Consider the following 975,175-nt stretch of genomic DNA (forward strand, 5'->3'; position numbering starts at 1 on the left):
GTATTTTTAGCTGCTCAGGTTTTGTTAGATGTGTGTGAAAGGGGCATCATTCCTTTCCCTTTTATGTTGCCTATTTTCCTTGGCTATAGGCTGTTGGTAGATAGTGGATTGATTTTTGAGGATTATAACAACAGAGTCTTTTGGTGAGGACACACAACATGATCGCCATGTGGTAATTTGCACCAGGTTTTACTCTGTAGTAAATTTATTCTGTAATACAGAGACACAGAGACACATGACCTGCTCTCCTCAAGTCCGCTGTTCTAAGTAGGTGCTATTACACCATCTGACCTCTAAGATGCATAGAAAGCAAATGGGATGAAATGATTAGGGGAACACACAAACCGTTCCCTGAAGAAACTTTCTTGTGTAGTGAAGTTACACACATTTTTCAGGGTTCATCTTTACCCTGCATTTGATTGGCTTCCCCTATAGTAGGGCGGTGCATCGTGGCATCCACTCTTTATTGTACTGTAGTTCAACTATATTGAACGTGGGTTGGTGCATCTGTACCCTTTGAATAGCAGAGAGGTTGCTACCATTTGGGATGCCCTGGCTACTCTACTGTGATACTCTTTCATGGTCCCTCTCCAATTCAAAAGCCTACTGCTGCTATAAAAGCAGAACATTTTAGAAGGAACCCACAATAATTACTGCTGGGCCTGGATAAAAGTTGTCCATTGAAACCATTTACTAGCAATAAATTGTGTTTTCAATTAAACACACATAACCAATGAAAGTATCTGCCTTCCTCAAAAATATTCCACTTTGAACCAGTTGAACCAATTTCATTTTCCAATTTGAACCGGAAAATGAAAAACCAAATAAAGAAAAGAAAATGTTGGTTTTGGGATAAAAAAAAAATTAGGGAGGGTAGTTGTTGAAAAATGGAGGAAAAATCTGCTTTGGGTCTTGCAGCGAAAAGTCAACCTTTTCTCTTAGAATACAACTATTTTCAGACCAGTTGTAGTTGCTAACAACATTGTGGCTTGATTTATCGGCAGTGATTGCTAGCAAAAAACCCTCTTCCATCTTCAACATAGGCAATCAAGACCTTCTGAACAGTTACATTCTGTAATCAAACAACTATCTCAGCACAGATATCTCATGAGCAGAGGCTGCTGCCTGGATTCAGATGAAGAATCAGGCCTGGGATTTATAACTAGTTCGACGAGGTGTTGGTCACAACTGGGGTAAGAATTCAGAATAGATTCTATTCGTGGCAAGTGACCTTACTCCATATGAATGGACATGAAAGGCCAGTAAGGAATATTATGGTCATGTAGTATGACCTACGCATCAGGAGTTGTAGTCGAAAAAACCTTCAGCATTACCTCTGGCGTAGGACATATTTTAACCTGTTTCTTTGACACTTCCAGTGCATTGTGCTTCCTGTGGAGTAGCTGTCTGCAGCTCAGATAAGAGAAAAAGAGAAAAAGCTCCCTTGTGACAAGAGTCAAGGATGCTATATATTTTACTGAGGCTGCTGAGCACAAACAGAGAGCCTGTGGTTCTCTCTGGTTCCTTTGTTTCAAGAGTGAATACCACAAATAGTACTATGTATAGTATCCCTACATGGGCTCTCCCCAATGCCTTATGTAGGCTCCTGGACCCTAACTCCAGCAGTGGAAGGGCACCTACTTACACTACCGAAACACAAGAGGATTTAGGGTGAAAAGAATACGAAGTTTTAGATTTAACAGAAAATAAAAATCCCTGTTTCGCCATCCCCAGCAGCTCAACAGCTCAAACAGCACTTTGGTTTTCCCTGAATAACTCACTGAGTTTCCCAGGGTTTTATTTTTTTTCCATGAAAGCCGCCTATGAATACACCTGCTTGTTCTTGATTTTGTTAATGAATAATCCTGAATTATCCATGAAATGTGAAATGGCACCATGATCTCATCAGGCATTAACCAGGCATGAGACAAACTTAGCAACCAGGAAAAACACAGCAGCATAAGGCGGGGAACACTTCAAACAAAAACGGAGTTCCTGAATATTCAGCAAGTTGATACAAAAAGATCTTTCTTGGTGATAAAGATATAAACACCAGGAAAGATTAAAGCCTCTGGAATCAGAGCAGGGGCTCTTGAGATTCGACCCCAGCTCAACAAGTCCCTTTCTGGTTTATTGAATCTTATATCTCTTCTGTTTTTCCTCCTCTCCCCTGCTTTTAGTTACAGCTCCTTCCCCATTTCATGATGACCTGTTTACTAGGGTAGAAAAAAAAAATCACTAGAATGGGACAAACATCTCCATTCAAAATCATTTTTTTTCCATGGGGAACTGGGTTTTTCCTCAAAGGGAAAATGTTTTGTTTTGGTCCCCTCGTACATTTTTAGGTTTTCACTGAACACTAAAAACCCTTAACACCCCCCCCCCCCCCCCCCCCCCCCCCCCGCATCAAGAAACAAACAAAAAGAGTAAGGAAGACAAGACAAACCTGATTTTTAGGTACAGCATTTGGTTGCTGGAAATTAAACATAATCTGGTTTGGGGCTTTGGAGTTTTCAGCGACAGGATGAACATTTTCCACAAAATCCCCATTTTCCCTGATCGCCTTTAAAGATCACCAGTCTGTCCAACCTAGAGCATGTGGGAACAGGCCAGAACCTAGGTTCTCATCACAGAATCATAGAAAATGAGGGCTGGAAGGGACCTCAGGAGGTCATCTTGTCCAACCCCCTGCTCAACACAGGACCATCCACAACTAGATCATCCCAGCCAAGTTGGGTCTTTAAAAACCTCCAAGGATGGAGCTTCCACCACCTCTCTGGGTAACCTGTTCCAGTGCTTTACTACCCTTCTACTGAGAAAGTTCTTCCTAATATCTAACCTCAACTTCTCTTGCCGCAACTTGAGACTTACTCCTTGTTCTTTCATCTGCCACCACTGAGAACCGTCCAGCTCCATCCTCTTTGGAAACCCCTTCAGGGAGTTGAAGGCTGCTACTAAATCCCCCCTCGGGCTTCTCTTCTGCAGACTAAATAAGCCCAGTTCCCCTCACAAGTCATGTCCCCCAGGCCCCCAACCATTTTCACTGCCCTCCACTGGACTCTCTCCGATTTGTCCACATCCCTTCTGTGTGTGTGTGGGGGGGGGGAGCAAAACCAGACACCAGACTCCAGGTGTGGCCTCACCTGTGCCAAATAGAGGAGACTAATCACATCCGTGAATCTCTTGGTAACACTCCTACTAATGCACCCCAGTATGCTGTTAGCCTTCTTTGCAACAAGGGCACACTGTTGACTCTTATCTTGCTTCTTGTCCGCTACAACCCCAAGGTCCTTTTCTGCAGAGCTTAGCCAGTTGGTCCCAGGCCAGCTGGTTCTTGTTTTGGCCCAACATCCACTGAATCAGCTGACAAACTCTGCACAAGTTATTCCCCTAATAACGGACTGGGAGATAGTGTTGCTTCTGCTGCAGGCCTGAGGGAAGCCCTACACTGTGCCTCTACATCAACCACCCCGGGTAGATTTCTGCCGGGAGCAGTGTCACTAGGGCACACAGCAGCATCAGCCAGCATCTCTCCCCTGAGAGATGCCCTTTCTCCTCTAGCCCATTTTTTCTTCTTTCTGCTACTCCTCACCCCATCTTGGAATGAGTCCTGTGCTCAGGGCATGGTCAGCTCTAGGCCCGGGTCCATTCGATGCTGGTAGTACAGCCTGGGCCATAAGGTGATGCCTGCCCTACAGCCTCTGTCCACCAGCTGAAGTGGCATGATGAGGCCACAGTGCCATGACACATCTGGCTCCAGCGGGGGGTTGCCTGAGCAAAGGCCTCTGGACTGGACCCAGTAATTCCACACTTAAAATCCATTAGCTACTAAATCCTCTCCACACTTCTGGGAAGTAGGTAAGCACTTACAGATGGGGAAACTGAGCGACACAGAGGCTTAGGCCCACGGCCATGGAGTGAGTCAGTCCCGGGGCAGGGATTAGAATATAGGAGTTCCTGGCACCCACGCCTGTGCTGAGCCCTTTAGACCACCCTGCCTAGGGTTGCCAACCCCCAGGATTGCCCCTGAGTCTCCCAGACTTAGACATGAAATCTCCCGGAGACTGTTGAGTGTCACCCGGGAAATAAACGCTAGGAAATTCATTAAAATAAGTATGAAAGATTGAATCAGATTTATACAGTAGTCCAGTAGGTTCTTAAAATGTAATAGTAATGTGCATTTGCCATCCCGACATAAAGTCAGGAAGGCTTGCGTATGTCAACAGAAAACACCATAATCTGTAACTAATATACGCAAGCCCGCGGGCACATTTGTGTTGTGTGTCATAAGTATGTTGGCGAAACTCCTGGAATAGGTTCAAGCAGAGCTGGCAACCCTACCTGCTGCTCCAGACTCACATCTCCTCCCTGACAAAACTCTCAGTTTGGCAGTGGCCTCCCAAGTCTCCGCAGGGCATGAACACTTCTGGAGATCCTTAGGGCTGCAGAACAGTGCAGTGACCTGGACCCCCAATAATTGTCTAATGCAGCTAGAATAGGGGACAACAACAGCAGAAAGATGGCAGCAGTTCCAGCTGGAATCATGAGTTCTGTCTTTTAGGAGCAGAAGCTAAATCTAAACATTTCCAAAAGGTCTGGGCATTCTCAGTCCCAGCTGACTTCATGAGGAACTGGAGCCATATCAGGCCCTGTTTATATCTTAAGTCCTGACCCAGATCAGATTGTGCAAGGCACTGTACATGCATATACAAGAAGGAGTCTGTCCTGAAGAGCTCCTTGCTTAAATCAACATGGGAAGAATTATTATGGAGAAACAGAAGTGCAGTGATTAAGTGACTTGTCCAAGATCACAAAGAAGTCTTTGGCAAAAGCATGAATCTAAACCTAAAGGCCAGGTACAGACGTTACACTTTTACCAGTATAAGTGATCGGAAACCAGTTTCCACCTGTTACAGAAAAGAAGTCTGGCACACAAAACCATAGCTTCATAGTTGGTAGGGTCGGAAGGGACCTGAGCAGATCATCAAGCCCGACCCCCTGCCATGGGCAGGAAAGGATGCTGGGGTCAAACGACCCTGGCTAGGTGGCTGTCTAGCCTCCTTTTAAAAACCCCCAGGGTAGAAGCGAGCACCACTTCCCTTGGAAGTTGGTTCCAGCTCTTAGTCGCCCTGACAGTGAAGTAGCGCTTCCTGATGTCTAGCCTGGATCTACTCTCAGTCAACTTATGGCTGTTGTTCCTTGTTACTCCCAGTAGTGCTCGGGGAAACAGGGACTCTCTCATTGTCTGTTGGTCCCCCTTGGCAAGTTTATAAGCAGCCACCAGATCCCCTCGCAGCCTTCTCTTGTGGAGGCTGAACAGGTTCAGATCCCGTCGCCTCTCCTCGTAGGGCCTGCCTTGCTGCTCTCTGATCATGCGAGTGGCCCTCCTCTGGACCCTGCCCTTCTCTGGACCCTGCCAGTCAATACCCATAACAGAACATAAGTTCAGCACACACAGATTCGTGTAAAAATGGCAGCACCCAGTCTAAGTTTTGCCCCCACCCCCCACCAAAGGGTGAATGCGTGTTCTGTTCACTACCGATCTAAACTATATCACTAACAGAAAATCACGTCACTTAGATCAATTCCGGCTCAGGCTTTTTGAATGTCTGTACCTAACCAAATTGTTCAAGCCTTAGTATTTTATTCACAAAAGCATTCTTCCTCTCAACAAATCAACATCAGGACTCTGACCAGCCAGATTCCCATTCTGGACAAAACAAACATAAGCTAATCATTATCTCTGCAATCCCTAGAGTCTTTGAATCCTACCAGGAATCGAGTCAAAGTTGTTCTGTTCTAGGAAGTTCTTTTCGAATGTCTCTCTTCCTGCTTTATTGCGTGCCATGAAGCCTGCATGTCTCCAGTATTGGCCCAAGAGATGTTCCTGTATTTCAGGCCTGGATTCAGCAAAGCACTTAAGTCTGTTTTTATGTGCTAGGCTGGACAGGGGCCCTATTAGGGAAGGGAATGATATTGTTATATTTATATAGGCCCCAACCCTGATATCCTTCCTCCAAGCTCTCATGGCTTTAGCATTGACCCTACAGCTTACACAGCACTCTTGGATCCATGGGGATGGTCACTGTTCTAGTTAAGTGTGAAAACAATTTTGCAAGCTTTCTCACAAAGACAGAAATGCTAGGAAAGCAGGCTGCATTTTAAAAGACACTGGCTCACCCATTTGTAGGTTAGCACAATGAAGCAGCTCACTTTTACAAACAACTTGGTCTGTCTCTACCTACTGGGAATCCCAGTGTACAAGTGTGCTAATCAAAATCATTCCTGCATTTGAAAACATGATCTGTTTTTCTAGCTTAGACAGTCATTAGTGGCCATGTACATATAGGCACAAACACATACAGTCTAGCGCATGATGTACTCTAAGTTTCTAGCATTTCTGTGTTTACAATCCATCTTTCACACTCATACAATTTCTCCCCCTCCCCACCCTCTCTCTCTCTCACACACACACCCACCCACACCCTAATTCAAACGGCCATGTCCCTACTCTGGAGACTGTCAAATCCCATTGCACTTGCATAGAGTTGCCATCTCTCCCTCTCATACACATATACAAGTCCTTTTTCTGTCACATACATGCATGCACAGTCTCTTTGCCACGCAGTCACATGCACTCTCACATACACACACTTTGTGGACCTGAATCAAAAGCCTGTACTTCTATTCTGGGGCACTTCAGATCCATCCTTTCCATGTTGAACCCATGTCTATGTCCATAGTACTTAGAAACAGGGTCCCTTTCACTCCTTTTCTCACTCATACAAACACACCCACACCTACACCCACACATACACACAGGGCTCACCCCCCTTGTACATATGCACCCCATTCTTGCTACTTCCTTCACAGTTTTGACTTGTGCTTTCATTTCCAATCAATGTGATCTGGAGACACTGTGAGCACATGGGTTCCAAGCCAGGAATCCCATCTGTTCTGGTCATAATCACATGAGGAAGAGCTGCCCAAATCCAAAGGAGTGAAGCAGAGAGAAGTATCAGCTTCCAATTCATAATAGTTCTGATAAACACATGTCTGTGACTCACATTTATCTGCCCTGTCCATAGAGCCAAAGGTTATATTGTGCGTCACTCAGGGCCAACTCTGGAGGGGTGCTGAGCACTGTCAACTCCCACTGATTTGAACAGGCATCAAGAAGGCTCAACTACCCGCAGGATAAGTATGGAATAACCTTGCCCATCAGGGAAAGTCTAAGCAGATAAGTACTTTTAAAAATCTGGCCCTCACTGGTTACAGCTTAGTAATTTAGTAGCATAAGGGTTTATATTTCCTATATGTCCGCTATCCTGCCTAATGTGATTGGTCATAGGATCATAATATAAGGGGGGAAAAACCTCACAAAATCATCTAGTCCAGCTCCCTGCTCAGGGCAGGATCATCCCTGACTAAACCAGGTCTAACCTGCTCTTGAAAATTTCTGGGGATGGAGAATCCAAAATGTCTCTCGGTGGCCTCTTCCAATGCTTAACCACCCACAAGGTCAGAAAGTTTTTCCCAGTCTCCAACCTACATTTTTTTCTGCTGCAGTTTGAAGTCATGGCTTCTAGTCCCATCCCTTACAGTCACAAAGAAAAGTCCCTCCATTCTCTTTATAAGCAACTTGTAGCTATTTGAAGATTGTTAGGAAATCCCTTCAGTCCTCTCTTCGCCTGATTAAATAACTCTAGCTTTTCCAGCCTTTCCTCATATGTCATGCCTGCCAGGCCTCTAATCATTTTTGTCACTCTCTGCTGGGATCTTTCCAATATGTCCATGTCTTTCTTGCAGATTTAGAGAGAGATAATGTCAGTGGAGTCAGTCCTGATCAACACCAATGCAACTAAAAATTGCTTCCAGGAACCACTGGTAACACTTGACTCTAGATCATAATTCAGATTTCAAACACCTCAAAATGTGGAAGAAGGTCTTTGGTTTAGTCCCAGCTTCACCTGTTACTTTTTCCTCCCCTCTTGCCTGTTCCATAAGTTACACAAGCTATTTCCCCAGCATCTTTACCTACCACTATGGGGAACTTCTGGGAGGTGGGAAACTTTGAAATGTCACCAGGAACAACACTGGAAAAGCAGGGGAGGGTTATAACTTGAACCAGTTTTTACTAGCTCTGGCTTTTCTTTTTTTCTTCTTTAAACACTTTTAGGTTTGTAAGGCAGCCAAAGAGAATTATGAGCATGGGCTTGGTATCAACGCAAGAGCAGAAACGCTGAAGTCACCCTAGCAGGAATCCACGCTGGGTGGCATGTTGCCTATTTCAAGGCTATGCAGGGAGGGAGGAGTCCCCTTCAAAGAAGAAATGGCCCTTACATCAAGTTACTCCCGGCTGCAGCGGGAACTGGCACGCTAACGGGGCTGGAAATCACCTGTAACACAAGGCTAAGACTCCTTCCATTCTCTTAGCCTTGTAAAGGGTCCCGTCCAGCCACTGTGTTTCACCCTACTTGTACAATACGGTGCATAGTACAGCTCTCAGCTCTTCCGAGGCCCCCATCTGCTACTGTAATACAAATAACACGGAGCCACAGGGAGTAACATTATCTGACAGGGAATAAAGAGAGAAAAACAGTTCAGCTAGGGATGTCTCCCTCCCCTTCACTATCTATTTTGCCATTTCCTAGCTTTTCTGGAAGACTGACTGGCTCAGAGAAACGGTAATAGGATTAGTGTCTAATCCACAACTACCCAGAATTGGCAATACTGATGGGCTCCTCTCTAGCCCATGTTCACTTCTATCCCACTTGAGTGAAATGCTCTGAAGTCATTGGAGTAAGTTTCTTGGGACAATGGTGACCTTGGGAGGTTATTTTGCTTGTTAAAAGAGCTGTGATGCAAAACCCAGGGGGCCTGTAGGGCTTTGTGAGCGTCTGCAGGGCAGAGCAGAAGTGGCACATCTTTAGTGGCCGGAGCGTGACTCAGACCTTGTAAACATTACTTAACAGGGCAGAGACGTCTTTACAAACTCCTAGGGCAGAAACAGCTTCCACTCGCACACGATTAGCTCATCCCCATTTCAACCAGAAGAAGCTAAACTCATTTAACTCATCTCTACACAAATACGTTGTGCTGGCACAGCTATATCAGTGATTAAAATACCACTCTGGAAAAGGGTCTTGGTTGTTGTCTTAGCTTTAACCATTAATTTGCTATCATTTGTATATCATTTTACATCACTTCCCTGCAACTCAATTTATCCATCTGGAGAATTAGTCTAATAATAGTGATATATCATCAGAGTGGATTGTGTTCATTAGGTGTCTGGAAAGTGCTTTGGGATCCATTTAAGAAAAATGCTCTGGAAGTGCCAAAAGATTATTTCCCCCCCCTTTTTTCCTTTAAACCAACAGAAAAAATGGGGTGGGTGGGAGAGGGGACAGGATTGCAAGAATCAGGCTGGAAAATTCACCAAATACCTGCTGAAATGTGTGACAAAGCTTGCTGAATTTGCAAAATGAGGAGATGGCCTTGTCACATTTTGCTGGAACTAGCTGAAATAAGGCAGCAAGTGGAAAGCTTATCAAAATGCTTTGGGGTTTTTTTTTTTCTTCCAGCAGAAAATTATATTTTTGATTAAACAAATATTTTTAAAGAAATCTCCTGAAATATTGTATGTTTTTTGCAGGAAAGCCAAAACCCCAAAACTAAGACAGCCAAAATGTTTAGCCGAAATGTGAAACTTTTCTATTTTCAGCCAAAAAAACTTCAGCGATTATTTGAAAATGAAAAGCTTTGCAGGAACTGCCCCCATGTGCCAACAAGTTAAAGCAAAAAGCTTTTGTGAAAAAACTCACGGTATGTATTTCATTGTGGGAACTATCAAGGAAGCCAACTGCTCTGCTTACTGGACTAGGTTCACCTGTGACATAACTTTAAAGGCTTCAATAGTCATGTAGCAGGATTTGTCTTGTTCAAGGCAAGATGGAGGCTTTTGAATGTTTAAGCCACTATTTTATGGACAGATCCTATTCTCTCTTACCATCTTAATTTTGCTGATTTCCAGAAGTTCCTCCTGATTTAATTGACGGTGAGTGAAGGCAGAATCAGCTTCTCAGTGTCACAGTGGTGAATGCAATACCGCCTTGCTTTCAACAAACAGCCTCCCCAAAATGCACTGCATGTTTACAATGCCGCGGGGACAAAGTTGTGCTCCAAGTGAGAGCATTTAGGTAGAAGACGCAGAGGAACGATGCTACGCTCTGAAATTAAATGTAAAAATAGATGGAGAGTCAATGAGGTGCTAAGACACAGGCAGGCCATTCCAGATGGCAAACGCGAAGCTGTTTCTTGGTTTCAAGAGCAATGGGAGTGTTTGGTGGGAGGGGCAGCTAGGATAAGAAGACTGTAAGGAAAAGGGAGAGGAGCCAACAGGGAGAAAAGGGACAGAGTCAGAGGTGACATGTCCGAGGGAATGAGGGAGTGAGCTGGATACAAGGAGCATTGTTGGTCCACACTACATGCCTGGAGGCTGGGGGCGGGTATGATCTTTTATTCATTTTTTGCTTGGCCCAGATTCTTTGGCCCAGCTGAAGAGGGGTTGAACAAGAGAGGCTGGATCCTGCCACGAGTGGAGGCTCAGCTACAAAATGTCCCTGAACTGGGTTGATTGGTTGTTCCCTCTATCTGTTCCTTTCAGGAAGTCCTGAGGAATGGAGACGCGAGAGATCACCAGTAACCAGATGAACAAGAAGATGGTAGCAGTACCAAACGATGCTAGGAAAGACGAGGCTAATTACGTTCATGTGCTTGGGCTTTCCCTGTAGGTTGTCCTGAGATGTTTGCAGCCAAATCCTGGTATTTAGTGTATCTAAGAAATGTGTGCCCGTGCAATAGAGTTATTTTGCCACAGCTTTATCTTCATCCCCAGGGTCAGAACAACACTTGTTCTACTTCCCATGAGCAACATTGATTTTCCGGGGGTATCTGAAATCAGAACTAGTGCCCGATCCTGCAAGTACTCACTTCATTTAATATAAGCATTCGCATTGACTTCAAAAGGGCTCCAGACATGCTTAAGGCTTAAGCATGAGATAATTATTTTGCCAGACTGGGCTACCCCAGCTCCATTCAGGGAATTCCCACAGTGACCTGAAACAGAAGTGGGAGAGGCTGACGCGATGAGTCCTCGGCAGGTGCTGACCCACGTAGCTCAGGACCTGACACTGAACTGCAACACTGTGCAATTGTTTAGGACAGGAAGAGAGAGACAATCCTCTGTCCTTTGGGAGATGCAAGGAGATGAAAGAAGCCAGACTAGAAATGCTTCCTTTGGTAGGAAGACAGAAGGAATAAAATTCCCAGTCAACAATCCAGTGCATTGGGACAAATGATGACTGGAAAACCAGGACCTTGCTTTGACCCCCAAACCCTAGCCAGTATCAGCAGCAAACTAGGCCACCCCTGCCCTCTGAATCCTGAGCTATCCATGCCGACCACACGATAGAGCTCTTTCTACAGTATGCAGTGGAATTACCCGAGCCCCTCTGCCTGCAGCTTGGCCCCTGCGGAAAAACCCTTATATCCACCTGGATCAAACGGCAAGACTGTGGCCCTCCATGCAAACATTGCACCACAATGGATTGCACATTTTAGCTTGAAAGTAGGCTTTTCAGAGAAATACGCTGAATTCCAAAATATCCCATTCATGATATTGCCTTGGCTTAACGTTTTCAAATATGCATTTAATTTAAGCTTAATAAAGCTGTTATTGTCTAGTCGTTAATGGCCACTTATTAAAAACACATTTAAAGCACGTGGTGCTGAGAGATCTCTCAGAGAAAGCCCCAGGCTGAGATACCCACTTCTACCTCTTTAGTGTTTAATGAGAGATACATGTGTATGAGGCTGTTAATCTTGAACAAATATGTTTTGAATATCTACTTGTTATTCAGTTAAGGTACACTATGTGTTTATATATGTAGCTTATGAAATGTAAATGAAATGTGCATTTGGAAACCTTATTTTAATACAGTTTCTAGTTGTTTTGGGATGGAAAGAAGCACTGTTTAACATATCGTTGCCCAGTTTATGCCTTCCTATAATAATAGCTCCATAGATGTTAAGGTGTAGTGGCATGGTGAGTTGGTCAGTGGCACTGCCAACATTCAAATCCAGTCTCCAATTCCATCCCAGTCACTTCACTGTGTGAACCTGCGGGACCTCTTCACTGCAGATGTTTGTACAGCTAAAGCCAAGCTAAGAGGAGAATCTGGCTCTGTATGCATTTTTCTCTGCAGGTTCCTTGCCCTTTGGGACTCAGAGATGCAGCCAGACCCAGGGTAGAGGAAGCTCTACTCAAAACACTGAGCCTTTGTTTTCACACAGGTTTGTGCCAACATCTTCTGTGGCTTCAGCTCCACCCAACTTGGAGTTTGGGGTTTGAACACATCAAGAAACCAACAAATCCAGAAACCAAAAGTTAAGGGCTCTGAATGCGAGGCTCAGGGAGCTTAAATCCCACTGAAAAATACGTAGCTGTGAAGGAATTCTGCACCGTGAACTAAGCCCACGGACCTGCCTGAGTCTGCGGACGGTCTATGTAGGCAGTGCTGATAGAGCTGTGAACAGCCTTGATGACAGAGCATAGTGCTGAGTTTAATGCCAGCATTGTGAGCTGCACAGGAGAAGAAAGGATTGCATTATGAAGATTATGAACACAATTTACTGTAAGCAGACTCTTATTTTGGCACCTGAATTAAGCAGAGTCTGGGTGATGGGTGGGATCATTAATGGCTCTGATCCAGGTCAGTGGAGCTAGACAGGGGTCCAAATTCAGACCCTGATTGCTATGCAAAACCTATTAATCATCCCTGTCTTAAGCCATGGATGTGGCTTAGGGAGTAGGTATCAAATGATATGGCCAGTCAGGATCTGGCATGTCTGCTGAAGCTTCCCAACTTGGCCACCAATTAGTGTATATTGTGAAGAGGTCATTTGTCTGCTCTGATCCTATCTATTGATTTAACTTAAGCCATCATCAGATCATGATGACTTGGAGGCACAACCCAGATCCGAAACTGTGACCTACCGCTACAAAGCTGTGTGCGCCTCTCTCCCCATAGCCATTCTGTCCACCTGGACTAGATTTATTTGCTTAGCTTTATGGGGCTTGTTGTGTCTTCAAATGCTAAAGGGAGTTGAAAGAATTTCTGAGCTCTGATTTTTGGAGCATCTGAAAATGGCTCCCCCCTTTCTTTGCTTCTTTCTGTTTTGCTTTAAAACAACTTAGCCAATGGTTTGGGGGTGAGTGGGGAAAATAGTGCCAGAAATACTAATGCTGACCCTCTTTGGGGACTGGGTTTGCGCAGTCAGCTGTCCCTTGTAAACTAAACCTTGTGTGAGACTTTCCCCAAACTTTTTAATTCCCCCCTTCCCCTCTTGCTTTGCTCATGCTACAAATATGCAGAAATAAATACTTTGGTACAAGAATGTGCCTTTTGTGCTGCAGGAGGGATAGGGCAAGAGAGAAATAAAACAACCCGGGCCTGCAAAATGTGCGATAGGAGCCGGTGTCACCACAACCTATTACCCCAGGGGCTGGGCAGGGCGCTTTCTCTCCAACATTACGGTCCTTGTTCTAGCCACAGATTCCCCAGGCTGAGCCAATGACCTCTTGTTTGCCACCATGGCAACATCACAGTCAGGATCTGTAAGTGGAGTTGAAAGCAGGGAAAGTTTACAGCCAGATCACTTCCCTGTAACATGTGTGCTGGGGGTTTCGTTTCACATCTGCATCTGTAAGGTCAAGATTTGCAAAAGAACTCAGCAGTCGGCATTGCTCTGGAAGGCAAGGGTGGGGGGCAGAGGATAGGGCCTGGGGTATCCCCTTGGGCATGTGTCGGGGGTGAATTCCCTATTGCTCTCCATGCTCAAGGGGAGTCTGCGTTGTTCTCAGTTAGGGGCACTGTGGGGCTCTGACTGCGGCAATGGTGGGGTGATGTGGTCGAATCCCCCCCTCCTTCTAATGGTGCTGTGGTGGATGGGATGGGAGTTCTCTATTGCTCCCCTTGGACACTGATGTTTGCTGAACCCTATGGAAAAGTTGACCTGTAACTTTAGAAAATCTCCTGGTGTCTGGTTCGGACCCAGGGTAAAGGAAACGAATCCAGTCTGTTTCTCTGACTGCCTGTCACAGACTTTGACAACATAAAAAGAAGAACTCAAGATGGATGTCTGTGTCCGCTCAGCATACGGAAACTTGTGCTGTAAGACACATCTCTGGGCCCACCGGACATGAATTCTGTATACGGCCAGTGTGGAGAAGGAGGAACTGAACTCCATTAGTCAACTCAGGGGACTGAGATCATTTCCCCGCCTCTCTTTCCCTTCCTAAACTATTACTGGCACAATGTAGCTCAAGCAGATTGAAGAACTACAGCTCTTTGAATCAACAGGTGCCTCTCCCTGCTCCCAGCTGGACAACAGAGGAAAACGGGTCTCATTAAACGTTACTCAGGCAGTGCATTCAGCAAGACACCCTCCCCTTCCAAATGAGCTCAGGGAAAGCCCGGCTGTGGGATGCAGTCATAGGCCTGCTGGGCAGTGAGCTATCACGCTGCGCAATGGCCCCGCTCCTATCAAAGCAGGTGTGAGCCTGCATGCCGGGATCTCGCCGTCCTCCCAGCCCATTGCTGACATCTGGGTGATATACGAGCATCATTACTCTCTCGCTGGAGCTCACTCTATCCTGCCACTCCAGAGCTGCCTGGGCCTGAGCCCAAGAGTTTCACTCCTTGAGTTAATGGAAATATTATACACATGGAGCTGGCCCCTGCCCAAAGACACTCCTGTCATATGGAAGGAGCAGCTTTGTACTAGCAAACAGATCAGAGAAGGTGGAGGTAAGGAGCCCGGCCCCGGCCCTCAACAAGTTTGTGGAGTGGACTGGGGAGAAGGCGGCTGGCCACGTGTCCTCATTCCCCCCTTGGCGCACACAGAGGCTGTAAGTAGTGGTGGGGGTAAAATGGGCACTGGCCTGCATTTAAATGCTCAGATGAACTCTGTGGGAAATGGCTGGGAGCTGAGGGTCACTTGGGTTTATTTGCTGCTTCAAACAAGGGGCTTTGAGTCCCATTCACTGTACCAGGCTGCAAGACTGCAATGAGCCCCATCCTGTAAGGGCCCAGCATCATACATGTGCTGAACAGCTTCATCCTCCCTCTTTGCAGGATGGAGTTACACACTTGCTGATTAGGGAGGCTCGGTCTCTCTGCTTGCTCCAGGACCCTGTGTAACCCGAGGCAAATCGCTTCACTTCTCAGTGCCTCCTGCTCAGTAAACCAAAGATAACCACTCTCACTTGGTCTGTCTGCTCTGATTCATCTATAAGCTCCTGGGAACAGGGATTGCCTTGTGCTAAAGGCTTTTCTTGATTAACTCCGTCTGGACGCTCCTATTCCAGAATAAGACTGCTCGATTCCAAACGAGTGTAATCCCCACGTGCGCGTTCAGCACTATCGTAGCAGGACCCTGATCTTAGCTGGGGTCCCCAGGCACTACTGCAACACTTGGACTGACGATAATAATGAAGGACTAAGACCACTTTGCTTCTCTGCTAGTAATATTCTGAACTCCCTACCCAGTCAGCATTTGAATTATCCAGATTTGTGACTCAAGTGCTATTTTTATGGCTGCATACAATGTGGCTCAAAAGCAAAGGGACTTTTTTTGTGGGGAAATAAAATATGGCATTTTCACTACAAATACAAATCAGATCTTCCACTGTGCTGGTTTTCCCTACAAATATGTACCAGATCTCCACATTTACTGGTAAAGGATCCAAATCTGGGCTAATTCCATGACTCTTCAGACCAATTTGCAAACAAAGATCCCGTCACTGCCAACCCTCTCCATGGGAATGTGGTATTTCCCACACCACAGTAAGAGAGCTATTGATGTACAGGACTCCCTGGATGAGCCCAGCGGTTTCGTGACCTAAGCTAGTATTGCAGAATCACACAAGAGAGAGATGGCCAGTATTTCTTAGCAGTAGCCCCTAGTTACACTGAGTAGCTGAAATGAAGTCGAGAGAGACCCAAGATGACTCTCCAGTTTGGGTGCATGGGTGCAAGTTGGGCTTTTGGGAGGCCAGCACTCAGTCCCCTACTTTGCAGCAAACTTCCAGTGTGACCTTGATGTCACTTAATCTCTCTGTGCCTTACCAGCCCATCTGGAAAACAGAAATTGGGTGCATCTACACGAGACGCTTAATGCACAGTCGCTCAATACACTGTGCAGTAGAGTGTCATAGCACAGACAGTGCTAATATGCTACTGCGTAATATTATTAGGCTACTGCGCAGTAGCATCACTAAAAAGGCTTTTGCTACTGCCCAGTAACTCAGTTACTGCATATTTAGTTAGCACTTCATTAAGCAAGTACTAAATTAAATGCACAGGAACTACTGTGCATTAATGAACGTATTAGACACGCCCACTAACAACAGAATTTGTCCTATAACCTGTAGCTCTAAGAACTGAATTTAGGCCCGACAGTCTTGTTAATGGCTTCTGTGAGAAATCATGTTGCCTGATTCACTGCTCAGTAATACTGAATTCATACTGAACTTCCACTGAAGTCAATGAGCCAGCCCGTCGACTAGCATCAACACTGAAAATAATGAAGCCATGCTGAGCGACAGGACTGGAACATAGTGGGGAACCGTCTCAGCAGCTTTCTTACTTCCCAATTTGTAGCTGTTGCCTCAGTGTTTTGAAGATGCTGCTGTTATTCAGGAGGAAAGTCTGAAGACTTCTCTCCTTCCCTCCCCCACGTCTAATCTAATACCTGCAAATTTCCTGCAAATGTTATTAACCAAAGACTGTGACCTTCAGTTATTGAATCTAGCTCCTAAAAACATTCCATACTTGTTACCTCTGTGTATAAGGGAGTCACTGAGAGGATGGGCAGAGTTGCTGTATAGATCGAGATGTAATAGTCTGGACTCGCTCAGAGCTAATGAGATTGCAAGCTCTTTGCAGCAGGGACCATTTTTGGATCAGTGCCTGCACAGACCCGGCACAATGGAGCTCTTCTCCATTACTGAGGTTCCTATGCATCAGCAAAAGAAATACTAAGAGGCATGCACAGGGGAGCATCAAAGGGAGATGTGGTTTAAAAAGAGACAGGTGCAAGAGGTGGTGCTGTTTGAAAACGTATAGCTGAAGCATTTTTTGATAAATAAACTACTTTTTGATTTAAATCAGATTTTCATATATATGTGCATGTGTATGTGTGTGTGCGCTTGGTCAATATTTTTTAGTTTTTTAACAAATAAAATAATATTTTGGTTTTCATTCCCCCCTTTCCCTTTACCATATTTTCCCTTATGGAAAAACGTATGGAAATAGAGACTGAAATGACATGTCTCCAACAAAAAAAATTGACAAGCCCAAAGTGCAAATGTTCCAGTTATTGTTAACTGAGATATTCATAATTTTTAAACCAATATTTTTTGGTTTGGGTTTGGTTCATCCAAAACCCCCCTCAGTTAAATAATGATAAATATATATATACATTTTTGGAGATTTCACAGAAAATAAGTATTTCATTACCATCCCTTGCAAGCTTTCAAGCAACTACACTCCTCAGCAGAAAGTTAGGTCCTGTCGGGATGTATTCTTCAGGTGTCATCTTAATTAGTATGATATGGAAAAGCAGTTTTCAGACAGTGTCAACAGGGGTGGGTTGTGTATAACATGCGGTTGGATTGCCTTTTCCAGGAAACCCTACTGGAACCATGACTGCCTGCTACGATCCCACTCCTTATTCAGGCAAAATCCCCATTGAAGGTTATGAGCTTCATTCCCACAATCCTTAATCACGTGAATACCCCTAGAAATGTAAGAGCTCAGAGTGACCAGGTGCATATTAGCGAGATGGACAAAGTGTGCACTTTTTAATTTCAAAGGATATTTTTGACATCTCAATCTGTTGCCTGCTGGTTCAAAGGGGATGAAATGGGGAGTTTCAGTTAAAATTTTAATTGAAAATGTCATAAAATGTTTTCATTAAAAATGAAATACACTTCCATAAAAGAGTTGTTCTTGTTTCCCCCCCTGCTCTAGTTGATTACCTCTTTGTTTAAGGGCTCTTTGCAGGCACCACTGGGTATCTGACTCCTACTGCTCTGGAGAACATGCAGCTCTTCTATATCTCAGCCCTATAGTCCAGGAACTTTTTCTCTAGGTGCTATACAAATATGAACAGAAACTTGGACCCTCTAGGAAAGCACCTCTCTCTATCACCCATTTAGCAGGCACCCTAGGAAGGCATTGCGAGTGGGACACGAGCTTACATCACTAGCAGCTCCTTTGCTTTTCCATGTGCCAAGCTCTTCCAGCGCATGAGGGCAGCCAAGCGAGTGAGTCACTGGGAATGGAAACACTTGTGCTGCTAAATCCAAGTCCCGGCCTTGGCTTTTGTGAGTGACACCACCATTTTGGCACCTGCCCCTCACCCTTTCTTTAATCTATAGATCTATAGCGTGAGTCACTTTGCTCAGATGGTCCCTTGTAATGTCACGCAAAGCCCCCGGTCCCTCTCCCACCGCTGAACAAAACAGTTTGTGGAAAGATGAAGGAATAAAACCAAAAGTGTCTCTTGGAGCTGTGGGGGCCAGTCTTAAATCCTGACACTCTTCGGGGTGTGAAAAGCCTTGAGGGGGAAAGCAACTAACTGAAGGAAAGCAGTAAAAGTCTCATGCTTGTCAGAAAGGTAGCGGGGAACATAATTCCAGGCCTTGCGATTTACTGGCCTCAGGCAGCTCACAGCTGTATAATTGCCCGTTAGAAGAGTTACAAAAGACAGTGTATTTGAGGCAGCTAAGAGCAAAGGAAATGGGAAATATTACACATTCCTCAACAGAGGGTGATCTGTCCCGATGCCAGGAGGTGGGGGGGGGGGGTGGGCTCAGCATAACCTCTGCGAGGGGAACAGGGTGCTGCAGCGAAGGCAGGTGACAGCCCACAGCTGAAAGACAACGGCAGGTCGGAGAGGCACTGTGAGATCGTGGCTACAACAGGGTTTGTAACAGGGAGGATGAACCAGTGCTTGGGTTGGAGGTGGGAGCTCTGTCTCCTGCTCTGCTACAGACTTACCGTGTGACCTAGGGCAAGTCATTTAATCCAAGAGCCTCCTATTTTCATGGTAAATTGGCACGTAAATAGGACTTAGGCGCCTAACTACTCTTGGGGACCTGAGCGCCACGTGAGTCTCCCTGGATAGTATGTCAGTATGGACACATAAGTGCACCAGTGCATGCAGCAGGGTGGCTTTGGCCCTGAAAAGCAGCTGAATTAATAGATGTTTGTAAAGCTAGAGGCAGCTTATTGTCTAGATCAGTGGTTTTCAACCTTTTTTGGACCAGGACATATGTAAACATCAATGGTCAGTCCCAACCCAGTGCCCCTCACTCCCGACCCAGCCTGCTAGTGTGTGGGGCATAGGGGCCCCCATTAGGCCTTCGCAGGCTGGCTCTCTGCCAGCCTGCAAGGGAAACGTCACAGTTTCTCATGCTCTTCTCCTCTAAAGGAGAATCCATTTTTAAAGTTTATTGATCCATTTTTTAAGTTTGTTTGTGACCCTTTCATATATTTTTGTGATCTACTTTTGGGTCATGACCCAGGGGTTGAGAAACGCTGGTCTAGACTGACCTTCTCCACCACTCAGGCTATGACTCTGTGACAGTAAGGTCAGGGTGGATAAGATGACAGAAGCAGTGCACACCTATGCAACCAAATGCCAATGGCTGGAACTTTGCACAACAAAATGGAAACTCCCGAGAGTCCTGCAAAATTAGAGTATACATGCATGGGAGAGCATTAAAAATAACATACTTCCTGCATGCGCCTGAATCCCACATCACAGATTCTGTCTCCATGTAGGCACTTCATTGAATTTGTAAATATTTTCAGTGTACTTATTCCATTCTAATATCATGTGTGCTTGAAACCACAGAGTACTGATTTTTCATACACCTCTTCCCCTTTCCCTCCACTTTTTCTCTTTTAAATGTCATTTAAAAAAAATAAGCAAACCAAGGGAGCTGAACACAAACCACTGTTAACACAACACCCAATTTGAGTATTCAACTGCAGACAAAGCAGAATATTCCACACAACAGACCCAGCAGTAAATAGCAAGAAATACTATGGGATGAGAGTTGGAAGTAACAAAAGATTGATCTTTCTAATGAACTTCCCCTTTCCAAACTGGAATGCACAAATGCACATCTAAGTAAATCAAGACCAGGCCTCAAAGCTAATGGCTAAAGCACTCTTGAAACTATTATACCCGTTGCCCACCATAATGATGCAGGCCCCCTGGCATCATTGTGATCTTTCCCCACGCCATGAGAAAGGCACAGACCAAAGAAAACCACCACAAAAGCAACCTCTCCAGGAGGAGAGCACACACGAGCATCTCTTCTGCAACATGCTGTAGCCACTCTGAGAGCAAAATGCTGCCCACTAGCTCTGCTCGTGGGGAGAATGGGCAGAAATGTGCATGGGCAGTAGTACACAGTGAAAGAAAAGACATCAGTTGAAATCACAATTATTAATTCCATCACCCATGTGATGTAGACCAGATAACACTGGTGCTTCCATTTCCCAAAAGCATCCTCTCTCAGCACATCATCTGATAACATATGGGCCAAATAAAAGCCATACCTGTGTACAGTTTTACTTGTAAGCAGTAAATTGAGTTCAGTGGTTCTCAACCTTCTTAGACTTGAGGCACCTCTTGATATTTCAAGGCACCACTTGACAGACTTGGTGAACCCCTTGGAAAATGCCACTTCTTGGTTTTCATTCTTTGTTGACTGCAGAAAAATAAAAGAGCAATTCTTCTGTTGTCAAGAATTCAGAAAGCTCACAACAGGTCAACACTATGGATTACTATGTGAAAACTCTGAGTTTAACTTGGGAATTGCATCTGAACACCTAACAATGCTAACATTGTGTGGCACCCCATGGCACCCTTGAAAGGATCTCCAGGCCCCGCAGGGTGACAGCGTCCTGGCTGAGAAGCACTGTTTTAGTTCTTGCCCTGGTGGCTGCTTTCTACATGGAGTAAAGACAGCTGGGTGACTTGCACGGGTATCATTTTTCTCCTTTTCCTTCAAAAAAATGTGAAAACTATGATGCACACATACATAGTGAAGGCAGAGAGGGATGATTCCTACCAGCACGTTGGAAGAGTGCAATAGGCAGTGGGCCACGGTGTGCACGTGCCTGGGCGTTCCAAATCCGATTCTTATTTAGTCCGGCTGCGAAGATACCACCCACTGCGTCAGAGTTACATCACCTGCCTCTGACAACTTGGCAGCCCCGGGGAAGGTTTAGTTCTCTGGACACTTAATGAGAAGCAGGCAGCAAGGCAGACATAAACAGCTCTGTAGTTCCTGCTTGGAGAGGTGAGAGCCGAGGTGGGGGGTGGAAGGCAGAGACTTGAGGAAGAAGGAGGAGGAAGGGTGTGAAGAAGACTGCTTGATATTAACTTTTTCCACTTTTATGCACACATAAACCAGCCAAATAAGAGCTGTGCTGTGCTGAGGGCTAGTTTAAAGACAAGTGAAATGAAGTGAGATCTTTTTTTGGCCAGAGAGAACTCTTGGTCAAAGGTTGCAAAGGACCCAAGGGGCAAACTTTAAATCCAAATAGAAATCTAAATAGCCCTTCAAAAGCAACTTGGTTTGGCTCCTAATAAAGATGCATTTATGCCATTGCTATCCTGCTTTCTCAGTGCAATCCCGAATGACAGAAATGCATAGAGACTATGTCTCTGCCGGGGCACTGGCCAATGCCGAGGCTAAAGGAGGAGTTGGCCTGGGATGTGCTTTTAGGCTGAACAAACTCAAGAAGACAGTAAGTTCCTGAACTGCGGGTCTTTCAGAGAATACCTCAGGTCTAAACCCAACGAATAAGCATGGCTGCCTGTGGGATTCAGACCTGGGGACATTTCCCACCCTTTGGCCTTTCTACAAAATTATTTGGACCTGTGGTTTCAGCGCGAGTCCATCTCTGGTTAAGAATACAGGAGTCCCTGGTAATAGAAAAGACACAGGAGTCAAGCTGTTGCCATGAATATGCCTGCACAGGCAGGCTGTGCATTCTCCTGACCTGCAGTCAAACCCAGCCAGTACAGCCTATCTTCACTACAAAGGGGCTACCTGTACTGTGGCCTGGGCTCAGCAACCATGGAAGCAGGTTCTGCCTACACCACAAAGGGAAAGGACTGGAACAGACACAGGATGAGCTCTCAGGCATTTCTGGTTTTCAGTAAGGGCTAACTGCATGGACATACATGGAAATCTGCAGCTAAAGCACCTTGCAAGACTGTCTGTGCCCCCTTGTTCCTTATGTACCACTGCTACTTCACGATGAAATTCCTCAGTGCACAAGAGACCAGCACTGAGCTTATAGCTTACTCAGACGTTCCTAGCTCAGCCCTAGTTTGAGAGCTTAAGCAAGAGGCATCTTGCGGGTGTCTGACCCCTTTAAGCAAGAAGAAGCTTAAATCCCAGTGCTGTGCTTACCTACAAACTATCAGTCCTTCGATCACCAGGCTCTTTGTCTACTTGAGAACCAAATATGCAAAAAAGACAGTGGGGGGCATGGGAGGTGGAAATAAACATATTCTTTTTTTAAACCACGCAGTGCTTCAGTCTGAGTTATGGGGAAAGAAAATTGTTTGTACGGGCTCTTATTTTATCAAAACCATCCCACTTCCTATGTCAATAAAAGCCTGTTACCGGTTACATGATATTTCTGGCTTGTAGCTTGAAGTCTTGCCTATTTTTCTTTGCCTTGGAATCAAAAATGTCTTGTCTGTGAAGCACAGATTGAATAATTTGTGTGTTTTACAGTCGTTGGCAACTCTGAGTTTTTCTTCTTTTTCCCTTTAGAAATTTTCTTTTTTAAACTGATCAAAATGTCTCCCCTCGTTCATCTCTATTCTGCGGTTATGCCAAATCATCCCTCCCTGTAATAAATAACATACAGGGCCTGATGCCGTGTGCCTCATCTGGGCGTACCTGGCTCCTGCTGACTTCCATGGGACCCTTGCTTGAGCTAGGAACATGGCATTGAGCACAGTCTGTGAAATACTTTGTAGGACTGAGTTTACTTGAATCTAGTCCAAAGCCTGCTGAAATCACCGGAAAGACACCCATTGATTTCCACTGAGGCCCCTGAAAAGGAAATACCCTGGACCTGATCCTCCACTCAAACACCAAAGCAAATCTTGAGTAGCTCCAAGGAAACTGGGGGAGGCACTCCAATGTAAAAGCAGTCTGAATGTGAGCACAGTCAGGACCAGTGGGCAAAATCCCCTCTGTGTTGAGGCCTGGGCATCACCACAGCCCCACGAAAGTCATCTTGAGGATTTACACATCCTGTGGGGCCTGATGCTGGCCCCTCAGCAGAGGATGAAACATCAGTCACCCACATACACCCATGGTCAATGTAATGGGGACTGTAATGTCTTGCCGCAGTTACAGGACAATCTGGAGGAAAGAAGCACACTCCTCCCTGAAGCTTCAGAGTGAGCAATGTATTTCATCTCATGTACTCACCAGCTACCCTGGGTAGCAATGAAGAGATGGGCTAGAGCCCCACTTATGTCCTAATCATTTGTCTCTTTGTTAAGGGTGTGGTGTCATCTGTGGATTTCAATGGACTACTTGAGCAGTGAAGTCTGCCATACTTGAGCCCTTAGTAAATATAAAGGAGGAGGATGTCCCTGCACCCCAGAAATGAAACCCAAGGACATCTAGAGGGCAAGAAAAAATGCAGCATTTCTGAAAAAGCAGAATATGGAGTTAGAAGCCCAACTTTTCACTTGGACTTGGAAATCTTTGCTTATTGCAAAGCCTGTCCTGTGGAGGGAAACTCTCTCATGCCCCCTGTAGTGACTGCCCCATGAACCCCTGTAGTATGCTGACTATTGTGTTGAATAGGAGGAAACCACATGGATTCGGCTGGGTTCTTAACAAACATGTTTTCTGACTACACACCAACAAAAAAGGCCTAGTTTCCCATCTACTGCTAGGGGCAGAAGTTACACATAAATCAGTTTAAGTGATCAGAACCCGGTTTAAACCTGTAACAGAACAGAACCTATGTGCACATAAACCAGTTTCAAAATGGCTGAAACTGGTTTAAGATAAACCTGCTTGGATGCGGTATCAGACTTAACTGACTTGGGTCAAAATGGTTTATGAAACTTCTGTCCCAGACCCCTTCCTGGTTCAAGGTAAATCACTCTCACAGCATCCCAGCATGCTTTCCAGCCCTGGGCTGGGCTGGGCTAGGCTGTCTGCTCCTCTGCTCTCAAGCTGGAGCAGTGAGGGCTGGCTGACAAGGGGGGCCAAGCCCATTTGGGGATGCAGCTCAGTCTATGGGGAGGGGGTGGAGCTGGGGGGGGAGGGTTGGAAAGGGACTGCCCTCCCCAGGCAAACCCCAGCTGGGGTCTGGGGCTAGGGAGGGGGGTTAAATACCCTGTCCCCTGCTTGAACTTACTGCTGGCTGCAACTGTGGACTACAAATCCCAGAAGTCACGAGCAACCCTGCAGAGTCCTGCTGCTGTAATTCTGGACTGCAAATCCCAGAGACCTCGGGGGCATCAGGAAGAGGAAGTGAACACACAGCCAGAGAAATTTGCTCTAGCACTCCCCTGCTTCTGGCTTGAGCCCCTGCAGGGATGTGGCTGCATTTCCTGAATCAAAGCTAAATGTCTGTTGGCTTCTGTTTCAATTTAATCTGTAAATCTGAGACTAACCTGCAAAGGCTGAATCAGGCTTGGGCTTTTTGACTATCTGTACTTAGCCTTGGTGGCTTCAGCAACAAATGATACGATAGCCCACTAGCTGGTTTCCAAACTGTTTAAAAAGATGCTGCCCAATTCCTATATACTACGGCTACCTTTCTAGCTCTCTTAAGTTTTCCATGCTATAAATTCTATTGCCTAAGGGTTGATCTTCACAGCGTCTGAATGTTGTTAAGTTTGCAGGTCAGTGATACATTGGCTTTGTCAAGTTTTATTAATCGTGCTGTGGAATAGGCTCTGCATTAGCCTATCTCTTCCAAGTGATTTGTTGGTCCCTCACGAGATGCTGACAGTCTTTTTCTCTTGGGCTGTTTGATAACACCCTCTATCTGATTCTCATCATTCCCTCTTAGCTTTTGCCTGTTGTGCTTCACTTGGCTCACAGAATTCTCTTCCTCTGTGCACCAGCAGTGTAGAGGCCTCTGCTGCCTTTAAGTTGAAGCCAAAGTTGTCCTTGTCCAGCTGGGCCTGTTGGTAGTCTTGTTATTATTTTTGTGCTTGTCTGGATCCTGCGGATAGCAATGAGGCAGGCACTATTCACTGCAAGGGTTTAGGGCTTCATTAGACTCAGTCAGACCCTGTACTCCCCTCACTAGCTCAAGAAGCACCATAAACAGAGCTCAGCCACTTCAGTGTAAATCCAAAGAACTCCTTTGGAGTCACTAAGCCTTACTTTTATACCAGTGTGGGTGAGATCCTGGGAGCACATGAGCAATACTGGCCCAAGACAAGGTCAGAAAAGCAGAGCACATTCTTTCTACTAAACACATGGAATAGTTTGTGTTTCACTACACAGCTCCATGGGACCCCCCTGCTGGGGGCATGGTATCAAATAACAGGTTGCTCATAAACCTCAGCACTTGCTTGGGGGGACTCTTGCCTGGCCACTATAAAAGTCAGTCTCTTTGAAGCAGCATCTGATTGTGTGAGACTGAATTTACTAGTGAAGCTCTCTAGGGAAGCAAGTAAAGGGTGGTGGAATTTTGCATATGTAACAGAAAGCACTGGAGATGGCTTTTGGCTCTGCTATGCTAATAAATAAAGGACTAATTTTTGAAAGCATAAATCAGGCTGGTAGTAGATAAGAAAGGAATGCAGGTTCCCTCAGAGACTGGTCTAGAAGACAGTTATCCTCTGCGATCAGAGTAGTCATCATGTAATGAAGTACAAAGGCCAGCCACCAGTAATAAATCCAACCTTGAAGACCAGACCGTGAGCTTGGACAGCAAAGAGCACAGTCCCACCCAGTGCTCAACTGCAAATTCCAGGAGGCGGGCCAAGCTCTGCTTATGCAGCAAGAATTTGCTATGTGCAACACAGTCGGTATAAGCACCAGACTACATACTTTACATATGATGAGGCTGGGTTCCTTAGGCAAGGGAGAGGTGACCATCCCAGAAGACAGTGGGAGCTATTTCAACATTGCCATTACAGACTGGCTTCACTATAAGTGAAGGAAGAACCAAGCCTGTTCCACTTACGTAATCTCTACTGGCCCCGATTTGTCACCCTCCCTGGAATAAATGCTTCTTAAAAGTAAAAAAAAAAATTCAAGAAGATACATAATCTTCTGTGGGCTTTTAGTTTCAGAAACCAATACCAAAAAGGCAAGCAAACTAATTATGGATATCTTCACACAGGTGTCCCCAGTGGTTCTGTCTAGGTATCGGTAGCATTAGTATTGCCGTAACACCTAGAGGCCTCCAAGTTAAGCCATATACATGCCCATATAATATGTCAGCATTGCGTAGCTACATGCTGGCAGTACACACTAGCTAGCTTGTAGAAAGCTGCCTCAGCTGTGTCCACAGGGGCTAAGGTCAAAAAGACAGAGAACGGGCTTTCTGAAAAGCACTGACATGATTTTTGGTGGGATTTCTTGGTCCTAAATCACCCGCCCACTTTAAAACCCCTACATAGTGGCATAGAAAGGTGAGGTAAATAGCTCAAGGTCATACAGCAGAAGAGGACTCCGGTCTCCCAACATCCCACTAATGACTGTCGTCAACAGCAGACTGTCTCCAACGGGAGAGATCTTCCACCAGATTTCCAAGAGATGGATAGCCCCACTCAAAGAAAAAAACTCAGAGGGATGCAGTACCTACTGAACAGGGCAACGGGACCTTCCAAGGTGTCTTAGGGCCTGGCTCTGGTCTCTGTGGCACCAAGGTAAATCAATTATGGCTGCACTGAGTCCAGTGACATTTAACAAGTGTAATAGCAGCCCCCCACCCCGTGTCATCCAGTTCTGGCAACAGAGGACTGTTGCCTACCTTGTGTATTCTCTAGTACAGTGCTTATCAACCTTTTTTCATTTGCAGACATCTAAACAATTGCAAATGGAGGTGAGGAGGACCCCTAACATTTTTTTTGAATGGAGGTGCAGACCTCTTTGGAAACGGGATGCTTTTTCTGGGATCTGAACCTTTACTTTCATAGCCATCTTTTGTAGACCCCTTAGACCAGCGCTTCCCAAACTTTTTGTCAGCATGACCCCATTTATGACCCCATTTCCTCAGCATTGCCCCTCACTCCCAACCCAGAGCACCCCCCACCCCAGTAGTGCCTGAGCCCTAGCTGCCTCCCATGGGAGGTGGCAGCTGAAGTGGAGCGCAGAGCCTGGCTCCCACCCCCGGTTCCCCCTACCACAGGCGGCACAACTGAAGCAGAGCCCATGGCGAGGGGGAGGATGAGGGCTGCCCGTTGCAGGCTTGGGGCACCCTACCTTGCTGCCCTGCCCAGGGGACTCCATGGCCCAGCGGTCGGGACCTGACATGGGAGGGAGCGCCACACTACCACGATCGCCAAGGTGAGGTGCCCCCTGCCCACCCAGCCGAAGTGGGGGCACAACCCCACACCGCTGCTGCTGCCATGCCTCACCTTGGTTTCCGTGGTGGTGCGGTGCTCCCTCCTGCACCAGATCCTGCCCTCTGGGCCACGGGGTCGGCTCCTGCCTGGAGCTGGTCTGCCCTGCTGCAGCCCCGTGCCCCACTGAGTTGCCTGGGCCTCCTCACCCCACTCTGCTGTGTCACCTGTGCTCCCCTGTCCCCGTCACCTGTGCCCCACCAGCTCTCCCAACACATCTCTTGTGCCCCTTCCCCCCTGCCGCACCCTATAGACATACCTGGAAGGAGCTGCGGGAGCTACTCTCCCCACCCTGCTTGGCTTATACGTGCACACGCACATGCACGTGGCAACCCCTGTCTTTGATTGCCCTCCCCTGCTCCCCCCAGCCCCAAGCAGCCCCTTGCAGGCTGGAGCTCTGCCAGCCTGCCAAGGGAAACCTGCAGTTCCCCACATCTTTCTCACTCTGGAAAACCCGGATCCCTGTTTATCGCAGCCCCATCCACTGATGTTGTAACCCCAGTTGGGGTCGTGACCCACAGTTTGGGAACTGCTGCCTTAGGCATCGTCTGGAGGCCCCCAGGGGCCTGTGAACCACAGGTTGAAACTGCTCTTGTACTTTACCCAGCCCGGGCTTCAATGACTTAAATGATGAAGCTTTCCCCCATTTCCCTTGAGGAACTATTCTGTAGTCTAACAGACCTCAATGTTAAGGCATGTTTCCCTTTGCTCAGTTGCACTCCATTACTCTTAGTTATACCTTTGGATCAGCCTGACTAATCCTCCTCCATCTTGGATTTTACAATATTAAACTTCTGGTAGAATCTATCCCATTGTGGCCTGCAATTAGGTAACAACACACTGATGATATACTGCTCATGGTCTTGATCAGTTGTGGTCATTAAAAATCCCCTGACATTTCTTGGAGCAGTGGAGATTAATCCTGGGGTCCTGACATAATTGCAGTATTTTGCCTGCTTATATGTACCCCCTGTAGTTTTCACTGGACTGAGAGTCTTTTAGCATTACCTGTCCTAAACTATAGCGTAATGTTGGCGTGCACTGTTAAATGACTTCCTTGTTCCAGCCCGTTTCAGTGATGATGAGGTGATTCTTGTACAGCAGAATAAATTCTGCCCTGACTCACATCCTGTGCAATCCCATCAGAATTCACTGATTGTTGGAATCAAAGGATCTGCATGTTGGGTGGGGGTTATAAATCAGGACACAATTTATCCCGGTAGTTCCGATCCAGAACTATTTTCAGTTTCTAGCTGAATGCACAGAGAGCCACAAACCCAAACCTATGAGCCAAATAGCCACTAGCTTTAAGAGAGTTTAGCTTTTGATATGATACTTCCCCACCTTAATTTGGGAAAATTCCAATGTAGGCAGCTTAGCTTCTCTAGTTTTTAGTCGAGGGCTAAAGAATCAAATATTCAAGAATACCTAAGGTTATGTCTATACGGTGAAAGGCAGCACCATGCCGAGACATGTCATACCCACTCTGGAAATGGATGCAGTGCAGCTGCTTTATTGCAAAGTACCAGTCAGCGCTGCTCAGAGCCTTAACTGGCATGTTCACAGTGCCACACAAAGGCAGCTGCCCTGTTTTGGGGTGGAAGCTAGCATATAGAGCTGGCCTGGCACATGTCATCCCAATGCTACCTTGCACCATGAAGGCAATGCCCTAAGGAATGTAGGAGCTAAGTCTTATTTTGAAAAGTGGACTAGCCTCTTTGGAGTCTCAGTGCAAGTCAGTGAGACAGAGGGGCACATTTTTAAAGGTATTTAGGTGTCTAAAATGATGGAGATAAGTGCCATGTGGGATATTCAAAAGCGGCCACTGCTACTGCTTTTGCTTCTAGGCACCTAAGCACTTTTGCAAGTCTCCCAAGGCTCCTGGCTGCATCTTGAGATACCTTAATACTTCTTAAACATGGGCTTTATATTCTGAAAATCACTTGGCATCTTCTGAAAATTTCACCTACGTTTTCAGCAGCATCACCTAAACAGGAACTGCCACCTCCTCAGCCTGGGATCCGATACGATGCAGCAGAGCTGCATTTTCCAAATGGCACTGGCTTGGCATCTTCCACTCCAGGTTTTGTGTTAGCATTTTCCTGTGCAGCAGCATGAAGAAAGAAGGTCTCTTAGGGCCTAATCCAAAGCCTGCTGAAGTCAACAAGTGCCTTTCCACTCTCTCCTGTGCACTCTGGATCAAGTCCTTGGTGCACAGATGTTGGGTAAAGGAAGTTGGATTGGGCTAAAGTATTATCACATGATCAGAGACTAGAAGATGAACTTCATCGGCACCAGAAGCCCCTTCATGCTCCCTAAGAGGTGAACTCATGATATGGCCCACGATTCAAGATGTGCTGAATTATAAACTGTACCCGATCCACAGACGTAACAATACCAGTCGTTCTGCAGGATGTTTAAGTTCCCTCCTATCTGATTTTACTGAGGATGCAAATCCCAGTGCTTTTTCACGTGTCCCATATTCCTGATCTCCTGCGGCTCCATAAATATCTCCCTCTCCTTGTTTGTTGTGATGTTTCTTGGCAGCCAAGCCTTTGTTGCTGCAGAGAGAAGTCAGTTGACAAAAATTCCTCATTCAACCCGGTCTCTTGCTGCCTTTTAAACACGCTTGCTGGTTTTCAGTCTCTTGCAGCGCAGCGTCTCGTAATTTCACTGGAGCCAGGTGACATCACAGGCATAAGTTATGAGATACTCTTGCCTGCTGGCTAGTGGGTGATGAAAACAAGTATCCACATATACCAAAAATAAATGACATCCAACTGCAGTGGAGAGAGCTGCTTTCCTAGTGAAGACTTCTGGTATCCATATAAATCATGAAAGCTAATGGCGTCACCCGCACACCCTTCCTGCCCGCCTGCTGGACGGATGAAATCAACCTTAGAGTGGCTATACCTCCCCAAGTCTGCCCTCACAATTAAGTGGACTAGTAGAAAACACAGTGGCTTAACTGGAACTGTTCTTCTCTCTCAATATCTCCCACCTCCGTGTGTGGAAGCTCTGTCTCCCCTGCATCCCCAGATCTTGCACCATCCAGCCTGGTGGACTGTATACTGCCAGGATCTTAGCAGTGCCTTCCCAGCCTCTAACACAGAGATTTCCCTCCCAGAGGCTGTGTGAAAGACAGCAATTGCTGTAGGGAGATGGGCCTCCACTATAAGTGTCAGCCTCATAGTCAATCTTGCTTCAGTTTAATAAGGAAAGTTCGCTTTCAGGCAACACCTTTTCTCCTTTGAGATCAAAATCAAAACTGCCACAAGTCCTGGGCTTTAAACCCATGTTGTTGGGTGTCTTTGGGAAGTCATTGCCCACCTGTGCCTCAGTTTCCCTGTCAGAAAACCTATGCGGATAATGCTGCTTCATGGGCAGAAGGGGAGGTGTTAAGGGACAATGTCAGGCTCCTAGTATTCCTATCCCTGTTCTGAGAAGATGCTCAGAATAAAACCAGCAATATTCAGATTAAAGAGGTCTCACCAGAGGGATAGGAGCATGAAATTATTAGTCATGTTTTCGGTGTGAAGATGAGCAAAAGATAAGCCACTGAAAAAGCTGTTAACAGAGAATGGTTCTTGAGCACAACGGTATTAACAGTGTCAATATAGAAGGTTTCTGGTAAAGAAGAACATTGCCAATACAGAGCTCAACAGGTTTCCGTTGACATTTTTTTCACAGGCAAAAAAGGCCCAGACCAGAAACACCATTGTGGGTAAAGCTCCCAACTGCAACAGCAAACTGTGGCCCTGTTCCATCATGCCTGGAGCGCACAGCTGCCCTGGGAAAGGGAGATCATGCAGCACCAGGGAACAGCTGGGGGAGCTGAACTCCCTGCCAGGTCTCCCCTCTGCTGGAATGGGCTCCATTTTTGCAAATGATTTTCCTTAAGGGAGGCAGGGGCAGTGTTTGAACTATCAGATTGGCACTGGAATACGAGCTGTGTGCACCTGCTCTGGATTTATAGGGTATTGCAGTGGGAAAAAGACTAGGCAATAGAGTTTTAGAGAAGGTTGGGTGAGAAAATATGAGCTGAGTTATGGGAGGTAATAGCTTGTAATGGTGCATTAAAAAAATTCCTCTTCATTGAATCAAAGCTACATTACTGAAACCCTTTCAGACCAGTCAGCTCCCCTTCTATTCCTGTATATCCTGATCCATGCATCCTCTTTGACAGCCTCATGGAAAGATACAGGCTTTAAATAAATAACAAGATATTAAAAGGATAGCCTCTACCGATCCCGTGTCATATGAGACTTGCTTCAATTAATGTGCTTACTTGACTGAATGCAAGTAAGGATGGAGGGAGTATCCAGTGTATTACTACAGTGGATCATTGCAAGTGGTTGGAGCTGTAACTAGGGGCAGTTGTGAATACCAGACTGCCAAATACACCCTAACAAGTTGCATGATATGTGGAATCTCAGGCTTTGAAACGGGAAGCACAGAAGCAGACTCTGAAACAACTTGAGCTCCAGCTTTGTCTCCTTCGTTTACCAGAGACCTTGTGCTACAGCACACAGAGACACCTAGTGGCTGAACATTATACTGAATGGCAGCTTTAATAGGCCCAGCAGATACTCTCTGTTCTCATATGTATGCTCATTAGTCAGGGCCCAGCAGAAAATAGAGGTTTCCAAACAGACTCATCTGACATTAGGCATCTTCAGGAACCTCAGGTTTATGCCCTTATCATATGCACTGGATCCTATTTGCTATTGTGAAAGAGATGCCAAGGTGTGGCACAAGACTTCTTGCATTGGGGCTTCTATAAAAGAGCTTGCTCCCGTTAATACAAAACACCACATATTTTCAGAGTCGCAAGCAATCTTGGCATCCATACACACTACCAATGACTCTTTGTAGCAATCCACACTTATAGCAAGACAGGTGTAAGTCAAATGGGCCGTGATCAGCCTCATTCTGTGTACCACAATCTTCCAGCATGCCACAGCACAAGACCCCACCAAGAAGTACTTGATTCTCCTGTCCCTCATTTGATAAGGAAAGGGGACTTCTTAACATATATATACCTTTCTCAGATTATTGTCCACTAAAATCTTCTCCCTTCTACAGTTAATCCTGATTTCAATGGAGCTGAGCTAACGTAACAGGGAAGGGAATTTGGCATGTTACCTGTAATCCCAACACCTTCCAAGTCGATTTTTCCGAAGCCTCCCTCCCATCTGCCACCCCACTGTATGCAAGCAAACGCCCAATGTTAAAAATCTGCCGTTGAACTTGCTGGGGTTTGTAGCAGCAAACACTGGCCAGTACGGCAGAGACATCACCGAATAGCTATGTGGAGGGTTCTATTTTTAAACCTCTGACTTGGCTACCTATTAACTGCTTTTACTCCTGGGACGATGCACAGAGATTCCTCTACATTTGTACAATGCAACAGGCCTGATTCCTGCCTTTTAACCTTTACGATTTGTTTTCATCTCCAAGAGGGAGAATTGTACCCCCTGGACCATATTTCAGGGCCCAGCTATGTTAGTTTTGGACAAGCCTAGTGCTGTTTCATACTTTGCACTGGCATGGCCTTGTTATGCCAGCTGCTTAATAACAACACACCTGTATGCAAGCTGGGTCTGGGGGCTGTAAGGCAACTGGGCAGTGGTCCTAATTATTACAGGGTGACACAACAGCGCCGGCATGACCTCATGGGTTTACTTTAGCCGGATGATCTGACATGACGGAGAGCACATGTTTTCGCAGCTGTCCCAACCACGCTCCAGGAGGCCAAGCATACCTGTGTTCTTCCCCTCCAGGCTCAAAGATGGACACCTGTGTGATGGAATGGGAGGCATCCTCAGATCCTCAGCAAAGTCACTACTCTTCCCTTTTGATCCTTATACAGTTTTTCTCCTAGGGAAAAAAAAAAGAGAGAAAAGGGATTTAGTTTTTTTTAATTGATTTAAAGGTTCTTGATTGTTTTGGGGCTTTTTAACCCAAAGCTTCAGTGTGGTATATTAGAGTGGACCCGAGCCTGGCAGACTCTGTGGCCTTGCAAAAAGCAGATGCACTGGCAAAGGGGAAACATCTTTGTGACAAGCTGAAGTGCCATGCAGGAAAATCTTAGACACATTTATGTAATAATAATAACTCTCCCTCACACAGAACCTTTCAACAGAGGATTAAAAAGCACTTTGCAAATGTTACTGGCCACAGCACTTCTCTGAGGTAGGTACAATTTCCCTTGCTCTATAGAGGGAAACCAAGGCACAGAGAGGTTATTTTTAAGCCTGGATTTTCATATACAGCCTTTGCTTTGACTTCTTGACTCTGAATTAATAGCCTTTGATAGCTGGACTTTACAGAAGCATCGAACACCTGCTTTCCCCTCTGGCCATAGGTGGACTTGGGGGGTGGGGGGCAGGATTTTGCACTGTCAAACCAAAGTCCAAGGGGTCTTTAGTTGGGTGCCCAAGAGTTCAAGCAATGATCATTTTTGCAAATAAGTGTCAGCACTGGGATCAAAACCCAGACATTGTGACTCCCTATCTCCAGGTCTAACCCCAGTTGTCCAGTGAGCTGCAGTCACACTAGCTGGGGTAAGCATTACAAGGCCAATTAATTTTCATGTGTCAGAGAATACCAAACTAAGATCAGAAAGAAACTTGCCCACTCCCCTCCACTGTAGTTAGCATTGACCAATTGCCAGGAGTCTCACACTTTTAATTTTCCACTGTCCTGTGAGGCAGAAGACAGCAGCCAGGACCAGAGGCAGGGAAATAAAAATCTTTCCCATTCCAAAACTCTGTTGGTCACGAGCATGCTTAGATCAGCTATGTCTTTCCACCGCAATGCAGCATTGGGTTTAGTTCTTCAGCGCCTTGTCCTGTCACAGGTCAAAAAGTCATAAATGACAGAGCTTGCACTTCTCTCAGGGGACTGTTTCACAGCCTACTGGATCTCACCATTTGAATTTTGTCCCTGATGTCATCTACATTTCCCTTGGCTTATTTTCATTCCATGGTTCCTAATTATCTCCCCTTGTACCACCCTATAGAAGTCCCATCCTATCTCAGTGTTTAAACCTGTCAGTGCATATGGATGGTTGTAACCTCTTATTAGGCAAATTCATCAATGGAAGGCTCATATATTGCTTGTTCTGACTCGATAGAGGACTCTGATCTCTACAGCAAGGTGGTCTGTGATAAGGGGTCATGTCCCTTGTCCGGTGCAGTTATCTGGACACAGTTCCAATGCAGAGCATCTCCCTTCACAGCAATGGGCTGGGATCACTGTCTGCTAATCCACTTTTGTACTGACCCTCTAAACTCACTCCCATCCCTGCCTTCTTGCTTGGACACAGACTTCAGATAGTTCAACTCCCTGTGCCTCCCCCTTCCAGGAAAGATCCAAGATCATTTCTGTGGGCAGCGGGAGCATACTCATAGCTCAGCTGAATCAGAGCCTCTGGGACAGCCACGTTTACAGGGGTTTCTTCTGAGCCATGGACTCTGAAATTGGGATTTTCCAGAAAAACATTTTTTTTTTTTTGCCCTGGGGTGTCATTTGTTTTAAATAATTTACAGATCTTTGGTCACTGCACATCCACTGTGAACTGAGACTCGCCTCAGCTTCCATCCTGAGTGATGCCACCTAATGCACTGTTCAGCCATTGCAAGATAGGCATGAAGTAGATGCATCAGGAATGTGCTGCTTCTCTGCAACATTTTCCTTCCCAGTAAGAAGGGCATTTTATGAGATTCTTCCCTGTTTGGGAAGTAGTTCCACCCACCCTGCGTGCCTCTGTTTCCGGGAAATGTTTTCCAGTACGACTGTTGATCGTATCCATAGGGGCTCAGCTGGGAGGGAAGAGTTTGACATTGCTGTAATGACCCATGCAGACTTTGTGGAAGCAGAGGAAGTTCACATGGAAAGTAGGGATTGTATTGAGGGGGTCGCACTGACAGCCCTGCAGCGGGTTACTGAAGCAAGGGCTGCATGCCGTGGAGGTCATGAGGGCACCGCTAATGGAGGAGTGCTGCTGCCAGCAAGTGCATTGAGCTGCACAGTGTGAAGGGGGAGTAGGAGTGTGTACTGCATGCAAGTCATACTGAGCTGAGCTTGTGTCTTAACATTTCTGTCAGGTCGTGAAGCAGGCACTCATGTGCTTAAATCCTGTTGACTTCAATGGGATTAAAAATCCAAACCTGCTTTACACTAGGCCAGCGGTTCTCAATCTGTTTAGAAGCAGGGCTCAACAACTTTGTTTGAGTGCGGCAGCATCCTGGCTGAGAGCCACCGTGGTGCTGCCTCAACGTACCTCAGTGGTTCTCAACTGGGGTAATGGCCCACACACCTCTATTTCTGGCAAGAGTGTGGTGGAGGGTAGGGGTGAAGACTGGGAAGGGCTGCAGCATGAGCCAGGTCTCCTGCCTGCTTTACTGGTCAGAAAACCTAATGAGATCCCACGAGGTGCACACAGGGCACTCTTACTTGGTCATGGCAGCACCCACACTGTGACACCCCGAGGGGGTTGCATGGCATGCCAGGATGCCCCAGCACCTCCAGTGAGAGCCACTGCACTAGGCAAGCGGTTATGTGCTCTGCTGAATGGGGACCTGAATGAATAGGTTATGTCAGATTTGGCAGAAGTAAGATTTTAAGAGGAGCAAAGTGATTAGGCATCTGGCACCCTCAGCATCTCTCATGATCAGGGACCATGTTTTAATGGCTTCTTCCCAACGGGGCCCAGCGCTGAGGTTAATACGCCCTGCCCACTCATTCAGCGTGCGATCCAGCTTAGGAAGGCAGCACTGACAGCTAAAACAGCCAGACTTGGTCAGGCACCGGGTAGGAGTGGGCAGACACAGCTCATTTCCCTCAGTGGCAGGCCCGGTCCTGGCAGGGAAGCGGTACAGATGTACCTTGAGACTTCTCAATCACTCAAGCACTTTTGGAAACATCACCCTACATCTTTCTTCTATGCCATTTTAAACTGAGCTCGGTAACACCCCCAGCAGTGCATTCAAAGTAGCTTTAAAATGTGGTTGGGTTCAGAAAAAGAAACTGTATAAAAGTGACACCTCATTACCACAGACAGACATCTGCCCCACATGTTTCTGGTGAGTCATACCCGTTCACTTTATAGGACCAAAACACAAACACATGTTTTTACTCCTGTCAGCACTGCAAAGCCAGTGCAGCTTGGGCAAAGCAATCCAGAGTCTATGCTGCTTAATGTATCATCACAAGCCCCAGAAACAAGAGCATGTAGCTTTTCAAGGGCTCGTCTCACCGAAAGGAAGGGTAGTCATGTTATCACCATTTCACCAAGGAGGAAACAGAGGTACTGAAATATGGAAGGGTTTGTTTCAGGTCACTCAGCAGGTCAGTGAAAGAGTCGAGAGATTTTCCCCCGGCCCCAAGCCTTGATTTCTCAGCTATGGAGTTAGTCTGCCTCCAGCTTCTGGACCTGTGCGCAGCTGACATGGCTCAGCTTCCCATGCAAAAGTAGGTGCAAAAGTAAGACCTACTTTCTGTAGGTGCAAAAGTAAGACCATCCTTGATCGGAGGTAATCACTTTTCTGACCACAGCCCTAGTTTATTACTAACTACACCATAAACAATTTTTAGTGCTGCCAATTGCTCAATGAGTTAATTATTTTAGCCTTGCAAGTTAAGTATTAGTGCTGCCACTTAATATACAGGGGAAACTGAGTCACAAAGCGAGGTAGCAAAATCATGGGCTGTGCCAGCTTGAACTGAGCAGGAAGGCTTGGACATACTCAGCCTCTGCAGACTTGATGAGGAATACACAAGGTAAAAGAAACAACCAGGAAATGCAGTGTCCTGAATACACAAGGGCATAAGCAAGGGGCTAAGTGCTTTCAGGGGCTAAATGAGCGTGCCAGTATTTGGAAGCCATTTCCAGTATTCTTTAGTTGTTTGCACTGGCCAAAAAAGCCACTTGCCTGCAGTAAAATTCAATCTCATCTGCAGATTATCTTCTACCTGACTCACACAGCCTCCTTTAATCCTCCTCCAGGCCTGGCATTGGTTGCAGGGCAGAGTTAGCCCAGATCAGAGACTGTCTTTAACTCCTTCTTTACCAGAGAAAGCCCCATCGCAGTGCAGTTACGGTTAGTGGCACCACAAGCCAAATCCTGCCCTCGCTGAGTCTTAAAGGTTTGTGCTGGTGACACACAGAACATCTGGGCTCAGTGTGCTTAATCTCAGTGGGATCACACACCTGACCAGTAGCCTGCACTGATGTGATGGCAGATAGGGCAGCATGACCTGTTGTAAACTAGGAAAACACTTGGGGGATTTTCTGAGGAGTGTGATGGGGGCTGTCCCAAGGCCGGTCACAATATTGGCCCACCCACCTATCTAGGGCAGTCTGCCCACCTGGTTCGTCTGCCATGCCTTTGTTGGACCTTAATTGTTGTTTCTAGGTGGGAGGCTGCCCATTTAATGCCCCGATGCCAAGGGCTTATTACATGACTCCAACATCCTCTTTACCATGTCCCATGCCTCAAAGTAGACACTTACTTAGCCCTCTCCAGGGCCAAACTCTGCCCCTATGCTGGGCCTCTTTCACATGCCCCATAACTGCGTCTCACACTCATGCTACCCTTTTTACTAGGTTACACTCAATCTTGCCCCATCAAGGGCCACACACACTCTGCTCTACTCTTCATAGTCCTTCAGGACCACCCACGCTCCCTACTCTCTACGGCCCTTCAGGCTTCAACTCTTGCACTCTTGGTCCTGGCCCCTCACAGACCTTCAGGCCACTCAATTCAGGCCATACTCTATGACGGGGCATCAGGCCTACTGCCTCACACTCTGGGCTGACTCCAGCCCCTGGCATCTCAACTCGGCCTACAGCCCACTCAGGCCTCAGGTGTCTGTTGACATACCTGGGCCCTTAACTCAGCCTCTCATTAGACCTCGTTCTAATTCAGGACTCCCACTAAGCCTCAAGCCCTCCTGGCCCCTGTATTGTCGCCCAAGCCTCACTCTCACGCTTTGGGCCTCAAGTCCTCCTGGTCCCTGTGTTGTCACCCAAGCCTGGTGCTTTTCTCTCTGGATGTGCTCCTCTCGCTTTTCTCCTCTACAGGGTCACTCACAAGGCAGTAGGGGTCAAGGCTTTCCAGCGTCCCATACTCACCTTTCACTAGGGAGACATAGGTATGGCATTTCATGGAGATTGCCCTGCCACAGGCAGTCCCACTACACCATCCAAACCCAGCAGGTTGTAGTTTTAGGTCATGCCCCAGGACCACTGCAGGACAGGACTACCTGTCCTGGTGTCATACCTCCCTCCCTGGGCTCATTAATGTTCTTCCTGGGCAGCTCACTCCTATTCCAGCCTCTACCTTTTAACATATCCTTGGTTGCTGGCCCCAACTCTGTTTCAGACCCCTTACAGGATACTTCTCATCAGGTGGCTGAGCTTCAGCCTCCATCACTCCAGGCTGCTTGTTGGCTGACCTCCTGTCCTCGTCAGCAGTGGTCCCTGTTGATGGACCTTTGGCCTCTCTTAGGCCCTGGCCTCACTTCTAGGCCAACCAGGGTGCCAGGGCTCTCTGCTGTCCTGGCTTGTCCTTTGCGGTGGGCTTAATTGCCCTTCAGCCTGTTGGCCCTGGCCCCTTGCATTGGCCAGTCAAGACTCTAGGGATCAGTCTGGAAGCAGCTGATCTACTCGCTCAGCAGGGGTCCACCCTAAACCCCTTCATAAATTGGTCCTCTCACCTGGGCTTGCCTGGAGCCCCACAGATCCTATGCTAAGCAGCTCTTTATTTCACTGGCCTCATCTGAGCCCCTCCAGAGACCCCTCCAGGGTCAACTCCACTCCCGGGGTCTCCCCAGGCTTTTCCTCAGTAGCCCATGATAGCAACAGTTCTGATCGGGACCTTACCTAGCCTCTCTGTGGGCCCACACACCCTAAGCCCCTTCTGCTCAGGTGTCTTCATTGGGCTCTTATCTAGCTAGGATCTCTCAACAGGCCATCCTGGCCTCTCACTTGGGCTGCTGTCTGTACGGTCCCTTACTCTAGGGTGGCCACAGGCTTTCAGCCCCTTCCTCGGGGCATGGGACCCCACTGGGTCCTAGAACTTCCTGCTTCTCCATAGTTCCTTCCCTGATCTCCAGATCTTCTGGGAGCTGCAGTACACCGGTCAGGTGACGTTCATCCTTCAGCTCCCCATTTGCAACTGCCAGCTCTGCTCTCTGGGCCTGGTCTTATACCCAGGCTGCCCAGCTCTCCACCAATCAGGAGGCTTCTTGACTGCCATGTGACCACCTGATTGGGTCTACCCTATTTAAACCCTTAAAGTGGCAGGCACCCAAATTTGCTCTGCTACAAGGAGCTTAAGGCACTTAGGTACATCACAGTCCCATTAACTGCTAATAGGAGTTGGATACCTAATTCTCTCAGATGTCTTTGAAAATTTCCACATCAGAACTGCTGGGGATGAATTCAGACTGTGGACATCTAAACATGACAGCTCAGACCCGTGCCTAGAAGATATGCCAGTGACTGCCTACTGAGACAGTCCTGACAGCTGTTGGGGCTCCTGCATACTGACAAAATAGGCCAGTAACACCGAGATAGCAGCAGCTCTTTAATGCCTCTACACCTTATCACCTGTGGCTCTATGCAGGCCCTTATCACAGAAATGATTGCCTGTGAATAATGCAAAATATGCTATGACCCTAACCCAGTATATGTAACTACGTAGTGCATAGTGTCTTTTCAGCTGGCATGCATCTGCTACTATTCACCTGAGTGTGTGTACTTGGTTGTGGAGCTTTAGTCAATGCTGACTGATCCCTGGCTCCTGCATTAGTCAGGACTGAGTGTCACTGTAATAGGCTAAGAGTAGATCAAACTTTCCTGACTTTCCTCCAGACTTCTTGTGTTATCTACTATTCCTGCCTCATCATTTTTTATGCAAAAGACTTGTGGCAGGGCTCCAGCATTTTTAAAAAACATTTTAATAACCGCAAGGACTATAACATAACAAAGTCTTGACTCAGCATAACACCAAAGGACCTGCCTCTTAGTACACCTCAGTTCAGTAAGACTTAAACACACACAAGCATTTTGCTAACTCAGGGCCTAATTCTCTTTCTAAAACAAAACCAGACTTATTCCAGAAATGGACTTCTCTGACTTCTGTATCTCATCCTACGTGTGCTGGTCCATCTGCTCAGCCACTGGTATAATAACGGCCAGAGAGAAAGAACAGCTATTGCTGTAGAAGTATCTCAATGCACTTCCTGGCCTCTGGCCACAGTCACACTGGACATCCTAGAGCTGTTCTCAACAGGTCACAATCTAGAGTTGAACAATGACAGTTGTCAAAAGGAGATATTTCAAGATCAAAGAAACTATGGCAGTAATGCTTGGGGATCCCTGTGGTCTGCGCTTTCTGTCATGCATTTCCTGATCTGTCCCTTCTTAATTTTTATCTCCTTCCTCCACCTCTCCTCTCCCCTCCGCCCCCTGCCCCCCAAACACCATTCCTCCACAGCTGGTGGTCATGCAGTCTCAGACCCTTGATTCTTTCCAGAACCCAGACTAGATTACAATTTGGCGTCCACATACAATTAATTTCATCCCCAAATGGCATGCCGGGCATAATCTCTGATTTAGAAAAGTTGTTTTACAACAGAATGCAATTAAAGACCAGCTCTAGGATCGTGCCAAGAAGACTTTATTTAGGGTTTTCAAAACAAAACAAACATGTGATTCTTATTGCTGATGAAAAGTGCCATTTTGCCAGTCCTGGAGATTACAGTTAGTTCTATACCGATAGGGGAAATGGAAGTTGAGAATGGGAAGGGACTGATTTTCCCATCCAATGGCTATTCTCAAGATTTCAAAAAGCCCCCCCAAAAACCAACAAACTTTTCTGGTCCTGAATCAAGACAAAATGACAAAATTGCAAACTTTTTTTGTGAGCTGAAAACCCAGATCAGAGCAATACAGCTGTCCTATTTTGATGATTTTCACATATTTGGTTTGAGTTTGACCATTTGGTTTATTTGTGATTTTTTTTCTTTTTGCCCTTGAGTGCATTTAATTTTTAGATAGAAAAAAAGTCTGTTTTAAACCAAAAATCTGGAATATTTCACTTAGAAAATGTCAAACCAAAATGTTTCTGCAACTTTAAGTCTTTTCCCCAAACTTCTTTTGAGCAGAACAGTTAATCAAAACAACTGTTTTGCATGCGCGCGCACGCGCACACACGCAATTTCAATGAACCAGTATTTTCCCATAAAAAAGGGCTTCTCCAAAAGCATCCTAAGCAGCTGGGATTGGAAGACAGTAGGCACGTCTACACATGTGCTGTAATGTGCAGTAGCTTATTTTCCTGCACGTTAAGGAAGCGCGTAAAAAAGTGCTGTTATAGTAAACTGCAATAAAATAGGCTACCATGCATTAAACATCACTTAAGAAAGCATATGTTTGTGCCACTGCACGTTAGGGCATGCTAAGCTGCATTAATTTAGTACCTCACACTGGCGGTACTAAATTAAATACACATTAGGAAAAGCGCATTAATGCATGTGTAGACGAACCCATTCATAAATGTTGACACTACTGGTATCCACCTGCATTTAGAAAAACTTTTAGTATGTATTGTATATGTTAATTAATATGTGTATAGATCAGATGGCTAATAAAGGCACTACTATTGTGTTAACAATAAGGCAAAAGGACACATCGCAAAAGAATATAGGTCTTGGAAAAAGACGTAAACTTTGACAAATTCACAGAGAAAAAAATGTCTAATTTTTTAGTACCTCTGTGGTCCATCCTTCAGCACTTCTCGTGTTTGTCAACACATTAACTCAGCCCAAGCTCTAAGGAGCTTTTGAGTTCAAATCAAAAAACAAAGCTCAGGTCGGTTTGCTCTATCAAACAAAGTTCCTTCCATGATTTGTCTTGGCTGTCAAAGACCTGAGGTTTTTGATTAATTCTTGTTTAGGGAAGTGGTAGAAAGTTCCAAGGCTGCGGGGCTTTTACAGTGCATGAGAATGGGAAATTGTCATTGCACATAATGACAAACACTTCTTGGAAGTGTCCTTCAGAGATTTCCCTGGAACTGCTGAACCATATCCACTGCGCGGTTAATTGCACAGAAACTTAAAGCATCAACCAACAAAAGCCATGTTGCAAACGAAAGTGCTGGGAATGGGCTAGGTGGTTCTGGAATGCAGTTGTCCCAGGGGAACTGAGCGGAAACCACAGAATGACTCTGTAACTTGTGGACAAAAACAATCATTTTGGAAGTGGCCACAGCGAGTGCACACACTCATTTACACTCGGTTATTGCTGTGATATGTGTTATTCCTCGCTGGTGATGAAATCCATATGGCTGCTTTTCCCTTCGTTCCTTCTGCATTACTAGCTGGCGCTTTGATTTATTTTCTTGGCTTTCTTAATTGATTATTCAGAGTCGTATAGGAGGGAAAAACATGATACACAATCAAGAACCAAGCTACAGTCAAAGTCATAAGCAAAAACAAAGGGTAAAAAGAAGTGCTTTGCCAAGTATTGCACATCTGTAGTTCCTCTATTAAGAGAAGGAAATACATAGCTGTGCTAAAAAAAACCCCAACAGACAACTATTTATTACAAAAAGGCTAGTAAACTGAACTTCTTGGGCAAGGGTTAAGAAACCAAGGTCCCAATCTTAAAAACACCAAGGAACACATTTTACCTTGACATCAGTGAGACAACTCACATGAGTAAAGTTGTGAAGCATGTGTTTCCAGGTCATGTGGGCTAACGTTAAAATCATAAACATTTGGAAAACCTGGAGTAAAGGGAGCAAGTGACCAAGGATTAAAAATAACCTAAACAGAGAAAATTGGCCACAAAAAAATTGGCAGCTAAAATTAAAAGGAAAAATCATCAGTCAATTAAAATATTTTTTAAAATGTATTTGTAAAGGAGCCCCATGATAGTCATATGCCAGACTGAATAATAGCATGATCTAACTGCTGTGACCTTTGCAGTCCCTCACCCTCTTCTCATATCAGCTAGGGACAGACATTACTCATAAACTGGTTTAAGTGATCAGAAACTGGTTTAAACCTGTAACAGAACAGATGTTCAGTGCACATAAACTAATTTGAAAACGGCTGAAACCGGTTTGAGATATACCTAGTTGAATGTAGTATCAGACTTAACTGATTTGGCTCAAACCAGTTTATGCAATGTCTGCCCCAGACCCCTTAGTGGTTTATGTTAAACCAGAGTCCCCAGCATCCCGGCATGCTCTCTGGGCTGGGTGGGCCTCTCTGCTCCCCAGCAGAGCTGGCCCCTCCCCTCTGCTCCCTGGCTGGAGCTCAGCACAGACTTACAGACTTGCAGGCACAGCAGGGTCTCCTGGCTTCACCATGGTCCCCTCTCCCTTCCTCTCAGCACTCACTGCTTAAGCAGAGATCTCTTCCTCCTCTCTGCCACAGAAGGGACCGTAGCCAGCATGTGGTATGCTAGCAAATGCTGAGAGATGTCTGTGTATGTGTCTCTATCCAATTTCACTGGGACAGACAGAACAGGGACCGCTTTAGGACTTTTAGAGGTGATCAACAGGTCAGCCCGTAAGCTGTGTAAGAAGTTTGAAGTAATGTGGAGAGAGGCTATTGTTTTGCTAATCGTGTGATAAACACTATCAGCCCCTCTCCACCTTACTCCCACTGGCTTGCTCACCTGTCAGTTTGCTGCAGACAGTATGACAAAGCAGGGAGGGAGATTGAAAAGCTCTGTATCATCAACAGATGCATGCACTGCACACCCTTCCTTGCCTCAGAGTGCTGGCCAGGGACTGGGGGTGACAACACTCCTCACCCCATGAGCAGCCAGTGAGGAAAAACCTGGGACTGCAGGCAGCCATCCCTAATGAGAGATTCATGCCACCTGGCCACACCCACCTCAGCTCAGCTCCCTGCAGAAGGGAAGGGAGAGCTGCTCTAGCGCCACCCGACTTCCAGCCTGATCCACTGCAGGCGTGTGCCTGAATTTCCTCAGTCCAGAGAGAATGTCTGTCCAGTTTCAAACCAGTTCAGCCTAGTTAGGTTAGACAAACCTGCACAGCTTGAATCAATTCAGGCTCAGGCTTTTTGAATGTCTGTCCCTAGCCATCATGCCTAAAATGAGAGCTTTGTAAATACTGGCATGAATGAGTTGCCCCTTTTGTTCCCCTTTTGAGATTACCCACATGAGTAAAGCTAATGGTTTATTTATAGAGGTTGAAGTAGTTCATGGTAAAGACCTTATCTTTGCATGTATATTATCATTTCTATTACGATAGCACTTCCTGGCCCCACTGTGCTGGGTGCTGTACAATCAGAGTAACATATTCTCTATCATAGACACCTGAAATAGACTTTAATGAGCAACCTCACACTAGCTGCAATCTAGCCACAGCAAGAGAGTTCAGTCTAGGCTATTTGGCCTTATTGAGGGGTGCATTTTCATTTTCAAAATGGAAAATTTCCAGGGAAAAAACCATCTCTGTACCAAAATATTTCAGAAGGAAAGACAAAAGGTCTTGTTTTGGAGCTATGGACTTTTCCCCACTTCCTGACTGCTTTCCGACTCAGAGACCAAGCGAGAGAAAGCAATCAAAGGATGGGAAAGAAATATTCTCACATTTAGTTACTGTTTTTCCAATGAACATGGCACTTACGCTTTTAAGTGTCAGGCTAACACTAGAATATGCTGGGAAAAAAATACAAGTGTGGGAAAGGGAAGAAAATCCCCTTACTCACATTTTTTTTTAATTTCCCAGGGGAAAACTAGAATTTTTTGAGGAGAAAGTTTCAAAGGGGAATTTTTCCCACTAAATTTTTCTTTATGAGAAAAAGCTGGAGTTTCGAAGCTGATCCCTCCTTTTGGTTTGCCATCCTTGGGCTGGGAATCTAATAAAAGCCAGCTTCTTGTTACATGTCTGGGATTGTTAATAGGGCTTATTTGAAGAGCAGCACAAATGGTAACAAGAAGTTGCTGGAAGCTGGCAGGGAAAGATGCAGCAGTGCATGTGAAAAAATGTCTCTGTTTGGAGAGTGGTTTAGGTTTGCGTCTGCTGTCTCTTCTCTGAACCATTTCCCTTGCTGAAGCTCCCCTGGGGCTCAGGAAACAGAAAGAATTAACTGCTGCTGTTGGGTTGGGATGGCTTTTGTTGACATCTTTGTCTCTGCACCCCACACTGCTGCCTGAAGAGCTTAGCATAGAGAATCAGGCCTTGGGGGCAACCCTTGGCTTGGCCATTGCATGCCCCAAGCTTCTCAGCTGCGTACTCCTCGGGATGTCTCCCGTGGCTTGGCTATGCACACTGGCCAGCAAACACTCAGCTGTGGTATGTTCAGAAAACTGAGTCTGACATTTCTGAGCCCCTTCCCTGGGGAGGAGGTGGGAGTTGCTCACTGCATTCCTCCTGGCGGCAGGCACCGCTCTCCCTAAATCCTTCCTTGACTTGCTGCAGAACAAAGATATACCCCAATCTATTGCAACACAAATCAAGTGGGTGGAAGATGTGCAATGGCTCCCTTTGAAGTGAATGCGCTGGAGAGGCAGCATCTCTGCTGGTTCTTGCACAGCACCTGGGTTCTCAGCCTGCTCTTTCAGTGTCTCGCTCACTGATTTGGGGAAAATCACATGTTATTGTGATTTTCAAAGGATCTTAAGGGAATTCCTTAATCCCACTGAAATTATGTGTGGTTTGGGCATCTTTCTCTTTCAGGTGTTTTGGAAAATCTTGGGTGTAACCCCACTTTGTTGGAGTGTTGTATGGCTCGGCTCAGTTGTTCAGATTCTGTTCCTAAAGCTTTTAAGACACTGCATGGCTGGTTAAACATGGCAACTGTTTTTTGGAAAATATTTACAAAGGCATGAAAAGAAAACAACCTAGATTGAATTTTTGGAATATTTCATTTGTTCAGTGACCTAAAACGAATAACATGGGACTTCACCGTTTCAAAATTCGTAACTCAAAAAAGGAGGACTGAAGAAAGGGAAAAAAGAAGAGAAATAGAATTTAAAAAATGTGGTCAGCACTCCCGTTCCTTCCCCCTCTCCCTCCAAACAAGTCGGTTTTCCTTTTCTTGTCAAAATTCGGTAAAAGAAATGTATTTCTTGGATCAAAAAAAGCTATTTTTCATCATCCTGTGTATCAGTGAAATAATTTTGACCAGCTCTATCCCTTATGGGTTACAGCTCATTAAATGTGAACTTCTGTCTCATTGCAATATGCAGAACATATTTTCTTGAGAAATTGATTTCAGGACATTCATGCCAGCTTGCAAAAAGAAAAGTGTACTCAGATTGCCTGTCTTTTAAAGCCTTCCTTGACTTATCCCACTCCACCTCACTCCAACCACCTCTGCCAGGGGTCGTTAACTTTCCAGGAATCTCTCCCTCTTCTCCTTTGGACTGAAGTTGTGCCTCACCCTGAAGTTGAAAGGGATTCCTGATTTTCTGTGCCATGTTCCAAGGCAAGAATTGACAGGGCAATTAGAGAGCCCTGGTAATCCCATCTAGATGATCACCCGAGGTCTCTTCTAGTCCTACTTTTCTGCAATTCAGGAGTATACCTAGGATTCCTTTGTATTACATCTAGAAGTGCCACCACAAAGCACTTGCTCTAGCTCCACCTCTGCTAATTCTTGAAAATGCAACGTTAGACAGAATTAGACAATTCCTGAAAACTGGACAACTTTAAAGCCATGCCAAACATTTACCACGTGCCCAAGACAGTGAGTTGAGGAGCAGCACTGGGTACCTACTCAGTACTACTGTATGTAATGGGTCATCACCTCATTCTGGGGAGTTCGTGTGTGTGGAACAGGAGCCAACAAGAAGGGTGTGCTTCCTGATGGGGTCCTGAGTATGGTATGAAGGCTGTGTAAATATGCCTATGATGTCTTCATGAAGCATGTTGTTCACACTGTCTTGTGGCAAGAAAAACCTCATCAGTAATGGCAGGAAAACGCACTGAATTGCCCCAAGGCTGGGAAAATGTGATTAAAAAATAAAATCTTAACATTTTCTCCACTCGTAATCCAACGTGTTATGTTAAGTTCTTTCTCTTCAGCGAAATTAGCCCTTTGCCGGCCTTGATTGGCAACTACAGCTGGAAAGCGATGTCCCACCAGGCTTGGGGGAAGTGCCTGAAGACAGCCATACATGATCCAGACCTCAGTACTAAGGGGCACAGAGGCTACCTTGCTGTGTGATAAGACCCAGTGCCTGCCCTCTCAAAGGAAGAAAGAGCCTTAGGGACTTTTAAGAGTCAGTGAGAACTTACAGCTGGATGAGAGTGAGAGCACAGATGGAGCAGGTTAGGCCTGAAGAGGGCTTGCAACAGCAGCCTCAAGTCTCTACCTTTTGGAGATGGAGTCTGGGCCAAGAAGCGGTCAGCAAGGAGGGGCTGTGCAGCTCAATAAGGCTGATGCTTTCTGACAAGCTCAGAGCACTTGTTGAGTCATCTATAGCTAATAATTCATCCAGGAATTCCAACCCTTTCTTTCTAGTCACAATTTATTTGCGAACAAACCATCACTTTGGACAAATTTGTATTTTCTCATTGATAGGTTGTGTCAACAAATTTTGCCTCTGGATTGATTGCTCGCAAACTGCCTGCCATGGGAACGAAGTGATGTGTGATTTGCTAGTCACCCAGCAGTGACACCCAAATCTCATGGCAGTATTTCTGAGCTCTGATTAGATGATTGATACCAATGAAAAACAGGAATTTTTTTTTACCCTCTGTTCAGATTTGATTTGCAAAGGAGCTTGGGACATTTGCTTTCTGTTTAGGATGCCCCACTAACCTTAATTATCCCTGTTGGTAGCTGCAAATTTGTTCACCAGGTGCCTTAACTATAGCTACCACGCCCACAGTTGAGTCTGTTTTCTTGATTATTTACAGTGTTAGGTGGCTTATAAAGTTCAGAAAAGTTTTTAGCATTTCAAGACCAGAAATCTGACCTTTTGGGGGTTCTTGCTATGGCAATGGTGATTATTTGCATTACAGTAATATTGAGAAGTCCCAAACTGATATTGGCAGCCATTGTGCAGGGTACAACATACAGTAAGAGCCATACAACATACAATGATCCAGAGCTTGCAGTGTACAGAGACAAAGGATGCGAAGGGGGCAAGATACAGAGAAGTGAAGTAATTTGCCCAGTATCACATGCAGCAGGTTGTGGCAGAGCTGGAAATGGACCCAGACAGCCTAGGACACAACTGCCTGGGACTGCTGTTTATCTAGCCTACTCTATGACTTCTTGCTGTAACAAAATGATTGTGCTTAGAGCTGCGTGCTCTTCCTGGTGTGGATTAGCTGCCTCTGCACATTCCCAAACAAAGCATTACACCATGTGAAAAGAAGGCCTAAGCCCCACAAAGCCCATCCCGCTGGCTAAGACAGGAAATATCTCCCCATCATCTCAGCTAATCCTCCACCGATACAATGAGAAATGATGTCCAACAGCAGCCAAAAGATTATTAAGTAGAGAACAAAAATACTGCACCGCCCATTGTGCTGGAGCCAAAGGTAATAAAGGGGAAATATAAGTTGCAGACACTTGGGGAACACAGCGCAGCATGCAGTCCCTTCAGCAAAGCCCAAATCCTGAAGCACAGGTAGTCCAAGGGCAAGAAAAGAGCTCCCGAGGGAGACCCCATGACAGCTGTTTCTTCGTATCGCTCATAGGATAAGAGGAACTGGGAACACAGGCCAAATTATTGCGAAGGGACTAATGCTGCTGGACCGTAGATCTATTTTCATTTGAAACTGGGCTTGCAGTTCTGACAACTCGTCAAATATATGTGGCTCTCATTAGGGATGGGGAGTTGAGAAGAAAGGCTTAAACTGAGAGACTGAGGTACTGAGATAGACATAGAAGTGGGACCAGATATGAGCCTTCAGTCCTCCATAGGTTGTAAGGTTAGTCCAGGTGTGAGCCCTGGTTTGTCCCTGTGTTTACAGGGGTGTCCCAACTTCCTGCAAGACCTGTTAAAGTCCAACTTTGTGTAGCAATGACTGGAGTTGTGTCCGAGGCTGTGTGGGGGCATGAGGACAGTGCTGCCTCAGTCCTAGCTATCCTGATGCTAATACAGACTGTCACTGGGGCAAAGATGCACTGGTCAGAGGGATAAATGGTTTGATTTCTGAAGTCCCCCACACCTGGGGCAGTGTCCCAGCAACTGGGATCTTAGCTAGCAAAGTCCTAGCACCAGGAATCATTGCAAGCAGGTTCCTGGCACAGTCACAACAGCTTACAGAAATGAGTTATTTTCCCTTTTAGCAGCAAGTGTGATTAATATCTAGAATGGCTTTTATTAGAGCTGGTTGAATAATGAGAGCAGTGATGTGCAAATTGACTACATATGGTAAACTAGCTGTACTTTAAAATGTCAGAGCATGGATTTAAGCAGATCCTGGTTACCTGTAGTACAGTGTACAGGTGAGTGTCCGTGTCTCTGACTGCTTTTAAGAGATTGCCATTTGGACACGTGTGCAAAGATGCTAGTACTGGCAGCATCCTCATGCCTATAACATTCAGGAACATGTATTGAATGATGGTAGGCATCTGGATAGTTTGCATTGGGGGAGTTTGGTTTCAACTTGAATTTCTGGCTCCAAAAAGCATCTCCTAAGTTGTTGAATAACTTTGTCGTATTCACATGAGATGTTTCCTGATGAATGATTTTGTTTTTGAACAGCAAGGACACATACGAGATGGATTTAATGATGCATGGCAGAAGGCATGTGACTTGCCCTGTCCAGTCTTACTAGAGCGCAAAACTTGTAGTTGAATTCTCTGCTGTTGGAGCTGGCTGGATTTCCCCCCCCCCCCCCAAAAATCGCTTTTCCCATTGAAAAGTGTAGTTCAGAAAAGTCAGAATTTTCAGTAGGGAAAACGTTGATTTCACCTTGTCACGGCAGGGTCCTGCAGGAGGGCCGTGATCTCCTTGAGACCCCCTCTCCGTGCCTATTCGGCCCAAGGGCACCCTCTATTTCTCGCCCGCCACGTCTTTGATGTTTAGGTAAAGTTGGGAGGCTGCCTCACGTCTCCTTGGGCACGGTTAGTGGGGACCTCTGTCCCCGTGTTTTCCTGGACCCACTGGAGGTCTCCCTGTATGATGGGTGCTTCCCAGGCACCCTAGCCTCATGGGCTACGCATGGCTCCTACCAACCCCTATTACCACGCCCCAAGCCACGCAGATGTACTGGACGTTGGTCTGTCAAAATCAACTCGCCCGCTCTCCCAGGCCTTCTCTGTTGTACTGCCCCCTCCTGAGCTCTCCGAGTCCACTTGGGGCCTTCCCTGTGATGTCGCCCCTCTCTGGGGCCTTCCCTACAATGTCGCCCCCCTTCTTTAGGGTCTCCTCTAAAATAACTTAGCCCGCTCCAGGACTTGCTCCCGAGTCTCCGGTCCTCTAGGCCCACCGCACTGCTACCTTCTCTTATGCGGGCTCACCGCACTGCTATCCCCTTTTGCCAGGGACCACCGCAGCACCTTGTCCTGCTCCTGGGGTGCCGTACTGCTAACCCTTTTTGTCAGGGCCCACCGCAGCACCTTACCCCTGTCAGGTCTACCACTGTGCTAGCCTTCAACCGGGCTCGCTACACCCGTCTCGGGCTTCTCAATAAGGTGCTCCCCCTCTTTGGGGCTCGCTGTGCCTGCGCTGGGGCTTCTCAATAGTTCCCCCTTTCTCTGGGACTATATATGCCTGCACCGGGCTCCCCAATAATAATACCGCCCCCTCACTGGGGCTCATGGTGCCCATGCTGGGCTCCCTAATAGTGCCACCCCCTCTCTAGGGCTCGCAGTGCCCACGCTGGACTTCTCTAAAGTGCGCTCCCCCCTTCCTGGGGCTCACCATGCCCATGCTTGGGCTTCCTAGTAGTGCCCCCTCCTGGGGTTCATCGTGCCTAGGCTGGGGCTTCTCAAAACGCCCCTCTCTGGGGCTGAGGTCTAAGCACCCCGTAAGTTGCACCCTTACTGGCGCCGGGGTCCTCACACTCCCTTGTGAGTCCCCAATGAGGATACTGTGCCCTCCTCAGGAGCTGGGGCCCCCACCCCTCTGGGGGTCCCTATGAGGCCTCCTCCAACCCCTTATAGCCTCACCCTAGCCACCGGTATGATAAACAACAAAACAAAACCACAAGCCCCTAGGCTACAGCATAACTATAAGCCACCTGGTTAAACCATGGTGTTCAAACCTCTTCGAGCTGCCCTCCTTCACTCAGCTAGAGCGGTTCCTGCAGTGCTCACATCCAAACTCCTGCCCCTCTGGCTGCTGGCAGGGAACTGCTAGCCTGGCCTCAGCCCTGGGCTTTATAAGGGCCAGGCCCTGCCCCCTGCGGTCAGCTGACTTCCTGGTTGCCCCAGGCAACCCGCAGCTGTGCTCATTTCCTGCCAGGGCTCGCTCTCCCTGGCAGTTTCCCCTCTCTAGGAGCAGAGCACCTCTGTGACACACCCCATTTACCACTTTTCCCATTTCATATGGAAGTGAAAAATCCATTTTTTTTCCAATTTTTGAACTCCTATTTTGAAATTAAACAATCCACTTTCAAATGAGACTTCCAAATGAAACATTTGCTTGGGATTTTCAGGTTGTTTTGCTTTGATTGGAAGAAACCATGTTTGGTATTTTGATATTCCCAGTTTATACATGAGTTAAAACGTTTAGTTTGTACTTTTTGAAATTTTACTTCCGAATCAATGAAGAGTAATTAAAAAAAAATCTAGATTTACCCACTCTATCCATTGCTTTGTATCTTGTGCTGCCATTTATGCCTCTGCAGGGCAAGTTTCATGCACTAAGACCTTTGTATGTGAATTAGGAGTTCTCATCCGATAGGATGCTACACCCATTCTACACAGGTGTATATAATCACACAAGGTAACAAATGGTGGAAAACCAGGATCTTAGGCCTTGCTTTTTGTACTTGTACTGAAGTACATCAATAGGCAGCAGCCAGTATCAGAGATGCTTAATCAGGGAGACATTTGCAGGATACATCAGCAACTGAATGCAGCCTACTAAGTTGTGCTACCTAGTCTTACCTATTACAGTGACATCTAAAAACAAACAACTGTACATATACCCAAATTAATGCATCCCTGTCTCTTTTGGTCGACTTTCCTGTAGCAACTGGTGTAGTACACCACAGCCACCTCCTCATGTAGACGAAGAAAATTGTACGTTGCTGTAGTTTGGCCTGATGCAGCTGCACTGTCTGCCAGTTGTTGACTGTTGAAATCAGAATTAATCCCCTGTATAGACGAGGCCTTGGAAGCCAACGGGTTCTTTAAAGTTGTTGTTTGTTTGCTTACATTGTGGTTAATGGACATGGAGCTCCTTGTCCCTACTGAAATCATCTCTTTCCCAGCTGATTTTTTTCCCATTTATTTTGTTAATTCTGTGCAGTGTTGTTAACTAATCCATGCACTTCGGGACAATGTTTCTTTTGTTTTATTGCAGGCTGAGGCATTTTCTGGGTTCAGAGTGCTGAGGAATATTAACTTTCTTCAAAGGTTCAGGGACACCTTGGAGCAGGTTGCTCTTGTAAAAATTGGGTCAGAGATTGCTGAAAGGGTGAAACTCAGAGTAGGGCTTAAGTGATGTTCTGATTCCTCTGCTCAGCAATGAATTTCCGATGTAGGGATTTGAGATAGCTTCAGGGGTGTCTTTTATCAGACTATGTAGTGAGATGCTTCTCAGAGAGCTTGGTCTCACTAACCCTGTGGATTTCCACAACTACATTGTGGGCCTGAGTTTTCAGAGGTGCAGAAGAGCTCCCATTGATAAACTGGGCTTCTTAGCTCTCATGACATCTGAAAATAAGGCTCCACGGTCCCAATTCAGCAAGGTGCACCAGCACATGCTTAAATCCATAACCAGGGCTCCTGGGAATAACATACATTACAATAACAAAAAGGATGTTTCTATTGTAAAGAGTTTACAGCCTAAATGAACAAGGCAGACAAAGGTTTGGAGGATTATCCCAAGTTGCAGATTAAAGACCTGACCCAAAATGGGACAGGGGTTGACTTTAGGTGCAGAAGTACAAAATTTATGGGTCCCAAACCTCCCCCCTCTCCCCAGCAACACAAGCAACCTCAGGTGTGAAGAGCACTTTCCACCTCCTGTTGGATCTGGGCTGCTGCACTGCAAGAATGCAAGATTCATACAACTGGAAAGACTAAAAAAGTGATGCTATGACTATATAGCCTATTAGTTAAGATGTCTGTCTAGGAATGGGGAGTCCTGGATTACACCTTTTATGTCCTGTACTTTTTACATTGCACAGGCCTTGGTTTTAAAAGAAACAGAATCCCAAGAGGAGAGACTGAGATGCATGAATCGCCCCTCTCACCTGACTGCTAGTCTCTGGAGCCGTGCTCTTCCTTGCTTACTCTACTTCTGGCCTCTTCAAGCACAATTTTATGCTATGCAGCGGCACAGCTTCAATAGCAGAGTGCTCTCACCTAGACTAGTCTAGGACTTTGGGTTCAATTCCTTTCTCTGCCTGAGGATAATCAAACCCACATCCTCCACTGTGCAGCAGAACAAAGCCCCGCTTTGGATTCAGTTCCTTCCTCTGCCTGAGGGGTGTCCATCTTTATATACTAGTCTAGTAGTATAACCACTAGGCTAGTATATGGAGATGGGCATCACCACCTCCTACATGCTGCAGAATGTTTTCAAAGGAATGAGCTCTGCTCAGTTCTTCCCAGGACAACTTGTAGGGCCTTACTTCCAGGAGTGGCTCCAGGCTCTGGATCCCAAGTGGATGGGAACACCAGCCTTGAGTCCTGATTCAGGCACCTGAAGGGAGGGACAGGGTTTCAGGTGCACCCTGTGAATACCATTTCCCATGGGCTTTGGAATACCCTTTGGAGGGTTTAATTCTCCTCTTCTTTACTGCATGTGGAGCCTGCACACTGCATTGTAAGGCTCTAAGGGACTCCACTAGCAGGGCATGAGGCTAAAAGTAAGGTGTAACCACTCCAGGTCCTGACTTGTGGGTCACTTCGGGCTAGATCCAGTTCTATTGGATCTAGCCCTAAGTGACTTGCCTAATATCAAACAAGGAGTCTCTGGCAGAGTCAGAACTTGAGCCCAGCTTCCTAAGACCCTCTTCAGGACACTAAGAAGCAGACCATTTTCCCTCGGCCTTTCCATTGCGCTAGCATGCCTATTTAAACGCATGTCTTTTTTGGCATCTATTTGGGGCCTTATGCTTCAGAGATGAGTGCTATCTTATAAGAAACAATTATGCTGCTACTTATATCATTATCAAAACCCTGTTCAAATCCTCCAAAGATCTCCTCAAAAATGTTTCAGAAATACCTCAGGCAAGCTCAACATCGAGTCAAAACCTGGTTTATGATTCCCGGCTTGGTCTTTTACTAATATTTGCACACGGGATACTGCAAATTGTCCTGTAACACATCATTAAAATCCCATGGGAATCCTAAAATGATTACACTGAAATTGAAAAACTTTTAATGCCTTCCAGGAAATCTTAAAGATGTTTTCCTTAGGCATACTCGGCAAATCCTTTGCAATATATTGAGTGACCTATTCCATAATGTTTTGGTATTATATTCCCACCATGGACATGTTGCCAAATTCTTTCCATATGAGTAATACTAGCTAGGTGGCAGAGGAGAATCGAAGGCACTAGCCTTTCCTCTATTACTGGTTGGAGATGGGCAGTAGGCTCCAACCTGAGAAGCGAGGACATGGCTTGGATTGCCAACTTACTATTATTTGCTGTGAAGAATCTTATTGCTCTTTAACAAGACATGTATAACCTGGTCTATGTCTTGGTCATGGTGCGTTCGGTGGTAGTGGGTAGCCCTGTTCTTAGGGGCAGGCATATAAGCCTCAATTCTGTGCATCTTTGCTTACTGGCTGTGGTTGCTATTAAATTGAACTGCTTCCTCCCTCGGGTCTAAAATCAAGGGTGGCTTGTAGAGAAGGCTGCCCATATTAAATTGCATTACTAGCCCTTGTGGCTTGCAGTGGTTAAATGCAGGATAAATAAAGGGGTTTATTGAAAACCGAGTGAGAAAAGTGCAAATACAGCACAGCTTAGTTTATGAACCCTGTGACAGGCACTGACATGGCAAGAGAGTTGCTCCATTGAAGCTGTGTTGATTTTGAATAGCTCTGGATCAGATCCCTTACTTTTCAAAGGGCTCAGATTCTCCACTGCCTTCTAGCTTGTGTCACAGCTCACACCTGCACAGTGACTACCGAGTGGATGGAAGAGGCTCCCAGTCAGAACAGCAGAGGCTGATGCCCAGTTTGCACACAACAAACCTGCAGGGTAGTGGAGAACTGAGCCCTTTGTCTCCAAACCCTATATAATTTACAGCCTCACATTGCAATGCCATGCTGATACATAACTGCTTCCACCTCGCAAACTGAAAGCAGATTTTAGCCAGGTTGTCTAACCAATTAGAGTAAATGGGCATAGATGGTCCATTTTCTTTTTGTAGATATATTTGCTTACTTTGCACGTGCTGTGGTTTCCATTCATGGATCTGGGTTCAAGAACTTCTCCAGACGTTTGAAGACATCAGTCAGTTGGCAGTAGTGCCAGCTCTCTTCTGTCTGGTTTTATATCAAAGATCTCCTGGAGAGACTCTTTCCTGGGAATCCTCATTAGTCATTAGGATCACAACACTTAGCAGTGACTGTGCCAGTGTGGTCAACTCTTTATGATTTTATCATGGCCTTTGGTGTTTTCCTTGAATCCCTGGCTCCAAGATCACATAAGAACTCAACTTTTGTTGTAAAAAGTAAGTTCCAGCCTGGTGGTTGTAGAGGAAAACTTGGAACTGCGACCCATATACACTTTAGAGGCTCAGAAGATAAAGAAATAAACCAAAAATGTATTGTTACTTAAAGAAAACATTATGATTTTGCAGGACCCTGCCTCCTGGTTTTTTAACACCGGGGTTAGGACAGGTGCACTGCTAAGAGTGTGTTAAAACCTCGAGTCTTCACATTCCAAGAAGTCTCCTATAACCTCTTCCTCCATTTTCTCTGTGCGGCTTCAGCCTTCCCCACCCTCCAACGCACAGAAGTGCAGATCTTCTGGGTAAATGAAAAGCAGCAAGGGGCGTATGTGAACCAGTTCCTGCTCAGACTCATTGACATCAGTGCTAAGAGGAAGCCAAGCTTTAGGGCACTATGCTGTAGCAGAAGCCATGGTCTACACAGTACATCTCCAGGATGGGATAGGACTCAGGGTACAAGTTCTGGAGAAATGAAATACCTCCCATTATTTTAGCATTTCTTGGCTATTAACAGGGTTGACCTGAGAGTAAAATGAAGCAAGTCGCTCCATGGATTTTTGGTGGGGCTGCTTCTAATTCATACTAATTCAAGGGGAAGCAGAGCAAGTACCCATTGGTTCTTAATTATTTCAAAACCTGAACATGCACAGTTCATTTATTCCACTTGTGCCCTATAAAACAAATGTGGTTTTTATTTGTCTTTCTTTCTTTTCCCTCAGCTTTATATAAACATGGTTTCTTTCCATGCCTAGCTATACATTCCCACCTAGCTGGCTGCCTCTGTCCGACTCCCACAACGACTGCAGACTACTTTCTTTATACCACCCTCTGTGCTTCTTCATGATAGCACGGGAGACACAGATGAATAAGAAGACCCCTGTGTGGTGCAGAGGCTGTGTGCACACAGAAACTAATCTAATGTATTTATCATATCTCAGGTACCCATAGCCCTGGGGCTTTGCCGTTCCACCTGGCCTGCTGGAAAGCAATACCATTTTTACAGCAACTCAGTGTTAAAATCAATGGAATATATCTTGAATGGCAAGTGAAATACGAAACCTCCACGACTCTACTTAATTTAATTCTCTCAGGCGTATCTGTTTATCTAGGTTCCTTTGGGCCTCCCTTCCCCCCTCACCGTCCTAGCTGAGCACCACAAAACATTAATGCAATCATGCTCACAACGCTCTTAGGTAGGGAAATTAAAGAAAGACTAAACAACTGGCAGAAGGAGAATCTGTGGCAGAGCCAGGAATTTAATGCTGCCTCTTGCATCCCATGAAAATGCTTAACTGCAGATCCATCCTTCCTTTAGCCTTAAGGTCACTCCAGTCTTCCCATCTCGGTAGTCTATAATATGCTGATAATTGGTGCCAGACACAAAATTGAAAGCTGCAGTGAAGTGTGCCTAAAGAAGATGCATGTACGGTAAGCCTGTGCGAAGTGGCTAGTATTCGCTTTGGATTCGGATTCGGCCGATTCGGGGGACAATGATTTGATTCAGTGATTTGAATCGCTGTCCCGATTTGATTCGGTTGAATCTAATTTGGAGATTTGACTGCTGCCGAATCTCCGAATCAGCCAGGCCCATCCCCTGTCTGCCCACCCCAGCTCCTGGCACTTGGAAAAAAAAGAGCTCTGACTCAGCGGGTGCTGCCGGGAGTGGTGGCGAGAAGGTGATCCTTGCTGCTCCCCCCCCCCCCCCCCCCCCCCCATGGCTGCCCCACCCACTGTGGCTCCGGCCCTTTAAGGAAAAAAAAAAAACAAACCTGAGAAAAACCCTGGACTTACTGCTCCTGGCAGTGGGGGGGGGGGGGGCAAGCCCTGCTGCCCCACACCATGTGGGGGGCTTTTCCATGAGTGCCCCAAAACTGCTGCAGGAGCAGTGAGCCCCGGGGTTTTTCTTGTTATTTTTTTCTTAAAGGGTCGGGAGCTGGGGTGCACAGGGCACCCGTGGCAGGCTGGGGGAGCAGGCAGGGGATGGGGGCTGGCAGGGGTCCCTCCATGGTCCCCCTCTACAGCCCCTCTCTCCCCCAGCCCCCTACTTACCAGCTCCGAGTCTGGCTGCAGCTCCCTTCACCGGGGACTGCCCAAATCATCGAAGCTCTTTGAATCTTTTCAGAAGATTCAGAGAGCTTTGAATCAATTCAGACCTTTTAATCGGTCCCCTGATTTGATTTGGATTTGGAGATTCAGCCACCGAATCAGGCCAAATCTCCTCCGAATTGAATCAGCACCCAAAGCTTTTTGCAAAGCCCTAATGCATAGTGGGCCTTGTTCAAATATTCAACCATTGTTATGTAGTGGGCAACCATCGATCCTCGGGATCATGGTGTACATGTAAGAAGTCTGGTCAGATGTCTGATGAATCTGTTTGTGGCTGGCAAGCCCAATTCAAGAGCGACACAGCTTGTTACAAGTTTCACGGATCCGTATGCTGACTGAGTTGGAGTCCAAGTTTATAGCGCACCATTCTCTTTCTTCTCACTTTGCTTCTTCCATCCTCTGGATCAAAGCAGCTTCATGTTAAGTTGCACCCAGTGCCAAGTGTTCCCTCCAGATTGGATGGGATTTTGCGCACTACTCCCAGCTTTCCACATTGATGTTGAATGACTTCATATCATTTTTGTACATGTCGTGGTAGTGCCATAAAGGGTGACCCTGCTTTCTAGAGACACCTCGAATCTCATTATAATAAATATTCTTGGGGATACTGTTTCCTCCCATTCTCCTGACGTGGCTGATCCATTGCAACCTTTTCTTCTTGATAGTGGTTTCTAAGCGTGTCAGTTCTGCATGTTCCAGTACCTCTGTGTTTGGTATCTGCCAAACACAAAATTAAAAGCTGCAATGAAGTATATCTAAAAAAGATGCATGTACAGTGGTTTTTGTACAAGTACTCAACCATCGTTACATACGTATCCCTTTTTGTCCTGTCCAGGAGAACTGAATGCCAGGTTCACTGCAACCAATGCATTTGCACTAGAGAGGTATGTTTTACTTGGTAATATTTTTATTCTCCGTGCCCTGCAGGAGTGAATGTGAGGCAAGCAGTTAGCTCATAAAGCATGCCAATCCAAGAGGGCTTCTGGATTAATGGGAAACCACAAGAGTTTAAGGGGAAAATTCCCTTGCCTTGTACTGCAATGTGTTTGTTATTTGCAAGAAGATCAGACAATGATTCTCTTTGAAACGGGCTCTAATTACATTTCCTTTCCCAAAAGACTTTTTAAGTTGTGCCCCATACAGGGGGTGGTCCACGAAGTCTTATATATTCATTTACTACTGTCTTCTAATTCTTAACTGAAGCATGAAAGGGTTTGGCAGGTGAAGCTAAAACACTCTCTCTGAATATGTCTACACTGCAATCTGAAGGTGTGATTATGGAGATGTATCTGATGTAGAGCAGGTCCTCGTAGAACTGTAGCTGCACCAATATGGAGCTTCACCTGGGCTTGCCCCAAATATTCACCCAGTGTCCCAGGCAGATTTTACATCCCACATTGAACACTGTCCGGCTGAGACTTCACTAATATTGGCATATGGGTTAGATGGTTGAAGGCTAGCTCAGGCATATCTTCATGAGCTGCAGTCATGGCTCTATTGCTGCATGAACACTTTGAGTCTCCCTGATAGCTCCAGTCCCCATGTTAGTGCTAAGAGTCTGGACTCTAATGGAAAGAGGCTGAGGAGTGCTTCCCATTTTCCTTCTTAGCTTTGGAATATTTCAGGAAGAAAGGTGCCAGCATGGATATTTATTTGTCAGTGTAACAGTCTATCTAAATTAGCTTCACACTCTTGATGCAGACAACTATAGTTCATGATCTCTGTTGGAGTAGGACCTGGAGCCGTTATCTGAAATTGGGGTTCCAGCTTACTAAGCACAGAACAAATACTTTGCCCCAAAGGGTGAAAGAATTTAAGTACTATTGTCCCCATTTTATAGATGGCAAACTGAGGCACAAAGACATTAAACACTTTGCTTAAGGACTTCCAAGATGAGGAAGGTCAGGGACTGCATTAAGTTCTCCCAGCTTCAAGCCCCATACAAGATCTTGCTTCCTCATGTGCTACTTGCTACTGAGTGCCAAATACGAGTTTAGAGAACAGCTTTTGTTGCCATGACAGGCTGAACATTTGCAGGAACAATGGAGACCCTCACAATAATGACAGTTCAAAATTATCAGCACTGACACAGGCCAAAGCACCTATCTTAAATGGTGGTCACCTCCATGGTGAGGACTCGGACCTGCTAGAATGATGATGAAGAAGAGGAGGAGGAGGAGAATTTCCTTTCGTATTTTGGAAAGAACCAAAAGATGCATTTGTATTATATGTTGATGAAATATTTTCTATCCTAATAGGAACTAAGGAAGAAGTTTAAATTCACTGGGGAAAAAAAACAACAACAAACATTTCTACCTGAGCTGGTCTAGAGAACTTGCATTTGAGAGTTTTAAAAGACTTGGCCAGCGAATGTCCTGGACCATTAATGTTGTTTTTAAATAAATCTTAGAACACAAAGGACCAAAGGAAAGCTCCTGTTATGCCAATATTTAAAAAAGGATAAAACATATCGACTTGGCTAGTCATATTCCTGTGACCCAGATTTCCATCCCAGGTAAAAATAATGGGACAGCTAACATGGGTTCTGCTAATACAAAATTAAAGGTGGCTAATATAAATTAATGCCAATCAACATGTGTGTTTAGAAATCAGACCTTATCAAATTAACTTGAGGTATTATCAATGAGATTTCATAGAAGTTTGAGAAAGATGGAAACTTAAAGATGGATACGTAGGTGAAAAAACTCAGACCTTGAAAGACATTTGTCAGGCCTTAAAAACTCTGAATCTATGCATTTACCTTCCTAGATACTTCTATACTTCCCATCAGTGTATTATCTAAGGGATACCAACACACATGCTCGCAAGCCAGGAAATTCTGGGATAAGATGAATAGTCGATCCATTTACTCACTCCCTGGCTGTGGAAAAGTACAATAGAATGAGTAAAGGGAAAAGTAACACCCATTATTTGGAATTTCCCTGGTGTTATGTACAGCACACATCTAGTTGCCAGTTGCTAGCAGTTTCCCTGGCTCAGCATTCCCGGCAAGGAGACTTGTGTTTGTTTTTAATTATCTGTGTTCTTAAAGAAAAATCCCTGATGCTTGTGAAACCCTTTCTATACCTGAATATAAGTCTGCTCAGGTAGAAAGGTACTGAACATTGATGTTTCCAGGTATACAGGTGAAAAAGTATTGTCGATACTCCGATGCTGGGGGGTTCTGCTTTGGTTTGTTTTAGGAATAAAAATAAATCAGGAGCCTGCTGTAATTGTGAGGAAGACTAAATGATCATATGAGGACAACATCTGCTTGTCTTAATAGGCCAGCAAACACACAGTTTATTCAGCACAGGTTGCGCGCTCTGTGATTCCCTGCCCAAAACCTCCAAAAGAGAAGACATTACAGAAAACAGACTGTCGCTGTCCATATAATCAGCTGATATGAATCAATGGGCTGTGAACAGCCAAGGTTGCTTTCTAATCCTTTCATGCCCTGTATTTCATATCTGCCTAAGGCTAAAAGGCAGTCTCAGCCATGCCCTCTGTGACCCCTCTGCAAAGGTTAGCTAGGGTGTGGCTCCTATAAAAGGGTCACTTCCATAATATCTGGATCCCTAACCCTGTCATTTTCCTCTGGATTTATGGTTGTTATTAGTGAGTGCCTGCCAGCTCCAGGTGGACAGTCTAAGGGAATGGAGGCAGGTTGGGAGGCGGGGAGGAAACCATTATTCATTGTAAAATCATTAATGTGCAATTAACTGAACTCTGATATCACCTCCACCACACCAAGCAGCTGGGCTACACTGGGCATCGCCAGGATAGATGGATGGAGGGTCTGTGCTGAGTTTCAAAATTCCCTTGACAGTCATTGCCAGGCCTATATGACTTCATCTCTGTTAATGTTATTCTTTTAGAGTCAGGGATAACATTGAGTTTCCATATCTTGTGGTTTTCTGGAGGGTGTGAATAAATTCCCTCACTCTGACTTGTTGAGGTATCTGCAAACCCAACCCAGCAGTGGTGGAGACATTGAGCAATTCTGGAGAGAAAAGATCCACTCTAGGGAAGTGACAAGCTAAGACTCATCGTCAGGGTGATGCATCCAAATGCTCACGGTGGGTCAAACCAAAGCCACCAAAAGCCATTCCTGGAACTCACTAAGATGACCAGTGCAACGGAGACCCAGCAACCTAGGCTCAGGCATGTGGAGGACACACTTGCACAAAGTGAGTGCAGCCCTGGGGCAGAGACTCCACTAACTCATCACACACCCAAGAGACTCACCTGTAGACCAGTTAGTACGTGCAGCATTTGGGAAGGAGACAGGATCAGCTGGAGTGTTATGCCGATTTCATGGGAAGAGGATGGAAATAGCAATGTATGCAAAGTGTACTCATCCACAGCTTGAATAGCATCTTCAGGCTTCACGCTCCTTTTAGCTCACTTGGGTGAGCTTGCAAAAGATTGAAGAAGGGCTCAAACATTAAAATGACCATAGATTCCATGTGTAGAGACAGGGGATGGATGAACCTCAGGTTTAGAGAGCGAGTCCCTCAAGAGTCTGATTCTTCTCCGTGCCTCCTGGGCCTAGACAATCTGGCTAGAACAGTCCCTCTTGTTGTACATCATCTCTTTTGGATGGATGGGAAAGGCAGGATTGGAAGAAGACAGGACAGTGGAAAATAATGCTATAGTTGAGGCATTGCCTTGGGACCCCAAAGACCTAGGCTTGATTCCCTGCTTTGCCAGGACTTTCTGCATGATTTAGGCCACTCACTGCATTTTTCTGTGCCTCAGTTCACCATCATCAAAATGAGGATAATGATCATTCCTTTGTCCATCCAGTCCATCTCAGCTGTACCCTTTAGGACCAGGATCCATTCTGGGCTGTGTGTGAAGCAGAGTGCCTACTGAACAGGGCCTTCTCTCTGTTGGATGTTAGTGGTGACCCTGGCATGAAAATTAAAAGAACAATAAAGTTAAACTTTTTCAAAACTCCAGACTCTTTTTTTAATGGAGTTTGGGTTGCTTTGAGATTTTGAACAAAGGTTTGGTTCGTGTCTCATCTGGGCCATTCCACCCATCATTAGCTGGGAGTAATGATACCTATGGAGGGGCTTAGCTCTAGGAACTTGCCTGCTCAGTCTGCTACAGCACAGGCAGCTTCAGCTGACTCCAAAAAGCCAGGATGAAACTCCTTCCCCTTCTGAGGCTCCGGGACTCCAAAACAAACAAAGCAGCCCAGCCTGTTTCTGAGATTGTTACAGCCTTGCTTCCTTTCCTGCTCTGACATCAGCCAGTCTCTCACCACCTCTTAGTGTTCCCACTCAGAAAAGCACGGGCAAGGCATAAGCTCACGGACTAATTTCTTGTGGAGGAAGGGAAGTCAGCCGGTTCTAGGCACCGGTACTGCTCCTTGACATAGGTGATGGCAGGAGGCAGTATGTGTGGGCCTGCTGACTTTGGAAAAGGAAGAGACATGGAATAAATCCTGGCATTCTCGCTCAGCTCTACAGGACCCCAGGCTCCTTGTACACATGGAGGAGAAGGCTGGTCTAGTGGGCAAAATACTGTAGCTCATGTGGGTCCCATCTGTGGCTCTGGCATTGACTTGCAGGATGTGACCTGGAATCATGACTTAACCCCTGTGTGTCATCTCTTGAATGTGGAGGATAACCCCCTGCCCTACAGGGAGCTATTTCGGTTTAATTCATTAAGGACTGGCGCATTCTCAGATCTTCAATGCATAGCGCTATAGACGTATAATTGAAGTTGGGTAAATGAGAACTGGAACAGCAGGGCTGAGGCCAATGGTCAGTGGCGTGTTAGAGGGAGAGGAAGAAACAACTCCAGTTGATCGCTATCCAAACACTGCTGACAAGAGTTTGAGCAGCATTTCAGTTTGGAAAAGGGCGGGCCAGACCAGATCCCCTATCCAAAACTCAAAGCCAGTTTTGAAATACATATTTCTCTCTTCCTCTTTTTTCCCCCCTTGCCTCTGGCCTGGGTGGGAGTAAGAGTGCTTAAATACCATAAAAGAATCTGGGCTTGAATTTTTCCAGCCCATCCAGAAGCAAGTAGTTCTGGGACCCTTATGGAAGAAAGAGCCTGTTCTCATGCAGCTTGCACTGATTGATTATGCCTGAGTAGGCTGCAGCAGAGCCTGATAGAAAGGACAAGAAAAGCAAAACTATTGTTTCCTTTTCTTTGGTTAAAATGTCATTCTCATACTAGTGTTGCGACAAGGAAAACACATACTTCAGTGCAGTGCATGGACAGAGGAACTTAGAATTAAGGTTTCACAATGAAACTCAGCTGACACTGCCCCAGGTTGCCTAACCAAAGCCATGGCCATTCATTGGCTCTGGTGTCATTATCTGACCAAAAGGCTTGAAAACCTTGGTGTACTTTTTGCTAGTGAACCTAACCGTAAACTCCTGAGATTCTGTAAATCTGTGTAACCTGAGGCTTGGTTTTGGCTTTGGGTTTATTCAGCCTGTCTTGGCATTTCTCCTCATTTGGGACATTGGTTACACAAAGGCTGACAAAACTCAGATTCTCATGAGGTTCCCCAGACCACAAGCATTATAAGCAGGAAAACTTTTGACATGAACTACAGTATCTGAATGTTTCCCAGAAACAAAGGAGAACCCTAAACTCTTTAGAGATAGTCTTTACCCATCCTTACGCTGCCTTTCTAAGTAGCCCAGAAGGCTGCCTGCAGCGTCTTCTCTCTGTCAACATATTGCCAGGTATAAAGCCCATTAAAACTGATAAAAAACCATAATTTGATTCCAGTAGACTTTGGAATAGCTATCTAGAGGAACAAGTGTATGAAAAAAATGGGAGTGGGGCAGGGAGAGACCTAATTTAAGATTATACAAGGGGAAATTGCAAAAAAAAAAAAATTACCTAAACCTTTAGGAACATATTTATATTTTGATTTCATGTAATATTACTTCCTGGTTTCCAGTACATATTCCCTGGGCGTCCCCTATCAAATATCAGGCAGTATTAAATCACTGATCCCTGATCCCCGCAGCTCTCAGAAAAACATCTGTACTAATTTGTTGGTTTTCCTTAACATAAGGGCCAGATGAACTCCTCCAGGGCTCGGCCGTGCAAGATCGCTGACAGATGCAGAATAAAAGCGCAAAGATTTTTCCTTTATTAAAAATAAGGTTCCATAGACTCCAAGCCCTTCATTTGTAATTTGCTAGGGTGGTGACACGCTGCAGCCTTGGTCCAACACTGTTGTGGATACAGAAACAAGATCCTTACCTAATGCTAATCCACTACCAATGTTTTCTGACAACATTTCCAGATTGGCATGGGACTGACTGCATCTGATCACCAAATTCCTCATGCAAAACCTTTTGCTTGGGCATCACTGGAATGATTCAAAGTCATATATAGTAACTGAAGTGCAAAGATGTATGGGGACTGACCGACTGCTTGGACCTCTCAATGACTGGAGATACTTTCACACCCCCTTCCTTCTGGTCAAGTGTCCAGGTTGCCAAGATAAAAGACACCATTTTCTATTACCAACTACCTGAGCCTCTCAGACTCTTATATATGCACTGTGTTAAAAACAAAACAAAAAAAAACCCAAAAAGCTTCTGAGGCTTAAAACTATTTAAGTGGCAAAGAAATGCCAGCTTTAAGGCTGCCCCGGAAATCTTATTTTTGCTCCTTTATTAAAAGTGAATTGTATGTGGCAAAGGCCCTGTGGGAAAAAATTGTTATGCGATCATGTAATAAAAGACTGCATCATAATACAAGGGACAGAATTAAGGCTGCCTGAGCAACTGTAAATCTGGTACTTCCTGTTATTTGTAAGCTTGACTTTGCAATATTACATTATATTAACGTCCGTTCCTAAAAATGCAGCTTCCGATACTTTTAAAGAAAAAGATAAACCTATTCTGTGACACAGTCGTAGAGAAGCAGTGCTAGAAAGGACCTCAACAGGCCATCCAGTCGGACCCCTGCTCCAGGCAGGAGAGCCTAATCTCTCCCCTGCTCTCTTATCCAAGGGTGTAGCAGATGCTAGGCAGGAGTGTGTGGATCCCTCCGCCTGGTGCATGGAGCTGCCCATGCTGTGTGCTCCCTGACACTTACTCCAGGAGGTAAAGGATGCCCTGCTGCCCACTGCCCTCACCTCTATAATTAGGTCCTACACGAGGATCTGTCCCCACCCATCAGTATCCCCCAGCCCTCCGCAGCTAGTTGTGGGGCAGCTGCCTTGGCAGGGCCCCGTGGCACTCTCTGCCTGTAACAAAGGCCAGTCCTAGGGGTGGCTGTGACACCTCCTGGTGGCTACTCAGTCCTTGTTTTACCCTCATCTTCCCCTTCTCTTCACTAGCCACACCTTGATGTACTTATACATTTAAGAAAAGGGAGGCTGCCCCAGGGATTCCTGGCAAGCTCTCATCCACCCCTGGGACTGAGTGTGTTCTGGTTACATCCTTGAGCCCACCCCGACTCCCATCTCCACGCTGCTCCCAGGTACCTATTCCCCCCTGGGCACTAGGCCCTTCTGGTCCCCCCCCAGGCTCTGGACTTGTTCTGGTCCCTTCTCACTCTCCTCCCATGTACCTAGTTCCTCCTGGGCACCAGAGCCTCCTGCCCTCCGCCAGCAACAGACCTTCTCTGGTCCCATCTCCCCCTTCACCCAGGCTCTCACCCTGCTCCTGAGCCTCCTGGGACCTCCTCCTCCCACTTAGTGCCCCCATGAACCTCCAGATGTTACCACAGTCTGTAATCTCCTCGGTGTTATTCAGGAACTGCAGCCATCCTGCTTAGGAGCTGTTCTCTCAGCAGCCTCCAGGGCCAGACTACCTGCCCAGATCAGGCCTGAGCTTATACACTGCAAGCCGTGCCCTCCTTTGGGCCAGGTGGCTCCTGATTGTCTCCTGCCGCACCTGCCACCTGCTTCCTTTGCAGCCTGCCTGCTCTCAGCCTCTGCAGCCTGCCAGCACTCAGCCTCCTGCTACACTGCCCTCCCATACCATCTTTGCGGGCTGGGGGATAGCAAGCCGGTCCACCTCCAAACAGCCCACCACTGGCATCTCTGTATTAGGGCTGTGCGAAGCTTTGGGTGCTGATTCGATTCGGAGATTTGGCCAGATTCGGTGGCCGAATCTCTGAATCCAAATCAAATCAGGAGACCAATAAAAAAGTCTGAATTGATTCGAAGCTCTCTGAAGTGATTCGGAAAAGATTTGGAGAGCTTCGGTGATTTGGGCAGTCCTCAGTGGCTGCAGCAGGGAGCTGGAGCTGGATTCGGAGTTGGTAAGTAGGGGGCAGGGGAGGGGGGCTGAAAAAGTGGGGAGGAGATCATGGGGGGACCCCTGCTAGCCCCATCCCCCTCCCCCTGCTCACTCCACCAGCCCCCCCCATAGCTGCCCTGCCCGCCCCAGCTCCCAATGCTTTAAAAACAAGCCCCTGCTCACCAGCTGCTGCCCAGTGGGGGGGCAACCCTGCTGCCCCCCACTGCCCTACACTCCCCCTCCCTCCATGGCTGCCCCACCCGCCCCAGGTCCTGGCTCTTAAAAAAAAAAAAAAGCCCCCACTCATCGGCTGCTGAGCCCCCATGCAGCGTGGGGCAATGGGGATTGCCCCCCTGCCCGGCAGCACCCGTTCAGTCAGGGCTTTTTTTTCAAAGAGCCGGGACCTGGGCCGGGTGGGACAGCCATTGTCGGGGATGGGAGAGCGGGTGGGGGATGGGGCCGATTTGGAGATCTGGCCAATTTGGCGGTGGCCAAATCTCTGAATCACATTTGGCCGAATCGATTCGGGACAGTGATTCGAATCACCAAATTGAATCACTGTCCCCCAAATTGGCCGAATCCGAATCTGCATGCTACATGCATTCGCTTCAGATTCGGATTCGGCCGATTTGGGGAAGCATGTTATTTTGGGGAGCATGCTACATGCTCATGGCAATGGCTCTGTGAAGGAGCCATTAACTGAGGTCCGTGGTGGCTCGTGGGATCAAGGTGGGATACAGACTTGTCCACCAGGGCCCCTTGCCCCCACCCTCGCCTAGTGTGTCCCACCACTTGTTGTTGGGGTGGGACACGAGGATGGGATGATGGATTGTGTGGAGAATGAGCATATAGGGTAGGCCTGTGCTAGCCCTTACAGTTGGAAGAAAAAAATCTAAAGCCTAAACAGCCTACTGCTGGCACAGGGATATCTGAAACAACAGCTCTGACAACTGCAAGTTGCCCCACAGAGATCAGTAAGTTGTTAATGCAACTTCTGGTGATGGTAATTTCAGTGTCACTGTTAACTATTTCATTGCTCATTAAAGTATGGAAGGAAGGAGAGGGGTAACCTACTGTATTTGTACATCGAGCTTATTTAATGGATAAAGATAGCCATTCCCTCTCTTCCTTCTCCATTCAGACTCCAGGTAATACCAGTATAGCCCTCAAATGCAGGGAAAAATCAGCTCATGCAGAGCTCCACACTACAGTGGCTATCTTGCCTCTGGTACGTGACCTAGTTTGTTAGAGCTGGCTTGGGTACCTCTACAAGATACTTCATTTTTTTGTCTATACTATTTTGTTCTGCCCCCAGGACTGTCTTCTAGCCCAAACCCACAGACCACCAGTATTAAAAATCCCTTGGATCTCACCATCCCAGCCCCTAGAAAGCTCTCCAGACTGTTAGAGCCTGAGGCCAAACACCCTCCTGGTGCATCCCCCTAACTCCATGTCCTAATCTCACCCAAGTGCTGCAGGATCTAGCACAGGAAGTCGGGCAGCACCTGACTTATAGCCCTTTTGAATCCTCCTTCCTGTCCCTATCACTTCTATAATCAGAGACAAATACAAAAGGAGAGACAACTAGTAGCCAGACGAATCCTTAGAAAGTCTCTACTAGAATCGTCCTAGGGGTCAGTTTTCCCTGTACTTGCCCCTGTTTCAATATTTGGTACACAGCTGCACCAAGATAAGAGATAAACAGGGAAGCACAGTTTATATGGCTTGGGCTAGCTCAAGGCAACCTTCAGGACTGACCCTAAATAGCAGCACCGCCACTGTCTACTAGCTTCCCCATGTTCACACTTTCAGTGGCAGAAGCACCCAATGAATCCCACCAATCCACTAAGACCTTCATTGAAACGTCTCGTCCAGTTCCTGACTTGTTCTGACGTTGTTAAGCTTTGGGATGGCTGCATCAACAATAACACAAAGCGTGAGTTAAAAAAAAAAATCCATCTTAGCAAGTGATCTCCCTAGGAGGAATGATCAATTTTCCTAGGAAAGAGATCCTCACAAGTCCAGAAAACCCACCAGGGAAGGTGCTGTTCTCACATAAATAGCTCTTTAAACATATGACATGCCTTGAAAACATAAAGCAAGATATTTTTTTTTAAAGTTTGGCTATTGAATGATGGTTGATGTCTGCTCAGTTCACACATTAAAAACTCAGCCCCACAAAACCCTTCCCTAGCCTGTAATAGCTGAGAAATGTTGGCTGATGTCATCTTGAGTTTACCATAGCAACGTGAGTTCCAAGGGTGTTCTTCTCATGTCACCTCGGCGCTGAGCCTTTTTCAGACCAATCATTGCTGCTCCACGCACCTAAGTAAACACCCTTCTGTATGAACATAAGCCTCCTTCTGTTTGCTGGGGTTGTCACCAATGAGGAATTGGGCGAGTGACAAAGCAAACACTTTTGAGGTCTCCAAAGCATTCCTGATTATTATGGACTCAGCAGCATCTGATGAAGTAAGCTCTCTGCTTACGAAAGCCTGTGCTATATATCTTTGATTTAGCCTATAAAAGTGCAAAGCACTGCCTTGCCTGACTCCAGACTAACTACCTACCTATGGCTAGCTACCTTTCTCTAGTATGGACTCATCCATTTCATGAACTAATCAATGGCATATTCAAGCTGGCATTGGAGACTAGCAGAGCTAAGCCTCATCACCTGCAGCTGCATCCGTGGTCCTCTTAGCAAATGAGACTTGCCGCACCAAATTTGATTGACTACTGCTATGCTTCTGTCAGTGGCCGGGACCACAGGCTTCAGAGTTTATGCAATGGAATAACCTTCCCAGAAAGGTTCATAGCTGTCTAGAGCCCAATGTGTGCTCCTTCACCATTACCAGAGCATCTCAGCATCTCGCAACTGATGAAGAAGGAAAATGCCGATGCCCCTAATTTACAGACATGGGACAGAGGCACCAAGAGGGCATGTAATTTGCTTATGATAAGACAGGAAGTTTGCTGCAGACCTGGGAACTGAGCCAGGTCATTCGTGTCTTGAAATACGTCTGTAACCATCAGACTGTCCTTCTTACTGGCAATCAGAGGAGGGTGCGTATCCATCCCTAGTATATATTTTTTCTTATTTGTTGTAACTGTGGATATTGTCATTATCACACACACGTCAAATCCTTTCTTTTCAACCTGCTCAGCTCATGAGCTTACTCATTGAAATCATAGAAAAGAGGCCTAGAGAAGAGCTTGAAAAGTCATCTGGCCCACCCCTGTACCATAAGGCAGGATCAACTATAATGAAACCATTCCTGACAGATGTTTGTCTGACCTGTTCTTAAAAACCTTCAATGATGCAGATTCTGAAACCTCCGTCGGTGATCTCTTCCACTACTTAACTATCCTTGCAGCTACAGAGATTTTCCTAATGGCTAACCTGATTCTCCCTTGCTGCTACTTAAGCCCATTACTGCTTGCCCTACCCCCAGCAGACATGGAAAACAGTTTATACCCTATCTCTTTGCAGTAACCTTTTACTTATTTCAAGACTATTATCATGTCTCCCCTCCCTCCCCTTTTCTGTTCTCTAGACAAATGATATATATTGTAAGAAGTCCACAGGGATCTTAGGATATCAGGGTTGTATTTATGTAGCACACTGCAGCCACTCAGAACTGTGGTGACAGCAGGAATAAAACCCAGATTCCCATGCCCCACGAGAACGGTTGGTCTGCCAGAGCAGCTGCCTATAAAGACCCTAAGCCAGCCCGAGTTACTTTATCATGCACAGATTTCTACCACACTTAAATGACCACAGTATTCTTAATGCATATATCTTCACAAGCCCCCCTTTAATGTACTGTAAAGCTATTTTAATAGGTATACTGAGAAACAGGGACACTAAGGAACACACCCAAAGCCCAGTCCCTACAGTTTTAGGATCACAGAAAAATAGGGCTGGAAATGACCTCATGGGCCATTTAGTCCAGCTCCCTGTTCAAGGCAGGCTCATTCCTGGCTAAACCATACCAGCCAAGTGTCTGTCTAACCTGATCTCAACAGTTTCCCAGGATGGAAAATCTACAATTTTTCTAAGTAGCTTGTTCCAGTGCTTGACCACCCTCATAGAAAGTTTCTCCTAGTCTGTAATCTAAACTACTTCTGTTGCATCTTGAGGATATTGCTCCTAGTCCTGTCCCCTATGGGCACAGAGAAGAGTCCTTTCTCTTTGTAATCACTCATCAGGTATTTGAAGACTATTACCAAATTCCCCCTCAGCCTCCTATTGTCCGGACAAAATAACCCTAGTTCTTTCAGCCTTTTCTCATAAGTCATTCTTCCCATGCCCCTAGTCATTTTTCCTGAACTGGACTTTTCCCAATTTGTCCCCATCTTGCTTGAACTGTGGGGCCTAAAACTTGACACAGTATTCCAGGTGAGGCTAGTACTCTAAGCACTGGCTTAGCCTTCCTATCTGATAAGGAGACCTTGCATCTTTTTTTAAACACTGAATGTCCTTATTGTGAAATAGAAAAGTTGGCAAGGGGAGTTGAGCTAGAATGTCTCTGTGTAAACTTTTCAAGCCCTTTATGGAGTGGAAATGGAGACTATGTGAGATTCTAGCATTGAGTTCTACCTGTACAGTACAACCCTGGTGAAGTAAATACAACGCTGATAAAGTGTCTAGTTACTACCAAATCTCCCAGATTTTGTGAGGGGAATGCCCCTGCCGTGGGGAACAGCTTGAGTACATCATCTTGGACACCTAGGACAAATCAGGAGGTGACAACTTTTGGTTACTGATGCTCACACGTGTATTTTGTGCTCCTATTTTGATTGTAATGATCCTGTAAAAGTTATACAATTTTAAGGGGGGTTTGAATGAATTTGTAAAACTCAATGCTTAGAGTTCAGCATGTGTGTAAATCTTTTGAGTGATTGGGTCCTTCAAGAGCTCTAATAAGTAAAACTGAATCTGTTCATAGGACAGGTACTATAGGGGTAGATGTGACAGGTCCAGTTGCTGATGGGCCCTGGGTGTGCCCTGCATACCTGGTCATGATGTGCTTTGCCTTTTTCACTCACCATGACTTTGCTGTTTCTTCCAAATGAACCTTCACTTTTCAGTAACTGGTATCAGTGGTTCTCTGGTGGCCTTGGTGCAATCATGTTGGCATAGCTTCCATGGGCCCCTCCTCTCCTACACCCCACTTCTTTCCACTCAGGTGTTATTGCCGGACCCTGGTGATAAGCTGGGTGGCTATGTGATCTCTTCTTCTTCTTTAGGAATGCAACGAGACCTGGATCTGTGCACACCATGCCTGTGTGCCTCTGTTTCACGAATTATAACGAAACAGGTAAGGTAACAAAAATAGTTCACGCCTGTCAGCTGGGCAGGGCAACGATGCCTTGGTGTGCTGAACTACCCCTTTCCTGGGATGCAGGTTTAGTACAGTGCCTTAGGCACTACTTCAGACACCCCTGATTGGGCTTCCTATGCCTCCTCAAAGATTTCCCCTATCATGCAGACTCGTTCCCGGTGGGGCATATTGCGACCCTAAGTCAGCCCACGCCAAATCTGAGCAGGGCTTATTGTCTGGCCACCTGTCTGCTGGGGCACTTTTGACCCGCAGGCTTTCCTGCTGGTCCTGCCTCATTGGAGAGCTGCCTTGCTGTGGATCCTCTGTCTATTTTCCTGTCCAGCTCCTCTGAAATGCCCTCTCCCTTCCCTGTCTGAACTTGGTTGTTTGACATGGGGTCTCAGGTGAGGATCAAGTCCCCATGATGTCTGGTGCAGGGTGATCCTTGGCTCTGGAAAAAGGGAGAGCTCCAGGCTCCTTTCTGGGAGCTCCAGCAGCAGGCGAGATGTGCGTCTCCACTCCTGGAGTTCCAGCGCGTCCCCCATCTCTTCCTTCCAGTCTCTTCTTTAGCTCATTTCCTTCAGGCTGCAGGCCAATTGGTGCTTCTCTTCCAGCTGGTGCAGCACGGCGCAGTGCTGGCTGACCAGATTACAGCCTGGCCACTTGGGTCTGGCCATGTATGCATGCAGGCCCTCCAGCAGGCAGTCTCTGGGTCTTAAACCCATGCTGACCACCTGTAGCATGGTGAGTCAGTGGCTTGGGTGTGGCCCTGTCACAGTGAATTATACCCATCTTGTAAATTTTGTTGGTACAGGTTAGACATAACCCTTGGAAAAGCTTCCTAACACATACAGATCATAACACAGTATGGAAAAGCACAGGAAAAATAAATAAACTGGGAGATTGAGGATGCATTCCAGCCCGTGGCATCAATCAAGTCAATGACATGCAGTATCTGCTTTCAATAAAGCCAGTTTTTACAGTCTGTCAATGAGGCAAAGGCTAAGCAATAAAACTCATGTCATAAAAAAGAAAAATAGAAGAATTCTGAAATGACAGTGCCATTTTTTGTTGGTGGTGAGAACAGCAAGAAGGAACCAAGTTGGGGCCAAGAGTGTGAAATTTATTTGAAAATCAAGTTTTTAATTATAATAAGAATGTTCAGAGCCTTCTGCTGGGAAGGGCAGCCATCTTGAAAAGTGACTTCATGTTTAAAACTGGCCTGAATCCCAGCATCTGTGTTGTGCAAAGCAGGAAATCTTCAGAGAGCAAACTGGTTCTCAGCCTGCTATAGTTTTGTCTTAATCATCTTAAGTATGGCTTCTTTAAACCCCACCCTGCCAAAGGTTGGTGAAAGTTGTTTGGATGGATAGCCCCATGCTATTTTTTCATTGCTAAGAGGGGTGTGTTTTTTACAGTGAGATGGCTAGCTCCTGAAGCTTATGCTGATCATAGAAATCATAGAGAAGTATGGTTGAAAGGGATCTCCATAATCACCTAGTCCAACCCCCTGCCTGAGGCAGGATCATCCCTATCCAAACCATCCCATACAAATTCAGCATCTAACCTCTTAGAACAGCTATCATCAACCCTGAGACAAGACAAGACCTGCCAGAGGCAAAGCAAGGGGACCGTGGCATCCAACCTTCAGCTTCTGTAAAAGATTGTTAAGATATCCCAAGATATCCCAGGTAGAGGGCTCAAGAGATCCCAGGTAGACGGCCACACCCCCCACTATGGAAGAAGGCAAAAACACCTATACCAATCTGACCATGGGGTAAAATTCCTTCTTGCCCCCAAATAAAACCCTGGTGGAGACAAGGCACAAATATTATTTTATCTCAATGGCAAAGTTGAAACTATAACTGCCTTGGGGTTTACATCAAGTGTTGCATGGTTTAAGATCCAGTTCCTGGATTTAAAAGCCTTCTGCTCTGCCACAGACTTGCTACGTGACCTGGGGCAAGACATGTAAGCATCATCTATATTATAAAGTTCTGCCGACAGAACTGTATTGCTAGGAAAAGATGAAAAGATCACAGCTTGTAGACATGGTAGCTATGCTGGTAAACCCTATTGTGTGGGCTTAGCTCTGCCAGCAGAAGAGCTGCCATTCAGGAGAACTGGTGTATCTCTGGAGATAGATAATCTCCTGGGTCCATCTGCTATAGCATTGCTGCAATAGTCAAAGCGGCAACAGTATAATATAGATTAAGCAGAAGTGCAGTAAAATAGATTGAGCCTTAGTCTCTGGATTTCTTCATCAGTCAAGCAGGATACTAGAAATTCCCTACCTCACACTGATATTGTGAGAATAAACATTAGTAGGTGCTCAAATGTTTGGCTAATACAGGTTTTATGACTACTTAAGATGTATACAACCCAAGTCCTGAGAGAGCTAACACCTGTTCTTGTGAAGCTGTAGCCTGGGAGGATGGTAGTTTGTAACTTTGAAGATCCTGGGTGATCCTTTGAAGATTCCCTCCTGTGCTGGCTCCCACCTGCTGACCTGCGGAGGCGACTCCTGCCCCATGCCAGTCTGGCCAGGCTGCAGCTCCGTGCCCTTCTGTGGGTGCATAAATCGGGGGGGCATGTGCCCCCCATGTCTCCCCAGTGCGTTGACTATGGTGGCACCTATGCCCATACTCCCCTTTCCCCACACACCCACCCCCTGCCCCACAAATTGGGGAGCTGGGGCCTGGGAGCAGCTGGTTGGAAGTGAGGGGCACTGGCAGGGCCAGGGGGCTGTGGGTCAGGAGTGAGGGGTACTGGCAAGGCTGGGGTGGGCTGAGGGTCAGGAGTGAGGGGCACTGGCAAGGCTGGGGGAGCTGAGGGTCAGGAGTGAGGGGCACCAGCATGGGCAGGGCACCAGCATATCAGGGCTGCTCAATGCCACAAGCAGTGAGGGGCACAGCTGCAGCTGGACCCATGTCCTCATGAGCAAAGAGGGCAGGGGGAGCTCTGATTTTCCATGATAAAAAAAATCAAAATCAAACACCATAATATATAGGTATTTAGAAATGTATTATAATGATTGTGGCACTGGTAGAGTTTCAAATTGCTTTAAAATTGTAAATATATCAATAAAACATTGTGTTCAACTGATACCTATATATATATATATATATATATATATATATATATATATATATATATATATATATATATGTAGTGACGTTTAATTTTAATAATGGAAAAAACATGGATTTGAGGGGTTTTAATCAGAGAATTTTGGATTTTTTTTATCAGAGAAAACTAGGATCTCTGGTGATTAAACAAGACTTCTGTCATTTGGGCTAGACCTTCATAGAACAGCTTTTGAGGACCTCGCACCACATCAACTGAAACAAAATCCTAGGCCAAGAGCAGGCGGTAGGACTGGAAAAGACAGATCCTTCCTGTGACCTCTTTAGGTTTAACACCGTCTAGTCTGTCAGTCACCTTTGAGTTTAGCACAATTTGAATGCGCGGCTCTAAATCAAGGCATAAACATTGTGCCCCAGGGTATGTCTAAAGAGCAAGGGGAGGAATTCTCATGTGCATGGCGCAACAGCTGTGGCTCTAGACAGCTGTTCTCCACCAGAGCGCAGTGACTGATGGAGCCTCTCACTGAGACGTCAGATTTTGCTAGTGTTTTACAAAAGATAAGTCGCTAATGACTGTGGTTTAAATGATTTTGGCAGGAAGAAAACACAAAGGTCCTTTATAAAAAAAGTTGTTCTTTATCTGTTGGAATAGCAGAGCCAGTTGTTAAATTTTTTTTTATGCTATACTTATTCTCTTGGGTAGGTTGGGGGGACTATTTTCCAAGCAGGCTAGAACAGATCCTGCAGCCTCAGTGGCTGAGACATGATGGACTGGCTGCTAAAGCAACTTATATAACTATATCCTCTTACATCTTGCCTTTAATTTTTAAGTGCATTTAATTCTGGTGAAAGGGGCTGGATTGACAGAAATCATCAATTCATACACAGGGTGGTCACAGCAAAGGCAATAGCAGGGGAAGCTTCCTCCTTTCCCTGCCTATGTGCCTCAAAACCTAAACTGAGGAACCCTTTTGGGGTCTATGATTCATTTGCGCAGACTGCTCCAGTGCCAAAATGAGATGATGTGTTCGGGCATGTGGGCCCTGGCAAGAGTGACAACCTTGACTTGTTTCCTATATGCGACTGTAGGATGACGACTACAAGCAATCACCACGGTAGGATTTGAATTGAATGATCTGGAAATGGAACAATTTGTTGCTCATTACTTAAGCAGCCTCACAGTATCAGAGAATGATGAACTGGGTCTAGTGTTGTAACATGGTTCAGCAAACAGGCCCCTGGGAGTCAGGAGACTTGTGTTCTCTTCCTTGGTCTGCCCATGGCTGGGGGTAAGTCACTTCTACTCTGCTGTGAGTACCATGTAGCAAGTGTTGGTCCCAGGGGTGGCCGTGATGGCCCCTGGCAGCTGCTCGGCCCCTGCTTCTCAGGCTTGCTCCCCTTCACCTCACCAGCCATGCCTTGTTTTTAATAGATCCTTGGAAAGGGAAGCTGCCCCAGGGATCCTGATCCCATGCTGCCATTCAGGTGTCACTGCTCAGAGCCTTAAAGGCTTATTATAGATATTATCAATTAGCTCCTCTCCTAGGCCTATACTGGGAGGCAGTCTCTGCCACTGCGGGGACTTGCAGTCCCTGTGCCAACCTTCCCGCCCCGTGCCCACACCCAGGTACTTCGTCCATTCTGGCTACTCCCAGGTACCTAGTCCCTCGTGAACAACAGACCCTCCCGGTCCCTGGCCCCAGGCACTGGACCTCCTCTGGTCCAGTCTGCACTCTATTCCCAAGCTCTGGCCCTGGTCCCAGACCTGTTGAAACCACCACCACCGCTTGTCTCAACCCCTAAATCACCAGCCCCTAACTCAGCTCTAAGGCATGCCTTCTCTTATCCTCGGGAGTGCTCAGTCTCCCTCTGCCTGCTGCTTGCTCGGGAGCTCCTTCCAGGTCAGCAGCCACGCTGGGACTGCCTCCTGCAGCTCTGGCCCTGGGCTTATCTCTGGGTAGGCCCCGCCTCTTCTTGCTCAGGTGCTCCCCTGCCTGCTGACTCAGCTCCTTCCAGAGTCGTCTCCCTTCTTAAAGTAACAGGCATGCCCAGTGCCTGTTACGTACAGCGCCTAGCACTGCAGGACCTCAATCTATCATTATGTTGTAATAATAACAATAGAAACTCATGCAAAAGGGAGTGGTGCCAGCAGGCTCCTTCTGTAAGTGATCTGAGGCTCCAATTAAATTGACGGTGAAGGCCTCACAAAGAGAGTATAATATATTATGGTGGGAGCAGGAGAATAGGACTCCAGAGAATCAGGTCCTAATCCTAGCTTGGCCAGTCATTTGCTGTGTGGCCTTGGACAGATCACTCAATTCTGTGCCTCAGTTTCCCCCTCTGCTCAAAGGCAATATTGATGGTATCCCAGCAGAGTGGTGAGAATTGAACAGTGCCTGAAAAATGCTTTGAGAGACTCAGATGACAGGTCCTGTATAAATATAAAGCATGCTATATTATTATATCACTCTGTCATCTCCTTTGCCAAAAATCTGCCTTGGAAAGAGAAGATCCAGACACCAAATGGATTATTAATTGAAGATGCCTGACATTAGTTCAGTTCTGTAGAGATGTTAAATAATGTTCATGAAATAATAATACTTAGCATTTAGATGGTACTGTTCATCTTTTAAACAATTCACAAACGTTAGCTAATTACACTAAAACTCACTAGCAGCTGCCAGGAAGATCCAGGAGATATTTAAGAGGAATATTAGATGAACACATAAACGATATAAATCAGAATACAAAGGAGCCCATCCCAAATCATATAATTTAATATTTTTGTTCAGAATCCTGTCCCTTTCAATGACCAGAGGATTAAACGGAATAAAAATAAATGATATTTAGCATTTTCTCCACAGATCTCAAAACACTGGGCAAAGCTGTGTTGCTGTTGCCATGCTAAAGATAGGGAAACTGAGGCTCAGGGAAGCAAAGTGACTTGCCTCTGATCACACAGCAGGTCAGTAGCAGAGATAGGAGCAGCAACTGAGTCTGATTGCAGAGGCCTAAAATTAAGATAAATCATTTTCTATGTAATATTTTAATGGGTAAACTGGCTGGTAACCTCTCTCATTGTTTTGTTTGTCATGCAGCCAATACCCAGGACCCTCAGTCAGAGCCCAGGACCTATTATACGAGGTGCTGCAGAAAGACATCCAGTAATCCTTTTTGGAAACCTGCCAACATGCCTGCCTAATTAATATCTTGTAGCAGTAAGTTCCACAGGTAATTACGCAGCACATTAAAACAAAAAAAAGTATTTCCTTTTCTCCATTTCAAATGTGCTGCTTTTCAGTTTCATTACACATTTACCTTGTTTTTGTGTGAAGAGAAAACCAGTGCCTGCCTGACCTCTGGACTATGTTACATTATATGCCTCATTTATATCCCTCCAAGAGCCAAATAGATCATATGTGGTCAAAGTGTGATCTCTAGTGACTAGCAGGAATCCTGTCCCTATGTACTGTCCTGGTTAGAAAGAGATCACATCTTGGAAAGCCCCAGGGGAAAGGTATTGTTTCCACACTCAGTATTGGCTGACTTCTCACCACTGTTGCTGGTGCCTGGACTTCTTCTGGCTCGCGTGCAGCGTCTGCCCAGGCGGATGCCTGGAAAGACGTGAGCTGGAGCTGGCATCTGCGATAGCTATTAAGGTATAAAAGGTTGTTTGTTTGGAAAATGATGCAGCGTTCGTTCAAACCACACGGCTGAAACTGCCATATCCTGGAGTTCGTTGCTAACCCACTTTGAGGTTTGCCCAAGTTCTCTCTTGCTCCCAGATGCTGTCCCAGACGACGAAAGAGGTGAAAACTCAGAAGAAAACAAGTTCAGAGAAGCCCAAACTAACCAGCAAACTTCCCCCCACTCTGTATTTCTCCTTTTCTGGACAAGGGCATTTTTGCTCCTCCTGGGCATTTTACCCTCCTGACCCCCGGTTCTTTTGATCCCCCAAAGCGATGAAGTCTGTTCTCCATCCAGAACAACAAGCATGTCTTGGCACAGTTTTGTAACCATCGCTTGGGAATGGTATAAACAGGGGGGCAGTAGTTCATGGCTGATGTGCATTAGCACAGCTGTGGGGAGACAGGACTGGGAGAGTTGTAGGTCAGGACTGAGGTGTATTGACAGAGCCGAGTGGCAGTTTTGGATGGGAATTGCAGGAAGTGCTACAGGTCAGAATGGAGGTTTTCCAGCAGGCCCTTGCAGAGGTCTGGGAATAAAATAACAAGAGGTGGTAAAATTATGTGGAGGAAAAGGGGCATTGCAGGTCAGGACTGGGGGTGGCATTGGCAGGAACCACATGAGAATTTCATTGCAGGTGATAATTGCCATGACAGCTATCTTAGACAAACTGCACAAGCCCAGGATTGGGACAGCAAGAGGAGGTGGTGAAGTTCGAATACAAGGACAGTGGCAGATGCTTTTGCAGGACCCTAACTCTAGGAAATAAGAGCAGTCCCTTATGTCCAAGAGCGTTAAAGCTCACAACACTCTCCAGAGTTTTATTTTCCTTCTTTTCTAATGGCTGTGCACTGTATGCTGTGGATCATCCTCTAACACATCATCAGAAGCTCTGAGGAATCCCAAGGTGATTACATTTAAAATGAAACTTCCAGTACCATCCAGAAAAACATTAAGGATGACATGCTCAGCCAACCCTTTGTAATGTAGAAAGTGACCTATTTTAAAGCATTAGCCCTGGGTACCTTGCCAAATGCTTTGCACATGAAGTGAGGTGGCACTTAGCTCAACTGACACATGCATTTTTGAGTGTCACAAGGGCAGTGAGGTTAGTGGTCTCTTCCTGGGGTCTGGTGGGATGGGGAGACTCAGGGCTAGCAGCTGGTTCAATCACAACTAAGCCAGTTATTATTCATTCTGAGTTATTGCCCAAATGGTGCTATACCCTATACACACATATAGTCCCTGCCCCCAAAAGCAGGCTAATGTGTGCTACCTACTGTACAACAGCTACAGAGTATTTCTACTGGCAAGCATCAGACCAGTCTGGACTGAGGTGAGCTGAGAATGTGGTGTCAGCAACTCGTGACAGGATTAACAGGAAGGGCTTTGCAGAAAGGAAACACTCAAAGAAAATCCAAGGGCATGTCCACACCAGGGCAGCATAGTGCTCAGTAACATGACTCAGGAAATCCACCTTGCTCTCCTGCTTCCCCCACTAACACCAGGGATTAAGAGGCTCAGGACACCCAATCTGCCACTCTAGACCACACTGAAAACCCAGGTTCTGAGCACGGCACCTATACCTCCTCATTTCCAGGGAAGACCCACGTGGTGTTGGGGGGTAGGGGTAAAAGGAGTGGGCAGGCCTTATTTCCCAGGCAGCAATACTGAACACCTGGCTGTCACAGGTTAGACATAATCCAACTCATTGAAGAACCAAAATTCTGTTCACTTTCCAAGGGAAATAATATCCTAATTCACTTAGGTGCTTTTGAAAACCTTAACCAACGTGCTTGACCACACATAGAAGAGGACTGGAAGAGCAAGGGTGCTTGCTGCTGGTCAGATGGAGGTGCTTTGGTAGAGCTGTGGGGGAGTCCGGGGCTGAACCAGCATGCAAATATTGCTCCCAAAGATCAAAGGGCATCACTAGCACTGGGGTGGAGGAGCCCAGTAGGATTGTGCGAAGCTTTGGGTGGAGATTCGATTCGGAGGAGATTTGGCCCGATTCGGTGGCCGAATCTCTGAATCCGAATTGAATCAGGGGACCAATTTAAACGTCCAAATCGATTCAAAGCTCTCTGAATCTTCAGAAAAGATTTGGAGAGCTTTGATGATTTGGGCAGTCCCAGGTAGCTGAGGCAGGGAGCTGCAGCTGACTCCAAACTGGTAAGTACTAGGGGCAGAAGAGGGGGCTGGGGGAGGGGACCATGGGGGGACCCCTGCCAGCCCCTGACCCCCGCCAACTCCCCCAGCCCCCCCCCCCCCCAATGGCTGCCCCACCTGCCCCAGCTCAGTACTTTAAAGAAAAGCCCTGGTGCTCATTGGGTGCTGATGGGCGGGGGAGCGATCCCCAGTGAGTCGGGGCTTTTTTGTAACAAGTGCCAGGAGCTGGAGCAGGCAGGGCAGCCACTGCCAGGCTGGGCGGGGATGGGCCTGGCCAATTCAGAGATCCGGCGGTAGCCGAATCTCCGAATCAGATCCAGCCGAATCAAATCGGGGCAGCGATTCAAGTCACCAAATTGAATCACTGTCCCCCCAAATTGGCTGAATCTGAATCTGAAGCGAATACTAACCACTTTGCACAGGCCTAGAGCAGCCCAGACCTGGAATAGCAGGGGTGCTGCCAATCAGGATGGAGGTCTACTGGAAAAAGCTGTGGGAGGCATGAGCGGAAGAGCAAAGACTTGCTCCAAGTTAACACTAAAGTCCCATTGACAGAGCTGTGTGGGGGCTATTCCTGGAACATGAAAGAGTTTCCAGGTCAGGTGTGAGATCCAGTGATAGAGCTGCAGTAACAAGGAAATGGCAGGTTAAGGCCAAGGCATTCTGGCAGAGTGGCATGGGAGCCGAGGACTGCGATGCCTGGGGAAGAATGTCTGTGCACTGGTAAAGCTGGGGAGGTGGCGGGACCACACGGAGCACCTGCTCATGCTAGGCCTGGCTCTGGTCAGTGCTGTCAGCCTCTCACTTTAAGAAAATAAATAAAGTTTACCCTATCCAAGTCTCTCTTTTTCTTTTTTCCCCCCTCTGAGCTCATTTGTGGCTCAGGCTCCAGGACAGCTGCCTGGTTGCCAAGTCCCCCCGGCTCACTCTGCACTGAAGCACAGAGCAACATGATCAGGATGATAGCTGGGCCAGCTGTTAAAAATCATTTCGGGGCCGAAAACAATTAAAGTGAAGATGAAGAGAAAATAAAATAAAATAACTGAAAGCCCTTTGCTCCATTCCCTGGCCTGTTCATTGCGGTCTCACCACTACGATGATCCTCACACATCACCATGAAAACACAGGCAAAAATTACAGGTCATTAGAAATGACTTTGTAAAGAAAGTGAGAGAGGACTACAGGACTCAGGAGATAGGGACTGAACAACAAGAGATTCTCCCCCAGCCCATACCTAGACTATTGTTTTGAATGCAGCTCAGGTCAATAGTGATGAGCATGGTCCTCTGCCTGCAGACTACCTGGGAGTCCCAGAGCACGTCTATGTGACTGCAGCAAAGTGCTTGGGCATGTTACTGAGATAGTTAACCCTGCTTTCCTTCTCCCGCTCCAGATGCATCACACTTGGAAGTGAGGATGTCCTGGACCCATGTCAGCACCAGGCTCAAGATCTGGATTCCTGGCATGTGCCAAAGCAGTGGCTGACAACACCTTCAAGGTACTTCATCTCCTCAATTCTGGGACTGATGTGTGCGGAGCAGGAGTGAATGGGCAGGGCTTATTTACTCCATGATATCCCCGAGCAATCTCCCACTGCAGTGCAGACAGTGAAGCCTCTCTAAAAGTCCTGCTTCTCTATGAGGAAGAAGTCTGCCTGCAAGGGTCCTGCTGCTAGATCCACACATTGTCCTCATAACAGGTTTCTTTGTGCCCTCACAAATGCATAAAAATGGCCCGGTTCAGTAAACCCGTGAAACGTTGCAAGCTCAATTCCAAACCTAAATGGTTTCTCTTTGAGAAAGAGCTCTGTTTTACTCAAAACAACTCCCCCTGCAACAAAGTCCGTGCCATTGTTCATGTGAAAGCATGCTCAGAGCATCTGCACATTGCATCCCATGACAATGCAAGTTCCTGTGGGTTTGCCAGTGGCCTATTCTGCTATAATTTCTTGCAAAATGAAATAGATGGGCTCCCTAGCATCCCTAAGTGAAACAGAATTGCTTTAAGAGGATGCTCACAAAAATTCTTCTACTTTGTGTTTTGCACTGCATTGAAAGCTGCTCCTCATCTTATATGCACTGAGCTGTTGAGTTCTCATTCCAGTTCCCAATGGATGAGCTTCCACATCGTAAAAACCGCAACTGCATGTGGTGATTAGGAATGCTGCCTGGTTGGCATGTTTTGCCAAGGGGCCAAGGAGTGCATGGTCCTTGTAGGCTGATTCTCATTCTTCCCTGTTTCAGAGCCAGCTCTTTCAGGGCAAGGTTTAGGCACATGGAAGTGTGTCTTGTTATATCCTATGCTTCACCAGTAGATGGCTTCCTTCTCCAGGGCTGTCAATGCTGACACCTTTCATCACTGTTAATGTTGCACCAAAATTTACAAAGTTGATAATGATTTTAAGACTCTTGGGCCTGGACAGAGTATCTCTTCAGGCTTAATAATATCCTTCAGGCTTAACTCTTCAGGCTTAATAATATCCTTCTACTCTGCACTGCAGTGACATCTCCCACCTCAGATTGCTTCATTACCAGCATATTTGTTAAACCTCAATATATATAATGCATCAAGGTCAGAGGTAGGAACAGAACCAAAGACAGTTTATACTCAGTCTCCTTCTCTAACCTCTAGCTAGTTCTTTTATTCAAGCCAGCTGGAACACAGATACCAGGCACAGCACAAGAAAGGGCTTGTTGGGGGAAGAGGGAGAAGATAACCACTTCCTTTGCCCTCAAAATTTGTAGGCAGATCTAGCCAAGCAGGGATAGAATTAGTCTCGTTGCTATTCTGTGCATTTGTGTCAGGACATGGCAGCCTCCCATTGACTGATTTACCTGGGACACTGGGTAGGAGTGGTGGTTAACATGCCAGGTATAGCAGCAGCCTATGGTGGTCTCCGAAACGTTCTCCCCTCAGATCTCAGGGTAGAGAAGAATTGTGGAGGTAGAATAGAGCTGAACCAAACTCGGAGCCATTCGTTCAGCTGTCTCTCTCCCAGCTTTGGATGAGAGAGGACCTGACTGACCAGCCCTTGGCTTTCTATTCTGAAAAAAAACGTATAAGAAGCTTTGCAAAGCCCAGACAACTCCCGCTTGGCTGGCCTGCAGCGTAGACCTCCCTGCAGACTCTTATACTGTAGTGAACTCTGGTTCTGAACAAATGCAAGTTCGTGGCAACCCATTCTGTCAGTGTTGGACACAGGGATTTAACTCTCCGAGCTGGCTTGCTTCCTGCCCCTGCTGTAAATCCGAGCCGTTGCAAAGTCAGAGTTATGGTGGTGCAGGAGTGCTGAGAGAGCAGAACTGGACCTTTGACAAAGAACATAAGCCCCAGGGGAGGCTAAGGTCTGTCCCTGTGTGCCGTGTCAGGAGAGGGCTCTGGAGGTGCTATAAAAGCTGATGACAATGGCGTGGGATCGTGTGGGAAGCCAAGGAGAGCAGCAGCCCTCAGCAGGGTAAGAACTTAATTTCTTCTCAGGGTATCACCTTACCGCTGTTCCACAACATGAGGGCCGGGCCCTCCCACTCTCACAGCTCCTCCGTCTGCAGCGGGCCGCCCAAGGCAGAACTGGGCCTGCAGCTGATTTCAATTTAAACATATCATTGGGGGATAATATTATTGTTCCACTTACTCTTGTGCTCTGTTTTGTTTCCTTGCTGGATATTGCAAGGCCTGTTTCAATGCCAGTGCTACCCAGCTTGCCCTCGTCTCTGCTCCCCCAGTGCCCGTGTGCCACTGAAAGACTGGCAGAAATAAGCTGGCAGGGTTGGGGAGATGTGGGAAGGGGGTGGGTGTCCCTTCAACACCGATTGGGAGGAGTCCTAGGAACCTGCTGTGTATTTGGATGGGTGGATGCGTTACCTGCAAGAAGTGGGTGAAGATTTATATTTCTGAATCCCCTTATCTGTGAGATAAATGCTGACCCATAGATCCCAGTAACACTACATGTTCCCTGCTGTCAAACTACACACACAGGCCCCTATCCCCAAACTCCCTCCTCTGCTACTGAAGCAGCTCATCCTGGCTCACCCAGAGCCCCACCAAACCCTTGGCCTTGACTCCTTGGTCTCTGCTCCTCCTGTAAAATTATAAGCCTAGCCCCACCAGGCTCCCACCCTCTTACTTCTCTCATTCTCCTCAGTTCTTGATTTCCTGCGGGTCTCTTTCACCCTTTGCCAAGCCCTTTCTTTCTTTTTTCCCTTCTTTTCCCTTTGTGATGTAACTCAGCTCCTTCCCATCCCAGAAGAGGTGTCCTAAGTTTACTGGGGCTTTGGGGGGCAGCAGGGATCACCCCCCACCTGGCAGCACGCACTGCATCGGGGCTTTTTTCCCCAAGTGCCAGGAGCTGGGGCAGGTGGGGCAGCCATTGCTGGGCTGGGAGAGCGGGCGCGGGATGGGTTCTGGCTGATTCGGAGATTTGGCAGCAGCCGAATCTCCGAATCGGATTCAGCCAAATTGATTCGGGACAGTGATTCGAATCACCAAATCCAATCGCTGTCCCCTGAATTGGCTGAATCCAAAGTGAATACTAGCTGCTTCACACAGGCTTAATATTTATGGCTTGCTCAGATCTATCTCAGGCCCTTGGATAAAAAGTACTGCAAGAAGCAAAGGATAAACAGCTCTCCAAATTTGTCAAGTCCTTCCATAATATATTTTATTTCCAATGTTACCCAATGTGTATTTCCTTGGGAAAAGGGTGGCCTAATGGAAGGATAGTCTGGTAGTTAAGAGACTAGTTTCAGGTTTATGAAACCTGAGTTCAAGTAATCTGGGCCACAGATTCACTGCATGACTTCAAGGGCTCTACTTAGACAGGAGGAAACTGAGACATGGAGCCTACACTAGCATTTCCTTACCTCACAGAGGTACTGTAATACTGCACAACTCAGATATTCAGACACTGTGTAAGTAACATGACGAAATTATTAGGGACTTGCCTTAATCAATAGGCAAAAATAATAAGAAGGAACCTAAGCACCCTGCACTGGCTGAAGCCTCCTCCTTGCTTTCCTTTTCTTTCATTCATTTGTCTTCTCTCCATCTTTACTGTGTATGCAAGACATGGGACAGATGTGCAGGCTGATGTAGCACAGGGTACCCTGGGGGATGCTAATTATGGGATGAGGTAAGACAGAAGGAAGTGGGTGCTGCTCCAGGAGGAGGGGGAAGCACAGCTGTGTCTGCTCCCATGACTAGGGAGAATCCAGTCAACACATACCAGAATCCATGAGAAAGAAAAGCTGGGCACATGTAGCCGTTAAGGCCGAATGCTGGAGGGAGAGGTGCCCGTATTTCCCTTGTGCCCCTCCTTACAAAGTGCTTGATGTAGCTCTGGGGTGAAAGGGAGGCGGGATACCAGGAAACAGACCTTTATTTGTGGGCTTTGACATGCAATGGGCAGGTTTGGACTGCGCCTCCAGCAGGGGCTGCTTATTCTGTGCTGCACAAGTGGCAGTGGTGGGGGTTTTGTGTCTTTCTGATTTCAGGCCAGTGCCTCCACAGTAAGCTAGAGTAGCTACATTTATTCCAACCCATGGCATCCTCTAAAGAGCTTCCCTTCCCCCTAGAATCTCCATAGTGTATGTCAGGGGTAGGCAACAACGTTTTTTGGCTGGAGTGCCAAAAACCCCACAATGTGCTACTGGGTGGGGGGGGTGATCCCCACTGCCCCCCACTACCCCATGCTGCATGGGGGCCTCTGCCCTTTTTTCCTTAAAGGGCCGGAGCTGGGTTGGGCAGGGCAGCCGTGGGGGGGCTGGGACAGCTGGGGGGGGGGGTGCTGGGGGCTTGTGCAGAGCCCCCATGCACAGTGGGGCAGTAGGGAGCAGCAGGGATCACCCCCTGCCTGGCAGCACCCACTGAGTTGGGGCTTTTTTTTTTTAAAGTCCCGGGAGCTGGGGCAGGTGGGCAGCCATTGCCGGGCTGGGAGAGCAGGCAGGGAATGTGCCTGGCTGATTCAGAGATTCAGCAGCAGCTGAAACTCCTAATCAGATTTGGCCAAATCAATTTGGGACAGTGATATGAATCACCAAACTGAATCACTGTCCCCCGAATTGGCTGAATCTGAATACTAGCTGCTTCACACAGGCCTACTACCATGTATCTGGTCTAGCAGACCTCTATTCCTTCTCTTATGATGTCTTTATAGCTCTGGCATACTGCTAGGCTGGCACGTCTGTGGCCAAGCAGGGGAGAAGACCTTCCCAATGCTTTTGTACCTTGTCATACTTGTTTGTAGCTTTTCATTTGAAGCAAAAATTAATACCAAAAATCGCAAAAGGTGAGGGCTGTATGAAGCTTCGGTCCCTGATTTGATTCAGCGGAGATTCAGTGGCTGAATCTCCAAATCCTAATTGAATCAGAGGGCCCTTTAGTCTCTCTGAATTGATTCGCAGAGATTCTGACAGATTCGATGATTTGGGCGTAGATACGGCTTTAAATGTTTTTTCTACATACCTCTAGGTAGCAGGGGCTCTGAACAGTGATGCTGGGGCAGATGCAGCGTCCCACAGCAGTGTTGGGGGCTCCCCAGCACATTCAGGAGCAAACTTGGAAGTGGACCAGAAGCACTTTCTGATCTGTCGAGGAGTGTGCAGCGGGGGCCTCCTTGTGCCCCCCCGCCCCAGCTCGGTGACTAGTGCCTCTTGGGTCTAGGGGGAGGCACTTGAGGTCCCCCTGCAGCTGATCACCGAGCTGGGAGGGGCACGGGGGGCCCCCCAGCGCGCTCCCTGGTGGACCCGGGAGTGGACCAGAAGTAGTTCTGGTCCACTTCTGGGTTTGCTGCCGAGTACATGGGGAAGCCCCCCACGCTGCTGTGGGACACTCCATCCACCCCAACACTGCAGCGATCACGAGCCATGCTGGTACCTCAAGGTATGTAGAAGAAAACTTTTAAAGTTGTGCCTGTGTCTGAATCGCTGATTCTCTGAATCAGCATCGAATCTTCAGATTTGGATTCATCCAAATCAAATCAGGGACCGTGATCCGAATCAACAGATAGATTCGGGCCGAATCTGAATTGAATAGGGCCCGTTTTGCACAGCCCTAGTGAGCACTATATTTTCCACAGTTTAGCTGTTGTTGCAAATCCAGAGGAATATCCCAACTCCTGAGAACCGCGTACTATTGGTGTTTTCCCACAGAAATGCTGGTACCTCTGAGCCTAGCGTGTACCTAAGTGATGCAGAGTTAGCCTTAACAGAGCACAAGACACTGGGGAGTGGACAACAAGGAACAAGATCATGGATTCACCTGAGACCCAGAATTGCCTAAGGCGTGTTCCACGCAGCGCTGCCAACTCTCACAAGTCTTTCAATATTTGGTGTTTTTTTTAAAGGTTCAGGAGACATTTAGTTACATGGGAATCTTGTTCCTTAAGAAGTTAAGGTCCGAGTTCTTCAGTTCTCATAGATGTGAGCAAAAAAAATTAAAACATGACCCCTAAAGGCTCAAACACCAGAAGGAAAATAAGTAATTTTTTGTTTTAGTCTCATATTTTTTGGAGGCTTGGCATGATTTCTGAGCACTTGCCATTGACAGGACAGTGCATACAGTCAGTTCTACAACTATCACACTGCTTTCTGCTGAGCCCCGTGGAGCTGAGGTCAGGGATTTGGGTGAACCCACATTTCTTTTGCTCTTCCTTTAAAGAGCTAGAATTTCATCTGAAATCAGTTTGGTCCCTGCCAGTTGCTACAATGTGAGTTTACCCCAGTTTCCTCCTATGATCAGTTCCAGCAACTGAAGTCCTACCAATCCTTTCCCCTACCATCACCAAGCTATTGCTTGGTGGCCTGGGATGATTTGCCCTACAAAGGAAAGAGGGAAAAATGGGAACAGAAGAGAATGCTGCAGTTCTTAAAAGAAAGAGATATTGGCATTTGTTTAATAATCATCTATGCCACAAGTTTTCAGTTCTATTTCCCTATAAGTTTTCTTACCTTTGATCCAAGTCCAAAATTTCCTGTGAAGGCAGGCCCCAGCCTATGTCCAACCGTTCACCACATTTCCAAGTTATTTGCCTCTCTTCCTCCCTGAACAAAAAAATCACAAACATTAATTTTCTGTCCCCCGCCAAGGAAAGTAGTTGTGTGGCTCATACATGCCCAAGACTCCTTCAGTAGCTTCTAAGAGGACTGGTGAACTGGAATCAGCTGCTCAAATTTCTCTCTCCCCAACACAGGACAGGGATGCTTTACTCTGTCAATCTCCCGCTTCCCCATTTTGCCCAGATCAGTCATGGAGGTCTTGGAGAACTGTTCTTTGGTGTCATCCTGAGGCCTTTAAGGCTTAAGGGAGGCTCTGGTTTTGGGACAAGGAGGAATCGCTATATTTACCTTGTATTGAAAAGGTTTGTAGACCTATGAGACAAAATGGATTAAACTAAAATAAGGATCAGACGAAATAAGGATTCTTGCCCTGACTCACATTTGTGTGGCTTGAAACACTGAAAAACATGCATATCTGACAACAGGCGGGTGGAAACAGAGAGTCACATACACACACGTACATGTACACTCCGACAAACACACCCATGTGCACCAAGGCACGCTCACACACTCTGCAAAAATGTGTTCACCAATGGACTCTTTCTACAGATATAAACAAAACCTCACACACACACACACACACACTATGTGCACACACCCTTGTGTGCAAATTATCTATCTTACTTTTGTATTTGGTTTGGCTGAACAGCTTGCTCTCTCTGGACTCAGCCAATAGATATTTGGGCTAAGATAAACACTAGACAGCTGCTGGGAGCCAGAGATATTTTGGTGATTAACAGCTGTGTGGGACTATGCAGGAGAGACCCATTGACCCCATGCCCCTAGCCCCCCTAACACAATTTGTGTCATTTTAGATTTATATATTTTGGGCAACGACTGTGAATGATCAGGAGAGATTCTTTCTATAAGTCAGAGGTGGGAAAAATGATTGGAAGAACCCAACAACCCAGATCACATTCTTCTTGGAGGGGGGAACAGGAAAGGAGGGGGAACAATGTGTCTGTTAGCTCCTTTTACTGCTTATTTTACAACATTATGGCCAAGAATCTAAAAATGAGATTGCTTATCTCAAGGTATTTCAGACCCATGAAGAAGCAGGAAGTTTGGTCAAAAAACATACAAGAAAGCCTGTTTGCCAGGGATTTATTGCTCTCAGGTTTGAGGAGCTCTGATAAGGCTCTGAGAGGCATCTGAATGATGGGGTGCTTACTTGACCAAACTACTGAACCTTTTGAAGTTTTCTTATAACTACATTATATTCTGCTAATCTAAATCCCCCTTGTATGGCACTTGCAGGACTAGGTATTATGTACAGAACAGTAGAAACTAGTGGATCCATTTGAGACCAGGGCCCTGTTGTGTTCTACACGTACAAAAAGACTGTCCAAAGACTTTGTTTATATAGACAAGATAGAAACAAAAAGACTAATCTTATCCCCATCATACGGCTGGAAAACAGAGTTGTACAGAGTTTAGACCAGGCAATTTAAAAAGAGCCTAAGGAAAGTAAGACTTTTCAGTGGGAGCTGGAAGCCTGAAACCCTTCCTCAATATCCCAACCCAAAGGCTTACTCTTCAATCATATAGAGAGAACCATCTGCAGGCAAACCCAATCTCCTGAGCTCTTACCACACAACATTTTCCCTTTCAGTAATTTTCCTTCTAGAAAATCAGAACAAGGGATGTTGGCAGAGTGGTGGATGCTAACTCCTTGCTGGATTTCTACATTCACATTGCTAGAGCTAGTCCCTACCTAGAGTGCCAGGTCCAACACTGTTTTGTCCAAGTAAAGGAAGAAAAAAAGTAAGTTGCTCACAGAGTTATCATAAAAACTAAGTTTAGGAATTAGTTAATAATCTGTGGTCTGAGAAAACAAACACATCTACTTAGAGAGGAACTAGTTCAAATAAACTTGTGTTGCTTTTGTCATTAAGCCTCACCAGCTGTAAATCTGTTTTCCGCTGGGTGCAGTGTGAAGTTTAAAGGGACCACTGAGCAGAGAAACTATTTCCAAAGTTTCATCATTTGGGGGAGGGATGGAGGTCTTTGAAATCCAGATGTTGCTCTAAGATTTTGTGACTTGGACGCATCTCTATAGTACATTCTTATATAAAAGAAAACCATAGGCATCTGCACATCTGTAGCTTCTATGCATTATTCAGGAAGCCAAGCTAAATTATTATAAGAGTCTTTTCTGGCCTTCAGGTCTGAGAACCATAGATAGCCAAGCATCTTTGATCTATATGCAAATAACAGTCAAGGGCGTCTGAGAGCACGGGTGGGTCATGCAGTTTGGCTCTTTCCTTCCCTTTCTCTACTCCCCATCTCCCTGTCTGCAGTGCGAAAGGTGAAATGCCAGGACTGGATGAGTGGTGCTGTGACATGGCACTCAAGCCACAGGGTGCTGCGTGAAGGAGCAGAGCCTTCCCCTATGCATGCTGAAGGCTCTTTATGGGTCACACTTTCATGTCTAAGTTCAGCCCATTGAGAGCTGAAATCTGATAATGAAATGATTGAGGCTGGGAGCTCCCTCTGACAGCTTAACTAATGGCAGTAATTAGGGACTGGCCCACACAGTCTCCTAAGAGTGTGCAGAACAACATAGGCTCCATTGTGGCTATGTCGAGAGGCTAAGTGCTGAGTTCAAATAAAGGAATATGGCATGCTTAGGACTACAAAGATTCCCAGAATGCAAGGCAAAGGGCCTCAGGAATAAATATTACTGATAGGGAGCCCTCTTCCCTTTCCATGGATACTTAATGGCCTCCCAGAAGGTGCAGAGTCTCAGACTTTCTGTTCCCATTTCAGCACAGTTGAAATGACCTATTGAAGTGGGTATATATATGCTTGGGTGTATACTTTAAACACACAACACACACATTACATCTACCAAGGTGTTGGCGTGGAACTTTCCTTGATACTGTGAATGACAAAATGAACTGGATAGCAAATAAAACCATTGATTAGGCCTAAATCATCCCTAGATATTTTTTAGCAGTAGGCCCCCATTCTTCTCTCTCTCACTCTGGTGTAGATCTGGATTAGCTTCAGTCAACTGAATAGTTTCCCACCAGATACATCATTGATAGGAGAGCAGAACCTGACCTGCAGTGCCTTGCACTGGGGTATAAAGAAGATTAGGTCCACTGCAGTCAACAGCGCTCTAAGATGGGGGAAGGTAGGGGAATCGCTGTGTTTATGAGCAGTCATCACCTTAATCAAATAACACTCAGTGATACATAAAGAAATCTTTTCCAATGCAGTTTCCCAAGCCAAATAAAGGAGTTAATGGGATCTCTATCAAAAATCTTTAAAAAAAGTTGTGTGTTTTGAGTGCTAAAAATAGCCCTTCTTCCTGGGCAATTGCCAAGGCTCATGAGAAGTCAACACTTCAGCTGCAATGATTGGCCCATCAACCCAAACATCCTGCCTCCTCCTGCAGCCATAACTGGATGCTTTAGAAGCAGGTGAATCTCTATAATGCACCAGGGTCACTGTGTGATGCTGTACTTCTGAGGGAGGAAGAGGATGCCAGCCTGATCATTGTGGTAACCATTTGATGCCCCCTCCTCAGCATAAGAGCTCATCTCACTCAATGTGGCAGTGAGTAGCAGTGACCTAGAGTCATTTTCATATTGTACAAATGGAGAAGCCCCTCAAAACACCCCAAAACAATCTCTGGGTATATATTATGTAGAAATACATTCCAAAGAAGAGAAAAGAAACAGAGGTACATGTAGATAATCACTGCCCTAATCCCCTTTGACAATGAAAGATGCTCAACCAGCACGTTTTTAGGCCTGCAACTCAACCTGTAATTTAAACAGGAGGAAGTGGTGTCAAAAGGGGACTCGGGTTCCCATAAAAACCTCTCTACTTTAAGACCTGGGGCCCCCAAGCCAAAAAAACAGAGCCAGCTTCCAGACATAACATCTGAGAAGTGCAGGCCTCACAGAGGGACTTGCTAACCCCAGCTGGAGAGAAAAGCAACTAGGAAAATATCCAGAATAAAGGAGACCCTCAAGCCAGGAGGAAGCACTTGCCCCAGGGGAGATGCACACATTTCATCAGTGAGCTCTATGAGGCTGTGAAGTTGTGGCCCATGGGAACCAGACCAGACTGGACTAACCCCTAGAGAAGTCATTTGGCCCAAACCTGTTCTCTGTTCCCACTACGGAACCCCTTTGGACGTGATTTGTGCCAGAAGAAATTAGCCTCTTGTAGGAGGAGTAGCCTAGAGGCAGAGGAGGGTAGATGAAATGATCCAATATGTATTTTCAATCTCTAACTTGGGCAGCATAATTGTTTTGACTCCATCAGGAACAAGCAATGTGTTAGGTCTAGTTCTGAGATCTGACATGAACACCCGATCCCCAACAGCCTCCTTAAAAAAAAGCCAGAGGGAACCACCAGTGGTCTGTTAACGTAGTCAGCAGTGAGAGGCAGGTGGCCAGCCTCACAACTGCAAAGACTGCATTCCTACCAAAAGCAAGCCACATTGCTGGTGGGCTGTAGGGCACAGCTAGCTGCACGTACATTAGTTTGTACGTGTATGCAGGTGCCTGACTTCAGTGCCACATTTGAACCAAATAATTACATCACACAGATAATCAAGAGGGGCCAAATTCCACAGGATTGTTCTTGGAGCTAAGCAAGGACAGTCATGGGCCTCTAGCTTACCATGCAAAGAAAAGGATCCATGATATGGCATCACCTCTGCCAGTCAACAACCATCCAGTGGAGGCAGAAAGGAAATGTAGTTTCACGAAGTGTGCTTTTCATCAGTGACATAACTTGGGTTGGGCAAACAGAGTACCAGCCCTGGGCACCAGCTTAGTAGGGGTGCCAGAATCATCCCTCGCTTCTGTAGAGTCCAGTCCATGCCCCAGCAGGAGAAGCAGCCTCATGGCATTGATCTTGCAGCAGCAGCCAAGGCAGAGAGACCACACTGCATCACCAGCAAGTGACTGTTTTTGAGTACGTACTCACTCGTACGGAGGTACGACTATCGCTTGTCCCCCTCACCACCCTTGCTATTCCATGGGGTTTGCCCAGGCTGCAAACCCCACTCATTATACCTCTGTTTTTCATGTAAGAGTGGCCAATTTCACCTATATGTGGTTCAGCTGCTGCCACTCTGCAGCCTCTGAGTGCATAATGATAGCTCACCAAAGCCCAGTGCTGGCACCGCTCTTTGGGAGCAGTGCAGCTAGAAAGCTTGCAAAATGTAGTAGGGACACCTAACAGGTCAGCACTAGGCGCAGTCCAGCCCCTGATGGGAAAGCCCCAGAATACATATTACCAGCAGCAAAGACAAAAATCATATCACCTCTGACATTTTACACTTCTTGCCACACAAATTTTTTATTCCTGCAAGGGTGCTGGTTGTAGCTGTATTGGTCTAAGGACATAGGCAGACAAGGTTCTTTGGGTGAATCTTATATCTTTTATTAAACCAACTTAATAAAAGATATCAGATGCACCCAGAGAACCTTGCCTGCCTGATTCCTGCAAAGCTTTCCTGGTGAAACGCTACCAGGTCAGAGCTCATCAACAAAGATCCACGTTGCATCAGAAATCTCCCACATGAAGGGAACACATTATTGCATTAACGCCGCAGAGGGAATCCTGACAATATTACACCTGGCCTGTCACTTAAATGACTTTCAATCTCTCCTGGGGGAAAGGTGGGGGCTGCTCTTGTGTTTGCCCTGTGGTTCTGGTTAGGTACAGAGGATGACATAATGCAGCAGTAGCTGGGACTTGTCTTATTTCCATCCCAGCCCAGTCTCTGTGTCTCCTGCACTTGCTTTTACACAAGGGGAAGCAGGGGAGTGGATGAGACTGAGAGAGGAGTAGCGAGGCACTGAGTGTGGAAGTTTGTTAACTCTACCGCAGCACCAGATTTTATCACTGTGCTGTAATTGCATGTGTAGACGTGCCCAGTGAGACCTTTATATATAAAGCACCATCACAGGTCAGAGAGGGAGGTAAGGCATATATCATGTCACTTTAAAAAGCAGAGCGGTGGGATGCCCTGCTTTGCATCCTTCCGCACCCTGATGATGTCCCTTGCCATGGAGCCATTGGCCACTCTGACCTCATGTGCCCTTAGGCGCTCTTTGTGACAGACATCAAAAGTTTTAAATTTTGTCCTGATATACAGCTGGAAATGCGTTGTAATCTCAAAAAAAAAGAAAGAAAAAAAGGCCAGGGTAGCAGGAAGCAGCTCCCCACCTAGCTCTAGTTCCTATTTTGCTTTTGCTCTTCTAGATATTAGGAGTTAGGACAGCTCAGCCCACAAGATGCGGCTCACACTGTTCAGCCCTTTATCAAAGCGAGGTGCATCCAAGTCCATTCGGTCCAACCTGGGCGTTGCAATGGCTAAGGCAACATCGCCACCTCCTGACTTCAGCAGTCACGTCTTGAAGCTTTAAAGAGAAGACCAAAGGCTCCCTCTTGTGGTTTCTGCTGTGAGCAGGGAACGAAGCCAGGAGAACAAGCTTGAGGACAGGGTTCTTGGTTGTAGCCGTTTGGTCTAAGGACATAGGCAGACAAGGTTCTTCGGATAGAGGTGACATGTTTTATCAGAGCAACTAAATAGTTGGAAAAATTGTTCTTTGCAAGCTTTTGGGCACAAACACCCTTCTTCAGGCATAGAATCGTGAATTGAGGAAGGGGGTTTTCAGGAGAGCCTGTCACCAAGCTCCAGTGCTCTACCGGAGATTAAGAGCTGCAAAACTCCAGAACTCTTGGTTCAGAGATGATACCTTTCATGAGACCAACTAAGAAATGGCACAAAAATTATCTTTTTTTCTGCAAGCTTTCAGGCGCACACATCCTTCCTTAGGCTCAGGGAAAATTAAAGATGGTAAAAAGTCTCCATAGGTAGAAAATAAACATCATTTTTGCACAGAGGAAGATGAAGGTGGAAGTCTATTCCTCTGGGTCCATGAGGGTGTCTTTGTGAGTTGCTTTTTGATGTGCAGATAAGGCAGGATTCCTTCCCTGGGGGTGTCAGACGGCAGAAAGGCAGGGATGTGTAGAAATCTTTCTTGTTGTTCAGCAATGACGTTTAAATCCAAAATTGGCTAAAATTCGGCATCTTCCATGTTTCAGGGACGTATTTGATAGCCGTGTTGGTCTGAGATGAAAAGAAATGCAAAAATCTAGAACTCTTGGTTCAGACATGATACCTTTTATTAGACCAACTGAGAAATCACAAAAAAAACCCAAAACTTTTTCTGCAAGCCTCCTTAAAAATGAAGTTTATATTCTACTTATGGGGACTTTTCCCCATCTTTAATTTTCCTTGAGCCTGAGGAAGGGCACATGCACTTGAAAGCTTGCAGAAAAAAAGATTTCTTTTTTTGTGTGATTTCTACAGGAGATGATGCAGTCTGGTTTGAGATGTAACCAGTAAGCGTGTTGCTGCAAATCACACAGGGAACTAGTCCAGCTCTGGGAAGGTGAAGGTGAGATGTGCCACACTGGGGTGGAAGGTTTCTTGATGTCTTGTTTGGGAAGCTCTGGACTCATGTCTGTTTTGCTTCCTGGGAGCTAATGAAGCAGATCTATGCCAACGCATGTGGTGAATGAAAACGTTGCCTTTTGTTGCAGGAACTTAAAGATGGTTTAAGCTATTAAGTGCTCTTATGGCCAAAATATCACATGTGTAACAACAAGAGATTTCAAGAGCCCAGGGAGTTTTCCCCTGAAAGTGTCTTCGCTGAATGACCCTCTGCCATGCCATTGGGGCCTGTAAATAATAAGGTCATTTAGGATCATAGACTCATAGAAAATGAGGGTTGAAGGGACCTCAGGAGGTCACATCTAGCCCCACACCCTGCTCAAAGCAGGACCAGCCCCATCTACATCATCCCAGCCAGAGATGTGTTGAGCCAGGCCGTTAAAACCTCTGAGGATGGAGATTTCCACCACGTCGCAATTTCACCAGCTGCCTAGTGAGAAGGTTTTTCCTAATATCCAAGCTAAACTTCCCTTGCGTCAATGTGAGCCCATTGCTCCTTGTTCTGTCGTCTGCCACCGCTGAGAACAGCCCAGCTCCAACTTCTTTGGAAACCCCTTCAGGGAGTTGAAGGCTGCTGTTAAATCCCCCCTCGGTCTGCTCTTCTGCAGACTAAATAAGCCGGTTCCCTCAGCCTCTCCTCACACGTCACGTGCTCCAGCCCCCGAATCATTTTTGTCGGCCTCTACTGAACTTTCTCCAACTTGGCTGCATATTTCAGGAATATGTCTGTTGAATATGTTTCCTCACATAGCCTTGACATCTGCCACATGCTTTTTAATACACCTGTGCGAAGCAGCTAGCATTTGCTTCAGATTCGGATTCAGCCAATTAGGGGGACAGTGATTCGATTCGGTGATTCGAATCACTGCCCCGAATCGATTCGGCCGAATCTGAGTCAGAGATTTGGCTGCTGCCGAATCGGTCAGGCCCATCCCCCGCCCGCTCCCCCAGCCTGGCAATGGCTGCCCGTCTGCCCCAGCTCCTGGCTCTTCGGCAAAAAACCCCCAGACTCACCGTCTCCTGTCTGGTGGGGGGCGATTCCCACTGCCCCCCACTGCCGTGTGCTGTGTGGGGGGCTCTGCATGAGCCCCCTGAACCCCTGAGGTGGCTGCAGGAGACCTTAGTTGGGGGTTTGGGGTTTTTTTCCTTAAAGGGCTGGAGCCGGTTGAGGGCGGGGCAGCCATGGGGGGGTGGGGCTGTGACAGTGTGGGGGGGGGTTGGGGAGCTCATGCAGAGCCCCCCACGTGGCGTGGGGCAATGGGGGGCAGTGGAGATCGCCCCCCCCGCCAGGCAGCAGCCGGTGAGTGGGGGCTTTTTTTTAAAGGGCCAGGAGCTGGGGTGGGCAGGGCAGCCATGGGGGGGCTGGGGGAGTGGGTGGGGGATGGAGCATGGCAAGGGTGTCCCCGTGGTCCCCTCCCGCCTCCTCCAGCCCCCTATTTACTGGCATGGAGTCCGGCTCCAGCTCCCAGCTGCATCAGGCGGGGACTGCCCAAATCGCTGAAGCTCTCCAAATCTTTTCTGAAGATTCAGAGAGCTTCAGATCGATTCAGACCTTTTAATTGGTCCCATGATTCGATTCGGATTTGGAGATTTGGCCACCAAATCGGGCCAAATTTCCTCTGAGTCGAATCAGCACCCAAAGCTTCGCATAGCCCTACTTTTTAACACCTGCTGCTTTAGACCTAGGATGCCACACAGCCATGAATGCGCTTCCTGACCTGCACTGTAGTCTTGAATTGAGACGGGGAAGCACAGCCTATTGTTTTAAGTGGTAACCTATGACTTGCAGGCCTGGGTTCTCTGCCCCTGGCATCCTGTGTGATGTTAGGTAAGTCACTTAAGCTCTCCTGTCTTGGTTTCTCATCTACAAAATGGAAATGTCAGCCCTGCCTACCTCCTAACAGTACTGTAAGGATAATTACATGAAAGGTCCTGAGGTGCTCAGGTACATAGTAGTGGGGCCAATAAGTACCTGCACTAAAAAGCAGCTCAGCCTTTCCAGTCTTGCATCTCCACTCAGTTCTGTCCATGCATCTGGGTAGACCTGGTTTCTCCAGTCCCATTCCCATTCTCCTCTGAGATCTGTCAGTGCATTTCATCCTGATATAGGTAATTCCCATTGCCTTCTATAGAGAGTCAGATTCCAGTTGCTAATAACTTATTGTGACTTATACAGCATGGATGTTAAATGCATTTAGCAGAGGCCCTTACCACTCCAACCCTCTGTGTGCATTGCTGTTCTTTAATTCATATTGGATACTTTGCTATGTGAGGAAGTTCTCAATTCTGACAATTCTGCCAGACTGCTGACGCCCCTAGTGCTGCCTCCAGCAGAAACCTCCTAGCACTGCATCACCATTCAATGCTTATCATCTAATAAAGGCAACGACAGAGGATATACTCCTTTGTACTTGTTTTAGATCTGTAATCTGGCCAAAAGGCAGCTGAGCTGAGTTCCACATCACATGGCATCATTTATTCTCAGGGCATGGGAGGGAAATGCTGCCTTCATCCCTGTTCCCCTCCATCTATCCATCCATAAACATCTGTTTTCAGCTCTCAACCCCTCTGTTGCAAACTTGTCATCATGACTCTTCCTATCCCTCCATATCTACCTTCTCAGACTACCCTGGGACAGAGTCCTAGGCTGCCCTGCTTCTACCTGATATAGAAACTTGAATGAGGCTCACAGCCAGGACCTTATCACATGTGGTTTGCTAGCTCGAGTTAGCATGACTAGTTAAATCTCTGTTCTCACTTCCTTCACCAGGCAGCTTGAACTTTCCAGGGAATATCATACCTGGGGGCTTGCCAGCCCTGTTCACTATCTATGAGATAATGTCTTTTCATTTTGGGTCTGTGACATAGTAGCATTCAACCTCATTTTCTCGGTGCTAGCATTCCAACTTCAGGACAGAAATTACCGGAGAGAAATGTGAGAAGTTGGTGACATTCTTGGCTCCAAAATCATCAGCCCATCGTGGAAAGGAATGCGATCAGGAAGAGATACTGGTGGTGTTTATTTTAAAGTCCTTGATGTGTGATACACTTTAATACACCCTGTTCTGCTGAAGCTTTTCGGCTTCAGGTGAACCTTGCAGATGGGACATCAGTAAGTTATTTTTGTTGGAGGAATGTATCAGGTCATGTACAGGCCATAAAAGGACCACAGGATCTCATGCCTATATATACTCTGGATACAATATTCCACAAGACAGGAGAGTCAACTAATGGTGAGACATTGAATTCTTACTTTCAGACATAGGTGGTGGCAGAAAGACTCCCAAAACATTGCCAAATGAGATTAGCAAGTGTCTAAACGTTTAGATGCTCCATCATGGCAGCTTCCAAGATGCACGTGATTCCAGATTGGATATCTTTTCCTGAAGAAGGCAATTGTGTGGATTTGTGACTAGAGCATGTTGCACAAGTCATGCTTAGATAATTCACTAGAGCTCATTTCAAAAAGGGGGGAATGAGGCTTGTATGGCTTTGGCTTTAAAATGGACATAACGTATTTTGGTACAGAGTTGCAATGGGAATTTTTTCTTAGCCCTAGCACTGGACACAACTTGGTGCTCCCCATTTTGATGCCCAGGAGACAAACGTGAGGTGCAGATGAGCAATCCCTTTTGTGCCAGAATGTTTCAATTATCCCAGCAGCATCCCTTGATGGGGATCTTTTTTACTTTGAAGGCTACACCAAGGCCAAAGCAACCAAAAGTGCTTTGAATCAGACACAGCATATTGTGTTTTCCTTCTTTCTTGGTTGCCTTCAAAAAGTGTGTGTGTGTGTGTGTGTGTGTGTGTGTGTGTGTGTGTGTGTGTGTGTGAGAGAGAGAGAGAGAGGAATCCATCTTATCACTAATAAGACAAAAATGTTGACAAGATCTCTGAAGATTCAGGAGCATCCTCAATTAACACAAAGGAAGTCCTTAAGTAAGGCATAATATGCATGGTGTATACCAGCAAAGTAGCCAGTCACAAGCAGAAGGTCGCAAGGGATAAAGAAATTGTTCATGCTGTGGAAAGGTGTACCTGACCTGAGCTGTTATAATAGTCAAAAGCATGTGAGGAAGGGGATGCATGGCCAACGCTCAATGCAAAAGCATCTGGTGTGCCACTGCTTTGTGTGCCTCTGGCTGGAGGATAATTACAGGTGCTAGTAGGGTGACCACCATAGAGGACATTTCGGTTTTCTGCTACTCTGTCCTCTACTGATACAAAACCAGACACCTTTATGTCTGGGCGTTGGGTTTCATATCAATAGAGGACAGAGGACAACTGGACTGTCCTCTATGATGGCCACCTTACATGCTACCAATCCCTGTATTTCAGGGCATAAGCTAGGCACCATCTAGGGTCAGGAAGAAATTCCCATATTACATTTCATGGCTTCTCTGGAGGCCATGTGAGTGAAAGGACACTAGCTTGACCTGATGAATATTTCAGCTTACACTGAACCCCTTTATTTATTGGTGCTTAAATTGCGGTAGCACCCCAAGCTTTCCTTTAGCATCAGGTCCACATTGTATTATTGACTCTAGACACAAAGGCAGGCGCTGCTTCTACCTCGAAGAGCTCACAGCCCGACGCGAGACAGACGAGGGGAACCAAAATAGGAGGGAGCGAGCGAGGAGCGGATGGGGGGCCATGACCGCCGCTATCCCAAGTCAGTCGTCCGCGGGCCCCTGCCTCCTTGCTGAGAGCTGATGGGATTGCACCTCAAGGTGCGGAGGCAATGTGTGCATGTGTGTCAGTGACTCACAGTAATCAATTAACGCTATTAAATATCAAGTATTTCCCATGAAGCTGACATTTCTAATCCCCTTACCGCCTTCTCTTTTCACACATCAGTGACTGAGGCCTTTCCCCACTGAGAGAGGCTTTTTCCAATTTCTCCAGCCTTATTGCTCCCTCCCACTTCAAGAGACATAATAAAGGGCCCTTTAACCGGAGGGGGAAAAAAAAGCCGGCCCCTTGTTTGAGCCCAGGATTCATCTACCTCTCCCCGGGGAGATAAAGAGGCCCTTTCACCCCAGCAACCACAAGGTTCAAGCTGGATATGTGCTTACGAGATAGGTGGGAGCTGCCAGCCTGGGGCTTACTTGTGGTGACATTTTTACCTCCGATTAGACAGTACGTCTCAAAACGCATTAGAGCCAAAGCCTAACTGGTTGCTGGGGAGACAGACCCTTCATAAGGCTGCAAGTTTGAAGGAGAGCTGCTGTATCTATGAAACCAGGCCTCAGTGTGGCTTCAGTGCCTGCTTTTCTTCAGATTAAGGTTAATAACGACCATCTATGCCCACAGTCTTCTCACAGCGGAGGCCAGACCGAACCGAGGCGGGAGCCTCACGCTTCTAATATCCCCACCGGAGAGCCTGCTCCTAGCCTGCTTTTGTTCTCCACTTTTGCCGAGTGATTTTCATTACAAATATCCTCTTACAATGTGTGCATGGGGAGATAAGGAGGGGCGACTGGGCCCACACAAAGAGAAGGGAAAGGCCACTCGCCGGAGATCCAATAATGACGGCGCTCTGACTTTCCTCGCCAAAAAGCTGCAAGGATTCATATGGATTCGACATGGCCCCGTTTCACACGCACAGCCCCTCCAGGAGGGGCGAGTGCTTGTTTGGATTTCATTACCAGCGGCTGGGATACAAGGAGAACTTTTGCCCCCAAAAGACTGAGCTCGCAAACATGATTTTTTTTTAGTATCTATTTTTTGAAAGAAGCGTGGCCAACTTTGGCCCATGACCTGTTTTCCCAGAAGCCTTTGTGTTCTCTGGTTCTGGATGGGATGGAAAGACTAAAATGCTATGAATTGGGCTTGTTAGTGCTGGGGTGCAAACGAGGTGCTTCCAAAAACTTACATCTCTGGATGAAGATGCTTGTAGTCCAGTCCATCAAATGCTATGTGCCTGTAGGGGTCCCATGGCCACTGGACACGAGCACCTCCCAGTGTTGAATGTACTTAGCATCACAGCATTTGTGCAAGGTAGGGAAGTACGATGATCTCCAGTTTACTTATAAAAAAACCTGAGACAGAATGATTAACTGATCACACAGGTGGTCTATGGCAGACCTGGGAATTCAATCTACTTTCTGAGCCTCAACCTAGTCCTTAACGGTCGGTCCTTCTTCTCCTTCATGACTCTGGTCCTCCTACTCAGTTCATTGCTGGTGATAGGAAGGTACTGCTTTTAGTAAGTGTCTTGACTATGAGCTATGGGTCCAGACTATGCAAACAGCGGGGCATTTGAAGAGAAGCTCATAAAAGGTAGTATATCTTCATGGCTAGAGCCTGGAGGCTGGGCTCTGTCTCAAGAAAAATGTGCGGCTTTGCCAAGCCACTTTGCACTTGCGTGTTTCCATATTGTGCACGACAAAACAGGTGAGAGGAATGATCTAGCTCTGTAAAGCACTTTGAAATCTCAGAAGCCATAATAGCAGTGCAAGAAACGTATGATTATTACTCTAACACCACAGGAACCGCTCCTGCGGTTATAGCTTCACTGCAAGAGGGGGAGTTCTTGACCCTGAGCTCTCAGAAACTAAACACAAACACCCACAGCTATGCAAGGCTGTCTCCACTAGCCTTTGGCCTACTACACAGCTGTGAAGTTTGGATTGAGATCTCGTTCTGTGTCTCCAAGCTTCCCAACCTACCACTAAGCCAGTGCCAGAGGAGCTGATCTGGCTTAATATAAAGACAGGGCTGCTTACAACATTGAGATGCAGCTCTGGGGGTCAGTTTTCAAACACCCCAAAGCCTGGATGCCAGGGTCCCACTCTGGACCCATCTCAAATTTCCCATCACCTTTATTTCCTTCCTTTTTCCACCTGTTCATTTCCATGATCTTAATTTTCTGTGCCCTGAGACCTGCCTAGGTTGGCCTCTGCCTACGTGTGATCATGCACTGCCGTCCTTTCCTCTTCAGGGAAAGGTCAAAAGCAGAGGTTTAGTGCTCCAAGAAGAAAGGCAGGAGCAGAGAGACAGAGAGCGCTCACAAGGTTCTGGCTGTGAGCCTCTCTGAGAAAATGCCAGGTTGGGACGGCTATAATAGCCTTAAGCTGCAGTACAAGGGGATTAAAAGACCGTTCTCACAGGACAAAAAAAAAAAAAAAAAGAGAGCGAGAGAGAGAAAGGAGCAGAAGCGGAAGAAGCCGAACAAGGAGGGAATGGAGGCTGCAGAGGGAGAGAAAGGGGAAGTTAAAAACTCAGATATGAAGAGCATCAGGATTTAAAGAGCTCCATCCCTTGCTATAATAAATGTGAAGTGGCCGGCGTGGAAAAGAGGCCTTGCTTTTGCTTTTCACACTAAGCACACACACTTCAGCCGTCTTCAATCAAGGCAGCCTGTTATGTTTGGCTCTGTTGATTTTCAAAGGCAAAGGAGTGGGAGGGGGAACAGATCATTAATGAGTTTCTGCCAGACTCAGCACTCGAGAGCACTGGTGGGTATTATTTTTAAACACCGATTTATGGTCTTTGATCCTCACCACTTTTGTTCCCCCTCTGGAATGGCCATTAAGTGCCCAGCCGCACTTGAGTATGTTAGAAGAGGAAAGAGGCCTGGGAACAGGAAGGAAACAAGCTGTATTCTGGGAGAATCTGGTCAAGTGCTGCTTGAGCAGCCTTTTGACCAGCTCAGTGAGGCAAGGAGGTAAAGGGAGTGCTATTGAAAGGTAAAAGGAAAGAAGGGACTTTAAAGGCATTTGAAAAATCATTCATGGGTGAAGATGGAAAGGCTGGTGAGTCATAAATGTCATGAACAACCTGCACTCACTGGAGGCTGGGTGCTGAAAGGTGGCCAGGACCTTCACTTTATTACCATTTGTATTTTAGTTTCCTGACTTGTCTTCTTTGACAAGCTCAGGAAGCTTGTTGGCAAGGCCCTAAGGGACCATGACTTGAAGGGGAGGGAAGTTCAGGATGAGTGGTTGCTCCTCAAGGCATTCAACACTGAAAAATTCAAGGTATTCCACCTTGGGAAAAAAACCCTGCAGGACACTTATAGGCTTGGCAGTGCTATGCTTGCTAGCCAAAAGGGACTTGTGGGGCATGACTGACCACAAGATGAATATGAGACACCAATGCGATGTTGCAGCTAGTAAAGCGAGTAAAACTCTGGCTTGCATCGCATCCATAGATGCTTCTCAAGCAAATCCCAGGATGTCATCCTCCCGTTGTACTCAGCCTTGGTGAGGCCGTGGCTGGAGTACCGCATTCAGTTCTGGGTTTCACAATTTGAAAAACTTGAGAGAGTCCAGAGGGGAGCTATGCACATGATCCATGAGCCATGGGACTCTTCAGCCTGGAAAAGCGCAGGCTCAGGGGGGACCTGGTGGCTGCCTATAAGTATATAAGGGGTGTGCATCGGGGAATGCCTGTTCACCAGAGCGCCCCAAGTGATGACAAGGTCAAATGGCCATACACTCCTCCAAGACCGTTTCAGGCTGGACGTAAGGAATAACTTCTTTACTGTCCGAGCGCCCAAGGCCTGAAATAAACTGCCTCCAGAGGTGGTGCAAGCACCTACTCTGGACACTTTTAAGAAACATTTGGATGTTTTTCTTGCTGGGATCCTTTGACCCTAGCTAACTTCCTGCCCCTGGGGCAGGAGGCTGAACTTGATGATCTTCCAAGGTCTCTTCCAGCCCTAATGTCTATGAAATGTATGAAATCTTGGGATCAAGGTCCCTTCATGCTAGAGACAGGCATACATTAAATGTCTCTCTTCACAGTGCCCCATCCATTTGCTTATAGCACCTCTCAGCAAGAGGCTTCCCCATGCCTTTTCACTGCAGGAAGAAGTGGGTTATACAGGTTGGAAATGGGTTATACAAGATGTACAGAGCAGCCGATCTCAGAACACAATCATGGATGACATCTGTTGTCCTCCCTGCTGTGACTGGGACAGGTGCCTCTGCAGCCATTTCCATCCCCCAGGTCTTTGAGCTCAGCCTGTGCTGGTTAAACAAGATCTGTTTATGGATGCAGGAAAAAAAAATCCAGGACGCTGTCAAAAGTCACGCTGGCAGTTTGATGTTTCCTGGTAACACTATAGACATGTTTCAGTAGGAATTAGGGCAGCATGATCCAGCCAAGACCAGAAGATGGAGTAGTGCTAAGGCAGGAAGAACGTAATTACTAGAGCTGGATATTGCCCATATCAGAGTCATCACATCAGCTTCACTCCCAGTAGCCTTAAGTAATGACTGCAGTACTCGCTCCCAAACACTGACCTTGGCTCATTTGACTTCACTTACGAGCTCTGTTGATTGTTCACCATAACAGGCAGGTCCATAACTTATGGATTCCAGCAAGACTATGCCGGCATATATTGTACAGTAGGAAACTATGTCCTACTATTCATAATCCTCAGGTGTGCATTCAAATCACACTCAGTCAGAGCTACAGCTATAAGCAAGTCCTCTGGAGTGTAGCCCCTAGTTTGATCTGGTATTAATTATCCACTGTTCTACAGAGATAAGTACTTAATTCTAGGGCTGTTGACACTGGAAATGGACCAATCTACCCTGAGGTGGATATTATGGAAGGGAACTTGGCTCTACCAGCTAAGCCCACGTCATGTGCTGTGCAAATGTTCACTTACTTGTAGGTAATGGATTTCATAGACCATATGGGATCTTTCTGTGGCAAAGTTAATCTAGAATAATATATGACCCAAGCATTTAGTTGTATAAGGTTTCTCTCCTTTTTTTTAGTATAATGTGATCTTAATCCCTAACTGGAACTTTACTTTTCTTGCATTTTTCCTTCTTTTTGCTGGCCTTACCAGATTCCCTTCTCTGGGGTAAAATACCAAGGCAAACCTCTTTGGCAGTGACAATCCTAGGGGTTTTGAAGGTCTACGTGAAATAAGAAAGATGAGTCAGCATAGGTCCCTTCTGTCACTGGACACTATTTATATGCTTTCCTGTGTTTTTTTTTCACCCCCAACAGCTCTTCAAACTGTTCTGCCAGCTGTAGGGGGGCTCTGATCACTAGCAACCCTGAGATGTGGGGGCCAATAGATAGCAAATGAGAAGCAAAGCAATCGAAAAATGCATAGTACAACTAGAACGAAATGGTATGAACATGTGTGGCATCTCATATGCCCTCATTCCTGTCCAATCTAGAGAGGCTACAAAATCTACTGCAAACTTTACCTGACTCAGACGGCAGCTGGTCAGGCTTTTGGCTTTGGAGGTTCCCCAGTTCAAGTCTCAGATAAGCACAGATTAGGTGATGGTCTTCCACGTAACCAGTACACCAGGCACTGAACTACTAGCTGCTACCACTGCCCTTTTGTAGCAAGCACACGGCAAAGAGCAAGCACACCTGCAGTCCATCCTGCTTGTCAAGTTCTTTTACCTTCCATGCAAGTTGCAAGCAGCACTAATGTCATGCCGTGTTTTCCTGGTACTCTCACTGCAATGCTAGCTTGTTTGTTTGCAAAATAACTCAGTTTTGTCCTGAAGGAAGCCCTAGGGAAAAGCAGATTATATTAGGGCTAGTAAAGAAAAAGCATTTTATTGTAAGTCAACATTTTAAAAGAAAAGCAAATAACATTTGTTCTTAATGTTTTGGGGTTTTTTTTTGTTTTGGAGGTTTTGACAAACGTTTGGGGAGGGAAAGGTAGTTTTTTTCCAAGAAAACTTGAAAGTTTTTATCAAACCAGAAAGCCAGCTTTGGAAAAGAAATTCTTTGCCAGTAATTGTTTTTGGCCAGCTCCAACTATCATCACCGCATAAAGGTGCTTGAATTGGTGAACAGGGCAACATTTTCTCTCTCTGGTCCAAGCAGCCAATATCTGCATAACAAAGGCTGGTGGTTCTGTCCAACTCCAAACTATTGGGCTCTCCTCTCTGAAAAGATTTGCTTCCTAATGATTTTGCAATAAGAGCTATCAACAGCATCCTCCGTCACTTCTCACCCTTTTCTTGTCATCCCCCCACCCCACCCCTTTACTTCCTTCTGTCTTCATAGCAGGTGCTTTATAGGGACACTTGTTAGCCAGTATGCATTTTCAATCCAAGAGCAGAAATACATTTTAAGACAGGGTATTATTATATGCAGCCACAATGAGAACACAAGTCACAACTATTTGGTGCAGGATTTTATTTTACACAGCTCCTTAAGACAGCACTGTTCTACAGAAGGATTAGCTGCAGTACTTTTATACAAAATTAAGTGCACAAAGAGTTGACACAGACATTTTGTATGCGGGGATTTGGTGCACATGTTCTGTACTTAGTTAAGTGTGCAGCTGTCATTTTTCTGTACGTGAATGAGTGACTGACATGTTTCTGGGCGTAGGATTATTATTCACATTACAGTAGAGCCTAGAACCTCTAACCAACGTCAGAGCCTCATTGTACTAGGTGCTGCACGTACCAAGAAACCGAGCCCGCTTGTACCGAGCCTACAGTCTGAACAGAAGCACGGTAGGATTGGGAACACGCACAGTGGGGTAAAGTGATTTGCCTAAGGTCACCCAATGGGTTAGTGGCAGGGATAGGAACTGAATCCATCTCCTGGGTACAGCAATGTGTCCACTTGATCGCTTCCTCATGTGGGTCAAGCTGGACACCACTGCTTATTTTTTCGTTTCTTTTACATGATCAAGAGCTCATCGATAAAGCTCCTCTCAGGCATGGTCTGATGCCTGCCCCACCTGAGCTGTTCTCAGTTCCATACTCATATGACTTCACGCAGGGCTTTTGTCTACATATGACAAAACAGTGAAGGCTTTCCTTGCCGCACTCTAATTCCTACCACTGTCCCTTTTTAGCAGGCTTAAAAGTTTATTAGAGGCCTCTCAAGAACAGGAGGTTGACAGATATAGGAAGGAACAGTGTGGGTTAAAGCCTTTTAAAAAGTATTATTACAAAAGTATTATTTATGATTTTCAATCATAAATAAGAGAGATAAAATTTTCAGCTCAAGCCAGCTGACTCTAGGAAGCTGCTTTTCTCCATCTGGACTGCATTTGCAAAAGATGGGAACTTGAAGAGGACCTTTATCTTCTAACTGTGATTTGTGTTCCTTAAAGACAAAAATACAGATTGGGGCTGGCAAGGAGCGTCACAACCAGCTGAATTTGTAATTTTCACACAAAGGACAGAATATTTTGCGGTATCGTTGGTCTTCTGAAGGAGAGAAATAGGGGGTTGGAGGATTGAATCTAACAGTTAAGAGTAGAGGAATGGGATGGAAACTGTTTTGAGTTGTCCCTCTCAGAGAAAGGGGGTTATGTCTAATTGTTAAACCTGAGGCCTTGGGTTCAGGACTCCTGGAGTCTATTCCTGACTGCCACAAAATCACAAAGTGAATGTAAGCAAAGCACCTCTCTCTGCTTCAGCTCCTTCCCAAGCAAACGTAGAGATAATACTATCACTTTACCAGGCAGGCGAGCTCCAGAGCTGAATTCAAGTCCGCAAAGTGTTTTGAGATCCGTGGATGAAAGGCATAAGCACAGTGTAAAGACAAAGCAGCAATGCAATACAGCACTAGGTAGCTGACACTCTTCAGCTCTGCACATCACAGTTCACCAAAGGAAATCTGTTGCTATTTCTATTAGGAGGAATGAAAACGAATTCACTCAAGTTGTGCCACAGCTCAAGACAGGGATGTTAGAAGTTGAACCTCTCCCTCCCCTCCCCCTGCTGCCAGACGGGAAGCCCTGGCTCACACCCTCTGCTTCCCAATTCTATTTCTGGTAGCTTTGAGGAGGGCAAGTATTAGACCCTCTTCCATGTGTAGAGTGGCAGCCTGCTTTGCAGTTATTGCCTAGCTCAACCTTCCCTTCAAACAGCCTTTTTACAGAGTTTTCTCTGGCATGTGTTGGGTTATGACTGGATATTCAAAAACAGAGGTCACAGTGATGGAAATGAGCTCAAAGAAGCAGACCAGAAAAAACCAGGGAAGCCACTAGACTAAGGAGCACCAAGCCCAGCACTTTTGCATTGTGCCTTGGCTGATGGGCCCTTCTCCTCCAGCCTCTTGTTCACTCCACTCAGGCAAGTACGGTCAGGATAGGCTGCAAAACAAACTTATGGGCAAGAGAAGCAAAACCACCTGGTTTAGGAGTGAGGAGGAAGGGAGAGTGGGATAGTGAGGGTTAGTCCTGTACCCAATGACCAAGAGGAGAAACTAGAAACAAAAAGGGCTTATTAGCTATCACCTTCCATCCCATTCTTCTGCCCCTGTGGGATTGCCCTCCACAGCACCCGCTTTGCCCAAATCTCTCTTCAACAACTCAACTAAAGGGCCTTCACCCTTTCCAATTAAGAGGCCACTTTTCTCCCTAAAAGATGTTACTGATATTGCATATTCTCATAACCAGCCCCCAATCTGCTTGATCTCACAGGATTTCCCTTTAGTTTTGAGACTCATGTGAACCATCTCACAAGACTTCTCTCCCTCATTAGTATTTATACTTTTTTGGCATGTGTAAGCATTAATCCTATCCCTCTCAGCATTTACCCAGCAAGACAGACTGATACACAGACATACACAATAAATACACACACGAGATTAGATATACGTAGGGGAGATAGTGCCCATCAGTAGGGTTTGTGCCTTCAAGGATATGTGTGCTTGTCTTAAAGTGTCTCCCAGTTCAAAATTTCCTCCAGTGAAAATAATGTTGCATACTCAATTCTAAGCAGTTGTTTGAGGAGTAGTGGGCTGCTGTGACATGCCACTACAACCAAACCCCGCATGACATGCCAATGCATTTCCCTTTCAGCTCAGTTTCCCTGTTATACAGAAAACAAATGCACTGGGAGATCCTGTAACAGGGACTCCCAGCTGTGATCATCTCTAGACTTTTTTCTTGCTAGGTCTCGCCTGATAGCCACATTAAACTGCAGAGAATCACAGGCAGAAATAGCCTCTTGGATGAATAAATTTGTTGCTGTCCACACTGTGACCCATGCCCTAATTAAAGGTGGCTTGTGAGCTGGAGGAAGAACAATTGGCTTTGCTGTTGTTCATGGCACTAGCTCACCTGCTGTGACGTTAATTCACAGCTGGGCAGCAGCAAGCCCCCCGAAGCCTGTAGTGTATTGGCAGCAGACTCTACCAGGCAATACATAGGCAGTACCATCGTATGCTATTTCTATAGCATACCTGATCTCTAACCACTTTGAAAATAGTGCCTCTCTCAATTTTAGAGCAATAATTTACTCGTGGTCATGTAGCTGATCAGAGCTAGAGACAGAACCCTGGAGTCCTAATGCCCTTTGCTTGGTTCTTCCCCTTCACAACCAGCAAAATCTGTACAATATCCTCAACAATGCTCAAAGGAGTTTACGGCTCTTATGCTCAGAAGCTCATTTACTGACCCGTGTGCCTTATGGGTCAGTTCCTCTTCTGCACAAAGTGGCCTGTGTCTTCCAAGTGAGCAGCACCATAGATAACACGAATCAAAAGGAGAAATATGCTGGTGAAGGTCAGGGAAGGCCACTGCTCACCTGTCCTGTAACCCAGGAACACTTACAGGACACTGCAACCTCTTCCCTTGTCAGACTGGGCAGTGAGAGATGGTCTTTGAATGATGACTATGAAACCTCCCTTACCCCTAAGGCAAGCCAGGCACTTGTCATCACTTTTGAGCTCCCAGGGAGAGGTTTTTGGAGAGTCTGTGGTGTTGTTTGCTTATGGACACGGTTTGGGGCTATGCTCATTTCTCCAGTATCTCCATGTTGGATATTCCACTTCATTATCCAGGAGAGGGGAATATTTCTCTCTGAATCTCCTTTCTTCAGGCTAAGTGGGCAGATCAAAGCAAGAACTAAGCATGGAATGTGCTTGAAGACACTGAGAACAGCAGCTTAGGGAGGGAGTCTTTATAGCCAGGCTTCCTCCTCTCTCCTGTTAATTCAGCCATCTCACCTCTTCTGGGAGATGGGATGGGGAATTCCTTCATCTCGGACAACTTTCCTTCATAGGAAGAACTGAAGTAGGGTTCCACCTCTGTCCAGTGAAGAGCAAAATGGGGGATTTGGTCAGTAGTAACAAGTTTTATTTCTTCTCTTTACTCTCTGGTGGGAGTCAATGAGATCTCCGCACCAATGTGTCTGGTTGTCCATGCCAGATCCTCCAACCATGGAAGCAAAGTTCATGTGTCGCCCATCATTCCAGGTTAGGGCTGTTCAGACATGCAGGGCGTGGACCTACAACTAGCAATAGTGGCTGCTTAGCAGACTGCCCACCCCAACAGGAATTCAGCACCTTCCAGCAGAGAGCTCCTTACTCTCCATCATACATGTGATAGAACAAACAGTGCGTTGCACACCGACATCTCCACTCCGTTACGCTGGACCTAGTCACCTGGCCAGCAAGGAGAAGCCTGAAAGGAGCTCCACTTAGGACTGGCTGGAGAAGTCAATTAAGAAACTCCCAGATCTGTGCAGCAGACATGGAATGACAATCAGCTGATGCTTGTGGGTTCTTCTCACTTTACTACTGGCAACACCGAGCTTAGCTAGTGAGGTGAAATGCCTCCTCTCTCAAGAGGGCTAGAGACTGAGGGAGCTACGGCTGTGGTTTTGGGCTCATCACTGGAGTTGTCAAGGATCAAAACCTCCAGCAGGATATCTAAAAAGGAGAAAACCAGGTGCCTGAAACACACAAAGGAGAAAGAACAGACCCATCAGTTGAGTCTGGCAAGTCTTCCAGCACACAAAAGCAAGCCCTGAAACATGTGAGGTGTGCTCCCAGCTACAAAGTGTTTATTAGGAGCTACAGCATCCATCTGGGGTATGTACACACGGCAAATCCCACTCACGGGAAGAGGAAGAGAAAATGTTTCAATCGTAACTAATGTGTTTTCTCTTCAAAGTGCTGAGCATTGGACACCAAGTAGTTTGGAAAAGCAGAATAAATCTCAGAGAAGGATTAGTGGAGGAAAAACAGCAAGGGGGCTTGATGTACAAAACATGTGCTTGTCTCATTTCTACAGTGTATGATATGATTATTGCTCTCTGCTTGCATGGTGTGTGTGTTCATAGATGTCAAACACAATCATACATATATATACTTCCTTGGACAAAGGGACAACCCATGACTTAATCTGGTTTCCAATCAAGACACATGTGCATCAAGTCAGAAGATTCATTGAGAAAACTCTGATCGCACTGATTAGTTTGCTGTTTTGAAGTTGCGTGAGAAATCCTACTAGGTTGAAGGATTCTTCCAGTTTTCCCATCTCTGAAGTTTCATTTAAAACTTTCCAACTGCTGAGACATTAAAGGCACTCACCATGTAATGTACTGCCTCAGTACAGAGGAAGAAGCTAAGAGAGGCCCATGACCAACATTACCTGTTCATGATGGGTTGATGCAGAGACTCAAGTATCAAGTTCCAGCTCAGTTGACATTTGCTTGTCCCCAGGACTTCCAGGATTATGTCTGTTAACATCAGAGACAGACACAGGTTTTAAAGGTCAATATGCAATCCAGGGCAAACTTACCTCACATATGGACTTCTATGCAGTGGCTGCAAAAAGGACTTTGGTAACAGATTAATCAATTAGCCAAAGACACGGATTTGTCCTCTGATTGCAGAAGTGCCAAAAAAATAAACATGCCATAAGCTCAGCCTTAATATCAAAATGACATCCATTTCCAGAACGAAATGTGGGAGATGGCTTCCAGGCTGCTGTGAAAGCTGCTAGCTAGTAATAATAAACAACATATGCAGAAAATGCCCTTCCTCACAGAGACACAGAGGGCTCTTAGGCATTATGGTAATGCAAATAATAAATACTAATGATACAGTGTTGTATAAATTACTCACAGAGGGATTCCTCTGCAGCTGTTTTCAAGCATACAGAATCACAGTATGAGATGCTGGCAGATGGTAATGTGAGAGATGACCACCTGGCCAGGACACCAGGGCTTATGAGGTTGAGTGTGAAGGAAAAGTACCACCCCCCCCCCCCCCCCCCAAATTCTTAAAAGATAAACAGCAAAGACCTCTGTTTGCAGCCTCCTCTGAAGGATGGTACTTTTGCAGCACAGAATCCTGAGACACCAATTCATTAATGAGTAGCTCAGAGGGAAATGCATCACCTAGTAAATCACCAATACAGAGGGCACAAAACCAGACAGCTCATATCAAGGAGATGCCAGACTGGAGGCTCTCACATCACTGCTGCTTCCTGAGGAGCTAGTGCGAATTATCTGAGATGATTTGAGTCACTCAGGGCTAAGACTAACTGAGAATACCTCTGGCACTAGCAGCAGTTTCATACATGGGCCATTCAAAACATAATGCATATTTGCTGGGACATGAATTATAGCATGGTGGATAATGGTGTCAAAACTGCAGAGAGAGGTGCTATTTTTCAAATGGTTTAATGCCAAATGCACCTTTGCTGCGATGAGGGCAGGGCAGAGGAGAGGAGAGGGAAAGGGGTAGTCTCTGCCTGGGTCTGTTCCCAATGGTGGCCGTCAAGTCTTCAAAACTCTGGTTCATTTGGCTGTACCCTCATGCAGCGTGTAACCCCCCACACTGTGTACAGCACCCACAGTACAAAAGAGACTGGCTCCAGGCATCTCCTTTGCACCTGTTCTTTGAGTTAATAAAAGGGAGGCTTTAACAAGAGATGCAACAGATTCCTAAAACTAACCCTGCCTTATTCAAAAGAGGTTGTGGCTATTAACCTGATGCTGTGGCTAGAAGCCCTTGGTTATTTGTGCTGTGGCAAACTCACCAGGCAGTATTCCCATCAGGCTCTGCAAGGCCTGTTCTGCTGCTGCCTTCTTCTGCTCCTGGGTCCTGGCTGGCTTAGGCACCACCGGTAAGATTCCTCCTGGCCATATGGACTCCTGCAGCACCCGGAGGTACTGGACCCAGTGCTGAGTGCAGGTCAGATTGGCCACCTGCACTTCTAACCATCTATAGAGAGAGAGAGAGGCATCAAACAGGAGAAGAGCAGGCATTCCCCCATATACCTCCTACCAATCCAAGACTCCTAGACAGGGGAAACAGCTCAATAGGCTTCATAAGGTCCTGTGCTCTTTGCTTTGCTTTGCTTAGCATATCACAGCTGCTTCCTCAAGTGTTAATTAGCTCAGCCTCCTCACCCCTGCAATTCAGGCAGAATTTATTAATTCCATTTTACAGACAAGGAAACATAGGCAGAGCCAGTCACTTTTTAGCGATTTCTGTCTGAGGGAGCACGGGCTGTGCTTTTCATGTCATCAAATTAGATAAGCATAATGCCTGTGCTTGGAAAGCTGCAAGCAGCCCAGGTCCTGGGTTGTGGCAGGCAGGGAGAGAGTGTGTTCAGCGATCCGTCTGCCTGTGCCCAAGGCCAGCTCTCACTTGGGGTGGAGTGGGAAGAAAAGCCAAGGCAGGTTCAAGGGAAGGTGCTCAGGGGTGAAACTAGCTTGGAGACCCTAGGGAATTATTCAAGGTCCTTCTGGAGATCAAAGCCATAAACACCTAGGGCAGAGAGGTGTGAATGATGTGGTTCTTTTTATCCATCTCACTGGCCTGTTCCCCACCCCCTGCATCTCTTACAGTTCTGCTCAACTCCATCACCAGAAAGTCATGAAATCATTGCATCTCGCATCCAACACTCTGCGCTGCACATCCATTAAAAGCAAAGGATGAACCTGCCAATAACATGTCTTGCCGGCCCTCCTGCTGTGACAGGACTGCGCCCTTTATACGGTAACGACCTGCAAATCCTGAGGCTGTGCCCAGGGGAATGTCGCTCCACATAAGGGCTGAGAGGCATGTGCAGCTGCTGCAAAAGCAGCCATTGGCACCAGCCATGCTGGCCAGGAAATGTTACTAAATCAACTGCAGGTACCCAGCATCCAAGACATTAAACCACTCTCTCAAGTAACAGCAGTTACCACTGCTGTCAATCAGACAGGGACTTCCAAGCTCTCATTGCCTCTCAAAATGTTTCTGTAGTGTGTGATACACTACAGCTCTGGGGGAATTGAAAGCTGAACTCTGATACTACTGAAGTCAATGGCAAGACCTGCTGATTTCAAGGGAAACAGGTCTCAGCTCCACTGCATTGAAGAGAAGGACGTAGTACGGCTTGATCTGGGAAATTTGCAGCCCCATCTCTACTCTGTCCCTGCCTCTACAAAGAACAGTCGAGTGTTATCCGGGGTGGGAGAAGAAACTGCAGTTTCTCCAGTCCTTCAAGAGTCCCTGCAGACAGCAGCATCCGAAGACCCGGCCCACTTGGCAGCTCACGCTCATGCTTGCAATTCCGTCACCACTACGCCCCAGCGGCTCGTAGTACATCCAAGAACACAGGCTCTGCCAAGGCAAACTTTATTTAACCTGCACTCTGCCAGACTGTCTGCATTCCTCTCAGGCTGGGCATTCAAGCCAAGGCCTGCTTAGCCTGCTTCCCCATGCAAATGTACTCAGCAAGAGTGGCACGAATAGAAACACTGCAAGGTAAGAGAGCAGCAAGAACTACAGGTGCTACTAGTGGCTGTCAAGAATAAGGCTATAACTCAACTGTTTCCCACTGTACTTCTTCCTTACTGTTCTAAATAGTTTATCTGCCTGCCTATAAATTCCTAGGTACTTTTCAGTATGTGCACACGCACAGAGGAAACTGAGAAAATAAAAGATCAGTCGGGTGCTAGTGCTAAGAAGCAGGAAAGGTCTCTGGAACTTCTCTCAATACATCCACAGAGCAGCACAAAGATGCGACTGCAGTGCATGCTAGCTTACCTGTGTAGCTTAATAGCTAATCATGCTAAAGCCCCTGCTGACACATCTTCACTGCTATGAGTACCCATGTTAATGAGATTAAGCTAATGTGGATATGTGAATGTCTGCCACAACCCACACCTTCATTTGCTGTGGGACTGTATGCTCAGACAGAGCCTGTTTTTAGGACTCCTTTGGGCAAATAGGGTGGCTGGATGGCTGTCACTGATTTGACGGAGTAAGGATAGACAAACCTCTAGTAAGTAATGCTTTGGTTTGTATTGCAATAAAATCAGGGCTGTCATATGAGTATGTTCTTGGGACCAAAAGCCAGGTTTCTATCATCCTTACAAAGCAAGATAACATAAGCCCTGCCTAGACTAAATGATCCTGTTTGAAAACCTGTTGGCTTAAAGACAGGTCTGGCTGTAGCATCAGCATCGCCTTACCGTCTTTAAACTTGTGCTAGCTGGTCATGCTAAACTAACCACAATCAACACATGCACTTCTTATGGTGTTAAACTTTGCCTATTCTAAGGACAAGGCCATGTTTACAACCTATTAACTAACACATACATCCTAGCCCGGACATTATCTCAGTGTATGACAGAAGTTCACAGACGTAGGGTTAAAACTCAGTACACGTTACAAGAATATACTTAGAGGTACTAAATTGAATGTTTAGTCAGACTTAATTTTCTCTACTATACTCATGGACTGGTATGTGCTCATGGAAAGGCAAGCACAAATGAGCGTGGATTTATGCCCCAAATAGCTACTTTTTACGTAAATGTAAGAGAAATATGAATTTGGAGTTATAAGCATCAGCACCAGACTTTTCACTTTGAGAGGTGGGAGTATGTTTATGCTGAACAAAACGCATGTTTTTAACTTGGGTCAGCTAATCCAAGTTAACTGACTAAGTGACCTCATTAACGTGAAGGCGAGGTAACTTGGGTTTGCAATCTGAATTCAACCTCAGGCTTATTCTGTGGCTTGAACATACCCTGCAACCTCAAATTAAAAGTCAAGTTACCTTGTCTTCTCTGTTATTTTAACCTGAGTTAGCTACTTCAGTTTAGCCAACCTGAGTTAAGATCACAAGGGGTTTTTTTTTTTGAGCGCAGGCATACCTTTCATTCAGTCAGCAGACAGAAACATAATATGTGACTCCATCCAATTAAAGCAGCTTGAATTTCAAATACTGATTACTCTCACTGAACTGGCGGCACCCTGTAAGTATCCAAACAGCAAACTGGACATAACAGAGAGCACATTCATGAACGGTTTGAGAACAAAACAAGAAGGGAAAATCACTGGACTGTTCAGTGCAAATGACCTGGCTCATCCCTTTTTAGGACACAGTTCATTTATTGCTGTAACAACCCCATAATCAGGCAACAGTGCCTAAGTAACACTCATAAATCTCAGGCATACATTTATTTGTTTTGATCATGCAAATGGTTACAAGGCACAGCTCTTGTGACTGCATAAACACAGGCTTGAGGGGTTTTAATTCATTATAGTCTATCGCTGCTTTCCAACCTGGAGGCTGAATGCAGGGGCAGAGGAGACGAATGACCCAGATTCACTCCGCTCCCTCCGTGCCAAGGTGCCCCTTCAGCCGCAGAGAAAGCAGCAGACCGATCTCCAGAAGGTACCCAAACTTTACCCTTATCTGTGTTTTAGGAACAGCTCCTGTGTGCCTGCTGCCCCCATCTCTTTCCCATCTGAAAGACTGCACATGGCATTTGATGCTGAGTGGTTACCACCGCCTCAATGAACAGTCTTTGGGGGGAGCTGGGGAAAAGCAGGGAAGCCACAGGGAAAGGGGACACAAAGTGGAGGAGAGGAAGAAAATGAAAGTCAAATTGTATCAGTTCTGCTAAGAAGAGCCTTTTACTATCCCAGAATGAGCGGCTCCACTAAGGGTTGGGAAGAGCTGTCCAGCTGGACCACACCAGGACCCATCTAGCTCACTGCTCCATCTCAAAAGGGCCAGTACTGGGCGCTTCAGTGGAAGGCAAAGAAAACACCCAATAACTTACTCATGGGGGGAAGCATCTTCCCAATTCAGAGGTGGTACAGTCACCCACCCTGGCGATCTTCAAAAAGCATCTTGGTGCCCATCTTGCTGGGGTCATCTGACCCCAGCGGTCTTTTCCTACCCAAGTGCAGGGGGGCTGGACCCGATGATCTGTAAGGTCCCTTCCAGCCTCTAACAACTATGAAACTATGACATTCCCATTAGTAGCTGGACAATTGCTCTACCAACATGGGATCTCTGACCCAGTGTCTGCTGAAGTCAGCGAAGAACCTCTCATTCTCTGACAAGCACGCTGGTTTTTGCATACAATAATTTTACAGCAGAAACCTGAGAAGGTGGAAATTATATTTATCAACACTAAAAAGCCAGGAGCCAAATTACGTTGGCTTTGGCAATTTTATTTGGTGCTTGAGGCAAGACAAATCGATTCATAGAAAATCCCAGGCGATTCAAACCCAAACTGCTATGGTAAAATGACATTCCCATCAAGCAGAGTACTGCACTAAATATACAACCAATGCTACAAGATGGTTAAGAGTTAATTTTTCTTAGGAACAGATTTTATTGCACAAGGCTGCCAATGTGGCACCTGAATTCAGTTCACACATAATTTTTTTGTGCGGCTAGAGGACTAATATTTTAGGACAGACCCCCAGAGCAGACCAGACCAGACAAACACACATAGAGGAAACAAGGTAGAAATATATCCACTTAGAAATACAAACAGAGCTGGTTTTATTTTGGATGGCTGATAAGTTGCTATTTCCACTCTGGTATTTCATGCAGAAATAGCACCAAAAAGAAAGAAAAACAAGCCCATCACTGAACCATCTCCGCATGCTAGAGAGAAAAGCAGAAATAGATAGTAACTGCCCCCCAGGACTCAGATGTTAAAAAGCTTTGATGATGCCCGGGGCAGAAAGACAGACTGCAGAGGCAGTGGGTCCTGGCTTCTTGTCTGGAGGTGCATAACTTGTCCATGCCGTAAGGGTCCTCTGTTTGAAATAGCTGCCGATGGAGGAATGAACTGACTGCTAAAAAGAGCTGGTTTAATACCAGGGCTTAAGATGGAACTCCAAGGTCAGCTGAAGGGGCCCATCAAGATGAGAGGAGCATGAAAGCCCCGGAGATGAGGATCAGGTTGGATGGCACAAAAAGCAACAGGGGCTACTGGTGTGGGAAGGCAAGTGCCTTGCAATGAAAGCCCTGGACTAGGGGGAAGATTTGGATAGGTAATGGTGGACAGGTCCCAAGTTTGCCTGGTCCTTATGGACTGGATGGTCTGCTGAGACTAGTTTGGTGGATCACCTGTTGGATTCCTTGCAGGTGGAAAGGACCAAGCCAGATAAACGAGTCAAGCTTCCTTTCAACCTTGAAGGTGAATAACTAAGGCCTTGCCCACACACAAAGCTGCACAAGTGTAAGCCAATATAGTTAAGCCGGTGTAACCTCTGTATGGATACTCTCATTTCAATTAACAAGTCACATATTTATAGGTTAGCTTAGGGATGGTATCATTCAGTATCTTCATTAATAACATGGACGACGGAGGAGAGCGCACTGATCACATCTGTGGATGCTGTTAAGCCGAAGGAGTTTTGCGAGCACTTTGGAGGACAAGATTAGAAATCAAAATGATCTTGATAAAGCATAGAAATGGACTAAAACCTAATAAAGACAAGAGCAAAGCAGTACAACTCAGGAAGGAAAAATATCAACTGAACTAATACCAAATGAGGGACGACTGGCTTGGCAGCAGCTTTGTAGGAAAAGAGTGATGGATTACAGCAGACAACAAACTGAATACAAGTCGACAATGTGATGCTCCTGCGAAAAATACATCACTCTGGGAGGTATTCACAGGAGTGTCTTGTCAAAGACACAGGAGGTAATTATTTTGCTCTACTTGGCATTGATGAGACCTCAGCTGAAGGACTGTATCCAGATTTGGACATCACACTAATAAAGATGTAAACAGATTGGAGGGAGTCCAGAGGAGAGTAGGGAAAAGGATAAGAGGTTTAGAAATCGTGACCTATGAGAAAGGTCAAAAGAACTGAGTTTATTTAGTCTACAAAAGAGAGGACTAAAAGGACATGATGATGGTCTTTAAATATGTAAGAGGTGGTTATAGGGGTTGGTGATCAACTGTTGTCACGGTCACCAAGAGCAGGAGAAGTAGTAGTCATGAATCTGCAGAAAGTCAGGCTGCAATCAGAGATTACAAAAAATCTTTCTAACTTGAAGGATAGTTAAGTCCTGGAACAGGTTATTTCGGGAGATTGAAGAATTCCCCTCATGGGAGATTTTAAAGAATGGGCTAGACAAATATCCACCAGAGATGGTTTAGGAATAGCTGATCCCATCTCTGGAAAGGGAGATGGACTACAGGTCCCTCCAGCCTGAACAGTTCTGTGATCACACTTTGATTTAAACCACTGCAACCCTGCATGAGATAAGCCCCAAGATGACTGAGAGAATTGCATTTGTGATCTCAAGTGGGAGTCTAATCTAGGTCTGCAAGAGATAAAATGAAAGCTTTCGAACCCTAAAGCAAAACTTCATCCTTTCTTTCCATGAACAGTTACTGAGTACTCCGCCCAGAAGTGGAGACCTGAACCTCTTGGGACAATTTAAATACATTCCAGCCAATGGGAATTTAAAAAGGCAGATGGGTCCAAGGGATGTCCGACACATGGAGATGCAAGAGAGCCACAAGCATATCTATGCCTCCCAGGTAACGATGGCTCTGAAACATATTCCGAACGATATATAGATCATCTGTGAGGCCAGGATGGAGTCGTCTTTCCACCTGTGCAAAACCACTATATTCTTCAGTGTCAACCATCCACTGGAGCTAGAGGTGGGAAGTCAAGACTTCTACTTCTACCTGAAACTTTAAGGTTACACTAAACTCAGCATCACAAGTATAGTGCCAAGCCATTTAAATATAAAACACCTCAGCAGTCTTTCAGAAGTCTCTTGAGTGACTCTGAACAAGCACGACTTCTCTGTGCCTTATCAAACTTGACATGCTCCATTTCCTGCAAAACATCAGATAGGTGGAGTACTTCATTACAAGACATGACACCTAAAACTTGGCTGCGACCCATGTAGCTTTAAGTCCTTATACCATGTTAAGCCACTATGGTGTTTTATTATCTACAATAATATCTTTCCTTGTTCCATTCAAGGTTACCTAAAGCAAGGTGCCAGCCAAGATAAAATAGCAGACGCACACAATTTACTTAATCCCTTCTGTAGTGCACATGTATCCTATGATATTCCTTCAGCGTGCAATGGTCCATCTAGGCAGAACCTTGGCACAATGAAATCTTTTGAAGGACACCTTGCAGCATAGACTTCCCTTTAGTAGACACAGTATCCTAGTCAGGAGGGGATGCCTCTGTATTTAAATAAACCACCACATTGTCCAAGCACCCCCACATCCCTTAGCACATTTACCTACAGCTTAATGTAGTAGGAGTAGAGATTAAAACAACTTGCTGAGGCCCCAGCAATTTATTTAGATACAGCCTCCATCGCAATAGTAGTTGAGTCACTCAAAGTCTTTAATATGTTTAACCCACCTTCTGAGGTAGGGCAGTATAATTATCTCCATTTTATAGATGGGGAGATGAGGTTTAAAGAGATTGACTTGGCCAAGCTTACTTAGGGAATATGTGGCATAGTAACAATGAAAATTTAGGTCTTCCAAGGCCAGTGCTCCTGGGCCATCCTTCCTCTCTCAATGTCCATCTTCTTGTACCTTAAACCACAAACCCATCCTTACACAAGGGATCATCGAGAGCCGCGTTTCCCAACCTGCAGGTTGCAACCCAAAAGTGGGTTGCAAGAACATATGAAAAGGTCGTGAACCAACTTTAAGAATGGATCAACAAACTTTCAAAATGGATTCTCCTTTAAAGGAGAAATGTGGGAAACCATGGCTTTTCCCTTGCAGGCTGGCAGAGCTCCAGCCTGCAAGGGGCTGCTTGCCCCACTTCCCCTCCCGCCCCACACACTGAGGGGCTGGGGCCTGGCAGCAGGGGGCAGAGGGCTGGGAAATGAGGGGCACTGGGTTGGGACTACCCACTGATGTTTACCAATGGGTCCTGGTACAAAAAAAAGGCTGAGAACCACTGATTTAGAGCAGGGTGAGCAAAATACGGCCTGTGAACTGGATTTAGCCCTCCAACTGATTGTATCCAGCCTGGGCACAAAGTCACGGGATCTAGCCCGTCAGGAGCTGTGGCTCCAGCTGCTGGGTTGTGCCAGGCATGTCCTGGCCCCTTCTGCAGTTTACACCAGCTCCCACCCTGCACACCAGAAGTAGCACCGGGCAGGCAATGGCATCAGCTGTGGACACAGCTAGCAGGTTCAGGTAAGATGGGGGTATCCTCCCAGGTCCTCAGCTGACACTGCTGCATCAGCACATCACCTGTGGTCCTGGGCAGTCGTCCCAAGTCCTGCTAGGAACTTGCCAATAGTGTCCATAGCTGGCAGTATCCACAGCTGATGCTGCAGTGCCACTGAGTGCTGCTTCCAGCATGCAAGAGGACCTGTGTAAGCTGTGGAAGAGGCTGGGATGCTGTGAATCAGGGCAGGCTGTAGGTGCAGGGACAGGGCAGGAGAGAGAAAGAAAGAGATATTGGGGCATGCTGTAGTTGTGGGGACAGCTCAGGCTGGGTCCCAGGGCAGAGCTGCGATCCGCTCCCTGCCCACCTCTGCCTGCAGAAATGGTGCCCATCGTAGGGGCATGCGGGCAGTGGATCACGGCTCTGCTCTGCGCTTGGCTGGGATGGGGTCAGGACTGGGAGAGGTATCTGAGAGTGGGACAGGCAGGTGAGTGGGGCTGGGTTTGCAGGGCAGTGACAGCACGGGGCTGGGACCCTGCAATCCCAGCCCTGGCCCTGCTCCCTGTCCTGCTCCTGGATCCCAATCCCGACCCCATCCCAGCTGAGTAGGGGCAGAGCCATATTCTGCAGCCCACATGCCCCTGCAGCAGGTGCTGGTTCTGCGGGCAGGGGCACGTGGGGTGTGGATCACCACTCCGCAACCCCAGGGTCTCCATGAAACCAGCCGGGACCCACCTGGGCATTGTCCCGGCCTGGTGGACAGGATGGGGCTGCTTAGGAAGTTTTGGTGAGCTGTTGCATGAAGGAGGTGGGGAGCATTCTGCCCCAGCTCAAGACAGCTCACCAAAACTCCTGTGGCTCGTGGACCCAAATAATTGCCCACCCCTGATCTAGAGCAATAGGTCAAAACCACACTTCTGAAGCATTCAAAACTTTAATTGCAGAACGTTTTCGAGAGTAACTTGTACAGCCACGGAAACGACTGCTAGAAGAATGGAAAGTAAAAACAGAAAATATTTTTCACCCTTGGCCTCAGCTTTCAGCCCTGTTGATGCTTCAACTGCCTCAAACTTTGTGGTTGCCTTTTCTCTCATCTTGTCACACATTTCTGCTAACATTCAAAAGCTGGCTAACTTGGATCAGACACCTTTACACAAACTGTCCTCTGACCAGGTTATTGCTAAGTTGTTTGTAGAGGCAGGAAAAGGGGGGGGGGGGGGGGGAAAGAAACCTCTATAAATCACAGAATTTGAAGCATCCTGAGCCCTTTTAAAGTTCTGGCCAAGAAGAGGGGAAAAAGAAGTAAACCATCGCCTTGGCTTACTGGAAATGTTTCTCTTTCCCTGCCCCGTAAAAAGTTTACAATAGTATAAATTCTGAACAATGTGTTCTGTACCCCCAGCCCGAGCACATCCTGATGAAGTGTTCAGTCAGCTCAGCAGCAACCTCCACACTTTGATGTTGGGTGTTTTTCCCCTGAACAGCATGTCTTACCAATTTCACACCTGTTAAGCTAAATGCATAGGGACTCCGCTAAAATCAGTGGAGTGGCATTACGTCAATGCAAATGAGGCGAAGCAAGCCCTGGGAGGTTATTAAGATGTAGGTTAGATTTGATGCTTTCAAACCATGCCCTGTGTAGTGTTGGTTCTACCTGGGCAAACGGAGGCAGAGAAAGGCAGATTTTACTCGCACTTGGCTTTGTTGTATACATGGGACAGAGCAAAAGAGCATCAGCTTGCATTTTACTCCTCCTTTCTGACTGCAAGACCCTTGCTGACTGCTTTGTGGCATTCGCTATGGAGAGAGAGAAAGCGAGGGAGAGAGCGTACACATGCAGTGACTATATAGCTGGAAGAATTTCTTTCTCCCGGGCCCTAATCCAGCACCCTTCCCCAGCACTAATCTCAATCACAATACAATAAAACATTTTTTTTTCCAAATGATCAATAGCATCAGAGCTGAGACTAAAGTGCTCCCCACATCTATGCGGGCTCAGGAAAGCATGGAAAAGATACAATAAAACATTGTTCCTGGCCCTTGCTTTAATGAAGCCGAGAAGTTCCCCAGCTTTCGATAACATCTTCATCAAGTATTTATTGAGCCAATTAAAGCTCTGGCAGTGCCCTGGGGAGAGGTTGGTCTCTGTTAGCCAGGACCTGTTCAGAGTGGATTGCTTCATTAGCCTGAGTTCAGAAATAAAATACAGAAAATGCTGTTAACCCCTTGCAAGCCGGGGCAGGAGGACTTTTGAACCCAAGGGAAATATTATTTCCCCCAAAACCTTTTCTTCCTTGCCTTCCCAAATTACAGCCCATTCTCTTCTCCATATTGAAAAGTCAGTCAGTGCTTATTAAATCACTGCATCTTAAGTGCCAAACCAAAGACGGATATAGTTAAAACAATCCTGTAACTATAATCAAAGCATGGAGTTAGCTGCAGCATAGTGGCCAATGTTGGAAGCATGCTGTTTCTAGAGGAGAAATTGTTTCGGACAGTCACAAAGTCAGGATCCAAAATTCCCAGGTGTTTGGAGACAACTGGATTGGGCCAACAGCCAGCACTATTGTTAATTTATTTATTTTACACACACGCAGCCCTGAAGATTGCTTTTGCTGATGTGTGACAGAGCATGTGATTTCTACTGCTGGGAACCAGCTCCTTCTGGGTGACGAATATACACGGAGTCCAGATTCAGAGATAAGGGATGAGGTACTTTAAGGTTAACTCCCTCTTACAGAAATTTCATGACGCAACTTCAGATCAACTGACACTCTTGTGCCACCCCATGGCAGCCTGGTGGCCTGTCTACACTTACCAGGACTTACAGGTCAAACCATATTGCCCTAGAGAAGATGCAGATTTCTTGTGCTAGGGCAGCTTAAACAAGGTCCTAAGGAAGGTTAAATTATGATGGCAAGACCCCGGGCACAGCCATGCCAGTTACAAGGGTGGCTTTTTTCCATGCAGTGCTGTCGGCCAAGCGTGGGGTGGTGTAACCTATACGCAGGGTGCTTACAGCATCCTCTTAGTAGCTTTTTCAGTCTCCTGGTCTCTGAAAGCACAAGGGGTTTAGATGCACTTCAATTCTGGGTCCAATATAGAGCCGATGGATCAGTGGGTTACACAGACACAGGTAAATAGGAGAGAATCTCAGGACGTGTCTTGCCTGTGGGTATTTGCATTGGTGTCACCATGTGTGTCCATGAAACCTCCTCCCACCAGTGTAAGGGCACTATACCAGTATGGCTCGGCCCAGTTTCAAACTGATGCAAGCCCCTTCACTGGTGTTTTACAGATGAGGAGACTTGCCGCAGACTCCTCTAAATTCAAACTCAATGGACAGGTGGGCAAGAATGGAAGATGCCGAGGCCCAGAACAGCCTCCACCCAGTTAAACAAATGCACTGGGCAGAGATTGATCAGAGATGTGCCCAACAGTGGAGGTCCAAACTCTCACCCATTCCCCACTAGTCCATTGAGAAGAGAGAAGAGGGAAGATCTGGCTGGCCTCTAGTGAAGAGGTGGCCACACTGCAAAGAAAAAACCACAATCACAACTGTCCTCTCCTCTTGGTAACCTTGGCAGAAGCTAATGAATGGGTCAGGGAGCCATGAGTCCCTTCCTTGCCTCTAGGGGCAATCCCTTGGTGCCAGGTAGAAGCAATGACTAAATGCCCATACCACTCTGCCCCTCTGGTCCTGCTTTGAGGGTTTCAGGGCTGTCATTCAAGAGCCTTGCCCTGGTGCTAAAGTCAAGCAGAAGTTAATAAACTCACTTTCCTACCACAACACCAGCCCATCTATGGAGCACGGAAGCCATTCTGCCCCAGAAAACAGCACAGGCCTTTAGGATACAGAGTAAAGAACATCTCCAATCAAATCAAATGTGAGGGGGAAATTTAGGCAGGAAGAACATCAGTCACTTTATTAGCAATTTAGGGAGGAAACAAGAAGGAGCAGCCACCTCTAGAGGTGCCATGGGGCATTCAAGAGCCATAGCAGGGAAGCCTGTTGCTGTGCATCTCATCCAAAGCAAGATCTGTCATCCTGCCACTGGGCATTCAGTCCCTCCTGCCCCCATGCTCTGGAAGGTGAACACTGTTTTGCTGAATAACCTGCCTTGAGCCATTTGTCCGCGGCCTCCATGGATGTATAAGGAAGAGGTGCTGTGAGAGCTGGAGGCTAGCTGAGGCCTGGCAGGGAAAGCAGGCAGATCTGCACACTGATGGCTAAGAGGGTCAGGCAATGTTCCAGGTCTGTGGCACTTTATAATGTCAATAGGAGCAAGAAGGCTGCCAAGAGCCTTTGTTTTTGCCAGCTCTGTTGGCTTGAGGAGCAAACGAGACCCAGTGCCTGAAAAACAAAGCAAACCTCTGAAGTTATGATGAGCTCCTTGAATTGTGCTCGCCTTTTCCGAGATGCCTGTGACAGCTGGTCTGACATCAAACCATCCCAGTTTTGGCTGTCCAAATCCAGGGGACAGGGAGAAGATGCAGCCACCCCTACAGCACAGCAGGCTGAGTCCAGGGTGTTGCCTGTAGTCAACGCGGAAGCCCAGCGAAGTGGGACGCTGCATTCACAACAGAGCTCGCAGAGGGAGGCAGAGAGGCTCCAATATCAGAGTAACCTGGAGGGTCCTGTCCATACAAGTGGTGTGAACTTTAATGTCCCTGTTACTATAAGGCCACAGCTATGCTCACCACCCTCAGGACCAACTTACACTGCCATTTCCTGCTCCCCTCCTGAGCCCACACACCACTCCAGGGATGAGCATCACCCCTGAGCTGCACAGCTCCCTGCTATCCCAGCATGGGCTGGGTCCATCACTGCTGATGGGCAACCCCCTCCTACAGTGTGAATCTGAGCCTTGAGTGCTGGCTTTTCAGTGATGGGCAGCATTAGTTTCTAACCCTAATGGGTTGCAAGACGTCATCATCCTTTTTACCTTGGCCTACTGCAGTGCAGCATCCTCTGTCCGTTCCCCCTCACCCTACATTTACATGTGCTCATGTGAACAGCCGCCTGACCCTGTTCTCATTCGATAGGTACTGGGGTGCCAGCAGGCTGGCTTTCCCGACGCAGAGCCCCTGGGGGGAGGGCTAATTAAACTGGCTACAGAGCTGAGCTAAAGGAAAAAAAAAAATCCCATCTGAGACAAGGAGGTGGGGATGTGAAGCCTGACAGGGTGGAGAGATGGGGAAGGGGGTAGGGGGGGCTATGGTAATTTAATGGTTGTCCTGGAGACAGAGCCCATTGTTCACAGTGACTTTGCCTCAGTAGGAAGCGACCTCCATCGTGGCCAGTTTGGGCCTATCTGGGGGTTGGAGAAGAGAATGGAGCAGGGCCTTGCTAGAGTGAACAGCCCTGAAGCAGAGCCTCTTTGTATTCACCTAGGACTGCAGGTGTAATGAGCTCAAGGCATGGTCTGGACAGAGAATAGCTAAGGCTGGAATAACCTGGAGTCATGCATGGCTCCAAGATGCTAAAGCTACACCTGCCAGCCTGATGAACCTGTCCTAGAAATGAGTATTAGGCAGTTAGGAAAAGCCACATGGGGCAGGTCACTTTTTGTGTGTGCTGGGGGTAAAGATGCACCGCAACCCCTTAGGAAAACACAAGTGTCCAGTAGATTTAGGAGGGGGCTACCAGCATGGGGGGAAGAAGGGGTCATTTTGTAAGTCAAGGTCTATTAGAAAGACAGAACAATTGAGGGCAACACCCTCATTGCTGTGATCATCAATGGCTTTGGTGTAGGCAGACAAGGCCAGAACTCAGGACCCTTCACTTCTGACACACATGCCCTTACCGGCTGGCCAAAGAGGTGGCTAGCTACATTAGTCTGGAGTCAAGCAAAAGGCAGGGCAGGGTGGCACTGTAGAGACTTGGGGCCTTATTACACCGCAATTTTGGCTGGTTCCTAGAGCTCTTAACCCCTCGATTGTTCCTACACTAACACCTTAAAGTGGTTTTAAGCACTCGTTATGAGGCTCAAAGTTATGCAGGATCATCTCTGATTGATACTACCCAGCTCCTGCTCCAGATGTGTTGCCCAAGTTGGAAGTCCTCCAGTATCCCAGGACCTCTCACACCCCCACCCATACAGCAGGGACAGAAACCTGCCCTGGCTCATCAGCCCTCTGGTGGCAACTCACAGCTCCAGCTCCTAGTCCTGCCCCTACTCGCCAGGCCTTTAGTGGCAAGTCACAGCTGTGCAGGTGGGGGACAGTCAGAGATGGTTTTTAGCCTTAAAGTGTGACTGCTTCAAGCACTAACTCTGGATTTGTGAGGCTCACAGCATAAGATGTAACCAGGCCCTAACAGGTTCAGAGAGGCATGAGCTTTCATAGGCAACAGCCTACTGTGTCAGATGCTATGAACAGTGGAGTAGGCTGTTGCCTATCACAGCACCTGTCTTTCAACCAGTTGATCTCTAAAGTGCCACCCGGCCCTGCTGCCTTGTGCTCAGGTGGCCAAGGAGAGTTTCCACTAATGAGCTTAATGACAAGGCTTTTACCTTCTGTGAATCTCATGCCTTGAGCAATGATGTGGTTATACATACGTGCTGGTACTGTAGTCAGGAAAAGGCAAGGCTGAAATACCCTTGAGGCCTGGTTCTGCCTCTTTCATCCCTTCTTGAAGTCAATGTAAAGTAGATGGCCAGCAGGTAATAATCATACCTGTGAAGTGAACTTTGTCTCAGCCCTCTGCGGCAGCTGAACTGTGTACACTAGAGCTGGCATTTCTAACGCATCTACCCAGAAGGCATGGGCAGTGCCATATGAAGCACTGGAGTTTGGGTGGGCAGAAGGGTTGATTTATTGGTGGAATCGCAGTTCAGGAAATGTTCACAGAATAAGCAAAGACCTGGTAGATGTGGAGGCCAATGCTGTAGCTCCCATGCCATGCCTGAACCTCTGCCACTCAGGCATGGCAAAACCTTAAATACCTGAGGTTGGCAAAGAGGCCCATGTGGCTCTCCATACCAGGTCCCTCTGGCAGCCTCTTGGCTAACACACAGAAATAAATCCATCTCCACAAGTGGAGCTCAACAGCCAGAGTCTGTAACAGTGCACATTTTTTGTGGGCTGGGCAGAGAGGGAGACACACTAATGGGTTACTGGGAAGAGATGGGGGTCTACAGCAAGGGTAGGAAAACTTTAGGAAACACAGCCCATTGCTTGCAACCGGGGCACCTCATGAGCCACGAATCTCCTCCACACCTTATCTACAGTACTCCAGCTCTCCTTGCTCTGTGCTCTTCTCTTGCTCCCTCCCTGTGGTAGCTTGCACTTACCTTTGCCACTCAGTGCTACCAATTTCCACGGCAAACAGCAACGTGGAACAGCAAATTTGGTGGCAAAAGTAAGTGCGGCAGCTGGGTAAAGCAGACTGGGGAGCTGTCTGCTGGCTGTTCTGGAGGGGATCAGTGGTACTTGATACAGGAGCACGTGGCGCAAGACAGAGAAGGAAGGTGCCTTCCTTGCTGCCAATCCCCTCTGCCACCTGCTGCTGCAGGCCAGAGTCAATCCCTTCATGGACCAGATGCAACCCATGGCCCATAGTTTGCCAACTCCTGGCCTATGGTCATACAAAGGTGGAATCAGGAACAATTATACAAAACTCAGCCAGAGAATGACAAAAAGGTTTCTTGACAACCTAGAAAGAGGCTCGTTTCCTTTCCACAAAGGAAACAAGATGCATCTCGTCAGCTGAGACAATGCCAAAGAACAGACCATAGCTCCGGCCTTGTTAACAACAGGCTGCACTTCCCCAGCACCATCCCAGCCACATCTCGCACCTAGTGGCAAGACAAGTTCTTCGCTGTACAGCTCTTAAGTCCTGCAGCTCTTTAACCTACCGGACAGTCTTTGGCTGTCCAGCAGCTCCGCCTTGTGCCCACGCTGTGAAGTGCAATGGCATTGATGCCTGCAGTCAGCCAAGGCACGGGATGGTATTTAGAAAGCAAACCTGACTGCAGTAGCCCTAGCACAAGCCTGGTGCACAAACAGGTCGGCAACCTCCCTGCTGCACAGAGATTAAGCCAGCCTTAACTCAGAGAGCGAGGGAGAAATATTGCAATGTAATCACATCTCTCTCACACATATGATTTCACCTTGCAGCAAAGGGCAATGTGCCAGTGCTTTTCATCTATCCATACAAGAGGCAGCACCCACCACCAGCTTGCCTGGTTTGTAACATTTACACAGATCTAGATAGGCCAAACTGGCTGTGATCTGGGTTGAGACCTCTCACAAGGAGTATGCAAAAAGCCATCAGATAACAACACCTTTCTGCCATCATCAGCTTGGCCTGGAGTCAAACCACTGACATGGAGAAAGACTTGACAGCCTCAGCTGATCTTATAAGACCGGGCATAACAGGAGAAAGACCGTAATCCATCTGCTTCAGAACGTGGAAGCAGAAATATGGTCCCAATGGACTGCACACAATACGGGGACTCAGGACCCCTGGGCTCTGTTCCCTGCCCCAGCACTTCTCCCTTCTGCACCTGTTTCTCCCCTGTCCTTTATCTTCCCTATCGAGATGAAACCCTGTGCAGCACCTGGCACAGTGGGGCCCTCACTTCGCTTGGGGCCTCAATGCAGTCTTGTAACAAAACCAGAAGCCTGTCCTGGGATGGACACCCCTCAGCTCCCTGCACTGTCACTTGTTGGCTCTACAGACTTTTCAATTAAAGCCCTGAAGCACTCGAAGCTCCAGTTCTGAGGCAGTTAAAAACTACAGAGGCTCATACACAGCTTTGGCCGGCCTGGTACACTGCACACGCCAGAGAGTCCCCGAGACCCGCCATCCTCCCCACAAGCTCCCAGTGCTCCCCTATGCTACACCCCACTCTGCACCAGAGACTCCCAGAAACTCCCCCGCCACCCCACTCCAGAGACTCAAGAGTAGAAGTATTAGCCCCCAACCACCCTGAAGATTTGGTTAGAGGATGGATCCAAATCCACCAGGTCTCCAATTTTCTCATTCTGGCTCAGAGGCTGACAACATCTGAGGAGAACCAGAAACAGTCAAAATAACTGATTTTATGAGGCCTTCCAATGGCCAAGATGGCAGAGAGCTTAGGAGACCAGCTGGCATCCAGAGCATTGCTGGAATAGATCATGAAGCATCACTTCTACTTTTGCAGACCCGAGTCTCAATTCAGCCTTGGGCCTGAGCTCTAATCCTCAGTCTAACTCACACAGACCCAACCACCCCAGCTCAGCTACATCTTACTTTCCCCCTCTTTGCTGCCATGCTATGAACAAAGAGGGGACTCTTGATTAAACGGGGAGGATAGCATGGCGCCTTTGCATCCATTTCATTTTGTAAAGATGCTTAACAGAAGCGTCTGGAGGGGGAGACCTGGAAGGGCTGATGAGCATGACCGAATGAACAGGAGGCTAGGCATTGCCAAGTTCTTGTCCAAGGAAGGGATGCTTTGCATTTATTTTAACTCTTGCTCCAGCCTTGAGGAACCTGACACCATCACAGCTCACTGCACATACACACATTTCCCTTATATATACACACACACTTCCGAGCCGGGGCCTGGCGGGCGCGCTCGAGCCCTGCTCAGGTTACTGAACGCAGGCAGCCAGGATGTGATGAGATGCAATCTCTTTCTCTTTGGATTAGCAGTTTGGATAAAAAGCAACTCTTTCTGGTGATGCTCAGGACCCGGAGGGAGGGGGAAGAGAATTGGCTAGAAGAGCTTACTGCAAAAAGCCAGTGTGCGAGTGCAAGTGAGCCTGGGGGAAGTGTGTGGAGTTTGATCTAAAGCTGTCCCAAATCCAGGGGTATTTGGATCCAAAGTTCTGGTTTGGGCACAGCTCCAGGGTCTTATACTTGGAAGCAGACACACTGTGCAGGAGTGAACAATCACTATGTTAGCTCAGGATGGAACAAGAAAACAGCAGAGAGGAAAAACTAGGGGAAGAGGGTGGAATCTAAATGCATTCAGGTGTTATAATAAAGCATCACTGCAGCCGGGGCACTTGAGGGCAGCATGAGGAACTTTAGGAGACCCACTCAGGTGAGACAGTCTTCAAGCGGTTGTCTGCAAGGTCATGGGCAGGTTCCAAGAGGAACCAACCACAAAGCAGCCAAACGATGTGGCCAACTGACCTGGTCTCCTGACTCACCTGGTGCTCAGCAGATTTTGGCAGCTGGCCCCAGCAAGCAGCCTTGGGTCTGCTAGATCCTGTCATGGAGTGGCTGCTAGCTTTCCAGACTTTCTGGCTTCAACTGCCTCTACAGGTCTACAGCTTCTGCAACCACTTTGCTTCCCATGACCTTTGTAGGACCATGCAGCAAGCATTCTGCATGTATGAACTCAGCATGCCCTGGCTCCATGCATGTTGCTGAACAGATGGTACTGCATGCCTCATAGGAGGCATCCTTCCTGCAACCCTACCACTCCTGTGCTACAAACTATTGCCCTTTCTATCATCCCCATCACACCCCATTGCTTTTCTAATTGACCTAACACCCTGCGCTGACTGCACTGACCCTTGCGCCTATTGTCCTTTGTGCGTGCCAGCCCCACTGCACAGCGTCTCGCAGATGCGTGCCCCACACCCCATTCACTCAAGTGGCAGGCACTTGCTGCTGACACTTTCCATGCATTTACAGCCACTCACAGGTCTCAACACAGAGCCAGGGCAAATCACTGCAGCACTGCTGCGCTTGGCAGCCTCAGGGAGAAGTTGACAGAGCCTGAAGGCAGAGATTAGGGGCATCTGTGAAGGCAACACTGAAGTGTCAGGACAAAGAGGGACCCTAGTGAAGCAGGGAGCCTGGTCACCCAGCTAGAAGCAACTACAGGACACCTGCTCAGGGACTTGCAGGCAGGGGTGTTGTCTCTCTGGCTTACCACCACCAGGCACTCTGCAGACCTTCCCAGACTAGAACCCACCATCCTTTAAGTTCGCTGCTCCTTATAGACATCCAGGTTTACATGAACTACAGCACCCTCCTCACCCCACAGGTGCAGGGTGAGGGGCACTCTATGGCAGGGGAAGCATTCTTCACCCCATGACCAGCACTGTCTAATCCTATGACCAGCCGTAGTTTCTCCAAAGATGGGATCAGTCCCTTGGGAAGCTGGGCTGTGGGCAGGCTTTTCCAGGAAGTCTATTTTGGTGGTTCATGTCAGGGTATGCAGATCAGCCTCTCGTGGCAGCCAGGGTCAGGCTTTCTCCCCACCATGACCTGGTCCTCAAAGATTTCCACGAACCAGCGCCACATTCCTCTGGGATTTACAGCCCCCACCCCTAGCACTTGACTCTTGGGTTGTGGGATTGATTTGATTTTGCTTTCCTGGCATCAACAGGCTGCCCTGATCTGGATCCTCCTGCAAAGAGGACTGTTGAGCTCACATCACTTGGATCTAGTTTCCCAGACACTTGGTTCTGAGAGACCCAGTAGACGGGCACCAAGCACTTCTATGGTCTCTCCCACCCCTTTGATAATACCAGTCCAAACTGGTATCTCAAAAATGCTCCAGATACAGGCTGTCATACCGTGCCCATCACCACAGTACCTGTGCCCCTGGCCTTTTGACACAGTGATGACCACCGCCAATGAGGACAGATTCGGGGCACGGTGTGGGGTCGCAGCTACTGCCTGTTCCAAGCACCCGGCCTGAGCTTTTATTGCAGCACTGACTCACGGATTCAAAAAGGGACTTTGATTTTCTAAATGCTTCTAGTTCCTTTCCTCAACACTCTGGGACCCAAGAATAATCCACTTCGTCCCTTGCTCCTCTTTGCAAACAGGTTCCCAGATAACTCCCAGCAGCGAGGGGAAGAGAGCCCCGTTTCCTCTCCTTGGGGTTAGGCAATCTTATTCTGCAAACCAGGGAGGGCAAAGGCATTTTGCTAACCCGGGTGGTGTGGATTTGAAGCAGGTCTGTGGGTTTGTTTACAGACATGAGCCCAGGGAGCGGAGAGGCTGCTCAAGCTGGAATCTCTTCTTGGCTCAGGGCCATCTCCACTCCCAATGGCCCCCAGCTCCCCCATCCAGCTTCGCCCTTTGGCTCCAAAAAAGGATCCCTCCGTGTTACATAATTGGATGAGTGAGGCACAGACGTGGACATGCACACATGGCCTCCCTTTTACTTAACAATACCTTTTTCGGTCATCCAGTTTTTCTCCTTCAGCCTCTGGCTGCCACAAAACTGACAATCAGGGGAGATTTACAGCACCTGGCTCCCACTACAACTATTCCAGCCATAGAGAGAAGGGGAAAGAGGGCCGGAGCAGGATATTTCCTGGACAGACAGGGTTGGGGAAAGAGGGGGAAAGTCATGAGCGATTACCCACAACATGCAACACAAGTAAGAGCCGGGGGGATGCTACAGCCATTGGTACCAGCTACTAGAGCCAAGCATGATATGCAGGGAGTCGGTAAGAAATGAGGAACTGCAGCAAATCGGAGTGGGGGGTTGAACTCATTTCTCACAGAGTTTCATAGCTTTTGATACCATTGTGCCAGGCAGGAATCAGCCCCACTGCTTCCCACTCTGAGCTGTACGGCTTCTGCAAAGGGGGAATTTTGATGCTCACTGGAGACTAGCTGGAGCTCCCATGTAGTTGTGTGCATCAGGACACCAGGAACAGCACATTCCTCAACAAACAAGAGCAGGATGAGAAGCCTCCAGCCAACGCCTCCCTTTGCCATTGTGGTCCAAGTCCTCAACTGAAGCACAGCTGTCCACAGGCCGTACTCCTTGTTAACCACCACACTGTAGGGCCACCTTTCTCAACCACGGTGCCGCAGCACCCTGGAGCGCCTTGAAACCCTATTAAGGGTGCCATGTGGTGCTGCACAATGTTAGCACTGCTAGGTGTGAAAACATGATTCACAAGATATAAACCCAGAGATTTCAAATAAATCCGAGTCCTTTGCAATGGAGGTGGAGCCATTTTCTCCATCCTTGTTGGTTCCCGAGTTAGCACGAAGCCACTGGCTGGGTGCTTGGGAGAAAGCTCTCACCCCAGGCCTCTATGTCTAGCAACACACACCTCTGCTACTCGAGACAGAAGACTCATTCGGTTAGCCAAGGCTGCAGCAGGCTCTGCTCCCTGTATCTATGGCTCAGGCATAGCGCTGAGCAATGGGGCTCCCAGCAGTTTATTCTGGAGGAGTCTGGCACCACAGTGAATGCGGTTTATGCAGGCACACCTGAGCTAGCTCCGAATAAATAATGGGGACAGCTGCGGAGCATTTCCCTGCTTGCCAGGCAGGCTCCACAGCCTGCACTGAGCTGCACGGTGTTGCTAGCAGCACCCAAACCAGCTTGGGATGACTGCATGAGTCACCAAGCAATGTGGAGCAGCACTGACTTCCCACAGAATTAAAGAGCAGAGGTGGCAGCTCTCTCCCCCGGCTCTGGACAGTCCCAGAAACCAATGCAGCAGAGAAATGAGAAGTTACAGAGATTAACTGCTGCACTAGGCAGCAGATCAGCTGATCTGGTAGCAATTCCTTCTTCGAAGAGATCAGAAACACGGGCCCCTTCTCATTCTGAACCACACCTGGAACAAGAGCAGCAGCTGGTTTGGATCTGGGGGGTCTTGTCCAAGTACTTGCAGTCCTGAGTGGGAGGGGGACTGGATGAGAAGCTTTAATTCAGCTGGAGAGGAAATGGAGAGGAGCACACTGGCCTCAGCACCCAAATGGGCCTTGGGCATGGGGCAAAGCCCCACTCAGTCACCTCACGCTTTGCTTTGAGATGTCACGTGCACTTCAGCAGCAGCCTCCAAAGTAGGGCTGCAGGCCATGCTTCCTTTCTCACACACTGCCAGAGATCCTCAGCCTCGCTGGGAATCGCAGCGCTGCAGGTCAGGTGCTCAGTGTGTGACTGCTTCTCTAGTAGAAAATACCAAAGCCACGTGTCGGTGCTGCCGGCTCCCTGGACGACTGGGACGCGGCCTATTAGTAGGTGATGACGTTCAGCTTTAAGACCTCATGCCTCTGTGCTAACACAGAGATCAGGCTCCAGCTCATTTGCTGAGATACAAAAAGCCCATTTTGGAGAAGCTGAAGCAACACCTCCCCCCGCCCTTCCAAAGATGCCGACTTGCTAGTGGATGCCAACATCCCCCTGACCTCCGAGCTCTTTGGCAACCTTTGCTGAGGGCAACTCAAATTAGCGCCTTCACGAATGCGCTGCCCTGGATGTTCTGACGCTGCCCTTGGGGAATGTCTGTTGCAGGCATGTAAGTCTCAGACCTGCAGAAAGAGCTTTGCATTCCTTGGTCAGGGCCAGATTCTCAGCTGTCGCCTGGCAGGAAAGCTCTGTTGGCTTCAATGAAGTTACACCAACTTGCATGAGCTAAAGACCTAGCCCCGACATCTCCTGTTGAGATGGTGCAAACAGGAGACGAATCAAAACACAAACCCAAGAGAGCAGTCAAGGAATGACTCCCCATCTCCAGTGCCTGCTGCTTGAGCCACTCCTCAGCCTCCTAAGCACATAGGCCTGCAGACAGCACTGGAGCTTGAACTGAACAGTTACCAGGGCCCAGCAACACAGGGCAGTTGCACAGCTGGGAGGCACTAATTCACTACAGATGCCAGCTCAGGACCTGGCCTCCAAGTATAGCAGCATGGGGAAGGCTGGGAAAATAGGTGCATGTCATGGGAAATGGGATGCACGTATACACAAAACACTAACGCAGCACAACAGGTGGAGACTGACAAACACAGCCCCATCAGGGATGGTGCATGAATTCCTGTCTGGAACATCATGGAAGTCACAGCCATTCCCTTGGCCATTGCTGCTGACACACTAGTGAGACTTGGGGATTTGGGTTCTATTCCTAGCTGCACTGCATTGCTAAGTCACCCCCCAAACTCCCTCCTGTTCCTCATTTTCCCATTTCACAGAGCTAGAAAAATCAATCCTTGCCTCAGAGGGGCACTGGGAGACCAAACTCAATGCTGGAGGAGCCTAGCACTGATTCTCCTCCATGTAGCCTTACTCATATTCCACTCTTAGCTGCCCAAATGCATCCATGACCTGTTAAGCACTCCCACTGGGGACCCAGGAAGCAGCCTTCACTGGGCATGCTGTCCTTCCACTCCAGTTGGGGCTTGGCACTGGAAACTCAGTCCTGCCAATGTCTAGAGACGACCCTGGGCTATGTGCATATGCTTAATCCAGGTACCCTCTCCTCCTTGGGCACATGAAGCACTGGCCAGGCTTTACCTTTGGATCAGGGTGCTGAAGAGCAGGTGCAGCACCTTCTGCATGTTTTCTGTGCACAGCCAGCTCCAGTGATCTGTCATTAGCAGGCGCAGCAGGTCCAGGGCAATGTCTGCCAGAACTGTCTCCGAACCTGTCAAAAGAAAGGTATTGTGTGAGAAAGCCAGCTCTGCCTCAGCAAATGAGGGCATGAGATGGGGTCCAGCCCTATAGGCACAGCAGGAAGCCTAGCATAACAGGGGCACAAACTCTCCTCCCTGTGGACTCCCCCAGCAGCAGTAGGAGGGGTTGGCATGAGCTTAGCACAGTTCTTTCCCGAGTCAACTGCCTCAATATCCAATCCACACCTATCTCCTGTGACACCTGTGTTAGCTCCCAGTGCTGCCAATGTGGACAGCAAAGCATCCTTTGGCCTCATAGGATGTGGTCATGGTGGGATGGGACATGAGTAGGAGAGCCTTTCTCCCCATCACATTCCTTAGGGGAGACAGCAATTCACCCAGGTCCAGATCCCCAAGTGCTGTAACCTGGCATGAGCTCCACTAACTTCCCTGGCAGTTGCACATCCGGGACTCAGGCTGCCCTTTGCAACTGGTGTGTCCGGTTCTTGGCACAATGAAGCCCTCACCCGGGCTGAGCTCTAGATGCTGCCACAGCATGAAACAATAAGCATAGTTGGTATGAAACATGGCTGGGCAAGCAAACCTCTGATGTCTCATACATGTGCCCTTCATCAATGCAGTGCTACATCTCCTTCCAGCCCCTGGTACAAATGTGGTGCCTAAGGAGATGTAGACACACACCAAAGAGGGGCAGGAGGTCGGGAGCAGGAGAAGGGGAAGGACTGGAGTCAGAAAAGAGGAGAGAGGGCCACTGGCATACAGGACGGGGGAACAACTCCAGGTGGAGGGGGAAGCAGGGTAAAAGAGCACAAGGCTGAAGACAGGAGAGGAAAGAGGACAGAGAGGTGCTGAGGGACAGGGAAGCACAGGAAGAGTTGAAACAGAGGGAAGCTCACGTTTTGAAGCAGGAAGGCAGGCTCTGCAGCTAGAGCCATAGGCAAAGAGGGGAGGGGGTCTCTCTACAGTCCTTCCCCACTGCTCTCAGCCTGCCCTTCCCAGCTGGCCAGCTCTCCGGTGAGCGGTGCTGGGCTGCCATCTCGTGGCCGGCCCTGCTCCCAGCAAGGAGATGAATGCACCAGGGCAGAGGCAAGCATGCAAACACTCCCAGCAGGGCCTTGCTGCTGTGAAACGGTCTCTGTGCCCCAGGGTCCTCACAGCTGCAGCCTGTTAGCAATTAGCTGTAGTTCTCCCTCCTCTGTGGCTGGGCCCTGGAGCACAAGCATGTCTATTGTCACAGGTTGAACAGAGCACTGTGAGAGGGAGCAGGGCAGTGGGAACAGGGCCAGACTCCAGGGCACCTGGCTTCCCTTCCCCTGCTACATCCAGTGGACCCTGCACATCACCTGTAGGACATCTGCCCTGTTCCAGGCCCAGGCACTGATGCATCTCACTTATTAAGCAGGCTACTTCATTAAAGTGTTGCGACTAGGTCAGGAGCAGCCCCTTCACTGCAGGGCCCTCACTGCCAGAGCCTTCCCACCAGTTTCCTGCACCACTTTGCATCCATCTAGCTCTGCCAACATCACTGAATTCCCAGCCCTCGGCTCTCCTAGCTACCCCAGTCCCTCCTCCCTCATCTTCCAATGCAATGAGCATCCTATCTTGCCTGTGCAGGTCTTCCCAATACTGCTCATACTCATCTCCCATGCTAACTCAAAAGCATGAAGGACTTTTGCTTCCATTCCTCACTCTGGGACCTGCTCCCTCTGCCCCGTCAGGCTGGACACTGCTGCTTAGATTCTGTTCCATCCTATCAGGCAAATACATGGTGGGATTTAGATGTCTAAGTCTGCTCCTACTCTGCACTGAAAAACTGGTAAAAAAGTCTCTTTTTGTAAGTCTTCAGGCTAAGGTGGCAGCATAAGTCATGAACAGAGTTGAGGAGGGAGAGGACTCAGCCACCGTTGGCATAAAAGTCTCTCCAGGGGCAGAGTGGAACAGGATCATACTTGGATCTCTAATAACTGACAGAAGACAGGTGGGCTTTCAGCACTGCTGGCTTCTTTAACTCTGGACCTTGCAGGAATTGGGTCCTCTCACTTACTTCCATTCCCCTGGGACTTGCATTCACTCTACAGAAGGCTGTACAGGCTGCTTGGATTCACCCCAGGCAAGACTGCACTGCACAAAGGACTGTGCATTTGCATCTACTTTCTCCCCACCCTTCTCAGGCACCTGCTGGCCAGGCTTCCTCTGCTCCACGGTTGAGGGGTCACTTGGTCAGTAGATGCAGATTCCAGTTGCCTCTGACAAGCCATATCCCAGGTCATTCCCCTTATGCTCCTGGACCACCCTGCCCTGTCTCTGATAGGAGCTGTTGCAGCCCTGGAGGCATCACTTATGTAAGACTTCCATGAGAATTCGGCTACCTTGACCCCTTCTGTGTCTGTCTTCTTCTGCACTGCTGACTAGACACTGTGCCTGAGAGCACTATGTATTTGTATTAAAGCTTTAGGCACGGCTGGCAATGCTGCTTGTACTTAAGGATCACAGCACCTTCAATAACAAGACGATGTTAGTGCCACGCTTGAACCATTTAGCCTGACATTTTCCAGGATACCTGTCTATCTTAAAGGGTCCAGCTTTTGGAAACACGTCAGATGTGAGAGAGATCTGGAGGGAATTTATTTTGCCCAGGCTAAAAATATTCTTGCAACTGGGTTACTGGGAGGCTCAAGAGCTCAATACATTTTGGAGAAGGGGCCTGGCATAAATTGATCAGAGCAGCAGGAACGTGAGCTTTGCTTTCCAGTAAAGTCCATCCAAATTCAACTGTGTTATAAAGCTTCAAAAAGCGGTACGGTACCACAACACGAAGTTGCAGGAGGGGGGTATTGCCCAAATGTTGCTTTATTTTGCCATTTCCCAACTTCGGAGTGTTTCACTTTGCAACTTTAACAATCTTGGGAGGATAGTTCTTTTTTTTTATTTTAAATAACATTGAATCTAAAATCTCTCTCCTTGTCACTAGGAAACACATTTCAGCAGAGGACCCTCAAGCACTTTATAAATGTTACTCACATCTCTAACAGCCCAGCAGGGAAGTATTATTTCCTCATCTTGAAAATAAAAGGAGGGGGGACAGGGCACAGAGAGGCAAAATAACTTGCTTAATGTAGATCGGGAAAGTACCCAGGAGTCCCAACTCCCACAGTTGAACTATTAGACTAGCCCTTATTGATTTTTGTCTCTCTCTCTCTCTCACTTTCTTTCATGCAGAGAAACAGCACATACCTACTCAGAGTGGAGCTGCAAGGAGACAGGCTAATAAAGAGTATTTTAGGGCCAGCAGTGTTGCCAGTGCAGAGAACATTCAGCATTTCCACTGGTTTTTAGGATTGGGATATGCATATACCAAGGGCATGAAGTGAGTGCAATACAGAGAGACCATCGCACCCTCTGCAGCAGAGACCAGTGGTTCAGAGAGAGGCAGAATAGCAGTTGGGCAAAGTCATGTACAAGGAACTAGTCCCTCCTGTCTATTATGGCAATCATCTTGAAGCATGAGACTGGAGTCTTAGACCTGAGGGGGTCAGTCTCTGAATACCTGAAAGGTAGTTATGAAGAATATGAAGACCATCTAATCTCTCTGGCCATAAGCGGCAGGACTTGGTGCAACAGTCTCAAATTGCAGCAGGGGAAGCTGCAGTTGGAAATTAGGAAGAATTTTCTTGCTCTGAGGGGGGTTAAACATTGAAACAGATGATGAGAGGGGCTGTGAAATCTCCATCCTTGGAGGTTTAAGAGCAGGTTAGACAGGCACTTGAGTGGGATGGTTTAGTCAGGGGCAAACCTGCCCCGAGCAAGGAGTGGGAGAAGAGCTTACCGGGGTTGTCATCATCATCCTGGCACTCCAGCGGCTGAGGCTTACATGTGGAGGCATTGTGCACAGTGGGCTCCTTTGCCTCTCTGTCTCCTTCATTTTCAGGGGCCTTGCTGGGCATAGTCTCCAGGAGCTTCTCCTGCTTCTGAATGAAGGACTCCATCCCAGCCACAGACAGGGTGTCAGAGACCTGAGGAAGCAGCAGCATGTCAGTGCTACAGTGCTAGGGAGCAGATGGAAAGAGCTGACCTGTCCAGTTACCTAAGCAGCCTGCCCTCATCACGCAGGTGCCTAAAAGTGCCCGACTCTCACCCAGCCCCACTCAACCCATGGCACATACCAAGGCAGACTGTGATCTCTTAATACTTGAAGAATAACAGCTAGGTCACAGCAAGTTGCTGCTATTGCTATTTATTATCTAACTCAGCTTGCAACAGCTGATTCTGCTTCAAATGAAATGGCGACTCTCCCTGCCCTGCCAGTACATCTCACTTCTTAGTCACCCTTGCAATTCCAGGCCTCTGCCTCCCACAAAGCTTGGCCAGTTCATCTTTCTGCTCACAAGCTGATGATGTGTACTGAAGTTGCTCCTGGTGGCCAGCATCCCACTGTGCTAGGCACTGTAGAGCATATAACAGAGGCGGGCACCTGCTCCAAAGAACCTGCCTTACCCTACAGGCCTCATGTTGATCTGCTCTGTAGCTCTGAGAAAGCCCTTCCTCTCCTGGTTGCCCGAGGCCCTCCGTTGCTTGCACTGGACTTTTTTAGAGCCAGATGGGCAAACAGAAGTAGCTTCACATTGGCAGGACTACTAGACACGCACTGCTCGTGATCACATCCAGCTGTAGCAAGCAGTGAAGGTGCTGTGTGGGGTTCCCAGGGCATCCCTTGCCCTTTCCAGGGCAGCCATGAAACAAGGCTGAGATCAGCATCCTGCAGATCTGAAGCCCTGGCTATGTAAACTGCATCCTCCAGAGATCTGTACTTACAGCACTGCCTTCCCTCAGTGCATACAGGACCCGCTCGTTCACCTCAGGCACACTCAGCACCGGAGCAATTTTACTGGATGGGAACCTCAGCCGGGGCCTGGGGAAGAAAGATAGAGTCCAGGTGAATCCCCTGGTCTTAAATCTGATATGATGAGTTTCCAAGTCTTGGCTAAGGACATAATGAACATGACTGGAAAGGATGGCCTGGGTCATTAAGTCCAGTCATCTATTGCAGAGGTAGAAAGTTCATCTTGCTATAAAAGGAACCAACTCACTTCCCCTCTCCATGCCTCAGTTTCCCCCAGTGAAATTGGTATGACAATGCTTGCTTCAAGGGGAGCTGTGAGGTCTATCAACTACAGGCACTAGCTGTGCTTTGGGCTGAGCAGCAAAAAAGTGCCACAGGATTTTTGGATAAGGACAGGACAACAGCCCTGAGCCTTAGCTATCCTAAGAGTAAAAGCATCAAAACCCCAGGGGTGCATACACACACTCCTCTGCTTACACACTGGCTACCATACCCATGTGGGCAGTGGCTCTCAGCTGATACACAAATCAAAGATTTCAGCAATGATTTCTGGTCAGTACGAGCTGGTTAGTTATACAAGGGCACATAAGGTAACTTCACACGCGTTTACGAAAGCCTGAGAGGTGAAAGAAAAGTACCAAGTGGGATTGTGTAACCCAGTTATTTGCATATGTAAAGAGGACTGGAAGGGCTTTTTGGACAAATTAAGAGGGCCGTTTATTGCTGAGGAATGTGCTCTTCAGCCAAGAGGCTCCAAAATCTGTTTTTTGTTTTTTCCAGAAAAAATGTTTGGAGCAGCTTTTTGAAGAGAAGCATCTCTTTCCAGGAAATACACACACATTCCAGCCCCTCCTTTAAGCCAAGGCTTGCTAAGTGGCCTAATCCTTCCCGTCACCTTTAGCAACATAAAAAATTAAACACTTTTGTAGCAAAACACAGAGCCCTCGGTCTGGGCACTCCCAGTGTTGATTGGCTTTATAACTGGTCATTGTGTAGGACTCGCAGCAGAAGTTAAACAGCAAGTCTGGGCCAAGACATGCTGGGGAATTAAAATCATGCTCTATGCTCCAAAGCCTCTTTTGGTTTCATCTGGATTTGGGATTCTGTCCTAAAAAGTTGCGGACAGTTTCCACTTGTCATAATTGCGGTTAAAAAAGCAGCCATGTTCCACCCCAGAGGTGGGTGTACCTCAGTGGTGGCTCACCATAATGTGCTCTGGTTATGTATCTATTTGAGATCAGAAGACAACTCTTACAGTCTTTAGCATCTCCTCCCAAAGACAGCACTTCCAAGAGCTGGGAGCACCACATTGCGGTGCCATCCACTGACTCATCAACAAATCCTGGGTGCTCTTTGAAGGTCTCACATCCAATCACTGACCACACTAATCCCACACAGCTTGTGAAGCATAATGGAATCACAGCATCAACTACTTCTTCCTAACTATTTCAAAGCACTCTCCAGTAGGCTTGGTAGTTAGCACAGTGGTTATCTCAGTCAGCTCCTTTATAGGGTCAATGCTCAGCACCTAACTTGGGGTGAAACCTGAAAAAAGCCCTTACTTATTAGACTTCTTCCCATCTGGCTGGGATTTCCCATCCACTTCGGCTTCACTGAGGTCCTCCGTAGGGCTTTGAGGCTCCGACTTGGGGAACGCAGTCTTCAAGGTGTCCACAATGGCATTGACCATGATCTGTAGGTGTGGGAAAAGGTGCTTGAATGCTCATGAAGGAGGAAGGTATCCCATGCTGCAGAGGGGATGCTATCCAGCTTCCCCCACCCCCACACTGGCAGGCATTGAGGATCAGCCAGTATCTGCCTGTTGATCCCTACAGAAGAGGAGAATGCCCATGGCTGAGCCAAATTCTGCCTGTGCTTCTGGATCAAAAGGATGCAAAGAGCATGGGGTAACACATGAGAGACTCCTCAGTGCTCCAGGAGTAACTCCCATCGAAGTCAAGAAGACTGGGGCTTGGCTCACGATACAGTCATTGACTGTATCTCTCTGAACAGGATAGTTCTGGGGCAAAGGGAGAGTAAAGATGCAAAGAGAAATGGACAAAACTTGACGTGGAACTCAAGCCTCTGTAACCAAAGAGCAAGTACTACACCGTGCATGGCAGTAAGGGATGGTTCTTGCAGAGCTCAGGCCCCAAGAAGAGGTGTGGCAGAGGTCACAGCACAGTGCACAGCAAGGTGCTAAAGGGTCCAGCTAGAAACAACCCCTCCAAGATCACCAGTCTTTGTGCCCATTAGCAATGCCGGGCAATGGCACGAAGGAGTGGGAAAGCTATGGTCACGGACAGACTGTTCAGACTCAGGGTGAAGTGACCCATTACACTTAGACCACACCCGATCTGTGCAACGTTAAGCAGTATTAAGTTCCACCATACAAGCACCAGATGCTTGTATTTTAAGTGCCCTTTGTAAGGTCTAAGTGTAACATGTAACTTTGCCCAGAATAAGGGAGATCCAGGGGTTAAGGCAGAAGACAAGAACCTGGAGTGCACTCTGGAATCCTAGCAGGGCCGCTGACTCCCTGCATGATCCTCGGCGCATCATTTCCTTTGCCTCGGTTTCCTGGCATTCAAACCGAGGCTTACAATATGCCCTTCCTCCCACCCACATCCATCTGTCTAGTGAGATTCTGAGCTCTGTGGGGTAGGGCCAGTCTCTCCCCAGCTATGTGTGTAGCACATAGTAAAACTGGGCTTCTAGCTACTGTTGTAATACTGAGAAATAAGACAGAAAAAAGCCTAAGATCAAAGGGTGTAACCTAGTAGAAGGAGATTGTTCACACCAACAAAGATCAGTCAACAGCAACTCCCCTGGGCAGGGAGGTACCTTGTCAATTCTGGAGACCACAAAGGGCTTCTTGACAAATGCAATCCTCGCATCTGTGTTAAGGGCGAGAAACTCCTGCACCTCCTCACTGTTGGTGATCTCAGGAATAGCACACAGTTGCTGCAAGGGAAGATACATCACTAGGCCATCTCACATCCATGTCCCACATCACCCAGACAGATGAGATGGAGGAGACTTGGTGAGCCCTGCAGACCAGTACAGGATGGTGTCCCTATGCTACAGTCTCCAGGGCTTCAGATCCCTACACACCTGGGCTTCCATCACTTGCCTGAGGGCTCTTCCATGGGCTCACAGGGCTATTAGGACATTTGTTTTTCTATCCATCCTGAATTCTTCCCCTGCTCTGCACAACACAGTAGCATAAAGTCATCCCTCAAATGGCTCAGCTGGAGTCAGTGTGGGAAGAAGCAGGCCCAGAGGGAAAAAATCAGGGCCATTTCTAAAAGTTTTTTTGGGGGGAGGGGGTCACTTGGAGCCAAAACATGACACATCTGGCAGAGGTAGGATAAGAGCTCAGCAAGCCCAGTTTCAGGCCCTGTTCTAGCCAGTCAGTCACTGATGCAAATAGTCTTATTTATGCTTCTCTTTCATATCATCCAAATTCAGGAGTAGCTTTAAATTCAGTGGATTTCACCCATGTAAAAGGAGCCTTAGAGGATGGGCATGGTGGGGAAACTTCACAGGCAGGTCAGCTATGCAAGGAGGAGGCTCAAGAAAGTATCTTACCTTCAAGAATGACTCTAGGAGACTTTTTCGGGCCTCCACCCTATCACTGTCCATGTTTCCAAATGGGAGATCAGGAAAGAGCTTCTTTGGACCTTTGATATCTTGGAGAGGAAAAGCAGACAAGTAAAGAGTCATTAGTATCATTAATAAAGGGCTCAACGCTGCCTCACACAACACCTATAGATTGTGGCAGTCTAAGTCACTACTCAGTGAGACTTAGGGTGGCCAAAACTGTCCTCAAACATGTAAAATCCTGTTCACCCGAGTCTCTTGAAACTCAGGACTCTGCTGTGTCAAGGGAATAGGAGGGTGGATTAAGAGCCAAGACCATGTTGTAATTCCACTTACTGTAACAGTGCAATGCTCTGACATTATCCAAATGAAATGTGTCCAGTCCAAGCCATTATGAAATTTGTGTTCAACAATAAGCTTCACTTTTGTCCCAAGCTGGGATGACGACGGAGGTTTCAATTGTTGGAATTTCCCACCAAACTGAAATGACATTTGCCACCCAGCTCGCCCAGGGCTCCCCTTTGCTTTAGGATGTTAGCATCCCAAGGGCTGGGGACAGTCCAGCACCAACTTTGGCATTAAGGGGCCCCTACAGCAGTGAGAATGGCTGACACAAATGGGCTGGGATAGCAGCAAGGGGGGCAGTGGGTGACTCGGATAAAATTTGCAGGCCTGTCATCTCAAGGAGAAGTTGGAGTGTACCAGGCTCTCTCTACCCACCCAGGGATCCTGACTTCTTCATAGTATACCCACTACATCAGCCACGCAGAGCCACACTGGGGTACAGGGCAGCGGCAGGACGGGCAGTCGGGTGGGAAGGGGCTCTACAGAAAGCAGATGTCAGTGCTGACTTTTCAGGAATTTCCGCAGATCCGGCTTCTCCTCCAGCCTCGTCTGCAGGTTCAGGAACTCCCGGTAACGCCGGTTCACGGTGTGGTAGGCCACCTGCTGAAGGCTGCTGGCGGTCTCACTCTCCAGGGCTGTCTCATACTGAGAAGAGGTAAGGGGACCTGTCAGCTATGTGCTGACCCTTGCAGACCAGACCCACCTCTGACCCAACATGGCCTTTGCTGACCCACAGTCTTCATGCCACGTGGCAGCCCCCTCACCAAGGTAAATCCCTAACCCACCTACCAAATCAGCAGGCATTAAAGCAGCCAGCCACCCCCCCTCCAACAGGAACAGAGAAGCGAGGCTCTTACCTTCACCGTGTAGAGCGTGTAGGGATGGAAACCCGTCCCGCTGTGCTCTCGGGCCGTGATGGTGCCAGTTATCCGCAGGTTCTGGATGACAACCGGGCCATCGGGGCTGCTGAGCGGCTCAAAGCTGAAGGTGTTCAGGGGAGCCGTGGGGGAGGAGGAGAGCAGGGTGGGCGGCTGGCTGGGGTCCAGGGGGCTCTGTGCCTGGCTCTCCGAGGACACCAGCTCTTTCCCCAAGAAGGAAGGTCGCTGTGAGAAAGGCTTCTCTGGATCAGACAACAGCGCAGTGAGAGCAGCCAGGCTCTCCTCCTTCTCTACCACAGGGTCAATCTGAATGTCAGGACAAGGGCCCAGCATGGTGGTGAGCAGGCATGTCTTGGAGCTGGGGACAGTGCTGTCCTCCAGGTACCCATTCTTGCCTCCCACAGCATCCTCTTGGTCCAAGCCATCTGGCCCCTCCAGCTCTGCAAAGCTGTCTTGGAACGTGCCAGGAAGGAAGTCTGCGGTAGACAAGAGCACCACAGAGTCAGAGTCTTTGCCCAGGTCGGACATGGGGGACTCCAGCTCCAAGTCCTCGCAGGGGAAGAGAGAGCCCAGAGTGTCGGGCTGGAGGGAGTGCACAGGCGTGCTGCCGGCTTTCCTTCTGTCCACGTCCAAACTGGACTCTCCACCCATCGAGTCTCTCCCATCTTCCCTCTCCTGGTGGTTGCACTCCACACCATCCACCTCATCATATCTGGGGGGCTCGGAGGGCCTTGGAGATGGGTCTGCAACCTCTGGGGTGGCTTCCAACTGCTCCTTTAGCGGCAAGGAGCTCGGCACCGGGGCTGGGCAGGAAGGGGAGGGCGGAGGGGCCTCCTCTCCCTTCATTGCTCTCGCCACTTTGCTGCCCGTCTTGGAGAAAATCCCAACCAGCAGCAGATTGATCCAGTCGGGGTCAGCCATCTTATTGATCATGGGCAGGAGCACGTTGCAGGTGATCAGCTCCACCACCACGAAGCGCCCAGTCCTGGTTTCCAGGTGAGGCTTGGGTACCAGCTCCTGGAGCAACAGGTCCACAATGCCCCGGGTGTAGTTCACTTCCATGGCAGGACTCTGGACAGCTGGGTGCAGAGTTGTGCTTTGACTGTATGCTCGCCAGAGCTCAGCTGCCCACTGCTGTGGGTCCCCCGGTTTCCCTGCAACCCCCACAGTTTCCCTGGCTTTCATGTAGCTCTGCAGGTGGCAGCCACAAAGCAGGAGGACCTTCTGGGTCAGGGTTTGCTGGTCCACCAGCGCCATCCTCCTCTTGAGCTCCTTTGCCACCCCCGCCATGGCCTTCCGCAGCTCCTCTTCAAAGCCGCGCTCGCTGCTCACCGTCTGGTACCAGGAGGACACGAAGTCCCGGATGATCTTCTGGATCGTGCGGTCGATCTCGGCATCCAGCTGCCTCTCCGCCTCGGGGCTCTGGGGACAGGGCTCCAGCACGATGAACCTTTCCAGGTGGATGCATTTGCTGGTGCTGATGATGGCCTGGGACCCCAGCCATCCCCCCAGCACGGCCAGTAAGCCCGAGAGGATGAAAAGCAGCCAGACGTTCACAAGGAGGTGGACAATTAACAACCAGCCTAGCACGGCCCCGAGAGCGATCAGCTTCCTGGTCCCGATCAGGTCTCCGAGGCTCCCGCCGCCCTGCACTTTGAGCATCCTCTGGCTTTGCATCCCCAGAGGCAGCAGGGCAAGGTCTGGCCAGCAGCAATGCAAGCAGCTGTGCCCCGTGACATGGACAAGCAGAGCAGGGCTTTAATGGGACCCTGGGAAATACCCCGCACAGCCAGCCAGGACTGAGGACAGGCCAACTCTCTGCCGAGTCCAAACCCTAGCACCAGTGCACCCCCGTGCAGCTGCAAGCGCTGCCCAATTGCATCTGCTGAATTGCTCCCCCTTTTGCCACAGGGTCTAAGGCTAGCTGGTTCCCTTTAAAATCCCAAAATTATAAGAGTCCCTTTAAAAGCATCACTGTCCTGCTTTTTGGCCGACATCATTGGGCTGCCCCAGGCGCACAATCACACTAGCCCTTGCTCTTTTTTTCCCCCATGCATCTTCCTTATAAAGCCAGTGACAACCTCAAATCCTCCTGCAGCACACAGGGCTTCACCGGGCGCTCACGGTCCTACGTCACAGGGCTCTCTCCAGGCTGTGCTACAATGCATCGCTGGGCCTGGGCTCCTTTTCTTTCCCCCGGCCCTAATTAGCATCCGTGTCCAGCCCAGCACCTGCTCTTAGGCCTGGGTCTGGCCACCTCTCCGCTCAGGGGTGGGTGGGTTGGCTACCAGCTTCCTGATCTGCCTCTGCTGAGGAGCAGCTAGGAAAAGAGGACAACAGAGGATGCAAAGCAACACCGAGCAGGTTTTCTCAGTGCCATCTAGTGATAGGAGCCAGCAGCAACACACAGCGTGAAAAGCCGGAAGACAGCAATGCAAATTCCTGTGATCATGCAGCCACTAGCATGGCTGTGACATTTGGGTGCATTTTAGTAGCAAGTAATAGCCGCTACGACTGTAACATCAGGGAGGCGTGCTCTGCACGTGCTAATCCATGCAGCGCGCACAGATACGTACTCACAAAGCAACTGTTGCCTCAAAGACTACTTTCCAGCATCTCTGAGCCTATTCCCATTGCAGCCCTCATGCTCATTGCAGTAGTTTCAGTCTCCTTCATAACATTAATTAGCAACCCAGCTCTCATCTACCTACCCCTACTGGTATGGCTCAATTTTGCAGACAGGGAAAATCAGGAACAGAAAATGTGAAAGGACACAGCACCATGAGCAATAGAAACTAAGCACTTCCTAACTCCTCGCCCCTTGCTCCATCTACCACCAGTCTTTAGCCAGGTTGTACATCATCACAGAGAAGCCCTTGATCAGGAAGACAGGAACAAGTGTTTAGAAGTATTATAAACCCATGGGGTTAAAATTACCTAATGTAACTATTATGTTTGACTGAAATAATTACTGTGCAGCGCACCTGATGCAAAGACAGGTGAATGAGATTAGTAGATCTTAATTCCCCAGTTCAAATTGAAGAGACTAGCCTGAGTCACAGCAAACAGCTGAATCCAATCCTCAGACTCCAAACATCTTGGGCCTGGGGGGAAATTCAGGTTTTGAATCATAGGAGTTCAGCACTTCACAGCGTAGGGCCAATGTGAGTATTAAGAAACCCACCTTGATTATCTAGTATTTCCTGTATCCCAGGTACTGTTCTTATAATTGCAATAAAAACCATCTCTAACTCAGCCAGTTCACACTCCAAGATGATTTTAGATTAAGTCTGGGTGTTTTCAGGAGTTTGCCCAGCCTCCATTTTCATGATGTCTAGATATCCCCTATAGTCAGCTTATGCTCAGAACACCCCTCTGAAGAAAGGCAGTCTTGTCAGCAAATTTAGAGGTGAGGAAATGAACAGCATAGTCATTTCTTCTTTCTCTTCACCTATGAAAAAGTAGAATCCTTCTCCTGACTTTAGAGGGGTAACATGAGGCCAAATCCCTGTTTCTGAAGAGCCTAGGTGCTAGTGATAAGGCTCCTTGGGTGAATCTGATATCTTTTATTAGACCAACCCAAATAGCTAGTGAGGTCCTCATGAAGATGGCCTTTCACCATGAAAGTAGGAGGGAGGGGTGGTGCAGGTGTAAGGCATTTTCATAGGAGTGACCCTTAATCATGCTTGAATAAGTCCCTGCTGCACATGCAGCCTAACAGCTTTGCATCACTGTGAGTCTGAAAAGGGAGGAGGGCTTCCTGAAGAAGAAGTGTGAAAAGGCTTGAATTTCCAGAGCTCTGCAGTTCCTATTGTTGCACAGGTCTTGGCTTGGGGTAGGGCAACCACCTTCTCAAAATGGAAAGGTAGGACACATACCTGCCTCCTTCTCCACCACCTTTGCCAGCGGCACAGCTGGAGCAGCGCAGGGCAGAGGGAAGCAGAGCAGAGGCAGATGTGGGCTTTGGGCTCCCCACCCTGCTGCTCGTGGGAGCCCTGCATCACTTGCATGACCCTTGCCTGTCCAGCAGCAGCAGAGGGTACAACTCCATGGTGCCATCACGGCCTCCTCTGCTGCCAGGGCAGTTGGGCACATGGCTGGTACAGGGACCCACCCTCACCCCACCCAACGTCCCCTAGATGAGCCACCTGTGGCTCTGTCTTGCGCCCCATGTACTGCTGTGGCTGGGCAGTAGCTTCATCCCCTGTCCCACTCCATTCTTCGCTGTAGGGGCCTCTATGTGCCCCCTTCCCCAACCAGAGACTTACCTGCAGGGAGCTGCTCTTCACTCTGTCTGGCTGTATTCCTGGCCACGTGCATGTGCACGGGCATGCAGATGTATGTGGCACCCCCTGCATCCCACTCCCAGCAGCCCCTTGCAGGCTGGAGCCACTGCCAACCTGCAAGGGGAAACCTACCATTTCCAGATCCCTGCATGACGCTGCGAATCCAGGACAAATGCTGTTCCTGGAGTCGTGCAGCGTGGGACCCGGACTTGCTGATCCTGTTCCAGACTGTCCCACCCAGTTAGGAATGGGTGGTCACGCTAGCTTGGGGCATGCCTTTCACCGCTGTAAGTGAGGAGCCAGTATAGAATCAGGACTGACACATTGATCTGAGCCCAGGTAGCTCAGACAGTGCTGCAGGATGTTGTAGAGAGCCTAAACCAGTAGCTGCAGCAATAACCAGAGGCAGAAGGTGGGTCTGAGATGGAGATGAAAGGCATAATTTTCAATCTGTGCTTGTCAAGGGAGACCAGCAAACTCACTTTGCATAAGCTCAGCTATCCTCAGAGTGAACGGTGAGGGAACGACAGACACCGACTGTCTCACGTTGTATGTGGATCCTGGCTCTGTGCTGCACGAGGTGGATGGTCCTCACAGACTAAAGCCCTCAAATTACAGTGAGATGGAAAGGATCAGCTGTCCTGGAGCAAGGCAGAGTGTACCAGTCCAGTCCTGTACCAGACAAAACTGCAGGTTGGTTTCAAGGGGTGTCTCGAATGCAATGAGCTTTGTCATATAGCATGTGCAAAACCCACTTGGCTTTCTTCCTCTGTATTGGCACAAAAATGTTGTCAGAAAAGATGACAGTAAATAGACAGGCTCCTCTGGGAGGCTGGCAGAATCCCCTCTGGCCCTGTGGGTGTTGTCACTGCCAAGATACCCAGCCACCATACGAGTCCCACAGAGCAAAGGGGTGGGGAGGTGGGGAACCCAAAAGGGACTTTTGATAGGACTTCTAGTTTTTTAAACTTTTTTTTTTCACAATACATCTCTCCTGACAGTCCCAGTTCCCCCTAGCAGACAGGTAAGAATCATATGGAGGGATGGAGATCCAGGTAGACCCCTTCAGAGGGATTCACAGGAAAGGAGGAGGGAAGCATGGGAGTTAGGCTAGTCTCTCAGTGAACAGGTAATGCCAGCTTTTATTGGGATGCTGTCAGTTGTGCTTCACTAGAGAGAAGTTATTGCTTTGGGGGGTTTATAGAAGTGCTTGGGGGTTGGGGCACAATGACCTTTAATGCACAGCTTGAAGAGCCACACTAACTAAAAACACCCATAGCATCACATGCATCAGCATCCCCACACTGAAAAATGGCAGTGGGGTGCTTTGAACTCAAACTCATTGCATGAGCTTTGGTTTAAAGTTCCCCATGGCCATGTTTCAGCATGGGGAGGCTGATGCACATGAAGCTGGAGCAAGGTAATAATTACTATGCTCCAGCAGACTCGATTAATCGAGCCTGCTCTAACTTGCTCTAATTACAGCATGTTGAAGAGCCTCCCTGCATGTGTATAGGAGCCCGTGGTGTTTAATTTAGTCCTTCCATTTGGTTCTGCTTCTAATTAGGTTAAAACAAGAGGATGAGTTTGGTGAATTAGAAAGAGCTGCCACAGTTCTCAGGGAAAGACAGATCAGAAGCTGTTGATAAGGTCTATACTGAGGGTCCTGAGTTCAGTTTCTGCTGTCATCTGTGATACAGAGGCCACTTCTCTGGGTTTGGATCATCCAAAGAGTTCACTTAGCCTGAATGCTGGGAAGGTCTTTTTGAGCTGATGCTTGTAGCTGGTGTAAGGAGGGAGGCAGCAAGCATAACTGAAGGGGTTAAATTGACTAACCCTGAATTATTTCTGTAGGTTCTTAATTCCCTTTCCTAAATGACACATGAGAGATATATGCTGCTGATGGTGTCTGAAGGACAGGCAGGAGATAGCATGTTCCTGTCCACAGTGTTTTCTGTGGTCCTTGCCATAGTTTCTGTTCATTGCCATAGTAGCACATGAGGATGACATGCTCTCTCCTAGGGGCAGTAGTAGATAGAAAATCTTCTTCTATTTTGCTGACCATAATAATGTTAAGCAGCATCCAGCATAACTGGTGAGAGCACAGATAGATTAGCTGCCTGGGTTCTGCTTTCATTTGTACCAGACGGTCATGGATATATCCCTTGGGGATCTCTTGCTATCTGGGGATTCCTGGGGCATGATGTGCTCTAGCTGGGTCTCCTCCTAGCTCACTTTGATATAATCACTTCACCATGCACTTGGGCAGGAGCTGATGTGGCCTTCAGCTGTGATTGCTTCATTAGCCTGTAGAGAAGATGCTCAGCTTGCCCTTCCCTTTGTGCCACAGAGCAGCTCAGGGGAGATGCCCTGGAGCAGGCTTGGCAGGATCTTAGGGCCAGACTTCAATGCAAATGTCACTGGTGTAACCGTAGAAACCCCACTGACTTTAACAGAGATGCTGATGTTAAAACAGTTTTGGTGGAAGGAAGATTTGGCCCTTCAGTCAGCAGCATGGTCTCTCCATGAGCCTATCACATGGCTGCTAAATGATCCCATAACTACTTGTCATGTTTAAAAAACCTCTGAAAACTAAATGGGAACTGACAGAGAAGCTGGAAAAGTGGCTGTGAAGCAGGGGTGACACAATGAAGAAAATGAAACCAAGTGAGACTTGGAGCAGCAGACCATCAGGCTATGAGTGGCAGGCTGGGACAAGGGGGGCAGGTCTCCAAAGTGGGGAGTGAGTCTCAAAGAACACCCTAGCCTTTCCCATTAGCTTCAGAAATGCTGATCCCTGCTTTGGTGCAATGTTCAGACTGGAGGCTGCCATTCACCAAGGCTAGGGCCTGGATACTTGACTTGTGTGAACTGGCAGTGCTTCAGGAAGACAAATGGAGCAGTGATTTACACTAGCAGAGGGTAGGAATGGCAGTGTTCCCACAGCCACCAGGATGCCACACCTAGCTAATAAGGTGATAACAGCAGCACAGCTGCTAGTTTGACCACTTAGAACATATGCTAGATTTGAGGTCACTGAATTGCTCATTTAGTGTCTCTGAAAAGGATCAGCAATAACAGGGCATGGGGAGGGAGGAAGAAATGCCCTAAAGCAAATATCTTTTTTGCAGCTCTTTAAATGTACCCTCTCCCCATTAACCCACTGTGGGCCAACCGTGCCAAAATTCCCCCTGGCTTCCAAGAAGTGTTAATGCTACTCATGTTAGGAGTGTGAAGAGAGAGCATTGGTACTTGCTGAGAGACAGCACCATTTCCTGCGCCCTGTCAAGGAAGTGAGACATAAGACTAGCTGGAGACTTGGGCAGCTGAGGCTGGCATGGGGGGAATAAAAGGTAAGAAACTGGTGCTGTTCTCCACATGTAGGTATTTGAGAACAAGCTGGTTTGTATGAGCAGCAGCTGTTGCCTTGGCTAATACATCAGGGACCCCTACAGCTCAAAGGCAGAGTGGTTACAGCTGGAAGCTGTGCAGCCAGGTTCCCTGGCTGTATCTTTAACAGGTCATACATAGCTGTATAGTAATTCTCCCACATAGGTAGGCATGTCCAAGAAGCAGTGTGGCTGGGTCTGGCGGTGCTGCAGGTGGGCTAATCAGTTACTGATTAGTGCTGATTAGGCCACCTGCAGTGCTATGAGGACATGGCTGCACTGTGGGGCATTAGCCCCAGCCACAGACTTGGAGGAAGTTCAGGAATGGCAGCAATAACTGGGGGTGTGGGGCAGACAGTGACCTGCGGCAGCAGCTTCAGCCAGGCTCTTTGAGGTAAGATTAACCACACTGCTGATGGTCATCTCTTCCCTTGCCTGCTCTCTCCTCAGTCCTCCTGTGTGGAGCTGCATGGTATCCTTGAGGCTGCTGCTTCCAGGCATGATCATTTGACCAGACAGGTGTGGCCAGATGTGCATTTTCTCTCTGGTGGGTGACATGCACACATCTTCTTGCATGTGTGTGGGGTTGTATAGGCCTGCACATGTGCTGTTTCTCTTGTGTTTATTCTGCCTAGGCATATCTGGCTCTCTGCTGAGAAAACATAAGTGAGCAGAAGGCTTGATATATTTTGTACTGAGTTGTTTGGGAACAGAGGGTACAAAGTAAGTTCCCTGGGGGAATGCTAGAGCCTGTCATGTTGGTCGCTTGCTCCTTTCTGTTCCTTCTGAAAGTTTGACTTCACTATCTTCAGTCAAAGTCTCTGGTATGGATCCAAAACCTTTTGCGGGTTTTGGACCAAGAATCAAACTTTCTCCATAAACAAACACACTCCTTGGAACAGGAATGTTTTAATTGCAACCAAGTTTTTTCTACCAAAAAAAATAGTTTTGAAAGAAAATTGGTGACCTGCCCAAATAAGTGCCTATTTCTGTGAAAGCTATGGAGAATGGAAACACCAGCTATCGATTCTCACCCAGGGGGCATGATAGCATTGTGACATCAGTAGGCTCAGATGCACCCCCCCCCCCCCCATCAGCTTATGCCATTCGGTCATAATTCCCTGTTATGATGCTACAGCAGCCGCACAGGAGACAGCACCTTTCATTGTCCAGGTTCTCAGTACCATTTCAGAACAAGAGGCCTGCCGGTGCATCTGATCTCATACAGAAGTAAATCAGGAGTGACTCCACTGGAGTATATTCATTGTGAGTGCAGACATGGACAGTGTCCCTGACTGATGATGACACACCAGTTCTATACCCATGTTAAGTCAGTAGGGTCATTCCTGATGTATCCTATTGTAAGTGAGATCAGAGTCAAGCCCATCATTTGCCAAGTAAGAAAACCCCTGCTCATGAGACACGGCATTTGGGAGATGAGGGAAAGGTCTTGCTTCCTTTCCTGTTCCATGCTGGTATAAATAGGATGCAACTCTTCTGCAGTAGATGAGTCAGTTCAGTGTAGACCAGAGACGATGAGGTCTGTTCTTCTGGTGTTCAAAAATGATCAGGTTTCATCCCTGAGCTGGTGACGGGTGAGCACTAGATCTGGAAATCCTATATGGAAGGGGTAGAGTGCATTCTCACAAATCCGTGTTAACTTGATAACCGTATGTGTTCATGCCAGACACTATCCTCTGCTACTCTCTTGTGAAACCTGCAATGACCTCTATGAAGATTACTTGGAAGCAGAGCCTGTTAAATAATATAAAAGCAATATTTGTTGTTCATTCTCTCTTGTTATGAAATTCCTTAACTAAATTATTTAGGGCATGGTTCTACAGCCAGCATTTTTCCCAGTGATACCACCCAGATCAGAGAGTGGCTTTATCTGAAAGATTCCTCTCTGCAGCCCTTCTAGCAGCAAGTTGCACTTAACCTTGCAGGTTAAGTACCCCATTAACTTGATTGTTGCCGTCAACCCAGGTTTTATTAGCAGCATAGAAGTAGTTGGTCAGATCATGGTCTGTTTGGTCAGAGGCAAGGGAAAGATTCTCTTAGGATGTGAGAGATGTGAATTCACTGCCTGGCTTAGACACCAGCTCTCCCTGCTACCTGGAGCCAGGTTTCCAAATCTTTGTTTGTCAGGGTTGGGTTCTGGTGCTCCAAAGCTCAGTTTCCCCCCTGGCACCTAAAAACAGCAGCAGGATTTGCAAATGTGTTCAGACCCCAAGGTTTCCCATTGCTCTTCTCAAAACCATCATGTCTAAATGGGAGCTGCAGAGTACAGAACAATATTGAAAAACTCTGTGCCTTGGTTTCTCCATCTCTAACCTGACACAGAGGATACCACTTGCTACCTCTCTCAAGAGCATAATGAGGATAAATGAATGGCATGAGCCAGGATTCATGTTGCTCCTTACTCCGGTAGGTGCTTTATAAACGTGGGATCATCAATTCTTCCTTCCCCTCCCCCTGAAATAATCCAGTGAAATGACTCCAAAGCAACAAGCCATTAGTGGGAGTGAGCTTTGATGTGGACTCCAGTCTACAAGGAGTGAGAGAGGCAGTCTGCAGCTGTCTCCAATCTGCACTGTATCCATCTGGGGCAGGAGCCCTATCATTACTCTTCATTTTTCCTGATGCCGCATCCTGTCCAGGGCTTTAATTCCAGGGCTATTACCAGGCCTCAAAAGCCTTGGCCTCAAGGTGGGAAAAGGATGATGTTTCCAAGCCTGATTCCTACCTCCCTTACACCCATAGAAATGGGGAGTCAGTCTGTAGAAGTGAATGGACCCCTCCCAGGGCAGAAACCTAGGGAGAGAGAGCAGAATCAGAGGCGAAATGTTTACTGAAATGCTACTATAATTAAAGAAATGATAATGGATAGAGAGAACGGGAAAAGGGGTTGCAGCGCTCATGTTATCCATCTCTCAGAGTTTCTGACTGCATCAGAAACTGCTGAAGTGGATTAGTGCCCCACCAGAGACTCAAGATGGATTGACTGCCTGGGCCATCAACCCCTCCAAATGTACTTTTTTTTTTCTTTCTTCCAATATATCATGTGAAGTAGGGAAATTCTGCAAGTTTTCACATTGACTGAGCAGGCATTTCTTATGTTAAGTTATTTCAGTGGAAGAATGGTGCATTGTTGAAGTAAATGCCAGGAGGGCTGGAAATACACTTTGATCTTGACACCTGAACTGACAAATGACTTCATTCCCATGCAGAGCACAGAATTTTTATCACTAGATGGGAGGGGGTACAGTAGTGGTGTATGTTATCAGACTAACTTTTCTCGGTATTGTATAACAGAGTGGTGTAAAAGACCCACTGGGAGTCATAGTTCCTACCTTGTGAATGTTGGACTCAAAAGCAGGTCAATTAAAAGAGATGAATTTATAACCAGTACAAATCATGACTCTGACAGCTTATTATTAATGGATAAATGCAGGGTGCTTGGTGGAACCTGACTGTGCTGGGAGAGTAGCATCTGGTCGCTTTGAGCTGGAAGGACAGTGTGTGGCCTTCCTGCCCTTCAGCTCCTGGGCACCTGAATTCAGGCTGGTTTGATTGCCCAGGTTGGCATGTCAAATTGAGATGATGGGCCTTTTCAGAAGCTCATCCTAAAAGAGAATGTCCCTGGCAGGGACTACAATTAAGAAAAGCAGGGAGTTTGGGGAGTGGGGAAGAGAAGGGGAGACAAGCTCCTTGATGCAACATTATGAAGACTGCTAAGGCTACAATGCACCAACTCAGCCTGTGATAAAAGCCACCTGACATGTCCCCAGGTTCATCATGTAGTGAATGCGATCCGGTAGTGCAAATTGATCAGGGGAATTTTCTTGGAGTTCTTAAATATTTACTCCCAGCTTAGTTAAACAGGGCTTTGTTTGGAGGTTGGTAGGGCTGTGTTTTCTCAGAGTTTGTCACTTTTGCTAAGGTTACAGAAATTATTTTGCAAGTTATTAGCTGGCTGGCACTGTTAACTGTGGGGAGATTTCAATAAAGCAGGGAGAAGAATAAATAGATTCAGCCCTTGCCCTCCAGAAGCTCATTTTGAGGTGGTAAGGCTGCGTCTGGCTGCCCCTTCACCTTCTTTGCTGGCTCGTATGCTATGGTCTTGCTTGATGGAGAGGAGGGATGGTTCTGTGGCATTGATGGTAGGCTAGAATTAGGAAAGACTCCCCCAGCCTGCTTGACTCCCTGCTTTGACACAGATGTTTTATATGGCCCTTGACAGATGTGCAAGTAACAGTGCAATGGGATCTGACATTCAATTCCCACAATCACGCTTCTTGCCATGCCACATGTGTATGGCAGAGGTGTGATTGTGGGTCAAACATGAGATCCCATCGTGGCTTATTGTCAGTGCACAGGGAGCCTGGGGTCATGGGCCTGGGCTCCCCCCGCACTCCGGAAAGTAGCAAGTTCCTACAGCGGGGAGCCTGGACAGCTGATCTTTGCTCCCAGCTGCAGGGGTGCAGCAATCAATTGATGGGGCTCCAAGTCATGGGGTGGACCCCATAGCTGGAGCCTCAGTCTGGCCACACATTTAGTGAATGGTGTGATAGGAAGCAGCCACAAGGCTATTACACATCTGTATAATAATTTTGTAGCTTATTTCTTTTCACTGCGGCATTAATTCTTACATTACTGTGTGTCTGGGAAACAACTTAAGATGTGATTCACTGGCTGATTCTGAGAAAATCACTTGGTCCATTCTCCTTCTGCAAAATGGCCTAATTGTTGTATCACAGGGGTACTGTGAGCTGTTTGGATACTAATGGGGTGGACAGGTGGATCTGTTCCCTTTTCGAAGGGCAGAACTATGGGTGATTGCAGGCTATGATATTGCCCACTTCCCAAGTACTTTTCTGTGTGTTTGAGAGCTCCAGAGGAGGGAGCTGTTGTTATTGTGGTTAAGGCTGTAAGATTGAAATCAGTTCTCAGTCCCATTCCCTGCTCTGCCACTGACTCCCTGTACAGCCTTGGTCAAGTCAGAGATCCTCCCCACTCAAAGGTATTCAAGTGCCTAAAGATTCAGATGGAGGCTGGCATCTCTTTGTACTGAACCTCTGCTACCTGGAGCAGAGCACATCAAAGTCGCAGAGGTTATGCTTGTATCCTTTTGGGACGGTTTACTCTGATAAGCTGTTGCCTCTTAGGGGGTTTATCAGGGTATAGGTTGAAGCTGAATACAAAAGCTCTGCCTACCATGTAGTTTAAGGCGGGGGGGAGGTCCAAGCTGGCCTGTCTCTGGGGGCATTCCAGCAGCAAGAGCAGCCCTCTTCCCCAACTGCCCCAGCCATGCCAGGCAGGGGCGAGTGTCCAAGTGAAAGCATAGAGGCTTTCGGTGCCCATTCGTGCCACTCACCGCAGAAATCATTGGAAGGACCAGGCGGAGAACAAGCAGAAGCCCATACTCAGGGTGACTAATAGACTAATACTCTGATCTCCCGGCCACAAACATGAACAGTCACCTGTGGTCCCTGGGTAATCTATCATGGCTCGGAAGATGCCCCTTGATGCTGTAATAATTGCACCTGGATCTGCCTAACTTTAGGCACGTGGCCAGTCCCATTGCAGTCTGTGAGTGTTAAGTAGGTGCTTAAAATAGATGCCTGAGTGCATATGAGTGGGGTTATGTATGGGCTTAAAGTTAATCATGCACTTAAGCCCTCATTCAGCCAAGCACTTAAAGAAGGAAGTTACCAGTCTGAACAGATGCAGTAAATTTCTAGTATGTTAGAGCTGTTCCTCAATTAAGACTCTCCATACTGCTGCAAGCAAGGTGGCGTTATCTCCATCTTACAAATGTTTGCATTATCTTACACGGTGGTAAGGGGCTCTCCCAGGGCCACAGAGCAAGCCAGGAGCATTGCTGGCAACACAAGCCAAGACTCCTATGTTTTACAGTCTCTTGTTCTAGCCACTAAACATACTACCTCTAGTCGGGCATGTAGTTAACTGTTGCCTAAAAATCTACAGTCTCTGACTGGAAGGAAACATCCCAGCTGAATTCTGCACTATGCTTTATTAACATACTCCTGGCACATAAATCTAAGAAAGTGGAATTGGGAAAGAACTTTTCTGCCTCCAGTAAAACTTGCCTCTAAATTATTTAACGAGGTTCTTAAGCAACTCAGCCATTTTGCACTGAATTTGTCAGGACTACATCAGCTGTATACTGCACAATGTGACAGCCATACTTTTATTATGAGCAGTGTATTAATCTTGGAATAGTGCTATTTGTTTTCCTCTCTTGCTTTTATGGTGCTTAAAAGCATGTATCTTTCCCTGAAAATCAATAACTAAAGCTATGAATAATAAAAAACACTGCAGCGAATGGCTTATAGCGATCCTATGGATTGTGAGTTTCAGCCATAATGACTCTGTTTGCTATCCATTAACTATGTGAACTAAAAAGAATTATGCAGATTATAATAGCTGTATCAACATAAGTATGTTTTGCTGATAGACTTTCTTGATTGGATTTGCAGGATATAACACTGCTAATCCCCTATGAAGAAGAGCTGATTATATTAGTGTATTGTAGATGAAAATTTAAAAAACGATTAAAAAAAAATAATAAGGAGCAGCAACTAGACCTAGATTGTGGGATTTTCAGAAGTATGTTAATTGTTAGTCTAGCTGCTATAGAAATTAGGGGGAGTTTTGCTATTGACTTCTGAGACACTAACCCACAGTGGTTGAGGCTGACTTCTGTGCTGAAAAGCAGCCTTGCATCACAAAGCCTTTAACGTATGGGTAACACTCGATGCAAAGCCATGTCTGTCCTGTGTGAAGGGGTGAATTTCATGCAGTGTGTGGACAATTGCATGTCTAACTTGCCTGAGCCATTACTTCCATTGTAGCTATAACATGGGTAATTATGCATGCAAATAGCTAATTCTGTTCATTTGTGCCAGTTTGCATGCATAGGCCTGGTAATTGCATGTGAAAATTAGATGAGCAATTATGCACCCCCCCCCTTTTTTTTTATTGGGCCAGGAATCAAGCCACTAATTGACATACAACCTGATCTAATTAATGTGAAAAGACTTTTACTCTGCTCTGTCAATTTGAGGTGTCCATCATTATGGTATTTAGGTGCTATATAATTTCTGTTCACTTGATGTTTACCATCCATCATTCATAATCTTGCCTGACAATGCTGGGACCCGGGTGCAAACTTCCCCCAACAGTGAATCTGAAATACCGGCAATAGGCTTGTAATAACACTACCAACTTCTCCTGCAGAAAAACACGATATGGAAAATTATCAATAGCCCTACTTTACTTTTGGAAAGTCTGAGGCACAAGGCTGTGGAGATTTGTGCAAAATCACCCAGCAGATTAGTGGCCTGGCAAAGAAAAGAACACGCGTGTCCTCCATCTGATAGGCCACACTGCCTCCATGAAGTAACATAGTGGATAATCCAGTTTCCTTCAGTATTGGCAAGGGCATGTGTGTGTACCATTCAATGACATCTGAATGCTCCATGGATTCCATCTGTCTTCCATTATAAACCTGCTTAGCAAACTTTTTATTCTGGTTTGGACTTGTAAAATAATCATCTTCCAAGAGTGCCAGTTCCTCCTGGCATGTGCTGATCAGCATGACTTCATCCCAGTATCTGCATTGCAGATGGCAGTCACCCTGGCATTTGTGGTCTGGAGCTGCAAGGTGCTTCAATCAGTGGAAATCGGCATTAGATTTCATCCGGGGAAGATTCTTTACACCACCCCACAATGATACCTTGGGGCATTTGGGTGAAAAAATGGGGCTGCTTTATCTGAAAATAGAATTTTTGCATTTTGGGGGAAACTCATTTCACCAGGGACTATTTTTTCCCCCAGCTTGCTTTACTCAGGCACTCTGTCTGTGGTGCAAGAAAGCAGACTTCTGTTTCTGTCTTCAAGGTGTGCTCACCCTGCATTGCTCATTGCTGCTGTCATGGTTTGATCAGTCAGCTTAGTGCATGTCTCAGGAGGCCGAAGGCAACACTCCTTGCCACAGGGTAAAATTCAGATGGGGTACGAGGGGCTCTATTTCCACTACTTGGCCCAGGGGAGCAAATACTGGTCTTCCCGACTTGCCCCTTTTGCTCTTGTTTTGGCCGTAATTCTGCTTCCACCTTTTTTCTGATGCAATCAGAGCGGAGAGGGCAGGATGAGCAGGGTGTTGGCAAAGGGGAAAGCCAGCTATTATGCTCTAGGGGCAGAGAAAGTGATTCTACAGTGCTCCCAGGCCTGTTTGCGCTGCACCTGGGAATGTGGAGGTGAAACTGCCCTGTGGGAGCCCCCTCTCTTGGGCCATGAGAGCAGTGCTTGGGGTGGCTTTGCCAGTTCCTTTTCAGGTTCAGTGCCTGCAGAGTAGGAGCAGATGGGCTCGGCCTGCTTCTCGGGACCACCATGTAAGCAGATGTACTCTTAGTGGCTGGTCTGAATCCAGAGGAAGTTCATAACGTGCATGATTCGTTACTACCCCTTTAGTGCTGTTTGTGGAAAAGGTGCTTTCAGCCCATTTTCTAGGAGCCGGGGCACCCGCAGCAGTTGGCACTACCTGATCTTCCTACCGAAAGGCTGTGGACTGCGTGGGTCGTGGCGATAGCTCTCCTAGCATGGGCCATGCTGGCATTGGAGAAGCTTGTGTTGCTGCTGCAAATGTTCTGTGGTTAGAGGAGGAGACTAGCTCTCAGGGGGCTATTGATGTGTCAGGAGGAGAAATAGGTGGAGAACTGCTTAATGTCGGCCCCTCCTCTAAGGGTGGATGGAAATGAGGAAGCAGTAAAAATTCACCCCCCCATTAGCATTACATTCTCTAGCTTGGAAAGCTGTAGCCTGTCTCTGCAGCGCTAGGTTTCCCCACCCTGGCTACCATCTCATTAGCAAATAAATTTGTTATTTTCAGGGTAACGCTGTGAGCTGATGTGATGTGCATATCATGAAGCCTCAAATGTACGGCGCACAGGATGGGGAGAGCTGCAGTGATGAATGTGTCATGCAAAATTCCAAGGCACTAATTGAAGGTGATTTCAACAGAATATTCAATTAATGTTCTCTTCATTGCAGACAGTTTGAAAAAGGGGCTCTTGTCTCTTGAGGATGTGTGTTACCGTGCAACAAACAGATGAAAATGAACTGTTTTATGGCCCTCTAACTGAAAGTCGATGCACCAGTTTTAATAAAATCTTTGTGGTGGGGAACTTGATGCCTTGGGGCCCAGTAATGACCTGAGTTGCATCCCTCCATCCTCCATCCCCACCTGCATCCCGCCCACGAAGACAGACACTGAATGTTGCCATTTAAGGCTTCTCAGAGGGCCTCTTTGGAGTTAGTGGGTGATCTCAGCCTGGTTCTTGGGAGGCAGGAGTTCACTGCACTTCATTGTCATCCTCAGCAGAGATTCTGGGGCATTAATTTTCCATGGAGAATGAAGCAATGGGCTCTCCAGGCCAGAGCTGAGGCATGTGGGCAGAGCAGAAGAAGAAATGACTCCCTGTTCTTGGAGCCAAGTATGTATCTCATTGGAAGCTTTCACTGCCATAAAAGCCCCACATTTTTTCAAACAAGGTCTATGATGCATAGGAGAGTCCGTTGGTTTCCATCATCTTCCTTCATGTTAGTGCAGCCGTATCATGCTGGAGAACAGATGGCATTGGTCCCCTTTGGGAGGAAAGGATGGTAATCGTGAACTTTTTTGCTCATCTCAATTTTGTCTTTTCCTCGAACGTCTTTCCATGTAATGTCTGTGTGTGAATGCTATTGTATTGCTATAGCAGGCCAGATTTTGAATCACTAAGGGAAGCTGCACTCCTCTCAGGGTCTTGTTGCACATTAATTTTAGGTGGCTCCTGGAGCTCTTAACCCTTGGGTTGTCATGCCCATACATTAACACCTGAAACTAGTTTCAAGCACACTTTAGATGGCTTAGTTATGCCACTCCAGGGCAGGATTATCTGGGATCTGTTACTCAGCTTATGTTCCATTAATGCAGGGGCAGGCAAAAGATGGCCCATGGGCCACGTCTGGCCTGCCGGGCCATTTTGTCTGGCTCGTAGGGCACCTCAAAAAAACAATTATTACCAGCCTGCAGCTGCCCCTCTAAAAGGCAGTGGGAAGCAGGCTTTCAGAGGTCATGCACCATTGGACTGGACAGGCTCTGTGCCTCCATCTCCCTGGGGCTCCCATGCTGCAGCTGGGAGCCTTACATGGAGGCACCAAGCATGATGGGATGCAACTGGACAGCTGGTGAGTGCGGAGGGGAGCTACTGCTTCAGTTCCCAGAACCGCACGTGGCAGCATGGAGCCCTCCCGGCCTGATGGTGCATTTGGGTGTGGGGAGGGTGGATGAGCCCTCCCTGCCACGTGCCCCCACCCCATAGCGCACAACCCCAGTCATGAGCCCTTGCAGCACTCATGGCCTGTGGGAGGCAGAGCCCCCTGGCAGTGCGCCACTCCAGCTGAGTCCCAGGAGCTGCATGTGGTGGTACGGAGCCAGCTCAGTCTGACCCAGCCTGCTGGCACATGCCTTCACACCAAACTGGGCTGGCCTTGTACCAGCATGTGGGACTTCTGGCACTGCAGGTGGAAGCTGCATACCATTGAGCCAGACCAGCTCCATGCCTCCATGTGGGTCTTCCAGCACTCCCCTGGGGAGCTGCATGTGGAGGCATGGAGCTGGCCTGGCCCAGCCCAGTGGCGCATACTCCTGGCTCCAGTGGTGAGTGCCTCCTGTGCTGGCATAGAGCCAAACCAGCTGCCCCATGGGGCACAGCTCCAGGAAGGAGAGCCAAGAGCTGCATGTGGTGGTATGGAGCCCACCCGGTCTGATGGTGCATGGACTGGGAGCTGTGGGGAGTTGTATGTCATTGGGCTGGGATGGCTCCACCTCCATGTGAGGCTCCCTTCTGGAGTGCTGGAAGCCCCACATGAAGGCACAGAGCTGGCCTTATAGGTTCATAGACATTAAGGCTGGAAGGGACCTCAGAAGATCACCTGTCCAGCAGGATGGCAGGTGGCTCCCACCTGTAGTGCCGGGAGCCCCACATACTGGCATGGAACCAGCCTGGTTTGAAGGCTTATGCCAGTGGGCTGGGCTGGGTCAGCTCTGTGCCACCATGTGCAGCTCCTGGGACTTGGCTGGAGCCATGCATTGCCAGGGGGATCTGCCTGCCATGGGCCATGAGCGCCCTAAGTGCCCACTACCTGCTGCTGCCACTGGTGCAGGGGGCTGTGCGATATGGGCATGGGGGGGGCCACCACACACCCACAAACTATGCATCCACCCAGACACACTCGCACAACCCCCTCATCCAGCCACACCCCATATACAAGAATAAGACTTCATTTTGAGCTATTGTGCAATCACCTGTATATACAATAGGCAAACACACATCAAGCAAGACTAGTTTTTTAAAAATAAAATTAAAATATGTTATAGTAGATGTTTTGATTCTTAATATATGATTTGCTTTTTCCTGGGCAACCCCCATCCTAAAAGGAGTACTTCTGGGGGCAACAGGAGGGATGTCTGGTGGCAAAGGTCGGGGGTTAGAGGTGGGGCTTCTGGTCCCAAGATGGTGATCGGGGTTTGGGGCATCTGTCAAGTGACAGGGTTACCCTTGTGGCCCTTGACAGCTCACCAAAAATTGTTAAGCGGCCTTCTGGCTGAAATAATTGCCCACCCCTTCATTAAGGTATGGCCGTTCCCCACAGATAAGAGGCCCAAGTTGCAGTTCTCCAGCATCCTAGGATGCAGTGTCCCTTGTCTCACCCTCCCGTGAACTGGGGCTTCCTTCCTAGGGCAGGGGCAGAGCAGAGGCAGGGACAGTAGCTCCCTGAAAAGCACTTTTCCTCACTGCTCTCACTTCTCGGCCACCCCAGAAAGCATGACCAGTAGCTCCCACACCCCAATCCCTGTTTATTAAAATGTGAGACCTTTCATTTACTTCCACTTCATTTCTTTTTAAAGTCTTTTACATTTGCCTTTTATCCTTCAGTGGATGACTTCCTTCATTTCCCTGCCCTTTCCCCGATCCCCGTTTCCTTTTCAGGTCCCATGCCATTAACTCTCTGCCTCCCAGCTTCATGTTCCTGCCTGCCCCCATCTCTCATCCCCCCCCGCCGCACCCCATACACCCCCAGAGCAGGGACAGAAGCCCGTCCTGGCCCACCAGCCCTGCAGCTCCGAGTTCTGCCCCATTCACCAAGCCTCCAGTGGCAAGTCACAACTGTGCAGGTTGGGGATAGTCGGACAAGGCTTTTAGCCTTAAAGTGTGACTGCTTGAGATTTGAGCTGCTCAAATGTTGATTGGTGTCAGTGCTAGCTCAAAGTGCAACATATAACCTCATTCTCCCAAAGACCTATGGTCCTCTAAACCAAAATCTCGTTCTCCTGGTACTCTTATTTGGTATATGCTGAGGAAGTTCACATTTGCAGTGATAATCTATGGCGCTAAACCATACTAACTCCAAAGGTGGCAGTGTGCACCAATAGATCAGGAGTTTAGAAGACCTGAGTTCTAATACCATTATGGTGGTTTATTTATAGTGTGACCTCAGGCAACATATTTCCCTCCCCATTCATTGTCATTGTTGCCTATTTTAACTGTAAGACTTGGGGGAGGGTCTTTTGACTTGTAACGTATAGGTACAGTGGTCAGAAAGATAGGACCATCGCTTCAGTGTAGGCCTCCAGGTACTATTGTAATGTAAGTAACTGAAACAAGTGAAGGGACTTCCTGATGCAGAATTCAAATATCATAATTTAGACCTGGATGATGAATTGAACCTATTATGTAAACGTAAAGGGCGTACATGGCATTACCTAGTGAAGCACTAATTTACGCTCTTGCATCCAAGTATGATTTAGCAATTTTAAAGCATTATTTATGATAAGAGCTTAGTTCCATTTTGCAGTGGTGAAAGTGTTGTGATGATGGGAATTTACAGTTCTCTCTGACAAGCAACCATAAACCAACCGCCTGGATGTTTTTCTATTGCTACAGGCTTAATTTGTAACATAAAGCACTTAATAATTGTTATTAATGAACCCTCCATGGCTGGTATATAGACACAGCTGGAAATCACATCTGTTATCAGCTTTGTAGCAAACTCTTGCAAGTTGAATGAAAAACATACACTGTGGGGAGCTGATAGCTACAAAAGGAAATGACATCAGTTGCCAAAGGAAGTGCTTGAAGAACAGCTGGGATTATGTTTTAGACTAGGGGTGCGCAAAATGCGGCCCCGCGGGCCAGATGTGGCCAGCCAGGCCATTCTATCTGGCCCACAGGGCCCCTAAAAAAAACTTAGAAAATGAATATTTATCTGTCCCCAGCTGCCTGTCATGCGGCCCTCGATGGTTTGCCAAAACTCAGTCAGCGGCCCTCCACCCAAAATAATTGCCCGCCCCTGTTTTAGACCATGTAGTTTTGACATGGGTTCTTGCAAATCAGCTTCACCCTGTCGCAATGGAAATTTTTTTTGACTGCCATCACCATGATGAAGAGAAAATAATGTAAGGATATTCTGCTTCTGTATATTTGCCCCAGTTGGGTAAATCTAATTTTGCAAAGCAAAGTACAGTAACGATTGGGATTTAAGGGATAATGCTTAGGGATCGTGCAGCTTTCACAAAGTAAATGTTTGTGGATGACGTTCGACATATGTGTGGGTGAGACAGAGAGGTGGTTCATTTCCAATGGCCTGGATAACACGTGGAACACTAAAAATACCAGTCGTTGGAGAATTAGGTTGAGGTTCTTAAAGCAGCTCAAAGGATTTTACATAGATGTGTTCCATTTTTAAACGATTGGAAGGTATGGCCCATATTTTAGAAGGGAGTAGTCGTTCTTGGGATATCCAGTTTTAGATGCCCTATCAAAGATATAGGTGTTCATCCTGTTCTGAAATCAGGCCCTTTTGAATGTGTCTTAAGTCAAACATAAAAACAATTTGAGGCTTACAAAATTTATAGAAAATTAGGGTTTATTCATAGATGTTAGGGTCGGAAGGGACCTCAATAGATCATCGAGTCCGACCCCCTGCATAAGCAGGAAAGAGTGCTGGGTCTAGATGACCCCAGCTAGATACTCATCTAACCTCCTCTTGAAGACCCCCAGGGTAGGGGAGAGCACCACCTCCCTTGGGAGCCCGTTCCAGACCTTGGCCACTCGAACTGTGAAGAAGTTCTTCCTAATGTCCAATCTAAATCTGCTCTCTGCTAGCTTGTGGCCATTGTTTCTTGTAACCCCGGGGGCGCCTTGGTGAATAAATCCTCACCAATTCCCTTCTGTGCCCCCGTGATGAACTTAAAGGCAGCCACAAGGTTGCCTCTCAACCTTCTCTTCCGGAGGCTGAAAAGGTCCAGTTTCTCTAGTCTCTCCTCATAGGGCTTGGTCTGCAGGCCCTTGACCAAACGAGTTGCCCTTCTCTGGACCCTCTCCAGGTTTTCCGCATCCTTCTTGAAGTGAGGCACCCAGAATTGAATGCAGTACTCCAACTGCAGTCTGACCAGCGCCCGATAGAGGGGAAGTATCACCTCCCTGGACCTATTCGTCATGCATCTGCTGATGCATGATAAAGTGCCATTGGCTTTTCTAATGGCTTCGTCACACTGCCGGCTCATGTTCATCTTGGAGTCCACTAGGACTCCAAGATCCCTTTCCACCTCTGTGCCACCTAGCAGGTCATTCCCTAGGCTGTAGGTGTGCTGGACATTTTTCCTTCCTAGGTGCAGCACTTTGCATTTCTCCTTGTTGAACTGCATCCTGTTGTTTTCTGCCCACTTGTCCAACCTGTCCAGGTCTGCCTGCAGCTGTTCCCTGCCCTCCGGCGTGTCCACTTCTCCCCATAGCTTTGTGTCATCTGCAAACTTGGACAGACTACATTTGACTCCCTCATCCAAGTCACTGATGAAGACATTAAAGAGTATTGGTCCAAGGACCGAACCCTGTGGGACCCCACTGCCCACACCCTTCCAGGTCGAGCCTGACCCATCCACCACGACTCTCTGGGTGCGACCCTCTAGCCAATTCGCCACCCACCGGACTGTCTAGTCATCCACGTCACAGCCTCTTAACACGTTGGAAGGGACCTCTGGAGATCATCTAGTTCAACCCGCTGCTCAAAGCTGGGCCATTCACAACTCTGTCATCACAACCAAGGCTTTGCTTACCTGGGTCTTAAAAACCTCCAAGGATGGAGATTCTACATACAACCTCTCTGGGTCACCTGTTCTAGTGCTTTGCCTCCCTTCTCATGAGAGATTTCTTCCTAATATCTAACCTAAACTTTCCTTGCTGCAGCTTGAGACCATTGCTACTTGTTCTGTCATTTGCCACCACTGAGAACAGCCCAGCTCCATCCTCCCTGGAACTGCCCTTCAGGGAGTTGAAGGCTGCTATTGAATCCTCCCTCAGTCTTCTATTTTGCAGACTAAATAAGCCCCGTTCCCTCTGCTTTTCCTCAGAAGTCATGTTCCTCAGCCCCCAAACTATTTTTTTTGTTCCCCTCCACTGGACACTCTCTCTCCAATTTGTCCACATTCTTCTGTAGTGAGGGACCCAAAACTGGACACAGGACTTCAGATGTGGCCCCACCACTGATTAGAGGAGGATTCACTTTCCTTCATCTGCTGGCAACACTCCTACTAATGCAGCCCAGTGCCATTAGCCCTCTTTGCAACAAGGGCACTCTGTTGTCTCATATTCAGCATTTTGTTCACTGTAACCCCCAGGTTCTTTTTTGCAGATCTGCTGCTTAGCCAGTTAGTCCCCAGCCTGTCCTAGTGCATGGGATTGTTCCATCCTAAGTGCAGGACTTTGCATTTGTACTTATTGAACCTCATAAGATTTCTTTTGGTCTGATCCTCCAATTTATTGAGGTCTCTCTGAATCCTAGCCTTACTCTCCAGTATTTTTACTACTCCCCGCAGCTTGCTGTCATCTGTGACCTTGCCTGAGAGTGCACTCCATCCCGTATTCCAGATTGTTGATGAAGATATTGAACAGGACAGGCCCCAGGATTGAGCCCTGGGTGACTCCACATGATACCAGTTGCAAAGTAGACATCAAGCCATTGCTTACCCTTTGAGCCCAATGATCCAGCCAGTTTTCTATTCACCTCGCAGTCCATTCATCCAACCTATACATCCTTAGCTTGTTTGCAAGAATGCTGTGGGAGACCATATCAAAATCCTTGCTAAAGTCAAGGTATATTATGTGCATTGCTTTCCCACATCCACAGTTGCTAGGCCTGCGTGAAGTGGCTAGCATTTGCTTCAGATTCGGCCGATTTTTCAGGGGATAGTGCTTCGATTTGGTGATTCGAATCACTGTCCTGAATTGATTCAGCTGAATCTCTGATTCAGAGATTCAGTTGCTGCCGAATTTCTGAATCACCCAGGCCCATCCCCTGCCCACTCTCCCATGGCTGTCCCACCTGCCCTAGCTCCCATCTCTTTGGGGGCTGCTGAGCGGGGAGGCAATCCCAGCTGCCCTCTGCTGTCCCACACTGCATAGGGAGCTCTGTCATGAGCCCCCTGGCCCCTGCCCACTCTCCCAGCTCCCCCATGGCTGTCCTGCCCACCCCAGCTCCTGGCCCTTTAAGAAAAAGAAAAACAACGCCCCCCCATTCACCAGCTCCTGAAGTGGCCTCTGGGCTTCTGGGGGCTCGTGCAGAGCACCCCATGCAGTGCAGGGCAGTGGGGATCACCCCCCACTGGGCAACATCCAGTGAATTGGGGCTTTTTTTGCTTTTTGGGTTTTGGGTTTTTTTTTTCCTTAAAGGGCTGGAGCTGGGGTGGGTGGGACAGTGGGTGGGGGTCAAGGGCTCAAGGCAGAGCCCCCTACGTGGCATGGGGCAGTGGGGGGCAGCAGGGATTGCCCCCCCACCGGGCAGCAGCCAGTGAGTGGGGGCTTGCTTTTTAAACAACTGGGACCTGGGCCAGGTGGGGCAGCCATGGGGGGGGGGTCTGGGGGAGTGGGCAGGGGTCCGGGGGTGCTCAGGGGGGTTGGGGGAGCAGGCAAGGTATAGGGCCTGGCAGGGGTCCCCCCAAGGTCCCCTCCCCTACCAGTCCGGGTCCAGCTCCCAGCTGCAGTGGGCGGGGACTGCCCAAATCACTGAAGCTCTCCGAATCTTTTCTGAATCGATTTGGAGAGCTTTGAATCAATTCAGACCTTTTTCATTGGCCCCCTGATTCAATTTGGATTTGGAGATTCAGCCACCGAATTAGGCCGAATCTCCTCTGAATTGAATTGGCACCCAAAGCTTCACACAGGCCTAGCTCTTATACTCCTCCCCAGTCATTTGTCCCAGTTTCCACTTCTTGTAAGCTAAGCTGGTCTTTTGCCGTACATGTTAGTCTCCCTGTCCATAAGGATGGTTCACTCCTGGGCCCTCAGTAAGGTTTCTTTAAAATACAACCAGCTCTCCTGGACTCCTTTTCCCCTCAGGCAGCCTCCCAGGGGACCTGGCTATCAGTTCACTGTGGGAGTCACAGTCTGCTTTTCTGAAGTCCAGGGTCCTTACCTTAATTTTTAAAAGATTTTATTTTTTTTTATTAGCCTTTTAAAAAAAATCCTTGCCAAAATGTGTCCACATCTGTTAGACAGATTTTGAGACCTCAGTGTTTCTGTAGACAGATGGGTATGAAATACCTGATGAGGTGAGGCATAAGTATTTTATTGGTAGGAGTTTGGGATGATAATTTTACTCATGTATAGCAAAGCAAAATATAAAGAATGATCTTGGTTCATTCAAGCAAATGCCAATAAAACCTATTATACTACCCCATCCAGTGCTCAGCAAAGGACTATTTTATGTCTTTCCTCCTGGAAAGCTGTGAGTCTAGCAGTATAGTACCAGGCATCTGAGCTCTGCTGGAGGCAGCATTATGATACTTGGATACAGTGGTAATAAGCTGTGCATGTACCTGAAGTGATTGCTTATTGTTGGCCCAGTGCTGATTAACAAAGGTTCTGTTCTCATTTAGCTCAAACAGCAAAAGCAGCGTGCCTTTGAAACCAGTGGGTTTGAACTCCAGCCTTGTGGCACACACACAGCTCTTTGGAGCCACAGTATGAATATAGAGCCATCAAGGAGGGTTTTGCTGGGTGTCTCCAGCCTTCAGACTTGTCTTCTTGTGTATTTTATGAAGCAGGTTTAGCTTCTAGTGAGGGTGAGAGTGCAGTTCCTGGGACTCTTGAGAGCAGGCCTTTGGGCCACAGCAACTCTTCTTGTCTCTGTGCCCCCCACCAGTGAGTTCAGTTCTCAGCTCTGCCACAGACTAGTCTGGTGACCTCGGACAAGTCACTTCTTTTCCCAGTGGGAATGCAACTTTCTCCATGTAATATATCTATTCAAACTGTACTATGCAGAGTACCTAACACAGATGGGTCCCAATTTGGGTGGAAGTACTTGGCTACCTTCATACAAATGGGAACAAAAATAATTTTGTTCTAAAGCTGAGTATCCGCTGGCAAGTAGGGATATCAGTAGCTGGATGGTTATAGAGAAGGTCTAATCCTGCAAGAGACTGTGTATGTTGGGTAAAATTAGGGGGTCTCACTCTCACCCTGCACTTTGTCCATTGTACCTTGCTTTTATTTTTTTTTTTATTTTAGTTGAAACAAAACAACACTTTAAGGCTGCATGAACCCATCTCTACAAGCATCACAATTTGCATAACTGATCTCTGGAAAGGGCTAAAGTAGAGTTATGTGGCCAAGCGTTAATTTATGCCTGTTCTTCAGAGAATGAATTTGTTACATGAAATCGTAATTTATGATGCGTGCTTCTATCTATTGTGTGCTGTGATAATGGAGATATACAGTCAGCTCTGACAAGAAGCTGTAAAAGAAATGGGTGGATGTTTCACCATTGCTGTAAGCTGAAATTCTAATGTGAGATTCAGTGGTAATAGCTAGTGATGTGATCAGATAGTCAGTGGAAAAACAGATACTAGAGATGGTTGGAAAATTTTAATGGAACAGTTTTTTTTTTTTTTCTCCCTCCCAGGAGATGTTGTTTCTTTAATATAAAAATGTTTCAGGGCTGTGTGAATTTCAACAGATTTTCTAGGGGAAAATAGTTGAAATGATTTCAAATGAAGTAGTATTCTGTTTTGACTTCTTATAATTTTGATTCTTTTTTAGGATGATATACCGTGGTTTGGGTAACAGCATTTCTATGTGATCAGGTTGAAGCAACATTTTTGAATGAAAACTTTTTTGATGTTTTTAAGCCCGTTTCTTCGGAAATTCCATTCCACGAACAATATCAATTTTTCATCTTGAGTCAGAGCAGAATCCGATTACAAAATGTTGGAATTTTCCATAAGAGAGAAATTCCCTTTTCCATCCTGCTCTCCCAGACAAGAAAGTAATGGGGATTTTCATGCCCACTCATCCATGCTAGAGCTGATGTCAAAGATGTTGTAGAAGCTTTTTGTTTTGTGTGCGGTGCCTTGCACAATCGGATTCTTCTCCATGACTGGGCTCAAGTGCTATTGCAGTACGTAAGGTGCTGAAACAGAAGACAGCAAGCATATAGTACTGTAAAGAAGGCTTAGTCGCATCTGAAACAATAGGCACCTAATCTCATTGGGTGCATCTACATGATATGCGGTAATGTGCATTATAATAGTTTACTGTACAGTAAACGTGTGTCTACATGTGTGTGTACTTACTGCACAGTAAAAACCCTTAATCCTGTGCTGCCTGTGCCTGCCCACCTGACTTAGCATGGTCTCTGGGCACCTGTGCATACCTGACCTGCAATCTGAGGCCAGGCAGTTTGTGTCCCTGGTACAAAGCATCTTATTGGAGAAATATTGCAAATTCTCACAAACAGCTCTACAGGGCCCACAGCTGCACGCTGGGCAGAGGCTGCCCCTGGCAGCCAGGTTGCGGCCTCAGGGTCACTGCCAGCCACATCTGAGGTCTTGTGGATGCACTGGTTTCGCCAGAGGAGGTCCCAGGACAGGACCCTCTTTCTGAGGCAGCTGGTGGCAATGTTGTGGGACCAGCTGGAAGGCTCATGGGCCTGGGAGGAGGCATGGGACTCCGCAAGGAGGTGCAGAACAGGTTGGACTGGGAGTTCTGGGAAGGGGGCTCTGTTTGTTGAGGTGGGGAGGTAGGAGGGGGCTCTTTGCTGAGCAGGGCAGGGGGCTCTGGTTGCTGTGAGGGAAATAATGACTTGTTCTTCTGATGTGTCTGCAGTGAGCGTGGTGCAGGGGCTGGGCGGGAGGGGTTGGGGGTTGGTGGGTGGAGGCATAGGTGAAGGGAGAAAATATTATTTGGGAGGCGTGTGTGTGTGTACACACACACACACACACACACACACACACACACACACACACACGCCTCCCCCACCCAGCAGGTGCACATGCCCCTCCCTCTCCCCCTGGATTTGTGTGTGGGGCAGAGGCGGGTTGCTGCTGTGAGCTGGGCTCTGCACCCTGCTGCCACTGTCTTGGGAGCTGCGCATGATGCCATGTGCGTGCTGCCACTGGGCAGGCAGAGGATGCGGCTCAGTCAGCACACGGACGGCACATGGCATTGTGTGGCATCCAAGGCAGCAGCAGTGGGGTGCAGAGCCCAGCCAGCCTCCACTCTGTGCAGAAATCCGGGGGGTATGTGCCCTCTGTGCCTCCCCCAGAGTGTATGCAGGGGTGGGAGCCCTCCTGCTCCTGGACAAGCCGCCCAACCGTCTCACCACCTGCCCCAGGGCCCCATTCGCCCCAGCCTCTACCCCACTACCATGGGGGCCTTGATTTCCCCCCGCCCCCCCCCACCCCTTTCTCTTCACAGACTTGCCTGTTGTAGCGGGCAGTGCTCTGCACACCACTGGGCTGCGATCCTGGCTGCGTGCAGGCTGCAGCTCATGTTTGTGTCTGTGTCTGTGTGTACCCCTCCCCACCTGCAGCAGCTGCCCAGAGCCTGCACCCGAGCTGCCCTGCGGCCCCCTGCACTGCCACCTCTGCCCCTGTGTTTGTGGGGGGTGGCTAAGCCCCATTAACCCTGGCCTTCTACTGACTATGGGTGGTGGCACAGGTGACCTAGAGCAGGGAGTGCTGGAAGAGGTGGTCAGCCAGGGCTTCCCACACCCAGTGCCCTAGCCCCACTGGCAAGTGCCTGGCTCTCCTGGGGCCTGGGCAGGGGGGGCCTGCTTTGGCCAGCACCATTGCCAGCAGGAGTGCAAGGTGCTGTTCATCACTGCCAGGGGAAGGGGCTGGGGCTGAAGCAGCAATAGCAGAATGGCCAAGGAGAGAGGTGCCGTGTGCTGCGCTTGCACTGGGCATGCTGCTCTTGGGCAAGAAAGAGGCTGGCCAAAGAGCAGAGACCGGGGCTGGCTTCTAAGGATGGCTGCCAGTGCTGGCAGCTGCAGCCGAAGCCTGGAGCTCCCCCCGGTAGCAGCAGGGGCCCATTACAGGGCTGCAGGGAACTTTGTGCAAAGAGAAGCAAATCTGCTCTCTAATCCCCACATGTGTAGACATCTGTCCAAAAGCACTTACACCAGAGTATCTTAAACCAGAGTAAACTTAGGTCAGATCAAATGCATGTATAGTCACACACACTAAGTCAGTGATGAGGCACATCTGTCAATGATGGGCATGTCAGGCATAGTTTAGGAACAGCCAGACACACCCCATGGCTCTATTTGCAGACATGCTTGGTTATAAAAACATGCCACATCTCGCACTGTGTTGGTCATCAGGATTATGACGAATGCTCCAGAAGTATTTTACCTTCCTCTGAAAGTTAATTCTTGGCTGCTGCTAGGATTTATTGTGTGCTCTGGTGTTTAGCAGCACCTGCTTTTTCCATGATGAATTGTGCCCACATGTGTAACTCCATGGCACAGCATTGTAATCAGCAGTTCTTGTAGTCCTCAGATATGCTGCTTGGGGTCTGCCAGGTGGTGTCATTTCCAGTAGAAAGCATTGGCAATAGCTGTGCCCATGTCAGCATTACACAGAGCTGTGTGATGCCCAGCCAGGTGTCTGCTGACTCCCCAGGCCTCTGGTACCGCTGCATAGTTTACGGTAGTGCTGTGTGAACATGCTGAGGATGGGTGATATAAGCCCTGCTCTTTGCAGAAGATGCTGCCCTTGTCTGCTGCAGAACCTGACTCTGCAGTGCTCTCTTGCAGATGTTTACAGCTGTAAGCTGTACAGCGGGGGCTGCTGTAAAGCGGGGGCTGCAGAGAGACACCCATCTCCTGAAGCCTGCTTTAGCATGGATTTGAATTGGACATTGACTGTGTATGTCAGCAAGATCAGTCCTTGGCTTTGTCTCCCATGGGTGGCAGGGGTGGGGCAGGGACACTGCAATGCAGCAAAAAGGAAAAACAGGGAATGAGACACCATGATTTGGCTTGTTGCCTTAATCATTAGGGCCAGACAGGAACAAGGAGCAGATAAGGGGCACCCTTCTGAAGCACAGCCCCTCCCTCGCTGTAGGACCAGAGGGTGGGAGTTACTGCAGCCTTCGAAAAAAGCAGCCTATTTTCCCCATCACGCCTGGCTTCACAGTGAGGGAATTGGTGTGGTGCAGGGGCAGCACTGTGCATCAGACTGACCCAAGATCTAAGTAGGTCTTTCCTGGCGCAGTGAGGGGCAGGGTGTACAGCCCCATGTAGCCTGCTGGTCAATTGGTTGCACACCCCAGCCCAGCCCAGCCCCTAGTCAGCTCTGTCTGTGGCTCTGTGATTTTTAATACTGGCCTAAATGAGGCATCCTGGGGAGATTGCAGGGACAAATGAGCCTCCATTCCCTGGAGGCACTTGAGTGCATGGGCAGCAAGGAGGCTGGATGCCTGCTCCTTAGGAAAACACGATAGCCCAGATTACCTGTGCGCATCCTGAGTCAGAGAGGGGCACCAAAAATAGCATTACGTCCTTGTTCATGTCTGCCAAGCCCAGTTTAGTCCGAGGCAAGCACTGGGGTGTTAATGAGCCAAAGTGTTTATTGCTCTGGTTGGATGCTCTAGATGGAGGAGCTGGAAAATTAGGGGGCTAGCAGGGACCCTGGGTTTAACTCCCTGCTCTCCCCCAGGGGAGACCTTGGGCACATCACAGCTTTTCTGTGCATCAGTTCCTCACCAGTCCAATGGGGCTAATGGGGCAGCTCCAGCTCACTGGCGTGATGTGGGGTCTCATACCGCAAAGGCCATGAGGTGCCCAAGTACTCCATTGATGGGGACTTGTTGCGAGAGCGAGAAATTGCGCCCGTCTTGAATTCCAACTCGGTCCAATCCCACTTGTTCTACCTGAACTTCCCTTCCAGTTTGCACCTGGAGCTCCCAGCAAAGACCCCCGTGGTGGTTGCTCCGGGGAGGAGGAGGGTTGTCCTGATGTTTCCATGCCCCCTCCCCTTTCCTCCAGTTGAGCTGGATCTCCAAGGCGGCTCTGGCTTAGACAGGTGGCCCGTGCCTCTGTGCCTTGTGCTCCCCTCATGCTGTAATGCCAGCATCCCAGCTCTTCTCCGCAGCAGCTTGGAGAACAGATGCTGGGTGGGGCACCTGAGCTGCGGAAACGCGCTCTGCTCTGTGTGGAGCCAGTCACACTTCCAGTCAGTTTGGGGACCAGCTGGCAGGATCAAATCCTAGGGATGTGGCGGGCTTCCAAGTTCCTACTGCCTGTGGCTGCTAGCAAAGTAAAAAAAAAAAGAAAGGACCGACAGGCTTGTTGCATCTCGGGCCTGAATGAGCTGTCTTGTGACCGACTGACAGCTGTGACAGCCTGGAGGCAACCTCAGTGGCTACATAAGCTTGGATGCAACCTTGATCTTGGACTGAGTTTCAGCTTGACTAGACAACAAGGTTTCTAGAAAGGACCAGGTCCTGTCTACACTAGCAATCCTGCTGGGGGGCAGGGGGCAGATGTAAAGGCTAGAAGATTGGTGGGAGAATGCCAGAGCCTGGTGGTGCAGACAAGGGCTCTGCTTCAGTTTCCTCATTTAAAAACCTGGACAACTTTTTCCAACTCCCCAGTGAAACTGTGAGCTGCTCAGAGGACGGGGAGTGGGGCTGTGCATGTACGTGCTGAGTGTGCGAGAGGGAGGCATGGACCACAGAAGAGTTGACCAAGTAGAGTAGCTATGGTCCATCTGCCAGGGGCTGTAACTTGCCACGAGCTGATGGGCAGGGGCAGCACGTGCTCTTCCTTATGTGGCGTAGACATCTGTGCTGCAATGCCTGGAACAGAGTCCGAGGTTTAAATGTGGTCAGTAGTCACTGTGTCCTGTAAGTCGAAGGCGAGGGCGAAGCTAATCAAATACAGATGGGTTCTTCTTGGCCAGTGGATTCTGTAGCTGTGCCCCTTCTGCCCCACTCTCAGTGGATCCACAAAGACAGGCAAATATTTTGGATATGCCCATTTTTTTTTTTTTTTTTTTTTGGATTGAAAATGTAATCTGTGTACAAACCAAGAGGCCTCATGAGCCAACAGCTTGGGTTTTTCCAGCTGTGTCCCAGATCTGTCCATAAAGCCCAGTCCCAGATTTTCCCTGACTCAGAACAATAACAGTAAGTTTTTCAGCTGGGAGAGCGGTAGCAACAGCCAGCAATCTTGCACCCCCTTGAAGTCAGCACCTGGGCTGGTGTCCAGCTCCCCCACCTCTAGCTACCCCACTGCCCGGGTATGGAGCAGCAAATCACTGGGCTAAGGCTGGCAGGGGAGTGGAAACTGAGATTTCTTCACCCAATTTGGTTCCACATGGGAACAAAACCCCCACAATTTCAAACTTCTCTATGATGGGAAGTCTTTCAGAGGGAAAGCAATAGCTTTGTTTTTCAGTTTTGATGTTTCAAAAATATATATGCATATATATTCCATAGTCTAGAACAAAGCTACAAAGCTTCTACCCAAAAGTCATTTAAAAAAAATACAGTATTCAAGCAGTTTATTCTGAAAATGTGAAGACGGGCTGTCTCAACCTTGTCAAAACTCCTCCACCTTCCCTTTTTTTAATTTTTTTTCCCCCGCTCCAAATTTAAAAGTTTGGCAGAATGAGCCAGAGTTTGCTAAGTGGTTTAGTTTCGACAGAGCTGCACTCTCAGTGGAAAAGGCTTCCATCAGAGGTCTTCCAGTCAGCTCTGCGTTTAACCTTTCTGGGCCTGGGTTTTTGTTTTTTTTTTATCCTTTCGTTCTTCACTGGACCAGAGGCAGCTCTGAAGCACTTGGAAAGACATCAAAACAGCCTTTGGTGTTTCAAAGCCTAGCAATCACTGGGCAATAGCACCTGGGAGAGCTCCTGTGACATTTCGCCCCACATGAAACATCATGACCCCTTTCCAGGCTGGCTCTGCATCTTCTAACACTCTGGAAACGAGCCTCTGTAATTTGAACTCCACTTCAGGTTCAGTCTCATTCTGGTATGATTCCCGCAGTGAACAAGCAGGGGACTAAGGAAATATTCAAGAGGAAGTATGTGCCAGATTAAATGAAGAACAGAAAATGTGAGGCGAGCTGGGAACACACAGGCAGGCGTGACACATTCAGAAAATGGAAAGAATAAAGACTTTACTGCAAATAATAAAAGCAAATAGGAAACTATCACGGTGCACATAAAACTAACAATTTACCAATGGCTTCTTTGTAGTAAATCATATCTTAGCTGAATCTGAATATGAGCAGCATTGATGTAAGGGGCTGCACAGCTTCCTTTTGGCTGCATGGAGACCAAGGGACTTGATCAAATTAATGAGGACAAAATCAGAGGCACCTGGCTGGTGCAGTGTATGTTCAATGTCTTTGTGCATTTAAAGAAGGTATGTTTGGAGTTTGCTACGTGGCGAACGGGGCTGGCGATCCCAGTCAAATCTATCCCACAAATACCATGGGTCTGATTCTGGTATATACTTGCCACATAGGTGGTGTGGTCCAGGGAAAGGGGCACTATCCTGGGACTGGGGTGAACAGGACTAGAACCCAACTCTGTCATTGAACTGTACGCTGGTACTAAATCGAGAGAGACTGGACTGGACACTGGACTCTGCATCAAGAGACCTGGTTTCTAGTCCCAGTTCAGCAAATGAGACCCTGGTTGGTCCCTTTCCCTCCCATTGTTTACCTGCCTATTCTATTTAGACAGTAAAAGGTTTGAGATGGGACTAGTCTCTTGCTAGGACTACATACTGTGTCTACTGCAATATCCTCACTGTTTTATTGTACTGCAAGTAATACAATTGGGTATGTACTGTACAGTGTGAATGGTCCCCGTGGAGTTGAGGCTTGGATGGTCGCATGGGTGAGCAAGGATATCAGAATGTGGCCCCTTGGGATCTGTATTAGAGTTGACCAAAATATTTCACTGAAATAATTCCCTTCTTGCTCCCACACAGTGAATTTTCAGACTAAAGTGAAAAGTTTTGATGAAATCGAAAACTAAACTTACAGTATTTGCAAAATAAATAAATTAAAAAAATAAAAGTGTGTGTGTGTGTATATATATATATATTAGTGTGTGTGTGTTTTCTTTTGCTAAACAGTTTTGCGTATGTCCAAAAAGCAAAGTTTATTTCTAGTAATTTTTTTTCCTTCTGAAAAATTCTACTTTTGCAAAATAATTAGAAGAACAACTTTTTAGTTCAAATAGCCAGTTCAAAATTATTTCTCAAGCAGCTCTCTGTTTCTGTGCCCCAGGCCCCAGCAAATTCTGAAGAGATGCACCTCTCTGCACTGCCATTTTTCTATCTGTGGAAGAGACTGTGGTGGTTGAAGAACTACTCGTGTGAGCAAAGTTGCGCATGTGATGAAGCATTTGTGGCGATTATGGCAGTGGCCATAAGTGATGAAGAGATCTGTTGTGAGTCCTCAAATCTATCCCATAATTGACTGAATGGGCTTTTCACCATCACGTGAAAATATGTCCCATTTGCTCATTTCCAATCTTCATGTGCTACATAAAATGCACACAAAAAGTGAGGTAGCTTTGCTCATGAGCATGTTCAGCACTGAGAGCCTGAAAGCAGCAGGTAGGTATTAGGACAGAGGTGGGCAAAATGCGGCCCGCGGGCCAGATGAGGCCCACCAGGCCATTCTATCCAGCCCGCAGGGCCCCTAAAAAATGTAGAAAATTAATATTTATCTGCTCTTAGCTGCCTGCCATGTGGCCCTCGAGGGCTTGCCAAAACTCATTAAGCAGCTCTTCGCCCAAAATAATTGCCCGCCCCTGTATTAGGAGCAGGAACGTATTGGGAGCAGAAGCAAGCAGGCAAGGTTTTCAGGGGAGCTCTCACCAGCGCTTACCAACACAGTTCTACTTTTTTGATAGTCTCTTCTAGTGCTTTTCATTATGATTTTTCACTCCTTAAATCATATTTAAGAACAGTCTCCCTAAACTGCAAGCATTATTTAAAATAAAAATCTTTGATAATTACCATTATTAAGAAAAAGTAGGGGGAGGGGGTGGGAAGAAAATTCCCCGAAGGTCAAACCAGTCTCCTCTTTACATGGGTTGAAATAAATTGCTCATTTCAAGTCTATTCATAGAATGGGGAAGACCTTTTTAATGGAGAAATGATCATTATAGAAGTGCTGGGTCATTAATTACATTAGCTTCTTCTACTTGCTGCCATGAGTCATTTTTATAAAGAAGCCAAGATGATGTGGAGAGATAATGCAATAAAAACATCTGTGTTAAAATGCTCTGTGCTCATTTCTATCTATAGGCCAGAACCGCAGCTGATATGAATGTTTGTAGCTCCGTGAAAATCAATACCTTCAGACTGGCTGATGGTCTGGCTTCTATATATTTAGTCATTGGAGAGGTATTGGTAGCATTTTCCATGTTGAGCCTCATAAATTTTGAGCTTTAATTGACTCTGAAGGCCTGATTCTGCTGCTTGTCTTATTGGTGTAAATCAGGGACAACTCTACTGAAATCCATGCCATGATATTGGTGTGAGATCAGGATCTCCTCCTCTGAGCCTTATTTACTGCTCAAAGCCACCTGCGCCAAGAGATAAAGCAGCTGCTATCTCTCTCGCTTTAAACGTGACATTCAGCCAGTCATATTCCTGGTTTCCCCTCATCACGTTTAGATGCTTGTTGATTTTTATTTTATTTTTTTTCCTAAATGTCAAAAGAGTTTTTAAATTGCATTTGAATTCTCCTGCCAACCCTTCCTTCGCAGCTCTGTCACCTCTCTCCTCGCTCTCCAGCGAGCTCTGTCTGCCATGCGCTGGAGAAATGCTGTTGACACTCTGCCATCTATTAAACTGGGAAAGAATAAATCATCCCTCTGTTTTATTTACAAGAAGAGCTTTTGTCATTGTGATTTACCTCCCCAAAGAACATAGATTCTGTTCTGGATGCATCAGTGCTGCTTCAGAGGCACCAGTTTTACTCTTCTACTGTACTAGCCCCTCTTCCGTCAGGGGCAATCATGGGTGTCTTGATTTTTTCCTATATTTGAACCACATTGAAAGGTCCCATCAGGAGTGCTAACTCTCTTTATGTAGGCAGAGGAGAGGGGACTAGTTGGGACTTGGCACTCTTGAGTTTTTTCACTTGCCTACTGGGTGCAGGGCCGGACACATGCATGGGCAAACTGGGCAGCCACCTGGGGCCTGGACAGAAAGGGAACCCAAAAATGGTAATCTTTTTCCATTGTCCAATTATTATTATCATTATCTCTGAAGTGGGGCCCAATAATAAAAGCTTCCCCAGGGCCTCCAGAAGTCTAGGTATGGTGCTGACTGGGTGACCCTAACCACTCACTTCCCCATCCCACCTCATTGCCACTCACTTCCCCATCCCCACTCAGTCTTCTCTATTTAACACAGTGTGGCCTCAATTCTCATCTGTCTTTGAGAGTGAAAGGTCTGACCAGAGCCACTAGGTCCCTGGATCAGCTACTTGTCAAGTTAGGGGGACCTGGGCAGAAATCTGCCCATCGTGCAAGCTCTGTTGAAGCAGAAAAGGGTCAGTATGTGTGGGTGGCCTGGCCAACTGGGTGTTCAGAAGACCGTTGTCATTCAGGATGATGGGAGGAGCTCTGGACTTGTTCTGCGCCTTCCTCTTCCATTGTAACTCAGCATTTGGATAATAAATATTTGAGAAGGAAAGCCTCCTCCCTTTGCAAAATCCATTCAATCAGGTTAATGAGGGGAACTGCCTTCACCTTCAAGTCTGGCTGTGTTCCCTTTCCCCTGTCCTCGTGGTGACTGCATTGTGTGGAAGGGAGGCAGAAGGATTTACTTTCAAAGTTGGATCTTCCAGAGCAATCCCTACCAATGCCTGGATGAGCGGCAGGAGCTTTCTTTGAAGCTGTCTGAGATCCGCCTCTACCTGTTCTCTTTTTGGGTTAAGGGTCTCCTGTGGGATCCTGTGCAGGAATTGATAGTGTCAGAGCTAAGGAGGTTATGTGATTTCTTTCCCTCCCTCGTACTAGCCAGTGTAAGGAAGGGCGGTGATGCTGTTTCGGGTAGCCATGGAAGTGCACTGTCGGTTCATCTCTTCTTAAGAGCTGCAAGCTAAATTTATTCTAAGTTTTAACTTCCAAGGGTGGTTGCTAATGCCTATTCCAGGTGGGTCTGTCTAATCCATTGGTGGGCAAATGGCAGCCCACGAGCCAGATGTGTCCTGCCGGGCCATTCTATCTGGCCTGTGGGGCCCCTAAAATTTTTAGAAAATTAATACTTATCTGCCCCTGGCTATCTGTCATGCAGCCCTAAATGGGTTGCCAAAACCCAGTAAGTGGCCCTCCGCCCGAAATAATTGTCCACCCCTGATCTAATCTATCCAGTTCCTCCTTCTCCCAAAGGCTTCATGCAAAATCTGTTCCAAGATTTTTTTCTCCCAAAGATTTCTGCCTGGGACTCCTTTCAATAATCACAACACTCCACGTAGGTCTGGAGCTATGAGCAGACAGAGGAAGCCTTCTCCTTTTTATGGCAAGGCGAGGATATTTCAGTAGCAGGTGCTTGTCCGTTTGCCCATGATTGTACCCTGCTCCTAGGTTATAGGTTTGACAGTGATGGAGTCATTATGAGAGCTGTCTCTTTCCTTGAGGGGAAACCAATGGTTTGCTTAAGCCCGTGCTGACCACGATGAACCACACGCTCAGCTGGCATAAATCAGCATTACCCCATTAACTTCAAAGATGCTGCTCAGACTTGGATCAGCCAAGGATTTGTCCCAAAGGTTAGTAATGACATCCTACCCATCATCCACCCTTCTCAAAAACATAATGGTAAGAGGGGAGGCTGGTAGAGAGTCAGTGAGTGTATGTAAGGAGAAGAGGCACTAGAGATGTTGTGTTGGGGGACAGATGCCAAGCTGGAAGAACTTTGCTGGGAAGAAGGAAATCAAATGAAAGGACAATGGAAAGGGGTAATTGGGTTTTGTTAATCAGCATAACTTTGAATGCAGTGAGCTGGTGGTGCTGGGGGAGGCAAGGTCTGTAAAAAGGCAGCTGTGCCGGTGGACCCCAGTCCTATCTGGTGACAAAAGTATTAGTACTCCATCTCGGGGCTCTCTGCCTGGCTGACATGCCACCTCCTCACAGCTGGGTTCGGATCAAAATGGCTTGGCAGCTGGCATGCCAGGGTTTTGGTTCTAGTGGTCTTGCCAGCTTAGATTAAAAAATGTTTGCACTGGAAGGACTCCAGGTTATCGGGCCTGTGTGAAGCGGCTAGTATTCTCTTCAGATTCGGCTGATTCGGTGGACAGTGATTCGATTCAGAGGTTCGAATCACTGTCCTGATTCAATTCGGCCGAAGCTGATTCGGAGATTTGGCTGCTGCCGAATCTCTGAATGAGCCAGGCCCAGCCTGCCCCAGCTCCTGGCGCTGGGTGCTGCCAGGTCGGGGCCCCCACGGTCCCGCCCCAGTACCGGGGACTGCCTGATTCATCAAAGCTCTCCAAATCTTTTCCAATTGATTCTGACCTTTAAATTGGTCCCCTGAGTCGATTCAGCTTTGGAGATGCGGCCACCGAATCGGACCACATGTCCTCCGAATCAAATCACCACCCGAAGCCTCGCTCAGCCCTACAGGTTATCTGTGGTCACCACGTGATGCCAGAAGCTAGCGTTGGGGGCTGTTGTTATTTCATAGACTGTCCAGGATGATGGGCTGTATGCTTGGAGAGGCTGACGGCGGCAATGGCTTCTGGGATGGGAAGAGAATGACCTGAGTTTTCTTTCCATACTCGAAAGCCCCGGGGCTGGGTAGAGTACTCTGGCACTTTGGCAACAACTATAAACGTACTGTGTCTAATCACATGTGGAAAGACTTTGCTATCAAAACTTCAGCTCTTCACCGCATAATTACTGCTTGCCCGCTGCATCGGTTACAATGAGCAATGAAGATGTAATCGTTGCTGTTATTTGTGCCCCTCAGCTCCAGCTGTTAAAACAATTCCTTCTTCACAGACCTGCCAATTTCATGGCTCTAGCGAGTGCCCACTGCTCCCCGGCCCTCCCTCGCCTTCCAAATCCCGCGAATTAGAGCCGCGCGCCGGAATCCCCGTGAAAGCAGCCTATTTCCTGCATGACTCGTGTGAAATTGGGAAGATAATGTTTTCAGAGCTGCTGGTGCCGTGATTGCATGTTTGTTTGAAATGACAGTTAATGTTTTGTCTCTGTTTCATTAGGGAGCTTCGCTGATCTCTGCGTTATTAACTAACGGCAGCGCTCTCTGCATATAAACATTATTCCGCAGAGACACTCCAAGGAGCACTTGAAGGCACGGGAGGTGGGGAGAGGAGAGGGAAAGGGTGTTTTTCAATGGAAGGATGAGCTGGGAAAGATTCTCGCTAGATTAGGAACTCGGTGGAGAAATGCCTTTTTTATGTTGAGATCCATTAACGGCAAATGGGAAAACAGAGAGGCGGAAAGCTCTGGTACAGAGCATCAGGCAGTCCTGTAGTGCTCAAGCCAGGCACTGGAGCTCAAGGACCACCCCTGGGAAGCTGGTCTGGCACTAGAGAGGAGAGGATGAGGGGAAATCTGGGAGCTGTACGCTCCTGGGCATGGGAAGGAAGAGGTCTGACTTTGGTGCGCATCCTGAACTCGAGCCCCATATGCAGCTCGGGGAAGGAGATCCACGGCAGCGTCCAGTCTGAGTGCCATCCTTGCACCAGAGACTGTTGCTCTTGCCCTTTGCAGTATAGGATCACTCTTGACTCCCACGGTAAGGAGCTGATTCTCGGCTGCTGCCAGCTGCCATTGCTTCATTGGAGAATTATCCTTCGCTCTCCAGGGGCACCGTGTGTATTAATTTGTGCAGTGCTCAGTAAGGGCCATCACGCTCTCAACAATAGATGACTAACAAACCTGGGGCATGCATATTAGGAGGGCCAATATAATCAACCCACTATTCTCCCACCTACAGTTGTACACCACAGACTACCACAGCACAGGGGGTCTTGTCCTGTGTGCACGTGTGTGCACGAGGCCCATTCTAGGCTTGCAAGCTGGGTTCAGGTGTCCTCCCACTCCCCCTAATCATCTCCCAGGCAGCCCTGAATCTTGTGGAAGTTTGAAAATGGCTTCTCAGACAGGGGTGTGAGGAACACATGGATAAAAGGATCCTAAAATCAATGGGTGGGGAGGGGAGGATTAGCTTAAGGAAGTTAGAGACTTGGAGGAACAGGCAAAGAAAGTGAGCTGGACACCCGCCCCCAGCTCAGAAATCCCCTACTCTCTTTTGATGACCTGTTTCTGTTTCAGTGCTGGCTTTTCAATTAGCAGTAATTAGACAGAAAATTGTCACCAAGCTGTGGGGCTTACACTTCAGCTCATGCCAGGGGCATGTTCTCAATGCTGTGGCAGGTGGGATCACGGACAAATTTTCCTACAACTGCATTAAGCTGTCTAATTTCAGTAATACCATCTGAAGCAGGCCCTGTCTCCTTCTAATACCCCTCAAATCGCTCCATTAGTACTCTCATCTTAATTCCAGGTCATCGGTGTCCCACTGCCAGGGCTTCCTGAGGCCATGCTGCACCAGGGAAATGTTATTACTTAATTAAAGCACCGCTTCTCAGTGCATCTCAGCCAGTCATTAAATGAAACCTCACCAAGAGCCAAACGAAACCTCCTGTGATGGAAATGCGCTGCTCGGAGTCTGATAAGGAGGCAAATGTGGTCAAACCACCTGCACCAAGATGGGAATCAGCGTGGACTTACGATTGCAGCTTGTTGCTAGAGGGATGGTGAGAGTGGATGACAAATCTTAGCTTGCCTCTGCTCTTGGTTTTGTTGTGTTGCCCTTTGTGTCAGATGTTGGAAGCAAAACCCACAGCACTCTGGGGAAGGGGATGGAGCTGCAATGACAGTCTCACTAACTGCTCTGTGTGGCCTGCATGGACCTAATCCGAATGCATCCTCCAACTTGGTAATACCATCCCATCCCTGGTCAAGCGAAGGGAAACAATAATTGCTGCTAATTGTGAGAGAAAAAGTGGGAAGACACAGAGAAATAGTGCTAAAGAGCAGGAAGTGGGGGATCCCAAGGGGGAGAAAGGTTAAGGCTGAGAGGACAAATGTATTTTCCCTTGTGCTCTTGCACTCTGGCTCCCAGCTGAGACCAGAAGCAGAGCTGTCCATACATCATGCAGGGAGCCATTCTCCCTGTATTCCCAGTCTCACCATAATGGGGAGGACTGGGATGACATCCAGGAAGTCTGTCCTTGCCAAGTGTGCAGGGCTCTAGACAAGGAGGCATGCAGAGGTGGCTGACTCCAGCTCCTTCCCTACCTGCGATACCCCTGGATGAGCCAGATGGTACCACTCCTGGGAAACCGAGGCAGAACGCATCTGCCCAGGCCAAAGTGCTGCAGCTAGCCTGGGGCTTGGATGAGCATCTCAACCTCTGTGGCTGGAGTTTGGCCTGCCCATTGCTGCTCCCCGGCTTGGGTTTGATTTGCCTTCAGTGCTGCCTGGCATCGTTGCTGGCTGCATCTCTTTTGCTGTCTCTGAACTAGCTTGATTGAGCCTGGCTGAGGCACTAGATTGCACACATGGGCACGGGGAGCAGAAGGTCTTTTAATGACTTTTCGGCAGAGCCTCCCTGATCCAGTCTCCTGCTCCCAGTATTTAGCATATGCTTCGTTTTCACTCTGTCGACTGAAGGGCAAACATGTTCTGAGCACTGATGCTCGTGGGTTTACTCCAAAGCAGCTGAAGCATTGGGCTTCATGAATGGCACGTTCCTGCATGACCGAGTGCATTGACTTGGGGCTATAAGACGCTATCCATGGATGTTGCATGCTGATAGGCCCCTAGCAACCATGGCACTTCTGGAAGCATGACGGCAACAACGCAAATGGAGTCAGATGGATCAGGAGTTATAGCACCAGCCAAGGATACAGGCCATCTGGGCTTAAATCCTAGCTCCTCCATAGACGTCTTGTGCGACTGTGTGCAAGTCACTTAAAGCCCAGAACAACAAAGGTAGTTAAGCATCAAGGCCCATTGCCTTTGCTGCTAGTTAGGCACTAAATAGTATACCCGTGTAGCTCTGGGCCTTAGTCTTCTCTGGGTCAGATCCCTAAAGATATTTAGATCTTTAAGTCCCACCAGAATCAATAGCACTTCAAAATGCTGACTGTCTGTAAAATGTAGATAACTATTGCTGCCCTACTATGCAGTGGCGAGATGCTTGGATAAGGTAATAGGCACCTTACAGTTCCCCAGGGGAGTAGGCGCATTGCAATTACACTTACTGTCGCACTAAGGAGAAGTCAAAGAAGTGTTGGAAATGCTGAAAATCACCACTGCTGTCAGGTCTCCGTGTTGATGGCTGCTAGCATGAGGCCAAGGAAGTCCTGCAGCAGGGAAACAGAACCCCCTTTGTAACAAGGGGGCTGTCCCCTTAAGGGCCAAAGATGGGGAAGAAGGCCCATGCCATACATACAGCACTGATTTTGTCTCTGAAGGTGTGGGGTGTGCTTTAGTTTAGGCCTGAGGCATGCTGGTGGGAGGATATGGGTGAGCTTGGCCTGACATCTCTGGGCTCTCTCTGTGCTATGAATGAATGAGAGACTTTGCTGTCATGGAGCATGAATCTGACATTTTACACCAGCAGGAAACATTTGGCTCATGACAAAGGGAAGCAGCTCCTGCCTTGTAGGGAACCCAAATGGCTCCAAAATGTCTTCCGGGGAAATCTTTCCTGCCTTAGCACATGTGGGTCATTATAACAGAGCTGATAGCACCGCCCGGTCTTATGTGCTGATGTCTCCCATCATCAGATCCTGTGTGGAGTTGCTTTTATTTCTGCCAGACTTGAACTACTTGGTCCAAAACTTTCCAGCCTGGGCCTATTTTGGGGGAAGCTCTTAGATGAAAACTATTTCTGTGAATGAGAATGTGGAGCGAAAGAACCTGTTTTGCCCATGTGAAAGGGGGAAAAAGCACTTATAAGCTCAGTGCCTCTATGTCTGAAAAGTGCCAAATCTCAGCCCTGTGACATCCCAATGTTAAGGGCATGTAGGAGTCCATGTGTATGGGTGGCTGGGAGCGCTGGAGGTTGGTCTATATGGCTACTCACCCTATGGGAGCTGGTCGGTTGACACGATGACCTCCTTCCTCCCCCTCAGCCCTGTTTGCTTTTTAAAAACGCCCAGGTAATTACATGTGCAATGTGCTTCGAAGTAACTTGATGGTTGTAGAAGTTGGGGGAAGTGCCTGATCTCATGCTCCCTGCGCTTCTTAATTCAGGCTTCAGGTGCATCTGCATGATGATAGCACTTCAGTATCTGATCTCTTGTATGTTGACAGCGGGACCCTAGTTCGCCTGGCTGGAAGTGCTGTGTTTGGTTCAGCTTTAGCACAGACCTGGCCCTCTGTCCATCTGCATTTGTGTCAAGTGGCACGCGATGCAGCAAATGGCGCCAAGCAAAACTTCGGAAGGAAGCGCGCAGTCCAAAACGCATTAGCTAGTTCAGTAGCTGGAGAGCCAGAGAGCACCATGGAGTCTCCTGGTGTCCTGCAGCCTCAATAGAGAGTCCCTCCGGCAATCATCGCTACCATGTTGTTCCTCTTCTTCACCGGAAGAGAAACGCCAACGATGACAACACCACGGGGTTCTCCATCCATAAGGCAAGGCAATTAGCTGACTCCATCTGCAGCGGAGGAATGAAGTGTAAATGCCTTCTTCCTCGGTGTGTGTCGGCCAATTACAAAGTGGAAGAATGGTGAGAGAAAATGAAAATGGAAAGGAGCTGACAGCCCATGGAGAGGTATTTCAGTTCCAGCACAAAACATTTGGTGGTAATTATAGAATAACCCTCATTTAAATGCAAATAAGCCTGTAATTAAGATAAGGGCCCCGTCATTTGCCAGTGCCCCCCTCCCCCCTTTCCTTCTGCAATTATGGGTTCTGAGACATTCCCCATTTTTTTGATGAGCTGCCACTATGTTTGAGGACTGTAATGACAAGGAGAAAAATGTCTGCGTGTGAGGGAGGAGGGGAAATGGGCAGTTTGAGGGTTGCCAAGGAAGGAAATTGTCCTGCTGCACTTTCTGCTCTTCCCAGCCAAAAACCAGGCACCCCTTGGAAAGAGGCCAAGCAAGATCTGGATTTCTAATTTGACTTTAAGGGAGGCTGCAAGGTGGATCTGGGCTGTGCAGATTGGGCTGTATCTTGTCTGGATACTGTTATGAGATGAGACTCTCCCTGAAGCGGTCCATGCGGCACAGAGTTTGGAGTCTGTGCTTCATATAGAGGGACCAGAGGCAGAGCACTGCAGCAGACATCCCCAGGGGCAGGTTTAGGACCCAGCCTTCACTACTAGTTCCTGGTCCTCAAACCAGGTACTGGCATCCAGACACCCTGCTTCCAGGGAGTATGTGGACTTGAAGGCTGGAGGACCTTCTTCTGGCCATGTGGTACAGTAAGCAGTTCCTTTACCACATACCTCCTGGCAGGTTTTTCAAAGGGACCCAAGGCTTCACCTCTGCTACGGACAAAGAATTTGCTCTTCTTTGCATTAGCTCATGCCTGGAGCCTGCCAGGAGGTGTCCCAGCAAGAGTGAGGCAGCAAATATTTTTAACGTGATTTAACTCAGGGGTAGGCAACCCCCGGCACAGCTGCCAGTGTGGCACGCAAAGGTATTTTGCATGGCACATGCGCCTTGGAGCAGATGGCAGGGAAGGGGATGGGGTTGCACTGCCACAACTAGGGTTGGGTCCCTCATGGCTCCCCTGCTGCCCACCCCTGGCACGCCAACATCTTACAAATCGAGGTTGCGGGTGTTTTTGGCACTCTACCCAAAAACTTCGCTGACCCCCTATTTAACTGCCCAGGTAAATGGGAAAGGGAGCCTGTGAATGGGCATGCAACGAGGCAAGTTGGCCCTGCCTCGGGATTGGGGTGTGTTCTTAACTGGTCCACTCAGACTGGTGGCACTAGGGGATCGGGCTCTTTCTTATGATGGAGAGCCCTTGGCTCTGCTGTCGGTCAGGGCTAACAGCTGCAGTTATAAGTGTTGGGGCCACAGTTCTCCTCTGTGATATTCCTGGTCCCCACAAATGCCCTTGGAGCTAATATATATGTCTCATGTACTGTGAAATATAATTCTTCTCTCCGTTCAGACAGTAGTGGGTTCAGGTGACGGTCATGGGAAAGTCCCGCTAGATGCACTGATTTTCTAGGGTAAAAAAGTAGCAGGAAGTAATTTCGTGCCTTAATTTCCAGGGAGCACGTGTCTGTTTCCGGGAGCATGAGCATCTGTGCACATTGCTTGGCGTCACTGCGGCTACGCTCCTCCTCCTGTTTCCCCACAGTGGGCGCGGGGGACAAATCCAGAGCACAGCTTTGTGCTGTGCAGGAACAGCCACGACAGAAAAGGTTAGTCCACAACCTTTGCTTAAACCGCCTCCATCTGTACAAAATGTTATCTTATTGCCTGGCTAAGGGCATGCAAGTCAGGGCACGGAGTTGTTCCCTGATTATATTTATCTAGCACTTTGAAAGGGCATTGGAGGAATTAACTCGGGAGCAGGGGAAGCATTAATGGTCTGATAAGTAGGGAGTGCTGTGCCCCCACCTGTCTCGCTCTGTCTAGAACAGGACGTTCGGAGGCAGGCAGGGCCTGGTGAGCAGCAGATCAGCAGGCTTCATCTTGGAGCTAGAAGGACTCTAGCAAACACACTTCCCCACAACTGCTGGCTGGTTTGCTGCGCCTGACTGGCCGCTGCTCAATTGGTACCCTTCCCTGTGCTTGCGTCTCCCAGGTATTGGAGCAAGAGGCAGCCCACTGCAGGCAAACATGTAGAAATGGCTACTGTTCTTTATACCCAACTGATGGCAGAAGTGTTCAAAGCCCCGAGGAGACTTGAGCACTTGGTTCCCACTGAAATGAGTGGGACTTGATGGCAGAACTAACTTAGGGCACCACAGCCAGTAACGCTGAGCATTGCATCCTCAAAGAGTGTCCCCAGTGCTCTCCATGCACTGGACTCCAAGTGCCTGTCTGGAGCAGCCAGCATTTATCCTTGTCTTTCAGATGAGGACAGGGAAGCTGGGTAGATTCCTTCATCTTTCTGAGCTTCTCCAGGGGTAGATCAGGACATGGACCCCGGGCGCTCTGACTCCTGGGCTGGTGCCTGATTTTGCTGGAAAGTAAACTCTGAACAAAGAAAACGTGACTGTGAGTTGTTCCATCCACTTAGAGAGCAGAAATAATCCAGGGGACCAACAGATTCAATCAGAACAGCTCAGCAAGAAAAGATTTGCAACTACCTTGCTATCAGGAATTAATCATAAAAATTCAGCACATGGAGCTTAGAGAACTGTAAACTGTTCATGGGCCATTATCCTCCAGCCAGGATGGAGCAGAGATTTTTCTTTGGATGGTCTCTCAATAGTGCGGACCACAAGAAGCTTCAAGTTGTGAGCTGAGGCCAGCTGGTCCTCGCTGGAATGTAATCGTTCTTGCAAATGCCGTATCGCTTCTGCAGAAGACATGCCCTCTGCAGGAGACAGTATGTGCCTGAGGAAATGACAGGGCCTGAGTCTGGGAGCCTTACCAAAAGGGACCCTTTGGGCCTCCTTCATTTTGCATCCTGGTCCCGTTATGAGCAGTTCATAGCAGCCAAGTGCTGTCTCTTCTCTACCAGTTCTCTACTTGCTGCCTTTCATGGAGGACAGCAGAGGTGGCTGCAGAGAGGTGGGCCAAGGGTAAGATCTGAAGCCCTGTGTCCTCTTTCTTGGGCCCCGGAGAAAGCATTCCTCCTTCGTTCTGGTGAAAGAGGAATTTGGTGCAGTGTCTGGCCTCTGGCATCCACCCAGAACCCTTTTTTTCCTTGCCCTGGTGGCTCTTCCCTGCAATCCCCTGGTGGGATTTGAAGTTGCCATCTGGATCCGCAGCCTCAAAGCCTAGAGCAGGGGATATTCCAGTTGAACCAGCTTTCCTGAGCCAATCTGCATTACAGATTCCCATGGAAATGATGCTTAGTATATTCATGTATTCCCTCCCCTCTCCTCCCAACTTCTCTGGAGGCTTCTGCAGGTGTCAGGAGAAGTGGAAGGTGAATGCTAGTCTACTCAGGACCCGTCAGTGTAGAAATCCAGGATGCCCTAAACTGCCTGAGAGGGCATCTGTGAAGTTTTCATCTTAGAAGACCTCAGGGTTTGAATGCAGGCCTCCAGAGGTGAGAAGCCATGACTGTTTACAGGCACTGGACAAAGAGTTGTGCCAGTCTCCTCCCCAGTGAATGGGTTGGGAGCAGGGTGCCCAGTTCCTGGTGAGCAACTGGGGTTACATCTTGATGAGGCCCAGCTGCAATCTCACTTGCCCAGCTCAGTTCCCCTCCCCATGGGATGTGAACATGGTAGACCTCAAGGAGCTAAGGGTTAGGCACTAAGTTGCTAGGGCACAAAGTGAGTGCATGGGTCAGGGCAGAGTGGACTCTGATTAGGACATAACACAAAGGGGCTTCGTGGCTTGGTTCACTAGCCCCTGGGCTCCTTAAGAGCCTGTGCTGCCTAGAACCCAAAAGCTTGCTTAATAAATATTCTCCAACTATTTGGGTTGGTCTAATAAAAGATATCAAATTCACCCAAGGAACCTTGCCTACCTATGTGCTGCCTAGAGGCATTTCCAAGCCTCCCTGCCTCCTGGCCTGGGCTCAGTCTCCATGAAGGTGGGGAGGGGGGTTACCTCCAGCAACGCAGGTAGAACAGAGGGTGCCAGAGCTCCTTCTGCTCCCTGGAGGGCAAGGGCCAGAAGCTGACTCGCCCTGAGCAAAGCGAAGGGAGAACTGTGAAAATCAGGGAGTCTGTAACAGATCTCCATCACGAGAGAGCGCAGAGGAGTGTCAGAGGCCCAATTAAACAGCAAGACATATAGTCAGGCCCTGAGGCATCCCAGCAAACAGAGTCCAAAGAGAAGAGCAATTTACCAGTGAAAATGTTCTTGAATATACAAAGGATATGTCTATAACCCTGCTTTTTAATATTTGATGGTGGCCCATAAATAATGCATCCAAATGTGCAGCCAGCTGGTTAGACCTCTGAAACGATGCGGGTGCGCTGGGGAGCAGATCTCCTGCTGCTTTGGGATAAATGCCCTGTATTATTAAGTGGGACATATAAGCAGCGAGAGGATGCACAGGGGGAATAGTGGTGCCTGCCTGCCATTTGTCCCTGTGGCCACCAGATGGTAGCCTTTCCCCGTGCAAATCCCAGAGGTGGGACATCCATCTGCCAGGTCCTGCAAGCGCTGGGGCTGCTCCAGGTGAGTGGTGCCTTTTCCTGGGAAGAGGAAATGTCTTGCCTCGGAGAGGCCAGTCTGGCATTCAGAGGTGCAGAAGGTGCTGCTTTTGCTACTTCTGTTGTGCTGCCAGTGATGGGGACTTAATAAACCTGTTCTTGATGTTTTGGGATGGGAGCTTACAGCTGCGTCATCTGAACCTGGTGGCACTTAAAGAAAATGTGGGCAGGAGATGGGCCAAAGTCAAGAGAGGAGATCCAAAGTCAGGAAATACCTGTCTTATTTACCCCTCTGCATTGCCAGGGGAGGGGTGAAGGGGTGCTGGATTTGCCCCATGTCAGCTGCAGCTGGAGTACAGGCTGGGGGGTGGGGGTGTGATTTAGTTTTGTCAGTGTGTATCAATAACAGGCAGTTCAAAACTATCTAAACTCTCCAAATGTGGGTAGATCCAGCCTGGCCTGACCTCTGGTCTCACTCCTGTTACTTCCAGTGATTATATTTTGCACTTATGCACCCAACGTCTGTGTGTCCAGCAGAAGGGGCCACATGCAAATGGGCAGAGCTCTGTTCGAGGGTGCTAGCAGCAGAGACTGGTGAAATGAGGCATGTGAGCCCCATTTTCTGAGCTCTGCCATGGACTCCCCCCTCTGGCAGTGGAGGCCACATCCCAGGTGGTCTGTGTGCCTGCAGCCCCCACCAGCATCACTTGGTATTTCAGGCATGGGACAAATGAGTCTTGCCAGTCAGAGGTGCCCTTTTGCAAAACTTGACTGGACGCTGGGTCGGGGGCATCGGGTAGGGGGAAATGCTCTCTTCATATCCCTATCTGTACAATGGGCCCCTGTTCCACTCCTTGAGCTGATGTGAGCCAGCAGAGCAGTACCACCCAGGGGAGGCTTGCCAGCTGCACCCAGGGCTGGTCCCACCCTCATAAGCTGTCTGATCTCCTGCCCACACTGTGCAGAGGCATCCCAATGATGTCTCCATCACTGTCCCTTTGTGAAGTTGTCCCCCAGCTCCAACAAGTACAGAGGCTGCAGTTCGTACTGAATCTTTTTCTCAGCTGCTTTGAAGGCTTGTTTGTAATTTCCTTTGCATTATTATTTTTTTTTTTAAACTGAAGTTCAAAACACAGCGATGAAAAGAACCACCCACGCAGCCAGCAGGGACAGCGCACACAGCACGGCCTGCCGGCCCCACTCAAAGCCAGCTTCACACGCTCACCTGGGAAGGTATCCCAGCATGGCCATGGCAACCACAGCATCTCCCCCCTGGGCAAAAGCAGTGGGGGATGCTCTCGTGGTCCTGCCGTGAGCGCACGCCTGGCTCCTGCACTAACTAGGAAGAGTCTCTGCTAATAAACAGAGAGAGGCCAAATCTCCTCCGGCCACCTGTGCATGCAGAGGTGTCTGGCTGTTCGTGGGATGTAGAGGCAGGCTTGTGGTTAGGGCCCAGGGCTTCATACAAGCTGTGGGGGCAGCTGTGCAGTGGGTGGGATGTGTCAGCCAGCACAGCCCTTTCTGTGGGTGTATGCACGGCTTCTGCATCCCCTGCACACGGGTCTGTCCTGGGGTGCCCTGGGCCAAAGCAGCAGTCCCAGGGACTGATGGGTCTGGCCCGTTCTGTCCAGCAGAGGACAGTGCTACACCGCTCCGCTCGGTGCACTGCAGACTCCACTCCCAACACCTCCCTGGGCTCAGAGCGTCCGTGTGCTACAAACAGCCCCAATTACTGTATCGATCCCCCACTCCAGGAGCAGAGAGCAGAGCCCTTGCGAGGGTCAGCTGCACAGACGAGCTCTGTTAGCTGAACTTGGAGGCGGTCTTTGGGAGGTGATGGTGGGCTCTATCCCGAGCATCAGTGCCCAGCAGCAGAGGCTGGAAGCTGTGGGCTGGCAGTCTGTCGTGGCGAGCAGCCGCAGGCTGTGCCAGCTGCTCCTGCATGCCGGGTGGGCAGGGGGATTTGCCATCTGTGGCCTGCAACCCTCCCAGGCTGCTTAAGGCTGAGATGGGGGAGCAGCTCCCGCAAGTCTGACAGCAGATGGGACTTTAACGAGGACCCCCAGTGAGCCCAGTGCCAGCTTCTGCCATGCCAAGGTGACGACAAGCAGCCATGATAGGAATGCCACCCCTGAGATGGACGCTTTCCCTCTGGCTGGAGGTCTCTGCTCTCTCCAGCCTGGGTCAAGGGTGGGTAGGCCTTGAGGTGGGAAAACAAATATGCCAGGATGGTGGCTTCTGCTGTCCCCAAAGTATCAAATTCTCCTGCGGTTCCAGCTGGCAGTTTCCCAGGCCTCCATTCACAAACTGCAGGGAGGAGGAGATGGGCTCGGTGATGGCAGCACTCACCCAAGCAGCGGAGATCTGGGCTCAGCCCCTTCCCTCTCCCCAAGGGAGCTGAACCCTCATCTTTGGCTCCCCAGGAAGCCCCCCAGCCAGGTAGTTAGGTAGGATTCCCCCTCTTCCTCCTTCGTGTTGAAGCTTATCTGTTTTGCCCAGAATCCTTCAATTATTTGTTGAAAGCAAGACTGGCTCCTCGGCTGGGTGGACCGGATGCTTGCCTGAAAGATGCAAAAGCAGAGACCAGAGCCGAGAGGAGGGGCAGGGAGAAATCTGCCCGGGGATACTCGTCTGTCTGGGTGGGCACTTGCCTCGGTGGTGGGAGATGCTGGCTCAGACCCCTTGGGCAGAGGCAGGAGTGGATCCTTTCTGTGGGACCTTCTGGTGGCTGCCCAGGACCCCCAAGCTCCTGGGCAGAAGTTTGCTGCCACTTCAGAGGCTCTCACCTTTCCTATGCTTCCTTTCCCTGAAAATGAAATGGCTCATTTTGGACCCAACGAAATACTTGAGTCGTCACAAAACCAAACGTGTATTTTGTATTGGTTTCAGCAAGGGGAGGAAAAAACCGCAAACAATTTGTTTTGGTGCAATCCGGATCGGTTCTTTTTCTTTCTGTTTTTCAGTTCATCAGCCGAGTCCATTATTTGCACAGCTTTGGTGACAAGGCCACAACATCCAGTGTCTTCCTGGAGTGTGGGGAGGTGAGGGGCTTTCTCCTCCCCTCCTTTCTGCACGATCATAGAGCCTGCGTTGCAGCAGACTGTGTACAAATGCCTGGAAATACTATCAGCAACATAGATGGATCGAATCGTATCGAGGATGTATTGATGCATTTGGTGAGTATATTTCCTCAGCTCTATTATTAGCAGTGCTGCTCTATCACCTACAGAATCCATTCAGGGATCAGGATCTCGGGGCATTAGGCAGCAGGTACGTGTAAAAGGATATGATGGTCTCTCTCCCAACAGCTAAGCGTCTGTCTGACTCTTGGGGAGTATGCTCTTTAGCATATGTTGGGGGACGAGGGGGAGGTGTAAATCCAGTTATGTAATGGGCAATGTTTCACATTCCCTCCACTCAAACCATTCTTAAGTCTATATGGCCCATCAGTACGCCTGTCAGCAGGGTATCTGGGCCCTGGATTGCAAACTGCTAGAGAAAGGCAACATAAGCCACAAAGGCCTGTTTTGCAGCTACAGTGAACCCCCCTGGCTCCTCCTGGATGCATCGGAGGTTTGGGTGCTGTAGGAAATCAGGATGCTGGTGATCAGCCAGACTTCATCAGGTGCTACTTCAGGCTGTTCTCAGCAGTGTCTGCCTCTAGCTGTGACTCCTGATTTCCAATGCCACCTCCAGATCGACAGATACGTCTGGATTTCAGGAGAAGCACAAACATTGCTAAAGGTCACCAGCGCCATCAACTCAGGATGCTGGCTGGCATGAGTCTTTAATAATATCCTCCCTGGAAAGGTCAGATAAACCCTGCCCCAACCTTGTTTCCCAAGGAGCTACAGTTTTCAAACCTACGGCAACACTGAGTCCATCACAGTCAAGGAAGATACTCAGGAAGATGCGCCAAAAGCAATGGTTCTTCATCATTCGCCCAGCTCAGCTTAGTGTTGACGAAGAAAAGGTATTAGTGGATGGCTCGGTGGACGTGTGTGAAATGAGCTGGTGGGTTCTCAGCCCACCTTCCACTGAGGCAGATGCCAGAAGTGATTGAGACAGCATGAAAAGAGAGGCCAGAGACTGATTGGACTTTGCACGAGGAGACCCCGCTGTCTTCCTTAGAGGCAATCTCTACTGATGTTGGCATCCGAGTGACTTGTCGCATTGATAATGATAGTTGCTGCCTTCTGGCTGGGAGCAGAAGGCTGTGAGGTTTCATTGATCAGTGCTTACAAAGTGCCCAGCACAGAGGCTGCAGTAAAGAGAAGAATAATTAGCCTATGGCCCACAAAGTCATGTTCTGGCCTATTTTCATTTCTTCCCCACGCACATTATTATTTTGAAACACGGCAGCTCCCCAAGAGAGTGAACCCTGTGCTGGAAAAAGCTGCTAGTAAAGGCAGAAGAGGCTTGGCTTCTGTCTAAGCAGGGTGTTTTAACAATAAGGCTATGAATCATCGGACAGGATGGCTTTTTGATGGGGAGGTACTGGGGGTACTGGGATGAAAGGACTTTAATCCTATCTGCATTCTTCAAACACCTCAATTTGCAGCCAAATCACGAGAGTCTGATGCCGAGAGCAATCCATAGTTGCCATAACAACTAATAAACTGTAATTAGTCAAAAAAAGGTCCAGAGAACAAACGGGGGAAAATGGAGGGAGAGACTTTTTAATGGATATTGATACTGATCCTGAAGCCTGATAGAAACCATGATCGTGTGGAACAGGGAGGGGACTTCGGATGCTTCAGGGAAGGAGGAGGAAAGCGATAGCAAGCCCATCACACCTATAGGGACCTTGTTAGATTTGCTGTTGCTAGCACCATGAATTTGGCAACCTCAGCCACCTCCATCCTTGGAGGGCACATGCCTTAGTTCACTACTATGTGCTTGGAGATGTCGGCTCTGGGTGCAGGACAGGGTAGAGGTCCATTGGCAGAGTGGGGTGTTCTTCTGATTTGGATTAAGGTGTGTCCCCAAGCTGGGGGTATGTAGGGCATGAAGGGGCGGGGGGGCAAATCAGGATAGGAGCAGCAGAGATCAGTTGGAGTGGCTTGGCAGAGTACAAGGAGTCGGGGTGTCCTCCCAAGAGGTTAAGACTGAGCGTAGGTGGAAGTGCCTTCCTTCTGACCATAGAGCAAAAAATAATAGCTCTTCTGCTGTAAGGGATGGGGGAGCGGGGTGACCCAATAAAACACAACATAAGCCATAAGGATGCCAGGTGAGAGAGTCCAATGCCAGGAGAGTCCATCCAGCAGGACTTTTTCCAAGGGGAATATTGTTAACCCTTACCCTGCCTTTGTGCTTCATATCTTCCTGGGTTTTTTCCTTGGCCAGAAAAGACCTGAGATTGGGCCTGTGCACCATGGCAGGAGTGTCTGGATGGAGCTGCCTGCTGCTCCATTGCCTACCAGCATGGTCACTTAGTGGTGAGAGCCTTGTGCTTGCAATGTGGAGCTCTTCCTTTCTCCATTTGCTCATGCTGTTGGATTAATCCCTCTTATTGAAAACCAGTTGTTCTTTTTATTTCCCAGTTCTCCTTTCAGGGGCGTCCGAGCCAAATGCAGTGAGGCTGAGCCTTGCTCTTCTCTGCCTGTCTCTTCTCCATGACTTTTCCATCACCTTAATCCCTCTTTATCAGTGAGTGCTATGTGAAGGCTGGGGGTGCTTTTATGTTGTTTGCCAAGAGCTGCAGCGTCCCTTCTCTGCAGTGTCGGGTCCAGTGTGGATCTGGTTGTAAGCCCCTCCTGGTATTGGCAATTGCTTCCTTACAAAAGAGCAAGTTAAAAACAGAAGGGACAGGAGCTGATGTTTTACGTTAACAGAATGGAGCCCTGGCCATTGTAATGTGGGCTTCATTAGTGGAAATATTTATGGGTTAATGGGCTATGACTGCGCTGGGATTGAAGGACTCCTGGACTGCATTCTCCTCTTTGCCACTGATTCACTCTGTGACCTTCAGTAGGTCATGTCACTACTCCGTGCTTCAGTTGCCCTTTGTGGAAGTCTAGCCGCTACCACTAGCTATTGCCCAGGTGTGTTGTGGCTGATTAGTTCACTGAAGAGGCTGCCTGTTGTTATTTGAAACTCCCTGCTCTATCTTTTTTCACACGCCTCTTTTCGGGGGCGGTTGCCTCTCATTCTCGCAGAAGGAAGAGAGAGGAGAAGAGGTTGCAGGGAGCCAAACGTCATCTGCATGGAAAGAGGCATGTTAGCACAACAGCCTCCCCCCTCAACGTGCACAGACAATATAGAACAAAAAATATTATAATACTCCTGGAACACAATAGAAGCAAAATCTCCTGGCAGCAAACATTCATGCACTTGACTGCCAAGAAAAAAGGACCTTACAGAAGATGAGACATGAAAGGAATTTCTGCACAAAACTAAAGTCGAAACACAATGGTATATATTTCAGGCATATGAAAAGCAAGTGCGGCAGTAATACTAAGGAGACAAGATACTCTCATGGAACTGGGAGCGGGGGATAGAGCAGAAACTCAATCAATAGTCGCACAGCCCGCATGGAGAATGCAGCTTTTTGAACATATCGAGTCATTTATATATATATAAAAAAAAGATCCCTGTTTATATTTATTTTTTTTCACCATGAATTAATCTTTATCCAGTTTTCTTTGCTTGTAAGGGAACAAGGGAGCACATGAATAATACATTATCCAAGACCAAATGCTACAAGGGGTGTCTGCAGTGAGAGCTGACGGTATTGATAACGTGTAACGCCATATACAGGCTTCTGCAGGCAGTTTGCAGTGGTAACAAGGGGTGTGGAGGCCAAAAGGGAGCTGGAAGCTCAAATTAGAGGCAGGACAGCCTCCTTGAGGACCCCTGGGGGGGTGCTCAGAGACTGTCCCAATGGACAGTTTCAGCAGGGCAAGAAGCTCCAGTAAGGGGAAACCTACCACAGCACCAAAACCAGCCAGATTTCAGGGAGCAAAACATGTGACATAGTCCCAGACACCAGGAGGACTTCCATTCTGGCTATTGCAGGCGTCCTTGCATGGTATTGCAGACAGGCTAATTAGCTTGACCTCTTAATTGAGTTTATTAGTATAGCTGGGTTCACGTGGCCTGAGGGGCACAGCTCAGTAGCTGGCACAGTGCCCCATGAGGGTGGTTCAGGAGGTAGCTTGCAGGTACTTCTTCCCAAGCTGGAGGCACCATGGCCATGTTCCCATAGTGCCCTGAGTGCCCCGCAGCAGGACACTGGGTAGCCTTGAGCCCGGATCAAGTTTTCAAATTTGGGGTGAAAGATGCATTTTGCAGGCTCTTTGCAGGCACTAGGACCTAACCCTAAAATCATGAGTGTCCTGCAAAGCCCTGGCTGGCGGCTGTAGGGAGCAGCTCTGAGGCTTGGCTCCCACTCATGCCTCCTTGATATCAGTGGGGTGCTCTAGGGCAAGTTTCACTTTGAAATCCAACAGGTCCCTCTTGGTTTCCTCTTGCAGCATCTATCCATCAGGATTCCCGTGGCATCCTCTTCACCGAACTTGTAGATCTAGTCTTGTCACTCCAGCAAGAGCTCTTCTTCTTGAGCTTTTCCTTTGCCTCCTGGGTTTGAGCCTTCAGGGCTTGTGTTTTTGAGGGTTTTCTCTGCCATGAGAAGGGCTAGAAGTGTATTTTTTTTTAAAGCTTAAAGCGTGTCTCCAGGTGCTGGGTCTCTAAGGAATAACATCCACATAGACCAGGGCCTTCCTGACACAATCATGAAAGTTAGCCTCATCGTGTCTTTCTGCTTCTTCAGTAAGCGAGAGGTGTACAAGCTGATTTTCATTCTTAAATATTCAAATGCAGATGAAAGGCTGCGATCTTTCTGCTTTATCCCTGAAGGGGACAGGGGCTTGGGCAGAGGCCAGGGCTTTAAGCAACTTGCTGGTTCTGTAGAAGTGGGTAAATTATTTTTAATAGGATGTTCTTGCTGCCCACGATCAGAGAGCTCTCCTTGGCCCGCACAGCCCTGCTGACTGCAGTTCAAGCACGCAGCTTATTTTTAATGACGTCCTGTAAAAAGAAGCCTTGGGAATCCTGCCAATTATTTCTGGAGCCTCCAAAGGATCAGCTGCGAGATCTGGATTGAAACGTTGGAGTCCCCTGGGAAGAAACAAATTGCAACACCGAAGGCATCAGCGACAGGGACTTTCCAGTCTGAAAGCCAAGCCCTGCCACCACTGATGCTGTTCTCCTCCAGGTTTCACCAAGAGCAAGTGTTTGAAAAAGCAACAAGTATAGAGCTCTGGGGCTGAACAGCTAAATATAAGGGGGTGGGGGAATACAAACCCAGCCTTTGATAACTTGTGCCTTGCAAGAAGTGGCTGGTTTCTTAACAGGAGGATTTGGTATCAACCAAGTGCAATGTATTCTAAAGTACAGGAAAGATTTTAAAAGCCCAAGGTTGTTATTATCAGTGCAGGAGATTCTTCTAAGCCTAGAACTGAACACCAATGGCTCCTGTGCAAAAACATGTCAGGGGAATATCTTCTCATGAGCTGTGAAATATGAGCACTGGAGCTGTCAGAGGTCCCAGGGGAAGCCCAGCCCTGGTCTGCAGACCCAAGGGGAGGTTCAGATCCGGCACGAGAAGCATCTGGTCTCTGGAGGAAACCTCCAGGCATCCTTCCATCTTTAGCAGGTGCTCCACCAGCCTTCCTAGGAAGAAATGGAGGAGCTGGGAACTGGAAGGGGAGGGGGCAGTTGGTCTGTGTGGCTAATTTTTGTTTGCCTTTTGTAATGCTTTTATGGGACTGCCATAAAAACACTCATTAGGCAGTGTTGATTTTCATTAATGTTGATTCACCAAGAGCTTAATCAATCTTCTGTGACCAACAACCCCATTCCCAAGAGAGAACAAAGCTGTTTCACAAATTAGCCTTCCAGCTTGGAGGGAGCGCCTGCAGATGTGCAACAGCCTCCGGCACCGAAGCGGGAGGTGTATGGATTTGTGTAATGTGCACGGAGACAATGACACTAAATTGTCTCTCTGCAGTGTACACACACCTTCACTGAAGCTCATTCTCAGGGCAGTGCCGTCACCTTCCTGGCTCATTTCTTCCATGATCAGCCTCTGTCCTTTGCACGTGAAGGAGGGTAGACCTAGGTTGAGGCATAGGGCTCTGCCACTGACTCTTTGTGTGCCCTTGGTCTAGTTCCCTCACCTATCCATGCTTTGCTTTTCTTTGCATAAAATGGAGTTGGCTATGATACTTCCCTCCTCACAGGGGTTATGAGGGAAAACCCATTCATCTTTGGGCTGGGCCAGGGAACATAAAAGCAATAGTCTGTTCAGTCCTTTCTTCCAGGGGTGGAAATGGAGTGATCCTTGCAATTAATCCTGTTTTGCATGAGCTGTAATCTTCTCTGCTGCCCTGCAGAGATGTCACACATTCAGCCTGGGGAACCTATCTATCTAGCTGCCTGGCTACTGGAATTTGAGGGGCAGAATGCAGGGTCTTTCAGCCCCACTGACCACAGCCATTGGTGACAAGTATGGCTCGCCATCACAGCCACCCTCAAACCCTTGTTATTTCCCCACCCCCACCCTGCTTTCAGACTTGCCACTGCTAGACCCCCATCCCCAGACCCCTCGCGACCTCCAGACCCACTGCCGATGCAGTGACAAGGCAGCTGCCTCCATGTCCTGGGTTGGATCCAACCTGCGAGGAGCCGTGTGTTCTGGATTCAGCCCAGAGCTCCAGGTGGATTTCATACCCCTGGTTCAATACGCTAGCTGGCTGCAAGGAAAACAAGCAGGAAGGAAGAGGAATACCTTAAGATAAACCAGCCCTTTGAAAACACTTCTTTTAAAGAAAATTTTTCATGCCCCAAGTCAAATCAGCCAAATCAATTCCAAATTTATGAGTCATTCAAGAACCATATATGGCCCTGCTACTGGCAAGCATCCTTCACCCCAACCTGGGGCTTCAGATGCTTTCAAATCCTTTGACAGGCATCCTACGTGACATTGGCTCTGAGGTGTCTGGCTCGACCTCCCTCTAAATTGGGAGACTGGGGTCTGCCAGAAACAAATTGATTGTGGTGGGTAGAATGAAGTTCTCTCTTTCCAGACTGGAGAGTTTTTGGGGAGCTGCTTGGGAGAACCAAACCCAGACCAAAGCTCCTGCTTGGGGAGTCGTAAGTGTGTCATGCCTAGGATACCACCAGGGCGCAGTGACCTGGTCTGTAGCACAGATGTATGCAGATTGCTTAGTGCAGTGGTTCTCAGCCTTTTTGGACTTGAGGCGCCCCTCCATAACTTGGAATTGAGTAGCGCCCAATTTCAAAATGAATTTATACATTGCCATGCTTCCCTCCTTGTAGAGGGGCAGGCAGGTGGGGGATGGCTAGTCCAGGCAGGGCTAAGCATGAGCTTGTGCTTACATGCTTATCTCTTCCTACCTTGCTTATCTCCTCGTGCCTGGAGCCATCGTTTGAAGGATCTGGTGGCACTCTGCAGTTGAGAATCAGTGATTTATTGTTTAAACGTCCTTTTAGATTTACATCCTTTTTTTCCTATGATTCAAATGCACAGGTTTAGGAAGTCTGGTTGCTACATTCATTGCTGGTTAGAGACTCCCGTGAATGCCAAGCTCAGTCAGGCCTGCAGGGTAAGCCCTACTGATACACAAATAACTAGAACCGGGTCTAAGAATGGGAGAATTGTTGGGGTCGCATCCTGAAGAGGTAAAGGTAGGTCCTGATACATGGAGGGGTCTGTCTTGCATCCTGTCTGCACTGCTACCACGCTGCATCCCGGACCACCCCCAAGAATCCCTGGGTGTCTGCTCACCCCCTCTCCATGTGCACCAAGCCTAGAAATGAGTCCCATGAGAATGGCCCTGAGCCCACACCAATAAGCCTACCTGAAAGACTTGCTCTGGGCCTCCAGCTCCTATGTTGCCTTGTTTCTGAGAGCACAAGTGAGGCTTCCTGGTGGTGCTCCCGACTTGGGCCCAGAGGGAGTTTAGGCAGTTCAGAAAGGGTTTGAGATGAAGCTGCTTCTGGGGCCATGGCACGTGAGATCTGAATTGGATTCCCAAGGCTGTCAGCACCATGCAGCATCTCTCACTGTGGAAAAAGAGACGGGATTTGGTCGGTGAATTAAAAGGGGGATTCTGTAATGAGGCTGCTGAGTTCAGGCAGACCCTGCAGTTCCTTCTGCCTAGCGTCCCCATGTCCTGCTGCCCACCAGCTCCATTGTAGTACACCCACCACCTCCTTTCATGCAGCTGCAACACAGCCATCAGGTTAGTAATGACTTTCCCTCTTCAGCCCGGGCTGGCTCTGAGTGGCTGGTCCCAAGGTGAAAGGCCCCCGATCCCATTACCAATCCAATTTCCTGGACTTTTACGGGTTAGATAGGAATTGCTGGAGCGGAACAACCCAACAGTCTGTCGAGCCGGGTGTCTTCTGGCCAACTGTGGCCCAGGGTGGTCATGGAAATAACAGGCAGCCCAGGATTTGATTTGTAATGTAAGTGTGTGTCGCTATGTTCACGTCTTGTTCAGGAGAAAAAAAGCCTTGACATCTACAGGGCTGGAAGGGAGTCCAACGTGTGTGTGTGTGTGTGTGTTGGATCTTGCTCTGGATCTCCTAGCACTGTATTGTACAAGGGAGTAAATTAGGCCCCAGATCCATGGACAGGTGTAGGAGGGGTTGGGATGGAGCAGTGCAAGGGCAGGAGTAGGACAGATGCACCTGCGATCAGCAGGGTGACCTAACCCCCCTGCATGCATCGTCTGTGACTCTGCAAGCGGCGGATACTGCCCTAGTATCTCGCCAAGCCTCAGCCTCTGCATTGGCTTTCAGGGACGTTGTTTCGGCCCTTTATTATGGCAGTTGATGTCTGCAGAGCCCTTCCCCAGGTAGGTGCTCCCAGCACTTCGCAATGGCAAGAGGCAGAGCTGCTGTAAAGATGAGCCATGTGCCATTGCTAATGGCCACTGCCAGTGTCATTGTGCCACTGCTACCATTGAACTCCCAGGGCCATTAGGTGAGGTAAGGTGCCTCTTACTGCTCCCCAGAGAAACAGGGCTAGAGGCTCGGATATCCTTGCCGGCCCCTGACTAGGAGGGGATCCTGGGCAGGTGGGAAGGCACTCCTACCGTGGAAGACTTGGGAATGGCTGCCCTACAGCAATTATTTCAAGCTCCCAGGGAATTGGTACCAGTGGATTTCTTAGTCTTCTCACTAAAACATTCAGGAAGAAAAGCAATATGGGACATAATACCCATTCAGTGGTTCTAGTGAGTCCATTTCTTCTGCTGGGGTGAACTTCGCTCAATGCAAAGGGGGCGGCAAGATGCCCATGCTTTACCTAGACCCTCAAAGGAAGGCCTCAAGCCATAGACATGTCCCAGGAATCTCCTAGTTGCCCTGAAAATCTGCCCTCTCCCAGCTCCAGGGCAGGGCAGTTTCTCCCCAGGATGTGTGTATTTGCCTCAAGACAATTACCTGCAGGCTTGCACTGCCTGAGAGCTACTTTGTCATCCATGGCCATGCGACTTAAGTGGCACAGGGGCCTCTCAAGACCTTTCTGCCCAAAGCAGAGAGAAGAACTTTTTACATTACCTGTGTCTCCAGGGGACAGAAATCTCTGGCTTTGCTGCAGGGCTTGAAGCATAGGAAGTGCCTTTAATCATCCATAGCGGTAGGTTCCACCTCCTGCTTATGTTAATAAGAGAGAGCCTTTATTACAAGGCACATCCCTTATTTGGAGTCTAATGGTCCATGTCCACCCAGGGCTTGCTTTGTGCTGCACTGCAGTGAGAACTGCATGGAGGATTATAATTCGGGACTCAAAGAGATCCTGGCTGCTGCTCTCCTGTGTATGATTTCATGTGGGGGCATCAGGCAAGGCTGGCGGGGGCTGTTTCATACAGAGAGGCCCCTTCTGTATCCTTCATCCAGCGTGGCCTGTGTCTCATTGTAGTGTGGCCGGTCTTCCTAGCTGGAAGACCAAACCTTGAAGGAGTTTCACCTCATGTGGCATAAGTTTCAGGCAGTGTTGTAAAACCAGACCTTTATATCTTCAGAAGGACTGTATTTGAGTCTACCACCTTGTTCTGTATTTGAGTCTACTGCCTAGGCTGATTTTTTTTCCCCTTTGGTGCCATCTTCTCATGGAGCTGATACCTAGTACCTAGGCTCCCAGAGACTTTCATTTGTTCTTCTGCCTTAGCCAGGGCCCTGTTAGGGGAGCCGGTCTGAGAAGACTGATTAATTTGCCCACCTGAGCGATAGTCGCTCTCTAATTGACTGAACCTACAAGAAAACAAACCTGTGCCAATCAATAGAGAAATAATTTTGCAAATTGTGGGCATAAATCATTCTAGATTGGTATGTGTTTGTGTGTGTTGACGGACCCAAAGAGGTAAATCAATTTTCTTTATTAAAGCACAATTATTCCATCTATTACGACTTTAGGCAGGAGGGGCCACAGCTCTCTGCCTCACCCAGCACTTGCCTACTATTTCACTGAGACCTTCAAGCAGGGATTATGGGTCTGGAAACCTTTGCAGCAGTCCAGATCATAGCAACTCAGGGCAGTAGCAAGTGAGTCTCCTGTGCAGGTGTGGCCAGGCATGATGTGCACACGCGTGTGTTGTGAGTGCGTGGCGTGTGCTGCTCAGTGCCGGGAGGGGAGTTGCGTCATCTTTGCCTGCATGTGTAGGTGGAGAGATGCTGTTGTGTTTAAGTAACTCACGGTGCATGTGTGTAAATGCAAGTAAAGAGGGGAGGAGAAAGAAAGAGAAACTGGTTGTTTGCATTTGGAGCCTGCTGCGAGCGTGCGTCTTGTGCGGCGCCTGGGTGGGCTGCGTGCGGCCTGCTGTGTGTGCGATCATGGGAGCAGGGTGCGCTGTGAGCGTTGTGCGTGGGCGGGTGAGAAATGCTGGCTAAGCACAAACACACGGGGAGAGGGAAGCCTGCTCTTTTGGGAAACTACACAGCCAGGCAGCTTTCCCAGCAGCAAGGAGCGCTAAGGAGCATTGTTACTGTAGCCACATGGAAGGGAAAAGAAAATCTGGCCCTAGCACCTGTGTCTTCATGTTCAGTGATGACAATGCAGTGATAGCCCTGTGTCAAAGAGAAATTCAGGCTTCTGCATTTGGCCTTCAGGACCTGAGCCAGATGCAAGGAACAGTGTCAGTCCCACCTGCTGATGTCTTCCGCCTTCATACCCCCAGTATCTTGACTGGGGTCACCTACTCTAAGTGGTTCCTTCTCACTGCAGAACCTCTTGCTAACTTTAGTGCCCTAATGAACTGTGGAAAGCAATGGGGGGTAGGGTCAGGTAGGGGAGTGACTGGGGCACCGGACTGGCAGTTGTGTGATCACAGCTCTATTCCCTGCTATGACCTTGAATAAATTACTTCATCCCTGTATTCCTCCGTTTTTCTATCCGCATAATGCAAGCCGTGATAATGCCTTCCTTTTGTAGCCTTTTAGTGTAATAGGCTTATGGTTCATAAATGGGGGCTCTTGGGTGCTACTGCAGCACTAATATGCCTGCCAAGGAGTGGGCCAGTGTAATGGCAGTTTTGCCATGAATTTCCTTGGGAGCAGGATCAGGCCAGGTTTATTGGCCCTGCTCTGCAGCTGTTCTGCCAGGGAGGGGCTCTGTACTGTTGGGTGGCCACAGCCAGAGCTATATATGTGCCTATCTACGTCTGCAGGAGCTGAGCGAATGCCCACGAGTGTCTATTGAAAGAAAGAAATCTCGTCATTGATTCTGAATAGTTCAAATGAGAAAATAACAGTTTAACAATAAAAACAGGGAGATAAATAACCCTGCATTTGGCACGCTCAGCAGAACAGAGCTGAATAAAATGTACTGCGGATACACGCCCAGAGAAGGTCAAGTTTTTAAATCTAAAATGGAGCTAAGTAAAATATTGGATAACTAACTGGATTCCAAAGCTCATAAAATGTTGATAGCCCCGAATGTCGGCTGGAATATTTCTCGTCATCTTTTAGGAAGGAAGGTGCTGCAGCTGATGCCTCCCTTGATCTTTACTCGTTTCAGAAACATCTCTGCACTGGTTCAGAGGAGAGCTGAGAGGAGGAGGAGGAATTCACAGGTCAAGAGGTTTGTTTTATTTGGCGCTGGGATCAAGGGGCAAACGGTGCTTGGGGAAGCAGCAGTGAAGGGTCCACCATAGCAGTGTTTCAAGACCTCCTCCCCTCTCCCTTTTTAATTTAGTGGGCTAAGCAGCAGCTAAGCATTGCTACTGGTGGAAACCTGTGCTTCCTAGGGCTTCCAGCTGGCCCTGCATCAGATGCGTCGGGTGGGAAATGCAACCAGCCCAGAATGCTCTGCTTGCTTATATTGCCTGCTTTTCACTTGCATGGGTGCCAACAATGACACACCGTCGAGGGGGGTGAGGTACTTGGTGCACGGCAGCATGCAGACTTCACAAGCCCTGCCTCAACTTACCCCTTTGTACAATGGCTGCAGGGATGGCCTTGGGGTGAATGGTCTGAATGGTTACTCAGCTGATCTGGCTTTGATTCCCCATGCCCTGCAAGATCTCGAGTGAGTCATTCAAAGAGAGGGTCAAAGCTTTTAGAGGTCCTAGTTCCTGTTGAAATCCATAGGAAATAGGTGTCTTGGAGGTGTTCTGCCTTTATTGCTAGATGTTTCAAGTGCCCAGCAGCATTAGTTGAACAGTTTGGGAAACATGCCCTCAATTCTTAGGCATGAGCAGTGGAGGGGGTGGAGGTCTTCTGAAAAACCTACCTCTCCATGTCTCTGTGTCTCAGTTTCCCCACAGATAAGAAAAGCTAAAGCGGCGACCGAACTTAGATTAGCAATGGAAATCAAGGACAACAAGAAGTCCTTCTTTAGGTACACGGGGAACAGGAGGAAAACAAATGGGAGTGTGGGACTACTGCTCAGGAACTCAGGAGAGCTGGTTAACTGGCACCCAAGAGAAAGCTGAACTCCTGAATGACTACTTCACCTCGGTCTTTTACTGGACCAAGAGGAAAACAGCACCAGGTAGAGTACAGGTTGAGCATGGTAGGAATAATCATCTTCCTACTATTGCTGTAGAATTGGTGTATGACCAATTAAAACAATTAGACATATACAAGTCAGCAGGATCGAATGATCTTCATCTGAGAGTGCTGAAGGAGCTGGCCAAAGTCATTGTGGAGCCCCTGGCAAAACTCTTCCACAGCTCACGGCGCTCTGGAGAAGTCCCTGAGGACTGGAAGAGGGCCAATGTTGTGCCCATCCACAAGAAAGGCAGGAGGGAGGACCTGGGTAACTATGGACCAATTGGCCTAACTTCCATCCTAGGGAAAATCCTAGAAAAGTTCATCAAGGAGTCTATCTCTGATAAGCTTGCAGAAGGTAAGATCCTGAATGACAGCCAGGATGGCTTCGTCGCAGGCAGGGCTTGCCTTACCAACCTCGTCTCCTTTTATGACCAGGTAACTCGCCACCTGGACACAAGAGAGCCGGCTGACGTTGTATACACATTGACTTCCAAAAGGAATTTGATCTAGCATCCCACAATGTCCTTGTGAGGAAATTGGATGATTGTGGGTTCAACTCTGAGACAGTCAGGTGGGTGAGAAACTGGCTGCAGGATAGGACCCAGAGAGTTGTAGTGAAGGGATCTGTGTCATCCTGGTGAGAAGCAGCCAGTGGTGTCCCGCAGGGGTCAGTGCTTGGTCCAGTGCTTTTCAACATCTTTATTAATGATTTGGATGTGGGGGTGAAGCGCTCACTGGCCACGTTTGTGGATGACACCAAGCTATAGGGGAGCGTGGTCATGCTTGAAGACCGGCTACAGATACAGTTGGACCTAAACAGGCTGGCAAGTTGGGCAGATGGGAACCCGATGAAGTTCAACAGCAAGAAAAGTAAAGTGCTTCACCTCGGGATGAGCAACCCCCAACACACCTATAGGCTTGGCGGCACCAACCTGACTAGTACCAAAAATGAAAGGGACCTGGGGGTAATAATAGACCACAGTATGAATATGAGCCAGCAGTGTGATGCTGTAGCCAGTAGGGCAAATAATACTCTGGCATGCAACTACTGATTCATCTCCAGCAAAGCCAAGGAGGTGATTCTTCCGCTCTTCTCAGCACTGTTGAGACCGCAGCTGGAGTACTGCATCCTAGGGCTGTACAAACTTGGGGTGGTGATTCGATTTGGAGGAGATTCGACCCAATTCGGTGGCAGAATCTCTGAATCTGAATTGAATCAGAGGACCAATTTAAAGGTCCGAATTGGTTCAAAGCTCTCTGAAATTTCAGAAAAGATTCGGAGAGCTTTGATGATTTGGGCAGTCCCTGGTGGCTACAGCAGGGACCTGCAGCTAACTCAGAGCTGGTAAGTACTAGGGGTAGGGGCTGGGGGAGGGCACCATGAGCTCCCTCAACCCCCGCCCGCTCCCCCATCCCCCCCATGGTTTCCCCGCCTGCCCCAGCTCCCGGTGCTTTAAAGAAAAGCTCCGACTCACTGGGTGCTGCTGGGCGGGGGGTGATCCCCACTGCCCCATGCTGTGTAGGGGACTCTGCATGCAGCTGTGGAGGGGCCAGGGGAGTGAGGGTGGAAGTCGGGGGGCTTGTGCTAAAAAGCCGGGAGCTGGGGCAGGCGGGGCAGGAGGGGTAGCCATTGCCAGGCTGGGGGGATGGGCCTGGTTGATTCAGAGATTTGGAGATTCAGCAGCAGCTAAATCTCCGAATCAGATTTGGCCAAATCGATTCGGGACAGTGATTCGAATCCCTGAATCAAATCACTGCCCCCGAATTGGCCGAATCCAAAGCAAATACTAGCTGCTTTGCACAGGCCTAGTGATCGCACCACCTCTGGACACCCTAACTGTGAAGGAGTTTTTCCTAATGTTGAGCCTGAATTGGTCTTCCAGGAGTTTGTGGCCATTAGGGGTGTGCAAAGCAGGCTCTATTCGATTCGGATTCGGCCCGAATCGGGGATAGTGATTCAATTTGTTGATTTGGATCACTGTCCCTGATTCGATTCGGCCAAATCCAAATCGGAAGATTCAATGCTGAATCAGAGAATCAGCTCTATGGACACAGACACAGCTCTTTAAATGTTTTTTCTATATACCTCAAAGTAGCTGCACGGCTTGTGATGGCTGCGATGTTGAGGCGCTTGAAGTGTCCCACAGGAGTGCTCAGCGGTGAACCCAGAAGTGGACTGCAAGTACTTCTGGTCCACTTCTGGGTCTGCTGGGGAACGCGCTAGGGGGTGCCCCGTGTTCCCCTCCCGGCTCAGCGATCAGCTGCAGGGGGACCCCGGGTGCCTCCCAGACCCAGAAGGCACCAGTCGCTGAGCGCTCCCCGGCAGACCCAGAAGTAGACCCCACGATTCTGGTCCACTTCTGGGTCTGCTGCCGAGTGTACCAGGGACCCCCGTGTTTCTGTGGGACGCTCCATCCGCCCCAGCACCACAGCACTCATGAGCCACCTACTACCTTGAGGTATGTAGAAAACACATTTAAAGCTGCGTCTACATCCAAATCTCCGAATCTTTCTGAATCTCTCTAACTCGATTCGGAAGGTTCCAGTTTGATTTGGATTCAGAGATTTGGCCACTGAATCGGGTCAAATCTCCGCCGAATCAAATTGGGAACCAAAGCTTCACACAGCCCCAGTGATCACCTACCCTGGAAATCTTCAAGAGGAGGCTGGACAGTTCACCTGACCCCCAGTTATCTTTCCTGCTTGGTGCAGGGGGCCCGATGATCTTCCAAGGTCCTTTCCGGCCTTACAGTCTATGAATCTGTAAGCCTCCTTTCCTCCATTCTTCTCCTCATCAATTTAGACATCAAGATCTTCAGGCGAGAGCAGTGTCTCATGCTATATGTCTGCACTGTTCCTAGTACAATGGGGCCCAGTCTCTGTCAGGGTTTCGCTGTGTTACTGCAATATAAATAACAGCAGCACCTCCCATTCTGGAAGGAGGAGTGGGGCCCCTCTATCAATGTTCGTACATGCCTTTGATAACACAAAGGGCTTTGAAGTTGGGATTTGCAGCTTTTCTTTCCCTTTCTTTATCCCTTTGTTCCTTTCAAAGCCCAGAAAGGAGCATGGCTTAGCTGCATCCCTGTATCAAGAGACAAAGGGGAAGGGCAGTGACCCAGCTCACCAGGATCCACTCCTTCCTCCCAGACCTATTTGCCATGTCTGCAGCTGAACATGCAGATCTCAGATCAGCCTCATCAGTCATCTGCAGACTCACCAATGACTTCCCTATTTACTAGAAAAATATCATTCCCGTTTTGAGAGGCCTGCTGATGACGTATCAAGGTTCACTGGCCTCTTGCTCCTAGAATGTATTAAGTCCTGTATGGATCACAAAGCTTCTGGGTGTGTGCCCTGCTATTGTTAATCTCTGGCTGGCACATCGCTTCTGTAGCTCTGCCAACTAAATCGTGACCTATTTCAGATGCTCCACAAAGGTCAAGGCCAAGAGAGCTGTTGGATGTGTTGCCAGAGTAGTAAATGAGGCTGAAACTCAGGTGAGCATGAGTTCATCATTGGGATGGGAGTCAGGAAAATTCCTGTGATAAGGAAGATTCAGGGTTTTAAGTAATTCGTGTAGGTTACTGCCCAACTGCCATAGCAGCAGTGCATCCACAACCAAGACCTTTTACACAATCTAAGCAAAATCTGCTGGGTGACTGGCTAGTATTATGATGGGAATGAGCATCCTGTAGTTAAACTTAAGGGTTTTGTGACACCTCTATTCAATTCCTGTCCCTGCCACTGACTTCCTCTGTGACTCTGGGTAAGTCACTCCGTCTCCAGCATAAACGCTCATGGGAGTCAATGGGAGCTTTGCCGTTGACTCTATTTGACCCAAGATTTCCCCAGAAGTTTCTCTGTTCCCTGTCCCATTACCTTTCTTCCAGCCTCTGTCTATCCTGACTGATCTCTTTGGCTCAAGGAGTATCTTTTGCCATCTGTTCATCCCAGCCTGGCACAACAGGGCCCTGCTCTTGGTTGTGCTGCAAAGAACCTGCTAGGTCTTTTAAAACCTCTTAAACAGCTTTCCTGCTGGCCCTCCCTTCTGTGTGTTAATGATTCTAGTTGCTACTGCCTACCACAGAGAAGTGTCATAGACTTCTCAAAAATGAGTTTAGTGTTGACATCTCTGACTTCTTCATGAGCCTCCTGCTTGTGGGCTTTTCTCTTAAAGCCCTAGATCCTGGAGTCATGTGATTAGTGAGACCCGGCCTTATTTTAATTAAAAAGAGAGAGAGGCGTGTCTAGTTGTAGCAGGAGGCTCAGTACTCCTGCTACTTTAAGAGCAGGCAGGCTGCAGATGAAGCAGGTGGCAGGTGTGGCAGGAGGCAATCAGGAGCCAAATGACCCAGAAAAGAGCAGGGCTTGCAGTGTATAGCCCAGGTCTGACCTGGGCAGGCAGTCTGGCCTTGAGGGAGGCTGAGAGAACATCTTCTGGGTAGGCCTGTATGAAGCGGCTGGTATTCGCTTTGGATTCAGCCGATTCGGGGGACAGTGATTCGATTTGGTGATTCAAATCACTGTCCTGAATCGATTCAACCGAATCTGATTTGGAGATTCAGCTGCTGCCCCCGGTGGGGCAGCCATGGGGGCACTGGGGGAGACCCCCATGCAGTGTGGGGCAGTGGGGTGCAGCGTGGATCACCCCCACACCTGGCAGCACCCAGTGAGCACTGGGGCTTTTTTTTAAAGCACCAGGAGCTGGGGTGGGTGGGGCAGCCATGGGGTTGGGGCAGTGGGTGAGGGTCGGTGGGGCTGGAGGCTGGCAGGGGTCCCCCATGGTTTCCCTCCTCCAGTCCCCCCGCTGCCTACTTACCAGCTCCGAGTCCAGCTGCAGCTCCCTGCTGCAGCCACTGGGGACTGTCTATCACCAAAGTTCTCCAAATCTTTTCCAAAGATTCGGAGAGCTTAGAATCAATTCAGACCTCTTAATTTGTCCCCTGATTCAGTTTAGATTTGGAGATTCAGCCACCGAATTGGGCCAGATCTCCTTCAAATTGAATCAGCACCCAAAGCTTTGCACAGCCCTATTCCTGGGCAGGATGGCTGCAGCTTTTGAATAACAGTGTGGAAGGCCACTTGATGTGCCTGCCACCTGAAGAGGTCAGGCAGCCTGTGGAGCCACCAGCAGGTAAGGGCCAGGGCTAATTGCAGGATCAGCTGCCCCAGGGGGCTGGCAGGTGAGTCTAGGCCTGATAAAAGGAGTCACCTGATTGGAGGAGGGCTGGGTTTAGACAAGTTATAAGCCCAGACCCCGGGAGCAGAGCTGGCAGTAACATCTTGGCAGCTGGTGAAGGAACATCACCCAACAGGACGGCTGCCACTCCTGAGTACCAGCAAGGAAAACAACATCTGGAGGCTTAAGTAGGAACTAAGGGGATAGAGGAGGTTCCTGGAGGATCCACTGTGGGGCCCAGAGCCCTGAGAAGAGGTCTGAGTGCTTGGGGTTTATTGAGAGGCCAGATGAGCTCTAGGAGAGGGGCTGAGTGTCTGTGGGCCTATTGAATGGCCAGATAAGCCCTGGGAGTGAGGCTGAGCATTTGGGAGGGCTAGTGAAGGGTCAGGGTGAACCCCATGAATGGGGTTGTTGGCCTATTGAGTGAGTATGTTGGCCTATTGAGGGGTCCAGATGAGCCCAGAGAAGGAAGGGAAAGGCCTGGGAGGGCTCTGGGTGAGCTCAGAGAGCGGGAGTGATCTATGGAGGGGTCTAAGAGGGTGGACCCATGGGGGCTCAGGAGCTGACAGCAGGACTGACCTTGGGAATTTTAACTGGCCTGTGCGGGGCCAGGGGCCAGGGCCCAGGAGGGGCCAAAGGGTGAAATGGACCATGGCAGAGACTGCCAGAGCTGGGAGAGCCTGGAGTCCTTGACTGGGCTGAGCCAGGGCTAGGGCCTAGGAGAGGCCAAAGGTCCTTGTGTGGCCATAGCTGAGAGGAAGGGGCCAAGGGGCATGCAGCCGGGATGACGATGGCTGGTGCTAAGCCATCTGAGGAGGAGGGATCAAGTAAAAGGGTCTGAGTGTGAGCTGGGGGCCAGAGATGGAGGACTCAGAAGGGAGATGGAGCCACGGCCAAGGAACTTAGCAGCCCAGGAGGGGCGTAAGACATCTAGGGGGAGCCCAGACAGGGACAAGTAAGATCAGGAAGGCCTGAAGACCGGTCCTGGTTAAGACCTAAAACTGTACCCTACTGGGACTGGTTAGCATGGTGGGGCTGCCTGGGGTGGGGCCGCCTCTATGAAATGCACATGGGCCACTGCAGGCAAAGGTGAGGATGGGGTGCCAGAAAGCCTCAACTTCTACTGCTTTGTGGGTTACCCTGTGGAGGGAGAAGGCTAGGGAGCACACCCCAACAAAGAAGCATTTGGCAGGGGAGATTGGGACCACATAGGTCCAGAGGCCCAGGGAGGGGCCTCAGGCAAATAGTGGGGCCCAATGAGCATAGTGAGACCAGAGGAGTCCAGCAGCACAGCGAGGGGTCAGGAATATAGTGCAGGACCAGATGGGTCTGAGGGCCAAAACGGGCTGGCAGCCCAGAGAGGGGCCTGGTATCCCAGGGAGTGGTTGTGTGAGACCAAGATGCTGAGTGATCAGAGAGGGACTGACGGAGAGACCAAGGGGTCTGGCAACCTGTGTGGGGCTGAGAGGGAGACTGAGGGGTTTGGCAGCCCATGAAGGGGCTGTGCAGAGAAACTAAGAGGTCTGCAGGCCCTGAGTGGGACTGAGAGAGGCTGAGCGAAAGGTCCAGAGAGGGCCTGCATCAGCAATTGGTAAAAGGTCTGTAAAGATGTCATCTGTGAGGCATTGGGCATGGTGTAGGGAAGATATGGAGCCATGTAATTGGCCCATAAGGCCAGGACCACAATTTGGATGGTCATTATAATAAGACCAGGGCAGCCTCCTGCACTCTGTAGATCAAATAACATCAAGGTATGGCAGGAGAGAGCTGGCCAGACTGCCCATAGACCAGGGTATTTAAAAAAAAAATTGGTACCCTGTGACAAACAGCTAGGAAAATTCAGCCTGTGGTGGCCTCTGGAGGTCGGGGAGGGACTAAAGGAGGTTGCAACAGGCCAGGGAGCAGGTCCAGAGACCTGGGAGCAGGGCTAGAGCATGGGTGAAGCGAGGAGATGGGACTAGCACTCTGAAGTGTAACAGAGGTGGGACCAGAAAAGGTCCATTTTTTTTTTTTTAATGATTTTTTAAAGCTAATTTCATGATTTTGGGGACCCTCCTTGAGATATTTGAATGCTCGACTCTAGCAATGCCATAGTTTTCTATGCACATAAAGCAAGTTATTCGTTTAGTTCGAATGGCCTTATTCTTCAGAATGAAAGATAAAAAACCCAAGAAAGAGCAAAACAAATGTCTCCTTTAGAGAGCACGATGTGAGTTTGTTTGAACCTGCTTCTCTAACAATCTGCGCCAAATTGCTCACAAAATGGCTGCCTGTCTCAGACAGCGGCGAGCAGCGCACCTGCTGCATACAGGGAACAACAGCCCAAAAGTTGCACAGCACATCCTTTTCCATAAGGGGCTCCATGGCGTCAGGCTGTAAAGACCCTGATATTGAGAAGGGACAGGCCCTGGCACCTGTCATACTCTATCTGATGTGTCCTTCAGACAGAAGCTGTGTTTAAAATGCCAGAGACTGTCCAGCTCAGATCTCTCGAGTGCTGATTACCGACAGCTCTGGAATCCATCAGCGTGTGCTGGAGATGACAGGAGGGGAGTGATGGAGAGTTCTGGGGGAGCCAGCCGGTTCCAGCTGACAAGATAATGAACTGCCGAATAAAGAAAGGGAGAGAGAGGGAGAAAAAGAAAAATCCATGATAAATCCACCTTTCAAGCACTGAGGAGAGAGACAGATAAACTCACTCTCTTCCTCAGACAAGGGTTTTTTTTTCTCTCCAAGATCATTGAAGAAGACGTTGAGTTGGCTTTCTTTCTGCCTTTGCTCTTCATTGCCCTCTTCTGGTACCAGCATGCACATGCGAACACTACAGGCCACTACTAGAGCCCTAGGTACTAGGCAATAGAGTAGTCTGTACAGCCTCTAACTGAAGCTGATGCAGTTGAGGTATTCTGTTTGTGTCCTGTGTTCGTACAGCACTTGGCACAGTAACGTGAATGAGGCACTGATTGACAGTCACTCTTAAAGGAGGCCAAGAAGAAGAATTACCAAGGGGCTGGAGGTCACCAGTGTGGCACGTTATCAGGATATCATGAAGATCATAGGACCAGACTTGGATGGCAAGGGTACAGCAGGTCAGCAATGAAGAGCACTGGCAGAGCTGAGGCCAATGTGGTCCCCATTTTCAAAGAAGGGAGGAGGGAGGACCCAGGCAACTACAGGCCCGTTAGTCTTACTTTGTTCCTGGGGAAGCTTTTTGAAAAAATTATCCAGGAGCACATCTGGGAGGGACCGGCAGGGGGGAGGATGCTCAAGAGCAACCAGCATGGGTTCATTAAGGGCAGGTCCTGTCAGACCAACCTGGTGGCCTTCTATGATCAGGTCACAAAATCATTGGATGCAGGTGTCGTGGTGGACATTGTTTTTCTGGAGTTCTGTCTCCCACCCCATTCTCATTAAAAAGCTAGGTGACTGTGGCAGTGATGCCTACACAGTCAGATGGGTCACAAATAGGCTAGGGGGCCGCACCCAGAGAGTGGTGGTAGACAGGTCATATTCATATTCATAGTCTCCTTTTATGACCAGGTTACAAAACACCTGGATGCAGGAGTAGGGGTTGATGTCGTACACTTAGACTTCAGGAAGGCCTTCGATACGGTATCCCACCCCATACTGGTGAACAAGTTAAGAGGCTGTGACTTGGATGACTACACAGTCCGGTGGGTGGCGAATTGGCTAGAGGGTCGCACCCAGAGAGTCGTAGTGGATGGGTCGGTATCGACCTGGAAGGGTGTGGGCAGTGGGGTCCTGCAGGGCTCGGTCCTTGGACCAATACTCTTCAATATCTTCATCAGTGACTTGGATGAGGGAGTGAAGTGTACTCTGTCTGAGTTTGCGGATGACACAAAACTGTGGGGAGAAGTGGACACAGCTGAGGGCAGAGAACAACTACAAGCAGACCTGGACAGGTTGGACAGGTGGGCAGAAAACAACAGGATGCAGTTCAACAAGGAGAAATGCAAAGTGCTGCACTTAGGGAGGAAAAATGTCCAGCATACCTACTGCCTAGGAAATGACCTGCTTGGTGGCACGGAAGTGGAAAGGGATCTTGGAGTCCTAGTGGACTCCAAGATGAACATGAGTCGGCAGTGTGACGAAGTCATCAGAAAAGCTAATGGCATTTTATTGTGCATCAGCAGATGCATGACGAAAAGATCCAAGGAGGTGATGCTTCCCCTCTATCGGGCATGCAGTTTTGGGTGCCACACTTCAAGAGGGATGTGGATAACCTGGAGAGGGTCCAAAGAAGGGCAACTCGTATGGTCAAGGGCCTGCAGACCAAGCCCTATGAGGAGAGACTAGAGAAACTGGACCTTTTCAGCCTCCGCAAGAGAAGGTTGAGAGGCGACCTTGTGGCTGCCTTTAAGTTCATCACGGGGGCACAGAAGGGAATTGGTGAGGATTTATTCACCAAGGCGCCCCCGGGGGTTACAAGAAACAATGGCCACAAGCTGGCAGAGAGCAGATTTAGACTGGACATTAGGAAGAACTTCTTCACAGTTCGAGTGGCCAAGGTCTGGAACGGACTCCCAAGGGAGGTGGTGCTCTCCCCTACCCTGGGGGTCTTCAAGAGGAGGTTAGATGAGTATCTAGCTGGGGTCATCTAGACCCAGCACTCTTTCCTGCCTATGCAGGGGGTCGAACTCGATGATCTATTGAGGTTCCTTCTGACCCTAGCATCTATGAATCTATGAATCAACCTGGAGGGATGTGGGCAGTGGTGTCCCCCAGGGCTTGGTCCTTGGGCCCGCACTGTTCAATTTCTTTATCAGCGAGTTGGATGAGGGGGTGAAAAGCTCCTTGTTCAAATTTGCTGACAACACCAAGATTTGGGGTGAGGTGGGCATGCTAGAAGGGAGGAACAGGATACAACTGGACCTGGACAGGTTACAGGGGTGGGCAAAAGTGAATAGGATGGGATTCAATACTGACAAGTGCAAGGTGCTGCACCTGGGGAGGAAGAACCAGCAGCATACCTACAGGCTGGGGAACTCCCTTCTCATCAGCACAGTAACAGAAAGAGATCTTGGAGTCATTATCGATTCCAAAATAAACATGGGTCGCCAATGTGGGGACGTGGTCAGGAAGGCCAACCGCACCTCGTCATGAATCCACAGATGCATCACGAGCAGGTCCAAGGAGGTGATCCTCCCCCTCTATGCGACACTGGTCAGGCCGCAGTTGGAGTACTGCATCCAGGTCTGGGCGCTGCACTTCAGGAGGGATGTGGACAAAATGGAGAGGGTCCAGAGGAGGGCCACTTGCATGATCAGGGGGCAGCAGGGCAGGCCATACGAGGAGAGACTACAGGACCTGAACCAGCTCAGCCTCCACAAGAGAAGGCTGAGGGGGGATCTAGTGGCCATCTATAAACTTAGCAGGGGGGACCAGAGGGGATTGGGCGAGACCCTGTTCCCCTGAGCACCTCCTGGAGTAACAAGGAATAATGGCCACAAGTTGACTGAGAGTAGGTTCAGGCTAGACACCAGGAGGCACTACTTCACAGTCAGGGCGGCCAGGATCCGGAACCAGCTTCCAAGGGAAGTGGTGCTGGCTCCTACCTTGGGGGTCTTTAAAAGGAGGCTAGATAACTACCTAGCTGTGGTCATTTGAGCTTAAACTTAGTAGGGGTCATAATAGCCCTGTATTCATTGTTGCCCAGGGCAGGGGTCAGACTAGATGATCTGCTCAGGTCCCCTCTGACCCTACATCTATAAAACTATGAGTGTGATGACCAGGTCTGGAATCACAGAGCAGTGCTGCTGTTGGCCAGCAGAAGAACGGATGAGGAGCAAGCTCAGGACATGGGGTGCACATGAGAAAAAAATCCCTGCGTGGGCTGCAGACTGGAGTAACAAGGTCTGGATTAAGGTACTTTAGCAGAGGGGAATGGTTAGAGATGTTTTGTAGGACACAGCCAAGATGTACCACTTTGGCCAAGCCTGGGTCAGGCTGGCCTTCAGAGCTCCCCTGCCCTTACCTGGCAGCTTGGTGGAGGTCAGTCGTCCATCTTCAGTACATTAATCCTTTAAACTGGTTTCGATATCTGATTAATAAATCATGACGTTTCCCCAGTGCTCCTTCTGTCCCCACCCAAATACAAACATTCCCCATCACCACCACCTTGCAACTGGCAAAGCCGTTCCCTCTGACAATCAATTACCCTCCGGAGATGAAATTATTGTTTAATGGCTTTTGGAACAGGCTTCTGCTCTGACATTCATCACAATCAATAATGCATCAGCAGGGACAAAAGAAATTACCTGCCTCCTGCTAAGTGAAAGAGTCCATTTATATTCTGTGCAGCCCCTTCACGCCCACTGAGCCTGCGACTGCAGGTGGATTCCACCATCAGCGTGGGACAGGAGGTGTCCTATACTGATGGCAGCTCCAGGAAAGTTGAGTAAAACTTAGTCTTCCTCTTCCCGGGTACAGCCCTAAATGTCCAGGGGAAGGTGCATGTGCACAGAGGGATGACACGTGTGTGTGCATGTACATGTGCATAGGGAAGCACTCAGTGTGCATATGATGAGGAGGTAGGTCTGTGCACAAGGTGGGAGCAGGCAGCGAGGGCTTCTGAGTGTTCCTGGGAGTAGCACCATGAAGCCCATGTACCCCTTCACATATACCAGCTCTTGGAAACCAGGTATTTGAAGCCACCTGCACATGCATCAATCAGCTATGCCAGGGTGAACGCCCAAAGTGGCACAGGCAGCCTCTGTGTGTGGTGTGCGATAGATCAGGGAGGGGACAGGCAGCACAGCAGCAGATAGGGAAGGATGCAGAAGGCAGAACAGGAGATCAGACAAGGAGCACAGAGTACAGACCAGAAAGCAGAGCATGGGTTAGGGCAGGGAGCGCAGAGGAGCAAATTGGGTAGAAGGAGAGGATCAGAGGGGCACTTGGGGAAGGTGTGGGCCTGCCAAAAAGGTTTCTTTATGACAGTGCTCACTGGTGTGGGCCAGAGGGGTTGCAGACAGGTCCCCCATCTGTACATTTGCTTGTGCGTGGGGAGCGCTGGACACTTGTGCACCGGGGGGAGGGGGGGGTAGTGAACTAAGCCTAGAATAACTGCAGATCAGAGGCATGGCTCTTTGGAGGGTATGACAGCTGCAAGGCAGAAAGCGAGCACAGGTCTATGAGCACACATTGCACACCTTCACACTGTTAACACACCTAGAGCATCATTATGCTTTACACTTTTTTAGAGCCTGAGCCACCATAGCTTCTTGAAGTTAATGGAAGCCTTTCCCTAAAGCTCATGGGGTTTTGCATCAGACTCTTTCCCCCATTGCAAGCTGGACAGTCAGCAGATGCCTGGAGTGTGTGGCAGGACCCAGCATGGCTTGTGCTAACCTTTCCTTTAATCTACCATAAATCCACTAATGATGCTGGAGTTTCTCCTGATCTAACCAGGCTTAAAGCAAGCAGAATCAGGCCCATGACTCACACACTAGAGAGTCTCATTGTGATTATAGGATGTTGTCCTTTAAAGCTGTGTCCCGATTAGCAGTTAAGTGCTAAGCCTCATCAGCTCAGAGCTGGGAACAGCTCTTGCATTACAGCCACTTGATTGCTGCTGTTTGTTTTACCATCTCAGCTGCTTCTTTAACATGCACTAACGACGACTGCAGGAGCCCAGAATGAGACAGTGATAAATAAAGTGAGCGCAGGTGTGTTGGGCCGGCTGTGCAAAGAGACTCCAGTATCCCCCCAGCACCGCGCCACCCAGCCTGCGACCACTCGTCCAGAGCCACCCACGTGTGATGGGGGATGCTTGGAGGACTGAACTGTTGCAGGGAGTCGGCTTTGAGTGGGAAAGCAGCACCTGGGATGGGAATGCTCACCCCTCTCCTGTAGAGAGGAGGGCTCCAGCTGCCACATGGGGACTGGCATTTCCAACACCCTGCTTGAAAGGACTGAAGGCTGATTATGGAGTTGGAGCTTGTTGCAAAGAGCTGATGGCTGGGCTTACATTTCAGTCCACTGCCTGACTGGGGGATTTTTGCAGCTGGCTATTGGGGCAGGCAGGGAAGGGTACGCCTTCTCCTGAGGACTGCTGTGGGCTTGGCATCTCTGTGATGTGAGCAGCAGTGGGTCCCTATAGGGGCACGGAGCAGTTCGGTTAATGCCTAAGAGAACTGGGAGGGGTTTCTGCACATGCTGCGTTGGCTGAGCCGTAACATGGAGCACTTCTGCATGCCTGCCCCTCGGTCCTCTACATTCCTCTGGCCTTCTTTGCTTCCCACTGCTTGAAAAGAAACAGCTGCAATGAGGGCTGCGAAGGAACTTGCTAGAGGGCTTTTGAACTTGGCAGCCTTCCTGTCCACCCCAGGAAGTGGAGGTGATACACAAAGCGGTGCTGGAAGACGGCGCATGGCAGCATCTCAATTCCCTGGTGCATTCTGTTTTGGGAGCGTCTGATACTCTGCTAACCCCTCTGATTCACCCCATTCTTTCATGGGTAGCACTAATTGCCTCAAACAGGCATATCTTTCTTCCCCTGAATAAGAAGGACAAGGTCTCCAAACTATGTTTCCTTCACAGCTTATAAACTAAGCTGGGTCAGGCCTGGTCATGTTTTTGAGAAGAGGTGACCAGCCTTTCTAGCCCTGCTACTACAGCCCTTTTCAGGAACAGCCTCTCACAGTTACATGTCAATCCTTGTGCTCCCATGCTTTAGTCCTTTTAATTGGGAAAGGAAAGTCTAAGGCTGCAGCAGCTTGAGTCAAGGAAAATTCCTCCCATGACTTCAGACCTGAACCTGAAAATGAATCCTCCCTGCCTCGGGCCTGAATCTAGAAGGAAAACCAGCAGGGCTGTGTGAACCAGCAACCTTCTTTCTGCTTCGACTTCTGCTTTGATGTTTTGAGGGGACAGTGTTTCGTTTCGAGCTTCATTTAGTTTCAGAAGCGCTGTTCTGTTTCATTTTGTCGAAACGGTTTTGCTGTTTCGATGCTGTTTCAACGTTTTGCCCATAGGCTATAATAGGGAAGCACAAAACAGCCTATAACTTTATCATTTCTTGATCAATTCAGCCCTTTCTGAAGGCATGAAGTCTGCCAAGTTTCAAGGAGATAGGTGCAGACTCGGTCTCTAGAAAACTGCACTTCAAGCTGCTGACAAGCAGGAGCCGGGGAGCAGGAGCAGTGTCCTGTGATCTGGCAGGCAGTTCGGGGCCCGCACCCCCCGGAGGAGTCTGGCAGAGCCCTCGCAGCCCTCCAGAGGGTGCAGACAGGCCCCCAATCTGCCAGCTGGATGACAGGAGGCTGGTGCTGGTGGCTCAGGCCAGCGGCAGCACCGATCTTCCCGGCACAGGCTGTGCCTAGCACTGGTCCCAGCCAGTAGCACCAGCCTCCTGTCACCCAGCAGGCAGATTGGGGGCCTGTCTGCACCTTCGGGAGGACCTGTCTGCACCTGCTGGATGACAGGAGGCTGCTCCTGCTGCCTGGGGCCAGCAGCAGCACCAATCATCCCGGCGCTGGGTGCAGGCTGTGCCCACCACCGGTCCCAGGCAGCAGGAGCAGCGTCCTGTCATCTGGCAGGTAGATCAGGGCCCGCACCCCCAGGAGAAGTCCAGCAGAGCCCTGCAGCCTCCTGGGGGTGCAGGCGGGAGGCTGCCACTGCCACCTGGGACTGATGCTGGGTGCAGCCCGCACCCAGCATGGCTCTATGGAGCTGAGCCCAGTGGCAGGAGGTGTTTCCCCCTCACCGGGCTCAGTTTCCTAGGGCTGCAAGCTGCTGGGAGCTGAGCCCAAAGTGCCTCCCACCACTGAGCTTGCAGCCCCGTGGCACTCAGCCTGGGGGCAGGCGGTGGAGCGCAGCCCCAGCTCTGCCCACCTCCCACCACGGGGCTGAGCTCCATGGGGCTGGCGGGGCCAGCTGGAGCATAGCCCAGTGGCAGGAGGCTGCGCTCCCCACCTGACTGAGCCACATGGGGCTGCGGAGCCGCTCGGAGCTCAGCCCTGGCTGTCCCCTGCCTCCCGCCACCTGGCTGGCTGCTTCAAAATTTGAAACGTTTCGACTGGCCTCGTTTCGTTTCAAGGCTGTTTTGAAGCCTTTCGTTTTGTTTCGATTTTTCTGTTTTAAGCTCAAAATGAGTCAAAACAGCATCGAAACTAAACAGCTGGCGAAGCTTCTCCCAGGGACACAGTTCCTCCCAGTCTCCACAAAATTCAGAAAGGCCCTGATGGCAGGTGCCGGTTTTGGTCCCTCTTGTTTTCTCAGGGCATTTAGTGGCTTAATGGAGAATAGCTAATGAAGGGCCACTGCTTCCCAGTGGTCAGGTCCCCGGGTTGTGATTCCCAGGCAGCAGTAATGGTGTCTCAAGCTGAGGAGTGAGTAAATGCTGAGGCTGGAGCACAGAAAGGGAGGTGGAGAAGACAAGCAGGCAACTGGAATCCACACAGCCACCTTGTTTAGCTGTAATCTAACATGACTTTCCCCTCTGTTGGCAAAGGGGCGCACATGATGTTAACATTCATTATCATGTCATATTCGATTGACTGCCAGAATGTATTATGCTTTCTCCTGTAACACATTGAATACTGACAAAACCCATTCGCTCGTGCTGCAAAGGTCTGTGCCTCTGAATCTTCACAGCATAACAGGGAGGTGGAAGGCCATCAATACAAATGTAATGAGTGTCGGGAACAGGCAGAGGGCTCTGCGCGCCTCTGTGGCTCAGGGGAGGAAGGGGGGGAGGAGGAATTTTGATGCTTCTCATTTAGGAAATGTCTGTATTGTCATGTTGCAGAGAGTATGTCCTAAAAAAGACAGGGTTGATACGGAGATCCAGGAGAATGACACACATGGGGTGGAGGGGGAGAAGGGGGTGTACACATGATAATTGGATAAGAGCTGAGCACAGATGGAAAGCCCACAATGATGCAGATGGGTGATACGGAGCTGGGAACTTCTGAAGCTTGTAATCAGGAACAGAGATGAGGAAGCTCCAGGGTTTTGGTCCCACAGCTTCTCATTAGGGACAGTGGAGCATTATGGCAGCGCTGGGACCAGCGCCCTGGACCCTGGGCAATAGTTAGACACACATTTACTCCTTTTATGACAGGCTCCTGAGCTCTCCTTATTCATTCCTTGCTGAATTTAGACCTGGCTTTAGCGGGGCACAGGTCCCTGGAGTTCAGCATAGTCCTATTGCATAGATTGGAGTTCAAGTCATCTGTTTTGCATCTCACTGAGCAGAACTAATATGCAACATTTCTTTCTAGTGACTGGTCTGCATCAGAGACAATGCTCGACTGCTGGTAAAAGCTAGTGGGGTTATTGTTTTAGCTAAGTGGATATACTTTACATTTCTAGGTTGTAGGCTGAAACACCATACCATGGATCTCTAAGTCTGCTTCTCTGTCCTGCAATATGCCCTGAAAAAGTCCCCTCAGTGGTATTTGCTCTTGGGATGATGCTTCTCCAACATCATGAACTTCATTCAAACATACTATTAATTGACCAGTGATTAAACTATTGTACTTTTTCACCACTGTTATCATATTTTATTAATGTGTAGCCATCAGAGGATTTCCCAGGACCTTAAACAAGGATTTTTCTGCCTTTATATATGGCATTTTTACTCCTAATAATCAATATTGATTTTTCTGTAATTCCTTATATTTAGATGCCATGACTTGGTTGCTGTAAGATTAGGATCCAGATGTAGCTTATAAAATAAAGCCCAATTTTGCCTCATGCAGGCGCGCGCGCGCACACACACACACACACACACACACACACACACACAAAAGTATCTTGTTAAGATAATTATCTTGCTTCACTGGCAGAAAATTTCAATCATGTCCTGCAGACGCAAAAAAATATCGGCACTGGCCTCTTCCCATTTGCTTCAAGGTGACCCATCATTAACCCTAAGAGATGGAAATACTGCAGCCCGGGGTGCTGCCTGCAGCTAGGAAGGAGTTCAGGAAAACAGGTCTTATCGGCTTGCGTTCCTGCTGCCTTCCCACTCTAATCTCACCTTGTGACCTGAACAGTGTCCTGTGGGTATGATATTTGTCTGAGCAAAAGCCTCAGCCTGTATGGTGCTGAGTGCCTTCTGGAGGGCACTGTGCGATCGCCACTTCACTGATGCCGACAGGACTTGATGGTGCTCTTCATTCTCCAGTACAGAGATGAATTAGGCCAGGAATCTGCTGGAGTTGAGACTGTCAGGCTGAGATTGTTAAAGTTATGAAAAGTGCTGCTCATTCAGGTAGAGACTCTGGGGCTTGGGGGTTATTTTAAATTATTATTACTTATCATTAGAGCTGGTCAAACGTCATATTCTCCATCCTGCAGGATTTTCTGAGATTCTAATTGAATTTGAAGAGTGAAAAGCCTTGGTTGTTTTCCCAGAATGAGATAATGCCCAGAATATTTCGTTGCGCTCAGGTTGGAGTGCTCCGTGTCAGCTTTACTATTTTGACTGTTGATATCATCATTGAAACGGGGTGCTGATTTCCCGTGAAAGCTATGGTGAAATTCCTGGGAAACCTTTCAACGGCATTTTGGAGATACGTGGTTCCAGTGGTAGGCTTTCAGTCAGCCCAGTTCATCACCTTTGTCACGGCATATTGGCACGATATTCCCTGTGGACCAAGCAAGACTGGGGCCACGTTGTACTAAGCACTGTGCACACAAAGAAAGAAATGCGGTGCCTCAAGCAGTTTACAATCCAATGTGCTCCATATAGCACCATATACACCAGGGAAATAATACTTTCCATTCCTATAGCACCTTTCCTTTGAGGATTGCATAAGGCAATATTAATATTAATTACAACTTGCCACGTTGCTCTAAGGGAGAGGGGTAATAATACCCTTGTTTTCTAGATGGTGACACAGAGGCTCAAGTGACTTGGTGAGGGACCCACAGCAAGTCAGCGGCAGAGCGAAAACAGAATAGAAGCAAGATCTGGTTGTTGAAATGTGGTAACGGACAACTCCAAACACAACACGGGGCTTCACGGAAACAGTTCAGTGAGAAATATTGCATTTAACCCCCCCCCTTCCCCCCTCGTTTTTGCCTGGAAAAGTCTAAACAAAATGTTTCAGATCGACATTTTAAAGTGTCAAGAGCGCCAGCCTTTCAAAACAGAATGCTCTGCTCTGAACAAAAATGTTGAGATGCTTCATTTTGACATTTTCAGACTGAAATTTTTATTTTGGATAACTTTTGATTCTGCCAGCATGTTTGATGCATGTTGATTTTTTTGTCCCATTTCAGGGATGTGAGGAATGTGGGAGTTTTGTAATATTTTTTATAACAAAAATAAAATAACCTGCGACTATGTGATGGCTTAGCTCACTTGCTGCTGCTATCGGCTACGTGCAAAGCAGCTAGGTTCTCCTGCTGGGCAGTGGTGAAAGGATGTTGGCAAACAGACGTGCAGGGGTTGCTATGAATGAACCGTCAAGAATTTGTCTTGTGAATGGAGTGGCCTGCGGAGACAGTGGAAGAACTAAAGCTTTGAGCATCAACTTCGAGCACTTGGCAGCCGAGGAGGAGGGAGAGGGTTGGCAGGAGCTTGGGACAATCGTTGGCTGAATTGAGGAGGTTGGTTTTGTCCACGGGAAGCAAGAATTCCTGGAGAGCGGAAAATTCCCAGATCCCAGAGCGAAGAACTCCAGATGTGGAGGCTGGCATTTAAAGGAAGCCGAGGCTGCGTGGGTTCGCAGGAACACAGCTAGTTGGACCAGGAGAGGTGAGCATCAGGAGACGTTTGGAAAAGCGGGGCTGGTGCTTCTGCCAAACAGACTCTGAGGAGACTTCAGTTCTGTGCTCCAGTTGGCTTGTCTCGAAAAGCCTGCCCTGCTTGGCGGCATATTACTGCTGTTGGTATCATTCCCTAAATGGGCACTGCCCCTGCCAGGAGTCTACACTCAGTTGGACCCATTGAGGAGCCAGTGAGGCTGTGGCAGGAAAGCATCCATTGGCCTGATCCCATTGCTGTTGAAGACAATGACAAACCTCCCTGGAGATCACTGGTACAGGCTTGGGCCACATATAGCCTTACCAGTACAAACAGCCCCAAACAATAAGGATGCTCAACATCTGGACCAGAGGCCTTGATCAAGCCTGTCCCTATCAGTAATGTGCAGAGAGCACAAGGAAAGGCTGAAGGGCAGCACAGACCTTGCAGTCTGCCTTGGGCATCACAATCCCACTTAAACCAAATGCCTCCCAACATGTGCTCCTGCTGGAGAAGGGATGAGAGAAAACTGGTGGGGCTGGGCACGCAGGGATGGTGTGTGAGAGAGAGAGATGGGCATTTCAAGTGGCTTCTTCCTTATGCTGATGTGCAAAATCTAGATGCTGTATCAGGGCGGGCTGGAATAAAAAGAAATGCTCAAGAAATTCTCCTTGTCGTTCATCTGAATTTTGTGGGTTTTTGAAAGAGCCTCAAAAGGGGAATTTCTTTGAAACGGCTCAGGTTTTCAGCCTGCATAATCGTAATGTCTCCTCGTGGAGCGGTGTTTGAAGGAGCCGTTCTTTAAGGAAATGCAATAAATATTTGAGATTCCCCACAATTCCATTTGGAGCTTAAGTAGGATAATAAAGTAATTGCTGTTCTTTACACAAACAGTCGATACAGATGAGATGGAGGCAAGATCCTTTCAGTTCTCATTCCTTTCAGGTTTTGCGATTTCCAGGAAGTAGACTCTACGATGCTGATGACTCTGGAAGGGTCGCAAAGTGGGGGGAAGCAGAGGCAAGAGGCCTATAGCACTGATGGGAGGACTTGCATTTTAATGGTGTCTGTTCTGTCTTTTCCCTACAGCATGTGTGTGGCTGTGTCCCCCAGCCCCTTCCAGCAGCTGGTATGTGAATGCACATCAAAACTCTCCACTGAATGTGTGAGAGACTGTCCTGTGTATGTACTGCATCTGTGTGCCTCAGTCCCTCCAGGCAGCATGTGGGTACATAACTTATCAAGGCAATGTGTGCATGTATAGATCTGTGCATGCACCTCTGCTGCGTGTGTGCCTGTGAGCTGTCTGGTGCATTCAGAGCAGTGCGGGTTGCGTGTCAAGGGCTGGCAGGCTGCAAAACACACTCCGCAATGCTTTAATTTTTTTTAAGGAGCAAATGAAAATTTAAACATCAAAAAGAAATAAAAAGCCGCAAAAGACAAAGTGAAGTTTTGCTTCTTAAGCTTCTTTTGTGACTCTTGCTGCATATCCCGTTTGGATTGTCTGTCTACTGGGGGGCACGAAGGGGGAGTACAGCTGCTTTTTAGCTGAGCAAAGGATGCTTAATATGGTAATAACCCATCCTGAGAGTCCCCAAGCAGAGCACACATGAAAGTCCTGCCCCTGGCACTGCTGATTATACAGCCTCTAATTGTTTCCCATGCCTGTGCAGAACAGACGTCTCAAGAAAGAGAGAAACCTAGTTACTATTTGCTGAGCTAGACCAAGCCAGGCAAGTTTTTATTTTTGCAAGGAGGTATGGTTCTGCTTAGGGAAGAGAAAAGAAAGAACTTCACATCTCTTCTGCTTTCTTTCAGTGCACCTGAGGTCTGCACTAGGCATTGCCCCATGTGGGAGGAAGGGCACAGCAGGACGAAAGAACAGCTGTCCCACCATCATCGGCAGGACTTTGGATCTGCCAAAATGGAGCCAGCTCCCTCCCGGAGAGCGCAGCCCAGGTTTTACAGCTGGTCTGGTGCCCGCTGAGACAGGACACTGGAGGTGTGTTTAGATTAGTGCTGTTTAAAGCTTCAATCTGGCTTGGAGTGCTCAGTAAAGCTGCTAGTTCAATACCTTTTAATGCTAAGCCTCCATCTATTCCTTTAAGGCTTGCGGTGATCAAGGACATAAACACACACGAGCTCTCCTGCCTGGTTCCCATGCAAATGTTCCCTTGTTCCTCTACTGAAGGCTGAGCAAGGATGAATTTGTTTCTCTCCTTCCATCCTTTGCTGCTGAAGTGACATGCCGCTTTGCACAGGTTCCTTCTGAGCCCGCTCTGAACGATGCAGGGGGTTGGACTCGATGATCTATTGAGGTCCCTTCTGACCCTAACATCTATGAATCTATGATGCTAGGGGCAGTGGGATGGCCTATGAAAGAGGAGGTGTTAATCACTCCTGGTTTATTCGCTTTTGTGGGACTTTTAAGAGTATGAGCCTAGATACCCTGGCCAGGTCCCTACGTAGGTAATGCCGTCAGCCAGCAGGGTTCCTCATCACTTCCTGCCTTTAGTGCCTATGCGGTTTGATGCCTTAGCTTCAAAATCAGCAGCAGATGATGAGGCAAAGTAAACAGTGATGCAGCATTGCCCCATGCTACTAACCAGGTGCTGTATTCTACCCCAGAAGTGGCTGCATAGGGAGGGGAAAAGGAGCATCAATCGAATCTCACCTGCCATCCAGGTTTGTCACGATGCTTAAATAATGTTTGCAAAGTGTGATCTAAGGGTAAAAAGCCCCTGGAGCTCCTCCAAATAAGCAATTCAATTTGCAGCTTGATCCGGTGCATATGGTGGTGCCTGGAGGGCCTCGCTGACACCGAGACGTTGCTGCGTGAGGCGCTGTACAAACCACATGGAGAGAGACAGTTCCTGCCTTCTGGAGGTTATAGTATAAATGCACATGGCAGACAAAGGGGGAGAAGGGAAACTCCCTCACAAAGGGTGAAGTGACTTGCTTGAAATCACAGGAGCAGAAACAGAGACGCAGGTGTCCTGAGTCACAGCCCAGTACCCTGGTCACTGGCCCGCGATGTCCCCTCGCTTTCGAAGCATTGTCTCTCCTGCCTGTCCTTGTGCAGGGAAGCTCAGAGTCCACTTGCCAGCTCTCAGCTGCACATGACAAATATTTCAGGAGAGCGCTTCCCTCCCGGCCCAGGCGTTTTCAAAGGAGCAATTTATCAGTGCGATTTTTATCCTCATTAAGGCAAATTAAGCCCACAAAGCTGGCAACAGAGGGGGCGAAAAAAAATTGGCGTTCATGAAATATGTATTAAAAACAGCCATTGTAATAAATATTTGAAACCTGGTTATTAACGTTCAATCATCTCTGTGTCGAGGGCGCGTTCCACATCATCTGCTCTGCTAATTGGGTGCAGGGGTTGGGAGACCCCTCTCAGAGCATGGCACGGCGATGGGTACTCTGCTGCTGATAGTGTCAGCACGGGGAGGGGGCCGCTCCCTGAAAGCGGTGGATCTTCCCCTTCAGAAGAAGGAAGAACAGGGCTAGTGTTAAGGGGCAGAGATAACCCACCCCTCAAGGTCTGGCACTGGAAATCCAAATGCAACCGTATGTATGATCACCAGCAGCATGTAGCCCAGACCCCACGCTGCTCTCACTGCTGCTGCTTGAGCTGCAGGTCTATTTTTGTTAGCTAGTAATGGCAGAAGGCTGTTATCCTCCATGTGGGCCAACCAACCACCAGAAAAGGATGGCGCATATGGCAGGCGCAAGCATTATACACAATCTAGACTTCTGGGCAACATTCTGGATAATAGCAGAGCCAGGCTTCATGGGGGAACCCAGACCCCATTTCTTCTGGAGCACAAGGGAAGAGAACCAGGCTGGCTTCTGTGACTGATTCCTGGCACCTGCTGTTGATTAGCCACCGGTGCCCCTTCCAATCAGTCCCAGCTGGGCCCAGCTTCTGCTGGAAAGAGGCCATTTGCTTTACTACCTTCGAGTCCTTGTGAAGTCCGTGGTGAGAGAGGGGTTGTTGTTTCCCTGGGAGCTATACACAGGCTGACTCAGGTGTCTGCTAAGAGGCACAAGGACTTCTTCCCCATGCCAGCCTGTCAGCTATTCTGTCTTGGATCTCCTGGATTTGCAGATGTGACAACGTCAGGGAAATATAATAAGGAAAAGTCTTGTCTGCACCAGCATGAGGAAGCCAGGATGCAGTGGGGACCAGCTGGGAGAAGAGGTGAGTCCTTGCAATGTTTTACTCCAGGGAGGCTCCACAGATGAGACTATAATGGGAATATCTTATATCTACTCCCTTGTCCTCCCCCTCCCCCAGCTGGGCTTCCATTTTCAAGCCTTAGGCCTTGTTTCTGGAGAGAAGTAGGACTTCCACCTCTTCTGATTCCCCTGAGGGCTGTTCCTTTCCTACTGCAAAGCCCCAAGGGTTCATACAAAGCAGTTACATCTGAGATGGCCCAAACTATGAAAGCATCTGGGGGTCCTGGGACACAGGGTCAGGATAAACACTGCAGCCAGGTAGCAGACACCCACGTGTTGCTTCAGGCCGTGGAGTTCTCCCGCCACCGGGTACCCAGCCATCTCCACTGTGCTCTGTAATAATAAACCAAATGACTTGACTGTAGAGAGGTGGGGAGCGGGGAAGCCAATGATTATTTTTCAATATAATATAAGCATCATGATTTGCCAACAGTGCAAGATAATTATCCTGAGAAGGAATAAAGCAAGGGCTTGTGCTATAAACTACCATCTCCATGCAAAGCAAATCAAGAGAATAAATCTCAAAACCGGGATAATAACACAGGCAGTAAAATCAATATTGATTATTAGAAAAGGGAACCAGAAAGCAGTAAAACTCTCCAAGAGCCAAAGGTAAGATTATACTAAATGGCTGTTGTATAAGTGCCCAGTGACCATAGCATGGGAGCTGTGGAATAGGCCTTTTGGGGGGCGCTCTGCTCTCTTTATTCATTGTTGCTTCACGGTTAGACCAGGGAGGCCGGAGTCCTGGGTTGTGCTTCTGATTTGGACCAGCATCACCTTGGGAAAATCAGCTTCCCCATCCCTGCTACTCCCCATTTGTGAGAGATAATTCATACTTCCCTACCTGCTGCGCGGCATAATGTATGAACTTGCGGAGCGTTTCGAGGAAGTACAAGTAGGCTGATGACAATTGGCAGCGCAGGCTGTGTTCATCTGTCTGCAAAGTGGAACGGCAGAGGGAACCACCAGGTCTGTCTGCATTCAGAAACCTCCCTCTGTTTATCAAAGTCTTACCTCTCTCTCACAGGGGGATTTGCAAGAGTGCATTAGAAGGAAAAGATGCCACTCTCATGGCATAGTCAAAAGGGTATTTGAACCCAAGCTGGCAGTCCTAGGGCAAGGCTAAATGCTTTGATGTCGCATCTTAATGCTTGGAAAAACTTTTCAGGCTCAGTAAGAGAGGCAGATGTGATGCGCCCCAAACACCTTGAGACGCTGGGCATTTTGTTGTTTTTGCTGGAAACAACTGTGGACAAAAAATTCTGGAAGGCTTAAATATTCAGTCCCCCCGCAGCCTTTTCACGAGAAATGTGTCGGAGATGATGGCCTTTCTGCTCTTAAAGTTCTTCCAAATGTATTAAAACTATTCCAAGAGATGGAAAAAACCTGCAAAAGCTTGAAATAATAAGAAGAAAGGCATTGTTTGCTCCAAAACGATTCTTTTAAGAATTTTTTGGGGAGCTGCCAGCAATCCAGAAGAGAGCTCTAATCACAGTTTCCCCGAGGGATTGTGATGGGCAGAGGTTTGTAGCTTCATTACTGAACTTCCCAGCCTCCTCCTGCTGCTGAGTCATCACTGCTGGAGGCAGCATCTCATGTCAGGCACTGATAGGAAAGGCTGCCTCTGGAAGTGCTGACTCAGCAAGAAGGGGCTGGCTGGAGGCAGCGGAGGGAGCACCCGTCAGTGCTAGCAGTCTTTAGTAAAAGGCTGTGCAGGAAGCAGGGAAGGGAGGAAAGAAGAGGGCGTGGGTGGAGAGGTTTTGAGTTGACTCCTGGGAAGATGCAGGAGGCTGCTTCCTGGGGTCTTCGTGACTGATTCACGCCTAGCCTGCAAGTGGCTGAGTTGTCTTCAGGAGCCTATCTTAGCAGTGTTTTCAAGCATCCTGAAAGCAGTGCAAGACAACACACGAAGGATATGGCTAGGGCTTGCCTGGTGCTTTCCTGCCATGCTAGGGGAGGGATCGCTGGACTCTGAGTCCATGCAGGGAGACCTGGTGACTTGCCCCTTGCTCTGAGCAGGTGACCTGGGTATTTCTTGGCTGGAGGCAGGTAGAGCAGCATGTATGGGTTTCTTCTCCTTTGAGTGGATGTTTACTCTCTTGCTACGTAAGAACACAGGATTTGTTATATCAGATGACACACAGCTACTTGGAGGATGGCACGGGAGACCTCTAACCGTGGCTATTTACCCCATGATCTGAGTGCTGCTCCTTCTTTTAGGAGGCCAAGTGTTTTCCTCAATCCCAGTGGATTTAAGTCCAGATGGACAAAGCGGTCTGTGCACCTCACTGGAATGGTTCTCCACCCTGTCCTGTATGTAGCAAAGGGACAGGGTGATTATCTTTGCAATGTGCAGGCTGAGTCGACCTCTAGCAGCTGGTTCACTGGAGGATACCTGCGCTTACTACTTCAGCTAGCCAGTGGATTTGCTCCCTTGGCTCTACTGTATGGAAGTTGAGGACTGCCTGTCTGGGAAGGCAGGGTGATTGGAAAGGCACACAGTGCCTGGCTTTCTTGTACACTGTCGGTATGTGTGTGGGAGGGATCTATCCCCGTATCTGCACAGTGTTATGTCCTTCTAAAATGCACTTCTAGCATGGCAGCATCCAAGACCTAGGGCTGTGCAAAGCTTCGGGTGGCGATTCGATTTGGAGGAGATTTGGCCCGATTCGGTGGCCAAATCTCTGAATCGAATCAGGAGGCCAATTTAGAGGTCCAAATCGATTCAAAGCTCTCCAAATCTTTGGAAAAGATTTGGAGAGCTTCGATGATTCAGACAGTCCCCGGTGGCTGTTGGAGCCGGACTCCGTGCTGGTCAGCACTAGGGGCGGGGGAGGGGGAAGAGGACCATGGGGGGGGACCCCTGCCAGCCCCCGCCCAACACCTGCCCCCTCTCCCAGCCCCCACATGGCTGCCCCCACCCGCCCCAGCTCAGTACTTTAAAGAAAAGCCCCAGTGCTCCGGGGCGGGAGGCAATCCCTGTTGACCCCCAATGCCCCAAGCTGCATGGGGGGCTCTGCACAAGCCCCCTGACTCCCCTAGCCCCCCCCACAGGTGTCCCGCCTGGGCCAGTTCCAGCCCTTAAAGGAAAAAAAAAAATGAGAAAAGCCCCAGGACTCACTGCTCCTGCCGTGGCCTTGGGGCTTTGGGGGCTTGTGCAGAGTCCCCTTCATGGTGTGGGGCAGCAGGGATCACCCCCACTGGCAGGACTGGTGAGTCTGGGGTTTTTTTCAGGATTTTTTTTTCTTAAAGGGCCGGAGCTGGCCCAGGCAGGGCACCCATGGTGGGGAATGTCGGGGAGCTCATGCAGAGCCCCCCATGCAGCATGGGGCAGTGGGGGGCAGCAGGAATTGCCCCCCACCCAGCAGCACCCACTGAGTCAGGGCTTTTTTACCCCCCAAAGAGCCAGAAGCTGGGGGGGTGGGACAGCTATTGCTGGCCTTGTGGGGGATGAACCTGGCTGATTCAGGGATTTGGCAGCAGCCAAATCTCCGAATCAGATTTGGCTGAATCAGTTCGGGATAGTGATTCGAATCGCCGGATCTGAATCCAAAGCAAATACTAGCAGCTTTGCGCAGGCCTACCAAGACCCCCATCTTAGCTTAATGGCCCAATTATACTTTGCTCTTACCTGAAGCATGTGGGTTTTCATTGTATTCTAACGGTGGCAGGGAAGCGGGGCATGCCCAGTTGTTGCTGCTTTTGACACTGACTTTGGCCAAGTTGTATCCTTACCTTGTGCCTGAGTTTCCCCATTCATATGGCATGATTGGTGTTTCTTTGGCTGCTCTGAGACTTAATCCACAAGCCTGTTAAACTTTTGAAGAGCTGGTAGAGATGATCCTATGATCTCTGGCAATGTAACAGTACTAGTCACTTGGAGCTGGAGTGCGGGAGAGGTCTGTCTATGTGCAGCAGCCAATTCCCTCTATACCCACCACAGCACAGTCCTTTGCTGTGGGGGACGTGGCGGAAGGATAGAGCCCCAGGGATGCTGACAGAAGTGATGTTTTGTCATATAATCGGCCACTGGAAGTGCTTGACAGCCATGCCCTGACAGAAGTGCAAGGCTGCAGAGCACTCTAGGAAGTGCCCAATCGCATGATAAATGAACACTCATTACATGAAGGTTCAGATGAAGGCACTCCAAAGTGGAGCATTAACTTCTGTTAGTGCATGCCGGGAGCTGTAACCAATATTGATTGCAGCTGTTGGCTCGGGAGGGTGGGAGATCAAGCTTCACTTTGGAGTCAATCCAGCGAGAGAGGTCTGCAGCCTCTTTCCCCTACCCCTGTCCCCTCTCTTCCAGCTCTGGTGCTGTCTTCAGGATGGGATGGGGGGAAGGGAGAGGAGGGAGTTGTGTCTAGGGTTTGCCCAACCTGTGCTGGAGGGTGGGGTGTGTGGATTGGGGCCCCTCCGAGGTGGAGGGCTCCAATCCATCCGCTCCCCCACTCTAGCGCAGACTGGGCAAACCCCAGAATGGATCTCCCTCCCCTGCCTTCTCCTTCTTCTATCTTGAGACAGCACCAGAACTGGGAGAGAGGGGACAGGGGTAGGGGAGAGAGGCTGCAGACCTCTCTGGCTGGATTGGCTCCAAAGTGAAGCTCAATTTCTGGGCCCCCCCCAACAGGAAACATCTGTTGTCAGGAGGGTCAATCTAACTCACGGTGCTTTCTGTGAAGTGCCATGAATTAGACCAGGGAGCTGCTCGTCTCAGCGCCCCATGTGTCTGACCCCACTCGAGGGACAGCCTGTGATAGAATCTGCTTTGGAGAAACCAGGCTACCTCTGCCTGGCTGCCACCTTCCCAGCCCCCTTTTCAAGCCATGTTTAGAAAACCCATTTACCAACCTACCAATCTGAGTGATAGAGTCAGTATTTTTTCTTCGAAGCAAGCAAATAAATAAATGGTAATTTAGTCGGGGACCCGGCCCAGCCTCCCATAAAAGCTGGATGTAAACCAGATTTACAGCGTGGCGCCGAGATGCTTTTATGTGAAACAGAGCTTCAGAGGAGAAAACATCCATCAAGAGAGGAGCTGGAGTGAATGAGATTTAAAAGGCGGCTTCTTTTTGTTCTGTAATAGGTTGGACACTTCAGAGTAAAAGGGGGGAAGAAAATCAAAAAGGTGTTAAGAATGATATTTATAATGGCGACATTACACACCTATTTTGGTAATAGGCTTTAAACATTTAAGAAGGTGAATCCTCTTATTTCATGTGTTGTTTTCTCCCTTGTTGTAAATTTATCAGTCAGGGTTGACTCTGCTGAAAGCTGCTAGCAAACTGATGTGAAATGAGAGGCCCATGATCCTCGTTAGCTCAAGGAACCTGCAATTTCCCAGATCACAAATTTCCTCTAATAAATTGTTCTTAATTTCAGTTAGCTTTTTAAGCCTGTAATAGACATAATAATGAATGCCTCTAGAAATCTCTCTCTTCCTATGCTGTGCTCTGCATAGTGGATTAAAAGCCACTTGTGAGCTCAATGCTCTTCACAAATTTAAACCGAAACCCAGTTGATATGCAAGCAGTGGTCACAATGTTAAAATGCAGCTACTTCTGGGGTAGAACAAAATAGCTGTACAAAAGTGCACAGGAGTTTTAGAAAAGGATGCCTAAAAAAATGTTGTACTCAGCTGAAACTGCAAGAGTTTTGGGAAGCGGCATGCTGCTACTAAGTTGGCGTTAGATAAAGCCACAATGAGATCTGATATGGCCATAAATAGGCCATGCCTCCATTGCATGTTCTGAGCAAACAGCAGTAAGCGCAGCATTTTGTAACAATATCCTGGTGTCTTTAGATTCACAGTGATTCAAAGGAGGTGCTTTGCTTACTGAGCTGACGTCGTTCCCTCCCAGGCACCGTTTGGTCATCTCCCATCCAGGAGCTGCCTTTTGCTCCCAGCAAAATCTCCTCAATTTGCAGCAGCAAAAAAGGCAATTCCACCCCCACCCCACCTCTCCCTCCCTCCCTCAAAACTGGTTCTTGCTGCTTGGCAACTGGAATTATAAAAACAACCGCTTCATTTTTTTTATAGCGTCTTTTATTCTGATGGATTCCCCGTGTTCTTTATAGCCGGCTAATGTAGGCATCACTCAGTCATGCTGAATTGCAGCTAGCACTAGGGTGGAACACTGTAATCATTGAATGCCAGTAATACCGCAGAGTGGTGTCACGTGAGGGGAGGCACATAGTGAAACTAAAGGGGGAATTAATTTAGATGGGAAGAGGGTTGGCTTTTGGCTAGGATGCTGGGTTTAATAGCCCTGTCTGTGTGCAGAGTACCTCGGGTGGGATGATGCCATAGGGGCAGGGAGACTTGTATTCCAGGCTTCATCCAACATCCTCTGTCTCTGCTAGTTCAATGGGAGGGGGGACACTACTGGATGGCTTGAACTGTTCCCTACAGCATGGGAGTTTCCTTAGTCCTTTCAGACCTAAGCAGTTAGGGAGTCCTGAGTGATCACATCATAGACCCGAGTGGCTGTTCTGCAGTGAACACAAGTGAGTGAATAATATGTCTGCCAAATAAAGGGGGTCCTTGTAGCCAAAGGATGTGGCAGAGAGTGTGCAGGTTCTCAGGGTCACTATTGTGTCACCCATAACTGAGGTCTGGCCAGTTGCTGATGGGAGCCTTCTGCTGACTCCCATATCTGCTGAGATTTGTAGGAGAAAAAGAAGATGATTGGGGGTAACAACTAGTAAGACAGCACCTTTCTTCCTTGCCCCCTTCAGCCTAAAGCTTGAGCTGACGCTGAATCAAATCTATACACGCACCTGGAAACACTCAGTTAACTTGCAACCTATTGTATTTCCTTTCAACAGGTGCCTTAACTGTCCCGCATTTAATCAGAAACAAAAAAATTGCTCAAATCCTACAAGATTGGCATTTCCTGTTTTTTGGGATGTGCTGCACCTTCTTTCTAGGGGAAGGCTGTATGTTGGAGCGAGCAACAAATGGCCCTCAACACAGCTGGAGCTCTTTCCTTGCCTTCCTCATTTTCTGAGGACCAGGCTGTCTTTCAAACACTGTGCAGTAACAGAGGTGCCTCCTGCCTGAACAAGGAGCTGCAAGGAAACCTGTTGCAGCTGTAGTCCTTCCAGCCCACGTGGATGGAGGACGTCCCAAAGAATCTGATGAGTGAGTCTGTCCTCTTGGAGTCTGCAGCCCAAGGGTGCAGGCTTGAGAGGCCTGAAGGATTGATGAGCCTTGGACAAGCCTCTGAAAGTTGAGTATGAGTCTGGATCTGAGCCAAGCACTGAGTCTCTGCCCCTGGATCTATAAGCATAAGTTAAAAGACAGGGATGAGCAAGGAAGTTTGGATTTGAACGCCCTTCCCACTTCCACATGGTGCAGAGTGTTCCTATTCAGATTCTTGGCGTCGGGACGCATTTAAATTGGCTGAAATTATGCTAATTTAGATGGTTTCATTAGCAAAGATTGCTCTGGACTGTCATGTGGCAGCCTTTATGCTTGGATTTTGAAGGAGGCAACCACTGTGGTCTCCCTTCTAGAGGTGGGACAGCCAACTCCGGGGGTGGGCACTGCAGGGGAATGCCACTTTCCAGCAGTCCCTGCCACACCTGAGCTGGGACTTGAGGAGCTATGCCCCATTCCTGGTTCTGCAAACCACTTGAAAGCCAGGCTTTGAAAAGACAACAGCATCTCTCCTTGAATCAGACCTTGAATTTCTCTGCCTCAGTTCCCCTATTTATAAACTAGGAGACAGCAGTCATTACTTTCTCCTGCTCTTTGCATCCTGTCTCTTCCAGCTGTGAGCTCAGTAGGGTACTTTGTCAAGCACTCTGCACAGTGTCTCTCCTGACATGCGAGTAATGGCAACAGGTCTTTGGACCCTGTCCTCTGGGAGCCAGACAGAGCCAGCCCATCTGCATGCCACAGCATTGGTAGGATCTGCAATGGTTCACAACAAACCAAGGACAGCGCTTCGTCTCTGATTCCCAGTGTGACAGCAGGCCCGGCATCTGACAAAGTCCAGGAAACAATTTTATGCAGGGGCAGGCTGGAGGATGAGCAATTGCTCCCAGAACCTGCTATCATGCCACTTGGGACGCTGTTCACTTCTCTACCTGACAAGGCTGTGGTCCATGCTGGCCCTGGCTTTTGTGGGCTGCTTGCTCTGAAGCTTCTCCACCTTCCCATCAATGCAGTCCCCCGTCTGGTGTAGGGGTCTGACACTCCCAGTGGTGCCTGTCAGAGCCCTCAATGGTGCTCTTGGTCCTGTGCTTGCCCTATTTCTGTCAAGCCGATACAATGCATTGTTGATCTTTTGGAGGCAGCTGAGAGGGAGAGGTGGGCAAGGAGGCAATGATCTCCTTCGAGGGGGTGGTTGTGAGTTCCACCACTGACGCAGAGATTCTAGCTGCTGGCTTGACTGCTGGTGGTGTCGGTAGCATAGAAGATGCTTTGACTTGCTGGTGACTTTGCATCCCCTTTCTGTAGCCGACAGGGTCATGGAGCCATTTCCTGAAATGTCAGTGCCAGCGTCTGCACCAGAGCTCTGGGGAGCTGGCGCTGTGAGTGGGATGCAGGGTGAGGGAAAACGAGGACTGTCCATGCCCTTGAGCCAGGGCTTGTGCCGAGCTCATAATACTTGGAGGATAAAGCAGCCCCTACTTCACTTGGTGCACCCACCGTGGGAGCGGGCTGACATCCCCCTGGCCCCCAGGGGCTGGCTTCCTCAGCAGCCCTGTGGGTGAATCAGCATAGCCAGGTCGGGGGCCCATGCTCGGTTTCCAAGCTCATTGCATGAGGAGTATGAGGCCTGGCTGTGGACGGCAATTCTTCTTCTCCTGCAGCAGGCGTCCCCTTCCCCTTGTTCACGTAAAGATGATTTGTAATTTCATTTGCGTTTGCTATAGGCGTTCGGCTTTGGAACAGTACAGGCCGTACAGGCGGGCAGCTCTAGTCTGCCAGCATCTTGCAGCATAGAAATCATTAGTGTTAATCTTTACAAGGGAAAGAGGAGGTAGAGAGTGAGCAGAAAGGAGAAGGGGGGTAGTGGGGGTGGGGGGGAGCTAGATGGACAGAAGAACATGGCAGGGAGTTGAAATGCAGGATGTGGAATTGGGGAGAATTAGGAGAGAGGCCATGAAATGGGAGGTGAGAGTGGTGCAAAGGAACTGAGTGAAGCCTTGAAGCACGTTAGGGAACAAGAGGAAGAAGAATGAGGCAAGGCAGAGCTTGGGAATGGGTTGTGCCCCAAGCTGAGAGCCTGTGGGGACCTCTGTTTCCAAGCCACTGACTCACGGTGTGAGCTGCCCTCCTTTCCATGGGTGTCACCTGGAGTAGTCTGTAGGGCAAGCTCCAGAGTCAAGAACTTGGGCTGAGCATTGTGGGCCTAGCTCCCTGCCCCAGTGGTGCCGGAAACTCTCCATCATCCACGTCACATGGTTTGGAGCATGCTGCAGCAAGGCTATTTCACTGGGATGGGAGATACAATCTGGGCCTAGGGTCTTGACTGAAGGACAGGGTGGCCTCAGGGTGAAGGCACAGCAGTAAGATTCAGGAGATGTAGGCACTGTTCCTGTGTCTACCAGAGACTCCATGTGTGGCTGTAGGCATGTTATCTCTTCTCTGGCTCAGTTTCTTATCTAAAGAATGGAGGTGGTGATGCGTCTCATCTCTCCCCTCGCTTGGTAGTCTTCAGGTTGCAAGCTCTTGGGGCCAGAACTGTCTATTTGTACAGTGTCCAGACCAATTGGACCCTCAGGTGTTACTGTTAGGCCTCCTTCTTCTGGTGACCTATTCTTCCCCTAGCCAACACCGTGTCTGCTATTCTAGTGCTCCTGCTCCTCACCAAGCACCGACTGACACCCCGGAGGTGGTAACAGTACATGTACACCGAGAAGAGGAAACAAACCATTTCATTGCACATGATTCTTTCCAAGGAAGAGGGCAGAAGAACAGGCACACGACAGGTTAATTGTCATGCAGCTGGAATGGGCAAGCACTTCTGTGCTGTGTAGTACTAGAATGGGGCGGGCAATTATTTTGGGTGGAGGGCTGCTTACTGAGTTTTGGCAAGCCATCAAGGGCCGCATGACAGGCAGCCAGGGGCAGTTTAATATTAATTTTCTAAATTTTTTTAGGGGCTCCGTGGGCCAGATAGAGTGGCCTGGCAGGCCACATCTGGCCCGCAGGCTGCATTTTGCCCACCCCTGTATTAGAACCTCCATAGAAAATAGAGGCTCTTTTTTTGTAACAAGTAGATTCACCCCCCCAAAAAAATGCAGTTTTGGATGACAAAAATTATTTGCAAATTCAGGTCAACTTTGGGAATATTTTCATGTAACCATCCCTTCCCTCCCAACCCCCAAAGAACCTAAAAAGTTTAAATGTTTTGGCTTTTCATCCTGGAACAACCTTTTTTGTTTTGAAAAATCACTTGTTAGAGTTAAAAAAAATAAATAAAAATTCTGCTTTTGCTCTCTCTTTAATCACCTGGAAATGAAGCTCATTGTGGCAGGTTGACTGGAAACAATTTTTTTCCTAATACTTCTTCCTCCTGGTTTGGTCATTAACTGACAGGTTCATTATTTAGATGGTTCTAATTGGTGCCTGGTTTGGGACGTCTCCATTACAGGATCAGTTTCTTCCGAGGAGAAAGCAATTCTCAATTCAGCTCCGAGGCTCAGACCCTTGCAGCGTCTGGAATGAGCGCTGAACATTTTAAAGGATATGATTTCAACTATTATAATAACTCTCCTGTATTGCGTCTTCTAATAAAGACATCAATTTAAACCCCTTACAAGTGGCAATTACCTAATAAAATGCAGTAAGGATCTTCAAACTTGGCAGTAAAATTAGCATTACCAGGTTTTAATTAATAGCCCAAGCCTGAAAAGATATTCCAACTCCTGAGCAAGAGGAATGGCTGCATGATTGCACATGCAGACAGGACAAGATTAGGAAAGGGAAGTCAATTAGCTCTAGAGGCAGTGAGGGGTTCCCATTTGATGCCAGAGGTTTTGACCTGCTGATTGCATGCGCTGGTTCTAGCTTGCAGGATACGTGGGATGTTGCCTTATAGTCACCAAACCTGTGGAGGGTCATGCCATAGTGGGACTCCTCCACCCTAGAGGGGATGAACTAACATGCTTGAGGCCTGCATTGCTGTACCGTTGGAATTGCTAGACTCTGAGAGAGGTGAACTGCCAACCCTGTTGTCCTGCCTACTCAGAGAGCAGCATTACCAGCCTGGGCTGCCCTCTGCCTTGGCAAGACGGGAGAGGAAGGCTCTCCTGCTCTGGGCCACACTCCCCTGGTGCTGCTGGCTCACACTGCAGTGGTGACTGCAGTAGGCTAGAGCTGAAGAATAAGATCCTCTTGCCTACCCTTTTGTTTCACAGATGAGAATGAAGGTTTGTTTGATGCCATGGTGTCCCATTGCTATTGTCAGTCCTGCCCACATTCTTCTCTTAGTGGCTGAGAAAACTCTTGCTAAGGCAGTTTCTCACACCATGCACCTTCCTCCTTGCTGTCCTTTCTCTTGGCTACCCGGCCTGCGTTCCTCTGCAGATTCGCAGTTTGCGGCCTGCTGGCAAGCTGCCTCGGCAGCAGAGGAAGCAAGTGGGGGGCACTGTACTGGTGGAGACAAAGCCCCCCTAGAGCATTTCTCAGGAGGGTGGCTTCATCAGAGGCCTCCTGGAGGGAAAGCCAGGAGGGTCTGGAGAGCCTTGTTTTTATGAGGGGAGCACAGCCTGAGAGCAATTTGCATTTTAAAAAGGGAACAACAAAATGCCACATTCAGCAAGAGCCAATTTTTCTTGGGGGGGAGTGGGGGGGAGGATGCAGAGCAAATTGGCACTTCCAGAGGCAATTTTATTGACGAAATAATATAAAAAGTGCCTGGATGTGTCCATTTATTGTTTAAAAATATATTCTATGTACATATACTTCATATAATATAAAAGAAAGTCCTGTAGATTTCTATTCCCAGATGGAGCTGTCTGAGTAATGACAGGAATTCATAATACTAAGAGGACTTGCAGGAGGCTTCAGCTTTCTGCCGGTCCTTTTATTTATAGCAAGAAAGAGCATCGAGTTGGAGGCCTGGACTCCTGGGTTCAATTCTCAGCTCTGATGTTGACCTTCTGCACAGCCCTGAGCAAAATTTTTAACCTCCCTGAGCTCATCGCCCCAGCAGTAAAAGTGGATGTTTGCCTTATGGTCCTCGCTTAGTTTAGTGAGTGATTTAGGCATGGGAATGAGTTGGGGGTTCAGTTTTTTTCCTCTACCACAGCTTTCCTGTGACCGTTAACCAGTTACTTGGGGGAGGGATTGGCTTTCCAAGCACTCTGTACCCCAGATGTTGAAGCGGTACTCAAACTGACAGCACTCCCGGCACTTCGTGGTGTTCAGAGTCTGGCTGCTCGATGTGGATGACTGCCATGGGAGCTGAGCTCTCTGGAAAAGCTGGTCTTTAGTCTCCTGCTGCCCTGCTGGGGTCAACTGTCCCCCCTTTCAAGGATGCAGTGCAATATATTGAGTGTTCACTTACTATGGAGATACAGGCTGTGTATGCACCTCGTTAGGCAGCACTGAGATACAGGGACTAATTTCTTGCAGCAAGTGCATGGGTCACAGAGCCCAGGTGTTGTGAGTAGAGGATTGGGTCTGTGCCTCTCCACTTGACTAAGGTCTGCATGGTGCTTTTAATGTGTAAGGGTCTTATCAGTGTTCTTGTTATCGGATTGTAAGCTCCTAGGCAGGTTCAGCCCCTTTGTCCTGTGTTTGCCTGATGCATCTCTTCACGTCCCAGGTGCTTTTCCAGCCTGGCCCGCCGCTTCCATTTATCCCTCGGGCTGTTCCCCCTTTCTGGCACTGTGCTGCCAGATTAGGGAGTCGTAACTTCTGAGACAGTAAAGGGAAGCCAGAAGCCCTTCATAAAGTGTCACTGATGTGGAAATACAGGATCAAATGAGTAGCAATTCGTATGTCATCGCATGACAGAACAAAACCCTCTACCGAGGAATTAAAGCCATAAATATCCTACAGGGCCCCTTTCTGCTAACATGCTCCTGACATCTGGAATGGCAGCTCGCTGGAACCTATCTGCTGTCAAAGAGCTGTTGCAATTAAGTCGTGAATGCAAAGGGGAGAAGGGGGAAAACAATTTTTTAAATGACTTGGCAGGTGATGGAAAACCAAAATACCCTTTTCCATTAATGCTGGGAAATTTGCCTTAAAAGGACTGGGTTAGAGACTAAGTAAGTTAATTGCCAGAGTCAGTCAGTCGGTTCATATTCTCCTTGGGGCACTGCAGTAGTGATGGAGGTTCCATGCTTGGGTTCCCACCTTGCTCTCTGCTGAAAGTCCTGCCGCTCTGATATTTAACGCCTTATTGGGCCCTTCTTCACCCCAATGTACATGTCAATCGGCTCATGCAGCTCCAGCTGCAATACAGCCACCTCTGCAGGGCTGAGGAAGATGTTGGCATGGCCCAGCAGGGGTTTCTGCAGAGAGACAAGCATCCAGCTTGGTTATTTGCTCTGCATAGACCTGGCAAGGGCACGTTACGGGACTCTCTTCCTATGATAGAAGGATGAAAAATGAGGCAGGCCTACAGGATTTGTAGCTGTGGACCTAAGGCATCTTCTCCAGCAGGTACCAGAGGTGAAAGGACAGCAAGTTGATGACTTTAAACGTGGCTGTATTTTATAAAGCAGAAGAATCCCTCATGCTCCCATCGCATCTTCCATATGAGGTACTTAAACCTCACGGCCCCAAACTCTGACTGGATGCAACCACTGTCCTCACCCTGCATGCAGAGGCTTAAGGAAGAAGAATCACTTTCCTAGGTCCATGCGGGAGGCTGGGGCAGATGCAGGATTGTAGCTTGGCATGATGACCTCTCTGCTCCAGCTGACGTCTTCCTCTTCAAGTCACTTGCCATTCTTCACCGTTCACCCAGCCTGGGATCCTGGAGTACAGCTACCCCCAGCCAACTTTCCTCTCATTTCTAGCCTTCATCACAGCTCAAGAGAATGGCCTCTCACTGCATTTTGGCTGAGCAGCATATCTGTAAGGGCATGCAAAACCTTTCAAAATCCCACCAGGCCTGACGAGTGAGGTCCACTGAAAAATTCTGGGCTCCTGAACCAGCGAAAACCATGCATACGTGTTTCCTGCCTGGGAGGAGGAAAGGTGAGGCTCCAGGACTGTGCAGACTGCATGTCATGGCTGTATGGAGATGCTACAGCACCAATGTTGGCAAATGCTCATTTGCTTTCTGAATGGCAGCTCGGCACCACCAGGCTCCTGCTCATTCACTTCCTCCTTGCAGCGGTGATACAGGTATTGACGCGATTGGCATTTCTCATCTTTCTTGGAGGTGACTCTCATGCTTGGTTCAGGTTTTGTACGTTCCTGAGCAAATGCGCACTCATGCTGGGCTCAGATGGGGACTTTGTTTCATGTTTATTTGTGTTTCTTTCCTCCTTATCTAAATGAAGCGAGCTGGAATGAAAGTGTATAGCTGCTGTGTTTGCCTTTGGAAAGTCATGGGGGTTTTGTTTGAGCCATCTTCTATTTGCAGGCAACAATGGGGGTGGGAGGGTGTGCATGCCATTCGGTTTTCATTTTTTCCCCTTCTTTTTTTTATTTGGCAAAACAGAAACAGCACCCTGTGACTTCAGTGACCAATTGAATTCCAGGAAAAATAACAGCCAATAGTTGAACTTTTGGCTGATTTTAAAAACAAACAAACAACCCAACACTTTAGTAATTTTTTTTGCGGGGAGGGGGTTATGACTTGAGATGCCCTTAAAGAGGCCTGATTTTTGAGAGTGTGAGTACTCAGTGCTTTGTGAAAATCGGGTCTTTTTAAACTGTCAGGTATCCGTCCTCTTCCATCCACTCTTCCCCTAAACTCACAAGGCACTTTTGGCCATGTTTTTGGAGCAAATGGCTCATGATGAGCCTGCTGGCAGCAAATGCCTCATTCAAACCATTTGGTGAATCTGTATAATTTTCAAGAACATGCTACAGTGCATTAAATAATTTGCAGGAACTAATTGAAGCCCCTTTAATGTCTACAACCCAGCCCACATGCTATGTGTTCAGTATCTGCCCAAGCTTTTCTCCCAGTTCAGCATATTTTAGCTTTTAAAAGCTGTTTTTGCCCACCTGAGCGAGCAATGCTTGTTTGGCCATGAGCACAGCCAGAGGCCTGCCTGTCTGAAGACAGCCTCCCTTCTCATCCCCCTGCTGTGAACCGACAGCGTCATTCAAGGAGAACCAAGGAGACTCCTGGTGCGGAGATAAAGGCAGTAAAAGATGAGCAGTCATTTCTGGAGATGGAGATGGGCGTTTGGAGTCCAAGGGAACATCATTCAGCATAAGAAATCTCTTGCCAGTGGCTTTATGGGTTTCTTGCGGCCAAGATAAGCACAAGACCATCCTGGGAACAAATGAAGGGCTGCAGCATCGATCCAAGTAAAGCAACAGGAGGCTGAATTAATTTAGGCCTAGATCTTTCCATTCATTTGCAGGGGAGTGGGGGAGTAGAGATGCAGTTTGCCCTTGACTGGTCCCTCCAAGCCAACCCTTTAGCAATGGACAACTGGGACCAACAAGCTTGGGGAGTGGAGAGAGATGTCTGATCCACATGTTAGACTTTGCTCATCAGAAAAGTAATTTTCATTTTGGTGGCCTGCCCCCCTGCACAGAGAGCTACAGAAGATGCTGAAGCAAGATAGCCTTCGTGGAGGAAGTTAGTGGAGAAAGAGAAGTCCTCCCTGAGTTTCAGAAGCGCTTAGTGCTTCCCTTTTTGCAGGCTGGGAAATTGAAGCAGATCTGAGGCCAGAGGAAGGGAAGGACTAGGAACAGCCTTGCTAAATCTGAAAAGCAACAATATTCAAGTCTTGCTCAAGCTGTTTCAAGGATGGGACGACCACCAAGAATTGCCAGAGCTGTTCCTCTGCGTGTGTCCACGTGGCCCTGGCTGTTCCTTCTGCAAGGCCAGGCATGGAGCCCCTAGAAGAATGAGGCAGGACTCCCCACCTCTTCAAAGTTTCTCTTACAAAATGGTGGGTGCCAGCATCTGCTGTAGTTTGTTGATGGCAATTGTGTTATTTTATTTTGGGTAAATAGCATTTAGTTTCTCAGTCAGAGCTGTGGTCCCCCCCCAAGGATTTTATTTTTACCTGTAGCGGTGTGGTAGGAAATGTGCAGTTGAATTTCAGCCTTGGTCTACAGTAGGCCTGGCAAAAACATTCCTTAGCAAATAATTGATTTGCCAATTCATGCAGCTTTCAAGACTGTTGAAAGTATTTGCAAATTTGAGTCAAACTAGTCTCAGCTGGAAAATATTTAGTTGAAAGCCCTGGTGTTTTCAAAACACAACATCCTGAAATGATGTTCTGCCTGATATTTAGCTGGACACATTTTTTAAAAATAAAAGGGTGCAAACACCTGAAAACAAAATGTTTCATTAGTTCTTAAATTTGGCTTTGGCAAGGTATCCCTAGTCAACTCCAGGTTCATTCTCTTCCCCCCCCCGTTTCCTTGATGCAGCCACTAAACTGAAAAATCACTGATTTGCTAGCTTGACCCTTTAGCCAGCAGCTAGCAGGGAACTTCTGGGACCAAGGAGATTTTCCCACGGGGCTTGTAGGCCTGTGAGCAGCATCCTGGGGTGAGGTCTGAAGTCTGATCCATCCTGTGCTCCAAGATGGTGGCAAGGAGCCAGCATCTGGATTTAGCAGGGAAATCTCTGCTAACTTTCTAAATGAACAGAATGACCAGGTCCTTTCCTCAGTAAAGAGCTGGGATCCCTTCTAGTCTGGAACCAACTCCAGTCAGCTGCAGCCCATTGAGGGTCTGAAGCGCTGCTAAAAAAGATACTTCTGATATTGGTGCCTCTGAGCAAGGCATCCTGGTAGTCTGGGATGCAATATATACTGACCATCTCCTTCAATGTGCCAAATGATTCAGCTTGTGAGGCTGCTTGGCCTTCTCCCTAGAGTTTCCCATGCCCATGTTTTCAGTTTTATGCAAAACTTTGCTCAGGACCCCTGAGGTGGGTTGAGTCAGGATCCTGGAGCTTCAGTCTGGAGATACAGATTTCTCTGTGTGTGGTAAGAGCCCAAATGCATGCCGGTATCCTCCAAGCCCTTCTGGTCCACATTGTGGGGCCAGTACAGCAGATGGGGAACTGGCAGTCTCTGAGAAAGAAAGGACCTAGCAATGAAGAAGGTCAGGACGGAGGTAGCTTGGCAGAGTTTTCCAGACATGTTTATTGCACAGATCTTGGTTATTTATAGAGCGCTATAATTCTCTTGCCACACGTTACTAAATGTACCCAATGTTTTCTCTGAAAACTATGGTTCACAGGCAGGCCAGGACACTACAAACTACAGTCTGTAGCAGTGTCCAGGAGCATGGCTTCTCTGCCTGTCCTATCTAAACACCCACCTCTGTAGATGCAGAAGAGGACCTCTCTTTCTCCACAGGCATAATTTCTATGGACGTAGCAATACTGGATACCTTAGATGGGGCTCGGATGCATCTCGCCACCCTGACCTCTACCTCTTCTGCTGCAGCATTGAACCTTTCTATGCTGGGCATGAGATGCTAAATCCCAACACTCCTCCAAAGTGCTACTTTCAGTTGCAGGGTGGAGGGGGGCTGGTTTCTGTTAGCAGGAAGTTGGATGTAGTCTACAAACAATGTGATCCCCAGAGCTGTTGGTGAGGTATTGAGTCTAGGAACTCTGTCCCCCTGGATTTTAGCTTTGCATGCATGAGCAGCGTGTGCGTCTGTTTGGAGAGGGTTATGGGTGTCCTACAGCAAATAGGGTCCCCTGGGAAATGTGGCTATGCAGATGGAAGTGCTTTGTTTGAAAGAGCTGGAGCGCTGCGACAACAGTTCTGATTAAAAGAAGAACACATCATAGCTGGTTTTGTCTTATTTAATGCTGACGTCCTGAGGTCAAACTCTTCATCTCAGATGATTGCTCGGTAGCATTAGTCAAACACAGTGTCTTCTGCTTTGTAGTTTTGCTGCATGATTTATAAACCACCCAGGCAAAAGGAAGTTTTTCTCGCTAACTACTAGAGAATGTTTTAGACCTTTTAAGCTCCCTGCTATGCTCCCCTGCTGAATTTCACTTCAGTTTCCTTGTGAGCTTGGAAGTACTGAAGTTTCATCTTCTTGGTAGCAGAAGGGTTGACAGCTTTCTGAGCAGCACTTCTGTTCAGTGATGGGGCCACATCTGATAGCTAGCCACTGCCAGTACCATTATGCTCCATGTATCTGTAGCATGTTCCTCAGACACTACTTATTTGCAGGCTCTACAGTATTCCAGATAACAGGTGATTGCTGGTAAGTAAAGGGACCCCAGATGGACCTTGACTTTTGAAATCTGCTTGTGCCCTTCTGTTTTTCTTTAATGAGATGGACTGTGATCCTATGAATTGCTACAAATATGCAGTACTTTAGGGGGGGAAAAAGTGTTGGCAAGGGGCGGGGGAAAATGTCCATAATGTACGATAGGAGACCCAAACGTTACTAAATCCACATGGGAACCATCTTAGCCTAAAATGTGAAATTTCTTCCTTTCCCTGCTTCCTTTCACTGTCCACAGCTACAAATAGTATTAAAAAAGTGGGGTGTGCTGTCTAATTCAGGCATGGATGTTGGGCCCGCACCCTCAAAAGTGAGGTTCATTTGGTTTTAAGCTAGGTTCGACCATCTTAAGATGCTGAGCCTAACACAGATGTTCAAATCCTGATCAAGGTTTGAAATCCAATTCCTTTGCAAAGGAGATTGGCCCAAACTCAAAAGTTGCATCCACATAGCTGTTATATATAATAGCAATTTTCAAACTACTTAGCAAACCACCTTTGTGGCAGGGTGGACTTCTTCTTGGGGGAGCAGAGCAAGGCCCCCTCAAGCTCCTGCCCACCTGCTACGTGGCTGCAGAATCCCCTCTCTGATCACCCCGGCCACCCACTGCTGCTGTATTTGTGATCCCATGCCTTTGTGAGGTTTTATTGTCCTTGTTTGGGATGAAGCAGCCGAGCTGTCTCTGCTCCATTTAGCTCGTTTCAAAGTCTGACAGGACCATGGACAGCGGATCTCTTATCTACCAGTTGCATTAAGGAAGAGATTGGGTTTGTCCTTCGCTGCAGCGTGTAAAGGGCTTGATGGGGCTAGGACTGGTATTTGCACTGTTCTGCTGCTGCAGTTTGGAGCCCTACTCCCTCTTTAGCCACTTGTCACTGTATTGGATTAATGCAGACCTGCATAGACAGGTTTAGGAATAGCGCTGGAAACAATTAAACCCTGTTTTAGTGAAAATGAAACGTCAGCATTTTGAATCTTTAATTTAATTTCTTGTTTAATGATCCCACCTCCCTTCCTGCTGAAATAGTTATTCATGTAACCCTTGAAGCATTTCATTAAGTGAAAACTCAGGTTTGGCTAAATTAAACAAATCTATATTCATTTTAGGTTTCAGGGTGGGGAGACGGGGAATTCTTCTTTCGCAAACATTCAACGTGAATTCTTCTTGCACAAACATCCTGTGTAAAAGGGCCCCGGGTCTGGTGTGTGGTGCCGCCCCAAACCAAATGCGGAGTTCCAAAAATGGGGGTCCAAAAACTTGCCAATCATTTGTGACTGCAGGGTTATTTAGTGTTTGAGAGAATTACTAACAGGACTGGCCAGACATGGATAGTCAGGATGTGTGCTATGTTATTTTTCTCTCTACATCCTTGAGCCGCTGTCGTGTTCTTTAGTACTCCTCAATTGTCCATTCATCATAGACCCTCTCTCTGCCAAAATGACTCGGGCATGAACCACATTCTGTTGCATCCGTCCTGGGTTTCTTGCCCATTCCTGCCAGTGCACCTCAACTGCATTCATGCTGTGAATTTCTGACTGTAAAGCAGATTTTTGGTGATCTTGGGATGTTCATAGGTTTGGGAAGAAACCAGGCAAAATCCAGTATAGATTTGTGCTTTTGCTTTAATTTTTAATGGGGGTAAACATGGCTCCATCAGCTGCATGTCAGTTAAACATTGGGGTTGTTGTTGAACCCCAGTCATGGAGTGTGAACCTCCTGCAATTAAATGCTAAGAAAAGAGGTTCACACAAATGCCGGAGAAGTCAAATTGCTGAGTTTTGTCTGCTTCTAATCAACTGTTCAGTTGTTTCTCTTGGAAGAGGAGGAGCAGGTAAATCTCTCACTACTTAATCATTTTTTATCCCCTTCTGCTGCCTGACTCGAGTCCTTCAATGCGACAAAACTATTTATGATCCAAAATCAATCTCTCTTTAGAAGGTATTCTCTTCGATTTTTTTTTTTTCCCCTCATTTTTATGAGAGGCCTTTTCTGCTGTGGAAAAGTGGAGTGGAAAACAGATTTTAAAACTCAGAAATGTAACAATTACCTAGATTAATCAAACACTAGGCAGAGAACAGATGCAGAGAGTTCTGGTTCGAAACTCTCCTGAGCCTGAGGAGGGCTTGGATCTAGTCTTGCATCTCGACTTCAGATCCAGAGTGGGGTCTGAGCTGTGTGTGGGGACAGGCGGGGGTGCATTCATGTACCTTAGGATCTACGTTCACTTCAAGAATGCTTGTTTGCTTCCCTCCCCATTTGCATTTTCTTGAAACTTTCCTTGTACCATTGCACACGGATGCTTCCCTGAGATCAAGAGGAGTGCAGTGCAGTGCAGAACAGGTGCCCCTGGAGCTGCAGAGAGACATGAGCTGGAACGCTGCTCTAGAGTGGTATCAAAGGCAGCGCCTAGTCAACCCAGCTGCAAGCAGGTACTGGTCGTTTTGGGCTGGGGAGTCAAAGGTGGCCCAGTGCGATTCTGGTTGCATAATTCTCTTGGGTGCCATTGGCTACAGAAATGAGTGCATCTTAGACCTGTTAGCCCAGTAGTCCATTTGCCTTGAGTGGAGAGTGGAATGAAATCCGGGCCCCATCTCTTAAGCCTACGAAGTGCTTGTTTGAAGTGACATACGTCTATCAGATGAGATTCCATCGAGGCAAGATGCCCCCTTTGTAAAGACATATACATTTCTTTTGTTAAGTAAATGGGCAAGACCTGGCATAACCTCTTGACGAGTACAATAAGTGCCTTGCCTTAGCAGGCAGTTGTTGTTTAACTCTAGTGTAGATGAATCCAGGGGAGGAGGGAGGGCTTGTCTGCGTTATGGTACGGCTGCCACCACAGCTTTGTAGGCACAGCTATAGAGGCAGTGTCCCCTGATGGAGATGTGACAGGTGGTGACAGAAGTAGCTCTTTTGGCTACTCTACCTTTTGTCAGCATAGCTGTGTTAAGATGGGGAGGCGGGATATAGCTTTCAGATCCATGTTGGCTGGTGTATGATCTCTTCACACCCTAACTGACATAGATGTGCTGCCAAAGCATTATAGAGTAGACTAAGCCACAGCCCCTGTCTCGTAGAGCTGACAGACAAAACAGTGGGGAACTAAGATGGAGGGGGGGAGGGAGGAATTAAATGATTGGACCAATGTAGCAGGCCTCGGGGTCCTCCACCCTGGCACCTGATGCCCCCCCTGTGGTCCGACCTGCCTGCTGGCTACTTCCTGGGCCCACCTCACCTCTAGTCTCTTGCCTGCCATGACACTGATGTTATCTTGGTTTGTTGGGAGGCAGTCACTGGGGCCAGGGATAGCCTCACTGGATGCCTCCATGGTTGGCTCTGCCCCTCCTGGGGTCTGTGCTTCCACCCCCAACCTCAAGTGCTTTCTTTTTAAGGGAGTTCTCCTTCAGGCTTCTGAGCACCTGTCAGGACCTTGCGACCCTTTTTCTCTGGCTGTACCCTCAGCCTTGGGTTAGATAGTGGACTAAGACCTCAACTCCCAGGCATCGGCTCCTTCTGGGGCTATAGTTTCACCCCACCAGCCCCAGCCCTTCTGGCTTGGGGCTATCTTCTGTTGCTGACAGTGAGGCGTGCCACCCAGGACCCCCCATCCATGGTCTCCACCTCCCCTGTAGCCACAATCCAGTTCTCCAGTAGAAAAACTCTAACACAAAAGAGTGACCTAACTGGTCCTAACTTAAACTGCTTTGGGACTTGAGCCTGGCTTTTCAGGCTCACTCAACTTCTATTCCTCCAGCCCTTGAGTACCTGTCTCGCACCGGCTTGGCTCCTTGCTGCAGCCAGCTTTCTCTTGGGAGCTCCCTGTCCTCCCACAGCCAGAGCCAGACGGCTCTTTACGTGGTCAGAGGCTGGGCTTATGTGCTCAAGCCAAGACTTCTTCCAGTCGTGTGACCAGATCTCCTGCACCCAGGGCCACACGCAGTTAATTGAATCGCTAACCGCCTGGCCTTTTCAGTCCTTGGCTCAGTCCTACTACTGAACAGCTACTAGTGACTGCCCTGAGTTTCCTGCCACCTCCCTAGTAACAGGGGCAGAGATTGCCTATTATAACCAGGGTGCCTCAGTAGTTTGTGGCAAAGCCAGCAAAGGTGCTGAGATATAGTCCTGTCCTTCCTCCATGTCAATTGTGCTGGCTGCGAAGGAGTCTCTCCTGCCCCTTCTTAATGACATCCATAAATCCTGTCTTTCAGGGCTGCTTTTGTATCTCATCTACTGCGGGGTGGCTTTAATGACTATCAATTCCTGTTTTTTCTGGTGCCGTTTTTAATAATTGTGCAGCACCCAGAGCAGCTGGGGAGAGGGGAGCGTAATACCTTGTCTTAGTATCTGTTTCTATCCCTTCTTTGAGATGGTCTCAGATTAGTACACCCCACCCCGCCTTCTGAAACTCCATTTTTTACCCGTGACCCTTTTAAGGCTGTTGGCCACTTAAATCCAGATCCCTCTCTTTTTAATAGGCCCGATCAGCCAATTCCAACCATCCTAACCCTTTAATTTTCTTATTCGTAGCTGGCTCTGAATTCTAATGACGATGATTATCGGTGTTTCCATTCCCCCCTGCTTTTTAGCATTCATCCCCATTAAATGTCTCTTACACAGCTGACAATAAGGGTGGGGAACATCCGACAGGCACTTCCATTCCATAACATGATAATCAACCACCTCTCAGAGCAGGCTGTTTCCCACCATGGAGGGACCTGCTCTAGAAGCCCATGCACAGATGTGGCACATGGCAGAGCCACAGAGCCTGGCTGCAGGCACTGATACCCCTTACAGAGCCCTCTTGGTGGCCCACTCTGAGCAGTAAGCCCTGGCCAGTGATGGAGGAGGCCAGGTAGAGCTGGCCAGGAAATGGGTTTTGTGGTGGAGGGCAGCAAATGTTTTCACTGAATGGAAAAACACAGTTTTGTCGGTGAGGGAGTTCCACTGGAAATACTGGACCAGCCCCAGGGCTCAGGGAACGTATGTCCTCCATTTATGTTTGCAATGATGATGCAAGACCATCTGAAGATTTGCCATGAAGGCCTGAGAGTCAGGGTGCCAGTCTGAGCTCTCCAAACCCTTCAGGGTAAGTGGGGGACTGCATCTCTTGGCAGGTGTTGCCAATGGGGTGACCGGTCACAGAATCGTAGAAGACGAGGGTTGGAAGGGACCTCAGGAGGTTGCATTTAGTCCAACCCCCTGCTCAAAGCAGGACCAGCCCCAGCTAGATCATCCCAGCCAAGGCTTTGTGAAGCTGGGCCTTAAAAAACCTCCAAGGATGGAGCTTCCACCAGTTCTCTAGGTAACCTGTTCCAGTGTTTCACCATCCTCCTAGTGAGAGATCTTTTTTTCCTAATATCCAGTCTAAACCTACCTTGCAACTTGAGACCATTGCTCCTTGTTGTGTCATCTGCCACCACTAAGAACATCCAACTCCATCCATAGAGATGGCTTCATCCAAAAACCCATTGAAACTTGTAGAAAAATTTGCTCGAGGGCCTGTTCCAAAGCAAGATGAGAGCTGACCAGAAATTGGGCTGGGGCTTTCCAAATCCATTATAATCAACACTGGTCTGACAGTTGTTGCATTTAATGCTGACTGGCTCTCTGTCACTACTGGCCCCATCTGCTATATAGTGCCTCTGCAGCACTGAGCTTTCCATAACCCTGGGTTAATCCCTTTATAGCTCTTCTGTATTACCTTCCATATCTAACAATAGCTTGGGCTCTGCTCAGGAAGGCTTTCTGCCTAGTGGATGGTCACAAACAGTAATGTGAAGTTGTACACCAGGCAGACACGGTCTAGGTTTGCAGGGAGGCAAGGAAATGTGAACGGGCTTCAGAGCATCTCCCAGAGTGCATGACCTGACCAGTTGAGATATTGGACCAGGAACCAGACCAGCACTGGGCCAAGTGCTCAGGCTGCCTCGTGAGGAGATGGTTCTGTGTGTGGGAAGACTGGGCTTACTGGCCAGCAGGCTTGGCAGTTGGGGAGGACTGGGGAACTTAAAGGGAATAAAGACAGCGAGACTTCCAGTCCTGCTAGAAGGGATGCCAGGGAAAGAGGCCAGAAATCCAGGGAACAGGGCCAGGACAGGGTTATTATAATCCCTTGGAGGATTCATTTGCCAGCTACTAAAGCAAAAGAAAGCAGCACCCTGAAATGGAGACTAGCTATTTTGCAGCAATTAGCTGTCGCTGCCTGCTGCTGCTGTGGGAGGAAGCCAAGGCAGAGCAGAGGGGAGGGAGGATGAGTACCTAGGTTGCTTCAGGGCAGGGTTGCTTGCTTCTCCAGACATCACAGCTGGAGCCTCAGGAGGGCATGAGAGATTTCCTCAGTACTGATGCTACAAGACCAGCAAACCCTGTGGAGTAGCGGGCCTAGCTCTGAAGCATTTCATTGCACTAGTTGTGTTGGAGTTGTTTTCTACCTTCCTCTGAACTATCCACCATTGGCCAGTACTGGAGGCAGGATGTTGGAGATGCTGGATGAGTGAATGGGGCCCATAAGATTATACAAAGGAGCAGGAGATGTTCGTGTGCCCCCAAATCACGGGGTACCTGAAACTACCATGTGCAAGCTCTTCTGCAGCCAGCCAAGGAGGAGAGGTGGGCTGAACTCCCCGACACACCTGCAACATCCCCACTCCTGGGAGCTACAAAGCTCGTATCCACATGGGCAGGCCAAGCATGTAGGGTGTTTGGAAATAGGCATTTGAGTCTGACTCATCTCTAGTCCTGTCCCAGGCTTGTATAAAAACTGGGAGATCTTTTCTATTTGCCCTTTGCTTGTTCCAAAGTCCTGGGCAAGTACACAAAGGGTTCATCTATCCACAAGCACAATGGGGAGGGGAGAAAAGGCCCTTTTCTCAGGATGACACAGGGCTGAAGTATGGCTACCTGGCTTCCCTACACCACAAAACTGCAGAGCAGAAAGAGGCTTCCTGTGGGTTTTTTTGTTTTGTTTTTTTTGGCATCTCCCATCCTGAGTGGCTTTCCCCCTAATAAAATAGTCTCACCAGCAGGCAGAAACCACAGTGGGTGTGATGGCTCCATCCAGGAACGTCTGGCAATACGATGTGCACAGCTAGACTGAACTGCTTCCTACCCTTGTATGTCTGGGAGCACGATCTACCATGCATAGTGCAGATGGCACATCATCCTATGGCAGTGAAGCCCAGCCATGGCTTCCTGGGGGCACCCAAGTGTGGGAGTTTGCGTGTTTCTTCAATGCCATCTCCCTCCAAACAGCATTTGCCTTTGGGATTTGATGCTCCATCATTTCTACCCTCTCAGAGCAGGGCTTTTGGTCAACCCACAGTCGATGTGCTGCACGTGCATGTGTGGCCCATTGAAGTGCCTTACTGAACGGCATGTGTGTTTGTGCATTGCCAGGAACATACGTTTTCTCTGTATATGCCCCCCCTCACTTGGTGTGCATGCATATGTGCCTGTGCTGCCACACACAGGGGTGGCGGGGCCTGGCAGCCAGCAGGAGGGCCATCTGGAGTTGCTTCTTTTTACAGAAAGTGAAAAATCAATCCTTGACCTTTAGAGGAGTTTATGAATTCCTGGCTCTGGGATCGATGTGCATTGATTTCTGTGTGTCTGCACAGGCTCCTCATGTGTGCTCACAGGTGAAGGAGGCGGTGGTCTGCAGAGCTCAGGGCAGGTGCCATTTCCAGCCAGCTGCCAAGAGAGAAAAACGTTATTTTTCCTGGGTGCACCCTTGTTCCACTTTGCTCTGGCAGCTCTGAACCTGACCCAGCTGGAAAGCTGCCTGGGATCGAACGGGAATCAGCATACCGGGAATGTCTTTCTAAAGGGAAGGAGCTGGGTGTTGTCTGTGCATGGCACCAAGGAGAGTGCATCTCCACACAGTCCACCTGGGTCCTGGGAGGCCAGTCCAATCCCATCCAGTTGCTGGAGGGTCTGGGAGGGGAAACTGCTGGAATCTGCTGAAGAGAAGACACTAGTGAGTCACTTTGCGTGGGATGTATGTGAGCTAAGCCTGCTTTGCTGGGGGCTGTGGGTGCCAACCTCTGCTGTCACCAAAGGGGCATTGCAGCAGGGATAGAGATCTCTTGTTGGGGGAAGTTGTCCAGAAAAAGGATGCTGGGCAATGGCATGTCACTTTATCCCTCTGGGCCTTGGTTTTTGACAGTCTAGGGGTAACATTTCCCCTTCTCTCCTCTATTTATACCATGAGCCGCTCGGGATAGTAAAGTCTCTCACTATGCACAGATCCAGTTCCCAGCTTGACAGGGCCCAGATTGCAGCTGGGGCTTCTAGATGATGGGGGATCGGACTCAATGATCTATTGAGGTCCCTTCCGACCCTAACATCTATGAATCTACGATGCACACAGACCAGGCTCATGGCCTCATTTCTATTCCAGTTCATATCAGTGCAGGCGTAACTCCAGTGAAGTCAAGGGGGGTCGCTGACATCGGACTTATGCCCATTAAGAGAGAGAGGATCTTGTATGGGTGCCTTCATCCCCAAATGACCCCCACAACTCCCCTGACCAAGTCTTTCCAAAAACAGTGTGCTCAGGGCAGCCCCCTGCGTGTCAGCCACTGTTGAGCTGCTCTGTTCCTCCCAGACACGTCACGCAAGTGGAGCTAGCACATTGGTTGCAACAATCCCCTGCCCAGGGCATCCAACTGGCTTGATGCCTGCTGGCAGAGCAGTAGGTAAGGGAAGCTTTTGCAGTTGTCCTACCTGGACTGTGAACAAATAGAGGCGGTTGCCTTCCAAAGCATTTCAGCCGGTACTGGAGACCACTCACAAATAAAGCTATCGCCTGTGGCCTGACCTTGGCCATGTGACACTTCCCTTGGTGGCTGAGGAATAGAGCTGGAGAGAGTCCAGTTGATTATTCCTTCCCTCCTCTCCAGATCGGAGGCGTGTGAGCAGAAGCGAGGCCTCGTATGCTTATTTTCTTTATGCGCACTGTGGGTATCCCTGTGCACCTACTGCTTTCACGAGCAGGAGATCCTGTAGCTGACTGTTGTGGAATAGGCAAAGGGGCTGGAAATGTGGTGGGAAGAGAAACTTCGGATGATCAGAATCCAGCATAGCTGCTAATGGCTTGGGAAATCTGGAACAATAGCACAGGAATGCCTACACAACCAATTCTAAAAAAAGATAGAAAAAAGATATTGGACTCTGTCTACCCCAGACAGGGTCTTTGGAGATCCTGGTTTGGACTTACGCTGAGCTTTGGCCCAGCTGCTGAATTGTATATTTGGACTGGTAGGTAATGGGTTAAAATAGGATTTGGGGTCTCAAGGGTCTCTTAGGGTAGTACCAAGAGGCTCCAGACAAGATCCCAACTATCTAGTGTGAGATACTTGGACAAGCAGCTTCCAGGAGGGGCCTTTCCCTGACACGCTTTAGTCCAAACAGAACAGAAAACTGGTGGAGGAAGGGGAATGCTTTCCACAGCTGACCTGGCTCAAAAGCCATGTTTATGGCTTACACAACTTGGGGGGTGAGGGGAGGGCTTCTCTTCCTCTCCTAAATTCCCTGCAGTGTTGCTCTTTTGATCCTTCTTGGCACTGGAGGATCCAGGAGCTGTGCCTGCCCAGCACCTAATGGTGTCTGCATTTGCTGCGAGTCCAGATGGCAGCAATGTCCAGGGTTTCCTGTGTTTTGGCCCTGTACAGGTGCAGACACTCTGTATGTGAGTGGCAGTCAGGAATCCTGCCTGTGAATTAGGCCACCCAGCCAGGACATCTCTGCCACAATTTTCACTCAAGCAGATGCCACCTGGTGGGATGTCCACAACCTGGCTGATCCCAGGAGCAGGTTGAAACGGGCTGAGAAAAAAGGATGCACAGGAAAGCTGGAGGTTTTGCTGGCTTTCCAGCAGGCGCTGTACTGTGTGCTGGCTCCCCTCCCTCCCAGGGTCTTCCTAGCATCTCGCAGTAGAGGAGCAGACCTTAGCTGCAGTATGTTGCAAAGGGAGTCTGCTAAGCATGGCAAGATGGTGGGGTCCTCCTTTGCTTGTCCCCAAGCTCTGGGCTGCCCCGTTCCCTGCGGCCTCCTGCAGTTACAACAGGCTCTTCCTAAGCCCCACTCTACATTGCAAATGGCTTGTCAGCCTCCCTCTGCCTTGTCACCATACACCTGTGTGCTGGCTGCTGTGCTACCTCCTCAGTGCTATGGAAAAGCTGTAGGATTTCCAATGGCAGAGTAAGGCTGGTTGCGGGGGGAGACTAGGAGAGGAGCAGCAAGAGAGGCAGTGAAGGTTGGGGGCAGGGGAGAGGGTCCGAGAACAGTGCATTGCAAACTTGGGCCCGTAGGGAGGGAGGGAGCTATGGAGCCATCCCAAGGGTCCCAGGGACTCCATTGTTCTGGCAATTGGGAGCAACATCTGGATGGGATTATGAGCCTGATGGGGTGATGGCTGCAGTGATATATCCTCCGGAGGGGAGGAGGGAAGTGAACAAAAGCAACCAACCAGCCTGGTGCAAATTCTGACAGTTTTATTTAATCCAACAATTTATCCAGCCTCTCCCCACTGTCTCGCCTAATGTATTCGTATTTGTTTGATCTCCTACAAACTCCCCTTCTCTGATCTCCTGATGAAATAATAAATCTGGGGCCCTCGAAGACGCTTCACGGCAGGAGAGTCTAAACGAAAACCTTTTTAGTGTTTAGAATCCTTAAACATGACATCCCCCCCTCCTGCAAGGTACCGTATATCCTGTATTGTTCCCGGCTGCTCCCCATAAAATACCGGGCTGTGAAAGCCTGTAATTTATGAGACTGGAGCAGCTACCCTGTACATGGAAATATAGAATCTCCTGAAATGCTGCTTTACAATTGATGAACAGATGGAGAAGAGGCATTGCTTCACTACTGGAAACGTACATGCATATCCACAGTAATTCAGATGAATTTCGGCTGGGAGTATAATTTGGGAGATAGGGATGAGATGGGAAGGCTGGAAGAAGGTATTGCTGGGGTTTTGTTTTTTTGTTTTTAAACTGTCTGCTGTTTAAATGAAATAAGTTTTGTAGTGTCTGGCTGGTAAATGCTAGGGCAGAGTTTCATTTCCTGCCATTATGGACCCTGCAATCCTGCCCTCAATTGCACCAAGGTGCCACCCCATCACAGCTAGTGCAACTCCTGTACTAGAGCTGAACGTTGCCAGCCGCAGCAATCTGGGAATGTCCAGATTGGAGACCAGGGGCCTGCTTTTTTCATCTGCACCACTCTTCTAGCATAAGGGGTCTGAAAGCAGACGGAAATTACACTTCAAATCTCCTTTTCGTTCTGCCAGGGAGGTGAGAGAGGGCCGTGGCAGGAATGGAAATCAGGTTCTTCGCCTTGGCGGGAAGTTTTGCGTGTGCGGGGTGTGGGAGGAGGGAAGGGGATAATGCAGAAGAAGAGAAGAGGGGAAAGTTTCTGGCTGCAGCTTTCTGGGCTGTGTACAGGGTGATTAAGAGCACCTCTGCCCCGCATTTAAATAAAGTTCAAAGAGGACTGCAGCAAAGGCTGTTCTGTGCTGCTCCGTCATGGCTACCAGGCGGCGATCGTTAGAACCACAGAGAAGTGACCCTGGGCTTTGAGGCTGGCCTCGTCTCCCAGCCCGTGGGCAGTCAGGCTGTGACGGCTGCAGCAACCTGTCCAGAGCTCTCCTCGCAGCCCCCAGGGACCAGGGCCTCACCAGCCCCTCTGTTCATAAGGCAAGCTTCCCTCTCAAGCTGTTCCTAGCCACACAGCCCCACAGTGGCTTTTCCTTTGATTTAAAAGCACACCTTTTGGAGATCTGCACAGCACAATCCCACCCCTCCAGCATGCACAGCTGCTTTTTGAAGGAAACCAGCCATTTTCCCCAGGCTTTTTAATGGCAATTGATGCATTCCTCCTTCTGTTCCAAGGCCCGTTGAAGTCAGCAGACTTTGATTCAGTCCCTGGATGGAATTAAAAAAAAAAAATCACATTGCCATCTGCTGGCCATCCTAGCTGGGCTTCAGACAGAGCTGCACGATGGGTTTGCCATGAGACAGCCTCCGCTGAGGACTTGTAGGCAAGAACAGAACACAGGAGTCCTGGCTCCGTGCTGTGGTCTAATGACTGTGCTGTCCTTCTTGTCTCATTTCTTTCCAGTGAATATTGTTTCCATCCATTCGGTGTCCTTGAGCATTTCTGCCCTTTGTTCCTCTGGATCCTTCAATCCGCTGCCTGCAGTTAGTTCAACCCTTGAGAGTCCCCGGTTTGTATCTGCACTTTTAGATTCACTATAGATGTTGAGGTGGTCGAGTTCAAACAGCCAACAGGGAAAGTGCTGCTAATTTTGGATGAAGTCCCCTTGATTCTCCTGTGTGCATCTCTGTAATGTAGCACTGAGCAAAGTCACTGGATTTTGTGAAGGATTTTGCTGTTTCAGGTTTTGGCTCCATGTTGATTTCAGAAAAATATAAAAAAAACCCCAAACCCTGTGGGAAATCCCTACCGAAGGGAATGGGCCCCTCACAAGCTATGAACCCCAGAAGCCTTTAGTCTCCAGAGGGTGCAAATGGCTGCTAAGGAGCTGGGGGCAGACCAGCTAGCAGGAAATCAGGTGGGACTCAAAGCCAGGCAGCTCCCATTATGGGTTCGCCTCCTTAGACCTCTCCTGGCTTCTGTGAGAGCCGCAGAACCAAACCTCAGCAAAATGGCTCTGTTTCAGTGAGCTGACATATTCCTACTGACAGAATAAAGGGGGTTGAGGAGAGTTTCCAACTAGCTCCGCTTGCCTCTTATTAGTGATGATTAGTTCTTTGAGGGTGAAAATCCCCCTGCATGGAGAGTCAACAAAGACCAAGGCATCGTATTGGTCCTACAGTAGCTGTGACTTGTGTTTCCCTACTGCTTGGTGTGAACTTTGCTGAGATTGGATTTCTCACCCTCTAGGTGCTTTATGATGCAAAGGGATGCTGCAGATTATCCTCGGCATCTAATTAGCAATGGGTAACTGCACTGCTAGATGACAAAGGGGACTTGTGCCTTTCCAGTTCGGGAGTTATGATGCGTGTTTGCAGTCCCCAGGTTGCAGAGCAGAGTGGAGGATGTTTGCAGGGGGGGGAGTGTTTTGTTTTTTGGGGCTTCTGGGCTTCGTCACACGTGGGCAGGAAAGAATCATATTTTGCTTCCTGTTGCTACAGATGTCCAGGTTTGGGGGATTTTTTTTCACTTTCCTTAAAAGCATGGGGTGTCGGTGCTGCCAAGGCTGGGGATTTTAACTGAGGTGTGCCTGTAATCCAGAGGGGATTGAAAAGGTTCCTTGCTAGAGGGATTTGTTCCTTCACTCAGGATCAGCCTGATCACCTTATTTGGGACCAGGAAAAGATTTTCCCTACAAGTCAGATTGGCATGGACTGTGTGGGTGGTTCGTTTTTTGGGGGGGGGGGGGGGGTTTGCCTTCCTCTGTAGTGGTTGTGGTGGGGAAATGGCCCTTACCCTTGGGTCTTTCAGCTGTATTTTAACAAACTAGCTCTCCTCCTTGCAATGGCAGTATTTTAACAATGACCTCATCTCCTTGACTTTCCTGTGGCAGGTTCAGGTGTTTTTGGTGTTTTGAGGTTTTGTAATGAGTACTTGTGTACTAAGATTGTTCATATAGTTTCAGGAGTAGGTTAGGCAAACGTTTGTATGGGATGATTTACATAGGGATGATCCTGCCCTAAGCAGCGGGTTGGACTAGATTACCTCTTGTGGTCCCTCTTAGGCTGTGACTCTATCTGTTCCAGGGACATTGTCTCCAACACACTGCAGTGCACGTGCACCACCAGGAAAAAATGCATCACAACTAAAAATAAAAGTTTCCCATTGTACAATGTTGGGTAAGTCTGCATGATGCTAATTATACAGGAAAACAACCCAGGTGTTAGCATGGGGAGATGTTCCACCTCATCTGGTCAAGTGGCTCCATAGCCGGATATTGTGGTCACCCAGCTTAAAGCTTGGACACTAAACCCCAACTCTTGAGTCCAATGAGAATCTATCTTTGCTGATGACCTGAAACCTGCTGTCCTCCTTGTTTGATAGTTTCATAGTTGGTAGGGTCAGAAGGGTCCTAAGGAGATCATTGAGTCTGACCCCCTGACATGGGCAGGAAAGGATGCTGGGGTCAAACAACCCCAGCTAGGTGGCTGTCTAGCCTCCTTTTGAAGACCCCCCAGGGTAGGAGTGAGCACCACTTCCCTTGGAAGTTGGTTCCAGCTCCTAGCTGCCCTGACAGTGAAGTAGCGCTTCCTGATGTCTAGCCTGAATCTACTCTCAGTCAACTTATGGTCGTTGTTCCTTGTTACCCCTGGTAATGCTTGGGGGAACGGGGACTCTCTCATTGCCTGCTGGTCCCCCTTGGCAAATTTATAGACGGCCACCAGATTCCCCCTCCCCTGCAGCCTTCTCTTGTGGAGGCTGAACAGGTTCAGGTCCCGTAGCCTCTCCTCGTAGGGCCTGTCCTGCTGCCCCCGATCATGCGGGTGGCCCTCCTCTGGACCTTCTCCATGCTGTCCACATCCCTCCTGAAGTGTGGCGCCCAGACCTGGATGCAGTACTCCAACTGCGGCCTGACCAGTGTTGCACAGAGGGGGAGGATCACCTCCTTGGACCTGCTCGAGATGCATCTGTGGATGCATGTCAAGGTGTGGTTGGCCTTCCTGACCGTGTCCCCACATTGGAGTCCCATGTTCAACTTGGAGTCAGTAATGACTCCAAGATCCTTTTCTGCCTGTGCACTTTTGAGAAGGGAGCTCCCCAGCCTGTAGGTGTGCTGCTGGTACCTCTTCCCCAGGTGCAGTACCCTGCACTTGTCAGTGTTGAATCCCATCCTATTCTCATCTGCCCACCTCTATAACCTGTCTCTAGAGGGTGACATAAGCATGATGGATGTTTTGTGACCAAATGGCATCATGGGAATTGAGACCTGGATTCTGCTCATTATTTGGTGTGTGGCTTTGGGCAAGCCATTTCCCTTCCCAATGCCTGAGTTTCCCTATTTGAAAAAACAAAGGAAAAAATATTGCCACATGTTGCGTGCCTGTGTTTGTACCAGGGTTTGAGATCTTCAGATGTGAGCTGCTATAAAAATGCAAGGCAGCCTTGTCGTTTATATTCCAGTGGCATTGAGACCCAACGAGAGTTTAAGAGCTTGCACTAGGCCCTGTGCACACAGTAGGAGATGGTGGCTTGCCTGAAGAGCTTAGACTTCATATAGACAAAGAATGGCTGGTGAAGAGTAAGTGACTTTCCTGTGGTCATTGAGCAAGTCAGTGGCAGAGCTGGGAGAATGAACCAGGTTTCCTGGCAACTCCTAGGCATGGCTTCTAGTTTCTTCGTCCTCTTCATTTTTCCCTCTTTAAAATGTTGGCACCTGGTGCTTCTAGTCAAATTTAATCCCATTCGTTCAGGATGTTCAGCCAGTCAAATACCCTGATTGGCTAAACATCCTTAAGTGATTTTAAAATGAGGGGAAAAACATGAGCTAGGAAGAAAATAATGAAGTTTGTGGTTCAGAATCTTAAGCAGCTGTTTTGGTTGGGGCTGTGTGGTTTACATAGATTAACTCACCCCTTTGAATGCTTGCCAGCCAATTGGAGGGCTCCCTCAAGCCAAGCCATTTTATAATTAAGTGATAATTGTTTTTGCTGGGGAGCACACAAGAAAGATAAACAGCTTGAGGAATCAATAAGCATCAAGGTCATAGGCTGAGTTATTTACTGAATCATCTGCAATTTATCTCCCAACTTTTCTGTACAAAGGAAAACAGTGTTCGTTTCGCAAAAGATTTAGAAGCACCTGGGGTTAACATCACTTCTTTTAAAAAAAAAAAAAAAAAAGAAAAGAAAAAAAAAGTCACAGATTGGGTAGTTTCCTTCAAGAAACAAACAAAAACCTTTTCAGAAGTAGCCAGAGAGGATGCGGAGGCAGCCAGCCAAGATGTAATGGAATTATCTATCCGTGTCCCCATACTTGCACTGGCTTAACTAAATCGATGTAAAGCCCTATGTGGACACTTATCTCTCTTCAGTGTACATCTCTTCCTAATTGATTTATGCTGAACCACAGTGCGCTGATTGAAACTAAACCAAGAGCACCCATGCAGCATCTTGCCTCGGTTTAATTGAATCAATTTAAATTTGCTGGTTCTGTTGAATTGGCCCAAACCTATATATATCCAACTCCTCCAAAACAAAGTTTCTGTTGAGGGCTGCCTGACGTGGGACGTCAGCTGGGGAACAGAGCTCTTCCTGTTGCAAGATCCTGCAGATCTTAGTGGAGCTTTTCTGGGGGTGGGCCCTGAGCCAAATTTTCAGAGATCCAGTGGAGTCCTTGGTGCTCATTGCAGTCTCTGTTGCATGTATATGGGACCACATTAATTTAACTGTGGCCCTTTGAAGAAGTTCTTCCTAGACCGATCCAACCATAGGCTTGGGACTGACAAGCAAGCTAGGCTGAAAAATGGGAGGAAGGCTGCTTTCCAGAATAACTCACTGGTGGGTCTTGAGAGACCTGGATCCGATGCCTGTTGCAGGGCCCTGTCGCAGGCTCCGTGTGTAATCCTAAGCAAGTCCTTCAAGCTACTCTGTGTCTCTACCTGACCTGTAACAAGAGGGTTACCAGTGCAGTTAGAGTAAAGGCACTAATGCGGTGGAGACACTTGCACTGATTATTAGATTGCATTACCAGACCAATGCTGTTCTAATTGTGGTATTAGGCTTAGGCTTACTGAGCTCCCCAAGGTGATGTTCATAACTTTCCTGGAAGGCCTGTGCAACGGCCTGGCAGATCTCACTCCCAGGGATCCCTCCAGGCAGCCCTCACCTTAGCATGAACTGCATTCCCCTTTATGTTGCACGTGATGGGTGGGAACCCGGTTGTAGCAGTGGTGATGGAAGGTGGATTCTCCCTCTCTGCAGTTACAAACATCACGAGTGTTCATCCCAGCCTTCAAGCCACTCTTGTCTGGCAGCACTTAGAGTTCCCTTCCTCTGCCCTTTCTCCCTTGTGCTCCAAATCCAGCCTTTCCTGCACCAGCGATGGTTTGCCAGCTGAGTTCTGAGTGAATTCCTCTGTGTTGGCAAGTCCCCTTCTCGGCTGGCAGGGTCACACCACCTCTCCCAATGGCTTCTGTGGTCACCTGGTGCAGCTAGACTCTCTCATGTCTTCTGCCTTGAGCAGCTGATGCTTTCCCAGGGTGTACTTTGCTCTGGCTGTACAGCAGCTCCCAGAGCAGTGTGGAAGTGTGGCTTGGTGGTAACTTTCTCCCACTAGAACTTATGCTGGGATAAACTGGTAAGGGTAGACAAGGCCTTAACTTGTGTCTGATGCAGAGCTCCCCAAAACAGCATCCCTCATTGTGTGCTGTAGGCATTCTTCAGGTCACACACGGTCAGTGACAATCTTGTGGAAGGTGCTTTAGTCTAATGGGAACTTGCCAGGTTTCTGTGGTGCTTCCTTTGCTGGCAATAACCAAAAGTCATTGCTACTCCGCAGGCGCAGCTTAGAGAAATTGGCAGGTTCATTTGGGCTGCCAATAGATGGGCATCCACATAAGAAAAGCTACTGCTAGGCCTCAGCTGAAGGATTGACAGAGCTCTATATTGATGTTTATGTATCAATATGGGGACCTGAACTGGAAGCCAATGTGTCCTACACCCCCCCTAATGCAAGGTCTTTGCCCCATCCACTGAACTATCTGCTGCTGCCCCCTCTCAGAGACAGGGGACTAGATTCAATCTGGGGTCTAATCCAGTAGCTTCTTGTCTTAGAGTGTCCAAAATAATAAGATGTCACTTGCCCATAGTGATTTGGCACAAGATCACAAAGTCCCCTGCACAGGTGGTCAGCATCATCAGTCCTGTTCTACAGAGGTTTACTCTGGGTTATGCAGCAAAGCAGTGCCAGAGTTGGGACCTGAATCCCTGTCTCCTAAGTCCCCATCCAGTGCAATATCCACAAGGCCATGCTGCCTCCCAAAATGGTTTATAAGTCCTCTGCACAGGATATAAACCTGGCTGGCTTGGATGAAGCATGGGAAGCCATGTAATAGCTGGGGGCTATAGTATCCTGTCACTTGTAGACTGCATTCCTCAAGGCACCTGTCTGGAAGAAACCTGCTATAGCCCTGTTCATACCATGTTTGCTCTGTATGTGAATAAAGGCTTTTGTTCTTTAGCATTGTCAGCTGGCATTGTTCGTGAGAAGGAACCATCTTTCTCCATGCCCATTCAGCCTCGCCAATGAGCCTTGTCCCTGATTTATGGCTGGCACCTCAAGGCATGAGATACATTTGTTTCTTCTGCAAGCCCTTATATATATATGGAATGGGTTTGCAGAAGAAACGTGTGCGCGTGTGTATATGTGTGTGCATGTGTGTATATATATATATGTGTGTGTGTGTGTGTGTGTGTGTGTGTATATAAATAGACAATAAATCTATTTATTATAATAAATATATAATAAATATAAAAATAATATATATACATATAATAAATCTTCTTGCATCAAATCTTTAAAGGCTCACAGAGCCAGTTCCTCAACTGGTGTGAATCAATGTAATGCCAGACTTCAATGGAGCTGCATCAATTTATCTCGGCAAGAGATCAGGCAGCTTGCATCCCAATAATGATAGGCCACCTGCCTTATGACTGATCACTTAATAAAAAGCCCCAAACTGAGACCCAAGGCTAAAAGCCCTGGAAATCCAGAGTGTGGAGGGGCTCGGGTCTGGAAGGGAAGGAAAGCTCTGGTTAAAAGGTTCTCTTTTCTCCTCGCTTAGATCTTGGAGGAATGCATTAATGTGCTGCTTCTCCGGAGCTGGTGTTGGAGCCACCTGTGAGCCCAAATTACAATTAGCGGGATCAGGATCAATCTGTCAGCTCTCCTGATGGCGCAGAAAGGCTCGAGCCAATCTTGTAAGCACCAGTGGCTCGGCGGCCACAGTAATCTCTTCATGCCGCACTCCATCTCTGTGCATCTCTGTGTATTGATTAAGTAATGTCACTGCTAGGCTTGTTTTTAGATAAAGTAGCTTTATAGAAAGCAAAGTGCCAGGTATATATACACACTTCTGGCTATTATTGTGTTATCCTCGCAGAAGCGGGAGAGCAGCTTAAATTGCACAAGATGAGGTCTCCTTTCTTCACTGCGGTAGACCGGGCCAGACACCTCAGCCCTCACGCAGCCATGCACCGCACAGACTTCATAGGCTTCATAGGCATTAGGGCTGGAAGGGACCTCGGAAGATCATCGAGTCCAGCCCCCCGCCCAAAGGGCAGGACATCAGCTGGGGTCATAGGATCCCAGCAAGATAAGCATCCAGTTTCATCTTGAAGGTGTTCAATGAAGGCGCTTGAACAACCTCCGGCGGCAGGCTGTTCCAGACCTTGGGGGCTCGGACAGTAAAGAAATTCTTCCTTATGTCCAGCCTGAAACGATCTTGTAGTAGTTTGTGACCATTCGACCTCGTCATCCCTTGGGGCGCTCTGGTGAACAAACGTTCCCCCAGATACTGGTGGTCACCCCTGATAAACTTGTAGGTGGCCATCAGATCACCCCTGAGTCTGCGCTTTTCCAGGCTAAAGAGCCCCAGGGCTCTCAGCCTGTCATCGTAGGGTCTGCTTCCCTGACCCCTGATCATGCGCGTGGCTCTTCTCTGGACTCTCTCAAGCTTCTCCACATCCTTTTTGAATTGTGGAGCCCAAAACTGGACGCGGTACTCCAGCTGCGGCCTCACTAAGGCCGAGTACAGGGGGAGAGCGACGTCCCGGGATTTGCTTGAGAAGCATCTATGGATGCAAGCCAGCGTTTTGGTCGCTTTACTAGCTGCAGCATCGCATTGCAGGCTCATGTTCATCTTGTGGTCAATGATGACCCCCAAGTCTCTTTCTTCCATAGTGCTAACCAACATAGCACTGCTGAGCCTATAAGGATGCTGCAGGGTTTTTTTCCCCAAGGTGGAGAACCTTGCATTTATTGGCGTTGAACACCATCAGATTCTCGTCCGCCCACTTGCTGAGCCTGTCCAGGTCAGCCTGGATCATCCGCCTGTCTTCTGGTGTGGATGCTTTGCCCCAAAGTTTGGTGTCATTGGCGAACTTGGCCAGTCCGCTTCTGACTCCAGTGTCCACATCATTAATGTGGTTAGACGTGGGAACGGCGAGAGATGCGCGGGTGAAAGCTCGCTGCGCCCCCGCTCCCCCGAAGCCCCCCAGAAACCCTCCAGCAGCCGCGGAGCCCCCTGCTGACCCCCAGCACAGCCGGGGTAAGCGGGGCCCGTGGAGTGAAGGAGCTAACCCCCTTAGTGTGTGTGTGGGAGGCGGCAGCTGAGTGGAGCCGGGCCAGGTCAAGCTCCGCCCAGGCCCCTACTTCGCCCAGCCCCCCAGGGAGCCACATGAACAGGCTGCACAAACAGGCGCGCTTCTCTGCCGGCGCGAGAGTTAGCGCGGAGTTCGCGCGGGAGGGCGTGCGGGAGGGCGCCAGACCCTGCCTGCGCACCCCCCGGGGTAGACAGTCCCAGCTGTAGCCAGCCTACCAGAGGCATGACACGGATGGGCACGCGCCGCACCCCAAGGGTCCCCTCGGGCTCCGCGGCGCCCCCCTCTGGCACCTCAGACACGGCCACCCAGACGGAGCCCCTGGTTCCGGGCTCCACGCAGACGGAGCCCCTGGCTCTCGGCTGCGGGGGCTGCCTGTCCCTTTTTCAGGCTCTGGGGCCTGGGAGCATGGCGACCTCCCCTTGCGGGGTCTGCTCCCTTTTGGGGTCTCTGGCACGCCAGCTGGAGGAGCTCCAGGCCACAGTCCACAGACTGCGTGCCATCAGGGACTGCGAGCAGGAGATACACTCCTACTGCCAGGCCCTTCTCCCCCGGGAGGCAGAGGGTAGATCACAGTCTCCCTCCAGGCCAAAGGAGGACTCTGGGACCTCCTGCTGTGTCCAGCCAGGGGCATGGACCAAGGTGGTCAAGGGCCCTAAGGCCTGCTGCACCAAGGCCCCTCCCCCACCAGAGCTGAGCAACAGGTATGCACCTCTTGCTGCCCCAGCAGAGCCTGCTGAGTTGCCGGCCCCCACAGGCAACATGGACCCAACTGCAACTCCCGCCCCTGCTCTCCCCAAGACAAAACGTAAGGTGTTTGTTGTGGGAGACTCCCTCCTGAGGGGGACGGAGGGGCCAATCTGCCACCCTGACCCCTTAGCCCGGCAAGTCTGCTGCTTCCCAGGGGCCTGCATCCGGGACATTGCGGAGAGGATCCCCAAGCTCCTCAAACCCACAGTTATTCATGTGGGCACCAATGACACTGCTCGGAGCACTCCCAGCCAGGTCATGAGGCGCTACAGGGATCTGGGAGCGGGGCTTAAGGGTCTGGGGGCACAGGTGGTGTTCTCGTTGATCCTCCCAGTCTCAGGCTATGGGCTGAGAAGGGACAGGAGGATCTATGTGGTCAACCAAAGACTGCGGCGCTGGTGTCGTCAGGAAGGCTTTGGCTTTCATGACCACAGCCCGCTCTTTGGCGAGAGAGGCAGCGAGCTGCTGGGAAGAGATGGTCTCCACCTCTCTCCCCTAGGGAGGAGGCTCTTCTCAGCCAGACTGGCTGACCTGCTCCACCGGGCTTTAAACTAAGCCTGCTGGGGGACAGGGGCACGACCGCCACTGCTGGCCCGCTGAGCAATCCTTGCAAAGCCAGCGGATCACGGCACTCAAGGGAGCCCACCCCAGCCCCAGCCCTGGTAAAATCTGTGGGCAAGGAAGGAGCCCCACAGGGGACACTTGCCTGCCTGTACACAAATGCCAGGAGCCTGGGGAATAAACAGGAGGAGCTCATCCTCCTGCTCAGTGCAAACAATTACGATGTCATAGGGATCACGGAGACCTGGTGGGACTCCACCCATGACTGGACCACGGGGATAGATGGCTATACCCTGTACAGGAGGGATCGTGTAGAGAAAAGGGGCGGGGGTGTAGCTCTCTATGTTAAGGAAAGCTACGCGTCCCTGCAAGCCGATATTGGCGACCAGGGTGGACGACTGGAGACCCTCTGGGTTAAAATCCGTGGGGAACACGGCATAGGGGACACAATGGTGGGAGTCTATTACAGACCTCCCACCCAAAGTCCTGAGCTAGACCAGGAGTTTGCCCAGGAACTGGCTGAGGCAGCTTGCTCCAGGACCATGGTTGTCATGGGTGACCTCAATTACCCAGACATCTCATGGGAGGATCGCTCAGCAAAATCTGAGCGGTCGCAGAGCTTCCTCTCGTGCGTGGATGACCTCTACCTGACTCAAGAAGTCTATGGGCCAACGAGAGGCAAAGCGCTGCTCGACCTGGTGCTGGCTACTGGGGAGGACCTAGTCGGTGACCTAGTGATCGATGGGAAGCTGGGTGACAACGACCACGAGCTGATCACCTTCACCATCTGCTGAAAAGCTGGCAAGTCGGTCAGCAACACGCAAGTCCTTGACTTCAGGAAAGCCGACTTTGACAAGCTCAGGAGGCTTGCCAGTGAGGCCCTAAGGGACTGTGACCACAGGGAGAGGGGAGTTCAAGAAGAGTGGTTGCTCCTCAAGGGAGCGATCCTCAATGCACAAACGAAGTCTATTCCATCTCGGAGGAAAGGCAGCAAGAGGGCACAGCAGCCCCCCTGGCTCTCCAGGGACCTAGCAGACCTCCTGAGGCTAAAAAGAAAGGCCTACAAAGGATGGAGGATGGGAGTCACCTCCAAGGAGGATTATTCTGCACTGGTCCGGTCCTGTAGGGAGCAGACCAGGAAAGCCAAGGCTGCAACTGAACTCCAGCTAGCTTTGAGCATCAAGGACAATAAAAAGTCCTTTTTCAGATATGTGGGGAGCCGGAGGAAAAGCAGGGGCAACGTTGGACCCCTGCTGAACCAGATGGGGCAACTGACAACTGACTCCCAGGAAAAAGCCAACCTATTAAATAGGTACTTTGCGTCGGTCTTTCATCAGCCCCATGGGACGCCCGTGCCCGCTACAGGGCCGGGAAGTCCGGGTGAGGGTGATCCCCTGCCCTCCATTAATGCTGACTTTGTGAAGGAACATCTTGAGAAGCTGGATACCTTCAAGTCAGCCGGCCCTGACAATCTTCACCCCAGGGTACTCAAGGAGCTGGCGAGCATCATAGCCCAGCCTCTAGCGCGGATCTTTGAAAACTCTTGGCGCTCTGGTGTAGTGCCCGAAGACTGGAAGAAGGCCAACGTGGTGCCTATCTTCAAGAAAGGGAGGAAAGTGGATCCGGCTAACTATAGGCCCATCAGCCTGACTTCTATCCCGGGGAAGATCTTAGAAAAGTTTATTAAGGAGGCCATCCTTAATGGACTGGCCGACGCCAACATCTTAAGGGATAGCCAGCACGGGTTTGTTGCGGGTAGGTCTTGCTTGACCAATCTCATTTCCTTCTCTGACCAGGTGACCTATCACCTGGACAAGGGAGAAGAGATTGGTGTCATATATCTTGACTTCAAAAAAGCCTTCGATCTGGTGTCTCATGATCGTCTCTTGGAGAAACTGGCCAATTGTCGCCTTGGGTCCCCCACGATCCACTGGCTGGAAAATTGGCTCTGGGGTCGGACCCAGAGGGTAGTAATTGATGGAAGTCACTCATCGCGGTGTCCTGTGACCAGTGGGGTCCCCCAGGGCTCTGTCCTTGGACCCATACTGTTCAACATCTTCATTAATGATGACTTTTAATGACATTAATGACTTCGGGGGCCACACAGAGTGCCCTTCTGCTTTTGAGGGGCAGAAGGCTAAGAAATGTTATGAGCCTTTTTCTGAAGTGGCTGAACTGGAACTGGGTGTTGTGTTCTGGCCTGCAATTACCAGCCGGTCCTAGTCTGCAGCTCCTCAGCTCCCCTAGGGCTTCACTTCTGATTTTGCAGCCACTCAATCTTTGTTGCAGACTTGGCTCCCCACAGATCTCTGCCAGTTTGCTTTGAGCATGTCCTGCACCATGCACTACTTCCCCTTCGTGGGACCCATCATGCAGCTCTGCCAACGTGCCTGTAATATGCCACACCAGCCCTATTTTTGTGTTGCTTTGTGGCTGGGAAGAGCTGCTTCTGTTCAATGAGCCCAAGATGCCCATGCTCATTTAGCTTTTCATCTGAGCAGGCTTGAAACTAGGATGCAAAATGTTTGTCTGCTAACTCAGCAAGCCACCTGCCCCCAGGCCTTATGGATGGATCTGGCAGGAGGTGACACATTAGCACAAATTATATGGCCAGTAACTGCATGGCTGGTTACTGCCCAGTCCTCCACAGGTATTTGCAATCAGCCTAGACATTAGAGCAGAGCCCTGCTGAAGGTCTGAGCTCAAGGTCTATATGAATTTACCAGCCACCCCTCATCACTCATGGGAGGGAGCTTTCCATGACAGATAAATGGAATCATCATGGCACTCCTGTTCTCTTTAACCTCTTTATTAAGGATGTGGATACTGGTGTTGGAAGCAGGCTGGCCAAGTTTGCCGATGATACCAAACTTTGGGGTAAAGCATCCACACCTGAGGATAGGCTGGTGATCCAGGCTGACCTTGACAGGCTTAGAAAGTGAGCAGATAAAAACCTGATGACATTCAATATGGAAAAATGCATCAAGGCGGTGAAGGACCCGCATCATGCCTATAGGCTCAGCAGTGTTACGCTTGCTAGCACTACAGCTGAAAGGGGCTTGGGGGTCATGATTGACCGCAAGATGAACATGAGCCACCAATGTGATGTTGCAACTGGTAAAGCGAACAAAACTCTGGCTTGCATCTACTGAAGCATCACAAGCAAATCTCAGGATGTCACCCTCCTGTTGTACTCAGCCTTGGTGAGACCACAGCTGGAGTACTGCATCCAATTCTGGGCTCCACAATCCAAAAAGATGTGGAAAAGCTTGAGAGAGCCCAGAGGAGAGCTGTATGCATGATCAGAGGGCAGGAGAGCAGGCCTTATGAAGAGAGGCGGACAGCCATGGGACGCTTCAGCCTGGAAAAGCGCAGGCTCGTTGGGGACCTGGTGGCAGGCTATACGTACATAAGGGGTGTGCATCAGGACCTGGGAGAACATTTGTTCACCAGAGCGCCCCAAGGGATGACAAAGTCCAATGGTCATAAACTTCTCCAAGACCATTTTAGGTTGGACATAAGGAAAAACTTCTTTACTGTCCAAGCCCCCAAGGCCTGGAATAGACTCCCTCCAGAAATGGTGCGAGCACCTACTCTGGACTCATTCAAGAAATGCTTGCAAGCTTATCTTGCTGGGATCCTATGACCCCAGCTGACTTCCTGCCCCTGGGGCAGGGGGCTGGACTTGATGATCTTGCGAGATCCCTTCCAGCCCTAATGTCTATGAAAGCTCTGAAATCATAGGAATAGGGGGATGCCAGTCCCCTGGCTGGTTGTGATTAAAGAGCAGTAGGAACTGGCAAGGCTGCTGAAGGAGTCAGAGCACTGATCAATGCTTTTAGAAGGAGGGGCTTTGTCAAGGGGAAGGAGTTCAGATGCCAACACTCCTATAGGGCAACTATAGCTGAGGCTTGGTAAGCAACTGGTATGGGCAGAGCCCTTGGCTGCGACCCCCTGGGACACCTGGGCTCCTTTCCCAGCTGCTCCACAGGCTCCATTGCACAGAAGGACGAGGCTGAAAGGGGCTGCTCTGGTGCCCTCCTCTTCCTGAAGCCCTTGGAAGTGTGATCCATCGCACGTATGTGAACTCAGCTTTCTGGAGATTTGATTTGAGCTGGCTGTGTGTTAGTGGGGCAGCAGGACCTGGGGCGAGACAGATTTTTGATGATATCTAGGTGCCTTTATTTCAGTGGGAGTTAGATGTCTGCTTCTATTTCGACTCCCTATGTGCCTGCTTCTGCTTCTTTCAAATGGAGAGGCTGGTGATATTTTGTCCATCGGGGCCATTTTGCTCTTTCCTGACCACAAAGTGTTTATGATCTCCATAGCACTGGAACTCTGCTATTGGCTGGACGCTGCATAAATGGTATTGCCTAGCCTACACAATGCAGGGTGTTGCCTAGGCAGAGTCAAAAGGAGAAGAGCGAGGTGATCTGCAAAGAACAAATGGTGCTGTCGCTGCAGAAGGGACCTGAACCTAGCACCAAGCTAGACTTAGGCTGGAGCTTCATAAATTGGTGAAGGGAATTTGAGAACTATGAAGGAAATATGAAGAAGTTGCTTATGAGAGCAGGGGGCAGGACACTGACCACAAAGGTCCTTTCCAGCCCTACATATATACAGAATTACTCTGATCAGCTCTTGATGCTGCTACAGACACATGGCTAACGCTGCAAACACATGCCTTTAGAGAGCACTGTTCATGCCACCAAATGCTTTCCAAGTGCTGAGATTGTTATCCGGGGTCCCTTTAGCTAATGAATTTATCGTACGAGGGAAGCAGTTTGCACGTCTAGTTCTCTCCTCAGAAGGGCTGGAGTGCATTACCCGTCGTGCTAGCGTCCAAGATTAGAACTTGGCATAGATCAGTCCTGGCTTTTGAAATCTATTTAAATGGATGTAGCAATTCTCAGCAAGGCAGATTTGAGAGAAGAGATGCTGTGTTAATCTATAATGAAACAAGAACTAACCCTGAAGGAAAAGAAAAGTGAGTGTGAATGGGGCTTTTATTGGAATGAACACTTCCAATGAAGTTCTCATTCTCTTTCTATTTCTGTTCTCCTCTCTCTCTAGGTCTTGTATCTCCTTCTTTCTCTCGTAGAGAAATTCTCTGTATATGATTCCCTGATTTGATTTTTTTTCTATAAAACCAGAAGAGAAATACTTTCCCCCTCCTCCCCCCCTCCCTGTCTCTCGAGGAAAAAAATTGCTCGTGACCTTAAGAAATTTTATGAAGACAATGGTTGGTAAACACAAGCTGGGAGTGCGAGGGTGACAGCCTTGTATTATATTTATACAGCTTATGTTTAGTTGAATTTGAATATTGTTTGTCATGCTTCATTTTAAAAGTTTTGGGGGTTTTTGCTCCTGAATTATGTTTAATTCAGTTTCTTGAAGCCGAAGTGTTTCAAAATCAAAAAGCTTTTTCCACTTTGCATCTGTCTGCCACAACCTCCTTCTCTTCTTTGTCTCATAAATTAACCTGCTTTGAAACGAAAGGCTGTTGTTTTTAGTTATTTCCAAAACAATTTAAGACTTCAGAAGAGAGCTGAACAAAAATGTCCATACAGAACGCTTTGCCTCTGCAAAATGTTGATTCATCAAAATCAAAACGTTTCCAGGGGACATATCACCTTTTTTTTTTTTTTTTATTTAACCATCCATCGAACCCTTTGTTCTGATCAAGCGCTTTGTTTCGGCGGTGTCATTTTTGCATGCACGTTCTGCTCCAGTCTGATGTTGCACATATGAAATGTAATAGTCTAAACAAAGGGTGCTGATAAGGTTGTTCTGGTATTTCTGAACCAAATTTTGTTCTGAAAGTTTGTGGGGAAATTTCGGCTTTGAGGAGCAATCTGGGGTGAGAGAACATGGGAGTTAGATTTCCCCACAGGTTGGGCAGGGTGAATTTTGACTCACTTAAGTGTTGGTGCTCAGTCTCTCCTTACATTTACTTAGGCCAAATACCCATCATCTTGAGCTCTGTGATCTGTCTCCTCTTTGAGGAGTCTGGCGATTCTTATGGCTCATAGATTGAAATTTGATCTTTCATATAGGCAGGGTTTGATTGCTTTGAAGATTAATTCCCTTGAGAGATTAGAACCAAGGACTTAAACCTTCTCACCGCTTGAAATGGCACTTGAAGTGTAAAATTCCTAAAAGGCCAGAAGCGAATCGAAGGGGAAGGGGCTGGGGGTGTGTTCTGCCTGCGGTTGTGAATGGGAAGGACATTTGCAAATAGCAAGAACCGGCAAGGAGTAAGACCTGGGAAAGAGCAGGTCAAGCAGTCACAAACTCCTCTAAGATGGTTTTACGCTGGACGTAAGGAAGAATGTGGCTAGGGTCAAACCACCCACTGACTCTACATAGATACAAGGTCGCTGGGTCCATGCAGGTCCCACTGATTCTCATCCCAACCATCCCCATGCCCCAAGAAGTCTCCAGTCAGCCTACCCTCCCTCTAGTGTCGTGGCTTTCCAGGCCCTTCCTTTCTTTTAGAGGCCCCACTTTCCAACCAAATTTCCCTCCTGGGCCCACAGGGTGCACCTAACTTTTCTTAGGGCCATGCACCACGGCAATAGCATCCCCTCAGCACAAAGGGGTATGCTCAGCCCCTGGCTGCCATCTCCTGTTCTTACACTGAAGCCTGGTAACCCTGCACAAGCCGTTACATACCACACAACACCTTGCAAGATCGGTCATGGCTTTCCACATTTAAGTTGAAATGTAATATATTGTTCATTGTAATTTGTAGTATAGCAACATCTCAGAGCTCCAGCTGAGGACAGGACTCCCTTGTGTTGACCCACAGTGCCGATATATCCTGAAATGAATCCCTGTCCCAAAGTGCGTACTATCTGAATTGCCAGGGCTGGCAGACAGACAGGGGGACAACAGAAGTGCAACGAGAGTTTCCAGCTTGTCCTTTGCTTTACAACGTGGCAGTGGCAGAGCTGGGAACTGAACCTCCCACTCCAGTGCTCGCTCGCCCGCACTGCGCTGTCTCTTCGGTGTCCACCGGTCCTGCAGAATGGCACGGTGAAACCCCACGAGAAAAGGAGGACCAGCCATCCAGGAGGCTTTTCGTTTCCCATTGTTGGCAGGTATATTGCCAGGGCTAGGATTTAGGGCTTGGCCTGGCCATTACCCCTTCCTGATTTCCAATTAATCCCCAGTCAAATAAATGCATCTCTTCTGCTTTATCATCCTGTAAGGAGGCTCAAGGAAGGGAAAGAGCAAACAAACCAAACAAGCAGCCCACAGATAAATTAAATCCACAGCAAATGGGGGCGGAGGGGGGGGGGGGTGGAAGCAGCCCCCTTCATCGGACCAAATTAATTGGAGCCCTGTTTTCAGAAAAAGCACCTTCTTAAATCCCCCTTTGCTGAATGCAATTTTCTTGCCACAATCACTCAGTGTCCCTGACAGACAGGAACGCAATCAGTCCTTGACAGAAGGCAAATGGGGCGGCAGAGATGGAGTGAAAATAGATTTTTAACAGTACCGCATGGCTTGTAAATACCCAAGGAGAAAACATTCCTCTCCCCCGGTAGGATCACCACCTTTGATGGAAGAATCAGCTAGGCTTTGGCTCCAGCCTGTCTTGACAGGAGGCAAGCTGGTAATTGACTTCTCCTGCTCGTATTTTTAACATGTAGCACAACCCGTGAATGGCTTGGCTGGGTGTGTGACATACTACAGCTACACCATTGCCTTTAGGATTCAGCCCATATTACTCTCCTGTGTCCCTTCCTGGCCCATATGGCATTGCTGCCTCTAGGGGTACAGGAGCATGTAGGGGTAAGTGTTATGTGCTCGTTGAAGAAGAGGCAGGTATAAAGAGGAAGCAAAGAATGAAGACTTATTGCTATATGATGAGGCCACTCCAACGCCATGTGCCTTGGCACACGTGCAGGCATGAATGTCCCTTTCACAAGGCTTGGCTGTTATCACGTAGACATGTCTCTCTCTTAATGACCACATAATAGTCCTTGAGGCAACATGAGGCTTTGAGTACGTTAAACAGACAAAGTCTAATGATGCTATGCCTGTATATAGAGTTCCTTTTCTTCTGAGGGGCCCAAAGACTTTCACCCACTCTGGCCCTGATCCAAAACCTCACTTGAGCCAATGTGAATCTTCCCATTAACCTCCATAGGCTTTGAATCAGTCCCTAAATGAGTATCTTTCCCCAGTGTGTATGTGATTAATCTCACATGCACAGCCCGCTCTTTCTTGTACTATCTACCTCTCAAAAGCAGCCACTTCTGGAGTAGACTGATGCAGCTGTTAACAGAACAGAGCAACGGCAGAGCAAAGGAAAGCAAGTGAGGAAAGGATCCCGTATCCAGTCCTTATTCTATTTAGAAATGTGGGGAGGTAGGTCATTCTTACCCATAATGGAATTTGGTTAGGTTACTATGGGCTAATTCCTGAGCGGACTTCACTGTTATGCCGCGTGCAAAAAACAGCTATTCATTTAACACAAGACTGGGTCAGTACTGACTCAAAGAAGAGAGGAGAGCATCCTCTATTGACTCACAAGTTCTGCTCTCTGACGGTCTTCTATCCCAGTCTACCCCTTCCTAGTATACGTGACCAAAGCATTTGCAACTTGAGACGGTGTTTGGAAACCCTATTGTGATAAAGTGGGATAGCCACTGACATCCCCTTGGAGGAATTCCAGCCCCGGCCTTCTTTAGTGCCCAGACCCCATGGCTGTTGGAGTCGAGCCTTTCCGTTGACTTTCATTGGCTCTGGATCAGGCCCCAAATCCTCAGGACCTTTTCCCCTTTTGCTGCTGGAAGTGATAAAAGATCAGTTTGGGGAAACTCCTTCACTGTCTCCAAGAAGGCAAGAGTTGTCTCCTGCAAGATTAGCCTCTGTCACGGTGTGATAGATGGGGTACGAAATCTACTCAGCCAAGCACTCCCATGGCTCACCTCACTACAGCGTCCATCTAGAGAGCAAAATGCTATTCCCTGGCAGGCAGGTATGGAGCGCATTGCTGCTGAGCTGACTTATCAGAACTGAAAGCATCACACAGGGGAATGTGCAAATGAGGTTTCCGAATGTGGAGCTTGTTTAGAAATACTCCTTTAAGAACTGATTCTCTTCCCCATTAAGTTTAAAAATATGGGATGAAATTGGTGCAACGCAGAAAGAAGTACAAGCACGCTGGGGAAAATGCACAATATTCCTTCTCCAGACCCACCTGCCTGCTCCTTCTGATGTACCTCAATCAGGCCATGGGGATCCCCTCGACTTCCCAGCCTCTGGCCCTCACTTGCTCTACCAGTGCACTCAGTCCTGACTCGTTGCACCCGCTGGCCCTTCGGTCTTTGAAACCCCTACGCAATTTAGCAATACGTCTTGATCCTGACTTGCAGCTGCAGGTCCTTCTGAACTGCACAATCGTAAGCCCTCCCTCTCCCATGGTCTGGCATCCCCCATTATTGTACTGGGGACCCTCAGTTATACAGGGGATGACTGTTGCAGAATCTGGCTATGATCCCCCCCCCCCCCCCCCCCCACATTGTCCCCTGACTCATTTCCTTTGTAGCTGCAGGTAGTTTTAACTGGGGAAATTGTTGATCATATCCTTGTTTCTTAACCCGCCCTGTAAATATCAGCTTTTGTCCATAGCTGGACCCAGTCAACCAGCACCAGTCCCAGGGGCCAGTGCTATTAAACTGCTAATTCCTGAACACAATACTAATAATTTAACCATGTTTATAATATCAGCCTGTGCCCATGTCAAATCCATTGTTGCATGATGTGACCAAATCCATTACTGCACACGTGGAAATCAATTACTGCACATTAGGGAACATTTAACACTTTGCTGTAGCATTGTTTAAATGGCCTGGCTGGATGAATCATTATCTGCTGTTCCGGAAAGAGATCCATATGTCTGCAACAAAAGCACACAGGTGCAAAGTGAAATGCACACACTCACAAATCTATACGCACATACACATGCAAATGCTGATAATGGAGTTAAACAAGAAAGCAGGGCAGCTCGGGTACAGGAGGGTGGGTGGCGTGTGGGCACGTGTTACTATTGAACAAAATTGCCTTGGTTTGTTGGCCTGAAATGTTTTCTTTGCAGATTTTAGCACACATTTCTCTGCCTCTTCATTCACATGCACGCGCTTCACCCACACAAACTGCACCCGCCAGCACGCTCGCCAGCCCAGATTTCAAGTTGTGCCATTAATTTCCTTTGTGCATTATGTGTTGGTAAGGGGGTTGGGAGTGAAAGGGGAGGACAGGGCAGAGAGCAGCTCTGCTTTGGGCAGTGTACTGGGGATGTCAGTGTGTGTGTTGGGGCAGGGGGAGGTAAGGATATAGATGGGGTTTATGAAGGGGTGAGAGAGGAATGGCTTGGGGAAGATGAATGCAGCTGATTTTATGCTAACTTTGCACCTCTTGAATGGTCATGGGTTATCCTAATTTACACCCACTGGTCAGTGGTCCCTATGGACATGGTTGGCAGGGCTCATAGGGTGCTGCCATATGCTTCCTTCCTCCTGCAATGAGAGGAAATGGGAAAAGGCAGCCTGGAGCTGATATAACAGCTCGAATACCAGTAATTTCCCTGCAGAAGAGGAGCAGAATAGTGCATGACTCGGAATTGGATGCCTGTCTGGGCCTGGACAGACCTGTTCACACTTTTTAATCTCTTAGTCTTATACACCAAGATAAATCATGCTGGGATCCAGAACAGGCAGATGTCCAGCTGTCCTAGGGTAGCTGTGTTGAGTATGTGGCTGTTACGATGCCTTGCCACTAAGTGGCAAAGAAAAAGGTAATAACCTTATTGTCCAAGGGACTACCCTGGGATAAGCTGCAGCCAGTCAGTCAGATACCTTCATTGGTGCAGTTTACACTGGTGTAGTTTTACCCCTGATTCTCCCAATATCAGATTCAAGTAAGTGTGGGATTGTGCCTTGTGCATCCACTCCTTTGGTGTTTTTACATTGTTATAAAAGCCGATTACAATGGTATAGGGTTGACTATTATGTAGGTTGTGCCCAAAGAAGGGTGTTTGTGCCTGAAAGCTTGCAAAGAACAATTTTTCCAACTATTTAGTTGATCTAATAAAGGATATCACAATTACCTAAAGAATCTTGTCTGCCTAATTACAATGGTCTAAATATGTTGCATGTCCAGGCCCACAGCCTCTTCATGCCTCCATACCCACCACACCCTCGTGCACACTCTTCACATCCCTTTTCAAGCACATCACGTTTGAACTCTCGCATGCATTTCACCTCCCTCTCACATACACATACACATTCACACCCTTACACACTCATGCACATGTTCTTTCTTACATTACCAGTACATGTACCTATCATGTATTCTCTTTTCCTTTGCTCACATGCACAAAATGCATGCACGCAACGATGAAGGGAACGAATGAAGGTTAATTTTTTTGGTCCCTTTTCATAATGACTCATCCATAATGATTTCCATTGGTTATATTTCCTTGTGTGACAGAAACAATTTACTGCATTCCTGCAAAGCCTATTTTCTCTGCGTGATCTACTCGTGTAGAGGTTTGGGGAAGTAATTTACAGATATTTTGCCTCAAAATAGCTTACAAAGACAAAAGGGTCCTGTTGACACCAAGGTGCACTCCTCTTGGGCTAGAAAAATGGGATAAAACAGTTTAAAAATAAAAACACTTTATTATAGTCACTCAAAGTTAAATTCTAAATCATACTTTCTTGGTTGAAAACTCCCTCCTGTCTCTAACCTGTGAAAATCCTCAGGGCTGGGAGCCAGGAGTTCTCATTGCTTTGTTCTGTATTAGGGTTTGGAGTATAAAGTGTATAAAGCTGCAGGCTTCAGGTTAGATGCTCAGCAGATACAAATCTGTATTGATTTGAAAGAGTTATTCTGAGCGAGGCCTGCTGAGGACCTGGTGCTGCATCTTTTCCTGCCATAGATGATGCGCAGACCCACAACAGCCAGGACCAGTCCCCCAAAGATGCATGCGGGGAGACCCCTGCACACTGTTGCATGGAAGTCAATGCTTTGTCTTGCAGATGTCTCACTGCAGGCTAGAGCTTATGGCCCTATTGCCAGTAGTCCTGCCAAAATCAGTGAGGCCTTTAAATGACTGTAGTCAGGCATAGTATGGCCAGAGTCTTTGCAGGTGCTCTTCAATCCTCTTCTAATCATCCACTTCTAGGTTAGTTGTGTGCTCTGACAATGTGCAGTGAGTTCCCCTTGCTAGTCTAGTGCTAGACTCTCGAGTAAATACTGCTGGCCAAATGGTTTGGTCTCTGTTCATCCAGCCTGGGGTTTTTTTAGATGCTTGTTACTAAAAGATCTAAATGCTATATATGGTGATTAGGGTTCACACAGAAGCATCCAAAAGGGGCCTCAATGGAGGACTCTGCTCTATGTCTCTCCCAGGCGCAGGAGGTTTTGCTGGTTTGCCTTTGCTCACGCAGCTGCACTTTGAGACAGATCATCAGCCGAAGATGAGCTTTGCAGTGTGTTAGGAAAATGGTCTTGGTCTTCTTTTCGTGGGCTGCAAGTGAGGCCGTTATATTGATGTCATGTAAGCAGCTTGAGTCACCTGGAAATGTGTTACCATAGCTTAGGATGCTCAGCTACAAGCATCCCAGAGACATGGTGCTATAAATTAGCAAGGACAAGGATAAGTAAAAAGCATTATGTATTTCAGAGCTGTGAGGCTGTGACAACCATGAACCTGAAGGCTCCCTGCATTATCACTTCCATGGAGAAAGACCTGTAGGTAGGAAATGAAACGCAGTTTAAAACTCAATGGGCCCATGGCCAGAAACAAGAGAGAATCTGGCTGAATGAGGGACGCCTGAGTGTGTGATGGAGGGAAGTCCCCGGTTGCCTACGTTGATCTGTATTGGTTTGCTCACCTCTGTGTCCAAACCAATCTGAATAAAATAATAACTAGCCTGCACATCACCATCGAATTGCTCTTGCTTAGAATGTGGCCAGTCCCAGACAGGTCAGAAGTAGCGCAAGGAAATGTCATTTCAGCATTTGCATTTCCAGAAGAGCAGTGCATGAAAATGGAGAGGCAACAAAAAGGGCATTAAAAGCTGCTGGTACATCCCAAGTCCGAGGGAGGCAGGCCAGGCATGTCTAACTACGGGGTGTTTTCTTTTCTTTTATGCACTGTTCATGCACTGTTCTTCTCCTTGAAATGCAAATGCTGAAATACCATTTTCTTGTGGCACTTCTGACTTAGCAGGGCAACAAACAGACACAACCTTTTCAACCATAGGGCTTTCTGATGAGAATTGCAACCCAGTTACCAATGTTAGAGGTAAAGGCAAGCATCTGAACTGCCTTGCACTTGTGCGCTTTCTCCCCCAGGCTGACTTCATCGCTATTTAGGCTCCTGTACCTCTCTCATCCCCATTAGTTAATAAGCCAGAGGTTCATTTACGCGGGAAGGACGTACATTTATACACCTTTATAGTGTGATCTTGCTGCTAGGGGCTGACACAAAGACTCATTGCGTTAGTACCTAATTTGACAGGCTCCCTCTGAAATACTGCATGGCAAAGCGGATGAGACATGGATTCTATTCCCAGCTCTGCTTGTGTGTCCTTGTACAAGCTCACGGTTATCTTACCTGTGAAACAGATGAATGATGGTTTCTCGGATGCAAGATTTCTGAGAAACACCAACAGGGCGCAGGGAAGCACGGATGATTATGTATTTGGTAGAAACTGTTACGGTCCCCACTCTCCATTTGTCTCAAATCCCCACTGACCTGGAGTGGGTGAGGGGGAGTAGGATGTGCCTTTTTCCTGTGGTTGGGGGTCCTTTAGACATCCCTCTTCAGGGCAGAGTTGGGATACTGATATTTTCACATCAGCTCCCCCACCTTTCCTCAAAGTAACCATCTTGGCAGTTCTGTCTCTCTGAGATTTGCTCTGTCCTTGGCCTCTTGGTATCAGTGTAATCTTGGGTATGAGGTCGGCCCCTCTGTGCTAGAAGCTGACTTGAAAGCCATGATCACAGGTCACACCTGTGCCCCTGGAGAGTCCCCTGAGCTGGCAGCGATGTGTGCTTGGTACCAATGCATGCCCAGCTTGAGGCGGTGTCAGAAAGTTTTGCAAGTTGTTACTCATCCCATGAGTCACCCTGCCTTTGCTTCCCCCAGTTCGTGATATTGGGGAGAGTTTGAGAATCACGAACTGAGTCAGAGTGAGTGACACCAGGAAATTTAGGAGGATGCCTGTTTAAGATCAGCACCTAAACATTGAGCTTAAAGAATGGTATGGCCTCCTTTTGATGTTGCACTGTGAAGCATAGGGTCCTTTATTATTTATTATGAGAGTATCTAGGAGAGAGAGGAATAAGGGCAGAGTGGTGATGGCATCTCACTGTAGACCCAAAGATACAATTTGCTCCAGATTTAAGCTGAAGGTACAGGGGGCTTGTCTGTGAATAGAAATCTGCTCAGTCAGGTGTGGGGAGATGTGATTACTGGCTGCATCACTCCCTGGGGTGACATTGGTGCATCGTGAGTCCACAAGGCCTATGGACCACTGGTGCTTGGGCTGGATGTTAGGCTGTGAGTCCCTAGGAACTGTAGTTTGAGAGCCCAGTATGTAGGTGCTATCCAACACCAAAAGGGCCCATTAGCAGCTGGTATTGCAAGGTCTCAGGGCAAGATTCTGCCATCTTGGTAGCTCTCTTGCATCTCTGGGTAAATCATGAATGCCAGCGGGTGATGGTGTTGCTTTGAGAGCTGCAGAGTGGTACCTGGTGATTTTGGGAACCAGACAGGGGGAGGGGAGAGGCTCCTGAGCCTTCAGAGAGGCCCCGAGGAAATGCAATCAGTTATGAAAGTTTTCAATGCAAAGGGCACGTTGCCGGCCTTGTTCTTGTCCTTGTGAGAACGAGTGACTGACAGCAGGAGCTCAACCCCAGTCGGGTGCAGGCAGGCAGTCTGCAGGCTTCTACACAGCTCTGCCAGTGACAGGTGGCCCAGGCCTAATCCCACAAAGTGATCCATTAATGAGTCTCAGTCCTGATTTGCAGCTTCCTCTGGGATTTCCTGCCTTCCCCTCCTCCACCATCTTTGGGAGGGCCTCCCAGTCCAGCCCTGCAGCTCCTCTTGTATATCCCATGCCGGCTCTCCCTACATAGCTCATCAGTACTCCTCACTCCCAGCCATGATCTGCTGTCCCCTCTTCTAGCTCTTCCCTGAGTACAGCCAGCCAGACATGCTGCACTGTGGGAGTTTTGCTTCATAAAACAGCCATAGACCAAGGCCCTTTATTTCATTTATAATGTGTATCCAATCTGAGTCTGTAAACCCAAAGGCAGGAGACCAGTGCCCTGGCCCAGCTCCAGTGGTGCCCTCTTGGTACATAGCTCTAGGAGCAAGGGTGCGCCTATGTGCATGATAAAACTTTGAGGGCTGAGCATTTGGGACCGTCTTTGGCTCTGCTGTGAATAGATAGCACTCCTTTAAAGCCAGAGTTGTGCTTTTTTATGCCAGCTAAAGTCCTTGGCCCCCTGTGGCAGAAGTCAGGAGAGTTGGCGGCACTTGCAGCTGGAGTTGGGTGGCAGTGTGAACCCAAGAAGTGAAGTCAGGAACAGCATGTGCAGAACCCAGTGACTGGACTAACTCAGTTATGTCCCAATTCTTTACTGTGGTGGCGTGTGGTATTGTCCCGATCCAATTAAATCCGTGCCAGTTAATTAGAAAGCATAATTGGCTGACTGGGTTTAGGGAGGCACAAGGCTTCCTGGCTCCTTTCTTGCAGTGGGAGGGAGAGGAGCTGTGGCTAATTGGATGTTAAATGCCATTTACCGGAAAACTTTCTGTGGTGCAGCCTGCAGGTAAGGTAAACTCTAAGATGTTTTATAAGGACATTTCTAACCAATAGTTTCAAACTTTGGAGAATCTGGGAAAATCCAGACCAGTTGACTTCTCCATTAATAATAATAATTGCTTTAGGACTTGGGAAATCCAATGCAAAGTGCTTGACACTACCTCCGAGTCCCAGAGTAACAATGATAAGCCATGTCATCTTTCTATTTCACTAATTGTAAAATGGGGATAATGACATTCCCTTCACCTGTCTTATTAGATTGTGAACTCCTGTGGCAAAGACAGACTTTCACTATGTGTACACACAGTGCTGAGTACAATGGGTCCCCAGTCTTGTGTGTGTATGTGTACACACATTTATGTACAGTATTTATGTGCATACATGTCTATACATAATGACAAAGCTTTGTGTAATAGTCCTGTAGTAAAGACATTGTCTCTACTCTTTGCTTTACCTAATATTTGCAAAAAAAAAAAAAAAATCTCTATAAATACATTTCACGGAAAAATAAGAAAATTACAAATATTGCACCTTAGAAATGTCTATTTTGGCAAACATTCTATACAATGGAAAAAAAATCACATAATTAAATTTTCAGATTAAAACATGGATGAATCCAGATGAAATTTCAGCTTCCGAGAAGTCCCGATTAAATCTACAGAGAGAGAGTGATTTCCTTTCAGGAAAACTTTGCAATTTTAGAACTAGTTTTGCCAAAAATCCTGAATTTTCAAAGAATTCTGAACATCTCTAGTCTAACATCTTAGTTTATTACTATAACAACAGTAAAAACAATCCTGTTTTCAACTAAAAATGACTCTGAACATTTTGGAGATCATTTCAGGTAAGAAAGCCCATGTTTATTCATAGATTCATAGATTGTCAGGCTGGAAGGGACCTGGGAAGATCATCGGGTCCAGCCAGCAAAGTGTTATCATACTGGTTGTGGATTTTGTATATTCTGAGAGCTCCTCCAAGATCACGTGCAAATGCTGCATAGACTTTGCATTGACTTTCTGCACAGAAATGGATGTTATACTAAGCAAGGCACCTTCTGGTAGGTGCAGGTTAATCCATTCAGTGCCTACACAATGTCTACCTGCAACCCTGGCCAGGCTCTGAGTTGGTGCCGGCTATGTGGTGTCAAGGAACTTGTGTAACCAGGCCCCTGAAGAGTAGCATTGGATTGTGAGGCTTCTGTGCTAATTTGAAATGAGGTGAGCAACAGCAAATTGAGTTTCAAGGGCAACAGAGACAACTTGTCAATTTAGCCAAGGCTCCTGTATGTCAGTCGAATCCTTAGTAGCTGGATTTGAAGACTTGTTTACTGCAGTTTATATAATAGCTACAACCCCCAAGATAGATTAAGCAATTTCTTCATTTAGAACATTTAAAACTGTACGATGTTTTGAGAGAATTTTTTCTTGACTTTGCCATGGTCAAATAGCAACTCCCGCCTGCCCCCCGTAAGGCTCTCTGGTGCAGCCATTGATCAGTGCCTGTAGAAATCAGACAGAAGCCGAGCATGATCCAGAGTCGGTCTCAGCAGCAGCTTGAGCCATAGGCCTGGAAAGCAGATCATACATGGCCTAAGTGGAAGTGCTGGGAAAATTAGAAGTATTAATTTCTCCGCACCTCAAAAGGCGAACAGATGAAAAACAATGATTATGATGGGTTTGAGACACCAAAAGACTGCTCAGTGTCCTGGTAAATAGGACCCCTATTTACCAGGACACTGGTAACCAGGACACTATTTACCAGGACACTCCCACTGTGGGGGAGTCGCAAAGTCTGGTGGAAATCAGATATGCATGACGTAATCTAAACGTTTAGTGATTGGCAGGGACCTGCCAAATTCATGGCGGGAGTGGGGTGTGCAGCACCTCCTTTAGTCTTGCAGGTTCCCCTGCGTGTGCGCCCTCCACCACTGATTGCTTGCTTGCTCACCGTTCGTTCCTGATTGATGGGGAGGCAAAAACCGCAGTTTTAAATATGGCACTGGTTTTGCCACTCGCCACTGATTGTCCAAGGGGCCCTGCCAGCCATGCGGTTTGTTGCTGACCGGCTGGGAGGCAAAAACGGACCATGTTTAAAACAACGGTTTTTGCCTCCCCGCTGATCAGGAGTGGGGGGCGCACACAGGAACCTGCAAGATTCAGGGAGCTGCTGCACATCCCGCTCCTGCCGTGAATTTGGTGGGTTTGCAGTGGTTGGAGGTATAAGTTGTAACATAAGTCGTTTTGATCGGTGACTATAAGGGGGCCTGGGAACCCTAAATACTTTGTTGTGTGATAGGGGCCATATTTTATGTTGGTGCCTTGTCTTGCAAATAAATCTTGCTGGCACTGTGCCAGACATAAGGTGTTAGTGTTTAGTGTTTGTGAACAATAAACCCCAAAGAGTCTCTGTTACTAAGGTCAGGAGTCTGTGGCCTCTTTATTATAACTAATGAAGTCATTAGGAGCAGCATCCCTGATCATTTCCTGACATGTGCACAGACCACCTACAATGAGGGGGCTTGACGTGACCTGTACTCGTTGACCCCTGACCAAAGCAGATGTGACAGGAGTCTAACCCTGTTGACTGACTGGAATCCAACACCTCCCCTTAGGGCATTTGACAATAATTTAGTTAAGGGCCATGCAAAAGCATGGAGGTGGGGGCGCATTTGCTACCGACATTGTTTTTGCATTGTAGTCCTTAAGTCCTTTGAAGTTGTTGGAAGTGTTTTCCCATGACTTCTGGTGTTTTGGGATTAGGCCTTTTGTCCAGTGACATACAGGGGCTCGAGATCTGGATTCCAGTCTGTCTGCAGTCCCCACCCATCTTGTTGGGCAACGTTGGGCAAGTCTTTTCTTCTTTGCTTGCCTCCGTTTCTCCATTTGTAAAATGAGGATAATCATCTTGACCTCCTCTGTCAAGTGCTCTGAGTTTTACTGGTGATGCAAGGTGTAGGTGTCACTGCTTCTTGAAGGAGCATCCACAACAGACTAGACACTCTCCAAACAGAAAAGAGGGCCCGGTCCTGGCCACAGCAAGCTTAAAAAAATATGAGATCAGGAAGCCCCAGGGGAAGTGAAACACGTAGAGCAATGTTGGTAACATTGGATGTGAATCACCTGGGAAACCCTCCTCCACAAGGGGGTTGTCAGCAGGGACTAGACCTGTAACCTCTCAGTGGCGCAGATGACTGGAAAGCAAACCGCACGTGGCCTGAGCAGAAGCGATGGGAAAATTAGAAGTATTAACTTCCAGGCCTTTCAGAAAACCAATGGATGGAAAAGAGTGGATATGATGGGCACAAGACACCAGAAGAAAGATCAGAGTGTCCTGGCCTCCTAAAAGCAGGAGGCTCTGCTGCTTGTCTTACAAGACTGAGGCTGATTCACACAAAGGTATTTAGGCTCTTCACTTACGTTAAGTGCTTAGCTCCTTTTGCTTTCAACAGATGCTGGGCTGCAAAATACCATTGTGGATCTGCCTCTAATCCTGTGTCTGGAAGGAGCTGGGGACACTTTTACACATGCTTCAGGGCTGTAGGGGGCGCCACTTTAATTAGAGCAGCTCCAAGAGCCTTTCTAATTAAAGTGCCCTTGCGTCTCATGAATCAGTATCCCTGCACTTAAAAATGGAGGTGGGGTGCTTGAGCTAAAGCTCATTCAATGAATGTTAGTTCAAGTACCCCTGCCACCATTTTTAAGTGCAGAGATGCTGATGCATGAGTCGCAGGATACAGACCAGTTTTAAAAGCCTCTATGAGCAGGTCCAACAGCCCCACAGGGCTAGTAGCAGCCAATTTGGTCAATGCTTGCAGTCCCAAGGGGGCATCCTGGTGCTAAGTCCCTCTGTGTCTAGCACACAGAGAGATCTTGCCTGAGTCCAAGGAAGCTGCTGATACTTTTTGGCCCAGAACAGCTGCTGCTCAAAGTATGGGAAGAAACACTGGATTTAGGGAGTTAAAGAAAAATGGAAAGGAGGTCACAAACCTTATGCCACCTCTGCACCACAGCCTCAGGGAATAACTCAGTATAAGCCTGTGGGTGCCTACACATGCAGATGAGCCTCTTGGGAGCTGGTCTACCCAGGTCAAGACACTCAACTGGCTCAGATGCTGGAAAATCCCACTAAGCGCCTATCTGCCAATTTAGGCACCTAAAAACCTTTACAAATCTGTGTAGACCTGGACTGGAAAAGAGCAGCGACACATGCCGTCACTCATCTCTGACGGTGGCTAGCACCAGATGCTGCGGAGAAAGGTGAACGAAGCCTGTGCATCAGGCAGCTGAGGTTGTGGAAGAGGTGAGTTTCCTTGGGAGAGGCCATTAGTGGGAGCGGAGGGAATGAGGATGCTCTGCTCGGCTGCCTGGAGCTCTTCGAGCAGAAAAAAGCAAATGGAACTTTTTAAATTAAAAAAAAAAAAAAAAAGAAGAACCGAACAACCTGCAAGCTCTCAAGGCAGGGGAGCGATTGGCGACATCCCCGCTTACCTCCGCGCTCCGCTTGCAGCTGATACACTGCCTGATTAAGTCTCACTAGCATGAATGTGCACAGCTGCATGTAGGACACAGAAAGTGCCTAATGACTGCTCTGCCTGGCGGACTTCCTAAGTAGGTATGGCATGTGGCTGCACTGTAAAGGATTTCAGGACTGACAGTCTGTGAAAAGTGATAGAGGAGAGAAGTGCCAGCGCAGGGAATTAAACTCGTACGCGCACGCGCGCGCACGCAGATTAAATGAAGTTCGTTCTGGAGTGGGGCTGCTCTGACACCACTGGAGATGGAGTTGTAGCTGTTGCAAGGAGGGTGCCTTTCAGAGCCCTGTGTTGAAGAGGTGGTGGGATGGGTGCACATCTGCAGCTGCAGGGACCAGGTTCTGGGGCTCATGCCAAGCTGGGTGCCCCCCTGAAGCTGCTGACCAGGGTACCATTTTTGTGCTATGGCAGCTTCCTTCTTGCAGCTGCACTGAGCCCTGCCAAATCATGGCAGGAGGGCACCAAGCAGCCTTCTCACTGAATGACGTTTAGTCCCTATGGAGCTGGCAGTTATAAGGAGGATACATCCTAGCATCAATCCTAAAAGCCAGCCAGTCTGCCCTGCTTCTGACTCCTATGGCCTAAAAAGGGAATCAAATTGCTTCTCCCTTTGGATTGTGTTTGGCATCCTGTGGGAGCATTTCAGCTTCCAGGGAGTCCAGGAGCACCCTGGCACTGCCTCGCACTGGGCTTGCATCAACCCCAGTTGTGCAAGGCATCCTGCGATAGCAGACATGCAATGGGTCTGCCAGCCAGCCAGCAGCTCTTGGCACTGCAGGTTATAAGCCAACTTTCCCCTCCACCCACGCAGGCCCATGGGTACCCTGGCCCTTTCCATCCACTCCCCAGACTTCACTTGTGCTAATTAGGAAAGAAAAGCATCCTCAATATTTTTCAACTAAATTAGAAACTCATGGGCTTCTCTATTTACTACCATATTGTTAAGTGGCTTAATAGGCCAGTTTCTGTTCTAACTACACTTAATTTTGTGGCTGCTCAGATGGTCAATGGGCAACATTAGCCGTAACCGGTCCCAGCTATGCAGTGAGAACTTACTGACCAGGTTGTGGAAGCTTCACAAAGGAAATAGCCGACTCTTTGGAAGAAAGGAGCAGGTGCCCGCTGAGAGCTCTGTAGCTTAGAGGGGAAGGGGCGTCTGGGAGAGTGGTTTGTGCCACTAGAGCATTGGGTGGTCTTGAGCAAGGGACTGGTCTTGAGAGATAATGAGATATGGCAGAATCCTCTGTAACCCCAAAACATTGTGCTCTGTTGGCAGTGCCCAGGAGGGGGGTTGTGGCAAGTGAGGAATGATGTGGGGGGAGTTGATCAAATTCTTCCTTGGAGGGGGTCAATATTACAGACACGCTAATAGCAACTAGGAGTTAACTGGCCACTGAACTGCACTGGGTTGAATGGGTTTTGGAGATGTAGGCTCCATCTAGGGACAGTTCCTCACGCTTGGGGACAAGACCCCTTAGCAGGGCAGTCTGGACCTGATCTAAAGCCCACTACAGTCACTAGGCAGACTTGCTGATTTTGCTGGGCTTGCATCGGGTCCAGTGCAGTCAAAGCGCATCCTCCTGCTGCCTTTGCTGTATCTCTTACGGGTGTAATCAGGAGGGTGCCTGTAGCCTTCGGTTCTATGGGAAGAGGCCAGTCTAACATGGTGCTGCCTCCCCATTTTGCCCGGCACCACAGCACACAGCTTGCACCATGCCAGGCTCTCTAAGATCTACTCATTAGCGTGTAGCTTCCACATCCCCAGGGAGCTTGGGCCTTCTGCCTCCAGGGCTTTCATCCAGCATCTTTCAGGAGCATTAAGATTTGCATGAAAACAAGAGGCAGGTCTGTTCCTGACACATCTCTGCTGCTTGTGGGTCAAAAAAGAGGCTGGTTCTTGCCCTTGGATGGGAGTGGAGCTGGTGAGGCTTGCTCTCAGCTCTGCCTCCAGGGCTGTCAGAATGATGATGTGGCAAATGAAACCATTAAGCCAAGAAAAACCACCCACCAAACAAGCCGAAAGTATCACAATAAAGCATGAAGTGTTGGAATAAATATTAGTTGTGCATCTTCAGCAGCAATAAAAAGATTAATTTGCTATTGCAGGAAAGGGGCGGGGGGAAGCCTAGTGTTTATGCTAAACATTGCTGCCAAGAATTGCTTTTCCTCTACTACATTCTGCTTTATTGGTTTTTAGCCTTTCTCTTCCCCACCAGCCCTCACCTCTTGGGTAGCTGAACTGCTGCATGAGGAGACTGTGAGGGTCTGATCTATTGGTGGGATATCCCTCAAACATCTCCCACACCCCCACAAAGGCTCTGAGACATAGTAGGGTTTGGGGGGGTTTCGGACCGAAAGAAGCTAAGTTGCCACCTGCTGCTCAGAGAGGGTTATACATACCAGACTAGCAATATCTGATGTATGGCCACATTTGGAGCCAGACTGCACGGGCCTTAATAACATTCTTCTTTACAAAGTGCTCTCTGTTAAATATTTATGAGACGATGCAAGAGCATCCACTGCCATTGCCTGTGAATGTACAAGCAAGTTGAAGCAACACTCCTTCCTGCAGCTTAATGGGGCTGCATTTCAGGAAGAAGGTGGGCCAGCTTGCTTCTGTTATTTATATACAGCCCCAGGCCTCTCTAGCCATGACCTGCTTAAATAATCTTGTTTTTAATGGCTGAATACTTGGGCAGTGGGATTTATTTGTGCAGAGCAAGTGACGGTCTGGGATCTGGAGGCTGAGGATCAGGAGCTTCAGCTCTACACAGACTGCCAGGTCTGGGTGCAGGGCAGTCAGGGAGCGGTTCTCTTCCGTGCGGTGGGAGATAAGGTGCTCTGTAGTGTATGGTCTGCTTGCTTGACTGTTTTTGGAGCGCTTGGATGGATTCTTTGTGCCCGGGGCCCCAGGCTGTCCCGTGTATTTGGGGGTCTGAGCAGGGACGTTGCATTTGGGGGAGGCAGAGGGAATTCTCACCAGAGCATTGGCAATACCAGTCTCAGATCCCTGTCTCCTCCAAATGCACCATGCGCCTGAGAGCATGAAAACAAGAGCAACCAGGCGCTTCCCTCTCGGACCCACAGAAATTCATCTTCACTTAACCTCTCCCTTCAATACCTCCACCATCAGGTCCCCTAAAGCCACCACAAATCTGACCCTTGAGAAGCCTATGCATTCAATGCATCTGTTGGGTGCTTGTGATGGACTCCTGTCTCACATCTCATTCTGAGTTGTTCAGAAACTTCCATACTACTGAGATAAATCCAGCACAGTCCTAATCTGGGGACAAGCATGGCATTGGCCCCAGGCCTGTCTGGAAAGTCCAGGATCCTCCAGAGCTGATTTGTAGTGCAACTCTGCAGTTAAAAACTCAACAGGTTTCCTTATTACTCTCACAGAATCCCTCTTCCCATTTGACTTCTCTCTGGGCTGTTTATCTGTGCAGCAACTCCCATAAGTATTGCTGTAATGTGGGGTATGTTTAGGTCAGTCATGCTGCCAACAGTGAGAATAAAAGCCCTACTACTGCAGCCAGCTAATGCAGATTTTCCTTTAGGCTGGGGCATTTGTTGGAGGAATCAAAATTGCTGGGTTGTATTCCAACATTGCAAGAGCGCAGTGTGGACGGTGTTGCATTGTTATTGCAGCTGGGGCTGTTACATTGCACATTGAGGGATAAGCAAAAAAGAGTCAAGTTGTTTAAATGTCTGGATACTTTGAAGCCCATTGAGTTGTATCTGAAATACTTGGGTCTAGAACTTGGGCTGGAAATCTGACAAAACAGGATTTCATAAAAAATGTGTTTACTTCCAGTGCATGTTGCATCATCATCATCATCACCACCATTACCTACTTCTTGTATTCCTTGCCTCCCTAAATCTCAAAGTGCTTTGCAAAAGAAGCCAGTTTCATTACCTTCATTTTACAAGTAGGGAAACTGAGTCCCGGGAAGGTGAGGTGACTTGCCCAATATTACAAAGCAGGCCAGTGGCAGAGGCAGGGATAGGATCCTGAGCCCTAGGGACTGCAGTCTTCCTCATAGCAGCTGAGCTATCTCAGGTGCCAGCTGAACTCCATAAAGTGCTGAGGCCATGAAATACCCACTGAAGCTTTAACTTTTGTTGATCCTCAAAAAACTTTGCCTGTTTATGTTTAACCTTCAGGATGGATTTTGGCCTGGTGTCAGGCTGAGGTGATGCTTCCAGGTGTCAGATCCGAATGCTTTGAGAAGGTGAAAGTGTTCACAGCCTATAACTCAGAACAGAGCAACATGCAGCTAAGATGATCTTTGCTTCAGGAACTTCTGTTTGGCGGTAGGGACCAAATGCCAGACAGTGTTGTTGGAAAAGCAATGGTGTAGTATTATACAGCCACTTTTCAAGATACCAAGGGTCGCTCCCATACAACAAGCACACTACTATGCTCATACATTCTTAGTAATGAAGTAGTTTAGTGGAGGGAGTCTCCCACTGTGGACAAGCTTTGGTGCAGTTTATGGGCCTTATACCCGACAACTAGATGTTAAGGTGATGGACTCACTGATTTCATGGATGCTAGGGCATGTCTGCACAGAGACTGAGAGTAGCTCTGGTAAGGCACTTGGCACCGCTGTATGGTGATGGCATTGCCTTATTTCTGGGAACTGGAGCATGTGGGGTTAGAAGAATAGGACAGAGCGTGGTTCTTCCGAGCCTGGCACAAGGGCAGTGTAGATGCTCTCATAGATAGTGGGAACCCAATACTTAATTACTCCATAGCCCAGCAGTATAAACAGTGAAGGGAAATGGTATGCTTGTTCAGAGGGTGCTCTCAGATGGTGTAGAGCAAAGGTAAAAAGCTGTACCTCTGCCTTGTTGCTTCTGGTACAGGGGAGGAATTGGGGTGTGTGGCTCTGTGCCTCATGCTGCAGGTATTCTTTCTTTTCTGGGGCCCGTAGACAACCTGGGACGTGCAGCTGCAGTGGAAGAAGCTCTAAAGTCATTCTTGTTCATGCCAGGGACGGGCCAGGCAGGCTCCTGCATAGCCCAGAATATGGTGCTGCAATAGCGAGTCCCATGGGGTTTGGTGTAGTCCTTATGGGTGCTTCTACACATGCCGGCCATCACGATGTACACATGATGAACATGTCATTTGTGTGACCTAATGGTGTCACACACATGACACGTGCACTAGTTTGGGGGGTTTTAGATGAGTTAGGATTGTTGCGAACTAAACTACATCCAGATGTAGTTTAGTTTGCAACAATGCATTGCAGCTGGCCCACAGGCAGCTTACCCCCACCAGCCACAGGAGAGGTGGGCAGGCTCCACCAAAAAAAGGAAAAGAGGATCAGGCCCCTTGCCACTTCTGCCTTTGGTAGGCACCTACTGAAAGCAGAAGTGGTGAGGGGCCCAATGCTTTTATTCTGGGAGAGAGGGGAGCGGCTCCGCAGAATAAAAGCATTGGGCCCCTCACTACTTCTGCTTTCGGCAGGTGCCCACCAAAGGCAGAAGTGGGGAGGGGCCTGATCCTTTTTTCCTTTTTTGGTGGAGCCTGCCCACCTCTCCTGTGGCTGGTGGGGGTAAGCTGCCTGTGGGCCAAGCAGCCCCTGAGTTGTGGGGGACCCTAGTTCTTTCTTCCACAGTGGTAGTGCCCCCCGAGGCTGCCTGGTCCAATTGTTCCCTGTGCCCGCATGCTGGAAGCCCGCCGGGTGCTACTCCCCAGATAAGCTTAGGGAACAGTTGGATCAGGCTGGGTGCTACCTCCAACCTCCTGCTAGCCATCCACTTGGGCAGCCCCAGGGAGGGCACCACTGTAGAGGGAAGGACGGGGCCCCACCCCAGCTCAGGGACCATTCAGCCCGCTGGCAGCTCAACCCCGGCCACAGGCAGGCTCCGGCTCAAAAAAAAAATTAAAAAATGATTCAGGCCTCTTGCTGTAACTTGACGGAAAAAATGAAATGGTGTGTTTCAATTAAAAAACCACCATTTCAATTTAGAGGGCATAGAATAAAACCCTGAGAACTAAACCCCCGTCACGTGTACAAGCGCCCTGTACTCGCAGGTTCTGATACCATGTGAACACAGGACAATTAGGCTTTTACTACAAAAATAAGTGTTTAGCCTACCCTCTTGCAGGGAATAGCTTAGAGGGTCAAAAAGAAAAGCAAGAAAGAACACAGCTTTAGCATTAAAAAAAAAAAAAGTCACAATTTTAAGACAATCTGGTGATTTTTTTTTTCTTTTGAGCCAGTGATTCATAATATATATATTTTAATCCCTGCTATTGGCAATTCTGAATGTCAGGAGGGCAAAGATGTCCTGAAGCCATGCTCTCCTCCCACCCTCCCTGCCTCTGGTTCCTGGGTTCTCTGGGAGGATACGTGAGAGAGAGCAGGGTGAAAAGCCAACTCCTGCAATCCCACAGAGCTGCAGGACGCTGGAGCCTAAAATGTCGGCTTGCTTGAATGTCACTGCTGCACATTTGAAACATTCCCAGCCGGTGGATTTCTTGTTGCTACAGCATGAGCTCGGAGGACGTGCATGTTGAGCTGAAAATGGGACACATAATATTACTAATAATTTCGCAGACAGCTCTGTGCGGTTCTGAAGTGAGAAGAGACACTTGTGCTATTCCACATGGCTCTTTTTATGGTTTAATCTCCCATTGAGATTCAGGGCAGAGCTCCACTAATTAAAACGATGAATGCCAGAGGAAGGGTTTTTCTTCTAGGCCTGGCTGGTATCTGCACACACAGAGACGGCCTCAGGCAAGGGATGCTTGCCCTCGCACTCACCCAGGGCGAACAGGAACATGCACGTATGTAAATACCAGTCGCAGGGCAAATCCCGACCCCACTGAAATCAATGCCAGATTTCCCCCTGATTTCACAGTGGGTAGGAACTTGCTTTCCGGGGTGAGAGTCCCTCACCATCCTTCCATTTTAGAAACCCATGGGCTCTTGTTCAGAGCCAGTGCTACTGTCCTGGGAGGTTTAAAGTCCCACCAGTCCTATGGGAAGGGACAACCAGGGGTTTCTACAGGAGCAGTGGAGGTGCCCATGGTGGTAATACTCTACCTACTTGCATCCTCTTGGCAGAGTGTTGTGATTTTGGAGGCCTGTTCAACCCTTGCAAGCAAAACGGGGTGAAACCTAATCGGCACCTGGATGGATGACCTGCCAGGCAAGTCATGGCTACAGCAGAGGCAGCAGTGTTTCTGTAGCTCTTCCACCTTAGCCAACAATTTGAATCATTAGCCCAGGTAATGAGTGAGATGCGGCCAGGGGGTCAGCATGCAATGAACTCTCCTGCTCAATGCTCAGCCAGTAATGCGGTATAGGTTGAAGAGGTGCTTTGCTTTGGGGAGATGCTGCCACTGTCTGTATAACATGGTGCTCTTCCTTTGCAATCTGTTCCACCCGTTTGCCATCAGAAAGCAGAGGACTCCTGGTCACGGCATCATCTGCATGGGAGAGAACATCAACACTTGGTCACTGCAAGAGCAGTGGCATTGGCCCTGGTGTCCTGGTCACAATCTGGATGATTAGTCAAGCTGTAGGAGCCATGGTTTAAGCTAGGGAAAACATTGCCTCTTTATATCCAGCTCTGAAATGGCTCAAGCCACTTCAGAGCCAGAGATAATTTTTCAATTCTCTCTTTGGCAGCCAGATAGCATTTCTGTGCACTTTTAAGCAGCTGCCGCTCTCCTCCCCAGAGGGGGCTGAATTTCACTGCCAAATGAAGTGGCTCCTCCTAAAGTGAAGAAACAGTGGCATAACCTGAGCCTTTCCGGACCAAAGTGAAGTGTTCCAGGCAGAACACCAAAAACACAAGGATAAGTCCTCCATTCAGCTTTGGGAAGTGCCACTGAGGCTTGTATTGCAGTTCACCACCACCGGCCTGCCTCGAATGCCTTGCATATTGATTACTAAATAGGCAGGATAAATTAAGAGATTGGCTGGGCTCGGTTAGCCAATAATTAAGGTTCCAGTAGAGGACACAACCTTGCAAGTGGGGCTGACATCCAGAGGGAGGTTCAAGGCGCAGATGTGTACTAGTGTAGACTTTAAGTAAAGGGAATGAATGAGCAGAAATGCATTAGGCTTGTTCACACGAGGGACTGAAATGTCTGTGTCATGTGCTGTCACCAAAGCAGGGCTTTAAATAGGAGCTTTCTACAAGGTGTTGCATAACCAGACTTCTAACAATAGCTGTTGAACAGAACAGGGAGGCTGCATGGAAGAACAGAGCTGCGTGGAAGAAAGCAGGGTGATCTCTCTTTCTCCTCCTGTCATCACCACCCCGTGTTTTTGTACTCAAAAGAAAGGGATGTGCATCTGATGGGCAGATGTGTAATGGCGTGCATGCGTGCCCACGGGATCAGGGTCTTGTGTACAAAAGGGGCCCTTTGATTACATGCTCAGATACATGTGGAAATGTCACACACGGGTGCAGGTTTTGTGTGTGCAAGGGTATTGTTTTGTAAGGCAGCCATTGCACTGCTCCTCTTAGCCCCAGAGGTCTGAGGTGAGGAAAGCTGTGGCAAATAAAGGAAAATCAAAAGCCTGAGTTGTTACTAATGTTTAGGGAATCAGCAGGTTTAATTCCTAGTTCAGCTACTGACTCAGTGCTAACTGAAGCAAGTCTGTTCCTTTTTCCATGCCTCAGTTTCCCCATCTACAAATTGAAGGTAATGATAGTGCTAGGCTGGAAGATGTCGGCAGGAGTTGGGTCTTTGAACCATAGATAATCTCAGACATAGTTCAAGTTGATGAAGGCACTAAGCAGTCTTTGTTCAGGCTTAATAAAAGGAACAATTAAACACCCCTTCAGGCTGTGATAGCTAGAAATACTGGAAAGCTACTGCCCAAGGCAGTGAGTTGCATGGTTAATCCTAAACTAGTCCAAGCCATGTCACTAGAGGAGTTTCCCTGGGACTGGCGAAAAAAATGCAGGGGGTAGGAGACTGTGTGCTAACAGCACATGAATTAGAGACTGCGAGTCAGTAGGTAGTGAGGGAGGCAGTCACGAGCATGGTTTTGGAGGGGCAGCAGAGCAACGCAGCCCCTTGGGTACAAAACGGCCTGGAGAGGCAGAGCCAGGAGATTGCCTGCCGTTGGTGCCGCTGCGCTCTGGGAGTGCGTGTGCGCTCTTTGTAAAGACGAGAGGCTGCACCAAGAACGTGCACATGACTCATCCCATCCATCTCTCCTTTCATAGGAACATGCTTTTAGGGCCCCGAATAGTGGCTAAACAGGCCAGAGAGGCCACAATAGCTCCCCGCCTTTGCTTTGATTCCCTGGGCATTCGCGGGGCATGTCAGTATGAAGTGTTGTCGTTACACTGAATAGAAAAAGACAAAGCCGTCCATTGATGGAAACCCAGGCTGCCGCATCCTAAGAGCCGTAAAAGCAGCTTCCTCTCCCCACCCTGCCTTATCAGGCTCTGGCAGATGTTATCGCGGTGTCGTAACCAGCCTCAACAACTGGCCTCTGTGGCTGGCCATGACAGGCAGCCATTGTCACCCGTGGGGGAAGGGGGCTGCAGGCCATCATTCACAATTGTTTCTGGTTGTGACAAGACTGCTCCTGTCTCCGAGCTAGCCCCCAGGGGATCTCTTGGCTGGAGCAGGGCCTTGTTCTTCCCGTAAGTCATGTCAACTCTGTTCCACGACATGCCTCGGCGTTTCCTAAGGCTCGGGCACTGCGTAGGTGTGGCGGGAGGCAGCTGTGGGCAGGTGACAGGCAAGGACGCGATTCGTACTGTACTCTGACTTCAGTCAGCACTTTCCTTCTGTCATACACACACGGTGTCCTCCTCCAGCACTGAGAAGCAGAGTAGCCTCAGCACCAATGTCCTATGAGGACTGCCCACTGGTTCATGGGTGGGTGATTTGTACTGCTCTGGGAAGAAGAGCTTCCTCAAAAGTATGGGGGCTGGAAGCACGTCTGAAACAAATGTGCCCATTCCTATCTGTACCTCCCGCAGCAAGGAGGGATCAGGGGCCCTAGGAGAGTGCTCCTGCCATCTCCTCCAGCTGAAGGTTAGCAGTCATGGTGCACCACCCGGGTCATAGTCATGATGCTGCTCTAGCGCCTTTCCCTCTTGGGTGCGAGGGTACTTTACAGGCATAGGTTCAGTCTGCCTCTCAACAGCCTAGGGAGATATATCACCCTTACTGAACCTGTTTGCAGGAGGAGCTAAGGCTTGGAGAGCAACTGTGACTTGCAAGGCCTGGGGCAGAAAGTGTCAAGGCAGGAACAAAACCAACATCCTTTCTTTTCAGTAATAATAAGAGTGGCGGGGGAGCTGGACCCGATGATCTGCAAGGTCCTTTCCAGCCCTTAACAATCTATGAATAAGACAATGCTCACTCTCCAGTTCTCTCTCTCTCTTTCTCTTGCTTTCTCTCTCACTTTCCAAAAAAGGTACTGTGTTTGCACTTGACCTCCTTGGAGACTTGACTAGGGGTTGGAAAATGCCAGCACAAGCTTGAATGACAGTCTTGGTCCCCAAGTGAGCTAGAGGTTTCCAAGTGCCCATCTGGTTTGAGAGGGAGTCAAAAATTGCCAGATTCCTGCTTAACTCGGGCTCCACAGACTGACTCAACCCAGCTGTGTTGGTAGGAGTTGGGCCAACAGGAGAATCATCAACAAGTTGCTTGTTGGGTATGTTGGGTGTGATATTTTTCAAAGTGACTGTACTGGTTGGCTCAACAACACTGAAGTGGGGATTAAAAATGTGCTGGACTGGGCAATAGTACTGGAGGATCTCTATTTTATTTAGCATTTTGGCATGGCATAAGTTCACGTAGGCACGCTGACACCAGCTTCAGACCTTACATTGCACCGTAGTCACAGCAGTGCACGGCTGTGCAAAACCCATTCAAGAACTGGGTACATTTGAGGTTCACTGCAGTAGACACACCTTTTTTTTCCCCATTGAGAACAGCTAGGGATGAGATGGAGGGATGCTTAGCTAGATGGATGCAGGAGACCCTGCTTCAATGCCTGACTCGGCTGCAGATTCTCTGCATGACCTCAGGCAAGTGTTTGTGACTCAGCTTTCCTAACATCCCCTGGCTCCATAGGGGTGCAATGCAAGAAATTCCCCTTCTGGCAGCCAGGGCTCAGATCTGACACTGATGGGTTCCAGTACCGGGCACATCTTATTTTCTAGACAGACCCTTTGCTAAGTGCTTGTGTGATATTTGATCTCTAGTCCTTTATTTGCTGCGACTGCCAGCATGTGATCGTGAGGGATGTCCGTGGATAACCATCTGCAAATGCTACGTTACTCCTTCCATGCTGATCGCCAAAAAAGGAAGCTGCCTCATATTTGTCTGGGCCAGAAGGGAAAGGTTATGATTTTATCTCTACCATTTTACTATGTAGCTGCTGAGACCCACCATCTCAGCATGAGTTCGAGGCCCGTCCTGTGCTAATGCACGCCAGAATTTGTTATAGCTCTGAGAGGAGAAACTAAACCCTTTAGCTCATGCTTTTCTCTGTGGAGCTCCAGTTCACAGCTTGGAGGGCCAGCCAAGAGGGCAGCTGTCACAGGTGCCTTTCAGATGAGCTCCTGTCTGAATCCACACAATCCTGTAAGCAGCCTGGATCTGATCCCCTGCCTGTTGCCACCTGAATTTCTGACAGGCAGCTGCCAAGCCCAGCAGTTTCCATCTGAATGCGGCACTGAGCTGGCAGGCACGTGCGCTATCTCTGATCCTATTCCTCAGGTCTGAAGAAAGGGCTGGATAAAGTGTAGGTCTGATTGGCTGCCAACTGTGGATCCGGATCCTGCAAATGGGGCCCGAGGCCCCAGATCCAAACAGCCCTTGGGATGTTTAAAGTCTGCACCTGGCCTCTGTACCCTGAACCCCTCTAATTCTGATGATTTAAATGGAAACCAGGAGAGCTTACAGATGGGCCGGTCCAACGGCTAAGCGGTTTCTTCTGTGCCAGGCACGTTCCCCGAGTGCTTTGGAAGCTGTGAACTGTGGGTTTGAGGATCTGGGCTTCTGCAGGGCTGGATTAGTTTGTTTTTACTTCTCCTCTCGCCTGCTGATCGTCCAACTGTCTTAGTGTTTGGGTGCGATGCAAAGACGCCGAGGAATACCAATAAGAATTAAAAATAACAGGAGATGGAATCAAAACTGCAGCCTGGGGTTTGGCTAGCAGCCACTGGAAGCAATTCAGTTTTTAGGCACAGAGATGGGACCCGAACCAAAACCCAGCACCCAGGCATCCCTGAACTTTGCCAGGGGGTGGGTGGATGTGGATCCGTGGGGTGTGGCTTGGAGCCCTTTCGGATTGAGCATCTGGGCAGCCGGGCGGGCGTATGCTACTTTGCAGCTAGTTAAAGTCATTCAGCTTCTCTGTCCCAACCCCCTCCACCACCCAGTCTGGCCTGGTGCCCACATGAGATATGTTATGTAAACCATCCATAAATGCACTGCTTAGGGAAAGTGCCTTTATATTTTAATTTCCAAATAGGCAGGCAAAATTGAGTGCTCTGATTGGCGTCTGCAATCAGCGTCCCATTCATCGAGTGTTGTGAAAGGAGCTGATTGCAGCAATCGCAGCTCTGACCTTTGGGGGACTCTGGCGCTGTCTCTGCTTCATTAGCAGGATAAATATTTTTCCAACAACAACATTTTGAAGCTGGCAGAAGTCATGACAGGCACTGGGGCTAGGCCTAGATTCTCACGATGCCCTCCACACCTCTGCCTTTGGCTGTATAGCTTGAGGTCCCTTTATCTGCAGTGTTGCCATGAGGGACAGGACTGTGGCTTATGGGTCAGGAGACCTGTGATCTACCACGGCTTTTGCAGCTGGATGGCCCTGGCCATGTCATCTTTCCTTCGCCTATCTTTTCCATTTGGACCATGGGATCTTCAGGGCAGGTACTGACTCTCATATTTTAGTAGGGCACCAGCATCATGGGGTCCGGGTCTTGCCTGGGGCTGCTAGAGGCAACTGCAATGCAAACAGCAATGCTAACAGGGCGTTGGGTGAGCGCTGCATCTAGGCACTGCTCACACTTTGAAAGGAAGGACAGTTGCAGTCCTAAAGAGCTTGCTCTAGGAAATGAAAGAGCAGCTGGAGGTTACAGACAGCTGGGGGATGTCAAGGGGATGCAGAAGAAGTGAAGCCATGCCTGGCTGTTGCTGCATGCTTTCTAGGCACCAGCGGGCTTTAAGGAGAGAGCTGAAGGTGAATCATTAAGAACCAGGCCATCCTTGAGGTTGCAGTGGATGCGCTGGAATGGCCTGTGCCTGCTCATCCACTACAGCTGTGCTGCAGAAAGATGCTTCTCAGCTCCATTATTTGGCTCGCTCTTCTCCACCTAGAAGTCTCGAAACCCGTCTTGAAAGAAATGATGCATTAGGCCTGAAGTAATCCACTCTCCTCTAAGCCCTGTATGGTTGTTACCACCACTGGTTGCAGCCACACAAGGTAAGGAGAAGGGCACTTTTGCCAGTGCCGGTAGGCGCCGAATTTGTACAGTGCGCTGGCAGCCTCAAGGTGGCCGCACCTGGTCCAGAACGCCCCCCTCGGCTGCAGGCAGAGCTGCTTTTTGCTGGAAGGTCTCTAGACACAGCACAAATGTTAATGAACTCCATGCTGCGCTCCTCTGTGAGGGAGGTCACGATTAGCAGCAGCTAAGAGCAGCAGGGGGAATTAAGGCACAGATAAATTGGCTTGACTAGGATCATTCAACAATTTGCTGGCATGGTAGGGCCTGGACCCCCGGCATCCTGCATCCCTGCCTCATTTCTCACCATCAGACCAGGCTGTCTGCTTTCATGACCTCAGTAGCCCACCCTGCAGTGAGGAGCGGGCGGGTGTCCTGTCCCTGGGCTCTGAGAACAGCAGCGCTTCCTCCCTTAGTGGCGTCAGCTGAGCCTCCTGAGTGAGTTAGAGCCTGGTCTCTGCTCCTGGGGCCTGTTAGCATCCTGCAGCCTGTAATGGATGTTTTTAATTCTCATGGAAATATTGAACAAACATCGGGGAAATATGTTTTACAGTCCGGAGCTGGCTCTGAGCATCGTTAACATTGTTACTGGAGATGGCATGGATGATTTAAGCAGGGACCTCTGACAAAGATGCACACCTGTCCATGAATAAAAGGCTGCTGTTTATTACCCAGGCTGTTAATTAGGAGGAGGATGAGGGTCAGGTGCGGTGCCTGCTCCAAATGCCTCCTGAGCCAGGCAGGCAAGGTGACAATGATAATGCTTCCTTCCTTAGTCCTTGGCGTGCTAGCGGGGCACCACGTGCGCCTGGTGATGTCGTCAGGGCACACAGGAGTCGGGCACCTCGTGTCAGCCGTGATCTAATGCTACATAATCTATGCGTGGAGTCAGGTAATGTTGCGATGGAAATGAACAGATGCTGCCAGCTTAGAGAGTGGGAGCAAATAATTCTCCTATCAAAGCAGAGCAACCTGCCCTGTCGCCCTAAGTCTGACAGTGCACAGTCCCAGCTGAGGCTGTGAAACCCTGGCAGTGCCCTTCTGTGTGCCATACCTCACCTTCCAGCTTGGCTCACCCCCAACCAGGAGGGTTGATCACAACTGTAAATTTTCTTCTTGCTCATTTGTGTATAATTATGCACCATTGATTTGAACCTGTTCCTGTCACTGCAGCAGTGAGGCCGACAGCTTCATAACCTGCATGATCCCTGCTGAGTAGGGGAGTGTGTGATGAAGGGGAGGGGGTGACTATTAGACAACACCATTGACCTGATTTGCCCCTTCCCCTTGTACTGTCCTTTTTAACCATGTCCTGGCATGCTCACCTCCACCCTCCTGCACTTCCCTTTTTGTGTCCTTATTGCCACATGAAGGAGTTTGAGTCAGTGGAGCCACAGGAGAGCAGCTGCTCAAATTGGCATCACAAGCTAGCTCTTAAGTTAGGTTCTTTTCCAGCCTCCCCTTGCTCTCGGAGTCCATAAAGCTTAGACACACACTTAGCCAGGTTGGGAAAAGCTAGCAGGCTGGGGCTGCTAGAGAGCTGTTGGCTTGGCTACATTGGTCAGAGGCGCAGTCAGTTGAGATCTATGATTGACAGCCGTTATACCAGCCAAACTGCACTTGTGTCCATGCAGGGCATTTCGGAAGCACAGGTTTGTCAGTATGAGCTGTGTCCATATATTTAGTCAGCATAGCTATACCAAGGGAGCGCATCTAGTGTCAGCCAGGCCCTCAACTCCATGAGCCCAGTTTAGAGCTACTGGAGCGGGTAAGAGTGGTCATCCTGACCTGAACGCCCTCGCTCTCAGCAGCTAGGGAGCCTTGAGCCTGGCTAGTACCTGGATGGGAGATCAGGGGCCACTGGTTCCAGCCAAGGAATTATGAATGGGTACTTGGCAAATATTATAGAAACCAACAAAGCGGTAAGTCTTCATTCAGCCACATGGCTGGTGCTGAGCGGCAGACAGGAAGGAGAGATAATGAGAGGGTGTAGACTTTGCACTTAAGAGGGAATGGAAGTCGTACAGGGAGTGCTACGTGCATACTGAGCTGTTTATAGGAAAGTGCGCATTTCACCAGCTTAAACTCCTCCGAAGTCTCCTGGGAGGTGTTTTACTCTGTTTAGACTCATTGAATCTACCCCTCGCTGTTCTTAACCCATATCCCTGGCTGAGTTTCATCAGGAGTGACTTTAGTCGGTTATGTCTTTCCCTTGATTATTTTTCCCCCTATCTATTAGAGCCCCACTGTTCTAGTGTGTTTGTTTGTGTTTCAAAAGGGTTGAGCAAATGCAGGCACTAGCAAGCACTGCATTGACTCGGAGGCAGAAATGCTGTGTTTTGGCTATAGTGAATTATGGTAATGTTGGTAAATGCTGATTTGCTTTATGTGGGCCTTGTTATGAATTCCCAGGAGACAAGTGCATAAAAGCACGCTCTCCCTCTCTCTGGAAAGTTTCTATTTCCACTACGTCTCATAAGAGGAGTTAGTCGCATGTGAATTCAGTATGCAAGGTAGGAAGGCACTGTCCTTCAGCTGGTAGAATAACATTGTCGCATCTCTTATGTTATCTCTGTTCCCTTCACATAAGCGGGCCATTATCCCATTATGCCTCACAGGGCTACGACTGGAGCTGGTTTGGAAATTTCTGACAAAGTATCTTTTTTTGGATGGCGAACAGAAATATTGGCCAAATCGGCAGTTTCCAAGGGAATAGCTTAAAGGGACACGTTTCATTGCACGTTCATTTGATCAGAATCAAAACGTGATGCTCAGTCAGGCAGATCAAATGGTTTCTCTCCACCCCGCATTCGTCTTTGTGTACCAGGGCTGTCTCTGTCCCCCACGGGCACCGTAATTTGTGCATCCCGTGTTCCCATTCACTCCTAGGCTGGACCAACCCCACAATGCACCACCACCTTTTGGCCCTGGCATTGACTCAAGGGAGCCGGGAGCCCAGCTCAGAGAGTCGAATGGGAGCATCCAGCGCGCTCAAGTTGAAAGTCTCCTGAATCACAGCAGCAGCTCAGCTGGGATTCAAATTAATATCAGAGTGAGAGGAAACAATCTTTCCACGCTGTCCAACATCCTGAAATTAAACATTTCAATTCCAGAAGGTTGGAACAGCTTGTTTTGAGCAGAAATTTCAAAAGGGCAGTGTTTCAAGAGTCCCTTTCCTCATTTTACCCTGGATCATTCTGCTTCACAGGCTCTCCCATAGTCTGGAGGTCCCAACCACCAGCTAGTGCTAGTCTCAAGCTCTCATGTTCATGCTTTCATTGCACAGACAGACCGGCTGAGGCAAAAATATGAGCCGACGTGAATCTTGACCCAGTCTGTTTTGTGGCAGGGTGGTGACATGGCTTGGAAGTCAAGACATCTGGATTCCCTTTCCTGCTCTGCCACAGGCCTACTGCTTGGCCTTAGGCAAGTCATTTCACTTTGCTGCGTCTCTATTTCTCCCATTGCCAAAAGGGGCTGTTAATCGCCCAGAGGGTGCAGGGTTGCTTTGCTGTGATGTATCTGAAGGTCCTCAGATAGAGGATGCTGGGAAAGACAGACTCAGTTCATCATTTAGAAAGCTTGACCCTTAGGATTCTTTTCTGCTGCATCTCTTCACCTCCTTATTCTGGCTGGAGCTGGAAGCAGAACTGTCAAAATACTGGGGGAACTCACCGCACGGCAGCTCAAATTGATGCACTGTGTCTTACAGTCAGCACCAACCCCTGAGCAGAAATGAATGACTTGTACACAGAAACAGTCCAGATGAGATCCCAGCCCAGATACGATGGTCCTGGTTTTGCAGCCAGCCCAGCCGATGTAAAAGTCGGGGAGGAAAGCGGAGGGAGTCCAAGACAGAGCTGCTGGGATAGACATTTGCCTCCGCTCCGTGAGCGCAGGCTGACACGAGGCAGGATGGACGATTTCAGGGCCGGTTCTCTGTCTAGCCTCGAGCAGGAATAGGAAGCCATCCAGGCTGATTAGTGAGTGGTCTCTCAGAGAGGTAGGCTGGCATGATTTAATTCCCCAGTCAGCCTCCTCAGACATCGATCTCCAAAGCAGGAAGGAGGGGAAGCCAAAAGAGGGATAGAGGGAGGGAGAGAAAGAGAAATGAGTGGAGAAGGGAAGAAGGAGAATGAGCAAGGAGGATGGAGAAAGAGAGATGGCTCGGCGAAGGAACGGGGGAAAGGAGAGAGAGGCTGGGGGGTGGAGGTGGGTGAGGAAGCTGTAGAGAGAATAAAAGCTGTCTGTGCATGATGGGCCCAGGAGAAAACGTGGTTACATTCTCTCACAGCAAACAAGTGGGGTTGGTGCCTTTTCACCAGTGCCTCTAATTAGCACTCATTTAAAAGGGCCTCTGTGTGCCATGTCTGGCTAGCTGCCTATGCCCAAGCTCCTGCGCATGACGGAGTTTGGTCAGGCAGTTCTTCTCCCAGATTTGCTGCTGAGCAAGCTCAGCTGATCACATCTGCTTGCTACGAGTCCAGGAGCTCCATGCAAGTGTGTGTCGGAGGGTGGCATTGCCACTCTCACCGGGCAGCAATGAGGGAGGCCTGAAGAATATGCAGGAGAGATCATGTTGCTCTGTCTGGGCATGTGGGTGCACTTGAAGCCTCCCGTACCTTTGTAGCCTGATACCTTGTGGATCACTAGAGTTGGAAACGGGTGCTCTAAAGTCTTTAAAAGGCAGGATCCCTGCTTACAAAGTGCATCAAGCTTTAATTTCTAGACCCATCTGGCTGTGAGCTATCGGGCATTAAAATCACATTATTCTGATTACCATCTTCCTTTATTTTTTTTTTTTTAATGCCTCACTTGGATTCTAGCTTGATTTTAGTGTGTGCTCCCTCAAGAACCACTAGTGCCAGAAACCAGTGCCATATACCATTCGGAGGCTCAGCCTCCCAGCTTTCAGACGGTATAATTAAAGCATTAATCTCTTACTCCAACAGTCTGTAAGATAGCAGCTGTTAAAATAACATGGGAGGCCCTGCCGTAAGGTGCTGAAGTTGCAAGACCACTGCAGATGCCTTTAGGCCCAGAAAACATATTGACCTCTGAAGTTGGCAAGGCTGTGGGGTAGATCTGGTCCTTCCAAAACTGCGACAAATCAAAACCTAATACCTTGAAGTGGAGCCCCTTTGTATGCAGGTGATCTAGGACTCTCCTGGAGCACTTCACCTAAACCAACCATTGTTGATCCCACCTACCTTCACTCAGATCCTGCATGAAATATATGTGAATGGGGTCACTTGGAGTGAAAGGCCAATCCATTGAGACATTTCTGAAAAAAGCAGTACCCCAGGAGATCCTGGGATTTATGTTGATCTTCATTTCCCCATAGGGCTGCCAGATGAGTATCGTTACAGCAGGAGTCACCATGTGGTCCTGTTCCGTGTAGTCTTGCCAGTTCTTTTTCCTAGCGTGAGACACCACACCATCTTTGACGACGTACTGCCTTTTCAATAGCTTTGCAATAGATTTGGGTTTGGAAGACAGCTGTTGCAGGCAGCAGGAGGGTTCACTTTGTGCTTTACATCCTGGAAAGTGGGTAAATCCTTGGAGCAGACCTGGCATGGGTGTTTTATCTGAGGTCTCTGAAAAGGAGGATTGCCTGCCTTCCATCTAATCACCTGTGGTCAAGATGCAGAGCAAAGGGAACAAAGTGGGTTATGTGTATACGCAGAATAAGCACCTGACTTGTCCTTAAAAGAAGCTGCCTTGCAGGGCCCTGGACATCTGCTAGCACTCAGCAGACAGGTAAGGACACCAATGGGAGTTTTTCCTGAGAAAAAGCTAAGTAATGGTCATGGAAATTGCTCCACAGCAGGGAAATAATAAGAACCTGAATCTCACTACCTTCGCCTCCTTTGTAGTCATTTGCCTCCCATATAAAGCGTGTGTGAAACACTACCCCTGACAGAGAGTGTCAGGGGCTCGATTCACCATTGCAGTGGTTCATTTTTATTCTGGCATAAATCCACTGACATTGTAGTAGCAGCAGGCTCTCCATCGGGTAGATTTGGACACCTGTGGACCCCAGATGTAAACGGCAGTGCAAGGAAATGGCGAACTGGATCCTGAGAGCAGCAGCAAACACTCAGTCCCCTCTGAGCCGCGAGCGCCATGCTCTCATTAGCTGGAGAATAGACTGTCTAGGCAAGAGTCGCTGCCTTCTGGGTGCTGTGGCCTCTGATCCCAAGCAAAGCCCCGAACAGTTTCTCATCATAAAGGAACGAGCTGCCAATGATTTTCATAGCTTGATTAACACTCTTCAAACCGATTTCCATTGGATGCCGCAGAGGAGCAGAAGAAGATGGATGTTTTCCATTACTTGATGTAATGACCGTGAGGCAGGCTAATGAAACCTTTACAACCAAAGTTTACAGAAAGCCCACAAACACTGATCAATAGCTGAGTTACAGTTCCAATGCATAGATTAGTGTCGGACGTGCTGCAGGAGGCAGGCAGCAAGGCAAGGTGCGGGGGAGAATGAAAGGCAGGAAGAGGGAGTCCAGAAGGACTGGGAAATGGTGAGGAACAGAGGAACGTGGGACACAGTGAAAGAAAGGAAGATATGGGAGAGAGCTTCCTGGGGGAGGAGTGCAGAGTGAGGAACGAGCTGTGTTTGAGGGAGGCTTGTGTTTCCTCTGCACACATTTGTGCTTCTCAGGTCTCCAGTGAGAAGCAGGGTGACACAACCACTCTTGTCGCTTATTCCTATAGGACAAAATCATTAATATCTCCTCCAGAAGCAGCACCAGTTGCAAACATCTCCAGGGATATTCCTTTAGCTGCATTGTCCCACGGAGGGGAGAGAAGGCTGAGGTCCCATCACTGGACATTTCTCTCTAAAGAAGCTAATCAGCCCCTGAATTGAAACAACTGAGCAAGGCCCAAAGGGACAGGAGGGCTGCAGGAATGGGGGATTCTACCTCGAGCCTTTTGATCCAAGGTCCCAGCTGTTCCACTCCAGCCCACATCAGTCACAGTCAAAAGCCAGTGCTACCTGAAGGTTGCTTTGTTTGAAACCCCGTGGTGTCTTCTCTGCTCCTTTCTAGCAGGTACCCACACATGCATTTTGAGTGCACGTCAGGTCCTCACTGGCTCTGTTGCTGGTAGATGTCAAGGAGAGTAGTTCAAGAAACCATTATACGGTGTTTCCTTATACACTGTGTGATGCACTGTCTCAGGCCTGGCTTGTATACTGCGTTAGGAGACAGTTGGAAGATGGAAGCTTGCATCAGGTGTGTCCGTTCCATGAATATACGGTTGGGGGATCCGTCATTGTTTACCAGTTGCCTGCGGGTCATCAAAAAAAGTGAGTTCTGAACAAACTCAAGGGAAAATCCTGGAGAAACCTGGCTGCTTGTAGTTACCACAGGACAGCCACTGAAGACACATAAGCAGTTCTTGCTTTGAGTCCTGGGAACCTCTTCACCTTCATGATTTCTTGTGACATTGAATTCCACTAGCTAATTGTGTGCAACACTTTCCAGGATTTCTAGTGCTGCGTTGCCATGTGAGCAGTCACTGTAGCGGCCACAGGCATGTTATCCACTTTCAAATGGGAGGGGAGGTGGGTCATTGGGAGGAGAATTGATTCTGGCCTTGTCAATGCAGTGGGGACATGTGACAGGATCTTGACCAGGCTAAAAAAACCCAACCTGCCTGATCCCTCTGATCCTTTATGAGCTGGAGTTGCTTGTTCATGAACCCCTGTGCCTCCTCTTCTTGCCTGCCATGCCTTTGTTCTTTGTACTTCAGTTTGGGAGGCTAGTAGCAGAGATGGGGTGCTCTCTCACTGGGTGTAGTGTCCGCTTGGCTTGGAAGATTCTCCCTCTCGGGTTAGTATCTCTATCTCCTTCATTAATTGGCAAATCTTTTTCCACCTGTAAACTTTGTTGGGTCTCAGCCTGCTAGCCTTAGCTCCTTTTCTTTGACTGGGGCCATTAGCTCAAAGTCTGCTGTTCTGGTTCCTTATCTCTGTCTCTCTGCCCTTCTTAGGCAGTGCTTTGGCTCTGGGCCTTCCAACCCTCGTAGGGCACCATTGGGATCTCCTCCACCCCTGACAGTCCCAAGTCAAACCACCATTTAGTTCATAAACAAAGAGGGGTGGAATGAGATAAGTGTCCACTTAGTAACCGAAAGTCCAAGCCTCTGGTAAAATAAAAAAAGGAGCTACAAAGTACTACTCTTTCTAATGATAGTCTCTCTCTGTGTGTGCATGGAAGCCTCTCCAATAGGCTGCCTTTCCTTAGTCGGCAGTCTATCTCTTGGCTTCTCTGTGGCTGAGTCGCCATGCTCCAGCTTCAGGAACTCCAAGACACAGCTTCTCCTACCTTCATCCACAGACTCCAGTCCCACTTAGATACTCTTTCCTCCCCTTTAGTAGGGGTTTAAGTAGCCAGGTGGCTCTTCTCACTCTCCTGGGCTCTATTCTAAGCACCTGTGAATAAGCAGCTAATCACTTAATCTTTGAGCCCTTAAGTTGCCTGATGTTTCATTCTTAAAGAGAGGGGCCCTCCATTCCTACTCTGTCTTTGTCTCCATAGTTCCTCTCATCTCCTGCACCTCCATCTCTGTCTTTTCCCTACATTCAATAACAGGATAAGGCTTCCTTGTTACAGGAGGTTTCCATAAGGCAGACTCTCCAGTAAAACGTGGTCCATACTGTGGATAATGTCAAAGAACCTTCTGTTAGGCCACCCTTTCTTTACTTCTGGATCAAACCTCTGCATCCTCAGGCCCATCTCTCCTCTTCTGCATCCAGTTCCTTCATCAGATCCCATCACTTGCAGGGACATAGTCTAGAGACTGTTCTGCTGGTGTATCCAGCATGCACAGTAATGGGATCCACCTGCTAACAGACAAAGCAAGGAACATAAAAAGGCCTCCATTGTGAATCTCAAATAGCTGCAATTAACAAAAACACGCTAGCAAAGAACTAGATTCATCTTGCTAAGGCCACGGGAGACAGCTTGAAATATTCCAGCAAGCAAAGTGAGACCACCTAAGACACAAGCCCTAATTAGCAACAGCAGCCATCCAGAAAGACAGCATGCCAAATGGACAAGGCAGAGAGTCCTGTTCTGTTCTATTCTATTCTATATAAGGTCGCATATCATACTCTGCACTATCGGATCTGAACTCTTTGCATTAAACAGCATGATGGGAGAGCTGGAAACACATGCTGAGATGCTGAGAAGAACCAGCCCATAGCATTAGCAGCCAGATTTGGATGGCTTTCCCCAGTACCCACTGAGCCTAGGATAAAATGGATGGTTCCATACCAACACTGGAACCTGTTCCATGTTAATCAATGCTGTTATCTTTGTATCCATTGCCAAAATGTCACCAGGGAGCCCTCTAGCAATGTGTGTAGCTAAGTTTTAGCTATTACACAGGGCCCCTGGGCTTGGGATCACGAGTACTAATTTGACATTTCACCTGATATTTGCTGGGCTAAAAATGGAATTTCCAACAGTTCGTTCTTTGCCGGATAGCTGGAAGCAGAGAGATGCAGACAGCAGCACCCAAATGGAAGCACCCCTGAGCTGCTGACATTTGGAAATGTGTCCTTCAGTTATTGCTCTGCTCCTGGAGAAAAACCAGGGACTATGGTTTTGCCACTTCATCTGTTAAGGCAGGTCCCTGCAGCCATGTTGAACCCTGATGATTTCAGCAAGGTTCTGTATCATGGGTGGGCAATTATTTGGGCCACTTAGGGAGGTTGATGAGCTGTCACAGGCTAAGTCAGCGCACTCCCTCCCCTTCCCCCCTAGCACTTCACCAAAACTCTTGTGGCTCTCCAGCCCAAATAAGCGGCCCTCCAGCCCAAATAACTGCCCACCCCTGATCTAAGGGCAGGGAGATGAGTTCCCTTGTCTCTGCACCCCTTCTCCTGCCTTGAGTTCCTGGCACACAGTCAGGACAGTGCCGCACTGTGTTCCCACGTGCTGCCTTGAACCATGTCAGTGTAGCTGGAGCAGTTCCTTCCTGACCCAGCCACATGCTAGGGTGGGGGACAGGGTGCAGGGAGAAGGGGGCTGGGAGTTATCTGGGCTTAGCCGAGCTGGTGCCGCACTGTGTTCTGCCCCTTCTCCCTGCACCCCATCCCCTGCCACGAGCCCCTGGCATGCAGATGGGCCAGTGCAGGCTGTTTTCCCACATGCTGCCTTGGGCCATGTTGGCGCAGCTGAAAAGACTCCTGTCTGACTCAGCCACATGCCAGGGACTTGGGGTTGAGCAGGAGTCATGCCAGGGATGGCAGAAGCTACACCAGCCACTCCAGCTGCACTGACATGGTGCAGACCATGGAAACACAGTGTGGCACTGTGTTAGTGGCACCCATGTCCATACCAGACCCCAGCTCAGCACAGCCCAGATAACACATGGCTGCTGGCCCTCTCCCCACTGGATCCCCTCCCCTGCCAGTGGGCAGACTGTACCTGAGCTTTAACTTGCCGGGGTTGGGCTGTCTGGTCTGCAAACGCTGTAGGGTTGGAGTGGCTTGTAAACAACCTCACTGGGCAAAAGCCTGGCCAGAAGCTCAACATGCCCTGCCTTGGAGCATATACTGGTGAGCTGGGGAGTACAACTGGGCAGGCTGGGAAGGGGAGTGTCTGCTACTGCTGCACCCAGCTGGTATGGGGAAGGGAGAAGGGCAAAAGATGCTGAAAGCCAGAGGAGCTGTGGGCTGGATACAATTCTTCTTCAGAAGAGCAGCCACGGGCTGGATTGAATGATATGGGAGGTTGGATTCGGCCCATGGGCCGTAGTTTGCCCACCCCTGTTCTACATGGTTCCAAATGTGCAGAACTGGTGCTTTATTAACTCCTGAAAGTACTCATATTTATATGTTGCCCAGTGGTTAAAGCAGCGGTTCTCACCCTTGTTAGGCTCAAGGCATCTCTGAAAAGATGTCAGTTCTTAGTTTTCACTATTGAAAAATCCTCGAGCAATTCTTTTGTTGCAAAGAACTCAGAAAGGCCAGAGCAGGGCAGGATTTTTTTTTTAACATTGTGTATTTTTTTTTTTAATTCTTGGGTTTATCTTGTGATTCGTGTTTGCACACCTACCAGTGCTAACATTGTGTGGCATGCTGGGGCACCCTTGAAAGGATCGCAGGGGACCCCAGGGTGCTTTGGCACCCTGGTTGAGAATGAGCGGGCTAAAGCAGCATCCTGCAGCTTGGTAGACCTATATTTTATTCCTGGCTGCAGTAATGGCTTGCTGGGCAACCCGAGCATTTCCCTGTAGCTCAGCTTGCTGATCTGTAAAGTGGAATATTGGCACTTACCACCTTTAGAAAGGGCTTTTCCTGGGTAGATATCAAAGTACTTTAAAAACCAGGAGCAACACTGGGCATGGATTAGAAAATGCTGGTGAGTTTTTTGCAAAGTTGTAGATCAATCCCTGTTTTTTCAGGGTTGATAGTGGGTTGGAGCCCCGTAGGGGCAGCTGAACGTAAGAAGGATGCAAGGGAGTTGTACGCAGCCCATTCCCTCCTCTGAGGCTGAAATGCCCATGTGACACAAGGGCCTGGGAATCAAGTCTGAAGAAAACTGCTTGTCCTGACAACTTGAGCTCTAAAAGTAGAGATGGGGCTGACTCCTTAATTTGGATCAGAAGTTCAAAGAGCTTTGGACTGGGGAGTTCTGGTTTGCTAAGAACATCATCCCAAACTGAACGACTGGGTCTCCCCCAAAACATCACCTGGCAAACACTAGCGTTTCCTTTGGATTTGTGGTCACACGTTGCCCCCATGTTCAGCCACATGCACACAAAATTGAAGATGCGATGACAATCCATGGGGAAGCTCAAAAAGCATCTACTAAACAGGCATATCTCTGCTATACCACTCAAACACCAAACTGATGAGTTCATCCCTAAAGTACTTAAGATCAAGGGGAGATAAGGAAATGAGAGAGGCTAAGGCCAGCAAAGGATTTAATTCAGTATCTACCATGGCAGGTGGCAGCATGAAACCCCAAAATAGATGAAATAGAAATATCATGCACCTAATGATCAAATCTTTAAACCGAATGCATTTTGTCTTTTTAATCTACTCCAGAGCAGCTGGAAACAAACTGCACAGTCCCACAGTCTCACCTGTCCTCTTTCTCTTTTTCAAATGAATAATAGATAAAGGGATCACTTTATTTAAAGAGAAGGAGCAGAATGGAGTTTGCTTTAAAAAAAGTATAAAAAAGAAGAGATGCAGAGGAAAGAGAGAGAGAGGGGGAGAAGCATGCACATCCCCAGTTGCTGCTGTAAAAGAAAATCCCTTTTCATTTATTTTTGAAGTAAATTAGGTTGATTGTTGGGAAATTCGGTGTCTGGTAAGAACGTTTCAGTTGTGATGTTCATGGAGATGGATGTGTTTAATTTACCCCTTTGGAACGCTTGGCAGACAATAAGGGGGCCCGTGCCTACGAGCTGCTCCATCTCGTATCTTGCTGGCCTTTTCTTTCAAGTGGGACGGCTGCCGGATGGAAGCCGGGGCTTACGTTTTGTCTGCTTCCAGTGGCATCTTGTGCACTACCTGCCCGGAGCCGGGAGGTGATGTGATTTGTTGTTTTCTCCCCCTTCGCAGCCTGAGAGTATGACATGAAGGCAAAACAACAAAGTTCTTGCCAAGCTGTTCGGAGCCAGGAAGCTGTCTGAATCCCATTCAAAAAACAAAAGGATCCAAGCATGGCGGGTGCTGCTCCCCAGGTTATGCTGGACTAGAGTTATGCCATCAGACCTGCCTGCCTGGGGAGAGGAAAACTTCATCAACAGGTGAAGGATGAATCCACTATCAAAGAAAAACCCAAGCTGGCATTGGGGGATGTGTGTTGGACCCCTTTCCAGAAACTCTAAAGTGCTCGGCGGCTGTCACACAGAGTCACATCAAGGCAGCAGTGCAGTGGCGAGTGCCAGCCTATATTCTGTGAATGCATACGCTCAGCCACGACCTTCTTGGGAAAGCATCTATGGACAGATAGCTTCGATGCAGGACAGGATTCAGACGTGCCTGGCAGCCTTCCAGAAACCAGCTGAGGCTTGGTTGTGATCTCACGTCTACCGGCGCAACTCCATTGACTTCACAGCGGGGCCCAAATCTCATGATCCTTCTCCCCTCTGCAAAACGGTGCTAGAAACAGATTTACCCCTATTTCCTTGCCAGACACTAGGAACCACCTCTGAGATGTAATTATTTCTGCAGGTTCACCTTGGACGCTAGACTAAGGTGCATGTTTCTTTCTGGGTATGTCTGCTTTACCTGAAGGCGTAGATTCAGCAGGGACAGGTGTCTGACCTATTTTTAATCTAGCTAGTTTAGGAAACAATAGCAGCCTGGGTCTCAGCACAAGTTACAGGCTCGGAGAACTAGCCTGAGCTGACGTCCATGTCACTGCATCATCACTGCTATTGGCACTTGGTCAAAGTCCACTCTTAGCACTGCCTGAACTGTCTAATTAGTCCTGCTTTGTTCAAGTAATGCATTGTTTTTATGCTTCCTGATGTTCTGATTTTGCCAGAACCGTACAGAATTCTAACACCAATTTATGTTAATGGAGACTTCCCAGGAATCCTTTAAATGTCAGCATTGTTATTTTTGCATCTCTTAAGGTCCTAAATGAAAAGAAAAGTTTTCAACTCAGGCCAATTCAGGTCAAAGCCAGTGAAATAAAAGCAGTGTCAACACTTAATTAAAGATAAAAAATAAGCAAATTAACGACAGCCAACAGGGAGCTGGTCCCCATTGCTCGTAGATATGAGGTCTGGATCCAAGACCGATCTCCCCAGTTAATTCATTTGAACTGTGCCTGGGTGGTACAGAGAAATGGGTGTGGCAACTGGGCTCAGAGGACGATCTTGACCTCAAGTCTGGGTGCTCATTTTCATTTCAACTGCCTGAATCTTGCAGGCCAAATTTTCACATGGTGCATACAGCAAAATGATAGAAAATTGCTTCTGTGCCTCCATGTCCACCTAGTGTAACCACACCCAGGCATAGCCACGGATGCCAACACACCCTTGGATACTGGGCAGCTGGGCAGCGACTTCCTCCATTTAGGTGGAATCGTTTTTTCCATGTGCAACATCTGCACCCCCAAACCTGAGGCGTGATTGTTGGATTGGCACCATTGAGGCTTAGAGCAGCCCTTTGAGAATAGCCTTTCCCAGCGTCTTGCTGTTGCTCCTTCAGCCAAACTTGGCATTTGAAAATACAGAGAGAAGTTGGCAAAAAATAGCAAGGGGAATGTGAGCAGAGCCTTTTTTTTTCCTGATTTCTAAGCCTTTGCTCCAGTTCAAACTTCAGGCAGAAATTGAGGCCGAGTCTTATCCAGCATTTGTGCAGCAAAAGCCCAGGGAGGGGTCCAAGTTGCAAACTTCAGATCTTGGTTTCAAACACCAAAGTGATGAGGGAGTCTGGCTCTGAGCCTCTGCTTCCAATTATCAATCTAGGACCATTTTCACAGATTCATATATTGATCTCCTGTGGCCTTCCACCCAGTTATCCTTATCCTCAGCCAAATAACTTGCATCTGCCTAAGAGGAATGCCCCAGAAAGGCACCTAGCCTCAATTCAAAGAGTTCAAGGGGTAGAGAAGCCACTGTTTTCCCTGGTAGCTTGTTTCAAAGGTTAATGCCCCTCATGGTTAACAAGTTCTATCTTATTTCACATTTGAATTTGCCTGGCTTTAACTTTGTTCTAGGTATGTATTTCTTCACTAGGCTATCTTCTCCCCATGACAGAATTTATATATCATCATCTAAGAACCCCTTGATCCTGTTTAAAACAACAAAATAGACTATGGCTTATTTCTCCCTTCTCCAATTTTTCTTCCAGTATCCTTCTAAAATGTGGACTTTGGAGGCAATGGGTATGGATTTCAAACATGTTGCAAGCTGGGCTCCATCAGTGGACTGTATGGTTATGGGTGGGTGCGGGGAGGGGAGTTAGCCATCTGCAAAAGTCCAATTGCAAACCGCAGAGAGAGACCAGCTCATGTTGAGACCAGGCCAGAGAGAAAAATGTACCATTGTGTTTTAAAAATGTAATAGATTTTTCAATTGCATTTCCTTTAATGAATGAGTCACCCAATTACCACGCTCTCTGCAGTCTGAACACCTGTGCCCGATATCTGAAATCCCTAGAGAGACTTTTATTTTTAACAATATTTATTATTATGAGTGTTATCACATTAGATGAAATCAGCTAAAGATAGAAGCTGCATTCATTGACAACAGGAAGGCAACTGTGGTTTATCTTTACTTCCAGATGGTCCAGGTTTGCTATAGTGCCAGCAGAGCCATTGGCACAGGGGCCAAGAGATTAATACTAATGCAGTGTCTTACATTTCCAAAGTGCCTTTCCTTCTGGAGGCTCCCACAGCCCTTTGCAGACTGGGCAGAACCAACCCTCCCAGCGCAGTAAAACTAATAATACCCAGCTCTTTGTATTAGTAGATCATAGGAGCTGGGGATCATTATCTCTATTTTCCTGAAGCACAGGCAAAGAAAGGGACTAATCTAAGGTCTTCCAGCAAATGAGCAGGAAAGACAGGATTAGAGCCAAGATCACCTCTATTATAGGCTAGTATGCTAACCAAGACACTACAGAGGTGTTGGAGGATGCTTTTCTTTGCAGGCAATTAGGTAACGTTGCCCTGAAGAGGTGCAGCCTGTGAACAAGCCGGCTCTCGCCCTCTTTTAAGGTGGTCTAGCAACACCAGCTGGTTCTGGGGGACCAGTTAGAGACGAGCGTTGACACCACTTATTATTGCAAACAGACTTACTGGCCAGCCCTGCTACCTCCAGCAAGGGAGAGCCAAGCTCAGGGCCTGAGAGAGAGCCACCTCACAAGCCACCATCAGGCAGCTGCTTCTGGGGTAGCACCTGTTCATTACCACATAACAGCATGAAGCCACCATTCAAGATAGGAATCGAAGGAAACACTTTCTGCAGCTCAGATGGCAAAAAGTAGCATGCTGGGAGGCGAGGGGGAGTTAACTTGCAATCACTAAAACTCTAGACCCATGTTCCCCACTGGCTTGAAAATTGTAAAAGATCATTAATAACAACAAATGCCGCTTGCTTGATTAGGCCTGTGAAGCCAAGGGCCCCTTTACGGAGAGTCAGTGTCACACACTGGAATGGTCCTTTAAGGAATTTTATCATGGACTCATCTGTGGTTAATTAGCTTCCTCCCCGCTGAGCTAGGGGCTTGTTCCTCAGATAAAAGGAGTGTAGGAAGATTGGAGTAGGAGGTATATGTCTTTGTGGAGGAGGTTTTGTTAGAGTGCATGTGCTGGGGTGAGGAAGTCTGTTTTATGTGTTAGTGGTTGGAGTTCTTGGAAGTTTAACTTCCTTCTGTGATAGTCTGATGGATCTAGGGCTGTTGGGTGCTTTCTTTGATACGCCGGCTGGTGAATGTAGGACTGCCAGCTTCCAAACAGGAGGTGGGTCTGAGAGTAAGGCTGTAGCTAACACTGAAGTCAGTGGGATGATCCCTTGGGGAGAGGGTCTGAGAATGGGGAAGAAAGCCAACTTCTGTATTTACAGCCCTTCTTCAGGGGTTGCTCTTTGTGGATGTCTGTACAGGGTCATCAGCTCCAGGTCCAGCTCAAGGCTTTCCCTCTCATCTGAATCCTGATCCAAGTTGGAGATTTTTTGGAAGAAGTGAGCCTGAGAGCACCAGGCAGGCAGTCCCCCGCTACTCCCAAGCGAGCTTGAATTGCAGAAGCATGGGTTAGGACTGCATTGACCAATATGCCTTTAGCAGTTACATCTTTCCACTCCGTAGGGACTAGGGAATGATGGAGGGGCTAGGAGCAGTGATCTGGGGCTTTGAGGAGGATTTAGTATGTGGTCAGGGCTGGAATAGGAATGAATGTCAGAAGTGCTGAGCTGTGTAGCGATGCCATAGTCTGCTACCTCTCTTGTGCAGGGCTGAGAATCAAGGGATTTGGGCCTTGTTCCTGGCTCCGTTGCTGTTCTGCTGAGCTCCCCCTGGGCAATTCACTTTATTCTCTGCCCCACTTTCCTGTCCCAGCCTTTGTTCAGAGTCTAGACCTTTCTGAGCATTGTTTGTACAGCACCTGGCATAATAAAGGCCTCCCCACCCCAGCACCTGCACTAACATACTCCTCCCTCAAATTTGTGCTCCTCACCTGCCCATCCCGTCCTGTGAACTGCAAGCAAGTGCTCACAGGTTGTAAGCTGAAAAGAAAACAAGAAGGCAACTCTGCTGGTTTTCCCAGAATAACCCTGTTTCTGCCATGTGTGCCAGTAAACAAATCTGATCTGCAGAACTAGGTAGTCTCCGGCAGACCTGAGCCCAGCTCAGCCCAATATATGCTGCCTGGCTTGTCAAGATGAGAGGTATCATTATCCGGGCTCCCATTGCTGTGCAATTGCTCTATATGGAATAGTTTTACAATTTTTTCCATGGTGGGACTTCCTGCAGAGCTGGGTGTTCTTCATCTTTCTCTGGCATATCAGACAAGGAAGCTTGTAGGATCCTATTATGCAAGTATAGCAGGGGAGGGGTGTTTGTAAAGGTTTGATCACATAACATGTTATCATTTTGCCTAGCTAGGGTGCCAGCTTACAGATCATCCTTAGTTGTGGTAATGACCTAGATGCATTCTTGCCTTGCAATAAATGCAAGGCAGCTTGTCCTCCTGAGGTTGGGGAAGCTACCTTGTTTTTACTGTGGGCAAAGAGCAAGCACATGAGTAACTACTGCAGAGCAGCTTTCCCCTTCTTGCCTTGTGGGGCTATTTTTTGGCCAGGACTGTATGCCCTCAAAGATGGCCTTAACTTTGGAGAGAGGATTGTGAAAGCACGAGCAGAGACTCTCTGCCAGTGCTGGAGAGGAGTACCTGGCAGGGGAATTGCAAATGTATCTGGTATTGCATGCTGCATACAGCAGAAAAGCCCAAGATGAACCTCAAGCCTGTGTGAGCTGCAGCAGAGCTTTGGGAGTGCAGTGAAGGTGGTGCAATTATCCAAGCAGTGAAGAAATGAACAATGAAGCAAGCACGCCCTTCCTGAAATCATTACTGAGTATCAGGGCCCTGACTTAAATCCCTCCTGGTTCCTGTGGCCATGGATCAGTAGATAACTACCTGCATATCTTCAACTTGCTTCTCCATTTCTTAGTTACGTGCACCCACCTAGAGCTGGGCCTTCATGGGGTTGTAAGGGTGTGATGTTCCTTCATCTGCATTTTCTCCATATTATTTTTTTTGCTCTGCTTCAAAGCAGCCTTCCCTAAAGGTTTGCATAGCATGGCTATTAGCAGGGTGGGGCTGGTTTTATTTTTTTAAAGGAAGAGTAAAGCTGCATTTTTTTCTCCTATCATACTCTGCTTTGGGGAGCCTCCTTTTCGGGTACCCAGCTTGAAACACCTATGGCATGGTCTTCTAAAGAGCCAGGTGCTAACCATCCAGGTTAAAGTCTGTGTGAGATGAGTGCTCAGCACTTCTAGATGTAAGGCCTAAAACAGCTGCCAAATTCAAGGCACCTGGAATCACTGGCCAATTCCAAAACCTTGCCTCCAAATTGAAAAGTTTGCATGGTGATGACCACAGCTGCAACTGGCATTTGCACCAGAGAGGCCAAGGATTCAGCAGTCCATGGAGATGACGCTCCTGTTCTTTAACTCCCTTTTTGGGATGTCTTAGCACTGGGATGTAGGGAGGTTTTCAGTGCAACTGTCTATACTGTGTTCACTCTGTGAAGAGCCCTCCCAAGACTGTGAGCCAGCCTCTTTCCCTAGTGCTGATATTTTTTGGTAATTACAATAGCAGAAAGTATTCAAACTTTCTACCCCTTACTTGAACTAACATTGTTTTCAACTTCTAGGTTGGATTGACTGGACCTGTGCATAAAGACTCTTACACTGCTGGGATGAGCAGTAACTGGGAACTTGTGGGGAGCCTGGATTTGAGTCCATGTATCCCGAGCTGCTGTTTGTTCTGGAGAAGACGGCATCTCCAAGGTATAGTTAATCTTCTCCTATTGCATATGGCCATGTGCTTGGTTAAAGTGTGTGTAAATCTGCTGTCTATATAATGCACCAACAAATATATACTGCCTTGTGCTTTAAATATATGTGTGATGAAGAGGCTGCTTCTGTAATAGGTTTTCTGAAGACGTTCCTGTTGGTCTAACAGTCAGCAGCTGGGTGGCCCTATCTGATTCAGAGTTCATGCCTCTTATAGGGGGTTCCCAATCTGGGAGGAGAGTTTCTGTTTTCAAGCTTAGTGTGTTTTCAGCCTGCTCTCTTTCCTGCTTACCTTAGTATTGCCAAAGGGGCAGCTTAATTGATCTGATTTACAGGAAGCACTGTGTGAAAGCCTTTGGGATTCCTAGAAAAATACATGCTTGTTCTCTCAAACTCTGTGATATTTCCCCCACCCCTTTCATTTCTTAGCCAGCTGTCAGGGCTGTAACTTAACTGCTTATTCCATTCTCCCCGTCTCTAGCCCAAAGCTTGTAATGGGGCCTGAACTGTCTGCCCAAGTTCAAATCCAGGCTCCCCACAAGTTCCCAGTTACTGCTCATCCCAGCAGTGTAAGAGTCTTTATGGAACAGGTGAGGTAGGGTTTTGAAGAGACTTCTGATGCCGTGACAGCCTATTTTTTTTCCTCCTGTCTTATTGGGCAAAGATCAGCAATATACCTTTGATAAGAAATGATGAAAATGGCTAATGATCAGGCAAAGAGAATATTTCTTCCTAATTGAATGCTTCTGGAATAGCAGACTGCTTTCCATGTCTGGGTTTATGTGTGTTTATATGCACAGCTCTTGTGTATGAGGCAGAAACATTTCTCCATATCCTGTTTGTCAGTGCTTCATTTTTGTTGCATGCTGGCACACACAAATGTGCTCTCTCTGGCATGTTAAAGACCAGACTGTGATGTCCTCACTCCAGAAGCAGCCCCAATCAGTTCACTGGGGCTAGAAGTGGTGTGTGGTTCTCTCTAATTGCATGCAAGGGGTCTATGGGCATGTGTGTTGCCTTTTGGGGTGTAGGTTGTAGCTGTGTTGGTCTAAGGACAAGACAGACAAGGGTCTTTGGGTCAATCCAACATCTTTTATTAGACCAAGAATGTTGATGAAGAAACAACGATACCTCGAATGGGTTGTGAAGGCTCATAGAAAGGATTATAAGACATGGTTCTGGTTGCTTTTGGTGTTCCTAAAAGTGGGCAATCGAGGAAGTGGAGGCATCGCTTCTCCACTGAAGTGACGGAGCTCTCCCTCCAGCAGTCTCTGACCCACCAGCTCCTCTTCCCTCTATGCAGAATACTTGAAAACGGGTAGCATTGGTTTCATAATTGGCATCGGGCAAGTCTGCAGGGTCAGGTGCTAGGGGAAGCATGACCATTGTGCAGCCTTTTGCTTGTAGGGGCTTGTTCCAAACCCCATTGGAGTCGATGGGAATCTTTCCACTAGCATCCATGGGCTTTAGACCAGGCCCTTGGACTCTTCAGTCAGGTGCTGAAGATTCCTGATCTGGCCATGGCAGTTGTTTCTTTGCCTTGTACTTGCCTCTGTTCAGTGTCAGCAGAGAGGCACGGGATTGAGCATCTAGAAGCCAGAGTTATTCTGGTTATTTACTGCAATCTGGGGCAAGCCAATACTCTTCTGTGCGTCTGTTTTCCTCTCCCCGTTCCTATGCACCTGCAGTTTAAAAAGGAAGAAGAGGAGACTCACTCATTATATGTGCGTCTTGTGTTAGCAGTCCTCTGTAGAGCCTCAAAGCGCTGCTGTAATATCACTCAGGCACTTAGACTATTGGCTTTTGGGGGAGCAGCCATCTTTTCTCTCTGCATTACTTCAGTGGCTCCCACGAGTCCTGGGAGTCTGGTTCGTGACTTGACTTTTAAGAGAAGGGGTGGGGTGGATGGGAGGGAGAAAAGGCACAACAGAAAGAAAAAGAAAAAACTAGAGGTAAGAGAGTGCAAAGGAGCCGGTAAAATCTTAATGATCCCAGTTGTTCTAGTCATTCAGTGACGCAGTGCGTTTGCCACCTAATTTCATCCCAAACACCCTAAACTGAAAATAAAGTGCTGCTTAATAGGCAGGAAAAGTTGGCATTTCATTTCCCCCGTACGTTCGGATAGTAAGTGCTAATTATTCCAATGTTTTTTCTTCCCCCCACTGTAATTATTTGAAACAGACTATTCACAGCTCCCCCATTAACTTATATATTCCGGTGTCCTATTGGAAATTCAATAGGATTGGATTTAAATTGCTTTTTTTGCCTTCCCCCAGTGTCTCCCCTCTCCAATTTGCTGATAATATAGCTTCGTGGTAGAGAAGAAAGGATACAGCATCTCGCACAAATGTAAACAACAACATCTAGCTGAAATAGGGGGAGAAAAATTACTTCCTTGTACCACTGTGCTCTCGACAAGGACTGTGCGGGTTTGTTTTTTTCTTTCCCTTCTACCGCATTCAATTTTCTAACTCTGGTGGGCAGGTTACAGAACTAATCTCAAACGCACTTTGAGCTTGCTGTATAATACTACAAGCCATTAAAGAGTTGGGGGGGAGGAGGGAGCAGCAGAGGGGAAAAGGAACATGCAGGGAATACAATTAGTTTGGGACAGTTGGACAAGTGAGAGAAGCAAAAACGCATATGCATATTTCCAAAAAGCATTGGATTTTTTTTTTTTTTTTTCTAAATTCATATCATCCCTCCCTGGACTTCCGTTCTAGCCCCGATTCCCTTTCGGCAGCAAGAGGCTGGGAGACATGAATTAAAAAATCTATAGATGCACTGCAAGTCCTCAAATTGCATCTTCAGCACAGAAAATGCTTTGTAATATATTTTTTCCCCCCTCTGCCTTTCTGCAAAGCTTCAAGAATTTCATATCTGGAACCTACTAAAGATTTTCTGATGATTGATTAAAAAATGGGCTAGATTCAGATTTTCAGTACAAGCTGTGTGAATTTCCAGGGCTGAATTGTGCCCTGGGGTTGTACATTTAAAACAAACAAATAAAGAACCCCCCCCCCCCCTTTGGTTTTCCAGCATTGGAATAAATACGTTCTCAGTGCCTTACTGAGGATTTCTCTCCCAGCGTGGACTGATACGTCTCTATCGACATGCCTTTGGCCCCACAGTAACCAAGCTAATGACACAAGGTGACACACAGAAAGTGAAGGTTGGAAGGGACCTCAGGAGGTCAACTAGTCCAGCCCCTTGCTTAAAGCAGGACTATCCCCAGCTAGATTGTCCCAGCCAAGCCTTTGTCTAGCCTGGTTTTAAAAACCGGAATAAGATGACAACTTGGATACTGCCGTTTCTAACCCCCCTCCCCAGACAGTGGCCTACATCTAAGACCTATATATGCACTAATGCCATTTTACAGATGATGCAGAGTTGGGGGATTGGCATTGCGAATACTGTGGAGGAGCAAATTATCATGGAAAGAATAAGATGGCCTTGTCTACTGCAGTAATGGAAAAGGGCTAAAACAATAGTACAAAGTTCAAAGCTATGCCCTTGGGGACTAATAATAAGAACTTTTGCTTTAGGCTGGGGCTCATCAATTCTAGGTGACGGAGGACAGGGATCTGGGTATGCTGGTCGATGGCAGGATGGCTATGAGACGCTAATGTGATTCTAAGATGTGCCAGGCAAGGCAATTTTATTAGAGACAGGAAAGCATAAATACCATTGTAGAAGACATTGGTAAGATCTCATTTAGAATATTGTGTATCCTTCTAGTCACTTATGTTTAACAAAGATGGATTTAAGCTGGAATAAGTTCAGAGGAGGGCAAGCAACATGATCAGGGGAACAGAGAGAGAGTCTTGAGAGAGAAAAATAAAAGCTTGGCTTATTTAGCCTAGCACAGCAAAGGCTGAGAAGAGACGATTGCTTTTTATGGGTGCACTTGGGTGGTTAATCCAAGGGAAGGAGAAAAATGACTTAATTAACAAGATAATACTAGTATCAGTTGCTCTCCGGCAGAAGCTACAATGTTGAACTACTGATGGTCTGGGCTCGATCTGGCCTTTGGAGTCTGTCTCAATGGTCTAAAGGGCGGGTGGTAGGTCTTGGGTAGCCTCCATGCTCTTGCCTAGGCATATGCATCAAAGGTCTCTGGACATGTGGATTCATCAGGCACCTAACTAGACCTCTTACATGTACACCATGCTCCAGAGGATCAACGGTTGCCTACCACTAGTACAAAAGCAAGTGGGTATAAAATGGCCATTAAGAAACTTAGAGTGGAACTGAATGGTAGAAGATTTTTCAGGCAGGAACCTAAGTGGTGTCAACCTGGACCTGGATACATATGGCAGGATGGAGTAGAAACGATAATGAGATGAGGCTTCAGGTGTTTAGTTTATCGGCAACCTGAAGCCAGGGTTGAAAAGGGCCAGACTGCCATGCCTGCTGCTTGCATAGACGAGCATCTCATACTCTTCCTGATGGTGTGTGACAGAAATCACAGCAAGAGGAGGCTGAGCGTTTGTGAGGTCTTGGCCAGGGGGGTGGACATAGCTCAGGGTCCTTGAGGCAGGTCTGATGTCTTTGGAGATGTGCCTTAGCCTCAACTCCAGGGAATTTTATGGCTTGTGCGTGTAAATAATGAGTCAGGCCAGGGGAGTCGTGATGGATCATTCTAGATCCATTTCCATCCGTTTTAGATCCCCTCCTCATTCATTTCCTCCTCCTTGAGACCTCAGTAGACTAACAATACTTGCTGCACCTTATTTACAGTTCATTTCATTAATAAATCCCATGCTTCAGAGGTTTTGCTAATCACTGGTAAGGGACAGGAAGGATTCCTGTTTCACCATGAATGCCTCGACTTCTGTCTCTCTTTCACGATTTTCTGATGCATCGGAGAGAGGCCACAGCTAGATATGGCAGATGGGGCAGGGAGTGCAGGTTCTCTTAATGCTGCTGAGAAACCCCACGGGTACCTGCATGGGAGGTCTCAGGACCTACCTGCTCAGGTTTAAACTGGTCACCAGATTTTAATTCAAGGGGTTTTTTTTTTTTTCCAAACTCCAGCTGTTGGGCCTTTTACCTTTTACTCTGCGGCATGGTTTGCTTCTCAGGATCATTGGGATGCATATTGCATAACACATTTCCTGCCATTACAATGCCCCAAAGTATTGGCAGCAATCTTGGTCCTTGCTTCATTCTTGGCTTAGCTTAAGCATTTGATCTTTTCCTCTTTTATACGAAGCATCTCAAGTTTGTGATAGGTCAGCGGCACGGGGTTGGCTTGTGGTGTGCAGCAGAGCATGGAAGTGGCTGTTCTTGGAGAGCCTTCTGCCCTCAACCTCGGTTACACAGTTGCATCGATGCAGAGGCCTGAACTCAGTTACCCTATCCAGCATTTTTATTCCTTTCTTTTATTTCCCACTTCTGGTGATACACACATGGGAAGGGAACCGTGAACATACACATTTTTTGTGAAACGTGCGTGAGTCCTGAATGAATTGCATTATTTTAGATAAACCCAACTATTTGGTTGGGGGGGGGGGGAGAGGATGAACACTGGCTTTTTTTAATACTGCAGACTCCCACTGAACCAAAACTAACACAAGATTTGGTCTTTCCATGGCATCTCCCCATTTGGATGTGGAAAGAGCATGAGATCTCCTTTTATTCAGTATTTTATTCTGGCCTCAATATAAGAGGATGGTTATACTGCTGTAAAGCCTTGTAAGATTTTCTTCACCTCTCTCAATCCAGGGAAGATTGGATTCAAACAATAGCCTAATAGGACACCTCTAAGGACCTCCTACAGCAAGCACTATTGATACATTACTACATAGCACTGTTCCCTGCAAGGTGTGGAAACTGTCTCAGTATTGGGTCAGGGCCAGTGCTCCCATGGTCATGGCCTATTTTGCTTGAGAAGTAAAGTTAAGTGTTCAACCACGTAGAGCTGATCAACTAAAATTTCAGCCCTGCCTGAGGTTTGTCCTTGTCCTTATGTAAGATTTAATAAACAAAACAAAACCCTGAGACAGGAAAACCTGTTCACAGCACAAAGCTCCAGAGTTCAATTTGGAAACGTCCAAATGTGAGTGGCACAGCATCCCGGCGTTCAAATGCTTCCTTCGAACCTGATGCCAGCTCCCACATTTGCTGGTGTTGTCCCAAGTCTGTAGGATCTCAGCTGCAAGGAGAAGCTGGGGGTCTCGTGGGAGAAGAAGGTATAGAGGAAGGGGTTTCCAGCTCCTGCAAGACACTGCAGTATCTCCAACAGACTTGGAGACTTGTGTTAGCCTGCAAGGATGGCAGCTCTCATGCTCTCTCAATGGCAATGCTCACTGACATCTCTCCTCAACATGGGGGAACTTCAGTTTTGATGAAGCATCATTTTCAGTGAAATGAGGAAACGTCTGTCTGGAGCTTCTTGCTCAGTGCTAGGCCCCTGCTACTCGTTCCATGAGACCACAGTGTTCACACCTGTCGTCTGTCCCTAATCCAGGTTGGATCATTAGCAATCTGCCTGGCTCTGTCCCACTGTGGTTCCAATTGCAGGTGAGAGACTGTTTGTGTCTCAGGCTAAATTGCTGCTTGTTGTTGCTTTAAAGCACTGCCAGCTCCAATGCTGCTCCAGAGATGGGCTCGGTCTGGGGAGGGTGGCACTGTAATGATCTCTGCATGCAGGTTGTGTTGCTTTCAGAAGAGCACCAGGTCAAAAAGGAGCCCGAAAATTAGCTTCTCAGCTGGCGCAGGCTGCTGCCTTCAATGGCAGGATCTCAGTGTACACCAGTAACTCCAGCTGAACTGTGTTGGTTTGCAGATTTGGCCCTTCCAGAGTTCCTTTTCTAAGGTTTAACCCCCCCAACCAAAAAAAAGGGGTTAGTTACCAATCACTCTGAAGCCTCAAGGGTTAATAAAATGACTTGCTTCTCTTATAGCACTTAAGGCTTTGGTTAGTGTTGTGTGAGTGTTTCCAGTCTCCACCAGCTGAAGACCTTGCCCTTTGCCTGTATATCTCAGAAGTTTGCATAGGATGGTAAGGATGATTATTTCATTCAATGGAGGTACTGAGGTCCTTTTGGCTGGCCACACTAGGAAGCTGGTAGTAAATGCAGAGGGTTGTGAGCTTGTTTTTCCTCTCCTTTGTTTGCCTGCTTTCCTCTCAAAACCTGGGGGTGCCAGTGGGCCAGAGTAGAAATGCCTCTAGGTAGAGGCAATGCATGGTTTGCCTCACCCCTGAGCAGCAGAGCATGCAGACAGCAGTACACCCTTTGGGGTTTCCACAGCTCATCTGTTTGCAAACTACTTGGCCCAGACCAGCTCCTTCCCTCTCTCTCCTCCCCTGGCGGGCTTCCTGCTTCCATGTAATCTGTAAGTAAATATACATCTCATCAACTAGAAAGTGAGAAGCAGAAGCAGCAAACTGATAAATAATCCGGCTGGGATTAGGGCTAGCCATTCCCTCCACATCATGTCTTCAGGAGGTTGGTGAGCTGCCAGGCGGGAGCCTTGAGGGAGACTCTGCATCCCTGTCCTGACCACTGGAGTGATGCTGAAAGAAGGTCCTGGGCGCTGCTGCACTTCAGAGCTGTGTTCGGGTTTTGCTGCTGGCCTGGACCAAATTAAGGGCCTACTAAAATCAAAGGTGATGTGGGTGTGCGATACCTATGGCAGACTGCTCAGTACTGTGCCCAGATTAGGTCTTCAGGACCCAAGGTGAAGTCCTGGCCCCTATGAGGATAACGGGTTAGATAGTCACCCCTGCACCAACTCAGGCTGCTCAGCTTTTGAGCACTAAACAGACCCCCCGAGGGAACTCCATATACTGCTAAGGGAAATGTTATTGATCACCTCCCTGGAGGGCTAGAGGCACAGGATGGCAAAATTTCTTCCATGCAAAACACCAACCCAACACTGGTACCCCTCTTCAGCTTATCCAAATCGAGGTTCTGCTGCCTCTTGGATTGGGGGGGGGGGGGGCACTTAACCCAGAGAGGTTAAATGGCTGTTGTTCGGATACCTGCTCCGCTGTGCTGTATCAGAGCTTAGGCTAGACCCCAGCCCCGAGACCTGTGCTCCAACCACTCAAGCGCCTGCCTGTTAGTTAGGAGGCAGCGCCGCGAGCAGGCCTGGCACGCGGTTAGCCAGCTGATACTCTTCCTGCCCTCGTCTCTGCTCTCACAGATTGCGCCGTCCCCCAACGTGTAATTCACCATCAGTTAAATTTTAATGGAAAACAATGATATGTGCTCAGGGCTGGCTCTGTGAGTTGCTGGGGTTTTTATCTCTGAAGCGTTCCTTACAGCTCGTTCCACTGGGGCTCCTTCTTAGGAGAGCCTGCAGTCCAGGTTTGCATGCATAATGCATCGCAGGCTCACGGTAAAGGCAGACGCAGCAAGAGGTGCCCATTCCAAGAAGGCATTACGGAGCATTCGGAGCCAGAGCAGCGATGACCCCGTGCTCTTTAATACGTGGCGTTATTGTGTTTAATGTGCTCAGCTCTAATCTGCCTGTAAACAGAAGTGATCTTGCTGAGTTCAGCACTGGGGAAGCAATAACCACTGAAGGAGACAAGATTAAACCAACGTGAGAATGAGACAGGCCTGGGGAAGTGCCATGGGGGCTGCAGCGAATGAACTCAGGGGAGTTCAGGGCCAAGGAGATTCGTGGCCCTGAGCCGTCTCTTTCCCTGTGCTCCTTCTCACCCCTCCTTTATTCTCTGCTCTCTTCTAGCACAAGGCCTTCCTTTTATACCGGTGTTGCACTTGTTGTTTAGTGCAAGCCTCACCTGGGGAGCTGGGACCAGCACCCTGGTGACTTCATTTAAGGTGCAGCCTTAGTTGCTTGATCGGAGAAGATCCCTTAGCTACCAGCAGTTCTAGGCGCTAGCACAGCCAGGAAAAAACTCAGCGTGTTATGGATTTGGTTTCCAAAGACTCTGAGGACCTCAGTTCCTGTGGACCACAGCAGGATGATTAATGTGGCTGAAAACTGGGCCAGATCTGCACGTTTCAGCATGGGCAACCAAGACCAGAGTTTCAGAAGAACTTGGCTCCCAGGAGAGCTCTCGCCAGGGTGATTATAGCTAGCTTTTCTGAAAAAGCTCAGTACCCAATCTCCAATCAAATCTGCCATGGTACACAATTAGCCTAAGGAAATGTCTGTCCCCATGTTCTCCAAAGCTCACGCTCATCGTTCAAGTGCCGGTGGGATCAGGAAGTTGCAGTTCACATGAACATCTGTGTTAGTACCAAGACCAGCCAAGCGTGTGTGGGTTGAGGGTTGTTAGTGCAGGGGTGGGCAAAATGTGGCCTGTGGGCCGCATGTGGCCTGCCAGGCCATTCTGTCATGAAAAAAAATAGAAAATTAATATTCATCTGCCCTCAATGGCTTGCCAAAACTCAGTAAGCAGCCTTCCGCCCAAAATAAGTGCCCGCCCCTGCGTTAGTCTGTTCTGGAAATGAAACCACTTGCATGTGAAGGCCTGGATCTGGATCCAGGTTCAGAATTGCCACCGCCATTCCCCTTCAAGGTGTCCAGATGTGGTAAGGCTTAATAGAGGGGCACACCTGTAGTAGTAAATGAATTGTGAATGGTGCCGGATGCAGGCTGGACTTGTCTAAACACCCTGCAGTTTGTGTCTGACTGCTGGGCTGGAAACCTCCATGATTCAGGCTGCCTCAGCCATGCAGCAGCTCCCAGAACTTATCTGAGCCTGTATCAGCTGGAGCTTGACATAGAGGTTTTCAGCCAGACAGGTTTGCCCAGCCACAGTGTGTACCCTGGGGCTTCGTGTCTCCTGCATCTCTGCGGCACGAGGAGCTATCGCAGCCGCTTCATTGTGGTGCCTGAACGCGCCCTTCCATCACGCAGCACCTGGAGAGAGGCTGCTGCCTTCGATTCCTACCCACAGCACAGTGCGGGCTCAGCGGCGGCAAGGATGACTTGGCAGTGATGTATTTACTGCAATTACCAGCCCTCTTCCCAAAGGAGGAAAAGGAGATGAATAATATGTTTTGAAGGTGTCATGGAGTGAAGGCAAGAGATGAGCTCAAGCCTGAACTTATGAATAACTTATAGGCTTCCTTCCTTCACACAGTCACTCCATTTGGGCTTATGTTTCTTATCTGTAGGAGGGGTAATTAAAGGTGCAAAAGACAACATTTGTGCCCAGCTTTTCTGAGTGCCAGTGTGCACGGCGTATACAGTCACGTGGACACGTGCATGCCTTGGTGTGTATCTTGTGAGTTGGGGACACACGCATGTCTGCAAGTAGCCAGCTGTCTACTTTAGGTCTTTCACCATCTTATCTGAGCATGTCACCCTCTTCTGTGCTTTTATCCTCGCATCACCCTTGGGGGATATGACAGTACTAGTGTCCCCCATTACACAGATGGGGAACTAATGGCCAGAGAGATTGAGCTGTCTGACATCACAGAAGAAATCTAGCAGAACGGGGAATTAAATCCAAGAGAAAGCTTAATGAGCTATTGGTTGGGTCATTTTTCTTGTCATTTGTGTGCACGCGTGTGTGCGCTGTTGTGGGTAGGGAAGAGCGCGTATACTCCTGTGGGAGTGGGTCATGGCAGTGAGAGGCTTCTGGCTGCCGTGTTACTGTGTGCAGCCAGGCCAGCCCTCCTGTAGAGCTGACATATAATTTTTCAGCAATTGCTTATTCAGATTGATCATTCATGACTCATGGGGAATTCAGACCAAACAGTTGTGACACTTTTGAAATGTAAATCGCATTGTTTCATTAGCAGCCTTTGTTTCCAAATTTACCTATGCTTAATTTAAAAACAAACATAAAACCCAGTGAACTAAAGCTCCAAACTCCAAAGATGCCATTTTGACTGCAACAGTTTGTTTTTTCTATGTGTATTTGCTTTAGCCAGAGAACTGAATGGTCGCTGGACTGACCTTGGCCCTTCTAGGTTGTAAAGAGAATGGTTATCCGTAGGCGTGCGTGTGCATCTACGTGCACGAGGCCCGGGTTGGGTATGTATGCGTGTGAACATTTGCCATGCATGTTGAGGAGGGCACTGTTCCTGCAGTCAAACAGCCATGTAGTTTCCTGATAAATTGCTTCGGCTGACCTACAAGTTCAGCTCCTAAATGTGGGAGGGTGTGTTTATAGAGGGTATACGGGTGGGCGGGCATGTGTATACGATATATACTTGTTGATGAGCTGACTCATTTTTATGTGCCCTGATTGTTGGGTAAAGAAAACAAGTGACTCAGAGGGAGAGAGGCTGCATCCTGTTGCAAGAGCTTGTCAGAGGGTAGGAAAAGGGGAGTAGTAGACTATCTACTTCCAATTACCGGTGGGATCAGAAAGCTGCAGCTTAGATCTCTGTGCTAGCACCAAGACCAGCCAAGCACATGTGGGTTGGAGTTTGGGTTGGTCTGTTCTGGAGATGAAGCCACTTGCACATGAAGGTCTGGGTCTGCATCCAGATTCAGAATCCCCATCCTCCCCTTCAGGGTGTCCAGATGTGGTAAGGCTTAATACAGGGGCCCACCTGTAGTAGCAAATGAATTGTGAATGGTGCAGGCTGGACTTGTCTAAACACCCAGCAGTTTGTGTCCGACTGCTGGGCTGGGGACCTCCAAGGATCTCAGGCTGCTTCAGCCATGCAGCAGCTCACATAATTTATCTGAGCCTTTATCAGCTGGAGTTTGACATAGAGGTTGTGTGATCTCCCGGAGAGGTGGTGGACTCTCCAACCTTGGAGGTTTTTAAGACCTGGGTAGACAAAGCCTTGGCTGGGATGATGTAGTTGGGGCTGGTCCTGTTTTGAGCAGGGGGTGAGACTAGATGTGACCTCCTGAATCCCTTCCAACCCTCATTTTCTATGATTCTATGAAGTCCCACATCCAAAGTAGCTCACAGTAGGCCAGCTGCCCCCAGAAACTGCTTTGGGATTTGACCTATGAAAACCTATCTCTGTAGGGATGTTGAGGAGTCATTTGCATGGCACAGGCATACAGCCTGTCAGGGATCGCATGATCTCAATCAGGTGAAGTTTGCACAATGCGAATTTGGAGTTACTCCATTAACTCTAATGGCATTACAGCCAAGAAGTTGGAAGTTGAGTTTGCCCCTCAGGGTTGCATATGTAAGGGCAGAAAAGCCAAAGTCAAAAGAGAGCTGACAGTTCCCATTTTTTTTTTTTTTTGGTGTATGAGAATCTGTTTCTCAGTAAGAGAAACTAAGTGGTTAATCCATGCAAAAATCTTGCTGCATGGCATGTATCCCTGATGTGTCCTGGCCTGGCCACTCTGACCCCGTCAGTACACCATCCCACCACACGGTTGCATCCCCATGTGCACTCTTGAATGGTGGCCTTATTCCATTTCTCCTATGGCTCGGCAAACCATGCAGCTCCTCTGTCCTGGGGGAGACTCCACCAGGTAGAAACTTGCTTCCAAATGAAAACAGGTAGTTTTGAAATTTTCCATGAAAGAAAATGTTTTAAAGGGTCTGTTTTCAGTTCATTTGACGTGTTCTGTTTTGATAAAACTGAAATACGTCCTTCCTGTTGTGATTGTACAAGAAGCTTAGCAACAAAGCTTCTCCAGCTCCATTCTAGTAAAACGAGCCTTGACCTTGCTGAACGGCTTCGTTGAGGTTCTTTTATTAAAAAAAAAAAAAAAAAAAAAATCGAAACAGAGGGGTTTGTTTGTTTGTTTTTTTTAAAATAAAAATGGGCATTTTCCTGCTGGCATCAAAATGCTCAGTAAACTTGTTTATTCCCCAGGGAGCACTTCCCTGTGGAAAATTTTGGACCAGCTTTGATTTTGTATGTGCCAGTTCCTTAGCTTGGCAGAGGGCTCCAGAGATTGGGGAATGAGGCCTGGGATTTGGCCCTTGTTACACTGAGCCATAACAACAGCACAATATGTGAGCGAGCACTCCCTGCCCTACCACCTCCATCACCCACTCATCCTTCCCTTCTCTTTCTCTCTCCCTTCCAGCAGCTGGCACCTCAATAGGATTTTGTGCAAAGCAGGAGGCAGCTGCCTGAATGTCACTTGTCCTTGAAATGGAGCAAACCATTTTGCAATGCACACCCATGCAATCCAAGAGTAGCAGCGGGGCAGGGGTTGCATCTATGCTGGAAGTCAGGCAGCAGCCGCAGGGCCTTGGCTGACACTCAAGGGTGCCTTGGTTTAGTTCCTGACCGTCAGTGATTCTGTGCATGCCCTTGGTCATGTGCGGTAACCCTCAGTGCAAACTGGAGATACCCTTATCTTTTCCCACCCTGTTTTGTCTGTTTAGACCTGCGGTGCTCAGTCGATGTGACCCCATGGGCCACATGAATGGCACAAGGCCAGCTTGGGGGTTGGATCCAGGCATGGGGTCAACAGGCAGGGTTGGTCCATAAGTGCAATCTAGCATTGCCAGAATGATCTAGGGCCCATCATCAGGCCAGTGGGGCTCCCCACAAATCCAGAAATTCGGCAGCAGGGGAGAGGCAATTAATGCTGCCACTGCTCCCCCACCACCAAATTTCCAGAACCATGGGGAGACCCACGGTCTGGATGGTGAACGCTGCTGGTTTAGGTTAGCAGCTCTTCAAGGAAGGACTGTCCTTTATAATGTTTACTTTTGGCACACACTTGATCTTGGTTAGACCTATTGGTGCTACTGTAACACATTACGGTTATGCACGAATATGCACAAGGATGGTCAAACATTTTCCAACAGATTGCTTTTCCATCAGAAAATTGCTGTTTACTTTGTGAAAACTTCCCTGAGAATGCGTCGGTCGCAATGAAACTTGCTTTAGTTAAAAAGACCTACGCAAAACTTTTGGGTCTGGTCGTCATGATTCTCGCTGGTACAAAACTCTTAGCTCTTTCTCTGTTTCAGTTTTGTTTTTTTTCCATTTGAAATGTTTTATATTGAAAGGTTTCAAGCCCATGGCACATTCTGATTTGGAGAAAATAATCTCAAAACCATGCAGTTTCTTGCAAAGCAGCTCTACCCACGCATACGTGCATCTCACTATTTATCCCTTGTACGTACATGTATTTGTAATGAACTCCATCTCCCCCGTGTCCTCCTATCTCTAGGATGCAGCCCTGTTATCGGAGTGCTCATATCAATACGAGACACAGATATGTCTGAGTGTAACGGCTATTAGGTATTTATTGCAGGGCGTTCTGTTGAACATCACCTGCTGTTCAACATGAAAAAGTTGATGTTCCACAAAGCCACAAGCCGAAGGCTCCATAAGAGCTGTTCCGGTGTATCAGGTAAACATACGTGCTTAGAACAAGTACTGTGTGAATTAATAATGCATAGCACAAAGCTGTAGGAAGAGCAGCTACTTTATGTGGCTATGTTACAAGCTTTTCCTTTAGCAAATACATGAGGACATCCTGTTTTTAGGGCTTGTTATGCATGCAGTAAATTGGACCCATCCAATCGACTGTTCAAGCCACTGTAGCATATGGTGGTTGACTGTGCAACCAGCGTTGAATCCAAAGGTATTGGGAAGGCTAATATGAATTACAAGTTGGCATCTCGACCAAGTGAGTGGAACTAAAATGTTATGGGAATAGCATGAAATAACCAAGAGGCAAGATGACGACAAAAAAATGTTTAGCTCTTATGTAGTACTCTTCATCCAAGGATCTCAAAGCAACTTAAAAAGGAGTGTGATGTCCGTGTTACAAATGGGGAAACTGAGGTCCCTAGCAAACATTTATGGTGCAATAAAATGTTAAACTATCCAAAGACGTTCCACATACAATGTAGAACATCTTTGTGGCTGGTTTGTAGGGGTTCCATAAATTGAGCATGAGGCTTGCCCCACCTGGGGCTGCCCCACCCTTATGCTAACAATCAGCCAATTGTTGGCATGGATCTGGGGCCCCCCAGTTTTGATGCCGACAGTGAAGTGCTGGACACATGGGTTTCCAAGGGGTGCCTGGAATCTAAAGAGGTTGAGGATCATTGACCTAGCCCCTGCACCACCGTGCCTTTACACACACAACTCGGCCCTCTAGCACGTGTCTTCCTTTTTTTCCCTATGTTCTTCCCACCCGTATAGAGATATTTCATGGGTTACTTACGTTCTGACCCCTCACATGTTCTGTCACTGCCTCAGTCTGGCTTCCCTGTGTGTATTATCGATATGTGAAGGTTTCCTAGATTAAATCTGTCGCACAGTCACAACTCCAGCTCCTTTCTCTCTCTCTCTCTGTGGGATCTATAGATTGAGTCGGCCAGCATTATTATTATTTTTCTGACAAAAAAGTTTGCCATTAGAAAATGCTGATTTGCCAAAACCCAAAGGCTCTACAGGACTCTGCCTTTCAGGGCAGTGCCATTGGGAGGTGTCTTGGGTCCAAAATGTGATTTCAGAGAGGGAGGGGATGGGGGGAGCTCTCAGAGCAGGAGCTTGCCTGGTCGGCAGGTCATGTACTGGGGCCATGGAAATCCCAGGTTCAAGTCCAGGTTTCAGGTGTGAGCCTTGAAGATGAGTTTGTACAGGAGTAGGTGGGCTGCTTGCTGCAGTGCCTGGTACTACACTGGGAAATATGTTGGATCCTAATTTTGTCAGATGTTTGCATCGTTTTACGACGTAATTTGTGTTTAAGTCAATGGCAGGGCTCCCACCAACCTGCTGCACACCTCAGACAGTTCCTAAGATAATAGCAGCACTGTGCAATGCCAAACCCCATCAGCAGCTCCCATTTGATGAAGCTTGGAGCTGGAGCAGGCACCTGTGAAAAGATCCTAATGGTGCTATTTAAATACTGATTGGGAGCCTGGATCGGCCAGGGGTCATGAAATCTGTGTTCCATGTCAGTGGTTTGGATTCTGGCGCTGGCTGAAGGCAAAGCACGAGGTAAGGGATATTAGCTAAGGGCTATCCACTGCTGTGCTGGTCTGCATAGCATCCTGTGCAATGAGCATTGCTGCTACCTCCAGCATTTGTCTCTGTTTCCAGCCATTTCCCCTCCCACCCCTTCCTGAAGCATATCAGAGCATAAAATAGAGGATATGCCTTGACTGTCTCTCTTGGTTCTTTCTGCTCCTCCCAAGACCTGCCATCCAAATCCTCTTTCATGCTGTGTCCAGCTCCCAGCGTTTTAAGGCAGTTTTTTGAGCCCTGTTTTTCTTTTTTTTTTTTTTTTTTAATTGATTTGTGTAGTTCAAAGGCTGCAAGAAGAGGAAATTTAACTATTTGCTTTGTTCTCTGGATAAAGCTCAAATGAGGTGTGCAGCCTCTGGAGGCTGAGTTGTGGGGGTGGAGGTGGCTAAAATGCCTCCAGACAGTGGTGTCCCCGGTGGCTACTGTGTGCAGTCTGAGCTCCCTCAGCATTTAACTCTAAGGCCACTTTGAGATGCGCTGATCCTGTTCCTGAGGGATTCACTGGGAATGGAGGAACTGAGTGCCAGGTTGCAACCCTCCCAGCCCAGCTAGCCAAATCACAGCTTTCAACTCTGCAGAAGTGCTGGATGGGGAATGCTGCATCTCTTGTTCTTGCTTCGCTTCCCCCTTTGCACCTACACAGCAGTGTCCACCTCCTGATGACTGTACAGACCCCTGCAGAGCTGTCACTCTTATGTGGTACTTTCTTGCACGTCAGGTTTAGCCCCACTTGGATTTTGCTGGGCTGGTTCTGCAAGACACCCTGTGTCTGGGACTCGGTGAAGGCAGTGAGGACTAAGGGCAGTCCACAGCGCAGGGTGGTGGGGTTAGCGGTTTGCAGGATCAATCCCCAAACCCTCTGCATTAGCCCAGGCCTGCCCCAGGGACATGCTGTGAATAGGTTGCAGGGTTGAGCCAGGTAAAACAAATACCTGGTTGGTTAATCACCATAGCACAGACTGAATGTGCCTCCCATGTGCTCTCTGGATCATCCAGTCAATGGGCTGAGGACCAGTTGAACCACAGAGACTTAGTGCTCTCATAGTGACAAGGGGTCTGTCCAGGGCAGGGGTGAGGCACACCAGCAGGACACTACCTGTACTTTACTTGGGAGACATCAGACTCCATCACTTTTCAGCAGTTCTGAATGGATTTAAACCACGAATAACACACGCCCATTTCTACCCTGCTATCAGCACAATGTGAGCTCAGTCTATGAGCTCTGATGTGTCCCTCTAGGATGTGAGAGAGGAGAGAGTTTGCAGGGCAAAGCTAAGAATCAAGGCTATAGCTCTCAGGGAAGAGTTATGTAGCCGGGGAATTCAGGTCTGAGGGTGGCTGGCAAAAGTTGCAGGGCTGGACTCTTTTGAGAGGAAGACACGTGATGATCCTGCTTTGTTAGCCTGTTTAAAAGCTGGAGTTGATGTGAAGCAACTGGAAGCCCAGTCGCACCATCCAGCCAGTGAGTTACCTAGCATCTACATGTGTACAGATGACTCCAGGAGGACTTCTCCCGATCTTTCCACTCATGGGCTGTCCTGGGCATCTGGAGGACTTGTGCGTTTATAAGCCCTCTTGGCCAGTCTGATACAGCTGTGACTTCAGCTCTGGCAGGAGTCTGGGAGTGGCACTTTTGCTAGCAGGTGAAAATGAGCTTTTGGTCTCTGAGCATGAATACCCTCTCTTTCCAACTCTCATGTACAGGGTGTCTTTTATTTGCTTTAGCTTAGCAGTCAAATTGCCTACTGCCAGGTGTTTCATTACCCTATTCATGCTAATGCAAAGTTCTGGTAGTGGCTGCCAATGCAGGATAGCAATACTTTGGACCCAAGGGTGACTGCAACAGTCACAGGATGGTAGAGAATCAAGCCCCGACGTGTTACATGAGGTAGTATGCCCTGAATGCCAGTTCATTCCTGACACTCGGAAGAGCTCATTCCTACAGTGTGGCTGTGCTGGAGATTTTGTAGGGCAGCACAACACTTTCCAGGAAGAGCGTGTTGCCTATTATTTATTTTATAAATCAAAGTTTGATAGACCAATCCAGCACAGCTCAATTAGTTTATTGATTAGGACCATAAAAGACCATAACCAATCAGCAACATAAGCATATGTAACTAGCCTTGGTCTGTCATGGTACAGCAGCCCAGTCTCATGGAGCAAATTCAGCATATAACGTCCCATAACTCTCTTTCACAGCTTGCTACTTTACAACATATATTCCAGTGGAATTGGCCCCATCGCATCTCAAAAAGAGGAGGTTCTCAACAAGATACAACACTAGACATTCAACTCATTTCTACCAGTAACTGGCACTTTTTAAAGGTGGAAGCGACGTAAAGAAAGTTAACCAGGCTATTCTTAACAGAGGTAATAAGATCAGAGTTCATACTAATTTTAACCTCAGCCTCAAGATCCTTAACATAATTAACAAAGCATTGTGGGAGCTTGGCTGACTCTAAGGGAACAGGATGAAGAAGCCTTTCCCTAATAAGCACACAACCTTGGTAGTACAGTATCAACACGTGAATGCTTCAAAACGTACAAGTTTTGTGTCTTGTTTCAGTTTTACCAAACAGATCCAACTTCATCCAAAGCCCGTGAACAACCTTTACTTATTTTTCTTTCTTCTTTCCCCCCCTTTTGCTTTCTTGCACTTACTGGGTTGGAGTAAGACTTGAAAGTGTTCTTTTCCTTTGCATCACGAAACTCACTACAAGCATAAATAACTATAAAATGTCTGGCACCACGAGACAACCTAGAACCCAAGTGCAAGTCTCATCAGCAAACTTACTGGCCAAAAGAATACTATTGGGTTGGTTTCGGCAGCCCCCATCGGAAAAGCAGGACAAAAATGAGCTCATGTTAACGGCTCACAGGCCAGTTCCTTAGCTGGAGCGGACTGGCATAGATTCATAGGACTTCAATAGTGCTATGGTGCACCAGCTGAGGAACCGGCGCTGTCTACCTCTGTCTCTCCTCACTTGGAATTCAAGTCAGAGCTGTTTCTGTTTACTGACCAAAACACGAGGTTGCTATTGTCAGCGCTGCCAATAGAGCTTCAGAAGAGTGAGTCGCAGTCTGTTGTTTCTCACTCTTTCCCGGCAGAATTGCTGGCTCAAATCTGATTTGAAGGATCTTCCCGGGTGGTGGGAATAAAGGGTGGGCGGGGGGGGGGGGGGGGAGAGAAGCACAGCTGGATTTTCGGAGAGAGTTTGCAGCCAAATCTCCTTTTGAATTGCAAAGTGAACAGCTCGGATCTAGGAGTCTCTGAGGGAGGATAAGTGTGACTCCAAGATGTCATTTTTGGTGGGTTTTTTATTTTTTTGGGGCTTCAGCATTTTTCTGACTGTAGTGTCGTTTGAGAAGCTGTGAGTCACCCCATGTAATAAAACAACAAGACCTCCTTGCCACTGATGAAAACGCTGAGTGCTGCATGAGGTATTTAATTGTGTTGCAGGGACATGTGGCAGCTTCAGTTGCAAGCCAGGGCCCCCTTGTTCTGGATGCCGTACAAGTACAGAACAAGAACAGCCCCTGAATCCTGTACAACCATAGCTTGCACATCTAATAGGAGCAAAGGACCCTTTTAAGAGAAGATTTCTCTGTCTTGTTTGGTGATAGCTTGATACCATGACAAACTGGATCCAACTGGTGGGACCAATCACTGGATTGGCAATCAGGACCTGGGTATTATCCACAGCTGGGCAAGATCTTGGCCAACACCTTTAACCCTGTTTTCCCCTTTGCCCCCCTTTCTTCTGTCTCTTTAGACGGTAAGCCTTTCACGGCAAGAATGTCTTGCCATGCATAGATGCACAGCTCAAGGAAACCCCTGTCTCGGTTGACGACGGGGCTTTAGCTGCTACCATAATGCAAATAAATCCCAAGTCACTCTATTTGCTTCAGTTGAGTCTGTCGGGCCCTCATCCCTGTAGAAGCTGAGCACCTCTGGATTTACTTTCGTGTAAATTTAAGCCAGGTTCTGGCATTTTTAAGGCCAGTTGAAACCGAAAAGCAGCCTGGACTTGTAGTTGTCACCAGTGGGCTGGGAGTTGCTGGGCATGTGCCAGGATGTGTGAGATCTCTCACTGTCCTGAGACACAGCCGGCTAAACACAAGCATGAAGTCCTTAGGCTTAGTTCTGCATAGGTCTCTGTATTTGTGTTTAATGCTTGTAGAGTTGACACACAGACGTGTTTTCATGGCCCCAGAGAAGAACCTGTACTTCTGAGAAGGCTCCTTAGCTTTGCTCGGGGTTGGATGTGTTAAGGGATACAGTGGACTGATGTGGTGCCAGTGTTTGAGTTGGAGCAGAGCATCTGCCTCGGATTTGAGTGCATAGAGGGGAATTTACTACGGTTATCGATAAGCACCAAGAATGTGCTTAGACCTGCACAGCACACGCATGGCGCAGACTCTGCTCATGGGAGCGTAAAGACTGAGGGCTTGTCTACAGGGGGGAGTTGACTGGCATTGCTAGAGGAAATGCTCTATATAAGCATGTACATACACATAGCAAGCTCTTCCAGTTGGGCTATGCTGGCTGTTTGCCATGTAGACAAGGTGGAAGATGTGCACAGCTCCCTGGGAAATCCAGAGGAAGGCATGGCTTGGAACGGTTATTCCTTCCTTGTATTTATATGGCTCTTTTTCACCATTGTATATCCAACATCAGTGAATTAATCCTCACAGCATCCTTATTTGGTGTAGGTGCTGATCCCGGTTTTACAGGCAGGGAAACTGAAGCATGGAGATGTTAATATGGACAAGAGATGGAGCGACCCGAGGAAAGTCACTTTGTGTCTGAAAGCTTGTCTAACATCTCTCCGAATAACACCATTGGTTTGATAAAAGTCATCTCCCCCAAAAATCCTTGGGCAAGGAAGTCTGTGGTACAGCTACAAAATGAACCCTGGCTACCTGAATCTAAGGCCCATGCCCTAAGCAAATCATTGTCCTTCTCCCTCTATTTGTTCACTCTCCCTTGGTTGCCTCTTGTGTAATGGGGTGGAGAATATATTCTCTGGCATGGGTCGCTAAGCATGTGCATTGAGGCAGGAGGGGGCCTTGTGGAAGGGCATGGAAGGACAGAGGCTGAGGAGTTCGGCACATAGGGATGGAGCAAAGTTAGAGAGAGCCTGTGAAGCTATCGGACAATGACAGGGGAATGAGCAGGCTGGCATGCTGGTGAGAAACCTGGCAGAGTACAGGGCGCAGAGATGGCTAAGGATAACTAATGAGAGCAAGTAGGAGTCAGAAGGAGTATTCAAGGAGGGAAGTGACTTCAGGGAGGGAATCTCAGGAGCATCCTGGTTTTTCTTGGGTCTGGTGAGACAGGAGCCCTTGTGACTAGCTTCATAGTACCACTGGCACTGCCTGGCACCCTTACTGGGAAGCCTCTGCAGGCCAGATATCAAACAGGGCAGGGAGATGGTTTCAGGGCAGGGGTGGGTAAAGTGCGCCCCACCAGGCCATTCTATCTGGCCCACAGGACCCCTAAGAAATTTAGAAAATTAATATTTATCTGCCCCTGGCCCCCTGTCATGCAGCTTGCGATAGCTTGCCAAAACTCAGTAAGCCTGAAATAATTGCCCGTGCCTGTTCCAAGGTATGGCTCGGACACGCAGACAGGACAGCATGGATGAGAACTTCGGTGGCCAAACTGAGACATCTGTTGTTGTTATAGCAGCCTGTAGAGGTGCTAACTGAGACTGGGGGGCTGTGGTGCTTGGGGCTTGAACCTGCATCTTCTGAGGGATGATCCCTGCCAGATGAGCCTGGCTGAACTCAATTAGAAAACCTGGGTGATGCATGTAACTGTTACTCAGGGCAGCTCGTGAACCTATGCTCTTCCCAAAGAGGGTTGCTGTCCTGCACCAAAGAATGCCTGGCGCATAGAAAAGTCTAGGGTGGTGCTTGCAATACCTTCTGAGGGTGGAAAATAAGTGCTGATGAATTAAATTTGACTGATGTTTGAAAGTTTCACTGAGCATGAAAATATCCCTTTAACATCCCTGATGATCTGATACAGGCACTGCTGCTTTTCCACTCTGTGTGTGTGTGTGTGTGTGTGTGTGGGGGGGGGGGGTGGGGTGGAAAGGATAGGGGGTATTTAGGGGGCTTCCATTCAGGGCTCCAGCCATGGAAATTGGCCATTTAAAGACTCCAAGTCCTATAGAAGGGAACCAGCGCAGTGCTTGTCATTTCATCTCTGTATGCACACGTCTCTTTAATCAGCTAGCCCGATTTGCTCAGTAAATGATTCGTGTGTGTGTGTGTGTGTGTGTGTGTGTGTGTGGGGCGCTCTGTCAATCCTGGGATTAGAACCAATGACTGCACAGTGTAGGAGGGCTGTCCACGTCCAGATTGTAGAATGTGTCTCGGTGCCAGAGTATGAGTGGAGATAATTACTGAGAAGTCACTCTCGCGCTCCCTCGGCTTTTGCTCGGTGTCCTTCAGTGAAAGGCTGGATTTAAACCTCTCCCTGTGAGCTTGAGAGCAGCAAGAACGGCTGGGCAAGGGAAGGAAGGAGAGCAGGGGAAACCAATAATAACCCACGATGAACACAGTCCAGGCAAAAATGCACAGTTCTATCTCTTGGGCAATCTTGGCTGGGATGGCTGCTCTATTCCTCTTCCAAGGTAGGGCTGCGATTGCTCTGCAGTGACTGGGGCTTCGGCGTGCAATGTGCTGTGATATTATGTTTGGACTCCTGAAGTCTGGCTTTGCTGTGTGCTTTGTACAGGTGGAAGGAAGAGGACGAGGAGAGAGAGTATATAAACCAGAGAGCTCAGTCGTATGCTGCTTTTGATTCTATAATACTATTGATCTGACTCTGCTGCTATAGAGATGTGAGAGTATGTGCATGTGTGTGTGTGTGTGCACGCATTTATAAGTAGCTAGATAGATGCACAGGGTGTGGGGATATGTGCATGTGTATCTAGATGTGAATTATTTGGGTCTCTCTATAGAGACATGCACAGTGTGTGCGCACCTGTGTGCGTATGTGTGTACACACACATGCGCACACATACACACAGAGTAATACAGCATGATGCCAGTATTCTTTGCATCACAAAAAGAACAAATGGTGAAATAAACTTTGAGGGATGATTCTCAAACTTCCCCAGATACTAAAAACAAGCATAAAAGGGGAAGAGCGACACACTGGAGCAGAAAGGTCAAAAAGATCCCCTCCGGTAGTAGCTGTCCTGCAAGGTTTTGGCTGGCAGCTCCAACCACCTTTGATGGATGAGACAATTTGCTGCAGCTGTGGACAGCTGTTTAGCAGGGAGGGGTCAGTGCAGGGGAAAGTGAACAGCTTAATTGGGGAGCAGGGTGAGGGGGAGCCTCTAGGAGTTAAAGGGCTAGCGATGTGTTGAGTCCTAGATACAAAGTTCTCCGGGGATTCCTCTATTTGGCAGCCACGCTGCAGAGTCTGGAGAGAAGCGCACAGCCCCTGCTTGCTGCTGGCACTGTGCGCGGAGCAGAGCTGGCATTCTCCGGCTGTCTGGCTTTAAGAAGCGCCTCTCTGCTTTGACATCTCTAAGATGTGTTAATGCTGATTATGTTCCATTATTAATAGTGGCCAGCCCCCATGGCAGCACGCTTCAGCTTCTCACTTCCCCTGCCCCCCTGGGTACTTCAGAAGATGAATCTGAAGATGCCCTGGTAACTTCCCCCCCACCCCATCTCCACTCTGGAGTGGGTTCAGTGATACTTTGTGCTCGTATAACTGGGGGGTGGGAGAAGCCAGCAGTAAACAGCCGTCATCTCGGGTGGCTCAACTTTATTCTGTGAGAACAGCTGCATCCCACGGGCTGTGGGCAGGTGGGGGGAAGCTGGAAAAATCACGAGACGGACGTTGGTGGCTCTGGGGTGGCTCTTGTGCTCCCTTTCACTGGCAAGGTCACTCCATGCGTTTGATTAAATACTTTGCTAGTAAGCCTCTCTGACCTCCTGCCGAGGTCAGCTGAGTTGATGAAGTCTTAATGCAGTCCTCCTTTGGGTTTGAATAGTCCCCTTTGGGCTCAGGCAGGCAGGTGGTGGGGATGAAAGCCAGGCAAGGCAACATTTGGAGGGGCTTTTTTTGTGATTGTCTGGGTGCTGGGGGGCATGGGGCTGTGGGGTAATGTTGAGGTGGTTTGTGTGTTGTTAAAGACAGCTTTGGGGTGAATTTTTGGGGAGGAATAAAGAAAAGGGCCCATGTGTTCCCAGCTGAGCGTGTCAGCTTGAGTTAGTTTCCTTGCAGCCATCTGCAGGGTGCCGCCCGAGGTCTTGTGGAGGGGGCCACGTTCCTCGCATGGGATCGGCTTGCCATGTTATGTAACACTGAGGACGGCAGCCCCGTTGCTTCTGTCTGCCCTGCCCCTGCCACCAGAGATGGGGCCAGTTGGTTAAAATGAATTACCAACCCTCCCCACTTCCGGCACAGCCTCGGGATTGGTCCCGATGCAGCGTCTGAGACGCGTGCCCCTTCCAGCACTCGGGGTGCGAGTGGTTGCTGCCAGGTCTCGGCTGTGCCTACTCAGAGGGGCGAGTGCAGCATGCATGGTCATACCTGGGACTGCGTCTGTCTTGCTGCCTTGGCCATTGGTACAGAAGTGAGTGCCTTTCAGCATGGGTTTCTGTATAGGCTTAACATCCCAGGCAGGCTGGTGGAACCCGTACTGAATCCACGGTGTAGCTTAATTGTAGCTTATTCAGTTTACTGGTGCAGCCAGAACATCTCCGTCTGTGGTGAATACACGGCCAGAGCTTAGGACTGACTGGTCCAAGTCCCACTTCAGTTCATGTGGGCCTGGCTACAGAAAAGGCCTGTCCATGGTACCTAAATCTGCTCCAGCTGCAGTGTAGACTTGCTTCTCAAGTCCAAGAGTCAGACCTCAGCTGCTGTCAGCCGTACAGGTCCATCACCTGCATGGTGGATTTACACCCACTGAGTGTTTGCCCCAAGATGGAAGAAGATAAGCATGTTGTGGTCTTTTCTTCTTCCCCAAGATACGGTAAAACCAGAGTCACCTGCAGTGTGGGACATTGAGAGCCGTGTTCCTGACTTGGTGTGAACCAGCAGGCAGCATACGATTTACACAAGGAAGCAATGCAATGGCAAAGCCAAGGCACCCGCGTGTGTTTGTATCTCCTGGGGCAGACGGGTCACTTGCAATAGGAGCCCATCAGGTCGAATAAACCGACCCTGCCATTGGGCACCATTCCCCTTGCCTGGCAGCTTTGAGAGCATGTGGTTGTGAGGCCGCACCTGCAGAGCTGCTGGGCCATGAGTTGCTCTCTGAACACATTGAATCCCATCAGCAGCTCTCAGTGGGTCACGGCGGGGGGAGCGAGGTGCCCTGTCCCAGCGATGGCTGTCACTCGCTCTCTCACTGAACTCTGAAATCAGATATAAAAATAGCTGCCTGTAATCTGGGCGCTGGTTGGGCAAGGATTTAGCAGAGTTGAGAAGCATGTTATTTATTTCTCTCGTTTAAGGAAAGGGAGGAGACCTTAGCCTGGCCACGATCCCTCTGGGCCAACTCCTGCCCCTCCCAGGCAGGCTCAGGCTGCTCCGCAACCCTCCGCCCCTGCTCATTGATCCTCTGGGGTTACTTAGGATGCAGTTCACATGCTGAGACATTTTTCTTTAAGCTTGCTCCTTTGGCCAGGGCTGCTCCTTTCCTGCCTACTGCAAAGGTGGCTAGTGCCAGCAGCAGGTTGGTAACTCTCCCCTTGACCGTCCCTTAGGGCCCCTTCCACTTCTTGCTACTTGCTTCCAAGCCTGGTGTGCGTGTGTGAGAATTTCCTGGGAATCAGAGCTGATTAGTGGCGATGAGTAGGGGGAAGGGAGGTGATTAGCTCCCCAGGGCTCTGGCCTGCTCCACGAGCTGCGGTTGATTAGGAGGAGATTCTGATTTCCAAGGAGTCAGTGAAATGGAGAAAGAGCAGTCCCATAAGCAGACACCTCCTGGGCTCCTGCCATCGACTCAATCTCCGAAGGAGGCAGCTGCTCCACTCCCCAGCCCTTCCAGCGAAAGGATCATTTTCTCTCTTGAGGATTTGTCTCTCTTAATGCTTTTTGATCAGTTTTATTTGGCTTCTGCCTTTTGTTCTTTTTCCTGTGATCTCGTGTTCTGCTCCTAGAAATCCCTCTCCCGTTTCAGTGTGCACAGATGAGGGCTGGTGAAATTCTTAGCAGCAAAACCATGGGAGGATGCATTCACATCACCCCTCAAATGATCCCTTCCTAATCACCAGGCAGAGTTCACTTGCCTCTCATTAAGCCTCTCTAGCACCAGCAGAATCCCAAACCAGATCCACTTGTGCCATGGGCCAGGGGTGGTCTGAGACTGCGTCCTGGAGGAGGGAAGTCGCCGCGTGGGGCCCAATTCTCTTCTGCTGTGCTGAGGACCCGTTCTGGGCCGAGTTCAACCTTCCCGAGCCAGACGAGCGGCCGGTGTATAATATGGTTGCAAGAAGTAACTTAACTGGCATTGCTGAGTCATTGCAAGGATTGTGGGAGAAGTGAAGTGACACCAGGTTCGGTAATGACCTAGAAAAGGTCCAAACGGCACTTCTGAGATATCTAATTACCGTGCAGGATGACCTGGGCAGTAATTTTTCTACAGCTTTTTGTTTGTTTGTTTGTTTGGAAAATGCCAATTAATTAAAACAGAAAATGCTAACAGGTTTGAGGAATTTCCCAGCCTCTCTTTCTGGTCTGCTTTTGACATTTAAGAAAAAACCAAGCCCCAGTTTTTAAACCAAAACTACTTTTCATCTAAGACATTGTTACTCTGCCATAAAATTTAACGTGTAAAAAAAATGTCACGTCGTCAAAATCAAAATGCAACATTTGGACTGACCCAGATGGCATTCTTTTCGGGTATGAGGTCCATGAAAGTGTTTGCGATTTTTGATGTTTCTTCCTAATTCAGGAGGGGGACAGTTTGAGAGCACAACATCCTCACAGTGTCAGAAACCTGTTTGCCATCCAAATCTGGTTTCAAAGGCTGAATAGATTGAGAGATCTGTGCTGCCCTCTGCAGCAGCTTATCAATACTCCAGGTCATTCACCTAGTTACAGGGAGTCCTTGAATTAACAGCCAGCACCCTAGTAAAGAAACTGTTGGGTGAGCATGTCTGGAAGTAAAAAGCCCAGAGATGGTGTCATAGGGTCGGATAACTTAGGGAGTAGTTGACAGTCGGTTTGTATTTGTGAAAATGTACACGGCTTGCAGCAGTTCTGCAAATTTGATTTTTCTCAAAATTTAGTCTTGAAAATTTATTGCTGTTCTGGTTGAAAAATCTATTGTCCAATCAGGGAGCAGAAAGGAGACCATGTGGCCTTTAGTGACCAATTGCACACCATGCATAATAACACTGATTATTCTAGGGGAACTGTTTGCAGATGACCTATGCTCTATAAATTACTTGTCCAGACTATTTGCTAGCTACACACAGATACGTTGATTGATTTATGGGTGATTCACTAGCCAAAAAAAAAATGGTTTAGATTATAATAAGTATATAATGAACTGGGTAAATCAGCATGTGGAACAGATCCACTGAGAACAGCAACCCGCAGCTGCCAGATATAGGCCAGATTTTCATGAAGGGCCAAACCACATCAGGTATCTATGAAAATCTGGGGATTTGGAATAAGAGGTCCTTGGTAGGGAAGGCTCAGAGGAGGATTTCTTTTTTAAATAGTTTTTTTTTTTTTTTAATTTAAACAATATTTATCTCCCAAAATTTAGTTTTGGGCCTTTCTAGACCACTGTCGGTGGTTCAGCCACCTTCCATCATACCTCATTGTTATGTGGTACCTATACATCTCTGAGTTAGCCTATAGGGTCTAAATCTGCTCTGGTTTCTATATGGTGCCTGCTACCTTGGCTAACCCACCAGAGACCTCCACAGTATAGAGCAAGAGTTGTTACAGCTAGAGAAATGGGACTCCAAATCCTCACCTGGGCCGCAAGAGAGTCGCGTCTTCTGTGGACTGGGAAGAGATGGGGACCTGTCACCCCTGTTCACGGGGGGTAACACATACATCACTTTTGGCAGAAAACCTGGTATGTGGCATTTTCAGGAGGGCTGGGTTTAGAAGAAGTAGTGAGAGCTCCTCTGGCAGTTTGCTGAGAGCGATGACCGTACTGTTGAATGCATATAAAAAATAAAAATAAAAAAAATAAATTACATGTATCGACTTTTCTGTGTGAATATCAAGATTTATTGTCTCTGGAGGAAAATATTAAACTTGGCTTCACTTTGGTCAATATTTACCACTCGGGTCAATAAAACTTGATATTCACCCCAACAATCGACCATAGCTGTTTAACAGATAATAACAGTAATAATCAATATTTACAGGATTAGATAACCCAATTATATGCAGCACATAAAAGGAAAAGAGCACTGTCTTGCCTGGTCAGTGCCTGGATCTTTAGACTTGTCGAGCATCTGGCATTCTTGTTGCTTTCCATAGGCACTGCATTTAGTCAGCACCTCGGAGTCGGCAACAAACGGGATTAATTGGCATCTATGATAGATCCAGCAGAGAAAACGAGGACTAAATAGTCCTCTTGCCCCAACAAGGGCACCTTTGGGACATGGCTGCATTGAGAAGTGGGATCTTGGCTCTAAAGCACAGGCCCAAGTCTCAGAAACTGTGAGTTTAGTTTGCTGCTCTACTAGACTCCAGGTATGAAGCATCGTACCTGCACATATCACTTCACTGCTGTTTTTCAGTTCCCCCATTTGTAATGATGGGATGGATAAGAATACCGTTCCTTTGCAGCAGCAGTAAATTCAGTTGCGTGTATAGTATACGGTTTTGGTATACAACAGAGATGGGGCTGGCTGGCAGGCAGGGTGTGTGCAAGAAGGCTGCCCTGGCTGTGCCATTCTGCACTACAGTGCCAATAAAGGAGGTTGGTTTGTGCAACCCAATGCTTTGGGTTCACTTTTAGTGTTTGTATTCCTGTGATACCTACAGGTCTTGGTCCCCCCTTCCCTCCCCACACGCCTATTCTAGGTATTTTTCAGGCAGAGAACAAAAAGTTGGTGCCTGTCCCAGAGAGTTTGTAGCCTTGAGCCATAGATGGACACAGGCAGAGAGCACAGGGATGGGATGAGGGAATGGTGGGCAGTGAAACTGGTATGTCACCTGCTTAGCTCCCATCAAGCTTGATGGAGATGTGATGTGCATTTTGGCTGCTCTTCCCCTTCGATTTTGGATGCAAGTCCTGTGCACTTGGGATCAAGACAGAAGTCAGATAAAAGTCAGCCTGTGCCAGTGACTTTCGAACACACTTTTGCTTGGTTGATGCAAACGTTTTTGCTGACGAAACCCTTTGCTTTCTTCCTTAACCCCCGCCCCCCCCCCCCCCCCCCGATCCCAAACCCCTCACCTGTGCATGGAGTCCAGAGACAGCCCCAAGACATTAACTGCACTAATGCTTGATCTCCAATCCAGGCAGTTCTTCCTGAATACAACTTTTACTTTGACACTGCTGAAGATGGGAGTGGTAGTATAAAAATTATACATCCCTGTTTGAAGTGCTGGCATCTCCTCAGCAGAGCATGCTCCTCTTTCATCAGGCCTGTCCTCTCCTGGATGTTTTCCCTTGGATCACTGGATCATGGGCTGTATTCCCAAGGATCCAGAAGATCCAGTGCTCTTCCACAACAGAAACACCAGGGTTAGGACTGGAGTGTCTCATGTGGGAGGACTACATCTCTTGCAGGTCTCTTGCGAACAGTTGAGGCCAGCTGCTAGGTGCTGCCAAGTTGCTTTTCCCCTGCAGTTCATGCAAAGGCTGGGTGGAGAAAAATCCTTCCCTACCCACAGAGGAGATGCCCAGTGTCTGTGTACAGGGCTTTGAGCTGCTGCTGCTCTGCCACTATTCACCAGCACTGAGAAGATCCTTCTATTTGCATGGCCAAAGCCCTACAGGTAGAGGCAATCTCTCAGCTGGGTGCAGCAAGGGGAGGCAGAAGCCAGTGGTGAAACCCCAGCAAAGGAGATGTGGCCTGTTTCCTAGAGATGGCGTGGCACAAAGGGAACAGGAAGATGCTTGTGTCTGTCCCTATCCCATTGGCCTGGGGTGGTTCAGCTGGGGACAATTCTGCGTTTGAGTAGGGGTTGGGCTAGATGCCCTCCCCAAGGCCCTTCTGGTTTGATTTACTCTGGCTCCACAGGAATGGGGGAGCCCCTGGACTGCATTAGAGTGGGGTCCATTTAGTCCTGTCCACAGCTGCTTATGGGACAAGAAAAGCTGCTTCTTACCCCACAGCCTCCCTGGTTGTATAGACCAGCATCACACTGGCATGTCACCCTCATAGATTCATAGATGTTAGGGTCGGAAGGGACCTCAATAGATCATCGAGTCCGACCCCCTGCATAGGCAGGAAAGAGTGCTGGGTCTAGATGACCCCAGCCAGATACTCATCTAACCTCCTCTTGAAGACCCCCAGGGTAGGGGAGAGCACCACCTCCCTTGGGAGCCCGTTCCAGACCTTGGCCACTCGAACTGTGAAGAAGTTCTTCCTAATGTCCAATCTAAATCTGCTCTCTGCTAGCTTGTGGCCATTATTTCTTGTAACCCCCGGGGGTGCCTTGGTGAATAAATACTCACCAATTCCCTTCTGTGCCCCCGTGATGAACTTATAGGCAGCCACAAGGTCGCCTCTCAACCTTCTCTTGCGGAGGCTGAAAAGGTCCAGTTTCTCTAGTCTCTCCTCGTAGGGCTTGGTCTGCAGGCCCTTGACCATACGAGTTGCCCTTCTCTGGACCCTCTCCAGGTTATCCGCATCCTTCTTGAAGTGTGGCGCCCAGAATTACACGCAGTACTCCAACTGCGGTCTGACCAGCGCCCGATAGAGGGGAAGTATCACCTCCCTGGACCTATTTGTCATGCATCTGCTGATGCACGATAAAGTGCCATTGGCTTTTCTGATGGCTTCGTCACACTGCCGGCTCATGTTCATCTTGGAGTCCACTTAGGACTCCAAGATCCCTTTCCACCTCTGTGCCACCCAGCAGGTCATTCCCTAGGCTGTAGGTGTGCTGGACATTTTTCCTCCCTAGGTGCAGCACTTTGCATTTCTCCTTGTTGAACTGCATCCTGTTGTTTTCTGCCCACTTGTCCAACCTATCCAGGTCTGCCTGCAGCTGTTCCCTGCCCTCCGGCGTGTCCACTTCTCGCCATAGCTTTGTGTCATCTGCAAACTTGGACAGAGTACATTTCACTCCCACGTCCAAGTCGCCGATGAAGACATTAAAGAGTATCGGTCCAAGGACTGAGCCCTGTGGGACCCCACTACCCCCACACCCTTCCAGGTCGAGACCGACCCATCCACCACGACTCTCTGGGTGCGACCCTCCAGCCAATTCGCCACCCACCGGACTGTGCAGTCATCCACATCACAGCCTCTTAGCTTGTTCACCAGTATGGGGTGGGATACCGTATCGAAGGCCTTCCTGAAGTCTAAGTATACGACATCCACCCCTCCTCCTGTGTCCAGGCGTTTCGTAACCTGGTCATAGAAAGAGACTAGATTGGTCAGGCACGATCTGCCCGCCACAAACCCATGCTGGTTTCCCCTCAGCATAATTTGCCCTGCCGGGCTCTCACAAATGTGAGCCTTGATAATTTTTTCAAAGACTTTACCAAGGATGGAGGTGAGACTGACTGGCCTATAGTTGCCCGGGTCCTCCTTCCTCCCCTTTTTGAAAATGGGAACCACGTTAGCCCTTTTCCAGTCCTCCGGGACTTGGCCCGTGCACCACGAGCATTCGAATATTCCCGCCAGTGGCTCTGCAATGATGTCGGCCAGTGCCTTCAGCACCCTCGGATGGAGCCCATCCGGGCCTGCTGACTTAAAGGCATCCGGTTTTTCCAAGTGACTCTGCACCACCTCAGGATCTACACATGGCAGTCTGGCGCCTTGCTGCTGCCTCTCTACAACCCCAGTGAGAGACTTGTCGTGCCCCTCGCTTAGGAACACTGAGGCAAAGAACTCGTTGAGGAGTTCAGCCTTGTCCCCCCTGTCGTCACCAATTGTTTCTGCCCATTTAGCAGCGGTCCTATTCCTCCCTGGGCCTTCCTTTTACTCCCAATATATCTAAAAAACAATTTCTTGTTGTCTTTTACTTGGGTTGCCATCCTCAGCTCCATGGTAGCTTTGGCCCGCCTAACTGCCTCCCTACAAGCACGAGCAGTGGAGGTATATTCATCTTTAGTGATCTCACCCTGTTTCCACTTTTTATGTGCTCCCCTTTTGGCCCTTAGGCTGCCCTGGATTTCTCTGGTCAGCCAGGGAAGCCTCCTGGCCCCTTTCCCTTTTTTGACTCGCTCCGGTATTGTCTTGCTTTGTGCCCGAAGGATCGTTTCCTTTAGGCACAGCCACCCTTCTTGGGCTCCCATCCCTTCAAAACTCCTACTCTGCAGTGCGTCCTTGACTAATCGCCTGAGTGCATTGAGATCAGCTTTCCTAAAGTCTAGCACTTTCACCCTACTAGTTACCTTACCCACTCACCGTCTTATGTTGAATACGTCTTTGCCAGCCCTGCCATAAGCAACGGCCACATTCAGTGTTATAAGTGCTCAATTCATTTATTGTCTTGTTGCTTTAGCTTGCTTATATATATGAATATAATATCTCCTTATTTATTTTTACTTATTTTTTTTCCTATGGGGGGAAAAATTGATCGGTTGACAGATCTAGGTCATGCTAGCAGGGGTTGCAACTTGCAATGTTCTGTGATAAACCAGCAGGGAGTAGGAGGAGATGATGTGCTTGCCTGCTTCCCAAGAGCTCGTGCTTGGGTCTGGGAGCTGTTAGCAGGGCTGGTGTAGTCTCACCCTTCCTGGTAGCCAGAGGGGTCCTGGGCAAGAGTCTTCTGCTTTTGCTTTTCTTTCCCTCTTCTCTAACTTGGGAGACATGGCAGCTAAAAAAAAGACTCTCTCCACTCTTTTTGGCTGCAGTTCGCCCCTCTGTAGGGCTTCACCTCTTGAGACTTAAGTGAAAATCTACTGCAGCACAGGCCTTGTGTTGACCCTCTGTCCAGTCCGTGTCTGGCTTTCTGCCACTCAGTACCATGCCAGGACTCTTACTGATTGCAGTGGAAGCAACACTGGGCCCTTGCACCTCTGGGCCCTCTCCAGGTCTCACCCTTAGAAGGGGCAGGGAGATGGGAGTGGGTAGGGGCTGGCTCTAGGATCCAGAAGTCAAAGCCCTTCTCCTGACTTACACTAGCAGCTGGTCCTGAAAGGATGGGAAATGGCTCCAGGGTGGAGGAAAGCATGGTTAGGGGCAGAGGAGCAAGAGCTAAGTGCAGACACCAGGAATGAAAATGGTGTTTCAGTTATGACAGAGAGAAGCCCCAGGGTGGGGTAAGTTGTCACCAGAGTCAGGATGTGGGGCAGGCTGTGTTAGAAGTTGGGGTAGAGATGGGGGTGAGGGTGGTGCCTGTTATGAGAAGTGAAGTGATTGTCCAGAATGGCTTACCGAGTTGTTTGCAAAGCTGGGACTAAACCCCAGGCATCCTGGCTCCCGGTCACATAGTCTAGGTGCTGTATCTCTCTCTCCTACTGCCTCTAAGAACTGAATGCAGGCATTCAGTCTTTGTCTAATGCTCTTATTTGCTAGATTAACCTTTCCCTCGGGTCCAGGAATAGGACCCCAGAGTCCTGGTATCCAGCCCTGCACCCCTTCGAGAAGGGAAAACATCTCCCTCCAACTTCCCAAGGAATGTACCTTGAGAAAAGGGATTCGGGATCACGTGGTAGAGGAATAACCAGTCCTCTGCCTTCCCCCTGCACATCCAGAGGGAGCACAGCAATCTCCAGGGCAGCCATGGCCCATGGTGGCCGGAGGGCACGGGGTCCCTTCTCCGTTAGAGGCCTCCTCCTGCAGCGTTGGGAAGCCCTGGCGAGAGCCACCTTCCCAGCACGTTCAGGAGCGGCAGCTCCAGCAGCACGAAGATGCCGGCCGGCCTCCCTTTCCCTCGCAGAAGCACACACCTTGCTCTTTGTTAATAATAAATCAGAGATGATGTCTTCACCACTCTCTGTTATCTCCTGCCAAGAAGGATATCATGGATTTTTGATGCGCTCACAGTTAATATGTCCGACGCTGAAAGCTGTTGTAAATTAATTGGCCCTCTGACCCCCTTGTCCCGTCAACTGTTCTCGCTAAAGACAATATTCAGTTCTTGGCATCCTCCCCCCCAACTCTGCCTTCCTCCTCCTCCTCCACCTTCTGCATGCCTGGCTTACTAATCAGGAGGAGCCAGAACAGGCCTTCAGAACAAGTTTTAATGCAGAGCTAATGCCAGATGAGAAGGCTGCGGCTCGGAGCGGGAGGTGAGAGCTTTGTAGCAGCTGTGTATGGAAGCCAGAATCCCAGCAAATCAACATGAATAAATTATGGGGTGTTCGACTATTTCCTTTAAAGCACCAAGGGCACAGAGACTGGAGCTGGCAGGGCTTACTCCCTTTTCCCTAGGAAACGAGAGCAGGGCTTTGTCCACCTGCCAGCATCGAGCTCGACTTGAATCGAGAATCTCTGTTGCCGAGTTGAAAGGGCCTGGACCCATGTTTTGGCTCTGCTGGGCACCGTTTCCCATTTGACATGCGTGGGAGACAGGGGGTTTAGATGAAGGTAGTGCGAAGGTATTGTAAGTCCCAAAAGCTGCCATTCCTGCAAGGTGCTGGCATTCAGGAAAGGGGCTGTAAAAATGATGCTGGAGGTTACCAGGCTGATTTTTCTGCAGCGGCCCAGCACCACTGAGTTCATCCAGAGCTGTTGGTCTTGAAGTCAAGCCCGTACCATGGATTGGCTAGAGCTGGAAGTTGGAGGGAAGGAGCCTCCTGCTCCGACGGCTCTGGACTAGAACGTGGCATTTTCAGTTCACCGCCAGACTCTGCCCCTGTGTGACTTCGGGAAAGTCATCCTCTTCCTCAGTTCACCCATCTGTAAAATGGGGATGCAACCCTTCCTCCCCCCCACCTCCTGCCTTTGTTATACCCATTAAGATTGAAACCTTCCTGGAGAATAGACTTTCTCTCAATGTGCGTTTGTGCAGCTCCCAGCACCAGGACTGTGTCTGGAGTCTGTCAGTGGTACTGTTACAAAAACTAGTACAAGTCCTCGGTCCTGAGATGGGTGAGCTCTCAAGGTGCCAAGGCTTTATGTAGGAAATCCGAAACATTAAGTGGAGCTGTGCTGGGCACTCGTTTTATGCGACAATCAATTATTTTTTTTTAAACTATTTTTTCCCATTCTAAAAATGATTGAGGGGGTGGGAGCTTTGACATTTTCCATGGAAATACATTCTGGGGGGGAGACAAAAATTGGGGTTGATGTTTTTGAACCTACATAACTGTTGAAAATATTTCGATATAACAAATTCTGTTTTGAAAAGTTCTTTCAAAGCCGAGAAGCAAATCAAAATATTCCATTCCAGAACTATCAAAACAGGATGTTTTGACAAGATCAAAATACTTTGTTCCATTTTTAATGATTTTTTTTTCCTCCAGACTGAGACACTTCTGAAATGTTCAGATTTCGACGCAGCCAGAAATTTTTCATCTTTCCCTCCCTCCCCCTAGTTTTGCAAAACATTTCAGATCAGCTCTGCTGGAAAGCGTGATGGAGACGCCCAGTGCAAGCCATGAGATGATAAGTGGGAGAGTGAGGGGATGCTGGAAGGGAAATTAATTCCACTCCTTAATTACTATCACACCGTCCTCTTAAAATTCCTGCTTCCGTGCCAGGGGAAAGCCATTGAGTGACGCTGGATTCCTTGTGGGTTTTTCTGCTTCCTCACCTTCCTGCTGCACCCCCTGCAAACCCCTTTTTTAAAGCTGTATTGCCTTTTTGCAGGACAGATGGCATTTAAAGATCACAGGGCTGCATGTCTCAAACTTTTTGCTGTGTCAAGTTCCAGAGCCAACACCGCTCTCCACTAATTGGTGAAAGAGTGAGATAGCATCAATCTTGTTTGGCATGGAGGAATGCTTGGATCTTATGCGAGTGACATCTCTCCTAATGAGGTATACTTAAGAACAAAGCTGGCTGGGAGCATCATTGGTGAGCGGCTGGCATAAGCAGGAAACCAAGGCGAGTTGTCATTGGATACAACAGTAGAAATTGTATTATTTACTGTTTACCTTTGCGCTGCCTTTCTGCACGTCAATATTTCCCATTGTACTTTCCGGGCTTCAAAACCTGACATCGCATTAGCAGCCGGCTCCAAAGCCCCCAAATAATGCATAAACTCTGATTATTCCTTTTGATCCACTTGTGTTTATGTAAATGGTTAGAAAAGCGGTTTTCAGCTTATTTCAGAAGCTTAAGGGCTTCGTACGAAGCTTATTATTGAAAAAACAGAAAGTGAAAAGCAACTTCTGAGACAATGAATTAGCAACTCAATGACTGTACGTGTAATGCTGACTGTACTGGATCTGGCTGTATTACAAATGGGAACTCCCCTGGGATTCAGTAATCAAACACGTGGCAACAGGTTGTCTCTTTCAACAGTGACTGGGTAATCAAAGGAGATTTGCAGTTAATCCAGAGATAACAGATGGAGTATTCAGGACAGAAGTCTAGAGAGGATAGGGGGGAAAAAATAAGAGGGGGAAGATGACTGAAGTATTTCAGACCTAGCTGTTTCTGATGCGTGCGAAGAGATGTGGTGGGCTGGGCTGGATTGGGAGCTCTAGGGTGGTACGAAGAGATCTTTACTTGCAGACTTTTTGTTTTGGGGATCCAGCCAGCACTCGGCAGCTGTAAGGTGTGTTGGGCAGATGACGGGATCCCACGAGAGGCACTGAGCCAATGTACAGCTGTCCGTTTCCGTCCAACTGGCAGCCCTGGCACTCCAAAGAGAATTAGCTAATTTGTGGATTCTCCTGCTCTCCCTCTGCCTCCCACCCCTCCTGCGGCTGGGAGGAAAGGAAGCATGCATGCACCCGTGCATGTGTGTGCATGCATAAGAGCAGTGTGCCCATGGATGAGGGGGGCAGGAGCCTGCAAACGTAGCCCTGGTGCCACCTCTGAATGCCCCTCTGCTTCCCAACCACCAGTCCTTGCCAAAGGCTTGCCTGGAAGTGCCTGCTCCAGTTTCAGCCTCAACAAAGACGGGACCCAAGAGGCACCTACTTCCGCTGTAGCAAACCCAGGGTCCCTGTTCTCAGTTGTGCTCCTGTAAACCAAGCCCTTTGCGAACAGACTCCGTTGGGTCTCCTGGCATGAGGTGGCCCCACAGCCCGCCATCTCCCATGCCCTGTTTTTTGGTTTCTCCCCCACTTCCTTATGTTAATTTCCCACCTGAGCAGCAAGGACTTTATAAATAGCAAATCTGAAATGAATTTCCTAGCAGCAATCATTAGCTCCCTCGACACCCATTAAACATTTGTACAAGCAGAGCTAAATGACAAAAGGGAATGATTTTTACAGTATGTTTAATGGGAGGGGGCAAGGAAATATGTTGACGAAGCTTTTCCCCTTTCCCCTTGGATTCTTCTGCACCCTGAGAAATTTGAACCATTTAAAAACCTCTTGTATTAAAATGAGGGCTGGATAGAAGGTGCAAAGAGAAAAGTGTTCCCAGCTGCTTTCGTCCCCCCCCCCACTCGCCTAGAGAGCCATCAACCACATGCAACCGCTAAACATAAAGTTAGTTACTCGGCACCGACTGTTGAGATGAATATGTCAGAGTTAATGCTTCAAAACTTATAGGGCTTGGGTGGAGGGCAGGCAATATCAATCTCTTGCGGAGCCATCGGCTGAATGAATGTGTTGATGCAATAGTCAGGCGCGGGCGAGCGGCGGCTGTATGAGGCACTGTAGCTGAAAATTTAACTTTGATTTCAATTTTCATATTTGTCAGCAATAATTAGATTCAAGAAATGTTTTTGCCGCTGTTCTAAAATACTAATAAGTAGGAGCCTTTGTAGTATGGTTAATGGAGCTTTTTTTTTTCCTAGTGGGCTAGAAAAATTCCATTAAATGGAAAAGTCATACTACATTACAATGCTTCAACATGCATTGGCTTTGCTGCCACAGGAATATCATCCCTGGGAGACAACAGTCCTTTGCTTTAACAACAGAGGCAGTCGCTGGGAATGGCAGTTTGGGGCTTAATATTCTGTCGGTGTCCATCAGTCATGGCCTGAAGAGACCTCCCTGCTCAGGGGGGGTGGGCATGAAGGAAACTCATTTGGATCTGTTTGTAGGACGGGCTTTTATGTGCAGCTCGCTGGAGCACAAGGAGGCGGGAATGCAGTGTTGGGTAAAGAACATAGACGCACGCATCCCCTTTTCTGCTCGGAGATGAAGTATTCTTCTGCTTTATTCATGAAGCTTAACCTTTCCCCCTCCCCTCCCCCCCCACCTTCTCTTTTCTCTGGTCATCTATCTCCATCCCTCAGCAAGTATGTCAGGCCTCTGTGAGCACTTGGATCAGGGCTTTCATCCAAAAATCTCAAAGCCCTGCTCAAACATTTCGTTAACAGCCAAGATCCAGCCCTGCTAGATAACCGTCTTTGTTACTAAACGTGGGCAGGGAATGGGTCTTCCGTCCTAAGAATTGTTGAGATTTTGAAAAAAAAAAAGTTTCCCATCTCAAACTACTAGCCAAGGTGGAAATCCCAGAAGCGTTCACAACGCAAATACTGGAGCAGTGCGAAGCTTCGGGTGGTGATGCGGTTCGGAGGAGATTCGGCCTGATTTGGTGGCCAAACCGAATCCAAATTGAATCGGGACCAATTAAAATGTCCGAATCGATTCAAAGCTCTCCGGATCTTCAGAAAAGATTCGGAGAGCTTTGATTCGGGCAGTCCCCAGCGGCTGCAGCAGGGACCTGCAGCTGACTCCGAGCTGGTAAATAGGGGGCAGGGGAGGGGGGGCTGGGGAAGGGGTCACGGGGGGACCCCTGCCAGCCCCCTGATCCCTGCCCACTCCCCCAGCCCCCCACAGCTGCCCCATCTGCTGCAGCTTGGCACTTAAAAAAAGCCCCAGTGCTCACCGGGTGCTGCCAGGGAGGGGAGCAATTCTCACTGCCCCGTGCCGCGCGGGGGGGGCTCTGCACAAGCCCTTTGACCCCCCCACCCATGGGTGCCCCACCCGGGCCAGCTCCGGCTCTTTAAGAAAAACAAAAACTGAGAAAAGCATCGCACTCACCCCTCCTGCAGGGGCTTCGGGGGCTTGTGGAAAAGCCCCCAATGTGGCGCAGGGCAGCAGGAATCGCCCCCTTGCCTGGCAGAAACGGTGAGTGCGGGGGTTTTTTCAGGGTTTTTTTCTTCTTAAAGGGCTGGAGCTGCGGTCGGCAGGGCCCCCCATGCAGCGTGGGGCAGTGGGGGGCAGCAGGGATCGCCCTGCCCATGTGGCAGCACCCGCTGAGCTGGGGCTTTTTTTCCCCAAACAGCCGGGAGGTGAGGCAGGCGGGGCAGCCATTGCCAGGCTGGGGGGGGGGGGTCTAGCTGATTCAGAGATTTGGCAGCAGCCAAATCTGAATCGGATTTGGCTGAATTGATTCGGGACAGCGATTCGAATCACCAAATCGAATCACTGTCCCCTGAATCGGCCAAATCTGAAGTCAATACTAGCTGCTTTGCAGAGGCCTAGCAAATGCCTGTACTCCCCTCCCTCCCCCTCCCCCCCGAAAATCTGAGACCAGATTGCTTGCAGTGATGCAATAATTTTGAAATATTTTCTATTTCTTTTTTTTTTTTTTAAGATTTGATTTTTTTTTCTTAAATTACAATTAAAAAATGAAAATAAATACGTGAAACCCAGAACACTGTTGTTTTGAAGATGCCAAAGCTGTCTGTCAGGACACATCTGAAATGTTTGCAGAGTTTTTTTTTTCGTTCTGGCCCTTTCCCATGCATGGTTTGGGTGCTGGCCCAGCCAACAAAAAGATGCGTGTGGAGAGATTCGTAACAAGCTTCTGTCATTACTTCCACTTTAGCAGTGGGGAGACATAGCTTTAGGTTCGGGATGCTTGAGAACATCCTGCTGGCTTGGCTTGGCTTGGCTGGGATGTTCACTTGACAGTACTGAACAGGTGTGTCCCGGTGGGTGGACCTTTCCATGTCAGACTTCTTTTAGTTTAGCTTAAACCAGTTTGGAAGTGACTTAAGCTAAGCCAAAGTAAGCCTAGTTTACACAGAATGAAGGGCACCCACATGAGTGATTTGCATGCTTTAGCTGAACTGGTTTAACAGTGGTTTTCCCTAAGATGCAATGTTACATTCTTGGGGAAACAGGGTCTTAAAGCTTGGTCTGGATTCTCAGAGTGAGCCAGTGCAAGAGCGATGAGGTGAACGCAAGTACTTGGCTGCCATCTCCCATGCCCACTGTTGGAAGATGGCATGGGACGACAGGGGAGGAAGCCTCTCTCAACTAGTGCTGGTTATTAAGGACAAGCAGCAGTGCCTAGTAGGGTCTTCTTCCAATCCCTCTGTCCCCATCTAGACTTGCAAGGACCAATCACTACCCCATTCCAGCCACGGCAAGGAACTGAGCTGCAGGGGTGCACAGCATGCTGCTTCTCTGCTTATATTTCGTTTCCTAGTATTTTCACAGCACTCCTCCTGGGGCCTGAGCGCTTAAGTGTTAATTATGGTTTGACGGGGCAGATAGGCCTCCAGGGTCATCCAGTCCAACTCCCTGCACAGGTACAAGATGCCCTGTTCCTAGATAGACCCCCCCCCCCCCCCCCCACAGCCATCCTTTCCACCTGCCTCTTTTTTTTAAAAGATTTTTCAATACTAGTGGCCACTGCTGCCAGATGGTAACCATTTGAGGAGTCAAGGGCGGGATGCCAAACCTCAAACCCACAGCGCATGTGTATCATTGATAAACCGAGAGCATTTATTATCCATCGGCATGCCTATTTAACTAGCTATCACCTTGTTTGCTCAGTGTCTGACTACCTATATCAAACTAGACCATCATAACAGTGGTGCTTTCTGTCCTTAAGGATGCATCTTGCTTATCTGATTTGATTTCCCGTCTTAGTACACAGTCAGTATCCCATTTGCTACTGGAGATATCACATCTCCAAATCCCCTTCCCTGCTCTTCCCATGCTGCCTCTTGTTCTGCTGCTGTGTGTATTTTCCATGTAGCACACGCCAGGCTTTATCCTGGAGCAGTGTTCGAATGAAATCAGGGAAGAGATACTAAATGTACCAGTGATGCACGCCACAATTGGAAGAAGCTTTCAGTTGTATCATTTTCAAGCTACTTCAGCCTATTAAGCAAACAAAAGCACTTGTGGAATGAGAAATGTAAATGGCCAACACAAGCCGATTAATCCTGGATGTACAATTCCATTAATAAGCCAGCTTTTTAATAGGTGGCTGCTTCCAGGAGCTGCTGGGACTAAGAATTGATGTATTCACTGTAATTGTATTGCAACTAATAGGATATGAAGAAAATTGTGCTGGAGAACCTGGTCTTTCAACACTACTTTCCAATCAGCTGAAATAATGATTTGCTGAGGAAGGGCCCAGCAAGGTAATGACACTTGATGATGATAATAATAAAAAAGGAATATCGTTATTCCAATCCGGATGATTTGTGTTTCTGTACTTTGAGTTTCCAGTGTGTAGATGGAAAGCAAAGCTGTCGTTTGAAAAAACTGCCTTTGGGACTTGGGTGCCAGTCACATCTCTGGGACCTAGCACGGGGTCTGTGAATGAACCAGTGGCATCATGCTTGAGACCTGAAGTGGGATTTCATTGGTGCTTGAGCATTGGGCTGGCTCTCGGGAACGGTGCCCAGCATGCTTTGCTTCACTCATGACCAGCTTGGTTTTCTACCTTTTGAGATGGTATTTTCCATTGATTGCGCTATATATATATATATATATATATATATATATATACACACATACTATTTGGGGGGGGTGGGTAGATCTATCTCCCAGCAGCTCCTGGGGCTACAGCTTCATGCATTGTTTAAACTGAACGTTTGAGCTGCATGAAGGATTTTCATATTATGAGATTTGTTTTTTTCCCCCTGTTCTGATTAGAAAGGGAACCAGAAAACATAAAAACTCTCCAGGAAATGATAAAAAAAACAAACAATAATTTCATATTGGATCAGAGCAGTTTGTTTCGACAAATCTAAACATTCCAGTTTGGCTCCCCAACCCCCTGTATATTATTAGTTAAAGTGTTTAAAAGTTAGAGAGGAAAGATGATTTCCAAAGGGAACACTCTAATTTTTCACAGCGGAAATGTTGAAACGAGGTGGTTTTGGTGTCTGGAATTGCTCCCACGTGCTTTTTTCCTCTAAAATTGAAGTTTCATGGAAATTCACAGTCTTGTGATGTGGCTAAATGGTGAGAGAGGGTTCCCTAATAGTTTTTTTTTTTCCCCACTGAATCTACAGAGAGCATTTTTGCCCAGCATGGATGCAGGCTATACTAATGAGGCTGCACTGAAGTGTGTGTGTGTGTGTGTGTGTGTGTGTGTGTGTGTGTGTGTGTGTGTGTGTGTGTGTGTGTGTGTGTGTGTGTACACATGTGTAACATAACCCCTGATAGTGCCTAACTCGAATTCTCCTACAGAAATCTTGTTTGTAATTATTTCCTTTGGTTCCCACGTCTCTGTTGCACCCCTTGCTACAAAGCTTAGTCTAGCACAATTCAGAACCATTTTCTAAATGGCAGCACTGTAAATGCTTGAGTTTGGTTCAGTTCAGGTAAGCATTCATAAGTTTAAAAAAAAAAATCAAATCAGATCTTTCACTGTTGCTTGCTAAGGATGTTTGGCATCAATAAAGAGAGCAAACCACTTGGTGCTTCAGAGCTGTGGTTTTAAGTGGCAACTATGACACAGGAGTTTCCTCAATTATTGCTGCGTCCTCAAACCCAGTCACCGTTCATACTAGGTGGGTGTGCAATATTGTGGAAGCACTGCAGGCATGGAACTGTATAGTCCTACCTATAAGAAGGAAGCGGATAGAAAATCCTGCAGGGTTGCAAGTCCTTTGAAGAACACTAGAAACATAATGGCTCCAGGCTTCTGTGGCTCAAATTTGGAGTCATTTTGTATTGTAAACTCTGGGGTAAGCCTCTGGAAGACCCCTGAGTAACGCTCCGGGTCCAAGTGACATCAGGAACGGTTGGTTCAACTCCTAATAGTTCAACATTTCACACCTGAAAAAGTTTAATTTTGGGGGGAGAAGGTGGGAAGGAAATTTGCTGTTTTTTGTACCCAGTAAAGGGTACTGTAGATGACCTCCGCCTTACAAACCAGTTCCTAATATTTGACACTGGGCTCTTGCGTCACAGGGATCTTTTGAAAACCTTTCCTTCAAATACTCTTGAGTTCCTGTGAGGAGTTAAGCTTTTTTGTGTGAAAATCTCACCCTGCCTTCTCACAATAATAATGCAGGCAGCATCGCTGCGGAGATGCCATTTATACTAAGTGTTACAAATCATGAGCGGGGTGAACAGATCAGCATATCTGAGATAACACACACCATTTTGCCCCAGGACACATGCTTCCATAATAGCCGTGCAACTGAAGAATAATTCCCGTTCAAGCTAGGGAAACGTTAACTGGACAAGCTAACTGTTTCTACAACCTAACCAGCTTCTGATTATTGCAGCTCTCCTCCTACGCAGGGGTGGGGGATCCGGAGAAGTTTGCATCTACTTCTTGTTCATGTCTGTCTTTCTCAGCTGGTCATCTGCCTTTTTTTTTTTTCCTCTTTTTTTTTTTTTCTCTTCCCATTTGTATGCATGCTTTGACCCTTCTTTGGTAGCAGGCTAGAAAGTAAATATAAAAGGGAGAAAAGCCAAAGCACATTTCAGCTTAAATCCCTGAGGAAACAGATGTGATTGCCTTACAGAAATGGCTCCAATAAGGCCAGAAAGGAATATTGCTTTTATAGCTTTTGGGATATAAAACATTTAGAAAATGTGATTGACTGGCAGAGTCTAATTTATCATTTATCCCATCTCATTTGCTGGCTCTCTCTTGCACATACAACTCTTTTGCTCCCTCTTGTACACACATGCACGTACTCATACACATTTACCAACACCCCCACACATGGACACACACCCCCTCCTGCCAGTCTGGCTGGCTCCCCGTCCCCTCACTGTCCCTGGAGTTGGGTTTCTTATCATTCTGCTAAGCACTAGAACTCCTATGGCTATTTATAATTAATGCTCAGAAACCTGCCAATCCATTTAATGACACTCGCAGGTCATGGCCTCCCTTATGGCTCCCCATTAATCATCATTAGGACCGTTCTGGGTCTATTTTTTTGTTTTAACATTCCTTTTAAATGTTAATTCACCTTTATAATCGTGCTTTTGGCCCTTACTGAAACGGGGAAGCTGTAGTGGCTCTGGACTGTCTTGTGAGTGTGCAACTGGAAGGCGCAAAGGACAATTGTATTTGATGTTTCTTGGATTTCCTCTGCTAGGATGAATTACACAGAGTGACGGGGGGAGGAGACGGGAGCTCTCCACTGCTGTCCGATGGCTGCTGGTGTCATTCACTCCCAATCTGGCTGGGTACCGCTCTTGTGGAGAGCCAAGAGGGTCCAAACCCGTCAGCAGGTCCCACTGGACAAGTGCAAGGATGCTTCTACAAAGGGTCCTGTCAATCCACATAAGACAGGATCCTCTAGGCAAGTCAGTGATGTGACACCAGCCCTACTGGTGGGGAGAAGCATATGTGGATTCATGCAGGAACAAAACCTATAGACTGGCATGATATTCAGCAAGACTCAGATAGGTCCATGGTGCCTACTACCAGCTCGCTGCAGCCTCTCCTGGCATAGAGTCAGCAGTGACAGATCCTGTGGGCACACTGAAGGCATCAGCAGCAGCAATGTCTCCTCTGAGGGGAAAAAAGCAGGATGACCTAGATGTGGTCACTCCCTAGACCAGTGGCTTTCAACCTGTGCTCTGCAGACCCCTGGGCATTTGCAAAAGATTACTACATTCAATACGAATACCCATACTTACAATTCAAAGGGGTCTGCACCTCCACACAGAATTTCTGAAGGGGTCTGCAGGTGAAAAAAGGTTGAAAGTCACTAGACCAACAGGTTACTGTTTTGCCACCCTATGTAAACACCCATACCAGTTTCCAGGCTGAGAGGTGAATCTGGTATGGGGGTAGAGCTGGGTGAAGGCCTGTGCCCAGGGTCTGGCTTCTGATGTTTTGTGGCCAGGTCAGGGTCTCAGCCTTTATTCTCTCTTAATGAAAGAGAGAATTCAATTCTTTTTCATCCTTTAGCCCTTGTGGTTGAGAGGGAAAGCCTGAAGATGTCACCTGTGGCTATTGCTAACGCGGGCGCTTCTGCTGAAGTCTGCACTGAGCCTGAAACACCAGCCAGTGGGGTGCAAGCCCCTTCTTTCTTCATAGTGGGGGATCAAGGCCATGCCCCAATGTTTTGGGGGTAGCATGCCAGCTCTGTCCCAGCTGGGGACCATGCCTAAGAGAGGAGAAGTGTGCAACTCCTCTCCTCCCCCCACTACACATACCCCCCCTTTCCCCCTACAACCAGATGCTCCATCTGCAGCTGAGGTATGTCAATGGGAACTCCAGTGCCACCGCGTCTCTCCTGAGAGATCCTTTGGCCCTGCTGTCTGAGAGAGGAGATATTCCCTACTGCCGTTCCTGAGCCCTGTGCTGTTGCCTTTGGGAAAGGGGAGGAGGTTGCTGCACTTCAAGCGAGGTTCAGAGGATGCAGGGGCCTGTTGTGGTTTGCCTATGGCCCTCAGTGACCCTGTTGCCTCCTTGTGCATGAAGTGTTTTCTGGATCCCATACCAAAAGGTTGATCCCTAGTCCAGAGGTGATGCCACCTTGGTGCCATCCCAGGCTTTGCTTGCCCCATGCAGCTTGTGCCCCATCCTGGTGCTCAGCAGCTGTTCAGAAGCCACAGTGGGGTGGACTTCCCTCCCCTCCCTTGCTCTTCTCTGTTTGCTTGTCACAATCTTCCCTGAGCCAGGAAGCTGTGGCTCGGCTCCGTCCTGCTATCTGATGTCCCGCATCACCCAGCAGCAGGGACGCTTCGGAAGTGGCGGTGCATCGTGAACTGCATCGGTGCAGCTCGACAATGTCACAGACTGGGATCTGGCTGTGTTTCCGGGAGCTGTGTCATACACTTCCCCAGCGCCAGCGTTACAGCTGGAGTGGGGCTGTCTGAGATGCATTCATATCTGACAGTGGCCACAGGTACCCCCTGTCCTGGGGCAAGTGCCTGCTGACTGTCTGTCCTCAGTGCCTTCCACTCCAGCCACACCTGGTGCCTTTACTTTGGAACAACCAGGTTCAAAACGCTTGCAAATGTTCTCCTCTTCCAACCCCAGGCTGAAATAAGCTGAAAGTGACTGCTCTGCCTTTCAGGAGGGCGAGGGATAGTGCTTTGAGAGCTGGCCGTGGACCTGGTAGTCCCCAAGTTCAAGTCCTTGCTCTGATGCTGCTTCCAACAGTGGCTTCGGGCATGTCGCTAGGCCTAGCTCTTCACAGGTATTTAGGTGTTTTACTCCCACTGATCTTAAAATGGGTCTTTCCATGGGCTTCAGCTCAGGTCCTGAGGACAGGAGCCTAATTCTCCATTGTTGTGCTGGCAGCCTCATGAGCTGTGAAGTCAGCAGGTTTGCCCACGGGAGGGTGTAGGAAGTGAGCCTGGCTTTGCAGCGTAAGGCCAGAAGATAACATCAAACCCCAGAGTCTTGGTACCAGCATCCGGGTCCGACTCTGCACCCACTGATGCCTTTCAGAGACTTTCTACTGGGGCGGGGGGGATTTAGGTGGGGGCGGTATCAGCCTATTGGGGTCGGAAAGTAAAAACACTCCGTTCTGAAGGTGAAAAACCAAAATGAACAGAAAACTAGAGATGCTCAAGGGCCACTTAAGCTGCTTTAAAAAGCAGCTCATGTCCCTAGGTCACCTGCTGCTTTCATGTTACCACCACAGCCAGTCCAGGAAGCTCGCAGACCAGAAGGGTGCTGATGTAATGGTAATGTGAAGGGGGATTTGACAGAGATGTCAGAAGCAGCTTGGAGGAGAGAAAGCTAGTGGCACAATCTGGTAGCTTTTGGCAGGCACTGGCTCTTCTTAAATAGACCTGTTCCCATGCTGAAAGGCTGTCTCTGAGCATCGCTCCTTTGCCTACAGAATCTCTTTCTCTCTGCAGCACACAAGGCTGTGTGAAGAGATAATCCTGGCTCTGGGTATGGGCAGATGAGCATATTATAGCAAGCTGAAAGGCGAGTCAGGGTGGCTTACTGAGCCTCAGCCGCTCCATGCTAATAGTTTTGTGTCCACTCCTCATGGTAGAAACAATCCTGGAGGACTTTTGCCCTGAATGAAACATAGCTAAGTCACCACCGTGCCAGTTAAATTTACCATGGAGCAGGACACATAAAACAGTTATCACGGCGCAGCCCCCGCCCCACTTCAACCCACAGCAATTTGCCTGTCTGGCCTTGCTGTGCGAGTGCATTGCATGGCTACAAGCAAAGGTGGGTGCATGGGGCAGGCATCGGATCCTGTCCTAGTGCTGACCACCTAAGAGGTTTGTGTGCAGGGTTTGGGTTCTCCAGTCATAGGCATCCTGAAAGTTTGGAGCCGCTGTGGTTTGGACTTTTCTTTAGTTATTGGTTCCCTGGCCTTCCTGAGCACAGAACGGCTATTTCAGCCTAAGGTTTTTTGATCTAGGCCCCCTGAATGAAGCTTTGGGTTCTGCTACTCAGGCCAGGGTCATGTTAAATAATGCAGCCAGGCTCAGCTGAGGGGTTTCTTGGAGTCTCTGCCAGCCGGGGTACCCTGGGGCAGTGTGTAAAGCATCCTGCCACCCTCCGCGTTCTCATGTCGGGATGATCCGTAGTGCAGGAGGCGGTGTTCCTGCACCCTCAGGCCCAGTCCTGGGCTGGTGTGTATTGGCATCGATTGGGACTATCACCTGGAGCAGGGAGAGAAGGTTCCCATTAGACTTTCCATGTGGGCAGGGGAGATTCACTTCCATTGTGAGAACCGTGCCCAGCCCCATTTCTCTGAGTAAATACGCCAGCAGCGATTGGCTTAATGAACTGTGGCTTTTAATAAATGGCTCTTATCTTGCTGAAGTGCTGCTAAATTGTCAGGATTTAAAATTAGCCTAATAGATTTGCGGGCGATGTTTTATTCACTGATTACTGAGAGAGAGTAAGAGCACAGGAGAAGGCAGGCCCCGCCCAGAGCTTCCTGAATTATACAAGAGTTATTTATTTGTTTGGGCCGAAGGGGAAATGTTCTGGATTAATGTGTGATGCCTCAACACCCAGTTTAATGAGGATTTAGAGACCTATCCCAAACCGACTGGCTTCAATCCATCATGGTGTGGCCCCCTGTTCTCCTACTGCTGGTGAAGATTTTTCAAATTGTTGCCTTATGCTCACCCTGGTACATGCAGCCTTGTGCCGCCAGAGGGGGACAAAAAAGTGCAAATTTGGCACCCTTCCCTGGAAGTGAATGGATGGGACTGGGAAGGTGGGGTTTTTTGCTCTCTGAGCCTTCTTGGACCATGTCCCTCGATCCCATGCTGATCACTGGTGTTGGGTCTGGGAGTATAGGCCAATGCATGCATTGATCTACCTCATCACATATAGTTCATGACTATCTCATGGTATTCCTCAAAGCCAAAAGTCAACTCCATGGTAAATACACCTCCCTTTGCATCCTAACTGGATGCGAGATGCTTCGCAAGTGCTAGACACGACACTGCCATGTTCCACACCAGAGATGGCTGCATTTCTGTGTCGCCGAAGACAGGACACTGAGATAACACAGTGATGTGTGGACAGGAATCGGGAGAGTAGAGTGCAAGTCATCCAAGTGTGTACAGGTTGTAGCTCAGTGACTTAAGACTAAGTTTGTAGCTTAGTGACTTAGGACTCTACACTGGGCACAGGGAAACCTGGATTTGAACTCTTCCATGCAATCATTGTGTGAATGTGGGCCAGTCACTTGACCTCCCTGTGCCTTGGTTTCTCTCTCCATAAAGGAGAGAGAGTAATGGCAGCAGGGGTGGCTTGGAGATGTTTGGGAACACAGGAAGACTACTGTTTTTGTTTTTGGTGATTTGAGTTCTGTTTGGGATAAAAAGTGCTGGAGAAATATCAATCACTATCATCATAATAAGCTGCTGTACCTGAAGAGATGATAATATTTAGCAATTATATAGCAAGAGTGAACTCAAACAGTGCAAACAGGAGCTAATTAGCGCTCACAACACTGGGTCATGTGGGTGTTCTCCCGACTGTACGCACCACCGTCTAGATGGCACAGGAAGCCTACAGTGGAGCACACAGATTCCTCCTTCGCAGGTGGGGACACTCTTTCCCCAAGGAGAAAATGAGGCATGGAGAAGAACAAGTGACTTTCCCCTTGGCCATTCAGTAGGTCAGTGGCAAGGGCAGGATTGCAGTTTAGGAGCGAGGGTCACGGTTGGGAATGAAGTCACAATCCTGGGTTGACTCCCATGAGATCACTTTGAACTCTTGCTCCACTGTACACTTCCAGTGTGATCTAAAATACATTAGGGCCAAATCTTTTTTTTTTTTTTTTTTTTTTAATGCCCTGATTCCTGAAAAATCAGAGACGGGTGGGCATGAGACACATGCTTGCCTTCATCTCTCTCAGCCTTCATTGCTTGCTTATAGAGCATGGATGCTGGCACAGTCCTGGCCAGAGGGCACTGCGGACCCTAGGGCAGGGGTGCACCAAACACAACCAGCCGGGCAATCCCAGCGACTGGCCGTTGTTCTTCATTAAATGGCTCGTTCACTGGTGGTCCTTGTGAGTCAAGCCTTTTCTTCCTCACAGCAAGCTGTGTTCTCATGGCACAGTGGCTTGTCACCTGCCCACACGTGGTCCTGTTTCCTGCTTGGAGATGTGCAGAAAGCTGTAGCTGACCCATTGCTGTCCATGGTGGCTTTGCAATGGAAAGGTTCTCTCACAAGTGGTCCTTAGTAGAGCTTGCATTTGCACTCGTGATCTGGGGGGTATGGTACCAGACTGGGATCCAGGTGACCTGGGTTCTACCGCAGCCTTGTGCCAGAACACGGGGAGACCACAGCCTGTATAACCCAGCCTGCCCCCGACAATAGCAGGTAGTAGGTGCTAAGGGGAAGAACATTTAAGTAGAGCATGTCCAGACTGATCCATCGCCTGTCCTTCTCCCCCTACAGCTTCCAGCATCCTGAGGCCTGGGAAATCCTAATTTGGAGGTCCCCTTGCAACTCTTGTGCTCGACACTCACTGATGGGCTTATCCTGCATGGTAGCCAATCTTCCTTTGGCCCCAGTGAAATGATCGGATGCCATAACATCCTGTGGCAGGGAGTCCCACGGGTTATTTATGGGCTGTATGAAAGAGAACCTCCCTGTGCTTATTTCAGACCTGCTCCCTAACCGTTTCATTTGCATGTCCCCTCACTTGGGGATTGTGAGAGAAGGCGATGGACTCGCTGGCTCCAGCCCCGTGTTTTTTCCACCCTACCACACTACTAGAAAAGTTCCAGGAGTGATGAGGTGGGAGCGGGATAGCTCGCTGGTTCTGGGCCATTTTGGATCCCACCCAGATCCTGACCCACTTCAATCCAGAGCCCCATCCCCCTCCCCACTCGCAAGCCTCCCCGGGCCCAATTGGTAGCGTTGCGCCCATGACTTTGTGAAGGTCAGCGCCAGCATCTGAAATGCAGCTGATAGTAGCAATGCATGATGCACTGTGTCAGCCATAAAGGAAATATTGTATATAAAAGATAAGTTTTTCCCTTTCTTGTGGCGGAGGAACAAGGCGCTGGGTTCATTTAGCATTCATAAAGTCTTGCTTTGGAAACGCCTTTAAGTACCGCTGAGGGAGACTTGAAGGAGCGTGTTTGAGAGTCAAATGCACATCTCCTTGGGCTCTCCTTTCATCTGCTTTAAAAAACACAAGTTTTTTTTTTTTTTAATCTTTTTTTTTTTCCCCCTCTGTAAAAATACTAATCTCTTCCAACAGCAGCCGACACCCAGGGTGCAGGCACTGAGCAATTAGTGCAGAGAACAGAATGAGTGAGGAGCAGAGGGAGGGGAGGCTTAGCCAAGTACTGGGAGGAAGGCATACCATTGCCTGCTAATTAGGAGGAAGCACAGCGTGACGTGGTGGGGGGAAGGTGGCCGCAGATCTCAGGTGTAGAGCTGCTACATAGCAGCAGAGGATCCTCAGGAGGAGACATCTGCACAGGCTGCCACCACGTTCACACTTGGATCCAAATATACTCTGGGCTTCTGGGCTGGCTTTCTGATGGAGGGAAGGGCTTGCCAGGATGTCTGGATCTTAGTTGGGATCCAGAGAGAAGTGTCAGAAAAGCACAGTGATATTTGGACAGTGGTAGGAGCACAAGGGGGAAGAGGGTGGGTACTAGTGCACACAGCAGAGGCAAGGATGGGTTGGGATGGTGGGTCTTTGCATCCCCTGTTACCCTCCCTTGGTACCATCAGGCCTGGCTCAAAAGAGCCAAGACATTCAATGTGGAGGAGCATCTAGAGAACCTCCCCTGAACTAGTATCTACAGCTCCTAGGTCAGTGAAATGGAGCTGTGTCTATCTCAAATGGAAGGGCTTTTCCAGAGACAATTGTCCTTATCTGCTTGGCTTTGGCATGAATGATCAGATGCCGGTGCTTGCAGCATTGTAGCTGTTTCTCTTCTAGTCGCAGGCAGGAATACAGACAGCACCAACAGGTATTCTTCTTATTAGCTGAGCTTCTTCAGACCTCAGAGCTGTGGTTTTAGTTTGATGAAAGGTTAGCTGAACTCCAGTTTCTTTCTGAACCATTTTGCTCAGTCTAGAGATGGCCACTGCACCCCCAGATTGTCCACTCTGCTGAGAGAAAGGCCGTTTATTCCAAGGGGGGAGGTTGTTTTTCCTGCAGGTTGCCATGAAAATAGCACGTGCTAGTGCCCTCATTTCTTGGAGCCATAGACTGTGGCTAGATTTCAAAATGAAGAGGTCTGGTTGATTTGGTGATCACGAACGGCTGTTCACACTTAAGCACGGTCTAATCAACGTCTACGTGCATATAAGTGCTGCATGAACATTTTTCTTCCATTTTCCTTATATTCTTTCATCTTCCCCATCATCATCAAGTATCGGTAGAAAAAGGATATATAAAGCGCAGTGGGCCAGGGGATCCAATTCCGTGTGGTGGGAGTCAGAGGAGAAGAATCGACACAAGAGTGATGGCCTGAGACCTGCCGGAGGCCATGCATCAGGGGTCTGAGCTGATATGGCAGGAGATGTTGCACTAAACAGATCACAGGACCCCTTCTTATGATGAGAAGGGGAATGGCTGTGAGCCTACATTGTCCTCCGGATCAGGTTCCAGATCCCTTAAAACAATAATGGATCCCGCTGCACAGACAGCAGGTTCCAGCTCACCGTGACCCATCCCATCCCAGCTCAGCTGTATCTCTATTCTGTAAGTCCCTTTGGACCATTGCTCCCTGGTTACCCAGAGGATGTCTTCTCAGGGCTCCTGCTGTGTCTGGAGGGATGCTCCTTCTTTGCAACCCAGACCCAGGAATGCGGTGGCCAGCCTGCTCTGTGGGCCCCACCTTCTGGAGCTCTCAGCAGGCCAAAGACCAAGGTCTGGGAGAGGCTGTGGCGGGGCCACCTCTGGAGTGGTGTCATTGTCTTGTTTCTGGACTCGGTGCATGCTGGTGAGTGGAGCTGGTTGTGCTTGAAAGCATCTCTCCCTGCGGGGGGCAGGGATGGGGCATAGATTTCCCCCAGGACCAGAGGGATCCCTAATACAAGATAGACAGAGCCAGCTCTCATAAAGCATGGGCTGGCTGGGGCTGACTGAGCTCCCCTTCTCCCTCAGCGCTCTCCACAGGAGAGGCTCTTCTTCCGGCTAAACAAAATCATGTCCCTGCTGAAAACCTTTTAGTTAGAGGGAGAGTATTGCATTTGGGCTTTGATTTTTCTTGCTGCAAGAGATGTTATTAGCTCTGGTCCTCCAGTGATTGGAGGATGGAACATTTATCTTGTCTCTCTGCAGACCTGATTCTCTTCTCTCACGACAGGAGATCGGGAGTAACTCGACTAAAGGCCAGGGAATTATATGGAAGAAAAGCCAGCATAACTCAAAGGACCATCTTTCTCTTTCTAGTGTGCCCTCTTCTCCCTCTCTGTCTCCCCCTCATCGAACTTGTGCACTTTTTTATGCCTAGAATAGATTCACTATGGTCCTTTTGGGAGCACCTAAGGCAAGTTGTTGTTTGGATAAAAGAGTATTGTTGTCTCTTTTGGAGCACAGGGTCCTTGGTTCAAGTCCCAGCAATGACCACCCAAAGAGAAAAGATGACTTATAATTACATTAGTAATTGAAAGTGATTAATGGCAGCTAAAGAACTTCAAGCGATTTCTAGTAATTAAATACTAATTAATTCCTTTACAGTGTTGTGCACCATATTTGCTTTGCGGGTGATATTTATGGCTGCTCCCTATTATGTATTTTTAAGATATTAAATGGTTCTAAGTAATTTTCAAAAAAAATATTTTTTAACTCAGTAAATGACAAGTAAATAATTAATGTGTTTGTGATAGGTCTGCAATTAGAAGTGACTAAGTCCTGTTTTTAAGGGCTCTGTTCTGGAAGCTCCCTGGCTTGGGTGAGCATGGACACACCTGTTTGCCCCATGCCTGGCACACGGGAGGCCTGAGCTGCGACTGGGGCTCCCGGGCATCGTTGAGATGCAGGTAAATGGAGCAGTAAGATCTGCAGTGGGGTCAGGCAGAAGTTGGTCTCGCAGGGGAAGCGTTAGTCGGGGTTCAGGCCAGACAGCACCGAAGTCTCTCCCTGCTGCGGGTGATGGAGATCACTTGCCGTTGGCAAATTCCTGTGCTATTTCCATGATTTTGAAGGATGGGAATGTCACAAAATCAGCCGCTCCGTCAGCACTACCTGCTACCCCAAGCATTATCCCTTCACCCATGCGATATATTGCTTTTCCCCATCGTGTGATGGTTTGCTACAGTCACTCGCTGTCTCACTGGAGACGGCACAAACTCTTTTGGAGAACTGAATTCCTTATTTATGAGGATGCTCAGCAGCATAGGGCCCAAGTTCTTGGGTGAAGAGCTACTGCATGTCCTCTTCATGAAAATCGTAGAAGAGTAGGACTGGAAGGGACCTCCACAGGTCATCTAGTCCAACAACCTGCCAGAGGCAGGACCATCCCTATCCACACCATCCCTATGAATCCATTATCTATCCTCTTAGTAAAACTACTGTCAACCGTGACACAACGCAAGGCGTAACACCCTCATCTGCCACAGGCAGAGCAAGGGGACCTTGGCAACCGATGTCCTGCTTCTGTAAAAGGTTTCAATATATGCTGGAGAGGACCAGGTACAGGGCCATGCCCCCTCCTACAGAGGAAGGCAGCCCCCTCCCCAGTCCATGCCAATCTGACCATGGGGTAAAATGCCTTCCTGAGCCCAAATATGGTGATCAATCTGACCCTGAGCGTTGGGGCGAGACTCTTCCTCTTTCTTGCTGCTCTTTTTGTTGCTGTTACTATTATTAATCAAAAATCACTGCCTAACTATATCTAATATATACACCTTTACATTTGCATATATCAACATCTTTGTGTGTGCATTATTATTTAGCTATCATTTATAATTCATTGGTTGTGAGATTTTTGGCTAGGTTCAGCCTGGACCTGCACAGGAACCCGCTTGTGATATGGAGTTTGGTCTCATAACTGGTAGGACAGCTATCGGGATGGATTATTCTCACTCAGGAAGTGAGGACAGTGCTGAAGACGAAGGCAATTCATATCTTGAAGAGCTCACAGTATAAATAGGCAAATGAAGGCCCAGACACACCAGAGCCCTGGGAGACCAGTGATGATTCTAGCTGAGAGCGTCGTTAAACCCGTATTTGCTATTCATCATGGTTATTAAGTATGTTAGTTGTGTTAATTCTTGCTTACACGCAGCCATGGCAGTAGGTGGTGCGGGATGTCGGTGCCAGGGGAAAAGTGATTTGCAGGGGGAGTTTTGAAAGAAGAGAGGAGCGCTGGGGCAGAATGAGCACTCCAGGCATACGTGCCAGCAGGGGAGAAGGGAGCGAGTGGAGGAGATGAGGAGGGGTAAGGCAAGCTTCATTAGCAGAACAAAGGGGGGCACAGGATGAGAACAAGCAGGCCTCATATTTGTTCCCATCCAAGGAATCAAAGTCAAGTTCCCAGGCGCATCTGGAGCATTCAGTCCTGAGCCCCTGGTGTTTCTCCATCTCTGCTGATAACATGCTGTAGGGCAGCGGTTCACAAACTCTGACAGATTGCACACCACCAATTTAAAACGATGCACCCTTAAGTACCACCAGCACATTTTTCAGTTCAGCCGTAAGTACCAGCAGCCAATTTTTGTCATATAAGGTCGTTATAATAAATCGGTTAACACGTACCACTAACAGGTTGTCTGCGTACCGCTGGTAGTACGCGTACCACAGATTGGGAACCGTTGCATACGGGAACAGTGCCGTGTCAGTCAAGGGGCCGGTGCGAACATGATGCCGAGTCGTTTGCCGTTGCTGTACTTGTATCAGAGGTGCCAGTATTGCGATGGCAACACAGGGCGTGATGCACCACCTGTAACGCCACTCTTCATCCAAGCGCCCTCTCAGGAGCCCCTCTTCCCATAGATCGTGCCCTGTTTGCACACTGACACATGCAGCCAAAAGCCATCAATGGAAATCATTTCTTCTCCTTGCCACTCTCTTGATTCCTCGCTAATGCTTTTCATTCCCTTTCACTGCTTGAGAGAGCTGATCGTCTGATTAAATTAAGACAGACACAGAAACAGCTGGCCTGCCAAAGCCTGGGATTTTATTAAAAATAATATTGTTTACAGAGTTCTCGCCAGTTATGGCGCATATAAAACAGTGTGTTCCACCCGAGCAGCCAACGGACTTGTTACAATTTACATGGGCAAGGAAGAGAGATGGAAAACATTACATTTAGTCATGATGGGGACTGATAGGAAAAGAGCAGGGGGCAGTAGAGAAAGTGTGAGTCTGCCAGAGCAAATGAGAGAGGGAAATACAGAGGAAAGAGGGCAAGAAACCTAGGGAGGAGGAGGAGGCACGGTACCCACACACCTGCATGCAGAGAAGTGGTGGAGGAGAGGTCCAGAGAGAGCCCAGAGGAAAGGAAATAGAAACTTGGGCAGAGAGCATCACTCGGGGACCACTGAAATGGGCAGGAGAGAGCTGCTTGCTTTCATCGCAGTGTTTGTCAGCCCATTTGCAGTCGTCAGTGAAGCTGGGCTGCATCCCTTGCTCCTCGCTGGTGCGGATTTCACAGGCAGCCCAGGGGAGTTTTTATCTCTGGCCTTGCAGTTCTAGGGGGGACTGTATCAGCGGCTGGGCATTAGGAACAGATGCTGCAAGGCATTGGCTGCCATCCCTCCACAGCCTCACCCACGATGCCTGATGGTTTATAAATTACTTATTTGCACTACAGTAGCAGCGAGGGGCCTCGACCAAATGGGGGCCTGTTGGCTGGGTGCTGTCCAAGTGAGCAGTAGGTTGCTGATATGAAGCGCGCAGCGTTAAAATAGACAAAAAACAGACGCAGGTATGATTTATTGCCTCCGTTTGGCAGACGGGGAGCTGCAGCCCTGGGAAATTGGCTTGTTCAGGGTCCCAGAAGAAGCTGGTGATGAAAGCAGGAGTTGAGCCCAGATCTTCTCAGGGCCATGAGCACCCCAGCCTAGCTTCCCTATCTAGCAACGAGTGACCGGAGGAGGATGGTGCCTCACTCCATGGCCTGAGAGCCCACTGCAGCGAAGGGGGCTGGCGAACAGAGCAGCTGCCTGTTAAATGCGCTGGCACCAGCTCATCCTCGCTGCCTCCTTCCTCTGCCTTTGTTTCCTTTTTTCTCCTTTTTTCTCTTCTGCATTTGTTTGTTTGATTTAGTTCCAAAAAATTAATTGTACACGAGCATGGCAAACGGTCTGAAGGCAGGCCGGGTGGGTACTTTAATTAACTTGTGAAAGGATTAGACACTTCTGCTTTCAGTCTCGCCGACCCCAGCCCAGGAAACAAGGCCCCGACGTTCCAGCGGAGCCAAAAGTCATGCTATGATGGAAGTGCCTGGGGCGCGCTCTGATCTCCCCGTGACCGCCAGCGTCCAGTGCGGTCTGGGGGGCTGCGCTGGGCTGAATGAGACGGGACCTGGGTTCTTTATCCGGTTATGATGCAGCTGCTCCCCACAGCACTGCTTGCCGAGGTGAACCAACTCCTTCCTCCCGGACCCCCAAACTCCACTTGGCCTCTCCCCAAATGCCACGAGAGCCCATATATCACTTCCCTTCCCCTCTTTGGCCCCCACAGTGGAGTCTCCCACCAAATCCTCAGGTGGGAGCAGGAGCGACTGTGAACTCCCCTGCCTGAAGAAACTGTGCAGAGAAGGCAAAGCAGGGGAGCTCTGCAAACCAAGAACCACAGGGCTTTCCCTGATCATGCTACCCAGGCGATCTGCCACTGACTGTGGCAGGAACACGTGTGTGCTTACTGAGGGATCTGCAGTCCTTAAGGAGCAGAGGAAGGGACAGCTCTGCGTTGAGCCTTGTTTTCTGCCTGGAGCCTTAGTCCTGAAATGCCATAACTGCTAGATGAATCATAGAAAATGGGGGTTGGAGGGGACCTCAGGAGATCACGTCTAGTCCAACCCCCTGCTCAAAGTGGGACCAGCCCCAACTAGATCATCTCAGCCAAAGCTTTGTCTAGCCGGGTTTTGAAAACGCCCAAGGATGGAGCATCTACCACCTCTCTGGGTACCCTGTTCCTGTGCTTCACTACCCTCCTAGTGGGGAAATTCTTCCTAATATCTAACCTCAACTTAGTTGTTGCAACTTGAGACTTGCTCCTTGTTCTGCCATTTGCCACCACTGAGAACAGTCCAGCTCCATCCACTTTTGAACCCCACTTCAGGTAGTTGAAGGCTGCTATTAAGTCTCCTCTCTTCTCTAGACTAAATCAGCCCAGTTCTCCCAGTCTTTTCTCACAAGTCATGTCCTCCAGCCCCCTCATCATTTTTGTCACCCTCTGCTGGACTCTCTCCAATTTGTTCACATCCTTTCTGTAGTGGGGGGGTCCAAAACTGAACACAGGACTCCAGATGGGGCCTCAGCTGTGCTGAATAGAGGGGAATAATCACTTCCCTTGACCTACTGGCAACACACCTACCAATGCAGCCCAGGATGCCGTTAGCCTTCTTGGCAACAAGGACACACTCTTGGCTCATATTCAGCATACTGCCCACTGTCCCCCCAGGTCCTTTTCTGCAGAGCCGCTGCCCAGCCAGTCAGCCCCAGCCTGTACCGGTGCATGGGATTGTTCTGTCCTCAGTGCAGGACTTTGCATTTGTCCTTGTTGAACCTCATGAGATTCCTCTTGGCCCAATCCTCCAATTTGTCTTTGTCAATGATGTACAGAAATCCCTCTTGTTCCTCTCTGCTGCCTCTGCCTGGAAAAAGGTGGACTGCAAGGGAAGCCTGAGATGGCAGAGCAGGAAGAACAAAGTCTTGGCAGAGCCTCAGAGACATCTGGGGCAGCAGTGAGCCCAGACTTGTAGCTCAGGCTCTCTGGCTCCATTATTTATTTGCCTCCTGTACCCTCTGCATCTCCAGAACTGCTGAGTAAGAAGCTGAGAAGCTCTTTGAAAAATGTACTGTGCTCCCTCTGCTCTCACCACCTCCTCCGCACGCCTCCCTCCCTCTTGCCTCCACTCCCTCCCCCTTCACTATTTTCTGCTGATGGCTCCTCTGTTTTCCAGGGTGGTGCCAGGAGATAAAAGATGTCTCCTGCACAGACGTTTTAATGAGCAAATAAAATCAGGTCCGTCATGGCAAAAAAGAAACACAGTGTGCAAGGAAGAGCAAGGCGGCACGTGTTCCTGGCTGCTCACAAGGTTTGAACCTGAAAATGTCATTGCTGTCTGCTGTGCTTATGCCCAGGTACTTCCTAAATAGGTCTGGTGCTTCGTTAGTGGTGTTTCGACTTTAGAAGGGGAAACCTTGGCACCCAGAGGTCCTTGGTTGGCCTACCTTGTGCTGCCCCATCAGTTTCTGGCTTAAAGTCCATAATGTTATGCTTAAAGGGACTTTGTTGAGTAGCTAAATGCTCCTAATACCAATTCCAGCTCTTCTTTTCCTGTAACAATGGCACTCACGGCTCCTGGAAGTGTCCTCTCTCACTGTCTCTTAGCGTTGAGGTAATTTTTACTTGGTACCAGTCCTGGTGCAAGGCACAATATAACATGGGGGGGCATTGGACCACTTTTTAAATGAATCAAAAACTCTTCTTTCCTGTACACAAGAAGGCATGTTATGGGCTGGAGACCCGGGGCAATGTCCTATTTGTTCCTGTGCGATGGTGTGCAAAGCCCCTTCAGGTATGCCTTCCAGCAATGATACTCAGCACCAAGCTAACAGTGCCACTTTCCTCATTGGAAATGCATGAGGAAAAAGCCACCTTTCAGGTGGTTTGATGTGCATGCATTTCTCCTGAAAACAAAGCCACCATGTCCTTCTTCCAATGGTGAGCTTTACTTCTTGAGTCCTTCTAGCCTATCAGTATGCCGTCAGGCAGTTGGGAGGGTTGCTCTCTGCTCGATTGCCGATTTGTCTTATTTATTATTCTTCTAAACCCACCTTTTAATATTTTGTTTTACTGATTTTTAGGCCACGTTCCTGCTTCAGATATGCACACTTCCCTTTGACTTCAAGGGGAGCTGCTCCTATGCATCTCAGGGCCCAGCATGGCCCTGACGTGGTTTGAAATTACATGCCGTGATTAGAGCTTTTTTTCAGGTGATGCTGGAGTTCAGCTCCTCAAAGCCTGGTTCAGACAACATGCCTGGATCTTGGGGCTAGGTGTATTTATGTGCTCAACATTGATTTCTGGTTGCTGGCATATCCAAGTTCATTGGGAATGACAGCTGGGTAAGGATAGAAAATCTAGTAAAGCAATAGTGTTCATGGGTATTGGTAATGTCCCTTGCAATATTTTGTTTTAATCTATAACAAAAGGATGAATTACCTCATCCTCGTGAGATAATTGGCTAAAACAGCACATTGTTGTATCCGACGTTGCACCTGAAGTCTCCCCCTATTGTTGCAGCTAATGTTTTATCTTGCATCTGTATTTTAGATAAAACAGGCCAGGTACATAGCACCTGCAGCTCTCATTGAAGTTGATGTGTGCCTCTCAAAATACGTTTGGCCCCTAGTAGAATAGGGCTTTTAACCCAGCAAAGAGCAATTTGAGAGACGGCAGGGGGAAAGTTGTGCCTGGAGTGTTGTTGGAAATCTGGTTCGGCTGCTGTTCTGATACTAATCACTCCTTGGAGAAACTTCCTTTGTTTAACAAGAGCTAAGCGTTTCGTTAAGGGAATTCAAGCAGTTGCTTTGTGATTCTTTCCTGCACAGCAGCATGATCTCGGGGAATTGCGCACACAATAGGGGGAGGCGTGATGGGCTGCAGACTTGTCATTGATGCGCGTTGAAGCTGATGATGGCGGTTCCTATGCACGGTAGGTAGATACAGGGAACCTCTCAGGGGCTGGCAGAGTTGCTTCTGAGAGTGCCAACTGGCTTTTCCATTTCCAGTGATTTATCATGGAGAAGAGAGATCACTGTGCCTTGTTCAGAGGGGGAGACTGAGCTAGGGAGCCAAGCTGAAGGGAGATGTTTTTTCGAAGGACCTACGGCACTCAAGGCCACTGGAGTTCAGTGACAGCATATTGCTTTATGGTTAAATTATTTCTCCTGAAGTCCAAGCTTCAGTCCTGCTTTACCACAAACATTTCCATGACCCTGAGCCAAGTAGCTTTAGACCAGATGTTTAAACTGCGGTGAAAGCAAGGGGTCTAAATGGCTTTAAAAAAATCTGAGCCATAGAATTTTTATGCTTCAGTTCCCCATTTTTAAAATGGGGATAATGCTGTTTACATCAAAGTGACATTATAGAGTTTTGCATTAATGATGGTGAGGTTGGGAGACCATGCAAATCCCCTCCAATAGCCTTGTCATGAATCCCATGCATGCTTGTGACACTCTCCCACAGAGCAATTTGGTCAAATGCACATTTTGTGCTGGACCTGGAGCTGTAGGCAGCAGACCCTCCCCTGACACCCCGATCTAATCATTGCAGATAGCAGTAACTACATTTGTATGAACTCTTCCGTCCTCTTGACTTGGAAAAGGTGGTCAGGGAATCCAAACAGACTGCCTCAGAAGATAAATTTTCCAGTGAGTCAATACTGTGAAAACTCTCTCCTGGCTCCTTTTCATAAACTCCAAGCCAGGACCTGTGAACAAAAAGAGAAGCTCTTCCACCCCGCCTTCCCTTGCTAGCCTCTCCACAACAAGGAAAAACTATTAACCAAGCATTATCACCCCTCATCAAATAATGTCTCACATTGAAGGGGATGGTGCTCATTTGGAGACATAACAGTCTTTATTAGGTGGCTGTAATAGCACAATATCTGCTGTGTGCCCAGATACCATGGATGTATGAGAGAGAGAGGGATAGAGAGAGTATAACTTCACCCAGGAAAGAGACGGTGCATGAATAAGGAACCCAGCTAAATAGTGGAGCTGTCTGAGTTGTAACAATCAAGATTAAAAGTGCTGAGTTAGGTTTGCTGTGATTTGTGGGGTCACATTGGGCTGTACTGTGCAGCCCTCATTCCCACCAGTGAGCAGCTGCTCGCACAAGTTAGCTCCTTAAAATCAATAGGATTACTCTTGCAAGTAACCGCGTGCCGGTGGGAGCAAGCAGTTCACAGTCTGGCTCACTGTCACATCCCAGCATCTGCTGAGTGTTGGTGTAAAGTACCCCAGGTTGTGACTGCTTTCTGCAGCTTCCCGGGGATGATGATTTGTCTGCAGATCTGTGCTGGGAAGCAGTCTTCCCCGCATCCAGTTAATCGGGCATGGGAGCAATATCCCACAACCAGTGTGATGGTCCCACTGGGAATAGCACTCAGTTCAAGTGAGCAGTTCACAAAAACCGTGTACTCTGTTTGCCTAAGGCCAGAGCTGACACAGAACAAAGGCATGAGGAATTTCCAAAGGGACGTAGCAGCAGTCTGTTCTGGTAAATGCAAGCCCATGAGGTACAAGATAGGGAAGGACTGGGCTCTAGGAAGAGGTCTGAAAGGGAAACAACTTTCCCTTTTAGAAAAGGTCTCTAGGAAAACAACAGAATGAAGTTCAACAAGGAGAAATGCAATATTGTTAATTGAACAGCTCAAAGATCGCTAGGGACTAACCTGGCCACTCAGGTTTGGGTGGGGTGGGGGGTGGCTCATTCCATCTGAGCCCATGTCAAGGCAGCAAATAACTAAGATATGCGAGGCTGGATTGACAGAGACCTTTAAATGTCAATAAAGCAATTCTGCATGGCATACAAATCTTAATGGGAAGCTGACATCAGGGTCATGATGCTGGCCAGGGAGGCTGTGTAACGTGTCCCATCCCAGCAACAGCATCCTGCGCAGAAGGGAGTCTGCAGAAGGGATTCCTCCACCAGTCCTGTAGCTAGGTGGGTTTGGTATCCCTGAAGCACCTTGTAGCTTTGCTTCCTCCATCCTGTGGACCTGGTGGAGTGACTTTAAAGCAGACAAGTGCTGAGCAATGCAACTTCCTTTTGGGCAGGAGCATGTGAGCAGACTCCATAGTGCTCAGATACCATGCCAGGGATGTGCATAAAGTTGGCACAGTGGAGAATCACCTGGCTGAAGTCAGTGAGGATGGCAGCAGGGGGGTTTCAAGGGCTTTGAAGCATCTTGGCAAAGAAATACTGGTTATGGCCTCTCTCCTCCTTCACCCTTTGTGGCCCATATGGACATTAATTGACAACTCCCTTTAGGTTGTAGTGGTGGCGGCCCATTTTGTAGCAGGTCTATATTGGCACAGTAACATCTTACTTCACGGGGAGAGAAATGCATGGAAGTGTCTGCCTCCCCCCCTGCATAATACAGGCCAATACACAAACACAGTTCATTGTCAGACATATGACAATGCAAAAACAGACCGCGCTGCCTCAAACACACTCAGAGACATTTCACAGCCCCAGATAGACACACAAGCACACTCATAGGTAGGTAAGCCCCTATTAACACTGGCACCTGGCCAAAGAGACACATATGCGGCGTGATACCTTTACCCTACTCTGCGAGACATGATCCAAAGCACATATATTTTCTTGCAGGCACCTGCCTACGCTAATGCAAAGGCACAGGCACAAGCAGATGCAAGTGTATCAGCACCCCTGCCCCCCATGACACTGTAGCTAGTAGATATGCAAGCAAATGTACATCGAAGGACACACACAATACCACACAGGTGCACCAAGCACACTTACAGCCCACAACACCCTCAGTGGAAGGTCAGTCAGATTTCCCTGCAACCGCTTCCCCCCCACCCTATCATAGGGGTGAGCCAATGCAGGTTTTTTTCCAATGGAGCAAGATGCTATTAAATTTAATGCAGTGATGTCCAGAAATTATCATATTTAGGAAACACATTAATCTTTCCCTCTCTTTCTTTGCTTCATTGTCATCCCTTTAGTGATCCCACTCGGGGCCCCTCCTCTACCACAGCTCTCTTTTCCCAAGTCTCTTCTTCCACATCATATTCTCTCTCCCCTCCAGAAAAAGTCCCTTGCAAAGTCTAGTTCCCTAGGCCCAGCCAGCTGGCGGCGAACCCCACCTCACCCCCCGCTTCCACCTCGCAGAGCTGCAGCTTCAGAGCAGCACAAGCAGCCACCGCCCAAGGAGACAGAACAGGGAATTTTTATGATTATTTATTCATTTTGCAATATTTTTTATCGTTCATAAACAAAGTGAGCGAGAAAGGGAGCGAGTTTATAGCTCGTTAGCTCTGGCTGCAGGCAGGTGACAGGCTCAGTGCTGGCAGCACTGCATTACCTCCCACGCACAGCCTCTGTCACCGCACCTCCAGCCTGACCTCAAATACTCCCTGCTCTTCTAGTCTAAGGATGCTACTCTGCCTGGCTGGCGCCCCTCCATCCGAGGCCTGGCCAGCCACCACCTCTGCTCTGACCTCCTGCTAAGCCAGGCCAGGCTAGGCTGCCCACTGCACTTATTTAATCAGTGTACTTCTTGTCTTTTCCTGCAGCACCCCCTTTCTTATTCCAGTCTGGGGTTCTCCCAGAGTCCTGTCTTTTGCTTCTGTATGCACCCCTGCCTGTTATTTGGGCTGCCACACACCTGGGTCCTGCTCCAAAGTTCCCTGCACCCCTGGCTATAATGCAGCAATCCTGACCTGTAATTGCAGTCCTGGGCCCCACGTAACTAATACATTAGAGAGACTAGTGGGCACAAACCCTGCTGAGGCTGTGCCTGCCCTGAGGTCCTAACTGAAATAGGGATCTTGCTGTTCCTTGCTAGGAACTGTCCACCAGAGCCAGTGCCTGAAGAGTTTAGCGCTTAGAGAGAGACGGAAGTGACGGGCACACACACCAGCATGGTGAAATGAACCCAGGTGTCCAGCCTGCCAGTGCACCCAGCGCCGCTCCACTGAGCTACACGGCTTTGCACTCCCATTGCCCTCCCCCACAGGCTTCCTAAGTAGCTGCTTCCCAAAGTCGAGCAAAATGGGCTGCTTTGCCTAACGAGTAAACTCATTTGTCAGAAGGGCTCTGTTCAGTTCCCTCCGCAGTGCAGGTCCCCATCGCCAACACTGCACATCCAACGCAGCTCACGCTGTACAGCAGGGAACTGCTCAGGCCCCAGCAGCAGGGCTGCGATTTGGCACAAAGGCTCATTCCCTCTGAAGGGTTTTGTTTAATAAAGCATAAGACGGAGCCGTTTGCTCTCACTCCGAGGTTCTGAAATATGCATTTAATTTAGACTTAACGAGGAAATTATTGTATATCAAATGAAATGCATTCCAATTGCTTTTCAGGATAGGGCTGGAGGAGCAGGGAAGCTACAAGTTGAGATGAAATACATAGGTGCGGTTGGGCGGGGGGGGTGACTGAGTACAGGGAAATGGGACTGGTGTAGCAGGAGGTTGCACAGGGGTGTTTGAGATGAACCCCCCCAGACTAGAATAGCAGGGGGAGCGCTGCAATGAAACAGCAGACAAAGCGATGAGAAAAATGAAGAGCCCAATCCTGCAAATGCTTCTGCTTTACTCACCGAAGCAGCCTCTGTTAGGCTCACCAGAACTATTCACAGGAGTCAGGAAAACTTGGAACAGCAAAGGGATAACACCAGATTATTTTAAGGTGCGTTGAAGGAGAGGCACGGACCGGTGGCCCCCAAACCTGTCAGTGGGTGCTGCAAGCTAGGTTCCAGTCTTAGCAGAGGCCTGGGGGTCCAAGGCTGCGGGGGGACATCTCATGGGGTGCGTATAGATGTCTGTTTGGACCAGGACTGGGATTAAAAGGAGGGTTGCAGCGGACCAGCCTCAGAGGTGGGCAAAAGCCTTGAAAATCTGTCTCTGCTTGTGCACAGACCCTGTTGCCTTTTTCATCTGGGAGCAATTTTGAGCCATTTGGAAGTTTGTGCTCTGGGAAGCAGCACAAAATGGCTGCTTTCAAATGAAAATGGACAAGCATTTAGGTCCTTCAGAGGCCGCCCTTCCCTCTGAAACGGGCTTGTTTTTTTGGGTTGTTTTTACCCCCTCCCTCCCTTTTTTTTCCCTGGGAAAATGGCCTATTTTCAAGTGAACCAATCTGAACAACACTTTGGGATTCTTTGGGCTGAAAAGGGCTCTAGAAATGTGAGCTATAATTACCGCAAGCTGGAAGGAGCTCAATGCTGTAGGATGCAAGGCTCCGGCACGTTATTTTCCGGCACCCGGACTTGGAACAACAAGTCAGACATTTGGAAACGAAAAATCAGTGGCTGCTTCCAATTCTGAATAGAGCTGGAATGCAGTGAAAAAAAATAGAGCAGGTGCTGTTAGGTGCACAAGGCTGAAATTGCCTGCAGAGGAACAGCTCTGGCTAGCCAAGGAATAGCTTTCGATGAAAGGGCCTGAAGAGCCAAGTGCCATCCGTCCCCTCCAGTTACACAGTTGGAGCAGTGGGAATGAGTTCAAAGCCGCTGCACAAATAAACTCTAATAGCTTTCCTCTCGCATTTACGTTATTAGGGGGTTCGTTTGACTGGCATTATGATGATAAATGAAAAATGCTTTGCACCATTACGTCGGGCTCTAATGCGTAGTGGGAAGAATTTCTACTCATTTAAAAAAAAAAAAAAGCCGAGAGGAAGGTGATCAGCTTGTGCAATTGCAATACATGATTTGCATGCAGCTGTCAGCCTGCACAGGCTCAGGCTGCACCGCCCAATCCCTTGGACGAATGCCGGACCCTCACCTGCCCAAGGTTGGCAAACATTACTCAGCTTCCATCTTCCTGGGAGGCAGGGAGTGTGTCTGTGGTCCCAGAATGACTCCTGACTTAGTCCCCTGCTCTAACCCTGAGTTTTATTCCTACCCCCAGTGCTGCAGAAGTTTCCCACCACCTTTGTCGTGGGGTAGGGACAGTGTATGTACAGCACCTAGCACTAGGAAGCATTGATCGCTATTTGAAGTCTCTCTAGGAGCTGCCAGCATCATACAAGTTGATCATGCCAAGTAACCAAGCCTTCCTAACCCCTCCTGGCTGCTAGGTCCCACCTGCACCCCATCCAAATTAGCCCTGCTTAACCTCTGCTCCCATCACTCCTGCTTTCTTCCTTCAGGCAACTAGCATGAGTTCAGTCAGTGAAGCCACTGAGAGGTTCCCCAGGTCCATACCGGGAACTTCTTAGCATGGGTTTCGGAGAGCTTTGCAGGCTGGAGGGAGGAGTTCCACAGTCCCAAATCTTTCCTTAGGTTTAAAGCTGTGGAGCAAATTGAGTTCAGAGGGTCATTCCTGCTCCCAGCTGCTGTGACAGAAATCCTTAATGCACCACTCGCCAGCTTTCTCCATAGCTTCGGCTTCCTTTTTATGAGGTGCTGTCACTCCATTATCTGCCTCTGAGTTGGTCTTTATAGCTCTTTAACCCCATGCAAAGGGAGGGGAAAAGGACCTCAAAAAACCAGGATGGCGGCTCCTCTCTGAAGCAGCTTTTCATCTCTCGCCACACAGCCTTAATTGGGTGCCAGGCAGGAACATCTCAGGAAAGGGGCGGCATTCAGAGGGACACAGCCTGGTCTGTGTGGGGATGGGAGGGGTGCTGGGGGTAGAGCTGGTTTCTGATGTCCTTTGGGGATGCTGGAATAAATGGGAGAGTGGACGGAGGGCCAGAAAAACAGACACATCAGAGGCAGCTGGGATCAAATGGAGGCCAATTGCCATCCTTGCCGAAGCACTGCAAAATGCTTTGGTCTTTTCCCATGCAAATCGCTGCCTTCTGCGGTGCAGAGAAGTGGCAAAAGGCAGGGAGATAGTCAGGGACACAGCGGAGGCTCCAAGGGGACCGAAGCGCCGGCCTGGAAAAGCACCTCGGAGGAAGAAAGGTCGGTGTGGCAGGCAGGGGCTGTGTCGTGGCAGGTATAATCCTGGCCCTGCAATTACCACCGCATTTCATCCTGCTCGTGCCAGAGAGCGGAGCGCGCGGGGACTGGCTGGAAACATCGCCCCAGGTTGTTGGGGGTTTGTCGCTGTTGTCGTCCTTAACGTTGTCTGCGTATAATGTGAGTTGACAAGAGCTGTAATTGCAGGGGGAAAAGGGACTGGAGAGCCAGGCTGGAAATGGGCTTCTTGGTTTATGTAGCAGGAAAGGAGTCAGCTGCGGTGGGGGAAGGGAGGTGTCATAAGGCTTGGCACATCAGCGGGTCCTTTCAGGCCCGGGTCTCGGAGCCTCGCGGTGTTCCTGTGTGGTGGGGACACTGAGGCACGGAGCTGGGGTCTTGCCCCAGAGTCATGCAAAGAATGACAGAGATGAGGCAAGACCCCAGGTGTCCCAACCAGGTGTTCCCACTACTTGGACATACTCCCCCTTTATGTTGTATGTCTCTCTGGCTCTGGGGGACAATTAGCACTGGTGGGAGACTGTGAGAGGTGTGGTGGCCATGATACGATTCGGCCTCTGTTCCAGCTGAGGACATGTGGACAACTGGGAGGGAGTCCAGTGGAGGACAGCCAAAATGGTTAGTGGGCTGGGGATCATGACTTACAAGGAGAGGATGTCGGACCTGGGCTTATTTAGTCTACGGACGAGAAGACTGAGAGGGGATTTTATAGCAGCCTTCAAGTATCTGAAGGGTGGTTACAAAGAAGATGGAGCTGGACCAGTGGTTTTCAACCAGCGGTCCATGGACCCCTGGGGGTCCTCAGAGTATGTCTACAGGGTCTTCGCAAGATGACTATGATCAATGAAAAGTATGTGAATACCCACACTTACAATTCAAAGGGGTCCGCACCTCCATTTGAGATTTCCAAAGGGGTCTGCGCTTCCATTTAAAATGTTTTAGGAGTCTGCAAATGAAAAAAAAAGGTTGAAAACCACCGAGCTAGACTGGCAGATGACAGAACAAGGAGCAATGATCTCAAGCGGCCGCAAGGGAAGTTTAGGCTAGATATGAGAAAAACTTTCAAACAAGAAGGGTAGTAAAGCACTGGTTACCCAGAGTGGTTGTGGATTCTCCATCCTTGGGGGTTTTTGAGACAAAGCCTGGGCTGCGGTGACGTAGGTGGGGGTGGCCCTGCTCCTGTGGTCCCTTCCAACTCTCATGTTCTGTGGTTCCATGGGGAGCTCCTTGTACTGGCTTTGGACACTGCAGGCTGTTTTTGCCAAGCTGGGAAAGGAAGAGCTAAGAGTCCTGAGCCCCAGTCCTCTGGATATGACAGCAGAGTCCTGTCTGGAAATGCTGGGGATGGGCCAGGAGAAGTCTGTGCTTGGGCAAAGGCAGAGCCTAGGTTGATGTTGGGACAATTTGTTGGCACCTCACTGTGTAACGCATTGTATCAGACAGCCAAACCCAAGCACCTGCGTGTCTCCGCTGGGTGCCTCGGGAATGGAGCCGTGTGGCTCTGTCGGGTGCCGCGTACAAAGCCCTGCGGCTGGTGATTGATGCATCAAAGTGCCCAGCTGTTGCTGTCTCCTTAACTCATTTCCTCTCTTGGCTCTTCCTAGGGCTGTGCGTGAATCTGACAGGACCCCAGGTCGATCCAGAACTGAGTCCTGTCAGAAAGGGCCAGGGTGTGGGAGAGGGGGAATAATGGAAAACGTTCTCAATTCAGATCACGTGTTTTCTCTGGGATCAGCCATGCCCAGAGCAGCAAAGACCATTGCCCCTTCCCTTTCAGCTGTCAGGTTAGCTACACTGAAGACTGCTGGGAAGATCTGTATCACTTGCACCATGGCAGGAGACAGGGCTTTTGCTCAACATTATCTCCTGCATGCTAATACTCTGTCTCCCTGCAGGATACTGCAGTCTGCTGCACTGCACTGCTGCAAAGGGAGTGGAGAGAATGGGTTAGCCTCCTAGCACAGGAGCCCTGCTTTTCTGTGCAGTGTGACAGGGGAGAGGTCAGGTGGAGCACAGCAGGATGGACCCTCCATTCGTAGAGGTAGTGTAGGATTTCTACAATGTGCTCCCCAACCCCCAGGAGCTGCGTGCCCCATGCGGGAAAATCCTGGCTCTAATAGATATTCATGCTTTCCTCCCCTGATCTCATGTTGCTGCGGCACCCCAGTAACACCTGTATGCTGGACGCATGGCTGCCCTGCAGGATGCTGCTACCCAGCATCTCGTGTTTCTGTTCATGATGCTCACAGCAGCCCTACTGTGCTGTTGCACTGCAGGATACCACAGGTTGCTGCAAACGGGATACAATCGATAGCATACGCCGTGTAATCTTTCCTTGCAATTTACTGTACCCAATTGTATGGTGCCCGAATGAGACTGAGCATTGCCTGATACAAAATACTGTATGCTGTTGTGTTGATCCAGAGGTCTCTGTGTCAAAGTGCTGCAGGGAGCAGGGAAACCCTCTCTGCCTTGACTGTATTTGTGTATCACTAGTGCCCATCTGCATTTATTTCCTTTCCCCAGTGGATTTGCAGATGATAACACCCTGATTTAGGAATTGTCAGCAATGAGTCACTTTCTTAAGAAATGAGGGGAGTTGCCAGCTCCCTGGGGCAGTGGGGACACTAATGTCATTCTGTACCAAGAGACAAACCAAGAATACCAATTGCATTTAACCCTCTGGGCAGTGGACAATATCTGGAAAGCCCTGGCTCAGCAAATCCTGCACAGCTCCATCAAAGTGTTGGCACCAAATGAAAACAGTAGTTTAATTTCCAGAAGAAAAAAAAAAAAATGGGTGGGGGGAAAAAAAAGAAAAAAAATTTTCCATTGCTGAATGTGTTTCCCACTAAATGATATGTAGTGTTTGGTTTCAATTGGAAACAAAACCTTTCTGGTGTTTCTTATTTTCTCCTTTCCTGCTGTTTATTTAGAGCCCGTCTTTTTCGATCCAAAAGCAGACACTTTGGCACGGCTCCATTTTGCAAAAATATTTGAAAGATTTTGTTTTTGTTCCAGCCTGGAATTAAAACAAATGTCGAAACTTTGGAAGCTGTTGTGAAGCGAACTGTCATTCTCTGGCCAGCTGTACCTCTCGGCATCATCTCCCTGCTGCTGGGAATCCCCAGAACTTTTTCATTTCAAAATGACTGGAAATAGCATTGGGTTTTTTTTTTGCTCTCTTTGAATGGGAAAACAGGGAAACGCCTAATATTTGATACGGGGTGGTGGCAGATTTTTGTGGGCTGCAGAGTAGGAGCAGGCCCAACAGCTGTGGAACAAGATGAGGATTGGGTTCTTGATGGAGATGGCAATGCAAGACGGGTGCATGTGGGAGTGTGTCTTGGGAGGAGCAGCAGGCTCTGGTAGCTGAGAAGGAGGATGTACTGTGTACGGCAAGAAGTAGTGGATGTAAGGAGCACTGGGTAAAGGGGAACAGTGGGCAGGTGTAGGAGACTGGGAAGAGGTTGGGGTGCTTGCTTGACTTGGAGAGTAGGCGGACATCTGCAGCTGAGGGGTGATTATCGGAGCTGGCTAGAACCGCGAGCGCTGTGGGCAGGTGGAAATGGCTTGCGGGGAGCAGGCTGGACTGGCTGGAGAACTAAAAGTGTGTAGTTGAAGCTGAGCAGATTTGGATACCTTCCAAATGGAGACACCCATCCTAACTGCCTCGGTCTCAAGGGGAGGAGGAATTTCAAATGAAACATTTCTACCAGTTCCATTAATAACATTAAGAGAATTTCTAGGTAAAATAATCTACCCAGTCATTTACTCCGAACCACTATGTCTTCTCTAAGGCTTGGACCAGAGCCAGATCCCTTCATGATCTGGCCCTGTAAGAGATGTTCTCCATCTCTCCCGGCATCCATGCACCTTCTTCCCACTGCCTGGGGGCAGCTGTCATCTTGTTAGACACAGCCTCTGGGGTCGAGTCTGCTGACATCCCCCTGCCAGTTGTCCCTCTGAGTGAAAGGGGGGAAATGACACCCATAAAAAAGACAGTTTGACATTTTCTTGAGTGTTTTGAAAATTTCCTAGCACAACAAGCTGTTTATTCTCCACTCTGGCTCTTATTGAATTAAAGGAGATGGGAGGGGGGTGGTTTGGAAGAAATCAATTCACGCTCCATATGCTGCTTTGGTAAGGAATGTAGCTCTCTGAACACTATGGAATATGTAGGGAAGGGTGGGGGAAAGAGAGATAAATCCATCAGCTAACAAGATAAGTGCCTTGTTCCTCCATCTGTTACTGCTGTGCCCTTATCTGGGATTGCAGTGTGGCAGCAGTGATACATCTTGTGTCAGGTATTATATTCCAAAATCATATGAATGAATTTTCATGCTTGCAACAATCCATGATGGGGCCACAGCCTCCGCTACGCTTGGCCTGAGGTGCCGGCTGTCTCTCGGCATTTCCAGCTCCACTGAATCAGCGTGCTGGGGATGTGGTTGTGGAGAAGCAGCATACTGTAGATGTCTCCTGGCCCTGTTTTCTTTTTGTCTTCTTGCTTGCAAGATGTTTCATTGGCTTTGGTGGAGCTGCTTGTGTGCCACACCAGCTCTTGGGGAGGTAGCAGGGCAGCTTGAAGCAGAAACTGCAGTCAGCTTTGGTCTCTAGAGGTCAACGCTGCAAGCATGGGCTTCTCATTGAAGATGGGATTTGGACAGCAAGCTTGAAGGAGGAGCAGGGATTTGTGGCTTTAGCAGGGCACCAGCAGGAGTCAGGACTCTGCAGTTGTCTGCATGCAGCCAAGGGTGTGTGCGTGCTGGCTTCGTTCAATTCTCGAGACTGCTCCCTGAAGAAAAGGGCTTGCCCATCCCACGCCGGCCACTCCAACCAGGCTTGGCGACCAGCAGCTCACTAGCAACACACTAGCAACTTGGAGCTAGTCTCAGATACAACCTAGGGCACAACATTTACATAGAAGTTAGTGCAGATTTTAGTACCTGGCTCCCCGCACCAGAAAAGCAGATGATAATCTGCACCCACCTCCCAGCGGACTTGGCAGACCTCAGGCCAAAACGTACCTTGGGATGCTCAGGGGAAAAGCACAAAGTACAGAGCAGAAGTGAACCATGATTTAAAAAGCTGTGATATACAGCCAAGCCCTCAGATACCACCGCATCTGTACTGAAGAGCACACCCGGGATCGCCACCTCACCAATCTGAAAAAGGCTTTCACCCAGCAAGGACACTCCTCCAGAGAGGTAGATCGCATGTTTGAAAGAGCCACCTGGATACCACGTGAAGAACTGCTGCAGTACAGAAGAAAAACACCTACAAATCGCACACCTCTAGTTATGACCTATCACCCATCCCTTGAACCTATACGGAAAATCCTCAAAAAATTGCAACCCATATTAGAAAAAGACCCTATTCTTAAAAAAATCTTCCCAGAGCCACCCATCCTAGCCTTCAGACAAGCACCGAACCTCGCCAACCTCATCACAAGAAGCAAACTTCTTCAGCCCCAGAACACACCAAAAGGATCCAGACCGTGCCATGACAAGAAATGCAAAACCTGCCCCCACATCTCCACCACCCCCACTATTACTACACCCCACAACAGAGCCATCAGCATCCCAGGATCTTACAGCTGCACCTCCAGGAATGTAATATACCTCATCCAATGCACCAAATGCCCTGATGGAAGATATGTAGGAGAGACCAGACAACAACTGCGCACCAGAATGAACGCACACCGGAAATCCATCAAAGACAGAAACACTCAATTACCGGTGGGGGCACATTTCTCACAGGAGGGCCACTCTCTCTCCAATCTCTCAGTCCTGATCCTCAAGGGAAATTTACACAACACATCCCAGAGACGAGCCTATGAGCTCCATTTCATCAACCTGCTGGATACTAGAGATCAGGGACTAAACACAGACATTGGATTTTTGATACATTACAATCTGCCTGGCACCTGACTCCCCAGCCCAGCCCAGCCCCGGGCTTCTTCACTTTTCATCCCATCCAGGAAGAGCACGCAGCAACTGCTGCAGCGTCCTTAGCCTGACGAAGGGTTTTTGAACCCGAAAGCTTGCTTAACAACTATTCTCCAACCATTTGGGTTGGTCTAATAAAAGATATCAAATTCACCCAAGGAACCTTGTCTGCCTATGATTTAAAATAAAAACCCACCTCATCTTTTTCTTTCTTGACTTTTTACCAACTCCTGAAATGTCCTGCGGGTTGGAGGAATTTGGATAGCTCTTGTGTTGGGTTAGGTTTTATTTTCATGGCAACCTGCTGGTTTCCACTTGGGTTTAGAAGCAGCAGAGATGAACATGAGCATGTGACTCCCAGCCCAGATGCAAGGAGGATGTCCCATATCCCACTGGAGTAGCAGTGGTGCGGATATCTCGAGCTTAAAAACAGGAGTGTAGGACATCCCAGGAAATACAAATTCGCTTCTCACACAAAGGTTGAAAGCCAGATTTTCAAAGGCGGTCTTGGTTTACTTTCTAAGCACTGTACCCCATCAGGGGTACAGGGTGCTTTGCTGTGATCTTGATTTATTTTTAAACATCTGCACATTTGCTGCAGATTGAATTGTTCTTTCAGAAGTGGGGTGAGGGGCATTGCACAGCTACAGAGAATGTAAGCATGGAAACCTAAGTGCCTATAAACCCTCCATAGCTGATCCTGTCTGACTGAACGAATACGCCATCTTCATCTAAGCTGCTCACTGCAGAACATCACAGGACCCAATTCAGCAATGCTTGGGCTTTATTTTAAGGACAAGTTCCATTAGCTTTACTAGGACCAAAGCACATGCGTATGTGCTTTGCTGAATCAGAGCCCAGACTGGGGGAATACGATTACTGAGGGACCAGGTTCTGTTTCTTTGGGTCCCGTTATGTAAAACAGTCTCGCTCACATCGGAGTCGATAGAACCAGGTTGGAAATATCAGCTTATTAATTCAAGCATTCACTAGGCCTATTTCAGGCACTTGATAAATGGCCTGGTCTGAGAGATCCTGATCATTTGTTATTCATGTGAACCTTCAGCAGGATCTGTGGGGTTCAGCATCTCTTCAGATCTGGCCACAGGTGCTGGCCTATGGGTCAGGCCTCTATCCAGAGGCAGGTCCAAAGTCCCCCAGAAGGACTTTAGTTTAGCTTTAGTTCGGGCCTTTCTCTGCTCTTCACACGCCCCATATTGAAGGAGTTAGAGGCCCTTCAAAAGAAAATCCAATTTGGGATTGAGGGATGGATCATGCTAATCTCTTCATGGGACTAAAGCCACCCTGGTCACTGTTTTGTAACTCTTTGTTGTAGTCATAGTTCAACCCACATGCCTGTAATAGAGACTGTTTAGTTGTATGTAAGACAGCATAACGAGGGGGGGCTGAGGTAGTGCATTAAGCCATTTGGATGGAGAACCCCCAGACCCTTCCTGATGATGACAGCTCTGACTATGGAAACATTTGCACAGGGGCAAGATAGATGGCTCATTGCTTGGGATGCTGAGAACAAGACTGGGCAAAAAGCAGAAGGGAACAATGCTATATTGTCCCACGAGGTGCTGGGCTAGAGCTGTGGTGCTCGATCTTTTCAAATAGTGAGGGGGAGTGGGCGGGGGGTTGCAACCCAACTGCATTGCAGGCCACCACTCCTTTCCAATATGGGAGTGTGGGGAGTTGGAGGGAGAGAAGGGGGGGAGGTGACTACCAATCTCAAAAGGAGGGAAGAAGAGAGTTTCTTCCCCCCTGTAAACAGTTCTTGCCTTGGGGGAGGGAGAGATCAGGGATGGCTAGATTTTGGGGGTGCAATCTGGCCTGTGGGCTATAGGCTGAGCACCACTGGACTAGATCTTCCTGTAGGCTTTTATTTTTTTTTTTTATGTCCATTGATGAAATGTCATCCCTTTGCTCCCAGTAAATCAGTATGTTACTGGGGTATTTTTAGGTATCTGAATACACATCGGTATCATAGTGAGATATTGTACTGCAGGTTGAACTGTCATCCAAGATGATAACTAAATGCCATCTACTTAGTTACAGGCCCAGTGGGCAACAGGAAACAGTGTTTCAGTTCATGTGATGGAGGTAGGACAATTATCTTCCTCAACATTAGGGTAAAGACTATTGAAGTCATTTAATGCATTGCCAGACTCCAGGGAGGAGGCAGGTTCCTGGGCTCATCTGGTTGTTTCAGTTCTGGTTTGAACTCTGAAGCCCTTTTATGAACCTGATGCTTGAAAACTAGGAGGTACGGCAATCCCTGAGAGAGCCCTGGCCCATTTGGAAGAATTGGCCTTTGCATTTTCCAAAATGAGACTTCAAAAATGAACTTACCTAAGTGAGAAAAGCAGGCATGCTAGAGCCAGTGAGAATGAGCATCTCTCCTCCATGCAGACCTTTGTGAGCTCCTTCCTGCTCAAGTCTGAATAAAGATGCTATTTTTATTTTCCCTTCTGTTTAGCCCCGGTGGGTTTAACCCATCTCTGCAGAGGCACTGAAATCCCAGCTCTAATTTCAATTAAGAGCACTGTTTCTGTTGCAGCCCAGGCTGGGGTTTGGAATCCATTCCTAATCCCTACATTAGCACTGATTCATCTCTTTTCTGAGCATTATTATCAGTGGCCCCTAGGGAAAAAAGGAGGGGAGGGATCTTTTGGGAGGATAAATACCATTTGTTTGTGTTTGTATTAGCTTCCACGCTGCATCTTGATTACATCCTGCATTTTGACATAACAATTACTATTAATTTCCCCCGCCTGCCCTCCAATTCTTGGCGACACAAAGGGAAGACAATGGGTGATGTCAGGTTTGGAGATCGGGTTGGGGGGAGAGAGGAAAGGAGGGGGAAGATGGGTGATGATAGATTCTAATTTTAAGCACGGTAAAGGGTTTCTCAGCAGAGGCCTGTAGCTGATCTTTCCACGTGTGTTAGCGACAGCACGGCAATTCCCAGGCAGCTTGTGCTCTCCTTCCCCTATTCCTGCTCCTTCCCATTCTGGAGGACAATACTGTCAGCTCTGTGTTACTAGGATTGTCCTTTCTATGCAGGCCACAAACAGGCTTGTATCCACATGGGCAACATCAACATTGTGCTGGTTTACCTCCTATTTGGTCACCATAGTCATGTGGGCTTTTCACAGAGCCTAGGTCTCCAGTACTTCTGTGCCATTCAGGAAATACCTGATTCTTGATTCCCATCCTAGAGGCCTAAATAGTTCCATTTTTGAGAGTTCACTAAAAGCTGGTGCCTCTGTTTTTAACAGGAGCCAGGGGTGCTGAGACTCTGCACATTGTGATTCAGTCATTTAGAAAGAAGTACACCCCAAATTAGTGGAACTGGACTTGGGTGATTTGCCCGATGTGAGGCTGGGAGTCGGTGGCAGAGACCCGAGCTGAGTCTGGGAGTCCGTAGTGCCAGTCAGTTGTTCTGACAAGATGCTGCTGCCCCCTCTGTGCCCAGCTCTTTACGGAGACATGGCCCCCAAGCTTGCAGGGTAACATGGAGAAAGACCACGTGTTGGGCAATGGGAAATGTGGTGAAAGGTCAGTACAGAGATGGTGTCAGCTAGGAAACCAGATCTAGCCACAACAGGCCATATGCCTGTATCTCGCCTTTTCTGTTCCCAGCTCTGCCGGTGACCTTGGGTGAGGTCACATTTCTGCTTTGTGCTTCTTCAGTTCCCCCCTCTCTAAATGGAGATCAGGATCCAGATTGCATTTGCTTTGAGATCTTCTCACTGGTTTAGGTCTCCTTTTCCTCCATGGGATGCCATGAGGTGATAGTGAATTATGTAGCTGAGCTGTGCTGAATGCTGTGGGGGTGAAAGACAGGGAAAAGAAGGCAGAAAAGTGCGGGGTGCATTGTTAGCTGCCTGTAGCATCTAGTCCCTGGGGTGTAAGCGCTGAGTTGTGGCCCCTGGGTGTAATTGCTACCTAACTCACAGTTGAAGAGATCAGCCCATTTCTCTAGTGCATAGCATTGAACCAGGACACAGGCATTACAAGATCGGGGTATAGGTGCATTAACAGAGTCTCATGACAGTGCTGGATGGGGGCCAGGGTTAGGGACAGACATTACACACAGACCGGTTTAAGTGATCAGAAACTGGTTTAAACCTGTAAAAGAACAGATGTTCAGTACACGTAAACCAGTATGAAAATGGCTGAAACTGGTTTGAGATAAATCTGGTTGAATGCAGTATCAGACTTCACTGATTTGGCTCAAACCAGTTTATGCAATGTCTGTCCCAGACCCCTTCCTGGTTTAAGTTAAACCAGACTCCCCCAGCATCTCCACATGCTCTGTGGGCTGGGCGGGGCTCTGTGCTCCACAGCAGAGCTGGTCCCACCCTCTGTTTCCTGGCTGGAGGTCCAGCAGAGACTGCAGGTATCTGCCTGGCTTCCCCCTGCTCTCCTCCTCCCCTTCCCACTCCCTGCTAAGCAGGGATTTCCCCCTCCCCTCTGCCATACACAGACACCTCTCAGCCTTAGCTAGCAAACCACATGCTGGCAGCGGTCCCGGCTGTGGCAGATGGGACAAAGGCAGAATCAAGAAGTAGCCGGTAATGTCCCTCTGTTGTTTTCTTAATGGGGTGATAAATACTGAGTTAGGGGTGATAAACACTATGTTATCAATTCCCTGCTGGGCTGGTTGGGAGGCGGGGGGGAGGGGAACCCCTCTCTAGTCAGAGGTCCTGCCCCGGCCTAGCCATTCCCCCTCCCCACACCCCTCAGCTCAGCACTATGAAAGGGAAGGGAGGGCTGCTCTAGCACCCCTAGCTTCTAGCCGGAGCCACTGCAGGCATATTTCTGCATTTTTTCAGTCCAGAAGGAAGTCTGTGCAGTTACAAACTGATTCACCCTAGCCAGGTTAGACTAACCTGCAAAGATTGAATCAATTCAGACTCAGGCTTTTTGTATGTCTGTCCCTAGCCCAGGGGACTGGGAGCAGCTGCAGGTCAGGACTGAGATGTGCTGACACAGCTATCTGAGGCATGGGCTGGCCATGGGCACTGCCAGTCAGGATGGCAGTGTATGGAAGAAGCACAGGACTAATGGGCTAAGACTGACATATCCAGGGCAGCTAAAGGACCTGGGGAGTACTGGGGGAGCTGTCTTAGGAACCCAGGACTGGGTGGCTGAGTGTTGTGAGCCCAGATTCAGTGCCCAGCATTGCTGCGCAGGGTTCAGTGTCAGCAGGCAGTATGCCCAGCCAAACCTGCCTGCCAGCCATTCATTTCTGCAGCATCAAAGTCTCCCATAAGCCAGCACTCTGTTTCCATTGGCTTGCTCTCAGTGACCTTCTTCCTCTTAGTGGCCTCAGAGCTCTGGTCAAAAGGCAGAATAGCCCAACTCTCCCTTCCTTTAATTTTTATCCCTGCATGCAGGAAATGTGTGAGAACAGAAGGGAATTGGCAAAACAACACAAACCCGAGCCTGTATCACCAGTAGTAGCAGGCATATATGTGCATAGAGCACAAGGTCAGTGCTCGGCCAGTTGGCCTGGGGCTGTGCAGAGATGCATGCCAAGATCTAATTCCCAGTTATGAGAGAGAGGAAGGCAGGACTATGTCCTCCATTGCAGCCCAAACTGGGGTGTCTGGGGCTTCCTGCAACTACGAAGTGGGACTCTTATCATGTGGCGTAATGGAGCAAAGGTCTCTCAGCATCTGTGTGTATGTGTGTGTTAGTCCTTTTTCTTTATCTTCTCTATCCCACAGTGCTTCTAGCTTGAAGCAAAGAAAACTGAAGAAGTCGCTTCCTGATGCAGATTTTGAGTCTCGCTGCAGGAGCCATCTGGAGCCAGCACCTATGCTGGGGCAGGAGGGGAGGGCCTGGGGACTTGGTCCCACCGCTGGGCTCGGTTGTGTGCTTTTCCTGCCATACCTGGCATGCTCCGAAGGTTGCCCGAGCCATGCTGAATACGAATGAGCCTGGGAGGGAGGGAGGAGTGGCAGCGGGTCGTTCCACAGGGGGTTCCCGGAGATTTTTGGCACTAATGAAATCTCATTGTCAGACCACTGACAGGCGCTGCCATCCATGTTAATGTGCCTGCAGATTGTGGGCTGAGGCGGGGAGGAAAGATGAGCTGAGGACATGGCCACCTTCTGGTTGGAGCCTCTTGTTTTTAAGTGACTGTAACACTGGTAAAAGGCACTGGACTGAAGGCCTTGAAGATTGGAGTCATGCTCTTTTTCCACAGTATACACACAGTAGAGGCTGCAGCCAGGCAGGAGACCCTCACGCAGCCCTGGTCACTGTATCTGCCGTGTCCCTTCAAGTGCTAGCGTAGGGTGGCAGCTCTGCAACTCTCAGGAAGGAGGGTTTGTGTGAGGCTGAGAGGTCTTGGTCATGATCTGGGAATGGCGATCGTAAGGAGGGTTCTGGCCATGGCCCTACAATGTGCTGTGTGGGGCATGGCAGCTCTTCCCTAGCAAATCAGGGTGATGTTACTGACTGCATGATGGCAAAGGATAGGCTGGTGAGGAAAATAATGCAGTTGCGGTGGTAGGGACCACCTCTTCCAAAGGAATCTGATTCTGTTCTTATCCCTGACCCGTCGCCGTTGTGTCTGAATACCTAGACTGGGCTGAACCCCACACCTGCCTGGAGCATGCAGTCTAGTGAGCAGCTTTCAGCTAGACTCAGCTTGCAAGTATCTCAGGGCTCACTGGATTTAGAGCAGCCCCTTTGAAGGGGGGTCCCCTACCTCTCACTGGTCCCCTGGGCTGTTCTGGATCCCTCTGAGTCCTGAAGTGATTTTCCTCTTCTTGCTCCCTGCGCAGAAGAAGGTGGGAGTTCAAACTGTGAGGACAATAAATAAAGGAGAGGAACTAAACAGGATTCAGTATGCATTGCCGTCTGGGATTTGGCGTAGAGAGTGTAGAGATGCTTACAGATGGAGCGGGGCTTAGAGGAGAGGAGGAATGGATGGGCCTTTGAATCACCAGGGAACTTTTGTCTCCTCGATTATAAATCTATGCAGTCAGATTATGTGTTTAAATTTATTTTTCTCATCAGCGCAGACGCTGAAGCCGGTAATGGAGTCGCTCTGCAGGAACTCATGCATGAGATTAGCCGCATAGAAAGGGAGCGCCCATGGAGCGTTTGTGTGTGCGTGTGAAGGGGTCTGGGTGAGTGGGGAAACAAAGTGGGTGCGGGGCTCAGGGGCGAAGAGAGTGAGGCCATGCCTGAGAGAATTGGAGCCAGGATGCGCTCAAGGGGGGCAAGTAAGATGAAGGATGGGCATGTGGAAGTTAATCCTCTATGCGCGTGTGCTCGGGGAAAGCAGTGGGGGTTTGTGCCAGTGCATGGTGTCTATGTGTGGTTATGCAGCAAAGTGGGGGGATGTCTGAGCTGACTCGCTGGATGTGAGACCTCCCATTGTCAAAATCCTATTCTTCACTCTCCGTATGGATGTCCTTACACTCTGGCAGAGGAGTGTGCTCAGCAGTGTACATGCTTCTCTGGGGAAGCAGTTAAGTGAAGCAGAGGGTTACCACTGACTGGGCATCCCTGCTGCAGGCTGGGACTGACCCTGGTGTAGATGGTAGGTCAAGGTCCTGGGCTCTGCTGGGACAAGATCAGGCCTCGACTCAACTGGCCTGCTGCTTCCTATGCTGATGCACTGGGGCCTTGTGGTGCCCAACCTACCCTGAGCAAAGAGGTGCCATCTCCATCCAGCTTGGCATGAAGATGTGAAATGGGGTCTCCATCCAAGAGAAAGGCTTTTGATCCCTTAGTTTCTAAAAACCATGGAAATTGCTAGCAATGCTGCTTGCTAACAGGGTTTGTGCTGAGGAGTGCCTGCAGGCCCAGTCCATCTCAAACCTGATGTGCTAAGCACCAGATGCACACTGGCTCAGGTGGTGTGCCACCGTTGTTCACAACGATTCATACTGCATTTCTCCCTGACAAAGAATCACTCAAAGGTTTTGACAAAGAGTCTCTCTGGCTGAGCACTGGCTTAACCACATAGTGATCTCAGGGGAGTTTGGATCCTGGCTCCTGTTCATCCTGTTTTGCCAGGCACATCAGGTTGGGCAATGGCTCCGCCTGCTTTGAATCCTCTCCTCCTTTGCTGAGCCACATGGAGGGAGGAGGAAGAGCCAGCACTGCACCTGTGGAGAAGTGCTTGACCTGCTCTGCAAAACCGTAATTAGCTTGGACATGAGGCTGGAGCGAGGTTTTGAATGGGACTGGATACCCAGCTGGGCAGGAGCAACCCTGCCAGGAGACACTGGGATGCTCTATCGACCTTCCAAATCACTTGCCGTCTCTTTTCCTGGTGTTGTAATTCCCCTCCCTGGCCTCCCTTGCTCTCCTTCCCTAGGACCCTTCCCCCATGCCGACTGCCTCCCTCCTCAACACCCTCCAAGTAACCGGGCTCCAGTCCAGTGGGATGTGTGCCAGAGCTGCTGGGATGGTGGCTGTGCTGCTTTATCGCTGTGAAGTATTGGGAACGTTCTGGGCTTTCTGAGCCTAATGGGCTGAGAAATAGAAACTTACTCAGATGACAGTGGCCTCCCAACCTGCTGTTGTGCAAAGTTTATTGCATGGCAGTGCCTGCCTGGTGCCTCTCAGTCTCTCCCTATTCTTATCCCCCTTCGCCACCCCAGAGCCTGTTCAGAGTTTGGCTCCCCATCCATCTCCTCCGTGCACCATAGGCCTTTGCTTTGGGGTGGTTGACAGGATCATGGCGTCCCTCCAAGTTCATCAGAGTTTCCTATGCAGATGAGCTGGAAGCTCCTCGTGTGGCTGTTAAATATTTAACTCCCAACATGCCGCATAAGTGACAGATCCTTTCACCACATACCCCACAATGGCATCATTGCAGGAGGAAAAGCAGCTGTGGCAAAAGGTCTTGTAATTTTATGCTCCAGGGAGGGGATAAAAACCAGCCTGAGCTGATGTGCTGGGACACTGCGATGCACGAAGGATGGACTCAGGGAGGATGTTGTTCCCCCACTTTTCTCTGATGTCTCTCTATGTGGTTGCAGGGGTGGGACGCACTCACCAGCACTTTGCTCTTCCCCCTCCATCTGAGAATACAGTGGGTTTGACAGGGGGTCCGGCATCTTTTATAGCTCCCTGTGGGCTGTGCTGCTCTGCAAGGTGAAATCCCAGGGGTAGCACTAAACTCCTATATTCAAAGCACTCCTGCCCTGATGGACTGGGGAAGGTCAGTGGTTTCAGGGATCCAGTGTGTTGGAGATCAGTCACCTTCGGAGGAGAGTCCAGAATGTGAGGACACAGCACTGTGGATGGCCGAGTCCTGGCTCGAGGCCAGTCCTGTAGATGAGACATCAGAGGGCTATGACATGGAAGGTATTTTGCAAAGCTGCCCGACTTGGCTGCTTGGCCCTGGTGCAGTTGAACTAACCTAGATCATTCAGTTGGAAAGCAATCTGCGGTGAGCAGAGAGGTAATCCTAGGTAGTGGTTGAAAAGAAGGGCTGGGGGTCTGGAGACCTGGGTTTGTTACTTAGCCCTGCTGCATGCTTGCTGGGACAGGTAAGGGAAGTGATTTCCTTTTGTTAACCTCCTTGTGGTTCTGTTTCCCCAGCTGTAAAACGGGGGAGGTCACTGAGTACTGGCATGGTAAACTTCTCTATTCATCACGGTCCTCTGACAGCAAAGTGCCTTGTGTTAGAATGGAGACAAGCAAATGTGAATGCTCTCCTAGCAAAACCTCAACTGCTCCAAGGAAAGGAGAAATGTTGAAACTATATGTGGCATATCGGCCCTAACCTGGGACTTTTGACTTCAGGGCTTAGCCATGTTAACTTCGCAGTGCAGGGTAACTTCTTGGCACAGCTGTCTGCCACAGGCTGTTCTCCTTAAGTCCCTTCCCTCTACACTTTGCCTCAATGATCCCTGTCTCGGGGAGCTCTAGCAGCGATAGCTAGAGCCATTAACACCAGTCTGACCTTCTCGCTAGACCTTGGGATGAACCCATATCCTTGAAAGCATTTCCCGAGATTCCAGAGATTCAGTAAACTTCTCCTTGTCCCAATTTTTCATATTCCCAGCTCTGTCTGAACTTTCACGTTTCTAGTCAGGGCTGGATATTTGGAAATGCCTCTAATAAGCCTTGTTGCCCTGTTATTTTTGGCTGGCACAGAGGCATTGGCACAGAAGCCAGCAGCCCCGCAGAGGATATGGGGAGCACTGTAGTGGGAATGAAGAGACCAGGGCTCTAGCTGTACCTCTGCCATGGATCTGTTGACTCGCCTTGGGCAAGGTGCTTCCAGTGCTTTATACTCTCTGCCTTCGTCTTGTCCTGCTTGACTGCACCTTCTTCAGGATCTGGACCAGGTGAGCATGTCTGCACCATGAAGAAAATGTCCCACTCACTTGTCCTTGCTTAATGTCCATTGAATGCTGAAGATGCCATGCACCTGCTTTTTTGGCATGTGTCCAGGCTGTGCCTTGCACTGCTCTCAGTCCTGGGCCTGCTGCTTACTAGAGCAGCAACTGCATTACATTTTCTCAGGTATCCAGGTTGTAGCCATATTGGTCTAGAGGAAAAGGCAATCAGGACTTGTAGTAGAGATGATATCATATAATCTCAGCTAGGAGTCCTGATTGCCTTTGACATTTTTTCAGTATTCAGGGCTCTCAGAGTGGGATGTTCTCACACCTGTGCTCCCGAGCATAGTCTGATGCAGCGTAAGCATGGCTTGTATATTCGGTGTCCAGCGCAACAGAGCCGTGAGCTCATTTGAGGTGGTGACATGCTGCTGTAGTAGGACTAACATGGAGAAACTTTGAAAAACCTTTGGGTGATCAGCTGAACCCAGCCTGAACTTTTGAAGCTTCTGTAGTTCACTTATCTTTTGTCTGGTGTGATATGAAGGGGCAGGAGCTGGGCCATCAGTTAGCTCCTCTAATAGCAAATCTCCTGTCCTTAGAACAATGTATCTGGCATTTACCTTCCTCCCACCCCAGGATCCTTTCACATCCATTTGCACATCTAAATCTTTTCATCCAGCTCCTGCCTGTCTCCACAAAAAAAAAAAAAAAAAAAAAAAGCTTTGGCTGCTTCTGATGCTTCAAAGATGTAGGGTTGCCCATCAACCAAAGCCGCTCATGATCGGTGAGAGGAGCTGGGAGGGATGAGAGTGTAGTTTGAAGTGCCGGGGCGAGGGAGGGAGGCAAGAGCGAGTTTTTTGTTCCCTTTACTCTTGGGGGAAGCAATTTTATCTCTAAATCTGTGTAATTGGTGCCCAGATACTCTGGTGATGAGTGCCTTAGAAATGCATCTGCAGTCATAATCTAATATCTGTGTGCTAGGACTCTAAGGAAATCTAATAATACCGATGGTTTCCCTAATAGAGCTCCTTTCATCCCAGGATAAAATGCAAGGAGTTCACGATAGCAGAGACTGATTGTAGGTCATGCTGCTCATCTCCCTGCCACTGCAAGTCTCAAGGTGTTTTACAGCATTAAAAAATTAAAGAGCAGTCGCAGCCAGAGAAGTGACGAGGTGAAAAAAGCAGCCCCTGGTAACTGCACGGATCGGCTCCTGGGGTGCAGTCACGGCTGTGTCTGCTCTCTGCGGTGACAGAAATAACTCGGGTGTTTTTTTTTTTAACTTCAGAGCTGACACAGGTGCAGGAGGAAGAGCTGGAGTCTTGTCTGGTGCCAGCATTGTCAGAGCTGTTTGCTCAGCACTGGTTCCTGTTGTGAAGCGTGTATCTCCGAGGAGCGAGACCCGTGTTACGCTGAGCGGTCCCCGTTCCTGTGGGGTTGGGCGCTAATGGGATCCCTGTTTGGAAAAACAGAACTTGCCCAGGGTTATACAGCAAGTCAGAAGCAGAGTTAAGGCACAGGTGACAATTCCTGGCTCTGGACCTCATGTTTCATGCAGGTGGGCCCTATTACGCCACTGCTCTGCCTCAGTGTCCCTGTATATGCATGCATGCACATGCAGCAGGAGCCCAGGAATCTGGGTGTCCAAGTCTGGTCCTGAGTCACTAGACCATGTCTGGCCCCAGCTGCTGTCATCATAGCTGCTCTGGCTCATGGTTAATGATGATAACTGTGCTCTGGGACTTCATCCCTTCTGGAGTGGAATATATCAAGGGCATCAGAATTCAGGGCCAGCGATGCTATCTGGGGCAGAGCAGCGTCTCAAGGAGCAGAGTGCTAGCAGCAACTCATCTCTTTACTGCCTGGGAATGACTGAGAGTTATAAAGGGTGTGCACTTTGCCAGGCTGGGAGCGAAGGTGTTTGCTCTCTGGGGACAGGGTGGCAGGCTCAGAGCTCGCACTGTGCAAGGAACTGATTATTTGGTCTGCTGGCAGTTCAGAGAAACCAGGGGTTGGTGGGGGAAGAGGGGAAACCCTTCCAATTTCAGGTGCATTACATCTTTTTTAATATATAAACACATTTTGCAATGCAAGAACCAGACTCACAAGGGAGTGAGTGGTGCGAACCAAGAAGGTAGTGATCACTTTTGCCCTAACATCTCTTATCTCAGGGGCTAGAGACCTCACCAGGGATGTAGAGGGCTTGGATCCAAATCCCTTCTCTGCCTCAGGTGTGGGCTTATGCTGAGGTCTTCTACCTCCTGGATGAGCCCCTTGCACTGCAGCCCATAAGGAACACAGGGCGTTGCTGGTTAGAGCTGTTCCATTTTGTAGGATGGCTTGCACGCAACTTGGCGCAGAGAGCATGGCCACTGCACCTGCTGCTTCATAGATTCATAGATGTTAGGGTCGGAAGGGACCTCAATAGATCATCGAGTCCGACCCCCTGCATAGTTTAGGAAGCTCTGCAACGAGTCAGGAGCCCTGTCCCAGTGTCCTCCCTCTCTCTTTTACAGAGAGGGGAGCCTAGCTGAGCAGAAGTCAGGGGATGGGGTAAAATAGTGGGAGTGACATCTGCCTCTCCTTACCAGGAAATCCAACTGGGATTGAGAAGATGTTTTGGAAATGCCAGAATAACCTATTTCGACATTCCCGTGGAGAGCGTTTTGCTGTTTTGGGGGTGTTTTTTGTTTGTTTTTTGGCCAAACTTGCCAAATTGGGCAAATCCTCTGCATGGAACTCACATTTTTGGCGAATTGTTTACTCACCCTAAAAATTATCTTTATTCAAAATCGCGAGCTGCTACAGCTGCCTCCTGGGGGCCTGAGCTTGAGAGGCTGGGAGCACTCCCAGCTCCCCCAGAGTCCGCCAGGCTGGGCAGGGTTGTGCTGGGGAGGGGTACCTTGCAACAGCAGCGGCACACCAAGGTCCCAGGAGTTGTACTGGCAAAGACGGAGGTGAGAGAGGGAGGGCAATGAGAGGCAGCAAGGCTGCAGCTGCCATAAATTCCCAGGAGTTGTCTCTGTAGGTTTGGGGTGGGGCTGGGATCTGGGATCCGGAAATTAATGACATCTGCAGTGAAGTACCCGGCCCCAGCAGTGCAACGCTTAGCTCAGGTCACAGAGCAGACGGCAAAGAGAAATCACCTGTGGCCAGATCGGCGCATTTAGCCGAACATAAATAATCATAACCGAAAACGTCAAGCCCTGAGCACCTGGCATGAGGCTAGCTGAGGGGGGAGCACAAGCACGCATGTGAGAGACGGTGCGTGTACGTCTATGGGGTACAGAGAGACATGGCCTCTTCATTAGTGCTTCTCATCAGCCTCTCCCATAGGCAGAGCAGCTGGTTTGTGGAGCCCTTTGCACACTCTGGATGTCCTGCTCTTCGGCTGTATCATTTAATGCTGTCGCGGTCTGGCAGCTCCATCTTCAAAGCTCAGCAAGATTTAAACTACTCTATTTCGCCCAGGCTCAGTGGGCTGGGATGATGTGGCAGTTCGGTAATCAGTAGATGGGACAGACAAGCACCCAGCCCTCACTTTGGCTCTACTTACTGGCTGCTCTATTTGATTCTGGTGTCAGGCCACTGTTGTCACCCCCAGGTCTGAGCACCCACTAGTTGTGCATTAATATGACTGTCACCTGTCCCATGCTGTTCATCTTGATCCTCCTCCTAGTTCCTCAAGGGCTGATGTGCTTGGTTTTGGGAGTGTTGTTGGAGGGGGTGGGAAGGGAATAGTCATGCACAGGATGCTTGTGTGTGCACACATTCTCTCCCATCACGGCACATGGACACACACGTGTGTTTTGTTTATGTGAAAAGAGCTGATGGCTTATAGTGAACCTTTCTTGTTGGCGAGAGGAGCCTACCTTGGCTCGGAGGCCCCGTGTTTATGCCCTGAGCATGTACAGCACATCCTGCAGCAGCGCGAGCTTCCCCGGCATCCCAGCCAACCTGCCTCCCACTCTGCCCTGGAAGCACGGGCTGCATCCGGTCCTCTGCTTCTGTGCTGAGAGTGCTAATGAGAGGGCCAATTAGCACTTGACGTCAATTTGATTTGCACACTTGTTCCACTAGGAATTGGACTGAGACCATCAAGCAATTTTGTACAGGCCACCCAACAGCAGACAGCAATGGCTCTTGGTCACGCCCAAGCTATAGAGTCACCTCTGAGCTGGTAAGAAGCAAAAGACCTCTTCCTTCCTATTCTTCCTCCAGGCCAGCCTAACACATGGCACCGCTGATTCCTCCGAGGATACAGTCACCACTCCAATGTATATCCAGACGGCACTGACAGGGCTGTTGAAAAAGGGGAGGTTAAAGTGACTTACTGGGAGAGGATTAGGGGTAATCATCTCTGACAATGCCTTGCAGATTTTCCTAAAGGAAAATGGAGCTGAGATGCAGCCAGAGGAAGAAAGGAAGGAATGAAAAGCTGCTAAAGAACAGAAAGCAATGCGGGTTGGGGAGGGACAGTAAAGGGCTTTGAATTTTGGCATAATTATCAGAGCACAAGCTAAGCAGATGAGGCTGATTTGTGTAGAGCAGGCAGTATATTTGCTGCATATGATGTCAGTGGACCAGGAAGCAGGTTACATATGTAACTGCACCGTAGAGGTACAGGCAGGCACCCCATAAAGCCTGCACATGCAGGCATAAATACCACCTTTCTGCACATACATGTTCACACAGACACCCCCAAAGGGAGACAGGCACGTTCTCCATCTCCTTCACGAGTCCCTCCCTTCCCTACTGCCAAAGCTGGCTGCATGAAATCTGTGCTGGGGGCATCAGCTTGATACCAGCTTCAGCCCAAAGCTGATGTGAAACGTACTGACTGGCAGTGCCGGACTGCATACTAATGGAGCAAATGCTCCAAGGGAACTGGGAAGAGAAAGGGAAGGAGCCAGACTGCAGCTCCTGGCTACCCACGATTGATTTATTACCAGGTTTGCTGATGAATGTGGGAGAAATGCTATTGGTGATAAAGCAGAAAGGCCGTAATTAAAGGAGCAGCTTTTGTTTTTTAAATGCCATTCATGTGTTTCCCTTTTCCAGCACAGATTTTCTCCTGCTGCTCTTCAGCAGGCCCTTTTTCATCCCTCATGTCCCTTGTAGGGCGGGTGGAGGTGTGCTGCTCACACGGTTAGCATCAGCCAGGGCTGAGGCAGGGAGAGCTGCTGCTTCACAGCAGGCTCAGTGGTTAACTGAGATGGTTAACTGGATGTCATTCAGCTTCTCTGCCCCTCAGTTCCTCTTCTGCCTGTGCTATAGTAACAGGGGATGACGTATGTGTGCAAGATATCTGCCTGTCTGAGGAACTTGTGGGGCACCCATCCCTGTAGTGCACGCGTCCCTCTCGACCACTGATGATGTATCCTCACTGTTCCCTGAGAAGGCGGGCAGCGGTGTTATCCTCACGGAGGATATGACGTCCACAGAGACTAAGGGACTTGGCCAAGGTCAAACAGGAAGGCTGTGGTGGTGCAAAAAGGTGGTCCTGATTCTCCTCACTTGCCTTTCCACTGGCCCGTCCTTCTCTGGAGCAGTGACCATTATTTTGTAGGGGCCAAAGCCAGGAACGGAGCTGTTCTGGGAGGGACCTCTTATTGCTGCTTTTAAGGTCTCTGTGCTTGAAATCACCCAATTCCTCAGGGTGGCTTCGCTGGGCTTGGTACACAAGCGGTGGGAACAGGTGGGCAGGGATCTCAGGGGCGCTGCCAAGCAGCATGGACCTGCCCTTTATGTTCTGGTTGTGATAGCTATACCTTAGGTTCATAGATTATAAGGCTGGAAGGGACCTCAGAAGATCATCAGGCACCAAGCAGGCAAGATAACTGGAGGTCAGGTGGCTCCAGCAAGGTGAATGAGAAGAGTGGTGCACCGTACATGTACACACACACTCTCATGAAAGCTTTGTGCTTGCACGTTCTCGTTTGCTTATTAGTATTTACCATCATCTGAACTAAAAGACACTCAGGCCGGAAACGCACAGATGCTTTCTGCTATGGAAAAGATGGTAAAGATAGGGGGTAGGGTGAGCAAAGAAGATTAGGAGGTGATTTGCATTGCCTTTGCTGCACTTCAGCTTGGAGTTAGGCTGTGGCTGAGCCCTTCTGAAAATCCCAGGTCTGCAGAGAGGAGAGGCAGCTACAAAGTTGGATCCAGATTCAGACACAGATGGCATGCGTGTCTGGGCGGCAAAGGGGAAGGCAGCGTCCTGTCTCTAAACAGAGATGGAGAAGGGTTTAGAGTGACGGTTCACTTGACCTTAGCAAAGTTAGTTAGTTAGAGGTAGTTAGTCATGTCATTCTGAAGTCGCACACTATGCTTGATTTCAGCAAGGAAGCCAATGCCCTGAATTGTCTAATCTAAAAGGAGAAAAAGAAGAGAAGCCATCCCAATGAACAGTTATGATAGCCAAACAGATGGAAAGAGATATACAGCAAGAGTTAGCGAGATAGAAGGTCCTATAACGTAAGAGCTCAACAGATGATGGGTGTGCACGAGGGTAAATAGGAGATAGGGCATACATGGCAAAAGAAAGATGGGTAGATGATGGGTAGATAGGAGGATCTATGTAGCAATGGCTAGGCAGACAGGAGGCTATGTGTGGTGATAAATAGGCAGATGGTAGAGGGCAGGCACGATGATAGCTAGCTAGCTAGATAAAAGGGTGCTCCATAGATTAGATAGAAGGATCTATGTGGTGCTAGATAGATAGATAGCGCAGCCCCCAAGGATCTGAATCAGCCTTGGAGCTCCCTCCAAGCCCCCGGCTTTTAGCGACTCAGCGCTGCGGTGTAATCTTGCTTTGCCCTGCTAAATTCCTCATCAAGGCAACTTTTAAAAAATGAAATCCCCTTAAAAGAAATGAAAAAAAGGAGCAGCTCACCAACTGCAGCCCTCCCCCGCTCCTCTGCTGACAGCCTGTGACCTGGGCCGGCCGTTTCCATGATTACAAATTAACTGATGTGCTGCAGCAGCTTGAAGTTTTTCAGTAGCTCTGGTTCTTAAGCTTAAGGCCTTGCTATGGTTAATGTGTCTTCAGGGAGACTGCCTGACTCTGAATGGGGTTTGAGGCTGGACATGAAGCATCCCCTCTATGCAAGAGGGGGGGGTTGCCAGGTGTTTTGATGAGCATCTAAAATCTCTAGGGCAAACTCATTCAGCTGTATAGCCCTGATCCCTTTGCACATCCCCCAAATCCTCTTCATGCCGTGGGATGTAAGTATTCAAGTACAGTCTGATGGTTTGTGTGAGCCCCCAGAGGGCCTGGGGTCTCGCACCTGCCTTGGCCTGAAGAGCTGACTCTTTAGCTCAAGTGGTAGAGGCTTGTGCGTATAGTGTTGACCAAGATGATGGCTTTTGCATCAGAACTGAGGCTTTCCCCCGCCTTCCTCCCCCAGCAAAAAGCTAAAGGGACGCAGAACAGATTGCACAAGATGAGGACTGACTTCCACCGCATCGGTCTGTAACATATAAGCCAGTTCCCTCTGTGTTGCAGGGACGTCCTTCCACGTCTCTTAACATTGTGCCATGACGGACATGGGAACATCTGTCACATGTGTCTGTGACAAATGGCAATTAAAAGGTGATAGCAGGCTGACTCAGAGATTTGATTCACGTAAGCCCTTACAAAGCTTGGATCTTCCCTGTGCATTATCTCCACCATCCCCTCTCCCTGCTGTACATCTGCAAACTTGGCAGGAGATGATCAAAGAAGGGAGCTTCTGAGAGGGTTTCCCAGGTTTTTAGGTATAGCAGTTGATAGCACAAGCGTTCCTTCCATTTTGGGTGTTTGAGATTTGTGCTTTGGATCTTAGCTGCCACTAAGAGGGGCTCACAGATGTTATCTGACTTTCTTCCATGGTTTGACCCCCCCGAAGTTTGCATTTCACCCACTTGCCTTGTCCCACTGCATGGCTGAGCTTAACTAGCCCACACAAGGCTCTGCTTTATTTCAGAGCAGGCATGGCAGGGAGGGAATGTGTTTCCGAGTGCTGGCAGAACAAGAATGAGAGGCAGGACTCCCGGGTTCTCTTACAGTATGTTACTGGGAAGGGATGCTCTCAGCCACGCAGCCCCATCCACGCTGTTTTCTGGTCACACACAGTGAACACGCACGGGAGATGGGGAATCTACTCAGTGGGACACCTGGGGATAATGATCTCAAGCATGTTGGAGACCATGATTATGAGAGCAGCCAGACAGGGAGAGGGGGTGGACCCTGGCATGGCTTCACTACATTCCCAGCATAGTACATATGAGAAATGTATGGCTTGAGACTGGCCATGCCTGCAGCATTGGGGGCACTGCATGCACAGAATCTGCCATGGGTTTGCTGCATGGGTTTAAGTCAGAGTAGAAAATGGCTCTGATGGAGCACTGTGGTCTCAGGGAAAATGTCCTGTACCTTGTGTGCTGAGGGAGAGGGACCAGCATAACGGTCTAAAGCCCTGTTCCACTTCTGCTCCTTTTCCTCCGAACCAGGCACAGCCATGCTCCCAGGCTGGCTCACTCACTCGCTGTGTACTCATGCAACAAAAATTAAACTTGAGCCCAGCGTGCCTGATTTGTGCAGACATCTCAGTAAGGTAGAGAGCCCTCTCCCCTGCCCCTTCCCAGTGTCTTTGTCACGTGGGCACTGGGGAATCAGCACCAGAGGCTGCGAATGATGAAGGATGGAATGAAAACTTCCTCCCTCTCCAGGGCTGTAGACAGCGAGAGCTAGAAGGGAAGGAGAAGGACCGCTCTGAATCCCTGGGACCTCTCCCAATATTGGGAGGTCTTTCATGGGAGTGATTTGTATCCTGTTGTTGGAGACCGCAGCCCAGCAGAGACCATTCGCGTGCGTTTGTGGAGCTGCGGAAGAAAGCAGAAAGAGGGGCATGTGTGTTAAACCTATGGAGGGAAGCATAACGCTGGGCTACCCTCCTGGCCCATCTGCTTCCTCCCACTGCGCTCCACCAGGCTGGCTAAGACAAAGCACAGGCAAGAGATCTCCCAGTGGCTCAGAGCCCAGTTTTACAGACCTGAAGAAGAGGCTTTTCCCCTTCCAGGATAGCACCTTGTCAGCTCTGCTTTGTGCTGCCACTTCACTGGGAAATCCTGGGCTGCTCTTTGAGATGCCTGCAGTAGGTGTCAGGGCAGATGCAGGGCCTTCTGCCTGCCTGGGCAGCATTAACTGATGTGGCAACTTGAAGCTAGGTTTCAGGTTGTGTGGGACAAGCTAGCTGTGTCTCCCTGACTTCTTATCAGTTTGTCAGGACTTCTGACCCTTTTCTGCTTTTGAAAAGGAGGACTGTGCTTTATGCTCCTTTGCTGGTTACTTCTTTGACAAGCATTTTGCATTGATGATATGTGATCCAAATGCACTTGCTATTTGTTCTGTGCCATTGACTGCTTCTGTCACAACAGACTTTTCCCTTTTATCTGTCCAGGTGCATTATCTGTACCTGTCTGTAGCTCTTCAGTGAAGGTTAGTACAAAAATATTTAAACACCTTTTCCAGAAGTCCCCCCCCCCCCCGGCGCCCTTAAGCCTCTTCCCAAGCACTGCTGCTCCCCCTGGATTCCTATTGCTTGATTTTTTTTCATAAAGTTCCTTGCACGTTGACCTGCGCAGCCAAATGTATGTGAATCACAGCACAAAAGAGCCTGCAGAACACTGACTGGACAGGTTTAAAAGATGCTTGCTATGTAGTTGTGTCCTACAGCACCACAAGATGCCTGGTTTTAAAACAAGGAGCACCCACGGTTGCACTCCGATTTTCTGGCCACTCAGCACTCAGATCTTCCATTGAGCAACTTGTGAATGGGGTTTCCAGCAAACTGAGCAGGTTGGGTGAGGGCACTTTGAGATGCTGCTTGTCCTGGGTGAGACAGTGTCTGCTCATGGCAACACACAAGCTCTGAGGCAGTGAGTACGCAATGGCACCAAGCTGGGGGGAGTAGCAGATACACTAGAGGGTAGGGCTAGGAATCAGAGAGACTTAGACAAATTGGAGGATTGGACTAAAAGAAATCTCATGAGGTTCAATAAGGGCAAGTGCAAAGTCCTGTGCTTAAGACGGAGCAATCCCATGCACTGGTACAGGCTGGAGGCTGCCTGGCTAAGCATCAGCTCTGCAGAAAAGGACCTGAGGGTTGCAGTGAACAATATGAATATGAGACAACAGTGTGCTCTTTTTGCAAAGAAGGCTAACAGCATCCTGGGCTGTATTGGTGGGTGTGTTGCCAGCAGACCGAAAGAAGGAATGATTTCCCTCCATTCTGCATTGGTGAGGCCACATCTGGAGTACTATGTCCAGTTTTGGCCCCCCCACTACAGAAAGGATGTGGACAGATTGGAGATTGTTCAGTGGAAGGCAATGAAAATGGTGAGGGGGCAGGGACACATGACTTTTCAGGAGAGACTGAGGGAACTGGGCTTATTTAGGGTGGAGAAGAGAAGACTGGGAGCAGTGGGAGGGGATTTAACAGCAGCCTTTGGTGCCCGAAGAGGGGTTCAAAAGAGGATGGAGCTGGACTGTTCTCAGTGGTGGCAGATGACAGAACAAGGAGGAATGGACTCAAGTTACAGCAAGTGAAATTTAGGTTAGATATTTGGAAAAACTTTCTCACCAGGAGGGTAGTAAAACACTGGAATAGGTTACCCAGGGAGGTTGTAAAGTCTCTATCTTCGGAGGTTTTTAAGACCTGGCTAGACAAAGCCTTGACTGGGATGATATAGTAGGGGGTGGTTCTGCTTTGAGATTAGGGGTGGGCAAAATGGCAGATCCAGAAGATGGCTGGACTCCATTTCCTAGGAGCCCCTGTCTGCATGGCTCCTGTCCATGGAGACTCGGGGAGCGCAGGAGATTGACAGCATGGGGCCATGGCAGTGCGGGGCCGCAGAACGGGGGTCTGCCCAGGCCGGGCCCTGCACTCCTAGGGTCTCCATTGAGACTGGCCAGAAGCTGTGCAGGCAGGACGTGCGGCCGGGTGGGGAACTGCTCTGGGACCAGGGCCGGGACTGGGATCTTGTGGGGTGACAGCATGGGGTGGGGCTGGAGGAGAGTGGCACTCTACTGCCTGCACGCCCCTGCCCGTGGGACCCGCGCTCATCTCAGGGGCACGTGGACAATGGATCATGGCTTTGCCCCGGTCCTGTGCTATCACCCCTGCAAGATCCCAGCCCTGCCCTGGAGCAGCTCGCTTCCTGGCTGTGCAACCTGCCCATGCAGCTCCTGGCCAGTCTCCATGAAGAGCCTGGGAGTGCAGGGGCATGACATAGTAGAGCCAAGCTGGGCTGGGGCAGAGCCCTGATTCTGCAGCCCCATGCTGTCATGGCACCATGTTATTATGCCCCTCACTCTCTGAGATTTCAGTCCAGCCCACAGGCCATACTTTGCCCACCCCTGGACTAGATGACCTCCTGAGGTCCCTTCCAACCCTAATTTTCTGTGGTGCTGTGAGTCCATGTAGGCAGGGCAAAGGGGTAGGAGGAAGGAAGGCTCCTTACACACACTGCGGTCACTTCTGTCCCTGCTCTGGAGTGTATTTGAGCAACTTGGGTCCCAAAAGCAGCATAGCCAAGGCAATGTGGAGATCAGGTTTCCAAACCCCCAGCTCCAGATATGGTCCTGCCTCCTCTTTTTGCCTTGTCCCTTATCGAGACGCTGAAGTGGCTGCTGTCCATCGGTGGACGTCACTGATGAAACAACCAGTTCTGTGGATGATTCCCCTGTTTGGAGGTACGCAATTCCCTGCCCATCTCCCAGCAGGGGAGGTTGGGCTGTGGAAGCCACTCACCTTTTGGACAGAAGAAGTAAACTCATTGCTGAGGAGTTTACTCTGGTTTCCTGTCTCTGTTAGTGACCTGTATCAGATATTTCAGAGGAAGCTGAAAGGACTCTGAGTAGGCAGAGGGGAGTTAAAATTGGTAGTCAGTATGGCTTCATGGACAGAGTATGTGACAGGGACCAGCTCTAACAGTGGCCAAGACTTTGTAGAACTCACTTCACTTCTCTGTACCTCAGTTTCCCCATCTGTGGGGTGGGTATGTTATAGTAGAGTAAGTCCTTTGTCAAGCACTGAGATCTGCTGGTGGTGATATCGATTCATTTGCCCTTTTTATGGTGTCTTTTGGAGCTGGTTGGAGTTGACCCAGATCATATCCTTCTTGCAAACATAGGAAATTTTGATTTTTTCCCCCTTTTGTTCTGCTTCAGAATGAAAAGAAAAAAAAAAATCAAAGCAGGGGCGGGGTACTCTTGCCCAGCTGCCAGTTTACTCGCATCTTCCTCTCCGAAAAGACTGGTTTAAATCCTGAAGCACAAAACCTATCCTTGCTTGCAACACAGCTTCCACTTTTAGCCACGTTTCCCTTCCCCTTTGATTGATTGATCGGCGTGGCAGCCTAATAAGAGATAACAGCACATATGACAAACTAAACAACCATCTAATGAATTGATTGACATTCAAAGGATTTGACTTGATACACAACCCCAGTAGCAGATAATGTTAATGAGGGAGAAATTAAAATGTAGCTCAATGGGTAATGAATACAGCATGTGCCTTGTTGTAACACATGCCAGATGCATCTCTCAGAAGCAAGTGATGGTAGCAATTTCTAAATTATTTATCACATCCCTCACCCTATTACCTAAAGGGAAGAGGTGGTTGGTTGGAGTGTTTGGGGGTTTTCTATATATATATATATATACAAACGTATATATTTTGTGGCAATCCATATACAAAGTAAATTGCTTTGGATTTTGCAATTTTCGTGTTGTTGTTTTTATTGTTGTTTTTTTCCAATTCAATAGCAAAAAATACCCCAAAAACCTGTCATGCCATTTGAATCATAATAGCTACAAATTCACTCCGCTGAATAAATGGAGAGGCTTATTTATCAAATACATACAAGATGTCTGTCTAGTTAACACGGAGAAGTATGGGTAGGCAGAAGCAATTGAGAAAGTTTACATATTCACTATTATCTCCAGGGATGTTCTCTTTCCTTCTACTTCTCATCTCCATGCCCTCCCCAATCAGCTCTCCAAGTTGCTTTGACTTTTTTGGGGGAATGTTTCTGGCTGACAAAACTTGGGCTGTCAGAACTGATCAAGAAATGAAGTTGCAAGGTTTGCCGGGAGCCTGAGGAATCTGCCAGGTTTGCAAGGAGCCTGCCTCCAGCCAAGCCTCTCCGTACGCACGGGAGAGAGACTGCTCCACCAGCCAGGGTCTACCCTGTTTTACGGCCATGGCCGTAACGTGTCAAGGGGATTTATATGCACCCAGCCTATGAGCCCCATTGTTCACAGTGTGGTTACACTGCCTTGTGAAAAACCTGGGAGCGCTTCTGAGGAGCACACCCTGCCCATTTGCTCACACTCAGCGCAAACCAGTGCCCAGGAATTAGGCCCAGATTAGCAAAGCCCCGAGCAGCTGCCCAGAGCCTGGCTCACATCCTCCGTCTCTTGCTCAGAGCTGCGGTTTAACCAGCAACGCTGCCTCACATTCAAGTTTGGGTAGCAGTGGGTGAAGCATCTTGCTCCTGACATTGCCATGCAGACCTTGTAGCACTCCCCTGCTCCCCCTGTCATCAGTGACTTGCCCTAGGACACAACAGGAAGTCTGTGGCAGAGTAGGGACCCCAGGTGTCCAGCTGGTAGCATAACCATTGAACAGTCCTTCCTTCGGCAAAGGGTTCCCTTCAGCTGGACAAGGGAAGTGAATTTCTACCATACGCACCTCCACCATGTATCGGGGGCTTTAGCCTTTAGAAGTATAAGGGATGCTGAGCGCTGTCTCACTCCTCTGCATAGTAGGAGGGTGAGGCTGGGACTCCCTGGTGTGCTGTCCAGCATACAGGAAGGCTGGAACTGTTTTAGGGAGATAATAGCACTTTGCCGGCTGTGTAGGCCGTTGTCGGGGCGGATGGGAGCTGCTGGACATTAAACACTTGAGTGCTGTCAGCTGATCAAAGGCACCCCGAAAGTCTGTAGCACCGAGCGCAGCTCTTCCAACTAGCTTAACTGTGTTAGCTCAGCTACGGGCCAGCCAGCTGAAGTCTACCCTGGCCTCAGGCACTTGCAAGAGCTAATGGTCTAATTTCCAGTTGCCGCATCTTTTTTTTTTTTTTCTAGCGGCAAGGAAAGACAGCAAAGCCCCAGATGGGGTTTTTTTTTTTTGCATCACAGGGGAAGCTTGTAGTGCTGGGCAGCTAGAGGGGGAAAAATAATCTCTTTGCTTATAAACTGCAGCCAGAGCTGGAATCATTCAGAGCAAATGGCCCCGGAACCCTGCAATGCCATTTTTAAAAAGAGAATCATTCCTCTAACAGCACTCATCCGGGATTCATTTAAAACCCCCTGTTGTATCTCTGTGGCTATTTGGTTTGGAGCGCAGGAGTTGGCTGCTATTAAGAGGTCTATTCCTTCCACAGGTGTCCTTTAAGACAGCGCCTCTCTATTACAGTGCAGCAGGTATATCACACCACCCAGTGTCATGGAGGCCAGAATAAGCAATCTTAGCAAGGCGCAGGCATTTCAATTAACTGGCAAGACAGCCAGCATTTCAGCACCGGTACATCTCTTTCTTTCTCTCCCTTGCAGCCAGGATGCATTGTATTATAAATAACAATAAGCAGGCCCAGTCAAAGGCTGTAATTGAATCTCTTCATTTTGCTGACTTTGGCGAAAAGCCCCATTGAGTGAATTACAACGCGTGTGCATAATTTGGGTGACACATATAGGTAACTCACTCCAGCTAATTAAAGTGCATGCCTTCCCAGTGGGCATCACTGTCCTTTGAGTGCTGGAGATCCCAGAAGATGCTTGTACAGTAGCATCGTGGGAAAATCTTGCAGTAGAAGCTGGGAAAGGGCAGTAGAAATCTCCTGGCTCTTTACAGTTTCTCCTTCTCTCTGGAGAGGATCCCAATGAATGCCATGCAGCTTTTTAGAAAAGGGCAAGAACAATGCCCTCCTGTCCAGCAGGTCAGAAGGGACGTGAAGGGGTCAGGTATTATCCTCACTCCTCCCTGCTGCCCTTCTTGTTGGCTATGTCAGCACTGCAGTTGGAGCTGTGACTGTCGCCTGTGCAGACACAGCTCGGCTAGTTTTACCTGGGGTAATTCAAGTAAAAATAACAGGGAAACTGAGGCCATGTGGATTTTGGTGTGGGTTGTTTAAGCCCACTAGGGGCTCTCATTAAGTGCTTGGGTTACTAGTCCATATTGCTCCTTCCGGTTAAAGCCAACTTGCACCTATCCCTCCTGCACTTGTGCCACTCAGATGCAGTGAAGACCCATTCCTCCGTGTGCTGTGAACGTGTGCAGAGCCAGGGTACCTTCTCTTCCCTGAAAGCAGGGCAGAAGTGGGATGAAGTGGGGCACAAGCCATGCCTGGCACAGGGATGACAGCTGGTAGGCAGCCACGTGGGTTCACAGCAGCCCTGGGAATAATGTTGCAGGGGCCTGAGAATACCCACTGCCGACTGCTGGCAGCTGTCCTGTGGGGGCCAGCTCACGTGTGTCCCCTGCAGACCCCAGGCAGCTCTTGAGAGAGAGAGAGAGAAGAGAGGCAGTTCAACCCTGGCAGCTTCCACCCAAGGGTTGCGAAATGCTGGCAAACTGTAACAAATGGAGTCTTGGATGCCCCGTGGCAGTGGCCAGGTAGGTAAGTCTGTTCCCTTTTTTTACAGTGGGGGGAACAGAAAAACAGGCAGCAAAATGACTTTAGTGTCACCTTAAGGCCATCCCATGGGCTTCAGTGAAGTTACTTCTGCCAAATACTTGTGTGCGAGGAAAATGGGCTCCCCTTTGTCCACTGCCCCTGTCCTGGGACCCTTCTCTTCCAGGGGAGTAACTCCATTGACTTTGATAGGAATTTTCCTTGAATACAGGCCTGCTCTGTAGGCTCCCGGGCACTGCCTGGCAGCCAGGGCACTCAGCTGGCCCACACAAGCTCTACATATGCAGAGAATGAACACATGAGCTAGGTATAAAACTCAGAGTAGGGGAGGGGGTTGAACTGGTACAGCCATGAGCTTCTCAGGCTCCAGCACCGCCGTGCCATGTGAAGAAGGCCAAGCCCTTGCTCTGACACCTGCTGTGCTGAAACCTGGATGGGGAGGAGGGTGAGCCATCCACAAAACCAGATGAGTGGGTCCTCTTGTCCCCCACCCTCTGACAACTTGGGGCACATAGTGAGAGGGATACTGTCAGCACCTGTTAGTAGCAACATTTCCATGTGTTGGTGCTATGTGGTTTCTCAGCGGATGTTGCTATTATACGGCGCCTGGTCTGAACACACAGTAGGGAATGCGGTCCTCTCCTTTGCAGTTGCTCTTCCCAGGTGTTGCTGTGAGCAGGTGTTGGCTGTAGTCAGTATTTTGCTCACACCTATGCTGCACTTGGCACCACTGTGGTACATGTCACCATTGGTGTGAGATGGTGATGGTGTGAGAGCCCCAGATGTAAGCAGTCTCAGCATGTGCACGCTGCTGCAGGTATCCAGGCACCCTGCCACATCTGACTGCCCTGCAGTCCTGGCCCTACTTACCTGGCAGGGGAAACACCATGCACCTGGGTCCATGAAGGCAGTTTTCCTTAAGCACTCCCAGGGATAACTGTTTTTTTGGCATGGCTTAGCACCCACTGAGGTGCTGGGGCTTAAAGCCCACTTTATGGAAATGGGAGCCTCCTCCCTAGCTTGCTCCTGCAGCCATATATATGGCTGAGGGCAGGTGAAACTTAAGGGCATCCGTCTGAACGCCAAGCCTCTGGGCTTGTGCCTGCACATAGGATGCCCACCAAAAGACATTGGAAATATCTGAAGCCCCTGGCGGGGGTGGAGGATGTTTGCCAATTGTAGTACCACTTATGGTTCTGGACTGACTCGTGGATTTAGACTTGATTTGGCTTGGAACATGAACATTTTCTTTAAAAAAAATAGTAAAAGACTGCCCTGCAAACAGGAGTCTCATAGCACCTTCTCTATGAGGATATTATGCACTTTACAGACTTAGGCAAATATTATCCTCCTTTTGTGGTTGAGGGAACCAAGGCAGAGCCACGCACTCCCAGACACACTGGAAGGAGCTAGTTATAGAGGCACGAGCAGCCCAAGTTTCTTCATGCCCAGCCCACTGTCCTGAGGAGTAGCCAGTGCTGCCTCTTGGCCTCTGGTAAAGCCCCACAATGATGTCTCTTCTAGATCTCCGTGCCTCGTCTGCTCCGAACGCAGCCCGGCTGACTTCATGTAGTGCCAGCTCTCAGCTCCGGCCGCCCCCTCCCCTCTGCCTCTCATTTCAATCCAGACATCTCTGAAGGCCGGCACATTTTTCAGCCCAAATTTTGCGCTGACAGAATATATTACATCTGCATCGAGGCGGAATATAAAGTGAAGAGGATCTCCAGGGAATGAAGCGAAATGAGGCTGGCTGCGTGGAAGGGGCCCGTGGTTAGACTTGGCAGCTCCAGCCAGTGGCTCCCCCTTGCATCCTGCTCCATACTCTGCTTTCCCACAAGCAGCTCTGCGCACCCTTTGCTGGAGCCCTATGGCTCAGGTTCAGCTTTCTTGGGAGGTTTGCATTGAAAATGTTCCTGGTTTTTCCCCCCCATAATCCGCTTTGTGTCATTTTTTTTTTATTTTTATTATCTTAAACATCCATTATTTAGAAACTACTGGAGCCTGGAAACCAATTTCCATGCTTATTTCAAAGCGTTTGCAGCATTTAGACAGTTATGTGCAGGATACACATAAACCAGCCATGGGAAAACCGCATCTGACAAGGCTGGGTGCCCAGCGGAGGGCAGGGGATGGGCTAGATTCTGCTCTCACGTGCACTGAAGTGGATCTGAAGTGGCTTCAGGGTGATCCTCTGCCCCCCAGGCTCCAAACCTCCCCTGTATGCCTGAGAAGATATTTTTGGGTTCAAAGGAAGGTGCTGAGCCTGCAGGTCCAGATTGGGTTTCACCTTAGGGCACTGTCAGATTAGACAAGGCCCTTGATCTTCAGTAGGGGAAGACCTCATTTGTCCAGTCTGTCAATGTAAGGGGCATTAGGAGTGGTTAGAAATGACCTGGGATGTTCTCCAAGGACTCTCCTTGGGCCTGCCCTGGACAGTGGACTGGGGCAAATCTGTTCTTGGCTTCCCAGGGCCCAGAGGGAGTCATGGGAAATGGAGTACAAGGTAGAGGGGGGCCAAGGTTGCTCCAGTTTACTTTATGGTCAAGCAAGGATTCATAATGCTGGGCAGCTTAAACCCATCTTCATGCCCCAATCCATCCTGGGCCCACAGAGGGAAACAGAGGAGTTCCTTTTGCTGGTCTGTTAGATGAGGGCCTCTTGCAAGTCAGGGGTGCTTTCCCTTCCCTTGATGCAGCAGCACTAGGGAAGTCCAGCCTGGAAGCTAGGTGCTGAATGAATCCCTTCCAGTCTCCCCGGTAAGGGTAAACCATGCAGTTTGGATCTGGCTTTTCCTGGCGTGCTTGAGGTACAGGGGGTGGGTGGAGGGTTGAAAGAGGGGAGAGAAATCCAGGATTGAAGGGCTGAGTCCAATCCATCCCTTACATAAGTTCAGCACTCAGTGGAGCTGGGAAGGAAGCTGGTATGATGAATTTGTGCACTGCAAACGTGCTAATTAGAAATCCTGAAATGCTACAGCCTGAGTATAACCCTCTGAAGAGCCGTCTAACAGCCACGCTGAGGCATGCATATGGGAGTCTGTGTCGCAGGGTCTCTTATCAAAACCTGTGTCAGTCGGGGTCCCTGTTTGAGGTACGTGCCTTAATTTGAAGGCAAAGGTTTGTAACAGAGGCCGAGTTTGTACGTGAGGACATGCAAGCCAAGGAGAACAGTTGCTCCATTAGAATATAGCTTTTTGTTCAACGTCGTGCCCGGTGCCTTTCATCCAAAAATCTCAGCACATTCTGCAAAAATAGATTGGGGCCATTGTCGTCCCTTTACAGAAGGGAAACTGAGGCATAGGGCAACAAAGTGATTGACCCAAGGTGAGCGGCGCAGCCAGGACTAGGACTTAGGAGTCCTGACTTGCAGTTTCTCACTCCTGAAGTCCGCTGCTGTCCTTAAAAGAGTGGAGACTCCAGGGTGTACATGGTAACTGTGATTTTCGTAGCAATGTGAGGGTGCTGAGGCACCAAGTGTTCGTTCCCTTTGCAAATCCAGGGTGCAATTATCAGAAAAAAAATTAGTAAATCCAACAATAATGAGAAAAATGTGCTCAATGAGGCAACACTAATGTCTGCTGGGAATAGCACAGACTTCTTACTAGCAGGATGACAGTGATGGTGAGATATTGGCGCTGTTCCCATGGGACATTAATGTCACGGTTTAGGGAACGTGATTGTCTGGTGCGGTCTGCGTTGACTACCGGGCAGGGTTTGCTCCATCAAAGAAAATCTGGAGATTTAATCTAAATAATTATTTGCATTTTCCTAAAGTCTTTCATCCAAGGGTCTCTAGTCACCTTATAAACGCTAGGTCTAACAAATCCTGTTACCCCCTTATTACAGCAGCATGGACAGACCTAGGTTCAAGTGTTCATAAGTAGCTCTGTGTTTGAATGTTCATCCTGGATACCCCAACTGCTGCAGAAAATGCAGAAAATGCCATGGGATTTTTGTGGGAGGGAAGGATTTTTGTTGGGGATATATTTTATTGCCCCAGTTTCATAGTTGGGCGAGATTTAGACAAGCTTTCAGGCCCAAGGTACCTTTCCTTAGATCATTTTTTTTTTTTTTTTTTTAAGTGACCTTCAGTGGACAAGACTTAGATTTTCCTTCCCAGCCCAATTCTAGCTATCATTACTTCACTACCCTGGCAGCACTGGCTTTCTGACAGTAGGACTAAGGTGCATGATGGTGGCAAGGATTTTCTTCCCTCATTCAGGATATAATATGCTTCCTGTCAGTTCCTATTCAGGCCTTTATCTCTCGTCATAACTGTAATGTAAAATATATGAAGTGACATCTCAGTACTCATGAGGTTCCAACTCTGTTCACGCTTTTGTGCAATGTATTTGGATGAACAAAGGGTACTTTTCACTCGGTTGCTGTGCCTGGCTGTTGACAGCTGGAGCTTCCAGTGCTGGCACTGGCTTCTCAGCAGGGCTTGTTAGGGTCAGTGCTCAGAGGCCAGATCTTCAGAGAGGACCTACATGCTCCAGGGAGCAGTGCAGGTGGCTTCTTCCAAGGAACCAGTGACCCATCTTGGTGCCATGCTGCAGACAGTCGCTGCCCTTCAGTTGAGAAGTGCAAGTGAGATGCTGCTCCTATGTGGAAATTAAGGGATCCACAATACACTGTGCAAGCATTAGATAGGAATTTAGCCAGGGCACTTACAATCTAGAGAAATCAATAGATTTAGACCAAGGATGGGGTTGACCAACCTTGTTTATCTAAATCTCAGCAGCTGTTTGAATGAGCAAGAGTGGTGAAACTTGAGCTCTTTTTGCTTTCATGCCTTGTGATGTAACCATTTTAAGGAGCTTTATTCCTTCCTTCCTATCAACCTACATCCCCATCTTTGCAATTTTCTCTCTCGGCAACCTTCCCTATCCTCCCATGCTTTGTTTCCAGTCTCTGGATGTCAGTGACCGAGATCTCATTATCTTCTAGGGGGATTGGGATTTGGCTCTTGATAATGAAGCCACAGGAACCAGAACTTTTCTAACACCACCTTAACCTCAGACCGTATTATAGCCTTGGCCCCACAGTGACAGAGAGGTTAGTGCCTTGTTGTTCCCCCCCACAATCTGTAGTGGCAAACTCAACTCTTCTGGCATGGCATACCTCCCTTATTATTGGCAATTGTACTATATGCCTATGGCAATTATTGTTCAAGAGCAGCAGTAACATTAGAGAAGTGCTGGACCCATGCTTAACCCATGTGAAGAGACGTCTCTCCATGGGTCACCAGGAATTGCTCCACAGACCACCTCCTTAAAGCACCTGCCCCAAAGCCAGCAGGAAGCCGGGCTGGGCCCAGGCCCGCAGCAGGCAGATGGCGGCCAAGGCGCCGTTGGAATTTTCCCCACGTCCCTGTGAGTTAATTCATTCCAGTAAATCATCCAAAATAATTTGCAGCGAATATCAATTTTCTGTGTGAACTTCTCGCCGGCTGCACAGGAGTGTCTCTGCCGACACGGCTCCCTAATTCTGCTGATCTGAGACAACAAAGCAGCTGGGGAATAAACAGGAGGCGAGCCGGAGTCCCCAGGGCTGCCTGCGTGAGGGAGGCGCCAGAGTTTAAACGCACTTTAAAATAAAACCCAGCAAACGAAGGCAATGATTAAAGGCTAATTTGCTGCCTGTGTTGTGTTAAGTGCCCCCTCTTCTAATGAGCAGACGGCACTGCCAGCCGCATTCTCATTTCACTCCTGTTTTCTTATTTATCCTTTCATTTATTCTCATTCTTCTTCGCTTTAATGCGAGCTGGCTGCCTGATCCCGGGCAGTGCTGAGCACCTGCCTTGCCTCCTGAGCCCAACCAGGCCTGCTGGGGCTCAGGCCCTCTCAGGATTGGGCTGGGAGAACTCATGCACAATGTCAGCTTTACATTTCTTCTGCTAGAAGTTCATCAGATCGAACCTGCAGCCCTTGCAGAGGCAGATGGCACTTTCCAGTGCTCCATCCTGGCAGCTCAAGCCCAAGTCTTCCCTTGATCCACAGCAGAGTTACAGCTTGGTTGGTGGCAGGGCAAGCATCCACCTTCCAAGGTACCTTAATTCTGGGGAAGAAAAGGCTGAAACAAGGAGGGTAGCTCCCACTGAGCCAGCCAGAGAGGATGGCTGCTCTTCCTCAGGCTTCAGCACCTGAAGGGGTGATGCTGTGTTCCCTCTCTCCCCCCAACTCACTTTTACTGTAAAGATTGCCCTCGTGAACTGCCCTAGCACAAATACTATAGGCTGAAGACTTAGGCATAGCTTTTTAAAGGTATTTCGATGTCTGCAGAGGTGTCCAGTGGGGTTTTTGAAAGCACTCTGTTCTTGGCCGGGGATTTGACGTGATATCGATGTCATCAATAAGCATTTTGCTTGTGAGTCTCGGCCAACAAGAAAAGCGTATCCATTACATGAGAAATACCAAGCTTCACATTTGGTTTTGTTTCACTTGGGGACAAAAGTGAGCTCTTTTTAATTTATTTTGGAGAAAGGAAGTAGTCAGAAACGTCCGGTTTGGGGGGGGGGGGGGGTCAAGGCCCTTTCCTAGGAACTGGCAGCCTGTGCTCAGGATCAAGATGAACAGGGCTCTGAGACAAGTGACAGAGTCTCTCTCTTCCTCCCTTGCTATCCCCACAGCTGTTCTATTTGTATTTATGATTATATAGATATATATCTATATTTATATAATTTTATTTGTATCCATGGCCAAATTAGTCCAAACTAATGCCAAATCCAAGTGTCCAGAACCATAAGTGGCCCTACTACCGGCAAACATCCTCCACGTGCACCTGGGGCTTCAGACATTTCCAAACCCTTTGGCAAGTATCCTACTTGCAGGCCCAAGCCTGGAGGCTTGTGGTTCAGATGCCCCTGAGTTTTGCTTGCCCTTGGGCAGGAAGAGTGACAAGGACATTTACCCAGACTGAGTCCTGAGACCTGTGAGAAGCCCAGGTCTGAGTCCGTGTGTGACTCAGACATGCCTCCCACAACCCAGGTGAGCATCCTAACTAGAGAAGAAGCCAGGTCTATAGCCTGGGGTGACTGAATCAGACAGAGCAGGGGGAATCCGCATTTCCCACCTGCTAAGCGAGTGAGAGCCCTAGCATCGAGAGTACCAGCTCTTCTCGGGTATCTGTCTCTGTCTCTGTCCCATACTTTGACCAGAACTTCTAACCTGGACTCAAGAAACCTTCCTGACAAAAGTGGCATTGGAATGGAGGTGCTTCCTTACGTGGTTTTGGTTTCAGCAGAGTGGCATTGAAGAACTTTGTCCAGACATTCCCAACCCACCATAGACTCCGCCTGTCCTGATGGACTCCTCCCTGTAAATTTGGTGTGATGGGTTTCAACCTGTTGCCTGGAAGACAGACTCTGCCTCCATACCTAGGAGTATAAAACTGGCTTCCTTAAAACCCACCTTAGTGTCTTTGAACATATTTCTCTCTTGCTGCCCACCCAGAGGCTTGGTCGCAGAATAGCATTCTACTGCAACATAACAATGCACAATAGTGTCATCCTAGAGAGGCAGGGCTGGATCTGGGCATTGGCCTGAATTGCTGCAGATTTCTTTGCTGTGCATTAGCTGCAGTGTCATTAGTTCTCTCAAGTGCTGTAAAGCCATGCGTCATCTGAGAACAGGCTCTTCATTAGCATCTAAACTGTCCTCGGCATTAAAACCCCTCATGAGGATTTTCATAGAAGCGCTTTGCGTTTTCTACCCTTAAAAGCGAGAAGTCTCTGCAGATGGGCCGTGGCACCCCTGCAGGAGATGTGGAGGGTGTGTTGCTGTCATTACAGTTAGAGAGGACATGTGTGTGGCAGGGCACTAGGCTCTAGAAGGCTTTGCAGAGATGCAGACTGCAGAGCTATTCTTCAGACTTGCCCTGATACCCCCTTCTGTGATCCTGAATAGAGATGTGCAGCCATTTCTTCTTACTTATCCAAACAGCCAGATCTATATCTAGTAGGTCCTATTAGCTTCTACCCAGGCATAAGAAACAGGATGAGAGAAGCTCTACAAGGCCTCTGCCTTCAGACAAGCTAAACTCAGAAAAAAAACAAACCCCAAATCTTAGGCTGGGATTTTTACTTTCTTGTGTTCTTAAGACAAGAATAAAGGAAGCCCCAGAGAGCAGGGAAATTTGGACCAGATCTAGCATGTATTTATGAGGAGTTAGGAGGAGGGTAGGGGAGGGTATGAGGAGTTAGGAGGAGGACCCATGGGAAGGTGTTTGCAGCTTAAGAATTGTTGGTAAAGATCAAACTAGCAAATTTGGGTGCAACCCTGTAATTGAGATCACAATTGGCTCAACTGTGAGTAAAGTTATCCTATCATGTTATGTCAGTATGGGATGATGTTGATTTATGATATCATATTGTGACATGAAGTTGCTACACGGTGTCATAATGTCCCCACCTGATATCACGGTGCAATGCTGTCATGGAACCGTTCAGTGTCCTCACATCAGCACGAGCGATGTCAGGGCAATGCTGTTGTTGCAAAATCACTCATATGTGATGCTGAATCTGGATGTATGAATACAAAGGTGCGACTGACTTAAATTCAATCTGGGACCTCAAGTTAACGGGAGATGGATGGGGCTTGTACCCTGTGCTTATGCTTTGAGAATGCAGAAGTCAGGCAGGCAGAGAGAGGCAATTTGCTACAGCGTTCAGTGGGTCACGGGTGCAGACAGCAGAAATGCACTGAACATGTATGAGAACTGGCATTGCAAACAGGAACAGTATGTGAAGAGTTTCTTCTCCAGTTCACTGATCCTAGTGGAGCTGACCACCCCATAAGTCCATGCCAGGACAACAAAACAAGCCATGCACTTAATATTATTCTGTGCCCTATCGTGATAATTCCCTAATATCATGTGCACTGTGCGAGTGCAGCACCCAGGAAGTGGGCCTGGCATGGGATCAAGCACAGAGGATCCATGGACTCCTCCTACCATGGTGCTCTCACCTCCACTGTGGTTCAAATTAGGGATGGAGCAGCATACATCCTCTGCACCACTGGTACTAGAGATCCCTGAATGGATCTGGGGCACCTGCTTGCACCACCACTAGAATTTCATGTCCCTTCCCAGTGGGCATAGCCTGGATTTAAAAAAAAAAACATGGAAAAACCTATTTATGAAGGACCCATAGAGGTGATAATTAGTTCACTGTGGAGGCTGGGCTGTGTGGTTCATGATGTGGGCCATAGAGGTATCTAAATAATCTGGCAGATGAATAGTCCCAGGAGCAATCACAGATGTTGTTAGGGAAGAAGAAGAATGTATTTCCTTAGTCCTTTTTCCGTTGTTCAGTGGGCTGAAGTGATTATTATTACATTATAACTGCCATTAGTTTATTTTTATGATTGTTTTAATACTCTTTATGGTTTACATTTCTTTATAGCTGGTAGAAAATTAGGGCAGATACAGGAATTTAAAATATTGCATAACATTTTCCACTGAAATTTCAAAGCATTTTGCCCAGCTTTATAGGTGCCTGACAGACAGACTGACTTTTTCATTCATAAACCCGTCTCCAGGATTTCATCACTTGATATTTCTCTGAAAAATGGGGTCAGAAATCAAAAGGTGGAAAATTTCAACCATTTCTATTGTTTGTTTGTTTGTTTGTTTGTTTGTTAATAATAAAAATAGCACCCAGGGCACTTCCTAAACCCTCTTGGAGCCTGCCCTGGCTTATTACAAGGGAACAGCCACAGGCAACTTATGTACAAGTTAAATCTATTCACTCTGAGCAGCAATGAGCCAGGACCTCCAGGCTCTTTAGGGTACTAGATGAGTTTGCTGTCACCTCCCCAGTGTGGATTTGGCTTGTGTGTGTGTGTGGTATTCAGTTTTCTTTTAGCTGAGATAAAAAATGACTGAGTCAAAGATTCATTTTCTTATCAACCCCCCTTGGAAGGCAGATAAAGGGGATTGCACTGCGAGGTAGGGCTGTCGATAATACATGGAGCATAGAAACAGCCAGAGCAGCCCACCACTTCCAAGTAGAAGACCTCTCAACAGTATATTGTCCTGTTTAGCATCCCCAATACAGCCACCTGGTACTCAAGGAAACCTTCTACCTACTGCTCATCAGTACAAAAGCCTAAGAAGCCCCCTTGTTATCGCCAGTATGATCCCACCATCATCACATCCTGAGCCTTCATCGTGTTCTGCGTGACATACTCACCTGAGCCGTATCCTGGGGTTTAGACCCGCTGAAGGTCACTGAGCTCAAGGCATAGGCTATAGTGAACAGAGTTCAAATTGTCCGTCTGTCTCTCTGTCCATCATGATACATGTTCTCTACCAGTCTGTCTTTGGCAGACTTCTGTTTCACCCAATGGATGTCCAAAGTACAGCTTGCGACCAATACTGAATTACCTGGTGAAGACTAGGAGCATTCTCTCACCCCCTCTGGGAACAGAAGTGCCTCTGTGATAGGAATAGGTTCACCCTCCTGGGACTAACAGATGCCTCAATTCCCATAATGAGGGTCAGGAAGAAAATCCCTCTTTGCATAGGTTATCCCATAACTGCTACCTTCTGTATTGTATAATTCTCTGAGCATATAGTAGGGGATAGGATAACGGATGAGCTGGGTGACTTCTCCTGGCTGCTGTAACCATTCCTAAGGGTCAGGTTTGCTCTGCAGGTTCCTGAGCTGCCATGCGCATGCACCCCAAAGCAAGGAAACTGTGTGTTTTTGTGCCCGAGGCCCTTCCCCAGCTCCTGTTATGGTCCATGTACACCATGGATAATGGTTCTTTGGCAATATTTCTTCTGGCATGATTGTATTACCACACTTAATTGCCTAATTCAACATTTTCAAGGGTATTTGGAGGAAATTCTGGATGGTTCATTGACTGGTAGTTGAAGGAAGCAGAGAATTTAATTAAAAAACATGAGGGAAAATTAGTAGTAAAAGAGACTGATTGAAGGGCTGACGTAGTGAGGGTGTAGGTACCTCAGGCTGGCCTGTTCAGGCAGAGGGAGCCAAGATCTGCCGGCGTCACACTCTGCCCTCCTCCTCTGTTCTTGGAGAAAATAATTGCAAGAGCGGGTGGAGGGGGAATAGCTGTTTTTTTTTATTGTTGTTTGTGATTTTTACATAAATTTTGCAGATTGCGGAGTCTGGTTTTTTTTTTTCCCCGTCTGCTCTGTTTAATGCAAACGGCACCTTCCTGCTGATTGCAATCACACTCTGATTGAGAGACACACTCTGCCTGTGATAGAAGCAGGGAAGGGATTGGTCTTAACCCCTTCGTTCTTTCATTCTTCAAACATTTAGCAGAATTCTTTAAAAAAACCACCCAACAAATAATAAAAAATGCTCAGACAAGTATATGAAGAAAAATCTACATAGTTTTGATACACTTATTTTAATAAACTAGAGCAGTAGGAACCACCCTTTCTGGCAAGTGTGCCGCGAATTAACCCCGTACCATCCCCAAGTGCTACTCCGATCCCCTACCCTTGCGCTGATCTGCTACTCTGCTTTCTGCTTCCTGCCCTATCCACTGCTGAGCTGCCTGTCCCCTCCTTGATCTGCTCCGTGCCACACTCAGAGGCTGCTATTGCCACTTGTGGCATATATGCCGCAGGTTGACTCCTCTCAACTAGGACATTGGAAAAGGAATGGACCCTTGTGCGTCAGGGCGTAAATGAAACTCTAATGAACGAGAGGAGGAAAAAACTTTTCTTGGTTTCTCGTCCCCTTTCTGCCTGCAGCTAGACTTGGCTTGGGAGGCACGCTGTGGGGCTAAGTGGACCATTCCCTGTTCTGTGTCCTGCTTCATCCTTGTTGCTCACTGCTGTAGTCTCTCAAGCGCCTTCCAATAGCGCATTAAGCGACATAAGTAATATCCGTCATGCATGGTCCATTCTCTCTCAGCCTGCCCTCAAGGGAAGAATTGAGTGGTTTTAGTAGGGTGTTTTATCTTTCAGTGTACATCCTGCTCTGCATGTATTAAAGAAAGCAGGCGATGATGTTTGTGCTGGACCTTCATCCCCCAGGGGAGTAGATTTTATGGTCCTTGTCAGCTATGAGGAGGGGCTCTCCCCAGCACAGATGAGCCTGGCACTTATGGAGGAAAGTTTTGTTATATTAGAGGAGGTAGCTATGTATATAGACTCCAGTCCTTTTGGAGCTTTATGCAGTCACATAGCTTTCCTGGGACCTGACCAGCAAGCACCTTGAGGATAAAAAGCTTGCCTTAATAATCTTTAGGAAGCTAATGCAGAGAGTGAAGGACCAACGTGATGTGCTTGCAATAGAGGATGCTACTGAGGAGAGATGTTGCTACCTCCTGCGCTTGCATAGGGGCTACTAGCTTCACACCTAGGTGTATTGCATTGCTGAAATCCAGACAGGATGGGAAGATCCTGTGGGGACCTAAAGCCAGGTCCTAGTTCATCAGGATGGGATGGCATCTGGTAGGCACCTCAAGATGGAGCTGAGTATTCCTTGCAGATGCTGCTAAGTTAGTGCCAAATATCAGCACGCAGGCTCACATTTATGGTCTGATCAAGTATGGCAAATCCGATGTCTCTCTTTCTTATTTTATGGGAAAGGTGCTTGTAAGAGATATGGAGTCAAACGCATCGCTGGCAGAAGCAGACAGCGCTCCACTCCAGCTCTGTCTGCTAAGGTCAGTGTCAGATTTGGTCCGTGGGCTGATAAGTTACCTGTGAAGCCAATGAGCTTAGGGATTGGATTGCGACGCCCAACTCAGTTAGGTCTAGATAACATCGCAGTTTACAGACATCGATCATTTCAAAGGAACTTTCCGAGGGATTTTAATGCCTCGCAAATTGCTTTTCCTTCTATTCAATTTACATTCACGATTGCACAGAGCATATTTAGGAGCTTTCCAAGCCGCCACAAACAATGACAAATCTCTCCTGAAATGTTCTTCCACTGCAGTAAATTTGACCTGACAAAAGAGAGGGAGAAACTTCAGTCTGGTTTCACCCTGCTGCAGCCACAGTGTCCACTTAACCCTTCCTAGCCAGCAGCACCTGAGCTGAAATATTTAAGCGGCACAAACTGGTTCCTGGTATCACCTACCCTACCCCTCCAGGCAGAGGGAGCTCACCTGAGCAATGCTTTGGCTGCCTGCGTCATCTTGCATGGTGGAGCCTGCGGGCTGATTGTTTTTTCTGCTATTTGCAACATTTCTTATTAATTTAAAACTCCCTCTGTTTTCTGTATTGAATTGGGTTACATATTACGCTCAAGTGCATGATTTGCTGGGATGCTATCAAGTCTGGTGCTATGCTATGATGCAGTGCAGCCCCCTACAGGGTGAGAATAAAGGCCTGATCCTGCAATCGGATGCTCTTTGCTAAGTGCCACTAGCTTCTCTGGGGTTTTGCTCAGACTGAGAGTTGTTTGTATGGATCCACTAGCAGAAGTGGAGCCTACAGCTGTTTACCCTGGTGATAACCCCAAGGGGATAATGCTGGTATCTCACCACTGCCACATAAGCCCTGCCTGCACTTTGCTGCAAGGGGCATGATTGGTGTGTGGGTAAAACACATGCAACAGGTGTGATTGGGGTGATATCAACATCAACTACTCCACTCAGTGACGGCATCAGGGATTGACCCAGTGCTTTTATGGGAGTAAGATGTGCTGAAGTGATTAACACAATAGTCAGGGCATAGCTGAGCACTCACCAAGCTTGCTGCTGTCAGTATGAGCTGCAGATTTCCAGTGCCTTGGAATAATCAGGCCTCTAATGGGTAAAAGAAAGAAAAGTCCTCTATGCTATAAGGACATCGTGACTCAGCCTTCACTGCATGACTGATATTGGGGAGAATTCAGTGACCATGATTATGCATCATTTTCCAAGCACTGTCAGGGCACTTTGCAGGCATGCAATAGGCAGGTAGATTCTGACTGTACGGACTATAAGCAAAGCTGGTGTGAATCAGGAGTCACTCCACTGAAACTGATGGATTTGCGCTGTGGTCGGATTCGCAACAGAGGAGAGTTAGTCCCGTGTGATTAAAGAGAGTGTGTGGAGATATAGCCAGGGACACGGAGCCTACAGCACAGGAGCAAGGAAGTGAGATTGGGGCAGTATGAAAGATGGTGCAAAGTAGAGTGGAGTAAAGAAGCTCCTTTGCAGCAGGGAAGTACCAGGGCCTGCTGTAATGAGTACAAGGGGGATTGTCGATTGAGATTGCTGGACTCGGACAGATCCTGTGGTTGTCTCCAGCTATTAAATTCTGGATGAACTTTGCTGCCCTGCGTCAACAAATGGTGGATCCTAATTTCTGGATCAAACACTGATGGAGAGGCCTGACTGACCAGGCTAAACTGACTATGGGAGAAAAGAGGAGCGCTGGCTGGGAAAAGAGCAGGCTGCAAGACAGGAGGGTAGGAGCATGTTATACTTAAGCATCCAGCCAGCGCTCCTGGGATCAATAGCACAGGTTATGTTTTACATTACAATGCCAAGCCCTTCAGCGCATTCAGCTTAGGATCCTGGCTGCAATGCAAGGCTCAAGAGGCGTCTTTTGATTAAAATGCATTTTTTATTATTATGCAGGCTCGATATCTGACAGCTATGTCCCTGCGCAAACTGCTGTCTCTGGGCTCTGCTCCCCCCTCCCTGGCCAGCCCACAGCACAGATGGGATTGAACTGAATTGAATGCTAACTAATTGAATTCTAATCAATACCAACATGATTGGTTTTCCAGTAGGGGAGTTCCTTGTCACCTTGGAAGACAGCTGTGTATGGGAGTGATGACCCAGCCTAAGATATGGGGAACATACTGTCCTGCCCTGTGACCCCAAGTCCCCTCAGTTCTTGGCAATTTGTGGGCTATTAGACCTGAGGGACATCCTTCGGATTCCCATCTTGCTTCCCCCTGCCCCCGTGACAGCATGCCTCATTTACTATCTGATTGAAGAGGCTGGTTGCAAGCTGGGACTCAGACCCGGATGGGAGTCCCAGCACCCATCTACAACACCAGCACTTGCAACCAAGTTGGGGGGTGTCTGCAGCGGCCCAGGTATTTTGGGCTGTGACACAGCCACTCCAAGAACGGCGTGTTTCCTTTACCTTTCTTGTTAGCCAAGGTTTCAAATGTGACTGGTGATGACAAGCTCATGCCTCAGATTTTTGATGCCTGATTCAAAGCACTTTAATGGGGTCAGAGAGCATTTCCTGACGAGGAGGCCCCTTAATTGGGTCTCTCATTGGGTGCCCTAAAGTGGGACCCTCTCCTCAATTCCTAGTCACCTCTGGAAATCTCACCTACTGGCTCTTACCCTTCAGATCAGGAAGCAGAAACTGGCTCCCCCTCCTGAGCCTCTGGAGGTGGCAGGGCCTATTCTTGAGCATATATTGACAACCTTTTATATAAGCAGTACATTGACTGCGTGGTTCCTTCTCTGTACCTGTGGCAGGTTAGGGCGCTATGTCTGTACGGTTGTCAGGGTTGATAGTAGTCATATGTAGAGTTTAGATTATGGATTGTATAGGATAGTTTGGATAGGGATGGTTGTGCCACAGGCAGAGGGTTGGATTAAATGACCTCTGGAGGTCCCTTCTAGTCCTACCTCTCTCTTATTCCTACTGCCTGCATAGCGGTGATCCTGTTATCAGTGTGAGTGCCTGGGGACCAGAGTGCCTAGCTGGATTAACAGCAAGGTGACTGGACTCTATTGCACACCCTAGCAGCTCGGAGGTTGGTTTTGTCTTGTTTTCTCCAGAAAGGTTCCCTTTGGGTTTTCACGGGAGGTCCTCAAGCAGCTCTGGAGCACTGGATAGGTGTTGGAGTTGGAAAATGAGAGGCTTGACACAGCCCCACTTGCTGCTATGGGTGAGATTCACAGACTGCAGAGCTGGCATGTGGGCCTGAGCACCACGGGAGTCTCATTCACATGGCCTGTGCACCCCTCAGGTCACAGGTGAACCAGGAGGGCTGCCTGGGCCCTGTGAATGGGACCTCAGTGGTGCTGCAGCTGCATGGACAAGCATGCATTTTACCTAGCCAGTGGGCATTGACTCAGGTTTGTCATCCAGGCACTGCCTGGGGCTGCTTCTAGTCATTACTGCTAAGATAAACACTCCTGGGCAAAGGCACGCGGGGAGAGGCATGGATTCAAACCCCTGAAAATGGCATATGTGAAAAACTGCCTTAAGAAACCACGAGGCCTTTTGCAAGCCTCAGGGAGTCATTTGTCTGAGGCCTCGCACTGTCAAGGCTTCCTCAGCGGTGGTGAACTGGCTGGGAAGCAAGCTTCTCTCCTGTGTTATTATTTCATTAAAAATGTTAATTCCAGCGGGCTGTCTTCCTGCCCTGCCGTTGCATATTCATGACCCCCCTCCCCATTCCTATTCCAGTGCCGCGGCCTCTGGGCAGAGTGTCAGCACGGTCACCCTGCTCGCAGGAAGGCAGCGCTGTCAGGGAGCCTCAGCGGGTGCACGGCAGAGCGGAAGGACACAGCGATGGGAGGGAGTGCAGGGCCATTATTTACCTCCGTGTGATATACTTTAGGCTTGTGCCTGCTCGTCCCGGGGGCTTCATGGTGCTGTGACCTTCTGCGTGGCAGGGTGCTCTCAGTGCTAGCTTCATCTCCCTCCAGGGCCCGGTGCTGGTGCCAGCTAGGACATCAGCCCTATGAGCCTCCTCATAGCAAAGCCCCATCAGTGCCAGCTGCATCTCCCTTCTGGGCCCCACTGGAGCTAGAGAAATTGTCAGCGCTGTGTACTTCCCCAGCAGTGCCCTGACAATACCTGTTCTACTTCACTGCAGTTTCCTATATCAAATTCTAGCACCAAGAGCCATACACATGTGCTTAAAGGATGGTAGCTAATGCTAGGTACCTCACAGCAGTATCATGGCATGGCAGTGGGGCCACAGTTTTGGGACCTGCTTTGCAACAGCCCCCTATTCACCCTAATGTGAGTTTCCACATTAGCCCCCAGTATCATTCATGGACTTTATCACTCGGTGGTTCCTGTCGGCAATGCCTGGTCAGGCCAGCTGGGGATCTTGGAGAGGGAGCTGCTTCAGGCAGTGCCCAGGCAGTACTGAACCAGTGTTGTGAGCTTCCAGCCAGCTCCAACAGGTGAGCTCCTGTCATCAGTGCTAATTAGGATGCCAGCCATGTTAGCATCCTCACTGCAATGCCAGCTAGGACTGCAGCTGCATGGGCTTCCTTGCAGCAGTGTCGGCTGTGGCTTTGGCTCTGAAAGCCCCATTAGCGTTCTCAAGGAGCGCTTCCTGCCCCGAAGGAAATCCACAAGCCAGCGTGACTCCCCCTAGTATGGACACACCTGGGTGACCAAATGTAGCACCCTGAACCTCTGCAAATAGTTTTTAAATGGGAAAAATACAGATCTCAAAGAAGCCAGCTGAGTTCCCTGTTTGCCACGGCTAAGGCATCCAAGGAAAACAACTCCCTGATTCAACATCCCAGACCCATTCCCTGGCAGTGGGCAGGGCATCGTCTGCTTCATCGAGCTGGAGATTTCAACTGGAAAATGTCAGCTAGCCTTGGATAGAAGAGCGCTGGCAGCTTTCCTGTCTGCTCTTTATCTCCCTGCTCCGTGAGGCGAGCAGGCTGCGAATGGCCCTGCTCTGGGGAAAACGAGCCATCGGACAAAGTGGGGAGCCAGGTTCCTAGAGCAGGGCAGGATCCACCTGTCTGTGGTGCTGGTGGGAGAGGAGCCCAGCATATGGGGTTTGGTTCAGAGCCAGGCTCGTGGTCCTTTTCAGCCAGGTGTTTCTGTTGGAGCTGGTGTTCGATTGGAAATCTGATGTGTGGCTGTCGTGTGGGGTTACTAAATGCAGCCACCATCATCCTGACATTTCTAATGTGCCCTGCGGAGGTCGGAGGAGTGCCAGGGAGTTGGGTGCTGCGATGGTGTTTCATGTTGGGAAGGTGGACGCGGGTCAGCATTGCGATCAGCGTCCTAGGATTGATCTCCGTCTCTCCTCTCCCCCACTTCATTCCCTGGTGGAGGTCCCATGCAGCATGAGGCAGTGTCCCCAGAGCATTTATTGTCTTGCTCCCCTCCACTTCCAGAATAACCCAGGACATATCAAATGGCCAGCACCCCAGGGTTTTTTTCTTCTTTGAGCAAAGCCAGGGTTTGAAGTCAGGTGCGCAGAGCTCTTGGGTGCAAGGGCAGAGTGGGTGAGGTGTTTCCCAGTGGACACCAAAGCACAAGTCTGAACCTTGCTCTGGCTGAAGGCCACCCACTGTAATGGGCACCTGGCTGTTGGGTTCAGGAATTCAAAGACAGACAGAAATCATGCAAGCTACATTGCTCCTGCTCCCCCATGACCTGTCAGCTTTAAAGCTCAGGATGGACTCGACCCCTCAAAGCCTTGTCCCTTTAGGTGGCTCAGAGTAAGTGAGCAGGTTTCACACTCATCCTCTCTTAAGCATCTTCAGCGGCTCCCCGCAGCCCATCTGGAAGTGCTTTGTTTAGTCCCCTTCTAAACACCTCCAGCAATGGGCTCTCCATGCCTCTCCTTTGTTGGGTGCTTGATGGCGCAGGCAGCCAGTTCAGTCCCTTCTTTGACTCCGACTCTCTCTGCTCTCCCAACTGCTGCCTCATCTATCTGAATCCAACATGCTGCTGTGAAAAATATTATAATTATAGCCCTCTCCCCTGCCTTGCCCCTTCAGAGCCAGCCCCATCATGGAATTAGTAGAGGCACCACAATTCATCATTCATCTTTCCATGGTTTCTAGGTGCTGCTAGTAGATCTGTTTTGGTAAAGGCACTAACACCCTTCCTCATGCTCCACCAGTAGATGCTACCCCTCTATCCCCCCAGACTCAAAAGGCTTTGGCTTTAGGTACATTTAAAACAGTGTCCTGGTGGTGGTGATGGGCAGGGAGATGTTGCTATTCTGGCCAGCAGTGTTAGCAGGCTCTGGCCTCTCTCACTTTTTTCTCTGCTCAGGGCTTGCCAGTTTGCATTGCATAGAAGGAAATGGGAAAGTCATAAATCAATCTTGAGTGTTTCTCTTCTCTTTAGGGGAAAAATAATAACCCCAAACAAAACAGGCTTGTGGTCGGGAGAAAGGAATTCCTAATGACAAACTTACTTCAGCTAGGACACCAGGGGCTTCAGCAATATGAGATTAAACCTGCTGTGCTGAGACTCTATTACTCCATATATTACTGTGTGCTGCTGGACTGATGGTTCTCACAGGCGGAAATATAACCCTTTGAAATGTCAAGCCACATAATAAAGAGACCTGGCAGGGGAGGCTGCATGACTCGAGGGATTGATAAAGCTTTTACGGGGCTGCTTCCAATCCAAGCTGGGGTGGTAGCTGGGACTTCGAGGCACCTGCATGGCATAACCCACTGGGCTCTGTGCTGGCACTCTGCGGGGCGAGTTGAAGGGAGAGGTGAAGCGCTCTGGTGGGAAGAGAATTTCTTCTAACAGTCCCAGTTAAGTCCGTGTTGTACGTAAAGAGGGGGCCTCGGGCACCAGAATAAAGACCAAAATGCGAAGCCTGCCACTTCTGGGACTGGCAGGGCCAGGTCAACATCAGTTCTTCTCTAAGGAGGCAGTGGAAGCCAAGAGCAGGAGGGCTCCGAGCATCCGGTACTTGTCCTCCACCTTGTGGGCTTTCCATCTCGGATCGGCATGGCTCTGCAAAGTTCCCCAACCCCGTCAGAGAGGGCAGGAGGAGCCGTGCTGCAGTTCTAGTTTGCACAAAGGCAGAGCTGGCAGAGTCTTCCTGACACGCCACGAGAGCGGTCCAGCAGCAGGCAGAGCCCTGTGCTGCTGGCCGGGCAGCAGGGGGGATTCTCAGGAGTTGTCGCTGGACCTCTGGTTCTGTCTCAGCATTTGGGCTGAGTTTTGGATGGAGACCGGGACACCCCTCCCATCCCTATCACATTCAGACATCTGTCCTCAACTTTTTGGGGCCAGCTTCTGCTCCCCTCGGCTCCTGCCTCCTACCACGCACAGCCAGCCCTATTAGCCGCCCCGAGCTTTTAAACACAAACACTTTCTATCATGCTGCCCTACATATCTGGAAAATCCTCTTCCCTCCTCTCTGGATTGGCATCTTTCCAATCCCCACCTCACTGGGCTAGCATTTTGCCATGGCTCCATGCCCAGATGCCACCCGGTACTACCAGTGTTACAACCAGCATCCTGGTTCAGGAAACCAGGGAGCTTGAAAATACAAAAGCATTACTATAGTCCAGACCACCACTAGAGGGCATTTAGAGCATCACCTATTTCTGCAGGATCTCGTGTTTTGATCCTGTCCCCATTTTTTCCTCCCTTTTAGGCTTGGCCCTCTTTTCACACTGTATTATCTGTTTAGTTTAGACTGCAGAGGAATTGGAGACAGGGGCTTTGCTTTACCTGTATGCCTGTGAAGCACCTGGCATATTGTAGGAGCTTGATATGAAATAACCGTGATTGCATGAATCTTCTATGCTTCTGCTTAAGTGGTGGTTGATACAATCCAAATGGGTTCTCATGTCAAATACCCTTTGCTGCTCATGTTTTTTAGTGCTGAGATTGGGAAGACAATGCATATATGGGCATGTTGATGCACAGTTGCCCCTTGCAAAGCTTCTTGCATCTTAGCAAGCAGCTGCTGGATGAAACAGCTCTCTGTCATGACCTGGTCTGGCACTTGCTGTCTGTGTCAGGGCCAGTCTCTGCATGTCCCTTTAGTTTGGCAAGGGTCATTGTTTGGACCCCCCCTGCAGCCAAGCCCTTTCCGCAGCACAACATGCTGTGCCTTCACTCCCCTAGCCGATGCCACACGAAGGCTGTAAACTGTGAGCCTTCCCACCTCTCCATTGGTGCTGTGGGCTCGTTAAGGCAGGAGGAGGGGAATAAATCTCTGAGAGCTCATGAACTATTTACAGCTGTGCTGAGCAAGCAAGCCACAATTATTTATTTATTCTCCCCAGTCTTCCCCTCTCCCCTTTTACCAGGTTGCACTTTGCAAACCCAGCGAAGCAGAAGCTTGCCAGTGGTACTAGGGACCACAAGGCTTCTCTTTCTGCCATTCAGGGCTGGAGATGGTCCCTGTGGGACCCAGCAGCAGGGGAGCAGCATAGGGCATGTGGGCTGCTCCAAACTGGAGGCAACCTATAGACACTGCATGGAAGTGTCAGTGGGAGCTTCCCTTGCTTGGCAGCATTTGCCTGGCCCATTTCTGTACAGATGGCGCTGCCAAACTTGATTGTAATCTGAGTGTCACATCCCCAGCGTGTCACATTCTCAGCATCTCTGTCGCTGCACGTTATCATCACCCTGTTCATGTCTTGGAAGCAGAAATTACCTTCCTCATGGTTAGGACCTATTCAACCGCTGTCTGGATGAGCATGCCCATGCCAGAGACTGAGGGTGAAATGCAGGTAGCACCAGAGGAGGGGAAAGCAGGTTGTAATAAAAAGGGGGCAAATGCAGTGACTGAGTTTGGTGGTGGATGTGTGAGAAGGAGAAGAGACAAATGTGGCAGAGGGAGTAAAGTCAGGAGCTTGAGAGCAAAAAAGAAAGAGAAGAAGGAGGATTGCAGCCCTGGGAGAGAGGAAAAAAACATCTAGCATCTCACAAGTTAGTTGGCTGTCTTGTGAAATGGTTGGCAAGTATGCAGTGTGTCACTGGATACACTGTTCACTGTGTGTGTACGTGTACAAGCAGAAGCAGTGTTGCCTGGAAAAATGATGATGAGAGTTGGAAGTCAGGATTTGCTGAGTTCTCAGCTCAGGCATGGCTCAACTCTGGGCCTCAGTTTCCCCCCAACCTTTCTAAAATAAGAAGGAGGATACTTATCTCAAGGATGTTTTGAGAACTAATTGGTTAATCGGTTAATATGTGTGACATATAGTGCCCAAGTGTGCTTTGGCTCTGTCTAGGAACTGATCTGTGTAGAGGATAAGAGTCTACTAATGCAATTAAAAGAGTTATTCCCTAAGGTCAAAAGGTTGAGATCTGTATGCTTGTGATGCTGGGACTCCTGGACTCTGACTACCCCCTGGCAGGGGAATATAAGAAATTTCTGCACTATGCAGGGAATATTATTATTTATAGTGAATGGCTTTCTTTTTTACAATGCCTTGAATCAATCAATAGTTATGCACATGAGATCATCATAATTATTCTGCAACTGGCCGGGTTTCATGAAAACCAGTCTTTAAAACACCAGGGCATAAGGCAGTCTGTATTATATTCCACCCACAACGTTCTGGATCACAGATTGGAAATGCACCATTTTACGTGACATTTGTTTATGGCTTCTCTTGGAAATCTATGCTCTCCTGTGTGGGCAGGCAGGAAGAGGAAGTGTGCGTGTGTGCGAGAGAGAGTTTGCTGCTATCCTTACTTGCATGCAGTGCTGACAAGTCTGCGCCCTTTGAAGATCTTGCCCTTTAAGATTTGGCTTGAAACCCCAAGCTAGAGATGGAGCTAGCTCAGTGTGCTGGGAGGCTCGGACACTCGAAGCGGTGGTGGTTAATTTTGGCCTCGTGCTGACGGAGTTGATGTCTGTCTACTAAGACTTCATCTCCATAGCATGTTGTCTTCAGAGTCTTTTGTTGGGGGACTTACAGCCCAAGGACAGTCCTCACCTGTGGCTTTTATATCTGTCAATTTGATCGGCAAACAGGGGAAACAGCCATAAAGCGGCTGAGGCTGGAGCCCGAGTCTCTTTAATTCTGCCGGGAGGGCCTGGGTTATTCCTCCGCCGGGAGCGCTAATAGGATTCTAATACGCTGGCAAATGGGATTTTTTACAACTGCCATTCTGCAGTTACCAAGACGGTGCGTCACTGGGACAGCCCTATAAATCCTCCTGATCCACTCCCCAGGGGTGTGGAGCTGCCAGGAGAGATCGCTTGTGGAGAAGGGACTGCCGGGAAGTGTTTGGGGCTGATAGAGGTGGCGCTGCACTGGGGTCTCATGTCTCCCTGTGGTGGGCTGCTCTTTGGGTCCATGGTGCCCTTGGCTGGGCCTGTGTTGCCATCTCCTGCTTCTGCCAAAGTCAGGAAGGACCCATCGCAATGAGCCCTGTGTTGATATCTTGGTGCTGGAGCACCCTGGCAGTGTCTCTGAGGGCCCTCATCTCTATAGCTTGGAGTCCTGAAGCTGATGGACTTTTTTCTCTTGGTCTAAGATATTCCCTTGCACAGATATTGTGGAGGAAGCCTTTCTGAACTGGGAGGCTCCTATTGCCCCAAGCCATATAGTCTGGGCAAAGGGGCTATGGCCCTGTCTTGGGCAGGGAGGGCAGCAAGGGAATGACTGGTTCTATATCGGCCATTGGGGCTGGGATATTGGCTTCTTCTTTTGGGACTGGTAAACAGCTAAAACAGCCAGAGCCCAGGTTTCTTCAGAAACCTCATGGGTCTCAGAGCAGTGGACAGGTGGCACTCCATGCCACTGAAGGAGCTGTTGTACCCAGCTAGGCGCTGGAGAGGATCATTTCACCATACAGTCTTCATAGTCCCTGGGATCCATCCCTCTCTTGTCATGGCTCTGTGTGCTAATGCCATCTGCCTTGGCCTGGGAAGCTGGACCATCTCCAACCTGCAGTTCACATCCAGTTCCTGGCCAGTGTTCCTGCTTGCTGCTGCTTTGGGCTTGAAACAGTGGGACCGGTTACTCTGAAACGTTCCAGGTTGGCTTTGCAGCCTGCATGAACGTCTTTTACGGCAGCGGCCAAGAGCTGGGGCAGAGCAACGGGACAGGGCTCTTTGCACAGCTAGTGCTCTGTGTTCATCTCAGGCCCAGTAGCTCTTTCACGGAGTACCCGAGTGCAGGCGGGTTCCTAGGGGAGGGTTTGCAGGAGACAAAGGGGCTCTGGCCAGTAGCCCCCGCAGTGGGTGAGGGCAGCTTGAAAAAAATGTTGACACAGCTCTTCCCTCTTCAGGCTCCTCAGGCATCTTCCCATTCTCCTGCGGGACCAGGACAGCACCTCATGGCAGTGCTTGAGTGCCTGCCTCCTCCAACATGGGATATGACCGGCAGTGTTGTGTCTCCCTTAGGGATGGGGAATCTCTCTCTCCCTCCCTTTACAAAGAGCTATGTATAGCTGCCCAAGCTAGTCTGTCCCCTTTTAGCTGCTGTTGGGAGCTAATGACTGAAATATGGATGCTGTTAGGCTTGCAGAGGGTCTCCCTGGCAGTCTGTATACACCAAAAAGATGGGTCACCAACACCAAATAGGCAGGGAGGGTGAGTCATGAAGCAGCTCATCCTCTGGACAAAACACCTTTTTGCAAGGGAGCCTCTGTCCCCACCTTTGATCTTGCAGCTGGGGCTTGTAACACAGCTGGTAGGAGTTTGGCTCAGCTGTCTGAACTTTCTCATAGATGCTGGAGTCAGTCCTGGGGCAGAGGTGGCAGAGTTGGAGGACAGTCCAATTGATTAATTCCTATGAACACTCAGTTTGTTCAGAAGAGCAGGGCATAATGTGTGCAAATGCTGAGCAGGATGTTCCAGATAGCTCTGACAATGCACCTGAGCCCTGACTTGCAGCCCTCTGCCATCCCAGACCTGGCCACTTCACATTGAGCTCCTGATGTGTGTCCAGTCCTGAGCCATGCACACATGCACACTCACACAGACACAAGTCAAACATCCCTCGAGCCCTGCCTTCCTTGGGCAGCACCTGACTTGAGTGCCAAAGCCATAAATATTGTATTGCTGTATCCAATCTCAGCTCTGGATTGATTTTCCTCCAAGCCTGATCGCAGTAAGCCAGGAAGATGGGATTATTGTCCAGAGCAATCACTGGCCGATGATACCTTGCAGCTGCTTCCGCACATTTTTGAACATTGGTAAATAAACAGCTCCTGTTCCATTTTGAGAGTGGCACTTCCATCTCTGGGACATCCGTGGAGAATCTTATTGCGCTCTTCTGTAAATTGAGGCAGTAAGGCAAATGTTTGAGGAGGAATGGAGCTGGGGCTCTTCCTATTAAGGAAGCGCATACATAGGCCTTGATGCTTGACTTGCCTGCCTGTCCGTCTGTCTATCTGCGTCTATCTCTGTTGTCGTTGGAAGCTGTGTTTGGTCATATATTTGACTGGACCTGTCCCTTAGTTGGGAGAGATGTTAAATAAGCTCACAAGCACAAATTATCCTTCCTCAGGTCTGGGGAAGAAGCAGATGCAGCCTAAGCTAAATACCAGGGAAAAAAGTGATTTGGTTGATGGAAACAGTCGCTTAAAGAAGGTGACAGGGGCATTAAACCTGTGAAAAAGAGAAGTTGTCACTCAGACTAGGTGCAAACCAAGTAAAGGAAGATTGAAATACATAAGTCTAATTATGTAAACAAGTGAGACCTTTCCGAAAAGAAGAGGGTCATTACTACCTACCGCCTGCAGCATTGTTGTTGTGCTGATATTTTATTTGTATTATCTCCGCACCTAGATGCTCCGGCTGATGTTGGGAACCATTTGCAACATGCTGTATATAAACCTTGTAGGAGCCAGGCCCTGCCCCAAGGTGCTGAGAATAAGCTCAACATGCAGGAAAGGCAAAGAAAATATCATTATCCCCATGTTGCTGATGGGCAGCTAAGCTACAGAGACAAGTAAGGCCCAGACCAGAGTCCATTAAATAGACAAATTCCCAGTGACTTACCCTGAAAGTCTGTTGCTGAGCTGGGATTTGGATCTGGTTCGCACCGAGTCGTCTTTCCTCTCTCCGTGCATCTGGCTCCGGATCGCTAAACCGCCGGCACTGCAATAAAAGAAACAGAGATCTGCTTCTGACCCAAAGGAAGAGGAAGGGGCGCGTGCAGGTCAGGGATAGATTAAGTGGCTCAATAAATAAAAAAAAAAGCAAAAAAACATGATGCTTCATGAAACCAGTTTCCTGAACCTGGGCTGTAAGCTGGGAGAGGTATTTTCCAGAAAGCAGAAGGAGAAATGGGGCTTGTTGCTCTGGGAATCTTCCCGTACTGTGATGGGAAAGGTGAGGGGAGGGCCTGCGGTGGCATCAGGGAACTTCATATAACTTTATATAACCCAGCACCTCACATCTGCTTTCAGGTTTTTCCCCCATTGCGTTTCCCGTGCTAGTTCCTGGAGACCAGCCAAGTACAGGAAACCTGCTTTGAGCTCAGTGTTTGTCTTCTGCTGCCCCAATTCCCAACAAAACAAGCATTTAAAAATGAGCACACTTTGATCGTCTCGTGAGTCTTTGACTCCCGTCCTGCTTCTGTCACATGCGCAGTTGAGGCGGAGCGCGGGAGCCGCCGCACTGCGGGCAGCAGGATAACAGGCACGCTCAAATGGAAGCACGCGCCTAGAGTTGTTGTGTTAACATGCGTGCAAGGTCTTGTCCCAACGGGATGCCTGCGAGGTCTGGCTGAAATGTTATCCTGGTAATCAAACCACCGAAACGGGAAAAAGCCACAAGGTGAGGTAGGGGAATCGGGTCCTGTATTCACTGGAGCTCTTCAAAGTGGCGCTGTGTCCGCGGGGCGAAATTTATCCCTGGTCCCATTCCAGCGAAGCCAGTGGAATGAAACCGCAGATGAATTTGGCCCATACCGTCTGTCACAGTTGTTTAGGCTTCAAAATGAGCCTTCCTGGGAAGCCGTCCCATATTGTAGGTCTCAGTTTCCTGATTCTGATCATGTAAACAGCATCCTTTGCCGAGGCACAAAATTAAAGCAAAAATAAACACCTGAGCTAATGGGCGACTCAGCATAAACAGACTGGCACCTGCTGCGTTAGCAGAACAGAGGGGACCTGGTGCTGGGAGAGCCGCAGATGACGCAGAGATACCGTTTGGAGCAGGGCTCTGCTGATGGTCTGTTTATCCAAACTCTCTGGGTCTCATCAGTTTGCAAAACTTAGGCAGAAATCTCAGAAGAGCAGCATCCTGTGTCTGATCTTTGCTATCTCCTCTGCGGAAATACCACCATGTCAGGCTTTTCACACAGTATCTTGTAGTGATGTGCTCGTGCCAGAGTCATCAGTGGAAGTACCACCCCCGTGTGACATTCAGATCTAGGGCTATTTGGTTCTTTCTGCTGCTGGGGAGGGCTTAAGAGTGTAGGGATCGGCAAGCAAAATGGAGGAAGTAATAGTAATACAGTGTTTTTGTGCCCTTCTTGACATTCAGGATGGATTTGGGGAGGCAGCTGCGGGAAGTTATCCTTTATCAAACCTACTGGCTTAGTTTTAGGTGGCAAATTAAATGATCCGAGTTTTTCCAGGCCTTCACTACAGTGATGCATTTTCACGATGCTGCTGTTACATTTGTGTGCTCTGGATTGGGATCTGGCTGTTTGCATTCAGTTCCCTCTTCCAACACAGTTTCCCTGCGGGTGACCTTGGGTGAGTAGCTGCCAGTTTCTCCATTAATAGTATGGGATCACTCATACTTTCATTTTCCCACCTTTTGTCTTGTCCATGTAAACAGAGCACTCCTTTGGATAGGGGCTGTTTGTGACCATATATTTCATAGATTTCATAGGCATTAGGGGCTGGAAGGGACCTCACGAGATCATCGGGTCCAGTCCCCCACCATCGGCGGGAAGTCAGCTGGCATCAAGCGACCCCAGAAAGAAATATATCCGCCTGTTTTTTGAAAAAGCCCAGAGTAGGTGCTTGCACCACCTCTCAGGGGAGTTTGTTCTAGACCCTGGACACTCGCACCACAAAGATCTTTTCTTTTATGTCTAGTCTATATTGGCCTTCCTGGAATTTATGGCCGTTCGACCTTGTTATCCCTTGGGACCTTGTTATCCCAGATCTTCTCTGGCCGGCTCACGTATTACATTTATGAAGCACCCCCTATTTCTAATGATGAGAGTGGGAGCCTGGGGCATGAAGCCCAGTATTACAACAGTTTCTAAAGGAATCTGTGATTTCTTAATTCTACAGCACCTAACAAAATGGGGCCATGGTCGTAGCTGGGGCATTGAGATGCCACCAGGATGCACATCAGTCAGATGATAATACGAATGATGAAGGATTCTTAAATGAGTCACTAAATCAGTCACTAGGGATTTTTAATGTTATACATAAGATTCTCAGGTGTGGGGTCCATCCTTGTCACCCCTGCAGATTAAATCCCCACTCACTCAAAAAAGAGGGTAGCAGAAGTGACCAAGTATCGCAGCCTGATCTTTGGGACCCCATTTGACAGGTGGTTTAACTGGTGAGAGGGGCTGTTGTTCATTCACCCTAACCTACGGGATTTTCATTCTCTGTGTCACAGCTGCCAGCTGTGAAGCTGACATCTGTTCGCAGTTGGCCTGTGACCACCGCTTGCCTTCTCAGAGGCCACAGAGTGAATGATTTTCAGCTCAGCCTGACCTGGCTGGTGAGCCAGCAGCAAGAAGTGCCCGTGTTCCCGTTGCAGCCATCCAGGCCCTCCAAAGCTTTGCCTCTTTTACCCTGCCTTGTGCCTGCAACTAGCTGCGCTGTGGGTCGGGGTCTCCAAGCCCAGCAGCCACAGGCATCCTTGCACTTTGCATTTGCTCTGCAAGGACTCCCTGGTGGGTTTGGTTTGGTTTGCTTTGTCCCTGCGTTCCCCAGAGTCCGCTCGAGAAATTCCATTTCCTCTTACCGGGAAAGTGATCCGCACCACGGTAACGCTCTGTGACATGTGGACTGATGCATATTTCATCACCTGTCCTCACAGGGGAGCTGAGTGCACAAGAAACAGCGAGGGGAAGAAAATTAACCTGTATTGCTTAAGCCATCTGTGAAGCTGGATCCCCAGCTCTCAGCAGAGATGCACAAGCTGGCTTTTAATAGCTGTGTGGCCAGGGAATAGATGGCAAGGGATGGAAGGTGTTGAGCAGTTTGGAAGCCCTTCTTCTTTTTCCCCATCAAAGAAAAATGGGTATTAAAGGTCCATCTGTTTGAGTCAGATGGTGCATGGGGACAGAAAGCAACCAGCACCCTGGGCCAGGCATCCCTGAACTGTGAAGGAGCTCAGATCCAAATTTCACAGCTGACCTTCATCTCTAGAGTGGCTGAGCCAAACCCCAGGACTGAAATAACCTCAGGCTTGTGGGGAGCTTGGTTCTCCATCTGTGTGGGAGTTTTCTAGCCCAGGCTTCTCTGTAGCAGGGAGCAGGATGGTGGGTATGGGGCAGATGGCAGATCATATTCCTCTAAAATAGACCCCATGCCCTTTTCTGCTTATCCCCATACTGGATGCTAAACACTCTGGACCCTAAGGAAGCAAATGCCCAGATGAAGTTAAGGGGTTGAAGACCAATGATTCACTTCCCCCTTAGGCCTAATTTGCAAAGGTGCCGAACATCTGCAGATCCCCTTGTGTTTGGCTGGAGCAATGGGTTCAGGTTCCAGATTTCTGTTCTCTCTTTCACTTGCCAGTCCTTATGGCTTGATGTTCATGTGGAAACAGCATGATTGACCCTCAGGCTTCAGGGCAGAAGCTGAGCTTGGGTTTGGATCAGGGATAAATCTGTCCCCTGGCGCAGCAGTACACACCAAGAGGTTTTGTGGAGTTTTTATTCTACCTCCTGATGTCTGACTGGCACGGTCCACTGTTGGCAACAGAATCCTAAAACTCGATGGACCATGGGTCTGTTCTGGTGTGCCAGTTCTCTCGTGTGTGTGCCCAGTGTACAGATCAGCATCTGCAGGAATAATACTTTCGCTGTGATACAGGTACAAGGGTCTTCCGTTCTCTGCTTTCATTCTATCAACAGCTGGGAAATGAATGGAGCCCCTTTTCCTTTAAGGAACAAAGAACATTTGGGGAATTTTTCCAGTCTCCATAATGGAAACAATGCATTTTAATAACACTGAGAAATTGAGTTATTAACAAGAAACTCCACAAGAAATAAACCTTCCTTTCCCCTGCCCCCTCCCCTCCCTTCTCTTCTCCTCCTCACCCCTCCCCAGCAAATCTTTAAACATTTTTAATCTAAACCAATCAAAACATGGGTCCCACTTCTATTAGAATTGTTTAAAGGAATTGCTTTAGCTGTTTTTTCTTCTCCCCCCGCCAAGAAAAGAAAGAAAGAAAAAAAGAGATCAGGAAGAAAGTAAAAAGGAAGGAAGAAATGTGGTTGGTTTGTTTTTTTACCATTTTGCATTGACACTTTCTTTTTCAATAAGCAAACCTCCCTGCCCCCCCCCCCCCCCCCCCCCCCCCCCCCCCGTCTTTCCATTCATTTCAATGGGCTGTAGGGCTTGTTTGTATTGCCCTGCATTGCGTCTTGGCCTCTTGTGGGCTAAGATCAAGTATAGCTCTAACAGAAGTGCCTGGAGTCAGTGGATGTTAACCACTGCCATTGAACGGAAGAAAGGAAAAGCATTCTCCATCCATCTTACTTTCTGGCCTCCATTCTCAGTCACCACTCAAATAAATGAAAGAAAATAGCAAAGGAAACCAGTCAAGGACCTGACAAAGTCTGGCTTTTCCTGGTAAGAAAAGAGAGAGATGGTTGACATCAGGTATTACACTTCTAGAAGGTCTAGGGGGTAAGGTCCTGTGTAAGAAAGTACTAAGGAAACCAAAGGCCAAATATCGATAGCGATCAAAGCTGTACAGTCCCTTAGTGTGGGTGTAATTACATCAGCGTAGAGATTCTTATACCAGTACAGTTATCCTTATATGTGAAGGGGAATTAACTATACAGGTATATAGGCAGCTACATTTTTGAGGACCAAAGAAAGAAATAACACTTCATCCCTTTGTCCAAGCGGGAGCAAAGCATTAATATTTCCATACGGCAAGTTCACTAAGGGCTCACAGAGCAGCTGGCTCTGAAACACATTGCTGGCAAGACACTGGTAGCAGTATCCTGAACGTTTCTGGACTCTGGGAGATGGGAGGCTATTGCAGAGAGACTACGGAGGTAGTGGCGAGATTGACTTTATGCTTGATTTAATGGCTAGCAGATGCTCTCAAGCAGTCACCACCAGGAGACTATCTAATCTCTTCTGACAAATGGTATGGAGATCTTTCCTCATAGTGGGTAGTATGGGTCCAGTGCAGAGAACCAGTAAGGGTCTTACACCCTAGAGCGTCACTCGACAATGTTTCGGAGGTGCTGGTGGGTGCACAGATGCCTGTGTTCAGACCTGGCTACTGCTGTTCTTCCCTCCTGCCATTTATACTTGCTCTCATACTATGGCCTTTCCTTGCTACCTAGCCCCAGGTGGGCAAAGCCTTCCCCCCCCACCGCTCTGCTGCAACACCCCCAAAGCCTTGCAGCTGGATCCTGTGGGCTCCATCGGCTGCATCCAGCTCACAAACCACGTGTTGCTGCCCCCTGCACACGGGGAACTTTGCAGTAGAGATGTGCCACTCCTTGATCTGATAGTTTGCAGTCTGAACTGAAATATCAGGGGCGGAAAGTGAATTGGGTTGACCTGGAACATTTTGGGGTGATGTGAACATTTTTTCAGTTTTTTTTTCTGCCAAGATGCTCCTCTTCCCCCAAATCCAATTAATATTCCTGTTTCATTTTGGAAGGGTTTTTATTTAAATTAAACTTAGATGCCTTTCAAAATGAAATGCTTCTAAATAAAGAAATAAAAGGTTTCAACTTCTTGGAATAAGTGTTTTCAGGGGGCGGGAAAAAGAGCTTTGTCACAAAATTTCACCCAGCTGTACTAACAGGATGGATGAGTCTTGTTATTCCAGGGGCAACTTCAACCCACTACGCTGCGATGTGGTCACTGTACTTCCTCCCTACGCTCAGGACTTTCCTGAGGGAAACTAGTACCAGGTGACTGTAGTCCCTATTAATGCCTCCAAATTACTTATGTTCTGGAAACAAAGTACTGGAGAGCGGATGCTCTACTTGGAACTGCCAGTTCGAAAATGAATCTGCGGCATTTTAAATTGCTGCTTTAATTGCTGCTTTGTCGGTCTTTGCCGCATACCAGGTCTCGCATCTTATTCCAGTTTGGTAGGTTGAGGCATTTGGGTGGGACTGAGTTCCCAAACTTTCATGATTAACGAGAGAGAACACGTCCCGTTCCCTTCTGTGCCTGTGGCCTGTTGCATATTCTTCTTCCCCATCATGTGACAGGAATAAAGTTCAAGGCAGTGGGAATATAATGGAGCAAATGGCCTTTGCGCTTATCAAATACCTCAGCTCCACTTGGGCATTTAATCACCCGCAAAAGCCATTTATTGCCTCGTATACTCCTCTTCTATGAACATTAGCCCTTAAACACCCAGTATAATTAAAGGTGGAACTGCAGCACTGAGTTGAGTCTCTGATCTGCAGACGGGTAACAGATGAGGTAGGAGTTCTGATGGAGTTCAAGGTGAGAGCCGTAAAGCCGATTTTCTGCATGTGTCAGGGACATTATTTTAGGAATGTATAATTCTGCTCATGAAAATTGAAGCTGGCTCAAATAATAATTCACAGTTAATGAACTTAGAGTTATAGCCCTGGTTCGAAGATTCCCTCTGTGCCTTGCATGGTCGATTTGGCTTGTCAGATGTTTAAGGATGGTATGGAAATGACAAAAAGGATTTGTTGGAATTAGGCAGAATATTTTCCCCCTGTTTCTTTGTTTTTACATCCATGTTTGGAAGAAGGGGGAGAGCATTGCTGCTGCATTAGAGAGGAGCCAACAAGCCTCTCGAGCAAGACTTTTCAGTTTTCTAACTGTGTGCCTTGTTGCAACTCAGCTTTTTAAACAAATGTATGCTCCCACTTCATATCAAGGTCCATGTGTAAACACATTTTGAAGAGTTATTAAATGATTAAGAGATATTATGAGTATTTTACAGACACAAGTGTCTGTCTCTGGTAGGTACTTCTGTGGCCCACCTCTCATAGTCTTTGAATACCCAGCAATTGCTAGTGTAGCATAATACCTTAGTGATATTAATTTAATGATCTGTGATGTACAGGGTATCAATGGCCACTTTTGGCTTTAAGTGCTGTGATTGTATGACAGTGAGAGGGTGTTATGCACAGCTTAGAGACGTGGACCAGGGGCACAAAGACACTAAGTGACATGACCCGAGTCACACAAAAAGTCTGTGGCAGAGCTAGGAGTTGACTGTGCATGTTCTGTATCTCAGAGTAGCATTGGGAGTCCTGGACTATGCTTCTTCCTTGTCCCAGGCACGTAAGGCCCGGAGCAGCTCAAATACTAGATGAGCCCCCATTTATGTGATAGCTGCAGGCTCGTTGCATATGCTAGGGTCCAAACTAGAGAGCCCTCGAATTAAACATGCGAGTTGTTACAGTCTATTGAGTGATGGGTATAAGCCATCTTTCTGAGGAACCTATTGATCTATTTGGTTGGAACTATCGATTAACCATTTATAAATACATTTATTAACCGTGTATTAAAGTTTTATAAAGATGCAACGCTTGACAAACACTTTGTATTGATTCAACCCATATAAAGGGACCCATGATACAGAATCTGGATCGAATTAATGTGCCCTTGTGTGATTGTTTCCCATGAACATCAAAACAACCAAGATATATCAGCAGGAAGACTCGCAGCAGAACTGATCTTCCAAAGTTCAATTAATTATAGTCTAGGGTTGTCAAGGGAGGGCCAACTCCTTTCAGCATCAGCTCCAGAAAACAAATTCCAGTCATGTGCACAGGCGTTACACAAAGCAAATTTGAGCCTTGAGTATGCTTTTGAAGTGCTTGCCTAGAGAGCAAAAGAGAGAGCACGTGACCTGTAATAATGGAGAGATGCAGTTAGCCACGTTAGTCTGAAGTCAGATAGAAGGCAGGGTAGATTTGCACCTTATAGACTTAACAAAGGATGTGCGTGTGTAATATATTACACAAGCGTTTGTGGGCTGAAGCTCACTTCATCAGATGCTGTGAAAGGACCAGTCATTGCTCAGCAGTGCTCACAGTTTTGCCATTTATCCATGAAGTCCCTGAAGAAAGCTGAATGACAAGTTTATTCTGGTGCCCTAACACCTTTGTTCTGGTTCCTGGTGGAGGCAGAATATGGGGCTTGATCAGTACGATCCAGTCTGGTAATTCCTATGGTCTAATACATTTGAGGAACCGATGAGCTGTTTGTGGTGCTCAGAAGAAGAGCTGAAGTTATCAGATAAGTAATTTGTTGTGCATTATTCATTCAGTCTGACTAGTTTCTGGCCTCTGATAACCCCCGCTTTGGGCTAGTGACTGATCAGGGAGAAATTGTTTCTAACATTTGGCTTCTGCCTTAGTGTTTCTCACCACCGTTAGTGAGCATTTTTCATAGAGGTAGCTAGATCCATTTTACATTGAATTTCAGGGTTGGTTGGCAATGCAAGAAGTGTGACTTCAATGCATCTGGTTGCTGGCTGCTTTGATATGGAGAATGCAGAGTCCATGCTAAGGGAAGCAGCCCCAGAGGTCATTGCGAAGTAAAACTTTGGACAGATGAGGTGACTTTCACAATTAGGACTGGGACATTGGATCGTATAAGCACAGGGGCTTTCACCTCTAGGGCCCTGCTTGACATTCTGCTCTGGTCAATAATGAACTGAAAACAGTTTATTAGTAACATCATTTATGCTGCAGTAGTGCCAACCAAGCACTTCAATTCTCAGTCATCCTCTGTTTCTGTAAAATCCCAGGGGATTTGGATCTGAGCTTCTGGATCTGCCCAAATCTGGAGCCAAACTGCTGAGTCTCTCTTCTTTTCCTAGCAAGATGAGTACCTGCCTCCTAACTGAGATTACCAGGCAATGGGCATCTGTGTGAGCAACTTTTGTCACAATCTTTTCTCCACCGTGCAGCAGAGACTTGTATATACGTGTGTTTTCTCCAGGTCATACATGAAGAATCTTTCATGTGTGCTAATTTCAATGCTCTTAACTCCATTTGGGCACCTTACAACTGTCCAGGTTTGCAGTTCTTCATTGCTTAGGATGCCTAGTCCTCCATTCCACGATCTCAGTGGACTGAGAAGACCAACATGGGGAAAAGCAGATTGAAAGTCAGCAAAACTTTGTCACGCTGCCCTTTGTGAGAGCACATACTTTGCAGGAAGCATGCGCCCAAAATCAGCTGTTTCTTTGTCACTTCAGCAAAGTTTTAATAGCAGATGCTGGAGGGAGTATCCAGATGACTAAGGTCTCATTACTTTTCCAGGGCATTCTGCAGTACATTTGTTAGCTTGCTGCCAAGTATTATAAATAATTAAAACGGAACAGCGCTGAATAAACTAAGCTCCAATCCTGTTAGCAGTTAAGTCTGCATGTACTTCACTTTGAACATCTGAGCAGCGCTATTGACTTCCATGAGATGATTCACATGTGTAAAGTTAAGCATTTGCATGAGAGTTTTCTGGATTGGGGCTTACATTATTTCTTTCACAGTGCTCCAAAGGATGTGATCTACCTAAAAGGGCATACATAAAGGAGAGGGCCCTGCCACAAAGAGTTGCCAGTCTGAGGTTTCATCTACACAAAAGCGGGAGCCCATGTAGCTGAGCTGGTCATGAATCACGATTATTTCAGTGCATTATTATTCCATTTTAACTAAAGTTGATTTGAAGTAAATGTGTCCACAGTGGGGGTTGCCCCAGTTTGGCGGTGCTGGTGTAATTGCTGATTTAAAGTAAAGAGGTGCAATTTTCCACCAGGTATAAGCCTTTAATTATGTCTTTTAGATGGAGCCTAAGGGTTGTTCTTCCTTACCATGTATGTCACAGAACCATTTATACCTTTGCACAGTGAAAGCAAATTGAACATAAAACACTATCATTTTAAAATAAATCAGCTTGTACCAGCTTTGCACAGCTGCAAATGAAGAGTCCAAGTATAAGGCAGAGTGACCTCACACCCTAAATTCAGAAAGGCCAGAATATGGGGACAATAGGTATGCAGACGAAACCCAAAGGGTTATTTGATTACTTTGTGCCAGCATGGTGAAGCTAAGCAGTTTGAAGCAATGGAAGAGCATAATAAACATCTGACACATTTCTTATGGACTGCAGAATAAGGACTTGTTTAAATCCCCAGGAAAAATGGCCGGAGTCTTTCCATTGACTTCAATGAGTTGTGGACTGGGCCCTCTGAGTGTGTCCTGAGACAGGGGTTGGTGCATTAGTTGGAATCATTCTGTGTGTTTGATCACTTACCTGGTGATGTTTCAAACTTCAGCCATTCACAGTGGGTTGCTAGTACTGCAAATTAATACCGCCCTGATATTCAGAGAGGTGTCTCTCAAAATTGAACGGAGACTCATAAAGCAGACAGATGTGTTGGCATTGCATGGCCATAGCAATGGAAGGAGAATGTTAACACTCATTAAAAGGGACAAGTCAGTGCAACTCTTCCAGTGACCCTGTCAGAGAAGCATGTGAGTTTTGCCATTTCACTTTCCAGCTATTTTTGCTCTTGAAGTGGTTTAAGGACATGAGAACTGCCAGACCAGATCACATCAGTGGTCCAGCTCATCCAACATCCTGTTTTTAAAGATGGAAGGTGAAAGAAACCCCTTACAAAACGATTCTCAAACAACATTTGTATTAGGAGCTACAAGCTAAGGAAGTATGGGCTGGATGAGTGGACTGAAAACTGGCTGGAGCATCAGGCTCAGAGGGCAGTAATCAATGGCTCAATGTCTAGTTGGCAGCCAGTATCAAGTGGAGTGCCCCAGGGGTTGGTCCTGGCCTTAGCTTTGCTCAATGTCTTCATCAATGACCTGGAAGATGGCATGGAGTGCACCCCCAGCAAGTTTGCAGATGACACCAAGCTGGGGGGAGTAGTAGACATGCTGGAGGGTAGGGCTAGGATTTACAGTGACCTAGATAAATTGGAGGATTAGGCCAAAAGGAATCTCATGAGGTTCAACAAGGACAAGTGTAAAGTCCTACCCTTAGGACAGAACAATCCCAGGCATCGGTACAGGCTGGGGCCAGCTGGCTGGGCAGCCACTCTGCAGAAAAGGACCTGGGGGTGACAGTGGACAATAAGCTGAATATTAGCCAGCAGTGTGCCCTTGTTGCAAAGAAGGCCAATGGCATCCCGGGCTGCATTGGTAGGTGCGTTGCCAGCAGCTCAAGGGAAGTGATGATTACCCTCTATTCAGCACTGGTGAGGCCACATCTGGAGTCCTGTGTTCAGATTTGGGGCCCCCACTACAGAAAGGATGTGGACAAACTGGAGTCCAGTGGAGGGGAACAAAAATGGTTCAGGGGCTGGGGCATGTGACTGCTGAGGAGAGCCTGAGGGAAATGGGCTTATTTAGTCTGCAGAAGAGAAGAGTGAGGGGGGGATTGAATAATAGTCTTCAACTACCTGAAAAGTGGCTCCAAAGAGGATGGAGCTGGGTTGTTCTCATTGGGGGCAGATGACAGAACAAGGAGCACTGGGCTCAAGTTGCAGCAAGGGAAGTTTAGGTTTGATATTAGGAAGAATTTTCTCACTAGGAGGGTAGTAAAACACGGAGCAGGTTACCCAGAGAGGTGGTGGGATCTCCGTCCTTGGAGGTTTTTAAGACCCGGCTAGACAAAGCTTTGGCTGATGATCTAGTTGGGGCTGGTCCTGCTTCAAGCAGGGGGCTGGACTAGATGTGACCTCCTGCGTTCCCTTTCAACCTTAATTTTCTATGATTCTATGATTCTTCTTGACCCCATGCGGTTAGTGGCTGGCCATGGCCCTGCAGCATAAAGGTATATATCCATTATTTTTAATCCCATGTAATGTAACTGTGGATGTTCTCATTAGCTATATAAATGTCTAATCCTTTTTTGAATCCTCCTAAGCTCTTGCTCTTAGTGATACCTGCTGGCGGTAAGGTTAATTATGTGTTGTGTAGAAAAGGCTCTCCTCATATCCCCTTTTAATGTGCCATCTTTCAATTTTATTGAATGTTCTCTTGTTCTTCAACTCTGAGAGAGTGCATATAGTAAAACTGCTTCAAAACGTCCTAGTAGGAGAATTTGCTATCAGAAAGTGCTGAATCAAGGGAATTGAAAGGTTCTGCGTGGACATTGATTCCATCCAAAATTGTCTCGGGACATATAAAAAATATTTCATTTTTGATAAAATCAAACCGTTTTGTCTAGTGATTTGACTCCTGCTTTCCATTCACGTTCAGACTTTCCTAGGCCCTGGTATACTTTCCTAATAGTTACAGATTTTAGGCTCAGGATTCTTTCTCTATCTGCTAAGACAAAATGGTGAATGTTTCCTTAAGACTTAATTGAAGATTGTCTTTTCCTTTTCCAATCCAAGAATGCAATTTGGACCTAATAGCAACGTTTACAGCACATCATAACCTTCCTGAAGTTAGACATATCCTTATCCAGGTGTTTCTGGGCTTTTTCATTATGCAGATTCAAATGAGGCTGGAGTCATTATTGGCTGTTAAGAGCATCCATAGTTAAAAATGTCAACATAAGGACAATCTCATCTTCATCACCAGTTGATTACTTGGGTGCTTTTGCAATGAATTCCCTTTCTGCCAGGTTTCAGACTCACATAATGATCCAGGCATGTTATAAGGATTTTCTTCATTCCTTTAAAACCTGGTCAGGTGCTGCTGTGGGAGGTTATTGGAATAGGTAGACCAGTGACTATGGCTGCGCACAGCTTCAGGTGCTGATTTGATTTGGAGGAGAGCAGGCTGGGGATGGGGTCTGGCGGAATCGGAAGCGAATACTAGCTGCTTCACACAGGCCTACCAATGACCCTGTTGTTCCTAAAAGCAAAATCAGTGTGGTTTGCATTTTACTAATTAAAAAAAAAAGGTCATAACAGTCACTGTGGGAAATTTTGGTAAAATTCGGGACAATGAAATCAAAAAAATTCTCTAGCTTTGCTGAACTCGAGTTTATAGATCTACATCCTGGAGTGGTCAAGTCCCTTCAGAGGGAACCTTACAACTCTTGTTACGCCTTGTCCCATTGATGTCCCAGATAAAAAGTCCTGCTAATCCAACCAAAGTTTCTTGCGATACTTTGTCCTAGGGTTCTCCAGGACGGGCTCAGGACTTTGCAGAAAAACACTGCTTCTCCATTGCACTGACTGTGACTTTCTCATCATGGAAATGCATTCTTTTTGCCTAAAGCAGAACTGAAAATTAAGTGAACTGATCTGTTTAAACCTTTATAAATACATGTTTAATATCCGCTTAATGCGAGATTGAATTTATGAGCCATTAAGTTATACTAGATGGCTTTTATAAGAACAGAGAAATCTAGTGGGAAAACTCCCTCCTGGGATGTAATCCCATTTTATTAAAAAAAGGAAGATTTAATAGGTAGGTGAGAATTGACATTTTTAGTGATAATGGAATATCCCATACGCAGGAGCCTTCATCAGGGCTTTACAAATCTTAATTAGTTAAGATTCACAAGCTCTGCGTAGAACAGATGAAGGTTTATGCTTCTTATACAGGTGAGTAAACTGAGGCACTGCTGTGTTACAGGGCTTGCTCAAGAGAAGTCAACCAGTCCCAGTCCTTGCTCTGACCATTGGATACACTGCCACAAAGAGCCAGGGGTAGAGCACAAGGGTCCTGCGTCCTACTTCCCTTTTCTCTAGCCATAAAACAGCATTGCTTTCTTAACTGAAGATGAAACGCCTACTCCTGTGACATGGCACTAGCTAGCTAATGGGCATTGGTGTGGGCATGGTAGGCACAACGTCATGCTTTGTACTTCATTTTGACAAAGTAGGACCCAACCCCTCTGCCACCTCCCTCCCCACCTGAGAGGTCTCTGGTCTTCCCTTGACTGTTTGGTCTTTTGGAGCATGTCTGAACGGAGCCATTGATCTGTCTGCTTCCATCTCTAGCTCTGTTTGCTGGTGCGAGTCAGGATTCAGACGTTTGCCCAGCTTTTCACACCTGACAGAATGGCAGTAAATGACAGCCTGAGAGTCTGACAGTAGAAATGCTGTTCCTGCAAAACCTCCTCCAGATACTAACCAGCAAAACCAAGGCTTTGGTCCTGGGGGGTGAGCGGGTCATGACTGGGAGGGTAGTAAGAAAAAACAGATTCACTTGTAGTGTCACGTGCAAATTGGGCTGTTGAGACCCACAGCTTCCAAGGATGGAGGCACTTCTCCAAGAGGGAAATAGCAGCCCCCCCGAGGAGAGCAGATGAGGAAATTAGCTTTTCTTCTGTGGAAAATCTCAATGAAAATGCCTTTTGGGTTGAGTTTGTCGCAATGTGTACCTTTTAAAGAATTTTCCCAACCATGGGTTCAATACTGAATGTTTTGTGGCCCTGTTTGCCTAAATCCCGCAGGTGGTTAGTCTTCCTTTCTGACGTTTTGGGGGAAATTTTCCATTTTCTTGCCAAGCCTTTGTTCATCAAAAAAGCAGTTTGACAAGAAATGCATTAGTAGCTCTACTGCTCAGCACCAGGCTTTTGTCGTCAAAGAAACAAACCAGCATAGTCTGAACTGCAAAGGGTGTAGAGTACTCCCTGCTGCCCATGCCCCACAACCAGCTCTCCTGATTGATGGCATCCATAGCCTGTAGGGTCCAGCTGAGTCCCTTCCTAGTCCTTGTCTCTGGCAGACATCTCCAGTAAGTTAACATTTTGGGAGCAAGGTCAATCCTTTCATTGGATGCCCACTGTGCCCAGAGTAATGGGACTCCAATGCCTATGCCTCCTACAAGCAAATCCATCATATTAAAGGACATGGCTGCTTTTGTCATGAGCATGATTGTGGACCTCACCGTGTTTTCATTTGGGCTCTGTCCTGAGTGCAGTTCAAATCCCCAGGTGGTAGCTGAGAAAGGAGACCTGGCAGGTTAAGTAACAGCTTGCCACCTGCACCTGTTCAACTGAAGCCTTTCCCCTAGAGCAGTCACACAGGGGCTTTTGAGAGGAAACTAAGCCAAAGTGCAATGGAGATGTCTTTATTGCCCTGGTTGTGCTGCTTATGGGGAGTTTAAGCAGCTTGAAGGGGCCGTAGTCAGAGACTACTTTGGACTGTATTATTTTTGGCTCTGCTGGAAGCAGTGCACCAGCCAGATATATAATCCTGCAATCCCACAGGCATGCTTCTTCCCCTGAGCTTTCTTTAGGACTCCTGGTATTAATCTGCCTGGACCAACAGCTGTTCCTCACAGCTCCAAGTCAGCCCCTTACTTGCTCTGAGCTCTGCTTCCCAGCATTAATATCACCAGCACCTTCATTCCCTCCCTGCCACCCCCAGAGTCCAGATCTTCTCATGTCTCTGACCCGCTGGAAACCACACATGCAGCTATGATGGGACTGGAGCCCCCTGCTTGGCGTGCTGATGGCAGGCTTAATATTGACTGCCATGGGCCAGGCCCTTCTGGAAGAGTAAGTAAATGGGAGCACTGATGGTGGGGAGAAAGGAACAGCTGGATGCAGAAGCAAGCAGAAGTCAGCCAGACTGCCATGGCATGTCCCAGGTGAGTCTAAGAAGTACTAATAACTCAGCGCCAGGCCAGGGCTATCTGAGACTATCGGCAACCGATTGTCAAATTTCCTATGAATAATTAAAAGAGAGAGAGAGCGAGCAAGAGAGCTGAAGAAATAATCTTTTTACATTTTAATCTGAGCTGTTTTCGAGCGGCTTGATAAGGCGAGTTGTAGAAATGTCAGCTTCCCCTTATCTCTAATTGACTTAAAGTAGAGGCAGGCTTTAATCCTTGCATGCACAGGAGCCTCAGATGGGGAGATGAGGGCAATTGATTTCTGCCTTTTTAATTAACAGTCTGACTGCTTTAAAAACAATGGGGGGGGGGAGCGCAGTGTGGAGGGATAGGAGCAGGAGTCAGAGTCAGTAGGAGGCACGTGGTGACATTTTGAGTGCGCTGCCTAGGTCGCATGATAGACAACGGCTTGGCGGGTTCTCAGGTGAGCCGAAGGCTGTGTTGTTTCCCGCTCTGCATGATGGGAAACTGTCCCTCCATCCCATCTGTGCCACCCTGTTTCATGCACCACAGGCATGTTGCTAGGTGGACGCTCCTCTAGAAGGACGCTCCTCTCTATTTCCCCTTCAAAAAAACTCAGAAGAAGCAAGTGCTCCCTTCTTCCCCTTCTCCTTTCCAGTGCTGCTGTCTGTGGATATTTTCTGGTTCATTTTCATTCCTGGGCACCTAATGGGATGACAGGGCTGCTAAGCATACCTGGGGCAGCTCATGCATATTCCCTAATGCTTCCGGGATAATGTCTCTGTCAAGCTGTCACCGGTGCCAGGTCTGTCTGGAGAGCATGTGAGAAACATGTATGCTTCTGATCACACATGTGTTTTGGGGTGTCATAGGTATTTGGGAGCTGCCTCTCCCAGAGCAGCTATGTTTCAAACTGCATGGAGAACATATTAACTTCATAGCAGCAGGTGCACTTGAGGTCACATCCCCATCACGATGGTGCCAGTGCTGCCAGCGGTATCCCTGGGACCACAGGGTTTGAATTCTTTGCCAGTGGCCAAGGGCCAAGACAGCCCGGTCTGTACATGGAGTGCCACATTCATGGCTAGATCCATGCAGCTCTGTCGCAGGTCTCTGTGGGGTAAAGGGAGAAACGAGGAAGGTGGGAATTTTTCAGCTGCTTTGGCTCTATCAGGAGCTTTCTGGGTGGCTGCAGCCACACAGATGTGTGCATGCTGATGGCTTTCACAGCAGGGACTAGCCGGCTGCTGAGCTTGTTATGGCTCCATTTGCTGTCCTGCTGCAATATACTTACACTTGTCCGTTTAAGTGTCAGCCACTCGGCGGAGAGGGTTGTTTATGCAGCACTTAGTAACATCTACGGGGTAATGGGCTGTGCAGAAGACCCTGGGATAATTGGTAAAATGCCTGTAAATGGATTAACTGTGTGCTTGGGTGGAAGACGTTTTGAATTTTATTTAAAAAACCCTATGTTAAACCAAACCTCAGCCCCTCTCCAGGAGTCTGGAGGTGTATAAGATGCTCTGTGAGTCCAGGGGGTTGAATGTGTATCCGTTCCAGGAGTTTGGGATCATGACCCTTTCCAGGCATCCCTTTGGGGCGGTGGGTGCTGGGCTCTGAACTTGACCTGCAGAATGAAATATGTTGGATCCAAGGGGCGCTGGGGAGGATCTAGTGCAGGAAAGGACCAGACCCCTAACAGGAATGGATGTTATTATATTATGTTGTTATAATATTAAGAAAGGAATTCAGCAGGATGGGACAGGGAAGGCAGCCAAATAAGAACGGTCTTAGTCCGTTTCTAGGACAATTGGGAGCAGCTTGCAGATACCTTCCATGTTCCCTGTACAAGTGAAGTCATCCCACTATTCATCTCTAGTCTCCCCAGCTGCTCATGTGTACCCACCATCCCCCATTTTTCTGACATTTGACTCATCTGGTTCAAACCCCAGCTGTTTTGTGTCCCCAAATCTGCACTGAAACACAGAAAACTTCTTGTTTTTCTGACTCGGTCTGATTTGTTATTGCAATTGCTTCACCCTGATTCCATTGCACGGGCTTCAGAAATGGCTGTTTAGAAGCTGAATAGGCTAAAACTGTTTAGAGCGGAGAGAAATAAATGAGGACATCACGGAGGTATAGAGAGTAATGAATGATATGGGGGAGATAATGAATTGCATGGAGGAGATAAATCAAGCATTCCCGCTCATCTCTGCCATGACACGTGGACAAGGAGATGTTACATGACATTGAAAGACAACAGATTTTACCCCGGTGAAAGGAAGCGGCCAGTCTTTTTGTTTAAAATAGGCAAACGGAAACCATCCCACAATGGACTCATGGGGCCCAATTGCTATGAGATGAGCAGGGACTTGTGTTTGAATCTGAGGTCAGTGCATGAAAAGTCCTGTCAAACAGCTAGGGGATATCAGATGCTGTAACTCGGTGGGTTTGGATCAGGCTGCTGTTGTGTACCTAAATTACAGAGCAAAGCGAATCTCTGGGTTTGGCCACATGTTAGTAGTATACGTATTGCAGTCACGAACCAGGATCCCGACATGCTAAATACTTTCCAGATAGAACAAAAAGGCAGTCCCTGCCCCAAATGCCTTACAATCAAAAGACAAAATTGTATTTTCCATGTATTTTATAGACACTCTTGTTCCACAGTGAAGGAATTATGAATTATTAAGGACCACTAATGCTTTGTGCGCTCTCTTGTGCTCCTACAAATCAATTTGCTAAGGGCCAACTCTGCTGCTGAAGCTAGTTAGGAGGGGAAAATGTTTTTCATTGTGTTTTCACATTCCTTTCATATCACAAAGGTTAGTCAACCGCAAAAATGCCACGGCCCACCATGGCGTTATTTTTAGAGCAATTCTATAATAACGCACCCCCAAAACAATATAAAACACTGAAGCACAACGTAAATCCTGCCTCCCATACACAGTTGTAATAGAAACGCATTATCCATGTCAGAGCTGTTAACGCATCCTTATTGAGAGAGCCCCAAATTCGATTTATATCTCACAGTTCCAAATAAATATGAAAATGCTGCCAAATCTGCCTGTATAAATCCTCACGGGCTCCCATGATCGTCTCGTATGCTGTGAAAAATAAGAGAGATTCAGGCAGGGGGAGCTTCTGGGCTACACTGCTAATCAGTTTGTGGGCCAGAGGTTAGCCAAAAGAGGGAAGAAACCTGAAGTAAAAGCATCTAAGTGATTGAGGAGTCTAAATCTCATGTTCACAAAGAATTTAGGAGCTTAGCTCTCACCCAAAGTCAATAGGACTTAGCTCCAAAATGCCTGCATCCATTTTAAAAACCAGGCTATACACTCCTAAATCACTGAGGCATCTTTGGAGATTTTATTTTAAAATCCTGTGGGTGCCTGACTCCCATTGGACATCTCCAACTTGGAGACCAGGGGGCAGGAGCCTCAGGTGATGTAAATCAGCATCGCCCCTCTGCTGTCACTGGTGCTTGATCCATTTTTTTTTTCTTTTTACCATAGCTGAGGATTTGGCCTGGGGGGATTTCTACAGGAGGATTGAGATTTCAGAGCAAGTATTTCAGAGCGATGGGTACAGCGAGCTGCAGTATAATTAATATCTGTGAGGAATTAAAGGGGATTTGGGGCAAAAGGTAAGATCTCTAGTTTAAATAACAATTTGGTCTCAGCATGATTAAAAATAAGCCGCTTCGTGATTAAAAAGGCTGTTGTTTAAATGAGAAGGAAAAAAGGAGGTTTTAGAGTCTGCCTCCATAGTGCAAGCAAGAGCTCAGCTATAGGAGGGGGCGTGTATGCTAATGAAGGTTTCTGAGCAGCCGTGAGGACCAAACCTCTTCTGCGAACTCAGAGAAAAGTGGAAGGGTGAGTGGGTAGAGTAATGCAGAGCTCTTGGTGCTCCCCATAGCCTGTTCCCAAAGCACTTGGTGTAACTAGCCTCGTCTGCAGGGAAGGAGGCTGGTGTAGTGGTTTGGGTGCCTCAGGCAATGGAGTTCATTTCCCTGCTCTGCCACAGATGTCCTCTGTGGCTTTGAGTAAGGCTTCTGTCCTGGGACCGTGGGGCTGTTCCTGCCTCCCTGCGCTGGAGAGGGAAACTCAGATAAGAGTGGGGAGGGGAGAACTGTGGGTGATCATCCCAGTCCCAGGCTGGGCGGGAGGTGGGGGGTGTACCCCGGGCCAGGAGCAGGGATGGGGGGGCGGTGTGCATGCAAGCATCTGTGCAATGAAGGAGGGAGAGAGACACACACAGAGATCAATGAGGGAGGGACAGAGCATGCGTGTGTATGTGTGCAGTGAGGGAGGGACAGTGTGTGTGTGTGTGTGTGTTCATAGGGCGAGCCCCACATGCACACCCCACCATACACGTGCACCCACACCCCCCTTGCACTGCCATACATGCAGACCCTCACACCCACCAGCCACCCGCCCCCCTCACAGCTTCCACAAACCCATACCCACCCACACCCCACAGACCCACACACCACCACATGCCCGTTCACCCCACACACCCCCACGTATCCATTGCCCCACCAACCCCCCCACACACCCACAGCCCGTCATAAACCTATACCCACCCCCATGCCCCCACCCCCCACAATATACAGGACTAAGACATCATTTTAAACTATGATATACAATCACCTCTGTGCACACTACACAAACGCATGTAAATCAGTACAAAAATATTTTTTTGAAATCAAATTATTGCATGTTGTATATGTCTGATTTTTAAAATATAATTTGGTATTTTTTTGGTTCTGAGATGGCAAAACCCCTTGCTTAAAGGAGTACTTCCGGGGGCAAGGGGAGGGGTTTCTGGTGGCAACTGTCAGGGGTCGGGGTGGGACTTCAGGCCATAAGATGGTGACCAAGGGGCAAGGCTACCAATGTGGCTCTCAACAGCTTGTCAAAACTCGGTAAGCGGCCCTCCACCTAAAATAATTGCCTGCCCCTGCCTTGGTGTCTCTCTTCTCTCCCTCCCCCCAAATGCTATAAGGTGCTGAGGAGACCAGATAATGTGGCTGATAGGGGTGTGCCAAGTGGGTCCTATTCGATTTGGATTTGGATTCAGATTCAGCCCGAATCAGGGACAGTGATTTGATCCGTTGATTCGGATCACTGTCCCTGGTTCAATTCAGCTGAATCTGAAGATTCGATGCAGATTCAGAGAATCAGTGATTCGGATATAGACACAGCTTTAAATGTTTTTTCTACATACCTCGAGGTACCAGCATGGCTTGTGAACGCTGTGATGCTGGGGAGGATGGAGCGTCCCACAAGAGTGTCGGGGGGGCCATCCACATTCTTAGCAGCGAACCCAGAAGTGGACCAGAAGTACTTCTAGTCCGCTTCTGGGTCTGCTGGGAAGCATGCTGGGGGTCCCCCCTGGCTCAGCGATTGGCTGCAAGGGGACCCCAGGTGCCCCCCCCCCCCAGACCCAGGAGGTACCAGTCACCAAGCCAGGGAGGGCATGGGGGGCCCCCGCTGCATGCTCTCTGGCAAACCCAGAAGTGCTTCTGGTTCATTTCTGGGTCTGCTGCTGCTGAGCGTGCTGGGTAGCTCCCCGCACTGCTGTGGGACACCCCATGTGCCCCAGCATCGCAGCGATCACGAGCTGCTTGCTACCTAGAGGTATGTAGAAAAAAACATTTAAAGCTGTGTCTATGTTCAAATCTCTGAATCTTTCCGATTCTCTCCAAATCGATTTGGAGGGTTCTGATTCGATTCAGAGACATTAAAGGGTCTCCTGATTTGATTTGGATTTGGAGACTCAGCCACCAAATAAGGCCGAATCTCCACCAAATCAAATCAGCGACCGAAGCTTTGTTCAGCCCTTGTTGCTAGATGCCCTATTGAATTTTCCAAAGCACCTGACCCAGGTCTCTAGGTCACATGAAGACTGACAGGAGTTAGGGAGCCATATGAATTTGAACTTGGGGAAAATGAACTTTCTCGCTGGGAGGGTGGAGAAGCACTGGAACAGGTTACTCAGAGAAGAGGTGGAAGCGCCGTCCTTGGAGGTTTTTAAGACAAAGCCGTGGCTGGGATGATCTGATTGAAGCTGGTCCTGCTTTGAGTAGGGGGTTGGACTAGCTGTGACCTCCTGAGGTCCCTTCCAACCCTCATTTTCTACGATTCTATATGCCTTCTAAAAAAATCCATAAGGGGCCCATTTTTAAGCCCCTAATTACCTTTAAAAATCTGGCCCTCTCATTTACTTTGCTATCTGTACAATGGGGGTGTGAGGTTAAAGGGATTAAAGATGGTGAGTTGCTCACATCCCATGGTGATAGGGCCTGGGAGGAACTTAAGATAGCTAGTAGCTTGTATTTTGACTTATGAAGCTCATATTTATACCGGTGATCCCTACTCACACACATGAACCAGCTGGCTTGGGGCTACTTGCCCCAGCTGGTTGGGGCTGCTTGCATAAGCCAAGATTATTCATGAAAGAAAATCTGTTCTGGTGATTAATGAACAAGTAGATAAATGTGCCTCATCAAACTGGCATATAATGAGCTGTTGGGTGAGCTATTTTGCTGGAGTGGTGAAGGCCAGAAAATAGGGGCAAACACATCTTAGGGAAAGTAGACGTTATGATGGCTGGAAAGTCATTTTTTTCTTTTGGAAGTTGTCATGTGTGCACATGCACACACACCCTGCTTTGGAAAACTTAAGTTTTGGGCCAAAAATCCAATTCCACAACTGAAAAGTGAAATATTTTGTCTCTAAAATTCTGTGTCAGCTCCATGCAGGAGTTTTAGTTCAGGGACATCACTCTCTGTTTCCTCTATCTACATCTCCTCTAATGCCCCACAACTTCCCGAGCTGTTGAAGGGAGGTCAAGTATCACAGCAGGCAAATGGAGGCTCTGGTGCCTGTAGGAAAATGGAGCTCAACCATGGATCCCTGCCTTTACAGGGGAATTGGGAACGTAAGGCCCCCTCAGAAGATTTCAGAGTCAACAAACTTTGGTTTTCAGGCACCTTTTTTCCTTGCATATTGATGTTTTCTACAGACAGCAGAGACTTTTCATGACACACTTTTAGACAACAATCCCATTTTCCCTTGAAAAACAGGTTCAGTAGGCAATATTCACACAACCCTTGTTAAGGGAAGGATATGAGGGGCTTCTGAGATAGCATCTACAACACTGGGGCCTAATTTTGCTTTGAGCTTTATGGGCTGCTGTAGTGGAAATAAAAAATGAGGGATCCCAAGTGAGGAGCAATTAGGAAGATGATCTAGTTTGGGTTTGCCCATAGCTGTTACAGCTGAAGGACCTGGGCAATGATTATGGCTATTACAGGTGGTTGGGGAAGATTCACTGAAGCCACTGTCCATCCCAATTCATGGACTACAATCTGTGCAAAAGCATCTGGATTTCTCGGCATTTCTATTTGGGAAGAAAATCAGGGCGGAAATGTTCTACAAGTATCACAGCACCCTTTTTTTTTTTTTTTTTTGTGCAATATGTCATAAAGAAAAATTAAAGACAGTAGAAATTGAAATGGGTTTGGTGAGAATAACTGAAAACAAGGGTTGCAATTGGCCCAATGTTAAAAAGTTGATGGGAGTTCACTAGCAGTTCGTTTGGCAAGGTTTGGCTTTCCAGCTGATTTGGAAAGAAGCCATGAAGTCCTTCATGAGATGCAACATCTACCTTACACCTGGGTTTACAGCTGTCCTTGAAAAAGAGGAGACAGAAAAGAGACTGTGACCGTTTCATTCATAGCAGCGAAGAGCACTGGGAAATCTGGCCCTTCTGAGTCATGGGGCACCCAATGAAATTAAAAAAGCGACAAATTTAAAACCAATCAAAGGAAAGGCCTTTCGATCCAAGTGACCTGGGGAACTTGCTGGCACGGATATTACCAAGGACAACAGCTTAATGGGATTCCCAATAAAGAGCTGACATTTCTAAAGATAAAACTGTCCATGCTTACATTAGATAGAATAAAACATGAGGAGAGCTATAAACTCTCAGGAATGGGGTCAGAAGTTGAGCATTAACTGATGCGGGTTAGGAAGAACTTTCCCCCCGGGGGCAGAGTCTGTCATAACTGTCCATAATAAGGGTTTCCTCCAAAGTAACTGATGCCGACTACTGTAAGAAACCTCCTTTCAAAGCCATTGCAGAACAGACGGGCCAGGCAATGCTGCTGTTCCTTACTCAGTACGCAGGGATGCTGTCCATAGCAATCATGTATGGGATACGTATGGCACTAGTTAGAACCCAAAACCCAAACTCCCAACCACTTCCTGACAGGCAGAGGCTTGGAAACAGTCTGGAATCCATGGGCTAATTATAAGATGTGCTTGTATAAAATCCAAAATGATTTGCCTCTTTCCCTTAATAGTGGATTCTGGTGCATTCAGCTGTACTAGACCTTCCCCCCCCCCCCCCCCTTCTCTCCCTATTGTAGCTATTTTCCATGTAGATTTTACTAGAGATGAATTTAAGGAGGTTTTTAGCAGCTTTGGTAAAGAGAACTGTAGCACCTCAATTGGTTTGCTGGCAGGGGAGCAGTCACTGGGAGACTGGCTGCCTGATAGCCTGTAAACAGCGGGCTGTGCTGTCAGGAGAAGAAAGACACCTGTCACTTTGATGGGTCGGCAATAACATGAAACCATAAGGAATTCATGAAAGTGCAGTGAAGGAATAAACTCACTCATTTCCTTACGAAGCTGCCGTGTACTTTGTCGGCAAGAGACAGAGAAGTCACTATTTTCTCTGGCTTTTTGGATTTCCATATTTATTACTTGTTTTCTGCCGCAGGGGGGAAAATGTTTTGCAATTGGAAATTTTAAGCAGGGCGATGTAAGGCTTTATACTCGTGCATGTTACTTATGCATTTTTGGGGCACTGGTGTCATTGGTGGCTGGGTAATTAAAAGGAATTGGGTATAATTTGTTTGCATACATCTTGTTTTCCATAGTTTTCTGTGGTGCTTTATGGCAGGGGCGGGCAATTATTTTGGGTGGAGGGCTGCTTACTGAGTTTTGGCATGCCATTGAGGGCTGCATGACAGGCAGCCCAGGACAGATCAATATTCATTTTTTACATTTTTTAGGGGCCCCGCGGGCCGGATAGAAAGTCCTGGTGGGCTGCATCCGGCCCGCGGGCCGTATTTTGCCCACCCCTGCTTTATAGACCACACTTGCATAGCATTTGAGTCCAAACAATGGATTTCGCCTGTTTTTTTAGTTTTCGTTTGAGACGGAGGGGGAAGTGAGGCATTTTGGTCATTTGTAGGCCTCAAGAGGTGTTATATTGAAGTGGAAAGGACAAAGATAAATAGGAAAGGCAACTGGGACGAAGGGATGGATCCATCAAGAAGAGGAACAAAGCCTTTCCTAACATAAATATCCAGGGAATATCATTGATACTGGGAGACCTTTCAGGGGGCTATTTCTGTGTGGGATGAGCTCAGGGTCATTTGCTGGTCTGGTCGTATTGCTGCAAGACCCAGGGGCCTCAGCCAAGAGGAGACGAGGTCTCCATTATGCCACCTGTTGATTCAAGCTGTTGGGACGGCAGCTGTCTTGAGGTGCTGACGTTCAGTGGCCATTTGCTGCGCACATCAGTGGCTCATGCCTCATACTAGGGCCATGCAAAATTTTGCTGGTTGTTTCATTTCGAAGCCGTTTCACGCTCAAAACAGCAAAATCAAAACAAAACAAAAGCCTTCAAACAGCTTTGAAATGAAACAAGGGCACTCAAAATGTTTCGAAAGTTTCAAAACGTTTCAAGTTTCCAAGCCAGGCTCCTCCTTGGGTTGGCTCTGGTGCTGGGTCCCAGGGCAAATCAGCTTGTATGGGGGCCCGCTCCACCCCAATCCCGTGTGTTTTGGATGCGAAGAAGTCACTGGCACCACTGGCTGGATGTGAAGCCAGCGGCGGCAGTGCAGAATCACCGTGGCCACTCCACCTGGCTCCGTGGGGCCCCCCAAAGCATGGGGCCCAGGGCGGTCACCCTGATATCCCCCCCACCCCGGGGACAGCCCTGGCTGCTGCTGGCTGCAGGTGGCAAAACCAGCCTCCTGTCATCCAGCAGGCAGATTGGGGGCCCGCACCCCTGGAAGCAGTCCAGCAGAGCCCCTGCAGCCCTCCTGAGGGTGCAGGCGAGCCCCTGATCTGCCTGCCAGATGACAGGTGGCTGGTGCTGCCGACTGGGCCTGGCACTGGGTGCAGCCCATGCTGGGAAGATCAGAGCTGCCCCTGGCCCCAGCTGGCAGGACCAGCCTGCTGTCATCCGACAGACAGATTGGGGGCTCGCCCACATCCCTGGGAGGGCTGTGGGGGCTGTGCCGGACTCCTCCTGGGGGTGCAGGCCCCCGATCTGCCTGCTGGATGACAGGAAGCTGGGGCTGCCAGCTGGGCCCAGTGGCAGCACCAATCTTCCCAGCGCCGGGTATGGAATAGCTTATGGACGAAACATCAAAACAGCATCGAAACAGCGAAACAATTTTGGCAAAACGGAGCAGTGCTTTTGAAACAAAACTCGAAATGCAACACTGTTCCATCGAAACAGAAGTCGAAGCGGAACGGTGCTGTTTCGCACGGCCCTACCTCATACTTAGGATAGGAAGAAACCTCCCAGAAGATCCCGTGCAATCTCCTACATTTAGGGGCAACCTTTATCATCCACTCCAACCCCTCTCACACTCCACGTACAGTCTAAATACTAGTGACATGGGAAGGGAGGACAGGCAAAAGGCCAGAGAGGGGAAGCTTGCACGCGACATCCCGGAGCAGGTCAGTGGAAGGGCTGGGACTAGTGTCCTATCCCCTGCACTGCACTACTGGAGTCAGCAGCATGTCCTGATTTCAGCTGTGCTACTGACTTGCTCTTTGTTCTTGGATGAGTTGCTTAATATTTCCCTGCCTCCCTGTCTGCGAACTGAAGATGATGATCTCAACCTCCATCATAAGTGGGGGTAAAAATGAGCATCCTGGTAGAAATCAGCACCTGTGAGGCCTGCTGTGAATAGGAGCGGGCCTTGCCGGTGTTGACTGCGCCTTCATAGCAGGACAGTGCTTATAGCTGCTTCTCAAGCCTGCCTGTTTTCCAGGTAGCTTTCACACAGGGATTTGATACGCCGCAACCTTGAGTGTGTCCTTTTGCAGAGTGAATTTCAAATCCAGTATCTTTATTATCATGACAAGATTTATCCAGAGCTCAGCCACCACTCGTGCCGGCTGTTTGTTTTCTCGTGTGGACTCAGCTTTGGTGAAGGTGCCGTATTGACAGCTTGGGAGACCCACGTTGCATGTTAATACTTTGGATAGCATAGCACGGACAACAACACCGCAGGCTCCTCTTTGCTAGGTGCTCCAACCCTGACTGAGAAGTAGCAGTTCAAAGCACAGTGGCTCTGTACCGACCTTGGCCTCTCTGTCAAGGTTGTGCATAAGGAGTGGAGTTGGTCCACAAAAAAAAAAAGCGCCAATTATTTTTACAGACACTGAAACAAAGTTTTATTTTCCCCTGAATCTTATTTCCTTCCTTTATGTAATGGACAGAGAACAAACTTAAAAACCCTTTTGTAACTGGTGGAAAAAGTTAGCTGAAAACTGAGTTTTGAGGTAGGAAAAATAAAGGAATATTTTACCAAAATGGAAGTAGTTTCCCCCAAATATGTCTTTGGGTCCAAAGGCAGTTTTAATGCATCAGAAATAAAGGTCTGCTGGCAAGTCAGCCAGCTCTGCCAGTTAGTGCAGCGTATGCTTTATATGGGACAGACCAATGGTTATGGGCAAGTGTTTTTCATGCCTATCTGTGGCTGCTGAATACCTATTGATTTGGCTTGGATTCAAACGCTTTATCCTATTGATATTAACTTAAGCGTTTCATCACTCTGTATCTGGGCAATATGTGCAACAGCAGAGACTGTGAACTCATTGAGACCATCCCTCGTACCTGGCACGGTGGTTCTCTACTCCATGAGCAGGTCTCCAAGGTGTGACTGCTGCCCCAGCGGTGGATAATATCAGTGAAGTCTGAAGTCTGGTACACCGTGCCATTGGGCAGTGGCACACCTTGCACTTGAAACTTGTGCTCTGGCACTAGACGTGTTCTTTTCCTTTATTGACTCTTGATTACATTTTTGTAACAATTAGAGACCAATAATAGGCAGATATTGATTTCTGAGGAGGGGAATATCAAGATTTACTGACATGACGCTGCAAACTATTGACTTAGAAGATGAGAATAATAATTTAACATTGAGCTTGGGCTCAGCCAGCCAGGATGTGCTCATTTGCATACATGATCTGACTTCAGCCCTCGTTATTGACAAACCAGAGAGGTGTACTGACTTGTCACATGACCGCTGTCCAATTAGAAAGCAAGATTGCCTTCTTGCATGTAACGGGGCATATTTGGAAGCTACAGAAGAGCACTGGATGGCAGCAGCAGTATCTCTGGAGTAATAGCTTCTCTTTCTTCATCCTCGGGACCAGGTTTGGTATAGTTGAATCATGTACACAACAGACACAAACTCCTGTTTTCTGAAGCTGGCACTCAACATGGGTGCTAGCTTGACCCATCTGCAATTTGTTTTTTCAGAAATGCTAAGCACTGACTCATTGTGGAGTGGTGGATATTCATTAGGATTGGGGACATTTTTAGTAAAATGTATTTTTCATCAGAAAATGCCTCTTCATCACAGTCAAAATCCTCGGGTGGGAAAGGTCAGTTTTGACAATTCTTTTAACTACTGAAAATGGCGGACAAAAATTTGAAATGGTTGAAATATTTTAATTTTTGACAGTTTTCAAAGCTAAAATTGCCAGTCTTCTGTTTCAAAACAAATTATTGTATTATGATTTAAGCAAGTTTTAGTAACAAGGAATGCACTGCTTTAAATTGAAGCAAAAGGTTTTTGAAGTGATGGAAATGAACTCTTTTCATTGACCTGAACTGTTTTTTTTTGGTAAATATTTTTGCCATTCTTTCTTTGCCCTGACTTGGGATGGAGAAGATTTTCCTAAGACAAGAAGACCATTTCCCACCTGGTTCTCATACCAATCGCTTCTTAAGATTGGGCTCTAGATGTGACATCTTGAACATGCCCAATTAGTGGACAATTGGAAAAAAAAGTCAGCCATAAACACACATGAGCCTATGAGGCTGGAGCTCACTTCTGTTAGCTCCAAAAATACAAGCCCCTGTCCTCTGAGCTACAGATCCATAACCACAGATGGTACCAGCTTCCTTATGATGTGTGTATCTCTGAGCACAAATACTCTTGCTTCCAAGATGGCATGCACTGAAAATAAAAGCTAAAGCAGAAGTTGCATTTACACATAAGGCAAGGTCTGGCAGTGGGGGCTCACATCTAACCTGGCATTCTTCCTAGAATCACAGAAGTTGGCATCTGATGTCTTTCTGCCCTTCATGGGATGAGGGTGACAGAGCACATACCAGGCTTGCTGTCCCTTTAAAAGCAGTCAGCTGGGATAATAGGATTCTTGGTCTTGCAACTGCATAAATCACAGGCAGCCAGTTCAAGTCAATTCATATTTTTGCAGTTCGTTAGCAGCTTGGGAGGAAATTGCATTTATTATAATTACCTCTAATTGCACCAGATTAGTGATTACAATTATTGATGGCAGCTGATTATTCATTAGGCTTCAAATCAATTCCCATGCTTCCTCATTACCCAAAACAGTAACTCTGATGAGGAGAGAGGTCTGGAGGAGTCCAGGTCCATGCTCCTTCCAGGAAGCCTCCCTGGCTCCTAAAGCCAGGTGAAGTCAGTGCTCAAAAGGGATTGGTGTCTTGATATGACAGGAGTCACTGCTGGCCAGGATTTTCTAACCCTTTGAAACACTGGATCAGCATTTGAGTCGGATCCCTCTGACTGACTGGATCTTGTGCCTGTCCCGTTGACCGTGATCTTACTATGTTGGTCTCTTGAGCCTTTCCCAGCTAGGTTGGCTCTGTTCCCAGATAATATTAATAGTAAATAACTCCATGAGTCTGGGACCTTGAAGCAATTTAAGTGTCCTAATAACGTCCATGTGAGGTGGGGAAACTGAGGCATGGCACAGCTATGCCAAAGCTGCACTGAAAGGCACCCTTAGGACCGCAGCATCAGCTCCCACCTCCACGAGCCAACTCTGCTGCCTCTGCCACGTGACGCCTTGAGCGTGACACTGCATGCCTCTCCAGGTGCAGCTGAACTGGCACCTGCAATTCAGTGCATCAGAAGAGATGCCTAATTGTCTTGAAAGCTGCCTGACTTGCATAATAACCACAGCTCCAGGTAAACACATCCGCAGGTAACCAATGCTGTGCCAGGCTGCTGGGGATTCAGCTGGAGTGCTCCTTAAGCCACTCTTCAGCTAGATGTCCAGGTTTTTAAATGCTTTAAAATCCACGCAATCCATCCATCCCTCCTTGGTCTTTTTAGAGCGGATTTAAGTAGATGGCTAGGTTGCATATGTGATAGCTGCTGGCCTTACAGCATGCAAACAAGTTGTCTCATCCTACACGAATGTCGTTCCTTAAGAAAAACCAAAGCTGCTAGGGAGTGCTTGGAATAAGGCTGTGATGGAGAGCCAATGCCTCTGCACCGGCCTTCTGACAAAACTGGTGCTGGTGGCAGGGCGCTGGGCTAGACAGACATGGATGTAGCTCACTGTGGCATTGCCTATACTCCCATGTAAAATGCTCTCCCACCCCTGTTTTAAATCCTCACCCCCAACCAAAGCCCTAAGGTACAATGGCAGACTGTTGGGATCAGAAGGGCTTTGGGGACAGGAATGATGATGGGATCCTCACAAACATCAAACTCCTCTGCATACTGTTGCCTGAAATGATGCTTCTTTCAACTGGGAGTCAGGGTTAAGCCACGTATCCGAAAGGATTGGGACAGAGCGTTGTGTGCTCTGTGCACAGCCTGGGAGACGGTGGTAGACAGACAAGTTTCCCCTATGTTTCCTTACCAACATATTCTTGACCTCACCCAGGAAAAAGCACCTACAGCCGCCAGAGCCCTGTTGGTCCTTGCCCTCTCTTCAGCCAAGGAGCTTGGCAGCCATCGTGCCCGTGTATGCAAACACTAGCTCAGTAGGGACAGGACTGGGGTTACCCCCTGAGCTGGAGGTCCCAATCCCAGCTGCCTTATTAAAGGATCATTACTATTTATATTTCCCTCATTGATTCTCATTCTGCTGCCCAGCCCAGACATTGCTATGGAAAAAATCATCAGTTCTGTTCATTAATCTCACCCAATTTCCTTCGTCTGGGAGGAATGGGGCCTGAAGGCTCAATTAGCCCTGGTGACTGCGGCTCAGTGACACATGACAGCTTCTCTTTCTTTCCTCCCGCAGACTTTCTCTCTCCCTCTCTAAGTCCATCTCCAGCTGTTTATCACCCCATAGCCGTGCCCTGCTGTCTCTCCATCATGGCATGTGTGAGGGGAGCGTGAGGCAGTCAATTATAGCAATCTGGAAGGGGGGTGCAGGCTGAGTGGCTAATTATTAGGGATGTGTCCAGCATTGAGATGGGTGAGCATGTACTGGAGATTTGCAGCTAGAAGACAGCCAGTGGTCTAGTCCAAGATCAAAGGGAAAAAGCGTCTGTACTCATCAAGATGCAAATTCTGGGGACTGCCTCAGCATTCATAAAGACTTTACTTTCTCCTTGAAATGCTTGAACTTTTTGCCTGAAGGGAGCGTGTCTAAAAGTTAATTCAAGCAGGTCTGAATCCAGACTGCTGGGATCCTACCCAATCTCTGGGAAGGAAGCATGATCTAATACTTAGCATTTGTGGTCCTGTCCTGACCCCCTATGACCTAGAGCCAGTGGTTTGCATCTGTCTCAGCTTCCCTGTCTGTGCAGTGATGGGAACGGCTCTGTGCTGCACTGCCGTCAACGTGTGACCACTAGGCCACATGTCTGGAGTCCCTGAACCCTGGCTGGCTTCAAAGATTAGCTCTGCTCTCCGGATAACTCTCCCTGCTCAGATCTGGGCTGAACCTGTAAAGCTGTGAGCCCATGTCACCTAACGGGGTGGCTTGTGGTCTAGCCAGGATTTGTGGATTTGCATAAATGCCATGAATGAGTGCTGATGCCCCTCCCTCCTGCTCTTGGGGAAATTATACATGAAGCAGCCAGGACCGACTGGGCTGTGAGGGAAGAGGATATATGAGGGGTATACCCTGCCTGGTGTTTATACAGCACTCTTCATGGAGAGACTCAGAGGGCTTTCCCAAGGCTGTCAGCATGATTATCCAATTTTACAGATGAGTAACTGAGGCATAGAGAGAGGAAATGGTTGATGGGGCACCAGGAAGGGTAGAGCAGCTCACAGACTTCACCACTCTGTGAAGACCCTAAGGAAGTCATTTAATAGATTCAGAGAAATGACTTTCTTAGGGTCTCCTAGCAAACCAGTGGCAGGACTACGAATAGAGCCCATGTTCCCCATGTCTGAGCGTGCTGAGCAACCACCATATGGGGAGGGCAGGGGAGTGGGCTCATGCAGAAAATCATTGGGAATCTCTTCCTGCGAGTCTTTCACAGAGCGGTGACATCTGTAAGCTGCTCTATGCTTCCTGGTGCCCCATCAACCAGCCATGACATTTGGTAAAAGCCAAGTGAGAACCTGAGGCTCCTTCAGACTTGCAGCTCAGAAAGCAGTTTCCCTAATGGTACCAGATGTCAGTGATGCTAGGGGAGCACCTAGGTTCGTCTTTGCTGTCCCTGCAGGCACTCAAGGTTCGACTTCTGCCTTTTAATTAGCTGCATAAGTATTGTCAAAAGGCCTGTCCCAGAGGTTGCAATCCCCTTGTGTCTCGGGTGCGAGACGGACAGCATTTGCACACTCTCATCCTCTCAGGCAGTGGTCTCTCTGCCAAACCAGCCAGCCATCATCACACGTGAAGATATGAAGAGTAACAGCAAAGCCACTGGTTAGTTTTATATGGGCCACGGAGCAGCAGCGTCTGTTAGTTCCTGGGCTGCCTTTGAATTTACAACCTGGGAAAGGGGCTTTATGCTCATCTGGTGCAAGCCAGGAGTGGTTTACTGACTTCAGTGGAAGTTGGCTGATTTCCACCAGTTGCTGATGCCCCTCATGAGTTTGCATGTGTAGTTAATACTCGTGCCCAGCAGACGGACTATCTGGCTGAACACACCAGTCCCGAGAGGAATTAGCTCTGGGCCCTGATCTGCTTCAAGCTAATCTCGAATTTTGTAGGGCTGAGGTACCTGGCAATTACAGACAGATTAGCAGCAAGCCAAGTGCACAAGAGATGGAGGTTTCCTTTTGTCCTGCCATTTCTCTTCCCGCTCTTGATCTCAGCTTTATTCTCGGCATTAGCACTCCTACAGAAAATTGAGGGAAGGCGCTTTCTGATCTTGTCCTGGCTGGCAAGTGGCCGTGCTGCCTCTTCCCTCTCCCTGCTGGGTCCTGTGCTCAGGGCAGCAGTGACTGATTCACAGAATATCCTTGAGCTGCTTTTATTCCATCTCCCCCGCACACAACGTCCATGCACGGACTGCAGTTTCCTTCAATTATAGCTCGCTGCCTACGTCCCAGGTGAGCCCTTAAAATGGACCTCGTGCACCTAGATTTAAGCAGTGGTTAGACTTTCTGCCGAGCTCTGCACAGAAATGAGCTGCACCCTATTTGAATTAGTTCAAGGCATATTTCCCTGCTGCAGATTGATCCCAACAGCCAGCCGCCCGTCATTTAAATTTTGAGGTAGACTGGTCGTTTCTGAACGGACACACTATCTTCCTTATTGCCCTTAATTGGCTCAGTGTCTAAGCACATGCATACATGCATTTAAAATGTTGCCTGCAGGCTTGTACTCCACTTTCTATCTGAGTGAGCTCACGTGCTCCGAAATGTGTGGAAAATGGACACAACCTGCCTGTGGGATTGACATGTTCTCCATTGAGATAAGATTGTTGTCAGCTCTCAAGATTGTCTCACAAGCATTGCTACATTTAGGAGATTTTCCTAAAACAAACAAACTGACCTAAGTCTGGGAATCAGAAGATTTCTAAAGAAAATCTTCGATTTTATTAAAAAAAAAATAAAGTTTTGTTGCTAGTTCTTGCGCTGATGGAGAAAAGCTTGAAAGTAGAAAGCAGGTGTGATCTGAAAGCTTAGAAACCAGAAAGCAAAGGAAAAGAGTGGCACCATTTAGTACAACATTTTTTATGGGGACTGGACTCATGAATGTTGAGGATTTATGCTTCACAGTACTGTGATCACCTTCTGCAAATTTTCAGTGTGGTCTGTATCTACTAGCACAGATGTGCTGGAAGAAAACCGAGCAGGTCTGGATGCATGAGATTTAAACGCTGCTTTCCATGAACATCCCTGGCAGAAAATGGCTACGTTAAGTTCCCTCAATCAGAGAGCAAAACTAATATTGCACAGCAGTTGCATTACACCTGGTTCAAACTTTGATCAGCATGTCTTGGAGTAACCACATATGCAGAAGTAGGTCCAGTAATTAACTTTTTAAGAACACAGTCCTATTAGATATTTTGCAGTCTATGAATCGACTGCAACCAACAGCACCTTTTCTCACAATACTGGGAAAATATTGATTTTTTTTTTCCCTACTAAATTGGAGAATTGGCCCAAATGCCTCCTCAACTTTGTGATTAGTTTTGATTACAGATGGTGTTCCTCCTTTTAGCCTCCCAAACTTGTCTGGCACTGCCAAGTGATGTTAAATAGTTGATGAGTTCCTGCCTGAAATGGCAGATGAGGTTCCTTGGGTGAATTTGATATCTTTTATTAGACCAACCCAAATGGTTGGAGAATAGTTATTAAGCAAGCTTTCAAGCTCAAAAACCCTTCATCAGGCTAAGGACGTTTCAGCAGTTGGTGTGTGCACAACCTACACCCCTGCCTGAAATGGCAGCACTTCTGGTGATGGGAAAAGTGGTTGGTGCCTAAGGGCATATTACTTATCTCAGACTTTTGAGATTCAGAAAATTTAGGATTTTTTTTTTTTAATTGTAAAATATTGTTCACATTGTCAGGAACAAGGGTGGTAGCCGGGAAGGAGCACAGCGGGGATCCTTGTCTTCATGGGAAGACTCTTCTGGACAGGCTTAGCAATAACACTTTGTATGTGCCACCTTTAATGCAGGGATAAGAATGTGTTTTACCAACATTATGACAACCTTTGTCCTTAGAAAGAGGGCCAGCACAAGACCTAGGCACTGTGTAAGACCTACTTCAAGGAGACAAGAACAGATAAGTGGTTATAGCCACAAGGAGGGACTGGAGCAGACCTGGGGTCAGCATCCTGCTCTGGTCCAACATTTCTGTCTGACTTTAGGGGTAGATTTAGTCTATTTGGAGTGGGGGGGTGAACAAGTAATGAAGACCTGTCTAGCTACCCAGGGTCACTAGTGGACTTATACAGCCTGCTCAGAAGCCTGCATTGCCACAGTATTTGCTACTCATGCTACGTGTTGGTAGACATGCACTGGACAGATGGAAAATTATATCAAATATAAAGGGGTGGAGAGGGGCTGGATTTATCCTGTGGTAGTTGCTCATGTGTCTACCCCTATACTGCAGCAGGAGTTGAACTGGGGCACCTTGCTTTGACTGGCCATGATTTAGTTTCCCTTACCATGGCCTAGGAGAGGATATGCAGAGCAGCTGACATGGTGTAACTCAGTATAATTTGTTTCTCTGTCCAGACCTTTAGTGTCTGGGGTTTTGGCTCCTTATCTGTAAATGGGGAGTAACAACATATGCCTCCCTCAGGGAAATACATAATGCATTAGACTGCAAGGTGCTCAGGCACGGGGACCAGACAGGCACCCCTGATAGCACTGAATGGACTAAGAATGATCACATCAGTTTTATCCACGTTTTCCAAACAACGGTTTCGTGGCTGAGAGAGGCAAAATGACTTATCAGAAACAACAGATGGATTTAGCAGAAGCAGCAGGAATAGAGCCCAGGAGCCCTGAATGCCCACTAGACATGTCTCTTAACCAGCAACCACCTCTCCACCGTGCTGTCCTGCGAGACCAACACGAAACGGCATCCATCCCGGAATCCATCGTTATGGAGGCAGACAGTGCAGCAAAACATAGATTAAATTTTGAGGGTGGAAAATCATTACACAGAGATTAAATTTGAGGGGGAAAAAAGCAAAACATTGTATTTAAGAAATGCTCCAGATAACTAACCTACTTAAAAACAACACCCTCGCCGAACATGACCCCTAATGGAATAACATGCTTACCATACTCATTCTCTCTCTCTCTGCCTGCCCCCCCCCCCCTCTTTTTTTATCCCCCTTCACGTGTGCCAAGGGAAATTTCAGGTGATTTATAACTTATTTAGGAAATCAATCTCTCTTGGCAGGCAGGGGCAGCTCATTCTGGGGTTTTGAAGCAAACACAGTTAAATCTTATCTTTCCAGCTGAGCCACTTATCTTGGGAATGAAAGGAGAGCTTATGGCCGGGAGCTCTACCTGGCATTCTCCCGCATGACACGTGGAGCCCGATTACTTTGCCACCTGATTGTAGCATAGACTCCTCTTGCTTGAAATGCTTCGAGAATGCCTCTTCCAGTGGCCTGTGTGGGGGGCTGTAGGATGAGTTAGAAGAGGCTGCTGTTCATTTGGGCAGGGGGTACCTGCCTGCTTTGCTGCTGGCTCGCGCGGGTGGGTTGTCTTGCTTTGCATATCGATAACCCATTTCAGGCTGCACGCTAGGCCCATGGGTGGTTGTTCACAAAAGGACTGGTTTTATTTATGTGTGATGTACAGTGCCAAGCTCCTAGTTGCTGCACGCCATGTACAAAAAGGATTTGAATTTCTAGCAGCTACAGGCTCCAGCACAGGCCCCAGAGCACTGGGGTGTTACAATGGAAACCAAGAAATAAATTTGAAAATCATTTCTGTATTTATAATAGGCCAACCCCATGATATGACCACTCCAGGGTGTTGGGGAGTCACTTCCCTGGATCTGTAAACAATGTTCCTGGCTTTTTTTTTTTTGCAGCAGGAACATGCTGTTAGCTCATATTCAGCTCCACTGTAACCCCCAAGGCTTTCTCTGCAGTGCTGCAGCCCAGCTGATCATTCCCCAGGCCATATTTGTGCACGCAGTCATTTTGTCTCAGGGGCCCCTCACTTGTTCCTCCAGAAACGTGCACCTGAGTTGAGTTTTGGGTGGTTTCATGTATTCTGTCGCCAATGCTGTGCGCTCTCCTAGTGTTGATGGGTTTAATAAGCGTGTACAACTTCAGGAAAAGTTAACCATAAATGGGCCGTATGTCAGACTACTACTGCGTACTCATCAGTAACCTTGAACTCCATAGACATCTCTTAGCTCGTAGTCATATGACATGTAAATACATGTGAACTACCCCTCCAGTACTGGGGTTCACTGCTGTGTGAGTGTCACTTGTACGTCCTTTTGCAGAGCTGCCTGCTTCATGATTCAGTAATGTTTACCATCCCCAATTCTCACGTGGCCCCACTGCCATAATATCTGAGCGCTCTTGTGCCACAGCAAAGTGTTATTGCTTCCACTTTGCAGAGGGAGATGTGAAAGAGGTCAAGTGATTGACTCAAGGTCACATAGGAAGTTTGTTGTAGAGGCAGAGATGGACGATCCCCCTCTGGAGTACCAGTCGAGAGCCTTAACCCTGTAAGCCATTCCTTTTACCTTCTTACTTGCCAGCTTTCTTTCCCATTTTCTTGATGTCTTGGAGTCGAGTTGCCTGAGATTGTCATGGAAACAAGCTTGCCACTTCTGATCCAGAGACAGGTTTCAGCATTAAACAAAAGGAGATCTGACTTCTGCTGTTTCCTTGATTTCTCACATTTGGACACGAGCAATTACAATGCTGTATTGTTCCAAAGGCACCCAGCGCGAGCGTACCTGTGTGCGCTGAGCTACAGATCCGTGTCACAGAGCTGTCCGTCAGCGCAGCCTTTCTTTGCACGAGCTTGCCTGGCCGCTTAGGGGTATAATCCCTCCGTGCTGGGAGCACAGCGCACTGGTGACGTAGGCAGCGTAGAGATTCAACTCCCAGTGCCGAGACTCCAAGCTCTTGCTATTGGGGGTCGTGGGGAATGACAGAGATGTCCTCGGTACCTTCCCGGTTCCCTGGGGAAGTGACCAGAGCTGGTCAAAACTTGGACTCTGCTTTGCAGGAGCTCCCAAATTTCTGACATTTCTTTTAATCTCAGATGAACTGTTGAACTTTTTCATTAAGCACAAGGCAGACAAGGTTCTTTGGGTAAACCTGATATCTTTTATTCAACCAACTAAAAAGAGAAAGCAAAGAAGAATTTTTCCAATGATTTTAGCTGGTCCAAAAAAAAGATACCAAATTTATCCAAAGAACCTTGCCTGCCTATGACCAACATGACTACAACCTACACCCCTCTTTAAACACCAGGTTTGCGTTGGAAATATTAGTGTGCTTAAGGTTAAAGTACTTTGTTTTGACCTTCTAGTATATAACGTTGCAGCAATAAAACGCTTTGACCCTATGAAAAAAGAAACGTGTCCATAACATTTCATCAGCATTTTTGAGAGCTCTGACAAATTCCCACAAAACCCTTGTGTTTCATCAGATTGGCATTTTCCTGGCAGAAAGCTGTTCGGTTGGAGGATTTTTGACCAAGTCTAATAACGACCATTATTTGGTTACCTGAGCTCTGGATCTGAGCCTTGAAAATGGGCTGCATTTCTCCTTTAGCTTTCCCAAGGCTGAATTCGTAACAGAGGGTTTGGTGTGCAGAACAGTATTTAGCTGTAGACCACTGAACATGAGCTGGAGTGCAATGCTGAGCAACTCCTTCTGTAGTTGAGAAGTTTAGACGCACGCCTAAACTTTCCAGCAAGCAGCCATCTGCCTTTGCATGTGATTTTTTTTTTTTTATATTCAAAGTACAAAAATAGTAGCTTTGGCTAAAGCCAGATGTGCACGGTAATTGTCTGTACAAGCATGTTCACGTCTCATCTCCAGTGCACTGTGAGGCTGTGAAAGACCCCGTTGCTATCTGGCACAAAGAAATTGCACCTTGTATCACTGCCAGCTAGCTCAAAACTGGGCAGACATCCCAGTGACCTTCCTGTTGCTCTCTTGGGCTCCCTCCACCCATGCTATTTGCAGCCCAGGGTCCTGCACAGCTTTGCTGATGTACATTGGTGCTGACTGGCAAGCCCTGGGGCTAAAAGGGCTTTTGCCAGGGCGTCTTGAAGAGCAGGCTGCTGTAGTCAGGGGCAGCACAGCTGCCATATGCTGTCACTGAGAATCAGTGCAGGGAAGCTGTGCTTGAGAATCTGTCTGCTGCAGTTGAGTTGCTCAATGCCCGTTACTCCACTTGTGTCTGCAAGGTTGTTGATCCATTTGGGCTCCATAGATATTATTTCCTTTTCTCTCCTCCATTCATTCCAGAAGAAAAGAGGAACTTTCATGTTTCTCACATTCTCTGAGGACTGAAATGGTCCTCTATTGACCTGCAGATCCATGATCCTGGGTGCATTGCAGGGTTCTGCACAACGTTGGTGTGTTGTCTTTGTCCTTCTCTGTTGTGTAGGGATGGCACCATTATCAGTGCTCCCAAACAACAAATCCTGTCAGACAATAACTTGCTACTTATTTCCTGGATCTGCCTCGGGGGAGTAAGGCCAGCAGACAAAACCCGTCCTGTATTGTGTTCCTATTCAGTGGGAGGTGGTGGCCCTCTACTGCATTATGTATTGCTGGTCTCCCTTTGCTAATTCTCTCTCAACTTCTTAATAGCATCTGTCCTCCATATATTTGAATCTGAAATGCTCTTTCCAGTTTCCTCATTTATCCTGTAAATAGTCCCCGGTAAGTCCTTGAGGTCTATCTCATTTAATGCTGGTATTCAAAATGATAAGTACAGTCTTAACTCATCTATTGTGTCTTAACATCTGAAGCCCTTGCACTGCTGTAAAGAGGTAAGCAAGTGGCATAGTCCTTGCCTTTGGTGAAGGGGGCTGGTGCTGCTAGTGGAGATCTTCAATATTTCAAATGAATTTTGTAAAATGGAAATAGAATTTCTTGGCAGAATAAAAGTTCCTTTTTTTTTTTTCATCCAGTGCTAATTATTCCCTCCCTTGTGCAGAGCAGGAAACTGAGACTCAGTGAGTCCCAAATCTTTGAAGGTTCCTTCTCGCTCCATGTTGAGAAGGAGCCCAAGGTTAGACCTGGCTGCTCTGGTGGACTCAGAGCCGTAGCTTTGATTCCAGCTCGTTCCACAGACTTCCTACCAGGTGGAAGTCTGTACAAATGCAGGGTGCTGCACCTTGGGAGAAGGAATCCACAGCATACATACAGGCTGGGGAGTTCCCTTCTTGAAAGCACAGAGGCAGAAAGGGATCTTGGAGTCATTACCGACTCCAAGATGAACATGAGCCGCCAATGCCAGACCGTAGCCAGCAAGGCCAGCCATACCTTGTCATGCATCCAAAGGTGCATCTCAAGCTGGTCCAGAGAGGTGATGCTCCCCCTCTATGCAACTTTGGTCAGGCCACAGTTGGAGTACTGTGTCCAGTACTGGATGCTGCATTTCAAAAGGGATGTGGCCAGCCTGGAAGGGATCAGAGGAGGGCCACCCGCTTGGTGAGAGGGCAGCAGGACAGGCCCTACAAGGAGAGACTGAGGGACCTGAACCTGTTCAGCCTCAGCAAGAGGAGGCTGAGGGGGGACCTGGTGGCTGCCTGCAAACTCATCGGGGAGATCAACAGCAAATAGGCAGAGCCCTTTTCTCCCCAGCACCACCTGGGGTCACAAGGAACAATGGTAATAAGCTGTTGGAGAATAGGTTTAGGTTGGAGATCAGAAGGCAATATTTTACAGTTAGGGTGGCCAAAATCTGGAACCAACTTCACAGGGAAGTGGTCCTCACCCCTACCTTGGGCAAATTCAAGAGGAGGTTGGACGATCACCTGTCTGGGGTCTTGTGAACCCAGCATACATTCCTGCCTGTGGCAGGGAGTCAGGATAGATGATCTGTTCAAGTCCCTCCTGACCCTAGCTACTATGAAACTACTATGAAACTACGGTCTTGGGCAACCCTGTCAATCCACGCTCCACCTCAGTTCTCTGTCTGGGAGATGGGGATGATGCCTCCTCTGTTCCCTGTTGGGAGGGGAGGATAGAAGAGGTGGCATCTAAGTCCTGAGATATGTTTGGATGCAGAACAATGTGGTGCCCCCAAGTCCACCAAAGGCCAGGGAGAGATGAAAGAATTTGACTTCTGAAAATTAAGCTTTGGGATTTAGGTCTTGGCTCCACTAAAATCAATGGCAAAACTCTTTCTATGTCTCAAACCGGGTTCCCAAGAGTTGGACAAAACTCTTTCTATGTCTCAAACCGGGTTCCCAAGAGTTGGACAAAACTCTTTCTATGTCTCAAACCGGGTTCCCAAGAGTTGAAGCCCCCAAAATGTTGCTGCCAACTCACCTCCCCAGGTGCCGAGTCATGATTCCAGCCTCGTCATCCTCACCGGTCCCCGGCTGCTGCAGCTCTAGTCAGAAGTGGAGACCTTAGTGAGGTGTGTTTTCCTGCCAAGATGATATGCCTCTTGCGTCTGCTTGATAATTCAGCCAGCTGTGATACCCCGCTATTGTCTTGTGTGCTCAGCTTGTAGCAGTGAGAAGGTTAGTGACCAGGCACTGGGCAGAAAGGCCATTTTGCCTGTCATTGATTGACTGCCTGACCCTAGAAGTGCCAAGTGCCCTCTATGCCTCAGTTTCCCTGCTTCTAAAGACAAGTCCTGCATGAGGCTTATAGATTACTAGCAGATTGCAGCCTGAAGGACAAGGTAATTTAGTGGACTAGGGAGTTTGGAAATAACTTGTGTGTGTGTGTGTGTGTGTGAGTGCACGCGTGCCTGAATCCCTGATACAATCTAAAGCACTTTAGAAAGGTCCCAGATGCTCCCAAGAAAGCAACGCTGCTCAGTGAAGCGGGACGGAGAGGAGGATGATACAGTGATGCAGTGCCGAAGAACGACACCCTTGTCATGCTGACTTATGATGGATGAGGGAAAGGCCTATTTCTCATCCGTGGTGGGGAGAGGTGAAGTGTAAAGAAGGATGCACTGGGAGTCTCTGGACGATTTATCTTGCAGCGGGTTCAGCAGAGTTTGGAGAGAACGAAAGAGCGAAGCAAACAGACGAGAAGGAAAGGGGGCGGGGGGAAATGTATTATGTGAAGGCTAATCTCACGGGGAAATAGCAAAATGTCAGCGGCACCCAAGATAGGGGGAAAGGATAGAAATGAACTGGTGGCATTTGTCAGTTGCTAAACCAGGCATGGAGTCAGAATAAGATGGGAAATGGCTGGGTTCCCTCGCTCCCCGATTCCCAGTCACAGGGAAAGGCATTTGGGAAGGGTATTTCCCTGCAGAAGCCTGAGCTGCCTGAATTGCTTGTGCAGGGGCAGAGCCCGGCAGTTGCAGCAGAGGAGAATGGGCATCTTGGGCATCACGCCGAACCCACGGAGGGGAGCAGGCATTTTGCCATTGCCTTCAGGGCAGCCAGGGCTCTGCTCCTGGATGCTGTTCCTGGCATTGCTTCTGCCTTGCTCTATGACCTTGGCATATCACTTAACTGCTCTTTGGACTGGGACAGAATCCATGCTCCTCTCCAAGGGGGTGGGTGGGAGCTTCTTTGTGACTGAAGGAGTGATTCCTTTGCAGTATGCAGGGAGGGTTTCACTGAGGTGACCCCAAAGCAAACCTGGGCTCCCCTCCAAGCACCATTTTTACCCTCCATATAGTTTTGCACATATCTACCCTGCTGCCTGTAGAAGACAGAGTCTCTGCTTGCAAAGCACAGGTCTGATCCTGCAATTTGATCTCGACCCCAAAGCCTGCAGGGAGTCCAGTCCAAAGGAGATCTGCATGGCCACGGGTGTCATCAAGATGAGGGCTATTTGCACAGTGCAATTACTCTGAGTGCTGATGTGGGACGGGGCATAACCTTGTCCCTGATGAGGAACGTACCAGTTCCCGTGAGCCCCTTGAGAGGTGCCACAGAGATCCCACTTGCCCCGTGGTGACTGCGCTAAAGCAGTGTTTCTCAACCCGTGGGTCACAAGAATGTATGAAAGGGTTGTGAACAAGCTTTAAAAATGGATTCTCCTTTAAAGGAGAAAAATGGGGGAAACTGTGGCTTTTCCCTTGCAGGCTGGCAGAGCTCCAGCCTGCGAGGGGCTGCCCATGCCCCACACAGACCCCCCGTGCCCCACGTGCCCCATGTGCTGGAGCCTGGGGGCAAGGGACAACGGGTCAGGAGTGAGGGGCACCGGATCGGTGCCATCGATGTTCACAAATAGGTTGAGACCACTGCACTAAAGAAGCTGCAGGCTGGTTGCTGCCTGAGAAGTGAGCTCCTGATAACCTGCCTGAGGCTATCTGGATCGCACAAAATTGGCTCCAGAGAAGGAACAGGGGTAGAAGATGTGAAGCTTAGAGGGTTGGGGGCTAAGGGAGCTCTGGGAGCTTCCTGAAGTCAGTGTTTGTCAACTCTTGGGATATTTGGTAGTGTGGTGGTGTGTGTGCATGCACAGTGGTATGCACACACGTGTGTGTGTGTGGGGGGGGGCAGTTGTTTGAAAATCCTGGTCCCTGGAGTCATGAGTTCATGTAAGAGTATCAGTTTCATTTATGCATGCATGCACACACACACACTTCTAGCTCTTATAGTTGAAGAAAAAAAGCTGAAAATTATGGTCCCAGAAGGTACAAACACTTATGGAGTAAAAACCCAGGAGATTTCAAATAAATCCCCTGTTACTGGGACCCTGACTCGCGTCTTTTGAAATGCACTGCGCCGGCAGTACTGCTACCTCACCCTCTGCATCAGTGCCTTCCGGGAAGTGCAGGCAGTGGGGTTGGAAACTCTGTCCCAAATGCGGTTTCCCTAGTTTCCACCTACCTTATTGGCTTCAATGATTGGCTCCAAAGCAACACAGGACTAGGCTGATCTGTGCTATACTGTTATCAAAGGGAGATTGATTAACCCATGTCATAACCATCCTTGGAAAATGAGAGAAGCAGCCTGAGATGTTTAAATGCACAAAGACCGAATAAAGCCCAGGCAAGTAATCCTACCCGGGGTAAGAGATGGATTAGTGTGATCCAGCAAATGGGTCTGATGGTAGCGGAGAGACACAGCCTCTGTCCTGGTCTCTGCTACTGATTTTCAGTGCCTTCTTGAGTAAGTTGCATCCTTTTGCGTCTCTCAGGTTTGCCCTCTGTGAAAAGGGGCTAATGTTCCCTATCCCCCCCACCCCCAGCATCTACCTGTCATTGTCGCTAAGCACTGTTATGCTCTAGTGGACTTATTCCAGGATTTCCATGATTTTTTCCTTCCATGCACAGTGAGCATGGGGACTTACAAGCAGGATTGAGATGCAGAGCTACCCTGCCATGCCCCTTTAAGAACCTCAGAAGCATCTGACCCCAGGAAAACCACCGGAGCCTTGTGTTTAGTCTCAGACATCTAAATCAGCTTTGCTGTAAGAGACCTCCTGATTCAGGTGATGGCAATAAATAGTTGAGGTGTTTAGAAATGATTGAGTGATTATTTCCAAGGGCCACCAAGTCTTCTGCCTTAGCAGTGCATTTAGAAACTGACTTTGCTTGGTATGCACATAACCAGGAGGGGAAGCTTAATAGCTGAAGCCCTGATGTGTTGTACTCAGTATAATAGTCGGGGCTTGACACCAAATAAAACCCTCCTATTAAAGAAATCAGGTTAATTTACTGTGTGAAATGAACCAACTGAAATTGCTCCCAAAAAGACAATAGACCGTGAGTTTGCAGTGGGAGCAAAAATTATTTGAAGCCATTGCAGAACCTTTCTGTTTATTCTCCTTATTGATTGGTGTGAGCTATGACTTTGCTATGGGACCACCTTCCTCAGTGCTGTGAGCACAGTGATGAGTTCCTAGCTAAAGAGGGGTGTTGCTTTCCTGTGAGCTGTTGACGAGCTGCTGTGCTCCACCCCGAAAGTGGCCCAGTTCCCTTTGGTAGGTGAAAGGATCCCTGGATGTGTATCACTATACCTGTAGCAAACTCTACAGCAAATGTAGATTGCAAAGGTATGGCTGATTATTGCAACTGCACCCCAAAGAGCACAGGGAAGATAAAAGCCTGCCCCGAGCAGCTTGCGATCTAACAAAGCGTTAGCAGAAAGGAGCCAAGAGCAGAACAGAGGGAGCCGGCCCTGTGCTGAGAGACGCTGTGGTGAGGTCGGCCCCTGTGCACAGGTGCAGCCAGGTCTCACCTCTCGAGACCTGCTTCTGGGGTGAAGTGGGACTTGAATGAAGACTGGATCTGGCGTTGTCATCTGCAGAGCAGCACATTTCCCCCATGTGCCAGTAGAAACCTGTGGAATGGGGGCTCTGGGGGCTCCAACTTGCTGAACTATAAACTGTTGTCTGTTCCCAGAGCATCCGAGCAGCATCCCTCTATGCAGGTTCCTCAGCACGTCGTGCTTTGGGAAACGGATCAAACCTGCAGCTGTTTCAGAGACCCTGTTAAATGACTTGGAGCTCTTTGGATCAAGGGCAGTCTTTTTGTCCTGTGTACAGCGCCTAGTGCAATCCGGTCCAGGTCCCTGCTTGGGTCTCCGAGGCACTGCCTCCTCTCTGCCTCATATATCTGTTTAGCCTTGACCAACTTGCTTCCCTTCTCTTTGCCTCAGTTTTCCCATCTATACCATGGGGATAATGCTATTTTCAGTGCCTCGTGGAGCTCAGCTGAGGCATGGCTCTGTGCAAAGCAGAGGGCTTGACCCTGGCCCAAGTGAAGGTGAGAGGGTACCAATCCTGCCCTGAGGGCAGCAGCACCAGCAAAATACCCACTGTGACTCCACTGGGGAAGGATGTTGTCCCAGGCATTTCCTCTCTGCTCCAGGGCACCCCTTTGGCATCACACCATTGACCAAGCAAACATGACTTCTGCACTGGTCCATTCACACTTGCTGTAGCTTGGGCCCTGAAAAATATTTTCCAAATATTCAGCCTGACAGTGGCTGACCTTTCCTCTCCCCAGATGAAAGAGCATGCATGCATATGTCTGTATGTGTGTCGCCTGATGGAGAGTAGCCAAGATCTGCCTTTTAATATTGATCCTCGAGACGGGTACAGCGTAGATCTGGAGGGTTTTTAAAGAGCTGACCTTTTTCTCCCCACTGGTCTGTTAATTAAGATGTACCAGGTCAAGCACTGGAAGGCGAGAATAGCCCAGTCCATGGTGGAAGCCCCTTCTCCTCCCTGCCCCAGCAAACCACAGCCTGACTTTAAACCACTTAATAATACTCAGAGGGATAAAGTGGCTGGGCAAAATGCTATGATTTCCTCGTCTGGCTTGTGTTGTGCTTTTATTAAGCTGCGATCTAAAGCAAAGGAGAGGCAGTGATTTTATAGCCTGCAGCGTCTTGTTTGCAGATTATTTTCCAAAGATGCTTGGTAGAATATCAATTGCCTGTGATTAGAAGTCCCGCCAGGTACTGTCTTGAAGAGCCGAGATTTTAGAAAGCAGTGCAGTGCCTTGGTGGAGCCTGGCTTTGGCGTATTGACTCCAGGAGAGCTCCAGCCTTCATTAGTCCTGCATGCTTTTAATTGGCAGAGCCATGCCGGAGCAGAGAGCGGAAACAGCAAGGGGTTCTGCAGGTTAGAAAGGAGGTCCTTTCTTTCAGCAGCGTGGGACAGGGTGAACCCAGTCTCAGGAGATGCTGCAGGTCAGGAACCAGCCTGAGACATAGCGGCTGACACACACAGGAGGCTGGGGTGGGAAAAGTCGGCATGCTTCAGATCAGCACAGAAATATTGGGAGGAAGCTGGTAGGGGCACTCTCGCAGGCAGCAGGGGGTGCTGGCAGTCGGGACAGAGCCGTTTGGGAGCAGGCTGGCACTGTGCGGGCACTGCAGGTCAGAGCTGTGCTGCCCCTGGGAGTCCACTGGGTTAGGAGGGCAGGCCAGCAGCTGGCTGCACTTGTCTGGAGAAAGCTTCTCCCAGCAGTGGCCAGCCCAGACCTGTGCTGTGTGGCCTTGCACAGTCACAAGCCCTAAAACCTATCTCAGTGCTGAAGGACTGGTTTTAAGGGAGGCCCAGGCCTTGTGGCTATTCAGATGCCCAGTTTTGCCAGTGTTACCCATAACATTATTTGCTCCCTATGTTAAAGCACCACTAAGAGGTACCAAGACCAGTGCACTGGGTGCTGCATGGATGATGCTGTACCCAACAGCTCTGGTCTTGAAGAGTTTATGGATTGAATAGGCAAGACAGAAAAAGGCTGGGCAGGGGAAAAGAGGCATGATGGGCCCTACCCAAGGTCCCACAACACAGCTTGCAAATGCTGCTGTTCCCTGAAGAAGAAATGAGGGGAGGGGGATCTTTTATTGAGAAGTATTATTTTCTGATTCACTGACCAACTCTGCTACTTCCACAGCTTCCACAAGCCCCTTGACAAAAGAGGTTATCAGGGTGCAGCGAGACTTTTGTCATCAAGGCAAAGCTCCATAAAGAGCCTCTGAGCCCAATCAGGAGGAGAGGGAGGACTCGGCATTTCAGCATCGCAGGACTCTTGTGCTGATGAAGAAAAGCCGGATCCGGACAAATTTGGAATAAGAAATCAGCCCTTGGAGATGAACCACCTAGTGACCTAGCTGTGGAAAGAGCTCAGCAACCCACCCCCAAAAGTTATTGCCAATTACCTTAGTGCCCTTTCAAACATCTTTAATCATATCCCACTTCGTCTTCATCAGGGAGAAGGTGGCAATCAAGCTTCTTGGCAGGGGCAAGAGGCTGATTTGATACGCAGCTAAGGCGCTCTGTTTTTGGGGAGAGCCGGCTGAGGATATCAGGAGCGTGGGTGGGGTTTGGATACTGTCAGCTTTCTGTAAGGGATTAAACATTGGGTCATCTTGCTCTGAGGATTGTAGCGCAGACAGCTCTGCCCAGAGACTTAGAAAAGGGAAAAGCAATACGAGCCTTTTATTCTCTTTTTCCTCGCTCCTTTTTGGTTGTAAAATGATAGAATTTTGTGCAGTCAATTGAGGCTATTGAGTTGTTTTGCCACTAAAGTGCTGGAGAATTGAGTGCATAGATTCACGGTGTCCCTCTGGAATAACATCCCTTTTAACAATGCACCATCAAGGGAGAATTGTGCAAGTTTTAAAAGGGTTTCTGGGTTTGCATTTTTCTCTCTTCCTCTTTCTGTCTCTCTCTTCACCCCAGGCATTGAAATTAGATCTGAGCTCAGGCTCGTGGGCAGTGGGAGGACCCAGACTGTGAGCTGCGAAGGAATCTGGAATTAGGTCTCTATCCTCCCAGATGTCGAGCGCTCCCAAGGCAGACTGAAATGCCAGCCTGTCCCACTGATTCCCGTGGACGCCAGGTGCACTTCATGCTGCTTGGGTTCAAGCTGTGACTCGGATGTGTCTTTCAGATGCTTGGGGAGATGCTGGATCTGCTGAATTGCATGTCCCGCTTGTCTGCTATTATCCTGCAGCCCCTGGAGCCCCTCTCCAGTGCTTGTTCTTAACTCATGGCTCCTTCAGACCAGCTGGCAGCTGCTCCCCGAGGTCCCACAGGATGTGGAGGGCAGGAGACTGGGGCTAGGCAAAGTCATCATTACCACTTGGGAGGTCTTAGACTCCGATCCTGAAAAGCAGGCAGTTTTGCCCAAAAGCTGCTTCTGCTTCTCTTGATGGCGAACAGGGACCTTTGAAGGGCTCTAAGAGAGGGGATGCTGGAGGTCCACAAGGTCATCTTTTAATGATCATGACCGAGCAGAAAGGTTCGGCACAGCTGGCTCCAGCCTTGCCAGCCTTGGGAAGATGCACAGGGCATGACTGAATCCTTTTTAATTAAGCACCATTTAACACCTTGTATAGACAAGTGTTGATGCATTTAAATCTTTGTCCAACAGTGGCCTGCTAGCCTGGTTTTATACATCACAGCTTCTGTCTCCCCAAGCTGCTCAGAGGAGTTTAAAAACCTGTTAATTAACATGTATTAACTAGCATATTTAAGAAGGCCTTGACCTTTCCCTGGTTCCGTTGTTGCTGCCAAAAAGCTGTGCAAAATTAACACTATCTCCCCAATAACACACACCTGTAGGGATTTTGCCTGCTTATGTCACTCAAAACTACCTGCCCCTGTTCTCTCCACTACGATGTTGCCAGCGAGAGAACTCACGGTTGTTACTCATCTTGCTGTTAAAACACTTTTATTGGCAGTAAAAACACAGTCTGGCCTCTTGTCTAGATGACCTTGAAGCTAGTCTAGATGACGTGCTTGCATTTTGGGGCGAAAGCTTTAAGCAGCAAAAGCCTTATTAGTTTCTCTCCTTCGTTTCTGCCTCTCTGCAGGTGCCCCCTCGTTTTTACCGGCCTGCTGAGACTGGCACAGAGCAGCCTTTGCTGGAAGTCAGCAGAACAATGTGCCACGTGCTGAACTTGCACAAACACAAGTGCGATACACAGCTTTTCTTACTCGGATCGAAATTCCATTGCTGTCCTGATCTGAGGTTTCTGCCTTCACTGCCCAACAGAAATTAATATGTCTGTTGAAACCCTGCTTTATGCATCCTAGCTCGGGAAAGGAGCCGGGGGAGGAAATGACTTTGATTTGTACTGTATTGCTTAATTTCTGCTCTGGCTACCAATTAAAGGAGGCAGAGGTAGGTCGCTGAGCCTGTAAATAACCCTCATGCCTTCAGACATCCTTGGCAAGATGTCAGTGTTAGTCTGGGTACACAACACATTTATGCCATAATATCTTATATCATGTTCATAAAGCACTATAAATTGCACCTAGATGTTGGGCGCATGGATGTATAGCTATCCTGAGCTATTATACTGCTTTGCCATTTAGGTGCAGGGCTGTTTCCCTTGAAAAAATGCCTACAGATGACACCTCAGTGTAGCTGTCACCATTGTCATTTTCCCCTGGGTAATTTTGCATCAGATTCAAATAAAAGACACCAGTCTAGGATTGCACGTTGTGAGTCAACTCCTTTTGTTGCGCTGGTGTAAAAGCAGGTTACACCAATACACATGTGCTGAGCATCCAGGGCTCAGTTAGCCAAGAGAAAATCTGTTGGCTTAAATGCCTCCATTTCACCCCCACGCAGAAGACAATCTTAAGGCCAGAGATTCAAAAAAGAGCTCAGGGTCTTTGTGCCGAGTGAATTTCTCCCTCTGTGCTTGGGTTGGTAGCACTCTTGGTATCTGGAAGCTTGTAAGTTCAAATCCTACCCCGGGGCTTGTCTTGTGTCCGTGCCTGTGTTACAGCGTGGGACATGGCATTAACAGGGACCCTTCTTTGGAGTCGATGTGACAGTGAAGCTCCTTGGGTGGTTTACTGAGTTGACAATAAAGATCCATCAATATTGATAAAAAAACCCTAGGATGTATGAGGGGAAACAGATTCAAGTCCCCTGTAATCACAGATAGCCCTGTAACGGGGTCCAAGGGCATTCACTCCAACCCGCACATGCTTGCACTGCTTTACTAGCCTACAGATAACCAGCATCAAACCTGAACCCCATTTGTCCTCCTGTTGCATTTGTCTCAGCCTCTGGTCAGGCCAGCACAGGTGTATTTACAAAGCCGGGATTCCCCTTTGTTCTGCCTGTTTTAACCTTAACTTCTCATTTTCCTTGTTTTCAGGCATTTGCACTTTTAATAACAGCCGCCCATTTGATAATGTTTTTATAAATTAATGGTCTGTTTACAACCTTATCTCTGGCTTAATGAAGACTTTTTTTTTTTGGTTGTGGAAAATAAAAGCAGCTGTAATTATACCTTGTAACTGCAGGTTTTATGATGGGTGAACTCATCCAGCAAGTAATTTCCATTAGTTTATCCAGGCAAATATTCTGGCTGTGCTCTCTCTCGTCATATACACTGTTTGCTATTAGATAAATGGCATTGCCAGTGGCTAGCAGTTAGGGCCAAAGGTGTGAAGACGCTCAGAGTCAGATTTCCCAGTGCTCAGCAACTTCAAAGAGCTCCCCTCACTTGTAGGCATCTTCATAAGGGCCAGGTTTTCAGAGAAACTCATTAGCCACTTTGCTGAGCACTTTAGAAATTAGACCTTTTTTTTGCTGCTAAGTCCTTCCTGAAAGTGGTGTCCTATGACCATGTTATCCTACTTTGTGCCTTTAACTCCCAGGGGGTTGTTCTGGGATCTGAGGATGTTCTGAGACCCCTTTAGAAGTGTTTTATAGGATCAGGTGCTGAGTTGCTAAAGGTTGTCTCTGCATCTGGAATAGGAAATAGTCATTAAGGGGATTATCTCTTTAATGGCAGGCTCCATCACCTAGTACTTTCCAAGTACCTGCCTAATGGTACAAATTAGGTGTGGTCCTTGCAGTGCCACCAAGCTGTTAACGTGGAGCTAAGTCATGTAAAGTGTGCAGCCCTCATAAGCTGGCATATGAATTTATAGGCACTGTCACTGAGACGATGAAGACTTGATCCCCAGAAGATTCCCGGACCCATTTGCTCTCACTCTCATTCTTGTTTCATGTCAAGTCATCCGTGTGATTGAACCCCTGTGCCTCTCCAAGGAAAACATTGCCAGGTGTGAGCGCATGGCAGAATTATGAGCTAGGTTCAGTAATATTACTTGGCTGGTGAGGTGTTTGGAGACGAGTCCGTTGACCCATCTTCCAACCCACTGTGGGTTTCAGCAGAGTCTCTGAGCCTGAGTCAGACCACTTCTATCAAGTAGAGAAGCTGGCTGGGATGCAGGACACCTGACTTCAAATTTTGGGCCCACTACCGTTTTCTTCTTTGGTCCTGGGCAAATTATGTCATCTCCATGTGTCTGAGACTGTCATGCAGTACAAACATTCAAGGTGGGTTAGTGCTAGCAGCACTAAGCTCAGCATAGTATCGTGGGTGGACTATACAACTCATGCTGAGCTACACACGGATGCAGCTACGCTTATCTGTGCTCTCTAGTTTCAAGCTAGCTTGGATCTGTCTACACTAGAGAGCTGTCACTGCAGCAAAGCCAGATCCTAACCCTCTCTATGTCTCTGTTCCCTGTCTGTACAGTGGGGTGTCTGTCGGCATGTGAGCTCATTGCAGCTGGGGCAGTCTCCTGCTACGTATTTTGACAGGACCTACCATGATGGAGCCCTGGACCTACCATGATCTCAGCCAGAGCCTGTAAGGAGCAGATATATAAATAATGATTTATAGGGGAAGTTTCTGCCCTTGAGCTGAGACAGTAACTCCATCAGCTGGTGGCAATAGCAGGCTGCTCTCCTCTATCAGAGCAGCCAGGAGAATAAATGCATACTTTGCCGGTGTTACAGACCTGATGCTAGGAAAGACGCTCTTAGGACAGGAAGTGATAGCAGAACTGTGCCAAGGGCGAAGAGCTGCAGCAGAGCATTGAGGGAGCCCAGCTGCCTGCCAGGAAGTGGGTACTTTGGGGGAAGTCTTTACTGGTACTGGCTTTTGTTTTTACAATGTAGGCACAAATTCAGAGTGAATTAGAGACTATTTTTGCAAGGCTGAGAAGGAGGCAGAGCCTTCAAGTCAGCGATTGGGAACAGCTGAGGGGGAGCCCAGAGCCAGCTCGCGCTCTCGAGGGGTAACGCCTTCCCTTTCAGCTTTCTCTCTGGACAATGCACATGTAAATGTGATTGAGGCTTCTCTTCCCAGATCAGCTCTCTTGGCAACAGGCCAAACAGCTGGCAGAGCCGCAGAGGGAACCTGGCATCCCTGGTTTATTGCGGCAAATGAGGTGGGCTTTAGATCCATGAGGTCTATGTTGCTGTGAGGCTGTGGGGATCTGTTCAGGTGATCTCCGTAATGCCAGGTCCCCCGAGCGATGCTTGATGCTTTATACAAAGCCTCAGTTAATGGAAATCCCATGACTGCTGCAGGCCTCATCTAAAACCAAGGTAAGTTTCTAGCTGTCACGGCGGTAGAGAAAAGCCTGGGAAGATGCTAAAGGACACAAAAAAAGACAAATACATAAAAAAGAATGAAAATGCCTTTTTATTAGTTGTTTTAAATCCCCTGATTTGAAGCCAAGCAATTGATTTTTTGGGGGGCCTGACTCATGCATTTTTGAAGCCTGGCTGTGGAAGCGCTCTGCAATGGTTCTTTGACTGCGCTGCACGGTTGAGAGAGCTCTGCCGGCCGGCTTTGTGAAGCCAGCAGCTGAATCGAGATGCCTAGCCCTGGGAGGCAGGGCGATCTCTGCCTTCTGGAGCCGTCCACAGGATAAGAAGAAGAGGGTTGTGATAGTGAACAGCTTGCAGTGGGGAAGAAGGGATCTGTAGGAGAAGGTGGGTCATAGGGGAGCATCAAGCCCTTCTTCTCCAAACCCGGTCAGGCCAAGCTGCCGTTTTGCACTTAGCACTGGGATGTCTGTACTTTTGGAGTTAACCAGGAATAGCCATTTTGCTTTAAATTCACACCCCACTGTAGGCTGGAATAACTATTTGGTTTAGGCAAGTCCTTATTAACAGCCTTCATCTCTCAGAGGTTTGCCAGCCTGCCACTTGGTAAGAACCGTTCTTCCATGACCAACCGCAGTTGACTCCCCTTCTCTTACAAGAAGCGTTTGGGGTGGGTGGAAGGATGACCTTCAGTGTCTCCAGGTGGCATGGAGCAGACCTTGGCATTATATCTCCTCCAAAAGATGGATGTCATCGCATCCTTCAGCAATTCAGGGGAAAGGGGACAAAATAAAACAGACATGGTCATTACAAGTTCGGCATAGCTTGGGAGCAAGGAAAAAAAAGAGGCTAATGGAGCTTATAGTCTTCCTTCTTCCAGAAATGTTTTGCTCCCCCTACAATCTCACACGCGTAACCTGAACAGTCCCTAACTGTTTAGCTAAGGCCAGGTCCATATCACCCGCTTCTTTCCTCCTCCTAACAGGGGTGTTCAGCAGAGAGCTCAGGGACGCCCTAGGGATGTACAGAGAGGTCGGGTGGGATCTTGGCGGTGTAGAGGGGCTTCCAGATGGGGATGCCTGTGGGCATCTGACTACGCACCACAAAGTGACCCCAATTAGAGTCTCAGTGGTGACAGCTGGCAGGATGCTGTGAGCCCAAGGAGCCAGGCCAGTGGGGTATGGGAGACCAGCTAGTTTAAATGCCTTGCCATGCCTTGTTCTGGAGGGAAGTCCATCTTGGAGCTAATGGCAGCTGTCTTGGCCTGTTAGAAACCCTGATTTGGGGAGTAAATGGCACTGGGGTCAGAGAGAAGGTAAAAAAGGGAAAAGCAAACAGCTAGGGAGGTCTCAACCCCCAGCCTGGCTCCAAAAGCATCTCCCTGCCACCCTGCGTCCCTCCCCCCACACAGCCGGATGCAGATGCTGAGAGGCAGCGGTCCGCTCCGCGATACCGTGCTGTCCCTGTCAATCAGGGGCCGTGCCTGGCAGCTGGAATTGCGAGTCCCCTTGTTTACAATGCATTGTAATTGCAGACACGGGCTCCGCTGTCACTTGTAATTTTATCTTGTCCTGGTTTGCAGACGCACTCCCTCCCCTGGGTGTCAAGCATCTGCCCTTGTGAGTGGCACTCTTGGCAGGAGAATGTGCCCCAGCGTCTGCTAAGAAACAACCTAGTTTTCCCCCTCTTTTTTGGCCCCCTAGTTTGGGAGCCTTAATAGTGAAAACCAAGGTGAAGCTCTAATGTTGCTTATTGCAGTGCCCGGCTTCATTTACTTATCTGGTCTCATCCCTGTGGCTTTCTGTGCAGGGAGAGGATCATGACCTCCCAGAGAGCAGCAGCCTGGCTCACCTGTCTTCCCGGCTCTCTGCAGAGAGGTCAGAAATGGCCAGCGCTGGGCGTGAGGTCTGAATGCTCTTTAATGAGGCCTTTGGGGAACGCTGCACTGTTGGGCACCCAGAGTAGCTCACTCTCAGGTGCAAGGTGCATGATTAGGTTGCTTCCACACTGGGTTTCCAGTGAGATCCCTCTGCTGCTGATGTCCATATCCCAATTACTTGCATGCATAGCTGCCTTTTTCCAAGGAGCGATACTTAGTCAGTAAGCTCCCAGGGGCATACCTCTTCTTTTTGCTCTGTGTTAATACTACACTTAGTACAGTGGGGTGCTGGCCTGTGCCTGGGGCTCCAGGACATTTACCATGCAAATAATAACATTAAGGTGATGGGCGAGATTTCTAATAGCATGGAAAGACCCCAGAATATGAGCTGTAAATGTAAGTGGTCTAGTTCATGGCAGGCAGGACTGGGAGTCAGGGAACAGTGACACAATTCAGTGCTATGCCACTAACTTGCTGTAAGATCTTGGACAAGTCACTTCACCTCTCTCTGTCTCCCTTCTCACTTTGGCTCTTGTACCTATTCAGCTCTGTGTCTGTGCCTACAGTGCTTTGCAAAGTCATGTCCCCACTTTGTAGTGGGACCCGTCAGTGTGAGGGTAATCCACACAGTTGCTAACCTTTGTGTCAGTTATTGGAGTTTAGAAAAAAGCCTGGATTCCCAAGTGCATTTGCCAGTCCCGGGGCAGGTTCACTGTGGCTGATGCAACCAGATTACTTGGGCAGGGCATCTGTGGCTAACGTTGCAGCCCAGTAGACCTTTGCAAGTGGTGGCATGAATGAATGCTCCTTGGAAATGCTGGAGCAATGTTCCAGAAGCAACTTGTGTCAGGTGAGCAGTCATACCCCCACCTAGCAAAGGGTCCGAGTGAGCATTTCAGTGAATGACCTTTTCTTGGGATTAGCTGCAGGAGCACTCGAGAAAAAAAAAACAGGTCTTTGGTGGAGCACGATCAGTTCGGGGCTGATTCTCTGACCAAAACAAGGGACAAAATGTACAAGGGACATTGCTTTGTAATAAATGGCTCTGTTATAGCCAGCCAGACAGCTGCTTAGTGACAGTCCGTGCTCCAGCCTCAACCCAGCTCTGCTTAAGTCCTGCTGGCTGCTACATCCCCTTCCCTGTTTCTCCTTGCACTGTGGGGGAGGAGAGCTGCTTGCAAAACCATGTACAGCAAAGACAGGGATCAAATGAAATAATAAAAAAAAAAGAAACCACTACTTCTCTACACCTAATACCAGCTTAATTATCTGATGATATCTGTTAGTTACTTTCTCTCACAATGCAGAGATTTCGGCAGCTGAAGGCAAAGACATCCTTTGATGAGAACCAATTAGGAATACAGATTCGACATTCAAGAGAGTTGAATGGTTTCTATATGTGTAAAAAAGGGACCCTGGAATTAATCTAAGTGCTGCGCTCATGTATACTCACAAGCTAAATAGTTAAAAAAAAAGATGTATAATTTAAAGGGAATGACCCCTTGGGGGGGAGGGGGGGTGCATCTCCTCAGCTGGGACCTTATTATTTTGCAAATGACATCTCCATCAGAAGTGGGAGCATCTCTTGCTAAAACACACATGAATAAATGATACTTGAAGGAGCTGCTTTATGCAGATTCTTGGCTGAGATGAAAAAAAATAAGGCAGAGATTTCCCATGACGTTCCTGTTCCTCTCCCACGGGCTCAGGCACAAGGATGGTCTAGGAAGAAAAGGAGAAGAAAAAGCTCTAAACCCTGTAGTTTTCAACAGAAATAGCAAGAAGGACAGAGCATTAAAAAACAAAACAAAACAGGAAGGGGGTTGAAATGCAGGAGCTTTGACTGGTGAAGTTCAAAGCCAATGGCAGCACCCATAAACCTCTATGCATGAGCCAGCCACTAAAGACAGACAGAACTTGGCATGGTTCTGCATTTGTACAGCAGTGACGTCCCGGTGTATGACTTGGGTTTCTAGATACTACCACAAAAGAAATAATGTGGAGTAATAATTATGTTAGTCTGGATAATGTGAGGACCAACATAGCACCTTCAAGGGCATCCGTTCTGTCGAGGTGTCTGTGCGCCCCTTGCTTCCATAGTGTCTGAGTTCCTCTTTGTTGTAGATGCATTGATTACCACGGCATTCCTGTTGGGTACAGAAGTATTATCCCCATTTCACAGATGGGGAAACTGAGGCATGCAAAGACAGAGTGGTAAATCCAAAGGGAATTTAGATTTCCCGAAACCATGCCGAGTGGGTGAAGAAGAAGGGTGTCCCACCTGCCTGCCTTGGGAATGTGTTGCAACGCCATTCCCCGCACAGGTCCGAGCTGACTTCCTGCCAACGCGTGACACCGCAAAGGTGGCTGCCGTTGAAGGGGAGCCAAGTGATTCCCTGAAAACAGCTTGCAATCAGTTTCCAAACTCAGGCTTTCTAAATCCAGCGAGGCGACGCTGAGCGAGAGGAAAGTCGGCTGCTGCTTTTGCAGCAAATTGGCAGGAGCAGGAATTGATTTTTCAATCAGAGGCAGTGAAAACTTTGTCAAACTTTTCTGTTACAGAGGAAAGGGAATTATGGAAATTGATGATCTGTCACATGAGCGTTTCCTTCCTGGGAACCAGCACCGAGGAACACAGCTGGGCTTCGGTGTATCACCGCACCCTCCCCAAAGCTCTTCTCAGCCACATTTGGGATTTGTCTTGTGGCTCAACGTTGTCATCTCATTTGAATCCTGCCAGAGAGTTATTAGGAATCTGCTTTTCTTTCTATCCTCTCTCATCATGAAAGGAAGAGCTGTCCCAGCAGACAGGTGGTCCAAAAACGTTTTAGGGTGAGGCCAATTCAAGAGGTGCTTTGCCCCATGGGTGGGGGTATCCATACTCACTTCCATCCAAATAGTCCACTATTACAGGGATCCCTGTAATAGTGAATACACAGCAGCACTGGCCTCATCACAGGCTGTAGGGCTCAGCAGGAACCCCAGGTATTAGCCCTTGATGAGGTCTATGCTGTTTCGTTGCTGTTGAGACCCTAACTAGCCTGAGTCGAGCTACATTGATGAGTGTCTTTGCAATCGTACCTTTGACTCCAGTGTGGACGTGAGGGGACAAAGGTCAGGGATAAGCATGGTGTGTTCTGGAGAACTGGATGCATAGGAGATGATGGGGCATTTGCACTTGCACATGGCAATGCCCTTGTCTATCAGTACTGTGCAAGGAGTGTCAGAAAGACACGGCATCCTGGCAGTCGGGCACCTCCCTGTACTTGGTCCATCAGAGTCACATCAGAGCCCGTCGTGCTGGAGACAGAGAGATCTTGTTCTGGTTTTCCAAGCCATCAGCCTAGTAGTGTATGGGTGTGATTTTTGGAAACAGAGAGCACCGCGAGGCTCCTGTCCTGGCACTTGCAGAGGCATGGAGGGCTTTATCTGTCTTCTCTAACTCAAGCAACCTGTCCCCCCTCCCATGCACCCCAGCTCCTGATTCTCTCTCGTCCTTCATCACATATCACCATTTCCACAGGGACAGACTTCATCTCAGATGCACATTTTATACCTGACGGGCAGTGGTGTAATTGATGGCACAACAGCGAATTGGCCCAGGGGATCCAAAAGCACAGGCATTCAGCTGTAAATTTTTTTCACAACATGAGAGGCTGGGGAGCAGATCCTTTGCTAATATTAATGGGCCCTGTTCTGAGGACATTGAGGGAGCTGTGCTGACTAACACTGGCTGTACATCCTCTTCCTTATATGTGCTTTCTCTTGCTCCCTGTCTCACCCCATCCATATTTATGTGGTGTCCAGGGCCAACATCAGGTCTCCGGTGGATGCCAGCACTGTCTGCAAGTGCGGTCCCTCCGTTACCCCTTTCCTTTTCCCTAAATGCTGGACCCTATTCCTTCTCCTCGTGCGAGGTTGTGCTTTGCCGCATCACACAGCCTATTCCAACAGCATCTCCTACAGATAGGAAATTATTAATAACCCCTGGCGTAATTATACGTGTCTTTGGTCCATTCATCCCTCGACCAACTTCCTTTTGTGGGAGGGGGCTGGGGGGGAGTGGGGAGATACCTTGCTGTTTAATAAATAAAACAAGAGATTCATAAAGTGTCTGGCAAGCACATTCCTCATGCAGAAATGTTACGGAATAACACAGGATGAATAATAGAAAAGGTTATTGAAAAATTCATAATTTCCAAGTGCCAGTGAAGGCCAAGCTTCCAGGCCATCTATTTGCCTGTAGAAAAGTGATTAAAATATATATTATTGTCCTGTCCATAGGAAAATGTATTATTAAGTGCATACTAGCATGACATTTGAAAAATCCATTTCATTCCATTTAGTGGCAAAGGGGTGGGTGGGGTGGGGAGGGGGGTCTTGCTGAAGCTTTTGTGTAGCAAGGTTTTACAAGCATTTTAATCAGTCATTTGGAAAACAACACAAACCAGGGGGTTTAATTACGACCCCCTGCCTCCCAGCAGCGCCATTCTTTCCACATCCCTATGCCTGTTGCATTAAAATAGAATGAGATTCTCTGCTTTTATTTATTACTTTAATTGCCCAAAAAGCAACTTGGCATCAACTCACATTTCCAGGGATAAGGGGGGGGGGGGGGGGAGAAGAAGGAGAAGGAGAAGACTTTTCTCCTAGTGCAAATTAGCAACGGGTGGGATTTTGAAGAGATCTAAGCCTCGGCGAACCCAACAACCGAGACTCTTTTCCGAGTTTTCTCTTCCTGGCCTCGGGCCCAAGCCGCAAAGTTTGGAGGCAGTTCAGCACTTCCCCAGAACCGCAGGAGGGCTGGTTCAGATTTTTATATTGTGCCCATCACTGGGGTATCCGTGCAGCTTCTAGCAGCTCATCAAGAAATGGACTCAGCACATGTTACATGCAGATCTTTCTCATCCTCTCACGTGGGAGAAAAATCATTATGTAGGTTTAGTGGAGCGGGGGCCCGCTGTCTCTTGCCTGACAACTGTCATTTTGGGTCAACTGGCACTTATTCTGAATGCAGGCCCGATTTGGTGAACAGGGAGAGACCAAGCGAGCGAGAGAGACAAAGACAAAGCCTTTTTCAAATGAAACGCTTTCACTTTGTGTGGTAAGTGGCATTTTGTTTTGACATTTAGCTGCATTATTTTCCCAAAAGAGTAAATAAAACACCAAAAAAAACAAAACAAGCCCCAATTAAAAAAAAAACATTTGCACATTGAGCCAAGTGTTTTGTTTGATCTCAAACAACTTTTTTGTTCTGTTTTTTTTTCTACCCAATATTGCAAAGAAAAAAAATTGCTAAAATATCCATTTTGGATCAACTCGAGCCAAATAGTTGCTGCATTTTTGCGGGGGGTGGGGGATATTGTTTTGGTTCAGATGCTGCGCTATTCATGCAGCCCTTGTCTGACCTCTTGGCTCGGGGGGCTTTTTGGAAGCTGCCAGCTCCTCCTCCCTGCCAGCGACAGCCTGGACCTCCTCTCTTTACCCGAATGCTGCATTATAGTGTTATCCAGTGCTGAACCGTCCCATCTAAACAGCCTCCCCTGCTCTCTCCTGGAGCAACGTTTCTCTTCCACCAAAACATCCTGCTTTCAGGGGAAATTAGAGCTCACATCCCAAGGTAGCATTTGAAATGACACTGCTGAGTCTTGCAGACCAGGCTGCCCCCCTAGCCCTTTAGCATCTCCTTTTCCTGTAGATAGGAGGTCTCTTTCTAGTTTCTATTTATTCCAGACCTCTATTTGATTCAGAGGGATTCACCATGCCAGGAAAAACTCATTTTAAAGTACCAGTGGTACAGTCCATGGGGATGGGATGCATCTAGCTATGGCACAGAACAGCAGGCATAATAGCGTAGCAAAGCACACAACCCCGTGGTCAGCATGGTAAATTATTGGACACAACTTTTAAGATGGGTTATCTTTTTCCTTTCACAATCTTGCACTAAGCTAGCTCCTTTCTGTAGCTCGCCCTCCCCCCATCCCCGCTACCCATCTTGGATGATCTAAATTAAAATCTGTTATCGTTTCCTGGATAATCCCCTTTGATGCCCTGAATACAGCAGAATCTGTCCTGCTTCAACCTTGCATGTAAGTGCTGATAGCTTTTGAACAGCTAAATGGCTTTGTATATCTCATACAAATGTCTGTCTCGCCCAGATCCATTCAGGAGCTGGTGAGCCAGGCACAGGCATCTTAGGAAGCTTTATGAGGTTACAAGTGGAATTACTTTAGAGAGCCACTGAAGAAGGCCTCTCAGCCTTTCAGCATACAGTCCCCTGGCTCGGAGATGGGGAGAACCGCATTGTCTTAACCTCTTTGTATGGCTAATTGCTGTTATAACTCCAGTGCAGCACTCAGCAACTGTGGGAGCCCAGGCTGCCAGCTCTACAAACAGCCATTTACAGGGAGGAAGAATAGAGCCCGGGATCAGTGGTTTCTGAGGCTAAGGAGATCTGGGTGCATTCCCTGACTCTGCCACTGCTCCCAGGGTAACCTCGGGAAAGGCTTTTCATCTGGTAAATCTCGTCTTTGCACTTTTTATGGACTGCAGGCTTTTAAGGGCAGGGGCTTTCTGGATATACCCAGTACAATGAGCTCCTGATCCCAGCTGGAGCCTTTAGGCACCATTGGTCATCTATATGATAAGATTTGTGTCCCCTTTATATCTAGGAACAGGCCACAGTCATTAAGTTCTGACTTAAAGATCCCAAGTCCCCTAAGCTTCTGGCCAGTCTGGGTCTGGGCTTTTGGCTGAGGTAAGGCTGAAATAGAAGTAGGAATTACCCTGAGCTGAAAAGTTAGATTTTGGGTCTGGACTTCCCCAACGTTTCAGAGTAGTTTGGATTCAGGTTTTGTCTTGTCCTGTCAGAAGAACCAGTTGCTGAGCTTGGGAGAGCAAGTCTGAAGTTGTCTAACTGATTTACTTTTGATATTTTGATGTTGCAATCCCCCACCGCCTTTGAGAAATGAAAGTTTTGGGCATCAGATTCATTGTGTATCGCTGTCCTGGTTGGAAGGCTAACATGACTGAACAACATGGCACAAACATTCATGCATGAGACTCCAGGCAGTAACTAGATCATTCCTTTAGATGAAGATTTAACCTTAGCATTAATTGCTTGTGCTTTCACTAGATGGGTTTGCAAACCCCACTGTGGACAGAGTCAAATTGGAGTCAGAAATTAGCTTTTACAACTTCTGCTTTCTACTTGTTGCTCAGCTTTCCAACAGGGCTCTGTGGGAACAGGCAGCACTCCCGGGGTTAGGCAGGCGACCATCCAGCGCTACACTGCTCCAGGGGATTGGGCACCAGACCTGGGGAACCTGGGATCTGTTTCTGGCATTGTCAATGGCAGGATCTTGGCTGAGCGTCTTACTTATTCTGTACTTCCGTTTCCCCCACATATTCCAGAGTGCTGCATGCTCTGCCTGACCTCCTTTGCAACCTGATTTGAGTTCAGTGGAAATGTGCTAAGTATCATATTTAATATTTAGTACATGCGCTTCCTTTGCTGCCATCTCAGTTGATTGCCTCTAAGGAGGGTGGACAGAGGCAGACATGTGGAAAGAAACTCCCCAAATAGAAGATCATTTACATTACATTAAATACATTGGCATTCTAGGGCCAGGTTCCCTAGCTGCTATAAACCCAATGTAGTTGCACCAGAGCTGAGGGGTAAGACCCTCAGCAAAACAAACCAGCACAGCTCTATTCAGGTCAATGGGCCAGCCCCACCGCTGGCAGAAATCGCCAGGGTGCTACTGAAGCCAATGACCCTGAGCTTCAGCTGGTTGAACGCATCCTGGCTCCACTGAAACCAATGCAACCATGCTTCTTTCACCCAGTGAGGATCTGGCCCCTCTCCCACACATAAAAAGTGGGTGTTCCAGGGACTAATGTCACTGCCAAGTGCTGTGCAAATGCTAATTGTCCCCAGAGAACGTATCTGGCCCAACCTATCTCTCAGCATCCTAGAGAGCAATTTGAGGAGCAGATGAGAATTGCTGTTACCCAGGCCCCCTCTGAGATCTCAGTGAGATCTCTCACTGTTTGCAGGAGGGGGGAAGGAAATCTGTAAGAGACTGGTAATAGTTTAGTAATGGCCTGGTGACTTGAAATGATGTGGCAGGGTACAGCTGTGACTGAGAAGTATCTTTACAGCTCTTAGCCCCAGGTGACGGGATATGGAAACACAGTCCCCCGCTTGGCGAGTTGTGCTTAGCATAAAGGCCAGAGGAGAGGAGATTAAGGAGGAAGGAGCCAAAAGACGAGAGGTAGAGGGTTGTTTTTTTTTTTATTTGATTTGATTTTTTTTTCAGCCTTTTTAATGGCAGGCACTTTTCCTCTCTTCTTGTTACTCCACTGCCCTCCGCTTGGCATCTCTGTACTTTAAAGCAAATGAGTTTTGATTCGGAAGCAAATTGACCTTGAAATAAGTTCCAGGATCTGCGTCTTTCTAGCCCAGATGCATTTGAAATGCATGGTGCTCATTTAGCAAGGCCTAAGCATGGACTAAAAATGCCCACTACAGCCCAGCAGTCAGGAGGGAGTTTGTGATTGATAAGGGGAAACAGTGGTGTGTGACAGAGGGTGGGTCAAAGCCAGGGGTAAGTTGGCTTCGTGTGTTGCTGTCATGTGTGGTTATACGATGTGCAGAGTACATGCCATAAGACATCTGCCTTAGCAGGACACAAACACAAATGTGTTATGCTCAGGGGATGGATGGCCTCACTGTGAGTTGTATAAGTGCTGGTGTCTTGTGCTGGGTTGTTGGCAAGCACACAGTCACAATGGAAGGAACGTGACTGTATTTCCTTTGGGCATCCTCTATGTGTCTGTACAGCGAGGTGTGTATTTTTTATGGTCTCACAGACCTATATTTGTGAAAGAGGGTGGCATTTGAATCTGTAGCTGGTGGGGATGTGCTAGTGTCAAGTTTGCATGTTATCTGTGGGGGGAGAGGCATCTGAGCAGGTGTGGAAATGCACGGCATGGGTGTGTTTGTACAATCCCAGCTGCAGTCATTACCTGAAGTGCTGTGCTGTGCAAGTCCTTCACCAAACTGGCGAAAGAGCAGCTAAATGGACTTAACCTTACACCTTCCATTGTGCTTCCTCAACAAAAAAACAAAGAGTGCTGAATGTGTGCTTTCAGCAGGCTTCTGAAATAAAGGCCGAGGAACCGGCATGCCCAGTTCCAGCGTGGTCTCAGGCAACGGTTATATAGGATCCTCCTGAGTGTTGTCATGTAACAATCTGTCTTTGAGGAAAGGTCTCTCTACATGGCAGAGGAGGTGATGCATCTAGCCAACATTGCTCTCTCTTGCTCCCATTTTCACTCTCTCCCAGGACCTCAAGCCTTCCAGATGTTCCACGCCGACTTCTCCTTTGGGCAGGAGTCAGATGGAGCAATAGAAAGGCCTGCCCCTTGTTCGTGGTAAGGGAGCAAGGCGACAGCAGGCCTAGGAGTTCCTGGAGCAGCACAAGAAGGCAAGTGGCGCTAGCCTTGGATGCCGCTCCCCAGAATATTGTCCCAGTCCAGAGCTGGTTGCTTGGGCGGGCACTGTCAGAGCTGTGGAAACAGCTGCACTTGCCTACATACGATGTGTGTAATGACAGTGAATGGCCTTTCCCCACTGTCAGCTTTCATCCAGTTCTGGGAGTGTGTGAAGCAGAAGCACGGACAGTGCGGACTGGCAGGTGGTATGCCCGAGGTCTTTACCTCTAGGTCACTGGCCTGAGTTCAGTGCCTGGAAGTTGTTATCAATCATATAGTCTTTGCTTGGTGGCTTGTGCGAAGCGAGGCAGTAGGTGTTGGATGGGGGAGCAAGGCCTGAATGTGCCATAAAAAGGAGCAGCCGTCCCAGCCCTACAGCATGCTTCTAGGTGAGGGCTGAGGTACTTGGCCAAGGGCCCTGCCTGGGAAACGTGCCCAGAAGGTAGAAACAGAGGACTCTGTGGCCTAGTTGCTGTCATTAGCTTCATGATGGTTGAAAAATACTGGTTCAACAGCTGTAGGGAGCAAAGCCTGAACAACCATTGCAGTACAAGTAATAGGGGTAAGAGTGTATTCTGCATCACTGCCTTTCAGATAGTCCCTAGCTTTGACCTGGAAGAGCCACTGCTACATCTGAGATGGGAAGTTGTCACCTGGGAGGATTACTAGTGGGATGGGCACTGCCCTGTCACTAGTGGGATGGGCACTGCCCTGAGTCTCAGGTACTCTTCCCAGCTCTGCCACTGAGCTGTTGGGTGCGCTTGAACAAGCCTCCCCCTCTTCTCTGTGACTCAGTTTCCCCACCTAAAAAAAGTGGGTGGTGATACTGATCCCCCTCATAAATTGCTTCAACACCTGTAGATAAAAAAAAAAAAAAAGTGGGTGAAAAGCCCAAGGTGGGACATTCAGTCCCCAGGGCGACAGGGATGGTAAACTGTACCAGGATTCAGTGTGCACTACGAGGCAAGTAATAGAGCACTTGTTGCTACTAACTTTATTGGGGCTGATGGCTTTAACCTCCTGGGGCTGGGTCTTCCACCCGAAAAGCGGGTGGAGGACCAAGCTGGCATACCCTTACCATTGCTTGGGGCTGGCGGCCTTAACCTCCCATACATAGGTCTTCACAGTCCTAACTGCATTTACCAGCAGTGCCATCCCCTCCCCTCCTTCCTGGTGTCAGCCAGCCAAAGGTGTCTCAGGGAAGCAGTGCTGTTACTGGCTGAGTAATGGACTGAGGCTACAGGCTCACCTGTCAGATCCACTTGGCTTTGAAACTCATCTCTCAATTCCTGCTGGTTCAGATCCCAATCGAGCGTGGCAGCAACACAAGGAAACTGCTGTGTGCCGGAGCTGCCCTGCTACCCGGTGTCTGCAGCCAGCGGAGGGTCCACTTGCTTTTGGGTCTGGCTGGAGGGGGGGAGGCAGCTTTTTGAGTCCAGGAGGAAAGAGCAGCCTGACTAGAGGGTGCTGGCCTGCAGAGCGAGGGCCCGCTGGGTCCTGTGCTCCTGGCAAATGCTGCTGGAGCTGGCTGGCAGAGCTCACCCGTCCTAGCAGAGGAAGGGGAGAGAAGTGAAAAAAAAGGGGGAGGAAGGGCTGCCTAGTGCATGCAGGAGGGGCAGAGAAGGGACTGGTTCTCTTGTTGGGTTTTGGGCTGAAGAGCTCGCCCAAAACATAAGTTTCTGGATGGTGGAGCCTGGCACTTCTCCATGGCAAAGGGGATGTTCACAGCCCCTGCGTCTGGTCTCATTCATACCAGATCCTCAACCTACTTCTCCAGAGACACTCCTGGCTTATAGCAATACAGTGAAGAGCAGGATGAGGCCCTCCCACTGACCCACTGATGGAGGCATTTCTCCCCACTTTTCTCCACGGGGGCTTTGAATTCTTGCAGCCCACAGAGGAAATTCGCTGCGCAAACTCCCTGCCGTCCCCAGTGCCCCTTCCCCTTCACCCAATCCAAAAAAACACCTTAATGAACTCGGCATTAATCGTGTGTGTCAAATCCTTGTGCTAACAAGCTAACGAAATCAAACAGGCCTCCCCGGGGAGAGGCAGCAAGTCAACACTCATCCATTAAAATGGTAATTTTGTATTTTTCACCAAGGCGTTTGTCGCCTCTTGCCCTTGTGCTCTCGTTACCGCTTTGGCCTTTAAATTATAGCTTTTAAAAAATAAAACAGCCCACTCCAGCTTCCTTCCTTCCTCTCCTCTCTGTCTGAGATCACGGGTGTAAACAGGAGCGCTATACAGGGGGAGCAAGGCTTGGTAATGGAAAGGAAGATGCCTACTGAGTTGCAGACAATTGCTTTTCTCCAGTCAGGAGCTGGGAAAATAATACCTCCCAAAAATAATGTGTGAACAGACTCATGAAGAAAAGCGCCCCGTTTGGGTCACTGTTATTCAAGGGGTGGTAATTGTTTTTTATTCATGAGGATTCAGCCAGCCACTGGGTACGTATGAAAATATTTGCAAATCCTGAGAGTTTTGCAGCTGGCACTGTGAATGAGAAGGCGTGCTGAATGAGTGTGCGGCGGGCTATTGGTCTTGAGCTCGCTCCCCCCCATTTTGCAAAGAGAAAGTCATCAAAGGGCAGACTGAATTGTGGTGCTTGACTGGAGGGACTGGATCTGCACCACGAACAGTGAAGGGAGGGCGAATGAGGCAGAGTTTGCAGAGCTGGCAAGTAAATAGGATGCTGGGGGAACTTGGCAGATCATGTCACCTCCTTATGCCTCAATTTTCTTACTTGTGAAATGGGGGTAATGACAATGGCCTCGTCTGTAAAGTGCTTTGAGATGTGTTGATCAAAAATGCCACATGAGCTAGGCATCACGCGAGCTAGTAGTAATGGCAATGATAATAGATAATAAATAGTAATTAATAATACCAATGCTACCCCTGCTAATCATAATAATAAAATTAATACAAAGGTTGCATCTCAGATGAGGGTGTCTATAAGGTCAACCTCGATTAGCAACATCCTGGTAAGAGCCACCTGTGTTTGTCTTCATTAAGGTTCTAAGTTAATACAATTATTTCTGTGCAAAAACATGCCTCTACTACTGTGAAGACTTGTCCTTAGATTGCAGGTTAGTCTGGGGTAGGTCCTGGCTCTAGCTGTGAGTGGCACAACCCACTACTGTGGGACCCTAGTTTCGGTCACTCTCTCTACCCCATTTTTGGGTGCACAATAAGTTTGCAAGCTGCCCATGTGCTGAACCATGTTTGCACAAATTGTTCAGCAAATACATATGATATAAGGATTCCTTCCATGAGTTGCAGTCAGCTCACGAGTGGGAAAGAAGGCTCCTGCTTTGATCCTGCTCCCTCTGAACCTGATGGCAAAAAGTCCTGTTGGCTACACAATATATCAAATTTGTGTCCCGTATTCTTAGGAGGTTTGATTAATTCAGCCACCACCCACCCCAAAAAGAGGAATTTTATAAAAAGTATACAAAGAAATGCTCAACTGTTTTTTGAGACATTTTGGCAAAAAAAAAAAAGGGATTTTTAGAGCATAGGTAATAAAAAATATATTCTTTGCACAACTGAGAGAGACTCCTTATGCGGAAGGATGGGCGCATTGTGGGGCACTACTTTCAACCTTGGGAGATTGGAGGTCAGTTCTCTGCCCTTCTACAGATGCCCTCTGTGAATGTGGACAAGTTACTCACTCTTTTTGCACCTCAGTTTCTCACCTGCAAAATGGGAATAATAGCACTATCCTGCCTTGCCAAAGTATAGTGAAAATAATTGCAATCCAGATCATGAGGCACTTGGACATAATGGTGATGGGTTGTTTCAAGTGATTTGGATAAATCGTTAGGGATTGTTTAATAATTAAATTGATGTCAAACCAAGTCTGTGCTTTTCTGCAGAGCTTAGGCTGAAAAATACTGTCAGATAATCATAGGTGCTCCAGAAGGAGTTAAAACAAGCAGAATAAAAGTCTTTTTTATTGAGCATTTCATTAATTTTTCCATTTCTCATAAAAGATCATGTGGGTACTTGCCAACTGGCTTGGCACGGAGAGGCTCCAAAATTAGCTGTTTCCGTCCATGGATTGCTGCAATTCTTTCTTCCATTTCTAGGGGTGAATTGGACAGACGTTCCCTGAACTGCTGCCTGCCCGCTCTTGATTGGCTGGGAGCTATGATCCTAACTGAGTGACACTGGTTAAAATTGCTAGCAATACTTCAGATTTACTCTGGTGTAGCCAAGCTTAGCATTTGGCCCCCTAAATGAGGAGGGGAAGGGAAGACAGAAGCTGCTCCTCTCATTTTACATTTCTTTTTCCCTGCACTCAGCTCCTCTTGCCTCTCCTGCCCAGCCTCCAGCCGCAGAGATGCGGAAGCCCTGAGCAGTTTTGTTGTGCGATGCAAGCCGCCTCTGCCCTGTGGATCTGGCCATATACGAGAGGAGTAACATTGTGCAATGGCCTTCCAGGCAATGTAGCGGGGGCAAAGCACCCGAATCACTGCCAGACTGAACTTGATGTGTTCATGGAAGGGGTAGTATGCTAGGGCAGGGAGTCCTTGGTCTAATAATCAGCACATGTGCCATGCAAAAGCAAGTATTTATAGACTTCACTTGGGAATATAGAGATGACTGACACTGTGGTAGGTGTCTGGAAATCTCATGCTTTAGGGCTTTTGCTCACTGCCCATAGGGGACAGGAAGGATTAATTTTTTTCCTTCATGAATGCTTTGGCAGAAAAGGGGGTATTGACTTTCAGTTCAAGCATTGGGCAGATATTGGCTGCAGCTAAGGTATTTTTTAGATTGGGGTGTGCTGATGCCTCTTCTGTCAGTACTTAGAAGACTCGGGGGTTCACGGGTCTGGCTCCTCCACTCAGGTTCATAACGCTTGCCAAATTGGGGTCAAGATTTTTTTTCCATAGTTCAGCTTGGCAAGGACAGTGGAGGTCTTTGCTTTCTTCCATAATGGTCTTTTCCCTAATATCTTCTGAACCAACTGCTTCCCTGTCCTAGCAGGGGCAGGATATTGGTTGGACCCTCATCTCCCCTACTTCTATCTATGGCATGTTGCAGCGTGTCCCGTTTCTGGTTTTGAAGCTGTGTATGAGGCTTTGAAGTGGCAACTTTGGCCAACTCTTGGTTAAATGGTTGTCTGTGACCATGGGGGACTCTGAACACAATGGCCTGCCCTATACCCCAACTGCCAGTGCATTGCAAGCTCTGTAGATAAGATGCTGTGCTGTGCCTCAAAGATGAGCCATGCAGAAAGCCTGGAGGGCTCAGGTGGTCTCGTTCCTTCAGTACGGTGGGCTCTTAGCAGTGAGATGGTTCAGCTGTGTAACGAATGAAACTCTGAAACAACCTTCCCCGAGAGCCAGCACCAGTTCTCCCACCTTCAGTACCGAGGTGCATTGTTCTGACCTGCCTTTAAGAGGAACGTGCAGAAGCATGCATGTATTTGTGCGTATGATTAAACCGAACAACCATACAGGCAAGACCCGCCACTGCACACGCTTACACACGAGGTGTATTGATCATGTGCCTCAATGCTCTGCTGAAAGGTGCTGAGATACCAGCGTGAGCATGATGAGTATAAAACCCAAGCTAGAACAGAACAGACTAGAAGCTGTATTTTCCTGAACGCGGGCTGTTTCAGGGACTGCAGAGATGTCCATCACATCACAGAAAGTCCTGAGGAACCATCAAAGTTAACAGCAGCCTTCCTGGTCCATCCTCTGGGTTGCAGGCCCATACAGAATCTCTCTCCAGCCTTGCACCTGCCAACAATGATAATAATTAATATGTGCATTGCTGCAGTGCCTGAGAGGCCCAGTCCTGGAGCCACAAGTCCATTGTGCTGAGTATTGGACAAACAATAGAAAAGTCAGTCCCTTCCCCAAAGAGCTGACAATCTCCGTACGAGAGAACAGATGGATGCAGACAGATAGGGGTGCAAAAGGGAGCCAGGAGGCATGACTGGTCAGCATGATCACCAGTTGTCTCGGCACACTGCCACCCTACCCACTATCAACTTGTTTGCAGGCATCAAAGCAAAGTAGAGTGTTAAGGAGGCATTTGAAGGAGGATCATGTGGTAATTTTGGCTTGAGGCCAGAGAAAAAAGATGTTGCTGAAAATGAGAAACAATTTGAGGCCTTGGCTGAGGATTTTGGCTGTGTAGGTGAATGGGGAAGGATGTATCTTAGAGATGCAACAGAAAAAGGCTTAGTACAGTTTAGACACAGACCCTTGTGGTCCCTGGCATGTCCCTAGTATGTCAGGCTAATGGAAAAGATCCAAGAAAGGCAGCTCTATGAGCGTCCCTACAGACTGCCCTGCTAGACTCGGAGATTTTAGGGCCCCTTTTAAAGGGCTGATGTAACATGCACTGGAGTAAGGGGGTGGAGCAGGGAAGGTGGTGGTCTCCCCCTAGGGAGGCCAGTGCTGGATCCAGCCCCGTTCCAAGTGGCAGAAGTGGGACACCTAAGACGTCCTCTGCAGGATCTGTACTAGTGCAGCGGGGGGACATCATCCCAATGGATGCAGCAAGTCCCCAGAGCAGACACGAGCACTGGGCCAAACGGTCAAGATTAATGGGGTGGGTGGGATGGAAGAGGAGGCATCTAGAGATCTGAGGAAGCCGATTCCCGAAAGAGGCAGTGAAACCAGGATGTACATCTTGTACATCACTTGCCTATTCTCTTGTTGGATGCTCACAACCTCAGGAGGACAAAACCCCAGATCCTTCTGGGCCATGCCTATGTTCAGGCTTCCTTTCCCTCTTACTACTTGACTAGGACTGTGACCTGAGGAGGAGCCTGAGTTTCATTTGCTCCCTATGGGTGACATGCTAAGGTGAGGGGTGGGGGGAGCGAGGGTTGTCGACCTCCTGCTGTGCTAGGTGCTGCGCAGGCACAGAGCAAGAGAGTCCTTTCACAACTTAAACAGGGAGCAGGGAGAAAGGGAGCGGATGTCCATAGACGGGTGACTTGCCAGAGGTCACACAGTGAGTCTGTGGCAGAATCAAGAATCTAACCCATTTTACCTGTGCTCTACCCTACAGTGTTCAAATGACTCCCACATAAAATGCAGTGACTCTTCCTGAGTTATCCCTGTGTCTTAGATGGGAAAACTGAGACTACAGAAGCAGTTGTTGGAAGCAGGCAGATAATAACTCAAGGTTGCAGGCTCCCATTGTGTGCTAAACTAATGAGATGTCTCTGTATACAGTAAATGCATACAGGTCTGTGAGAGAGACTGCATCTAAAAAGGCCTAATTCACTCCATACTACACTGAAGCAATGCTGGTCCACAGGGATGCATGTAAAACACCACAATCAAACAGTGCATATTGCCGTGTATATGCACATGTGTATATACACCTGCATAGCAATAGATATCTATCTCAAACTGAGGCAGGGCATGTGTTTCCTGCGTGTCAATATGCAATACAAATGTGATCCGTGTGTTACAGCACCCAGAATTACCACTGAAATCAATGGGAGTCATAAGCGCGGCAGGGTTATAGAGTCAGGATTAATGGATACAGCATCTTTCAAGCAAACTGGAGCTCAAAATGCTTCTCAGAGTTAAATGACACAAGGCGGTGGATAATATATGGTGTAAATTGCAGGAAAAAAGTGGAGAGTAGAGATGGTATGGGGAATAAATTAAAGCTTCCAGTCACAAAGCCAATAACAGGGAGGGGAAGCAAACAGGTGGAGGCAGAAGAGGAGGGGGTGTTTTTCCCAGATGCAATTTGGAAGGAGGTAGAGAATCAATAAATAAAGCATATGGGTCCCATCTATCCTGGCACTATACATATATCTGACCATTACTTGTGGGCCTACTCCTGGATTGCATTAAGAGGGTCCAGTCCTACAAGGTGCTCAGTGCCTTCCGTTTCTATTGACATCAATGCAATGTCTGGATTGCAGGGTTTGAATCCTGTATTATCTGGGGCTAAGGTTTTTGAAAATATGTTTTGGTGCCTTAGTTTCTGGCTGTATGCTTGGAGACCCCTTTAAATGGGGGATTTTCAGAGGGAGAACATGCAGAGCCTTTCAAAAGCCAGGCCCCTCTGTGGTGCCTCAAACCGGTCACCCTAAAATTACTTGTGACTTAAAAAAAAAAAAAAATCTTGTCTTATATGGCCCCTTTGATTGTAGTGTCTGAGCATCCCATACATGTTAGGGGATTTCTCCTCACCCTGGTCTCTCAGACCAAGGACAGCAACTATCCCCGGATTCCAGATTCACCGTACTGAGGCTCAGGGATATTAAAGGGTATTTTTTTCAAAAGCATCTAATTGATTAAGCAGACGATGCCTCATTGAAGGTCAATGGACTTCAGGCTTCTTGGTGCCTAAATCACTTTTGAAAGTGCGTCTTGGGGTCCTAAATCACCTGGGAGTGTTTTAAAGGTCCCCCCCATGTGGAGTTCCCAAGGTCACCCGTGGAGCCTGTGGCAGGAGAGTCAGCAACTGAAGCTGGGTCTCCTGCCTGGCGTCCATCCACGCCGCGTGCGCCGGTTCGCATGAATCAACCGATATTTCTGAGCCCTGTTGCTCCTCGGTGCGGGGAGGGGGGCTGAATCGAATTCAGTTCACCAGACTGTGTCATGTTCTACAAGTTTGTAAACCGGGGAGCGAATTTACAGGCGGCTCCTCACGTAGGCATGCCGGGGAATGTGTTTGCGGCTCCTCAACTCCCCGCTCACCCTCTCCGATACGATAATGAGATGCAAGTCTTTGGTGTGTTTGACAAGCTGCTGTCCTACAGCGAGAGAGCGGAGAGTGCTCGGAGGCTGGGAGAGGAGATTAATTAATGCTAAAAGACACAGTTTGATGTGGCAATGAAATTTCGATTATAATAATCTCTAATTATCTTGTAGCACAAGTGCCTCGGCTCTCCCAGGTGCCTTCCCCCAGCTTGGAATTGTTATTTGTTGGCGTCAGACGAAAGGGGAGCAGGTCCGGGGGGCTGCGTAGGCTGGTCCCCTCCTTGCCGGGGAAGGGAAGCAGACATCTGCTACCGTGGGGAGGGGGGAGACGTGAGGCTGGGGAGACAGCTTGTTTGCCCTACAGGGAGGCAGGAGCAGGTGGGGGGTAATCCATCCCTCCCTGTCCTGGGACTGCAGCAAGGCGGTCACAGCTTGAGTGGCATCCCCCGTGACCAGGAATGATTGTGCCCCCGGAGGTAGTGGGTGAGCAGGGTGCCTTCATGCCACCCTTTGCTGCTGGGCTGTTCCCCTATCCCGATGCTCCTGCCCTTGGTAATAGGAGGCGGACAGTGCTTCTCCAGGGCCCGCTCCCCACTCAGCCTCCATGCCCCCACTGCCACGGAGGCTGCCGATTAGTGTCAAGTTGGATGTGGACGTCTGTCTGCCTGGAGCAGGATTGATTGAAACGAACACCTTGTTTTCACATAAGCCAAGTATATAACAGACAGACGCAGGCTCCCGGTGCCTATGGCAACTGTTACCAGCAGCACAGAGCAGAGGTGCTGGTTTAGTTCCTCTCGCCACCCTGTACAGCCAAACTGCTGTGGGGGAAACACCCTGCCCTGCCCAAAAATGGTCCCTTGCCAGCGCCTCACTCTGCGAGGGCCCCCTGAAAAAGGTGGGCCTTAAGTGGTACATTAGGGCTATTTCTACCAAGGGTGAAGAGTGAGTTTCAAATGCTGCCTCTGAGAGTGCTACTAGCATGTCAGAGGCTCCAGCACCAGCTCATCCGCCGTCTACAGCTGCAAGGTAGTGCCAAAGGGCAGCCCGGCTCCCCATGGATGCCCACGCTAGTCATGTTCTTCCAGGACTTGCAGAAGACCTGCACGTAGGATGGAAAAATCTCATGCACCAATACAGCCTGGGGACTGACTAGCTGGGCAGCAGCTGTGCAGGAAAGGACCCAGCGGGTGACAGTGGACAATAGGATGGATATATATGTCGGCAGTGTGGCCTTGTTGCCAAAGAAAGCTAGTGGCACACTGGGCTGCATTAGTAGGATATTGCCAGCAAATCGAGGGAAGTGATTATTTTGCTCTATTCTGCACTGGTGAGGCCACATCTGGAGTAATGAGTCCAGATTTGAGCCCCCCAGTGCAGAAGGGATGTGGACAAGTTGGAGAGAGTCCATTGGAGAGCAATGAAAATGGTTCAGGGGCTGGAGCACATGACTTGTAAGGAGAGGCTGAGGGAACTGGGTTTATTTAGTTTGGAGAAGAGAAGACCGAGGGGGGATTTCACACAGATCACAGAAGTTTAGGGCTGGAAGGGACCTTGTGAGGTCATTGGGTCCAGCCCTCTGCTCTGGGCAGGAAAGACTGTGGGGGTCAAATAACCCCAGCAAGGTGTGCGCCCAGTCTCCTTTTGGAGATCTCCAGGGTAGGTGCCTGCACCATCCCTGCAGGCTGGTGGTGCCGGGTCATTAATGGCTGCTGTGTTATTTCCTTTAATACAAATTATTTGTGTTTTGTTCAAATGGGACACATCAAAAGAAAAATAATGCCTGATTTGATAGAAGCCTTTAACTCCATGAAGGGTGGGTTCAAAGAGGATGGAGATGAGCTGTTCTCAGTGGTGGCAGATGACAGAACAAGGAGCAGTGGTCTCAAGTTGCAGCAAGGGAAGTTTTGGTTGGATATGAGGAAAAACTTTCTCACTAGGAAGGTGATGAAGCACTGGAACAGGGTACCTATAGAGGTGGTGGACTCTCTGTCCTTGGAGGTTTTTAAGACCCGTCTTGACAAAGCCTTGGCTGGGATGATCTAGATGGGGATGGTCCCGCTTTTGGACTACATGTGACCCCCTGCCAACCCAAACTTTCTATGACTCTAAGACAGGTATATTGTATTTAGTCCAGCTTTGGAATGGGAAAGCAGCTGCGTTCAGATGCAAAGAGCCCAGTCATACTCCTTTCCTGTGAGCACCAGGAAATTTCCCCGAAAATGCTGTTTCCAAAAATCGTCCATCTCAGGTCAATACAAATGTTTGTCTGTAATTTTGCCTTTTTTAAAATTTGTGTTCTAACCCATTTGTTTCAGTGCTTTATTGAAAACACTTAGTTTCAGTTTTTGTTGGTAACACACTTTTGCCCAAATGGACACATTCTACAGGACTTAGATTGCAGCATATTGGTATTTGCAGGTGGGGGACGGGGGAAGAAAAACCTTCCATTGGAAAAATGTTGACCGGTTCTATAACATATTCCTAATGTTTGTTTGACCTAAGGCAAAAGTAGACTTAGAACTACAAAGCACCGCATCTGAGATGTTGCATCCGCTTGTACTCACAGGGAAATCTGAACCATCCCTCTCCTTAGGGACACCTTGTCCTTCAACAGATGCCCCCCAGCAAGGCTGTGTGCCTGCCCGTATATTCACTCTGCGCAGATGCGTGCTGAATAGATGATGTATGTGCATACATCTATATGAACATGAATAATTGGCTTTGGTTCTCAATGGGGACATGCAAGGGGTCTCTACTGTTTTAAATCACATTTATCTATTTTAAATGATCTCGCTGCCAGAAGCCCAAGAGAGGAAGTATCTTGTTTTTTAAGTCTCTGCCCCATGGAGGAGCCGCTGCGCGTTCACAATACAGAGGCAAGATTTGCATTCTGAGCGTTTGCTCTGGAAACATGTGAGGCATCTTCTTGCTGCCTTGATCCTCTAACCCACGTCTGCAGGAAACCCAGGTCACCACTTTATGTTTGCAAGAGGCGGCATTGGCTAAGGCGATGGTGATATAACCAGAAGGATTAGGACTGAGGGTGGAGGTTGCAGCGACCAGCTTAAACTTTTCAGAGTCTGTAGTAACCTGTTGCATTGCCCTGCTTTCTTTTAACCTCCTGTTCATATTGATCTCCTTAATATTGTCATCATTTTTATTTATATGATGGTGGCACCTAGGAGCCCCAGTCCAGACAGAAGGTCTACTGTGTCCCACAGTGTTTAAAAGGCAAATGCAACTAGTGGGGGAGGGAAAACAGCCACAATGTAGCCCACGATCATGTTAGTGGTTTTGTGGCAAAGCTAGAAATACCCCAGATATTGCGACTCCCAGACTCATACCTTACCTCCTACCCCCTGCCACTGCCCACAAAGCCCTTTTCCTCTGGACAAATTCAAGCTTTACATGAGAGCCTCCAATACCTCCTTTAGAAACAATTTCTACGGCGTTTCCCAGATCTGGGGCTAGGCAGGGCCTTGGTTTAACAGGACATAACTTTTAGCCTTACAACCCATTCTCTCTGAGCTGTGATTCCCTCTGGTAGACCTTGGCTGGGCCAAGCACTTGCTTGGAAAGTCCCTGAAGTGCTGGAGTTGGCTGTGGCTGCGTTGGTTGGGTGTTGATGCACTGGCTGGATGAAATCCAGGTGCTGCAAGTACAACAGGCAATCTTTCAGATAGGGAGGAGGGAGACTGGTGCTTAGTGGATATGGCTTATAGAGGATGTGAAAAGAGACTGTTATGAGAGAAGGGTTCAGGAGAGCCAACAGTAAGGGAAATATAAGTAGAAAGATGTTGGGCATGAAGGCACTGGACTAGATTCTGATCTCAGTGCGAATCAAGAGTAAAATGGAGGTAATCAGTGGCGTTAGCGTGGTACAGCTGAGCTCAGCATCGGGGTCTCTGCAATTCCTTCTGAATCCTGCTCCAGGTGCACACATGGAACGAACATGGAAGCACATTCTGGGTTTCCCCAAGCATTTGCCTCCTGTACCTTTTTAAGACTGATTTAAATCCCTCAGCTCATCTGCAGGGACAGGAGACAACTGATGGTCATAAGGTAGTATAAAAGCTTCCCAAATTATGAATAACAAAGCTAGGCAGGATCCACCTTTACATTTCTGTGCCTTGAAGAGAAAGCAGGGGGCGGCGTGGTTGGGACCCAGAAAACAACAACCCTGCTGTGCTGTTTTGAGTTGCAGCTCTGTTTGCAAATGAGCTCAGGGGCTCACTGAGTAAAAGGGGATGCTTGGTAAATCTTATTTCACTTTACCAATGAGCTGAGAAACTATTGGATAATGGGTTATGAGTTGTAGATCTGTTTGATTGCATTGTTGCAAAGTGGGAATTGTTTTGCAACATAGATTCTTAATCACTGAGGCATCTATGATTGAATGCGTTGAAAATTGGTTGAAATTGAAAGTTAACTATACTGCAGACGGCTTATTCTTGTGTATAATTGAATATAAATTCTAATAACTCTTCTTGAAAAGAGCTGCCAGGAGGAAATTTCAAACTTTGTCTTTTCCCTAGTTCCCCCCCATCTCTTCCTCCCCTTGAAAATATATCTGCTCCCTTAAGATGCTTTTCTTCTTTATGAAGTAGTGATGGGAAATGAAATCAGATCTCAACCTGCAGGCCCCCACAGAGCCATAGCACAGCAGCTCCATTTATAAAATCTCTCTCTGACCTGCTAGGTGATGCCTTTCATAGTCCAAGGGTGCTGCAGAAGCCAGTGGCACACAAAGGCAGTGGTTCTCAACCTTTCTAGGCTTGAGACACCCCTCCATAACTTTTTTTTTAAATTTAGTGGCACCCCACTTCCAAAATGAAGGTACTTATTCCAGCGTGGAAAAAAATAATATGACTGGGAGCACCTTTTAAAATCAAACTAGAAAAAAATGTGCATGAATAATCATAATATTATAATTAATGAGGTCTTGCACATGTCTTGAATTCATGACTGAATTAAAGAAAGACACACTTCCATTTCCTCTTCCACTTAAAGACATTGTTCGCTCTTCTTGTTTTTTGTTTTTTAATGTTCATTAAAGCAGAAAACCGCAACTTGCATAAAGTCAAACCCATTGCTAAAAAGCTTTCATCCTAGTCTCAGGTTCCCTACTTTCAGTCTCTCTTTACAACCACTGCTTGAACTTGTGTTTGCTTCAGACCACAGAGATTCACTCTGGGTTACTTATTCACCACAGGGCTCATCATCGACTTTTTGCTTTTTCATAACAAACTTGTCCGTGATGATAGGTGTAGCTACAGGGAGAGAGCAAGCCCTTCCCCTGGCATGCCGAGTGAAGAGGGCCATGGCACCTCCTTTGCCCAACCTGCCCAGCATCTCACAGATTTGACCGTGGGGCTCCCACGGGGCTGTTGAGAGATGGGCAGAGCTGGAAGAGGATCAACAAGCCTGACCCCTGAGAGTTTCTCAAATGTGGGGACACTCAACTGCATGGTTTGGCATTCAGAACTAATTTGGCCAAAAAAAAAAGAAAAAATAGACAGGCAGATCTGGGTAAGTGAAGAAGCTCAGGCTATGTTTGGGATGGAGCCAGAGGGGAACCCTGGCATGGTTAGAAAAACAGCATAAGACAAGCCTGGGGATAACACAAATGAAGGTGAATATATCTGATAATTGATGTAGGTGGAAACAGCCCCTCCTGCCATATCCCTCCCCAGTCCAGTCCCACATGCACCTCCGACAAACAGAGGTGCACGGGGCAGTTCTCCCTGCCAGTGGAGGTAATGCACCTGCCTGGAGATAGATGCTGCTGCCCCATGCAACTCTGTTTCCAGGATGTGTGCATGGGGGCAGACTGAAAAGGGCTGCTGCATGAGGAGGTGCTCTGGCTTGCATTAGGATTATTAAATAAGTGCAGTGAAGCAGGCAGTCTGCTTCTGCTGCAACTGTTTCCCAGTTTGGCTCCAATGTGCCTCCTGAAAACTGAGGTGCGCAGGGCAGTTTCACCCCAAGGCAGCAGCAATGGCATCAGCATTGTGCTGTGACACCCCAGCTGAGAACCACTGTACTAGGGAGTGGATGGTCATCTGTTTAAGGCACTAGTCTGGGTCTCAGAAGCAGAGATGTGTGGGAAAATGTTTCTTCACCTAAATTAACCAATTAACTGACTTACTTCTGTTCACTCAAGGAAGTACTTGGGATGCAGCCACCTCTGGGGTGGGATGATATCAATACAGAAGTGCATTTATACAACAGTCAGCAAAAGGAGATGCCAAAGGCATTTTATAAAAGGCATCCCGGTGTCTCTAATGCACAAGCAGAGCAGACAAGTGGCCAGATGCACTAGCGTCTGCAAAATCACAAGTAAGATGGGCCTCACCAGTCCTGCTAGAATGGATGGTGTTGGCTGATAATTAGGGAGATCTGACAGCAGTGGTGTGGCATTTGTATTGGGTTAGCGAGCTGGATCTGCAGGGGAAGATGCTTTGGGGAGAGGTGGGTTTGGACTCTCCTAAAACATGGTGCTACTTGGACCTGGGCCACAGGCACAAGCCATGGCTGTTGGGGTATGGGGGGATGACACTTCTCCCAGTCCAGCCAGTGTTTTACTGCTCCCCTCAGAGCATGCGCGGAGCTGATGGCCTGATCCAGTTGTGGCTGAAGTCATTCACAGTCTTTCCATTAACTTCAGTGGCCTTCAGCTTGGGTCATAATCCCACCTCATACCAACTAAACTGTTTTCCCCTCCATTCCCATTCATCTCCCCACTGATCTGGATCCATTTGCTAAGAAATTCTCAAGTAATGTGTAGGGAATTAGGACAAATACATCAATTACAGCTTTGATCATTAAATCCTTTTGGGGTCTCTTGAAGGTCTGGGAGTTGGTACAAGCCATCATGGGCAGGTGCTTGATTTCTTCCTCTCCCCCACCCAAACCTCACCTGTTTGGTGAAGCAGAGATAAAAGGACTGTGATGATCAGGAATGAAAAGACTGGAAGAAGACTCTCAAGGGCTCCATCAAGCCTCAGTGCCTGATGTTCCCCTGGGTGTGTTCTGCCATCGCCTTGGTTGGTGCTGGTGTAGATCCAAGTGGATGTAACAGCACAGAGAAGCAACTCTCTTTCGCTACGGTAGACACCCAGACTAATTAGCTTCCGTTTCACTCCACCAGCCCCCTCTCTCCAGCCAAGACACATTTCACTTTTCCATTTCCACATTCCCTTTCATTCCAGTATGTCCAGCCTGGTCTGCAGTTGATGCTCCTGATTCCCATCTCTTGTGACTGTAGGAGTTTGGGGCCTTTTCTTTTCAGCTACCCTTGCTCTACCAGTGTTTTCCCTGAATTGGAGCCAAATAGCTGTAGGCACTGGTGGCATTAGCTAAGACAGCTATCTTGTTGGGTGCTAATGAACTGCTACTCTTTTCACCTAGGGAGGCAGCCAGAGAGATCTCTGTCTTGTTAGCTAAATATTCCAACTTGCCTTTGGAGCATTTTGCACCCTTCATGTTAATCTTTATTAACAATGTGAAACAGGTTAATTGGTAGTTCCTGTTTATTTTCTAATAACTCAAGATCCACAGGATGGCCCATGAAATGAAAACAGTTATATGAAATATAGGATCATAGGAAAGTAGGGCTTGAAGTGACCTCATAAGGTCATCTAATGCAGCCCCCAACTCAAGGCAGGATCATCCCTGATTAAACCATCCCAATCATATGTCTCTAACCTGCACTTGAAATCTTCCAAGGATGGAGATTTCACATTTTCTCTAGATAGCTTGATGGCCTCATAGTCAGAGACTTCCTCCTAATCTCCAACATAAATTTCCTTGCTGCAGGTTGAGTCCATTGCTCCTAGTGCTCCTCCCCTATGGCCACAGAGAAAAGCCCATCTCCACCTTCTCTATAATCCTTCAGGTACTTGAAGACTGTTATCAAATCCCCCCTCAGTCTTCTCTTCTCTGCAATATATAACCCTAGTTCTTTCTGTCTTTCCTTATAAGTCTCATCTCCCAGGCCCCTGATCATTTTTGTTGCTCTGCATGGAGCTCTTTCCAAACTGTGTCCATGTCCTTTTTGAACTGTGGGGCCCAAAGCTGGACACAGTACTGCAGGTGAAACCTCACCCATGCTGAACAGAGCAGAAGAATCACTTCCCTTGATTAGCATATATGTTAATACAAATGCTGTTGGGTTTGTTGGTCTTTCCTCCACCAAGAGCACACTGTTGCCTCATATTCAGCTTATGGTCTATGGTCACCCTCAGGTTCTTCTATGCAGTATGGTAGCCTATCCAGTCATTCCCCAGTCTGTATTTAGAGAATATGTAGACAATATATATATATAAAAAGATAATGCATTCTAATCACGTGTGTGTGCGCACGCGTGCAAAGGCTAGCAAACTATTAGTGTTTGCTTCGACTGAGACAGGACGGATAAGATGATCTAATAGGGCCTGGTGGCCTTAAACTCTGCAAAACTAGGGCCATGTCTTGAGTCCTCTGGAATCATTGAGATACGGTGTTCACGCTTAAGGAGTATTCGCCTCGACAGTCTGACATTTTCACAAGTATTCCAACTTTTCATTCAGGCTATAATCCAACCATGACTTCTGTCGTTTCCTCCTTCTTTCCTGGCTTTGTAATACAAATAGGGGTATCTCCTCTGGGCCAAATAGTAGATATTTTTTTTCTCAAGGTGGACATTTTTGTACTATTTTCTATGCATAAATATCTGCCATTTGCACACCCAAAATGGTGGAAGGAAAGACATGTTTTCATGTGTACCCCCCCCAATCAGATACTGCCTGGTCATTTAGTGAAGAACTTGAAGGTGAAAATCAAATGTTTCATCTGTTTTTTTTCAAACTAATAGAAGTGTGTTGGGTGTTATTCTTCAGGGGAATGTAAATCAGTTTTGCTAACAATGAGATGTTTGTATATAAGCATATATATACACATATATATTTATACACATACATATGCATATAAATATGCACACATGCACACTTGCTCGGTGGTAGAGCCATATGCACCTACGCACACATACACACACCCGCACATAGATATATAATGTTGCTCTCTGTTGTGCCAGCAAGATTTTTATTCCTTTGTTACTCTGATAGTGGAACAAGCTGGTCAAGGAACATTCTTGGGACCAGATCACAGAGAGAACATTATAGAGAATGAAGAGCTCAATTATTATTGGGAATTTGTTTGTGATAACACCCGCAATGTGCTAAGTGTTTCCAGGCTGACTCAAAGGCTTAGCTCACAGTCTAAGGATGAATAGACAGACAAAAGGACAGAAGTCAGGGCATGGAAATAATGAAAGGCTTTTCTGTGCATATCCAAGAGAGTCACTCTTGGCAGCACAGCAGGAACGGGTAGAATTTGCCAGGCTCCCCCCTAGGAATACTTTGGCAATTGCTGTTGTAGAATATGGAAAAAGGTGAATGATGGCAGCTTTATCAAAACCTGAAATTGTGACATTTTGAAAAATGCCAGCAATTAGGGAAAGTGAGAGCAGACTTGAAACTCACACGAAACTTAGCCTGAGTCCTTGTCCGTATTGGAAAAGTTGCTTACGTTTGAGTAAGTTGATTTGAAATCAATCCAGTGCAAAAAGGTGCAAACTCTTATTATCGGCAGTGAGGTCTAACCTTAACCTGAACTGATCTAATCTTTGCTCAGATCAGTAAATTAAATTGCTCGCACAAGTAAATTACTGGGTAAATGAAATGGATTTAATTGAGGGTAATCCTTAAGTGTGGCCATATTGGCAGCCGGGGGACACTGGTTTGGAGGGTAAGCATGGTGCACTGCTTAGTGCCCTCCTTTGGGACTCAGAAGAACTGGGTTCATTTCCCTCCTATGACAGAGACTCCCTGCGTGCCCTTGAGCCAGCCGCTGAGCCTGCTGGTACCTCCATTCCCTCCTCTGCGCGGAGGGGATTACAGCACGCCCACAGTGGGATTTGTAGGAAAATATATAAACAGCTGGGAGGCACTGAGGCATTATGGCGATGGCAATGAGCTAAACACCTGGGGGAATGACTATACTATAAAAAGAAGTGTCCGTGACTTAGGTTAAAATGGGTGGTTACCTTGTCTGCACACCTACGGGTGAAGGCACAGGTGACCTTGTCTTCAATGCTATTTTAGCCCCAGTTAACTAGCTTGAGCTAGCCAAAGTTAAAGACCACACTACTAAATATGTGTAGACAAAGAAATCACTTGTCTAGAGCAGGCAGGAATCTGACTGAGGTGAGGGCAGGGTTTCTTTCTTTCACATCCGCATGGCGCTACCTGCCAAAACTTCTCATGCATGATGCAGGCTTCATCCCTTAAATGTTTCATTCTGCTGGGCGCACAAAATGTCTGCTACAGGTGAGGGGAACCATTAGCACCAGTACTGGAAATCTTCGTACAACAGGATGTATCCCCTGCACATCCTAATTAAGCTGTGGATGGCTCCCAGAATTTATACTTGTTTTGCTTTTGGCGATGTTTGTCTTTGGCTCCGCGAAAGCTGAATCGCATGGTCGCCAATGAATATGTATGGCTTCTCCTGGAATATCCACCTACTGAACTGTGTCATAGGACCTATACTGCCAAAGCGGATACCCTGATAGCTGAAGTGACTCGGGGCCATCTCAGCAGAGAGATTGAGACGAGCTCAGAAAAATGCCGCCAGCAAATAATGAAGTGGCTGCAATGGCAAAATCAGATGCCTTTAGTTATCCTGACACTCTATTTCCAAAGAGTTTCAGCTGGGAAAGCAGAATTGGGTGCTAGATTTCCAAAAGCGGGACTGCTGGCATCTCCGTTTGTATCCAACAAGTAGAGTCCTTGCTCAAGGACTGACAGCTCGGATCTAGGAGTCTCTGACTGAGACCCAGGTTCAGTCCCCTCTTCTCCTTGAGGAGAGTTGTACCAACATCCCCTACAATAGTGCCGTGACCCCCAGGCTCCAGGGTATTCTGGGCTGGGCAAAGGCTCGCTCCCTGTGTCTGGAGCTGCCCCGTTTTGTATTTCAGTACCTAAATCTGCATGGAGAAAAAGAGATTCTCTAGCCCAGTGATTAGGATGCTCCCCTGGGAGGCGGGACACCTGTGCTCCAGTTCTTGTGCTCGTAAATGTTTAATTATTCGTTCCGAGTGAACAGTGTCAACAGGAGAGATTGCAAGCCCCCTCACCCCCAAGGCTGAAAGCCAGGCTGGGAGGGCTCTCCAAGGGGGGCTGAGATGAGGTGGTCACATATCCCCGCAGGTGGAGGGGGGAATTGAACCTGGACCTCCCTCATCCTGAGTGACACCCATAACCCCGTAGCTGGGGGCCTCCTCTCCACTCTTAATTCCTCCCCCATGCATTTTTTTTTAAGTGCCCCACATAAAATATTTAGCTTTGGCATGACCAGAATGTTTTCTGCTGAGCTAAATATGATTTTTTTTTTTTTGATGGAGTAGTCATTTGTGTGAAGAAAAATACAATTTTTTTTAAGTTTAATTGGCTTGATGTGAACCCTTTTTTCCACCCCCACTTTGGTTGGTGATTCACCCAGCCATACATCTGAGTTAATTCCCTGCTTTTGCTGAGTCCGCTCTTAGCTTAACCAGTTCAGCGTGGCTGCGACGAGCAGCTTGGCGGTGGCCAGAATTCGTGGAAGGTTTGAATGCGGTATGGGAGGATGTATCCCGAGCAAACCAGGCTGTGACTTGCTCCAGCCCCAGAAGTGGTGCATGAAAACCCCAGGGATGCACAACAAATACACAGGTATATTCTGACCCCTGAACAGCCAGCCTTGCTTCTTAGATAATTGGGGAAGGGAAATTAATAGCACAGAGGCCAGTAACTCACACGCTATCCAAAGGGAAGTCGGTCCAGAGTGCACAGCGCCCAAGTCAAACCAGGTATCACTGAGGAATTAATGGAGGACAATTTGAGTCTGCTGTTAACTTAAATACCCATCTGCATGCATCCCAGGAGCCTATAAATTTCAGGGGATAATTAGTAGCTGCCATACAGTAAGCAGCAGGGCACTAACCACTTTTGCTGAAGTTGCGATGTGTCATCTGTCTCTCTCTGACTCTGTCTGGATGGCTGGGTGCCAGGGAGAAAGGAGCTGGGCTTTCCCGTCTTGGGCACTTCTGAGAGGTGGGAGCAGAGACAGCTCCTGGCTAAAAGGGTCTGCGTAGGGTTGGGATTGGAAGTGAGGGAGGGCCATGCAGGATAACAGATTTGCTCTGAGCCACAAAAATCATATTCTTAGACTGGAAGCAGATGCTGCAGGCCTTTAAGTCAATGGGATATGCAATAACAGCTAGACTTGCCTCCTGCTGCATGTGGGACTTGTCATTCCTAGATCTTAAAATATTTTACAAGGGGGATAAATCACGTAATCCCCATTTTACGTCCGAGGAAACTGAGGCAAGGAGCAGGAGGAGCAGTGTTTTTCCCAGAGCTCAGCGGCAGGCCGTGGGAACACAACATAGGTGTTTTCGGCCCCTCTCTGATCACTAGTTAACTCTGGGATCGATCCCTGTGTACCTGTCTTTTGAGTTCTTTCCATCCTATCTCCACATCCCTGCCCTTGCTTTGTTGAAAGGAGAGGACCCACACAGGACATGTGCTCTAATGGGTGCAGGAGGAAGCCAGGACACCTAGACTGTGTTGCCACCTGCCACTGACTCACGGTGCTTCCTTGGGCAAATCTCTTCTCGTCTCTGGGACAGGGACAGAGCCATCTGTAGAAGGGGTATGATGAGTTCTGCCTTGCAGCAGGGTGCTGGGGCTGCGTTAGTTCATGTTTCTAAAGTGCTCCTGGCTCCTCAGGTGAAAGTTGCTCTCCATGAGAAGTGCAAAGAGGGGTGATTTGCATTCTTATTGCCAGCATTATCCATAGGGAGAGAATGTCAGAACAGCTGTTATGTCAAATTACCTTTCTCCAGTAGCAGGGGATTTTATCTGTCATCTTGCGGCTGGCAGACCCACTTCCGCCCCTTGGGGGAATTCAGCTTTGCATACTCTTTGCATGTAGTACTTCGTGCTATTAACCAGCTTGCCCAATGCAGTGCAACCAAAGAGGGAGCTAGCAGCTGAAGGAGATTAGCCAGCTCCTTTTAGGTCACATGTGAACAGAACGAAACCCGCTGGCACAGGAGTGCAGCAAGCTGAGGGGACTGAGGGGCATTGGCAAAAGGATGTAGTGAAGACCTCAGACTGGAACAACATGGGGGGTTGCAGTTAGGAGAGGGATGTGTTGTCACGTGTGTGCAGAGAGGAGAGGGGCCATCCCCACACTTGTCAGGGCACACAATGAGGTGGCAAGGAATGGCAGGAAGGGCAGGCAGAGCACTGAAGAGCAAAAACACAGGGTCCATCCCAAACAAAGACACTGCCGTTTCATCACCACGGACTCAGGTCCATTGCATCGCATGGGCACAGCCGAACCAGGCTGGAACTGGCAGTGAGGATTTGATCCCCGCTGCTCTGTTGCAGCCAAGTCCTTTGCCATGACCCTACTAATAAAGTAGAGCAGATCCTTGCCTTGTGTACATCAGTGTAGCTCCATTGACAGCAGAGGACCATGTGCCCTTCTGGTTTGATGACCCCAGAGGCTGAAAGCCACAAAATCCTTTCCACTGTCCCAGTGATCCCTTATGCCCTCCATATTCCACCCGGAGGATGCTTCTCTTCGCTCCACGAGCCCCTCTCCCTCCATGGGTTTCATACAATCAGCTCAGCCTGTCCTGCAATGTGAAGCTGTTATTACAGCCTTTCACTATAATCACTTCTTAATTAACTCTAGCAATGGCTGTATTTCCTGGAACACATTTCCAGGGGCTTAATTTTCTTTCTACACAAAATTAATATTTTACACTTTGCACTTGGAAGCAATGTGCACACACAAACAGCAAGGGCAGGGGGAACTGGGGCTGCGGGCAGCCCTGCTCCCATTATAGATGTGTGTGCTGCAGTCTGCATTTCCAGGAGCAGCAATCAATTGCCAGAGCTCATTTTTGCAAATAAAAGAAATAACAATAAAGCATGAATCACAATAATTGAACAGCTGTGTCTGGGCCACATTAAGGAACAGTTATGTCAGCAGAAAGAACCTGGCCCTGCCTTGGACTCTAATATGCCCTATCCGGCCTGATGGATCCAGTAAGCACAAACAGTCAAGTGTCCCCACTTGAGGACAGATGATCTGATCACAGGACTGGGAGCCAGAAAGAGCTAAGGCCAAATCATGCCATGAAGACAGGATCTGTCCCGAACCCTGGGCTAGTCAAAAAACATGGACACATGCTTGAAGCTCAGGGAATGTTGGTTCAACTTTTGGCTCGGTCAGTGACTCTCCATGTGACCACAAGCATCACTTTACTTCTTGGTGCCTCAGTTTCCCATTTGTAAAGTGGTGGGCGATAGTGCCAAGCTGACTCATTGCTCCGTGGGCTGTGGGAACCGCAGCGTGAATCTAGGATGGAGAGTACAGGACTGCTGTGGTTGTTGGAGAGTGTAAATACAGACTGGGATGGGGAGGAGCCGTGGCCCTGTATGGTGTTCGGGGGCTGTCTTTCAGCTGATTTCTATTGTGAACTCCGTGGGGCAGAGACTTTGTGTTCCACGATTGTACAGAGCCTAGCGCAATAGGGTCGTTGTCTGTGACCAGAGTGAATCTTTAATAGTAATAGGTATTAAATAATGAAAAATAAAGTAGCTTCACACTGCAGCTGGGCCTCCATCACCCTCCTACTTGCTCTGCTAGTCAGACCCAAGCGCAGTCTACCACTTGGATTTGGCAGGGACTCAGCTGGTGTACGTGATGATACTGGGTAGAAGGAGACAGCTAAGTAGGTGGGAAGAATCAGGTCTTGGATTCAGTCCTCTTAGCTCCCAGTCCCCTGCTCCAACCAGGCATGCAAACTAAAGCAAATTTCCACCCTATTTTTTAAGGTGAGTGATTATTCAGAGACTGTTTTTTCTGCACGGTTTGCCTTGATCTGGGATGGAGACAGGCTGCCGTTTGCTCCCCTCCGTCCGATAATGATCACTTTGGGGACTAGCTGAGATGAAAGGGCCTGAGAGGATGTTAATGAATTTCTTTTTCCAAACACTCTTGTCACCGAGCAGACAAATCCTCCCCTTTGTCATAAATGAGGTTTTTCATTTAAAACACCACTTTGATTGAAGCACTTCTCATGCCCTGTCTGCCTCCAGCTCAACCTGGGAAAGACAGAGAAGATATCAAAGCCCAGCTTTATCCAGGTCTTTCCACTGACAGAAGCCACAGTTTGCCTTAGAAAGAAGTCTACTCATTTGCACTCCTGGCCCATCAGCCCTGCTGGCACTGGGATAGTACTGGGCCAGGCGCTGCAGGATGTAAATGTAATTGTTGCTAGCCAAATTCAAGTTCTGTCTTCTCAATTGGCATGGGAAGAAATGGTTCAACAAAAGAGCAATGTTGCAAGCTAGGATTGAACTCAGACCCCCAGCACTGCTCTCTAGCACTTCAATAAGTAACTTGGTTAGCAGTCATTAGGGAATAGGCCCTTATTTTACCAATTTGGCTGCAAGGGAAGGATAGTCTGGTGTTTAGGGAAATAATATGGGTCTTAGAAAACCCGTGCTCAGTCCTTAGCTCTGCTACCGACTCACTAAATTACCTTTGATACGTCACTTTATCTTTCTGTGCCCCAACTCCGTGTTCCTAAAATGAGAAGGATAGTAGAGCTGCTCATATGCTTAGATCAGCTATTCTTAGCCAGGGTGCTGCGGCACTCTGGGGTGCCATGAAATCCTTTCAAGGGGGCTAAAACAATTAGCACTGTGAGGTGTGCAAACACATATGTGATTAGCAGGATAAACCCAGAGATTTCACGTAGGAATCCAGAGTCTCAAAACCATTCTGACCTGCTGTGGCTTTCTATGTTTTTTGCAACAAAAGATTTTTTTCCATAGTCAAGAAATGAGTGAAAGCTATGACTTGGCATTTCTTAGGAGTGCCTGGTTTCTATCAAGGGGTTCTTTTTGAGTCTAAAAACACCATTATTAAACTTGGTGCCTGGTTATGGGCCACTGGCTAGATATTGCGTCGAGGAGTATCGTGTAAGTTCCTTGGAGAGCGCAAGTGCTTGTTCCAGCGTGGCTGGTGCTGGCTCTCTTAACCTAGTTTGCAGGACCCAACACAGTAGCCGCCAGTATTTGGGTGTAAATATAGATTCATAGATGTTAGGGTCGGAAGGGACCTCAATAGATCATCGAGTCTGACCCCCTGCATATGACTGAAGCAAGTCTCTACCTTTGTCGTTCAGTCTTTCTGGGTTTGGAGCTGCACAGCCTCAGGATGGGAGTGCTGGGAGAAGGTGATTCTGATTCAGTGCTGGCAAAACGAGCGGTGGTATAGGAGTGTCACAAGCTGCCGTGTTGTAACTGCATCCAGGCAGGTTGCTGTCATGCTGATGGCAGGTGGGTCTGGGGTATTGTTTCCCCTGTGCTGGGCTCATGAGACTCAGACTGATGCTATCTGTAGGGACACTGCAGTCCAGTGGCTGACATTATGGACGAGGACGCTGGAGACCTGGGTTCTGGTTCCACTGCTGAGAGGCCTGGGGCCAGATCAGTGCCTAGCTCTGTGCCTCAGTTTCCTTATCTGTGAAATTAGGTTAATAACACTGGCTGTGTTTTTAACTTCTCTTGGGAACACTTCTCTTGTCATTAATGGCTCAGGCCATTTCATGATGGCTTCGTACAGTCTCTCTGAGCTGGCCATCCCGAGTCTGTCTTTAAAACCAGCACGTATGTGCCAGTGTGGAGTAGAGTGGGTAAAGCGGGCTGCATGCACCCACCCAGTCTGAATGACCGTGGGACAAAGCCCTCCTCCTAGCTCCACAGTCATCTAACTTGACTGAGGATAGGTTGCATAAGGCTGACAGGGCTTCTAGCCCATGAGCTGAGTGGGAGCCCCCATAACTCCTATACCTCCGGAGTAATCCTGCATGTGTAGTTAGAACTAAGCTGCTTAATAGCATTGTGCTGATAAATAAGCACAGGAGGGGATGGGAAGTGCCAGGGAGAAGCCTACAAACAGTGGGGTTGATGCTGGCCGGGAGAGTCAGATGTGCTAGTAGAAATAGCTGTGGCAAGTGCCCGATAGGAGACGCAGAGAGGCTGAGCCGAGCACGGCTGCCCAGACACCTGGGGCTTAGCAGCTTCCTCTTGGAGCTGAAGAATAATAACTCAAAATGGTTGCTTTTTATTCCAGAGAGGCTTCAAGCCCCTGCTGCTTCCCCCTAAAACAGGCCTTGCTTGCTGGATTGCTCACTGCAGCTCCGTCTTCAAAGTCAGTCCAGAGGGCACAGAGAGGGGTGAGGAGGAAGAGCTCTGACACTGTTGCCTGAAGGGAGTGCAGCTGGCCCTTGGCTCTCCGAGATAAGGACATCAAAAAAGCTTGCGTCAGGTGGAATTTGCCAGGGCCAGTGGCTTGTGCTCCAGGGGTGGGATGGACTTCAGGGCAGGTTTATGGAAACCCCCACAAAGGGAGGGATTGACCGCTGCTTCCCCAAGCCTCGGCTCTGTGCTTGAACCTGAGGCATGGCTTGTTTAAACCGTCTTCCACCTAGCCTCCAGCCAACCCCATGACTCCATGCCCAGGCTGTGAAAGGCAGGCCTGTGCAGAAGCTGTAGCAATCGCACAGCTGGGGCTCTGAAGCATCCAGACACCAGACTAGGACACAGGGACATGCACTGAGGGCTGTGGGGTCTCTGTTAGTCCTTGGGGTTCGGTTTCCTGATCCGTTCCTGCATTCATTCACATCACAGATGTGGCAGAAAAAAATCCCCTGCAACCCACTGGCCCAGCTCCTGTGCAGATACAGTTATTGCAATGAAAGCACATCCTTCCCTCTCAGCTGGGGCTCTGCTCGCACTTTAGGAGCAAGTATTATGCCTTATAATGCTCCTGTGGGGTGGATGTTGCAGATGGGGAACCTAAAACACAAATATAGCAAGCCCCTTGTTGAGGTTGGGCAGGGGGTACAGAACCCAAGTCTCCCAGTTCCCAGGAAGGCAGCATGGTTAGGGTCCCAGTCCTGGATTTTAGACACTAGCTGGTTCAGGAAGGCATAAACCTTTGTAGGTGACTGACTACCTACCTCATCAGATGCTATGAATCCCAGGTGCCACCCTACCCTGCCATCTACCTAACTTCAGACTAACATGGCTAACCACCTCTCTATTTCTGTTGGGGATGTCTCCTGAAGCTCTATGCCAGATTTTCTGCGCTAGTAAAACAGAGATAACAACTCTGACCTCGCATTGTAAAACATTTTGCAATCTAGGAATGAGGAATGTTTAATATGGTTATTAATTGTAACCATTGGATCACACTGTAAGCTTTGAGGCTTAATTCCTTTCTCCTGATTCTATCGTCTTCTGAGCTCCGCACACAAAGGCTTTCGAAGTGGGTCCCGCTTCCGAGTCAAGGCTTTAGGACGCAGAAAGGGGCACGGGGAGATAGTCAATCTCTCTAGTCCTTCGGAGACTATATTTTTTCTTTAGGATCTTGAGAGCTCCATAATTCATAATCCTGAAATGCACAGGCTGATAATTGCCCTAATCACTGGAGAAACATGGCTGAAATGTACTGAAATAAGCCATAAAACTCATTACAAGATAACAAGATCCTATCTATTCTCAGAGGTCGCTTTAAAGCTCTGCAGGTCAGGGAGTTAATCACCTCCTTCACTGGAAGCAATGCAGATAAGAGCCTGTGTGGAGCCCGCCTGCGCTCAGCTGTCATGCAGTCTGGGTTACAGTGGGAGAAGGGGGGTGTGAGGGTGGGTGGCACTAGTCCTTTCCTGTTGGCTGGGTTTGTGTTTATCTGTAGTTTTCATTTGAAAACTAATGCAAGAGGGAAGAACTTTTCTGTCAAACTGCGATTAGGAAAGGAGCAGAACAGGAGCTGCTTTGGCCCTCTTCATTGTTATCATCGCTGTAGCACCGGTCGGCCCCAGCTGGTACCATCAGGTTTCTTTTTGTGCTGGGTGCACATGGGCGACTGGTGCCACCTCAGTCAGGGGGGGCATATGCCCCCCCTGCGGCCAGTCCCGCCGACCGAGGGAGCACTGATCTCACTGCCTGGGGGGACCCCTGTGGCCGATCGCTACGGCTGCTTCTGGAAGTGGCTGCGGCCACTTCTGGGAGCGGCTGCAGTGATGGGCCGGCACTTACAGAGGGGGCACTGGCACTCCTGCCTGCCCCCCACCCATCACCTAAGCAGTGAGAGTGGTCTGTCAGGGGGTGCACCGGCCCCCTCAGGGGGTGCACGTGCACCACCATGCACCCCGTACACGTCGCCACTGGTGCTGTACATACACATAGGGAAGGACATGGCCATGCCAACTAGGTGCTATATTCTGTGGACACGATATATGAATTTGGTTTCATATGCACTGGGAGTTTTGTCAGCTACAGCACATAACTGGAGCCCACTCATTATTTAACATGCTCTGAGGCTAAAGATTATGGCAGGATGAAGCAACCAAGTTGCCCAGACAAGAGTGTTAGGATCCAAACCTGAATCAGTTGAGAGACAGAAAATCCAGATTAATTTTAAATCAGGGAGAAAAAAACCACAACTTTGGTACATCCGCTCTCTTACCAATCTAAAGTATTCCATATGTCTTGTAACAAAGCCATATGCTACCTTTTCAGCAGCCGTAACTCTGCAGCTGAAAAGAAGCCAGGGAGTTTTATAGAAAGCTGGTTTACCCAGGAGCCTCTGCAGAGGGGAAAGTTTCTTGCTTGATGGCTGAAGTTGTTGTAACCAGTCACCTCTCTTTCCTTCCCTTGTAGCTCTAACTGCATCACTGCGCCCCAGAGTGACTCTCAGCTGGGGAAAGTTGGGTTCATCCCTGGGCTTGGGCGGTGAATGAGGTAGTGAAATGACTTTGTGAAGCTGAGCCCTAATTTTTGTCTTGCAGTGCAAATGCTCCATGTTTTATGGTCTCCCTAAGCAGGCAAACCCCAGGAATGCCTGTAGGCTTTTTGTGTGCTCCGTTTGGTGGAACAGGATCCTTTGCAGAAGGTTGTGAGCGGGGGCATGGCCGGTATAAATGGCTGTCCCTGCATTGGATTTCAGTGGCGGGGAGTTTGGCATGACACAAACCTTAGCAGGAGTCTTGATGCTCCTGCTACTTAAAGAGAAGGAGCTGAGAGAAGCAGCCTGCAGCTGCAGCAGGGGCCAATTAAAGTCACTTGATTAGAAGGGGGCCTGGCTTGAAGCATATAAGCCTAAGGCCTGAGCTGGTCAGACAGGCTAGCCCTGGGAATAAGGGAGAAGAGCTCCTGGGCAGTAGGGCTCGTGGTTAACATTGGACCTCGGGTAAGCAATAGGGCTGTGCGAAACAGAAGCATGGTGTTTCAACCAGCGTTTCGACAGTTCAACAGCACATCATTTTGTTTCGACTTTTGTTTTGAGTCGAAACAGCTGTTTTGTATCGTTCCGTCAAAACAGTTTTGCTTTTCGAGCCTGTTTTGATGTTTTGCCCATAGGATATAATGGAGAAGGTCAAAACAGGCTATAATTTTGTCATTTCTCACCTGATTTTGATGAAGCTTGCAGGAATGGTAGTCCCTTCTGAGGGCATAAAGCCTGCCAAATTTAAGGAGATAGGTTTAGGGGCTTCGGAGAAACTGCACCCCAAAATCTTGAGAGCCAAACTCCTGTCACTTGTATGCACAAAGCCACAGCGGGGTCAAAACTGCAGGCTTGCTAGCCCTTGCAGAGGCAACGAAGCTTGCCAAGTTTCAATGAGATAGGTGCAGCGGGACTTTGGGTTCTGGGGCCTTGCACCTCTGTTTGACAGGCAAAATTCGTGACATGGGTGCTTGTGCAACAGGCAGCAGGACTGAAGATCCTCCATCACTTGTCACCAAGACCTGGGGGTAATAATTGGCCACAGTATGAACATGAGCTGGCAGTGCGATGCTGTAGCCAGCAGGGCCAACAATACGTTGGCATGCATCAACTGATGCATCTCCAGCAAAACCATTGCAAAGAAGTGATTCTCCTGCTCTACGTGGCTCTGCTCGGCACTGGTGAGACTGTAATTGGAGTACTGTGTCCGGTTCTGGGATCCGCACCTTAACAAGGATGTGGTAAAGCTTGAGAGAGTCCAGAGAAGGGCTACACGCATGATCAGAGACTTGCACGGCAAGCCATATGAGGAAAGGCTGAGAGACCTGGGACTCTTCAGCCTGAAATAGAGAAGGCTGAGAGGGGACTTCGTAGAAGCTTACCGCTATGTCAGAAGTGTACATCTAGGGCTTGGTGAACAACTGTTCACCAGGGCATCCTTGGGGAAAACTAGGAGTAATAGTCACAGTCTGGACACCCTAGCTGTGAAGTAGTTTTTCCTAATGTTGAGCCCAAAACGATCTTCCAGGAGTTTGTGACCGTTACTCCTAGTTTTCCCCAAGGGTGCCTTGGTGAAAAGGGTCACCCATGTCATGAGTTTTGCTTGTCTGCAGTTTGTCCACAGCTTGAGGTGCAGTTTCCCCCAAACCAGTCAAAACAGCGTCAAACTAAGCTGGTGGCGAAATTTCGCACAGCCCTAGTAAGCAAGTCTGGTGGCTTGTGGAAGGGACTCATGGGAGGTAAGGAGGTCCCAGCTGGCCCAGGGAGCAGGTAGGGCCAGGGTGCCCATAGGTCTCACTGGTCTAGGAGTGGGGCCAGGGCTCAGGAGGGACAAAAGGTCAAGAGGGCCACAACGAGAGACTGGCAGGGCTGGAGGGCCCAGGGGTCCTAACTGGCCTAGGAGTGGGGCCAGGGTCTAAGGAGAGGGATCAAAGTCCAGGAAGACCACAGCTGGAAACTGAGAGGACCAAAGTGCCCATAGCCCAGAGAAGGCTGATATAGGGATGAATAGAGCAAAGAGCCCATAGCGTATATTCTGTAGGGGCAGTGCTGATTTGATTAGGATGTATGGCATCTGCAAGGCATGGGTGTGGGTACTGGGGAGGAGGGTACCCACATAATCAGCCCTCAAGGCAATTGAACAGTCCCACCTGCATGGGAGAGAGTGAGTTCTCATGGGAAGCCCTGGGGCAGCCTCCCCTTTTCTAAAAGATCAATACATCAAGGTGTGGAAAGAGAGATTGCCCGAAAGAGCCAGGTTGATAAGGGCTGAGTGGCCACCCCTGGAGTGGGACCCAGTTACACCCCCCCTCCAGGGGGACGGGGGAGAGAACTCAAGTCCCCGTCTTCAGAGAGGGGCAGGTATTCCCCCGTTGACTAGGAGTCGTAGTGGATTTTTGCTTAGTCCCCCACTATAAAATAAAAGAATCAAGGCATTGTCGTAGACAACTGACCCAGAGTCGTACCAGAACCACATGCCTATGAAGTAAACACGGGTCCCCTGAGTCTGAGGCTAGCACCTGAACCTCTGCTCCATCCTGCTGCTCTGGCTTGGGCAGGATGGAGGAGGCTGGCTGCTGTGCTTCTGGGGCTCTGCAAAAGGAAGGTACCAAAGGAGTGAGGCTACAGAGCAAGGCTGTCGGCACAGTTGCCCCCTGTTGTGATGTGCTTGGGGCCCTGCCTTGCCTCGGGGCTTATCTCTTCCCTTCTGACCCCTCTCTGGACACATCTGCTCCCAGACCCAGGCAGCAATGTTCTTACTATAGTTTCTACTTCTAGCAAGACCTTTGTGTCCATCGGCAGCGTCCACCTTTCAGGGCTGGGAAACCCATGAAGTCTGTGTAGGTGGAGCTGCCTCTGTGATTTCTACTGCAGAGAGGCCCTGGAGGATCCCCGAGGAGATCAGTGAAGCACAGTGTTTGTCTCCCTTGTGTCTTTCTTTTCAGTGTCTTTGCCTTGCTCTTGCTTTGATCTTTATTTTTTTGTCTCTTTCTGCCTCTCCCCCACCTTTTTTTTTTTCCCCCAGGCTTTTTGTCTTTCCTTATCTCCTTGCTCCATCCCTTCTTTGCTCTCACCCTTCTGTCTTTTATATTTGCACCTGTCTTTGGCTCTGTCTTGCTGTCACTTTTATTCTCTTGCAGAATTTGGGGGTTAGGATCCGCAAGGGATGGGGGTTGGTCTTAGGAGCTGCTATGTCTGCTATCAGGAAGCAGGTGGGGTTCAGGGGGAGTGAAAGGTTGTGACCGAGGGCCTGGAAAGAGCTCTGTCCACTGCAGTCACTCCCCAAATTGGGGTGTGGGTGATTGTGGCCCCGGCAGAGGGAGCCCTGTGCTTGACTGCAAAAACGAGAGCATGTGCACCAGAAGGCAATACCTTTGCTTCACCCCCCACCCAAGATGAATATGTGGCAGAGTCCCAGGCCCATAAAGTTAATGTGCATGGGTTCCCAAGACTGCGTCTCCTCCACTGAAAGCATCCCCAGGGCAATAGCCACAGCTAGGAGAGCAGGAGCTGTCAGCTCCGAGAGCTACTGCAGCTCCTGTTGGTTCAGTGATGCCAGCAGAAGGTAGTGGCTGATTGGGTAGTATAAACCAAGACCCACACTGCTTTGCACGCTTTTCAGTGAGCATGGCAGGAAACCTCCCCAAGGGCCTGTGGGAATCCCAGGAATGAAACACACTGGCAAGTGGAAGGGGGCAAAGACTGAAGGAGCTCAAGCGGCTTCGAACCTCTTTGCCCAGCAAAAGGTTTGCAGCATGGGCTAGGACGCTTGTGTCCACCACAGACTCGCAGCTTCCTTAGTCAGGACACTTTCCCATCAGTATGTTGCAAATAGCATTGCTGACTCTCCTGTGAGCTCTGCAGGTAGCAACCATAGCATGTTTTTAGCAATCTCTGCAGCTGCAAGGCTCCTGGACCCAGAACGTACTTAGGATTGAAATGGAGGGACTCTAGCTAGCTGGCTGTCCTTGCCCTCTGCTTCCTTTGTTGCATCAGGAATGGCTGATCGAGTCCCCTTAGCATCCCATTTTAGGAGAGAATGCAAGGACGCCAGTCATAATGGTGATTATGCAGCAGTCACCAGGCAGCATTTGACCAGATGAGGTCCGGGAGTAGGAGGTAAAATGAGTGGAGCGTGTCTTTTCCCTTTTTTTTTTGGCAGTGACTGATGGAAGAGGTAGAATCCAGTGCAGCTTACTCCTTAAATAGCTGTCAGGGGAAGTGGAGCAGAGCTATTGTGTAGGGGTTGGGCTGCCAGGCAGGGCCCATGGGTTCTGTTCCCAGCTCTGCTACCAACTTGCAAATGACTTCAGGATACCTGACAAATCAGTCCTAGTCTAGGGCTGGACAATTCTGCTCAAGTCAGTGAGGCTTTTATACCAGGATTGGGGAGTAGAGCTGGGATACCTGGTAGGGGTTAAGTGTCGAGTAGTTGGGATAATGCTGCCACAAGGAATGTGGTCTATGAACATTGCCCTCCCCCATGCCCCTGCCTCGTGGGCGGGCATGCTTACTTTCTAGAATACTGTACCCAGTTAATTTGTTGGCAGGAGCAGCAAATTTTAAGCAGTTAGTGGAACATATCGGCCCAGAGTGAATTTCAAGGTCTCAGTTGGGAGCATGATCAGTGGAAATCCAATTCTAAGAATGAGACCAACATAATTGGACAGCAAAAACAGACCATGTGACATGTGCATCCAATCAAGACACCTCAGATTTGTAATACCATTCCCACTGAGCGGTTCATAAAAGTACTACAGGCCAGGATACATCTGCATAAATAATGCGGCGCACCATTTTGATCATCAGATGTGTGCAAGGGAATATTCCTCATCTCTTGTTTCCTTGTTGGCCAAGCCTGGGGCTCTCTGAATGAAGGGAGAAGCAGTTTAGACCTGCCACTTGCTTTTTTTCTGTCTTTAATTTCCTCATTCTGTTGCACAGTGCTCTGACGGGAGCTCATGGCTTCTGGAAATGGAGATCCCCACAGGTGTATAACATGTTGCTTTGCTCAATGTAAAAATCAATAAATATGCTTGCTACAAAAAATAAAATACACAGGAAAACTCAGAGTGAAGCAAAGAGAGAAGTAAAAACCTCTTCTCAGAGGAATAATGGTTTGAAATGGAGGTCGTGGCAAATAACAAAGAAGAAACACTTTTCTGTTGAAATAGAATAGCATCAGGTATCAAACCTCAGGCTTGCCAGAGGGTCTGATCCCCGGCATGTCAGGTCCATTGTTCTCCTGGGCACCAGCTGATAGCTCCTGATGGAGCCAGATGCGCAGTGTGTGTCAGTGGCTAAAGATAGATTTTGGAAATAGGGCACTAGTTTCACTCTGTAGGAGGTTGTGTGCATGTGCTTTATTCCATGCAGGGTGTGACCAGGGTTTAGGGGTGTGTTTGCACTTCACTGATCACAGCCCTTGTAGACGGACCCCAGCTGAAAGCTCACCAGAACGGCTGAATAAATAATCAATAGCAGCACTGCTATCATCTCCTGAACTAATCGGCTTCCAGTTAGCTGCAAGCCTGTATTGACAGAGTGCAAGGTTGACTTTGGGGGCTCCAACCCAAAGTTCAGAGCAACAAAAGGAAAACAGGTATTGTCACAATCAGCCCTACTCGTCACCCATCCAGACCAGGGGCCTCTCTTCCACAAGAGCACTGTTGCCTGCTTCCATGCTCCAGCCAATACACGACACTCTTGCGTGTAGGAACATCACAATGTACCCAGTGTTGTCAGCTATTCCCCAACTTCATGTGGTTCTCTGTTCCCAGCCAGTGGTGCCCAAGCCATGTGCAGTCATCACTTGGTCTCCTAGTCTTATTAGAAAAGCGAGCATTTCACTTAGGTTCTGCTTTACGCACTGAAGATCTGGGTCTGAACTCTGCTGCCAATGATCCATTCATGGCTGCACTGTGACCATCTTAGTTTTGTAGGACAGCAAGTACCTGACTCTTGGTGGACTCTGGTGCCCCTGCTCCCTACCCACCATCCCACAATTGAAACAGAACTGAATTGAAATTGCCTGGGCCATACTGACACCCCTTAGGTGCAAGTGTGCTTGCAGTATTTGCACCAGGGTTTCTTTATCATCCCCTGCCGCATTGTCTTCTACTCTGGTCACCACGGGGTGGGAGTCCAGGTGGCAACATTTCTTCAGAACAGAGGCCAAACCTCCCTCAAATGAAAGGGAAACTGCTGTCACATTCACATCCTTTGAGTGTCAAATCTTGCTGCCCTGATTCCACTTTTGCAGTGCCAAATTCTTGCCAGGCAGCAGAAGGGAAGGAGTTAATTCAGTTGCATTTGCTTCTGCTATTAAAGGGAGGATGAGAGAATCTCTTGAGTTGAACTGATTAGGAATAGTCGGGCTGTCACCACTCGGGGTTTTATGATGGTGTTATAAAGAGCAGCTGGTAATTCATTGAAACAGACTTGGTTTGCATTGCTCTGGACTGGGGCTGCATATCAAACAGGGCACCCTCCTGGCAAGCAGCTACTTCAGAGCTTTGCCAGGCACCAAGGAAGAGTTTCCTGCCTCTGATGTGTTTGCATGAGAAACAGGGGTGGGAAGAGGAGTCGGGGTTTTGCCTTCCACTTTTTGAGGTTGCCTGGGTGAGTCATGTGGGGAGAAGAAGGATGGGGAAGATGGGTGAGAACATAATTCAGTGAACAAGCTTGACACTGTGACACCAAAGGAAGACCATTACAGAGCATTTCAGGGTTAGGTTCAAAATCAGCTCAAGTTAGAAACAGTAGGATAGGGGTGAAATTCATGGTCAGCTGCAAATGCGATGGGTAGGGACAGTCTTAGCAAACTGTTTGCACTACTTCAGGTAGATGCATCATTTCAAGCATTTGGGCTAGCCCTGGGCAAAGGGTACCAAAGTCATGAATGAGAACTGGATTTGGGGAGCTCAGGTCCAGAGACACCAACCTGGAAGCACCTGTCCAGCTATGGTAGCTGCTGGCGCCCACGGCCATAGGGAGACATGAACACACTCCTTAGGCCAATGTATAGTGCTGTCTCCCCCTAAGACGAGCTGGTCCTGGGCATCCAAGATCCCCAGGAGCTTTAGTCCCACCACTTTGTAATGAGAGGTGCCTAGATATGTTCAGACAAGCATGATCATTGGGGTACTGAACCCTGTTCTGCTAAGGCACAGTGAGACAGCAACCAAATGGCAGGCTGTGATAGTTGGTGGATCCAGGCACTAATGGGAGACATGATCCCATGCAATAATGCCTTGATCTTGCAGTCGGGCTAGGGAGGATGCTTGGGCTCAGATAAAACCACAGTGGGATTTCACAGCTCCCAGGTGCACACCCCAACCTTTCCACATGCAGGATTAGGGCTAGATCAAGGTACAGCATTCTTGCACCCGTTGAATGTTCTGTAAGGTGCTCACACATTAGCAATGAATATGCCAGAGGGATGGATAACAAAGAAACACCTCCTAATACTCAGATCCATTAGTGCAGAATAGTTTCCTAAGAAATGCATTACTTAGATCACTTGAAAAGGAACCAAAAAAGCTTTGCATCCTGTGCACAGGGTTAGGATGGCTCTGTGGATTGGAAGCTACCTTGTGACAAGGAGACTTGAGTTAAATATCTGACTTCCAGACTTGCCCCATGTGACCTTGAGTCACCTAATGTAGCTGGTGCCTTTATTCTCCATTGGAGAAATACCTGCCTACCTAGCTGCCGGGGTAGCATAAAGGAGAGCACTGCAAGGATGCAAACCGCAGAAGTAGTGCAATGAGTCAAACTCATCATATCCTTCCCCATCTCCAACTTCTGCTATTTTGCCCAAAGCAAAACTTCATTTTTACATTTATTTATGTATTTAGATTGTTTTGGGCTCTTGATGTTTTTCTCTCTTTCTCTCCAATGTGTTTTTTCTCTGTCTCTCTCTTGACCTCTCTGAGGTTGAAGGAGGGGCAGCGGGGGAGAGAAGGCAGTGGTATCGCTTGAAACAAAGTGATAATAAAGGGAAAAATGAACCCCAGGAAACAGGTTTTGAAAAACAGCAAGTTTCTTTAAAAAATAGGAAAGGGGAAGAAAATATCCTTAGCTGTTGCCATTTCAAAGCTTTAAACTGACCTGCTTTCAAAGACTGTGCATAATGCTTTGGCTGCCACTGCTCTCATATTTTTACTTACTTTTTCTTTTTTTTACAGGTAAGTGACATTTTGTTCTGCTCATCCCTATGGGAAAGTTGGATGCTTTTTAAAAGTGGGGGAAAAAAAAGTAAGAAAGAGTTGCACTCAAAGAGTAAAGCAGGCGCCAAGGACAATGGAGTGAGGAGAGGTGGATCAGAAGCGCGTTGCTCAGGTAGGTGTCTACCGAACGGAGACTTCTTTATTGCAGCTGCTGCTTTGAAGAAAGATTTTGTCTCCTGAGAGACACGTGTGGAGCTCCATGCCGCAGTGCAAACTCCCTTGAAATGGTTACCGCAGATAAAAGGGGAACAGTTTTAATTCTCAACAAAGACCTTTCTAAGCAGCCTTCACAGCCACCTCTTGTCTCGGTGTCTCGATGGAACCGGGAACTAGGGGGATGTCGGTAGATGGGGACAGACATCTGAGTAGGATGGCAGGTCTTTGGTGGAAACGATGATTATGGGGAAGGATGTGCATTTGATTTCCAGCATCTGCACTGTGTTGTGAGGGAGGGCATCTAAGGTGACTTGGTGTGGGAACATCAATCTGTACATAGGTGACTCTAACTGGTGTGTATTTTGTGCTGGGGAGTAAAGGAAAAGTATCTGTTGAATAGGTGTGTTTGGGTTGGGTGTTAAGGTAAATGAGCGTGTCAAGGCTTTGAGGTCTTGGGTATATCTTTGTCCCTTTAACGTCTAATTTTTTAGGAGCAGCAAATAGAAACGTTGACCATGGCAAGGATTCTGTTACTTAAACATTAGTTGAGAATGTGATAAATGCTAAAGCAGATCCAACAAAAAAGAGCTTGCCTCCAGGAGCTATTTCATGGCAAACAGGCATATTTTAATTCTGGGATGGTGCAAACACCAAGGGAAGACACGATCTGACACCGTTGCCCTCCCCAATCTCTCTCAAATAGTTCCCTGAGGCAGAAAGTGAGCGATCCTCAAATACACAAGAACTGACTTTCTTATTCTCAGCTCCCCGCTTGCCTGCAGCAGAGACGGGATTCTCCAAAGTCTTCTGCTCCCAGCATTTCTTTGCTGACATTTCTGGGCAGATATCCCCAGCCAGCATGCTGAGACCTTTTGAACATAACAGCAGCAAACCGTTCCACGCGCTATCATCCTGGAGGCAGAATAGTCACGGGGCGAGGGGGATCCTGGCTACTGCTCTGTTCAGCTCGGTTTCCTAAGAACCTCATCTGTACCAGCAGCATCGGGCGATGCTGATCCGGGTGCAGACGCTTGCAGTTTATCTGTGGGCATAACAGGAGACAAACCATGATGAAAATCTGCTGCTAGGGAAAAAAAAAAAAAAAAGAAAAAAAGCTGCCTTGTTGCTCCTGTCAGTCCCGTGAAACTCATACAGATGGAGAAGAGCAAATTGTAGCCTGTGCTATTGTGTGCGTGTGTGTTTTTCCATTCCCTTCCACCCCTCATCAGCAAAATTGCTCGCTAAATTATGATTCCTGCCTCTGTGTGCGGGTGCCAGTGGTAATGTGAGAAGCAAAATGAAGGCCGCAGCTGGATTATTCCAGAGTCCAGCTCCAGCTGAGTTGCTGACGACAGGGAGAAAAATCCTCGTTTTGACTTGAAATTGAAAAGATAACTGGGGAAGTGGCCGGTGGAGAATAAATATGGGCCATCAAGACGTCAGGTTTAGACCTTGCTTTGCTGACCATAAAAACCCACTTTAATGCTGTGCGGATGCAGGTGGGGTTTTGAGTATGGGTGTGCTCAGTGGAGAGGCTGCCTTGTCTCTCCTGGTGCTTTTTAGGATGGGCAGTGGCCATGCCCTAGCTTGGCAGGGGATGCCCTGCCTGCCCCCATGCCATGCCCTGGCTGGGCAGTGCTGTCCTATTCTGGTTTCTTTGCGCTGTAGGCTCTGACAAGCACGCTGCTATATCACCTTGTGATATTTTCCCCCCAGCAATCGCTTCATGTCCCAGACATCCAAGTTCCTCACTAGAAAGGTGCCACCCTGCAGCGCCCCCCACAACCCCCAGTCCCTCCCCACAGCATTGTACCTTGTAGAGATTAACCCTTTCTCTACCAAGTTTCCCAAGGTGCCACTTCTGTAATTAGGGAGGGCAGAGCTGAGACATTTTCCCTGTGGAAAGAAGCGTTTCAGTTGATTGGAAAAATTTCTGGGAAAGCTTTTCATTTCAACAAAAACTGAGAGTTTTTGCAAATTTGCTGTTTTTGTTGTTGTTCTTCTCCCACCCCCCCAGGTTAGTCGGCAAACCAAGGGATATCAGTCGCGTGCCTGGTTGTGCTTGCTGAGGGAGCTGGGTGGCACATTTCTTGGCAGCCCCGCAGTGCATGGGGAAGTCAGACTGAAAACACCCCCTGGGGGAAGCACTGCTGCAAATGGAACCATGGAGCGGATTTGACGCAAATATTTAGACAATTTAGAGGCTTTGTTGAAAGGAAGTGCTGGCAGTTAATAGCAATAGCACTGGGGAGAGCAGGCACGCGCGTGTGTCAGTGAGGAACGGGAAGCTGGGAGTCTCTCCCCTGCTCTTGGGGGGGAGCTGGGTTTGTACACTCTGGAAGGGAAGGGCTGGGATCTCATTCCTTCCCCTCCTGAGCTTTCCAGAGGTGTGACCAGAGGTGCCTCTGATGGAGGTAACCCCAAGTGCCCTTCCTGAGGGGTCTGCTCATAGCAGAGATGTTCCCAAGCCTGTACAGATTTGAGCTCCCTGAGTTCACTTTGCTGGGGCTATGGTCTGGACATGTTACCAGTAGAGATGGGTGATGGTGAGCTCAGGGCTGTGCTGTCCCCCTAGAAGAAGCAGTGGAGAGACTTTTTTGACCTGATCACACCATACAGCATGGGTGGCCGTGGTCCCCTTCTCTTCTTAGGGCAGCGGGTGGCAGAGATGTGTTTTTCTTCTTGCCTAGTTTCATAAAAGCAGCTTAATGAAACAGCGTGAAAATGTAGGCATAGAAACGTGCGTAGATGTTTAGTTGAACTGGAAACCTCTATCAGACTTCACAGGAATATTGAGAGCTGGAGTGGATAGATTTTAATAATTTTTCCTTTGATCTTGCCTGTCCTGAGTTGCCCCCATTCACGCCCCCCTCTTCTGATCTTGTGTAGGGGTATTTACCTTGCGTGATTATCGTAATTACTTGAAGGAAACTAATAATGTTCTGAAAAGAAAACACAAATCAATAATCGCTGGGTCTGAAATCAGCTGATGAGGCATCCATGCAGATGACTGCCCTGGGGAGTGGATTCCCAAGGACTCTGCTGGCTTTGCCCAGAGGCCTTTCGTATCATCAGCGCTGCCTTTCCCTGGGTGCACGAAGGAGCTGTTACTACTCAGGCTAATGTCCTGGCTTATACAAGCTGGTGTGTGCAGGAGTTAGCAGATGATGGGAAATCCATCCTCATTGGCATCTGGCTGGCTGGGGTGAGCACTGCCTTGTCTTCACCAGGGCTTTGTTAGCTGACTCCAGTTAAGAACACACTTTTTTTTTCTTGCAAAGACTCACCTGGCTAAGACTTCGAGCTAAGAAGGCAGGGAATCTGCACCAGTTGATTTTATTACAGTTTAACACTGGTCCCACTGGCAAATAGTAAGCAGTGCTATTCCCTTCTCTGTAACACTTCAGGGAGGTTTAACTCTGCCCTCGTTGGCCTGTGCATTAGAACAGACTTTGCCGTTAGGGCATCTCACACCGCTGGACATAGGTGCCGACTTTTATTTTTGCCGGTGGAGGGGGAGGGCTAAGATGATGGACATGTGGAAAGTTTTACCCACTTTGGGTTACAGTCCTCCTCCCAATGGGGGCCAGGGTCCTCGGACTCCTGCGTACTTGGTACCTCTGCCACTGGGCCATTTTTCACGTGACTGTGTGTTGGCTTCTGGCTACTTGCTGTCAAATAGACAGCACATATAGACAGTGTCTATATATGACTGGTGTATTACCTATATAGGGATATGTACCCAGATGATGATAGATGTGGCGTGCTACAGGGCAGGAGGAGGGGTCTTGTGGGTAATTCACTGGCCTGGCACTCAAGAGACATGGGCTCTGTTTCTAGCTCTTCCACAAACCTCTCTTGTGGCCTGGGGCAAGTCAGTTTGTCTCAATTCCCCATCTGTCCTGTGGGATTGTAAGGCTGAAGCTTTAGTAGTCAGGAGGCCCTTATTCACCGCAGCAGTGGTGGATGGAGAAGTGGATGCAGAGAGAAGCCCAGCCTCCCAAATCTGGGAGCGTGCGCCGAGGTTTTCAAAGCACTGTCTATCCTTTCACATCTGTCTATCCATCCCACATCTCAAAGCACTGTCTATCTATTTGAAGGCACTGTCTTCCCTTTCACATCCCATCCACAAAATGAGTGTTCACATCCAGGCTTTTCAGTGCAGACTAGCTAGAGACACGAGCATGAGGCAGATTCTGATTAAGAAACGCCCTCCAGGCCAGAGTTCAAGGTGATTTTAGGTTTGGGATGGTTGGCTACGAGCCTTTACAAGAGAGGGACTTCAGTGAAAGTGGATCTGGAGTCCTACTTTCCCCTGCCGAGGCTGAGATGTCCGAAGTGGGGCTGGGTCCCGCTGTCACAATACAACTGGATACCAGTCTTTAGGGCCCCCAGTCAAGGCCCAGGACCATGGTACTGTACAACCACTGAACAGAACAGCAACATCTGCCCTGAGGAGATTGTCACCTCTTGGAAAGGAGCCTCTGCCAGGTGCTGATGAGAAAATAAATGGACTTGCTTCTTTTAATACCAACCCCACTGCCAATCCTCCCCAATCCCTGTGCTGCTGGAAGCCAGTAGTTTTCTTGTGCTTAATGACCATAACTCTGCCGGTGATGGGAGCTCTGGGCCCTTGGTGTGGTTCACAGGCTGTCTATTGATCCCACCATCCTTTCAGCTCCAATTTGCAATTGTTAATCATTTCTCATTTGGAATTGATCTCCCTTCTGATTTTTTATTTTACTTTGTGGGGCCAGCTCATTGCCTCTTCCCCTTTTGCCTTTGCTACATTTAATCAATTCTACCTTTTGTACTTTCCACTTCCATCTCAAGGGTGATTGTTGGTTGCAAAAGAAGCGTGTCAGACTCCTTGGATATGTCTCTTTGCAGGGGTGTGTCACTAGCTGAAAGGTCTGTCTGGATGTGATGGGAGAGACAGTAAGTGATGGTAAAAATATTGAAATGGGTGGAGACGGGAATAAAGCATCAGATCGGGTTGGACAACAAGGAAATAGCTGGAGAAGAATAGATGAGTAACCATAAAATACAGAGCTGTAATTCCATCACAGTGATGCAGCAAGGTGATAAATCCTTGTGAGGAAGAGGCAAGAGCCATATATTACAGACGCTTTTGAAATGGGGGCATTACCAGGGGTTGGGCCAGCAGGCTGCAATTCCACAAGCATAGGTCATAATGGACATGACTGCAAGCTCGGTATGGATCCAAGTCACCGCCCTGTTCTCAGCCAGCTCCTCACTCCATCTCTGCTTTCTGAGTGAGCTTTGACATGTTTGACAAGTAGCTTGGATTGTCTTGCCTGGCTGGACATACTTGTACGTTAGAAGCTCAACCTATATAGCAATGCAAGCAATATAGGTCTTTGCACTGACTTCTGTAAGTTTTGGATCAAACCTTCAAGTTCTGTCCAGCCATAAAAAATCTGCTGAGATGATCTCACATGCTTTGTGCACCCCAGCCCCAAATTCCTGTCCTTGGTCTCTTCTATGCTCAGTGGACATGAAGTCTTCAAGTATGTCCTGGGGCAAGTCAGTTTATCTCACTCCCCCATATGCCCAGTGGGACTGTAAGGCTGAAGCCTTTAATAGTCAGGAAGTGCATCATTTACTAGGGCAGTGGCGAGCGGAGAAGTAGATGCAGGGAGAAGCCCAGCCCCCAAATCTGAATGGACATTTAAGAAGCCTCAGCCAAGGTTTTCAAAGCACTTCCACATCCTGCCCACAAAGTGTATGAGTCGGGACTCGTTATAGTCCTTTGCCAGGAACATGCAATACCCAGCCCCATTTAACACATCTAGCATGAGTGCAGTCACTGATTAATCCACAGACCTCAGTGATGATTCAATGAGGTTCTTGGGAGAGGCAGGAGCAGCTAGGAAGCAGAGTTTCACAGGTGCACTGGCCCTGCCAGGATGGGACTCTACCTGTCCTGCCCGGGGTGGGGAGCCTGGGACTAAAGTGCTGTGAAATCCACTCAGGGAACTCATGGGTAGGATCCCCTGGGAAGCCAGACTGAGAGGTAGAGGAGTCCAGGAGAGCTGGCTGTGCTTTAAAGAAGCCTGAGTGCAGGAGCAAACCATCCTGATATGCAGAAAGACTGGCAAATATGGCAGAAGACCAGCTTGGCTTAGCAGGGAACTCTTCAGTAAACTAAATCACAAAAAGGAAGCTTATAAGATGTGGAAACTTGGACAAATGACTAGGGAAGAATATAAAAGAACTGCTCGGGCGTGCAGGGATGAAGTCAGGAAGGCCCAAGCACAATCGGAGTTGCAGCTAGCAAAGGATGTGAAGGCTAACAAGAAGGATTTCTATGAGTATGTTGGTAGCAAGAGGAGGATTAGGGAAAGTGTGGGTCCCTTACTGAATGGGGGAGGCAAGCTTGTGACAGAGGATGCAAAAAAGGCTAAAGTACTCAATACCTATTTTGCCTCAGTGTTCACAGGAAAGGTCAGCTCCCAGACTATTGCAGCGGGCAGCACAGTTTGGGGAGGATGTGGGCAGCCAACAGTGGTGAAAGAACAGGGTAGGGACTGTTTAGAAAAGGTGGATGTATACAAGTCCACGGGGCTGGATGGGATGCACCCGAGGGTGCTGAGGGAGTTGGCTGATGAGATTGCAGAGCCACTGGCCATCATCTTTGAAAACTCATGGTGATCAGGAGAGGTCCTGGATTACTGGAAAAGGGAAAACACAGTGCCCATATTTAAGAAAGGGAAGAAGGAGGATCCAGGGAACTACAGACCAGTCAGCAACACCTCAGTCCCTGGAAAAATCATGGAGCAGATCCTCAAGGAATCCATCTCAAAGCACTTGGAGGAGAAGAAGGTGATTAGGATCAGTCAGCATGGATTCACCAGGGGCAAGCCATGCCTAACCAGCCTGATTGCCTTCTATGGTCAAATGACTGGCATTATGGTTGTGGGGAGACCAGTGGATCTGGTATACTTTGATTTTAGCAAGGCTTTTGATACAGTCTCCCACAACATTTTCACAGGCAAGCTAAAGAAATATGGGCTGGATGAATGGACTGCAAAGTGGATAGAAAACTGGCTGGAGCATTGGGCTCAGAGGATAGTAATCAATAGTTCAGTGTCTAGTTGGCAGCCGGTATCAAGTGGAGTGCTCCAGGGGTCAGTCCTGAGGCTGGTTTTGTTCAGTGTCTTCATCGATGATCTGGAAGGTGACACAAAGTGCACCCACAGCAGGTTTGCAGATGACACCAAGCTGGGGGGAGTAGTAGATACGCTGGAGGGTAGGGCTAGGTTTCAGAGTGACCCAGACAAATTGGAGGATTGGGCCAAAAGGAATCTCATGAGGTTCAACAAGGACAAGTGCAAAGTCCTGCACTTAGGACAGGACAGTCCCATGCACTGGTGCAGGCTGGGGGCTGACTGGCTGGGCAGCAGCTCTGCAGAAAAGGACTTGAGGGTTACAGTGAACAATATGCTGAATACGAGCCAGAAGTGTGCTCTTGTTGCTAAGAAGGCTAATGTCATACCGGGCTGCATTGGTAGGTGTGTTACCAGTAGGTCAAGGGAAGTGATGATTCCCCTCTGTTCAGCACTGGTGAGACCACATCTGGAGTGCTGTGTTCAGTTTTGGGCCCCCCACTACAGAAAGGAAGTGGACAAATTGGGGAGAGTCCAGCAAAGGGCAACAAAAATGGTTTGTGGGCCAGGGGACATGACTGTGGAGGAGAGGCTGAGGGAACTGGGCTTATTTAGTCTGGAGAAGAGGAGACTGAGGGGAGATTTAAGAGCAACCTTCAACTCCCAGCAGGGTGGTTCAAAAGAGGATGGAGCTGGACTGTTTTCAGCGGTGGCAGACAACAGAACAAGGAGCAATGGTCTCAAGTTGCAGCAAGGGAAGTTTAGGTGAGATATTAGGAAGAATTTTCTCACAAGGAAGGTAATAAAACACTGGAGCAGGTTACCTGGAGAGGTGGTGGAAAATCCATCCTTGGAGGTTTGTAAGACCCGGCTAGATAAAGCTTTGGTTGGGGTGATCTAGTGGAGCTGGTCCTGCTTTGAGCAGGGGGTTGGACTAGATGTGACCTCCTGAGGTCCCTTCCAACCCAAACCTTCTACGATTCAATGAAACATGTGGTCCCCGTGGTGCATTTGCAATGGGTAAACCTGCAGTGGGTTCAGCAACAGAGTAGGGACAGTGCGGGGCATCTATCAGGTAGTTCCTGACTGCCAGACCCAAATTTCACTGCAGCCCTCTGCCTTCCTTTGACCGATCTCATCTTCTTTGCCTCCTATGAGATCAGGGCTGATGGTGAGGTCTAACACGATCTCCGGTGAGTCCCCACATGACCTTTGCATGCACCCTCCCTAGCACTCTCAGGTCAAAAGCAGAGGCAGGGAACTATTGAATGCTGCAACTGGTCCTGTTTCCTCTACTGCCTTCCAGTCCCCAGTTTCGGACAAACACAGACCCAGAAGGGAGAGCAGGGAATTAAATTAACGAACACAATTTCTCCCTGTCATTGAACTCTGACTAATGAGTCTATTTCTGGGTAATAAGAAGGAGCAGGAAGTGACAAGGCACTGTAATGAATTAGTGGCCCAGAACCTCGTTAGTCAGAATAATCTTTCTACAAAAGATAAACGATGCAAACATTAATTATGAAGCCCGAGCGGAAATGCATTTTGTTATTTGGCATCCCAAGACATCTCTCCGAGTTATTGCTGGAGCGAGGTTCTTTAGGGGGGAAAAATGATCACAAAAAGAGGTAATAATAATATGCTGGTCTCCAAGCAAGATCACCGCGGTGCAGTGATACACGACCTCAACAGCAGGGCAAGTTCAAGGTGTGGTACGGATTTACAGGGGTGCTGCTGCCTCCTTTAGTAGTTGTTTCCCTTGCAGCAGTGCCTCTGGGTCCCAGCTAACCAGGGGGGTCCTGTTGTGGCAGGGGTTGGCAACCACGGGGCTCTTGTCCTGAAGAAATTTGCTGTCCAAAGAGCCAAGCCAGGTAAAGGGTGGGACAAACCGATTCTTCTCAGCCCTGTTCTGCTGTGAGCAAAACAGTACAGAGAGGTTACAAATGATGTTGCTTAGGTCCTGCAGACCAGGGCCAGGAGTAGTGTGTAGGTCTCTGGAGTTTGTCAGGATTGCCAAGGTTGCCTGAGACCTGTTTAATATGACGGTAGGTGATTTCACACCAAATAAACACCTGGGCAGTCATCCCACGTTATGCTCCATGCTGCTACCACCACGCTGCTGCTCCACCAAGCTCACAAGTCAGGGTGAGCTTTCCCCAGGATGGACCCATATGGGGAGAGCGGTGTAACTAAGCTGATTTCTCCAAGGATGATGAAACAGGGCAAGGACATTTGAAAAAGCAGTGGTTCCCTCGGGGAACAGCCTGATCCGTCCCATCCCGGCTCCTGAAAGGACACTCCCCCGGCCGCTCTACCTGCTGCATTAAAGCAGCTTGTTCCCATTTTCTCCTCCGTTGTTTTTAGCACGGATGTGTTTAGAGGCAGCGTCTTGGAAAATTTCAAACACCAGTGCGTGTGTTTGGTCACAGCTTCTTCTGTGCCTCGCAGGTACAATTACTACACAATACAACTTTATTTGGAACAGCGCCTTTCATACCATCCAGCCTCTGAAAATACTTGGCTGAGGTCTAACCTGTTATAGAGAAAAATGATGAATAATAGCAGTGAAGGAGAGAAAAGAAAAAGCAAATTAGAGCTGGAACAGGCCAGGGGGGTTATTCGCATCTGGGGCTTTTTCAGCTGTGGTGAAATGTGGATCCCATTTGAATACCGAGATTGTCATGGTGACATCCTGCCACACTTTGCCAACCAGCTCCCAAGGAGGGGTCCGTGGTGCTGGGGTTGCGGAAGACCTTCAGTCAGTTCCCGTCTCTGCCACAGATTCTCTGAGTGACCTCGGTCAGGTTGTTTGTGGCCAGGTTGGCAAAGAGAATGAGACACCTCCGTGGGTTTATTAAAAATACTGAGCACATTAGGTGAATGCTTCAGTGCAGCTGTAAGTCCTCCTTGGTGTCTGCCTGCACATTAAGGTACCTAAATACCCTTGCAAACTCAGCTTCTAGTCTTTTGGTGTCGCAGTGTCCCAGCTGTGCAGTGAGAACCATGGCGCTACCATCTTCCCCAGGATGACACAGTACTCACATGCATCAACAACAGAGGCCAGATCCATACCCGAGACAGACAGATGCCATCTCTGTAGCTCCTGCAGCCACTGCTGTTTGTATCACAGCGGTGCCAGCAGGCCCCCAGTGCAGGCATGCTTCAGCATGGCACAGATCGGTATCAACAGGGAAGAAACACTCTTCCCACCAGATTGAGCTTTGGTGGCCGCTAAATGAGACGAGTCTGCAGAGTCCCTTGTGCACTCCCACCTCTGGATGCCTTGTGCTCTGCAGTAGAGCACCAGCTCTTCAGGAGAAAGACTCTGCCTCTGTCCCTCCATGTGTATACAGTACTCAGCACTGCGGAGGTAGTGTTGTCCTTCGGCTCCTGCACCAAGAGCTCCTGCCACCGGTGACCAGGCTTATATTACTCAGTATACGTTTGCCAGGATTGGCAGTGCTGCCATTGTTTCACCACTGGGGAGGATGCAAAATGCAAAAGGTAGACTAGAATTTCAGGATTGTTGAATTGTCTTTGGATTTGGGGTACATCTTGGGATTGGGGGGTGTCAACTTGTGGTTTTTGAACACTTATAGCTGGCATTGCTGGGAATCTTGTTGCGGGGCCTGGCTGGGGGCTTGCAGAGTCAAAGGTGGGGAGTCCTGCAGGTAGACAGCTGCAGTAGCTGTACTTGGTGGCAAACTCATCTTCCGCTCGGGAAGGCCGGGGGACACCAACACAACCCCAGAAAAGGGGCAGTGAGGGGGGCCTGGCTTGGTATAGGATCATAGAAAATGGGGTTGGAAGGGACCTCAGGAGGTCACATGTAGTGCAATCCCTTGCTCAAAGCAGGACCATTCTCAACTAGGTCATTCCAGCCAAGGCTTTGTCTAGCTGGGTCTTAAAAACTTCTAAGGATGGAGAGTCCACCATTCTCTGGGTAACACATTTCAGTGTTTCACCACCCTCCTAGTGAGAGAGATTTTCCTAATATACAACCTACACCTCCTTTGCTGCAATTTGAGACCATTGCTCATTCTGTTTTCTGTCACCACTGAGAACAGCCCAGCTCCATCCTCTTTGGAAACACCCTTCAGGGAGTTAAAGGCTGCTATTAAATCCCCCTTTAGTCATCTCTTCTGCAGACTAAATAAACCCAATTCCTCCAGCCTCTCAGAAGTCATGTATGCCAGCCTCCAAACCATTTTCATTGCTCTGCACTGTACTCTCTCCAATATGTCCACATCCTTTCTGTAGTAGGGGGCCCAAATCTGAACGCATTACTCCAGATGTGGCCTCACCAGTGCAGAATAGAGCAGGATACTTACTTCCATCGATTTGCCGGCAGTGCTCTTACTAATGAAGCCCAGGATGCCATTATCCTTCTTGGCAACAAGGGCACACTGCTGATCCATATCCAGCTTATTGTCCACTGTCCCCCCAGGTCCTTTTCTGCAGAGTTGCTGGTAAGCCAGTCAGCCCCAGCCTGTACTGGTGCATGGGATTGTTCTGTCCTAAGTGCAGGACTTTGTACTTGTCCTTGTTGAACCTGATGAGATTTCTTTGGGCCCAATCCTCCAATTTGTCTAGGTCTCTCTAAATACTACCCTCCAGTGTATCTACTATACCTCCCAGCTTGGTGCCATTTATTAACTTGTTGAGGGTGCAATCCATCCCATCTCCCAGCAAATTTATGAAGCTATTGAACAAAACCAACCCCAGGACCAACCCCTGGGGCACTCCACTTGATACCAGCTGCCAGTTAGACATTGAGCCATTGATTACTACCCATTGAGCCTGACAATCCAGCCAGTTTTCTGTCTACCTTACAGTTCATTCATCCAACCCATACTTCCTTAGCTTGCTTGCAAGAATGCTGTGGGAGACAATATCAAAAGCTTTGCTGAAGTCAAGGTATATTATGTCCACTGCTTTCCCCACATCCAAAGAGCCAGTCACCTCATTGTAGGAGGCAATCGGGTCGGTCAGGTATGACTTGCCCTTGGTGAATCCATGCTGACTGTTTCTAATCCTCTTCTTCTCCAAGTGCTTAGAAATGGATTCTTTGAAGATCTGCTCCATTATTTTTCCAGGGACTGAGGTGAGGCTGACCGGTCTGTATTTCCCTGGATCCCCCTTCTTCCCTTTCTGAAAGATGGGCACCATATTCATCTTTTTCCAATCATCCAGGACCTCCCCTGATCTCCATGAGTTTTCCAAGTTAATGGCCAGTGGCTCTGCAATCACATCAGCCAACTCCCTCAGCATCCCATCCGACCCCATGGACTTGTACACATCCACTCTAGGTAATCCTTAACCTGCTCTTTCACCACTGTCGGCTGCTCACCTCCTCCCACACTGTGCTGCCCGGTGTAGTAGCCTGGGAGGTAACTTTGCCTGTGAAGACCGAGGTAAAAAAGGCATTGAGTACTTCAACCTTTTCCTCCTCATCTGTCACTAGGTTGCCTCCCCCATTCAGTAAGGGACCCACACTTTCCCTGACCTTCCTCTTGTTGCTGTTATACTTGTAGAAACCCTTCTTGTTGCCCTTCACATCCCTTGTTTGCTCCAACTCCAACTCCAACTGCAGTTTGGTATGCTTGACTTCATCTCTGCATGCCTGAGCAATATTCTTATATTCCTTGCGAGGCACGGGGGTCTGAGCTGTGACTTAAATCTGCTCCTAGCAGAAGGTGCCACCCCCCGCTCTGCTGCCCTTTAAAAATCATTTAACACTTTGTCTGCACGCAGCCTGAGGCCTGTTCTCTGTCAGTTAGACTGAGGGTCTGGGCAAGCAAGCAAAAGCAGTGAGTTAAAAGGGCCGAGACTTACCCCGTTGTAAGTGGCAGCTGAAGCATGATGAGAGCCAACCTTAGGGGAAACGACATCCTGGGTTAACTTGTATTTTGCTGCCTTCCTATGCCCCAAGTTCATGCTGCTGCTGCAGGCAGGGGCATGGGCACTTTTGGGCAGGGAGGCAGAAGGGCACAGTGCTGCTGACTGCGCTGCCCAGCCCTGGGGTGGGGGGCAGGCTGAGCTGGGCACTGCTTCTCCTGTCTGGGCTGGGGGAGAGCAGGACAGGGGGGAAGCATTGCTGTGAGCAAAGGCTTCTCACGTGTGTGAGTGCGTGTGGCACCCCCATGACCAGCTACCCATGTCGCCCACCCCCAAAGCCAGCGTTGTAGAGGGATGAGTCACCACAGTTCAGCTGCCACTTCCCATGGAGTAAAGCTGTCCATGCAGATCCATTACCATAGAGCAGTAATCTCCTCCCCCTTTTAATTTGCTGCGAGCTGTTTGCTCGTCTGTACCCACAGACTTCTCCGTGCTTTTGAAAGCGGGACTTGGGGGAAAGCTGTTCAGTCAACTGGCTCCTACTGAAATCGAGAGGCTTGCGGGCTTAAGAACAGTAACAACCTGTCCCTTAATCACTGAAGGCCCTTCAACCCATTTCAAGTCACTAGATGTGGCTTCGGCCATAAACCGGGTCACTTCATTGCCTTCAAAATGTTCTCCTAGGTCTCAAGGTCACGTCTGCACTAGGTGCTCACTGTGCAGTAGCTCACTACTGCTGCGCAGTAGTGTTACGTGGCACAGAGCATGACACGATGCTGCTGTGCAGTCAGCGCCACCAAGAAACCATTCGGGGATGCTACTGTGCAGTAACTCCATTTTACTGAATGGTCATTTATTACTTGTGCATGCAAGTACTAAATGACTGTGCAGTAACAACTGCATCGGCAGCGTCTCATATAGATGTAACCAAGGTTTCCTTCAGTCTCTGCAGAGTAAATAAGCCAGAATTCAAGACGGTGGGGAGGGGGCCCTTGGTCTTCCCAAACCCCCAGTGGTGCTGTTCATCCAGCTGGAGCCAGCCGCTTCTTGCATTGGGAGCAGGCAGAGAGAAGGGCCATACACTTCCCAGAAACCCGACAAAGAGGTGGAGAAACACCACACATTTATTCCTAGTTTGATCCAGGCTTGGTCTTGCCACCATCTTACTAGCAACTCAGTAATGGCACAGGGAGGGGCGAGAAACAACTAATGAGGAGAGATTGCTAATCTTCCCTGGCTCCCAGTTTGCATACCGGTAATGAGCTCGCTATCATGTCACTAAATTATGTTGTACTCTCCAGTAATAATCCAAGGGAGAAAACCAAGCAAAGAAACAACCCAAATCTATCAAACTCTCTCTTTTTGAAGTTCATTATTGTTTTCCCTCAGCTGTTTGCCAATTCTGCCAGGCACTTGAGTGAGAGAAAGGAGGCGAGAAACAAACTGGGATTATGCTGGAAAATACACAGTGATAAAAGATTCCGGTGGCTGGATAATTAAAAGGCAAAGAAGAAAATGCACATATTAGGCTATTGTGCTTCTGCCTCAGGTCCCCTGCACTGTTTCATTGTGCAGGGGACTGAAGCAGATAGGGGCTGTTCCTCGCTGCTGGGACTGGCTGAGAGGGAGCTTTCCACTCAGAAGAAATGCCAAGGAGTGTACACAAGACCTAGCCAAAGTATTTGCCAAAAAAACACCCACCCATGTGAGAGGGAGAGAGTTTAAGGATGCCCGCCTGAGAGGTAGAAGCCCCAGCTTCTCTCTCTCTCACTGAAAAATCCCCAGCCGTCCCTATTGTTTGCTCCTTTAATAGCCCATCTCATTCAATGGAAAGAGCTTCATTGATTTCCGCGGGCTTCCCATCAGGCCCTGTAGGTCCATCTGCCAAAGACAGAAACTTCAGGGGGAGGCTGGAGTGGCAGAGGGGAAAAGCTCAACAGCCAGGCCCCTTGATGCTTGCAAGACCTCTTGCTTCCTAGAAAGGGAACAGTGGGGCCTGAACTCGAGACTGCAGGGTGCAAAAGACCCGTCAGCTGAGCTGCACCTGAGGGAGGATTAGCCCTGGGGCAGGTTATGTCCATGTAGTAGTGTCCTGGTTCAGCAGAAGTGCACATTTGGCATTCTCTGGGGGAGCGTACATCACATCTCTTCACCCCTGAGTAGTAGCAACCTACTACTGCTACCAGCTAATGGCACATCTCCCTTCACACTTAGAAACTGGGGCTAATGCTCCAGTGCTGCAAATCTCCATTTCTTACCACCCCCAAGCAAGAGGGTAACCATCCTGCCTTGGTGGAGGAGGCTGATTCAGCTGCCACACCCAGGTGGCAGGGAAGAGATGCAGGACAGGAGCAGTTGGGGTGAGGGAGCAGAACTCCTGGCTTTCTTTCCCAGCTCTGGCTTGGCTTCCCGACTTGTACTGTACTGCATACCCAGCTCCTATGCATCACCCTGGGGTTTCGAGGCCTTAATTCATTCCCGTTTGCATGGAGCTGTCGGGTCCTTGGGTGAAAGTACAGTGGGAGTTCAGCTTATTATCCTTATGATGATGATGATGATGATGATGATAATGATTATATTCCTATTACTGTCTCCTGGGCGGGTGTCGCTGCCTCTGTGCTGCCAATCTGTCACCTTCAGCTCAGGATCAGCCAGATGATTATTTTATTATTATTGTTATTACACTGTGACCCGATGGGACCCACTGCAGAGTGTGTTCAGAGCCCTGTGGAGCAGGGTGCCAGGGCAGGAGCTCTACTGTACTTGCAATCCAAAGGTGCTGAAGGCAGCTAGGCAGGTAGGTGCCCAAACCCCTTAGGGAGAGGGTGTGCTGCCTCTGACTCCCAGGACAAGAGCAGCCTGTTGTGTGCCCAGGTGTTTCCAGCATCCCATTGGCACTATATCCATATCTCGGCCCTTTGCCTTTACCCTGTGGCTCTTCCAGCAGAGAGGGCACTGGGCTGCAGGTGAGGTGGCTAGGGAGCAGCCCAGTCATGGAGACCAGCACCAGTCCGAGTGGGCAGAGCATTGGGCATTAGCACAGCAGACTGCGATCTAGGTTCAGCTCCCAGCTTCCTCTGCCAACTCCCTGGGTGACCTTGGGCCAGTCACTTCACATCTTGTGACTCCATTCCCTGTTTGTGAAATCAGTGTAGCACTCCACTCTGGACATCTTGGAGCTTCTTACAGCCTGGACAGTGCTGTGCAAATGCAGCTTGCACTGCTTGGGTCCCTAGCACCACAGGCAGAGGTTCAGCAGTAACCTTTTCCCTTCTCTCCCAACCCAGGAGCAAGACATGTCCTTGCTCTAGTGCTTCTCTGCTGCTGGGCAATGCAACCTCTGCCATGATGTACCCTAGGGCCCAGAAAGAAGGCAGTCTTTGGGGAGAAGGTAGAGCTAGTTGGGCTTGGAGGGTGGCAGGGGAGCCAACACAAATCTGAATCTCTGCAGTGATGTGAAGCTCCAGCCTGGTACGCAGCATCACTAGTGTCCCTTTTCTTCCATCCCTGCCCATACCAGAGCATATTTCATCCCATTCACGGAGGTTTAATCAGAGTGAGATCCAGGCAACACCCGAGCCGAGCCACGGGTGTTAATCCTTCCTTAATCTGCTCCACACAATCGATGCGCTGTTTATTTGTGTGCGGTACAATGCAAACTGTCTCGTTCAATCTAAATTACATGCATATTTGGGAACTTTAATTCAAAGCTTTTTACCCTGAGGTCTCCAGCACAAAGCCGCATGCTGCTCCTGTCTTTACAAACAAGGCCGATGCGTGCATTTCCTGTCTCCCTGCTTCGCTCCAGGCAGGCAGCTGGATTTGGTACTCTTTTTCTCTGCACTTCCCCCTCCCTCTGTGGTCAGGACTGTCACTTTAAGTGATCACAAAGAAAATGCCTGTCCCGTTCATGCCAAGAGAGTGGCTGGATGGATGAGGGTGTGGATTTGCCAGTCCAGGGCAGGCTCCAGAGGGCACCGCTAACAACGGTTTGCATTAGAAATGTCGGTGGCCTGACCTTCCTCTTGATCTGTTATTGCACCAGTGCAAAACCAGTGACTGCAGTGGTCTGCCCTGATCAGCACTGGTATGTCTAAGGCAAGAATCTAGTCTAGTGCCCATTGTTTCATCTTTGCATGTCAACAGTTGCTTCAGTTTCCACAAGTGTCTGTCAGGCTGTAGGATGCCTCCTGCTCTCCGTAGTGAGCGAGTCCCTTGCTGCAGCATCAGGGCCGGATTCCCATAACAGCAGACACACCAGTTTCTCTACTCTGGAGGGCATCTGAAAGGATAACCCCTGTCCTTCAGGGAGCAAGGTCAGCAAAGTCCTCTACCAGATGCCGAGGAGGCTGGCAAGTCATGCATGGAGCCATTTACTTTCTGGTGTCAAGTGCTGGATGGACTCAGACCTGCGTGACTCTGTATCATAAGCCCTATACGGTTCCTAGCAGATTGTGAGCCTCTGTTGGTTTGTGGCAGGGGCCTGGGCTTTAGGAATGGGATGGCCTAGGAAATATCCATGCCGTCCCTGTGAAGGCCTGGATGCCCATGCTATGCAGAAGCTTGTGGGTGGCCATTCATGCTATAGTAGAAAGCAACTGAGTGATTTGTTTGAGTGGGGTCTAGGACATGTGCTAGGAAGTGAAGGACCTAAAGGTGGCAGCCACCTTTCCCAACAGGAGACGCTGCCTGCAGTAGCTGGGTGGGGAGGAGCCCAGGGGGCCTGCAGTCGTGGCCCCTGCCAAAGGGGATGGTGCATGAGGGGCACCAGCTTTGGGGGAGCTCCCAGCCTCTGCAGGCCCTGCCTCGGCAGGTGCAGGGGGCTCCAGGCTGCTGCACAGATACCCGACGTGCTCGCGCTGCCACTCATCTTTTAAAACTGCGTGCCATTAGAGAGACTGCGTCCACTGTCACGAAGCCATATCCTGCTCCCTTCTCCTTCCAGCCGGTGTCAAGCGACTGATGAGCTGAAAGGCAGAGCTGTGCAGGAGGCGGGGGGCACCGCTCAGCCTCCGGGAGATAATTGACTTCGGAAGCGCTTTGGATGAGATCTGGGAAGAAAACAAGCGAAAATATGTTATTTTACAACCTTGATACTCCTGACCTCATTGGAAATAAATACACACATAACGGCACTGAGGAATCAGGTGGCGCATGTAATGGGGAGGCGGTGGCTGCAATGCATGCCGACGGCGGCCTCTCGTGACTGCATCTGGTACTGCCACCTCCTCTTTGGAAGAGGAGGCTGAGTGGGCTGGAGGATGCTGGGGTGGTTTGTGTTTATACGCAGGGTGTTAGCACAGCCAGAGGAGAAGCAGCCCTGCCTTGTCCTGGCGTCTCTAAGGGGTGTAGAGGAAGCACCTGCTCTGGTTTCAGCTTGCCTGCGTTCATGTGTGGGACTGTCTCCTCTGTGCTGTGGGCCCTGCTCCTCTCAGCATGCCTGGATTCTGGATGTGGACAGGGCAAGGCAATGCCGCGGCTCTCTGGAGCTCACAGCCTCATCCAAGCATGGGCAATCCTTAGAGCCCCAGCTCCCAGAGTCAGGGGACTTAGTGGAGAGTCTTGGGTTTTGGTGAAGGACCTCTTCTTCTCTTTCCTTTATGAGCAAGAGTGGCGGTAAACTGATGAAAGTCAGTTATTAATGCTGAAAGGGGGACATACCTGGGAGAAATCCTGGCCCAAAGAAGTTTTGCTTCTGAAACAGGGCAGGGGTAAACCTCCAAGTTTGTTCTTTTGGTAGAAACCTGTCACAGCACCTAAAAAACCCCCCAACAGCATCTTTGGGTGAAATCGTGTTCCTAGCTAAATCTGGCAGACTCCTGCTAGGGATTCAGCGGGGCCAGGGTTTCTCCCAGGAGGCTGGGAATGGAGACCCTCATCTCCCTCCTCCCCCAGTCCAGCAGGGACAGGTTCTCAGTGGATCCAGTCACCTAAATACAAAGCATATTCTCAAGAGTCATCCGGGTGAATCTCCCCAAGGGTTGGGGACTGGGCAAGGGGTATGGCCGGCTTGGAGGACCAAACCTCCAAACCCCGAGGCCAGTGGTGCAGACAGAGGTCTGGGAAATTAGAGCACTTCTCCATTTCCCAGCTGCTTGGTGGAGGTGCCCCCTTTTCTGTCTGTCTGCTTTGCCCGGCAGTTGCCTTCTGGGAGTAGCTCAACTTGGCAGACGGCATCCCAGTGGCTGTGTCCCGGCAGAAGGCCTGCTCGCTGCTCCTCAGTGGGTGCATCTACACAAGATGCTTTACTGCACATTAGACTAATCTAATGCACAGTAAAGTGTCACCATCTACACATGCAAAGTAATTACTGTGCAGTAGATTAGTCTAATTCAAGATACGGGTACTAGAAATCGGTGCATTAAACTAATGCGCTGAAGCTCACGTGTAGACACTGGCCCAGAGCAAATTGCTCCCATCAGCCTAGGCAGCAGGAGACCACAGGGGGAAGGAGGGAGAGCTGTCCCGGCTTAGGACACTGCCTCCCATTCATGTGGAGATGGGTTCTGATTTCTACCTGGCTGGAAAGTAGCTGCCCAGCATCAGGGACAGCTCTCCCTTCCCTGTGGAGATGGGGACAGGTGACAATCTGTGGGGGGCTGGCAGGCAGATGCCCATCATACTGGGACAGCTCTCTCCTCCTGCCTCCCCCTGTGCAGACTGGGGCTGCCTCCGGACCTGGGACAGCTAGGGGCTGGCACCCAGGGGAACTTGGAGCTCCCCCCGGCTGCTACAGGGGGGCAGAGCAGGGCAAGAGCAGTTTGCACTTTGCTCCCAATGCAGGTCCACATGTAGACATGTGCCCAGGAGTGCTTTAATGAGCACTTCACAGAAAATTCAGGCACATTAATTGCACGTGTAGACACAGCCAGAGTGGATGAGAACAAGGCTGGCCTGTAAGGGGCTGAACTGGGATCCCCTGAGGTAAAAGCATGAGTGGTTACGGCTTGAGCTAAAGGCTAAGACCCTCCAGCTGGCCCTCCAAGGATCCAGCACAGCAGGGGGACTGTAGCATTCAGTAGGGGGTACACAGCCCCCAGACTACAACCTGTTGGCAATATAGCCCTTACTAAGAGCCTGGGGTATTTTTGTCTCCCTCTAAAGGACTGGGAGAGAGAGAGATAAACCCAGAAGCAGTTTACAACCCTGCCCCGTCTGGCCCAGGCTGGGTAATCTCTTGCTTGATGTGTGCGAAGTGCAATTCCAGTGTGGTTATTGGCCCTGGTGGGGCTTGTTAGTTTGGCTCAGCAACAAGGTACAGAGCAGACAGTGTCCTGGGAGCTGGCTTGAGCTCACCCAATTTGGGGCAGGAGTTTATCAGGAAAGTAGGGGTCATTGGGCCTTGTGAAGGGCCTGAGCTTCTCCAGCTTCTCCTCTCCAGCTGAACAGTAGCTCAGCCCTTTGGGGTTCAAGTCATAGAATCATAGCAAATAAGGGTCGAAGCGACCTCAGGAGGTCACCTAGTCCAACCCCCTGCTGAAAGCAGGACCATCCCCAACTATATAATTCCAGCCAGGGTTTTGTCGAGCTGGGCTTTAAAAACCTCCAAGGATGGAGATTCCACCACCTCTCTGGGTAACCTGTTCCAGCACTTCACCACCCTCCTAGCAAGACATTTTTTTCCTAATATCCAACCACACTTCCCTTGCTGCAACTTGAAACCATTGCTCCTTGTTTTGACATCTGCCCCCACTGAGAACAGCCCAGCTCCATCCTCTTTGGAACCGCCCTGCAGGGAGTTGAAGGCTGCTATTAAATCCCCCCTCTGTCTTCTCTTCTGAAGACTAAATAAGCTGAGTTCCCGCAACCTCTCCTCAGAAGACATGTGCTCCAGCTCCCAAACCATTTTCATTGCCCACTGCTGGACACTCTCCAACTTATGCATGTCCTTTCTATCGGGGGGAGCCTTAACTGGACACAGTAATCCAGATGTGGCCTCACCAGTGATGAATAGAAGGGAATAATTACTTCCCTACATCTGCTGGCACCACACCTAGCAAAGCAGCCCAGTATGCCATTAGCCTTCTTGGCAACAAGGGCACACTGTTGACGTATATCCATTTTATTGTCCACTGTAATCCCCAGGTCCTTTTCTGCAGAGCTACTGCCCAGCCAGTCAGAGCCCAGCCTGTACTGGTGCATGGGATTGTTCTGTCCTAAGTGCAGGACTTTTCACTTGTCTTTGTTGAACCTCATGAGATTTCTTTTGGCTCAATCTTCCAATTGTCTAGGTCACTCTGCATTTTAGCCCTACCCTCCAGTACATCTACTATACCTCCCAACTTGGTGTCATCTGTGAACTTACTGAGGGTGCACTCCATCCTATCTTCCAGATCATTAATGAAGATAAACCCGCCTCAGGACCGACCCCTGGGGCACTCCACTTGATACCAGCTGCCAACTAAGCACTGAGTCATTGACTTACCTGTTGAGCCCAACAATCCAGCCAGTTTTCTATCCAGTTTACAGTCTATTCATCCAACCCATACATCCTCAGCTTGCTTGCAAGAATGCTGTTGGAGACCTTATCAAAATCCCTGATAAAGTCAAGATATATCATGTCCACTGCTTTCCCTGCATCCACAGAGCCAGTCATCTCATCATAGGAGGCAATCAGGGTGGTCAGGCATGACTTGCCCTTGGTGAATCCATGCTGACTGATCCTAATCATCTTCTTCTCCTCTCAAGTGCTTAGAAATGGTTCCTTGAGGACTTGCTCCATGGTTTTTCCAGGGACTGAGTTGAGGCTGACTGGTCTGTAGTTCCCTGGATCCCCCTTCTTTCTTTTCTTAAATACGGGTGCTATATTTGCTGTTTTCCAATTGTCCGGGACCTCCCCCAATCACCACATGTTTTCAAAGGTGATGGCCTGCGGCTCTGCAATCACATCAGCCGACTCCCTCAACACCCTTGGATTCATTGCATCCAGCCCCATGGACTTGTACACGTCCAGGTTTTCTAAATAGTCCCTACCCTGTTCTTGCACCACTGGGGGCGGCCCACCTCCTCCCCACGCTGTGCTGCCCAGTGCAGTAGTCTGGTCCCTCGACTCTGGGCAGCTCCTGTTGGGTAGAAGAGAAGGGCTTAAAGCAGGGCATGGCAAAAACCAGACCTTTGTAGGCCATGAGCATGGAGCATCCTTCCACCACATTGCTACCCCATTGCAGTGCCAGCGTGATGGGCTCTTTGACTGCCTGGTGCACCGGCTCTGCCACTCTCTGCCTGCTAAAGCAGAGGAGCTGTACGTTTCCGCCCCTCAGAGGAGAGGGCAGCGGAGGTGGCACAGCCTGCCCGGCCTCCTGGCAGGATGGCTGTTTTATGCCCTCCCTCACAGCTCTGCCTCCCTTCACCTCCCACCCCTTGCTGACGGAGCATCTCCCAAATGATGAGGGCACCTTGTCAGATGTGGTGGTTCCCCAAAGCCCCTATTTACCATCTGCAGCAGGGTCGTTAAAGGTGTGAATTAGTGCTTGTCGTGCGGCGCTACTTAAAGGTAATGAAGTTTACTTGGCTGGGTAAATTACCAGCTCTCTTTAAATGGCCCTTTTCTCTTCATTGCTATGCAGATGTATGCTAATGTGCCGGTCTCCAAACACAACTTTGATGACCTTCTAATTTTTATTTATTTATTTACTTGACAAAGCAGTTTCGGCTGGAAGTGTAATTTAATTAGCATCCCTGCTTCAGAGGCTTTCCAGACAGTCATCTGTTGGGTGTGTGCATGGGAGGGGGGCCGGGGGTTGCGGGTGGTTCTGTCTACTGGGCAGAGTGGTCCCAGTGCTGTTGAATCGCACAGGCAGGCAGGGAGGGAGAAGTCTCGCTCTGCAAACAGTGCAGCACAGCGCAAGCCTCAGTTGTTCGCTAGGTCTGCAAGCCATCATGCCGTGGAGGTGGGGTTTGGATCATCTGCCCAGACTAGGATGGGACTCAGAGTGGCTGGGTGCCTGAGATGGGTGTACAGGAGGAAATTCCCAGCAGAGCTGGAGGAAGGAGTGGGGGGCCAGCACTACTGAACAGGGTGGGAAAAGAGCTAGAGGTGGTTGACTGGGGGAATGGGGGAATTTCAGTGGCCTCCAGGTGTGTCCCCCAGGGGAAGCCCCATTCTGTGAGATCTTTACCCATAAAGATAGGCTGGGCAAAGCACTGGGGAATGCATCGCACACAGCTGCAGCACTGCAGAGGAGCCAGGTTATGACCATACCTCGCCTTTATCTCAAGCCTATGTGCATTGGGTCTTGCCAGTTGGAGAAAGCAAAGCCAGACTGGCCAGGCCACTGCATCCCTGCACTCCTGATCTCCAGCACAGAGCGCAGGAATATTTCACCAGGAATCCCTTGGCACGTGATTGGGACAGCGGCAGTGCTGCTTGGCTGCAGCAACTGAGCACGCTGCTCTCGAGTAGGCAGGGCTGTACCTACATGCAGCCCCACTGCACTGCTGCCATCTCTGGGGTACACATTAGCACCAGAGGTCTTTTCTTTACTATAAGCTCCTTAGCCTCCCATCCACTCCTAAAAGTGCCCTAAAGATCTATAGAGGACATTTTTACAGCCTCATCCACAGTGTGCTGCTAAAAGACATGATGAACTTCATGAGTAAAGCTTTCCATTGGCCGTATCAGAAGCCTCACAAGCCTTACATTGCTTCATCTCTGCCTCAGCTCCCTTTCCCTCATCCCTGCAGAATGAGGTCCCTTCTTTCCTCAGGTACCCTCACCTCTGTGGAGCCAGGGTTACATTCACAGGAGGAAATTCAGTGCTAGTGCCCGGAGGCACCCGAGCATGGCAGCTCCAGCTGCCCCTGTTCAGCTGAAGTGTTTTCCCCCTGAGATTTCCCACTTCATTCACAAGTGGGGCCTGAAAGGCAAAGAGAGAGATTGTCCTTTGTGAATCACCTCCCAGTAAACTCATCCCTTCTCCCTTGCTAGGGATCAGGTATTTGCTGGGCTGGACTAGACCCCACATCAGTGCCACGGCTTTACCTATTGTGTCTGTTTGATCAGGAGCCCTGCCTCTGGGAGCGGGTGTAGGTGGGGTTGCCCGGGCTCTAGTCCCTCTCAAATGTGCATCATGCCTATCCGGTGCATCCAGTACACAAGCTCTTTCTCCCTCCCTACCCATACCCCATCCATCCTGGGTGAGCACAGGGAGAGAGCTGCCTTGAGAAAAGGCAGTTTGCAAAAATTATTCCTGAAGTCTTGCAAAAAACCCCAGATCACTGCAGAATCTGGCTCTCCTGCCAGTGAGCTCCACCATATTCAGTGCCAAGGTGAAGGGAAGAAGAGGGTCTTGCAGCCTGTGGTGTATCAGTGGAAGGAGCCGTTGCCACCCACTGTCTTCCCTTCCCGTAGATCTCAGAGCAAATCCGACCACAAAGCTCTGATGTGTAATGTGGGTGAGGAAAGGAGCGGGCAGATCCCTGTGGATGTAAATCCCTGTGGGGCCATCAACAGCAGGAACTGTGTCAGTGTACGGCAGTGGTGGGGACAATGCAGCTGGCAGGTTACACAGCAGAAGCAAAGCCTGCCTCCAGCATCATCAGGAAAAGGTTTGTTCTGGCTCCTTGTGCATCTCCGGTGGGGACCAGTGTCGAGGGCTCTTCCTTACCATAAGCTCCTCAGCCCCGCATCCACCCCAAGAGGCTCCTGTCACATTCCTTGTCCCCTGCCCAGCACAGTTGGTACAAACTAGCCACACTGTTGAGCCGAGGCACCGAAAGATGGTAACTAGACCTAGTAGGTTATGGCATAATTGGTGCCTGTGGCCCATGCTGTCCAGTTCTCAACGACTGTCCCCCTCTGGGTGTGGGTCGGGCAATGAAAACCAAATCCTGGACCTTTGTCTTCTCTCATTCCCATGTTTGTGGGGCCTTGGATCTAGTTTAAATTCAGGCCTTCTCCCTGTCCCAAGAGCTTGGAGGGTGCTGAGTCAAGGAAGCACCCAAACCCCTTCCAGTTTTGCATGGGGAGTCCCCATCGGTGAGGAAAGACAAGCAGCTGCCTGTTATCTGAACCCTAGGTAGACGGAGGGCATTAAGCACAGGAGCCTACTCTTCTCCCCATCCCCAAAACTCAACCAGGCCCTGAAACAGGTCCAAGAGGCAGAGAGAGGGAGGGAGACATCGGCTGCAATCCCTCCTGGGGGAAGGGGTGAGACAGATGCAGGGCTGCTGCCAGAGAAAAGGGAGTTCAAACTTTTATTGGCATATTCATGTCCTCTGATTGACTGATAAACCAGCTCCTCATTATGTTTTTGTGTTTTACTCATCTTTTTAATTAGCCTAAGGGCCTCATTAGTGGCAGCGGCAATGACTCTGTGATCAGCCTCTCCTGGCATGGAACCTGCATAATGCCTCCCGGTCTCCTTTCAGAGGCATCACCTGAGAAGCCGGTGGATCCACTTCAAAAAGGAGCCGCCTTCCTTCGAGACTTTGGTGGCCTCAGGGGATCTGGGAGGGGGGCTAACAAAGCAGCTTCCCACAGAGCAGGCTGAAGTGGCGGCTCCCAGCATGCAGAACAAGGGGCACCGTGGCAGATGGGCTCCACCAAAGGCATGCTCCCTCGTTACGGGGCAGGCCCTCGGCTTTGCGGCGTGGTGTGGAGAGGACGCCCGTGGCGAGGAGCTCTTTGAGGGGGAGCGGGGGTCATGCCACGACATTTGAAGGAAAGTTGTTAACAGGGTTTCCTGGCCTGTGTTTTTCTCATTCATCATTTTAATAAGGATACTTAGCCTTTCCCGCTCACCTCCACATCGAAGACACTCAAAGTCCATTTGGCTCATTAACGAGAGTGAGCGAGAGACAAGCTGAGTGCAGGCCTGGAAGCTAGGATTCCTGGGGTCTGCTCTTTGCTGTTCCACTAACTCCTTCAGGCTAGTTGCTTTGCACCTAGGGTGGCCATCATAGAGGACAGTCCGGTTGTCCTCTGTCCTCTATTGATACGAAACCAGATGCCTTTAAGTCCTCTATCTATAGAGGGCCTAAAAGCCTATCTATAGAGGACATAAAGGCGTCTGATTTCATATCAATAGAGGACAAAGTAGCAGAAAACCAGAATTCCCTCTATGATGGCCTCCCTATTTGCACCACGCTGGGCTTCATTTGACCTGTTTGTATGGTGTGCTGTCCTGGTAAGCAGGGGTGGGAGGACCTATCTCTTTACAACCTGCTTTTTGGAGGTCCTGAGCCCCTTGCACGCTGTGTGGAGCCCATGGGAGCTCCGCAAGCCCCAGCACAGTTGGGAATCAGGCCTTCAGTTCCTGCAAACCGTTTTGCTGAGAAAAGCGCTCCATGGCCATACAGAAGCCATACGACACATCGCACTGTCAGACAGCTGGTGCCCTCTTGTTCGGTCTGTTCCATCAGGCAGCCAATTAGCACGAAATTAATATTGTGATTAGCAAATATTATGATTTTATATCTGACTCTGTAATGGGCTTATTATTCACGAGTAATTATTGGCTGTAACCGCTAGATGTCACCATTCTTCATTCTCAAACACCACGTGCAGCCAGCTGGGTGCATTGAGCTGGCACGCAAGGTTTGGGAAGAGAAGTCTGTTGTGCTCAAGTGCATAGCATGCTAAGTCTTGGGGAGAGGGGGATTGGACTGCGTTGTTGCTGCCAAGAGTTGCCAGAACTCAGCGGTGGGACATGTTGCTCAGAGGGGCAGGTTCTGGCTTTTCTGGGAGCACAGGTAGGGGGAGAGGGGCAATGGCTTGCCTCTGAAACACTTGGCAGCCTCCTGGGAGATGATGAGAGGACCAGCAGCAAGTATGGTAGCATCCTCTGGGGATCCCCTTTGAACCAGTTGCACAGACCTCATTCTGGTCTCTCAGGCAAAGTTTGGAAGAAACGTGCTAGGTATTCTCCTCGCCCGGCTGAGCCACGTGCTTGCAGACATGAATGTTTAGGTTATGCAGGCTTGCAGGGAAGGACCACCGTGTTGCGCCATAAGATGGTGCAAACAGCAAGGAAGCAACGAAGAACAAGTCCCTCCCATTTCTAATGCAGGTGTTAAAGTCATGGTTGCTGTGACAGGAAATTATGTGGCTTTCTTATTTGCCAGAATGTGAACCCTTAGGGGCATGCAGCAATGGAAAAGTGGGAACATGATCCAAACCAGCCTGAGAATTGCTGACCTTGTGTATACATAAGTCATTGGATGCAGGGATCAGGGGGGAGCTGTTTCCTGGCCTGCATCGCGCAGGAGCTCCAACTTGCTGAATGCAATAGTCTGTTTTGGCCTTACAAATATATGAACACAGGTTCCAGTGAGGGATGGGAGGCAGCAGGAGAAAGGGTGTCCTCACAGTGCAGATACATAACCTCTTTGGACAGATCTTTTCCTTCCTGTGTAGGAGGTAGATAGCTGTTCTGTACACGGGCATCCCAGCATCTTGCTGCAATCCAGTCAGACTTTCACTCTAGGACAGTGATTCTCAACCAGGGTACTGTGACACCCACAGGTGCCATGAGGTCTTTTCAGAGGTGCTGTGAGATGCATTTAAGGGTGCCACACAATATTAGCACTGTTAGGTATGCAAATACCTATGGACGATTCGCAGGAGAAAATCAGTGTTTGCAGTCAGGAATCCAAAGTGTCAAAAACATCCTGACCTGCTGTGGACTTTCTGCGTTCTTTGCAGCAAAAGAATTGGTCTATTTTAGTTAAAAATAAGTGATAGTTTAAAGCTGGCATCTTCTGAGTGGTGCTAACAAGGGCTCACTAACAAGGTTGAGAACCGGAGCTGTGGACAGGGCAGCTAGGAGCTAGCTCTGCAGCTGGCTCCTGCTTCTGAATCTCTGCGACACCTCTTCTGTATGAATGCTCGGGTTGAAGAGCCTTTTCCATTCATCCAAGCCCCTCCTGCTAGGATGGAGAGCTCGTGAATACCAGCGTGTTCAAGCCTCCAAGATTCAAGACCAGCACACTGCAACTCATAGCCACTAGATGGCTGAGTTGGCCAAGAATGAGAAAGAAACACTGCTCGCAGGAGCGGTAGCGAGGGGTCTCCGAGTCTCATCCACCTGGTCTGGCTGTGACTCTGGTGAGCCCCCTCCAGAGCAAAGGTACCAAAGTTAGAGTCCCTTTAGCTGCCACTCCTTGTGGCCTTTTTTTAAGCAGAGAGCCCAGCGCACCGAGGCATTTGGAAGCATATACTTCAGGCAGCCTGATATTTCACTGCCTGACCTCCCACAGCAAGGACCCGGGGACGTGCAACACCTTCCAGGCATCCGGAGGGAACAGCAGGACGTGTTCTTCAGTGACAGGCAGTTGCGGCCCCTGTAAAGGTACTGCTCAGGATCAGCCGCAGAGATTATATTCCTCATGGCACAAGGAGCAGCCTGAGGGACCAGCAGCCCGTTCCAATCCATAGGCTGAGCATGCTATGTCTTTTATATCTCCATGAGCCTTGACCAGCTAAGTGGCCTCAGGGCAGGGGTGAACCTAGATGGAAGACATCTGAGGACCATGCAGGTGCTGTAGTGATGTTGGGGATTCAGCGGGAGGGGCTCTTCCTCCTGTCAGTGAGAGCCCAGTATGTAAGCAGGTGCCAAAGGCTAGCTCTTCTGCAGCTTACTCTCTCTCCAATGAGATGTCCTGCAGCAATGTAAGATCCCATTAGGCTCTGCATTACGTATAAGGTGATTAACCTCAGTGGCTGGACTTAAATTCCAACTCCAGTAATTACATTTTGCCTCCCTAAATTTTTCTGGTGGTTTTAGTGAGATATTGGATTCTTCCTTACTGATGCAGAGTGTTGCTGTGCACTGCTAAGCATCTGCCATTCACTGCCCCAGAGGTGGCTGCATTTGACTAATGGCTGCAGTAATAGCTGCCTGTATTTTGTATATTGGCTAAAGTGCTTTGGGGTTTGAGCAATTATGTGTCTATTCATTCCTGTAACAAAAGTGTCGCATGGAGCACTTTGGCAAACATCAAATGATCTTCTCATGAGCCAATGTGTGCTTCATCTATGGCATGTGCAGGGTGGAAGTATAAATGTCAGAGAGGAGACATTTAGACCCTAAGGGAATCATTATGGATGTGATGATACTGGCGGAGAATTTCCCATTTTAGAAGAGGTTTACAAGCATTCAGTGCTTAAGCTTCCTAACATAGCAGGAACTTATAGAGATGCATTTCTGCATCCTTAAGCACAACGATTGCACCCATTTTACAGATGAGGAAACTGAGGGCACTTACCCAAGTCCACAGCCCAAGTCAGGGGCAGATTTGGGGTGGAGCCCAGGAGTGGGTGGCTCTCAGCACAAGGCCAGCCTGCCCACATTTCTTAATGGGACCATCTCAGTCCAGGTTTGGAGTCACCCTGATTTCTTGTGGACATGGGTGAAAAATAAAGGTTAGAAACAGATCGGAATAACCTCAATCAGATCCAAACACTTCGAACACTGGGGATTCGGGGAAATGGGGCCCAACTCTGAACCATGAGCAGGACTCATTTTGCAAGACAGCTTCCTGTCCCTGGAGGTATCACGCCTTTGAAATTATCCGCAGTTGGCCTCCCCACAAGGGTGCTCCAGCCCCAGGTAAAACCATATTTTTCCCCACATGCACTGTATGGGAGATGAAAGAACTGCATTGCAGAGAGATGAGCACTAGATGGTGAAAGAGAGCCATGGCAAAGCCATCACGACTCTGGCACCCGCCTCTCATCCCTATCATCACGCTGGAGCCGTAGAACAAAAGAGATAAGTTGGGGGAATGCTATTTATCTGAGCGCGGCTGCAGCATGGGGCACTAACTCTTCTTGTAACCTTCAGTGTCCTCAGTCCAGGCGACAGCGCATGAACACATACCAGAAATATTGGCTTATCTTAGGCTTCTCACTCTTCATCCAAGTCCCTTCTCTCGCTGGCACTTCCCTGCCATTGCCTGGGAGGTGAGGCGATGCTCTCACTTAGCAGTGAAGCCCTAGTGTCCTCCCCACCCCCTCCTCCTGCCAGGCCTAGACCCACTGCCAAGGCCAAGTAAAGAGGAAGGCAATTGCATTTGGTAGCCTAATGTTTGAGGTGGTAACACAGGGTGCCAGGGCTACCAATCTTCATCTCCCTGCAGCCATGTGAAAGCAGTCTCAGTGAGCTGGCTCTGGTCCTCACTGGAAGGCACCAAAGTGGGGAGGGGCAGCTCAGGAGGCCTCTCTGCCCATGGCCTGGGCTCAGAATAGGAAGCAGAAGAGCCAGGAGGGCAGAGACTGCCCAGAGACTCCAGGTGAAGCTGGGCTGGGGAGAGGGATAACCTCATCTGGTCTATGCTGCAGGCTCAGCTGTGACTATGCAGAAGCACTGGGAGCTGGAGCTGAGTTCGATCTCCTGTAACAGCTACCGTCAAGCTGCAGCAGCATGGAGCCCAGCAGGATTTAGTGTTCCCTGCTGGCAGCCCACGCTGAGCTCCATGTGGCTACATCTTGTCCACCACCAGCACCCAGAGGAGCTATAGACTGCAGCAGGGGAGTGTATCTTGGCACCAGAGTCCCTTTAGCTGCCACTCCCAGGCCCCTGGACCGCTCAGAGCCACCCCACCCCACTGAGCAGAGATTCTGCTCTTGACTGGCCCCAGTGACCCCCGCTGCACTCACCCCAGACCTAGTCTGCTCCCCTTTTTCCTCGTCCCTCACTCTTGAGGGTCTTTTCTTTTGCCCTTCCCCTTTCCCCTTCCCTGCCAGTCAGCTCCCCTCCACCCTGTCCTCATCACCATCCCAGCTGTGGGTCACTATGCCATTGCACATGGCATGTTGGTACAGACCCGCCCTCCCCCAGCACAAGGCTGGGCTGTGCCTTGCCTCCTCCCCCCAAACCTCGCATGGGACTTGCGTGTGAAGGGTTAGTCTGCTTGAGATGGGCTTTATAGAAGTGCAGAGAGATTGCTGAGGGGAGGTAAAGGTAGAGAGATGTTTGCACGCAACTCTTGCACATGCACCTCACATGGACATGCTCCCCCAGTCACACAGGCACCCACAGACACGCACAGGAGTGCACACTAGCAGGGTGTGGGGGGATATGCTGACCTGCCCTGGTTTGTGCACCCTCCAATGCACAGGTATGCACATCCACATGCTTGACTAGCAACAGGCACCAGTATGTACATACGTACACGCACATTCTTTTGCACAGACACAACTACTCTGCCAGATGCACAGCCCCAAACACTATGTCTGTGTCTCTGGAACACACCCATAATCCCTTTGGCAATCAACCTGCAAAGGGACATGGAAAGCAACACAGGCTCTGCCTGGCTCACACATGGAGGAGGGACTCAAATACACAGTTAGAAGGCAGTGAAAGACAGCAGCTCACGCACACACATGCACGTACGCACCCAGCGTTAGGATGCACGACGGGACAGTGGCTGGGAACATGGTGCCAGCACATTATTCGGAGGCAGCGAAGAGTGAATGTTCCAGGCTGTTAAATGCCAGCTGAAGCCCGCATTGTTTCTGCAGAGTGGCACAGCACAAAAGCTCTTCATCTGGGAGATTGTCAGGGCTCATGTTGTGAGGCACTAGGGCAAGAGCAAAGCAAGCGGAGAGAGGACGGGTGTGAGCGAAGGGCACATTGCGTGCACGAGTGGCCGCAGCCTGGTGCAGGGCAATGCAGAGAGCAGTCAGTCGTGAAGAGAGAGCATAGTGGAGAACAGCAGCTGCTGAGCGAGGTGCAGTTATACACCGCGCACCTCCAGGAAGGCCTGACTCGGGGAGGGCAGGTGGGATGAGGGGGATGAGCTCCTTGCTGGATCTATCAGCTCTTTGGAAATCCTCCGTCTTGACAAATGCCGCTTGCCTGTGACCTGGAGTTCAATGATTACTGTTTAGTTGTAGTGCACTGGTGCCTGGAAGGCTCAGCCAAGGTCAGGGCCCTGCTGTGCTGGGTGCTAAAATCAAATGCTGTAGAGGGGATGGTCCCTGTAGAGGGGTTGGTCTCCAAAGAGGCCCTGCCCACCCATTTTGTCTGGCACCCTTGGCAGTGAGTGTGAGTGGACAGTTTTGGGGTGCCTGGGCAGTGGACAAGAGATACCAAGTGGGGAACAGGGTTGCCCTGCAGGTCAGTGACTGGGAGGCAGTCCCAGTATAGCATGCTGCCTCTGGAGTAACATGCTACCTGCATGGGGCAGGCACAGTCGGGCTGGCTCCCTGCCTGCCCGCTCCCCGCCTTCTGAGCCCCCAGGTGACCACCTCTAGGGAGGAGAGGTGAGGTGAGTCTTCCAGGCCCTTTAGAGCTGAGCTGTCTCTGTCAGGGGAACAAAAGGGAGCATATTGCTGGCCTTGATGCTGCTGCTCATTGCAATGCAGACAAAGCCCCTACAGCAGCCCTCAACCCATAACTGCCTGTGAAGTATGTCTTCCTCCCCTGTCTCGGGAGTGTTCAGCTTGCTGGGAGCAACAGCCCTCTCCCTTCTCGTGTCCTGCTGGCAGAGGGGGCTCCTGGTATCCAACGAGTCATTTGCTCTTTTGCCATCCATGCACATGAAGCTAAAATTACTCCCAGTTCAAATGGCTTTCCAGGGCCTGTGCTCACAACTGCTGCCTAAGGCATGTTTCTCGCACACTGAGACTTGCCTGGGTCTTTTGCAGCTGCTTTTCCTCTGGGTGCCAAGTCTGTGAGGAGTTTGCTGCATGCTGAACCGTGATGATCTATCCAAACAGAAGCTCAGGGGAGCGGAGGCAAAGGGAACAGGCAGAAATGCTGGAGCAGGAAGATCAAATGGCATTTGGTTTGTCTGTCTGTTCACATATCCATCATTTGCACCAGCCAGCTACCCGTTCACACCTACTGCAGTCACTGGCCCCATGCACCCTGCTCCCCACTCAGGAAACCGGCCAGCCAGCAGTCTTGTAACACACATGAGACTTGCACATAACTCAGCCCAGAGAGATCCGGCCTTGAGAGATCACAGTAGCAAGGGCAGTATGAGAACCAGCCTAGAACAACACAGGGGTTAATCTGGGTCTCAGACAGTGATTGTACAAGGATGGGGCTAAAATAAACTGGATGAACACTACACTGGCCGTGCAGAGGAGGCTTGTTCCTTCCAGAGCAGCTTAGCCGGAGTAAGAGCAGGGGGACTTTTGAGTTGTGGCATGAATCATTTAACTCCCCTGCCCCTTCTTCCAAGAGCAGAGCTCGCAAAGGAGAAGAGTCTTTGGAGGTAAGAGGTAAACTCCGAAAGTTTTGTGCGCACAGCACGAGCTGAGAGGGTCAAACTCGAACACGCAGTTTACAATGCAGGAAATGATTGCAACCCTGCACGGCAGAGTCTCTGGTTCATACAGGTATGGGGGGTGGGGAAGGTGAAGGGTCTGAGAGAAAGGACTGGTAGTGGGGAGGCACCAATTCCTTTAGAGCTGCCATTGGGAAATTGCCCTGGTTTGAGTGGAGTGCATCCTGCAGTTTACACGTGGATTCATCAAGGACCTGCTTTTGCCGTGGATAAGGGCAGTATTATTAGCCATTGCATTTGCTCACAACACTCACTCTTTGGCATGTATTTGAAGCCCCTACATGGAGGCATATGCTTAGGTGAGAATCTCAACAGTTATAGCATATGCATATATATGCGCATGTGTGTTATACATAGGCATACAGTACATATTTTCGTGCACACGTGTGTGATATACATAGGGATGTAAATGAATGGAAGTCACATCATTTAGGTCAGTCTCTTAATATTTGGGTACTGACTTAGGCTGGGGCTAACGGCCCTGCAAAAAGTAATGAGGACGCAGCAAAGAGAGTGAAAGGCCACCCAGAAGCCAGTGGAGGGATGTGGGGAGCTCTGCGTTGCAGACAGAGTTAGAGGCACTAGGCTGTAATCACTGGCAAAGAGGAGATTAGGAAGGGGCTCGGAGGAGGGCTTACATAGCTCTAAAGGGAATTGAGTGGATTGATGCCATGAGGCTCTTTGAGCTCGTGTCAGATTAGGAGAACAAGTGGGCAGGAATGTAAGGCAGGGAGCTGCAATGCAGGACTCGAAAGCAATGGAGGTGGATGGGCTTTTCCTACAGACAGATTAGTTAATCTATGCAATCGACTACCCAAGGCAGCAGTAGGAGCAATCAGTGTAAATGGCTTTAAAATGAAGCTGGGATGGTAATTAGGAATAACAAATGTGGTGTCATGAAAACGGTGACTCGGCTCCACAGCCACAGGCAGAAGGTTGTCCTTGTCCGGGCCTCCTTCCCCCCCTCCAATGGCGGGTGACAGAGGCTTGGCCTAGTGGCGAGGGGTCCGGGTGCTTTTTGTGGTGGCAGATAGCCATGGACCCTCCCCAGGACCTGAGGGCTGTGGGAGAAGCTGCTGATGTGGTGCTGTGCCGAGACGGCGCGGTTTTTGTAGCTCAGTAACTCTGCTGCAGTAACTCCAGGGTCATGCGTATGTTGGATCGGCCTTAAAGGAACAAGTGGCATTTGATGTCTGGGGTCAAAGCAACGTGATCCCATGTCTAGCAGTCAGTTATATTTTCATGTTCTTATGAATGATGTGTCAGTTAACTCTCATCCCTGGCAGTTTCTTGTGTCGTGTAGGTGTTAGCAAGCCGAAGGGTAGACTGCTGGGTAAGGCATTGGCCTGCGAGTCCAGTGACCCAGGTTCATTTCCTAGCTCTACCACTGAGGTCCTTGGTGACCTTGGGAGCATCACTTAACATCTCTGGGTTTCAATTCCCCATTTGTAAAACAGGGGCTACAATGCTCCCTTCGGCCTTCACTCTCTCTGTTTAAACTGTAAGATGCTGAGAGCAAAGACAGCCTTTCCTATGTGGATATACCTGGCCTGCAGTCAAGGTGAGGCAGCAGCTTATGTAGACTTACCTTAGCCAGCTCTGGCGGCGTGGAAACAGGGTTCTGCAGCTAGCCCACACCAAGATCTGGTGCTGCCTCAGCTGCACTACATAGCTACGCTGCAAAATCAGCACTGCTAAATCCAAGGTATTGGCTTTGGGGAACAAAAGGGGTTTGTTTTTTAACAGGGAAAGAAATGATAGGTGGTGTCTTTATTGAAATACATTGGAATCTGTTTTCATACAAATCTGAGCTGGAATAAACACGTTGAACACGTAAGCACTAGAGCAACACACGCCTTGGGTGGAGTTTTATCCTTTTAGGATAAGACAGGCAGAATGGCGGTACCGGCAGCACTACAGATCTATAGGTCTAAGGCAAAGTCTGTTTTATCGTATGAAGCAGAACTATGGGGTGCTGATGCCACGGTTCATTTTAAAATAGGGAAGATCTCTAATTACTTTTCAAGGTGGCTTTTATCTCTATCTAATTCTATGATGGGGGGGATCATCCTCTCTGTAACAGGACTGATTAATGTGAGTGCTGTAGCTTAGTTAAGAATTCTATATTATCGGAAGAAAATTAGATCCTTTATGCCTACCAAATACCCTAAGGAGTGCATTTTAGAAGCCTCTCCTTTTCCAAATAAAATGACATCTTTATTCTCCTCCAGACAAACGGTCTGGGAAATGTACTGATAATCACTGACCCACTATTTCCCCTATATTTAAAACAGGATATAAATTAAAGAATTTAAGATGCCCAGCATGCAGACAGATGTGCTGGCAATGAGATTTTCTTGAACTTCCCCTTGTTTGAGATTAATAAGGTGCTCTTTTGGACTAGAAACCTACCTATCTGCAGTACAAAACTACACGCAACAGGAAGCCAGTACTAGACTGCAATTCACTCTAATGAGATCTGTAGTTGCCGTGGGCAGGTGGTGCCAAACCCCATGTTCGGACAAAATATGTTTTTGTGGAAAAAATAAGGTAGATGACTTAAATCACTATTTGTGGTCCTGTTTGTTTTCCATTAGTGGAACATTTTAGACAGTGAGCTAATGAAGGAAAAGCAAGCTGGCTTCTCTTTTAACAACTCGGAGCTTGTCCTGAGTGCATTTGCATTACTTGCACAAAGAGTAAGGACCAAAATCAAATGCAATTCCCTCGATTGACTATATTGTTCACTGCTTCATTTTATCTAGGGTTTGTATCATGTGCTATGTTCTGTTTTAATTGTGTTTAAATGGGTAGAATGCACCCCCTTATCACATGCTTTTAGCAAAAACTATAAATGCTATTATGGTATTATACGTATTGTTTCTTGTTCCCTTTAGTGTATTGTTTTAGTGAAAGCTGTAAATAAGCTAGTACGCTATGAGCAGTCACACCTAGTGTGGAGGGGTGTCTCACCAGCTGCAGTTATACCTGGGCTGCAGCATGGACACATTCGGTGTGCAAAGTGTCTAGTGCAATGGGGCCCTGATCTCAGCTGGCTCATGGGTTACCAGCTGTTTAGGGCAGGGGTTGGCTATCACTAGCCATTTTAGCAAGGACAGGCTCTGATCTTGTCTGTAATCCCATGGGGCTCCAGGATCCTTATAACCATCAGAAGTATTTTATGGCATTTTTACAAGTCTTGCATGTTTGCACCTGACATCATAGGAAACTGGCATCAGGGGGCCTGGAGGATCTCCTCACCTCTGACAGTCTCTGCTTCCCCAACAGGCTGCTCATAAGGCTCTGACTAATCCAACCTCCCTTTTTCCCCCCAAAGTCACTTGGGAGGAGAGCAAAAACTGAAAATTGTCACCTTGCCGGTGCCACGGGCCCCAGCGTTCCCGAAACTGTCCGTCAGGGTGACGTGGTGGCAGATGGCAGCCTCAGCTGGGACAGCGAGAATTAGCAAGCAGGAGTCTTGCAAGATGCCCCCTCCCTTCCCCCACTACATCATCAGCATGCGTCTTTTGGGGACTTTACAAACACAGGCTATTGCAAATGGTCAGGGAGAGGCAGGTCCCCTGGGAGCACAGTGCTGGTGGAACGGGAGGCAGCGGTTCTATTCAGAGAGGCTACAGAAGCAAATCTGCAGGGCATCGTTGCCGCCTGTTGGCTGGATCTGCTTGTTATTGCCTCCATTGATCCCATTTTGTTTTCCACAAGCTGATCCAGGCAGCGGCCAAAGCCCGCTCTGCATGCAGGGGACGTCCGCTGCGCTGGGGCTCTCTGGCCAGATGGACAGACAGAAAGATAGCAGTTCCAGCTGAGTTTTAATTAACTCCTGGATGACATGGCCGGATGCTCCCCTCCCCTGGGGTTCACTGCCGTTGCTTTTGGAAATCATCAGAAGCCGAGTGTACCCAAGGAAGAGCTGCAATGGGGTCAGAGCCCAACTTCACCTGCCACATGTTCGCCTCCTCCCTGGTGACAACTTGTGAAACAAGTGAGAGGATGAGTAGGAGCTGCTGGCTCCTGTCCATCATCACAGCAGATGTGACTCCCTGAAGATTGCCAGCCTCAAGGGCACACACATGCAAACATGCAGGGAGCTGGCTCTGCATAGATGTACCTGTTTCCTCCCACACTACATCTATTACACGTACATTATTACTGCATCTATTACAGTGCAGAAGCCACAGGCACAAGGGGAGTGGTCCTTTGTCCAAGGATGTTCCTGAGGTTGGGAAGAAGACAATGAAAAAAAATCTCCTCACTCATCTGTATATGTTCTCAAAGTGCCCAGCTGGGAGCATTGGTTTCCCTTCTTCCTCTTGTGTTTTTGGGCTTTGCATTGTCAGTTGTTCCACTTCTTGCCTAGAGATGGGTCCAAACTGACCCCTGACACCCCTACTTCAGGTCTGGAGCCAGCTTTGGCAGGGCGTCTCTGTGTGCCTCTTGTGAAATTAAATGTCTTGGACCTGATGCCAGGACATTGGAGTCACTCAAATCCCCCCGGGGAACTCATCCCAGAGTTTATCCTGTGCTTGCTAGGACTGCCATTTAGGAGCACCCATCTCTCTCCCATCTCTCCTCTCTTTCCTCCATCCATCATTTTCTTGCAGTTTCTTTTTGGCTTTTCTGATGTGCCCATCACTGTGATATCAAGGCTTGGCCTTTCACCCTCTCTCCTTTCCTATAAGGTGGTAGGCATTGGACCCCTTGTTGAGTACGATCCACAGTTTCTTTCTGAGCAAGTGTTTGGTAACAGTCACTTCCCAGAAAGCCCGGCCAGCTCCCTTTCTCTCTCCCCCTCCTCCTGACAACCCTGTGGCCAGTGCTTATGATACCTGCTCAGAGCCCTGCTGATATTTCCTAATTTCTGGAGCGCAGGATGGGTCTCCTGGGATCAGTGCTCAGGCTAATGCTGCGTGACCAGCCCTGTCCTCACTCCATCAGCTTGCAGGAGACAGGACAAGCAAAGACGGTGGGAGGGAGCGAGCGCATCAGCCCATGCTGCTCTGCTGCCCCGGGGGACCCAGGAGTGCTGACAAGCTGTTCCAGGGCCTCGCCATCAGTCTGGGCTGGCTACATTTCACTCTCTCCCCCAGCGCAAGAAGGAGTGGAAAGGAGAGATTAGCATGTATTATGTATGAAGATGAGGAGGATTACGGTATTGAGCAGTGCGGATGACACCTAATCTCAAGGACAGCTGCCCTCTCCCCTGACTCCGTCCCCAGTCAGTCCAGGTGCTGCTTTGCTTTCCAGGCACTGCAAGCCCTTGCTGCAAGAGCATGTGGGCTGGGGTGAGAGGAGAGTGGCATCTGGAGGGACCCTCCAGCCCGGCGCAACCCACACTTGCATCCCAGGCACATCCTGCACAAACTAACCTGGGCTCCCCTGCCTGTGGATTTTGCCTTGCCTTGCTGGGCTGACCACTGCTGGAATGCAGTCTTCAGGCTAACCGGGCCCAGCACCCTCCCCACCAACCTCGGACACTGGGCCACTTTCCCTGCCCTGTGACCTGAGGCACTGGCATTTCAAAGCATCTCCTTGGAGGCCCCAGTTCTGAGTCCAGGTGGGACAGGACACCCCTTTCTCCCTCAGTTTTCCCCTAACAAATGCTAGAGTGCTATTGAACCTGTGGTCTGGTGAGCAAGGTTGAATCAGAGCAGCGGTTCTCGACCCTTGGGATCCTGCCTGCCACCCTCCAGTATGCACGACCGCTGGAACGGGGAAGGGGGTAGCGTAGCCAGCTCAGAGACCAAGGTAGGGCACTGCAGTCATGCAAGCTAGCTCTACAGGTGCTGTCCCCAGGGCCAGAAGCACAGTGGCTATGTTAGTGTGGCCCTGCCTCTCAGCTGAGTCCGGGAGCCTGCCTGCGTGGAGGGCAGTGTGTGGAGCAGGGCTGCATCTCTGAGTGCTGTTGCAAGGCAAGGACGTGCAGGGGAACTGTCAGACCTCCTGGCCTCTCCTAGTGTCTGCCTTTGTGGCCCACCCATGCCATCTCTGCAGCCCATGGGACACCAGCCTGGGCATCTGAAGGATTATGGTTCCTTGTACTTATGAAGCCCCCGCCACCTCCTCCAGTTTTTGCTCTGTTGGATGACTGCCTCCACAGCCCAGCAACGCCTTCCCCAGGTCACCTCCTGCCCCATGCTCAGAGGAGCTGTCTTCACACAGTAACCTTCAGTTGTCTCTGTCCCATGGTAGGACAGCTGTTGTCCCTCTGCCTCCCAGAGCCCTCTTTATCCACACACACTGGTCCTGATCCCCAAACGTCCTTGCTGAGGCCGAGTCAGGGCAGTCTCCTCTTTGCAGACCTTGTCAGAAATCAGCTCCACCTCTGCCCCCACTTTCCTAGTGCTCCCATCACCTCTGCTGTGATCCCAGCTGCCTTCATATTTTTGAATCCCCAAATTCCCGCTGCCTGTCATGACAAGTGGGGCTGCCGCTGTACTTTGGAAGCCTCTTCATCTCCTACCTAGAAAAGAGTCTGCTCTTGTCATTCAGCTCGAATGCATTTCCTTTGTTCCCCCGGCTTGGAGGAAGGCTCTGTAGCCGTTATGACTTGAAGTAAAGTCCCACCCTCCTGGCCTGACATGGGGTGGGGTGGACAAGCTCCAGCTGTGCACCAGACTCCTGCAGGGTCTGGGATCATTGCAAACCTCACTTCCATGTGCTTTAGGAGACAGGTGCTTTCCTTTGGCCTTCCTGTGGCTGACACCCGCATATCTCAGCTTTTATGTGTGTGCACTACATAAAATGTCCCACTGCAGAGCCCATCCCCAGCGAGTGGAAAAGAACAATGTGAGGCAGACATCAGTCATCTTGTTTGATGTGTAATGAGGAAGCTCCCAGATACTTTGGTCATCTCATGAGAGTCCTATACAGACCTATAGAGAACAGAATAGATCTCCTAGGTGAAATGTGTGGGCCTCCACCACCTCAGCGCTGAGCTGAGCTATAGTAGAAGGAGCTACCATCAAACTACAGGCTGCTATGCTGCATCTTCCCTAGGAGAGTTGAGAGAGGCTTAGCAATCACATGGTCACTAACCCTGAACTAAACTCTGAAACTGTCCACAGCAAAGGAAAAGCCTCTCATTTGTCCGAGTTCTTTTTTCTTTCCCCCTTTGCTCCATAATTTCCAGTAGTCATTTTCCTTGCGAGTGCAAAGGCATTTGTACTGGCCAAAGGGAAATGTAGGAGGCTGATCACCAGCACCTTATTACCACTAATGGGAACCGGCGCAGATAAATCCTCATGTATCCTGATGGAACTTCACCTTTCAATAGCTCGCGGTTAATGTGAAATATGGTAATGCCGGGCTGGGGAAGGGGTGAGGCTTGCACACTGCATACTGCAAGCCACAGTACTTAATTAGCTCCTGCAGGGATTACTTGGGAGCCTGCTGGCAATACACAGCTGCAGGGAAGGACGATGATTTTGTGATCAAGACTTTGGAGGGGATTTGGGACATCTGGCTTTAATGGTTGTCTCTGGCACAGGCTTCCTGAGGGACCAAGAACATACAACTATACAACGATGATACTCAGGTTTTGGTGTCAGTAGCCTGTGTTAGGATCTCTGGTCCAGAAAGGAGCAAGGATCCATATTGGGCAAGTAGCAGAGCTGGCATCATGAGGACAGGAGTTATGCACCTGGGAAATCCCTGAGCAGAACAGCTGGCACCTTCAATGGGCATGTCTGAGCTGCAGTTAAACCTCCCCTACAGGTAGCCTGGAATGAAAGCTGCCACACTGTGAAATACTGCTAGAGTTGCGGTGTTCACACTAGTACTGCACTCGCTCCTCGGGAATGTAGCTCAATGGATTCTTTCCTAAAGGATCGTGGGACAACCTGTCTATCCTCCTGGGAAGGCGCTGGAGGACCAATGGCCCTTGAGTGGCACCAGCCTACACGTAGGCTATAGAGCAGGTGCTCACTTAAGTTTTAGCCTATATCTCTTCCCAAGTTGGCACAGTCCAGCTAAAAGCATCATCACGATGAAGTCATGGGCTTCTGTGCGTGGCTGGAAGTTGAGTTAACTTTGCAATGATGCTAAATCAAAAGGGGTTCAGCTGAAAACAGAGCATGCTCCTTTCAGCTGCCGACCCCCCTGTGAATGCTGAGAGATGATATACTCATCAAACTTCTCTTCCCTAATCTCTTGTCAGGAGCTCTGCAGCTGATGCAGAACCAGCAGGGAATGGGCCACAGCCACCAGAACAGCAGCGGCTCAGAGCAATCAGGGCCGTTGAATCTCTCCCTGCTCCTGCGATGGGATGCGGGGGTTGCGAGGCGCAGGCCTTCGAGAAGGAAGCAATTCAAACACTCCCGGATTTATTTATTTTTCATGTGCTGGCAGATGAAAAGCCTGGCACCGGGCTCAGAACTGTACGAGTCAATGACAGCACCTGTCCGCCCAGCGAACAGAGCCGTGTCTCACAGCTCTTCCCTCCCCTTTCCCAGTTCGCTTGGAAAGCGAACAGCCGGCAGGGCACGTCTGAGCTGGCTGTGGATCCTGGATGGCGCTCTGACAAACCAGCGAGATGCTGACATCCCCTTTGGGGGACTGGAGAGCTTTGAGGGCAATGAGCCCTTTACCCTCCGGCTGACTTACCTCTTCGGATGCAGCCCAGGCTGCGGCATGAGACTCATGGGAGAAATGAGTTGGTGGGTTCTCAGGCTGCTGCTCTCTAGGGCATAAGTGTGTTGCCTCTTCATTAGTGCCACATCTTCCCCTGGTTTCTCCTTGCCAGGATTGCACAGGGCATGGATTGCTGTAAGACCCCCTTCCTCCTGCACACACTGCTCCTCCATGATGCGCCCCAAAGCTTGCGGCAGGCCGCGGTGTTTTGTAAATGCCTAAAGACAGGAGGCAATTTTCCAGGCCTGTCAATCCAGCCTCTCTCCCCAGCGGTACATTCCCTCTGAAAAAAATACCAATAAGCCTGAAACCAGTAGTTAATTAAATAGCAGGTGGCCGTTAAAAATGTGCCGAGGACCGCAATTTAATAAGGCTGCAATAAGAGCCATGTGTCCCAACACATGTACCCGGTCCGTAGGAGGTAAACCTCAACCCAGGTGCTTTTTAAATAATCAATAGTTATTTATTAAACATAGCGCAGCTCCCTGGTTCCATTTGAACGAAAGTCCTGGCTGGGAGATTGACGGGGCTGGATTTAAAGTATTAAAGAGTTAGCTGTCTAGCGCAGCCTGTACCAGAATCTTAAACTTGCTCATCCTAGCCCAATAACAGCCTCCAAATCCCCGCATCTGGGGCATTTCAAACACCTGCATCGCTCCAATCTGCTGACTAAAGCCCCCGCGCCAGTGTTTCCTGAGGAAATAAAAAGCCTTAAAGCCCTCGCAGAAGGATCTGCATCAATTATAAAGCAGAACTCTCTTGCCAGGGCCATCAGTGGCGGGGGAGGAGTGGGGGTGCAAGCCAGGCAACCTGCTGCCCGCCTGCACACAAGGAGCGTTCCCAGGCCTGGCGTGGATGTGCACGTAAGCAGAGATGGCAAGGGCAGCCGGGTGGAAAGGAAGGGTAGAAGTTAAGAGAAATGGGGAGAGTGAGAAACAGAGTGACCTAGTCACAGTCAAGGAGGGAGCAGATCAGGATGTGGCTGGACCATCACTGCTGAGTTAATCTGGACTGGGACAGATGACGGGTAAAGACAAGGGGCTTGTCTACACATGGCCCTTTTAAATGTGATTAGCCTAAAATTGCCATTTTTAAAGCGCACTAAGGATGCATGTCCATGTGCACACCCTTAATGCACTTAAAAAATGGCGATTTTAGGCTAACCCTGCCTAAATTTGACACCTGCTTAAAGCAAATACCAAATTTAAGCTGGCATAGCTAAATTGCATTAGCTCACATATAGAGGCTTAATGAACATTGACGCAGCTACACATGCACTAATGTGACTTGGGCTATACCAGCCTAAATTTAATGTGCATTAGTGCACCTAAGTCACCTTAATGCACCTTTAACAAAGGCAAATTAAGTTTAAACATGTGTAACTACATGTGTAGACATGTCCAAGTAGCAGCAGTACACTGGGCTGGGACCCTCATGGCATAGGTTCTGTTCCTGGCTTTGCCAGTGCTGGGTGACCTGGGGCAATCATGTCATCTCTCAGTGCCTCTGATCCCTTCCCAGCCTTTTGTCTATCTTATCTCTGTGGGGAGAGCCCAAATCTTGCTGTGTATGTACAACGTCTAGCACAATGGACCACAGTCTAGGAATTCTTGTTGCACAACGACAATGCTGGGTATAGAGGCCCAGTACTGTCTGAATACCTATTGCACATGTCTTCAGCAAAGCCACTTCCCCAGGCATCCCAAAGAGCTTAACTAATTGTGTACACCAATTGCCAAGACAACAGATCCATCATTTGCCAACAGATCCATATTTCTCTGTAGAGAAGAGGGCAGATGTTGTTCTCTGTGATACCTGTTGGCAAATGCCGGCTTTTTAATGGTGATTACTAAACACATCCTTCAAATGCAGGTGCTTCTTGCTGCTACCCACCCTCTGGAAGTATTAGGGGCCATTACATTTCTAGAGGGTCCAATCTGGCTTCTATATTCATACGTAAAACTTATGCAGGCGACCCTCTCTCCCTCCTCCTCCCTTAGCATGCCGCTTTGCACATGAAGGCATAGCTACTGGTGAGAACTGGGCAGACCACTCAAATACCCACTGGGCTGTTCTTTGGGGAAACACAGCAGGGTTTGTCTTTGCAAATTGTAATGCTGTTTTCAGGAATTTGCCTTCCACAGGCATGTTTTGTACAGAAAGAGCCATGCCCAACAAACCCCATATTTTGAGGTATTTACACTTCAGAGTTTGGCTGATCCTCAAAGGTGCGAGGCACCCAAATTTGGCATAAACATGGGCATACTTCTGCTACAGGAGTCTCTTGATTCTTTACCTGATTCCAGGTGGCAAGTTGCTGGCCTATACATCCGTGCCAACCTTGGAAGCAGGGTGGGCTGTGTCTTACCTGTGGAGATTCGAACCTGTGATGCTCCAGAGTCTGGACACAAAGACTTCCTCTGCTGCATCATCCTCTCCAGAACAGCTGGCTTATTTTTTCATGTGCTTGCGTGCCTGGCAGCCTGAGGCTGAGAGCCAGTTTCCGGCCCCTTGTCAGTGAGTTTAAGAAGCTCTCTGTGTGTCAATAACTTTGCTGAAATTGGTTCGGCATTCCTCTACGAAAAAAAGAAGGCGGCTTTAACTGCTCCTGTTTATCCCTCTTATTTTCAGTTCATTTTATGCAGCTTCAAACACAGCCGACACTTACCCAGGTCCATTAATGGAAAATAAAGGTCACGGCTGGAGGCGCCAATCATTGCCTTTCCCCACTTTTGTGCAGTGCAGGTGCGTGCGCGTGTGTGTGTGCTGCAATCTTTTCAATTTTCTTTTTGATCTGGTGGAAGCAATCAGAATAGAATTGGCCCTGAGCACCGGGAGAAACATTCCCGTGATGAAACTGCCCAGCAGCAGGCAAGGTAAACCAGCCTCCCGTGCCGTGTTCAGAGCTTGAAGCTGTGCGGACTGGTACAGGGGATCGTGGTGGTAGCGACAGAGCAGGAGAGGTGCCAACTTTTTGTTCTGGATTGTGAATTGCTCTGTGTGGCCTGAGTTCGGTTCTCCATTCTGGCACCGGTTTACTGGGTGACCTTGGGCGCACAACTTTCCCTCCTGTTGCCTCTGTTTTACTATCTGTAAAATGGGGATAATAAGGCTAATCTTTGTAAGGAGTTGGAGAGTGACAGCTGGCTAGCTCCGTAAGGGAGCAAGAGATTATTCATTGTTCTGGCGCTTACAGTTGTTTTTGAGTTAGACAAAATGACATTTTCCTCCCCCAAACCCATCTAGTTCTGTTAGAGGTTGGGTATTTTTGCATCTGGACTTCTGTGGCTTTTCACTCTTTCCCTTATTGATGAAACAAGCTGCAGTTTGCCTATATTCTCTTCATATCAGGCAGTTTGCTGTGACTGCCTTTCTCTTCTGCGTATATACAGCACCTTGCACAGTGGGGCTCCTTTCATTCTTGGGACTCCAGGCAGGACCACAATATCAATTATTATTATTCATTGTATGCACACATCTGGGCTTGTTCTTCTCTCTGCTGACTGGTGGGCTTGGTCATGTGCAGCACGTGGTTAATTTGGGTGGGATTCCCAAAGGAGCCTAAGGGAATTAGGCCCCCACCTTCCTTAGCAACATCTCATCCCAAACCCGTAACAGGGAGCTAGGATCTGTTGCACTGGGTCAAACCAGTGATTCACCTGGGTCTGTTTGCTGTCTGTCCCAGCTGTCAATGCTTGGAGGAGTCTGTCCCAGCTGCCTTAAGCCCGTCTGGGAAGTGGCCTGTGAATGTCACTGTATTATTTGCTTGTTCAGTGGGTGACACAGGGGAGAGGGTAGTTACAGGGATTCCCTCTTAAGCAGGATGTGTGCGCTGTGGCCTGGATAGACAGTCTAGCACCCTGGCTTGCCCACTTCTCCACCCCATGCTGCATCTTCCCGTGATGGGTATGAGCTTGCCATAAAGCACCTCGCTATGTGGAGATGCCTTTCTGATCCCACTGGGATCCCATTTTCCTTAATCACATGAGGGATCTGGTTCCTCTGCTTGAGATATGTCCTGCACTGATATTTCCACCCCCTCAGGTTTTCCTTCCCACAAAACCTCATGTCTCCTCCCTGGCCCTACCTACACTTTAGGCCCCCAGCCCTTGAAACGCCACCTTTCCAGGAGGGCAGGCTCTACAGAATAGCATCGAGCTCCTGCAGAAATGACTTCCCTTCCCTGCAGGAGAGGTTTGGGACTCTGGAGCCCTCAGTGTAACACCGAGGCACGGCTCTGGGCCTCGCTCTCCTTCTCCCTCTGCCTCACGTACCCGAGTTTACTTCATTGCCTTTGACATATAAATCTGACCAGAGAGCAAACCCCAAATAAAAAAGTCAATAGCACAATCTGACAGGAATGGAAATGTGCCCAGAAGAGTGGCAGGCGAGAGACAGCACCGGCAGCTCAATGCAGGGCTGACGTTAAGCCCCAGCCGTGCGGACCAGGGCTGGGGAGTTGCAGGGGATGCTGTAGTACACTGCCTGGCTGTTTCTCCTTCTGAGGCAGCAGGCCCTTAGGGAGAAGCATCTCCCCACCGTGCGGGGAGAATGGTGTTCGCTGAGCCAGCCCTGCCTCCGGGACCTTGTGGCGTTGCAGGACACGAGGCTCGTGATGAAGTAAATAATACAGAGCACTAGCAACTGTCATCTCCCACTTACTGCAGCTGTCACCAGGCTGATGGACGTTCTGGCTCTGGCGGCTTTGCACTGGTCCTTAGGCCGTGGTCCATTTTGCAGGGCTTTCTCACACCTGCTCACTTACTAGCCTGCTATTTGCACGAGCCATTTGAGACTCACTAAAGGCTCGATCCTATTTTGCTTCTAATTCCCCAGCCCCGGGCCCCAAGCACTGTTCTGGGAAGTGGGAGGAACAGTCTTAAGCTTTCTCTAAGTAGGAAAAGACCAAGAATTAGTGTCTCCTGCCCTCTGGGCAAGTGCTAAAAGGTGGAGTAACCCTCCCCTCATGTCTAACACCCCTACGTCATAGTTTTCTGGCAGCTAAAATTTTGGGACTTGCACAGCCTTACACACATACCTGGGCAACCTGATTTCTCTGTGCAAGTGCCCAGCTAGAGCACAGGCCTACTGTGTCAATGGGCATGGGCATGCTGGCATGAACAAAGCTGAGTGGTAAAACATGTTGGAGCAATGAAAGCTGCAGTTACATGGCACATAAATCAGATCTAGCCTCTAGTGCCTTGCAGCAGCCAAGTGCTTCCAATTTCTTTCTTCTCCGCTGATTCTTGCCACTACAGATACTGGAGGAGACCTTGACCTCACTCTGGGGTTGCACCTTCTTGTCTTCTCCACATGCTCAGTGTCGAAGCAGCAGTGACAATCTCCTAAAGAGAGTTTTCATGGCACTGCCCTTAGCTGGAAGCTGTGATGAGGGGCTTCAGTGCTCTGGGCAGTGGAGAAATATGGTGGGTTTTACCCTCTCCTCCATCTGCAGGATGTCCTGAGAAATAAGAGAAAGGAGGCATTGAACTCAGCAGGCAGGGCTGTATGAAGTGTGCCTTACCCCAGTTGATCTGGTTTTCAAACCAGTAGTGGAATGAAACTGGGATTTTTGCCAGAGTCTTGCTAGAGGGCAAGTTTTCTCTGGCTCGGCTCACACGATGAAGGATTCCCTCCCCCCTGCCCCGCTTTATTTCTGATACCTTTTTAACAGGATCAGTTGAATAAGTAGATACACTATTCCAGTTTGCAGGCCCCCAGAGGTGAAAAGCCACGGCAGATTAAACTCCTTTTTGTGATCTCCAAAATGACTGTATTTTTCATGCTGACCCTGCTTTGCTGATCCTATTAATGGGCATCACAAAAAGGCATACTTGTAGCCAGACGTGTTGGGCTTTTTTGTGCACGTGCTTTCTTAGGTGCCAGGAGAGGCAACTCCTGCAGACAGCTTTGCAGTTCTTCTGCACCGATACCAGTTGCAATGGGAAACAGGACTGTGTTTCAGTGAAGCAACCCTACTCCATCGGGGTGGGGGAGAGCTCTGCTTTCAGTGCAGCAACTAAAAGTGTGTGGGTTTGGTTCTGAGTTTTTGCCTGGAATTAACTGGAAGGTGAAAGCCAAACTTGGGATGCAAGCCCAGCTCTTGTGAATCAGCACTGCAAAGGAATGGGCCCACAAATCCCATAGGAGCTAGCTCGGGGTTTTTCAAGGTGCACCAAGAGACTCAGACGCTTGGCTACCATAGGACCTTTCTATGACATGGCATGTGTGGGTGTGCATGTGTGTCTGTGTGTGAAGGACCTGCAGATGAAAGGGATGGGGACAGTCCAAGGACTAGACTGGGAAACCCTGACTCCCACTGGAGAGCAGCTGTTCCCATGAGTTGTTCCCCCATGGAGGGGGTGCGGCTCAGGGGGCAGCACACAGGATATGCTCAGCACCATGTTTTATGTCCCGTGGCCAGCTGGGTGCCCTTGGATGAGTTGCTTTCTCATTACTGTGCGCTTGTTTTCCCTCTCTCCCTTTGTCTGTTCCCTTCTTCTGACTTTATTCCCTCGAGGAACTGTCTCTTGCTGTGTGGATGTACCCGTGACAATGGGCCCTGGATTAGGCTGGGGCACTGCAGTGCTACAACAGTAAAACACTGCTGCTGATGACAAGGTGAAGACAGGCCTTGCACTTATCCCTTAGCATTTAGCACCACTGTTACAAGCATCACCGCTGGGTGATGCTGTCATTTCATTTCCCGTAGGAGTCACAAGATGGATCAGCCAATTCAACTTACTTGTTCTCTTGGATTTGCAAAGCTCCACAGATCCTGTGTATGAGGAACGGGCCTGGATCACACAGATGAGATCTGTGCTGCTCTGTGAATGCGAGCAGTGCCCAGCTTTGCAGTGCTCAGCCTGGACCTGTTGAAGCAGGCTAGGATCCCAAGCCCTTGCTCCCAACACCCCTGCAATGTGGAGCAGATCCAAACAGGTTGTGGCTGGAGGCCCTTTCTTATGCTAATGAATAAGGACAGTAATTAATGAGAGTCGTTAATGGTGTTTATGATTATGGCTGTGATTATGATTGACTGTGATGATAATTACGGTGGTTGTTATTGCGCATCATTACGATTCTCACTGATGTTCTCCCACAAGCAGGAGAGGAGGAGAAATCCTCCCGCTGCGCACTCAGCCAAGCTGGCCAAAGGAGACGTCTTTTGGCTCGCCGTGGCGTTGACTTTGCAGAGCACAGCAGCGGGTTTAAGAGATGCTCTGGCCAGCTCACCCTCCTCCTCTTCCTCATCTCAATCAGCCCAGTAGCGCCTGCTTCCCCAGATGGGTTTCACTTTCTGTTCCATCTCATTTGACACTTCATCAGCTGTAGACAGCTGAAAGACATGTCAGCTCCTGAGATCCATCTCCTCCCCACCAGCAGACGCTCGCATCCTGGCAAGGCAGTGAGCACATCCGAGATGTGATTAGTCTGGCCGGCTGATCTCATTATACTGCAGAGATTTCCCCCAGTGCTATCTGGGGGGTGGAAACAGCTAGTCGCCCTCCCCACAACTTCCCCACCATAAGGACTCCTTGCTTATGCTGAGCTGATGAGGTGGAGACAGACAGCTCTCCCCGCTGTGCTCAGGGAGCTAACCTGTTAACAAGCTGGTTTTATACATACCACTTAGGACACCTGTTATGTTCTCTGTTACTCAAACAGGCTTTGCTGCCCATGGAAGAGGAAGGCTTGAAAGGCTTAAGACAGTAAACCTTTTCCTTCTCAAACACAAGCCACCTCCATCCCTTAAAAGCACTGGTAGCATCTGCGGCCCCCAAAAGATGAGGGAGAACCCTTGACCCCTTTCTTCAAAGGCAAAATGCTCTAGCACCTCTGCTGAGGGGAGATGTGCCTTGACTGGAGCGGTAGTAAGGCTTTTGACACCTCCTAGGGTAGGTCTGTGCTTCCATGCAGAAAAGACCTACAGACAAACCAGGCCTCTACACCAATCCACCCCAAGAGCCTTGCCTGCCTATGTCCTTAGACCTTCAGCAAGTTCCTTAGTTGCTCTGGGCCTCAGGTCCCAAGAGTAAAATGGGGGCAGTCATTCTCTCTCATTAGTATATCTTTTAGAGGCTTCAGAGCAGGGACAGTCTCTGAGTACAAATCTGCTCAGTATCCACCCTGATCCAAGCTCCAGTACACCCATGACATCAATAAGACCCTCAACATGTACCAGTGACATTCAGCTGCTCCAGATCTTTGCAGCCTCTCCACCAGCAGTGGGATAAGCAAGGCACTTCTGCACCACAGCTACAACCAATACCAATCTCCACTGCACTTCTAAACCCTGCAGCTGTGGCATGGTTCAGATCCCCTACCAGACCAGTCCTCAGAGCCCCTTGCTTTCACTGACGGGCATTTCCATAGAGCGTCTCCACTCATTCCTGCACCCAGCCCCCTCCCCTGGTTGCTTTGGATGCACTGTGAGCTCTTCAAGGCAAAAGGCCTTGCTTTTTCTATATGTGTTTGTAAAGCTGGGTACATATTAACATTTCAGAAGCAATAATAGAAGTTTTTCTGTTTTAAGGGTGGAGAATTTAAGTCCTAGGAGGAGCAAAATGTGGTCCTGAATGTAGGTCCCTTAGGAAATCAGACAAAGCCTCGGTACCAACATTGGTACATAATGCCTGTGCTTTGTCAAAGAGCCTTGTTGCATGAAATACGTGTGATGATGAGGCAGTTGCAATATTTGTTTGGATGTTGTATGTTAAAAGGGTTTCTTTGGATGGGTTCTTTTCTGGCCGGGAAGGGGTTAAAGGCTGGAGGGCTTGATGTGGCTTGGCTAATTGCCCTCTGGATGGCACTGGAAGGATCCCTTTCTTGAGGACTCTGGCTCTATGTAGAAGCTGTGGGGTGAGGAAGGAGATATTTGTTGGGGAGCTGGAGTGTGCATGTGCCTGGGCGAGCGCCTGCCAGCTTGCAGCCTGCTGGGGTCCATGGAGCCTGCTGGTGTGAAGGCCCAGACAGTGGAGATGCAGGGAGTCTGCCACTGGGGACTGCGGCAGAGAAACTGGGAGCAGTGGGGCAGAGGCGACCTGCTGAAGGACCTCAAAGTCAAGTGCTAGTTTGCAGCAGATTGAGGATGCCTGCTTATGGCTGGAACCAGCTGTGGACTGGGAAGCAAGCCCTGGCCAGGGGTGAAAGGGAAAAGAATTAGGAGCTTGTGTGTTTTAAACCATCATGTTGCTTCTGTCTTCCCCAAGTTCATTGCCATGTTTTCCCTAAGTATTAAAGTGTGCGTTTATTTTATCCCTAAATGTAGCTGTCCTGTCATCTCACCCCACGAGGAGTTTGTATTCTCATGGCCTTGACCAACTTGGAGTCCCATCACAAGATGTGAGGAAATGCTGCCCCTTGTGAGTCGGGGTTGTGATCCTTAGCACGAGGTTAACCCAGCAACCCCGGGTGCATTTCACCAGTGGGCACTGAACAGTGGGGGCAGCTCTGCCATTTGACCTTGAGAGAGCTCCTTTAACTAGCAGCAGAAGTAGGCTCTTATTTCTCTGCGTGGATCAGCCACTGGAGTGGTGACATGACACATTTAGCCAGGGCATTACACCTAGATGAGAACAAGCAAGGGCAGATGGTCCCTGCGAGGCAGGGGACAGGATGGAGGCACTGAAGAGGAAGAGAATTAAGGTGCAGGTTCTCCAGGTACCCAAGTGCTGCTCTGACTTGTGCCGGAGCCTCATGACACTACTGCAATATGTGTAGTACGTTAGCAGCAAAAATGTGATGATTTGGTCCCTTGTAATGCATGTGCCCAGGGAGTAACAAAGCACGCCTTATTTGCTGTTGTTCTTACCAGGTTTACTACTACTGTAACTTATTTCCCACCATCTCTGTGTTAAATGTAGAAGAGCCTCATCAGCCGCCTTGCAAGTGCAGGCTGGGGAAGGGACTTGGATAAGAAGCGGCATCCAGGCAAATCTTCAGCAAGCTGCCTTTCTTGGTGCAGAAGCGCCTTGCTTATCCCACTGCTGGTGGGGAGATTGAAAAGATCTGGAGGAGCCGAACGTCGCTGGTACATGTTGAGGGTATTATTGGTGTCATGAGGGTGTCGGGGCTTGGATCAGGGCCCTGTTGTGCTGGATACTGAGCAGACTTGTACTCAGAGACTGTCCCTGCTCTGAAGCCTCTACAAAATATACTAATGAGAGAGAATGACTCCCCATTTTACTCGCCCAGAGCAATTAGGTGACTTGGTGAAGGGCAGGTAGGAAGTGCATGACAGCAACCCACGTCTCCTCCAGCCTGTTGCCTTAGCCCAAGCCAGGCTCCCTCTTTGTTAGCAGCTGCCAAGAGAGAAGACAGTTTCAGGGAACAACACATTTTGGCTAGCTGAGGTTCTACCTTGTGACTCAGTGAACCATGGGGGTCAATCTGCTCTTTTCACTTGTTTCCACGAGACAGGAACAGAAATCTCCCAAGAAGGCTCGATCTCCTGTTGTTCCAGCCCAGGAAAAAAAACCAAACCTGATTTTTAATACGCGCCTCTGCAGGCATCTCTAATGCTAAAGAGCTTAGTGGGAGCATTCATGACTTTCAGAAGAGCAAAAGCCTCCCTGGCTCCCCTAAGCAGGGGCCGGCTCAGTGAGCCAACACATGCTGATAACATAGCAGATGGGTATTTCCAGCATTTGTTCTGATGATGAAAGTGTATATTGTGCTCAAAGATGCCCCCAGGACACATTGTTGTCTGGGTGAGATGATGAAAATTAAAACTAAGTTTCCTAGGTCAAAGGGACGCTTGTTCACTCGTTCAGACGTAGAAAGCAGCGCTCCTCTTAAAGGAAAGAGACTGCATGGTAGAGGCCTCGGCAGATGCAGTGTATTTGTGGTTTGGGCTGGGGTAACACTTAATGGTCCTTTTCTGGATTGTGACTCCAGCGCGCTAGGTGCTGTTTATACAGAGGGTAGGATGAGTATGCCTGCACTCAAAGTGTTTCGTAGCCACCTAAATGAGACCGATATTGGGTAGGAAGCAGCTGAAGACAGGCAGTGACTGGCCTGAAGTCACACAGCCAGCCAAAAGTGGAGTTGTGGGTATGGGCAGGTCTATGCTCTGTTGGCAGCAGGTCCCAGCACCTTGGCATGCCCCATCAGAAGTGCACAGGTGAGACTGCTTGGAGGATGCCCCTATCATCTGCTCTTTAGCCTGCTGCAGACTGGGGTCTCAAGAACAGCTGCAGGGGGACCCCCAAGCCGCTTCGCTGTGGGAGGGGAAGGCATGCTCTGGGAGACCTTGCTGGGACCTGGAGACACTGCGGTGCAGACGTGGCTAATACTCCAGGTCTTCCAGATGCCACTCCAATGCCATGCCCACTGCCTCTATAGACCATGGCAGAGTGCCCCCGAGAAGGCAGTTTGGCAGCTGTGTTCTTGCATCTGGCCAGAATGGCCCCCTTGAGCTCAAACCAACCTAGGAAAAAAATCAGAGCTACCTGCAGGGTTTCCTCTTCACTATAGAGAGGGAAGGGGCTGGGGAGGGAAGTGGGGGTAAAGGAATGGCCTTGTATGCCTGCCTGAGAGTTAGGTGGCCTAGCGCCTGCTCAGACAAAGGAAGCAAGACCTATTATGACAGCAGCAAAGACCAAGAACTTTCCTTTCCTTCAAGCAGTAGAAACCTGAGCTCTTGTTCTTGAGCGAGCAGGTTTCTAGGTCCACGTTGACAGCAGTGATGGGGCGGTAGGTAGTTCTTGGTATCTGCAGCATTTGAGTTCATTACACTCTTATTTTAGGAAGCTTGAAGGAACGTTAAAGGGATTTGACTAGCAGAGCCTTGCAACCAGGGAAGGGCTGCTGTGCAGTATGCGGGGTCTCCAGCCCTGAGATTATTGCCTTTTTTTTGAACAAGGCACCTTTAAATTTCCAGTCTGGAGGGAGAACAGATCTGATGCAGTGTTATAGAGCTGACTTAGGTGTACACACACACACCCCGTCTGCTGTGGAAACTAGGCTTCTGTTCTGTGCTCAGCTGCTTTCCCCCCAGTTTAAAACAAACCAGCCAGCCCTGTCCTTTATGCATGAGAAAGTGTAGCTCGGTGAGTATATGCAAGAGGCGAGGAGGGGAAGACATTAGCATGAAAGGCATCATAGAAAAACCAGAAAAAGAGAGAAATCAGAAATCTGACCTTGGCCAGCTAAGGTGGTGGATGAACTGGACACAGTTATTGGAAGCATAGCACACTACTAGCTAAATTTGGAGAGACTATTAATAGTAATTTTAAAAAGTGGGGGCTGGATTCCAGAACGATCTTGATATTTACTCCTTGTATGAATATGGGCCAGTCCCTTTGCACTCAGTGTCCCAGTTTGCATAGCTGTAAAATGGGACTGTTGCATTTATCTGTTACAAGGTTGGAGCCGATGCGAGCTTTGTTAATGGTTGCAAAGCACTTGGAAGTCCTCACATGAAAGATGCTATGGGAAAGCACATTTATGAGAAATAATTATTCTGCAACCTAGTCAGAGGAAAGCTCTGCCCAATCAGAATCCTTCTTCAGAGCTCCCAGAATCCAATCAAACAGCTGCATCGTTTAATCAGAGCTGTTTATCCTAGAAAACTCAGATCAAACAGGGAAAAAAAGCCCATCCGCAAGCTAGAAAATATGCACTTTCCTCCATCGCTCAGAGTAGAGTGGAAAAAAAAAACCCCAAACAACCCACAACAACCCTAATATTTATTTTCCTCTACGTCTACTTTTACTGATATAAACTGTGTTGTTTTTTTCTGACTGTTTTTCCCCTTATTTGTTATTTGATTTGCCCTCGAGAGATCAGCAAAGAGCATCAAACATCATTTGAGTTCTCCCCTTTAGATCAAGCAGGAAGATTAATAGATTAGAGCTTTTATTGCATGTGTGTTTCTCTCTCTCTTTAAACATTTTCCATTTGGAATCAGATTTGGACTCTCTGCCCCAGAGTTGAACAGAAAGTTCCTCTTCTCTCCCTGCAAAAAATCCATCAGATAAATTAATCCCCTCCATGGCAAGAGATGTCTTGGGGCTGCAAGATTTTTCATTCTTTCACCATCCTCCACCAGCCCCATTTATTTGCTGTCATTAAAAGCATTCGTTTTGATCTGAAAATTAATTTCTAGATAAAAACAGAAATACACATGCAGGCATAGGAGAAGGGCCAGCTCAGCATCATCTCCTTGCAAAGCTGTAATTATGCTGTAGATCAAGCTGACGTCTGCATTTCATTGGGCTTCCACTGCTCTTCTCTCCTGTCCCCGAAACGCAGTGGGAGCCAAGTGCAACAGGTGTTAGCAGGATTAAGCTGTTCATTGCAAATGGATTTTTCTGCATGTCCCACTGTTAGGTGGGTTTTTTTCGTGTCAGGTTAACCAAAGGATTTGTTTAAGAGCCCAGCAATCTGCCCAGAAGCCAGTATTTCCAGTTCGAAGTGCCCTACCTGTCAGTGCTGTTCACTTTCCGGGTGTTGGGAGATTTTTTATTTGCCTTAAAGCATCAACCTCTGGAGTCATGTTATAAGTTGAAACACTTCAGCTCTCATTTTTGCTGTAAAATAAGTTTCTGGTCTTCAGGCTTAATGGCAGGACTTTGTTTGCTTTCTAGTCCTTGAGGCTTTTTCAAAAAAGCCTTCAATTACATAAAAAACATGGTATGGTTTTTGCTAGCTTACAACTGTTTTCAGTGCTTGGGGCTTGTGATGATGAAGATCTTCCACGGAGAAAGATTGTTAGTATCGTGCATATCTGCAAAATGGTCTTAGCAGGCGCCCGTTAAAATCAAGCACTCTTTAACCCTTTGCAGGACTGATCAGAAAGGTCTATAAACAGCAAGAGCCCAGTTTGTTGCTGCTCTGTGTCTTGTGCAGTCACTTGTCCCAGTGCAAAGTGGTTGTAAAATGCCAGTATATCAGTCAGAGTGGTTGTATTGGCAATTGGCTGGATAAAGCTGGGGACAATAAACAGAGGCCGGAGCATCTACAGCCATTTTACAGAAGTTGCATTGTCCTCACTCCACGGTTTTAATTTTCAATGCATCTCTGGCATCCCATCCTGGACCCTGGACTCAAGGCTAATCACCTGACAGCAGCCCCACAAAGCTGGATAGGATAGCGTGCATGGCTGGATGCCTCGGAGCTGGCTTTGCGGACTCCGCTGTGTAAAAACCACAAGGCACTGTCAAGGCTAAGCCAAAGCTGATGGAAGAAATAGGAGGATCTTGTACCAGCCCAGAGCACGTTTAGAAAGATTTGGTAGCAGGTTACATCCATTTTGCACTGGTGTCAGGGACCGTAAATGAGAGTTTCCCATGCAATATCTGACATCGGGCAAAATCTAACACTCCAGCCCCGCTTTGGCACTTGGTTGCCTCTTTGGCGTTGTCAGATGCCCCTCGGCTCTGGAAGCAACATCTCCACCAACGCTTTCCCCCCCACACCCCATGTTTTCATTGCTCCCCTTCCTCATCTCTCTCGTCCCATGGTCCTTCTCCTCATTTCCCCACTTTCTCTATTTGCTGTGTCCTCTGTGAAGCCGCACAGAGCTCCGGGCACTCAATTTCAAGTCAGCGGGCTGTGAAAAGCTGTTATAATAATGGTTTATTGACCCTGGATGTGGCAGCTGGAGCTGAGGGCAGGACTGACTTGTGGCAGGACTTAATCGCCACAACAGAGGCTTGATCATCTTTGATCATTTCAGTGACCTTTAGGGGACACAACATTGGGAGCCAGCCTGGAGCCTGCTTCTTCGCTGCATCTCGAGCTGCATGTGATGCTACAGCCGCGCAGCAGGCGAACAATAGCAAGTTGAGATCCTTCATTTGAAAGGGGTTTGTTCCAAGTGCCTGCCCTAGAAAGAAATGCAAAGGTCTAGACCTCTTGGTTCAGAGATGATACCTTTTATTAGACCAACTAAGCAATTGCAAAAAAAAAATCTTTTTCTGCAAGCTTTCGGGCACACACGCCCTTCCTCAGGCTCAGGGAAAATGAAAGATGGTAAAAAGTCCCCATAGGTAGAAAATAAAGTAAAAAGAGGCTTTTGCTACTACTTGGCCTGCTCCAAAGCCCACTGGACTCTGCTGGATGCTGTTCAATTTTGGAGAAGGCTCACAGCATTGGATATGTGCAGTATGAGCCTCTCAAGTCCAGGTTGCATGTCTCTGCTCCTCAGTCTTTCCTCTAACCCCAACTCCATCCACTCATATCTTGCAAAGCGGCACGTTCACTGATGGCTCTGCGCTCAGCCCTGATCCTTTATAATATCTACAGGGGAATACCACTGAGGAACACTGAATTACCACATAGAAGACAGGCCTTCCCTGGAAGATAAAGGAGGATGTTAAAGGGTCAAAACAGTACAAATAAATCCTGACCCAGCCTTTCCGACAGAGAGCTGGCCAGTAAAGATGAACCGATACGTTTCTCTAATTGAGTGAAACTGCTTGAGATTCCCAGGCCTGGGCAGGCTTAACAATTACAAATGCATTTTAAAAAGAACAAAGTGGTAAATTAAGTCCTCATTCACATACCTGCCAAGATCCAAAGACAGCATCATGGGCTCACCTGAAACGGGCTGGTGACCTCACTCATGCCAAAATCCTGCTCAAGAATGCAGCTCCTTATGTAGATCTGCTGCTAGTGCTTTCCACCATGCCTGGTTTTAGGTCCTACAAGGTGTTAAAAAAATCCTTTCCACTTTGCTTTAAAGTGGATTTATTTGTAATTCACTCTCCATGTATGTTCTATTAAGGATTTGGGCTCTCAAAGGGTTTTATACATTATATTACTTTTTTTAAAAGGGGGGAGTATGGAGGGGGGAAAGGCACTTAAGTTCACCTTTAAGGATTTATTATGGTTTCTTTAGAGCAGGTATTTGCCAGGGGTATTTCTCTGCAGAAATGACTGCAGATTATAAAAAATAAAATAAAATAAAAACCCTCCTGCAGCCAGTAACCTTGCAGGGTGATGTATCGTCTTGCTGCAAGTGGAGGTAGGGAGAAAGCGAACGAGAGAAAGGAGAAACGTAGATACAGCAGCTGTGCTCAAGGGGGGTAAGAGAGGGGGCATGAATTATTAATTAAAATTAATAATTGAAATAATTAACAGCTGCAAGAGATTTTTTGTCCATTCCACATATAATGGGGCAGCAATGTTTAGTACCAAGCAGGAGTAACCACTTGTAATTTGATGTTAATTAACTCACTGACTCAATATCTTAAGCACTTATGGGTGTTTTCTTTCCTTATAAATATATTAATACATTTAAGTCATTTTACAAAGCAATTTCTAAACTCAAGAAGTCATACTAATCAGCAAGTCATTTATTTTGGATCAGTCATTAGAGCCCCCCTTTTTTTCTTCTTTGAGGATAAGTAGGATTAGGAAAATCACTTGGTTTCACAGAAGATCAGATGTGCTTATTTTTCCCAGTGATCTAGTTTCTTTAGAAGGCAGAATGCCCCTCATTTGGCATTGGTAGACCTTGAGATTTTCATCACAGGTCTCAGAGACTTGGTGCTTTCTCCTTCTCCAGGAGTCACAGGATTTCTTCCGAAGGGGCTAGTTGGAAACTTCAGCAAATGTTGGGCTGCCCCCAATTAGCCGAGTGCCTCCTTATGTGTAACCCATTCTTCTTCATGTGTCTTCATGTCTGATCCCCAGTGGATCTGAGTCCGCTGCAGTGGCCACGTAAGAAATGAGGCTCTTTTAGCGCAAGTAACCATGGGTCGTGCTTTTGGCTTGTGAGGTGCCCAGGTTCAAACCTTGGTGGTGATTGAGATCCTTGTCATTGCCCTGGCATCTTGTCTGCTTTTGGGTGCAGCTGCAGCTGGTGGGTTTTACTCCATAAAAACGAATGGAGGGGGGCTATATAAATGTAAGCTCGTCTCCATCATTAACATTAGTGCCGGCACCTCTGAAGGCAGCGGTGACAGAATGATGAGGCGAGTCTCTGATAACGCCACCGACAAGCACAGCCGGCGCACGGACAATAGGCAGCCTGATATATCTCTATATAATATAAAATCAGGGCAGAGGCAGAGAGAGGAACAAAGCTTTAGATAAATGGAGCCAGGCAGATTTATAACAACCTAAATGCACAAAAACAGGTGTGGGAAAGGGAGGGCGCAGAGCACAAGATGAGCTGGTGAAATGATGTGCTATCGGCAAATGTGTGTGTACTTAAATGAAGGGATATTTGCTCCTGGGAAGCACCGAGCTTTCAGTCCGGGAACATGAGCGTGGAGTCTTGGGCTGGGTACCCCACAGCACACGACACTTTTGTGGGCACTGGATCGCCATCTCTGGGCTCAGTGGGCCTCAGCTCCCACGCAGGATTCAGAGCATCCCCACAAGCTCTCCCTGAACTGGCTGTTCTTGCTGGGCCAAATGCTGAAGTTTTGGCTCTCTCTTTACTCAGGAAAGTCTCCTTCAGAAGCCAGTGAGCTCACAGTTTGCCCAGATCCTGAAGACCATCATGTGTCCCAGTAGTCCCAATGGGGGTAGATCTCCCGGTGGGGTAAATTAACATAGTCCCATTGACATAATTGGAGCTGCATTGGTTACCACCTGCTGAAGATCCAGATGGCAGATTAATTTTCATGGTACTACTCATGTGAGTTGCAGCGCCTCATGTGAGTAAGGGTTAGCTGGCTCAGGTCTAAGTTTGCAGCATTGTCTACTGAAGGACTTGCCCGCTGGAACCGGATGCTGGTGTTCATTACAAAGAACATCTTCCCCCCACCCACCTGCGTAATCCAACCCAAATAGCTGCCTGCTTTCATTCAGGTGCCAGTTAGTGACTAGCAGACTGCGCCAGAGCCAGCTCATCCCAGTGTAATCCCAGTGGAGAGCGTGGTGGAGGCATTTAATTTCCACTGTCCTTGTGAGCCGCCACGCTCGCTGCCTGTTGCAGATAAGTGGAAGGGACAGCAGGCATGGAGGCAGGGAGGGGAGGCTGAGGGCTCAGAGCTGACAGACTGCAATTTTGCCTCTCAAACGTCTGTGCTCGGAGCCGTGTCACCGTCGAGCTCGTCCCCAGATGCGCCCGCTTCTTGAGGAAGGGGCTGCTTGCAAGGGACCCTGCTGGGAGAGAGCAAGGCACAGATAGAAACCAAAGAAGGAAGAGGGGAAGCAGGGGGAAGAGGAAGAACCAAAAGGGAGAGGAAATTAAACCTTAAAGGGAAGAAATAGAAGTCTCTGACTTGCGGGGAGAAGACGAGGCAGGAACGCTATGAAAGTAGGAGGCATGGGCTGATGCCTGTGACGCCGCAACAGTTGTTTCCCAGGGGTTACAAATAAGGGTTCCCCTCTCATGCATGAGCTTGGCATCACACTAGTGGGCACATCTGTGGCATGTCCACTTCTCTCCCGTTGACACCCAGGATTGATCTTGGAAACCATGTTGCTCCAGGCCCAAACTCCATTCAGATGCACACCAGAAAAAAGAAATTCCTCTCTGAACCCTCAAGTAGCCTGCTGCCATATTATATACTTTGTTTGGTAATTACATTAGCTTTGATTCCCGGCCGTTAAGGTGAAAGGAAACGGAGGACTAGAGAAATTGTGACTACGCTAAGGCCATGCATTGAGCCTCTGACAGAGCTAAGAATAGAACGCAGGAGTCCTGACATGGATTAGTCTCTGGATTTTGCTCTTTCAATTTGCAGATAAAACCAAATTATGGGTTAAAGTAAACACACTGGTGGGCAGGGAATGAATCCAGGCGGATCTGGACAGGTTGGAGAAGTAGGCGGAGCAGAATAGGATGCCATTCAACAAGGACAAATGTGAAGTGCTGCACCTAGAGAGAAGGAATCACCAACACATTTATAGGCTGGGGGATGACCCTCTCAGCAGTCCTGTAGCAGAAAGGGATCCTGGAGTCATTGCTGACTCCAAGATGAATGAGTCTTCAGTGTGACAAAGTGATCAGTAAAGCTAGCTGCACTTGATCATGCATTAGCAGGTGCATCACAAACAGGTCCAGGGAGGTGATGCTTCCCCTCTCTGTGGCACTGGTGAGTCTGTAGCTGGAGTACTGCATCCAGTTCTGGGTACTGCACTTCAAGAGGGATGTGGACAACCTTGAGAGGGTCCAGAGAAGGCCACTCGTATGGTTAGGGGCCTGCAGGTAAGGCCCTACAAGGAGAGATTAGGGACCTGAATCTCTTCAGCCTCCACAAGAGAAGGCTGAAAGGGGAACTTGTGGCCATCTACGAATTCATCAGAGGGAGACAGCAAGGAATAGGAGATGCTCTGTTTACCAGGGCACCCCTTGGAGTAACTAGGAACAACGGCCACAAACTGACAGGGAGCAGATTCAGGTTAGACATCAGGAAGATCTTCTTTATGGTGAGGGTTGCCAAAATCTGGAATGGGCTTCCACAGGAGGTGGTGCTCTCCCCTACCTTGGGGGTCTTTAAGAGGAGACTGGACAAGCATCTAGCTGGGGTCATCTGACCCAGCGCTCTTTCCCGTCTGGGGCAGGGGGTCAGACTCAATGATCTGCTGAGGTCCCTTCCAACCCTAATATCTATGAGTCTGTGAACCTCTTTGGGCTCCTGTTCATTTCCAGATGGGTGTAATTTATATATCCAGTTGGATAAAATGCTCTGCGTTCAGGTTGCACTTTGCAAACAGGGGTAGATGCTGGCTGTTTGGAGGCACCTCTGTCCTCAGGGAGCATTGCCATTTTGCTCGAAGGCAATGGCTCCAATACTGGAGCTAAGCATGAGGACCTTGGAATAAAGCAGCATCTGTGACCCACCCAAACAAAGGAGTAACCATATCCGTCATCTTTCCGTGGCAGGCTGGTAGTTAGAGGAGAGGACTAGGCTAGATGGTTCAGGCCAGTGGGGAGAGGGTGCGTTGTGGGGCAGTTAGGAGTACAGAGGCCAATTTTCCTTCTAACCAGAGGCAGAGGCTGGGGTATGGGTGGGTAGCCTGGATAGCAATGTGAGCGAGCTGCAGAAGGTGGGAGAAAAGGAGAAAGAGGGTGACAAAACTGGTCCCAGTGTCAGGCAAAGCAGCAGCTAAGCTGGATCTCTGCTTCAGCCAAAAGGGGTAACACCAGAGTGAAAGGGGCATTACAAGTAGCTGAACTACCAGCAGCAAAACAGGGCTCAGCTCAAGCAAAATCTTCCAGAGACTGTTCCCAGTCTGAGACCTGCCCTATATTTTATCTGGCTGTTTTAGCGACTGCAAAACCTTACTGTTTTTTTTTTTCCTTTCCCTCCCTCCCTGCTAGATGAAGTGGGTTTAGTTTTTATTAAATCAGTTTCCTCCGAGGACAGAGGTTGTGAGTGGATAAAGCCTCTTTCAATCCCATAAAAAAGCTGTCAGGGGATTCATTCCAATGTATTTAATCCCATGCACTCTATCTTGGTCACTCCATCATGGTGGATAAGTGGATGCTAATGGATCCCTTCTTCCTATGGCCTGCAGCCTCCCAGAATGAGATCCCCCCAGCTGCAAATGTCTGGGCTTAGCATTTTATCTCTTTTATTTGATTAGCAGGAAGGCACGAGAGGCAGAGAGCCTGAGTGAGAGAATGAAGGCCAGGAGGGACCATTACAAGCGTTTGCTCTGACCTCCTGCATAGATTTTTTCTCAGAGATTTCTGCATCAAGCCCCAAACTTTCTAGCTGAATATATCACTGCTTTTGGCCACAGCCCAGTTGCCAAGTGGCTACAGGATACATGCTTGCTCTTCTTTCTCTTCCTGGTATAATGAATTAGTGTAACCTAACTATGCTAACTCAGTGCCCTCTGAAATCAAGAGAGACACACCAAACGCATTGGCTAGGTTTAGGATCAAGCCTTTCTTACTGGCATGTTATGTCAAAACCAGACATTTTTTTTATCTCTTTGAAACATTTTGACTTCATTAAAACTAAACATTCAGATGTTTCTAAATAGAAGGCTTTTTTCCCCTCGGTGTCAGGAAAAATGTTAATATTCGGATGGTTTTTTCCCCCCTTTGTGGATGAAAAAACAATTCTAAATGTCAGAATTCCCTGGAGGACAGAAGTTCTGTTTTCTGACTAGCTGTGATAGCCAACTTCTGCTTGTTAATACAAAGCAAATCTCCAGTCAGATCCCCAGGCTTCATACCATCTTCTCATTCTCTGCTCCAAGGCTGGTGAACAGTGCACATCTTAACCGTGTGATCCAGGCTTCTGGCTAACACGGTCGTTCTCAACCTTTCGAGACTCAAGGCACCCCTTGGAAAATGCCAACTCTTTGTTTTCACTCATTTTTTGACTACAGGAAAATAATAGAGCAAGTCTTCCATTGCAAAGAACTCAGAAGGAGCCCAGCAGGGCAGAATGGTTTAAACACGATGGATTCCTATTGGGAATCTGACCTCGGTCCTCTTTCCTGCCGGGGCCGGGGGTCGGACATGATAATTCATTGTGGTCCCTTCTGACTCTACAGTCTATGAATCTATGAAATCTCCAGATTTATCTTGTGAATTGCATTTGCATACCTAAGAGTGCTAACATTGTGTGACACTTGAAAGACTCTCAAGGCACCCCAGGGTGCCATGGCACTGAGCAAGGATCGCTGGGCTGAAGCCACCTCTGGATGTAGACGTGGATTCCAAAGGCAGCTGTGCATTTTTGCAATGCACTTAAATCTCCCCATCCATGAAAGGCTTCTGCCCAGGTTTATCGCTGGCATGACTTTGATGTGGGAAGTTTGAAAGGGGATATGGAGTGATCCTTGGCTCTGGAGAGTTTCAGCTTCGTTCTAACCAGATGGCAACCCAACCCTGCTGCTTCACGCTGCTCTGATCTCCCCTTCTGTCCTGAGCCATAGCCAAAGGGCTGAGGTTTAACCAAGCCATAGAGGCCAGGCACCCTGAAACATGTGCAGGAAGCTTCCTTTGCTACTGCCATGCTTTACTTTCCCAGAGGATAAGGAGAGGGTTTCCATTACCAGGACTCTCATTCTGACACCTTTTACCACTGCAAAGGAACTTTAATCTGATAAAAAAACCCATAAGCATGAGAGTCTTAATATGAAAGCTAAATCCCACCACAAATTGCTGGATACAGGGACTTCTCCCCCAAGATTAGATTCATCTCTAGGTTGCTTTCAAAAGAAACCAGCTCTCCAATACTGCCTTCGCTTTAACACCCATTGCCCAAATTGCTGAGGTGCATGGAGTGAAATTCAGCCCCCGAGTGCTGAAGACCTGCCTCAGGGCAATAGGAGAAAGTACCTACCACAGGCAAAAAGCATGATGCAACGGTAAGATAATAATCAGCATTTTTGCAGCAGTTGGAGTGCAGTACTAGGAGGGATCCTGCCCTGATCCTGGGAAATGTTCAGCCTCTGTTGACCTGCATGGGACCGAAGGCCCCCAGCAACCCACAGGAGCAGTATGTATGTTGAGATGTCTAGCTAAGGCACCGGTTGTGACACAGGCACTTGTCAGCAAGCAACTGGACTGAAACTAGAAGTTCCTGTCACATTAGCTTCCAGAGGGTAATGGCTTTCTGCTGCGACTGACCCAGTCTGGCTTTGTACCAGAGACACAAGGCCCTTTATGCTGTTTGCTCTCCCTGGAGCCTCTGCTAGCAGGGGCTGGTATTTTGAGCAGCAAACACAGGGCTGACAACTTTGCGGTAGGCAGAAAGGCCCGTATCTGTGAGATGCTCAGAGCAAGGCACTCACTTCGGGCCAAGGCGGAGTACAGAGGCAGCACTTTCCACCCAACTCCTCTTCTCATGGCTGTTGCTTTGGCTCAGACACCAAAACGCTCTCAAATGAAGCCTGGGGCTGAAGGGTGGGAATAGATCTGCCAGAAAACCGGTCGTATATAACCTGGGAGTCCCACGGTGCACTGATCCCTGAATGACTCTTGGAGCAAATCCGGGCTCACTGGGTTCCCGCCCCTCCGCTACACGCTCACATCCCCCCGGCTTCTGCTCGTCTCCGGCCGGGGAGCTGGTGCCAAAGTGTTAATGAAGAAACTAAATAACTCTTGAAATGTGAGGCCATCATATGAAAAACAGAAGCTAATTTTGAATTATTAAGAAGCCCTATCGCAGCTCACCGCTGAGGGAGACATGGGAGGGGAAGGGAGATTGGTGTTTGGGAAGTCCAATTATTTCTGAACCGCAGACAGTCTTATTAACTTGGGCAGAAAATTAATTAGTCTAATTAGAAAACCTTGTTGGGATTTGGAGAGGAGTTACTGTGGGGGAGATGACAAGGGGATGGTGGAGGAGGGAAGGGGACTGGCAATAGCGGAGGGTGGCTGGAGCAGGGGAAGGGTGGTATGATAGATGGGTGCAAGCTGAGATGGGAAAAGGCAGGGGGAGTTTTTAAGACATTGGGGACAAGTTTTGGCTTTTCTTTTGAAAAAGAAAGTTATTCCCATTTCCTATTCAATATATATATATGCACGCATGCAAACACACACATATATAATAATGCAGAAGAGATTTATTGGAAGGTTTCTGTGGGCGGTTGTATTTATTTCCGATACGCCAGTTCATCAGCATGGGGTATTGTTATAAAGTGCTGGGTGGGTGGTTTTTTATCTTCACGGATTTATGAAGTCCTTAAAACATCTGTTCCATCCCGATTCCACAGTCCTTCAGCAGCTCAGGGAGAGAGATGTTTCTCGGCGGGCTGCCTGACGACGAGTGGTTTTGACAGAGACGCATTTGCTGAGCGTTAATACGGCGAGCACTGACGGGGTTAGGAGGAGGGTCAGGACGGCTCTTTAGAAGGGCTGGTGTGGGGAAGGGCGATGGTGAGATTTGTCGCTCGGTGCTGTCAGAGGACAAAGGAGGGGAGATGACTTAAGAGTGGGATTTTCCAAGGAGCCGAGGGGACACAAGCACTCTGGGCCGGAGGATGCTCACTTGCAGTCAGACACCCATCTTCCTTAATTCCCTTTGAAAATCCCACCCTGAATGGAAAGTTGATGGGGACTTTTGGCATCCTCTTTCCCAGGAGGACTGACTGGCTCATGGCATTGGCGATGCAGGTGACATCAGGCCTTTCACACCAGCATTTTTTGACTTTTTTAAATTCTAGATTAGAAGTGGTTGTTGACAATTCAGCATCTCTCACCAGGTTTGGGAGCTGCTCTCAGACAAACCATGCCCACGACTTACCAAGTTAGGAGGGGATCTCAGCAAAGAGGCCAGAGACCCTATAGTGCCTGAATAGTGCCCTTCCCTTGAGGACCTACAGGCTCTCTCCTGGAGGAAACAGGCACAGGGAAAGTTCTTGTTATTTTTTTTGTGTGGCTCAATTCAGGGCTTCAGTCAGTAAGGAGCTAAGCAGCAGGCCTTTTATTTCTCCTTTTCTGTTTCTCTGAATCCGAAACCTGGATCTATATGAACCTGAATGCTGGAGATCTCACTACGATGAGCTCTGACCTTTGCTGGGTCTTCTGGCTAATTTCAAGATCTCCCGATAGAGGCGCTGATGCCGGGCCGTTCCCACGCTGCCAGGCATCTCGAGCAGCATTGCCATTATGGCTCCCCGTGAACTGATCATGTCTCCCCAGTAGCAGGCTACAGTCAAAGAGCTGCAGAAACAGCCGCTCCTAGGTGACATTGTGGGATTTCACACTGGCCGATCAAAACTGCTAGCCCAGCAGGCTGCCCGGGCCCTAGGTTTCCCCCTTTTCTTCCTGCCGCTGCAATTGCCTGTCAAGCTCAAGCTAATAATGAACCATGAGTCAGATTCTCTCTGGTAGGATGCCCTGGCTGTCAATCACACACTTTAGGGGTGACCCAATTATGCTAATTATAGCTCCAAGCCCAGGAGGAGAAATACAATCCTAATAACCCATAGAACAACTAGACGCCTCTTTCTTGGGGCTCCTGCTGGCTTTTGAGGGTCTTCTCCATTTAACCAGTTCAGTGCTGATATTATATGTATATAAAACCCATATACAAGCTCTGGGACGAAGGCAACCTGCATTTGATACAGGGTCCTGATACTCCTTGCATTACCTTGGGCAGGTCACTTCAGGCTCCCAGTGCCTCAGATTCCCCAGCCGAAAAATTAAGATGATACTTCCAGGATGCTGAAAGGTCTCATGTGCTCATGTTGGCAAGAAGGGAAGGGGTCAGGGGGTGGAGGCAAAGCGTATGTTGCAAATCCCTTTTTGCAGCAAGGTCTGTGTTTCACAAGTCATAAAACCTGTGGGGTGTCCACAAGTTCCCTATGCTCATCCTCACAGCTCCCCACCATTCCCTCGTGCCTACAGACATTGTGGATTAATGGAGAGAACATGAACCGAGCAGCAAGGAATTGCCTCGGGTCTGTCCTTAGTACAGATGTCTAGTCGTGCACTCCAGCACCTTTTGGTGGTAGCACTATTAGTTATTATTAATGATACCTTTAACTTCGAAGTGAGCTCATTCACAAGTTACCAGACCATTATTGAGACATGCAGCAGAGCCTTCTATCATCTTTAGCAGTAAGGAGTCTAGCATGACTGAGACTACTGGAACAGACCATTGGTTTATACTGTTCGGTGTCCTCGTCTCAGCGGTGATCCCTTCCTGATAAATGCAGAGGAAAGTGAAGTCAACCCCATAATGCTCCAAGCAAAATAACCAGTGCAGCTCACAGGCTGTGAAGGCTAAGGATGGGATTTCCTCTGACCCCTGGAGATGATTGGCTTATTCTTTGAAGCATGACAGTTGATTACCCTTTCCCAGCGTGCGTTACTGGAGATATTAACTGCACTAAACTAAACCAATTTACACAAACCCTCTGTTTCCTGGATAGACAGATGATGTGGTAGGGAGGAGGGACAGGCTGAGAGATTTCCCCAGTGGATGCACAAAGAAATGAATGAGTAGCTCACCAGCTAACAGCAATGAGAAACCATCCCCGGAAGAGATCTCCAGTCTGACTTCCTCCGCTCAATGCTCAGTCACTGCCTCCTTCACAGCAGGAGGAAAAAAGAAGATTTTGACTAGAGTGTGATGGGCACAGCTTATATTATAATGCTTGCTTGGGAGCCTGCGTGCAGGGCACCTTCTGCAGCTCTGTCTGCTCAGTAGGTTCCTAGGTCAAGGCAGGAAAAGGCCAGGGTAGTGGGGGCCTGGGGCATCATCCAGCTGGCTGTACCAGAGCCCTTCCCTGGGCTAGTCTGCCGCCTTAGCATTTCAGCCCAGGTGTGCACTAGGCCACTGATTAGGCTTACTGGCTTTCCACCCCTTGGCAGCTGCTACTAATTAGACACTTGTGCCCATTAGTCCCATTTAGGCTCAGCCTCTGTTCAGGAAGTAGGTCTCTGTTTATGCATCTCAAGTAGACCTATGGAGAGAAGGGGCAATACTTGTGTGGTTTTTTGTTTTTTTTTAATATCAGTAGCTCTGAACAGGCTAAAGTGAGGATTCTCCCAGCTGTCTCTTGAGACCTTGTGGTTTCTGTCTGGGAACAAATGAGAAGCCTGTAGAGAGGGATGTGGAAAGAGAGGTGAGTCTTAGTTATGTTTTTATCTTCCCTTGCCATATCATGTTCTTCACTGGGAAGCTTCAGGGTGGTAGGTTTGAGATGAAGGGCGAATGCCCCCCTCTCTACTTTCCTCCACCCTCCAGGTCTAGAGGGTGGTAAAAGCTGGAATTGCCACCCGCCCTCTGCTGAGACCAAAGGCTCAAATTGGGAGAGGGCAAAGCCTCCTCTTCCATACATGCTTAGCCCCTGGGAACCTGCTGCCTTAGTCACTGATGGAAGGGGAAATGACGACGAAGCTCTTCCTTCCCTCCATGTTACAACCAAATATTATATCTGTCCTCAGTCCCTGAGGGAGACCTGAAGCCATGAGCACACCCATTGGAAAGCCCAGTGTTTTGATGTAACAAAGGGCAGGGAGCAGATCCAGCCCTGTCAAGCAAAGCTATGGAAGAAAGGGTGAACACCTTCTCTATGAGAAATGTAGTTTTTTTTCCCCCTCCACAGCTTTATTCTGGGATAGTGTGGACACTGCTAGCTTTTTACCTTGGATTGGATGCTTGATGCACACATTCAAAGCATCATAATGTTCTCTTTCCTGTCCTGGCAATGGTTATCAGGTGGGGTGTCCTAGTGGGCTCGTTGGCTGTCCTGCAACTCAGTGGCACGGTCTTCAGCTAAACTAGGCAGGAACAAGAGTTGTGCACATCTCTGTGACTTGATTTGCTCTGGATTGTAAACCATGGGGTAGCTGCAACAGTGTAGAGATGTTATGCTCTAGTTCACACCCATGCCATTTACCCCATTGCTTAACTCAGGGGAGTTTCTCCATTGCAAGCGGTCACTCTGACTGCCTGCACTCGGTGCTGTAGTGGCCTATCTGCTTTGGGGCTGAGATCAACATAAATCCCAGTGTAAAGAAGGCATTTGTGCACGTACACTTCTTTTGGCCAGGCTTGTGCTTCACGTGGATGAAACCAAGCAGAGTTTGGCACCCCTTTGGGGCTTCGTATAGGGAAATATGGATGGGCTTGCTTTGTATTCTGGGCTGAGAGTCTTTCTAGTGCAAAGCCCTTTCTGTGACTTTTTTTTTATGCCACCTTACTTTGCTCCATCAAACGAAGCTGGCTGCTTTCTTCAAATTCTCATCCGTTTGATATGCTGCTTCTTGCGTTTGGGTTTCAGCACTGGGATGGTTGATATTTACACCCAACAGAATCGCTGTTCTCTCTGAAACGTGAGGATGAAGGTTTGTGCCGAAGTGTTCTTTTCAACCCACTTTTTTTTTTTTTTCCCTTTCTAAATGTTGAGGCTGTTCAAACACCTGTCAAAGTCCCTTTTAATAAAATATACATAGTCTTCTCTTCTTTCCCCTACAGACCCCGTGTGCATTCATGTCTGTTTATAACATGCAGACATGGTGAGACAACGACTGCCTCCTGAGTCTGGGGTGGGTGGAAGGTGCCCTCTGTTGTGGTGTGGTGTGGTGTGGTGTGGAGGGCCAACGGGCAGGCTTAGAGAGCAGGGCTTACCCTGGGCAGACAGAAGCACAGCGAAAGGAGGAAGCTCCTTGCTGAGCTGGATTTATTCCTCGCTTTCATGTCTTTGCTGGCTTCAAAGCCTTCAGTCGTGAATGCATGGTGTCAGAGACAGTCTGCATCTCTTAGCAAGAGTTGGTTATGCTCATCAGAAGTATTTATTTCTGCTTTTGATCGGCTTTTCCCTGAGGGCTCCCCCAGCACCGCTCCCTATCTCCCTCCCACTCGTGCCTAAGCAGTGGGCAGAGATGTTAACTCTGCCTAGCCCTGGCACTGGAATATCACAGCCTGGTGAAGTGGGGTGGGTGGGAGGGATCACCCTGTGGGTGCCCTGGGCTCTGATCCTGCTTCCACGCAGCTCTTCTGAGGGAACCACTCCATTTACGTGCATGTAATGGCTTTAGTGGTTTTTTTTCAATGGTGCTGGGGGCTGACGGTTCATATTGGCTTCAAGAGGCAGCAGGCAGCCAGCTCCTCTGTCAACCAGGCTAATCATGCTCTGGAGAAATAAAACTGACTCGGGGAAAGCTGTTTTGTACAAATCGGGATTTGGGTGCCGGTAGGAAACTTAGCACCACAAACCTTTTGAGCCATGTCGGTTAATTGTGGCCAAAGAGTGAGGGTAGAGTGGGGCCCTGCGAGACTGGGATCTGGATCTTGGGTGGGGAGAGTGGGAGTGCTATGGGGATGGTCGTGCCCATGGACTTTGCTGGTCTCTAAACTGGAGCCTGTGCTCCTCCACATCCGATGCCCCACTCTCAGGGGCTGGGGCCTGGTCCTGCCTGTTTCCTTCCTTTTTTCTCTGAATTCAAAGCAACTTAGATCAAAGGTTAAAATGTGGGCCTTTATCTACTATGTTGGTATATAGCAGATTCTCTTTTTCCCCACCCCTCCAAATTGCCTTTCCATTTCCCCATGATCCCTATGCTTATGGGTTCTGCACTGAACCAGAAGTGTCACGATGTCATGTGAACAGCCTTACTCTTTGCAGTGTAACCAAAACTGGCAAATGCCAGAGGAACGGGCTGGCAGCATCTCTCTGGACACTCAACAAAGCTTTCTGCAGGTGCTGGTTCTGTTTGGCAAGGGCTAAAAGGGTTCTGCTGGCTCCACTGGGGCTAAGGGAGGCATGAGTATGTCTTAAAGAGCCATGGTATTAGAGTTTGATGCCAACAGTAGATCACCCATGGCACCTTGTGTGTTAATAAGCTAGCTTTCGGGTGGGTGAGTGAACAAGAAAGTCCAAGCAATGTTCTTCAGGTGAAACTTGTTTTTTTGGTTTAAAGACAAAAAAATGCAAGTCAGCCACTCCAAAATATTTCATGAGTTCATCTCAGTTTTGCTGAAATGTTCATGTCAAAAGAAAGGGGGGACGAAACAATTTCTATTTGACAGGCTTTTGTGTTTTAAAATGTTGTGCACTTGAAAAGATGTAAATGTACAAAATATTTAAAGTGCTCAGATCTGAAACACTGGGTTGCAGATGTTCATTTTGTGTCACTGAATTTTGAAAAAAAGACTTGTTTTGAGTTGACCCCAAACCAAACTTTTTTTAGACTCCTATGTGCACGCACACCCCAGTGAACCCCAGATCAGTTCCGCTCTGAGCATGTCTATGTACATTTGGAGCAGGTACCCACTTCAAATGAATCCCCTTACAAATGAACCTGGATTTAGGAGAGCTCGGTGGTCCTGAGATGTTCAGACAGTATGAGACTTTGACTCCCAGTGATAACAGAGCTGCACTGTGGAAGGGGAAAGCTAGGAAGATCCCTTTTCAGTGGTGAGCTCTCCATCAGAGAGGAGCAAGGACTTCCTGCATAACCCTTGACAAACTAGTACTGGGGCAGGGCTGTAAGATGTCTGGGGAGATGGCTATTTTTTATTCATTTTTTTTTTTTTTTTTCTGCTCAGAAAATGGGAGTTTTGTCAAAAATGAAATTTTTCCATGGGGGGAGGGGAGGTGACTTTGGATTGTCACTGGGAGAAGCAAACCTTGCCAATGCAAATGGATATAAAACACTTCTTAGCCTATATTTTTTGTTGAGGAATGGAAAGACCCATCATTGCACAGTCGGTCCTCTAAGGAAGGTGTCACTTAGCAGCCAGGGGTTCCCAGAGATGATCTGTAGGAAGCAAACCAGTGGTGCTAACCCTGTCCTTACCCCCTCCCTCTACCTGCTCTGTGCACACCAGACTTGTACAATATGCATCTTCTTTTGTAGGTGGCATTATTGTTATTCTGAGGTAGAAATAATGACAAGGAGCGAGAACGTGCAGTTATGACCGGTGTGACCTGTTGCCCAGCGTGGTCCGTTGAAGCCCTGCTCAGATTGTAACTCGATGTGGGGTCTTTTTAGTGAAGAATCACTGCTGGCTAATCTATAATTTACAAAACACACTTGGATCCATTTTTTATGGGGAAAAAATGTGTTTTGATATATTGCCAGTTTATCAGATGAAAGAGATGAGACACCTCTAAAAGGTCACTCTTGATTCCTCTTTCTTTCTTTTGCTGTTTTTTGTACAGGCTGAATATCATTTTATTCTTATTGGCATAATGCAGAGGGCCCATCTGAGCTCTGGACACCACAGTACAAAGCATTGTACATTTGAGGAATGAGAGACAGTGCCTGCTTGAAGATCTGACAGTCTGAATAGCCAAAGGCAGTCGCCTCAGGGCCCATTGCAGATTGGGAACTGAGGCACAGTGAGTGACCATCCCGCATGAACGTGCAGGGGTCCAGACGTGGGTCTCCCGTGTCTCCACTGCCTGTCTGTACTGATTGTGCTTTTGATTCATGACGGCTGTTTAGAAGCAGGGGACTGTTTGACTTTGACCTCCTGGCTCTGAAGCGGGGAAGGAGAAAGGGATGCAAATTCCTAAGAAGCCCAACCTGGTCCATCAAGCTTTGTGTTTGAGCTGTAAAAATCCTGTGCAAACTTTTTCTGTGTGAGCTTGCAGCTGTAGCCGTCTGCCAGTTCTTACAGCAGCCTCAGCTCTGGAATAGAAAATGCCCTTGCTGGGGGAAGTGTTCACACGGAGTGAGGAATTAAATAAACCTTTCTTCCAGCCAGGAGAGCTGAGCTCCCTTTGGCTGGCTGGTGGCCAGTCCAGCGATGGGGTGAGGAGGCCAAATCCACTGATCTGGGCAACTTTACCCCTGTGCAACAGCAGACTTGTGCTTACAGAAGACCTGGGTGCTGTGCTGTGCCCCAAGGTGAATCTCTGTACATTTGCGGCAGATTCAGTGCTACTGGCACATGTCATGCCTCCCAAGGTGTGCAGGGGGACCCATCAATGCCAAGGCTAAAGCATGTTGTTTTTAACTCTCCAACACCTATTGGGAAAGAGACTGGGTGTGTCTGACAGCAAGGTAGGGTCTCCTTCCAGATCCTAGGTGATGTGTCCACACTGCTTACCAAACAGCACATTTAATACCCTCTCTGCCAACAAGGAGTGCAGGGCAGGGATGCCGGTCAGGACCGATCCTCCCTTGGGGGAGAATAGGGGTTGCAGGGCTGGGCAGCAAGTGTTGCTTCCCAGCCTCTTCTGATAAATAGAGCACATTGATTTCTAAGGCTGTCTGCCTTGTACATTTTAAACAGCAAAAATACTCCCAAGAGCCTGACTCTTCAGATGCTCGTTTAACTCGGGCTCTGAACCAGGGCTGGTGGCGTTTTACACCCAGTGTACACGCACTGAAATGAAAAATGCAAGTGCAAGGCAGAGGAGATGGAGGCCCTCATCAGTTACGTTTGCTGCTCACAAATGCAATCCTGGCTCTGCTCTAACGCTGCTGGAGACTCCAGTGCAAGCTAGGGGAGTTGGGCTGTGTTGCAAATCTGCTGGCTAGTTGGATAGTGCTGGGCTGAAGAAGCAAGCGCTTCATATACGCAGTTTTAAACAGAAGGCTGTTTGAGCCTACACGTAACTTTACAGTGCAAATGGTTGGAGACACGATCCTTCTCTTCACCTGCATGCCCGAAAGCCCTCAGGAGGTGCGTGCCACGCTCTGTCCACCCCACCAAGAGCCGTGGTTAGGATTGTTATGCTCCTGTTCAGTCAGGGAACAGAAACAAGTGCATGTGAATTTTTTTTTTTAAACTTTTTCTACCAGTCACAGCTTGAATGGCAAGTAATGACCTCAGCACAATTTGCAAAGAAGTTTTGTTGGCATTACTTTGAATAACTGAGAGGATCCTTGCAGGCGATTCTGGCTATACACAAAAGCAGCTTTAATTAGCAAAAATGTTCATCTTGCAAAGGCTCATGCATGCGAGAAGCTCCCTGACACAAAGTTAGTTAGACAGCTAACTCTTTGCAGGAATGGGACCGAGGCTGGTAAGGAAAATGAGTGCGAGAGGTCCATCCTCGGGTCCTCTGTCATTAAATGCTTCTGGGGGAAAAAGAAGCTCTCCAGATATTCAGAGGTGTCATGTAGTGTGGTGGGAAGCAGCTAATTAAATACCAGCTTGGTACCACACTGTCAGATTTAATAAAATGGATGCACTGAGCTGGCTGTCACTATAACGGGGGGGTTCAGCAGCCCCACAGATTTGGGGAGAAGGTGGTGCATGGAGTGGGTGTAGGCCATGGGATACCCATGGAGGGCAAGGCTGAGTGACACATTGAGGGGTCTGGCAGGAGGGAACGTGAAGCCTTCCTTGGGGATGTCGTGATCCCAATTACCAGGTTAACGTGCATCAAATTCTTAGAGATTTCTGAGGAGTAAACCAGGCCCTGGGGAGGAACATGTGAGTGAAGAGCATTAAACAGAGCAAAACTGATAATGAATGCTGCTGGTATAGCACCTGTCACAACTGCTCAGGAATTTAATAGTGTTCAATTTGGGGAGTGGAAAAACAGGCCTCTCTTTCTGCATTTTTCAAAGGAAAAAATATCTTTAGCAGTGCCATGATACATCAGATGCCTGGTTTTCAGTGACGGTTAAGTATCACAATCTCTTTTATTTCATCTTTTTATTTATTTTTTTTTAAATGGGGAAATAGAGGCACAAGGGCACGTGTTCAGGGCTCTGGACTGTGCTCTATCCAGTCTCACAGTAAGCAAAGGGACTTTGTGCTGCTGCTGTGGCCATAGGAGCCTATTCTCTTTGGGTCCAGATGTCTCTGGATCCATTCCTGCAGATGGTCTGGCCAGGTCATCGCTGCTGGAGGACTGCGGCTTGGGAGATCTGGGTTCTGGTCACAGCTCTACACTGGCCTACTGGACAAAGTTGGAGAAGCGACTTTGCCCTTCTTTGCCACAGTTCCCCCCCCTTATAAAAAGGGGAGACAATGAACCTGACCCCCTTTGTAAACAGTTTGTCTGGATGAAAAGTACATGATGATGATGATAAGGAGCCAGGAGCTGTGACTGTTGCACGGACCTGGCTTTCCATACCATCCTTTTCGCTCTTTTAATCCTTCAAAGCTGTCCAGTTATTATTTGGACTACTGGGCTACCTTTACATTGGGCGCTTCTGAGAGGAGCTACCACACAGAATAAAGTTCAGTAGCATGACTTAATAAGGAAAGGAGATGTGCTGATCGGTACTTCTCTACTCGGAGCCAGCACGGTCAGTCTTTTGCACACGCATCTGTCTTTCAACCTGCCGTAGTCCCACTGCAATCGAAGGTGCTATTTGCACATATAAGCTAAGCATATGCTGAAGTGCCTGATGATCCAGATACGTGACTTTGTGCTTCTGGGCAGAGGGTGAGTGGAAGGCAGAAGAGTGTTTCCAGAGGCTATTGATTCAGAATAGCATCTCTGCTTGGCTTGGCATCTCCCAGTATTTTCCTGGGAGAACAATTAGCCTTCCTCAAATAAATGATTGCTTCTAAAAGTCAAGGCTCCACTTCCTGAGGGGGAAAGAGAACCAAAAATATATGCTTTAAAAAGGAAAATCTCTAGAGATCAAGTCTTAATGCAGCTTGCCTGGAAGTCTTGATAGGGGAGTTAGCACCGCAATGAATATTCATCCTCTGCTGTGGGAGTGCTGATCCTGCTATCCATCTCTGAGGGGATTAAAGTCATTTCTCTGGGGGGATAGAGCATCATGGAGGCAGCTTGGTCTGGAACAAGGAGCAGAGAAAGCTGTTTTGTCTAAATGCATGTGCACACAAAGGACGTGATGCTAACACGGCTAACTACCTCTCTCTGCTTACTGCTGGTCACTTGTCTTATTTCAGCGGAGGCTGTACAGCAGTGGGAAGGACTCCTGCCCAGTGCTGCGTGGATCACTCCCATCTGAGATGGCATGGACGGTCTGCCCCTGCTGTGCTTGGTGTTATTAGATAGCCGTGCACATTTGGGAAGGGAGGGATGTGATGGGTGAGTTGCAAGAAAAGGGAGGACCCTTGTGCTAGAGGCAGTTGCATACTGCCTTAGCAAACTGGATACTCTCCTTCCCTGTGCCACAGACTCTCTACTGTGTCTACAGTCTCCACCATGTCAGCTATAGGAATAAATCCATGAGCTGGCTGCGGTAGTAGACTTTTGCCTCTAGTGAAGCAGCCGGCAGACAAGAGCCACGCTGCACATATGCCACCATGATGCTTCTGTACTTCTCACCTGAGGGAGACCAAGTTCAGTCTCCTTGACTTGCACAAGAAGTATGGTATGGAGTAGAGGCCCCCAAAGCTAGCTTCTCCAGCAGTTGGGTTGATACTGTACTGGAAAAATAAAACTGACTGGAAGGGAACTCCTTAGAGATGTTCAGGTGCCAGCAAAACTTGGCACCGGGAAACCTCAAGCCAAGTCAGAGAGAGGGGGTCAGTGGAGCTGGGACGGAGCGGGAGCACATAAAGCAGAGCAACCCTGTGCATCTCTCCCTGGAACAAGAGGAGCTCGCTGGTCTTTGTTGCATCTTGTTTAAATAACGCTGTGTTTTTACAGCGGCTAATCTCTCTAGTTCCCCTAATGTGTCACTGCTTGGCAATATCCCCTGCAAACCGACTTCCCCGAGCCTGATCACCGTGCTGTGGAGATGAAGATAATTGGCTAGGTGCCTCGGTGCTCCGTCACCTTCCCCACCCCCACTCCATCACAAGAGGATTTCAAGTGCAATTTTTGCTCGCACATCAAACAGCAATTTTCCTTGCCAAAATCACAACCTGTGAAAACTCTGCCCTAATCAAATCTATCAAGCCCCATTTAGGAGCTAGTTGCTGTCTGTTTATCAGGGAAATGGACTTGAAATTGGCCCCTTTAATGGAATCCCAGTTCCCACACAAGTGTCTGAATTAATGGCAGGCCCTGCTGCAAGCTCAAAAAGTTGGGCGCTTGATTCCAGTTACAGGAAATTGCTGCAATTTCTGCCCCACAATAATCTCAAGTGACACTATTCCTTTTTAGAGGGAACTGGTGGTGCACGTTATAAAATATCCTCCCGTTGGCCAAGGGTGTTTTTGTTATCGTGGCAATGCCTTCTGTAACAGGTGTACATTTGTTAGGATCTGGCTGTAGGTTTCCAAATAGGACACTAGAGGCATGGCTGTTCCTTAGGGCTAGGTACAGACAGTCAAAAAGCCTGAGGCTGAATTGATTCAGTCTTCGCAGGTTAGTCTAAACTGCACAGATTAAATTGAAACGGAAGTGAATCGACATTTACCTTTTGATTCTGGTAATGCAGCGACATCCCTGCAGTGGCTCAGGCCAGAAGCCAGGGGGTGCTACAGCACAGGGCTCTGGCTGTGTGTTCACTTCCTCTTCCTGCTGCCCCCAGGTCTCTGGGATTTGCAATCCAGAATTACAGCAGCAGGACTCTGCAGGGTTGCTCAGCACTTCCTCTTCCTGCTTCCAGGTGCCCTGGGATTTGTAGTCCCCAACTGCAGCCAGTAGTCAGTTTGAGCAGGGGAAGGGTGTTTAACCCCACTCCGTGGCCCCAGACCCCAGCTGAGGTTTGCCTGGGGGGTGGGGGGGAGCAGTCATTCCCACTCCCCACAGCAGACTGGGCTGCATCCCCAGCTGTGCTTGCTTCCCCCCCCCCCCCCCCCCCCACTTGTCAACCATCCCTCGCTGTTGCAGCTAAGAGAGCGGAGGAACAAGGCCAACCCTACTCTCTGGAGCAGACAGCCCAGCCCAGCCCAGCCCAGCCCAGGGCTACAAAGCATGCTGGGACTGCTGGGGGACTGCGATTCAACTTGAACGCGGAAGGAGTTTGGGACAGAAGTTTCATAAACCAGTTGGACCCAAATCATTTAAGTCTGGTACTACATTCGACACAGGTTTATCCTAAACCAGTTTCAGCCATTTTAAAACTGACTTCTGTGCACTGAACTTCTGTTCTGTTACAGGTTTAAACCAGTTTCTGATCCCTTGGTCCCATTCCTGCAAAGAGTGAGCATTTTCCCCCAGCAAGGGCACTTTCTGTTCAAACCAGTTTGTGTAATTTCTGTCCCTAGCCTTGCTGACTGCAGCTGTGACACACAGTTGTGCACCCAGAGCAGCTGCCAGTCCTGGTCCATGCTGCTTCACTAAAGATGTGCTGGCAGGGGCAGGAAATGCATCAGCTACTGAAAGGGCCGTGGCAGCCAGCAGAAGGTGTGGACATTTCTACATGTGGCTTTCGTTGGCTGCTGGGCGGCAGCAGAAACCTTCTTTTGGTTGGAGAAGTGATGTGTACAGAGAGAAGGGGTTCTGCCCCCACAGGGGAGCTCTTGAGTGTAGCTCTACCTGAGTTCTGCTGACAAAGCAGTGTTACGTGGATGAGGCCTTTAGTTTGATCCAAGAAGCTCAGCAGTGTTGTGCCAGATTGGTACCTGGTGATAGTCCTTCCAGAGAGGCTTTCTGCTAGAGCCTCCATGGAGTAGCTGAAGGTACTCTCTCTCCAGTGACCTGCAGAATAAAGGTCCCACCCCACTGTGGGGCACTCAAGTCTGCTTGGCAGTAATCTGGAGAGAGAAGACACTAACTTTTGTGTATTCTGTCCAAACTAGTTCAGAGTAATTGCAATAGCCCTCAGTCTTACTACATGTGGAAGTCTGAGTTCCCATGGTATTTTGCTAGGCATGGGTGTGTTGAATAGGATTGGTATGAGATAAATGTTGACTAATGGGTCTGAAGGTTGCTTCTGTCCCTCCTTCCCTCCATTTTGGAATAGCTTTTTCTTGCTGCTCAGTGTTGCTGTGGCCTGTTAAATAGACGCTTTTTGCTGTAACCTCTCTGGGTCTCTGTTTCTCACCTGTAAAATGGGGGCAATGATCAACTCTCTTCCATTTCTCAGGGATGTTGTTAAAGATGAATGCACTATTTGTGAAGTCGGATACTGTTATAATGAGTGCTGCTGAAAAGGCCATGAGGCGACCAGCAATTCAGTCTTCAGAACTGGGTCTGAATAGTGTCCAGTAAATAAGTAAATGAGGCCACTCATTGAACAACGAGGACAAATTAAAATACTGAAGAGCTGCTCATTAGCTAAGCATTGTCCATCCTGTGCACTGAATGAGGGAAGGATCCTGTAGAAAAAATAGCATGTGATCAAGTAATTAAAGACTGCATCATTATGGATAAGCACAAAAGGGCCGAATTACAGTGGTGAAGATGCCTGTAATTAAGGCATTTCCTTATTTTTGAGCCCTTGACTTTGCACTCATTGTTCTTTTTAATACAGTTTTCTCATATGACATACATGCTGGGGCTTCCTTGATGTTTGAACTCTGAATCTGAGTGAGCAGGGCATTTTCTCCCCTGCTTCTCTAAGGGCATCATGTACAGGCAGGTGAATTGCTTACAGTTTCTCCCTGACCTTGGGGTTTTTTTCTCTGTAATAAGTGTGAGGGCCAAAAGGGAGAGTGAGAGGAAGAGCAGGTTTCTTTTGCTTCCTCTTTTTAAATTACTGACCCAGGTATCAGCTGAGCTTTAGCCATTCAAAGTCTGATATTGGAAGAAGCCAAACACAATCTTCTGGAACAGTGTTGTGGCCATTAGGCCAGATCCTCCACTGATGTAAGCTAGCCTAGCTGCAGTAGACTCTGTGGAGCTTGAATGATTTACATCTGCTCCAGATCTGCCCTTCAGCATCTTCCCGTTTCCCATCTCTGCCCTAAGTCATGCAGAGCTCTTCAGCAGAGCTATAAATTTTAAAAGGTGGCTGGTGAGCCAAGAAGTGAGTGTGCATCTGAGCGCCAAGCTAAATGAGTTCCTCCGTACATCAGCGAATGGAGCCTATGTGCCATTTGCACCTGCTTCCTAATGAGGGTTGCGATGGAGAGTGCCTGAGGTGAGAAGGGGGATGCAGGAAATAATCAACAGTAGCCCTCAAATCCCGAAGTCCTCAACATCACAGTTGCAAAATATACCCACATCGATCATAGTACAGCTGCTGTTGAGAGGCAGACACATCTGGCATGGAACAGGGCAGCTGTTTAATGGGGCCTCACAACATGGTAGTGTAGGACAAGGACTGTGAGAAGGGGAGGAGTAGCCGGTGTGTGCACAGCTTTGTCATCATGGTAGTAAGATCCCTCCAAAGAATGAAGGGCACTTTGCTTGGTGGGATCACTTAAACGGATGCTACACAACACTTCCAGATCAGATGAGCGCATCCATATGTATGGGATGGTTTGGACTGGGATGATCCTGCTTCAGGCATGGGCCTGGGCTAGATGACCTTCGGAGGTTCCTTCCAGCCCTGCTTCTTTCTGATTCCTTGACCTCCTGTCTGCTCCACGCAGGCATGGATGACAAGACAAAGAGCAGGATGGTGTGGGATCAGTTGAGAATAATGCAATACAGGCAAGATCTACAATTGAAAGTGACTCCAATATAGCTATGCAGGTTAAGGGGTGTGGAAGGGAGGGCTACCAATATACCTGTATTAATGCAACTAGTAGTTTGCAACAGTCTTTTATGTGCATGGCTTATTCTTTATTCCTGTTCAGGTATAGCTTTGCTGATATAATCTCTGTTGTATGGCTACAGTGCATTCACGCATGTTACTGGCAGAGTTAAATGCTACAGGTTTCTATTGTAGATCAGGCCTTGCTCAAGCTGTAATTCAGTCAGGCCAAGGGGGCTGAATGATGTTGTCCCTCCTGAGAAAACATCCCTGGGGCGTCTTTAACAAGCACCTCCAGCCAAGGCATTGGCTTCTGCGCCCCCTCTCCCTATAACCCCATAAGCTACACTGCAAAGACATTGAACTCCTCAAGTGGGGGGTGGCAGTTGATTCCCCTGGAGCCACTGATGGCAAACAGCATCTTGTGATCTGCGCTGACCTCCTTAAAAGGGATCAGCAAAGCGATGTGAAGGAAATGAAGGCAAGGGGAGGGACTCTGACAGGTTGGGGGGAAGGATGAGTGAAATTAGGGACAGATATTAATAGCCATGTTAAATATTTATCTGCCCTCCTTTCACATGATCCTTTTAATGATGACCCAAAAAGCTGCTGCGGTGACGTTGGCTCCATCTCTCCCCTCTGCCTCCCTGTCAAAGCCTTTGGTTTTTGATTAGAAAGAGAGCTCCTTCTTGCCAGCCCTGGGAGGAGCTGATGGGCCCCTGCGAGGTCGCAGGTTGAGCGGGAGCCTCATTAGCTGATAAAAGGCGCCGTGAGAGACAATGATGACTCTGACAGGGGAGCAAAGGAAATGGGTGGAAGAAGAGGGAACAGCTCCTGCACTGCGGCTCAGAAAACCTGGAGGGGTGGGGCTTGAATGACACAGGTCCCCCCTCTACAAGGGCTGCTTGTATAGGGGGATCCTTTTTCCTGATATAGTGCCAGCAAACCATCCCACTCCTAGTCCTCGAAAAGGAACAGGGAAGAGGTCCATCCTGTCTGGCACTTCAGACAGACGGACACCTGTCCTCCTGGCAGTATCTAGCCCAGAGGGTCCCAAACTTTGACAGATTGCACACCACCAATTTAAAACAATACCACCCTAAGTACCACCAGCAAATTTTTGTCATATAAAGTAATTGTGATAAATCTTTTAACGCGTACCATTGGCAAGTTGTCTGCACCACAGATTGGGAACCGCTGAATATTGGAGGAGCTGTCCTGAGCACAGTTATTGACCATGAAGCATGAGGAATAATGTTTTTTGTCATTGTTATCTTCACCGTGGGGAGGTGCCACCTTAATGGCTCTGGGGAATAAAGTATCCTAAGGCTAGGGACAGACATTATACACAAACCGGTTTAAGTGATCAGACACTGGTTTAAACCTGTAATAGAACAGACATTCGGTGCACGTAAACCAGTTTGAAAATGGCTGAAACTGGTTTGAGATAAACCTGGTTGAATATAGTATCAGATTTAACTGATTTGGGGCAAACTGGTTTATGCAATGTCTGTCCCAGACCCCTTCCTGGTTTAACTTAAACCAGACTCCCCCAGCATCCCAGATGCTTTGCAGCCATGGGTGGGGCTCTCTGCTCCAGAGAGCTGGGCTGGCCCTGCCCCTCTGCTCCCTGGCTGCAGCTCTGGCAGAGACAGCAGGCACAGCAGCATCTGCCTGGCTTCCCCTGTGCCCCCCATCCCTCACCACTCCCTGCTCAAGCAGGGCTCCCCCCCCCCCCCAAGCATTGACAATAGCCAGCATGTGGTATACTAGCTATTGCTGAGAGGTGTCTGTGTAAGGCAGACAGGATAATGTCCGCTTAGGGCTTTTCGGAGCTGATCAATAGGTAGCTGGTAATGTCCCTCCATTCCTTCCTTGGAAAACGTTGTTTAAGAAGAGTTTAAACTAATGAGAGAGGCTTTTGTTTTCTGATGCAGTAATAAATGCTATCAACTCCCTGTGTAACTCAAAGCTCTGTTATCAACTCCCTGCTGGCTCCCTCCCTGGTTAGGAGGTGGGGGGGAACCCCTCCCTAAACAGAGCCTCTTGCTGGGGCCTGGCCACCCCCCCACCCCCCTCAGTTCAGCGCTATGGAAGGGAAGGGAGGGCTGCTCTAGCACCCCCTGGTTTCTAGCCTGAGCCACTGCAGGCATGTGCCTGCATTTCTTCAGTCCAAAGAGGATGTCTGTGTGGTTACAAACTGGTTCAGCTTAGCCAGGTTAGACTAACCTGCAAAGATTTAATCAATTCAGGCTCAGGCTTTTTGAATGTCTGTCCCTAGCCCAAAGGGGCATGCCACACAGGGAGTGGAAGCTGCCCCTCCAGACCCTGAAAGTGGCTGTTACCTGACTTGGACAGACCCTTCTCTAGTGCCCCGTATGGCGCTCAGGCTCCAGGGCCACTTGCTGATCCTCACTCAGTGCGTCTTAGTGCCAGCTGTCTTGTGATGTGGATGGATGGTCACAGAGACCAGCAGTCTCCCTGGCCAGCTAGCTGCAATGGTGACTTTCCTGAACTACTGACCCAGGCTAGATTTCAACCCCTAACCTTGAGTTGAATGATATCAATCCCTTGACCTATCCAGCTTGCTTTGAAGAGGCTGCTCATTTATACCTCGATGCATGAGGCTGTGGCTGTTGTTGTTCACTCAGTAATACATGTGGCAATAAGTTCTACAAATCGGTGATGTAGGCCAAAGATTATAGACTTCTCCTTATAGGAAATTTCTGTCATTGCTGAGTTGCTTCTGATCTTCTGTGGTGTATTCAATGTCCAACTTCAGCGCCTCGCTCCATCTGCAACAGCTGGCTTAACTATTCAAATATAGCTGAAAGACTCCAGGAGTTTTGAGCTAAGTGGCTGCTTGGGGAATGTTGCTAGCCAGTGAACTCTGCAAGCAGGGCTCTGAGCTTAGAGGGCAGGAAGCATTAGCAGATCAATGAGCTACAGGAATGTCCAAGTTGTTCAGCTAAGGATCATGAATTTCTGAACAGTTTCTCCCATCTGCCTAAGAGGATATTGTATCTGAATGCAAAATGTGCATCAGTCTTCCTGGGCTGATCCCTTTGGCTCCAGACAAGAATGGAAAGATATGTAAAAGCGGCAGGTTTTCTATTGTGTGTGTGTAGCTGACAAAGTTCTCCTCTGACTTCTAAGAACGGTTGAGATGGGGATGGAAAAGATTATCCTCAACAGCTTACTGTAATTTTAATGCAGTGAGATCTTGAGTGCCTTCTTGATCAGGTTGCGATCTTACTGTATTCTTCTGTCTGTTCAGTTCCCTCTCCCAGCAGCCCCTGACTTTCAGTAGCATGGTTAGCTTTGAATTAATATTCTGTCCTGTGTCTTCCATCCATCCTTCAGTTTTTCTGTCTCTTTTACTCTACAGATGGAGGCTCCTCTCACTTCTCTGTTGCCCACGGTCCTCAATAAGCCATTGACAACTCTCAAGTTAGGAATAGTGGGCTCCTCCAGGAATGATTTTAGTCCGTCTTTAAATCCCAAGTCCCTGATGCTCTGGAATGTCTCTCTTAAGCAAAACTGAAATGTGGGAGGCTAGATAGTCACCTGGCTGGGGTCATCTGACCTCGGTCCTCTTTTCTGCCAGGGGCAGGGGGTCAGACACGATGATCCATTGTGGTCCCTTCCGACTCCACAATCTATGAAATAATTGGAGGAAGACCTGAGTTTGCTTCTGGGAATCAGTCCCAGGGAAGCTCAGTCAGACTCTCTGACACACTCAGCCTTTCACTCCCTAGGCAAGAACATCTCCTTGCTGGGCTTCATTTGTTCCCTCTGTGGGGCAGAGCCAATAAAGTTTTCCTGACTCTGTAAAAACTTGTGAAAGCTGCTGCCATTAATTTACTCAACCCAGGTGTCAGCAGGTTTGTGAACTAGCAGGCACTTGTCAGCAGCAAAATTGAAGGGAGAACTTTTTTTTTTTTTTAAATTCAAGTTAGAATTAAAATTGGCATTTCGAAGCCCAGTGCCAGAGGCCAATGTCATGGACATCATTTCCCTGCAAGATGGCTGCTTCCAGGGCCTGCTTCATAAATGGCAAAAGGTTTTCACATTTTATTCCTTGTGACAAGTGCTTCTCTCAGGTTCTCGGACTCAGCAATTATGGAGGCAGTTCTCCTTGCGGCAGGCTTGGTGGGACAAGGGTCCGTGTCTATCCCAACCAAGGTCATGCCCTCATTGAGCTTGGTGCTGCACATGCACATAGTGGGACTCAGTCCCTCCCTGCAGAGCTTACAAAGAAAAGAGGGAGCAGGTAATGGAAAGAAAGGATTGTTATTAGAGCGGGTTAGAAAAAAATGGTGACAAGATCATTTCTTGTCTGAATTTGCTGAGTTGGCAGCACCGAAAGACTTTGTGAAGATGGCTGGTATTTGAAAATGTTCTGCCAAAACCAACCTGCCTCATTTCCTGTCTGCGCTCCAGCAGGCAGCTGGCTGGGCTGATCTGGGATCAAGGATCTCGGGGGGGAGGGGGGGCTTATAGGGGCCTGCGCTGATGGAAGAGGGGTCTATTGGCAACCAGCTCAGCCTCTCTTCTGTGCATAGTTTCAACAGGTTTTTAATCTTGATCGTGACTCAGAATGAAACCATGATTTGACGTACTGGAATTCCTCTGCAAAGCAGAATCTTCTTTCTCCCCACAGCTGTAAGTGCCAACCGCAGCACTGCAGAGGAGACTGTGCAGGACACCTGGATACCAGTGCAAAACATCTGTATAACTATGCCCAGTTAATGGCTTTGTGCTCTGTGTGTCCGTGTTTGTGGAATGCAAAGACATTGTAAACAGTTTGGAAACTCAGACACAGCACCCTGGCATCAAAATGCACACAGAGGAGTAAGTAGACCAGACTATGAATGTGTGAGATCTAGGATTTGGTAGACAAGCATTTATTCAGAACATTGCCATAGGCAGTTTCGATGAAATGAAACGGGACAGTGCTTCAAAATGAAATGAAATGAAACACTGTTTCGAAGGGACAGGCGTCACAAATCATGGTGTTTTGCACAGCCCTAATTGTGCAGTGCTGTGGTGGGGTAGGGGAGGGGATTGTAGTGGGGAACATTTAGTGCAGTGAGGAGCTGCATGGTGCGGCAAAGGGGCATGCAGTGCAGCTGGGGAGTAGGGGGGCTGCAGCCTCCATGGCCCAAGGTTTCTGCTAGTGTGGCTAACGGGTGTGCAGCCCCTGGCCACTTAGAAGTTGGCTAGCCCTGAGCTGTAGGATAAATGCCGTATGGGAACCTGGCTGGTGTTACATACTGGGTGTCTATATCATTACCAATGGCGCAAGATGATTTTTCTTTCTTACCGTTCACAGTCCCTCAATGCAGGTGATGGGGATTGTATTCAGCACTGGTAAATGCAATTACATAGTAATCCATGCAAGCCTGGGTAAAAACTCTGTGGTTAGCCTATTAGCAGTTTGTATAATTAACAAGTACTGTATCTGGGTGGCCTTCCCTCTTTCCTTTCCTTGGTCCATTCATTATTGCTGGAGAGGCACTGATATGGAGACAGAATTTTTATTTCTTAAAAGTTTGATGTGTTCGTTCCTTCATTCCCTACTTGAAATGATGCAGGCCTCCACTGGGGATTGCCTCCCTGTAGCTGAGAGCAACTTCAGTGAGTGCGAGGCAGGTGAGGAGCCCCAGTGGCTGCTGGTACAGATGAATACGAATCTCCCACTTGCTTAACATCCTTGTGCACGTGGGGGCTCACATTTAACTTTGATATGTGAGTCTGCCTTTGCAATTCTGTGGTGCAAAGCCTGGTGGGGCAGTTCCTCAGAGCAGTACCTGGTACCCACAGTGACAGCCATCTGTGGGGTATGATCAAGCTCCTGACCTTGGAGCCAGAGTCAGTCAGTCACATTAATACGTGATGAAAATGCCACTTGGTGTGGCTTAATGGCATCACAATGTAGACATGCAAGACTTTTGGGGGTTTTGAATGACTTTGTAGTATTGCAAACTAAACTGCATCCAGATGTAGTTTAGTTTGCAGTGCTGCAAATTGCAGTGATGCAGATGTCAGCTTGCCACCCGGTTGCGGGAGAGGCAGGCGGACTGCAGAAAAAAAGGACCAGGCCCCTTGCCGCTTCTGCTTTCAGTGGGTGCCTGCTGAAGACAGAAGCGGTGAGGGGAATCCTTCCCGTCCCTGCAGCGGAGCCTGCCTGCCTTTCCTGCAGCTGGGAGGTGAGCTGCCCAGCGGCCCCTGAGCTGTGGGGGGCTCCGGTCCTTCCCTCCACAGTGGCAGCATTGCCTGGGGCCACCTGGGTGGGCTGCTAGCGGGCTGGATGCTACCCCAGCTCAGAGTTGGGGAAAAATTGGATAAGGCCAAGTGCTGCCTCTGACCTGGGGCAGCACCTGGCCCATTAGCAGCCTACCCGGGTGGAGCTAAGTGGTGTTGCCACCATGGAGAGAAGGACTGCCCCCTTTTCCTGCTCAGCTCAGGGGCTGCTTGGCTCACTGGCCCTGCAGCCATGGGCAGGCTCTGGCTCAAAAAAAAATAAAAAATAAAAGATTGGGCCCTTGTCCATAACATGATGGAAAAATTTAAACTGTTTAGTCCTCAGGGTTTTATTCTGTTCCCCACTGTTTCAATTTAGGAAGCATAGAATAAAACGTTGGAGATCAAACCCCCATCACGTGTAAAAGTGCCCAATGATTAGCACGAGACAAAGAGTGTGGCTGCAAAGATTTGTCTGGGTGGCTGAAGCAGGGGATGCACTCTAGAAGTAAGTTGGTATATTTGAGGTGGATAATTTGGGTTTAGATAGCAGTGAATACAAGGCAACTGAGATCAGCAGCTTAAGCTCCTGACCTGCTACCCCAAGTTAAAACCCAGTTGGGTTTGTCTGCACTGTTGGGGTTGGCTAACCTGAGTTAAGAACAGAGCTCTTTTTCCTACCCTGCAAACAAACCTGGAGAATTAGCACTTCTTTCTGCTTTCCTGTGTGCCTACAGCTGCAGCATAACTTCCAGGTTTGGGGGCACACCGAGATGGAGCAAGTGGACGTAACATGCTCATCTGCAGTGGTCCTGGGTGCAGCACAGAGGCAGTGTAGACGTGGCCTGATGATGTGGGTCGCTAGCTAGTTTACATCTCACTGGGATTCAAACACAGGAGCTTGAGGCAGGATACAAAATCCATAGAAATTAATGGCAGTTGGGCATCTAAATGGGAATTAGACCCCTCAGGTTTCTTGCTGTTCAGAACTGCAAATGCAGGTACTTAATGAGGTCTCAGTGGGCTCGGAGAGGTACCTCCAGGAGTGGGAAGAGCTATGCAGGAAGCTTTTGGATTGCAATTTTGGATTTAGGCATGTAAGCTGAGTCTCGTTCTAGATGCACACAGGCTTCAGTTTTGGATCTGGCCCTAAGTGACTTCCCCCAGGTCAAACTGGGACTCTGTCATGGAGCACGGCATTGAGCCCAAGTGTCCAGAGTCCCAGGCCAGTGTGCTAACTGCTGGACAATCTTTCTTCTCCTTCTTCTCTATTGACTTTCAGGGCATTTGGGATCTGACCCACAATGAGCAGGAGACTAGACTAAGAAAATAGGTTGCTGAAATGGCGAGCTGTTTATAAAGTTTGCCTTGTAGCGACAGCCCGTGTTTTGAATGTAGATGTTTCAGATTATCTCCGATGTTCCCCTTTTGTTGTCAGTCCCTATCTCAAGTCCCAGGCTGAGAAATCTCCTTGGTATTTTTTGGCGTGTTCTCTTCCCGATGCTGATCAGAGAGAGCTGTCTTATGGTGACACCCATTGATTTCAGATAGCACTGGAGCAATAAATCCTGGTGTTTCTCCTTGATCCCTATTAATAGATGTCTTGCATAGCTGCTAGGATGGAAACCCTCCCTTCCCTGACTCTGAGACCCAGCAATCGCTGGCCAGGGCAGCAAACCCATACCCAGACAGACACCTCCACACTGATGTTTGCTCTGCGAGAAGGTTAATGCCTATGTGAATACACAACTTTTTGATTTATTGTCTTTCTGCACTCATCACTCCTTACTTTAAATTAAAACTCCCTCCAGATGGGGTCTCTGACACAGATTTATTGATCTGCAATAAAACCTCACTCATAACCTGTACAGCTGCCCATTCATCTTTCACTGAAGGAGGGCTCATTACTCTATGAATGTCCCAAGAATGAAAGTGAGCCACTAACTTTTTCTCTCTCTTCCCTCATTCTTCTTCCGTCTCTGCCTCTTACTGTCTCTCTCATTATTTCCGTGCCGCTTGCCAATTTCCATATCTCTTTCTTAAGTGGTTCACAAATGACTGGATATGGACAGCATAATGTCTAAACCCATCACCCCTGCTCCTTTCATCTTGATGTTGATGGCAAGCAAGGAGATGTAGTGATCAGGTGGTGGAATGGCTGGTTTGAAAAAAGAGAAGTGAACCAAGAAGTCAGCATGAAGCTGGAAAGCTTTTATTTCTCTCTCCCTGCTTTTTATCATATATGGAGCCAAGGGAGCCCATGCTCAGAGTTATTCAGGGTCCAATGAGTTTCCTATTTTATATTCTCATGAGGATGTGCTTTAAATGGACTTGACTTGACACAAGGGCATCATTGAAATTTGATTTTTGGAGGAAAAACTATTAGGAGCGGGTGGAGGGAAGTAGAAATTAAATTCTAAAACCTTGGGGTAAGCTTATTTTATTCAGATTTGAATTTATACAAATGGCCCAGTTTTTTTGGGGACAGGGAACCTTTCACAGAAATATCTGGGTTCTGCTCAAATTATGGATTTTTTTTTTTTTTTTAGTTCAAATGATCTCGTTTTCATTCAAACATGCTCTTGTTATTGAGCCACAAGGCTTACCAAAAATAGCTTAGTCTCTGATATTTAGATTTTTTTTTTTTGCCTGAGGAAAGAAAAAAATCAAAATGCATGGAAGAATATGTTGAATTTTACATTTCTGAAGTATTTGCTAAAAGGTTCTGAAAACTGAAGTCACTAGGGTTTGAACTGATTCCAACCAGGAGGAATGTCTCCTTGTGACTTCAGTTTTTCCTTTTGGGCGGCTCTTTTTCCTAAGCCACTTGCCCAGTATTTTCAATCTGATTGCCAGCATTTAGTCCCCTTAGTCTCTGTTTAGGGTCTGGAGTAAAAAGGGTCTGACTTCAAAGCATGTTTGGAAGCTTCTGCTCTCAGGAAAGCCAGTGTAGTTAGTATGCGATCAATCCTGCAAGTTAAGGCACTTCTATTGTAGGTGCCTAAGACTCCAGATCTGCAAAGATTAGCACTGTGAATAGTCCCATTGGAGTGAATGGGATTTACTCCTAATGCAGAAAAGACAGGCGTGTCAGGAACATGCATGTAGGTGCTTAACGTAGGATGTCCGTGTTCAAAACCATTGGCCTTACTCAGAAAACCCATATACTTCCCAGCAGAGGATGATGATCCCAGATAGTATATTCCTATTGTTTTGTATGATGATTTGGGATGGATGAAGTTGCATCAGCAGCTGCTTTTGAAGGATGAGTTTGTTGGTAGCTGGAGTCAAAGTAGAAGAATAGATGAGATGTCTCAGAAGCAGTTGATTGGCAAGGCCAGCAAACTAGACAGAGGAGTGACTACTACACATGAATAAATAGGGAAGGGAGTCAGATAGGCTGGGGTAATCTGGGAAGGATGGGTGAGCGGAGAGTCGGAAGGGAATGAATCATCATTTATCACCATAATCAGGAAGCTAGCCTGGGAAGGTTTTAATCACTGTGTGCGGGGAAGGAATGCAGAGCAAGTTTATGGTTTACAGTGAGCAGACTGACACAGCTGATTGATGTCAAATATGTCATGATGTATATTGTAAAGCTGGGAGATTTAATGGTGTAACTCCATGGCAGTCTTGAAAGTGAGACGCTGCAGAGCAGGGAGTGATGGATGGGCTCATTTACATGTAAAATTGCCGATGGCATTGACAGCACTGGTATGCGGAGGGGAGATAAGAAGGAGACAGCAAGATTCGCTCCGACCCTGGTACTGGAATATTAAACACATGTGGGAGCATCTGGACTTTGTGTAGGAGCTCTGTACATGCATGGGGATGTGTGTACATGCACGTCTTGGCACATATACATGTGCATGTGCAAATGAGATGCGTATATTGGACTGCCAGCTCCCAGTTTGGTCTAGCATAGCAGCACACATTGTTCTCAGCTCCAGGAGAGAGTGCATCCCTTCCACTCAGTGAAGCCAGTAGTTAAGGCTACTAGGGCAGAAGTGTGTGTTGGCATAAGGCTCCAATATTTCTTGCACACTCAAAACATCCCTCAAATTGTACAAACTTGAGGGGTGCAAGACTGGGCCTTTGCTGGCTTTGAAAATGCTTCGGTGTAGCATCTGCCATAGATAGACTTGGCAGAATTCAGTTTTTATTTTTTTTAATTTTGAAGGCTAATGTTGACATTTGTTTATTTTTAAGTATTTATTTTGAATTTTGTCACTTTTTACATTTTTCAGGATTGCACCAAGTTAGGGGTGTGGGGGCAGACAATTTATGAATGACAAACATAGCTACTATAGGACTGCCGCCAGCTGAGCAGCAGAGCTGCCGTCAGTCCCAGCTCTGCTCCCCTATAGCACCCGTGTCTGCTTTGGCACATCCTCTTCCTTTGTTTCCAGTCCCCTGGGGTTTCTGGGAGTTGCAGCGCAAACTACAGTCAGCGCAGTTCTGTGCGACTGCTCCCCTTGGCATCGCACGTCCCATCAGCCATCATTTTTTCTTATATCGCCTTTCTATAAATTATGATTATTAACGATGGAAATAGTTTCTGGCGGTCTGTGAGCATGAGGTGATACTGATGTTTATCGACGTTTACTGCTAGAAATCAAATCCTGCCAGGCCTACCCATAGACCACATCTGCTGGGAGAGGAGCTCTCCTTGCTTTGCACACCTTCCAATCTGGTCCTCCCATCTCATCCCTGCCAAGCCCATGCAACTTTTGTGTCTGTCCCTTACACCCAAGAAAACCCTGCCGAGGAGGCTCTGTTGTAGGCTGTTCATGAACTTCTTGTCCAGGTGGGATGAATTACAGTAGTTCTCAGGATCTGATCCATTGTCTCGTGCGGGCCATCAAAAGATGCCTAGTGACTTCGGTTCGAACTGCATCAGTCTCATGGGCTTCTTAGAGGGAAGTCTGGAAACTGGCAAACCCCCAAGGCCTCCTGCCCTATCTGTTGTTCACATGAGGCTTCTTGGAGAAGCAAAGCCCAGCATAAATCAGCACACAAGCTCTTGGCTAGAAATATGGACTGTGAAACTTCAGTTTTTCAGCCGTGTTCGGGATAAATCCCAGCTTTGGTCCTTTCTGTTCTCAGCATGCCTCCAGCAGCCCCACAGGACCCGGGGTCCCTCCCCTGCCCTCTTTAATACAGATGGAATCAGTAGCATTTTAAATAAGTGCTTCAAAACCCATTTTACACATGCAGCATTGATTCAGGCACAGAGGAGGGTGGAGTTGTTGGGATCCAGCCTCAACTCTCATCCCACATCACCTGCTCCTGGCTGTCTTTCACTAAGAGAGGATCCATTCTTTGCTGAACCATGACCCATGCCGCCTTTCTCCTTGGGTTGGGAGGATCCCTGGCACAGGAGCTGATTCTGTTAGGGAAGAGATCCCTTTCACATGGGGGATACTTCCCCTGGCCATTTTTGTCTGCCTTGAATCTTGTTTCTCTTTCTTGCTAAACAAGTGGTATAAATTAAACTTTGGAGAAGAAAATCTGGTCCAAGGAATTTGGCAGGGAATAGTTTTTTTTGGATCCCATCGTTTCCCGTGTGTGCATCCACACACACATCCCTATAGAAATCCATACTGGGCTCAGCATTTCTAAAAACCCCAGCTCCCTCGGCCTTCTCTGTCTAGAGTTACCTCCTCTTCCCTTCTCTCCTGCTCCAGGCCTCTGACAGCTTGCAGCATATTAATCTCTGATTCAAACGACTCCGCTGAAACTGGTGGACTTATGCCTGGGATAAATCTGACCGATTACCTCGCATTGAAATGCTGTGAGATCAGAGAAGCAAAGGCGGAGAAGTGTGTGTGTACACAAATATATATATATCCTGCTCAGACTGGCTCATGATAAGAGTTCTGGGAAGATGCATCAGGGGGAAGTTTAAAAGGCCCTTGCTCCCTGATGAGGGTTTCTTATGCTGCATTTACTGTCCCCTGCTCAGCTCCCACCATCTTTGATCCTGTTCCTTATTTCAGGCAACTTGACAGTCAGCGGAAGGTTCTAAATTGGGATATTTTTCAGAGGCAGGTTGACTAAGCACCGACTGAGCTGACCCTGATATAAATGCTTAAGAGGCTTTGGAGGGGATTAAGTGACTGTATTTTAATCTTGCCTTCTTCATGGTGATGTGCTGGGGTTCTAGCCCGCTGCCTTGGCTTGCAGATTCATCTCTCTTCCTTGCTCTTGAATGCACCCAGGACAGAAGGACAGAGCGGAGGAGACAGATGGACAATGACAATTCCAAAAATGTACTCGAATCATAGCTTTCTTTAAATGAAAGGTCTAAAATTAAAGTATCTGCTAGGATGTCTTTTGAATTTATGAGCCGCTCTCTGCTACTGGGAGATGATGTATAAATTATATAATAGCTATATATTCGAGCAAGGATCCGAAACGAGGTGTGTTCTGTTAGATAGGGCAGCAATAAAGGGAGTTGTGGAGCTTGCGTCAAGTTCAGATGCTCATTTTGGTTCTCAGGCAATGTCCGTGGCGGGCTTTGGACGTCTTCTCCTCTCCCCCACCACAATTGACGTCAGTGGGTTTTGGGTCAGGTTTTTTCAAGAGCAGACAAACTTCAGTTCCAGATGCGTCTTGGCTGCTATTGGAGATCAGTAGCAGATGGTTTGGAGAGAGGCACTAGAAACCTATATTGCATTATTAGTCTTGTTTTTAATGTGGTAGCCTCCAGAAGCTCCAATCGGGACCCCTGGGCAAGGTGCTATACAAACGCATGCAAAACCTGACGCTGTGCAGAAGAGTTTGCAAATTATGAAAGTGACCTTTACTGTTATATTCTAGTATCACCCAGGCCCCCCGTCATGGACCAGGACCATCCTCTGTGCCTGAAAAATACAGGACAAAAAGGTAGTCCCTGTCCCTTCAATATGGTAGACAGGAGGTAGATACAAGCATATACAGGGGAGTCCAGTTAAATAATAAGATATTCATGGGTCATGGTGATCAAATTGGTCCCAGTATATGAGCTGCCTAGCCATAGGAAAGCTTTCTGTATCTATCATGGCAAAGGAGACATAAGGAGGCATTGAGGGAGAATGACGAGAGCTTTGCAGGTGCCTACAGGGAGCTTCTTGCAAGCATGAGGGACAGCTCAAGAGAGAGCACAGGGATGCTTGTCTATCTGACAATAGAGGCTGGGCTTGTGAGCTAGCAAGAGGTAGAAGGTGATGGGGATGAGGTTAGGCCATGAAGAGCCTTGCATGGGAAGATACACGTATACAGAGAAGGGGAGCTAGAGGCCTACAAAGAGGGGAGTGAGCAGCTGGGAGAATAGTCTTTGCAGCAGTGTTCTGGATAGACATGAATGGAGCAAAACTGTGTTTGTCAAGGCCAGAGAAAAAGATGTTGCAGTAATCAAGATGCAGGGTAATGGGAGCCTGGGCAGGAGTCTTAGCTGTGGGGGTGGGTGTAGGAAAGGTCATACCTTAGAGATGTCATGTAGGAAGGATTGCCAAGATCTTGGATGTAGCCTTGATTGTGAACCACTAGTGAGATGCCCAAATCAAAGGTGATGCTTAGGTTATGCACCAGAGTGACAGATTGAGTGGTGCTGTTGTCCATAGGGATTGAAAAAGGAAGTGAGAGAGGACTTTGGGAAAGAGTCGGTGCTCTGCTCCAGCCATCCTGAGCTTCAGATTGTAGTTAGACATCTCGAAGATGTGAGAGAGGCCAGCTGAAACTGGCCCTTAGAGAAATAGTCGCTTTATGCCTTATCTGCAAAATTGGATTAATGACATTTCCCTCCCTCGCAACAGTCTCTCTGGCAATCAAACCTTTCAGGCCCCCTGTAGCAGCAATTTTGTAACATCAAATGATCCTGTGAGATTTCCAAAGTCAATGGACCCACCGAGGTGAAGGCTTGAGGAGAGAGGGAGTCGTTTGTTTAGACTTATTAATTTGCCGGGAGAACCTCACTAGAAGTCAGTAATTGACTCACTCACCCTTTCCCTTGGATATGGGATGCCAGTATTATTCACAGTGTGAAAAGGTAAATAGCAGCTGCAATATGCTTCTGGGTTTTCCTGACCTCCAACAGGTGAGCTCAAATTTAATTGCATGCATTAGTTTCTACTGAGCCTTGCTAATTGTGTCAAAACTACTTTTGGCCTAATTGCACCACAAGGGAACGCGGCAAAGGAGATAAATATATATTTATAGCAACTTCAGCCCGCTTTGCACAGTTCTACATAAAACAGGTATCGACCATCCTATACAAAGGAGTGTCCACGTTTGTAAACCAGGAAATTTTGAGGTCGGTCGCCTGAATTCACGCTTGGGCACCTAAAATGTTTGGCCTGCTTTTTCAGATGGTTGAGCAATCAAAGTGTGCTTTGTGTGGTCTGTGTGGTTATTTGGCATCCCTGAAAACTGAGTCGCTTATTAGCACTTGAGGCATCTGAGGTGGTACATTTTGGTCCTTATGCAGATGTTTCTCACAATGATGCTTTTGGAAGGTTTTTAAGGCCACAATGGACCACTTGATTTTCTGTTCCAAGATTGTGTGAAGTAGGCCATCTCATTTGATGTAGATGGTAGACATGCCTGCATCCAGCACGACAGTTTGTCTTTAACTAACACCCATTCTAGATGGGTCTCCTCTTGCCTTGGTTTAAAGGCTTCAAGAGATGGAGAATCCACCATTTCTTCGCACAGTTAATCACCATCACTGTTAAAAATTGGCATCTTGTTTTTATTTTTTCCAGATTGAATTTCTAGTCATTCCATCCATTTGACATTTAGCAAACATTATGCATTGCAGCATATACATGTATACAGATGGGCAGTTTGGATTGACCAGTTTATTATGGGCCCCTCAAATCACTAATTGTTCAGAGCAATAATATCACCCCACCCTTGCCACAAAGCACACCTCATGTCCACTAAGAGAAGATCCAGAATTGACATTTATTGAATGGAGTCACAGGGTTAAATTCTCTGCTAGTGTAAATCGGTGCAAGTCAACAGAGCCAGCCATTGACCTGTACAGCCATCAAGCCAAGAATATGTTGAATATCAGAGTAGGCAACCACATCCTTCCCCATGAGCATACCCCAGCCTACCTAGGAGTTGCATTAGACCATTCCCTCGCCCATAAACACTACATTCGGAAGGGCTGCAATAAAGTCTATGCACAGGTAGCTGTCCTAAGATGTTTAGCCAGCATGACGCAGGGTGCCAACTTCAATGTGCTCAGAGCCACAGCACTTTTAATGGTATATGCCCCGGCAGAATATTGTGCTCCTGTCTGGTCCAGAAGTTGTCACGCTAAATACTCGACACTGTACTTAACAATGTAGTGAGATTCATAACTGGCTGCCCAACTGGTAGATGGAATCCGCACATTGAGTGATAATACTAGACAGCGGCTCATAGATTTGGAAATGGATATCTGATGCCATAAGGAAGAAGAAGAATGGAGCCATCCTGTATTTGCCACTGGACAACTGAGCTTTATATAGCACATGGCAAGTTTCCACAATTGTCTGCAGAGCATCAAAGATACCAGAAAGGTGCATCTGATGGCAGCTAGTCTATCCCTGCTGATGTGAATACTGATATATTTGGTAGGGTTCTGTCTACATATTTTCTATCAAGCGCGCCATATCACCATCCCAAGGCACAGCAACACACCTAAGGGACCGTTCCAGCAGTACTCAAGGAAGCACGTGCATCCTCCGTAGATGTTCAACCCTACATTTGGGCCATCCCTTTCACTGTGCTACCACAACCCATTTCTTATTGAGAGAACTATGTTTCAATTAAAAAATTGTCATGAACACCTCCCCTCCCATTCACCACAGCTCTGGTTCCATCTCCCCTCTCTCAGCTGGTTCCCAATCTTGTTGCAAGTACAATAGTTGCTAAGAAGAGAAAGTGTGTCGTGCATTGTGCTGTCTGACTGCAGGTGAGCGACAGGAACTAAGACCCGTTACCACGCAACCAGGCTGTTCTTTGCAACCCGCCAGCAAGTTGCTGATGGACCACCACTGGCCTACAGCGTGTAGATAGAGCAATCCTCTTGTAGACTTCTCTGTTAAGAAATGTTTCCAGCTCTCCGCTCCCCTCTTCCCAGCTCCCCGTCTACCACTCGTCCCATCCCGGTTGGATCCCAGCAGCCTCGGTACCCCTTACCCGTAAAGTCGCGGCTAGTTTTTGTTTGTTTATTTTAATTATCGTTTTCCTCCCCGACTCCGCACTCCCGCAAGGGAGACAGCGCCTGTGTTAATGGGATTATGCGTGCCGTTTGCTGATGTGTATGCGTGTGCCACTTTCTCTCTCTTTGAATTTCACCCAGATAATTGATTTCTGTCTCTTCCTTGGCACTCGCCTTCACGGCATAGGGTGTTAGCAGGCCCCTTTTGTTCCATTGCTGAATGACAAAGCCTTTACAAGGCAGCCAAGCAAAAGCAATTGTTGCGTCTCTCACTTTTCTTATTAACTAACAGGGAATTGCAGGCAGCTTGAAGCCCGCTGAGAGAAATAATAACATAAGAGACCGCTTGGGAGCAAAGTGGGTCCTTTCAACCACAACAGGCTGGCCGGATTAACAAATATCTCTTCTTACCCTTATTCATCCTCCCCCTGCTATATCTATAGCTATATATATCTCTCTCTCTATATATATACATACACTTGCACGTTCCAGCTCTCTACCTCTATCTGTCTATCTTTCCCCTGCATATGTCTGTCTGTCTCTGCTTCAGCTTCGTATGGTGCATTTATGGAAAGGCCATTGCAGATTTCTGATCCCCATTGTGCTACGGCCATGCAGCGGAAAAATACTCCCTTCCGTGATGGTCTTATAATCTAATAAGGCAAATCAGAGACAGCAAATGAAAAGAAAGGAGTTGGTTTCAGATAAGGAGCAAGAGAGAGATTCTTTGGTCTGTTAGGCTCTCTTTCTGCCATTTGGGTCCATGGGGCACAGCCGTATCTGGGTGGGGGAGTGATGGTATAATGAAGTTCCCCTTGGGGAGCATAGTCATTGCCAAAATGCACCTGGGCTGAGCTGAATAGAAGGGAGCATAAGCAGTCGCTGCCAGACCCATGGAGTCTGCGATGTGGGGACAGCATGTCAAGGCCTCTGTACCGGAGCTGGTCAGGAAATCTTCAGCTAAAACAGTTTTGGACTGAACCCACCACATTTGTTAAAATCCAAACTCCCTGCAGGGAAAGGCCCACTCTTGATGGATTCCTGGACTTAAAAAAATAAGTAAATAAATAAGGCATTTGTATTTTCAAAATGTTTTGTCTTTCTCTAATCTTTTTTTCAAAAACTGAAAAAAAAAATTGAGCTTTCTGGCATGATATTTTGAAAAGTAAGCTGCTTCTCTTTTGGTTGGGGGAGGTCGAGATTGAACGAAACATTTTGGAATTATTGAAACAGGAACATTTTGATATGAAACTAAATCGTTTGGGGTTTTTTTTTCCATTTTTGAGGATTTTCCAGGGTTATATTTTTGTCCAGATTCAACATGGGGGAAAACATCCAAATCTATAAGTTTGTGGGACACAAAAAAGGTCTTCTGCTCAGTGGCTGTGTCAAGGGGAAGATTTTGTCGGTGCCCTTGGTCCCTGACCCACGTGGACCCAGCACACTGGCCACTGCAAAAGCCTGTCTGGCCAACTTGCCTCTTCTTTTGGTAGAGCCCCTCTTTCAAGGGGGGAAAAAAGAAAAGCAAGGCTCATCTTACGCCATTCACCCCCTCATCACACGGGAGTTTGGTGCACAACTAGGAACTGAGTTCCTGGTCACCTGCCCCGTGGCTTAACTCCTCTCTCCCTCCCTCTTTCTCCTTTCCTCTTTTGACTTCCCCTTTCTTGGTATGCCTTTTCTTTTTACTCCTCAAGCCTCCAAACCCTGGGTTTTTTTTCCTCCCCTTCCCACATCTCATTTTATCCTTCTCTTCTTTTCCTCCTCCCTCCCTTTCAATTTTCCATTCACACCCCCTCCTCCTGTCTTCCCTTTCCCTTATTCCCTTCCTGAGCCAGAGTGCAGCTCGCATGAATAAGTGATTTCTAGAAGAAATACATTTTGGGGTTTTTTTAGGGGGGGAAAGCATTTTCTGTGCACCAATGTGTAAAATGTACAATAATAAAGCAGAACTGCACTAAATGAATTATGGTAAAAAAACAAATTACCAACACGTCAAATACTATTAGCGCTTGAATGTGTAGAAAAAATGTGTGTATGGAGGGAGCCTCTTGTTGTTGGCTTTTTATTTTTTCTGCTCCCTTTGTAAAGCAAATGCCAGCCACTCGTAACAGCTGGTTTCGATGTCTTGAACGAATAACTGATAAAAAGAAGAAAAGCAAGAAGCTCTCCCCAGAATCATTTTTCATCATGTCAGGGTATCAAGGTAATGTGTTACTTTTTGTGTGAACTTCAGATGTGTTTCTGTATGCGAGTGAAAGTCTCATTTCCTTTGACTGGATTAATGATCTCTTATTCGGCAAGAGAATGGTGATGGAAGAGAATCAAAACTAGGAGGCCCAAGACAGAGAAATCCTGGCTAGGAATTGATTTGCCGTGGAAGAGCTGGCTTAATAAGAGAGCATCCTAAGGGAGCGGGCACTGTGATTCAGACCTTGACTGCGCCACAACTTTTCCCTGGGTTTAGACTGCTCCAGGTAGCTCAGACGGAGGATTATGCGGATACACCTCATGGGTAACGCTGAGCAGCTAAAACAGTTGGGCAAGAGTGGCGTTGGAAAGGGGTCCCCAATGCTTTTGACTTCCCTGTGCCCAAAAATATTTTGGCTTCTGGACAGAAACATTTTTTACCTTGGAGTCCAACTATTTTCAGCTTTGTCTTTCAAGCATTCAGTTTTCTCTCGCAGGAGGGTGTCGTACCCACCAGGCAATGGAGTCGACTTCTTCTTCTCAGTTTCACCCACTGAAGTTCCCTATAAATAAGTATTCACTGGGCCACAGACAGTCATGCTATAGCCTAGTGGTCCAGACACTCAACAGGGATGTGGGGTAGTGTTTAAAGATTTTTATATACGGTAGTAGAACAGCTCCAAGAGGAGAGACCGACTGGGATAGGGAGCCAGGAGACCGAGCCTGGACGTATTGATGCTGCCTCCCTGCAGAGCCTGGGACTGCTAGCCCCCCACTTCCACTCCGCCTGCACACATGCCTGGCCATATGGTACTGGGGATGGTTTCAGGACATCCGATGTTACTGCTGGCCTCTGTCACGCAGGAGGAAGGAATAAGTGGGCAAAGCCCAGTTTTTAACTGTGGCCCTGAGCTCAGCAGGAAGATGGTATCGATCTGCCCTCTGTAGTCCAGAAGATAGGACACTCGCTAGGCAAATAAAGCAGAGTAGGGTTTGAATGCAGGTCCTCCAGGCTACAGGTTGTTCTGGCGTGTGAGGGGGTCTTTAGTACTGACCAGAAATTCTGCCTTGGGTGGATGGCACTTCCTCAGGCCAGTGTGGGCACCTTCTTCTCATCCCACCTCCTCCCTTTTTTTAAAATTAACTAGTTTGGACAGACTTTTTCCTCCAGATCCACATACCGTAGATTATCACAGGCTGCATTGTTGAACGTACCCTGGTCCTGCTCTGCATGCATATTATCTGGGCACTTTCCATCTTGCTGAGGCACAAGGGGACCGTTATCCTGACTTGTCAAAATACAAGAGCGCGAGTGCATAGGCAGCAAAAGGTGAGTATGCTGGCTCAGCCTCTGTGGATGTCTCCATCAATAGTGCTGGGGCTGTATGCTGGTACTGTATGGACACATGTAACAGTTAAGGGAAAGGCAAATGTGCTCGAGGTCCAAATCCAGATGGCAAACCTCCCGGATTCAGGGGTGTCTGGCTCCTTGCTCAGCCTACTCGCATAGTCAGGGGCTGACTGAAAGCTGAGATTTACACCTGCATCCTCCTCCTGTTCTGATTAATTTGGATTGGGGACCTTTGCTTAGGGGCATGCTGTGATCACCACAGTACTCCACATGGGCTCCTTCATAGATTTTGTAGACATTAGGGCTGGAAGGGACCTTGTAAGAGCATCGGGTCCAGCCCCATGCCCAAAGGGCAGGAAGTCAGCTAGGGTCAAAAGATCCCAGCAAGATAAGCATCCAAATGTTTCTTAAATGTCCAGAGTAGGTGCTTGCACCAGCTCTGGGGGAAGTTTATTCCAGGCCTTGGGGGCTCAGACAGTAAAGAAGTTTTTCCTTATGTCCAGCCTAAAACAGTCTTGCAGGAGTTTGTGATCGTTAGACCTTGTCATCGATTGGTGCGCTCTGGTGAACAGGCATTCTCCCAGATCCTGGTGAGCACCCCTGATGTATTTACAGGCTGCCACCAAGTCACCCCTGAGCATGCACTTCTCCAGGCTGAAGAGTCCCATGGCATGCAGCCTCTCTTCATTAGGCCTGCTTTCTTGCCCTCTGGGCATGCATGTGGTTCTCCTCTTGACTCTTTCAAGCTTCTCAATGTCATTTCTGAATTGCGGAGCCCAGAACTGGATGCAGTACTCCAGCTGTGGCCTCACCAAGGCTGAGTATAGCGGGAGGATGACATCCTGGGTCTTGCTTGGAAAGCATCAGTAAATGCAAGCCAGAGTTTTGTTTGCTTTGCTGACTGGGGTATTGCATTGGTGGCTCATGTTCATCTTGTGGTCAATCATGACCCCCAAGTCTTTCAGCCATGGTCCTAGCAAGTATATCATTGCCAAGCCTATAAGTGTGATGTGGGGTTTTTCTCTGAGGTGGAGCACCTTGCATTTCTTTGTATTGAATGCCCATCAGGTTTACATCTACCCACCTTGCAAGTCTATCAAGGTCAGCCTGGATCACTAGTCTATCCTCAAGTGTGGACACTCTTCCCCTAAGTTTGATGTTGGCAGTGAACTTAGCCAGTACACTTTTGACACCAGCATCCAAATCACTTTTAAAGACATTAAAGAGTACAGGTCCAAGAACGAAGCCTTGGGGGACGCCAATAGTCACCGAGTGCCGCGTTGATTCAGTTCTGTCAACTACCACTCTCTGGGTCCGACCTTGGAGCCAGTTCCCCAGCCATCAGACCGTAGGGTAGTCGAGGCCACAGTTGCCCAATTTTTCCATGAGGACATCCAGGGACACCAGGTCAAAGGCTTTTTTAAAGTCCAAATATATGCTATTAACCTCTTCTTCTTTGTCCAGGTGATGCGTCACCTGGTCATAGAAGGAAATGAGATTGCAAGTAGGTCTTGCCTGACCACCAAACCCGTGCTGGCTGTCCCTTAGCAGGTTGACTTCTGTTAGCCTGTCGAGAATGGTTTCTTTGATAATTTTTTCCAGGGATTAAGGTTGAACTGATTGGTCTGTAGTTTCCCAGATCTTTGCTCCCTTTCTTAAAGATAGGCATCACATTGGACCTCTTCCAAACTTCAGGTACTTTGCCTGAGCACCACTAGTTCTCGAATATCCTTGCCAGTGGCTGTGCTGTGATATCTCCCAGTTAGACTGCACCCAAGAGTGCTAGAAGATCTGAACCAGCTGATTTGTGGGTGTCCAACTTCTCAAGGTGTTCCTTTACAAGATCTACACAAATGGTGGGCATGTATTCACCCTCACCCTGGCCATCCTACATCATGTTAGGCGAGGTGGTCCCTTTTGGGCTGGTGAAAAACTGATGCAAAGCAATCATTAAGCAGATTAATTTTTTCCTGGGTGTCAGTTGTCATCTGCCCCATTGGGTTTAGCAGGGGTTCAATGTTCCCCTAGTTTTTCTCCCAACTCCCCACATATCTGAAGAAGGACTTTTTATTGTCCTTAATTTATGTAGCCAGTTGGAGTTCAGTTATAGCCTTGGCTTTCCTAGTTCGCTCCCTACAGGTGTGGGCCAGTGCAGAATATTCGTCTTTAGTGTTGTTTCCTGTCGTCCATCCTTTATACACCTTTTTTAGACGTAGGAGGTCCGTGAGTTCCCTGTTGAGCCAAGGGGGTTGCTGAGCCCTTTTGACTCCCTTTCCTATGAATTGGGACAGACTTCCTTTTACTTCTAGGATCGCTTCCTTAAGCAGCAACCGTTCCATCGTGAACTCGCCTCCCTGTCAGATCATGGTCTCTCAGGGCCTCGACAGCAAGCCTCCTGGCCTTATGAAAGTTGGCTTTCCTACAGTCAAGGACTTCCGTGTTGCTGACCGACTTGTTTTTCTTCATGAGAGATTTCCAAAGGTCTTGGGAAGAATTTTTCTTTTCAATTCTCAAAATCTTCTTCTGGCTAAGAAAGCATTTCTGACCTGGTGCGTTGTTTCTCTCTGCACTCCTGCTCCTACTGTTCCCTATTGCTCCCCCTGCTAATCCTCCTTCTCCAGCCTCCAGTGGCATCTCATCTAATAGACATTTAAGAATAAAGTTACACATTACAATTAGACCGTACCGGGGCACTGAAAACAGGAGTGTCTACATGTTAAAGCTTGTTAACTCATGCTAAGTGTCTTCTGAGTGTCTCAAAGTTACACTACTTCAAGCAAGGGTTAACTCTGGGCCGTGCTACCTAGCTCATGTTAGGGTAACTTTAGTCAGCTCCACAGAGTTAAAACAAGCAATTTGCAGTCTTCCAGCATCCCAGGATGCACTGCTTCCAGCATCCCACCTGGGAATAGAGCCCAAGTGTTGTGACTCCTAGCCAAATGTGTGCTCGCCAGCCCTCTAGTCGCAAGTCAGAGCCATGCAGACAAGAAATAATATTAACCCAGAGCTCAGGTGGAGCCCAGTCAGTGGCATTGTGGGGAGGCGGCAAGGGGTGAGCTCCAGAGAGGGCAAAAAAAAAAAGGAGCGGGCCCCCAGGACCCAGACGCATGCCCTAGTGGAGCTGGGTGGCTGCAGCATGGTAGCCTGAGGCTAGTTCACGCTGACCCTGTGCTCAGCTGGGCTGTGCAACATCCAGCCCAGCCAGCGGCTTTCCCCACCTGGCAGATGCTACAGTTGTCAGGTGCCTGAAGCCCCCGTAGCATCCAGGTGGCTCCAAGCATAGGGAGTGGGGCTCAGCACTGCCCATCGGGGCTGGTACTGCACAGAGCAGGCAGAGAGGCCACTTAAAAGGTGTTAATGTGCATCCAATCCAGGGGTTATGAGCTTCAGAAGCCACCTAAAATTACTGTGCAACAAGGTCCTAACACTTTCACCCACAAAGCTCAGATGGAAATGACAATGGCTGGATGAGCTGGATAGGTATTTCTCTAGTTTGGTTTAGAAATATTGAATCCTGAACCTGAGCAGAAGGCGGGGCCAGATGACACTTGTCCCTACCAAGCCTCTGATTCTGTGCCGCGCTTGTGTGCTGGAACAAACATCTGTGCAGGGGATGGAAAATAAAGGTATTATTTAAGTTGACTGGCAGCCAATTAACTTGAGTTAAAACAGGAACAAACCTGCAGTCTAGACATCTAGGGAGCACCCAGGATGATAAATGATCCACAGTTGTCAGCTCTCCCTGGAAGGGACTGTTTCTTATGTTCGTCAAAATGCCAGGTGCATTTTGGATATCACATGATTTATATTAGATCTGAATTCCTCCAAAGATTTGCATGTGTAGAGTTTGGATTCAGCTCCATTGTCACTGAGTCGATCTCTCGCTACTTCCCCAGTCAGAACTTCTTCTAGTGAGAGCCTTTCCCATTTTCTAGGTTATGCCTTGGGGTAAAACACCAGACTTCTTAACAACAGTGCATTGTTTACTTCATGACATGCCATCTTTGTCTCTCCTCCGGGGTTAATTCATTACTAATTTGCTAAATAACTCTGGAAACAGGAGTCAGAATATATTTTTGGCTTTCCAATAAATTTTTTGTCTGTAGGAAATAATTATAGAAAGCAAAACAACCAGCTGAACTTGGAAATGCTTTAGCAAACACTGATTGAGACATGTTACTGTTCCTTATTAGCCATTGTGTAATGGATTAATTTCTTAATTGGCGTTGGTGGTATTTGGATGTGATGTTTTAGCCGCACATAAAACTTCATCAAAGTGTGAATATGTTTAAGAGCAACAATTTGGGGTGGATTCAATGTATGCCGTGCTCTGGATTCAGAGTGTAGGTCGCATCCCCAAAACTTGGGAGTAGCCAGATGCAATTCTTGGTCCAGACTCTTCTCTCCTAACATGACCATACTCCTCTGACTTGGAACCCATGTGCCAGCCTTATTCATGTTGCTTTGTACTCATGCAGCTAAAAGTCATCTTGTCAATAGGTATGGATGGTGGTGCTGAAAGGACTTCTTGCCTGCGATAATCTAGGGGTAAAGGTTGGCAATATGCGGCCTGTGATTCAGCCTGTAGAGCTGGAGGGCTTGGCCTGTACCCATGTTCAAGCCTGCGCTGGAGCCCAGTAGCTTCCTGCTGTGTCTGCACCACTGCTGCATCTTTGATCTGACACGGGTGGAGTGGTTTTGGCAGCGTGTCAAGGGTAGAGGGCTTTGCCTATGCCCATGCTGGAGCCAGGGAGCTGTACCCACACTGACACTGTTCCCCCAAACCTCTACTCTCTAGCTGGGGCATGGGTGCATCTTCTAGTCGGGGAACCAGAGGTTAGCAAACTGCATCTGTGCTGCCTCTTCTCCTCCCCCTTCCTCTCCCCTCCAAGCTGTGATTTGGGCACAGCTTGTAACCAGGGGTAGCTGCAATGGGGCTGGGCAGCTTCCAGCTCTGCCTGTGCTGCATCTGGGGGAGAAGAGCAGGGAGAAGCAACGGCAGTAGCATGGGCACAGTTTTCAGATACCTGGTCCTGACGCAGCTCCCCACGGGCTGGAAGCTGAGCACACTTTGCAGCTGGGGAGTGTGGGGCTAGGAGAAACAGTGTCAGTGTGAGCAGTGCCCCCAATGTGGGTGCAGAGAAAGCCCCCTGCCGCTGACATAGTGTTGGACCGGATCTGGGTTGTTCCAACCTGCAGTTTATGAAAGGCTGCCATCCTCTCGTCTAGGGCATGGGGGCCTGCTTGGAGGCTGGGCTAGAGATCAGGTGTGCAGTCAACCTAGTCTGTGATGCAGCTGGTAAGTGAGGAACATGGTTAGCTTTAAACATGTGAGCTGTCCCCTTGCCTATGCTAGGCATGCAGCCAAGCATGTCCCCAGATGGCTCTCTGAGTCAGGGCTGGTGTGAAAAGGGGGCACGGAGGAGAGATGTTCTGAACACGGCGGGGCAGAGTTCATCAGCAGGCCACCTTCCCATATAGCTTGTACTTTGCTTTCTTGCTTCAAGGCTGCAGGCCTGGTGGGAAGCTCCTGCAGCACTTGAGTCAGGCAGGCTCGGGGGGAAAGCAGAGGCTGCTGGTACATGTTCTGGAAGTACTCAGGCAGGCAGAAAGCAGCCTAGGGTGAATTATCTGCAGCAGTCAAGTGAGTTGTACCTAGGAGACGGCAGTAAGAACTGTGCCCAGTAACCTGAAGGACAGCAGGTAATGGGAGACTTGGAGGAGCCTGGCTCCCCCATACCTGGGACTCGGGGGGGCACATGTTGGTACCACCATGAGGACAGATGCTGCGGTGGGAGCAGAGGGCTCTGATGCAGCCAGGCCCCTGCCCTGGGCTCTGGGGAGGGATTCTTAGAGGGTAAGGGCTGTTCCTTGTCAGCTCCTTCCCCATAAGATCCGTGGATCTTCTCTTAGTGCTTGTTGCCTAGCATATCCCCAAGGGAACTACTCTTTGGAGCTGAGCTACCAATGTGAGCTTGTGCCACACCAAATGACGTATCATGGATTGGGTTCTGTCACCAGGCACTTGTGCCCTTGATCCCTGCTACTGGGATCTGCAGAACTATATCCATGTAGTACAGGGGTTGGGCAACCTTTGGCCATGGGCTTCATCCAGCCCATAGAGCCATTGGATCCAACCTATGGTTGTGGGTCTGGGCTGCGGGCACTTTCCCCCTGCCACTGCAAGGATTTCTAGCACCTACCATCTCTGACCTGAGGTGGGTCATTGCTGCCTTGGAGGCTTGGACAGGAAAGAAGTTTTTTCCTAACGTCCAGCCTAAAATGGTCTTGCAGGAGTTTGTGATCATTAGACCTTGTTATTCCTTGGGGCGCTCTGGTGAACAGGCATTCCTCCAGATCCTGATGCACACCCCTGATGTACTTATAGGCTGCCACCAAGTCAGCCCTGAGCCTGTGCTTCTCCAGGCTGGAACAAGTTACCTTCCCCTGGGGTAGTTACCTTCCCTGCATGAGAGGAAGGATGGCATCGTGCTTAGAGTAATGTTCTTTAGGGTTGATGAGACAACATGTTAGAACAAACCCTTGACAGTCCTAAAGAGCTGCTTCAACCTTAGTCTCTGGCTTTCTTGTGCCCCAGGGCTCCTCTCTCAATTCCCACAGTCACAACAGTGCCCCTGTCTTTAAATTATCATCTTTCCCTCGCATATTGCTGCTACATTCAGAAGTTCAAACTAGGACAAGGGAAACCTGGATGCAGCCGGCTGCCCTGCTGCAAACCCAGGGCTAGACTTGCAACCTTAGTTGCTCTGCAATCAGTGTTAGGAATGAAGCACTCAGTAGGTTTCTCTATGCTGTCAGATACTACTAAAGGAATGGGAGCTGTATACAGCTCATATCTAAGATGAGGGATGGTCGTGCTGACTCTGCAGGGCCATCACTTTTATCAAACCCCGCGAAGGCTCGCTCGCGGAGAGGAAGATGGCTGGCTATATATATGTATACAGGGACCCATGGCTCACCGGCAGGCCACCCTGAGACCAGAACACATGTTCCAGCCAGGGATGGTTTTAACGGTGTGAGCTTGAGGAAGGCCACGGGTATAATACTGGGTTTTATATTAAACAAAAATAAATTTCCTCTAACGCGAGTTTTCAGACAGGTTGTCCTAATATATTAACTTCTGTCTGTGTTTTGAATAGTCAATTTCACGGTGAAATGAGTTCTTAATAATATATTTACCACCTGGGAGAAATCTCCCAGCCATCTGGAAAGGAGCAGGGATTTAGTGCCTCCAAATGGAGATTGGATTTGTATTTATTTATGTATTTACACTCCCATCTCCAAAGTGGGATGGAGGGTGCCTTGGAGCAAAGCTGGCTTCAGGGACAGGGGCCACTCCCTCCCTTGCCCACCATCTCTTACAAGCATGGAGAGGTCAGGAAGCTTCCAGGATTTCCCAGTCTGGAGGATGCTCTGGCAGATCGCAGCTACATCTTCCCAGTGCTCAGCTGTACATCCCTGCCCAATAATGGGTCTGTCCCATGAACAGAGTGTCTGGGGGTGGGAAAGATGCATGCTGTTGGAAGTGACAGGAGACTGCTGTGTACCTATGTGGAAGTGGCACTTTTTTCCCCGTTCCTGTTCCTTTACACGTACATGTGTGCACATCAGCAAGTGCATAATGATCCCATGTAGCCTTGACAACCTAGGAGGTACCATCTTGGCAGCTAGAGGCTTTCCCTTTTAATTGAGGCAGGAGAGGATGAAGTATTTACCAAAAAAAGCAGGGCTCTGTTCTCCCATCCCCTGCAGATGCCTGTGTTGGGTGACTTAGCCATTGTTTCTGCATTCACCAACGAAGGCCGTGTCCTTGAACGGAGCTGCTAGCAATGGTCTTCCAGTCCATACTACACAGTGCGATGCCTCTTTCAAACCCAGATAAAATGAAGCACAGGTGAAACTGTGCTAAAGTTTGATCACCAAAGGCTGTGGCTGAAATCCTCAACAAGAGACTCAACTTCTCTCTAAAATGTCGGGTTGTATCCATCTGCTTCTAAAGGAAGAACAATTCCCTTTGCTGCAAGAGCTACCAGGTGAAATACTGTGGTGTTGGACTCTATCATAGTTTTCATTTCTGGCCCTCATACCCAGGAACTGATGGAAACCTAGCTTCACTGGCCCCTGGTTCATGCCAGTGTTTGATCTCCCTGTATGAAGAAGACCCTGGTTAGTACTGAGGTCTGGCAGAAACTCAGTGTTGTCCAATGCAGGAAAGGGGGAATTTGAGAAATGCAGAATCACTGTATTGAGCGGGTCAGGGGAAAGCTGTTCGAATCGGGGATGGAGCTTCACATCTCTAGCCCTTTGCTTTTTGAAAAGCATTAATTTTGTTTGCAAAGCTGCTATCATTAGCATATCCCTAGCCTCTGCTTCAGTATGCCATGCAGGACGCCGGTGTCACAGTTCAGTGCTCCCCTTTGCTGTATTTTGATTTTCATGCATGGTGCTATCAGGTCTCTTAAATTGCTCCAGGCATGTTTGTACATGGCATTACAACCCAAAGATTTGGCAATCTTATTGTCTGAATAATCTCTTATTTGCCATCTAAATAGTCTCCACAGTTGCAACCCATCAAATCCGGAAGCAGTTCGGAGCACTCTGCCACTGTTCACGTTAGAGATGAGCTCGCTCTGGTTTCTCCTTTGGGCATAGTGGAAATGAAGTCCAGCTTTCATCACAAATCGGTGCAGAAGGGTCCGGTCTGAACCAAGAACTGAATCTCAGTTTCTAATATCCCAAAAGTGGATGTCTGGGGCCTCCTCTCTTAAAGTAATTAAGTAATTTAGTAATTGATGGAAGTCACTCATCGTGGTGTCCTGTGACCAGTGGGGTCCCCCAGGGCTCTGTCCTTGGACCCATACTGTTCAACATCTTCATTAACGATGTGGACACTAGAGTCAGAAGTGGACTGGCCAAGTTCGCCGATGACACCAAACTTTGGGGCAAAGCATCCACGCCAGAAGACAGGCGGGTGATCCAGGCTGACCTGGACAGGCTCAGCAAGTGGGCGGACGAGAATCTGATGGTGTTCAATGCCGATAAATGCAAGGTTCTCCACCTTGGGAAGAAAAACCCGCAGCATCCTTATAGGCTCGGCAGTCCTATGTTGGTTAGCGCTATGGAAGAAAGAGACTTGGGGGTCATCATTGACCACAAGATGAACATGAGCCTGCAATGCGATGCTGCGGCTAGTAAAGCGACCAAAACGCTGGCTTGCATCCATAGATGCTTCTCAAGCAAATCCCGGGACGTCATTCTCCCCCTGTACTCGGCCTTAGTGAGGCCGCAGCTGGAGTACTGCGTCCAGTTTTGGGCTCCACAATTCAAAAAGGATGTGGAGAAGCTTGAGAGAGTCCAGAGAAGAGCCACGCGCATGGTCAGGGAAGCAGACCCTACGATGACAGGCTGAGAGCCCTGGGGCTCTTTAGCCTGGAAAAGCGCAGGCTCAGGGGTGATCTGATGGCCACCTACAAGTTTATCGGGGTGACCACCAGTATCTGGGGGAACGTTTGTTCACCAGAGCGCCCCAAGGGATGACGAGGACGAATGGTCACAAACTACTACAAGATCGTTTCAGGCTGGACATAAGGAAGAATTTCTTTACTGTCCGAGCCCCCAAGGTCTGGAACAGCCTGCCGCCGGAGGTTGTTCAAGCACCTTCATTGAACACCTTCAAGATGAAACTGGATGCTCATCTTGCTGGGATCCTATGACCCCCAGCTGACTTCCTGCCCTTTGGGCGGGGGGCTGGACTCGATGATCTTCCGAGGTCCCTTCCAGCCCTAATGTCTATGAAATCTATGAAAGCACTGAACCTCCTCTTCATAGCTGCTTCTGTGCGTGAATGCTCATCAAGTTAATTACCACATTAAAGGGTTAGGCCTTGGGTTTGGGTCTGGCTCATTGCACAGAGAAAAGCAGTTGGTGAATTTTTCACATCATTCTCAATCCAGATTTTTGACTTCCCCAAAGTCCACAGGCGTTCAAGCCCATAGTACAAGATACCACGCGAGCTTTTATATGCTGCGTCCCAAATCTGTGTTGGAAAGCATTGCCAACCTAAGAGGGCAAAACAGACTTGAAGAAGCTTTCCACTCTGATCTCTCTCAATGTGCCACATTGAAGAGAAAAAAATGGATTTTAATAAAAGGGCCAGAAATAACACACTTTTTTTTTTTGCTCTTTGCTTTTCACCCACTACTTTAATGTGCAGGCTTGAGATCGAGGCCCCAGGAAGAAGGTGGTTGGTCAGTGCACTGGACTAGAATTGAGCAGATCTGAGTCTTTCAAAGATGCCTCTCAAACCTCAGCAAGTCGCTTGATTTCTTTATGCACCCATTGCTTGTCTTTAAAATAAGGTTACTAAAACATCCTTTCTCCTACTCTGTGTCACTTTTAGATTGCACGCTATGTGGGGAAAGGAGTACTTTCTTACGATATCTATATGCAGCACCTAGCACACAGTGTCATCCCAGATCTGACTGAAGCCTCTAGCCCATGCTGTTATATGCATATCTTCATCAGCCACTAGCATTTCAATAGCCCTAACAAAACTCCTAGATCTAACCACTCTTGAAACCTGGGCTGCTTGGAATCTAGGTTTAAAAAAAAAAAAATCAGCTCCTGTCCTGACGTGATATTACTGGCTGCTGTTATGAAAACCAGTAGAGCTAGAAACCAATGCCGTATACTATGTTTGGAGTTTCAGCTTTCAAATGTATAAAGCATCAATCTCTAGCTAGCGGCTCATGAGCTATCAGCTGCTACAATCAAGTGGAAGAGGCTGTTGCAAAGGCGCTTAGTTGGTGGAACAGTACAAATGCTTTCTGGACCAGCAAACACTTCCAAGTATTGGTCCCGGACCAGTGATTAGGAAGATAAAACCTGATCCCCGATTAAATAAGTCGTCTGGCTACCGATGCTGCACAAGCCTAAAGATAAACAAGCAGGAAGATTAAGAGAGATCGGGAGCCTAGGAGTTCAGTTAGTTTGCTTTGTTGGACTGTTTCCAAATAAGTTTAGGGCATTTCCTTCTAAGTTTTATTGCTTTCCTCAATTACCTATGTGTAGAGGAGGTTGGTTTATAGATCTGGTCCTAAGCATGCATTTTCAAGGTCTAGAGCAGCTCTAACAAACTGCTTCGTTGTGGAGGCATATTCTGTATGCAGTAACGGAGTGCAATTTTTCAGAAGCACTGAAGAGATTTATGTCCCTATGTCCCCTATACATACACACACACAAAGCCATCTATGTTAGAGACAGATTGAGACAGTGAGATGCAAATACATGTCTGAATGCCCAGCTTCTAAAAGCTGCCCCGCAGTCAACCCTAAACACTGCTCCATGATTTTCCTGCCAATGCAGTCAAAGAGAACTCATAAATCTGTTGGTAGTAGCGCCATTGTGAATCCTAGTAGCATCACACGATTTCTTGTGTTTTAATCATTGTGGTTAGAATAATGGTTGGGATTTTAGAAAGCACCCGGATGAGTTGGGAGTCAAGCTCCCATTGATTTTTCTCAATATTTAATTGGGGGGTGTTTGGAAAGTTCTGCCCAACATATACGGGAAAGCAACTATATTTTAATATCTTCTTGGCTACCTAGGGTGTCACATTTTCCTTCTCTGGTGATTATAGGTAGGACCCTCCTGCTCCTGAAGCTCAAGTTGCTACTGTTTCAGTGGCGAGGGCATCTTGGTTAATGGGCAGCCATTTAAGATACATGCAGGGCTGGGTTAATCTGCAGGCACTTTTACTTCTAGAGCTATTGTATAAGGTCAGAATCTCAGCTTTTTTAACATGGAGAAAATAAGCTACCATCCCATATGGCTGCAAGGAAAAGTTTGAAAATGGGGCCTGTATCGAAGCAATGGAGAGAGATGTGCATGAGTCTGCAGGCAGCTTGGAAGAGTTGCTCTATGAAGTGTGAACTGTCCTATCAAAGCACAATGACCGACTGCTCTGGGAAGGAGGGAGCTGCCAACTCCATCCCCAGCATAGGACTCTGTGGCAGGAGGAAAAGAAAGCAGAAGGCCTGACCTATACCCCTGGGCACATACACTCTGCCTGCTGGAGTGAGGATGGGGGTATGCTGTTGTTTCGACCTCTCCATTCTCCCCATTGCTGGATTAAGGGCATCCTGTGCTCCTAGATAAGGTCCATGTCCCTGTCACTCATAGTCCAGGTGGGCTCAGAGCAGGGCAGTGGAGGAGTGCCCTAGTTGTGCTGTGCCTGAGGACCTTGATAAATGATGTACCTTAATTTGGCTGAGGTTCATGACACTCAGCAGATCAATTCTGGTTTAACCCAGCAGAGGGAAGTGATGCTCACTTATACATCTCTGTACCAGCCTCACCCATGAGAGGAGCTGGCGTCTGTGGCAGCACAAAGTTGGCCTCCTTTGCGTGACATCACCATGTTTGGGCTCAGTTAATTTTTTTTAATGACATAAAAGGTCAGGGTGTTTTTAAATTGAAACCATCTCCCTCCACAGTCCATTTTCCATAAGCCATTTTACTACTGACGTGACATGATATCAATAATAGCGTGGTTTCGTGCTGCCTGCTTCAGTCATTTATGGAAAGGAGTTTCAGAAAACATATTATTATCTCGAATAATGGATGGGCTGTGGGGAGACAAGGAAATAATTGTATTGAGAGGGCTTGGGAACATCGTAAAGCTAGGAGGAAGGGCATTTGGTTGGTCTTGAACGCCGCGGGGTTCCCAAGACTAAACTAATTCTCCATAAATCTGAGCAACCCATTTAGGCTTATGCATGTTCTGTTTGTTTGTTTTTTCCCTTTGAAAAAACATTTGAGGAGAGAGATTGAATACATTAAAGATGGCTCCATTATAATTATTACTTACTGGTATTGTAGGAGCACCTAGAAACCCCAGTTAGTAGGGTGGTGCAAAGCTTCTGGTGGTGATTCGATTCGGAGGAGATTCGCACCGAATCGGTGGCCGAATCTCTGAACCTGAATCGAATCAGGGGACCATTTTAAAGGTCCGAATCGATTTGAAGCTCTCCGAATCTTCAGAAAAAATTTGGAGAGCTTTGCACAGTCTCCGGCGGCCGCAGCAGGGAGCTGCAGATGACTCTGAGCTGGCAAGTACTAGAGGCAGGGGAGAGGAGGCTGCGGGAGGGGACCATGGGGGACCCCTGCCAGCCCCTGCTGCTTCCCCCGCCTGTCCCAGCTCAGTACTTTAAAAAAAAAACAACAACCCAGTACTCACTGGGTGCTGCTGGGTGGAGGGGATCCCCGCTGCCCTCCAGTGCCCTGCACTGCATGGGGGGGCTCTGCACAGGGCTCCCCATGGGAGTCCCACCTGGGCCACCTCCAGTCCTTTAAGAAAAAAACAAACAAACCAAGAAAAGCCCCAGGACTTGCTGCTCCTGCAGCAGCCTTGGGGCTTCAGGGGCTCATTTGGAGCTCCCTCCGGGGCGTGGAGCAGTGGGGATCACCCCCCACTGGCAGGAGCAGTGAGTGCAGGGGGTTTGGGGATTTTTTTCTTAAAGGGCCAGAGCTGGCCTGGGTGTGGCACCGGGGGGGAGGTTGGGGGGGGCTCGTGCAGAGCCCCCCTATGCAGCATGGGGCAGTGGGGGGCAGCAGGGATTGCCCTCCGCCCAGCAGCACCCGCTGAATTGGGGCTCTTTTTTTAACAAGTGCCAGGAGCTGGGGCAGGCGGGACAGCCATTGCAAGGCTGGGAGAGCAAGTGGGGGACATGCCTGGAAGCAGCCAAATCTCCGAATCAGATTCAGTCAAATCGAATCGGGACAGTGATTCGAATTGCCGAATCAAATCACTCTGTCCCCCAAATCGGCCGAATCCAAAGCAAATACTAGCTGCCTCTCACAGGCCTACCAGTCAAGGTCCAGGATCCACCATTGTCCCAGGTGCTATACAAATGCGGAAGTAGAAGTTGCTTCCTGCCCCAGGGAGCTTTGCGGTCCTGTTGGAGTCGTCTGAGTCTGCTAAACAGAACTGCTGAAAAACCTATGGAACAGCCATGTGGTTTAGGTCCATCCAGATCATAAATGTTCCCCAAAATCTGGGCTGTTAGGAGTCAGAGTTTGCTGTAACTAGATTTTGTGCAGCTGTTGGGAAGTGAAGCTAGTAAAACAGTTAATTTATGAGCACAGCCTGTTTGAACAAGATTGTAAAATAAGTCTCTAACTCTCTGGCGCTCAGATATGGTGATGAGGGGGTGTTGTAACGTCCTGAAGAAAGAGACTGCTGCTTCTGTCTCTAGGGAACTTTTCACGCCGGATTCAGATCGAGCCGTTTGCAAAGTTCTGATAAGTTTACACCTCTCCTTCCTCCATGTGTTGCATCTTCTTTGTAGCCCCTGCCTAGGTAGGTAGCATATGGCATCGCCGCTGCCAGCATACTCTAAGAAAAGCTGTGCTCTCGGTGTTTGCAGCAATGCTAGGATCCAGGAATATGGGCTCAAGAAATGCAGCTACTTGAAAACATTTGCTAAAATGTTACTGAATACTTTTTCTCTTGAGATTTTTTTTTTTTTTTTTTGGTTGCTGTTATTGAAATTTCAAAATGAAAATAAACGGATCTATTGATTGAAAAATGAAAGCAGAACTTTCACGGAAATGTAGGCAAACGGTTTTCCCCATATTTAGTTCAAAACTCATTGTTTGTTTGAAAAAAAAAAATGTAGAAAAACTAGAAGATCTAAAACATTGACCTTGAAGCTGAGGTCTATGGTCTGATTTTCACCGAGCACAAAATGCTGAAGGGGTTGGGAAAGGAGTCCTTGCAAAATGGGAACAAGCATCAGTCCTTGTTGAAGACAATGGTGACGCTGAATGGGGCCTGGAATGAAGTCAGTGGAGTTATAGCAGTTTATACCCTTGGAAAACCATCGATATTGTTCTAGGCCGTCCTGCTTGGCAGCTGGCCGTTAACCTGGAACGAAACTTCACTCTCCTATCCTGCACTAAAAAATGGGAAGACCCAGGGGTTTTATGCCTCCAAGAAGTCAGCATTTGAACGGCAGCCATTTGAACTGCAACACACAGAAGGCATCTGTCTCCGGCCAACTTGCGTGTTCTACAAAGGACCCGCCGTCCGTGTCCTGGCTGGCAGGAGGGCAGGTTGTGCCTTTTGTTAGGAAGCCAAGAGGGCAGTAAGTCTGAAGGCCGGGATCTGGACCCAGGGAAGCTCTGGATCCTGTTGCACTTTTGGTCCAGTCTCTACTAATAAGCACTTGTCACTCTTCTGCTTGCTGCCCACTGGATAGAGAACCAGAATGCTAGGATATGCTTGGGAATATGCTGCACCCTCTACCTAGCTCTTTCTTACAAGAACAATTGTGTGAAAACAGGAAGCTCTTTGTTTCCCCGAGTGCTTCATTCCTCTTAATTGTGAATTCCCCTTCCTGAATCCTGCTCTTCTGTTTTCCCATCTGTTACAGAGATGATTCTGGTATCAGGATGGAAAGATTGCAGCGACTCAATCGGGAATTGTGTTCCGGGGCAGGGGAGTCTAAAGGACTTTGCTCCTTTTGCAAATGTCCCTCTTGATGATTAAAACACCAGGAAGGAAGAGAAATAAAGAAAATGGGATTTTGCTGTTGAAGAACATCTGCCACTAGCAGCTGGCCCAGCCATCTCTCTAGAACTGTGGGATTGTGGGAATTTGGAGCCTATAGCATCTTTCATCCAAGGCTTCCTATACTACAGGGTGACGGGCATCGCAGGTGGTGACAGAGGCAGAAAGAGGTGAAAAGAGCTGTACCATGGCAGAGCTGAGAATGAGGCCTCTCTACTCCACTCCTGAATCAGAGGATTCAGGCTTGGATTCGAATTCACAGCTTTTTTTGGTCATAATTTTCATTCCCAAATGAGTGCTGGGAAATAATGTGATCTGCAGTTTGCTGGCCAAATGGAAAAAAAAGAAATCCAGAATTGGGTTCATGTTGACCCAAAAGAAGCAAGCAAAAACCAAACCCCCACTGTTTGCTAACCCACAGCAGAACAGTTTGCATTGAAAAAAACCGTGATGTTTTCTTCAATCCAGAAGAAAATATTTAAACATTTCCAAAAATGAACAGTCAAAGTGTTGCTTATAGAAAACTTTGCAATGATGTCTTTGGACTCTCAGAATTTCCTCTCCCTACTCTTCTCCAGGTAAAACTCTTCACCAAAGCAATCAAGTTCACAACTAGTTTCAGTCTCTTGGAAACTACCTTTTTTGGCAGGGGGGGGGGGGGGGATCACTAATAGTCAAAACAAGTACAGCTGTCCAGCTCCAATGCCAAAAAACAAGGTAGCTCACAAGCCCCCTGTTGCTGTTTGTACAGTCTGTGGGCCGGCGTCAGCCGTGTACAAGGGCGTAGAGCTGCTTGATGTACCACCTCCATGAAGGCAAGTGGACAAAGCAGCCATCTTACCCATGCAACTTCTCGCAATAATATTTTGCTATGAATGGTTTTGCATCTCTCCCATTTTTTTTGCTGGTGTTGAAATTCTGGCCCAATAGCTTGTTTCCCATCCAAGGCATTTGATAAATGAAATGCCTGACTGCTGGATTTTTGGTTTGGGAACTTCTTTTACAATAGACAGGCTTAGCTTCAGTCAATAGCTGCCTCATTGTCAAAGGGAAAAGAGCCTGTTTTGAGAGGCCTTTTTCAAACAACATCTGCTTTGGGGAGTCTGATTCCTTTAGGGGCCATTGCCCTCCTGCCTTCCCTCCCGGGGGCTGAAGAGCCCAGGCCCTGAGCTCAGAGCTGGCCCTGCTTCCCCAGTCTAGTGATTTTGCCTTTCTGAGAAAGGGAAGGAGGAGAGCAAAAGCTTTTTAAAGACATTAAGCAGACAAGCTGCTTCTATTTTTCAATCAAAGCAAGTCAGAAAGACGCCGTCTGTAATAGCCAGGCCAAGCTGGAGTCTTTTCCACGCTGCTGTTGTACAGCAGTCTCCCGCAGCCCTCAGAGCCGCGGCACGTTTTCCACGCTTAATGGCATAGTCGGCTTCAAGGGAGAAGGCCCTTTTAAAAATCTGCTTTGCAAAAGGCTGCTCGGAACAGGGCCAATGCCGTCCATATCCGTTCTCAGATCAAAAACGCCATCCTGAATCGCAGCGCTTCCTCTCCTTCGATGGAGCCAATAACACCTGTAGGAGGCAGGGGGCTGAACGCAGGGCACAGTTGGATAGAGGGACACGCTGTGGGTGAGGAATACGCTGGAGCTTTGTGGCAGGGAAGTGAACGCACATGAGGGATGAAGTCTTGACCGTACTGGGATGCTCAAGCCCTTGGTGCAGAAGCAGTGATCAGCATAAAACTGCCTTGTTCCAGGATAGCTTGTTCCTGTACTGAAAGGGGGGTTTCCTGTACCAGTTTGAGGCACATCCTTAATGTGCCTCAAACCCAAATTCACGTCCTTAAATAACACAGCTCTACTAGCGCAAGCGCCTTGCTCAAACCCTCTGCTGTTCACCCGGTGGGCCATTAGGACGTGGGCACAACCTCCCCCAGCTTGGCTCTTCCTTTCTGTCCTGCTCAGCACTCCTCTCGGGTTCCCCCCTGACGGGACAATCTGCTGTCATTAGCCACCGTGTCCAAAGGGCCACACGGTTTGCACAGAAGTCTGCACAGTCACCCCGAGTTCCTTTCCCAGCTCTGACATGCTGTGTGGCCTCAGGCAAGTCATTTTATGCCTTGGTTTTGCCCGAGGGGAAAAATGCTAATGTTTATGCTTTATTAAATGTTCTCAGTACTCTATGCACCAAAAGGATTATAAGGGCTAACTCCAGCAGCACCCTAAAAAGGACCCGGTGAGTTATTGCATTGTCTCCGAGTCCTGGATCCAACTTCTAGGAATCGTGCATTGGCCCACTTCATCCACCGGAGACAGGTGGGGTCTGTCTAGCTCTGGAAGTCCAGGCCAGCACTCAAATGCCTGCTGGGAGAGCTGGAAACCTCCAATGAAATACCACCCAGAGTGCCCAGTGCTGCCTGCTTCCTGCCAGGCTGGATAGGCCACAAGAAGAGCTTTCTTTGTGGTACTGTTTTCCTTCTGCTGCTCAAGGGTGAAAGGCTGGGTTCTCAGCTAGTGCAGGTCAGCAGAGCTCCATAGACTTCAAGGACCCCGTTTGGATCCAGAGGACCTCAGGATCTGGTTCAGTACCAAAGGAGTGAGCCCCCAGGTCTCCAGACCCCTAGATGCCATTGGCTTAGGGTGTAATTAGTGTTTGGGATGAGGTACGAGTTCAGTGGCGGGTCACCGGCTTGCAGCAGAGATGAGGAATTTGCACACATCAGCAACAGGCTGGCACCAGCCCTCTCTACACCGTTCTTCCTCCAGGCTCGTCCTCGCTGCAGAGGAAGAGAGCGAGCACATCGTGCACGAGGTGCGCTCCTGCTGGGACACAGTGTTACAACCTGCTGATGCGGCTCCCCACAGATCCATGAGCTTTGTGCAAATGGTAGCCCTGGTGTGCTTTGAAGCCTGAAACCTTGAGGACTTCAAACAGGCAGAGGACAGACAGATGGTGTATAGGAAATTAATATCTAACAGGGCTAAAAATTGCTCTCAACATCACCATCACCCCCCTGCCCACCTCCCCATGCCTGCCCAGCTGGGCTCTGTATGCTTTCATCCCATCTCCAGCGTTTAACACAAAAGGACCCCTCGTACCCTTCATTTTTTTAAAAACATAAAATCTCCGATTTCAATTGCATCCATTTGAAACCTTTCCCATTTCCTCGTTCTCCCTTTCTCTCTTGCCTTTGAAATGCTTTTCTCTTTCGCACCGACAAGGCTCAGGGGAGGAAGGGAAACCAGCAAAATTTGGAGTGGAAAGTGAATCATGAGCAGGCGTGTAACCCTTTTCTGGCTTGTGGTTTGTGGAGCAGCCTGGCCAGGTTTTGAGAGCAGATGGACCAGCAAAGGGAAATGGGCAATGGTCAGCGCTGGGGGGGTGTCTCCTTCACGGGGTATCCTCCATGCCGGAGCAGGGTAGGTGCATTTGTTGTAGGATGAAAGTGGGGTGTTCAGCTATGTGTTGACCTTTTCTGTCCGCATGCAGTGGGAACAGCGTGTTGCCTGCCGTGCTGCATCTGGTGAGCAACAAAGAATACACGCACGTTTGCTAAACGTGCAAATATGGATGTGCCTTTGCCCACATATTCCTTTGCTTGTCTTCTGTGCTCATATGAGTCTTGGATCAAGTGGTTTTCAACCTGTGGTCCATAGACCCCTGGGGGTCCACAGACTATGCCTAAAGGGCCCATGAAATATGACTATGATCAGCCAAAAGTATGTGAATACCCACACTTACAAGTCAAAGGATCTGTGCCTCCATTCAAAATCTTCTTAGGGGTCCACAAATGACAAAAGCTTGAAAACCACTGAACTAAGCTGTTGAGATATTAACTCAGGTGTGGAAATAACATTCGGTGAAGCACTGAATGCACTGTCAAGATCCTGAAGAAGGCTTGATTTTGTTTTATGAGTCTATTGATAGAGATGTACATTTAAGTCTAATGACTGGAGGGCTAAAGAAACAACATCTTTTGATTATTTGTGCTTCGTTTTTTTTTTTTAATACAAAGCATATTACATAGCAAATTAATGCACGTTCCTATGAAGTTATATTTGTTTTGCCTTGATATTAAACTGAATAGTATAGCCCTGAGCCCCTAGCATATTAGTAAAGCTTCTAGTTTCCCTTTTCCCTGGAGAACGTGTTGTGTTGGATGCGATGATGTGCTGATGTGGATCTCAGGGTTTGAAAAGCTCTGGTCCGCCCATGGAAACAATGGCCTTTTTTGGGAACATTTGTGAGAATTCAGCGTTCTTTCTCTACTCCAAATGGGATCAAGGAGTTAAAATCTCATAAGTGCTCATGAACCAGTTCTCTGCCTCACCCCTACCTTGCCGTTAACTTCTTTTCTTCCATCCTTACTATAATTATGTCAAAGCCAACTTGTTTCATACTGGAATCGGAATTTTTTTCCCTTGAAAATGTTGACATGGGGGTTGTTCACAATGTGAAAATCCCTTTCCGAGATATCCTCAGTATTCGCCCATGCTCACCTTTCCTGGGAAAACGGTTTGGGGTTTTGATGATGGCAAAACATCCCTGTCCGTCTCTAGATGGGAATGCTCTTTTTGCGAGGCCAGTTTGCACATCGGGTTTATTTAGCATCTGTCAAGAGGCAAAGGAGATCTTGCAACTGGCAGGCAAAAGTTTTGGAACCTGAATTTCTTTTTCCAGCCCAGAGGCAATATCACAGGCCAGGTGTTTCTTTCTGGCGCTGGCATGTGCAAATACACTCCAAGAGCACAGCAAATGAAGTGGGCTGGAGCTAGAGTCCAGAGGCTGAAGATTGAGACTGGTCTAAGGGAAACTTATGTTTGATTCTCTGCTCCTCTACAATCTTCAAAGCAAGTCACAGTCTGTCTTTGTCTCAGTGGCTCCCTGCCTCACAGGGCTGCCATGGCAATGCTTGCATTGAAATCTGTGCAGTGCCCTGATGCTTGCTAAGGCCACAAAGAGGGTTTTGGAGCATAGAGTGAGAAGGTCACTCTGGAGCAGCCTTGCCAGGAGGGAGCTCGGTAATCACCAGACCACGTGTGGGTTGTGAGTCTTGTACTCTTTTCATTTACACAGGGCTTTGTATGTGTGGTTTACATGGGATGCACAGGGCTTGGGTTTCTCTGAGAAGCAGCTGACATGCAGAGCTTACGGAAATGGAGTTTGTAGGTCCTCTTCCTCGTGTCCTACTTATCTCCACATCCTGTCCAGATGAGCTCTCCTCAAACATGCTTGTAGGGCATTTGGGGTGCATGAAGTATATGCCTGCTCTGTTGCACCTCTCACCTGGAGATATAGTCCTGCAGTATTCATGATTTAGACATAGGTTCTTCCAGCATGGCTACCAGTGGCAACCCTTGGATGAAGTGTTTAATCTACTAGCTGTCTACAGCAACTTTGTTTCTTAACTCCGGGAGGAAGTACAGAGGAGACGAAGTCTTGTGCTTTGGCAACTGGCCTGGTTCATGGCTCTGCCACAGACTCCCCAGGTCTCAATTTCCCATCTGTAACATAGGAATGTTTTTTTCTGTGTGAACTGTATGCTTCTCAGGGCTGGGTCTGTTGTGTGTGTACAGCACCTTGCACACTGGGATTCTGCTCTTGTCTGGGGGCTAATATGGAATAATTCATATTAGAATTAGGATGTTCATGGTAGTCATCTAAACTAGGGGAATGGGAGTCAGGACTCCTCTGTCCTGTTCCCACCTCTGTCTCAGACTCGCAAGACCCCGAGCAGGTCATCTTACCTGTCTGTGTCCCCACCTACAAATTGACTAGCTTGAGGCACACAAAATATCTCCACAATTGCCACAAATGTCTGTGCAGTTTCTCAGGATCTTTGTATGAAAGGCTCCAGCAGCACAAGATACTTCTCTTTATTACTTTTCACTCAGCCTGGCCCATCCTTCAGGCAACTGTAGCCACCACTCCTGCTCTTCTGGGCTCTGACTTGGAGTTGCTCAGCTCTCTCCCTGCTCCCACGCCACAAGCAATGCAGCAACCTCTTGCAACTGGACCCTCCTTTCCCCCTGGCCAGTCTCTAGAGAGGTTTTCCATCTTACACAGCCATTTCACCCAACAGAGCGAGCCATTCAGTTCCAGGGTGCCCGTGAGGTCCCGGGGATGGAGGGAGAGGGGCAAGTGTAGAGGGAGCCCTGAATCGGGGAGGGGCGGGAGGGATTGTTGGAAGTGGCTTTGTGCGCAGGAAGGAAGGAGCTGGGGAAACATCCCTTCCAGGGGGTTCAGACAGTGCCTGCCTCCCAGTGCTGTTGGCTGGACAAAGCCCAGTGCTGCCTTAGCAAGGAGGGATGGGGTTGGGACTTGAGTGTCCTCCCTTGCACCTGCTCCAGTGCTGCTGGCATGGTGGGTTGGGCTGCATAAAGCTAAACAGCAAAGAGCTGCCTCCAAAGGGCTCCACAGGGGTTGCGTGGCATCTGCTTAGCAACAAAAATGTGCTCTTCTGCCACGTAGGGGCAAACGGCACTTACACCAAGCTCCTGTTCTGCTGGGTGACAGGGTGGCTGGAGAGAAGATGCGTCCGTGTAGCCAACTGGGTGTTTTTCAGACAGATGATGACTGTGCCTTAGAAAACTGTCTGACATGAGCCACTGGAGAGGGGACAGGGACAGCTTGGGAGGTAACCTTCACCACTAATCATTGTAATGCCTACCTCGGGTGAGGAGTAAGTGTCCTTAGCCTACACACAAGGAAACTGAGGCACAGCAGGGACGGTGCAGGCACCTACCCTGGAGGTCTTCAAAAGGAGACTGGACTCACACCTTGCTGGGGTTATTTGACCCCTGAAGTCTTTCCTGCCCAGAGCAGGGGGGTTGAACCCGATGCTCTCACGAGGTCCCTTCCAGCTCTAAACCTCTGTGAATCTGTGTGCGTGTGCTCCATGAATGAATGTGCATTGAGTTGCTTGGTAATGGGGAGAAAGCATCCATGGGGTGTTTTTGGTGCCCTACTGCTTTCAGGGTGCTGGTTCCCCATCTGGCCTCAGCTCCCAACCCTGGGTGAAACAAAGGGGCCAGGCGAAACCTAGGCACCATGTACAGGGCATGCGCCCACAGTCGTGCAAGACTCAAGCAGTCTCCATGCCCTGCACTGGCCCACCTGCACAAGGACCAGGTTCATATTCTGTGACTTGCCTCAAGCCCTCCTCCTCGCAGCTGCTGGAGACCCCACAGCATGTGGCGCTTGATGTGCTCTTTACAAATGTGCGCTCCCCCCAGGACTGTCCCCAGAGTGCCCAGCTGCCTCTGCAGTGGGCAGCTTCCTTGTGGCCCACATGAATGTCCTTAAGCAGGTGCAGTTAGCTGGCTCTTCATCGCCCTGGCAAAGCAGCCAAGAGAGCAAGACAGAGCTGAGCACAACAGCTGTTTTATTTTACAGGCCCATAGTTCCCCGTGAAAGAATAATAACTAATTGCATATCAGCCATCCATACGGAGCCGGAATGGCTTCTGTTGCTTACAGGACTGATCCTCAGCTGGCTGGAATGGGTGTAACCTCCCTCAGGTCAACGGGCCAGATCCCCAATGGGCGTAAATTGACAGCACTCCAATGCAGGAACAAGAGCAGTGCTGATTTATGCCGGCCAAGACTCCATAACTTGATGTTTAGATTTCAATCGCTCCCCAAATGTGGCGTGTTTGATCTGCTCTTCTCTCTCTCCCTCCTACTCTCTTCCTCACTCTCCCTTTTAATTCTCTGCCCGTCTGTCTCTCTGCCTCCCCTTCTGTTCGGTTCGCCGTGTCCTCTATCCATCTTTCTCTTTCTTGGTGAAAAATTAAGGAGAAAAAACAACTCGATAGATTTTTTTTCTGATAACCTTCCCTAAAGTCTCACCGGGTTACATTACGCTTTAATAGCATTTAAGCCAATCTGCCTGATGCCACTGTAAAGGTCAATTAAATTCACCCTAAAAATTTTACTCCTGGCTCATTATACATTTGGAAAATGAATTAGAAGCTCAAGCCGCCCCAGAGGTTCCTGATATTTCACTAATGAATGTGTTTTAGAGTGTGGGGGGGAGGGGGGGAAGGAAAACATAAAACAAAAGGCTTGTCCAGCCCCGCTGCAGGTAGCAGTGTCGTTCAGATGGCCCCGGATTATCTCCCAATGGAAGCAGAAGGCGTGGAGAAGAGAGAGGAGTGGTGTGATAGCTCACCCGGGTGAACCCAACAGTATTGGTCATGCGGAGAGAAGCGGAGGGGGTGCAGGTAGCGAGGAGGATGGGTGTATAGCCAAGTGAATTAATGAGCATGGAGTGGAGCACAGGTCTCGCTGGAGTGGAATTAACAATGCTGTGCTGGGCACCGGGCCAGCCAAGAGACGCGCTTCTGAATCTCCAATACCTGGTGGCTTCACGGCCTGAGCAGCAGAAGGATGAATTGTAGCTGCAACCTGGTACATGCTGGCCAGCTAAGACTCCTCCAGGAGACAGGACTGGATCAGGACCAGGCCAGGCATTTCTTAGCTCTGGGCTACTTTGGTGCCATGAGACTTGTAGCTCTACCATAAGCCTCTTACAACCTCTGCTGATGCCCCATTGCTGGTGTCTCCCCTGGGTGCAATGTGAGGGGGGTGTGTGATTAAAGGAGACTTCCCAGCAATAGTCAGAGGAGGTAGGAGCGCCACTTTTAGTGCAGGTTATGCTGCAGGAATAGCAGCAGTCAAAGGAAAGGTTAAAAATATCATATAAAGGGAGCTCAGGATGTGGCCTCATTCTCATAGTATCTCAGCCCCTCTCTGTCTTAACTGCATGGATCTCACGGCCTGCCTGTGAGGCGGAGTTGTGTTATTATCCCTGCTGTACAGAGGGTAACCTGAGGCACAGAAAGGCCTTGTGCCAGGACACACAGGGGGTTTGCAGCAGAACAGGGCATTTAAAGCATGCCCATACCCGCTGCACCAGCCAGCCTCTGCTGTAAACGTGCCTGAAAGATCCCCACCTGCCCTGCCATCCAGCATGCCACTGTGGGATGGGCTGACTAATGTATGCTTTCTGTCCCACTTGGCCTGAGCACGGGGCTTTCCTGGTGCCTCTGCCCCTTTGCACCTGCACAGCACAGCTCTGCTGGTAAAATGCAAGGGCCCAAGGATCTCAAAATTGCTCCTATCAGACAGACTCGCACACCCACCCTGCCAGCAGCAGCATCGCTTCTCCACCGTGAGACTTTCCTGGCTAATCGCAGTTCAGCAGTGCAGCTCAGACTTTGAATGCGCACAGCCCAGCCACAGTGGGAATCAACTGGAAGAGCAGCTCATAGGAGGGTTTGGGAGATCTCATACTTGTTCAGAGGCAGGGGGAAAAAAATCCCCTAAATATCAAATGAATGACTAACTGCAAGGGACTAGCGATTTGAGGGGTCCAAATGAAACACCTTCAATGGGGCCCTTTCAGGAAGTGCTGAACACAGGGCTTGGCAAGTCGGGCCCCTTGGAGAAGTCTCAGATTTGGCACCCCAGCCACGAGCTCTTTTGGATAATCTTGGCCCCTTAATAGGTCTTGCGAGGTGCTGGATAGAGCTTATCCAAGCTTGGAAATCCTGGTTCCCAGGAAACCCCACATTGGCAGTTCACTTTTTAATCCAGATTTGGAAAGCAAGCAGCATTTTGAAATTCCCTGCAACATGAGAAATTTCAAAAGAACTTCATTTTGGGTCAGTCCAATGCCTTATTCTGATTTTGAACATTTCAACCCGATTATGCTGTTAGGCTACGGAGAGCATTTCAAACAAGCCATGCTTTGGCGTGGAAGACCAAAATTGCTGACCTGATAGAAACAACCCCAAGGTGTTGTCCACTCTGAAGCCCCCAGGGCAAGCTCTGATTTGAGCACAGGGGTATTTTCAAGTGGCAAACCTTTTTTGCTGGCAAACCTGCCCCACTGTTGTGCAGTCTGGCCCCCAAGCACCTGATTTTGCAGAAGACTGGTCCTACTGGCTTGGTATTTAAGAGCTTTTGCTAGATCTAGTGCCAAAGCCATCAGCCTCTTTCAGGGTTGAGGCCGTAACGTCCACTGACATGTAACAGCCCTGCAGTGTGGTGTGCTCTGTAAGGTGAGCCCCAAGTGTCTGGGTCTACCTTGCTGTTTGGGGGCAGTGAAGTCCCTTTAAGGGCAAGCAATCAGAGCAAAGTAGTTCTCCTGCTTCTGAACTACAAGTGTGCCCTTGCTCTACACAGCTGGCAACTCCTACCCAGCCTCCCCGGAGCAGCCAGCCACAGCTTTGGGGTTTGCATGAATTCTCCTCCTCCTCCTGCCTCTGTATCTGAAGCAGATCCGTTCTGTGCCCCTGCTGTGGATGCTCTTCCTAGCCTGGTCCTTGGCACTAAGGGGAGCTTTCATGCAAGTCAATACAGTGTGCACATGTTCTTTCCCCCGCCTTTGTTTTTAATTATAATCAGTGAATGGAGGGAAGAAACCACAGTCCTCAGGTGAACCGGCTGCTCTGTAAAATGTGTGCTAATAGGCAAAGCTCTCGTCTCAGGGCTGGAGCTTGTATTGGTTTGGACTGAAAGAAGCAGTGCTCATCTGCTGCCCAGAGGGTGAGCAGGTTGCTGGCTGGCTAAGGAGGAGCTCTTGGGGAGCAGGACCAGGAGAGCTGTTCTCCTCTTCCTCCCAGGGTGGCAGGTCTGAGCTGGGACTGCAGCAGAGACCTGCAGCATTGATTGTCAGCGCACTAGTAAATTAAGCAGTAAATTAGCCCTTGACATTTTCAACAGCCGTGTTCTCTCCGGCACTTCAAGCCTCCCGCTTGGACGCTGACTCCCATTTCAGCGGGGCTGGGAGGAGGCATCCTTCCTGCCCAATGTTCTGGTTGACACAAGGCAACAAGTTCTGGGTGATGGGAGACGGAGGGAGATGGTCCTCAGTAAGGGAAGAGTTCTCTGTTTCTGTGGGGGATGCGGTGGTGAACAGCGATCCCTTGCAGCGTGCATCCCTGCAGCGTGTGGGTGGGCAGAGGGGTCCCCGGTTGGGTGTGCTCGGTGCTCAGTCTGCATGGTTGGTTGTGTCAGCCATGATCAGCGCAGCACAGCACAGCTGCTGTTCCCTTGCAGGTGCTCTTGGTGTCTGGTCCTCCTGCTCAGGTGAGGCGGAGGCTGTACCTACCTGCTCTAGGAGTCCCCAAGGCTCCCTGATGGTTTCAGCTGCTCAGGATACTGTTGTGACTTCCCCTGAGAGGAGTCCCGGTTTGGGGAAGCAATGGTAGCTCATGTCAGTGTGCATTTCCTAACTCAAGTAGGTCTCTCCGCTTCCTGGGACCATGCACAATCTGGTTCAAAGGGCCGAGCGCCTCCCTTCCCCAAGAAGAATCCATGGACACACCAGTGCAGTCACCTTCCTACTACTGGAGCCTGAATGTCTATTTGCCTCTCGGTGTCAGGCCAGGCCTGAGCCAAAGCATAATGTTATGCCAGAGGAAGAGCAGAGGGACAAAGGGAGGAGGATGAGGAAACGGCAGAGACAAGTGCCGACAAAGCGCTTTAAGGGCTTGGTGCTTGAGGTGTCCAGGCAGTGAGGCTGGAGAAAGTCATGAAGCCACCCAGCAACACCAAGGAAATGGCATCTCCCTGGCTAGCATCTGAGAACCAGAGCGCTCAGCCCCTGCAGTAACGTGGCAGACGGATGCTGGCTGAGGTCCTCTCGCCAGCCACCAGCATTACAGCTACATCAGCCTCGTCCTTCCCTTCTCCCTGGGGAGAGCGCTCACCCTTCCAGCTGTCAGTTTAAAGGCTGTGGCCTCCCCTCCCTTAGGCCCCAGCATGCCCCAGACAGGATGCCTGACCCCCTCGGTCTCCCTGCTGACCACGCTCCGGCTCTCGCCTGCAATCCTGCTCCCCTTGCATTTTCCAGCCGGACCTGGAGGACAACTGAAAGCAGGTTGTCAAACCCAGCGCGGCGTGGGGCTCGTCCCTGCGGCAGGTCCCTTCCTGCACACGTCAGCTGTCTCTGCCTCTCCCTGAGACCTGTGGCTGCTTCGTCTCTGTTTTAATTTTGCTGCGGCTTAGCAACATCCACGGCTAGGTCAGAAGTTAAGGAAAGGTTGTTAGTGAGTGATGGGTATTGACGGCCTCAGCAGTGCCCTGACCTCATCAATTCTGCTGCGTCCCTTCTTCCTTACGCTCGCCCCGGTGTTTCGTAGGGCCAGCCTCCCACGGATTGGCCTCTTTAATGCATGCAGCTTGACTCATCAGAGTTTTTCTTTAGCAGAAATCAAACCCATTTGCTGCAGAACGGGGCTTGGAACGAGAAGCAGGGCAGGGCTTCTCAATCGTGGCCAGTCTGCTTTTGCACAGCTCCATCTGCTGAGTCCCCTTAACAGAAGGAGGAAACCTCCCCACTCCCCACCCCGGACTGCACTGCCCTGTGCATGTGCCTCTACTTTTGGCCAGTTTCTACAAAAATGATTTTCCCTCTTCCAGTCATCATGGCAGCTGATGCTGAACGCAAGCACGCAGTGGAGACTCTGCCCTTAAAACCATCAGGACATGTTTGTCCCTTGAACTAGGAGCATTGGGCGACCAAAACTGCTTTGGTTCCAGTTCTATAGAAACCTCCAGGAAGTCTTTCCTCCCTTTCCCTAGGCATGAGACCACCATGGCTATCTTACTGAAACGTGGGCAGTGGAGCAAGCCATCCTTCAGCGGTAGTTCAAGCACAGACACTGTCGCTCAGGAGTAGCCTTGTTTTGTTCGGGTGAGATGAGCTAGGGCAGAGGTGCCAAGTATGTCAGGGACCAAGGGCCCTGGCCCCTCGAGAAGAGGGCTGTCACCTGAAATGCATAAAACTTTGCACATGTCGATCATCTTGTCCCTACCCCTGCAAAAATGATAGCCAGTGCCTATGAGCTGGGAGGTGTTTTAGTCCAGTTTCTGATGCTTAGCACCAAGTATGGTGACTTCCCTGCTTCCCCCCTGCCCTGCTGGCAGTCAGCAAAGCAGCCTAGAGCCCAGTGAACCACTGAGGGCACCCCTCTGCCTTGCAAATAGCTGGCTCTCTCCTGGTTACTCTGAGGCACAGCCCTGAGATGATGAAGTCCTACTTCATCCTTCGGGCTCCGCCCTGTAGCCCCAGTACAAGTCTTTCAGAAATGGAAGTTGAATGCTAAGAAAACTTTGAGTTGCTGCTCCCTTTTTGGAAAGCAAATATAGGACATCAGCTTCTCTGGCTCTGAATCTGACAGTAAATTCACTTGGAAGGGAATAAGCTTTTCTAGACTCCTTGGAAATATGGTGTAGCTAATTTTAGGTGCATCTTATCTACCCATTGAGGAGCTTCTGTGGCTCAGTCATGCGGCATCTCGCACCCCCCCCCCCCCCCCTTAGCTTGGCTGTGTCCTTCCCATCCACCCTGGAGCTCCCAATCTCCTGATCTGCTGATAAGCTGGCATGACATGACCAGCTGCTTGGGCAGTAAAACTCGCTGTGCACAAACTTTTTGCTGTTATTGTTGCATTCATAAAATTGGCTTGGAAAACTGCTGAAACAGTAACCCTGCTTGGTTTTAAAGGCAGCTGCAAATCAGACCCACTCTCCAATGCATTTCTAGCAGGTTTTTATGAGCCCTAATTAAACAGGAGCTGCCCTGTAATCTACCTTTCACCCAGGCTGGCTGAGGGATGGTGTCTAACCCTGGGTGATTGGTTTATTGCTCAATGCCAGTGGGATTTTATCTCTGCCTTAATGATCTTGAATAGGATCATGAACTAGTTAAGGTGGATATTGGCTAACCCAAGCTTACATGGTGCTAGATGGATTAGTCTAGGGTGGCTGGTTTGTGACTGAAATGCATCACGCACACCAGGCAGTAAAATGAGCTAGAGGGTTTTCGGTCCAATAAAATCGGGTTTATTTTGGGCACAGTTGAATTTTTTTCAGTGACTAGTTTATTTTCCGAAACCCGCAGCTTTGGTTTGATGCAAATGATGGCAAAATTCAGGGTGATGCCGGTGAAAAGCTTCAGGCAGGAAAACAAAAAGACGGTGAAAATGGGTTGAACAAGTTACCGGGTTTTATTTTGGAACAGTATAGCGCCAGGCTCCACTCCTCCATTTCCCAGCCATTTCTGCCCAAATCTGGATTCAGAAAAGGAGCAAAATGCCAAGAAAAGGAATATCCTGATAAGAAGGATGGAATGATTTCTGCTCGGGGGCAGGTCGGAGACTGAAATGTCTTTCCCCTGATTTTTCAGTGCAGCCTCTGACCTCAGAAAGTGGTTGTCGACACACCACAGCTGCCCCGTGTCCACCAGCGGGCCTTCCCCTCCTGCTTTGGTGATTACACGGAGGTCCAGGGACGAGCAAGCCATGGAGATCGCTCTCCTGGGACTGGCCTCAGGGCGAGGTCCAGAGCAGGTAGGGAGAACAGGGCTGCTGCTGTCCTGGTTCGGCAGAGGATCCCAGAGCTGCCAATGTGGTGCTGTTTGCCAGCACTAAATGGTAGCATAGCACAGAGAGCTTCTGGACAGGTCTCACTGGATGCTTCAATTAACATAGTATTGGCAATGACAATACACCTCATTCTCCTGTTGAGGGGAACTGCAAGAGCTGGGAAAGCACCAACCCCATGCCCCATTAGTGCTGCCTGCTAGTCGCTTGGCTACTACAGCTGATGGAGCTTCTCAACCCTAGAGAGAGGCTATGGCATGGCTACGCTAGCATTGGAGTTGTTAGCACATGCCCTGCATTGCTGAAGCATGGCTTCCCTGGCTTTCTTCCTTCTCCCTGTTCAGCATATGCCCTGGGGAATTAATACAGTGCCTCCCTCCAAACCAAGAAGCTATCCTTCTCATGCCTTGCCAGGTCCAGGGGAAGCAGCATGCCTTGCAGCATGGAGATCCCAGCTGGCCTCTCTGCTGTCTCCTGGTGTTCAGAGATGGGTTAAGGCAGCATCCTGGAGTCCCTGTTTTCCCTTGGAAATGGGTCCTTTTGGTATCAATGGTCCTTTGAGGGGTCGTGGCTACAGACCCCCATTGTGTCGGCTGGACAGAGCGGGATCTGCAGACGTATCCACTCCAGATGTAGCTGCGGCGACTGGGCAGCCTCTCCTGCAGCACTTCCAAACATCCCTGACTGTGGTCTTTATTCAGCCTTGATGCAGGCAGGTGTGATGCCGGTGGCTCCGCTGCAGTTACGCTCACTTTCACCAGGGATGAATCTGATCCAGTTTGTTTATACATTCTGGCAGGAACAAGCTCCAACAGAACAGGTGCCCTGCACCCATCTGAGATATAAATTTCTTGTGAACTCACTAACTTATTCCTCCTGGGCTCCAGCTCAGGCAGTTAATAACCTGGAGTTTGATGGAACAGCTACCAGGAGCGTGACAGATATTTATAGCTCGTATTTATATAACGCATTTCACCCTAAGGAGCCCAGAGCTGCTTACAAACAAATATACAGTCTACACACCGAGGCTACACTGGCCAGCTCCTAAATGCAGCCACTTCTGGGGTGGGATGAGGCAGATATCTAACCTAGCATGGCAGTTTTAGATAAGAAGCAAAGGAGCTGTGTTTTAGTTACAGCTACAGGCTGCCTTTTCAGGAGGCAGAAGGTAATTACCCACAGTGGACTCTGGCCTGGGCATTAGTGCTGTTGAGCCTTGCTACAGGTTAGATCTTTTATGGTCTGGCTTTTAAGAATCAGGCTTTCCACTCTGTGTTGCTGCTGTTAGGGCGTGTGCGCGTCTGCTGGAGAATTTGAAATTCTTTATCCTAATATTTCATGGGGAGCCATGAGATGCAGCTTAAATTCTCCTCCTGTTTAGCTGACGGATCAGGAGAGAGGAGGAGGGGAGACGAAAATATCAGCTAATAGACCAACTCCCAGATAAGAGGTACCCTCCTGCTGGGAGGGGGGGCAGTGAGCCAGGAAGTGACACTTGACAGTTTGTTTGAACTCTTGAGTTATTTCCAGGAAAGCAATTTCTCTGACATTTTCTCTTGGCATTTGAAGGGGAAGAAAAGTTGTTTTTTATTCTTTTCTTTTTTTTCTCTCCCCCCCCCCCCATTTTCATTCCTCCCTTTTCTGAAGTGATTTAGACTTTTCCAGAGCAAGAAGCTGCAGTTCTTCACACCCAGTAAACCGAGTGTGTGTGAGGGGGAGCATATGGGGTGTGTGAACACGAACCTGTGGGGTTTACATTTGAAAGGTAACAAAGGAGAACATGTGGGCTGAGTGTGAGCGGAGGAGTGTGCCTGGGAGTGGGTGTGTCTGTGAGCGCACAGGTGGATAGACCTGCAGGTGTGAGTAGATAGCAGCATGTTCATAGGACAGTGCCATGCAACATGTTAGCATGTGGATGAACATGTGAATCCCTGTATGTGTGAGCCCAGAGGGCTGGAGTGGCTCTAGGGATGCACTAATTGTCATGTGTAATAAGCTGCTGAACATATTTCATGTCTGGGAGCGAGCGCTTGTGTGGTTGCACTGCATCCGTGCATGCTGTTGAGAGCCTGCAGTCCATGTCTCCCTTGAGCTCTGTGCTTCCCTGCCGTGGAGCCCTCTGCAGCGGGGAGGGCTGGGCCCAGGGATGCTCCTAGGAGACAACTCTATACATCTGGACGCAACGCTCCCATGGGCTGTTTCACTCCCCCAGACATGACATCCACAAAGCAACAATGAAATATCATCGGCATCACGGCCGGACTTAAATCTTTACAGAGTCTCCATTTTTCTTTCTTTAAACGCTTACAGAATAAATGGAATTTATAATCAGAAACCATAAACCCCCTGATTTATAGCTCATCTTGATGACAATATTTAATAACTCGTGTATATTTTATTACATCTTTTTAATGCCCTGTTGTGGAATTTTACTTAGGCATTTCACCCTCTATATCAACCTGTCGCAGCACAGATGGACTGACTTTTTACTTTAGACTGAACACTGAGCCAAGCAACATGTACAGTCCATTCCAGACGGGCTCTGCAATCCAGGCAGGGCTCTGCTGTGGCCTGCCTTCTGACTGCTTCCCAAATGGGCTCTGAGAGGAGCCAGCCAGGCCTTTTCTCCAGAGCTGTGTGCTCCATCCATTCCAGATTCACTGCATTATCCAGCCCGGGATCCCCTAAAAGCTACTTATGGAATCCAGAGCACCGGCATGCTAAAATCCAGTCCGGCTTCCAGCCAGGCTGGCACCCAAATTGGGATGCAGGTGGGCAAAGCAAGTAGACCTCTGGCCCTACAGCCTCTTCCACTGAGATCCTTTTCATAGTTATGGTGGGTGGCTCCTTTTCTGAGTCAGGTACCTTACTGATGTGGCAAAACACCCACCTTTCCCACTCTGCTGCCCTCCGCTTTGCTGCTAGTGCCACATTAACTAATCCAGACTACAACCTGCCAGCCCCAGGTCACAGTTTCTTGCTCTCACAGGAGGAATATGCAAGTGGGTTAGGCCAATTCTAGCATCAGAAGGCTAGAGGCCTCCTTCCCAGACTGCTCCTATACCTGGTAACTTCTGTTAGCCTCACCCTTTGCTGGGATCTCAGTGTGCAAATGGAAGGAGAGTGGGGTAGCGGGACACTGGGGTAGAGGTAGAACAAAAGGGCAAAGGAGGAGCGGCTGGGCTTGCAGGTGCAGGCAGATGCAACTTTCTGGGCTATAGAGAGCAGTCCTGCCGCTGGTGCTGTAGGGTGTGCATTGGGCGAAACCAATCAAAACTCATAGTAGAGATGATGCCTTTTATTAAACCAACAGGATTTTTGCAAAAAACCCCCCAACATTCTTAATTGCAAGCTTTCAGGCACAAACACCCTTCATCAGGCATTGGAGAAAAGATTGTAAAAGTTCCCCTGGGTAGAAATGAAAGTTCATATTTCATAGGATTTCACAGAGGAATCAATAGATGGAAAACAAGAAGTGAGAGACTCCATACCAGCTATGAATGGACTGGCCAGAGGAGTTTTCCACCTATTGTCTCCTCTGTGAAATCCTATGAAACATGAACTTTCACAATCTTTTCTCCAATGCCTGATGAAGGGTGTTTGTGCCCAAAAGTTTGCAATTAAACAATTATTTTGCAAAAATCTTGTTGGTTTAATAAAATATATCATCTTTACTATAAGTCCTGATTGCTTTTTTCCAGACCAATACGGCTACAACCTGGATACCTGGTGCATTGGGTGAAATAGCACCAGGTCCCCTGATTTAAGTTGTTCTAGGCGTGCACAATAGGTGGGACTTCCAAGCCAAGACTCTGTGAAAAGGGCAGGAAGGGAGATGGACAAATTTGTCTAGAGGGGTCACCTCTTTGAGGCCCTCCTTGCACTCTGTTCCCAGTCGCTCTGGGAAGGTCAGCACCAACGGCGGGGGAGACAGCCGCAGGGGATGGGGTTGTGGTCCTGGAGTGATGCCTGCAAGGGTTGAGCTTCCTGGGAAATGGTCCCGGGTGTGGGACAAAGAAGCTCCTGCCATCGAGCAAGATCATGTGGAGCTGAACACGCAAGGGGGCAGCTGTGCGGAGTGTCCGGGGGAGCGAAAGGGGCTCTGGAAGTGTGCGTGGAGGGAGCAGAGCCCCACAGGCTGAGCCAGGCGTGTGGTGTGTCAGGCCACATCTGCAGTGTGGTCCCAGTGTGTTCACCCCCAGGTTGTCCACAGCAGCTGCTCTCCAGTCCAGCAGGGACTGATGTCTCGAGAGCAGCCATTGAGGGCTTCCAGCAAAAACTGTAGCAACTTGGACCTTGAGCTGTAGAGATCCCAAGGCCAGTGCTGGATGCGTTGGCTAAGCCGGCAGCCATCCCCCAGCTCCACTGACTAGCAAACTGTGAGCTGTTAGCCTTTCTCCAATTCATCTGCATCTTCCTGTTGCTGCTGAATGGGACCCAGAGGGTTGATTTCCCCCCCCCCCCCCCATTAAAAAGTGGCTGCTGACAGCTGTCCCCTCTTCCCTGGTGCATCTTGCCTCCAAAACCCATGCAGGCTGAGGGTCCCTTGGCAGTGCATGCTTGGCTGAATCTTCCATGTCCTTGGTATACTTCAGCAGACTGTTGCCATAATCCTCAGGGCGGGGAGACACTTCTGTCTGGGGGGTGGCTGAGCTAGGCAGGGAGGGCTAGGATAGGGTCATGAAAGGGCATGCCAGTGTAGGAGCTGCTGAGCACCTTTTAGAAACTTGTCCCCAGTATCCATGTGCCACTTGCTGTGTAGACAGGTGCTGCCCATCCACCCACTCCCTCCCTCTCTGCCCTCACTCTCCATTCTTGGCACCGGCCAGCGCAGCAAAGCAGCCAGGTGGAGAGGAGTAAACAGGCCAAGCTGGCTCACTGGTGCTCAGGTCAGGGGAGCTGCCTACCCACCTGCAGGCTTCAGCAGCCCCAGGATGCGAGAGGGAGCGATGCATGAGTGGATGCTGGTACAGCCTCCTGCATCCTCAGCCCAGCCCCTGGCATGTAGTCGATGGGCTTGGTCTAGCTGAACAGATAAAGCTGGCGTGTGGGGGGTAGAGAGGGAATATCGCCGGGTGGCTGTATATCTGAAATGCATCAGAGCAGAAAATGTGCACAGGATATTGTGTGTGCTTGGATTTCTTGAGTGTATTTTAACAACTCTGGCAGGAGCAGGACACTGATCACCCTTGTCCCCCTGCTTTACCTGTGGCAGGTTGGGTGCTGTGCTTTGTAGCTGTGAGACAGGGTTGGTGGTGATAATCAGATATCCATTTTGATAAGTTCTTCTTAATAGTCTAGACAAGGATCTGGATGGCATGGTTTGGATAGGGCTGATCCTGCCTCAGGCAGGGCATTGGACTAGACCTCCAGAGGTCCCTTCCAGCCCTGCTTTCCTATGATTACACCCTGGGATAGGATGGGAATGGCACGATAGATAACGGAGCCTTCTCAAGGAGGTTAGAGCTAGAGGGAAGGCTCCCTACAATCATTGTGGGACATGTGGCCTTGCTTTCATAGGGAGTATGTGTAACCCTTTGGTCTGGGTATGCTCTGCAACCTCCCTGATGCCTGATCCCTGCAGAATGCAAGTCTGTCAGAGACATCTGCTACAATGCCTGGCTCTGCACCTCTTAACTCTTCTTATAGGAGGCAGGAAGTATCCCAAGGATTGGCTTCCCTTTCACTATTCTGGTGTGGCTTCATCCACCCATCCCTGGCCTGGGTCTGCTCAGGAAAAGGGACCTGGACATGAAAACAACTTAAAATAAATCCACCAAACCCAACCAATTTTACTGTGCCTCAGACATGGTCAAGAGCCAGTTTGATTTTTTTGGCTAAGGAGACCAGAGGATTCATGTCTGGGCAGCTTCATCTGTCCCAGATTGGAACCTGCCTCTTATCACTGAATAGCAGGGTCTTGGTTTAAAAAGACCAGTGCATTTTATATGCAGCCTCTAGCTGGCAAATGCACCCCAGCTTTCAACTGCCTCCGAGGGAATGGACTAAACCCGTCGTTGTTTTAGGGGATAACAGATACCCTATTTAAAGGTCTTGGTTGAGGGAGTTGCCTTAGTGGGACGTTTGGGCATGCTCACTACCCAGCTGCAGCGCCGTGGGCCAATACTAAATTATGGCCTAGAAAAGGAGAGGCCTCCTGAGTGCGGTGGGAAATGGCACATCTTCTACATACCTTCCAGGCAACGATACAAATGAAAGGAGGGAATTGTTCACTGTCTCCAAAGGTGGCAGGACATGGAAGGACAGCCTGGAGCTAAAGAGGGGGAAGTTTTCGGCCAGCTATTAGCAAAAAGTATGAGCAAGTGGGCAGTGAAACAGACTCCCCAGGGAGGCAGTGGAGGCGCCATCCCGGAGACTAGACATTAATGGGAAAGCTGAAGGGAGGAATCTATACCAAATGTAGGAGGTCAGCCTGCTGACCCAAGACAGCTCTCTTCTGGCTCTCTGGTCTATACGATTCCATGATAAATTCCACTTAGGCTACTTCACTTCAGGCACTTTACAGCTAAAGCTAATGGTTAGGAAATCTCTTCACTTGGCTGTGCCTGCTAAGAGCAGAGTCCTATCTTTGATCCTTGGTTTAAGCAACAATACAGTGTCGTAAAGGCAACGCCAGGGTTTTTATTAGCTTCCCAATTGGAGTCAGGACTCCTGTCTCATCTTTGCCCTCGCTTTGTTTTCTGACCTTGATCAAGCCTCTTAGGCTCAGGTTCCCAGAAGCTGTCTCTAATATTTGGTCCTTCACTGCCCAAACAGATCTCATGGGACTGATTTTCAGAGGTGCTGAACACCTGCCTTTCCAGCTGAAGCCACTTCTGAAAACACTGAGTCAGTGTCTGCCTTTAGCCATGACTCGTCAGGACCTCTGTTTTCTCTTGGAGACAAAGAGATTTATCTGCCAAAGAAGGGCATTTGCCTTAATTCATGTTCAGTGTTGTTTCTAAAGCCCTGGGAATCATAATTATGGGAGAATCTCAGTTTCCACTCTTTGAAGAGACATGCCTTGACCTCACATTGCAGAGGAAAGTGTGAAGACCTGGGCTGGGTCTGACCTACAGGCTAAGGAAACCAACAGGCAAATCCAGGATGGAGCAATCCCTAGAGAAGCAGCTGGAGGTCCCTTTCCTTCCTGTGGGCTGCAGTTGGATCCGAAGCACTGCCACTGGACAGCCTGAAGGTATGTGCCTGTGGCTCTGGGGCATGTATGTAAGCTGCCTTTAACCTCGTTAGCTCAGATATGGATCCTAGCACAGAGCTTAAAGCGGGCTGCAACACTTGGTGAGGTCCTGGGTAAGCAGCAGATGGTTTTGCTGAGCTCTAGGCTCCTGCTGCTGTGGCTGCACTGCAGCTGTGCCCAAGCTGGCTAGTGTTGAGCTAGCGTAGGGAGGTCTCCTTGAAGGCTGTTGCACAGTTGTCATTGAATCCTAGAGAAGTGGGGCTGGAAGGGACCTCTAGAGGTCATCTAGTCCCTGAGGCAGGATCACCCCTACCCAAGCCATCCTGTATAAACCAAAATCTAAACCCTATGTCTGCACTGCACTAAATTTACGTACAGGGAAGTGCTGGAGGCACCGCATCTTCCATGAGCCCCCCGCTTTGCAAGTGACAGGAGAAACTGTAAGGCCTGGTGGCCTGCCTTTTCTGTCTCTTCAGTACAGTATTGAGCCATGCTTCCCATTGATTGTGGCTAGGGAAGGCCTAGTAGTCTTGTTTAAAAAAAACCCGAAAAAACAGCCATGGGGAGGGAAGAAAGACAATTTGCAGTTTTACCTCCACCAAATTCACAGTGTCTTGCCCCTGCTCACGGCAGCCAGCAGCACCTGCCGGTTAACCTGAAGCAGCACTGTGGTGTGCATGTGGGGAAGGAGTGGGGGGCCTCTCTGCAGCTGACCCCAGACAGTGCTCTCTTGAGAGCATCTGCATCCCCCTGGAACAAGTGCCGTGCAAAGGCCAAGGGAATCTGCATCTTCTTTCGGCGGCTGGTGTAGTGAATTGCTGGCAGGCTGGCGTGCAGAAAGGAGCTGCCAGCGTCTGCTCCATTTTGATGATCTGATTTGAAGGATCCCCTTGTGAACGCATCTGGAGAAGTCTCCTTTCTCTGAGCCTGCAGATTGCAGCGTGCAAGCTCCTAGGACTTTGTCAGCCCCAGAGGAAGCCTTGTTTCCCTCCCCCTTTCTTATTCTCCTGGTGAGGACGACACACTCTTCTTCCTCCGCATCTACCGCAGTCTTTTCAATCTACTTTCTTTCATTTGGCTCCACTTGAGTCAACGTGTCTCCTTGATTTGAGCAAGAGCCTCAGAATCCGGGGTCAGGAGCCTTGAGGAGAGGCATAAAAGGAGGCTAGTGGCAGGGGGGGAACAGGTAGACGTGTTAATAGAGCTGTCAGGACATTTTCATCAAAGCCTCTTCCCTCCAGAAGATGCCTTTGTTGCATAATTGATTTGTTTTCCATAAGAAAACACAAATTTTACCCCCCCCCGCCAAAAAAAAATCAGTTTTTCGTTGGAGCAATCTAGATGGTAGCTGCCTGCTGTGAAGGGGCCAGGCAGTTCTGCTTCCATTGCACAGGGACAAAGCATGGATAAAAGCCTGGCAGCTGGAGGGAGATGTGGGAGACAGAGTGCACAGCTCCCTGGGTGCCCCACAACTGGGCTGGTGGGGGTGGGGAGGCACCCAGCATCCAATAACCCACCTGGAAGGCATGCATCGCCACTGGTCCTTACCTGCCAAAAGTTTTTCGTTCCAGGAACCTAAATGTTCAACTAAGTAGAAATTCCCAATTGGCACTTATATTTCCTAGCTCTCCTTCCTGCCAAATTTTAACCACCCTGGAGAATGTTGTTCCAGTCAGGTGGATCTTAGCATCGGTGAATGCTTCTTCCTATTTTTTCCACATTCCCCTTTGCTTAATGCCAGCGAGCAGCCCAGTCAGCTCCTCTCTTTCCTGAGTGTTTATGTGTGTATGCCTACTGTATCCCTTTCTGAAGTTAGTTTGCAAGATTAGGCAAATGAAAGGTTGTAGTGTAAGACGGAGTGGCTGTAATTACCCTGCAAATATAGCATAATTGCACTGCGGTTATGCTTGTGAACAGCCCAGTCGCCACCACTAATCCATGGATCTGGGATTTCTCTACATTGTAGAATGAAGGTTACCTGCATTTCTACAATTACCCCTTTGGCTTCATGCTCATGACATGTATGTATGTTTTAGAATTCAAATGCATTAGTGACATTGTACTTACACTGTAATTAATTGCAGGCATGGAGTTCACCTTTTAGTTATGTGAATATAGTAGAAATTACAGGTATTGAAAACATAACTACCATGTAATCATGATGTGATTGCCTTGTAATTATGGTCGGCATAAGAGCTGCGTGAAGCTTTGGGCGGTGATTCGATTCGGAGCAGATTTGGCCTGATTCGGTGGCCTAATCTCTGAATCCGAATCGAATCAGGGGACCAATTTAAAGGTCGGAATTGATTCAAAGCTCTCGGGGCCAGCTCCGGCCCTATAAGAAAAAAAAATCAGAGAGAAGCCCTGCCCTTAGTACTTACCAGCTCAGAGCTGAAAGCCAGTGGCTGTGTGTCCAAAGCTGCCGTCTCACCAAAGTCACTTTGCAGGGTAAACTCTTTGAATTTGGGCTAAGCAGAATGCCTGAGCTCATGGCTGGGTGAACCAGGCATGGGAGCCAGAGCCATTTTGCCACAAGGAGCAGAAAGGTGAGCCCCCCCCCCCGGGGTTGTATAAGCTACAGGAGTGGTTCAGAGAAGGCATCTGAGCATCTTTTTACTTGCAAATGGTGCAAAGAATATTTTTAGGAACTGGAAATGGAGGCGACCTGGTAAGAGCAAGCCCAAGGAAGGGAAGGCTGAGCATAAGGCCCCATGAGTGTGTGGCAGAGGTCATCTTAGCCCTTCCCGTACTCTGCAGTTCTTCCCTTACGCTCCGTCCTTGACTGTGGCCTTCCCAAAAGTGAGAGACTCTTCTGGGATTTGAGCTGCTGCTGGCCTCAGATCTTGAGACTGGCTGAAGGCCCGAGCCCAGGAGCCCCTGGGATCCGGGCTGCCTGGGACTGGGCAAATCGTTCACGAGGGCAGATGTGGCCCAGTGGATAAGGCACTGCACTCAGGGGAAGGAGACTCCACTGCGGCCCCTGGCTTTGCTGTGGCCCTGCTCTGAGACTGGGACACACCACTTCCTTTCTCAGCTTCCGCATCTTTAAAATGGGGACAGTGCCGCTTTCCCCCTCTGTGCTGCACTTGGAGATCTCCAGGCAGAGGAAGTCCAGAGAGGAGTGTGTTTTCGTTATTAAAACCTCTCCATGACGGCTTCCCCATCAATGCCATGAGAGCAACGGGACCTTGTGGGCAGATTGGCAGGATTTTGGTCCAGGTTCCCCTGGCTCACAAGATAAGGGCTGGGTAAGTGCCGGTAGTTTCCATTCATTGGGAACCCGGTCTATTTAGTGCTGTATTACTGAGCCTGTCTCCCCCTTGCGCAGGCAGAATACGGCTCCCAAAGCCATTCTCTGTGCCAAAGATCCTTCCTGCCATTAGTGAGGCAAGTGGCTTGCCAGCTGGATTTGTTGTGGACTCCATTACAGGACACTGGGCCAGATTCCTCCATGGTATAATTTCATTGACTTCAATTAAGCTACACCTGGGAGGAATTTGGCCCACTCCATTTGCTAGCTGTGTACTGACGCCAGTCAGAAGGCAAGCAGGATGCCAGCAAGGTGCTGACAAGTCCAGTTCGGCCGGAGAAACATAACTTGGACGTTGCATTTGCCCCAAGTTGTGAAATGCGAGTTCACGGGGGAGCTCCTTGGGTGGAAAAGGAAGTTTGCGTAAGGGGAAAGGAATCCAAGACTGTTTTCGCTACAGGGGCATGATATGGTCCTATTCTATCCTCTGCCTCCATGCCAGGCTGCTGAGAAGTATGAAGCGACCCAGGATTGCCCATAAGCAGTGGTGGAGAGTGGCCCTTTGAAAATAGCAGGACTTCTCCAAGGGGAAACACTCCAGTGGCTGCACGGTGTTTTGGATTAGGCCCATTGACTTCATCCACCATGTTGTAAATAGCAGACAGGAGCTTTGCTCCTGGACCCTGCATCCCAAGCAGACACCCAGTGGGGAGGAATCAGGCCCGGTGGTTCAGGTTTCTTCTTTGCCAGTGACCCCTGGTTTGGGCAGTAGCAGGAACGTTGGAAATCCCAGTTCAGTCCCCTGCTCCATCACAGACTCTAAGCTTAAGACAGTTGGGTCACGTTTTTTTAATTTGAATTCCTTTTGATTTGCAGGGCTAATTGTCTGTGGGAGTTCAGGCTCTGAGTACGTGTATAATCTCTCTTGGCCTCAGTGTGCCTCCATTCTTCACATACACAATGGAGGTGATGGCCCTTCTCTGCCCCAAAGAATAGAGAAGTGCCGTGAGGGTTGATGCATTAAATGTTTTGAGGTTCCAGGTGCGGTGGCAATGGACACCATGTCAGGACCTCAGGCAGGCAGATAGGGTTGTTCGAGACGTGCCCAAAGCCTGGCAGAGATGCTGCTGGAGCTTTTACGGGTTCCAAGAAATTGCCTCCCTGCCACTGAAATGCCTCCAGCTCTCTGATGAAGCATGGGGGCTCTTTTGACAGCTCTCAGCAACACTACAAGACGGTTCGGGCTGGGGAGGGAAGCAGTCTCACGGCTCCAACAGGAAGCTCCCAGCAGGGCACTGACCGAGCCAGGTGCTGCTCTTTAAAGTGCTGCCTTGGGATCGCACCTATTTCATACTTTCCTGGTGCTTTCCACTTGTTCACCCATCACCTGTGGTATTATGCTTCTCAGGGACGGGGCTGTTTCAGTCATTACTTGCACAGTACTGTGTATGGTTGGGCTTGTTCTGACCATGGACATCCTGTTGTGTGCCTGCTGCCTCAGTTTCCCTCTTTCTGGGCTCCCTGATAAGTGCATGCACACTGAGGTGGTTCAAGCAGGACCTAGGGCAGTAACGCAACATACCAGGGCAGTGTCAGGTCAGGTAAAAAAAAATAAATCTGCCAGCCCATTGCCCTGAGGGTCTGCACCTCCTTCCTCACACCCTTCTTCCCTCAGTTGGGAAAGATCTGGCAGATTAGGGTGCCCTGGGAATAGCAATTGGAGGGTGCAATATGTGGCATCTTAGCATGTATATCCTTATGATACACATGTTAAGAAAGCTACACATCCTTATGAAAGGAAACAGCTTGTAGGCTCTTTGCTAGTGGGAGGTGTCTGGCAATCCCGTACTTTGGGGATTTACTGGTTGCTTGCAGGGGCAAGGAGAAAATTGCCTCCTGTTGTAACATGGAGCCTAGTCCATTCTTCAGTGGCTCTGAGCATATTTCCCTAGCTCCTGGTGCGCTGGCAGGACCCTGCTCGTTCCCATCTTCTTCCTACAGCCCAATGTCAGCCCTTTCTTACCAGCACGGGGGTGCTCAAGGGGCTGCAGCTGCTGCGGTTGCTTCAAATGCAGCAAGCTGGGCTCTTCATAGTCCAATGTCCCTGGATCTCCTCTTCCTGCCTGACCAGGATCCTTTGTGTAACCCTTAATTGCTCACCAGACCGACCGGGTTTTGAGGGCTGAGACATGTTCCTGTTCCCCTGCACAAGCATCTGGCACGGTGGCTCATGGCCGATAAGACCGGACAGTGCCTTGGTTCAAATAAACACCAGTACTGTGGAATAAGAGAGCCAGAGTTCACAGCTCAGCTCTCGTCGCAGCCCAAATAAGTGCCTGGAGGCGCAGCGGCTTCCCAAGGAGATAATTTTGTCGCCACATTCAAAGTGGAGTAAAAGTTTCTGTGTTGGCAGATCTGGGGCAGAATTTAACAGTACGTATCTGTTTTTTTTTTCTCTTTGGCTGTTTGAAGTGAGACACATCCAAGACTGCAGCCTTTGCTTTTATCCACCTAACCGCAGGCATTTACGAACCATTCTCCTCTAAATCCACTCTCCCATTTTAATATTTCCTGCGGTGTTTTAGAGAGCGACTCTCACAATGGCTCACTTGGGGGCATTTTTTTATATATATAATTAAGTTTAAATGCGACAAAGTTGTCTTTTATTCCCCCCCCAGCTCCCCTCAATCTGTTGAAAAAGGTGTCACGTGATGGTCTGAAATGGGAACCGTCTGGTGCAGGTAGAGAGGGACGTGTCTAAGGCACAAGACGCACAGGGTGTATTCTCCATCCCCACGGCCCCCTTCACAACTGTTCATCTCTCCTCCCACATCAGGTTTCCTGCTTTAATAGGGATACTAAACACAACCTTCATTCCCAAGCCTGCCGGCCTCTTTGGAGCAGGCAGCATCTCTTATTCTGCATTTCTACGGAGCCAAGCGCAATAGGGCCATGTTCCGGGGTGAGCCGTAGGTGCTGTCATAATCAACCCAGTTGGTCACAATAATAAATGGAAATGTCAAAAAAAGAAAAAGAAAAGGAAGCATCTTGCCTCATCAAAACCAATTCTTTCCTTGTTTATGGGCTTATGTTTCCAACACAGCTAAGTCTTTCCTCCTGAAGCATGCAAGTCAGTGCAGTGGAGGCGATATCTCTTATTAGACCAACTAGACAGCTGCAAAAAATAAAATGTTTTGTTGGCTCAGATCAAGCATAGTCCTATGCTTGCCTGGCAGGGGAAATACCATGGTCCCCCACAGTGGCACCTGGGGAAGACCTGCTCTGCTGGCATGGGATAGTATCCACATAGGTAATACATAGTTAATCTTGGCTTTATGTCCACTTTGTGGAAATGGGAAACTGGTCCTTACCTTGGTCCTTGGGGCCATACGGCTGAGGGCAAGCAAAACTCGGGGGTGTCCGAACCCCAAGCCTCCGGGCTTGGGCCTGCAAGTAGGATGCCCACCAAAGGTTTTGGGACCATCTGAAGCCCCAGATGGGGGTGGAGGATGTTTGCCGATAGTGGAGCCACTTATGGTTCTGGACTGACTCTTGGATTTGGAATTTGTTTTGGCTAATTTGGCTTGGACTACTGAAAATTTTAATTTAAAAAAATGTGCAAGCTTTTGGGCTCACGCGCCTTTCCTCGGGCATAGGAGAATGCAAAGATTGTAAACTTTCTCCCAGGTAGAAATGAAAATCCATATTGCACAGGAGAGCTGGAGGGTGGTGCAAGTTCTCCTGGCTGGAAAAGTTCATTTTATGCAAATTAGGCTCAGATAAAAGTTGGAGCAGTCTGTTTACTTCAAAGGTGTGATGGCAAGCAGGAAGTTGAATTATGCTTCTTTCCTGTTAAGGTGTTTCGTATTTCACAGGAGGATGGAGGATGGAAAGGTTCCTCCTGGGCAAGAAATTTCTGTTGTGTTGAGGCTGCTCTGCAAGTATGTAGATTTGGCTCAAAACAAAAGGCTGGAGCAGGGGTGTTAGCTTCCAGGTCTCAGGGTGTTGAATTTTGCTTCCTTCTTGTAAAATTTATGAAGTTTTTCATTTCAAAATGGCTAACTACGGTATCTTCCATGTTTCAGTTGGTCTAATAAAAGATATCGCCTCTACCTTACTGACCATTTGTACTTTTAGATCAACACAGCTACAACCTTTATCCCTGACGAATGCAAGGCACTTTGCAAGTTTTCTACACCCCCACTGCTCTTTTTTACATACAGACACACATGCTAATATATGAACATGCATATAATTTAACATGTGTATTCATGCACGCGGTCATAATGCAGTGTGCATCTGGGCAAAAAGTGCCACATTTCCCTGCTAGGGCATGCATGGTATGTCAGCTGCACAGTGCACAGGTGTCACCTGGCACTACTGGCACAAAGCATGCTCCCATTGCCTCGGCAGTATGAGTTGAAAACTTGTGAGTTTTGTGCGTTTCCAGCCATTGAATCGGATGTCCTGTAACTCTGGTTTTCAGTATCATCCATGCCATGACTTCTGGTAACAACAGAAAACACAGTCCTTCCTTCTTTCCCTCCCAGCAGCTCCAATTTCCCCCTTGCTCACACATACAGACCTTCCTACCAAGCTAGAGGAGAAGGGAACGTGGCTGTAGCATCAGGAAACTGAGTCCTAACTCGAGCCAATCAAGAAACACTTATTCTTCCTATAAGAAATAATGATGAAACAGTTTTCATCAAAACTTTTCTTCAAAAATTGTCATATTGTTGAAAAACATTTGTCCCAAATAAGACCCGAGGAAGGGTCCTGAAAGCTTGCTTAACTCTGTCCCATGGAATAGGTGCAATAAAAAATATCCCCCATAAAATCCCTTGCCTCTCACAGATGTCCCCCCCAGTGAACTTTTCTGGCCTCCTAACTCAAAGGAGTTGGCTGAAATTTGGCGGGGTTTTTTACCTGTACTTTTCAATTGTTGAAACCCAACAAAAAAAGTTTTACCTTTTAGCGTTTTCATATTTTTTTGCAAAATCTGAAAAATGTCCTTAAAATGGAACTTCCCCACGATGAGAACAAGAATTTCACCCGGGAGATATCTGGAGGGGTTTCCAGTTCACTTGTCTAAGGGCTTCCGAGTCATACCAGTGACTGCATTTGTTTGAGGTCTGAAGGAAGTTCTCCCCTAGGTGAGATGGGCAAGGATTCAGGAGAAGGGAAGGGGGTTGCCTTCCTTTTTAGCATAGAGCCACGGTCCTTTTCCTAGGATCTTCTGAGCGTATAGTAACCAGATCATTGACACTGGCAGTAGCTTCATCTCTTTGTCTATACAGTATTCTTGATGTTTTGGTGATTGTGCCTTGTAGCCAGGGTGTGAGCTTGGCGTGGTAGTTTGGAGGCTTCCTTTGGTTACCAACTGTGCGTGAATGCAGGGAACTGGATTTTATGGTTAACTTGATGGACTGAAGGAGGACCCTTCCAGTCCTATATTTCCACACACAAACCTTGTACTTACCAGGAGATGGATATTGTTAAATCACTAGTTGGGGTGCATTAATTCTTTATGAAGATGCTAGCATTGGTGTAGCTAGTTCCCACACACTTTTTTAAACCAGTGTACTCCTACGCTCTGTTCTGACAATACAAAACCATGTATAGACTAGTCCAGGGGTATCTAGTGCCAGAGCCCCAGAGGTCACTGAATCATGGGGTTGAAGATCCCACACAGGGATCCCCTTGTCCAGCTATCAGGCTTCTGCTGTAGTTGTGTGATCTTGCTGGGACTGGTTCGTTTTCTTGCTGGGTCCTCGCTGTGTTTCCTCTGCTTCCTGCATGTGAACAGTATGCTCCCACCTCCACTATTTTGGATCCGAGTTGTCAGATGCAAGGGGTGGCCTGGGAGAGTCTGTCACTACTTCCTCACCCATCATAACTCCAGCTGCTTGTTGCTACTCCTGCTGACTCCTGTTATCCTGCCCTGTATTTCCAAGGCTATTACCATTCCTGTGGGCTGGTGACATGCATGCGTGAAGTACTGTTATGGTTCTCCAAGGGCCTCGTGGGGCTCTTGAAACAACATCACTATAGCAGGCTGAAACCTTTTCAAGAGAGCAGTTTTCCACCGGAGGATACAGTTCTACTGACATCCATGTTTGCAGAAATGTGCTTACTGTTGCCAGAAATATGTCTATATTAGTGGTTCATCAGACCAAGGGAAAGGATCCATGGGCTGCACAGCCTGCCTTCAGTCCACAAGAAATGGTTCAGTTCGACCATGGTCTATTGGCCTAGCATTTTGGAAACCCCTAGTCATAAACATTTTGTTTAAACCTTTCTCATTTTGATTTGCTTTGTTTGCTTCCTTCTTATATTACAGTAGTGAAAATATTCTATTTAATATGGTCCATAATTGCATTGCAGAAGCAAAATGTTTTGAAGTTTCCAAATGTAATTTTTTTTCAAGGATCTCTCTTGCCTGGGGCATCTTGAAATTCTGCCTTTGGAGCATGAATACAGTGCAAAAGAGCAGAATTTCCCATGGACTGGCAATTCTTTTGCATCACAGTTGTTCCATCATATCTGACTGTATCCTTGGCTGCATCCCTTTGAGCAGACCCAAAATCGGCATCCCTGCCGCTGCCTTTCTTTGTAATCCTAATCTAATGGGTACCTGCCTCGCATACTTGCACATACTGTCTCACATGCACCCATTTACAAAGCTTTCTTTCCCTAATAGGTACCAAATGCACCCTAATTATCAGCTTCATCTCATTTTGCATAGCTTTGGTGCCGCTGCATGTGGTCCATTAACTTACCACACAGACCCAGAGGGGGGATGGCTCTCTCTGAGCTATTCCTCAACCCTGGGATTTGGCACTGGTGCCTCTGAGTGATGGTCCCCAGCAGGCAGGGATGCTGCACCAGCTCGGTCTCCTGAAATTCCCCTCGTGGGCCAGCACTCCCTGCGAGCAAGCATCTGAGGCTGCCCAGCTGTCCTCGGCTTTCAAATCACCTCATGTAGCAAGAGCTGCACGTTGAGTGAGAGGCAAAGCACATGCAGTAAAGGAGGGGATGGGGGAAGCGTTATAGCATGAGAAATTGTCCCTGAAGGTGTTGGCCCTTCTTTCTTTTGCTCCCACATGCAGACACAATCTCCTGTGCAATCAGGATTGTGCATACCTCTCTTGTTTGCATTCGCTTTTTCTTGTGCTGGCTTTGGGCAAGCCATCCTGCTGGCTGCAGGTGCTGTGCCTGGCAGGGCTGGCCAGGCCCCCTTCCAGCCATGCGCCTGCTTCGCCAACTCTAGGCTCCGCGGCAGGAGTAACGTGGCTGTCGGACAGAAATGTGTCAATGCATCCCACCCTGCTTCAGAACAGCTGGGCAGGGGGTCTGGGTGCAAGGCCTGGCATTGGCCCTCCCCTAGGCATGCTGGTCAGCCCCTGGTGAGAGGTAGCAGCAGGAGCATGCATGAGAAGGGGCCGTTTTGGCTTGACTTCATGCTCGGAGCTGTGTCTGTGGCAGAGCTGAGCCTCCGTATCAGCAGGTTTCACCGGCTGCGGGAGCCCATTGGCCAGAGTCTCCTAAGGTGACACAGTACAGGAGTTCCCGGCATGCTCAGGCATCCATTCCCACTGCAGTGAGCAGCAGATCGATCCAGGGCTAATAAAAGCTGATTGGAAATTGCTAATAGGAGCTCAATAGGGGAGCCGCTCCTCCAAAAGCCAGAGCAAGTATGGATTTTCTTGTGTCGGGGCTTGTAAACACCTCCGGCGTTCTCGTGGGAGCTGCCGGCGCTCACCTCCTCCCCGCGCCCTCTGCCTTGGCCTTATCGCTCGCGTGCATCCTTAATACCAGCCCAGTCATGTCAATTAGCCGGATTAATTAGCTGGCCTCTTTCAAAGTCACACTGCTTTGTGTGGCTGCAGATCTTGGCTCAAGAAGGCAGTCTGGATGCTTGCTGCTTTGACGCAGTTATGCATATATGCGAGTAGGTGCAGGGTAGGGCGTGACTGCAAGTAGGGTTGCAGTCTGCTCTCACACCAGTCTCTGAACTGTGTGACCACTGACCAGACCAGTGGTTCTCAACCTTTTTAAGCATCTCCCAGTAGACTCAAGGTCCCCCTTGGAAAATGCAAGCTCTTGCTTTTCACTTCCTTTTTGACTGCGGAAAAAATACCGGAGCAATTCTCCTGTTACAGAGAGCTCAGCAAGATCACAACAGGGCAGAACGTGTTTAGCACTCTGGATTCTTATTTGACACCTCTGCATGTATTGTGTGAATCATATTTGCACACCAAACAGTACTAAAATTGCATGGGCACTCTGGAAAGGATCTCAAGGCACTCCAGGGTACCACGGCACCCTGGTTAGGAATCACTAGGCTAGATGATCTTTGTGATGGTATTGAGAGAGGAGATACACTGCTGTAGAAAGAATTGTGGCTTTAAGTGTGTGTGCACCCGGGGGCTGCAGACTGTCTCTTTAGAACAAGAAGCCTCCAAACTCCTTCTTTTGAGTTTAGAGTTTCTCTTGCTAACAGTCCACATCGTGCAGGCATTATTTATGGACCTGAGTGTGTCTAGCTCTCCTCCCTTCTGTTGCTTCATCCAAGTTTATGCAGTCCCAGCTCCGCATTGTTTCTTTCTTGCTAATAGATCATCACCGACAAACATGCTTCTCCAGCCTCCATTCTGGAACTTGTGCCCCTCCAGTCCTTCATGCTGGTGCTGGCGGGGGATGATGTATGAGACCCGAGTCAGGTTGATTCATGCGAATTGTGCTCACCTTTCCAGAACAGACTGCCACCAGTATAAAACACATCCTTGCTTGAATACCTCCAGAGGCTGGGAGATGAGTGGAGGCACTGGCTAGGTCCTCTTCCTTACACCTCCTAGGAAAGAAGAGTTTTTGAGGAAGACTGATTGCAAACCATGGGATAGCTGTACAAACAATAAATATAATCACTGGAGCAATATCCAGCTGCTTGAACTGAGATCAGGGCTGCCCTGATGCATGGACAGAGACAGCCCCTGCCCCAAAGACCTGATCTGAGTTAACACGGGAGACCAGGAGCGGGACAGGGAGAAGAGCACCGCAGGGGGGGATGTGCCCAAGGCCACACAGCAGATCAGTGGCAGTCCCAAAGACAATCCAGGAGGCAGGGAGACTCTTTTTGTTGACAGTCAACTTCTCTTCACATCAGCACACAAGCAAGGGCTTATGATATAGCCCATAGAAATCAGGGTTGGCCATATCCAGTTGAGTGACCACATCCCTGTCCCAGATGAGGCCATGCATTGTACTGGCCAGTGCTTTGCCCATCCTCATCTGCAGCCTCTCAAGACCAGTACTTGCTCATGCTCACTGCAACCAGGCAAATCCTGGTGCAAACACAGAACCCAACAACACGGTTATGGCACTGGCCAGTCGATGTCTGCTTGATGCTTGTATGAGTGCTGCACCCCATCTCTCTCACTGAAAAGCAGGCCTGAGCTGTCTGCTGGGAAGCCCTGAACCCGTGGCTCTAGTGGTTACACATTCAGCCCTGAAGCTTTGCTTCCAAACAGGGGCCAAATCCCTCCAGGACGGCCTCCCTCATAGTGTCGTATCATCATAGCGTCGCATTACTTCAGCTCCTGGCAGCAGCCAGCACGCACTTACGACACTGCAGAAAGGATCGTTAATGGGGGGAAAAGTTAACCACATTTATTGAACTGTAAAAAAGGTTGTTTTTATATCCCTTTATTGGAATATAAAGACAGCTTTTATAACCTTTTAACGGGACATAAAAGCAGCTTGGAGACTGGAAATCTCTCTCTAATTTAAGGCAGAGAGAGCGAGCGAGCGAGCATCTGCCATACGCTGGGGTCAGAAGCAATCAGGCTGGTTCTGCACAGGGCAGTCCCAGGACGGGTTTGCTCCATACTTGCACTTGCAGTGGGCTCAGATCCAAACCAAGTGGGGTGCGTGTCCATATTTGACATTAATAGCTTGGGCCCATCTCTGGCCTTGGGTATCTGTTTCTTTTCTCTGTAACTGGGGAGCCAGTTTCTCAGCCATCTACTTGGAGGGGAAAGTGTCATGTCTGATAATCTAACCATGGCTGCCACGGTTCCCCTGCTTTACCTGTGGCAGGTTAGCGTGTTATATCGGTGTTGTGTCAGGGTTGCCAGTATCTATGCAGAGTTTTGATTATGGCTTATATGGGATGGTTTGGATAGGGATGATCCTGCCTCAGGCAGGGGGTTGGACTAGATGACCTCTGGAGTTCCCTTCCATATCATTCTCTGTGATTCTCTCTCCTTCAATTTTCTCTTCTGCTTTCTTTGAATAAAAACCTCTCCGGCTTGGGTTCTGCTTCTGCAAAGGGCTCATGTTGTCTGCAGACGGAAAGCTTTGTGCAGGCTGAGCTGTTCCACCCTGAGGTACGGTCGCCCTGCAGTAAGACCACAGAGAGGTACCAGAAGCTGGGATTGCCCCTTTTACAAGCAAATGTTTACGTACAGGCTTCAACTGAGTCTGCAAAGCAATATGAATGGCTGATTGCAGCATGCGTTAGCCTGCCTGTGCTACTATGGGTAACAGGAACAGAGAAGACATAGTAGTACGGGCTTTCCATATGGTAGTGGTCCGTGGGCCTCTCCAGGGCCTCTGGGCAAGTGCTCTGGTTGCTAGCATGTGCTAAACCCCATGTAGCTGTCTTCGCCACTAGCTAGAGGAAGCTAACACAGGCAGACTGGTACTTGCTGTACTTGCCCTTTGGCACTGCCGTGTAGAGTCAGCCCATAATGCTGAGGGCCCGTTATGCAAGGCATTATTCATTTGCATAGTCAAAGGTCGTCGGGTTTTCCACGCAGGGACTATCTAGTCAACCAGAAGAGCTCAAGACTGGGAGGAAAAAAGAAGTGTTACCCTTCCCAGAGGCTGAGCTGAGCACAGGGAATGGATTGACTTGGCCAAGTCACACAGGGAGTTGGTAGCACAACTGGGAAACTTACCTGGTTGTTCTAGCCCCAGGCCGGTGCCTTAACCAGAGGCTGTTTTTCCTTCTCCAGGGGCTGCTCCCCTGGAACAAGCTAAGCATATGCATAATTGCTTGCAGAACGGGGTCCTTAGCTTCCATTTGTGGCATTTCCTCCTGGTGTTGTGGGCTCAGGCTAATCAGTAGGTCAATCAGGTGGAAGGCGCTAGCTGCACATGATTCCTGCGATATGCTCATAGTCAGGAGAGAGCTTCTTCTGCCTTTTGTTAGTGCCACTGGATGGCAGGCAGAAAATGTTACAGCTACAGCCAATTAGAGTTTGACCAGGCCTGCACTGGACTGAAATGCTGATTAGAGCCCTCTCGCCTGGCAAGATGGAGATTTATTTTTTTTGATGCGTGTCGGGCAGGGTGATGCTGCTTTTCCCTGCCATGGCTCTGGACACAGCCGTTGGTCAGATGTAATGATGAAAGAACGGAAATGCCCGAGCAGTTCTTTCTAACCGCATCTCGCTGTGTGCATGCTGGGGAGAGCGCTCTGTCCTGCACCTGCCCTGTCTCCTGATAATGAACGCTTCAAACGTGGCTTGTTCGTGATCCTCTGCTACCCTCTCTCCTGGGCACCAAATCATGAAGCTCCCTGGGGTCTGGTGAACGATCATATGCTGGAAGAGGGCAGCCGCTTCTCCTTTCTTGCCATGGGAAGGGGGGAGGCCTTGCTCTCGGCACAGATTTTTCATCATTACAGGGAAGAAATGCCACCGCAGTGACAGGCATTAATGCAGTTCATGCCCGGAGAAAGCCTGCTCCCTTCCATCAGGATTGTCATTCAGCGGCAAGGGCAGTGCCATCTCTGGCCCTAGTGAGGAGGTGTTTGAGGCTTGTGTTGCTTTTTACCTGCAAAGGGGGATCCTCCAGAGCAGTGGTTTTCAACCTTTTTTCATTTGCGGACCCCTAAAACATTTCGAGTGGAGGTGAAGACCCTTTTAGAAATTTCGAATGGAGGTGCGGACCCCTCTGAATTGTAAGTGTGGGTATTCACATACTTTTGATTGCTCATAGTCACCTTTCATGGGCTCCTTAGACAGTCTGTGGACCCCCAGGGGTCCGCAGGCTACATGTTGAAAACCACTGCTCTAGAAGCTCTGGGCTAAGGTGTAGTTTGGAAAAAACAGCAGGAGAAAAGGCTGTTTCTGTGAGCTGGGCCGCCCATCTCCCGCTGACCTGAGTACAGCTGAAGCTGTGGGATGGGGAGGAAAATGAGTGAAAGGGGATGGATCTTGGTGGGGCTCAGTCTGCCCGGTTATCCCACAAAGAGCTCCACTTGCGCAGCCCACGGAGGGTGCCTGCAGATGCAGACATCTGAACTCCGCAGGGTAACTGGCACGGCTCGGAGAGCAAGCGTGACTCGCTGCCCGAATGACGTCAGCGTTCTCGGTTTGAGCCCGTCTCAAGCTGCGAAGTTTGCCGAGTTGTTCCACACAGGGCTGCACTTTCCAGCACCCCTCAACCTCCTTTTATTTGCTTATCCCACTAAATATTCATCAGTAACATTTAAGACAAAGGAAAGTGATAATTACAAGGGGAGAGTTTTTTCGAGATATTAAAGGTTAACAGAATTCTTGGCATTTGTGCCTTGTCAATTTCCATGTAATTATGCTCGATTCCCAGAATTCAGAGGCAACTGTGCCTGTTAACGCTCAAAGATGGTACCCCGGGAATTTAATTTACGAGACCGCTTCTCAAAACCGTCCGATTCAAACCAAGCATCCTGCTTAATGGCAGAGTTATTATTAATATTATTCTTGGATGAGGCATGCTGGAAGGCGAGAAGGCTGGCAGTGAAACGGCGGTGGGTTCTTTAAGGCAGCAGAGAGCCCTGCTTTTGTTGCTTGAAGGTTAGCAAAGGAGGAATCCTGCTCAGATCTAGGGGCTCGGTTTGGAAAGGGTGCCAAGGCCTTTTCTGGCCTGAACTCATTTAGAGTCTGAAACAAGAGCCCAGACCTGACCAGTAATTTGAGGCAGTTTGCTCCAGCCTGAGAAGCTGGTTAAGGACAAGTAGGCTTGGATGGGAGAGGCTGATTTTTCAAAACCATGGAGCGCCCGTTGTTTTCCATCGGTGCCCATGGGTTCTGTTGAGTGAAAAAAAAAAGGCAAGGGGGGAGGTTGGGAGCCCAAACTTAGACCCCTGGATTGAAAATCGTGCCCTTCATTGAAGTGCAAAGTCGCACCCTGGCTCCTCTTCCAGCTGCTTTGCACAAAGCAGCAGAGAGCTGTTAGGCATAGCAGCTGGGGATTGCCATAGCAGGCAGGGACTGAAGTGTCCCAGATACAGCAGGATTTGCCCAATGGATTGTCCCCTGAATTGTGGGGTGCTTAGCTCCAGCCTCAAACGTTTTGGGCCAAGCACCTCTCCAGTACTGCTTGACCTTTCACAGCTGCGCCAGGATATGGCTCAGGGCACGCACAGGAGTAGGAGAAAGTGCATTGTTCGTTGTATTGAACTAGAGATTCCCCCCAGGAGCTTGGGCTTGTAACAGTGTAAGCTGGCTCTTCAAGGGAGATATGGAGTCCTACTCACCTCTAACTGGTTTCAGGCTCAGTCCAGGTGTCCTATAATAGGAGCATGTGATGGAGGAGTAGAAAAGCAGCCTGAGCACTCAGGGAAGAGGTCTGAAGGGGTAGGTGGCTTGTGTGAGCTGCTCCATATGGAGTCTTGCTATCACTCCCCAGCAAAGGGCCTGCAAAGTGTGAACATGCAGGATGCAGTGTTTAGATATTTATGTGAAAAAGCAGACCTTGAAGCAGGGGAGTTAGTGAGAAAACACTGGCACCATGGGGCATGATTAACTGGAGAAGGAGGGAAACGGAAGCATCTGAAGTCAGGCTGGGTAAGCCACTGCTACGGGTGCTCCAAAGACAAGTGTAATGCAGAGACATTTGCTACCCCAGAGAATTAATTACATTAGCATAAAAGCGATATTGCAGCTGTGATGGTCCAGGAATGATGTAAAAGGTAAGGATTTCTTAGGGTGATATTTTTTTATTGGACCAACTGCATAGTTGGGATAGAGTTAGGCTCAATTTTTCTGAACTCCTGTTACATAGTTGTGTTGCGTATATATAGATTCATAGATTCATAGATGTTAGGGTCAGAAGGGACCTCAATAGATCATCGAGTCCGACCCCCTGCATAGGCAGGAAAGAGTGCTGGGTCTAGATGACCCCAGCTAGATACTCATCTAACCTCCTCTTGAAGACCCCCAGGGTAGGGGAGAGCACCACCTCCCTTGGGAGCCCGTTCCAGACCTTGGCCACTCGAACTGTGAAGAAGTTCTTCCTAATGTCCAATCTAAATCTGCTCTCTGCTAGCTTGTGGCCATTGTTTCTTGTAACTCCCAGGGGCGCCTTGGTGAATAAATCCTCACCAATTCCCTTCTGTGCCCCCGTGATGAACTTATAGGCAGCCACAAGGTCGCCTCTCAACCTTCTCATGCGGAGGCTGAAAAGGTCCAGTTTCTCTAGTCTCTCCTCGTAGGGCTTGGTCTGCAGGCCCTTGACCATACGAGTGGCCCTTCTCTGGACCCTCTCCAGGTTATCCGCATCCTTCTTGAAGTGCGGCGCCCAGAATTGCACACAGTACTCGAACTGCGGTCTGACCAGCGCCCTATACAGGGGAAGTATCACCTCCCTGGACCTATTCGTCATGCATCTGCTGATGCACGATAAAGTGCCATTGGCTTTTCTGATGGCTTCGTCACACTGCCGACTCATGTTCATCTTGGAGTCCATTAGGACTCCAAGATCCCTTTCCACCTCTGTGCCACCCAGCAGGTCATTCCCTAGGCTGTAGGTGTGCTGGACATTTTTCCTCCCTAGGTGCAGTACTTTGCATTTCTCCTTGTTGAATTGCATTCTTTCGTTTTCCGCCATATGTCCAACCTGTCCAGGTCTGCTTGTAGTTGTTCCCTGCCCTCCGGCGTGTCCACTTCTCCCCACAGTTTTGTGTCATCTGCAAACTTGGACAGAGTACACTTCACTCCCTCATCCAAGTCGCTGATGAAGATATTGAAGAATATCGGTCCAAGGACCGAGCCCTGCGGGACCCCACTGCCCACACCCTTCCAGGTCGAAACCGACCCATCCACCACGACTCTCTGGGTGCGACCCTCTAGCCAATTCGCCACCCACCGGACTGCGTAGTCATCCAAGTCACAGCCTCTTAACTTGTTCACCAGTATGGGGTGGGATACCGTATCGAAGGCCTTCCTGAAGTTTAAGTATACGACATCCACCCCTCCTCCTCCTATGGAGTTGTATGTGCTAGCTAGAGGGTTGCAGATGATAAGTCCCCTTGGGAAGATGTCATATTTCTTGTATAGGCTTAGGGAGATGTTGCTGGGTTTGACTTTATCCCAACTATGCAGTTGGTCCAAGTAAAGATACCACCCTAAGAAATCCTTGCCTCTCGCATTAGCATAAGAGAATTTCCAAAAAGGAAGCCTGTCAGAAATGCTCAAGTTAACCAAACTTCTGCTAAACTCTCAAATACTGTGGGTGAAGAGTCAGCCTGTGCTTTATTTTAGCCTCTTCAGCTTTTTTTTTTCTCTCTTCTCCTGCCATTCCTGTAAAAATGCAGAATGGATTGAGCTGTAGAGCACTGAATTAATGTTATATGCTGACAAAATGCTATTAGATGGCTTATGGCCTGATTGTATCTGATGTCATCAGCTGGTCCTGGCACCTGCCTCACCCCGATGGAAAGCAGCGCAGGAGTGTGCAGAATGCCTCCTTAAGCGCTAATGCCCATGGTAAGTTCACAACAATGCAACAAGAAACACATTTCTATAAAAACAATATTGATTTGCGCCAGCGACAGCAGAGATCAATTCTGTTTAATAACTTCCACCGTGCCAGTGCAGCTCAGGATTTCCAAGATTGTTCTTTGACTCCCTGCATACATATTTAATATGAAAGGGGCATGTGCAGTTGTAGCTATGTATAAATAACTTTGTTTGAGTGTTTGCTGGGTATGAGCGCATGAGGAAAAGGGAGATTTTGTTGCCTTGATTCCACGATGTGTAGCTGGGGAATGCTCAGAATAAGTTTGGAGGCAAAGGGTCCCTTCAAAGACAATGATATACTGTATCTCTATCTCTCACCCCAGGCAGATGCCCAAGAATTGCCTAACGACGCAAGTCCAAGGCGCCTAAAGGTTCCTGCAGTCCATCTCAGTGTAAACTGGGTGATAACTGCCAAAGCACTTGGGTGTAGTCTGGGAAATGGGGAGATGGCTGTCTGAGTCTCACAGGGAAGGGGGATTCTTTCATTGACCACCCTAGCCAGCTTTGTTCAGCATGGGACTGGCTGGCAACTTTGGGGCCAGTCCTGCAGCTGTTATACTCACACCCACAGGAAGAGCCCAGCTGCATCCAGTCCCCTTGTTCTGTGCATGAAAAAGCTGCCAAACTCAAGCTCTTAAGTCCTTTTCCAAAACAGCTCGTGGGCTGCAGAAGGTTAACTTGAACTTAAAGACTAAGACACAGAAAGCAGAGACAGTGAGCTGAGCCCGAGCCCACTAGACTTTTAAAGGGCAAATGAAATGTTCTTTTTATGGCAAGACGCCTGGCGTAAAGTGCAGGGAGGAAAGGGACTGGAGCAGCACAACCCCTGCTCGGCAGCAAGGGAAAGCTCCCAAATGTGCAGTTAATTTAAATTTAATAAGACAGTTACTGTAAGTTTAGATAAATGCCAGTTAAAGACTAACTGTGCCCTGACGGGAGGGGAGGGGAATGGTGGGGGGCTGAGCACAGTGTGTTGATTGTTTTTTCAATGCAATAAATATATTGCTAATAATCATCACTTCTCTTCCAGCGCAGCAGCAGCTGCTGCTGCTGCCTCTGAATTTAAATCAAATGGTTATTTGAGGTGGTCCCAGGGAGCACTGCCCAGGCATGAGCACTGGTAGGCTTGGGCGCCCTGGAGTGGGGAGCCAGGCAGAGAAGGGGTGCTGGGAAGAGCGTTGCTTTTAGGGTTCAGGCTGGGAGGGGAAATTGCACACCTGGGTTTTCCAACAGAGTACAAGGACAAGTCCCTGGGGTGTGGGTAGAGAGGCCTGGAGGGTTTGTGAGATCTCTGACACTGAGGGAAATTGCCATAGAGCATCATCTCTATTCCTGAAATCAACTCGAGGCTCCAGAATGATGCCTACTGCATAACATGAACTCTTGTTTCCTAACTGGACCTGCTGTCTGGGATGGAAAAAAACTAGCCAGTATGGTTTGTGTTGGAAGGATCAGTCTCCTTTGGGTCTTCAATGAATCCTTCTTTTATTTCAGACTGTTGGGCCTGGTATGCGCCAGCCAAAGCACGCATTGACTTTGTGCAGGTTTCACGCGCATATTGGTTGGGAGACTTGGCACTGTTTTTAACCCTATGCTTTCTTGCATATAGTGTTTAACACAATAGCATGAAAGGGATTGATGAAACCAGGTTTGCTTGTGAGGGAGTTCTCTGCATGGCTGTTAGGGGTAGATTTTGCACAGATTAAGTCTCAGGAGAAATTTGCCAGCTTCAGATTCAAAGTATTTATCCATCTTTTCGTTTTATACTGTGACTCACTGGCTTCTTCTACATAAAATACTTTGTGAACTAAAACAAAATATTGCTCATCTAGCAGCAACCGTGGTATTTCTGTGACTATCTTAAAGGCATAGTCAACTTCAAAGTCTACCAATATTTTTTTGCTGATGAACTGGGTTTTGGAAATTCAGTTCCTCCCTATTGGCAGGTATCAGTTTCCTGTGTGATGCATTGTGCCTCTGTGTGTTTGTGTTTACAAGCACGTATATATCTGTGTCCTCCCACACAAGTCCACAAGTAAATTGTATGGGAGAGCGGTGCCAGATGTTTGCAATCAAACTGAAAGACTGTGAGAGTCACCTGGCCTCGACTGACAGGCACATCTTAGCTGCAAATTGATGGGGGAGCCATAGCTTCACATTTTGCAGCTGGATCCAGATCTCAGGGTTCGGGTCAGATCAGATGGTGAGATTTTGCTCAGGCTTCTTTTGAGTTGATTTTTTAAAAAAAGAAAACAACTCCCAAACCTGAAAGTGAGGCCAAGGCCGCCTGTGTCAGGAGGCTCACAAGTTTTTCAGCAGATCTAAGGGGTGTTTGCTTGAGAATAGGTGAAACTTGACAGTTTTGCTGTGACTGGGTTTTGCTGTGAGTTTAGGGGATTTATTTGCTGAAAATGTGCTTGTATGGCAGTCACAGCTGGGCAGTGGAGGGGCCTTATGATCTAGAGATAGAAAGATGCTTACTTGAGTCTCCCTAATCTGACACTGCTGAGTTTTGCACTGTGGCTCTGCCCAGTTGCTTCCCCCCTCTCCTGAGTTTTCCCTTGTCAGTCTCTGCTCTGTCTTTGAAAGAGGAGTGAATATCAACACAAAATCATTCTGCTTTGCTGACGTGTCCAGGATTTTAGCTGCTTCTCTGCACTCCCGCTCCTTCTCCTCTCCTCTGCTCTCACCCTTTTTCACATGGCTATACCTTTGGAAGTATGGAGAGTATGATCCCCAGAACTGCAGGGTATCATTATTTCCTCTTCTCCCCCTTTCATGGCTTCATGTGTTACACCCGCCTTTTTGCCCAGTGTCTCCTTTATTTCCATTCCAGTTACGGTGATCCTTAAATCTGTCTAACTCTCATTGTCAGCCTTCTGCCTTTGCTCCTGGAGCCTCCTTGTTTGTAGTCTCTGCCAGGAGAGGGGGGCCTTTAGCCTTGTTAGAGAGAAGGAGTGTGCTGAGGATTTTTCCTCGCTGTGCTTCCTCTGCCTGTTGCCGGCACAGGACTGCTGACTTTTTTATACGAGGAGGAAGAAAGCTGGGAGACATCAGACAAGATGCCACACTCCCTGTTCAGCTGAGGACCAGTTTGCATGCGCTTTCCCCAGATATGCCAAAGCCTTTCTGCTGCAGTCCAAATCCGGCTAAGGAAAAAGGCTTTTTGAGATCCCCAGAGGAACCAGCTCTCCTGCTGCCGAACCTTCACAGCTGGACTCAGCTGCTGGCTCCTCCACTCCTAGAGCCACTGAATTATTTAAAGGCCCCTTGATTTGGTTTTCTCTTTGCTGTTTGTACGCATGTGTTTATTGTCTGTAGATATTTTTAAAATCCGAAGCAATTACAGCTGTCGGAGAGGAGACGAGCTGTGACAAGCTGATTTATATGTACATTGTATGTATGCAAGAGAGAGAGTCACAGGCAGGGAAACAGAGCAGGGAGTCTGGCTGGGTTTTAGTATGCACAGGCAGGGTTTGCAGGGGAAAATTACTTGGAATCATGAAAGGGCATCAACAATCTCCAAATGCTGGGCCAGATTCAACCCTGGTGTAGAGCTGCAGCAGCGCAGTACATGCTGCTTTCGCTCCTGCCAATGACAAATTTGGCCTATCACGCTCAAAGTAGTTTTGTCCCATTGCCTACATGTTCCTGTGCCGCTGCCCTGTGCTAGATGGGATCGAGTCAGCTCTGTGTCAGCGGTCGATGGGTGGCTGATATATGTTCTTTGGCATGTGTTGGTGTGAGCACGTTGTCTGCCTTTCCCCGGGGATTTAAGCTGCTGCCTATCACCTTCCACATAAAACAGACTGGATTAGCAAAGCCCTCCAAATCTCTGACAGTTCCCTCATTTCAGGGTGAAATGACTGTTTGGGACAGGGAGTTTGATGTTTAAGATGAGGTTAACTTGCGGGTCTGAGGGACATGGGGAGGCAGAGAGAGTACAGCGGGGAGGCTGGGCTGGGGCTATTGGAAGAGGTAAGCTTTTCCACGTCCTTCCCATGGTGGGCACCATTTCATTTTGCCCAGCTGGCACCCAACCCTGCTGCATCCTTCCCAGGAGAAGCGGGGAACAGCCGGCCCACACTCCCGAGAGAGGTGGGTCAGACGTGCTACGGCGGGGCAGAGTGACGCTGTTCCCTCCGGCGGTCTCGCCCTACTAGTGTTCAAACCCTGCCTGGCCCTACTAGTGTTCAAACCCTGCCTGGGGTGGTCGACGGCCCCTGACACCCGGGGCTTTGGCTGAGCGGAGCAGGGGCCAGGATGTGGGTTAGGGTTGGTGGGTGGAGGGGAGGGAAGGCTCCCTGTCATAGTGCTCAACGAGGTGTAACCAGCTATGGACAGCCTGACCCGTGTGCTCTGGTCTGTCCACGGTGGGCAGTGCCTGCACGCCTCGGTCTTTACCGCATTTATCCTCGCAACATCACAGCGAGGGAGGGCAGGGTCATGTGCCCATCGCAGGGAGAGCCTGAGCCTTGCCCAGTGCCACTTAGGTGGTCCCTTACCCCCCCTCCCGCCCCACTGAGCTGTCCACCTCTGGACGGGCCAACGCAGCGCCCGCTTTTATCCGAGACGCTCACCTTCCCTAGATGATGCCACCTCCTGCCTTCAGCACCCGCGGAGCCTGCAGGGCCCTGCCAGGCGTGAGGGTGGAGCGGGGTACCGCGGGGGGTGAGGGGTGTGCCGAGCTCCGTGCCTCAGTTTCCCCGCGGGAGGGAGCGGGGCGGCTCCCGGGGAGCGCGGCGCGGCGCGGGTTAAAGCGGGCGGCCTCGCCGGGACGCACGTGTGTGCGCGCGGGCGCCGCTCCGCCGCCGGAGCCGGGCTGAGCCGAGCCGAGCCGAGCCGGGGCAGGCAGGCGGCGCTGCTATGGCAACCCCCGGGCGGCGCTGAGATGCTCCGGGCCGGGCGGGCGGGCGGGCGGCCACCACGAGCGGACGCGCCGCCCCGAGCCGCGCCCGCCCCGCGCTGAGAAGTTGCAGCCGCCGCCCGCTGCCATGCTGCACTAGCCCGGGCGCCGCTCCGCACCCTCCGCAGCCCGCGGATGCCGGCCGGGCGCCGCGCCGCTCGGGGGCCGGGCTGCCAGGGGCGCCGCTGAGCCGCCGGGAGGGAGCTCCGCGCTGCCGCCGCCGCCGCCCGGGATGGGGGGCTCGGCCGCGCCCTGGCGGGGGCTGGTGGCGCTGGGGCTCAGGCTGCTGTTCCTTGTGCCCGCAGGAGTGCCCGTGCGCAGCGGAGATGCCGCCTTCCCCAAGGCCATGGACAACGTGACGGTGCGACAAGGGGAGAGCGCCACGCTCAGGTAGGAGCCGCCCGCGGGCGCGGGGGGACGGCGGGCGGTGGGCGCGGGGCTCCTTTTGCCTTTGCCTTTGCCTTGGCCCGGCAGCGCAAAGCGCGCCTGAAGTTTCTGAGCCGCCTGCGTGTGCCCGCAGAGGGGACCCCGTGGGCTGGGCTGGGGACCGGGGCGCGCGAGATGCCTACAAAACTGCTGGTTCAAACCCCCCGGGTGTTCGCCTGCGACCCAGCGGAGAGACACGACGGGGTGTTTCCCTCTCGTAGCGATGCGGGCTGGATTCAGAGGGCAGCAGCGAGCTTTGTCCAAGGGGTAAAGCGGGGGGGAGAGGCATCTCCGCAACCCTTTGGACCCGCTCCTCCCGCTGGAAACGGACTCTCCTCTAGTAGATCGTTTCTGATGGCTAGGATCTGCCTCTCTCTCGTATATGTATATATTTTTAATGGCTTAAACTGCCGAGCTGAGACTTGGCAGCGAGAGCTCTGGTGCGCTCAGGAGCAACTTTCCACCGGCTGCGTGTTGCGTCGGTGGCACATTAGGAGTGACGAGGCCAGAAGAGCGTGGCGGGCAAAAGCGGAGCTCTCCTCCGCCTTGATGCTGGTGACCGGAGCGGAGCCGAGCGTGGGCAGTGAAGCGGGGCTGGCTCTGGGAAGGGGTTTCAGCCGCGGTCCCAGAGCCTTCCCTACCCCACTCGGAGTCTCTCCTTTGGAGTAATGCAGGGAATTAAAATCAAGGCCCAGGGCTGCCCTTGGAAACCTGGATACAACTGCCGCATATGGACTGTGCCTCAGGCTCTCCTGACCTGTCCCCTCCAGTGCCTGGCACACGTGCTGGCTGTCTGAAGGATCTGGCCGTGTGATAGTCCAGGGACAGGACAGCAGGAGGGGCCTCGTCTCAGGACAAAGTTTGCTGGGCTTTGACAGGAGAAGCTTGCCCGCCCTCTGGCCTGCCCGTGGTGGGACAGGCTCTCCCTAAGGCTGTCTCCTCTCTTCCACTCGCAGAATAGATGCAAAAATAAATGATGCTGGGAGACGGGCACCAAACACAGAACTGGCAGGAGAATGAACCAGGTGGTGTTGACTGACACCTGCCTTACCTTCCCAGAAGGTGTGTGCACTTCTGTGCTAGTGCCGGAAGGACTGCATGGTGGTTGAGGCTCTGGCAGCACTGCCGTTCTATCCCGGCCGCTTTGTTCTCCATGTGAACCTGTGTGTGCATGTGTGTTGGGGTGCGGGAGACATATTTGAGTGCAAGCAATAGTTTGGTGTCAGTTAGGAACAAAGGAGCCCTGGTGTGAGTCAGCAGGCGGGGACAGCCTCCTTGTTGTGAATGAGGCCTGTAGGAAAGAGGGAAAAATCTTCCCTTAGAAGAACTAAGGGAATTGTGGGCTCACTACAGGAGGTGGTCACACGGGGGGCGGGGAATGAATGACTCCAGAGTCTATTCTGCTCTTCTGAGCTTGACTCCAACCTCTTTGGTGCATGTATCGATAGGGATTGTTTTGCCAGTGAATGATGCATCTTCCTGCACCGGAGCCCATGAAGAGTTGGATCTGTGTTCATGCTCTGAAGTGTCACGTCCCCTTCTAGTGGCTGCTCTGCAGAAAAAAAATAACAGCCCATGACTGATGCTATCGAATGAAGTTAGTCCCAGAGCTCAAGGGGTAGAGGCCTTGGCTTGGATGATAACGGTTCACGGTTGTGTTTTTTGCTGGCAGCCCTGATGGCATTTACACCCTTGGTTATGCACATGCCACAGCCGCTCACGGACCCTTGTGCAGGTCTTCTGGTGACCCCTCGTGCCCGCGTGTGCTCACGTAGGCAAACGCGGGCACTGAGCTCCTGTGATGGGGAGCGGCGGGGGGCCATGTGGGAAAGAGATGTCTGTGACAGGAAAGTGAAGAAGCCTCAGCCCCCTTTCTTAGTCCCCTCCCTGTTCTGCAGAGCCTGGCTACCACTGTAACTATTGATCTGTTGTCTTGTGGACAACTTGTCCAGAATAGCAATGCTGTTTGGAGGGGCTTGTGGTAAGCTGGGTGAGGCTGGTACTCTTCCCCGCTGCCAACGGCAGTGCCTCATTTGAGCTTGTTCTAGGCAGTGCTCCCCTCCCCTACCCCTGTCCCCATCTGCAAGCCCCTGGCAGCATGGAAGTTAATGGAAGACCTAGAGAGAGGCAAAGAAAAGGCATCCTCTTTTCCCACTGATTTCCATTTGCAGCAAAAGGGTTTGGAAGGAAGTGAGGCTCTCTGGAGATTTTCTTCTTGTCCTTTCACAGCCGACAAAAGGGAAAGCTTGTTTTGCAACGTAGACGCCAACGTATTTGGTTCCCTGGGACTGTTGGAAAGTCCAGGAGCTCCCCTCCTCCACATGCAGTGCAGCTTGCTGCTGTTTCACTGGCTGCTGGAAGTGGTCTCTGGCACTTCCTTTGTCCACAGTCCTCACGGCACATTGCCAAGGCCCTGAAGTTGCCTTTGGGGCAGTGGTACTGTGAGCTACCAGCTCAGGGGCATGGGCCAGCGGGGCTGTTTTATACTCCATCCACGCTGTCCTTTAGATTGAAGTGAATTCAGTGCCCGTGAAAGGAGCCAGATTGATAGCCCTGAGGAGACTGAGGGTGCTCTTTGTCCACAGAGCAGCTACAGCCTGGGCAGTGAGAGGGTGAGACTCCTTCATGCAGCCCGTTGCCAATGCGCTTCAGCCCTGGCACACCAAGGATCTCCTCCGAGGCCGTGCAGTGGCTTGCTGCCTGTGGGCCCATCCAGTTCCCAATCTCTGTGTTCATGCTGCCAGCTGGGCCCCTAGTTGGCCTCTATTGCAGTGCTACTTTTATGATGTGGACACTTGTCAACATGCCGCTGGACTGAGAGTCCATGAGTTCAGCATGCTTAGGCCAAAGAGGATTCATGAAACCTGGAGGATACAATTCTAGCTGTGGGCATGCCCAGGTTCCCAAGGGTCTTGACTATCCTGCCCTGTTCTTATTGCCAAATGGGGAAAGGGCGTCTGGCTACACAGAAGAATCTAGTCCCAGTAGGAAAAGTTGAAAATTGGATGAGGCCAAACTTGGGGCTTTACAGCAAATGACTGACTCAGACTTGTGACCTAGATGTGAAATACTTCATATATTATTGCCAGCACAAGTTGTGAGGAGCCCAGGTTTTACTCCAGACCTATTCTAGTCCTGTTTCAAACCAGCTAGGAGGTAGCTATATCTCAAGCACGGTACTATTAAGACGATTCTCTACTAATGGTGGGCAAAGAGATTCATGTCATGTTTGAGCTACCTAAACCTTCACCCCAAACTTGACCCATGCCCGATCTTCTAGGGAAGTTTGAAGAAGTTGGATTAATCTTAAAGCAAACAAGCAAGCAAAGAGCTTGACACTTAAGTTGGCATAGATCCATGAGCCCTAATGGAGACATGTTTTCCCAAGTGTAAGTCTGAAGTGCAGTAAAGGTTTTGCCTGTTTATTTAGATAGAAAATAGGAAAAGACTTCCTATCTGGGGCCCTAGGTGCTGTAGCACACCATCAGATCAAAGCAGGAGTCAAGGAATTGCTTCCACAGGAGGTCAGTCAGCCAGATGTGTGCAGGAGTTCCTATTCACCCCATCTTCTTTAAGGGAAGATTTCAGCCTGTTCTCCTTGAGTTTGACCTCTGCATGTTCTGCCTCTAGCTGGACTAGAAGCAGTGATCTGCTATGTAAGACCTTCCTCATAGCCCTGTATACAAATCCCAGGTGCCAGAGGCTGTATCTTGCAGGCGGGTATGTTCCCCTGAACCTGCTGCTGCATACAAAGGTGTAAGAAATTTGGTACTTCAAGGCTCTGCTTGTGCCAGCCCATCAGATACCTGCCACCTGCACAAGGTGCCCCTGAAGACATTGGTGCCCTGAGTAGGTGGCATGTAGGTGTATGTGATCACAGGGGAGGAGCTGTTTTTGCATGCCTTCTGCATGTTGTTGTCATCTGCTTGTGTCCGAGATGCATTTGTGCTTCCAGTATTTTTTCGTTTGATTTGAATGACCCTCAAAGTTGTCTGACCTCAGCTGCAGGTAGGCTGGGTTAAGGGGCAGAGCCCCAGAGCTTCCTGTGATCTCCCCCATGGTTCTTCAACACTAGCACCGCTTTCTTCCACCCTTTTGTTTTAATGTTTTCTGTGACTGTTTTGCAGCTTTGTTTCCCATTATGTTGTGCCCCTAAAATAATTTGGGGGAAACAGTAATTTGGCTGCAAAACAAAGGAAAACAAAGAACGCAGAGCTGCCTGTTCTCTCGCTGACAGGTTTGACAGATAGAGATTAATATGAAACATCCCACGTGTTAAGCAAAAGAAAAAAGACTCTTGTTCAGAAAGAGGCCTGTTTTTCTAGGGAAGGGATCCCATTTTACTAGTGCACAAAAGCCAGGGCTGATTTATGATTCCAGATGAACTAGGGTAGTTCTCGCATCTCAAGCCTTTGATATGATTTTGTGCAGATTTTGCTCCTGCCAGTCTCAGAACAATGAAGAGGCTGAAATTCCTTCAAAACCCAGGCCTGGCTCCACTGAAGTGTTTGCAGACCTCCTGACTGAAGAGTTAGGGCTTGCTCTGAAGAATTTCTTTGCTCGCTGGCTGAGGATATCGTGGGCGATGGGTTTTTTTTTTTCCTTTTTCCCACTAACAGAAACACCCACCCAAATTTAGTACAAGTGGGGATGCTTTTTATTCACTGTGGGGACCCTATACCCACTTCCACCAGTGTTCGCGTTGGTCCGTTGCTCTTCCTCCTCCTTGAGATATTTGAATGAATACATTAGTATTGGAGCCTGGCCCGCTCTGTGCCACACAGCGCTCTTGACTGGCCCTGCTGTAAGCTGCTGGGGTTGAGTGACGGGAAATCTCTGCTGAGGTTTTGGTCTGCTGCCCTGTGGTTTGTAATCAATGAACAGAAAGTTTCAGTCAGGATGCAGGGGATGGGAAGCTCCTCCCTGGGTGTGGGTAAAAGGCCCAGGAGCTGGAGTTGCAGCAAGCTAAGCACTGGTCCCAGCATCTTCCAGCTGGGTGCGTGCACTTTGCATAGTTAGAAAAAGGAAATATCAACAGAGGGGACCAGCTCTGAATGTAAGCCAGACAAGGCAAGGGGCAGGTGGAGCATGGAGCTGGGTGACCAGGGCCACACATTCAGTGGCTGGAGCAGTGTGGCCAGTGGGCAGAGGCAGGACAAAAATGGGGTGGCATCCAGAGCTGGGTTGCTGCTGGGGGAGCCAGAGCAGTGTGGGTCTGTGGGCGGTGCAGTGCAATGATGAATTGCAGATCAAAATTGCATAGCTCCACACTTCCCAACGCTGCCCTCACAGTGCAACGTGTTCCTGTGTCTTAGCCCCTCTTGAGCGAGTTCTGCGGCCCCTCTACAAACCCAAGCAGAAGTGTTTTTCCCCTGCCGCTTTGGCATGCCAGTGCACTCAAGGACATCCTGAATCTTTCACCACTCCTCGCCGTGTTCCATCTCCTGCCCTGCCCGGCCGATTCCCAGCGCTCTTGTACAACCGCCAAAATCCTTGTTATCGGCTCAGTATTCATGTTCCTCTCCAGGGCTCAGGCCCGTGGCACGCTGCTTCAATGAAATATTCATCTCATTCAGCCGTTCCTAAAGTTCAGTACCTGGTATTTTTCATCCACTGCAGTCATTTATTTCAGAGCTTCATACAGCAAAGAATGTTACTTCCAGCTGCTTCCCAGCCTGCTCAGGGAGAGGGCCTGGCACGAGCCTTTGGACTTCTGATTTCAGAGTCAGAGGGGCAGTCATCTTGCATTGGTGAGGGCGTCAGAGGGGAGCTGTAGGCCATGCCAAGGTGGGACAGCCTGTGGTGGTGATATATGCACAAGAGGAGGATGGAGTTAGGACACAGACTCATTTATAGTCATCGTGAGTTTATGCTACAGGCTCTGCTAGTATCTAGCTTGCTCTGCTCAGGCCCTTTCTCCAACTATGTCTCAGCTCAGGTCATAGAAACTTCCACGTTTTACTTACAGACATGATTTCTCCTGGCAGGGAGGGAGCTGGCAAACCAAAAGTTAAATTGATTCCAGTGCAGAGGTGAGTCCTTTGCCTAAAGGTGGCCATTAGTATGAGGTGGAGAGCATATTCCCTCTCATAGCCCCACCTCCCACCCCTGCCCTTGCTCAAGCAATCGCTGTAAGTCAGGGATGGGCAAAATGCGGCCCATGGGCTGGATGCAGCCCACCAGGCCATTCTATCCGGCCCGCGGGGCCTCTAAAAAAATTTAGAAATGTACTATTCATCTGCCCCTGGCTGCCTGTCATGCGGCCCTCGATGGCTTGCCAAAACTCAGTAAGCGGCCCTCCGCCTGAAATAATTGCCCATCCCTGCTGTAAGTGATACGAGCATCAGGACTCCTGGGTTCTGCTCCAGGCTTTCTCTTGTGCAACAAATCACTTCATCTCCACCTGTTTTCCCCACCTGTACATGCCAGGCACCTCCTTAATATGCAGCTTGCAATCTGCTTTGAGATCCCCAGCCAAAGGCATGTAGAAGCCATCTAGAGTATCACCAGTGTGCATTGTTTGAGAGAAGCTGTTGCCTCCAAGTTGATTGCTCCCCTGCAGTGGCATGTATTTGTAAGAAGAGTTTATTGCTAAAGTGACATGTCAGCAAATCTTAGCGATGGCAGAGAGGTGGCTGTGATGGAATCAGTTTCAAGTGAAGAAAAAATCGTCATATGCATGGATTTTGCAAGTGCAATTTCCAGCTGAGATGAGATAAGGTCCTGATTGCTCTGCCAGGGGAAGGTTTCCCTTTATAGCCCCCCTGGTAGAATGGCTGCCTGCAGTTCCCAGCAGCTGACTGTGTCTTTGGCTATGTGGGCCGAGCGTGTTGTCCGGCAGCTCTCATCTCTGTCAGTTTGGTTTGGAGTTGCCTGTCTGTCAGCATGTCTTGGCAAGAAGATACTTGGCACCGCAGTAAAAAGCCAGATTTGGAAAGAGTGCAGTTTCAACAAAGAAAGACAAAAAATCTCAAGTCAGGACCAGAGCTTCCTGTGTGCATGCCTAGCTGATTCATACCAATGGGAACCTTTCTCTTGATGGACCTACATCACTTTAAAGGATGGCTTAGGTTTGCTACATTGTTCAACTGTTAATAGGCTGCGTATGAAATAGCCACAGAGAAAGTCCTAGTAGGGCAAAGAACCAGTCTTCATCCTGGGTGGCTGTGTCCCACTGTGTAAAGTGGACGTGAAGCACTGCCATCCAGACTGGGTTTGAGTTTCACATTTGCAGGAGCGAGGCGTAGATATTTGGGCCCTGTATGCCCTCGTGGCTGAGAATTGGTCTTAGTCCTCCAGCTGCTGCAGCCACCGTTGAAATGCTGAACATGTCCAAACCATGAGTAGATTAAAAACCTTGGCTTACAAGGTGGATCCTTCAGTCTGATGAGTGGTGTCTGTCCTTAACAAGCGGCAGACCTATGGGAGAGCAGCTGTTCGCTTATACGCAGAGAAAAAGACAGAGGAGCAGATGGATTGACGTGGAAGGTCTTAAGGCAGAACTTGACTTTGCAGCTGATTCTTCCATGGGAGGAAAAAAAAGCTGCGGTGAGATGGGGACAGAGGTGACGAAGGGCAGAGACTCGTCTAAGAGTGGTGACTTGTTTGTGGGGGAACAGAACAAGAATGAGCCCCGGGGGCTGAATTGGAGACAAGGGAGTCCGGCTCTGCATGTCAATGAGGACAGAGTAGCTAAAGAATCAAACTGCCTTCCAACCAGAGCAGCTGGTGAAATAGCAGTTTTTTTTTTCAGGAGATGGGAGATTTTGACCAACTCTGCGCCTGCAGCCATAAATGCCTCTGACACCTGCGTCTGTTCTCGCAGACACTTGCAGAGCCCCGGACAGGAGCCAAGCAGTCATTAGTTTGGTCTTTCGTGTCTGGTTTCCGAGGTGGGACCTTTATTTCCCAGCTTTGCTTTCTTCATCCAGCAGAGTCTTTTCAGCCTCATTTTTGGAGCTTTTAAGAAGCGATGTTGAGAGCAGTCAGGGAAACCTAATTCTCGGGAAGAGGATGGTCTAAAATTGTCTAAGCTGTTAGATGGGCGAGCCCCAGAGGCCTGATCCAGATTTTGAATCCCTTGAAAAATTCAAAAGGGGTTGGGATTTATCGCCGAGACTGGGGCTCACCTCATCTGGGCTCTGATTCTGGCCCCTTTGTAATTCACCCTATGCTGGATTTGGGGCCAGTGTCTAATAAATAGTGTTTCTAGTTGTCTCTGAGTGTTTCACCTTCTAAATTGTGCATAGCCCTTGTTGGGCTCAAAGGAAGTGTGGCATGAGGGAAGTCACCACTTGGGGTTCAAATGAGCCTCAGAGAATTATGCGCTCAGCTTTAATGAGAGTTGGGCACCTGCTTTGCTTAATCTCATTTGAAACCCCCCACATTGCTTGTCTGCCCCTTCTTTATTGTGTGTCATATGCTTCTGCATGTGTTTCCTTATCTCTGAGGGTTGGCTGCTTTGTTTGGGGGCTTTTTGGTTTCCTCAGCATGAAAATCTAGTTTCTGCTCAGCTGCAGCTTGCCTTAAGCTCCAGATTCATGGCCTATAGATCACATCCCCTCCACATTGTCATCTTCCTCTTCCTCCACCAGTAGTTTTGCTTTGAATTGGGCTTAATTCAAGCCAAATTTCCAAGCCCAGATTCCAGGCTGGCTTGCCTAAACCTCAACCCCCTTGGCTTCAGTAACGTTAGAAGGGAGGGTAGATATGCAGCTTATAGACTAACTAAACTTTATTATTTTTATATGTGTGTGTGTGTATAAAAAAAAAAAAAAGTATTGATGTGTACATGCACACATATGTGTGTGTGCACTCTCTCTCTCTCTCATTGAACTAGAGAGAGAGAGTGCACAAGCTTTTGTGAACTCAAGTTCACTTCCTCAGATGCTTTGAAAGGATGCTGCAACGTTATACATCTTGTCAACCAATAGAGACTGTGACAGGAAACACCCTGTTTAGGAAGGAACATTTTGCATCCCTACAAGCAGATGATGCTACTCTTAGGAACAAAATAGCAGTGCCAGTGGGCACCAGCTGCCTTTGACTCACAGGTGCATCTTGTGAGGTTAAAGAAGGTTCAGCAAAATGTTTTCCATCTCTAGCTGCTTCGATGTTGTGGCATGGAGCACAGGGTGTGTGAACCCTGGGATGGATCTTCCTTTGAGTTTGCTCTGGTCTTGCTGAATATCCAGAATGATTTGATCTACCCTCTGAGATGATTTTAGACAGTTCAGTCTTTGTGTTTGCTCCAGACTTATAGGCTTACCCATCTTCTCGAGTTACTGGAGAATTTGGGGGTCCTATTTCCTGTAACTCCAGGAGTTTGTTTGCTCCCCACCTCCCTAACCTTCTCCCTAGTTGCTTTCCTCACTTGTGACTATTCATAGAATCATAGAAAGAAGGGCCAGAAGGGACCTATAAGATCATCAAGTCCGGTCCCCTGCCACGGGCAGGAGGTAATTGGGCTCAAATGAGCTCAACGAGGTATTTGTCCAGCCTCCTCTTAAAGACCACCAGAGATGGTAATTGCACCGCCTCTGCTGGAAGTGTGTTCCAGATTCTAGTTACCCGTACAGAAAAGAAGTTTTTCCTTATGTCCAGCCAAAACTTTTCCTCGACTAGCTTGTGTCCATTGGTCCACGTTTTCCTGGGGCGGGGGCTAATCTGAAAAGTTGTCTACTTAGGTCCTGGTGAACAGGAGCTCTCCCTGGTGTTCTCCCTTGACATATTTGTAGGCGGCTATCGAGTCACCTCTCAGCCTTCTTGTGTTCAGGCTGAACTGTCCCAGATCCCAAAGTCTCTCCTTATAGGGCCTGTCCCCCAGGCCCTTGATCATGTGGGTGGCCCTTCTCTGTGCCCTTTCGAGCTTGTCCACATCCTACTTGAAGTGTGATGACCACAACTGAATGCAGCACTCCAGCTGTGGCCTCACCAACGCTGAATAGAGGGGAAGGAGCACCTCTCTGGGTCTGTTGTTGACACATCTGGGGATGCACGACAGAGTCCTATGTGCTCTGTTGGCAACTTCGTCACACTGGTGGCTCATATTCATCTTCTGGTCGATTGTCACCCTAGGTCCCTTTCAGATGCAGTGCCAGCCAGTGGACCACCACCCATCATATAGATATGGTGAGGGTTCTTCTTACCCAGATGAAGGACCTGGCATTTATCCCCATTGAACCTCATCTGGTTTTGTTCAGCCCATAGGACCAGCCTGTCAAGGTTGCCCTGAGTCCTTGACCTGTGCTCTCATATGCCCGCTTGTCCCCACAGTTTGGTATCATTTGCAAACTTAATCATTGCACTTTTCACTCCCTCATCCAAGTCATTAATAAAGATATTAAAAAGCACAGGCCCAAGCACTGATCCCTGGGGTACACCATTAGAAATGACCTTCCAAGATGAAGCCATCCATCAATCAAGACTCTTTGGGATCAGCTGCTGAGCCAGTTCCCAACCCACCTCACTGTAGCCTGGTCTAGGGCAGTACTCTCTAACTTGACTGAGAGGATTTCATGGGAAACAGTATCAAAGGCCTTGCTGAAATCTAGGTAGATGACGTCCACCTCCTGTCCCATGTCCAGGTGGTTAGTTACTTGGTCATAAAAGGACACCAGATTTTTTAGGCTTCCCCTCAACAAAGCCATGCTGGTTCCTTCTCAGTACCCCACCAGATGCAAACTTGTGGGTAATAATGTCCTCCTTGACATTTTTTTCAAAGATCTTCCCCAGGAGAGAAGTCAGACTGACCGGTCTATAGTTGGCACTGTCATTCCTCTTTCCCTTTTTAAAGATGGACACCACATTCGTCTTCTTCCAGTCATTAGGGACAACTCTTGAGTTCCACGATTCCTTGAACAGCCTCGCCAGAGGCACCGCTTGCCAGAGGCACCGCAGAGGCATTCAAGGTCTTTGCTTTCCCTGGCTCAAAGAGAACATGTTTGCAGTTTCTAAAATGACTCAGGCTGGGAGAATGCAGATGCCCTAGGGCTGTTCAGCAAGACAAGGAGCATTTCAGCTCTGGCCATTGGTTTCAAGTCTGGAACCAGCTTCCCAGTCGTGTATGGCTGTTGGCTCACGTATAAACTTGGTGACCTGAAACTGTTTTCCACATCACTAATGGGCCTGTCATGGAAGATGGCCAAGGCTGGAAAGGTCCCTGTAACAGGAAATTCTTGCTCTGTTATGGGGAGATCGAATAGGCCCTTTAAGGGAAGAGTTTCTGTGAACCAAACAAAGGCAGCCAGCAAGGCTGGGGTTAATAAACAGCCCTGTGGCCAGGTCCACTAATAGGTCAATTGACTGGAAGAGGCTGGGCTAGCGAGGCTTATAAAAGCCCAGAGCCTGAGTCAAGAGCGCAGTTGGGCCCGAGACTGAAGGGTGAAGAGCTCTGCAGCCCTAAGGCCAGGGGTACTGCTGCCATGCGGGACTACTGGCAAGGAGGAGAAGTCTGCAGGGAGCCAGGATGCAGGATAAAGAGAGTTCGGTATAGCTGATGAGCATAGAGTTTTGTTACAGCCAGAAGGCTTATATTGCAATTCGTGGTTTAAACTGGTGGACTGGGTGGGACTTAAAAAAAGGGGAGATGCGGACTTCCCATTGGTGCCTGAGGGGCACGTGGTTGCTTTGAGCCCTGCCAGGGGTCAGGCTCAAGGTGCTGATGGGCCCAGAGGTCTGGGGGTTGAGATCAGTTCTGGGGCATGGAAGCCAGGTTCAACATAGAGGACCTAGCCTGGGAGGCACCCAGATAGATAAGAGGGGCCAAAGCTGGTAAGTGGACACTTCAACAAGAGTGTATTGGCCTTGAAGTGGCCTAATGAGGTGATAATGGGCAACATCTGCAAGGCATAGGCATGGCTAAAGGGGCAGAAGGAGGCCACAGATTTGGCCTTTGAGGCAACAGAGACGTTAAGGTCTGGTTGGGCCCAGATGGTTTGCCTAGCTCTTGAGGTGTGACCAGAAACTGCAGGTTTCAAGAGGAGCGAAGTGTCCGAAAGAAGGGCAAAGGCATAACCTGGGGCTTGGGGGCATCCTCCTTTTTCATACATTAGTTGATGACATCGAGGTGTGGCAAGCGAGAGAAAAGGAAGAGTATCCAGGGAGCTCAAGTAGGTGAGGTGCTGTATGACCACCAGGGACTGACATGGCCACCCTGGGGGCACGATCCTGTTATAGGCACCAAGAAGGAACAGTTCCCTGGCTCTTCCCAGAAGTAGCCCTCCCATGCAAGGGCAGGGCAGCGAGGGCGAAGGAGCTGCTACCCAGCCTCTAAACGTGCTTTACTATCAAGTCTCGAGACTTGTCAATCACCAGCACTTTAACTTTGTTTTGCGATGTGTGAGTCAAGACATTCACCTCATATTTGATCTGTGAAGTCAGATGGAGCTGGGTTGATTGCCTTTAGCAGGCGCAGGCAAGAGAAAGGTGCAACAAAGCCTTTTGCTGGTAACAAAGCACCACGATGGCTCCGTTATGAAGTCTAGAGTGTGTGTGTTGGGTCACGTCTTTGAACTAGTCGTGTTGCTCAGTGCCTGAAGTTGGAGTCGTCTCAACACGTGAGGCACAGAAGTCAGTGGAAAAGGAGAATAAAATAAAGCGCTCACGGGGCAGAAGCTGGTGCTGCGGCTGAATTAGTGAGACGGGGAGATGTCAGCTCTTCCTCTCAGCTTTCCCTTCGCAGCACCAACTGTCAGTAATTTAACTAACGTTTTGTAAATAAATGTGGCATTCGGACAGCTGTCACCGCGCCTGTTATAAACACTCCTTTTGTCACTAAAAGCTGGCAGTGTCACTCTGTTTCCCCTGCAAATGCAGCTCGTGCTGCCAGTTGGCTCCTGGATCCAGGGCTGTCAAGGAATAGCATATAGACCAGTGGCTTGAGAGACCTAGGATTTTGCATGGAGAGCCCAGCATGGCACTGCCAATGCCTGGTGCAAAGGCAGCTTTTGCTTCCATAAAATAAATAACTAGCATGTTCATGAAAGCCTGTTTGAATGCATCTAGAGCACTAGTGGAAGATGGCAGATTGATAGCCCTGGAAGCCAGACTCCCCTCTGTTCATGCCACAGCATCAGCGGTAGCAGGGCAGCGTTCCCTGTAGACCTGCCACTGTCACTCGGGCGGTGGACAGATGAAATAATCCCACAGCCTGGACAAAGCAGGAAGAAACGTGCCCCAGTTTATCTGAATCCGCTGAAATGGTGCTTGTCTGTCTGCTGTATCTCGTGGCCAGGGGAAGGCAAACTGCAATAATTACATCCCCTCACTCTTTGAGAGGTAAATTGAATTCTTGGGACTTAGCTTCATTCTCTGGAGGATAGGACCAGGCAGATGAAGCAGTTGCACCAGACCAGGTAAGGCCCACTCGTGAGGAATAACTTCCCCTCTTAAAGCAGTGTGTAGTAGTCTTCACATCTACACCTTCCGATCAGACCAGGAAAGACGACATTTATAAATAAGGGAAGACAACCGCGGACCTCTGTGTAGAGGCTAACAGCAAGGAGACCAGTTATGCCAGCAGTGTGTGCTTTTTCCACTGGTAGCTTCACTTTTTTCAGGCTAAGCCATTGCTCAGACGTCTGATCACACCAGTGTTTTAGTGGCTGCAGAACTGGGCTGGATTTGACCAGGTGACCTATGGATGAGAGGTTTTCCTAAGCCTTTCAGGTATTCCCTGCTCCATGCAGCCTGACATGACCAACTCGCTTAAAACACCCGAGTCGAGCCATTTTAATGGCATATCTGACCTGAGATAGATGCTACGTCTTGCCCTTTTCCCTGGAGGTTGCAACTTCCCCCTATCCTTACTCTTTCAAAGAGCCCTGCTGTTTAACTACACCCCAGGGAGTGGCAGGGTTTGGTCCTTGGACCTGTACTCTTCAATACCTTCATCAGTGACTTGGATGTGGGTGTGAAGTGTACTCTTTCCAGGTTTGCAGATGATGCTACCTTGTGGGGTGAAGTGCAGACTCTGAAGCGTAGGGAATGCTTGCCGGCAGACCTGGACAGGTTAGAAAAGTGGGCAGTACACAACAGGATGCAGTTCAACAAGGACAAGTGCAGAGTGCTACACCTAGGGCGCAAAAATATCCAGCACATCTACTGGCTGGGGAGTGACCCTCTCAGCAGCACAGAAGCAGGAAGGGATCTCGGAGTCATCGAGGACTCAAGATGAACATGAGTCAGTGTGATGAAATCATGAGCAAAGCTAACTGCACTTTATCATGCATCAACAGATGCATGACAAATAGGTCCAAGGAGGTGATGCTTCCCCTCTGTGTAGCATTGGTCAGACTGCAGTTGGAGTGCTGTGTCCAGTTTTGGGCACCGTACTTCAAGAAGGATGTTGATAGACTCGAGAGGGTCCAGAGGAGGCCACTCATATGGTTAGGGGCTTACAGGACAAGCCCTATGAAGAGAGACTGAGGGACCTGGACCTCTCCAGCCTCCGCAAGAGAAGGCTGAGAGGGAATCTTGTGGCCACCTACAAACTCATTAGGGGGGTGCAGCAAGGGATCGGAGATGCTCTGTTCACCAGGCGCCTCTTGGGGTAACAAGGAACAATGTTCACAAACTGACAGCAGATTTAAGCTAGATATCAGGGAAAACTTCTTTATGGTGAGGGTGGCCAAAATTTGGAATGGGCTCCCAAGGGAGGTGGTGCTCTCCCCTACCTTGGGGTTCTTTAAGAAAAGGCTGGACAGGCACCTGGCTGGGGTCATCTGACCCAGCACTCTTTCCTGCTTATGCAGGGGGTCGGACTCGATGATCTGTTGAGGTCCCTTCCAACCCTAACATCTATGAAAACGTCTAATCCCCAACATGCTCTCCTTCCTGGCTCATGGCGCCCTGGCGTCAAGTGCCACTCCCACTGGGATCATTGTAAATGGCTCAGAAGGAAGTTGTTCTAGCATTGAGGGTGGTGGAGGCTCAAATGGGTTGTATTTGGGACTTTAATGAGGTCTATTTTGGAGGGGATGGAGTGGGGCTGTGTTTCCAGATAAGATTTACTTGCCAGGTCCCCGTGCTGATACAACTCCAAAAAGAACTACTTCCTCACTCCTCTCCCTGGCAACAAAATTTCATCCCTTCCATGGTGTGCTAGATTCAAAGGTCCTGCAAGGTGCTGAGAGCCTCTGTGGTCCTCGCAGAGCTGCAAGGCCAGGGCATTCGGTGCTTTTCTGAAGACATTTAGTTGCCTTGTAAGATCACAGCTTTAGGGCCTCGGGGCCATTGAGCCGAGCCCAGGCTCAGTCTCCCGCTTTAGCAGATGGGTTAGAGCAAGAGACAGCTGAAAATGTGACAATCTTCCTTCACTCTCTGCCTTCCTGCCCCTGCCTCCGCTGCCACTGCAGGTTCTGCCACTTGTTGAAGACTCCCTCAAAGACCATCACATCCCACACATTTTTGCTCTGCTTTCACCTCTGAGGCAGCTGCTCGGACCCTGCCAAAAGGATGTCTCGTCTCTCATTTCCCCTCCGTCAGCTTTACTTCTAGTGTCTCCCTAGACAAATCCATTGCTGTTTCTGTAAGCCTACTCTCTGCTTCCTCCAATTGCCAGTTCAGTGCTTGGGGGAAGTCTCACCAAATTAGGCCAGTAAATAGGCCAAGAAAAACCTTCAAAACATTAATAATCAAAAGCAAAGCATAACAATGCACTTGCTCCTTTGCACACATTGTGAAAGCAGACTGTAGTTATGGGCAAAGAGACGCTGCTGTTGTCTCAGTCCTGGTCTCCTGGATTTTTATAGCTAGAGCTGCATGCATGGGCGACTGGTGCCACTTTACTCAGGGGGGTCCCCCCATGGCCGATCTCACTCACCGGCTTCTGGAAGTGGCCACAGTACTCCCACTCTCTGGCCGGCGCTCACAGGGGGGGCCACCGGCGCTCCCGTCAGCCCCCCCCCCCGCCCATTGCCTAAGCAGAGAGCACGATCTGTTAGGGGGTGCACATGCACCCCCTACACATTGCCACTGGCTGCATGTGACTTAGCAGCTTTTCTCTGAAGGTAGTTTCTTGGGCAGTCTGAGGTCTTAATGATAACCTGAATTCCTCCAAAGTTTAGTTACTTTTAGATGTCATGTCCCAAGCCATGCCACATTGGAGAGGTGAACATGATGTGAGGTTTGCATCCATATCTTGGTCTGTGTTTCTCCTATGTTAGAGGTTGGAAGGATCCAGACCTTATAAAACCATATATTCTTCCCTTGCAAACATAGCTCAACCCTTTTTTTGGTACAGGAATTTCAAAAAAATTCCAGATTGGAAAAAAAAAACCCAACTTGCCAGTCAGACCTTCCCGCTTCTCACCCAGTCTTGATATCTCAGACCCAAGCTTTGCCAATCTTGGCAATCCTCATTTTAATTGAAAACCTACAAAATATCTTTTGTACTCAAAACCGACTGAACATTTCTGTGTTTTCAGTCAGTAGACTTGCAAGCTTTAGCAGGCTCCTTGACTCGCCTGGTTCATTCTCTCTTAGTGCAGGTACGGCTTATAGCAGTATAAGAGGGCTGGCTTTGCCCATGCCACTTTAGTAAGTGAAATAAGCAGTTCTGGCAAAAAAACATATTCATGGCAAAGGAAATGCATTGGTTGTTTTTAAAATGTCACCACCTAACTGACCATGCGAGATTGGCAAAAACGAGTAGCGTAGGTATGGCCAAAGCCGGGAAGGCTTCGATGCTTTTACTCTTCAATTCTGTGAACTGCTAGCTTATTTCGGTGCCCGATCACGTCAGGGAAAGCAGGTGCGGAGCTACAGGAGAAGATAAACTGAGCCTCTCCATTTGTTCATTCCAAGATACAGCTCTTCGATTAGATTCTCTTATCGCACACTGCAAGCAACATGCATTTCACTGTCTCGATTCCATTTCTGTATTTCCCCTACCTTCCCGAGACCTCAGCACCTTTCACTGGGACTGGAAAGCATAGTTCAAGTTTGGCTCAGTACAGCTCGAGAGAGACAAGAATTGAAATGAATAGCTCAGGGATGGGAATTTGTTCTCTGACAGTTATAACCAACTGGCTCTGAGTGCATTCACTCTGCTTGCATTCTGCACACGGCAGCGATCGGAACACATGGAGATTGACTGAATATATATACCTTGTGTACGGCTAATGAACTAGGATAGATACAGTAGAGCAGGAGTGTAATTTGCTCAGATACCTGCAGAGAGATGCAGAACGTAGAGGGAAAGACAGCAAGAGATTGTGCAGATGGAGCTGGTAGTTATTGCAGGCAGAGCCAGGGATGGGAGACCTTGGAAAAGCAGAGTTGGGGCACGGGGGATGAGGAGGGCGGTGGGAAAACGGATCATATGCAAACAGTCTAATCCCTCCTGTGGGTGATGCCAGCTGCAGTTGTTTCTCCTGCCATAACTGAAATGGACCCTAAAGTGACCTCTAGCAAAATGAGAGGTTAGTGCTGGGGGAAGATTTGTACAGTCCATGCCATTGCTTTAAGCTTGGGGAAGAAGGAATTAAACAAAGCCAAGTCTCCAATGGGATGGTGGTGCTGGTGGAGGGAGGTACTGACTCCTCTCCAGCTGCCTTCCCTTTTCTAACCCTCCTGCCCTAGAAATAATCCTGCTCATTTGGAAGCTGCACTGCTTCCAACTGGAGGACAGAGCCTTTCATTTCTTGCTGAGGATACAGGGCCTTTTACTCTCCTGCTGCCCATCACTAGGAAATCTGCCATGTGTTGAGTGCATAGCTCAGGAAGCTGAGAACTGTGGTATGAAAATGTCACTTCTGTTCTTCTGCTTCTCTGGTGCCTCTCGACTGTTGCGTATGATTGCTGGTAATTTTTCCTAATCCTGAACGATAGTAGCCCCCTTGCAGGTGGTGCACCACGTGCACACATACCCACACATGCACACGCAGGCTAAGTACAGCCAGTCAAAAAGCCCAAGGTTGAATTGATTCAATCTTTGCAGGTTTCTGTAAACTGCCTATATTGAACTGATAAGGAAGTGAACTAACTAACGTTCACTTTTCAAACCCAAAAGGCAGCCAGACTCCTACAGTGGCCTGTACCAGGAGCCACGGGGCAATAGAGCACATCTCCCAGACTGCCGGCTGCTGCAGAGAGCTGGGAGATGGGAGCTGCTCCAAACATGCCCCTTCTTTAGCCTCCAGTCAGCTGGGGGGAGGGAATGGGGGGACCCCCCACCAGACCCGCAGCTGGAGTCTCCCTGGTGCCAGGAAAGAAAGGAAGTCCCCAGCAGGGTGTTTTTTCCCTCTTTGCCCACCCGCCCCCTGCACCCAGAGCCAGGTGCTAGGATGATCACCCAGCCACGTCCCCTCGGACGGTGGCCTGGCTGAGGAGGGGGTGGGCTGAAAACACCCCCTCTCACCTGGCTCCGGACCCCTAGCTGGGCTGTGACCAGTGCAGGGGGAGGAAGAGCCCTCAGTGGGGGTTGTTTCTCCCCCCAACTCCCCCTTCAGCCAGCCCACCTTCCACGAAGGGGCCACAGCCAGGTGATCACCCCAGCTCCTGGCTCGGGTGGGGAGTAAAGCCCCACTGCAGGCTTTCCCACAGGCGGGAGCTGGGCCCTTTCCCCAGCCAACCAGCTGAGGAGGGAGTGGAGGAGAAAACGGTACTCCCCGCCCCACCGAACGCCGGACCCCCAGCCGGGCTGTGCCCCGTGCAAGGTGGGGGGGAGCCTACAGCAGGAATCTTTTCTACCCCCCACCTCAGCTGGGAGGCAGGCCAATTCCCCTAGCCAAGGAGGGGGCAGGCCCAGAGGAATCTGCCTGGCTCCTGGGGATGGAAAAGCCCCCAGTGGCAGCTGGGGTGGGGGCACCCCTCCTCTGCTGCAGCAGAGAGCACAGCCCACAGCATCCTGGGATGCTGGAGGACTATGGGTGAAGTTGAATGGAGAGGGGATCTGGGACAGAAGTTCCATAAACCGGTTTCATCTAAATCAGTTAAGTCTGATACTGCATCCATCCAGGTTTATCTTAAACCAGCTTCAGCCATTTTGAAAGTGGCTTAAATGCACTGAACTTTTGTTCTGTTACAGGTGTAAACCAGTTCTTGATCACTTAAATTGGTTTAGGTGTAACTTCTGTCCCCAGCCACATCTCACACACATTTTCACGTGCTGACTCTTCCTTTGGGCACATCATTTTCCCCATGATATTTTTTGTTGTCTTTGCAAAATACCTTTGCTGTAGGGCTCGCGTGGTGTAGCTGCTGCTACTGTGGATCTAGAAGGTTGTGTGTTGCCTGGGGATTTGGGTTTCTGCCTCATGCCGACCCCATTAGAAGCCTCATCCTTCAGGTGAGATGGTAGCCAGGGTCCTTTGGAGACAGGTGCTGGTGGGATGGCTAAGCACAAGCTAAACTTGTCCTGATGCTCTCTAATGATTTCCCTGCCCTAATTTTTTTTCTTGATGAAACCCAGTTCCAATGTCCTAAGCTGCATGCATGAGTGAGCTCTTGCCAGACAGTCAGGGGTGCATCCTTTGCGAAGTGCTTCTTATAGCATGGGGTCTGAAAGGTTTATATTTAGCTAAAACTCTCCTTGGATAGAGAGGATTTTTTTAAGCGTCTCAGATGTTGCAGTTCTAAAGATCTGCATCAGATTTTGGATTCAATTTAAGCTCACAGCTCACTGCTGTCAAGCCTCTTCCTAAACTAGGAGTTTCTGGAGGAAGGGCACCTGATAACTAGTGCATAGTACCTAATCAGGTTGACAAAACAGACAGGTGTGGATGTACCACCAGATGCTTGGAACAACCCATTTCAGGCCCTTTCTGCTTTGCTGCTCTCAATTCTTTTTGTCTCTTCCCCTTCTCCAGTCTCTTCATTTCTTTCTCTGAGCTTTTCCATTTACCCAACCCTGTTCCTCTATGACTCCAGGTGTCCTTTTACTCTTGCCTTCCCTGTTCTCCACCTTATTGCATCTTGCTAGTTAGTACCAAGAAGCCTTTGGTTGTATTTAGTTTGTTCAGGTCTATCTTCCATGCTGTCCCCTTTCTAGGAGATTCACACCGTATCTTGGCAAAGTATGAGCACTGCAAGCTGCATTTCTCCCCTTGGTGGAGTCTGCATGCTGATCCTCGTGTCAAGAGAAGCAAAGGCCTCAGTTAAGAAACCTCATCCAGACTGATGTTGGCGGCGTCAAGTGGGACCAAAGGGCATCCAGCGCTTTGCAGGGCTGGGCCTGAAGACTGCAACAGCTGGTGTCTGTGGCATTGCTGAGGCAGGCTGGCTTGCCCTTCTAGTTCATAAAAAAAACAACTTGCTTTCCAGAAGTTCCCCATACTGCACCAGGAAGAGTATCGGAGAGAAAGGATATAAAAAGCAAAGGGGGGGAGAAAATGCATTTATGATGTTCTCAAACTAACAGCATGTGCAGCTCAGATTATTTTTCCTCCTTAGCCTTTGAAACAGAACAATGGCCTGGAGCCTTCTCGGCAGATGGACAATGTGCGCGCCTTAACCACTTAACAGCCATTAGCCTAATTTCACGTACTGGAGCCAAATTAAATAATAAGTAAGAGGCTATGAAAAGCTGGTTTGGAGACTCTGTTACTGCCTTTCACTTGATAACCTTCTCATAAACAGATGCTCCCTCTCTACCCTATTAACCTTGTCTAAGAGCGAGGGGGTCCTTCTTCAGTGAAACAAACAAGCCAGCCCGAGCTGTCGGGGTTGGGGGAGTGACTTACCCATGCCAAAGTGGCCAGATGTGCAGGCTTGCTTTCGCCAGGCGGCCTGCATTGTTCTCCCTCAGCCCCCCAAACTTAGAGAGCTAACCAAGCAAGAGCCCAATCTGGAGTCACAGCCAGGCTATCTTCATGTGCCAAATGATTCATCTTGATCTGCAGACCCATCTGTACCTGCTGGGAGCTGCTGTGTCACCTGGAGTTGGTTTCATGGTGTTGTTTTCAAATCTGTTTTCTGTGTAGGTGGGGGAAAGAAAGGGGAAAAAAGCCCTGACATAGATGAAACATCAGTACGCTCCCATTAGGTGCTGCGACTCGGTTGGTTTTATGCTGAGCAGAGCACCAGCCTCCATCCCTTGTTCAAGCCAAGCTCTTTGGCCTTTCTGCTGGGAGAGAGGGATGCTCTGAGCACCAGGACGACTGAGTTTGAATCCTGGTTCTGACTAATTCACCCTGGGGCCTTGGGTGAGTCACTTTGCTTCTCTTTGTCCATGTCTAAAAGAGGGTTAATGATACCTCCCTCCCTGGGCATTTGTGAGCATTAGTTAATTTAATTTGCAAGTTGTTTTGAATAATATTAACTTTTCTATACAAAAGTGAGGTATTGTATTTATTGTATACAACAGTTATTGGAATTTTTTTTTGTATACAACAGTTATTGGGATTTTTTTTTTTTGTATACAACAGTTATTGGGATTTTTTTTTCTTTTTTTTACTGTAGGGAAAACAGGTTAATTTTTGTCTTTTGAAAAGCAAAGATTTTTCAGTTTAAAGCTCAGATACATTAGAATTTTGGGGTGACATTTTCTGTATATAGTAGAACCAGATTTTCCATATCCAGCTGGTTGAGCAGTTGCCAAATGAAGGACAAACTACTCAGTTGTTTGCTGTGGCTTTTCCTCTGAAGGGTGCTGCTTCTCCACTCAGCTGGAGCTCATCAGGGGGTCCCGTGTAGCTGATCAGAGAAGTGGTGCCCATGAAATAAAAGCTCCAGCAAACAGCTGGAGGGCTGCAGTGGCTCCACACAGCTGCTGGGGTTGCTGCAGCCATCTCTATCTCTGGTCAGGTCACAAACCCTGGTTTGTGCAGGGAGATAAGAACTTAACCCTAAGAAGACTCCGGGTTCGACTGAACTGGAAAACCATGTGTTTTATTGCAAGTCTGTTTTAGGGAAGAATTTGCATGGACCTCTAATTATTAATTTCCAACCCAGTGGTGGATGTTTGAAATGTAGCCATTAAAATGGCACCCAGTGTGGTGACCAGTGGTAGGTGGGGGCACAGGGGTAAAAGGAGGTGGCTGAAATCCTACCCTAGTGCTGAGATCCAAATTCAAACACCCCCAGAGCTTAGATTGGATGCAGATTTGTGTTTCAGGCTTATGGCCTGGCGCACTATATAACCACACATTTTTGTCTTCTCTGTCCCACACATTAAGTTGTCAAGAGTTTCTCTGAAGCAGCTGCAGTTTTGTGTCCAGTACAGATGCAGCAAGGTGCTGAGGAGAGACAGGAGTCTTGACTTTTTGTCTTGTTCTATTTTTTCTCCTTGTGTCTAAATTCAGCGGTTTACATGGTAGGTCTGTGCTTTCTCTTTCTGCCCAAACACGATAAGAAAAAAGCAAAAGGCATCATTCAGGTTATTGAAGGGGGATGAGCCCGCTGCAAAGATGGAGCCTAAAGCCAAATTTCTCAAGTGTTTTGGGTGTGAAGATTGGTGATTTTGAGTTTGAACCCAGGGGAACAGCAAAGCTCCAGGATAATGGAGTGAATTCCCTGAGGTGCAAGATTCTGGCATAGGTGACCGTGATCTTCTCTTTCTGACAGTGAAGGATGCATCTGCCCAGCCAGAAAGGGAAACTTTTTTTTCCCCCCTCTTGATCTCGGTGCACTTGTCTTGAAGGAATGATGTCCAGGGACTCCGGCATATCTGCAAAACAGTTTGTCTTATGGAGTAGGGCACTCGCCTTGGATGCATGGCCCGTCTAGCAATAATTTAAGGCAGGGGGCAGCTGTTTTCTGAAGAGCTTTTTGACAGGGTCTCTGACATTTTGTAAAGTGCTTTGGAGACAGCAAACAGAGCTGTTTGTAGAACAAAGGCTGCGGAGTCATGCACTCAGCCAGACAATTCAAACAGCGGAGGTTAGGGCACTTGTACTTCCCAGACAAAGAGGGAGCAGCAGATGGGGGCACGCGGGTAAAAAGGTCAAGCAGGCAGAAGAATTTGGAAGGGGACCCTGTCTCCCAGGGATCCTGTCTCGGAGGTAGTCTCTGCAGCTGGCTCATTGACCCTACCTGGTTTGGTGTGTCATGGGAATGCTGTCATCTCCATTTTGCAGCACCTTTTACCACCAACACAAATGATAGCCATAAACTGACCCAGACAGCAGAGTGCTAAATACTAAAATCACCAGCACCACTTTGTGGGACAGCTGGATTTTCCTTAGAGGTCACCCCTCCATGTACTCACTGGGCCTAGCCCTAGAGCTAGAGGTGTGGTGTGGGTTAAAATGGGAAAATCTCATGAGGTCTAATCCAAATCACATCTTTGATGGATAAGAACCACCCATTTGAAGTGAGCAGAGGTTGCTTTATGGTGACAGGAGGGCCTGAGATGTGGAGGAAACAGTTTCTTTGGTGATATAGCATGCTTTTATCACAACCATTAGTGAATGGGGCCTGTACAGTTTTCCAAAATCTTCAGTCTGTGACCAGAATTGGACTTGGTTTGGGGTGATGCTGCAGGCTGAAATCTGGGGTATTTAGGCTTTGTGTTTTCCAAAGTGATTTGTGCTTTTGTGTGCTTCTCTCTTTAGATGTGCAACATGAGGCACTGTAGCTCGGCTAATGTATAGAACATGCTGAGCACTCCCCATTTGAAAATGAGACCCTTTTGGGTGTCTTATTTTGGGCACCCAGAATCACAAGTCACCTTTTTGGAAATATGAGGCTAATTAGTACCCAGATTAGCTGGGATCCCCCAGCCCAGCCAATTGGCATCATCGCCAGGGTCATTGTAAAAAGTGAACAAGTTGCACCTGGCTAGAGACCGGTCCCACTGAGCTAGGGAAAACCTTGATTGAGTCCCGACATGTATCAAGAAGAGAGTGTTTGGGTGTATGGATGTGAGCCAGCAAACTGCAGACCCGTGTTATCATACCTCATTAAACAGAACTGACAAGCAGAATGAGAATTACTTTTGAATCCTGGTCCCATTTGCACCTAAACACCAGGATTTAAGGGGGTTCTGATCTCTGGTTCTGCATGGGGTTTCTACTACTAGGTAGCTCATGCTTACAACATGGGAGGTTATCTGTATTCCCTCTGTGCTGGTGATGTACCTGAACGAAACCTGCTCTGCATCGGAGCCAAAGGCTGTCTCAGCAGTAGGAAATTTTTCCCGTATAGGAGTACCAGTACAAGACTTAGTGTTGCCTGCATTGGTGCATTAGTGTTGCCTCGGGTCTGTGCTTTGTATCAGTGTAGTGAAGCCCACCAGGAGCAAAACATGCTGCCCTGGTATTGCATCAAGCAGGGATTAACTGCTGCCCTGGTGTTGCATCAAACAAGCTCCTCAGGCCTTGACTGACGTTGCCATGCCTGTAGCTTAGACAGTAAGTACAGATGACCTGCAGGGGATGAGAACTGAATTACCAGCACTCCGCTTTCCCCCTGCCTCTGCTGGATTTGGTGAGAAAACCTACCTCCTGATGGTTTTGGGGCTTGGCAGCATCTCAAACATTGCTACACATCATTTAGGACATGCAAGGGACGAGGGAGGCACTGTTTGCTGTGCTGGGGAAGGCCAATGGGCAGAACAGCAAGTCAGAGCCTTGGAGCATCTCCACGCTCCTGCTATGTGAGAGAGACTCATTGATTTCCCTCCACATGGAAATGATGCTGACATGCATTAACCAGCCTCTCGACCTCTCCAGAGCTAAGAAGGGAGACAGCAAGGGCGCTGTTGCTAATTTTTCGCATCAATTTGTGCTAGACTGTGAATCTGGCTGTGACTTGGAAGGGATAAATAGGAACGAGAGAGAAGAAATATGAGGTGTGAGCAAAGTTTCTCTAACCAAACTTGCTCCCACTTGATGTATTTGAAGGCTGGGAGGCCCCCCTATGTGTTTAACCTGCTTAGATTACCAGAGTTTGCTCAGGAAAATAGACGGGGGAGGAAAAATATATGAGAGAGACAAAGCCGCTGCTGCCGCCAGGACTTGAGAAGCCCTGATGCTGTGGCTGCCTGAGCCTGAGGCACTTCCATAGAGATGGGAGAGCATGCAGACTGCAAATATTGGCAGATCGGTTCAGCCCTGAGATGCTTTAGCCCTAGCTAAGTCAATGGGTGCTTTCCTGCCTGAGGGGTCTCAGCAAAAATGTTCATTTTCCTATCCCTTGCCCTCCTTTCTCCATAATGGAAGGGATCCTAGGCCCTCTGGGGATCAGAGGGCCTTGAGGGTCCCGAGGCCGATGCTCAGAAGGATGCACACTTGAGCTGGAAATCCTGTTGTGACAACTCCCTAAACGTGCTATGCCAGAGACACTGGACAATCCTGGGTTGAAGTTCATGAGGCCACAGTCTTCATTCCTGTTTGTTTGCTATTGAAGATCCTTTTCGGGCATCTGCCATCTCTCTCAGGATCTGCGGTTAATCAGAATTTTTCAAACTGAAACATTGTTTTGGATGAAAAATGGCTTTTCTTTGAAAGCTAAAATCTTGGGGAAATGGATAAGCCCTTCTTGGAAAAAAAGTTCTAAAATTGTTAGAGGAAGCCATAGGTAAAAAGTCTGGCTTTGTTGGTTTCTTATGCGTTGAGTGTTTTGCTTTATTGTTCATGTCCCTGTTTTTCACAGTCGGCTGTCATTTCTGAGGTCTCCTTTTAATTGCATTTTGCATTGTATTCAAGGATGGCTTTTGTGGAGTTGCCAGATGTGGTCGGTCATCATAGTTACATTGGAAAATGATTTTCTCTCTCTAATGGAAGTATTTTGTTCTTGAAAAAAATCCTGATTTTTTTTGTTTGCACGTGGAGTCCATTTTTCGTTAGAAAGCTTCAGAAGAGAAGTGGAAGAGCTCAAAGAATGGTGTATCAGAATCACTTGAGTAATGACTGGAACAGAAATAAATTTGAGATTTCTTTTTTAAATTGCTTAAGTGACTTCCAACCTAGCTCTGATGTCCCATCTTCCAAAGGTCTCCATTTCTGCAAGACCTGCTGCTGATATAATTGTGAGGCCTGCTCTTAAAGGTTCAGTTATGCAGCGGGAGGAGCCATTTCAATGGCAGATTTCACTAAAGAAAACAAAAAAATAGTTCTTACAGAGTGGATTTTTACCGCCTGGGAGAGTGAGGGATCCTCAACCCAGTAGCAATATTGTAGGTTTTATCATTGCACTGTTTCCTGACTGACTTGATCTCCGCTGTTGCAATCCTAGAAAGGTCCCTGATCCCTATGACCACTCATCCTGTTCCAGGGCTAGGACCCTGCACCCAGCTCATGCCCATCTCTCGTAGTCCAGGGACCCTTCAGATACACACCAATAAACTTCAGCCCTCTCCTCTTGATGTAATGTCTTTTAATGTTGACCTCTGAGTTATTTTAGTAGCAGCACAGGGAACCAAGCAAAATGCCTGCAGTTGGAGCTGGCCTGGGATGTCTTGACCCGAGACTTCATTTGAACGTGGGGGAGTTTGTCTCCAACCGTGAGCCAGCTGGGAATGTCCTGATCCAGGATGATTTTAGAAGCTGGAAATGGAAGCATAGGGAGCTGCAGGCTTCATGCTTGATTGCTTTCCTGATTGGTACTATAAAAAAAATGCATTAGAGAGAGAATGTTTGATTTAAGGAGCTCTTGGATGCAGACACCATCCCTGTTTGTTTTTCTTCCTTTAGCAGAAACCTTGTAAAAATTTTATGAAGCATTAATGGATCAGAGATTTTTCTCAAGCAGATTTTATGGGGAGAGCATAACCCCCACACATCTGACCCAGTTTAGCACTCTTGAGAGACACAGGACATAAAAAGCACTGAGATGGCCTCTTGAGTTATTCCCTACTGGAAAGGCGTGAGGAAGGGGAGGGAGGAGAGGCTTTTTCCATCTGCAGCATCTGGAGGTAAATTAGGCAGATCCCATTCGAAAGGGGAGGAGCCGCTGCGGCAGGCAGGCTTAAGATTTAGGAGACGCCAAAGACGCAGAGGCAAACAGGTGTGGAGGTTGAATCTGCATTTCGTGAGTTAGCCCTGAGAAGTCCCAGGGGCCCTCTCCACTTGGGGTGAAAAACCAATGCGAAGTTAGGAAGTAACTCAGAACAAGGCTTAGATTTTTTTTTCCTGGTCCGGGGCAGCTTCCCCAACAATGCACGGATCGCCAGCTTGCAAGCCGTACATTGATTGATCGAGGCACAAAGGAGGGGGAAGGGACTTTTTAAAAAAGAAAACCCACTCTTCTGTGTTGTATGGTATTTTGTCATCATCTCATACAGGCGGAAGGAGGGTCTCTGAGCTGAAACTACGGGATGGGTTTCAGGAGACTCTAGGTTCTGTTTCTAACTCTTCCCCTTCCTCTTTGGGACGGCATGGGGTAAGTCACCACATCTATGCCTCGCCGCTGTTTCCCCCAGTGGAGTTAATAGTCTTTCCTTACTTCAGGGGGCAATTGTGAGGAATGAGCTGAGGCAGGATCACTATTTGAGGGGTGACCAGGGAGGAGTCTAGCTTTGGGAGATAATGGCCTTAAGCACAGGACAGTCCTGTGGAGTGTGGGAATGCAGGTAGGAAGCAGAAAAGGGATGAGTTTGAGAGGGGGATCCCAAAGCCTCTATCCTGGATCCTTTCAAGGTTGAGGGATGTGTGGAGCACAGAGCAATGCCCGTGGAAAAGTCTGTCTGGGATTCTGCAGAGAGGGGAGGGACTGGCGGTGGATAGCACTGGTGAGCTTTGTTCCTGGCTGTAGCCCTCGCCTGTACCTTAGCAGTTTAGATCAGGTTGGGGTAGCAGACAGGCAGGCTCAAAATCATGAATAACCAGGCTCCTGGGTGCTTAATGAGAAGTTATTAGCCTGCGTATTTCCCCCTTATTGCTGGGGCTGGGCTGCCCTACAGCCTGTCAGCTCTGAATAATTGATGTTATTTCAGAGTGAAGCTGAGTTTAGGTTTTGTGGTTCAGCAGGATCCTTTAGTATCTTTGACTTTACCCTTCGGAGGTAGTGGGGCATTTCAGCAAGATCAATAAAACCTCCCATCTGAGGAGCTGCGCCTGAGGGAGGCAGGGAGGGAAGGGGCAAGAGTTGGGGGAAAGAGAGAAGATAGGAATGGAGAAAGGGGCAGGTTGAAAAAAATCTGATTGAGGTACCCTCTGTGTCAATAGGTCCCACCTACAAAGATTGCTCCACGGTTTAATGTCATTGTAAGTCAGGACCCTTCAGATCCAAGGCTGAATTTGGACTAACCTTGTGTTTCATCACAAAAGCGAGGACTTGCTTCATTCGAACCTGTCTTCCCCAGGAGCACCACGAGTATTGTGTGCAGTCTGCTTGGCAAGGGCTCCTAGAGGTAGCAAATATATGGAGCATTTAAGAGAACTCATACTAAATTTGCCTCAGTAAGACGCAGAAATAGTATGACTGTAACGATAGATTGGGATTGTCCTGTTGTTAATTAGAATAATATTAACGATACCAGCCCCAGCCGTAGCACTGTTTCGAGAGGCAGTATTTCAAATGATTGCTGCAGAACACTTCTGCTATTGGTATTATTCAGCATTTACTTCATTAAAATACTTGGCTCTTGTAAGCCCTTTTCAACACTGGACCTCAAAGGGATGTCTGTGCCCAACAGTGACATTGCCAGGCTAGGTCACCCCAAAGCAGGGTCCCTCCCTCTTGCTCCCATAGGCATACTTCAAACCCAAAAACATGTTGGAAAGGCAGTCCATGGGGTTCCTCCATGGTTCCTTTGGAGATCTCAGTCACAGCCATGCTAGAGAGCAGCCACTGGGATGACACCAGGCCAGAGTGCAGCAGGTGTGCAAGAGCAGGTGAGCAAGGCTTGTTTGGTGCTCAGTCTTTTACTGCAATGGTGTAGACCTACCCAGCATCTTTAACCAAGGAGCTGTGCATCATTGTTCCCGTTGTAGAGGGGGGAACTGAAGCACCAGGTGGTGAAGGAACTTGCCCAAGGCCATGTAGCAGACAAGTAGCTGAGGAGAACCCAAATGTGCTGAGTCCACATTCAATGCACTATCTGCTATAATGCATAGTTCACCCCAGGGCACCCTCAGGGCTTGCCAGGTGGAGTACAGACTGCCACTACTGGCCTGAATAGCTTAAAATCTGGGAGCCTGCATTCATTGCAGATGATGGATTGTTTTTTTCAGTCAGGGAGCTAACTCACATTAGCTATGCCATCGTGATGTCCTGCTGTGGACAAGGCATGAGCAATTTTGACCTCAGCTAACTAATATCTTAATTTAAAAGTACGTGGGGGTTTTTTTTGGTTTTTTTTTTTTTTTTGCAATGACGATATAGTCTAAGATTAGGCAGAAATGTGACATTAGGGGAAAATAGCAGCAGGGGAAAGCAACAGATTACAGCAATAAGGCTTGCTGCGTTCTCATTTTGTTAAACCTATTGTCCTTGGGAACTCATTGCCACAAAGAAGACAAGAGCTTAGTAGGATTAGAAGTTGATACGGGTAGCAAGAACATCTGCAATTAAACTGGATAGAATGAGAGAGACGTTACAGGGAATACATTTTCCTTCTTAGGATATAAACTAGTTGCTAATTCCCTGGGGTTAGGATGAAAAGCCCCTAAGGGATAGGACAGATCAGTGCATAATTGTCCATTATTAGGTTTATGGTGGCTTCCTAGTGAAGGCTTCTCCAAAAAAAAAAAAAAAAAGCTCTCAGGGTAAGAGAAGGGTAATCCAATATGGTATTCCTATAGTCCTGTATTTCTGACTGTGCTTTAAGATACAAAGCATGCTTTGAGTTCCTTCCGAACATTAGATATTAACTCTTTTCCTGCTGGCCTCCTTGCTGCTACTTCATTGTTGTACGTGCCTGGCTGATGTACTCTTTCCTGAGCATACCTGAAATAGTCAGTGGTAATCAGAGCAATTAACTATAATTGCAGAGAGACTACCTTACTAAGGCAGGACATAGGGATAGGCAGATAATTACAAGGCTTGTAAGTAGATGATTATTTACATCAGACAGGACGCACAAGGGTTTATTTTTTGGGAATCTGGGCTAGTTGTTCTGCAGGGCATTGAGTTAGGCAAACCCAGTTCTCCTCTCTGTTGCTCACTTGCAGAAACTAGCCAGGTATATGTATGAATATGCAGTTGTAGGGGCTGCTGAGATGTCTAAGTACTGTGCCCAGCTGGTGCTGATGAAAACTGGCTAGTGGACCCTGTGCTTTATAGATCCTGCTGCTCAGGGGTGATCTCAGGGGATCCCCTTATGGGAAAGGGATGGGCACTGAGGCTGCCCCTGTGGTCCCTTTCCAGAGGAGCAATGCATCATGCAACCAGCAGCACATACTATAGCTGACTTGACCAAGAGGTTGGCCATGCTCCTGGCTTGACATATAGCTTCTTCCAGGGGCTGCAGTGTCCCAACCCAAGTGGGGAATGACAACAGTCCATGAATGCTGAGCCGTGATCCCACCCTGTTGCTGCATGGGGGGGAAAGAGAGATCATCTACAGACCTTCTGGCTTCCTTGGTGTGCTTCTGTAGCAATTAAACTTGTAGGAAATGATGTGGTCCTTTTTTTATTACTATGTCCTGTTGGGGTGGGATTATGCCTACAAGGACCTTGCAGGTATGCAGTTTGTGCCCCATACTTTTCTTGTATCAACAAATGTCTGTTACCTTGGCTTATTCCTTGCCATCTCTTTGGAGGAATGCTTTACAGACACTGTGCTTATAGATTAATGTTATTTTTAGAGTTGTTTTGAAAATATTGCTAGGAACAGGGTAGGAAACCTTTCTGAACAGGAGACAAGCATCCTGGGACATGAGCCATTAAGGAGTGTGGGTGGAAGAAATGGGATAGAGACAGCCTCATGGTGGGAGACCAGATATTTTGGTGGCCTGATATCTTCTGCGTTATGTAGCTTTTTTGGCCTTTGGCTCTCCAGAGATTACAGTTTTAATGCCCTCTCGCCTCGCCGTATTTACCATGTACTTAGCAACAAAGATGTTTCAATTATTTAATGATATAGGAGGACATGAAAGCCATTAGGCAGGGACGTGGCACCCCCTGAGATATTGCAGTCTACTCCACAGTGCCCCCATGCCATTGTTAGCGACAAACATCAGCCATTATAGACGCGATGGGGAAATGCGCCGAGTGAAATGGAAAGCAGATAATCGCTCAAGCCTAAAGTTAGAGTTGATAGTAATGCTTTGTAGCTCTGGTTACAGTGGGGGGAGAGGTTGGAGTTCATCAGTAATTGCAAATGTGGAAAACAGAGCAAGACTATATGTGTATCTGCAAAGGCACATGAAGGAAAGAGGGTCATGAGGGTCCGAAGGAAAGGTGGATTAGCAGAAGGTGGTTAACCTGCGGTGGCTGAGCCTGTGCAAGGGCTCAGGGCTCATGTTTGGTTCAGATAAACCTGCCAGGTGCTGCACCCACAAACCAAACGTCCCATTTCTGCAAAGCTGTGCTGGAACCGAACATCACCAAGCTCTCAAAAGAGATCTCCTGTCTCACCAAACTAGAAATATTTGGTGCTCTGACTTTCCTGTAATGTTGTGGAAAGTCAGCTCCTTACACCAGGCACAGGCTGAAGTTCATGAGACTGAAATGCAGATGAGAACAGGCCCATTTTGAGCTCCCAAAGCGGTTTGCTTTGAGTCTGGGGCACAACCTCCAATGACAGAATCCAGACCAATCTGCATTGCTGGCTCTTTGGATAAATAAAGACGTGAGTCCCGAGGGCTGTCAACCCAGCACCTTTTATGGGCACTACATTCACTGCAGAAGAGTTTATTTACAGCTTAGTTTTAGAGGAGAACTGACCCCGTATAATATACACATGTATACCAGGAGACGATAGCACCATGTCCTGTCTTTTCTACTGAACGCTTGTCTGGTGTTTCACTGATGTGTTACCTCCCTGCGAGTTTGTCACCTGCTGAACTACAGAGAAAGCTCTTTACGGAGCGTACTGCCAATACAGGTTTGCGTAGGCAAATTGAACAGCCACAGTTTGCTTACAAAGAATTTGGACACAGCCTTGCATGTTGATATGTATGTAATGAAGTAGGCTATAGGTAGGGGGCAGTGGGATTGTTAGTATAAGCAATGCTATATATAAACTTACTGTTGTTTCTCCAGCACCAGTGGGAGTCCCAGTTTCCACTTAAATTGCCCCAAGGCAAGATGGAAAGGCCTATGGTTTGGTACAGTGGTTCTCAACATTTTTTTGACTCGTGGTACCTTGTTTGACCCAAGGCATCCCTTGGAAAATGCTAATTTTTAGCTTTCATTCATTTTTTTGATTGTGGAAAAATAATGGGGCAATTCTGCGGTTTCAAAGAACTCAGAAAAGCCACCAGAGATCAGCATGTTTTTGATGCTGTTGGTTCCTATTGGAAATCTCTGGGTGCATCCACACCTGCAGGCATGTGCACTTGCAGCAGCTCAAATAGCAGCGGCACAAATTTGTGCTGGAGATTTGTGCTGCGGCACATGAGCCTGAACGTGAGCTTTTGTGCGGAGCAAATTACAGGCAGCCCTCGGACTATGACACAATTGGTTGCATCTTAAGTCGAAACGTATCTCGGAACCGCTTCTCCCATAGGAAACAACGTTATAAATGGGGGATTGGTTCCTGAACCTGTAACCTCCACCTTACACATAACACTGCTCCTGTAACCATTCACACAGATGGCTGTAACTCTTCACAGGGACTTTGGAGTCCCTGTTTATTCACACTGTCTCTCCAGCAGGGAGAGATGAATTCCTCTGCTCTTTCCTAGCTTCCTATTGCAAATACAACAGGGGATTCTTACTTAATCCCAAGCAGACCGCAGCATGTACCCGTGTGCACTACTCTGCCTGACCTAGACGAACAACCTGTCCTGGTCAGCAGTAACAAACAACATTTCCTGCACAACATTTACAACCCTACACAATTACCATATAGCTCTACCTTTCTACAAGTCTTAGCTGACCCCTCTAGAAAGGGCTACTCTGTATCAATGAATTCCCTGATCGGTCCGGTTACTGCCCCCATGTTCCAGTCCCAGGTTTTCAGTTGGCAATTGCTGGACCTGGACCTGGTCCCAGTTCCTATGTCAGAGTCCTGAGCCCCATGTTGGGCGCCACTTGTTGGCTCTGGATTTAGGACCCAGAGGCCGTTCTTGGGGGACGGGAAAGGAAGGGGCGGGGGGGAGGTAGGGCTGTCATCAGAGTCAAAGTACACTTGGCCAGGACGCAGTCTTTACTCGGAGGCTGGCTCTCAGGTGTCAGATGTCAGTAGTCTGAAGGTGGGATGCCGAGGCCCACACTCCCCCTCCAGTGGGATGAATGAAACGAGCTGACGGTGTGCCCTCTGTCTGTGTTGGCCTCGGGGACCCTCCCGAGGAACGGGAATGGGAAGAAGGGACCCTTGGTTACTCTCAAATCTCTGCTTTTGTATTCTCCTTCCCTCCTGATGACTCTTCATCTGCGTTGATCATTGGTTAGTCTTTCTGCGCTTGTCACACTGTCTACGTCCTGTGTCATCTACACATTTCAAGCCCATTACATGGACACCCTTCGCAAAACAGATATTCTAGGCCTCCCTCTTTGGCCTTGCTAGCTGGTGCCACTGTATTTCATGTTATCGGCAGTGCAGTACATGCCCCTCTGTTTTCCAGATTATGTGTCTTTGTTGGCCTTGTGTCAGACAGCCTGTCTGCTTCCAAGGCTGTGTAAAACTGTGTAACCCAGACTCTTAAAATCAGTTAAGCCCTGCTGCCCATGCTAAACCATTCTTTATATAGCTAGATAGATAGATATAAAATATGCCAATTCCCAATAAGCAAACCTTTAAATACCATTTCTAAGCCATCACTCAGCACACCCATCCCCCTTTCACAATGTATGGCAATTTAGATGTTGGACGTGAGCTCAAGTCCCTCGTGAGTTTTGAACTCTGAACATGTGTAAGTCATGGGTGACAGTGCTACCAAGCAGGTGCTGTTTAACTGAGTCTGACAGCTTCCAACCTCTGCAACCATCACCTATCTTAGTTTGAGCCATGACTACAGCTGGCTGGGAATCGCTCAGCTGAACTGTATCTTGTTGTGGGAAAGGACTGGTTTCAAAGAAAGGTTTGTTGGAGGTCTCTCAGATCCCGGATGTGATTTCTGGTGAGAGAGAGACCCATCCCAGAAGAGCCAGTGGTCAGTGCGCTCACCTACAGTGTAGGAGACCTGGTTTTCAAGTCCCGGCTTTGAATCAGGCAGTGCTGGGTTAATTTACTGTGTCTCAGGTGAAGGCCTCAACACCTGATCATTGTGTAATTGGGGTGCGTGTGTCCCTCAAGTGTCTGGAAATGTTCTGGAGGGTCTCTGTTTTCTCCCATGGAGAATGGGGACCATTGTTAAAAGCTGAAAATGCTCATGGGAGAATCACTCATGTTGTGATCTCAACAGCTTTCCCACATAATCCATAGGGGATTATGTCAGTAATTAAAAGGATGACCCAAAATCAGAGTCTCTGCCCTTCTGGTGACGTAGCGAGGCGCTCTCGTGCCCCAAGCTTTGTGTAGAGGGGATGTGAAGGTGTGATGTAAGCACTAACACGTGCTAACTGCTGTGCTTTTAAGTTTAGCTCTGACTACGTTTAATGTGCGCCAACCTGGGTATGTTAAAGCCTACCCGGCCTGTAGTATAGCTTATCTTGTCTTGATGAGTGTGTCTGAATGAGCTCAACCCAACTGGGGCCACAGCTTAAATCCAAGTTTTAACAAAGCCTGAGTTGGTCCTGACTTGGTCTTCCCCCGCCGAGCCCGTGGAGGCTGTAGGGCACGCTGCGGCAGAAGCTAGCGTTGTTCAGGGGAAAATAAAATCGCATTATTAGCCACTGCTCCCCACATGCTTTCTTTGAAGGTGAAGCTGCTAACTCTGGTGTGCAGGCCCAACGCTTCCATCCTGCTTTTCAAGATTCCTCCTACAGTTTATTTGTTTTCTGCCTACACCTGCTGCATGGATTTCAGCAAGCTGTTAATGCCAGGTGTTTCACCCCAAAGGTGGCCGAATTTCACTGGTGGATAAGCTGGTATCATGCCTTGGGATCTCGCACAACGATAGGCAGTTCATACACAGATTGCTTTAATTATAGCAGGACGAAGAAGTATTATTCTAACAAAAAACAACCGCAGGGAGCTGTCCAGCATTGCTTGGAGATACAGGTCTAGATAAGGTGAGCATGGGTCCTTACAATTCCCACAGCCCTATTTCCCATGACGAATAAGGAAAATTTATTACATGTGCACCTGGAAATAGTATCAGAGCTGTGTGAGCATTAAAAGCATGCATGGCATGTATATGATACACAACTAATCTCTTTTGACACTACCCGTCAATCATGGGAAGAGGAAAGATAAGTAACTGCGCCTCTCATGTTCTCTGGCCTCCTCTCTTTCGTCATGAAGATAAATGGGAGACATCAAGTGTTCTCTATGCACAGCCATATCCTGGCAGATGACAAAACTTCAGCAAATTGCTGGGATTGGAGAGGTGATTTCAGCGAGCACATCCAAACTGATAGGAATTTTCTACAGAAATTCAACAGCCCAAAGTTAGACGTGCCCAGATCATTTCATGCACTGGGGTCTGTTTAGTGGAAGGGCAACTCCCTTGCTCTGTAACTCTTCTAATCCTGGCCCTGGTTGAAATTAGGTGAGTCCGGACACTGCTATAATTTCCACTTGGTAGCTGTGGTCCACTGAGGACCGTGCAGAAGTTGTTTTGGCCAGTTTGACGTGGACCATCTTTCCTCGTTAGAGCTGCAAAACCTTTAGTTGCTTAAAAAAACAGCTGCCTGTTTTGATTCAAGTGAATCAATTTTGAATTTACATCAAATTCATTGAATTGATTGAATTGTTTCAACCATGACAACAACAACAAAAAAACCTCTGAAAAAAATGGAAAACATTGGTTTTCCTTTTCACAATCATTTCCTGTTTGAATATAGCAAAAAGTTAATTTATAAAGATTAAAGATGTAGTTCAACCAAAACAGTCCCCCTGCCCCCAACCTACCATTTTTTTCCTTTACTCTTGAGAAAATGTGAACAGTGTTTATTTTGGCTTGACCTGAGGCAAATGTATTTTCTCATTTGTGTTGGTTTAGCCACCAGATTCTCTCTCCCCCTGCTCCAGTTCCCCGTGTAGGAGTCAGCTCTGATCGGGGGTGGCGATGGGGTCTGGGCTCTGGAGTGGTCCCAGGTCTGCTGGTGGCTGGCATGGTCCAGGTTCATGCATGGGGGGGAGACCTGCTTTTCTGGGTGGTTTTTGAAACGTGAATCACTGTTTACAAAAAAACTCCTGTCATAGTGGGTGGAAGGTGTCCTGGAAGGGCTACGTTAGCATTATTATTAATAGCACAATAAAATTAATATGTATGCAGTCTTCATCATTCATGCAGCACATTAAAGAGAAAGAACTGATTGCAAGTGAAAGAAAGGAAGAACAGGTGTAAGGGAAGATTTGAAGAGAGAGCAGTGACTCAGAAAGGAGGGGAGGAAGCCAGATACTTTTTCTTTTTCTTCCCTTTACTTTCTTATCTTTTTTGCCATCCAGCAGACATATTACAGGGACTCTTTTTGCCAAGGAAACTCTAGTGGCTGCACTGAATCAGTGGAGTGTCCTGAAGTTAGAAATCTAATGCCAGGGGCAGAAGCTGGGTAAGAAGAGAGCACCAGTGTCAGCATCATGTAGAAGTCTCCCAGGGAGGCAGAGAAGAGGCTGTGTTGTCCTGGTGAGGAGCAAAGGCCTCCACAAATGAGGCAGTCAGCTGGCATGAGAGCCGATGACCGTGGGACCTCAACGACTGTCAGATCGGGCAGTTTGAAAACTTTTAGGGGGTTTTATCTGAAAACCAGCTTGCAGTTACTGCCCCCTCACCATATTCACTTTAACGCTGCAGCAAATGCCGAGGCTGAGATTTTCACATGTAGATGGCAATGGGAAAGTTACAGTGAGGCCAGGGTTACTATACTCAGGTATCTTAGCATTTTAGCAGCTTTCATTATTCTGCAGTAGGGCTGATATTTCCAAACCTACCTAACCCTGTTTGGGTGCCCAGTGCCAGTTGGCTTGGGAAGCAAAGGCAGCCTTGGGGAAGAAAAGGACAAGCTTAGCCATGGAGTTTGCACTGTAAGAGAAGGGCACTGAGGGCTGAAAGGGTTAACAGTGCCTGTTTGTCACTGGGCAGGAATATAAAAGGAAGAAGCAGCTGAGGCAAAAGGGACCTGGGGGTAAGACCCAGGCTGGCAGAGGCAGAGGAAGCTTATGGAGGCTGTTGCCAGTGTCTCATTTGACTGCCTTTTGTTTTGCAGATGATAAAACAGGCCTCAAGGAAAAGGACTTAAAAGGCTCCTGCCTCCAGCAAAGCCACCCACCTGCTTGTAAACTTCTACCAAGGAAGCTAGAAAATGCTCAGGGTTTGCACAGAAAGAAATGCCTTTGCTTTTTATCAAGATGCAGAGCATCACTTCCTCCCAAGCCCCTCTTTCTCAGTCAAGGTTGTCCCAACCCTCTACAAAGCTCCCCCCATGCAGATGGGCATGGAAAAGCCAGTTCACCATTTAAATCCCATTTTAGGACCTAGGCTGCATGCAGGCCTTTCTCCGGCCCCTTTGTCTGAGGGTGAATCTCACCCAGTAGCTGCATTACTAACTCAACACCCTCCAAACTCCTGAGAATATTGTATTAATACATTTCTTTTACTTACTTTCTAAGGCTCTTGCTTCCAAGCTCTCCTCTGCAGCCATGAGGATGGGAAGCTTATTTTTTCAATGGCACGGAAATGTCTTATAAAACAACATGACTCCGGTATCTGAGGCTTTCAGACAAAGCCACCAAATATCATGAGAGGTAGCCACAAGGGCAGCTGGTTTCATAGCTTCTCTGTAACTTGAGTGGTTGATACATAAGCCTAGGCTACAGTAGTATAAGAGTGATGCTGCAGGTGTGATGGTCCAGAAATTATGCTAGAGGCAAGGATTTCTTAGGGTGACATTTTATTGGGCCACCTATGTACTTTAGATAAAGTTAGATAAGCTTTTGAACCCGAGGCATTTTTTCCTCAGATTCTTTCTAAAGCATTCAGTCACTTTATCCCAACTATATAGTTGGTCCAATAAAAGATATTGCCCTAAGTAATCCTTGCCTCTAACATAAGCCTAGTCTAAATGTAGGGGGGGAAAGTAAGGAGGCTCTTTCTTCAGCCTTTGCTTTCACTGAAATCCTAATTCATGCAAGTAGTCCCAAGGAAGAAAAAAAGAGGAGAAAGGGACAGAAAAGAGAAAAGATGGAAGGAAAGCGAGAGCAGCTCGAGAAGGGATAGAAGAAGACAACAAGTCTTTTTGTAGTCTCACTGGCTGCATGGAAGCAGGGCTTTGGGATTGATTCAGTGAGGCGGGTTCCTGTAACTGGTATTTTAGTGGGAGGGAGGAAGGGGGGCCCAGCCAGCCATGGCAACAGTATGGTACAGCTGCCTTTTTTGATTGTGCCACTTTGGCTAAAAAAGGCATTAGAGCAGTATGAAATGAAAGCGAGAGACACAGAGAAAGAAGTAAAATGGCTTTAATTCATAGACAGAGGACATAAAAAAAAAAGCAATGATTTGGGTTCTTTTATTCATTACTCACCATAAAAGGCCCAGGCTGCGTTGCCAGTGGCTTTAAAATCCGGGACCTTATTAAAACCTTTTTCTTGCTAGTAACTCAGCACTTGGAAATGGACTTAGAGAAAAGGAGAGAGAGAGGAGAAAGCAAAGCCAATTTAATCAAGGGGAGACTTAGAAAGAAGAGCAGCACTGATCTTACCTTTTCTGCAGGGAAAGCTTTTAGGATCAAACAGCTTAGGCGGCCTGTTTGCCTAGTGCCCCGCAGAACTGGCAGTGCCCCAGCGCCCCCCTGCCAAAGAATTGCCCCAATTCCAGCTCCTGACAAAAGGGCACTGCTCCCCATTCCCAGGTATTAAACTGGGATTTATTCCTGCTGCTTGCAGAATCATGCAACCTGGCGGGGAGAGGTGGCTTGAATGCAGGATGAGATAGGAGAGGAGAGATCAGCAGATAAACGGGACAGATAAAGCCCACGTAGAGTGAAAAAGGTGCTTTGGGTTAAGTCTGTTTATGATAAATCGTAGCCATGTTCCTTGTCATTTGAGGTCCGCACCAGGCTGAGGAGAAGCAGCTGTTTGCAGCTGTCAGGCCCTGGGCTGGGCTCTTGGAGGCCGAGCGAGGTCCTACCTGGTTAGTGCCTGCCTGGGATAATTCCCGGGGCAACATCTGTATGTCTCAGTGATTTCATTAGGCAGTGCTCTTCCCTCTGTGTCTGTCCTGTCTCATCCCTCAGGCCCAAACACAAACCTGATGTGCTGGGTCTCCCTGTGGACTGCTGCAAATGCCAGCCTTGCAGTCACTGCCCTCCATCTACTTCAGATGAGAATTATAATTAAAAGAGCTGTTCCCTGAGACCTAGTGACTTACTGAGTTGTGCGTGTGTGTGTGTGTGCATGCGCCTGTGTCTGTGTTTCTTTCTCCTCAGGGAAATAGAAGAAACCTTTTGTTGTACAAGCCAGACTCAGATGCGATTCGCAGGCCTACACTGGGCCTTTGCTCTGTCTTATCCCATGTGAGGGGATGGAAAAATAACACGCTCAGAAATGCCCACCAGTACACAAAGGGCAATCTCATGCCTCCAAATATTTTCCATTTATGCTTTTTCTTTTCTTCCCCTTCAAAACATGGTTATGAGAGAGGTTCAGCATCTGTTCGAGCTGTTGTCCTCAGCATTCAGGGTGGGAAGGTTACGACGGCCACGTTTGGCTGGGTTTAGTGGCCATCTTTGGACAGGTTACTTTGAACAATGTAGGCTAAGAAAGAGGGAGAGAAAATGTAACCATATCTGCCTCTTGACCCCTTTCTTTGTGTCTAAATATCTGTCATCAAGACCGATCCAGTGGATGCCTAGTAAAGCATAGGGTACTGAAGCAATTTGATCAACCCCAGGCCTTGTGTTGGCGTTCTCCAAGGGAATGTGTATTATACCATGCTATATCTGCTGCAGAAGACAAATGGACGACACAGTTCTTATCTAGCTGCCACACACAAGATTGTTGGTGCCTACTAATAGGCATGTCCTCGATCCCATCTCAGCCCATGTTTGAGTCTGGTGGATATGCAAGCCATTCTTCATTCAGGCTAGCTGTAGGAAACAGTTAAGCACTTCTGCGGGGTAAGGCGGCTGAAACAGTAGAAGATGCCACCCAAAACAGACCAAGCACGAGGCTGAATGAATGGGAAGCTGTGTGATCAAAGCAGTTACATTGGGGACTGATGGGAAATGTGGGGGAAGAGACTGAGTGTATTCATTGTGCAAGAGCCAGAAAACAATCGGAGAATTAGTAGTTGGCAAGAGAGGAACCAGTAATATGTCTCTGAGAGAAAGCGTGTGCTGCAAGAGCATTTGGGGCAGTGATATCTGGGAAGAGGTTTGGAGTTGTGAGCTAAGACCCTTCCTCCTGTACTTTGACTCCAACTGTGTTCAGGAAAACAGGACGTGTGTACTATTTCTATGTAATCAGCATTGCGCCAAAGAGATCCCTGACTCTATTTACAGGCTTGTTTTTTTCTTCCTAATGGAAACAACCTACAAGGCTCTGAATACTGGCAAACCACTCAGACTCCAAAGGGATAATGTAGCCATCCTAGGCGTTTATGCTGTCTTGCTTGTGGTGATATGTGTGTTAGATGACAGACAGCTCTGCAGTCAAACAAATAATAAGAGCAGTAAAAGGACTGGCAGCATTTTTGCAATGTTTGCAATAAGCAGGTTTGGGAGAGGGGTGTTGGGTGCTGACAAAGGCGTTTTGGAGAGTTTGGCCATTGAGAAATTCACTTTGCTTCTTGCAAAGTAAATAGAGTTTCAAAACTCTGCTGCTTGTCAGTGGGAGGGAAGCCAGGAAGTCACAGTAAGGTCTAGTGTTTCACGACTGGGCTAGACATCCCCAAAGAGATGAAAAGAGAGGAAAAACACTCATTATCCACTACTAGGGTTTGGCTTGAGCTGGGCACAGAAAGCAAGTGCTAGTAGGTAATGGTGGCAGCCTTCTTTGCTTGAAGCCAGCAGACTTGTGCAGTATCTTTTAAGGGTTAGTTTGGGATTTACCCTTTTGTAATTGAGTAAGCCATAAAATCCCAGTATTGTTGTATTTGGCATGGCATCCCATTCATCCCTCTTCACAAATCTTTTTCCTTTGCTAAAGCCTAAGCAAGCTTTCATAAAGAATTAACTGTAGTCTCCTGTATTTCAGCAGTTGCTTACTTAGGTCTCTTATGGCCTCCATTGCTTTCTCCGTGTTTTGCTCGTGCACATCTGCAGAGCATCCATTGTACCACAAAGATTTGCTTCCATCTGCTAGGTAGACTTCTATAATGGAGCAAAGGAGACCTCTGCCTCCCCAGCCAGGGCTCAGAGATTATCTCTAAAATGATCCTGGTAATGTAATATGAGAGTTTTACTTCTGGGAACCCCTCACCTCCAGCTGGCTCAGGCTATAGCTGGCCTGAGAAAATTGCCCTTGATCAGATAGAAACAAGACAGCAGCCAGCCCAGCTGGAGATGGGGCAAATGGAGATGCTAGATGAACTGCTTAAACTATTTCACTGGCTCTGTCTCCACTTCCCCTGATGCAAAGCCTGTTGGAATCAATAGGAGCCTTTTTATTCAAAGTAGTGGGCTTTGACTGGGGCCCAGAGAGGAGAAACAGCGAATATTTTCAGGTGCAGAAACAGCAGGGAGAAGAAAGGGTTAATTGCTTCAAGAGATCACTTCCCACTAGCTAGGAATTGTATAAAAGGCCTTTGGAGCTGTCCTCTTGTTCTCCAACTACACTGTTGATAGCTTGCAATACTAAGCACTCATTTCTACATGGTTTGGGGCCATTTAAGCCACTCGCATAATATGTACCCCGAAAACTCTCACAGGAGGGACACAGGAGGGAAACTGAGGCCCAGAGAGTTGAAGCAGCTTGCCTGAGACATAAAGCATCTCTGTGGCACTGCCTGGAACGGGAGCTAGGTGTAACAGCCCCTTGTCCTTTACTTTAACTCGAAGACCACCATGTCCTGCCCCCCTATGTAGCTGTACCGTGCTGATATCTGTTTCCTATACCCTGGTAATGGAGCCAATATAAGAATCCGGACCCAGAGAAAAAGAGTGAGAATTAACTGTCCACTCAGCACAGAAGGGACTTGGGTGGCAATGTCCTTTTAGCCCTGTTTGAAAAGCCCAGCCCACCACCTGAATTCACAATAGGCATAGCCGAACGTTTTCCAACTGAACATTTGTTCTTGCCCACTGGAAAACGTTGAAATCAAAAACCTTCTACAAGGACATATTGACTTTCATAATGTCTCCTTTTGAAGGAATCCCCCCTCTCTCCCCCCCCCCCCAAATATTCTGATTTATCATTTTGAAACAGCTTTATAGTTTGAAATAGATTTTATTTGTGGCTATATTAAGCTCTAGAATATAAAATAAAGTCAAAAGTGGGATGAATCATTTTTACTGACTTGTAACGATTAAAAAAACAACCTTCAGTTTCTCAGGATTTTCATGTGTTGGGATTTTAATCTAATTCAGAAGGAAAATGAGTGTTGGAATATCAGAATTCCCTGGGGATGGAAATTCCTGTTTCCTCTCGGCTCTGAGGATCAGAAGGTTTCTTAGTGCTTGGATCAGAAGGGTCCTAAATCTTCATTTGGGCTTCTTGAGAGATACCAAAGGAGGACACATGAGAATAAATTATTGTAATTCTTATAACAAGGTTTTCTGTTTAAACTGCTTAATTTGTTTTGCATTCCAGCCATTAAATAGACTCACCTGAGATTAGCTGCACACCCGTTTCTTGCATCCTAGGGTCAGTGCTGCAGTGTCGGAACATCCTTGAGGGAGTGTTATATTTAGCAGCAAAAACCATACAAAAGGAAGTTGAATTTAGGAATCACGGAAGCATTTTTACTGATCCTGGTACTTACTCACCTTGAATCTTGAAATGGACTTGATTTAAAGTGTCTTATTAATTTGGCCCATTCTTGCCCTCTTTTTACTTGCTGGCTTAAGAAAGCAGCACCATCATGAATGCACAGGAACTAGAGAACAGTGGGTGAAAACCACTCCTGTGCAAAAGGCTAGCAAGAGTTGGACGCGCGCACCACTTCAGTTCTCACAGCTGCCTAAGTGGGCCAAGCATGGTACACAGGTCTTGGCATGACCTCTCTGCTTAGGCGGGAACCTCATCTTGTGAAATCAGGCAGGCCAAGTTACCCGGCTCACCTCTTGGCATGCTGTGCTTTTTCACGCTGCTAAAACTGCTGACTTCCAAATTTGGAATTGGTTATGAATACGCAGCCATAAACATGGAGGAAGTTAGCGGGGGGGGGGGGTAGGTAGGAAAAAAAAAAGGCCCAGTGTTATTAAGATTTTAGATACACAGTTTTGATAAAAGCTTGCAAGTAGCGAATTTGCTATCAAGCCTAATGTAGCATGGCAGATTTTGTCTGAGCTTGCAAAGGATCACATTTGCAGCTCCTGTGAGGCGGGGAAGTGGGCTCAATAGGCTATTTTCCACATCCATGCTCTGTTCCAAAAAAAAAGAAGACAGTTTTACTTTTTTTAATCTTACCCCGGCTTTGAATCCATCTGCTGTGAACCTTATTGCCTGATAACTTCCATGCTAAATGCAGGCTACACTATAGCATCTCTTTCCTGCATGTGCAGAGTCGTGTAGGAACATCTACATAAGTATTGCAGAGTCCTGGTGAGCATGCTGCATTAATGGTCTGTCATTATTTGCATTTAAACTCTTATTTTGCTGGATCTGTTTGCATGGTACTGAACCTGCGAGGTCGCTTTGCTAAAGTGGGGGAAACCAGCAGATGTTGCGTGTCCTGCACTTCCATTGGAAGTTTGCCTTATATTCATTTTTTTCTGTTGTTGCTGTTATGGATATTAAGCAGAGATTGATTTTTTTTTTTCTATATGAGTTTTAAGGCGTATCGATCCAAAAAGGAAGTATCGAAAGAAGTAAGGTGAGCTCAACATTCAGAACTCTGATCAAATGTTCCCTGAAACACAAAGTCAATATATGTGTTTTTAACGAGGGCTCAGTGAAAAAGTCACGCTGAGCTTTTGCCATATTTCACCTGTTACTTTGTGTGAATCGACCGCAAACAACTTACAATTTCTTCAAACGTATTCAGGATTTAAAATCCCTTGCCCAGTGGGCTAGGTGAAAACTTTTTGTTCTGTAGTTGTTGGAGAACTTTTGAAACGCTGACTTTTTGACTAGTCACCGCTTGCATTTACATGAACATTGCGCTGCTCCCCCAATTCTGGAAGTTGGTACATAGTGTGTAATGAATTGAATGGGATCAAGTTAGATGCTGCTGCTCCAGATCTCACCGCTGTTTACCTTTTTCTGAGCTAAATTACAGAATTCTAGACTTGCTGCTGGATTCTTTTGACATTTTGAGCCAGTCGTTCACCAGGGTGTTTCTCATGCATAAAACAAATCTTCTTTATCTGTTGAATTTCTTTGCCTGTCAGCAATGAGGAGAGAGGTTATCCAGGTATAATGGAGACATGCTCTGAAAGTGTCCTCTACAAACTTCTGCTAATGGGCTGTCCTCTAACCTGCAGCCCCTTCTGTAATACCAGTTTGTGGATCAGTGCAGGTCAATCCCAGACTGCAGCACCATAAATTATTGAAATCCCAGCACTCTGCAGAGTCTGCCGATTTACCTTAACCCTGTCTTACCCTGCTGTCCTGTATTATGGCTGACCTGCAGGCTCCAGTGCCTTTTGGGACTACACATCTCTGCAGCCTTGCTAATGCACCTCCAACATTGCCTGTCCAGAGCTCTCCATTTACTTCTCACCTCCAGCATCCCCATCTGTATAACCCCAGCCTTGCTTGAGGAACCCCCACCCTGTTAATCATGCTCAATTAAGTGCTGCTCCTGTTGGGAAATAACCGTGATGCTATCTAACTGACTTCACTTGTACTGTCCACATTTGAAGCTTGACTGGTTTAATCTCAATACTGGGAGAAAAAAATGTGGGGCAGAGGAGGAAGAAATACCTGTCTGTTCTGGGTACTATGTCTAGAAGTAACATTGGAAGATTGGAAAAAGAGGAGCCATGCTGCCTTGGGTCGGCGTGGAGAAAAGGGTGATGACCAGCTTTTGCATGTTTGGAAGTGTTTAGCACCAGAGATGACCCAGAGCAGGATGTGACATGATAACAGGGCCTTCCATGACATCTTTATTTATTGCAGGGCAAAGGGGCTTTGGTCTCCTTCTCTTTGCCTGGCTTTTCCACACCCCCCTCCCCCAAACTGTGTCCTCCACCCAGATACATAAACTTCTTGGAAATTTCCATCTTGCAAGTCTGCAAAGTTGAGAAGCATCTGGCAGGTGATGGCTTTGTTTTTATTTGGTCAATAGTGAAATAAGTATTCCCCCTGGTGCAAGGCATGGACCTGGGTCAGCATGACGGATCATTCCCTTGTCCCCAAACATAGGCAAGGCCAGGCTCAGAGACCAAATGTCTGTGATCCCACCCTGCATCGTCCGCCTCTGACGCCACCTCCCAGGGCCAGCAACAGCATGTCTGATCCACAGCCCGGTCCCTCCGGGGTTCCCTGCATTGTTCCAACTGGCCTTGTAAACGTACAAGACCATTTAGGCTTTTAAGACGTCTGAAGCCACTTTTCATCACAGGCTGGGCTGCTGCACAGTTTTACAGGGTCATAAAAGCCCTGACAGGAGTCATAAAAGCCTCCAATTGCACTGCACAGACCCGTGGAGTATATTTTAAGGGCCCCTGAGTTTTCATTTTGCTGCTTTTACGGGGACTCATAAAAGCCTCGACGAGCAAAGGCCCTGATTGGCTCTTCAGCACGAAGGTAGTTAAAATTACAGCCGCAGACAAATTGTTCCAGTCGAAATAAATCAGAGGATCAGGGGATATGGTAGGAAGGAGGAGCCCCCTGCATTTTGTGCCCCGCAAACCTCAGACGCCATACCACCTACTCTGCCGTTGCTCACTTTTTCCTTCAGGACCCCACACGCCCCAGTGCCCACCTCTTTGCACTTCTGCAGTGCTTCCACGTGATCAGACCCACTGCATTGCACATGCTCCCTTCCTCTGCACATAACCACCGACTGGTGTCTATCTCCTCCCTACGGCTCCATGCGTTTCATCATGTACGCAAATGCAGAGACACTTCCTTCTACACAATCACTCCACCGCGCTCCCCCACTTCATCTTTTGAACCTCACACAATGCCACATGCTGAAGCCACATGTGTGCACTTCTTCACAGGCAGGATCTCTTTCCTGCCTTCTCTCTCACTCTGCACAGACACAGCTCATTAACCCCAGCAGCAGGATGGACTAGTCTGCGCTCTGGTTTACAGCCTGTGCATGAAGCTGGCCAGGGGTCTTGTGGCGAAGCTGCTTTATTGAGAAAAGGGATTCATTGGGATGGACTTGGTTTGCACTGAACTAAAAATATGTTCCAGCGGGGGGGAATCCTTGTTTGACATTTTGAACCCACCCCCTTGAGTTTTGAGTCAAAACTATCTGTTTTTAGGAAATTTAAGATAATCAGAGTGAAAAAAAAAGGAAAAGAAAGACTGGGATCCTATGATCCCTGCTGACTTTCTTCCCCCGGGGGGCAGAGGGCTGGACTCGATGATCTTCTGAGGTCCCTTCCAGCCCTAATGTCTATGAAATGTATGAAATCTATGACCATAGGATCCAAATGAGCCTTATTGAAGCCGTTGTAAGAAAATTCTCACCTGACCCACAGCAAACTATAATTTTATTGTATATGTTGGGTTGTGGCAGTTGTCCTCTGCCTGCCTGTCTCAGCCCTGACCCAGAAGGACCCTTCGGGTGCATGGATGGTCAGTGCCTGTGGCTCCATACTCGACTTCCCTGCTGATGCACGAGCGGAGCAGCAGGCCACTTGCCTAAGGGAGCGGAGCTTGCAGCATGAGCTCCTCCATAAAGCTGGAGCTGACATGACCTGACCACCTCGCTTCTGCATTGAGCAGCTGTCCAAAGGTGCCAGCTGTTTGCTGCTCCCCTACCCTGTGCCACAGCCAGACTAGAGGAGCCAGAAAATACAGATCCAGAATCCACACCTCCAGTAGCCCAGTGTTTGGGGCTGAGGCAGGGTTGATGCAGCTTGCTGTGAAACACCTAGGGGAACGAATGGGAGATCTATCTACCTGCTTCACAGTCTGGAATGGGCTTGCCCTCCCAACACCCTTCTGAAAGAGGGTATTTCCATTGCCCCATTTTACAGATGGGAAGCTAAATGGCTTGTCCAAGGTCATGGAGAGTTTGTGGCAAATCAGGGAATTGAAACTGGTTGTCTCTAAACAACAGAGAAATCTTCTAATCCACGGGCCATCCTGCCTCTCTCTCAGCCAGCTTCTAACTTCAAATCCTGCAGACCTGCAAACTGGGGTCTGGCTCTCGAGATGTGCTTTGAATCCCTGATGTGGTGAAAAGCAGCCGGTTCCTTATCCCAGGATCAACTCCCTGAGCCATCTGTCTGCTTGCCTTTAACTCTGGGAGGCTGTGCATTGTAGCAGCCATGCTCCGTGGGTGATCACAAGGGAAGGGCTGTGCCCCTTCCTTGCCCATACCCTGCGGGAACTGAAAATGCAGGAGGGGTGGGCTGCAGGATATACTCCCTCCTCCCCTCTGCCAAACCCTTGCAAGGGGCTAAACTCATGCCAGTGTCCTCTTCTGTTACCATGGCAACTCTTTCCTTTGGCTACCTTCAAAGAGCATAAGCTGGGGGGATCTCTTTGCTGCTAGGATGCTAGTCCCACACCGTCCAGAAGAGCCCATCCAGGAGGCAGCAGGAAGCATCTCCTGAGACGAAGGGAGCCATGGGCGGCTGCTAAACCCTGCAAACTCAGGGGAGTTCGAGAAGGTTGATAATACAGGACGACGTGGGCAGCAAGATGTGTGCTTTGTAAGCACGATCTTATTACGAGCAGCTCCCCTTAATAATCACAGAGCCAAGCTAGACTCGTGGGACTGGAGACGCCCGGCTCTTATTTCAGCGGTCCCTGTAGCAAGGGGCCAATGAAACATCCATTTGTACCACCTTCCCACAGGTTTCCCAGGTTGAATCGGTTTGTCATGGTTTGGAAAATGGAGAAATGTGGGGGGGAAAGTGATCATAAAGGTTCTCTTTACTGTGCAAAGATAAATGTATCTTATTTCTGTCTTGCTGCAGCTTTATATACTAATTATATCAACTACAGCTGATCAAAGCATTTGTTAAAGAGAAAACTATCTCTCCTTTGCTTTTGTTACTGTTTGCAGCCAATTTGACAGGCTTTATATCTCCGACTACATTTTCTTTTATTTTCCACGCTTGATTTCTCTTTTTTCTTCCTTCCCCCTTGTTGGCACCTGGCACGTAAACACATCTCGTGCTCCCTCTCTCTCTCCCCGTCTCTCCATCTGGCTTAATAAAAATGTTTTTTAAACCATCTAGGGGACGGGGAGTGGTGGCATCAGCAGCAATAGTGTGAGTTATCAGTCCACCTGTGTCTTCTGCTCTCCGCGGTCACAGCAGGTGGGAGCCTGGGTAGCTCTAAACAATGCACAAGGCTGAGCAGCGAAGCAGAAAAGTGAATGAGAGAGTTCTGCAGAGTGCTCCACAGCGGGGCTCTCCTTCTCTCCCTCCCTCCCCACTCTTTTATTCTCTGTTTTCTACTGGAGCTTTTCCTTCAGACAGCTATAGTGTTTTCACCTTTTCCTTCCAGCCTGCTTTCTAGCTGAGACCATCATGAATTTACTGTCCTTTTGTTTGGGACCTAGCCACCCATCCCAAAAGGCACCCTGGCTTTTTCCTAACTTCCCATCTCGCTCTAATCTCATTTTAAAGGCTCTTTCTCTTCTCTTGTCTGTGCCTTTATTCCCATCTCTGCATTATTGGCTTTTTGGCCAGTCACTTTCATTTATTTGCCCTACAATGCCTCTCCATCACTGCTTTGGGGATACACATGGTGTGGAAGGTGCTACAGTAATATCAGTGTGTTGCACATCTGTTTGACAGCGCGCAACATTGCTGCACAACAGCTCAGGACAGGGTGGAAAGAAGGTTTCTACATCCGTGCAAAGCCATTCGGGATGATTTTGGAAGATAGAATGTAATTATCTGAGTTGGAAATTAGCCGGGACCGTGAGATACCACCTGACTGTAGAAAGATGTGCCACTGAGTTTTCCATGCCCATCAGTGCTCAGCGCCACAGTTGCACATCCCATCCGGATGCCAGCCGCACAGTATTCACCTTGTCTTTGGTCTGCTTCTGGCGGAGTGAGAAAAGCACTTCCTACTGAAGGGAGAAGGGAGCGAGCCAACATTTTGGAGCAGTCAAAGGCTCCAGTTTGCAATTCAAAATTACCAGTCAGGAGTCTGAACTTGCATACGTTGGTGTAAATTGGAAATAACTCCACTTAAGTCCGAGCACAGTGGAACCTGTATGAGATTGCGTTGAGACTCACTGGCCAAACACCCAGACATTGAAAGCTGGTGTCACTATATTGCCTTCAAAGGGTTTCCACTGATTGACATCAGCAGGGAGTCTGCTAACAGTCATGGCTCAGTCCCAAACTCCAAGAAAGATAGTAAGAGGCCCACACAGTCCCGAAGAGCTTACAGAGGAGACAGGAAAACAGTGGGCAGAGGAAGAGTTGTTCTCCTTATTGCTCAGGTGGCAGAGAGAGACAAAGTGACTTGTCCAAGACCACACAGGAAGTCTGTGGCAGTTGAATTCTCCATTCCCAGGCTGGTGCCTGAATCATAAGCCACTGTTTCCTCTCTCTCAGAGCAGGGTGGGAAATGTTGTTTCCCATCCTGTAGAGATTCTTGAGATGGCCAAACATTTTCCCACTCCCTAGCACACAGACACAGTGGAAGCTCTTGTGAAAAAAATGTGCACGTGTAAGATAAACCCACCTAAGAACAGCCAGTAACCCAGTGATTAGGGCACTTATCTGAGATACTGGATGTGATTCAGACCAGGGACATGAGCCTCAGCCTTGCCTTTGGGTACCTAACTCTTACCACTTACTATGCACAAGATTAGCACTCTTCCAATAGTCTGGAAGTCCCCTGTTGTCCAGGTTTTGCTGTACATTATCATGGGGAGTGGAGGGGGAGCTTTACAGCCAGCTCTTTAAGGAATCTAATGCAAGCTAAACATAATTATCCCTAGTAGATGTTGTTTAACATCCCCCCCTGGGTACTAATGGGCTGGAAGAGTACTTCACCATCCTAGTGTGATACAAGCACATTATCTGGTTCTTTCTAAATGCAGAACAGAAATACTTATAAAACACTTCTGCTTTTTTTTTTCCCCTGCATCATTATTAAAATAAAAATAAAAATCTCCTCCCTATAGTTGTGAGCCCTGCCAGCCCTTATCAATTTTCTATACTTCGTAACTTCTAATTTACATTGATTTCTCCCTTTCCTAGCTGTTATGTATTGCTTGTTTAGTTCTAATTGTTGGCTTTACTTTGGTGCTAAAACAGGATGGGCTTTTAGCCATTGTGATCCTTTCCCTTAGCTGTGGAAATGTGACGTTTTAACCATCCACTTTTTTTTTTTTGTCTTATTAAAGAGCTCCCACCCCCAAGGAGCCATGCGTGTGGACGTACATGTGTGAGTGTAAATTACTAGTGGGAGTTGCCCTTATTTTGTCCCAGTCGAATGGAATCGGGCCATGGTCATTGGTCCCTAGGCAACCGGCAAGTTCTGGTTCGGTGATTAATTCATCTTTCCCTGTCATAATGTGTCCAATATAGAGCTAACATGAGTCAGGCCCAATACCTTTTGTGTTAGAAAATTATCTATAATTTTGTTTAATCTCTAATGATGATTTATGCTTGGCTGCATGGGCCCTTGAGTGTATCTCTCCCACCTCATTAACAGTATAGGTAAGAAGTAATTCATCCTGTTCTCCAGCTGGATTTTGTGGTCTGGAATGACCCCTCACCAGTACCCTCTGCAGGCCGTTCTTATAGCTTAGCGTGCCGGGAGTTTGGAGTTATCCACAGCTCCCAAACAAGAGCGGCTGTCTCTGTGATCGAGCGCTTCCATGCCACATTTTTGACCCACTCCAGATTTTAATATTCCACTCCCGAAAGTTGTCCCGCCAGGCTTCAGATAAAGCCAATTACACCAAACCGTATCACAGAGTTGCTTGTGCCTGTTGCACGGACTTCCAAATTTGGTATATGAACAACTGACAAATGTCTTCCCCTCACAGTTTTTTTTTTTTCTATCGTGGTTTAGTTTGTTCACTACGGGCCAAATCTGGGGTCATAGTATGTTTGCTTTCTTTGCACCCTCCTGCTGCGTTGCTAGCTTAACTGTCTCCTGGCTGTTCCAGTTACTCTGCATTCAGTGATGATTGCTTACAAGAAATGTTGCACAAAAATTCATCTGAATGCATCATCGGGGACTCAGTGGAAGTACAGAGGGCATCACGGCAGGTCGTTCCCATGACCCTTGGACTCTCTGCATTTCAGTTTATCTTATGACAAGCTAAAAGCGTGGAGCCGGAAGTATAGTGTTGGCGCCATGTGTCTTTCAAGGGGACTTGTCGGAGATCTTCTGACTTCCAGGAGGTGAAGCTTTAGGGGACAGGAACCAAAAAATCAGGCTTACAGTCACCTCTGTCCCTTGGGCCCATTGGCAGCTGTATTGAGGGGTAGCAGAGGGTTTGCTTGTACATGGGGAAAAGTCTCCAGACTTGTGTTGCTCCAGGAGTCGCACAATCCCAGCGACTCCTAGGAAGGCCTAACTGCTCCTTTACCCCAAGTTGGCTACAGCAGCCTCTGTGTAATAAGCTCACGTGGTGCTTCGAGACCCATGTCCGCCTCTTTGCGTTGATAATGAGAACATCCACAGTTGCAAGTGGCTAGAAAAAAAGAAAGACAAGGAGCAATGAAGCCTCATGCTTCAGGCTATGAGTCAGTTATATAGCGATGGGGTTAGAAATAAATATCCCCCGTGGGTAGATTAGTTCATCGTTCTTAATATAATCTCTTGCAGCTCTCCCTGTCCTGGTTACTTCTGGGGATGGGGTCTTGGGCAGGGGATAGGCAGCTGGTATGCCAGAGCTGCTGCTTGACATGCTGACCCTCTTATTCCCCCTGTGCTCCCAGGCCCTGCTTGTTGCTTTTCTCTCTTGTCGTAGACTGTAAGATCCTTGGGGCAGAACCATTATTTTTCTCTGTGCTTTTACATTGCCAAGCATAGTAAGGCCTGGCTTCTGACTAAGGCCTCTGGGCATGATTATAATATAAGTAATAAAAATGATAGATAGATAGCTCATGCACCAGATCCAGCATGGTGCTTCTTCTCGTTCAGCTAGAAACTGCCAGTGGACCGTGAGCTGTGACTTGGGGCTCTAGGGACGAGAGATTCGGAGATTACAGTTCACAGCCATTTTGCCAGCAGAGCGCTTAGGAAAGCAAATGCCACCAAGAACTGGATTTAACATTAAGTAACAAACAAATGGCCAAGCTCTTAATGATCTAGGCGAGAGCATCATCCCTCAGTCCACGGAGCGGGAGTGAGGAATGGAAGCCATCAAGGTGGTTGCTTACATTCCCGATCGTGTTGCTCATCTCTAATGCAGGCGGACACTCGTGTGCTTTTTATTTTTCCCTTTCCCTATTCACTTCTTGCTTCTGCTTCCCTTTCTTTAGAGGCATCAACCTCTCTGAATACTGAGCCCTGACAGCTCCTGTAAGCAGAGCTTTTAGTGTCAGCATGTACAGCTGCGTGGTGACAGAAGAAAATCCACCTTGCAGTCCGTCTCGGGGTCTGGAGACAAACCGCGTTGTGCGAGCAGACGTGGCACCTACGTTGCTCAGCCCAAACTGGTCCGATGCCTCGAGGGGCAGAATCCATTTATGGGAATTAATGGGAGATGGCTTGACTGCTCTGTTCAGCAGAAGGGAGGGAGGTGTTTCATCGAAAGAAAACTGAGCAGTCTCACAGGGGAGTTGGAGATGGAAGGGTGTGATAACACCAGCTTTCTCTCACTTCTCACTTTTTTTTCCCCCCCAAAGCTTTGTTGGGTGAAGCAACTGGCTGGAGCTGGGCTATTTAGCGACTACTGACATTTGTCTGTGAAAGCTAAGGTTATGAGCACTCCGAACTTTTGTGGTTTTTGGTTGAACCCGCGGGAGGTGGCAAGAAATTTTTCCCTATAACACATTGAATTGCATTTCAGGCGTGTTCCTCCCCTTCTACCATGTCACTAGATGCTTGCAGGTGATCCGCTCATTCAAGAACAACCCTATGATCTGTGCATCTAAAATTCCCTAGGTAGATGTTTCCAAGACAGATTTCACTCAAACCATAGGGTAATTGGCCAGAGAGGTTTAGGCACAAAGAGATGCGGTTCAAAGAAAATTACCCCCCGAGCAGGCTGAAACATGTTGTAAACCTTTGTCAGTGTGTTTCATCTTTATGATTCACCTTCAGTCTCACTGAATATCCCCTTCTGGCCTTTGCTCATTCATCAGGTACCCAGGCACCATTGAAGTCATTTGCAAAATTCATGTTGACTTGCATGAAAGCAGGGCTTGGTCCACAAAGCTGTATCGCTCCCCTCTGCACCATGCCGGAAGGGAAAGTGGGGTTAGACATGTGTATTAAAAGTGGAACATGCCTTCTTAATGCCCAGCAGAGATTTCTACGTTGCTGAATTCACATTGTTGAGGGAAAGATAAAAGCTGCCTTTAGCAGTCCCTCTTGTTGTTGTTTCCTTTCTTTTCTTTTTTTCCCCCCACTTCTCCTTCATCTCCTGGCACAACAATTCCTCCTTGCTTTTCATCAGCCTCTCAGTTTGCAGCACAGAGAGGATCCTTTCTGTTGTCAAAGCCTCAGGAGCATCTTCCGTCTTTAATTAAGAGCGAACGAAGGCAACAGAGTGTTTTATGACTGGAGAGAATCCACCAGCAGGAAGCCAGGACTGGGAAGGCAGGAGCTGAAAGGAGCTCACGCCAGCACCAAATCACCTCCGCAGGGAACGATCCTGTCTCCCACTGCCTCAGCTGTCCATTCCCTGCCAGCCTTGGCAGCGCACTGTGAATTCAGAGCATCCTGGTGTCTTTCATATTACTCTGTTGTCCTCCAGCATTTCAAAGTTGTTTCCGAGTGTGCGTGTGTGTGTAGAGGGATGTGAATGCACACGTCCACTGGTGTGTGGATCGCATACACAGGCTACATTGGGTCCCAGGCTGCTGGCACGAGGCCTGTATTTGTGTGTTGCCTTCGCCAGCCCCTGGCTAGACTCCGGGTTCTCCCCGTGTGTCCACCCCGCTGCAGCCCCAGCCTGGCAAGAGCTCCTGCCTACATTGCCTGCCGTGCTGGGACTGGCACAGCACTTCTGTTTGGCTCCTGGCCCAAAGGGGTGTTGCCATCTGTATTAGCTGTGGGTGGAGGTGGTCTCACCGTAGCCATGGGAATCAGGCACTTGCTCTCTGCTCCTCCATCCAGTTCCTCCTGTGACTGCTCCTTTACAGGTCCCCACTCTCACGCTCTGCTCTTTCTTCCCCCAGGGTTTTCATGCACCGATCTCTCCCTCCTGCTCACTGCTCCACTCCTTGCCTGCCCCGTCTTGCTCCGAGTCAAATGCAGGCGCCAGTGATGTTTGATTGCAAGCTGAACTTTTGAACCTCTTGTGTTTGAGCAGGGTCTAAATGAAGCAGGGAGACTTGTGTCCCCAGCACGTGCAATCCCATGGATGCAGGGAGGTGTGTTCAGTAGGGCTGTGCAAAGCTTCTAGTAGTGATTCAATTCGGCCCGATTCGGTGGCCGAATCTCCAAATCAGATTCGGCCCAATTGATTTGGGACAGTGATTTGAATCACTGTCCCCCGAATCGGCCAAATCCGAAGTGAATACTAGCTGCTTCGCACAAACCTCCTTTATATCATACTCTGGGGAGCAGCCGTGGGGTAGCTCATGGAGCCCAGGGCAGGAGGCAGGATGGCAAAGTGAAGAAGCAGGTCTAGTCCTAATGTTACCGCCTACTTCTGGTGGATGAAATGCCTTCAGTGCACAGGCTCTGTACACCATGCAACTACTATACTAAAGCCTAAGTGGCTTGTAAATCCTTTGCATGGGAGGGGGGCTCTGTCCTCTACCAGAAAATAGCTGGAAGCAGCACTTCCCAGTTGCAATATTGAGCCTTTGCTTGTCCGGAGCAGATCCTAGCAGGCAGGAAAAAAAACAGCACCACTCTGTTGCCTTCCTTTGTATCTTATATCTTGTATTGTTTTAGGCTAATACAATCACACTCTGTTTTTAATATAAGAAACACATCATTTCCCGTCTGTAACATGCTGCAGCCTTGACACAAATTTCCATTACAGCGCACTCTATTTATTAAATACTCTTCATCACCCAGCACATTGGCGTTGCTTGGCGAGGGGGATTTCTCTGTGATATGCATACTTGGGCAGAGCTCTGCTGAGATCAGTGTCATAATAATGGTTTGCACTCTTTTTGGGCATGGTCCATCTTTCAAGTGCTATGCGCAGGGGATCCCAGACCCGACCTCAGTGCAAATAAACAGCATTGCTTTCTCTTATTTGGCTATCTAGGGATCATGAACCATACACTGTTGTATAGAGCTGGTTAGAAATGGGGGGGAGAGGAGGGGAGACATTTTATAAACATACTGCCCATTATTAGCCGTGTATTTTTTCCCTCCACTCCTCTCTACTTTCATCTTTCCCGAAGAATCCAACAAGCTCTTTCCTTTTATCAGTGCAGGGCAGGATGCTCTGTGTTTCGCACAGTTGGATCACGTGCCCTTCTGGCCCCCAGGTAGCAAACATGATTAAAATGAACCATTAGCAAGCTTTAACTATCTCTGGGTGTTGTGAATGAGACTTCTTGCTCCCCAGCAATAGGGCCAGTTCAGTAATGCTAACAAATTGTTCTCTCTCCTGGTACATCTGTGGAAGGAGAAGCACGGTAGGAGACACCAACTCTTTCCGTCCAACTCAGATCGTTTATTTGAATTGGAGGAAGGCCTTCTTGGTGCCTCGGTCATTGGTCAGGGCCCTGTTGTGCTAGGTGCTGTACAGATGACGTACTTGAAGATGCTGCCTCAAAGAGTGTATAATACAACTATTTGACAGGAAGCCCTTCCAGTGGGATCTCAGCACTGGGTAGAGGAAGCATGTGCATGTTAACAGTTCATCACAGCTCCTGGAAGCCTGAAACTATGTAAAGGTATAGGGGATCACTCCCTCCAAACCCCTGGGACAGGGCCTGAGGTATATAAAGCTCACTCATTTGTGACTTGTATGTGTGGCCTCAAATGGTGTCAACGGGCACCTATACACAAGCAGCGAGGCTGCTCCGACGCACTGTAATTACAGTGTGTTGGAGCAGGCTTGATGACTCGAGTCATGCTGGAGCATGGTGACTAATTACTGTGCTCCATCTGACCCCAGCGTCATGTGTATCAGCAATCCTCCTTGCTTACAAATGGTGGCAGGGTGCTTTAGTTAAATAGTGGTCAAACGAGCTTTAGTTAAAACACCCCTGCCACCATTTTTAAGCAAGGGGATGCTGATAAATGAGATACTCCAGCTGCTTTAATTAGAGCGGATCTTGGAGTTGCTCTAATTAAAGTGCCCTTGCCCCCCTCCCCCCACTCTGGGAGCATGCATATAAATGCCCAACATACCCTGGATGCTGTTGTACTTGTCTTTAAGTACATACAAGGCACCGTCACTGCAGCTTCAGAGCTCCCATAAACTTACACCCTGCATTGTGGCTCTCCCCAAAGCTGCCTGCACCAGGGGAATGGGACTGGAGTGCATGACAGTCGTCAGCAGAGTTATTAGGGCCTCTTGTAACTTCTGGTGGTGGCTGCCTGCTAGTGACAAGCGTCCCATTTCTTCTTGGTAGCGTGGGACCTGTCTCTGATACTCCTGCTGATGCAAAGCAACATCCCTGGGGTTTGGGGCATTTGTCCCATTTCACTCTTCAGAGGCTCTCCTCACTCCCACCGAAGGTGCTGCAGCTTCACTGGCTGCTGTGCAAAGATGGCAAATGCAGAGACTCTCTCAAGCAGGCTCTTTCAGACTCTCTCAGTCTTTGACAGCAGAGGTCCTGCTCTGTTATCCACGTACCAACCCCACTGAAGTGGAGCATGAAACAAAAGCAGAATATGAGCCAGTCAGCCTGCTGGTTTGGCTCAATGGCCCAGACTTCCCATTGCCCTGCACCTTGTCATTTATACCAGCGCAGAGTGAGTGGAGCACGCGACTCCTCAAACTTGGTGGCTTATTATAAAGCAGAGGTTTCGGAGGGGTTTCCAAAAGTACAAATGATGGACAGCAGGGCATGTAACCCTCAGTGGGATTTGGCTGTGCCTAAATACCAGGTGTGCCTGTGAAAGTCTCCCCTTGGATGATCATCACATGTTTTGCAAGGCAGTGGAGGGTCAGGACCAATTGGTGCCAATCAGAGAAGATCCAGAAACCCCCACTATCACCAGTGCCAAAAAGAGCATCTGAATGGGGGGAGTAAGTGTGCATGGGGGCCGGGGAGGTGAAAGAGGAAAGGGGGAGAAGAAAAGAGTTGTGGTTGAAACAGGGCAAGGTGGAGAAGGGAAACTATCCCTGTTCTGCAGCTGGGGAAACGGAGACAAGGAAATGCTGCCATGTGCTCAGGGCCGCTCGGAGAGTCTGCAACAGAGCTGAGGATAGAAGTTGCCTCCTTTGGCATCACTCTGTGTCCCTGTGCCCGGCCTACCCTTCCCCTTGTCATATTCTGTACTCTTTGGCTGTCTTCCCTTGAATCCCCCTGCTCTCCATCCTTGGTATCAGCCTCCTAAGTGATGCTGCACCCACAGTCCCCATCTGCCCATCCCCGAGCTCTGACCTCTGAGCTGGCACTGACCGACTTTCATAGATGCTAGGGTCGAAAGGGACTTCAACAGATCATCGAGTCTGACCCCCAGCCCTGAGCAGGAAAAAGCGTTGGGGTTAGATGACCCCAGCCAGATGTCTATCTATCCAGCCTTCACTTAAAGACCCCCAAGAGAAGGCTGGATAGGTATGTGGCGACAGACCTTGCTGTGGCCTCTCTTCTCCTCCTCCTCCAGGCCCCTCCTGAGGGCTTGGCATGAGGATGGCACTGCAGCAGTCTCCTGTGAGACACTCGGCGCTTCCCTCAAGCCATGCCGTAAGTGATGCAGCGAGCTCTGGGCAGGCGTGCGAGCCAGTCTTCGAGGATTTCCAAAGCCACTGCGCGAGGGCCCTTCAGACCTTTGGCAGGTGATAATTGGATTTGTAAGACAGTGCAACATGTGATAAAGCTCTTGTGTTGGACAGGATCCCAGTTTTCTTCTATCATTTCTATTAATGTGATAAATGTCACTGTCTCAGCTGATAGGGCCATGTTGGATAATAAGATTGAAATCAGTTTCGATTTCTTCATCTCTTTTCTGTGTTGCAGCTGCATGGGGGTTGAGGGGAAGCCTGGGGAAGGGGATATTGGGTGGATGAGGGGCTGCCCCTTGGCCTATGTGGTGTCTTTCTGTGGTTATTACCACAACGCCAGCACCTCAGGGAAGGGTGGAAGAGGACATGGATCCCTGGCACTGCTGACTTCAGTGCTTTTCATCTTGCGGCATTGCTGTGCACATGGGGGAACCTGTCCTGTAGAAAGTGGGAGCAGGGGCTCCATGTGTCAACTATTGAAACCTCTCTTAATTAAAGCTGATAGCAAACAAATACCAGAGATTCAACCTACAGCTGGGAAACATAAGTCCAATTTGGAACTGAGCAGCTGTGAAATTGGACCTAGCAGTCACAGCTGGGGCTGGGAGAGGGACTGGATGGCTGAAGAGACAAAGCAAGTGGTGAGGGGTGGCCATTATTGTTATTTTTTATTATGGTTAATAATTACCATCACATTGCAGTGCTCTCTCATGAGCAGGTCTCTGCTGTACCACCTGCCATACAAGCACAGACCATAAAATGGCTTGTACATCGTGGCTTCTGGTCCAGCAGTCCTTTCAGCCTATCTGATAGCTCTCCCTCTGCGCTCTCTTGTGAGCACGCAGACCTGCTACACTCTCCCAGAGCATGTTGGAGGCTTTGCCCATTGAGCAATGGTGAAGGTGGCAGAGAAGTCAGATGAATACACACAGATTTACGTGTCACTTTGGAACTCGGAGAACCCCTCACCCGTCTCGCCTGAAGTTGTGGTAGCTCCCTCGATGGGGAAGGGGCTACCTGTGCACAGGGAGGCACGTCCAAGACGCATCCAAGCCCCTGGCCAGAATCCATTCACTGCATGTCTACATCCCAGATCATGATGGATCCCACTAGGTCCTAGTGTCCTCACAGTTGTGGTTGCCCTTCACCTTGATGGAAAGAAGTGATAGATGAACACCTTTTTTTGCTGGGGACAGAGCCTGCTTCTCTTTCTCTCTCTTGCTGGCTGGAAGTGGAGTGATCTGCCACTAGGGCAGTGCAAGGCCTTGCTATTAATTCCACAGGTTATGTCTTTTGTTCTGGGCTAGCACAAATGCAACCTGCCATCTCTCCCAGGAAGACACTTGGGGCACTGCCTTTCAGATAAATGCAGAACCCAGGCACTGCCCATTTGTTCTGTGGGTCTTAACCAAGAATGGGGGAAGAAGGACTCAAATCTTGAGGAAGCTTTGCCCTGTCTCACTCTATTCCCTTTGCACTTGGATTGGCTTCATTCCCACTGTGAGATGGGAATGGACCGCTGCTGTCGCGGCTCATAAGCCATTTCGCTGTGGAGCTGGCTCTTATTCAGGAGCAGACAGAGGCAAGTGCTGGGTGTGCAGCCGGCCTGTGCAATCAGTTGAGTAAAGTTTGCTAGCCATCTGAACAAAAATGCACTCTATAAATGCTGGGAGGTTACTGCTATTATCATCATCAACATTATTATCATTAGACACCCTTAGTTACAGCCCAGCTGTTTACTTCACTTGAGGGAAAGCTGTTTGCTTCACTTAAAGGCAGAGGAGAGCACACACTGCTTAGAAAGCCAGGCAAGTACCCCAATCCCGCTGAGTCCCAGTTTTGTAAATGTTATTTCCATTCTTCATTGACTTCCCGGAGCGTCCTTTCCAATAGCTTTGATTGCCTGCCTATTTCATTTTGGGAAGCTGGGAGTTTTGTGCTCTTGTTGATTGCTGTGATCTACACAAAAAGGGGAAACCAGCAGGCATCAACCAAGGAAATTAAATAAAAAAAAAAAAAAAGACCCACCCTGGCCATGCCATCCATGGAAAGCATGGAGAGCTTCGAAATTGCCTGCTAAGGCATTTTCACCGGAGACGTGCAAGCCTGGGGGAAGAAGTGGAGATTTAAAATTACAGTGAACTTTTTGCTCGTGTCTTTGAATCTCTTTGTGAAAGGAGGATACAGGTATGCAAGATATAAGGCATGCTATGTGTGTTGGCTTGAACTTGAGCTCTAAAAGAGACCCTGATAGTTGTGCACAGGTTGTAGAGCAGAATGTGGAAGCTGAGGCATGGTAGTGGTCACTGGTTTGACAGGACTGGACAAGTCCTGCCCAGCAAGCAGAGCCTCAAGTCATCCCAGAATATCCAAAACTTGGGTGGAAAGGAGGCAGGCCTCCACCTTGATGAGTTGCATCTGTGGGGTGAGAGGAGAGACTCGGTCACTTCTTGCCAGTGGTCAACTATGAGCTTCAAGCTTCTGGGGCAGCTTCAGTCTTTTAGCCAGAGAGTCCATGTCACAGTGTAGGTTCAGGCCATAATTTGTGGCTCAAATTCCCACTCTGGGTTTTCTTCTGAATGGTTTTAGTTTAGTAGATCACTCGAGCCCCCACAGGAGCAGTCCCACTGACTTCAGCTCCTGGCACTTCCAGCTCTGGGATTCCTGGCTCCGTTGGAGTGATTTGCTTGCTGGAAGTTGAAGCCCACGTTCAGGCAGAGTAGGTTGGACCCACATCTCTTTTCATTCCAGCCCTCTGCCTCTGTTGCGCACTCTGTGCTCACTTCTCATTGCCTCCACAGAAATTTTTGCTCCTGAAACAAGGGCCAAGTGTTCCACACCAATGCATGCTTCAAGGACAAATGATCCCAGAGCCAAACCATGTCAGATCCCCATTACATCTGGCTTTGTAATCAGTGCATTTATCAGCATGTCCATAAATTTTGTTGTAGCTTTTGTGCTATGTACGTAATGGAGATTTTGCAGAGCGTAATTGGTGTCAGAGAAGCGGGGAGCTGCTGGCCTGTTTTGCCTTTGAGACAACATCAGGGGAGAGTGGGACTCTATCAGAGGTAATGATTTCCAGCTGCCAGACAAATGCCATTGAGTGAAGCAATTTCCATGCTGGAAGCTTGATCCTGTGACCACAGCCACGGTGACTTTGGTTCTCCTCGTCTCAAATGATCAGAAGAGAGAAGATGCCGATGTCACACAAACAATTGATCCTGGTGACGTCACTGTCAAAGCTACTTCCTGATTGGTGCAAGCAGCTTCCTCGTTCTGATCTTGAACCAATTAAGGGAACTCTTCTCCATGAATAAGAAACTTTCTGATCAGTTGAATATTGATCCCTAGATCTGGTAATAAATTATATCTGGCAAAGAAAAGCACTCTCTACCACCTTCTCCCAGAGCAGGGGATTTGCTCAGTTCTGGCGTTCAGTGCTAGTAATGTCCATAGGCCCCCTCTTTCCTGCCTTCAGGACTTGCTGCAAGGCTTGATGTATGGCTCCTGGGCTTCCTCTGAAGAGTGTGTTCAGTAGCAATGGTTGGACTGAGGGACAGCAATGATTTGGGGTTGGGTGGGTTGGAAAGGACCATAACGTGGTCCTTGGGTAGTAAGGCGCCTAACACATCCGAAAGCATATTGGGACCCATGTACTAGGTGTTCCTCTACCAAAGTCCCACGAGGCTGGAGTTTTATCTGACCTGCTGGATCTTGAATGCTTTTCTGCCTGGTGGCTCATCCCCAGGAGGAGAGGTGAAGAGTGCTCCCCTCACAGTGAAAGGGATGTGGGAGGTGGTTTGAATCCCCTCAGAGATCTGGTTTGCACATTCCTGGGCACAGGCTGTAATTGGTGGACTTCTGCACAAAAGGGAAGTGGTGGCTTCTCCTCCAGCTGCAGGTAATCCCTGCTCAGTGTTTTAAGGAAAGGTCATCAGCACCTATCTTCAGGAGAGGGTTTTGGGTGGGTGGGTGGAAGGAGTCTTTCCGGCAAGCCAAAGGGGCCCAGTGTTTCTTGTGGGCTAACTTCAGGTAGCTCCATTATGAGGGTCCTTGGCCTCGGTGACTCTCTGCTTGGCATGTTGGCCAGTTTGGATGCCATTCTCAGTTGCCCTGGGAGATGCCTGCACCACAGACTTACCAGAGGTAGAGTTAGGTGGTGATGGGCCGAAAGTCTACGTTGAAAGGGGCTCTCTGAGCATCTTAGATGAAAGTGCAGTCAGGTGGTAATATAGAGCAATGTGTAATAACCGTGTAACTACAAACCTGGATCCCTCACTGGGTTGCTGAATACAACCACACACACTTTGTGCTTCAAGGTGTGAGGCATTACCAAGCAGGAGGCTACTGGCAAATGTTCTTAAATTAAAGCTAGATGAAAAACCATGCAGGATGCTCTGAATGACCCTTAGGAGCCAACAGATAATGTCCCTATTAAGCTGCAGTTCCCTTTGCCCAGGTGAAGTGTCTGTTCCTTTAGCAACCATCAAGGACCTTGGCGCAGGGTGGGGGGTCTCTTTATCTTGCCCTTTTTCTGTTCCAGGAGCTAGAGAGATGTGTAGTAAAATGCCCCTTTTTATCACCTAAGGGATATTGCAGGATTGTGTCCTCTTTTCAGCAGCTTCACACCTGGAGCCTTCGATCCAGGCTTTTGTAGCGGCTGCTTCTGATTGCTGCAATTCACCTGTGTTCTGGCCCTCTGTGGATGGCAGAACGCTCATGCGGGTTGCTGGCAGATTACTCTCTCACATCATCCCAGCGGTACTTAAGTCATTACTTGCATTGACTTCCACTTGCCCAATTCATTGACTTTAACATTGTACTTTACAAGGCTTTAAATGCCCAGCGACTGCTTAGGATGCCTTCATCCTTTGGCACGCGCACTCTCCCCCCCGGGCGGCGTATTCATTAAATGACGGCCTTTGGGTTATTCTGTGCCTTGAGTCTTTTGGGTCCAGCGCTGTTTTATTGTTGCCCAAGGGTGCCGGAACACACCTCCGTTCAGCACTTCGGAGGCTGCAGCAAAGGTTTTTTTTTTTTTAATGAAACAGAATTTTTAATCTTCAGAGATCTGATATTTGTAATTTACCACCTAAGGCTGGGTAATTAATATTTGTGTAAAGCTCTCGGAGATGTCTTGGATGTGAGATGTGTTATATAAATAAAGACTGTCTTGCAAGCAGCAGGGAGAGAAAAAAGAAAAGGTTCTCTAATGCCTTTCATGGGAGTAGGGGGAGTTCATAGGTAATTCCAAGGGCCTGGCCGAAAAGGAGACTGGCTGGTTTAGGGCATCGAAAAGGGGTCTCAAAGCCTTCCGTACCTGGGATTTGGTTTGCTCTCCCCTGGGCTGGCTGAAGGTTGTTCGTTGCATGTGAAGATAATTGTTTGATCACTGCACTGCCTAATGGACCACAAGATATGATGCGGTTGCAGAATCCTTGCCTGCTTGCGCAGAAAGACCCATGGCTAAATGGGCCCTAGAGACTGATCCACGGGAAACATGGTCCACCTGGTTCATGGCCATAGGGTGCTGCAAGGGAGCTTGTGCTCTTGCTGTTCTGTGGCTAATAGAGCCTGGTTTTCCAGATCTGGCAAGCTGGCACCATCAACAACTTTGAACACAAGGGGAAAAGTGCTAATACCATTCAAGTTGTATTTGCTGTGGACAGGGCTGCTGGGGAGAGGAAGCGTGCTGCCCTGGGTGCCCATGATGTTCTGCAGGAGGTGTACAGGTGCTCTGGCAGTGCAGGTGCAGTTATTAGCTCAAAGCCTGAGAGGTTTATGCTTCCAAAGACAGGCTCCCAAGCTCAGTCCCTGCTGGTGGCCCAGGCAGAGGCATCATTATGACAGCATCTGATTTGCTAGCAGCATGCTTATTTTTCCCCCAAATGCCCATCCTGTGGTCTCCTCTGTTGCCAGAGGCTTAGTTCCTGAGTGCTAAGCAGGGAGTTGGGTACTCTTTAAAGAAACTTGGCTCCCAGAGGGCTGGTGCAAGACTCACAGCAGTGACTTGGTCCCATTCTCTTGCAGTGGGACGGAGTTACCCACGACTGCTCCCTTGCAAGGTACACATTCCCCTGCCTCTGGTAGCTGCTTTCAGAGTCTGTGTTCCTCTCCTCACTGATAGACATATTGACCCTGAATAAGTGCTAGGACTACTCAGAGCATTGCCCACAATAACCAATCAGTGCGTCATCCAGAAGTGATGCCGTTCAGTCTACCACAAAATGCAAAGGGCTGTAAAAATGTATACCGTTCCAACAATGTGTATAAGTTATTAAATAAGAATGGTCTGGTTTAAAAGAATATAAATGAAGCCTTTAAGTAGGTAATTTCTACATATTATTCCTCATTGAAGAACAAAACGTAAAAAGGCCATTGGTAATTGCGTTGTTAACCGCTTGTGGAGGGCTCTTTTTGAAAGCAGTAGTTAGGATCACAGAGCTCAAAATCATAGGAAAATAGGTTTGGAAGGGTCTCATGAAATTATGTAGTTCAGCCCCCTGCTCAAGGTGGGATCACCCCTGACTAAACCAGCCTGGGCAAGCGTCTGTACAGCCTGCTCTGGGAAACGTCCAAGGATGAAGATTTCACAGCTTCTCTCGGCCGCCTGTTCCAGTGCCTGACCACCTTCGTAGTCAGAAAGTTCCTCCTAATCTCCTACCTAAATTTGCTGCAGCTTGAGGCCATTGATCCTACTCTGGTCCCCTATGGGCACAGAGAAAAGACCATCTCCCATCTTCCCTATAATCACCCTTCAGGTATTTGAAGACTGTTATCAAATCCCCCCTCGCTCTTCTCTTCTCCAGATTAAATAACCCTAGTACAGGTAGGCTTTCCTCAGCAGTCATGCTTCCTAAGCCTCCAGTAATTTTTGTTGCTCTTCACTGAACTCTTTGCAGTCTGTCTACATCTTTCTTGAAGTATGGGGCCCTAAATTGGACACACTACTCCAGGTGAGGCCTCATCAGTGCTGAATAGTCTGGAAGCAACGCTTCCTTTGATTTGCATCCTGTCCTCATTTGGTTCGGAGTGGTTTAAAGTGGTCGTTCGCATTCTTTTGTACGGGTATGTTAGACCAAAGCACAATGTAGTCCTTCGTTCTAGACCTGGCCTAGACATTTTCCAATTAAAATAATTTGAGTAGCAAACTGTTTTACGTTCTGAAGCAGACAAACAAATGAAGCGGCAGATGTTTGCACCTGGTGCGAAGGGGTAGGAGAACCGGGTCCAAATCCTGACAAATATTTTCTCTGTAAATTAAAGGAAATAGATTTAAAAATGTAGCAGAAAAGACCCAGGTGAAATGTTCCAGTTTGTAATTTTATTTGTTGCAAAATACCAATTCAGGTATTTGTTAAAATATCTAGCATTTCATGCTATATCTGGTACAGAATTTTGGCTGAAAAGCCCGTTCCAAAAACCAAAAAGTGAAAATGCTTCAAGATTTTTCAAAACAAATGTTTTGCATTTCCAAAATGAAGAGGCCTTTTGTTGAGAAATGTACCTACATGTAATTAATATGGAAGAAGTAAATGAGAAGATAATCATGAAACCAAGCCTTTAGCATCTGACTGAACAAAATGTTTAGATGGAACCGAAACATTTTTTTCTGATGTCTTTTTGTTTCACCGGTGAACCAAAAACATTAATGTTCACAGCTCTTCTCTTCAGCATTGTCCATCTGACCCATTTATGTAGCTTTTTGTCTGTTTTTCTGTCTTTTTTTTCCATCCCCAAACAGTTCGTCTTTCTTTGTAATTTACTTTGAACTTTTTTGAACTGCTCTAATTATAATGTAGCTCTTATGTAACTAATATGTGCAGGTAATATTGTGATTATATATAGAGAGAGCCATATGGTCTGGTGCAGTCACTTCCAATGCTGTTAAATCGCTGAAGCGGATAAACTCCATGTCCATGCACAGAGTAATTGCACAAAACTAATTTGTGTTTGCAAACAGAACTGAAATTAAGTATGTAAATAAGCAGAGCTGCAGACTAAATATTATAGCAGGGTGGGGGGAGCAGAAAGTGGAAACAACTTCATAACTGCAAAGTACAATGAGTGGATGAGATGGAAATGGTAAGTGTTTATAATGTGCAGACAGCTAATGCTGTGAACAACTGTTAGACTGTTTCAGGCTATAAATCCTGCATGTGCCTCTCTCCGCAGCCTGGCTTGGCACTGGAGCACCCACTCTGCTATTCAGCAGGGGACGTAGAAATGATGGTTTCCTGGTTTCGCTGGGATTGCCCTGTGCCTCTCAGAGCCTGAGAGGTTACCTTACTGCCCCCGTGTGCTCTGTAGGGGGGTGAGATGAGCCGAGAGCAACCACCACCAGGGCAAGAGTGGGCGGAGAAATGGGCACGACCGAGATTTCTTCCCATGCCAGGGCCTAAGGGAGGGGCGCTGCATCCGGCACAAGGCTGGAGCAGCGTTGCTAAATACGTGCACCAAAAAGCCCCTGTTGCTGTCCCTGACCGAGATCCTCTGGTGCTAGGTGCTGTGCAAGTCACAACGAAATAAGACAGTCTGTACCCCAAGGCCACGTACCATCTGAGGTTTGTCCTCTTCCTGGAATTGAAGGGGAGCTGCGAAGCAAATGACGTCCTTCTTGTGACACTGTCTGCCCCTGGGCACACAGCTATGGCCTGACTTGTGCACAGTATTCCTGGGAGAGCCATGGACGAGTCCATGCCTTGTAGTTTGCCCACTAAGGCCCCAGGTCAGCAAAGCTCTGAGGCCCTTGTAATTCGCATGGATTTCAGTGAGATGACTTGATGAAGAGGGGTCCTCAAACAAGTAACCAGACACCTATGGCTGGAACATCCCAAAGGACCTGAGGTTTGAAATGATGGACCCTCTAAAAGTATCAAAGACCCCTTGGATCAGTTCGCTTATCTGCCGACCGACCGTACCTCGTGCGGGCTCTCCCTCCCAGCGGCACAGGGACATGCTGGTTACCAACCTCTAGTCTCTGGTCATGGCACAGTTGTGGGCAGTGGTGATGAGACCAGCATGTGATCAAAACCAAGGTTAATTTTGTGAGCGCTTTGGATAATATGGGTAGGCGTTACATATGTGTGGCCTAATGGCCATACCAGCAGAACAGATGCAAGGACCCCTGGGTCCTATTCCCTCCTCAGTTACTGAGTTGCTCTGGGACTCCCGAACGTCCTGGTCTCTCTCTACGTTCTTGCTGCACCTCCTAAATGAACACGAAGTTTGTCTCCCTCCAATGGGTGTTTGCCATAAAGCACATTGAAATCCACAGATGGAGAAGCGCATCGCCATCATTATCGGCATCATTATTTACCAGCAATGTCCCCAGCACAAAGGCGGGGGACTTCAATCCGTATAAGACAAATCTGAGCTTAAAGAGATGAGAAAGAAAGGAAATAAAACAGAACAGTCACTTAGCTGCTAGGAAAGAGGCAGAACTGCTCAGGGATGTGGTTCTGTTTTCAAGCTGGTACAAAACAACAAGGTAAAGTGGATGCATTAATTGATAAATACATAAATACGGTATAGAAACAGATGGGGCCCCTCAAGCCCAGAAACCCATCCCTTTGTTTCCTTTCCAAGTTGTGTTTGTGAGCAGTAAAACAAGTTGTGCACAATGCACGCACATACACGCATGCTTTTTTGCCGCTGTTTGTTACTGCTGTAAATTCTGCCTCCATCTGGGCTGAAGTGCTTTGCCACAGGTGATACACATGAGCCAGCCACAAGTTTTGAAGCCTGTCTTAGCGGGGTGGGCCTGCCGCTCTGCAGGATGCCTGTCATTGGCCTCTCTGCAGGGTTCCTGCCTCTAATGCAGAACCCTGTGCTTTTCTCTTAATAGTATTTTATTCTGAAGCTTTAGGGAAAAAGCCTGGTTCCCTTCCTACACCCGCCTCTGCATGTGTGATGGGGTTTCCCTGAGCTGCTGCAGTGTAATCTGTTACCAGAAATGGCCTGTTTGAGGTTTCATTTCTAGGATGTATGGTTTGCTGTTCTTGGTCATCCCTCAGGCTCCTTTATATAATGGATCAGTTTGCAAAAGGAGGGGATTAGCAGTGCGTGAGGTTGCCGTGCTGGGCCTTCTCCTCTGTGTGGTCGTGCCCATGCATTATGCACGTGTGAGTCTCTGTGAGGGGGTGGGTGCATGGGTCATGCATAGGGGTCTTGTGTGGGTGTCAGTTTGCATAGGCTTGCATGCACATGTACTTGTGTGTGTGTGCACGGGGTGTCTGGGGGCTACAAGGCAGTTGACCCCCTGCATTAGTTAAAGAATTGGGCAAAGCAGTATTTGCTGGGGAGAGGAGTTGCTGTGTCCACCTTTGAGACAACTCTTCAGTCCTTCCTCCGCCAAGTCTCCATCAGTTTTTCCATCATGGCTTTCCCTTTTGCAGACTCACAGAGGGGTCAACAGTGGCTGATAATAAGGGTGTTTCTGCTCATGGTTGGGTTGATTTCTTGATAGGTTGGGGCAGTGGGGCTGAGAACTTCAAAGTGAGCAACACTGTAGTGAAAAGCATGAATTGAACATGCCATCTCCTGTGAGCAAACGAGGCCTTGGGGAGAGCAAATGACTTTGGATTTGTTTTTTACCAGCTGATCCAAGGTGGCACCATGAAGAGGTTGCCTCTGACTTCCAAAAGGTCCCTGCTAAGGTCCCCAGTGGGGTGATTTTGTTCTCTGTCTCGTGGTGCTCGAATGCTGATAGTCCCCGTGTGAGGCGGGCCTGGTGCCCGTGTATGGAATAGGGCTGTGCTGGGGGTCACACCTCTGCACTGTTCAGTGACCCTGGAGGATACGACTGTTGCCCGTGTGCTGGGGAGGGAGGGAAGAGGGGGCTGACCGGTATAATCTGGGTCCCAAATGAGGTGTATCCAGTCCCACCATCCCATTCTAGCAAGGCATGCTGCGTGCACTGTGAAATCACAGCACCTCACACTGCCCTGGGCTACCTGCTCCCATGCCCTTCCTCATGTTCAACCCAGTTAATACATTTGCAGGCACCGTTTAACCCCAGCTCTCAGTTTCTTCATCCATAAATGGGAATAATAGTGTCCATCTGCCAATGTGATGTCAGGGTTAGGTCCTGTTTGTAGAGCACTTGGAGGATGGAGTGTCTGATTTCCAGGGGTATGAGTGACTCAGAGCTCTTGTAGATCTTTATCCAAAGCCCTGTTAAGAGTGAAATCTATGGAGCATCCTTAGATACCCCGCAGTGAAAGAGAGCTGAATGATCATAATGTCATTGAGATCAGAGGAGCCTCTGCAGACTTGCGCCAGAATAAATGGGATCAGAGTCTGGCTCCAGTGGTACTGAAATCAGTTGGGCATCTTCAGATTTATGCCACTAAAATGGAGTTGGGAACTTACTGCATGGATTTCAATGGTTTTGCAACTATCAGCACACAGGCACTGGGGAATATGAGATCCCAATCCAGGCCTAACACCCTGGGGGTTGCTTTAAATTTACACTGATGGGACTGTGGCCATTACCTAGCCTTGTTTCCATTGAAATCACTGACTCCAGCATGGCAGGGTCAGAGCCTGGGCTCTGCCTGCCCTGTAAACCAATCCATATTTGCACACAGGCATGTCAGTGCAAAGCTCTTGGTTAGAAAGTGCAAAGCTGTGACTTCTGTGAGAGCTGGGACGAGGTGACTAGAGGCCTGTTTCTCCCCTGAGCTATGGATGCTTCGTTCCATTATTGTTCAAATGTTTTAAAAATAACGAGGAAGGAGAAATGGAAGTGCAGGAGAAAGCACTGATAAACACCGCCTGGCATGCTGTTGCAGGCAGACTTTTGCGTCTGAAATCACCTCAAATGTATTCTGAATTACCTTGAGCATATTCAGACAGACCTATTTTTCATCACAGGACATTAATGTACTGACTCGGGGGGATATTTTTCAGCACAAACATTTCTGTCGCACGTGGGTACGAAGGAGTAATAACCGTCGTAGCGCTGGGGTGAGAGAGGCAGCTTTGCAAGGGAAGAGGAGGGACACAGGGTGCTCAGATAATTAGGGACACGGCTGCGAGCTGGGGCTTTCTGGTTCTATTTCAAGCACCGTAGTGAGAAGAGCAGGGGGTGGAGAGTTGACTCCTGCCTCTGTTTCTATTACTGGAGTCTGCTCTGGGTGGGCTGGGAGCCAAAAACCTAAGTCTGCCAATTTCTCACGCTTATATGGCTTCCAGTACTAATATGTTAGCACTGCTTTGGTGCATTTGTCCTTGCGTAGCCCCGGGGAGGTGGTGAGTTACCACTATCCCCAATGTGTAGCTCAGCGCAGGAGATGCATTGAGGCTATATAACTTGCCCAAGGCCATCCCACAAGTCTGTGGCAGAGCAGGGATTGTAGCTGTGTCATTCTCTAGTGCCATGCCAATGTCCTGAGCATTGGGTCACCTTTCCTCTGTCAGTCATGGCTGAGGTTTGTTCACACAGTCTTAGTGAGTAGTGACACCTTCCCCACTGAGCCACCTTGGTCCTGCACCCTCTCCAGTGCTCAGTGTATCAATCCTGTCTCCTGAGGCAGAGTCTGCTGAAAACACCTGAGCATTTGCAGTGCTTTGGCAGTAGAAAGCACAGATCCAGCACTCGGAGGTCTGGCCCACACCTGGGTGGCCATTAGGTTAGCAGGTTTAAGGCACACTGGGCTTCATAGCCAGTATCACATCCAGTTGTCTTTGAAGCCCTCCAGCCTGAATGACCGGGAGCAGGTACCCATTTGGAGCTGGATGGGCCAGGGGCTGCCTTCAGGGCAGGTCCAGAGCCAGGCTGGGATTGACACTTTGGCGCCGTCGCGAGATGCCTCAACAGTGCAGTAGTGCAATCCTTACCAGCCAGCAAAGAATTCACTCATCCTCGCTGTTTTCTGATCCTCATCCTCAATGTTTCCTCCAATGCTCATCCTCACTGGTTTCTGATTTATTTGTTCAGCACAGACGTGTTCTTCTTCTCCGTACAAGGTACAAAGGAAAACGTGGGTGGACAGAGCCTGGAGGCATTTACTCTGAGGGTCAGGCTGTGAGGTCTTTGCATTGGTGAGCTCTGGGCACGGTCGTTACTTGAGTGAGCAACTAGTCACCACTGTGTTAGCTTCTCAGTCAGGTCCTGAGCAAGCTGTCTAGGCTTTTTGCAGTGGGTGGCTCAAGGTTTCCTAAAGCAAAGCTGAGCCCTAAAAGCCTGATGATGAGAGGGGTTGAGAACATAGTGGTTGAGCTGGGGCTATCACAGAAGCTCTTGATGGGAGGGGATGTGTGGCTGGAGGGGGAGACAGGTCCCCTGACGTGGAACAAAATAGTGAGCTGGGGTGAAATGGAAACCACTGGCACAGAGTGGCAGACCTAGGGATGCTGGGGGAGCTCTTCAGGGCATTAAGGGTAGGGTTGAAGGCCCTGGGGCAGGATGCAGATGGCTGGAGGGTGCTTGCAGAGAGATCCGGATGGAGGCAAGTGCCCTCTCACAACAGGGGCCAAGGAGCAGAGGAACCAGCACAGAAGCAGGATGGTGCACCCAGGAGGGCGAGGGGTATTGTGGGAAGGGGAGTAACTTTACCCCAGTCACTTGACCCCCATTAGAAGGGCAAAGGGAGACGTTGGTGGCGGCTGGAAATTAGGTGCTGAGCATGTAAGTGAATTCAAATCGTAGCAAGCTGCCCTGCTCCCTGCGGTCTGTGCCTCTCACTCGGATCCCTGTGCAGAGGGGAGTTTTGAAAGGAGCTGGGGAGCGAATGGGAGCTTGCCCCATCATTTAGTAGCTGCACTTCCCTGGCTTTTCTGAAACACCTTCAGATCTGTATGGACAGGGCTTGGTGCCCCTCTGAAAACCAGGCTCTTGCCAAATTGGGTCTTTCTGAAAGGGTGCCGTACCCAGACTGGGCACCAGAGGGCCCTGAGAGATACCAGAAGTAGCCCCGGAGGGCCGGAGGAAGGGGAGATATTCATTCACCTGGCTGTGAGTGACTAGCCGCCCACTTTGAATAAATGTAAAGCCTTTCATTTGACCTAATGATTAATGACTTTTGCAAAGAAATCCCACAGCTGCTGCTGCTGCTGCTGCAAACTCGTGTCAGAAGCCAGCCTGCCTCACACGCTGCCCTGCCCCGAGGGGACCGCCGGTTCCTTGGAAGAGCCAGCGTGCGGAGCAGGCCTGCCCCAGAAGTCCTGCCCTCCCAGTTCAGATCCACTGGCTTGTAGGGCAAGCAGGGAAGTTTAACTCTAGGATGGCAAGGGCGCTGCTTGCAGCGGCAAGCCTGCAGCCTCTTTTGCATGTCTCCTTTGAAAGCCGAATGCTGGAGAGGACTCTGAGCCACCCCAAGAAGGGATTTATATCAGAAATGGGTGCTTCCCTCCTACCTCCCACGGAAGAAGCATGCAAAGGAGCGCTTTGCATGCACTAATGCATGTAACTAGGGAACGGCTTCTGCTGGTGAAAGCTGTTCTCCCATTATGTGGATGGGGAACCATTCCCCTGTACGGATTTGGATCCAGTTTGGATCCACTTTCAATAGCACAATGAGGGCGTGATGCTTCTTTCAGGAGCCAAGGCTGAGTAGCACTAGGACCAGGACGAATATCTGGGGTTGTGTTGTAGTGATCTTTGGTACGTCTACATTGCTGTCATGTCTAGCTTTAAAGGAGCCAGGCCAAGTATTTGCGGGACCACTGATCTTGGTGTGGGCTGCCTCCCAAGAAGCTGAGTGCATGTGCAGCTGCTCTGCCCAGTGCTGCCTTGTCTCACTGCCATCTGTACCTGAGCTAGCTAGGTTGCAGCTAACTCTACATCTACATGAACTGCAGTTACTGCAGTACAGACGTAGCCTTGTTTCCTCCTGCTAGTCGGTTTGCATAAGGAGAAGCATCAGTCTCATAATCTTCAAGCAACACAAGCAGCCCTGCAGTGCAAGTGGCAGCAGGTGTTACGGTGAGAGCTGAACGTTGTGGGTTCGAGTCCTCCAGTTGATCACAGCAGGGTTGCTTGTGCTGGGGTTTTGTGTGACTGCATGGGCCATAGGGGCCTGAGAGTCATGTGTTACCACACCAAGCTAGTCCAGCAGCCCTTGTTAGCAGAGCTTTGTGAGCACACTCAGGGAGAGATGAGAAAACAGGGAGCCAAGTAGGGTCCAACTGAGGTCTCCAATAAAGTGCAGCAGTTGCAAGCAGGATGTCTCCGGCTCAGACCCTGGATAGCGCAGAATAGAAGTTTTGTGACAAAAACCCAACCTCTTGCTTCTCTTCCTCCCTTGCTTCTGCTCCCCCTAGTGTCCCCATGCAGATTTTGCATTTTCAGAGTTGATCTATTTAGTGCCCAGTTCTCTTCCAGGTTTTGTCTGAACAATTTATTTTCTCTTTGAGGGGGAAATAAAGGAGAGAGGGAGATAAAAATAAAAAGCAGAAATAAGCTTATTTTGTTTTCCTCCCTCATCAAACACGTTTGCATATTAAAATATGAAAATGGGTGTGTTGCTATTTGTGTCAAGTAGGAGGCCTAGATTATTTTTTTCTGAAAAAAAAAACCTCTTGCAAATGCAGAATGGTAGGTTTTTAGGGGCAGGCAGAGGGAGAGCATTCAGCATCATTTGCAAGCCATGCTTTCCGTTCCTTGGCTGGCCCAGCCGTTCAGCCGGCATCAGGTACCACTGCCTCGCCGGTTTGTGTTGCTCCATGGGGGTTTTCCGTCCTGGGGCTCATCTTGTTTGAATGTGCGATGCCTGCAGCTGAACTCAGCTGGAACCATCCTCCCACCTTTCTGACTGTGGCAGTGCCCTTGCAGTGCTGATGGGGCAGGACCCAGGCTGTTGGGCAAAAGGTTACTTAGTGAGGCTGCCGGACACGAGCAGATCCTACGGGACCGGAGGGACAGTGCTGTGCTGTGCTCTCCACAAGGTGTGTCCAACTGACTTGAATGAAGCCATTGACTCCCATTGTCAAGCTGGCTTCTTTTCTCTCCATGTTGCCCACCCCACCAGCTTTCAGCTCTGCCGGCTGCACCCATGCTCTCGCGTGTGCATGCCAGAGGCACTACCCTCCACCCCAGCTCTCTCAGGCTCCCGGCACAAGGCCCCTGTTGTACAGCCCTCTGCAAGCACAGCCGTGAGCAATGTATTCCAGAGCAATGACAGGCACCGGGGCTGGGCACACTCTCCAATGTATGCAGGGAACAATGCCTCTGTTCTTGGTCCTCAGGGCCTCTGCAGGCCCAGGGTCTAGGGCAGGCCTTGTTCCACGCCAGCGTGAGTCACCGTCTGCCACTGCTCAGGCTGGGATGCGGACAGGCATGCAGCGAGCACAGCCTCAGAGAGCCTCAGTGCCGGGGGTGCATGACAAACTCTGTCCAGGATCACTGAACATCCAGTCCACCACCACAGCAGTGGGTGCAAGGTCGCCATCCTCCCCTGCTTTTCCCCAAAAGAGCCTTTGCCGCAGCCATGAGCCTGGCATCTCTCTGTCTTTGGTTCCCACCTGCCCCATTACAATTGTATCTGAACTCCTCACCACATCCTGGGCAGGTGGAAAAGTGCCGTTGTCCTCCAGCTTGACAGGTGGGGAAATGAGGGGCTTGCTCAGGGTTTGCACTACAACAGGAAGCTGAACCCAGAGCTTCTGATTCCCAGCTTGGCACCCCAACGGCAGGGCTGTCCTGCCTCACCATCCCTGGTGGGTGAGCACACAGCACCCTTCCTGTCCTTTCCTCTTATATCTGGAGCATTAAGACATTAGTCTGTGATTGAGGGCCTGCGCAGCTTGGCTTGGCCAAGGTGCTCTCTGGGGCTGACTGTGCGGTGGGGCTCAGCTTGCTTCGGTTTGAGATGCATGGATGTCAAGTCACATGCCAGAGCCAAGTCCCACAACTTTTATTGCTACTTGCCATTGCATTGGAGGTTAAACATGGCCTGTCCCCACAAGTACATGGGAGGCAGCACCTGTAACTGCCGTACAACCTGAGCCTTAGAGATGCAACACAGGCAGCCTTAACACGCTTCGCTCTCCCAACACCCACCAACAAAAGGCAAACTTCATCCCAGTTAGGAGCGAGGGAAGCAATGAAGCCTTCTGGGATCAGAGGCTATAGTCCTTCTCTGCCCAGGCTCCCCTCCCTTTGGCTGCATTAGGAGCCATCCCAGAGGTTTAGCCAGATCATTTGTTCCTATGCTGTGCTGGGCAGGGGTAAGGCCATGTCCCCCGTCCCAGGGGGAAGCCCTGCGAAGCCGAAGGCCCGTGGAAGGGGGACAGCTGTCTCGTGCCTGCTAGCGAGTCGTGGATCAACTGAAAATAAAAATTGTGTTTTGAAGTCAATAAAGGCTCGGTTGTCAGCGAGGAGCGCGCCCTTAAGCTGGTGACCTTGGCAGTTATCAGCACTGCCGGAGATCTTTATTGCTTCCATCATGCTTGCCTGGGATGAAGTTTTACTTATGTTGATGGCGTGACTGTTCAGCGACGTGACTCGTCTGGGGACTGAGGCTGGCGGGGTGCAGGGGTGAGGGGAGGGGTAGTACTGCCATGCTGCAGGAAACGCTGCAGACAGGGTTTGGGCACAGGGAAGGCACCTGCAATGTGGCACTGTGGTGGGCATCTGGGCTGTCACTCCCCCTGCCACAGCTCCCTTGCACCCCTTTCCCCTGCCAGCGCTGCATGCTGTGCACGCTGAGAGGGCAGGGGCAGAGCAGGGAGGGGAAAGAAGCCAGTGGCATTTTGTTCTTGTGCTGTTGCCTGACTGCGCCCTATCCCCCCCAACCCAATGCCACTGCTCCCACTCCCCACTGCATGCTGGCTGAGTCCTATCTCCATCAGCACCAGTACCCGAGGCTAAGACCCAGCATGGTGACAGATGAGAAGCCGATCGCTAGAATTAGCTCACACTCAGTAACCAGCAGGAACCCCTCTGACAAAGTCACCGCCTTCCTGCAAACGCGGAGATCGGGTGAGTGCATGGCAGCCAGCAACGCTGCCGCTGCTGGGGGCAAGCAGCTGGGGCTGTCTGCCCCTTCAGCCCAGGATGCAGGAGAGGCAAGGGGCTGTGTCCCTAACCGAGCACAGCACAGGCTCTGGGAAGCTCCGTGCCAGGGCCCTGCAGGAAGCATTTTGGGTAATAATTTTGAGTCATGTGCTTGGGTTTCTTGCTTGGTGCTTGCTTGCCCTTGATTAGGGAACACCTTGTTCAAGTGGTGTCTGAGGGGGAGCTAATCCCTGTGCTGGACACCAGGATGTGTCCCATGGGTAACAAACAGCCTTTTGCAGAGGGCAGAAAGGGAGTGGGGCATCAACAGCTTTGCATAACCCTTTAGAAGTCCAGATGCTGGTTGCACATCAGAGGGAGCCTGCTTTAGCCGGGCAGCCTGGACCTGCCTGCAGGTCTGCTTTCTGGAGGTGCTGAGTCCCCTCAGCTCCATGGGAAGGTACAGCTTCTCGGTGTAGTTAATACCTGTCTGTCTGCTTGCCGTTTTTCTAATGATCCCATCTCCTAATACCAAAGCCCCCCATGCTGCAGCGGCGCCTTGTCCCATCTGCCGGCAATGGATTCTGATCCATGCCGCGGTGAACTTCAGCTGCTGTCGTGCCAGTTTGCTCCAAGGTCCTGCGTGACCTTGGATGGCCCAGATCCTCTGAAGAGCCATGAAAGCCTGCTAAGCTCTGCTGATTTACACCAGCTGAGGATGTGGCCCTTTAATGCTGGCCCAAGGATGGCTGGAGGCAGGGCAGCAGATAACCCAATGCTCTCCATTGAGATGGGAGGTTGACAGGGAAGGGGGTTCGGCTGGGGGCACGTTTCCCTCCCCCTTCTCTCTTGTGGGAACAAGTCACTGGTTGTTCCCTATGAAAGGACATAACAATTTGCTGAGGAAAACGCAAAGAAAGCGCCAATGTCCAGAAAACAAAAGGGAACATTAAAAAACAACCAACCCCTTGAGGAAAAAAAACCATGTGGCCTAAAGGAGGTTCCTTGAAAACTCTCTAAGACATCAGCCCAACTGGAGAGAAAATGCCCGCTGCCAAATTCCCCTGTGATCCCCTTGACAACAGCAAAATACAGTCGGTTGCCAAATTCCTCCTCTACCCGCCCTCATCCCCCCCAGGCCTGTTTTGCTTCGCTCCCGAGCTTTTGTCAACTCCGCCATACTGGGAATTTTAATGGGGATCGCGGCTTTCTTCACGGTTTTCAGTTCTGGAGCAGCTCCAGATTTTGCCCTAAAAAGAAAGTGGGGTGGGGAGGAACATACAAGCTGTTCTTGTCCTCTTCCTGTCCTCGGTCACGCTGGTCACAGCCCTCCGATGCCCGTCTCACGTAAATGGCACTTTATCCACTGGAAATGCGAATCCCGTCACCGCTGCCCGGGACTGTCAGGCTTATCAGCTGAGCAAGCGAGACGTAGAGTAGAGATGCACCCGGTCCTGTTCATGCCAAGAGAGTGATAGATAACAACATTTTGAGGGGAGAAGAGGCAGTGAAGCTGACGGGTGGGAATTAAGGCCCCGAGCGGAGGAGTCCATCGCCTATTCACTCCAGGTTTCATATGCAAGGGAAATGCTGTTTGCTTTTAGAGTTAGTTCCTTTTCTTGCATGTTCGTATTTTCTTTCATGCTTTTAAAGCTCAGCCTAGCAGAATTAATTCCTTTCCCCCCAGACTCCGGTCCAAGAGTCCGTCTGTGTGTGTCACTCCTCATTTGTGCCGGTAAGAATTTCCTGTGATAAATTTGCCTCTGTGAGGTCTTTTACAGCTTTTGGAAACCCCTGGTGAGAAGAGGGAAATTGTTGTGATCATGGGGGGTGTGGCATGAGTGTGGGTTGTAGCCATGTTGGTCTAAGGACATAGGCAGATAAAGTTTTTTGGGTAAATCCGATATCTTTTATTAGACCTACTCGAGTAGTTGGGGAAAAAAAAAAAAATCTTTTTTTGCAAGCTTTTGGGCACAAACAGCCCTTGTCAAGCTGTGTGGCATGATTTGGAGCACAAACACCCTTCATCAGGTGTATGGCATGATTTTGGGGTGGGAGGGCTTGGCACATAGGCCAAAGCTAGAGGAAATGCCAATGTCACATGTCTCAGGTGTTTATAGATTAGCAATACTATTGGTTATGTGTTGCAGTTGGGCCCTGAGGGATGCCGAACCGCTCACACACAACGGTCTGTGTCCTTCTTCCCCATTTTAAGTAACAAGGCATGGAGCTGCAGGTGGATGCATTGCTCTGCAGAGCTGCAGTCTTGCACCCTGGCCCCACAATGATAGAGCTGTGACTGTTCCCGTTGTGCCAAGCGGCTCTAATTGTGCCTCATTGTGCTCATCTTCATACACTCACAGAATGGCAGAGTGATACCTGCCCTGTTAGGGCCACAGCACACAATGAAAGATAGCAGGAAGATGGAGCAGACAGCCCCAAGGTAATGGGGCAACATAGCAGCAAAGAAGCAGCGATCGGCAGCTGTGCTTTTGCAGATTTGTGCAGGGAGCTCCTCCTCTGCATAAGGAGTGGCAAGGTGGAAGAGGCTTGAAGATGCCTCTTGGAAGATAAAGCAGCTGGGCAATGAAGTCTGGCAGCATTTGAAGAGTGCTGGTTGGCAGCAGATAACTGAGAGAGAGGGGTGCTGCAGATGTGCTGGGTTGAGGACAAGGAGGAGGAAGAGTCATTTCCTGCAGAGCTCACCAAAAGGCTGCAGAGTCCACAATGACCACATGCGGCTCAGCCCTCAGAGGTTATTAGTACAAATCCATGCTGATTTCCACATGCATGATCTTGAAATACCTTTATCCGCGGCATAGCCTTGAGCACGAGCATTACAATGTAATGAGTTAAACAGCTTTCTCGCGGCCCCACTAAAAGCAAATGGGCTGAGGATTTGCTTTTAAACTGGACAGAGCTTTATCGGCCAATTAATCAGAATGCATAATGTATAAATTAAAAGGCAAAGTCTAGTGAGGCTGCCAAATAAATACCAATAAAGTGCAATCTACAAATGGACATGACATTACAGGGTGCCGCATGAGAGAAATGGAGTGAGGAGAAGCAGCTTCCAGGACTGGCGCCGCGGCTCACGGCGGGTTTCCACGCTGCTCCATGTTGCATCCCAACTCCTGTGGGTTTGGGCTTCAATCCTGGGAGCTGCCTTTCCATTTAGGGGTGCTTCTCAGTCCCTGGGTGCAGAGGTAGTGGGACCAGGTTGTTATGGAGATGTACCCCCAGAGCCAGACACATTTCCCAAGGGATGGAAGGAAGACCACAAAACCATAGAGCAGCCCTAGATGTTGAAGATGAGTGGGAATGCCCCTGGGGTGAAGTCCTGGGTCCACTCAAGTCAATAACCATTTGGCCGTTGACTTAAGAGGGGTGAAACCTTGACCCCATGCTTTTTAAATGTGATGTTGAATGGCTTGATGCTTTATTACTGGATGCATGTGGTATTCAGCCCATTGAGGCCAGCAATTTCAACTGGTATTTAATCAAGCCCCAACAGGAATAGGGTCCTGCGAATGGACCCTCTGGTTCTGATGTGTGGAATTTGCCAAAAGCTGCAGCGTTTAGGAGACTTTGGGTGAAAAATCGACCTCATTAGAGTCAATGACAGAACTCCCCGTGTTTCTCCCTGGGATGGTCAGACCTTGAAGTGTATGTGACTAATTAGCAATGAGCCCTTATGCAAAACCCATTTTCCATGCACATTCTCACATGTGAAACCTGCGTTAGGGCCAAGCACTTCGCAGGCAGCAGCAGAACTGTAAAGGGAGTTTCTCGATGGCATCTGTGGTAGACTCTTTGTTGCACTTGTCTCACGTAGTGGTCATTCACTGCAGACCTTGCAGTTTTCCTCAGCTGGACCCACCGGGCTGAAGTGCATCCTCCAAACCAAGTACCTGCATGGTGGTTTTCACAAAGGGGATTAATAGAAATCTGCAGCTTTTATGGGCAAATCTGGCGCATCCAAGGAGAGCGGAGGAGGGGGCTGAGGGGGAGCTGGCAATTGTAGAAATGAGTTGGAAGAGCTAATTTCCTCACAAGCTGTGCAAACTCTCTACAGTTGATCAAATACTCAAACAAATGTATATATATGAATTCCCTCCACAGCGAGGACCCCTCGTGGTAACAGTTGCCTTTGTTCAGGCTCTCCAGGAGTCCTGGGAAACAGCAGCTGGCAGATTAATGGTTCCTTTGCCCTCACATGCACACATACATACGCATACACGCCCTTTCGGCAGCAAATCCCCCCCTGTAGAAATCTTATATTTCCAGGCTGCATTGAAAAACAAACATGAAGAGTAAATTGACTTTGCAGATAGGCTCTTGAGTGATCTCTGCAGTAGCCACGCAGTCCGTGAGGACTGGCTGTGAGATACGGTCGCTGGTTTGTGTCTGGATGCGATGTGAGGTCATGCAGCATTTGCAATGGGTTGGCAATGGCATTCTCAATCTGGTCGGCCAGACACCCCTCCTCTTCCTGTAAGCCTGGTGGTAAAGCTTGCTTGGTACATGTTGTCTCTCTGGGCTGCTTTTGGTCCTACGGGACAACTTTCCCAACCAGGATGCTATGTCTGAAGGATGGGACCATCAAACCTCCATGGCCTGGGGTTGCAGGTCAACCCCTGCCAACGATGCACAGACAGAGTCTCTGCAGCTTCATGAGTGAAACCCTGGTATTATTGTAGCCTAAAGCAAAGTTTCCATTGGCTTAAGTAGGGTCTTGGCTTCACCCCTTGCCTTTGAATTGTTGCCCTGAGTGTCTCCTTCACATGAGGCTCCTGCCTCTGCTTGGTGTCTCTTTTCTTGTCTTCTGAAAAGCCTGGTGAGGCTCTGCCAGTAACGGGCAGGCAACTGCTGTCATTAGTGGCACCCTCTGGCCAAGGGCATCATCAGCCTCAGCAGAGAGGCCAAGGGCTCGAATAGACCATGGAGGCTGAGCCCTTGTCTCCAGGTGAGGTCTAGCTCCTCAGCCAGAGCTGCCAGGGACACTTCCAACGTTACAGCCCATCCTGCACCTACTCCCTAGGGGAAAGGAAGACTTTGGTTCCCTGCTCCAGGATGGTACGTTCAAGTCATTGCTGGTCTTCGTTTCAAGCTGTTCATAAAATCAAGCCCCCAGCTCTCCCTTTGAACCCTTATAGACCCATCTCTGCCGTGTGCCCCTCCCTTGGAGAATATGGCTGCACCCATTCCTTTCCCGTGTGTTTCCAAATGCTTTATGACACGTGTCAGGGCTTTTTTCCGGGTCACTTAGCACATCACCAGAGCTTGATGCATCATCTGAGGGTTCAGCAAAGGTGTGAGCCCATCAGAAAGGAAGAAACATAAATCGCCAGGAATAGAAAGTAGGGGATGAGGGGGCTGCTTGTTTTGTTTTTCAAAGGAAGCAAAAAGCCTGTCTTCCTGGCCCTTGCTACCACAGGACCATCAGAGCAGTAGCTGCATCGGGGAGTGCCAGGAGCATGGAGGTAGAATCATTTTAAAAAAAAACCCCAAAGCAGCATTTAATTTCCAGGAAGGCAGAGCTGAGTGAGAGGAGGAGAATGAAGTGTTGCCTGTGTCATTCCTCTTGGCGGTTCGGAGTCAGATCTGTCTTGTCTGTGCGTCCTGGAACATCGCTGCATGATGATGAAGTGCCTGGAGGAAATCTCCTTTTTGAAGTCAGCAAGCCAAATCCCCCCCCAGCCCTTGTTTCTGAGTAAGTGCAGCGGGCCAGATTCTCAGCTGCTGTAAGCTGGCCAAGCCCTGTTGGCGTCTTTTGAGGTGCATCCATTTGTCTCTCTCTGGTCCTTACGTAGCTCCATAATCAGAGCATCTGCACACCTCACCTGCACATCCATCCCTAGAGCAGGTCTGTGGGGCACGGCAGCACTGCTTCTCCCCATTGTGCCAATGAGCAGCTGAAGCACAGGGAAACTAAGGGCCACATTTTTAACCATATTTCAGCATTCAGTGAGGCGGGTGGGTGGGTGTCCGGGGAATTTTAGTAGTTTTTGTGCACCAGAGTGCTATTGTAAGTCTCACTGGATGCTCACCTGCAGTTTTACACAACTAACTACTATAACACCTGCCCTGCAGGACTTGACCACAGCCAGGTGGGATCTTTGTGGCACAGCAGGGAAATGAAATGATGTTTCCAGCATCCCAGACAACTGCTTTAATCCCTGCACCTTCTCACCTGCCCCAGATAGGCATCAGTGCATGGGGGTCACCTCCTCCAGTGACTCGGGATGTGGAACTAACAGGCATTTTGCCTGGCACGGGCACCGGCACTGAGGAGGGGCTGCATTGCTGGAAAGTGAGAGACGGAGCCACCCTGCTTGTGCTTTCCTTTGTTCTGGGCAGGTGCCACCCCTGTGTCTCCTCCTCTTGTCTGCTCATTCATCTTCCTGAACACCAGGGGCCAGCATGAGGCCGGTGACATTTCATTTATGGCCTGATCACCTGGGCTCGTAGGGGAGGGGAGAGTGGTCTCCGGCAGGCTGGCTGGCAGGGTTCTTGTGTCCTCCCTGCATGGCTCCATATACATGAAAGCATCTCCTTGCTTTCCAGAGCACACAGCATTTGTTTAGTGTTGTCCACCACCACCAAGCCAGGAATCCCCAGGCACGTGGGATGTCTCATTATAGAGCACAGTGAGTCTGGCTCTCCTTTTGTATTGCCTTCGGACAGGGCTACGTGTTGCACCCCTGATATGGACAGCCGGCTGCTGCAGCACGGGGTGCACTGCACAGCTGGGGAAGCACCCGCTGCTAATGAACTGCTCTCACCTCTCTTGGAGATGTGCACAGAGCTGCTCAAACTCTGGGGATCAAATCTTGCTGGTGCTGGGCATCTGCAGCTCCTTGAAAGGGGCTTCAGCGGGAGGTTTGCCTGAGTCAGGCTCAGGGATTTCTCTCATCGTCGATTTGTCATCTCAAGGGCTCCTTGCCTCTTAGGATAGGACTGGCTGTTCTTCTTCTCTTCATGAAGAGCACAGCTGCTTTCTTATGTAACGGGACAGTTTGGGGGGGCTGTAGGTAGCTCTGAGCAGGGGAAGCTCAACTGATAAGAAGCAAAGACTCTGATTTTCAGCCTTACCCTTAAACAAAGATGCACAGAAGCAGTACACAGGAAGGCATTGCACCCTGTTGGCAGTCCCAGAGGAGGCTAGCCTGTGCCAGCCTGGGCCACCTGGCAGTAGCAGGGCTCCATGTCCTAATTAAGAGTTGCACAGAGGAGCACCCCGGACTTGTCCTTGTCTTTCTGCCCCAGTCCAGGTGGTGAGCAGGGAGGGATGGGCACACCGAGGAGGATGAGTAGGCTGATCATGTTGTGGAGGGGAGGGCATTTTTCAGACCCAGAGTTTATTCACTGAAGACAGAGCTTTAAACCAACCAAAACCACTCCTGAATTTGTTAGTGTGTGCCAATTTTTTCAGTTTTAACCAATACCACAAACAACCAAATTTGAAGCATTTCTTGTTGGCATTTTCATAATGAAACCATTTGAGATTTTCATTTCAAAATGTTTTTTTTTTCTCTCCATGGAGAATTTGCCTGCATTGGATAGCTTTTGGCCAAAAAATTGGAAAAAAAAGCCCTGAAATGGCAGTGAGACCCTTTAGTTGACACAAAACCCTTGGTTTTTGTCTCACGAAGGAGAAAACTCAATGTTTTTTGTTTTGGGTCGACCCCAAATGGTTCCTCTGCCCCAATATTTAAGTATGGCTCATGCACTGAAAAAAAAATTGTTCACACCTCTCTCAGCCCATCAGCAGGCCTGGCAGGAAGAGCAGCTTGCAGATGGGGCATACAGGCTCATTTGAAAAGCAGATGCATGTCTCACTGCTGTACCATCCACATCTCCCTCCTGGATGGGCCTTACACCCAGCCATCCCATGCTAAGGCAAGGTGCTTAGAAAGCTTAATTTGTGTTGACTGGGGAACCAGCCACGCTAGCTTGATTTGTATAAGCAATTTGCTCTTTCGTACAAAACCTGACTGTTTTAATGTGATCTAGGACGCCTCTGCTGCTGTATGGCTGCCAATTATAAGCCTCTTAGAGCAACTGGGTCTTGGGCTTCTTGGATGTGAGACAAGCACTCAGGAAAGTCCTTTTAAATAACAAACCTGTGCATCCCACAGGAGTTAAGTGCCTTTAGTTAGAGGTGTGTGATGGAATTAGTGCACTGGGGTACGTCTGACCATCAGGCTGCAAGGAGGCATGGGAGGCAGTGTTGTCAGGGAAGAAATGTGCTTGAAGAACCTGTTGGCAGTGTGGGGCACTGAGCAAAGCATCAGGCCTAAAGGTAGGCAGAAAATGCATAGAAAAAGAGCAGGAGAGCACAGAAACCTGCAGTGAAGGTGCTGTAAGGTAGGACAAGGGATGCCTGGAACAGGAGAGAGCCCTTGGCTGTGCAAGACACTGGAGACTCGGTCTCCTTCCTGGCACCAGGTGCCCTGGTGCTGGATTGCCTGTGTCGACTGCAATTTTAAGAGCAGCGGTCAGCTTTTCCTTTTCTTGTCCTGCATCTGGGACTTGGCACAGCAGGCCTCTTCCCCCTGACAATGCTACCATAATCCAAAGCTCAAAGCACACGGCTTCCTTGCTCCGACTACAAATTAGAAACCAGGATATTCAAAGTAGCAGTACTGCCACAGTAAAACTGGGACGGGAGTCCTCCCAGACAGACACTTTATGGCCTTGACAGACTAGGTTATTCTTGTAACTGGGATTTCCGTGATGATAAGGAACTATGTTACCAAAAAGTGAGCCTATACAGCAGGGGTGGGCAAAATACAGCCAGCAGGCCAGATCCAGCCCTCCAAGGGATCTTGTCTGGTCTGCAGCAGGTCCCTTGGTCTGCCTGGCCCAAGCACAGGGGGCAACTTAGGCTGTGGCATGCGCAGCTGGTCCCACTGCCCCTGGGCACACAGAGGGGCTCAGCACGGTGGCCAGCTTCGCTTTCTGGCAGCAGCTCCTTCTGGCAGCTGCAGCTGCCAAACCTGGCCCCACTGCCCAGGCACCCCAACCTGTTCACCCCACACCCACCTCGTGGTGGCACCCATGCAGGCAGGGCTTGTGGCCAAGCAGGTGGGATGGGGCTGCAGGCAAATAGGGAGCGGTATCCAGGTTCAGGATCGCGGGGCGGTGACACTGCAGGGCCAGGGCCTGGGGCAGATCCACAATCCACTCCCTGCATGCCCCTGCAACGTCTGCTCTGCACACTCAGGTCCCATCCGATGTCCGTGGAGATCCCTGGATCACTGGGTGGTGACAGCATGGGGCTGGGGCCTGGGGCAGAGCTGCGATGCGCTTCCCTGCCCGTGGAACCAGCACCTGTCACAGGGATGTGTGGGGAGCAGATCACGGCTCTGCACTGGGCCCTGGGCCTCAGCTCCATGCTGTCAAGGCCTCGTGATCCCAGCCCCAGCCCACACCTGGATGCCTCTCCCCATCTGCCCGTGGCCCCATCCCAGCCACCTGGCCCAGCATAGAGCAGAGCCACTTAGGGAGTTTTGGGGAGCTGTTGTTTGGGGGGTGAGGAGGTGCTGATCCAGCCCATGAGAGCTCACCAAAACTCCCTAATTGGCCCTCCAGCCCAAATAATTACCCACCTCCGCTATACAGCATCTGCATGGGAGGGGGTATACCCCTTAACTGCAGTAACCATGCAGGATGTGCTGTCAATGGTCTCATGAGGTCCCCTAATATCTATGAAGTCTGTTCTGTATTTTGTCCTGATCGTATCACTCTTGGACCTGAGCATCTTTCTGTCATGCCTCCAGTGATGTGGCTAGTATCATGTGGCCAAGGTGGCAACGGAGGGACCAAGAGTAGAGAGGTGGGGCCATAGAAAGGACGGGGACACAGCTGACCAGAGGCTCTCATTCAGGAAAGCACTGAAACACATGCATAATATGAAACATGCTCAAAGTCAGGTTACTTCAAGAGGACTTAAGCACGCTTGAAGTTAAGCACATGGTTAAGTGCTTTCCTGAGGATGGAGCAGGTTGGGCTCTTGAGGGATGGTTCGATTTCTCAGCGGGGTGGGCCGTGGCCGTTGCGCTCCTCCCGTTCTGCTGTGCTGCATCTGGGCTGGGTCAAAGAGCTGGATGCGAAGGAGCTCTCTTTGTCTTTCCTTGTGCATCGCAGCTGGTCCGTTGCTGCGCGGTCACCTTGGTTGCTATGATTCCTCCGCGTGTCAGGATGCAACTAGCTGGCTTGCAATGTTCTTTCTGCCTGATGTGCTGCAGCTGTGCTGTTTCTATGGAGAAGCAAAACACTTTCGTCAAGCTTTTCAAAAGCAGCTAGGGGTTGTGATGCCCAATTAAGATCCCTCCAAGGGGCCTGATTCTTGGGAGGTGCCGAGTCCCCATCCTTCAAATGTCTCCCCTCACTTTAATGATGACTCAAGCCTTTGCCTGTTCAGAGAGTTGCTGAAGCATGGTGTCATTTGGGTCCATCAGCTCCAAGGAAGTTGCTGCCAGCTAGTCCCCCTTCTCCTGAAGCAGGGTTTGCCTCCATGTGAGGGGCTGGGGCTGGCTGGAGTTCTTCACAGAGTTCAATGCTTGAAAGGAAAATAGGGAGAGGGTGGATTTACAGCAGTGCTTTCCTCTATCTGACCAGTTTTAGGATGACTTTGAGAGAGACAGTAAAAATGCCCCAGCGCGGATCCATCCGGGAAACCTTATTCCCCTGGCAGCAGCACTGTGCTTGAAGGGGAGCCCAGCTGTGAGACATTTGAACCCTGTGTGCTTTTTGGGGCAGGACTGTCTCACCCTGTTTATGTGCAGCAGGGCAATGGGCCCCAGTCTTTGTAGGGGTTTCTGGATAGCGCTGCAATAATACCTTGGCATACCCCAAGCAAGCCCTTTTCTCCACTGGCTCCATATCAACAAAGGTAGCTCCAGAGTCACATCCTTCATTGAACTGGAAAGGCTTCAGCTTAACACCAGTGAGACCAGAACTCGGTCCTGGTATTTACACTTCCCATGCAGCATTTAGCAAAGCACAAAACATCTCGTTTTCCAGAAAACAGCAGTTTAAAACTGTGTGGTTTAATCAGGGCAGCAATGATTGAGCCTGTGGTCCATGTAAAGTTCTTGCTGCAGCTTCCAAGGCAGGGCTGGGAAGGCCGTGACCAGCCACGTGAGCTGAGGGATCATAGCTCTGCCAGGGCTGGAGACTACCCTGCCAGGAGGTCTGAGGTGGCAGGTGTCCTGAGGTTACTTCCAAATACTTGCAGATTTAGATTGGACATTAGGAAGAACTTCTTCACAGTTCGAGTGGCCAAGGTCTGGAACGGGCTCCCAAGGGAGGTGGTGCTCTCCCCTGCCCTGGAGGAGGTTGGATATGCATCTAGCTGGGGTCATCTAGACCCAACACTCTTTCCTGCCTATTCAGGGGGTCGGACTCGATGATCTATTGAGGTCCCTTCTGACCCTAACATCTATGAATCTATGAATATGAATCAAAAACTACAAAACCCTGAATCTAGTGGAGAAGTTAAGACAGACAAGGGATATATGACCTGCACAGGGAATATAAGCACCTGTTTTCAAAAACTCACTGGGACTACTGCAGCACAGCGATACCCATGCAGATAAATGGCACTGCACACATTTCTTTAGGAGTCAAGAGCAAGGGGAGGGGGAAAGCCCAAGAAGATCATTGAATAGAATAGCACAGAAGAACGATGCTTTTGAGCTACAGCACGTATGCAGCAGTGCTCAGGCTGGCAGGCGTCTGCGTGCGTGTAGCTCTGAGGAAAGCAGGGGCAATGATTGTGGTGCAAGCATCCAAAGGCTGTTGGGCCAAGGGGAAAAGCTGGCCTCAGTACCTCCCCGAACAGCCATGTCTAAATGATGGATTCCAAGTTGACCTCTAAACGCACATACCGCTTTGGAGAGCAAACACCAGTGCCCACAGCACAATGGATGATGCTCTACAAACCTGTCAGGGTGATGGACTGAACTGAAGCAGATGGAGGGGGAGCCAGAGACGGATTAAAGGGCTGGAGAGATGATGAGCTTATGGGGAAAGATTAAAAGAGCTAAATATGTGCAGATAGGCTAAGCAGCATGTGAGGTGAAGGGGTGACCACACGCAGAGCTGGTCACAAAGAGGCGCGGGTGGCAAATGGCACGGAAGGCATGGAACTGCTGTCTTTTTGTTGTCTAGTTGCAAAGTGCCTGGTGCAGCAGGGCCTTCATCCATGACTGGGGCTCTGAGGCATTACTCTGATACAAATTATTAGCACTATTCATTATTTAATAGTAGCAAAGCAGGAGAGATGAGAAAGAACCAAGGGGTGGAACTGTATAACTTAGATGCCAACATTTCCCATTCCAAGGCAGAACTGGTAAGGTATTTTTTCTTCCTATAAAAAAGATCCATGAACATTTAAGGAAAAAAGAAAAGAAAATTGTTTTTCACAAGTCTTTTTTTTTTTTTTTTAAATAAACCATAGCTCAATCCTGCCCCCTCTCCCAAAATTGCAAGCAGCCCCCCAAGCCGAAATGGAAATGTCCACAGATTCCTCTTGTTTCTCAGTGAAATCCTGAATATTTTCACTGGAAACAATTCTTTGGGTGAAACATCATTTATGGCATAACCTCATTTTTCAGTCAAATAAATGAAGAAAGAAAGAACAATTTTACAGCTTTGTCCTAGATCTGCAGCTGACGCAGCCCTTGTGCCAGTGTCTGAAGCCAGTGGGCCTCTGCTGACTTACATGGCTGATGGTCTGGCATTAGTGCCCTAATGTTGCTCCCACGTGTACGCTGCCACCCGCCTGTACTTAAAAAGATTAAAAAAAAAAAAAAATTTCACCCACACATCTTACCTTCCCATTAGCACCTGGGCAGTGTGTTGGTTATGGGGCAGCACAGCAGAGTCTGGAGGCCAGTCCAGAGGCAATCATTCCTTCAGCCGCGCAAGAAGTGGGAAAACAGCAGCACATTACGCCATCCCACCTTGCTCTTTCCGCGTAGCATTGCATGGCGGGCATGTCTGTAGCACGGCACACTCCTGTTTTGCAGGAGGTCTGTGTTCAAGGCTACCCTGCTGCTGGGAGAAAACACATGTTTGCATCAGCGTTTGCTTGAAAGCATGCGCTCCTCAGCACCCTGAGAGGCGCATCACCCTGCGTTCCCTGCCTGGCATGTCTGGAAGGTATGTTGAGCTCTTGAGTAAGCTCCTAGCAAATGACTGATTCCCTGAAAGAGATGTGGGTGCTTCACCTTTCCCCTGGAACAAGTGTGGACTTGTCAAAGGAGGTTGGGAACCAGAAGCAGAGTAACCCTTTAAATGCATGTCAGTCTCCAGCACTAGCACAGCGCCTACAAGTGCCTCTGTAATGAGATGTTCTCAGAATGGGCTATTGTTCTGCAAAGGACGCTGTTTTAAAATAAACACTGTGTGCACACACACACCCAGCTGGTTGCTGAAAAACCATCACCCATTAAAGAAGGCTTTCTGCATAACCTTGGGGTCATTCTCACATTGACAGCAGCATTGTTGAGAAATAAATGCAATTAAGAACTGAAATGAATCAGCATCTCCCTAGGACCGAGGGGAAGGTGAAAGCAAGGCTTTGTGCTCTCTTTCCCCTTGTTGGGTCCGCTGCATCCTTCCCCCATCTGAGTCTATTCCCCCAGCAGCTTTTATTCCATCTTCGCCAGCACTGGAGCACAAATAAAGTATGTAACAAGAGTGTTTCAGGTCCATTAGAAACACAGAGGGAAGTAGTCAATGTTAGCCAAAGGGAGGAGGAAAAGGATGGCACTGACAGGGATGAAGAAAAGCCATTTTCAGGCAGTGGAGAAGGTGCTAATTAAATTAAATCTGAGAATTCTGCCGTTTGTTCCCAAACATGTTTGCAAGCTTTAAACAAAAAAGAGAGCCGGAATGTGCTGAGTAAATTATTTGCTACAAGTTATTCGCCCAGCGCTGGGTTCTGGGATTGTTTTGGCATCTGACAGGCCTCTGAAGAGATTCCTTTGCTTTGATGCCATTATTGATTCCCTCGAGGGCTGGGGGAGAGAGATACCTGCGGAAACATGCTGTGATTATTTTTAGCTTTATTGAAGCCGGGGGATCTTCCCACTGCAGATCCCTGCCTGCATTAACCCTCTTTCCTCCACCCCTGGAAAGGCGGCTGCTCAGGCCTCTCCTGTCTACTCTCGCCCCCTTTCCCCTCCCTGCCTCCCTGCTTGCACCAGGAGCTGCGCCATCCACAGTCCGCTGGAGAAGTTCAGAGAAAGTGACTGCTCAGGGCAGCGAGCAGCTCATTGTCAGCAGTCACTCCTGGACAGTCGCTGGATGTCTCTGCAGTCAAGAGAGTCCATTGCCCTGCTCATTGCACTGCTGTGGGCACGATGCTGCTAATTCAGAGCAGTAGGGTGAAGGGCAGCTGTAAGTAGCTCACACAGGGCAGAACAGCGAAGCGTGAAGCTGCCAGTCATTTAACCACCCTTTGCTTCACTCAGGGCTCTGACTGGGTTTGGTAGCGTAAAGACCGAGGCCTCTGCAGCATGGTTGCAATCCTCTCCAGTAAAGGGTAGGACACCCTCAGGCTCCTGGGAGTGCTGTTGATTGTACTGTCTGTCTCTATTTGTATAAAGTACCCAGTTGTCCCCTTGTACCAGCTGCCTCCCTCCTTTCCAGGCACAGTCCTGCTTAGACCCGGCCACAGCGGTGCCCGATGGCTTCCAGGAGCCCACTGGAGGATGGAGCCATCCACATGCAAAGGTGTCATTTGGGGGAAGCTCATCCTAGATTCACCGTCTCTGCCTTCAGGAGCCTTTTCAGTCCCTTAAACCAGTCCCCAGACTCTCTAAGCCTGGTAAAGCATACCCTCGCAGACTGTGAGCTGTGCTGTGGGTGCACGTGACTGGCTGCCCAGACCCTTGGAGTTATGATGCTGCCGTGGGATTATTTTTCTCCTTTCTGGATGGATTTTTCTTCCTCTGGGTCTGCCCTTTGTCACGCAGCACGCTTGTGCTCTGCATTGCCAGTGTAACGGAGGGTATTCTAATTGGCTGCAAAGCAGTCCTGAAATGTCACAGGGAGATTTATATCTCTGTGCAGCCTCTCCAGGTACTAATTTTGCTATAGGCCACTGGATAATGGTTCATGGAGAAAATAATCCATTCTCTAGTGCCCTCCCCAGTCCCCCTCCCCTTTTATTCTTCACCCTACATACTCTTGTCAGGTTCCTGATGCTGGAATAAGGCTTCATGACACGTGATCCCCATCTTTAAATAACACAAGGGGTAAAGGAGGAATACGGGTGGAAGGAAGAAGCCCCCAGTTGCATTAACTGCAGTAGGGCAATGTGGGTCCCTGAAAGGATGTGACTTTGTATTTGAACTTCACTGGGAATGAAAAAAACCCAACAACACAGGAATCTCAGTTGCCAAATGTGGGATTTCCAACCTCACTTCCAGTGTCAGGCTCAGGGGAAGGCAGTTCTGTTCAAAAAAGGGAAGTTCCTCGAATCCTTTCCCCGCCTGGACTTTGCTCACCTGGGCCTGCAGCCCAGTAAATTAAATTACATTGAGCACCCCAACTAGAGTCTTATTGCGCAGGGTGTTTGTGTCACGGCAGGTCATTAGGTTGAACAAAGAATGTGTTGCCAGCCTAATTATGGGAGATCTTGGCAGACATAACTGTATCGCACTGAGTCTACAGCTGCTTCAGCACTTCCCGGGTATCATCCCCCGGTCACTCCAAGCATCCTGGTGACACCGAGGGAAGGAAAGCGCTGCCCCCTGCGGCTTTAGCAAAAAGAAAATCTCCCCTAGCACTTTAGAGCAGCGGTATATTATCTGTCAACTACCTAGTGCCGATAGTTGTGGTCCAGCTAGTTGTATCCAGACAGCCTTACTTTTTGTAATCCTGAGCAAGGTAGCCCTGATTTAGGCCGCTGCATGTAATCAATGATCTGTTTTTTGTCCAACAGGCCTTTTTCCCGTCCCCAGTTGAAACAACAGTATTGATCTTCCTGGTCAGTTACATAAAGACCATCTGCATTAATCTGATTTAATGGGGATTTAGCTGGCACTGGAGCAAACCTGTTGCTCTTCTAATCTCATTTCAGCAACACACTGCTGGGTTGTTTTTTTTTTTTTAATGCTGCTTTTCGTTCACTCCCCACCCTGGCCATCTCAAGCCATTTGGATCCCACGCTGTTCTAGCCAGTGCTTCCCTGTTCCCAACTTCCCCATGTCTGGTTCACACAGGACTCACTCCCTAGAGTCTCATCACCTCTGCTGTCTGAAGTGTGCATGGCAAATCATAGAAAATGAGGGTTGGAAGGGACCTCAGGAGGTCACGTCTAGTCCAACTCCCGCCTTAAAGCCGGACCATCCCCCAACTAGATCATCCCAGCCAAGGCTTTGTCAAGCTGGGCCTGAAAAACCTCCAAGGCTGGAGATTCCTCCACCTCTGTACCCCTTCCAGTGCTTCACCACCCTCCTAGTGAGAAAGCTTTTCCTAATATCCAACTTCAGCTTCCCCTGCTGCAACTTGAGCCCATTGCTCCTTGTTCTGCCACCGCTGAGAACAGTCCAGCTCCATCCTCTTTGGAAAGACCTTTCAGGTTGCTGAAGGCTGCTGTTAAATCCCCTCCTCAGTTTTCTCTTTAGACTAAATAAGACCAGTTCCTTCAGCCTGTCCTCATAAACATGTGCCCCAGCCCCCAAACCGTTTTTGTTGCCCTCTGCTGGACTCTCTCTAATTTGTCCACATCCTTTCTGTAGTGAGAGGCCCAAATCCCACCGACCCTTCTGACTGAAGGTCTCACAGCTGACTTGGACCCAGCAGTACGCTCACTTCTTTATCTTGTGCTTATAAAGTGCCCATCAGCACCTGCAGGTGTTTCTGCCAAAATGTGTCATCATTCCTGTTGGGACCTGGAGTGACAGCACGAGATCGGGACTGGCAGCTCTTTGCCCAGCACCAGTCCCATGCCGTCAGTCCTTTCTAGCAAAGCCTGGAGGAAATTGCTAGACTCTGCAGTATGCCCTGCATTTCAAGCCCTGTTGGAGAAATGGAGGATCACCAGCCATTGTGCTTCAGTTGCTTGCTTATAGTTGCCTGCGTTGCCTTTATCATATGCAATTCAGTCTCAGGTTAGGGCACAGATGTGATGGGTTCATTCTTATGACCCTGGCATCCAAGTCAGATGATGGCAGTGGAATCTCAGCTCTTGTTGCCTGTGTATGTGTGTTTCTTGTCACTGCAAAATGTCTGTAGAAGAGACCTCAATGCCACGGACATTTCTGGAAGTGAGATCCAAAGTCTGCCCTATTCAAAACATTCTTCTGTCCCAAGGAAGAGTAAGGGATGGATTCAGGGGTAGCACCCTAGTGGGACTGGGTGTCATGATGGATCCTGTGTGCACTGTCCCTAGGGCCCTGGATTGTGCCGAGTTAGTCTTGGAAGAGCTAGCTGGACTGAGAGGCCTTTCTGCATCACAGACTGTAGGACACTGTGAAAGGCCTGGGAGTAACATGAGTGCTGAAGGTCAAACATGACATGTTGAGGGACCCCCATACAAAGCCAGACAGCACGAGACAATTGAAGACTTATGTTAATTCCATTAGCTGTGCTCATCTTTACACCAGAGCTTAATTGAGCCCGCAATCACCATTATTATTATTGCCTACAATGCACTGCATTCAGACGCCCGTGCGACCTCGATTCACCCCCTTCTGCGTATGCATTATGATTCAGTCTTTACTTACACAGTTGCCTTTTTTTCTCCCCATGTGCTTCGTCTCTCTGATGAAGCTGGGGAGCCTCTATTACCCTTGGCTCTGCCATGGGGTCAGTGAGGGAGGAAGAAGTTAAGGCTAGTGCAGGACACAATTTGAATTCACCAAGTGACTGGCTCTGCGGTTACAGCAGCGTGCATCTGCCAGCTGTGCCCGTATTGCCTGCACAGCTGGACCGCGGCGCTGATGGCAGGCAGGGCTGCTGTGTTTTATATTGCCACTGAAGCGACTACAAATAAATTATACACATACATTTGTAATTTTGAGGGTAACTTGGCTTAGTGATTGTAGCACAGGCCTTGAGTTTCAGAGTCCTGTGTGCACAGAAGAGGGGCGGCACAGACAGTAATAGCACAATCTCCCTCTCCCACCTGGTTTGAAGGAACCCTTCTTAAGCATCTCTGGAAAGACTGCTTCAGGGTCGTAGCTCAGATTGCTGTCAAAGGTACCCACTTGCAATACTTTTTGGGTGGGGATTGGTGGAGGCATAAATTTAGCCTGAAATCTTCATCTGAATTTCAGTTGTATTGTACCTCTGGTGCTCTCCCTGGCAGATGAAGTGTCTCATCCAGGAGCTCTGGAGCTGGGGAGTCAATGTTCTCCTCCCAGCTCTGACGCTGGTTCACTGGACAGCCACAGGCATGTCCCTTCATCTCTTTGAGTCTCAGTTTTCCCCACCAGTAACCTGGGGCAGAATGAAGCCAATTCCTTCTTTGAGATTTGCAGGTCAATAGCAGAGGCTCATTGATTTGCTGAAGGTCTCCCTGGAGGTCTGTGGCACAGCAGAGAGTTGACCCCTGGTCTTCTAGCTCCCACTAACCACTCAAATATCCTTCCTGGTTTCTTAGACCAGGTCTGCAACCCACATCAGGACACCTCAGCCACCAAGTCATCTTGCCACAGAGAGCAGGGTGCCCCAGAGAGTGGGCCAGATGTGCACTTGCAGTCACTGACAAAACTGGAAGCAAGAGCAATTCAGAGTGGTCTCTTCTCAAAGACCCTCTTAGCTCCAGGTGCACAGAAACAGTGGCTGCTTTTGGCAGCAAAGAGTTGATTACTTTGGGGGGCTTCTGTGTTTTTGAACTGGTGCTTTTTTCCCTGTTACCGTGAACACAGTGACAGGGAGAGGAGGGTTGGAGTGATGTGACAACCCTATGCATCGAAGACTACTGGGTTTTTGTCCTGTTCCCGTTCTCCGGCATGCTTCTGGGCCAAAAGAAATTGGGAGGCATTTGTTCCAGGAGGGACCAAGCAGGAGGCTACATGCAGCGCTTAGCAATAAGCTAAGTCTTAGTCTCTGTAATGACAGCTGCATCAGCTCAATAGAGGGAAGAGCTGGAGACGTGAGAAATCAGAACCAGGCAAGTGTCAGCGGAGAGAAGGCAGACAAGGTTCTCTGGGTAAATCCGATATCTTTTATTAGACCAACTCAAACAGAAGTGCTCAGAAGCCAGTGCCACTTCCTCCTCATTGCAACGGGGCTGCGGTTGAACGTTGGTAGGTAGTTTCTGTTGCTGTGTGTTGTGAACCTGCTGTCTCCCCAGGATCTGGGCTCTCCCTGCCTCAAACAATTGATTCCAATTTCCAGTTGTGTGGGGGACCAGAGGCAGGTTTCCAGGCTGGGTGGCCCAATGGTACAATTGGATTAATCCTGTCCTAGATGCACTTCTCTTCAGATTACTAGTTGTATTGCATCCTAGAAGATGGGGTTGGCTTACCTGGATGGGTGACAACCCTTCCTTGCTTCACAACCAGGAATTATATTTGTCTCCTAAGTCCTAGGGGCTAAATCAGGGATTTGTTACAGTCCAGTCTGCCTCAATCATGGCCTAAGGATAATCACAAGGCAGGTCTGAGGAGGACTAAATATAGATCCCCTTGGGCTTTTGGCTTCACCTAAGATTTTTGCGTTCTGTAAGTTGAAGGCATACGATGCAGAGACCATCTGAACCCTTAAACAAAGGGCAGAGACTCGGACAGATGCTCAGCAGCTGTGGTTCTGGCAGTGAAGGGACTGACATGGTGATCAAAGGGCCTGCAGCCAAACCAGAGGAGCTTGGCCTGGTGGCGGGGCCTGCACTGCTCAGGATCAGAGCTCTGGACCTGAACGCTGTGCATGCTCAGGCACCAGTGCCCCCTTGCATATATGTAGGGGGTTTATTGCATCTCTCCCCCAGGAAAGCTCAGCACCCAGTTCTCAGGGAGGTCTCAGTGCACCTTGCCAGCTAGGTTGATAGAAGGGTGTGCAAACTGACTCAGATGCACTGACTAGATTACTCCCTCACCCGCCTCTCGTCTGCTAGTTTTCCAGAACAACGGCCCCTGACCCACCTTCCCCTTTTTGGGAAGTTGGGCCCATATCTTTTGGGATGCTAGGCCCATTGCATGGGCCTTAACACACAGACCCATGCAGCTTAGAAGGCCAGTCTCTCTCATCTGTCTTTCTCCCTTGCCCACCCTTTCTCACTGTCCTCTTTGCCTTTCTCTGTCCTTTCCTGCCCATCACTTTCTCTCAGTCTTACCAGTCCCTGTGACACTGGGTGCGAGTGCCAGATCACTGCGGGCCCTGGCAGTGTGAAGCAGTGACCACCACGCCAGGGGCTTGTCATTTAAAGCTAGGAAGTTACTAGACCATGGTGGGCATTTTTTTTTTTTCTCTTTGAATGGATTTTACTTGTTCTCAGCTTGGCCTTTTCAGCAGAGAGAGCAGTTTGGGTACACATTACCCACATAGCAGAGTGTTCTCTAATTGGCCAAGAATTGGTCCTGAAATGTCAGGGAAAGATTTATTTCCCAGCACAGCCTCTCCAGGTACTAATTTTTCTATGGCCCGCCAGATAATGGCTCCTGTGCACAATAGCTCAGAGTCCCTAATCAGAATACAGGGCTGTAATTGTGTTGAAGGGATTTAAAATCATTAAAGCCACATTCAAGGGAATAGAAATGGACCCCCAGCTCCCATTCCTCCTCCCTCCCAGACGGAGTGACTCAGTATTTAATGAGAGGATCCTGGTGCATGACTTCAGTCCTCTAGTAATTGTGTCAAGAGCCCAAAAAGGGGTGTCTCAGGTCCTAGTCTGGCCCCTATTACCAGTGTATCTTTGCGTTTCACAGCCAGTCATGCCTTTGTTCTCACAACACCCATAGGAGACGGGGCAGAGCTATCATTCCCACTTCATAGATAGGGAACTGAAGCACAAAAGCAACGCCTCTATCAGACCCCTGTCCTCTCAAGAGGGTCACTCTCACTCCCATCCCTCTTGCCTCCTTGCACATGCCAGATAGGGAAATGAGATGATGAAGTCTCTAGAGATGCACTCTCACGCCAGTTCTCCAGCCAGAAGCTACATAGCCCCAGCTCACACCGTGCTGTCCAGCAAACTGTGCTTCTAAACAGGCAGGGCACATCCAAGCTCTGAGCGCCTTAACTGCATCCAGGCTGGCTAGGAAAGGGTGGGATGGGGTGGTGGGGGTCATGCCCTCTGAAGGTGAGCCCTTTTGATAGCAAGTCTGCTAGCACAGGCCACAACAACCCGACAGCCCGGCTCTGGGTAGAAGAGCTGTTGACAGAAGGATGGTGAGGACAAGGGATGGTCTACTCCATCTCCCTGCTCTGGACCCTCTCTAATTTACGTGTGGTCTTGCTGAGTAGAGTGGAGGAATTGCTTCCCATGCTCAGCTTGTGACATTCCTGGTCAAACACCCCAGCGGCATTTGCAGTTTTTGGAATAGCATTGCCTTGATGATTTTGTATTCAGTCTATGGGCCACTCTCATCTCAGCTCCTTCCCAGCGTAGTGCTGCCTAGTTAGCTATTCCCCGCTTTGTATATGTGCATTTGAGTTTTCATTTCTTGGCACTTGTCTGCATCGAATTTCATCTTACGATTTCAGACCCTTTCCCCAATTTAACCTTTTGAATTCTAAACCTTTCGCAATCCCTCCCAGCTTGGGGGCGTCCGCTAACATTATAAGTGTACCTTCTAGTCTATCCACTCTATGGCTAATGAAAACAGTGAACAGTACCAGATCCAGGACAGACCCTCTGCAGGACCTTCCCTGCTATGTCCTGCCAGTACAACTGTAAAGGACTGATAACTACTCTTAGTGCGGTTAAAAGGTTAGATAATCAGAAAGCAAAAAAAATGAAATGGTTTGGTTTAGGTCAGAGAAACCATTTGGGTTGACCTGAAATGAATTTGTTTTATTGATTTCTTTTTTTTTTTTTGGTCAGCTACCAAACATAAAGATCCATTATTGACACAACTCAGCTGGAACTACAACAGCCTTTGTATAAATGCTGAGCGGGATACAGAGGAGCACTGCGAAGTTTGCACATGGATGAAAATCCGTCACGTCCCTTGCAATCTGGGACTGCCCTAAATCAGGAGATTTTGTGTTTGGAGCCAGACACTTGGGTCTAAAATATTTATGATGAACCCGTATCTGGATATTTCCGTAGCTTGCATTTGACTTAATATGGAGCTAGGGCCCTGCTTCCCCGCTGAAGTCAGTGACTAAATGCCAAGTAACACTCGAGGTGCAGGATCTGACTCTGATGTTGTACATCTGATCAGACTGTCATCTGGTGACTCACAGCTCAGGGGCCAGCGCCACTCATCTTTTGTCTTTCAGGCATTGCAGCTGCAGCGATCATGAATTGACGTTGTTATCTGACTCGCCGTGCCACAACTGCAGGTATTAATTTCCCATAAGCTGCGCAAAGCACCATTGCCCCCCTAGGCTCCTTTGAAAGGATCGCAGAGAAAGTGACGTCAGGAGACTCGCCGATTGCAAGGGAAATATTATGTCCAGGTTTAATTGGCAATGATTGTTTTGTCTCCTACACAAAAGCAGCAAATCCCCAGAAGCTGGTCAGGAGCACAGCTGTTTACAGCGAACAGAAGCTGTCGCTTATCTCCTTGTAGCAACCTGTCTCCAGGAGATCACGGCTTAATTAACTCGCATGTTATCGAGAGTGAAATTGTACAGACATTGTTAAAAAAATAAATAAAAATAAAAAGAGATAAAGGGGAAAGGAATTAGGTGACCTGGGAACAAAGCGTGGTAAACGCTACGGAGAGCCAAGGCACGCAGCTCCCTTCCACCACAGCAGACGGTGATGGAATTTGCATGAGCTGGTGGGACCAGAGAAAGACGTGCCGGTCCTGAGAGTGGCACCCGGAGAAGTGCTGAGCACCTCCAGCTCTGACGGGCTGTCAGACTCGTGAGCGCAGGCCCTTGCAAGAGTATTGTCAGAAGTGAGCCTAAACCAAAGCCCATTCATGTCACTGGAAACATCTGATTGGTTTTGACTCAGACCCTGTTTGATTTGAAGGCCTCGTATCTGAGGAGCAATGGAAGAAAGCAAGGCACCCTTGGAAGCCGGAGAGACCCTCCTTGCCAACAGTTTAGAGCAGGGGTGGGCAAAATGCAGCCCAGGGGACTGGATGCAGCCCACCAGGACATTATATCCAGCCCACGGTGCCCCTATTAATTTTCTAAATTTTTTATTAATCTGCCCTGGGCTGTCTGTCATGCGGCCCTCGATGACTTGCCAAAACTCAGTAAGCGGCCCTTTGCCCAAAATAATTGCCCGCCCCTGGTTTAGAGCATGAGACTGCAGCACTGGTTGGTCTCTCTTGAGAGATCAGACTTTAATATGTCCCTTGGTTCTTTGGACCAGGTGAAAAAAATAAGGTTTTTACCAGACAGGCATAATGCATGTGCCAGTCCACCCATGCCATTGATTTCAAAGGGACTTGAAGATGACCAGCATCGGAAGGATTAAGTTCATTATTGGGAACTTAACACAGCTGTCCAAGCAGTAGCTGAGCTAGTAAAAAAATTGCAGACTTCCCAGAGATGTTTTGCCGAGATCAAGGGCCAAGCACAAAGAAATCAGTGGGATTTTTTTTACTCCAGTTAAGATTTCATCGAGGTCTACAGTGCAGAGTCCACAGGTCCCAGCAAGGGACGGGGTAGTGGCATCACCAGCACAGCCCTCATGATGGTGGTGTTCTTCCACCACTAAAGGCAGGAGGGAACCAGCCCTCCCAGCAGTTGCAAGTGATAGCAGAGGCATACGGATCTCCATTGTCACTTAATGAGTGGTATTGCTGTACAAAATTGCCAAGTAGCATTTCAGCAGAGGATACAGAGTCACTTAGGGAAAGTACAGAGTGAAATTTGACAACCTTTCCCATTCATCGCTCAAAGTGCTTTGCAGATCAAAGCAGGTGCAACAATAATACATTTTGAACCAAGCACACTCATTTGTATCCACAGCATTTTAATAAATATTTTTTTTTTTTTTAAATAAAACATCAGCACAGACCTGTCATCTCAGGCCAATTCCATTTAATATCCTGGCTTCTGACTGACAGGGTTTTGTACCATAATTAGCATGTATACTTCTTAAAAGCCTTCACCAGTTTTTCAAACCTTTTCTGGGTTATGGATTTTTTTGCTCCCCTTAATGTTATTATTCCCTTTATATTTATTTCTTGTGTCTACTGAACCAAACTAGAATGGGAAGGTTGGTCTTATTGCTACTCCCACGAGTTCTACATGGGGAATCAATATTACCAGCCTAAGGATTGAGCAGTAAACCCTAAAAACCTTGAGATTGGCCTAAACAGCATGCACCTTTCTGGGTGGGGTTTTGAAGTGGAGGGTTGTTTGTTTTGTGTCACATTTTAGGGTTTTCTCCTCAAACATGAGGGCTAGAAACTCAATTTGTTTTAAATGAAAGCCAGTGTTCTCATGCAATCACATGACTCCAGGGTCTGAGGCTGGATGAAAAACAGCCAATAGTGTGAAACGTAATAATGTGAAGCACGTGATAAAATCCCAAGATCAGGCAACATCAAATAATAGTCCTTTGAATTACGGTATGGAAGGCTGCTGCTCTTAGCACTGTCTTCAAGTGTGAAATCCAGTCCTATGCTCGGCCTCACTCTCTCCCACATTGGCCCTTTTCTGAGGCTTTAAGTGCAATGTAAAATAGACATGCTCCTGGAACATGCTAGAGAGAGATTTCACTGTGTAAGCAGAAATTTTCTATGACTAAAGAAGTTTCTGTTGTGGTAGCTACATCCTCCCAGTACACACAGAAGAAGGTCAAGCGAGCTTGGATCTGCTCTTACAAGTTGTGAACCATGGCATTCATGTAAGGGGGTCATTGCAGCATGAGGGAGAAGAGAACCAGATCTTACCCTGAATCCATCCTGTCTTCCTGTCAGCTAGGTACAGGCCCCGACCCAGACCTTGAACACATCAGAGCTTGCAATGTGAAATCCCGAGTGAAATTTTGGAGCAGCTCTTCATCTTGATAGTGAGATCAAATTGCAAGTCGGATCCCCTCTTTCCCCCCACCGGCAAATAACCTTTGGAGGATAAAACTTCATGCCTACATAGTTGTGGAGACATAGGCCCAACTCTGATCTAATAAGAAAAAAAAAACACTTTTTCTCCATAAGGGATACCAGAATCTGGAGCACACTTCCAGCAGAGGTGGTGCAGTCACCATCCTTGGAGGTGTTTAAGAGGAGGCCGGACAGGTACCTTGTCATGCTCGTCTAAGCCCAATAACTTCCTGCCTATGGCAGGGGACCGGACTTGGTGATCTTACAGGTCCCTTCTGTAATGTGGATCTCTCTGGCTAAGTACAGGCAGTCAAAAAGCACAAGGCTGAATTGATTCAATCTTCTCAGGTTAGTCTAAGCTGCATAGATTGAACTGATAAGCAAGTGAACAGACATTCACTTTTGATGTCACAAATGCAGCCACATGCCTATAGTGGCTCAGGCCAGAAACTAGGGGGCGGGCAGATGGGGGAGTGGGGGGATTAGAGCATGCCTCCCTGCTCAGCTGGAAAAGAAATCTGGGACCAAAGCTAGCCTGCCCACCCTGCAAGGTGTGGGGGCTTTCAGGGGAAGTGCAAAGCATCCTGGGATGCTGGGGGACTGTAAGTTAACTTAAATCTGGAGGGGATCTGGGACAGAAGTTCGATAAACCGCCTTACTCTAAATCAGTTAAGTCTGATACTACATCCATCCAGGTTTATCTTAAACCAGTTTCGGCCATTTTGAAAGTCATTTATGTGCCCTGCACTTCTGTTGTATTACAGATTTGAAATGGCTTCTGATCACTTATGCTGGTTTGTGTAACTTCTGTCCCTTGCCTCTAAGTGCACTCTAGTGCTTTCCAGGAATGGGCAAAACCTCACTACACCCTGTGAGACAGAAAAGAGTCCACTTTCTGAATGAGGAAGCCAAGGTAAAGAAGCTCAATAAATGATTGAAAACAGAGAGATAGAGTGATTCTTCCAAAGAAATGGAAGTTGGGACTGGGTCTGGAACGTGAGGCATGAGCTTCTATAGCTAGCACAAGTATCCCACTGAAGCTGACACTAATGCCTGTGAGCAGTGGTGGCCAAATTGGATATTCAGATCATTCAGCACTCTTTTTCCTTCTCATAGAGATCAGTTATGAGTGCCCATCTTCATAAAGGGACTATTCGTAGCTCAGCATTGTCCTTCCCGTCGACAGTCTCTCATCTCAGCAGTGAACACACATGAGGGCTGGGGCTTCTTTGTAAGCAAAAAACCAGCTCATTTGCCTGAAATTCAGTTCTGGTGCCTGATAGACAACGGACCCCTATCACATAGTCGCTGGCAGCAAGACTAGCACGGTTACAGGTGCTCCGGCTCGTAATGTACCGCATGTTGATGCGTTCAAGTAAAGTACAGGCTTCTCATTTCTTCCAAGCACAATGGAGCCAATTTGGACTGCAAAGGCCTCGCGTTCTTGTTGGCTCCAGGGAGCCCGTGGCATATACAATGCAAATTGGCTCCGCAGAAGAATAGAGCAAAGTGCTGGCGCCGGCGTTTGTTTCATCTCATTATTCCTTTTGTGGCACATCAGCAGCAGATGCTTTGCGAGGTGACCCCCAGATGCAGAGACGTTGAATCTGTACCTTTCACCACCCCATGGCACATTCAGCCCCTACAGCTGACAGCTCTGACAGGCTGATGCGCCTTGGCACCTACTCGTCACCAGCTTGGCACTGCCCCTGAATGAGTCTATGGGGCCCGCGCTGGCTTGGAATAAAGTTTAGAGCCAGAGTGTGGATTATTATTGGCACCAGCCAATTTCCCTCTGCTGCTACAGTGGTATTTCTTATCTCTAGCTCATGGCTGGCTTGCAGCTGCGGCGTGCTAGCCTTGAACCTGACGTGGATAATTATTGTGGAGGCACCGGCAATTGCTCGGTAGTTAAAGTTGCCTGAGAATTTGGGGTAAAGCAGGACTGAAATCTTGTTGTTCCACACCTAAAATATTGAATTGATCCTCCAGATTGGCTGCCTGGTTTGAAGAGAAGCGCATGTCATTCTTTTCTTCTTTTTTTACTAGCTTGTATAAAAGCAGCATTTAAGGGCAGTGTCAGATATTTAGCTTAGCACTAAGTGCAGTTAAAATGCAGGCAGATGTACATTCAAGCGGTTTAGCACACATGTTAAGTGACCTCATGGCATTGCAAAGTTGTTCCCTTGCAGGTGGGGGTTGTCTCCTAACATGCGCTGATTGAAGAAGTCACTACATCCCAGTGATTTGCAATTGTTGCAAGTGAATGTCTGGCAGGGCCTTAAGAGTGCTTCTCTCAGAAATGATGTTTAGCTTTTCACCCATTTGTTTGGCTTCCTCTAGTTGAACAGCCAGGGTCCTGCAGGCTCCTTTCACACAAGCAAGTCAAGAATATTTTAGATGAAGTCCATTTATCACTGTAAAAGCTGAGATTGTCAAAGCGCTCACAGAAGGTCAGATGCCCAATGTTCACTCTATGGGCTTTTGGTCCCTTAAATCCCTCTGAAAACCTGAGCTTTAAGCACGTGAAGAGTTATTCCCTTTACTCAGGAATACTTAATGGAGGACACAGACACGCGACACATTTATTGCGTAGTAAATTGACTTTACTACACAGTAAAAGTGGCTTGGACACCCAGTGCACAACCCTGCTATGTAGTAAATCAGTCATGAACACTTACGTGCGTAATTGCCCATCGTGCATGCACAAACCCTTGCCTGCCTGTACAGGTGCAGGGTTTTGTGGATACATTTGGTTTGAAAAGCCTTCTGCACTGAGAGCCAGCAAGAGACTTGTGCACCACGTTGATCCTCAAGACAGGGCCTCAAGAAATGGGCCAGTGGCAGGGTTTCAGCCCACAGCCTTCACAGAAAAAGGATGGGTCCTCAGCCACTTGAGCTGAAGAGCCAAACCTTGGCAGCTGGAGCAGATTTCCGGTTTAGTTACAGTAAGACCTAGGGGCCAACCAAGCCCAGGCCCTTCCATTTGGTGAGGTTCTCGTCATACAAATAATGAGAGCTGGTTCTTTGCCCGAAATCTCCTAAGGAGGGATGTTCAGCCCAGTGTTACAGACAGGGAACAGCACTGCAGAAGAGAATGGATCACGCAGGGCGTCTGTGGTGAGGTTGGGACCTGAATCTACATCTCGTGAGACAGGTTCAGCGCTATAAAGCTCACCTTCTTTGCTGACCTCTAACACAGACAAGGAGGATAAGGGCCCATGTTTATTCAGCGGGGGCGCTCCTAGCGCCTCGTACCAGCTGCTGCGTAGGGGCCAATTTCCTGCTGTGCATCATACACATTGCTGAAAAGGCAGCTTCTCCCACCGATTCTAACGTGTTGCCAGCAATGTTTTATGTTGGGGACAACGTTCAGGACCTGAGCACTTCGGCTGCAAGGTAAAGTAGGGTGATGGTGCTAATGTTTGAGCTGCAGATATAGGATTCAAAGATGCAGGATTAGTGTCAGTGCTTGTATTGCTCACTGAATTAGGGATGGAGAGGCTGTCTCTGTTTATGGTACTTGTCCATTAAGAGATTTAGAAACTGTCATTTTTATTTAAGGTTATAGTTAAGGATTAAGAGTAAGAAGTCCAGCATTAGCTGCAGCAAAATTCGCATTAGCGATCTTAGGCTTTGCAGGTTTATTCTGGTAGTCAAGGTGTGAATTACGTTCAAAGAGATGAACCTGCAAAATGGGGAGACATACCTGTATTTTCCATGCAGTAAAACCATCTGCAAGTCTGAATAGAGATTAGGTGTAAGCGATAATGGTTCCCCCTTGGTACCACCATCAGCATAGTTACATGAAGGCAGTGAGCTTGCATCAGCTGAGAATATTTGCCCATGGTAGCCAACCTATTCTTAGCCTCTCTTTCTACTTGCAGAACATTCACAATCAAACGATTCCCTCCTCTTCCTTTGTTGTTTGAAATTATTCAGCATTTTTAATTTGCGACCTTTGTGTTTGGCTTTGATCACAAACAGTTTATGCAAGTAGGTTATATTTGCTATTCATGCTGCATCAGGCACTTGCAATTGGTTGGATAAGTTACACAGGGAGGTTTTCTGCTTCCTGATTGGGCGAGCGTGTGAGCATTGTTGGCCACAAGGTACCCTCTCGCAGGCAAATCTGCATTTCACTTTCCATGAATTTGACTCTGCAATTTGCAGTCCATGAATATTTGTGCCACTAAAACTCAGTTGATTTGAGCATGCACAGATGTTGACTCCACAAAGGTACCTGAAGCTCCTTTTGATTCAATTAGCAATTTCTTTTTATGCAAAGTTAACTCAGCTTGGTTTCAAGAGGGACTGAGAGTTGGGCTAAATGACCCATTTGCCCCTGGTTTCCAGGAACAGCCTCTAATTTGGAGAACCTTTTCTGCCTCCTGCGCTGAAGTCACTTGAATTCTCACAGTTTGTCACTCTAATATCTGATGCCTGGATGCTTATTCTGAGGCAAAACTCTTGCCATTGCCTGGCCTTTGAATATCAAACTCACTCTGTGTGCTCTGGAGCATGCTCCAGCCCTCTTCTGTGAACAGGGCCTATTGCTGGTGATAGCTAGGGAGGGTGAGCTGAGCTGCCCAGAAGCACAGATCACCTGTCCTTGTTATAAGCTGGCAGGGCAAACACCATGAGCGCTAGGGCAGTTTTCCTAGTTGCTGGGATGACTACTTTTTTGGCAAGGGGTAGTATCCGGGAGAAGTTAATGTATAGTTAACCTCCCACTTTCTTTCCCAGTGGGAAGATCTTGGCTTTACGCCCACTTTATGGAAATGGGAGACTCCTCCCTAGCTTGCTCCTGTGGCCATACTGCTGGGGGCAAGCGAAACTCGGGGGCTTCCGAACCCCAAACCTCCAGGCATGGGCCTGCACGTAGGATGGCTGCCAAATGGTTTGGAAGCATCTGAAGCCCCAGACAGGGGTGGAGGATGTTTGCTGGTAGCAGGGTCATATATGGTTCTTGAATGACTCTGATTTGGCTGGTTTGGCTTGGAACATGAAAAATTTTCCTTTAAAAAAAAAAAATCTCGTCGCTTCTCATCAATTCATAGATGCAAGGGCCAGAACAGACCTCAATGGATCATCGAGTCCCACCCCCTGCCAGTGGCAGGAAAAAGTGCTGGGGTCATGTGACCCCGTCCAGGTGCTTGTCCAGTCTCCTCTTGAAGACCCCCAAGGTAGTGGGGAGCACCACCTCCCGTGGACGCCTGTTCCAGATTCTGGCAACCCTCACTGTGAAGAAGTCCTTCCTGATGTCTAATGTGAATCTGCTCTCTATCAGCTTGTGGCCGTTGCCCCTGGTTATTCCAAGGGGTTCCCTGGTAAACAGAGCATCTCCTATTCCCTGTCCCCCCTCCCGTGATTTTGTATACTGCCACAAGATCCCGCCTCAGTCTTCTCTTGTGGAGACTGAAAAGGCAGTCTTTCCTCATAGGACCTTCCTGGCAGGCCTGTAACCGTACGAGTGGCCCTCCTATGGACCCTCTCAAGGTCATCCAGATCCTTCTTGAAGTGCGGTGCCCAGAACTGGATGCAGTACTCCAACTACGGCCTGACCAGTGTTGCGTAGAGGGGGAGCATCACCTCCTTGGACCTGTTTGTGATGCACCTACTAATGCATGACAAAGTGCAGTTAGATCTGCTAATTACTTCATCATATTTACGACTCATATTCATCTTGGAGTCAACAACGTCTCCAAGATCTTTTTCTGCCGCTGTGCAGCTGACAAGGTCCCCCAGCCTTAGGTGTGCTGGTGATTCCCTCTCCCTAGGTGCAGCACCTTGCACTCATCCTTGTTGAACTGCATCCTGTTGTTCTCTGCCCATTTCTCTAACCTGTCCAGATCTGCCTGGATTTATTCCCATCAGTGTGTTTACTTTGCCCCATAGTTTGGTGTCATCTGTGAATTTGGACAGAGTGCCTTCCATGCCTTCATCTAGGTCGCTGATGAAGATATTGAACAGCACCGGCCCAAGGACCAAGACTTGGGGGATGCCACTGCCCACATTTTTTGAGGCTGATACCGACCCGTCCACCACCATTTTCTGGGTACGACCCTTGGCCTCGGCCTCCTTTGAGCTAAGATCAAGCGTAGTTTGCTGCACTGGTCTATTATTCGAACCAAGAAGGATTTAAATAGCATTGTGTAGTGGACGGTGCACCCCTGTCTAATGCACTGTGGACAGGACACCTTGTGAGAGCCTTGTAATTAGTTTCCCAGTGGCCAGCTTCCAGTGGGAGGGTCTCAGCTACACGCCGACTTTATGGAAACGGTGACTCCTTGCTAGCTTTGTTCCTGTGGCCTTTGGTTAAGGGCAAGGTAGACTCGATAGCATCTGAACCCCAAGCCTGCTGGCTTGAGCCTGCATGTAGCATGCCCGCCAGTGATTTGGCAGTATCTGAAGATACTTTCCAGTTGTAATGCCACATATGGTGTTTGAGCTATTGAGTGTTGCTAAGTCAAGAGGATTTGGAACTGATTTGGCTAATTTGACCTGGAATACAATTTTTTTTCCCCAAGAAAACCCCCAAACATCTAGCCAAAAATCTGTGTTACCTTCATCTCATCTCTTCAGCTGACAGTGCAAGAGGAGAGCTGGCACAGGGCAAGGGCCCAGGGGATAACACCTTATTCCTGGCTCCGCCCAGGACTTCCTTTAGGAGGTCACATCCCTCCTTCTCACCTCTGTTTTTCCCATCTATACAAAGAGCACCACATTGCTTCCTGATATTGCATAGATGCAGCTAAATTCAGTACTATTACTGATACACCCAGCCATAAACAAAGTCTTGGGTTCAATGCTGACAGGGCACTGCACTAGATGGGCTGCTGGTGTGGTCCAGTCTAGCAGGTTTTCTGCTCCCGAGACTGATTTTGTGCTTAAAGTGCCTTAGATATCAATAGCTGTGGTGGAAGCTGCCTCCACAGTCAAATTACGTGATGGGTGAATGTGTGTTTTGCTTGACTAAGATGAAAAACTAGTGAGTTTCCATTACTGACGCGCCTTCTGAAGCTGAAACAATTGCTATTATCCCACATAATACCGCATGACCTACATTTTTTCTTGAAAGCCTCCAGCTAATAATTAGTTTGAATTTCAATTTATAAATAAACACATTCATATTCTAGTGGGGGGGAAAAAAAAACGCACACAAAAACCCCCCTTCTTGGTATACAGAAAGCTCTTCCCCCCCTGCCCTTCCTACTTGTGTTTTGTGCCTTGGTCTTTTGGGGAAGGAAGGGGTGATTTTGCTGGCATGGGTGAAGGGGGGAGGTTCAGCTGTAATGAGACCACTGGGCATTTTCCTGGAAATCTGCAGGAGCCTCAGTGCTTGGGAGATCGGTGCCATCTGGATAAATAGGGTCAAACAACACATTGGCAGCAATTAGACAGTGCCATGCAGCAGGGCAGCTTGGCCTCACCAAAGGAGCTGCAGAGCACAACAGATTAGTAAACAAAAGTACCTAGCAGAAGGTGCTTGGGTTGCTTGACTCTCTGGGCGCTGCTGGCATTGGCGATGCTCCGATTTCCTCTCGCCGTCCATCTGTGCGGTTGTCCACCCTGGCGTGGAGATGGAGCAGCAGCGGGAGTTTGGAGCTTGTGTTTGGTTTGGGTTTGTGCCAGGAAGCTCCTGCAAGGATTCTGCCTTTTCCAAGGACTAGATTGTGACTTGAGCGATGGGCCTACGAGGAAGCAAGAAATTCCTCCCCTTATAGACCTGAGTCCAAACATGCAAGAATAAGCGGGGGCTATTTGTGCCCAAATGGATGATGGGGAGATAGAGAGCAGGAGGGGAGTGGACACAGCCTTGTCTCTGCCATCTCGTTGCTGGCTGACAGCCAAGGGCACATGCTGTGTGTGTGTGTGTCGTGGGGGTGGGGTGGGGGGGATGATTTATGGTAAAATGGGTGGCATAAATTACGCCTTCCTGGGAATGAGTAGGTACTGGAGACAGCATTGTGGTAATCCCTTCCCTGGGGTATTACTGGAGTGGAGCTGTCAATCTTCATCCCTTACTATGAACTGCGCCCTTGAAACAAATTGAGCCCAAAGCTATCAGGATTTCATGCAAGATGGGTCTATGGGCTCAAAAGCTCATAGCTGTACCGTAGTGATGGGAGTGGTACAATGAATCACGTAGAATAGGTCTTCCCAGGAGGGCTGCAGTCATTGTGACTTGCACTCAGCCTTGGATATGCACCTTCCTTGATGAACTTCGGGATTTCTGTTGCTGGTCCTGGCAGAAGTGGTAGGTGTAGGGGCTGTCATGGCAGTGATTACAGTGTCAAGCCTTGAAGCCCTTATTCAGTCTTTAATAGTTCACATGGCTACTGAGACCAATGGGGATTTTAGCTGGTATACTGGCACTAGGGCATGGCTTGCAGTTTACTGTGTCTACTGCACAGGGGAAGGTGGGCAGGACTGATTCAGATGCACGATGGAAGAAAAAAGGAATTGAAAAGTTGCATTTGGTTCACTTCCAGGACTACGTATCTGCATGATTCTCACTCTAGATTATTCATTGCTTCTTGATACATGCCTATGCTGACTTGTGTTTCTACTTTGGGTTGGACAGCACAGTCCATGCTGGAGCTCTGTGAATCATGAATGGAATATATTTTTGTCCAGGATAATACCTGCTAACGTAAGGGAAGATCCTATTCCACCTATCCAAACATCTGCTTTTCACCCTGATGTGACTGCAGCAGCACATTCATGCAGGAAGGAAGAGAAGGATCTGCCCACCTTTTGCATTAATTATTTTTTGGGCTTTCAAGCAGGGTGGAATAAAATTGTGCTTAGGTGCCTTAATCCACTTACACACCTAAGAGGTGGAATAGAAACTGGATCCTAGCAGCTGCTGTACCTGGAACTTGATCTAAGTCAGTCGTGGTCATGGGTCTGTGGACTCTTCTCTCCTGTCTCAGAGAGCAGTTAATATAGAGAGATTGTGGGCTTGAGAGCTTGCATAAAAGCTCCATAATACACCAACTATACAATACTGCACCACGGAGATCTTTGTCATTCTAACCCAAGATGATGGATATGTATATGCCTTGAAGCAAGACAATTGCTAGCCTTTGTAATTTCCTTTATAGAAAAAAAAATCCAATCAAATTTAATAGGAATGAGACCAATAGTTTTCTACGGAAATTGGTCTGAAAACCTATAGAATTGAATGGAGAATGAGATTCCTCTTGTGGAATTCTTCAGTTGAGTTTAAGAATTGTATAGAAAGGTTATCATTCTTATTAAATCCTGCAGGACATTCCCACCAGGTGTTATTCTAACTAGTATAACTCCAGGTGCTATTTTTATTCCAGGAAATGTCAAATCTTTTCATGAAACTTAATAAGCTAGTTGTCTTGGCAATCGCCTGCAGTAGCAAGGTCTATAAAATAAAAGTAACCCTCATTTTCTTGATTTCCCTTTATACTTTTATATCTAATCTCTAATATAAAGAATTAAAACAAATCAAAGTACAAATAGTTTTGATGGGGTATGTGCAGGTTCTCTCAAGATTTACTGACTGGAAGCACTCGCAGAGAAATGCCTGTGTGCTCCCGTGTGTATGACTTCTGTAGTGGGGGGTCCAAAACTGGACACTGCTCCAGTTGTCGCCTCACCAGTGCCAAATAGAGGGAAAGAATCATGGCCATTGAAATCAATGGGAACCCTTATGTCCACCAAAGATTATATTAGCTCTCCTCTTTCTTTGTGTCTCCCAAGTGAAATGCACATTAGCTCCATAGAAATCGGAAGTTCATTTCCCAGGACATTCTGCCACTTAAACATTTGATTTTGTTCTGAATTTTTTTCCCCAAAGAAATCCTCATTTTGGTGAATCTTTCCCCACCCCACACCCCCACAGTAATCTTGGAAAATCCTGTTTCAAATCTTTTTCAAAAGAAATTTTCATCTGAGTCAGGAAATCCTCATAGAAAATTCTGATCTGAAACTGGTTTTTCCTTATGGGAAACTGTTCAGTTAGAAAAAAATTGACCGACTCTAGTTAGAAGTTCGTTATTTTAGCTGCTTGCATCAGAAAGCCCATGTGAGATGTGAACGGTCCATTCAGTTCTGTCTCGCTCTTGCCCAGCTGGAAGTAATACAGATTTGTGGCTGATGGATTTGTTGATGATACATGAGGCAGAAAGGACTCTAGCTCAGATTCCAATCTGCCTTGACATTACCAGGATTAAAAATAAATTGTTTTTGCCAATAAAATGAACTAGTCTTCCTGGAAGAAGCTCATGTCCAAGGAGTAAGGCAGTGTAATTTTTTCAACTTAGTTTGCGGAGGACGCCAAGCTGGTTGGAGTAGTAGATACGCTGAAAGGTAAGGCTAAATTTCAGAGAGATCTGGACACATTGGAGGATTGGACCACAATCTTGTGCTGCTGCTACTTGTCCCTGGGGAACACCCGAGCCGTGCGCCCTGTGACACATGGCAAGTTACCCCAAGTGGGGTAGAGGAGGCTGGGGCCAGGAACTGTGCCTTACCTGGGGTCCTGGGGGCCTCCTGGGGCTGCAGCCATAGCAATCCTGCCACTTGGAGCTCGGCCAGCAGCTGGAACATGGATCTGGCTGGCCAAGCTCCGATTTTGCGTGGTGCATGATTCTCATATATGCGCCACCCCTCTTTTTTCATGTGGGCTTTTTTGACCCTGGGATGTCCCCTTCTGCTACCTTGCAATGCAGAAAACACCTGAATATGCGATGTGTGGCCACATACCGCACGGCCACACTCATCTGGATGCAGCCATGATGCGTAATAAGGACAAGTGCAAAGTCCTGCACTTAGAACAGAACAATCCCACGCACCGGTCGGTGCAGGCTGGGGCTGACTGGCTGGGCTGCAGCTCTGCAGAAAAGGACCTGGGGGAACAGTGGACAACAAGCTGAACATGATCCAACAGGATGCCCTTGTTCAAAGAAGGCTAATGGCATACTGGGCTGCGTTGGTAGGAACGTTGCCAGCAGATCGAGGCAAGTGATTATTCCCCTCTATTCAGCACATCTGGAGTCCTGTGTTCAGTTTTGGACCCCTCCCACTACAGAAAGCATGAGGACAGGTTGGCGTGACCAGCAGCAGGGCGATAAAAATGATTAGAGGGAACATGAGAAGAGGCTGACGGACCTGGGCTTATTTAGTTTGCAGAAGAGAAGGCTGAGGGGGGATTTGATAACAGCCTTCAACTACCTGAAAGGGGGCTTGCAAAGAGGATGGACCTGGACTGTTCTCAGTGGGGGCAGACAACAGAACAAGGAACAATGATCTCCTGTTGCAACAAGGGAAGTTTAGGGTAAATATCAGGAAAAGCTTTCTCACTAGGCGGGTGGTGAAACACTAAAACAGGTTACCCAGAGAGGTGGTAGAAACTCCATCCTTGGAGGCTTTTAAAATACATCCCTGGCTGGGATGATCTAGTTGAGAATGGTCCAGCTTTGAGCAGGGGGTTGGACTAGATGTGACCTCCTGAGGTCCCTTCCAATCCTAACTTCCTATGTTTTTATGATCTTATGACTATAAATACACTTTAAATAGAGGGAGTACAGTCCATATTCCTATGTGCTGTAAGTGAGGGCGGCTCTACTTATTTCATTGTCCTTACAACTGATACAAGGTGAGTACATCAATAAAGTTTCACCTATGTTAAGTAGGGCTAATTTTGACCCAATATCTCACCTTCTATTCCTTCTCTTCCCACCTCCCCATCCCTGTCTCTTTCCTTTAACCATGCCTAACTCAAACTCCATACTTTATTTTCCTTTCCCATTTTGTACTGCTCACAATTTAGCTAGTCCTTAGAGGCATTTGTTATATTTAGAGTTGTGTGTGACATGTCGGTGATAGGCCCTTTAAATATCCAAGAGACACATGCCCACATCCCACACTCCAGTGCCATGATGGTTCCTAATTGCCCCCCTTGTTGGCAGCTCTTCCAGAGCAATCAAGGACTGAATGAGCAATGAGCACTGCAGGTTAAACTTCCTTTTCCATGTGCAAGTGCATTCTCCAGATTAAGTTTAAGGCTTGCGGGTGAGAAGCTGGTACTTCTGCTGCCAGTGCTATGCCTAGGGAGTACCTATCCCTCTAGACATGCTTTAGGTACCTCCCCTCAACCCCCCACATCATCAGAGAAGAGCTGGAATAGGGCAGCAACTCAGTGAGGCCAGGTATTAGAGTGAATGCTGTAAGCAGGTACATAATAATCAGGCAACCAAGTGTCTGCCTCCTCTGGGTGCATCATAGGAACAATGCAAAGGCAAAGCCAAGACAGGGCTGCCATTCCAGGAGAGAGAGAAAGGGAGGAAGGCAAGCACAAGCAGTGTCTTTCCAATCACAAGATCCCCAGAGTCCAGCAGGGCAAGACTTGGACACGACTGTCTGAGCTGCCCTAATAAAACATTTACTGGGGTCTGGAGACCTGCTCGCTCTGACACAGCACATACATATTAAATGATCAAAGTTGCCGTGCCGTCGGAGGAGCAGGCCGCTAATCTAATGCAGCCCTTGGGTTTTGCTCGCCACTGACTCTGCATGAAAACAAACGGCAGCGCTGTTTTCCTAGTTAAGCGATTCCGCGGGTAAGCTGGTTGGGTCACAGTTCGAGGAACAACAGGATCTGTTCTCTTAGTGGCTTTCTGGAGGAGAGCCCTAGGGAAACAGAAAGGGGAATTAATATGCTGGTTCCACCTCTGGATCCTCAGGGCTCATCTTTTCTTGACACGTGGAGCCCTCCTGCGCTGTCACCATCGTTCACTTTGGCTGGGGTAGCGTGGCAGAGCGTGAGCTGCAGAGCCTGGACGCCTCTGTCCGTCTTCTTCCCGCGTCTGGCACAGACTTGCCGTGGGGCACGTTCCAGCGTCCTTCCCCCTCGCTGAACGCTTTACGTCCCGGGAGCAGCTCGCACAGCGTGGAGCCTCCACCCCATCAGCTCCCTCCCCTCACTCCCCCCTGTGACCTTGGGTGGGCAGCGTGCTGCTCCCTGCCTCCCTTCCCTCAGCTACAAAATGGAGAGCAAGACACTTGACCTGCTTTCGTGATGTGCTTTGGGACCCTGAGATGAAACTGAGCTGCAATCCCTGTCATTTGATTGTTTTCCCCCCCTTCCTTTACTCAGTAGCAAGACTTGCATTAACCCTTTGGGCAAAGCCTTTTTTTTTTTTTGCCGCTGCTCGAACCGCACAGCCCACAGGCTGATCGGAGAGGAGGGCACAGACCCTCCTGCTGCCGACCCCTCTTGCCCTCCAAAAGCCGAGCAACTTCTCTGTCCCAGATGCCGTTGTCTTTGATGGTGCAGGAGGCACAAAGGGCTCGGCTTGCTTTCCCGATTCCAGCCTGAGTTTGCAAGAGCCGTCAGGGGATTAAACACAAAGCAAAACCCCCGCGTCAGATTTGTAAACTGAGCACAGCCGAGCTGAAAGGTGTCAAGGAGGAGAAGAAAAACACAAAGCCTGCACGGTCCTATTTTTCAAAGCAGCCCTGCCCTGGCTTTGCCGCTGTCTGCACACTCAGAGAACTCAGTAGTCAGCCAAACGCTTAGGAGCAAACACCTCAAGGACTAATGCTCAGCTTCTCCAATGGCCTAGCACCCATCAGTTTGGCTTTCCCCTCATTGTGCATCATCTGCTCCATTGCTCTAGCATCCCCTGCCTCTTTCATGTCATTCCTTAGCCAGTTTGCTCTCACTGGTGGTCTCTTCTTTGAATGCATTTGGATGTATTTGATCACCAACAAATTTCTCTCTCTGTTCCTCTGATAAAAAATTAAATCCAGGCACCTTTTGAAGAAGGCACGTTATTTATTTTTATCCCATGTGCTATCAGTCAAATCCTTCCCTTTAAAAAATAAATAAATTAATAAATAAGAGATCGAGTTCTAAGTGCGACATCTGTTAAAGAGAAGAGGGAGTGGGGGGGGGACATATATTCTTATAGATGTGACATCAAAATGTAAACTATAAAGGCTACATTTTCAAAGCATCATGCAAGGGTTGAGTTGATACAGTGGGAAACAGGGAATCAAAGCCTCTCCTATCACTTTGAAAATGTATCCCCCAAACAGTAAAAGGCTGTTGTTTAGCTGAAGTATGTGCTTTTCACACCCCTGCCCCCTCTGCCTCAGCTAATATGCTGTAATGACCTATCCTGAGGGAAGAGCTAGAGGTCACCTTGCTCTCCAGTAGCTTCTAGACACCTTGGGTTGCCCATTTAGGATAACCAGGGGCGTGCAAAACTTGGTGCCTCCTTTAAGGGAGTGACATGGGAGAGGCAGGAGTGATGGCCCTGAGTGATGGCAATTCCTACTCAGCCCTGTGCTGTCCTCCCTGGTTCACCTCAGTTATCTGTGCCTCTCATATCCCAGGCCTGTGTCCCTTAGCACTGATGCAGCCCCTCCTTCAGAGAGCATCGCTATTGCAAAGGTGTCTGCGGTGCCCTCAGGAGCTGAAGGTATTTGCTACCAGTGGTGGAGCAAAACCCACTATAACCCCTCTAGGAGGCAGAATGGGATTTTTTTTTAAATAATATATTTCACGTTCCAGGTCCAATCAGCCAAATCAGTTCCAAATTGTATTGATTTAGCAGAACTCAGTTGTTCCAAAAAGCCCATATGGATTGAGCAGGCAGAACTCAATCATTTTAAATACCACGTGTGGCGCTACAACCGGCGAGCAGTCTCTATCCCAGGCTCTCATCCTGGGACTTCAGATATTCCCAGATCCATTGGCAGGCATCCTATGTGCCAGCCCAAGCCCAGAGGTCTTGGGATTCAGATGCCCCCACTTGATCTTAGCCTGATATGAGCCAAAAGGCTGGAAGTGATGGGATGTGTAAGGGACGAAGTGCATTGCTGGGGTGTGGAGGAAGGGAGGAATGCATCAGGGGAGGGGAGGCACCATTTGCACACTTTCCCAGTAAGTCACTATAATGGTCAGAGCCATTTGAGAAAGAGGATTTTGCATCCTGTGGAGAGGAGGCTGGTGTTGCTGTAAGATGGGTGATGGCAGCTGGGATAGGCAGAGCTCTCCCCACCAAACCTCCCAGAGGCTCCATGTGTACTGGGGAAGCCCATAGGGGAATGCGTTTGTATGGGAGATGCAGAGGGGAGGGGGTTGGTTACTCTGTGTGTGCATGTACATCCCTAACCCTCAGGGGCCAGTTTATCCACCGTGTGAACTGCTTGGATTTGCCTTAGCTGGGGGTTCGATTCAAGGAAATCACCCTTTCCCCCCACACCATAAAGTGCCAAGAGGCTGAATGTTGCAGCAGAGCAACAGATGTGAAGTCCTTGGGGTAGGAAGCAGGGGGACTGGCGCAGTTTTGTCACACTGCTTTGTTACCCAGGTAATTGTCTCTTCTGTTCCCTGGTCACGCGATTTCTGACAATACCCCATGGGGCTGGGGACTCGTCTGCTTGATTTTGTCCAAATCTGCTCTGGCGCTGGCCAGGTGCAGGCACAGGCTTGCTTCTGGTTTCCGGCGCCTTTGGCACTGCTGCCCGGCTGCAACAGGCATGGAGACTAGCTCATTCCCTCTGCTAAATGCCTTGACTCCAAGAGCCGGTGCTTTTAGTTTGGGCAGAAGGGAGGGTGAGGTGGGGAAGACTGTGCTTGTGTGTGCGAGTTGGGGACAGTGGGGACTTCAGCTACTACTTGTAGCTCTTTGGAAGGAGAGGTACCTGGTAGGCTGCCCAGGGGCAACCTATCCTTGATGACACCTTGGGACATAATGACCAACAATCAGTACTGCTCAGTAGCCTGTGGCTAGCTGCAGCCATGCATTTATTCTTATGTAGAGGCAGTGTTATATTATTTAGGTTGACTTCTGGGCTGCATTTTGACAGGTTTCCTAGAGGCAGCAGCACTTGGAATTGAATAAAAGCAGAAGCCTTTTACTAATTGAAATGAAGGACAATCTCATCTGTGTGTGAAACGGTAGCACACCTTCCTAGGTTCACCTAAAGCTCCTGTACGTGATCCAAGTCAGCTAAAATTCTCAACCACAAGCACAATATCCTTCAGCAGCATCAGCACTCAATAGAGATGAGTCCCAAACTACCCATCCCCAAACCCTTCGCTCCTTAGCAGGGTGGGGAGCTCGCAGCCAGCCCCTCTGTCTGTAAGGGGCCAGACCAGACACCGGAGCTGCAGAAAGGTTAGACTCTACAGCCAAGCTCTGCCATGGAGAGTGTCACCGAGTCCTAGAGTTTGTTTTTTTTCTGATGAATCCAGACCGTTGATCTGTTCCAGTGTTTCTGGGGCTTGTTGCTTCTCTGGTGTTCGGCTTGGGGAACAGAGCGCCGTGCCCATCATTGGTGTGCGAGTGCCTGCTGCCGACAGCCAGGACAGGAGCAAAATCCCTAGGGGTCCTCATGGACCTTATGCCTCGTTCCTTCACAGGGGGTAAAAGGAAACTCTGCTTTATTTTGTGCTGTCACAGGCTGGTGAAGATGTTTGTGATGGGGTTTATTTGCATTATCATTCACTTCCCCTCCTTACTATTCATGGGCTTCTACATGAGAATGGCATGTGTGAGAGCATGTGTGTCTGCGCCTGTTGAGCCTTGTAAGTCTCCTGCCACACTTATGTCCTTATAATGCCGAGGGGATGCTCGTTGCCAGACACTGAGCTACCCAGAACAAAAACACCACCCCTTTAACTCTCTGCCACTCACTTCCTAAACCTAAGTGTCCCTTAGAACAGCTAAGGAAGAGCACACACCAACTGCTGAAACTTCCTTAGCCTGACAAAGGGTTTTTGAACCCAAAAGCTTGCTTAAAAATTATTTTCCAACTATTTAATTTGGTCTAATAAAAGATATCAGATTCACCCAAAGAACCATGTCTCCCTTAGAACAGCTAGCACCTGAGCTAGCAAAAGTTTCTGCTCCCTCCGGAGATAGCCTGCTCCCTTTGGGAGGGCTTTTCGGTGTGTGCAGCATCCCCTTTTGAAATAGGCCTTGGCAGAAAGTTGCTGCTCTATATTTTTTATTACTGTTCTTATCAGTGCTATGTTAACAACTAGGAGCCCCCATTTGGGACCAGGGCTCAGCTGGGTTAGGCTCTGTCTGAACTCTGCACAAAAATGGCATCCCTGGTGACTTTAGCTAAAAATAAAGGAAGCTCCTGGGAGTCAGGGGGATCCCATCCACCCCTTGGGGTTACAAGAGATTTACTGTGGGATTCTCCATTCATGCTGTTCCTATTGAACACGCTGTTCTTGCTGAACTGCATGGAGAGGCTCCTGGGGGTGGCCCAGCCCTCGGCCTGTGGAAAGGTTTCCTACCCACTCAGCAAGTGGTTTGGGTTCTGGTAGCTTTGTGGGGAGTTGGCATCCCAAAAAGCTCTGGCTGGGATCAGTCCTGTCCCTGCCCTCTGCTTGCCACAGTGTCTCAACTTAATTTATCATACACTAAAATATGCTTTTACATGGTGTTATGTAGTATCCCAGGGCCCTGCACAATCTGAAAAACCTAATTAAGGTGCAGCTGCAAGCATGAATGCTTAGCACTGAGAGGTATAAGCGGAGACAGACACAGCACGTTTTCAAATCTCAACCTGGTGTTGACTCTGCACCCTGTCGGCATTAGTAATTATGGAAGCTCCATGCCCAAGATGCCGGATCAGCTGGGTGGGCCTGGCTGGCTGAGAGGCTTTGAAGCGAACACTGGAGGCAGAAGTTGACAGTCAGGGAAGTGAGCTGGGCCATTCTTGTTGGTATATACATGAGTCTGGAGATTATTTCCTTCATCTAAACAAGATGCTACTTGTAATGAATCTGAGCCCGGGGAAAGGTGCTGAGAGGAAAGGCGCAGAAGCAGAAATCCTTATGACGGGTGTAACATGATTATCATCAGCAGGAGCTTCCCCCATGTTGTCCCATTAGCACAACTCCAGCCTGTTCCCTCTACATCTGAGAGGACACTACATCCTCTGCCTGCCTTTTTGATGTGAACACTTGTCTGTTGGGAATTGGGTTAGGAGTTGCCAACTGGCTTGATATGAGCTGCTTGCCTAGCAGTCATCACACAGAATTTGTCCCAGAGGTAGGGATAGTTTCTGACCGCTGAAGTCCTTAAAGTGGAGACTTTGTGATGAAACTCCTTAGAGACTGTAATCCCCCGTGCCCATCCATACGCACAAGTCAGCATGTGAGTCTCTTTTTTTTGCCCAAAGTTGAATGCTATCAGTCAGGGAACTTCCTGAGAAACTTTGCTTCGATTCATGTTTGCTTTGCTTGAGCACCTTGAGCCCTCAGCTACAACGGTTGAGGCATCATTTGCTAGGGGCCGTACAGAGTTACGGTGAGAGAAATTTCCAATCCAAACAGACAAGAAGTGGGCTAGGAAGCAGAAGCACAGTGCCATGGGTTAACAATGTTCATAAAAAGGTTAGGTTGCCCATGGGCAGCTTTCATGGGAGTTAGGGATACAACCTCTGAATTACAACTTCCTAGACCTGAAATGCCAGAGGCTGCAAGTGAGAGAGGCGCAGTGGAAAAAAAACCCTGGTCAGACCCATTTCACTCTCCCTTTCACCATCCACTCACTGCCACTTCGCGACACAGGCCTGTTTGATGTGCCATGGAGTCATGGGCCTCAGCCCATCACTGAATACTATAAGCCTCCCTTATAGTGGCACAGGAGACTCGGCAAGATAGACCTGTGGTCAATCCAGTAAATGGCAATTCTTATGTTCTAAGCCAGGTCATGAATTGAGCTAAGGTTTTCCACTTTCAGTCCAGTGCCCGATGCTAAGCCATGCTGTCTCCCCAATTCTGGCTAAACAAGGGTGCCAGGCCTCATGCAATAGGCTCAGGGAGATTTGCCATGAAAGATTTTCAGCATTTCCATTTGGAATCTCCCGAGTGGCGCCAGCTGGGTGAAATACTTGATGGGGAGAATGGAAAATCCTCACTGGGCAGAGAACATGAATTACCAGGGGGGAAGAAAAGGAAACGTGAAGTGGCCCTTTAAATACAAGCCTCTGGAGCCCAGAGCCCAAGGAGCATTCCCTCAAGTATTCAAATGAGATTGCAGCATCAGATTGGTATGCATTAGGCTGGTCTCAATGAAAATTAACATGTAATTGCTTCAAATGAAGTAAGTGAGGAGGTAATCTGTTCTTAAATTGGATTCACAGGATTTTGTGGTACCATAATGCAGCTGTGAAATGAAATATATTTTAAGGATGATGTCCTCAAGGGGAGAGGGGGAGGAAGAGGGAGATGGCAGAGAGAGATGGTCTCCCCACCCCTGGCTCGCTCATTGAATCCTGCATGGGCGCCACTCTGGAGCTGGGGAAGGGTCTCAGAGTGTGTCGGGGTGGGCAATGCTCTGTGCATCTTCTGTTCATCTCTGCTTCATTGTCTTCTTCCATCAGCTCTCACCTCATCCTCCAGTCTCCTCTCTCTACCTCTCCTGTGTCCTCGATGCTCCAGTGCCCTGCCTGCCTTCTGGCAGGGTCAAGAGACCATGAGCAGATGTATAATCCAACAGCTGAAGCCCGAGCCTGAAAGACCCTGGCTCCAGCACCCACCAGCCATGTGACCTTGAGCAAGACCTTCCAGAGCCCAGTTCTGCCACCCGCAGAGCAGAGATCACAGCCCACTGCCATGCAGCAGGGCTCGGGGGAGATGGAGGGTACCCGTCCTTGTGAAGAAAGCAACAGAGATGGGCAGAGCGCTGTTCTGCCAGCTGACTGGGGAGCGAATCCAGCTGTAGAGCGCAGGGCAAAGATGTAATAGGCTGTCATAGGGAAGGCCTACCTTGGTGCACGTCAGCAGAGAGCCCTGAGGGAGGCCAGCTGGCGGTGTTCAGCTGTGCGCTCCCTGGTCTCCTGGCTGTATCCAAGCTCACCATGTCTCTCTGCTCTCTGCAATGCCACGGGCTGGCATTGCAGAGCTCTGACAATTCCTTTCCTTCCCCCCTTTGTCTGCACGCTCTCCGCCAGCTGCACGGGCTGCTTAGTCCCGGCCTCTTGGGCGACGTGATAATGGAACTGTGTAACTCGCATGCAAAGCCCGGTGCGGCTCCCTGGGCAGATGTGACCATGGAGGCTCTTGGAAATGAGATAGCAGGGATGTTGCTGTGACCCCATGAGACTCTCCAGGCCAGCAATCCTAAACGGGCAGATTACACAGCAGTCTTGGAGACAGATGTACCCAGCAGAGCATGCTCTGGCTGGCTGCATTCCTATCAGCCCTGAACTGAGCTATTTCACCCCCCTTGGGGGACCAAGAGTCCCACTGGAGACCAGAATAAAAGCTGTGCTCTGTATCCCCAGGGAGACCATTCCCCCCTGGAATATCGCATGTCTGACAGCTACAACTCCAGGCAGCTGTGCAGCGTTGCCTCTGCCTTCTGTGCTCTGTGTGTATCTGAAGAAGCCCTCGAGGGTGCTCTGGGGGCTCCCGACGAGGTCTTGAGCTCAGAGATTTGCTTCCTTTATGGCCCCCTGCATAATCCAGCCCCTTTCCCAGGCCCTGACCTCTTGGTCTTGTGGGGAGACGAGCTGGGCAATCTGGTAATTAGTGACATTGGGGAGTACAGTACCTTTCCCCGCTCCAAGTCTGTGCAGGTTGGTTTAGGATCCAGGCAATATCTAGTCCCAGTCCCACAGTGGCATCCCAAGGTGCGTCATTAGGAGCAGAGCAGAGATCTAAGACATCAAGCCAACTGTATGCTGCCTGGGGCCAGAGCTGTCCTTTTGCTGTACCCTGTTTCTACAGCACTTGGCAGACACAAATAGCCTGACAGCATTAGCTAGAAGCAATCATTGCCCGTAGGCATCTGCCACCCATCACCTCACACCTCGGCCCTAACCTTCAGGTCTCTGTGAAGTGTTCCTAGGCTTCTCACCCCCAGTCTGTATAGCCCCATTGCTGTTCCCATGGGGTCTTCAATGCCCCTCAGCACTTGGTTGCTGCGCACGCACGCACGCACGCACGCACGCACGCACTGATGCCCTTGCACCTAACCTGCAGTGCCCCTTTCTCTTTCCCCTCTCCGTGCTCGGCCCGTGGACGTCAGCCCTGACTCACCGCACTCCCTGCTATTCCATTTATATGCCTCGAGCTAAAAGAAAACATCAGTGGCAGCCATAATTGTCCATCTGGAATAGCTTAAGTGCATCACTTCCTTCCAGATTTGTTAATGCTGCTGTTAAGCCCAGCGGTCCCCAGGCTTTGTGCCCGCTGCAATGCATTCCTTTCCCATGTAGGGGGGTGTGGCTTTGCTTTTACTCGTGGGCTATTAGTGTCAGCTGCTCAAAGCAGAAATGGAGTGAATCCAGGGGGCACAGCCCAGAGGCGAGAGAGCTCAGCTCTGAAGGCAGCATTCACTCCTGGAGCTGCAGTGTGGAGGGACTGTGTCCACCGTTCCCCATTAGACTGACCGAGGGGAGGAAATGCCGGTGGCTGCACCTTGTCACAGGCTGGGGCAGGCAGCACAGTCCACTGTACAAGGTATGAGACAAACCAAGAACAAAAAGATGGCCCCTGCCCCCCCCCCCCCCCGAGAGCTTGTATGATGAATACTGTAGACTCGACCGTGGCACTGAGGGGTCCTGGCTTAATATCTATGTAGCACCGAGAGCTATATAGCTCAGACCTTTGGGACTCAAGGATGCCGGATTAATACCTATTGAACACTAAGATACCCTTTGTATAATAGCTCAGACTCTTGGCAGAGCTCAGACCAGCTCCTGACGCCGCCTGCCTAATGGCACCGCTCTAGGGCATGGAGAGCAAGTGCTAATAGTTCCCAGTTTCCCTGAGCCAGTTTGCTGGCTCCTAATATTTCAGTATCAATTGCTTTGGCTCTTTCATGGCAGAGAAGGTTTGGCAGCAAGTGGCCCAGCCCTGGGCCCTGTAAGTGATGTGGAGGTACTTAAGGTCTCTTTCTTCTTCCCCTGCTTCATCCCCCAAACAGGGCATGGTTGCTACCCCTGCAGGCAGGAGAGGGCAGGGGGTTGTTTCCATTTCTAGCATACGAATGCGAACAATCCCAAACCAAAGGAGAAACGTTAGGGATGGTCCAAGGAAGGGAGATGAGGAGCTTCTGTTCTTCCCTGTGTCATCATCCCAGCTCCCAGAGGCTCAGGACAGAAGGGGGCACGTACCATCACTGCTAGGCTAGAGCATAGTTAGACTGCAGCAGCGACTGCCATGGGAGGAAGCCAAGGCCAGAAAGGACATTTGCACCACAACAATGCCATGGACTATGGTGAATAAAGCTGCTGAAAGGGAAACTACCCTTCATGTCCCTTGGCTTAAACCTGACTGATTATTAGGGATTTAACCGAACACTTCCTGGGGCTGGATTGCCCCTTATTTGCATTTGGAGGGTTTCTCAAACCTCCTCCTGAAGCCTCTGTAGCTAGTACTAGGCAGGGGCCTGCCAGTACAGGTCTGGCCTGGAGTGTGGCTCTAGTGCTCTCTGATTAAGACTGTTATTTGCATTAGCTGTGCCCTGGGGCAGGCACTGTCTTCTGTTGGACGGGTGCTTCTCCTCCAGCACAACGGAGCCTGGATCCTGAGAGGAACCTACATGCACTACAGAAATAGAAATGATTTAAGCAGAGATAAGGAGAAAATGCACAAGTTCCTTTCACGCTCATGCTTCAAAGCAGGAGCTCATCTCTAGCTGGAGCTCTCCCAGGCCTGAGTGGAGGTATCCACACACAGCTGCAGCCTCTCTGGAAAGCCTTGCAGTCGGTCACCTCAGGAGGACACCCTAGAGCAAAGTCAGGGATCTCCTGCAGTCATCCAGGCCATGGCCACCTGCAGGGAAAGGATCCTGGATGAGATGCACCAACAGGGTCAGATGCACCAACAGGTCTGCTCCAGTGCAGCTTAGATAATGCCATACTTGATGGAAGATCCAGTCATATTCTGTAAAACTCTTTTGAGATCCCCAGGAGGAAGATGCAGTCAATGCCCAAAGCATTGCTGTTATTAAAGACTCTAGGCATGAAAGTGGAAGGGCAAGGAGGAGCCGGGATGTGGTCCAGGGCTTGGGGAGGGGCTGCAAGTCTGCGGCTTGCAGAGCGATAAAGACCTGCCCAGCCTCGCAGTCCCCGACCGCCGCATCCGAACCTGTCTTCTTTGCCGTTCGCTTCCCGTGACTCAGACGTGAGGGTTTAGCACGCGTGAGCTCCTTAGCCAGGGCTCCTTTTGAAAGGACTTAATCTCCGACTGCTCAGAAATTCTCCAATTTCAGAGCCTGTCACACAGCTACCCGGAATTAGCCTCCTAATGCCTGGTGACGTGCACGCACCCACACACGCTTGCTGCTGGAGGGAGACGAGCGCTGGGGGCAAGCGTTCCTGAGAGCCACCTGCCTCAGCCTTTGCTGCCACATCTGCAGGCCTTTGCAACACATACCGGAGCTGTATGTGGGGGGCAGCAGCTCGCAAGCTTTTGTGGGAGGAAAGCACCAACCACTGGCACCACTAAAGGCACTGGGAGAGCGTCCCCTTCGCAAGAGCTCTCGGCCTGCTCCTTTAGCCTGTCCCAGAGCTGCCAGGTCCATTCATCCACTCGCTGTGCAGGAGGGAGCATTGCCTAGAGGTTAAAGCCTGGGCCTACACACGAGGAGACCTGGGTTCTACCCTGGGGTCTGCCACTGGCTTGCTGGGTGCCCGTGAAAGAGGCATTTAGCATCTCTGAGCCTGCAGCTGGCCTCCTACCTATTCCCAAAACAGGCTGATGCTTCCCCAGGGTGCAGGCTGGACTCCAAGCCACTCAACTCTCTGGGTGCCTCTCAGGCCACCCCCTAAGCCATTGCTGCTTAGGAAGTGGTGGGAGGTGTTTGCAGGCTCCACGCCTCCCATATAACCTCCCCCTGCTCTGGGATCCGGAGGGGCTCTTAGGAGGGCGACGCTGGAAGGAAACATTGACGCTCTTAGCTTGTGTTTTTTTTTCCCTTCTCCTTTTTCTCTCTGCTTTTCTGCCCTCGTTTCTGTGGCATGTGTCACGAGCTGCGTGCCAGGAGTTGTTTGCAGCTCCTCGAGTCCCAGGCAATGGACCCCTCGGAGCAGGGTGGGGCTTGGAGAGCTTGATCCACATTATGGATGCAGTTCATGCAAATCATTTGCATGGATAAACTCTCACCCGAGTAACGCTTTTACTTTACAAACAGGCATTAATGCACCCTCCCAATGCCCTGTGGAACAAAGGCTCACAGTATTTTAGCTTCGTTTTACCGGGGGGGGGGGGGCGGGGGGGAATGGAAGGGGTGGAAAGATGAAGTGGTTTGCCCAAGGGCATCTCACAAGTCAGTGGCAAAGTCAGTAATCGGGTCTCAGAGTTATGCCTCGCAGGCCCCCACCAAGCCACACTGCTTTCTCAGGACTGGGGACAGGGCCCAGAAGTCTGTTCCTTATTTTTGGTCCTAGCTCCCACCCCGGATGAGGAATGAAACCGAGGAGCCCTGACTCCCACTCTCTCCCTTCTCACTGCCACAGTGCAATTAATAACAATCAGGGAAGTGTCTCCTCCTGGATGTCGCCTCTCTGCTCCTCCAGCCTGGAGGGAAGGACAAAGGGAGAGCAATCCGGCTGGCAGAGGAGGGGGAAGCAGAAGAGAGAGCAGGCTTGAATGGCAGCTGATGCCCCCCGCAATGGCCCATTTGAGTGAAGCTTGTTAAATATGGTCACATCCTCCAGACTCGTGGGCAGGAAGGGGGGTGAGGATGAGGGGAGAGGGAGCTACTCAGGACTTTTATTCTCGGTGCCTGAGTATCTCGGTATGAATTTGAACAGAAGTGGGAACTGGCTGATCGGAGTGTGCCGTGCCAGCCCTGCCGGTGTTGGAAACCCTCCGACTGCAGAGAAGAGGAGGTCTGAGGTGGATGCTGTGTCTGCAGGGTGCCCTCCCTACCTGCCAGGTCTCCTGCTGCTCCAGCTGGAGTTCCAGCAGCTCCAGCAGAGAGGAGGCAGGTCCCCCCTGCCAGGCAGTCTTTTAACCCCACTGCTCTCTATCGATCTCCTCCCTTCGCCCCATTTTTCATTCTTCTCTAGATTCTCTTTTCTTTGTTTTTCCCCTCTTGCCTCTGCTCGGCTGTCTCTTTCTGCCTTTGCGCGGAGGCAGTGCCAGCTCCCGAGGGTCAGCATCATATATCACGCCAGGGTCTGTTCGAGGGCTGCACAGACAAGTCTGGCCGTCAGCAAATTTTACAGCTTCATCTCAAATTCTGTGTCCGTGACAAGGACGAAGGGGGTGGGGGGCTGCAGTGGCTGGGGGCTGAGATCCAGGACGGCAGGTGCAGACCCAGTCGGGGTGCGCCAAGCATCCTGTGGGTTTGCTACCGAGGGGGCCAAACCCGAGATTGCTTCCACCCTGTAACAAGACTCCCCGGTGCCCCATGCCCACGGGATGCATCAGTTCCTCCTCGCTCCCGTTAGCAAGAGCAGATCTCCAAACTGCTTGGTGACAGAGCCAAAGTCAAAGCTTATCAGAGGTGCCAGGTAGTAAGCGAGCTGCCTCCCTCGTGTGAGGACTGACATCCAGAGAGGGCTGATAGCCTGCTGCTTCAGTCAGTAGTGCGGAGGAACAGCCCCCATTCTTCCTCCGCTGTGACTCATGTCTCCTTGAACGAAGGATACGCGTGTGCTGAGCCTGATTGTCCTTCCTTTATGTGGGCGTACATCAAGAGTGACCCGGGGATTTTGGGGCGAGGTGGTAGTGGGAAATGGAGAGGGAGAAAGGCACCAACTCTGTTTTCTCACTACTTTTTCCCTGATACTTCATTCTGTTGCTCACTGCAGCTTTCCCTCTGGGATAACTTGTGAGTCTCCCGCCTTTGATTTATTGTTCATCCATCAGGACTTTCTCTGTGCCTAGAATGATAGATTTTTAATGCCAGAAGTGGCCAGTAGATCATCCTGTCCAACCTGCATAACACACACCATTGAATTTCACCCCCTTCCTCAGTCCACTAACTTTTGTTTGACTCGTGTGGTTGAGATCTCAGGCCTTGTTCATCCAAGCCCAGACATTATAGTCTGGACAATCAAATAAATGGCTCTTAGCCGCTGTATTGATTAGCAAGGTGTGAAATTCAAGCATGTGGGGATCCTGAGGGGCAGAGAAAAGGACTGAGGCGCTGGAGAGGAGGATTTTTCCAAATCTCTGCAGTCTGGAGAACTTTGAAGATCAGGGGTTTTCATGGGCTTCTGCTGTGCTTCCTGGCTATTGCTAGCTAGGAAGTATCTTGGGATTTCCTTTTCATAGGCTATGTCCCTGCCTGGTCCCAGGAGCAGCAGAATATGCTGCAAATGCACTTAGACAAGCAGCAGAATAATTGTTACTGGGTTTTTGACTGGAGGAGCCGAGTTGGTCTAAGGACATATCCAGGCAAGGTTCTTTGAGTGGATGTGATATCTTTTATTAGACCAGCTGAGTAGTTGGAAAAAAGTTCTTAGCAAGCTTTTGGGTGCAGTCACCCTTCGTGAGGCATGACGAGTCTCTGCTGGTCTGAGACTCCAAGGAATGAGAGAAGCTAAAAGTGTGTCGGGATAATTGTTAGAAACGTGTGCACCACTTGTATTTTGTGTAGATGTGGATGTGAACAAAGCCTGTATTGTGTGTTGCTTGTGCTGAACATTTGTACAGCGAGTGTGCAGGCTCCTTCTGCGTATACATACCCGTACTCTGTGTATGCATGCATGCAGCAGTGATGTTCGTTGTATGTACGTGTGCACAGCATATGCAGTGTGGGTTTATATGTACGTGTAGTGTGTATTTTCTGTAACCTAGTTGCATTCCCCTCCTCACCCCCATCCCTCTAATGTTAGTCCCTCGCTCTGGCGATTTGTGTTTCCCTACCGGCTTTGTCATCTTTTTGGATTCACAATCCTAAACATCTAGGTGCCCACACCAACAAGAGGTATACTGTGTGCACGTGTGCATGCCTGAAGTAATCACATACCATGCGTCTAAGTATACAGGTTCTGTGTGTGTATGGCGTGTGTGCACACGTGTCCAGTAGGGCTGTACATCACAAATTGCATTATAGATGTAGATTACAGAGTACAGGTAGAGTGGAAACAGCAAGCCATCTACAGCCCCTCTTCTGACTGATTGCAGTTGCCTGTGTGTGAGCTGGGGGGTGGCAGCAAGTGTTGTATGCACCTGGCACAGCAAAGGGAAGCCACAAACCAGACTGTGATGGCTAGGACCCAGGCTTGTTATTTATTAGCGGGGAAGACTTACCTCCTCTGTCAAGCTCCTCCTATTAGGCTAAAGGCAGCCAAGGGTTTCTGGGGTCTCCATTTCTAAGTCAACTGAGCCATGAAGGCTGAAAATTACTGCATGCAGCTCTGCAGGAGACCCCTTGGCTTTGCAGCCCCGTACACTGGCTGTCACCACTCCCCAGCCTCGCTCCTCAGTCGTGACGAGAGATTCTGGAGAGAGGGGCCGGTGCAGGGGGAAACAAGGATGCAGGTGATAGTGGGGCAGGAAGCAGGAGTCCAAGGGTCAGGATGAGACCCCTGTACTTGGTCTGGTCCCATCTTCTGTGGTCTATGAACTATATACGCTTCTAACTCGATTTAATTTGTGTCTAGGGCTCTGCTCCTTTTCTCCCCCCATATGTTTCTGGTAGATATATGGGCCGTGGTGGCTTCTAGCTCAGCTCCTTCAAGGGAAATTATGATGATGAACAGAGTCTCACCAGACTAGTTAATGAAATAACCTCTGGCATCTTAAACATGCTTTGTAGATGCCTGCATAAACCTGCTGGCGCATTACTGTCCTGCCACAGATTACTAATGGTGCATTATATATACACTGGATGCCCCATCCTGGCTGGTACGGCACTGCAAAAAGAGGCAAGCTTTGAGGATTGTAATGTGGGTGGTCATCTGTCTGTCTGTCCGTCCCTCGCGCTCTCCTTCCCAGGCTCTTTCCTTTGGTAGTTTTGAGGCTGAAGCCGGCAGGGAGCTGTAGCATAGTTAATTCAGATAGGAAGAGGCATCTGGGCGCTGGCAGAGCCACATACGCGGGAAACTTGTCACGTCCCTGCTCATGCTCTGTGGATACACAGATGAGTGCTCAGTCTCTCAAGGTGCCAGTCTGGCCCGTGTCCCCAGCACTCGGCTCTGCCCAGGGATCGATCGGGAACATCACTCTCGCAGCGCACAGCAGCAGTTGGGGAGTCTGTGAAGTCAATGGGGCTGCGCTTGAATGGGAACGAGTAGCTCCCATCCTGGCCTTTAATTAATCCTAATAAATAACAATACAGTGTGATAATCACAGGAATAAATCTGAGCCGCGACACTCCTGCCTCCAGCAATGGGCTAGTTTAGCTGATTATTCATAGCGCGATGGTCTGTGCTGCCCTGGGAAGGTGAAGCTGGCTTGCCAGCCTACTCTTGGAAACTCTCCCCTCTTCCACAGCTTAGGGCACATGGGGCCAACTCTCTCCATGCAGGATCTAGTCTGGTCTGTGCTGGGGAAAGTCCCCTGCCCTGAAATGCTGGCTGCCTTCTCAGCTAATTTATCTAAGTTGATTTTCAGGTGAGCGGGATCTGGAGCCCAGACCAGGCCTCTCATGTCCTGGATCAGTTTTAAGAAACTGGTTTGAGAATCTGCAGAGGCCCTGGTGACAACCCCCTCATCTCTTATCACCCACGGCACCAGGCCATGCCTGTGCTGGCCGGTACCATCCTGGGTTTTTCATGGCACGCCGGACATGTCAAGGGGTAACTACGTGCTGCGTGGGCTGACAGCAGCCAGGATGACAGGGCAGCACTCCGGAGTCCTGTTCTCAGCCTTGCCACTGACTCTCTTTGTGGCCTTGGCCAAGCCATCTGACCCGCCCACCGTCCAGCTCTCTGGCAGAGGAGCCCAGAGAGTTTGGGGATATTTGGGGTTATTGGGAAACAAACTGAATTCGGATTTCAAAAGAGCAAGTGGCTCCATGAGAGGGAACTTCCCTCCTCTGAGCAGCACTTTCTGAAATCCCTGCTGGGCCTGGAGGCAGGAACCACGGTATGGGAAGGCTGAGCATAGAGTGACTGGAGACCCAGCGTCTGCTGCAGTCTCTCCATTTCCACAGCACCTCTCCTTCCCCCGTGGACTGCTACTTGCCCTGCCAGGTGAGCAGCTGCCTCAGTACACTGCCCATAACCTAATGAGTCAGTTTCCAGCTCTCCCAGAGAGGGGTGAGGGGAAACTGAGGCACAGAGGAAGTCAGATGGAGCTCCCCTCCCTGCGCCATGGTGGAGGGGTGTTGCAACGGAGCCAGCCTGCGGTACACCACGGCTGCTGAGCAGGGAGGGTGCTGTGACAGCAGCATGTTAGCAACCTCCCACCTCTCCGAGGGAAGCCTTGAGACCCGAGACTCGGGATCTGAAGGAACAGAGAGAGACCAAAAGCATCGCCTCCCCTTGCTGGAAGGCGGAAGCTTTTCATCTTCCTGGAGGAGAAGGCCCTGCCTCCTGAGCTGCCATGTAACGAGGATTAAGGATCTTGAGAGACAAAATTACCTTGTATGTGCTTAATTATTTTTACATCTTTTCTGAGGCAAGTGCTGTTTCCTGACCCCCTGGGGATCCCCTCCTCTCCCTCCCTGGCACATCACAGAGTGAGAGAGAGATGCTTCAAAGAGAGCACAAGTGAGCAAGGGGGAGCATCTCTGGGTTTTGAATGTTGCCAGAGGAAGGGGGAAGTTTCCAGACTTTGCTGGGGATTTATCTTCCACCTGCTTTTGCTGCTGCAGCCAAAGGCATGCGAAGCATGTAGCTTGCTTTGACCGTCAGCATTTCCTTCACGGTGGGGAGAAGGGGTTCCCATCTATGCGCTTGATAAAACCAGGAACAACTGGAAGAGGGAAAAGAACCAGATGGGAAGGGGAAGGGAGAGTACTGGATCGTTCGACTATCGTGAGCTGCAATCTGTGTCAGGAGAGGGAACTGAGCCCTGGCCATGGGGAAACCTGACTTCTGTCCCTAAAAATATACAGCAGAGCTGGGCTGGGATCCTGGGCAGGTCCCTCTGAGCTCTGGGGCTCCAGCTGGCATTAGGTCTCAGCTGGTAGCAATGCCCCCAGGAGGTCTATCTGCAGAGTCCTTGCATGCCCTCCCTGACCATCCTGCCTGGCACTGGGCTTGACTGCTGCATACGTGGGCACAAAGTGGAGAAAGAGGGAGGCCCTCTGCCACTGTCGCACCATGAGAGCAATCACTTAGCCAAGGTTGGACGCAACGTACCTTAGGCCTTGCTCAATGGTTATGTGCCGTCAGATGGACAGAGGGATGGGCATGTTTGCAGGTGACCCTCAAACCATGTTGGTGTTACTCTTACCCTTTTGTGCTAATTGGCAGTGCAGAGGGATCAGTGAAGGGAACTGGGAGCAACACTATCCTAACATCTGCAATCTTCTTGGTACAGTCATCTTTTGTTCAAGATTTGGACAGGATGAGGTGCATATATAGGGAGGGCCCAATCCTAGTTAGGATCCTCTACCCAATGTTGTGGTCAGGACCCAGCTAGTGTTCTTGCTCGCCTTGAACCATTTACCCATCTGCATCTTGGGGCTGTTCTTGCTCGGGACTCCAGTGTGGAAGGGAACAGCTCTGTGATGCCCAGAGTCTGTCATGCCTCTTCCCCAGACAGGTAGTGAGCCACTGCTTGTCTTCCAGGGGTTTTTTCTGCCTCTGGAGCTTTAAGAAGAAAGAAATTAAATAAAATACACAAAAATAACAGCCTGTAAGAACGCCGATCCTGGGGACACAGGAGCATGTCAATGTGATAAGGGGAGATTGTGACCAGGTGCTGTGAAGGGCGAAAACACTTATTTCGCTGTAGCTTCATGCATTGCCTGAGCCCCGTTGCTTTTCAAAAGCACTTTAGTGCCCATTTGATGGAGGGAACGCTTGGATTACACACTGTCTGGCTCTGTTATTCTCCATGGATCTCCAAGCTGATGCTTTTCACAAAGATCTGGGTTGGGGAGGAGATGCTTTAATTACTATCTAAACCTGCTCATTGGTCCAAGGGGCAAAGCACTGCAGAAGGCTGCAGGCAGAAAGCTCAGGCCACATCTTCATCCTCATCCCCTGGTTCCTATCTGAACTATCACTCCAGGACAACAAGTAAGGAGCACAGGCACCTTTTTCTTGGTGCCCATCATATGTAGCTGTGAAACCCAAAACTGCACCCCTAGAGCCAGCCCCGCTCTTATACTGCATCTTCATGCTGTGGCTCTCAGCAGCTTCATGATGGTTGAAAAAGTTAAAGGTCCTCCAGGGTCTAATGGTTGATACAGTCAGAATGGTGCCTACAATGCCTACAGCCAGCAGTACACAGGAGTGCAGCTAGCATCCTGTCCTGACGCTTTCTGCAGACAAAGTGGCCAGGCACCCATTTACAACTGAATGCACTGAGGGCAGTCTTTGGCATGGATACAAGGCAGGGCTTTCAGGCCCTGGCAGTAATAGCTGCAATGAAACATTAGTCATTAAAAGGAAAGAGTGATATCATAAAGCCATTTTGAGTGACTCCTGAGCGCCTCTTACAGTCCCTAACCATGGATCAAGCACAGCTGACGCTGGCCCTCCTGAAGCCAATTTTTTTTAACATCAATAATAACACATGCTTACTTTGTTTGCTTTCTTTATCTAAGTATGTTCAAAGCAAAGAGGATGCATGGTCCAGTAGCTGGGTACTAGCCTAGGACGTAGGAGATCTGGCTTCAGTTCTGCCCTTTGCATGCCTTCCTGTGAAACCTCAAGCCACTTCATCTCTGCGGCTCACTTCTTGACTTGTAAGAAAGCAATAATAGCATTTTCCACCTCCCATGGAGGCTGTGGGGGTAAATGCACTGAAGATGCCCTGGGAAAGCACGTATTATGGATAAAGTGCTGTGATAAGGAATGCATTTATAGTGGAGATAAAAATGTATTTATGGAGGAGGAAACCAGTGCACAGGGCAGCGCTTTGCCCAGCATCACAGCCAGTGGCAGATTCAGAAATGGAGCCCAGGAGTACTGCATCTCAGGTCCAGGCCCCCTGGAGAGACAGCAGCCTGAGCAACACTGGCTGAAAATTGCAGTTTGCTCATTGAAGCCATTTGGGATCTTTTGTTTTCTTCACTATCAATCATGTTTTGCTCTCTCCAAATACACTCGAAAGCTGGTTCCATTTAGAGTGGCGATGAGCTTCCCTCACCTTTTTGAAGCGGCTTCATTCACATGCTGCCTTACAACGGAATTAATTCATTCTTTATATAGCCTGGGAGTGGGCTCTGTGATGGATGAAGGAGCGCAATAGAGGTAGAAAGGAAAAAAAAAAAAAGAGAGAGAGAGAAGACAGATGGAACAAGAGTGTCTGTAGGTAGAAGTGTGGTTTTTATTCGTGATTTGAGCCAGCTTCCAAGTCATTTTTGTTTATTATTGCTCAAATAGTGGCAGTGCCCACAATATGCTGACACCGAGGAAGGGCACAGCCCTTGAAGGACATGCAGGGTGGTGAGGCCTCATTGACAGACCACACCTGGGAGGCAAACCCGTCACTGCTGTAACACCAGTGCCACGGTGGTCTGACATATGGCCCATAAAGTCCACCGCGTTCAGCGAGGTGACTGCAAAGCTGGTGCTCTCTCACTGGGTGGCTCAGCAGTTCATTTGCATCACAACTGGGGAGAGAATATAAACAATGGATATTAAGCTGAGCAGCTTTATGTTTGGACATTATCCGCCATCTCTGGCATCTTGCACGGCTTTGCTGAGCTGCTCTCGGGGTGCGATATTGGATGTGCACTGTAAGAAGCACAGGCTTAGCTCAGTGGCTTGCATGTTGGACTCTCAAGTGAACAGTTGGGGGTCAGGGGTGTCCTTATTAACACTCCTGGTCCCTTTGGGCATCAACTTGGGCATCCTCATGAAAAAAGAGGACTTGGGCTTTGTGGTCAGGGACCTGAGGCTGCAATGGAAGGGACTTCCAGGGTCACTAGGGCCAGGGCCCTGCTATCACGGGCCACAACAATGTATAACCCCACTCATAAATGCAGGTCTCCATTTTCTCCCCTCATAATACTCCTCTTGGAAGGTTCCTTAGGAATTGTCCAGCCTGTGTGCATTAAAGCATTGAATAAATGTACTAATATTAGTGTGGAAGCGAGGTGGAGCAGGAAATGACACAGCCTGGAGGATGGTGTTGGGCTAAGGGAAAGGGAGAGGTGCTCACAGGGCAGAGCTGGAGAGTCTCCTTGGAGGTGGGTTGTAATGTTTCTCAGGCCATTGGGTGGGTTAGTTGTGGAGACCCGACTGTCTCGTACTTCTTCCCTGCCTCCAAAAGCAGCGTGAGAACTGTTTTCCTTGCTGCCCTCTGCCCTTCTCCCTGTGTGAATTAGGGGAGTCGATGAGGATAAACCAGAACGACTTGGCATTGGGGAAGCCAAAAATGAGATTTGAACTTTCCCAAAAGACAAGGGTTTATGCTGAGGTTTGGGCAGCGGTTTCAGGCTGTCCCTAGCAGTCTTGAGCCGGATTGCAGGCAAGCAGTGAGTGGCAGATCCAGGGTGAGCGGAGGGGTTCAGAGAGGTGGTGGGAATGGTAAGCAGGCATCTGGCAGAAGGCCTGGGCCCTGCGACTCGGAGGGGATGGAGAGTTTCTGCGGGAAGCCTCTGGGACTGATCTGAGGCTCAGACAGAGTTTCAGATGGAGCAAGCAAAGTCCTGACGATCTCCAGAGAGACTTGCATCACAGGAGCTCCATAGCTGCTGCTTGCAACAAAGCTAAAAATAGTCAGAAAAAATGGGGGTGAGGGGAGGGAGCAGAGCCGAGCTGCTGGTGGGCGTGGGCTGATGAATTGCCTCTCCCTGTCTCCCTAGGTGCGTGGTGGATAACAGAGTCACCCGCGTGGCCTGGCTGAATCGCAGCAGCATCCTGTATGCTGGCAATGACAAGTGGTGCCTGGATTCCCGGGTGGAGCTGGTGACCAACACCAAGACTCAGTACAGCATCCGGATAAACAACGTGGATGTCTTCGACGAGGGCCCCTACACGTGCTCTGTGCAGACGGACAACCACCCCAAGACGTCACGGGTGCATCTCATTGTGCAAGGTAAGGCCCAGCCTAGACCGTCCTTCTAGGCTTTCCAATGGCTCATTGGGCCCTAGTGCCATTCCTCCCTACTGCCATCTCCTATGTGTCCTCCTCTCATCTTCCCTTACAACTCCTCCTCTCAGTGGCCTTCAGGTCCTTTGTTCTCAACCCCCTTGTTCCTGTCTGCACTTAGCTCCGTCTCAATCTCCATTTTCCCCATTAGCAGCATTGTCCCTCCTACATCTACGGACCGCTTGTTGTTTACTGGTCTCCCCCTGCTCCTGCCTATCTGGGTAATACCTGCTACGAGTGTTGCACCGAGAGTTGTTAACACCCCCAATATGGAGCAGGATCTCCAGGGGCAGGCAGGACAAGCAGAGCTGGACAAAGTCCAGGCCTCCACGGGGGCATGCGTCCGGCTTGCTCTTGCCAGTCATCAGGCAGCTCCTGATTCTGACACCAACACTGTTAACATGGGGATGCTGCCCCTCTGGAGGGGAATCAAGAAGCAAATGATGTGTTGGGGAAAGCGCAGAAGCAAGCACGCCCATAGGATACGTGTAGACTGTGTCCCCTGATGTGTGCTGGGGGCACCTGCAGGAAGGCTGGTAGTTATGGCAGCAACTCATGTCTGCTTGTGTGTTGAAACTGGATGCATGCAAGGTCTTGAGCAGGTTGAAAAGTTAGTTGGGTTGGCAAAGAGTGCGCAGTAGCAGGTGCCTGGACGCTCTTTAGGCAATATGTACTCACTAGCACGTGCCCATCTACCCCTCAGGTTGTGTGGCCTAACTAGTGTGTGCCTCTGCGCTCTGTGGTAACACATCTTCATTAGTATTTGCATACTTTCAGATGAGATGGCATGTGGGGTGTGTGCCGGAGGTGGCTGTGGGGGTGTGCGCTGGGCAGAGGGGGTATGCATAGGGAGATGTCTCTGAGACATTGCAGGGTTAGCTGAAAGGGCCTAGGTGAGGATTAATGGAAAATTTCTAATCCCTTGCTAGCAAGCTTTTTTCTCCAAGTTGGCCAAGAGCCCTCTTAGCATGACACACCAGGCTGAGTATTGGAATCTCATCTCGGGCTAATTTTCGAATGCTGATGGGTATATTGATTTGGAAACAAGCTGGGTTAAAAAGGCATTGGTCTTGTACACAGAGTCGGGGTGAGCTAATCCGCTGTCGATATGCCAGGGCTGAGCATTATTGACAGCCTAATGAATAGAAGGGAGGGGAAAAAAAAACCTGGGCCCTTTCTCTCCCACCCCTTCTTCCTCTTATAGCAATCAAGCAGACTAAAGAGAGCTGGACTTTCTCCATCTCCATTAACTGTGAAACGGAAAGCGGATGCATTGCCATCCCAGCTCCTTGCTGTTTATCTTGCAATCTGCTATTACCTTCCTGAGTTTCTTAAGATGAAGTCGATCGCCTGAAAGTTCTGGAGTTGCTATCGGGCACCAAAGTGATGCAGCACCATTATATTGGCTCCCTTCTCACTCAGCTGCCAAGTTTCCTGACCTAAATTCCCTGTAGCATCAGGGCCCAGGTCCCTCCTTCCTCTCCCTCTCTTGCTATACCATTAAAGAACTGCGTACATACTCTGCAGCCTTGTGACAACACTCTAGCCAATCCCAGAATGCTTTGCAAGTGCTGGGCACAGCCCCATAAGATGCTGACCATCCTCAGTTCTCAGTGAAGTTGGTTGGAGACAAGGGTTTCTAGTACCTTGCAGAGCGGGCCCTTGCATTTTCCACCTTACCATCAAAATACAACCACTTTTAGGGTGGAAAGGGGCAGCAGTTTAAGGGTCTTGTTACATGGTAATTTTGGGCGGTTCCTGGAGTGCTTAACCCCTGGATTGTCTGCACCTTAGCCCCTGAAACTAGTTTTAGGAACTCATTAGGCAGATCCAAGTGACACCAGTCCAGAGCATGGTTATCTCTTGTCCACCAGCTCTTGTTACACTAGGGTGCAGCCATCCTAGGCTACAGGTTAGTGTAAATATACCCCACCTAGCACCCTCCCTTGCTGGCCCAGATTGGGCCCCCTGCCCACCCACCCCAGCACCCCAGATCCCTGTTCATGCCCACCCCTCCCCTCCCACTTTCTTGTGGCTGCTGCAGTGTCTGTCCTGGGGAAGCAGGCAGGGAAGGGTTAACCTGCCTGCCCAGCTGCCCCACCATCACCACTGCAGCTGCTGCGCTGGAATGGGAGGGAGTGGATTCTTACCTGTCAGTCCTCCAGATCTCTGCTGGCCTGAACGTGGGATGGCTCCAAGCTCCAGCTAACGCTAGCACCCATCACTAGCACCCATCGACATTTGTGCAGGTCACAGCGCAGCATGTCCCAAGGCCCTTGCTTGTAGTGATGCTGCATAGTTGTTTAGAGCAGGAAGTGAAGAATACTGCATCCTCCTAAAGGGAGGCAAACCATACTGATCTGGACTGGGATGTGGCCAGGATGCCAGGAGAAACGTACCTGCTTTGGGAAAGTCTGTTCTCTGAACCTATAAACCAGTGTAAGCTCCTTCTCTAAACAAAATAAAGACAAAGAGTGCCCCTGAAAGGCCAGCTTCTCTCCCCTGCAAAGCTGTGTCTCTGTGGTCCAAATGTCGGCCCCGATGAAAGCACCATAGTTCACCTGTGTGACCCAGGCAGCTTACTCCCAAGCCAAGGGTTTGCATGAAAGTGAAATGGGTACATTTGTACAGGCAGAGAATTGTTTCACCACTAATAGCAAACAGGCCCCAGCATGAAAACCGTCCTGGTGAGCAGGTGGCTGCATGGCCGGGGGAAGAGGTAGTGCTGCTCCAGCTGCAGAACGCGTGTCTCGTGTCTTTCTCTGCAGTTTTCCTGGCAGGGTCCGACAGGAAGGCAGGCGTGGGGCTGGGGCTCCATTGTGCCCCAGGCTCCCTTCCCGTCACTCTGTTTTGTCACTGTAGTTTCTGGTGGGTGCTTCTGGAAATGAAGCAAATCATCCTAAGGAACAGTTGCTTAAGCTGCTTCCAGCGCGGCTCATTATGGGCTCAGGAGGGCGATTCCAGCGAATGCTTATAACATCCGAGCCGCTTTCTCCATCTGTAACCTTCCTCCATTTCAACCTGCGTGACTCCCTGTAGCATCAAGCCCTGAAAACCTCCCCTTCTGCCAGCAGTGGCCGACTCTGTCCCTTCCAGCCCTTGTTCTGTTCTTCTTCAGACTCTGCTGCTCTCTGTGTGATGTGTTTCCAAACCAAGGGAGCCTCATCTCTGGGAGCGAACAAGGTGCCATTGCTGACGGGAACCACGTGGAAATGACTCCTGTTTTAAACAGCGCCAGTTAAGGTAGCAGCCTGCAGTAAATAACGGGGCCAGGAGGCCCTGAGAGAAGGTCAAAGGCAGGAAGAAACAAAAGAGCAGAATTCAGAACAGATTGCATGCTCCTCTTCCTCCCCCTGGAAAGAAACGGCCTTTGGGCAAAATTCTGGAGGTAAAAGAACCAGCTCCGCTCGAGAAGCAATTAAACTCTGCCCTGGGGCAGGCTACGTTCTCCAAAGGGACCAGCCTTCAAGGGGACTGATCCCACCATCTTTCCACACAGATGCTAGCTTCCTTCCTCCTCCTCCTGCTCCTCCTCTTCCTCCTGTATGGAGCCTTTGTGACAGACACATGTGGTCAAGGGGCCAGAGATTCAGAGCCGAAAACAAGAAGCTGCCATTATGCTCCCTGGCCTTGTGTTCTCTAGGGTTGATATGTCTTGTCGCCGTATGACTGAGTTACCCAAGCTGGATAACCCAACGCAGAGCATCTTGCTTGCTGGGAGACCTCTGGGGTATTGCAATGGGAAGGGATATGAGGCAGGGCTTTTGCCTGTATTTGCTGACAGCTGGCACAGGGAAGAAAAGCTTTGAAAGGATTCAGGTGGAAGGACAGACAGTGGGGAGAAAGGGGAAGATGGAAGCTGCCCTGAGATGGAAGCTAGGGGATGTTCCCCAGTGTGTTCAGAACTGGAGCCTGCTACAAATAGTCAAGGAAGACAAAAGTTTGGGGGATGACAGTCACATACTGTTTGACTTGCCAGTAGACTCCTAGAATCACAACACCACAAGGGACCACAGGGCTCCTCAGCCCATCCATCCCCAGCACTGAGTCAGGAGCAAGTGCAGTGAGACCAGCCCTGACAGCTGTTTGTCCAACCTGTTCTTGAAAACCTCCGGTGGAGGAGGAGACCCCACCAGTTCCTGATGCAGCCAGCTCCCTTACCATTAAGGAGAGCGCTCCAAATCATCTAACCTAAACCATTTTTGTTGCAATGAAGACGTTGGGGGTTTTTTTCCTTCTCCTCTCCCCAGTGGCCGGGGAGAGGAGTGGGTCACTGTTTTGTACTCTAGAGGACTGTTATAGTATCATCCCTTCATCATCGTTTTTGGTAAAGAAACCCAGTTCCCTTGACCATCCATTACAGGTCAGTTTTTGAAACTCTTATCCTTGAAATCTCCACGTGGGAACACAGAAGGGACACTGCTTCTTATCCAGGAGCAGCAGCTGTGCAAGCCTTCCTTTGCCCATCACCTTTACCTAGAGGGAGTGGCTCTGAATAGGAAACGATAGTTCAATCTCCCTAGCCTTTGAGTCCTGGACCTCTGCTGGGAAAGCCAGCTAGGTTCTCATTAACACCCAGGGACACCAAAGCCCTGTCACCCAGACTAGTCTATGTCTTATGGCCCCATTCCCAAAAGTGGCTTTGGCTGTAGTGCCTCTGTTTTGGTGCGCTCAGCATGGCACACCCTGCCCCTGATTTTTGGCGGGTGAGCATGTGCCATTCTGACTGGCTCAGCTGAAGTTGCAGGTGTTGCTCATTGGGTTGCCAACTGTTTGAACCTATTCCAGGAAATTTTCAGAACATCAACATGCCCGCGACACACAACGCGAACGTGCCCACATGCTTGCGTCTACCGGTTATGGATTACGGTGCATAGACTTCACGTCAGAAAGGCAAATGCACATTACTATTACATTTAAAAGATGCACGGGACTACTGTATAAATCAGGTTCAACATGTAATATTTATTTTAACAAATGCCCTATCATTTATCTCCCTGGTGACTCTCAGCAGTCACCTGGAGATTTATATCTAATTTTTGGAGACTCCAGGGCAATCCTAGAGGGCTGGTAACCCTAGTTGCTCAGCAGTTTTGATGCTCTGGCCCATTGTGTCTCATACTAGGCATCCAAAATGTAAAATAAAATAAGTGACCATGTGAAGAAAGGGTGGCCATCATTGTCACTGGGCAGGGCTGGAGGCTGCAAGACCAGTGCTGAAGATTTTGAGTCTGATTTCAGGGGTGCCCAGCACCGGCGGCTCTCAGCAGCTTCAGCAGGAGTGTGGGAATTGAGTTTAGCCCTGCTCCATTCCCGTTCCCCTGGCTCATCGGGTCTGTCACCTCTACCAGTGGAGCGCCACTGTGACGAAACCGCAGGATCGGTGTTGAATTTTCACGGCCAGTCCTGAAACGAGCCATTCAAGGAGAGGCTGCTTCATCCCCAGCTGACTTGCTGTGTTTGGGACAGGTCTCTGCAGATTGCCCTTGTCCCATACTGGTTTCTGTTAGGGCGAGTTCTGCCATGTAGAGATAGGCCATATCAAACAACTGAAGTAGCGGCAAAGCAAGAGGCTTCATCTCCTGGTCTCCAGTCAATGCTTTAGAGAGTCTGAGTCAGACTCTGGGTAGAGAGGGATTTCCGGGTGAGGAAGATGAATACCAAGCTGCCGCACATGCCTTGAAAGTAATTCCCCACCGAAATGTAGGGATTGCCTCATTTGCAAAAGCACGAGCTCCCATCTACAAAGAAAAGGCAACCCTGCGTGGCAGTCTGAGCTCTGAAGAAGACTTCACACAGAGCCCATTAGCCTCTGGAACACAACAGCTTTCCTTCCTTTCATCTTCAGGTTCCCCGCTCTGGCCTAATTAACAAGTGCTTGTGTGTCCTGCCTGCTCCTTTGCTTGCTGCGTCCCTTGAAATGCAGCAGCTTGGCCTGAGGAGCTCAAACCCACCTCGGGCCCTTCTTGCAGCCCAGCTGCAGCCACATCGTTACCCCAGTCCTCGGAGGATGCTTGAAAAGTCCTAGAAGCACAACTGTTCTCTGCGTTCTCAACTTTAAAAGAGCGAGGGGAGGGAGAAGGGCTGCGCCTGGAAAGCTGTATTTGTATTTGTAATAAGCCGGCTCCACTGCATGTTTGCAAAACATTCCCACTGTCTCCTAAGATGCATTAAGGAAAGTTGGCCTTATCTCTGCGCTGGAAATGAACTGGGTGAAGGCAGCATCATGCCAGCTAGAGTTTAATCTCACTTAGACCCGAGAATTAGGATGATAGAAAACGGTGAAGTTTTAGTGCTTGAAAAGAAACCTGGGGGATATTCGCACGCCCACATCCCTTTATCATTTGTCGTGGCCAGGTTTGATTTCTCCTATTGTCGCCGCAGCAAGTAATCACCCCCTCCCCCTTTGTCTGGTGTAAATGAGTTTTCCCACTCCTTCCCCGGTGCTAATCTGCAAATCCCTGCCATTGTTTGATGGTTAATTACCTGCTTGCTGGAGTTGCCTGGCTGTGCGGCTTAGGTGGAAAGGGGAAGTGTCGAGATCTCACGCAGCTGTGGGAGACCGAGCGGTGCCAAGGAGGAGCGCTTTGCTCAGCACGCGGCCCCGGCACAGTCCCAAGGGCAGAGGCACACAGCCCACGAGTGGCTCCAGCAAGGTGTGCGCCGTGCAGATAATGGAGCCTGCTGGCCCACGGCACCTTCACTTCCCCTTTCATTTCCTCGCTGCATCAGTTTTGTTCCAAGCTCTGAACTCTGCCCAATTAATTTCCTTTTGATGGTGTAAGCCCTTTTGGTTCACCTGGGAATAAGAATAATTGTCCCCTTTCAGGCCTCCTTCCCCTTTCACTTGCCCTGATTTCAATCTGAGGCAGCCCCGGTGGAGCCCGTATTGTGAGAGTAGTTGTGAAAGCAGGGGAAGAGCCAAGCCCTGCCTGTCTAGCTGCTCAGGCTCCAAGGTCTCGGGGCTGCTTATGAAGAGAAATGGAAAAGAACTGAACACGTCGGTTGTTCCTGGCATCCTGCCTAAGCTGGAGCAGAGCCCAAGATCCCCACCTCTTCCCTGACCACCCTGATGTATAATACGGTCCATACATGCCACTTCAAGGACAGGTGTCCTGATGGACCCTTACCTTAGCATTGGTATCTGTGCAGTGGGGGCGAGAATCCTGTAGTCGACACCTCTTGTTGTGGAGAAGACCTCCCTCCCCAGGCTGAGACGGGAGGCAGTCGGGAAGCCCGGCTCCCTGAATCTCACATGCTGCTATGGCGGGGAATGAGCCCTATTGCACTGATGGCACTAATGATTGCAAGACTTTGAAACATCTACTATAAGAAACAGCTGTCAGGAAAGGGGTGGCACTGTGGGCTCCCCAGAAAAGCCTTCACTGTTGCAGTTGCTGCAGGTGAAGTGGTTTTCACATCCCACAACACAACCCCAGCCCTTGGTTGTGTTTTTTAGCTCAGGAGTATAAATTTCATGCATGTGGGAACTAAGGCAAAGCTTCGTGGAGCAGGGATGACCGAGTGCACCCCTTGGGCATCCAGGGACACTCTGCAGTTACCCAAGTGCATGCCCAAGAAGTACTTTATCTGCACCAAGCTTCGAACGGCTCTTTCACATCATATGCTGCAGTCTTGGCCAAGCTCTGGGATGGGGATATGAGAGAGTCACCCCCATCCATCAACTTTCCCTCTGTGTCTTTATACCAGGCTTGTCACTGGAGTATCTAAGCGCCTAGATCCAGGTATTATAAATGTACTTGTCTTTACCTCTTCAGCTAGCTTCACATAGACACCGAGTAGCAACTTCCCTCACATTCTTCCCAAGCTTTGACTTACCTAAATCATTCCTGGCTTGCTGCCTGTAGTTGACTGCAACTCCCATGTTGTTAGTGCCTGCTAGGGCAGCTCCTATTCAGGGAACTCCCTCCTGACATGTAACCATAACCATAAGGAAAGACTTGCCACTCGGAGAACAATGAGCATGCGTAATGAACAACCTGAGAAGATGATCAAAGCCACTGGTTATCATAATTGTGAACAAGGTTAAAGCAGCATCGAGAGGCTTTGGTGGAAAACAGGCTTTGGTCATTCCAGACTCTGAAAACGTGAGGAATAGAAAACACAGCCCAGCGTCAAGGAGCTTGTGTAATAAAGAGACCAGATGGACCTTATGAAGCGACAGCACCCAAGCCCTGGTCTATTCTGCCTTCCTCCCAGTTCACACCAGATAAAGTTCCGGTGCGGAAATGATTCAGAGCCACGCAAAGCAAAACGCATTGCAGTTGGAACTCCTTCGGCAGTGATGGAGCTATACCAGGGATGAATTTGGTCCAGCATACTTGAATCTTTCACATCTGAGGCAGACTGGATCCTTTCCAAAGACAAGAGGGAGAGGATGAATTCAGATCGTATCTTGTACTCATGCAGCACCGAGGTATGGACAGGTGGGAGAGATTGAATCAAATTGATTCAAGGAGAGTGTTTTTGAGATAAGAACTCACAGCTGAGAAGTTAAAACCACGCTTTTCATGAAACAAACTGTAGGCCTCTTTTGCTGGCTCTTTCTTTGTTGCTCTTTTCTTTGCTTTATCTCTGTCTGTCTATCATTTGCGTATCATGGTCAACCCGATGGCATTTGTGCCTGTGTCTGCGTCACACTTTCTTTGCTGCTGTCTTTGCTCCTCTTTGTTTGTTATCTGTCCTCTTTGTTGCTGTCTCCTTTTCTTTGTTGCCCTCTTGCTCTTTCCTCCTGTCTTTCTCTCTTTCCCTCTCCCTCTTGCTGATCTTTCATTGCATCTCTTCCACAAGGTTAGGAGACCTGGCTTCTCCGCCTAGTTTTATCCCCTCCTCTGCGGTAGGAGGAACGCCGGGCTTGCTCCCTTGTATGCTAACTGCCTGACGTAGCTTCATGGTGAACCTGCACGCAGGTAAACAAGATCATCGAAAGCAGCTTTTTGCTTTCTCCCCGAATAAGCAATTCCTACAACAGAGCTGTTTAGTATGCGACAGAACGGGGCCCTGGCTTGGCACTTGGGATTCTTCACACAGCCTTTTCCTATGGTGCTGGGGCATGGGGGTGGAGCAGGACGAATGCAAGCGTGACTTGCATCTCTTTCACTAGTGTCGGACCAGTTTACTCTCAACGTCACTCACCGCAGGGAGAGCGAGAGAGGCCACCCGCGCGCTCGTTAGATGGCTTTAATGGGTTTGTAACGAATGTCAGGGCTTGGGCTGTCCCCAGAAAGGTGAGGAACGCTGCGAGGCCAGGGGTTCAACAACAGGCCTCGTGACCTACCAGGAGGGTACAGATTGGGAGTCGGTCAAAATGGCTGTCTCTCCTGTACTGATGCGGATGTCTAATTAACCTCAGCTAATTCTCCCCGTGAGAAGGGCTGGTAGTTAAAGGCTCATTACCAGGCATGAATCACTCAGATGTCTTTGCCATTCCCTCCTCCCAGGCTTGGGTTCATTTAAGGCAGGATTTCATGAGTCAGTGCTTTTTGGTAGCAACCTCCATCTTGCATTGCAAAATCTAACCCTTTGTTTCTATGTACTGGAAGCAAACGTCTCTAGACCGCGGCTAGAGTGAAAGCCATTCACTTCTGCCTGAGGCCCGGTCTGCTCCATGGAGCTGCAGCCATTCTGACTTGGGCCGCAGAGCTATGGCGGCAAAGCCCCCAGCTGTAGGCATGGCTTAGTGATACCTGGGATAGCTCTTGCCAAACTGACACCAGCTCCCTCCAAAGGCAAAAGCTTGCTGCCGTAAACCACCTGCCAGCAGAGCTGCCTCAACTCAAGGGTTGGGTGTATTTTTTTTCCCCATACATTGGCTGTGGTGCACAATCTTTCCACACCTCTGGCTGACATAGTTATGCCAGCAAACCCATCTGATGTAGGCACAGCTAGAGTCTACAGATATTCTGGACCAAGAGCTCCAGAGAGAGAAGCCCAGGCTGCCCTTTCATTTCAATGCAGGATGATCTCTTCCCTCTATTGATGACAGCTGAGAAGTCATCGCTGTTGAGTGTTTCACAAGTTAAGGGCAGTAATGTTATGATTCCCTCAGACTGCTTGGAAGGGCAGCTCCTCAATGGTTAGAGCCTGGGCTAATGCCACTGCTTCATTTTGCCCCCAAATCTGACCTTTGGGTGGAGCAGGAAAGAAAGAATGGATACAGGGATGAGTCCAAAAGATGTCTTACCTCTCTTTGGGGTGTTAGTGCAGATGAAGACTGTGAGATTAGAGCTAGCTGATTGCGATGATCCTTGCAGGCCCCTGGCATTGATCAGAACCAGCTAGTAAATGAGATTAGTGCTAGCTGATTGTGATCATCCTTGCAGGAACCTGGCATTGATCACAACCAGCTAGTAAATATGACTGAGCCTCACTTTGTGACAAGGCAGCTCATCTAGATTATATAGATGAGGATTTAAATCCTGTTGTTCAAACTCGAGCATAAATAAGAAATTGGCAACACTGACCATTATGGAGAAATATAGGCTGTGAGACTTGTTAATGTAGCTCCTGCCTGATCTGACTAGACCTTTAAAGGGTTACAATGTCTTAGCTACCACTTCTGTTCTCAGTCTTCTTGTTCATCACTTGTGTTGCAATAGAGCCTGTGTCCCAGCCATGGCCTGGCATCCTCTTGTACTAGGCACTGAACAAAGACAGCTGTTCCCTGTCCCAGAGAGTTTGCAATCCATGTGTGTGCCTTTAAAAGCAGCCTAGTGAAAGCCCCGGGCACTTACAGCACTACATGGATGTAATTGCATCAGTGCATATTGAGAAGCGGCACCTTATCTGCCTTACATTCACCTGGACTCCTTTGCAGTCATTGATGTATAATTTGCTCATTACCACTGACTTGGCCCAACAGGATAAAATGCGCCACAGCGCCATCATTTCCATGGCAACAAGTTGTGACCGCGTTGTCTAGGGTGATGAATACGCTGCATTTTTGCTGTGCTGGGAGGGTAGGAAGATTTGAACCTGCGGATATAATTGCCCATGCTCACTAATGTTCATTCAGGAGAAGTTTGGCCTGAGTGTGGCCTGGTTAGCCAGACCCCCTGGAGTTCTGCTCTACATTCCTGCTTTGACTCCCTCTGTAGTATTGGCCAAGTCACTTGACCTCTCTGCAAATCAATTTAACATCTGTGAGATGGAGATAATAATCTTCACCTACTTCACAGGGGGGTGATGAGGATTAATTAGTTAACATCTGCAAAGTGCTTTGAAGATGGTATGTGCTATCCGTGTGCTAGAAGTGTTATTATTAATTAGTAATTGTACAGTGGGGTGGGTGGAGGAAACAGATAATCATTACTTCATATTGTAGTGTCCACCCTGCCTCCAGAAACACTTGCTCCAACACTGCGGGTGTGTCTGCACTGCAGAGGTAGCTAGGCTTTTGCATCCACAGCTGGGCATGGGGCACAGCCTAGCCCAGATGTGAGTGGCTCCACCCCAAGGACGTAGCAGCTGCATTCACCCCCGTGTCTCACATGGGGCACAGCTGCATTCACCCCCGTGTGCCACACTCCATGGTTTTCTGTACTTCAGTAAGTGGAGCTGTTCTGATTCTTTCTCAGCAACTTGTGGGAAAACTTGTCTGTCCCTTGGACAAGCGGAGGGACTTACGGAAAAGCAACAGAGGACTATCAGGGCTTGAGTTATTTAGCCCGTATCCTCCCTGCAAAGTGGGAGGGCTACGAGCTTTTGAAAGCAGGCTGCATGGTCTAGCTGACACACAGCTGTGTTAGCTGCACCAGGCTTAAGGGGCCATCAAACTAGGGAGGGGCTGGTGTGCAAACTCTATAGTGAAGACTCATCTTGCCAGAATATGAAACTGAAGACAGACGTGGGGTTTACAATGCTTACTGCTCCACAGAAGAGAGCTGTAAAGAATAAAGCCTTGGCAGGAGGAGGGGGCAGAGATTTCTGTGACGCGTCCACCCTTTTCCATCTCTCTGCACATTTGCCTGCTGCTGATATCGCCACCCAGAGACAAGGTCATAGCTTGAACTTCTTGTGGTTTCGCCATTTCAGCATGGCCTTATTGTAACTCCCCTTCCTCTTTTCTTGGGAGCTGTGTATACTCCAGGGAGATCCCTCCTTAATCTTCTCTCTTCTAGAAGGCACAAGCCCAGCATTCGTTGAGTCTCTGTGAATTACTAGACTCCTAGTATTCACCAGTTCTCTACCATCAGCTCTGTGGAAAGAGCACCTGGTTTACCTAAAGCATTTCCGCCACAGCTGTTAATTCCTTATTCAGACAGGGTGAAACGTGCAGCACGCTAGGCTGACCATTTAAACTCTCAAAGTATGGCTTAAGTGGGATTTACCTAGTGTGTAGGTCTTGAGTTAACCCTCTTCATGGGGGGGAAAGGGGTGATAAACCTGCATGGGGGAAGAGAGCAGAGGTGTGTGACAGCACCTTTGGTGCCTGCCATTTTAAGGGCTTGGAGTGACAGCAGGGCAACTGGCAGGTGCAAGCCAGCCCTGATGAGGCAGCCACATGGTCCAGTAAGGGCTATATGATGGGAGAGGGTTGTTGAGCAGGAAGGGGGCAGGAAGAGCCATGTGCCCAGAGAGGGGCTTGTGGCTAAAGTTAACCTAGTGTTAGGCACAAGGACAATCAGCCATAGAGTAGGCTGCATGAAGCACCAGAAGGGCTGCAGGGCGATTGCCCAGAGTGTAAGTAGGCAAGCCTGATGGCCCTGTGACAGGTGGTAGCATGCATGAGAAGACTATGAGATGCTCAGCAAAGGGCAGAGTTTGACCCGGCTTCTGGCTGGAGCAACTATAATTTTGGATGCCATCTGCAAGGCATGGTACACGGTAAGGGAAGGTTGGCGTCATGTGTAAACCCCCTTGGCATTGGGTTATTAAAGTGGTCAGCCTCCCAGTTATTACGTCTGGCTTATCCCCAACAAGTCGTGGCAGACGAGACAGGGCAGACTGCCCTAGATAGGGGCTGAGCCGGCATGGTGACTCGCCACGTGATCTTCCCCCTGTCACAGGGTGTGATAAACCAGATAGTACACCTTCCCCACTGCCTGCTTCAGAAAGATTGTGGATGTGTTACTGCAGTATTGTGTTACATTAACAACAGTGCTTGGCCACATTACCACGGTAATGTTGACAGCAGTCTAAGAAAGGCTACTGTGTTACTGCAGTAGTATTATTGTTATCATCATAGTACGGTAAGGTCACTGCAGTAACATTTATATTCAGGCAGCAAGTTGACTAAGATGCAGTATTGCCACAGTAGTATTACTCTACTGTCACATTGATAGGAGCACAGTAAAGTTCTTCCACTATAATATTCCTGTAGTAATGTTATAGTAAAATGAAGGGGAGTTGAAAAACAGTGGTGTAATGTTTTAGGAGTAATGTTATTGTTACTATATTTACTGTAGTGCCGCGTGTCTATTATAGTATGATGTTTCTACAGTAACATTATTATTACTATAGTAACATTAATGGTGACTCAGCCAGTCACAGTAATGTAATATTCCTAGAGTAATGTTACAGCAAAAATAATGGAGTACAGTTGGACACATTAGTGTAATGCCACTAGAGTGCTGTTGTTGCTACTGTAGTAATGATAATGTAGTCGGGTCCCCAGAGTGTAATGTTACTGCAGTAAAGTAAGGTCACTGCAGTGGTTTACAGGCACTACTGGAGTCTTTCATCAGTCTGATTTCCAGCATATGCTAAAACCAGCAGGAGTGGGCTTGCTGTTTTACCAGGGGTAGCTGCAGAGAAGGATTTAAAACCCTACCTCCTTCTCATTCCAGGCTCTTCTGCCTGGTGTTTTATAGCATGTGGCTGTTGTATAGCGATAACGTTTTATAGTTATATTTCATCTTTCATCATGAAGGATCCCAAAACAAGCCACAAATTACTGGCATTCTGCAGTCCTGGGATGGCAGACAGGTGTCCCAAAGCACTCGGTGCTGGCAGGGACATTTCATCCAAGGACACTGGTGCAATGCCAGATCTTCCATGCAAGGTTGACATCTTGCGGATGCCTGAGCAGGCAGACGGTCCCCTGGAAGTTGGGGTTTCCTCCAAAAAAGCCCTTGAGAGTAAACCAAGTGGGGCTGAGAGTATACCGAGTGGGGGTATGTCAGGAGGATGAAATGGATGGCATGGTGGCTTGAGCCTGGGAGTTGTGTGTTTGTGAGCCTGCCACTGAGAGCAGTAAGACATGACACATCTGTTCCATGGGCTTCCTGGGCCTAGGTCTCAGTCCGCCTCCCTTGGGCACACCGAATTGTACCTGCCTTTGTTTTCAGTGAGACTGTCCCTGTGATGTGGCGAGCAGAGGTGGCAGGTTCTGGTCCCGTCCATTAGGGATGTATTTCACCTTCCACTTCCACTTCTCTCTTCTACCTGCTTAAGCTTGGTGGCACCTTCCTGCAGGCTTCAGCTCCTTGTGGGCTCCCTGGTTTTGATGCTCAAGCCTGCTCTTCCATTAAAATCCTCTCCCCATCCTTGCAGCTGTCCAAGCTCCGTCACTCACTTTTCAGCAGGAATGGTAGGTGTTTCACGCTTCAGGACCATCCCTTTTACAGAAGGGCCAAAATCTGCGCCTGGTGTAACACCAGTCAGTTCAGCAGAGTTGCTCTAGCTCTGCACTGGGGCTGCCAAGAACAGCGGTTGAGTCACAGCCCTGGTCTGTGAGCACTGACTGGTTGGTGCCCCCCCCCCCCCCCCCAGCTCCTCTCTAAGGAGTCAGCAGCACCAGAACTTGTTAAGCCATGCATCGCTACACACGGAGAGCGCTCGTCCACCTCGGAGCAACACGGAGCTTCCCCACCTTGCGGCTGCCACCTCCGCCCACCTGTCAGCCACAAGCCAGGCAGCGGTTGACGTGATGCGTACTGATGCATGCAAAATTCATCAGCTCCCTGGTTAGAGGCATGTTTTCTTTCCCAGATGGAAATGGATGGTTTTTATTGCTTAGAAGAATGAGGTGCAGGGAGGGGGGAATAGCTGTAAAAGCCTGTTGCTGCTGCCGTACCATTCAGTGCAGCAAGACAGAATATTCCCTACCACTCAGCAGCACTGAGTCACAGACACCTGGATTTCCAGCAGCCCTAGACTCCAGGGGCTGGTCAGATCTCGAGGGAAATGTTCCAGGTCTGTCTCAAATAGTCTCACGCTCAGTGTTCAGGCCTAGGATCGTGCTGCTGAGTTAGCTGCATTGTGCAGTCCACATCCTCCACACACCTGTTTCCCTTGCTTAATTCCATTTCAGTAAAATCAACTCATGAATCCCATGAATTGTTTGGAGCTGCACAGCCAACCACAGTACGTGCAGTGTTCGAAGGCGGGGGCGAGGGGTTGATTTGCAAACTACAGAAAACACGAAGCCGTTGTGAGGCCACGTTGTGTAAGTCATTGATATCACTTAGGCATATGCACGCACAGGCAGGCAGAGGACCCTGATCCTCCAGGGAAAGAAGAACAGGAGAATTTCCCCTCCTGGCAGTTGAAGTTGGCTGCCTCAATGGTCCCTGTATGCTGCAGGTTTGCACGATGCACTTTGCCCATATAAATGTGCTTGTGCATCTAGGATGGTTGTGCAGCTTGCTCTGAGGCATTGAGCATGCCAAATGCAGTTTGCCCCAGGCTCCAGGGGAGGGAGTGCTTGCTGCTTATCTGCTTCCCAGGCATTGAGTTGCCTGGTTCTTCCTTACCGAGCGCGGGCGGTCAGACCTGTCGTTCCTTCTGCTTTCAGTATTCCTGCGCATCTCGCAGTGCACTGGAGTGGATTGAACTCGTGGTGCACCAGCCCGCCATTGCCTTTGGGGCTTCCAGCTGTGTGAGCAATCCTGTCTCTTGATGGGCTTCCCAGCTCTCAGAGCCCAAGGGCCTTGCCTGCACTGATCTCACATACTCACACCAGCCAAGGATCCAGCCAGCAGAGGTTGCTTAGGCTGGTGATGGGCTTTCTCCTCTAAGGGATGCTTTGCAGAGCCTTTTCCTGACATTTTTGAGCCTGACTGGCTCCAGTGTGAACCTTTTCCCTCTACTCCTGTTTTTCCAGTGCTGATCAGGTACTTATTTGGACCTTGCGTAGTGCTGCTGTTACTCCAGTCCCAGGGCTGGCTCACAGCCCATCAATACACCTCAGTCCCTTTTGAATCCCCTTCCAGCCCAGCTCTATCAGTTCACCTCGCTCCTGACCTTCAGTGTCCCTTGGTTTTTCCACTCCTGGCCTGTTTACCAGTGAATCTCAGTTCTGACCTTCATCCTGTCCTGCCAGTCTAACTCTGGGCTCCTCCTGGGATGCGCCTGTGAATCACCTCTTCTCTGCGAGTGTTTGATCCCTCTCATAGGTCTGTGGCTCTCACCTTCATTGGAATTCTCTGCTTGTCCTTTAATAAAAGACCAGTGAGTCCCTAGACACCAGGGTTGGAATCAGCGGGACTGGCTTCCTCCTGCACGCTGGCTCCTCGTGACAGTCTGGTCTCAGAATCATCCTGCCAAACCCGTCTCCGCTGGGAGTTGCATGTTTGAAAACAGGACCGGCCGCCTCATCTCCCGCTCAGTGTTTTTCTCCATCATTTGCTTTATTAAATATTGATTTTCTGTTGCATTATTAAACCTTAAGTCCTGAGCATAAATTCTGAGCTGATACTTTAATCTGGCTCCTCTTTTTTGGCCTTTGGAACTGATTTTCAGGCCAGCTCTCCTGGGGAATCTCAGAGTCAAGTCCAGAGTCTAGAGCCTGTGATAGAGGTTGGGGTGTGAGGGAATGACAATGAGAAGAGTCCTTTGCTCTGCAAAAGGCTGATCTGGCAACCACATTTGCAGCAGTGTTTGTGGCGTGTCAGCATTTGCAGTTGCTGTGCCCACAGCATCACATGCAGTTCTGACGGCTTGAGTTTACACAAATGGCCATCATGCTCTGTACCATCCATGGAAGTGATGCGGGGCAAGGTCCGTGATGGGATTAAGGTACCGGCACCCCCCACATAGCATCCTGACCTTCAGTCCTGCTCAGGTCACAGGTGAAATGAGCTGCATGGGGTCTTATCCAAGTCCATAAGGGATGCCATTGGATCTAGTGCTATCCTGCCTCAGTTCAGGAGGCTAGGCTAGATCAGTGGTTCTCAACCTTTTACGTACTGGGACCCATTTGCCAAGATCGATGGCTTGTCCTGAGCCACAGACCCCTGTCCTCCCCTGCCAGGCCATACTGGGACCCCTCACTCCCAACCCATAGCCTGCTACTGAAGGCACCCCCCAGCTACCCCCATCTTGCTCAGGCCAGAGCGCAGTGGTTGTGCTGGCTCTGGCTTATGTGGGCAGCAGCAGAGCAAGTCCAGCCCAGCATGGGCTGGAAGGAGGAGGAGGGGAGGTCTGTGTCACACCTGCCCTGGACAGGGGCTGTTGCACCATGCCAGGCAGCCTGGTCACAACCCCTCCCACTGCCCGAGCAGCATCTCTTGGCTGCCCCACCCCCACCAGCATGGGCATTAGCCCTGGTGTTGCCAGCCTGGCCATGCAGCTCCCCCCCAACCCCTTCCTCTTCCCCTTCTGAAGGGGCAGGTGCCTCCCCCCTGCCCCCCCGCCCTGCCACAGCCACCTTCCCGCACTGCCTCCCCACCTATCCCCTCTACACACACATGCACATGTGCATGCCCATACACACACCCCTGCACACACACCTGCACACACTGCCCTCCCCCAAGCCCTGGCCCTCCAACTCCCACTCAACATACACTTACTTGCACACAGCTGCTGGGGCTGCTCCCCCAACCCTGCCTGGCTGCGTGTTGCCTATGCCTCAAGCACCCCTTTGCAGACTGGAACGCTACCAGCCTGCAAGGGGAAACCCACACTTTCATGCATTTTTCTGGCACTTCCTCACAACCCTTTGAAATATTCTTATGACCCACTTTTGGGTTGTGACCCACGGGTTGAGAAACATTGGACTAGATTACTTCATAGAGCACTGTGGGCAGGTTCACAGATAATCTTCAGCTGCTACATGAAGAAAAGCACTTCTTCCTCCTTCTCTAATGCGTTTACAGCTGCACTGCTGCTGTGATGTGGTGCAAAACAGCCTGCGAATGCTACTCAAGTTGTGCCAGTATGCAATACGGGACAGGGGAGGTGTGTGAGACCTCAGTATCCAGGGTCAAGCCTGGCGTTATATAGAGAGCAGTTAGGAGCAGAAGTCCTTCTCTATGAAGTCACCAGCTGGGCCGTGGCCCTCTCCACATCCCTGGCCCACCTGCCACTGATGGTTTGATTACTTGCTCCAACCAAACTGTCCCCCACAACAAGGAAATGTATTGCACACCGTGCTGCAGACCAGAATTGCTTGGGAGTGGTCCTGGACTAGAGTCTCATCACTAGACAGAGGTGACCTACAAACAGTCTGCATCTGCTTCTTTAAATGCTGCTCTCTGGGTTCCTCTGTGTAGAACATGGACTTAAAAAACCCAGTCCCAAATAAACCAGAAGTTTGAACCTGCCAAAACTTCAGCTCAAGCCAGAGAGCTCCGACTGTATGGAGCCCTGCCTGCTACTGGCTTGAGAAGCTGCTGGATCAGGAGAGAGCACATGGACATTGGCAAGCACTCGGTGTTCAAGGTGGATTGCACTGTCCTCCCCTGCCTGGGCTCTGCTCGCCCTCCCTTCCCTATCTGAGTGCTGCACATGGGGAGCTTGTGCCAAGGCCGGACACTGCCAGAAACCAGGTGTCTGAACATGTCTCCAGATCCAAAGTGACTCTGTGGCCAATGCAGGGCGGTGGGGAAGATGTCTGTGTGGTAACACTGGCAAATAAATAACTAAATGAAGGCCAGGCACTTACAGACTGCTTTCAGACACCCATCCAAGGCTAACATGCTGGGTAGCCTTAAATCTAGGTCTGGAAAACTGCACTCAGAGCTGATTTAAACCAAGGCTCCCAGCAGCAGAAAGGAGTCAAAGGGGGAAACAGATGTGAACACAGTGCTGGAGATAAAGGAGAGTCCAAGGCAACATCTATTTCTCACCACTGTCGAGCTCTGAAATAGCCGTCCAGCTGCTCCCCAAATCCCTCTTCAGACACAGGCACTTGGACAAGCCCTAGCGGTGGGAAGCATGGTCTGGGCTGGAACCACTCAGCAAAATAGGGAGAATTCAATTTTGGAGGGGAAGCTCAACATTTTTTCCCCATTTGTTTTTCATTTTTTGTCCATGGAAACCCCAGTCTGGAGCATTTGGCTCAGCCGCCCCATGTTTCGGGTAGGAGGGGGGGTCCCTCTCTTTCCTACTTTTTCTTCTGAAAAAAATGGAAGCAGGTAAAAAGGGACAAAAGGGAAAGAAAATGAAAGCAGAAGACAAGGAAGTGATCCCCCCGCCGCCCAGCATCTCCTCCTCCCTCTCGCGGGAACCCAAAGCCCTGCACCCTTGCTCAGAAGCACTGCATCTAGGGGGCTTTATTTGATTTCTGTTGAAAGCCAAAGCATCTCTGCCAGCTCCAAGACACAGCAGACTGGATGCAGAAAAGCACATGGAGAATCAGTGCTGCAAGCCCCTTCAAAGGGAACAGGAGGTACCGCTCTGCTTTTCCCCTGTGGACTACTGCTTTCACTCCAGCCCAGGCAGCATGGTCCTAATGCTTTTAGGCACAGCTCTTGTATCTTTACCCCACTAGTGCTATTTACCACTGGTGTAAAACTGCAGCAGGGCAGTGTCAGATCCCCTGATTGTTGAACAGCCTGTTACTGTCCTGGATGAAATGAGTTTGCTGGATCTCAGCTCATTCATAGTTGAAGGAGGGCCTGTCTACCTCTTGGCAGCCAAGTGTGAAGTCATGCTACCATGGAAATAATTGCTACCCACTCACTCCTACCCTACATGGCATCTCCCGTAGACATGAGGTGGTGCATATGCCCGGAGGGGCGTTGAAGTCTTGGGGTCTCAGAGGGCTTGGGAAATGCAGCTTGAGGCACTCCCAGGGCACCTTCACTCCGTTATTTCCAGAGTACCTGTGCATGGAGCCAGAGCAGATGGATGAGGGGTTATTTCCTCAGGGGGTGACTACTAGCCCTTTGCTGCCATGGTGCCAACTTACCAACCCATCCTTGCTATCGGCTGCTTTTCTTCATGCTTGGAGTCTGCCTTGTCCTTTCCAGCCTCAGGGTTGGGGGTCAGTAAAGGGGTCTTAGAAACCATTTTTCCTAATCCTAATGGCCTGTCCATGCCCCAGGTTTGGGTTTTCTGCTTCTCTGACTCTCCTTTTCCATTGCAAACCCTTCCCTTCATTGGTGGCACTCATTTTTGCAGTGTTTTCCCTTCTCTTTTCTTCTGGGCCAAGTCTCTCTGAAATATTACTTTTTGCTCCTTCAGCAGCAGGGCTGTGTAATTGATGGCCTCGCCAGGCTTGTCGAGCTGAACATTAAACCCTTGCTTGCCTTGGCTCCAACAGGAGTTCATTACTTTTTGAAAAGCTTTGTGTCTGTTTGTGTTCAGATTATTGTTGTTCTGGAAAGAGGAGGACATTGTCAGGAAGAGAGAGGGAGCTGAATAGCACTTGCCCAGGACTCTATTGTAATCAAGCCATGCTCTCTTTCTTTTTGGTCCATATTCCACTGCCACAGGACTCTTCCAAGGAACGGAAATGCCAGAGCTTTGCTGAACCAGGAGAGCAAAGCCCGAATTAAAAGCCAAGCAAAGTGGAGGGCAAAATTTGGGGGCTGCAAAGACCATTTTGCTTTGCAAGTAGCCTGCAAAGGAAATGCCTGGCTCAATGCTAAGAGTAGACACCAGGCACATGTGCTGGGTCTGTTTGAACACCCAGGGTTGACACCTTTTACATGACAGAAAGGGAGTGATTGTGCTGCCTGGTGGAGCCCAGAAGAGCTCTGGAAGGGATGTATGAGACGCCCCTGCCAGCACATCTGGATCCTCAGAGGCAGCCCCCTATTAGTGCTGCCTTTGTAGTTCGCAGGATAATTGCACCAATGCACTTCAGGTGCAACTTGCTCTTGTCTCCACCCCATGCAATAACTGTTTTGTGCTAAGGGCAAAATGACATCAAAGAACTAGGCCAAGCCAATCCCTCTTAGGGCCTGAGTGGGATTTAAGCTCAGAGTAGGGAGTACAGTTCACTCCTTCACTGTACACCATTCTTCCTTCTGGCCTTTACTCATTAGTGATGTGTGTGCCCCACCCTGACCCTATCCTGTCCATATCAATCAGCACCGCGGCGCACATGCTACATTCCTGGCTGAGCCCCCGAAGCCCTTTCCAAGGCTTTCTAAAGGGGTGTTGGGAGAGGTAGTTAGCCATGTTAGTCCAAAGTCAGGCAGAGGAGATATTCTTGAGCCTGGCCAGCAATACAGGAGCAGCACAGTCCCTTCTGCGTCCAGCTTGGTTTCATTCTTGGGATGACAGTGACCGAAACAAGCCAAGAAGGGCAACTGCATCTGAGCCAGAGTGGGGGGACAGGACCATGGCAATTCTTCTTTAGCATCTCGAGGCTCCGCCGGGGAGCTGGAGCAGACATTTCTCTTTGTTGTCCCTCCATCACCACTTCTTTGTGACGTGGGCCTCTGCTCCCACTTCTGTGGTTTTTGCAGCATTTAAGGCACAGCGAGGCGGAAGTGATTACAAGGATTTGAGCTGCTGTGACACTTTCCTGCCAAAAAGTAATTGATTTATTAAAGCCATTGCAATAGATATGTGGAACAGCAAGAGGAGGCTTCTGCGCACCGGCTCAGCGTACAATCGGAAGCGAATGCTGTTTGTTTTCAGCACCACGGACGGCGCCAGCTCAGATCCTCCCCACAAGTCGCTTGTACTGTCAACACTCGGCTTGCGGTTCCATTTCCCTTTGACTAGTGTGAGTAAATATCACAGCTCAGCGATGCCAATCCAGTGACCACAGCGCGATCCAATTTAATAGCATTTAAAAATTCAAAGCGATTGTTAACCGAATGGAAATGTTTGATTTCACACCCAGCCCGCCTTGGGGAGGAAGGGAAAAAAAAAAAAAAAAACAAGGAAGGATGAGGGGAACAGAGACAAATGGACTAGATAAAAAATAATGGAAAGTAACTTAATTAAAGAGACCCAAGCCAAGTTAAAACGAGTAATGATTTATAATCAGAGGACCCAGCGGTTTAAAAAATGAAGGAGAAAGGAGGCGGGGAGGGAGGGGGGGAAAGAAATTCAGTGTAAACAGTCTCCATAATGATTAAATGGATCAATTGGGAAGAGGAGGAGAGGATAAGAGCAAAGGGGAAAAAATAACTCTTCTAAGACACACACAAGCAAATGAGAGAGATTTGCAAGTGATAAGGGAGGGCAATGGGAAGGGAAGAGAAAGATCAAGGGAAGCATGTGGGGGGAAATGATCCTGGAATGATTTTCAGGGTTTCATAAAGTAGCAAGGGAGGTGAGGGATGAAGCTAGATGGCTTCATAAAGGGTACCTGGCATACTGCAGAAACAGCCTTTATGAAAAAGTCCTAAAAAGGATCACAGACGCACATTCAAACACGTACATGCACAGACTGTAAGTATGGCTATAATTAACATTGTCCAACACTTCTCCAGCATAAGAACCTGTTTCCATTGGATTATAACTTTGCAAGGCTTTAAATGTTTGGGCTGAAATTTTGCAGCAGCCTTCTAGTGCATGTACATTAGGGGTACACTGTGCCATGCTGAGATTCTTGAGTTAGCTCGAATACCAGAAGCCGCACTCCTGCGGTGCTCCATGCTTCTCAGCAGGACTAATTAGCCTGGGCGCAATCCTGCATGAACACAGCTACACTGCACCTTGTACCTGAGCTAGCTGGGGTCTCTCTGCATGGCACTGCTTTGTGCTTGTGGTACAGTCTTTAATGATATGATCTCAGACTCTCTTTTCCATGCAATTCCTGTTTTATCCCAGCACAGGATAAGAATAACGTGAATCTGGTTGTGTCAGAATGGACAACAGAAGCTGTGCATTGAGCACATTACTGTTCTGCCATGCTACAGAAAAATTAGGTCCTGTGTATCTCAGATTGGGTACTTGGCCTTTCTAATCTCTTTGTGCCACAATTCCCCATTTCCAAATTAGGAATATAATCTCTCCTCAATTCACCAATTGCTGTGAAAATAAATTAATTGGTGCTAGCATCTTAAGGTGTGGACAAATGTGCCTTTTGACTGCCACCTATCAGCTGTTATGATGTGATTGCTACATCTGCAGGCCCTTGGAGTGACACTTTGCCTCTGAATCAAGCAGGGTTAAAGTAGCAATGGTTTGGCTACACTTGTATTGTATTGTATAGAATCATGCACAATCAGGCTACAGAACCATGAAGGCAATATTATAGCGTTTATTGATATCATTTGATATCAGTACAATTGTTATATCTCTCAATGCCCTTAGAAAAGCTCCAGAGGGATAATTCAGGGTTTGAATAGTCTGTGGCAGAAAGGGCATGGGGCCATGTGTTGAACCATAAGGAGAAAGCAATATAATGAAGTGAGCATCATCTGATCCCCGCCCTGAACAAGCCAGGGGTTCTGTGCAAAAATGTATCTTAATGCACATGTACTAGGGAAATGAATTACCATGTCAGAGACAATCTTAATTTTAGCTTTTCCTAACTTACTCACTGCTGGACTTTGCAAACTTCATGCTATTCTTTAATTAAGTTTTAATGTGTGAAATATATGTGGTGGGTGGAGCTGGTAGTAACACCTGTGGTTAAAATCTCTGGATGCTTTCCATTATGAAGCCATTATAAAGACCTCCTCTTAGCTAGCACTGCATCACAGTGACTACAGTAGATCAAAATGGAGGAAGCCCAAAGGCCATGACACATAATATGTCTTCTTTGTTTCTCTTCTTTTCTTTTTCATTATTTTGGTGGATCCTTGGTTGCTTCTGTGTAGCTGTGACCATTTGCTTTGCCAGTAGTTGATGAATGCTAGCAAAGTGCTTATGGTTTTTGGATGACAGAGCATGGAAATCATGAATAACAGGCTGACATTTTAAGTTGGCTTCCGTGTACCTTGCAGCCCTCCCTTTACTGGACATGGGGTGAGAGGGAAAAGCTGAAAGACACTTTAGGAATCCTTGGCTGGCCTACGAGCTTGTCAGCCACATGGATTCAGAAAGATTAGGGGAGCTTTGTGTGGGTTAGATGTCAGTAGCAGGAGCAGGAAGAGATCAAGGAAGGCTGGTCTGAGCCAAGACACCAGGGATCGGGGAGCCCCTTGGGGAAAGTACAGCCTTAGTAAGAATAAGGAAGGATTGGTGAGGGCTTTTGGAGGGCAAGGAAGGTGATCACCAGAGCAACTGCTTACGGAGATGGGGCTCAGCAGAAGAAGGAACAGACTGGGAGGCTCAGCACAAGTAGTGTGGGAATTAGTACATCTCTCAAGAGGTCTGGCCTTGCGGGCATAGAGGGGAAAAACCTCCTTGGGTGGGGAGGGAACACGTAGTGACATTAATCACCTTTCCAGAAGTTTGTTTTGGACTGCAGGGTCCTCCTGTAGACAGACAAAGTGTCTGGTCACACATGGCAGCATTGGTTTGGAGACCTCTTAATCACAGGATAACAGGGCCGTGCTGTGGGCCTGCTCTGTTTATTTTTCACCAGGGTAAAGGGACATCAGGGAAGAGCCAAATCAAATTAATAAGGCTCTGCCTGGATTAGGAGAAGATATATAGAATCGATAGTGCTCAGGTTTCCATGGGACCTGCACGGTGCCAGGCAGGCAATGGGCGGCAGCAGGCCAACAGGTCCGTCTCGGTGACCAGTGCTGATCAGCTCAGCTGAGGCTGCTTCTCAGCCCTTGCTCCATGCCAAGAGAGTCCTGGTACCTTTCCCCTGTGAATGAGCTTGACTGCCAACCTAACACAGACTGAAAGATGAATGGATCCATATCACCCCACCGGCAGGTGTGAGGTCGTGCTCAGGGCTGACCAGCTAATCTCAAGTGTATGGAGGACTCTGTCGGTTAGTATTGATGTACTGTACCTTGCTCATTACACTGGAATTGCCCCAAAAGGGAGGCATCACCATGGCATTTGGTCCATGCAGGCATTTTGTTTCAAGCTGCTTTAGAAATCCAGCAGAAACCCACCCAGACCAGGTCATGCTGAGTGTGATGCAGGCTCCCCATTTTCCATTGCTCTCCTGATGGGCTCCTGTACTGACCTTAGAGGACCCCAGGAATGGCTCAAATGAAGGACAGTAGCCAATGAGGCTATGCTTCAAAATTCAGGCTGCGTGTAATGACCCACTGTTGATCATGAGCTGCCCTGTACATTTAGGGCTTAGAAGGTGGCATAACACACAGGGAGTCTCCCCCTCCACCCCCAAGCACGGGTACAGATGCTCTTAGCTATTACTGTTAAATACAGGTAGTAAACAGTGCCTGTAAATACAGGGAGTAGTCCATGTGTAGATGCTGACTGAGAGCAAACGTGCTCTCAATCAGCCCAACGCTAGGAGGCCACAGGAGATGGGGAACTCCCCCGGTCCTGGCGCTGCTCAGCTCCCAGCTCCCCCCAGGAGCCAGAAGCCAAGCAGTGCTGGGACGTGGTAGGTCTCTGCCCGCTCCCCCACCCTGTCCCCATCTTGGCACTGTTCAGCTCCCAACTCCCCAAAGGAGCCGGGAGCCAAGCAGCACCAGGACTGGGTTACTCTCTGCATCTCTGTCCAGCCAGGGACTGGCTGGGAGCTCCTGGCTGGACCCCAGCTGCACGGGCAAGCCCTGCTGGGCATGGGGCTTGTGCCCATATGCACAAGGCTGGGTGAGCTCTGCGGTGGCAGCTGTCTCCCTGTCCTGTGCATGTCAGGACCCCTCCCAATGTGCACGGGACCAGGAGACATCTACCGCTGCAGCCAATAGCTCTCCTGGCCTGCTTATGGGGACTGACCTCATGCTTTTTGCCAGCTCCCCAGCTAGCACCCCAGGGGAGCCTAGAGCTCTGCCTAGCTGCTGCAGGGGGCCAGAGCAGGGTAGAAGCAGCTCTGTACTGGGCTACTCCCATTGGGAGCAGATTTGCTCCCAACAGGGAGCACATGTAGATGTGCACCCAGGGAAGGCTTATTGCACAGTATTTTACTGTGCAATAAGCCTTTATAGCATTAATAGCATGTGTAGATGTGCTCTGTATGAAGCAGAAGGCAGGGAAGTGACTTGGCCATGGTCACACAGCAAGTCTGTGGCAGAGCTCAGGCTAGCACTTGGATTTCCCCCTTCCATGCTCCCGAATTAAGCCCTGAGCAGTGCCATCTCCCTCATGTTCAGTGGATTCCTGCTTTCTCCCGTTCTTTCGTTCTCGCTCAGTGTGCAAATCCCAGCAACCACCCCTGGCTGGCAGCACAGCGGCTCCAGCTCTCCCAGGTGAGGGAGCGTGGCTGTGTATTTTCAGCATGCCTATGAAAAGAGCCCAACAGCCTCAGATTAATGCATTCATTCCCAGTCAATTGAGGGGCTCATTACACTGCTCAGACACCAGGTCTCTTGTGCTGAATCTGCCCGGGGTGATGAGCCATTCAGGCGCTGATCTGCAGTGCTGTCATCCCACAGACTGGGGGAGAGAGCGAGCAAGGCACAGAGGAAACTAGTGGGGGGGGTACTTTTTAAGGAGCATGGAGAGAATCTGCTCCCAGCTCCTCCAGGGCCCTGTTGAGAGCCCATGCACCAGATTCACTGTAAATAAGACATCAGCACTCCTTTTCGGGGACATGAAGATACAAAGGCAGCTGGGAAGCATCTGATATCAGGTGCTGGCAGGCCTTTGCAATAACCGGCACCACACAAGGAGAATATGTGTGTGCAACAGGCTGTAGCTGAGAGCAGCGCTGGTCCCAGAGTCAACCACTGTGCACAAACGGGCTCCTGTCCCTTTCGGCTTGTCTGAAAGGCTCCCGGCCTTAATAGAAATCACACCAGGGTGCACTCCTTCAAGAGGGCTGAGGGCTGGACAGAAAGCCATAGTACTAGCATCACATGGCTCCTTACCCCATGCTGAACCAGGGATTGTTTGGGGCTGGGGGTGGCTCACGGCAACACGGATATCAGCACAGAGCATCAGGAGGTCATTTCTTTATACCTGATTAGAAGCTGAAAAAGTGAATTTTGCTTGTTGGGTAGGCAAGGGGTTCTGTGATGCAGTGTAGAGCAAGGCTGCCAGCAAAAGCCGCCCGAACAGATCCTACAATAAGTCTTAATCCTAACAAGAAGCAACCCTGCTCTCTCACTCCACTTCCTCTCCAAATCTTCTGTTCCCACTCGCCCATCCCTAGCTCAGCCAACATGGCTCAGACCAGGTCTACATTAGAACTGTGTCTGTTGTGCACATGTATACATGCATCTTTGTAATAATACGTGTGTGTGTGAGGGTGGGGGCGGTATGATAGAGTTAAGAGCCTATGAGGATATATTAGATAGCACTGATCCCCGGTCACGCTTCTTAAGCTTGGCTCAGGTTGGTTATTCCCAAGGCCTTTGCACAGACTGTTGCCATTTGGAGATGCTCTGTTGTAATCTGGATCTTTTCTGAGCTGAGGAGCCTACATACTGTGGTTCTTACATTGATGTGTCTAGCCCTCAGCGGGCACTGTGGGAGTTCAGTATTGCCATGCCACTTGTGTCCTGACCCTACTCACTGTAGGCAAGTACGTGAAGCTGGCTTGCACCAGGTAGTTCTTGGAGATCCTCATGGACTCCAGCGCTCTTTCCTGCCCAGGGCAGGGGGTCGGACTCAATGACCTACTGAGGTCCCTTCTGACCCTAGCATCTATGAATCTTACTTTCTACGTGCCAAATAACCTACCTGGTACTGCCAAGCCAAGACCACTTCTGTTTTCATAGAGCCAGAGTCAGGCAGGGCTGGCTGCAGGAGTAAGCTACTGCAAGGTAAATTAGGGTGTGGATTTACAGAGCATTAGCCACTCTGACATAACTGTCCATGCAGCTTACCCAGCATAAATATGGAATAACTTGTCCTGCTGTTCCATTCATGGGTAAGTTGTCTTGGTTTTCTTTCCACTTACCACGGGGAAGGTGGAAAGAAAACCAAGCTTCTGATGCACAGTAATCCCCCACCTCCTTAATCCAATATATAATGTCCATCAGTCTATATCTAAAGTAGCACTTATGGAGTTACTTCAAATATACACTGGTGTAATGCAGAGCAATATTTAATCTATTGCTTATTTGATCCAAGGATCAGATACCTACTGACACTTCTGTAAGTGGTTGCTCTGCAGCAAAGCATGTTAATCTAGATGCTGATGACAGATCATGCAGGCCTAACTGATGAAACAGAAAGAGTAAGGAAGCAATGAGGAAGCATTTCACTTTTAATTTAGTGCAGAAGATAAGGAACAATACCAATATGGCTCTCAGGGCTGGTGGGGTTGATTTGATGTGCTCGATTCTACATCTGGTATTGGAATGAAGCCCCCAAAGTCAAGCTAACACCTTATTATAACAATATGTCCATGTGGTCTCCAGTACTTTTGATTGGAGAATTCAGGGTTTCAATCTCTTCTTGGTTGAGGGTTTTTTTTCTTTTTCTGGTCATTCTTACTCTGAGGAGGCTCTCAGTTACTGGGGTGTTGAGCATCAATAAAAGAAAGTAGATGATGTATAAAGAGAGAAGATTGATATGGTAGGTAGGTAGATGCAATAGATAGATGGATGCAGATGGTTGGTAGCTAGGTAGATAGAGAAATATGATAGATAGAAAGATATAGTTGACAGATGAATGGCTACAAAACAGTTACTCGGATTGGTAGACACAAAATATAACAGGTGGATAGATACAGCAAGTTTCATTGCCCACTGGAAAAATATGCTAAAAGAAAAGCCTCTTCAGGCTTTTTCCTGTGCTGCCAGCCATGCTTGGCAGGGGTCCCCCAGAAACATCTGCAAAGCCAGGTCATTGTTCTCCTAAAACTCTTCTTTGTCACAATGCCTACAAAAATGGTGATGCCAGCAAGGCTGCTAGAGCGCTGGCCATCCTGCTGACTAACAGGGTCTCCCTGGTCTGTCTTTGTCCATCTGTCACCTTTTGTTTAATGCTTAGATTGAGAGGTGTTTGGGTTGGGAGCTATCTTTTTTCCCTGTGTTTGTACTCGCCTAAGACAGCAGGGTGCTCGTCCGTGCATGGGACTCCTGGTTCTGCCATCGTAGTTATGGCAGTGATAGCGGCATGAGGAAGATGTTACTGGCACATGGGCAGAGCGTGGCCTTAGGCAGGTAAAAGATGCATTGATATGCAGGCATGGTAGCTGGATGGACAGGCCTGGTGAGTAAGTATAAAGATGGATTGGTATTGAAATTCAGTAGCAACCTTGCACTGTCCCTTGGTTCCAGTTTAAAGCTGTGACTTCCACCAGCTTTTGAATCAAAACCATCACTCAACTGGAAACTGTTCCAGTGTTTCTGGAACCACTGCTCATCTTCCAGCAATCCTGGCCTGCGCCTCACATGGTTTCCCTGGGCATGTTCCCTGGAATAAAATTATTGTCAGTGTGGAAAATGTTATCTTACACAGTTAGCTGTGCTTGTGTCAGAAGAAGAGCAAACGAGAGAGGACGGGAAAGAGAGAGAAAGCACAAAGATAAGAATGAGTAGGCAAGAGCACAGTGAGTTTTTAATGGCAGGGAGATTTATTTCTCTCGGTGTCAGCTTAAGCCTCTAGATAGAATATGAAAAAACACAGCAGCCCTCCCCAAATAACCAATGTAATGTACAGAGCTTCACTCAATAGGCACTGGCCCTATAGTCACTGAAGATGCCAATTGGATGAGCACGTCTTCTTGTTCTTGGAAAGAATACCATTTCACAACTCCGTGCATCCTGTTTTTGCTGGGACAGTCCCTCTTTGAGCACCTGTCCCAGTGGCATCCCATCAGTTTAGTGAAATGAATGCTTTTGTCCCTCCAACAAAAAGAGGGACAAAAGGGAGGGGGAGGTATCATCACCCTTAGTTCTTTAGTTCATTCGGGCTCTTGTCTGAGTGTGATGGGTTATTGGTAGGTCAGTACACTCTACACTCTCAGCAAGCCCAGGGGCTTTCTTGTTCCAGCAGCAGAAGATGGAAATAAAATCATGGGATAGTAGGGCTGGAAGGGACTTCAAGAGTCTATATAGTCCATCTAACCCTTCCTCAAGGCAGGGGCTTCTCTAATTAAACCATCCCAGCTCAATGTCTGTTTAACTGGCTCTTAAAAGCTTCCAAGGATGGAGATTGCACAGCCCCTCTTGATAGCTCTTCCAATGCATGACCACGCTCTTAGTGAGAAAAGTCTTCCTAATCTCAAACCTAACTTTTCTCTATTACCTATTACTTCATCTTGCAGCCACAGGGAATATTCTGTCTCCATCATCTTTATAACCACCCTCCGGGGATTTGGAGACTGTTGGGAAACCACCCCCACCTTAGTCTTTTCTTCTCTAGATTAAATAAGTCCAGCACTTTCAGCAAGCAGCAAGATGGCAAGTCAGGAAGGGGTCCATGGATCCAGCAGGCTGTGAGGGGAAGGCCAGTTAAATGTAGCTTAACTGTTGAATTGTGCATCCCCGATAGGAGGAAACCTCAGGATGGACCTCCCTGAGCCTCAGGTCAGGTACCAGCAAAATGGAGCTGGTGGCAGGGCAACTCACTGTGCTGAGTGCTGTCCACCCATGGCTCCTGTCTGGTCCCCATCAGAGTAGTATGTGAGCATCTCACAGTCCCCGATAAATGTGTCCTCCCAATGACACTGTGAGGTGGGGAAGTGTACTCTCCATTGCACACAGAGAGATGCCAGGTCACACAAGGAGTTTGTGACAGAGCAGCTAATCTTTGAATCTCCGCAGTCCCCAGCCAGCTCCCAAACCACCGGCCTATCCAGCTCCCTCCTACCTTTGGCTTAGTGTCTGTGAAAGGGTTTTGCTTCTCAAGGGGAGGAGGCCTTTGAAGTGCAAGCCACGATCACCCTTCCTACTGGTTTCCCAGTGGAGAAGATGGTTGAACATCCTTGTATAGCTCTTGCTCATCATGGGCTGATGAGCCGCATGCTGCAGTGGCTGGCGCCAGAATATTGCAGGGGTCCCAGTGGGCTCGCTTCCGCCTGGAGCGAGACATCGAGGAAAGGAGTGTGGGGGGAGGGATGTGGAAAGGAAGAGTGTTATTGTCAAATCCCCAGCTTGCCCTTTCCGATCTGAAGTTCACTTGTAATATTTTTCTTGACTCCAGTTGCTAATGCATTTTGTTCTCCAGAGTGTGCAAGGCCCGACTTCCTGCGCAGCCTTTAATTAGTTTCTGGATGATGACATCTCCACCGAGAATCATCCAGTCGTGTCCCTCCGATCTCAGGGGGAGATAAAGGAATCTAATAAAGACGTTCAGCATTTCGAGGTGATGGGTTTGACAAGCTTTGTATTAACAAGAAGTCGTGTTCAAACTTTCTCTCTCTCTCTCTCGCAACACTTTTCAACTCCTTCCTGCACGGTGACATTTCACAAGGGGATTAACAGAGCCCCCGTCAGCTCGGAGGCCTTGTAGGATGAAACGAAGACAGCCGGGGAGTACCACACCCTTGTGATACAAGACCGGGGGTGGGAGAGCGTCGTTATCTGTTTGACTGCCAGAATGGTTGCTTTGAATGCCACTGTGAAGAGCGCTCCTTGGCACTTCAGTACCATAGTGATGGGTGTCCTTCGTGCGGGAAGGGTGGTACAGGCGGTTTTCGGCTTGTCTTATAAGGTGTTTCGTGCCGTGTAGGGGGAACTCCATAGGATAACAAAGACCTGGTTTCTGTGGTCTTTTTTAAGACATAGTTTTAAGATTGCAGAGCGCCAGGCATGTCGATTGCTACTCTGTCCATATGTATACCCACCCGTGCACCTTCTTGATAAGGCTCAGGATAAAATTGGACCCAGGCCACTATGTACCATTTACTTTCTGTTTACTTTATTTGATTTTTTAAGCCACAGCATGGACTAGGAGGGTGTTGCCAAAACAGTCCTGGATTGGACTGGAGAAAGCCTCCTCTGTGCTCTTCCACCTTGGTTCTTGGACTGTGCCCCTCGCAGCACTATCTGAGGGGACCCAGCCAAAGCCATACAGATCCAGGTTTCTAACTTGGCCTATTTTAGCAAGAGGGGCTGCCCTTACATCCCAGTTTGGACAGGGTCTTTCCCTGTGTTTATTCCCAAAATCTTTTTTTTATGCTGGTCCCAGTTGGAAATGTAGAAAGGCCCAAATTGGAATCATTTACTTGAAATGCCCCCTTCCTTTCTGCTAAAATGAATACATAGTACCAACCAAGCCGTTCCTTACCCATCAAGGATTTGCAGTGTGGGTAATGCTCATGGGAAGGGATGGAAAGAGGGAAGATAAAAACTAGAGATTCAGTGAAACAAAACCCTCTTTGATGTTTTGTGGATTCTGGCAATCCAGTCACAGACCCGGTGCTACCCTTCTCAACCTTGACCAGCAGGATGTAGGGTCATTCTTCGGAGGAGGTCACTGTCATTGTCCCCCTTCTACAGGCAGAGAAACTGAGGTTGGGAGCAGTGATGTGACTTATTTTAGGTCACCCAGCTCACTCAAGCCTTAATTCAGTCCTGTACCGGTTATACCATGTTTCCTCTGAAGTTATCGTTATAATAACCAGACTAGTTCCTGCCCCATATAGCTTGTGTTGGGGTTTCATTGTGTGGGGAGAGGCTAATGAATCCTTTCTGAGCCTTGGAAAAAGAGGGAAGAAGAATGAGTGAGCCAGGCTTCCCACACCCTTACCCCTCCCCAGATCTAGGGACCCCTTAATTTTGGAGCATTTGAAACCTAGATCTGCACTTGGTGACATAGGGCAAAGGGTCACAAAGAAGGGAGGATGAGCGCTTTGGGGCTGAATGGCCTCACCAGGCCCGGTCCGATTTACACTGGAGTCAGATCACAGTGTCTTTTGCTGCTTAGCCACGAGGCCTGTGTGCAGGATCCTGCCGCTTGGGCTGTGAGTTATATCCGCGTTTGTGAATTCTTTACTAATGAATTTTTTTGGAGACATATTTTCTTTCCTTCTCTCCCTCGTCTCCCTGAATTATTGCGCTGCTTTACTATGCGACCTGCGGCAGAGAGCTGTGTAAATAATCATGTGTCCTCCAGGCTTAAAAGAGTTTTGCTACAACAGGATCTACTCCGTGGTTTGGAAATCATTTAGACACATCTCCGCAGCATATGACACATCTCGTTATGCTTCACTTTAAAGAGGGCAGTTGCTATTAGTTATTTATTAGTTGCTTATTAAGGTGATTACGTGTGTCCCTTTCATTTCCAAGCTTCTCGCTTAATTTCTTTGGCTCGTTCTGGTTTGTGCACAGGGTGGTCAGTCCTCAGGGGAAGACAGGATGAGCCAACTCATCACGTCAGGGGCTAGGGGTAGCAAAGGTGATATTATTCCATCCTTTCCTCCTTCTCCTCCTGTGCTGGACTGCGTGGGGCCAAGTTTAGCCCTTGACATAAATCAGAGTAGCCCCAGGGCTGCTATAACCTAGGACACGAGGAATGTTCTCCTATGACTTTTCCATCATGTTCGGACTCTGCCCTGCTTATTCTTGGCCTTCCAGCTTACCCTTTATACCTGAGGAGAGAGGAGCATGTAGCATAAAGTCAGCCGCCCTGACCAGCTACTTAAAACTCTCATTTGGCTGCTTTAAAAAGCCTGACTTTGATGCTGGAGAGGTGCAAGAGGGACTCAGTGCCTGTCCAAACTGAAGGCAAGGCCTGCTGGGCCACCTCAGCCAGCCGGGCCACCAGGTCAGCAAGCCACTTCTCCTGTGGATCTGCTATAAAACAGGAAGAGCCTACCATGGTCACTTGTCGAACTGTGCAATGTTGGATGTGCCTTCCTGACTGCTCTGCTGAGCCCATCTGGTTTCCTTAGCAGGATAGAACTGGGCCTTAAATACCTCATGGCACAAGGGCACTGCTTTACTGCGGGTCAGACCATGGGCCTCAGCCAGTCCTCGCACCAGAGTGAATCACACACACATACACACACTTATTCTTTCGGTGCCTCTGCTCTCTGTCTGCAAAGTGGACGTGGTGTTACTTCATTGCTCCTACCCTTCATGTATGAGCTCTTTGGGGATGTGCAGTGCCTCGCAGGGGCTATTCCAGGCCTCAGCCTCCTCCAGGGTCTTCCACATCATACAAATAAAAAAGCACGCCTGTCTTTATGAAGGCGAAGGGAAAGACGTTGGCGTCGGAGGGGAGGAAGAGGTCAGGCTCGTAGAGGTTGGCACTTCTCATTTGAGCTGGTGTAGCTCTGCAGACTTCATTAGTGCTGCTCTCATCTGCACTGGCAGGAGAGAAGGATCGAGCCCCCTGTGTCTCTCTGTTAATTAGCGCGGTGTTTGAATGGCCCACACTGATTTATAATACACCTATTATAGAAGAAGCTGCTTTCTCAGCCTCTTCTCTAACTCCCTTAAAAAAAAATCAAACACAACAGAGAGCAAAGACACAATGGAGGGGTCTGCTATCAAGGCAGCAATTAAACTGAGTGCTCTGTGAACTCTTATGCTAATGGGGGTGGAACGGACCGGGCTGGATGCTGCCGGGAGGGAGCGAATGGCTCCGAGGACCAGGAATAAGCTATCAGGCCTTTACTTCTAGGTCACTCTCCTGAACTGGTTCCAACTTCATTACTTCCAGTTGTCTCCTTTTACAGACTGTGGTGGGTGATGTTCTGTATGGTGCAGTGTCGTGTAGCCCAGATGCTGATGTCCTCTAGAGTGGGGCTGTACTGGAAACCACCTGGTCCCATCAGCGGGAGGGGACTTGACCGGTAGAGCTGGATCCTCTTCCGAGCTCTGCTCTGTGATGGTGCTGCAGACTCTTCCCCTCCTTGTGGCCCTCTTTCACCATAGGAGGGATAGTCCTGAAATTCCTCTGTAAAACTCTGAAGTCTGCCTCATCTTCCCCATTTACTTGCTTAGTGGCTGCATGCCACTAAGGTCCCAGTAGAAGCCTGGGCAGCGCGGGGAGGAGCGGCAGTGGCGGTGCTGGGCAAGGCTTGGGCACGCATGTCACTGGGCTGGGGGCAGACATATAGGGCGGTGCAGGCTGGGGGCTGTGGGAAGTGTTTCTGCAAGAATCCCGCTCCCACCCGCCAGCAGCGGTTGCCTCCACGGAGGTGCAGGGCATGGGGCCGCTGTTGCCACCACTCCCCAGAGGCCCAGACCAGGGATGCTCAAGGACCTGCAGGTCTGGAGGCAGCTTGTGCCAGAGCTCCCAAACAGTCCTGACCTGCCTTGAACCCAAGCTGTGGGCCCAAGGGTGCCAGGTAGCCCTGCTGCAGCTCAGTGCTGCCTTCCCCAGACCCCCAGCACTGCCAGCCTGGCTTCTCAGGGCCCTAGATGGGGGTTGTGGGTGCATGGGTGCACCTCCCCGCCCCTCCTTCCTGCTGCAGCCACTCAGGCAGGGCAGCCTGGGTGCAGGCTCCAAAACCACATATGCAATTAACTTGTTAAAAAAAATTAACACGTTAATTGGTTTTTAAGTTAATTGCACATGTTAACAGCAATTAATTAACAGCCCTAGTTCTTTTATATTGCTTCCTTTGCTCTGGGGCAGATGTCACCTAGCTTTGGGTGCGTGCTTTATGTTGGGAAAACATCCCGACAGCAGTCTCCAGTGATACAATATTGTACTGCACCACGAGGAGTTGGGATTTGAGCCAGTGCTTTAGGTCATTACAGAGCACTTGACTGGGGCTGAAGGCTGTTTTGGTGGTCCTGGATCACCATGTAATACACAGTGATCTGCATCACTGCCCCCTTTCCCATCAATGTCCATATTAGCAATAAATCATAGGCATCAATGAGCCATTTCCGCCTATTTAAATTCCCTGTATGGCCCCTATCCATCTCGATTGTATCTGAGCATAATGGTCTTCAATGTACTTAGCCGCACCTCATGCTCATGAGAGCAGGAAGGGATGATAGCCTCTATACATGGGAAACTGAGGCACAGCAGAAATTAAGCTCAACTTTGCAAAGGAGCTTAGGGGTTAGGTGTGTAAGGCATTACCCCCCAAACACTATGAAACCTCAGAGGTGCTAGCATTTTCTCACTTCTTAAGTTCCTTGGGTCCCTAAAACCAGTTTCTTTGCAGGCCCAGATGCATCTCAGGCTTGTCAGTGCTGAGCTCCTCCTGCCCATCTCACACCTCTGTCCCATAAGAAGCCACGAACTAAGCATTTCCCACACTGTGCCCTAAGAGGATCCACTCCAGCGGACAAGCTCTGAGCTGTCAACCTTGTTAGTAGGCAGTGGGATTTTCCCTCCCCATGGGAAATGCACAGGCCAGTTGGGCAAACCTGGGAAGTTTGAATTGAGTTTCTGTTAGAATATAGGGCTGGAAAGGGCCTTCTGCATCACGGAGGCCAGCCCCTTGCTGTCACCCGTCACCATAGCAAAGATCCATCATGAAATTAGGAAGGCTTCACTGCCACCATTACCCCTCCTGGGAGGGTGCTGGAGAATCTCATCTTTCAGTGGTTAAAAACCACCTTCTAATGAAGGCTGCAGATTAAAGATGAGGGGGATTTCTGAATGGTCTTAGTGCTCCTCCCAGCTACCTGATCCACACAGAGGGGTGCAGCCCCACGGGCAGAGCTGGGTGTCAAGTGCATTAGGAGCTGGCTGCTCCCAGGAGAGCGAGCTGAGCAGCAGGGCGGGGGGGGTGTGGCAGAGGAGATGAGTGCGGACATCATGTCAGAGGAAAGGAATGGCACCGTCAGCACAAGCCTTGTGCTCCAGAAGGGGAAGATGGATGGGAAGATAATGATGATAGGGAGATAGTAGGGCTGGAACGAGGAGGCAGAGCCAGAGATGTTTATGCAAATAAGAAAGGGCTATAAAAACAGGCTGGAACAGCAATCACAGGAGACATCAGTCATCCTGGTAATGACCTGCACCAAGTGTCATCGGGAAGGAGCTTGGATGTGTGTGTGTGCATGGGGGGTGCAGCTAGATTGTCGGTGTGCATTTGTATATGTCCAGAGGTGTATGCACGTCCCGATTGCTGACAGCACATCTGTTGCTATACGTTCATGTAAGTGCAGAGGGGTGTGTGTGAGGAGGGAGTGGGGGCAGAGTGCAGGTGAGCGTGTGTGTGCAGAAATGTGCACTGGAGAGGGGCATGTCTGTGAGGAGGGGGATGTGGAAGTCTGTGGCCCACGTGTTGGTGTAAGCCCATGTGCATACATCTCTACCCATTAAATGCATGAAGCATGCTGATGCCCCCTTCCCTTCCATGTGTGTGAATGCAATGTGTGCGCACCATCTGTTTGCATTAAATATGTAAGTGCTCCGTTTTCTGTCTTCGGAGCTATGTATGTGTGAAAACTGGGAAAAAGCCGTGGCCTGGCTCAAGGATCCGTGGAAGGGGCCGCATCGACTCGTGCAATACAAACACCTTCCCCGTCATTGCGATCAAAAGAAAAAAGCCATAAAAGCACAGGCCCTACTCTAGGGAAATCTGCACAGTGTCACTGGAGCAGCTCAGACCAGGACTGCCATGTTTAATCACCTCTGAGCAAGAGAGATGCTGAGAACACAAGGACTGGTAACGAGGAGCGAATTCCCACCTGGGAGGCCTGCATTTCTTTAGCTTTATTTATTTATTCATCCCATCTGGGCATGGGTCCATCTGCATCTTCCCTTCAGCGTGAGGATGTTTTTCCCCACCCCATTGCTAGCAAAATAGCAGCCACTAAATAAAGCATTTTAATGTAGATGTAATGGGGCCACCATTGAATGTTAACTAATATCACATTGTATTTACGATCACTTATTTATTAAGCCTTTTCTCCCTAGTGTAGTAAAATCTTATAATATACCTGTTACGTCCCAAGAAAGGCATTTTAAATAATTCATTTAATTAATTATTCAAGCATTTAATTAGCATACAATAACTGTCGTGTTAAATCCGAACACTGCACGTTTAATTTAAAGGGTAACTAAAGACTTCTTTCCCGCTGTCACTCTCATTTACTTCCCCACTATGGCTATGCCACCTTTGCCTACTGCCATCTGACACTGATCTGAGCAAACTTCTTCATAGCCCAGCCCGGAGAGACATTATGTCTTGTCCCAACCCCTCTCTCGGACCACTTGGGCAGCTGAGAGGAGGGGCCCATTGCCAGGTGGTGTAGAAGTAATGAAAGATCATGGCTTACATTTCAAAGCACTTTTCAAGCAAAGATCAAGTGCTTAAAAATCTGATTGCAAATTATCCTATGCTGGGCTGAGGAGAGAAAAAAAAGAAAAGGGCTACAGCCTCAAAGCAAATCCTAGCATTAATACACAGTGAACATACGTGTTTGTAAGCTATGAAAAGCAGAGTTGGAAGCTTTACCCTTAACTCTGCCCCCTTGTGATCATGCTTTAAATTTAAAACGTGGCCAATCTTTAGCTTGGGCAATTCATTCAGTACAGAATTTGGTATTATCTGCTGGGTTTCCTCATGCAAATGCAAATGCATTAGGTTATGTTCTGCTGTCTGCAGACGGGAGCTGGGTTTTAAGTCCCAGTGAGCTGGGCGAGACCAGTCGTGTGCGAGGGAAGTTGATTCAGTGGTGTTCGAGTTACAGAGGGTTCCACTCGAATGCTCCAGACTTGCAGTGGAGGCAGGCTGATCTACTAGTTAAAGCAACAGGTAGGGACTTATAATTGGGTTCAGTTGCTGCTTCTTCATGTGTGACCTTGGGTATGTCACTTGACCTCTCTGCCCCCATCCCCCACTTCTAAAGTGCGGTTAGCCATGCTTTCCTTGTCTCTTTTGTTTGTCGAGGCTATAAGGTCCTCAGGGTGGAGCTGTATCTTACTCTGTGTATATATCTCTCCTAGCACAACATGACTCCAATGTCTATAAGGGCTTATTGCTGCAACTGTAACAGAGCTAATACTACATGCAAGTACATCTGCTCCAGAAGGGAGCAGTTCTGGTAGCATAGCATCTCTTTGCTCCCTGCTGGGGTATTGGTTCAAAGGGGTACCCACCACCTAGTCGAGTGATTCTCAACCAGGGTGATGCAGTGTGAAGCTAAGTCCTTTGAAGGGTGCCACAGGGTATGAGGAGATAAGCAGATAAACACAGGCTCAGGATTGTCCTTTCCTGGCCACTCCTCCATCACCACTGCTTGGCCCTTCTGCAAGGAGGTAAGCACTGGAATATATGATTTTGTCCTTGAAATTAGGTGCCACTCAACTGACAAGTTATGTAGAGATGCCTTGATCCAGTGAGGGGAGCCACGAGTCCCCCAAAGGTTGAGAATCAGTAATGCAGTCAGACTAGGTTTTGGGCAGCAAGTAAGATAACTCACTTAAATCTGCATATTTCATTCAGCATCATCTCCATGCTCTACATGGCACTGTCCCAGAACCCCTTCTGTTTAGCTTGCTTCTGATCCGCTGTTGTTGTCTGGTGCATGATTAGCAGATTAGCTGTTGTGTCCAAAGCAGGAAAAATGAACTCCCAGAAGCCCTTCAAAACAGAGAGTAATTCATTACCCACCTTGATTTCCACTTAAAATGTACTTTAACTACACTTCCAGCTACAAACCCTAAATCACCCTCGCGTTCACAAAAATCCATCATTTTTTATTTTATTGCCTGGCGCTGCCATGACATAATCCCTTCCAGAGCGTCTTGGAACATTTTACAGATCAATAAATTACTTACCTGTACAGCGGAGGCACTGTGTGCAAGGCCACTGCAGTCATTCTGGACTCAGCCAGGCCCCTGGAAAGGGCTGTGCGTGTGTCAGCTATTCCCCACAGGTGTGGATGCAGAGAGCTGGCAGGAAAGCAAAGGGGTGCTTTACTCCAAGTTCTGTGGCAAGGGTGAAAGCCAAGAATGGTAATGGCAGAGCTCCTTTCCTTACACAAAGTGAGTGCAGCGGGCTGGATTCTCAACTGGCGTTGATAAATTTAGCTCCATTGAAGCTGATAGACCTCTGCTGGTGTGTACAAGCTGAGGGTATGAGCTTATTTAGTCTAGAGAGGAGGAGGCTGAGAGGGGATTTAATAGCAGCCTTCAACTACCTAAAGAGGGGTTTGAAAGAGGACGGGGCTGGATTGTTCTCAGTGGTGGCAGGTAACAGAACGAGGAGTAACCATCTCAAGTTGTAGCAAGGGAAGTTTAGGCTGGATATTAGGAAGAATTTTCTCACTAGGAGGGTAGTAAAACACTGGAACAGGTTACCCTGAGAGGTGGTGGAAACTCCATCCTTGCAGGTTTTTAAGACCCTCTAGACAAAGCCTTGGCTGGGATGATCTAGTTGGGGCTTTGAGCAGGGGGTTGGACTAGATGTGACCTCCTGAGGTCCCATCCAACCCAAACTTTTTATGATTCTGATCTGATTCCAGGTTCTGGTGCTGAACAAGCCCTATAGAAGATACAGTAATAAGAAAGAAATATATAGAGTTCTATAAAAATGCATAGGAAACCTACTGAACTTCCTACAGAATAGGATGCTTTCTAGAAGTTAATGGTTTAAAATGATCCTACAGAGTTCCAGGGTCAATTCTCTATTAAATGCTATCAGAAGGTCCAGAAAATGTTTACAATAGAAAGGTGATTATTTTCTGTTAAGGTGCACAGGACTTTTTATTAGTTTGTCTTGCTGAGACTTCCTGTCCCATTTGAGGTTGTGCAGACCTTCTCCCTTCCCGTATCACATCCCCTAGTGAAACTAGACTCCTTTGTTCTTCAGTAATGTCTGTCCTGCTCCTCCACCTCTCCCCTTACTCATCCTTCTTTGTTGCCATTGATTCCATCCTCTTCCTCTGGACATGTTGTGTCCACCCTTTCCCTGGATACAGTGCTCAGATACCTGGTCCTCTTCTCCCCTGCTTCCTGCCTCCTGGACAGTGGTGTAGGGTGGCTGCAGTCCCATTGGTGACTCTTCCTCCTGGCCTCACCTCTGATACAGTAGAGGCTCTCACGAGTAGCTATTAGGCTCTACTCACTTGTCCCCAGCTTTTTTGCAGGCCTCCACGATCATCTTTAAAACAAAGGGCTGGTCTGCCTATCTATAAAGGGCTGGGAGCAACGAGTCCAGCCTCTCCACACCCCTCCAGCCACTGCTCCGCAGACTCTGACATGTGGACTGCTGGGAGGGAGGATAGTTTTCTTTAGACACCCTGCTGCAGCTGGTTTTAATACAGAGATGCTTTGGGGAGGCCACATACACATCTGTTTGCAAGAAGGAGCCAAAGCATGGCAGGAAAGGTGGAGATACCCCAGGTACAGGGCAGTGAAGAAGAGCCATGCAGATCAGAAACTAATGACTCCTGGTGCGTGAGCAGAACAAAGCTCCTTCGAGGTGTTTGACCCCCATTTTTCCTCCTGCTTCATCTCACCTCAGATACCCCATACTCCCCAGGTACTTTACCACCATGTCTGGTGGACTGGCACTTAGTTTGAAGTTCTGGGAGAGGAGGAGAAACCACAGCCCACAGCCACGCCTGAAGAAAGAGAGTGAACCAGTCAAGATCTCCTTCTTACTTTCTGCTTTTTTATTTTTTTGTTACAGTGTCTCCTCAAATCACCGAGATCTCCTCTGATATCTCCATCAATGAGGGTGGCAATATCAGCCTCAACTGCATGGCCACAGGCAGACCAGAACCCACAATTACTTGGAGACACATCTCGCCCAAAGGTAAGACATGCTCGTGCTCTCCAGTGCATTGCAGGGAGGGGATGTTCCTGCTGGGGGGTGACAGGAGGCCTCCCGTGGTACCATCAGCCCAAAGGAGGGTATGGTGCAGGCAACTGGGAGTGATCCCAACTGGAGTGTGGACTTGTGACCTGGCCATGACTTGGGAGAACAGCTCATCCTTCCCCACCCGGTGAAGGGATCCCAGTGCATGAACTGGCTTATGCTCTTCATTGAAGAGAGCAGTGAGAACTAAGCACACAGCTTTGTTTATGAGGAGGACGTGTGATAAGAGCCAGGTCTGGTTTTATGTCATGACCATGGGTTGAATGCTCTGAAGAGACTAATGTGATCTCCAGAGCTCTTCAAGAGCATGCATGTGTATGAGGGAAAAGTGCTCAGTTTTGCAGGATTTACAAAGTGCCTTTGCAAAAACTGCAATTTTCAAAGCGTTGTTTGTTACATTTTTTCATTTCATTGCAAGGAGGAACCAGAAATAGCATTGCAGAGAGGAACAAAATCCACTAAGTAAGCAGCATTAATTGTCACTTCTCATTAATTAGTAAACAAAACATGAATGTAATTGTGAGGGCTTGATTGCTGGAGCATGAATTCCCTCATGTACAAATCACAGGGATAGGTGAGCACTTTTTAGACCTTGCCCAGTCATTCTGTTTAATCTTGTTGGAAGTTTTGAACTCACCGGCATTTCCTGGGTCGTATTGAATCAAGAAGTCCTGGTCAAACACACTAAGGTGGTAACTCAAGCACAGTGACCTTGGCAAAGTACCAGCCTACTGAATACCACTGCAGGACAAGGGCTGGCTCTCTGTGATCATGTATAATTTCTGCTTACAACTTGTGCTTCATCAATGCATCTCAAAAATGCATTTATTAGCCCATGTTAATGTCCTGGAAATCTTCCCCATTTGCTCTGCCATGTCCCAACTTGAGGACCCACCTTGTCCTAGAAGGCTGCGTCCTTGGTAGCCCCACATACTTCAGGCAGTGAGCAAAGCTCAGGCAGTGCTAGGTGGTGCTTCCAGTGCCAGCTGTCTGTGTGTCCAGACCCTGCCAACGACTGCAGTTACTGCAGCCCCGCAGATCTCAGCTGCCCTTGTGCTTTGTCCTGCTGGGTCAAGTCACTGGTCTTGCAAGGAGCAGGAGGGCTGTAAGCAGGGAGGCCGCTGTTTTGATCTGTCCCTTTGCACGGTTTAAGAGGTGACTCTTCTGAAACAGGTGTCTCAGCCCTGGCCCTTCGTGCATGCGTTGGCATGTCTCCTGGGTGGGTGAGGTCTCGCCATGTGGGTCCATGCCACAGATCTCTGTGTGCTTCCCACTATAACTGAGCCTCAAGTGGGACCGGGTGGAGTTTCCTGCCACTGCATTGACCACAGTCAAGCAGCAGTTAGGGGAAGGCATCTCTGCACCGGGCTGTTTGCACCATTCCTCTCTTGCTGCTTTTCTTCTTGATCCTCCCGTCCTTCCTTTCCCCATTTCCTCTCTCCCTCTCTTTTCCCCATGCCTGCCTCTTCCTTGCCAGTCCCTTATTTCTCCCCATAGTTTCCATGCCCTCTCTCTCCATCATGCCTGCCTTCCCTCCCACATGGGCTCGGAGGCTACTTTTTTGCAGAGGGGCTGTTTTCTGTGTTTCCTGCCAGCCAGCAGATTTCTTTCCTCAGGGGAGCTTTACCTGCGCTTGAACCAGATGTTTCCATTTTACTCAGGTCTTAGCTGCTATGGAAACTGAGGATGCACTGGGGGAGAGGAGTGAGCTAATCAGAAATTACCTGTGGAGTTGGGTAATTCACAACAGCAGCTTTTACCTGGTTCCTGGCCCTGATTACAGACCGTGCCTTCAAAACCCAAATAGAGCTAATCATTGCCGCAAATCTTCAGGAGCCTGGCTTCTCCCTGACTCAAACACCAAGCTCAGAGATCACCAGGGCAGCTCTAAACCTCACCCACATCCCTTCATGCCACCCATCCCTGGCCTTGTCACCAGGCATGACATGTCTGTCTGTCCATCCTCCAATGTGTCAGGTAGCTGGGCAGGGCAAGGCGGTCCCATGGGGCAGGGACGAGGCTTAGAGCCAGGACTCTTGGGTTCTCGTCCATGCGTCGTGAGCCAGTTCTCTCTTCTGGGCCTAAGTCCCCTGGCTCTCGACTGCAGCTGGATGGAGTGGAGAGAGGGGGCTGTGAGGAATGGGTCCAGCTAAGCTGCTGATAAGCTTGTTCACCTGGGGTGAGGCCCTTCAGTGACCCTCCTTTATGCCAGGGGTAGTGCAGGCTTGTTCACTGTCCAGATTGCTCCAGGTGTCTTCCCAGCAACAGTTAACCCTTGCAATGAGACTTTTCCACTGGCATTTTCAGGGTCAAATAAGTCCACTTTGAGTCTCATAAAGTCAGCTTAAGGAACAAAGTATCCCGCCCTCTGCCTGCAGAATAGAGACAATAACAGAATTTACCCCCTTTGGGAAAGTACTTAGAGATCCTTGCTGGTACTGTACCTTCCTGTTATTAAATACATTTATTCTGGAAACAGCCTGAAAGCCCAGTGACTCATCTTAGTCCAGGCTCCTTCCCGCCTGCCCCCAGCTTCTGCAACAACCGAGGAGACTCGGTACCTGATTTCTAGCTGCCTGCATTGCTCTAGTCTAGCATGATATATATTCAGCAGCATGGCACTCGTAAACCCCACTGAATGCACATCACTCATCTCTACAATCGTATCCATATTCCTACAGCTCCATAACCTGCTTCCCAGGCTTTAAAGCCTTCTGTTTTAAAGCAGAAGGGGTTACTGCCTGTGGCGGGGAGACAGGAGAAGCTGTTCCCACCATTTAATTCTTCTGATGAGAGCCAAAGTAGGTGGGTTTCCTCTTGATGCCATCCCTGCCACCGAAGCACAGGGGCTGCTGGGCGATCTCCTCTGCCATCCCCAGACTGCTTGCAGCCTCTGGGGATCCCTGTGCAGGGCAGGCTGGCCACTCGTCTGCACATCTCCATTCATCTCTCTTTCCAAGGTGCTCTCACGGTGAGCTAAAATAGGATCGTGGTTGCCAGTGACTTTGGAGGAGAGCTTTATCCAGTCCAGCCAAGCTCTCATGCTGTTCCCACACATGCCTCCTCTCTACCTCCACCTCTCTACTCTTCCTTACTGTCTCCCCAGTATGCTTCAGTCCTGACCTCCAGCATCCTGTGCTCATATCATCCCAGGGTCCCGTTCCCTCTGCTATAGGACCTGTGAGTCATACCCCTGCGGGGCTCCATGTTGCACAATGCATATGCACAATCCTTCCTGACATGCACCACCCCCATTGTATCCTTCCCCATGCATCTTTGCCACTGTAACCTCCTTCTGCCCTGCAACAACCCCTCCTGTTATCATTGCTACCACTCGCGTTCTTTTTCTGCCCCTCTTCAGGCTCTTGCAGCCAGGGACCCTAGATGAGGCTGGGAGAGTAAATATTGTCCTCTAAGTGGATGAAGGAGAATAAGGAACAGCAGGTCACTTCGGCCCCCTCTACACATTACATTTAAGGGATGATTAACCAGTTAACCACACCTTAAGTTGTGACCCAGCCGCACATCCAACCAATTCATGGTGTGATAAAACAAGCAGTTATTCCCCCCAAATGGTGTAATAACTTAGTAGTTTATTCTAATCAAGCCATCAATTGAACAATGTGGCCAAATGCTGCACTGTGGCTGGGAGCCCCACCAACCGAGGGGCTCCCAGCCCCACTGAGGGGCTTCCAGGCACTGGGGTGCATCGCCCGCTGCCATCCCCGCAGCTGCCAAGGTTCACAGTGGTGGCAGCATCCCCCACTGCTCTGAGGCTCTTCGGCCGTGAGGCTTGCAGTGAGAATGCCACCCCCACCCCCCTCTCCCCACTGGGAGCCCCATCAGCGGTCGGGCTCATAGGCGCAGGAGCCATTGCAGGGGGTGCTGGGATGTGATCTCAGGCTCCCCCTGCACTGGCAATAAGGCACGATGGTCCCACAGTCACACCTCTTGCCTTGCACATGTGGCATAGCAGGAGGTGTAGTTGTGTGGATCTCACATTTGATCCCTTTGCACCTATGTCTGAATGTGTAGAGGGGCCCCTGGTGTATGCAGGCATTCAAGAGCAGTAAAAAATAGGGCCAGTGCCATTGCAGGCTCATCTATGGAGGAAACTCTGTGTATTGTGACTCCTACACCTTCTCCATGAATCCTGCTGAGTGTCCCCTTGCCATCACACTGGGCCTAGGGGCTCTCGTTGGCACCTGGGATTATATCAGAGTTGGCAGGTGCCATGAATGAAGAATCCTGTTCAAGGAAAAAGTGTCAAGAGGCCGAGCTCTAGGCGTCTCATGGGCTGACTCCAGTACCTTGGCCTTTCCAGTCTGCGGTGACGTAAGCCATGGCATCAGAGCCCTGTTTGAATGGCAACCGAGAGAAATAAGGGGGCAGGAGGAGAAAGAGAGAGATGATAAAGGTCAAGAGTAATGTCCTGTGTGGGAGGCGGAAGCATCCTTCCAGAGGAGCCATCCACACCCCAAAAAGAGACAAAACAAGCCTTGTGTCAACGTGCCGGAGAGCTGATCCGTGGCATTTCAGAGATGTTTTAAATTAGCTGAGTTCATTGGCAAGCTTGAAACCTGCTTATGTCTGGAGATGTGTGAAGCTCTTGTTGTGTGGCAAGGAATTCATTTGGTTTCTGCTTGGAATGGAAAAATCCAGCAGTCCCAGTCCCCGCCCTGCCAAACTTTACAACCGGCCCAGAGCTCCCCAAAGGGACAGAGCCTGGTTCCCAGGGAAATCCAAAGGCCTCGTCCCGGAGCCCCATTTTTAAAGTTCCAGTTTATTGAACCTTTGTGGGATTATGTGCCTTTAGAGATGGTGATTCCTGGATTATTTCAGTACTTCTACTGGCAAGGTTTTAACCCGTCGTCTTTAATTGCATGAGCTCCCCATGTGTGTTTCTGCACATTTGTGCAGGTGAGTGTGCAGGAGGTACATTTATTTGCACATATCTGTGTGCATGATTGAGTGTGCACATGCATATATTGTCATGAGTGGCTGTGCCTGGTAGTATATGAGAGACATTATGTATTTCCCTTCCCTCCAAGATTTATCACAATCCCTAGGCTTTCTGGCCTTGCAGGGTCAATGCAGTCTGTAAACAAAAAACAGCTTAAGAGTTCTTCCCTGGTTATGGTCACTCAAGTGTTTCCATGGTTACCGACCTCTATGGGGGGAGGTAAGTCCAATGTTGTCATGGTGACTATAGTGTCATGTTGTCATCTTACTGTTTCCCTCTCGGGGGACAAATGCTGGAAACTCTTGGCTAATCAAGAGGACAGCCATACAAGCCATACAAGCTGTTGGGAGACAGGATCCATGGAAGGGGCTGGACCTGTCACTTGGATAGAGAGAGGTAGCATTCCTAGTCAAATGGGACACCCATCCACTGATACTATAGAAACCAGAATGGACTCACTTGGACTCTTTTTAAGTATGAGACATTTGCTGGGGACCGGTGAGTACATTGGCATTTGGTGACATTGCAAGGAGAGGACTCAGCCTCTCCAGGTCCTCGGACTCCAGAGTAAAGGCCAGGATGGGGACGACCTCCCGAGAAGACAAATTGGCGTTGCTTTTGTTGCTGCCGATCTTAGTAACAAGCCAACATGTGAAGTTTTTGCTCAGGGGAGACTCCACATTGGATTTGATGGCCCTTGGGATTTGGCTCATTCATAAGAACTGCGTGTGCTCAGCTGGTTGTCCCATGGTAAGTGGTGAATATAGTGAATGAACCAAGCTGCCATTTGATTTGGGCCACACTACCCCAGCAGGTCACAAGAGAGAAGGAGGGTAAGCAGGTAGTTGGGTGCTAATCCAGGCGGTGGGGAGATGCAAGTCCAGATCCCAACTTTGCTGCAGACTCCGGGGTGGCCTCGGACAAGTCATTCAGCACATGTCCACACCACAGCTGCCTCATGCTTCAGCCTGGACATTTCGTAGCATGTCCACTTCCCCCACATTGGAGGGCATCCCTCTGGGGCTGCTATCAAGACTTCAGTCTCCAGCATGCTTGAGAGCAGCCACTGGGGATAATCCCTGTGAATCCTCATTGGTGTGTCCCATAGTTTGGAGCATGCAAGTGGAAGCATGCGGACATGCCTAGTGTGGCAGGGACACTTTTCCACCGTAGACTGCCAGGGTCTCACTCCCCACCTGTACTAGGGACAATAGCATGCCTTACCTTGGGGCCGAGGCTAGGGTAAATGCATTTAAGACTGAGAGACAAGGTTCTTTGGGTAGAGGTGTAAGACTGAAAGGTGGTTGGATAACATGGTCATTGCAGCTACATAAGCCCTTCAGGCAGCAGAGATTTTGGCCCATGATGGCAGAGGTCTCACAGGACCAGCTGTCACACGTGTGTTATATGTTGCAACAGCAGCAAGGGATGGATCCCAGGGCGTCTGAGCCCCATGGATACTCCGTGACTTTTGGCAGGGCAGAAAACCAAGGTGGGCTGTTGCAGATTGGATGAGCTGGGGGTGCAGCTGTGCTGGCTACTTGCTTTGTGAGCCCAACAGGAAGCTGTCTATTCGAGAGGCTGGGATTGCATGGGGTCGTGCTCCCAGGGTGGAACTGGCCGTGATGCTGACCTGACAGCTGGGGTGCCCTGGCTCTCTCCAGCTGCTAGTTGGAGCAAAGTCCTTTCCAGTGCACCATCCTTCCCACTCCCTGACACACATTCGCATACATGACAGTCTGCCGGCAAAGTCGCTGGATGCAGCATATGCCAGCATGTCGGCCAGGAGGCTCTCAGCAGTGGCTCTGCTCCTGATAACGCACCCGTACAAAGAAAACGAGAAACGTCCTGTTGTGTTGTTGTCTCTCTAGCCCTGCCTCGCTTCATGAGTGTGTTGTGCATTCAGCCCTGCCAGATACTCCAATTCAAGCAATTTTAGGCCTCCCTCTGAGCAGACAGAGACAAGCCAGGTGCACAGGGGAGCGCTCCAGCGGCTGGGGAGGGAGCCTGTGCCAGAGGACACACAGGAAGTGTGCAGGATTGCACAATTAGACTCTTGCATTGGGAACACTGGAATGGGTCACGTTCCCCTCCTGCCCCTTGTGTAACTGGAGCCTGGGCTTATCTTTTTTCTCGAGGACATTCTTTTCTTTTTAGGATCCTTTGGTTCAACTCCTGCCTCGGTCATAAATTTGTTCTGTGACTTTAAGCAAATCCTACCTCCCACCCCCAGCACTTCAGCCCCTCTTTGTAAAATGGGACATAGGATTTGTGCTTTTCTCTGTCTTGCCTCTTTAGATATCTGGGGCACAAACCGCGTGTTTGACGGTTTGTACAGCACCTAGCACAGCCGGGCACTGATCCTAGCTGGGCCTCCAAACTAAACGCTGCCTTGATACAAATAAGAAATGGAAATGGAAGACGGAGTTGGTTTTCTAGTACTCATGAGATAATCGCACATGTGACAGCAGCTTTCACCCCAGAGCACTTCATGATATCTGTAAAGAATCGTTCTCTGGCTGTTAGCATGCAGCCCCAATACAAACGCGGGTTTTTTCTCCTGGAGGGACAGGCCTGGGAGTTTGGGGTTTGCACCTGTGCTACTTCTGGGGGGACTGTACTGCCCACAAGCAGGTAGGGCCCAGCACTGGGAGGCTCAGCAGTGTGTGCTGACTGAGCAAAGGCTCTTGGGTCCCCACCCCAGGTCTGGGAGGACAAATGCCAACATCCTTTTCATTTCCCTGCAAGGTAACACAAGGCAGATGCTATTCTCTTGTCCAACACAGGTTGTGGGGGCCTTGTGTTCAGCACCTGCTTTGCCCTAGGACCAGTCCAGAAGCCAGTTGCCTCCCTGCTACCCTTAGCTGAGCTCTCAGCCCTTGACACCAAGCATCTGCCCCCTTTCCAGCTGATTGTTGAGCACGGCCGGCTGGTCCCAAGCCATATGGCCCTTTAAGGGGCAGTGTGCCCTGCTCCACTTGGATCTATAACAATGAAGCTATACCTTGCCACCCACCTTGCAGTCCAACCTTGTTGGGACCTGTACACTGATGGGTGAGTGCAGGTAATACTTTCAGAGGGGCGCAGCAAGCTTGCTTTCTCCGCCATGTCTCCAGCACCACCCTCCTGAAGTTCTTACTCAGGCAAAGTTTCCAGTGAAGTCAGTGGGCGCGGTGCCTGAATGAAGTCTTTGAGATTTGGCTCGGTATCTTTGGCACTGTCATGATGGAGGAGAACCGCAGCACGTTCCATAGCAGGTGTCTGGAATCCGCGTCCTTCCAAAGCCCTGCCAGCAACAGAGCAGCCTCAGACGGGACATCTCTGCCTTGCCTGCTGCGGGTCTCCCTTCCTCCTGGTGCCGAGCTCTGAGCTGCTTGGGATGGTTCCCTTCAGACCCCGTTTCAATTAACTGAGTTGATTTATGCCAACCACCCGCAGGCTCTGGAGCTGCTCCCTTGTGGAAATTGTAACAGGGAAACATCTGGTGAAGAGCGAGGATTTGGACAGGTTTTTGCAGACTGTTTTCTTCATTCTTTTTCTGCTGCGTCTCCTGTTTCCCACTTCAGGTTTGGATTGATTTGGAGAAAGCCAGCACACGCACGCACGCGCACGCACACACACACACACACACACACACACACACACACACACACACACACACACACACACACACTTTTCCAGGGCCTCTTTCTCCTTCATGTTCAAGTTGCAAAGAAACTCGTGGGTCCCAGAGGTAGGACCTAGACAAATGCCACATTTACGCTGGCGTAGCTAACCTCAATTTGATATACTGGTATAAATTACCCCAGGGTCCAGAGCAGGGCAACAGCAATTATCCTGGGGTAGCTGCACCCTGTAGGTAATATTACAGTGCCTCACCGTAGGGTGGGGAGCAAGCAGTAGTCTCTTTGCATTGCGCAAATGGCTATCCCAGGACAGAAGTGGACGCATGACACCTGCACCTCACAGGTGTTTTATGCCTGATCTTTTCTGGGGTAACTTTTACATCAGGTTTGAATTGTACCATTGTAGGCCTGCACATCATACACCTGCTCCTTCTTTGTGCTACTGTAAAGCCTGATAATACTAGTGTAAATGTGACACAGGCCCAAGCCCCTCACCTGAATGGACAGTGTGTGTGTGTGCTTTTGAGCCACACTCACCCTGAAGTACCTACCAGAGAGGCTGCTACAGCTGTTGGGCTCCATGGTAGGCACATCTGCAGAAAGGAGGGGTGCAAACACACAGAAGAGGAAGAAGGCTGGTAAGAGATGGGGTCTGGTGACTGTTGATAGGGCCAGGGAGGAGGTATTAGGGCAGCTAGGGAGGGCTGAGATAAAGAGGATGGGAACTAGGCAGGCTGGGGTCAGTGTTGTGCAGCAGAGACCTGCCCCTGGCTGCCAGGCGGGTACCTCTGGACCCCTACAGTATGGTGGGTGCTTCCCAAGGGTCTCTGCTGGATGCCTCGGTGCCTCTCCAGTGCCCTTTGACCCCTCTCGTGTCCCCGCACTTCTCTGCCCTAAGCTTGGTTGTGCACTTGCCTGAGGAAGAGGAGGACGTGGGAACACTTGCTGTGAGCTTCCCTTCTCATTGCAAAGCACCTCCCTCCAACATACATTTTGGGGTGCGAGCAGGGCATTGGCCAGGCTGATGAGTAAAGGGGAGGTCTCAGCTCCGTCAGTGGCTGAGAACTTCCTTGTCTCCTAAGAGTCACTCCTCGGCCTGGGATCCAGCTAAATTAACTGAAGCATTTCAACAGGCTCCAGTCCTGTCGGCAGCTCAACCATCCCCTTGTTTACTGTTGAAATAATTACTGCTTTGCCATAATATTAGCTCTGAGCCGTGACTCCATTACCATTATCACCGGAATATTACCCATTTATTATCTCCCAGCAACCCTGGAAGATGAACACTAGGCTTCAGAGACCAATTGTTTTACAGCAGACAGGATCTTGGTGTGCATTGTTTAATGAGGTAAACTACATTATAGCCGGCATTAATTTGGAGGCAGTGCACTCCACTAAATCATTGTTAACCTGTAAATCTGCCACTGGTTTTGATGTGCACTTAATCAGTGTGGGCTGGAGTGATGCTTTGCGAAGAGGGTCACTTCTGACATGGCCTCCTCCCCAGCGAGCGGAGAAGAGGGCTGCCAGCGATGTCAGCGGCAGCTCCCATGCCCTGCCGCAGCCACGGAGCCCGTCGTCGGAGCTCCCAGCCCAGCTTGCTGCTGAGGCCGTTGGTGCAGGCCAAAGGCAACATGAGCCCAAGTGAAAAGCAATAACACATGGTAGAGGAGGGAGGATGGGCAGAGAGCTGTATGCAGCCTGCAAGCGGTGCTGGGTTGCTGAACAGGGCCCCAGGCAAAGCCTTCCAGAGTGGGGGCATGGCATTAAAGCCTTCGCTCCTAAGAGACATGAATGAGGAGTGTCTGTCTAGAGTATGTGCATCTGTCTCTATGTGGTACACCTGGGATGCTTATGCCGGGATGATCTTGCCTTGAGCAGGGGGGTGGACTAGATGACCTCCAGAGGCCTCCTCCAGCCCTGTTTTTTCTGATACATCTAGTATGATCTGTGTCTCTGTCTATCACAGCTTGTAGTCTAGGGGTGTTGGCACTCTCTTCCTCAGACATCTCTGAGAAGGATGGCTTCATGTGTGTACCACGCGCAGCTGCATGGGCCACGAGCTGCAAACGCAGTAAGGGAAGTGTGTCAGTGGCATCCAAGTTGGGATGCTCTTACCTGCTCCTCCCTCAGAGGGAGAGGTTGAGGGCACGGGGAGAACTTCTTGCACCATTTTGACACTGCTTCTTTTAACAGAGGATCTGAACTGCAAGAGGCGAGGCAGGAGGGAACCCCAGAGCCAGCGGCTTTCCCCCAAAAATGCTGCATCACTTGGTCTCCAGGCCTACTTGAGGCACCATTCAACCTGATTGTAGCCCATAGGAGATAAGAGGGGGAAGGAGGGCTGGTGGGGCTATGCAGGACTTGGCCCATTGAAGGTATTGGGATGGAAAGCCAGACACTTCAGAGGGGTCTGGTAACAGCGGCGGGCAAGGGAAGGGGCTGTGGTTGCTGGTGGCTTGGGTGCTTGCACAAGCATTGCCTTCCTGGAAAGAATGAATGTGACCCACAGCACCCTGCCGCAGCAACGGAAACCCTCACCAGAGCTCCCAGCTCTCTGCTCACCTCTAAGGCCATTGGCACAGGCCTCCTGTTGTGCGAGGGCAGCCTGTAGCTTGCGGTGGAGGGCAGGGCTGCATGCCTCAGAGCAGGGAAGAGAGGGAAGAGGAACGGAGGACCGTGGAGCCACAGGGCAGGGCTTGTACAATACAAAGTGCAAGCCGGTTGCAGACAGAATACCAATGCACCTGGATGCTGGACTTACTTGCCGGCTGCATCAGAAGTGACCAAACAAGGCAGAGGGACGGGCTAGTGAAAGGAGGACTCAGAGGGACATCAGACAGACTTCCCTTGAGGTGGAAGCACTGGAGTCGGCCTGCCAATGCCGCCATGCTTTCCATCCCCACCTCAGGCTTGAATACGGCCTCGGAGGCCGCACCTTGCTGTCCATGTGCAGTGCACACAGCTGCTCCACCCAGACCCTGCCCCAGGTGCTGCTTCCCCTGTGCCCCGTGTCTGGAGTGCGGAGCTGCAGGAGCCAGGAAAGGAGGGGCAGTTCGTCATGCACAAGGCATCAGTACCCAGCACACCGAGCCAGTCAGGACTCCCCCTGTGCCAGGCTCTGAACAATACGCTTTTTGCAGCGCTGCATGCTTGCCTTTGAGCTCCAGCCGCTTATTTGGAAACACAGATATCTTGGAACTGCGCTACATCTGGGTGTTTTCATTACAAACACAATAAGGAAATAGATCTGAGCAGCAACTACAGAGAGCAAAAATCCAGGGGGGGATTTCTCTATCAGCCAAGCCACATTCACATCTGCTCCACGAGGCAAGAATAGCCCGCTCCCGCTCTCTGCTAGGCAGTACTGCTGCGGGCATGAAGAGTTACCCCCTCGGCTCAAGTGTCAGAGACCTGCGTGGGGATGTTGGAGTTACCTGGTGCAACCCTAGCCTGATTCCCAGCGAGCGAGGGGTTCATTACACTGGAAAATGACACATCGCTGAAAGGTAACGACCGTTCATCTGGTGAAAGAATAAGCATAAGAGGCTGTTGATTCTCATCCACTCGCTTCTTTTGTTTTGTAATGAGCTTTCATTGTTGGTTTGTCAGATGCAGTAACACTGCAACTCACAACAAACGCCCACTCCTTTATCCCATAGACGGAGCAGCGTACTCCTCTGGAATGGGCATGACTGGCGGCACACGGGCTGCGACTAAAGGAAGGGGGCCTTGCTCCTGCCACCGTGAATTTCGTGGCCATTTGGACCAGGGGGCACTGAACTGCAGCTCCTTCAGCCCATTACAAAACCACCGTTTACTTCGTTGCTGCAGGATTCAGTTGAATGGCAGCAACCAGGTGCTCGGCACCTCACAACATCAGGTGTTGAGGACCTGAGGTCAAATCCATCCTTGATGTAACCTCGGTGATGCCACTGGCATTACATTAGGGATGAATACGGCTCTAAAGGGCATGATCTGGAATCATAGTCTTCAACGGGAATGGCTCAGATCCCACTGACCCTTCACAACCCACCTTCCCACCCAGTGCCAGGTTAAACAGACTCTGACATATTTGCAATGCTAATATGCTTTAATTTCCTCTGCCATTTCTAAGTTAGAAGGATTTTTTTTTTATTCTCACCATGGCTGAGCTGAACCTGCTGAGCTGACTTGTTTGTATTTGGGGATATCTGAATTTAAAGTGCACATTAAAAAGTCCCCCATCAGCTACAAATGAGTCAATTTATTCCTCTCAGAGCTCCAGCTCCCACAAGAGCTGCATATTTCCTAGCCACAGCCTTGCAGTGTCCTGCTTTCCTTCCTCGCCACAGCTGCCATGAGGAAACCGCCTGGGATTCAGTGTCATCATGGCAAGGGATAGGCGATTTGGGTTATGGGCATATAAACAATGGACTGTTTGGGGGCTAAAGGGAATGGGATTCAACCACGTTTCAGCCGTTCCATGGTAGCTGCCCGTGTGTGTGATGTTAATATATCAGTGAAGCTTAGCCCTTGGTGAAAGAGCAGTAAAGGCAGTTAGCATAGTGGAGATGGCAAAGGAAAACCCTGGCCCTTTTTATGCCACGATGGCTAGTTCATATGTCAGTGGCCCAGCTTGCCCACCCTGTACCATGATGATAGTGAACAACTGCAGTTTGCCTATGGCAAGGAAGGAAAGCAGGACGCTGCAAGCATAAATCCTTGCCCTTCGATTGCAAGCTTTTTGGAGCAGGGACTTTGGAGTTTGCTATTTACTTTCATAGTACCTGGCCACCTTCCATGTAAAATCAGTAGCAACAGCAAAGTCTTTGATGGCCTCTATATTCACTTGTGCCATCTCCAGTATAATGGGGTTGAATGGAAGGAACAAAAAGCAGTAATGCTGGTAGTTTCTGCCCACCCCAATTGGTCCATTTTCATGACAATCTTGGAACACCTGTGTAGTGGGATAGAGCTGTAGAGGGGCTGTGGGGCTGCGTTGGCCACCTGGGGCGGCAGTCTCTTCTCCCTAATTGCCCTGCACAATGCCCAGTTTGCTCAGGCTTTGTTACCAGGGACTGTGCGTTTCATCCCACGAACAGCTTTCCCCTGCACTTGCCTCTTTTCTGTTCCCTGACTTGAAAGAGGCCTTGGACAGTTAGAGAAAAATGATTTTTCTTTTTTTCTTTTTGCATGGTCAGATGAAAGAGAGAGAGAGGGAAAAAGCCCCAAAACTCTACTTGAGCTTCCCAGACTTCCCTTCCCTCCTTTAGCAATCAGAGTGGTTGAAGAATGGCAGCCTCATTTCCCCAGTAAATGCAGCGCATTGTATCTGTGGCTCGCTTGTTTGCCGGGGCTTGCGCTGCATTCAGCTGGCATTAGGAAAAGCAGGGGACGGGAGTATCTGAGATTCAAGAGATCTCCACACAAATTAAAACCTTTTATCAGCCTCTAATAGCTGTGCAAACTAATTACATTTTGGCCAAACTTTGCCAGCGACTCCCCCGAGGTATTATTATAAAATTCCGAGCTGTGGAAATGCGTCCCCATTCTGTCAACACCAAGTCGCTTCAGCTATAGAAAACTCTGCTTCGACTCATTTTAGTTTCCATGATGTGCTTTGCAAAGCTGTGGCAGCTGTGCTCACAGAGGGAGTGGAGCATGGCTACACTGGATAACGCGTGGCCCACGTTTGTTAAGCAACATAGCCGAAGACAGGGCTGGGCTGACGGGAGGAGTCTCTTAGTGTCTTTCCAGCCTGCTGGGGTAATTGCTGCTTTGCCTTTTCAGAGATATTGGTTTGCACTTTGGGTAGCACAGGGGTCAGTGTACAGTGGGTGGCAAGGGGAAGGGGTGGTATTCCTGCAAGCGCCCCCCACCAACCACTGAGCCCTGCCCATTTGTGAGACCAGCATGGTGACACAGTGCAAGGGAGATGGTGCAGACCAGGAAGCACTGCCTCTTTGCATCAATGGTGAGGTAGCTAGCGATGCCGGGGGTTGAAATGCAGTCACTAGGCTTCAGAGTGAACGTGGGAGGTAATGAACAGGGGCAGGTCGCTCCACTCAGCGTTCTGGTTCAGATAGCCATTGCCTCAGGTACGTGATGCTATGCTGGTTTGTACTTCCAGTGTATTTAGGTTTCCTTTACAGCTGTACAACCAGAAGTCTTCATGTCATACTTTGGCAGGTCTTTTAGCCCCATCTGTCCTGTACCGTTCAGGCCATTAACTCACCTAAAGTAGCAACCGCCATATATGCAGTTGAGAGAGAGCCAGCATCACCTCTCTGATGCATGCCCCTGCAGCCCTGTGCCCAGACTCAGTGGGGAATTTGCCCCCATGCATGCTGTGTAGCCCCAGCCCATGCAAGGGAGATGATCCAGGTCCTTGCTGTCCTGATCAATCGCTCTGTGCCTTTGGTTTCCATGGACTGATCTGAAGTCAAGATGAGGCTCAGGATGTGGCAGCTCACTACCAAACAGTTTTGGGCTAAAGACCGGGGCCCATCCTGCAGACCTTCCTCCGCCAGTACTCTTAGATAAACCCCTTGCTCTCTTTGACCTGAGCAGGGCCCCTCACACGAGCCCAGTTGAGGATTGTGGTGGGAGGCACAAATATTAGGCCCAAGGGTGCCTGGATTAGGTCACAGCAAGCCTTTGGACCAAGCAGACTTTCTTCCAGCGTGCCAGCCCCCTTGAGCGGGAGCTCAGCGTGCCCTGGGCTTCCTGGGAGGAGGCAAAAGGAATGGAGTTAGGAGCCGTGGTGAGCAGGGCCGTCCCTCACCGAAGGGTGCTGAGCTCCATTCTCATTCCCACCATCTGCCACCCCATCTCGTGGGCTCCCCCATTTCATTCATCAGGATCTTGGCACTAATTATACTGTGGGTCAGTACATCATGGGCTGACAGTGAGGGAGAAGGGGGAAGGCACAGGAAGAGAGAGGGGGGTCCATGTGCTGTGCGGAGAGCTGGGACAGGACCTGACACAGCTCCTCAAATGAGCATCAGGCTTACCCCCAGAGTCTGGAGTCCTGTCGCCGCTGGCGTGCGTGTCCACCCCTGTGCACTTGGAGGACATCCGTATGCATCGTGTCTTGACAGATCAGGGAAACTACGCAGGCACAAGCGTCCCATGCCTTGCCTTGGGGTGCTGACCCTGCCACAAGTGCCCTGAGTGGGCAGCCTGCTGTCCCTGGGGATCAGGAGTCGGCATCGTGGTCCTAGCATACTGCAAAGGGAAGGAAGCCTGAGCCATTTCCAAGGGAGACAGAGAGAAAGGTCCTGTTCTGGGAAGCTGAGAAGGAGTCCCCTGGCCCTAGTGCTTTGATGTGGGGAACAAGCTGCCTCCTCCAGGCATTAGCGCCCCGAGTGCTGACTCTCAGCTGCTTTCATCTTGGCCAGCCTCTCTCTCTAGTTCACTGCTGGGCCTGGCATTGCCTGGGCGTTGCTGCTCCCTTGCCCTCTCAAGCTGCATGACATCCGTTTGTGCTCCCACAGCAGGGCTAGCACAGAGGAGGAGTCTGCAGCAACCCCCTCACCTGGCACAAATCCTGCCTTGGTGGTGCTGGGCCCGCGGAGGAGGGGCAGACCCTGATCCCTCCCTCAGCACACCTGCCCCTGACATCTCGCCGCTCTTTCTCTGCGCAGATTGCTGGCTAATGGGGTGGAGCTAGCTAGAGTGCTTCCTATTAATGGAGCAGAATATAAACAGAATAAAGCCTTCATTTCCCGGGCTGTGGTTTCATTATTAATATACTTTACAGTTCACAGGTTGTTCATTTGCTTCCATGTTTTCTCAGCTGGTGTAATCTGCAGCTTGGAGTGAGAACAGTCATAAAATTTCCATTTCCAGTTGAATGTGCGTCCAATTCGCCGTGAAATGTCCTATCTGTCGTGAATATTAAGTGCGCTAAGAGTCAGTAGCTGTGGGGTTCAGCGCAGAGGCTCTCCAGCCCCCTTTCAAGTCTGGGGGTGGGAGGGAGGGCTCGCTGAGGCGTGGGTGCAGATTCTGCTCCGAGCCCACGTGGTGTGGAGAGGGGAACTGTGGAGGGGAGGGGAAAGGCTGCGGTGAATGGTGGTGAGAGCAGAGCAGGACCGAAGTTAACAGCTGGGAAACAGGCAGAGCCACTGGTGAGCACTGGAGAGTGAGGAAAGGAAGCAATGTAACAAAGGGAGGGGAAATGGGGGGGTTGGGGAGGCAGAAGTGCATGAAGGAAAGGAAGAAAGAAATGCATGTGCATAAGTGAGAGCGGAAGAGGCAGCAGGTGGAGGGGGACTTAATAAGGGAAAGAGGAGAACTGGGATTAGGACCTAGTGCTGGTTCCCCACTCGGGGTGACTGTGTAAAGCAATGGAAGCTCTGCAAGGCATGGATTCCTGGCACTGGAGGATGGCGCATCGGTGTCCATCCAGGCCTGACCTCTCTACAGATGTTCCTAAACCTTCAGTCAGGTACCCACCCAGCCTCTTCTTGAAACCCCCTAGTGAAGGTGATTGCACAGCTTCCCCGGGCAGCTTAAAATCCTAGGAATCAGAAAAGCATGGCTGGAAGGGACCTCATGAGGTCATCTAGCCCAGCCCCTGCCCAAGGCAAGTGCATCTCTGACTAAGTCATCCCAGCCGTGTAGCTATCCAACCTAGCTCTAAACCTTCCAAGGATGGAGCTTGCACAACTTCTTCAGGTCTCACTTTGTCCTGAGGCTTGAGCTAACCATGTGCTTCAGTTTGGAAACCACATGAACTGGGCTCGAGCCTGTTCCACAAACATTCATGCCATCAAATGGGTGCTTCTGAGCCAAGGGCATGGGTGTTTCCCTAGATGCACATGGACTCTGCCTGTCAGGGAGCAGAAACCAGGCTAGGCAACATGGCTGATCAGGCCCAGCACACCAGACCCTCTCTGGAAGCAGACGCACTCAGGGTTTTAGTCGCAAGCAGTTCTATACAGTGCGCACACGTGCATGCTCACAGAAAAGGATTTGTTAAGTGATTTGCAATCCAATCATGATTATATAACCAGCAGGCAAAGAGGGAGCTCTGTCAAAGGCATCACTGGTTGTGAATCATGCCTGGGCCTTGCTGTAAGTCTGCATGGGGAGCATTGAATGGGGTGTCAGGACTAGGCAGGGGTGAGTGCAGCAGGGAAGAGGAGAGATGGTTTGTGTGAATGCACATATATATTTGCCGTTGCACATGGTGGGCTATGTACTAGTATGCATTTGGGTGTGTATATGCGTAGCTGTGCAAATGTGGTGGTGCCCGTGCAAGTGTGTGTACTTGGGTGTGTGCCCAGGTGCATTTTCACACTTGGACACATCTGTGTCCATGCATGTATCCATATCCACACCTGTTCTTCTGCAAGCATGGGTGTGCAGTGGCATGAGTGTGTGTGTACTTGTGCTTGCACGAGCATACGGCAGGTGCAGGTGCTTTGGCATTCCTACCTGGGAGGGGTGAGTGTAACATAAGCAGGTGTCTGTCCCTGGGTGGGGAGGCTGCAAGGGCCCACATGCATCCTTGGGTTGGCATCCCCAGGTGTTGCTTCCTGCTTGGAGGCCCCTGTGTCTGGAAGTCATTTTCCAGCTCCTGCAGTTCAGGCATCTTCAGGCTGCTGCTTCTAAATGTCCAGTCTCTATGTTTTCTGAGGAGTGAATGCTGAGTGGTGTCAGGCTGTGCAGTCCCCTCACTGGCTGAGAACTGTGACTGGTCCATGTACAGGTCCTAAATCTGTTTGGGTTTGCACCCCCAGCTCTGATACCACACCTCTTAATTTTTAATTGAGATCCTGCCTACCTGGGTCTTATCCCCTGGCTCCTTCCCAGGATCAGTGCTCCTTCCCAGGCCTCGCTGAGCCAGTCAGGGCTGGTTGCTAAGCTTAGCAGGGTTTGGCTTGGTCAAGGACTTGGATGCAGGACCATTCAGGGCAACATCAATTACTGCAGCAAGTGGTTCTTCAGTAGGGAGCTCTCTCTTCTTGGAGGCAACACTGCCACAAAACATCTCTATGGGGCAAGAGGAGTTGTGTGCATCTCAGGAGGCGTGGAGACGGAGGTCCTGCTTATTAGTGATTAGTGAAGGTCCTGAGGGATTTGTGAGGACAGGGATTAGTCCAGGCTGGTTCTGTCCTGCTTGGTATTCAGTGGGGTGGTTGTTCTCCCACCATCTTCCATATCTTCATGCATGAAGTTGCTTTGAGCTGTCAAGAGAGCCTGTGCTTCATGGGCAGGGTGAAGCAGCTGCTCTGGGTCATTTGTAAAAGCACTCTGAGATCATCCAGGATGAAAAGTGCCCTGGCAAGGTGAGATGAGGAGATGATTAAAGGAGAAATCTGCCTTTCAGGCTTAGGGCCTGGGAGGCCTGCTGGAGTCCCTGGAAAGCAAAAGGTTTGGGGAGCTAGGAAGTGGCTGCAGGGCATGAGGCCAGAGGTCTCCTCCAAGTAAAGGTGTTTGAAGATGTGGGAGAGAGAAGAGAGGATGTGAGCCATGGAGGAGCTGTATGAATGTTGATGAGTGCAGCTGGGGAAAGTGGAGAATCAAAGAAGAAATGAGGACGGAGTTGCACAGCACCCACAGCCTGAATGTGAGCACGGGGGAGCAGACGTCACTGCAGGACCGTTCGTGTTGCCGGGATGAGAAATGGTACTGCAGTGGGAGAGCGCGCACAGCTGGGACTGCAGAAGGGGCTACTGTAGGGACCTGGTTACAGGCAGTGCCCGAAAATGGAAGCTCACATAGCTGAGGTTAGAGCAGTGAAGAAGCTCAGGCAGCTGGTACTGCAGTGGGAAGGTGGTAAATCCACACAGCACCTACCAACTTCTTATGGGACTTAGAGTTGTGCAGATCCCCACTGAGCCTGGAGAGGCTGGGATCGGGTGTCTGTCTGTCAGTCACTGGAAAGGAGAAGCAACTGAAGCAGCTGAGCCACCGGGGTTGTAGCATGGTCCACTAGGAGCTGCTTAAGAGAGAGGGCCGCATGTAGTGCTGGTGTAAGGGGCCAAGGTTGGAGGCATGGGGATATGCCTGCCCTTGAAGTGGAGGAACAGCTCTTAAGACTGAAAAGAGAAGTGATCTGGATTTGAACCCATAACTGAAAAGAGACAGTTTCTGCCATGTGTTATAAAGCATACACACACTCAACAAACCACCTCTTTAGGGCCTTTTATCCTGAAGGGGTACAAAGCTGCTTATTAACCCAGAGAATAACTTAACTTGACGCTGAAATGCAACCACCCCTGGGCTGGAGCAGAAAGCTGCAGAACAGAATATAGCAATGAGATACGGCAGTTTCGGGTGAGGGAGAGGAGGATGCTGCAATGAACTGAAATGGCAGGGGAGGATTTAAAGAGGACTGTTGTGACAGGGATCTCTTCTGGCTATAAGCTCTGTGACACGGCACAAGGCCCCATCCGGCACAGCGCTGAGTCCACGCAGCCCCTCACTGACCCATCAAAGGTGCTCAGTCCCCGGCAGGTCGGAGCTAGCGGCGCAGAGCTCGCGCGGGCTGCGGCTTGAACAAGGACGTGAGCGCGTGCCTTTCTGCTCCCTGCCACCACCCTTTGAGCAAGGAAACGTCTGAAGCTGCAGGATATGAGAGAGGAGGAAGAACAATAAACCCAAGTCTGCGGCTGTGCCCAGGTGTGCAGGTAATTCCCCTGCCTGGGAGCTCTGAAACTCCCTCTTGCCTCCGCTGCTGCTGAAATGGATTCCACCGCTGTCGCCCACGCTGCGAGGAGGCTGAGGGGAGAGAAAAAAATGGCCATTTTTCTGCCATCTTGTCTCTGTCGAGTCAAGATAATAATAGTCTTTTTCTGATCCCCTGAACTTTCCCATCTGCTTAGTAAAACAATGGCAATTCTTTTTCCTCCCGGTCTCTCTCTCTTCGTCTTTTATTTTTATCCTCCTCCACTACAATTTAAAGCTGCAGCAGTGCTGTAGCCCATGGCTTTTTTTCCCCCTTCTATTAATACACTGCTGTTATTTAAAATGGTTTTTCCTTGCAAAGTAACACATTCCTCTGCACCCCTCAAGCCGCCTGTGGAGCAGGCAACCAGCTCAGCAATGCTTCTGCCAGGAGGAGGGCACCAGGCCCAACGGGGGTCTTGGGTCAGCCTGTTTTGTTTCTTGAGAACTTGCCCTCTGGAAATTGGGTGCAAAAAAGCCTGTGTCTGTCTGTGCTTCTTCAGAGTGCCATGGACAAGGACCAAGTATTGTCTGGAGGAGGGAAGGTGCATGCTAACAGACTGCCCAAGAACCATGTGGATTTGCAAAGGTGTCTTGGCTTCCTGGTAAACTGAGGGCTCATAACATGGGCAAATCTCTGCCAAAGGTCAGGCCACATCCACCTAGACCTTCCCACTGCCCCATCTCAGGACCCCTCTTCTTCTAGCCCTGCTAATTCCCCATAGTACTGAGCCACAATACATGCTACCAGTGTCATCTTGAGCCCCCAGATGCAGCCCTCACTGATGCACCTCAGTCCACATCAGCTGCGGTCCCCAATATTTTGCCACTCTGAACTGAATGCAGGACTCGCTGCATGCCAGTCCCAACAGGCAACATCTCCGGTCCTCCAGACTGCTCCCAGCCCCAGCTCTCTGCTACTGCTCTCCAACTGCGGTCCTCAAGATCTTCCACAGTACAGCTCCTCCATCCAGACCCCTGCTGCCCCAGGCCAGGACAGTCCTATCCATCATCCTTTCCTTCTGCCCATATATTTCCTAGGCTCCTGTCCATAAGCAGCAATATTCCAAATGATCCTCCAGAAATGGAGACATCAATGCCATAAAACACGAGGGACAGAGCAAGGCCACTGGGCTGGAAAATAGCGTGTCTAAGAGAATAAAGATGGGCTAAAGATGATGGAGAGGCGACAGTAATCCTAGCCCAGCCTGGAGTGAGATGACTCACCGGGGAGAGGGGTGCCAGTGAGCGGGCCAGGCTCAGCTTCGGAGCTCAGGGAGCTCTGCTCTGCATGGACTGTGTGATGCCTTGTGGATACCGTGATGTGTCACCAGCTCATCTGAGCCCCAGGAATGTGTCTCCCTTTCCAAGTGAATGCATTTTGACTCGTGCCCACCCTTGGGCAGGCCTGGGGCTGAGCACATCTGCTTGGCTGTCCAGAGACGGGAGGAGACTGTGAAGGGGGAACGCAGCTCACGACCCCTGCCTCTGCTGAGGCCTGGTGGGTTGCTCCATGGGCCCTTTCATCAGGACTTTCCTGCCTCGTTTTATGTTAACATTTGTTCCCTGTCTTATGAAAAATTGGAAATTTATCTCCAATCAGCCCTGGCCTCGCCTCTCTCTCGCTCCCCCTGCTCCCTCACTTCTTCTCATTTATTTCTGACAGGCATCATGTAACAAATTCCTAATTTGATGAGCTAGATATATCCTGCAGGCAAAAGAGCAAAGCAGAGATGTGCTGCTACAATTTAGTTACTGCTTCTGTATTCCCCAATCCCCTGGAGGGAAGCGAAGAATAAAAATATCCACAGTTCAGAGAAACCTCCTGATAGCCACAACTGACAGGAGTGTAACAGGCCTGCAGTGGGCACTACTGGGGGAGAAGCTCACAGTACTGGAGGGTTCCCTGGCATTGTCGGGGCACTGGTGCATGGCATTGCACGAGGCAGGGAGCCTAGCTGGGACAGTCAGAGCAAGTTCACCACACTGGAGCACTCACAGGGCTGCATTACTGCTGGTGCAGCTACAGCAGTGGCGCTGTGATGCCATCAGCTCTCCCTCAGGGAGGAGGGTGCCCTGGACCAGTCAGCGTGCAGAGAGCCAGGATGGTGTTGGAGATCATCGTTCCTTTGACCCAGTGACTGACTACTGCCCCAGCATGGGGCTAAGGACTTCTGCACTTGGCAGATGAGATGCATAATTGAGATACCTGCTGTTTGGTTTTGGTGCAGATACGGGCATGGGGTGCGTGCTTTCAACAGAGAGGACTTTCCTAGTGAGAACCCTGGGTGAGCGCTGCTCCGGGCTGCAGCATGGACCCCTTAGCATCCCGTCTTCTGGAGATGCCGAACTATCCTCACTACCCTTGAAAGCCATGGATGGTTCAGGAGCCCAGCATCCCTGAGACAGCGGACCCGATGGCTCCCGGCACACCCAGCAGACTTTTCCAACCCAAGGAGTCAGCAGTGCTGGATGCTGTGTGTGTAATGGCTGCAGTGTTTCACCCTAGAAAGAGTGGTGGGGGAAGGGGTGCTTGTTTGCAGTCAGGTAAGTGCTTGGGGCTCCAGATGTGAATCAGGTGTCTGCAAGATGCACCCATCTTCTGGGCCTCCTTGCTCAGGCTGGCTCACCTCTTCTGCCTCCACATGCTCAAGGAGCTGGGTTTGCAAAGAGAGTTCAGGCTGCTAAATAAAACTAACCACCCAAGACGCCTAGCACAAAGTGGGTCTGAAGAGATGCCATGTGCTGGTCACTCAGCTCCCAGCCATGATCTGACAACCTCCCTGCCTCCTCGCCTTTCTTCCCCCAACTGCTGTGTCCCCCTCTCTGCTTCCTCTTTAATCCCCTGAATAGATCTCTTATAGTTGGCTGTTACCAGTCACCTAACTGTTTAAAGAAGGGCTTTTAAATATCCTGCATTGTTACCTTTAGTTCCAACCTGACCGATGTGGTTTTACATCTGCAGTGGCCTCCAGGGGGAAACCTAATGCCTTGTTTGCAGAGAGAGCATCCCACAGCAAAGCCAGTTTTCAGACCCACTGAGGGCCAGGAAAGTTGTTTGCTGCCTAGAAGGATCTGCCGGAAGTAGCTGAAGTTGGTAGGCGCATGGATGGGTTTAGTCAACGCTTCACACCTGCTTTTTGCTCTAATGCCGTTTGGTCACTTCCTCCCATCCCAGTGACATTTTTCTAATACAGCTAAAATGAGCTTTTACAAGTAGTGATTCAGCTTGAAATCATTCCTTAAAAGCACAAGAAAGGGAGAACGCTCTGGGGGTGAGTTTACAGCCAGGAGGACTCTGCTGTGATGACTCCCCCAACAACCACAAATTGTTGCTATTTTGAATAGCAAGCCCATGGAAATGGGAAAGTTTCCATATCTGGGTGTGTGTGTGGGGGGGGGGGGGGGGGTGATGGGAGGAGTTGCTTTTCTTGGCTAAGGGTTAAAAATGGGATTTTGGGGGGGACGTGCCAGTGGTTGCAGGCACGTGTAAGGTGGCAGTGACTAGTGGGATTCAGAGCTTGCTTAAGTGCCTCAGTCCTGCTTTGTGGGACACTGCACCAGTGCCAACCACACGATGCTGTCAAGGTACCTCAAACCTGACCAGCCTTGCCCCCTGCCATCCCAGACTTGGGGCTCTTCAATAGCTTTTCAGCCCTGCCCCACCACATGGCTCACCCACATTCTTTCATCCTGGCAAGCAGGGTCTACTAGCCGGGACTTCACTCTCTTCCAGGCAGCGCTTGCTGCTCCTCCAGCCACCAGGCTCACCCTCACCCCTGCCACCAATGCCCTTCCATCTTGACCCCTGGACCCGTTATTGTTTCAGCATGGGCTGTCAAATAGCTCTGCCAGCGTTACTTCTCCAGATTCAGGCATCTCTTGAGCTGAGCCAGGTGATAACTCTGCGTCACACTGACTTGACATGTCCAACAAGGATTAGGCTTGGAGCATCCAAGCTAATTGTCTAACACTTGAGCCTCTGCCTCATCCTCCTGCCTGGAAGGGGATAATGTCTATGTAGTGCATAAAGCAGCTTTTCCTCCATACAGTCAAAAAGGAAAGAGGAAGGGGAACAGGACTCATACCAGCAAACCCAAGTTGCAATAGGATTTAGTCTGGGACAAGACTCCTGCCAACAGGTCCGACGTGTTTGCCTCCGTGCTACGCAGCAAGAGCAGCTGTCACTCTCAAGCATCTTCATATCATTGTGGCAAATTATTTAACCACTACCTACTGGATCCCATCTGCCAGGGAGCCCCCACCACCTCTCCCAGCCCCGGCCTCCCTGGCTTGCCGAAGTAACTCGCCAGCAACGGCTGCGAGCCAAACAACAGGACAAATTAAATCAAAAGCGCAGCTTCGGCACCCAGGGGGAAAATGCACATCAGCTTTGACTTATTGCATGGCGCACGCTTACAAGAGAGCAGCAGCGGCTTTTGTCACTGCGAGGGGCCATGAAAAATGAATTAGGGCCGCTGCTGGGAGAGGGCATGCAGGAGAATCTTTCATTCTGGCGACGCCGTCCTCTCTCACCTTGCGAGCAGCAAATAAAAAAAAAAGAAGAAAAAAAAACACTCAGGAAGCATGAAAGGAAAGAAAGAAAGAAAAAGAAGTTCTAGCTGGTAGAAGGGCTGGCTTTGTCTCCCGGCATCGCTGGACTGCAGGTGGATGGGAGGGTGGGAAGGGGTCTGGGTGCCTCTGTACTCGTACGGGACTGCACCCACAAGCAGTTTGGCTTTAGCGGTGCCACCGTTGTGAGCTCGGGCACTCCGCTCTGTGAAACCAGGTTTGGTTTTCACCTGGTGGGTTCGCACGCTGGCATGTTCACTTCTGAGGAACCAGAAATGCTCCGTGGAAAATTCACCCGTAGTGGCCGAGCTTCTCCTGGCTCTGGTGAGCTGCTCACCAGCACCATCACGTTCCTTGTGGTTTCCATTGCAGGCTGGAAACGGTTCTTTCCAGGCTAAAATGTGATGCTAGGTTGTGCAGGGAGAGGTTTCATGAATACGAGGGAAGGATTTCCCACGCCCCTCCCCTGCTGCCTGTGCAGCTTTTGCTGCCCTTCCCTGCAGCCAGGCCCTACCAGGCAGGGTGTACCTGGCGCAGAGGATGCAACGCGCCTGCAGGCAGCTGAGGAACCTGCCTGACTCGATAACTCTAATAATAAATATAGATTAAGAAAAGTGACCCTTAATGAATTTACTGCAGAGCTGGCACTGCTTTTAGCTACAGTCTTTCAGCTTAGTTCTTTTAGCTAGACCCTTCCCTCTCCTGCTTCATCAACCTGGGAATTATATGACCACACTCCCCCGCTTCCTGACATCTGGTTTTATTACAAAGAAGGACAAAGTTCTGCTCGAGCCTTCTTTTCAAGCCGTGTTGCACTTAAAGATCCTCCCTTAGGGCTGTGCAGCCCGCTCCCTAGATCCCCTGTCCTCAGAGAGCAGTGCCCACTGTCTGCATCAAGAAACACCTGCCTCAGTAAGTCAGTGGAGCCTGCTTAATGCTTTCCCGGCAGGATCAACATCTCCGAGCAGGAAAGGTTAGTTCAGGCAAATGCTGCCAGGCTATCACCTGATACTGGCTTATTTGGTACTACGTTTAGGACAGTTTCATCCTTCCCAGCTTTCAGTCTGCTCCTTACATCACACAGCAGATCTTAGGATTTTGAAAGGCATTTTGCAGCAGCCCGTTTACTGAGGGCAGCATTTCCCAAATCCTGCCTCCAGGTGCCAGCTGCATGAGCAGAGGTGAAATCATTTGCGGAGTAAGGGGCATTCATGTACGTATTCAATGAATCTCTAATCACACAGGCTGCTCCGAAATTTGCCTCTGGATCTTTCTTCTCTGTGCATAAGGGCTTTGCGTTGGTTGTCACGTAAGTCCATAGGAGTTTGGTCTTGGAATGACTTTGGAAGGGTCCCTTAGCAGCACAAACAGGACCATGCCAAGGAGCTGGTGCTCAACTTCCATGTTTGGATCCAGTCTGCCCTAGGGGACTTCATTCCTAATGAGGTTTGCTTTGATGATTTTGGGTAGAGACTGGGACCAATGGTGAACTGCAGATCTGGACTCAGCTCCCCACCAAATTTCAGGGTGACTTGGATCAGGGAGCTTTTTCTGTAGCCAGGCTGCTTTTCTCCATGCTCAGTTTACCACGGTCTCCACAGTCTGCTGCTCCTTGCCCACATGTCACTGGTGTGATCTCAATCTGCTGCCCCCTCTAACTCCGTCCTCTTCCCGTCAGCTGTCGGATAGCAAAAACCCTTCATCCCCATCTGCATTTACTTACGTTTGCTACCTGGCAGGATCAAGTATGTGGCTGCTCACTCTTTTCCCCTGGAGGCACAAGCTCAATCTCCCGCATTTTCTGGATGCTGGATTGACGCCGGCCTTTTCCGAAGTTGTCATTTCTCTTCACGGTGTTACTGCATGGTACAAAGCCTCCTACCAGCTCTCTGACCTGCCTCCCTTTCTCATACTCTGTCCAGCCTCCAACTGACCTCAGCATCAAAGGGACCATTCCTTAATTCAGTTAGATCACTTATAAGTTAAAGAGGCTCATACCAAGATAATAGGTCCCATGGCCTTTAAAAAAGAATCTGCTTACATATCCCATATATTTCCTGAGAGGTTTCATCTTACAAACAGAGCATTTAATGCTCTTTAAAAAAAACCAACAGCCATCCATCTGATGAACCCAGGGACATTTATAATAACAAATAACATAGGAGCAGCCCTATAACAACAAGCATGTGCTTGTGAGCAGCTCACAAGCACATGCCATGCACAGACACATATACCATAATGAACTATTTGTTCCTGAGCAACCCAGCAATTAAGAGCTGTCGCCTCACTCTCTGCTAGCACACTCATGACTTACCTCCCAACAGGGATCTTGGGTCAACTTCAGCAAACTTATTCACAAACCTAACCTGAGTTTCAAGTGGAAGGGGTGGTGTATGCCTGTTGCTAGAGGTCATAAGACCTGAGTTTCTATCTAGGCCTTGCCGTTGACTCACTTGATGCTCTCGGGCAGGTGACTTCCTACCCACAGGCCTCAGTTTACCCAGAGAAGCAGGATCACAATTTACCCAACTGGCTCATAGGAATATAGGAATAAGGAATTGTCTGCTAGTATTTGAATAGTGTTTACATTACATAGTAGTACTAGAATTTCTCATTATATGAAACATGGTGATTTTTCCCCAGTTTTGTATTTTTTTGCTGGTATTTTGCCCTGCTTTTCAAGAGCAATCTGCTGTTCTTCCTGTTATATGCGTCTCTTCCCAGTGGGAAGTCCACAGAGCACCTGAGTCTCCTGCTACCACCTATTAGGGTGCTCCTGAGGCACAAACAGCAGAGGGTTATGATTATAGCACTGGAGGCTGTGGGGGTTTCGTGGATGGCCCCTAATGAGCAATCATCACACGAGCATGTATCCGTGATAGCTGCACTGATGCAACTTGCTGGGAGCAGAGCACCTTCAGCCAGCAACTTCAGTCATAATAAAGTAGTGGCAGTAATTAAGGAGTTGCAATCTGGTTATTCATCACTGTGGCTTCTGTGCTTTGGTGTCTCTCCAGCTAGCGAGAGGCACCAAACAACACAGTTAAGGACCACTAGACCAAAACCTTCAAGTAAAAAGTAATAATTACTCTGTTGATTGCCTACTTTCAAAGGCATTTGCAGGTTTTCAAGCACTAGAAGCAAGCAGCCTAGCACGGAAAAGGTTAAATACACTGCCACGTGGCACCTCGTGGCAGCTCCAGGATGTCTCGCTTTTAGATAGAGGCATCTCTGACATACCTTTTAAGATTGAAGTTTTGAGAGCCGAAGGCTGGAGAACACAATAGAAGATAGAATGCTTGTACCTCATTGTCTGGAGAATAGATGGGCTGCAGGCTTCCCGAGAATAGGAGCTGCCACTCAGGCAATTCTAATAGAACAGGCGGCAGATAGATTTCAATAAAAGAAATGAGTATAAATATTGTTAGCGGAGAAGAGAGGGAAAACAGGAGAGATCTTGTTTGACTACTCACAGTGGGAAACTTTCAAGGACTTTTAAGTTAAAAACTCCTTACAATGGAGCTATAATGGGCACCTGGACTTGCTCAGCTCTATTTCAGGGAGGTAACTAGACTGGCACGCCTGACCTCACCAGTGCAAGGACCCATCAGCTTCGCTGCAAGGAGAGGTAGGCTTATGCATGGTGGGGTCCTACACATGGGGCCCCATATTGGCAAGACAGAGAGTGCTTGTGAGCGATCGCAGGTCCTTGATCTGGAATTAGATGTATTCAGAGACTATACTAAATGGTTTGGTGGACCAGGGCTCTGACTGAGGAGTCCCGGGTTCTCTTCCTAGCTTTGCCTCCAAGTTGCTGTGTGATCTTAGGCTAGTTGTTTCACCCTTAGTGCCTCAGTTTCCCTGCACGTACAACGGCGCTAATGATTCTTACTTACCTGTTGGGCATGGGTGAAGTGTTACAGATTTTACTGTCAGTTGCCAGTATGCGTCTTCCGTCGCAAGTAGTGGAAAGCAGATTTCCATACTTCTTCCAGTGCAGAAGTCAGCCCCTGCTGTAGCAGATAGCGACAGATGGATAATATTCCACTACCTTGATGCAACGGCTAAACAAAACCAAAGGCAGGTCCTGTGGCAGCAGGAACGGAGCCCCAGCACCACCTTTGGGAAGATCAGGATCACACTGTGTGCCTTGCCTCCAGAAGAAGCGAGCTGCCGCTTGTCATTGCATGGCATGCCAAGTGCAAAAAGGTTACCGGGTGTCATGTCAGGCTGCCTTGAGTGGAAGTCAATGCAGAGGAGTTAGCGTATCACATAGCTTGACAAGTGGTGAGAGGTATTTCACAGGGCAATGTAGTATTATTTATGAGCTGTATTGCATGACTGCCTAAGAGCCCAAGTCCTGGGCCTAGGGTGAAGCTTTTCTAGGAGCTGTACAGACAGGGGCAGTCCCTGTACCTAGGAGATGAAGCACCAAATAGCCTAGGAGGCCAACCAACTTGGAAAACATGCTCCCAGTTCCAGGCCAATCCTTACGAGACAGTTCTGGGATGCTATTGTGAGGTGCAAAACTGAGTTTCAGTGATCTGCCCTCGGTGCTCGCAGCACTCATAACACCTTGGCCTGGTATGCACTGAGCTAACCTGGGATAGCATTTCTGGGGACTGCTTTCTTTTTGGTGCATTCCCGAACCTGGGGTAGGAATCTGGCTAGGGCACCTCTAGCACATTAGAAAATAATCTCAGGGAACACCTGCACAGTGTCCTCGAAACAGTCCCCAAGAAAAAGATGGCTTTTCTGGCAGGGGGTGCGGCGATGTGGCCCTGCCCCTTGCCTTGGAAGGGTAATAGGAGTTCACTGGTCTGGGCTTTCCCCTGCACGCCCTGCACTTTGCAGCTAGCCAGGGCTCTGACCCATGGACACAGTTTTGGAGCTCTCCACAGAGCAGCTTTCACCAGCTCCCTTCAGCCCGCACAGCCCAGCGCAAACGGCAGCGTCCGCGTGGACAAGGAGCAAAATTGAATCTGAAAGTTCTGCCGAATCCAATTTAATTAACTGTACAAGCAGTGGCGTGTGTGCCTGGGCAAGGGGGAAGGAAAAGCAAGAGGCAATATTGTTCCCAGTCAACCAAGCGAGGAACCATGATTGGCAGAAGCAACACAAAAGAATTTGGGATAAGTAGAGAATATCAAATGCCTTGCGTTCCTGAAAATTAATCTTAAAATCCTCTTCCCCCAGCCCTACCCCACTCCTTAAGTATGTCTCGAGAGGATGGGAAGGAGAGGGCGAATTTAGAAGTATTATTGTTAACGTAGTGGCTGGACTTCAGCTCGAATACTGACAACTTTTACTCCGGCCTGCTACCATGGAGACATGCTGGATATTCCTGAGGTGCGGCGAGCTGCTGGGTGATATCTGGCGATAACTGACGGCCTGGTAAATCTCTCAGACTTAGTGTGAAACGTTTCTCCATTTATATTAGAGCTGGGACCAAGGCAGGACCTCAGATCTCAAGATCCATAAAATCTGTAATTCTCTGAAAGATGGCAAGCTCGCTGGATTTGCTGCAAACGAGCCGAATGCGGGGAGGGCCCCCACTCCCCTGAAACACTCCAACCTGCCTTTTCTCCTTTGATTTGCAGTAAAAGCTGGACATTTCAGCCAGCTCTGATTACATCGTTCATGACAGCACCGGCACTTTATTGTTTTGTGACACGGGGGATGATTTGTGACTTTCACCACATTTGCACCTGAAGATCAAGACAGACAACTGATATTACAGTCCTGTCAATGAGCAGGAGAGCTATCAATTGTAAAAGCTCAGGCACTTAGATGCCATGGCATTGAGTATTGTATAAAAACCCAGGGAAAAAGACAGTATTGACCAACTCTGCGGTCTTCATGCTGGGGGGCGGGGGAGGGGGCTCTTAGTAAAATCGAGCTCTGAAGATTCTTAAAATGATATATTTTCGCAAGGACAAATCCTATCAAAATTGCTGAAAGGAAGGCATTTCGCTCTAAGTGACTAGAATACACACACACATGCCAATTTAAGGTTTATTTGGAAAAAAAAAATCAAGGCGACAATTGTTGGTTCCTTAATTGTTTTATTTTCTTCATTCTCCAGCAGTTTTATCAATCTTTAATGGTTCTACTTCAGATTTTTGCAACAGATGTGCACCATACAAGGATAGTGTAGGAAAAGCAGAAAATGCAAGCAATGATGAAAAGAAGCGGAACTGATTGGTTCAGCTTCATTGTCCAAAGTGTGTAAAATGAGGAAAAGAAAAAAAAAAGAATCAAAAGTCACTCTGCTTTTTAAATTACCTCCATTCTTGATAATCCTGAAACAGTGGCTCTCAACCTTTTACAATTCAAGGAACCCCTTGGTAGACTCAAGGCCCCTTTTGGAAAATGTTGACTCTTTCATTTGTTTCTTGACTGCAGAAAAAGAATAGAGCATTTTTTCTATTGCAAAGAGCTCAAAAAGATCACAACAATTCAGAACATTTTTGACACTCCAGATTCCTATTTGAAATGTCTGGGTTTATTTTATGAATCATGTACAAGTGTTTGCACACCTAACAGTAGGGCTGTGCGAAGCTTCAGGCACTGATTCGATTTGAAGTTGATTCAGCCCGATTTGGTGGCCAAATCTCCGAATCCGAATCGAATCAGGGGACCAATTAAAAGGTCTGAATTGATTCAAAGCTCTCCGAATCTTTGGAAAAGATTCAGAGAGCTTCGGTGATTCGGGCAGTCCCCGGTGGCTGCAGCAAGGAGCTGGAGCCGGACTCCACACTGGTAAGTAGGGGGTGGGGAAGGGGAGGCTGGAGGAGTGGGCAGGGGGCCATGGGGGGACCCCTGCCAGGCCCCATCCCCTGCCTACTCCTCCAGGCTCCCCGACCCCCACCCCCCGTTCCCCCAGCCCCCCCCCCCCCACACCTGCCCCCACCCACCCGAGCACCCAGGGCTTTAAAAAAAAGCCCTGACTCAGCAGGTGCTGTTGGGTGGGGGGGTGATCCCCACTGCCCCACACTGCCCCACGCCATGTGGGGGGCTCTGCCACAAGCCCCCTTGCCCCCTTCTGTCTCCCAGCCCTGCCATGGCTGCCCTGTCTGCCCTTGCTCTGGCCCTTTAAGAAAAACAAAAACAAAAACAAAAATCCCGGGCTCACTGGCTCCTGCAGCCTCGGGGCTTCTGGGAGCTCATGCAGAGCCCCATACACAGAGTGGGGCAGCAGGGATCGTCCCCCCCCCCCCACCAGGCAGGAGCAGGTGAGTGCAGGGTTTTGTTGTTGTTGGGGTTTTTTTTTAAAGGGCCGGAGCTGGGGCAGCCATGTGGGGGGCTGGGGAGGGAGAGGGATCCAAGGACTCATGGCAGAGCCCCCCACACATCATGGGGCAGTAGAGGGCAGCGGGGATTGGCCCCCGCCGGGCAGGAGCTGGTGAGTTGGGGCTTTTTTTTTTCCAAAGAGCTGGGAGCTGGGGGATGGGGCCTGTGTGATTCTGAGATTCGGCTGTTGCCGAATCTCCAAATCAGATTTGGCCGAATCAATTCAGGACAGTGATGCAAATCATCAAATCGAATCACTGTCCCCCGAATCAGCCAAAACCGAATACTGGCTGCTTCCCACAAACCTACCTAACAGTGCTAAAATTGCATGGCACACCACAGCATCCATAAAAGGATCTTGTGACACGATCGTTATCCCAAAAGATCCCAAATGTAGCACAGGTAAAGAAGGAGGCCCTGGCTTTTGAGTTGCCCTACATTTTGTGCCCTACACTTTCAGTTGGTGCAAAATGAACGTAAACACTACATTTTGCGCCGTTAAAAGTGCCCTGCATTTTTAATCAGTGCAAAATGAATGTAAGAAGTTAGTAGCATTGTCGGACAAGCACTGCTGTGGAGGGGAGTGATGAATCACGTCCTATGAGTTTATGATTAATTATGAGTGTTATTGTTTCTTTTATGTATTTACTATAAACATTTATATGAAGGCCATTGCCTTTGTGTTGGAGTGACATTTGAAATAGATGGCTTGTAGTTTTAGAGTGTTGTTTCAAACCACAAGTCCCTCCAATGTTAATGTTTATTGCCAGAAGTATCCAAATGGGTAGCTCAGAATTGCTTTAGGGGGCTATAATTAACTACTTACTATTTCACCTCCAAAAGAAGCAACATTTCACACTCTTATTTTTACTTATCTAGAATCAGTCGCTGTCAACATCTGCTGAAACCAGTATAAAGATTTATAGACCTTAGAGGTAAATATTGACTAATGGGCAGCCCGGCTTAATGTTCACCTTGAAGGACAATAAATTGTGCTATTGACCGAAGCTGGATGTCAATATCTGTATTGTTGTAAACATTTTAATAAAATTATCTCCATTAAATATTCTCATTTTCAAGCAGATCCACAGCCACTTTGCTTTCTGGTTGGGGAAACTAATGGAGTAACTTTGTTGATGAGTGGAGTTGTTGACTTAGCTGCGGGACTAGGAGTAGCTAGGAGGACACCAGGGTTTTATGCCTTCAACCTTGCTCGGGTGGGTTGAACTGGAAAGAACATATGGGAACAGGTTTTCAGTTTTGCATGAAGGACGGTCGATGGAGGGTGTCTAAGATACCATCCATATTGGTGCCCTGGAGTGAACTGTTCTCTTCTTTTTGCTGGTGAGTTGTCTCTGGTTTGTGCTGAGGTTTTGCCATTGCAGTGGGGGAAGGATGTAGGCCGTAAGTGTTTTGGTGCCCATCGGGACGAGCGGCACAGGAGGAACTGGCTTGTGTGCTGCCACGTGGAGCGCGGCATGAATGCAGATATGTCAGGCTCTGTTTGTTGCAGAGCTGGCTGGAGAAGAAGTCTGGCCTTGTAGTTAAGATGTTGTGCTCAAGATCAGATCTTGGTTCAGTGTTTGCCTCCACTACTGACTCACAGTGTGTGATCTTCGGTAAGTCTCTAAATCTCCCAGAGGCTCAGTTCCCCTCCGACAACTGAGGTACGGCTTCTTTCCTTCCACCCTTTATCACCCTGGTGAGCTGTTGAAGCAGGATTTTGTTCTGTGTGTGGTCAGCACCTAAATCAACAGGACCCTCATTTCAGTTGTGACCTGTAGCCACTAGTGTAATACACAGCAAATAAAAGGAAAGGAGTCTGAATCCATGTACAGAGAGCATGCTCTTCCCAAGGCATCAGGCTGTGTCTCTCAGTGCTAGGACATATAGAGGAGTTGCCTGGAGTTCGAATAAGCTGTTAGTCGGCCCTGAAAGATCTGGAGGCACGTGGCTGGTTGCTGTCGGACCGTACAGGAAATGGTGAATCTCTTCCATGTGAAGAAGCTGTTTTTAATGGGATCGTGACAGTGTGCAGCCAGGGGATTGTGACTGGCAAATCCCAGAGACCTGAGCAGGCAGAACATCAAGGCCAGTGCTGATGGCACATAATTAATTGAGGAACATGTGTTCGCTTCTTTGTGAGTTATGATCTTGTCATCGCCTGGATGAAAGTGGTCGGTAAGAGGAAGGCAAATTGGGATGGGAAAGAAATGGAAAGAAAAGAAGGAGGAGAGGGATGCATGCAGTGATAAACAAGTGATCTCTGTGAGTTGGCCTTGCAACCTGTTTCATCCCAGTATTCCCGTGGTCTGGTTTGTGCACGAGGCAATCCAAGGTCAGACATCCCTTCACTCTGCTGGGACTTTTGCTTGTCTGCTCCATCCTGGACCTCAACTCCTATCCACACTGCTGGTTGCCGGCATGCTGCGGTCCCGTCTCCCTCCTGTCTCTGACAGACGAGCTCCCATCAGCCAGGGCCCTTGCCGTGTAAGGCACCATCCGCTGACTTGTAGATGGCAATCTCTCTAATGTACCCACTGCCACTTATCTCTTCTGCGCCATGACAGACACACTGCTCTGTTATTTATATCTTTCTGTTTTGGACTCATCTCTGCCATTCCTCTCGTCCATCTCTGGAGAGGTTGCGGGGGCTGGAATGACACTCCGGCACTATTAACAAGGTCTCTTGGGTTCCCTGATCACTGTTAGTCACCACCCCTGGTCTCTGGGTCGGTCATTTCTCACTCCCTGGTGTAGCCTGCAGGTGTAAACCCGAGTGAGTCTCTCCATGTTTTACCGTGTCTTATACCAAGGATCAGGAATTGATTGGGTTGAGTCCTGTCCACACTTGAAAGAGAATGGTGCTTTTCTGTGTTGCACCCAGGTCCTCCTGTGTGGTTGATCCTATTAGCACAGACGGTCTTTTTGTGCAGAGGTCAGCAGTATGGGTACAACAAGCTGTACCCATACTGCTGACTGGTGTATAAGGGAGGTGTGCAAGAAGAAGCGGGGATGAAGCTTTTGGTTCAGATACAGATGTTAGGCACTGGAGAACTTGGTTTTGCCTCCGTCTCTGGTGCTGACTTGCTGTGAGATCTTTGGCAGCCACTCAAATCTCTCTTTGCCTCCATATTTGTAAAGAAAAGATAACACTTCCATGAGGATAAATATAAGGGACATTAGAGATGCTTGTAAAAAAAGGCGGGTTGGCATTGGGGGTTAATTACCTTATCTGATACTTTCCACCCTGAGACTGCCCAGCACATTACCAAGGGGTCAGCATCTGTGTCTCTGTTTTACAGATGGGAAAACTGAGGCACACTCACAATCAGAGGGGTGGGCCAAAATCGCAAAGTGGCCCAACCATTATGGATCCCCTGATAAGAGTCTCTAGGCCCGGGTCCACCCTGGCCTGCTAGGGGAACGTGTGGGATGAGGAAAGCATGAGAGCATGGGTGGGGCGCAAAGGCATATGACGATGCCGCTGCACATGCAGGAAGGAAAGGCAGAGATGTGCGTTTCTGTGTGTGCAGGGCTCTGGGGGCAGGAACAAGCTTTCTGCTGATTTGCCTAAGTTTCTTGCTAATTGCTCTGTTGCAGCCACTTGTGTTCTGCTTGGCTTCTCTGCCTGACAGTGTAAGTTATCATCCACTCTCTCGGAGGCAGTGGTTCTCTCGCCAGCTGCTGACTGTGCACTGCCAGCTTACAGACACCCCCTCCCAGAATGCACCAGGATGTATGTCTCCACCTGCAGAGTCCCTACATGCAGGTCATTAGTGTTTGGAAGGAAAGGAAAGAACCAAAGTCCTGGACGCTGAGGCTGCAGAGAAACACGGCCCGAACCCTGTACAGAGATTTCCCAAGCTGTTTGGGACCATGGATGGTGGCTTTAGACATTCATCTCCAGTGACTGGGGTATAGCTCAGGCACTGTGCAATGAGTTTTATGGGGCATTAGTCTACTCTGCAATGGATAATTGTTCACAGATCACAAAACATACCAGGATATCTGCACTATCTGGGGAAACCTGCTGGGCTGCAAGCTAAGGCAAAGGGGATGGGCAGTGCGATGTGGAGGAACATAGCCTGGAGCTGCACGTCCTACGTGTAGCATTGGCAGTCTTGTATGGGGAGGTGAATGCACACAGGACTGGGCTTGTGGGAACTCTCTGGTGTGTTGGCAGGGCAGGGAGGGTCCCAACACTTAAACTGCTGGGAATGCTTCAGGGTAGGTGTGGGGTGCGCTAACCGAACTAAGGATGCTGCATTGGAAGTCAGAAGCAGGTCAGGAGTGTGGAGCCTTGGCTGAGCAGAGTGAAGGTGCTCCTGGAGCTTATGCCCACATGGCTCCTAAAAGACCTGAGTGCTTCAGATGCCACTGTCAGGAGCTGCCAACACTGAGACTGTTTTTTCTTTTACAAAAATGAACTGGCACAAACTTTGGCACTCATCTCCAAGAGGCCTGCACCTTCCTGGGAGTGGTGACACCTCCTGAGAGGTGTGATTATGAAGAGCCTAAGGAGGGGACTCACCAGCATCCTCAGCTCCAGTAGAAATCCAGAGGTGATCTTGTGTCCCATGGTGGCTCTGAGTCACTGGAAAATGACACACACAAGCAAACACACATATGTATCCAGGCTCACACCCCAAAGGTGGGGCATCTACAGAAGAACCTCCCTGAGAAAGACCAACAAATAAAATCTAGTAATAACCCTTAGGGTCTCGCCACAGTGGGTTCATTGCTCTCAAACATATGTCACCCACCTGCTCCTATTCTTTAGTACAAACCCAGAAATGAAGCGGTGAGGGCAGTCTGGGGTTGACCCCTGCCTCCACTTGTGAGATCTCTGCCTCCAGCACACTTGAGATACAGTGGTCAGGGAGATAGTAAGCTGGCAGCTACACAGAGAGAAAGTACCTGGAAGAGCCTTCTGCAGAAGCAATGAAATGTCACCTCCATCACCATTACTCCTGACTGTGAGAGAAACAAATACAGTCAACCAAACTTCAGCATTTCCCTTGAGATGCCCAAGCAACTCCTAGATGTAAGAGGCAGGGTGCACTCTCCAGTTGCTAGCCTGATTAAAACAAGAGTCCTGCCTGCACTTCACTGATGGATGGGAAATATGGATTGATGGAACCTGGTTCCTGATTGTTCAGTGTTCTGGCCAGTGTTATACTGTTATTATTATTAATAATAATGGGTGCCAGCTGTACTCATTTTGTAAATCCAGAGGAGATGACAGAGTTTAATATTAATTCCTGCAATATTTCAGCTCCTAATTGTGCTCAAGTGGAGACATCCTTTAAAAGTTCACCAAGTTGATTCAGCGAGGAAGAATGGAACAGGGCTAGTAATGACATGAGGGAGCTCTCAGAGCTTCTACTGGCTATTTCAGATTAACAGACTGTCTGTACCCAGTGGTACTACAAAGTGAGAAAGCACTACTTACAGAAGCCGTAATGGGGCATGCAGAGAGCATACGTACCCACACTGCCCTGCCAATAAACCTCAGTCTTGGTTTGAAGGGACCCCCACAAATGAATGACGAGGGAGTGGATTGTCTGCCTGTTCAGTCCTGGATCTTCCTCCCAGCACTGCTAACCAACATGCTCCCTGTGAGTGCTGGGTTTTGCAGCTGCCAGGACCTGAGTGGAGACTCACCAGCTGATATCACACAGGCACCAGAGCCAGGAGTGCATATGAACAGTCTGTTCCCTGAGCTGATCCTTTACCTGCTCCCACTAGCATCATCCCCTGCATCCCCAAGTGGTTGTTATCCACAGCGGCACTGTTCCAACTCTCAGCTTATGCTGTGTCATTGCAGTCACAGGAATTGCACCAGCAGGGAGGTGGAGTAACAGAGCAATAAAGTAAACCCTAAGAGTGACATTTCCATCTGTGATGGGGCCTGGACAAGGTGTGTTGTCATCAAAAGGCTTGCACATATAGTTATTTCTGTCCCTTTGCATCCTGACAGAATGAATTTTACCCCTGGGAGTATCTGTGCCCCTTGCCAGACCCACCCACATAACACTGCATGGAAATAAATACCGTTGTCCTGCCCTGCCGGCCGCCAGAGACCTCTTCAGCCCCAGCTACATGAGCATCCCGTTGCTTGCTACTGGAGCACGGTCTGTGCTTACAGATTGTGTTTGCTTAACCCTGGCTATGCTCCCCAGGTCCAGCCTATTTGTTTCTCCATTCCTGGCAGTCACTAATGAATGAGATTTGTCCAAATATCAACATGACTTCCCATTATAAATAGGCAAAAATGTAGAGGCCACAGAGCAGAGTGGTTTAGCAATTATTCTCAATCTGTGCATCCATCCTTTGAAAGACACAGTACCTGGCATTAGCCAGCTTGGCCAACCTTGGCAAGCGGTCTGTATTTAATATGGGGGAGCCCTCTGATTACTTTTTCAGTTGAGAAGTAGGTTCTTGTATTATTGTGTCCCAAAATCATTTCAAACAGCACACACCAGATTAAGGCTTGACAAGCTTGCTTATATTTATGGCTCCCCTCTTCTCTCCTGTTTCCATCCAAACAAGGTCTCAATTTAAAAACCCCATTGAGATTCCACTGTTCATTAAACCCTCCCACAGGCTTATGCCTTTAGGTGTTGGAAAGGAAACCAACAAGGAATTGAGATTTAGGAGGTGTCTGTGCTTTTCTATAGATCTTTCAGTTTAGCTGTTTACTGTCTAAGTGCAGCAAAAGGTATGAATCAGCCACAGGATTGTGTGTGAAAGGGAATTTAAAGACAACACTTAAGGTTTGTATATTATGTATATATCTATATATATCTATATCTATATATAACATTCTTTATATGCATATTCTATATATATAAAGAGTAGCAGGAAAGGAATGTATTAAATCACTAATGGGCCGCGTCCTCCATTAGGCATCTTTTCAGTGGTGCAGAGCAAGTGTGAAATGGTGTCAAATCCACTGTAATCTCCCTTGGCACAGGGGCAAATGGCAACCCAAGACAGATCAGGGGGCTTGAGCTGAGCAGAACTGGTCACTGGGCTATTTTCTGTCATTAATAAAAACTGGTGGGGTTAGGGATCAACTAGCTTCCCAGCTGGGTTGGCACCTAAACATGGGGTTATCACGTGGGAATTGGCCCACAAACAGTAACCATCTTGGCTAGGGACAGACATTCAAAAAGACAGAGCCTGAATTGATTCAATCTTTGCACGTTAGTCTGCACTGCAAAGATTGAACCGATTTGCAAGTGAATAGACATTAACTTTTGATTCCAGAAATGCAGCCACATGCCAGCAATGGCTCAGGCTAGAAGCCAGGGGGTGCTAGAGCAGCCTTCCCTTTTGCCGCAATGCTGGAGGGAAGCTGACTTGTGGGGCATGGCCAGGCACCCAGCAGGGGCTAAATGTGATTGCGGAGGGGTTTAAACCCCCACCCTGCCCTGTAGGGACCCCAGTTTAGGTGTGCCTGGATGGGGAGGGGGATAGCAGCCCTTGCCAGGCTTGTCCCTGAGACCAGACACTGGCTGGGGCCCTGTCTCCAGGTGGGCACAGGACTCCAGCCAGGGGCTGCTCAGCTTTCCCCCACTGCTCCTGCTCAGGTGGCAGGGGGCCTGGCCAGAGCCAGCCAGCAAGGCCCTGCTGTCCACCCGAGGCTGGGGCTGCAGCTGCAGCTGGGACTGCGGAGCTGTGGGGCTGGAGCTGCAGGGCTGAGCCAAGCCAGCCTGCAGGTGCTGCTGAGGGTGGAAGTGGAGAGGCCATCTTGGAGGTGCTGGTGGGCCCCAAGTCTGGCAGCTGCTTCCTGCAGCTGCCAGCACTTCCCCTGTCCTGGCAGCACCCAGCGGCTGCATCTGCATCACAAGTTGTGGGCTGGCCAGGGCCGGGTAGGATGTTCTGCCCCCCTCACCTCCAGCTGCCTTGGCTGCTGCTTCTGGCCCCCTTCCCCTGCTGTGCCATGCCACTCTGGGTGGGTGGGTGGGAATCATCAGCCCCACAGCTTTTGCCCAGTGCATGGAGCTTTGGTTCCATCTCTCAGATGCCTTCCACATGCAGCCCAGCCCAGCCCAGCCCAGGGCTGAAAAGCATGCTGGGATGCTGGGGTACTCCAGTTTAATTTAAACCAGGAAGAGGTCTGGGACTGAAGTTGCATAAACCGGTTTGACTCAGATCATTTAAGTCTGATATTACATTCAACCAGGTTCATCTTAAACCAATTTTGGCCATTTTGAAACTGGTTTATGTGCACTGAACTTCTGTTATGTTACAGGTTTAAACCAGTTTTTGATCACTTAAACCAGTTTATGTGTAACTTCTGTCTCTAGTGCCAGGGTCATTCTTTTCATTTGAATAAAGACCAAGAATCAGTAGAAGACCAGGGCTAAGTACAGACAGTCAAAAAGTGGAAGGCTGAATGGATTCAGTCTTTCCAGGTTAGTCTAACTGGCAGAGATTAAATTGAGAAACAACTGGACAGACTTTTACTTTTGATTCAGGAAATGCAGCTGCATACCTGCAGTGGCTCAGGCCAGAAGCTAGGGGGTGCTAGAGTACAGCTCTCTGGCACGTAGGCAGCAAGGGTTGTGTGCTCGCTTCCTCTTCCTGCTTCCCCCGAGGTCTCTGGGATTTACAGTCCAGGATTACAGCAGCAGGACTCAGCAGGGTTGCTCATTACTTCCTCTACCCACTTACAGGTGCCTCTGGGATTTGTAGTCCACAGTTGCAGCCAGCAGTAAGTTTTTAGCAGGGTAGGGCATCTCTGTACTCAGGGGGAGGGAAATTTAAGCCCCCGCCCTGGCCTCAGATCCCAGCTGGGGTTTGCCTGGAGAGGGGTCAGTCCCTGCCTCCCCTCCCTACCCCCCAACCCATCTCTGCTGGAGCAGACAGCACAGCCCAGCCCAGCCCAGGGCTGCAAAGCATGCTGTGATGCTGGGGGACTGTGATTTAACTTGAACCAGGAAGGGGTCTGGGACAAAAGTTTCATAGTTCTGATGCAAATCAGTTAAGGCTGATACTACATTCGACCAGGTTTATCTTAAACCAGTTTCAGCCAACTTGAAACTGGTTTATGTGCACTGAGCTTCTGTTCTGTTACAGGGTTAAACCAGTTTCTGATCACTTAAACGGGTTTATGTGCAACTTCTGTCCCTAGCCCAGAAGTGCTGGAAGGTGAACATTTCCCAAATACTCCATAAGTAGGGACCTGAGAGAGAGGAATTTTTGTGGCTCGTCTTGGCTCAAAGAGTCAATTATGCAGTCATTTCATGGTGGCCACACCCCCTGTTCCTGATTGGCAGTGATGCCCCACCCCTTAGTGCTGATTGGCAGAGAGGCTCCTGGAGAAGGAGGGACAAGGGGGCGGCCACCATCTTAACTGCTGGCTGCCCTTAGTGCAGCCCCATTCCTCGGCACTGATTGGCAGAGAGGCATGAGGGGGCAGCTGCCATCTTGGCTTCTTGCCCATTGTGCCCCCACCAGCTGGTGCTTTCCCTTCCCAGCCAGGCTGTGAGGCTGGGCCACAGTAGCAGCAAGGACCACTGCCTCCCACTGGGGAGTCAACTTATTAAGTTTTTTTTTAATTAATTTCCTGGGACATCCTGGCCAATGCCATTTTTCGTGGCAATAGCAGAGATCGCCATTTTTCAGGGTTTCTGTGAAAATTGCAAAACCACAATTTAAATAGGTCCCCATCCATTAGTAATAGGGGTACCAACAGGAGAAACTGGTAAATGGGGGCCATGTGATGCACAGGTCGTATATGTAGACTCATCCTGGCTGTGTGGCCAGCTGGGGGACCTTGGGCTTTCCACATGTTGCTTCTCCCTCCTGTTCTCTCCCTCTTCTCTTCATGCCCTGTGTGTGTGCACAGCACCCAGCCCAGCAGAGCCTTGACTCAACAAAGCTACAGTAACAACAGTAATTAATCAGTTATGTTGTTGTAGGAAACCCCATCTTCCAGCCTCTGATGAGCAAAAGCAAGTGCTCACTTGTGGTGCCCAGCCTCTGTTTTAATGCAGCACTGTATTTCTGGGCTCAATTTTTTTGCAGACTCTAGAAGCTTGAATCATTTGGATAAAGATCAAATATTGTAGGTACCAATTCAAAGTGAATCAGATCCCTGGACCCTTTCTACTCTGTCTCTCCATAGGTTTATTAGCCTGCATTTATCTCAGACTTTGCACTATCAAGGGACAAAAAGGAAGGGCTGGGAACCTTTATCTCTGACTTTTTCTAGCTCTTGTGGGTGGAAAGCTGACCCTCACCATTACCTTAGCAAAGCAAATTGCATGCTAATAAAATACACTCATGCTCACTTCCTCCCAAATCAAACTGCATGCTAGCACTGCGCACTGGAGAAGCTAATTTTCCTGGCATGCAATCCAATAAGGTAGACACTCACTAAACTGCTTTCCCCCACTTAGGGAAAGGCCTTTCGTTAATTAGGAACCAGTGAATTATTGGTGCCTTTGCATAAACTTGCACATGGAACATCAGAAGGCCACTGGCTGTGTCCATATTTTATCAGCAGGCAGTGCTGTGCTACTGAGAAGCCAATTCTAGGTCAGCCATAAAAGGAATGGTTTTTTGCAGACCACATTACTGCACAAGCCATGGAATATAAAACTACAATTTTTGTGTCTCCAAAGGGTATTGATTTTGGGGTAACGCCTTCATATCTTGCCCTTCACTTCTACGAGGTACTGATGAGCTCAGCAATTTCAGCCGTAAGCCATGCCAGTGGGGATTCTAGCATGGGGCCAAGGAGGCATGCGGATGTTAACAATTCAGCGCTGTGCCAGGAAGCCTGTGGTTATATAAAGATGCAGGAGTTCACCCTCTTCCAACACCCTGAGATGGGGCCAGAGCTGAATAAAGTGCATTTGAGGGCTGGTGTGAGACCGGTGTGTTCTGGGTGGAGCAGATATGCTAGAGCGAATGCATGGGTGTGTGTGAGACAGAGACACACTGTGCTTGTGTTAGACTGAGAGGCCATGGACATGCGAATGGGGAGGTGGGCCTCGAGGCGTAACCCCAGCACTGATTGTAGTGAGAGTTGGGCACTGGATGGTATGAGATATGAGCAGCTTAGTGCTGGAAGGCAGCACTTGCAAGTGTGAGAATATTGCCTCCACCTCATGCTAGGCTAGGGGGAAACTGCATGGTGGTGGGGGTAGAATTGAATAATGCGTTTGCAGCTTTTTGCTACAAGTCAAGTCATCATGTGCTTGTGGTCCAAGGAAGCCTCTGAGGGAGAGATGTTTATGAGTATGAAAGAAGCAAACTTCTAATGCACGCTTGGTTTCAGAAGAAAAGGACACTGTATATGAGTGTGTCACACTCACTTCCTCCTGAATCAAACCATAAGTATAAGACAGTTTGTTCGGTGGGGAGAAGGAGTTGGGGGGAGATAGGGTCAGAGTAGAGAGAGAAATTCAAGGAGTGACCATGCCCACTTGCAATGCAGACATGTGCTACAGAAGCAAATGGCTGCTGATGACTGTTTAAATAGTATCTGGGATGGTGACTAAGTGCATGGATGTAACCCAGAGCTTTTGTGCATGCTCACACATGTCTTTGTGTGTATGCATGCATATAAGAGGGGCCTTTTTTCTCTCCCCCGGTGGCAGAAGAGAGGACATATGGAACTTGTGTGGCTCTGTACTACAAGGGTGAACTAGCACATTACAAGGATAGGGTTCTCCAGTAACATAGTGCTCACTCCTTTAGGTCTTTGCAGGGGGTTTCAGCAAAGGAGTGTGACTGGACAGGGCTGTGCAGTGTCTCTGCACTATTATACAGATCCCATGGTCGTTCCCCGCTACAGACTGATGTAACAGCTATGAAGCGGCTCTGCTGATCTGCCCAGAGGTGGAAGAATTCCACCCTATTGCATGCAAGAGTTCCCCAGCCCCCATCATAGTCCCAGGCATGGGAGAGTTGCAGTAAACTTAGTGCCATGGTTAGCAATGCAGTGTGTGATGTCTCTGTGGGTGTGTGTATGCATGCATGCATGCACACACATGCCCATGCATGCACGCACATTTGTACCTCACATGCACAATGCATGTAATTGCATCCACCTTAGTAGTTTGCCGGCATGTACCTATGGATGCATGTTATTTTGCTGCCTTCATACTCTGATGAGTGAGGCATGATGGATAGCAGATGAATTGATAAATAGACAGTTAATAGCCTCTTGGAAAATAAAATGCAGCATTCTCACTGATAAGATGTTACACTGATGGTGCTCTAAGAATGCCAACAGAAACGAGGTCTATATGTCTCTGTGTAAACTGGCAGTGGGCATATTTTCCATGCAGATGAGTATTTATGCATACATGCACATTTCAACATGTGTGAGACCTGGTCAGCCAACCGCATTGAGCCCTAACCTCTTCAGACAGCAAGGTGCTTCTCACAGCTTTGTGGTCTTGGGTGAAAGTGGGGGCAGAAAGCAGTAGGACTCTGTGTCCTCTCATCCCCTCAGCTCCATGGGTCAAGTACAGCTACCCCTGCCCCTCTGGGACCAGGGACCTGCAAGCTTTCTCTACACCATTGGCGCTCACTCTTAGAAACAGCTGTCCGGAGCTAATTTATTTCCTAATGCTGCAGCAATGTTAATTTATAAATTACACTGGTAATTCAAGCTATTATTAATTTCAGATGGTGTAGGGCAAGCCTAATTAAAATATGACACCAATTGCCACACATATGTACCAAGGACTACCGTTTAAAATTTATAGGAATATTAAGTGTGACACTGGTCTCAGAGATGCTTTGCGCAGTAATTATAGCATCCCGGCTGCAGGAGATCTGATAAAGGCGATGGAGAGATTTAAAGGAAATAAATAAAAAATCCTACTCTCTTTCTGTTCAGGGGCTATTAAAAAGCTGATTTTTTTTTCCTTTCAAGGTCAAACTGATTTTTTCACTTGAAAAGGAGCAGAGAAATTGTACTCAGGGAAGGTTAGCAATAACGGGCTTATTATTATTATTTTTTTTTAATATCAGGTAGTTATAACATATAAGAGTGGCATTATCTTAGCTGGTGGCAGAGCTGGCTGAGCCGCCTTTACCCTGCCATCAGGGATATTTGCGGCTTGTTTGGGATGCAACAGGAATGCGTTGGGTTGATCCAGTGCCTGACCACGGTTCTCAGACTATATCCCGACTTTCTGTAGGAATATATTGGGGTGACCTGGTGCCTGGCCGTAGCAGTCCAGACAACAAGTCAACCTGCCATAGGAATGCACAGGAGCCTAAGTCCCTGTGGTTCAGGGTTTGCTGCTCTTCAGCCAGCCCTGAGCTAATGCTTCAACACTGCATTTAAGGTCAGGTATATCATTGAGCCTCTGAGTACTTAAGACTGGATTTCCTCAATAGAGTCCCACATCTACATTGAGGACTGGGACTGGTTCCTAAGTCAGCTGGGCAGACTGGGCAGTGCTGTCATGTTGACAAGGGGGCAACCTCTAGAAACACAAACACAATCCCTCCACTTAGACTGTGTGACTTGTGCAAGTTCTCCTGGGCTGATTCGCTGGAGAAAGGGGTGTATTAACTGGGGATCTCTCCACCATTGGCTCTCAGTTATACGGTCGCACATCTAGACCAAACTGGAGTGATGAGACATGATGGGGCAGCCTCATTACAGAACCCCAGCAGGGAAGGCTGTTTCTGCAGATCTCTTTGTAGAGCTTGAAAAATACATATATTCAGTGGGGCTTTTTCCTCAAAGAGGACCCTCGTAGAGGCTTTTGGGATCATAGCTGAGGTGCCTTGCTGGAGCGGAAGAGAATCACCCACGTCCACAAGCCTCAAAAATGACTTTTCCCCCTTGACACAAAGAAAGGAGCGTTCCCCCTAAGGGGACATACCAAACAGGTGCCAGGCCCGATGGCACTAGGTGGACAGCTGGCCTCTGCCTGTGGGTCACTGAGACCAAGCACTCAGTCACACCCCAATCCACGTTCTCCTTCTCTTTTTGGCTCCTGCAGCTGTGGGGTTTGTGAGCGAAGATGAGTACTTGGAGATCACGGGGATCACCAGGGAGCAGTCAGGGGAATACGAGTGCAGCGCAACCAATGACGTGGCAACACCTGTCGTCCGGAGGGTAAAAGTCACCGTAAACTGTAAGTAACCCCATGGTGGCTTTAGGCTGCAGTGCATGGGAGGCTCCGAGTGCAGGAGGTTAGTCCAGGCAGGACAGGGTGGACAGACCAGCCCGATGGTGTGGAGACGGGAACTGCTCATTGCCCGCTGTTGCACACACCCTCTCCGTCCAAGGTTAAGGTGCAGGCACAAACAGGACAGAAGGTGGTGAGGGGTGGGTGAGTCTACTGTAAAGAGGGCCTAGATTTGGGGTGGGGAAGGTTGGTGTGTCTTGCAGGGGACCTTGTGTATACATGGGGCACGAGGCTGGGAGGGGAGTCTGGGTCTTCTTGGCGGACATGGGTTTTGCCATTAGCTTGGTTCTTGATTTCCATTTTGTTCGCCTCCCACCTCCCTCCTCCTCAGCTCTTCTTGTGCACTTGGTTGTTGCAGCCCACCGTGCTGACAATCCTTGGAGAAATGTGAACAGGAAAGTGAGCAATAAATAGGGGGTGCAGGGTGCAGAAATTTTCTAGCTAAGAGAGCAACAGAGGAAATCTAGCCCTTAACACCCAACTTCTTTGCACACACACTCAGGCAGGCGCACTCAGACACACACAAAACCATACAGTCCTCCATATGCATGCACACGTGAATACGTGCCCTCGGACAAAAAGCATGAGACATGGGGGCGTCCACCCGCTCACCCGTGCACACACGCAAACATGCTCACACGCAGTGATACGTGCTCACACCACAGTGCAGGATAGTTACCAATAGAGAGAAAGAGAAGCTCCAATCAGTTTGTGCTGCTAGGTGAATTGGGCAGGCAGGCAGAAGGGCCCATGCTGGGCAGAGGCACAGAGAGGGCTGGGGTCCTGCCCTTCCCATCTGTCTGAGCCCGGGGAGTAAAGTTCCTTGCAGGCCTGTAAAACAGAGCTTGAGTGGCAGGAACTGGGCACTGGCTTGGAGAACCAGCCTCCCATCGGTTTGGGGGAAGGCAGTTGGCACAGGGAGCTTTTGCCTCTAGCTGCTTCCTTTGGCTCTGACCACAAGGCTGGGGCGGAGAAGGGTTTGCAGAGAAAAGGCAGGAAGGAGGGAGGGTCTTCCAAGATTAACTCGAGCACTTTCCTGTCCCCACAGACCCGCCGTATATCTCCAACGCCAAGAGCACAGGGGTGCCCGTGGGACAGAAGGGCATTCTCCAGTGCGAGGCCTCAGCCGTGCCCTCTGCTGAATTCCAGTGGTACAAAGACGACAAAAGGTAAATCCCGTAGCTGGAGTCTGGTGGGGGGATTTCTCCAAGCAGCTTCATTGAATCCCAACTCAGCACCTTCCTTAGCAGAGAAACATCCACAGGGGATTTGCATGGGTCACTTCCCGGGCTGGCTGCTGCATGCACTCCACTCGGCGTTAACAAAGCCAAACTGGTTAAGTCTGCACTGGGGCAGCAGAGCCTGTTAGCGCCGGTTTTAGAATAAGGGGAGAAAGTGGGATCAGCGACCCGATTTAGCTTTGCCTTTGTGGCAGCCCCGCACTTTCACGGCAGGAAAAACGAAGCAGGGGCAGGGTGGGAGACCCTGCCATTGTAATAACATTGTAAGAGGCACTGGGATAGTTATGAAGAGCCTTGCTGTAAAAAAAGAACCATAAAAACACCACCTGAAAGCAGGTGCACAAAAGCATCCAGAGGAGCTGCGGGGAGAGCAGCCAGCCTTTCAACCCAATGCATCAAGGGGCCATCTCCAGGCAAGGGAAACAATAATTAAATATTGAGCAATGACTGTGTCTCTGGCATATTAATAAGGAAAGAGGCAAACTGGGAGGAACCGGAGTGCCAAGGCAGTTAGCCATCACCCATTCTTGTTCAGCCCTCGAAAAGAGAGGTTTGCAGGGAAAGAGAGGTCCATGCTCCCTGCAGAATGACACCCTACGAATGAGAGGCAGGCCCACAGTGAAGTGTGCTGAGTTGGATCAAACGTGTCCAGAATCTGCTTGTGTCCACATGCAAGCTCCTTGTTGGCCTTGCATGAACACAGGTGCCAGTGACTAAGTTTTGATCTCCATTCAGAAGCTCATTCCCCACAATCCAGGTGGATTTTAAATTGGGGCTTTCCTTTCAAGCCCTCCCTGCAATAGTAACCCAATCTGTACAACTATTGGGTTGATGGGATGGTCCCATCAACTCCAACAAGAGGAGGAGTTGCAGTCAGGCCCCCGAATTCAATGCTCTAACCATGTTGTAGCATATCTGAATTCTTAAGCTATTATTCCAGTCTGATTTTTTGAGCATTTTTTGCTATCCTCACTCCAAATATGGGTGCCCTGAATTCAGATCTGTCTGCCCAACTCTGCAAGGCCTCTACCATGTGGGCAGATGGCATTGAGGTGCCCAGCACAGGCAGTCAGCTATATGGGTTAGTAGTTGGAGAAGGTTAGGAGTGAGTTGACGTAGCTTCAGTCAGACCCATGAACTACTACTCCATTACAGGACCTTAAAGAAAACCACTGCTTTATGTGCCACCATTTCTCCAGCTCATAGGATTCCCCACATTGGCAAGAAGTATGCGGATCTTTGCTTGGCAATATAGAAAGTATTATTGGCAGAGCCGAGATTCTGGTTATACAAACACGTGTTCTCTTTAAATATGCGCCCCTTATGACTAATGGTGTTTTCTGTCCAGTTCCTTTGAAACAGCAGATGTGATGTCTTTATAGAGAGAAAAGATTTTGTTACCTTGGCTGGATTGTCTGCACAACGGAGCTGAAATGAAAGCAGCTTTTGTTAATAACCACTCTCATTTCCCAAGTCCCCTTCCATGCCAGCCAGCATAGAGAGGAAGGTTTGTCTAGTGGTTAGGGTGCTGCCCAGGGTTTGTGAGACATGGTTTTGGTTCTCAACTCCACCACGAACATTTCTATGTGTTTGAGCAAATCACATGGCTCTTCTACTCCTCAGTTCCCCTGGCTGTAAAATGGAGACTCACGAGGGTACTGCAGTGCTCAGTTCATGACACATAAGGGCAAAGGTGACTGGTAGGGAGGGACAAGGGGGTATGTGCCCCCCCTGACAGGGCTGTCCCCCACTGCCAACACTGTGGCGGCTTCTGCGGGTACTCACCAGCGCCGACGCTGCCGGCTTCTGCAGGTGCCCCCCCAGACTCAGGAGTCACCAGTCGCCCACGCATAAGGGTCACATATGGAGAAAACATTCAATATCTTTCAATTTTGGCAGGTCCTACGCAAATGACGGTTGCTCTGTGGTTGGCTTGTTTGCTAGCTCTGGTTCAGGAACAGAAGCAGGTTTATAAAATAAAATGGAGAATGTTTCCTCATTGGATTAAAGCATGTTATCAGGCATAGGCCATATTGAGAAGACCTTTAAAACAGGAATATGAAAAATGTGTTCAAAACAGTTGCTGCTGTGAGTTGTCAGTCAAGACCCGGTGCAAGCTGGGGTGCTGGTAATAGAGAGCAGGCTCCTGCTGGGAGGAATTAGCTAATCAAATAAAGAAGAAAGCAGCAGAAATGCAGAGGGGAGGGAGAGAGAGGCTTTGAGAAGAAAAAAGCCCAGAGTGAATGATTCCCAGAGCTGCAAAGCATTGCAAAGCACCAGCTGGTCACCTCATGCTGCCCTCCGCCAGATAGGGCACAGCAGTCGCAGGCTGCAGCATCTATCCTCAGTTAGGATCATGCCTTGCTGCTCGGCCTCACAGTGCGGCAGGGGAAGGCTCAGCAGGTTCCCTGGGCCATGGACTGAGTCTAGTGACAGGACTGGCTGGGTGGCAGCACTGGTTTGGGGACCAGGGTGGGGCAGGCAGGCTTGGCTCAGACCCAGACCAGGCTTGTGTCTCAGCCTTTTCTCTGGCTAGACCAAAACTTCAGAGAAGTTTTGTGGATCGGGGGAGAGATTAGAGGCCACTCTGCCATTGCCCTTTCTGAGCCCTGTTATAACTTCCCCAGCACACCTCCTTCCCCCTCCAAGCTGTGGCTGACACCCTGGTCCATTCTGCCTTCTCCAATGCACCTGCAGGAGCCCGCTTCCCTCACAACCCTGGATTTCCACATTGCTGCCCCAAAGTGCCCTTCACGAGCAATGCCAGCTCCTCCTCTCTGAGTCTCCTCTACAGTCACATGGCTGTCAGACCTCACAGTCCTCTAGTCAAGCCCCAAACTGTTTCATCCCACCACCTCCCCAGCCAAAGCCACCGCTTGCTCTGCAAATCCCCACTCCCACCTGTCTCTCTGTTTTTTTTCTCAGAGAAATTTCTTTTGCTCTTTCCTGCCTAGAGCAGGGGGTCAGACTCGATGATCTGCAAAGTCCCTTCCAACCCTAGAAACATATGAAATCTATGAAATTCTTTGTTGGCACCAGGAAGCTCAGGAACATGCACCCAAACTGCCCTGCTCACACCAAGCCCTTTCTAGGGCTGCTCTTTGTATGCCCAAGAAAGCAGGCATGAAAAGGCAGGGTCCCAGGAGATGGACTGCCAGAAGTTCCCCAAAGGCTGAGGGAGGGACTGGGCAGAGGAAAGAGGGATGAGATAACCCAGTGGGGCTCAGAGAAGAGGACCACAGAGAGGCGGGGTAGACAGAGCCACCTCATTGGGTTCTCAGATCTGGAAGCAAGCAAAGGGTCCAGGTGACGACTGAGGAGAGAAGAGGAGAGAGCTGGGAAAGAGGGTGGGAGAAACCTGAAAAGGATGAGGAGCCCCCTGCATGGTCCGTCAGCCACCAGGTTGCTTCGGAGCTCATCTAAGCAGAGCCTCAGTGCTCGGGGCATGCTCAGATGCCTGAGTCCCTGACTGTGTGCCAGGGGAACCCTACCTCCAATGCACCACCCTGAGGGCAGGGGCTTGTGTCCATGCATGAGAAATATGTCCTAAATATGCTCCTGGGGTTTTTTTTTATATATATATTATATCTATGCTAAACAATTGGTCTGGTACCATGGTTTTACCCTGCTCATTGCCATCTTTGCAAAGCCCAAGACCACATTGGGGCAGCAGCTGCTCTGCCTCTCCGAGGTTTCCTACCGGGACAGTGTGGTCGAGAGGATATGGCTCTAGTGGGGGACTCAGGAGTGCTCGGCCCTATTCCCAGCTCTGCCACTGGCCTGGCCTGTGACTTTAGACAAATCACTTCACCTCTCCATTCCCCCACCCTCCTCCCTTGTAACTACTTGTCTGCTTACAGGTAAGCACTTCAGGTTAGGGAGTATCTACCGTTTTCTGGCACAGTATCCAGAGTGGTAGGGCCCTTACCTCATCCAGGGGCTGCTGGAATATTGTGGATATGGAGGGTGGAGGGAGCTGGACCTCGATGCCTCCGTGACTTTCACTCTGAAGCTGTCACCCTCCCCCTTTCTCCTTCTTCCTTTCCCTCAGGCTGGTTGAAGGACAGAAAGGGTTGAAAGTTGAAAGCAAAGCCTTCTTCTCCAGCCTGACTTTCTTCAACGTCTCTGAGCAGGATTACGGCAACTACACATGCGTAGCCTCCAACCAGCTAGGAAACACCAATGCCAGCATGATCCTCTACGGTGAGTAGGGCTGGTGGGGCACATGGCAGGACGGGGTAAATGAACGCTTCCCAAGGCAGACAGTGACATGAGGGCTCCAGACAGGAGCAGAGAGGAAGAAGGTGGAAGGATGCAAGCCCCACAGGGTGATCGTTCATGGGTCTGACTGAGACGAACCCGCCAGAGCACACCACCTCCGCTCATCTCAAAGCAGAGATGTCACAGGATGGGATGTGTCCTCCTTACTGTCTCTGCCCTGGTGGGACTGGAAGTTTGGCAATGAGCAGATCATACAGGCTCAGCTGTTATTCCCAGGAACAACACAACCAGAAACACAGCGGGCCATGCCACCACCACAGCCCCAGGGTGGTGAAGGGGCTGCTTAGGGCCAAAGGAAATTAAGCCTCCATGCTTATTTCACCCCAGCTTCCTCCACCCCTGCCTGCAGCTCCAACCTGCAGGAAACCACTGCCCTGCAATACCCTTCACCCTGTTCATTCATTCCTGGATTTCTCCATGCCCTCCGGCCCCCAAGCATCCCCAGCCCTGTCCTGCACAGACCCTTGTGCTCTTGCTTGAGAGAGCTTTCTCCATCTCCTCACAGTCACCGGCTTGTTCACTCCCTGCTCTCCTCAGCGGACTTCACTTTTTTCCCTTAAAATCGCCCCTTTGGCTCCCTCATCTGCCTACCCTGAAAACCTCTCAGAACTGAACTAGGAGTCATTTATCTCATAGCTCCTAAATCAAAATACCTATTTCCCCACCACAATCTGGGGCAGACAGAAGCTGGAAGTTGGGAAGGTGAGGGTGACTGGACCCCATTACTGGCTAAAGCAACCCCCTGCAACCCATTGCTCCCAAACCCATGCAGACCATTGGAAAGAGTGCTGGTGACTTCTCACCCTCCACCCCACCCCCCTTATTTCCCCATGTTCATGGCACTTTAGTGGTTCAGAACAGGACCAGAAGAGGAAATATTAGCACACAAGTCAATAGTAGCGTGTGGAGTATTTCCACCCTGATCTGAAGGAATCAGGAAGCATGTGAGAAAGTCTGCTTTGATGAGATTTCTAGCCTCACACTGCAGGTTGTGGTAGCTCTGTGCAGGCCGATATAAAACACCCAGGATTCCAGGGGCTTATTCAAACCTCGTCACATGAGATCCTCCCAAATACCAGGAAGGATCAGCTGCTTGAGTTGCTGCTTTTTTCCGAACAGCACAATAAACCATGACAGCTTGTGCTCTGGAAAGAGGCTCAGGCCTCAAAATCCACCTGCAGACCCAAGGGGCTTTGAAGTGCTCCAAAGGTCACGTGTGTCCTGAGCCAGCACTTTAGTCTAAGGCCTCTTATGAATGCAAAAATTGGATCCAGATCTGAGCTGGGACTTCAGCCATCTCAAAGCTTGAATTCCACCAAGCTGGGCCTTGGAGCTATCTACTACTGTCTTCACAGTCAGTCAGAAACATGAGAGGACCCCTCGGCATGCTGCTTTTGCTGAGTGCATACGTGCAGTCTCACAGCAGAGTTGTGCAAAGTTCCTGTACCCAAACCTGAAAACGGGGAGCACTTGCTTTCCAGCAAACCTGACTCTTAAGCCGGTTTCACTGACATAGGTAAATCTTCTGACCAGCTAGAGACAGATTCCAGAGAAGCCCTTGCCAGCTTCTGGGTTTAGTAGGAAATTACTTCAGACCTAGCAATTTCTCCTGGCTTGGGCTTAAGATGTGACCGTTTTGGCTGAGTTTCTGTTTGAGGTTTGGGGTCTATCCAGATCCCAAAATCGAGATTTGTAATTGCACAAGTCCGGGAAAGGGAGTCGGGATGCTTGTTTCCTAAGGACAGAGACTTGATCCAGTTATGACATTCATATCCTGACCAGGATCTGAACAGATCTTTGGACTAGGATGTTGTTTGAAGTCTTAGGACCGTATGGTTGAAAGGGACCTTGAGGGTTCTCCAGTCCAACCCTGAGATCCATCTCCACTTTATGCAGCCCTGAGATGCTGTCCTAAGGTTTCTGAAACAATTCAGAGCACAGCACAGGAGAGCGTGGCAAGAAAACTGTCCTTGTGTGATCAAGCTCATCCTACAGGATTCCCCTTTAGTGGTATGAGCTGACCCCAAGTCAGAGAGCAAACAGCCCGCATGGCTCCATCATTGCATGTCATGCTCCAGGTCAGATTTTCTCTTACTGCAAAATGAAATTAAAAAAATGACTCTTCTGGCAGGATGTGGAGGGTGGGAAACATCATACCCTTATCTTGAAGCTATTTTCTCTGCATGCCAGAGCTGTGTTTAGAGTGATGCATCCATATGATACCACTAACAGTCTAGGAGGGCCATAATAGCTCAACATAATTTGTCAAGGCTCTTTATGCTACGGCAAGCTGAAGTGTTAGAGCCTGCATTGCTGACCAGGAACTGCACAAGGAGCAAATCCCTTATCACCCCATTTCCAGATTGCTGCCCATGAAAAAACTCTGGCCTGCTGGTGTACATCAAACTTAGGGCTGTAACTACTATTGCCCGGCTTCGCACACCTCAGCTGAGAATGAATCTCGCCTCATTATAAGCACTGACCTAACACTGCACTTGTGGACATCGCTAAGCTCCACTCAAACCAATGATGCCATTGTTTCCATAGTGACTACAACAGGGAAAGAGCAGAGAGAGACTTTAAAAAAATAAGGGAACAGAAATCTAGGCCCTATGAGACTCAAGCAGAGCATGGGATAGGTGCTATTAAGTTTGTATTTACACCTGCATGGGCATCTGTTCAGCAGTCAGACCCAAGACTCCTGGTTTCTTTTCCTCACTTTGCCCCTGATTCGCTGTGTTAAGTCATGTAGCCCCAAATTAGTGCAGCATGGCAATGATATGAGGTTCCTGAATTTCTGAGCATCTAACTTCAGACACGTCAAGCTGCTGGTTTTCCAAGGTACTGAGTGCACATAGCCCAAACAGGGCTCGCTGCTCAAAGTTAGTGCTGTATACATGTTTGGAGCCGTGCAAAATCAAAGGCTGCTGTTAAAAATGTGGATCTGCCTCCATATGAGGGCCTGAGCACACGGCATGCTTATAGTGGTGCAAGCAGCATTGGTTTTGTACGCCAAAGTAAATGACACCAGGGCCTAAGGTAGCTCTTCCAAAATGCCTATACATAGTCAGCACTCTTACACTGTCTTACCACGAGGTGGTCAGGGAGCGGGTAATATCCTGCTTGCTTTTAGCAAACAGCTAACCAAGATGAAAGAGGACACACAAGACTTATACCAGTGTAGGATAAGCAATGTAGTTCACTCCTGATTTTCCACTGGATTAGTCTACACTGGGTTAAGGTAAGTTACACCAGTGCTTGCTCTTTTTTTAAACTGGAGTAAAAGCCAGTGACACTGGTATAAACTTGCTGTATGTCCAAGCCCCAAGTTGTTGATTATCCATCTAGAAAATGCGTGTAGCATGGATGCGTGTAACAGGGTGGTTATATCTCCCAGTACAGGCAGAATCATTCACACGGAGTGGGAGGCGGGTTTGTAGTTACTACTACCCTCTTCCTTTGTAATTTAAGCTCTCATAGGGGCAGCCTCATTCCCCCAGGGAGATAATGTAGGAGATCAGCCAGCATAATCCAGTTGTGGGTGGTATTAAATCAGCACATGCACTGGACTAGGCACTCCATCCCCATTTCAAGCAAGTGACCACTACTTTTTGTGCTGCACTGTGCCTAGAAGCCCAAATTGCAGCCACTTAGTATCACTGTTTCCCCCTTTCTAGCATGACGTGAACCTCTGCTCATGTGAACCTCGAGTGAACCTATTCCACTGATGGACTGAGGTTTCCCAAGGCCCTCTTCCTCCTTGCAGTCCATCCTTCCAGCCCCTCTGCCTTTGGGAAACAGTGCACGTTTCTATCAGCTTGTTCTGGGCTTCTGGACTGGTGATAAACTGGTCTGAAGGCTTAAGTACCAACCAAGGCTAATTGGGTAGCACTGCTCCACACCACACTATTATCGGGCTCTAGGGAGGGTAACACTGGAAATGCACTGAATCATCTCTTCCAGTTTCCCATAAATCAGGATGTTCTGACTGTATATGACGTTAACACCAGCTGGTGTTACAGGGGCCATGGGATGGTTGGGAAGATGGATTTATTAATGATTGAGCACACGGGATGAAAGACAGACATTGAAAGAAAACATTTTGGAGCCTCACGGCCCCTTCTGCATTGCTCCTCATACCATCCTGAATGGGCATACCATTGAATAGCACTGCTTTCCTGAAATAAAACACCCTACCTGCAGAAGGGGCGAGATAGTAACACCCTGGGACCCCAATCCTGTGAGTGAATCTGCTTGGGTGCAAGGATTCAGCTACCAGTAGTATCTCGCAGGCTAGGCTGGGTGCTAGGACTGTCCACATCATTCATACAACGATACAGTCTTTGCAATACTTGACTTCATCCATAGTGCGTACCGTGGAATAGGGCCCAGCAAGATTCTCCATGCTGCAGGATGGGGAAATCCATGCTGGCGAATGACTCGCATATCACTAGGTTTCCATTTTCATATGGCAGGAAAGGCAGGTGAGGTTCCCAGGAGATAGCATTGGGCTACTAGAAGATGCCCTTGAACTGAGTTGAGAGCCTTGGGCTCTATTCTGAGCTCTGTCAATGGCCAGTTGTATGTCCTTGGACAAGTCACTTCTTGCTGCTCTGCCAACATCCTTGTCTTCAGGGCAGGGATTGTTTCTCATGAGGTGTTCATTCAACACCTGGCACCATGGGCTCAGTTGGGGCTTTAGATGCTATTGCAATAACGTCTCCTTTGCAAGGCCTGTCTAATTTATCATTTCCTAGAATGATGGGGAAAGGACTTCCAGAGGTCATCTAGTCCAACACCCTGCTTGAAGCCGAATCCTCCCTATCCAAACCATCCTATACAATCCATAATTAAACTCTTTGTAAAACTACCCTCAACTCTGACACAGCACAAGGCATAACACCCTATCCTGCCACAAGTAAAGAGGGAATCATCCCACCGAATCATCCTTCCCATGGTTTTCCATGATTCATTTCAGTCAGTTCAGAAAGTGTCTGCCATTCTTCCCCACCATCCACCTCAGCCCCAGCCCTGCCCCTCCCACGACATCTCTGTGTTGCCTGATGATGTGTCTGTGGAGTGATATATAAACTATATTTTTTTTTGTCATTTTTCTCTTCCATTGTTTCCTCACCTGGTTTAGAAATAAGTGAGCCCACAAGCTCAGCCTTGTTCCAAGGTCAGTATTGCTCTTGCTGTATGTCACATCTGCTGTTCCTCTTCCCCACCCTCCTGCCTTTAACCTCCCCCACCCTTGTGCCATACGTCCACCTGGTCTGATGCTGCCTGTCTCCCTGTCCAAGAATATGCATGGAGGACAGTGCCGTGTCCTGCAGGCAAGCAGAGAGCATGCAGGTAGCTGGGCTGAGATTAGTCACCTGGGATTTGTCTCTAAATCACCTGGCTTAAGCGTTCCCTGCTCACTGTGTCCAGAGCTAACTGTACAGATGTGAACAATCAGGTTCCGATTCTTCCCTTCCCGGCAAGTGCACCCAGAGCCTGTTCCAGCTGGACTTTGCTTTCACAGCATCACACCATAGATGCTTGCAGCCGGTTACAGGAATTCAGTTCTACTTTTTCTCCTTCTCCTGTGTGGCAGTGCAGGACGCCTCCCTGGATATTACTGCAAATCGTGGACCCAGTCCTTCAAGGTACTAGTCATCACCAGCTCCTAGTGAGCACGTCTGGGAGTTGAGGGCACTCAGCATCTTGCAAGATCCTTTCTCTAGATAGGGCAATCCCAGGCCACACTTTTATAGTCAGCACAGTGTCCACTTACAGTCTGATGAAACCCTGGGGCACATTGAGAGGGCTGTTTGCACCAATGCTATGTGCACGGTCTTAGGCATGCTGCTCCCCTGAAGTTGGGAGTCTGTGACTAAGGACCCATGTGCTACACTAATTGCTCCAAATCAGGCCTCTTAGCTTTGCCTAAAAGGGAATGCTGGTCAGGGCACCCAGGCAGCAGATGAACCCGCAGGTTCACAGTAAATATGTGGCTCATTGTCCCATGGGTGGAGTCCCTCTTGATCTCCTTGCAGTCCATCCTTCCAGCCCCTGGGCATACACAGGTGCCAGTTGATTATCCTGGACCAGGCATCTGAGCGTCTCCACCTCCGCCACCCTCAGAGATAACAGGAAGGGTCCTGATGGCATTGCTCTGAGCATGGAGACCACCTGCCTGTAGGTCCTGTGAAGAAAGGAGAGGGAGAAGAAGGGAAAGAGCAGAGCATGGAAGCGGAGGAAGTGAGTATTCCTCCCTGAAGCCTGAACGTCTCCGCCAGCCCGTGCCAAGAGAAGATACACAGGGAGGGCTCCAGCGATTGCCTCTAGCCCTCCTGTTTGCCTGGCTCCCCTATTTGTGACCCAGCCAAGATGACAAGGGAAAGAATTGGGGGGTGGAAATAGCAGTTACTGCACAGAGCTCTTTAAAGGAGAGAAAAGAGAAGGATTTTTAGCTGTACCGGGAAATGTGTTTGCATCCCCCCCACCCCGCACAGTGTGTCAGCAGAGACAAGGACACCTCATCCCACGTGTGGAGATGTTTATTGACTCATCCCTTCATCCTTTTGTCTTTTTTTTTCTGTTTGTTTCCCTCCCGCATGGCTCTCCCCGCATCTCTCCTCCTCGTGCTTCCCTCCGTTCTACCATGTAAGTACCTTCCGGCTCTAACGACTCACATCCACTCTACTAACGAAGCACTGTAGCCTTCTACGAGAGGGAGGGTTAGGGAGGCAAAGCTGATGATATGTCACAGAAGCCAGCTGGACCTTGCACAGAGATGGCACATATGCATGTTCACTAGACCAGATACAGCAGTCTGAGGGACGGCAGAGAGAGGCAGGTAAGGTACACACAGCAAGACATGAGTGGGTGCCATAAATCATTCTCAGTAGGGGTTGTGAAGAGATGCACGGGGTTGCAGCTCTCCATATTGCTGTATCACAGAAGTGGGGGTGGCTCTAATTTGTGGTTCTAGTCTTGTGGCATTGCTGGGGGGTGGGAGGGTTCCCAGGACAGAAGTTATTGATGAAAGCCACTGCAGTAGCTGGATGGATGATATAGATGGTTGTATAAGTAGGCAGAGAGAGGGAACAGATAGTGCTATAAATGTATGTGTCATACACGCCTACCCGTATGAGGTATGGGGGAGTGAGGAGAGGGATGGATGTATACAGTAAGTAGAAATTGCTAGGTTTTTACAAATGCTGCAGATTTGCCAAGAGAACAGGGCTACACCTAAAAATCCTGATAACCGTTGATAAGCACACAGAGTCGCAAGCCAGGTGTGCCTAATTCTCACCCATCAGGGATGTTCCTGAGACATGAAGAAGCTGAAGTGAGTCTGTATTATCTTGGGCTGCACAGCTATTCAGGTCCCATGGCCCCACACCAAGCAAATGCTCCCTTTTACCTTCGCGATATTCTGCGACATTCACTAATGACAGACTTGCACGGACAGAACGGCTCAGATCTTTTCTTGGTGTAACGCCGTTGCTGTCAGAGGAACTGAACCAGCACAATATCCCCTGCAAACTCCACCAGACAGAGGGCACTGAGTTTTCCGGTGGTGTTGCCTGGGGCCTACCTAAACATTGTGTTGAATAGCTCAGGAGCCAGCAAGATTTTGATAATGAGACAAATTCAGCTGGTCAGACTGCTGGGATACCCTGGATTTAGACTGTGGTGTATCAGGTTCAACAACACTGCCGCCATCCTGGTTGTGATGTAGGGGAGCAGCGATGTGCACAAATACCTGGTGTTGTCTATGTCTGCGCAGCAGCTAGCTCTCCATTTTGCTCTGACCCCACCATAGACATCCAGGTCTTCTTTGCCTCCAGCCAAGATCACTACGCTGCTTTCTGCTGGAGGCCCATTGCCAAGACCACTGGGGCTTCAGCTAAGGCAGGCTGCAGTTGCCCAAGTTGGGCCTACAGAAGCTAGTAAAAGTAAACTACCCCTATATTCTGAATATTGTTGCCTGATTCCTCTTGAGTAAAATGCATGGTGCTTGTTACCACCCAAATGTGGCATGGGCCCCACTTGTCTCAGAGATCTTCTCGCCCTCCATCACACCAAGGCTGTCCATCCCATGGGTTATGTGTGTGGAGCTTCTGGCACAATTACTTCTATAATAGACTCTTGCTATGGGGTTGGTGAACCTGAGCCTGGCCACACTTAGGACTTGTAAAATGCACTTGTTTTCTCAGGCCCCTCCAGAGGACAAGCCTTAACCCAGATCATTCAGTCTGCTGGCTAGGAGTCCCTTCCTTCATTTCTCTTTGTCTTGCAGATACCCAGATTAGGAAAGAGCAAGCTGAAAACCACTGGTGGCTTGCTTTCTTTGAGTGCAGAGGTGCAATTGGCTTCTACTAGTAGGCCCCTGTGCATAAACTGATAACATAGTTGGGGTTTTTTTCCAGGGAGAGCCAGGTGGTCCTGGAGTCTTGTGTCTCCAACAAAACCCAGTGCTGGCTGCTTTCAAGGCAATTATAATGCACCCAACTATAATGATATCCCAAGCAGTGTATCTTCCTGATCCCAGCTATTATTGCTCAGCCTGTGACCTGAAATGTCAGGTCATATCCTCTTCTAGGCTCTTGACAGGACTTAGTGGGAGTCAGTGACTGTGCAATGCCCCACACTGCCCATTTACAGATGCAAGGTTCACGGGGAGGAGAATTGCACGACCAGTTTGCACAGGTGCTCCCATCGCTCACTGGTTGCATTCCCTGCGGGACTGTTCAGCCTAGGGTCACTCTATCTTGCTCATTTACTGTAGAGTTTCTCCTCAGTCTTTTATCTCATTTCCCCTCAGTCTTTTATCTCCCCAGCACTAATCTAATATGGCTTTTGATGGTATCAGCGCTCAGAAAAAAAGTCATCTGATTAATGTTTACAAGCTTCACAGTGATCATCAAGCCAATTTATTAGCGAATATAGGACTGGAGTAAACTCCTGACATCATATAAGTGCACTGCAAAAAGAAGTGGTTATCAAAGACAGACTTGGCATTCCCTGAGGATTAAGGAGAGTTGGTTATCTGCAGAGCTTTTAATTCTGTAGTAGTTATACTCATAGCACATGCCAGAAAAGTCAACCAGGGTTTATATGCTACAAAACAGCCGTTTTTGGGCTGCATGTTTTCTTGAGGAGGGAAGGGAAGAGGGGATGAGGAGTTTGCCATGTCTGATCTGGGGTTCTTTTGCATGAAATCAAGAAGAAAAGTAGCACGCCTAGATGCAGGGGTGGCAGGAGATCTTTCCAGCTTTAACCCCATATTAAAGGAAAGAAAGGACATGTCCCCACTAGTAGCCTGGATCATGCTGAACATATACCTGGACATATTAAGCTCCTTCAAGTCCACGTATCCTTCTTGAGGTATCACATGAGTGCTCTGCGGTGACCTACGCTGGTCCCAGAATATGGAGATGATTCCTATCCAAGGACAGACAATGCTGGGGTTTATTGGGAACTGCAGATAAGACAAACAACTGTGGGTCATTTCAGTCAAATGAAATGCTCAGAGGTAAAGACCAAAGCCTTGCAAGAGCACTGCTGATGGTTCGCTTTGCCATCTATGAGAGCACTGACATCATCTTGTGCATCCTATATGGTGCGCGCTGCGCAGCATGGGATAAACGGTTCAGTTCCCATGTGCTGCTGTACACATAATGGTTCTCTCTGTCCCTCCCCAGTATAAAGATGATATCCGAGCTATCCAGGCTGAGGTCATAAAGGCTGTTCTGGGAAATACCAAGATGACCCTCCCAACACCTTCTGTTGGCCTGTGACTCAGCTGTAGCCCATTTTCCATGTGAGAACTGAAGCATCTTCTTGGCTCGAGGGTTTTCACATGCCATTTAACAGAGCTGTATGTGGCCCATGACCTATCCCCATGCAGGTGCAGCCATTCCTTCTTCAAGGGCAGAAGCAAGCAGTGTGTAAGTTAGAGGGGAAAACACCGCGCGTCTTGGGATCAGTGAATATTCCTCTCTCCTTCCAAGCCTGGAGAGTGACTGGGAAACATTCCTTGTTTTAGGTCTGTAGCTACAGTACTCTGAGACTCTTGCTGGAGATTGCCCTCACAATGCAAAGGCATTAGGGTTTCAGAGTTAAGTATTACATTCCTAAGAACAAGTTCTAAAGCAATTTCCAATCTGCTTTGCACAGAGAGAGGCCTAACCCTATAATTGACTCAGGCATTCTTTCTGTTGTCAACGCCAGAACAAATAGGCCCCACGTTGTGACAGTAGGCAGCGCAAGCTGCGTTGGGTTAGACTAGGAGCTGGACACACAACACATGCAACTGTCTTCACAGGAATGGGCACAGGATGAATAGCCTGACACTAGTGTAAAATCACCAGAAACTGGTCTAGAGTTACCCTGGGAACAACAAATGGGGTGACTTAAGGGAGTATAGGTAGTGTGTGTCCACAGTTAGCCTTGAGTAGTTATTTGCTCAGTGCAAATAGGCTATAACCTGCTTCCGGCCTCCACCCGCTCCTGCTCTGCAGTGGTGAGGCACTGTTATAGAGCCTCGCATGGCAGCTACCCCAGGACAACTGGTCTCCAGTACTGAGCTCCATGTAATTTATACCAGGGCACACAGCTGATGTATAATGCACCAGCAGTGATGTGTCATGTATCCAGGCTGCACAGGTAGAGGGGGCGAGAGGAACGTCCCTCTGTCCTCCAGCCCCCAGAAAGAATCTCATCGGCTTCCCCCCCACGAGGACATTGTGAAGTCAAAACAGCAGAATTGAGTCTCAACTGTGCATTTGTGTCCATCTCAAGCACTAATAATGGCTTTCAACCAGCACAGATGGAGTTTTGTACTTTGTTTTCTGTGAAAAGAAATAATTGTTGTTTAAATTGTAAACATGAGAGTTTGTACCTGATTGTTAAACCATTGTTACCGCTGCCTGGAAACTGTTTCTCGGCCTTTCCTGCTTTCCTACTGGGCTTTCAGGCTAATCAGTGTCACAAATGACACCCCTTTATAGGAAGATGGACACCTCCAACGCTGGCTCAGAAATGCCATTTGGTGTTAACTGTTGGTGTGCGCAAACAGTAGACACGTGTTTCCCAGCTTCTTCGTGGTGAAACGTGCCGTCAGGTGAACAGTTGGGATGCCTTTGCTCAGAGTTTACATGGAATTTCTTCTGGTTTAAATACACTGGTAGAAGGGGCCATGTGGCAGAAAGCACACCAGTTGTGGAAGAAGGCGGTGGTACCAGTGGTATAAAAGTGGCCCCAACTCTCTTACCACTTGAGGAGAGGAGAAGGGTCGGAGATCTCTTGCTCGATCTGGAAGTGTAGAAGATAGAGGCAATTCAACCATGTCTCTGTTATTCCAATCGTGTCATAGCTCTGTGAGTGTGCAAGGACTTCCGATTCTTCCTGCTTGTTTCCCAGGCTCCGTGCATTTGTGTACAGGCACTGGAGGTAACTAGATGATTGCCCTTTCTCAGAAAGAATGAGAAGGCCTCCCCTGTTGCCTTCTCCTGCTTGTGCTTCCTCCAGGTCACCTGCTTCCCCACTTACTTAAGGGCCTTTGTCTCCATCCCCTGGCAAACCTGGTTTAAAGCCCTCCTCACTAGGTTAGCGAGCCTGTCTGTGAAGATGCTCTTCCCTCTCTTTAGCAGGTGGATCCTATCTCTTTATATCAATTCTTCCTCTTACAACAACATCCGATGGTCGAAGAAGCCAAAGCCCTGCTGGCGACACTATCTGCACAGCCATGCATTGATCCGCAGGATGCACCCATTCCTGCCTGGGCCCGCTCCCTCGACTGCAAGCATCGAGGAGAACTACTGCCTAAACCCCTGTCCCCTTCACCCTGGCACCCAGAGACCTGTAGTCACTTTTGACCTACTCAGGGTTACCCCTGGCAGTATCATTGGTGCCCACATGGGCAGCATGGAGTAGTAGTCAAAGGACTGGATGAGTCTTAGTAATCCTTCCAAGACATCTCGGGTGTAGGCTCAAGACAAGCAGCAGACCTCTAGAGACAACAGGTCTAGCTGGCACATGGAAGCCTCCACCACCCATCACTTCAGCAGGCTGGAGACTGGCTAAATAGCTGCTCTGAAGAGAAGGACCTGGGGGTGACAATGGACAATAAGCTGAATATGAGCCAGCAGTGTGCCCTTGTTGCAAAGAAGGCTAAGAGCACATTGGGCTGCATTAATAGGATCGTTGCCAGCAGATCGAGAGGAGTGATTCTTCCCCTCCATTCAGCACTGGTGAGACCATGGTTGGCGTCCTGTGTCCAGTTTTGGGCCCCCCACTACAGAACAGATGTAGATAAATTGGAGAGTCCAGCAAAGGGCAGCAAAAATCGGGGGGCTGGGGGACGTGAGCTATGAGGAGAGGCTGAGGGGACTGGGCTCAGTGGTGGCAGATGACAGAACAAGGAACAATGGTCTGAAGTTGTAGCAGGGGAGGTTTAGGTTAGATATTAGAAAGAAAATTCTCACTAGGAGGGTAGTAAAACACTGGAACAGGTTACCCGGAGAGGTTGTGGACTCTCCATCCTTGGTGGTTTTGAAGACCCAGCTAGACAAAGCCTTGTCTGGGATGATGTAGTTGGGGCTGGTCCTGCTTTGAGCAGGGGGTTGGACTAGATGTGACCTCCTGAGGTCCCTTCCATCCCTAATTTTCTGGTTCTATCATTTTTAAATCGACTTATGGGGCTTAGATTCAATTTAATGAGAATTGTACCTCCAAATCCCCTATGCAGCTCTGAAATCTTCAGACACAATCTATAGGCAAGTTTGCCCACCTGCAAAACAGGCGTTACCCTCCAGCCTTTCCATTAGCTTTTTTCATCTTGTATACTTAGATTGTACATCCTCAGCATGGAAAGTGTCCTTGCTAATGAGTATGCTCAACAGAGTGATTTGGGTGTGCCAGGGTAATAGATAGGGATCTACTCAATTCACAGATTCGTGGTTTTCAGGAAAACCATGAAAAAGGCGGTTTCTGCAATCACCAGGAAAGCGGGTGTTCCCATGATTTTACATGAAATAGCTGGGGGAAAAAAAACTTACTAGACATAAAATGCTGGCTCCACAGTGTGGGGAGGAGGGGATCATGGGTAGAAAAAGGAGCAGCCAGGATGGCAGACACCCCCCGCCTCCCGCCCCCCCGCTGCTGATTGGCAGAGAGGCCTGCCTTTTATGCAGCAAGGTGCAGGGCCACATGAAGGGCAGCCCTCTCCGCCAATCAGAAGCGAGGGGCAGGGCTGCTGGGGCCTCACAGCCAATCAGCAGTGCGCTAGCCACAAAAAAAGGGAGGGGGGATGTTGGCTAGCCACAAAAAGACGGTGAAAATGGCGCCAGGCATCATGAGCAGTCTACGATTTTTGCACATTTTAAGTAGATCCCTAGTAATAGAGATAAAAAAAGTGGGATGAACATGAACAAAAACCAAGAGAAATTAGTGCCGGGTTCTGCACTTCTTACTTCCCTGCCCACTGCTTTCCATGTGGAAAAACGTTGTACTGTTTAAAAGTAGAAAGACTGGCAGAACACCTAATCTGACCTGCTGTGTATCACAGGCCATTACATTTCATCCATCAAATTTCTACACTCAACTGAGACCAATAGCTTATGTTGGACTAAAGTATAATGTGTGCCAAAGCATATCATATCCTCCAGGAAGGCATCCAGTGTTGACCTCAGGACATGAAGAGCTTGAGAATCCACCACTTCCTGGTTATTTGTTCCAGTGGTTAATTTTTCTGTGTTGAGGATCCGTCTATACGACTGCCCTGGACTCATCCTTTTTTATCACTCCACCAATCTTTGCATGATCAGCACAGCTTATCAGCCGTGGTTGTACATTGTTTTCCACTGTGCTCTGGATTGACTTCACTGCCTGTCTTGATTAGGACGTTGAGTAGTGTTGAACCAGTACCAATTTTTTTTTTTTCAAACGCCGACTAAAAAGACCCCCATTCAGTGCTGCTTTCCCACAAACAGCGCCTTCCTTCTCATCTGTCGCTTGTACAGTTCTTAATCCATTTAAGACGTGCACTGCTGTCCTGCTTATATTTTAATCAGAATGCCACGTGACACTAAGTCTTACCAAAGTGGAAGTGTATTTCATCTGCGCAGTTCTCTTTATCAACCAAACATGTAATCTCATCAAAGACAGAAATCAGGATTCTTTGACCAGTTCTCATTTCCATATAATCATGTGGACCGGCATTAATTCTATTTCTGTTCTTTAATTCTGTATTAATTGCATCTCATGTCAGCCCTCCCATTATTCTGCCTAGGATTGATGACAGGCTTACCAACTTCTAATTACTGGAGTCACCCCCTTGCCTTTTTATAATAGTGATACACTGTCCACCATCTTCCAGTCTCCTGGAATTTCCTCGGCATCCCGAGATGTATTCAAGATTACTTTCAAGAGGCTCCTAGCTAGTGCCATTGGACTCATGGAAAGGAAAAAAAAAATCTACTGATTTTAAAGGGTTTGTTCCCAGGAGATGTTAACATTCTCCTTGCTCAGTAATAAACTGGAAAGTACTTCTTTATCCTTGTGTGAACAAGCGTATCTTTTTTGTATATAGAATACCTCTGTGTTTTCTGCATCATTAGTAATTGTACCCCTTCCTCTAGTAATGTGTTTATATCACAGCTTGGGATTCATTTGTTACCGCGTACTTAAAAAACAAAACTAAACCAAAATTGCCACTATCCTAGCCCTACGAGGCATAGTTTTTTTTTCTTTCTTTCTTGAAATCTTAAGCTTCCCTTTTCAAATTTCCACATTTCATAACCGCTAATTAAAATGAGCTGCTCTCCATTTTTCCCTTTTCCTATTTCTTACATATTATATTTCTTTTCTAATATCTTCCTTTCACCCGTGAAACAGAACGGACTTTGCCGCCTAATAAACCTTCCTTAAAGAACTCCTGTTTTTCACATTTTTGATTGTCTATTTCTTTCTGAAAGTCATTTCACTCATCACTTTTTCTCAATATTGGAAATTAGCCCTATTGAAACACAAGTATACATATATTCTGTATATAGCTCTAGTTAAGACTGGCCTGTCCTTTGTTTGCTTATAGTGAATATAATCAGGTCATGATTACTGGTCCCTAGGCAACCACCAGCTTCCAGTCCAGTGATGAAGCCATCCTTATCTATCATAATGAGTCCCATACAGAATGACCTTGTGTCAGGTATAATACTCTTTGTGTTAGAAATGGCATCATCTAGATCTCTTAGAAAGTTTAATGTTATTTTACCACTGGTTTCATGAGACCTCCAGTTTATGAACTCCAAGTCGAAGTCCCCCATAAGGACACTTTCCCCCCTCCATTACCCCCACTGCAGACAGGACTAAGAAACGCTTTAAGGAATAACCTACCTTCTTATTTAGCTTGATTCGGGAGTCCATAGCAGATTCCAGTATCCGTATGCATGCAAGATCCCAAAGCTCCAAGTTATTGATAATCTCTAACAGTTCTGTCCGTAACGTGGAGCTACATTTCTCACCGTGTTTACCACGGTTATGTGTGGCTCTACCCCAGCATACCGATGGCAACGTTTTGCATGGTTATAAATGACAGTACAAGACGTATGGAGTTAGAGAATCAGGACCAAAGAGAAGCAGCTCACTGTCTGAGTAGACTTAGCCCTGTGAATAAGGGTAGCAGAACCAGGCCTTTTAATTATCCTTTCTCCAAAATCTGTTTACTGAGCCCTACAAACTTTGTCAGGGATCTTGTCTTATTTCTTTGCTAATCATGAATAAATATCCTTAAAAAATCATTGTTTTAAAAGTAATGCACAGTAATTCTTATTGCAGGCCTTTCTTTTAATTTAATCACTAATTTGGGCCTTTTTAATCTGATCAAGACTTTGGGAACCAAATATATTTTTTTTGTTACTAAAAAAGTACAATTCAATTTCTCCTTTCATTGTGATCAATGTTGATTGCCGCCGGCAAGTATGATTAGATAATTCTATCTACAATTTGCCATGCAATTAATAAGGCTGGGACCATAGTTCTACATGGGAGAGAAGGGCCTAAGGGAAATCCTCATCATAATAACAATATAACCCAAGTGCCAATCAAAGCCATGTTATCTCGACACTCCAGACCAGACTCAACCCCGCCACAATGCTGCTGTTATGCCAACAATGAAATGTGTCCCTGAAGGAAAATGGAAGGAGGGAGAGATTCTTAGCTGGTGCTAATTGGCAGAGCACCTTTGAACTTGATTAGTGACACTGCCATATGCTTTGCCAGCTGTGACGGGCGGTCTGTAATGCAATCAGTTGCTCTTGCGTGGCTGGGTTGCACAGCCCGGATTCACACTGCTGAGAGCCTCGCCGGTGTCATCCTAATGTAGGAGTACGCCAGGTTGAATTCTGGCTGTTGCCAAAGTAGCCACTGCTCTCTGGTTGCCTCCAATGCTGGGCATCCTTTTTTGTGATTTTCCAGTCTGCTGCAGCCCTGCAGCTCCAGGTAGCATTAGTGGGAGCTGCCAGTGCTCAGCATCGTTGCAAAATGGGACCCGTGGTATCTCTGATGGGGTGCCCAAACTAAGAGGGACCCAGAATCAGTGACTCCTTGGGCCAGATCTGGACCTTTGCCAGTTCACACCAGCTGAGGATCTCACTCAGATAACAGTGATGGTCATTCTTTGCATTCACAGTGCTTTGCATATTGAAAGCCCCTTACAGATATTAACTAATTCAGTCCTCACAAGACCCCTGCGAAGGAGAGAGTGTTGTACATGATGGAAAATGGAGGCAGAGAGGTATGGTATCTTGCTCCAGGTAGTAAGCCTTGCCAGATATAGAGTCTGGGACCACCTGGTTCCAGTTGCCTGGAGGTGATTCTCATTTCACTTGCTTCTCCTAATTAACTCGCTATCTAAAGTATTAGCCAGGGCAGCTCACACAGTCAATGGAAGGCCTACTATGGACAGGGGTTGAAGTCCCCTTTCTGCCTGGTTAATCTTTAGTTCTGACTTTTGCATTCCCTTGTCATGCATGGAGAAGGAGGCTGGTGGCAGGCTGGGAAGAAATCTCTAAAACCCCGGTTTCATACCTCTTCATTGTTAAGGATGAGGTAGACTCACTGCCGTCACTTTGGTACGCCCTTCTTCACCCCCCGGCATTGCTGGGTCCCCGGTGGTTTAGGGCAGGGTTGGCAGGCTACTTTGGTGGTGGTCTCCAAGTTCTCAGCAGGTGCACAGCAGAGGGATGCAGCCCTAGCAGAGGCCTGCCGTGCCAGTCAGCACTTTAGGACTCCATAAAACTTACCAGCAGACAGTTTGCATACTTGTACATCTGGCATTTAATACTATGGTTAAGGTTAAAAAAAAAAAAAAAAACAAGGGAAAATTCAAATGGTTGTACATGTGCAACAGGCTTCTTTTTAATAATTGTATTCAGAAAGAGCTTTGTGCTAGTTAGTATTAGGGTACTATTGCGAAGGCGTTTGTGTGTATGCCTTTCCAGGAATGCTGCCAGTCTCATTTAAAAAAAGAGCATTTTGAAAAGCAGACTTTAGTCCACTGAAATATTTCAGAGGATAGACTTCCCAAGAAGGTGGTGCAGTGCCCAACCTTGGAAGTCTTCCAGAGGAGACTGGATAGACACCTTGCTGGGATCATTTGATCTCAGCAATATTCCTGCCCAAAGCAGGGGGGTTGGATTCGATGATTTCTCAAGGTCCCTTCCATCCCTTAATTTCTATGATTTCTGTGATTACAGAAGAACAGGCAGGTTTCTTAGATGTGCTGGGGACAGCTGGCCCTCTGCCTGATGTCTATGAATTGTCCTCCTCCAGCAGGAGATGATCTCCCTTAAGGCAGGAGATGGGGCTCTTTCCTTTTCAAGAGTGCTACATTGGACAGGGGAGGCAGGATGATGGCCCAAGCAAGTAGAGGTGAGCTTGAGTCTGACCTCTTCAGTTCTGGTGAGTTGAGATCTTGATCTAGACTTGGCGAATAACCCAAGCTCTCTAATGGCCCAGCCCCTCATGCCTGCTGTAAGTTCAGAGAGCATTTGCAAAACACACCTGTCTGCATCAGAGCTGATTCTCCCCTCCCTAGGGACATTGCCGTCTGGGACGGGCATTGCATAAACCAGTTTGAGCTCAATCAGTTAAGTCTGATACGACGTTCACCCAGGTTTATCTCAAACTGGTTTTGACCATTTTGAAACTGGTTTATGTGCACTGGATGTCTGTTCTGTTACAGGTTTTAACAAGTTTCTGATCACTTAAACCGGTTTATATGTAATGTCTGTCCCTAGCCTATATCATTAACTCATGTCTATGCAACAGGAGTGTGCAGGGAGTCCAGTTCAGAATAAGGGTGCGGGGCCGTCCTTTCGCACAGGGATAAACGACTCCACCAGGAGCAAAGCAGTGGGGAATCAAGTCCAGGGAGACACAGGCCTTATTAAATATTCCTAGCAGCAGCCGCACGGAGGATAAAGAGGGAGGCACAGTTTGAACAATAAGCCCACAAGGCGAGCAGGGGGAAGAGTCAGTTGAACTATCTTTAAATGGAGCCTTTCCATTTATCTTCTGCCCTAACAATGACTTGTTCTTTAATTTTTAGAAGAGACAACTACAGCCCTGACACCCTGGAAAGGTCAGTAAAATCTGCTCCCTTAACTGTGAGTGCTCCCCCAGCTCTGGTTTCCCTGCTGCCACCAGCCCCTCTGCCTCCTCCACCCTTTATTTTCCTGCAGTTGATCTAACCTCAAGAGATCTGCTGACTAGAACCGATCTGTTGTCCCATGCCGCCCCTAAGTGCGCCAATTAAACTAACTTGCTTGTCGAACCCCTGACTTGCGACTTAGTAGGGACCCCTGCAGCTTGCCTAGAACTGCTTGCAGGGGTCTTATTCTATAGCATGTGCAATTAGGAGCAGGAACTAAAACTGCAATGAATGTAGCCTCTGTCGTGTCAGGGACTCTGCTGCCTGTCCTCCTTTCTCATAGCCTAACACTCTGCAGGGATCTTCTGTAAGGAGACTTTTCCGCTGCATGCCGTGTGCTCCTTGCCAAGTCCTCTATCGCGCCACCCCCCCTCCCGCGCTCTGTCCCCTTTTGCCGTGACAAAGATCACGAGGGCTTTCTGGTCTGATTCACCATGCTTCAGAAAAAAAATGTGTCTCATTTGAGGCCCTTATTCCTCCCAGATGTTTTCAGAGCATAATTGATGCATATAACATTTCTCTAGGACACTATAGGGCTGGATAATTGGCCTCTTTGGACTGTCACATGTTTTCCTAATGAGCTGGAAGCAATGAATGCACGAAACCTGGAGAGCAGCCACTGCCTCAGCTAGGCATAGGCACCCCAGGTTCCTTATCACCCATGCTGCCATGGATGCCAGTAGGAAAGAGCAGGAGCTCCGTTGTCCCCACCCAAAGCGCTGTGTGTCCCCTCCAGGGCTCATCATTCATCAGGTTCAGTCCAAGTTTCAGGTGCCTCAGGCTTTCATCTCCCTGGGGTGATGGGTCCATCTCTATTATGATAAACCCTGTTGGCCCACCAACGCTGGCACACTTGACTTTTCCTTTTAACGGTCAAGATAATTAAAAAAAAAAAAAGTTAGAACCGGTCTAACAAGAGAAGCTGCACATTTAAAAAAAGCAGAAGTAGGCATGATTTTCCGCGGTGGCTGAGAGCAACCAGCCAGAGACACAGCAGAGGCCACCTCACTTCAGCCTCCAGCATCCACCTCACTTGCTCGGCTCTTCCAAAAACCGGGCTTCTTATTTCTGTGTCTTTACAAGACGTCAAATTATTTTGGAAACCGTGCAAGAAATCATGAGTGACTGGTGCCTCCTGAATCTGCGGGGGCACCTGAAGGAGTCACGGACCCTACCAGCAGCATCAGTGTCAGCTGTCAGGGGTGGTACTGGCCCCGTCAGGGGGCACGTGCACCCCCATGTACCCCCTACCAGTCACCTATACCAAAAATATCATAATGGGAGCTGCTTGAACGAAAATCTAGCTTCATTTGTAGGCTTGATTTTTTTCCATGCAAACATCTTTTTCAAGTCAGCATGGAAGGGGCCTCCTGGGTCATGAGGTCCAGTCCTGGCTGGGCCAGGCCAGAACATCACATAGTGAATCCGTCCCGCTCCATCCAAGCCCAGTTAGGTTGTTTGCCAACCCTGCTTCGATGGAAGGATGCTTCCAAACCTTGCTCCTCTGATGTTTAGAAACCTGCTCTTAAATCCCAGGATATATTAAAAAACAGCCTGTTTATTCCCATTTGTTCTTGTGTCAACATGATCTTCTAAGTTCTGCATACGCATGGCAGTTTAGAGGCTTACGTGCCAGTCACGTTGCCAGCTCCGCGAGCCCATTAGGGCATCTGTGTGTCCCCTCACACCATCTTATGTGCCGCAGGGTAGCTCCGGTAGCACATCTCCTTCCAGCCTTGGGGTAGGGAAACATGGCCAAGATGCTTCTAGCTGCCCAGCAATCCCCAGTTACCAGCATCGCCTTCTGGGACCATATGCTACTAGTGCAAGATAGAGAAGCTCTGGGATCAGGGAAGCATAAATGAGATTTAAAGCCAATTTTATATTCCTACTCCCCTGGTACTGTTCTGACTGCATCTGACCCATTGACATTCTTGTTGTCAATAAGACTTCCTGCTGCTGCTGCTACCTGGCAGGAAATCTTATCAATCAATCAGTCAGTCAGTCATCGCACTGGGAAACATTTTAATCTCGATTTTGAGATCTTTACTATGTATTCCACTTCCTTTTAATTTATTTGTGGGTTAGAAAGCACAATGACCTCTAAGATTTCGGGAGAACTGCTGAAAGATCAGCATGAAACAAACCAATTATCGAATCGCAATCTGTTCTTGCATCTACCTCTGTTTACTCCATTGATCGCAGCGTTTGGCCTTGGGTCGTTAGCATACGAGTTTTCAGGTTTTCATTTTTGGTTTCCTGTTAGTTTTCATTATTATGGTCAATAGTAAAAAAAAAAAAAAGTGCTCCCCTTCCCCCGCCCCAAACATTTGCAAATACCACCTAATCCTCACCACACCACATTTCCCAACAGATTGACTGGGGGACTCATGAAAGGACAGTGGCCCAGATTTTCAAAATTGCCCGTGGATTTTGAATGCTTCCATTTTTTTGTACCTGATAGCCGTGTTGGTCTGAGACAAGAAGACGTACAAAAAAACTACAACTCTTGGTTCCAAAATGATACCTTTTATTAGACAAACTGGGAAATTGCAAAAGGACAATTTTCTTGCAATTTCCCAGTTGGTCTAATAAAAGGTATCATTTTGGAACCAAGAGTTCTAGTTTTTTGTATGTCCATTTTTTTGGGTGCTTGAAACCCGCACCAAGATCACTCTGAGAGTGCCGTAATGTGCACATTGTTTGGTAGACCTCAGGTGCAAGAATCCAATTCAGGGCTTTATACTGGGGAAGACTAGGTGGTGAGAAAAAAAAAGAGCAATTTTTTTTTTTCTTTTCAGCCTTCTCCCTCCAGCTCCTCTCCTTTCCTTTGGCGTGCTCTGGTGCATGTTCCAAGAGGGGATAATTAGCAGCAAGCAAGACACTTAGGGCTCAGGAGACCTTGTTACTGAAAATGACAGACAAGATTGTTATGAATTTTTTTAAGAACACATCTTCTAATGACAGGCTTGGGCTCGTGTCCATGAAAACGGCCATGGTGCCACGGGAAAGTGAGACGGGTAGAAAAGGAGCGATAAGAACAAAGGCTAGAGCTAAAACAGGGACCGGAGGGCATAGTTTTGTCTTCTCTGCATGATCATTGTGTTCAGTTTCCTGCTTCAAAAATAACTTTTTTTATTATTATTATTGAGCAAGTGGGGATAGTCCTACTGCTTTTCTGTTTTTTGTTGCATTTCTCCTTCTCCTGGGCTGGATATGCTCCTGGGGAGCTAGAACATCAAATAAGCGATACCACCGTTGTCTCTGCTGATAAACAGAGAGGAAGGGAAAGAAAGTGAGATGGCATTAGCTGAGGAAACAGCCCTTTTACGTCTCTCGCCACAGCATGTCCAGTCTCTAAGTGCTCGCCTCGGCCCTCCACTGCGGACCCAGCTGGAGGTCATTTTTCACTGACAAAACACGCGCTCTTCTATAGAGAAACCAGCTGCAAATGTTGGCGCGTGGAGCAGAGTTCACTCTTGGGTTTTGTCAGACACAAAACGCACCTGCAAACGCATCCCCCAGCTGCATGTGCGAAGGGCACAGCTGAAGGGAACTCCAGGTTCTCAAGGCACGTCCAGAAACTCGTCTGCCCCGGGCGCACGGGCCATGGGGTTATCAGCATGCTTAGATGCCAACCAGCTTCCACCTAAGGGACAGCCCATGCAGCTGGTTTACTGAGATCAAACACAAGCCCTAGTGAAACGAGCCACAAGGTATTTGCAGAGTGAGCCTTTTATTGCATCTGTGAAAGATAATCTGGTGCAACACCTTCGGCGCCTCTTTCTGGGACACCCCCTACCAGCTTTCCCTTTGCTTAGGGAAGTAAAGAAAAGAAGCAGGTTGCACTGAGTCGTAGAGAGGCTTGTGGTATAAATGGGACTCGTAGGATGAAATTAAGAAAGAAGAAATTTAGACTGGAGGCCTACAAGCTCCATTGCCAGAGCTTTCTAAAACTAGGCTGGAGGAAGCAGTCGTGACTGCATTGCAGGGACATTCCCGGGTTGACCTTCAGGAGATGGGCTGAATGATTCAGTGGGTTTTGCCATCTCTGATTTCTCAGGCTGATATTGTCACGAGTCTAGTGGTTTTGGGTACCCCATGGAGAGATGCATGAATGAACCTAAAAAACAGATTCTTGTCACCTTTTCAGGCATGCATTTCAAGCATTTCAAACCAGGCACCGGCAGGACTGAGGTGCCCCAAATCACTAGTCACTTTTGCATCTGTTCCCCCATGTTTCTAAGCACTAACCATGGCAATTTTGCTTAATTCCCAGTGGGTCTTGGCTGATGCCCTTGGCTTTGTCCCTCTTCCTCCTGCAGGTCCCGGCGCAGTGCATGATGGGAACAACGGTGCGTCAAGAAGAGCCGGCTGCATCTGGCTGCTTCCCCTCCTGCTCCTGCACCTGCTCCTCAAGTTTTGACCTAAGTGCTGATTTCACGGAGTAGCAACCACCACAGCAACAAGAAGAAGTATGCGATTTGTAAGAAAAAAAATATCCTAATAATCAAGAGAGTATAATTACCAGGAAATTTGGGAAGAGAGAGAGAAAGCAAAGGGAATTTTGAAGAAAAAAGCCCCAAAATTTTCTGCTGATGTTTCAACACGACTGAGTCTTTTTCTTTCTTTTTTTCTTCAACGGGCAACTGTGCAGGTACCGAGGACCAATGAGTACATTTGGGTGAGCAGCTTCCCTTCTCACGCCCCCAACACCCCGCTCTAAGGCAGTTGGCTCGGTCGTATTTTCCCACCCATCTCTCTCACGGAGGATTGCAACATTGGCCACCCATCACACAACACTTCTATCCAGATGCACAGCTTTTTTGAGATTCCCCTTCCTTTTCATGACCTGTGCCGCCATTTGTGTTACTATATATCTATAGATATATATATATAAATATATATATATAAAAAAAAAACAAAAGTTCCGACGATGACATGAATGACAAAAGGAAGAAAGCAAACAGATTGTTAAACATTTATTCATTTTACTACACACGGACATCACGGATAATAAAGGGTTCTGATTCATTATTAATTTTATTAATTATATTTTCTGATATGAGCCTAGAACTGTTAGTTCATAAAAAACAAAAACACAAAAAAAGAGAAAAAAAAAAAAAGGAGAAGAGAAGTATGTTTATTAAGCATTAAAAACACAAAGAATGAATAGTGGTCTTCTTAACAAGGTTTAGAAGAGGTGGAATGTCAGTTTTGTTTGCAAAATCGGTGTGAATTATCGCGTCCTGCAAAAAAAAACCCCGTGGTTTTACAAACAATTCCTCCACCAGCGTTACCGGAAACTCCGTCTTCTACTCTGGTGTACGACGCAGAAGATACTGTGCTATCTACATACTGTTTTGGAAATGGAAAGGGTGATGTTCGCTGTGTGTTGAGTTGGATGGATATGCTTATTCTTTTTATGGAATATATATATACAGTATATATAAATATACATATATATATATTATTATTTTTCGTTAGAGTTCTAGCCACATTATTTCTCAGCAGGGTCCTTCTGCCATTACTGCATGCTGTATATGGAGTTAGCTGTGTATTGGTCTTCTAAGAGATGATAGAGTTTATTGGTAATTGTGTAATCAATTCCTGCATATTATTTTTTTTCCCTCCTTCCTTGGGTTATTTCCATGTTGGAGACACTGATAAACAGACAAACAAACGGGAAGTTTAACAGCTGCAGCGTCTTTTTCCAAGTCTGGATATTCCAAGGGGAAGCCGTTTTGACAAGCGTTCTTCGTTTCCCCTTCTCTACACAGCTCGGGACGTTAACACAACACAAACTTTAAAAAAAAAAAAAAAAGTTTTAAAGTAAGAAAAAAATATATATCTCTATATAAAAGAAAGTGAAGGAAAAAAAAAAAACAACCCAGAAAATTAACACCACCTTTGAGTTGGCCATTGGCTGGTCGTCTGATTATGTGTGTGTCTCTGGGAAAAATTAACTCACTTTATTTTATTATTTTGTTTCCTTCTTTGTGGACGAATTTGAAGAAATGCGCTTTACATTGAGGTCTGGGGGTACTGCCGTAGCTAGAGGCCCTTCAATGCCCATGACTCGGCTGGGGGCCACGTGGGGGAGGTTGTCTCTGACTATACATTAAAAACAAAGTGTTCCATGTTGCTCTTCAGCCTGGTTGTGGTACTCATTGTAAGAGCTGGGCCACCGGTTGTGCAGAGGCATCTATGTTTGGCTAATGTGTTCTCAAAGGCTCATAAGTCTTCAATAAAGCACTGCTCTCCTACACAGAAGAGAAGTGGGTTTGAAAACAATATGCTCAGGAGACCCGCAGGGAACCTGGGGGAAGCAATGTGATCTCTGTGAAAGATGAGGGGTACCGGACCATGGTTGTTAGCATCTCTCTCTTCCCGATGCCTCCTAGCTATGGGTCATGTCCAGATGCAGCTGGCTGCTGATCCTCTGGGGGTTCTGGTGGAGCGAGGAGGAGGGTGGGTACATTAAATTGTGATAGCTAATGTTGCAGCAAGCATCACAGCATGGAATGAAAGAGGAAGAGCGAGGGCCCTACTTAGTCCGTCCTCATAGAATATGAATGTAAAGTCATCATTGTCCACCGGTGTACTGCCAGTGGTTTCCCTAGCTTTGGTCCCCAGTGAGCCACTGACTCATTCAGGAGCCCCTTGGGGTTGATTTTGGGAGCTATGAAATACTCCAACATCTTCCCCTTCACCATCTTCAGGGCCAGCCTGTGCCTGGGTGGGGCAGGATACTCAATCTCCACCTCGCACAATCAAGGCTGTCTCATTCAAACCCCTTCCAGGGACACTGCTGTGCTACAGAGCCCCAGAATGAATCGACATGTAACCAACTAAATTTACTGGGGAGTGTCCTCCTGATTCTAGGATGCTGATTATATCCAAAGGTTTTCAGCTGCTGGCCAGCAAATTAAGGCCAGGGCTTTCTCATTCTAAAACAAATCAGTAGGTCTGTGCAAAGCTGCTAGCATTCGCTTCAGATTCAGGCTTCACATCTGGGCTTCCGAATCGGCTAGTATTTGCTTCTGAATTGGGCCGGATTTCCTCCAAATCAAATCGGCACCCGAAGCTTCGCACGGCCCTACAAATCAGCAGGTACAACTATAATACTGTAGGTGGATGTTTGGGGTCGTGTTTATGGAGCCCAGCTCCTTTACCCAGGGTTCAGAAGTGGAGACACGCACGCACTCGGAGACATTGTGCTTACGGTAGCCCCTTGTTCACTGTCCCGTCTTCCCCCATCCCTATGTCTCTCTGTAGCATAAATGCTGTCCTTTCCCCTCCACCCCCATGGTTTTGGATGGCCTAGATAAGTTTTGTTCCTTAAAACCAAGAGGTCTGCACACTGCAGCATATCCATTATGTGACAGTGCCTGTGACAATACCAAGGCCAGTAACTCAAGGGCTGGAATATTATTATTATTATTTTTAGGCACTTCCTTGGTCTTGCTCTTCCTTAACTGCAGAATTAGGGCTCATCCAGCCCTATTTTGACTGCATTGTAACAGATGCAAGCTTATTAAGCCCACAGAGCTGTATCTATGGCCCCTGCTACACGTTACATTTATTATGCAACTGACTGGTTAATGGCACTATAAATTTAGACAGGCCACAATTGCTAAGTATTTATCCTATAATTAACTGGTAAATCACGCAATAAATGTAGACCAGCCACAGCTGCACAGTAAGTACCGCACTATAACAATGACTGTCTAGCTATAAAAACAGCAAACCTGATACAAAGTTAGTGCTTGAAAACGTATAACAATTCTGTAGCTGGTTTCTATCCAACTTTAATTTAAATGTGTAAGAGAGGCCTATGTGCATCAGCAGAGACATGGGTTTTGACTCCAGTCAGAATCTGGCCCTTAAGTAATTAAGGCCCCTGCAACACATTACATATATTATGCAATTAACTGGTTAATCACTCAGTAAATTTAGAGGAGCCTCAGATGCAAAGAACAGCCATAAGTGCAAATTATCACATTAATTGGTTAATCACATAATAAATGTAGACCAGCCACACCTGCAAAGTAACTGCCACACCATAAACATGGCTATTCAGCTATTACCAACAAAAAAAAAACCCTGCTGTAAAGGTGGTGCTTGAAAACATGTAACAACTCTGTGACTGGTTTCTATCCAGCTTCAATGTGAATGCATAGCAGGGCCCATATATGGCCCCTGCTACATGTTACATATATAATGCCATTGACTATTTCATGGTGCACTAAATTTAGATGGGCCACAGGTGCTAAGTATTTAATCTCACAAAGCCCCGTCTGGCTCTAAATGGTTGGGTTTGTGTTTTTTTTCATAGCCCCCTGATCAGAGTATCCAAGAGTAGCTGCCTGGAAAGGTCTACAGGGATGAGGGGGGTGCCCAAGGGAGGGGGCTGCCGAAGCACTGGCGACGGGCATCTGAGGAGTGAGTCTTCGCTGGCAGAGGTAAGTGGAAGCAGCTGAGTCGGGAGGGTGGGGTGGTCAAAGGAGCCAAGTCCTCTTGCTTGAGCACTGGGCCACCCACATGCAAACAGAGTCTGAGGGGCGCTGGGCAGGATGCTTGGCCCCTGCATCCTGCAGCATGAAGGGAGAAGTGCCCTTCCCAGGGAGGCCAAGGAGGCACTACCAGGTCTGCACATCCAGCCCCTCACGCAGGCACTGAGAGGCTCCACTCCAGATGTGGCAGGGGCAGAGGTTGTGCAAGCAGCCCAAAGTGGCTGCATCCTGGAGGGAGCCATGAGCACGCAGCGTGGAGGGCTGGGATGTGGGGTGGCACTGCCACCGCCTTCCCTTGCCCCCCGGCCTCCTCCCAGCTGGATTCCCTACCCTGCCCTTGCACCTGCAGACCTGTGCATGTGGATATAGATATAGGTACACACAAGGCCTGTGCGAAGTGGCTAGTATTCACTTCGGATTCAGCTGATTCGGGGAACAGTGATTTGATTCAGCTGGACCAGGCAGGTGCTGGGGGCTGGCAGGGGTCCCCCCATGGTACCCTCCCCCGCTCCCTACTTATCAGCTTCTGGCTCCAGCTCCCTGCTGCAACAGGCGGGGACTGTCCAAATCATCAAACCTCTCCAAATCTTTTCCGAATCAATTCGGAGAGCTTCGAATCGATTCGGACCTTTTTATTGGCCCCCTGATTTGATTTGGATTTGGAGATTCAGCCACCGAATCGGGCCAAATCTCCTCCAAATCGAATCGGTACCCGAAGCTTCGCACAGCCCTAGTACACACATAGCCCTAGTACACGCGCATCAGGCCAGGAGATATATAGGTAGCAAATACACACATACACACACACACACACAGTGCAAGTCCTGCACACAAGGAAGGGGTGTGTATACATACACACTAAAATATTTACACACACACACTGCCAGGCTTGTATACACACACAAGGTGCAAATCCTGGGCAGAGGTGGGAGGTGTGTGTGTGTGTGTGTGTACACATTTACAAATACCAACACACAGATAAAGTACAGGTCTGGTGGTAAGAGTGTGTGTATCTATTTTGGTGGACACACACACACACCTTTCTAGGACTTGCACTGTGTGTGTGTGAGTGCGCGCGTATCTACTGTGGTACACACATACGGTGCAAGTCCTGGAGAGATGTGTGTGTATCTACTTTGGTTAGTTTTTAAGGTGCAAATCTATCTTGATGTCAGACTAACACTGCTAACTAACTACAGCTACCTTCCCTGTGCCCAGAGTACCAACCCCAAACTACTAACTGGGGTTAATTAAAAAAAAGAAGGGAGCCCTAAATGGAGAAATGTGCAAGAAAAAAAGCAACTGAGGGTAGCTCAGGTCTCAACTGAACTGAGAGAGAGATGGACAGGAGAAAAGGCCCTGATCTTTCAAAGGATGGCCCAGCTGCTTAACACCGTGCCCTGTGAGTAGCTGTGTTCAAGCCACGGTATATCACAGTAGATAGGTCACAAAATCTTTGCAGGGTTGGGGGCC

General features: G+C 48.7%; 2 protein-coding genes and 2 long non-coding RNA genes across 15 annotated transcripts; 3 read left to right on the forward strand and 1 right to left on the reverse strand.

The window, feature by feature from the left end:
• Positions 1-108,811: 108,811 nt before the first annotated feature.
• SNX19 (sorting nexin 19) lies at positions 108,812-151,808 on the reverse strand. Of its 3 annotated transcripts, XM_006273268.4 has the most exons (11): positions 148,802-151,808; positions 148,451-148,589; positions 147,588-147,688; positions 146,841-146,960; positions 145,559-145,689; positions 143,969-144,065; positions 142,983-143,169; positions 139,038-139,167; positions 115,433-115,617; positions 114,038-114,125; positions 108,812-113,336 (listed from the first exon to the last, which is right to left on the reverse strand). In XM_006273268.4, exons 1-11 carry the CDS (start codon positions 150,497-150,499, stop codon positions 113,201-113,203), a joined length of 3,012 nt encoding a protein of 1,003 aa, XP_006273330.2. In that variant the 5' UTR covers positions 150,500-151,808; the 3' UTR covers positions 108,812-113,200. The 3 variants fall into 3 exon arrangements, with proteins under 3 accessions (XP_006273330.2, XP_014451603.1, XP_019342820.1); XM_014596117.3 differs by lacking the exons at positions 108,812-113,336; positions 114,038-114,125; positions 115,433-115,617 and adding an exon at positions 125,037-128,170; XM_019487275.2 differs by lacking the exons at positions 108,812-113,336; positions 114,038-114,125; positions 115,433-115,617 and adding an exon at positions 128,192-128,454.
• Positions 151,809-152,539: 731 nt separating this feature from the next.
• Positions 152,540-176,434, forward strand: LOC132246582 (uncharacterized). 2 transcript variants are annotated; one of them, XR_009457977.1, is made up of 4 exons: positions 152,544-152,687; positions 153,573-153,801; positions 165,415-166,018; positions 175,664-176,434. It is a non-coding gene; the product is annotated as an uncharacterized LOC132246582 (long non-coding RNA). The 2 variants fall into 2 exon arrangements; XR_009457976.1 differs by lacking the exon at positions 175,664-176,434 and having other exon boundaries at positions 152,540-152,687; positions 165,415-167,933.
• Positions 176,435-194,166: 17,732 nt separating this feature from the next.
• LOC132246574 (uncharacterized) lies at positions 194,167-212,289 on the forward strand. The gene is made up of 3 exons (XR_009457969.1): positions 194,167-194,315; positions 200,144-200,356; positions 212,227-212,289. It is a non-coding gene; the product is annotated as an uncharacterized LOC132246574 (long non-coding RNA).
• Positions 212,290-236,035: 23,746 nt separating this feature from the next.
• NTM (neurotrimin) lies at positions 236,036-971,330 on the forward strand. 9 transcript variants are annotated; one of them, XM_059719464.1, is made up of 12 exons: positions 236,036-236,087; positions 236,217-236,309; positions 329,073-329,208; positions 717,257-717,341; positions 852,607-852,839; positions 894,478-894,603; positions 940,770-940,904; positions 942,007-942,127; positions 946,251-946,402; positions 951,624-951,659; positions 965,085-965,117; positions 969,512-971,330. In XM_059719464.1, the coding sequence occupies exons 2-12, from the start codon at positions 236,268-236,270 to the stop codon at positions 969,610-969,612; spliced, it is 1,200 nt and encodes a 399-aa protein (XP_059575447.1). In that variant the 5' UTR covers positions 236,036-236,087; positions 236,217-236,267; the 3' UTR covers positions 969,613-971,330. The 9 variants fall into 9 exon arrangements, with proteins under 9 accessions (XP_059575447.1, XP_059575448.1, XP_059575449.1 ...); XM_059719465.1 differs by having other exon boundaries at positions 236,060-236,309; positions 965,088-965,117; XM_059719470.1 differs by lacking the exons at positions 236,036-236,087; positions 236,217-236,309 and adding an exon at positions 328,810-329,001.
• The last annotated feature ends 3,845 nt before the right edge of the window (positions 971,331-975,175 follow it).

This window comes from Alligator mississippiensis, chromosome 16, assembly GCF_030867095.1.
Source record: "Alligator mississippiensis isolate rAllMis1 chromosome 16, rAllMis1, whole genome shotgun sequence".
Taxonomy (NCBI): Eukaryota; Metazoa; Chordata; order Crocodylia; family Alligatoridae; genus Alligator; species Alligator mississippiensis.

Coding starts and splice junctions, on each gene's coding strand:
- SNX19 (XM_006273268.4), bottom strand. CDS start 150,499: ATGCAAAGCCAGAGGATGCTCAAAGTGCAGGGCGGCGGGAGCCTCGGA. Junction 148,590..148,801: donor ACACGCTCTACACGGTGAAG/GTAAGAGCCTCG, acceptor ACCTCTTCTCAG/TATGAGACAGCCCTGGAGAG. Junction 139,168..142,982: donor GGATGATGATGACAACCCCG/GTAAGCTCTTCT, acceptor TTCTTTTGACAG/GTTCGGAGACAGTTCTGGCA.
- NTM (XM_059719464.1), top strand. CDS start 236,268: ATGAGGAAGCCAGGATGCAGTGGGGACCAGCTGGGAGAAGAG. Junction 942,128..946,250: donor TGGTACAAAGACGACAAAAG/GTAAATCCCGTA, acceptor CCTTTCCCTCAG/GCTGGTTGAAGGACAGAAAG. Junction 965,118..969,511: donor AGCCCTGACACCCTGGAAAG/GTCAGTAAAATC, acceptor TTCCTCCTGCAG/GTCCCGGCGCAGTGCATGAT.